The following is a 1,153,433-nucleotide window of genomic DNA, read 5'->3' on the forward strand; positions in this document are numbered from 1 at the left end:
ATAGAAAATAATTATCTAAACAAAACAAGACCACAACAAAAATCCACAATACACAAGTCAAGTTATCAATTACAAATCAAAAAGAGTCTTTAATTAGTTTTAAACACACACTATCACTGTTAGTGTGAAAATGTACCTTGAGTGCGTCAAAAATAACCCCGCATGGGTGAGTGTCGATCTGGTCAGCACTCTCGGGTCCGGGCAGGCCTTGCGTTGTTTTTACATGCCCAGCGGTGTTTGCGTCTGAAATCCAGCCACACCATGATCCGTCAGCGATGCAGCAAGTCATCTCTCCTGCTCCGTGCGTCAATTCTTCGGTCGCGTTTCCGGTGAGCATCAATTTTCATCCGCGGAGCCAGCAGCGCATCGTTTCTCCAGCCGCAAATCAGAGTCGCGTCGATCTTTTCCCCGCACAGCGCTCTGGTCGTGGATTTCCTCCTGGTAGGCTGCCAACTTCTCCTTTCAGGGTCGCAGGAACTGGATGGGCATCACTTGGCAGAGTAGGAGTGTCTCCAGAGACTCCAGGTGCTGGCAGAGAGAAGTCTTTGCTGTCCCTGAGACTTCAAACAACAGGAGGCAAGCTCTAAATCAAGCCCTTGGAGAGTTCTCCTCAAGATGGAAGGCACACAAAGTCCAGTCTTTGCCCTCTTACTCTGGCAGAAGCAGCAACTGCAGGATAGCTCCACAAAGCACAGCCACAGGCAGGGCAGCTCTTCTTCCTCAGCTCTTCAGCTTTTCTCCAGGCAGAGATTCCTCTTGTTTCCAGACGTGTTCTCAAGTCTGTGGTTTTGGGTGCCACTCTTATACCCAAAATCTCCTTTGAAGTAGGCCTACTTCAAAGTAAAGTCTCTTTTGAATGTGAAATACTGCCTTGCCCAGGCCAGGCCCCAGACACTCACCAGGGGGTCGGAGACTGCATTGTATGAGGGCAGGCACAGCCCTTTCAGGTCTGAGTGACTACTCCTCCCCTCCCTCCTAGCACAGATGCCTCATCAGGAAATGCAGACTACACCCCAGCTCCTTTTGTGTCACTGTCTGGGGTGAGCTGCAACCAGTCCAACTGTCAAACTGACCCAGACAAGGAATACGCAAACAGGCAGAGTCACAGAAATGGTGTAAGCAAGAAAATGCTCACTTTCTAAAAAGTGGCATTTTCAAACACACAATCTTAAAATCAACTTTACTAAAAGATGTATTTTTAAATTGTGAGCTCAGAGACCCCAAACTCCAACTATCCATCTGTTCCCAAAGGGAATCTACACTTTAATCAGATTTAAAGGTAGCCCCCATGTTAACCTATGAGAGGGACAGGCCTTGCAAAAGTGAAAAACTAATTTAGCAATATTTCACTGTCAGGACACATAAAACACATTTCTATATTTCCTACCTTAACATTACACTGCACCCTGCCCTTGGGGCTACCTAGGGCCTACCTTAGGGGTGCCTTACATGTAAGAAAAGGGAAGGTTTAGACCTGGCAAGTGGGTACACTTGCAAAGTCGAATTTACAGTTAAAACTGCACTCAAAGACACTGCAATGGCAGGTCTGAGACATGATTACAGAGCTACTTATGTGGGTGGTACAACCAGTGCTGCAGGCCCACTAGTAGCATTTGATTTACAGGCCCTGGCACCTCTAGTGCACTTTACTATGGACTAACTAGTAAATCAAATATGCAAATCATTGATAAGCCAATTACATACACATTTTGTAAAGGAGCACTTGCACTTTAGCACTGGTTAGCAGTGGTAAAGTGCCCAGAGTAACAAAAACAGTAAAATCAGAGTCCAGCACGCATCAACAACCTGGGGAACAGAGGCAAAAAGTTAAGGGAGGCCAAGCCAAGGATGAAAAGTCTAACAGTTGGTAATGCTGAACTCAGGCGACTGCTTGAAAGTTTGAAAGATCTGACTTATAGCCCCCCAAGAACTCCAGCACCTGTGTTTTTAAACTCCCACATTGAGATGGCAGCAACCCCTATTTTCCCCCAGCTATCCCCCTCTTGGAACACTGCAGCTCTGCCTTTGGGGTAATAAAAAAAGACATTGTCCAAAATAAACATATGTGTAAATGTCTGATGTTTCCTTTGACTTTTGATCCTATATATATGTATTCTAATGTTTGTATGTATAGTTTGCATAGGATAAAGTCTTGAAGGATGTTTCTTCATTTATTTTTCTATAGTACGTTTGGCAGCGTAATGCTTGTACTAAAACTGTTTGTAATAAACACTTTTTAACTTTTCACCAAGCTTCTACATTTTTTAAAAGCCTTTTAAAGTGTGTTCAGGCATCAGATTAAAGATGTATAGTCTGATTTCAAGTTTAAGTTCTTTTACTGTGGACATTCATCATTACACACATAAGCGTTACACGACCATACACTTTTGACAAACACTGTATTCTGTTTTAATAGAGCTTGACATAGACCTGGCATTTTCATTTACATATTTCATAACAATGCAGTCGTTGTTTACTATATCGCTCGAATATAGATTTTTTAAAAATCTAAACGTCATGCCCTCAGACATTTTAGTAATAAAATATACACAATACTACCCACATGTGATGGCTACAGAATCCTGTACCCACATCTTGTTATACTCTACCCTAGCAGCAGCTTTTTTATATACTTGAATACAGGTTTTGTATAGATGCTGTGTTCTGGGAATGCAGCTGAACTGTCAAACACTGTAACCTTGTCAATATAAAAAAATATGGCCACCCAGTGTGTTTCACCATTTCAATGCGGATCTATGTTAAAGATGAGCGTGCAAGGTCTTTCTGCCCCTATTTCCTCAGGTAGTCTGTAGCTTGGATAAATACCTAAAAAGTATTTCTTAGAGTATTTATAATGTCTTAAGAACTTGTGTATCTGAACAGTGTCCATTTTCCAATATTTTAAAGATAGTCAAACAGAATCTGCCGGATGTGGCTGACTTGAATGACGCTATCGAATACAGAAAATATAACCATGTTCACATTGGTAGCCAAGGGTTGACTAAAATGTATTTCAGTTTTTAGATTTCCATTTTTGATCAAATTATGGTGATCGCCTTCTTCCATGTCAGGCGTCAGATCGAAAGTGAACAGTGTGTAACCAGCCCCATATCCTTCTCTTGCTACGACGACTCCTGAGTCCCTCAGATGTTTCCCGGTTATTGAAACCAGACTAAGATATTCCCTGACAAAACTAGCTGTTCCAAAACTCAAGAAAAATATTCAATATTTATCTGAATAAAATAAGGTTAAAACAATCAAGATTCAATAAGCACAAGTTGAAATATCACTTCTGCAAGTTTAAAAAGAGTCTCAAATCTTAGAAATCATCAGTTGTCTCTAGATTACACAAAGTAACTGGTTTGCATCAATAATAACACGCGTGGAGACCGCAGAGAAGAATATGCATGGAAAAATAGGGTGTGCGTTGGATTTTTTTACGCGGCACGGACATTGCGTCATTTCTTTCCACACGGCAAGGGGCGTGCGTCATCTTTTGGGGCGTAGTATTGGTTCCTCATTGCGATGCAGGGATCTTTTTGACACCCAGTGACAATGTGGCAAAATCATGGATGCGCTGAAAGAACTCACAGGCGTTGTATCGATCCGGTAGGGTGAGGTGTTGAATTTTCTGTTGCATGACAGGCGCTGCGTTGAATTTCCACTCTGGAAGTCAGGCTGCAGTCTGGTTCGGCTGTGCGGCAATTGCTCAGTCGCAAGGCAGGCTATGTGTCATTTCCGGCAGACTGTGCATCAATTTTCAGCGCACAACGAGTATCCTGAGGAGATGAAGTCTTTTTGGCCGGGAGACTTCAGAAAACAGGAGGCAAGCTCAATCCAAGCCCTTGGAGAGCACTTCTCAGCAAAGTCAGAGGTAAGAAGGACAGCAGGGAAGCAGTCCTTTTCAGCAAAGCAGTCCAGATGAGTCCTTTGGGTAGCCAGGGAGTTCCTCTTGACAGTTTGCAGGTTCAGGTCCAGAAGTGTCTGAGTTGGTGGGGTCAGAGACCCAGTTTATATACCCAAAAATACCTTTGAAGTGGGGGAGACTTCAAAGAGTGGTTTTGAAGTGCACAAGTTCCCCTTTCAGTACAGGTCTGTCTGCCAGGTTCCCAGTTGGGGGTTTGGCAGTCCATTGTGTGAGGACAGGCCACTAGCCTTCAAAAAGGCACGTGTCAGGCCCTGCATTCAATATGCAGATGAGTGCAGGTGTGACTGAGTATCCTGTGTTTATGGTTGTCTGGGTGAAATGCACAAGGAAGCTGTCAATCAGCCCAGCCGATACGTTGATTGGAGACAGGCTGTGAGGTACAGATGGTTTTAAGTGCAGAGAAATGCTCACTTTCTAAAAGTGGCATTTCTGAAACAGTAATATAAAATCCAACCTCACCAATAAGCAGGATTTTCTATTACTGTTCTGGCCATACTAAACATGACCTGGTTACCCCTTTCTGATCAGAATCTACCATTCAAACAGTATATGAGGGTAGTCCTACTGCTAGCCTATGAAAGGAGCAGCCCTCACAGTAGTGGAAAACAAATTTGTGGGTTTTCCACTACCAGGACACATAAAACACACATGTACATGTCCTGCCTTTTACCTACATAGCACCCTGCCCTATGGGTTACCTAGGGCCTACCTTAGAGGTGACTTGTATGTAGAAAAAAGGGGAGTTTAATACTTGGCAAACACTTTTAGATGCCAAGTCGAAGTGGCAGTGAAACTGCACACACAGGCCTTGCAATGGGAGGCCTGAGACATGGTTAAGGGGCTACTTATGTTGGTAGCACAATCAGTGCTGCAGGCCCACTAGTAGCATTCAATTTACAGGCCCTGGGCACATGTAGTGCACTTTACTAGGGACTTACAAGTAAATCAAGTTTGCCAATTTGGAATGAACCAATGTTACCATGTTAAGGGAAAGAGCATATGCACTTTAGTACTGGTTAGCAGTGGTAAAGTGCGCAGATCCTAAAACCAGCAAAAACAGTGTCAGAAAAGTGCAGGCAAAAAGTTGGGGGATAAACCACCCTAAGGCTGTCAGGTCTAACAACAACTTTTCCTGAAGTTGCATATAAAAGCCTTGGTGACGCTAGTCCTACTTCTATTGCTTAGCGCTTCTGCAAAGGTGTACTTGGACAATACATCTATGAACGTTAATATATATTGAGCAGCATTATTATGCTTTGCTAAATCTTGAAGACTGATTATGTCCGCCTGCCATTGATAATCTATTTGCATATTAATGATGGTAGGTCTGCTCTTAAAATGCCTCTTGGCTGGCTGGTGAAGTGAATATGCCTCTTCCACAGATAACCATGCCTTCACCCGCGCTCTGTTCACTGGCTCACTCTCAACTAGAACCCTTCTAAACAATGCTTCAGCGCTCTCGAAGCTACCGACACCCCGCTTGTTTCGTAATAAAGCTTCCTCAACCCAACCATCGACATGTTATCACCCGCTATAACCGATGAAATGAAAAATGCTTGGTTTGTATAAGGACATTTTGGTAAAAATGAAGAATGTTAGGAAAACATAAACACTGCATACTTTACAGTTTCTTTGTTCATGTCTTATTGTTGTGATTAGACAGTTTGCTGTCTTTTCACTACGCATACATAATATGCCACATGCTACATACATTACTAGAGGCCAGGTCGTTAATCTGCCTCAGCGTCACATGTTTTGATATTTTTACAGATAGACACTCGATGGCCCTAGACAAAACTTCCCTCTCACCCTCAGTGCTTAATTTGTGCTTGTTGTTTCTGGTGCTGAGCACCAGCACTTATTTTTGAGGGCCGGGGCTTATTCTTCTGCCTCAAGCATTTGCTGCGAGCAAAAGACACATTTGGGAAAGACGGAGGAAGAAAAAAACGAAAAATTGTCACAATGGGAGTAAGCAGAATACTACAGGAGTGAGCTGAAGGGGCAGGGAGAGGCTGTAAATGGATTAAAGAGGCCCGAGATGGCTTCAGTATTCCGTTCTCGCACATTTAATTACAGCAGCTCTGTGTTTCAGAGGAGAGCTCTGAGCACCAGCACGTTTGTATTTACAAATTAAGCACTGCTCACCCCTCCTATAACTTTGTACACTCAGGATACTGACAGCATTAAAAAGTGCATACAGAGCTAGGCCAGATAAAACAAAACCTTTACTTCTGAAATAATCTTCGGTCAGAAGCTCCAATCTGCTGCGTAACCCGGTCATCGGCAATAGTCTTAACTCCTCCGTACGACATTTCTACGTGCTCTAGTATTCATCCATTGTAGGTAGCTACACATTGATACACCATTTGACAGTACATTCACGACTGTTGCACTGCATCGTCGTGGGCGGCTCACAAAGCTTCAGATAACTCAGAATTATAGGGTGTATTTCATCTATTGTTACTTTGCCTCACACATATGCCAATCTTGCAATACATATGTATCCTAGGTTTAACTCATGGACATCTTGCGCAGCAAAATTCTGATGCTCGTCCTAAAAGTCAGTAAGTACGTAAAGTTAAATAACACAGTGATGACCAGCTACCATCGGAGCATTCTTTAAAACAGGCTTTATGGGGCTATAGAGTTTATTCTTCTATTTTTTAAATAAATATCACACACACATTTTTCTGTGACCCTTTCTATCATCGTTCTCTCAAAATACATACACATCCCTTGCAAACGCTCAAGTTTTGAGCCTGGTTCCCTCGAGTATCGGATCTCCATAAGCGTTGCTGACAAGAACCAAATCATATCAGGTTGGACATATTTTGTTTCCTCAGACAGCCCATACACCATCCTTAACTACTGTTGGACCTGACCTTTTTTGCAGGGTCATCCCCAAACCCCAAACTTTTTGCCTCCTTCCTCCAATTTTTTTTGACCCGTTTCTGTTGGCTTTAGGGCTCTGGGCACTTTACCACTGCTAACCAGTGCAAAAGTGCATATGCCTCCTCTGTAAGTTGTATTGGTGATTGGTTTATCCCTGATTGGCATATTTGATTTACTAGTAAGGCCCTAGTAATGTGCACTAGAGGTGCCCAGGGCCTGTAAATCAAAGGTTACTAGTGGGCTTGCAGCACTTGTTGTGCCACCCACATGAGTCGCCTTGTAATCATGGCTCAGACCTGCCACTGCAGTGTCTGTGTGTGCAGTTTTAAAACTGATAATTCGGCCTGGCATGTGTGCCCACTTGCCAGACTCAAATCTTCCCTTTTTATACATGTAAGGCACCCCTAAGATAGTCTCTAGGTAGCCCCATGGGCACAGTGCAGTGTATGTTAAAGGTGGGACATGTACTGATGTGCTTTACATGTCCTAACAGTGAAATACTGCCAAATTCGGTTTTCACTGTTGCAAGGCTTATCTCTCTCATAGGTTAACATGGGGACTGCCTTTAAAAATCTTTTAAGAGCAGTTTTCCTTTGGGAACAGATAGAGATATGTTTCTAACAACTACTTATTTACCTTGTATGGGGTTAGCCTGCTGCATATATGGTGAATTGTTCTTGATGTGTTGATTAGTATAGACACTCAGGAGCCTCCTGCTGGGATCATTAATTTTATGACTGTAACAAGGGTTACAATAGTCAGGTTTGACACAGTTGTTCACAACTGTCGCTGCAAAGCCTTTAACAGGCCAAATGGCATTGTAGGGCACGCCTGGAGTTTCCTTTTTAAAAGCGACACCATTATAGGTACAGTCACATTTCTTACACAGCTCTTTGTTTTGGCTAGTGGAACTTTCAGACTGTTTTTAACAATATAAGCAGTAACAATTTACGTTGTTTACCTTTAAAGACGGCCCCTCTACCACGTTTTATTTTGCTGATGTTTTCTACGGTTCAAAAAGAAAGAAAGAAACTATTAGTTCGAAAAATTAAATATAGCCTATATATGTTGAGTGTCTGTAGAGTTTTTTTACTAACCTCGTCATTTTCATGGCACTCAGCAGCATTTTGAAATCTTGAGAGTCGTATAGGTCAATCAGTGCATAACAGGCATCAGAGTTTACACGGTGCTACTGCACGACGACAGCCTCCAGAGCAATTTCCTCCAGAAACCCCATATCTTCATACATCGGTGAGGTTTGAAGTGCTATAGGTTCTTCAACATCTTCAGTGTTGATTAAATTGTTTCCAGCATTTAATTCGATGCATGATGCGCTGCCACCGCTGCCATCACACTTAATTGTGGATATCAGCTGAGGTAAATCCTTGATGCTAAGCTGTTCAAGCCGATGGCAGAGGTACTCTTGAAAACCTGTATTGTTGTAACCCCTACATCTTTAGGGATGCCCTGCTGCGCACTCTCATCCAATACCGAAGGTGTTAGGGTACAGTAATATCTATCAATAGTGTTCAATCTACCCCCCGGAGGTCTTCTTTTTGATGAGGGGGTTGTATCTCTTCATAATGACAGAGCAATCTATTTCAGGATGGGGCTACGGCTTTGGCATAGGCCGCTTAGGATGCTCCTTATATGTATTCTATGGGTCAAAAAGGGCATACCCGTCTACAGCACATCACGGACACCTGCTCTCCAGAGAGACTCTGATTCTTTGAGGACTGACACATAACCCTGCCCATTTGGTAGAAACCTGCCACGTGTCTAACTCATCTTCCACTGATGTCACAACCCACCTACACCTATGTCAGTTCCAGTGAGGGTAGGCAGCAAAGGGGAACGGGCTGTGTATTTCTACTGCTCCTCCCTGTGAGGAGGCAGACAACCGGCACAGGGCTGTGACGGTCCGAACATGCCCAGGCATGCTATCTTAGGTGCAGAAACACTGCACACACCTGTAGGGCTACAATTTTAAAGAAAAAGAAGTACACTATTACAACAAAGGAGAATAAAGGGAACCTATTACTACAGGAGCAAAACCCCTCGAGCATCACATTGGATGTCTAGTTTCATCATTGGGAAAGCTCCTCGTTAGGCCGGTGATGCAATGCCTAACGGGCTCCCCGAAGGGAGCTCTTAACCGTATTGCAGATGGAATGAGTAATTAAATTAAATAATCAGGCAAAAATGGAGAGAAGATAATAAAATTGGCTATCCATCTAAAGATACTAATCATGAATTTTAATCAGCGTTGGAAAGATGGAGACCAAGGTTAAAAACAGGGAGAGAGACTAGGGGTGAGTGATAATGCTCACATGCTCTCAACACTTAAGCAAGAGGAACAGACCAGTTGTGGTTCCACTTGACAATAGGTCCAATTTTACACATTCCATAGACTAAGATACTATGGCAAGGACCCTGCCCCATGACTAACGCGTGTTCAGATGACGTCACTACCCACCTGACCCACCTAGATCTACATCAGTTCGGGGGTGGACTCTCAGAGACCCAGAAGTCCTGGTAACGGAAGTGACGTTACTTCTGGAGAGCAGGACAACTGTAACTTTTGAGTTTGACGAGCTAAGGTATCCCCATATTTTACTAGTGCCTAAGCGCGAACTATCCCAAATAGCCAAAAAAGGGGTTAGCATTATAGGGGGAAAGGCTTAGCAGTCAAGGGGTTATGTATTAACTAAACATTTGTCAATACATATACTAAAAATACTATTCAGGGAGAACAAAGACACATCTAGGAAGGCCACAGTTTACCCAATTCACCCCCCTTCATGCACTACTTGACCTCTAAGGTAAACAACATCTTTTTTCATCAAGCAACACTAGATGTAGCAAAACAACTTGTAAATTATCAAAATTGCTTTAAGCTTTTGTGTACAGGTTTATTCAACTGACCTGTAAAAAAAAAGACTGCCAGCGATATAGTATTGACCAAAAAAATGGTTTCGTTGATTTTGGAGAAGGGGGAGGTTTAAAACTGCCACCGGTAAATGATTAATATTATTTGTTTGTTCTGTTTTGCGTTTGCTTTGAAAGTTCTGTTGTTCTAATTGTACACCCATTTTTGTTCCTAATAGAGACATATTAATCTGAAAATCACAGACATCTCACAGATGGAATTAACAGAAGGAGCAGCAAGTCCACGCGCTCCTAGGAGCACGCGCTCTGAAACCCTCCATTCATTCTGTTTGTCCCAGCTTTCTGTTCCGGGCTCAACGCGCATTAATCTGTGGTCGCCTATTGCGTATCAAAGCAAGAGCCAGACTCCATATCTGCTATAAAGGAAGGATGTAATTATACGCTGTTACTTTCATGAGCAGCAGATGTGCACATAAATTAGTTAAACACAACGCCACTTCAGGAGTGTTGTGGCTTATTTTCGTGCAGTTTATGCGTATCCATTTTTATTTACAAAATTGTAGCATGTAAATAACACTTTGGCATATTTACCACTCACGAAAAACAAAAAGTCCAAGTGGTCAATATGTGAGAACGTACTTTCAAGATGAGAAGCTGACCTTACTTTGCATTCTAAACTGAAAGGCGTAAGTTTTTAATGTGCCCCAAATCGGACTGGAGTCTCGTGGAAACTTTTCGCTTTTCACAATTGGACTAGTACGCCTAACGTGTGCAGATGCAAACGTGCGTCATTCGCGAACAGAAAACAAGCTGATTTCCACAGTAACTGAGTTCGATACCCGCACAGAAGCAGTATCCACAAAGACATTTGCCTGTTCAAAGAACATCAGCTTGTCACTAGTTCAGGATGTAAATCAGTCACCATCTTAGCTCACCTAGGCTCGTAATGTGTCAGTCCCTGATTGAACAAAGGATGCATTCTCTCTTTTGAATGAAACTTGACATGTCACATCATTGATTATTCTATTAGTTCCATACATTTTATTGAAATCGTCAACAGAGAGGAAACAGTAACTACAAGTATAATCTCAACTATAAAGACCAATCAACTAAATGTAGATAATCCCATTGTAAATAGCTATATATATTTTAGGATAATACAATTGCTACCCACAAACAAAAATATTTACAGAATGCAATGCAATGTATGCATAACATTATGCACAGCTCTACACAATTAATTAGGGAAGGCAAAAAATGGAGTAAAAATAGATATGTGAAGGAAGGAGGAAATAAGAAAAAATAGAAGAAAACACATATAACGAGGGTTTCCAAACAATGTAACATGTAAAAACCACATAATTAATATAAATTAAGCAGTAAATAAAATACATTAATACAATGAGAAGAAGTTAATATACAAATTAATTTGTATGCAATAAATATTCGATTTAGGAAAGTTAGGACAGATTCAGAATTCCATCTTCATTCACACATCTAAAAATGATGCATGTTTTTATGTCAAAGGGTTACTTGGAGCCAACCAAAGTAATCCTCTTTTTACAGCAATGTAACAAAGAAATGTCCATTGCGGAAACAGATACCATTCCACTAGGACAGCCAGGATAAATGCGAAATTTCCTAGCTATCGTGAAGGAAAGTTTCAATTCTATTAAGGACACGGAGGCGAGGATTATGCATATCTTTCTTCACTTTTTATTAATCAGCAAGTTCAAAGTTAAACAAAAATGAACAGAAAAACTACAAGTTCCATGAAGCCGCCGCCATGGTAACCAGTATCCAATGAGGTTCCTCCTTTCACGCTGGTATAAATATCCTCAGCTGCGACACACTTCCTCGACTTCACTGCGGAAATCCTGTTCGAGTCAATTGGATGTAGTCTGGGAACCTATAAAAGACGGTGAAATTAGGGCCCAAACTGATAACTCAACATTGCATTCTAATGCCAATAAAGTATGAAATATACATATTTTACAAACTTGAATCATAATTACAATCCTAATGACTATCAACATCGTGTAAAGAAAAACTAGATACATGAGCAAAGATAAGGAATAATAAATAAATAAATAAATAAATAAAGATATAAAAGGTATACATGCAAATATACCACCTCCATACGAAGATATAAGAGTTCGGGTGGGCAGAAAACTCGAGAGTAGTATGTGGGTGGGATAATCCTCGCCTCCGTGTCCTTAATAGAATTGAAACTTTCCTTCACGATAGCTAGGAAATTTCGCATTCTATAGCAGGACCGGAGGCGAGGATTATGCAAGTTCAAAGCTTACCTACCACCAGAGAGGCTGCCTCATGAATTGGTTTAAAGTAAAACTTTTTAAAAGTGGATTCAGAAGACCAATCCGCAGCATGCATGATGTCGTCCAATCTACCCCCCACTTGTATGGCCTTTGAGGCCATGGCTCCTCGTGTAGAATGGGCGCCAAAAACCTGAATATCGATATCTGCTTCAGACAGAATCCAACGGACCCATCTGGCAATGGAAGGAGAAGAAATCGCCTTAAACGTTTTTTTTTTTTTTTTTATGGAAATCAATAATTGATTTTCACCTGGAGGTCTATGATTCACGGTTATTTCCTCATAGACCTTGAGACATCTAACCACGCATAATTTTGGGGAATCAGGAAAAGCGGGATAGGATACTGACCTGGTATTATTCTTTGTTCTCCTGGAAATAGTAAACGTGACTCCTTCTGGAGTAAAGACACGAGCTGATACATCCAGAGCCCTGATATCTGACACACGTTGTCATGAAATGAGGCATAAAAGCATGGCTAATTTGGCAGACAACTCCTTCCGCGACAAATACTGATTATCCTGCCATGAGGCTAAAAGATTAAGGACTATGTTAACATCCCAGAGATTTGTATATCTGGGCTGTGGAGGTCTGGAGAGTCTAATACCCTTGAGGAGTTTACATATCCAGGGATGTTCGCCGACCGGGAGGTTGTTCAGAGGGGGGTGACCCGCAGATATAGCTGAACGAAAAGAATTAATCGTACAATAAGCGAGACCAGATTCCGCTAATTCTGCAAGGAAATTTATGATGTCTGTAATACTGGCCCCCATGGGATCGCGGTGTTTGCCCACACACCAAAGAGACCATCTGTTCCATGCTGAACTGTATCGTTTGCATGTCCCAGGGGCCCAGGCTTGCGCAATGAAGTTTTTAGCTTCCTGGGAAAGTCGGCCGTCTTGCCAACGATGCCTGAAATCTTCCAAGCTATGAGAGAGAGATGACCCTGAAGGACCAGGTGGAAGGCCTTCAGACGCTGTAGGGCTCTGTAGTAAAGGGGACCTGGAAAGATGGCCTGAATTGAGGAGGAAAACAGGCCGACCACTCTGGCTAATCGACGTAGAGAAATCCTGTCTCGCCGAAGGACTTTCCTCAGTTCCTTCTTTATCTTGGATATCTTCGTCGTCGGAAGACTGAGGGATGCCGACCGAGAATCTATGAGAAAGCCTAGGAAGATTAACGATTGGGTCGGAGAGAGTTCCGATTTGTGTTGGTTGATTACAAACCCCAGATCCTGGAAAAGAGCAATAGTTGTGTTCATATTGGATAAAAGTTGAGACCTGGATTGATCCAATAAAAGGATGTCATCCAGGTAAATGATGAGCCGAATGCCCTGAAACCTCAGTGTTTCCACCACTGGTTTGAGGAGTTTGGTAAAGCACCACGGTGCCGACGAGAGACCGAACGGGAGAGTGATAAATTTGAATACCTGATTGTTCCAGATGAATTGTAGGAATCTGCGATGAGGGGGAAAAATAGGGACGGTGAGGTATGCGTCCTTGAGATCTAGGCGCACCATCCAGTCCCCCTGAAGAAGGAGGTCGCGGAGCAAATGAATACCTTCCATTTTGAAATGCCTGTAAACAACCCATTCGTTGAATGCTCGAAGATTGATGACAGGCCGAAAACCCTTGTCCTTCTTCTCTACTAAGAAGATGTTGCTTACAAAACCCCTGGGGTGCCAGGAAGTTAAGGCTATGGCGCCCTTGTCCAGCAGATCCTGAACTTCTAAATCTATGAGGTGGCAGTCTGCTGCAGAAAACACTATCGGTGGTGGCAGTTTCCCTTGAATTGGGGTACCCCAGAATTCTATTTGAAACCCCGACACTGACTGTAGCACCCAAGCGTCTGATGTAATACGTCTCCAGTTGGTCTTGAAATACTGCAATCTCCCTCCGAAATTTCGAGGGGAAAAAGGGATAAGCCTTACCAGAGGGACCTCCTGGGGCATTAGCTGCCCCACGTGCGGTTCTGGAAGCTCTGCCTTTACCCCTTCCTCTGTTGGGGAAGAACGTTCCCTGTCGGCCATCACGCCAACCGTTGTTTCGGAAGGAACCGGGGCCTTGTTGGTAAGGACGTCCGGAAGAGCGACCCCTGCCTCGTCCGGCCCCGCCAAAAACCTTACTGGGAAAAATCTTTTTAATAGATGACTGGGCTTTATCCAGAGCCGAAAAAGTAGCCACGAATTTACCCAATTCTTTTACGAAAGGGTCACCAAATAAATTGCCTTGGGCAATAGCCCCTGCCTCCGAATTTGAAAGTTCCCCCAATTTGGGGTCAATTTTAATTAATAGAGACCTGGGTCTATATCCGGAGTAAAAGCGACCTTATCTGATAAAGATGGGCGTGGGCATTCGCCCGTAAACGAGCACGCACTTCCTTGTCCAAGGGTTGCCTAATTTTACTGGCGACAGATTCCGCAACCTTGAGGTCTGGGCGCCACTCAGAGGAACGTGGATGGTATATACCCTCCGGTTCAAACATATCTGAGTCCGAATCCCCAGGGTCAGAAGGATCCGGTAGGGTAGCATTAGGACGCAAAGGGCGACCTGAGGCATCGTCCAAAGATGAGGAATCCTCGTCTGAACCACCCATGATGCCTTTAGGTGACCCTGAATTAGGGTTCCATAGATGGTGAAGCATGTCACCCATTACTCCGGGCAATCGACCCTCCCGGGAGGGTAAACGCGTATGCGCGCGCGCACTCTTGGAGTGTGATAAAAAATCGCTATCCTCCAGGTGCCCCGCGTCGCGCTTGCGCCTATTCTTGGGGGCCGAAAGGGTAGATGAATCACCCTCCGCTCCCGTCACGCCAAACATGCCCGTACCCTTGGACACCTGCTCTGTGAGTTTAGCTACGGTCTCCCTAAGAGGGGCCAGGGCGTGCGAAATCGCTTGCGAGAACAAAGCGTCCACCCCAGGGGGGATGGTACGGTGAGAGGTACCCTCACCTGGGGACATGTTGGCAAAAGGCTCATGTTCCTGAGAGGATTGCATGCTGAGGTTCAGACGAAGCGCAATAATGTGACAGAGAATTACACCCTATAAAAATATATAAAGGGTAATTCCCTACCCCCTCTGTCAAGAAGAACACAATTATAACAAAAATTTCTTCCCCTCGGGGTATAACCGACCAACAGGTGTCACGGGGTAGGGAACAGCAAAAAACACAGAGGTGTTGCAAAATATGGAAGAAAATGGCTCCAAAACCGAGCGCCCAGTGTTCAGAACAGCCGAGCGCTAAAAACGCTTTAAACAAGCACCGCGCGCCCTCAGCCGAGTGCGACGCGTGTAAGCAAAGAATGAAAAGAATGAAGAAAAACAAACATGCGCGCCCTCTGTCGGGTGCGACGCGTGTGGAGAGGCTGACAAATACAGAAAATAAAGGCGCTCGAGCGGAACATCTTGTTCCTAGCACCTTCGTAGCAACGCCCGTTGCTACAACAGGCTAAACATACAAAAATACAAAGTCGAAGCGCTCGAGCGGAACGGGTGTTCCGAGTCGAGCACTCCCGTAACAACCCTCGTTGCTACCACAGGCCAAAGGCAATAACGCGCCAAGCAAAGCAAACACAATGCTAAGAGCAAATTTAAACGGAGGCAGTAAAGGCACTTATCTGACGGAGCAGTGAAGAAAGAGGAAGTGTGTCGCAGCTGAGGATATTTATACCAGCGTGAAAGGAGGAACCTCATTGGATACTGGTTACCATGGCGGCGGCTTCATGGAACTTGTAGTTTTTCTGTTCATTTTTGTTTAACTTTGAACTTGCTGATTAATAAAAAGTGAAGAAAGATATGCATAATCCTCGCCTCCGGTCCTGCTATAGAATTCTGTGTATCTTTGCAATGTTTTGTTAAATTCAGAAAACAAGGAATCTTGAATGTTAATCGCTGCTTTCTGTAAATTAAGAGTACATGTAAATAACCCAACAATATATTAGGGAGAGGCAGTCTTGTGGTGGTGGGGGGATACATTTACAACGTTTCCAGTTATTCATAAAAACGAATTCCATAAAAGTACATTGTAAAGTCATATGCTGTTGAAGTTGCAACAACCTAGGAAACTTATATCCCTCTCAGTAACAAAAACAACCATAAGGCTGTCTGATAAATGAGATATGGCAAGCCTTAAAATACAGATATCTTACTTTAGACCTTAATCTGTCCTTCAATACAGTTTTCTCATTGTATAAAAAGTTGAAAAGACTAGTCTTAAATAGTATTGGTAAGTTTGAATAGCAAAAATGGTGGTATAAAATTATGGGTACCAGCATAATTGTTATAGAATCAAGTGTATCTCATAACCAGTTTAGAAATAGTAACTATTATTCCATTAACAATCTTAATTTCGTTTTATTTTGTCAAGAATGCCTGATAATTCTTGTAAACAATCCTCCTGAATATTCTATTTTGGGGCACCACTGAAAATCAAACTTATCTTATCACAGTCCTGTCACTCAAAGCATTAAGTGGAGTTCTCCATTTTTAGCAAACAATACCTTTTAGCAAAACAATTGAGAGGGCATATTGACTAATGTGAGAAACTGATTAGAAGTTCAGACAAGTATATCAAAATGCTATCAACATAAGCCAAGACTTTAACTTCCCTCTTTATGAATTTAAAACATTCAAGGTTCTGGTTCATTCTAATATGCTCCTACTGTGGTTGCAAGAATGGAGCGAAAAATCTCGAGAATAATGGATGTTCCCACCTGGTCCCTCAATTCAATTTTACATAAGAATACGAAGACTATTTCGGGAGTGTTCCATCAGCACCCAGGCATTTTTGGTCCTTAAATGCATCAACTGAGACTGTTTTTCACAGACTCGTCCCAGGAACCTTATATTATTATTACCCCAAATTGAGAACCAAATGCATTCCTCCAGGGCTGACTCTCGAGCTAGATATGTATGAGTAGTCCTAGGCTCTCTCAGGGAGGTGATATGTGCTGTAAATCGGAACTCAATAACATGCACAAAGGGTGTCATGCTTCCAAAACCTTCATAAATGTGTAGAGTTTTTTGTGCAGACATGTTTTGGTGCACTATAACAATGGGCATAAAATGAATCTACACTCAAATGTACATCTGTGCACTTATATGATGCTACTGCCTTTGAAGCAACTTTTGTAAGACCTGCTAAAGTGCCTTATTGGTACTAAGCTTCAGTTACGCCTCAACACCATCTTAAAAATGGATGTCTCATACCTCACATTCACTGTTAATTATTTCTGCTGCACGTAGTCATACAAGTCATGCTTGTTTCTTTCCGAATGACGTTCACGAAAAAGGCTTTCCAACATGTTGTCAGTAATGTCTCACCCTACAAGGTTTGTGCTGCCTGCTCCTTGTGTCACATTCATTCACAATATTTCACTATTGTTTGGGAACTTGTTTTTTCTGCCCTCTCTGAACTCACAGCGCAGAGGGGCAAAATCAATATTCATGTAGTGGGGAAGTATTGTGGGTGGTGAAGCAGTATGACACTCTTCACCATAATGCTCTGATTTGAGGAAATTGTGTACTTATGCCCATGCCATGATGAATTTGTAATTTTCATTCTGTTGTAAAAAAAGATTTTCTTTATAAACCCTCAAATTTGGGGGTAAGTCAGATGACTGTTCCAAAGCTACCAGGGATGCTCTCTGATTTCTTGCTGACTTACTGATCATGTATGACTTAGACTATTTCCTGAGTTTGCTTAATATTCTGTTTAGCCCTACTGCTGAGTGAATTCATGGCAATGACTTTATGCATCTGCCTTTTGTGATTTCTGTTTTGTACCTTTCAAACTTTTGTAATAAATATTTCTAAATGCTATAATTCCGACTTAGAACTCACTTATTGAGTCTTTCCTTCCTTGATTGATTGTATTTTTGATATGCTGTTTTACACCTTATCTTGGGAAACGTTGCCTCATGAAATTAAGGTGTTAGACCTTGCATCTTTGGTGTGGTTTCCCCTTACCTTTTGCCGTCTGACCTTTTTTCCGACTTCATTTTTGCTGACTCAGGATTTTGGGCACTTTACCACTGCTGACCAGTGCTAAAGTGCATGTGCTCTGTACTCTAAAACATGGTAACATTGGTTTCTCCACAATTTGTATATTTCATTTACCTATGAGTCCCTAGTAAAATATTGGTGCACCGTGTCCTTGCCAAAGACACATTGCTCCATTAAAAGGTACTGTTCAGCAGACCCTGTGTGGGTTCTGTAACTGTCCTACCCACCATCGCTGTCGGCCTGGATTTTGGATTTGCACCAGTCCCTCAAGACCTCAAGTAACTCTTTGACCACTGGTGACTTCTAAGCACTGTTTTCCCATTTAACCTTTAAAAATTCATATCTCGCTTCTTTATATTGGATTTTTGTCGTTTTGATCTTGTCTCAATCAGATCAATATTAGCTATCTTTCTAAACTTTTGTTGAGTCTTTTTATGGTGTCTTTCACTGTGTTACTATATTTAAGTGTTGCACAAATACTTGACCCATTGCCTTTTAAGTTAAGCCCGACTGCTCTGTGCCAAGCTATCAAAGGGTGAGCACAGGTTAATTTAGGGTGTGTATCTGATTTACCCTGATTAGGACTGTGGTCCTTACTTGGACAGGGTGCGTGCTGCTTGTGTCCTGCTGTGAGCAGGACTAGACTTGGTCTCTACATCCTTGAACTCAAGAATCTCCAAGGGCTTGCTGACTTAGCCCCCTGTTCGTCTGCAGTTTGAGAGACATCAAAGACTGCTTGCAACTCTCCTGATGCTGCTGGACTCTGCCATCTGTGAGTCCTACCCTTGCTTGAGGTGCCCCCTCCAGTCCTGGGTGTGGGCCAAGCTACCAGAGAGAGGATGAGCACAGATTAATTTAGGGTGTTGAACCTGGTGTTGAGTATTTTTGTGGTGTCTTTCACTGTGTTACTGTAATTAAGTGTTCAACATATACTTTACATATTGCTTCTTAAGTTAAACCTGTCTGCTCTGTGCCAAGCTACCAGAGGTTGGGCATAGCCTAATTTAGGGTGTGTACCTGACTTACCCTGACTAGGATTGGGGTCCCTACTTGGACAGTGTGCATACCTCAGCCAACTAGAGACCCAATTTCTAACATGAGGATTAACACCGTTCCCGATCCATCTATCTGTGGGTGTGCTATTGAGGTACCTTTTGGGGTATAAAATTTGAGGGGTTCCCCACACCCACAGTCATAAGGCAATGGGAACTCTTAAAACTGACCCCAGCTTCTCATGGGGTCCCCAATGTGCTAGCCCTGAGAGACTCAGGGTTCTGTTTTCTCCATACACATGGAGAAGCTTGTGAAGGCCCATCACTGCTTCTGGGTGTTCCCCAGAATAATAAAACACATCTGATGATGCTTCTAACCTTTGGGGCATCAAAGGGAAAGATAAGCACATTTTAAAACCTTATGGGGAGTACTTTCAACCTGATGGCTTTTCTTAGTTGTGGCTGAGCCGTAAGAAGTTCCTCCTTACCTGCACGTTCTTCCAAATGAGACAGGGGCTACATTGGCAGCAGCTTCCCTCCTGAGGCCTACACCCACAGTGTCCTTGCTCCTCTGCCTTTCCCTTCCCTACACAACTTGACATGTCTTCCAAAGCTTGCACAAGGTATTCTCTGGCAAGTCTGATTCTCAACATGCAGCGTCATTTAGACATAGGGTGTCTCTGCAACACCGTAGATCAGAGTTACCTTTTCCTCATATTTTTTCCACAGAAAATTTTAGGGCTAATTACTATTTTGGCACACAATTCTTTAGAAAATATGGCAACTTTCCCAGCCGAAGATGGATTTTTCTAACTTGTTTTTACTTCTGGATAACATCCTGTTTCAGAAGTGTATAAGGGGATCCTCATTTAGTTGAGTCACAACTGTGTTTTTCCGGGTTGCTTTTTCTCGCTAGACTCACCTGGAACTCCCATTTTCCTCATATTCCTCATATTCCTGCATTTCATATTTTGTTTATCACCTTTATATTTTGCTTGGCAGTACAGGTATTTTTCCTTGACTCCACTTTTTCCCTTTCTGTTGCTGTAATCTCAGACTACCAGTGTAATTTCGGAGTGTGGCACTGCTGCTGGAGATAAGAGGTCTGATCTTCAGACAAAGAGGGTACTTCACCCGTCATAAAGAAAACCCACTCTTGATACAAGCAGCTTTGTCTACTTCATCTTTCTTTCTTTACCTTTTTTCCTAAAGTGTATGGCCCTGCTTTGTTCAGGCAACTGTAACAGCTCACACTACCTACCGACAGGCTGATGGAGTCAATAATGACTGCATGGGATGCATGCAGTCTCCCTGACTTTGTCCTGTGCCTATCACTCGTTTTTCTGGCACTGGACAAGGAAGATGCTTGATTCTTCTCACTCACTCTTGACATGAGGAGTTGAGAAGAGAAAGTGGTGGTGATTTTGTGCTTTGTGTACCTCTCTGTTTCTTGGGGCTATTCCAGAAAGGCCAATAGTTTTCCTGGGCTGATCAACTGTTACAGTGGTTGGTCTATTCTCTATAAGGAGTATTACAAAAGATAGCACAATATTATTTAGGTTCCCAAAGGCACCCACTACCTCATTGGTTCTCAGGGATGAAAACTATATTCCGCTTGGGATTTAATGATTTGGTGAGTGCCTCTGACTTTCTATGCATCTGTACCTACACCACGTTTGTAGAGAGAGATTGTGCTTTCCACTGGTCTGCCTCCTGAGTCTTGTTTCAGACAGCTCCAGACATTTTCAGTATCCTACCAGAAAGGTCATGCCACAGTTTGTGTCCCCCAGTGTCAGCAGAAAGGAAGGGTGGGGCTCAGTGCTTAATTTGTATATAAAAAGGTGTTGGTGCCCAAAGCTCTCCTTTTAAACACACGGCTGTTGCAATTAAATGTGTGAACACGTAATACTGAGGCAGAGAAATTCTAAAGCCAATCTATTTAAAGGCACTCTCTCTCCCTTCAGCTCACTCTCGCAGCTTTCTGCTTTTTCCCATTGTGATGCTTTTTCGTTTTTCTCTTCCTCCGTCTTTCCCATTTGTGTCTTTGCTCGCAGTACAGGCTTGAGGTAAAACAAATAAACACCTGCCAACAAAAATAAGTGCCGGTGCTTTGCACCGGAAACAACAAGCACAAATTAAGCACTGGTGAGGCTAGTAGCTCCCTGCCAGGGAGACCCAAAACTTAGGCATGAAAGAGACAGAGGCTTCCTTAGTAAGCTCTCAGTACCACCTCTGGAGGAAAAATGAATCAGGAGGGGACAGGTAATGTCCATTGCTTGAAAGGGGCATCTGTCGCCCTCCTTCCTTTCACAAAGCTGTTGCCCACTTCAAATGACCACAGGACTGTTTGTACATTCTACATCCCTGTCTGACAGATTCTCCCCATCTTGTGCACCATACACACACAGGTTATTCAAAATTGATTTTTGACCCCATAGTGTGAAGTGCTACAGTTAAACCTAATGTGAACTATGATCCACACATACATTGTGCACCATGCACATATTGTTAGACATTTATCAAGACATGGCATACAACGTTTGTAATAAGGTTACTCAATTATTCTTTAGCATTGACTAAACCCCGAAGTATATTTTGAGGTTAATAGTTTTACTAAGAATAATCATAATTTATATTCTTTTGAAGGAAGGCGGTTGCAGCTTTGTTGGAACCCCATGTTTCCTGGAAGTATAAACAATATCACAAGTGTGTTACACTTTTTATGAAGTGGGATTAGAAAACTATTATTAAAATAAAAAATTAAAAAATTCAGAGGCTTAGTATTAGTTTTTAATCAAAAGGAACGGAATAATTGAATGAACCTAAACCTTTCTTTTATCAATATTTGGGTGTAAGAAAGAGATCATAGAAGCATGGTTCTAGATAAGTAGAGAAGTAATCTCAGATGTTATCAAGATTGCACCTAAATTACTGTTCATCAATTCTAGTTTGGGAACCTGGCAAAGCACAACCAAACAAACTCCCCTATCCATGGATCTCACAGCCTCCAAGAATCAGAAAGAGCTTTGTTAATAGTAGCTCCTTTAAAACCCTTCTTGGTGTTGTCTAGGATATACTTACACTTTGAATTTCTGTCTAGGAATGGATAAGAAGCTCTGTACACCCATCATCTCCTACATGGAAATCCTGGTTACAGTTAATTATTTGGATCTATGTATTATTGCAAAAGGTCACATTGCATTGTACTTGCCAATAATTACTCAATATGGAAAGCTGAACATTCTCTACAAAAACATTTAAAAATATATCTCCCCTTGGCATTATGTTCCAATGGTTCAACTTTAACATGAAGGAACCACAGAGGTGTATCTCAACCTTTTCCCACAGACAATCAGACAGAGAATAGAAAACCTTCCCCATCCATTGCGTTCTAAATTTAAGGGATTATATTTCTGTAATATAAGTCTCATGTGGAAATGCTATTGATGTATTCAATTCTGAAAGATGAGTTAAAACTTTTTACCCAAACCCATAAGTCTTTAAGTCATAACATCAAATAGAAATATTTTATTGGAGAAACATAGGCCCTCATTATGACATTGGCAGTAAGTGCCGCTTACCGCCATGCTGACTGCCACCAACATACCGCGACAGCGGCAGTATACCACTACCCGTATTATGACCCACACATAGAAATCCACCACAATACAGACACACACACAAGTCCACCAGACCAAAGGTCAGTGATGAACTGACCGTTACACCAACAGAACTACGCCCACAGCATTATGACCCACGAATCACCGTGGCGGACATTCAACCGTGGTAAACCATTGGCGGTACAAACGACCGCGCTCAAAATACCCACACACTAACAAAACAACACCACACTGGACAATTCAAACTACATACACCTGACACACATACACACACCACACCCACACCACTATAAAACACACACACACAATACCCACAACCCTTTACCACTACAAACAATTTACAACAGAGAGAGAGACACACCAGGAGCACCCACAGAACCAGAGCCACAGAACACCATCACCCATACACCATCCACGCACCTCACTGCACACACCCCAACACATCACCCCACACACACTCACACACACCACCCACACTACACCCATGGCACCACAAAGACACCCCAGGTTCTTAGAGGAGGAGCTAAGGGTCATGGTGGAGGAAATCATCTGGGTAGAGCCACAGCTATTTGGATCCCAGGTGCAGCAGACATCCATTGCCAGGAAGATGGTGCTATGGCGGAGAATCGTGGACAGGGTCAATGCTGTGGGACAGCACCCCAGAACAAGGGAAGACATCAGGAAGAGGTGGAACGATCTACGGGGAAAGGTTGTTCCACAATCTGTAGTCATTGCAAATAGACTGTACAGTGATGTATACATAGTTATGACCTGTAATGTGCTGCAGTCACTACACCAGGAGCCACAGGAGGGCACAAGTATCTGCAAATAGTCATGTTAAAGGGTACATTAAGTAGCCTTTGTAGTGGGAACAGCGGCCAGCCAGAGAAAAATCACTTCACAAAACAGAAATGGAAGGTGAGGTTACAGTGTCTTACCTGTGTGTCACTGGAAGTACTTTTGTATTATAGTTGTTCTGTTGTCCACATCTTCTTTCTCTGCCTCCTCTTCTTCACTGTCCATAGGCTCCACCACTGCCACATGACCATCTCCAGCCTCATCCTCCTGCAGAAAAGGCACCTGGCGTCTCAAGGCTAGGTTTTGCAACATGCAACATGCAACGATGATCTGGCAGACCTTCTTGGGCGAGTAGCACAGGGATCTGCCTGTCAGATGGAGGTACCTGAACCTGGCCTTCAGGAGGCCAAAGGTGTGCTCAATGATCCTCCTTGTTCGCCCAGGTGCCTCATTGTAACGTTCCTCTGCCCTTATCCCATTCTTCACTGGGGTCAGTAGCCATGAGAAGTTGGGATAACCAGAGTCACCTTCAAATATCAAGGGATACCTGTTAGCCAGATACTCACCCTTAGGGCCAACCCCACACCCATATACGAACATACACTAGGTGGGGATCATAGGCTCACCTATTAGCCACACCCAGTGCCTCTGGAGTTGAGCCATCACATATGGGATGCTGCTATTCCTCAGGATATAGGCATCATGCACAGACCCAGGATACTTTGTATTCAAATGGGTGATGTACTGGTCCACCAGGCACACTATCTGCACATTCATAGAGTGAAAGCTCTTTCAATTTCTGTACACCTTTTCATTTCTCCAGGGGGGGACAAAGGCAATATGTGTACCATTAATAGCACCAATGATTTTGGGGATATGTCCCATTGTATAGAAGTCAGCCTTCACTGTGGCTAAATCCTCCACCTGGGGGAAAATGATGTAGCTGCGCATGTGTTTAATCAGGGCAGGCAAAACTCTGGTCAGCGCGTTTGAGAACATAGGCTGTGACATCCCTGCTGCCATAGCCACTGTCGTTTGGAAGGAGCCACTTGCCAAGAAATAGAGCACTGATAGGACTTGCACAAGAGGGAGGATCCCAGTGGGGTGACGGATAGCTGAGATCAGGTCTGGCTCCAATTGGGCACACAGCTCTTGGATTCTGTAGGTGAGGATAATGTGCCTGTCCTCCATTGTTCCCAGGTCCACCAGGGGTCTGTACACGGGGGTATGTCTTCATCTCCTAATCATCATCAGCGATTGAACTCTAGGGTGAAAAATGGTGAGCAGATGGTCATAATCAAAGATATCCTCAGAGTAAAATGCCTTGCATGTTGTGACAGAAACCGTATGTTAACGTGTAGTGCCGTAAATGTGCCTATGTCTGCTGTGACGCAGTTAGGTGCCATGGCCTGTTCCCCCCTGAAATGGCGGCTGCCAGATCTGTGTGGAGGGACAAGTGGAAATGAGGTAATTCCGCAGACATTGTGCGCCGTTGCAGGAGGCGGTCGAGGACCGCTGTGCAACACCTCATTGGTTATCATTGGGCCCTATAGGTTCCAGTAGCCAATGGTGATGTTCGCCGGCGGTGACGGTACGCACCGCCGTGGACGTGACCGCCATTTTCTATCTGTTCACTCACTTGCTACCTGTCCTGCCATTTGATAAAGTTTGTTTTGACCAATGACTTTGTGTTTCACCACTGCGCGTATTAGTTGCTCAATGTTCACCAGTAGCACATGGTATGTTTTATTCAGTTTAGCCGTCTATGGGCTTTGACATTGCATTAGCCATTACATTCTGTATTCTGCCTATTGGCTTTGACATGCTGTATCCAGTCTAGCCGCCTATTGGCTTTGACATTGCATGCCTATTGACTTTGACATGATGTATTCAATTTAGCTGCCTATTGACTTTGACATGATATTATATATTGCATTTGGTATTCAGCTTAACTGCCTATTGGCTTTGACATGATATTCAGCTTAACTGCCTATTGGCTTTGACATGATATTAGACATTGCATTTTGTATTCAGCTCCGCTGCCTTTTGGCTTTGACATGATATTATACATTGCATTTTGTATTCAGCTCAGCTGCCTATGGGCTTTGACATGATATAAGACATTGTATTTTGTATTCAGCTTAGATGCCTATTGGCTTTGACATGACACTAGACATTGCATTTGATATTTAGGTTAGCTGCCTATTGCCTTTAACATGACATTGCATTTGATATTTAGGTTAGCTGCCCATTGCCTTTAACGTGGAGTTAGACATGGCAGTTGAGAATCTAAGCTGTATTTTTCCAAGCTGTGTTTTTGCACCAGAGAACCAAGATGTTTTGCTCTCACAGTAGACTAGACCTGATAAGAGAGAGTACATGGGCGTCGTTTCTCTTCCCTTGAGCTTGGGAACAGGAGTAGTCTTGGAGACCTGGCCAGTCTCCAAAAGGCTTGCTCAGTTTCCCAGGTCTGAGAGGAGGGGGCACACCTTTGTAACGAATGTAACAGGCTGCAGAGAGTCAGATTCGAATCTGCCGGACCTCGTGCTGGAGCTTGGCGCCAGCTGCCAGCATCCCGTGTGGGTAGATGACACTCTTTCTCGCGGCTGACAGGGGTCATCAGCTTGCAGACCTTAGAAAGATGTAGCTGTAAATAGTTCCTACACGGTGAAGTATTTGTTTTGCTTTGCATTCAATATCTTATAAATATAACCTGCTGTGTATATTGCAAACTGATATATTTTGTTTGATTAACGCGGACTTGAAAGCTACTAATTCGTCATTCATATAACAACAATAAAAGTCTTCTTTGACCTCAGAAGTGCATTTCTGTTGTGTTATGTTAGTGCTTAGAAACTAAATAAGAGGAAAGCACTACAATTGGTACCAGCAGTGGGGTCGGTCATTAAGAGGTGATTAAGAAGGGGTTTGACGAGTTAGTAGATTTCTAAGTGCACACTTTAAAAGTGTAATTTTTTTTTGTTGTTTGGAGAATTACAGAAATTGTTTTCTGTTTGGAGAATCACAGTAGCACGGCAGACCATGTCTGAGAATACATGTGTTGATGAACTGCCTGATGGTGCTAAGAAAAACTGTGAATTGTTTTCTGTTTGGGGAATTACAGAAGAAAATGCATGTGTAGCTAAAAGGCCTGATAATGCTTTGAGAAATAATTCCCGTTGTATATATGTAGAAAAAGTGTGTTTTGGAAGTAATGATGACAGAAAGGTCTGGATACCTTTATCTGCTTACAGAGAAATGCAGGAGAAATGTAGGCAGTTGGAACATGAAAATAGGAATTTACGTGAGCAAATTAGCCCGACTGAAAGTTATAAAAAGGCTGTTTTTGAAGAATCTTTCTTGTCCCATTCCAGTAATGAGGGGGTTAAGACAGCTCCGAGCTGCACTGAGTTTCCGTGTGAGCCAGGGTTTTTGGCAGCCAAAATGCATTCCTTAACTGATAACACGGAGGAGAGAGACCAGAATGTGATTGCACAAGTAAAACGAAGGATTTTAGAGCAAGACACCCCGAGTTTCATTAGCTTGTTTGATTTTTGGAAAAAGAATAGCCCTCATTTGAGAGAAATCCTAACACTTTTGTACATGGTCACTGTGAAAAATAATATGCAGCTGCGCGCTTGTGATTTGGCAAATGAAATAATGCAGACTTTAGGTTTCTGCGCAGTGCAAGAAGGAAATACTTATGTACATGTAATTCAAGAACAAGGGAAGAAAATACTGCCCCTAGCTAGAATCATACAATGGATCTGGTACTTGCAAGACAGGGCTAGAGTACCACAGGTAAAAGAATTATCAATGAAATTGTGTGCACCATTTGAATTCGTGTCTACTGAAGATAAAAAGCATGTTTGTTTTACTAATGATTCATTGACTGAAATGTTGCTTTCTGGCACAGTAGAAGGAACAGCGTTGTATAATGTGTGTCAGATTTTAAAGCAAGAGCTACGTGAGATGTGTCATTTTTATGCTGATTTTTGGTTCTTTGATAATGTTTTAGCACCTAACTGGTTCAATTACCTTGCAGATGTTAATCAGAAAAATTCAGAGAGAGAAGTGTTCACCCAGAATTCTGCCTTAGTGGGGATGGCTATGTGGGTGCCCCAGAAATGTGAAAAGGCCACTTACAGGTGGGCAGAGATGAGAGAGATGCACATTCCCCTAGATTTGATAAAAACTGTGCAGCATGCACAAAAGCAATCTGTCATGCAAGCAGTCACAGAGCAGTTGGGGAGAGGAAAGTTGCCAGAACAGAAATGGCAAATTGATCAGGTTTGAGGGAAAGTGATTGCTGCAAATTACCAAGGAAAAATCGAAATTATGCTGATACCTAGAAAAGAATCTGATTCATTCATACAAATTGGAGACAGAATGGCCCAACTTGGCAAAAATGCAGTGACTGGAGGTTTGGTAAAGAAGGAGTCTGCCCCAGCCCTTCTGACAGTGCAAGAAAAGGGAAGCTGTGGCGCAGCAGATAAAAACCTCAGTGCTGATGTGTGGGCTAAAGCCCCAAGTGACCCTCCAGAACCTGCAGAGAATATAACAAAGGGCCCCAAAAACGTCCTGCTGATTATAAAACAGGGAAAGAAAGAGGAAGGGTGCAGTTTAAATGAAAAATGTTATTTGCAAGAAAAGTCATACTTGTTTCTTTTGCAGATCCGACCACGTTTCGCCACTGTCCCTGAGTGCGCTGTGTGGTCCCCCTTCCGGTGTGTGCGTGTGGGGTCGGGGAAGGGACCGAATCCCCAACCTGAACCTGGCTGAGTAAAGTGCCAGCACCATGGATCCATTTTGCGCAAACTGCGCCTTCAGTTCAAGTTCAACTTGTTTGCTGTGTTTTTTTTTTTTTCCCCTCTCGTATGGAACTCTGACTTTTGCTTACCTTCCAGCAAACCTTTCAGGTGGACCGTGCATCTTTACATGAGCAGAATTCATGCCACATCAAATTGCTAACACTGTTGAATTAGAGACTCATTCAGAGAAAAAAAAAAAAAAAAAAATTGCCCAGTCTTTTCTAGGTAGATGTATCTGATGTGAAAGGTTATGAGATCAATGTGTTAATTCACTTCTATTGCTTTACAGGGATTGCTTTGATCATAATGTTTTTGTTTTTTGTGCTGATGTTTTTTTTTTTTGTTTGTTTGAAATATGAGATATGTGAAACAAAAATTCATTGGTCAAAGGGCGGAATGTCCTGCCATTTGATAAAGTTTGTTTTGACCAATGACTTTGTGTTTCACCACTGCGCATATTAGTTGCTCAATGTTCACCAGTAGCACATGGTATGTTTTATTCAGTTTAGCCGTCTATGGGCTTTGACATTGCATTAGCCATTACATTCTGTATTCTGCCTATTGGCTTTGACATGCTGTATCCAGTCTAGCCGCCTATTGGCTTTGACATTGCATGCCTATTGACTTTGACATGATGTATTCAATTTAGCTGCCTATTGACTTTGACATGATATTATATATTGCATTTGGTATTCAGCTTAACTGCCTATTGGCTTTGACATGATATTCAGCTTAACTGCCTATTGGCTTTGACATGATATTAGACATTGCATTTTGTATTCAGCTCCGCTGCCTTTTGGCTTTGACATGATATTATACATTGCATTTTGTATTCAGCTCAGCTGCCTATGGGCTTTGACATGATATAAGACATTGTATTTTGTATTCAGCTTAGATGCCTATTGGCTTTGACATGACACTAGACATTGCATTTGATATTTAGGTTAGCTGCCTATTGCCTTTAACATGACATTGCATTTGATATTTAGGTTAGCTGCCCATTGCCTTTAACGTGGAGTTAGACATGGCAGTTGAGAATCTAAGCTGTATTTTTCCAAGCTGTGTTTTTGCACCAGAGAACCAAGATGTTTTGCTCTCACAGTAGACTAGACCTGATAAGAGAGAGTACATGGGCGTCGTTTCTCTTCCCTTGAGCTTGGGAACAGGAGTAGTCTTGGAGACCTGGCCAGTCTCCAAAAGGCTTGCTCAGTTTCCCAGGTCTGAGAGGAGGGGGCACACCTTTGTAACGAATGTAACAGGCTGCAGAGAGTCAGATTCGAATCTGCCGGACCTCGTGCTGGAGCTTGGCGCCAGCTGCCAGCATCCCGTGTGGGTAGATGACACTCTTTCTCGCGGCTGACAGGGGTCATCAGCTTGCAGACCTTAGAAAGATGTAGCTGTAAATAGTTCCTACACGGTGAAGTATTTGTTTTGCTTTGCATTCAATATCTTATAAATATAACCTGCTGTGTATATTGCAAACTGATATATTTTGTTTGATTAACGCGGACTTGAAAGCTACTAATTCGTCATTCATATAACAACAATAAAAGTCTTCTTTGACCTCAGAAGTGCATTTCTGTTGTGTTATGTTAGTGCTTAGAAACTAAATAAGAGGAAAGCACTACACTACCTGACCTTCAACAGGAGAGGACCTACACTGCAAGTGTTGCTGTGACCTGTGTCCGGAAGTGACCATGGCTCAAGTGTCTGGGAAAAGGGCCCCTGCCTTCACTTTGGAGGAGTTGGTGAGGCTGGTGGATGGGGTCCTATCCCAGTACCTTTTACCGTATGGTCCTCCAGACCAGCAGGTGAGTACACTGAGCACGATGCATGGGGCATGAATGCATGGAGTGCTGAGAGGTCCTGGGCAGAGTGCTGCATGTATGGTGGTCAATGTCTGGGCGTAAGGGGATGGGTGGGATATGGTGGGCCGTGAGTGTAACAGGCCGGATGGTATTGCTGAGCCCATTTCCTATGTATCATTGTCTGCAGGTCAGCACCCATCATAAAAAGGGTATTTGGCGTGCCATCACCAAGGACGTGCGGACCCCTGGGGTCTTTGACAGACGGAGCACCCCTGCCACAAACGGTGGGAGCACCTGCGCTGCTGGGCAAGGAAGACAGCGGAGGCCCAGCTGGGGATGGCCTCCCAATGAGGAAGGGGTGCCCATCGAACCCTGACTCCCCTGATGTTCCGCATCCTGGCGGTGGCCTATCTGGAGTTGGATGGGCGCTTGAAGACATCACAGCAGCCACAAGGGGGTGAGTACAGTTTCAGAATCAGAAAATTGTGCGTGGTGAGGTGTTATCTGGGTGGGGGATGTGGGCGCCCCTAGGCCAGGACGAACATGGCAGGGTAGGTTCACCAGCTGGGAAGGCAAGGAGGCACCACCAGCTGGCAAAGGCAAGGAGGCACCACCAGCTGGCAAAAGCAAGGAGGCAGGAGGCACCACCAGCTGGCAAAAGCAAGGAGGCACAACCATCTGGCAAAAACAAGGAGGCACCACTAGCTGGCAAAGGCAAGAAGGGGCCACCAACTGCCAAGGGCAGGAAGGGGCCACCAGCTGCCTAGGGCACTGACAAAGGCACAGACGCAGCAGGCAGAATGGATATGGAGCCTGGTGCTGGAGCAGCATCTGAGCAAACAACACCAGCCTTTGCACTTCAGCCGTCCGAGGCTGCAGGCTGCAGGGGAAGGGCTGGAGCCACCCACACCACAGGCAGCACCGCCGCCAGCACCGCCACCAGCACCACCGCCAGCACAGCCACCTTCACCACCACCAGCACCACTGCCAGCAGCAGCAGCCCCAGTGGGCAGCCGTCCGAGGCTGCAGGGGAAGGGCTGGAGCCTCACCCCACCACTGGCAGCACCGCCACCAGCACCGCCACTGCCACCACTGAGCAGACGTCACCGCCGCCGGGCAGTGTGTAGTCGTGCCTCCATGGGCTGTAGTGCATCCTGGCCCCTGCAAAAACTGTAGGTGTGACACCCAGGTGAGAGAATGTGACCTTGCACTCCCCAAGATCTGCATCACAGGGGACAAAGCCCCCTCCAGAACCAGTGGAAGAAGGCATTCACTCACCCTTTCCTTGCCAGGATGAAGCACACTGGGCACAAAGCCCTCTTCAGAACCAGTGGAAAAAGGCATCCACTCACCCTCTCCTTGCCAGGATGAAGCACACTGGGCACAAAGCCCCCTCCAGAACCAGTGTAAGAAGGCATCCACTCACCCCCTCCTTGCCAGGATGAAGCACACTTGGCACAAAGCCCCCTCCAGAACCAGTGGAGAAGGCGTCCACTTGAGAGACTGTAGCCTTACACTCCCCAGGAACAGGCAGTGGGCAGACCACCCACTAGAGAGACTGTGGCTTTGCACTCCCCAGGACAAAGCAGTGGGCAGACCACCCACTTGAGAGATTGTGGCATTGCACTCCCCAGGACCAGGCAGTGGGCAGACCACCCACTAGAGGGACTCTGACTTTGCACTCCCCAGGACCAAGCAGTGGGCACACCACCCACTTGAGAGACTGTGGCTTTGCACTCCCCAGGACCAGGTAGTGGGCAGACCACCCACTAGAGAGACTGTGGCTTTGCACTCCCCAGGACCAGGCAGTGGGCAGACCATCCACTGGAGAGACTGTGGCTTTGCACTCCCCAGGACAGAGTGATGGGCATGTGGCCCCCTCCAGGAGCAGTGGCGTTGTACCATCTTCCAGCTGAGGTGCCCCCATTCCCCTTCCTCCTGAGGTGCCTGTGTATTTTCAACCTGATGCCCCAGCAGCGTTCTCTCCGTATTGAGGCAGGAGTAAAGTGGGGCCTTGGCCTATGTGATATGGCCCTGTGGCCCACGGACATTATGGACTGGGCAGTGTCCCTCCAGTTGTATATATTGTAGATACTGTTTTGTGCTATGAGGACGTCTTTCGAAAACTTTATATTATTACACTGACCTTACTCACTTCCTTTTGTCCTTGCGTTATTCCTGAGGGGTACAGGGTGGATATGTAATGTTGTTGCATCTGTTTGTGTGTATGGTGTTAGGGGTGGGTGTGTTGCGTGTGTGTGTGTGTCACTCTCTTTTTCCTCACCCCCTTCCCTTGTGTACTAGGTGCGGTACTCGCCGTGGTCGTCTTCGCCACCGTTGTAATTCCTGGTGTAGAAGGAGGTAAACCAGCATGGGTAACACCTTTAGTTCGGGCTCCATGGTGTCGTGGTTCTTCCTTGAGTGTCCAGAGGTGAGTTGTTTCCCTTCTGTGTACTGTTTACGCTGTGGTTTTGATGGCATTGATACCACCCCGGAAAAGCTGCCGGATTGGCTTGTTGTAATAGGGTGGGCGGTACATTGTCTTCCGCCTGGCTGTTGGCAGTTACCGCCGCAGTGCTTGTTGCTACCGCCGTGGCGGTCAGTGTGTTAAAGTGGCTGTCTGTGTTGGCGGTTTCCGCCGTGGTCATAATTCAATTTTTTTTACTGCCGGCCTGTTGGCGGTATTACCGCCGCTTTATCACCGACCGCCAGGGTTGTAATGAGTGCCGTAATGTTTCCTGCAAGACTGACAGCCGAAGTTAAGAAGAACAAAATTATAGGTTATAATATACGGAGAGACAAACAGGATACAACATATCATCATCAAAAAATGAACACCATGAACTTGTCTTAAGGTCACTGTTAAGAAGTGGCAGACCAATTAGACAAAAAAGAACAACAAATATTAAAGAACAGTCCATAAATTCAGACTTTAAACTATGCACTTAGTGATATATTCAAGCTGTAACACATTGAGGGCCTGTTTTAGAGTTTGGTGGATGAGTTACTTCATCACAAATGTGGTGGGTATTCTGTCTACCTTAGAAGAAGTGCCACTGTATTATGCACCTGTAATAAGGTGAACATGATATCCATTACACTGTGACACAATAGCCTACCCACCAAACTCATTTAAGGTGATATCTATCCTGGGTGTAATATGGATTACACATAATTAAGAAAAGAGAACTTCAAAGTGCAATAAAAAATTTCATTTAACTGCAGCTTCAGAAGTACCCTTAGGATGAACCTTACATCTCCTGATGAACTCCTTTAGTGTGCAAGGTTCCTGAGATGGTTTAATCTGACCAATATGGATAATTTTAAAGACGTATTTTCAGAGTAGGTATGGGGCCAGGACTTCTTTCTTCTAGTCGCCAGGTCCTTGAATATATACATGTTAGCACCTAGCTCACTCAATTGTTTCTTTTCCTTTGAAGCATTTACAACGGTTTGCTATTCTATAATTTCATTCTATGTGGAAAGGATTTATAATGCAATAACAGTACTGGCATCTTTCTTGGAAACCACAAATAACAACCATCAGTAAAATTATGATAATTGAAACAGAAATTTAAAGCCAGAAGAAGAAAAAAGATTAAGTATTGTAAAAGCACAGAGCACCAATGTCTCAACATGCTAGCAATCCAATAATGAGCTTCAAGTTGTGTGTATAGTAGCACTTGAACATTCTCAGCTGCATGTATAAGAGAGTGATTAATGAAATGGTAGATGCTACTAGTAGAATCCTTGTGTAAGGAGAAACTCAACTATTCCTCATGAAAACAAAAAAATACATCCTTTTCACCAAATTTTTAGATACCGATTAAATAGTTTTCAAGAAGATTGAGGAATGTTTGCCAGCATAGTTAATAAAACAGCTGTTGTATTGCAGGAGTGTTAACAGAAAACAAACGTCTCATTCCGTGTCAAAGCTATTCCCCCACATGTCACCTATGCCCGATACAAGTTTAAAAAGTACCAATTTATGCCTTCTTTTATTTTGTTCATAAAAACATTTTCAAATTGGAATTCAAAGTTCATAACAGCCATCTTGTAAAAGTTTCAAACCACAACTAAATTTCCTTTACGGCTATTGTGCTACGTATGGCCACATAGCAATAATCAGTGCTTCATAATGACTGTCTTTGACTGAGTGAAAATAAGATATCAAATCTAAATCAATATCCAGAAACAAAGAGTTCTTGGATTTAATTTAGAAGTCTAAGTGCTCAGATGAGGTCAGATTCATGTGTCTGGACAAATAGAAAGATAAAACCTTTAGGCGCAGGAGAATTATAGTAGATTTCATTCAGGGACTTAAACTTAATCTTTTTCATTTTACTGGTTGAATGTATTGCCATACAGTGTAGAAGTGTGGCACAATGGTTAGAGCGGCAGCCCCTGATACAGAGATCTGGCCCAGGACCAGCGTTCAATTCCCACCTCAGCTGGTCTTGGGCTCACTTCCCTTGGAAGAGATAATTCTCACCTCAGTGCCTAATCTAATTATTGGGTCCCACTCTGTAACTCTGGGCAATAGCTTGCTTAATCTCCACAACGGCCCTGACAGCGCTTGGATGCCTGGCTTCACCCTGGGGGTTGCGCAGGAGTGGGCGCCTCACAGGGAAAAGCCAGGAGGGGTTCCACAGCGGTATGCGTTCAGCGCCTTGAGACCCTAACGGGTGAGTAGTATGCTATACAGGTGTGAAGTTTACGTTTATCATATACTCTAATAGCACTGTACTGCATTGGCCATTAACAGCGCTATGGAAAACAAAACCATAGCAGATATGCTATATTCCCAACGTTAATGTAATCCTTTTAAGAGTACCTAAACACAGAGGAAGCAGCTCAAGATATGCGAGGGAACCCATCATATGCAGTGTTAGAGGTATGTTTTTCATTTGGTAGGGTATTTAAAAGGAGGTCTGTAGGACTAGTGGTATAAAGCAATAATATCATACTGCCAGTTCTTGATCTGTGTCCACAGGTGTGAAGACCCTGTGACAGTTCGGGGCATTTATTTTTTTGTTTCTACTGCCTCCTTTACGTCCATTTATGGCTTACAGGCAATGATTTGAAATTTAGTAAAACACCACCCTCCACCATATACACTTTACCTATGTATACAAGAAACAGATTAAAATATCCTGGGAGATATGAAGCTCCTTAAACTATTATGCATTACATATATTATATGTTTTCTAATCACGGTTAGTTACATTACCATTGCCCAGTGCTTAATTTGTGCTTGTTGTTTCCAGTGCTGAGCACCGGCACTTATTTTTGAGGGCCGGGGCTTATTCTTCTGCCTCAAACATTTGCTGCAGCAAAAGACACATATGGAAAAGACGTATGAAGGGAAAAACGAAAAAGCGTCACAAAGGGAGAAAGTAGAAAGCTGCAAGAGTGAGCTGAAGGGGCAGGGAGTAGCTTTATATGGATTAAAGAGGCCAAGACAGCTCTAGAATTACCCTGCCTCACTACTCCATGTCCACTTATTTAATTGCAGCAGCCGAGTGTTTAAGAGGAGGGCTTTGAGCACCGGCACCTTTTTATTTACAAATTAAGCACTGTCATTGCCTATTTATATGCAGCCCTTATGAACTCAGCATCAATTTTGTCAATATCCAAGCCCAACCCCTGTGTAAGATAAAGAGTCAAAGCAATCTTTGTGAAGTGGCCATCTATGATTTTTCTCTATTGTATTGTTTTCCATACGTGTGTACTCTTTTGTAGCCATAGCAAAATGTTAGTATTTCATTTGTGCTGACAATGGTTACTGCGTATCTCCATCTGCCACTTTTTGGGATTTCATGTTAGGACTGGGATGGACCCAGATGGTCAGTTTTCCTACTCATTTAGCAGGCCATACTTTGGATGGCATTTTTACTACACCTAATACTCTTATAATAGGGGATGGTAATCAGCTGGAGTGGACTGATCACAGCATTATCTCGTTTGGGATAACCCAGAAGGGCCGTAATACATTTTTTACCATCATACTTTGATGTATAGAAAATGGGATCAGATAAAGAGGGAAGATCTTTCTGCCATCTTAGAGAGTACTCAGATAGAGCATTTTAATGAATCTGGATTGTCTGTTTCCGATTTCAACACTTGGATTAAGGATGCTATTGAGTTGGTGGTTCCCCTGAGGGTAGTCCATCGCACAGAAAGGACAAGAACCTCTGCCCCTTGGTTCATCTCTGAACTAAAGACTGCCCAAAGGGATTGCAGAAGACAGGAAAGGAAATGGAAACGCTATCCTTCCCTATCAGAAAGTATTAAATGAAGAGATATTAGAAATCAATACAAATTAGCCATTAGACAGGCTAAGACTGTTTATTTCTCTCAGAAAATTTTAAAGGCCTCAAATTCCCCTCATGAACTGTTTAAAACAGTCAAGACCCTCTCTACTCCCCGAGTACCACAAGGACTAGCCAACTCACAATCTCTTTGCGATAGGTTAGCCAGTTTCTTTAGGGACAAGATCATTAAAATCCATTCCGGTTTTCAGGACTCCCTATTTTTGAAGAGAGACCAGGTTTCAGATCTCCATCCAGAGCAGCATGAGCACCCCACCCTAGAAAATCTTGCTCCACTAACCTTGGAACAAATTAAGATCCTTTTATCCAGGACTCATTCAGGGTCCCCAGCTGATCCCTGTCTTCCTAGGGTGTTACAGTGGATTTGCGACTCAGTTCTAGGGCCTCTGGAAAAGCTGTATGCTGAAGTGCTTGAACGGGGTGCCTATCCTACAGAACGGAAAAAAACAATAATTGTCCCCATAAAGAAAAGACCCAGTGGTGACTCTGAAGACCTGAAGAATTTGCGCCCAATCGCTCTTTTACCTACTCTAGCTAAAATCTTAGAGAAACATTTGAATCAAGAGCATATTTCTTATTTGACAACTTTTGGATGCCTTGATAATTCCCAACATGGTTTCCAGAAATATCACAGTATGGAAACCGCTCTTTTGACAACTATCGATTCAATCAGAAAACAGGTGGACGCAGGAGGGGGGTGCTATTTTAATCCTATTGGATTCATCAGCAGCATTCAATACCATCAAGCCACTCAGATTAACAGATCGTCTTTATGAGGCTGGAGTGAGAGGACCAGCCTTAGGTTTACTTACATCTTTTTTTCAAAATAGATCACTATCAGTTAAATGCGGTGATTATAATTCGGAGCCTTTTCAGCTCCCTTGTGGAGTCCTCTCTAAGTCCAACCTTGTTTAATTTGTACGTTGCTCCTTTGGCAAAATTGGTGCACTCTTTTGGATTTCTGATGTCCTCCTATGCCAATGACACTCAAATCATCGTCTCCTTTGGGAATAAGACGCAGGCCACAGCTCAGCAATTTCAGGCCTGCATGTTACAAGTTAAGAACTGGATGGATCGTAACAGGCTTAAGATGAATGGAGACAAGACTGAGGTTATTATTGTAGGAAGCTGGCCTGGTTTGTAGTGGGTACCTTGGGTACTTACACCTTATACCAGGTCCAGTTATCCCTTATTAGTGAAGTAGTAGTGTTCTAGCAGCTTAGGCTGATAGAGGTAGCTATAGCAGAGCAGCTTAGGCTGAACTGGGAGACATGCAAAGCTCATGCAATATCACTTATAGTTACACAGTATTTATACACAAGTAAAGACAATACTCAGTGTTATCAAAAATAAAGGTATTTATTTGGGTGACACAGTACTAAAAATATCTTAGAGACAATACTCCTTCTGGAGGTAAGTATTATACACAATATATACACTAGACAACAAAATTAGACAAGTAAATAGTCATAGAACAATGCAAACAGTAGGAAATCCTATAGAAAGCAATGGGAGAAAAAAGGTCTAGGGGCAACACAAACCATATACTAAGAAAGTGGAATGCGAATCACAAACTCCCCCCTAGACAAGTGTAGTGTGTGCAGAATCGCTGGGAGAGTAAGAAAACAGTAAAGGTAAGTAAATTACCCCACACGAGAGCCCAGAAAAGCAGGAGTAATGTACTCCAAGTTTCCTTAGGACACACTACACCTCGTTTTTCGGATTTTGCAGCAGCCAACCAAGTCTGCAAAGAACAACTGCTGGATTATTGGACCTGAAGACCTGAAAAGGAAGGGGACCAAGTCCAGAAGTCGAAAGAAGTTCCAGGAAGGACAGGAGCCCCTGCCAACCCAGAAGAGGGTGCAAAAGAAGAGTCCACAGTTAGTCGAAGACTGCAGAAATGCACCCCAGGAAGATGCCTGCAGGTTTCTGCATGATGCAAAAGATGTCCCCCTGTGTGAAGATCGTTGCAGATGAGATTTCGTGTTGGAAGGCTCCAACAAGCCTTGGCTACAACAAAAGTGTGTTTTGTGTCAAAATGGCGCTGGATGGACCTAGGAGGGACCTGGGGGCCTGTAGCCGGGTGTCGGAAATCCGTGCTACACACTGTGCCGACGCCGGGAACCCGAATGTCCGGGTTCCCTAAATCCCAAACAACGAAGATGGACAAAATGCATGACGCACGCAGGAAGGAGACACCATCGAAGCCGGGAACCCGGATATTCGAGTTCCCGAATTACTAAAAAGGACGCAGAAGAGAGACCAGAGGATGGCGAAATCGCGGAGAACAAGACGGAGGGCAACCCCGACTTTGGAAAAAGAGATCCAGTTACCAGAGGTCCATTGACCTCCTGAGGCAACACCACAGAGGGACAGGAAGGTCCAAAGAAGCCAGAACTCTGCCACGTCCCTGGAGGGACGTGGCTTCACCAGGTACGGTCCTGCCTAAGGGATAGGATCTGCTCTTTAGTGGAAAGGGAGGAGGGTGGAGAGGGCGCGCAGAGGGAGGCTGGGAAGGGAGGTTGGGATGGGAAAAAGACACTTACACCAGAAAAGCACTAGTCCTTGAGCACGAGCACAGAGTGGTTCTGCTATTGGAAAAGAGGGGCTTGAATCCACAGAGGTGAAGGAACAGGACCCTGTCATCCAAAACCATAATTTTTCCCAACTTCTTTGTCTTTCCACTTTTTTGAGTGGAACCCCGCACCTAAGCCACCCCACTCACACACGCACACACACTCTCTCTCTCTCTCTTTCTCTCTCTCTACACCCTCTCCCCCCGTAAACCAAGGAAAGTTATGGGTACGATCCCAACCCCCTTGCCCTCCTTCCGTAGCAGTCAACGGGAAGACCCCTCACTTCAAAACGCATGGAAAGGAGCCAAAACCGAAAGTACAGGCGAGGTGGGTCCATATTTCCTTATCTACATAAACCTCCTGTACCGAGTCATTAAACAAGACAATAGGGAGAAAAGACAATTAGTTGTACCCGAACGCTACCGAACACAGGTGCTCTATCTAGCTCACAATCAACCGGGAGGGGGACGTTATGGTAGAGAAAAAACAGAGGAGTATTTATTACGCCGGTTTTATTGGGCGGGTGTTTATGCACATATCCAACTTTATTGTACCCAATGTCCCAAATGTCAACTACTAGACCCAGGGCCTCAGAGGAAAGCACCCTTACAACCCCTACGATAATAGACCTTCCCTTTTCTAGAGTTGGAATGGACTTGATAGGCCCCCTCCTCCCATCCACCAAGGGGCATACATACATTTTAGTTCTAGTTGACTACGCCACCAGATATCCAGAAGCCATACCTCTCACTAGCATGACGACCAGAAATCTAGCCCAGGCCATGAGTGGCTTCTTTTCCCGAGTCGGGTTCCCTAGCGAAATCTTAACTGATCAAGGCACCCCATTCATGTCAGCCTTAATGGCGCACATCTGTAAGACCTTGGGAGTCAAACAACTTAAAACCTCAGTATATCTTCCGCAAACTGATGGCCTGGTCGAACGGTATAACCGTACAATAAAATCATTACTGAAGAAAACCGTCTCAGAATCAGGGCGTGACTGGGATCAGAAGCTCCCACTGGTCCTCTACGCCATAAGGTCCCACGAGCAAGCCTCTACGGGACATAGTCCTTTCGAACTCGTCTTTGGGCGACAACCCCGCAGTTTATTAGATATGGTGGCCGAGACATGGGAAGACGAAGAAGAAGGCGAAAAACCCTTATTAGATTATGTCCAAGAACTCAAGTCACAACTGCAAATGGTATGGGAAGATGTCCGCAGTCATATGGAGAGGGCCAAAGTAAACAAAAAAGTTATTATGACCAGGGTGCGAAGGCAAGACAACTCCAGCCCAATGACAAAGTCCTCATATTACGTCCCAGTTCCAACAACAAACTATTAGCCAAATGGCAAGGCCCCTATACCGTGCTAAAACCGGTCTCTCCTGTTACTTATCTCAAGGAATTATCAAAAAAAACAAAACGAGTACAAATCTACCATATCAGCTTGCTGAAGAAGTGGGAGGAACCCACTATGTCCGTAACCCCTGCAGCTACGGGTTTTATGGTAACACCCGAGAAACCATTAGACATTGAACTATGCCCCACCAACCCAGATACTTCCTCGGAACACCCCCAGGTTAATCCTGATATACCAGAATCCCAACAAAGACAGCTGGACTGCCTACTGGCCCAGCATACCAGCTTCTTCTCAGGAAAACCCGTTAAAACAACCTTAATCCAACATCATATTAGAACCCCAGAGGGTCAAACAGTACGTCTACGTCCCTACCGTATCCCAGAGGCCCGACGACATCTAATTGAGAAGGAAATAAAAACCATGCTACAGATGAAAGTGATAGAGCCGTCTGTCAGCCCCTGGTGTTCACCCGTCGTATTGGTACCAAAACCAGATGGCTCTATCCGTTTCTGTATTGACTTTCGACGGCTGAATGCCATATTCCAATTCGATACATACCCTATTCCCTGAGTCGACGATCTTCTTGAAAAATTAGGCAGGGCCCAATATTTGTCAACTCTCGATCTAACAAAAGGGTATTGGCAAATACCCCTGACTCCAGTGGACCGGGAAAAGACAGCTTTCTCGACACCCTCAGGGCTTTACCAATTTACAGTACTCCCGTTTGGCCTGCATGGTGCTCCGGCTACCTTCCAAAGGTTAATGGACCACCTTTTAAGGCCCCTTCAAGATTACGCAGCCGCCTATCTAGATGATATAGTGGTCTTCAGCGAATCATGGGAAGACCATCTCGATCATCTAAACCGTGTTTTCCATGTCCTAAGTACTGCAGGTCTTACAGCTAACCCAAAGAAGTGTCACTTGGCATATGATCACATCGCATACCTCGGGTATTTTTTTATAGGGAAGGGACAACTGCGGCCTCAGAAAAACAAAGTAGATGCCATCCAGCAGGTCCCAATCCCAACAACAAAAAAAGAACTCCTTACCTTTTTGGGATTAATAAGCTATTACAGACGGTTCATACCCAAATATTCCACCTTAGCAGCTCCCCTTACCGACCTGTTGCAGAAAAACCAACCATCCAAATTATCACCCTTGACTGGTGATCAACTATCTAGTTTTCAACATCTCAAATCCTGCCTTATGTCTGAACCAGTCTTGAGATGCCCCGATTTTTCGAAAACCTTTCACCTCCAAACCGATGCCTCGGACGTGGGACTAGGGGCAGTATTGTCCCAAATAGACGAGAACGGACATAATCATCCCATAGTATTCATTAGTAGAAAGTTGATGCCTAGAGAACAACATTATCCTATAATCGAGAGGGAATGTCTAGCCATTAAATGGGCTATTGAGAATCTCCAGTACTACCTTTTGGGACATCCCTTTGTTCTGTATACTGACCATGCACCTCTCACCTGGTTGGCCTCCCACAAAAATACAAACTTGCGCATCCTCAGGTGGTTTATGGAACTTCAACCCTTTTCATTCCAGGTCTGTCATATATCACAGGGAATCTCCAGTGTGCTGCGGACTATCTATCCCGTTACCCTGGGACCACGGAACTCCATCAGTCCCGTCCTTGGGAAGGGAGATGTAGCCGGGTGTCGGAAATCCCGGCTACACACTGTGCTGACGCCAGGAACCCGGGTACGGGTTCCCGAAATCACAAACAACAAAGACGGACAAAAAGCGCGACGCGCGCACGAAGGGTACACCATCGAAGCTGGGAACCCGGATATCGGGGTTCCCGAATTACTAAAAAGGAATGACGGACAGAGCGCACAGGGCGTAGAAAAAGGAGAGGACGCAGAAGAGAGACCAAAGGACGGCGAACTCGCGGAGAACGAGACAGAGGGCGACCCCGACTTTGGAAAAAGAGATCCAGTTACCAGAGGTCCACAGAGGGACAGGAAGGTCCCAAGAAGCCAGAACTCCGCCACGTCCCTGGAGGGACGTGGCTACACCAGGTACGGTCCTGCCTAAGGGATAGGATCCGCTCTTTAGTGGGAAGGGAGGAGGTGGAGAGGGCGAGCAGACGGAGGCTGGGAGGGGAGGTTGGGAAGGGAAAAAAACACTTACACCAGAAAAGCACTAGCCCTTGAGTATGAGCACATAGTGGTTCTGCTATTGGAAAAGAGGGGCTTGAACAGGACCCTGTCATCCAAAACCATAATTTTTCCCAACGTCTTTGTCTTTCCCCTTTTTTGAGTGGAACCCCGCACCTAAGCCACCCCACTCACATGTGCACACACTCTCTCTCTCTCTCTCTCTCTCTCTCTCTCTCTCTCTCTCTCTCTCTCTACACCCTCTCCCCCCCAAGTAATCCATACAAACAGTTCCCAGACACACCACTTACCTACCTTTTGTTCCTTTTTCCGGTCTGCCTGACGACACCACCGATGGAGAACCACCCTCAACCGCCAGGAACCCTGAGGAAGAAGAGAACAAAGGAGCTCACCTAAACATCACAATCACAGATAGTGACTGTCATAAAGACATCAGTGAATCACAATAAAAGCACGTATATTTAACCACCCACCTGAGTGTCGCTTTACTCCCTATCGCTATACCAACTGCCACAGGGCCTCAACTCTGTGTGAGGAGGAAGAGGGGGCTCTCAGCACTTTAGGGAGCTCTCAGAATCCCAGCCAACACCCCCAGGAGTCACATGATCTGGGTTAAATGGAGGTGCAAATCGTGGTTGATGTATGTAGGAAAGTATCATCTTGCCTGGCATGTTACCCCCATATTTCACTGTATATATGTTGTTTTAGTCTATGTGTCACTGGGACCCTGCCAGGCAAGGCCCCAGTGCTCATAAGTATGTGCCCTGTATGTGTTCCTTGTGTAATGCCTAACTTTCTCACTGAGGCTCTGCTAGCCAGAACCTAAGTGGTTATGCTCTCTCTGCTTTCCAAATTTGTCACTAACAGGCTAATGACTAAATTTACCAATTCACATTGGCATACTGGTACACCCATATAATTCCCTTGTATATTGTACTGAGGTACCCAGGGTATTGGGGTTCCAGGAGATCCCTATGGGCTGCAGCATTTCTTTTGCCACCCATAGGGAGCTCTGACAATTCTTACACAGGCCTGCCACTGCAGCCTGCGTGAAATAACGTCCACGTTATTTCACAGCCACTTACCACTGCACATAAGTAACTTATAAGTCATCTATATGTCTAACCTTCACCTGGTGAAGGTTGGGTGCAAAGTTACTTAGTGTGTGGGCACCATGGCACTAGCCAAGGTGCCCCCACATCGTTCAGGGCAAATTCCCCGGATTTTGTGAGTACGGGGACACCATTACACGTGTGCACTATACATAGGTCACTACCTATGTACAGCGTCACAATGGTAACTCCGAACATGGCCATGTAACATGTCTAAGATCATGGGGGGGACAATTCCATGATCCCCTGGGTCTCTAGCACAGAACCCGGGCACTGCCAAGCTGCCTTTCCGGGGTCGACACTGCAGCTGCTGCTACTGCCAACCCCTCAGACAGGTTTCTGCCCTCCTGGGGTCCAGGCAGCCCTGGCCCAGGAAGGCAGAACAAAGGATTTCCTCTGAGAGAGGGTGTTACACCCTCTCCCTTTGGAAATAGGTGTGAAGGGCTGGGGAGGAGTAGCCTCCCCCAGCCTCTGGAAATGCTTTGATGGGCACAGATGGTGCCCATCTCTGCATAAGCCAGTCTACACCGGTTCAGGGATCCCCCAGCCCTGCTCTGGCGCGAAACTGGACAAAGGCAATGGGGAGTGACCACTCCCCTGACCAGTACCTCCCAGGGGAGGTGCCCAGAGCTCCTCCAGTGTGTCCCAGACTCTGCCATCTTGGAAACAGAGGTGTTGGGGGCACACTGGACTGCTCTGAGTGGCCAGTGCCAGCAGGTGACGTCAGCGGCTCCTTCTGATAGGCTCTTACCTCTCTTGGTAGCCAATCCTCCTTCCTTGGTAGCCAAACCTCCTTTTCTGGCTATTTAGGGTCTCTGTTTTGGGGAATTCTTCAGATAAGAGCTCACCAGAGTTCCTCTGCATCTCCCTCTTCACCTTCTACCAAAGGATCAACTGCTGACTGCTCCAGGACGACTTGCAAAGCCGCAACAAAGTAGCAAGACAACTACCAGCAATATTGTAGCGCCTAATCCTGCCGACTTTCTCGACTGTTTCCAGGTGGTGCATGCTCTGGGGGTAGCCTGCCTTCACCCTGCATCAGAAGCTCCGAAGAAATCTCCTGTGGGTCGATGGAATCTTCCCCCTGCTAACGCAGGCACCAAAAGACTGCATCACTGGTCCTCTGGGTCCCCTCTCATCCTGACGAGCGTGGTCCCTGGAACACAGCAACTCTGTCCAAGTGACTCCCACAGTCCAGTGACTCTTCAGTCCAAGTTTGGTGGAGGTAAGTCCTTGCCTCCCCATGCTAGACTGCAAAGTTATTTACTGCGTGATTTGCAGCTGCTCCAGCTCCTGTGCACTCTACCAGGATTTCCTTCGTGCACAGCCAAGCCTGAGTCCCCAGCACTCCGTCCTGCAGTGCACAACCTTCTGAGTTGTCCTCCGGCGTCGTGGGACTCCCTTTTGTAACTTTGCGTGGACTCCGGTTCACTCTTCTTCCAAGTGCTTGTTGGGGTACTTCTGCGGGTGCTGCCTGCTTCTGTGAGGGCTCTCCGAGTTGCTGAGCGCCCCCTCTGTCTCCTCCTCCAAAAGGCGACATCCTGGTCCTTCCTGGTCCTCAGCAGCACCCAAAAACCTCTACCGCAACCCTTGCAGCTAGCAAGGCTTGTTTGTGGTCTTTCTGCATGGGAACACCTCTGCAAGCTTCATTGCGACGTGGACATCCGTCTTCCAAAGGAGAAGTCCCTAGTCCTCTTCTTTCATGCAGAACTCCAAGCTTCTTCCAACCGGTGGCAGCTTCCTTGCACCTTCATCTGGGGTTTCCTGGGCTCCTGCCCCCCAGACACTGTCCCGACTATTGGACTTGGTCCCCTTGTCTTACAGGTACTCAGGTCCAGAAATCCATTGTCAGTGCACTGCTGGTGTTTGTTCTTCCTGCAGAATCCCCCTATCACGACTTCTGTGCTCTCTGGGGGTAGTAGGTGCACTTTACTCCTACTTTTCAGGGTCTTGGGGTGGGGTATTTTTCTAACCCTCACTGTTTTCTTACAGTCCCAGTGACCCTTTACAAGCTCACATAGGTCTGAGGTCCATTCGTGGTTTGCATTCCACGTTTGGAGTATATGGTTTGTGTTGCCCCTATACCTATGTGCTCCTATTGCAATCTATTGTAATTCTACACTGTTTGCATTACTTTTCTTGCTCTTACTTACCTAATTTTGGTTTGTGTACATATAACTTGTGTATAGTATTTACCTTCTTACTGAGGGTACTCACTGAGATACTTTTGGCATATTGTCATAAAAATAAAGTACCTTTATTTTTAGTAACTCTGTGTATTGTGTTTTCTTATGATATTGTGCATATGATATAAGTGGTATAGTAGGAGCTTTGCATGTCTCCTAGTTCAGCCTAAGCTGCTTTGCCATAGCTACGTTCTATCAGTCTAAGCTGCAAGAAACACCTCTTCTACACTAATAAGCGATAACTGGACCTGGCACAAGTTGTAAGTACCTCTGGTACCCACTACAAGCCAGGCCAGCCTCCTACATTGGTTGTGCAGCAGTGGGATAAGTACTTGTAACTACTTACCAATTTGTCATTTTGTACTTTTCATAAGAGAATCATGTACCGAACAGTTCAGTGTAAGTACACGTAACCAAAAAAGTTTGCTTTTCTTCTCTAAAACTTATTACAAAGTTCTGAAAAGTTTCTTAAAACTTCTAAAAGTTTTCTAAAAGTTAGAAAAAGTTTTTTTTTCTCTGTGCTTTAAACATTTCTGAAACTTTTTCTCTCTTCTCACTATCTCTAAACCTTTTGCTATCATGTCTATGGTAGATTCTGCTCCCAAAACTGTCAATGCTACTTATGACATTTTGAATTACAAGAGATTAAGGAGTCTCTGCTTAGATAGAGGTCTAGTTATAGGAAAGAACCCTACAAAAGAGTTTCTGTTCAACTTGCTTATGGTAGATGATGAGACCCAAGCTAGCCCATCAAATGAGAGGTTAGAGCATATAGAAACTTCCCAGTCTGATTCAGGAGAGTTCCCTGAGAAGGGTGGGGAGGGTTCTGAACAGGATCGGCCCCCTAGCAGGGCTTCTAGTAATGCTGGTAGTAATGGAGGTTCCCATCACAGCAGGGCATCCTTTATTCCTAGAGGCCAGGTTACCAGGGTCCAGACAGTTAGGGACAGGTCCCCCTCTGAAGTTTCCCATTTGTCATCTGTGTCAAAGCATTCCCAACCCACCCACCCTGAGGATAACTTGTTAGAAAGGGAACTCAAAAAGTTGAGGGTTGAAGAGACCAGACTGAAGCTTAAACAGCAACAGCTGGCCTTAGATAGGGAATCCCTAGACATTGAGAAGGAAAGACAGAGGTTGGGGTTAGGACCCCATGGTGGCAGCAGCAGTATTCCTGATAGTAATCCTGTAAGAGAGCATGATTCCAGGAATCTGCACAAGATAGCCCCCCCCTTACAAGGAGGGGGATGACATCAACAAGTGGTTTGCTGCACTTGAGAGGGCCTGTATGGTACAGGGGGTCCCTCAAAGGCAGTGGGCTGCTATTTTGTGGCTATCTTTCAATGGAAAGGGTAGGGATAGGCTCCTTACTGTTCGAGAAAGTGAAGCTAACAATTACACAGTATTGAAGGATGCACTCTTGGATGGATTTGGCTTAACCACTGAACAATACAGGATTAAGTTCAGAGACACCAGAAAAGAGTCCTCTCAAGACTGGACAGATTTTGTGGACTGTTCAGTGAAGGCCTTGGAAGGGTGGTTACATGGCAGTAAGGTATCTGACTATGAAAGCCTGTATAATCTTATTCTGAGAGAGCATATTCTGAATAACTGTGTGTCTGACTTGTTGCACCAATACCTAGTGGACTCGGATCTGACCTCTCCCCAAGAATTGGGATAGAAGGCAGACAAGTGGGTCAGAACAAGGGTGAACAGAAAAGTTCATACAGGGGGTGACAATGATGGCAAGAAGAAGGATGGTAAGTCTTCTGACAAGGGTGGGGACAATGGAAAAAATACTGAGTCTTCATCAGGCCCGCAAAAATCCTCTTGTGGGGTGGTGGGTCCAAGTCCTCTTCTAATAATCAGCCTAAAAAGCCTTGGTGTTATTTGTGTAACGTCAAAGGCCATTGGGCAACTGATTCCATATGTCCAACGAAAAACACCAAACCTCCCACTACCACAACCCCTGCTGCAAATTCTAGTGCCCCTAGTAATAGCAGTGGTGGTGGGAAACCCACAAATAGCCAATCCAAGGGTGTACCTGGGCTCACTATTGGCAATGTAGTTGGGGTTGGTCTTGTTAGGGAGACCACAGAGGCTGTTTTAGTCTCTGAAGGTGCCATTGATTTGGCCACCTTAGTTGCTTGTCCCCTTAATATGGATAAGTACTAGCAACTTCCCCTAATAAATGGTGTTGAGGTTCAGGCCTACAGGGACACAGGAGCCAGTGTAACTATGGTCATAGAGAAACGGGTCCACCCTGAACAACACCTACTTGGTCAGCAGTACCAAGTGACAGAAGCTCATAACAACACTCTTAGCCACCCAATGGCTGTTGTGAATCTCAACTGGGGGGGGGGCTACTGGTCCAAAGAAAGTTGTGGTTGCCTCAGATTTACCTGTAGACTGTCTACTAGGGAACGATTTAGAGACATCAGCTTGGGCAGAAGTGGAGTTGGAGGCTCATGCAGCAATGCTGGGCTTTCATGGGCATATTGTTGCTTTAACCAGGGCTCAGGCCATAAGCAAAAAGGACAGGGTAACTTGGATCCTGGAAGAATGGACCAAGTGTTCCCTAAAGCTAGGGGTAGCAAGGGTAAATCCCTACCCACTATCCCTCCCTCTACAGATGATTCTCCTTCTGAGGAAGAAGAATGTCCTCCCTGTGCAGAACCTTCACCAGATGAGCTGGCAGCAGACACTGCTGAGCTTTTGGGTGGAGGGGGGCCTGCCAGGGAAGAGCTGAGTGTGGCACAGCAAACCTGTCCCACATTAGAGGGTCTCAGACAGAAAGCTGTCAAACAGCAAAATGGGGATGTCAGTGACAGCCATAGAGTTTACTGGGAGGACAACCTCTTGTACACAGAGGCAAGGGACCCAAAACCTGGAGCAGCCAGGAGATTGGTCAATCCCCTGCAGTACAGAGAGTTCCTCCTAACTCTTGCACATGACATTCCTTTGGCTGGGCATTTGGGCCAGATCAAAACATGGGAAAGACTTGTCCCCTTATTTCACTGGCCTAGGATGTCAGAGGACACTAAAGATTTCTGCAAGTCTTGTGTGACCTGCCAAGCCAGTGGCAAGACTGGTGGCACTCCAAAGGCTCCCCTTATTCCACTACCTGTGGCTGGGGTGCCCTTTGAAAGGGTAGGGGTTGATATAGTTGGCCCCCTTGACTCTCCTACTGCTTCAGGCAATAGGTTTATCTTGGTTGTGGACCATGCCACAAGATATCCTGAAGCAATTCCTCTAAGGACCACTACAGCACCTGCAGTGGCAAAGGCCCTCCTGGGAATCTTTTTCCAGGGTGGGTTTCCCTAAAGAGGTAGTATCAGACAGAGGTAGCAACTTCATGTTTGCATACTTGAAAGCAATGTGGAAGGAGTGTGGTGTTACCTACAAGTTCATCACTCCTTACCATCCACAGACTAATGGACTGGTAGAGAGGTTTAATAAAACTCTCAAAGGTATGATAATGGGACTCCCTGAAAAACTCAGGAGGAGATGGGATGTCCTGTTACCTTGCCTCCTTTTTGCTTACAGGGAGGTACCCCAGAAAGGAGTGGGCTTCAGCCCCTTTGAACTCCTCTTTGGGCACCCTGTAAGAGGTCCACTCACTCTTGTGAAGGAGGGTTGGGAACAACCTTTAAAAGCTCCTAAACAGGACATAGTGGATTATGTACTTGGCCTAAGATCCAGAATGGCTGAGTACATGAAAAAGGCCAGTAAAAACCTTCAGGCCAGCCAGGAGCTGCAAAAGCAATGGCATGACCAAAGGAGAAGTCCCTAGTCCTCTTCTTTCTTGCAGAACTCCAAGTTTCTTCCAACCGGTGGCAGCTTCCTTGCACCTTCATCTGGGGTTTCCTGGGCTCCTGCCTCACCCCTGGTGGGAGAAAGTAGCCTCTTTCTAGCCTTGTTATCCCCACTTTTGGCCTGTTTGTGAGTGTATGTCAGGGTGTTTTCACTGTCTCACTGGGATCCTGCTAGCCAGGGCCCAGTGCTCATAGTGAAAACCCTATGTTTTCAGTATGTTTGTTATGTGTCACTGGGACCCTGCTAGTCAGGACCCCAGTGCTCATAAATTTGTGGCCTATATGTATGTGTTCCCTGTGTGGTGCCTAACTGTCTCACTGAGGCTCTGCTAACCAGAACCTCAGTGGTTATGCTCTCTCTGTACAAATTGTCACTAACAGGCTTGTGACCAATTTTACCAATTTACATTGGCTTACTGGAACACCCTTATAATTCCCTAGTATAAGGTACTAAGGTACCCAGGGTATTGGGGTTCCAGGAGATCCATATGGGCTGCAGCATTTCTTTTGCCACCCATAGGGAGCTCTGACAATTCTTACACAGGCCTGCCACTGCAGCCTGAGTGAAATAACGTCCACGTTATTTCACAGCCATTTTACACTGCACTTAAGTAACTGATAAGTCACCTATATGTCTAACCTTTACCTGGTAAAGGTTAGGTGCAAAGTTACTTAGTGTGAGGGCACCCTGGCACTAGCCAAAGTGCCCCCACAGTATTCAGGGCCAATTCCCCGGACTTTGTGAGTGCGGGGACACCATTACACGCGTGCACTACATATAGGTCACTACCTATATGTAGCTTCACAATGGTAACTCCGAATATGGCCATGTAACATGTCTAAGATCATGGAATTGCCCCCTCTATGCCATCCTGGCATTGTTGGCACAATTCGATGATCCCAGTGGTCTGTAGCACAGACCCTGGTACTGCCAAACTGCCTTTCCTGGGGTTTCACTGCAGCTGCTGCTGCTGCCAACCCCTCAGACAGGTTTCTGCCCCCCTGGGGTCAAGCCAGGCTTGTCCCAGGATGGCAGAACAAAGGACTTCCTCTGAGAGAGGGTGTTACACCCTCTCCCTTTGGAAAATGGTGTGAAGGCAGGGGAGGGGTAGCCTCCCCCAGCCTCTGGAAATGCTTTCTTGGGCACAGATGTGCCCAATTCTGCATAAGCCAGTCTACACCGGTTCAGGGACCCCTTAGCCCCTGCTCTGGCGCGAAACTGGACAAAGGAAAGGGGAGTGACCACTCCCCTGACCTGCACCTCCCCTGGGAGGTGTCCAGAGCTCCTCCAGTGTGCTCCAGACCTCTGCCATCTTGGAAACAGAGGTGCTGCTGGCACACTGGACTGCTCTGAGTGGCCAGTGCCACCAGGTGACGTCAGAGACTCCTTCTAATAGGCTCCTTCAGGTGTTAGTAGCCTATCCTCTCTCCTAGGTAGCCAAACTCTCTTTTCTGGCTATTTAGGGTCTCTGTCTCTGGGGAAACTTTAGATAACGAATGCAAGAGCTCATCAGAGTTCCTCTGCATCTCTCTCTTCACCTTCTGCCAAGGAATCGACTGCTGACCGCGCTGGAAGCCTGTAACACTGCAACAAAGTAGCAAAGACAACTACTGCAACTCTGTAACGCTGATCCTGCCGCCTTCTCGACTGTATTCCTGGTGGTGCATGCTGTGGGGGTAGTCTGCCTCCTCTCTGCACTAGAAGCTCCGAAGAAATCTCCCTGGGTCGACGGAATCTTCCCCCTGCAACCGCAGGCACCAAAAAGCTGCATTACCGGTCCCTTGGGTCTCCTCTCAGCACGACGAGCGAGGTCCCTTGAATCCAGCAACTCTGTCCAAGTGACTCCCACAGTCCAGTGACTCTTCAGTCCAAGTTTGGTGGAGGTAAGTCCTTGCCTCCCCACGCCAGACTGCATTGTTGGTAACCGCGACTTTTGCAACTTCTCCGGCCCCTGTGCACTTCCGGCAGAAATCCTTTGTGCACAGCCAAGCCTGGGTCCACGGCACTCTAACCTGCATTGCACAACTTTCTAAGTTGGTCTCCGGCGACGTGGGACTCCTTTGTGTAACTTCGGGTGATCACCGTTTCACGCATCCTCGTAGTGCCTGTTTCTGGCACTTCTCCGGGTGCTACCTGCTCCTGAGAGGGCTCCTTGTCTTGCTCGACGTCCCCTCTCTCTCCTGGTCCAATTTGCGACCTCCTGGTCCCTCCTGGGCCACAGCAGCGTCCAAAAACGCTAATCGCACGATTTGCAGCTAGCAAGGCTTGTTGGTGTTCTTTCGGCGGGAAAACACTTCTGCACGACTCTCCACGGCGAGAGGGATCCGTCCACCAAAGGGGAAGTCTCTAGCCCTTTTCGTTCCTGCAGAAACCTCAGCTTCTTCTGTCCAGTAGAAGCTTCTTTGCACCCACAGCTGGCATTTCCTGGGCATATGCCCATCTCCGACTTGCTTGTGACTTTTGGACTTGGTCCCCTTGTTCCACAGGTACCCTAGATTGGAAATCCACAGTTATTGCATTGTTGGTTTGTGTCTTTCCTGCATTATTCCTCTATCACGACTTCTTTGTCTTCTGGGGAACTTTAGTGCACTTTGCACTCACTTTTCAGGGTCTTGGGGAGGGCTAATTTTCTAACCCTCACTATTTTCTAATAGTCCCAGCGACCCTCTACAAGGTCACATAGGTTTGGGGTCCATTCGTGGTTCGCATTCCACTTTTGGAGTATATGGTTTGTGTTGCCCCTATCCCTATGTGTCCCCTTGCATCCTATTGTAACTATACATTGTTTGCACTGTTTTCTAAGACTATACTGCATATTTTTAGTACTGTGTACATATAACTTGTGTATATTTGCTATCCTCACTCTGAGGGTACACTCTAAGATACTTTGGCATATTGTCATAAAAATAAAGTACCTTTATTTTTAGTATAACTGTGTATTGTGTTTTCTTATGCTATTGTGCAAGTGACACCTGTGGTACTGTAGTAGCTTCACACGTCTCCTAGTTCAGCCTAAGCTGCTCTGCTAAGCTACCATTATCTATCAGCCTAAGCTGCTAGACACCCTATACACTAATAAGGGATAACTGGGCCTGGTGCAAGGTGCTGTGGGAGTCACTTGGACAGAGTTGCTGGATTCAAGGGACCTCGCTCGTCGTGCTGAGAGGAGACCCAAGGGATCTGTAATGCAGCTTTTTGGTGCCTGCGGTTGCAGGGGGAAGATTCCGTCGACCCACGGGAGATTTCTTCGGAGCTTCTAGTGCAGAGAGGAGGCAGACTACCCCCACAGCATGCACCGCCAGGAAAACAGTCGAGAAGGCGGCAGGATCAGCGTTACAGAGTTGCAGTAGTCGTCTTTGCTACTTTGTTGCAGTGTTGCAGGCTTCCAGCGCGGTCAGCAGTCGATTCCTTGGCAGAAGGTGAAGAGAGAGATGCAGAGGAACTCTGATGAGCTCTTGCATTCGTTATCTAAAGTTTCCCCAGAGACAGAGACCCTAAATAGCCAGAAAAGAGGGTTTGGCTACCTAGGAGAGAGGATAGGCTACTAACACCTGAAGGAGCCTATCAGAAGGAGTCTCTGACGTCACCTGGTGGCACTGGCCACTCAGAGCAGTCCAGTGTGCCAGCAGCACCTCTGTTTCCAAGATGGCAGAGGTCTGGAGCACACTGGAGGAGCTCTGGACACCTCCCAGGGGAGGTGCAGGTCAGGGGAGTGGTCACTCCCCTTTCCTTTGTCCAGTTTCGCGCCAGAGCAGGGGCTAAGGGGTCCCTGAACCGGTGTAGACTGGCTTATGCAGAATTGGGCACATCTGTGCCCAAGAAAGCATTTCCAGAGGCTGGGGGAGGCTACCCCTCCCCTGCCTTCACACCATTTTCCAAAGGGAGAGGGTGTAACACCCTCTCTCAGAGGAAGTCCTTTGTTCTGCCATCCTGGGAGAAGCCTGCCTTGACCCCAGGGGGGCAGAAACCTGTCTGAGGGGTTGGCAGCAGCAGCAGCTGCAGTGAAACCCCAGGAAAGGCAGTTTGGCAGTACCAGGGTCTGTGCTACAGACCACTGGGATCATCGAATTGTGCCAACAATGCCAGGATGGCATAGAGGGGGCAATTCCATGATCTTAGACATGTTACATGGCCATATTTGGAGTTACCATTGTGAAGCTACATATAGGTAGTGACCTATATGTAGTGCACGCGTGTAATGGTGTCCGCGCACTCACAAAGTCCGGGGAATTGGCCCTGAACACTGTGGGGGCACTTTGGCTAGTGCCAGGGTGCCCTCACACTAAGTAACTTTGCACCTAACCTTTACCAGGTAAAGGTTAGACATATAGGTGACATATAAGTTAATTAAGTGCAGTGTAAAATGGCTGTGAAATAACATGGACGTTATTTCACTCAGGCTGCAGTGGCAGGCCTGTGTAAGAATTGTCAGAGCTCCCTATGGGTGGCAAAAGAAATGCTGCAGCCCATATGGATCTCCTGGAACCCCAATACCCTGGGTACCTTAGTACCTTATACTAGGGAATTATAAGGGTGTTCCAGTAAGCCAATGTAAATTGGTAAAATTGGTCACTAGCCTGTTAGTGACAATTTGTACAGAGAGAGCATAACCACTGAGGTTCTGGTTAGCAGAGCCTCAGTGAGACAGTTAGGCACCACACAGGGAACACATACATATAGGCCACAAACTTATGAGCACTGGGGTCCTGACTAGCAGGGTCCCAGTGACACATAACAAACATACTGAAAACATAGGGTTTTCACTATGAGCACTGGGCCCTGGCTAGCAGGATCCCAGTGAGACAGTGAAAACACCCTGACATACACTCACAAACAGGCCAAAAGTGGGGGTAACAAGGCTAGAAAGAGGCTACTTTCTCACAGCAAACACACAGCAAACCTGTCCCACATTAGAGGGTCTCAGACAGAAAGCTGTCAAACAGCAAAATGGGGATGTCAGTGACAGCCATAGAGTTTACTGGGAGGACAACCTCTTGTACACAGAGGCAAGGGACCCAAAACCTGGAGCAGCCAGGAGATTGGTCAATCCCCTGCAGTACAGAGAGTTCCTCCTAACTCTTGCACATGACATTCCTTTGGCTGGGCATTTGGGCCAGATCAAAACATGGGAAAGACTTGTCCCCTTATTTCACTGGCCTAGGATGTCAGAGGACACTAAAGATTTCTGCAAGTCTTGTGTGACCTGCCAAGCCAGTGGCAAGACTGGTGGCACTCCAAAGGCTCCCCTTATTCCACTACCTGTGGTTGGGGTGCCCTTTGAAAGGGTAGGGGTTGATATAGTTGGCCCCCTTGACTCTCCTACTGCTTCAGGCAATAGGTTTATCTTGGTTGTGGACCATGCCACAAGATATCCTGAAGCAATTCCTCTAAGGACCACTACAGCACCTGCAGTGGCAAAGGCCCTCCTGGGAATCTTTTTCCAGGGTGGGTTTCCCTAAAGAGGTAGTATCAGACAGAGGTAGCAACTTCATGTTTGCATACTTGAAAGCAATGTGGAAGGAGTGTGGTGTTACCTACAAGTTTATCACTCCTTACCATCCACAGACTAATGGACTGGTAGAGAGGTTTAATAAAACTCTCAAAGGTATGATAATGGGACTCCCTGAAAAACTCAGGAGGAGATGGGATGTCCTGTTACCTTGCCTCCTTTTTGCTTACAGGGAGGTACCCCAGAAAGGAGTGGGCTTCAGCCCCTTTGAACTCATCTTTGGGCACCCTGTAAGAGGTCCACTCACTCTTGTGAAGGAGGGTTGGGAACAACCTTTAAAAGCTCCTAAACAGGACATAGTGGATTATGTACTTGGCCTAAGATCCAGAATGGCTGAGTACATGAAAAAAGGCCAGTAAAAACCTTCAGGCCAGCCAGGAGCTGCAAAAGCAATGGCATGACCAAAGGAGAAGTCCCTAGTCCTCTTCTTTCTTGCAGAACTCCAAGTTTCTTCCAACCGGTGGCAGCTTCCTTGCACCTTCATCTGGGGTTTCCTGGGCTCCTGCCCCCCCTGGACACTGTCGCGACTATTGGACTTGGTCCTCTTGTCCTAAAGGTACTCAGGTCCGGAAATCTGTTTTCAGTGCACTGCTGGTGTTTGTTCTTCCTGCAGAATCCCCCTATCACGACTTCTGTGCTCTCTGGAGGTAGTAGGTGCACTTTACTCCTACTTTTCATGGTCTTGGGGTGGGGTATTTTTCTAACCCTCAATGTTTTCTTACAGTCCCAGCGACCCTCTACAAGCTCACATAGGTCTGGGGTCCATTTGTGGTTCGCATTCCACTTTTGGAGTATATGGTTTGTGTTGCCCCTATACCTATGTGCTCCTATTGCAACCTATTGTAATTCTACACTGTTTGCATTACTTTTCTTACTTACCTAATTTTGGTTTGTGCACATATAACTTGTGTATAGTACTTACCTTCTTACTGAGGGTACTCACTGAGATACTTTTGGCATATTGTCATAAAAATAAAGTACCTTTATTTTTAGTAACTCTGTGTATTGTGTTTTCTTATGATATTGTACATATGATATAAGTGGTATAGTAGGAGCTTTGCATGTCTCCTAGTTCAGCCTAAGCTGCTTTGCCATAGCTACCTTCTATCAGTCTAAGCTGCTAGAAACACCTCTTCCACACTAATAAGGGATAACCGGATCTGGCACAAGGTGTAAGTACCTCTGGTACCCCCTACAAGCCAGGCCAGCCTCCTACAATGTAGGGAAAAAAAAGTTCCCACGCCGCTGGAGAACAACTCAGCGAGTTGTGCATCGCAGGATGGAGTGCTGGGGACCTGGGCCAGGCTGTGCATGAAGGAATTTTGCAAAGAGTGCACAGAGGCCTCAAGAGGTGAAGAAGCCGCAGTACACAGGGGTACCATTGCTCTCAGGGAAGGCAAGGTCTTACCTCCTCCAAATTGCGTCAGCAGGACCTCAGGACAGTCTATGTCAATGATGTCCACCCTCTGTGTCCTTAGGAGCATGCTCATTGCTTTGAGAAGAGTCCCAGGGTACCAGTCATCGTCTTGGAAGGTGCCTGCTTGGAGCAGGGGAGTGACTCTCTTTGGTCTTTCTGGTGCAGGATGAAGACAGGGAGTCCCCAGAGCAGGCACGCCATTTACAGCAGTTACAGCGTTTCTTGGAGCAGGCTGCAGTTGATCCGAGGTCAGAAGAGTCTGACGTTGTTGCAGTGGATTCCTGAAGGAAACTTGCAAGCAGAATCTGAAGAGAACCCAAAGGTGAGAACCTAAATAGCCCTGAGAAAGGGATTGGCTATCTTATCAGGTATGGGCCTATCAGGAGGGGTCTCTGGGGTCACCTGCTGGACCTGGCCACTCAGAGCCCTCCAGAGTGCCCCCACACCTTGCAAAGCAAGATGGCTGAAGTCTGGGACACACTGGAGGAGCTCTGGGCACCACCCCTGGGGTGGTGATGGAAATGGGAGTGGTCACTCCCCTTTCCTTTGTCCAGTTTCCCACCAGAGCGGGGGACAAGGGGTCCCTGAACTGGTGTAGACTGGTTTATGCAAGGAGGGCACTATCTGTGCACTTCAAAGCATTCCCAGAGGCTGGGGAGGCTACCCCTCCACAGCCTGTAACACCTATTTCCAAAGGGAGAGGGTGTAACACCCTGCTCTCAGAGGAAATGCTTTGTTCTGCCTTCCTGGGACTGAGCTGCCCAGACCCCAGAAGGGCAGAACCCAGTCTGTGAGGTGGCTGCAGCTGTAGCTGTAGCTGCAGTACTTGCCTCAGAGGGCTGGTTTGGCAGTACTGGGGGTCCATGGTGGAGCCCCCATGATGCATGGAATTGGCTCCCCAAATACCAGATTTGGAATGGGGGCAATTGGGGGACAATTCCATGATCTTTGAGATGTTACATGGCCATATTCGGAGTTACCATTGTGAAGCTACATATAGGTATTGACCTATATGTAGTGCACGCGTGTAATGGTGTCCCCACACTCACAAAGTCCGTGGAAATGGCCCTGAACTATGTGGGGACACCTTTGCTAGTGCAAGGGTGCCCTCACACTTAGTAACTTTGCACCTAACATTCAGCAAGTGAAGGTTAGACATATAGGTGACTTATAAGTTACTTAAGTGCAGTGGCAATGGCTGTGAGATAGTGTGTGCACTATTTCACGCAGGCTGCAATGGCAGTCCTGTGTAAGGGTTTGTCTGAGCTCCTTATGGGTGGCAAATGAAATGCTGCAGCCCATATGGATCTCCTGGAAACCCAATGCCATGGGTACCCAGGTACCATATACTAGGGGCTTATAAGGGGGGTCCAGTATGCCGATTGAAATTGGTAAATGAAGTCACTGGTATACAGTGACAAATTTACAAGCAGACAAAGGATAAGCACTGAGGTTCTGATTAGCAGAGCCTCAGTGACACAGTTAGGCACTACACAGGCATACACATTAGGACACAAAATATGAGCACTGGTGTCATGGCTAGCAGGATCCCAGTGAGACAGGCAAAATACACTGACATATAGGTTTTTATCTATGAGCACTGGGGTTCTGGCTAGCAGGATCTCAGTGACACAGTAATAACACACTGACACACACTCACAAACAGGCAAAAAACTGCAGGTAACCATGCTAGAAAGTGGATACTTTCTCACAATTATCTTTGGGGCCAATTAATTTGTCTGGGATTCTAACTTGTGGCCGGAGGGACACTACTGGCTCCCTCAGCCACAGTGAAAAATCTTGGAATCGTTTGTGACTCTGCTCTAACTTTTAACACCCAGGTTAATAAAATGACCAATTCTTGCATCTGGATGATTAAGATGCTTAAGAAAATTCTTCCTTTCATACCTCAGGATTTGAGAGCAACGGTGGTGCTAGCCTTGATTGGAGCAAGACTTGACTACTGTAATGCTCTTTATTTGAACATCCATCAAGCCTCATTAAATAAACTACAACTTATTCAGAATCAAAGTGCACATCTGGTACTGGGTTTAGATAAGTACGCGTCTGCCAAAAATAGTTTGCACAAACTCCATTAGCTACCGTTTAGGAAGCGCATTACTTTTAAAACATTGTGTTTGGCACATAAGTCCCTCTCCTTACAGGGTCCTTAGTCACCTCTACCATCAATCAAGTGGTACATACAGGGACGAACTCTTCGAACAGCTGACAGGAAGCTAGCTTACGACCCGAGGACTAAGAAAGCAAAATGGGGGGACTGAGCTTTCTCCACAGCGGCGGTTAAACTATGGAACTCTCTCCCTTTAAAAATTAGGAACATCTCCTCTCTTCAGTTTTTTCATAAGCAACTGAAAACCTGGTTATTTCAGTTAAGAGCGATTGCTTGAATTTTTGGTCACACTCCCTTCACAGCCCTTTGATACCTCTGGCCGAAATGCGCTTTATTAAATACTCTTATACACACATACATACATTTTGCTGCCTTACTTCCATTTCTCGGTCAGGCAGAAGTAAGAACCTTGCTCAAGTGTGCTTTTACAAGTCATATATTAAAAATAAGGGCTAGACTAGGGAGAGTAAGTATCAATAAATGCTGGCAATATCCTAATAAACCTTACAAAGTTCTTCTTTGACCTCCTCTTCAGAGTTAAGTTGCTCTTGTGCTGATTTTCTTCACTTTCCCTGCCGTTTCATTATGTCTAACTTGAAAGATAACCCAAACAACTCTGGCCTGCACCTCTTATTCCACAGTGCATTTGACATAATGCCCACTTCCAATCCTCCTTGGACTCTCTTGTTGGGAAGCTATCCTTCATCTTGCGTTCCTCCCTCTCAGTTGTCTGTTCAGCTCTTCCAGCCTTAAAGAGGGTCTGCTGGACTCTCTTTAGCCACCAGTGAATTAAGGAATGTAGGTTGCAGCAGCGTAACAAAGGCTCCTGCGGTCCCTGTGGTGGGGGGAGGGGGCTGAGCTCCAGGATCCCCCCAAGCACAATAAGTGTACATGAGAGTTCCTGAATAAGTCTGGAGAATGGGCCTCCCATGTACTGTGCAGGGGGCCCCCCTCAAGTTTAGTTACTCCACTGGTAGGTTGTTATCAGATGCACTTTCAAACATCCTTCTCCAGAGTTTGAAAGGGGTTAGCCTCTGGCAAACGTTTTGTAGAAAAAAGCCTGGTGAAGCATCCCTGCAGATACCAGAGGCATTCTTCCTGAGGCCTATATCATGGCAAATGAGGATGTTGACAAGAATGAAGCCTACTCTTAAACTCCACTTACCACTGATGGCAATATTGATGATTAATTTTTCAACTTATAAACTGACCCACAGCCTCTCTCTTCTAGCCAAACCTTCTGCACTAAACCTATCTCCAAGGTTATTACCATTGATCTTCAAGGTTATCCTGTGGTCTGGCATGAGCCTGCCAAATTCTATTGATTGGGTCTTTCCTCTGCACATCAGAGGGCTCATTAGTCATTGGTTCACTCCCCATGGAGAAATTGAGACTCAATTCTCTCTTTATTGAGTGCTCGGAACTCCATCTCTGATAATACCTATTCTACGTTCAAGATTGAGCCTTTCTTGCTTTCCCAAATGCAGCATTGAGGTCAAGTCATTCATTAGGACAGCGACCAAGCATTAAAATGATGACAGAAACATTCCCTGGATATCTTCAGACCCCTCATCGGTTACTGGATGTCATCATGAATGCAGCAACAACACTGGAAGCAGCTGGTCATGATTCCTGTAGGGGGTTGGGTTCAATAGGCTTTAGTTTTCTGGATGATGCCTTTTCCACCTCTACTACATGACACAAATATGCCTTGATCTTGACCTCTTTGGATAAGGCTGAGGCCAATATCAAATGTGTTTTTGGCAAATCTTGCCTTTTTATCCCAGCTAGAAATCAACTTGGATCTTTTCTGGCAAGACAGGAGGCCATCTCCTCCGTCACTGTTTCCATGGGTATAGGAACTTCTTTTTTGGTTTGCATAACTTGTGAGTCAGTGTTAATGGGTCAACTTTCAGAATAGGAGTTCTGGTCAGTTCACAAACTCATTCAAATCCCACTATTCAATTTTAAATAAAAGGTCCCTCTTACTGAATGAACTTGCGTTGTCTATGAGAAGAAACTTCCAGCTGGACTGTTCGTGGCTCCCAAAGCCATTTTTATAACAAACATTGGAAAAAGCCAATAGGTTTCACCTATGCAAGATCTAATGTCTTTGTCAATGTTTTTTACACATGTTGTACATCAGAGCAGGTTGTTGTGCAACATGGCTTGTAATAAAGGAAAAAAGAGCTGTGATGCAGCCATTGCTGGCTGCCTGATTTTCGTTACTTTTCGCCATGATGCACAGAAGCCTGCATTGCTGCGCAGCATGTCTAAAAAACACTGACAAAGTCAATAGACCTCACATAGGCGAAACCTATTGGCTTTGCCAATGCTTGTTTTCTTTTGTTTACAAGATATTTTGCACATAGTATGGTCATTTACCTTGGAGGATACACATGGGTACTTGCAACAGTGGGCGCATTAACCCCCTGACAATCAACCAAGAATTGTTTTGCCTTGCAAGGAGTGACACCATTAACACGATTTCCAGATTGGACATCGATGAAACAGAGTGGATGAAACAAACTGGGGCTGTCAGAAGGCAGAGGTGCTGGAGGCAACCTCACTCTCAGATGCTCGTGGGGGTAGCTTTACTGCAAGTTCACCTCTTAACCCATTAAATTCTGATCCTGAGGCAGTCTGAGTCAGCTCTGCCGAATTTGGGTCTTTCCTGTTCTCCCTGATGTCCGGCTGATGCACAAACCTGTTTACTCTAGGCACTTTCTATCAGGCTTCTCACTAGAAGTAGTACTTTCAATAGCTATTGTATTCGTGAAAACAGTCACAACTGTGATCACCAAAGATTCGTTCAGATAAATGAAAAAAAACTCTTTAATTCAAAAACATGAATCCTAGACACTCAAATTAGAGTGTTGTACATTTAAAGATAATCCACAACTCTCCTGATGCCACACTATAATTACATAGGTGAATTAGGAGTAGGCCATGTGGCTGCAGGAGTGAGAAATCATCAATGCAATGTTTGCAGTCTGCAGTATTAAAACATGCTCAGCTTCACCTGAATACATATCAGAGGGTTCAATGTGGAACCCAGTTGTTAAACTATGTCAGATATTAAGCCTTGTAAAGAGACAAGTAACTGAATAGGCTTGGTGAATTACACTTCATTCTGATTGACTGGAGTCTGGATTAGGTGTTTATAAAAATCAGTTGCGCCTAAAAGTCACAGAAAGCTTATGTGCAGCACTTAATACAATTCTACATAAACACATGTGTTTAAATTAAGAACCTGTCTGATATCAGTGTTTATCCTGCTTATATGAACTTAGAATATTGATCCTGGCTCACAGACAATCAAAACGATTTGCCCCAATGCCGGAAATTAGAAGGATCTAACCATAGCTTCAGTCGGCAAGCTATTGTTGAGCCAGATCAGGGCTGGACCCAAACGAATATGCTCAATTTGCCCTTTCCCCAGAATTGTCCTATTTTATCAATTGGAGACACCGGTGAACCCTCTGTTATCTTGGCTATACAATAGTTAGCAACCACATCTCTTTCATATTCCTTGTATTGACTGCATGATGTTGAGAAAGGAATCTCACTAGACAAGCTGTACAGAGTAGCACCAATTCTGGAGTTACACATCTTGCAACATCCCTTAGAGACGGGAAACGTCTCGGACAAGGAGACCGGAACCACACCAACATTGTTAACGCAAGTGGAACCACGCATGCGTTATCGACTCCCTTTTTCTCTGCCTTAACCACACATGTGCTAAACAATGCACATGCTTGGTTAAGGCAGAGAAAAAGGGAGTTAGCATTGGGAGAGGACACAGTCATGTAAGTGGGGCTGGGGGGTAGGTTTTGGGATAGTTTTGTTTTTAAGATAGGGGGTGGGGGTAATTTTGTTTTTAGGGGTGGGGAGGGGGATCGGGGTAATTTTGTTTATAGGCCGGGTGGAGGGTGGGTTTTAAGGGCAGGGTTTGGGGGGTTGGGGTAATTTTGTATTTAGGATGGGAGGTTGGGTTTTCAGGGGCAGAGGTAGGGGGGCCGGGTAATTTTGTTTTTAGGGGCAGGGTAGGACGTGGTCAGGTAAGTGGGCCTGAGGGAGGGTTGGGGGTAGTTTTTAGGGCTGGGGTGGTTGGGTTATTTTTTTTTAAGAGGCGGGGCGGGGGTCGGGTAGTTTTGTTTTTACACAGGGGTGGGGGTTGGGGTACTATGGTTTTTAGGGCAGGTTGGGGAGATCAGGGTAATTTTGTTTTTTAGGGGTGGGGGTCGGGGTAATTTTGTATTTAGGGAGAAGAGGGGTGCGTGTTTTTATGGGCAGGGGTAATTTTGTATTTATGGCGGTGGGGGAGTCGGGATTTTAGGGGCGGGGTAGGGAGTCGGGGTAGTTTTGTTTTAAGGGGCAGGGTAGTTTTATTTATGGGGGTAGGTTATTTTTATTGTGGGTGTGGGGTTTGGGTAGGTTTTAGGGCTCATGGTGGGTGCGGGTACCAGGATAGTTATATTTTTAGAGCAGGTAGGGGGGTCGGGTAGTTTTATTTTTAGGACGGGGGGGTTGGGATAGTTGTGTTTTTAGGGCAGGTGGGGGGGTCGGGTAGTTGTATTTTGAAGGCGGGTGGGGTGGCATGCGAAAACCACACATGCCGTTCTACACATGCCTTTACTAGGCATGCCTTTATAACGAAAAATTGTTGTAAAGGCATGCGTGGTAAAGGCATTCGTGGAAATGTTCAGGCATGCCTGGTTGGCACATGCGATGTTCCATCATACATCTCTTAGAGACATAAAGCAAGGTAGCCTATTGTATCAATTGTGTAAGGGTGAAAGTCTTAGCATACTGGTAGGGAGTCTAACCAGAAGGCACATGGATCCTATCTGAAGGCACCTAATTTTCTGCACTGTCCTACTTGGCTGCTGCCAATGAAGGCTTTGTACCCCATATAGTAAACGCCCAAGGATGCAAGTAGGGCCGGTGGGTAAAAAAGAGTTTACTCAAAATCATTCTCAAGATCCCTCACCTGGGCATGAGCCCCCACATTTCTTAAGTAGGAATTCATTTTTCAAAGGATTTCGATTTGGAGAGTCTGATCTATGGCATGAAGGCTTGTGCTTGCCTTTTGATTCCTCACCTTTCAATCTGTATCTTTTAATTAGCTTAATATAGAGGGGGCTCACAAATAAGCCCCCTTTGCTTAAAGTTCTACACTTTGAGTGAAAACAGGTGAAGATGTCTTTACAGTGAAAGTAGAAATGCATGCACTCCTCACTTCCCTGCTGGGATATGTTTCCTACACTGGGGAAGGGCAAGCTCCCTCACAAGCTTTCTTGCATTGAAGCTTCACCCTTGAGTTTGAATTCTGATACAGAACATTTGCAGCATCAAAGGAGGCGGGCGCAGTTTTTGTGCAACTGTCCTACATTGTGCTCAATTTCATTTGAATGTATGAGGACGCAAATCATGTCTAAACACTACAGTTTCAACGAAGTATAAAGAATGGTGATTTACACATGCAAAACACAAGAATATGGGAGTGTCTGCAGGCACCATAATGCAGTTCGGCATTTTAAATACATAACAATATTAGTTGGTAGTTGAGTAACAAACATAGCGCATTGTATCAGAGCCCAAGAGTAACAGGGCTTGTGTACTTGAAAATAAAAAACAAGCAGTTTGTAAAGACATGTAAACTTGATTTCTGCAACAAATATGTAAGGGTCTTGCGTTAAAAGGTGTTAGGATCACTAATTCCCACGCCCAAGCATGTACCTTATGTTCTGCAACCCACTGCTTAATAAATCATGTAGCCGCTTCTCAATCTCACACACCTTAGATTAAGTATTTGCCTATACTAAACCTTTAAATTATCTTCATGTTTGCAATGTTCCATGTGCTTGTAATTATCCCTAGCTTTGACTAAAAGGCCTCATGTTTTTGTTCCACATGCTTGTGCGGGTCTTGCATCGGTGATTACCTTTTTTCTGTTGTTGTGGTTGTTCATGTGCTTGATGGTTGCCCATGTGCCTGCAGACAAGGAGTTTCCAGTCAGGGACTCTCCAGAGTGCCTGCAGACAGGGACTTTCCAGTCAGGTGCTTTCCAGAGTGATTCAGGTGCCATCAATATAGGGACTTTTCAGTCCGGGACTTTCCAGAGTGATTCATGTGCCCTTCTAGAAAATACTATTTACCTATAAATACTCAGTCAAACCCCAGTTGGGTGCCTGGCTTTATTTCCCGATAAAGAACCTTTATCCCTCCTCCTACTCTCTGAGATCATCACACTCTCTACTCCCTGATCCAAGTTTCCTAGCCTGACCCAGTAGCATCTGCGCTCCGCAGACATCTTTGAGCAACTCATCAGATTTCTCCGATGCCCGCATTCCAGAAAAGGCCTACTGTGAGCCATGGTGGGGAATCCTCTTTGCGGCTACAGCCGTTCAAGAACTAGCCTGTTGGTCATTCCAACATGTGAGGGCGTAACCTGCAATGAAAGGAAGGACAAAGTAAAAGAAGAGACTATTCTTTGTTTCTCGTTTGGTATAACTCTACAAAAATAAAAAGACTTATGAATAATCCAGGCATAAGATTCCCACGCTATCTGCTGGAAGTTCAAGAGACAATTTGCAAACTTTTAAAGAGAAAAAGAGAATTCAAAATAAAGAACAGCCACATAACAGCATATGCTGTAATACGCTGCCAGGGAAAAAACCGTGAACTGTTATCCGAAGCTCACAAAGGGAGTGGAAATGTCTATCCCACAAGAACTAAAGGAGTACATATTTTTTGTGTTGTTATAAGCATCTCTGAGTGTATGTACTTTCATTGCTTCAATGTTATTTGAACTAACAATGTTAAAGCATGCCAATGCTAATATAGTGTTTTTGTCTCTTTTATTATTTTGTCCCGACCCCCTTCCCTCCTAGAACAGCGCCTTATTTGAGGTTATCATTCCCTGGTCAGGCGTTGTGTTGGGAAAGAGTAGGGTCCAATATCGGCTCTGCTGACAAGTTCTATAGGTGAGTGGTCTGACAAAAAGGGATGTGAAAAATACCCACCATTGTCTGTAAACAAAGAGGGAGGAGATGCCCCTCCCACTAAAGATACCAGGTTTTAGGACCCTGCGCACTTTGCCACTGCTAACCAGTGCTAAAGTGCATGTGCTCTCTCCCTTAAGACATGGTGGCATTGGCTCATACCCAACTGGCATATTTATATTATTTGTAAGCCCCTAATAAGGTGCACTGCATGTGCCTAGGGCCTGTAAATTAAATGCTACTAGTAGGCATGCAGCACTGATTGTGCCACCCACATAAGTAGCCCCTTTACCATGTCTCAGACCTGCCACTGTAAGGCCTGTGTGTGCAGTTTCACTGCCACTTCGACTTGTTATTTAAAAGTACTTGCCAAGCCTCAAACTCCCCTTTTTCTACATATAAGTTACCCCTAAGGTAGGCTTTAGGTAACCCAGAGGGCAGGGTGCTGTGTAGGTAAAAGGCAGGACATATATCTATGTTTTTTATATGTCCTGGTAGTGGAAAACTCTTAAATTAGTTTTCCACTGCTGTGAGGCCTGCTCCTTTCATAGGCTAACATTAGAGCTACCCTCATAAACTGTTTGAGTGTTAGATTCTGATTAGAAAGGGGTAAACAGGACATATTTAGTATAGCCAGAATGGTAACACAAAACCCTGCTGTGGTGAGATTGGATTTAATATTACTATTTTAGATATGCTACTTTTAGAAAGTGAGCATTTCTCTGCACTTAAATCCTTCTGTGCCTTACAGTCTGTCTCCAATCCACATCTGGTCTGGACTGGTTGACAGCTCCTTTGTGCATCTCACCCAGACAACCACAAACACAGGATGCTCAGTCACACCAGCACACATCTTTATACTGAATGGGTCTTCCTGGGCCGGAAGGGTGGAGGGCCTGACACTTACATTTCAGAGGACAGTGGCCTGCCCTCACACAAAGGACTGCCAAACCCCCTACTGCAATCCTGGCAGACAGGGCTGTACTGAAAGGGGACCTTGTGCACTTCAAAACCACTCTTTGAAGTCTCCCCCACTTCAAAGGAAGGCACTTTTGGGTACATAAACCGGGTTCCTGACCCTACCAAATCAGACACTTCTTGAAACAGACACTCTGTACCAGAATCTGCAATCTGCCAAGAGAAGCTGTCTGGCTGCCCAAAGGATTCACCTGGCCTGCTTTGCTGTAAAGGACTGCTACCTTGCTGCTGCCCTGCAACCTTGCTGACCTCTGGCTCTGCTGAGAAGTACTCTCCAAGGGCTTGGATTGAGCTTGCCTCCTGTTTCCTGAAGTCTTAGGGCCAAAAAGACTTCATCTCTACAAAGAAACTCCTTGTGCTGCGAAAATTGACTTGCAGCCTGTCGGAATCGACGTACAACCTGTACAGGGGTGAGAAAATCGCCGAACCAGAACAACACAGCCTGGCTTTGACGTACAGCCTTCAGGATCGACGCATCACTAAGCCGGAATGACGCAGCCCAGCTTCCTGAGAGAGGAATCAACGCAGTGCCATCCGTGCAGCAGAATTCTGCCGCATCACGCACCAGATCAATGCAACAGCTGTGACTTTGCTCTGCACGCCCAGGATTTCCACACATCGTCCCTGTGCTTCGAAAGACCCCGCATCGCAAACAGATTTCAAGCCTGTGCGCCGGAAATCAACGTAAAGCCCTTGGCACGTGGAAAATAATCAACACATCATCTGTGTGCACACGGAACACCGATGCACACCTACCTTTTTCTACACATCTGCTACTCTGCGGTCCTCATGCGTGTAATTTTGACGCAAACCGGGTACTTTGTGCTGACAAGAGACAAATATGGCTTTTAAGAAATTAACTCTTCTTATCATTACAAACGTGATATTTCAACTTGTGATTATCAAATCTTGATTGTTTTGACCTTAATTTAATCCGATAAATATCCTATATTTTCTAAACTTGCGTGGTGTCTTTTTGTTGTGTACTCACTGTGTTCTTGCTTGATTTATTGCACAAATACTTTACACATTGCCTTCTAAGTTAAGCCTGACTGCTCAGTGCCAAGCTACCGCAGGGTGGGCACAGGATAATTTGGATTGTGTGTGACTTACCCTGACTAGGATTGTGGTCCCTACTTGTCCTCTGCCAACTAGAGACCCCATTTTTATCAAGCTGTATTTGCAAAGGCATCTACAATGTGACCTAGAGAGTTTTTGGTTCTGTGCTTGTGCAGATTGTCAAGATCAGAAATGACGTTTGTAAGGATTTGCAGCAACCCATAATAAAGAATGAACAAAGAACGTGCAGCGGGAGGAAGGCGGCGGGGTGGGTTAAAGAGAAGGGCAGGAGGGGGTAAAAAGAACATACAGCAGGAGAGGGGCGGTGAGTGGTTTAAAAATAACTGGTGGTGTGAGAAGGGCGGCAGATGTTTTAAAAGGAATGGACATAGTTAAAAAGAATGCAAGCGGGAGGAAGGTGGGTTTTAGAAAATAATGGAGATCGGGAGGATGGTGGGGGTAAAGGAGAGACCCTGAATATCTAAAAAAAAAATAGAAAGAGAAGTACCTGCAGGAGCCTGCAGTTGAAGGACATTGGCCACCACAATCAGTACTTTAGCCAAGCTCCATGGCAGGACGAAGACTCAAAAGTCAAGGTTGAAGACAGAGGTGAGGAGGAGGAGCAATAGGAAGCAAGGAAATTAGCGTAAAGTGGGAAGCAGTCAAAGGTAAGTCAAGTTAAGTAATGGATGGGCTCTAAGCCCCTTTTAAGATTTTCTTTTTAATACAAGAGATTTTGCAAGCACAGCAAGTGTGGTGCAGGTAACATCTAAAAAGGGTGTTAGTGGTGTACTTTGAAACATTTCCTTAAATATATTTGCTAAAATGTGGTATGATTGTGACTGGTCATTTTATTTTGAGCATATGCTCTGGTAAAATGTTGTTTAGATGCTAATACATCACAACAAATAGACGTTGAAGGAGTCTCTAATTGTCTAAATAATATCCAGGTCTTAATTGCTATTCAGAACTTATGAAGGTCTATAGGTAGTTCATCTAGTTATTCATAATTTCCAGCAATACCAAAACATTTTAGCCCTGTGCAGCTTTAAAAGTCTTCATATGTGCATCACCTATGTTATGCCCACTTGATTCATAAAGGTATAGTGGAAATATGTTTATGTAACTATCTAACTGTCCAACTAAAAGGTCAACCCACAAGTGAAGTACTGGTCATTACAAATGCACTGCCAAACTAAATGACAACCATCACACATGGGGGGTCATTACTAGTTTGGGGGGTGGAAAAGGCCGCCCGCCAAACACCCGAGGTCAGGTTGCTGCCAGTGCAGCCGCCTTCCCGCGGTCCCCATTACGAGTTCCATGCCCAGCAGAGAACAGCCCTCAACATTGACGCTGGCTCATAATTGAGCCGGTGCCAACGTTGCAGGACGTAGGTTGCAACAACACCTGTCCTGCTTTTCAATGCAGAGAGTGAAAAGCGCAATGGGGCTATTAATAGGGTCCCCTGCACTGCCCATGCCAAGTGCCCCCTAAAATCTTACTTGAATGCCTCTAGAAAAAAAATGTTACGCTGTCCTATTCTCTGACTGTGTCCAAGACCCCTTCTATCTTTGAGACTCCCTTAAATGACTATTCTCTGCATGGTGAGTGTGTGATGTGTTGTTGTTCTTTTCTGCTCCAAAACTATGGCTCTAGTTTTAAGAATATACAAAGGGGTTCTTAAAAAATGGTTGCTGTCTTGAAAATATACAGACTCTCTCTAAAAGCCAAGAGGCATCCAAAGCTGTGCTTCACATAATACTTAGACTATGAATCAGATTCAGTAAAAACACTAACCTGGATAGTTTGTAGAGACCCAGGGAGCCTGTTACTGTGAACATGTTAATGCTAGAAAAATTCATGTCACCCAGTGCTCTAGTTTTGATAACATTGAGAGTTACTCAAAACTTTATACATGGTAACAAAGCAATGAACCAGAGGTCTGATCTTGGTAACACCCCAAGTTGCCTAACGTTCTTTTTTCGATGTACAAATATTAACCTCTCAAATACCTAGAATATTGAGTAGCCAGCTCCTCCTTTTTGCCGCTGCTGCCATGCTCGTGCCCATCATCCACTTCCACCATCTCTGACACTGGCTCATTGCTGCCTGCCTCGCATTCCAGTGCTTCAGTGCTGTTCAGGGCAGTGGCGTAGCAAAACTGGAGTGGGCCCACCTGCATAGATCACAGAGGGGACCCCCCCTCTCCACACCCAGGCCAGGTGCTGTGTTAAAGGGCCCTCCTGGAGCTCGCGGGACCCCGCACCATAGAGGCTGCATGGGTCTTTCTAATGCCACTGGTGCAGTGGTGCTGTGATGCTGGGCCCCAAATGCTGAGGGGAACCGGAAAGTTCCTCACTTGAGCAAAAACGTAAGGAACTTTGGATTTTACCAGGATATTACCTGGATTTAACCGGAGGGAACGTGTTCTTACGCCACATGAGGGGTCAAAGGGCCCAACGCTTGGCTGAGAGGTGGGATGGCAGTCCACTCGTCCCTGACACTCTATGCAAAGTTTAGAGCCCCAAAGTAGTATAGACTTTATCCTTTGTTCACAGCTTGCCTCTTATTATATCCAGCTTGGATGTCTCCTAGCTTCATTGACTGTTAAGACTGGTATGTAGAGCAGTACAGAGCAAGGTGTGGTGTGGTGGCAATGGAGTTCAGGTGGAGCAACAAAGGAGGAGGTTAGTGATTTTTTCCCCCCTCTCTGGTTTCTTACTTTAACTTCTTTTTTTGTTTCCCATTCTTTTGTAGTAGACTTTCATTTTTCTTTTGCTTATTATGGATCCAGCCCCACATGTTTCCCTGCATGTTTATCACCATAAAAGAGTCCTGCCTGACTCATTAAAAGGAAAACAGTGGGAGAGGCCCAGCAAAAGGAGAAATACTGGGAACAAAAAAGCAAGCAATCAAATTGACTCAAGTTCCTAAAAATCTGATTGTCCATCTCTATTAAATAGCTATGCCCCCCCTTTCGCCCCTTGCCACATCAATAAGGAACTTTTGGCCTGATTTAGGTCTTGTCAGAGGGAATACTCTGTCACAAATGTGACAGATATCCTGTCCGATGTATTACCATCCCCACAGAGATAATAGGATCATAGTACGGCAGAATGGATATCTATCAGGTTTGTGACAGAGCATTTCCCTCCACCAAGATCTAAATCAGGCCCTTTGTCTCCAACCATGTCAATATGAGCTCTCTCTCTTCATAAAGAGCACGTAGTGGGGCTTCTAGTGTTCAACAATAAAGAAAAGAGGGGGTGGGACTCACAGAAAATCGTGGCCAGGCTGACAACATCCTGGAGGACATCCTGCAGTCTACCCTGGGTAAGGGCACAAGACCTTTATCCTCACTGGGTCTTAATATATTGCTAACCCCATTGGTGGTTGAAGGCTCCAGGGCCTTGTGGTCTGAACATAGCAAAACTTCCCAGGATCAGAGTGGTTTCTTGTCTTAGAAAGACTCCTTGCCTGGGGTGTCCAATGTAACTCAAGACTGTCTGGGAGGGTTTATTAACATTCAGCTGTCCAGCTCTTCAACCTTGCTGGATGTAATGTTGCTTATGCAAAAGACTTTACGTGGCATCCTAGAAACCCTTGTGGCCATAAACTCAAATCAGGTGGATCAATCAAAGTATTTGAAAGATATTTTTGCTGAACTCTGTAGATGCAACAATGGTTTGAAGGAATGGGATCCATACACCTTTCCCCAGGGATGCTCTGGGACAAAGGGCAAGTACATAAGAATTGAGAGGGGCTTCACCAAACACAAAGGGCTCAGTTTATATCACATCTTTGGCTCCCCAAAGTTCTACTCTGATTACTACATTTTCCAGAGGTTTACTGGAATGCAAATAACAACATGAACTCTTGAATCAAGAGTGGGTAAAGAAAAAGGTGCTAGAATGAAGATAAGGAAAGTACTCCTTGTTAAGAGGATTCAAGCCTAGAACAGCGCTCTAGTTCCCCCCTGTCTTGCGGCACTTCTTCAGCCTTATTCATTTGCTTGCAGGCTGTAGTAAAATCTCATATCAGAAGCTGGCCAGTTAGGAACCCTCAGCCATCAAAAGGTAGTTCCATCACCCACAAAAATATTCCTGTGCCCATCAGTGGAAGGAAGGCTAATCCTTTAGGTGCTAAAAAGAATAATAAAGAAACCATCACTAGATCAGAGAAATTATTTAAGCTTAAGCCTGGTCCTTATGTATTATTGCTGGATGTAATACACCGGAGGAAAAAGGCTAGAAAACGATGCTGCTTGAACTGCTCTGACATTAAGAATATAGTCCTACAAATTACTTCGCTCTGTACGATATCCACTGACGACTTGGTCTTTGTGGGGTTCCAGTTTGGAGAGGAAGGAAGGGAATTATGAAAAGTGGCATTTATTTCCCCTTGTATCACTCATTTGGTAACAAAGGAAGAAGTTGAACTAGCCAAGGCTGCTTTGCAAGTCAGTTGTCCCCCTTGAGAAAATTCTAAGCTGTCTGTCTCTAAAGTTTAGAACCAATCCCCTCATCTTTTTTAACCATGCATGGTGGGCTAGCTGCCAGCCATTGGGAGCAGATCACACCCTATCCCTATGACAGGCTGGGGCCAATGAACAGGAGGTCATGACATGATAGGCAGTCCCCTATGAATCTGAGGGTGATACTTATAAATGACAGAATGACAATACAGAGAGAGGTCCAAGACTGGAAGCAGGATAATAAATTTCCCCCCTGATGCAGCTTCCCGACACTTGGGAATGGGAAGGCTGGCCAACTGGGCCACAGAATGAGGAAACCTCTCCCAATTTGAGTTGGAAAATCCATGGATATGAACGTCTAAGAAAAAGTGGTGAACTGGAAAAAAGAACAGTTCCCTATAATGAGTTGTTCCATCAGGAGTCTTGGATGAGAGAGGATAAGACCATAGATGGCTGAACAGTAAAGGCTCAAGACAAGGAAAGGGTGGAGCCTCAGCAGGGGTTGTAATTGTAATATCTACTAAGGTGATTAAGAAGCCTTAGTAGGTTATAAATATGTCCAGTGGTATGCAACTTTCTGTGGTTGAAAATGGTTTGAGCAACAATGTTTGTAGGTGTTTTTATTAATAAACATATATGGCTATAAGGAAGAGTACCACAGACTGAAAGACTGACTGGAATCCTTTGATCAATTTTTTCAAGACATTATAGGAAAATTAATGGCAGCAATTACACTAATGGCTGGGGATTTTGTTGCTCGTCTGTATCCTGGCCAGGCGGACATACAGAAGGAAGATATTCTGGATTGTTATAATATTCCCTCAGCCTCCTGTTACTGCTGGTGCTACCTCTGCCTTAGGGAGCAAACTGAGAGTCTTCCTGACTCTCAGTTCGAGGCCCTCCTCCACCCACAGGTTCCTGCCTGCGTCTCATCCCTGGTGGCCTAGTGGCCTCACAAGTAAGTATCTCTGTCTCTGTAGGAAAGTACCTTCTTTTTGCCCTGGGTACCCCCATTTTCTGCCTGATGTCAGTGTGCTTGAATGTGTCCATTGGGATCCTGCTAGCCAGGACCCCAGTAATTATGCTTTCTCGCCTCTAAATTTGGTTGTTGCATACTGGTAACCCAGTATTGCACCCACAATTGGCATGCTGGTACCTCCTTATGAGTCCCTAGTATGTGGTACTTAGGTACCCAGGGCATTGGGGTTCCAGGGGATCCCCATGGACTGCAGCATATCTCTTGCTACCCATAGGGAGCCATGCAAAAGCTTCTGCAGGACTGCCATTGCAGCCTGCGTGTAAAGATGCATGCACCCTTCCACTGCCATTTAAACTGCACCAGGTCACTTATAAGTCACCCCTACAGTAAGCCCTCCAGCCCTGAGGGCAAGGTGCAGAGTACCTGTGTGTGAGGGCACCCCTGCAATAACAGAAGTGCCCCCACGACCTCCAGGACCATTTTCCTGGACTTTGTGAGTGCGGGGACGGTATTTTAGGCGTGTAATAGACATAGGTCACTACCTATGCCCAGCTACAAAATGGTAACTCCGAACATAGGCATGTTTGGTATCAAACATGTAGGAATCATACCTCCATGTTTTTGCAAGCATTGGCTGTATGATCCCATGCACTCTTGGGTCTCCTTAGAGGACCCCCGGTACTGCCATTTCAGCTTTCTGAGGTTTTCCAGGCAGCCCAAGCTGCTGCCACTGCTCATACGTGTTTCTGCCCTCCTGTTGTTCAAGCAGGTCAAGCCCAGGAAGGCAGAATAAAGCATTTCCTTTAGGAGAGGGGTGTAATACCCTCTCCCTTTGGAAGAAGGTGTTACAGGCTTGGGAGGGTAGCCTCCCCAAGCAACTGGAAATGCTTTGAAGGGCACATTTGGTGCCCTCCTTGCATAATCCAGTCTACACAGGTTCAGGGACCCCCAGTCCCTGCTCTGGCATGAAATTGGACAAAGGAAAGGGGAGTGACAACTCCCCTGTCCATCACCACCCCAGGGGTGGTGCTCAGAGCTCCTCCAGAGGGTCCCTGGGATTTGCCATCTTGGATTCACGGTTAGCAGGGAACTCTGGGAGCATCTGAGTGGCAAGTGCCAGCAGGTGATGTCAGAGCCCTCCCCTGATAGGTGCTTACCCGGTTAGGTGACCAATCCCCTTTTCAGGGCCATTTAGGGTCTCTCTTTTGGGAGGTTCTTCAGATTCAGATTGCAAGACTCCAGCAGGAATCCTCTGCATCCTCCACTTCAACTTCTCACCGAAGAAACTGCACCTGGTCCTTCCAGGAAATCTACAAACTGCAACAAAGAAGCAAGACGCCTTCTTCAACATTGTATCTTCAGCTTCTGCCAGCAACTGTAACTGTTTCCCTGTTGTGCATCCTCTGAGGACAGCCCCTCTTCAGCCTGCACCAGAAGAGCAAAGGAATCTCCCTTGGGGTGAAGGAGTCACTCTGCTGCTTCTGCAGGCACCTACTGCAACGACGACCGGCTTCATGGATCCCCTCTCCTGCTGAGCTGCGTGGATCCTGCTTCATGGGTAGTGGACTGAAGTGGTCCTGATGGTCTTGACGTCTTACTGTCCAGCTTTGGTGGAGGTAAGAGCTTGCCCCCGTGCACCGTGTGTTTTTCAGCGGCCAAGGCTTGTTGGCATCCTTCCAAAAAGTTCTTTATGCACCGTGCATCTCCAGCCCCCAGCACTCTATCCTGCGACACACAGTTCCCTGAGTGGTTCTCCGGTGGCATTGGGGCCTTTGTCGTAGTGCTGCGTCAGCCTCCTTTTGCACCTCCTTTGTCCCCGAGCTGTGGGACTCCTGTGCATGATGCCTGGTCTCCTGTGGGCTCTCTGAGTTGCTGACAGTCCCCTCTGAGTCCCTCTCCAGGGTAGAGTCCTCCTGGTCCTTCTTGGTCCCGGGCAGCGACATTTTCCGCTACCCACAAGCTTTGCGTGTGCCAAGGCTTGCTGGCAGAATCTAGTGACGCAAACCAAACAGCATTCATCCATCTGGCGAGGCACATTTTCTGCACCATCCAGGAACTCGCATCTGTTTTCTTGTGTGCAATACTGACTTGTTCCTCACCGGTGGTTCCTCTTTTGCACCTTCATCTGGGTTAGCAGGGACTCCTGTTCTCCCTGGACTCGTCTGTGCTTCCTGAACTTGGTCCCCTTCTTCCACAGGTCTTCAGGTCAAGAAATCCACTGTTGGTGTCTTTCATTCTCTTCTGGTTCTTCCATAATCTTCTTTCTCGTGTTTCTGTGTGTTCTGGGAAAGTTACTGTGTTTTACTCCTGCTTTCCTAGGCCCTGGGGTGGGTTCTAGTACTTACCTTTGGGGTTTTATAGTACTCCCAGCACCTCCCCCCTACACACTACACTTGTCTAAGGGGGAAACCGACATTCAAATTCCACCTTCTTAGTATATGGCTTGTGTTCCCCCTAGGCCCATTTCTAACTATTGTGATTTTCAATAACTGCACTGTTTTCTGTTTATACACCTGTTTTTACATACTAGTGTATATAATTTGTGTAGTACTTATCTCCTAAGGGAATATAGTCTTTGTGGTATGTTTGGCATTTGTGTCACCAGATTAAAGTAGCTTTATTTTTGTAACACTGAGTATTTATTTTCTTTCATGTGTGAGTACTGTGTGACTACAGTGGTATTGCATGAGCTTTGCATGTCTCCTAGATAAGCCTTGGCTGCTCAGCCACAGCTACATCTAGAAAGCCTGGCTTCTAGACACTATCTACATTTCATTAATAAGGGATAACTGGGCCTTCTATAAGGTGTAAGTACCTTAGGTACCCACCACAAACCAGGCCAGCCTCCTACAATCTCTAAGTCTCTCTTTACTCCTGCATTTATACTTCTGCCTTTACCTCTGCTTTCGCTTTGTTTGTCTGTTTTTTTCCTTTTTTCTGTCCCCTCTCTTCTTTTCTGGCTCTTCTGCTCCCCTCTCCCTCCCACGCCCCTGCTGCCCCTGAAGCCCCCCTGTCCCAGCAAAGCACTTTTCCCACCCTCCCACCTCCCAGCTGACCGAACCCCCCACCTCCCTCTCCTTCTTAATGGTGGCCACAGCACGGCCGCACCGCTGACGTGCCAAAGGCAAACCCATCTGCACCCGTCCGCACCTGGACTGTGCCCAGTGGGAGGAACCCTGAATCTCCGATGGGCCACTCCCTGCCACCGTCCATTATGACGCAAGACCCCCCACTGCCTTAAAACCGGACTCCTCAGCGCCTGCTGTACCACATGCCTAAGAAAACCCATTGACCATTTTCTTACTGGAACTGCAACCGCAGTTTCAGCCACAACAGACAACTGGAACACGCCAAACCTGAAACCACTGACGCCCACCAGTACCTCATCAACTGCCGCCTTCTGAATATATGCTCCCTCCATAGGCTCCATAAGCACACCACTAAACTCTGGGACCTGACTGACTCCACCCGTCCAGTCACTGCCTTCATAACTAAGACCTGGACAAACCATACATACGGACCAGGTTTCACCATCGCAATCCCGGACGGCTACAACATCCTAAGGAAGGACCATCCCTCACGTCCAGGCGGAGGACGGGCCATCATACACAAGTCCTCACTCTGCATCATGGTCAACACAGAGGAACACTGCACACCAATGGAACACTGCACACCAATGGAACACCTACACTTCCTGATCCAAGCCACTCACAACTCCTGCGGCACCCTGGTCTACAGACCACCTGGCCCCCACTGAGTCTTCATCGAGGCCATTGTTCACATTGACAGCCCCCATGCCCTGGTGTCCAAAGACTACCTCCTTGAATTTCCACCTCGAGGAGCGCAGCGACCAAAACACCACTTCTCTACTCGACAATCTCCCCACTCTTGGCCTCAGGCAACTGATCATCAAGCCCATGCATGCCACAGGACACACACTAGACCCCTTTTTTACCTCAATCAACCGGATCACCATCAAGAATACCTCCACCCTGGGCTGGACCACCCATCACTGCATACACTTCACCATCACTGCACCCAACAGCCTCTTCCACATCTCCAGGGCCCCCTACAGGAAATTGAACGGAATCATGGACAAGCAACTCACTATGATGCTCGCCAAATCACCTCTGCCCCCAAACGACTACGTCAACACTGCAGCATGCAACCTCAACTCCTGAACCACCAAATGTGCCAACTCCTTAGCCCCCCTCTGATCAACTTTGGTCAAACACATCCCAAAATAAGCCATCTGGTTCACTGCCTAACTCCAAAAATCCAAACGCACCTGCAGGGGCCTAGAGAAGAAATGGAGAAACAGCAAAACCAGAGAACACTTCACCTCCTTTAGAGCCGCCATTGCCACCTATCACCAATGCATCTAGAATGCAAAAAAAGCTGTGAATATATCAACACTGCCCTGCACAACACGAGAAAACTCTTCACGGTAATCAACAAATTCGCCAATCCTTTCTCCGAAGCCACCAACATCCCTCCATCGCAAGACCTCTGCGACAAACTGGACACATTCTTCTACCGCAAGATTAAGGACATCTATGACAGCTTTCCTCTGCAGAACCCGCCCAGTGTCCCAACCTACGACGGACCTAGCTGCCCAGAACCCACCCAAATCATTCCCAGCTGGTCCACTCTCACCACAGAAGAGACCTAAATCATCATGAACAGCATTTACTCCGGAGTTTCAACAGACCCCTGTCCTCACCACATCTATAACAGAGCCAGTGCATCCATCACCCCCCAACTCCACAAGATGCTGAACTGCTCCATCACAACAGTTACCTTCCCTGCAGATTGGAAACATGCCGAAGCCCGCCCCCTCCTGAAGAAACCTACAGCCAACCCATCAGAGCTCATGAATTTCAGACCCATTTCGCTGCTAACCTACCCAGCCAAAGTCCTGGAAAAAGCCATAAACTCGCAGCTGTGACAATTCCTCGAGGACAACAAATCTTTGGATACCTCTCAGCCTGGATTCCGCAGCAACCACAGCACGGAGACAGCTCTTCTTGCAGCCACCAATGACATCCGCACACTACTCGACTGTGGACACACCGCAGCACTCATACTCTTCAACCTCTCAGCAGCCTTCGACACGGTCTCCCACAGTACCTTATGCACCAGACTCCATGGCACAGGAATCTGCGGAAAAGCCTTGCAACGGATCCACCCCTTCTTCATTGGACGAACACAGAAAGTCAGGCTCCCACCCATCACATCCAAACTAACATAAGTCAGCTGTGGAGTCCCTCAGGTATGCTCCCTATGCCCATACTCTTCAACATATACATGACCCCGCTTGCAGTCATTGTCAGAGACCACGAAATGAACATTGTGTCATCATACGCCGATGATACACAAATCATCATATGCTACACTGAAGACCCGGACAAAGCTAAGAGGAACTTTCACACCGGGATGGAAGCCATCGCTGCCTGGATGACGGAGTGCTGCTTCGAACTCAACTCAGACAAGACCGAACTTATCATCTTAAAAGACTCCACCTCAGCCTGGGATGGCTCCTGGTGGGCCACATCGTTCAGCGCACCACCTACTCTAACAGACCACTCCCGCAACCTAGGAATCATCCTTAACTCTTCCCGATCAATGACCTGACAGGTAAATTCAGTCACCTCTTCATGCTGGCACACTTTCCGCCAACTCCGCAAAATCTTCAGATGGATCCCAGTTGACTGCTGCAAAATAATCACCTATGCCATAGTCACAAGCAAGCTCGACTACAGCAAAGCACTCTACGCCAGCACCACAACAAAGAACATCAAGAATCTACAATTCATCCAAAATGCTGCCGCCAGACTCTTCCTGAGCCTCCCCCGCCAAGAACACATCTCCCAAAACCTGAGGACCCTCCATTGGCTCCCAATAGAGAAGCAAATCAACTACTCACCCACACCTACAAGGCCCTTCTCAACATTGGACTGGCCTATCTGAACCATCGAGTCTCTTTTCATAAACCCACCAGATCCCTCTGCTCCGCCTAGCGGGCACTAGCTACCATCCCATGCACCAGGAAAACCACCTCCAGAGGAAGATCCTTTGCATAACTCGCAGCTAAGAACTGGAACAACCTGCCCATGCACCTCAGACAAAGCCCATCTCTCACCATCTTGAGCTTGAATCTCAAAACATGGCTCTTCGACTAAGGCCCAGAATCACCTCCAGCGCATGATACCCTCACGGGTGAGTAGTTGCGCTTTAGAAAAACTGATTGATTGATTGAGCCTTGCTCCCTCCTGGCTCTATAAAGAGGGAGGCCAAGGTTTTGAGCCAAATGCTGGTGAACAATGGTCAGTTCTGCTTGAATGGTCATTTTAAAAATGATATGCCAGCAGCTGCAATGTTTCTACAAGGCCTTCTGGCTGGTCCGATTGACTTAATCTGCACCGCTTCCTGTCAGTTTGGACTCTTTTCAGACTTTAAAGTGGCACATTTTGAGGGTAGTGACCATTGGGACTTATTGGCTGTTCTATATCTTAGCGAGCCAGTTACAGTTGAGAGGATACTGGCCTTGGCAGTATCTTACCCCAAAAGGCTTACAACTTGTCTCCACTCTGCCCGCCTTCAGCTTTTAGCAGCATATCAATTAAAGGAAAACACTGAGGTTCTCTCCGTAAATCAAGAGAACCGAATTATGTGGTTTAATGAGATCTTGATTATAGAAAAAATGGCCTCTCTCTTTTATAGCAAGTGGGATGAGATGCAAAAGATTATTCAATCAGGGCATATACGAGAGTTCTTGGTGAAAGAAAATGAATCCAGTGGCCCTAACAGGGGGACCCTAACATGTAAGATTCCTTGAGATACATGGGCAGCATTTTTGGTTGATCTGTATGGTAGCCCTCCTACTGCAATCAGTCCTAAATGTATTGTTGATAAGAATTCCCCCCACCTGGTTCTCAGTAAAAGAGGTAAGGGCGGTAATTGATCGGATTTAGCTTTCAAGAGCTGCATGCCCCGAAAATATACCAGCAGCAGTGATAATTAAATTCAATAGCAATTGGTGGGCAAGGGTGCACTTTAGAGGTGGGCGGTGAACTCCATTCGTTGTCGGAGTTTGCAGATTTTTGCCACTCCAACAGCTGCTTGGAGTTCTGAGTTCGGCACAAGAACTTAATATGGCTATCACTGTGGCTTTGCCCAGGCACCAGTGGTTTGTAGTCGGAGGCAATGACCATAGTAAGGTCAGCCTGGGCACTACCGTTTTTTGTCGTCCTTCCTTTATGTCTAAAATGTGTGTGCTGCGGAGCTCCTGATTGCAGAGCAGACAGGGTGTAGAGAGTAAGTATTCCAGTTAGCAGCGTTTGGCTGCGTCCACGCGGCATGTTGTCAACCTATACAGGCAAGTGCAGCGCTAACGCGATGATTAGTTGGCGTCTTCCTAGCATAATGTGCTCAATCACGTATCAGCTGTTAAAACTATTAATGTCAGCGTCGATTCTTCAGGTCTGTTGTGGCCACAAATTGAACCGTCGGTTTAGAATCCAAAGAAAGTTGAGGAACTTCATGCTGCGAAATATTTCGATTGGAAGCGTGTTGACTGCGAAACCTCTCAAAAGTTATTGCACAATGCATTTTGAATTGTGAAAGTTGCAGCGTAAATTGGTTGAATCCTGGGCTAAAGTCAGAATGTTTAGTAACGATTTTTATTTCCACCATCATTAGCATTATCATTATTGATGTTTTTTTAATCTATGTTGTTATTGACGTGATGTGATACGAGTGCCAACTGTCTCAAAATGACTTATTCATATTGTGCATTCGGTATTTCGTGGTGCGTGGCCAACTATTGCGCAGTTGAGAGTATTGCTATTTTGTTTATTTCTCTATTTCAGGAAAGGTGCTCGCATTATGCAGTCTTTGTTGTCCCTTGTGTGCCTGATAATCTGGTTTACTCTGTTATTTTAATATTTGCTTCTGTTAATTGTGACATTATTTGCTCTTATGGGATGTCACTATGCTGTCCAATTGGCGTTGGAATGCATTATATAGCATAAAGAAGTGTAATGTATGTTTTTTTCATGCAAAACCTAAAGTTGGATTTTTGGATTGTTGACAAAGTTTAAATATGCAGAATTGTTTTGTGTAGGGATGTGTGCTTGCATATATGTGCATGTTGTGGATAGTGTGTTAAATGATGTTTGACTAGAGCTTGGTTAGTAGTTTCACATCGCTAGAGTGCTGTTCCACGAGTATAAACACAAGGCAAATTGCTGGTGTTGCATTCTGTTGTTCGATGCGGCACACTACCGTTTCATTTGAATATTTTGTGTAATCGCCTTGCTTTTTTTACATTAAAGCAATAAAATCAAAGTCTGCTGGATTAGTTAGCTGACTTCTGAGAAGCATCCAGTTTCTAATTTGTATCAGCGTGAAAGCAAATTTGACCCATGACTGTCTGCTGGAGTTGATTAATTGCTGACATAAATTCTCACGAGGAGCTTTCTTAGAACCATTGGAAAACATATTTTCTGACAGGATTTTCCTACCCCACATCTGCCACTTGCAGAAGACAAAAGATCCGCTGCACTGAATGCCATGGTGTGTTTGCTAAAAGTGTCATTTACCCCTTGCAAATCCTAACTATAATGATCTTGTGCGCGGCCCGGTCTGTTTGTTAATTCAGTTATTCATATAGATTCCATAATAGGAGGAACACTATTCAGATTTCTCATACTCTCTAAACTCTATTGCTTCTGTCCTTCTTTGGGAAGGAGCATTAGAAGCTACCAAGTTCAGAAATGCCACCGAAGTCCCTGCTACTGTTAGCGTGTCTGACCTTAATAAGTAAACTTACAAGGGGACGCATATAGGTCAATGAAACTTTTGACTCGCAATTAAGATGTTCTTACCATAGATCCATGTAGTGAAAATAAGTATGTTTGACCACTGACTTTGTGTTTCACCCCTGTGCATATTAGTTGTTCAATGTTCACCAGTTGCAGATTACATTTTGTATTCAGTTTAGCTGTCTATTGGCTTTATCATGGCGTAAGACATTACATTTTGTATTCAGTCTAGACTCCATTTTGCGGTCAGCTTAGCTTTGCCTCCACGTTAAAGTATTTTTCTGTGCAAACATGTTATGCAATGTGTTTTTCTACTTCTATGTCTTTTTTTTCTCACCGAAGAGCCAGGACTGGTACACGACATGTAGGAGGTGAGCAGTTAGTACGATAAGGCTATAACAAGCTAGTGTTTTTCATAGGCAAGAAAACAATTTGACCTCGAAAGGCATGTCTTGGAACAATGGCCAGCTTTCGACACATTCCTAGTAAGGTTTACCTAAACAAGCCAGCATTTTTTAATAATTCCCATCTGAGAGGGAAGGGCCTTTCAAAAGGCTTTTTTCAATGATTATTCAAGATATAAAAGGTGTCCCTGGGCAGCAGCGAGGGGAATTTTCTGAGACTTCAGTCAGGATTGGACGTCAAAAGCCTGACACAGACACTTGTCCCGTGAGGGTGGAAAACTCTTTCTCGCAGTTGAAGAGGGGTCATCAACTTGCTGGCATGAGAAAGATGAAGAGCATTGGCAGGCCCTACGGTGATACATTTTGACTTTATTCTTTGCTTTGAAATTATGCTATAATATAATCACATATATTTGCTGTGCACATTGCAGTTGAGAATCACTTTGATATATTTTCCTTTCATTGCTGTGACTATTTTTAAACTTGTGCCTCCATCCTACTAATCTCCTTTCTCAGGAACCTCCTGGTTAAGTAATAATAAATGTCTTCTTTAAACTAAGAAGTGCATTCCAGAGATTATTTTCAGCTTGGTCATTAGTGAAAGCAAAACAATCCAGTACATAATCAATAATCACAATTTGGATATATCTATCCTCAGGGTGGAATGGCAAAGCAGAATCAGTCTTCCTCCTAGGGACATCAGTTGATCAGCTAGGCATCAGGATTCAGCATCAAATTTCAGGAAAGGCAAAGTCTTTAATCCCTTTGCTGCCAGGCCTTTTCCCCCTCAGGTGCCAGGCCTTTTTTTGGCTATTTGGGGCAGTTCGCACTTAGGCCCTCATAACGTTTTGTCCACATAAGCTGGATCAAAATGAAAGCACATAGGAAGCAAGTCATAGGATTTGGGCGCTCACAGTGAGTCCACAAAATAACATTAACATTCCAATCTTGGCATGGTGCTCCTGGCAAGAGGATCTTCCAAATTCCTCTAATGTTTCAAGGGAAACTAACAGTGAAAAAAAACAGCTGTCAGGGCACTCATGAACGTATAATTAGAAGTCAGTGATGTATCAAATATGCAGTGTATATTGGCAGTAACACCATGGAGAGTTTTAAGCTCAATTTATTCTTGAAGCAAAAAAGTTCATCATAACAATGAAAGGTCGTCCTTGAAGTCAGTATTCATGTAGCAAACATAGCCTTTAAGTCAATATTCATGTAGCAAACACAGCCAACACGTGTTTCGTCCTATGAGAACAATACTCTCACAGACTTCATCAGGGCTGAAAATAAATGAGAACAATGACTACAACTATAGTATGAATTCAAAACTGTTCAGAGCAGAACATAAATTTATCGTACCGTGACATTTTGTGAAAACAACAAAAAGACATGCCATTCGTGACTTAATGTGCCAGATATTCTAGTGGAAACTGATCTGTTACCCCCTAACCAGAATAAAAAATTACCTAAAAGCATGATATCCAAATTACCCATACAGTAAAGACACCAAACTGGAAACATACATGTGACATTCCCATGTGTACAGGGTTATCATAATATGAGTGTGCACGTCTCCATTTTAGAGAAAATACTAACCAAAAAAACCCCGGTGAAAAAAGAGTGCGGGAGAAAATAAAAGTTTTTTTAGTGTAAGATATCAAACAAAACTCAAGCCCACGTCAAAATAACCATCAAAAACCTTAAATACTCGACAGTAAAACTCCAATACAATTCGAGACATACCTTAGCTCAAGTAAGTCTATGTGTGAAACCAGTCTCCTCAAAACAATTGTATAGTCTGCGGAAAACAACCATAAACAAACTATGTAATAATCCAAGTCTCGTGCAAAGCCCGAAATGAGCATCGTCACCAAATTGTTTACATGCAAATATGGCCAATGGACCCAGACTGACCTGAATAAAGTATATATAGTCCCAAATTTAAGTTGTATAATGAGGTATTCTTAAAGCGTTTCCTAAGAGCGAAAAAGAAGAAAAAAGGAAAATATACTAAGTATAAGCATGGTGAGCCTAAATAGACATAATCACGAACGATCCCCAATATTATCCTATAGAGTCACTAAGTCCTAACTGACCACTCAGGTCACTCAACTATCGTCAGAGTAAGTATCTATATTGCATGAAAAACAATCCGCGGTCAATATCCTCCAGCGGAGTTTTCAGTATCAAACAGCCAATATCGAAGGTCGACCCGTCCGGGAAGGATTCAAATTTAAAGCATCCTCGCGTTGATGGCATGAAAATGGAAAATGGACTAACCCCTTTCCATGGGCGCCATCTTGGAACTGTGAAAAAAAACCTGCCCGCGAATGTAAAGTACTGAAAACGGTATGGACAATGAGCGTATAGCAAGGCCACTTAGATCTAAACATCCTTATCACAAAAATACCATCTATATGACGGGTAAAGTCTTTCATGATCGTCGCCCTAATTAATTGGTGAGTGTCGACACGTCCGGGAGAATTCCGAATGGATTCAATCATCCTTAAGTTAATGGCACGAAAAAGGAAAAAGGACTAACACACTTTACGGACGCCATCTTGGAACTGTGTATAACCTGACCTCGCAGTATGGTAAAAAAAAAACTGGTACGAACAACGAGCGGAAAGGCGGCCCCCAAATTCTTATTCTTCTTATCACGAAAACAACCATTCCCTAACGGGGAATTTTTAACTAAGCGTCGCCATAATCCAAGGCGAGATACTGACCACAGGGGAGAACTCAGTCCCCCGGGCTCCATAGTTATATCCATAGCCGCAGATGTCTGCATGTGACAATAAGTCCAAGTATATATATATATATATAATGTTAGAATGTCAACCACACAACCCAACAAGGTAGAAATGTAACCACTATCACAAAAGTATATGAGTGGCTATCTAATGGAATAAAGAGAGAGAGTATATACCGTGGGTAAACGTGACGTGCCACACTCATATCATGTGTAAACCCTACATTGTCAAGTATAAAAATATATAAATTAAAGAAGGGCAGACATATGAAAAATTAATAATAATCTACCATTACAGTATTATATAATAATGTTATATTACAATGAATACACCCTAATATATATAGATAAATGTTTGTGTCTACTAAATATGTAGAATATGTGCATCCCTAGGTTGGGCATCTGTCAATATAATCAACACAATTGGCATTCTACAAAAACCTCTTAGTGCAGCTAAGACACAATATAATATAGAGACTAATTAGAGACAGATTAATGATCAATGCAGTCTTAATGAACTTAATAAGTCAAAATGAGTGGAGAACAAATTGTATAGACAATACATATTTCCATGTTAATTATCCCAATTTTATCATTATGTTCCCAAATAGTATTCCATTTCGAAGTTGGTATTAAGACCATCTTCCACCGCTCTGAGTTTTAGGATCCAGTAACATTCTTTTCTCCTGAGGGCTAAATCTCTGTTGCCTCCTCTAGGGTCTCTATTTACCTGATCAAAGCCAAAGAATTCAAAGCCAACAGTGTTGTTTTGTTTCGGGCAATGTCGCATATGGTTTACTATAGGGTATCTCTCATCTTCCTGTCTCAGGGCTCTGAAGTGTTCACTCGCCCTAACTCTGAGTGGTCTAATAGTGCTGCCTTCATAGTATAGGCCACAATTGCAAATGATCATATAGATAACAAAGTTACTTTCACATGTGATATTATAGTTAATGTTGTATTGTATCCCAGTAGAGCTTGTGAATGTGGAGATACCTGACTTGGCCCATCTACACATTCCACAATGTCCACATAAGCTACCCACGCCAAATATGCGTCCTATTTTTCCAACATCCTAGGGATTCTAGAGGTACCCAGAGTTTGCGGGTTCCCCTGAAGGAGACCAAGAAATTAGCCAAAATGCAGCACAATTTCATTTTCTTTTAAAAATGGGGAAAAAGGGCTGCAGAAGAAGGATTATGTTTTTTTCCACTGAAAATGGCATCAAGAGGTTTGCGGTGCCAAAATCTCCATCTACCTAGCTTTCAGGAACAGGCAGACTTGAATCAGAAAACCACATTCTCCAACACAATTTTTGCATTTTACTGGGACATACTCCAATTTTACTATTTTTTTGTGCTTTCAGCCTCCTTCCACTTAGTAACAGAAATGGGTGTGAAACCAATATAGGATCCCAGAAAGCTAAACATTTCTCAAAAGTAGACAAAATTCTGAATTCAGCAAGGGGTCGTTTGTGTGGATCCTACAAGGTTTTCATACATTTTTCTAAATGTTTTACTCTGTAACTTTTTCCTGCGATGCCAAATTTTTAAAAACAATATACTGTTACATCTGCTGGACTCTTCAGGATGTGGAGATATATAGGGCTTGTAGGTTCATCAAGAACCCTAGGTACCCAGAGACAATAAATGAGCTGCACGTTGCAATGGGTTTTCATTCTATACCGAGTATACAGTACAGCAATTCATTTCGTGAAATATAAAGACTGAAAAATATGTATCAAGGAAACCTTTGTATTCTCACAATGGGCACAAGATAAGGTGCTGAAAAGCAGTAGTTACTTGCACATCTCTGAATTCCAGGACCCTCTGGAGGAGCTCTGAGCACCACCCCTGGGATGGTGATCGACAGGGTAGTGGTCACTCCCTTTTCCTTTGTCCAGTTTCACACCAGAGCAGGGACTGGGGGACCCTGAACCGGTGTAGACTGGATTATGCAAGAAGGGCACCAAATGTGCCATTCAAAGCATTTCCAGTGGTTTGGGGAGGCTACCCCTCCCTAGCCTGTAACACCTATTTCCAAAGGGAGAGTGTATAACACCCCTCTCCCAAAGGAAATGCTTTGTTCTGCCTTCCTGGGCTGAAGCTGCTCAAGCAACAGGAGGGCCGAAACCTGTCTGAGAGGCGGCAGCAGCTGGGGCTGCCTGGAAAATCTCAGAAGGCTCAAATGGCAGTACTGGGGGTCCTCTAAGGAGCCCCCATAGTGCAAGGAATCATACAACCAATGCTTGCAAAAGCATGGGGGTATGATTCCTACATGTTTGATACCAAACATGCCTATTTTTGAAGTTACCATTATGTAGCTGGGCATAGGTAGTGACCTATGTCCTATACACAAGTAAAATGACATCCCTGCACTCACGAAGTCTGGGAAAATGGTCCTGGAGATCGTGGGGGCACTTCTGCTAGTGCAGGGGTGGCCTCACACGCAGGTACTCTGAACCCTGCCCTCATGGTTTAAGGGCCTGCTATAGGGGTGACTTATAAGTGACCTGGTACAGTGTAAATGGCAGTGAAAGGGTGCATGCACCTTTTCACACAAGCTGCAATGACAGTCCTGTAGAAGCCTTTGCATCGGCTCCCAATGGGTGGAAAAAGATATGCTGCAACCCATAGGGATCCCCTGTAACCACAATGCCCTGAGTACCTAAGTAGCATATACTAGGGACTTATAAGGGGGCACCAGTATGCCAATTGTGGGTGAAATACTGGGTTACCAGTATGCAGCAACCAAATTTAGAGGAGAGAGAGCATAATCACTGGAGTCCTGGTTAGCAGGGTCCCATTCAACACAGTCAAGCACACTGACTTTAGGCAGAAAACGGTGGTAACCAGGGCAAAACGAGGGTACTTTCCTACATGGAGGCAATAGAGTTGTCTGGAATGCACTACTGTGATGTGGCAGTAGAAAGTGCTCATTTTATACTTACTGTCAAACAGAGTTTCAAGGATGGGTTTGAGTAGAGTGCTCTGCCTTTTGGGGGGCTGGTGGGTTTTAAGTCAATTTTGTACCATGCACGTGTTTCTATTGTTTTAGAATGTTTGATGGATAATTGGCCTAACATTTTTTTTACTTACTTGCTTAATACTTAGAATACTACAAAGATCGACATTTGGCAGTACAACACAGATACTCAGACATCTGCTCTTCATAATACCCAGACTCACTAAGAGCCTGGCTAGATGCTGTGGCATACAGTACCCTGTTTGTATAGAGAGTCAAGTGCCAACTAGACAGTTTCATACCCTATGGCATACATCTTAGCACACTCAAATGTGTACAAGTCTGCTCTTAGCAGAGCCCTCATGGACTGGCTTCTCCAAGAACCAAAGTCTCTGCTGTCTATGTGTATTTCAAGTGGCACTGGAAGTTGGGACATGGGGGTGCGGGAGTGGAGGGTTGGAAGAGCACTCCCAAGAAAGATTAAAGTGTCTGATTGAAAAAAGGCAATGAAAGTTTATCGGTGTGACTTTTCCAGCAGTTTATTATACATGTTTATAGACGGAAACAACAGATTCTATCTTTTTTACCCTGGCGACCTTTGCTTACTTATCTGACTGCAACTTTGCCATTTATTCAATTTAGTGACTTTTCTTTTCTGACTGAAACTTTGTATGTTGAACTTAATAACAGTCTTTCTGTGGTACAGGAGAGTGTGGAAGGAATTCAGCTAATCTTAGTTTCTTGTACACATGTAAGCCGCGTTTATTGTTTTTTTTTAGTTAAACTTTACAGGTGTTTCAAATATACCATTAGCATTTGGAACATAATTCTGAAGTTTGAGGGCAGCAGTTTTAGTAGGGTGCACTGGGACACACTATTTGTTAAATTGTGTGATACCTAACATGTTGTATCTCTCTAGTGCTTAAGCTCTTAACATGCCCTTGTTTAAGACTAGAGGCAATTGCATACCCAAAAACTACAGTCTTTTGTGATCTAACAGACTAATCTTCCAAAGTGTTATTCATGTATAATGGCATTTGTCCTTCTTCTTACATATTGCCACAGATGAACAGAAATCTGAATTCCAAACATTTTACCAATTGTCCGCCATATGAGTTTGATTTGAAAACTGTTTTTGTGATGCTGTTCTACAGTCTTGGTAAAATACAAATGATGTCCAATTATGTAGGAGGCTGGCCTGGCTTATAGTGGGTACCTTGTGGTACTTACACCCTGTGCCAGATCCAGTTATCCCTTATTAGTAGAATAGAGGTGTTTCTAGCAGCTTAGGCTGATAGAAGGTAGCTATGGCAGAGCAGCTTAGGCTGAACTAGGAGACATGCAAAGCTCCTACTATACCACTTATATCATATAGCACAATATCATAAGAAAACACAATACTCACAGTTACTAAAAATAAAGGTACTTTATTTTAGTGACAATATGCCAAGAGTATCTCAGCGAATACCCTCACTTAGGAGGTAAGTAATATACACAAATTATATGTACACAATCCCAAAACAGGGAAGTAACCGTAAGAAAAGTAGTGCAAACAATGTAGAATCACAATTGACTGCAATAGGTAAACACAGGTCTAGGGGCAACACAAACCATATACTCCAAAAGTGGAATGCGAATCACAAATGGACCCCAGACCTATGGGAGATTGTAGAGGGTCGCTGGGACTGTGAGAAAACAGTAAGGGTGTCCAAGATACCCCACCCCAAGACCCTGAAAAGTAGGAGTAAAGTTACCCTACTACCCCAGAAAGACACAATAGTCGTGATAGGGGATTCTGCAAGAACCACAAGCACTAGCAAAACACCGATGACGGATTCCTAGACCTGAGGACCTGATAAAGGAAGGGGACCAAGTCCAAGGGTCGCGATAGTGTCCAGGGGGGGCAGGAGCCCAGGGAACCCCAGATGAAGGTGCAAAAGGGCTGCCTCCGGGTGGAAGAAGCCGAGTATTCTGCAACAACGAAAAAGACTTGGAACTTCTCCTTTGGATGGAAGATGTCCCACGGTGTGCTGGATGTTGCAGAAGTGTTTCCAGGCAGAAATACCATAAACAAGCCTTGCTAGCTGCAAGAGTTGCGATGGAGGCTTTTGGGTGCTGCTGGGGACCAGGAAGGACCAGGATGTCACCCCTTGGAGAAGGAGACAGGGGGGCGCTCAGCAACTCAGAGAGCCCCGGCAGAAGCAGTCAGCGCACGCAGAAGTACCAGAGCAGGCACTTAGAAATCTATGAACTCAGAGTCACAAAAGGAGGGTCCCACGACGTCGGATTTCAACTCAGTGAGTTGAGCAATGCAGGATGGAGTGCTGGGGACCCAGGCTAGGCTGTGCACAAAGGAATCCTTGGAAAAGTGCACAGAAGCCGGAGCAGCAGCAAATCACGCAGTACACAGGTTTGCTTTCTGGCGTGGGGAGGCAAGGACTTACCTCCACCAAATTTGGACAGAAGGGCCACTGGACTGTGGGAGACACTTGGACCCAGCGCCTGTGTTCCAGGGACCACGCTCGTCACGATGAGAGGGGACCCAGAGGACCGGTGATGCAGAAGTTTGGTGCCTGCGTTAGCAGGGGGAAGATTCTGTCGACCCAAGGGAGATTTCTTCTTGGCTTCCAGTGCAGGGTGAAGGCAGACAGCCCTCAGAGCATGCACCACCAGGAAACAGTTGAGAAAGCCGGCAGGATGAGGCGCTACAATGTTGCTGGTAGTCTTATTGCTACTTTGTTGCGGTTATGCAGGCGTCCTGGAGCAGTCAGCTGTTTGGCAGAAGTCAAAGAGGGAAGTGCAGAAGAACTCTGGTGAGGTCCTGCATTCGTTATCTGAGGAATAGCCCAGAGGAGAGACCCTAAATAGCCAGAAAAGAAGGGTGGGCTACCAAGAAAGGAGGTTTGGCTACCAAGAGAGGTAAGCACCTATCAGGAGGGGTCTCTGACGTCACCTGCTGGCACTGGCCACTCAGAGCAGTTCACTGTGCCCCTCTGAATCCAAGATGGCAGTGGTCTGGGACACACTGGAGGAGCTCTGGGCACCTCCCATGGGAGGTGCAGGTCAGGGGAGTGGTCACTCCCCTTTCCTTTGTCCAGTTTCGCGCCAGAGCAGGGCTGGGGGATCCCTGAACCGGTGTAGACTGGCTTAGGCAGAGATGGGCACCATCTGTGCCCATCAAAGCATTTCCAGAGGCTGGGAGAGGCTACTCCTCCCCAGCCCTTAACACCTATTTCCAAAGGGAAAGGGTGTAACACCCTCTCTCAGAGGAAATCCTGTGTTCTGCCTTCCTGGGACTGGGCTGCCCAGACCTCAGGGGGGCAGAAACCTGTCTGAGGGGTTGGCAGCAGCTGCAGTGGAAACCCCGGAAAGGCAGTTTGGCAGTACCCGGGTTCTGTGCTAGAGACCCGGGGGATCATGGAATTGTCCCCCCAATACCAGAATGGTATTTGGGGGACATGATCTTAGACATGTTACATGGCCATGTTCGGAGTTACCATTGTGACGCTACACATAGGTAGCGACCTATGTGTAGTGCACGCGTGTAAGGGTGTCCCAGCACTCACAAAGTTCGGGGAATTTGCCCTGAACAATGTGGGGGCTGCTTGGCTAGTGCCAGGGTGCCCACACACTAAGTAACTTAGCACCTAACCTTCACCAAGTGAGGGTTAGACATAAGTGACTTATAAGTTACTTATGTGCAGTGAAAAATGGCTGTGAAATAACGTGAACGTTATTTCACTCAGGCTGAAGTGGCAGTCTTGTGTAAGAATTGTCTGAGCTCCCTATGGGTGGCAAAATAAATGCTGCAGCCCATAGGGTTCTCCTGGAACCCCAATACCCTGGGTACCTAGGTACCATATACAAGGGAATTACATGGGTGTACCAGTGTGCCAATGACAATTGGTAAAATTAGTCACTAGCCTGCAGTGACAATTTTAGAAAGCAGAGAGAGCATAAACACTGAGGTTCTGGTTAGCAGAGCCTCAGAGATACAGTTAAGCACCACACAGGGAACACATATAGGGCATACACTATGAGCACGGGGGTCCTGCCTAGCAGGACCCCAGTGACACAAGGGCAAAAACAAACATACATACAGTGAAAATGGGGTTAACATGCCAGGCAAGATGGTACGTTCCTACAAATTACAATTAGGGTGACCACCAGTCGGTAATTTTCACCGACTGCCCGTAATTTCGTCCTGCCGTCCGTTGTCCGTGATGAAAGGCTTAACAGACCGCATTTGTCCGTAATTCAGCCTTTCACCAAAAGGTCGAAGGATGGCAGGGCGAAATTACTGGCAGATTAGTTTCCCCAGCTGGATTGAAAGGCAGGGAGTCTCCTGTGCTCTAAGGGAGGGAGGAGCAGACAGATAAGAAAAGGCCTTCTTGCCAAGGTGACTCCTTCCGTAAAGAAATGTAAATGTGGGCAACTGGTAAATTTGCAAATGCAAAGGGGCTTGAAAACCTGCATTGACTTTAACCAAAGGAGTCACTTGAAGCTTTCTGATGGCAAAGATATTTTCTTTTGGAGAGGTACTGTAATGGTGGTTTAAGGTGAGCTGTGGAGTGTGTGGTTTTAATGTAGTGTTATAATAAATGTTAGTACTAGGCATAAACTGTATATTATTCAAATCTGTATTAGAGAAGCACTTTTTTTTATTTAACCGAAATGTATTTGCACGTTTTGTAGCAGCCTATATTGTGATGTAATTGTATTTATACAGTGCATACTACCCCTAACGAGGCGTCAAATGCATGTTTAAAATAAGGACTTACACATTCATAGTTCTTTCAGGGACCTCAGTACCTCATAGTACTAACAAACATTGGCAAAGCCAATAGGTCTTGTCTATGCAAGAGTTATTGTCTTTGCCAATGTGTTTTAGCCATGTTGTACACCAGAGTGGCTGTTGTTCAGCATGGCTAAAAGTTAGTGGCATAGTGTTGTGGAGTAGAGTGACATAGGAGCAGTGGCATAGAGCCAAGTGATGCAGAGTACAGTGCAGTGGGGTACAGTGCAGTTGTTTAGATTGCATTGGCGTAAAGTGCGGTGGCATGGAGTGGCATGGGAAAGAGTAGAGTGGCATAGAGTGCAGTGGAGTAAAGTGGCATACAATAGAGTGGCAGAGAGTGCAGTAGTGTAGAGTGGTGCAGTGACATAGAGTGCAGAGTAGGCTCGCGTGGCAGAGAGTGCAGTGGCATAGTGTAGAGTGGTGCAGTGCAGAGTAGAGTATAGTGCTGTAGAGTGCACTCGTGTAGAGTGGAGTGATGAAAGTAGAGTGGCATAGAGTGCAGTGGCATAGAATGCAGGGGCGTAGAATGCAGTAGTACAGAGTAGATTGGAGTACAGTGGTGGAGAGTGCAATGTTGCAGAGTAGAGTGGCAGTGCAGTGATGTAGGGTGGAGTAGAGTGCCACAGAGAGCAGTGGCGTAGAGTACAGTGGTGCAGAGTAGAGGGCAGTGGCGTACAGTGCAGCTGTTTAAAGTTCATTGGTGCAGAGTGCAGTGGCATGGGGTAGAGTAGCATAGAGTGCAGTGGAGTAGAGTGGCATACAATAGAGGGGCAGAGAGTGCAGTAATGCAGAGTGGTTCACTGTCCTAGAGTGCAGAGTAGACTCATGTGGCATTAAGTGCAGTGGCGTAGAGTGGTGCCATGCAGAGTAGAGTATAGTGTTTAGAGTGCAATGGCATAGAGTGCAGTGATGCACAGTGCAGTTGGTTAGAAGGCAGTGGCATAGAATGCAGTAGTACAGAGTACAGTGGTGTAGAGTGTAGTGTTTCAGAGTAGAGTGTCAGTGCAGTGGTGTAGAGTGGTACAGAGAAGAGTGCATAGAGTACAGTGGTGCAGAGTAAAGGGCAGTGGCATACAATGCAGTTGTTCAGAGTGCACTGGTGTAGAGTGCAGTGGCATAGAGTGGCATAGAGTAGAGTGGCATAGAGTGCAGTGGAATAGAGTGTATTGGTGCAGAATGTAGTAGTATAGAGTAGAGTGGTGTAGAGTATAGTGGCGGCCAGTGCAGTGTTGCAGAGTAGAGTGTCAGTGTGCAGTGGTGTAGAGTGCATTGAACTAGAGTGCAGTGGTCAGAGTGGCATAGAGTGCAGTGGCGTAGAATAGATTGTGTCAGAGTAGAGTGCAGTTGTATAGAGTAGAGTACAGTTGCATAGAGTGGAGCGGTGCAGGGTAGAGTGCAGTGGCATATAATGCAGTGTCACAGAGTGCAGTGGCATAAAGTAGATTGTTTCACAGTAGAGTTAAGTGGCTTAGAGTGGAAAGGTGCAGGGTAGAATGGAGTTGAATGGAGTGGCATAGAGTGTGATGGCATAGAGTAAAGTGGTGTAGAGTGCAGAGGTGCAGAGTAGACTAGTATGACGTACAGTGTATTGATGTAGAGTGCAGGGGCATAGAGTTGAGTGTTACAGAGTAAAGTGCACTAATATAGAGTGTATTAGCTTAGAGTGTACTGGCGTATAGTGCAGTGTTGCAGAGTGGCATAGAGTGGAGTTGTGTGGACTAGATTGGTGTTGCCTAGACTGGAGTGGTATAGCGTGCAGAGGAGCAGAGTGCAGTGGTGTAAAGAGGCGTAAAGTTCATTGGCATAGAGTACAGTGGTACAGACTAGAGTAAAGAGGCATAGCGTGAAGTAGCATAGAGTGCAGTGGCATAATGTGGAGTAGTTCAGAATGGAGAAGAGTGCAGTGGCATGGAGTGGCATAAAGTGGAGTGATACAGAGTAGGGTGCAGTGGTGTTGAGTGGTGCAGAGTGGAGTGGAGTATGCATGGTGTGGTAACACACTGCCATTACAGACAACATATTTTTGATTGAAATGATCATTACATTTGCACAGATATACCGTTTTTCAAATCAGCCTATACTGTGCACAGTCGATAATGTGTGGAAATTGCATCACCTAATGCAATGATTTGTTTTAATAATATAAAGGTATTTGTTTCCAGCACAGTTCAGAAATAACAAAAATGTGCTTCATTTGTACTCCTAATTCTGATATATTCTGAAGTTTATTTAAATGTTGTCATGTGATAGAAAAAAACTCTTTCCTAAACCCGTTATCCAGCGAGATTGTTGCATAAATCCTCTCACTTTGAAGTCAGAGAAAGAAAAGCAAACACTAGGTTCCCACCGAAGACAGAACCTAACATTTGACTTTGTTCTTTGAATGCACAACAAATGTGATGAGATAAGAACAAGATGTACAGGCCTGTTTACAGAAAGGGAGCACTCGGAAGGATACTGTAAATAAGGTCTTGGTAAAGGAAGGGACAAACTCAAGCTGCATAGCCTAAAACAGATAAAGCCAGCAAATTGAAAGCAACAAAATGTGAGTTACAAACCGCAGGGCCAATGGCAAGCAAAGAGTGGAATGCATTCACAAGGAAGCCCTATGAATGTACTTAAAGTGACAGCCGTGGGATACTTTGTGGGGAAAGTTCAGTATTTTAATCCAGTCCATATCTTGCAGAGGTTTGGCCACATCAATCACCCAGGTAGTATGACGAGAAGACCTGGAGTGGTTTCCATGTTGCAGAAAAGGTCTGTACACCCATTTTATCAGTTTGCCACCAGTTCCTATGGTGTAGAGTTTCTGGTACATCTCTTGTAGGGTTAGTGCTAGGTGGCAGACATGAAATAGGGCGGTTAATGATTATTTAAGGTGGTTGTAAGTAAGGAATTGCCCGGGGTGAAGATGGTAACCTGCCATAAGGGTTTGGAAATTTAGTAGCTCGCCGTCCAGAAACAAATCCCCCAATTTTAAGATACCTGCAGCATGACACTGATGGAGTTGCTCTGAGCACAGCCGTCCTGTGAGAGTGACAAGGCTTAGCAATGGTAGTGCAGGAGCATATGGCTTCTTCGTGTCAGTGAGTTTACAGGTTCTAGCAAGGCAAGAGAAAGCTGTGCATGATAACCCCGGATGGTGATCTGTAGAATGGTCAGTAGAAAACAATGAGCTGTGCATTAAGCCTTCTTTAAAAATCTTTACTGGTAAACCCCATCTCATGCAGGAAGGTGGGCAGAAAGCCAGCGAGCCACCCATTGGACCTGTGCAGCTGAATAATAACATTCTAAGTCCAGAAGACCTAATCCAACCGCAGTCATGGGTAGCTTTAGAGTGGAAAGAGCTACCTGACGGCGCTGCAGCGACCAAATCAGATGTGTGGCATGTCTGAAGAAGGAATGAAGGACGAGCAGTGGAAGGTTTGCTAAATAATACTATCAGTGGGGAAGCACAGCATCTTCACTAGTGCCACGTGTCCCACTACAGAAAGCAGAAGAGAAGACCAAAAAGCAAACTGGGCTTGGAGGGACCGTGACTCTCTGCCCAGATTTCCATTCTGCAAATCAATGGGAGAATGGTAGATATTAATCACTTGGTATCAAAAGGTAACTGGTTCTCAATTCAATCCAAGTTCTAATTGTATATAAAGGGAAAAACAGTGCCATATGTTAAAGAAACGCTAATTATATTTCAAAATTCTTATATTTTGTTTGTGAAAATTACATCCCAAATATTTTGTAGATTCCATGTGTACTTGAGACTTAGGGATAACCCAGATCACTAGTTTGGCTTTTGCTCAATTTCAAAACCATTTAAAGACCTGGACAAAGCAGGCAATTGCCTTGCACAACCTTGTAAGGGGCCTGACCCCTGCTCACCCTTCACAAGCACGAGCAGCGGACCATTGCACCAGAAGAGTTTGCCAAGGTGGATGGGTGTTACATGTTCAACCCCTTGACAGTACCTCTTCTGTTTCTCTCCTGTGTGCAGAGACAACTCCCCAGGTGCCCACTACCTTCCGTAAGTCTTGGTGGACCAATCTTGTCTGATTTTAGGAATTGTCCCACCTTGTTTTTCTCTTCCTTATTTATCCAGTTCTTAGCAACAACCCTTTGAGTCACTTGCCGTGGATCTCCCATATGATCTCGGTAGTCCGGGCTCCCATTTCTGATATGATTGTAGAGTCCCAGACATACACTCTAGTGCTGTGAGAATACAGACAAGTTGTGGGTACCTCACATCCTGACATTAGGTGTGAGACTGTCGCCACACCATCTGCCCTGCCTCTTTAAAAAAAAAAATCGGTTGAAAGTCCATGGGCGGTTTGGGTAAGCCAGATGTTTTTCTTCTATTTACTTAAACTAGCATAAGGTTAATTACCCTAATGTTTCCCAAACTGTTTGCCAGGGGTTTTAACATGTTCAGAAACATAACCCAAATGTTGCTGTTACTTTCTCTTCAAGAAAGATTGGGTAGATTTGGGGTAGGGGTGATGGCCTTGCCGCAGTACTGAAGGGCATTCATTCACTACTGAACAAGGACATAATGTGACACCTGAATGTAGCATACCAGGAGGCAATCACAAAAAGACCACAGTGACTAAATGGTGCTATGTTAAAAAAGAGTAAATAAATGCACTGACAACATAGTGAGGCACGACCTCTCTTGCTTGTGTCAGTAAAATTGACATTTGTTCCAGAATTTTTGTCCTGAATTTTGACCCTTTGTCCTGCATTTTGACCCTTTGTCCTAAATTGTTTACAGTCCTGTCCAGAATTTGCCTCAATGCCAGGTGGTCACCCTAATTACAATTATTGTCCAGTTACAATCATCAAACTTATAGTGGTAAGTGGAGAGGTAAAAAGTGCAAATGCACATGTTAACTGTGTTTCTGTTTGTCGTTTTGTAATTTTTACTTACAATAAAATGCTGGAATGGAATGGAAAGCAAAGCCCAGCAGAAGCTTTAATTTTGTCATCGGGTTTACCTCACGATTTAGAAGGTCATCGTAATGTGGTTGGACGTGGTATGGACTGGTGAAATTAATGTCAAGTAACCATTATACTGGATATGTTTTCTGCTCTACCTGATTAACATCAACTCTGGAAATTATAGCGAGGTGAAAAATGAATACCACATTTATTTCCATTTATCCTCCTGGCAACATAAGAGAAGTCTGTGGTACACTTTTGCTTATGTAGAAAACACAGTAATGACCGACAGGAACAATGATTCTTCTAGTTTAGGCTTCTTCAATGAAAAGCTTGCGTGTTACTGGTAGTTCTTGCCAGCGCACCTAGTCCTTAGTAAGTAAACTTACAAGGGGACGCGTATAGGTCGATGACCCTTTTGATTCGCATGGAGTATCCTAGCTACAGTGTAACCGATGTGCATCAATAATCAATACACAAACCAATAAGCAAACTTTAGTCAGTAGTTAATAAGGTCAACATTCATGAAAAACCACAACTCAATATACGTTTTAACAATTTTATTACCCTATTAGTTACAATACTATGTCATGAGGTTAAATCAAACTTTATTCAAATCAACTCAAAATTAATTCATTAGTGACCACCAATAACATAACCTAATCAGAGCAATGGAAAACATGAATTTTAATGCTTCAAATTAAGCCAATAACGATGAGTGTTAACACAAGTAGCAGAGTTCAGCAAATTAGTCCGTCAATCATTTGTCACGTATGTGTCAACGTCTCAGGATAAGAACCTACCTAACCCAGATTAGCATTAGCATCTGGGACTTCATGCGAAAACAGTTTAGAACATGAATTTGGAAAATCATCCAGCTTAGGAGAAAAACTATTTAGATAGCGCAGTTGGTACCTAGAAAGAAAGGCACAAGGTAATTTAGTCACATTGTCATAGCTACCTATCCACAGTATGGATCAGCAACAAAGTCACTCTTCGTCTTCAGGTCATCAACCGATCAGCATCTCATCAGGCTCAGGAGCGTGAGCCCAATGACAGAATCTCGAATCTCTTTTCCCCCAATATCACATCAACTCCGGAATAAGGTCTCTCCTTGATCACCTGCCCCTAAGATCTCCTCTGTTCTCTAGTTTTCCCCTTTTGTCACGGCATTATATCAAAGTAGCCCAGACTATTCCCCAATTCCTAATTGGTCAGTTAATCACCAGTTATGATTATATTCAATAGTCTTAGTTTTTCATATCTATGAATTCTAATATTACACAGTTCTCAAGGTGTCGATTGGTTCACTGTACGACGTCCTCATCATCCGGGTCATTAGGTATCAAAAATGTTGCATCTTCTTCTCCAGTCAGTGTTACCATTGTTTGAGTCCTGGGAAAGTAGATCTTGTCTACTTTATATCGATTTGAATACATCTTTTTCTCCGTCATCTCCTGTTCGTCAGTTCATTGCAGAGAATTTTAGCTAAGCAGATTTATTAAACAATGAGCGGTTCGTGGTCAGTTCAGCACATTAGCTTCTCTACATTGTGCTAATAATTCAGCTTTTGCATGAGTCCTGGCAAACTAGGCCATAACTTCAATTAAGTTAGCTCTACAATATAATGCAAAACACACATTATATATTTCAACATGACATACTACTACATTATTCCATACATTTTCTATATTTCATACATGGTATTCATTTTATTAGTACATTTGTGAATCTTGGTGATCGCACTCCGAGGGCACATTTTCAAACGTGCACATTATTTTTCTACATTTATTACTCAAACTACTTAAACATTTATTAATAATTTCTAATTAGTACATCTGCGTTATCAGTCCCTCCACTGATGACTAAATATGTCATCATACTACCTTTATCATCAACAGTTTCACAGGTCTATTTCTTCAACATTTTGCCTTCTTCTCAAATCTTCCCTATAAATTCATTCTCTATTTCTTTCTTCCCTCCTCTGATTATTTTGAGACCTTTTCAATGTAATCTTTTGATTCAGTTAACATGAACCCCATAATCCTATTACGCAAGCCATCACAAATACTATTCCCTGTATGATGTTTAATAATACCCCGTTCCAAATGTTACTAAGCCAATTTCCCACTGAAGAAAATCCCTTTCCAACTTTTTCCCAAACACCTGGTTCCTTCAAATCCTTACTTGAGTTAGTCAGGTTAGTAAGTAAGTCTCTTATCTCCTTACTATTGTTAGGTATATAAGAACAGCAATGCCTAGGATTAATCATTTTACAGACTCTGCCGCCCTTAGCTAAAAGGATGTCTAAAGCAAGGCGATTCTGAAGCGTCATAGCTCTATCCGCAGCTCATTCTGTATCTATCAGGAGTATTGCCCCTGTAAAATTTGTCAGCATGTTATCCATAATAGTAGACTGCTTTCCTATCTTGATTGAGCTCAGGATGACTCCCAGTGAAGGAATCACCGCACCAAATATATCTCCCACATAAGCAGAAAAGGATTCCCTCCTCTGTCTCTTATAATGTTATTCAGTCAATTTCGGAAACTTTTTTAAGTCATCTATCTAATAAATCTTTGGGAAAACTATCCCCAAATAACATGTCCCATACCATCCTCTTGGAAGATGGTAATAAGCATTAAGTCCACAAATGTAATAGATACCAGGAATCACAGGGTCCTGACCATTCAACATAAAAGTCCATTTACTCTGAAACAAAAACAATGCCTACATTCACTTGTTCCCACAAATAAAGTGTCAGTGCGTTATTTTGGCCTGTATATACAAAGCTTCCCTTCATGTAATGCATCTAAAACTAATTTCCCTTGCGTCTTAATTGCAGTGTAAGCATAATCATTCTTGTAAGTCCTTTTCTCTAAGCCTTTTTCTAATTTCTCCTTTAGTGCTTTTCTCCTGTCATCAGTATGCTCTATAAAGCTCTTCTCTAAAGGAGTAAGCAAGCATGTGAGGTTATCTTTATGCGCGTAAGCAGTTCCAAATGTAGGTGTAGGCTCAAAGAATCCTCTAATTAATACTATATCGTGATCCTTAGCTACTCTACTCACATACCTAATAATAGGAAGAAACGAAAACACTAAATCGTAGTTAGAATAAAAATATTGTATATACTCTTGATTAAAGAACCTTGTTAGTAGCAGACAACAGCTTATTCCGTAGGTTAATGCAAGGCTGTGTTACATAACTCCTTCCTCTACTGATGAAGGAATTTACGTACACACAAGACAATCCCTTGCATTCATTGTCTCAACATATTCACTCAACAAGCGATAGAAGACATTAGAAGAAAGCTCTCCTTGAGCATCGGTATAGTCATGCAAATACTTCTCGTCTAACTTAAACCTCTCTAAAGCCGTTAGTGTAGTAGTTTCAGGATCGGAAGTACGTTTGGCTCCTTTTGCATCAAGAACAGATATACCCACAATCAATACAATAAACAAAATCCCACACATAATCGCCAATCCATTGCCCATATATTTACAGCGCCTAGCATTCCTAACCTGGTTATTTAACTCAGCCATGATCTGTAAAGAATCAGAAAACAGAAGCAACTCTTATATAAGTGCAGTAAAAATCAAAAATAAGGAAAAAGTCTTCTCTCACAATTCAGTCTCACATTCAGGAACCATTTTCCTTTGTCAGAGTCGATTAGCAGCTTGTCACATCTGTTTTTTTAATGTCAAATCAGGTTATCAGTGCCTCTTTCGGTTTATTTTCAACTGTCTCTTAAAGTATTTCAGATGGCTTTAGCAATTTAGCTTCTTGTTCCCAATCAGGTTACATCAAAGTACTGACTCAGAACCTCTCTATCAAAACAAAAGGACATAAACTTGTGTTGCCATTCATTAGTAGTTGCATACGCCCATTCAGGACCTGCGTAATGCCGACTTGCTATTCTCTTTCTTTTCAACTTTGGATCACCACTTACTTCTCCTTCACTCAATTCTTCTTTCCTCGTAGTATCTACTTCTTCTATTGTTTCATTTATGACCAATTCCTTCCTTTTCTCTACTTGCGATTCAGGCCAATTATTTCCTTTTCTCAATCCTTCTGTTAATATCCTTTTCAAGATTGGGCTCTTCTCCTTCTCTTGTTCTATGGTGCTTTCTCTTGATGGGTCTGCAAGAGGCTCAGGAGGAGTCAGATCACCTTGTCTTTGATCTGTCTCATCTCCCTCTCCTTCTTGGTCTGGCACTTGCTCTGTCTGCTTTTCAGTACCGTCTGCTTCTGAGAGAAGCCCTGCTGAGCTAGGATCTCCTCCTGTATCTGTGGAGATTGTTCCTTCTGCGCTCTCCTGTAATTCTTCACCTTCGTCTCTTACAGGGGTAATAGAACCATCTTCCACAAGTTCTTGTTCAATTTCAGGCTCCCTTGGTTCTTTTTCTGGCTCAGGTGCGAGAACCTGTTTCACTGTTGTTGGTGCTCTCAACAGTGCTTCTTCATGATCCAGTGGACATGCCACCTTCTTTGTATGACTTGCATGAATCCAGTTCAAGAGTCCTGCAGACTTCACAACTGTCGTAGTTGTTAAAACCACCTGGTAAGGCCCTCTCCAGCGTGACTCTAAACACGTCTTGCGCCCATGTTTTCGAACAACGACCCAGTCACTGGCTCTCAGATTGTGCACTGGATCATGGATGGGTGGCAGGGTAGTGGCCTGCACCTGCTGAGAGAAAGAGCGAACCCCATCAGCCAGACCCTTGCAGTAGTCCAACACCATATCATCTGTAATGTTTACAAGTGCATTTGCTGGAACTGCTGGTAGTCTCATTGCTCTGCCCATGAGGATCTCATGGGGCGACAGCCTTGTCTTCCTGTCAGGTGTATTTCTCATTGACATCAACACCAAAGACAATGCATCTGGCCATTTCAGATTCGTGGCTGCACACATTTTAACAATTCTGGATTTTAAAGTACCATTCATCTGTTGCACTAGTCCTGATCCTTCAGGGAAGTAGCTACAATGCAACTTCTGCTCAATGTTTAGTGCTGCACATAAGAGTTTAATCACCTCGTTGTTGAAGTGAGTTCCCATATCTGATTCTAAAGAGATCGGAAACCCGAAATGTGGTATCAACTTTCTTAGCAACATCTTTGCTACTGTGAGACTGTTATTCCTTCTTGTGGGGTATGCTTCAATCCAGTGACTAAAAATGCACACAGTCACCAACACATACTTCAAATCTCCACACGCAGGGATCTCAATGAAATCCAATTGCATTCTGCTGAATGGACCTCCTGCTCTTCCAGTGTGGCTCAAATTCACCACTGTTCCTTTTCCCACATTTAGCTGATGACAAATTATACAGCAATGACACACTGCCTCTGCTACTTGCATAAACTTAGGATTGAACCAGTCAGTTTCAAACAGACGTACCATTGCATCCCTTCCAATGTGTGCCTGACCATGGTAATACCTGGCCATTTGCGACAACAAACTGTTTGGCAGGACAATCTGACCTTCCTCAGAAACCCATATCTCATCAGGCCTTTGAACACATTTTAGTTTGGACCAAAGTTATTTCTCCTCTTTGTAAACATTATTTTGCAGTGTTTTCAACTCTTCCAAAGTATTGATCACCTTCAATGCAAAACTTGTGCATGTATTATCTTCTTCTGACATCAGTTCCCACTTGTCTTTGAACGATATAGAGCTCAATGCGTAAAACCTTGCGACTTGATCCGTATATCCATTTCCTAGTGAGATGTAGTCTTGTGACTTTAGATGTGCACTGCATTTCACCACGGCAATTTCTTCAGGTAACTGTATTGCATACAGCAACTCCTTTATTCTGTCACCATTTCTGACATTACCAGTAGAGGTTAGGAAACCTCTTTGTGACCACAGCTGACCAAAATCATGGACAATTCCAAATCCATATTGGCATCTGTGTAGATGGTAACTCTCAATCTTTCAGATACATGACACGCTCTAGTAAGAGCTACCAACTCTGCTACTTGTGCAGATTATACACCTCGAAGCCAAGAAGCTTCTAAAGTACCTGTAATTGTGCACACAGCATATCATGCTCTCAATGTTCCTGTACCATCTCTGAGATATGAGCCTTCAACAAGGATAATTTGGTCATTTTCCTCCAATCGGGTATCTCTAATATCAGGTCTGGGTTTCATGCACAGCCCAATTACCTCAAGACAATCATGCTCAATGTCTTCTTCCTTTTCAATTTCAACAGTACCACTTGGAAGTAATGTTGCCGGGTTCAGCACTGTACATCTTTTCAATGTTACATTTGGAGCACCTAGAATGCTCGTCTCATACCTTGTCAGTCTGGCACCAGTCAAATATTGTGTTTTCGTCCTTGTCAGTAAGATCTCAACAGAGTGAGGTACCATTACCGTTAAAGGGTATCCCATCACCACTCCCTCACACTGTGAAAGGCTTTGACCAACTGCGGCAACTGCACACAAGCAACCTGGTAAGGCTGCTGCAACTGGGTCCAAGGTAGCTGAAAAATAGGCTACTGGCCGATAAGCCCCTCCATGGACCTGTGTCAAGACACACAAAGAAGAAGCATCATGTTGATGACAAAATAATATGAATGGCTTTGTGTAATCAGGCATTCCCAATGCTGGAGCTCTGCACAAACTCTCTCTCAACTCATGGCCTTCATCTGATCCTGATCTAAGGTAGTGGGATCTGTAACATCTTTATGTGTCAGCTGCTGTAATGGTTTGGCAATCTCAGCAAAATTTGGAATCTATTGACGACAATAATCTACCATTCCCAGAAACATCCTGACATCTCTCTGTAAAGTCGTGGGACTTCTCTGCAGTATCATTGTAATCCTTTCTCTGGAAATTCTCCTTGACCCCTTCTCAATTTGGTGTCCCAATTTCAATGGTGACACTTTATGTCCAAATTTTCCCAAATGATTTAACAGGGCAATCGAGTCGTACTTGCACTCGTCCCTTGTTTTGGATGCAATCAGAAGTCGTCAATGTACTGCACCAGAGTTAATTGGCATGGCAATTCCAGTGACTTCAGATTCTTTTTCAAAATCTGATTGAACAAGGACGGTGACTCCATGTACCCTTGAGGAAGCCTGCACCACTTACAGACCCTGTCTAGGAATTTGAAACTAAAAAGAAACTGACTATCCTCATGAAGAGGCACAGAAAAGAAAGCTTGCAACAAATCAACCACTCTGAACCATTCTGCATCGCTTGGAATCTGAAACAATATTACCGCTGGGTTTGCCACCTCAGCTCAACACTTAACCACCATAGCATTCACTTTTCGCAAGTCTTGCTCAATTCATACTTTTTTACAAGGCTTCTTCAACCCTATTATTGGCGAATTACATGGACTGCTCAAGACTTCTTTCAAAACCTCTTGTTTCATAAAATCTCCAGTTATCTGCGCCACTTTCATCAGAGCATCTTATGCCATGTTATATTGTAGAAGCTGCAGAAATACTGCATTCAGCTTCAAAGTGATCTTAATCGGCTCCACTCCCTTGATCAAACCCACTTCTTTACCTGTCAGGTCCCACACATTTCCTGCACTGTTCCCTGCAAGTCAGCATGCAATTCTTTCACTGTAAACATCGGGAAAAACTCAATCAACGGGTACTCTTCATTAGTGGTTTCATTCTCAGTTTCAGGAGCTTGTTCTTCGTCATCATCACTACTCGTTTGAACCTCTATTCCAGCAGTTGAACAATTAATTGAGTATCTGGTCTTACACAACAAGTCCCTTCCCAGAAGGGCTACTGGACTTGAATCACAGAATACAAACATATGCAGTCCCTGAAAGTTGGCAATCTCAACCTGCACTGGATCTGTGATTGGATTTATCAACTGTCTATTCGCTACCCCCTCAACCCGAACAGTCCTACTTGAAAGAGCTAAGTTCGGAACTTATGCACTTCTTACTGTAGAGCACATAGCTCCTGTGTCGACCAGAAATGAGTCCCTATGACCCATCACCTTTCCTTTCACAAAAGGTCCTCTCTGATCTACCTCTAGGGACGTTGCAAGCATGCATGGCTCGTCATCTGAACTATCACACATCCACTCGTTAATGTCATTCTCACTATGTAATGGGAATTAGTGCACTGTGTCACTACTTCTGTCTTGTCTCTGACCTGTGACCTGCTGAGTAAGCATCATCTGCTGCTGTTCCATCGGGGCTGCTGTATTGATTGCAACTGTGTCATTTGTGCATGAGGTACTTGCATCTGCTGCATGGGTTGAAAATTCTGCACTTGATTCTTGTTATTCTGGAAATTTGGATTAAGTCCTCTCATTCTAGGGACTTTCACAGTTTGAAATGTATTGACATCACCACTTTGCTAAACAACACCATCCTGCACCATCATCGGACACTCCCGCTTTCAGTGTCCCATGAGTGAACCAGAAAGGGATAGAATTACAGGTACACCGTCAGCTGAAGTGATGAAGCATTATTAAAAGGTGATTGAGTTCCTGAAGACGAGACTCTCGCCTAAAAATATTGATTGGCAGAGAATTGACAGGACAGTGCAGGAAGTCAAGGAGTCAATACATACTTACTATGAGAGGTTGGTAAAGGCGTTCAAGGAAAACAGTGGTAAGGAAGCGATTGAGCCGAAAGACATGTTGCACTTTGTGTTCATATTCATAGAAGGATTGAGACCTGAAATAGGTCAGATGATTAAGAGTCATTTGATTTGCTGGCAAGCGAAGTCAATTGATGAGGTATTGCAGTATGCAAAATACTGTAGCTATGAGATTGAGTTGAAGCAGAAAAAGTGAAGGAGAAGGCGATGGTGTTGCAGATTAAGGCAGCTCAAAATGAAGTGCAGGGAGCTTTAGTGCAACAAACACCGCAGCAGCAGGGAACTGTAATGTTCTCACCCCAAACAAGCGGTAGGGGTTGTGGAATCAATATGAATCGTGGTCCGGATTTGAGTACTGTAGTGGTTCAGAATGATGTGCAAGGGATGAAAAAGATGTTACCGTGTCATCTTTGCAGAAACGTGGGACACTGGAAGCGGGAGTATCCGTTGATGGTGCAGCATGGTGTTGTTCAGCAAAGTAGTGATGTCAATATATTTCAAACGGTGAAAGTCCCTAGAATGAGAGGACTTAATCCGAATTTTCAGAATAACATGAATCAAGTGCAGAATTTTCAACCCATGTAACAGATGCAAATGCGTTGTGCACAAATGACACAGTTGCAACCAATGCAGCAGCAGGTTCCTATGGTACATAGACAGCAAATGCAGATACCTCAAGCCCCGATGGAACAGCAACAGATGATGCTTACGCAGCAGGTCACAGGTCAGAGATAAGACAGAAATAGTGACACAGTGCACCAATTCCCATTACAGAGTGAGAATGGAATAAACGATGAATGGATGTGTGAGAGTTCAGATGAGGAGCCATGTATGCTTACATCGTCCCTTGAGGTAGATCAGAGAGGACCTTTTGTGAAAAGGAAAGGTGATGGGTCACAGGGTCTCATTCTTAGTGGACCCAGGAGCTACACGCTTTACAGTGAGAAGTGTAGAAGTTCCAAACTTACCTCTTTCAGGAAGAACAGTACAGGTTGTAGGGGTAGCGAATAGAAAGTTGATAAATTCAATCACAGATCCAGTTCAAGTTGAGATTGGCAACTTCCAGGGACTGCACAAATTTGTAGTCTGTGACTCAAGTCCAATATCTTTACTGGGAAGGGACTTGTTGTGCAAGACCAGATGTTCGATTAGTTGTTAAACTAATGGAATAGAGGTCCAGACGAATAGTGATGATGAGGAAGAACAAGCTCCTGAAACCGAGACTGAAACCATTAATGAGGACTACCTCTTGACTGTGAAAGAATTGCATGCAGACTTGCAGGGAACGGTATAGGAAAATGTGTGGGAACTGACAGGTAAAGAAGTATGTTTGATCAAGGGAGTGGAGCCGATTAAGATCACTTTAAAGCAAAATGCAGTGTTTCCGCAGCTTCCACAGTATAACATGACACAGGATGTTCTGATGAAAGTTGCGCAGATAATTGGAGATTTTCTGAAACAAGGGGTGTTGAAGGAAGTGTTGAACAGTCCATGTAATTCACCAATAATGGGTCTAAAGACGTCTTGTGGGAAAGTACGAATTGTGCAAGACTTGCGAAAAGTGAATGACCTGGTGGTCAAGTGTTGTCCTTTAGTGCTGAACCCAGCAGCAATATTGTTTCAGATTCCATGCGATGCAGAGTGGTTCGCACTGGTTGATTTGTCGCAAGCTTTCTTTTCTGTGCTCTCCATGAGGATAGTCCGTTTTTTTTTAGTTTCAAATTCCTAGACAGAGTCTACAGCTGGTGCAGGCTTCCTCAAGGTTATACGGAGTCACCATCCTTGTTTAATCATATTTTGAAAAAGAATCTGGAGTCATTGGAACTACCGTGCCAATAGACTCTGGTGCAGTACATTGACGACTTACTGACTGCGTCCAAAACTAGGGACGTGTATAAATACATAAATACGACTCAATTGCCCTGTTGAATCATTTGGGAAAGTTCGGACATAAAGGGCCTGATTCTAACCTTGGCGGACGGCGGAGGCCGTCCGCCAAGGTTCCGCCGCCAAATGACCGCACCGCGGTCACAAGACCGCGGCGGCCATTCTAACATTTCCTCTGGGCCGGCGGGCGCTCTCCAAAAGAGCGCCCGCCGGCCCAGAGGAAATGCCCCTGCAACGAGGACGCCGGCTCAGAATTGAGCCGGCGTAGTTGCAGGGGTGCGACGGGTGCAGTTGCACCCGTCGCGTATTTCAGTGTCTGCATGGCAGACACTGAAATACTTTGCGGGGCCCTCTTACGGGGGCCCCGCGGCACCCCCTACCGCCATCCTGTTCCTGGCGGGAGACCCGCCAGGAACAGGATGGCGGTAGGGGGTGTCAGAATCCCCATGGCTGCGGAGCGCGCTCCGCAGCCATGGAGGATTCCCCCGAGCAGCGGAAAGTCGGCGGGAGACCGCTGACTTTCCGCTTCTGACCGCGGCTGAACCGCCGCGGTCAGAATGCTCGTGGGAGCACCGCCAGCCTGTTGGCGGTGCTCCCGTGGTCGGTGGTGGCCGCCAGGGGTCAGAATGACCCCCAAAGTGTCACCTTTAAAATTGCAGTACTGTCAGAAGTCAGTAAAATGTCTGGGACACCAAATTGAGAAGGGGTCAAGGAGAATTTCCAGAGAGAGGATTTCAATGATACTGCAGCGAAGTCCCCCGACTTCGTAGAGAGATGTCCGAATGTTTCTAGGAATGGTAGATTATTGTCGTCAGTGGATTCCACATTTTACTGAGATTGCCAAACCGTTGCAGCAGCTGATACATAAGGATGTTACAGATCCCATTACTTTAGACCAGGATGAGATGAAGGCGTTCACTAAGTTGAGAGAGAGTTTGTGCAGAGCTCCAGCGTTGGGTATGGCTGATTACAAGCCATTCATATTGTTTTGTCACAAACGTGATGCTTGTTCTTTGTCTGTCTTGACACAGGTCCATGGAGGTGCTTATCGCCCAGTAGCCTATTTTTCAGCTACCTTGGACCCAGTCCCAGCAGCCTTACCAGGTTGTTTGCATGCGGTTGTGGCACTTGGTCAAAGCCTGTCACAGTGTGAGGGAGTGGTGCTGGGGTACCCATTGACGGTAATGGTACCTCACTCTGTTGAGATCTTACTGACAAGGACGAAAACACAGTATTTAACTGGTGCCAGACTGACAAGGTATGAGACGAGCATTCTAGGTGCTCCAAATGTAACATTTAAAAGATGTACAGTGCTGACCCCGGCAACATTACTTCCAAGTGATACTGTTGAAACTGAAAAGGAGGAAGACATTGAGCATGATTGTCTTGAGGTAACTGAATTGTGCACGAAACCCAGACCAGATATCAGAGATACACGGTTGGAAGAAAATGACCAAATTGTCTTTGTCAATGGCTCATGTCTTAAAGATAGTACAGGAACACTAAGAGCAGGATATGCTGTGTGTACGATTACAGGTACTTTAGAAGCTTCTTGGCTTAGCGGTGTATATTCTGCACACATAGCAGAATTGGTAGCTCTTACTAGACCATGCCATGTATCTGCGAGATTGAGAGTTACTATCTACACAGATAGCCAATATGGATTTGGAATTGTTCATGATTCTGGTCAGTTGTGGTCGCAAAGAAGTTTCCTGACCTCTACTGGTTCACCAGTAAGTAATGGTAACAGAATAAAGGAATTGCTGTATGCAATACAGTTACCTGAAGAAATTGTCGAGGTGAAATGCAGTGCACATCAAAAGACACAGGACTACATCTCACTAGGAAATGGATATGCAGATCAAGTCGCAAGGTTTTGCACATTGAACTGTATATCGTTCAAAGATAAGTGGGAACTGATGGCAGAAGAAGACAAAACATGTACAAGTTTTGCATTGAAAGTGATTGATACTTTGGAAGAGTTACAAACATTGCAAAATAATGTTGACAAGGAAGAGAAATGACTTTGGTCAAAGCTGAAATGTGTCCAAAGAGCTGAATAATTTGGGTTTCCAAGGAGGGTCAAATGGTTCTGCCAAATTGTTTATTGTCATAAATGGCCAGATACTACCACAGACAGGCACACATTGGGAGGGATGCCATGGTTCGATTATTCAAGATTGACTGGTTCAATCCTAAATTTAGGCAGGCGGCAGAGGCAGTATGTCATTGCTGTATAATTTGTCAGCAGCTAAATGTGGGAAAAGGGACAGTGGTGAATTTGAGCCATATTGGAAGAGCAGGAAGACTATTCAGCAGAATGCGATTAGACTTCATTGAGATTCCTGCGTGTGGAGGTTTGAAGTATGTGTTGGTGATTGTATGTTTCATTAGTTACTGGATTGAAGCATACCCCACAAGAAGGAATGACAGTCTCACAGTAGCAAAAGTATTGCTCAGAGAGTTGATACCACATATCTGGTTTCCGATCTCTTTCAACAACGAGGTGATTAAACTCTTATGTGCAACACTAAACATTGAGCAGGAGTTGCATTGTAGTTACCGCCCTGAAGCATCAGGACTAGTGGAACAGATGAATGGTACCTTGAAATCAAGAATTACAAAGATGTGTGCAGCTACGAATCTGAAATGGCCAGATGCGTTGCCTTTGGTGTTGATGTCGATGAGAAATACACCAGACAGGAAGACAGAGCTGTCGCCCCATGAGATTCTCATGGGCAGAGCAATGAGATTACCAGCAGTTCCAGCCAATGCACTTCTAAATATTACAGATGATATGGTTTGGACTACTGCAAAGGTCTGGCTGATGTGGTTCGCTCTTTCTCTCAGCAGGTGCAGGCCACCACCCTGCCACCCATCCACGATCCAGGTCACAATCTGAGAGCCGGAGAATGGGTAGTTGTCCAAAAACATGTGCACAAGACATGTTTAGAGCCACGTTGGAGAGGGCCTCACTAGGTGGTCCTAACAACTGCGACAGCTGTGAAGTGTGCAGGGCTCCTGAACTGGATTCACATGAGTCATACAAAAAAGGTGGCATGTCCACAGGATCATGAAGAGCTGTTGTTGAGAGCACCAACAACAGCGAAACAGGTTGCTGCACCTGAACCAGAAAAAGAACCAAGAGAGAAATTGAACAAGAGCTTGTGGAAGATGGTTCTATTACCCCTATGGTTCTCCCAGAAGCAGACGGTGTGAAAAGCAAATAGAGCAAGTGCCAGACCAAGAGGGGGAAAGAGTAGAGACGGGTCAAAGTGATCCGACTCCCCCTGAGCCCATTGCAGGTCCATCAATAGAAAGCACCATAGAAAAAGAAAAGGAGAAGAGTCCAATTCTGAGGAGAATACTGACAGAGGGATTGAGAAAAGGAGACAGTTGGCCTGAGTCGCAAGTAGGGAAAAGAAAGGAATTGGTCATAAATGAAACAATAGAGGAAGAGGTAGATACTATGAGAAACGAAGAATTGAGTGAAGGAGAACTAAGTGGTGATCGAAAGTTGAAAAGACTAGGTAGACTAAGGTAGGAACATATAAACCCCCCCCAAGGTCCATACTAGGCTCACTGAGCCAATACCTCCTAAAAAGTACCTGATTTTATGAAGAAGAGGCACTCCTTGTGCCTAGAAGAGGAGCATGGGTCCCCCGGCGCTCCTATGCGCACAACTGGGGCCAAACAGTGCTCCTGGGAGAGAGGGGCAGTCTGCACCCTCTCTGATGTGGGAAACGAGCCCCTCCTGAGACCCGCAATCTCGGTAGGGGCCTCCCTCGGCCTCTGCAGGTCCTTCGCATGGGGTGGGGGCGAGGCAAGGCCCAACAAGTAGATATGGGGCGAGAGGAAGGGGGCCTCCGTCGAGGTCTCCCTTCCCTGTTCTTAGTAAAAATGATGCCTGGTTTGAAAGGAGGAGCATCCCGCTCCTACGGCAGAGACCAGGGGTAACGGGGAGTTCCCCTCACCTCCCCGAGTCCTGCTCTTTCAGGGACAGTGATCAGACCCCTCCTGGGGCCTGCGAAGACACAGTCGCCCGCACCCAATGTGGTGCACGAGTGTTTCTGTGGATTCCCGGGCCGCCGCGGTGATATACACAGAAGTGGAGGGCTGCTGGAGCTGTGGGGGCGCTCTATGAGGCGGACCGTGCCCGGGGGTACCAATAGGAGCACGCTTGATCTGTTTACCTTTTTCTCGTGCCCCAGGGGCATTAGGAGGTGCCCGATCCTCGTGCTTCGTGAATAAAGGACGCCCGGGCTGCGGCGGTGATTTTTGGGCACGAAGAACACTTCAAAACAGCGCGAAGGGCACTACGGTGATCCCAGGCTGCGGTGGTGATTTTGGCCAGAAAATCGCTGCAAAAGCGTGCAAGGCATTCAGGAGCACTTTCCCAGCGCTACATTATCAAAGCAGCACTCTGTGTGCTGAAGTAAGTTTACAGAGGTCAGGGGCCACAACACCCTGGCTCTGGAGACAATAAAACTAAGAAGGGGCACAGGGCTGGCAAACCCAGGTACAGGCCAGCACACAAGGGGATGGCAGCAGTGGCAGTTCCTCCTAGTGACCCAGCAGGTCACAAGTCAGCACAGCAGCAGCAGTCCAAGGTGGTCCTGGTGAGTCCAGTCAACAGTATCCTGTGTCCAGCTCCAGGTAAGGTTTCTGGGGTCCCAAGAATGTCCAAAGAATGTCTAAACTGTGGGGAAAATTCTCCTGTACTTATACTAAGTTTACAGTGTTTTTTACAATGGGGAGGGGAGTGGGTTCCAACGAGTTACAACTGGTTCTGAAATTGCCCTTTCTCTCTTCCAGCACATGCTCCAAGCATCAGTGGGGGATAAACGACCCTATTGTGCGAGGCCAGGGCACAGCCTTTACAAATGCAGGTGTGCCCCGCATCTCCCTTCTCTCAGCCCTGGAAGGCTATTCAGTATGTAGATGCACCTCTGTGACACCTCCACCCTCCCTGTTTACAGGCTGTCTGAAAAGTATGCACAATGACCCAACTGTCAGTCTGCCCAGACGTGGATTGGAGGCAAGCTGCAAAAACACCAGCATCATAAGCACAGATAAATGCGCACTTTCTAGAAGTGGCATTTCTGTAATAGTAACAAAAAATACACCTACACCAGTAAGCAGCATTTCTTATCACTAGCTCAACCATACCAAACATGCCTACTTTACCCCTCATAAATCAGACAATACCCCTTACACATAAGGCAGGGCATTTCTAATGCAATCCTATGAGAAAGCAGCACTCACAGCAGTGAGACACCAAGTTAGGCGGTTTGTCACTACCAGGACAGGCCACGCAATCTGGCACATGCCCTGCCTTCTACATACATGGCACCCTGCCCATAAGGTAGATAGGGCGTACCTTAGGGGTGACTTACATGTAATAAAAGGGGAGTTCTGGGCCTGGCAAGTAAATTTAGATGCCAGGTCACTGTGGCAGAAAACTGCGCTCACAGGCCGTGCGCTAGCAGGCCTGTGATAGGTTTGACAGGCTACTTCAGTGGGTGGCGCAAGCAGCGCTGCAGGCCCACTAGTAGCTAAACAATCAAAACGAAAGATATGCAGTAAGCTCCTTAGGAACGCACCGTCCCTGTGTATATCCCTTTGGTATAAACAGCATAAGTAAAAGCCAGAAAACAAATAGTGAGAGTTTCACAGAGCGTGCAACTACACTGTAGTTCCTACTGCAATAAAGAACTGAGCGGGGCTGAGAAGAAAGCTCCACTGAAAATGCTCCAAAAGGTGGTGCACTGCAAATTGTACAGAGAACAGTATAACAAAAAGGACAAAGCCACTGTAGCAATGTAAAAGAAAAGGATTGTTTCAGGTTTAATATTTCGTAAATAGTCCAGAATAATAAATTTATTGCCACCCAAACGGGCAATGTGGATAGTGACAAACGAGTGATATGCAGACAAAAAAACAAAGATCCTTATGTCCTTGTAATCGTAGCGGGTTCATAAACAGGTGATACATTCATGATGAATAGCCAACGCATTTCGCCCAACATAGGGCTTCTTCAGGGCTGTAGACATAACCAGAGAAAGCATATATATTCTATGATATAGTGCAAAATAAGTAAGTAGAGGTAAAAAAGTAAAAGTACCAAAAATAGTAAGGAAGGGAGAAATAAAAATAAATTTACAAAAAAGCCAATCCAAATCTCAGTTGAGATAGTGTGTACCAACAAATGTTAAGGATTAACCAACCCGTGCACGATAAATTCGAGGTCATGCATAATCATAATATGCACCAGTTGCCAATATAAGAGACAAAAGAAAGTAGTTCTGATAGTGTGTATGTAGCAAGTTAGTAATCCGTGTCATAAAGAGAAGTGTAGTCAAAAAAGTGAAACTGCCAACAGTGGAAAAGATAGTAATCAAGTAGTACAGCGAGAGATCTGAAGAAGTCATACCCCAACAAGTATCCAGTCAGTAGTGACACAATGTGTATTGGTATATGAATTACCTAAGGAAAAAATTCCAAAGATGAATGTGGTAAACATAATAAGTAACAGGACTTAGAGTAAAAACCCTCATTGTCCAAAAAGAAAGTAAAAAGGAGAAGGAGAGGGAGAGAATGGCTTACCGCAAAGTGAACTTTGAAAAAGTAACTCCGCAACAAATAGGAGATCCAAAAGGGCATGGAAGGTGACGCGTAATCGGCCCAAGAAATATATATATATATAGCTCACGGAATGATGTCTGAAAATCAAGAGACCAGAGGGTCTCAATTAAATGCCGAAATAAGTAGCAAGCGAAAATTGCACGAAAAACAGTGAAAAGAGGAACCATTTAAGGTTCAACGGGGACTTACCGTCCGTAGGCAAGTAAAGTGTGGGGCGGCTGGTTGAAATGCGGGCCAAAAAAGCCGCCGGAGCCCACGTGTGTTCAGCGCAGAGCGCTGGTCTCTAATGCCGAGAAATTCAGCCGCGGTCCAGGAACCGCAAAACAAATCCAAAAGGGGACCGGTCCCAAGGCACGAAAATATGTGCCCGGAAGCCGGAAATAAGAACACCGGTCTCCCTGACGTGGGGGGAAATGAAATAAAAATAGAAGATGGACAAAGACGGCTGCCATATTGGGAGAGGAGTAATGAAAGAGGAGGGCAGAGTGTATACATTGAAGATAGAATTATACCAATGCAATTGTGTCCAGTTAATGGAGAAAAGTGGATAATTAGTGTGTTACATAGCAGAGAGTAACAAAGAAAGAAAAATAAATATGGAATAGGTGGTGATAATAGTAATAGGAAAAAAACTGATGAATAGGGAAAAATTAGAACAAAGAAAAATAGAACCATAGAAAAAACCCCAACAGAAGTGATATGTCCTGTTATGGCTCAAGTACAAACATATATTATTCAATAGATAAATCAGCAAGGCATAATATATATAATGTACAAGAAATGGATGCAGTATAAATCCAAGTGCCCACATTAATGCAACATGATACACAGATGAAATAAATAACAGTATAACAAATAACAGAAAATTATAACAGATACTTAATAATCTAAACATAACAATAGAAAGAGAGGATACTGATGTATGACCATAAAAATAATGATGTTCAAAAGAAAATGACAGGTTATAAGAAATAATGAAATTCATGGTCTGTATTATGGCCTCGGTCTACCGCTTGTAAGCGACAGATCCAGGCCGCCTCTTTTTGGTGCAGAATCATTTCTCTATTACCCCCTCTGGGATGGGCAGGAACGTGTTCAATACCGTGGAACCACATTGTTGAATCATTAGGATGAGCAAGTGTCATGTGTGTGGCAAATGGATATGTAAAGTCATGTTTTTTTATGGCTCGCAAGTGTTCCTGTATTCTTAGTTTCAAGGGGCGTATAGTACTGCCCACATAGACCTTATTGCATGCACAATCCAAAATGTAAACAACAAATTTGGTGTTACAGTTGATAAATTGGTGAATAGTAAATCTTCTTGAATTGTGATAACAGAAGTCCCTGATTTTATCACGACCAAGAATACAGACATTACAACCATGACAAGTGTAAAAACCTTTCGGTTTTGATGGAAGCCAAGTAGCAGGATAAATAGAGGCAATGTAACTGGGACACAAATGATCTCTAAGGGTTAGCCCTCTGCGATAGGTGATCTTAGGTTTGCAGGATATTACTCCTTTTAGTCCCGGAACCTCAGTTAGGAGAGGCCAGTGGCGTTTGAGAATTTTGAAAATGCCCTGGCTATGGGCCGTATATCGAGTCACAAATGCTAAAAAGTTCCTTCCAGTCTTTCTAGTTCCCTGCGTCTTGGTTGCCAATGTATTTTTCCTGGGAGTCTTTATAATACGACAAATTGCCTGTGTTAGATAATGGGCATCATAGCCCCTCTTGATAAACCGATCTCGTGTGTGCTGAATTTGTGTCCAAAAAATATAATTAGTGCTACAATTTCGTCTAACGCGTACCATTTCCCCATAAGGGATATTTTGAGTGACCGAGATTGGGTGGGCACTGGTGGCATGGAGAAGACTTACATGCAGTGGATTTTCTAAAAAGTGCACTCTGTATGCTGTTATTTTGTATGAAAAAAGTGATGTCCAAAAAATCAATAGTATTCTTATGGTATTGCAAGCTAAGTTGTACATTATACGGGTTGTTATAAAGAAAGGCGTGATATTCATTGAGCTGATCAATATTCCCCTTCCAAATGATAATGATATCATCAATATAACGCCCCCAGAAGACGATAAAGTCAGTCCAGGGCGATGCCGTTTTCCCCCAGGAATGTATTTTTTCATGCCAGCCCATGAATAAACAGGCATATGATGGGGCAAATTTCGAACCCATCGCCATCCCTTGGGTTTGTTGGTACCATTCATTATCATGTAAAAAATAATTCCTAGAAAAGATAATGTCAATCATCTGGAGGAGCATGTGGTTATGTGCAAGACAGTCAGCAGTCCTGGTGTTAAGAAACGGGGTTACTGCTTGGATCCCAAAAGGTTTGCGTATACACGTATATAGACTGTTTACATCCATGGTATCAAAAAAGAGGTCTTCGGACCAAGTGAAGTCGTCAAATTTGTTAAGGATATCTTTGCTGACACGGATTACTAACTTGCTACATACACACTATCAGAACTACTTTATTTTGTCTCTTATATTGGCAAATGCTGCATATTATGATTATGCATGACCTCGAATTTATCGTGCACGGGTTGGTTAATCCTTAACGTTTGTTGGTACACACTATCTCAACTGAGATTTGGATTGGCTTTTTTGTAAATTTATTTTTATTTTTACCTTCCTTACTATTTTTGGTACTTTTACTTTTTTACCTCTACTTACTTATTTTGCACTATATCATAGAATATATATGTTTTCTCTGGTTATGTCTACAGCCCTATGTTAGGAGAAACGCTTTGGCTATTCATCATGAATGTATCACCTGTTTATGAACCCGCTACGATTAGAAGGACATAAGGATCTTTGTTATTAAGAAAGGCGTGATATTCATTGAGCTGATCAATACTCCCCTTCCAAATGATAATGATATCATTTTTCGAAATTTGCCCCATCATATGCCTGTTTATTCATGGGCTGGTATGAAAAAATACATGCCTGGGGGAAAACTGCATCGCCCTGGACTGACTTTATCGTCTTCTGGGGTCGTTATATTGATGATATCATTATCATTTGGAAGGGGAGTATTGATCAGCTCAATGAATATCACGCCTTTCTTAATAACAACCCGAATAATGTACAACTTAGCTTGCAATACCATACGAATACTATTGATTTTTTGGACATCACTTTTTTCATACAAAATAACAGCATACAGAGTGCACTTTTTAGAAAATCCACTGCATGTAAGTCTTCTCCATGCCACCAGTGCCCACCCAATCTCGGTCATTCAAAATATCCCTTATGGGGAAATGGTACGCGTTAGACAAAATTGTAGCACTAATTATATTTTTGGGACACAAATTCAGCACACACGAGATCGGTTTATCAAGAGGGGCTATGATGCCCATAATCTAACACAGGCAATTCGTCGTATTATAAAGAGTCCCAGGAAAAATACATTGGCAACCAAGACGCAGGGAACTAGACAGACTGGAAGGAACTTTTTAGCATTTGTGACTCGATATATGGCCCATAGCCAGGGCATTTTCAAAATTCTCAAACGCCACTGGCCTCTCCTAACTGAGGTTCTGGGTCTAAAACGAGTAATGTCCTGCAAACCTAAGATCACCTATTGCAGAGGGCTAACCCTTAGAGATCATTTGTGTCCCAGTTACATTGCCTCTATTTATCCTGCTACTTGGCTTCCATCAAAACCGAAAGGTTTTTACACTTGTCATGGTTGTAATGTCTGTATTCTTGGTCGTGATAAAATCAGGGACTTCTGTTATCACAATTCAAGAAGATTTACTATTCACCAATTTATCAACTGTAACACCAAATTTGTTGTTTACATTTTGGATTGTGCATGCAATAAGGTCTATGTGGGCAGTACTATACGCCCTTTGAAACTAAGAATACAGGAACACTTGCGAGCCATAAAAAACCATGACTTTACATATCCATTTGCCACACACATGACACTTGCTCATCTAATGTGGTTCCACGGTATTGAACACGTTCCTGCCCATCCCAGAGGGGATAATAGAGAAATGATTCTGCGCCAAAAAGAGGGGGCCTGGATCTGTCGCTTACAAGCGGTAGACCGAGGCCATAATACAGACCATGAATTTCATTATTTCTTATAACCTGTCATTTTCTTTTGAACATCATTATTTTTATGGTCATACATCAGTATCCTCTCTTTCTATTGTTATGTTTAGATTATTACGTATCTGTTATAATTTTCTGTTATTTGTTATACTGTTATTTATTTCATCTGTGTATCATGTTGCATTAATGTGGGCACTTGGATTTATACTGCATCCATTTCTTGTACATTATATATAATATGCCTTGCTGATTTATCTATTGAATAATATATGTTTGTACTTGAGCCATAACAGGACACATCACTTCTGTTGGGGTTTTTTCTATGGTTCTATTTTTCTTTGTTCTAATTTTTCCCTATTCATCACTTTTTTTCCTATTACTATTATCACCACCTATTCCATATTTATTTTTCTTTCTTTGTTACTCTCTGCTATGTGACACACTAATTATCCACTTTTCTCCATTAACCGGACACAATTGCATTGGTATAATTCTATCTTCAATATATACACTCTGCCCTCCTCTTTCATTACTCCTCTCCCAATATGGTGGCCGTCTTTGTCCGTCTTCTATTTTTATTTCATTTCCCCCCACGTCAGGGAGACCGGTGTTCTTATTTCCGGCTTCCGGGCACATATTTTCGTGCCTCGGGACCGGTCCCCTTTTAGATTTGTTTTGCGGTTCCTGGACCGCGGCTGAATTTCTCGGCATTAGAGACCAGCGCTCTGCGCTGTACACACGTGGGCTCCGGCGGCTTTTTTGGCCCGCATTTCAACCAGCCGCCCCACACTTTACTTGCCTACGGACGGTAAGTCCCCGTTGAACCTTAAATGGTTCCTCTTTTCACTGTTTTTCGTGCAATTTTTGCTTGCTACTTATTTCGGCATTTAATTGAGACCCTCTGGTCTCTTGATTTTCAGACATCATTCCAAGAGCTATATATATATTTATTTCTTGTGCTGATTACGCATCACCTTCTATGCCCTTTTGGATCTCCTATTTGTTGCGGAGTTACTTTTTCAAAGTTCACTTTGAGGTAAGCCTCTCTCTGCCTCTCTTCTCTCCTTTTTACTTTCTTTTTGGACAATGAGGGTTTTTACTCTAAGTCCTGTTACTTCTTATATTTACCATATTCATCTTTGGAATTTTTTCCTTAGGTAATTCATATACCAATACACATCGTGTCACTACTGACTGGATACTTGTTGGGGTATGACTTCTTCAGATCTCTCGCTGTAATACTTGATTACTATCTTTTCCACTGTTGGCAGTTTCACTTTTTTGACTACACTTCTCTTTATGACACGGATTACTAACTTGCTACATACCCACTATCAGAACTACTTTCTTTTGTCTCTTATATTGGCAAATGCTGCATATTATGATTATGCATGACCTCAAATTTATCGTGCACGGGTTGGTTAATCCTTAACATTTGTTGGTACACACTATCTCAACTGAGATTTGGATTGGCTTTTTTGTAAATGTATTTTTATTTCTACCTTCCTTACTATTTTTGTTACTTTTACTTTTTTACCTCTACTTACTTATTTTGCACTATATCATAGAATATATATGTTTTCTCTGGTTATCTCTACAGCCCTGAAGAAGCCCTATGTTGGGCGAAACGCGTTGGCTATTCATCATGAATGTATCACCTGTTTATGAACCTGCTACGATTACAAGGACATAAGGATCTTTGGTTTTTTGTCTGCATATCATTCTGCTGTCACTATCCACATTGCCCGTTTGGGTGGCAATAAATGTATTATTCTGGACTATTTACGAAATATTAAACCTGAAACAATCCTTTTCTTTTACATTGCTACACTGGCTTTGTCCTTTTTGTTATACTGTTCTCTGTACAATTTGCAGTGCACCACCTTTTGGAGTAGGCCCACTAGTAGCATTTAATTTACAGGCCCTGGGTATAGGGATACCACTTTACAAGGGACCTATAGGTAAATTAAATATGCCAATTAGGTATAAGCCAATCATACCAATTTTACATGGGAGAGCACATGCACTTTAGCACTGGTTAGCAGTGAAAAAGTGCTCAGAGTCATAACGTCAGCCAACAAAGGTCAGAAAAATAAGGAGTAAAAAGCAAAAAGTCTGGGGAAGGAGACTGTAAAAGGGCCGGGTCCAACAAATGGCCACACACGTTTATGTCTTTTTGTTTTGATAAAGAGGTTCCGAGTCAGTACTTTAATGTGACCTGAAGGTGAATAAGAAGCTGAATTGCTGAAACAATCTGAAAAACCTAAAAGAGACTGTTAGAAATAAACCAAAAGAGACATTGATAACCTGATTTGACCTAAAACTGGATATGACAATCTGCTAATCGATTTTGACAAAGGAAAAGGGTTCCTGAGTATAAGACTGAACTATGAGAGAAAAATCTTTCTTTATATAAGAGTTACATCGGCTTTTCTGATTCTTTATAGATCATGGCTGAGTTAAATAATCGGGTTAGGAATACTAAGCGCTGTAAATATATGAGCATTGGAATGGCGATTATGTGTGGGATTTTGTTTATAGTGGTGATTGTGGGAATGTCTGTTCTTGATGTAAAGGGAGTCAATCATGCTTTTGTTCCTGAGACTACTGCACTAACAGCTTTTGAAAGGTTCAAGTTAGATGAGAAGTATTTGCATGAATATACTAATGCTCAAGGAGAGCTTTCTTCTCGCATTTTCTATTGCTTGTTTGGTGAGTATGTTGAAATGATAGATGCAAGGGATTGTATATACAGTATGTTTATTCTAATTATGATCTATTGTTTTCATTTGTCTCTATTATTAGATATCTCAGTAGAGTAGCTAAGGATCATGATATAGTATTAGTTAGAGGATTCTTTGAGCCTACACTAATGTTTGGAACCGCATATACACATAGAAACAATCTTACTTGCTTGCTTACACCTTTAGAAAAGAGCTTCATAGGGCATAGTGATGACAGGAGAAAAGCATTAAAAGAAAAATTAGAAAAAGGTTTAGAGAAAAGGACTTACAAGAATGATTATGCTTACACTGCCATTAAAACGCAAGGGAAATTAGCATTAAATGCATTACACATAGCGAAGCTTTGTATATACAGGCCAAAATCACGCACTGACACTTTATTTGTGGGAACGAGTGAATGTAGGCATGTGTTTTTGTTTCAGAGTAAATGGACTATTATGTTGAATGGTCAGGACGCTGCTATTCCTGGGATCTATTATATTTGTGGACTTAATGCTTATTACCGTCTTCCAAGAGGATGGTATGGGAAACGTTATTTGGGGATAGTTTTCCTAAAGATTTATCAGACAGATGTCTTAAAGAAGTTTCCAAAATTTACAGAATTACATCATAAGCGAAAGAGGAGGGAGATATATTTGGTGCGGTGATTCCTTCACTAGGAGTCATCCTGAATTCGATAAAGATATGAAAGTTGTCTACAATTGTGAATAACATGCGGACAAACTTTACAGGATCAATACTCCTTATTGATACAGAATTAGCTGCGGATAGAGCTAATACGCTTCAGAATAGCCTTGCTTTAGACATCCTTCTAGCGAAGGACGGCGGAGTCTGTAAAATAATTAACTCTAGGAATTGTTGTTCGTATATTCCTAACAGTAGTAAGGAGATAAGAGACTTACTTACTAACCTGACTAACTAAAGTAAGGATTTGAAAGAATGGAAGGAACCAGGTGAAAGGTTGGAAAAGTATTTGCTTCAGTAGGAAATTGGCTTAGTAACATTTGGAATGGGGTATTATTAAAAATCATAAAGGGAATATTAATTGTGATTGCTTGCATATTGGGATTATGGGGTTCATGTAAATTATGTCAAAAGATTGAATTGAAAAGGTCTAAAAATAATCATAGGAGGGAAGAACAGAACTGGGAAAGAATTTATAGAGAAGTTTTGGGAAGGAGACAAAACACTGAGGAAACTGAATTATGAAAAAGATGATGGTAAAGGTGGTGTGATGACATATTTAGTCATCAGCGGAGGTATTGCTGATGCAGATATGTTAATTAAAATTATTAATGAGTGGTAATGCATTTTGAATAATAATAATAATATATAGAAAAATTAATGTAAAGAAATAATGTGCACGTTGGAAAATGTGCCCACGAAGAGTGGCTGCCAACTCATTTGAGTTATACTAAAATGATAAAAAATGCATGAAATATTGAAAAATGGGTAATCCTAATTAAGTAATATGCCATATTGAGCTATATAGCGTATGTTTTGCATTGTATTGTAGAATTAACTTAGCCAAAGTTGTGGCCTAGTTTTGCCAGGCCTAATGCAGAAGCTGAATAATCGTGCAATGTAGAAAAGCTGATGCTTTGAACTGACCATGAACCACTTATGATAATAAAATTTGCTTAGCTAGAATATTCTGTAATGAACCGACAGGCAGGAGATGGGGGAATCAAATTTGTATCAAACCTGGTAAAAAGCAGACAAGATGTACTTTCCCAGGCTTGAGTATCCTAGCTCGGTGTAACCAATGTGCATCAATAATCAATACACAAACCAATAACCAACAGGCAAAACATTAGTCGGTAGTTAATAAGGTCAACATTCATGAAAAACCACAACTCAATATACGTTTTAGCAATTTTATTTCCCTATTGGTTACAATACTAAGTCATGAGGTTAAATCAAACTTTGTTCAAATCAACTCAAAATTAATTTGTGACCAACAATAACATAACCTAATTAGAACTTGAGAAAACATGAATTTTAATGCTCCAATATAAGCCAATAACGATGAATGTGTTAACATGAGTAGCAGAGTTCAGCAAATGAGTCCGTCAATCATTTGTCATCGTATATGTCAACGTCTCAGGATAAGAACCTACCAAACCCAGATTAGCATTAGCATGTGGGACTTCATGTGAAAACAGTTTAGAACATGAATTTTGAAAAACATCTAGCTTAGGAGAAAAACTATTTAGACAGTGTAGTTGGTACCTAGAAAGAAAGGCACAAGATAATTTAGTCACATTGTCATAGCTACCTATCCACGGTATGGATCAGCAACAAAGTCAGTCTTCGTCTTCAGGTCATCAGTCGATCAGCATCTCATCAGGCTCTCAAGAGTGAGAGCCCAATGACAGAATCTCAAATCTCTTTTCCCCCAATATCTTATCGACTTCGGAATAAGGTCTCTCTTTGATCATCTGCCCCTAATATTTCCTCTGTTCTCTAGTTTCCCCCCTTTGTCACAGCATTATATCAAAGTCGCCCAGACTATCCCCCAATTCCTAGTTGGTTAGTTAATCACCAGTTAAGACTCTATCCAATAGTCTTAGTTTTTCAAATCTATGAATTCTAATATCACACAGTTCTCAAGGTGTCGATTGGTTCACTGTACGACGTCCTCATCACCCGGCTTGTCAGGTATCAAAAATGTTGCATCTTCTTCTCCAGTCAATGTCTCCATTGTTTGAGTCCTGACAAAGTACATCTTGTCTATTTTACATCGATTTGGATACATCTTTTACTCCGTCATCTCCTGTTCGTCGCTTCATTGCAGAGAATTTTAGCTTAGCAGTTTTTTTTTAAACAATGAGCGGTTCATGGTCAGTTCAGCACATTAGCATCTCTACATTGAGCTAATAATTCAGCTTCTGCCTGAAGCCTGGCAAACTAGGCCACAACTTTGGCTAAGTTAGTTCTACAATATAATGCAAAACACGTTATATATTTCAATATGACATACTTCTACATTATTCAATACATTTTCTATATTTGATACATGTTATTCATTTTATTAGTACGTTTGTGAATCTCGTTGATCGCACTCCGAGGGCACATTTTTGAAACGTACACATTATTTTTCTACATTAATTACTCAAACTACTTAAACATTTATTAAGAATTTCTAATAGTATATCTGTGTTATCATTCTCCATCTATCTGTTAGTAGATCTCATGTGGCAAGTCCAGCCTAATAAATTAGAAGCTTTTTGCTTGACTAAATAAATGTTTATACCAAAATTGAAAGGTGTGAATTGAAAATGAAAATGTATTTTAGAACTTATAGGTGATGTCTGAAGAGAAATGGTTGAAGTTCCAAAATATATTCAATGCTGATATGTGAGTGATAAAACACGTGCATTGGGGAGACTTATTGCTAATAGTACTACCTTGATGCCAGCGTCAATCAGGGTATGGCTATGCATAGCATAAGCAAAGGCATCCAAACTTACAAATCCTTTTTTACATTACTACATGCATTGAGGTGATCACGGCTAGTAATCTTGTATGACGTGGCTACCATTGTACTCTTGTCTATTGAAGTCACTATCAAAACACTAATACTGTTAGTAGCTCAGGATGTGTGTCATTTGTCATAAGTAGCTATTATTACAGAAAAGGTTGGTAGCCCCTGCTCCAGCTATTTCCCAAGTTATCACCTCTCGGATGTAAATAGCTACATACCTGCCTTATTTACTGAAACTATTTGCACTATTACTGCTGTGCTCTAGGCTCTTCTTTGTTTCCCTTTACTCTGTGAGTTTGGACATTCTTGAACGTTGTAGTGTATCCGGTGTTATGTTATTTTATGGCCGATATCAATCACCTTTTGTTGGACCAACAAAGGAGACAACAGTGATCATGACAGTAAAATGATGTAATCATGAGCCCTGCCATATTACATTTAGGGCGAAAGACAGCGCTAAAAGGATGAATATGTCTGTGCTACACTGGTGCAGAGGTTTATGGTGTGATCGTTGTTTAAGCACAGCTCATACAAACCACTACGGCTGTCAGTTCGGTTGTGAATGTGACCTGTGTGGAAGCTCTGTACTAATGTTAAAGTGCCCGTCACAATGGCATAGTATTGAAGTACGATGAGCAGACTTAAAGTGCACTGATTGAGTCTTTGCAGTTATGGTGATAACTGAAAAACTGTGAAACTTGAATCTGACAAATATTCATGCAGCTCTACTAAAATCAAATTCCCATCCCTCTTCACCACAGTACAAATTTGCACCTTAGATGCTCCACAGAACTAATATGTTTTTAAAATATGTTTGAGCCATAATGCTTTTCACTTGTGCATAAAGATCTATTAAGACATTTTGAACAAGGTGCAAAATGAACTGTAGCATTAGTGCTTGCAACATGTATTTTGATAGAGTATGCATCGAGCAGTGCCATCAAAACGTAGTACACACATGCAAAAAGATGTTTGCAAACACAAACACAGCAATCTAAAAGTGCAAACGTAGGTGTCAAGCATCAATTAATGAAGTAGATTACTGCAAAAGAAGGCACAAAAGTAGGCACAATTAACTTTTGCCAAGGTAGACTTTTTCATGATACAGGGTATGATGTCCTGCCAGCGTGGCATCATCTGGCTATAGAGACCGAGACGCTACAAGGGACAAACTTAGCTAAGTCTAAGGGGCCTTGTAAGCATTATTTTGGCATTTTGTGTTGGTCAATAGGCAAAGAAGCACGTTTCTTATAATAGTACTGAGACATACTAAAAGGAAGTGCAGTATTCATGGGGCATTATTTCTACTTGTCAGACAATGTTTAATTGCAGTACGTTTCTGCCACAATATTTACTATGGGCATTACTTCTGCTATGGTTCGGTGTTTCAAAAGGAGAATGTCTCAGAATGCACACAATGATGACTATAAAGGGACTGTAATGGTTTCTGGAGCTACACAGGATGCATGCATCTTGAGAACTTTTTGAAGTTGTGAACCACTACATGACTTCTCTCTAGATTACTTACAGATCTGCTCTACCAAAGGAATGATGCAGTCTTTGAGGTTACAATCATAGGGGCAATAGCAAGTGAGTTCCCTGCTTTTTGCCATGCTTTCTGTGAATAGATTTATAACTATGGATGGGGAAGCGAGTCGTAGAAAGAGAATCGTAGAAAGCGAGTCGTAGAAAGAGAATAGAAACCCTTTCCCTTTCCAGCTCCATCAATGTTCCAGCCACTTCTCTGAGACACGGCAAACTCAGTTTGTTGATGTACCAAGATGTTAAGAAGAGTTTTGTGAGGAGGTGCCATAAACCGAACCACTAACAAGGGATCAGCTCAGGCCTTGTTGGCATTTTGCACACAAAAAACTGTTTAGAAGTGGAAAGCTTATAGCACAGTGTGTCAGTTTGTGGTAAGACACCCCCGTTCACCAATTCTGTCTCTAAAAAAGAGCATTGCTAAGTTCTAAAGAGACAAAACTGCACTCTTTTCCAACCACAGCCGAATTAGCAATGATTTAGTTACACATTAAGGCAATTTCAATGATGAGTGTGATCTGAACATATAAAATCAGGGGCTGCCCACCTTTTCCAAGCCATGAAAACCACCTGCTTGGTGTGCGGATAAAATAAGGGTGCCTGAAGGCCAACAAATCTAATTACTGCCCTTAGTATACAAAGTGTTGCTGCACTGAGTGCATATCATTGATGACTTTAAGGGGAGAGGCTTTCATATGCGGTTCAAAAGGACCATGTACCTTTAAGTTTGATAATGAGTCACATCTGAGGGATAAGTGCCTCTCTGTGGTTTTGATTTCTTTGTCATGCAATACTCTGACAGTACTCTTCTTGTGACCGCAGTACTCAAAAGACTTTTGTAAACTGACTGATTGTGTAGTGTCTAGAAACTGGCCCTGTCTTAGCAACTAAAGATGAATGTTCAGTAGTGGCAGGGATGATACAAGGATTATCACATTCAGACCTAGCAAAGATAGATCTGCAGCAATCCCCATGACTCTGAACAAGCCTCTGAGGTAAAAATGCAACCCAAATTAATGAATAAAAAGAATAATTTAGAAAGTTGAGAAATATTAAAGAATAGAAGTAAATAAGAAAGAAAGAGCAGGGAAGATAATAATGGAGAAACAGAAAGGCGAGACAGAAGGAAAGAGAAGGAAGGACAAAGAGGAATGGAAGAGAAAAGATGGAAAGGCAATAACGCATGAAAGGCAGGACCGGAAAGGGAATGGTTGCACGCCTGGTCCTTAGTAAGTAAACTTACAAGGGGACGAGTATAGGCCGATGAACCTTTTGGATCGCATGGAGTATCCTAGCTATGTAGTAATCGATGAACATCAATTATCAATGTAATCAATCAATAACCACTAAGAGTATTATTAAACATGAGACAATATATCAACATTTCATGAATAACCACAATTCTATATACGTTTTAACAATTTTATTTCCCTATTTGTTACAATTCTAGTCCATTGATTAATTCAGTCTTTATTCAGTCAGCTCAGAATTAGTTCATTAATGACCACCAATAACATAATCTAATCAGAACTGGAGAAAACATATGCTCTAATGCTTCAGCATAAGCTAACAAAGATTAATATATAGACATTAATAGAAGAGTTCTGCAATCAGTGAGGCAATCATTTGTCACTGTCAGCGTCACCTAAAAGAACCTTACCTAACCCAGGTTAGCATTAGCATGTGGGACTTCATGCGAAAACAATTTAGAACACAAATTTAGGGAACATCTTGCTAAAAGAATAACTTTTCAAACAGCGCAGTTGGTACCTAGAAAGAAAAGCACAAAAAAGTTAACAGTCACATTATCATAGCTACCTACCCACAGAATGGATCAGCAACAAAGCCAATCTTTGTCTTCAGGTCATCAATCGATCAGCAACGCATCAGGCTCTCAAGTGTATGAGCCCAATAACAGATTCTCGAATCACGTCTTCTGACATCATCAATTTACCCCTTGCATCTCATCTGAAGTTTTTGCCCTTTGTCATGACTTTTTATTAAGGTTTTCCAGTCCATCCCCCTAATTCCTAATTGGTCAGCCAATCATCAGTTATTACCCTAACCAATAACTTTAATTTTACAAGTCTATGAATTCTAATATTATGCTGTTCTCAGTTTGTTGATTCGTTCACTGTACAATGTCCTCATCATCAGGCTCATCAGGTATCAAAAATGTTGCATCTTCTTCTCCAGTCAGTTCTTCTATTGTTCAAGTCCTGGGAAAGTACATCAAGTCTGTCTTACACCAAAATTGTTACATACTCTAGTCCCTCATATCCTGTCCATCATTATCATTGCAGAAATTTCTAGCTAAGCAGATTTTATTAACATACGCAGATCATGAACACTTCAACGCACCAGCTTCTCTGTACTGCGCTAGAAATTCAGCTTCTGCATGATGCCTGGTAACTTGGCCACAACTTTGGCTAAGTTAACTCTACAATATAATGCAAAACATAGGTTATATATCTGAATATTGCATACTACTACATTATAATTTTTAAATCATTTTAGTACAAGTTCATTTAAACTGACTGTCACTCTCCCTGGGCACATTTTCAAACGTACACATTAATTCCCCTACGTTTAGTTTTCTTGTAAAACACATAAACATTCATTAATAATTTCTAATTAGCATATCTGTGTCAGCAATCCCTCCTCTGATGACTAAATATGTCATCACACCATTCTTTATCATATTTCACAAATTGGTTTCTTCTGTATTCTGTCTCCTTCTCAAGTCTTCTCTATAGATTCTTTCCCTGTTTCGTTCTTCCCTTCATTGATTGTTTTTAGACCTTTTCAATTTAATCTTTTGACACAATTTACATGAGCCCCATAATCCTAATATGCAAGCAATCACAATAAATATTCCCTGTATGATTTTTAATAATACCCCATTACAAAGTTGACTAGGCCAATTTCCCACTAAAGCAAATCCTTTTCCCAAACACCTAGTTCTTTCAATTCTTTTAAATCCATACTTGAGTTAGTCAGGTTAGTAAGTACATCTTTTATCTCCTTACTATTGTTAGGAATGTAAGAAGAACAATGCCTAGAATTAATCATCTTACAGACTCCACCATCTTTCGCTAAAAGAATGTCTAAAGCAAGCCTGTTTTGAAGCATCATAGCTCTATCTGCGGCTAATTCAGTATTTATAAGGAGTATTGCTCTTGTAAAATTTGTCAGCATGTTATCCACAATAGTAGACAACTTTCATATCTTGATGGAATTCAGGATGACTCCCAGTGAAGGAATCACTGCACCAAAGATATCTCCCACAACTGCAGAAGAGGTTTCCCTCCTCTGTCGCCTATGATGTAATTCAGTCAGTTTCGGAAACTTCTTCAAATCATCTATCTGATAAATCTTTTGGAAAACTATCCCCAAATAACATGTCCCATACCATCCTCTTGGAAGACGTAATAAGCATTCAATCCACAAATATAATAAATTCCAGGAATCGCAGGGTCCTGACCATTCAGCATAAAGGTCCACTTACTCTGAAACAAAAACACATCCCTACATTCATTCATTCCCACAAATAAAGTGTCAGTGCGTGATTTTGGCCTATATATACAAAGCTTCCCTACATGTAATGCATCTAATGCTAATTTCCCTTGGGTTTTAATAGCGGTGTAAGCATATTCATTCTTGTAAGTTCTTTTCTCTAACCCTTGTTTTAATTTTTCCTTTAATGTCTTTTTTCTATCATCAGTATGCCCTATGAAGCTCTTCTCTAAAGGTGTAAGCAAGCATGTTAGGTTGTTCCTATGCACGTAGGCTGTTCAAAATGTTAGTGTAGACTCAAAGAATCCTCTAACTAGTACTATGTCATGCTCTCTACCTACTTTACTCAGATATCTAATAATAGGAACAAATGAAAACACAACATCATGATTTGAATAAAAATACTGTATGTACTCTTGATTATAAAATCTTGTTAGTAGCAGACTAGAGCTCATTCCATAGGTTAAAGCTAAGCTGTGGTACTTAACTCCTTCATCTACTGACAAAGGAATTTGCGTACACACAAGACAGTCCCTTGCATGCATCATTTTAACATACTCACTCAACGAGCGATAGAAGACATTAGAAGAAAGCTCTCCTTGAGCATTAGTATAGTCATGCAAGTACTTCTCATCTAACTTAAACTTCTCCAAAGTCGTTAAAGTTGTAGTTTCAGGAGCAGAAGTATGATCAGCTCTTTTCATATCAAGAACAGACATTCCCACAATCATCACAATAAACAAGATTCCATACATAATTGTCAATCCAACATTCATATAGCTACAGCGTCTAGTATTTCTACCTTGGTCATTTAACCCAGCCATGATCTGTAAAGAATCAGAAAGCAGAAGTATCTCTTTTATAAAGTGCAGTAAAATCAAAAATAAGGAAAAGTTTATTCTCTCACAGTTCAGTTTCACATCCAGGAACCCTTTCCTTTGTCAAAATTGATGCTTGTCACATCCGGTTTTATGTCAAATCAGGTTATCAATGTCTCTTCCAGTTTATTTTCAGCAGTCTCTTTTAGGGTTTTCAGATTAGCTCAACAAATCAACCCTCTGTTCCCCTTCAGGTTACATCAAAGTACTGACTTGGAACTTCTCGATCAAAACAAAAGGACATAAACTAGTGTTGCCATTCATTAGTAGCTGCATATGCCTATTCAAGTCCTGCATAATGCCGACTTGCTATTCTCTTTCTTTTCAACTTTCGATCACCACTTATCTCTCCTTCACTTAATTCTTCTTTTCTCGTAGTATCTACTTCTTCCTCTATTGTTTCATTTATGACCAATTCCTTTCTTTTCCCTACTTGCGACTTAGGCCAATTATCTCTTTTTTTCGATCCTTCTGTTAGTATTCTTATCAGGATTGGACTCTTCTCTTTCTCTTTCTCTATGGTGTTTTCTCTTGATGGACCTGCAACAGACTCAAGAGGAGTCGAATCGCCTTTGCTCTGATCCGTCTCAACTCTTTCCTCCTCTTGGTCTGGGACTTGCTCTGTCTGCTTTTCAGCACCATCTGCTTCTGGGAGAACCTCTGCTGAGCTTGGCTCTTCTGCTATATCTATTCAGTTAGATTCTTCTGCACCCTACTGTAATTCTTACAGGGGTAATAGAGCCATCTTCCACCAGCTCTGGTTCAACTTCAGGCTCTCTTGGCTCCTTTTCTGGTTCAGGGGCGGCAACCTGTTTCACTGTTGTTGGTGCTCTCAACAACAGCTCTTCATGATCCTGTGGACATACCACTCTGTTGGTATGGCTCGCGTGTATCCAGTTTGGAAGTCCTGCACACTTCACAGCTGTCATGGTTGTTAGGACCATCTGGTAAGGCCCTCTCCAATGTGGCACTGAACACGTCTTGCACACATGTTTCCAGACAACGACTTAGTCACCTGCTCTCAGATTGTGCCCTGGATCGTTGATGGCAGGGTGGTGGCCTGCACCTGCTGAAAGAGCGAACCACATCAGCCGGACCCTTGCAGTAGTCCAACACCATATCATCTGTAATGTTTACAAGTGCCTTGGCTGGAACTGGTGGCAATCTCATTGCTGAGCCCTGTTTTCCTGTCAGGTGTATTTCTCATCGACATCAACACCAAAGGCAGTGCATCTGGCCATTTCAGATTCGTAGCTGCACACTTCTTGGCAATTCTTGATTTCAGGGTATCCTTCATCTGTTCCACTAGTCCTGATGCTTCAAGGTGGTAACTACAATGCAACATTTGCTCAATTGTTAGTGCTGCACATAATAATTTAATCACCTCGTTATTGAAGTGAGTTCCCCTATCTGTTTTTAAAGAGATCAGAAACCTGAAACATGATATCAACTCCCTAAGCAACAACTGTCGTAGTTTGGACTCTTGCTCTGGGCAAGACTGCTGATTCAAGGATGACAGTACTTATGTTTGTAGGTGACTATGCCTATCCTACAACAAGTTGCAACTGTAGTCCCAACCCTTCCGGCTCACTAGCAATACCTCACCAATAACCCAAACAGTGAAAGGTGAATTGTGGCAGCCTTTACGCATGGACACATAAGTATGACATCTCAGGGAGTGTCATGGTTAAATGGAGATTACCCCTTTCTCACAGATACATTATGTCTCAACCAAACACAGGCAATAACGAAAATGCAGTAATGTTTCAATAGCTTTTATTTAATACAATCTGCAATCTGCGGTAAATCACATGGGCGGCAATAATTAGGATAATGAACAGTGCAAGAGATAAAATTGTAAAGACGAGAGTGAAGACTATGAAGACCCCCACCATCTTGCAATAGCATAGAAAGACATAAAGTGTATAATATGTCCTAGCACCCTATCATAATAGGACTAACCTTCTACCTAGAGGAGAGCTGGGTATGTTAAACCTAATCTGCCAATGCCATGTCCCTGGAAGGAACCCCTAACTCTCATTACCTTGGAATGAGGTCTCTAGCTCAGACTCCAGAGAAACACGAAGTCCGGGGTCAGCGTCAAGGCTACGTGCAGCATCTATAGCAGCGATGGTATCTGGTGAGAATCCCTCTGATTATCTGTCTAAAGTGTGATGTATTTATACAGATCTACTTGGACCCCTGACATAGGTCGTTCCCAAACAATAGATAACACCGCATGCTTGGGACGGTAATTCCTAATGTGAGCACCTACAGTTTTGTTAGTCTTTGTTGCATGAGTTGACGCCTTAGTGCAGTGGCACTGATAACATAAAGCTAAATAGAATGGCCTAACTATAAACAAGGCAGCCATCTTAGAAGAGTTAATTAAATAAATGGGATAAGACAGAGCAAGCTAAGTAGGTTAAAAGTCAGTAGGTGAAGGGGGCACGAGTCTGCAAGCCAAAGGCTAAGCTAACACCTGTTATCCCATTAAAACAAACTAGGATTCACTACACCCTCCCCATTGCTGTAACAAGTATGACGCCATTACTAGACGCCACTGAAGGTGAGAGAATCCAAAAAGCTAAAAAACTGCTCTGGACTAAAAGCAAAGCATAAAAACAATGGTAAAAAAATAGTTAAGATCAAGTGTTTAAAAACATACAAAAGAGACTTAAAGTCAACCATGACAATTATAGTAGGCCAAAGTAAGAATCATACATTGGAAGTTGGTTTGGTAAACAATTCCAATCATTGTGACGTGGAACTATAGTCATGATCTTAAAGACTGGCTCCGAAGACACTGACTAAAAAGTCATTAAAAAATTAGGCCAAATCGTCTAATGTAAGATTGATCACTTGGGCGGATGGATTCACGGAGCAAAAGTGCGCAGAAGTCTCTTGTTGCGATCTACCTGCATTAGTGCCTTGTTCCGAAGAAGGAAGAGCCAACTCAGTCAACATGGAGTGTTCATAAGTGGCCTCGCGGATCAGCCTTAGTCTCATGGGGCACGACCGTGTATGAACCCTCATCAGGGACATAAGCAGTTCTTGGTCCACAGGAGGCACTGGCAAGACGGCAAGATACACTGTTGGCAAATGTTCGAAGAAGCGCCATACGCAGATAAAGACAGGCTGCACGCACCAGAGTAGTGGTTGAAATGACAATGACCAATTCCACTATAGTTCCTTCAGCAAGGAAGCATTGAAGAGCTGAACATGCGTTCACGGCACAGTTGTGCTGGTGGAAGCTGCTCCATCGCTCCCTATAGCTGTAAAGAAACAACCACTGCGAATCAGAAAAAATAGCAGCAGTATTCCGCCAAATAAAGCCAAAATTACAGTAAAGCCACCAAACACACTTGAAAATAGTGAATGGATGACCGACGGGATGACTCCGAAGATAGTCCGGAAGACTGACACAAATCCAGACCCAACAGCCTCAAAGAAATGGACAATCCCAGTAGTGCTCGAGGCGTTGAAAATTCTGGATATCAGCTCACCAAAGTGCTTGGGGAACTTAGTATTTAATAGGGATTGTATCTCGGCTGATGATCTTGGAATCTGGAGAACATATGTCTCACTAGCAGATGTCAGCGCGACCTGTATTTGAAACAGTAGTGCCTTTAGTCTGCTCAGCTTGCCATAATTTACATTACTAGTATCAATTCGGGGCCACATGTCTGATACCTTTTATCTCTGCTACTCTGAGACTGTCATTCCTTCTTGTAGGGTATGCTTCAGTCCAATCACTAAAAACACATACAATCACCAACACGTACTTCAAACCTCCACACGCAGGCATTTCAATGACATCCAATTGCATTCTGCTGAATGGACCTCCTACTCTTCCAATGTGACTCAAATTTACCACTGTCCCTTTTCCCACATTTAGCTGCTGACAAATTATACAGCGAAGACATACTGCCTCTGCTGCCAGCATAAACTTGGGATTACACCAGTCAATCTTGAACAGTCAAACCATAGCATCACTCCCAATGTGTTCTTGACCATGGTAGTACCTGGCCATTTGCAACAATAAACTATTTGGCAGAACTATCCGACCCTCCTCAGGAACCTAAATCTCATCAGTCGTTTCTCTTCCTTGTCAACATTATCTTGCAATGTTTTCAATTCTTCCAAAGTATTGATACCTTTCAATGTGAAACTTGTACATGGGTTATCTTCTTCTGACATCAGTTCCCACTTGTCTTTGAACGATATACAGTTCAATGCACAAAACCTTGCGACTTGATCCGCATATCCATTTCCCAGTAAGATGTAGTCCTGTGTCTTTTGATGTGCACTGCATTTTACTACGTCAATTTCTTCAGGTAACTGTATTGCATATAGCAATTCTTTTATTCTGTCGCCATTTCTTACTGGAGAACCAGTAGAGGTCAGGAAACCTCTTTGCACCCACAATTAACCAAAATCATGAACAATTCCAAATCCATATTGGCTGTCAGTATAGATAGTGACTCTGCCTCGCAGAAACATGGCGTGCACTAGTAAGAGCTACCAATTCTGCTACTTGTGCAGAATACACACCTCGAAGCCAAGAAGCTTCTAATGTCCCTGTAATTGTGCATACAGCATATCCTGCTCTCAATGTTCCTGTACCATCTCTGAGACATGAGCCATCAACAAAGACAATTTGGTTGTTTTCTTCCAATCCGGTATCTCTGATATCAGGTCTTGGTTTTGTACACTGCTCAGTTACCTCAAGACAATCATGCTCGATGTCTTCCTCTTTTTCAATCTCAACCGTATCATTGGGAAGTAATGTTGCCGGGTTCAGCACTGTACATCTTTTCAATGTTACATTTGGAGCACCTAGAATGCTCGTCTCATACCTTGTCAACCTGGCACCAGTAAAATACAGTGTTTTCGTCCTTGTCAGTAAGATCTCAAACCATTACCGTTAGAGGGTATCCCATCACTACGCCCTCACATTGAGAAAGGCTTTGACCTACTGCGACAACAGCACGCAGACAACCTGGTAAAGCTGCTGCGACTGGGTCCAAGGTAGCTGAAAAATAGGCTACTGGGCGATAAGCACATCCACGGACCTGTGTCTAGACGGACAAGGAACAAGCATTACGTTCATGACAAAACAATGTGAATGGCTTCATGTAATCAGGCATTCCCAACGGTGGAGCTCTGCACAAACTCTCTCTCAGCTGAGTAAATGCTTTCATCTGAGCCTCTTCTAAGGTTATGGGGTCAGTAACCTCTTTATGTGTCAGCTGCTGCAATGGTTTAGCAATCTCAGTAAAATTCGGAATCCACTGACGACAATAACCTACCATTCCTAGAAACATCCTGACATCTCTCTGTGAAGTTGGTGGACTTCTCTGCAATATCATTGTAATTCTCTCACTGGAGATTCTCATCGACCCTTTCTCAATTTGGTGTCCCAAGTATTTCACTGTCTTCTGACAGTACTGCAATTTCAAAGGTGACACCTTATGTCCAAATTTCCTCAAATGATTCAACAGGGCAATCAAGTCGTACTCACATTTGTCCCTTGTCTTGGATGTGATCAGTAAGTCGTCAATGTACTGCACTAGAGTCAATTGGCATAGTAGTTCCAATGACTCCGGATTCTTTTTCAAAATCTGATTAAACAGAGATGGTGACTTCATGTACCCTTGAGGAAGCCTGCACCAATTGTAGACTCTGCCTAGGAATTTGATACTAAAAAGAAACTGACTATCCTCTTGGAGAGGCTCAGAAAAGAAAGCTTGTGACAAATCAACCACTGTGAACCACTCAGCATTGCATGAAATCTGAAACAATATTACTGCAGGGTTCGGTACTACAGGACAACACTTGACCACCATATCATTCACTTTTCGCAAATCCGGCACAATGCGCACTTTCTCACCCGGCTTCTTTAAGCCCATTAACGGTGAATTACCTGGACTGCTCAAAACTTCTTTCAAAACCCCTTGTTTCAGAAAATCTCCAATTATTTGTGCCACTTTCATCAGAACATCTTGTGCCATGTTATACTGTGGAAGCTGCGGAAACACTACATTTGGCTTTAAAGTGATCTTAATCGTCTCCCCTCCCTTGATCAAACCCACTTCTTACTGTCAGATCCCACACATTTTCCTGTACTGTTCCGTGTAAATCTGCATGCAATTCTTTCACACTAAACATTGGGAAAAACTCAATTAACGGGTACTCTTCATTAATGGTTTAATTCTCAGTTTCAGGAGTTTGTTCTTCCTCATCATCACTATTTGTCTGAACCTCTATTCCAGCAGTTGAACAACTAATTGAACATCTGGTTTTGCACAGCAAGTCCCTTCCCAGTAGACATACTGGACTTGAGTCACAGACTATAAACTTATGCAGTCCATGGAAGTTGCCAATCTCAACCTGTACTGGATCTGTGATCGGATTTATCCGCTGCCTGTTTGCTACTCCCACAACCTGAACTGTTCTGCCTGAAAGAGGTAAGTTCGGCACTTCTGCACTTCTCACTGTAGAGCGAGTAGCTCCTGTGTCCACTGGGAATGAAACTCTCTGACCCATCACCTTTCCTTTTACAAAGGGTCCTCTCTGATCTACCTCTAAGGATGCTGCAAGCATACATGGATCTTCATCTGAACTAATACTCATCCATTCATTGTTTATTTCATTCTCACTATGTACTGGGAATTGGTGCACTGTGCCACTACTTTTGTCTTGTCTCTGACCTGTGACCTGCTGAGTAAGCATCACCTGTTGCTTTTCCACTGGGGCTTGAGGTATCTGCATTTGCTGTCTATGTACCATAGGAACCTGCTGCTTCATTGGTTGTAACTATGTCACTTGTGCACAAGGCATTTGCACCTGCTGCATGGGTTGAAAATTCTGCACTTAATTCAGAAAATTCGGATTAAGTCCTCTCATTCTAGGGACTTTTAACAGTTTGAAATGTATTGACATCACCACTTTGCTGAACAACACCATCTTGCACCATCAACAGACACTCCCGCTTCCAGTGTCCCACGTTTTCACACAGATGACACTGTAACATCTTTTTCATCCCTTTCACATCATTCTGAACCACTACAGTACTCAAATCCGGTCCACGATTCATGTTGACTCCACGACCCCTACCTCTCACTTGAGGTTGGAACATGACAGTTCCCTGCTGTTGCGGCATCTGTTGCACTAAAGCTCCCTGCACTCCTGTTTGAGCTATCTTAATTTGCATCACCATTGCTTTCTCCTTCAACTTCTTTTGCTTCAACTCAATCTCATCACTACAGTAGTGATGCAACACCTCATCAATCGGTTTCACTTGCCAACAAATCAAATTACTCTTAATCATCTGCCCTATTTCAGGTCTCACTCCTTCTACGAACCTGAACACAAAGTGCAACATGTCCTTTGGCTCAATCACTTCCGTACCACTGTACTCCTTGAACGCCTTCAGCAATCTTTCAAAATAGGTATGTATCGACTCCTTTACTTCCTGCACTGTCCTGTCAATCCTTTGCTAATAAATATTTTTAGGTGAAATTGTCATCTTCAGGAACTCAGTCACCCTATAATAATGTTTCATCACTTAAGGTGATGGTGCACCTGTAACTCTATCTCTTTTTGGTTCACTCGTCGGCCAATCAATTGCTGTCTTGCACTCAACCCACAAATCAGCTGGAACTGCTATCTCCAATAGAGTATTCAGGTCTTCCCACAGACATTTTGAAAGCTTCACAAATCTATCTGTCTGCTAATACCCCTCAACCAGTTTCTCTTTCAGTTTTGGTTAATCATTTGTGAATGACAGAATATCACTCCTGTGCCAAGGTACATCAACAAATTGCCCTCCTGGAATTTCCCTCATTGGTAAACTTTTTACTGAATCGTTTTCTTTCTGAACGTTTTCAGACCCTTCTTGTGAATCTCATTTCTGTTTATCCTTCTTCTCTGCCCGTCTGCCTTCCCACTTCTCTAATGCACGCCAAATCTGAGCACTCTGCAATAATTCTTTAAGGTGCGCTTTCATCCCTGCTGACCTCATGTGTTCAAAATCTTTTGCCTCGAAATCTAACCTGTAGCTTCTTTTCAAATGCTTTGTTTTCTCAATTTCTATGTCATGTTTATCTGCCAGATCTGCCAATTTCTGATGTATCTTGCCTGCTTCTCTCGTAATTCTTGGACACAAGTATCTCAGGACTTCTTCTGTATAGGATTCTAACCTATTCACTCCCATCGTTCCTTCAACTAGCTCCATTATCTCTGTAGTCAATCTTAAATGATTAATCTGCTCTTCACCCTTGGATGTGTTTCAAGGAGCATTCAAACTATCCAACCACTCATTCAATTTCTGTGCTGTCAATCCCTGTAATGAAATGTTACTTGCATTTGGCAATGGCACCTGTTGTACCACTGCACCTGGAGTTTGTAGTGTCAAGAGCTTCAAGCTCCGACTTGCACTCGTGCCAGTTACCGTATCTGGAAGTGCAACAAGTGGACTAAGGTTCATTAATGGTCTAGATCCATTAAGGGTCTGACCCATAGGTGATATTACCTGCAGATGATCTCTCACCTCCCTCCTCACGAGGCTTTGTGGCATTTCACCCTGTACTCCTGCAATTGGCTTGTCCTGCGCAAACAATGGTACTGCTGGACCAACAGTAATCGGCAACGATAGTGCATCGGGTGCCGCTCTGACACCCGCATTTTGTGGAAGGGCTACTCCCATGCTCTGATTCATCACTGGTGTCATGTCTGACTATGTCCCTGTCATTGGTGTGAACTCTGGCAAACCCTCTGGCTGTGCCTGAGGCAACAACATTGGAGTCGGCTCAGTCTGAACTAGCATTGGCCTCAGAACCACTTGCTCTGTCAGCACCACTAAGTTGGAAGTTGTCTCAAGAATTGGTACCTCTGGATAAATTCTCTGTATCAGAGGAGGGTGTATCTGCGCTTGGACCACCAAGGTATTCACTGCATTTGGAGTACTCTGCACTACCCCTTGTACCTGTCCATTTTCTATCTGTACTGGTCCGGCTGTCCCCGACACTTGGGCTGGGGCAGTTGGAGCACAACAAGAACTTGGACCCCCCTCCTGCACCACATATGGTGGAGGTCTGTCCCTCAACACCTGAGTAATAAGATCCTCAATATTTGAATCTTCTTCTTCCACATAAATCTTTTCCTTTTCTTCTTGCCCCTGAACTCTTTTCACCCTTACTAGCATCCTCTTTCTCTTCTTTCCTCTCTGAAAGTAGGAAACAACTTTACACCTTGCAGTGTCGCCATTCTCCACTTCTTCTGTTCCCAATCCCATCTTGCCTCTGGAATCTCATTTCTTGCTGTTGTCTTTCTATGAGCTCCCAAACCGCTAAAGCCTTAAACTGTGCTGATCTCAGAAGTGGCTTTGTCTCATATAATGTCATTCGCAACTGACCAAAATTCTCAAATTAAATGTTCCATGCTCTGGAAACGCTAACGCTCCCTGTTTCTCTGTCAATTTGCACCACTGCTTTAACTAAAGACATGGCGCGACACCTCGCTCCTCCATCACAATAAATGCCGGCAAATTTTCCATTGGGGTCGGCTCCCCCACTGTCTCCTTAATGTAACTATTGCCCTTCATGGCACTCCTAAACGCTTTGAAAAACGTCATCTTCTCTGTTGCTTCTATTCGATTCAATAAGGAAATTACTTTTACTACCAAGATACCCTTTACCTGCTTACTCAACCAATTGGCTCTTAAGGGCGGCTGCCAATCCGCTCGTGACTCTTCTCACTAACCAACCTATCCCACTCTGACGTCACATTCACAAACTGCGGCTGACAAAGTCTTGCGGGTTGTCCTAATCTTCGACTCACACAAAACTAATGCAAAATATTGCAAGCTCTAACCAATAACCAAAAACAAATCAGCTGGTTTACTACAGAAAGGTACACAAACGCTTCAGAGACCTTACGGATTTTCAATGATGGCACTTTCACTCATGCAGCTATTCCTCTTTCTCAGTCTCCCACATTCGCAAGCAAAATTCGACCTGCGAATTTCACTCTCAACTGGTCAGTGGGTCTGTCCTGGTGCACATAGGACTCGCCAAATCACAGTCAAAGATTTCCCTTACTCACTTAACTCACACACCGATTTGTTGACCACGCCCAATCAACCTACTAAACCAGACAAACTACAAAATATAACCCAAGTGTCTCCTACACTTGTCAATATACTCCGGAGTCTTAGACCACGCAGGGTCCGTACATCACCAAGAAACACGTGTGCAATGTTTGAGCACAAAGCGCCACACATGTGAAGTTCGACGACTTCCCTACTTTCATACTGCGGAGTATGCACACTCCTACTAAACCTCAACTGGAGTACGCAGACCTTTCCTCACATACATCACAATTCGCCTGCGATTTGCATAAGCCTTTGCAAGCGCAACCTACCACTTTCACATTATCACTAGAATGCTGAGAACATACCCAACTTTACTAGTGGGATCCAGGATCTGGGAAAGTCATTTCTGGGCTTAAGGGGATATCATCTTTGCTACAATTGCCATTACGAAAAACAAAAATGCAAACTAATAAAATAGACGACTAACCGTAACTTAAACTACCACCATAACCACCAATCACCACATAACTAGTTGTCCAAGGAAACTAACCATCCTTTGCTACCAAAAACTGCTAGCGCGCCTGGTCCTTAGTAAGTAAACTCACAAGGGGACGAGTATAGGCCGATGAACCTTTTGGATCGCATGGAGTATCCTTGCTATATAGTAATCGATGAACATCCATTATCAATGTAATCAATCAATAACCACTAAGAGAATCATTAAACATGAGACAATATAATAACATTTCATGAATAACCACAACTAAATATACATTTTAACAATTTTATTTCCCTATTTGTTACGATTCTAGTCCATTGATTCATTCAATCTTTATTCACTCACCTCAGAATTAGTTCATTAATGACCATGAATAACATAATCTAATCAGAACTGGAGAAAACATATGCTCTAATGCTTCAGCATAAGCTAACAAAGATTAATATATAGACATTAATAGAAGAGTTCTGCAATCAGTGAGGCAATCATTTGTCACTGTCAACGTCACCTAAAAAAACCTTACCTAACCCAGATTATCATAAGCATGTGGGACTTCATGCGAAAACAATTTAGAACACGAATTTAGGAAACATCTTGCTAAAAGAAAAACTATTTAAACAGCGCAGTTGGTACCTAGAAAGAAAGGCGCAAAAAAGTTAACAGTCACATTATCATAGCTACCTATCCACAGAATGGATCAGCAACAAAGTCAATCTTCGTCTTCAGGTCATTAATCGATCAGCAACGCATCAGGCTCTCAAGTGCATGAGCCCAATAACAGATTCTTGAATTGTGTCTTCTGACACCATCAATTCGCCCCTTGCATCTCGCATCTCATCTGAAGTTTTTGCCCTTTGTCATGACTTTTTATTAAGGTTCTCCAGTCTATCCCCCTAATTCCTAATCGGTCAGCCAATCACCAGTTATTACTTAACCAATAACTTTAATTTTACAGATCTATGAATTCTAATACTACGTCGTCCTCAGTTCGTTGATTGGTTCACTGTACAATGTCCTAATCATCCGGCTCATCAGGTATCGAAAATGTTGCATCTTCGCCAGTCAGTGCTTCTATTGTTCAAGTCCTGGGAAAGTACATTGAGTCTGTCTTACACCAAAATTGTTACATACTCTAGTGCCTCATCTCCTGTCCGTTAGTAAATTGCAGAAATTTCTAGCTAAGCAGATTTTATTAACATACGGAGTTCATGGACAGTTCAACGCACCAACTTCTCTGTTGTGCGCTAGAAATTCAGCTTCTGCATGAGGCCTGGCAACTAGGCCACAACTTCAGCTAAGTTAACTCTACAATATAATGCAAAACATAGGTTATATATCTTAATATGGCATACTACTACATTATTATTACACATTTTCATTATTTCACACATTTTTTAATCGTTTTTGTACAAGTTCGTTTAAACCAGCTGTCACTCTCCGTGGGCACATTTTCAAATGTGCATATTAATTTCTCTACGTTTAGTTTTCTTGTTAATCAAAACACATAAACATTCATTAATAATTTCTAATTAGCATATCTGCTTCAGCGGGAATGAAAGAAAGTGGGACAGGCGTAAAAGAAGAAACACTGAAGAGAACGGAAGAAGGAATGCATGAGAAGAGATATGAAATTAATAAGAGCAACCATGAAAATGATTGAAGGGAAACGAAGACTGAAAGCAAGAAAAGAGGAGAGAGGAAACAGAAAGAAAGCAGAGAAAGAAAGAGACAGTAAGAAGAAAACCATAAGACAAGGAAAACAATGGAAAAATGGAGGAAAAAAGAAGGGAAACAAAAAAGAGCATGAATGAAATATGAAAGAGGAAGAAGGAAAGAAACAGAAAAACAATGTAAAGCAGTGCGACTTTCAAAAAATGTATCTGTGGGTGCAGATTAATAACGTTCCAAACATTTTTGTGCGATTGACTTTTTATGAAATAAACATTTATTTATCTAAGTCACGTATTTTTTGTCAGGCGTCTTCCCAGGCAGCAGCACCACATAGTGTATATAACAAAAGGGAGGGCTGTATGATGCTCCTGCACTGTCGGATTTCCCAACCTCCTAAATGGTGCACTGTTTTCAAGTAGATAATTAGCAGCTAAGCAGCCTGACGGATATGCAAGCACGTCCATCACACGCTGGGACCTACTAGTAGCTTGAGCTAAACCTGTTGGTGGCCACTGAACTACCACATGTTAGCTATGTATTTGTAACATATGCTCCTAAAAGCACCACTGAAGCCCCACCACACACTCCTCCACAGGTCTGCCTGATTGGTGTGGCTCATTGGGTTTACTGGTAGCATTCTACACTTTACAGTCTGCATGACTTTAGGATTGTGCTATAGATGACAAGCACCCCTACTCTGAAAATAGCTGCAGCACCACAGCCATATTTACATTTGGTAACTGTGAATGTAAGAATAATTCTCGGGACAAATGTGGGAAAGAGAAAAAATTAACGGAGCTTTATCTTTCCAATCGATTGAGGCTTCCCATCGTACCCATTTCCCTTGCAAATTCAAATCTAAATACGCTGTGAAAAAGTTATAATAATTGCTTTGTATTATTTTGTGTGCTGTACATACTTTTGAGCTAGCTATTATTATTTATAAATTTACGGAAATTTGCAATTTGTATACATTTGATCCTTTTGTGACTGAGTTTCTTAATACGTTTTTAAAAGGAGAGTCTTAAACTACTTTTTTTTAATAAGAGTTACTCATTTTGTTGTTGTGCAAGGCATAAAGGGCCTGATTAGGACCTTGGCGGATGGGATACTCTTCCACAAACTGGCAGATATCCCGCCCGCCGTTTTACAAGTTCCATAGGCTATAATGGAACTTGTTAGACGTCGGACGGGATATCTGTCACATTTGTGACAGAGTATCCCTTCCGCCAAGGTCGTAATCAGGTCCAAAGTGTCTTTAGTTTGGTAAACACTATGGGGCATATTTATGAAAAGTGGCGCGGCACCTATTGCAGCTACACTTTTTTTGCGCCCCCTAATGCCACCATGGTAGTGCAGTATTTACAATACGGCACACGATGGAGGTAGTTAGGGTGACTAGCTTCATAATGTTTTACACTAGTCCGGCGCTTTGCAGGATTAGTGTAATAAATTATAACGCTAATCCTGCAAAGCACCCAGAGGCCAATGATAATCAATGGGAGCCTCTTTTTAATGTCTGCACTGAACAACTGTTAAAAAATGCTGCTAAAAATGGCACAAAGGAATCTTGTAGATTCCTTTGTGCATTTTTACGCCCCCCCCCAGCACCGGAATGCCCCCTTGCATACATTTTGCCTGGCGCAGTCATAATGTGGCACAAGTGGTTACAAAGTGGCGCAATGCAAGCATTGCACCACCTTGTAAATATGGAGCAGTGTTTTTTCCCCTTCCAACGCCACATTAGCGTAGATACAATTATGCTAAAATGGCGTTTGTATGGCTCAAGGGCTCCATAAACCACCACAGGCTTGGCTGCCTTATGGCCAGAAGAACAGGGAGTGTTTCTCATGGATGTCTGTTTAGCTGCCACTTGGGCTCTGCCCTGTACGTTTGTGCCTTATTTTACAATTGAGAAATTCCATAACCAAATATTAGAGCCAAGATCCCAATTTATTTAATTTTGTGGGTCCTAAAAATTGTATGGAATTGGTAGGGACTCAAGTACTCAATAAAACATTTGATAAAATCCTGATTGGGGCAGGAAATATGAGTTTCCAGGAAACTAATGCAATTTAAAGCACCTTTCATCAGTGAAAACCTGGCAGCATGTCTGTGGGTAAAACTGCGCTGAGTAAGGTAATCAGTTCTCAAATTCCGCTATCATTGGTTATCCCTCAATCTGAGGTCTTCAATTTGTAATTCGGCTGGGAATCTGGCAATTACTGAATCCTACAGTATCGATAATTAACAAATGTGATATTTCCGAGCAACCCGTAATTACCAAATGTTGTATTTTCGACCAATTACTTCGAAACTTGTAATGAGCAGAAAAGTGCCTCCTTTAGAAATTAATCATACATCTGGACATGAGTAGTTTCTCCCTACTTCTAGGAAACACATTTTCCTTTCTTTGTTATGATTTTTTGAACATTACTGGTGTATGCATTTGTGACCTAATTTTAGGACTGCAAACTGCCTTTTGGAAATGTTGCAGTTGATAGGACGTGCTGTTCGAGAAATGCTCAAATGAATTTTTATTTCCCCTCCATATGAAAATATTATTTTATGCGAATGAACACCCTTACACAACAACTGTAAAATTTCCAACGATAGACAATGTACAGTTATTGTACATCGTAGAGGCTAATTAAAACATTTTCGTTAACATAATTAGTCCAGGTGATGGTGTTACTTTCCCCACACCAAAATGAAATGTGGGTGTTTTGGTCACTTTAATATATTTCCCTGTGCTTTCTGACCTAGTCTCGAAAAGCGTACTTGGGATAGTATATGTGAAGGAACACACAAAAAATCCACCATCTTCAAGTGGAAACCTGAGAAACGTTTCACAGAGAATCTTTTTTCATTAGAGTGGAAAAAGAGAAGAGTTTTTAAATTTCTATTTTCCTAATGCTAAATCGTTGTGTGAAAACGCAATAGAAATTGATATAGTATCTTTGTTTTCCATTTTTAAAGCAAAATATTTTCATTCAAATATTTCTTTACAGTATGTCTACGGTAAAAACTGTGAATTCCAAACCCACCCTTGCTACTTCGCCTACTCCAACTTTAAATAGAAGAACATTTAAATGTTCTAATAGGTGGGTAAGCCTTTGCAAATTTTGTGACTTTGTCAATATTCGCAGTATTTTCAAAGACCTCTTCCGGGTGCTGTTCTGGGAGTTGCAAATACTGGGGACCTCTAAATGATGCCTATGAAGTTGGCTGACATTTCAACTCGTCAAATTCTTCATATCCCACTTTTGTGATTTAGGATTAGGTTATGGTTTTTGTATGCATTATTGTTTTACTTACATGCATAAACTGTTTTATGAAATCATGCCCTTTACTAAACAAAGTACAGGGGTGTGGAATTTATTAAAATATCTACTTGTCCAGGGGACAGGTTGCTTCTCAAATCTACTTGTCCTGTAAAAAGATCTACTTGTCCCTTTGGTGCCATGTAGTGTGGCGACAAATTATGGCAGCAATCTCATTATGTAAGAGCTCTATAATAGCCTCTCTGATTATGCCAGGGCTACTACCTTAGTAGGGCTTGAATGCTTGCAGTTTCAATCCCTACTGTAGCAATTTCCTTATTTTGCCACCTTTCTGAAGATCTGCATACTGGGGCTGGAGGAAGCAGTAAGCAATAGTTCCAGGGCTGGAATGCCTTTGAGTCTGCAAACCTACTAACCTGCATGTTTTAAAGATTTTCACCAGCTTCTCTCTAATATTTTCCCATAATAAGAAAGGTTGGACATTTACTCCTGACAATGGCAGAATTAGAACTTCTTCCAGGGTTGGGAAGAAAGTGGCTGGAGGGAAAATGAACTTGCAAATGCTCAATAGATTTTCACATGAGCAAATCTACACATCGTATTTACCCATGCTAAAATACAGTTCACAAATATTTTATAGGGGTACGACATATACCATGGGTGCACTTTTGTGACTTTCTTTAAGAATTTGGTGCCACATGTCGGTAGGTTCAGATTTGCGAGTCGCAAATCCGAATGTAGGGTGGTGTCCCTGACACCATCTGTGATTCGCAAGGGCTTCGCAAATGCCCACCTCATGAATAATCATGAGGTGGGTCGCAATTTGCGACCCCCTTGCAAATGGCGGCCCTCACAGGGTTGGTGGCCTGCTGGAGACAGCAGACCACCATGTCTGTGACTGCCTTTCAATAAAGCATTTTTTTTTTTTTGTAATGCAGTCCGTTTTCCTTAAAGGAAAACGAGATGCATTACAAAAACGAAAAATGAAACGTTTTCTTTCATTTTTTCAGAGCAGGCAGTGGTCCGCAGGACCACTGCCTGCTCTGAAAAAATGTTTACAGTGACATTCACAATGGGGAAGGGGTCTTTCCCTTTAGCGAAAGTGTTAGCACCCATTTGAAATGGGTGCAAACTGCGATTGGTTTGCGCCCGCGTTCGCGGTCACAAAACAATCCTACATTGCACTGCGAGTCGCAATTGGGAAGGGAACACCCCTTCCTAATTGCGAGTCGCAAACCCGTTTTGCGATTCGGTAACCAGGTTACCGAATCGTAAAACTGGGTTTGTGCATCGCAATGTGCTTTTTGCACGCCACAAACAGCGAAAGTTGCTGTTTGCGACATGCAAAAAGCTACCTACCTGTGGGTCTTGGTCCCTAATTAGGCCTGGTGTTAACAAAGACATTTTGTTTTTATTAAACTTCTATTTCTCTCTCTTTCGGCTGGCTTTACTGTGAGCGATCGCATTCTGCTCTTCCACAAGGAGCATATTGGCACACAAAGTAGTTTTGTTCAGTGTCAGGAACTACAATGGCAATCAGTGACGTAACGAAACTGGAAGGTGCCCCTTTGCAAAGAACATGGAGGAGCCCCCTCTCCAGACTCACTCAGGCCAGGTGCTGTGCTGAAGGGGCCCCCTGGAGGGCGGCTGCGGGGCCTTTGTTATGCCACTGGTGGCAACATGTGCTTTTAGAGTTCAAAAACGTTTTGGTTTTTTTTTGCCAGTGTTTGTTACAGTGTTGAGGGCCTGATAGCTCCCACAACAATAAAGTGTTACAAAAGCCATGTCAAAACAAGACACGCATTGATGAAACTAAAAGACTTATAAAAATATGTCAGATCAGTTGGCTTTGTCAGTGTTTGTTTATTTTCATGCTTCCCATAATCGTGTTGAAAATGTTTACACTGATTTTCCATTAGAAATATTTTTGGGAAATACTAGCATGCACCAACACATTTTACTAAATGACACTTCATTTGCATCTAATCAGAGAGCATTCTGGGAGCATTATACTTAGCCTCATAGCCTAAAGTTTTCAAACATGTGTATACACGTTTTATTTTTTTGTACTGGAACCAACGTCAGTAGTGAAGTGTGACCTTAAAACATTTATTTACAGCACTCACCCTAATAATGAAGGCTTTCAAATAATGAACCATAAATACAAGTTCGAACAGCATTATCTTTTGGAAACACATTACCTCAACTGCAGAGAGTTCCACTCTCTGTAAACAGGCAGACAAAGAGTTTGTGCTGCAGAGGGTTGGGCCTACTTGTCCCAAGGACAAAGTAAACATAAAAACTTGTTGCCCTTGACCCCAAACAAGATGTCCCGGGCAATAGGAATTCCACATCCCTGAAGTAACATTTGTATGTCATGTATGGTTTGGAGCCTCATCCAAATATTTGCTTCCATCACACTCCAACCTTAATAAGCATTGTGACTATTTTGTATTTCCAAGACTGTCAAAAAGTACATGAAAACCTGACCTAAGCTACTAGAAAATGTTTTGTTACATCAGGGGAGTTCAGATAATTTTTGCCACATGTTTTAGTGTTCATCTAAATGACTGAGTTCCAGCAGTTGTGAATAAAGTTCAAGTTATTAAATGCCTTCTGTATTCTGCTAGGCAATACTAAATATGGTTGTGCATGAAATAAAGAACAAGTAGTCATTTCTAAAAGCAGAATCTCACTGCTTAGTCCATCTAACTTTGGCATGCTTAGAATATACACCAACGGCTGCAAAAGAAAATAATTGCAGGAGCTGCATTGCTGTCCTTTCATTGCTCCAATATCTTCTGGACACCTCCATAGTCATGGTCCTGCAGGGTGTGTCACACCCCTCCTTCCATTGCAATTGCTGGAAGTTTTCTGCCTGTGGAAAGGTCATGAAAGTTCCCTCTGAGACACCACCAGAGGATTCAAGCCAAACAGAGTAAGACAAGATATGCTTTACAGCAGCGGCACATCAAAACTTGTGGGGGCCCCCTTGTAGAGTATATGGAGGGCCCCCCCTGAACTCACTCAGGGGCTCATATGCGAGGTTAGTGTGCTGAGGAGGCCCCCTGGAGCTTGGGTGCCCCCAGACCTCCGGGTTGCATGGGCCTTTGTTACACCATTGCTTTACTGTTCCCATTACACATACACTTTCCAAAGGTGGGAGGATCCCTACCTCACTTACCTTCCAAGTGCACAGTAGTTGGCACCCATATAGACTTTGGATTCTTTCCCTTCAGTTCAAGCACTCTCATCCCATCATTCTTCCCTTCGAAAAAACACCCTTGTGGACTATCAGATCTCAGAATTTCTTCTTCTGGACTAGGAGGTCTCAGAAAGATATCATTATTTCTGCTGCTATGCAGGTGGTCTTTGTATGCTTGCTCTTCATTGTAATGAAGAGAGAAAAAGGCCTCAGACTGGTCATAAATCTTTGAACAACCACTAGGTAATTGTAGGAAACTATTTCTACCTGATGTCAGTGTGTTTTTGACTGTGTCACTGGAATCCTGCTGGTCAGGACCCCAGAGCTTATGGTTTATGGCCTACTTGTCAGTGTGTTTCACTGTTTTCTAAATTGTCACTGGAGTCCTCCTAATCAGGACCCCAGTGCTCATGCTCGCTCTGTTTCCAAATTTGTCACTACATACTGGTAACTCAGTATTTCACTCCAAATTGGCATACTGGTCTGCCTAATCAATCAATCATTCAATCATTTGTAGAGCGCGCTACTCACCCGCGAGGGTCTCAAGGCGCTGAGGGTGAAATTGGGAGATTCTATTGCTCGAACAGCCAGGTCTTGAGACGTCTCCTGAAGGTCAGCAGGTCTTGTGTCTGTCGTAGGTGGATAGGGAGGGTGTTCCAGGTATTGGCGGCGAGATAGGAAAACGATCTGCCACCATCTGTAGTCCTGTGGCTATGTGGAACGGTGGCGAGGTTGGCGGAGCGGAGTTGACGGTTAGGGTTGTAGAAGGTGAGTCGTTCGTTGAGGTAAGCTGGGACGGCGTTGTGGAGTGCTTTGTGGGCGTAGGTGAGGAGCTTGAAGGCGATCTTCTTGTTGATGGGGAGCCAGTGTAGGTCTCTCAGGTGGGCTGAGATGTGGTTGCGGCGTGGGATGTCGAGGATGAGGCGTGCAGTGGCGTTCTGTATACGTTGAAGTCTTTTCTGGAGTTTGGCCTTGGTTCCCGTGTAGAGAGCGTTGCCGTATTCCAGCCTGCTGCTGACAAGGGCCTGGGTGACCGTCCTTCTGGTTTCGGTGGGGATCCACCTGAAGATCTTGCGAAGCATGCAGAGGGTGTTAAAGCAGGATGATGAGATGGCGTTGACATGCTGGGCCATGGAGATCGATGAGTCCAGGATGAATCCCAGGTTGCGTGCTTGGTTGGTGGGTGTCAGTGCGGTTCCTAGAGTGGCCGGCCACCAGGAGTCGTCCCAGGCAGAGGGGGAGGAGCCGAGGATGAGGATCTCTGTCTTGTCCGAGTTCAGTTTCAGGCGACTGCTCTCCATCCAGTCGGCGATGGCCTTCATTCCGCCGTGGAGGTTAGTTTTGGCAGTGGCGGGGTCCTTAGTGAGTGAGAGGATCAGCTGGGTGTCATCGGCGTAAGAGACGATGTTGAGGTTGTGTGATCGGACGATGTTGGCGGAGGTGCCATGTAGACGTTGAAAAGGGTCGGGCTGAGGTGGGTCCTTGGGAAGATGGTCTTGGTGGCTTCAGATCGGAAGGGAGGGAGGCGGACTCCCTGGGTTCTGCTGGTGAGAGAGGATGAAATGCAGTCCAGGGCTTTGTAGCGTATCCCCGCATTGTGGAGGCGTGTGCATAGGGTGTGGTGGCAGACGGTGTCGAAGGCGGCTGAGAGGTCTAGGAGGATGAGGGCTGCAGTTTTGCCTCTGTCTAGCACGGTCCTGATGTCGCCGGTGGCGGCAATGAGGGTGGTCTCGGTGCTGTGGTTGCTGCGCAAACTGGATTGAGACGGGTCCAGAGTGGTGGTGTCTTCAAGGAAGCGGGTCAGTTGACCATTGGGGAGCAGGGAGATGGACTTGTAGTTCTTGAGATCTCTTGGGTCTGTTTTGGGTTTCTTTAGTAGGGCGTTGATTTCGGCGTGCTTCCTGCTTTCAGGGAAGGTGTCGAACTCGAAGGAGCTGTCGACGATCAATCAGAGTTGGGGGGCCAGGATGGAGCTTGCTTTGTTGAAGACGTGGTGAGGGCAGGGGTCGATGGTGAGACGGAGTGAATGGTGCTCATGGTTTTGATGGTATCATGGTCGTTGACGTGGTTCCAGGAGAGCAGGAGGTTGGTGTAGCTGGGGTCCGGTGAGTCGGGGTTTGTGGTGATAGCGGCTGTCGTGGGGTCGAGGTATTGAAGCTGCCGTGGATGTCTGTGATCTTGCGGTGAAAGAAGGTGGCGAGGGAGTCGCAGAGGTCTTGCGAAGGTGGAGTGTCATTGGAGCAGGATCTGGGGTTGGCGAGTTCCTTAACGATGTTGAAGAACTCTTTGCTGTTGTGTGCGTTGTTGTCGATGCGTTCCTTGTAGGAGGATCTCTTGGTGGTCCGGATGAGCTGGTGGTGTCTGCGGATGGCGTTCTTGAGGGCAGTGTGGTTGATCTCTGTTTGTTTGTGACGCCACTTCTTCTTGAGTTTTCGGCACTCTCGTTTGGAGGCGGTGCACCAGATGGCCTTAGTGTTGGTGCGATTGTTGGAGGGTTTCTTGATCGAGGCAAGGGTGTTGGCGCAGACGTCTATCCATTGCCTGAGGTTGTGGGTGGCTGTGTTGGTGTCGGCGGTGTTGGGTGGCAGGGCTCGGGCGAGGGTGGAGATCAGTTGGTCTTCAGTGACCTTGTTCCAGCTATGGCGGGGGATCTGTTGTGGGTGATGGTGCTTGGTGGGCTTCTTGAAGGTGAAGTGGACGCAGCAGTGGTCGGTCCAGTGTAGTTCGGTGGTGTGGCTGAAGGTGATGTGGCTGCTGGCGGAGAAGACGCGGTCAGGATTGTGTCCGGCGGAGTGGGTGGATGTCGTGACGAGTTGTTTGAGACCGAGGTTGGTGAGGTTGTCGAGCAGGATGGTGGAGTTGCTGTCATTGGCGTTCTCAAGGTGAAAGTTTGGGTCTGTAGACAAGTATTCCTCTGAGGGTGGTGTTGGCGTTGATGTGAATCTGGAAGGCCAAGATTCTGATGGTGTTCCTGTGGACGATGGCGATCCCTCCTCCCGGTCTGTTCGTGCGGTCTCTGTGGGTGACCTTATAGCCATCAGGGATGGCTATGGCAATGTCGGGTTCCGAGGAGGGGTTCATCCAGGTCTCTGTTAGGAAGGCGACCTCCAGGGAGGATGAGATGAGTAGGTCCCAAAGTTCGTTGCCGTGCTTGTGGACGGAGCGGGTATTGAGGTGGCTGTGTATGGTTCTGGCGGGAGGGGTGGCGGCTCGGGGCTGGTGAAGCTACAGCTCCGGCAGGAGAAGGGTCTGTGGGTGAACTTCGGGGTGGCTTGGAAGCAGGTGGCTGATCGGCCGGTGTTGAGGGCATGGAGGGCGTTGGCACTGTAGCAGCGTCGGGCAGCGTGGGGTCAGGTGGAGCTGCGCAGCATGGGGAGCTTTCCTGACCAAAACAAGGTCAAGAGGTCGCTCACTTCACCGCGCAGCGGCTGCCATTAAGAAGGGGAGGTGGAAGGGAGGAGAAGCTGGGAGGCAGGCGCGGTGGGCGAATGGGGGCGCGAGGGGGGCAGAGACGCAGGGGACACAGCAGCGGGATTAGGGAAGGGGGAGAGGGCAAGCAGAGTGAGAAGGTTAAGGAATTAGAAAACGGCTTAAGAGAAGGAGAAAACGGCTAAAGAAAAGGAGAAAAAGGCTCAAGAAAAGGTGAAAGAGGCTGAAAAATGGAGACAAAAAGCAGTGAAAAAAGGCAAAAAGATAAGACAGTCACAAGACAGACACACAATACTTACGGCACCACTAGACACCAGTGATGAGGCGCAGACGGGAGCCTGCAGGTGGAGGAGGGCCTTGAACTCGCAGCGAGGGCGGGATAATGGGCACGGGCGCAGTCAGGTGGAGCTGCGTGGCGTGGGGAGCTTCTCCTGACCAAGACAAGGTCAAGGGTCGCCCAATAAGTCCCTATTATATGGTACCTAGGTACCCAGGGCACTGGGGTAGCAGGGGATCCATATGGGCTGCAACATTTCTTTCGCCACCCATAGGGAGCCCATACAAAGGCTTCTACAGGACTGCCATTGCAGCCTGTGTGAAATAGTGCATGCACTATTTCACAGCCATTTTCACTGCACCAGGTCACCTATATATCAGGTCTTCCAACCCTGGAGGCTGGGTGCAAAAAGTGCCTGTGTGTGAGGGCAACCCTGCACTAGCAGAGGTACCTCCACGCTTGTCCAGGCCCAATTTCCCGGACTTCATGAGTGCGGGCGCTATTTTACGCAAGCACTGGACATATGTCAATACCTATGTCCAGCTTCACAATGGTAACCCCCGAATATGGCCATGTAAGGTGTCTAACAACGGGGAACTGTACCCCAATACTGATTCCAGTATTTGATGCACAATCCCATGCACTCTGGGGGCTCCACAGTGGACCCCCAGTACTGCCATACCAGCCTTCTGAGGTTTTCCAGGCAGCCCCAGCTGCTGCCACCTCACAGACGGGCTTCTGCCCTCCTGGCGCTTGAGCAGCTCAATCTCAGTAAGGCAGAACAAAGCATTTCCTTTGGAAGAGGGGTGTTACACCCTCTCCATTTGGAAATAGGTGTTACAGGCATGGGAGGTGTATCCTCCCAGGTCCTCTGAAAATGCTTTGAAGGGCACAGATGGTGCCCTCCTTGCATAATCCAGTCTACACCAGTTCAGGGACCCCCAGTACCTGCTCTGGCGCGAAACTGGACAAAGGAAATGGGAGTGACCACTCCCCTGTCCGTCACCACTCCGGGAGTGGTGCCCAGAGCTCCTCCAGAGTGTTCCTGGGTTTTGCCATCTTGGATTCCAAGGTGGTGAGGCACTCTGGGAGCATCTGAGTGGCCAGAGCCAGCAGGTGAGGTCAGGGACCCCTCCTGATAGGTGCCTACCTAGTTAGGTGACCAGTCCCCCTCTCCGGGCTATTTAGGGTCTCTCCTCTGTGTGTTTCTTCAGATTCGGATTGCAAGACTCCAGCAGGAATCCTTTGCATTCTTTACTTCATCTTCTACCAGTGGAACAGCCGCTGACTGCTCCAGGAACCTTACCATACCGCAACAAAGAAGCAAAGATGACTTCTGCAGTATTGTAACTTCAGCTCCTGACAGCGACTGCAGCAGTTTCCAGGTCGTGCATCCTCCGAGGACTGCCTATCTTCAGCCTGCACCAGAAGAACTGAAGGAATCTCCCGTGGAGTGATGGACTCACTTCCCTGCCTCAACAGGCACCTTTTGGCAGCAACGACCAGTGGCTTGGGTCCCCTCTCCAGACGACAGGCTTGGATCCAGCAACACGGGTGGTGGACTAAAGTGACTCCAACAGTCCCAACGTCCAGCTGTCCAACTTTGGTGGAGGTAAGAGCTTGCCTCCCCACGCAAGACAGTACCCCCTTGCACAGCGTGACTTGCAGTTGCCAAGGCTTGTATGCTACCTTCTAAGAAGTTCTTCATGCACAGTACAGCTTAGGCCCCCAGCACTCCATCTTGTGACGCACAGCTTTCTGAGTGGTTCTCCGGCGGCATGGAAATCCTTTGTGTTGTGCTGCGTGAGCCTCCATTTGCACCTTCTTTGTCCCTGGGCTGTGGGACTCCTTGTGCGCTGCCTGGTCTTCTGAGGGCCCACTGAGTTGCTGTGAGCTCCCTCTGTCTCCCCCTCCTGGGTAGAGGCCACCAGGTCCCTCCTGGTCCCAGGCAGTGCCATTTTTAGCTAACCATGAGCTGTGCGTGTGCCAAGGCTTGTTGGCGGATTCCAGTGGCATAAACCAGACTGCATTCATCCATCCGGCGTGGGACATCTCCTGCACCAACCAGGAATCTGCATCTGTCTTCTTTGGTGCAATACTGACTTTGCCTTCTCACCGGTGGTTCTTCTTTTGCACCTTCATCCAGGTTAGCAGGGGCTTCTTTTCTCCCTCGACTCTTCAGTGCTTCTTGGACTTGGAATCCATCGTTGGTGTCTTGCAGTCTCTTCTGGTTCTTGCATAATCTTCTATCACGTCTTCTTGCTTGTTTTAGGAAACTTGCTGTGATTTACTTCTGTTTTCCTGGGCTCTGGGGTGGGGTCTAATACTTACCTTTGGTGTTTTCTTACACTCCCAGCACCCCTCTACACACTACACATGCCTATGTGGGAAACCGGCTTTTTCATTCCACTATTTTAGTATATAGTTTGTGGTCCTCCTAGGCCTATTGCAACCTATTGTGATTTTCATTGTTTGCACTGTTTTCTGACTATTTACTTACTTTGTTTTGGTTACTGTTGTATGTATTGTGTATAATACTTACCTCCTAAGGGAGTATAGCCTCTAAGGTATTTTTGGCATTGTGTCACCTAAATAAAGTATCTTTATTTTTGTAACACTGAGTATTTTCTTTCATGTGTGTGAGTACTGTGTGACTGCAGTGGTATTGCAAAAAGTTTGCATGTCTCCTAGTTCAGCCTTGGCTGCTGTGCCTACAGCTAGCCTGGCTTTTAGACACTGACTACATTTCACTAATAAGGGATAACTGGACCTGGTATAAGGTGTAAGTACCTTTGGTACCCACTACAAACCAGGCCAGCCTCCTACATTGGTGGTGCAGCGGTGGGATAAGTACTTTCAATTGCCTTGTCACTCTGTCACCTGTGCTTTTCACAGGAAAGTGTACTCTATACCTGGAGCTATACAAAAGTACCTAGTCTTTTCACTTGCTTTCTAAAAGTTAGGTAAAGTAGGTCTTTCTCTTTCCTTTCACTTTACTTTAACTTTCTGTCACTATGTCTTCCTCTGAGACCGCCCCTAGGGTCATAAAAACCTCTTATGAGAACCTAACCTTAAAACTTTTGAGAGGGCTCTGCTCAGAGAGAAGCCTAGAGATAGGGAAGAACCCTAACAAGGATTTTCTTTTAAATCTCCTTCTCCAGGATGATCAGGAGCAGTCTGGTAACCAGGAAGGGGCGAAAGAGAGGGATTCTAACCCATTAGAATTGGGGGAGCAGTCTGAGGATTTAGGGGAGGGTCCATCACAACATCTTCCTCCTAGCAAACCATCTAGTGTAGCTGGCAGTGGGTGGGGTTCACACACAGGTAGAGCTCCCTTCACACCTAGAGGCCAGGTTACTAGGGTTACAAAAGCTAGGAGAAGATTTGCCGCTGCTCATTCCCTTGTCATTTCAGTCTCAAAGGTGTCCCACACATCCAGTCCTGAGAAAAACTCCCTAGACAGGGAACTCAGAAAGCTGAGGTTAGAGGAGGCTAGACTTAGGTTGCAACAGCAACAGTTGGCCCTAGATAGGGAAGCCTTAGCTGTGGAAAGGGAAAGGCAGGGGTTTGGGTTAGTTCCCCATGGTGGCAGCAGCAATAGCAGTTTCAGGAGTTACACTGTTAGGGAGAACAGTTCTGATTCCAGAAATTTGCACAAGATTGTTCCCCCTTACAAGGAGGGGATGACATCTACAAGTGGTTTGCTGCACTTGAGGAGGCCTGTAAAGTTCAGAGGGTCCCTCAGATGCAGTGGGATGCTATTCCGTGGTTGTCCTTTTCTGGCAAGGGGAGAGGCAGACTCCTTAACTCTTGGATGTATTTGGCTTAACCACTGAACAATACAAAATTAAGTTCAGAGAAACCAGAAAACCAGAAAAGAGCTTTCACAAGATTGGACAGACTTCGTGGACTGTTCAGTGAAGACTTTAGAAGGGTGGTTAGATGATAGCAAAGTGTCTGACTATGAGGGTCTATACAATCTGATTTTGAGAAAGCATATTCTTAACAATTGTGTGTCTGACTTGTTGCTCCAGCCCTTGGTAGACTCAGATCTGACTTCTCCCCAAGAATTTGGAAAGAAGGCAGACAAATGGGTCAGAACAAGGGTGAGCAGAAAAGCTTATACAGGGGGTGACGATGACAAGAAGAAGGATGGTAAGTCTCTTGATAAGGGTGGGGACAAAGATAAAAAGTCATAGTCTTCATCAGGCCCCCTAAAATCTTCTAGAGGTGGGCACAAATCCTCTTCCAACCAACAGAAAAAGCCTTGGTGGTACATGTGTAAAAAAAAATGGCCATTGGGCAAGTGATCCCACTTGTCCTAAGAAAAACACCAAAGCTCCCACCAGCACAACCCCCACTGCTTCCACTAGTGCCCCTATGTAGGAGGCTGGCCTGGCTTGTAGTGGGTACCAGAGGCACTTACACCTTGTGCCAGGTCCAGTTATCCCTTATTAGTGTAGAAGAGGTGTTTCTAGCAGCTAAGGCTGATAGAAGGTAGCTATGGCAAAGCAGCTTAGGCTGAACTACGAGACATGTAAGGCTCCTACTATACCACTGGTGTCATTTGCACAATATCATAAGAAAACACAATACACAGATATACTAAAAATAAAGGTACTTTATTTTTATGACAATATGCCAAAAGTATTTCAGTGAGTACCCTCATTATGAGGATGACAAATATACACAAGATATATGTACACAATACCAAAATTATGCAGTAATAGCAAAAGGAAGTAATGAAAGCAGTGTAAAGTTACAATTGATTGCAATAGGAGCACATAGGTATGGGGCAACACAAACCATATACTCCAAAAGTGGAATGCGAACCACGAATGGACCCCAAACCTATGTGAGCTTGTAGAGGGTCGCTGGGACTGTAAGAAAACAGTGAAGGTTAGAAAAATAGCCCACCCCAAGACTCTGAAAGGTAGGTGTAAAGTGCACCTACAACCCCCAGAAAGCACAGAAGTCGTGATAGTGGGATTCTGCAAGGAAAACCAACACCAGCAATGCAACAACAGTGGATTTCCAGACCTGAGTACCTGTAAGACAAGGGGACCAAGTCCAAGAGTCGCTACAGTGTCGAGAGTGGACAGGAGCCCAGGAAATGCCAGCTGAGGGTGCAAGGAAGCTGCCACCGGATGGAAGAAGCTTGGTGTTCTGCAAGAACGAAGAGGACTAGGAACTTCCCCTTTGGAGGATGTATGTCCCACGTCGTGAAGAAGCTTGCAGAGGTGTTCCCATGCAGAAAGACCGCAAACAAGTCTTGCTAGCAGCAAGGGTTGCGGTTAGGGTTTTTGGATGCTGCTGTGGCCCAGGAGGGACCAGGATGTTGCCACTTGGATGAGGAGACAGAGGGGGCGCCCAGCAAGTCAGGGAGCCCTCATAGAAGCAGGCAGCACATGCAGAAGTACCGGAACAGGCACTTAGAAGAGGAGTGAATCGGAGTCCACCCGAAGTCAGAAAAGTGAGTCCCACGACACCAGAGGACAACTCAGAAGGTTGTGCACTGCAGGTTAGAGTGTCGGGGACCCTGGCTTGGCTGTGCACGAAGGAAATCCTGGAAGAGTGCACAGGAGCCGGAGCAGCTGCAAATCACGCAGTACCCAGCAATGCAGTCTAGCGTGGGGAGGCAAGGACTTACCTCCACCAAACTTGGACTGAAGAGTCACTGGACTGTGGGAGTCACTTGGACAGAGTTGCTGAGTTCCAGGGATCATGCTCGTCGTGCTGAGAGGGGACCCAGAGGACCGGTGATGCAGTCTTTTGTTGCCTGCGGTTGCAGGGGGAAGATTCTGTCGACCCACAGGAGATTTCTTGAGAGCTCCTGGTGCAAGAAGGAGGCAGGCTACCCCCAGAGCATGCACCACCAGGAAACAGGTGAGAAAGCCGGCAGGATGAGGCGCTACAATGTTGCTGGTAGTCTTATTGCTACTTTGTTGCGGTTATGCAGGCGTCCTGGAGCAGTCAGCTGTCGATCCTTGGCAGAAGTCAAAGAGGGAAGTGCAGAAGAACTCTGGTGAGGTCTTGCATTCGGTATCTGAAGAATTCCCCAAAGCAGAGACCCTAAATAGCCAGAAAAGGAGGTTTGGCTGCCTAGGAAGGAGGATAGGCTAGTAAGAAAGGTAAGAGCCTATCAGAAGGAGTCTCTGACGTCACCTGTTGGCCCTGGCCTTTCAGAACAGTCCAGTGTGCCAGCACACCTCTGAATCCAAGATGGCAGAGGTCTGGAGCACGCTGGAGGAGCTCTGAGCACCTCCCCTGGGAGGTGCATATAGGGGAAGTGCATATAGGGGAGTGGTCACTCCCCTTTCCTTTGTCCAGTTTTGCGCCAGAGCAGGGCTGGGGGATCCCTGAACCGGTGTAGACTGGCTTATGCAGAGATGGGCACCATCTGTCCCCATCAAAGCATTTCCAGAGTCTGGGGAGGCTACTCCTCCCCAGCCCTGACACCTATTTCCAAAGGGAGAGGGTGTAACACCCTCTCTCAGAGGAAGTCCTTTGTTCTGCCTTCCTGGGCCAGGCCTGCCTGGACCCCAGGAGGGCAGAAACCTGTCTGAGGGGTTGGCAGCAGCTGCAGTGAAAACCCCGGAAAGGCAGTTTGGCAGTACCCGGGTTCTGTGCTAGAGACCCGGGGGATCATGGAATTGGTGAATGTTAGACATATAGGTGACTTATAAGTTACTTAAGTGCAGTGGTAAATGGCTGTGAAATAACGTGGACGTTATTTCACTCAGGCTGCACTGGCAGGCCTGTGTAAGAATTGTCAGATCTCCCTATGGGTGACAAAAGAAATGCTACAGCCCATAGGGATCTCCTGGAACCCCAATACCCTGGGTACCTCAGTACCATATACTAGGGAATTATAAGGGTGTTCCAGTATGCCAATGTGAATTGGTGAAATTGGTCACTAGCCGGTTAGTGACAATTTGGAAAGCAGCGAGAGCATAACCAGTGAGGTTCTGGTTAGCAGAGCCTCAGTGAGACAGTTAGTCATCACACAGGGAACACATACAGGGCACATACTTATGAGCACTGGGGCCCTGCCTGGCAGGGTCCCAGTGACACATAGACTAAAACAACATATATACAGTGAAATATGAGGGTAACATGCCAGGCAAGATGGTACTTTCCCACACCCTAGTAATAGCAGTGGTGGTGGGAACAACACTACAAATAACCAGTCCAAGGGTGTAGCTGGGCTCATTTTGGGTAATGTAGTGGGATTTGGTTTAGTTAGGGGAACCACTGAGGCTGTTTTAGTCTCTGACGGTAGTATTGACCGTGCCACATTTGTTGCTTGTCACCTTAATATAGATAAGTACAAGCAACCACCCCTAATCAATGGTGTTCAGGTTGAGGCCTACAGGGACACAGGTGCCAGTGTCACTATGGTGATGGAGAAACTGGTGCCCTGTGAGCAGCACCTACTTGGTCATCAATACCAAGTGACTGATTCCCATAATAACACTGTTAGCCACCTCTTTCTGTTGTGAATCTCAATGAGGGGGGACGTTTACTGGTCCAAAGAAAGTTGTGGTATCCACTGACCTACCAGTAGAATGTCTACTGGGCAATGATTTGGAGACTTCAGCTTAGGCCGAAGTGGAATCGGAAGCTCATGCAGCAATGCTGGGCATTCCAGGGCATATCTTTGCTCTTACCAGGGCTCAGGCCAAGAAGCAAAGAGGAAAGGGTAACATGGTTCCTGGAACAATCAACCAAGTGCTCCCAAAAGCTACGGATAGAAAGGGCAAACTCTTGTCCACTATCCCTCCCTCTCCTGAAGATTCTCCTTTTGATGAGGAGGAGTGTACTCCCTGTGTAGAACCTACACAGGAGGAGCTCCAGGCTGACACAGCTGAGCTTTCGGTGCAGAGGAGCCTGCCAGGGAGGAACTGAGTGTGGCACAGCAGATCTGTCCCACATTAGAGGGTTTGAGACAGCAAGCTGTCAAACATGAAGCAGGGGATGTCAGTGACTCTCACAGGGTTTACTGAGAGAACAATCTCCTTTATACCAAGGCCAGGGACCCAAAACCTGGTGCTACCAGGAGACTGGTCATTCCCTTGCAGTATAGGGAATTCCTCCTAACACTGGCACATGACATTTCCCTTGCTGGACATTTGAGGCAAAGCAAGACTTGGGACAGACTCACTTTCACTGGCCTCACATGTCAGAAGACACAAAAGAGTTTTGTCGCTCTTGTGTCACTTGCCAAGCCAGTGGCAAGACTGGTGGCACTCCAAAGGTCCCCTTGATCCTACTGCCTGTGGTTGGGGTGCCCTTTGAGAGGGTCGGGGTTGACAATGTTGACCCTACTACTGCTTCTAGAAATAGATTCATCTTAGTGGTAGTGGACCATGCCACTAGATATCCAGAAGCTATCCCTCTAAGGACCACTACAGCTCCTGCAATGGCAAAGGCCCTTCTGGGAATATCTTACAGGGTGGGCTTCCCTCAAAGAGGTAGTATCAGACAGTGGTAGCAACTTCATGTCTGCATACTTAAAGGCAATGTGGAAGGAATGGGGTGTAACATACAAATTCACCACATCCTATCATCCACAAACAAATGGATTGATTGAGAGATTTGACAAAACTCTCAAAGGCATGATCATAGGACTCTGAAAAACTCAGGAGGAGATGGGATGTCCTACTGCCATGCCTCCTTTTCGCCTAGAGGGAGGTACCCCATTTGAATTCCTTTTTGGTCACCCTGTAAGGGGTCCACTTACACTTGTCAAAGAGGGGTGGGGGCAAACCTTGAACCCCCCTAAACAAGGCATTGTGGATTTTGTGCTTGGCCTAAGATCAAGAATGGCTGAGTACATAAAAAAGGCCGCTAAAATTCTTCAGGCAGGCCAAGAGTTATAGAAACAATGGCATGACCAGAAGGTTGTCCTGACTGAGTACTATCCAGGACAGAAGGTGTGGGTATTGGAGCCTGTGGCACCAAGAGCACTCCAGGACAAATGGAGTGGTCCACATCTCGTAGTGGAAAAGAAGGGTGAGGTCACCTTGGACATAGACACTCCCAGAAGTCCTTTAAGAGTACTTCATGTGAACCACCTGAAACCCTACTACGATAGGGCAGACTTGACCCTACTCATGGCCACTGATGAGGGGCAGGAAGAAGAGAGTGACCCTCTCCCTGACCTCTGCTCCAACACTGCAGCTGATGGCTCAGTGGAAGGAGTTGTCCTTGCAGACTGCCTTACAGCATAGCAAAAGAAGGACTGCAAGAACCTCCTGGGTCAATTTTCGGAGCTCTTTTCTCCGACATGTGGTCAGACCACTTGGTGTGAACACACCATAGATACTGGAGACAGTTTACCTATTGAGCGTAATATTTACAGGCAACCTGAACATGTCAGGGACTGTTTTAAATATGAAGTTCAGAAGATGTTGTACTTAGGAGTGATTGAGGACTCAGATAGCCCCTGGGCCAGCCCAGTGTTGCTAGTACCAATACTTCATTCTTAGATTGGGGAAAAAGGAGATAAGGTTTTGTGTTGATTACAGAGAGCTCAACACTGTCACCAAGACTGCTGCTTACTCTATACCCAGGGCAGATGAGCTGATAGATACACTGGCATCTGCCAAGTATCTGAGCACTTTTGACTGCAGGGTATTGGCAGATCAAGCTATCAGAATATGCTAAACCTAAAACTGCATTCTCAACCATTGGAGGGTATCACCGATTTACAGTTATGCCCTTTGCCCTGAAGAATGCACTTGCTACTTTCCAATGGCTGGTGAATACAGTCCTCCAAGGTCTGGCATCTTTCACTGCAGCATATCTAGATGAAATTGCTGTATTTAGCTCCACCTAGGATGACTACCTGGTCCACCTGTGGAAAGTTTTGGAGGCCCTGCAAAACGCAGGCCTCACTATCAAGGCTTAAAAATGCCAGACAGGGCAGGGGAAGGTGGTTTATCTATGACACCTAGTTGGTGGGGAAGCACTGCAGGGGAAGATCCAGACTATTTTAAACTGGTCTCCCTCTACTACTCAGACCCAGGTCAGAGCCTTTCTTGGTCTCACTGGGTATTACAGGAGGTTCATTAAGAACTATGGTTCCATTGTTGCCCCTCTTAATGACCTCACTTCCAAGAAAATGCCCAAGAAGGTATTATGGACAGCCAGCTGTCAAAAGGCTTTTGAGGAGCATAAGCAGGCTATGTGTATTGCACCTGTCCTGAAAAGCCCAAACTATTCTAAGAAGTTAATTGTCGAGACAGATGTTTCTGAGGTAGGGGTTGGAACAGTGTTATCACAACTAAATTCAGAGGGCCAGGATCAACCTGTTGCTTTTATCAGTAGAAGGTTGATCCCTAGAGAAAAGCGTTAGTCAGCCATAGAGAGGGAGGCCTTTGCTGTGGTCTGGGCCCTGAAGAAGCTAAAACCCTACTTGTTTGGGACTCACTTCCTAGTTCAGACAGACCACAAACCTCTCTTATGGTTACAACAAATGAAAGGAGAAAACCCTAAATTGTTGAGGTTGTCCATTTCTCTACAGGGGATGGACTTTACAATGGAACATAGACCTGGGAGTAACCACTCCAATGCAGATAGACTCTCCAGATATTTCCACTTAGACAATGAAGACTCATCTGGGCAAGGTTAGCCTTATTATCCCTCATTTGATGGTGGTGTAGGAAAGTACCTTCTTTTTGGCATGTTACCCCCAATTTCTTCCTGATGTCAGTGTGTTTTTGACTGTGTCACTGGGATCCTGCTGGTCAGGACCCCAGTGCTTATGGTGTATGGTCTGCTAGTCAGTGTGTTTCATTGTTTTGTAAATTGTCACTGGAGTCCAGCTAATCAGGACCCCCAGTGCTCATGCTCTCTCTGTTTCCAAATATGTCACTACATACTGGTAGCTCAGTTTTTCATTCCAAATTGGCATATTGGTCCCCCCTTATAAGTCCCTAGTATATGGTACGTAGGTACCCTGGGCATTGTGGTTCCAGGGGATCCCTATGGGCTGCAGCATTTCTTTTGACACCCATAGGGAGCCCATGCAAAGGCTTCTACATGACTGCCATTGCAGCCTGTGTGAAATAGTTCATGCACTATTTCACAGCCATTTTCACGGCACCAGGTCACTTAAAAAGTCACCTATATATCAGGTCTTCCAACCCTGAGGCCTGGGTGCAAAGTACCTGTGTGTGAGGGCACCCCTACACTAACACGTCCAGGCCTATTTTCCCAGACTTTGTGAGTGCGGGAATGCCATTTTACGCATGCACTGGACATAGGTCAATACCTATGTCCAGCTTCACAATGGTAACCCTGAATATGGCCATGTAAGGTGTCTAACAACTGGAAATTGTACCCCAATACTGATTCCAGTATTAGTTGCACAATCCTATGCACTCTGGGGGCTCCACAGTGGACCCCCATTACTGCCATACCAGCCTTCTGAGGTTTTCCAGGCAGCCCCAGCTGCTGCCACCTCAGAGACAGGCTTCTGCCCTCCTGTGGCTTGAACAGCTCAATCCCAGTAAGGCAGAAAAAAACATTTCTTTTTGGAGAGGGGTGTTTCACCCTCTCCCTTTGGAAATAGGTGTTATAGGCATGGGAGGGGTATCCTCCCAGAGCCTCTGGAAATGCTTTGAAGGGCACAGATGGTGCCCTCCTTGCATAATCGAGTCTACACTTGTTCAGGGATCCCCAGTCCCTGCTCTGGTGCAAAACTGGAAACGGAAAGGGGAGTGACCACTCCCCTGTCCATCACCACCGGAGGGGTGGTGCCCAGAGCTCCTCCAGAGCGTCCCTGGGTTTTGCTATCTTGGATTCCAAGGTGGTGGTGCACTCTGGGAGCATCTGAGTGGTCGGAGCCAGCAGGTGAGGTCAGAGACCCCTCCTGATAGGTGCTTACCTGGTAAAGGTGACCAATCCCTCTCTCAGGGCTATTTAGGTTCTCTCCTCTGGGTGTTTCTTCAGATTCGGATTGCAAGACTCCAGCAGGAATCCTCTGAATCCTTTACTTGATCTTCTTCCGGTGGAACAGCCGCTGACTGCTCCAGGAACCTTACAAAACTGCAACAAAGAAACAAAGACGACTTCTTCAACATTGTAACTTCAGCTTCTGGCAGCAACTGCAGCAGTTTCCAGGCTGTGTATCCTCCGTGGACTGCCTTTCTTCAGCCTGCAACAGTCCCAACGTCCAGCTGTCCAACTTTGGTGGAGGTAAGAGCTAGCCTCCCTACTCAAGACAGTATCCCTATGCACCGCATGACTTGCAGTTGCCAAGGCTTGCGTGCGACCTTCCACAAAGTTCTTCATGCACAGCCCAGCTTAGGCCCCCAGCACTCCACCCTGTGACGCACAGCTTCCTGAGTGGTTCTCCGGCGGCGTGGGCCTCCATTTGCACCTTCTTTGTCCCCAGGCTGTGGGACTCTCGTGCAAGCTGCCTGGTCCTCTGAGGCTCTCGGAGTTGCTGAGAGCCCCTTCTGCCTCCCCCTCCTGGGTAGAGGCCACCAGGTCCCTCCTGGTCCCAGGCAGTGCCATTTTCCACTTACCGCAAGCATTGCGTGTGCCAAGGCTTGTTGGCGGAATTCAGCAACGCAAACCAGACTGCATTCATTCATCCGGCGTGGAACATCTTCTGCACCAACCAGGAACCCGCATCTGTCTTCTTTGGTGCAATACTGACTTTGTCTTCTCACCGGTGGTTCTTCTTTTGAACCTTCATCCGGGTTAGCAGGGGCTCCTTTTTTCTCTGGACTCTTCAGTGCTTCTTGGACTTGGTCCCCTTCTTCCACAGATCTTCAGGTCCAGGAATCCATTGTTGGTGTCTTGCAGTCTCTTCTGGTTCTTGCATAATCTTCTATCACAACTTCTTGTGTGTTTTAGAAACTTACTGTGATTTACACCTGTTTTCTTGGGCTCTGGGGTGGGGTCTATTACTTACCTTTGGTGTTTTCTGACACTCCAGCACCCCTCCATACCCTACACCTGCCTAGGTGGGAAACTGACTTTCACATTCCACTATTTTAGAGTATGGTTTGTGGTCCCCTTAGGCCCATGGCAACCTATTGTGACTGTGAGCACTGTTTTCTGACTATTTACTTACCTGTTTTTGGTTACTAGTGTATATATTGTGTATAATACTTACCTCCTAAGGGAGTATAGTCTCTAAAGTATTTTTGGCATTGTGTCACTAAAATAAATTACCTTTATTTTTGTAACACTGAGTATTGTCTGTTATGTGTGTGAGTACTGTATGACTACAGTGGTATTGCAAGTGCTTTGCATATCTCCTAGTTCAGCCTTGGCTGCTCTGCCTACTGCTACCTCTAGACAGCCGGGGCTCTAGACACTGACTTCATTTCACTAATAAGGGATAACTGGACCTGGAGTAAGGTGTAACTACCTTTGGTACCCACTACAAACCAGGCCAGCCTCGTACAGTAATTCATCATCTCTTCAAGATGCAGGGCATCCATCTTTTATGTGATATGCTCTTTCTCAGTTACTGAATAATCAGACAAGACTTGAAAAATGTCTGTGTCTCTAATCCCACTTTCAATAGTCATTTCCCCTTTCTGAAGTTTCCATGATGTGACCATATGTGTCAGATTCAATGTCTGCATTTTTGCCTAGCCTCTTTCTTAACCAAGGTTCTGCCTGCAGTGGTGGCCCACCTTCAGCCAAGAAGTGTCTGCCTCATCTGATGTTTGTGACCTTTCATCTACATCCTAACACTTGTGCAATGGATGCCTTCTTTCAGTGTTCTGCTATTAAGCTTTACGTATTTCTCCATTCTTCTGAAAGTTCTCTTATTCACGAGGCATTTGGCCTGCATGATTATCCTACTTGCCTCAGGCAGTGAAGTATAGCTACCCAACAGAGAGAGTAAGCTAGGTAAGCATACCTCAAGAATAACTACCGTGATAACCCCAGTAACTTGCCAGGATTGCCGGAGGGATATTATTCTCACATCATTTTCTTTAATTAAATCTTAGATTTCCTCTGTACTAAAAGTAGGAACATCTCCAAGGTATTACAAGACAATGTGCATAGATATTCAGTATAAATATGTATCAAAATGTCCACTGACATTTGTGATTACATCCTAGAATTACATCTCCGTATATTTGTCAATAACGAGTATAGCATTATGATGTGGTGTTCGAAGACTCTTGACTTTTTCAGCCATAATTGTCTATCAACAGCTAATCTGGTAGCCTAAACGTAGGCCACCAGCTCAGTTGCGGAGATGCTCTTTGGCCCGCTCCATTTGGAAGGATGCATGTTTCGCTGTCACCCTCCTTCCACATTCAGTGGGCAAGTCACAGTGGGGTGCTTCAGTTTACTAGTGAACAGAATGCATCCAACCCCACCTATTAATAAAGGTCTTTCTCGTCCCCACTGCTTAGATTCGTCTGACAAAGCAGTAACCTTGAAGGGCAAGTGGACTTTGTCAGTGAGCCCCCTCTGGACCAAATTGTTGTTGCACTTATGTCTCTCTACAATATCTGACAACTGGGTCCTTCAGACTCATGGGCAGTGTACTTCCTGTAAGCTTGAACAGTGGCTCTTCGCCTTCTGTGGGTCTGAAGGTAACAAAGAAGTCAGAGTAATGAGACAAGAGGCTCACAAACAGAAAGCAATCTCCTCTGTGCTGCCCCCACACCTCCTAGTAATAGGCCGTGCTCAAGGTTCCATCATGTTCCTTCATGACTTTTAGGCTGTAGAATTAGATTTGACTAGTGAAGAAGGGCATTGCTTTCTCTCTAAAGTGTGTGAGGTTGAAAAGGAAGTGTTGTGTTTGCATGCCGCTCAAGTATGACTAGACATCTGTGTCAAAGTTTTTCTGCAAGTATGTCTTTGGGTGGGCTTTGGGGATGTGTGTCTACCTGTGTGCTTGTGTGTGATTAACTCAGGAGGAAGGAGATTCGCATTATCTGGTTGTCACATGTGTCATCTAGTGGCCATACCTGATGTCTGCTGTGCATTACTGTCATCTAATATTCTTTTTGGAATATGGCGGCCATCTGTGCCATCCTCTCCTGGAATAAAGTAAGCTTAATCAGCAGAGGGTAAGCATCTCTGACATTGGGTAGTCAATCTAAGCATCTGGTGGTCACTCTTAGCACACTTGCCACACAATGACCTCCCATAGCTTTTTATGTGAGTGTTTGACATCTGTTAGCTAACGTTACTGGAAGGTTACACCAGGCTTCTGGTGCCTCCAATAGTATCTGTGAGCCACCATTGACGAGCAATGGCACCCCTGATTCTAGTGACTGCCTCTGCTGGCCATCCCTTTCTTATGGCAAGGATCCTAGGCTGGTGGTGGCAACCTCCGGCGTTGGCAGCTACCTCTGCTACAGTGTTGCCATACTGGTATAGAATTGCCATATCCCTTGGGATAAAATGATCCGTTTGTTGTCTGATGAGTAGCCCTGGCTTCTGGTGGCCATCCATGGTGTAAAATGCCCAACAAGGGCATCTGGTGGCCCCTTACGGACACGGAATGGTGAGGCATACTGGTCTGTATTGTTTCATGTGGGGCAGTAGTACATGTAAGTACATGATAGAAGTGGCAAACCTATATTCAGGGACCAATCTAGCATATTTACTAATGGAAAGAGCTAATATTTGGGAAGAAAAATTATTGAATGTTTATAAAACTATAAGCTTTTAAGATGGTAAACAACTTTATTAAACTGAGAAGTTGGATTTGATTGGGAAAATTAGTGTATTTTGAAAAAGTAGCAAGCTGAATGAAATGAAAAAGGAATACAGACTCTGCTCTCTGAGACTGTAAGATTGGTCTACCCTTATAAACAACATTTCCAAGTAGATTCACAGCCATACTAAATGGTCTGGCAACTATTTGAGGGGTCAAGCTGGAACAATGAAAGGAGGTGAAAAGTTATAAGTTATATGTATTTTGGGGAATAGTAGGAGGCAATGTCACATTGTAACACAGATCACATGAACTAATTTTAAATGTCATTTTAGCTAATTATGTGGGAAAATGTGATACAAAATGTGGTGCTTGCTTCCTTATATAAAGTTCTTTTGAGGATGAAATCCACACACGCTGCTTGGAGAAGTCAGGCTTGCTTGGCACCCCGTGAAAGTACTGTAATGTTTAAAGTGTGCCATTTCACAAGTGCATGCTGGATCCATGGCATTTTAGGAGTTTATTTAAACTTATTCAGTGTAATCCACTTTATGGTCCTACTTTCAAAGAGTTCTTGAAGTAAAAAAGAAACTTCAGCCTTTTGGTGGGTGGGATCTTGGAACTTTAATTGAATGGCTGTTTCCCTTAGGCTACACAAAATGTGGGGGCTAATTTACATCCTTCCATCACTGCCACTGGTACTTTAGTGTTGATGATATTAAAAAGAAAGTGTTTCTCATGATTAATCTGACATTCATTATCAAGAATTGTGTTTTATGAATAACGTTCAATAGAATGCAACTTCTTATATTTTTACTTAGATGCAGTTCATCAACATATTTCATAATAAAGCTGGATGATTTTGAATCCTTTGCTTTGCTTTGCTTTGCTTTGTTTGGGTCAATGATTGTTCCTTTGCCAATCAACGTATGTGATTCACCCCCAGCAATGAACCAGACAGTAAGAGCAAATGTTGACTACATAAAAGACATAATATATTTTTGACCTGTCAGCCTTAGGGTGGTTGTTATAAATTGGGCCTCTAGTTGGCAGATATTTTCACCCTGTCCACGTAGGTACCACAATCCTAGTCAGGGTAAGTCAGATACATACCCTAAATTAACATTTGCCCATCCTCTGGTAGCTTGTCAGCTACCGTAGGCTTCCAGCAGGCAGGTCGTTCCTCTCGCCGCCGCCCCTCGCTACCTCCACTCTGCTGGTTTATTGTTTTTAAGCCTCCTGGGCTTCGTTCTGTTTCTCCTTTCCAAAACCCTGCCGCTGCATCCCTTCCGCCCCAACCCCCTCCCCCACCTCCTATCCTTCGCCTTTCCCGCCGCTGAACCCTGCGGCCTCACCCCCCCAGCCTTCCTATTCTCCCAGCCCTCCCTCCTCCCAGCTGCCATACCCTTCCACCTCCCCTCTTATGGCAGCCACGGCGCGGTAACAGGAGCGACCCTTGACCCTGCTTCCAGCAGGCAGGTCGCTCCTCTCACCACCGCCCCGCGCTACCTCCACTCTGCTGGTTTATTGTTTTTAAGCCTCCTGGGCTTTGTTCCGTTTCTCCTTTCCAATACCCTGCCGCTGCATCCCCGTGGGACGCCACCCTCCCCCCACCTCCTCTCCTTCGCCTTTCCTGCCGCTGAACCCTGCGGCCCCAGCCAACCTATTTGCCCAGCCCTCCCTCCTCCCAGCTGCCACACCCTCCCACCTCCCCTCTTATGGCAGCCGTGGCGTGGACGCGCGCAGCGGGAGCGCCGCTGGCGCGCCAAAGGCACACCAAGGGCAAGCCCATCTGCGCCCGTCCACGCCTGGACCGTGCCCAGCACCACTCCCCCTGGCCCGCAAGGCCCCCACACCTCTCCAAGCCACTACACTGCCCTCAATCCAGTACGCCCTCCACCACCTGCTTCCTGTCCTCCCCAAAGAACACCAAGGGACCTTTCTCCTGTCAAGCCTGCAGCTTCACCTGCACCCTAAAGCACCACGACAGACCTGCTGACAACCACCTCAGCTGCATCCTACTCAACACCCGCTCCATCCACAAACACGCAATTGAACTCTGGGACCTACTGACCTCAACCTCACCGGACATCGCCTTCCTAACCGAAACCTAGACACACTTGGCCTCAGAACCCGACATAGCCATAGCCTCCCCTGATGGCTACAATGTCACCAGAAGAGACCACACCAACAAGCCAGTAGGAGGAATCACCATAGTCCACAAAAGCACCATCAGGGTCTCGAGCAGCACCCATGACACCCTCGCAGAGCACCTCCACTTCAGAATCCACCTCAACGCCAACACCACCCTCAAAGGAACTCTGATCTATAGACTCCCAGCCCCCACTCTCAATTCTGCGAAACCATTGCCGACATCGTCAGCACCAACGCTCTCGACTCCACAGAGTACATCCTCCTTGGCGATCTGAACTTTCACCTAGAAAACAACAACAACGCCAACACCACCAACCTGCTAGACAACCTCCCAACCTCGGCCTCAGACAACTCGTAAGTTCACCTACCCACTCCGTAGGCCACACACTCGATCCTATCTTCTCAGCCAGCACCCACGTCTATGTCAGCCACACCACCGAACTCAGCTGGACAGACCACCGCTGCATCCACTTCTCCTACCAGAAGCCAATCACCCACCACCACCTCATTCAACCCCCGAAGCAACTGGAGCAAAATATCAACTGATTTCCACACTCGCCCAGGACCCACCCCCCGAGACCACGGACCCCAACACAGCCGCCACCAACCTGAATCGCTGGATAGAGGACTGCGCCAACACCCTCGCACCGCTCCAAAAAAAAAAAAACACCCTCCACAGAATCAAGGCCAGATGGTTCACCCCAGACTTCCAGGAATCCAAACGGTTATGCCGCAGAATGGAAAAAACCTGGCACCACGAACCTACCCACTCCAACTACATCGCGTTCATGGATGCCATACGCAAACATCACCAACTGATCCGCACCACCAAAAGGACCCACTTCAGAAACCGCATTGACACCTACGCTCACAACAGTAAAGAGCTCTTCAGCATCATCAAAGAGCTCTCCACTCCCAAGACTTGCTCCAACAAACCCCCGCCATCACAGGAGTTCTGCAACTCACTCGCAACCCACTTCCGTCAAAAGATAGAAGAAATCCACAACAGCTTCAACCCCCAGACCCAACAGCTGACTACAAACACCCACAAACCCAAGCCCCCAAGCAGCACCCACCTCCTCCACACCTGGACCCCCGTCAACAAAGAAGACACCACCAACACCATGGCCTCCATCCACTCCGGATCACCATCGGACCCCTGCCCACACCATATCTTCAATAAAGCAAATATCATCATCGCTTCCCACCTCTGCAACACCATAAACAGTTCCTTCAATTCAGCCACCTTCCCAGAAAGCTGGAAGCACACAGAAGTCAACGCCCTGCTGAAAAAACCCAAGGCAGACCCAGATGACCCGAAGAACTACCGACCAATCTCCCTCCTCCCATTCGCAGCCAAAGTAATCGAAAAAATCGTGAACAGCCAACTATCCCGATTCCTGGAAGGCAACAAGGCACTCAACACCTCCCAATCCGGATTCCGCATACACCACAGCATCGCTGCCACAGACGACATCAGGACCATGCTCGACGAAGGAGAAACAGCAGCACTCATCCTCCTGGACCTCTTCGCAGCCTTTGACACGGTATGTCATCACACCCTCCGCACACACCTCCATGACGCCAGAATCCACGAAAAAGCACTCAATGGGATCTCATCATTTCTTTCAGGCAGAACCCAGAGAGTCCGCCTTCCACCGTTCCTATCAGAAGCCTCCAGAATCATCTGTGGCATCCCCCAAGGCTCGTCACTCAGCCCCACGTTCTTCAACGTATACATGGCCCCACTCGCCAACATCGCACGAACACACCACATCAACATAATTTCCTACGCAGACGACACTCAGCTAATCCTCTCCCTCACGAAAGACCCTACAGCTGCAAAAAACAACCTCCACAATGGACTCCAAGCCATCGCCAGCCGCCTCAAATTAAACACAGACAAGACAGAGATCCTCATCTTCGGAGCCAACCCCTCAGCATGGAACGACTCTTGGTGGCCCACCTCCCTAGGATCCGCACCACCTCCCACCACCCACGTACGTAACCTGGGATTCATCTTGGATTCCACACTCAGCATGACTCAGCTGGTCAACGTCATCTCCTCTTCCTGCTACAACACCCTCTGCATGCTCTGCAAAATCTTCAAGTGGATTCCCGTCAAAACCAGGAAAACTGTCACCCACGCCCTGGTCAGCAGCCGACTGGACTACGGAAACGCCCTATATGCAGGAACCACAACCAAACTCCAAACAAAGCTGGATCACCTTCAAACTCCTCATCCTTGCACACAAGGCCCTCCACAACACAGGCCCAGCCTACCTCAACGAAAGACTCACCTTCCACACCCCCACTCGCAAGCTGCGCTCCGCCAGCCTCTCCCTCGCCTCCGTTCCCCGCATCCGTCGCACCACCGCCGGAGGAAGATCCTTCTCCCACCTGGCCGCCATGACCTGGAACTCCCTACCTCTCCACCTTCGCCAGACCCAAGACCTATTAACTTTCAGGAAACACCTAAAGACATGGCTAACGGGTGATTAGTGCCCTTTATAAATCTCATGATTGATTGATTGATTGTCACAGAGCAGTCAGATTTAACTTAAGATGTAATATGTACAGTATTTCTGCAATACTTAATTACAGTGACACAGTAAAAAACACCACAAAAAGATTGCATATCAGTTTAGAAAACTAAAGAATATTTATGTGATTAGAACCAGGCCAAAATGACAACAATTCAATAAGTACATCAAAGGATTTGCAATTTGTAAAGTTAATAGCTCATTTCCATTGGGAATCACAGTGCCCACAGACAAGTAGGTGCTCATTTTAGGGGAACTATGGTAATGTTCTTTATGGTGGGTGCAGGGAAGGCACCCGAGTCTGTGGGCTTCGTCATGGTCCTCCGACTGGTTCATGGGTCTCAACATTATTAACTCCACACAGCTCAGGGCAAACAAAGGAGGCAGCATGGGCCTGGCGGGTCTACACCAAGGGATCAATGTACACAAGGTGGCCTAAGGCCCTGCTGGGTCCTGGGAAGTGATGAGCTTGCTCCACACACGCAGGTGTCACAGAGACAAAGGAACGCCGCATACACACTATGTCTGGGAAGTAATGAAGAGCTCTATATGCACTGTAAAAGCAAAGGAGCACTGACTCACAGAGATGAAGGAATGCAGCACAGGCACTTGGGTAGAAAAGCAATGAGCTGTCATACAAGGTTTCCCCCCCAGAGTGGAGCGCTGGTCTTTGTCAGGGCAACATTTGGTGGAAGGAAGTAAATGCAGGTACATAGCAAGGTCTTTGATGTCCCTGAGACCTCGAGGAGAACAGGGGGCAAGCCAACAAGCCCTTGAAGTTCTGGGGTGAAACAGCAGTTGTAGAGGGCAGGTCCAGTCCTCTCTCACTGCAGGGGTAGCAAGTAGCAGGCCAGCACAGGAGATCACAGTGCAAAGTGGCAGTCCCTCCTGGCAGCGTAGCTCCTCTTCGTTGCAGAGTATTCTCATGATCCCCAAGTGATATGATTTAGTGCAGTTTGGGGTCCAGTACTTATACCAAAATGTGTCTTTGAAGAGGGGGAAACTTCAAAAGTGGACTTTGAAGATCACAAGGTCCCTCTCCTTCCTTCCCTGACTCTACAAGTTTATGCAGCTCTTTGTGTGAGGAGATGACTTTTATGTTATAGAAATGAAGATTTGGGCCGGGCAAGTGTGTACCCTCGACAGGTCAAAATGGCAGACTAAAACGGCCCAAACAGGCTCTGCAGTGCTACTGTAGTGTGTGGCACAATCAGTGCTGCAGGCCACTAGTAGCAGTTAATTTACAGGCCCTGGGCATACAGAGTGCACTTTACTAGGGACGTACAAATCAATTAAATTGTGCCAGTTATGGACAAGCCAATGTTACCAAGTTTTAGCTTAGGCGCACCTCCACTATAGCACTGGTCAGCAATGGTAAAGTGCACTAAATCATAAATGCAAGCACAAATGAGTCTGAAACACTGGGGGGGGTCATAGGGCAAAAAGTTAGGGGAAACCACGCCAAAGATGCCAGGTCTAACATGTCCCCCCCCCAGCTGAAAGTGGGGAGAGCTACCCAAATCCTTGGGAGTTCTCTTCACTAAGGCAGAAGAACCTGGAGAGACTATCAGCGTTGGAGTGGTCTGTCTCAGGACAGTGTTCCACCATAAAGTCCACTCCCTGTAGGGAGATGGACCACCTCAACAGTTTGGGATTTTCACCCCACATCTGCATTAACCATCTGAGGGGCATGTGGTGGGTCTGCACCTGGAAGTAAGTGGCAAACATTTATGGCCATAGCTTTTTCAGTGCCCAGACCACAGCAATGACTTTCCTTTCAATCGTACTCCACCTCTGTTCCTGTGAAAGTAGACCCCTACTGATGAAGTCTTCAGGTTGATCTAGACCCTCTTCATTTAGCTATGAGAGCATGTCCCCATGCCATGCTCTGAGGAGTCTGCCTGAATAACAAAGTATATGGAGAAATGTTGTACCTTGAACTCGGGTGCAATGCATATGGATTCTTTAGGGTGTCAAAGGCTTTCTGGCATGCTTCTGTCCACATCACATCACATGGCTGCTTATTGAAAGACGGCTCTGTCAAGGGGGCAACAATGGTGCCATACTTTCTCCCTCTCTCTCTCTTTCTGTCTCTCTCTCTCTCCCTCTCTCAATTTCACTGTCAATCTCTTTCTCTAAATGTCTCTCACACTCTCACTTTCTGCGTGTGTGTCTCTCTCTCTTCCATCCCATAATGGGATAGAAGAGCGAGATAGAGAGATTGTGATTACAATAGTCTCCACATACAGGTACTTCAAAGCATCACACTAGCAAGATGTTTGGTTCGAAAGTTATAGATATGTTTTCCTACACAGCACAACAGAGGTCACTTGTAGCCTGCTGGTAAAGTGCATGGACTGTCACTCTGTAGGTTGAAGATTCAAACCCTGGTATCTCATGTTTATTTAGTATTTTTTTTAATATTAAAAATTCCTAGTGATGGAACATTTAGGCCTCTTTCCTATATAACGCTTTGGGTTGAATTTGATAGTTAAATCTCAACTGCTCAGAGTAATTAGTACCCTGTGTCCTGGTGATTAAGGTTTTAGACCTTCACACTGGAGGTTGATTGGCCTGAGCGCAATGGCTTTGCGCTCCCAGAGAGACTGGAAGCCTGTGCCTGTTCTCTCCAACCCGGCAACACAGTGCCAGGTTAGAGACAGTGCGCATGTGTGTTTGGCCATCCTGAGATGACTTGCCAAACACACATCTGCACTGAGGGGAGTTCACACCACCCCCCCTCCATCCCTGTCACCCCCATGGCCCCGCTCCTGGAAACATAAAAGCAATTGTTTATTATAATTTTTATTTTTCAATTTGCAGCTGCTGCTGACATGGGGGGGGCAATGCTTCTCCACCATAGCGGAAGACCCGCGTTGGGCAAAAGACAAAACGGGCAAAAAGAATTTGGAAAATCGTAATCTCTGGCAAAAGACTGCTAACTAAAGTGCTGAAAATATAGGTAAAAGGGAAGCATCAGCATGTTAGAAGCCTGATCAAAAGTCTTCTGAAAACGGTTAGGGAAAGATCTCAAAGTCTCAGTTGGGCATCTCAGAGGTGCAAAGCAGGGAGGAAGGTATCTCTCCAAGAGGCTCAGATTGTCATCATCTGCACGGTGCTCATCAATCTGACCAAGGGAATCTGACCAAAGTCCAACTGGTCAACAACATATCAAAGTTCATAAGGCAATTTGATTCACCAAAGGTGACAGCCCACATTATGTTGAACGAGTATCATCCAATAGAAATCGATCACACGACTCCATGTTGAAACAGCGATATTTCTTCCCAGGTCTGTCATGGGAACATCATCTTCCATGTAGCTCCACACGAGTTTAAAACAATTGTATACAGTCAGAGTTCACTGCTCAGGATATTCCACACTCGAGGACATTATCTCATGTTGCATCTATGTCTACTAAAAAATAGGGGACTGTCACCAAAGCTAGTCTCTGTCAATACATTTCAATCAATATAATGTGGAACTAAATGTCCATATTTTTGCACACATATTTAAATCAATAATCATTAGAAATTCAGTGGTGTTTTAGAGTCTCACTTATGACATATTATCAGTTAAATCCTTCTAACATTAAGTTTAATTTCACTGCCACAGGAGTTTAAACATCAAGTCTAGAATGAATATGCACTTACACATCTTCTCAGTGCATCACTTTAGAAGCAAACCATTTGTACTTTGGGTAACATAATGCATAAACTGTCACATATAGATGACATAGAGGTGACTTCTTTGGCACGCGGGACTGCACTAAAGTTTCTGCTTTATCACATCAAAGCCTAAAATAAGACTCTCTCTATCTCTATATCTCTCTCTTTCTCTCTCTCTCTCCCTCTCTCTCTCCCTCTCTCTCAATGTCAATCTATTTCTCTAAATGCCTAATTTTTTGTGTCTTTCTCTCAACAAACTCTCTATCTCTCTCTTCCATCCCACAATGGGATGGAAGAGAGAGAGAGAGAGATTGTCATTGCAATGGTCTCTCCGTACAATGACTTCAAAGTGTCACACTAGCAAGATGTTTGTTTCGAATATTTTATTTAGGTTTTTCAACACAGCACATCAGAATCACCTGTGTCCTGCTGGTAAAGTGCTTGGACTCACACTTTGAAGGTTCAAATTCTGGTATCATTTGGTGTTATGTCTGTTTATTTACTAGTTGTGTTAATATAAAATATTCCTGGTAACAAAACATTTACAGGTTAATACATCAAACTCTTTGGGGTACAGGTCATAGTTGTAGTTATGTCTGGACAATGTGTAGTCTAGATGTGACACTTGTAACTTCCCTGCTTTAATTTCTTTTCAACTTCAAATATTCAAGATACATGCCGAAAGTTGATCTCACTCTTTTTACTTGGCAAATACATTTTTCTTTTCAACTTGTCTGAAGACATCTCATTTTAAGTATATCATTCATCAAAGCCAAGGAACCCACTCTCTCTCTCATTTTCTCTCTGTGTTTATCTCAATTTCTCTCGGTTAATCCATTTATCTAAATGTGTCTCTCTCTAAATCTCTCACTTTCTCTTTCTCTTAGTATCTCTCTTTCGCTTTCTCTCTCTGCCGTCCCATGAGAGGATGGAAGAGAGAAAAAGCAAGATTGTTACTACAATGGTTTATCGATACAATGACTTCAAAGTGTCACACTAGCAAGATGTTGGATTCAAAGGTTATAGTTTTTTTTTGCAACAAGACAAAATAGAGTCATGTGGCATACTGGTAAAGTCTTTGGGCTGTCATTCCGTAGGTTGATGGTTCAATCCCTGGTATCTCATGGAAGTATGTGTGTTTATTTAGTATTTTTTTAATATTAAACATTCCTAGTGACCGAACAATCAAAGGTTTCCTCCATCAAAATCATTGGATTGGATGTCATAGTTATGTCTGAAGATTAAATAGAAGGGAGTCACCTGTGTTGTAGTGGCTAAGGTCTTTGACTTTCACATTAAAGGATCAGTGTTTCAGACTGCGTATGTAAGACATAATTTTCCTGCTTTAACTTCTTTTCAATGTCAAATATTTCAGGTACATGCCAAAAGGTGATGTCACACTTTTTAATTGACAAATATATAATGTTTTTCAATTTGCCCGTAAACATCTCATTTTATGTATATCAATAATCAACTCCTAAAAAACACTTTCTCTCCCCTCTCTCTCCTGCTGTTTCTCTTAATTTCTCTTTGTCAGTCTCTTTCTCTAAATGTCTCTCTCTCTCTATTTCTCACTTTCTCTCTCTCCCTCTCTATCTCTTTCTTCCATCCCATAAAGGAATGAAAGAGTGAGAGATTGGTATTTTAAAGGTCTCTCCATGCAATGTCTTCAAAGTGTAACACTAGCACAATGTTTGGTTCAACTATTAAAGCTCTGTTTTTCTTTACAGTAAACTATGGTTGCTTGTGGCCTCCTGGTAAATTACTTGGACTAGGTTAAAAGTTCAAATCCTGTTATCTCATGGTAGTGTCTGTTTTTTGTGAACATTAAATGTTCCTAAGGACTAAATATTTACAGGTTGTCTCCATCACAATCTTTGGGTTGCATGTCATAGTTATGTCTGGAAAATCTATAGGGAGAGGCCATCTGTGACATGGTGGTTAAGGTGTTGGCCCTTCACTTCAAAGGTTCAGTGTTTATTCTAGGTGTGGCAGGGCCCATTTCCCTGCATTAACCTTTTTTCACCTTCAAATATTTAAGGTATATACCAAGAGGTGATCACGCTCTTTTTCTTTTCAATTTCTCCCGAAACAACTCATTTTAGGATATCATTCATCAAAGCCTAAAAAACCTATCTTGAACCCCCGTCAATCTCTTTCTCTAAACTTCTCACTCTCCTTTAATCTCTCACTTTCTATATCAATCTCTCTTCCATTCTACAATGGGATAGAAGAGAGAGAGAGAGAGAGATTGTTATTTCAATGGCCTCTCCATACAGTGACTTCAAAGTTTCACACTAGCAAGATGTGTGCTTTGAATGGTATGGTTATGTTTTGCTGCAGAGCACAACAGTCATATGTGGCCTGCTGTTAAAGCATTTGGACTGCCACTCAGTAGGTTGAAGATTCAAATCCTTGCATCTGATTGTATTTTGTCTGTTTATTTACTTGTTTTTTTAATATTAAACATTCCTAGTGATTGAACTATTACACTTTTTTCCTATAAAAATCTTTTAGTTGAATGTCATAGTTAAGTCTCATCTCTATATAGTCAGGAGTCTCCTGTGGCCTAGTGGTTAGTGTCTCAGACTTTCAAAGGGATGGTTGAGGGATCCAGTCTAGGTGTATCATTTGCCGCATTTAATTTTTTTTTAACTTTAAAAATGTAAGATACATACCAAAGGTGATCCCACTCTTTTGCTTAACAAATACATTTTTCTTTTCAGTTGGTCCATAGACATCTCATTCTAAGCACAGCATTCATCAATGCCCAAGACCTCTCTCTCAATTTGTCTCTGTCAATCTCTTTCTCTCTCTCTCTCTCTTCTGTCCCATGATGGGACGGAAGAGAGAGAGGGAGATTGCTATTGCAATTGTCTCTCTATGCAATGACTTCAAAGTGTTATACTCGCAAGATGTTGGGTGCGAATGCTATAGTTAGGTTTTGCGCACAGCAGAGCCAAGTCACCTGCGTCCTGCTGTTAAAATGCTTGGACTGCTGCTCTGTAGGTTGAAATCCTGGTATCTCATAGTAGTGTGCATGTTTTTCAAATAGATTTTGAATGTTAAACATTCCTAGTGATGGAACATTTACCTCTTTTTCCTATAACAATATTTGGGTTGACTGTCATAGATACGTCTCAACACTTCATAGTAAGGAGTCATCTGAGGCCTAGTGGTTAAGGTTGCTGACCTTCATACTGAAGTTTGACAGTTTCAGTCCAGGTGTGTCATTTCCCTGCTTTAATTTCTTTCCACCTTCAAATATTTAAGGTACATACCGAAAGGTTATCTCACTCTTTTTACTTGACAAATACATTTTTCTTTTCAAGTTGTCTGAAACATCTCATTTTAAGTATATAATTCATTAAAGCCTAAAACAAATCTCTCAAATTCTCTCTGTCAATCTCTTTCTGTAAATATCTGTCCCTCTCTTTCTTTTTCTCTCTCTCTCTCTCTCTCTCTCTCTCTGTTTCTCTCTCTGTCTCTCACTTTCTGTCTTTCTCTCTCTTTCATCCCATAATGAAATTGAAGAGAGAAAGAGAGATTGTTATTTCAATGGTCTCTTCATACAATTACTTCACAGTGTCGCATTCGTAAGATGTTTGGTTCGAATGTTATAGTTATAGTTATGTTTTGCTAAAGAGCACAACAGTCACTTGTGGCATGCTGGTATAGTGATTGGAGTGTCACTGAAGATTCAAATCCTTGTATCTCATGTTAGTGTGCCTGTTTATTTACTAGTTTAATAAATATTAAAAGTTCCTAGCGATGCAACTTTTATGTATTTTTGCACAAAAAGCTTTGGGTTGAATGTCATAGTTACGTCTCCACACTTCATTGTTAGGAGTGATGCAGTCTTCATTTTAATAGAGTCCCTTGTGTCACAAAGATCATCAGAATGTGTCAGTTTATGTCTTGTGTTAATCAAATTATTAATCGGTAAAAGTAGAAGCTGCACTGACACGGAATTGAAATGTTCTTTAGTTGCATCGCAGAGTTCGACTTAGGTGGTATTTGAATTAAATCATATGTTAGAAGGATTAAACTTATGTTATATTGTAAAATACATTTTAGACTAATAGTACCAAGTTATTGGTTGGTATTTAGTGAATCCTGAGTACACGGGGAGGATCTGTATCAACCGGAGTGAGAATTGCTGGTCAAGGTTTCACTCATGTAAGTGTGAAAGCTACAGTCAGAAAAGTGTACGCCGGCACAGCTTTGTAGTGTTTGAATTCCTACCTGTAGTGTGCAGACAGGTTGTTAGTTTTTGCGTGCAATATTTAGCATTAGGTGTGTGTGAGCGATTGTGTGAGAGACAATTGCAAATCAACTGCAGCTCCTGAGAGCAGTGAGTGTGACGTAATTTTGTGCTGCACTGCTATATGTCTGTTAATGTGAACCTGCACTGTTATTGGTGAACATTGCTATTGGTTGAGAATAGCGAGAGCAACAAATTGTGGGATTAAAGTTGCTTCCTGATTCAATTGAAAGTTGTGATTGATTGGATTTGACTGAAAATGACATTTTTCAAGACATTAAAAAGTGTGTTAAGAGGAGCTGTATTTATTGCAGTGTAGGAAAGTAACCTCTTTCTAGCATGGTTACCCCCATTTTTTACCTGTTTGTCGGTGTGTTCGACTGTGTCTGCTGGGATCCTACTAATCAGGACCCCAATAGTTATGCTCTCTCCCTCTAAATGTGGTTGTTGGATACTGTTAATACAGTATTCCACTCATAATTGGCATACTGGTGCCCCTTTATAAGTCCCTAGTATAAGCTACCTGGGGTTCCAGGGGATCCCTATGGGCTGCAGCATTTCTTTTGCCACTCATAGTGAGCCCATGCAAAGGCTTCTACAGGACTGCCGTGGCAGCCTGTGTGAAATAGTGCATGCACCCTTTCACTGCCATTTACACTGCACCAGGTCACTTATAAGTCACCCCTTTAGCAGACCTTCCAGCCCTGAAGGCAGGGTGCAGAGTACCTGTGTGTGAGGGCACCCCTGCACTAGCAGAGGGGCCCCCATGACCTCCAGGACCATTTTTCTGGACTTCGTGAGTGCGGGGACCCCATTTTACGCATGCTCTGGACATAGGTCACTACCTATGTCCAGCTTCACAATGGTAACTCCGAATATGCCCTTGTTTGGTATCAATCATGTTGGAAACATAACCCAAGGCTTTTGCAAGCATTGGTTGTATGATTCCATGCACTCTGGGGGCTCCTTAGAGGACCCCCAGCACTGTCATTACAATCTTCTGAGGTTTTCCAGGCAGCCGCAGCTGCTACCACCTCTTAGACCGGTTTCTTCCCTCCTGTTACTCAAGCAGCTCGAGCCCAGCCCCCTCCCTTTGGAAATAGGTGTTACAGGCATGGGAGGGGTAGCCTCCCAGAGCCTCTGGAAATGCTTTGAAGGGCACAGATGTTGCCCTCCTTGCAAAATCCAGTCTACACAGGTTCAGGGACCCCCGGTCCCTGCTCTAGCATGAAACTGGACACTCCCCTGTCCATCACCATCCCAGGTGTGGTGCTCAGAGCTCCTCCATAGTGTCAGTAGGTTTTGCCATCTTGGATTCCAAGTTGGCAGGGCACTCTGGGAGCATCTGAGTGGCCAGTGCCAGCAGGTGACGTCAGAGCCCTCCCCTGATAGGTGCTTGCCTGTGTAGCTGACAAATCCCTCTTTCAGGGCTATTTAGGGTCTCTCTCTTGGGTGGTTCTTCAGATTCGGATTGCAAGACTCCAACAGGAATCCTCTACATCCTTTACTTCACCTTCTTACGGACCCTCCAGGAACTCTACAAATTGCAACAAAGATGCAACAACGACTTCTGCAACATTGTATCTTCAGCTCCTGTCAGCAACCTCGACTGTTTCCAGGTCGTGCATCCTCCGAGGACTGCCTCTCTTCAGCCTGCACCAGAAGAACTAAGGACTCTCTCTTGGGGTTAAGGAGTCACTGCAGGCACTCCTCTGCAGCGACGACTGGTGGCGTGGGTCACCTCTCCTGAAGACGTGCGGGGATCCAGCAACACAGGTGGTAGACTGAAGTGGTCTCGACGGTCCAGATGTGCTACTGTCCAACTTTGGTAGAGGTAAGAGCTTGCCTCCCCACCAAAGACAGTACCCCCATGCACCATGTGTTTTGCAGCTGCCAAGGCTTGTTGGCATCCTTCCAAGAAGTTCTTCATGCACCATGCAGCTCTGGCCCTAAGCACTCTATCCTGTGACTGACAGCTCCCTGAAAGATTCTCCGGCGGCGTGGGATCCCTTTGTGTAGTACTGCATAGGCCTGATTTTGCACCTTCTTTGTCCTTGAGCGGTGGGATTCCTGAGTGCGCTGCCTGGTCTTCTGAGGACTATCGGAGTTGCTGAGAGCCACCTCTGTCTCCCCCACCTGGGTAGAGACCACCAGGTCCCTCCTGGTCCCAGGTAGCACCATTTTCCACAAACCTCGTGCTTGGCGTGTGCCAAGGCTTGTTGGCAGAATCCAGCACCGCAAACCAGACAGCATTTATCCATCTGGTGTGGGACATCTTCCTCACCAACCAGGAACCCCTATCTGTTTCTTGCGTGCAATACTGACTCTTGTTCCTCACAGGTGGTTCATCTTTTGCACCTTTATCTAGGTTAGCAGGGGCTCCTGTTCTCCCTGGATTCTTCAGTGCTTCTTAGACTTGGCCACCTTCTTCCACAGGTCTTCAGGTCCAGGAATCCATCATTGGTGTCTTGCATTCTCTTCTGGTTCTTGCATTATCTTTTTTCCCGTGTTCTTGTGTGTTCTAGGAAAGTTACTGTGATTTACTCCTGCATTCCTGGGCTCTGAGGTGGGTTCTATTACTTAACGTTGGTGTTTTCTAATACTCCCAGCGCCCTTCTACACACTACACTTGCCTAGGTGGGAAACCAACTTTCGCAGTCCACTTTCTTAGTAAATGGTTTGTGTTCTCTGTAGGAAGGTAGCCTCTTTCTAGCCTTGTTACACCCCACTTTTGGCCTGTTTGTGAGTATATGTCAGGGTGCTTTTACTGTCTCACTGGGATCCTGCTAGCCAGGACCCAGTGCTCATAGTGAAAACCCTATGTTGACAGTGTGTTTGATATGTGTCACTGGGATCCTGCTGGTCAGGACCCCAGTGCTCATAAGTTTGTGGCCTATATGTGTTCCCTGTGTGGTACCTAACTGTATCACTGAGGCTCTGCTAACCAGAACTTCAGTGTTTATGCTCTCTCTGCTTTTAAAATTGTCACTGCAGGCTAGTGACCAATTTTTCCAATTCTGATTGGCACACTGGAACACCCTTATACTTCCCTAGAATATGGTACCTAGGTACCCAGGGTATTGGGGTTCCAGGAGATCCCTATGGGCTGCAGCATTTCTTTTGCCACCCATAGGGAGCTCAGACAATTCTTACACAGGACTGCCACTGCAGCCTGAGTGAAATAATGTCCATGTTATTTCACAGCCATTTTACACTGCTCTTAAGTAACTTATAAGTCACCCATATGTCTAACCTTCACATAGTGAAGGTTAGGTGCAAAGTTACTTAGTGTGTGGGCACCCTGGCACTAGCCAAGGTGCCCCCACATCGTTCAGGACAATTTCCCCGAACTTTGTGAGTGCGGGGACACCATTACACGTGTGCACTACATATAGGTCAATACCTATATGTAGCGTCACAATGGTAACTTCGAACATGGCCATGTAACATGTCTAGGATCATGGAATTGTCACCCCAATACCCTTCTGGTATTGGGGAGAGAATTCCATGCATCCCAGGTCTCCAGCATAGAGCCTGGGTACTGCCAAACTAACTTTCCGGGGTCTCCTCTGCAGCTACCGCTGCTGCCAACCCCTCAGACAGGTTTCTGCCCCCCTGGGCCCTGGGCAGCCTGGTCCCAGGAAGGCAGAACAAAGGATTTTCTCTGAGAGAGAGTGTTACACCCTCTCCCTTTGGAAATAGGTGTGAAGGACCTGGGAAGAGTAGCCTCTCCTGGCCTCTGAAAATGCTTTGAAGGGCACAGATGGAGCCCTCCTTGCATAAGCCAGTCTACACCGGTTCAGGGATCCCCCCAGCCCTGCTCTGGCGCAAAACTGGACAAAGGAAAGGGGAGTGACCACTCCCCTGATCAGCACCTCCCAGGGGAAGTGCCCAGAGCTCCTCCAGTGTGTCCCAGACCTCTGCCATCTTGGATGCAGAGGTGTGAGGGCACAGTGGACAGCTCTGAGTGGCCAGTGCCAGCAGGTGACGTCACAGACCCCTCCTGATAGGTGCTTTCCTTTATCTGTAGCCAATCCTCCTCTGTGGGATATTTAGGGTCTCTCCTGTGGGCATCTCCCCTGATAACGAATGCAAGAGCTCACCAGAGTTCCTCTGCACTTCCCTCTTCGACTTCTGCCAAGGATCGACCGCTGACTGCTCTAGGACGCCTACATAACTGCAACAAAGTAGCAAGAAGACTACCAGCAACATTGTAGCGCCTCATCCTGCCGGCTTTCTCGACTGTTTCCTGGTGGTGCATGCTCTGAGGGCTGTCTGCCTTTACCCTGCACTTGAAGCCAAGAAGAAATCTCCCGTGGGTTGACGGAATCTTCTCCCTGCCAACGCAGGCACCAAACTTCTGCATCACCGGTCCTCTAGGTCCCCTCTCATCCTGACGAGCGTGGTCCCTGGAACACAGGAGCTGGGTCCAAGTGTCTTCGACAGTCCAGTGGCCCTTCTGTCCAAATTTGGTGGTGGGAAGTCCTTGCCTCCCCACACCAGACAGTAATCCTGTGTACTGCGTAAACTGCAGCTGCTCGGGCTTCTGTGCACTTTTGCAAGACTTCCTTTGTGCACAGCCTAGCCCAGGTCCCCAGCACTCCGTCCTGCATTGCCTAACTCGCTGAGTTGGACTCCGACGTCGTGGGACCCTCTTTTGTGACTCTGAGTGGACTGTTGTCCTCAGATCTTCTAAGTGACTGTTCAGGTGCTTCTGAGGGTGCTGCCTGCTTCTACGTGGGCTCTCCGTGTTGCTGAGCGCCCCCTCTGTCTCCTCCTCCAAGGGGCGACCTCCTGGTCCTTCCTGGGCCCTCGCAGCACCCAAAATCCTCAAATGCGACTCTTGCAGCTAGCAAGGCTTGTTTGCGGTCTTTCTGCATGGAAACAACTCTGCATCCTTCAGCACGCCGTGGGACATCTTCTGACCAAATGAGAAGTTCCTGGCACCTTCCGGTGTTGCAGAATCTTTGGCTTTTTCCACCCGGAGGCAGCCCCTTTGCACCTTCATCTGGGGTTTAGTGGGCTCCTGCCCCCTCCGGACACTTGCGTGACTCTTGGACTTGGTCCCCTTCCTTTACAGGTCCTCTGGTCCAGGAATCCGTCTTCAGTGTTTTGCAGTCAGTTGTTGTCCTTGCAGAATCCCCTATCTCGACTTTGCTGTCTTTCTGGGGTAGTAGGGTCACTTTATTCCTACTTTTCAGGGTCTTGGGGTGGGGTATTTTGGACACCCTTAGTGTTTTCTTACACTCCCAACGACCCTCTACACAGTACACTAGGCCTGGGGTCCATTCGTGGATCGCATTCCACTTTTGGAGTATATGGTTTGTGTTGGCCCTAGGCCTATTTCTCCCTTTTGCATTCTATTGTGTTCTACATTGTTTGCACTACTTTTCTAACTGTTACTTACCGGATTTTGGTTTGTGTCTATATATTTTGTGTATATTACTTACCTCCTAAGGGAGTATATCCTCTGAGATACTTTTGGCATATTGTCACTAAAATAAATTACCTTTATTTTTAGTAACTCTGAGTATTGTGTTTTCTTATGATATAAGTGGTATAGTAGGAGCTTTGAATGTCTCCTAGTTCAGCCTAAGCTGCTCTGGTATAGCTACCTCTATCAGCTTAAAATGCTAGAACACCTCTATTCTACAAATAAGGGATAACTGGACCTGGCACAAGGTGTAAGTACCACAAGGTACACACTATAAGCCAGGCCAGCCTCCTACATTCTCCCAAGCCCATTTCTAACTATTGTGATTTTCACTATTTGCACTGTTTTCTCACTGTCTTTACAGCTATTTCTGCATACTAGTATTTATAATTTGTTTATTACGAACCTCCTAAGGGAGTATAGTCTCTATGGTATTTTTGGCATTTGTGTCACCAAAATATAGTACCTTTATTTTTGTAACTCTGAGTATTTTCTTTCATGTGTGTGAGTACTGTGTGACTACAATAATATTGCATGAGCTTTGCATGTCTCCTAATTAGGCATTGACTGCTCATTCACACTAGCCCTAGAGAGCCTGGCTTCTAGACACTGTCCTCATTTCACTCCTCTGTTCTACTAATAAGGGATAACTTATGACCTGGTATAAGGTGTAAGCACCTTTGGTACCCACTACAAACCAGGCCAGCCTCCTGCAGTGAGGGTATGCAAGCACCAGCAGAAAGAACGCCAGGTTGTATTGTGTTGTCTGCTAAAGTTCGTCATGCATGTATATTGCTTGAACAATGACGCAAGATTACAGAGAAAGAAGGAGCTTTAGCTTCTCCCCAAAATGACACATTTAATTTGAGAATTTTGGAAATTTGAGGTGAATAATGTATGAAATGAAACCACCCCCAAGACCTGCACAATTTGAAGCCCTTTGTATTTGGGAACTTGTTGCTCGTGAAAGAATGTCGATGAAATATGAAAATAGGATGCAGAAGACAATTTAGGCACTTTCAGAAGTTAAATGGAATGTAGAGCAGAAAAGGTGTAAAGCAAATAGATTAGATGGAGTAAGGATGTTTCCAGTGATTTCAGAGGACGGTGATGAAAGTACAAAACCGAAGACTCAAAGAAAAACAGAAGCTGAGAGTAAAAAGATCGTAAGGTATGACAGTGATTCAAATGATGAGTTTTTAGATCAGTTATTGATGAATCATCCACCACTGTATCACTCAGTTGAGGAAGGAGCGAGAAGTGAGGTAGTACAAAATGTAGTTCTGAATGTGTCAACTGCTCCAGTTGCACAGAAGCCGAATCAGATAGTACCAGGTACACCTGTACATTCTGTGACAAAAGTGTCCATGAGAGATTCACAAGTTCCAACTGTTCAGCCTGTATCAAGTCCAGTTGTAAATCAAGTTGTTCCAGATTTTAATATGGGTCAAATGGTGCAGTCACCATATGTGAATCAGCCCGTGCAAAGCCAGCACCCCATATCAATCAGTGCCAATGTTTAGTTCAGCTCAGACGAGTTTCAGTACTCCAGCAGGGGTCATCTGTGTCATAGTGGTTAAGCTCTTAGACATTCAAAGAAAAGGTTGAGTTATTTGGTCTTGGTCTTTACCCCAGACCTGTCATTTCCCTGCCTTAATTTCTTTTCATCTTCAAAAATTTAAGGTAGATACAAAAAAGTGATCTCACTCCTTTTACTTGACAAATTAATTTTTGTTTCAAAGCCTAAAAACACACCCTCTCTCTCCCTCTCTGTCTCAATTTCTCTTTCCTGATCTTTTAATCTAAATGTCTCGCTTTCTCTCAATCTCTCACTCTATCTCTCTCTCTCTCTCTTACTATTATCCCATGATGAGATGGAAGAGAGAGGGCGAAAGAGAGCGAAAGAGAGAAAGAGAGAGAGATGTAGAGAGATGTAGAGAGATGTTCAAATCCTGATATTACATTTTAGTGTGTCTGTTTATTTACTAGTTGTTTTAATGCTAAACATTCCTAGTGACTGAACACTTACAGGTTTTCTGTATGAAAGTTTTAGGGTTGCATGCTATAGTTATGTCTAGAGATGGCACACTAAGGTGCCACATGTAGGCTAGTGGATTAGGTGTTGGACCTTTACACTAACCATTCAGTGTCAAGTCTAGTTGTGCCAGTGGTCAACTCCCAGTCTTAATCTTTTTTTGAATTTCAAATATCTAAGGTACATACTGAAAGGTGATCTCACTCTTTTTACTTGAGAAATACATTTTCTTTACAATTTGCCCCAAAGCATCTCAGTTTAACTATATCATTCATCAAAGTCTTAAAAAACTATTTCTCCCCCCCATTCTCTCAATTTCTCTCTGGCAGTCTCTTTCTCTAAATGTCTCTCACTCTCTCAATCTCTCGCTTTCTGTCCCTGTTTCTATCTCTCTCTCTTCCATTCCATTCCATAATGGTATGGAAGAGAGAGATATATATCTAAAGTGTCACACTAACAAGATGTTTAGTTCAAATGTTATAGCTATGTTCTGGTATAAAGCTCAACAGAGTTTCTTGGGGCCTGTTGGTAAAATGCTTGCGCTGTAAGTTGAAGGATCAAATCCTGGTATCTTATTGTAGTGTCTCTGTTTTTATGAATATTGTGCATTCCTAGTGACTGAAACATTCCAGGTTTTCTGCATCAAAATCTTTGGGTTGCATGCCATAGTTATGTCTTGACTCAGTGGTTAAGTTGTTGTACCTTCACACTAAAGGTTCAGTGTTCACTCTAGGTGTGTCAGTGGCCAGTTCCCTTCTTTAATTCTGTTCAACTTCAAATATTGAAGGTACATACTGAAAGGTGATCTCCCTCTTTCTACTTGACAAATACATTGTTCTTTTCAATTATTCTCGAAACATTTCATTTTAAGTGTATCATCCATCAATGCCTAAAACAATACCCTCTCTCTCTCTCTCTCTCTCTCGCGCTCTCTCTCAATTTCTTTCTGTCAATCTCTTTCTCTAAATGTTTCTCTCTCACTCAATATCTCACTTCCGGTCTATCTCTCTCTTTCCCCCATCCCATGATGGGATGGAAGAGAGAGAGGGAGATTGTTATTTCAATGGTCTCTCTATTCAATGACTTCAAAGTGTCACATTAGTGCTGGAGCACTTTTATCCTTCACAGGAATCAATGCTTTCCAAGGTGGATGAATCTTTGGACCCTGTAAGTGGTGTTGTAGAACCGCTAACAGAATTTCAATACAAACCCAATTAATTTAAACACCATGACCAATGTGGCCATGGAAGGAAAACTCCAGTCGGAAATAAAGTTAAGAAATTTAGGGCCATATGTATGAACTCATTTTCCCATAGACACAAAATGGGTAAAACCCTTTGATACATCTGGCCCTTAAATACAAACACAAGCTTAAAGCCATGTAGATTAATCGCAAATCCAAATTATAAAGATACATATTCACCAAGGGTTGTCCAAGGCGATGAAATAAATTCAGATGAACTAACATTACCAAAACTAAGCGGCATATTTATAATGCCCTTGCGCCACTTTGTGCCACATTAACGTCATTATTTTTTACGTTAATGTGGCTCAACAATGCCGAAATCCCAACGCCGTATTCACAGAGTGGCTCAATGCATGCATTGCGCCACTCTGTAACCCTTTGCGCTACATTATGCCTGTACCAGGCATAATGTATGCAGAGGGGGCGTTCCCCAGTTTGGGGGGGGGGATGAAAACACGGCGAAAGGAAGTCTATGAGAGTTCCTTGTGCCATTTTTATGGCACTTTTAACACCTGCTCAGAGCAGGCATCAAAAGGGGGCTTCCTTTCTTTAGAATGGGCTCCTATGTACTCTGCAGGAGTAGCACCAACAGTTTGGCGCTACTCCTGCAAAGTACATCAATAGTGTAAAAAATAATCACACTATTGCCCCCTACCATGCGCCATGGTGCACTGTATTTTAAATACGGTGCACACATGGTGGCGGTAGGGGGGTGCTAAGGGCTGCTGGGAAATTAGTTCTGCACTTGGTGCAGCACCACTTTCCATAAATTTGCCCCTTAATATTCAAGAAGAAAAATATATACCATTAAAATAATTATCTGATATATATAAATAATGTGTTGCTTAGAGTTAGCTATAATCAGTAAATTCAATTGAGCAGAGTCTTAATGTAGTCTGGACAATGAAAAAGCCAACAAGTAGCCAAATCGGGGAAATACATGCGTGGGGTAAAACACATGCGGGCAAAAGACTGTCGCGTAGGCTCTCATTAGTCTAATGAGACTACTGGATTTTGAGCGGCAGACTCGCCTGTGGTGTGGGAGACTGGGCCTGATCCACTACAGGTGACACCTGTCGCCCCAATCCGGGTTTTGCTCCAGCTATTTAGCAGTGCCTTATCTCTACCCAAAGGCAGGGATGATTGGGCAGCGAGCGCATGACATAATTGATTTCTCAGTGAAACCGTGGTCACTCAGGTCTCATCCGTTTCTCTCAATTACATTAGTCTCACATACACAATGACAAACAGAGGCAGTATATGTTTCAATAATGTTTTAATGAACCGACTGCATCTTAGATACAAAGCATGGGGTGCAATAATCAGGACGATACAGCATGACAAGATTAAAATGGAGACAAGGAGAGTAAAGCATAGAAATAACGCTACCATACTGTCACTAGAGTCAATAGACTAATTCCTACCTAGGCTATGATAGAGCACAGCGTGTTAAGCTCTAATTCTGCCATTCAGGTTCCCCAGGGAAGACATCATCCCCCATACCGGAGCAAAGGCCTGAAGTCTGCATAATCAGCTGTAGCGAAGTGTTCAGCAATCAGCATACAGTCGCAGTCGTGGTTCTCTGGCTGGAATCTCCCTCTAACCTGTAAGTGACAGGGAACTGTTTTCATAATAAAACTGATGTTCTGAGAAAATATCCCTACGTAAGGATGTGTGTTTTTCTATGAATGTCAGAGACAAAACTTGTACCACGTTCATTTGCAACCTATCTTACTACTGCCTTGAAAGAAGCAGAGTGAGTATGATTGTCTTGTTTGAGAACGCAGTGCTGGCCTAGGCAAAAACAGCTAGATAGAGTAAAATAAAACAAGATCGCAAAAGTGGCTATAGTATGAATAATAAAATGAAGCTGAATAAAATACATCTAGGTTAAAGTGCACAACGGCAGGCCTAGTATGCTAAAATGACGTGCATGGAGCTATAGCTAAAATGGCTACACAACAAGACAAAAAGCACAAAAAGGACAACAATTATTTGGAAAGGATAATCTTGGATTGCAGGTTTCTAAGATAGGCAAACAATAAAAAAGGGGAAACATCAGCACATCAGAAGCTCTTTCTTTTCAATTTGTCCGGAAACAACTCATTTTAAGTGTATCATTAATCAAAGTCTTAATAAACTCTTTCTCTCTCTCAATCTCTCTTAATTTCTCTGTCAATCTCTTTCTCTAAATTGTTCTCTCTCTCTCAATCTCTCACTTTCTCTCTCTCTCTCTCTCTCTCGTCCATTCTATGGTGGGATGGAAGAGAGAGAGATTGTTATTTTACTGATCTCTCTGTAGAATAACTTCAAAGTGTCACAGTTGCTAGATGTTTGGTTCGAATGATAGAGTTATGGTTTGCTGCGCAGTACAACAGGGTCACCTGTATCCTGCAGTTCTACTACTTGGCTGTCACTCTGTAGGCTGAAGGTTGAATTCCTGGTATCTCATGGTAGCATTTCTGTTTATTTAGTAGTTGTTTTTTATATTAAACCTTCCTATTCATGGAACATTTACATTGATTTCCCACAAACATCTTTGACTTAAGTATCATGGTTAAGTCTTGCCACTACTTAGTAAGGAGTCACCTCTGGCTTAGTGGTTCAGTAAAGTTTGAGGGATCCTGTCTTGGTGTGTTAAATCTAAATTTCCTGCTTTAATTTCTTTTCAACTTCAAATATTCATAGTACATACCAAAATCTGATGCCACTCTTTTTACTTGAAAAAAACATTTTTCTTTTCAATTTGTCAGGAAACATCTAATTTTTAGTATATTATTAATCAAAGCCTAAAAACTCTCTCTCTTTCCTCTTTCTCTCTCATTCTCACAATTCCTTTCAGTCACTCTCTCTCTCTAAATGTCTCTCTCCCAACCTCTCACTTTTCTGTCTCTCTCTGTCTCTCTTCCATCCCATAAGGGGATGGAAGAGAGAGAGTCAGGGATTGTTATTTCAATGTTCTTTCCATACAGTCACTTCAAAGTGTCACACTAGACCCAAGGGTAGGTCGCTCCCCCTGCCGCTGCAGCTCCTCCAGGTTCCTGAGTTCCTGAGACCCACCTCACAGTAAGTACCCCCCACCTCCCAGCCCCTCGCTCTGCCCCGCGCTACTCACCCTCTCTCCTGCTTCTTTTCTTCTTTTCTTCTTCTCTGTTCTTCCTCCTCGCTCCTAGTCTGTAATCTTCTTCTGTACTCTTCTTTTCCCCGTCTTCTCTCTTCATCTGTGTGCTTCTCAGCCTCTCCTGTCGCCTCTTTTCTTCCTCATCTTCTTCTGTGGTCTTCTGCCTTCTGTTCTTCGTTTTCTGTATCTTCTTCTGTGTTCTTCTGTGTTCCTCTGTGTTCTTCTGTGTTCTTCTGTTCTTATGGTCTCCTGCTCTTCTGTTCTTCTGGTCTTCCTTTCTTCTGTTCTTCCGGTCTTCTGTTCTTCTGGTCTTCTGCTCTTCTGTCTTCTGTCTTCTATCTTCTGCCTTCGGCTCTTCTGCCTCCTCCTTCTTCTTCTCCCCGCACCTGCCCTCCTGCTCCTGCCTCATCCCCCTCCCTCACTCGCCTCCCCCTCTCTATCACCCCTATCTAACCCGTTCGCTATCTACCTCCCTCACTCTTCCTATCTACCTATCTCTCTATCCCACTATCTAACTCCCTCACTCTCCACCTCCTCCTATCTACCTATCTCTCTATCTATCTCTCTATCGAATTCTCTATCTATCTATTTTCTCTATTTCTCTATCTCTCCCCCCCTTCCCGCCACCCCCTCTATTACCTATCTTCCTACCCTCTCACTCTACCTCTCACCCTCACCCACCTCTACAACCCCCCTCCCCTATCTTCACAACCCTACTCCTATCTTTCTCCCTAATCTCCTAAACCTCCTAACACTCACCCCCCTCCACCCTTAAACCCCCCCTCCCCCAGCTCTTCTCACTCTACCTGTCCCCCCCCTCGCGCTTACCAGCCACGACCTCCTGCACGCCCCCGCCCCCCAGCTCCCATTCGCCCCCAGCTGACCCCTCCCCCCCCACCTCATATGGCGGCCGCTGCGCGAAAGTGGTAGCAACCCTTGACCCAAGGGTAGGTCGCTCCCCCTGCCGCTGCAGCTCCTCCAGGTTCCTGAGTTCCTGAGACCCACCTCACAGTAAGTACCCCCCACCTCCCTGCCCCTCGCTCTGCCCCGCACTACTCACCCTCTGTCCTGCTCCTGCTTCTTTTCTTCTTTTCTTCTTCTCTGTTCTTCCTCCTTGCTCCTCGTCTGTAATCTTCTTCTGTACTCTTCTTTTCCCCGTCTTCTCTCTTCTTCTGTGTGCTTCTCAGCCTCTCCTGTCGCCTCTCTTCTTCCTCATCTTCTTCTGTGGTATTCTGCCTTCTGTTCTTCGTTTTGTGTATCTTCTTCTGTGTTCCTCTGTGTTCTTCTGTTCTTCTGGTCTCCTGCTCTTCTGTTCTTCCGGTCTTCCTTTCTTCTGTTCTTCCGGTCTTCTGTTCTTCTGTTCTTCCGGTCTTCTGCTCTTCTGTCTTCTATCTTCTGCCTTCGGCTCTTCTGCCTCCTCCGTCTTCTTCTCCCCGCACCTGCCCTCCTGCTCCTGCCTCATCCCCCTCCCTCACTCGCCTCCCCCTCTCTATCACCCCTATCTAACCCGTTCGCTAGCTACCTCCCTCACTCCTCCTATCTACCTATCTCTCTATCTCTCTATCCCACTATCTAACTCCCTCACTCTCTACCTCCTCCTATCTACCTATCTCTCTATCTATCTATTTCTCTATCTATCGAATTCTCTATCTATTTTCTCTATCTATTTCTCTATCTCTCCCCCCCTTCCCGCCACCCCCTCTATTACCTATCTTCCTACCCTCTCACTCTACCTCTCACCCTCACCCACCTCTACAACCCCCCCTCTCCTATCTTCACAACCCTACTCCTATCTTTCTCCTAAACCTCCTAACACTCACCCCCCTCCACCCATAAACCCCCCCTCCCCCAGCTCTTCTCACTCTACCTGTCCCCCCCTTGCGCTTTCCCGCCGCGACCTCCTGCACGCCCCCGCTCCCCAGCTCCCATTCGCCCCCAGCTGACCCCTCCCCCCCACCTCATATGGCGGCCGCTGCGCGACAGTGGTAGCGACCCCCTTGACCCAAGGGTAGGTCGCTCCCCCTGCCACTGCAGTTCCTCCAGCTCCTCCAGGTTCCTGAGTTCCTGAGACCCACCTCACAGTAAGTACCCCCCACCTCCCAGCCCCTCGCTCTGCCCCGCGCTACTCACCCTCTCTCCTGCTCCTGCTTCTTTTCTTCTTTTCTTCTTCTCTTGTACTCTTCTTTTCCCCGTCTTCTCTCTTCTTCTGTGTGCTTCTCAGCCTCTCCTGTCGCCTCTCTTCTTCCTCATCTTCTTCTGTGGTCTTCTGCCTTCTGTTCTTCGTTTTCTGTATCTTCTTCTGAGTTCTTCTGTGTTCCTCTGTGTTCTTCTGTGTTCTTCTGTTCTTCTGGTCTCCTGCTCTTCTGTTCTTCCGGTCTTCCTTTCTTCTGTTCTTCCGGTCTTCTGTTCTTCTGTTCTTCCGGTCTTCTGCTCTTCTGTCTTCTGTCTTCTATCTTCTTCCTTCGGCTCTTCTGCCTCCTCCGTCTTCTTCTCCCCACTCCTGCCCTCCTGCTCCTGCCTCATCCCCCTCCCTCACTCGCCTCCCCCTCTCTATCACCCCTATCTAACCTGTTCGCTATCTACCTCCCTCACTCCTCCTATCTACCTATGTCTCTATCCCACTATCCCACTATCTAACTACCTCACTCTCCACCTCCTCCTATCTACCTATCTCTCTATCTATTTCTCTATCTATCGAATTCTCTATCTAACCCGTTCGCTATCTACCTCCCTCACTCCTCCTATCTACCTATCTCTCTATCTCTCTATCCCACTATCTAACTCCCTCACTCTCCACCTCCTCCTATCTACCTATCTCTCTATCTATCTATTTCTCTATCTATCGAATTCTCTATCTATCTATCTATTTTCTCTATCTCTTTCTCTATCTCTCCCCCCTTCCCGCCACCCCCTCTATTACCTATCTTCCTACCCTCTCACTCTACCTCTCACCCTCACCCACCTCTACAACCCCACCTCCCCTATCTTCACAACCCTACTCCTATCTTTCTCCCTAATCTCCTAAACCTCCTAACACTCACCCCCCTCCATCCTTAAACCCCCCCTCCCCCAGCTCTTCTCACTCTACCTGTCCCCCCCTCCCTCGCGCTTTCCCACCGCGACCTCCTGCACGCCCCCCAGCTCTCATTCGCCCCCAGCTGACCCCTCCCCCCCCACCTCATATGGCGGCCGCTGCGCGACAGTGGTAGCGACCCTTGACCCAAGGGTAGGTCGCTCCCCCTGCCGCTCCTCCAGCTCCTCCAGGTTCCTGAGTTCCTGAGACCCACCTCACAATAAGTACCCCCACCTCCCAGCCCCTCGCTCTGCCCCGCGCTACTCACCCTCTCTCCTGCTTCTTTTCTTCTTTTCTTCTTCTCTGTTCTTCCTCCTCGCTCCTCGTCTGTAATCTTCTTCTGTACTCTTCTTTTCCCTGTCTTCTCTCTTCTTCTGTGTGCTTCTCAGCCTCTCCTGTCGCCTCTCTTCTTCCTCATCTTCTTCTGTGGTCTTCTGCCTTCTGTTCTTCGTTTTCTGTATCTTCTTCTGTGTTCTTCTGTGTTCTTCTGTGTTCTTCTGTGTTCCTCTGTGTTCTTCTGTGTTCTTCTGTTCTTCTGGTCTCCTGCTCTTCTGTTCTTCTGTTCTTCCGGTCTTCTGTTCTTCTGTTCTTCCGGTCTTCTGCTCTTCTGTCTTCTGCTCTTCTGTCTTCTGTCTTCTATCTTCTGCCTTCGGCTCTTCTGCCTCCTCCGTCTTCTTCTCCCCGCACCTGCCCTCCTGCTCCTGCCTCATCCCCCTCCCTCACTCGCCTCCCCCTCTCTATCACCCCTATCTAACCCGTTCGCTATCTACCTCCCTCACTCCTCCTATCTATCTATCTCTCTATCTCTCTATCCCACTATCTAACTCCCTCACTCTCCACCTCCTCCTATCTACCTATCTCTCTATCTATCTATTTCTCATATCGAATTCTCTATCTATCTATTTTCTCTATCTATTTCTCTATCTCTCCCCCCCTTCCCGCCACCCCCTCTATTACCTATCTTCCTACCCTCTCACTCTACCTCTCACCCTCACCCACCTCTACAACCCCCCTCCCCTATCTTCACAACCCTACTCCTATCTTTCTCCCTAATCTCCTAAACCTCCTAACACTCACCCCCCTCCACCCTTAAAACCCCCCTCCCCCAGCTCTTCTCACTCTACCTGTCCCCCCCTCCCACGCGCTTTCCCGCCGCGACCTTCTGCACGCCCCGCCCCCAGCTCCCATTCGCCCCCAGCTGACCCCTCCCCCCTCCTACCTCATATGGCGGCCGCTGCGCGACAGTCGTAGCGACCCTTGACCCAAGGGTAGGTCGCTCCCCCTGCCGCTGCAGCTCCTCCAGGTTCCTGAGTTCCTGAGACCCACCTCACAGTAAGTACCCCCCACCTCCCAGCCCCGCGCTCTGCCCCGCGCTACTCACCCTTTCTCCTGCTCCTGCTTCTTTTCTTCTTTTCTTCTTCTCTGTTCTTCCTTCTCGCTCCTCGTCTGTAATCTTCTTCTGTACTCTTCTTTTCCCCGTCTTCTCTCTTCTTCTGTGTGCTTCTCAGCCTCCCTTGTGGCCTCTCTTCTTCCTCATCTTCTGTGGTCTTCTGCCTTCTGTTCTTCGTTTTCTGTATCTTCTTCTGTGTTCTTCTGTCTTCCTCTGTGTTCTTCTGTGTTCTTCTGTTCTTCTGGTCTCCTGCTCTTCTGTTCTTCCGGTCTTCCTTTCTTCTGTTCTTCCGGTCTTCTGTTCTTCTGTTCTTCCGGTCTTCTGCTCTTCTGTCTTCTATCTTCTGCCTTCGGCTCTTCTGCCTCATCCGTCTTCTTCTCCCCGCACCTGCCCTCCTGCCTCATCCCCCCTCCCTCACTCGCCTCCCCCTCTCTATCACCCCTATCTAACCTGTTCGCTATCTGTCTCCCTCACTCCTCCTATCTACCTATCTCTCTATCCCACTATCTAACTCCCTCACTCTCCACCTCCTCCTATCTACCTATCTCTCTATCTATCTATTTCTCTATCTATCGAATTCTCTATCTATCTATTTTCTCTATCTATTTCTCTATCTCTCCCCCCCTTCCCGCCACCCCCTCTATTACCTATCTTCCTACCCTCTCACTCTACCTCTCACCCTCACCCACCTCTACAACCCCCCCTCCCCTATCTTCACAACCCTACTCCTATCTTTCTCCCTAATCTCCTAAACCTCCTAACACTCACCCCCTCCACCCTTAAACCCACCCTCCCCCAGCTCTTCTCACTCTACCTGTCCCCCCCTCCCTCGCGCTTTCCCGCTGCGACCTCCTGCACGCCCCCGCCTCCCAGCTCCCTTTCGCCCCCAGCTGACCCCTCCCCCCCTCCTACCTTATATGGCGGCCGCTGCGTGACAGTGGTAGCGACCCTTGACCCAAGGGTAGGTCGCTCCCCCTGCTGCTGCAGCTCCTCCAGGTTCCTGAGTTCCTGAGACCCATCTCACAGTAAGTAACCCCCACCTCCCAGCCCCTCGCTCTGCCCCGCGCTACTCACCCTCTCTCCTGATCCTGCTTCTTTTCTTCTTTTCTTCTTCTCTGTTCTTCCTCCTCGCTCCTCGTCTGTAATCTTCTTCTGTACTCTTCTTTTCCCCGTCTTCTCTCTTCTTCTGTGTGCTTCTCAGCCTCTCCTGTCGCCTCTCTTCTTCCTCATCTTCTTCTGTGGTCTTCTGCCTTCTGTTCTTCGTTTTCTGTATCTTTTCCTGTGTTCTCCTGTGTTCCTCTGTGTTCTTCTGTTCTTCTGGTCTCCTGCTCTTCTGTTCTTCCGGTCTTCCTTTCTTCTGTTCTTCTGTTCTTCTGTTCTTCTGTTCTTCCGTTCTTCTGCTCTTCTGTCTTCTGTCTTCTATCTTCTGCCTTCGGCTCTTCTGCCTCCTCCGTCTTCTTCTCCCCGCACCTGCCCTCCTGCTCCTGCCTCATCCCCCTCCCTCACTCGCCTCCCCCTCTCTATCACCCCTATCTAACCCGTTCGCTATCTACCTCCCTCACTCCTCCTATCTACCTATCTCTCTATCCCACTATCTAACTCCCTCACTCTACACCTCCTCCTATCTACCTATCTCTCTATCTATCTATTTCTCTATCTATCGAATTCTCTATCTATCTATTTTCTCTATTTCTCTATCTCGCCCCCTTCCCGCCACCCCCTCTATTACCTATCATCCTACCCTCTCACTCTACCTCTCACCCTCACCCACCTCTACAACCCCCCCTCCCCCATCTTCACAACCCTACTCCTATCTTTCTCCCTAATCTCGTAAACCTCCTCACACTCACCCCCCTCCACCCTTAAACCCCCCCTCCCCCAGCTCTTCTCACTCTACCTGTCCCCCCTCCCTCGCGCTTTCCCGCCGCGACCTCCTGCACGCCCCCGGCTCCCATTCGCCCCCAGCTGACCCCTCCCCCCCTCCTACCTCATATGGCGCCTGCTGCGCGCCTGCGCAGTGGGTGCACCACTGGCGCGCCTGAGGGAAGCCGGTCTGCGCCCGTCCGCGTCTGGCCCGCGCCCAGCGCCACGACCCCTGGTCCCCAGCTCTCCCAAGCCCGCTGATCCGCTACGACCCCACCACCCTCCACGCCCTTAACCCAGGACGCTCCAACACCTGCTTCCAAGCTCACCCCAAACGCACCCATGGAGCCTTCGCCTGCAACTCCTGCAAACGCATCTTCCACCACGCAACTACCACAACCACAAGCCCACGCGCCATCAACCTCCTCAAGTGCATCCTGGTCAACGCTCGTTCCGTCCACAAGCACGCCGTTGAACTCTGGGACCTCCTGGACTCCACAGCCCCGGACGTCGCCTTCATCACGGAGACCTGGATGAACGCCTCCTCTGCTCCAGACATCGCCACCCGCCATCCCCGAAGGCTACAAGATCTCCAGAAAAGACCGCACCAACCAAGTAGGAGGTGGTATCGCCATCGTCTTCAAAGACTCCATCAGCGTCACCACCTCCACCGAAGACACCCCTCTCGCCGCTGAACACCTGCATTTTCAGATTTGCGCCGACCGGAGGACCACCCTCAGAGGATCCCTCGTCTACCGTCCTCCCGGACCTCGCGCCCCTTTCAGCAACGCCATCACCGACTTCATCTCCCCACACGCCCTCGCCTCACCGGACTACATCCTCCTAGGCGACCTCAACTTCCATCTGGAACAAAACAACGACCCCAACACCACCACCCTGCTCGACAACCTCGGCCTCAAACAACTGGTGAACACCGCCACCCACATCGCCGGACACACGCTCGACCCTATCTTCTCCGCCAGAAAACACGTCTTCTTCAGCCACACCTCCGCCCTACACTGGACCGACCACAGTTGCGTCCACTTCACATTCCGACGCGAGACCCGCCACCTCCGCACTCAACCCATCCCTCGTCGACAGTGGAACAAGATCCCTGAAGAGCAACTCTTCTCCGCACTCGCCGCCAACCAACCCACCCTCACCACCGACCCCAACGACGCAGCCCTCAACCTCACAAACTGGATCTCCAACTGCGCAGACAACCTTGCTCCCCTCAAACGCACGCATCGACAGACCAACACCAAAAAACCTCTCTGGTTCTCTGACACCCTCAAAGAATCAAAGAAAACTTGTCGCGCCCTTGAGAAGGCCTGGCGCAAGGACCACACCGCTGACAACTTGACCGCCCTCAAGAACGCTACCCGCGAACACCACCACCTGATCCGCGCTGCCAAAAGGAACTTTTTCACCGACAGACTGGACAAAAACAGCCACAACAGCAGAGAACTCTTCAGCATTGTCAAGGAGTTCTCCAACCCCAGCGCCAATGCCAACGCTGTCACGCCCTCACAGGATTTGTGCGAATCCCTCGCCACCTTCTTCCATGGCAAGTTCAGCGACCTCCACGACAGCTTCGGACACCAGACCCAACCAAACACCACCGTACCCGCATCCCCGGCCATCACCCTCAACAACTGGACCCACATCAACACGGAAGAAACCAAATCCATCATGAACTCTATCCACTCCGGCGCCCCTTCGGACCCCTGCCCGCACTTCATCTTTAACAAAGCCGACGACATCATCGCCCCGCACCTCCAGACCGTCATCAACTCTTCTTTTTCTACGCCCTACTAAAGAAACCTACGGCTGACCCGAGCGACCTGAAAAACTTCCGCCCCATCTCTCTTCTGCCTTTCCCAGCCAAGGTAATAGAAAAGACCGTCAACAAACAGCTGACCACCTTCCTGGAAGACAACAACCTGCTCGACCCTTCACAAACCGGATTCCGAACCAACCACAGCACAGAAACCGCTGTCATTTCAGTCACAGACGACATCAGAACCCTGATGGACAACGGTGAAACAGTCGCCCTCATTCTCCTCGACCTCTCGGCTGCCTTTGACACCGTCTGTCACCGCACCCTAATCACCAGCCTCCGCTCCACCGGGATCCAAGGCCAGGCCCTGGACTGGATCGCCTTCTTCCTCGCAAACCGTTCCCAAAGAGTTTACCTCCCTCCGTTTTGCTCAGAACCCACCAAGATCATCTGCGGCGTACCTCAAGGCTCATCACTCAGCCCGACACTCTTCAATGTCTACATGAGCCCCCTCGCCAACATCGTACGCAAGCACGACATCATCATCACCTCCTACGCCGACGACACCCAACTTATACTCTCCCTCACCAAGGACCCCGCCAGCGCCAAGACCAACCTACAAGAGGGTATGAAGGACGTCGCAGATTGGATGAGGCTCAGTCGCCTAAAGCTGAACTCTGAAAAAACGGAAGTCCTCATCCTCGGCAACACCCCGTCCGCCTGGGACGACTCCTGGTGGCCCACAGCCCTCGGCACCGCACCGACCCCCACAGACCACGCCCGCAACCTCGGCTTCATCTTGGACCCTCTTCTCACCATGACCAAGCAAGTCAATGCCGTGTCCTCCGCCTGCTTCCTCACCCTCCGCATGCTCCGCAAGATCTTCTGCTGGATCCTCGCCTACACCAGAAAAACCGTGACCCACGCCCTCGTCACGAGCCGCCTGGACTACGGCAACACCCTCTACGCCGGGACCACAGCCAAACTCCAAAATCGCCTGCAACGCATTCAAAACACCTCGGCCCGCCTCATCCTCGACGTACCCCGCAACAGCCACATCTCCGCACACCTGAGACACCTGCATTGGCTCCCAGTCAGCAAAAGGATCACCTTCCGACTTCTCACCCACGCACACAAAGCCCTCCACAACAAGGGACCGGAATACCTCAACAGACGCCTCAGCTTCTATGTCCCCACCCGCCTCCTCCGCTCCTCTGGCCTTGCACTCGCTGCCGTCCCTCGCATCCGCCGCTCCACGGCGGGTGGGAGATCTTTCTCCTTCCTGGCAGCCAAGACCTGGAACTCCCTCCCCACCAGCCTCAGGACCACCCAGGACCACTCCGCTTTCCGCAGACTCCTAAAGACCTGGCTGTTCGAGCAGCGATAACCCCCCCCCTTTTCCCCTAGCGCCTTGAGACCCGCACGGGTGAGTAGCACACTTTATAAATGTTAATGATTTGATTTGATTTGATTTCTTGTTCGAATGATATAGTTATGTTTGGCTACACCGCACAACAGAGTCACCTGTGTCCTGCTGATACAGTACTAGGACTGTCACTCTGTAGTTTGAAGGTTGAATTCCTGTTATCTCACTATAGCATTTCTGTTAAATTTAGTAATTTATTTTAATATTAAACTTTCCTAGTCATGGAACATTTACATTGATTTCCCACAAACATCTTTGGATTGAGTATCATGGTTAAGTCTTGCCATTCCAACTAAAGTAGTTACCTCTGGCCCAGTGCTTAAGGTCTTGGACCTTTATACTTAAGGTAGGGGGTTTCAGTATAGCTGGGAAAGTTGTCATTTTCCTGCATCAATTTCCTTTCAACTTCAAATATTCAAGGTAGATACCAAAAGGTGAATCTTTTTTTTAACAAAAACCTTTTCTTTTCATTTTGTCTAGAAACATCTCATTTTATGTATATCATTCATCAAAGCCTAAAAACACACTCCCTCTCTCTCTCAATTAATTTATGTCAATCTTTCTCCAAATCTCTTTTTATCTCTCAATCTCTCACTTTGTGTGTGTCTCTCTCTCTTCCATTCCATAATGGGTTTTGGAAGAGAAGAGAGAAAGAGAGAGAAGTTGTTATTTCAATGGTCTCTATATACACTGATTTCACAGTATCACAATAGCAAGATGATTGATTCGAATCTTATAGTTATATTTTGCTATCACACACTACAGTGTTACCTATGTCCTGGTGGTAAAGCAGTTGAACTTTCATTTTGTGGGTAGAAAGTTCAAGTCCTGATATATCACAGTAGTGTGTCTGTTTAGCAGGTTTTTTTTTAATTAAACTTTCCTAGTGATGGAAGATTTACATTGATTTCCCACAAACATCTTTGGGTGGAATGTCAGGGCTAAATCTTACCACTCCATTAGGAGTCACCTCTGGCCTAGTGGTTACGGTCTAAGACCTTCTCACCAAATGTTGAGGTTTCCATTCTAGATGAATAAAATCTCACTTTCTTGCTTTAATTCCTTGTCAACTTCAAATATTCAATGTACATACCAAAAGGTGATCTCACTTCTTTTACTTGACAAAAGCATTTTTCTTTTAATTTTTTCCGGAAATATCTCATTTTAAGTATATCATTCAATAATGTCTAAAACACTCTCCCCTTTCTCTCTCTCAATTCCTTTCTGTCAGTCTCTTTCTCTAAGTGTCTCTCTCTCTCAGTCTCTCACTTTTCCCATATTGGGATGGAGGAGAGAAAGAGAGAGAGAGAGAGATTGGTATTTCAAAGTTTTTTCCATACAATGACTTCAAAATGTCACAACAGCAGGATGTTTTGTGAGAAAGATACATTTATGTTTGGTTACACAGCACAACAGAGTCACATGTGACCTGCTGGTACAGTACCTAGACTGTCACTTTGAAGGTTCATATCCTGTTATATCATGGTAGTTTATCTGTGGATTTAGTAATTGTTTGGATTTTAAACATTCCTGTGATGGAACATTTACATCTATTTCCACACACATCATTGGATTGAATGTAATGGTTAAGTCAGGCCACTGCATAGTAAAGAATCATCCTGGCCTAGTGGTTTAGTTATTGAACTTTTGCACGGAGGGTTGGGGTGTTCCAATTAAGTGTGTCACTTATGATCTTCCTGCTTTGATTTATTTTCAACTTCAAATATTCAATGTAGATACCAAAAGGTGATTTCATTCTTTCTTTTGACAAAAACATTTTTCTTTTCAATTCGTCCGGGAACATCTAATTTTAAGTATATCATTCATCAAAGCCTAAAACACTCTCTCTCCCTCTCAACTCATGTAGTCAATCTCTTTCTCTCTCTCTCTCTCTCTCTCTCTCTTTCAATCTCTCAGTTTCTCTGTCTCTCTCTCTCTCTTCTATCCTATAATGGGGCGGAAGAGAGGGAGAGAGAGAGTGAGAGAAATGTTAATATTTCAATGGTCTCTGCATACAATGACTTCAAAGTGTTACACTGGCAAGATGTTTGGTTCCAATGATATAGTTATTTTTTGCTACAATGCACAACAGAGTCACCTGTGTCCTGCTGATAAAGCAGTTGGACGATCACTCTCTAGGTTGAGGGTTCAAGTCTTGGTTTCTCATGGTAGCCTGTCTGTTTATTTAATAGAAGTTGTGATATGAGACGTTCACTCCACATGTTGAGGGTTCCTTTCTAGGTATGACCAATCTTACTTTTCTGCTTTAATACCTTTACAACTTCAAATATTCAAAGTACATACCGAAAGGTGATCTCCTTCTTTTTACTGGACAAAAACATTTATATTTAACATTTTTCTGGAAACATTTAATTTTAAGTATATCATTCATCAAAGGCTAAAAACTCTCTCTCTCTCTTCCATCCCATAATGGGATGGAAGAGAGAGAGAGCGAGAGGGATTGTTATTTCAATGGTCTTGCCATACAATGACCACAAAGTGTCACACTAGCAAGATGTTTGGTTCCAATGATATAGTTACGTTTTGCTGAATGGCATGATGGAGTCACCTGTGTCCTGTTGGTAAAGCACTTGGGATGTCACTCTGTAAGTTGAAGGTTCATATCCTGGTATTTCATGCTAGCGTGTCTGTTTATTTGGTCATTTTTTGAGTATTGAACTTTCCTAGTGATATATCATTTACAATTATTTTCTATAAACATCTTTGGGTTGAATGTCATGGTTAAGTCTTGCCACTACATAGCGTCACCACTGGCCTTTTGGTTAAGGTCTTGGTCCTTCGCACCAAAGTTTGAAGGTTCCAGTCTAGGTGTGTCAAATCTCACTTTCCAGCTTTAATTTCTTTTCAACTACAAATATTAAAGTTACATACCAAAATGTGATCTCACACTTTTTACTTGATGAAAACATTTTTCTTTTCAATTTGTCTGAAAACGTCTAATTTTATGTATATCATTCATCAAAGCCTAAAGGAAGTCTCTCTCTAAATGTCTCTCTCTTTTGCTCTCAACCTCTCACTTTTCTGTCTCTCTCTCTCCCTCTCTTCCATCCCATAACGGGATGGAAGAGAGAGAGTGAGGGTTTGTTATTTCAATGGTCTCTCCATACAATGACTCCAAAGTGTCACACTAGAAAGATGTTTTGTTCAAATGACATAGTTATGTTTGGCTACACCGCACAACAGTTACCTGTGTCCTGCTGGTACAGTACTAGGACTGTCACTCTGTAAGTTGAAGGTATTAAATTTGTCCTGAAACATCTAATTTTAAGTATGGCACGCAGCAAAGTCTAAAATCACTCTATTTCTCTCCTCACTCTCTCTCTCTCAAAATTCCTTTCTGCCAATCTCTTTCTCTAAGTGTGTCTCTCTCTCAATCTCTCACATTTCCGCCTCTCTCTTTCTCTCTCTCTTTCTTCCTTACCACAGTGGGATGAAAATGAGAGACAAAGAGATTGTTATTGCAATAGTCTCTCTATACAGTGACTTCAAAATGTCACAGTGGCAAGATGTTTGGTTTGAATGTTACAGTTATGTTTTGCTACACAGCACAACAGAGTCACCTAAGTCCTGCTGGTACATGTACTGTCACTCTGTAGGTTGAAGGTTTAAATTCTGGTATCTCATGGTAGCGTGTCTGTTTATTTAGTAGTTTTTAATATTAAAAACTCCTAGTGATGGAACGTTTACATCAGTTTCACACATACGACTTTGGGTTGAATATCATGGCTAAGTCTTGTGATTATGAAAAGGGGTCACGTTTGGTATAGTGGTTAAGGTCTTGGACTTTTACATTGAAGAATGTGTTTTACGAGTCAATTTACTGCTTTAATTTCTTTTCAGCTTCAAATATGCAAGGTAGATACTGAGAGGTGAATTCACTATTTTTATTTCACAAACACATTTTTCCTTCAATTTGTCCGGAAACATCTCATTTGAAGTATGTCATTCATCAAAGCCTCTCTCTCTCTCTCTTAATTCAGTTATGTCTATTTCTCTAAATCTATCTCTCTCTCTTCTTTCTGTCCTTTTCACTCCTATTATAGGATGGAAGGGAGAGAGAGCTTGATTGTTATTTCAATTGTCTCTCCATACAATGATTTCAAAGTGTCACTCTATGAAAATGTTCGGTTTTAATGTGATAGTTATGTTTTGCTACACACCATGACAGGGTCACATTTGACTTGCTGGTAAAGCACTTGGACTGTCTCTTTATAGGTTGACGGTTCATGTCCTGGTCTTTCATGATAGCATATTTGTTTATTTAATAGTTTTTAGAATATTATGATATCCAAGTAATGGAATGTTGTAAAGTGCAACTTTTTGGATGGTCACCTCCCACTTTTTTTGCAGTTAGATGTTGTGGTTTCTTACCTGTTAGTGTAATGAGGCCTGCTAACCAGGCCTAAGTACCAATGCTCTTTCCCCTAAAGTATATGTTGAATTGCATAGGCTAATTGGCATGTACCTTGCCACTCCTGTAAAACCCTAGTAACTGGTTCCCAGAGTACCCAGGGCAAGCGTGGTAAAGAGGGAACAGCAGGGCTGCTGCACTTATTGTGCCACCCTGAGTGACCCAAGTAAAAGAGAGGGTGCAGAGCAGCCACGTCAGCCTGTATGAGCAGATTGCTGCTTGAGTGAGACTCTGCTCACACCAGGTACAGGGAGAGCCCCTTTTACTGCCTATGGACTGGTCATTCACCCCTAAGGCATGCCCCCTCTGGCCTATGGGGAAAGGAGCACTGTTCCATGAGTGAGGGAATATGTGCAGGACCACATATGCACCCATTCTGGTATTTAAACTGGAATGCTACAATGGCCCAGCCACATCCCATCGTGTTTGGTGTCACACACTGTGTTTAACCCTGAGCATGATTCCCATGATTAGGATGAAAAGCAAATGCACAGGTGGTACCCTTAGAGGGTGCCCACTAAGTACCCAAGTCCTTTACTGTTCTGGCGGGCTCTCCTGAGCCGCTGCCACCACAGACAAGAGTCTGACCTCCTGCCGGTGGTGCTAGCACCTTGGCAGGACGTAAGACAAAGGGCCTGGGCAGGAAGGAGGTCACACCTCCTCCCTCTAAGGCTGGTTAGTGAGATTAGCATCTCGGCGGTGAGCCTCAAAGGCTTCCCTCACCTTTGATGTGTCAAGAACTGTTCCCCTAGTGGAGGACAAAGACCTTCCTGGTCTGCCTGGCCACAGTGATAGGAAATTAGCTATGCAGGAGGCGTTCAAATCCCTCAAATTAGCCTCACTTCTAAGAATCTCTAGGAGGTGAGCACAGCCAAGGAAGGGTTCTGCCATCTTGACAGACCAAAGAATAGTGGGTGTAGGGTAGAAAGTGTTGTATTCCCCACAGAAAGTCATCACTGCAGGAGTGGACTAGCCACGGCGACAGTAGCCCATTGGCCACTGTCCCTCACACCCTTAAATGGCCCCTAAACCCGGATTTAGGGGGCTCTCCTGGAACCAAAACTTAAATCTTACATGGAAAGTGAGACAAAAACACAGAGACGTCTGCACCAACAACAGGACCTGGACTCCAGTCCCAGCGCGAAAAAGAGGACACACAGTGACGTAAAGGGGCCAGTGCTGAAACCAACTGCCTGACGTGTGCTGGAGGTGAAAACTCTTTGGTCCCGACTAGAGAGGGACCCCAATGGACACCAAAACTCCAAGGAAGACTTCCCTGACTGGTGGCACCAGTCCCCTGTAAATTGCAGGAGTAAAGAGATAGAATAACTGCAACCCGACAGGGTCTAAGTGCCTGAGCCTAAAGAAACTTGGAGACTGGCATCTAAGGAGTGGGACTGGGGTCTGTGCCAAGCATCAAGCCTGTACTGCCCACCAAATGACCAGCAGCAGCCAAAAAGCCTGTGGACCACCCTTGCAGCTACCAAGGCTTGTCTGTCGCCTGCCAGGAAACCGACAGGCCCACAATGTTCACTGAATCCAGAGCATCTGTTAGCATAGGGACCAACCTCGCTAGTGACCCCCCCCCCCCTCCTGTGGGTTTGCAGCTTGAAGGAAGTGACTTCATCTGGAGCCTCAAAGCATATTTGGCATGACCAGCCAGTGATTGACAACTAGGAGCTACCTTTGCACCCGGAACCACCAGACCTAGGTGGTGAAGACCCAAGCATTGAATCCTGGTCCTGCTCCCCCCCCCACCCCCAAAAGGCCTCTGCATCCGAAGGGTAGGCTGTAAGTCCACCCCCCAAGTCCAGTTTTGCAACAGAGTGCAAAATCACCAGTCACTGCAGACCATTGAGCACCAGGGACAGACAAGTCACCTCTACAACCAGACCCCTGGGCAAGGTAACAAAAGTTTGACTGTTGAATCTTGGTCTAAGTCCCAGCAGAACCTTAAGTTCCTGTGGGTTCTCTGGAACTCACCCTTCAAGTGCCCAAGTGCACACTGGTATTTTCCCAATAGACTTCAATGGAAGCCCTTTAAATATACCAAGTACTGTATTTTCTAAAAATTTAAAACTCCACAACTCCGGTTTACAAAAGGCTTCATTTTGGTGTCTAAATTAAGATAAAAATCTAATGTAATTTTCTAAATTGGTGCTGGATTTCTGTAGAATCATGTCATTTAATTATTGTTCATGTTAGTATTGTGAAATGCTCTACACATGTTCCTCTAAGTAGCCTGACTGCTCTTTGCCACACTACCAGGACTGAGCTAGGGTTTGTTGAGAGTAAATCCCCGGTAAAACTACCTAGTCATACCATAAAATACCTTTACCTTGCTACATTGGTGGTACAGTGGTGCGGATCTTTAACTTGTGTTTCACCTTACCACTGAGAGATAAGTATATTTTTGAGTACACAAGAAATCCTCAAATGACTTTTAGACTCAAAAAGTATTTTTTAGATTTCTTTCTAAAAAGTAGGATAATTGGAATTACTAGGGCCCTGTGTTACATCTCATTCTAATAAGCCATAAAAGTTTGCAAAATAATTCTCAAAGATCCTAAGGTAGTTAGGTAAAAGAAGTTTTCAAAAGTTTAAAAAGTTCCCTAATCCTTAGGCAAATCAGTGTACAATGGAGAGGGTCCTGTTTTTCGATCAGCCCATCCTCTCCATCCTCAGCATCAATTATCTCAGGGCAACATAAAAAGCAAGGGGCATCAGCTTTAGAGCTACTGCCAAGTGGGGAGACCTTGCAGAGGCCGTCACCTCTTTTGAAGAGAAAAGAAACAGAGAAGAGGCATCCTCCTCAGAACCAAAGTCTGTTAGAGAGTAGGGGAAGGACATCTTAGTCCCATTAAGTGAAGGGGAAGGTGGAGAGGACCTTTACCTTCTATCCTTCTACAAACCTCCCTCTCTAGTGGGAAGTGTCCTAAGTAACTCTAGTAACTCTCCCTACTGATAGAAGGAGTAGGATCCTAGAGGACAAGTTTCAGCAAATCTCCCTGGAGGAGAAGAGACTTTAACTTCACGAAAGGCGTTGAGCTTGGCATCCTTGGCGTGGTCTCCCCTAACTTTTTGCCTCTGTTTCCCAGGTTGATGTGTGCTGGACTCTGTTTTTACTGTTTTAGTTACTCTGGGCACTTTACCACTGCTATCTGGTGCTAAAGTGCAAGTGCTCCTATGTAAAATGTATGTGTAATTGGATGTCAATGATTGCATATTTGATTTACTGGCAAGACCCTAGTAAAGTGCACTAGAGGTGCCTAGGGCCTGTAAATCAAATGTTACTAGTGGGACTGCAGCACTGGTTTTGCACCCACATTAGTAGCCCTGTAAACATGGCTCAGACCTGCCACTGCAGTGTCTGTGTGTGCAGTTTTAAACTCCCAATTTGACTTGCCACGCCTAAACGTTCCCTTTTCTTATATATAAGACACCCCTAGGGTAGGCCCTAGGTAGCCCCATGGGCGGGGTGCAGTGTATGTTTAAGGTGGGACAAATAATAATGTGTTTTAAATGTCCTGACAGTGAAATAGTGCCAAATTTGTTTTTAACTGTTGCAAGGCCTAGCTCTCTCATAGGTTAACATGGGGACTGCCTTTAAATATTATTAAAGCGCAGGTTACCTTTGGAAGTAGATGGACATGTGGAGTTTGGGGTCTCTGAACTACATCTTTTAGTGAAGTTGGTTTTGAGATTATGTGTTTGAAAATGCCACTTTTAGAAAGTAGGCATTTTCTTGCTGAAACCATTCTGTAACTCTGCCTGTTTGTGGATTCCCTATCTGGGTTAGTTTGACAGTTGGGCTGTTTGCACCTCTCTCGAGACAGTGACACAAAGGGAGCTGGGGTGTAGCATGCATATCCTGATGAGCCATCTGTGCTGGGGGGAGGAGTGGTCACTTACACCTGAAAGGGCTGAACCCTGCCCTCACACAATGCAGTCTCCGACCCCCTGATATGTGTCTGGGGCATGGCCTGGGCAAGGCAGGATCTCACAAACAAGAGAGGCTTTCCTTTGAAGTAGGCCTACTTCAAAGGCAGAAAGGGTTATAAGAAGAGCCCCCAAACCCCTGAAAATGTGATCACTTCAGGAATCAAGTGGAACCTCTGCCAAGGAGAAGAGCTGGGGAGAAGCGCTGCCCTGCCTGTGAATGTCCTTTGTGGAGCTATCCTGCAGTTGCTGCTTCTGCCTGTGAAAGGGGACAAAGACTGGACTTTGTTGTACATTCCTGCTTGTGAAGACTCTCCAAGGGCTTCAACTGAGCTTGCCTCCTGTTGTTGAAGTCTCAGGGCCATCAAAGACTTTCCCTGCCAGCACCTGGACTCTGCTGAGACTCCTCCCAAGTGGTGCCCTATCCAGTTCCTGGGCCCTTGAAAGGTGAAGCTGGCAGACAAATACTGAAAATCCTCATACAGACCAGTGTGCAGGGAAATTGTTTACGCATCTTCTATGACACGGCTCATAAACCACTCGTCACTGGCTTTGCGGCTGAAAGATCTACACAACGCGGCTGGAGAAACAATACGCAACACCTGCTAAACGGAGGCTGATAACGATGCAAACCCCCACGCAGCGTGGTTTTTTAATACCGTGCGGCCGGATTTTCAACGCAACATCGCTGGGTGCAGAAAAACAACGCAAAGCCTGCCCAGACCTGAGGTGCCTCTCTGGATCGGCGTGTCGCTCTCTTGTGGGAGAGGAGAAACGACACACGTCGACCAGACCAGAGGAGGAACAACGCACTGTCTCGCTTGCGAGTGACAAATTGAGGCATTGCTGGCCTTTTCCGATACACACTCGCCCGTGCGGTGTTATTCTGACGATACCAAAGTACTTTTGTATGCTAACAGCATTCTCACTGTTTTCTAAATGATTTAAGACTTTTATTCTTTGAAAATTCATAACTTGACTTGTGTATGTTGGATGTTTGCTATTTTGGTCTTGTTTTGTTTAGATAAATAGTACCTATTTATCTAAATCTGTGTTGTCATTTTGTAGTGTTTTTACTGAATTACTGTGTGTTGGTGCAAATACTTTACACATTGCTTCTGAAGTTAAGCCTGCCTGCTCGTGCCAAGCTACCAATGGGGTGAGTGGGGGTTAACTGAGTGTGATTTTCCTTTACCCTGACTAGAGTCAGGGTCCTTGCTTGGACAGGGGGTAACCTGACTGCCAACCAAAGACCTCATTTCTAACACTGGTGATCAGCGGTTGGGATTGGACTTGTATTTGTACTTGACATATATTGATTAAGTTACACTACTGTTTTCAGTGCAGACCATTACGTGACCACATACTACTTGTTTTGCTTTTTCTATTTTTGACTTTTCTTTTTGTTCTACTTCCATATTTTTTTTGTTATCCCCTGATTGACTTTTTGAACTTCATTTGGCAACTCGTTTTTCTACCTTTGGAACTTTGCACTTTTAACTCTTCATCATGTCTCAATCTGGAGATGCATCAGCTGGAGCTGCTTTTGATTTTTTAAAAACTGGAGAGCTATACAGTTGCCCAGTTAAAGCAGTTCTGCAAAAACCTTGCTTGGCCCATTAAAGGCTCCGCCAGGAAGGAGGTGCTGCAGAAGGCACTGAGGGCCTGGGTAACAGCCAAGGAAGCTAAGGGGCACACAGAGGAGGAGGATGAGGAAGATGAGGAGGGGGAGGCACAATCCATTCATAATGGTATAGTGGGTGGGCCTGTTATGTCCAGGGAGAGAGTCTCCAGGGCAGGTAGCAGGGTGTCCTCCAAAGGCCTGACCCTTGAAGAGTTACAGGACAGACAGGCAGAGAGGGAATAAATTACCAATTGGAGCTGGAGAAGCTCAAGCTCAAGCTCAAGATGGAGAGGGAGAAGGAAGAGAAAAAGATGGCCTTTGAGGAAAAGAAGATACTGTTGGCTCATGAGCTTAGCTTGAAGGAGCTAGATCAGAGGAACCAGTCTAGTAGAGATGGTGGCAGCAATATCACAGTGCAGCCTGAGTGGAGGGTGCACATTCCTAAAGATCTTGTGAAGGATTCCAAAAGGGAGGATGACATATTCTTGGGGTTCAAGGGGTATGAGTCTGCGCTCCATATGAATCTGGTCCCTGACGCTCACTGGGGTGTGGGTCTGTAGAATCACTTTGAGGTAGGGGGGAGGGATACTAGGACATCCTTAGGGGATCCTCTGGGACTCACCTACTCTATCATGAAGGATGCCCTACTCACAAGGTATGGTCTCACCCCGGAGCAACATAAGAAAAGTTCAGGTCCTATAAGAGGAACGATACCCAAACATGGTTGGAATGTGTTGATTCATTCTGCAGGTCACTGGATGGTTGGGTGAAGGGCTGTAAGGTAACAACGTATGAGGGGCTTTACAATTTAATTGCTTGGGAGCACTTGTACAGTTTATGTTTTTCAGAGCTGTGCCAGCACCTAATTGACAGCAAGCTGACTGACCCCAGGAAGCTTGCGCAGGAAGCAGACCGCTGGGAGAGCACCAGGGTCCAGAAGAGGTATGAGGGAGATCCTGCCAAGGGTAGGCAGGATCCCTCTCAGAAGAAAGGGGGGGTAAGGGTAACAGGAGGGGGGTTCTCTAAATGGCTCCAACCTATTTCCCAGGGTAAGGATTCCCAGCCCCATGAAAAGAAACCATGGTTCTCCAAAGGGAAACCTGTGGAGGGGTGTTCCCCGCGTAAGTGTTATGCATGTAACCAGGTGGGTCCTGTAAGGGGGGGACCCCAAATGCCCCATGAGTACACCGGCACCCACTGGTACACAGTCCTAGGGTTTGGCTAGTGTAGCGCTTGGGGAGGAGTTGGCTCGAGGTCGGTGGGAGCCAGCTGAGATGACCCTTCTCTCACTAGTGGACAGTGAGATGGTCCGGAGAACCCTAGTGCCTAAGAACACTAAAAAGTACAGGTGACTATCAGTGGACAGAGGGTGGAGGCACAGAAACACAGGAGCCAGTGTGACTACAGTGAGGAGTCACCTAGTGTCTGAAGAGCAGCTGGATCCCCGGGTACTTCACCAAGTAGTTGCAGTGGACAACTCAGACTGCCTGTGCAGAGTGGCGCAGGTTCCCTTTGAATGGGGGGGGGTCTCATGTTCCTTGAAGGTAGCTGTGAGTCCAACCATGCCTGTGGATTGTTCGCTTGGCAGTGACCTGGAGGATTCTCTTTGAAAGGAAGTGGAACACAAGTCAAACTTGGAGATGTTGGGTCTGCCTGGGTGGGTATGTGTATCCACCAGGTCAATGGCAGCCCGTCAGGGTGGTCAGGAGCCCATGGAGCCTGAAACAGTTGCCCAGGGGACCGCCAAAAGGAGGAGAGGTAAGGGGTGTGGTAAACCGTCCCCAGAAGTTCCCACTGCCCAGGAGGAGGCAGAGCCTGAGGATGATGCCCAGGAGCCTACCGAGGAATAGGTGGCTGAGCTGGGGGAGGTCCCTGAGCTTTTGCAATGGCAGCAGGAAGGGTGACCCACCAGGGAGGCATTCTGTAAGGCACAGAAGACATGCCCTACTCTAGTGGGTTTGCAGCTGCAGGCTGCAGACCAGGCGGCTGGCAAGGAGCCAGGATCCCACCTGATTTATTGGGAGGACAGCCTCCTGTATGTTGAGCCTAAGGTTTCTGAGTCAGGGTCAGCCCATGTGCTGGTGGTACCCAAGTGCTTCAGAGCATTCCTACTGGGTTTGGCTCCTGATGTGCCTTTAGCAGGACATTTGGGGCAGGACAAGACCTTTGAACAGCTTGTCACCCATTTCCACTGGCCCCTAATGTGCAGGCGCTCAGGTGCTCATTGCAGGTCTTGCCAGACTTGTCAAGCAAGTGGCAAGAGTGGGGGGAAATGTATGGCTCCCCTCCAACCTTTTCCAGGCATCAGTACGCCCTTTGAAAGGGTCGGTATTGACATTGTGGGGCCTCTGGATCCCAAGACAGCCATGGGCAACAGGTTCATCCTAGTTTTGGTGGACCATGCCACCCGGTGCCCAGAAACCATTCTTGTGAGGTCAATTGCTTCCCCTGTGGTGGGTTGCGCGTTAATGGGGGTGTTTACTCACATGGTGTTCCCCAAGGATGTGGTATCTGATAGTGGTACCAGCTTCATATCAACTTACATGAAGTCTCTGTGGCAGGAGTGTGGGGTAACAAACAAGTTCACCACTCCTTACCACCTCCAAAGCAATGGTCTGTTTGAGAGATTCAACCGCACCTTGAAAGGCATTATCATGGGCCTGTCAGAGCCCTTGAGGCGTAAGTGGGACATCCTCTTGCCATGCTTTCTGTTCGCCTACAGGGAGGTACCTCAAAAAGGTCTTGGATTTAGTCCTTTAGAGCTGTTTTATGACCACCCTGTAAGGGGACCTTTGTGTCTGGCCATGGAGGCTTTGGAGAAAGCCCCTTGTAACCCCCCCCCAGGATGTATTCAATTACATGATGGCTCTGAGAAACCAGACTGCCTTCTTCAGGGGTCTCGCACAGGAGAACCTGGAAGCAAGCCAGGAAGATATGAAACACTGGTATGACCAGAATGCCACTCCGGTCGAGGTTCAGCTTGGGCAAAAAGTGTGGGCAATTGCTCCAGTGGAACCTAGGGCGCTCCAGGACTAGTGGACTGGCCCATTTGAGGTGGTGGAGCGCAAGAGTGAAGTCACCTACCCAGTGGACTTGCGTACTCCCAGGAACCCTTTAAGGGTCCTGCATGTGAACCCGCTCAAGCCACACTTTGAGCAGACTGAATTGTCCATGCTCCTAGCAATGATGATGGGGTGGAGGAAGAGAGTGAGCCCTTCCTGACCTCCTGTCTGCTGGAGAAAAAGATGGGTCTGTGGAGGGGGTGATCCTCTCCCCATACACATGCTTTGACTTTGGTCAGCCAGGGTGTACATGAGGTAATTCAGTTTGCAACAACATGTCCCCCACTGAGTGGCAGTCCAAGGGCATTGTTAGTCTTGGGTTAAGAGTAGCAGTGTACTCTGGAGATGCCTGAGGTTACACTGAGGCTACCTTGGTTTCCCTGGGTGGGGTGAATATTGAACCCTTGCCTGTCATACCTTGAATCCTGGAAAAGTACAGACGGTGGCCAATGGGACTGAGGGAGAGGCTGTGAGGGATAGAGGTGCCAGTGTCACTATGGTGACAGCCAAACTGGTTTCCCCAGGCCAAACGATCCCTGGTGAGAATCACCTTATTACCAATGCTGATAATGAGACTAGATCACATCCAATGGCGTTGGTGAACCTAGAGTGGGGAGTAGGTACTGACCCAAAGAAGGTGGCTGTGTCTCCTGCAAGCCCAGTAGGATGTCTATTGGGAAATAATTTGGAAACTTCTGCCTGGGCGAAGTTGAGAAGAGGATCTTTGCAGAAATGCTGGGTCTCCATGGGTGGGTGTGTGAGGCTACAAGGGAACAGGCTTAATGTCAGGGCAACGATAAGGAACTGGAGCCTGAAACTATGGCCCAGTACATTAAGAGGAAGGACAAGAGGCCTGCTGACCCAACCTCTACTTCCACACAGGATCAGGGGATGACTCTCCCCAGAGTGAGGCCCCGATGACTGAAGAGGGAACTGCAACTGAGGAAGTCTGGCCTGACATGACAGAGCTACTTGGTGCAGGGGGACCCTCAAGGGAGGAGCTTTGCAAGGAGCAAATAAATTACCCTATCCTTTAGAGCCTCAGGCAGCAAGCTGCAAGGCAAGAACAAGGAGACAGCATGGGACTCACAGAGTCTATTGGGAGAATGGCCTACTGTTGACTGAGGCCAGGGACCCCAAACCAGGGCCAGCCAGGAGAGTGGTGGTCCCCCAGGTATACAGAGAATTCATTTTCACTTTGGCTCAAGATATTCCACTGACTGCACATCTTGAATAGTCCAGGATTGGGACTGGTTAGGGGCCCTTTATTACTGACCTTAAATGTCTGAGAGAGTAAGGAGTTTTGTCGCTCCTGTGTGACCTGCCAAGCCAGTGTCAAAAAAAGGCTCACAGACAAAAACTCCCTTAATTCCACTACCTGTGGTTGGGACCCCCTTTGAAAGGGTAGGGATTGACATGGTTGGTCCCCATGACTCTTCCAGTTCATCTAGGAACAGGTTTATTTTAGTAATGAGGACCATGCCACTAGGTACCCAGAGGCAATCCCACATAGGACTGCCAATGCACCTGCAGTAGCCAAGGCCCTCCTGGGTATCTTCACCAGAGTAGGGGTTCCTAAAGAAGTCTCTGATAGAGAGACAAATGTCATGTCTGCATACCTAAAAACTTTGTGGGATTAATGTTGTGTGACTTATAAGACTTATGGCTTAGTTGAGAGGTTCAACAAGACCATTAAGGGCATTATCATGGAACTCCCAGAGAAACTCAGAAGGCGGTGGGATGCCCTCTTGCTATGCCCCCTGTTTGCATATAGGGATGTTCCCCAGAAGGGGGTTGTATCCAGCCCCTTTGAATTTCTGTTTGGACTCCCTGTAAGGGGTCCTCTGAGTTTTGTGAAGGAGGGATGGGAAAAGCCTCTCAAGTAGCCTAAGTTAAGCATAGTGGACTATGTACTAGGCCGGCGTCCTCGCATGGCAGAGTACATGAAAATGGCAAACAAGAATCTTCAGGCCAGAAAGGAGCAGGTAAACCACTGGTATGATCAGAAGGCAGCCCTGGTTGAGTATCAGCCTGGCTAGCTGGTGTGGGTATTGGAGCCTGTGGCTCCCAGAGCCCTCCATGACAAGTGGACTGGGCCCTTCCACACTGTGGTGTTGTTAAGCCATTTTAGTGATGCTTTAGGCACGCTACTTTAGCATGTAGGCCTGCAGCTTGTGCCCTTTAGGTCAGTTACATTTTATTCCTCTATGTTTTTTTATTATTTCAGCATCAACCACATTCGCGGTGCTGTTTTCTTTTCTTTACCTAGTTGTTCTTTCGCCTAGGAAAGCATTGCATTTTTAACAAGACATTCTTCTCACTTTGTGCTTTCCTGAAGGCTGCAGTGAGATAGATTTGCTGGCAAAGTGGTACACTGCGTCTCCAACATTCACAGAAATATACACATCCTAACGTGGGGACATTTTACCAGAACATTAGTTGTTTATTATTAAAAGACTTCTCTGTCCCATACACGTTAGAGAGAGATTCCAGCCAAAAGACCACAACCGCATGCTGATTGACTTTGCTACAGCTGCTTGCTGAGATTACCGGTTCTGTTGTATAGCTATTTTAGCCATATTTTAGACACGTTATTTTAGCAAACTAGGCCTGCTGTTGTGTACTTTAGCGCAGTTACATTTTATTCAGCATCATTTTGTTCTAGCATTAGGCACATTTGCAGTGTTATTTTATTTTCTCTATCTATTTGTTCCTTCGTCTAGGAAAGCATCACATTCTTAGCATTTCACGTTGTGCTTTCCTTAAGGCTGCAGTCAGATAGGGTTGCTGGCAAAAGTGGTACGCTATGTCTCCAACATTCACAGAAACATACATATCCTACATGGGGACCTTTTCTTTGAATTTCAACTGTTTTATTATAAAACACTCCTATGTCCCATGCCTGTCTGAGGGAGATTTCAGCCAGATGACCAGGTCTACATGCTGATTGCTGATTGCCTTCGCTACAGCTGCTTGCTTCGACTACTGAATTTCTGGCCTTTATAGGGACCGTGTCTCTCTAGACTACAGGCTTCCTTGCTCATGTATGAGGTATGATGTCTTCCCCAGGGGGAAACCTGAAGGGCTAATTAGGGCTTATAATGCTGTGCTCTAACATATCATAGGCAGGAAAAATATATATCACTCCTAGTGACAGTATGGTGGGACTTTTTTTGTTTCACACTTGTCACCTTCTTACTTCTAGTGTGTTTTATCATCCTAGTTATTGCAATACATGCAATTTTATCTAAGATGCTGTAACTTCAATAAATCCTTAATGAACTATATTCTGCTTCTGTTTACCTTTGCCTGTGTGAGACTAATATAACTGAGAGAAAGGGGTGAGATCTGATCGACTGCGATACCCCTGAGGAGTCTTCCTTGTCATGCGCCCGGTTGCCACAATGATCCCTGCTCTTGGGCAGAGGTGAGGTGCTGCTAGTTAGCGGGAAAACCCAGATTAGGCCAACAGGCGTCACATTTTGTGGGATTGCACTTAGTACCCCACAATCTATGCAATTCTGCCACCCAATTCCAGTAGCCTCATTAGGATAATGAGAATCTATGCGACATGGCACTGCCAACATTTGGTCAGGCACTAATTTTCCAATCCTCTAAGTATCTCGGTCTCACCAAAGGCTAAAAGACACCTGGATACTTATTACAGAGACATTCGTGGTATGGAGGATTTTCTCCTCAGCTAAGTAGGTAATACCTATCTAACACTGTAGTTTGTTCAAGCTTGAACCTTAAAAGGATTAATCGCCACTTGGTGTCCTTAACTCTGAACAAACACCTTTTACCATTAACATGGCAAACCTGCAAAGGGTAGTAATTGCAGTAAATATGTGCCTGCCCCTTATTGCACACTTATTGGCAAATGGCCTAATGGCCCAGGGGGAACAGGTTACATTAGTTGTTGAGGCTCATCCAGCCTACGGAACAGAAACATTTTATTCTTGGGTCACTTTTCCAGCAGATGATGTGAACACAAACATATTTCATCACTATTCACCTGCAAACATACCTGCACAATACAGAGCTTACGCATCTTCAGAAATACCTTTATCTTATAAAGACCATAATATTTGGCTTGATGGCGCGCTACCACATACAATACTACATGATAGGTTAGGTCCTTGTTTTGCCTTACTTTTGACTGAGCCAAGATATACACACTGAAAAGAGTCGAAAAGATTATCTGGAATGCACTTCTTAATCTGAAGAAGACATTTCTTATAGCTTTTTGCAAGGTTCGTGAAGGAAGGTTTGCATAGTAAAAAGTGTACTTTCAAAATGTGCAACAACAAGGTAAGAAAGAATCTTCAATCTATAAACAGCAAATATATACATGCAAGGATACATACACTTATATTGATATATAGATATCTATTTATATGCAATACAAAGCAAATAATTAATGAAAATTCATCACAGTAGGACCTGTCAGATGCTTCATCTTTCTCATGCCAGCAGAAAGATGACCTCGTTCAACTGCGAGAAAGAGATCCTCACCCTTACGCAGGGCCACCTTTTTATAGCTTAAACAACCGTGGAAAGAGCCTTCTAGTAGACCACTCCCCCAGATGGAAATATTAAAAAATGCTGGCTAGTTTAGGTAGACCTTGAAAGGAATGTGTCGAGAGCTGGCCACCTTCCCAAGGCACACCTCCCAAAGTCAAACCGCTCTTCTGCCTATGATAAACACTAGCTTATCGTACTGACTGCTTACCTCCTACATATCGTGTACCAGTCGTAGCTCTTCGGTGAGAAGGAAAACACGTAGAAGTAGAAAAACACATTGCACAACATGTTTGCACGTAAAAATACTTTAACGTGGCGGTGAAGCTAAGCTGAACACAAAATGGAGTCTAGGCTGAGTACAAAATGGAGTCTATAACCAGTGAACACTAAAGTGACAATAGGCAGCTAAGCCAGGTGCAATGCAGTGTGACACGACATCAGTGGTCAATACCCAAATAACATTCCATTCCACCCTTTGACCAGTGTGTCGTGTGGCCTACAGGTTTCAAATCAACTTTCTTCGGTCTAAACATTGCAAGCAAATTAGGAATACATTTTACACAGCAACATAATAAGAACTAAATCAATGTAAGACCAGGGCACACTGACGTAGTCCAAACAGTCACTCCAAATGTCAACTTGTCTTTGGATTGGGTTTGTCATTGTTTTCCTCTTACTGATACATGGTCATTACCTTCCTGAACACTCTACAGTTCAACTTGTGGAAGAGGTCATAAAACCACATTTTTCTTCATATAAAGTCTGCAGAGATTTGTCCCTAGTGACAATTTTTGCTATACCAATTCCGGATGGGATTGTGTGGGATAAAGTATTATTTGATACATATGGCCCGACGGAGGTCATTCAAATTCCATATGTATTCAAATTTTCTATGAACTATGAAATTACACCTTGAGTAATTTCTGATGCTTGGGGTGTGAAAACAGTGGATTCTACGATGTCTTATTTGCAGTATTGTACTATATCTGAAAATGTGGATTTGCACCAATCCAAAGAAAATTATGGCGATATGTTCTGCTATAATTATTATGATCATCATTTTATTCACAGAGCAAGCACCCCAAAGACTATTTTTAATTATACACAGTGGAAACAGTGTCCGACTCTACCAGTGGGGAGCTCCAAAACGCATACTGAAAAATGTGCATATTTCTCTGGGCACAATGTTAAAAATGCTGAGTCGTATTATTTTAAATTGGCAGTGATGGAAAGTCAACATGTTTTATTAACTGATACAAAATACATTTTTCTGATTCCTTTGTTTCCCGGTTAGCTATAGAAGGTTATGATTACTGGTTGAAGTCGATAGACTTGAAAAGTGTGTGGGGAACAAACAATTGGCAAATAAGAGGAAAGGAAGGTTCATTTAGTGCATGCCTGATATGTGTTCAAATGATAGTTGTTAAATTAAACTGTACAACAAACAAGTTGTTTAGGCTTGGCTAAAATTTAGGAATTGAATGAACCCAGTATTACTACCCCTGCAAAATTTTATAAATGGCAAAAGTACATAAATGCTTCTGAAGATCAGCTCAATGAATGGGTCCAGAATGGAACATTTAACACATTACTTTCATGTCCTGGTGGATGGCTATTGTGGCCTGTAGACACCAGTGAGTGCCATACATGCTTTGTAAACTCCATGGGGGATTTTAGAACAAATAGGCCAGACCCTTCCTATGTGTCTTCGGAACACTCAGGTATAGTGACAACATACAGCATAGGGAAACTATTCCAGCAATGGTTGAAAAGTTCCTCACAAGAAACACCTCAGTCTCCTGTCTAACAAAACAGATTTACAGGACTTTCTGTTAGGCCCCAGAAGACAATGCAGAAAGTGCTTCTTATTTGCAGTATGTACTGAAATTTGGAAACGTTCCCAACGAGAAGCGGCTGCCCAGTTAAGGCAAATTGATCAGGAAAATTTACAGAAAGCATTAGCCGTTGCAGATATGGTATTAACACCTTGTCCAACCGGATATACATTCCAAATAACATTGTATCCTCCGCAATAGGCATAGTACAGAGTGACATGTCATCTTTGCGCCATGATACAGTCAGCTAAGGTCCATTATGCAGTTAGGTTGGACACTAAAAATACTGACAGCAGGTCGCGTTCCCTGTCAACACGTTAGCGCAAGGGACATATTTTCAACATTTCATTTTGCAACAACAAAAATTAATGGCTAAGAAGGAAGCAATTTATGTCATGCTAAACATTGAGAAATTAGAAAAGTTGCCTTTTACTGTGGCTGAAATACGATCTGCTGAGTGGCTAATACAGGGGGTTATACATCTGCCTATTTCAACACTTCAGTTCACATCCTGCTTGAAACACATTACAGTAGGTAGATATGAAAGGCTTGGAGATACTTACACACACAAGGTATGCAAGCTTCCCTTTTCACACAAATCCTTCATTGGCATGAAAGAGGTCTTTCTTAGCGGTATTGAATGTGAGACTTCTGTGAGCCATTTGATGGTTTGTAAATAGCTGTCCTTGCACGGGGCATGTAATGCCTTGGCAGCGAACTTGGCTTCTTATCTGAAGAGAGTTCCAGTCCCCTTGATTAGACCTGCGTTCTAGGTGCTCTCAAATGACAACTATGTGCTCCTTAACAGTGAGATCTGTTGCTGAATGCGAGTCGGAATAGCTTATGTTGTTTCGGTCTCCCAAATTGGCACATGCTGTAGGGATGTCCTTTTTCCCCCCACACAACAACGAGAAGTAGCAGAGATGTGGCCTCATATTGCTACTTCAAATGTGAATTTTGACAAGTTGAGCAGACTGAAAGCTTTATTGTTTCAAAAAACATGTGGCGCTTACATCTGCGTGCACGACCTATACGCTTAAAGTTGCAAGGTCATGTGCAGAAATTCAGTCCCTTTTAAGCACAAACTTTGGTGAACTTGTGGGACGAATATTCTACTCATCCAGTACTACTGGAATTGCGCATTTCTTTAAGGCTGTTGGTTCTGGTTTTGTTCACATCTTCTCTTCTATATTTGGCTTATACTTTCAGCCATACACTCAATATTTTTGAGTGTTTTTGAGGGATTTCTGATTACTTTGGCTATAATAGGTGTCATCTTGCTGTTGCTACCTTTTCTGTGCAGTGGCTCTTCCTTCACAACAAGGAGGACTGAAAACGCTTCCACCAGCGCAACTGTGCTGTGAACGCATAATGCAGTATTTTGGAGTACCACTCCTTGAATGACTGGAGTGTGACTGGTCTTCGTCATTCAGACCTGTTTTGGATTGTGTGCAGCCCGTGTTTCGATGCCTTTGGTGCCTTTTTGAATGTGCACTGAAAGTGTGTCTTGATATGTGGTGCTTACTTTCAATGGATGCTGATCTGTTGATGTTCTCGATGAGGGCTTATTTCCAGACATGGACATTGAGGGTGCATTTGCTACGGGAAGCTGTCTGTGAGTTCTCCTTTGTGGATAATGCGACTCTTAACGCAACGTTGGGCACAACATAGAATGCTGCTGCCTCAGCTAGACGAGTGCTCTATGGTTTTCCTTGGCAACGATTTGGATATTTTACCACCTGCCAAAGTGGAACATTTCCTGACTTCAACTGTCCCAGATATAATTGGCGATTTTTAAAATGACACTGACTTTTGAATTTGGTTTTATAGGAGCCACTGATGAAGTTTTAAATTGTCCTTTTTCTTCATGCTCAAGAATCTTTTAACTTGTCATTATTGACATTCATGTTTATATGCCTTTTTAAATAGATTTATTAGGCTTTTACTTCATTTTTAGGCTTTGAACCACCTTTTAACCGGCAAGGGGAGGGTGTTGTACAGCTATTTTAGCCATATTTTAGACACGTTATTTTAGCAAACTAGGCCTGCCGTTGTGCACTTTAGCCCAGTTACATTTTATCCAGCATTGCTTTATTTTTCTAGCATTAGGCACATTTGCAGTGTTGTTTTATTTTCTCTATCTGTTTGTTCCTGCGCCTCGGAAAGCATCACGTTCTTAGCATTTCACTTTATGCTTTCCTCAAGGCTGCAGTCAGATAGGGTTGCCGGCAAAAGTGGCACACTGACACTCATTACAACCCTGGTGGTCAGTGATAAAGTGGCAGTAATGCCGCCAACAGGCTGGCAGTAATTACTACCAAATTATGACCATGGCGGTTAGATCTCCGAAAGACAGCCAATGTACCACACCGACCGCCAGGGCGTAAACCACAGGCACCACGGTGGTAGCTGCCTACAACCAGGCGGAATTCAAACTTCCGCCCACCACATTAAGACACGCCACTCGGCCACCTTTTCCGGGGCAGTACCAACACCATCAAAAGCCTGGCGGAAGCACATCAAAGAAGCGAAAGGACTCACCATTGGAGACACAGGGAAGAACCACGCCGCCATGGAACCAGAACTGCAAGTATTCCCAATGATCTTCTACGTTATGCTCTTCCACGAACACCAACGCCGGTGAAGATGTCGACGGTGAGTACAGCCGCCTCGCACACAAGGGAGGGGAGGAGGAAAACAACAGTGACACACACATGCACAACGCCCACCCCATACACACACTATACACACAACCAGCTGCACAAGAAAACAATTTATCCCAGTAAATCGACTGAATAATGCAAAAATACAGGAATTGACTAAAGTGATTGTAATAAGATCAACACAAAATTAATAATTTGATGTGGCAATGCAACAGATATTTACAAATGTACAAAAAAGGGACACTGCCCAGTCCTCAGTTCACAAGGGCCACATGGCCACAGGGCAAAGTCCAAGGCCCCAATCGTTCCCTGCACCACTACGGAGAGAGCACCGCAGTGGCATCAGTTGGCAAATAGGCAGGCACCTCAGGGAGAGGGGGGCGCCTTAGCCAAATGCGGAACCAAGACCACTGGTTCTGGAGGGGGGAACATGCCCTGCGGTTGGTCTTCGGGAGTGCAAGGCCACAGTCTCTCAATTGGATTACTGGATTACTTGCCCACTGGTTCTGGAGGGGGGCAACATGCCCTGTGCTTGGTCCTGGGGACTGCAAGGCCACAGTCTCCCAAGTGGGTGACTTGCCCACTGGTTCTGGAGGGGGCAACATGCCCTCTGCTTGGTCCTGGGGAGTGCAAGGTCACAGTCTCTCAGGTGGGTAACTTGCCCACTGGTTCTGGAGGGGGCAACCTGCCCTATGCTTGGTCCTGGGGAGTGCAAGGCCACAGTCTCAGGTGGGTGACTTGCCCACTGGTTCTGGAGGGGGCAACATGCCCTATGCCTGTTCCTGGGGAGTGCAAGGCCACAGTCTCTCCAGTGGGTGACTTGCTCACTGGTTCTGGATGGGGCAACATGCCCTGTGTGCTTGGTCCTGGGGAGTGCAAGGCCACAGTCTCTCAAGTGGATGACTTGCCTACTGGTTCTTGGGGGACAACATGCCCTGTGCTTCATCCTGGGGAGTGCAAGACCACAGTTTCTCAAGTGGGTGACTTGACCACTGTTCTGGAGGGGACAGGCCACAGAGCAACCCAGGGAGGCTGGATCATATGTCGTCCGCCAGCAGTGACCGCTGCACTGTGGTGGGGTGGTAGTGGGAGGCTCCCGCTCAGCCCCTGCACCCTCCGATGGCTGTACTATGGTGGTGCTGGTAGTGGGAGGCTCCTTCTCAGCCCCGTCACCCTTAGATTGCTACACTGTGGTGGTGGTGGTAGTGGGAGGCTCTTGTTCAGCCCCTGCACTCACTGATGGCTGCACAACCACGGCTGGCAATGGGGCTCTGTGACAGCTGCTGGTGCAGGCTCCTTGCCCTTTCTGCTGGCTGGTGCAGGCTCCTTGCCCTTTCTGCTGGCTGATGCAGGCTCCTTGCCCTTTCTGCTGGATGGTGCAGGCTCCTTGCCCTTTTTGCTGGCTGGTGCAGGCTCCTTGCCCTTTCTGCTGGCTGGTGCAAGCTCCTTGCCATTTTTGATGGCTGGTGCAGGCTCCTTCCCCTTCAGTATTTGTGGCATGGAATCCTTTCCACCACGAGTAGGTGCTGATGGAACTGGGCCTGTGGACTGTTTGGCTGAGGTGCTTGGCTGGGTTCTTCATACCCTGCCCATACATGCAGGACGGGGGGGGAGGGTGGGGAGGAGGTCAATGGTGGAAAGGAAAAGCTTTTTAGGGACATTGGGGTGGGAAGAGGGAGAAGAAATGGGAGTGGAGAATGAGGGAGTGGTTGTTGGAGGTGTTTGCTGGATTTGGGTGCAGGTGCATGGCTGTTCAGTGTCTGAGTGCTTGCGTTTGTGTACTTGAGGAGGTGGGGACAGACACGGTGGGAGAGGACACAGGGGACTTGTGTGGACATAACTGGGTGGGAGGTGGAGGAGGGGGAAACAGTTGATATAGCGGATGTTGTTGTGTCTGCAACTGAATGGTGTTTGTGTGAGTGCTTGTCGGATGAAGTGTGGTGTTTGGATTTGGGTGCAGGTGCATGGGTTGTATGCTGTTGTGAGGTGCATGGCTGTTGGGTGTCTGAGTGCTTGCGTTTGTGTACTTGAGGAGGTGGGGACAGACACAGTGGGAGAGGACACAGGGACGTGTACAAGGATGTTGTGGAGGTGTCTGCCAGTGAGGTGTGTATTCTGCTTGGTGTGGTGATGATGCAGGTATTGCATGATGATGTAGTGCATGCAGGTGTGTGTGGACATAACTGGGTGGGAGGTGGAGGAGGAGGGGGAAACAGTTGAAATAGTGGATGTTGTTGTGTCTGCAACTGAATGGTGTTTGTGTGAGTGCTTGTTGGATAAAGTGTGGTGCTTGTGTTTGCCTGTGACACTCTTGGGGAAGTGGAAGTTGGAGGGGGGATGGTTGAAACACATACAATGGCTGCCATCAGAGAGGAGGCCAGAGCCTGAATCGATCTCTGTTGGGCCGCCAATCCACCGTGAATGCCCTCCAAGAATGCATTGCATTGCTGCATCTATGCCAGCCCCTTGACGGCATTCACAATGGTTTATCGCCCTACAGAGATGCATCTCAGGAGGTCAATAGCCTCCTCACTCAGGGCAGCAGGGCTCACTGGGGCAGGGCCTGAGGTGCCTGGGACGAAGGAGATGGCCACCCTCCTGGGTGAGTGGGCACGGGCAACTTGCTGACGGGCTGCTGGGAGGGCGGTGCTGGTGGCTGTACCTGTAGCTAGCGTAGTCACAAATGTGTCCGCTACCACCAGGGAGCTCCTATCGGAGGAGGTATCTAAGTCTGTATTGTCCCATCCAGTCTCCGCCGTGGTGCTCCCCTCGCCCTCCATCCCGCTGGTGCCCTCAGCGTCGGTGGACTCTGCCTTCTGGGTCCTGTGGGATGCAGCTCCCTCCGTCGCCGGTGCCTCTGCTCCTCGGCCAGATGATGCTAATGCACATAAGGACAGGATGACAAAACAAGAAAGGGGGGAGAGAGACCAAGGATACACTGGGTCAATGACTGCACCAACACCACCGTTGGTGTACACAGCACCCTCACACACAGGGTACAGGCCTACGTATTATGCATTGCACTACCAGTGATATTGCTAGCCACCAAGGCATGAGGAGAAGCACACACCGCCAACTGTAGCACATCAGGGACCCACAGAGCCCTGACAAGTAGTGGATGCTAACAAGCTAGGTAGGCAGTATTTTCCCTTCAGACACTTAGCCACCAGAGGACCTATGCTGATATGTCTGCGCTGGCCTAGGGGTACCCACTGACACACACCCACCACCCAGATACCAGCTCTCTGCCGGTTCCTTCAATGATGTCCACTGTACTCATCCCCTTGTGGCTGCTGTGTTGCCCTCAAGCGCCCATCCAGCTCTCAATAGGCCACCACCAGTATGCAGGCCGTCAGTGGGGTCAGGGTTCGACGGGCACCCCTTCCTCGTTGAGAGGCCATCCCCAGCTGGGCCCCCGCAGTCTTCCGTGCCCAGCGTCTCCGGTCCTCCTATTGAAGTAAGCCTCAGCAAGGCCTACTAGTGCAAGGGGTTCACCTTTCTCTGCACAAAGTCCTCAGACCATGTAGGAAGAAGTTGGCACAGAAACTGAAATAAAAGACAAAGTTTATTAACCTCATGAGGTGGTACTACAGTTCAAACAGCACCCTTCGGTAATGTTTGAAGTAGCACACTGAACTGAGAGTGCATGGTCCTTTTATACCCACACAGGGGCTAAAAGGAGGTGGTACAATTATAGAAGCAAGACTTGCATACATGTAAGGTCGTGGAAATGCACAGTCGACAGGTAGGAGGAGCTGACAGTTTTCCAGGACTAACAGCTGCAGACCTTACTGAGCATGTGCGAAGTGGGAGATGCTAAATATAACTTGTCACTAGGCAGATTTTCAAGAGTAGTTAACAGAAAGGTAGGACAGAGCACATGGTGAGCACATGGCAGCGTGTGGCAGAGAAAATGGCTGCCATGAATACAAAATGGATTCCGCGAAATGTTCACAATAGTTACTAAATACAAGATGTCTTCTGCTAATGCCTAATCTAATCGCTGCTAAACTACAACAGACAACCCTTTCAGCATTAGCTGAAGACATTTGTCTTTCTAGGATAATCTAAATATTCATCTTGTATATTCATGCTCATCATTTCAGCTATTTCCTTATCTAACATATGTTGAGCTTTCATTTCTGTAATATTTCTTTTGGTAGGCATACAAGCAGTAATTCACATGGAGCAGAACATTGGACCACACTGAATACATATACAGCATGTGAAAAATATTGCAATCATTACACACACCTGACCACCCAACAGGTAGTTGGTAATATCCATAGTTACCACAAACAAAATATGTATTATGTGAAGCTGTAAAACTACTATTATTTACACCCTCAATAATTAAAATCAAGGTACAATCGCTTATCCCTACTGTAATTCGCCCAATGCTACGTATACATAAATCTGCTTTAGTTTTTGTAACAGAAATCACAAATTGTTCTTTCTTGTCAAAGTCTCTTATATTTGTGAAGACATATGGTATTGAAACATTGTCTGGTTGATACTCTTCCTATTCCCATTTAGTTCCTTTGGCTTGGGGATACCCATCTTTGTAGCATACTTTATTAAGGCGAAAAAGAAGTCCGCCCTCTGTACGTTTTTCCAGATGCAAACAAAAGCGTGTACCAAGCTTGACAAGAACCATTGTGTGAAAAAGGAAGAGGAATGAAAGGTGTTCCTCCTTTCTTTTGATGCGCAGGTATCATTCCACATACCCAACAGTTAGTAGTATTTGTAGCATTATGAGTTTGGTGCAACATCTGAATGAAAGTATTATTGAAGTACGATTGACGGTGCTTCTGCTCTTGATAGGGAAGCGTAAAGTAATAGTGATCCTCTGGTACTGGAGTAGTGGCAACAAAAAACTCACGAGCAGGAGCCTTCTTTTCAACAAACCAGGTGATCATTGCTATAACCACCAAAACAACAACAAACCCCATAATACTAATGATCAGTTTGTTATTCATTTTAGCAACAGTGATAATCAACCCGTTCAGAAATGAATTAAAAACAATCGTTGGAGCTCTTATCCCTGGGCAGCCGCAGATTTCTTCACCACGGGCTAAGATGGGTGTCACTACTCTAATGCATGGCTGATCCCCCCCCCCTTGCCACATTGGCTCTCCGTTTCACTAACCCAGGGCGGTAGCTCAACCAGTTTTTTTGCAAAAAAAATTCAGATTCTTTCCTCGGTCTTAAATTATATTGCGACACTCCAGAAGTCGTATGGTCCGGGAAGACCTCTGCAGATTCGTTAGGTGATATAGCACGGCCTTTCTCCGTAGTCAAAATCTCTTGATGATGGGTCAGCACAGCAGGTTCCACCAAGATAGGTAGCACTCTCTTGCAGTGAGTACTATGGACCCAATTCTTTCGGTTCGTCACTCGAACTGCTGTCCTTGTCGCAAGGAGCACCTTTTCTTGGCCTCACCACCTTTGTTCCAAGCTGCTTGATCTTTCAAAGGACATAGGGCCAGATGTAGCAACCCGTTTGCGAGTCGCAAACGGCGAAAATCGCAGTTTGCGAGTCGCAAACGTGGGTTTGCCATGCAGAAATGCATATTGCGAGTTGTTACCGACTCGCAATATGCATTTCCGACTCGCAAATAGGAAGGGGTGTTCCCTTCCTATTTGCGAGTCGCTGTGGGATGGCATTGCAGTTACCATCCACTTCAAGTGGATGGTAACCCACTCGCAAATTGGAAGGGGTCCCCATGGGACCCCTTCCAGTTTGTGACTGGACCCAAAAATATTTTTTCAAGGTTTCGTTTTTTTTTAAGTGCAGCTCGTTTTCCAGTAAGGAAAACGGGCTACACTTAAAAAAAAAATAAAAACTGCTTTATTTAAAAGCAGGTCACGAACATGGAGGTCTGCTGACGTCAGCAGGCCTCCATGTTAGCGAGTGCCTATACTCGCTATGGGGCCGCAATTTGCGACCCACCTCATGAATATTCATGAGGTGGGTCATTGCGACCCCATAGCGAGTTGCAGTCGGTGTCTGAGACACCGTACTGCATAGCAATTTGCGACTTGCAAATTGCGAGTCGCAGGGACTCGCAATTTGCAAGTCGCAAATTGCCGTTTTGCTACATCTGGCCCTTAATCATCACCTGGTCACCAGGTCGGAGTTCATGGCCTTCACCTGTAGATCTGTCAGGAAGTGCTTCTCGAACCTGTTGATGAATAGAAACCAAATTGTCAGTTAACTGTGCCAAATAATCATTCATCAGGACACAAGGTACATCATATACAGAATTTGGCATAGGAACTCCCCAAATATTCATTGGCCTCCCGAAAACCACTTCGTATGGGCTAAGGCCAAGTCGAGAGTGTGGCACTGACCTAATAGACAATAATGCCAACGGTAATGCATCCGGCCAAGTTAAGGATGTGGAAGCCTGTATCTTTGCTAACTTCAGCTTCAAAGTAGCATTATACCTTTCCACCAACCCTGCTGATTGTGGGTGGAAAACCGCATGGAACTTCTCTTTGATCCCTAAGCTTTTCAGGACATACTTAATAACTTCCCCAACAAAATGAGGTCCCTTATCACTCCATAAAAGTCTGCAAACACCAAACCTAGGGAAAGATTATTTCAAAAACACCTTCGCTGTGGTAATGGCAGTTTTATCCTTTGTGGGGTACGCCTCTATCCATTTACTGAAGGTACATACCACCACCAAGTCATACTTTAAATTGTTGCAGCGTTCAAGCTGAATATAATCCATTTGTAGAACTTCAAAAGGTGCAGTTGGTGTAGCAAACCCTCCCGCAGGAGTACGTGTCCCTCTTCCAGGATTGTATTGTAAACAGACCAAACAAGACTGTACTACTCTCTTAGCTGTACTGGAAATTTCTGGATGCTCCCAAACTTGCGTAAGCAACTTTGTTATTGTTGAAGCTCCAACATGTGCCAGCCCATGTGCCATCTGAACCATAGGTTGTACAAAAGCTATAGGCAATTTCCATTTATCCATCTGCTTATTCCGCCAACAGCCCTCATCATCCAATTCTCCTTCTTCAGACCATTGCTCACTTTCTTTCACAGAAGCAGATTTCTGTATATCTAATACGTCTTGTCTAGCATTATGCCAACGTTCAGCTTGTGACTTCACTACATACATAGAAGTAGTACTTGACTGCATCGCAGTCTCACGTGCTAGGTGGTCAGCAAGAGCATTACTTTGCCCTATCTTATCAGTCACTTTCTTGTGTGCACTACATTTCACAATAGCTAGTTTTTTTTGGATATGTCAGTGCAGTCAAGAGGTTATGCACTAATTCTCCGTGCGTTATCTGCATCCCATGGGATGTGAGAAAGCCTCTCTCCTTCCAAAGCAAACCAAAATCATGAGCCACTCCAAAAGCATAGCGGCTGTCTGTATAAATGTTCACACATAAGTCAGTACTAAGCTCACATGCTCGTGTCAAAGCTATTAGTTCAGCTGCTTGAGCTGACTTCTGTGGTATACGAGCTGTCTCCACTACCGTGTGTATTGTGGTGATTGCATATGCAGCTGAGGTCGTACCATCTGGCAACTTCAAACAAGACCCATCAACCCACAATTCCCGTCTACATCTGGAAGGGGCGTATCTTGTAAATCAATACAACCCTTTGTCTGTTCTTCGGTAAGGAATATACAATCATGTGTTTCTTGTGACTGAGGCTGAGTCACCGGATATGGCAACAAAGTGGCTGGATTTAGTGTTGCACATCTCTTCAGTGTAATGTGAGGAGCCAGCAATGTCAACTCATATCCTGTTATACGAGCGCTAGTTAAATGTTGTGTCTTTGTTTGATTTAAAAGAGCATCAACTGCATGGGGTACTAACACCAACAGCTTATGTGACAAAACTATCCCTTCACTCTGAAGTATTGACACAGCTGTTGCGGCAACTGAACGAAAACACCCAGGCAACGCTCGAGCGACAGGATCAAGTACTGCTGAAAAATATGCAAAGGGACGCTGCTTATCGCCATGTGTCTGTCCTAAAACTGACAATGCACATCCATCTTTCTCATGTACGTAAAGTGTAAAAGGCTTCATGTAATCTGGAGTACCTAACACTGGTGCTGAACAAGGGCTTGTTGTAGCTGCCGGAAAGAAGTCTCACATTCATCTGTCTATGGGAGGGGCATTGGAGTATCTTTAGTCAAAAGTGCTAGCAAAGGTTTGACAATGTGTGAAAACCCTAATATCCATTGCCTACAAAAAGAAGTAAGACCAAGGAATGCACGAACATCTTTCTGAGTAGAGGGTACTGGTGTGTCTAAAATTGCTTGAATACGATCTGATGTGAGTGCACGGCCCTCCTTAGACAAAAGGTGACCTAAATAGGTTACCTTTGGTCTACAATATTGCAATTTTTTTCGTGACACTTTATGATGGTGTAAAGCAAGAAAAGAAAGTAAGGACAAAGTGCACTTTTCACATTGCTCAGGGGTATCAGCCGCCAACAAAATATCATCGACATATTGTATGAGAGCCACACCTTCAGGCTAAACAAAAGAATCAAGTTGTCCAAAGTCATAGTACAAGAACTAATTGCTCCCTCAACTTCCTCATAAAAGGTGGCTGTATTTATCCGCGGGTCAGGTAATGCTGTTTTAAGTGCCATTACATCTGCCCTATTCCAAGGAGTATACACCCAATTATAAATAAAATAACCCTTAGCAGCAACAGAAGTTTTATCATCACTTGTACCCGATCCTTTAGGTGGAACATACAAAGGTGCAGCCTCCCGCATTAGTTTCGCGTGAACTATCATAATCTTATCTGTTCCAAAGATGGAAGCTTGCACCCCTTCTGTCTGAGATGTCCGTGCAACTACGTCCACAGCCCTTTCCTCCTCTCGCAAACGGTCTGCTGCAACACATAATTTCACCAAACGCCTGAGTGCATCAGCCACCTGGGAGAAAACAAAAAGACCATCACGCATTTGCTTATGATCAGCTGCTACATCATCGGGTTCTAACTCATCAGAATATTTCCGAAATATTTCAATAACTTTTGTGCCAAATGCCTCAGTAAAATATAGCTGCTCCTTTTCCGTCCACCCTTTCATGTTGTCTAAAAGTTCAGAAGCAGAGACAACGCTACAAATTGTTTTACGAGCAATAGATCTAAGCTCAGACGCACGGTCAGCAGGCAACATAGAGTGACTGTCTCGCATCTTCTGTTGCTCTGAACTGGAAACCTTAGCTAACTCATGAGGGGAAGAAGGAATGACATACGGAGGTGGAGGGCGATCTAGTAACAAAAAATCATCATGTCGTTTATTAAGGATAGGATAGAGAGGTTGCCTAACGGTGTATTTGCCAGTTACCTGTAATTCACTTTCTTTCTCTTCTAGCTCCTTTAAGTCATTTATTTATTTATTTCTCATTTCCAATGCTTTCACATATACATTCTTCCGCTGCTCTTTCTCAACCAAGGCTTGCTCACGCTTCACTCGTCCACGCACTTCTTTCTCCCACATTCGTACACAGTCAAACATATCTTGCCTAGACTTTCGCTTACACATACATTGTTCCACATACTCAATCTTTCGCAAATCAAATGACCCATACATAGGCCAACGTAACTCAGGATCCGCATAAGTGTATTTATTCCATAATGTGCTGTACATTATAGAAGAAAGACCATGTTTAATATACATATCTCTATTTGGCGTCCCCTCTGGGGGTGCCAGTTGCGATTCTTCCAGTCTCAAATTGGTACCATTACAAAAGCAACACATCCTACGAAGTGCGCTAAAAACAGGCATGCCAAAAATAGTGCAGAATATGCAATATTATATTCAAAGTAGCACTTAAGGTGCCGTTTAAATCAAAATGAAATTGGAGAAAATTCTCCTCATGACCTGCCTATATAAATTGCAATTTATATATCAATTCAAAGGACACAAATTGACTAGTCACCCAAAACACGAGAGCCACAGTAAGTAGTGCTAAACTACATTACCAAACAAAGGCATCAAAACCCACAGCAAGTGCTGTAAAACGGCTCTTACCAATCACAGGGTGTCCAGGTTCCAACTGCCAAGTTCTAAAATCGACCAAATGGTCACTGCATGACGAATGAACAAAAAGGATCTCAGACGAGGACCGGCGCCACCTGGATGGTCAAATCAGAAGGAAGGGAAAAACGCTGTGGTTGCCAAGACTCGGGTCTCCTCAGGCATTGATCGTCCGCAGCGAGATCCCAATCCTTCGTCGCGATCAATCCGTTGGGCGTCCGAGTCACCGATGAGTCCCTGTTCGGGCGCCAATTTGTTGAAGTAAGCCTCAGCAAGGCCTACTAGTGCAAGGGGTTCACCTTTCTCTGCACAAAGTCCTCAGACCATGTAGGAAGAAGTTGGCACAGAAACTGAAATAAAAGACAAAGTTTATTAACCTCATGAGGTGGTACTTCAGTTCAAACAGCACCCTTCGGTAATGTTTGAAGTACACACTGAACTGAGAGAGCATGGTCCTTTTATACCCACGCAGGGGCTAAAAGGAGGTGGTACAATTATAGAAGCAAGACTTGCGTACATGTAAGGTCATGTGGAAATGCACAGTCGACAGGTAGGAGGAGCTGACCGTTTTCAAGGACTAACAGCTGCAGACCTTACTGAGCATGTGCGAAGTGGGAGATGCTAAATATAACTTGTCACTAGGCAGATTTTCAAGAGTAGTTAACAGAAAGGTAGGACAGAGCACATGGTGAACACATGACAGCATGTGGCAGAGAAAATGGCTGCCATGAATACAAAATGGATTCCGCGAAATGTTCACAATAGTTACTAAATACAAGATGTCTTCTGCTAATGCTTAATCTAATCGCTGCTAAACTACAACACTCCCTCCGTTTCCGACAGTAAGTGCTCTGCCTGCCATAGACCCACAGGGTCCGCATCTCCTTGGTGATGGCACGTAATATACTCTTCTTTTGATGGGCCCTGACCTGCAGAGGCAATACAGACAGGAGTACACCATTAGACAAACAGTCCAGACAGTTACACAAATGGACCACCATACCCATTTCCAGCACTATAGACACACAGATAGCCCAGCACTCACTGTGTACCCAGCCAGGAGGACATCTCTCCCCCTTATACAATGCCTTCACATACACATCCATACATGCATGCCACATGCATCGTGCCCACAGTGTACTCACCTGTTGGTCTGGAGGCCCATACAGACGTCCGTACTGAGGTAGGACCCCATCCACCAGTCTCTCCAACTCCTCCGAAGTGAAGGCTGGGGCCCTTTCCCCGGTCACACGGGCCATGGTAGGTTCCAGACACAGGTAACAGCAGCACACACAGCATAGGTCCTCTCCTAGAAAGTCTGAAAACAAGTGATGAATCAGATAGAAAATGGCGATCACCTCCGGCGTAGATCACCACTGGCCACTGTACCCCATAGGGCCCAATATTAACCAATGAGGAATTACACAGCAGTTCCTGACCGCCTCCCGCCACGGCGCACAACGACAGCGGCATTACCTCACTTCCACCTGTCCCTCCACACAGGACAGGCGGACACCATTTCAGGAGGGGCAGGCCTATGCAATAATGCTGCGTCACAGGAGAAATAGGCACATACTGGACAGATCACACTGACCCATTACATGTATACCGATTGCAAACTACTGTTGTGGCTCCATTGTTGAGTTTGTGGCAGTCTCCTCACTCTTTTGTCCCTTAGATTCCTACCGCTGCGGATAATTAGGAGATGGAGACATAACCCCGTGTACAGACCCCAAGTGGACTTGGCTACACTGGAGGACAGGGACATTATACTCACCTATCTACTATCCGTCATCCCACTGGAATCCCCTTTCTTGCGCAAGTTCTATCAGTGCTCCATTTCCTGGCAACTGGTTCTTTCCAAGTGACAGTGGGCTTGGCAGCAGGAATGTCACAGCCAGTGTTCTTAATAGTGCTGACAGTATTGTCTGCCCTGATAAAAACACATGTGCAGCTACATTGCATTCCTCCAGGTTGGGGATTTAGCCACTGTGAAGGCCGAGTTTTATGCAATGGGACATATTCCCAATATAAATGGGGAGATTGACGGAACACATATTGCATTTCCCCCCCGCCAGAATGAACAGGTGTTCAGGAATCGTAAGAGTTTCCACTCAATGAATGTGCAGATGGTGTGCTTGGCAGACCAGTCCATCTCCCACATCAGTGCTAAGTACCCTGGGTCGGTGCATGATGCCTTTGTCCTGAGGAATAGCAGCATCCTAAATGTGTTGAGCCAACCACAGAGGCACAGGGTGTGACTAATAGGTGAGCCCTGGTTCCTACCCAGTATATGTTGGTGTTTGGGTATGGTGTGGGCCATATAGGATAGTGTGTGGATAAATGTTATTCCTTAGTATTTGCAGGTGACTCTAGTTACCCAAACCTATCATGGCTGCTGACCCCTGTCAGGAATGCCAGGACAAGGGCAGAAGAACCTTAGAATGAGGCACATGGGCGAACCAGAAGTATAATTGAGAGAACCTTTGGCCTTCTGAAGACCAGGTTCCGGTGCCTCCATCTAAAAGGTGGATCCCTGTGCTACTCACTCAAGAAGGTCTGCCAGATAGTCGTGGCATGCTGCATGTTGTACAACCTGGCCCTCAGATGCCATGTCCCTTTTCTGTAGGATTAGGAGACTGGAGATGCCCCTGTGGCAGCAGTTGACCCTGTGCACAGTGAGGATGAGGAGGCAGAGGATGAGGATGAGGACAACAGAACAACTGTAATCCGTCAGTACTTTCAATGACACATAGGTGAGACAGTGTAACTTTACATTTCAATGAATTTGGTTGTATTCTGTGTGGCATTGGCATGCTGGTATTTCCCACTTCTATGCCCACTTACTGTTGCCTCTGGCCATTCATTTTGCAGATGTTGGTGATTTGACAAATACCCCTGGTGTGATCACAACAGCCATCTACAGGTCATTAATTCTATGCTCATTCTATGTCCAGTTTTTTTTCACTGGGTGTACCTGTTTCAATCAATACATGACATACTCGAAATCAATTTTTTTCAAAGGGTGTTTATTGAAGTGCTAACATATAAGGGGAAAGTGCAATGGGATGGGCTGATGATGGAGGAAAGTCCAGGGTATTGTTCCAGTCTGTTTGTAGCACAGGTGCATTGTACAAGGGAACATAGGAAGGGGAGCAATGGCAGTCCAAGATGGAGGGGGTGACTGAGTGGGACACAAGGTGGATTAGTAGGAGAGTCTCATTTCCTGGCGGGGGTCTTGGCAAGTGTCTCTGGCTTCTGTCTGGGTCGCAGGGAACATTTGCAGGGTGGTTCACCTTCTGCAGGGAGAGGGGTACTGGTGGCCTGTGAGTCCTGTGGCGGGGCCTCTTGGCCTCTAGCAGCAGTGGAAGTGGAAGGCTGTTCAGATGACTGGCTAGTGGCAGGGGCCCACTGGTGTGAGACTGCCTCCCTCATAATGTTGCCCATGTCTGCCAGCACCCATGCTTTGGAGATCATGTTGTTGATGGCCTGCAAGTCCTCCCTGATCCCCTGGTACTGTTCCTTCTGCAGCGGCCTGTTCTCCTGCACGTTGTCCAGGAACTGGCCCATCGTGTCCTGGGAATGTTGATAGGCTCCCAGGATCTCTGAGAGTGCCTCCTGGAGAGTCGATTCCCTGGTCCTGTCCTCCCCCTGGCATACAGCAGTCCTCCCAGTGTCCCTGGTGGCCTGTGCCTCTGTCCCCTGAACCGTGTGCCTAATGCCACTGACCCCAGGTCCCTGGTTGTCTTGAGTGAAAGGTATAGCCTGGGGTCCCTGTACAGGTGGGCACACTGCTGATTGACGTGTCCTAGGGACAGAGGTTTGGGGACACTGGATGGGTGCTGTGGTGTTGGATCCTGATGGGGAGGCTCTGTAGTGGGCGAGACTGGGCTTGGGCTAACTGGATGTCCAGTGGTCCCTGATGGGCGAAGTATATCGTCCAGATCCGGAAGTCCAGAGTTATTGTCATCACTGTGGGCCTCTTCTGTTGGGGAACTGGAGTGTGCTCTTCTATTGGGGAACTTGATTGTGCTGGCACCTCCTCTCTAGTGACATTGGCTGGGGTACCTGTGGGGATGTAAATGATGTGTTATGCTTCATGTGTATGATATATTGTACACCCCTGGCTTCACCTCTATGGTTGGTATTGCCCTGCCAGCTTTTACTTGTGTATGTTGGTGTATGGTGGGATTGTTAGTTCTCTCTGCTATGCATGCTTTAGTGATGAGTGTCCATGCAGGGCTGTGAGGGGTGTCCATGCATTGGTACAGCATTCAGGGTCTTTGCATTAGGATTAGTGAGATGTGATGGTGGGGAGTGTGGGATGGAGTGGAGTGAGGGTGAGGGTATGTGATGGGATGCGGGTATGGGGGTGATAATTGTTGAAAGTTGACTTACCAGAGTCCAGTCTTCCTCCTACTCTGGCCAGGCCCTCAGGATGCAGTATTGCCAAGACTTGCTCCTCCCATGCTGTGAGTTGTGGGGGAGGAGGTGGGGGTCCACTGCCAGTCCTCTGGATAGCGAGCTGTGGCTCTACCCTGACAATTTCCTCCACCATTACCCTTAACTCTTCTCTGAAATAGGGGTGCCTTTGTGGTGCCATGGGTGTGTTGGGTAATGTGTTGGGGTGTGTGAAGTCGGGTGTGTGAGGGATGTATGGGGGTATGTGCTGTGTGTATGTAGTTATGTCAGTGGTCTTGGTGTCAGTCTTCTATAAGGGATGTGAGTAATGTGGGTGTTTGTTATAAAGTGGTGTGGGTCTGTGTATGGTTGTCAGGTGTGTGTTGTTTCAATTGTCCAATGTGGTGGTGTTTTGTCTGTGGGTGTCCATTGTGAGTGCGGTGGTATGTACCGTCAGTGATTTACCGCCATTGAATGTCCGCTGTGGTGATTCGTGGGTCATAATGTGGTGGGCATTGTTCTGTTGACGTAACAGTGTGGGTTTTGATACCGCCACTTTATGACTGACTTTTGGTCTGGCAGATTTGTGTGTGTGGCAGTATTCTGTCTGATTGGTGTGTGTGTGTGTCATAATATGGTGAAGGGATATCCGCCGCTGCTGCGGTAAGTTGGTCAGCCATCAGCGTGGCAGTAAGTGGGATTTACCGCCAATGTTATAATGAGGGCCTATGTCTCCAACATGCACAGAAACATATATATCCTACGCGGGGACTGTCAGGGAGACCAGATCCTCGGGGTCTGCGCACGTTCCCAACATGTCCACCACAAGACAGCTCCAAAACTCTGATAGAAATATCACAGAGCCTAAGAGAGTCCAAGTGGGGAAAAGGGGATTAGGTAGGGAACAGCTGGGAAGGAGATCTATAGGAAGCAAAAGGTTAAACAACACAATATCAGAATATAATCACATTGACTTTCACTAGACTATGGTTCTAAGCATTGTCTTACTGTAACCATGGATAATCTAAGAAGTGACTTTAACTAGACCTCAAGAACTCTGGGCACCTGGAACAAATCAAGAATGATTAATGCAATGTTTCATTTGAGCTTTTCATAAAATGTCACATAATGTCTAGAAATACAAGAACCTTCTAGAATACTGTTTCAGAACAAACACTGCATTTTTAACATGAGGACAAAACAATCTGAAACATTCCCTGGAAAACAATTGGAATTGTACTAGGGACTTAATATGCACAAAGAACGTCACATTTTAAATGTATCATCTTCACAGGAAATCCATAGGCTCAGGATAAATGTGTGTACTTCAACAAAACATTACACATCAAAGTTTTTACTTGCCATGAAATGATCGCGCACACTGTTGCCGATCTGAACACCTAGTTTTACATGCAGGAAATGAATCGCGCAAGCCTTTGCCGATTCTAACAAGAATATGTAAATGCCATGAAATGATCGCGCAGGCCTTTGCCGATCTGAACACCAAGTTTTACTTGCGGGAAATGAATCGCGCACACTGGTGATTCTAACAAGAATATGTAAATGCCATGAAATGATCGCGCAAGCCTTTGCTGATCTGAACACCAAGTTTTACTTGGGGGAAATGAATCACGCACACTGCCGATTCTAACAAGAATATGTAAATGCCATGAAATGATCGCGCAAGCCTTTGCCGATCTGAACACCAGGTTTTACTTGCGGGAAATGAATTGTGCACACTGTCGCTTCTAACAAGAATATTCAAATGCTATGAAATGATTGCACAAGCTGTTGCCGATCTGAACACCAAGATTTACATCAGCAATGATTTGCGTACTCTGAAAGTTTCACGAGTAGGCCCAAAACTCAAGAGTCTTTTAGAACGGGGTCGGGGGGCCCAGCCCGACCTCCGTCTTAACACCCTGCTCAAGGATCACCAAGATAATGCGGGGCAGGCCTGGAACGTCAAGGTAGGCCTCCGGTACAGGAGCTCAGGAAATTGCTGCTGCTCTGCACCGGGACGTCTGAATAGTGAGCACGTGGAGCTGGGCTGGCTCCCTTATATAGAGTCTGGCCCAGCCCACAAACCACACCCAGTCAAGCTGCAGAGAAAGCTTCTAGAAGGTCCTAGAAAGGGACCACACTCTAACACACTCAGTCAGTCTGCAGCAATACCTTTCAAATGAACAGTTATCGCAAACATCATTAATAGTGTTTTTCAAGGCTAAAGTCTGCAGTGCAAAAGATTAGCATTCTGCATATAAACACAATGCATGAATTATGCTCTTGCATAAAGGCTGGGTTTTTGCATTTTTGTCGCCTGTAGAGCGCGCTCTGTCCTGATGTTGACAGGGACCTTTTCATAGAATGCCAAGTCTTTTATTATAAAAACCCTCCTTTATTCTATACCCGTTAGAAGGTGATTCCAGCCAGAGGACAATGACTACATGCGGATTGCTGATTGCCTTCATTGCAGCTGCTTGCTTACACTACCGAATCCCTGGCCTGTATGGGGACGTGTCTCTCTACACTACAAGCTTCCTTTCTCAATTATGAGGGATGATGATGTCCCCCAGGGAAAACCTGAGAGGCAGAGTAGGGCTTATAACGCTGTGCTCTAACATAGCTTAGGTAGGAAAAATGTATATAATTCCTAGTGATAGTATGATGGGACTGTTGCTTCTAGTGTGTTTTATCTCTCTAGTTATTCCAATACATGCCATTTTATCTAAGATGCAGTTACTTCAATAAACCCTTATTGAACTATATTCTGCCTCTGTTTATCTTTGCCTGTGTGAGACTAATATAACTGAGAGAAAGGGGTGAGATCTGATCAGCCATGATTTTCCTAAGGATCCTTCTTTGTAATGCGCGGGGTTGCCACAATCATTCCTCCTCTTGGGCAGAAGTGAGGCACTGCTAGTTAGCCGGAGAACCCGGATTAGGCGTCACATGGTGTGGAATTGGTGTTAGTAACCCAAAATCGTCATGATTCTGCCACCCAAATCCAGAAGCCTCATTAGGATAATGAGAACCTACGTGACAGTTCCCTGGCATACATGGGGATGTTGTCCCTATAGACAGCAGGCTTCCTTGCTCAGTTATGGGGGATGATGTCTTCCCAGGGGGAACCTCAAGGGTGGATTAGGGCTTATCACGCTGTGCTCTAACATAGCTTAGGTAGGAACCGCATATACTGTATTATGATTAGTGATAGTATGGTCGGACTTTTCTTGTGTTCCACTTTTCTTGTCACTATTTTGCTTCTAATTATTGTAATTCATGCCATTTTATCTAGGACGCAGTTTTTTCAATAAATCTTATTTAACCGTTCTCTTCCTCTGTTTGTCTTTGCATGTGGGAGACTAATGTAACCAAGAGAAAAGGATGAGATCAGATACACCACGATTTCCCTGTCATGTGCCAAGTTGCCACGTTCATCCCTGTTCTTGGCCAGAGAGGAGGCGCTGCTAGTGGGCTGAAAACAGATTAGGCCAACAGTTGTCACACAGTGTGGAATTAGACTCAGTCCACACAATTCAGATGATGCTGCCACCCAAATCCAGCAGTCTCATTAGGATAATGAGAACCCACGGGACATAGCGCTCAGTGTTTGATCATGCACTGGTTTTCTGATCCTCCTGAGTATCTGTGTCTCTATACCTACTAAAGGCTCCTCAATACTATATATGGAGACATCCATGGTATTGAGGATTTACTTCTCAGCTAGGCAAGTAGAACCTATCATATGCTGTATGTTGTTCAGGCTTGAACCTTAAAAGGATTAATCCCTGTTTGGTGTCCTTATCTCTGAACAGGTATATCTACCATGGTGAACCCTCAATGGGTAGCAGTTGCAGTACACATGTGACCTCCCCTTAGTGCTCATTTGTTAGAAAATGGCTTCACAACCCATGGGGCCCTGTAACATTTGTAGTTGAGGCTCATCTAGCCTACAGAAATATTCTACTCTTGGGTCACCTTTCCAGCTATTGATGGGAACACTAATACATTTCATCACTACACACTTGCTAACATACCAGAACAATACAGAGCTTATGCATACTTAGAGATACTTCTACCTTTTCAATACCATATTAACTGGCTCAGCGCCCCCCTACCACATACAATACTACACATTAGGTTAGGTCCTCTGAGCAATGACGGTCCTACCAAGCCTTTACTGGTCACACATACACCACATCCTGATGCAGCCACCTTTGCAGTAGCTGAGGTTCGCCGCTTGTACTTTGAGCTTACAGCAATATACAGACTGTTAATACAGTTTATAATGCAGACATTAAATACCAACCTAGCATGTGCTGCCTCAGCGCAACTATATTGCAGTCACGCCAGGCATTAACCCTGCAACTGTACCTTCGATCATGGTTAAGGTACCTGCCAAATGGGAGGAGATTCCGTTTTGGTTAGCTCACAAAATAAATGTTCTGGAAGCAGTCTTTCCCAATACTGGGCCTCAGGATAAACATAGACTACTCACTATGTGCTTGTTATATGGGATTGGTCCCACAGTAGATAACTGCAATACTTGGGACATAGCATTTGCTATATTGTATACTACCGCACACAGTAAACCAACACTTGCCAATCTTCCGGAGTTGTTAAAACAATTCACGATGAATAACTGGCTGCCCCAGCCCTGGATTTGGGGATGCAATCAATTAGCAATTTTGCCCCTGTATCATCAATTCTATTAAGTAATCTTATAGGGGAAGCAGTAGCACTAGCAGTGTGCATGTGGTTACGGGGCGTTCCTGTTCAGGATCAGGAATGAGAGCTGCCAAAGACTATCGCTTAGACCTCCTCTAGCATTGGTCGAGATAGTCTGGGAACCAGACCTATTAAACCACAATTACAGGGTAAATCCAGTAAGGAATCTACCAAGCAAGCACCTAAGGGTTCTAAAAAGCACGGGGACAAATAAAAACACCTAAAAAAGAAAGGGGAGAATATCTGCATTCGGAGACTCATCACAATCGCTATAATCTTAATATAATACCAGATAATATAAAAAATATAAACGTGTCTAATAGGCGTGTACTGATACACGCCAATCTTGTTCCTTTCAGGACTCACTGGATAAACGCATTGAGAGAGATGGGCGGTCAGAGCAGCAAACAGAGTATGTGAAACCGAGAAAGGACTCACAACGCTCATCAGAAGTTTCTGTTAAGAAACAAGAGAAACTTTACCAACAAAAACATCAATTCAGAAAGAAAAAGGTGGCAGCGATTTCTATACGAAATGCCACTCAGGATCAGAGCTTTACTAAAGAGGAAGTGGGCACTGGCCCTGCTAGGCAGCGCTGCAGAGATCACAATAATTCACCGGAATCTTCAAGAGCATTTGGAGGTCAAAGCAAATGATAACTTCTTACAAGATGAGACTGCGGACATGCAGGTCTCCACATTCGATAGGGTGTATAGATTAAAATTACAACTAGAAGGAGACATTGAGCACAATAGGCTCCATCTTTTGGGATCGCCTTGTTACCATTTATGATATATTACTGGCCGAAAAAGGACTGGCCACAAGAATTTGTCCATGAGGTCCCATATGGGGAGGAGGTAATTGAACCATCTTTCTCAACCCTTGTTCCCAGAGAACTCAGGGAAGTTTACGCCTTGATTTGGCATTGGTGCAGGTACCCACGTTATACTGCAATCATGTAGAATGATATAATGATTCCCCCTTCCATATAATACCAATTAGATCTCAACCCCAACCTCAACCCCAATACCCAATAAAGCATGAAGCTAGAGCACCTGTATGAGAAATCCTTAACAAGCTAGAATACGAGGGCGTAATTGAACCCTGTGTCTCACCAGTGAACAATCCATTGCTCCCTGTAGCGAAACCGGTTTATTAATTTAGAATAGTCTTAGACTACGGACATTTAAAAATCCATCCACGCACATTTGGCATTCAATATGCACACAGCATAGCACTCATTAACAATATAGTGCGGAAAAAATACAAAATAACCTTGGATATTTCCAATGGTTTTATCTGACAAAATATAGCGCCTGAAAGTAAGATTTAGCGCTTTAGGCTCTCAGAATTTTTTTTCCAACTCCCACAAGGGTACAAAAACAGTCCAGAATTGTTTTCAGCTCATGTTTCTTCAATTTTACACAACATTGACCCTGAGGCATTGTCCTACATAGATTATATCTTCCTTACGGGTGATGATCTCATACTACATGTATGACGGATGGCTCACATTGTTGTGGGATTTGCCTAATTAGGCTACAAATTACATTTAATAAAAATAAAAATATCCTTCCTTAGTGTCCTCTTTTGGGGATATAAATCATCAGATGAATGTAAGAGCCTAGCGCCCCAATGTTTTGAAAAATGCACACAACTGCAACCACCAAACATTATCAAAAAGTTATTTAAACTATGGCAGAACTTGCATTCCAGATTATGAACAACGCATTAAACTATTATATGACCTAATGTCCTGACTTTTCAAGCAAGTATTGGACAGTCGAACACACACGTATTCTCAGAGCATTGCAACAAGACAAAATGCAGCTAAACACGTACACGTAAGGGACAACAAAACACACTTGGTCATCAGAGTAATTGCTTTTGCCATTGGTTTCACCTATGTAACATTCAATGACGGTGAGACCGTCCCGATTGATATCTAAGGAGTTGGCAACTTTTCAAAACTTTTTAAAACTCTTTTACCTAACTACCTTAGCTTCTTGAAAAAACTTTTGCAAACTTTACTGGCCTATTGGAATTGGGATGTAACACAGGGCCCTAACCATTCCAGTTACCCTGGTTTTTAGAAACAAATGTGAAAAAAATGCTTTTTAAGTCTAAAAGTCAATTGAAGATTTCTCATGTACTCAAAATTATACTTATCTCTCAGTGATAAGGTAAAACACAATTTCAAGATCCGCACTGCTGTAACACCAATATAGCAAGCTGAAGGTATTATATAGTATGACTAGTTAGTCGTACCATGGAATACCAACACAATACCCAGTAGTGAACCTCAGGTTCACTCTCAGAAAATCCCAGCTCAGTTGGCTGTGTGGCAAAGACCAGTCAGGCTACTTAGAGGAACATGTGTAAAGCATTTCAGCTTACAACATGAACGGTAAGTAAATGACATGACTTGACAGAAATCCGACACTAATTTAGAAAATTAGATTCGATTTTTATCTTAATCTAGACACCAAACTTTGTAGCTTTTGTACAACCGGAGTTGTGAATTTTTAAGTCTTTGGAAAATATAGTACTTTGCAGATTTAAAGGGCTTCCATTGAAGTAAATGGAGAAAATAGCAGTGTGCACTTGAGCCCTTCTTTGGTGAGTTACGGGGAACCCGCAGGAATTTAAGGTGCTGCGGGGACCTAGACCAAGAGTCAACAGTCAAACTTTTGTTACCTTGCCCAGGGAGTCAGGTTGCAGAGGTGACTTTGTTGTCCTTGATGCTAAATGGTCCGCAGTGGGAGGTGCATTTTGCACTCCATGCAAAAGTGGACTTGGGGGTGGACTCACACTCTAACCTTCGGATGTAGATTCTGTGGGGGAGGGAAGAACCGGGAATCGACATTTGGATCTTGACAACATTGTCCAGTGGCTCCGGGCGCAGAGGTAGCCCCTAGCGGTCAATCACCCGGCCGGTCGTGCCAAAGCTGCTTTGCTGCACCAATCGAAGTCACTTCCTTCAGGCTTCAAACCCACTGTTGACGCCAGTCGCTATGCTGGGGGTATGCTATGGAGTTGGTGAACATTATATGGCAGTCAGTTACCACCAGTCAGGGGAGTCTTTCTTGGAGTTTTGTAGGGGTCTCGATGGTCGAGCCCACTGAGTTTTCACACCTAGCACACTTTGGGTACTCAGTTCCAGTACTGGTCTCAGAAGGTCACTCTGTATCCTCTTCTTCGCACTGATGCTGGAGTGCAAGTCATGCTGTTGGTACAGACATCCCCTTAAATCCTGGTTTAGGGGCTTTTATGGGTGTGAGGGACAGTGACCAATGGGCTACTGTCCCTGCGGCTAGTCCGCCCCTGCAGCGACGACTTTCTGTGGAGAGTTTGTCACTTTCTACCCAGAATGCACTATTCTAGGGGTCTGCCAAGATGGCAGAAAGCTTCTTTGGCCGTGCAGACCACTTAGCCTACTCCCAAAGGTATGGCTAGTTTGAGGAAGGTGCACGCCTCCTTCATAGCTAATTTCCCACCCAGCCTGCCAGGCAGGGCAGGAAAGTATTTGTCCTCCATTGGGGGGACAACTCTCTGCTAATCAAAGGCGGGGGAGCTTGGGAGGCTCTCCGCCCTGATGCTAATCTCAGTAGCCAGCATAGTAGGGAAGAGGTGTGACTTCCATTCTGCCCAGTACCTTTGCCATACATCCTGCCAAGGTTCTAGCACCACCAGCAGGCGGTCAGGCTCTTGTCAGTGGTGGCAGCGGCTCAGGAGAGCCTGCCAAAACAGCACAGGACTTGGGTAATTGGTGGGCATCCTCTCAAGTGTGCCAACTGGGCATTTACTTTTTTATCCTAAACATGGGCATCATGCTCAGGGTTAAAATGCACAATGTTTGATACCAAACATAACAGGATTCGGCCTGGCCAATGCAGAGCTGGATATCTAAGCAGTGGTCAGATGCCAGTTCATGTTATTCAATGGGCCGTTGGTTACTCGGGCCAGCATTGTGTTTTGGATGGCAGCATGGGAGCATATGTGGTCCTGCACACATGCCTTCCCTTATGGAACAATGCACACTGCCCCCTGGGCTAGAGGGGGCCTGCCTTAGGGGTGTCTGACCTGTCCCTGGACAGTAACATGGACTCTGCCTGCACCTGGTGTGGGTTGAGTCTCAGTCGAGCACCAGGCTGCTTGTGCAGGCTGACATGGCAGCTCTGCAGTCTCTCAATTTACTTGTGGTTCTCAGGGTGGCACAATCAGTGCTGCAGCCCTGGTGTCCCCTTTATCACCCTTGCTCTGGGTACCTTGGGAACCATTCACGGGGGATTTAGAGGCGTGGTAAGATGTTTGCTAATTTGCCAATGCAATTCAACAATTACTTTATTGGAACGATCATTGGTACAGGGGTCTGGTTAGCAGGCCTCAGTACACTAACAGGTCAAAAACCACAACATCTGACAGCAAAAAAGTAGGGGGTGACCATCCTAAAAGGGGCACTTTACAACATCTAGTGACAGAACATTTACAAACATTTCCCTCAAACATCTTTGAGTTGAATATCATGGTTAGGTATTGTTACTCCATAGGAAGCAGTCACCTCTGGCTTAGTGATTAAAGTCTTGGACCTTCACACTAAAGTTTGAGACGTTCAGTCTAGGCGTGTCAAATTTCACTTTACTCTTTTAACTTCTTTTTAACTTCAAGTATTCAAGGTACATACTAAAAAGGTGATCTCACTCTTTTTACTTGACAAAAGCATTTTCCTTTTCAATTTGTTTGGAAACATCTAATTTTAAGTATGCCATTCATCAAAGCCTAAAACACTCTATATCTCTCTCCTCTCTCTCTCTCTCAAGTCCTTTCTTTCAGTCTCTTCCTATAAATGTCTCCCTCAATCTCCCACTTTTCTGTGTCTCTCTTTTCCATTCCATAATGGGATTGAAGAGAGCGAGAGAGGGAGATTGTTATTTCAATGGTCTCTCCATACAATGCCTTAAAATGTCACACTAGCAAGATGTTTGGTTCAAATGATATAATAATGTTATTCTACACAGCCAATCAAAGTCATTTGTGTCCTTCTGGTGAGTAACTTGGATTGCCACTCAATTTACTCAGTTTACATTGATTTGTTTGGGTTGAATGCCATGCTTAAGTCTTGCAACTCTATGGGAAGTAGCCACCTCTATCCTCTTGGTAAAGATCTTGGACCTTCATGTAGGAAAGTATCCTCTTTTTCCCATGGTTACTCCCATTTCCTGCCTGATGTCAGTGTGCTTTGCTGTGTTCACTGGGATCCTGCTAACCAGGTCCCCAGTGATTATTCTCTCTCTCTTCTAAATGTGGTTGTTGTATACTGGTAACCCAGTATTTCACCCACAATTGGCACACTGGTGCCCCCTTATAAGTCCCTAGAATATGGCACTTAGATACCCAGGGCATTGGGGTCCCAGGGGATCCCCATGGGCTGCAGCATATCTTTTCCCACCCATAGGGAGCCCCCATGCAAAGGCTTCTGCAGGATTGCCATTGCATCCTGCGTGAAAAGGTGTGAGGGCACCCTTGCACTAGCAGAGATGCCCCCATGACCTCCAGGACCATTAGAATCCATGCTGTCTAGAGGTAGCTGTAGGCAGTGCAGCCAAGGCTCAACTAGGAGACATACAAAGCTCTTGCAATACCACTGTAGTCATACAGTACTCACACACATGAAAGAGAAAACTCAGTGTTACAAAAATAAAGGTAATTTATTTTAGTGACACAATGCCAAAAATACCTGATAGACTATACTCCCTTAGGAGGTTAGTATTATACACAATATATACACTAGTAACCAAAAGCAGGTAAGTTAATAGTCACAGAATAGTGCAAACAGTAGAAAATACAATAGAACGCAATAGGAAGCAATAGGCTTAGGGGCAAAACAAACCATATACTAAGAAAGTGGAATGCGAACCACAAATCCCCCCCTATGCAAGTGTAGTGTTTAGTGGGGCACTGGGTGTGTAAGAAAACCACAAAGGTGAGTAAAATACCCCACACCAGAGCCCAGGAAAGTAGGAGTAAAGTACTGCAAGTTTCCTCAGGACACTCTACAAGTTGTGATAAGAGTTATTGCAAGAGCCAAGCAAGACTGCAAGCAACAAATTGTGGATTCCTTGACCTGAAGACCTGTGAAGAGAGGAGACCAAGTCCAGAAGTTGCAGAACATTCCAGGAAGGACAGTGTCAAGAATCCCAAAGGTGCCATCTGAGTTATCTGTCAGCATCCCCAGGGATTAGGGTTAAATCATATCTCGGTTCTTGGTTAAACCTTCATGTTTCTAAGTAAACATAAAATGCTATGTTACACAATTGGTTTTATCAATGCTTGTTTGCTAATGTGAGCCGGTGTAGACATGTGCTTCTAATTGGCTGTGGTGTAGACATGTGCTTCTTATTGGGTGTGGTGACTCATCCACATGTGGAAACTCAACTGCTTTCCTGATTGGCTATAAATAGCAGAGTGAAGCATGCCTCCCTGCTTGGCTTTGTTTTGCTTCCTGATCTCAACATCTGATTTGGCAGTCCAGCCCCTGCTGTCATCCTCGTATTCAGGACTTTTGAGGCAATTCTTTTGTTCGTTCCTGTACCAGCTGACACCAGGCATTCCTCCAGCACTCCGAAAAAGACTGCAGCTAAGTGACTAGTATTCTCCAGGGAGTTTGTTCTTTGAGTGCTGCGCTTTCCTAGAACAGCTGGTGTATTTCAGACCTCGTATTTTGGCAGAGTGCTTATCTTGAAGAGACAAATGCATTTCTGAACATTCTACATTATTACTGTTGTTACTTGCCTAAATGTGCTTCAGGAAATCTGCTTGAGCTCAAGTGCTACAAAAAGTGACAGTGCAATTTTAAAAGAGCATTTACGTGACTTTTCTTTCTCTGATAGCATAACCCTTCGATTTAAATTGTGTCAGTCATGCCTGTGTTTCAGGTTTGAGGAATTTGCTTTTGAAGGGTTTTTCACACACACAGTGAAACCAAACCAATCTGTGCCACCCTAACTGTTTAAACCCTGAGTGGACATTTGTATTTCTTGGATTTTGTTTTGTTCCTTTCAGTTTAACCCTATGCATGCAGGAACGTTATATGTGATATAATAAATTCCCTTGTTTGTCTTTCTTGTGCATGATAAGTGGAACCACAGTTCTAATTGTAGTGTGCAACAGTGAATCTCTGTGAAGCCAGCCCTAGTGTTGCAGTACCTATTGTTATGGTACTCAGTTTGGGTTTTTGGTAGTGCAGTGTTAGTAATTGTGCCAACAGTTATTATCCAAGAAAAGTGCTGGAACATCCTAATGTTCTTCTACCGCTCCTGTGCCCATAATTAGAAAGAGAGATTCAGTTTCAAGGAAGTTGAGTGCACTAACTCTACTATCACTCTGTCAACAACGACCTGCCCCCGAAGATACAGGGTGCCTGGATGGACTGTCAAGACGTGGCAATGTTTTGTCTCTTTCTTTCTCTTCCACTCCCCCTTTCTTTTTGGGACACCTGCCGGGGTTTCTGTGTCCACCTGGTAGTGCCGTGAGGTGTTCCAGGAGATCGGGGCATACCATTGCCTCTGTAGACATCCTGCTTTTCAGGTGAGTTGCCCCATCTTGACAGACATGAGCTCCTGCCAACCTAGAAGATGGTGCAAATGAGGAGCACAGAAGAGTAGAGTGCCAATTCCCTGCACTTCCCATTCCAAATCTGGTATTGGGGGGCCAATCTCATGCATCCTGGGGGCTCCACCATGGACCCCAGTACTGTCAAACCAGCTCTCTGAGACTTGCACTGTAGCTATAGCTGCTGCCACCTCACAGACAGGGTTCTGCCCTCCTGGGATCTGAGCAGCTCAGTGCCAGGAAGGCAGAACAAAGCATTTCCTTTAGGAGGAAGGTGTTACACCCTCTCCCTTTGGAAATCGGTGTTACAGGCTTGGGAGGGGTAGCCTCCCGGAGCCTCTGGAAATTTTATGAAGGGCACAGATGGTGCCCTCCTTGCATAAACTAGTCTACACCGGTTCAGGGATCCGCAGTCCGTGCTCTGGTGTGAAACTGAACAAAGGAAAGGGGAGTGACCACTCCCCTGTCCATCACCACCTCAAGGGTGGTGCTCAGAGCTCCTCCAGAGGGTCCCTGGTTTTGCCAACTTGGATTCCAGGTTGGCAGGAAACCCTGGGAGCATCTGAGTGGCCAGTGCGAGCAGGTGACCTCAGAGCCCCCTCCTAATAGGTGGTCACCCAGCTAGGTGATCAATAGCCGTTTCAGGGCTATTTATGGTCTCTCTCTTGGGTGGTTCATCAGATTCGGATTGCAAGACTCCAGCAGGAATCCTCTGCATCCTCTACTTCAACGTCCCACCAAAAAACTGCATCTGGACTCTTCAGGACCCTACAAGCTGCAACAAAGAAGCAAGTTACCTTCTGCAACATTGTATCTCTGGCTCCTTCCAGCAACTTCAACATTTCCCCCGTTGTGCATCCTCAGAGGACAGCCTGTCTTCAGCCTGCATCAGAAGAACAAAGGAATTTCCCTTGTAGTGGAGGAGTCACTCCCCTGCTTCTGCAGGCACCAACTGAGACGACAACTGGCTGTGTGGATCCCCTCTTCGGCTGAGCTGCTTGGATCCTGCATCATAGGTGGTAGACTGAAGTGGGCCCAATGGTCCTTTCTTCCAATTATCCAACTTTGGTAGATATAAGAGCTTGCCTCCCCACTCAAGACAGTACCCCTGTGCACCGCGTTCTTTGCAGCTGCTATGGCTTGTTGGGATCCTTCCTTCATGCATATTGAAGCTCCAGCACTCTATCCTGCGACGCACAGCTCCCTGAGTGGTTTTTCGGTGACGTGGGAGCCTTTGTGTTAGTGCTGTGTGGGCCTCTTCTGCAACTTTCATGTCCCCGTCCTGTGGGACTCCTGTGTGCGCTGCCTAGTCTTCTGTGGGCTCTCTGTGTCGCTGATGGTCCACTGTGACTCACCCTCCTAGGTAAAGTCCACCTGGTCCTTCCTAGTCCCCGGCAGCACCATTTTCTCCTAACTGTGAGCTTTGCGTGTGCCAAGGTTTTTTGGTAGACTCCAGTGACACAAACCCGACTGCAATCCTCCATCCGGCGTGGGACATCACCTGCACCCTCCAGGAACCAGACTTCATCATCTTGGGTGCAGTGCTGACTCTTCTTCCTCACCGATGGTTCACTTCTTGCACCTTCAACCTGGTGGGTAGGGGCTCCTGCCCTTCCTGGACTCTTCTGTGCTTCTTGGACTTGGTCCCCTTCTTCCACAGGTCTTCTTGTCTAGGAATCCACTGTTGGTGTCTTGCAGTCTCTTCTGGGTTTGGCATTATTTTTCCTTACTCCTCTGTGTGTATTCTGGGAAACTTACTGTGATTTACTCCTGTTTTCCATGTCGCTGGGGTGGGTTGTGGTACTTACCTTTGGGTGTTCCTAGTACTCCCAGCTCCTTTCTACACACTATACTTGTCTAGGTGGGGGACAGAATTTCACATTCCACTTTCTTAATATATGGGCTGTGCTCCCCCGGGCCCTTTTCTAACTATTGTGATTTTCACTAATTGCACTGTTTTCTAACTGTTATATGCCTATTTCTGCATATTTTGTATATATTTTGTGTATAACTTACCTCCTAAGGGAGTATAGTCTCTGTGGTATTTTTAGTATGTGTGTCACCAAAATAAAGTACCTTTATTTTTGTAACACTGAGGTCCTCATTATGACATTGGCGGTAAATGCTGCTTATTGCCACGCTGACAGCAGCCAACATACCGCCGTGGTGGCGGATATCCGTTCTCCATATTATGACACACATACACCAATCCGACAGAATACTGCCACACACACAAATCCACCAGCCCAAAGGTCAGTGCTAAAGTGTCAGTACCAACACCACATTATGACACACGAATCACCATGGCAGACATTCAATGGCGCTAAACGATTGGCAGCACATACTGGCACGCTCAGAATGGACACCCACATACAAAACAACACTACTTTGGCCAATACTAAAAACACACACCTGACATTCATACTCACGCCACACCCACATATCAACACTACTATAAAACACACACCTGCAGTACCCACAACCCTTTGCCAACACCAAAAGACTGCAAGAGCCAGTCATCAACATCACAGAGACAATTACACACACACCATTTACACCCATACATCCCTCATGCACCCCACATCACACACTCCACCACATTACTCAACACACTCTCACCAACACACAACATACAACACCCATGGCCCCACAAAGGCACCCCTGTTTCACTGAGGAGGAGTTAAATGTCATGGTGGAAGAAATTGTCAGGGTAGAGCCACAGCTGTTTGAAGCACAGGTACAGCAGATTTCCATTGCCTGGAAGATGGAGCTATGGCGGAGAATTGTGTACAGGGTGAACGCCGTGGAAGAGCACCCAAGAACAAGGGACGACATCAGGAAGAGGTGGAAGACCTACGGGGGTAGGTACGTTCCATAACATTAAGGTACCAGCTCACCATACAGAGGACTGGCGGTGGACCCCCACCTCCTCCCCTACAGCTCACAGTATGGGAGGGGCAAGTCTTGGCATAACTGCATTCTGAGGGACTCGCTGAAGTAGTCAGAGGACTGGACACTGGTAAGTCAACATTTACTACCTATCCCCCCCCATACCTGCATGCCATCTCACACCCTCACTCCACTCCATCCCACGCACTGCACCTACACATATGACTAACCCCAATGCCAACCCCTGCATGCTATTCCAATGCATGGACATCCCTCCCAGCCCTGCATGGACACCCATCACCAAATCATGCACAGCATAAGGAAACCAACAATCCCACAATGCACAAACAAAAGGTAGCAGGGCAACAGCAACCATAGAGGGGAAGCCAGAGATGTACAATATGTCATACACATGAAGCATAATACATCACTTATATCCTCACAGGGACCCAAGCCAATGTCAGTGGAGAGGGGGTTCCACGACTATCCAGTCCCCCAGCAGAAGATGCCGCCAGTGATGACAGTAACTCTAGACTTCTGGTTCTGGATGACCTACCTGGCCCATCAGGGACCACTGGACAGCCGGTCACCCAAGCCCACTCACATCCCCCATCAAGATCCAACATCACAGCACCCACCCAGCGTACCAACACCTCTGTGTCCAGGACATGTCAATCAGCAGTGTGCCCACCTGTACAGGGACCCCAGTCCACACCTCGCCCCCAAGACAATAAGGGACCTGGGGTCAGTGGCAGTGGGCACACGGTTCAGGGGACAGAGGCACAGGCCAACAGGGACACTGGGAGGACTGCTGTGCGCCAGGGGGAGGACAGAAGCAGGGAACCGACTCTCCAGGAGGCACTCTCCGAGATACTGGGAGCCTACCAACATTCCCAGGGGACACGTTGGGCCAGATCCTAGACAACGTGCAAGGAGAACAGGGGGCTGCAGGAGGAACAGTATCAGGGGATTAGGGGGGACTTGCAGGCCATTAACACCACCCTGATCTCCATAGCAAGGGTGGTGGCAGAAATGGCAATATCATGAGGGAGGCAACAGCACAGCAGCAGGCCCCTACCACTAGCCAGTCCATCGACCAGCCCTCCACTTCCGCTAGTGGGCACCAGCACCCCTCCCGCTTCAGAAGGTGAACCACCCCACAAACGTTCCCTGCGACCCAGACCGAAGCCAGAGACACGTGCCAAAACCTCCGCCAGGAAATTAGACTTTCCTGATTGTCCCCCTTGTGTCCCACAGTGTCACCATGTCCATTTTGAACTGCCGTTGCTCCCCTTCCTATGGCCCCTTGGACACAAGACCTGTGCTACAAACAGACTGGAACAATACCCTGGATTTTTTCTCCATCATCACCCCATTCCATTGTACTTTCCCCTCAATTTCTTAGCACTACAATAAACACCCTTGGACAAAACTCAACTACTTGTATGTCATGTGTTGAAAATGTGTATTCTTGGAAACAGTTTCACCCATTGCAAATGTACTGTAAATTGTGAGATCATAGAAATAATGACCTGTAGCTGGCTGTAGTCAGCATATCAGTACACAGTTGTTATATTGCCAACATTTGCAAAATGACAAACTATAGGTGACAGTAAATAGAGGTAAAAGGAAGTGAATGCCATCATGCCACAGCCACACAGAATACAGTAAAAGTCATAGAAATGTTAAGTTGCACTGTCTCATCTGTATTTAATTTGAAGTACTGACGGATAACTGATGTTCTGTTGTCCTCAGCCTCTTCATCCTCACTGTCAACAGGCTGTCACAAGAGCATCTCAAGTCTCCTCCTCATGCAGAAAAGGTACATGGTGTCTGAGGGCCAGGTTGTGCAACATGCAGCATGCCACTACTATCTCGCAGACCTTTTCGGTGAGTAGCATAGGGATCCCCCTGTCGAATGGAGGCACCAAACCTTGCCTTCAGGAGGCCAAAGGTTCTCTCGCTGATCCGTCTGGTTCGCCCATGTGTTTGATTAGAGCCTTCTTCAGCCCTTGTCCTGGCATTCCACAGGGGTCAGCAGCCACAATAGGTTTGGGTAGCCAGAGTCACCTGCAAGTATTGAGTGACAACATTTAGCCACACACAATCCTATGGGGTTGATACCAGAGGCATACACTAACATACAGTGGGAGGGGACCAAGGCTCACTTATTAGCCACACCCTGGGCCTCTGTAGTTGGCCTATCACATTTGGGATGCTGCTATTCCTCAGAACATAGGCATCATGCACCGACCCAGGATAGTTAGCATTGACGTGGGAGATGTACTGGCCCGCTAGGCACACTATCTGCACATTCATTAAGTGGAAACACTTACGATTCCTATACACCTGTTCATTCTGGCGGGGAGGACAAACCCAACAAAATGGGGCAATATGTGTCCCATCAGTCGCCCCAATAATACTGGGGATATGTCACATTGCACAGAATCCGGCCTTCACAGTGCCAAATCTTCACCCTCGGGGAAAGCTATGTAGCTGCACATGTGTTTTACCAGGACAGCAAAACTCTTGCCAGCACAATTGAAAACATTGGCTGTGACATTCCTGCTGCCAAACCCAATGTCACTTGGAAAGAACCAGTTGCCAGGAAATGGAGCACTGATAGCACTTGCACAAGAGGGGGGATCCCAGTGGTATGACGGATAGCTGATAACAAGTCAGGCTCCAACTGGTCACACAGCTCTGTGATTGTGGCCCTGTCCAGTCTATAGGTGAGTAGTATGTGCCTGTCCTCCAGTGTAGCCAAGTCCATCAGAGGTCTGTACACGGGGTATGTCTCCACCTCCTTTTCATCCGCAGCAGTAGGTATTTAAGCGACACAAAAGTGAGTAGGGTGTCACAATTGGAACAACAAAACCACAACTGCAGTCCACATGGTGCACTTATGTATTGGGACAGTGTAAACGGCGAAGTATGTGCCAATCTAATCGGTGATGCAGTAATTGTCTATAGGCCTGTTTCCCCGCCTCCGAAATAGCGACCACCTGTCCTGTATGGAGGGACTCTATGGAGTACAGTGGCCAATGGGGATCTACGCCAGCGGTGACGGTGTACACCACCGCGGACGTGACTGCCATTTTGTATCTGAATCCTCACTTGTTTCCTGACTTTCAACAGGAGAACACCTACACTGCATGTGCTGCTGTGACTTGTGTCTGGATCCTACCTTGGCCTGTGTGACCGGGGAATGGGCCCCAGCCTTCACTTCGGAGGAGTTGGAGCGACTGGTGGATGGGGTCCTACCCCAGTACGGACAGCTGTATGGGCCTCCAGACCAACAGGTGAGTACATTTTGGGCACAATGAATGTGGGAAGGATGCATGGAGATGTGTGTGCAAGCATCGTATAAGGGGGGCGGGAGTGGGGAGAATGTCTACATGTACATGGTGTGCGCTGGGCTATATGTGTGCCAATGGTGATGGAAACGGGTATGGTGTGCAATTTGTGTTATGGGCTGGACTGTTTGTCTAATGGTGTTCTCCTGTCTGTATTGCCTCCGCAGGTCAGCCCGCATCAAAAGAAGGGAATATGGCGTGCCATCGCCAAGGACGTGCGGACCCTGGGTCGAAAACGGTGGAAGGACTTGAGGTGCTGGGCATGGAAGACTGCGGAGGCCCAGCTGGAGATGGCCTCCCAACGACGAAAGGGGTGCCCGTCGGACCCTGACCCCCCTGATGGCCCACATACTGGTGGTGGCCTACCCTGAGCTGGATGGGTGCTTGAGGGAATCAGAGCAGCCGCAAGGGGGTGAGTACAGTGGGTATCATTACATATTTTGGCTGGTGGGGTGGTACCCGGGTGGTGGATGTATGTTAGTGGGTACCCCTAAGGCCGGGCCAGACATTGCAGCGTGGGTCATCTAAAGGGTAATGGGTGTATGGCAAATGCAAATACAGGTAACCTAGCTTGTTAGCAGTCCATTTCAGCTAGGTCATCGTGGCTCCCAGGAGTGCTGCAGTTGGCAGTGTGTGGTCCTTATCTTGCCTTAGTGACTAGCCATACCACTGGTAGTGCAATGCATAGTGCTTAAGCCTGTTCCCTTTGTGTGTGACGGTGATATGCATGCCAATAGTGGTGTTGGTGCAGTCATTGACCCAGTGTATCCTTTGTCTCCCCCCTTTCTTGTTTTGTCATCCTGTCCTTGTGTGCATTAGCATCATCTGGCGGAGGAGCAGGGGCACCAGTGACAGAGGGAGCTGCATCCCACAGGACCCAGGAGGCAGAGTCCACCGACGCCGAGGGAATCAGTGGTACGGAGGGCGAGGGGAGCACCACGACGGAGACTGGAGGGACAACGCAGACTGAGATACCTCCTCCGATGGAAGCTCCCTGGTGTTTGCAAACACCTCTGTGACCACCCCAGCTGCAGGTACAGCTTCCACCCCTGAACCAGCACCTCCCTCCCAGCAGCCCCTCAGCAAGTTGCCCGTGCCTGCTCACCCAGGAGGGTGGGCATCTCCTTTGCCCCAGGCACCTCAGGCCCTGCCCCAGTGAGCCCTGCTGTCGTGAGTGAGGAGGCTATTGGCCTCCTGAAATCCATCTCTCTAGGGCAATCAACCGTTGTGAATGCTATCCAGGGGCTGACATCCCAGATGCAGCAATGCAATGCATTCCTGGAGGGCATTCACAGTCTATTGGCGGCCCAACAGAGATCGATTCAGGCTCTGGCCTCCTCTCTGATGGCAGCCATTGTCCCCTCCAACTACCAGTTCCCAGTCCCATTCTCCTCAACCACAACCCATCCCAGGCACACATACTGACGAGCATGCACACAAGACAACACCCAAGAGTGGCACATACAGACACAAGCACCACACTTCATCCCACAAGCACTCACACAAACATCAGACATTTGCAGACACAGTCACATCCACTACTTCCACTGGTCTTTGATATTTTGAAGCTGTACGCTCACTCGCGTTTTGAGAATCGATATCGGGAACACTCATAATTGATAGTTATACTTGCAATCAGTAGATAAGTATCATAACAGAAGTGTCTCTGGATATGTCTACAAGGAGTACTTAAGTTATAGGACAGATTTACATAAATGTGTAGCCCTGACGAAGTAATTGGGAAATTCCCGGACGAAACACGTGTTGCCTGTTAATTTGGATGTGAGGTTGGAAAAGGCATTGCTTACATAACGCCTTTGAAGAATATGACTGAACTTTGATTGGAGAAATCTGGACCTGGACTTTGGATCATGTAACAAATTTGGAGTAACAGACCTAAAAATTCTCTTTGTTTGGATTTGGACATTGATATTTAATTTGAGGATATTAATATTATGTTGAAAGTAATCTTATTTTTCTCAGAAATATATGGAAAATCATTGTTTAATGTACACTGACTCATAAGTACCATATTCTTGATATTATAACAAGTGCCTCTTGTATTTAATAATACTTCCACTGTCTCCCCCTCCTCCACCTCCTCCACCTCCCTCACCTCCCTCCAAGTCACACCCACACTCACACCTGCATGCACTGCCTCAACTTCCAGCACCAAGCAGCACACACACCTCACTAGCAGACACCTGGACAAAATCCATCCACTTATCCCCTGTGTCCTCTCCCACCGACTCTGCCCCCCCTCCTAAAGGACACAAACGCAAGCACTCAGACACCCAACAGCCATCTACCTCACACATGCACACTGCCCCTGCACCCAAGTCCAGCAGACATACACCTCCAACAACCACTCCCTCAACCTCTACTCCATCCCTCCTCCTGCCCCACCATCCCTAAGAAGCCTTTCCTGGCCCAACTTGAAAATGAGGGCCTGAGTGTTTTCTTTCAAGTGTGTAAGCACTAAGTGTGACTACAGTGGTATTGCATGAGCTTTGCATGTCTCCTAGATAAGCCTAGGCTGTTCATCCACAGCTACCTCTAGAGAGCCTGGCTTCTAGACACTATATACAATACACTAATATGGGATACCTGGACCTGGTATAAGGTGTTAGTACCATAGGTACCCACCATACACCAGACCAGCCTCCTACAATATCTGCATTACTGGTGCCAGAATGAGTTCACAGATTCCAAAGGACACACCATTAAAAACAGACTTCTTTGGGGGAAAGTAGCAGATCTGAAAGAAACTCTACCCAACGTCCATGTTGTACATACACTAGGACATCGGCGTGTTGGAATACACATTGCAGGCAACACCTTGCTGATGAAGCAGCCAAGTCAGCAGTAGCTACGGCTTCTGTTGCAGCAGTAAGTCATTCTAGAGCAAAACTGGATGATGAAACAGTGGCAGCTGTGAAAGCTTCAGCTAAAAGCACACCATTACCAAAAGCATAACCTGCTAAATACTCCTACCTCATATCATGCCTCAGTACAGCCTTAGTAGTAATACCAGGGGTGGGAAATCGTGTGATTCCCAATAGCCCCTTTGCTGCCAGGCCTTTTCCCCCTCCTGTGCCGAGCCTTTTTTTGGCTATTTGGGGCAGTTCACGCTTAGGCCCTCATAACTTTTTGTTCAAATAAGCTTCCCACGCCCAATTTGCGTCCTTTTTGTCCCAACATCCTGGGGATTCTAGAGGTACCCAGACTTTGTTGGTTCCCCTGAAAGAGACCAAGAAATTAGCTAAAATACAGTAAAAAGTTTTTTTTTTTTTTTTTAAATATGAAAAAATGGCTGCAGAAAGCAGCTTGTGTTTTTTTCCCTGAAAATGGCATCAACAAAGGGTTTGCGGTGGCAAGATCACCATCTTCCCAGCTTTCAGGAACAGGCAGACTTGAACTGGAAAACCCAATTTTTTAATACAATTTTGACATTTTATTGGGACATACCCCATTTTTACTATTTTTTGTGCTTTCAACCTCCTTCCAGTTAGTGACCAAAATGGGTTAGAAATCAATGCTGGGTCCCAGAAAGCTAAACATTTCTAGAAAGTAGACAAAATTCTGAATTCAGCAAGGGGTCATTTGTGTAGATCATACAAGTGTTTCTTACAGAAAATAACAGCTGAAATAAAAAAATATTGAAATTTAGGTGAAAAAAACAGCCATTTTTCTCCACGTTTTACTCTGTAACTCTGCGATATCTGATTTTTGAAAGCAATATACCGTTACGTCAGCTGGACTCTTCTGGTTGCGGGGATATATAGGGCTTGTAGGTTCATCAAGTACCCAGAGCCAATAAATGAGCTGCACCTTGCAATGGGTTTTTATTCTATACCGGGTATACAGCAATTCATTTGCTGAAATATAAAAAGTGAAAAATAGGTATCAAGAAAACCTTTGTATTTCCAAAATGGCCACAAGATAAGGTGTTGAGAAGCAGTGGTTATTTGCACATCTCTGAATTCTGGGGTGCCCATACTAGCATGTGAATTACAGGGCATTTCTCAAATAGACGTCTTTTTTACACACTGCCTTACATTTGGAAGGAAAAAATGTAGAGAAAGACAAGGGGCAATAACACTTGTTTTGCTATTCTGTGTTCCCCCACGTCTCCCGATAAAAAGGGTACCTCACTTGCATGGGTAGGCCTAGTGCCCACGAAAGGAAATGGCCCAAAACACAACATGGACACATCACATTTTTTCACAGAAAACAGAGGTGTTTTTTACAAAGTGCCTACCTGTGGATGTTGGCCTCTAGCTCAGCCGGCACCTGGGGAAACCTAGCAAACCAGGGCATTTTTGAAAACTAGATACCTAGGGGAATCCAAGATGGGGTGACTTGTGGGGCTCTGACCAGGTTCTGTTACCCAGAATCCTTTGCAAACCTCAACATTTGACCAAAAAAACACTTTTTTCTCACATTTCGGTGACAGAAAGTTCTGGAATCTGACAGGAGCCACAAATTTCTGTCTACCTAGCGTTCCCCCAAGTCTCCCGATAAAAATGGTACCTCACTTGTGTGGGTAGGCCTAGCGCCCACGAAAAGAAATGGCCAAAAACACAACGTGGACACATCACATTTTTTCACAGAAAACAGAAGTGTTTTTTACAAAGTGCCTACCTGCGGATTTTGGCCTCTAGCTCAGCCGGCACCTGGGGAAACCTAGCAAACCAGCACATTTTTGAAAACTAGACACCTGGGGGAATCCAAGATGGGGTGACTTGTGGGGCTCTGACCAGGTTCTGTTACCCAGAATCCTTTGCAAACCTCAAAATTTGGGCAAAAAAACACTTTTTCCTCATATTCGGGTGAAAGAAAGTTCTGGAATCTGACAGGAGCCACAAATTTCCTTCCACCGAGCGTTCCCCCAAGTCTCCCGATAAAAATGGTACCTCACTTGTGCGGGTGGGCCAGGTGCCTGCAACAGAAAAAGGCCAAAAACTTGTAGAGATTGAGGGGATAGCACAGCGAGTTGATAAGCACATATTTGTCTTTTATACATCTTTTAGGCTGACTCTGCTTTGGGGTCCCATGCAAGTGAGGTATCATTTTGCTTGGGGGACTAAGGGGGAACGCTGGGTGGTAGGAAATTTGTGCGGCAGCGGTGATCCTACAAAGAAAAGTGAGGAAAATATGATTTTTAATGCAAATTTTGAGGTTTGCCGAGGAGTCTGGGTAAGAAAATGTTGTGGGATCCAGGCGAGCCACAACTCCTTGGGGTGTCTATTTTTAAAACATGTCTGGGTTTGGTAGGTTTCCCTAGATGAAGGCTGCACCCGGGACCAAAACCATAGGTGCCCCCCCCCCACCAAACACAGGTAGTTTTACAATAGATCATTTTGTTGTGTCCACATACTTATGTGATGTTCCAAAAACTAAAATTGTGAAAAGAAACGCACTTAGGTTATGTTAAAAAGACCCCTCACCCACCAACCAAGTTGGTGGCATGCTTCATCATCGTGGTCCCACCCGAGGCACCTAGCGTGTCACAGGTGTGCTGCGACGCCTGATTACAGCAGAGCAGGTTTTGTCATTTTTACCCCACATACTGGTTGGATTTGGCACGAGGGTGAGTGATGGTTCAGTGGATCAAATTTTATTAACAAGAGATTTCACAAAAATGAAATGCACTGTTAATAACTGAAAGGCAAAAAAACTGAACCAATGACTCACAGCTCGTGAGCTGTAAAGCCATGGCAAGGCACCAACCGCTTTACAGTCCATTTACACACCTTTCATACATGACATGCACAAGACCATTCACGCCTCCAGCCACAGGCCCAGCACATTAAAACACTCGCATCGACAGACAGCGCCACTCAAGGGCCCATCACTTACATACGCCCACATGCCTGATACAGCAATCACACTGGCTGATGGGAGTGTGTGGACTGGTGTTTGGCTAACAGTGTGTTGCAGTAGCCAACAGCAAGTCAATATGTACACTATGTACACCCTCAGCCAAGCCCCACTCCACACACAATGGCATCACTTTTTTTTTTTTTTTAAACAAAGAAACCACTAACTAATTAGAAATAATTACAAAACTACAAATACAAAAGCTCTAACTAAGTACATGACAGAAATGCTAACCATGAAACTGAACACATGAAAATACAAAACAGACAGTTTACACTCATGGTTGTTCCCTGTAATCCTTCTGGGTGTGGTAATTCATAAAACAACCACCCACACACAGCCCAGGCTTTGAAGGACAATCTGGGCAGTACATTCGAGTCTCCCTCCGGATACCTCTTCGAAAACACACTCTACATTTCTTAGCTGGAAAGTCTTTTTTGGGTGTGGGAGGAATGTGCTCAGCAAAGTGGCGATCTTTAATCTAGCCACATCCTCCACCACTGCTTCTCTAGGAACTCTGGCCTGTTCCACCACAATAAGGCTCTCTATCATTGACTCCTGAAATTTCACAAATGTCATCTTTGACTCTGGAGACCTATCCTTAAACACAATAAAAGCATTAAAAGTTGCTAAGTGGAAGAGGTGAATTGCTAACTTCTTATACCAAACGTAAGACTTACGAATAGCAGTATAAGGTTCCAACCTTTGATCAACTCTATCTACACCTCCCATGTGCTTATTATAATCTAAAATGCACACAGGTTTGCGCACTTCAGCAGCCTGGCCCCAAACAGTCACCGAGGAAGTACTCTCATCATGGATGGTACTTAGCATGTAGACATCCCTCCTGTCTGAAAACTTCAAAGCTAGCAGCTCATCATTCCGCAAGGCACTGCACTGTCCCCTCTGAATTTTTTTTACAGACAAGCTCCCTTGGATAGCCTTTCCGGTTACAACGAATTGTGCCACAAGCAACAGTGTCCACTCTAAACAATTCCTTGAACAACTGCACTCCAGTGTAAAAGTTATCTACATACAAATGGTGTCCTATGTTGAACAGTCGTCTACCAAGTTCCCACACAATTTTCTCAGTAACTCCAAAAGTGGGAGGACCACCAGGGGGGTCAATACTGTAATCCCTACCAGTGTAGACACGGAAATTATACACATATCCTGTACTACTTTCAGACAGCATATACAATTTAATTCCACATCGTGCCCTCTTGCTAGGAATGTACTGCCTATAAAACAAACGACCCTTGAAGAGGACCAAAGTCTCGTCCACAGCAATTTCTTTGCCTGTAACATAGACCTCTGAAAACCGATCTACAAAATGATCAAGGACTGGCCTAATCTTAAAAAGACGGTCAGAATCAGGGTGATCTCGTGGCAAGGCTAATGCATTGTCAATAAAATGCAGCATCCTAAGAAGAAGCAAATACCGATTACGACTCATTGTTGCAGGAAATATAGCTGTTGCTATCAAGGGACTAGTAGACCAATAAGAAGCCAGTGACGGCTTCCTTATCAACCCAATCAAAAGAGTCAAACCTAAAAACCTTTTCATCTCCTCCAAATTTGTGGGAATCCACTGGGCAGCTCTAGAGTGCGGCCTAAGTCTAGCAGCGTTGTCCCTCAAATACTGCTCCGCATACAAATTAGTCTGCTCAAAAATCTCTTCCAAAAACACATCATCCACAAATAACTCAAAGAAATTGACAGGCAAAAAGTTCTCTGTATTGACTCTACACCCCGGCAGACCAGTAAAGGCAGGCAACAACTCTGGCTGCTCCATGTTTGGGGCAACCCAGAGTTCAGGTCTTCTAACGGGAAACCTTTCAGCCCCAGGTTGCTGCACTTATGGCACATCAGTGTCCTCCTCTGAAACAGGCCCTTCATCTGCACTGAGTGTGGCTTCCTCATCAGAAGATTCCTCTCCGACAGAAACTTCACTGCCAGAATCTCTCACTTCCCCCTCTGCCTCAAATGCAGAGTCCGTGCCATAATCATGATCAGACAATGACTCAAAAAGCATACCAACCACCTGCTGAGCTGTCATCCTGCCGCTAGCCATGATCTTTCCTGCGAAAATGAACTGGACAAATGCACCACCAACAACCAGCACTGTGTAAGATAAGTAATAAAGTGTAGCTTTATTAGTAAGAGTTTTAAACTCAAAAACTATACCGCTCACTTGCCTGAAAAAGCTTGAATCACCAGCAACTACTCTGCACAGACACAGCAATCACCAATGATATCCCACTAAAAAGAAAGAAAGAAAAGCAAATAAAAAATAAGACAACACAAATATCATTGTGCACAAATCTAAGGACAATTTCACACAAACCTGCATTTAGTACACCACCTACAAACGCGTCATTCATGCATGGCAACAATACTCCCTTGGAGTAAATTGTTTTTACTTACCTAAAAGATGCAACTATGCAAACCGCAGGTCAACCACCGCCAAAGACGCAGGGAGCCATAGCAAAGAAAGCAAAAACTTTGAACTAGAACAAAAAGGAGGAAAAAAATGATCACAAATGCAAATACTTCATCAGTTGACTAACATCCCACCACCAAGCATTTAGAAATTGGTGCCGAAGTGGATTCTGCCATAGGCCTACTAAAAAATAGGTCTATCTGCCCCAAGGAGGGCAGAAAATACCTTTAGTAGTGTGTCCCCTGGGGGTGCGACCCTTGCCCAAGGGGCCAACCCCCCAACAAAAAAAAACACACACACATCCCTGGTGCCTACGTGGCTTCTGCCCCCCTTGGGGGAAGATGGGCCTAAAAAAAATAGGCCCATCTGCCCGGGGGGGGGGCAGAAATGACCAACAGTTCAATGCCCCCCACATAAATAAACATTAAAAAAAAAAAATCCCTGGCGTTCTAGTGGTTTCTACCCCCCTTGGGGGCAGAGCAGCCTAAAAAAAATAGGCTTATCTGTCCCCAAGGGGGGCAGAAATGGCCTTGGTACACGTGCCCCCAAAGGGGGGGGCGACCCTTGCCCAAGGAGCCGCCCCCCCTCCACTAACACACACACACACACACACACACACACTATCCCTGGTGTCTAAGTGGCTTCTGCCTCCCTTGGGGGGGTGGGGGAGAACCTCCGGGCTCCGGGCCGAGGACGTAATGGTTAAGTCCTCGGCAAAGGACCACTGTGCCGCAGGACGTAACCACTACATCCGCGGCACAGAAGGGGATAGAGAATAAAGACCAGAATTGATCAAAACAGCGCATAGAGGGGTTGCTTCTGCCCATGCTGGTGTGGCGGCTACAATTTAATTGTTACAAGCACGTTACTGGTGGCTAGGTCTCTATAAACAGACCAAGCAGTATGTCCTTTGTTGTGACATCTGCCAGCAAATAAAAGGATTCCCGTCAAACGCCCACCGCAGACACCCCTCCTTATATCCACCAAGCAATTACAATGTGTGTACTAGGACCATTGTGGATCCCTGACACCTGATAGTGTATACAAATGCATCTTAGTTGCTGTCAATTCATGCTCCAGATTTGTATGGGTTTGGCCACAACACTGGGCTGGCGCTCGAGCTGTTATTAAAGATTTGGAAGTCTTTATTTGCACATATGCTGTTGCGGCTTTCCATTCGGACCAGGGCCCTGCTTTTGCCTCAAGGGCATTCAGGGACACCATGTCTTCATTGGGGGTCCAACTCCATTACTAGTTTTCATTTCATCCCAGGGAAAATAGTATAGTGGAGCGACAAAACTGAGATTTAAAGCAATTCTTAACAGTCAGAGTATTAGGTCCGGGTCATAGTTGGCTTACACACCTGTATGGAGAACAGAGAGCACTTAACAATCTGCCTAGAAGGTTCCTGGGGGGGTGTACGTCCTACAAGTGCCTGTTTGGAACATGAATGTATGTTCCAGACCTTGATATTCCTGGCATGGAGGCGGCAGATACAAATTTTGACATAAATGAAAGTGTCACTGTCTTGCAGGACTTACAACAGTTCAGTGATGACAACGCATCTGCAAATACTGCCTCCTTGGGAATACGGGATGTACCAGTAACACCAACCAGCTTGATTCCAGAAGTTGGGGATTTAGTTTGTGAAAAGATTGCTGTGAAAAAGGAGTTTGGTCCTTCTTATCGTATATCCGTTCTAGCCCTGGGAATACACAGTACAAGAACAGTTATTTTGCCACCGCTGCCTGGGTCTATAGAAAACCACTTTGTCTTCCATTGACAATGTCAAGTTACACCATGTCGCCGATCCTACACAGCAGACCTAGGGGACTACTGAATAGTACCCGAATCCCTCTCACTACAGACCAGGATGTTGCTCTACAGGTTTTTAGCAGCAATGCTGACACCTCTCCGAGCTTGGGGAGGGTGAAAAATGAGCTTTCATTGGTTCCATTAACGTCTACTACTACAAACAATATCAACAGTATTGATCAGTTTCATTCAAATTCTACACAAACGGACGGCATAGTCTACTATGAACCACCAAGGGAGTCTTCTGCAAGTTCTCCACTCCTACACACGGCTCCAGTTTTTGCACACACTGCTTCTGGATATTTTGCAGACATCAATGACACTTTCACTGACTCATCTGCGTCTACTGCAACAGAACTGTCAAGAACACATAAGCTGATTTTCTGGCTCAAAGTTAATTACTTTATTCTTCCTTGGAACTACGTATGGTTTTTCCTAACTATGCTTGCCATTGTCCTTTCAATTGGGTTTGTTGCTGTTTTTTTTTTTTTTACTCATACATGGTCATCACATTCCTGAACGCTCTACAGTTGAACTGGTGGATGAAGTCCTGAGACAACATTTTTCGTCACTCAAAGTCCGCAGAGACTTGTCCTAATGAACATTACTGCCATACCAATTCCTGATGGGATTGTTTGGGATAAAGTATTGTTTGATATAAATAGCTCGATGGAGGTCATTCAAATTCCATACATATTCAAACTTTCTAAGAATTATGTAATTGTACCCGCAGTTGCTTCTGATGATTGGGATATGAAAACAGTTTATTCTATGATGTTTGCACTACAGTACTATACAGTATTTGTAAATGAAGATGTGTATCAATCCAAAGAAAATTATGGTGATATGTTCTGTTATAATTATTATGGACATCATTTCATTCACAGAGCAAGTACCCAAAAGACTATTTTTAATTATACACAGTGGGAACACTGTCCGACTCCTCCTGTGAGGAGTTCCAAAATGTATACTGAAAAGTTTGCATATTTATTTGGGCACAATGTTAAAAATGCTGAGTCATACTATTTCAAATTGCCAGTAATGGAAAGTCAAAATATCTTATTGATGGACACAAAATTAATTTATTCTGATTCCTTTGTTTCCCGATTGGCTATTGAAGGCTATGAATACTGGTTGAAGTCAATAGACTTGAAAAGTGTGTGGGGAACAAAAAAATTGCAAATAAGTGGAAAGGAAGCTTTATTTAGAGCATGCCTGATACCTGTAAAATTATATTTTTAAATGAAATGGTACAACAAACAGCTTGCTTAGGCTTAGCGAAACTTAAGGCATTAAATGCGCCCAGCATCTCTACCTCTGCAAAACTTAATAAATGGCAAAATTATGGCCCTCATTCTGACCTTGGCGGGCGGCGGAGGCCGCCCGCCAAAGTCCCGCCGTCAGGTTACCGTTCCGCGGTCGAAAGACCGCGGCAGTAATTCTGACTTTCCCGCTGGGCTGGCGGGCGGTCGCCTTCAGACCGCCCGCCAGCCCAGCGGGAAAGAGGCTTCCACGATGAAGCCGGCTCGGAATCGAGCTGGCGGAGTGGAAGCTGTGCGACGGGTGCAGTTGCACCCGTCGCGTATTTCACTGTCTGCGCAGCAGACAGTGAAATACATGTAGGGGCCCTCTTACGGGGGCCCCTGCAATGCCCATGCCAGTGGCATGGGCACTGCAGGGGCCCCCAGGGGCCCCGCGACCCCCCCTACCGCCATCCGGATCCCGGCGGTCGGACCGCCGGGCTCTGGATGGCGGTAGGGGGGGTCGGAATCCCCGCGGCGGTGCAGCAAGCTGCGCCGCCGTGGAGGATTCAATGGGGTGGCGGTACACTGGCGGGAGCCCGCCAGTGGTGCCGGTCCGACCGCGGCTTTACCGCCGCGGTCGGAATCCCCATTGGAGCACCGCCGGCCTGTCGGCGATGCTCCCGCGGTCCTCCGCCCTGGCGGTCTTTGACCGCCAGGGTCAGAATGAGGGCCTATATGTTTCTGAACACCAGCTAGATGAATGGGTCCAGAATGAAACATTTAACACATCACTTTCACCTCCAGCCGGGAGGTTATTGTCGCCAGTAGACACCAATGAGTGCCATACACGATTTGTAAACTCCATGGGGAGTTTTAGAGCAAATAGGCCGGATCCTCCCTATGTGTCCTCAGAACACTCGGGTATAGTGACAACATATAATATGGGAAAATCAGGCCAGCAATGGTTGAAGGGTTCCACGCTAGGTCCTATTAAAGAACACTTTAGTCTTCTGTCTAACGATTTAGATTTACAGGATTTCCGGTTAGGTCCCAGAAGACAATGCAGAAAGTGTTTTTTATATGCAGTATACAATGGAATTTGGAAGCTTTCCCAACAAGAAGCGGCTGCCTAGTGAAGGCAAATAGATCAGGAAAATTTAGAGAAAGCATTAGCCGTTGTAGATAATGGGCTGAACACCTTGTCCGACTGGATATGCACCCTGAATAACATAGTCTCCTCTGCCATTAATATAGTACAGAGTGGCATGTGTTCTCTACATCATGGACAGAGTCAGCTAAGGTCCATTATGCAGTTGGGTTGGACACTACAAACAGTAAAAGCAGGTCGCGTCCCCTGGCAGCCCGTTAGAGCAAGGGATATTCTTTCAATGTTTAATTTAATGCAACAACAACAAATAATGGCTAAGAAGGAAGCAACTTATGTCATGCTAAACAAACACTGAAAGCAGGTCACGTCCCCTGACAACACGTTAGCGCAAAGGATATTTTTTCAACATTTAATTGAATGCAACGTAAACCAATAATGGCTAAGATTGAAGCGACCTATGTCATGCTAAACATCGAGAAATTAGAAAAAGTTGCCTTTTACTGTGGCTGAAATACCTCCGGCCGAATGGCTAATACATGGGGTTACAAATCTGCCTATTTCAACACTTCAATTTACATCTTGTTTGAAACACATTCAAATAGGCAGATATGGAAGGCTGGGAGATAGTTATATACATGAGGTGTGGGAGCTTCCCTTTTCGTACTATTGTTTCAATGGCATGAAAGAAGTCTTTCTTAGTGGTAGTGAATGCAAGACTTCTGTGAGCCATTCGATGGTTTGTAAACAGCTTTCCTTGCACGGGGGTGTAATGCGTCGGCAGCAAATTTGGCTTGTTATCTAAAGGGAGTTCCAATCCCCTTGATTAGACCTGCATTCAGGTATTCTCTAATGGTAGGTATGTGCTCCCTAACAGTGAAAGCTGTTGTGGAATGGGAGCTGGAATTACTTAGTCAATTCGGTCTCCCAAATTGTTATATGTTGCGAGAATGTCCTTTTTCCCCCAACAGAAAGGAGTAGCAGACATTTGACCTCATATTGCTACTTCTAATGTGAATTTTTAAAAGTAGAACAGACTCAATGCTTTATTGTTTCAAAAACATGTGACGCTTACTTCTGCACGTGAGACCTAAGTGCTTCAAGTTGCAAGGTCATCATTAGAGATTCAGTCCCTTTAAAGCACAAATTGTCCAAGACACTTTGGTGAACTCGTTGGTCGAATATTCAACGCATCCAGTACTACTGGAATTGCCCATTTCTTTAAGGCTGCGGGTTCTGGTTTTGTTCACACCTTCTCCACTTTATTCGGCCTAATACCTTAAGCTATACACTCAATATTTTCGAGTATTTTGGGGGGATTTCTGATTACTTTGACTTTTATTAGGTGGCATTTTGCTGTTGCTTCTATTATTGCGCAATGGCAGTCCCTTCACTGCAAGGAAGACTAAAAGTGCTCCCACTATTAAAACTGTGTCGTGAGCGTATGATGCAGTATTTCGGGGCACTACTCCTGGAACATCTGTAGTGTGACTAGTCATTGTCATTCAAACCGGTTTTGGATTGTGTGCAACCCGTGTTTCGATGCCTTTGGTGCCTTTATGAATGTGCACTGGACGTTTGTCTCTCCACGCATCGTACGCTTTCATTGGACGCTGATCTGTTGATGTTCTCGATGAGGGCTCATTATCAGACATGCACGTGGAGGGTGCGTTTGCTGCGGGAAGCAGTTTATGAGTTGCCCTTTGTGGATAATGCAACTCTTGCCTCAGCATTGGCCACAACACTGTATGCTGCTGCCTCAGCTAGAGCTCAGCCTTTGCAAAATGAGTGCTCTGTGGTTTTCCTTGGATACGATCTGGATACTTGACCACCTGCCGAAGTAGGAGATTTCCTGGCTTCAATTGTCCCGGATATAATTGACGATTTTCAAAATGACATTGAACACTAAATTTGGCTTCTTTGGCGGCACTATTGGCTTTTTAAATTGTCCTTCTTATTTCTGCTCAAGTCTCTTTTTAACTTGTCATTATTGACATTTTTGTTTATATGCTTTGATTTATGGGATTGTTTTTAGGCTTCTTTTTGTTTGAGCTTTAGAACCACCTTTGAACCAGCAAAGGGAATATTTTAGATATGTTATTTTAGCAAACTAGGCCTGAAATCATGCACTTTAGCCCACTCACATTTTATTAAAGTATCGCTTTATATTCCTAGCAATAGCCACATTTGCGGTGTTGTTTCTATTTCTCTCTATCTACTTGTTCTTTTTCAGAGCAAAGCAATACGTTCGCAATAGAACATTCATTTCACTTTGTGCTTTCCTCAAGGCTACAGTCTAATAGGTTGCCAGCAAAAAGAGGTATGCTACGTGTCTAACATTCACCGAAACATACACACTCACTCATATGTGGGGACCATTTCTTAGAATGTCAACTGTTTTACTATGAAAACACTCCTTTGTCCCATACACATTAGAGGGAGATTCCAGGCAGATGACCGCAACTGTATGCCAATTGCCTCGCTCCAGCTGCTTGATTAGGCTGCCGAACCTTCGACGTACATGGGAATGGTGCCTTTCTAGACTACAGGCTTCCTTCCTCAGGTATGAGGGATGATACTTTTTCCAGGGGGAAATCTGAAGGGCAGATTAGGCTCATTATGCAGGGCACAAACATAGCGTAGGTAGGAGAACTATATAACTTGCCTAACAATATGGTGGGACTATTTTTGTGTTTCACGCTTCGTGTCACCCTCTTGCTTTTGTTGTGTTTTATCATCCTAGTTATTGCCATACATGCTATTTTATCTAAGATTCAGTTACTTCATTATACCCTTATTGAACCATATTGAACCATATTCTGCCTCTGTTGTCTTTGCCTGTGTGAGACAAATGTAACTGAGAGAAAAGGATGAGATATAATCGACCACGATTCCCCTGAGGAGTCTTCCTTGTCATGCACCCGGTTACCACAATCATCTCTGCTCTTGGGTGGAGATGAAGCGCTGCTGGTTAGCCGGAAAACCTGAATTAGGCCGACAGGTGTCACACAATGTTGAATTGTACATAGTATATAAAACACGAAAAGAGAGTACTGGGAGTGTTGCTATCCCACACCACCTCCCAAGAGAAATCTATATAACCACTAAGGGTGTGGGGTAGTAGGGGTTGAGGGTGGAACTGGGTCAGTGTTCCCTCAATAGGCGGTATCAATTGGGTCACCTTGAGATACGAGATGGAGAAAGCATGAGTGAAGAGTGTCCCAGGGATGGAAAGCTGTGTTGTCCTACGGGGGGAGGGAGGGAGTTCCCTTACGGACTAGGTGGTCTCACACACATAATAGTGTCTTGCTTCATCATTTGACCACCTAGCCCCACCCAAGTAAGATGATACTACTTGGGCGGACTCAACCTCTTGGTTAAAAGAACCAGAGGGAGTGCTGAGATTAAACTGACTGGATACATTACAGGGATCCAGATGAGGTGTAGATAAAATTACCATACATGTCACCAATTGCTTCTAGTTAAATTTTAATGGGGGTGCATGTTGGTAAGGTTAAGAACAGGGGAGGAGGCTCACTTGAGAATAATGTCTCTTAGAGTCTAAAAAGGAATACGTATGACCAACATGTTTCTGCCCTCTCAAAGTGCTGGTGGGTCAGGGGCATTCGTCAGGGTCTAGGATCCCGGAGCACTAACAATAAGTGCAGTGCTCAAAGTGAATCATAAAGAGCCTACCTGAACAGGTGGTTCATGGTGTGGTAGGTCTGTAATGGCTAATAGATAAACCACAAATTAATAAGAGTGAGAGGTGGCACACCAAAACACACAACACAGCAAAAAGTGACAATGTATGGGGAAAAGGTTGAGAAAACTCACACACACATGCATTAATGACTTACCCCGGAGTCGGGGCGAATAGCCTCTGGTCTGGCTAGCGCCGGGGGAGGGTTATTCCCTTATAGTCACACTTTAAGGAGATGAAGGGTTTAAGGGGGGGGGGAGAAAAAAAGGGAAAAAGAGAGGGAAAAAAAGGGATGATGCTAGTAAAGGGAAAAAGAGAAAAGAAAAAAGAAAGAGAAAATAAAATAAAAGGAAGTGGAGACAACAGGAAAAGAGGGCTGTTGGCCAGAGGGGTCTCTGGGAAAGAAGAAATCCAAAATGCCATGTAGGCTTAAATTTACCACTCCAAAGGGATTACCGAGGAGAGTACCTACATGCAGGTGCCAGGCCGCTCTGGTATCGAATGGAGGGCTGGCCCGGTATTTATGGTGATGAGGAAGGACATAGCCAATGGATGCGAGGCAAAAGGCGGCAGGCAATCAACATGTTAATTGAGCAAGCGAGGTACAGATGTGGCTGGCACCGAAGGATAACGTGCGTCCTGAGTGGAGGAAAACACCGGCGCTCCGACTGCGCCCAGAGGGGAGGGCGCGGCCGGGCGCCTGAAAGTGACGCGCCGGGAGCGGTTTGAAGTGCGCAACGCTGTGCCGCGGGACTCCTGGGTAATGGAGTCCCACGGCTCGGGAGGGCCGCGTCCAAAGGACGGACGTGTAGCCAATAGTACGAAGCAAGCGCTCCGACCGCATCCTGTGTGGAGGACGCGGTTGGGCGCCTAATGATGACGCTCCGTAAGTGGTGCTGCGCGCAAAGCTGGGCCGCTTGACTCTGGGAAAGAGAGTCCCGCGGTTGTAACCCAGCGTCCCACGTATACCGCGGTAGATGTTACCGGGGATTGCCAGAAGGGGAGGAGGGAGGTTTTTTTTTTTTTTTTTTTAAACGGGGGGGGGGGGAGAGAAAAGAAAAGGGGGGGGTTTGGGGAGGCTGGCTGGAGCCTGTGTAAAGGGGTGAAGGGGCAGAAGAGGAAACGAGAGAGGGGGGCAAAGACAGAGGAGAGGAGAAAACAAGAGTAGAGTGGGGAGGTGATGGTAGAGGGGGACAAGAGGAGGGGGAGGTGGGGGGGAGAAAGAGGGAACCCCCACGAGAACCGAACAGCAAGGAGAGGGGAGAAAGGGAACAGAGAAGGTGAAGACTAATAGAGGTGGAAGAAAATGTAGGGGAGGAGGAAGAGAAAAGAGAAAGATGAAACGAAGGAGAGAAGGAAAGAGAAAGGAAGATAAAATTACAATAGCTCTTTGCTAAAAGGGGTTATTCGGTTGAACCGAGGACAATAAAATGCTTCATGACATTAGACAGTTGTTATAGCAAGAAATTCCTGAGTTAAAGACATAAGGAGGTCGTTTGGATGCTGCCATTGGACAGGATAGTTATCTGCCTGATAGAGATCAAGACCATGCGAGGTATATCTCAGTAAGGATATACTTATAATAAAGCCATTAGCCTAAGGCTGACCATTGGATATTGTCATTAAGTCCCATGGTATCGGTCCGCAGCCTCCATATCCATCTCTGTTCATAAAGTAAGAGTTTCTGTTTCGCATTGGTCGCTGTAGGTTTTAGTTGGTCCAATACCACCCATTGCATGTGGTCGGGATGGTGATTGTTGGTGACGTAGTGTTCAGTGAGTCTCGTAGCATCTCTTTTGCAGCGAATGGTGCTCCTGTGTTCGCAGATGCGTGTACCCACTCTTCTTGTTGTCATCCCAATTTATTTTTGACCACAAGGGCATGTGATCATATAGACGACATTTTTGCTATTGCAGTTTGTTAGTTGCCTTAGTTTCCATGGTGTTCGTAGGCCCAAGTCTACTGTAAGTTTTTTTTTGGTGAAGGCACATACACTGCAGTTGCCACATGGAAAGTGTCCTTTCGGGGAGGGAGATCCCACAGGGTCTTTTGTCTGCTTCCAGCGGGGATCGCCCGCGGCGGGTATGTACGATCATATCCCGGATGCTCTTGGCCTTTCTGTAGGCGTTCATAGGTACCTGAAAGGGGAGACCCCCTGAGGTAAGGATTTTCCAGTCCTCGTTTATTATTTTTTTGATCATATTGGACGCTGGGTTAAAAGTGGTCACACAGATCAGTGTGTCTCCCTTGTTGGTTCTGGTGCTGGGTTGGAGTAGCGTTTCCCTGGGGCTGACGCGGGCGCGTTTATCAGCTCTCCTACGAAGGTGGTCTGGGTACCCTTGTGCTCGGAGTTTGTTCGTGAGTCGCTGTGCATGTCTTTTGTAGTCCATTATTTCGGTACAGTTCCGCCGGAGGCGGAGGAACTGGCCCACTGGGAAGTTCTCCCTAAGAGAGCGTGGGTGGAAACTCTGGAACTGAAGGAGGGTGTTTCGGTCAGTAAGTTTGTAATACACCTCTGTTACGAGGGAGCCGTTCCTTTCAGTTATTAGAAGGTCGAGAAAGGAGACCGCCGGGTCTCCCAGGGTGGCTGTGAATCTCAGGAAAGGGTTTAGGGTATTTAACCATGTGATGAATGTAGTTGCTTCTTCCCTTGTGCCTTTCCAAATAATCAAGATATCATCAATATATCTTTTCCATAACTTGATGTGATTGACATGAGGGTTATCTTCTGTGAGTACCATTTCTTTTTCAAAATGGTCCACATACAGACATGCCAGGCTCGGTGCGAATGTACTCCCCATCGAGGTACCCTGGATCTGTAAGAAGAAATTCTTGTCAAACTCAAAGAAATTTCTAATAAGGGCCAGATGGGCTAGATCCAGGATAAATTCTGGTGGGGTAATGTAGTTCCAGGCACTCCTGTTCAGTAGATCACTGATCACTTCTAGAGTTGCCTCCTGTGGGATATTGGTATACAATGACTCCACATCCAGGGTCATTAGTTGTTCTTTTTCTTTGTCAAATTCAAGAGTGCTTAGTAACGCAAGCACATCTGTAGTGTCTTTGAGATACGTGGGAATCTGTTTTACAAATGGTTGTAGGAACCAGTCGCAGAATTGAGACGGTTCTAGAATGGAGCCAATCCTGGAAACTATTGGTCTTCCCGGGGGTGGATGTTTATTCTTATGGATTTTAGGCAGAATATAGAAGTAAGGTGTTTTTGGGTCGGGTTGAGTGAGGAAGGCGGCCTCATGCTTGGTAATCCAGCCATTGTTAATACCCTTATCAACCAGAAAGGTGATTTCCTCCTTGATATCTTCTGTGGGATCCTTCGGCAGTCTACTATAGTGATGGTTATTGTCTAATAGGCGTAGGCATTCCGCATTGTACATAGCCGTGGGCATTATCACTATTGCCCCGCCTTTGTCAGCAGGTTTAATAGTGATAGAGGAGTCATTACTTAGATTGTGGAGAGCTGTGAGTTCTTCGGTGCTGATATTATGGAAGACCTCCCTTTGTTTATTCTGTAGATCATCAATTTTCCTGCTTACTGATTTTCCGAAAGCCAGGACTTCGGGTGGCATTAAGTGGGAGGTAGGAGTGAACTTAGATTTGGGACGCAGCCCTGTTTTCTTTTCTTGTTCAGTGTTGGGTTCGGGGTTCTGGAGAAAGAAAGTTCTTAGCCTGATCTTGCGGAAGAACTCTGCCAGTTCTATCCTTAGTTTGAAAATGTCAAGTTTGGGGGTGGGGACGAAGCCCAAGCCTTTCTCTAAAGCTTGAAGCTCATTTTCATTCAATGCTTTTGTGCTCAAGTTCACAACAGTGGTTGACCCCCTACTTATGTTCTGCTTGTGCTTGTGCTGGGGGTCTCGTCGTCTGTTGGTCCTTCCTTTAGGTTCCAACTTACTCCCTTTTTCCTTCCCCTTCCACGTCCGGGGCCTCTCCCAAAAAAAGGAACATTTGGGTAGGTCCAAGTCGTCGGTGGTTGGGGGTACGGCGGGGCTTGGAATTGGTTAGGTGGCCCATACGGAGAGGGCCAGGTCCAAGGTGGCATATTGAGCAGTGGGGGTGGATGGCCTGTAAATGGGGCAGGCCAATTATTCCGTGAGTCCCCCCTCCTGCTGCGCCTTGGACGTGAGGGTTGTGTCCGGCTGATGTCGGAATCAGAGCTGGAGTAACCCCCGGAAGATGTGTCAGAGGGTAGAGAGGGTTGGGCTGCAAAGTCTTCCTTTGAGTAAGGATGTACTTTCTCTAGGGAGAACCTATCCAGGTCTTTCTGGAATTTGGCAATCTTGCGTTGAGTTCAGTAATCTTTAAATTCCCCGATTGTCTTATTTGTTTCCTCTAGCTTCTTTTTAAATGCAGCGGTTGTAAGTCCATTTTTTAAGTTGCTTTCAGCCGCTTTAATTTGGATCATCAGGGCATCTGACAGTCTGGAGGCAGTTTTGATGATTAAGATCAACCAATCTCGTGTGCACTTCCAGGCTATCAGTGACCAATCTTTCCTGAATTCTTTGTCTTCTAGGAAGATGCGTGGCTCGGTGGTAACGATCAGTCCGTTTGGTGCTGCGTTTTTTCTCAGACACTCTGTTAGGACAGCCCCATGTAATATTGTTTTCACTTGTGTCCTTTTTAGTTCAGTCAGTGTGTCCCAATCCCCTAATAGGGCTATTGTCTTAGAGAGAGAAGAATCTCCTAAAAGTGAGGGTGCTGCGAGGATGGCCTGGAGCTCTTCCTCGCTAAAGGCTAGCCCTTCCGCCATGGTAGGGTAATGTAAGAAGGGCTTTTAGTACTCCTGTAAGTGTGTCACAGGGTTTAGGTGAACAAGTATATAACATGGACTCTCACAGCTGGCCGCTGCGCTAACTCATAAAACACGAAAAGAGAGTACTGGGAGTGTTGCTATCCCACACCACCTCCCAAGAGAAATCTATATAACCACTAAGGGTGTGGGGTAGTAGGGGTTGAGGGTGGAACTGGGTCAGTGTTCCCTCAATAGGCGGTATCAATTGGGTCGCCTTGAGATACGAGATGGAGAAAGCATGAGTGAAGAGTGTCCCAGGGATGGAAAGCTGTGTTGTCCTACGGGGGAGGGGGTGAGTTCCCTTACGGACTAGGTGGTCTCACACACATAATAGTGTCTTGCTTCATCATTTGAACACCTAGCCCCACCCAAGTAAGATGATACTACTTGGGCGGACTCAACCTCTTGGTTAAAAGAACCAGAGGGAGTGCTGAGATTAAACTGACTGGATAACTTACAGGGATCCAGAGGAGGTGGAGATAAAATTACCATACATGTCACCAATTGCTACTAGTTACATTTTAATGGGGGTGCATGTTGGTAAGGTTAAGAACGCTACTCCAACCCAGCACCAGAACCAACAAGGGAGACACACTGATCTGTGTGACCACTTTTAACCCAGCGTCCAATATGATCCAAAAAATAATAAACGAGGACTGGAAAATCCTTACCTCAGGGGGTCTCCCCTTTCAGGTACCTATGAATGCCTACAGAAAGGCCAAGAGCATCCGGGATATGATCGTACATACCCGCCCGTGGGCGATCCCCGCTGGAAGCAGACAGAAGACCCTCTGGGATCTCCCTCCCCGAAAGGACACTTTCCATGTGGCAACTGCAGTGTATGTGCCTTCACCAAAAAAAAAACTTACAGTAGACTTGGGCCTACGAACACCATGGGAACTAAGACAACTAACAAACTGCAATAGCAAAAATGTCATCCATATGATCACATGCCCTTGTGGTCAAAAATACATTGGGATGACAACAAGAAGAGTGGGTACACGCATCTGCGAACACAGGAGCACCATTCGCTGCAAAAGAGATGTCACGAGACTCACTGAACACTACGTCACCAACAATCACCATCCCGACCACATGCAATGGGTGGTATTGGACCAACTAAAACCTACAGCGACCAACGCGAAACAGAAACTCTTACTTTATGAACAAAGATGGATATGGAGGCTGCGGACCGATACCATGGGACTTAATGACAATATCCAATGGTCAGCCTTAGGCTAATGGCTTTATTATAAGTATATCCTTACTGAGATATACCTCGCATGGTCTTGATCTCTATCCAGCAGATAACTATCCCGTCCAATGGCAGCATCCAAACGACCTCCTTATGTCTTTAACTCAGGAATTTCTTGCTATAACAACTGTCTAATGTCATGTAGCATTTTATTGTCCTCGGTTCAACCGAATAACCCCTTTTAGCAAAGAGTTATTGTCATTTTATCTTCCTTTCCCTTTCCTTCTCTCCTTTGTTTCATCTTTCTCTTTTCTCTTCCTCCTCCCCTACATTTTCTTCCACCTCTATTAGTCTTCACCTTCTCTGTTCCCTTTCTCCCCTCTCCTTGCTATTCGGTTCTCGTGTGAGTTCCCTCTTTCTTTCCCCCCGCCACCCTTCCTCTTGTCCCCCTCTACCTTCACCTCCCCACTCTACTCTTGTTTTCTCCTCTGTCTTTGCCCCCCCTCTTTTCCTCTTCTGCCCCTTCACCCCTTTACACAGGCTCCAGCCAGCCTCCCCAAACCCCCCCTTTTCTTTTCTTTCTTTTTTCTTCTTTTTTCCCCGCTTCTTTTAAAAAAAAAAAAAAAAAAAACTCCCTCCCCCTCCTTCTGGCAATCCCCGGTAACATCCACCACGGTATACGCGGGACGCTGGGTTACAACCGCGGGACTCTCTTTCCCAGAGTCCCACGGCCCAGCTTTGCACACCGCACCACTTGTGGCGCGTCATCATTAGGCGCCCAACCGCGTCCTCCAGACAGGATGCGGTCGGAGCGCTTGCTTCGTACTATTGGCTACACGTCCGTCCTTTGGACGCAGCCCTCCCGAGCCGTGGGACTCCATTACCCATGAGTCCAGCGGCACAGCGTTGCGCACTTCAAACCGCTCCCGGCGCTTCACTTTCAGGTGCCCGGCCGCGCCCTCCCCTCTGGGCGCAGTCGGAGCGCCGGTGTTTTCCTCCACTCAGGACGCACGTTATCCTTCGGTGCCAGCCACATCTGTACCTCGTTTGCTCAATTAACATGTTGATTGCCTGCCGCCTTTTGCCTCGCATCCATTGGCTATGTCCTTCCTCATCACCATAAATACCGGGCCAGCCCTCCACTCGATACCAGAGCGGCCTGGCACCGGCATGTAGGTACTCTCCTCTGTAATCCCTTTGGAGTGGTAAGTTTAAGCCTACATGGCATTTTGGATTTCTTCTTTACCCTGTCCCAGAGACCCCTCTGGCCAACAGCCCTCTTTTCCTGTTGTCTCCACTTCCTTTTATTTTATTTTCTTTTCTCTTTCTTTTTTCTTTTCTCTTTTTCCCTTTACTAGCATCATCCCTTTTTTCTCCCTTTTTTTCCCCTCTTTTTCCCTTTTTTCCTTTTTTTCTCCCCCCCCCCCCCCCTTAAACCCTTCATCTCCTTAGAGTGTGACTACCCCTCCCCCGGCGCTAGCCAGACCAGAGGCCATTCGCCCCGACTCCGGGGTAAGTCATTAATGCATGTGTGTGTGAGTTTTCTCACCCTTTTCCCCATTCATTGTCATTTTTTGCTGTGTTGTGTGCAGTGGTGTGCCACCTCTCACTCTTATTAATTTGTGGTTTATCTATTAGCCATTACAGACCTACCACACCATGAACCACCTGTTCAGGTAGGCTCTTTATGATTCACTTTGAGCACTGCACTTATTGTTAGTGCTCCGGGATCCTAGACCCTGACGAACGCCCCTGACCCACCAGCACTTTGAGAGGGCAGAAACATGTTGGTCATACGTATTCCTTTTTAGACTCTAAGAGACATTATTCTCAAGTGAGCCTCCTCCCCTGTTCTTAATCTTACCAACATGCACCCCCATTAAAATTTAACTAGTAGCAATTGGTGACATGTATGGTAATTTTATCTCCACCTCATCTGGATCCCTGTAATTTATCCAGTCAGTTTAATCTCAGCACTTCCTCTGGTTCTTTTAACCAAGAGGTTGAGTCCGCCCAAGTAGTATCATCTTACTTGGGTGGGGCTAGGTGGTCAAATGATGAAGCAAGACACTATTTTGTGTGTGAGACCACCTAGTCCGTAAGGGAACTCCCCCCTCTCCCCGTAGGACAACACAGCTTTCCATCCCTGGGACACTCTTCACTCATGCTTTCTCCATCTCGTATCTCAAGGCGACCCAATTGATACCGCCTATTGAGGGAACACTAACCCAGTTCCACCCTCAACCCCTACTACCCCACACCCTTAGTGGTTATATATGAATTGTACATAGTACCTCGGATTCTATGCAATACTGCCACCTGAATCCAGCAGCCTCATTAGCATAATGAGAACCTACACAACACTTCATACAATGACTTCAATGTGTCACACTAGCAAGATTTTTCATTCGAATTTCATCATATTCGGCTACACACAACAACAGTCATCTGTGTTCTGCTGGTACAGTACTGGGACTGTCACGCTGAAGGTTATCTCATGGTAGTGTGTCAGTTTATTTAGTAGTTTTTTTTTATTTTTATTATTCCTAGTGATGGAACACTTACCTCAATTTACCACAAACATCTTTGTGTTAATTGTCATGGTTAAGTATTGCCACTCCATAGAAAGGGGTCGCCTTTGTCCTAGTAGTTAATGTCCTGTACCATCAAACTGAAGATTGAGGGCTCCAGTCAATTTCCTGCTTTAATTTCTTTTCAACTTCAAATATTTAATGTAGATACCGAAAGGTGATTTCACTCTTTAAAAAAAAAAAAAAATCATTGTTCTTTTCAGTTTTCCTGGAAACATCTCATTTAAAGTACAACATTCATCAAAACCTAAAAGCACCCTCTTTCTTCTTTCTCTCGCACTCCTTTTCTCTCTCTCTCTTTAAATTTATTTATGTCAATCTCATTCTTTAAATCTCTCTCTCTCTCTCTCTCTCCCAATCTGCCATTTTATGTTGTGCTCTCTATTTTCCATCCCACAATTAGATGGAAGAGAGAGAGCGAGTGATTGTTATTTCAGTGGTCTCTCCATATAATGACTTCAAAGTGTCACACTAGCTAGATGTTTGGTTCGAATAATATTATGTTTTGGTACACAGCACAACAGAGTCACCTGTGTCTTGCTGTTTAAAGCACTTGGACTGGCAAATTGAAGGTTCAAGTCCTGGTATCTCATGGTAGTGTCTGTATATTTAATTGTTTTTTTTAATATTAAACTTTCCTAAGAATAGAACATATATCTTTGGGTGAATGTCATGGTTAAGTCTTGCCACTACTTAGGCTCCTAGTGGGTTAGGTCTCAGATTTTCACACCAAAGGTTGAAAGCTCCAATCTAGGTGTGTCGAGTCTCTCTTTCCTGATTTAGTATCTTTTCAACTTCAAATATTCAAGGTACATACCAAAAGGTGATCTCACTCTTTTTATTTGACAAAAACATTGTTATTTTTAATTGTCCCAGAAACTTCTCATTTTAACTTTATTGTTCATCAAAGCCTAAAACACTATCTCTTTCCTCTCTCTATCTTTCTTTCTCTCTCTCCCTCTCAATTAATTTATATCAATCTCTTTCCCTAAATCTCTCTCTCTCAATCTCCTACTTTCTGCCTCTCCCTCTCTTCCACCCCATAATATGATGGGCGAGAGAGAGAGAGAGAGAGAGAGAGAGAGAGAGAGAGAGAGAGAGAGAGAGAGAGAGACTGTTATTTCACTGGTTTCTCCACACAATTACTTCAATGTGTCACACTAGCAAGATGTTTGGTTGGAATGATATAGTTATGTTTTCCTACATAGCATCACAGTCACCTGTGTTCTGCTGGTACAGCACTTGAACTGTCACTCTCTGAGTTGAATGCTCACGTTCTGGTATGTAATGGCAGCATGTCTCTTTATTTAGTACTTTTTTCACAGAACATTTACATACATTTCCCACGAACATCTTTGAGTTCAATGTCATTGTTAAGTATTGCCTCTCTAAAATGTTGTCACCTCTGGCCTAGTGGTTAAGGTCTCAGACTTCCACACACATTTTCAGGGTTCCAGTCTAGGTGTGTCAAATCTCAGTTTCCTGCTTTAATTACTTTTCAACTTCAAATATTCAAGGTACATACCAAAAGGTGATCTCACTTTTTTTTACTTGACAAAGACATTTTTTCTTTTCAATTGGAAACATCTAATTTTAAGTATGTATTTCATCAAAGATTAGAAACACTCTCTCTCTCTCTCTCATTCAAATCCTTTCTGTCAGTCTCTTTCTCTAATTGTCTCTCCCTCTCAATACCACACATTTCTGTCTCTTTCTCACTCTCTTCCATCCCATAATGGGATGGAAGAGAGAGATTGTTATTTCGATGGTCTCTCCCTACAATGACTTCAAACTAGCAAGATATTTTGTTCGAATTTCATAGTCATGTTTGACTACACTCCACAACAGTCATCTGTGTCATACTGGTACAGTATTGGGACTGTCACTCTGTAGGTTGAAGGTTGAAATCCTGTGTTCTCATGGTAGTGTGTCTGTTTATTTAGTAGTTTTTTGAATTTTGAATATTCCTAGTGATGGAACATTTACATTGATTTCCCACACACTAGACTTTGGGCTGAATGTCATGGTTAAATCTTGCCACTTTATAGAAATGAGTCACTCCTGACCTAGAAGTTAACGTCTTAGATCGTCACACGGAAGTTAGAGGTTTCCAGTTTAGGTATGTCATTTTCCTGCTTTGATTTCTTTTCAGCTTCAAATAGTCAAGGTACATACCAGAAGGTGATTTCAGTCTTTTTATTTGACAAAAACATTTTTCTTTTCAATTTGTCCTGAAACATCTCATTTTAAGTATATAATTCATCAAAGCCAAAAAACACACACTCTCTCCTTTTCTCTCAATTCATTTATGTCAATCCTTCTCTCTCTCTCTCAATTTCCCACTTTCTGTCTCTCTCTCCCTCTCTTCCATCCCATAATGGTGGTATGGTAGCAAAAGAGAGAGAGAGAGAAGTTGTTCTTTCAATGGTTTAAACATACAATGACAAGTGTCACACTAGCAAGATGTTTGTTTCGATTGATATAGTAATGTTTTGCAATACAGTATAACAGAGTGAGCTGGGTCCCACTGGTAAAGCACTTGAGCTGTCACTCTGTAGGTTGATGGTTTGAGTCCTGGTATCTCATGGTAGTGGGTCTGTTTATTTAGTGGTTATGTGACTATTAAACGTTCCTAGTGATGAACATGTACATTGATTTCCCATAAACATCTTTGGGTTGAATGTGATGGTTTAGTCTTGCCACTCCATATAAAGTAGTCATCTCTAGCCTAGTGGTTAAGGTCTCAGATTTTCACACCAAAGGTTGAGAGTTTCAGTGTAGGTGTGTCAAATCCCACTTTCCTGATTTAATTTCTTTTCAACTTCAAATATTCAAGGGATATACTGTAGGAGACTTGCCTGGTTTGTAGTGGGTACCTATGATCCAGTTACTCCTTATAAGTAAAATGTAAGCAGTGTCTAGAAGCCAGGCTCTCTAGGGGTAGCTGAAGCTGAGCAGCCAAGGCTTATCTGGGAGACATGCAAAGCTCATGCAATACCACTGTAGTCACATAGTACTCACACACATGAAAGTACTCAGTGTTACAAACACAAATGCCAAAAATACCATAGAGACTATACTCCCTTAGGAGGTAAGTAATACACAAATTATATACACTAGTATCCAGAAATAGCTGTAAAAACAGTTAGAAAACAGTGCAAATAGTGAAAATCACAATAGTTAGAAATGGGCAATTAGGGGGAACACAAACCATATACTAAGAAAGTAGAATACGAACGTCGTTTTTTCCACCTACGCAAGTATAATGTGTAGAGGGGTGCTGGGAGTATTAGAAAACACCAAAGGTAAGTAATAGAACCCAGCCCAGAGCCCAGGAAAGCAGGATTAAATCATAGTAACTTTCCTAGAACACACAAGAACACAAGAAAGAAGATTATGCAAGAACCAGAAGAAACTGCAAGACACCAACAGTGGATTCTTGGACCTAAAGCCCTGTTGAAGAAGGGGACCAAGTTCAAGAAGCACAGACGAGTCCAGGGAGAACAGGAGCCCCTGCTAACCCTGACCAAGGTGCAAGAGAGGAACTACTCGTAAAGAACAGTCAGTACTGTACCAAAGAAGAAAGATGCAGGTTCCTGGTTGGTGCAGATAATGTCCCACGCCAGATGGAAGATTGCAAACTGATTTGCGTTGCTGGATTCCCCCAACAAGCCTTGGCACACGCAAAGCTCGCAGTTAGCAGAAAATGGCACTGCCCGAGACCAGGAGGGACCTGGTGGACTCTACCTAGGAGGAGGAGTCAGAGGGGGCTTTCAGCAACTCAGAGAGCCCACAGAAGACCAGGCAGCACGCACAGGAGTCCCACAGCATGGGGACAAAGGAGGTGGAAAAGGAGGCCCATGCAGCACAACAACAAAGGATTCCACGCCACCAGAGAAGCACTCAGGAAGCTGTGCATCGCAGATTAGAGTGCTGGGGGCCGTATCAGCACGTTTCATGAAGAACTTCTTGGAAGGATGCCAACAAGTCTTGGCAACTGCAAAACACACAGTGCATGGGGTTACTGTCTTGCGTGGGGAGGCAAGCTCTTACCTCCACCAAAGTTGGACAGTAGGACGTCAGGACTGTCGCAAACCACCTCAGTCGACCACCTGTAATGCTGGATCCACACAACTCGTCAGGAGAGGGGACCCACACCACTGGTTGTCGATGCAGAGAGGTACCTGCTGAAACCAGGGGAGTGTCTCCCTCACTCCAAGGGAGAGTCCTTTGTTCTTCAGATGCAGGCTGAAGACAGGCTATCCTCTGAAGATGCTTGGCCTTGAAACAGTTACAGTTGATGGGAGGAGCTGAAGTTGCAGAAGTTGTCTTTGCTTCTTTGTTGCAGTTTAGAATTCCTGGAGGGTCCGGATGCAGTTTCTTCAGTGAGATGATGAAGTAAAGGATGCAGAGGATTCCTGCTGGAGTCTTGCAATCCGAATTTGAAGAACCACCCAAGAGATAGACCCTAAATAGCCCTGAAAGGGGGTTTGTTAGCTAAACAGGTAATCACCTTTCACGGGAGGTCTCTGACGTCACCTGCTGGCACTGGCCACTCAGATACTCCCGGAGTTCCCTGCCAGCTTGGAATACAAGATGGCAAAACGCAGTGACCCTCTGGAGGGGCTCTGAGCACCACCTCTGGGGTGGTGATGGCCTGGGGAGTGGTCACTCCCCTTTCCTTTGTCCAGTTTTGCGCCAGAGCAGGGACTGGGGGTCCCTGAACCGTTGTAGATTGGATTATGCAAGGAGGCCATCAAATGTGCCCTTCAAAGCATTTCCAGCAGCTTGGGGAGGCTACCCCTCCCAAGCCTGCAACACCTATTTCTAAAGGGAGAGGGTGTAACATCCCTCTCCCAAAGGAAATCCTTTGTTCTTCCTTCCTGGGCTCGAGCTGCTTGAGGAACAGGAGGGCAAAAACTCTTCTGAGAGGTGGCATCATCTGGGGCTGCCTGGAAAACCTCAAAAGGCTGGAATGGCAGTACTTGGGTCCTCTAAGGAGCTCCCAGATTGCATGGAAACACAACCAATGCTCCCAAAAGCATGGGGGTATGATTCCTACATGTTTGATACCAAACATGCCAATGTTCGGAGTTACCATTACGTAGCTGGACATAGGTAGTGACTTATGTCCAGTCCGGGAAAATGGTCCTGGAGGTCGTGGAGGCATCTCTGCTAGTGCAGGGGTGCCCTCAGACACAGGTACTCTGCACCCTGCCCTCGGGCTGGGGGGCCTACGATAGGGGTGACTTGTAAGTGGCCTGTGCAGTGTAAATGGCAGTGAAAAGGTGCATGCACCCTTTTACGCAGGCTGCAATGGCAGTCCTGCCGAATCCTTTGTATGGGTTCCCTATTGGTAGCAAAAGATATGCTGCAGCCCATAGGGATCCCCTGGAGCCCCAATGCCCTGGGTACCTCAGTACCATGTACAAGGGACTTATAAGGGCGCACCAGTATGCCAATTGTGTGTGAAATACTGGGTTACGAGTATGCAACAACCATAATTTAAGGGAGGGAGCTTAACTACTGGGTTCCTGATTAGCAGGATCCCATTAGACACAGTCGAACCCAATGACAGACAGGCCATAAGTGGGGGTAACCATGCTGGAAAGAGGCTACTTTCCTACACATACCAAAAGACGAACTCCCACTTTTTACTTGACAAAAACCTTTTTTTCCATTTTTTCCAGAAAGATCTCATTTTAATCATATCATTCATCAAAGCATAAAAGCACTCTTCCTCTCCCCTTGCTCTCTCCCTCTTTCTCAATCTCTCTCTCAATTCATTTATGTCAATCTCTATCTCTAAATCTCTTTCAATTTCTCACTTTCTGTCTCTCTCTCTCTCTCTCTTCCATCCTATAATGGGAAGGAAGGGAGAGACAGAGATTGTTATTTCAATAGCCTCTCTATACAATGACTTCCAAATGTCACACTAGCAAGATGTTTGTTTGAATGATATATAGGCCTGGACAGAGTGAGCATAGCCTCGCTACACAGAGCCCCACACAGTAGCAAGAAAATGTCATTGCGCTATACAGAGTTCCGCTAACAGGTGGAGTTTCTTGCTGCGCTCGTTCACTTGATGTTTAACGTCACTGGCAATGCGAAGTATGTCCTTGTGTTGGAATTCTCATGCGAACGCACCACGCGGTTCGCATGGGCGCAACCATCTTATTTTTTATGCGTGTTATGGTGCTAGTACCTAGTTATATCCTCTCTATATCTCTCCTATCTCCCACTTTTAAAGCCCATTTTCCTCTAGTTTCTTTTTTTAATATTACCTTTTCTCTTTCTCTTTTTATATTTGAACTTTTATCCAAATTTTTGTGTATTTTTTGTGTGACTTTTTTTTTTTTCGTTTTTTTTTTTTCCCCTTCCTTCTTCGTAATCCTTCCTTATCTCCCCCGACCCCCCAAGTTCCCAGCACCAACTGCAAACGCCAGCTACCTTCCTTGTGGACGGTGGCAGCATGAAGGGGTGTAGCCCCACCCCATATTTCCCACGCTGGAGGGGACTGCCTTGGTGTTCTACGTGCAGCACCACCTGCCCTCCACCTTGGCAGCAGGTGGCAGGCCTGGGTCTGGGTACGGCCTCCAGGAGCACCAGCAATGCTGGGAGAGGGTGCGTCAGGTTTGTGCACCACATCTCTGGGGTCCGGCATACCCAGCAACAGCTGACGCACCAGTGGGCCAATGTCCTAGATCGGGAGACAGACGTGCTCGGCCTGCTAGGCGTCAAGGTTGCGGGGCTCGATGAGTAATAATAAATTATTAGTTGTGTTTTATGCTAATAGTTTCTTCCCAAGTAGCAAGCATGCTGGTAACACACAGGTAAATTAACTTTGTGCTACAAATAAAATATTACGTGATCATCATCTAGACAAGTGTTTGGCACTACCTAATTGTACTTGTTTTTGGCACTTGCTTGGGCTGATTAAGAAGTAATGCAGAGACTTCTCTTGTGCCCTGTCTAAGTTAGTCATCATTAATATTAGTATTAGTGAGTTTGTATGTTCTCTCACTTCTTCGTGCTTTAATTTTGTTTATTTGTAGCTTGTACAGTGCCAACTGCCAAGCAATTTCCCAGTGATGTGTAGTAGTTTTGCATGCATCCAATCTATGCATTGAGAGATTCACAGTGAGATGAGAACTGTAGAAATCATTAATTTCAATGTATTAGTAATTCCAAATTGTAGTTTAGGAAATTTGGAATAGTGTTAGGAAATTTGGAATAGGATGGTACATGATACTAGTATTATTATACAGTCACCTTGAACCTCTGATGCAGAAATGGTACTGTGTTTGCCTTTTCCTTTAACAAAATGAATTGTCTCGGAGAGATCTTTTATTAACAGTACCACTAAACTTTTCATTTTTTTATTTTTTACATCATCCAGCATCCAGGGGCAGGAGGAAGGCTGGTGGTGACGAGGCGGGTGAGGCAGCTGAAGGTGACCCCTCCACAAGTGCTGGGACAGATGGCTCTGTTGCCCCAGTTAGTCCTCCTGTTGTTGCTAATATTAATATTTATTTATTTACCTAACTTTTATCACTATACAGTTAGAATTATTTTCTTCCTTTTACCTTGCCTGTCTTCTAATTTATTTTCAACTTCACTTTGATTTATCTGTTTCATAAATTCTACCTATCCCTGCATTATCCTATTTAGTTATTTTCTATGTTTCAAGTTCCTTTACTTCAAACTGTGTAGCTGTACTAGTATGTCTGTAGCTTCCTTTCTTCTGCTTTATCAGTGAGCCTTCCCTCTCCCCTTATGTATCTTATCTTGTGGAGTGGTGGTAAGGTTCAGAGAATATGTAGTGTAGCCATTTTTAATATAGCTTTATGTGCACGTTAGTTTAACATACTAGGCCGCTGTGCACTTTGTCTTAGATACATTTTATTCAGCCTCGCCCTGTTATTTTACAATAACCAGTTTTACGGTCCTGTTTTTATTTCCTTCTATCACACTGTTTAGCTTAGTTCAGCACTGTGTTCCCAAATAATGCATTCTTGCTCGCTCTGTGCTTCAGTCAAGGCTACAGTCTGGTACATTGCCGGTAAACGTAGTAGAAGTTTAGTCTCCAGTATTCTTAGAAAATACACATCCTTAGGTAGGGACATTTTCTTAGAACTTCTGCGTGTTAGTTATAAAAACACTTTCTAGTCCTAGTATAGGTCAGAGGGAGATTCCGGCCAGGAGCCTACAACTAGATGCTGACTGCCTCGTTGCAGATGCTGATGCAGATTACAGGCCTTTGCTCAGGTATGAGGGTTGATGTCCTCCCGGGGGAACCTGAAAGGCAGGCTTAGAGTTTAACATGCTGTGCTCAAAATACAATTTAGAGAGAGAATAATCTAGCGGCACTATGATAGCCTTATTCTTGTGCTTCACTCTCATTGTCACTATTTTAATATTACTGTGTTGTGTAGTTCTGGTTATTGCAGCTCACACTTTGCTATCTAAAATGCAGTTGTTTTATTAAACCAATCTTTAAAACTTAAACTGCCTTTGTCATTTCTATGTGAGACCGTACCGTGTATGAGAGAACCGGTTGTGACCTGAGTGACCACGACTTTGCTGGGAAGTGCTAAGATGTCATGCGCTCGGCTGCCCAATTGTCTCTTCCCTTTGGGAGAGATGAGGCACTGCTAGTTAGCCGGAGCAAAACCCGGATTTAGGGTGACAAGGGTCCTTCACCGTCGGTCAGACTTAGTCCCCCACTCTGTGAACGATCTTGCCGCCCAAAATCCAGTAATCTCATTAGGATAATGAGAGCCTACGCGACAAACACATGTGCTGAAGATTGCATGCCCTGTAAGTTATTCTACACGTTTCATGAGAATGCTTTCTTTTTGTTTGTTGCAGCTCAATCATTAAACCAGGGGGAAAAAAGTGTTTTGAACATGGCCATGCAATTGTTTTTACCCTCCAATGTTGTGTATGTATTATTAGTATACTAGCAGTTGATGACTGTACCCCATGGTTGGAAGAATGAGGAGAATGGCCCCATTGCATTAGCAAACCAAGACCATATATCCTTTATTGACCAATTTGTGCACCCTTTTATTTCTCTTGAAAGAAACAGGTTCATAATAGCTATTTCTGCCCCTCCATTACCAAAGTTATTTTCTTTACTTGACTACCTGCCTTTTAAAAAATTGCCAACCAACAAAATGCCCACCTGATAAATTGATACAAAAGAAGTCTGTACTAGAAATATAATGATGTAATGCGGTTGTATTTTGCTGTTACAAAAAAACAATAGGGGGAGGTGTATGTGGTGTCTAAAATGTGTAATGTTTTTTATCTAGCCGCACCAACCACCAGTGCCTGGGCCAGCAGCAACACTGCCAGCGCAGATGCGCCTGTGGGAGCGGTTGAGGGGGGAGTCTCTGCGGCAGCAGTGGCGGGCAATGGTAAGTCCCGTTGCTTGCTTATTGACAGTTAGTAATATAGTCACTACAAGGGTGCACTAGTGTTGTTTTTGACTCACTTGGCAACACCCTGCTTTAGCAAATGCAGCGGAAGTTCAGTAAGTATTAAAGGCATATTCTATCTGCAATTTATCAGAATTAGGTTCATAATATGAACTTGAACTATGATGTGTTTTGTAAAATTGAAAGAAGGATGTTAGTAGAATGGATGGGCAAAATATAATATCAGTGAAAGGATGTGTGTGTGGATGAAAGGGTGCATTATAATCATATAAATGGGTGATAAGGAGAATGATAGGATACATGGATGGGTAAAGGATGGATGAAAGGGTATACGGTTGAAAGGATGCCAGCCCAGGTGAGTGAAAGCGTATGGGTTAAAGGATTCCATGCCTGGATGAGTGAACAGACTCCTCGGGTGGGTTAGATCTCTTGGATGGGTGAAGGGGTGAAAAGAATGGTGGGTGGTTATTGGGTAAATGGATGTTATTGAAAGGTTAGTAGAGAGCCTTCTTTGGAATTTGTTGGTTTAAAATGGCGATGGCCTGGATGAGAAAATGCAAAGGTTAGCTTGAATGGTGTGTATCAAAGTCAAGGGTGAAGAATGAGAGTACTAGAAGAACACATTTGCAATGATGAATAGATAAATGCTTGGAATGAAGAAACAGGGGAGCACTTCTGGATAGGGGCGTTTTTCTAACCCACTTTACTTGCTTGGAATGTTTTTTATCAAAGGTTTGATGCGAAGGTTTGGATGGTATTTCAGAATATTCACTTGACTTGTATTTTTCAAGCGAGGCAAGTAACATGTACCCCAGGCCAGCATCCATTTACCATCTCCTCCCTCCCTCGATATAGCCTTTCACCAGGGCCACTAATGGTGACCTCACAGTCCTAGCACTTCACTCCCTTAATCTTTCTTAACTTCTGTCCCAGACGTATGAATAATTTGAAAAATCCAATCTTTGCTTGCGCCACATTTTTCAAGCCAATTGCCAAAAATAATTAATTATAGCTCCCTTAACAGATTTACTTCTGTTCTAGTTTTTCCCTTTAACATTTGTCAACCAGAGTGACTCCCACTACTAGCCAAACCTTAGGCACATAATGATGAGGAATTGATTGATCAGTAAAGTGTGTACTCTACCTACCCATCATAATCCCCTCTACCTTACCCTGCAGTTGAGTACGTTAAGAAGATTCCTTTAATTACTGCAAAGCAAATGTATTGTTTTGGGAAAAAGTAGTTATTACAAAGTGTGGTGGAGGAGGGGCATGAGGACAGTGAGTAAAGTGGTCCATAAGTAAGTGCCTTGAGTTTCCTGAATGGGATAGTCTGTGATGATGCAAATGCACCAAATCAAATCTATATCCCATTCCTTAATCCGCTCCCTGTACTGCAGTGCATCACTTTTCCCACTGCCTACTTATGGCAGACAGGATGTAAGCGTGATTGATCATATTATACTACGTGGCTTGTTTCATTTTTCGTATTCATCGGCCTTAAGGTCCAGGTAAAAAGAAAGAAGAACAGGGCCATTGGAATTAAATCATTTTCTAGTACAGCTGCAGACAGTAACGAGTATAACTAGGGTGCCACTACACAAACACAATATTCATCTGGGAAAGGAGGATCAGCAGCCTGTTGTGGGAGGAATAGAAAAACATGAATATGCCGTTAATTTAGCACAACAGGAGAGAGGATACTTGTACTCCATAGTGCATATTATGGCTCTGACAGTTATCATCTTAAAACTGATGGGCCTGAGCTGACCACCAAATGTACTGGTACTGTGCCACTACACTACATAAATTTAAACAAGTGTTTTGCTCAGAGCATTGTTTACAATTTCTCTTCTTTCTTTCTTGATATAGCTATTTTTGCTGGTCCACCATCACAGCAGGAATTAGCAGCCCAGCTGTGGGGGATGAAGCTAGAGGCCATACGAGCCAAGTACCAGAAGATGGTGGTCCTTGAGGAAAAGGAAGAGGAGACGGCAGCAGCAGTCGCTGCCAGTCCTCAGGCCTCCAGATAGGCCCCAGCGTCTTCAGCCCAGCAACACCTTTGCTGCAGTGCCAGGGCACCCCCCCCACTGTCGCATCATCCCTGCTGCCCTCCCTCGGACACCGTGTTCCAACGCTGCACCCTTCGGAGGCTGGCGCTGATCGAGGCCCATCAGGCATGTATGGAGACTCCTCAGAAGAACCCTGGCCTACCTTTAGTCAAGTGTCCTCCTCTGTCCCTTTTTTCAACTTTTATTTTGGTGAGTGGGACTTGTTGTGGGTGGACACGGTGGGAATGGGTTTTTGCAGGACGTTTCTTTTTTTTATTTTTTTATTCACCATGGAACAGGTTTGTTTTTAATCATTGGCTGGGGAAAGGGACATTTGTTTGAGAATAGGGATATGCCAGTTGTGGGTGGAAGGGGAGGGTATTTATTCATTTTGTTAGGGACAGCGGAAAGTAATAGTTATTTATTCCTAAAATCTTTTTGAGGTGTTTAACTTTGCACTGGAGCCTTTATACAGCCTGTTTTTCAAATCTGCTTAGTGTATTCCTTTTAGCGCAGCCTGTTTTACAAATCTGCTGGCAGTGAATATGAATTATTTAAGTGGTTAGGGTTGTGTAACCTTGTCATAATACTCTTCTAGTCTCTGCAGTGCATTCTGCAAGATTTGACTCATAGGAGTGTGGCAGAGAGATTTGCCATTGCCAATTATATTGCCTAAACTGCAAGTACAACAATGCTCCATAATTCTCTTACCTGAATGGATGAAGCAAGGGCTGCATGGTTTCTCAAGGTACCATGGTGGTGTAGTAGTAGCATTCTAGCGCACTAAGAGTGAAAGCATCGAAAGGGAGGTCACAATCCACGTAGCTGAACTCAAATGAAGATTCTCCACACTGAGTTGAGGTTGCTTCTACCACATCCGCCCCACCAAGTGTGTGATTTATCAGTGGCATAAATTATTATTAACACCTCAGTAAATCACACAGCCTCGGGGAAGAGGGTTAGGGATTTCCTGAATGGACGGGAAAGGATCAGCAGCCTGTTGTGGGAGGAATAGAAAAACATGAATATGTATGGCACAGAGATAACTTTTACATTCTGTCAGCCCCAGCAAGACCCAAGCTGTACACATTTACAATTGTTCGGTCACCTACGTTTGCAACATAGTATATATAATTAATCTTGGAGTGAAGCTAACACACACAGTTCTAAAAAAAGAATATGGAAAGAAAAATCATACTAGTCTGTTTTCTAAATTGGGTGGTGCGTCTGCATTCTTCTTGGATTGCCCTGTTAATTTTCTTGCGTGCCTGCCTGAAGCAGTCTGATAAGGTTAGCATGAGTGTTTGTAAAACAGAAATGATTATCGTGATATTGTAGAATCAAGATGGATTGAAATGGAAGGTAAGCTTCATGAGGAGTAGTGTATCAAGAAGACTCAGAGGTGGCGGAGCAAGAGCAAAGCCCTTTGCGATCATTCATTTTATGACTGATGTATGATCAATTAAGTGAGAGCAGTTAAAACAACCAACAATAACTGACAAGTGGCTGCATGTATCGGGATGATCAAACTTGTAACTGTCATGATCATCATAAATAACATTAAACCTAGAGTACGTGCATAATGTGACATTATCATCCATCACATGTTTGTCTCCTCCGGTGTCCCAGAACAGTCCCCGCCACCCATCGCATATTTTCAAGTTTGAGCCAGCCAGCAGACACACACAGCAGCATTGGATTTCCCAAATCAAGTAATCAACGCATCTCTCACCACTGGTCCACAGATTGGAGTTGGCCTTTTAGTAATATCCTCACATCATCCATGTTGATTTCCATGGAGTTGATAACTTCCTTCTGACAGTTGTTTAAGTTGTCAAATCACACTCTCATTCCTTCCATCAGCCTCCAGACTCTTGATTAAAGATTACTATGTCCAACTCCATATCAACTTCTCCATAGATTCACAGTCTCCCGACCCCATTTAGGTACAGCGACCTGTAGCACATGGTTCTGTTTAACAACAAGAGAAACATTGAGTATTTTTTTTTTCTGGCCTCAAACTTTGTTTGATACCTAAATGGACTGTTTGGGTCTTCTTTGACAAGTGTGAATCAGAAAACAAAGCACCAGAAAACAAAGGGGTGTGAAAATGCCAGCAAACAAATTTCGGTAAGTGTCAAAGGGGAAGAGAAAAAAGAAAATCTTCAAGAAATAAATTATTTTTTATTATTGTTTATTCGGTCTAGATTTAGACCATTGCAATACAATAAAACAATCATACATAGCAAAGATAAAACTTGTGACCATCATTCAAAAATGCCATACAATTTAAGTTAAAAAATGCATCTGTAAAAACTGTTAAAACCATAATTTCACACATAGAAACAATCCTAGTAAAAAGAAGAGGAGAAATTCAAACACCAACAATATACAATATGATGTACTATAAGAATATAAATTAATCCACAATTTTGGGCTGCATCCAATATCAATTGAACTGCACTATAAATAAAAAAGAAGAAAAGAGGAAAAGAAAAAAAGAAAATAATAATTAGTACAAGCACCAAAACTCTTGATTAATGATAGTTAAGGATAAAATATGCAATCCCTAATCCATATCCTAAAGCCCCCCAGAGAGCCTGAGATATTTAAAATCCATATACTGGTTGGATAAAATTTCCCATCAGAATTAAAATGCATGACACCTCACAAGCCTAAAAATCTGCTAGGCTTGTCCAAGTGAATCTAGTTAGAGTCCCCATCCATAAACTAAAAAATATACCAAATCAACTCAGAGCCCAGATGCTAGGGTGAACCTATAACGTATGGACCAAGCTGCAGACAGATATTTGGTGACTGCGCTTACTACCAGCGTAGATGGGTCATTTTTGCATATTCTGAAAGCATTAGCTCGGTCCTGCAAAAGTAAAGTCTTGCACAAAGGGGTGATCCACCTCTCTCTGGGGCTCTTATAAAGGGGGCAAAAGAACAACACGTGCTCGGGTGATTCCTTGCATCAATGACAGTTTATGCATCTATCAGTCGTGGGATTGCTTGTCGGCCAATGGGCCATAAAACTGTTAACAGGTAAGATGCCATATCTTAGCTGGAGGAATAAAGCGCGGCCACGTGCAGGTATGGGGAGGTCCATGAAATTCTCGGACCGGGGTTCATGTTTAACCTGCAGAAACTCTGCAGTTAACCCGCCTACCCCATTGCGGTGGAAAAGCTCATTGTTGATTTTCCCCCAAAACCTCCCTTTAACCAATTGTCTAGCATTGGCAGGGATCAACTCGGGGTACTTCCAATAGTGAGGGAGACCTAACTTATCCCAGGCAGATTTCATCTCCCTCAACCATAGGATTTTTTCCCAACCCTGCGGGGATATTATGAGATCTCTTATTGCCGCCCTAAATGGTTAAAGTTCATCTGTTTTCCATATTCGAATCCAGTTTAAAAGCGGTCTCAGACCCGCTGTGTCTTTGATACTATTTAGACCTAAATCGAATCTGAAAGGGATCATTGGTGTGCCCTTCCCTAACCTGGATACATGTCTGAGAAAGTGATTTTCTTTGGTTTGTAAAATATCCAGTTGTCTGTAGGAGCCCCAGAGTTCTGCTCCGTACAGGGCCAGAGCACGGATTTGGACTTTGTAAATCTCGGAGATTGAGTTTAACGGGGGACTCACTACAGCTCTAGCCTTGCGTTCTAGTGCCCCGCCTCTTTGGCTTATAATGAGTGCCCCTTTTCGAATGGCTGCCTCCCATCTGCCAGAGTACGTTAGCCTAATGCCTAGATAATCGAACTCTGAGACTCTTTCCAGGGGGGTTGAATTAATTACTATTTTTGCACATGATCTCTTTCTCGAGGCACTGAATAACATAAATTTTGTTTTCTTGACATTAACATCCAGCCCATAATCTCTACAGAAAACACAGAATTGATTAACCAAATTTTGGATTCCCATCGGTGATTTAGCTAACAGGATAGTGTTGTCCGCATAAAGCAGGCACGGTATTTTCTTCCCAGCCAGCTTGGGCAAATCGTTGGTGCAATTCTCTAAATATTGTATGCAATTGTTTATAAATAGGAGGAAGAGCTAGAACACATCCTTGTCTGACTCCTCTTTTAATGGCTATTGGGTCTGTCAACTCACCATCCTTACCACACCTAATTTGTGCATAAGTATTCTCGTGCAGTCGAACAATGAGTTTCAAAAGACCTTTTGGAACACCCATATTGGATAGTGTCGACCACAGCAAATTTCTGGGCACCAAATCAAATGTAGCTCTGAGGTCAATAAAAACCGCATACAGTTTCCCCCCCCCCCAGGTCCACATGCTTCCATTTAACTGCTAGGAACCTCAGGGCTTGATCTATGGTGCTAACTGTGGGTCTGAACCCTGCCTGTAGATCAGAGATAGCTTCAGATTCTGAGACCCATTCATCCAGATGGAACAGGACTTGCTTTGCAAAACATTTTTGGGAGTTGTCAAGTAAGCATAACGGACGGTAGTTTGCAGGATCACTGGGATTACCTTTTTTGAAAAGGGGGACTATCTCGGCACCTTTCCAAGAGCGCGGGATGGGGGCTCCTGCCACGACTGCATTACAGACTAGGTTTAAGTAAGGGGCCCATATGTCCGGTCTTGTCTTGTATAGGTCCCCAGGAATCTTGTCGGGACCCGGGGCCTTTCCCCAGTTCAAAGAAATTATTGCAGCTTTAGTTTCAGCAAAAGTAAATTTAATAGGGGTGGCCCCGTCAGTCAATCTGTCATCGGGATTCCTAAAGGTGGCTACGGATGTTCCTTCATATAATCGACCAAAGTGCTTAGCTCACACTACGGGGGAGGATTGAGGTACCAGTCTGTAAGGATGAGTCCCCACTGTCGTCTGCTATCAATTTCCAGAACCTGGAAATATAATTTACTTTTGCAGAGTCCAGGATGGCTACCCATCTAGACTCCTCCCAACTCCTACGCGCACTACAACATTCCTGTTTGTAATCCTTCCTTGCTTGTTTTATATGCTCTGCGTGACCCTCTCGCCGGGCTCTCAATAACTTATGCTGGGCTTCCCTGCATGAGTTGCTAAACCACCCTGCGCTGCGCTTCTTTCTAGGTTTGCTAACAATCTCTTTAGTAAAAAAATGCTTTAAAGAGTTAAACAGTTCGGTATGCGTTGCTAGAAGCCCATCACCGTCCTCTAAATACCAAAGCATATGCTCCATTTGATCTGCTAATAAGCTATATATTGATGTGAGGGAACCAGGAGAGGTGTTGACAGACTCCCATTTAACATTACGTCTGTTATTCGTCTTAGCAAGCTGTTGAGCATGTGCCTTAGGGTGGGAAACTTCGAGCAAAGGCAGCAGACCCCTGGTCGATAAAATCAGTGGATCATGGTCACTTTCTTCGTGATCTAACACCCTCATGTCAATCATGTCCCTCACAAATGGATGTCAAATAAGATGTCATCAATCTGACTCCTGTGAGCTCCACGCCTGAAAGTATGGTGAGAGTTAGCATCAGAGCGGGAGCGACCATTACAAGCTCGAAGACCATGTGTTAGTGTAATGTCTACAACTTGATGGGCTATTCTATTCATCCTAGGTCTTTTACTCAACACTAGTTGGGGAATGCCCCATTAGGCATCCTCTTCTTTGTATAATTCTTGGGCCAGAGGATAGGGCTCGAAGGTAACGTTAAAATCTCCTGCAATTAAGATAAAATGAGAGGAAGTGTTGCTGTGAAGGAAGCTGTCCAATATGGTCAGAGCGTTAGACTCATAAATACTGCCCACACTCCTTTTATAGATGTTGATTATTAGGAGGGGTCTTTCCTTAAGTGTCGGTACTCTTAAGGCCTGTAGATCAGGACAATCCATATCTACTACTTCAACCTGGCACTTGAGAGAGCAACTTAGCCATATGAGCAGCCCGCCGAGGGTCTCCCAGAGGTCGCCTTACGCGCTGCAACCCAGTAGGTTTTGAAACCAGATCTATATTGAGGCCCCAATGCCCATGTTTCTTGAAAGAGACATATCTGGTCTTCGTCTATAAATTGGCCCCATTCTGGGATTTGCATTTTGTTCTCCAGCCCTGCTATATTCCAGCTAAGAACAGTATCTAATGCATCTGTTTTTTCTTGCCAAGCTTCGCCCGGGGTTGCGCTGTACTAGAAGTAATACAACTAGAACGTTTAATATCCCTCAGGAACCTGACTGGGCTGCTCGGGCTAGCATAACCCTTTGTTTTATTGCACTGGAGATTGCTCACCCTGCTAGAATCGGAGCTAATCGTATTCATATTCAGTGACTTGGCAGGGGAAGTAAACCCAGGGTTGCAGACTGTGCTTATCGCAAGGGTTGCCCCCTCCTCACTGGCTTCTGAAAAAGTATTCTCACTGATTCCCAAATTACAGGGATCGATCGGGGTGGATGGTGAGAGTGGTGTAAGGTCTCTGGGAACTGGGTAAACAGTCTGCTCAATCTCAGGGCTACTCGTTCCTACACCCTGTAGACTATTTCTGAGTCAATCTACCTCAGAGAGGGAAGACTGTGGCTGGGCACAGGGGAGGCCTCTGTGCGGCATAGCGGCTTGCTGTTAGCTGCTATAACTGCTGGGGGATAGAATACTTGGAGTGTACACAGAGAAATTTCCCCTACCAAGGGATAGGGTCTGCGTGCATTTGAAGGGAGCTGCTGAACAAGAGCAGGTGAGTTAAAATTTATGACAATGCAATCTCCAACGAGCCCACCCACCTCACCCTCCTCACCATCATTATCGAGGGTACCATATGAAATGCAAATCTAGCATAAGTATGTAGCCAGTGTATAACCTTATTTTTCAGTTCAGTAAAAGATTCCGGGATATTGGTTTTGAGTTCAGGAACGTTTGTAATAACGAGAACGTATGGGCATGATTCCGGCGGAAGGTGTAAAGTTCTGAATCTAATCCCACCGTTAATCTGCACCATCTCTGGAGAGCCTGGTTGATGATGCTCATAAACAGAGTTAGCTGTACAAACTTTTGTTGCTAAGTCATTACGGAAAGTAAGTCCTCCAGTTCCTTTCCGAAGGGGGACAGAGACCTTAGATGCCTTGTCTTTTGGGATAATAACCTCTCTTTCAGTTAAATCCCCCTCATGGTTCTTGGGAAACATGAAACCCCTATTCGTTGGTGCAGGAAAACTGCCATCACTGGCACGAGGATGGCTCATGTCAGGGGGGGGGATGAGATTGAAAGTCTGCTTGGAGAGAGGTGGCCAACGGCTGGGTCTAATAAATCCTTCCAATTTCTACTCAATCACTTTGAGGCAAGCTGCTATAGGCTGGAGCATCTTAGTAAACTCTTCTTTAATGGATTCCATTATATGGTCAATTACCGGTTGTCCGCTGGCACTTTCTTGGGGATTTGTAGTGTCATCATTCCCAGAAACTAGGCCCAGATTAGGGGGGCTCGAAATACGAGTTTGTTTGTTCCTTATAATGGTCTCCCTTAGTTTCCTTTTCCCTTTATTATTGGGATCCACAAAGGAATGGGACCCACCCTTAGAAGGGCCCGGAGTTGGCAGCATCAATACAGGTGGTACAGTGGAATCATCCAGGGCTTCAACTGAGTGTTCCTGACAGTTTCTGGGGGGGATAGAGGGAAAGATGACCAATGTAGGTTGTGAGTCTGATAACTGTGGTGGATGTAGGGCTTGGCAGCTAGGGGCCGAGAGTATCGGGCAGTTAGGCGGCGCTGGACCATTTCTATCTCTTTTTCTAATGCTCCAACGGCCTTTTGAAGAAATCCGTCTAAGGTTTTGTTGTTGCCATGTTTATCCTGGGCTCCCGCCCCCTTCCGTCTGCCCATCCTTTCCCCTAATTTCGGCCAACTTCACACTTAATCTGCAATCTCCTCACTCATGCTTAAATGCGGTTAGCCCCTTTATTCCCGCCCGCTGGGGCCCTGCTTACACACAACAGTGGGACACCTCACCTGCAGTGGACTTAGAACTCCCCAAACCACGCTGTTGTCGATCTGGGTTCAAATTGCTGTGCCCAAGAATGGTGGAATAAAGAGATGTGGCCCAGCCTGGCTTCCTCCAGTCGCTGACTGGTGCAGGATTGGCCTGCCCTTGGCCCGGGCTTGGCCCGGGCGCATCCCGCGAAGCGGGCGCACAAAAAAGTTTAAAGGGGCCTCTGGTCCCGCCCCTGCTGCTCCTCAAATGTGCGCCCCGCGAGGCAAGCGGGTGCGCGAAAAAGTTTAAAGGGGCCTCTGGTCCTGCCCCTGCTGCTCCTCAAATGCGCGTCCCACGAGGCAAGCGGCCGTGCGAAAAAGTTTAAAGGGGCCTCTGGTCCTGCCCCTGCTGCTCTTCAAATGCGCGTCCTGCATAAATTATTATGCCACTGTTAGAAATGGGGTCTTTCGTTGGCAGTCAGGTTAACCCCTGTCCAAGCAAGGACCCTCACTCTAGTCAGGGTAAAGGAGAATCACCCTCAGTTAGCCCCTGCTCGCCCCCTTGATAGCTTGTCACGAGCAGGTAGGCTTAACTTCAGAGACCAGGTGTAAAGTGTTTGTACCAACACAAACCGTAATATAGTAAAAACACCACAAAATGACTCAACACTGGTTTCGAAAAATAGCCAATATTTTTCTAAACAAAAGAAGACCAAAATGACAAAAACCGACATACACAAGTCAAGTTATGATCTTTTAAAGATTAAACTCAAAAATAGCACTTAGAAGCACAAAATGCTTCGATGTAGTGATGGAGTGGTTCCCAACAATCCGACGCCAACGGCACCGGGTACGGAGTCACGCGGAGCCCCAGGTACATTACCTTAGTAAAGTGTGAAAACAAGATGGTGTGCGAAGTCAGGGATCGCAGCATCGCTGGATCCGAGGCGGCATTGGTTCCAGTGCTGCGGGCTGAAGGAGCGGAGGCGTCACGAAGAGGTGCCAGGTCCTTGCTGTGGAGTGGTGGAGGTGAGGCGGCTTCGGTGCGAAGCGTTGAATCCGTGCACTTCAGGCGGAGTCGATATCCGGCGGTCACGATGTGGTGCAGCGACTTCCACGGAGTCATGGACTTTAGCAGGCTGCAGTGATTTCGGGCATGGGAGGGTCGTCGCACTCCAGCAAGGACCATGGAGTCGGTTGTAGGCGAAGTCACAAGATTCGGCAGTGGCGTCGGTCCGGAGTCGTCCGAAGTCGGTTTTCTTGGATTTTCACCAGCTTTTCCTTTCAATGGCCCAGGGACTGGGTAGGGTACATCTGGTCAGGGCGGGAGTCTCAGCACAGAGTCCAGGTTCTGGTAGGGGAAGTCTTTGATGGCCCTGCGACTTCAGAACAGGGGGCAAGCACAGTCCATGCCCTTGGAGATTCTTCTCATGCAGGAATATACCACAAAGTCCAGCCTTTGTCCTCTTTCACAGGCGGAAGCAGCAACTGCAGGGTAGCCCAACAAAGCACAGTCACAGGCAAGAACAGCACTTCTCTTCAGCTCTTCTCCTTGGCAGAGGTTCCTCTTGATTCCAGAAGTGATCTAATTTTTAGGGGTTTAGGGTGCTCTTCTTTTACCCCTTTCTGCCTTTCGAGTAGGCCTACTTTAAAGGAAAGTCTCTCTTGTTTGTGAGATCCTGCCTTGCCCAGGCCAGGCCCAAGACACACACCAGAGGGTTGGAGACTGCATTGTATAAGGGCAGGCACAGCCCATTCAGGTGTGAGTGACCACTCTCCTCTCCCTCCCAGCACAGGTGGCTCATCAGGATATGCAGGCTACACCCCAACTCCCTTTGTGTCACTGTCTATGGAGAGGTGCAAACAGCCCAACTGTCAAACTGACCTAGACAGGGAATCCACAAACAGGCACAGTCACACAATGGTTTAAGCAGGAAAATGCCTACTTTCTAAAAGTGACATTTTCAAACACCCAATCTAAAACAAACCTAATAACTAAATTATGTATTTTTAAATTGTGAGTTCAGAGACCTTAAACTCTACATTTCTATGTGCTTCCAAAGACAATCTGCACTTTAATAATATTTAAAGGCAACCCCCAAGGTAATCTCCAAGAGAGACAGGCCTTGCAACAGTGGGAACCGAATTTGGCAGTATTTCACTGTTAGGACATGTAAAACACATTGTTGTGTAGCCATTTTGGCTGTAATTTTATACACGTTATTTTAGCATACTAGGCCTGTTGCTGTGCACTTTAACCTAGACACATTTTATTTGGCTTCGTTTTATTATTTTAACATTAGCCACATTTGCTGTCTTGCTTTATTTTCTCTATCTAGCTGTTCTTCGCCTAGGTCAGAACTGCATTGTTAAACAAGACATTTCTTTCACTCTGTGCTTTTCTCAAGGCTGCAGTAAGATAGGTTTCCGGTAAAAGTGGTACGCTTTGTCTCCAATGTTCACAGAAACATACACACTCTTCTGTGGGGTTTGTTTCTTAGAACCTCCGATGTTTTATTATAAAAACACTATTTTGACCCATGTACGTTAGAGGGAGATTACAGCCACATGACCACGACTGTATGCCGATTACCGTTTGCTTCGCTACGGATGCTTACGCAGACTACAGGCCTCTTTCTTAGTTATGAGGGATGATGTCTTCCCAGGAGGAACCTGAAAGGCAGAATCAGAACTTAACATGCTGTGCTCTAACATAGCTTAGGTAGGAACTATCCCTACCAACCGTAGAGACAGTATGGTAGCATTATTTGTGTGTTTTTCTCTCCTTGTCACAAATTTAATCTTATTATGCTTCATCATCCTAGTTATTGCAATACATACTTTATTATCTAAAATGCAGTTACTTCAATGAACCTTTATTGAACTTAACTCTGCCTCTGATTGTCCTTGCATATGTGAGATTAACCCCTTTGCTGCTAGGCCTTTTCCCCCTCAGGTGCCAGGTCTCTTTTGGCTATTTGGGGCAGTTCGCGCTTAAGCCCTCATAACTTTTTGTCCACATAAGCTACCCATGCCAAATTTGCATCCTTTTTTTCCAACATCCTAGGGATGCTAGAGGTACCCAGAGTTTGTGGGTTCCCCTGGAGGAGACCAAGAAATTAGCCAAAATACAGCGAGAAGTTTTTTTTTTTCTAATAAAGGTCTGCAGAATAAGGCTTGTGCTTTTTCCCTGAAAATTGCATCAACAAAGGGTTTGCAGTGCCAAAATCACTATTTTCCCAGCTTTCAGGAACAGGCAGACTTGAATCAGAAAACCACATTTTTCAGCACAATTTTGGCATTTTACCGGGACATACCCCTTTTGTACTATTTTGTGTGCTTTCGGCCCCCTTCCAGTTATTGGCAGAAATGGGTGTGAAACCAATGCTGGATCCCGGAAAGCTGAACATTTCTGAAATGTAGGCAGAGTTCTGAATTCCCCAAGGGTTTTTTTGTGTAGATCCTACAAGGTTTTCCTGCAGAAAATAACAGCTAAAATAAAAAAATATTGAAATTGAGGTAAAGAAAATCCATTTCTCTCCATGTTTTACTCTGTAACGTTTTCCTGCCATGTCAGATTTTTTAAAGCAATATACCATTACATCTGCTGGATGCTTCTGGTTGTGGGTATATATAGGGCTTTAGGTTCATCAAGAACCCTAGGTCCCCAGAGCCAATAAATGATCTGCACCTTGCAATGGGTTTTCATTGTATACCGTGTAGACGGCAAATTCATTTGCTGAAATATAAAAAGTGAAAAATAGGTATCAAGGAAATGTTTGTATTTCCAAAAAGGGCACAAGATAAGGTATTGAGAAGAAGTGGTTATTTGCACATCTCTGAATTCTGGGGTGCCCATACTAGCATGTGAATTACAGGGCATTTGTCAAGTAGACATTTTTTTTTTTTTACACACTGTATCACATTTGGAAGGAAAAAATGTAGAGAAAGACAAGGGTCAGTAACACTTGTTTTGCAAGTCTGTGTTACCCCAAGTCTCCTGATAAAAGTGGTACCTCACTTGCAGCCCTCGCCATTCCAAGTGGGACGATTTTGAGACTTAGTCAAGCTCTCATGGCCCAAATGTAAAACCAAAACCCCAAATAATCAAATGTCCTCTTGCTTGCTTGCTGTGGGATAACATGTTTTAGTGTGCAGGGGAGAGCTGAAAGACTGTTATCCCCCTTCAGTTGGGGTGGGGGCATAACATTGCCCATACTGGTTGGCAGCCACCAGCCCACTATTTTTTTTTTTTTAATTTCCTGGCATCTAGTAGGCTTTCCGCCCCCCCCTTCCCCCGGGAGTGGATCAGCGGTAATTGCCCCATCTGTCCACCGGTGGGCAGAACAACTTTGTCCTCATTTATGGCCATACCCCCACCCTCTTTTTTTAAAAACAATTCTTCCCTGGTTTCTGGTGGGGTTTCTGTCCCGGTTGGGGGCAGATGAGCCTTACAAAAATAGGCCGATCTTCCCCAAGGGGGGCAGAAATGGCCTAAAATTAAATCACCCCCCAGGGGAGCGACCCTTGCCTAAGGGGTCGCTCCTCTTGCGTGAAATTGGCACAAAAAAAAATCCCTGGTGTCTAGTAGTATTAGCATAATACAAATAGGCTGATCTGCCCCCAAGAGGGGCAGAAATGGCCTAAAAACAATTTCTCCTCCCCCCCTCAGAGGAGCAACACTGACCTAAGGGGTCGCTCCCCTTATTAATGTAAATACATTTGAAAAAATCCCTGGGGGCTAGTGGCTTCTGCCCCCCATGAGGGCAGATCGGCCTTGTCAATATAGCCCGATCTGCCCTCGGGGTGGGGCAGAAAAGGCCTAATAAAAAATTGCCCTCTGGGGAGCGACCCTTGCCAAAGGGGTCGCTCCCCTTATGCAAATTTCATTGAAAATAAAATCCTTGGTGTTTAGTGGCTTCTGTCCCCCCTGGGGTCAAATCGACCTGATCAATATTGGCCGATCTGTGCCCAAGGGGGGCAGAATAGACCTAATAAAATTATTTGCCCTTGGTAAGCGACCTTTGCCTAAGGGGTCGCTCCCCTTATGCCAATTTGATTAAAAAAAAATCCTGGTGTCTAGTGGCTTCTGCCCCCCCGGGGGCAGATCATCCTAATCAATATAGGCCAATCTGCTCCTGGGGGGGCAGAAAAGGCCTAATAAAAAAAGATTCCACCTGGGGAGCGAACCTTGCCAAGGGGGTCGCTCCCCTTATGCCAGTTTCATAAAAAAAAAAGTCCCTGGTGTCGAGTGGCTTCTGCTCCCTGGGGGCAGATCGGCCTAATCAAAATAATTCAATCCCCCACGGGGGAGGGGACAGAATAGGCAAAATTAAAATATTGCCCCCTGGGAGTGACACTTGCCTAAGGGGTTGTTCCCCTTATGGCAACTTCATTTAAAAAATCCTGGTGTCTAGTGGCTTCTGCCACCGCTGGGGGCAATTCGGCCTAATCAGTTATTAAAGACCTAATAAAACAATTTCCCCTTGGGGAGTGACCCTTGCCAAGGGGTCTCTCCCCTTATGCCAGTTTCATAAAAAAGAAAAAAATCCCTGGTGTCTAGTGGCTTCTGCTCCACCCCCTCCACCCCCCACCCCCACCCCTGAGGCAGATCGGCCTAATCAAAAGGGCAGAATAGGCCTAATAAAATTATTGCCCCCCTGGGGAGAGACCCTTGCCTAAGGGCTTGCTCCCCTTATAAAAAAAAAAATTAAACAAAAAAAAAACAATCCCTGATGTCTAGTGCCTCCTGCCCCCCTGGGGGCAGATCAGCCTAATCAATATAGGCCAATCTGTCCCCGGTGGGACTCAGAAAAGGCCTAATAATAAAATGCCCCTCAGGGGAGCAACCCTTGCCCAAGGGGTTGCTACTCTTGATATGTAAATAAAAATTTCAAAACTCCTTGGTGTCTAGTGGGCATTTCCGCTGCCCGATCACATTGCGATCAGCCAGCAGAAATGCTCAGAATGACATAAAAAGAAAGGAAAAGCCTTTCCTTTTTTTTTGATGTCCCTGCCCGCCCCCTCCTCCTGAGCTGAAGAGAAATGCTTAGCATTTCTATTCTGCATCGCACTAGAAGCATGTTTCCAGCGCGATGGGAGGTGACCACTGGTGAGGTCAGCACGCGATCGCATACTGATGTCATCAGACTTCACTGGGGGGTGGGGGTGGGGGAGGGGTCGCGGTCGAAGGGGAAGAGATTCCCCTTCCATCCCTGACAGTTGTGTGCGGGTGGGAGGCCCACGCTCACCCTGTGGGCCCGGTACAGGACAAGCTGGTCTCGTCCCCAGCACACGGGAACCGTGGCCGAGGGCTAGACCAGCTCATCCAAGGTACCATAGAGGTTAATGTATCTGAGAGAAACGGATGAGATCAGAGTGACCAGAATTCCCCTGAGGAGTCATGTATTTCATGCACCTGGTTGCCCCAATCATCCCAGCTCTTGGGTGGAGATGAGAAACTGCTAGTTAGCTGGAACAAACCCAGATTAGCCCGACAGGTGTCACATGGTGCGGGATCAAACCCAGTCCCCCGCAGTAAAGGTGATTTTGCCGCCCGAATCCAGCAGTCTCATTAGGATAATGAGAACCTACGCCTCACCACCTTTAACATACACTGCACTCTGCGCATTGGGCTACCTAGGGCCTACCTTAGGGGTGCCTTACATGTATAAAAAGGGAAGGTTTAAGCCGGGCAAGTGGGTACACTTGTCAAGTCGAATTGGCCATTTAAAACTGCACTCATAGACACTGCAGTGGCAGGTCTGAGACATGTTTACAGGGCTACTAATGTGGGTGGCACAACCAGTGCTGCGGGCCCACTGTAACATTTGATTTACAGGCCCTCAGCACCTCTAGTGCACTTCACTAGGGACTTTCTAGTAAATCAAATATGCCAATCATGGAAAGCCAATCAACAATACAACTTACACAGAGAGCATATGCCCAAGACTCTGGGCACTTTATCACTGCTAATCAGTGCTAAAGTGCAAGTGCTGGGGGCGTGGCCAAGATGGCGGATTGAACGGACGCGCGGGTCCGATCTCCGCCGCCCGGGCCTCTTAATTGCCTTGGATCTCCCGGCCTGGGGAGCCGCGGGGTCCGGTTGTGGTTCCCGATGTGAGGGGACCCCTGGGCGCCCCACAGAGGCGAGAGCACCCGCGGCTAGATTCCTGCGTGCGAGGTGTGGCGTGTCTGGGCTGGTGCCGGCAGCCGGCGCGAGGGCTGAGCGGCGCGCCCTGCTCTGACGCGCGCCCAGGACCCGGCGGCTCTGCCGCGGAAGTGGCTGCTCTCGAGACCAAGAGCCTCTGAGGAGAAAGATCTCTTCCGGGAGACCAGTGCTACACTGGGTGTTGGTCCTGGAGATGGCAGTGCCTGCTTGCTGGGTCTATCCATAAGGGGCCCGAGAGGACAGAGGTTACTGAGGTACGGCTGAGCTGCATGACGAGGTGCTAGAGGTGCTGGCGGGCATTTGATGGGCCTGGGCCTTTAATCGGCGGCGCGGTCGACCCATGAAGGCCCTAGACAAAGCGAAGCTGGACTGCTGCATGAGGCCACACGGCCATTGGCGGAATTGTGCGACCAGGAGCACTTGATCCCCGCGTGTGAAGTGCAGTGGTCTGACTGGTTGACCTGTCCTTCCCCAATTTGAGGTCAGAGGTGATGGCGACCTCTAAGGCAAAGCAGGACCGGACGGTGAGGGACATGTTCACGGGGGGATGTCTGTTTCTGGGTGAGGCACATGAGGAGCCACCGTCCACGAAAGGCCCTGAGGTGCGGAAGGAGATGGCAGAGGATGAAATAGCACCAGTCACAAAGGCTTTTCTTACCTCCCTGTTTGATTCCCTCCGTAGCGACTTACAGGAGCTCCGCAAGGAGGTATCTCAGGAGGTGAAGGAGGTACGGGTTGAGCTTACCTTCCTGGGCGAACGAATAGCACATGTTGAAGATGGAGAAACGGCCCGGGGTGAGGAGCTGGCAGACCTACAGCAGGGGGATATTCGCTTGCGGGAGCAGCAGAACCTCCTCTAGATGGCAGTGGAAGATCTGGAGAATCGGTCACGCAGACATAACATCCGCATTAGAGGGGTGCCGACTGGGGCCGAGAAGGAGGACATTGATGGCTTGTGACAGCGTTGTTCCGCTCTGTCCTTGATCCGTAGGAACCTCGAGAGATCGTCTTGGACAGAGTTCACCGTGTGCGTCGCCCTGGTGGAGCGGGGGACCGCCCGCCGGATATTTTGGCCTGCGTCCACAACTTTGGGCTGAAAGAAAGCATCCTGCAGGGAACGCGCAACCTCCCGCAAGGCCACTTTAGAGGTCATCAGCTCCAATTATTCCAGGACCTCTCGGTTTGGACTTTGCAGCGACGGCGTGAGTTTAAGCCTATTACAGAGTACCTGCGTGAACATGGGGTGTTGTACTCGTGGGTTCACCTGTTTCGCCTTGTCTTTCGCTGGGAGGAGCAGCTTCGTCAGGTGAAATCGTTGACGGAGTCGAACCGGATCCTGGGTTTGAAGGAGGATACCTAGGGCTCGGCCTTGAGGCTGGGGGTGGCCAACGGGCCCCGCCCGCAGTGGCGGAGGAGGGAGAAACTGAGAAATAGACGGCGTCCTACTGTGCCGGAGCAGATATCGGAACGTCAAGCGGCATTCAGCAGTGTGGCGGCTGGGACAAGTGCCTAGGTGATGGGAGCCGGGAGCTGTTGATCGGTTGGAGGCCGCCTGGGCGAGCCTACGATCCTTCGAGCGAGGTCTGGGCGGCGGGGTCGTTGGACCTGGTGGACGATACGGTGTGGTTCTACGGCCTCGTTGGGACATTTCCTCTTCGGAATGTGTGTGAGAGGACTTTGTTGCTCTGGGCATTTGTTGCGTGTTATAGGTTTATGTTGGTTTGCTTCCCTGCGAGACTGGTGTACATGGGCTACAATGGGCGGGCCGTGCGACCTAGAGTGGCTGAGGTACTGTGTTAGGCCTAGGTTCTGGTCGCCCTACAGATCCCTTCCCCCTCACGGCAAATTCTTCCCTGAGATGTATGGCAGTTAAGTGCTTGAGTCTGAATGTCCGAGGGCTTACCAATCCGACCAAGCGGCTCGCGATATTGTCAGCTCTAGAGAAATCTGGGAGCCATATCTGTTTTTTACAGGAGACACACCTATTACACAAGGACACTTTCCGCATGCGCTCGCGCTGGTTTCCTAGACAACTTTGGTCCTCGGCAGCTTCGAAGCATGCAGGGGCGGCAATACTGCTCTCAAGGTCCTTCCCCGGGGAAGTGGTGGGGAAGGTACACGAAGTGCAAGGTAGGTTCCTGGCTATTAGAGTAAGATTGGGGCCCTTCTTTTTCACCGTTGCCTCCCTCTATGCTCCAAATGTCCAGCAAGAGGCATTTTTGAGACAGGTGGTTTCCTCGACACTTAGCTCACCGGATAGCGCCATCTTGGTGGGCAGAGATTTTAATCTAGTAATGGACAACGACCTTGAACGCTCTAGCCAACCCTTTGGGCAGGGAGGGGCGCTATCGGAGGCTGGACGACAGTGGCTGGCTGAATGTGGGTTAGAGGATGTATGGAGAAAGCTTCACCCTACGCTGCGAGATTATTCCTTTTATTCAGCAGCGTCTAAGACTTACGCACGGCTTGATCTTTTCCTGGCCTCACACGAGTTTCTGCCCCGAGTTAGGGAGGCCACGATCGAACCGAGGGCCCTGACTGATCATGCTCCGGTTACCGTAGAGCTTTCCATGGTAGTTGGCCGAGTGGGTACACCGACTTGGCGTTTTAGGGATTCCTTGCTGCAGAGCGAGACGGTAGAAGAGTCGCTTTGCGCGATCGTGGACTACATTAGCCTCAATGACGATGGTAGTACTTCTTTGGAGACGGTCTGGGAGGCTTTGAAAGCTGTGGTGAGAGGCGAGGTAATTGCACTGTCCGCAAGAGACAATAAGACACGGAGAGAGATAAGAGAGCAGCTGGAGCAGAAGGTGGCCATTCTGGAACGAGCCCACAAATCCACGGGTGCACCGAGAACTTGCCGGGAGTTAGAGAAGGTGAGGCAGCAACTGAAAAGACTAGATTGGGATGGGGCGGAGTATGCAGTAGTGCGACTTAAGCATAAATATTATATTGGCAGCACCAGGTGCGGGAAACTCTTAGCGCACCGACTGCGAGCGCAACGGGCGGCTTCGGCGATAAAATTTATTCGTTCCACTTCAGAGGGGGAGGCCCACTCGAGTGACAAGATTGCTGAAGCTTTTGTGGACTTTTACCGGGGCTTGTCTTCGGTAGACATGCGGGATGACACGGCTCTGGAACCCTATTTAGAGGACATAGCAGTTACCCCTCTTGGGGAGAGGGAGGCGCCCCTGCTGGATCTGCCGATAAGGGCAGAGGAGGTCATATCGGCTATCTCGTGCCTAAAGGCCGGAAAGTCTCCGGGTCCTGACGGGTACACAGCGTTATTTTATAAGACCTTCTGTGCAGAGCTCACCCCGCTCCTTGTGCGTCTTTTTAATTATTTTTGTGATGACGGGAGCTTTGACGTCTAGCATGTCAGATGCTACCATTGCTGTTATACATAAGCCGGGTAAAGACCCAGAAGAGTGCGCTTCATACAGACCGATTTCGCTTCTGAATATTGACGCCAAGCTGTTTACCGGGATTCTTGCACATCGCCTTAACCCTTATATGCCGGATCTTATCGATCCGGACCAGTCAGGTTTTATGCCACGTTGTCAATGTGGCAATGACACGAAGTGGCTTCTGCATTTGTTAGATAAAATAGATTGATCTCGTAGGGCCGCGCTCTTCTTAGCTATAGACGCCGAAAAGGCATTCAACATAGTTCACTGGCCTTACCTTTTTCAGGTGTTGAAGCGTTGTTGTGCACTGCAGGTTAGAGTGTCGGGACCCAGGCTTGGCTGTGCACGAAGGAAATCCTGGAAGAGTGCACAGGAGCTGGAGCAGCTGCAAATCACGCGGTACCCAGCAATGCAGTCTAGTGTGAGGAGGCAAGGACTTACCTCCACCAAACTTGGACTGAAGAGTCACTGGACTGTGGGAGTCACTTGGACAGAGTTGCTGAGTTCCAGGGACCATGCTCGTCGTGCTGACAGGGGACCCAGAGGACCGGTGATGCAGTCTTTTGTTGCCTGCGGTTGCAGGGGGAAGATTCCGTTGACCCACGGGAGATTTCTTCAGAGCTCCTGGTGCAGAAAGGAGGCAGGCTACCCCCAGAGCATGCACCACCTGGAAACAGTTGAGAAAGCCGGCAGAATGAGCGATACAAGGTTGCTAGTAGTCGTCTTTGCTACTTTGTTGCGGTTTTGCAGGCGTCCTGAGCAGTCAGCGGTCGATCCTTTGTCAGAAGGTGAAGAGGGAGATGCAGAGGAACTCTGATGAGCTCTTGCATTCAGTATCTGAAGAATTCCCCAAAGCAGAGACCCTAAATAGCCAGAAAAGGAAGTTTGGCTACCTATGAAGGAGGACTGGCTACTAAGAGGGGTAAGAGCCTATCAGAAGGAGTCTCTGACGTCACCTGCTGGCACTGGCCAGTCAGAGCAGTCCAGTGTGCCAGCACACCTCTGAATCCAAGATGGCAGAGGTCTGGGGCACGCTGGAGGAGCTCTGGGCACCTCCCCTGGGAGGTGCAGGTCAGGGGAGTGGTCACTCCCCTTTCCTTTGTCCAGTTTCACGCCAGAGCAGGGCTGGGGGATCCCTGAGCCGGTGTAGACTGGCTTATGCAGAGATGGGCACCATCTGTGCCCGTCAAAGCATTTCCAGAGGCTGGGGGAGGCTACTCCTCCACCGCCCTGACACGTATTTCCAAAGGGAGAGGGTGTAACACCCTCTCTCAGAGAAAGTCCTTTGTTCTGCCTTCCTGGCAATATATACATTGGTAAGACCGTTAGTGGGCAGCAGTGAACATACCAGGAGACAGAGTGGGCCACAGAGATCTGAAAATTGAGATGCCAAAGGGTACTGTAAGTGGCCATAGACATAGGGAAAACAGGCTGCCATGTACAATGTCCAACATAAAACTGAAAAGTAAAGTGAAGTTACAGTGTCTTACCTGTGCGTCACTGAAAGTACAGCTGTATGATATTACTTCTGCTGTCCACATCTTCTTCCTCTGCCTCCTTTTCCTCACTATCCACAGGCTCCACCGCTGCCACAAGACCTTCTCCAGGCTCATTCTCCTGCAGAAAAGGCACCTGGCATCTCTAGGCCAGGTTGTGCAACATGCAACGATGATCTGGCACACCTTCTTGGGTGAGTAGTACAGGGATCCACCTGTCAGATGGAGGCACCGGAACCTGGCCTTCAGGAGGCCAAAGGTTCTTTCAATGATCCTCCTTTGTTCGCCCATGTTCCTCATTGTATCGTTCTTCTGCCCTTGTCCTGGCATTCCTCACTGGGGTCAGTAGCCATGAGAGGTTGGGGTAACCAGAGTCACCTGAAAACATCGAGGGACAGCTGTTAGATACACACTAACCCTTAGGGACAACCCCAGACACCAACATATACTGGGTCGGGACCTTGGGCTCACCTATTAGCCACACATGGTGCCTCTGGAGTTGGCCCATCACATATGGGATGCTGCTATTTCTCAAGGCAAAGGTGTCATGCACAGAGCCAGGATACTTGGCATTCACATGGGAGATGTACTGGTCCGCCAAACACACCATCTGCACATTCATAGAGTGATAGCTTTTTCTATTCCTGAACACTTGTTCATTTCTCCGGGGGGGGACAAATGCTACATATGTACCATCAATGGCACCAATGATGTTGGGGGTATGTCCCAGGGCATAAAAGTCAGCTTTCACTGTGGCCAAATCCTCCACCTGTGGGAATACAATGTACCTGCGCAGGTTTTAAGCAGGGCTGACAACACTCTAGTCAACACGTTGGAGAACATTGGCTGAGACATCCCTGATGCCATGGCCACTGTTGTTTGGAAGGAACCACTTGCCAGGAAATGGAGCACTGACAGGACCTGCTCTATAGGGGGGATACCTGTGGGCTGGCGGATAGCTGACATCAGGTTTGGCTCCAATTGGGCACAAAGTTCTTGGAGTGTGGCCCGATCAAGTCTCTATGTTAGTATAATGTGTCTGTCCTCCATTGTCAGGGGTCTGTACACTGGAGGATGTCTCCTTCTCATATTCATCCTCAGCGGTTGAAGCCTAGGGAGGAAAACGGTGAGCAGAGGGTCATAATCACACATCTATTGCAATAATGATGCATTTCTGCATTTACAGAACCAGTATGTGAATTTGAGAGTCAGTTGCTGTGCCAATGTCTGCTGTGACACAGTTAGGTGCCATGGCCTGTGCCCTGCTGAAATGGCGGCTGCCTGACCTGTGAGGAAGGACAAGGGGAAATGAGGTAATTCCGCTGGCGCTGTGCGCTGTTGCGGTAGGCGGTCGACGATCGCTGCACAACTTCACATTGGTTATCATTGGGCTTTATGGGTTCCAGGAGCCAATGGCGATGTTCGCCGGCGGTGACGGTATGCACCGCTGCGGACATGATTGCCATTTTCTATCTATTTACTCACTTGCTACCTGACCCTCAACAGGAGAGGACCTAAACTGCAAGTGCTGCTGTGACCTGTGTCTGGAAGCGACAATGGCTCATGTGTCTAGGGAAAGGTCCCCTGCCTTCACTGAGGAGGAGTTGAAGAGACTGGTGGATGGGGTCCTACCCCATTACACGTTACTCTACGGTCCTCAAGACAAACAGGTGAGTACACTGTGAGCATGATGCATGTGCCATGAATGTATGGAGTGCTGTGTGTGTAAGCCACATGTGGGGGGGCTGAGGCATTCTGGCCAGAGTGCTGCATGTATGGTGATCAATGTATCTGCGTCAGGGGATGGAAGGGATATGGTGGGCCATGAGTGTGACGGTCCGGACGGTTAACTAATTCTCTTTTCTGCTGTCTTTTTCCTGCAGGTCAGCGCCCATCAGAAAAAGGGTATTTGGCATGCCATCGCCAAGGAGGTGCGGACCCTGGGGGTCTGTGACAGGCAGAGCACCCACTGCTGCAAACGGTTGGAGGACCTGCGCAGCTGGGCAAGGAAGACGGAGGAGGCCCAGCTGGGGCTGGCCTCCCAACGAGGAAGGGGTGCCCTTCGTACCTTGACCCCCTGATGTTCCGCATCCTGGCGGTGGCCTATCCGGAGTTGGATGGGCACTTGAGGGCATCACAGCAGCCACAAGCGGGTGAGTACAAATTCAGATTAATTACTTTGCAAGCGTTAAGGTTTTACCTGGGTGGGGATGTGGACTGTGGGTGCCCCTATGCCAGGGCGAACATGGCAGGGTAGGTCCCTTGTTGGGCAGGTTCTGAAGCACTCCAACCCCAATGGTGTTAGTGGGCGTCTACTACTGGTCAGGGCCCTGTTTGTTTCTGGTGTGCAGCTGATGGCATTAAGCATTGTACCCCATGGGCTGGTGACTAGCATTGTAACTGGTAGTGCATGGCATAGTGCATAGGGCTGTTCCCAATGAGCTGTGTACGCCAACGGTAGTGTTGTTGCTGACATTGACCAAGTATATCCTTTGTCTCTCCCCCTCCTTTTTGTTTTGTCACCCTGTCCTTGTGTGCATTAGCATCATCTGGCGGAGGAGCTGAGGCACGGCGTCGGAGGGAGCTGCATCCCACATGGGCCTGGAGGCCAAATCCACCGACGGTGAGGGCACCAGTGGGACGGAGGGCGAGGGGAGCACCACGACGGGGACAGGAGGGGACACTACAGACAGCGACTCATTGTAGGAGGCTGGCCTGGCTTATAGTGAGTACCAATGGCACTTACGCCTTGTGCCAGGTCCAGTCAACCCTTATTAGTACAGTGTAGTATTGTTCTTGCAGCTTAGGCTGATAGAGGTAGCTATAGCAGAGCTAGGAGACATGCAAAGCTCAGGCAATACCACACATATCATATAGGTACTATGTCATAAGATAGACAATACTCAGTGTTACTAAAAATAAAGTTACTTTATTTTAGTGACAATATGCCAAAAATATCTCTGAGGGTATACTCCCTTAGGAGGTAAGTAACATACACAAAATATACACAACAAACCAGGAACACACTAAAGTCGTGATAAAGGATTTTGCAAGGACCACAACGGACTGCAAAGCACTGAAGACGGATTCCTTGACCTGAGGACCTGCAAAGGAAGGGGCCCAAGTCTAAGAGTCCCAAAAGTTTCCAGGGGGGGCAGGAGCCCACTAAACCCCAGATGAAGGTACAAAATGTCTGCCTCCGGTTGGAAGAAGCTGAAGATTCTGCAACAACGAAAGGAGGTAGGAAGTTGTTCTTCGTGCAGAAGATGTACCACGGTGTGCTGGAGGATGCAGAGTTGTTTCCTTGGCAAAATACCACAAACAAGCCTTGCTAGCTGCAAGAGTTGCAGTTGGAGAAAAAGGGTGCTGCCCGGGCCCAGGAAGGACCAGGATGTCGCCACTTGGGAAAGGAGACAAAGGGGGTCCTCAGCAACGTAGAGAGCCCACGCACAAGCAGGAAGCAGCCGCAGAAGTCCTTGAACACGGGTTCAAGAAGTCTGAACATGGCGGTCGTCTCAACACTACAAAAGGAGGTCCCACGACACCGGAGATCAACTCAGGGAGCTGAGCTGAGCAGGACAGAGTGCTGGGGACCTAGGCTCGGCTGTGCATGCAGGATTTCTTGGAAATGTGCACAGAAGCCCTTGTAGCTGCAGTTAACGCGGTGCACAGGATTACTGTCTGGAGAGGGGAGGCAAGGACTTACTTCCTCCAAATTTGGACAGTTGGACCACTGGACAGTCTGGGTTACTTTGGTCCACCACCTGTGTTCCAGGGGCCACACTCGTCAGGATGAGAGGGGTCCCAGAGTACCAGTGAAGCTGAAGTTTGGTGCCTGCTGAAGCAGGGGGAAGATTACGTCGACCCACGGGTGATTTCTTCGTGGCTTCCAGTGCAGGGTGAAGGCAGGCAGCCCCCAGAGCATGCACCACCAGGAAACAGTCGAGAAAGCCAGCAGGATTAAGCGCTACAATGTCGCTGGTAGTCTTCTGGCTACTTTGTTGCAGTTTTGCAGGCGTCCTGGACCAGTCAGCAGTCTGTTCTTGGCAGAAGTCAAAGAGAGAAGTGTAGAGTAGTCCTGCTGGATTCTTGCAAGTCGTTATCTGAGGAAAAGCCCACTGGAGAGACCCTATATAGCCCTCAGAGGAGGATTGGCCACTTAGTCAGGTAAGCACGTATCAGGAGGGGTCTCTGATGTCACCTGCTGGCACTGGCCACTCAGAGGACTCCAGTGTGCCCTCACACCAGTAGTGACTCCCCTTTCCTTTGTCCAGTTTGGCGCCAGAGCATGGACTTGGGGTTCCCTAAACCGGTGTAGATTGGCTTATGCAAGGAGGGAACCATCTGTGCCCTTCAAAGCATTTCCAGAGGCTGGGAGAGGCTACCTCTCCCCAGCCTTTAACACCTATTTCCAAAGAGAGAGTGTAACACCCTGCTCTCAGAGGAAATGCTTTGTTTTGCCTTCCTGGTCCTGGGCTGCCCAGACCCCAGGAAGGCAGAACCCTGTCTGTGGGGTGGCAGCAGTGGTAGCTGCAGAGAAAACCCCAGAGAGCTGTTTTGGCAGTACTGGGGGTCCATAGTAGAGCCCCTGGGATGCATGGAATTGGCTCCCCAATACCATATTTGGAATGGGGGGACAATTCCATGATCTTAGATATGTTACATGGCCATATTCGGAGTTACCATTGTGAAGCTACATATAGGTATTGAGCTATATGTAGTGCACGCGTGTAATGGTGTCCCCGGACTCACAAAGTCCGGGGAAATGGCCCTGAACTATGTGGGGGCACCTTTGCTAGTGCAAGGGTGCCCTCACACTTAGTACCTTTGCCCCTAACCTTCAGCAAGTGAAGGTTAGACATATAGGTGACTTTTAAGTTACTTAAGTGTAGTGAAAATGGCTGTGAAATAACGTGTGCTTTATCTTACTCAGGCTGCAATGGCAGTCCTGTGTAAACGTTTGTCTGAGCTCCCTATGGGTGGCAAAAGAAATGCTGCAGCCCATAGGGATGCCCTGGGTAGCTAGGTACCTTATACTAGGGAATTATAAGGGTGTTCGAGTATGCCAATTGAAATTGGTAAAAGTGGTCACTAGCATATAGTGACAATTTTAAAGGCAGAGAGAGCATAAGCACTGAGGTTCTGATTAGCAAAGCATCAGTGAGATAGTTAGTCACTACACAGGTATACACATTCAGGCCACAAACTATGAGCACTGGGGTCCTGGCTAGTAGGGTCCGAGTGAGACAGATAAAACACACTGACAAATAGGGTTTTCACTATGAGCACTGGGGTCCTGGCTAGTAGGATCCCAGTGAGACAATAAAAACACACTGACATATGCTCACAAACAGGCCAAAAGTGGGGGTAACAATGCTAGAAAGAAGCTACCTTCTCATACTCCTCCTCCGATGGAAGCTCCCTGGCGGTGGCGGACACATCTGTGCCCACCCCAACAAGAGGTAGAGCCGCCAAGACCCTACCAACACTGCCCCCCAGAAGCCCCTCAGCGTGTTTTCCGTGCCCGCTCACCCAGGAGGGTGGGCATCTCCTTCGCCCCAGGCACCTCAGGCCCTGCCCCAGTCAGCCCTGCTGCCCTCATTGAGTAGGCTATTGACCTCCTGAGATACCTCACTGTAGGGCAGTCAACCATTCTGAATGCCATCCAGGGTGTCGAGAGGCATTTGCAACAAACAAAGGCATACCTGGAGGGCATTCACTCTGGCGTGGTGGCCCAACAGAGAGCATTTCAGGCTCTGGCCTCCGCACTGATGGTAGCCATTGTCCCTGTCTCTAGCCTCCCCCCTCCATCTTCCTCTACCCAGTCCCAATCCCCTCAACCCCAACCTATCCCAAGCACACCTTCAGACCAGCATTCACCCAAATCAACACAAAAGTAGCTCAGGCAAACACAAGCACCACACTTCATCTCACAGGCAGTCACACAAGCACCATCCCAATGCAGACACACCAACATCCACTGCCTCCACTGTGTCCCCCTCCTCCTCCTCATCCACCTCCCTCCGAGTAGCGTCTCCACTCACACCTGCATGCACTACATCCTCATCCACTACCTCCATCACCAGCACACCCATCACTACACACCCCTCACTGGCAGTCACCACCCCCACATCCATGTACACGTCCCCTGTGTCCTCTCCCACTGTGTCTGTGACCCCTCCTCCCAAAGTACGCAAACGCAAGCACCCACCCACCCAACAGCCATCCACCTCACAGCGGCATCCAGCCCATGCACCTGCACCCAAACTCAGCAGACAGACACCTCCTACAACCACTCCCTCTTCCTCCACTCCCAGACCTTCTCCCTCTTCCCGCCCCAGTGTCCCTAAGAAGCTTTTCCTGGCAAACATTGACCTAGCCCTCCCCCCCCCATCCTTGCCTTCAGGCCAGGGTGGCCAAAACCCAGCCCAGCACCTCAGCCACCAAGTCCACGTCCGCTGTGGTTTCTGCAGCTGTCAGAGGCTCAAAGGGGGCACGCGTCAGCCCAGCCAGTGTGCCACCAACCCCTGCCAAGGCAAAAACAATTCAGCCACCTGACAAGGCGCAGAAGGGGACAGCATCCAGCAAGGGGAAGGAGCCACAACCTCCCAGCAAGGCCACCTCAAAGACTCCAGCTGCCAGACTCAAGGTGACACCACCATCTGCCAAGGTGAGGAAGGGGCACTAAACACCAGGCAAGGCACTTCAGCCGTCCGAAGCTGCAGGTGAAGGCCTGGTGGCTACCAGCACAACCGCCAGCACCGCCACCTGCACTGTGGCCAGCACCGTCAGCAGCCCCGCCGCTAGCACTGCCGCAAGTATTGCCACCTGCACCTTCACAAGCACCACTACTGTCAGCAGCAGCAGCACCAGATGGCAGCCGTCCGAGGCTGCAGGAGAAGGACTGAAGCCTCCCCCCCACCACTGGCAGCACCGCCACCTGCACCGCCGCAAGCACCGCCACCTGCACCGCTGACAGTAGCACCACTGCCAGCAGCAGCCCCAGTAGGCAGCCGTCTGAGGCGGCAGGAGAGAGGCTGGAGCCTCGCTCCACCGCTGGCAGCACCCCCACCACCACCGGCACTACCACCACTGTGCAGCCGTAGCCACTGCCAGATGGACTCTAGCCCTGCTTCCATGGACTATCATGCATCCTGCTCACTGCAAATCTCGTGGCTCAGGTACCCAGATGAGGGACTGTGAACTGCCACACCCCAAGTGTTGCATCACTGGGCACAGAGCCCCCTCCAGAACCAGTGGAGAAATGCATCCACACACCCTATCCTTGGCAGGATGAAGCACACTGGACACAGAGCCCCCTCCAGAACCAGTGGAGAAATGCATACACTCACCCTATCCTTGGCAGGATGGAGCACACTGGGCACAGAGCCCCCTCCAGAACCAGTGTAGAAACGCATCCACTCACCCTATCCTTGGCAGGATGAAACACACTAGGCACAAAGCCCCTTCCAGAACCACTGTGGAAAGGCATCCACTTGAGAGACTGTGGCTTTGCACTCCCCAGGAGCAAGCAGTGTGCAACCCACCCACCTGAGGGACTTGAGAGACTGTGGCTTTGCACTCCCCAGGAGCAAGCAGTGGGCAAACCTCCCACTTGAGAGACTGTGGCTTTGCACTCCCCAGGAGCAAGCAGTGGGCAAACCACCCACTTGAGAGACTTTAGAGACTGTGGCTTTCCACACCCCAGTAGCAAGCAGTGGGCAAACCACCCACTTGAGAGACTTGAGTGACTGTGGCTTTGCACTCCCCAGGAGCAAGCAGTGGGCAAACCTCCCACTTGAGCGACTTGAGAGACTGTGGCTTTGCACTCCCCAGGAGCAAGCAGTGGGCAAACAACCCACTTGAGAGACTTGAGAGACTGTGGCTTTCCACTCCCCAGGAGCAAGCAGTGGGCAAACCACCCACTTGAGAGACTGTGGCCTTGCACTCCCCAGGACATCGCTGTGGGCATGGAGCCCCCTCCAGGAGCAGTGGCGTTGTCCCATCTTCCAGCTGATTTGCCCCCCCTTTCCCTGTCCCCCTGAGGTGCCTGTGTGTTTTCGACTTGATGCCCCTGCAGTGTTCTCTCCGTTTTGAGGCAGGAGTCAAGTGTGGGCTTGGCCTATGTGTTATGGCCCAGTGGCCCACGAACATTTTGAGTGGACAATGTACCGCCTTATGTACATATTGTATATATTGAAAATACTGTTTTTGAATTTGTAACCTATATCTGACTATTTCTAATATGACACTCGTTTGACTCCTTTTGTTCTTGCATTCTTCCAGAGGGTTACGGGGTGTATATAATGTTGATGCATGTGTTTGTGTGTATGGTGCTGGCGGTGAGGGTGGGGGTGTTGCGTGTGTGTGTGTCACTCTCTTTTTCCTCCCCCCTCCCCTGTGTGCTAGGTGCAGTACTCACCGTGGTCGTCGCCGCCGCCGTTCATACTCCTGGTAGATACACCAACATGGGTAACTCCTGTTGTTCAGGCTCCATGGCGTCCTAGTTCTTCCTTGGGTGTCGAGAGGTGAGTAGTTTCCCTTCTGTGTTCTGTTTCCGCCGTGCTTTTGATGGCGTTGGTACCGCCGCGGAAAAGCTTGTGGATGGGCGGGTTGTAATGTGGTGGGCGGTACATTGTCTTCCGCCTGTCTGTTGACGGTTACTGCCGCGGTGACTGTTGCTACCGCCGTGGCGGTTGGAGTGTTAAAGTGGCTGTCTGGGTTGGCGGTTTCCCCCGTGGTCTTGATTCCATTTTTTTTTTACTGCCTGTTGGCGGTATTACCACCGCTTTAACACCAACCACCAGGGTTGTAATGAGGGCCTCTATGTCTCTCCTCTTTCTCTGTCTCTCTCAATACCTTTCTTTCAGTCTCTTTCCTTAAATGTCTCTCTCTCTCTCTTTCATTCTCTACCTTTGATGTCTCCCTCCCTATCTCTTCCATCACAAAATGGATTGGAAGTGAGAGGGACATTTTTCTTTCAATGGTCTCTCCATACAATGACTTTAAAGTGTCACACTAGCCAAATGTTTGGTTCAAATTATATAGTTATGTTTTCCTAAATAGCACAACAGTCATCTCTGTCTTGCTGGTAAAGTACTTTGGCTGTTATCTGTAGGTTGAAAGTTCAAATCATGCTGTCTCATGGTAGTGTGTCTCTTTATTTAGTAGTTTTTTAAATATTAAACTTTCCTAGTGACTGAACATTTACGTACATTTCCCACAAATATCTTTGGATTGAATGTCATAGTTAAGTATTGCCACTCCATAGGAACCAATCACTTCTGGCCTAGCCGTTAACTTTTTGGATCTGCACACCAAAGATTTGGGGTTCCACTCGAGGTGTATCAAATCTCACTTTGATGTTTTAATTTCTTTTGTAATTAAAATATTCAAGGTATATACCAAAAAGTGATCTCACTCTTTTTACTTGACAAAAACATTTTCAATTTGTCCAGAAACATCTCATTTTAAGTATGTCATTAATCAAAGCCTAAAAACACTCTATCTCGCTCCTCACTTTCTCTCTCTCTCTCTCTCTCAAATCCTTTCTGTCAGTCTCTTTAGCTAAGTGTCTCGCTCTCTCAATCTATCACATTTCTGGCTCTCTCTTGCTCCCTTCATCCCATAATGGGATGGAAAAGAGAGAGAGAGAGACAAAGATGTTATTATTTTAATGGTCTGTCCATACAATGGCTTCTAGGTGTCACACTAGCAAGGTTTTCGGCTCAAATTGTATAGCTATGTTTTCCTAGACAGTATAACAGAGTCACTTGTGTCCTGCTGGTAAAGCACTAGGCCTTCCACTTTGTAGGTTGAAGGTTCACGTCCTGGGGTCGCAAGGTAGTGTGTCTGTTTGTTTAGTAGTTTTGTTTCTATCTTAAACTTTCCTAGTGACTGAACATTTACATTGATTTTACACAAACAACTTTGGGTTGAATGTCATGGTTAAGCATTGCCACCACATGGGAAAGAGTTATCTTTAGCCTAGTGGTTAAGGGCTTTGACTTTAACACCAAAGGTTGCAAGTTCCAATCTAGGGGTGTCAGGTGTTGTGTAGTATCTTTTCAGCTTAAAATACTCAAGTTATATAACAAAAGGTGATCTTACTCTTTTTACTTGACAAAATAATTTTTCTTTTTCATTTGTCCAGAAACAGCTCATGTTAAGTATATCATTCATCAATGCCTAAAACACTCTGGCCCTGATTCTAAGCTTGGCGGGCGGCGGGATCCGCCCGCCAAGCGGGAACCGCCAGAAGACCGTACCGCGGTCAAAAGACCGCAGCGGTCATTCTGGGTTTCCCACTGGGCTGGCGGGCGACCGCCAAAAGGCCGCCCTCCAGCCCAGCGGGAAACACCCTTCCCACGAGGAAGCCGGCTCAGAATGGAGCCGGCGGAGTGGGAAGGTGCGACGGGTGCAGTTGCACCCGTCGCGAATTACAGTGTCTGCAAAGCAGACACTGAAATTCTTTGTGGGGCCTTCTTACGGGGGCCCCTGCAGTGCCCATGCCATTGGCATGGGCACTGCAGGGGCCCCCAGGGGCCCCACGACACCCCATACCGCCATCCTGTTCCTGGCGGGTGAACCGCCAGGAACTGGATGGCGGTATGGGGTGCCAGAATCCCCATGGCGGCGCAGCAAGCTGCGCCGCCATGGCGGATTCCCATGGGCAGCGGAAAGTCGGCGGTACACCGCCGGCTTTCCGCTTCTGGCCGCGGCTGTACTGCTGCGGTCAGAATGCCCAGCGGAGCACCGCCAGCCTGTTGGCGGTGCTACCGCCGACCCCGGCCCTGGCGGTATTTACCGCCAGGGTCAGAATGACCCCCTCTGTCTCTCCTCTCTCTCTGTCTCTTCTCAAAGCCTTTCTTTCAGTCTCTTTCCCTAAATGCCTCTCTCTCCCTTTCAATCTCTCACTTGTCTGTCTCCCTACCTACCTCTCCCATCACATAATAGAATGGAAGTGAGAGGGAGATTGTTATTTCAATGGTCTCTCCATACAATGACTTCAAAGTGTCACACTAGCAAGATGTTTGGTTCAAATGATATAGTTATGTTTTCCTTCATAGCACAACAGAGGCACCTGTGTCTTGCTGGTAAGCACTTGGACTGTCACTTTATAGGTTCAGGTCCTGGTATTACATGATAGTGTGTCTGTTTGGTTAGTAGTTTTTGGAATATTAAACTTTCCTACTGACAGAACATTCAGACTTATTTGCCACAGACATCTTTTTGGTTGAATGTCATGGTTAAGTATTGACACTTCATGGGAAAGAGTCACCTCTAAACTAGTGGTTAAGGTCTTGAACCTTCCCACCGAAAATTGTAGGTTCCAGTCTAGGTGTGTCAGATCTCATTGTATTACCTTATCAGCTTCAAATACTCCAGGTTTATAAAAAAAAAAGGTGATCTCACTCTTTTTATCTTTTTACTTTACAAAACATTTTTCTTGTTAATTTGTCCGTAAAAATCTCATTTTAAGTATATCATTCATCAAAGCCTAAAAACACTCTATGGGGGTGATTCCAACCCTGGCGGTCGGTGATAAAGCGGCGGCCAACCCGCCAACAGGCAGGCGGTCAAAAAAATGGAATTCTGACCCTGGCGGGAACCGCCAACACAGCCCGCCACTTTAACACTCCGACCGCCACGGCGGGACAAACCACAGGTTGGCGGTCACCGCCACCAGGCAGGCGGCAGACAATGTACCGCCCACCCTATCACAACTCACCAATCTGCCACCTTTTCCGGGGCGGGAGCCCCACCGATAAAAACACGGCGGAAACAGACTACGAACGGGAAAACGCTCACCGAAATACACTCCACGAGGAATCTGGACAGCATGGAACCCAAATTAAACATCCTACCAGCTATTGTCTACCTGCTCATCTACCACGAGTACGAACGCCGGCGCAGACGACAACGGTGAGTACTGCACCTACGACACAGGGGAGGGGTGAGGTGGAAAGGTTACGGGCACACACATATGCGACACACGCACCTCCCCCACCCCCCACCCCCAACTATCTACACACCAATGCAGAGCAACAAGTCAGAGTGACACCCTCCAAACCCCCCGGAATAATGCAAAGACATAATTAAAATGATCTTTAAAATTTATGTATAAAATAGGTTCATTGAAGTCATGGTAAATGTGCAATATGAAATATACAAAATAAAGAATGAACATAGCGAAATTTTAAAACATAGGCAATAAGTCCTGCACAGTCAGTTAAATTTCCATAGTCCGTGGGCCAATGTGTACAAACACATGGGCAAAGCCCACACAGGAGACCGGATACCATTGGAGAGAACACTGCAGGGGCATCAGATGATAAAACTACAGACACCTCAGGGGGAAGGGAAGGGGGGGCACCTCAGCCACATGAGTCCACGACGCCAGATCCACGAGGGGCCTCCATGCCCACTGTACCATCCTGGGGAGTGCAAAGCCACAGTCTCTCAAGTCTCTACAGTGGGTGGGTTGCCCACTGCTGCATCCTGGGGAGTGCAAAGCCACAGTCTCTCAAGTCTCTACAGTGGGTGGATTGCCCACTGCTGCATCCTGGGGAGTGCAAAGCCACAGTCTCTCAAGTTTCTAAAGTTCGAGGGTTGCCCACTGTTTAATCCTGGGGAGTGCAAAGCCACAGTCCATCAGATGGATAACCGACTCCACTGGTATTGGAGGAGGCATGGTGCCCAGAGTGCTGCGTGAACACCATCTCGACACATAACCGTCACTGTCAATGGGCCAGCGGTGCTTGAGACGGCGGGGCCCAGCGGAGCGGTGCTTGACAGGAAGGGCCCAGCGGAGCGGTGCTTGACAGGAAGGGCCCAGCGGAGCGGTGCTTGACAGGAAGGGCCCAGCGGAGCGGTGCTTGAGACGGCGGGGCCCAGCGGAGCGGTGCTTGACAGGAAGGGCCCAGCGGAGCGGTGCTTGAGATGGCGGGGCCCAGCGGAGCGGTGCTTGACAGGAAGGGCCCAGCGGAGCGGTGCTTGACAGGAAGGCCCAGCGGAGCGGTGCTTGAGACGGCAGGGCCCAGCGGAGTGGTGCTTGACAGGAAGGGCCCAGCGGAGCGGTGCTTGAGACGGCGGGGCCCAGCGGAGCGGTGCTTGACAGGAAGGGCCCAGCGGAGCGGTGCTTGAGACGGCGGGGCCCAGCGGAGCGGTGCTTGACAGGAAGGGCCCAGCGGAGCGGTGCTTGAGACGGCGGGGCCCAGCGGAGCGGTGCTTGACAGGAAGGGCCCAGCGGAGCGGTGCATGACAGGAAGGGCCCAATGGAGCGGTGCTTGAGACGGCGGGGCCCAGCGGAGCGGTGCTTGACAGGAAGGGCCCAGCGGAGCGGTGCTTGAGACGGCGGGGCCCAGCGGAGCAGTGCTTGAGACGGCGGGCCCTGTTCAGCGGTGCCTGTCTTGGCGGGGCCCTGTTCAGCGATGCCTGACTTGGCGGGGCCCTGTTCAGCGGTGCCTTTTCACGGCGGGGCCCTGTTCAGCGGTGCCTTTTCACGGTGGGGCCCTGTTCAGCGGTGCCTTTTCACGGCGGGCCCTGTTCAGCGGTGCCTTTTCACGGCGGGGCCCTGTTCAGCGGTGCCTGTCTTGGCGGGGCCCTGTTCAGCGGTGCCTTTTCACGGCGGGGCCCTGTTCAGCGGTGCATTTTCACGGCGGGGCCCTGTTGAGCGGTGCCTGTCTTGCGGGGCCCTGTTGAGCGGTGCCTGTCTTGGCGGGGCCCTGTTCAGCGGTGCCTGTCTTGGCGGGGCCCTGTTCAGCGGTGCCTTTTCACGGCGGGGCCCTGTTCCGCGGTGCCTTTTCACGGCAGGGCCCTGTTCAGCTGTGCCTTTTCACGGCGGGGCCCTGTTCAGCTGTGCCTTTTCACGGCAGGGCCCTGTTCAGCGGTGCCTTTTCACGGCAGGGCCCTGTTCAGCGGTGCCTTTTCACGGCGGGGCCCTGTTCAGCGGTGCCTGTCCTGTCTTTCTAGGGAGCCAGACCTGGCCAAGACTCCCCGCTTAGTCGCCCTCCGACCTTGCGGTTGCGGGGCCCTCCTGTGATGGAGTCTTGGGCCCGTGGGTGTCGTCCGTCACACCCGGTATGGGGCTGGTGGGGCCCTCCTGGTCCGTTCGCCTTCTGCCTGACTTCTCCGCCCTGCTGCCCTTGCCCTCCTTCGCTGAAGCTCTCTGGCCCTTGCCTCCCTTTGATGATGTGGCAGGTGACGGGCCAAGGCTACTGTCCTTGGTAGCAGCCGTCTCAGGCTTCTCGAGCCGGCCCTTTGTTTTTCTGGTCCTCTTCCCAGGGGGTGGGCTGGCTGTCCCCTTGCTGCTGGGCGATGTTCCTGCCCTAGGAGCTGGTGGACTCCAATACCTGTGCACTATGGTCATACTAGATGCAGGGCTGGTGGTGGCTGAGGTGCTCTTTGGACTCTTACCAGATGGAGGGGGTGGGTCAGGTGATGCAAAGAGGTTAAGTTTTGAGAGGAAAAGTTTTTTAGGAGCAATGGGAAGGGTAGTTACAGTTGGTATGGGAGTGGAGGAAGAGGATGTGGTTGTAGGAGAGTCAAGTGTGCTGTCTTTGGGTGCAGGTGCTTGTGACGGAGGCTGTCGTGAGGTGGATGGCTGTTGGGTGGGTGGCTGCCTGCGTTTGTGTGGTTTGGAAGAGGGGGTGACAGACACACTGGGAGAGGACACAGGGGACGTGTAAATGGCAGTGGGGGTGGTGACTGCACGTGTGCGGACTGTACTGGAGGGTGTGCTGGTGATGGAAGTACTGGCTGATGGTGGTGTGCATGCAGGTGTGAGTGGAGACGTCACAGGGAGGGAGGAGGGAGACGAGGAGGAGGGGGACACAGAGGTGGTAGTGACTGTTGCCATGTCTGCATCTGGATGTTGCTTGGGTGAATGCTTGTGTGATCTGTGGTGCTTATGTCTGGATGAGCTGCCCTTGGGTGTTGAGGTGTGTGCAGGCTGGTCTGATGGTGTGGATGGGATAGGCTGAGGAACAGGAGACTGGGACTGGGTGGAGGCAGTTAGAAGAGGGAGGCTGGAAACGGGGACAATGGCTGCCGTCAGTGCTGAGGCCAGAGCGTTGAACGATCGCTGATGGGCAGCCTGACCCGAATGAATGCCCTCCAGGTATGCATTGCTCCGATGCACCTCCCTTTCTACACCCTGGATGGCATTCAAAAGGGTAGACTGCCCAACAATGATGGTCTGGAGGAGGTCAATGACCTCCTCACTGAGGGCAGCAGGAGTAACTGGGGCAGGGCCTGAGGTGCCTGGGGCGAAGGAGATGCCCACCTTCCTGGGTGAGCGGGCACAGAGCGAAGTCTGAGGGGCTGCTGGGAGGGCGGGGCTGGTGCGCTGGGTGGCGGCTGTACCTGTTGTGTCGGTGGGCACGGATGTTGCCTCCACCGCAAGGGAGCTCCCTTCCGAGGACGTGTCGGTGTCGCTGACGTCTCCACGGGTCCCCGTTGTGGAGCTCCCCTCGCCCTCCGTCTCACTGGTGTACTCGGAGTCTGTTGCATGGCCCTCCGGGGCCATGTGAGTTGCAGCTCCCTCGTGCTCCGATGCAAATTCTCCTCCGCCTGATGATGCTAATGCACACATGCACAGGAAGAAAAAGAAAATGGGTGGGGGGAGAAATAAAGACAGGTTGAGTGCATGCATTGGCAACACCGTTGTCGGAGAGGACAGACACAGAAGCCCCCTGCACTACGCCGCGCAATCGGGGCACACTACTCAGTTCTTGTGACTAGGCCTACAGGTCTATGGACGACAAATGCACACATGGGTGATGCTGGACCATGGATAGCTGTACTTGGCACCCTACAAAGGTGGGGGGCGGGGCACAGGGCCATGCCTAACGGAGGGGACTAGTCTACAGAAAGCGCCCTGGCCTAGAGTTACCCACAGCCCTCCTCCCCAACCCAGACACCTCCACTGCGCGCAAAGATAGCAGAATGTGCTGATACTCACCCCCTTGTGTCTGCTGTGATGTCCTCACGCGCCCATCCAAATCGGGGTAGGCCACCGCCAGGATCCGGGACATCAGGGGGGTCAATTGGCGGCTGGCACCCTTCCTACGTTGGGAGGCCATCCCCAGCAGAGACTCAGCGGTCTTCCTGGTCCCGCGGCGGATGTCCTCCCACCTCTTTCGGCAGTGAGTGCCCCGTCTGTTGTGGACCCCCAGGGCCCGGACGTCCTTGGCGATGCCATGCCAAATGTCAATCTTCTGATGGGCGCTGACCTATTTGACATGTACAGGGTGGGAAAGGAAATATCATCACTTTTCTGCATGGTCGATGTGAGTGGCCCCCCCTCCCCAACCTTGCCATGTGGCACATGTTCTCATCTGTCATGCGTTACACTCCTCATTCGCTCCTCTCCCCACCATCTTACATCCACCCCACTCAACACAGGCATAGCCCACTCAACGTGCACCCAGTGTACTTACCTGTTGGTCTGGAGGACCGTAGAGTAGCGCATACTGGGGGAGGACCCCATCAACAAGTTTCTCCAATTCCTCAGATGTGAAGGCAGGGGCCCTTTCCCCAGTCGCAGCAGCCATAGTATCTCCCAGACCGAGGTCACAGCAGCACTTGCAGTATAGGTCCTCTCCTGTGGATGATCAGATCTCGAGTGATTAATCAGATAGAAAATGGCGGTCACGCCCGCGGCGGTGCGTACCGCGACCACCGGCGCCCATCTTCATTGGCTCCTGAAACCCATAGGGTGCAATGTTAACCAATGCGGCTTCGCACAGCGGTCTTCGACCGCCTACCGCCACGGTGTGCCACGCCAGCGCAATGAGCTCACATCACATTGTCACACTTCACAGGTCAGGCAGCCGCCATTTCAAAGGCCCACATGGCTTAATTTCTACTGCGTCACACAGGCCTAGGCCGTGCATTGCCACTCATACACGCCTTTAACTGCATAGCGATTCTTTTACTGTGCAAGCTGTGTGAACGAACCTGTGGGTTGCTTGACTCTGTGCTCCATGTTGTCCTTCCTAGGCACCGTCCGCTGGGACTTGCGAGGAGAAGGATGAATCCTCCCGTGTACCGACCGCTGGTGGACCTGTCGCCAATGGAAGAACGACATATCATACTTCGATACAGACTTGACAGAGCCACTATACATGAACTGTGTGCCCAGCTGGAGCCAGACCTGATGTCCCCCATCCGCCAACCCACAGGGATTCCCCCTATGGTGCAGGTTCTGTCAGTACTCCATTTTTTAGCAAGTGGGTCTTTTCAGACAACAGTGGCCATGTCATCAGGGATGTCTCAGCCTATGTTTTCTAAGGTGTTGTCCAGAGTGTTGTCTGCCCTGATGAAATACATGCGGAGCTACATTGTTTTCCCTGAGGAGGATGATTTGGCTACAGTGAAGGGTGATTTCTATGCCCTTGGACATATCCCCAACATCATTGGTGCCATTGATGGGACCCATGTGGCTTTGGTTCCCCCCAAAGAAAGTGAGCAGGTGTACAGAAACAGAAAAAGTTATCATTCTATGAATGTCCAGGTGGTCTGTTTGGCTGACCAGTACATCTCCCATGTAAATGCCAAGTTCCCTGGGTCAGTGCATGACGCGTATGTTATGCGAAATAGCAGCATCCCTTATGTGATGGAACAGCTACAGAGACACCGTGTGTGGTTATTAGGTGACTCTGGTTACCCCAACCTCTCCTGGCTATTGACCCCAGTGAGGAATCCCCGGACCAGGGCAGAGGAACGGTACAATGAGGCCCATGGGCGAACTAGGAGGATCATAGAAAGGACCTTCGGCCTCCTGAAAGCCAGGTTTAGGTGCCTGGATATGACAGGTGGATCCCTAATGTACTCACCAAAGAAGGTGTGCCATATCATCGTGGCCTGCTGTATGCTTCACAATCTTGCTTTGCGACGCCAGGTGCCTTTTGTGCAGGAGGATGGTCCAGATGGTGGTGTTGTAGCAGCTGTGGAGCCTGTGGAGAGTGAAGAGGAGGAAGACGACGGGGACGACACGGACAACAGGGATACAGTCATACAACAATATTTTCAGTAGCACACAGGTAAGACTCAACCACGCCATTTCACATTTACTTAAGGCCTCCTGCGTCTCTACTGTCTGTGTTTCCCCCCAGTTCCTTTTAACTGAATTGTGACTTTCCCTTCCCTTTTCAGAGCTGTATGACCAACTGCGTGATTTCTGCTTTGTTTGCCCATGGACTAAAGCTTATTGTCATTGGTATGTTGTCATCACAATGTAACTGAACATAATTGCACCGTTATGTGTAATACATTTGTGAAAAATACAAGCAGACTCCTGTTATTTTAAGTGCAATAAGTGATTCATTTCAAGTGCTACATATAGGTACATGATTGTAAAACGGTGATGGGTGGGGGTGGAGTAATGTCCATGGCAGAGTCCAGTTCTCAGTCTCACAGGTGCATTGTCCATATGCCTGTGGAAGGATGGAGCAGGGGCAGTTTAAGGTTGGACAGGGTGACAATGTTGGACAGTGGGATGACATCAGGGGGTATCTTATGCTGGCAGGGGTCTTGGCATCCTACTCTGTCTTCTTGTGAGATCTCAGGTTCCGCTTGCGGGGTGGTTGTTCTTCAGCATGAGGTGGGGTTCTGGTGGCCTGTCGTTGTGTGGGGGCCTCCTGTCCACTAGCGCCGGCGGAGGTGGTAGGCTGTTCCTGGTCCTGGCTAGTGACAGGGGCCCTTTGGGGTGCCACATGGTCCCGCAATGTGGTGAATATCTGGTTAAGGGCCAGGTCCCCATTGGTCCCCCCATTGCGGAACCAATGTTCCTCAGTTCCTCTCTGAACCCCATGTACCGTTCCTCCTGCTGTGCCTGGATCTCCTGGAACCTGGCCAATACCGTCACCATTGTCTCCTGGGAGTGGTGGTATGCTCCCATGATGGTGGTGAGGGCCTCTTGGAGAGTGGGTTCCCTGGGCCTGTCCCCCCCTGTTGCACAGCAGCCCTCCCAGTTCCCCTGTGTTCCTGGGCCTCTGTCCCCTGGACGGTGTGCCCACTACCACTGTCCCCAGGTCCCTGTTGTTGTTGGGGTGGTGGGTTAACCTGGGTGCCCTGTAGTGGCGGACACACTGCTGATTGACGTGTCCTGGAGACAGAGGCATGGGCCCGCTGGGTGGGAGCTGTGCTGGTGTTCCCAGAGGGGGTTTGGTCTGCTGTAGCCTGTGGCTGTGTGTGGGGAACCGACTGTCCAGAGGTCCCCGATGGGCCGGGCTGGTCATCTGGGTCCAGGGAGACAGAGCTGCTGTCATCGCTGGGGGCCTCTTCTGGGGGTGGGATGGACATCTCTGTACCCTCCATGGCGGTGTGGTGGCGTTCGGGTCCTGCAGGGGTATAAGGGTATGGTTATGGCTTCTGTGTGTGGCATTTCGTGTGATGGGTGGGTGTCCGTGTACCCAAGTGCAGGCATTCCCTTGTGGGGGCTTTTGTGAGGGTGGCTTGTGGGGGTGATGTGTGTGTGCAGTGGGCATGCTTTGGTGATGGGTGTCCATGCTTTGTGGTCGCATGCAGGGCTTGGTGTTGGGATGGGTGGGTTGTGATGGTGAGCAATTTGCAAGGAGTAGGTGTGAATTCTGGGGGAGTGGGTGGGGGTCCGCCGCCAGTCTTCTGCACTGCAATGTTGTGCCTTGATACCATGGAACGCACCTTCCCCCGTAGGTCGTTCCAGCGCTTCCTGATGTCCTCCCGATTGCGTGGATGCTGTCCCACCGCGTTGACCCTGTCCACTATCCTTTGCCATAGCTCCATCTTCCTAGCAATTGTGATGTGCTGCACCTGTGCCCCGAAGAGCTGGGGCTCTACACGAACTATTTCCTCCACCATGACCCTGAGTTCTGCGTCAGAGAACCTGGGGTGTCTTTGGGGTGCCATGGGGTGGTGTGGATGAGGTGAGGGATGTTGTATGTGTTGTGGAGTGTAATGTGTGTGGTGGTGTATGGTGTATTGTGCATGGTAATTGTGTGGGTGATGTTGTGATTTGCCTCTGTGTGATGGTCTACTCTAAGCAGTGCTGTCTCTCTCTGTCCTTGATTCCCAATCGTGGTCGTAGGGGTTTGTGGGTGATATGGGTGTGTGTTTTATATTGTATTGGGTGTGTGGGAGTGGTGTGTATATGTGTATCAGGTGTGTGTATTTCAAATTGTCCAATGTGGTTGTGTTTTGTAAGTGTGTGTGTATATTGAGCGCGGCGGTGTGTACCGCCAATGGAATACCGCGGTTGAAAGACCGCCGCGTGGATTCGTGGGTCGGAATCGCATGGGCGTATTTCTGTTGGCGTGACGGTGGAGGTTTGGTCATCGCCATTTTTTCGCTGACCTTTGGTGTGGCGGACTTTTGTGGATGTCGGGTTTTTGGAGGTTTTCAAGTAGCGGGTCAGAATGACCGTGGCGGTTTACCGCGACCGCGGCGGTGTTATGGCGGTCTTCTGACCGGCGGTAAGCGCCTTTTACCGCCGAGGTCAGAATGACCCCCTATGTCTCTCCTCTCTCTCTCTCTCTCTCTCTCTCTCTCTCTCTCTCTCTCTCTCAATTCTTTTCTTTCAGTCTCTTTCCCTACATGTCTCTCTCTTTCAATCTCTCACTTTTCTGCCTCCCTTCCTATCTCTTCTATCACATAATGGAATGGAAGTCAGAGGGAGATTATTATTTCAATGGTTTCTCTATACAATGACTACAAAGTGTCACACTAGCAAGATGTTTGTTTCAAATGATATAGTTATGTTTTCCTTCACAGCACAACAGAGGCACCTGTGTTTTGCTGGTAAAGCACTTGGACTGTCACGTTGAAGTTTTAGGTCCTGGTATCACAAGGTAGTGTGTCCGTTTGTTTAGTAGTTTTTTTAATATTAAACTTTCCTAAAGATGGAACATTTACATACATTTCCCACAAATATCTTTGGGCTGAATGTCATAGTTAAGTATTGCCACTCCATAGGAAGCAGTCACCTCTGGCCTAGCCATTAAGGTGTTCGATCTGCACACCAAAGTTTGAGGGTTCCACACAAGGTGTATCAATTCTCATTTTCCTTGTTTTAATCTCTTTTCAACTTAAAATATTCAAGGTGTATACTAAAAAGTGATCACACTCTTTTTACTTGACAAAAACATTTTCAGTTTGTCCAGAAACATCTCTATTTATGTATGTCATTGATCAAAGCCTAAAAACACTCTATCTCTCTCCTCACTTTCTCTCTCTCTCAAATCCTTTCTGTCAGTCTCTTTCTCTAAGTGCCTCGCTCCCTCAATCGCACACATTCCTGTCTCTCTCTCGCTCCCTTCCAGCCCATAATAGGATGGAAGAAAGAGAGAGAGAGAGAGAGAGAGAGAGAGAGAGAGATAAAGATAATATTATTTCAGTGGTCTCTCCATACAATGACTTCAAAGTGTCACACTAGCAAGGTGTTGGCTTCAAAATGTATAGTTATCTTTTCTTACTCAGCACACCAGAGCCACTTGTGTCCTGTTGGTAAAGCAGTTGGATTGTCACTGTGTAGGTTGAAGCTTCGAGTCCTGGTATCTAATGATAGTATGTTTGTTTATTTAGTCGTTTTTTGAATGTTGAGCTTTCCTAGTGATGGAAGAGTTACATTGATTTCCCACAAACATCTTTGGGTTGAATGTCTATGATTAAGTCTTGCCACTTCATGAGAATGAGTCCCCTCTAACTGAGTGGTTAAAGTCTTTGACTTTCGCACCCAAGGTTGAAGGTTTCTTTCTAGGCGTGTCAAATCTCACTTTACTGCTTTAATATATTATTGACTCACATATTCAAGGCACATACCTAAAGGTGATTTCACTCTTTTTACTTGACAAAAACATTTTTTTTTTTAAATTTCCGGAAACATCTCGTTTTAAGTATATCATTCATCAAAGTCTAAAAACACACAAACACACTGTCTCTCACCTCTCTGTCTCTCTCAATTCCTTTCTGTCAGTCTCTTTCTCTAAATGTCTCTCTCTCTCTCAATCTCTCACTTTTCCATCTCTCTCTCTTTTCCATCCCATAATACAGCAAAAACACTACAAAAGGACACCACACTGGTTTTAGAAAAGTACTCAATATTTATCTGTGTAAAGAAGACAAAAACTGGAAAACATCTAACATTTAATAATAAAGGTATGAAATTTACCTGAAAAATACAGTTTGTTTAAGTTGATATCTCCGTCTGGGGCTATCACAGCGTCATGAACAACAAATCCAACAGTTCAGGCCATCTGCAAGGTCACAGACTAGCTACGGTGTTGGGAAGACATGCAAACAGTACCTTGAAATTGTAGGGCGTTGTGATCCTGGCGATGATGTCTGAAGTGTGGTGTCGCCGGCGTCATCACGCATCTGTACCGGAGGTCGGTGCAGGGATCATTGGTTCCTTGAAGTCACATGCGGTGCTGATCGAACTTTGTGCTGATGATGAAGTCAGGAGCACTGGCATTGATGGCGTTGGGTCCTGCGGTGCCCACAGGTCATGGTGCAGTCAACTCCTCGGTTACGGCGTCCTGCAGCATCGTTGAGACCAGGGCTGTGGTGTGAAGTGGGGTAGTGTGAAGTGCAGTGTCTCCATGTTGCAGGTCCAGGCAGCAGTATCGTTGTCGCTGAGGTTCTATTATTGGTAGGCCCAAGACTGCGCCACCCACAGGTCGCAGTGCATGCAGGGGCATCTGTTGACAATATTGGAATTAATGCCACTGGTGTCAGTGGACCTGGGCTGCGGTGCGGGACGGAACGATGCTTCATGTACCTAATGAGCAGTATCCTCAGGCCACAATGCAGGCAGCGCGTTGGTCTCAGTGTTGAACATAGTCGGGGGTACCAGGGTACCAGGGCTGCGGTGTGAATGGGGCAATGCGATGTGTTGGCCCACAGGTCACAGTGCAAGCAGCAGCTCCATGATGGCATCAGGCGTCGCTGTCGGTGAGACCAGGGCCGCGGTGCAAAGAGGGGCAAAGTTATGTCATGTTGCAGGCAGCGGCGTTGTTGACAGCATTGTGGTAATTTTTCTTCTGTTGCACCACAAAACACACAGTTCCAACAGCTGTAGGCAGATGGGCTTGAAGTCTTTGGTATCCCTGAGTCATCCAACATGAGGAAAGCTCTACTTCAAGCAATTGGAGAAAGTTCACAGGCAGGATGGACAGCAAAGTCTAGTCGCTGTCCTTTCCATAACAGAATCATCAACTGCAGGCCAACCCAGCAAAGCACACACAGCAAAGAGGCAGTTCTCCTCCTCACAGTTATTGAGCTCTTCTCCTTGGCAGACGTTCCTCTTGAACCAGAAGTGTTCCAAAAGTCTGGAGTTTTGGATCTCTGACTTATACTAATTTCTAGCTTTGAAGTAAGCAAACTCCAAAGGAAAGTCTCTGTTGTTCATAGGATCCTGCCTTGCTCAGGTCTGGCTTGAGGCACACTCTGGAGGTGTCAGAGACTGCTTTGTGTGAGGACAGGCACAGCACTTTTAGGTGCAGGTGTCAGCCCCTCCCTCCCACTCTACCCCAGGAAGACCCATTAGGATAAGCAGGACACACCTCAACTCCCTTTGTGTCACTGTCTAGAATGAATTCACAACCAGTCTAACTGTCAGCGTGACCCAGACGTGGATTCAGCAGCCAAGCAGAGGCACTGAATGGTTAAGCAAGAAAATGCCCAATTTCTAAAAGTGCCATTTTCATACTCACAATCTAAAAAACAACTTTACTAAAAAATGTATCTTTAAATTGTGAGTTCAGAGACCCCAAACTCCACATCTCTATTTGCTCCCAATAGGAATTTACACTTAATAGGAATGTAAATGTGATCCCCAAGTCAACCTATGGGAGAGATGTGAAAAATGTATTTGCCACTATTACACTATCAGGCCATTTAGAACACACTAGTACATGTCCTACCTTTTAAATACACTGCACCCTACCCATGGGGCTGCATAGGGCCTACCTTATGGGTGACATATGTAATAAAAGGGAGGGTCTGGGCCTGGCAAGTGGGTGCACTTGCCAGGTTGAATTGGCAAGTTAAAAGTGCACACAAGGACATTGCAATGTCAGGTCTGAGACATGTTTAAAGTGCTACTTACGTTGGGTTGCACAATCAGTGCTGGAGGCCCACTAGTAGCATTTGATTTACAGGCCCTGGGAACACATAGTAGACTTTACTAGGGACTTACTAGTAAATCAAATATGCCAATTCTGGAAAACCAGTCAGAATCACAATTTATACAGACAGCATACACACTTTAGCACTGGTTAGGAATGCAAGTCACAAAAAAATAGGAGGAAGGAAGCAAAAAGTTTGGGGATGACCCTGCAAAAAGGGCCAGGTCCAACACAACAACCACCCAGCTACAGCCCGTGGAGGCCAATCAATACCTTAATGGACTTCCCTGATTGGGATGATAAAACATGGACTCAGCTACAGCAAGGGCATGTTCCTTTTCTACGCCATCCTTGTAGGAGGCTGGCCTGGCTTATAGTGGGTACCTGATGGTACTTACACCTTGTGCCAGGTCCAGTTATCCCTTACTAGGAGATTAGTAGTGTTCTAGCAGCTTAGGCTGATAGAGGTAGCTATAGCAGAGCAGCTTAGGCTGAACTAGGAGAAATGCAAAGCTCAGGCAATACCACGTATATCATATAGGTACTATGTCATAAGAAAGACAATACTCAGTGTTACTAAAAATAAAGTTACTTTATTTTAGTGACAATATGCCAAAAATATCTCCGAGGATATACTCCCTTAGGAGGTAAGTTACATACACAAAATATACACAACAAATCAAATCAGGTAAGTAAAACAGTCAGAAAGTAGTGCAAACACTGTAGAATACAATAGGATGCAATAGGCCTAGGGGCAACACAAACCATATACTAAGAAAGTGGAATGTGAACCACTTAGGGACTCTATACCATTTACATCATATAGTACTATATCCTAAGAAACACAATACTCAGAGTTACTAAAAATAAAGGTACTTTACTTTAGTGACAATGTGCCAAAATATCTCAGAGGATATACATCCTTACGAGGTAAGTAATATACACAAAATATACACACAAACCAAAATCAAGTAAGTAAACAGTTAGAAAAGTAGTGTAAACACTGTAGAATACAATAGGATGCAATAGGAGCCAATAGGCCTAGGGGCAACACAAACCATATACTCCAAAAGTGGAATGCGAACCACAAATGGACCCCAGGCCTAGTGTAGTGTGTAGTGGGTCACTGGGAGTGTAAGAAAAAATAAAGGGTGTCCAAGATACCCCTCCCAAGACCCTGAAAAGTAGGAGTAAAGTTACCCTACTAACCCAGAAAGACAGTAAAGTCGAGATAGGGGATTCTGCAAAGGCAACAACTGACTGCAAAGCACTGAAGACGAATTCCTGGACGTGGGGACCTGCAAAGGAAGGGGACCAAGTCCAAGAATCACGCAAGTGTCCGGGGGGGGGGGCAGGAGCCCACTAAACCCCTGAAGAAGGTGCAAAAGTCTGCCTCTGGGTGGAAGAAGCTGAAGATTCTGCAACAACGGAAGGTGACAGGAACTTCTCCGTTTGTCAGAAGATGTCCCACAGCGTGCTGGAGGATGCAGAGTTGTTTCCACACATAAAGACCGCAAACAGGCCTTGCTAACTGCAAGAGCCGCAGTTGAAGATAATGGGTGCTGCCTGGGCCCAGGAAGGACCAGGAGGTCGCCCCTTGGAGGCAGAGACAAAGGGGGTGCTCAGTCACAGAGAGAGCCCACGCAGAAGCAGGCAGCACCCGCAGAAGTACTTGAACAGGTGTTCAAGAAGTTTTAGCACGGCGGTCGTCTCAACACAACAAAAGAGGGTTCCACGAAGTCAGTGGTCAACTCAGTGAGTTGAGCAATGCAGGACGGAGTGCTGGGGACCTGGGCTGTACTGTGCATGAAGCAATCCTTGCAAGAGTGCACAGAAGCCCTAGCAGCTGCAGATCATGCAGTACACAGGATTACTGTCTGGCGTGGGGAGGGAAGGACTTACCTCCACCAAATTTGGACAGAAGGACCACTGGACTGTCGGAGTCACTTGGATCCAGCTCCTGTGTTCCAGGGACCACGCTCGTCAAGATGAGAGGGGACCTAGAGGACCGGTGATACAGACGTTTGGTGCCTGCGTTAGCAGGGGGAAGATTACGTCGACCCACGGGAGATATCTTGTTGGCTTCCAGTGCAGGGTGAAGGCAGACAGCCCTCAGAGCATGCACCACCATGAAACAGTCAAGAAAGCCGGCAGGATTAGGCAGAAGTTGAAGAGGGAGATGCAGAGGAGCTCTGGTGAGCTCTTGCATTCATTATCTGAAGAGAAACCCACAGGAGAGACCCTAAATAGCCCTCAGAGGAGGATTGGTTACCTAACCAGCTAAGAGCCTATCAAGAGGGATCTCTTACGTCACCTGCTGGCACTGGCCACTCAGAGGCCTCCATTGTGACCTCACACCTCTGCATTCAAGATGGCAGAGGTCTGGGACACATTGGAGGAGCTCTGGGCACCACCCCTGGGGTGGTGATGGACAGGGGAGTGGTCACTTTCCTTTCCTTTCTCCAGTTTTGCGCCAGAGCAGGGGCTGGGGGATCCCTGAACCGGTATAGACTGGTTTATGCAAGGAGGGCACCATCTGTGCCCTTCAAAGCATTCCCAGAAGCCAGGAGAGGCTACTCCTCTCAGGCCCTTAATACCTGTTTCCAAAGGGAGAGGGTGTAACACTCTCTCTCCGAGGTAATCCTTTGTTCTGTCTTCCTGGGACTGGGCTGCCCAGACCCCAGGAGGGCAGAAACCTGTCTGAGGGTTGGCAGCAGCGGTAGCTGCAGAGAAAATCCCAGAGAGCTAGTTTGGTAGTACCCGGGGTCCATGCTGGAGCCCCGGGGATGCATGGGATTGGCACCCCAATACCAGATTTGGCATGGGGGGGACAATTCCATGATCTTTGACATTTTACATGGCCATATTCGGAGTTACAGTTGTGAAGCTACATATAGGTATTGACCTGTATGTAGTGCACCCGTGTATTGGTGTCCCAGCACTCACAAAGTCCGGGGAAATTGCCTTGAATAATGTGGGGGTACCTTGGCTAGTGCCAGGGTGCCCTCACACTTAGTAACTTTGCACCTAACCTTCACCAAGTGAGGGTTAGACATATAGGTGACTTATAAGTTACTTAAGTGCAGTGTAAAATGGCTGTGAAATAACGTGGACGTTATTTCACTCAGGTTGTGTAAGAATTGTCTGAGTTCCCTATGGGTAGCATATCCTATGGAATTATAAGGGTGTTCCAGTGTGCCAATCAGAATTGGTAAAAATGGTCACTAGCCTGCAGTGACAATTTAAAAGACAGAGAGAGCGTAAGTACTGAGGTTCTGGTTAGCAAAGCCTCAGTGACACAGTTAGGCACTACACAGGGAACACATATAGGCCACAAACTATGAGCACTGGGGTCCTGGCTAGCAGGATCCCAGTGACACAGGCAAAAACAAACTGACACACATATAAAAATGGGGAAAACATGCCAGGCAAGAAGGTACTTTCCTACATTCCTGAACCGAGATGGAACCCTCTGTTCATACTCTCAGGGACCACTAAGCTACCCCATGGGGGACCTCTCTCCTCACCTGTGGATACAATCTGTGTAGCACCTAGCCTTACTCTGCTCACAGATGTATCCCACTGGGCAGACAGTCAGTGGTGTGGCCTACTCCCCCCCCACGGAATTTGACTCCTATATCCCCAGGGCAACTTGGTTCACCAGGACAGCAAACGACAGTGGCCACTGATAGCTGTCAGTGACAAGAGCCAGACCCTAGGCCTTTCAGGGCTTTGTAACCACTGTGACTTCGGAGAGTGGAGGGCAGTAGTCCCAGGTGCCTGGCACACTTTGTCCACTTTCCCTTCTACCAGGTCAGGGATGGCAGTCTCACACTGGTCCTCCCCTCTCTGGCCCTGTACCCTCTCCCCATGAGTGGCACCCCCAGAGTCCAGAATTGTCAGGGCACTTGTGGAAGCAGTCCTGCACAATTCTCCCACCAGTGTAGGAATGTTAACCTGCAACTGGTCTTCCAACCTAGGATCAGTGCCCTCAGGTTGGACCAGGGTCAGGGGCAAGGCCTTCCTCCTCCTACCCCTTCTTCTGGAGTTCTGCACCCTCCCACCAGGAGTGGTACTGCCAGACACCAGAACTTGTGGGATGCTGGTGACAGTCGCCCCCCCCCCCCAGTTCTCCTGACACTACAAGGTCCCCCTCAGTGGAGGGTCTTCTAGTACAGACTAGCCTCCCCCCTGGTGTTCTCTCATGGAACCCTCCAGGCTCTGGGACCTGGTCTTGGGCAACCTGGGCCTCTGCCCACTCCCTCTCTCCTGACACAGGACATGGGTCCCCTCACCCATCCCTCTACACGGAGATCTACCTGGGTCCCTGCAAACGTCCCTGGACTGGGGAAGACCTGAGCCACTCCCTTCAGCAGACTCTCTGGTACTCACCCAGAGGTCTGCCTCCAGCGCAAGTTCCCTGGGGTCAGAGAACTCACACTCCACCTGGTGTTGACATAGCTATGGAAAACAGGGACTGAGCATATGCTCTCCAGCAATAACATCACACAACCTCACATGTGTTAACCAAACTACCCTCTAACATCACCATCCAATGCCTTGAAAAAGTACCCCACATCAACCTCCTGAGACTTGTGAGACAGTATCTGACTGTCCTTGACACTCAACCCAAACTCTTCTGGGTGTCTCCATACTTCGCTACAAGGACTTCTAGCAGCAGGAAACCCCTCTCCCTTTCACTCTCACTTAGACCCAGTAGAGTGTCCCTCCCCATATGAGGAATATGACTCCCTGTTCTAGTTCACAAATCCACCTCAGGCACCCTGCATACCACTGGAGCTACCTCATAAACCTGAACCTCCTGGTGTTGGTGCCCGCTGGGTGATAAAAGAGGTACAATGGTGTTGATTTTTCATTTTGGTGAGAGCCAAGCTCTGAGATGAGGTGGCTGATGCTTGTCCAGTTGCCTAGGCATAAAGGCAGAGTATGAGACCTTGCTGATGAAACGCTGGGTAAAGTTGTGTGCAGGTGAAAGGGCATTTAATTAGCTACATTCAGAAGGTAGCATGTTGAATTTATTTATCTCTAGCTTGTCAAATCTTCTCTATGTCAAGGCTATGATGTGTCCTGTGCAGTGGCAGCCATAAGAAATGACACCACAGCCTGTCAGATGCTGATAGGGTCTCTAGCACAACCTAAACCCAACAAGAGCCTATAGCTCAGTGGCAAAGTCTACTGCCTTTGGTGCAGGAAGCTCCTCCTGTACAGGGGTTTGAATCCAGCCACCGCCATTAAAATATGTTAAGATGAGAAAAAAAGACAGCATTTGATTTTTTTCACGTAAAAAGATTATTTTTACTTTAAAAAAATACAGGAACAATTTAAGTCATTTTTTGATTGCATTTGTTGGGCACATTTACAAATCTTGCCACCCCCACCACCACCTGTCCCCTCCCTCCTTTTGCTCAAGTAGTTAAAATAGGAGCAAGGCCTTATCTTCATTTATGAATGTATTTGTTTTTTCTTCAAAATGGTGTCCTGGAGAGCACAAATATGGCCTAAGGGGTGCCAGAACTGAGCTGTATGATGTGAGGAAGGTGCCATCCAGATAATAAAATAGGTTGAATGGTGTTGATTTAATGCTGGGTAAAATTGTGTGCAGGTGAAAGAGCCCTTATTAGCTGAAATCAGAAGGTAGCATGTTGAATTTCTGAAGTGATAGAAAAGGAAAAAGTCAGGCCTTTGATTGACTATGTCTTGAAGATGCATGATCCAGCAGGTGTGGTGAAGGGGCAGTTGGTTTGGCATGGCATTGCTTGGCCCTGCCTGGCATGCTATGTTATGTTATGCTATGCTATGCTGTGCCTCTGTGAGTGAGACTAGGACTGGGACTTTAGACATTCCAGTCTTAGCATGCAACCTTTACAGTAGGCCCATGAACGCCCACGTTCTGTATAGAGGATTACTGCAGGTAATTCTTGACCCTGGGTGGGGGTGGGATACTTATCTGAAGGCCTTCGACTGGAGCAATATTTAGCCTAAGACAATTTGGCAACTTTAGAAATCTGCTAAAGACCATTTGTTGAAGGTCCTATCATCGTACCACTACTGAAACTCAGAGAAGTAATCATGGGAGGAGATTATTTGCATAGGACTGCCCCTTTCTCAATCCTGTGGTTATGCTGCAGTTGCCATATAACCTTACTAGAGGGCAGAAGCATGAACATAAATCCAAAGAGAGGCTTTAAATATGCTTGCTGAACTAGCTCTTGTTCTTGTTGGTTTTTGTTGAGCCTGTAGAATGGAGGACTGGAATGACTGAATGAATGTGTATCGAGGAATTATTGGACTGTATTTGTGGTGAAGGGGTTGCGGGATTTGAAAGGAAAAGTGCAAGAAAAAAGGGGTAAAGCACAGATGCTTGCTGAGAGATTGAGTGTGTCATCTGTCTCTTTGAAGGGGCAGGTGAAAGAAGAACAGTAGATCCAGAGTCCTCAGGTGGGAGAAGCATGGAAGAATAGTCACCCCAAAATGAATACAATTGCACCATCTCAGAGCTTCCATGTGCGATATGATGCTTTGCAGGATGAAGGATTTGCCATGTTTGGTGCATAAATGTGCACAGTTGCTCAGTCTCTTCCCACAATATCAACAGCATACTCTTTAGAAGTGTCCTTATAGCCGAAATGTCAAGCACTCTTTTGGGGTTATGAGGCCTAGAAAAACCATCCCAAGAAACCTTATAGCATGTCCAGCAACAGGGCAATGAAATCATGGTGAGACCATCCCCCAAGAATCCTAACACATGTTCCTTGTTTCCCCTCTCAATAACAAAACCACAGTAGGCCTGTGAGAACCACCCTTTTGGGTAGTAATAGAAACTGACAGAACCACGATCCCCAAGCCCTCCTCTTCCCCATCGACCCAAACTTTTTGGGGTGCTCCCGCCACCCCAAGAAAGGGTGCAATAAGCAAGAATGTGGGTAGTACCCCTAAAAAACACAGACTGCTTCATTCTGTGCCTCCTAGCATCCCTTTAATAATGCACCCCAATATCCCCTTTTGACACTGCTCCCCAACATTTGACTACCCCCCCGCGCACTCCCTCACCCCTCCCTAACCCCCCCCCCCCTGAGAGTGAGGGGGGGGGGCATAATAAAGATGGTACCTGCCACCAAAACCCCCTCCCTTTGTAATCACCCCATTTGCATGGATGGGAGCGCTCTGCTTGCCTGCACTCACGCTTGCTCTCTGGCCTTCACTTCTTCTGCACCCTGGCCCTGCCTTTCTTCTATGACTCCACCCACTCTTTCTCTCCCCCCCCCATAGACTCCACTCCCCTGACTTTACTCACTCTTGCACTCCTCTTGCCCCTCCTCTGTGACTCCTCCCACTCTTGCTCTCTCCCCATGCTCCATCTATGTCCCCCTTCCTCCTCTAAGTTCCCCCAAAGACCCCTGCTATCCTCCCTCTACTCCTATCTGTACCTCTCTCAGCCTGCCCTTCTTGCTCCGCCCCCTCCCTCACTTGCCCCCTGTGCTCCTTCTATTCCCGCCCTCTGATGCCGCCTGGACCTATCCCTGCTCTCTGCACGTGCCCACACACACTCACCAACCACTCTGCAATCCTCCATCCAGGCACAGCTCCACCCCTGCTCTATCCACTCACACACAGACAGACAGACATACATTCATTCTACTCACCAATTTACCAGCCATCTCCGACTTACCTCTGCTTTGTCGCCATCAGTCACCTGGTGCCGAGCCCGGGATTCGAACCCTGGTTGCCTGGGTGGAAGTCAGGAACTTACCCACTGGACCACACGGGCTTCCATATCTATAGCTTGTCAAATCTTCCCTATATCACGGCTATAATGTGTCCTGTGCAGTGGCAGCCATAAGCAATGACACCAAGGCCTGTCAGATGCTGATAGGGTCTCTAGCACAACCAAAACCCAACAAGAGCCTGTAGCTCAGTGGCAAAGTCTCCTGCCTTTGGTGCAGGAAGCTCCTCCTCTATAGGGGTTCGAATCCAGCCACCGCCATTAAAATATGTCAAGATGGGAAAAAAAACAGCATTTGATTTTTTTCACGTAAAAAGATTATTTTTACTTTAAAAAAATACAGGAACAATTTAAATCATTTTTTGATTGCATTTGTTGGGCACATTTACAAATCTTGCCACCCCCACCACCACCTGCCCCCTCAATCCTTTTGCTCAAGTAGTTAAAATAGGAGCAAGGCCTTATCTTCATTTATGAATGTATTTGTTTTTTCTTCAAAATGGTGTTCTGGAGAGCACAAATATTGCCTAAGGGGGGCCAGAACTGAGCTGTATTATGTGAGGAAGGTGCCATCCAGATAATAAAATAGGTTGAATGGTGTTGATTTAATGCTGGGTAAAATTGTGTGCAGGTGAAAGAGCCCTTATTAGCTGCAGTCAGAAGGTAGCATGTTGAATTTCTGAAGTGATAGAAAAGGACAAAGTCAGGCCTTTGACTGACTATGTCTTGAAGATGCATGATGCAGCAGGTGTGGGGAAGGGGCAGTTGGTTTGGCATGGCATTGCATGGCCCTGCCTGGCATGCTATGCTATGCTGTGCTGTGCTGTGCTGTGCTGTGCTGTGCTTCCGAGAGTGAGACTGGGACTGGGACTGGGACTGGGACTGGGACTGGGACTGGGACTGGGACTGGGACTGGGACTGGGACTTTAGACATCCCAGTCTTAGCATGCAGCCTTTACAGTAGGCCCACAAACGTCCATGTTCTGTACAGAGGATTACTGCAGGTAATTCTGGACCCTGCTAAGTGAGGGTGGGATCCTTATCTGAAGGCCTTCGACTGGAACAATCCTTAGCCGAAGACAATTTGGCAACTTTAGAAATCTGCTGAAGACCATTTGTTGAAGGTCCTATCATCGTACCACTACGGAAACTCAGAGAAGTAATCATGGGAGGAGATTATTTGCATAGGACTGCCCCTTTCTCAATCCTGTGGTTATGCTGCAGTTGCCATATTACATTACTAGAGGGCAGCAGCATGAACATAAATCCAAAGAGAGACTTTAAATCTGCTTGCTGAACTAGCTCTTGTTCTTGTTGGTTTTTGTTGAGCCTGTAGAATGGAGGACTGGAATGACTGAATGAATGAGTATCAAGGAATTATTGGACTGTATTTGTGGTGAAGGGGTTGCGGGATTTGAAAGGAAAAGTGCAAGAAAAAAGGGGTAAAGCACAGATGCTTGCTGAGAGATTGAGTGTGTCATCTGTCTCTTTGAAGGGGCAGGTGAAAGAAGAACAGTAGATCCAGAGTCCTCAGGTGAGAGAAGCATGGAAGAATAGTCACCCCATAATGAATACAATTGCACCATCTCAGAGCTTCCATGTGCGAAATGTCAAGCACTCTTTTGGGGTTATGAGGCCTAGAAAACCCATCCCAAGAAACCTTATAGCATGTCCAGCAACAGGGCAATGAAATCATGGGGAGACCATCCCCCCAAGAATTCTAACACATGTTCCTTGTTTCCCCTCTCAATACCATAACCACAGTAGGCCTGTGAGAACCACCCTTTTGGGTAGTAATAGAAACTGACAGAACCACGATCCCCAAGCCCTCCTCTTCCCCATCGACCCAAACTTTTTGGGGTGCTCCCGCTACCCCAAGAAAGGGTGCAATAAGCAAGAATGTGGGTAGTACCCCTGAAAAACACAGACTGCTTCATTCTGTGCCTCCTAGCATCCCTTTAATAATGCACCCCAATATCCCCTTTTGACACCGCACCCCAACATTTGACTCCCCCCCCCCTCGCACACTCCCTCACCCCTCCCGACCCCCCCCCTGAGACTGAGGGGGGGGCCATAATAAAGATGGAACCTGCCACCAAAACCCCCTTATTTTGTAATCACCCCATTTGCATGCTCTGCTTGCCTGCATTTTCTCCCCTCACGCTTGCTCTCTGGCCTTCACTTCTTCTGCACCCTGGCCCTGCCTTTCTTCTATGACTCCGCCCACTCTTTCTCTCCCCTCCATAGACTCCACTCCCCTGACTTCACTCACTCTTGCACTCCGGCCTATACTCCTCTTCTCCTGCATCCTAGCCCTGCCTTTCCTCTGTGACTCCTCCCACTCTTGCTCTCTCCCCATGCTCCATCTATGTCCCCCTTCCTCCTCTAAGTTCCCCCAACGACCCCTGCTATCCTCCCTCTACTCCTATCTGTACCTCTCTCAGCCTGCCCTTCTTGCTCCACCCCCTCCCTCACTTGCCCCCTGTGCTCCTTCTATTCCCGCCCTCTGATGCCGCCTGCACCTATCCCTGCTCTCTGCACGTGCCCACACACACTCACCAACCACTCTGCAATCCTTCATCCAGGCACAGCTCCACCCCTGCTCTATCCACACACACACAGACAGACATACATACATACTACTTACCAATTTACCAGCCATCGCCGACTTACCTCTGCTTTGTCGCCATCAGTCACCTGGTGCCGAGCCCGGGATTCGAACCCTGGTTGCCTGGGTGGAAGTCAGGAACTTACCCACCGGACCACACGTGCTTCCATATCTCTAGCTTGTCAAATCTTCCCTATATCACGGCTATGATGTGTCCTGTGCAGTGGCAGCCATAAGCAATGACACCAAGGCCTGTCAGATGCTGATAGGGTCTCTAGCACAACCAAAACCCACCAAGAGCCTGTAGCTCAGTGGCAAAGTCTCCTGCCTTTGGTGTAGGAAGCTCGTCCTGTATAGGGGTTCGAATCCAGCAACCACCATTAAAATATGTAACGATGGGAAAAATTATTATTTTTTTTTTTTTCACGTAAAAAGATTATTTTTACTTTAAAAAAATACAGGAACAATTTAAATCATTTTTTGATTGCATTTGTTGGGCACATTTACAAATCTTGCCACCCCCACCACCACCTGCCCCCTCCCTCCTTTTGCTCAAGTAGTTAAAATAGGAGCAAGGCCTTATCTTCATTTATGAATGTATTTGTTTTTTCTTCAAAATGGTGTCCTGGAGAGCACACATATGGCCTAAGGGGGGCCAGAACTGAGCTGTATGATGTGAGGAAGGTGCCATCCAGATAATAAAATAGGTTGAATGGTGTTGATTTAATGCTGGGTAAAATTGTGTGCAGGTGAAAGAGCCCTTATTAGCTGAAATCAGAAGGTAGCATGTTGAATTTCTGAAGTGATAGAAAAGGAAAAAGTCAGGCCTTTGATTGACTATGTCTTGAAGATGCATGATCCAGCAGGTGTGGTGAAGGGGCAGTTGGTTTGGCATGGCATTGCTTGGCCCTGCCTGGCATGCTATGTTATGTTATGCTATGCTATGCTGTGCCTCTGTGAGTGAGACTAGGACTGGGACTTTAGACATTCCAGTCTTAGCATGCAACCTTTACAGTAGGCCCATGAACGCCCACGTTCTGTATAGAGGATTACTGCAGGTAATTCTTGACCCTGGGTGGGGGTGGGATACTTATCTGAAGGCCTTCGACTGGAGCAATATTTAGCCTAAGACAATTTGGCAACTTTAGAAATCTGCTAAAGACCATTTGTTGAAGGTCCTATCATCGTACCACTACTGAAACTCAGAGAAGTAATCATGGGAGGAGATTATTTGCATAGGACTGCCCCTTTCTCAATCCTGTGGTTATGCTGCAGTTGCCATATAACCTTACTAGAGGGCAGAAGCATGAACATAAATCCAAAGAGAGGCTTTAAATATGCTTGCTGAACTAGCTCTTGTTCTTGTTGGTTTTTGTTGAGCCTGTAGAATGGAGGACTGGAATGACTGAATGAATGTGTATCGAGGAATTATTGGACTGTATTTGTGGTGAAGGGGTTGCGGGATTTGAAAGGAAAAGTGCAAGAAAAAAGGGGTAAAGCACAGATGCTTGCTGAGAGATTGAGTGTGTCATCTGTCTCTTTGAAGGGGCAGGTGAAAGAAGAACAGTAGATCCAGAGTCCTCAGGTGGGAGAAGCATGGAAGAATAGTCACCCCAAAATGAATACAATTGCACCATCTCAGAGCTTCCATGTGCGATATGATGCTTTGCAGGATGAAGGATTTGCCATGTTTGGTGCATAAATGTGCACAGTTGCTCAGTCTCTTCCCACAATATCAACAGCATACTCTTTAGAAGTGTCCTTATAGCCGAAATGTCAAGCACTCTTTTGGGGTTATGAGGCCTAGAAAAACCATCCCAAGAAACCTTATAGCATGTCCAGCAACAGGGCAATGAAATCATGGTGAGACCATCCCCCAAGAATCCTAACACATGTTCCTTGTTTCCCCTCTCAATAACAAAACCACAGTAGGCCTGTGAGAACCACCCTTTTGGGTAGTAATAGAAACTGACAGAACCACGATCACCAAGCCCTCCTCTTCCCCATCGACCCAAACTTTTTGGGGTGCTCCCGCCACCCCAAGAAAGGGTGCAATAAGCAAGAATGTGGGTAGTACCCCTAAAAAACACAGACTGCTTCATTCTGTGCCTCCTAGCATCCCTTTAATAATGCACCCCAATATCCCCTTTTGACACTGCTCCCCAACATTTGACTACCCCCCCCGCGCACTCCCTCACCCCTCCCTAACCCCCCCCCCCCCCCCTGAGAGTGAGGGGGGGGCATAATAAAGATGGTACCTGCCACCAAAACCCCCTCCCTTTGTAATCACCCCATTTGCATGGATGGGAGCGCTCTGCTTGCCTGCACTCACGCTTGCTCTCTGGCCTTCACTTCTTCTGCACCCTGGCCCTGCCTTTCTTCTATGACTCCACCCACTCTTTCTCTCCCCCCCCCCCCATAGACTCCACTCCCCTGACTTTACTCACTCTTGCACTCCTCTTCTCCTGCCCCTCCTCTGTGACTCCTCCCACTCTTGCTCTCTCCCCATGCTCCATCTATGTCCCCCTTCCTCCTCTAAGTTCCCCCAAAGACCCCTGCTATCCTCCCTCTACTCCTATCTGTACCTCTCTCAGCCTGCCCTTCTTGCTCCGCCCCCTCTGCTCCTTCTATTCCCGCCCTCTGATGCCGCCTGGACCTATCCCTGCTCTCTGCACGTGCCCACACACACTCACCAACCACTCTGCAATCCTCCATCCAGGCACAGCTCCACCCCTGCTCTATCCACACACACACAGACAGACAGACAGACATACATACATACTACTCACCAATTTACCAGCCATCTCCGACTTACCTCTGCTTTGTCGCCATCAGTCACCTGGTGCCGAGCCCGGGATTCGAACCCTGGTTGCCTGGGTGGAAGTCAGGAACTTACCCACTGGACCACACGGGCTTCCATATCTATAGCTTGTCAAATCTTCCCTATATCACGGCTATGATGTGTCCTGTGCAGTGGCAGCCATAAGCAATGACACCAAGGCCTGTCAGATGCTGATAGGGTCTCTAGCACAACCAAAACCCAACAAGAGCCTGTAGCTCAGTGGCAAAGTCTCCTGCCTTTGGTGCAGGAAGCTCCTCCTCTATAGGGGTTCGAATCCAGCCACCGCCATTAAAATATGTCAAGACGGGAAAAAAAACAGCATTTGATTTTTTTCACGTAAAAAGATTATTTTTACTTTAAAAAAATACAGGAACAATTTAAATCATTTTTTGATTGCATTTGTTGGGCACATTTACAAATCTTGCCACCCCCACCACCACCTGCCCCCTCAATCCTTTTGCTCAAGTAGTTAAAATAGGAGCAAGGCCTTATCTTCATTTATGAATGTATTTGTTTTTTCTTCAAAATGGTGTTCTGGAGAGCACAAATATTGCCTAAGGGGGGCCAGAACTGAGCTGTATTATGTGAGGAAGGTGCCATCCAGATAATAAAATAGGTTGAATGGTGTTGATTTAATGCTGGGTAAAATTGTGTGCAGGTGAAAGAGCCCTTATTAGCTGCAGTCAGAAGGTAGCATGTTGAATTTCTGAAGTGATAGAAAAGGACAAAGTCAGGCCTTTGAGTGACTATGTCTTGAAGATGCATGATGCAGCAGGTGTGGGGAAGGGGCAGTTGGTTTGGCATGGCATTGCATGGCCCTGCCTGGCATGCTATGCTATGCTGTGCTGTGCTGTGCTGTGCTTCCGAGAGTGGGAGTGGGAGTGGGACTGGGACTGGGACTGGGACTGGGACTGGGACTGGGACTGGGACTGGGACTGGGACTGGGACTGGGACTGGGACTGGGACTGGGACTGGGACTGGGACTGGGACTGGGACTGGGACTTTAGACATCCCAGTCTTAGCATGCAGCCTTTACAGTAGGCCCACAAACGCCCATGTTCTGTACAGAGGATTACTGCAGGTAATTCTGGACCCTGCTAAGTGAGGGTGGGATCCTTATCTGAAGGCCTTCGACTGGAACAATCCTTAGCCGAAGACAATTTGGCAACTTTAGAAATCTGCTGAAGACCATTTGTTGAAGGTCCTATCATCGTACCACTACGGAAACTCAGAGAAGTAATCATGGGAGGAGATTATTTGCATAGGACTGCCCCTTTCTCAATCCTGTGGTTATGCTGCAGTTGCCATATTACATTACTAGAGGGCAGCAGCATGAACATAAATCCAAAGAGAGACTTTAAATCTGCTTGCTGAACTAGCTCTTGTTCTTGTTGGTTTTTGTTGAGCCTGTAGAATGGAGGACTGGAATGACTGAATGAATGAGTATCAAGGAATTATTGGACTGTATTTGTGGTGAAGGGGTTGCGGGATTTGAAAGGAAAAGTGCAAGAAAAAAGGGGTAAAGCACAGATGCTTGCTGAGAGATTGAGTGTGTCATCTGTCTCTTTGAAGGGGCAGGTGAAAGAAGAACAGTAGATCCAGAGTCCTCAGGTGAGAGAAGCATGGAAGAATAGTCACCCCATAATGAATACAATTGCACCATCTCAGAGCTTCCATGTGCGAAATGTCAAGCACTCTTTTGGGGTTATGAGGCCTAGAAAACCCATCCCAAGAAACCTTATAGCATGTCCAGCAACAGGGCAATGAAATCATGGGGAGACCATCCCCCCAAGAATTCTAACACATGTTCCTTGTTTCCCCTCTCAATACCATAACCACAGTAGGCCTGTGAGAACCACCCTTTTGGGTAGTAATAGAAACTGACAGAACCACGATCCCCAAGCCCTCCTCTTCCCCATCGACCCAAACTTTTTGGGGTGCTCCCGCTACCCCAAGAAAGGGTGCAATAAGCAAGAATGTGGGTAGTACCCCTGAAAAACACAGACTGCTTCATTCTGTGCCTCCTAGCATCCCTTTAATAATACACCCCAATATCCCCTTTTGACCCCGCACCCCAACATTTGACTCCCCCCCCTCGCACACTCCCTCACCCCTCCCGACCCCCCCCCCTGAGACTGAGGGGGGGGCCATAATAAAGATGGAACCTGCCACCAAAACCCCCTTATTTTGTAATCACCCCATTTGCATGCTCTGCTTGCCTGCATTTTCTCCCCTCACGCTTGCTCTCTGGCCTTCACTTCTTCTGCACCCTGGCCCTGCCTTTCTTCTATGACTCCGCCCACTCTTTCTCTCCCCTCCATAGACTCCACTCCCCTGACTTCACTCACTCTTGCACTCCGGCCTATACTCCTCTTCTCCTGCATCCTAGCCCTGCCTTTCCTCTGTGACTCCTCCCACTCTTGCTCTCTCCCCATGCTCCATCTATGTCCCCCTTCCTCCTCTAAGTTCCCCCAACGACCCCTGCTATCCTCCCTCTACTCCTATCTGTACCTCTCTCAGCCTGCCCTTCTTGCTCCACCCCCTCCCTCACTTGCCCCCTGTGCTCCTTCTATTCCCGCCCTCTGATGCCGCCTGCACCTATCCCTGCTCTCTGCACGTGCCCACACACACTCACCAACCACTCTGCAATCCTTCATCCAGGCACAGCTCCACCCCTGCTCTATCCACACACACACAGACAGACATACATACATACTACTTACCAATTTACCAGCCATCGCCGACTTACCTCTGCTTTGTCGCCATCAGTCACCTGGTGCCGAGCCCGGGATTCGAACCCTGGTTGCCTGGGTGGAAGTCAGGAACTTACCCACCGGACCACACGTGCTTCCATATCTCTAGCTTGTCAAATCTTCCCTATATCACGGCTATGATGTGTCCTGTGCAGTGGCAGCCATAAGCAATGACACCAAGGCCTGTCAGATGCTGATAGGGTCTCTAGCACAACCAAAACCCACCAAGAGCCTGTAGCTCAGTGGCAAAGTCTCCTGCCTTTGGTGTAGGAAGCTTGTCCTGTATAGGGGTTCGAATCCAGCAACCACCCTTAAAATATGTAACGATGGGAATTTTTTTTTTTTTTTTTTTTTTTCACGTAAAAAGATTATTTTTACTTTAAAAAAATACAGGAACAATTTAAATCATTTTTTGATTGCATTTGTTGGGCACATTTACAAATCTTGCCACCCCCACCACCACCTGCCCCCTCCCTCCTTTTGCTCAAGTAGTTAAAATAGGAGCAAGGCCTTATCTTCATTTATGAATGTATTTGTTTTTTCTTCAAAATGGTGTTCTGGAGAGCACAAATATTGCCTAAGGGGAGCCAGAACTGAGCTGTATTATGTGAGGAAGGTGCCATCCAGATAATAAAATAGGTTGAATGGTGTTGATTTAATGCTGGGTAAAATTGTGTGCAGGTGAAAGAGCCCTTATTAGCTGCAGTCAGAAGGTAGCATGTTGAATTTCTGAAGTGATAGAAAAGGACAAAGTCAGGCCTTTGACTGACTATGTCTTGAAGATGCATGATGCAGCAGGTGTGGGGAAAGGGCAGTTGGTTTGGCATGGCATTGCATGGCCCTGCCTGGCATGCTATGCTATGCTGTGCCTCCGAGAGTGAGACTAGGACTGGGACTTTAGACATCCCAGTCTTAGCATGCAGTCTTTACAGTAGGCCCACGAACGCCCATGTTCTGTATAGAGGATTACTGCAGGTAATTCTGGACCCTGCTAAGTGAGGGTGGGATCCTTATCTGAAGGCCTTCGACTGGAACAATCCTTAGCCGAAGACAATTTGGCAACTTTAGAAATCTGCTGAAGACCATTTGTTGAAGGTCCTATCATCGTACCACTACGGAAACTCAGAGAAGTAATCATGGGAGGAGATTATTTGCATAAGACTGCCCCTTTCTCAATCCTGTGGTTATGTTGCAGTTGCCATTTTACATTACTAGAGGGCAGCAGCATGAACATAAATCCAAAGAGAGGCTTTAAATCTGCTTGCTGAACTAGCTCTTGTTCTTGTTGGTTTTTGTTGAGCCTGTAGAATGGAGGACTGGAATGACTGAATGAATGAGTATCGAGGAATCATTGGACTGTATTTGTGGTGAAGGGGTTGCGGGATTTGAAAGGAAAAGTGCAAGAAAAAAGGGGTAAAGCACAGATGCTTGCTGAGAGATTGAGGGCCATATTTATACTTTTTGACGCAAAATTGCGCTAACGCAATTTTGCGTCAAAAAAATTTGCGCCATCTAACGCCATTTGGATGCGCCATGCGGGCGTCAAATTTATACTTTGACGTACGGCGGCGCAACCAACAGGTGGGAGTCATTATTTCGTGACGCACACAGCGTCCGTCTGTCGTAAAGTAAACCAACGTAAATGCGACGCACATCACTGTGGGTCGATTTACGACAGCGCAATCGTGAAAACGCCATTTATTTTCACGCAATAGCGTCACATTTTTGCGCGAAAACTGCCCTTTCAGGAGAGGAGACCCAAAATGGATCCTAGATGCCCCAACAGACACCAGGAGGATGAGAGCAGACCAGGAACCAGCCAGGAGGAAGCATACAGGACCCAGGACATTTAAAAAAAAATAAGAAAGTGTCGCTTCAGTGCAGAGGAGCAGGAAATCCAGGTGAAAGAGGTGACGGAACACCAGCACCAACTTTTCATCTCCTCAAAATTGCCACTCAGTAGGAGAGAGGCCATCTGGAAACAAATAGTGGACAAGATTAACAGTGTGGCTGAAGAACGCCGGACAGTCACCGAGTGTAAGAAACGCTGGCATGACTGCAAACGTAGGACCAAAGAGAAAATGGCCAGGAACAGGAAGGCAGCAATGCAGACTGGAGGGGGGAGTCCAGCACAACAGGAGGCCCTGGACCACATGGAGATGATGGTCGCAGCCGTCATCCCGGAGGAGATCGTCACAGGGATTCAAGGACTGGACAGCGCAGACTACCACGACACTACGCACATGCAGGGTAAGTCGCACGGGGAATCATAATAGAATAATGGGGACTGTAAGCAGGGGGGGGATACCTACTACACAATGCATGTAAGTCAGCACATATATGAAGTGGCATGGGGAAAGGGGCACGGCAGGGGGGCATGCCCAGTACTGACCGAAGCTGGGGCACGACAAAATACAGCAACCACAACAGTCCCACGGGGACATCCTGTAATTACAACAAGAGAGCCAAGGGAAAGCAGTGACAGGTGGGAAGGACACTACCTCAAATCCACATCCAGGCACTTGTATTGCAAAATCTATTCCCCATCAACTAGGTCCCTATCTGTAATGCAGTAGCAAATACAACAACTGTAACTTAACTGCAAACATAGTTGACAATAACACCTCTCATCTCTGTGCAGCTATAGTACCAAATGGCAGAAACCCCACCCTGGAACATACATACCTAAATTAGGGGGTGAGGGTGACATCTGCAATTACTCCTAGAAATAAGACAAAGGTACCAGTACACTCAAATGCCGAATGTCCATAACTGACACATACATAAGCCTAAGTAAACAGCAATAGGAGCCACACAGCACTAACGATACACACATGCTGCATACGTCAGGGTCCCTCACGTGCCTGGCTAACAAGGCTACATCACTAATGTCATACTGCTCAGACAACAACATTGAGGAGGGGACACAGGCAACTGGTCACTGAAACACACCTGCAAAGTCGGACAAACAAATAGGACCTTCATACGATAAACAGGCCAATCCAATTCAAAACACATCACCCAACACCATCTCAAAACATCAAGAATGTTTACATCCATACCACATCCTAACATTGACATGCATAGGTAATGCCACGTTACATGTACAGATCATGCAATGTGAATAAAAAGTGTATGGGGCAGGGCCTGAGAGGCAAGTGTGCTGGCAGGGCAGTCACAACACCCACAGTCAGTCAAAGTGTAGTGTGGCAAGTGAAACGTATACTTTGCGCATTAGCCTCAGGCTGGAGGCCTTTGTGCATCTTACCCTGAATGTACTTATACTCATTTGCTCACATCTAAGTGCCTCAGAGCAATTTGCACTAAATGATTCTCATTGCCCTTCCTATCAGTTAATGTAGCAAATAGTCAGTCCTAAGGTGTTGTCAATTAGTCAAATCACACTGTTTTGCCTACTTCTGCACTGGAGTTTGCCAGAACATATTCACTCTGTGCCCCAGTCAAGGATACCGTCTGGTACGTTGCTGATAGATGTGGTAGGGGTCAAGGTTTGGCATTCCTGCTTATGGAAACTTTGTCATCACCATGACATATGTCTTTTACATTCACTCCCTTGTCCCAAGACACGCATGGGGGAGTTTCCAAACAGAAAATAACAACTAGATGCTGCCTGCCTTGCTGCTGATGCACAACCAGATCCTAGCCCATTCCTCTGATATGAGGGATGATGTCTCCCCTGTGATTCTGACAGGCAACCTCCAAACTTAACAAGCTGTGCTATACATAGAACATGCAGGGGGAGAGTAGAAACAGTTAGGCACCATGAAAGCTGTATACTAATGTATTACTCTCCTGCGGACTATTTAAATTCTAACAGTGTGTATTGTTTGTGTAAATGGGGCTCACACCTAAATTCCTACAAGTCAGTTGTACAATGAAACTTCATATCAAACTAATACTGTCTATGTCATTTGTGTATGGGAACCTACCGGAAAAGATACAAATGTGTAGGACCTGAGTGACCACCACTTCCCTGAGAAGTTCCAAAGATGTCATGCGCTCGGATGTCTAAACATTCCTTTGATGTGGGAGACCAGAGGCACTGCTAGTTAGTCTTAGCTAAATTGAATATCTGGGTGACAGAGTTATTTTCAAGTGGGTCCCCCACACCATTAGCTATCCTGCTGCCTAGAAAGCCAAGAATCACATGTTGGATAATGAGAGCCCACCCTACAAAATGTCCCTCCATAACAATAGTGAAACACCGAGTGAGGAGTTGGAGAAAAAAACACCTATTCCTAAATAATTACAAAGCAACACCTAGAGGGGACCTGGCACACATGTCTGAAAGATCCATATCAAACATGTGACACACAGGTGGGCCATAGGCCTACAACAATGCCCTATGACGGACAGCAGATACCTAGACAAACACAGAGTACAATGTTAAGGCATCCAAAGGCTTGTATCTTACTGCAAAATTGTCACAACACAGACACACTAATTGTACCCTGTTTCATTGCAGAGGAACACGGATCTCCTGCTGATCTGCCTGTCCATGAGTTCCCTGATGACATGGATGACGACACCATCAACCTCCCACAAGAGACCATTGACATGGTCCTTGAAAGCCTCCAAACCCCACCTTCAGTCACAAGGAGGAGCACAGAACAAGCAGCCACCACAGTAGAACCACCCGCCACCCCAATTGTAAGACCTGCCAGCTCCAACACAGCTGAGGACTCTGACGCTGGCACCAGCTTCGAAAGAACTGTCGTTGGGGTCCAGCGGGAGCTGGCCAAGGAGGTGCGAGTGGGGATGCAAAATATGGCAGCCAGCCTTGAGGGGGTGCGTTCGTGCATGTTGTCAACTGCTGATCAGGCAGCTGCAATGCAAGCCAGAAATTTTCTCTTGGAGGACATTTCAAAAACACTGAAGGAAATTGGCACAGCTGTCATCCAGTTGACACAACAACTCAAACTGCAAGCCACTCAACAGGGATCAGCCCCCGGGATGTCTGCCTCATGTCTTCTAACACTGAGGTGTGTGTTGCCCCTTCACAACCAACAACAACAAGGACACACCAGGCAACACACACATCAGAAGAAGAAGACATGGAACAGATAACCTTCACACGCAAGAGTACCCGGAAGCCCTAGTCCCTGCACCATGCCCTACTCTGACCAAGGTCCTACGTTTTGACACATGCCAGTCTCACTACAACTAACCTCAATGACTGTTCGGCAATCCACTGTATGACTTGTCCATCTTGCCAGTGAATGTTTCTCTCCTACCATTTGGCATTTCATGTTCCTCTGCACTGTCTGTGACATCACCCCAGCATGTCAGGAGCATCATCCACACCCCTTCTGTAGGATCACCATGTAATAATGCACCAGAAAGGAGTCAGCAAACATGGTGAATGGACATTTTGCACAACACCACTTATAAATAAATATCACTTGCACACCTATTGTGTCTCTGTGTCATTTCAAAATTCAACTGTGCAGTAGATAACTCCAAAGTGGCTGTGTGGAAACCATGTCGATTCTCTATACTACTGTCCTGATTACATGTATACTGAATCATCTGTGCAGTGGCCAGGATTGCATCATAGCTTTACTATACTGAGGAAAATAACTGATGAAGGGACTAAGCACACACAATCATGCTGTGTTGGACAGAATGATGCACCATCTATAGCTATTCTACACAACTAATGGTGGCTGAGAAATGTAGGCACCATGCAATACTAAAATTTGAATTTATGCTGTAGAATGAAAGGAATGATAAACAAATTACACTGCATCAATCACCCTTACGGCGTATACTTCCATGAAGGAAAGTCATGCTGAATCAGTACACACATGATGTAGGTCAGCAATGATAGCAACAAGACAAGAGTGTGAACAAATCATCATCTATAAAGCTCTCCCTGAACTTCACAATGCTGTCCGACCTATCTATCTACCTACAATAACAAGTCTGGAAGCACTCTTTGTGAAGTAGGATACATACCAACCCCAAACCTTGATGATCAATGCACACTACCAATGGTGGCTCTCCAACATGGTGGATACTTACCAAGTTAGCACACGGGTAGCTGGCATGTTAAACCTCATAAGCCTGGGGATAGGGAGCATGGAACACAAATGTCATACTTAACATTGCTGCTACACTGATGTCAAGGCCATGAAAAGGTAGCACCTAACGCATCAGGTAAAGGGTTAACAATTTTTTTATTTAAAAGTAGTAATAAAAGAGGCAACTAAGGGAAAGGTAAACCTACACTGATCTAACCTGACTACTACTAACCCACAACTGTCCCTAACTAACCTAAGCTAAACTTACTCTACACATGTAACGAAACGATCTAAACATCAACCCCCCACCCACCATTAAGAGACAAGACACATGCAGGACAACACTTACTAACCTACACACATACTATACTATCCTAAACAAACATATATTTTTTTGTATTTTTTATTTTTTATATATATATATATATATTTTTTTTTTTATTAAACAGGAATCCCAACATTGCCCCCCACCCACCCACCCACACAAAAATATTAGATAGAAAGTATAAGGACCCCCCACCCTCTTACCTAACACTAACTAAGCTAAATACCTATACTTATCCTATAACTAACCCCCCAAACCCAACTAACAGTATGAAAAGAGGAAAGAGGGGAGAGGGGAGGGGTAAAAGTTCAGGAGGGCAAAAGAACTAAAGATTTGCCCTCTGAAGTGTGCGCCGGATGGAGCGCACCTTCTTTTTCACCTCCGCCATGTCCTCCGTCAGGTTGTCTACCTTTTGAATTAACCTGTCCAGTTTCCTAGACAATGCCTGGAAGGCTGCAGGGTCAATTGGAGGGTCACTGCTGGTCTGCGTGCCGGTGGAGGTGGAGATTGTCGCTGGAGTGGAGTGGCCACGGGACAGCCCTGCTCCCAACACACGGCTGGGTCCAGGTCTTGATGAAGATGGCTGGTCCGTCGCTGGGTCCCCTTGGGCAGACCTGGTCGTTGTAGGTGGCACCGTTGGTGGAGCCTGTGGTGTGGCATACCACGCCCCGGAGGCCCGATCGGAATTGTATCTGCGGGCCATCCTCCGATACCCACACTGCACCTGCAGGATGTGCCTGTACCTCATTGCCCTGTGCTCAAAATGGTTGCGCTCTGCGGCACTCAGGTTTGCAGCTGTGAAGAGAAAAGGGAAATATTGAGCATTGAATTTACAGTGGGTTGAATCCCACAATGGCTCATTTGTCCATTACTAGAAATATATTGTATGCAGCAATTGTTACAACATAGTTCACGGAAATGCTCAGAGCAAGTACATGTGAATCATGCATCCCTAAGGTCATATCACACCTAGCATATCCATGTCTCTACATGATGGATGACATCACCCTAAACTACTCATCCAAATCATACCTAAGGCATTTGACATTATGGCACCAGCTCTTCCGCATACTGACTTCAGTACATATGTCATTCTATGTGATTACACTCACACTCCTCACTCAATAGCATTTTTAATTAGTTGTGTGCTAAGATTGAACCCCTGGCCCAGAATCATGTGTCCACACTAGGTGTCAGATGTAGGAAATTAGGAAAATCAACTAGCAAATTGCAAAGCAGAACGGTGTCTCTGACACCGTCTGCGAGTCGCTATGGGGTCCATTAAACCCACCTCATGAACATCAATGATGTGGGTTCCAAGTTGCCCCACCTTAGCAACATGGGCACTCACGGGGATGGTGGCCTGCTGGGACCAGCAGAACTCCATAGACGTGACTGTTTTTAAATTAAGCAAGTTATTTCTCCCCAAGTGTAGGCCGTTTACCGGAAAGAAAAATGAGCAGCAATTTTTTTCAAATCACAACAATTGTACTTGGAAATTTTCACAGTAATTATTGGTCCCTTAGACCACTGGCTTTTTTGCGCAGGATTCTTTTAGTCCACTCACAAAGGCTGAAGCTTTACAATGAGGACCCCTTCCAGTCAGCAAGGTGGTTACCATCCACTTCAAGTGGATGATAACAGCTACTCACTTTGCAACCACGTACTCGGTTGCAAATGGGATTGCCTACCACTGTGATTTGCAAGTAGGTCTGGTAAAACCCTTCATTATATCAATTTTGAAAAGCATTTTACTCATATGTACATGACCACCAAAGACATTTTGGATTAGGAAACAGACGTTTGCAAATCCCACACAGATATTTATGCCATTTGCAACGTGTAGACATTTTTCTCACTCTGGCCCAAGGTACGAACTCAAGTCACAAAAGGTGTTAAGTACGTGTAACATACTGGTTGCTACAGTCCTAGGTACCCTGTTTCACAGTAACATCCCAGTCTTTGTGGGTGGTGTGGGAAGAACAACCAACAATCCCATGTTCAATGCACACCCAGGAGTGTACAGAAAGTGCAACAATTATGTGCCTTCACACACAACACCTATGAAGGGCTAGCAACACGTTGTAGTCAGCCCAACCTTGTCACATCCCAGGTCCACACATGTCAAAATGTTATGACTTAGCCCAACATAACATACTATTAGTGAGGCATGTCTAACAACACACACAGGGGAGGTAGTACACCCATTCACATGATTCAACTGAACACCTAGGGCATTGCACTCAAGTCACACACACTTCGAGTTCACCTTGTGGAAGTACATGCCCATGGAAGATCCAACCTACAGTGTACACAGTCCATCCTCAACTAGGAAGAAGCACTTGTCATCAATGCCATGTGCCTAAGCTATCTGGGAGACTGTCAGTCTGATATGCAGACTCAGTTCATGGCAAGTCCCTGACCAAATCTAACATTGACCAGTCTATTCGAAATGAGTCATACCATTCCCAATTGCCGCCCTAATTGAATGGGCTACAGCCCCTCAATCTGAGAGATGACTACGTATTGCTTGGCAGAAACATAATTCTAATTTGATATCACACTAAAAGAACAAAGCAAATGAACGGCCAGCACATCAAATCATGAATTCTCTTGAACACACAGTAATCCATCATGCGTCATTACCAAACAATGTAAATAGCACTCAGGCGACACTCACTGTAGGTATCGGGGTCGTCAAAATGGGCCACCTCTCCCACGGTGTACGGGGCTGGTCCACCTGTAAAGCATGAAACAAAGATTATACTCAGACTGGGTGAACGGACAAAAGATTTCTGTTACAATGACACTGTGTGAAAATGACATGGTAATGATAGACTTTCACACATGCTCATCCTGCATGGATCACTTTGTATTCAACATTAACATTGGATGAGTCTCCTGCTCCAGTGTCACACCCTACTACACTCATGCAGTGGTCAGGACAGTCAGGTGTCGTCCAAGTTAATCCTCCATTAGTATGCCCCAACAATAATGTTATCCATACATATCAGCATGTGCATCCCCGATAGACATTCCAAAACTGGTTCCATGAGGACTGCATGACCACTCACAATAAAACAGGCTATTTGGACAGGGTCAACAGACAGCAAACAGACACACATGTGACATATGTGTGAACAACATGACTGACTTCATGTGACGTGACGGCAACACACATGTATAGCATCATCATGTGTTTCCAATTTTCTGTCTAGCTATGGCGTCTGCATCTGTAGGTATGTTGTTTCTACATGACGTACTCACTGGCCATTATGACCAGTGGAGTACAAATGGAGCCGTTCACGTGTTGCATTTCTGACACAAAGGCAACACTACATTACATGCAGCTACAGGCATCTGGTATGTGTTGCAAAAATTATCCATCGGACTGTTAGCATAGGTCTTCATACACATTCTGCAACAAATACACATTAGGACACATATGTATACCTTTGTAGCGCAGCATTTAAAACATTTTGGGACGCAGAGAGGGGGTGACTTAGCATAATACAAATAGATGTTGAATTGATAAAGCTGTCATTGCGTGTACATGTGTTGCAAGAATGGGGATTAATGTGTATAACCATGGGCCTAGGTTTCCCTGGCATTACACACACTCAGCTACTTATTTTGCAGATTCGCTAACAATCATCACATGTTCACACACCGATTTCTGTCATTCCCATGTAATTGTTTTTTACTCACCAACATGGCCACCAATCTGGAGTCCCAGGTGGTCCAGCAGGTCCTGTTCCCTGGTGATCAGATCTGCCCAGCGGTGCTTGAGTTGGTGTACATTCCTGAGACTCCCATAGACCCGGACCAGGTGATGGCGCACCTTCTCCCACCGGATTTTCCTGGCCTCCGTGTGATACCCCTGTATCACACGGCCCCCAGCTTCCAGCATTAGTGGGAGGAAATGGCTTACGAGCCATATGAACCCCCCAATTCGTCTTCCCCCATCCTGGACAGGCGAGGCCTACCTGACAAATTGAGAGGGATAAGAATGTCCCAACAAAATATAAAGGGGGAAATGGGGAAAGGTAGAGGTGTGAAAGAAAAAGGAGAAGTGGAAAAATAGCCCAACTAACCCCCCAAACTATGCTACCCACAACAGACTCCCACAGACAATACAAACTATCACAGGTATAGACAAAATAACACTAAACAGACTGAGACAATGTGATACAACAATAATAGATTGACACTAAGACAAAATACAAGGCACACAGGACACTAGAGCAGTAAAACACAGGACAACACCTTTCACACAACCACACAGTCTAGAGAAATCTGAGACTGCAAAGTGAAAGTGAAAGTTACCTCCCAGTACAGATTTTGTAAACAAGATATCCTATTACATCACTTCCGGCATAAAATGGCCGCCGTTTTTATTTTCCCGTTATGCGTCATATTTTCACGCATACACAGTTGTGCGTCAATTTTTTATGACGCATTACAGTGCACATGATGCGGAGTGAAAAAATATGAATATTAATAATTAATACTGTACATGAAATGACCAATATATTGTGCATGTAGCGTCAATTTCACCACGCATACATCATGGGCGTCGTTTTTTTTTCACGTACAGTGGTGCACATGATGCGGAGTGAAAAAATATGATATGAAGATTAATAATTAATACTGTACATGAAATGACCAATATATTGTGCATGTAGCGTCAATTTCACCACGCATACATCATGGGCGTCGTTTTTTTTTCACGTACAGTGGTGCACATGATGCGGAGTGAAAAAATATGATATGAAGATTAATAATTAATACTGTACATGAAATGACCAATATATTGTGCATGTAGCGTTAATTTCACCACGCATACATCATGGGCGTCGTTTTTTTTTCACGTACAGTGGTGCACATGATGCGGAGTGAAAAAATATGATATGAAGATTAATAATTAATACTGTACATGAAATGACCAATATATTGTGCATGTAGCGTCAATTTCACCACGCATACATCATGGGCGTCGTTTTTTTTTCACGTACAGTGGTGCACATGATGCAGAGTCAAAAATATTGTGGATGTAAATAATAATGTGAAGGTGAAATATCAAGACACTTTTGGATACATTTGTATCTGACTCTGCATTGTGTGCACTCATGTACGTGAACAAATTATGACGGCAATGCTGTATGCGTAGAATATGGAGCAAATTTATCCAAATGTCTTCATGTGTTTAGCTTTGGAAAGGTGATTTGTCATGGTAAAACGGTGCGATGTGAGACACATTTGTGTTTGTATATGACAAATGTCCGTACTTTTATGTATAGACGGCCTTCACACTGTGATGTTTGGGATACGTTAACTAATGTATTGACCATATTTGACAACATATTTGGTGTAATTGCTGATGGCTATTTTGAAATGATGTTTTTGATACCATTATGTATTCCGTCTCCAAAATGTCCCCACCTTTATGATGGGGATGCTTTTATCTGTAGTCCTAACAGGGAGTGGGAGAGTCACTTTCAGTTTTTATGGGGCTGACCATGTCCCATAATGATTTTGTGTTTCATATTTGTGTAGGACTTGTGACATGGAGGCCACACAAGTGCCTTATGCATGTGTTTATTTCACAAGTACATGATTCTTGTATGTTTTGGGGGTGGTAGAGGTGGAGTTAGGCCCCCAGCACCCTAGGATTTGACCATCCAGAATAGCTACTGTATCCATGGAGTATTTTTATCATATCCTGGCAAACCTGCAGCAGCGGGCGAATGTAAGGCCATATGGTATGAATGACTGTTGACCATTCATTCATCTCATTAGCCCATTTGACGTTTGCAGTAATAATGATTTGGAGCTAAGTTGCATACCATTTTCATATGACTAAGGGGGTCATTCTGACCGCGGCGGTCGGCGGTCGCCGCCCGCCAAGCGGTTCCCGCCGAAAGACCACGGCGGTCATTCTGGCTTTCCCACTGGGCTGGCGGGCGACCGCCAAAAGTCCGCCCGCCAGCCCAGCGGGAAACACCCTTCCCACGAGGACGCCGGCTCAGAATGGAGCCGGCGGAGTGGGAAGGTGCGACGGGTGCAGTTGCACCCGTCGCGAATTTCAGTGTCTGCAAAGCAGACACTGAAATTCTTTGTGGGGCCCTCTTACGGGGGCCCCTGCAGTGCCCATGCCATTGGCATGGGCACTGCAGGGGCCCCCAGGGGCCCCGCGGCACCCCCTACCGCCATCCTGTTCCTGGCGGGTCACAGGATGGCGGTAGGGGGTGTCAGAATCCCCATGGCGGCGGAGCGCGCTCCGCCGCCATGGCGGATTCTCAAGGGCAGCGGGAAGTCGGCGGTACACCGCCGACTTCCCGTTTCTGGCCGCGGCTGAACCGCCGCGGTCAGAATGCCCATCGGTGCACCGCCAGCCTGTTGGCGGTGCTACCGCCGACCTCCGCCATGGGGGTAATTACCGCCAGGGTCAGAATGACCCCCTATGTTTGCAAGACTCTCAGCGTTCACGATGTGATAATGCGAAGATTGTTTTGCTTGTCTGTGTCCCTTTCTGCATAAACTGGTTTAGTGTCATGTTACAATCTTCCTGCTAGGTTCAAACTGGGACACAACTGTGATGGTCTACTTTCAAATATTAGGTTGGTTGTATGACATATGTGTACATGTGTGTGGGAATGTGGATCCAGTATGACCTGTCTGTGTGTATGTTGTCACTGTAACTTCAAGGTCTCCTCCTGAGTTAGTGGCAGCTGATGTTGTTGCAATTGTGTATTGCTCACATCATACACTTGAGAGAAGCCATTGATGACATGTTCACGTACACATGGATGGTCCCACCCTGTCTCTGAACACGTGTAATGTGACTTTCAAATGATCTCCAATTTTGGGCTGGATGAGAGACTGTTTCAGTTGTTTGGATCCGGCATGTGTAATTGTCACATTTGTACTCTTGTTGGGCTCTGTGTATGGTAATGTAACATGTCACATCCTACCCTCTGTGCATACAGTTGTGATGTTTATTTTTGGTGTGATGAATTTTAATGGCATTCTTGATCAATGAGACGACATTCATCTTCAGCTATTTCAAACTAAAGGTGGTCAGAAATGAATAGGCCAAAGCATGATGTGGTGTTTGTGATCTGTGTTTATTTACAAGTGTGGAATACAAGTGATTATAATAACTTAAGTAAAAAAACTTGTTCACAAGCTGTTGGCGCCTACGCACTCCTGCTGCGGTGTTAGGTTGTTCCCCCTCCTGTTGCAGGCCAGCATCCTCCTCATCATCATCCTCAGGCATGTCTGGGTCCGGTTCAAGGAGGGGAATGTTCCTTTGTACACAAATATTGTGTAATATGGCACAAGTGAGTATGATTTTGCAGACCATCTCTGGGGAGTAGAGTAGGCTTCCGCCAGTGATGTCAGGGCAGCGGAACCTTGACTTTAGGATCCCAAAGGTCCTCTACACAATGCTGCGTGTCCTCTTGTGGGCGTCATTGTATGCCCGCTCAGCAGCAGTATTTGGGTTCCCATATGGTGTCATTAGCCAAGGCTGGATGCCATACCCCTGATCAGCTGAAAGAGAAACACAGAATGGTATCAATTAGATGTAGGAGGCACTGTTGTACGTATCTTTGATGGCAGTAGTTGTGTTGTGTTGTCTGTGACTATTTTGTGTACTAATGTGACAACCTATGGTTGTTGGTGGAAACTTTGGCATTGTTTTTTTTCCTTGGCTGAGCAAGTGTTTGTTGGCTAACTGTTTGTCAGCAGGATGTATCGGTTTCTCAAGTACAGTGTGCCCTCCCTTGCATTGTGACTTGTGACACAGGTGTCCGTGTGTCCTCACTGGGGGTGTGATGATAGTTCCATGCAGAGTTGAAACATGAAAGTGTATTAGAAACGTTCATATGAACATAGCCAGGCCATCCCATCCCTTAAAAGTTATGCATTGTATTAGTGTACAGGTTATTGTGAGACTTCCAATTTGCAAGGTGACATTTAGGCAACCACAGTCATGAATGTCTTCACACTAAGCTGTGGAGTAAATTCCAATGTGTGAGAGGTTCAATGGTGACTTGTGACACATGGCTAGTGATGTGAGTACCTCAGTGTGTTCCTGTCTAGGTGTTGCTATTGTGGTGTATGTGTTGTTTATCCTAGAGGGTTTCTGTGCAGTGAGTATATAAGTAGATTTTTGTCCTTACCAACAAGTAGTCCATTGCCATACCGTCCATCCTGGAAGTGTTGGTTGATGGTGCAGTGACAGAAGATGAATGCGTCATGTACACTCCCAGGATATTTAGCCACAATGTTGCTGATCAGTCTTTGGTGATCGACTATGGCCTGCATGTTGATGGAATGTGTGTGCTTCCTGTTGCGGTAGAGGTGTTCTGTTGCAGCAGGTGGCACAAGGCGTACGTGTGTGCAGTCGATTGCACCAAGGACGTGCGGAAAGCCACTGATGGCGTAGAACCCCTGTTTTGTTTCCTGCTGCTTCTGCAGTGTGTTAGGGAAGCAGATGTGGCGGGGTGTCAGTCCAATGATGGCATCCAGTACTTTAGGCAGGAATGCGGAGAAAGATGGTTGTGAGATTCCACCAACCAGGGCACCAGTTGTCTGAAACGAGCCACTTGCCAGCAGGTGAAGTACGGCAAGCAGCTTTGTTTCGGTTGGGATAGTGCGTGGAGTCACTAAAGTGGGGGCCAATTGCTGTTCAATATTTGTCAGCAGCTGCTGAATGGCCTGCCAGTTCAACCGGTACCTCTGGATGATGTCTCGTTCCCTGAGGCCATGCAGGGTTGTTCGTGGGCGGAATATCCTCTCCTGCCTTCTGTGCTGTCTTTGGGGTCCCTGCTGTTGTTGTTGTGGCTGCTGTTGTTGCTGCAGGGCTCTGCGTCTACGTGCACGTTGAAGAAAAAGCACCTCCATGTCTCCCTGTTGCTGCTCTGCTGCTCTGCTGCTCTGCTGCTCTGTTGTTTGTTCTGTGTGTTCTGATTAAGTACAGGTGTGTTTGCCCCATTTTAACGCCTGCCCTGACCCAGGCGTTAAAATTTCGCGCTATTCGTGCTTTGCGCCATTTTTTTGCACCGCCTGCCGCGCGGAAGTGATTTTTGCCCTAGAGCATAAATACCACGCACCGCTATGTGCGTCTGTTTTTGGACGGGAACGCCTACCCTGCATGTCATTAACGCAGGGTGGGGTGCCGCTTCCAAAAACTGGCGCACATAGCGCCATTTTCCTGGTGCGCCGGATCGGGCGTCAGGGTTTAAATATGGGGCAACGTTTGCGCTGAAAGTGCGTGAAAATTTTTGACGCACATTCGGCGCAAACGGAGTATAAATATGCCCCTGAGTGTGTCATCTGTCTCTTTGAAGGGGCAGGTGAAAGAAGAACAGTAGATCCAGAGTCCTCAGGTGAGAGAAGCATGGAAGAATAGTCACCCCAAAAGGAATACAATTGCACCATCTCAAAGCTTCCATGTGCGATATGATGCTTTGCAGGATGAAGGATTTGCCATGTTTGGTGCATAAATGTGCACAGTTGCTCAGTCTCTTCCCACAATATCAACAGCATACTCTTTAGAAGTGTCCTTATAGCCGAAATGTCAAGCACTCTTTTGGGGTTATGAGGCCTAGAAAACCCATCCCAAGAAACCTTATAGCATGTCCAGCAACAGGGCAATGAAATCATGGGGAGACCATCCCCCCAAGAATTCTAACACATGTTCCTTGTTTCCCCTCTCAATACCATAACCACAGTAGGCCTGTGAGAACCACCCTTTTGGGTAGTAATAGAAAGTGACAGAACCACGATCCCCAAGCCCTCCTCTTCCCCATCGACCCAAACTTTTTGGGGTGCTCCTGCTACCCCAAGAAAGGGTGCAATAAGCAAGAATGTGGGAAGTACCCCTAAAAAACACAGACTGCTTCATTCTGTGCCTCCTAGCATCCCTTTAATAATGCACCCCAATATCCCCTTTTGACACTGCTCCCCAACATTTGACTACCCCCCCCCCCGCACACTCCCTCACCCCTCCCAACCACCCCCCTGAGACTGAGGGGGGGGCATAATAAAGATGGTACCTGCCACCAAAACCCCCTCCCTTTGTAATCACCCCATTTGCATGGGCAGGGGGTGCGCTCTGCTTGACTGCATTGTCTCCCCTCACGCTTGCTCTCAGGCCTTCACTTCTTCTGCACCCTGGCCCTGCCTTTCTTCTATGACTCCGCCCACTCTTTCTCTCCCCCCCCCCCATAGACTCCACTCCCCTGACTTCACTCACTCTTGCACTCCGGCCTATACTCCTCTTCTCCTGCATCCTAGCCCTGCCTTTCCTCTGTGACTCCTCCCACTCTTGCTCTCTCCCCATGCTCCATCTATGTCCCCCTTTCTCCTCTAAGTTCCCCCAACGACCCCTGCTATCCTCCCTCTACTCCTATCTGTACCTCTCTCAGCCTGCCCTTCTTGCTCCGCCCCCTCCCTCACTTGCCCCCTGTGCTCCTTCTATTCCCGCCTGGACCTATCCCTGCTCTCTGCACGTGCCCACACACACTCACCAACCACTCTGCAATCCTCCATCCAGGCACAGCTCCACCCCTGCTCTATCCACACACACACAGACATACATACATACTACTTACCAATTTACCAGCCATCTCCGACTTACCTCTGCTTTGTCGCCATCAGTCACCTGGTGCCGAGCCCGGGATTCGAACCCTGGTTGCCTGGGTGGAAGTCAGGAACTTACCCACTGGACCACACAGGCTTCCATATCTCTAACTTGTCAAATCTTCCCTATATCACGGCTATGATGTGCCCTGTGCAGTGGCAGCCATAAGCAATGACACCAAGGCCTGTCAGATGCTGATAGGGTCTCTAGCACAACCAAAACCCATCAAGAGCCTGTAGCTCAGTGGCAAAGTCTACTGCCTTAGGTGCAGGAAGCCCCTCCTGTATAGGGGTTTGAATCCAGCCACCGCCATTAAAATATGTTAAGATGGGGAAAAAAACTGCATTTGATTTTTTTCACGTAAAAAGATTATTTTTACTTTAAAAAAATACAGGTACAATTTAAATCATTTTTTGATTGCATTTGTTGGGCACATTTGCAAATCTTGCCACCCCCACCACCACCTGCCCCCTCCCTCCTTTTGCTCAAGTAGTTAAAATAGGAGCAAGGCCTTATCTTCATTTATGAATGTATTTGTTTTTTCTTCAAAATGGTGTTCTGGAGAGCACAAATATTGCCTGAGGGGGGCCAGAACTGAGCTGTATTATGTGAGGAAGGTGCCATCCAGATAATAAAATAGGTTGAATGGTGTTGATTTAATGCTGGGTAAAATTGTGTGCAGGTGAAAGAGCCCTTATTAGCTGCAGTCAGAAGGTAGGATGTTGAATTTCTGAAGTGATAGAAAAGGACAAAGTCAGGCCTTTGACTGACTATGTCTTGAAGATGCATGATGCAGCAGGTGTGGGGAAGGGGCAGTTGGTTTGGCATGGCATTGCATGGCCCTGCCAAGCATGCTATGCTATGCTATGCTATGCTATGCTATGCTATGCTATGCTATGCTATGCTATGCTATGCTATGCTATGCCTCTGAGAGTGAGACTAGGACTGGGACTTTAGACATCCCAGTCTTAGCATGCAGCCTTTACAGTAGGCCCACGAACGCCCATGTTCTGTATAGAGGATTACTGCAGGTAATTCTGGACCCTGCTAAGTGAGGGTGGGATCCTTATCTGAAGGCCTTCGACTGGAACAATCCTTAGCCTAAGACAATTTGGCAACTTTAGAAATCTGCTGAAGTCCATTTGTTGAAGGTCCTATCATCGTACCACTACGGACACTCAGAGAAGTAATCATGGGAGGAGATTATTTGCATAGGACTGCCCCTTTCTCAATCCTGTGGTTATGCTGCAGTTGCCATATTACATTATTAGAGGGCAGCAGCATGAACATAAATCCAAAGAGAGGCTTTAAATCTGCTTGCTGAACTAGCTCTTGTTCTTGTTGGTTTTTGTTGAGCCTGTAGAATGGAGGACTGGAATGACTGAATGAATGAGTATCGAGGAATTATTGGACTGTATTTGTGGTGAAGGGGTTGCGAGATTTGAAAGGAAAAGTGCAAGAAAAAAGGGGTAAAGCACAGATGCTTGCTGAGAGATTGAGTGTGTCATCTGTCTCTTTGAAGGGGCAGGTGAAAGAAGAACAGTAGATCCAGAGTCCTCAGGTGAGAGAAGCATGGAAGAATAGTCACCCCAAAATGAATACAATTGCACCATCTCAAAGCTTCCATGTGCGATATGATGCTTTGCAGGATGAAGGATTTGCCATGTTTTGTGCATAAATGTGCACAGTTGCTCAGTCTCTTCCCACAATATCAACAGCATACTCTTTAGAAGTGTCCTCATAGCCGAAATGTCAAGCACTCTTTTGGGGTTATGAGGCCTAGAAAAAACATCCCAAGAAACCTTATAGCATGTCCAGCAACAGGGCAATGAAATCATGGGGAGACCATCCCCCCAAGAATCCTAACACATGTTCCTTGTTTCCCCTCTCAATACCATAACCACAGTAGGCCTGTGAGAACCACCCTTTTGGGTAGTAATAGAAACTGACAGAACCACGATCCCCAAGCCCTCCTCTTCCCCATCGACCCAAACTTTTTGGGGTGCTCCCGCCACCCCAAGAAAGGGTGCAATAAGCAAGAATGTGGGTAGTACCCCTAAAAAACACAGACTGCTTCATTCTGTGCCTCCTAGCATCCCTTTAATAATGCACCCCAATATCCCCTTTTGACACTGCTCCCCAACATTTGACTACCCCCCCCCCGCACACTCCCTCACCCCTCCCGACCCCCCCCGAGAGTGAGGGGGGGCATAATAAAGATGGTACCTGCCACCAAAACCCCCTCCCTTTGTAATCACCCCATTTGCATGGACAGGGGGTGCGCTCTGCTTGCCTGCATTGTCTCCAGTCACGCTTGCTCTCTGGCCTTCACTTCTTCTGCACCCTGGCCCTGCCTTTCTTCTCTGACTCCGCTTACTCTTTCTCTCCCCTGACTTCACTCACTCTTGCACTCCGGCCTATAGTCCTCTTCTCCTGCATCCTAGCCCTGCCTTTCCTCTGTGACTCCTCCCACTCTTGCTCTCTCCCCATGCTCCATCTATGTCCCCCTTCCTCCTCTAAGTTCCCCCAACGACCCCTGCTATCCTCCCTCTACTCCTATCTGTACCTCTCTCAGCCTGCCCTTCTTGCTCCGCCCCCTCCCTCACTTGCCCCCTGTGCTCCTACTATTCCCTCCCTCTGATGACGCCTGGACCTATCCCTGCTCTCTGCACGTGCCCACACACACTCACCAACCACTCTGCAATCCTCCATCCAGGCACAGCTCCACCCCTGCTCTATCCACACACACACAGACATACATACATACATACATACTACTTACCAATTTACCAGCCATCTCCGACTTACCTCTGCTTTGTCGCCATCAGTCACCTGGTGCCAAGCCCGGGATTCGAACCCTGGTTGCCTGACGTGGAAGTTAGGAACTTACCCACTGGACCAGACGGGCTTCCATATCTCTAGTTTGTCAAATCTTCCCTATATCACAGCTATGATGTGTCCTGTGCAGTGGCAGCCATAAGCAATAACACCAAGGCCTGTCAGATGCTGAGAGGGTCTCTAGCACAACCAAAATCCAACAAGAGCCTGTAGCTCAGTGGCAAAGTCTACTGCCTTTGGTGCAGGATGTTCTTCCTCTATAGGGGTTCGAATCCAGCCACCGCCATTAACATATGTTAAGATGGGATAAAAACAGCATTTAATTTTTTTCACGTAAAAAGATTATTTTTACTTTAAAAAAATACAGGAACAATTTAAATCATTTTTTTATTGCATTTGTTGGGCACATTTACAAATCTTGCCACCCCCACCACCACCTGCCCCCTCCCTCCTTTTGCTCAAGTAGTTAAAATAGGAGCAAGGCCTTATCTTCATTTATGAATGTATTTGTTTTTTCTTCAAAATGGTGTTCTGTAGAGCACAAATATTGCCTAAGCGGGGCCAGAACTGAGCTGTAATATGTGAGGAAGCTGCCATCCAGATAATAAAATAGGTTGAATGGTGTTGATTTAATGCTGGGTAAAATTGTGTGCAGGTGAAAGAGCCCTTATTAGCTGCAGTCAGAAGGTAGCATGTTGAATTTCTGAAGTGATAGAAAAGGACAAAGTCAGGCCTTTGACTGACTATGTCTTGAAGACGCATGATGCAGCAGGTGTGGGGAAGGGGCAGTTGGTTTGGCATGGCATTGCATGGCCCTGCCTGGCATGCTGTGCTGTGCTGTGCTGTGCTGTGCTGTGCTGTGCTGTGCCTCTGAGAGTGAGACTAGGACTGGGACTTTAGACATCCCAGTCTTAGCATTCAGCCTTTACAGTAGGCCCACGAACGCCCATGTTCTGTATAGAGAATTACTGCAGGTAATTCTGGACCCTGCTAAGTGAGGGTGGGATCCTTATCTGAAGGCCTTCGACTGGAACAATCCTTAGCCTAAGACGATTTGGCAACTTTAGAAATCTGCTGAAGACCATTTGTTGAAGGTCCTATCATCGTACCACTACGGAAACTCAGAGAAGTAATCATGGGAGGAGATTATTTGCATAGGACTGCCCCTTTCTAAATCCTGTGGTTATGCTGCTGTTGCCATATTACATTACTAGAGGGCAGCAGCATGAACATAAATCCAAAGAGAGGCTTTAAATCTGCTTGCTGAACTAGCTCTTATTCTTGTTGGTTTTTGTTGAGCCTGTAGAATGGAGGACTGGAATGACTGAACTGACCCAAGGGTAGGTCGCTCCCCCTGCCGCTGCAGCTCCTCCAGGTTCCTGAGTTCCTGAGACCCACCTCACAGTAAGCACCCCCCCCCTCCCAGCCCCTCTCTCTGCCCCGCGCTAGTCACCCTCTCTCCTGCTCCTGCTTCTTTTCTTCTTTTCTTCTTCTCTGTTCTTCTGTTCTTCCTCCTCGCTCCTCGTCTGTAATCTTCTTCTGTACTCTTCTTTCCCCCGTCTTCACTTTTCTTCTCTTCTTCCTCATCTTCTTCTGTGGTCTTCTGCCCTCTGTTCTTCGTTTTCTGTATCTTCTTCTGTGTTCTTCTGTGTTCTTCTGTGTTCTTCCGGTCTTCCTTTCTTCTCTCCTTCCGGTCTTCTGATCTTCCTTTCTTCTCTCCTTCCGGTCTTCTGTTCTTCTGTTCTTCTGTTCTTCTTGTCTTCTATTCTTCTTGTCTTCTGCCTTCGCCTCTTCTGCCTCCTCTGTCCTCTTCTCCCCGCGCCTGCCCTCATGCTCCTGCCTCATCCCCCTCCCCCACTCGCATCCCCCTCTCTATCTCCCCTATCTAACCCGTTCACTATCTACCTCCCTCACTCCTCCTATCTACCTTTCTCTCTATCTCTCTATCCCACTATCTAACTCCCTCACTCTCCACCTCCTCCTATCTTCCTATCTCTCTATCTATTTCCCTATCTATCGATTTCCCTATCTATCTATTTTCTCTATCTATTTCTCTATCTCCCCCCCCTCACCCCCTCTATTACCTATCTTTACCTATCTTCCTATCCTCTCACTCTACCTCTCACCCTCACCCACCTCTACAACCCCCCATCCCCTATCTTCTCAACCCTACTCCTATCTTTCTCCCTTATCTCCTAAACCTCCTAACACTCACCCCCCTCCACCCTTAAACCCCACTCCCCCAGCTCTTCTCACTCTACCTGTCCCCCCCTCGCGCTTTCCCGCCACGACCTCCTGCACGCCCCCGCCCCCAGCTCCCATTCGCCCCCACCTGACCCCTCCCCCCTCCTACCTCATATGGCGGCCGCTGCGCGAGAGTGGTAGCGACCCTTGACCCAAGGGTAGGTCGCTCCCCCTGCCGCTGCAGCTCCTCCAGGTTCCTGAGTTCCTGAGACCCACCTCACAGTTATTACCCCCCGTCCCAGCCCCTCGCTCTGCCCCGCGCTACTCACCCTCTCTCCTGCTCCTGCTTCTTTTCTTCTTTTCTTCTTCTCTGTTCTTCTGTTCTTCCTCCTCGTCTGTAATCTTCTTCTGTACTCTTCTTTCCCCCGTCTTCACTCTTCTTCTCTTCTTCCTCATCTTCTTCTGTGGTCTTCTGTCCTCTGTTCTTCGTTTTCTGTATCTTCTTCTGTGTTCTTCTGTGTTCTTCTGTGTTCTTCTGATCTTCCTTTCTTCTCTCCTTACGGTCTTCTGATCTTCCTTTCTTCTCTCCTTCCGGTCTTCTGTTCTTCTGTTCTTCTGTTCTTCTGTTCTTCTGTTCTTCTTGTCTTCTGTTCTTCTTGTCTTCTGCCTTCGGCTCTTCTGCCTCCTCTGTCCTCTTCTCCCCGGGCCTGCCCTCCTGCTCCTGCCTCATCCCCCTCCCCCACTCGCATCCCCCTCTCTATCTCCCCTATCTAACCCGTTCACTATCTACCTCCCTCACTCCTCCTATCTACCTATCTCTCTATCTCTCTATCCCACTATCTAACTCCCTCACTCTCCACCTCCTCCTATCTTCCTATCTCTCTATCTATTTCCCTATCTATCGATTTCCCTATCTATCTATTTTCTCTATCTATTTCTCTATCTCTCCCCCCTCCCTCACCCCCTCTATTACCTATCTTCCTATCCTCTCACTCTACCTCTCACCCTCACCCACCTCTACAACCCCCCCTCCCCTATCTTCTCAACCCTACTCCTATCTTTCTCCCTTATCTCCTAAACCTCCTAACACTCACCCCCCTCCACCCTTAAACCCCCCTCCCCCAGCTCTTCTCACTCTACCTGTCCCCCCTCCCTCGTGCTTTCCCGCCGCGACCTCCTGCACGCCCCCGCCCCCCAGCTCCCATTCGCCCCCACCTGACCCCTCCCCCCCTACCTCATATGGCGCCCGCTGCGCGAGAGTGGTAGCGACCCTTGACCCAAGGGTAGGTCGCTCCCCCTGCCGCTGCAGCTCCTCCAGGTTCCTGAGTTCCTGAGTTCCTGAGACCCACCTCACAGTAAGTACCCCCCCCAGCCCCTCTCTCTGCCCCGCGCTACTCACCCTCTCTCCTGCTCCTGCTTCTTTTCTTCTTTTCTTCTTCTCTGTTCTTCTGTTCTTCCTCCTCGCTCCTCGTCTGTAATCTTCTTCTGTACTCTTCTTTCCCCCGTCTTCACCCTTCTTCTCTTCTTCCTCATCTTCTTCTGTGGTCTTCTGCCCTCTGTTCTTCGTTTTCTGTATCTTCTTCTGTGTTCTTCTGTGTTCTTCTGTGTTCTTCCGGTCTTCCTTTCTTCTCTCCTTCCGGTCTTCTGATCTTCCTTTCTTCTCTCCTTCCGGTCTTCTGTTCTTCTGTTCTTCTGTTCTTCTGTTCTTCTGTTCTTCTTGTCTTCTGTACTTCTTGTCTTCTGCCTTCGGCTCTTCTGCCTCCTCCGTCCTCTTCTCCCCGCGCCTGCCCTCCTGCTCCTGCCTCATCCCCCTCCCCCACTCGCATCCCCCTCTCTATCTCCCCTATCTAACCCGTTCACTATCTACCTCCCTCACTCCTCCTATCTACCTATCTCTCTATCTCTCTATCCCACTATCTAACTCCCTCACTCTCCACCTCCTCCTATCTTCCTATCTCTCTATCTATTTCCCTATCTAGCGATTTCCCTATCTATCTATTTTCTCTATCTATTTCTCTATCTCTCCCCCCTCCCTCACCCCCTCTATTACCTATCTTCCTATCCTCTCACTCTACCTCTCACCCTCACCCACCTCTACCACCCCCCCTCCCCTATCTTCTCAACCCTACTCCTATCTTTCTCCCTTATCTCCTAAACCTCCTTACACTCACCCCCTCCACCCTTAAACCCCCCTCCCCCAACTCTTCTCACTCTACCTGTCCCCCCCACCTCGCGCTTTCCCGCCGCGACCTCCTGCACGCCCCCGCCTCCCAGCTCCCATTCGCCCCCACCTGACCCCTCCCCCCCTCCTACCTCATATGGCGGCCGCTGTGTGACAGTGGTAGCGACCCTTGACCCAAGGGTAGGTCGCTCCCCCTGCCGCTGCAGCTCCTCCAGGTTCCTGAGTTCCTGAGTTCCTGAGACCCACCTCACAGTAAGTACCCCCCCCCTCCCAGCCCCTCGTCTGCCCCGCGCTACTCACCCTCTCTCCTGCTCCTGCTTCTTTTCTTCTTTTCTTCTTTTCTTCTTCTCTGTTCTTCTGTTCTTCCTCTTCGCTCCTCGTCTGTAATCTTCTTCTGTACTCTTCTTTCCCCCGTCTTCACTCTTCTTCTCTTCTTCCTCATCTTCTTCTGTGGTCTTCTGCCCTCTGTTCTTCGTTTTCTGTATCTTCTTCTGTGTTCTTCTGTGTTCTTCTGTGTTCTTCTGTGTTCTTCCGGTTTTCCTTTCTTCTCTCCTTCCGGTCTTCTAATCTTCCTTTCTTCTCTCCTTCCGGTCTTCTGTTCTTCTATTCTTCTGTTCTTCTTGTCTTCTGTTCTTCTTGTCTTCTGCCTTCGGCTCTTCTGCCTCCTCCGTCCTCTTCTCCCCGCGCCTGCCCTCCTGCTCCTGCCTCATCCCCCTCCCCGACTCGCATCCCCCTCTCTATCTCCCCTATCTAACCCGTTCACTATCTACCTCCCTCACTCCTCCTATCTACCTATCTCTCTATCTCTCTATCCCACTATCTAACTCCCTCACTCTCCACCTCCTCCTATCTTCCTATCTCTCTATCTATTTCCCTATCTAGCGATTTCCCTATCTATCTATCTATTTTCTCTATCTATTTCTCTATCTCTCCCCCCTCCCTCACCCCCTCTATTACCTATCTTCCTATCCTCTCACTCTACCTCTCACCCTCACCCACCTCTACAACCCCCCTCCCCTATCTTCTCAACCCTACTCCTATCTTTCTCCCTTATCTCCTAAACCTCCTAACACTCACCCCCCTCCACCCTTAAACCCCCGTCCCCCAGCTCTTCTCACTCTACCTGTCCCCCCTTTCCCTCGCGCTTTCGCGCCGCGACCTCCTGCACGCCCCCGCCCCCCAGCTCCCATTCGCCCCACCTGACCCCTCCCCCCCTCCTACCTCATATGGCGGCCGCTGCGCGACAGTGGTAGCGACCCTTGACCCAAGGGTAGGTCGCTCCCCCTGCCGCTGCAGCTCCTCCAGGTTCCTGAGTTCCTGAGTTCCTGAGACCCACCTCACAGTAAGTACCCCCCCAGCCCCTCGCTCTGCCCCGCGCTACTCACCCTCTCTCCTGCTCCTGCTTCTTTTCTTCTTTTCTTCTTCTCTGTTCTTCTGTTCTTCCTCCTCGCTTCTCATCTGTAATCTTCTTCTGTACTCTTCTTTCCCCCGTCTTCACTCTTCTTCTCTTCTTCCTCATCTTCTTCTGTGGTCTTCTGCCCTCTGTTCTTCGTTTTCTGTATCTTCTTCTGTGTTCTTCTGTGTTCTTCTGTGTTCTTCTGTGTTCTTCCGGTCTTCCTTTCTTCTCTCCTTCCGGTCTTCTGATCTTCCTTTCTTCTCTCCTTCCAGTCTTCTGTTCTTCTGTTCTTCTGTTCTTCTGTTCTTCTTGTCTTCTGTTCTTCTTGTCTTCTGCCTTCGGCTCTTCTGCCTCCTCCATCCTCTTCTCCCCACGCCTGCCCTCCTGCTCCTGCCTCATCCCCCTCCCCCACTCGCATCCCCCTCTCTATCTCACCTATCTAACCCGTTCACTATCTACCTCCCTCACTCCTCCTATCTACCTATCTCTCTATCTCTCTATCCCACTATCTAACTCCCTCACTCTCCACCTCCTCCTATCTTCCTATCTCTCTATCTATTTCCCTATCTATCGATTTCCCTATCTATCTATTTTCTCTATCTATTTCTCTATCTCTCCCCCCCTCGCCCCCTCTATTACCTTTCTTCCTATCCTCTCACTCTACCTCTCACCCTCACCCACCTCTACAACCCCCCTCCCCTATCTTCTCAACCCTACTCCTATCTTTCTCCCTTATCTCCTAAACCTCCTAACACTCACTCCCCTCCACCCTTAAACCCCCCTCCCCCAGCTCTTCTCACTCTACCTGTCACCCCCCTCCCTCGCGCTTTCCCTCCGCGACCTCCTGCACGCCCCCGCCCCCCAGCTTCCATTCGCCCCCACCTGACCCCTCCCCCCCCTACCTCATATGGCGGCCGCTCCGGTGTGCCAGAGACAAGCCTGTCTGCGCCCGTCCGCGCCTGTCCCGCGCCCAGCGCCACGACCCCTGGTCCCCAGCTCTCCCAAGCCCCGCTGACCCGCTACGACCCCACCACCCTCCACGCCCTTAACCCAGGATGCTCCAACACTTGCTTCCAAGCTCACCCCAAACTAACCCATGGACCCTTCGCCTGCAACTCCTGCAAACGCACCTTCCACCACGCAACAACCACGACCACAAGCCCACTCGCCATCAACCACCTCAAGTGCATCCTAGTCAACGCTCGCTCCGTCCACAAACACGCCATTGAACTCTGGGACCTCCTGGACTCCATAGCACCGGACGTCGCCTTCATCACGGAGACCTGGATGAACGCCTCCTCGGCCCCTGACATCGCCACTGCCATCCCCGAAGGCTACAAGATCTCCAGAAAAGACCGCACCAACCAGGTAGGAGGAGGTATCGCCATCGTCTTCAAAGACTCCATCAGCGTCACCACCTCCACCGAAGACACCCCTCTCTCTGCTGAACACCTGCATTTTCAGATTCGCACCGATCCGAGGACCACCCTGAGAGGATCCCTCGTCTACCGTCCTCCAGGGCCACGCACCCCTTTCAGCGACGCCATCGCCGACTTCATCTCCCCGCACGCCCTCGCCTCGCCGGACTACATCCTCCTAGGTGACCTCAACTTCCATCTGGAACAAAACAACGACCCCAACATCACCACCCTGCTCGACAACCTCGCCAACCTCGGCCTCAAACAACTGGTGAACACCGCCACCCACATTGCCGGACACACGCTTGACCCAATCTTCTCCGCCAGCAAACACGTCTTCTTCAGCCACGCCTCCGCCCTACACTGGACCGACCACAGCTGCGTCCACTTCACATTCCGACGCGAGACCCGCCACCTCCGCACCCAACCCATCCCTCGTCGACAGTGGAACAAGATCCCCGAAGAGCAACTCTTCTCCGCACTCGCCGCCAACCAACCCACCCTCACCACCGACCCCAACGACGCAGCCCACAACTTCACAAACTGGATCTCCAACTGCGCAGACATCCTTGCTCCCCTCAAACGCACGCATCGACAGACCAACACCAAAAAACCTCTCTGGTTCTCTGACACCCTCAAAGAATCAAAGAAAACTTGTCGTGCCATTGAGAAAGCCTGGCGCAAGGACCGCACCGCTGACAACATGACCGCCCTCAAGAACGCTACCCGCGAACACCACCACCTGATCCGCGCTGCCAAAAGGAACTTTTTCACCGACAGACTGGACAAAAACAGACACAACAGCAGAGAACTATTCAGCATCGTCAAGGAGTTCTCCAACCCCAGCGCCAACGCCAACGTCAACGCCGTCACGTCCTCACAGGATCTGTGCGAATCCCTCGCCACTTTCTTCCATCGCAAGATTAGCGACCTCCACGACAGCTTCGGACACCAGACCCAACCAAACACCACCGAACCGGCATCCACGGCCATCACCCTCAACAACTGGTCCCACATCAACACGGAAGAAACCAAATCCATCATGAACTCTATCCACTCCGGCGCCCCTTCGGACCCCTGCCCGCACTTCATCTTTAACAAAGCCGACGACATCATCGCCCCGCACCTCCAGACCGTCATCAACTCTTCTTTTTCTTCTGCTACCTTCCCCGAATGCTGGAAACACGCCGAAGTCAACGCCCTACTAAAGAAACCTACGACTGACCCGAGCGAACTAAAAAACTTCCGCCCCATCTCTCTTCTGCCTTTCCCAGCCAAAGTAATAGAGAAGACCGTCAACAAACAGCTGACCACCTTCCTGGAAGACAACAACCTGCTCGACCCCTCACAAACCGGATTCCGAACCAACCACAGCACTGAAACCGCCCTCATCTCAGTCACTGACGACATCAGAACCCTGATGGACAACGGTGAAACAGTCGCCCTCATTCTGCTCGACCTCTCGGCTGCCTTTGACACCGTCTGTCACCGCACCCTAATCACCCGCCTCTGCTCCACCGGAATCCAAGGCCAGGCCCTGGACTGGATCGCCTCCTTCCTCTCAAACCGTTCCCAAAGAGTTTACCTCCCTCCGTTTCGCTCAGAACCCACCGAGATCATCTGCGGTGTACCCCAAGGCTCATCACTCAGCCCGACACTCTTCAATGTCTGCATGAGCCCCCTCGCCAACATCGTACTCAAGCACGACATCATCATCACCTCCTACGCCGACGACACCCAACTTATACTCTCCCTCACCAAGGTCCCCGCCAGCGCCAAGACCAACCTACAAGAGGGTATAAAGGACGTCGCAGATTGGATGAGGCTCAGCCGCCTAAAGCTGAACTCTGAAAAAACGGAAGTCCTCATCCTCAGCAACACCCCGTCCGCCTGGGACGACTCCTTGTGGCCCACGGCCCTCGGCACCGCACCGACCCCCACAGACCACGCCCGCAACCTCGGCTTCATCTTGGACCCTCTTCTCACCATGACCAAGCAAGTCAACGCCGTGTCCTCTGCCTGCTTCCTCACCCTCCGCATGCTCTGCAAGATCTTCCGCTGGATCCCCGCCGACACCCAAAAAACCGTAACCCACGCCCTCGTCACGAGCCGCCTGGACTACGGCAACACCCTCTACGCCGGGACCACAGCCAAACTCCAAAATCGCCTGCAACGCATTCAAAACGCCTCGGCCCGCCTCATCCTCGACATACCCCGCAGCAGCCACATCTCCGCACACCTGAGACACCTGCATTGGCTCCCAGTCAGCAAAAGGATCACCTTCCGACTTCTCACCCACGCACACAAAGCCCTCCACGACAAGGGACCGGAATACCTCAACAGACGCCTCAGCTTCTACGTCCCCACCCGCCTCCTCCGCTCCTCTGGCCTCGCACTCGCTGCTGTCCCTCGCATCCGCCGCTCCACGGCGGGTGGGAGATCTTTCACCTTCCTGACAGCCAAGACCTAGAACTCCCTCCCCACCAGCCTCAGGACCACCCAGGACCACTCCGCTTTCCGGAGACTCCTAAAGACCTGGCTGTTCGAGCAGCGAAAACCCCCCCTTTTTCCCTTAGCGCCTGGAGACCCGCACGGGTGAGTAGCGCGCTTTATAAATGTTAATGATTTGATTTGATTTGACTGAATGAATGAGTATCGAGGAATTATTGGACTGTATTTGTGGTGAAGGGGTTGCGGGATTTGAAAGGAAAAGTGCAAGAAAAAAGGGGTAAAGCACAGATGCTTGCTGAGAGATTGAGTGTGTCATCTGTCTCTTTGAAGGGGCAGGTGAAAGAAGAACAGTAGATCCAGAGTCCTCAGAAGAGAGAAGCATGGAAGTATAGTCACCCCAAAATGAATACAATTGCACCATCTCAAAGCTTCCATGTGCGATATCATGCTTTGCAGGATGAAGGATTTGCCATGTTTGGTGCATAAATGTGCACAGTAGCTCAGTCTCTTCCCACAATATCAACAGCATACTCTTTAGAAGTGTCCTTATCGCCGAAATGTCAAGCACTCTTTTGGGGTTATGGGGCCTAGAAAAACCATCCCAAGAAACCTTATAGCATGTCCAGCAACAGGGCAATGAAATCATGGGGAGACCATCCCCCCAAGAATCCTAACACATGTTCCTTGTTTCCCCTCTCAATACCATAACCACAGTAGGCCTGTGAGAACCACCCTTTTGGGTAGTAATAGAAACTGACAGAACCACGATCCCCAAGCCCTCCTCTTCCCCATCGACCCAAACTTTTTGGGGTGCTCCCGCCACCCCAAGAAAGGGTGCAATAAGCAAGAATGTGGGTAGTACCCCTAAAAAACACAGACTGCTTCATTCTGTGCCTCCTAGCATCCCTTTAATAATGCACCCCAATATCCCCTTTTGACACTGCTCCCCAACATTTGACTACCCCCCCGCACACTCCCTCACCCCTCCCGACCCCCCCCCCAGAGTGAGGGGGGGGGCATAATAAAGATGGTACCTGCCACCAAAACCCCCTCCCTTTGTAATCACCCCATTTGCATGGGCAGGGGGTGCGCTCTGCTTGCCTGTATTGTCTCCACTCACGCTTGCTCTCTGGCCTTCACTTCTTCTGCACCCTGGCCCTGCCTTTCTTCTATGACTCCGCCCACTCTTTCTCCCCCCCCCCCCATAGACTCCACTCCCCTGACTTCACTCACTCTTGCACTCCGGCCTATACTCCTCTTCTCCTGCATCCTAGCCCTGCCTTTCCTCTGTGACTCCTCCCACTCTTGCTCTCTCCCCATGCTCCATCTATGTCCCCCTTCCTGCTCTAAGTTCCCCCAACGACCCCTGCTATCCTCCCTCTACTCCTATCTCTCTCAGCCTGCCCTTCTTGCTCCGCCCCCTCCCTCACTTGCCCCCTGTGCCAGAGTAATCCTCTATACAGAACATGGGTGTTCGTGGGCCTACTGTAAAGTGGGCGAAGTCATAGAAGAAAGGCAGGGCCAGGGTGCAGAAGAACTGAAGGCCAGAGAGCAAGCGTGAGTGGAGACAATGCAGGCAAGCAGAGCGCACCCCCGCTCATGCAAATGGGGTGATTACAAAGGGAGGGGGTTTTGGTGGCAGGTACCATCTTTATTATGCCCCCCCCCTCACTCTCGGGGGGGGGGGTCGGGAGGGGTGAGGGAGTGTGTGCGGGGGGGGTAGTCAAATGTTGGGGAGCAGTGTCAAAAGGGGATATTGGGGTGCATTATTAAAGGGATGCTAGGAGGCACAGAATGAAGCAGTCTGGTACTACCCACATTCTTGCTTATTGCACCCTTTCTTGGGGTGGCGGGAGCACCCCAAAAAGTTTGGGTTAATGGGGAAGAGGAGGGCTTGGGGATCGTGGTTCTGTCAGTTTCTATTACTACCCAAAAGGGTGGTTCTCACAGGCCTACTGTGGTTATGGTATTGAGAGGGGAAACAAGGAACATGTGTTAGGATTCTTGGGGGGATGGTCTCCCCATGATTGCATTGCCCTGTTGCTGGACATGTTATAAGGTTTCTTGGGATGGGTTTTCTAGGCCTCATAACCCCAAAAGAGTGCTTGACATTTCGGCTATAAGGACACTTCTAAAGAGTATGCTGTTGATATTGTGGGAAGAGACTGAGCAACTGTGCACATTTATGCACCAAACATGCAAATCCTTCATCCTGCAAAGCATCATATCGCACATGGAAGCTTTGAGATGGTGCAATTGTATTCATTTTGGGGTGACTATTCTTCCATGCTTCTCTCACCTGAGGACTCTGGATCTACTGTTCTTCTTTCACCTGCCCCTTCAAAGAGACAGATGACACACTCAATCTCTCAGCAAGCATCTGTGCTTTACCCCTTTTTTCTTGCACTTTTCCTTTCAAATCCCGCAACCCCTTCACCACAAATACAGTCCAATAATTCCTCGATACTCATTCATTCAGTCATTCCAGTCCTCCATTCTACAGGCTCAACAAAAACCAACAAGAACAAGAGCTAGTTCAGCAAGCAGATTTAAAGCCTCTCTTTGGATTTATGTTCATGCTGCTGCCCTCTAGTAATGTAATATGGCAACTGCAGCATAACCACAGGATTGAGAAAGGGGCAGTCCTATGCAAATAATCTCCTCCCATGATTACTTCTCTGAGTTTCTGTAGTGGTACGATGATACGACCTTCAACAAATGGTCTTCAGCAGATTTCTAAAGTTGCCAAATTGTCTTAGGCTAAGGATTGTTCCAGTCGAAGGCCTTCAGATAAGGATCCCACCCTCACTTAGCAGGGTCCAGAATTACCTGCAGTAATCCTCTATACAGAACATGGGCGTTCGTGGGCCTACTGTAAAGGCTGCATGCTAAGACTGGGATGTCTAAAGTCCCAGTCCTAGTCTCACTCTCAGAGGCATAGCATAGCATAGCATAGCATGCCATGCCATGCCATGCCATGCCATGCCATGCAGGGCCATGCAATGCCATGCCAAACCAACTGCCCCTTCCCCACACCTGCTGCATCATGCATCTTCAAGACATAGTCAGTCAAAGGCCTGACTTTGTCCTTTTCTATCACTTCAGAAATTCAACATGCTACCTTCTGACTGCAGCTAATAAGGGCTCTTTCACCTGCACACAATTTTACCCAGCATTAAATCAACACCATTCAACCTATTTTATTATCTGGATGGCACCTTCCTCACATAATACAGCTCAGTTCTGCCCCCCCTTAGGCAATATTTGTGCTCTCCAGAACACCATTTTGAAGAAAAAACTAATACATTCATAAATGAAGATAAGGCCTTGCTCCTATTTTAACTACTTGAGCAAAAGGAGGGAGGGGGCAGGTGGTGGTGGGGGTGGCAAGATTTGTAAATGTGCCCAACAAATGCAATAAAAAAATGATTTAAATTGTTCCTGTATTTTTTTTAAGTAAAAATAATCTTTTTACGTGAAAAAAATCAAAGGCTGTATTTTTTCCCATCTTAACATATTTTAATGGCGGTGACTGGATTCGAACCCCTATACAGGAGGAGCTTCCTGCACCAAAGGCAGGAGACTTTGCCACTGAGCTACAGGCTCTTGTTGGGTTTTGGTTGTGCTAGAGACCCTATCAGCATCTGACAGGCCTTGGTGTCATTGCTTATGGCTGCCACTGCACAGGACACATCATAGCCGTGATATAGGGAAGATTTGACAAGCTAGAGATATGGAAGCCCGTGTGGTCCAGTGGGTAAGTTCCTGACTTCCACCCAGGCAACCAGGGTTCGAATCCTGGGCTCGGCACCAGGTGACTGATGGCGACAAAGCAGAGGTAAGTCGGAGATGGCTGGTAAATTGGTAAGTAGTATGTATGTCTGTCTGTCTGTGTGTGTGGATAGAGCAGGGGTGGAGCTGTGCCTGGATGGAGGATTGCAGAGTGGTTGGTGAGTGTGTGTGGGCACGTGCAGAGAGCAGGGATAGGTCCAGGCGGCATCAGAGGGCGGGAATAGAAGGAGCACAGGGGGCAAGTGAGGGAGGGGGCGGAGCAAGAAGGGCAGGCTGAGAGAGGTACAGATAGGAGTAGAGGGAGGATAGCAGGGGTCGTTGGGGGAACTTAGAGGAGGAAGGGGGACATAGATGGAGCATGGGGAGAGAGCAAGAGTGGGAGGAGTCACAGAGGAAAGGCAGGGCTAGGATGCAGGAGAAGAGGAGTATAGGCCGGAGTGCAAGAGTGAGTGAAGTCAGGGGAGTGGAGTCTATGGGGGGGGGGGAGAGAAAGAGTGGGCGGAGTCATAGAAGAAAGGCAGGGCCAGGGTGCAGAAGAAGTGAAGGCCAGAGAGCAAGCGTGAGTGGAGATAATGCAGGCAAGCAGAGCGCACCCCCGCCATGCAAATGGGGTGATTACAAAGGGAGGGGGTTTTAGTGGCAGGTACCATCTTTATTATGCCCCCCCCTCACTCTCAAGGGGGGGGGGGGGTCGGGAGGGGTGAGGGAGTGTGCGGTGGGGGTAGTCAAATGTTGGGGAGCAGTGTCAAAAGTGGATATTGGGGTGCATTATTAAAGGGATGCTAGGAGGCACAGAATGAAGCAGTCTGTGTTTTTTAGGGGTACTACCCACATTCTTGCTTATTGCACCCTTTCTTGGGGTGGCGGGAGCACCCCAAAAAGTTTGGGTCGATGGGGAAGAGGAGGGCTTGGGGATCGTGGTTCTGTCAGTTTCTATTACTACCCAAAAGGGTGGTTCTCACAGGCCTACTGTGGTTATGGTATTGAGAGGGGAAACAAGGAACATGTGTTAGGATTCTTGGGGGGATGGTCTCCCCATGATTTCATTGCCCTGTTGCTGGACATGCTATAAGGTTTCTTGGGATGGTTTTTCTAGGCCTCATAACCCCAAAAGAGTGCTTGACATTTCGGCTATAAGGACACTTCTAAAGAGTATGCTGTTGATATTGTGGGAAGAGACTGAGCAACTGTGCACATTTATGCACCAAACATGGCAAATCCTTCATCCTGCAAAGCATCATATCGCACATGGAAGCTTTGAGATGGTGCAGTTGTATTCATTTTGGGGTGACTATTCTTCCATGCTTCTCTCACCTGAGGACTCTGGATCTACTGTTCTTCTTTCACCTGCCCCTTCAAAGAGACAGATGACACACTCAATCTCTCAGCAAGCATCTGTGCTTTACCCCTTTTTTCTTGCACTTTTCCTTTCAAATCCCGCAACCCCTTCACCACAAATACAGTCCAATAATTCCTCGATACTCATTCATTCAGTCATTCCAGTCCTCCATTCTACAGGCTCAACAAAAACCAACAAGAACAAGAGCTAGTTCAGCAAGCAGATTTAAAGCCTCTCTTTGGATTTATGTTCATGCTGCTGCCCTCTAGTAATGTAATATGGCAACTGCAGCATAACCACAGGATTGAGAAAGGGGCAGTCCTATGCAAATAATCTCCTCCCATGATTACTTCTCTGAGTTTCCGTAGTGGTACGATGATAAGACCTTCAACAAATGGTCTTCAGCAGATTTCTAAAGTTGCCAAATTGTCTTAGGCTAAGGATTGTTCCAGTTGAAGGCCTTCAGATAAGGATCCCACCCTCACTTAGCAGGGTCCAGAATTACCTGCAGTAATCCTCTATACAGAACATGGGCGTTCGTGGGCCTACTGTAAAGGCTGCATGCTAAGACTGGGATGTCTAAAGTCCCAGTCCTAGTCTCACTCTCAGAGGCACTATCGATTTCCCTATGTATCTATTTTCTCTATCTATTTCTCTATCTCTCCCCCCCTCCCTCACCCCCTCTATTACCTATCTTCCTATCCTCTCACTCTACCTCTCACCCTCACCCACCTCTACAACCCCCCTCCCCTATCTTCTCAACCCCACTCCTATCTTTCTCCCTTATCTCCTAAACCTCCTAACACTCACCCCCCTCCACCCTTAAACCCCCCTCCCCAGCTCTTCTCACTCTACCTGTCCCCCCCTCCCTCGTGCTTTCGTGCCGCGACCTCTTGCACGCCCTGCCCCCCAGCTCCCATTCGCCCCCACCTGACCCCTCCTCCCCCCTCCTACCTCATATGGCGGCCGCTGCGCGACAGTGGTAGCGACCCTTGACCCAAGGGTAGGTCGCTCCCCCTGCCGCTGCAGCTCCTCCAGGTTCCTGAGTTCCTGAGTTCCTGAGACACACCTCACAGTAAGTAGCCCCCCTCCCAGCCCCTCGCTCTGCCTCGCGCTACTCACCCTCTCTCCTGCTCCTGCTTCTTTTCTTCTTTTCTTCTTCTCTGTTCTTCTGTTCTTCCTCCTCGCTCCTCGTCTGTAATCTTCTTTTGTACTCTTCTTTCCCCAATCTTCACTCTTCTTCTCTTCTTCCTCATCTTCTTCTGTGGTCTTCTGCCCTCTGTTCTTCGTTTTCTGTATCTTCTTCTGTGTTCTTCTGTGTTCTTCTGTGTTCTTCTGTGTTCTTCCGGTCTTCCTTTCTTCTCTCCTTCCGGTCTTCTGATCTTCCTTTCTTCTCTCCTTCCGGTCTTCTATTCTTCTGTTCTTCTTGTCTTCTGCCTTCGGCTCTTCTGCCTCCTCTGTCCTCTTCTCCCCGCGCCCGCCCTCCTGCTCCTGCCTCATCCCCCTCCCCCACTCGCATCCCCCTCTCTATCTCCCCTATCTAACCCGTTCACTATCTACCTCCCTCACTCCTCCTATCTATCTCTCTATCCAACTATCTAACTCCCTCACTCTCCACCTCCTCCTATCTTCCTATCTCTCTATCTATTTCCCTATCTATCTATTTTCTCTATGTATTTCACTATCTCTCCCCCCCTCCCCCCTCCCTCACCCCCTCTATTACCTATCTTCCTATCCTCTCACTCTACCTCTCACCCTCACCCACCTCTACAACCCCCCTCCCCTATCTTCTCAACCCTACTTCTATCTTTCTCCCTTATCTCCTAAACCTCCTAACACTCACCCCCCTCCACACTTAAACCCCCATCCCCAGCTCTTCTCACTCTACCTGTCCCCCCATCCCTCGCGCTTTCCCGCCTCGACCTCCTGCACGCCCCCGCCCCCCAGCTCCCATTCGCCCCCACCTGACCCCTCCCCCCCACCTCATATGGCGCCTGCTGCGCGACAGTGGTAGCGACCCTTGACCCAAGGGTAGGTTGCTCCCCCTGCCGCTGCAGCTCCTCCAGGTTCCTGAGTTCCTGAGACCCACCTCACAGTAAGTACCCCCCCCTCCCAGCCCCTCGCTCTGCCCAGCGCTACTCACCCTCTCTCCTGCTCCTGCTTCTTTTCTTCTTTTCTTCTTCTCTTCTTCTCTGTTCTTCTGTTCTTCCTCCTCGCTCCTCGTCTGTAATCTTCTTCTGTACTCTTCTTTCCCCCGTCTTCACCCTTCTTCTCTTCTTCCTCATCTTCTTCTGTGGTCTTCTGCCCTCTGTTCTTCGTTTTCTGTATCTTCTTCTGTGTTCTTCTGTGTTCTTCTGTGTTCTTCCGGTCTTCCTTTCTTCTCTACTTCCGGTCTTCTGATCTTCCTTTCTTCTCTCCTTCTGGTCTTCTGTTCTTCTGTTCTTCTGTTCTTCTGTTCTTCTTGTCTTCTGTTCTTCTTGTCTTCTGCCTTCGGCTCTTCTGCCTCCTCCGTTCTCTTCTCCCCGCGCCTGCCCTCTTGCTCCTGCCTCATCCCCCTCCCCCACTCGCATCCCCCTCTCTATCTCCCCTATCTAACCCGCTCACTATCTACCTCCCTCACTCCTCCTATCTACCTATCTCTCTATCTCTCTATCCCACTATCTAACTCCCTCACTCTCCACCTCCTCCTATCTTCCTATTTCTCTATCTATTTCCCTATCTATCGATTTCCCTATCTATCTATTTTCTCTATCTATTTCTCTATCTCTCCCCCCTCCCTCACCCCCTCTATTACCTATCTTCCTATCCTTTCACTCTACCTCTCACCCTCACCCACCTCTACAACCCCCCTCACCTATCTTCTCAACCCTACTCCTATCTTTCTCCCTTATCTCCTAAACCTCCTAACACTCACCCCCCTCCACCCTTAGACCCCCCTCCCCCAGCTCTGCTCACTCTACCTGTCCCCCCCTCCCTCGTGCTTTCCCACCGCGACCTCCTGCACGCCCCCGCCCCCCAGCTCCCATTAGCCCCCACCTGACCCCTCCCCCCCTCCTACCTCATATGGCGGCTGCTGCGCGACAGTGGTAGCGACCCTTGACCCAAGGGTAGGTCGCTCCCCTTGCCGCTGCAGCTCCTCCAGGTTCCTGAGTTCCTGAGTTCCTGAGACCCACCTCACAGTAAGTACCCCCCGCAGCCCCTCGCTCTGCCTCGCGCTACTCACCCTCTCTCCTGCTCCTCCTTCTTTTCTTCTTCTCTGTTCTTCTGTTCTTCCTCCTCGCTCCTCGTCTGTAATCTTCTTCTGTACTCTTCTTTCCCCCGTCTTCACTCTTCTTCTCTTCTTCCTCATCTTCTTCTGTGGTCTTCTGCCCTCTGTTCTTCGTTTTCTGTATCTTCTTCTGTGTTCTTCTGTGTTCTTCTGTGTTCTTCCGGTCTTCCATTCTTCTCTCCTTCCGGTCTTCTGATCTTCCTTTCTTCTCTCCTTCCGGTCTTCTGTTCTTCTGTTCTTCTGTTCTTCTTGTCTTCTGTTCTTCTTGTCTTCTGCCTTTGGCTCTTCTGCCTCCTCCATCCTCTTCTCCCCGCGCCTGCCCTCCTGCCTCATCCCCCTCCCCCACTCGCATCCCCCTCTCTATCTCCCCTATCTAACCCGTTCACTATCTACCTCCCTCACTCCTCCTATCTACCTATCTCTCTATCTCTCTATCCCACTATCTAACTCCCTCACTCTCCACCTCCTCCTATCTTCCTATCTCTCTATCTATTTCCCTAACTATCGATTTCCCTATCTATCTGTTTTCTCTATCTATTTCTCTATCTCTCCCCCCACCTCACCCCCTCTATTACCTATCTTCCTATCCTCTCACTCTACCTCTCACCCTCACCCACCTCTACAACCCCCCCTCCCCTATCTTCTCAACCCTACTCCTATCTTTCTCCCTTATCTCCTAAACCTCCTAACACTCACCCCCCTCCACCCTTACACCCCCCTCCCCCAGCTCTTCTCACTCTACCTGTCCCCCCCTCGCGCTTTCCTGCCGCGACCTCCTGCACGCCCCCGCCCCCCAGCTTCCATTCGCCCCCACCTGACCCCTCCCCCCCTACCTCATATGGCGGCCGCTCCGGCGTGCCAGAGGCAAGCCCGTCTGCACCCATCCGCGCCTGTCCCGCCCCCAGCGCCACGACCCCTGGTCCCCAGCTCTCCCAAGCCCCGCTGACCCGCTACGACCCCACCACCCTCCACGCCCTCAACCCAGGACGCTCCAACACTTGCTTCCAAGCTCACCCCAAACGAACCCATGGACCCTTCGCCTGCAACTCCTACAAACGCACCTTCCACCCAGCAACAACCACGACCACAAGCCCAGGCGCCATCAACCACCTCAAGTGCATCCTAGTCAACGCTCGCTCCGTCCACAAACACGCCATTGAACTCTGGGACCTCCTGGACTCCATAGCACCGGACGTCGCCTTCATCACGGAGACCTGGATGAACGCCTCCTCGGCCCCTGACATCGCCACTGCCATCCCCGAAGGCTACAAGATCTCCAGAAAAGACCGCACCAACCAGGTAGGAGGAGGTATCGCCATCGTCTTCAAAGACTCCATCAGTGTCACCACCTCCACCGAAGACACCCCTCTCGCCGCTGAACACCTGCATTTTCAGATTCGCACCGATCCGAGGACCACCCTCAGAGGATCCCTCGTCTACCGTCCTCCCGGGCCACGCACCCCTTTCAGCGACGCCATCGCCGACTTCATCTCCCCGCACGCCCTCGCCTCGCCGGACTACATCCTCGTAGGTGACCTCAACTTCCATCTGGAACAAAACAACGACCCCAACACCACCACCCTGCTCGACAACCTCGCCAACCTCAGCCTCAAACAACTGGTGAACACCGCCACCCACATCGCCGGACACACGCTTGACCCCATCTTCTCTGCCAGCAAACACGTCTTCTTCAGCCACGCCTCCGCCCTACACTGGACCGACCACAGCTGCGTCCACTTCACATTCCGACACGAGACCCGCCACCTCCGCACCCAACCCATCCCTCGTCGACAGTGGAACAAGATCCCCGAAGAGCAACTCTTCTCCGCACTCGCCGCCAACCAACCCACCCTCACCACCGACCCCAACGACGCAGCCCTCAACCTCACAAACTGGATCTCCAACTGCGCAGACATCCTTGCTCCCCTCAAACGCACGCATCGACAGACCAACACCAAAAAACCTCTCTGGTTCTCTGACACCCTCAAAGAATCAAAGAAAACTTGTCGCGCACTTGAGAAAGCCTGGCGCAAGGACCGCACCGCTGACAACATGACAGCCCTCAAGAACGCTACCCGCGAACACCACCACCTGATCCGCGTTGCCAAAAGGAACTTTTTCAACGACAGACTGGACAAAAACAGACACAACAGCAGAGAACTATTCAGCATCGTCAAGGAGTTCTCCAACCCCAGCGCCAACGCCAACGCCGTCACGCCCTCACAGGATCTGTGCGAATCCCTCGCCACTTTCTTCCATCGCAAGATTAGCGACCTCCACGACAGCTTCGGACACCAGACCCAACCAAACACCACCGAACCGGCATCCACGGCCATCACCCTCAACAACTGGTCCCACATCAACACGGAAGAAACCAAATCCATCATGAACTCTATCCACTCCGGCGCCCCTTCGGACCCCTGCCCGCACTTCATCTTTAACAAAGCCGACGACATCATCGCCCCGCACCTCCAGACCGTCATCAACTCTTCTTTTTCTTCTGCTACCTTCCCCGAATGCTGGAAACACGCCAAAGTCAACGCCCTACTAAAGAAACCTACGGCTGACCCGAGCGACCTAAAAAACTTCCGCCCCATCTCTCTTCTGCCTTTCCCAGCCAAAGTAATAGAGAAGACCGTCAACAAACAGCTGACCACCTTCCTGGAAGACAACAACCTGCTCGACCCCTCACAAACCGGATTCCGAACCAACCACAGCACTGAAACCGCCCTCATCTCAGTCACTGACGACATCAGAACCCTGATGGACAACGGTGAAACAGTCGCCCTCATTCTGCTCGACCTCTCGGCTGCCTTTGACACCGTCTGTCACCGCACCCTAATCACCCGCCTCTGCTCCACGGGAATCCAAGGCCAGGCCCTGGACTGGATCGCCTCCTTCCTCTCAAACCGTTCCCAAAGAGTTTACCTCCCTCCGTTTCACTCAGAACCCACCGAGATCATCTGTGGCGTACCCCAAGGCTCATCACTCAGCCCAACACTCTTCAATGTCTGCATGAGCCCCCTCGCCAACATCGTACGCAAGCACGACATCATCATCACCTCCTACGCCGACGACACGCAACTTATACTCTCTCTCACCAAGGTCCCTGCAAGCGCCAAGATCAACCTACAAGAGGGTATGAAGGACGTCGCAGATTGGATGAGGCTCAGCCGCCTAAAGCTGAACTCTGAAAAAACGGAAGTCCTCATCCTCAGCAACACCCCGTCCGCCTGGGACGACTCCTGGTGGCCCACGGCCCTCGGCACCGCACCGACCCCCACAGACCACGCCCGCAACCTCAGCTTCATCTTGGACCCTCTCCTCACCATGACCAAGCAAGTCAACGCCGTGTCCTCTGCCTGCTTCCTCACCCTCCGCATGCTCCGCAAGATCTTCCGCTGGATCCCCGCCGACACCAGAAAAAACCGTAACCCACGCCCTCGTCACGAGCCGCCTGGACTACGGCAACACCCTCTACGCCGGGACCACAGCCAAACTCCAAAATCGCCTGCAACGCATTCAAAACGCCTCGGCCCGCCTCATCCTCGACATACCCTGCAGCAGCCACATCTCCGCACACCTGAGACACCTGCATTGGCTCCCAGTCAGCAAAAGGATCACCTTCCGACTTCTCACCCACGCACACAAAGCCCTCCACGACAAGGGACCGGAATACCTCAACAGACGCCTCAGCTTCTACGTCCCCACCCGCCTCCTCCGCTCCTCTGGCCTCGCACACGCTGCTGACCCTCGCATCCGCCGCTCCACGGCGGGTGGGAGATCTTTCTCCTTCCTGGCAGCCAAGACCTGGAACTCCCTCCCCACCAGCCTCAGGACCACCCAGGACCACTCCGCTTTCCGGAGACTACTAAAGACCTGGCTGTTCGAGCAGCGATAAACCCCCCCCCCTTTTCCCCTAGCGCCTTGAGACCCGCACGGGTGAGTAGCGCGCTTTATAAATGTTAATGATTTGATTTGATTTGACTGAATGAATGAGTATCGAGGAATTATTGGACTGTATTTGTGGTGAAGGGGTTGCGGGACTTGAAAGGAAAAGTGCAAGAAAAAAGGGGTAAAGCACAGATGCTTGCTGAGAGATTGAGTGTGTCATCTGTCTCTTTGAAGGGGCAGGTGAAAGAAGAACAGTAGATCCAGAGTCCTCAGGTGAGAGAAGCATGGAAGAATAGTCACCCCAAAATGAATACAATTGCACCATCTCAAAGCTTCCATGTGCGATATGATGCTTTGCAGGATGAAGGATTTGCCATGTTTGGTGCATAAATGTGCACAGTTGCTCAGTCTCTTCCCACAATATCAACAGCATACTCTTTAGAAGTGTCCTTATAGCCGAAATGTCAAGCACTCTTTTGGGGTTATGAGGCCTAGAAAACCCATCCCAAGAAACCTTATAGCATGTCCAGCAACAGGGCAATGAAATCATGGGGAGACCATCCCCCCAAGAATCCTAACACATGTTCCTTGTTTCCCCTCTCAATACCATAACAACAGTAGGCCTGTGAGAACCACCCTTTTGGGTAGTAAAAGAAACTGACAGAACCACGATCCCCAAGCCCTCCTCTTCCCCATCAACCCAAACTTTTTGGGGTGCTCCCGCCACCCTAAGAAAGGGTGCAATAAGCAAGAATGTGGGTAGTACCCCTAAAAAACACAGACTGCTTCATTCTGTGCCTCCTAGCATCCCTTTAATAATGCACCCCAATATCCCCTTTTGACACTGCTCCCCAAACATTTGACTACCCCCCCCCGCACACACTCCCTCACCCCTCCCGACCCCCCCCCGAGAGTGAGGGGGGGACATAATAAAGATGGTACCTGCCACCAAAACCCACTCCCTTTGTAATCACCCCATTTGCATGATAGGGGTGCGCTCTGCTTGCCTGCATTGTCTCCACTCACGCTTGCTCTCTGGCCTTCACTTCTTCTGCACCCTGGCCCTGCCTTTCTTCTATGACTCCCCCCACTCTTTCTCTCCCCCCCTGACTTCACTCACTCTTGCACTCGGGCCTATACTCCACTTCTCCTGCATCCTAGCCCTGTCTTTCCTCTGTAACTCGTATTACTCTTGCTCTCTCCCCATGCTCCATCTATGTCCCCCTTCCTCCTCTAAGTTCCCCCAACGACCCCTGCTATCCTCCCTCTACCTCTCTCAGCCTGCCCTTCTTTCTCCACCCCCTCCCTCACTTGCCCCCTGTGCTCCTACTATTCCCGCCCTCTGATGACGCCTGGACCTATCCCTGCTCTCTGCACGTGCCCACACACACTCACCAACCACTCTGCAATCCTCCATCCAGGCACAGCTCCACCCCTGCTCTATCCACACACACACACAGACATACATACACACTACTTACCAATTTACCAGCCATCTCCGACTTACCTCTGCTTTGTTGCCATCAGTCACCTGGTGCCGAGCCCGGGATTCAAACCCTGGTTGCCTGGGTGAAAGTCAGGAACTTACCCACTGGACCACACGGGATTCCATATCTCTAGCTTGTCAATCTTCCCTATATCACGGCTATGATGTGTCCTGTGCAGTGGCAGCCATAAGCAATGACACCAAGGCCTGTCAGATGCTGATAGGGTCTCTAGCACAACCAAAACCCAACAATATCCTGTAGCTCAGTGGCAAAAGTCTACTGCTTTTGGTGCAGGAAGCCCCTCCTGTATAGGGGTTTGAATCCAGCCACTGCCATTAAAATATGTTTAGATGGGAAAAAAAACAGCTTTGATTTTTTTCACGTAAAAAGATTATTTTTACTTTAAAAAAATACAGGAACAATTTAAATCATTTTTTGATTGCATTTGTTGGGCACATTTACAAATCTTGCCACCCCCACCACCACCTGCCCCCTCCCTCCTTTTGCTCAAGTAGTTAAAATAGGAGCAAGGCCTTATCTTCATTTATGAAATGTATTTGTTTTTCTTCAAAATGGTGTTCTGGAGAGCACAAATATTGCCTAAGGGGGGACAGACTGAGCTGTATTATGTGAGGAAGCTGCCATCCAGATAATAAAATAGGTTGAATGGTGTTGATTTAATGCTGGGTAAAATTGTGTGCAGGTGAAAGAGCCCTTATTAGCTGCAGTCAGAAGGTAGCATGTTGAATTTCTGAAGTGATAGAAAAGGACAAAGTCAGGCCTTTGACTGACTATGTCTTGAAGATGCATGATGCAGCAGGTGTGGGGAAGGGGCAGTTGGTTTGGCATGGCATGGCATTGCATGGCCCTGCCTGGCATGCTATGCTATGCTTCTGAGAGTGAGACTAGGACTGGGACTTTAGACAACCCAGTCTTGGCATGCAGCCTTTACAGTAGGCCCACGAACGCCCACAAACGCCCATGTTCTGTATAGAGGATTACTGCAGGTAATTCTGGACCCTGCTAAGTGAGGGTGGGATCCTTATCTGAAGGCCTTCGACTGGAAAAATCCTTAGCCTAAGACAATTTGGCAACTTTAGAAATCTGCTGAAGACCATTTGTTGAAGGTCCCATCATCGTACCACTACGGAAACTCAGAGAAGTAATCATGGGAGGAGATTATTTGCATAGGACTGCCCCTTTCTCAATCCTGTGGTTATGCTGCAGTTGCCATATTACATTACTAGAGGGCAGCAGCATGAACATAAATCCAAAGAGAGGCTTTAAATCTGCTTGCTGAACTAGCTCTTGTTCTTGTTGGTTTTTGTTGAGCCTGTAGAATGGAGGACTGGAATGACTGAATGAATGAGTATCGAGGAATTATTGGACTGTATTTGTGGTGAAGGGGTTGCGGGACTTGAAAGGAAAAGTGGAAGAAAAAAGGGGTAAAGCACAGATGCTCTTTGAAGGGGCAGGTGAAAGAAGAACAGTAGATCCAGAGTCCTCAGGTGAGAGAAGCATGGAAGAATAGTCACCCCAAAATGAATACAATTGCACCATCTCAAAGCTTCCATGTGCGATACGATGCTTTGCAGGATGAAGGATTTGCCATGTTTGGTGCATAAATGTGCACAGTTGCTCAGTCTCTTCCCACAATATCAACAGCATACTCTTTAGAAGTGTACTTATAGCCGCAATGTCAAGCACTCTTTTGGGGTTTTGAGGCCTAGAAAAACCATCCCAAGAAACCTTATAGCATGTCCAGCAACAGGGCAATGAAATCATGGGGAGACCATCCCCCCAAGAATCCTAACACATGTTCCTTGTTTCCCCTCTCAATACCATAACAACAGTAGGCCTGTGAGAACCACCCTTTTGGGTAGTAATAGAAACTGACAGAACCACGATCCCCAAGCCCTCCTCTTCCCCATCGACCTAAACTTTTTGGGGTGCTCCCGCCACCCCAAGAAAGGGTGCAATAAGCAAGAATGTGGGTAGTACCCCTAAAAAACACAGACTGCTTCATTCTGTACCTCCTAGCATCCCTTTAATAATGCACCCCAATATCCCCTTTTGACACTGCTCCCCAACATTTGACTACCACCCCCCGCACACTCCCTCACCCCTCCCGACCCCCCCCCGAGAGTGAGGGGGGGGCATAATAAAGATGGTACCTGCCACCAAAACCCCCTCCCTTTGTAATCACCCCATTTCCATGGGCAGGGGGTGCGCTCTCCTTTCCTGCATTGTCTCCCCTCACGCTTGCTCTCTGGCCTTCACTTCTTCTGCACCCTGGCCCTGCCTTTCTTCTATGACTCCGCCCACTCTTTCTCTCCACCCCCGCCCATAGACTCCACTCCCCTGACTTCACTCACTCTTGCATTCCGGCCTATATTCCTCTTCTCCTGCATCCTAGCCCTGCCTTTCCTCTGTAACTCCTCCCACTCTTGCTCTCTCCCCATGCTTCATCTATGTCCCCCTTCCTCCTCTAAGTTCCCCCAACAACCCCTGCTATCCTCCCTCTACTCCTATCTGCACCTCTCTCAGCCTGCCCTTCTTGCTCCCCCCCCTCCCTCACTTGCCCCCAGTGCTCCTACTATTCCCTCTCTCTGATGACACCTCGACCTATCCCTGCTCTCTGCACGTGCCCACACACACTCACCAACCACTCTGCAATCCTCCATCCAGGAACAGCTCGACCCCTGCTCTATCCACACACACACAGACATACATACATACTACTTACCAATTTACCAGCCATCTCCAACTTACCTCTGCTTTGTCGCCATCAGTCACCTGGTGCCGAGCCTGGGATTCGAACCCTGGTTGTCTGAGGGGGAAGTCAGGAACTTACCCACTGGACCACACGGGCTTCCATATCTCTAGCTTGTCAAATCTTCCCTATATCACAGCTATGATGTGTCCTGTGCAGTGGCAGCCATAAGCAATGACACCAAGGCCTGTCAGATGCTGATAGGGTCTCTAGCACAACCAAAACCCAACAAGAGCCTGTAGCTCAGTGGCAAAGTCTCCTGTCTTTGGTGCAGGAAGCTTCTCCTGTATAGGGGTTCGAATCCAGCCACCGCCATTAAAATATGTTAAGATGGGAAAAAAAATGCATTTGATTTTTTTCACGTAAAAAGATTCTTTTTACTTAAAAAAAATACAGGAACAATTTAAATCATTTTTTGATTGCATTTGTTGGGCACATTTACAAATCTGGCCACCACCACCACCACCTGCCCCCTCCCTCCTTTTGCTCAAGTAGTTAAAATAGGAGCAAGGCCTTATCTTCATTTATGAATGTATTTGTTTTTTCTTCAAAATGGTGTTCTGGAGAGCACAAATATTGCCTAAGGGGGGCCAGAACTGAGCTGTATTATGTTAGGAAGCTGCCATCCAGATAATAAAATAGGTTGAATGGTGTTGATTTAATGCTGGGTAAAATTGTGTGCAGATGAAAGAGCCCTTATTAGCTGCAGTCAGAAGGTAGCATGTTGAATTTCTGAAGTGATAGAAAAGGACAAAGTCAGGCCTTTGACTGACTATGTCTTGAAGATGCATGATGCAGCAGGAGTGGGGAAGGGGCAGTTGGTTTGGCATGGCATTGCATGGCCCTGCCTGGCATGCTCTGGCATGCTATGCTATGCTATGCTATGCTATGCTATACTATGCCTCTGAGATTGAAACTAGGACTGGGACTTTAGACATCCCAGTTTTAGCATGCAGCCTTTACAATAAGCCCACGAACGCCCATGTTCTGTATAGAGGATTACTGCAGGTAATTCTGGACCCTGCTAAGTGAGGGTGGGATCCTTATCTGAAGGCCTTCGACTGGAACAATCCTTAGCCTAAGACAATTTGGCAACTTTAGAAATCTGCTGAAGACCATTTGTTGAAGGTTCTATCATCGTACCACTACGGAAACTCAGAGAAGTAATCATGGGAGGAGATTATTTGCATAGGACTGCCCCTTTCTCAATCCTGTGCTTATGCTGCAGTTGCCATATTACATTACTAGAGGGCAGCAGCATGAACATAAATCCAAAGAGAGGCTTTAAATCTGCTTGCTCAACTAGCTCTTGTTCTTGTTGGTTTTTGTTGAGCCTGTAGAATGGAGGACTGGAATGACTGAATGAATGAGTATCGAGGAATTATTGGACTGTATTTGTGATGAAGGGGTTGCGGGATTTGAAAGGAAAAGTGCAAGAAAAAAGGGGTAAAGCACAGATGCTTGCTGAGAGATTGAGTGTGTCATCTGTCTCTTTGAAGGGGCAGGTGAAAGAAGAACAGTAGATCCAGAGTCCTCAGGTGAGAGAAGCATGGAAGAATAGTCACCTCAAAATGAATACAATTGCACCATCTCAAAGCTTCCATGTGCGATATGATGCTTTGCAGGATGAAGGATTTGCCATGTTTGGTGCATAAACGTGCACAGTAGCTCAGTCTCTTCCCACAATATCAACAGCATACTCTTTAGAAGTGTCCTTATCGCCGAAATGTCAAGCACTCTTTTGGGGTTATGAGGCCTAGAAAAACCATCCCAAGAAACCTTATAGCATGTCCAGCAACAGGGCAATGAAATCATGGGGAGACCATCCCCCCAAGAATCCTAAAACATGTTCCTTGTTTCCCCTCTCAATTCCATAACCACAGTAGGCCTGTGAGAACCACCCTTTTGGGTAGTAATAGAAACTGACAGAACCACGATCCCCAAGCCCTCCTCTTCCCCATCGACCCAAACTTTTTGGGGTGCTCCCGCCACCCCAAGAAAGGGTGCAATAAGCAAGAATGTGGGTAGTACCCCTAAAAAACACAGACTTCTTCATTCTGTGCCTCCTAGCATCCCTTTAATAATGCACCCCAATATCCCCTTTTGACACTGCTCCCCAACATTTGACTACCCCCCCGCACACTCCCTCACCCCTCCCGACCCCCCCCGAGAGTGAGGGGGGGGCATAATAAAGATGGTACCTGCCACCAAAACCCCCTCCCTTTGTAATCAACCCATTTGCATTGGCAGGGGGTGCGCTCTGCTTGCCTGTATTGTCTCCACTCACGCTTGCTCTCTGGCCTTCACTTCTTCTGCACCCTTGCCCTGCCTTTCTTCTATGACTCCGCCCACTCTTTCTCCCCCCCCCCCATAGACTCCACTCCCCTGACTTCACTCACTCTTGCACTCCGGCCTATACTCCTCTTCTCCTGCATCCTAGCCCTGCCTTTCCTCTGTGACTCCTCCCACTCTTGCTCTCTCCCCATGCTCCATCTATGTCCCCCTTCCTCCTCTAAGTTCCCCCAACGACCCCTGCTATCCTCCCTCTACTCCTATCTGTACCTCTCTCAGCCTGCCCTTCTTGCTCCGCCCCCCTCCCTCACTTGCCCCCTGTGCCAGAGTAATCCTCTATACAGAACATGTGTGTTCGTGGGCCTACTGAAAAGTGGGCGAAGTCATAGAAGAAAGGCAGGGCCAGGGTGTAGAAGAAGTGAAGGCCAGAGAGCAAGCGTGAGTGGAGACAATGCAGGCAAGCAGAGCGCATCCCCCGCCCATGCAAATGGGGTGATTACAAAGGGAGGGGGTTTTGGCGGCAGGTACCATCTTTATTATGCCCCCCCTCACTCTCGGGGGGGGTCAGGAGGGGTGAGGGAGTGTGCGGGGGGGTAGTCAAATGTTGGGGAGCAGTGTCAAAAGGGGATATTGGGGTGCAATATTAAAGGGATGCTAGGAGGCACAGAATGAAGCAGTCTGTGTTTTTTAGGGGTACTACACACATTCTTGCTTATTGCACCCTTTCTTGGGGTGGCGGGAGCACCCCAAACTGTTTGGCTCGATGGGGAAGACGAGGGCTTGTGGATCGTGGTTCTGTCAGTTTCTATTACTACCCAAAAGGGTGGTTCTCACAGGCCTACTGTGGTTATGGTATTGAGAGGGGGAACAAGGAACATGTGTTAGGATTCTTGGGGGGATGGTCTCCCCATGATTTCATTGCCCTGTTGCTGGACATGCTATAAGGTTTCTTGGGATGGTTTTTCTAGGCCTCATAACCCCAAAAGAGTGCTTGACATTTCGGCTATAAGGACACTTCTAAAGAGTATGCTGTTGATATTGTGGGAAGAGACTGAGCAACTGTGCACATTTATGCACCAAACATGGCAAATCCTTCATCCTGCAAAGCATCATATCGCACATGGAAGCTTTGAGATGGTGCAATTGTATTCATTTTGGGGTGACTATTCTTCCATGCTTCTCTCACCTGAGGACTCTGGATCTACTCTTCTTCTTTCACCTGTCCCTTCAAAGAGACAGATGACACACTCAATCTCTCAGCAAGCATTTGTGCTTTACCCCTTTTTTCTTGCACTTTTCCTTTCAAATCCCGCAACCCCTTCACCACAAATACAGTCCAATAATTCCTCGATACTCATTCATTCAGTCATTCCAGTCCTCCTTTAAAGCCTCTCTTTGGATTTATGTTCATGCTGCTGCCCTCTAGTAATGTAATATGGCAACTGCAGCATAAACACAGGATTGAGAAAGGGGCAGTCCTATGCAAATAATCTCCTCCCATGATTACTTCTCTGAGTTTCCGTAGTGGTACGATGATAGGACCTTCAACAAGTGGTCTTCAGCAGATTTCTAAAGTTGCCAAATTGTCTTCGTCTAAGGATTGTTCCAGTCAAAGGTTCAGATAAGGATCCCACCCTCACTTAGCAGGGTCCAGATTTACTTGCAGTAATTCTCTATACAGAACATGGGCGTTCGTGGGCCTACTGTAAAGGCTGCATGCTAAGACTGGGATGTCTAAAGTCCCAGTCCTAGTCTCACTCTCAGAGGCACAGCATAGCATAGCATAGCATAGCATAGCATAGCATAGCATGCCAGGCAGGGCCATGCAATGCCATGCCAAACCAACTGCCCCTTCCCCACACCTGCTGCATCATGCATCTTCAAGACATAGTCACTCAAAGGCCTGACTTTGTCCTTTTCTATCACTTCAGAAATTCAACATGCTACCTTCTGACTGCAGCTAATAAGGGCTCTTTCACCTGCACACAATTTTACCCAGCATTAAATCAACACCATTCAACCTATTTTATTATCTGGATGGCACCTTCCTCACATAATACAGCTCAGTTCTGCCCCCCCTTAGGCAATATTTGTGCTCTCCAGAACACCATTTTGAAGAAAAAACTAATACATTCATAAATGAAGATAAGGCCTTGCTCCTATTTTAACTACTTGAGCAAAAGGAGGGAGGGGGCAGGTGGTGGTGGGGGTGGCAAGATTTGTAAATGTGCCCAACAAATGCAATCAAAAAATGATTTAAATTGTTCCTGTATTTTTTTAAAGTAAAAATAATCTTTTTACGTGAAAAAAATCAAATGCAGTTTTTTTCCCCATCTTAACATATTTTAATGGCGGTGGCTGGATTCGAACCCCTATACAGGAGGAGCTTCCTGCACCAAAGGCAGTAGACTTTGCCACTGAGCTACAGGCTCTTGTTGGGTTTTGATTGTGCTAGAGACCCTATCAGCATCTGACAGGCCTTGGTGTCATTGCTTATGGCTGCCACTGCACAGGACACATCATAGCCGTGATATGGGGAAGATTTGACAAGCTAGAGATATGGAAGACTGTGTGGTCCAGTGGGTAAGTTCCTGACTTCCACCCAGGCAACCAGGGTTCGAATCCCGGGCTCGGCACCAGGTGACTGATGGCGACAAAGCAGAGGTAAGTCGGAGATGGCTGGAAATTGGTAAGTAGTATGTATGTATGTATGTCTGTCTGTCTGTCTGTCTGTGTGTGTGTGGATAGAGCAGGGGTGGAGCTGTGCCTGGATGGAGGATTGCAGAGTGGTTGGTGAGTGTGTGTGGGCACGTGCAGAGAGCAGGGATAGGTCCAGGCGGCATCAGAGGGCGGGAATTGAAGGAGCACAGGGGGCAAGTGAGGGAGGGGGCGGAGCAAGAAGGGCAGGCTGAGAGAGGTACAGATAGGAGTAGAGGGAGATTAGCAGGGGTCGTTGGGGGAACTTAGAGGAGGAAGGGGGACATAGATGGAGCATGGGGAGAGAGCAAGTGTGGGAGGAGTCACAGAGGAAAGGCAGGGCCAGGGTGCAGAAGAAGTGAAGGCCAGAGAGCAAGTGTGAGTGCAGGCAAGCAGAGCGCACCCCCCGCCCATGCAAATGGGGTGATTACAAAGGGAGGGGGTTTTGGTGGCAGGTACCATCTTTATTATGCCCCCCCCCCCACTCTCGGGTGGGGGGTCGGGATGGGTGAGGGAGTGCGCGGGGGGGTAGTCAAATGTTGGGGAGCAGTGTCAAAAGGGAATATTGGGGTGCATTATTAAAGGGATGCTAGGAGGCACAGAATGAAGCAGTCTGTGTTTTTTAGGGGTACTACCCACATTCTTGCTTATTGCACCCTTTCTTGGGGTGGCGGGAGTAATCCTCTATACAGAACTCTCAGAGGCACAGCATAGCATAGCATACCAGGCAGGGCCATGCAATGCCATGCCAAACCAACTGCCCCTTCCCCACACCTGCCTGGCATGCTATGCTATGCTGTGCTGTGCCTCTGAGAGTGAGACTAGGACTGGGACTTTAGACATCCCAGTCTTAGCATGCAGCCTTTACAGTAGGCCCACGAACGCCCATGTTCTGTATAGAGGATTACTGCAGGTAATTCTGGACCCTGCTAAGTGAGGGTGGGATCCTTATCTGAAGGCCTTCGACTGGAACAATCCTTAGCGTAAGACAATTTGGCAACTTTAGAAATCTGCTGAAGACCATTTGTTGAAGGTACTATCATCGTACCACTACGGACACTCAGAGAAGTAACCATGGGAGGAGATTATTTGCATAGGACTGCCCCTTTCTCAATCCTGTGGTTATGCTGCAGTTGCCATATTACATTACTAGAGGGCAGCAGCATGAACATAAATCCAAAGAGAGGCTTTAAATCTGCTTGCTGAACTAGCTCTTGTTCTTGTTGGTTTTTGTTGAGCCTGTAGAATGGAGGACTGGAATGACTGAATGAATGAGTATCGAGGAATTATTGGACTGTATTTGTGGTGAAGGGGTTGCGGGATTTGAAAGGAAAAGTGCAAGAAAAAAGGGGTAAAGCACAGATGCTTGCTGAGAGATTGAGTGTGTCATCTGTCTCTTTGAAAGGGCAGGTGAAAGAAGAACAGTAGATCCAGAGTCCTCAGGTGAGAGAAGCATGGAAGAATAGTCACCCCAAAATGAATACAATTGCACCATCTCAAAGCTTCCATGTGCGATATGATGCTTTGCAGGATGAAGGATTTGCCATGTTTGGTGCATAAATGTGCACAGTTGCTCAGTCTCTTCCCACAATATCAACAGCATACTCTTTAGAAGTGTCCTTATAGCCGAAATGTCAAGCACTCTTTTGGGGTTATGAGTCCTAGAAAAACCATCCCAAGAAACCTTATACCATGTCCAGCAACAGGGCAATGAAATCATGGGGAGACCATCCCCCCAAGAATCCTAACACAGGTTCCTTGTTTCCGCTCTCAATACCATAACCACAGTAGGCCTGTGAGAACCACCCTTTTGGGTAGTAATAGAAACTGACAGAACCACGATCCCCAAGCCCTCCTCTTCCCCATGGACCCAAACTTTTTGGGGTGCTCCCGCCACCCCAAGAAAGGGTGCAATAAGCAAGAATGTGGGTAGTACCCCTAAAAAACAGAGTGCGTCATTCTGTGCCTCCTAGCATCCCTTTAATAATGCACCCCAATATCTCCTTTTGACACTGCTCCCCAACATTTGACTACCCACTCCGGCACACTCCCTCACCCCTCCCGACCCCCCCCATGACAGTGAGGGGGGGGCATAATAAAGATGGTACCTGCCACCTAAACCCCCTCCCTTTGCAATCACCCCATGTGCATGGGCAGGGGGTGCGCTCTGCTTGCCTGCATTGTCTCCACTCACGCTTGCTCTCTGGCCTTCACTTCTTCTGCACCCTGGCCCTGCCTTTCTTCTATGACTCCGCCCACTCTTTCTCTCCCCCCCCCCATAGACTCCACTCCCCTCACTCTTGCACTCCAGCCTATACTCCTCTTCTCCTGCATCCTAGCCCTGCCTTTCCTCTGTGACTCCTCCCACTCTTGCTCTCTCCCCATGCTCCATCTATGTCCCCCTTCCTCCTCTAAGTTACCCCAACGACCCCTGCTATCCTCCCTCTACCTCTCTCAGCCTGCCCTTCTTGCTCCGCCCCCTCCCTCACTTGTCCCCTGTGCTCCTTCTATTCCCGCCCTCTGATGCCGCCTGGACCTATCCCTGCACGTGCCCACACACACTCACCAACCACTCTGCAATCCTCCATCCAGGCACAGCTCCACCCCTGCTCTATCCACACACACGCAGACAGACAGACATACATACATACATACTACTTACCAATTTACCAGCCATCTCCGACTTACCTCTGCTTTGTCGCCATCAGTCACCTGGTGCCGAGCCTGGGATTCGAACCCTGGTTGCCTGGGTGGAAGTCAGGAACTTACCCACTGGACCACACAGGCTTCCATATCTCTAGCTTGTCAAATCTTCCCTTTATCACGGCTATGATGTGTCCTGTGCAGTGGCAGCCATAAGCAATGACACCAAGGCCTGTCAGATGCTGATAGGGTCTCTAGCACAGTCAAATCCCAACAAGACCCTGTAGCTCAGTGGCAAAGTCTACTGCCTTTGGTGCAGGAAGCTCCTCCTGTATAGGGTTTCGAATCCAGCCACCGCCATTAAAATATGTTAAGATGGGGAAAAAAGCTGCATTTGATTTTTTTCACGTAAAAAGATTATTTTTACTTTAAAAAAATACAGGAACAATTTAAATCATTTTTTGATTGCATTTGTTGGGCAAATTTACAAATCTTGCCACCCCCACCACCACCTGCCCCCTCCCTCCTTTTGCTCAAGTAGTTAAAATAGGAGCAAGGCCTTATCTTCATTTATGAATGTATTTGTTTTTTCTTCAAAATGGTGTTTTGGAGAGCACAAATATTGCCTAAGGGGGGCCAGAACTGAGCTGTATTATGTGAGGAAGGTGCCATCCAGATAATAAAATAGGTTGAATGGTGTTGATTTAATGCTGGGTAAAATTGTGTGCAGGTGAAAGAGCCCTTATTAGCTGCAGTCAGAAGGTAGCATGTTGAATTTCTGAAGTGATAGAAAAGGACAAAGTCAGGCCTTTGACTGACTATGTCTTGAAGATGCATGATGCAGCAGGTGTGGGGAAGGGGCAGTTGGTTTGGCATGGCATTGCATGTCCCTGCCTGGAATGCTATGCTATGCTATGCTATGCTATGCTATGCTATGCCTCTGAGAGTGAGACTGGGACTGGGACTGGGACTGGGACTTTAGACATCCCAGTCTTAGCATGCAGCCTTTACAGTAGGCCCACGAACGCCCATGTTCTGTATAGAGGATTACTGCAGGTAATTCTGGACCCTGCTAAGTGAGGGTGGGATCCTTATCTGAAGGCCTTCGACTGGAACAATCCTTAGCCGAAGACAATTTGGCAACTTTAGAAATCTGCTGAAGACCATTTGTTGAAAGTCCTTTCATCGTACCACTACGGACACTCAGAGAAGTAATCATGGGAGGAGATTATTTGCATAGGACTGCCCCTTTCTCAATCCTGTGGTTATGCTGCAGTTGCCATATTACATTACTAGAGGGCAGCAGCATGAACATAAATCCAAAGAGAGGCTTTAAATCTGCTTGCTGAACTAGCTCTTGTTGGTTTTTGTTGAGCCTGTAGAATGGAGGACTGGAATGACTGAATGAATGAGTATCGAGGAATTATTGGACTGTATTTGTGGTGAAGGAGTTGCGGGATTTAAAAGGAAAAGTGCAAGAAAAAAGGGGTAAAGCACAGATGCTTGCTGAGAGATTGAGTGTGTCATCTGTCTCTTTGAAGGGGCAGGTGAAAGAAGAACAGTAGATCCAGAGTCCTCAGGTGAGAGAAGCATGGAAGAATAGTCACCCCAAAATGAATACAATTGCACCATCTCAAAGCTTCCATGTGCGATATGATGCTTTGCAGGATGAAGGATTTGCCATGTTTGGTGCATAAATGTGCACAGTTGCTCAGTCTCTTCCCACAATATCAACAGCATACTCTTTAGAAGTGTCCTTATAGCCGAAATGTCAAGCACTCTTTTGGGGTTATGAGGCCTAGAAAACCCATCCCAAGAAACCTTATAGCATGTCCAGCAACAGGGCAATGAAATCATGGGGAGACCATCCCCCCAAGAATCCTAACACATGTTCCTTGTTTCCCCTCTCAATACCATAACCACAGTAGGCCTGTGAGAACCACCCTTTTGGGTAGTAATAGAAACTGACAGAACCACGATCCCCAAGCCCTCCTCTTCCCCATCGACCCAAACCTTTTGGGGTGCTCCCGCCACCCCAAGAAAGGGTGCAATAAGCAAGAATGTGGGTAGTACCCCTAAAAAACACAGACTGCTTCATTCTGTGCCACCTAGCATCCCTTTAATAATGCACCCCAATATCCCCTTTTGACACTGCTCCCCAACATTTGACTACCCCCCCGCAAACTCCCTCACCCCTCCCGACCCCCCCCCGAGAGTGAGGGGGGGCATAATAAAGATGGTACCTGCCACCAAAACCCCCTCCCTTTGTAATCACCCCATTTGCATGGGCAGGGGGTGCGCTCTGCTTGCCAGCATTGTCTCCTCTCACACTTGCTCTCTGGCCTTCACTTCCTCTGCACCCTGGCCCTGCCTTTCTTCTATGACTCCGCCCACTTTCTCTCCCCCCCCCCCCATAGACTCCACTCCCCCTTGCACTCCGGCCTATAGTCCTCTTCTCCTGCATCCTAGCCCTGCCTTTCCTCAGTGACTCCTCCCACACTTGCTCTCTCCCCATGCTCCATCTATGTCCCCCTTCCTCCTCTAAGTTCCCCCAACGACCCCTGCTATCCTCCCTCTACTCCTATCTGTACCTCTCTCAGCCTGCCCTTCTTGCTCCGCCCCCTCCCTCACTTGCCCCCTGTGCTCCTTCTATTCCCGCCCTCTGATGCCACCTGGACCTATCACTGCTCTCTGCACGTGCCCACACACTCTCACCAACCACTCTGCAATCCTCCATCCAGGCACAGCTCCACCCCTGCTCTATCCACACACACACAGTCAGTCAGACATACATACATACATACATACTACTTACCAATTGACCAGCCATCTCCGACTTACCTCTGCTTTGCCGCCATCAGTCACCTGGAGCCGAGCCCGGGATTCGAACCCTGGTTGCCTGGGTGGAAGTCAGGAACTTACCCACTGGACCACACGGGCTTCCATATCTCTAGCTTGTCAAATCTTCCCTATATCACGGCTATGATGTGTCCTGTGCAGTGGCAGCATAAGCAATGACACCAAGGCCTGTCAGATGCTGATAGGGTCTCTAGCACAACCAAAACCCAAAAAGACCCTGTAGCTCAGTGGCAAAGTCTACTCCCTTTGGTGCAGGAAGCTCCTCCTCTATCGGGGTTCTAATCCAGCCACCGCCATTAAAATATGTTAAGATGGGGAAAAAAACAGCATTTGATTTTTTTCACGTAAAAAGATTATTTTTACTTTAACAAAATACAGGAACAATTTAAATCATTTTTTGATTGCATTTGTTGGGCACATTTACAAATCTTGCCACCCCCCACCACTACCTGCCCCCTCCCTCCTTTTGCTCAAGTAGTTAAAATAGGAGCAAGGCCTTATCTTCATTTATGAATGTATTTGTTTTTTCTTCAAAATGGTGTTCTGGACAGCACAAATATTGCCTAAGGGGGGCCAGATCTGAGCTGTATTATGTTAGGAAGCTGCCATCCAGATAATAAAATAGGTTGAATGTGGTAAAATAGGCTGGGTAAAATTGTGTGCAGGTGAAAGAGCCCTTATTAGCTGCAGTCAGAAGGTAGATGTTGAATTTCTGTAGTGATAGAAAAGGACAAAGTCAGGCTTTTGACTGACTATGTCTTGAAGATGCATGATGCAGCAGGAGTGGGGAAGGGGCAGTTGGTTTGGTTTGGTTTGGTTTGGTTTGGTTTGGTTTGGTTTGGTTTGGTTTGGTTTGGTTTGGTTTGGTTTGGTTTGGCTTGGCTTGGCATGGCATGGCATGGCATGGCATGGCATGGCATGGCATGGCATGCCTCTTAGACTGAACGCCCAGGTTCTGTATAGAGGATTACTGCAGGTAATTCTGGACCCTGCTAAGTGAGGGTGGGATCCTTATCTGAACGCCTTCGACTGGAACAATCCTTAGCCTAAGACAAATTGGCAACTTTAGAAATCTGCTGAAGACCATTTGGTGAAGTTCCTATCATCGTACCACTACGGAAACTCAGAGAAGTAATCATGTAAGGAGATTATTTGCGTAGGACTGCCCCTTTCTCAATCCTGTGGTTATGCTGCAGTTGCCATATTACATTACTAGAGGGCAGCAGCATGAACATAAATCCAAAGAGAGGCTTTAAATCTGCTTGTTGAACTAGCTCTTGTTCTTGTTGGTTTTTGTTGAGCCTGTAGAATGGAGGACTGGAATGACTGAATGAATGAGTATCGAGGAATTATTGGACTGTATTTGTGGTGAAGGGGTTGCGGGACTTGAAAGGAAAATGCAAGAAAAAAGGGGTAAAGCACAGATGCTTGCTGAAAGATTGAGTGTGTCATCTGTCTCTTTGAAGGGGCAGGTGAAAGAAGAACAGTAGATCCAGAGTCCTCAGGTGAGAGAAGCATAGAAGAATAGTCACCCCAAAATGAATACAATTGCACCATCGCAAAGCTTCCATGTGCGATATGATGCTTTGCAGGATGAAGGATTTGCCATGTTTGGTGCATAATTGTGCACAGTTGCTCAGTCTCTTCCCACAATATCAACAGCATACTCTTTAGAAGTGTCCTTATAGCCGAAATGTCAAGCACTCTTTTGGGGTTATGAGGCCTAGAAAAACCATCCCAAGAAACCTTATAGCATGTCCAGCAACAGGGCAATGACATCATGGGGAGACCATCCCCCCAAGAATCCTAACACATGTTCCTTGTTTCCCCTCTCAATACCATAACCACAGTAGGCCTGTGAGAACCACCCTTTTGGGTGGTAATAGAAACTGACAGAACCACGATCCCCAAGCCCTCCTCTTCCCCATCGACCCAAACTTTTTGGGGTGCTCCCGCCACCCCAAGAAAGGGTGCAATAAGCAAGAATGTGGGTAGTACCCCTAAAAAACACAGACTGCTTCATTCTGTGCCTCCTAGCATCCCTTTAATAATGCACCCCAATATCCCCTTTTGACACTGCTCCCCAACATTTGACTACCCCCCCGCACACACTCCCTCACCCCTCCCGACCCCCCCGAGAGTGAGGGGGGGGCATAATAAAAATGGTACCTGCCACCAAAACCCCCTCCCTTTGTAATCACCCCATTTGCAGGGGCGGCGGGTGCGCTCTGCTTGCCTGCATTGTCTCCACTCACGCTTGCTCTCTGGCCTTCACTTCTTCTGCACCCTGGCCTTGCCTTTTTTCTATGACTCCGCCCACTGTTTCTCTCCCCCCCCCCATAGACTCCACTCCCTTGACTTCACTCACTCTTGCACTCCGGCCTAAACTCCTCTTCTCCTGCATCCTAGCCCTGCCTTTCCTCTGTGACTCCTCCCACTCTTGCTCTCTCCCCATGCTCCATCTATGCCCCCTTCTTCCTCTAAGTTCCCCCAAAGACCCCTGCTATCCTCCCTCTACTCCTATCTGTACCTCTCTCAGCCTGGTATCTAGGCATGGAGTGAGCATGGGGAGAGAGCAAGAGTGGGTGGAGTAACAGAGGAAAGGCAGTGCTAGGATGAAGGAGAAGAAGCGGTGTAGGCCAGAGTGCAAGAGTGAGTGCAGGACAGGAAGCATAGTGGAGTGGGGTCACTGCTGGCAAGCAAGCAGAGCCCACCCCCTTGCACGCAAATGGGGTGATTACAAAGGAAGGGGATTTGGTGGTGGACATCATCTTTTTATGCCCCCCCTCACTCTCGGAAGGGGTCAAATTTTGGGGAGCAGTGTCAAAAGGGGTATTGGGGTGCATTATTAAAGGGGTGCTAGAAGGCACATAATGAAGCAGTCTGTGTTTTTTGGGGGTACTACTCACTCTCTTACTAATTGCACCCTTTCTTGGGGTGGCGGGGGCATCCCCAAAAGTTTGGGTCAATGAGGAAGAGGAGGACTTGGGGATCATGGGACTGGAAGTTTCTATTAATACCCAAAAGGGTGCTTCTCACAAGCCTACTGTGGTTATGGTATAGAAAGGGGAAACAAGGAGCATGTGTTAGGATTCTTGGGGGATAGTCTCCCCACGATTTCATTGCACTGTTGCTGGACATGCTATAAAGTGTTCCTGGAATGGTTTTTCTAGGTCTCATAACCCCAAAAGATTGTTTGGCATTTTGGCTATAAGGACACTTCTAAAGCGTATGCTGTTGCGATTCTGGGAAAAGCCTCAGCAACTGTGCACATTTATGCACCAAACATGGCAAATCCTTCATCCTGCAAAGCGTCATATTGCACATGGAAACTTTGACATGGTGTAATTGTATTCATTTTGGGGTGAATATTCAACCATGTTTCTCCCACCTGAGGACTGTGGATCTGTTGTTCTTCATTCACATGTCCCTTCAAAGAGACAGATGACACACTCACTTAGGCCCATATTTACACTTCTTTAGCGCTGCATTTGCGACGCTTTTTGATGCAAAAATGGTGCAAACTTGCAAAATACAATTGTATTTTGCAAGTTTGTGCCGCTTTTGTGTCTAAAAAAGACGCAAATGCGGCGCTAAAAAGTATAAATATGGACCTTAATCTCTCAGGAAGCATCTGTGCTTTACAACTTTTCTCTTGCAGTTTTCCTTCCAAATCACGCATCCCCTTCTCCACAAATACCGTCCAATCATTTCTCAATCCTCATTCACTCAGTCATTCCAGTCCTCCATTCTATAGGCTCATCAAAAACCAACAAGAACAACAGGTAGTTCAGAAAGTAGATTTAAAGCCTCTCTGTGGATTTATGTTCATACTGCTCCCTCTAGTAGTGCTACGTGGCAACTGAAGCTTAGTCACTGGATTGAGAAAGGGGCAGTCCTATGCAAATAATCTCCTCCCATGCTTACTACTCTGAGCTTCCATTGTGATATGATGATAGGACCTTCAACATATGGTCTTCAGCAGATTTGTAAAGTTATCAAATTGTCTTAGGCTAAGTTGTTCCACTTGAAGGCCTTCAGATAAGTACCCCACCCTCACTTAGCAGGGTCCTGAATTACCTGCAGTAATCCTCTATACAGAACATGGGCATTTGTGGGCCAAGTGTAAAGGCTGTATGCTAAAACTGGGATGTATAAAATCCTGTAGCATAGCAGGGTCAGATCCAGGTTATGTCAGAGGGGTAGAATAGAAAGAGAGGGTGAGTGAGGTGGAAGGGGTGGAGCAAGAAGGACAGGCAGAGAGAAGCCCACATAGAGAAGGTGTAGACAGAGAATAGCAGGGGTGGTGGGTAGAACTTAGAGAAGGAAGGGTGGCATGGGGGGAGAGCAAGTGTGGGTGGAGTCACAGAGAAAAGGCAGTGCCAGGATGCAGGAGAAGAAGCGGTGTAGGCCAGAGAGCAAGAGTGAGTGCAGGACAGGAAGCATAGTGGACTGGGGTCACTGCTGGCAAGCAAGCAGAGCCCACCCCCTAGCACGCAAATGGGGTGATTACAAAGGAAGGGGATTTGGTGGTGGACATCATCTTTTTATGCCCCCCCACTGCCTATGTATAGCGTCAGAATGGTAACTCCGACTATGGCCATGTAACATGTCTAAGATCATGGAATTGTCACCCCAATGCCATTCTGGCATTGGGGAGACAATTCCATGATCCCCGGCTCTCCAGCACAGAACCCGGGTACTGCCAAACTGCCTTTCCGGGGTCTCCACTGCAGCTGCTGCAGCTGCCAACCCCTCAGACAGGTTTCTGCCCTCCTGGGGTCCAGCCAGGCCTGGCCCAGGAAGGCAGAACAAAGGCCTTCCTCAGAGAGAGGGTGTTACACCCTCTCCCTTTGGAAATAGGTGTCAGGGCTGGGGAGGAGTAGCCTCCCCCAGCCTCTGGAAATGTTTTGATGGGCACAGATGGTGCCCATCTCTGCATTAGCCAGTCTGCACCGGTTCAGGGATCCCCCAGCCCTGCTCTGGAGCGAAACTGGACAAAGGAATGGGGAGTGACTACTCCCCTGACCTGCACCTCCCAGGGGAGGTGCCCAGAGCTCCTCCAGCGTGCCCCAGACCTCTGCCATCTTGGATTCAGAGGTGTGCTGGCACACTGGACTGCTCTGAGTGGCCAGGGCCAGCAGGTGATGTCAGAGACTCCTTCTGATAGGCTCTTACCTTTCTTACTAGCCGATCCTCCTTCCTAGGTAGCCAAACCTCCTTTTCTGGATATTTAGGGTCTCTGCTTTGGGGAATTCTTCAGATACCGAATGCAAAAGCTCACCAACGTTCCTCTGCATCTCCCTCTTCACCTTCTGCCAAAGGATCGACCGCTGACTGCTCAGGACGCCTGTAAAACCGCAACAAAGTAGCAAAGATGACTACTGCAACCTTGTATTGCTTCATCCTGCCGGCTTTCTCGACTGTTTCCTGGTGGTGCATGCTCTGGGGGTAGCCTGCCTCCTTCTTGCACCAGGAGCTCTGAAGAAATCTCCAGTGGGTTGACAGAATCTTCCCTCTGCAACCGCAGGCAACAAAAGACTGCATCAACTGTCGTCTGGGTCCCCTCTCAGCACGACGAGCGTGGTCCCTGGAACTCAGCAACTTTGTCCAAGTGACTCCCACAGTCCAGTGACTCTTCAGTCCAAGTTTGGTGGAGGTAAGTCCTTGCCTCCCCACGCTAGACTGCATTGCTGGGTACCACGTGATTTGCAGATGCTCCAGCTCCTGTGCACTCTTCCAGGATTTCCTTTGTGCACAGCCAAGCCTGGGTCCCCGACACTCTAACCTGCAATGCACAACTTTCTGAGTTGTCCTTCGGTGTCGTGGGACTCCCTTTTGTGACTTCGGGTGGACTCCAGTTCACTCCTCTTCTAAGTGCCTGTTCCGTACTTCTGCGGGAGCTGCCTGCTTCTGTGAGGGCTCCCTGACTTGCGGGGCACCCCTTCTGTCTCCTCATCCAAGTGGCGACATCCTGGTCCCTCCTGGGCCACAGCAGCATCCAAAAACCCTAACTGCGACCCTTGCAGCTTGCAATGCTTGTTTGCGGTCTTTCTGCATGGGAACACCTCTGCAAGCTTCTTCACGACGTGCGACATGCATCCTCCAAAGGGGGAAGTTCCTAGTCCTCTTCGTTCTTGCGGAACACAAAGCTTCTTCCATCCGGTGGCAGCTTCTTTGCACCCTCAGCTGGCATTTCCTGGGCATCTGCCCACTCTTGACACTGTCGCGACTCTTGGACTTGGTCCCCTTGTCTTACAGGTACTCAGGTCCGGAAATCCACTGTTGTTGCATTGCTGGTGTTGGTCTTCCTTGCAGAATCCCCCTATCACGACTTCTGTGCTCTCTGGGGGTTGTAGGTGCACTTTACACCTACCTTACAGGGTCTTGGGGTGGGTTAGTTTTCTAACCCTCACTGTTTTCTTACAGTCCCAGCGACCCTCTACAAACTCACATAGGTTTGGGGTCCATTCGTGGTTCGCATTCCACTTTTGGAGTATATGGTTTGTGTTGCCCCTATACCTATGTGCTCCTATTGCAATCTATTGTAACTTTACACTGCTTGCATTACTTCCTTTTGCTATTACTGCCTATTTTTGGTATTGTGTACATATATCTTGTGTATATTTGGCATCCTAATACTGAGGGTACTCACTGAGATACTTTTGGCATATTGTCATAACCTTTATTTTTAGTATATCTGTGTATAGTGTTTTCTTATGATATTGTGCATATGACACCAGTGGTATAGTAGGAGCTTTGCATGTCTCCTAGTTCAGCCTAAGCTGCTTTACTATAGCTACCTTCTATCAGCCTAAGCTGCTAGAAACACTTCTTCTACACTAATAAGGGATAACTGGACCTGGTACAGAGTGTAAGTACCCCTTGGTACCCACTACAAGCCAGGCCAGCCTCCTACATTGGTTGTGCAGCGGTGGGATAAGTATTTGCAAATACTTACCACTTTGTCATTTTGTATATTTTATAAGAGAAAAATATACAAAACAAGTTCAGTGTATGTACACCTAACCAAAAGGTTTTGCTTTTCTTCTCTTACACTATTTGCTAAGTGCTGAAAAATACTTCTAAACTTTCTAAAAGTTTGAAAAAGCTTTTTTTCTGTTCTTTAAAAAGTCCTGAAACTTTTACTCTCTTCTCAACTGTCCCTAAACCTTCTTCTATCATGTCTGATGTAGGAACTTCTCTTAAAATGGTCAATACAACATATGACAATCTTAACTTTAAGAGCCTAAGGAGTCTCTGCATTGATAGAGGTTTAGTGGTAGGAAAGAACCCTTCTAGAGCATTTCTGTCTAACATGCTTATTGAGAATGATAAGGCCCAGGATGCCCCTTCAATTTACAAGTTAGGAAATAGCTCACACTCTGACTCAGGGGAGGCCCTTGAAGGAGTGGTACAAGGTTCTCTTCCAAATCTGCCCCTTAGCAGACCACCTAGCAATGCTGGTAGTAATAGAAGCTCCCATCATAGTAGGGATGTTTTTGTTCCTGAAGGCCAGGTTGTTAGAGTGCAAGCTGTTAGAGGCAGGTCTCCCTCTGTTGAATCCAATATTTCTTATGTGTCCAAGCATGCCCAACCCACCCACTCTCAAGACAAATTGTTAGAAAGGGAACTCAATAAGTTGAGAGTAGAAGAGACCAGACTGAAGCTTAAACAGCAACAGCTGGCTCTAGACAGGGAATCCCTAGAACTGGAGAAGGAGAGACAGAGGTTGGGGTTTGGACCCTATGGTGGCAGCAGCAGTATTCCTGATATCAATCCTGTGAAAGAACATGATTCCAGGAATCTGCACATGATAGTTCCCCCTTACAAGGAGGGGGATGACATAAACAAGTGGTTTGCTGCACTTGGGAGGGCCTGTATGGTACAGGGGGTCCCTCAAAGGCAGTGGGATGCTATCCTATGGCTATCTTTCAATGGAAAGGGTAGGGATAGTCTCCTTACTGTTAAAGAAAATGATGCCAATAATTTTACAGTTTTGAAGGATGCACTCTTGGATGGATTTGGCTTAACCACTGAGCAATACAGGATTAAGTTCAGAGAAACCAGAAAAGAGTCCTCACAAGACTGGGTAGACTTTGTTGACTATTCAGTGAAGGCCTTGGAGGGGTGGTTACATGGCAGTAAAGTTTCTGACTATGAAAGCCTGTACAATCTAATCCTGAGAGAGCATATTCTGAATAACTGTGTGTCTGATTTGTTACACCAATATCTAGTGGACTCAGATCTGACCTCTCCCCAAGAATTGGGAAAGAAGGCAGACAAATGGGTCAGAACAAGAGTGAACAGAAAAGTTCATACAGGGGGTGACAAGGATGGCAAGAGGAAGGATGGCAAGTCTTCAGACAAAGGAGGGGACAAATCTAAAAATGGGTCTTCATCAGGCCCACAAAAACACTCTGGTGGGGGTGGTGGGTCCACATCCTCTTCTAACCAAGTAAAGAAAGCATGGTGCTATTTATGTAAAGTAAAAGGCCATTGGACAACTGATGTCAGTTGTCCAAAGAAAAGCACCAATCCTCCCACTACCACAACCCCTACTGCAACCTCTAGTGCCCCTAGTAATAGCAGTGGTAGTGGGAGCAAACCTACTAATAGCCAATCCAAGGGAGTAGCTGGGCTCACGTTTGGTAATTTAGTTGGGGTTGGTCTTGTTAGGGAGACCACAGAGGCTGTGTCAGTCTCTGAAGGTGCCATTGATTTGGCCACCTTGGTAGCTTGTCCCCTTAATATGGATAAGTACAAGCAACTTCCCCTAATAAATGGTGCTGAGGTTCAGGCCTACAGGGACACAGGTGCCAGTGTTGCCATGGCAATAGAGAAACTGGTTCACCCTGAACAACACCTACTTGGTCACCAGTACCAAGTGACAGACGCTCATAACAACACTCTTAGCCACCCCATGGCTGTTGTGAATCTCAACTGGGGGGGGGGTTACTGGTCCAAAGAAAGTTGTGGTTGCCTCAGATTTATCTGTAGACTGTCTACTAGGGAACGATTTAGAGACATCAGCTTGGGCAGAAGTAGAGTTGGAGGCTCATGCAGCAATGCTGGGCCTTCCTGGGCATATTTTTGCTTTGACAAGGGCTCAGGCCAAAAAGCAAAAAGGACAGGGTGACTTGGATCCTGGAACAATGGACCAAGTGCTCCCTAAAGCTAGGGTTAGTAAGGGTAAATCCCTACCCACTATCCCTCCCTCTACAGATGATTCAACTTCTGAGGAAGAAGAATTTCCCCCCTGTGCAGAACCTTCACCAGAGGAGCTGGCAGCAGACACTGCTGAGCTTTTGGGTGGAGGGGGGCCTGCCAGGGAGGAGCTGAGTGTGGCACAGCAATCCTGTCTCACATTAGAGGGTCTGAGACAGCAAGCTGTCAAACAGCAAAATGGGGATGTCAGTGACTCACATAGAGTTTACTGGGAGGACAACCTCTTGTACACAGAGGCAAGGGACCCAAAACCTGGAGCAGCCAGGAGATTGGTCATTCCCCTGCAGTACAGAGAGTTCCTCCTAACTCTGGCACACGACATTCCCTTGGCTGGACATTTGGGTCAGATTAAAACATGGGAAAGGTTTGTCCCCCTGTTTCACTGGCCTAGGATGTCACAGGACACAAAAGACTTTTGTAAGTCCTGTGTGACCTGCCAAGCCAGTGGCGAGACTGGTGGCACCCCAAAGGCTCCCCTTATTCCACTGCCTGTGGTTGGGGTTCCCTTTGAAAGGGTAGGGGTTGACATAGTTGGCCCCCTTGACCCTCGCACTGCTTCAGGCAATAGGTTTATCTTGGTGGTAGTGGACCATGCCACAAGATATCCTGAAGCTATTCCTCTAAAGCCCACTACAGCTCCTGCAGTGGCAAAAGCCCTCTTGGGAATCTTTTCCAGGGTGGGTTTTCCAAAAGAGGTTGTATCAGACAGGGGTAGCAACTTTATGTCTGCATGCTTGAAGGCCGTGTGGAAGGAATGTGGTGTAACATACAAATTCACCACACCTTATCATCCACAAACAAATGGATTGGTAGAGAGGTTTAATAAAACTCTCAAAGGAATGATAATGGGACTCCCTGAAAAACTCAGAAGGAGATGGGATGTCCTGTTACCTTGCCTCCTTTTTTCTTACAGGGAGGTACCCCAGAAAGGAGTGGGTTTCAGCCCCTTTGAACTCCTATTTGGGCACCCTGTAAGAGGTCCTCTAACACTTGTAAAGGAGGTTTGGGAACAACCTTTAAAAGCTCCTAAGCAAGACACAGTGGACTATGTACTCGGCCTAAGATCCAGAATGGCTGAGTACATGAAAAAGGCCAGTAAAAACCTTCAGGCCAGCCAAGAGCTCCAAAAGCAATGGCATGACCAGAAGGCTGTTCTGATTCAGTACCAACCAGGACAGAAGGTGTGGGTATTGGAGCCTGTGGCCCCAAGAGCACTCCAGGACAAATGGAGTGGACCCCATCTCATTGTTGAAAAGAAAATAAGGGAGAGGTCACCTATTTGGTTGACCTGGGCACTGCCAGGAGTCCCCTTAGGGTGCTCCATGTCAATCACCTAAAATCCTACTATGACAGGGCTGATCTCACCCTGCTCATGGCAACAGATGAAGGACAGGAAGAAGAGAGTGACCCTCTCCCTGATCTCTTCTCCTCCACAGAACAGGATGCTCTAGTGGAAGGTGTAGTTTTGGCAGACTGTCTTACTGCTGAGCAAAAAGACAACTGCATAAACCTCCTAGATCAGTTTTCTGAACTCTTTTCTACTGTGCCAGGCACCACTTATTGGTATGAGCCCACTATAGACAAAAGTAAGATCTATAGGCATCCTGACCATGTCAGGGACTGCATAAAACAGGAAGTTCAGAAAATGCTTAAACTAGGAGTGGTCGAACATTCTGAAAGCCCATGGGCCTCTCCTGTGGTGCGTGTACCAAAGCCTCACTCAAAAGATGGGAAAAGAGAGATGAGGTTTTGTGTAGATTACAGAGGTCTCAACTAGGTAACAAATACTGATGCTCACCCTATACCCAGGGCAGATGAGCTCATAGATACACTGGCATCTGCCAAGTATCTAATCACCTTTGATTAGACTGCAGGGTATTGGCAGATCAAGTTATCAGAGAATGTTAAAGCAAAAACTGCATTTTCGACTATTGGAGGGCACTACCAATTCACAGTAATGCCCTTTGGTTTGAAAAATGCACCTGCCACTTTTCAGAGGTTGGTGAATACAGTCCTGCAAGGGTTGGAGGCTTTCAGTGCAGCATATCTGGACGATATAGCTGTCTTTAGCTCCACCTGGGATTATCACCTGGTCCACCTGTGGAAATCTTTAGAGGCCTTGCAGAAGGCAGGCCTCACTATCAAGGCTTCAAAGTGCCAGATAGGGCAGGGGAAAGTGGTTTATCTGGGACACCTGGTAGGTGGAGAACAGATTGCACCACTTCAGGGGAAAATCCAGACAATCATGGATTGGGTTCCCCCTACAACACAGACCCAGGTGAGAGCCTTCTTAGGCCTCACTGGGTATTACAGAAGGTTCATTAAGAACTATGGCTCCATTGCAGCCCCACTTAATGATCTCACTTCAAAGAAGATGCCTAAAAAGGTATTGTGGACAGCTAGCTGTCAGAAAGCTTTTGAGGAGCTGAAACAGGCCATGTGCACTGCACCTGTCCTAAAAAGCCCATGTTACTCCAAGAAATTCATTGTTCAAACTGATGCATCTGAATTAGGGATAGGGGCAGTCTTATCACAACTCAGTTCTGAGGGCCAGGATCAACCTGTTGCTTTTATCAGCAGGAGGTTGACCCCTCGAGAAAAGCTTTGGTCTGCCATATAGAGGGAGGCCTTTGCTGTGGTCAGGGCACTGAAGAAGTTGAGGCCATACCCGTTTGGCACTCACTTAATTGTTCAGACAGACCACAAACCTCTACTTTGGCTAAAACAAATGAAAGGTGAAAACCCTAAATTGTTGAGGTGGTCCATATCTCTACAGGGAATGGACTATACAGTGGAACATAGACCTGGGAGTACCCACTCCAATGCAGATGGACTCTCCAGATATTTCCACTTAGACAATGAAGACTCATCAGGTCATGGCTAGTCTTACTGTCCTTCGTATGGGGCGGGGTTGTGTAGGAAAGTACCATCTTGCCTGGCATGTTACCCCCATATTTCACTGTATATATGTTGTTTTAGTGTATGTGTCACTGGGACCCTGCCAGCCAGGGCCCCAGTGCTCATAAGTGTGCCCTGTATGTGTTCCCTGTGTGATGACTAACTGTCTCACTGAGGCTCTGCTAACCAGAACCTCAGTGGTTATGCTCTCTCTGCTTTCCAAATTGTCACTAACAGGCTAGTGACCAATTTCACCAATTCACATTGGCATACTGGAACACCCTTATAATTCCCTAGTATATGGTAGTGAGGTACCCAGGGTATTGGGGTTCCAGGAGATCCCTATGGGCTGCAGCATTTCTTTTGCCACCCATAGGGAGCTCTGACAATTCTTACACAGGCCTGCCACTGCAGCCTGAGTGAAATAACGTTCACCTTATTTCACAGCCATTTACCACTGCACTTAAGTAACTTATAAGTCACCTATATGTCTAACCTTCACCTGGTGAAGGTTGGGTCCAAAGTTACTTAGTGTGTGGGCACCCTGGCACTAGCCAAGGTGCCCCCACAGTGTTCAGGGCAAATTCCCCGGACTTTGTGAGTGCCGGGACACCATTTCACGCGTGCACTATACATAGGTCACTACCTATGTATAGCGTCAAAATGGTAACTCCGAACATTGCCATGTAACATGTCTAAGATCAAGGAATTGTCATCCCAATGCCATTCTGGCACTGGGGAGACAATTCCATGATCCCCGAGTCTCTAGCACAGACCCGGGTACTGCCAAACTGCCTTTCCTGGTGTTTCACTGCAGCTGCTGCCAACCCCTCAGACAGGTTTCTGCCCTCCTGGGGTCCAGCCAGGCCTGGCCCAGGAAGGCAGAACAAAGGCCTTCCTCAGAGAGAGGGTGTTACACCCTCTCCTTTTGGAAAAAGGTGTCAGGGCTGGGGAGGAGTAACCTCCCCCAGCCTCCTGAAATGCTTTGATGGGCACAGATGGTGCCCATCTCTGCATATGCCAGTCTACACCGGTTCAGGGATCCCCCAGCCCTGCTCTGGCGCGAAACTGGACAAAGGAAAGGGGAGTGACCACTCCTCTGACCTGCACCTCCCAGGGGAGGTGCCCAGAGCTCCTCCAGCGTGCCCCAGACCTCTGCCATCTTGGATTCAGAGGTGTGCTGGCACACTGGACTGCTCTGAGTGGCCAGGGCCAGCAGGTGACGTCAGAGACTCCTTCTGATAGGCTCTTACCTGTCTTACTAGCCTGTCCTCCTTCCTAGGTGGCCAAACCTCCTTTTCTGGCTATTTAGGGTCTCTGCTTTGGGGAATTCTTCAGATACTGAATGCAAGAGCTCATCAGAGTTCCTCTGCATCTCCCTCTTCACCTTCTGCCAAAGGATCGACCGCTGACTGCTCAGGACGCCTGCAAAACCGCAACAAAGTAGCAAAGACGACTAATGCAACCTTGTATCGCTTCATCCTGCCGGCTTTCTCGACTGTTTCCTGGTGGTGCATGCTCTGGGGGTAGCCTGCTTCCTTCTTGCACCAGGAGTTCTGAAGAAATCTCCTGTGGGTCGACGGAATCTTCCCCCTGCAACCACAGGCAACAAAAGACTCTATCACCAGTCCTCTGGATCCCCTCTCAGCATTACAAGCGTGGTCCCTGGAACACAGCAACTGTGTCCAAGTGACTCCCACAGTCCAGTGACTCTTCAGTCCAAGTTTGTTGGAGGTAAGTCCTTGCCTCCCCACGCTAGACTGCATTGCTGGGTACCGCGTGATTTGCAGCTGCCCCGGCTCCTGTGCACTCTTCCAGGATTTCTTTCATGCACAGCCAAGCCTGGGTCCCCGACACTCTAACCTGCAGTGCAAAACCTTCTGAGTTGTCCTCCGGCATCGTGGGACTCCCTTTTCTGACTTCGGGTGGACTCCGGTTCACTCCTCTTCTAAGTGCCTGTTCCGGTACTTCTGTGGGTGCTGCCTGCTTCTGTGAGGGCTCCCTGACTTGCGGGGCACCCCATCTGTCTCCTCATCCAAGTGGCGACATCCTGGTCCCTCCAGGGCCACAGCAGCATCCAAAAACCCTAACCGCAACCCTTGCAGCTAGCTTGGCTTGTTTGCGGTATTTCTGCGTGGGAACACCTCTGCAAGCTTCTTCACGAGGTGGGACATCCATCCTCCAAAGGGGAAGTTCCTAGTCCTCTTCGTTCTTGCAGAAACCAAAGTTTCTTCTATCCATTGGCAGCTTCTTTGCACCCTCAGCTGGCATTTACTGGGCATCTGCCCACTCTCGACATTGTCGCGACTCTTGGACTTGGTCCCCTTGTTTCACAGGTACTCAGGTCCAGAAATCCACTGCTGTTGCTTTTCTGGTGTTGGTCTTCCTTGAAGAAACCCCCTATCTCGACTTCTGTGCTCTCTGGGGGTTATAGGTGCACTTTACACCTTCTGGGTCTTAGGGTGGGATATTTTTCTAACCCTCACTGTTTTCTTACAGTCCCAGCGACCCTCTACAAGCTCACATAGGTTTGGGGTCCATTCGTGGTTCGCATTCCACTTTAGGAGTATATGGTTTGTCTAACCCCTATACCTATGTGATCCTATTGCAATTTACATTGCTTGCATTACTTCCTTTTGCTATTACTGCATATTTTTGGTATTGTGTACATATATCTTGTGTATATTTGGCATCCTCATACTGAAGGTACTCACTGAGATACTTTTGGCATATTGTCATAAAAATAAAGTACCTTTATTTTTAGTATATCTGTGTATTGTGTTTTCTTATGATATTGTGCATATGACACCAGTGGTATAGTAGGAGCTTTGCATGTCTCCTAGTTCAGCCTAAGCTTCTCTGCTATAGCTACCTTCTATCAGCCTAAGCTGCTAGAAACAAATCTTCTACACTAATAAGGGATAACTGGACCTGGTACAGAGTGTAGGTACCCCTTGGTACCCACTACAAGTTAGGCCAGGCCAGCCTCCTACAGGGGTGGGCTCTGCTTGCTTGCAGTGACCCCACTCCACTATGGCTCCTGTCCTGCACTCACTCTTGCACTCTGGCCTACACCGCTTCTTCTCCTGCATCCTGGCACTGCCTTTCCTCTGTTACTCCACCCACTCTTGCTCTCTCCCCATGCTCCCTCCATGCCCCCCTTCATTCTCTAAGTTCTACCAACCACCCCTGCTATTCTCTGTCTACACCTCCTCTATGTGGGCCTCTCTCTGCCTGTCCTTCTTGATCCACCCTTTCCACCTCACTCACCCTCTCTTTCTATTCTACCCCTCTGATATAACCTGCATCTAGCCCTGCTGTGCTACACGACTTTATACATCCCAGTTTTAGCATTCAGGCTTTATAGCAGGCCCACGAACACCCATGTTCCGTATAGAGGATTACTGCAGGTAATTCTGGACCCTGCTAAGTGAGGGTGGGGTCGTTATCTGAAGGCCTTCGACTGGACAATCCTTAGCCTAAGACAATTTGGCAACTTTAGAAATCTGCTGAAGACCATTTGTTGAAGGTCCTATCATCGTACCACTACGGAAGCACAGAGAAGAAATCATGGTAGGAGATTATTTGCATAAGACTGCCCCTTTCTCAATCCTGTGGTTATGCTGCAGTTGCCATATAACATTACTAGTGGGCAGCAGCATGAACATAAATCCAAAGAGAGGCTTTAAATCTGCTGGCTGAACTAGCTCTTGTTCTTGTTGGTTTTTGTTGAGCCTGTAGAATGGAGGACTGGAATGACTGAATGAATGAGTATCGAGGAATTATTGGACTGTAGGAAGGAAAAGTGCAAGAAAAAAGGGGTAAAGCACAGATATATGCTGAGAGATTGAGTGTGTCATCTGTCTCTTTGAAGGGGTAGGTGAAAGAAGAACAGTAGATCCACAGTCCTCAGGTGGGAGAAACATGGACGAATATTCACCACAAAATGAAAACAATTACACCATGTCAAAGTTTCCATGTGCAATATGACGCTTTGCAGGATGAAGAATTTGCCATGTTTGGTGCATACATGTGCACAGTTGCTCAAACTCTTCCCAAAATATCAACAGCATACTCTTTAGAAGTGTCGTTATAGCCGAAAGGTCAAGCACTCTTTTGGGGTTATGAGGCCTAGCAAAACCATCCCAAGAAACCTTATAGCATGTCCAGCAACAGGGCAATGAAATCATGGGGAGACCATCCCCCCAAGAATCCTGACACATGTTCCTTGGTTCCCCTCTTAATACCATAACCACAGTAGGCCTGTGAGAAGTACCCTTTTGGGTAGTAATAGAAACTGCCAGTCCCATGATCCCCAAGTCCTCCTCTTCCTCATTGACCCAAACTTTTGGGGATGCCCCCGCCACCCCAAGAAAGGGTGCAATAAGTAAGAGTGTGGGTAGTACCTCCAAAAAACACAGACTGCTTCATTATGTGCCTTCTAGCACCCCTTTAATAATGCACCCCAATTCTCCTTTTGACACTGCTCCCCAAAATTTGATCCCTTCTGAGAGTGCGTGGTGGGGGGGCATAAAAAGATGATGTCCACCACCAAATCCCCTTCCTTTGTAATCACCCCATTTGCGTGCTAGGGGTGGGCTCTGCTTGCTTGCCAGCAGTGACCCCACTCCACTATGCTTCCTGTCCTGCACTCACTCTTGCTTTCTGGCTTTTACCGCTTCTTCTCCTGCACCCTGGCACTGTCTTTCCTCTGAAACTCCATCCACACTTGCTCTCCCCCCATACCCCACTTCCTTCTCTTAGTTCTACCAACCACCCCTGCTAATATCTGTCTACACCTCCTCTATGTGGGCTTCTCTCTGCCTGTCTTTCTTGCTTCACCCCTTCTCTCTCACTCACCCTCTCTTTCTATTCTACTCCTCTGATATAACTTGGATCTAACCCTGCTGTACTACGGGATCTTATACATCCCAGTTTTAACATACAGCCTTTACACTAGGCCCATGAACGCCCATGTGCTGTATAGAGGATTACTGCAGGTAGTTCAAGACCCTGCTAAGTGAGGGTGGGGTACTTATCTGAAGGCCTTCAAGTGGAAAAACTTATCGTAAGACAATTTGATAACTTTACAAATCTGGTGAAGACCATATGTTGAAGGTCCTATCATCATATCACAACGGAAGCTCAGAGTAGTAAGCATGGGAGGAGATTATTTGCATAGGACTGCCCCTTTCTCAATCCAGTGATTAAGCTGCAGTTGCCATGTAGCACTACTAGAGGGAGCAGTATGAACATAAATCCACAGAGAGGCTTTAAATCTACTTTCTGACCTACCTGTTGTTCTTGTTGGTTTTTTATGAGCCTATAGAATGGAGGACTAGAATGACTGATTGAATGAGGATTGAGAAATGAGTGGACTGTATTTGTGGTGAAGGGGATGCGTGATTTGGAAGGAAAACTGCAAGAGAAAAGTTGTAAAGCACAGATGCTTCCTGAGAGATTAAGGTCCATATTTATACTTTTTTAGCGCCGCATTTGCGTCTTTTGTTGACACAAAAGCGGCACCAACATGCAAAATACAATTGTATTTTGCAAGTTTGCGCCGTTTTTGCATGAAAAAGCGGCGCATATGCAGCGCTAAAAAAGTATAAATATGGGCCTAAATGAGTGTGTCATCTGTCTCTTTGAAGGGACATGTGAATGAAGAACAACAGATCCACAGTCCTCAGGTGGGAGAAACATGGACGAATATTCACCCAAAAATTAATACAATTACACCATCTCATAGTTTCCATGTGCAATATGACGCTTTGCAGGATGAAGGATTTGCCATGTTTGGTACATAAATGTGCACAGTTGCTCAAACTCTTCCCAAAATATCAACAGCATACTCTTTAGAAGTGTCCTTATAGCAGAAATGTCAAGCACTCTTTTGGGGTTATGAGGCCTAGCAAAATCATCCCAAGAAACCTTATAGCATGTCCAGCAACAGGGCAATGAAATCATGGGGAGACCATCCCCCAAGAATCCTAACACATGTTCCTTGTTTCCCCTCTCAATACCATAACCACAGTAGGCCTGTGAGAAGCACCCTTTTGGGTAGTAATAGAAACTGCCAGTCCCATGATCCCGAAATCCTCCTCTTCCTCATTGACCCAAACTTTTGGGGATGCCCCCGCCACCCCAAGAAAGGGTGCAATAAGTAAGAGTGTGGGTAGTATCCCCAAAAAACACAGACTGCTTCATTATGTGCCTTCTAGCACCCCTTTAATAATGCACCCCAATACCCCTTTTGACACTGCTCCCCAAAATTTGACCCATTCCGAGAGTGAGGGGTGGGGGGACATAAAAAGATGATGTCCACCACCAAATCCCCTTCCTTTGTAATCACCCCATTTGCGTGCTAGGGGTTGGGCTCTGCTTGCTTGCCAGCAGTGACCCCACTTTACTATGATTCCTGTCCTGCACTCACTCTTGCTTTCTGGCCTATACCGCTTCTTCTCCTGCATCCTGGCACTGCCTTTCCTCTGTCACTCCACCCACACTTGCTCTCCCCCCCTGCCCCCCTTCCTTACGTTCTTCCAACCACCCATGCTATCCTCTGTCTACACTTCCTCTATGTGGGTTTTTCTTTGCTGTCCTTCTTGCTTCACCCCTTTCCACTCACTCACTCTCTCTTTCTATCCTACTCCTCTGATATAACCTGGATCTAACCCTGCTATGCTACAGGATCTTATACATCCCAGTTTTAACATACAAACTTTACAGTAGGCGCACAAACGCCCATGTTCTGTATAGAGGATTACTGCAGGTAATTCAGGACCCTGCTAAGTGAGGGTGGGGTACTTATCTGAAGGCCTTCAAGTGGAACAACTGAGCCTAAGACAATTTGATAACTTTACAAATCTGCTGAAGACCGTATGTTGAAGGTCCTATCATCATATCACAACGGAAGCTCAGAGTAGTAAGCATGGGAGGAGATTATTTGCATAGGACTGTCCCTTTCTCAATCCAGTGATTAAGCTGCAGTTGCCATGTAGCACTACTAGAGGGAGCAGTATGAACATAAATTCACAGAGAGGATTTAAATCTACTTTCTGAACTACCTGTTGTTCTTGTTGGTTTTTGATGAGCCTATAGAATGGAGGACTGGAATGACTGAGTGAATGAGGATTGAGAAATGATTGGACTGTATTTGTGGTGAAGGGGATGCGTGATTTGCAAGGAAAACTGCAAGAGAAAAGTTGTAAAGCACAGATGCTTCCTGAAAGATTAAGGTCCATATTTATATTTTTTTAGCGCCGCATTTGCGTCTTTTTTTGACACAAAAGCGGCACAAACATGCAAAATACAATTGTATTTTGCAAGTTTGCGCCGTTTTTGCATGAAAAAGCGGCGCATATGCCGCGCTAAAAAAGTATAAATATGGGCCTAACTGAGTGTGTCATCTGTCTCTTTGAAGGGACATGTGAATGAAGAACAACAGATCCACAGTCCTCAGGTGGGAGAAACATGGACGAATATTCACCCCAAAATGAATACGATTACACCATCTCATAGTTTCCATGTGCAATATGACGCTTTGCAGGATGAAGGATTTGCCATGTTTGGTACATAAATGTGCACAGTTGCTCAAACTCTTCCCAAAATATCAACAGCATACTCTTTAGAAGTGTCCTTATAGCAGAAATGTCAAGCACTCTTTTGGGGTTATGAGGCCTAGCAAAATCATCCCAAGAAACCTTATAGCATGTCCAGCAACAGGGCAATGAAATCATGGGGAGACCATCCCCCAAGAATCCTAACACATGTTCCTTGTTTCCCCTCTCAATACCATAACCACAGTAGGCCTGTGAGAAGCACCCTTTTGGGTAGTAATAGAAACTGCCAGTGCCATGATCCCGAAATCCTCCTCTTGCTCATTGACCCAAACTTTTGGGGATGCCCCCGCCACCCCAAGAAAGGGTGCAATAAGTAAGAGTGTGGGTAGTATCCCCAAAAAACACAGACTGCTTATTATGTGCCTTCTAGCACCCCTTTAATAATGAACCCCAATACCCCTTTTTCACACTGCTCCCCAAAATTTGACCCCTTCCGAGAGTGAGGGGTGGGGGGACATAAAAAGATGATGTCCACCACCAAATCCCCTTCCTTTGTAATCACCCCATTTGCGTGCTAGGGGTTGGGCTCTGCTTGCTTGCCAGCAGTGACCCCACTTTACTATGCTTCCTGTCCTGCACTCACTCTTGCTTTCTGGCCTATACCGCTTCTTCTCCTGCATCCTGGCACTGCCTTTCCTCTGTCACTCCACCCACCCACACTTGCTCTCCCTCCCACCCCCCTTCCTTCTTTACGTTCTACCAACCACCCCTGCTATTCTCTGTCTACACTTCCTCTATGTGGGTTTTTCTTTGCTGTTCTTCTTGTTTCACCCCTTCCCACTCACTCACCCTCTCTTTCTATCCTACTCCTCTGATATAACCTGGATCTAACCCTGCTGTGCTACAGGATCTTATACATCCCAGTTTTAACATACAAACTTTACAGTAGGCACACAAACGCCCATTTTCTGTATAGAGGATTACTGCAGGTAATTCAGGACCCTGCTAAGTGAGGGTGGGGTACTTATCTGAAGGCCTTCAAGTGGAACAACTGAGCCTAAGACAATTTGATAACTTTACAAATCTGCTGAAGACCATATGTTGAAGGTCCTATCATCATATCACAACGGAAGCTCAGAGTAGTAAGCATGGGAGGAGATTATTTGCATAGGACTGTCCCTTTCTCAATCCAGTGATTAAGCTGCAGTTGCCATGTAGCACTACTAGAGGGAGCAGTATGAACATAAATTCACAGAGAGGATTTAAATCTACTTTCTGAACTACCTGTTGTTCTTGTTGGTTTTTGATGAGCCTATAGAATGGAGGACTGGAATGACTGAGTGAATGAGGATTGAGAAATGATTGGACTGTATTTGTGGTGAAGGGGATGCGTGATTTGGAAGGAAAACTGAAAGAGAAAAGTTGTAAAGCACAGATGCTTCCTGAAAGATTAAGGTCCATATTTATACTTTTTTAGCGCCGCATTTGCGTCTTTTTTTGACACAAAAGCGGCACAAACTTGCCAAATAAAATTGTATTTTGCAAATTTGCGCTGTTTTTTCATCAAAAAGCGGCGCAAATGCAGCGCTAAAAAAGTATAAATATGGGCCTAAGTGAGTGTGTCATCATTCTCTTTGAAGGGACATGTGAATGAAGAACAACAGATCCACAGTCCTCAGGTGGGAGAAACATGGACGAATATTCACCCCAAAATGAATACAATTACACCATCTCAAAGTTTGAATGTGCGATATGACGCTTTGCAGGATGAAGGATTTGCCATGTTTGGTGCATAAATGTGCACAGTTGCTCAGTCTCTTCCCAAAATATCAACAGCATAGTCTTTAGAAGTGTCCTTATAGCCGAAATGTCAAGCATTCTTTTATTGTTATGAGGCCTAGCAAAACCATCCCAAGAAACCTTATAGTATGTCCAGCAACAGGGCAATGAAATCATGTGGAGACCATCCACCCAAGAATCCTAACACATGTTCCTTGATTCACCTCTCAATACCATACCCACAGTAGGACTAAGAGAAGCACCCTTTTGGGTAGTAATAGAAACTGCCAGTCCCATGATCCCCAAGTCCTCCTCTTCCTCATTGACCCAAACTTTTGGGGATTCCCCCGCCACCCCAAGAAAGGGTGCAATAAGTAAGAGTGTGGGTAGTACCCCCAAAAAACACAGACTGCTTCATTATGTGCCTTCTAGCACCCCTTTAATAATGCACCCCAATACCCCTTTTGACACTGTTCCCCAAAATTTGACCCCTTCCGAGAGTGAGGGGTGGGGGGGCATTAAAAGATGATGTCCACCACCAAATCCCCTTCCTTTGTTATCACCTCATTTGCGTGCTAGGGGGTGGGCTCTGCTTGCTTGCCCGCAGTGACCCCACTCCACGATGCTTTTTGTTCTGCACTCACTCTTGCTCTCTGGCCTACACCACTTCTTCTCCAGCATCCTGGCACTGCCTTTCCTCTGTGACTCCACCCACACTTGCTCTCCCCTCATGCCCCCCTTCCTTCTCTAAGTTCTACCAACCACCCCTGCTATTTTCTGTCTACAGCTCCTGTATGTACACCGCTCTCTGCCTGTCCTTCTTGCTCTAACCCCTTCCACCTCACTCCCCCTCTCTTTCTATTCTTCCCCTCTGATATAACCTGGCTCTAGAACTGCTGTGCTACTGGATTTTATACATCCCACTTTTAGCATACAACCTTTACATTAAGCCCACAAACACCCATGTTCTGTATAGAGGATTACTGCAGGTAATTCAGGACCCTGCTAAGTGAGGGTGGGGTACTTATCTGAAGGCCTTCAAGTGGAACAACTTCGCCTAAGACAATTTGATAACTTTACAAATCTGCTGAAGACCATATGTTGAAGGTCCTATCATCATATCACAACGGAAGCTCAGAGTAGTAAGCATGGGAGGACATTATTTGCATAGGACTGCCCCTTTCTCAATCCAGTGATTAAGCTGCAGTTGCCTTGTAGCACTACTAGAGGGAGCATTATGAACATAAATCCACAGAGAGGCTTTAAATCTACTTTCTGAACTACCTGTTGTTCTTGTTGGTGTTTAGATCAGCCTATAGAATGGAGGACTGGAATGACTGAGTGAATGAGGATTGAGAAATGATTGGACTGTATTTGTGGTGAAAGGGATGCGTGATTTGGAAGGAAAACTGCAAGAGAAAAGTTGTAAAGCACAGATGCTTCCTGAGAGATTAAGGTCCATATTTATACTTTTTTAGCACCACATTTGCGTCTTTTTTTGACACAAAAGCGACACAACCTTGCAAAATACAATTGTATTTTGCAAGTTTGCGCCGTTTTTCCATCAAAAAGCAGTGCGAATGCAGCGCTAAAAAAGTATAAATATGGGCCTGAGTGAGTGTGTCATCTGTCTCTTTGAAGGGACATGTGAATGAAGAACAACAGATCCACAGTCCTCAGGTGGGAGAAACATGGACGAATATTCACCCCAAAATGAATACAATTACACCATCTCAAAGTTTCCATGTGCAATATGACGCTTTGCAGGATGAAGGATTTGCCATGTTTGGTGCATAAATGTGCACAGTTGCTCAGTCTCTTCCCAAAATATCAACAGCATACTCTTTAGAAGTGTCCTTATAGCCGAAATATCAAGCACTCTTTTGGGGTTATGAGGCCTAGCAAAACCATCCCAAGAAACCTTATAGTATGTCCAGCAACAGGGCAATGAAATCATGTGGAGACCATACCCCAAGAATCCTAACACGTGTTCCTTGATTCCCCTCTCAATACCATAACCACAGTAGGCCTGTGAGAAGCACCCTTTTGGGTAGAAATAGAAACTGCCAGTCCCATGATCCCCAAGTCCTCCTCTTCCTCATTGACCCAAACTTTTGGGGATGCATTCGCCACCCCAAGAAAGGGTGCAATAAGTAAGAGTGTGGGTAGTACCCCCAAAAACACAGACTGCTTCATTATGTGCCTTCTAGCACCCCTTTAATAATGCACCCCAATACCCCTTTTGACACTGCTCACCAAAATTTGACCCCTTCCGAGAGTGAGGGGTGGGGGGGCATAAAAAGATGATGTCCACCACCAAATCCCCTTCCTTTGAAATCACCCCATTTGCGTGCTAGGGGGTGGGCTCTGCTTGCTTGCCAGCAGTGACCCCACTCCACTATGCTTCCTGTCCTGCACTCACTCTTGCTTTCTGAACTATACCACTTCTTTTCCTGCATCCTGGCACTGCCTTTCCACTGTCACTCCACCCACACTTGCTCTCCCCTCCTGCCCCCCTTCCTTCTTTACGTTCTACCAACCACCCCTGCTATTCTCTGTCTACACTTCCTCTATGTGGGTTTTTCTTTGCTGTCCTTCGTGCTTCACCTCTTCCCACTCACTCACCCTCTCTTTCTATTCTACCCCTCTGATATAACCTGGATCTAGAACTGCTGTGCTACTGGATTTTATACATCCCACTTTTAGCATACAACCTTTACAATAAGCCCACAAACACCCATGTTCTGTATAAAGGATTACTGCAGGTAATTCAGGACCCTGCTAAGTGAGGGTGGGGTACTTATCTGAAGGCCTTCAAATGGAACAACTTAGCCTAAGACAATTTGATAACTTTACAAATCTGCTGAAGACCATATGTTGAAGGTCCTATCATCATATCACAACGGAAGCTCAGAGTAGTAAGCATGGGAGGACATTATTTGCATAGGACTGCCCCTTTCTCAATCCAGTGATTAAGCTGCAGTTGCCTTGTAGCACTACTAGAGGGAGCATTATGAACATAAATCCACAGAGAGGCTTTAAATCTACTTTCTGAACTACCTGTTGTTCTTGTTGGTGTTTAGATGAGCCTATAGAATGGAGGACTGGAATGACTGAGTGAATGAGGATTGAGAAATGATTGGACTGTATTTGTGGTGAAAGGGATGCGTGATTTGGAAGGAAAACTGCAAGAGAAAAGTTGTAAAGCACAGATGCTTCCTGAGAGATTAAGGTCCATATTTATACTTTTTTAGCACCACATTTGCGTCTTTTTTTGACACAAAAGCGACACAACCTTGCAAAATACAATTGTATTTTGCAAGTTTGCGCCGTTTTTCCATCAAAAAGCAGTGCAAATGCAGCGCTAAAAAAGTATAAATATGGGCCTGAGTGAGTGTGTCATCTGTCTCTTTGAAGGGACATGTGAATGAAGAACAACAGATCCACAGTCCTCAGGTGGGAGAAACATGGACGAATATTCACCCCAAAATGAATACAATTACACCATCTCAAAGTTTCCATGTGCAATATGACGCTTTGCAGGATGAAGGATTTGCCATGTTTGGTGCATAAATGTGCACAGTTGCTCAGTCTCTTCCCAAAATATCAACAGCATACTCTTTAGAAGTGTCCTTATAGCCGAAATGTCAAGCACTCTTTTGGGGTTATGAGGCCTAGCAAAACCATCCCAAGAAACCTTATAGTATGTCCAGCAACAGGGCAATGAAATCATGTGGAGACCATACCCCAAGAATCCTAACACGTGTTCCTTGATTCCCCTCTCAATACCATAACCACAGTAGGCCTGTGAGAAGCACCCTTTTGGGTAGAAATAGAAACTGCCAGTCCCATGATCCCAAAGTCCTCCTCTTCCTCATTGACCCAAACTTTTGGGGATGCATTCGCCACCCCAAGAAAGGGTGCAATAAGTAAGAGTGTGGGTAGTACCCCCAAAAACACAGACTGCTTCATTATGTGCCTTCTAGCACCCCTTTAATAATGCACCCCAATACCCCTTTTGACACTGCTCACCAAAATTTGACCCCTTCAGAGAGTGAGGGGTGGGGGGGCATAAAAAGATGATGTCCACCACCAAATCCCCTTCCTTTGTAATCACCCCATTTGCGTGCTAGGGGGTGGGCTCTGCTTGCTTGCCAGCAGTGACCCCACTCCACTATGCTTCCTGTCCTGCACTCACTCTTGCTTTCTGAACTATACCACTTCTTTTCCTGCATCCTGGCACTGCCTTTCCACTGTCACTCCACCCACACTTGCTCTCCCCTCCTGCCCCCCTTCCTTCTTTACGTTCTACCAACCACCCCTGCTATTCTCTGTCTACACTTCCTCTATGTGGGTTTTTCTTTGCTGTCCTTCGTGCTTCACCCCTTCTCACTCACTCACCCTCTCTTTCTATCTTACTCCTCTGAAATAACCTGGATCTAACCCTTCTGTGCTACAGGATCTTATACATCCCAGTTTTAACATACAAACTTTCCAGTAGGCGCACAAACTCTCATGTTTTGTATAGAGGATTACTGCAGGTAATTCAGGACCCTGCTAAGTGAGGGTGGGGTACTTATCTGAAGGCCTTCAAGTGGAACAACTGAGCCTAAGACAATTGGATAACTTTACAGATCTTCTGAAGACCATATGATGAAGGTCCTATCATCATATCACAACAGAAGCTCAGAGTAGTAAGCATGGGAGGAGATTATTTGCATAGGACTGTCCCTTTCTCAATCCAGTGATTAAGCTGCAGTTGCCATGTAGCACTACTAGAGGGAGCAGTATGAACATAAATTCACAGAGAGGATTTAAATCTACTTTCTGAACTACCTGTTGTTCTTGTTGGTTTTTGATGAGCCTATAGAATGGAGGACTGGAATGACTGAGTGAATGAGGATTGAGAAATGAATGGACTGTATTTGTGGTGAAGGGGATGCGTGATTTGGAAGGAAAACTGCAAGAGAAAAGTTGTAAAGCACAGATGCTTCCTGAAAGATTAAGGTCCATATTTATACTTTTTTAGCGCCGCATTTGCGTCTTTTTTTGACACAAAAGCGGCACAAACTTGGAAAATAGAACTGTATTTTGCAAATTTGCGCTGTTTTTTCATCAAAAAGCGGCGCAAATGCAGCGCTAAAAAAGTGTAAATATGGGCCTAAGTGAGTGTGTCATCATTCTCTTTGAAGGGACATGTGAATGAAGAACAACAGATCCACAGTCCTCAGGTGGGAGAAACATGGACGAATATTCACCCCAAAATGAATACAATTACACCATCTCAAAGTTTCCATGTGCGATATGATGCTTTGCAGGATGAAGGATTTGCCATGTTTGGTGCATAAATGTGCACAGTTGCTCAGTCTCTTCCCAAAATATCAACAGCATAGTCTTTAGAAGTGTCCTTATAGCCGAAATGTCAAGCATTCTTTTGGGGTTATGAGGCCTAGCAAAACCATCCCAAGAAACCTTATAGTATGTCCAGCAATAGGGCAATGAAATCATGTGGAGACCATCCACCCAAGAATCCTAACACATGTTCCTTGATTCACCTCTCAATACGATACCCACAGTAGGACTAAGAGAAGCACCCTTTCGGGTAGTAATAGAAACTGCCTGTCCCATGATCCCCAAGTCCTCCTCTTCCTCATTGACCCAAACTTTTGGGGATTCCCCCGCCACCCCAAGAAAGGGTGCAATAAGTAAGAGTGTGGGTAGTACCCCCAAAAAACACAGACTGCTTCATTATGTGCCTTCTAGCACCCCTTTAATAATGCACCCCAATACCCCTTTTGACACTGTTCCCCAAAATTTGACCCCTTCCGAGAGTGAGGGGTGGGGGGGCATTAAAAGATGATGTCCACCACCAAATCCCCTTCCTTTGTAATCACCCCATTTGCGTGCTAGGGGGTGGGCTCTGCTTGCTTGCCCGCAGTGACCCCACTCCACTATGCTTCTTGTCCTGCACTCACTCTTGCTCTCTGGCCTACACCACTTCTTCTCCAGCATCCTGGCACTGTCTTTCCTCTGTGACTCCACCCACACTTGCTCTCCCCTCATGCCCCCCCTTCCTTCTCTAAGTTCAACCAACCACCCCTGCTATTTTCTGTCTACAGCTCCTGTATGTACACCTCTCTCTGCCTGTCCTTCTTGCTCTAACCGCTTCCACCTCACTCCCCCTCTCTTTCTATTCTACCCCTCTGATATAACCTGGATCTAGAACTGCTGTGCTACTGGATTTTATACATTCCACTTTTAGCATACAACCTTTACAATAATCCCACAAACACCCATGTTCTGTATAGAGGATTACTGCAGGTAATTCAGGACCCTGCTAAGTGAGGGTGGGGTACTTATCTGAAGGCCTTCAAATGGAACAACTTAGCCTAAGACAATTTGATAACTTTACAAATCTGCTGAAGACCATATGTTGAAGGTCCTATCATCATATCACAACGGAAGCTCAGAGTAGTAAGCATGGGAGGACATTATTTGCATAGGACTGCCCCTTTCTCAATCCAGTGATTAAGCTGCAGTTGCCTTGTAGCACTACTAGAGGGAGCATTATGAACATAAATCCACAGAGAGGCTTTAAATCTACTTTCTGAACTACCTGTTGTTCTTGTTGGTGTTTAGATGAGCCTATAGAATGGAGGACTGGAATGACTGAGTGAATGAGGATTGAGAAATGATTGGACTGTATTTGTGGTGAAAGGGATGCGTGATTTGGAAGGAAAACTGCAAGAGAAAAGTTGTAAAGCACAGATGCTTCCTGAGAGATTAAGGTCCATATTTATACTTTTTTAGCACCACATTTGCGTCTTTTTTTGACACAAAAGCGACACAACCTTGCAAAATACAATTGTATTTTGCAAGTTTGAGCAGTTTTTCCATCAAAAAGCAGCGCAAATGCAGCGCTAAAAAAGTAGAAATATGGGCCTGAGTGAGTGTGTCATCTGTCTCTTTGAAGGGACATGTGAATGAAGAACAACAGATCCACAGTCCTCAGGTGGGAGAAACATGGACGAATATTCACCCCAAAATGAATACAATTACACCATCTCAAAGTTTCCATGTGCAATATGACGCTTTGCAGGATGAAGGATTTGCCATGTTTGGTGCATAAATGTGCACAGTTGCTCAGTCTCTTCCCAAAATATCAACAGCATACTCTTTAGAAGTGTCCTTATAGCCGAAATGTCAAGCACTCTTTTGGGGTTATGAGGCCTAGCAAAACCATCCCAAGAAACCTTATAGTATGTCCAGCAACAGGGCAATGAAATCATGTGGAGACCATCCCCCAAGAATCCTAACACATGTTCCTTGATTCCCCTCTCAATACCATAACCACAGTAGGCCTGTGAGAAGCACCCTTTTGGGTAGTAATAGAAACTGCCAGTCCCATGATCCCCAAGTCCTCATCTTCCTCATTGACCCAAACTTTTGGGGATGCATCCGCCACCCCAAGAAAGGGTGCAATAAGTAAGAGTGTGGGTAGTACCCCCAAAAACACAGACTGCTTCATTATGTGCCTTCTAGCACCCCATTAATAATGCAGCCCAATACCCCTTTTGACACTGCTCACCAAAATTTGACCCCTTCCGAGAGTGAGGGGTGGGGGGGCATAAAAAGATGATGTCCACCACCAAATCCCCTTCCTTTGTAATCACCCCATTTGTGTGCTAGCGTGTGGGCTCTGCTTGCTTGCCAGCAGTGACCCCACTCCACTATGCTTCCTGTCCTGCACTCACTCTTGCTCTCTGACCTACACCGCTTCTTCTATTGCATCCTGGCACTGCCTTTGCTCTGTGACGCCACCCACTTGCTCTCCTTCCAGGCCCCCATTCCTTCTCTAAGTCCTACCAACCACCCCTGCTATTCTCTGTCTACACCTTCTCTAGGTGGGCTTCTCTCTGCCTGTTTTTCTTGCTCTATCCATTCTACCTCACTCATTCTCTCTTTCTATTCTAATCCTCTGACATAACCTGGATCTAACTTTACTATGCTACAGGATTTTATACAGCCCAGTGTTAGCATACAGCATTTACAGTAGGCCCACATACGCCAATGTTCTGTATAGATGATTACTGCAGGTAATTCAGGACCCTGCTAAGTGAGGGTGGGGTACTTATCTGAAGGCCTTCAAGTTGAACAACTTAGCCTAAGACAATTGGATAACTTTACAAATCTTCTGAAGACCATATGATGAACGTCCTATCATCATATCACAGCAGAAGCTCAGAGTAGTAAGCATGGGAGGAGATTATTTGCATAGGACTGCCCCTTTCTCAATCCAGTGATTAAGCTGCAGTTGCCATGTAGCACTACTACAGAGAGCAGTATGAACATAAATCCACAGAGAGGCTTTAAATCTACTTTCTGAACTACCTGTTGTTCTTGTTGGTTTTTGATGAGCCTATAGAATGAAGGACTGGAATGACTGTGTGAATGAGGATTGAGAAATCATTGGACTGTATTTGTGGTGAAGGGGATGCGTGATTTGGAAGGAAAACTGCAAGAGAAAAGTTGTACAGCACAGATGCTTCCTGAGAGATTAAGGTCCATATTTATACTTTTTTAGCGCCGCATTTGCGTCTTTTTTTGACACAAAAGCGGCACAAACTTGCAAAATACAATTGTATTTTCCAGTTTGCTCCGTTTTAGCATTAAAAAGCAGCGCAAATGCGGCTCTAAAAAAGTATAAATATGGGCCTAAGTGAGTGTGTCATATGTCTCTTTGAAGGGACATGTGAATAAAGAACAACAGATCCACAGTCCTCAGGTGGGAGAAACATTGACGAATATTCACCCCAAAATGAAAACAATTACACCATCTCAAAGTTTCCATGTGCAATATGACGCTTTGCAGGATGAAGGATTTTCCATGTTTGGTGCATACATGTGCACAGTTGCTCAGTCTCTTCACAAAATATCAACAGCATACTCTTTAGAAGTGTCCTTATAGCCGAAATGTCAAGCACTCTTTTGGGGTTATGAGGCCTAGCCTAACCATCCCAAGAAACCTTATACCATGTCCAGCAACAGGGCAATGAAATCATGCGGAGACCATCCCCCCAAGAATCCTAACACATATTCCTTGTTTCCCCTCTCAATACCAAAACCACAGTAGGCCCGTGAGAAGCACCCTTTTGGGTAGTAATAGAAACTGCCAGTCCCATGATCCCCAAGTCCTCCTCTTCCTCATTGACCCAAACTTTTGGGGATGCCCCCGCCACCCCAAGAAAGGGTGCAATAAGTAAGAGTGTGGGTAGTACCTCCAAAAAACACAGACTGCTTCATTATGTGCCTTCTAGCACCCCTTTAATAATGCACCCCAATTCTCCTTTTGACACTGCTCCCCAAAATTTGACCCCTTCGAGAGTGAGCGGTGGGGGGGCATAAAAAGATGATGTCCACCACCAAATCCCCTTCCTTTGTAATCACCCCATTTGCATGCTAGGGGGTGGGCTCTGCTTTCTTGCCAGCAGTGACCGCACTCCACTTTGCTTTCTGTCCTGCACTCACTCTTGCTCTCTGGCCTACACCGCTTCTTCTCCTGCATCCTGGCACCGCCTTTCCTCTGTGACTCCACCCACACTTGTTTTCCCCCATACCTTCTCTAAGTTCTACCAACCAGCCCTGCTATTCTCTGTCTACACCTCCACTATGTGGGCTTCTCTCTGCCTGTCCTTCTTGCTTCACCCCTTTCCCCACACTCACCCTCTCTTTCTATCCTACTCCTCTGATATAACCTGGATCTAGCCCTGCTGTGCTACAGGATCTTATACAGCCCAGTTTTTAACATACAGCCTTTACAGTAGGACCACAAACACCCATGTTCTGTATAGAGGATTACTGCAGGTAACTCAGGACCCTGCTAAGTGAGGGTGGGGTACTTATCTGAAGGCCTTCAAGTGGAACAACTTAGCCTAAGACAATTTGATAACTTTACAAATCTGCTGAAGACCATATGTTGAAGGTGCTATCATCATATCACAACAGAAGCTCAGAGTAGTAAGCATGGGAGGACATTATTTGCATAGGACTGCCCCTTTCTCAATCCAGTGATTAAGCTGCAGTTGCCTTGTAGCACTACCAGAGGGAGCAGTATGAACAGAAATCCACAGAGAGGCTTTAAATCTACTTTCTGAACTACCTGTTGTTCTTGTTGGTGTTTAGATGAGCCTATAGAATGGAGGACTGGAATGACTGAGTGAATGAGGATTGAGAAATGATTGGACTGTATTTGTGGTGAAAGGGATTCATGATTTGGAAGGAAAACTGCAAGAGAAAAGTTGTAAAGCACAGATGCTTCCTGAGAGATTAAGGTCCATATTTATACTTTTTTAGCACCACATTTGCGTCTTTTTTTGACACAAAAGCGACACAACCTTGCAAAATACAATTGTATTTTGCAAGTTTGCGCCGTTTTTCCATCAAAAAGCAGCGCAAATGCAACGCTAAAAAAGTATAAATATGGGCCTGAGTGAGTGTGTCATCTGTCTCTTTGAAGGGACATGTGAATGAAGAACAACAGATCCACAGTCCTCAGGTGGGAGAAACATGGACGAATATTCACCCCAAAATGAATACAATTACACCATCTCAAAGTTTCCATGTGCAATATGACGCTTTGCAGGATGAAGGATTTGCCATGCTTGGTGCATAAATGTGCACAGTTGCTCAGTCTCTTCCCAAAATATCAACAGCATACTCTTTAAAAGTGTCCTTATAGCCGAAATGTCAAGCACTCTTTTGGGGTTCTGAGGCCTAGCAAAACCATCCCAAGAAACCTTATAGTATGTCCAGCAACAGGGCAATGAAATCATGTGGAGACCATCCCCCCAAGAATCCTAACACATGTTCCTTGATTCCCCTCTCAATACCATAACCACAGTAGGCCTGTGAGAAGCACCCTTTTGGGTAGTAATAGAAACTGCCAGTCCCATGATCCCCAAGTCCTCCTCTCCTCATTGACCCAAACTTTTGGGGATGCATCCGCCACCCCAAGAAAGGGTGCAATAAGTAAGAGTGTGGGTAGTACCCCCAAAAACACAGACTGCTTCATTATGTGCCTTCTAGCACCCCTTTAATAATGCACCCCAATACCCCTTTTGACACTGCTCACCAAAATTTGACCCCTTCCGAGAGTTAGGGGTGGGGGGGCATAAAAAGATGATGTCCACCACCAAATCCCCTTCCTTTGTAATCACCCCATTTGCGTGCTAGCGGGTGGGCTCTGCTTGCTTGCCAGCAGTGACCCCACTCCACTATGCTTCCTGTCCTGCACTCACTCTTGCTCTCTGACCTACACCGCTTCTTCTCTTGCATCCTGGCACTGCCTTTGCTTTGTGACGCCACCCACACTTGCTCTCCTTCCAGGCCCCCCTTCCTTCTCTAAATCCTACCAACCACCCCTGCTACTCTCTGTCTACACCTTCTCTAGGTGGTCTTCTCTCTGCCTGTTTTTCTTGCTTTACCCATTCCACCTCACTCATTCTCTCTTTCTATTCTAATCCTCTAACATAACCTGGATCTAACTCTACTATGCTACAGGATTTTATACAGCCCAGTGTTAGCATACAGCATTTACAGTAGGCCCACGAACGCCAATGTTCTGTATAGAGAATTACTCCAGGTAATTCAGGACCCTGCTAAGTGAGGGTGGGGTACTGATATGAAGGCCTTCAAGTTGAACAACTTAGTCTAAGACAATTGGATAACTTTACAAATCTGCTGAAGACCATATGATGAAGGTCCTATCATCATATCACAACAGAAGCTCAGAGTAGTAAGCATGGGAGGAGATTAGTTGCATAGGACTGCCCCTTTCTCAATCCAGTGATTAAGCTGAAGTTGCCATGTAGCACTACTACGGGGAGCAGTATGAACAGAAATCCACAGAGAGGCTTTAAATCTACTTTCTGAACTACCTGTTGTTCTTGTTGGTTTTTGATGAGCCTATAGAATGAAGGACTAGAATGACTGAGTGAATGAGGATTGAGAAATGATTGGACTGTATATGTGGTGAAGGGGATGCGTGATTTGGAAGGAAAACTGCAAGAGAAAAGTTGTACAGCACAGATGCTTCCTGAGAGATTAAGGTCCATATTTATACTTTTTTAGGGCCGCATTTGCGTCTTTTTTTGACACAAAAGCGGCACAAACTTGCAAAATACAATTGTATTTTGCAAGTTTGCGCCATTTTTGCATTAAAAAGCAGCGCAAAAGCGGCGCTAAAAAAGTATAAATATGGGCCTAAGTGAGTGTGTCATATGTCTCTTTGAAGGGACATGTGAATAAAGAACAACAGATCCACAGTCCTCAGGTGGGAGAAACATTGACGAATATTCACCCCAAAATGAAAACAATTACACCATCTCAAAGTTTCCATGTGCAATATGACGCTTTGCAGGATGAAGGATTTGCCATGTTTGGTGCATACATGTGCACAGTTGCTCAGTCTCTTCACAAAATATCAACAGCATACTCTTTAGAAGTGTCCTTATAGCGGAAATGTCAAGCACTCTTTTGGGGTTATGAGGCCTAGCCTAACCATCCCAAGAAACCTTATACCATGTCCAGCAACAGGGCAATGAAATCATGCGGAGACCATCCCCCCAAGAATCCTAACACATATTCCTTGTTTCCCCTCTCAATACCATAACCACAGTAGGCCTGTGAGAAGCACCCTTTTGGGTAGTAATAGAAACTGCCAGTCCCATGATCCCCAAGTCCTCCTCTTCCTCATTGACCCAAACTTTTGGGGATGCCCCCGCCACCCCAAGAAAGGGTGCAATAAGTAAGAGTGTGGGTAGTACCTCCAAAAAACACAGACTGCTTCATTATGTGCCTTCTAGCACCCCTTTAATAATGCACCCCAATTCCCCTTTTGACACTGCTCCCCAAAATTTGACCCCTTCGAGAGTGAGCGGTGGGGGGGCATAAAAAGATGATGTCCACCACCAAATCCCCTTCCTTTGTAATCACCCCATTTGCATGCTAGGGTGTGGGCTCTGCTTTCTTGCCAGCAGTGACCCCACTCCACTATGCTTCCTGTCCTGCACTCACTCTTGCTCTCTGGCCTACACTGCTTCTTCTCCTGCATCCTGGCACCGCCTTTCCTCTGTGACTCCACCCGCACTTGCTCTCCCCCCATACCTTCTCTAAGTTCTACCAACCAGCCCTGCTATTTTCTGTCTACAACTCCACTATGTGGGCTTCTCTCTGCCTGTGCTTCTTGCTTCACCCCTTTCCCCACACTCACCCTCTCTTTCTATCCTACTCCTCTGATATAACCTGGATCTAGCCCTGCTGCACTGCAGGATCTTATACAGCCCAATTTTTTAACATACAGCCTTTACAGTAGGACCACGAACACCCATGTTCTGTATAGAGGATTACTGCAGGTAACTCAGGACCCTGCTAAGTGAGGGTGGGGTACTTATCTGAAGGCCTTCAAGTGGAACAACTTAGCCTAAGACAATTTGATAACTTTACAAATCTGCCGAAGATCATATGTTGAAGGTCCTATCATCATATCACAACGGAAGCTCAGAGTAGTAAGCATGGGAGGAGATTATTTGCATAGGACTGCCCCTTTCTCAATCCAGTGATTAAGCTGCAGTTGCCATGTAGCACTAATAGAGGGAGCAGTATGAACATAAATCCACATAGAGGCTTTAAATCTACTTTCTGAACTACCTGTTGTTCTTGTTGGTTTTTAGATGAGCCTATAGAATGGAGGACTGGAATGACTGAGTGAATGAGGATTGAGAAATGATTGGACTGTATTTGTGGTGAAAGGGATGCGTGATTTGGAAGGAAAACTGCAAGAGAAAAGTTGTAAAGCACAGATGCTTCCTGAGAGATTAAGGTCCATATTTATACTTTTTTAGCACCACATTTGCGTCTTTTTTTGACACAAAAGCGACACAACCTTGCAAAATACAATTGTATTTTGCAAGTTTGCGCCATTTTTCCATCAAAAAGCGGCGCAATTGCAGCGCTAAAAAAGTATAAATATGGGCCTAAGTGAGTGTGTCATCTGTCTCTTTGAAGGGACATGTGAATGAAGAACAACAGATCCACAGTCCTCAGGTGGGAGAAACATGGACGAATATTCACCCCAAAATGAATACAATTACACCATCTCAAAGTTTCCATGTGCAATATGACGCTTTGCAGGATGAAGGATTTGCCATGTTTGGTGCATAAATGTGCACAGTTGCTCAGTCTCTTCCCAAAATATCAACAGCATACTCTTTAGAAGTGTCCTTATAGCCAAAATGTCAAGCACTCTTTTGGGGCTATGAGGCCTAGCAAAACCATCCCAAGAAACCTTATAGTATGTCCAGCAACAGGGCAATGAAATCATGTGGAGACCATCCCCCCAAGAATCCTAACACATGTTCCTTGATTCCCCTCTCAATACCATAACCACAGTAGGCCTGTGAGAAGCACCCTTTTGGGTAGTAATAGAAACTGCCAGTCCCATGATCCCCAAGTCCTCCTCTTCCTCATTGACCCAAACTTTTAGGGATGCATCCGCCACCCCAAGAAAGGGTGCAATAAGTAAGAGTGTGGGTAGTACCCCCAAAAACACAGACTGCTTCATTATGTGCCTTCTAGCACCCCTTTAATAATGCACCCCAATACCCCTTTTGACACTGCTCACCAAAATTTGACCCCTTCCGAGAGTGATGGGTGGGGGGGCATAAAAAGATGATGTCCACCACCAAATCCCCTTCCTTTGTAATCACCCCATTTGCGTGCTAAGGGGTGGGCTCTGCTTGCTTGCCAGCAGTGACCCCACTCCACTATGCTTCCTGTCCTGCCCTCACTCTTGCTTTCTGGCCTACACCGCTTCTTCTCCTGCAACCTTGCACTGCCTTTCCCTTGTGACTCCACCCACACTTGCTCTCCCCAACCATGCCCCACTTCCTTCTCTAAGTTCTACCAACCACCCCTGCTATTCTCTGTCTACACCTCCTCTCTGTCCTTCCACCTCACTCATACTTTCTTTCTATTCTACCACTCTGATAAAAACTGGATCTTGTCCTGCTGTGCTACAGAATTTTATACATCCTAGATTTAGTATAATGCCTTTACAGTAGGCCCACAAAGGCCTATGTTCAGTATAGAGGATTACTGCAGGTAATTCAGGACCCTGCTAAGTGAGGGTGGGGGTACTTATCTGAAGGCTTTCAAGTGGAACAACTTAGCCTAAGACAATTTGATAACTTTACAAATCTGCTGAAGACCATATGTTGAAGGTCCTATCATTATATCACAACGGAAGCTCAGAGTAGTAAGCATGGGAGGAGATTATTTGCATAGGACTGATGCTTTCTCAATCCAGTGATTAAGCTGCAGTTGCCATGTAGCACTACTAGAGGGAGCAGTATGAACATAAATCCACAGAGAGGCTTTTAATTTACTTTCTGAACTACCTGTTGTTCTTGTTGGTTTTTGATGAGCCTATAGAAGGGAGGACTGGAATGACTGAGAGAATGAGGATTGAGAAATGATTGGACTGTATTTGTGGTGAAGGGGAGTCGTGATTTGGAAGGAATACTGCAATATAAAAGCTGTAAAGCACAGATGCTTCCTGAGAGATTAAGGTCCATATTTATACTTTTTTAGCGCCGCATTTGCGTCTTTTTTTTTACACAAAACGGCAGAAACTTGCAAAATACAATTGTATTTTGCAAGTTTGCGCCGTTTTTGCATCAAAAAGCGGCGCAAATGCGGCGCTAAAAACGTATAAATATGGGCCTAAGTGAGGGTGTCATCTGTCTCTTTGAAGGGACATGTGAATGAAGAACAACAGATCCACAGTCCTCAGGTGGGAGAAACATGGATGAATATTCACCCCAAAATGAATACAATTACACCATCAGAAAGTTTCCATGTGCAATATGACGCTTTGCAGGATGAAGGATTTGCTATGTTTGGTGCATGAATGTGCACAGTTGCTCAGTCTCTTCCCAAAATATCAACAGCATACTCTATAGAAGTGTCCTTATAGCCGAAATGTCAAGCACTCTTTTGGGGTTATGAGGCCTAGCAAAACCATCCCAAGAAACCTTATAGCATGTCCAGCAACCGGGCAATGAAATCATGGGGAGACCATCCCCCCAAGAATCCTAACACATGTTCCTTGTTTCCCCTCTTAATACCATAACCACAGTAGGCCTGTGAGAAGCACCCTTTTGGGTAGTAATAGAAACTGCCAGTCCCATGATCCCCAAGTATTCCTCTTCCTCATTGACCCAAACTTTTGGGGATGCCCCCGCCACCCCAAGAAAGGATGCAATAAGTAAGAGTGTGGGTAGTATCCCCAAAAAACACAGACTGCTTCATTATGTGCCTTCTAGCACACCTTAAATAATGCACCCAAATAACCCCTTTGACACTGCTCCCCAAAATTTGACCCCTTCCGAGAGTGAGGGGTGGGGGGGCATAAAAACATGATGTCCACCACCAAATCCCCTTCCTTTGTAATCACCCCATTTGCGTGCTAGGGGGTGGGCTCTGCTTGATTGCCAGCAGTGACCCCACTCCACTATGCTTTCTGTCCTGCACTCAGTTCTTCTCCTGCATCCTAGCACTGCTTTTCCTCTGTAACTCCACCCACACTTGCTCTCCCCCCAAGCCCCCCCTTCCTTCTCTAAGTTCTACCAACAACCCCCGCTATTATCTGTCTACAACTTTTCTATGAGAATCTCTCTCTGCCTGTCCTTCTTGCTCCATCCCTTCCAGCTCAATCACCCTCTCTTTTTATTCTATCCCTCTGATATAACCTGGACCTAGCGCTGCTGTTCTACAGGATTTTATACATCCCAGTTTTATCATACAGCCTTTACAGTAGGCCCATGAACGCCCATGTTCTGAATAGAGGATTACTGCAGATAATTCAGGACCCTGCTAAGTGAGGGTAGGGTACTTATCTGAAGGCCTGCAAGTGGAACAACTTACCCCAAGACAATTTGATAACTTTACAAATCTGCTGAAGACCATATGTTGAAGTTCCTATCATTATATCACAACGGAAGCTCTGAGTAGTAAGCATGGGAGGAGATTATTTGCATAGGACTGCCTCTTTCTCAAACCAGTGATTAAGCTGCAGTTGCCATGTAGCACTACTAGAGGGAGCAGTATGAACATAAATCCACAGAGAGGCTTTAAATTTACTTTCTGAACTACCTGTTGTTCTTGTTGGTTTTTGATGAGCCTATGGAATGGAGGACTGGAATGACTGAGAGAATGAGGATTGAGAGCTGATTGGACTGTATTTGTGGTGAAGGGGATGCGTGATTTGGAAGGAAAAATGCTAAAGAAAAGGTGTAAAGCACAGATGCTTCCTGAGAGATTAAGGTCCATATTTATACTTTTTAGCGCTGCATTTGTGCCGCTTTTTGATGCAAAAACGGCGCAAACTTGCAAAATACAATTGTTTGTGCAGCTTTTGTGTAAAAAAAAGACGCAAATGCAGCGCTAAAAAAGCAGGGTCCTGAATTACCTGCAGTAATCCTCTATACAGATCATGGGTGTTCGTGGGCGGACTGTAAAGGCTGTATGCTAAAACTGGGATGTATAAAATCCCGTAGTACAGCAGGGTTAGATCTAGGTTATATCAGAGGGGTAGAATAGAAGGAGAAGGTGAGTGAGGTGGAAGGGGTTGGAGCAAGAAGGACAGGCAGAGAGAGACCCACATAGAGGAGGTGTAGACAGAGAATAGCAGGGGTGGTTGGTAGAACTTAGAGAAGGAAGGGGGGGCTGGGGGGAGAGCAAGTGTGGGTGGAGTCACAGAGGAAAGGCAGTGCCAGGATGCAGGAGAAGAAGCTGTGTAGGACAGAGAGCAAGAGTGAGTGCAGGATAGGAAGCATAGTGGAGTGGGGTCCCTGCTGGCAAGCAAGCAGAGCCCACCCCCTAGCACGCAAATGGGGTGATTACAAAGGAAGGGGATTTGGTGGTGGACATCATCCTTTTATGCCCCCCCACCCCTCACTCTTGGAAGGGGTCAAATTTTGGGGAGCAGTGTCAAAAGGGGTATTGGGGTGCATTATTAAAGGGGTGCTAGAAGGCACATAATGAGGCAGTCTGTGTTTTTTGGGGGTACTACCCACACTCTTACTTATTGCACCCTTTCTTGGGGTGGCGGGGGCATTCCCAAAAGTTTGGGTCAATGAGGAAGAGGAGGACTTGGGGATCATGGGACTGGCAGTTTCTATTACTACCCAAAATGGTGCACCTCACAGGCCTACTATGGTTATGGTATTGAGATGGGAAACAAGGAACATGTGTTAGGAATCTTGGGGGGATGGTCTCCCCATTATTTCATTGCCCTGTTGCTGGACATGCTATCAGGTTTCTTGGGATGGTTTTGCTAGGCCTCAGAACCCCAAAAGAGTGCTTAACATTTCAGCTATAAGGACAGTTCTAAAGAGTATGCTGTTGATATTTTGGGAAGAGAATGAGAAACTGTGCACATTTATGCACCAAACATGGCAAATCCTTCATCCTGCAAAGTGTCATATTGCACATGGAAACTTTAAGGTGGTGTAATTGTATTCATTTTGGGGTGAATATTCGTCCATGTTTCTCCCACCTGAGGACTCTGGATCTGTTGTTCTTCATTCACATGTCCCTTCAAAGAGACAGATGACACACTCACTTCGGCCCATATTTATACTTTTTTAGTGCTGCATTTGCACCGGTTTTTGGTGCAAAAACGGCTCAAACTTGCAAAATATAATTGTATTTTGCAAGTTTGTGCCGCTTGTGTGTCAAAAAAAGACGCAAATGCGGTGCTAAAAAAGTATAAATATGGACATTAATCTCTCAGGAAGCATCTGTGATTTACAACTTTTCGCTTGCAGTTTTCCTTCCAAATCATGCATCCCCTTCACCACAAATACAGTCCAATCATTTCTCAATCCTCATTCACTCAGTCATTCCAGTCCTCCATTCTATAGGCTCATCAAAAACCAACAAGAACAACAGGTTGTTCAGAAAGTAGATTTAAAGCCTCTCTGTGGATTTAAGTTCATACTGCTCCCTCTAGTAGTGCTACATGGCAACTGCAGCTTAATCACTGGATTGAGAAAGGGGCAGTCCTATGCAAATAATCTCCTCCCATGCTTACTACTCTGAACTTCCGTTGTGATATGATGATAGGACCTTCAACATATGGTCTTCAGCAGATTTGCAAAGTTATCAAATTGTCTTAGGCTAAGTGTTTCCACTTGAAGGCCTTCAGATAAGTACCCCATCCTCACTTAGCAGGGTCCTGAATTACCTGCAGTAATCCTCTATGTAGATCATGGGCGTTTGTGGGCCTACTGTAAAGGTTGTATGCTAAAATTTGGATGTATAAATTATTGTAGCACCCCAGGCCTAGATCCAGGTTAGATCAGAGGGGTAGTATAAAAAGAGAGGATGAGTGAGGTGGAAGTGGTTGGAGCAAGAAGGACAGGCAGAGAGAGGCCCACATAGAGGAGGTGTAGACAGAGATTAGCAGGGGTGGTTGGTAGAACTTAGACAAGTAAGGGGGCCTGGGGGGAGAGCAAGTGTGGGTGGAGTCACAGAGGAAAGGCAGTGTCAGGATGCAGGAGAAGAAGTGGTGTAGGCCAGAGAGCAAGAGTGAGTGCAGGACAGGAAGCCTAGTGGAGTGGGGTCACTGCTGGCAAGCAAGCAGAGCCCACTGCCTAGCACGCAAATGGGGTGATTACAAAGGAAGGGGATTTGGTGGTGGACCTCATCTTTTTATGCGCCCCCAACCCTCACTCTCTGAAGGGGTCAAATTATGGGGAGCAGTGTCAAAAGGGGCATTGGGGTGCATTATTAAAGGGGTGCTAGAAGGCACATAATGAAGCAGTCTGTGTTTTTTGGGGGTACTACCCACACTCTTACTTATTGCACCCTTTATTGGGGTGGCGTGCGCATCCCCAAAAGTATGGGTCAATGAGGAAGAGGAGGACATGGGGATCATGGGACAGGCAGTTTCTATTACTACCCAAAAGGGTGCTTCTCACAGGCCTACTGTGGTTATGGTATTGAGAGGGGAAACAAGGAACATGTGTCAGGAATCTTGGGGGGATGGTCTCCCCATTATTTCATTGCCCTGTTGCTGGTCATGCTGTAAAGTTTCTTGGGATGGTTTTGCTAGGCCTCATAACCCCAAAAGAGTGCTTGACATTTCGGCTATAAGGACACTTCTAAAGAGTATGCTGTTGATATTTTGGGAAGAGACTGAGCAACTGTGCACATTTATGCACCAAACATGGCAAATCCTTCATCCTGCAACGCATCATATTGCACATGGAAACTTTGAGATGGTGTAATTGTATTCATTTTGGGTGTGAATATTCAACCATGTTTCTCCCACCTGAGGACTGTGGATCTGTTGTTCTTCATTCACATGTCCCTTCAAAGAGACAGATGACACACTCACTTAGGCCCATATTTACACTTTTTTAACGCATCATTTGCGCCGCTTTGTGATGCAAAAACTGCGCAAACTTGCAAAATACAATTGTGTTTTGCAAGTTTGTGCCGCTGTTGTGTCAAAAAAAGACACAAATGCGGCGCTAAAAAAGTATAAATATGGACCTTAATCTCTCAGGAAGCATCTGTGCTTTACAACTTTTCTCTTGCAGTTTTCCTTCCAGATCACGCATCCCCTTCACCACAAATACAGTCCAATCATTTCTCAATCCTCATTCACTCAGTCATTCCAGTCCTCCATTCTATAGGCTCATCAAAAACCAACAAGAACAACAGGTAGTTCAGAAAGTAGATTTAAAGCCTCTCTGTGGATTTATGTTCAACGTGCTCCCTCTAGTAGTGCTACATGGCAACTGCAGCTTAATCACTGGACTGAGAAAGGGGCAGTCCTATGCAAATAATCTCCTCCCATGCTTACTACTCTGAGCTTCCGTTGTGATATGATGATAGGACCTTCAACATATGGTCTTCAGCAGATTTGTAAAGTTATCAAATTGACTTAGGCTAAGTTGTTCCAATTGAAGGCCTTCAGATAATTACCCCACCCTCACTTAGCAGGGTCCTGAATTACCTGCAGAAATCCTCTATACAGAACATCGGTGTTTGTGGGCCTACTGTAAAGGCTGTGTGATAAAATTGGGATGTATAAAATTCTGGAACATAACAGGGCTATATCCAGGTTATATCAGAAGAGTAGAATAGAAAGAGAGGGTGAGTGGGGTGGAAGAGGTTGGAGCAAGAAGGGCAGGCAGAAAGAGGCCTACATAGAGGAGGTGTAGACAGAGAGTAGCAGGGGTGGTTGGTAGAACTTAGAGAAGGAAGAGGGGCCTGGGGGGAGAGAGCAAGTGTGGGTGGAGTCACAGAGGAAAGGCAGTGCTAGGATGCAGGAGAAGCAGCGGTGTAGGCCAGAGAGCAAGAGTGAGTGCAGGACAGGAAGCATAGTGGAGTGGGGTCCCTGCTGGCAAGCAAGCAGAGCCCACCCCCTAGCACGCAAATGGGGTGATTACAAAGGAAGGGGATTTGGTGGTGGACATCATCTTTTTATGCCCCCACCCCTCACTCTTGAAAGGGGTCAAATTTTGAGGAGCAGTGTCAAAAGGGGTATTGGGGTGCATTATTAAAGGGGTGATAGAAGGCACATAATGAGGCAGTCTGTGTTTTTTGGGGGTACTACCCACACTCTTACTTATTGCATCCTTTCTTGGGGTGGCGGGGGCATCCCCAAAAGTTTGGGTCAATGAGGAAGAGGAGGACTTGGGGATCATGGGACTGGCAGTTTCTATTACTACCCAAAAGGGTGCTTCTCACAGGCCTACTGTGGTTATGGTATAGAGAGGGGAAACAAGGGACATGTGTTAGGATTCTTGGGGGGATGGTCTCCCCATGATTTCATTGCCCGGTTGCTGCACATGCGATAAGGTTTCTTGGGATGGTTTTGCTAGGCCTCATAACCCCAAAAGAGTGCTTGACATTTCGGCTATAAGACACTTCTAAAGAGTATGCTGTTGATATTTTGGGAAGAGACTGAGCAACTGTGCACATTTATGCACCAAACATGGCAAATCCTTCATCCTGCAAAGCGTCATATTGCACATGGAAACTTTGAGATGGTGTAATTGTGTTCATTTTGGGGTGAATATTCGTCCATGTTTCTCCCACCTGAGTACTGTGGATCTGTTGTTCTTCATTCACATGTCCCTTCAAAGAGACAGATGACAAACTCACTTAGGCCCATATTTATACCTTTTTAGCGCTGCATTGACGCCGCTTTTTGATGCAAAAACGGTGCAAACTTGCAAAATACAATTGTATTTTGCAAGTTTGTGCTGCTTTTGTGTCAAAAAAAGACGCAAATGTGGCGCTAAAAAAGTATAAATATGGACAATAATCTCTCAGGAAGCATCTGTGCTTTAGAACTTTTCTCTTGCAGTTTTCCTTCCACATCACGCATCCCCTTCACCACAAATACAGTCCAATTATTTCTCAATCCTCATTCACTCAGTCATTCCAGTCCTCCATTCTATTGGCTCATCAAAAACCAACAAGAACAACAGGTAGTTCAGAAAGTAGATTTAAAGCCTCTCTGTGGATTTATGTTCATACTGCTCCCTCTAGTAGTGCTACATGGCAACTGCAGCTTAATCACTGGATTGAGAAAGTGGCAGTCCTATGCAAATAATCTCCTCCCAGGCTTACTACTCTGAGCTTACGTTGTGATATGTTGATAGGACCTTCAACATATGGTCTTCAGCAGATTTGTAAAGTTATAAAATTGTCTTAGGCTAAGTTGTTCCACTTGAAGGCATTCAGATAAGTACCCCACCCTCACTTAGCAGGGTCCTGAATTACCTGCAGCAGTCCTCCATTCACATCATGGGCATTCATGTGCCTACTGTAAAGGTTGTATGCTAAAACTGGGATAAATAAGATCCTGTAGTACAGCAGGGTTAGATCCAGGTTATATCTGAGAGGTAGAATGGAAAGAAAGGGTGGGAGGGGTTGGAGCAAGAAGGACAGGCAGAGAATAGCAGGGGTGGTAGGTAGAACTTAGAGCAAAAGAGGGGTCTGGGGGGAGAGCAAGTATGGGTGGAGTCACAGAGGAAAGGCAGTGCCAGGATGCAGGAGAAGAAGCGGTGTAGGTCAGCGAACAAGAGTGAGTGCAGGACAGGAATCATAGTGGAGTGGGGTCACTGCTGGCAAGCAAGCAGAGCCCACCCACTAGCACGCAAATTAGGTGATTACAAAGGAAGGGGATTTGGTGGTGGACATCATCTGTTTATGCCTACCCCTCACTCTGGGAAGGGGTTAAATTTTGGGGAGCAGTGTCAAAAGGGGTATTGGGGTGCATTATTAAATGGGTGCTAGAAGGCACATAATGAAGCAGTCTCTGTTTTTTGGGGGTACTACCCACACTCTTACTTATTGCACCCTTTCTTGGGGTGGCTGGGGCATCCCAAAAAGTTTGGGTCAATGAGGAAGAGGAGGACTTGGAGATCATGGGACTGGCAGTTTCTATTACTACCCAAAAGGGTGCTTCTCACAGGCCTACTGTGGTTATGGTATTGAGAAGGGAAACAAGGAACATGTGTTAGGATTCTTGGGGGATGGTCTCCCCATGATTTCATTGCCCTGTTGCTGGACATGCTATAAGGTTTCTTGGGATGGTTTTGCTAGGCCTCAAGAGTGCTTGACATTTCGGCTATAAGGACACTTCTAAAGAGTATGCTGTTGATATTCTGGGAAGAGACTGAGCAACTGTGCACATTTATGCACCAAACATGGCAAATCCTTCATCCTGCAAAGCATCATATCGCACATGGAAGCTTTGAGATGGTGCAATTGTATTCATTTTGGGGTGACTATTCTTCCATGCTTCTCTCACCTGAGGACTCTGGATCTACTGTTCTTTTTTCACCTGCACCTTCAAAGAGACAGATGACACACTCAGGCTCATATTTATACTTTTTGACGCAAAACTGCACCGCCGCAGTTTTGCGTCAAAAAATGTATTGCCGGCTAACGCCATTTCGTAGCGCCGTGCAGGCATCAAATTTATACTTTGACGCACGGCGGCGCAATCAACAGGTGGGAGTCATTATTTTTGACGCACATCGCGGCGTCAAGTCGTAAAGGAAAACGGCGTTAACGCAGCAGAAATGACTGTGGGTCGATTAACGACACCGCAAACCGGATATGCGCCGTTTTTTTTTACGCAATATACCCGCGAACACTGCCATTTCAGCAGAGGAGAGCCAAAATAGATCCCAGATGCCACAACAGACCCCAGGAAGAAGACAGCAGACCAGGAACCAGCCAGGATGATCCATACAAGAACCAGGACATATATAGAAAGAAAAGAAAGTGTCGCTTCAGTGCAGAGGAGCAGGAAATCCTGGTTAAAGAGGTGACGGAACACCAGCACCAACTGTTTATCACCTCTAAGTTGCCAATCAGTAGGAGAGAGGCCATATGGCAACAAATTGTTGACAAGATTAGCAGTGTGGCTGAAGTACGCAGGACAGTCACCGAGTGTTAGAAACGCTGGCATGACTGCAAACGTAGGACAAAGGAAAAAATGGCCAGGAAGAGGAAGGCAGCACTGCAGACTGGAGGTGGGAGTCCAGCACACCAGAAGGCCCTGGACCACATGGAGGAGATGGTCGCAGCCGTCATCCCTGAGGAGATCATCACAGGCATTCAAGGACAGGACAGCGCAGACTACCACGAGACAACACATATGCAGTGTAAGTCGCATGGGGAATTACAATACAATAATGTTGACTGTAAGCAGGGGGGGAAATACCTACTACACATTTCATGTAAGTCATCATATACATGGAGTGGACTGGGTAAAGGGGCACGGCAGGGGGGCATGGCCTGCACAGACAGAAGCTGGGGCACAACATTGCACTACACCAACAACAGTCCTTTGGGGGCATGCTGTCATGCCAACAATGGAGCAAAGGGAATGCCTCAATAGGAGGGAAGGCCACTACGTCAAACTTACATCCTGGCACTCGTCAGCCAACATATCTCCTACATTAACTAGGGCCCTATTAGCAATCCTCTAGCCAAACCAACAACTGCAATGTAACTGCCACAACAGTTGACACTACCACCTCTGATCTGGGTGCAGCTCAAGTAGCCAATGGCAGTAACCTCCCCATGGAACATACATTCCTAAATTAGGGGGTGAGGATGACATCTGCAACAATCTCCTGAAACAAGACAAAGGCCCCAGTACACACAAATGTCAATGCCCATAGGTGTCACAAACATCAGCCAATGTAAACAACAATAGGAGTGACACAGTACTAAGGACACACCCATGCTGCATATGTCAGGGTCCTTCCCATGCCTGACAAACAAGGCAACATCCCAAAAGTCATACTGCTCAGACAACAGCATTGAGGAGGGGACACATGGAACTGGTCAATGAAATACACCTGCACAGTCAGAGGACGAAATAGGACACTGATACGACTATCAGGGCAATCCAATGTAACACGCACTACCCAACATCAGCAGGACACATTAACAATATCAACATCCATATCACATCATAACATTGCCATGCATAGGATATGCTACATGTCAATTACATTTAAGTCAATGTGAACGATCAGGGATTGGGGCAGGTCCTGAGAGTCAATTGTGCTGCCAGGACCATCAGAACACCCACAGCCAGTGAAAGGTCTCACCATGAGAATGGATATACACGGAGGGTCGAGCAGGACAAAAAGGTGGCTATTCTCTATTTGGTATAAAGCAACACCTAGAGGCGATTAGGCAAGTCTGATAACTCAATATCATACATGTGACACACAGGTGGGCCATAGGCCTATAACAATGCCCATCTGAAGGACAGCAGATACCAATACCAAAAAGATCACAAAGTGAATTCATCAAAAGGCAGGCACGTCACGTCAAAATTGTCACAACACAGACACACTAGTTGTACCCTGTTTCATTGCAGAGGAAGATGGATCACCTGCCGATATGCCTGTTCCCTGATGACATGGGTGACGAGCCCATAAACATTCCCCAGGAGACCATCCAAAAGGTCCTAGAAACCCTCCAGACCCCACCTTCAGTCACAAGGAGGAGCACAGAACAAGCAGCCATCACAGAAGAACCACCCACCACCCCAATTGCAGGACCTGCCAGCTCCTATACAGCTGAGGACTCTGACGACACTGGCACCAGCTTTGAAAGAACTGTAGTTGGAGTACAGCGGGAGCTGGCCAAGGAGGTGCGGGTGGGGATGCAAACTATGGCAGCCAGCCTTGAGGGGGTGCGCTCGTGCATGATGTCATCTGCAGATCAGGCAGCAGCTATGCAAGCCCTAACATCCATACTGCAAGGACTACAAGAAACTGTCAAGGAACTCACCACTGCAGTAAGGGAGTTGCCACAACACCTCGCACCCCAAACATTCCACTGCATGCACGAATGCAATCATGACTCCCTCAGGGCCTACCTGGCTGCCTACCATCGTGATGTGGCTGCTATTCTCAAAAACCAGCAGACCCTCCTTGCTGCAGTACTGCCCTTAAGACCTTCACAGGGAGCAGCGACCGGGATGTCTGACTCCACGTCTTCTAACACTGAGGTGTGTGTTGCCCCTTCACAACCAACAACAACAAGGACAAAGCAGGCAACACACACATCAGAAGAAGAAGACATGGAACAGATCACATTCACAAGGAAGATTACCCGGAAGCACTAGTCCCTGCCCCATGGCCTACTTTGACCAAGGTCCTAAGTTTTGTCAAATGCCAGTCTCACTACAACTATACTCAAAGACTGTTCTGCTAACCACTGTATAACTTGTCAACATTGCCAGTGAATGTCTCTCTCCTACTAATCGGCAAATCCTGTCCCTCTGCACTGTCTGTAACATCACCCCAGCATGTCAGGAGCATGATCCACACCCCTTCTGTAGGATCACCATGTAAGATTGAACTAGAACGGACTCAGCAAACATGGACAATGTACATATTGTACTACAGCACCTATCAATAAATTGCACTTGCACACCAAATATGTCTCTGTGTGATTTGACACATCAACTGTGCAGTAGATAACACAAATGTGCCTGTGTGACAACCATGTAGCTTGTCAATACAACTGCCCTGACATCATGTAGTCAGATACATCTGTGCAGTGGCCACGATTGCATCATAGCCTGCCCATCCTGAGGAGAATAACTCATGAAGTGAGAAACCACACACAATCATGCTGTGTTGGACAGAATAATGCTTCATCAAGAGATATCAAGGTCAACTAATAGTGGCTGATAAATGTTGTCACCATGCAATACTAACACATTGAATTATGCAGTCTAATCCAAGCAAACACTACAAAACACAGCATCAATCAACCTTTCTGAGTAAACATCCAAATAGGTAATGATGCTGAATTTTAGCACAAATGATCAATGTCAGTTATGAAGACAAGAAGACAAGAGTGTTAACAAGACCTCATCTTCAAAGATGTCCCTGAACATCACACTGCAGTCCGACCTAAAATTTTTCCCACGATACCAAGTCTGGAAGCACACTTTGTGACGTAGAAAACATACTCATCGACACTAATCCTTTGTGATCCATGTAAACTCCAATTGGTGGTTCTAACAAAATGGTGGATAATTACCAAGGTAGCACAGGGGTAGCTGCCATTTTACACCTCAGTTTGTTTTGGTCTGTAGCATAGGACACAAATGTCATAGAACAACAATCACCTACACTGATGGCAACGCCATGATCAAGTAACACATAATGCAAAGGGTTATCTATATATTTATTCATAACTAATCACACACAGAGGCAACTAAGACAAAAGTCATACCTACACTAATCTAACCTGACTACTCATTACCCACAACTGTCCCCAACTAACCTAAGCTAAACTTACTCTACACATATAACGAATAGATCTAAACATCAACCCGCCACCCATCATTATGAGACAGGACACATGCAGGACAACACATACTAACCTACACACATACTATACTATCCTAAACAATCATATTTTTTTTTGGTAATTTGTTTGATATTTATTTTGTTTTTTTAAATTTTTTCTTTATTTTATAAACACACAGGAACCCCAACATTGACCCCCACCCACCCACCCACACACTTAATAATGAAAAGTAGAAAGAATCAGGACCCCCCACCCTCATCTCTAACACTAACTAAGCTAACAACCTATACTAACGTAACACTAATCCCCCAAGTCCACTAATCATGATAACAAGGAAAGAGGAGGGAGGGGAGGGAATTATGTACATTGACCATATCAGTCCTAGAGGTTGGCCCTCCGGAGGGTCCGCCTGATAGACCTGACCCGCTTCTTGATGTAGGCCACATCCTGGCTCAGCTTGTCCACCTTCCTCATAAATTTGTCCATTTTGCGTTCCAAAACATGGAATGCCGCAGGGTCAATTGGAGGTGCTGCTGCTGTTTGGGTCCCGGCAGAGGTGCTCTGTGTGGGTGTTGAGCCTAGCCCACTGGATTGTCCTGCAGCTGTCATAATGCTGGGTCCTGGTTGTGCTGCAGAGGCTGGGACAACTGTCCCCGCTGTGGCTGGGGCCACTTGGGGAGAACCGGTGGTTGTGGTGGTGGTGGCTGTAGTGGGCAACGTTGGGCCACCCTGTGGTGAGGGCCACCATGCTCCGGAGGCCCGATCCGACTGGTATTTACGAGCCATCCGTCGGAACCCCGACTGCACCTGCAGGATGTGTCGGTACCTCATGGCCCGCCTCTCAAATTCATGCCTCTGTGCGGCACTCATGTTTGCAGCTGTTAAGACAAAGGGCAACTATTTACCATAGGAACTGCATTGTGTGGAATAGCACAAGTGGTCAATCTGACAAGACATTTACTGTAGTTGTAACAGCTCATATCACCATATAGATCATTGAAAGTCTCAGAGGAAGTATATGGGAAGCCTGCATACAAAGGTCATCTCACACATAGCATATACAATAATCTACATGATGGGTAACAACTGCCAATAACTTGTCATCAAAGTACTTACAGTTGCAGCTAACAATCATGCTGCACCTCCTCCACCTATTGCCTGGACTACATATGTCAGTGTATGTGATAACAATCACAAACCTCAAGATCTGCAATTTGTAATGGGATTTGCTAGTATAGAACTCATGTGCCATAACTGAGTGTGTACACTAGGTTCAAAACCATATTTCATATAATCACAAGTATGTGTAACATACTGGTTGCTTCAGTCCTAGGTACCCTATTCACAAACCCATGCCTGTCTTTGAGGGGGGGGTGGGAAGAACAACAAACAATCCCAAAATAGATGCACACCCAGGAGTGTATAGAAAGCTCAACATGTTTTTGCCTCCACACACACCACAAGTAAGGGCTATCAACAAATTGGAGTCAGCTAAACCTTGTCCTATCCAAGGTCCACACATGTCAAAATGTACTGACCTAGGCCAACATCACATACTTCCAGTGAGGCATATTTTTCTACAGACACAGAGGAGCAAGAACACCCATGATCATGAATAGCATGCACACCTAGGCCGTTGCACTCTAGTCCCTCACACTTCTAGTACAACTTGTGGAAGTACATGCTCCCGGAAGATCCAACCTACAGTGTACTCAGTACAGCGGTTACTATGGAAGCAGCAGATTTCAGACAAGCCATTTACAGAAGCTATCTGGGAGAATGTCAGTCTGACATGCAGACTCAGTTCAAGACGAGTCCCAGTGCAACTCTTAAATTAACTAGTGTATTCCACATGACTCACCCCATTTCCCATTGCGGGCCCTACAGGAATGGCCTACAGACCCAAGATCAGACAAATGGATAAGCATAGGTCAACTCAAAATGAAGTGATAACTGAAATCCTACTAATGGAACAAGACTAATGATTGGGCAGCGCATCAAACCTTGCAATGTGTTCAACACACAGTAGTACATCATACATCACCAGCAAACACAAAACATACCACACATGCAACACTCACTGTAGGTGTCGAGGTCCTCAAAACGAGCCACCTCTCCCACTGTGTACGGTGTAGGTCCACCTGTAAAGCATGGAAGGAAGAATATACTCAGAATCCGTGCACTGACAAACAATTTCTAATACAAACACAATGTGATAATATGACATGAGTAATGAAACACTTTCACACATGCTCATACTGCATGGAATAAATCATGTGCAACATTTACATAGGATGGGTCTCCTGCTACAGTAACACACACTTCTACACACATGCAGTGGCCCGGACTGTCATGTGGTGGCAAACATGCACCTCCATTAGTATGCAGAAACAATATACTTGTGTATTCATGTCATCATGTGCATCCAAGAGAGACATCCAAAAGCTGGTTACTTGAGGACTGCATGACCTGTCAAACAGCTTATGTAGTCATGACACATTTGTGACAGATAGGTACATGGTACAAAGGGCCAGGTACTTTGGCAATACCTCATGTTGTTACAGTTTCATAAATTGATGTGTCCAAACAATGGTGATTGGCACCAAACATAGATGTTTGTACCCTAGTCCATACCTTTGGACTGCCATCCCTATTCTGATTTTGACTCAAGTGACAATAAGGCCCATATTTATACTTTTTGACGCACAACTGCCCCAACGCAGTTGTGCGTCAAAATTTTTACCGCCGGCTAACGCCATTCCAACGCGCCATGCGGGCGCCTTATTTATGGAATGACGTTAGCCGGCGCTGCGGACTGGTGTGCGTCAAAAAAAATGACTCACACCAGGCAGCGCCGGCGTATGGGAAAATGGAGGTTGGGCGTCAAAAAATGGGGCAAGTCAGGTCTGAGGCAAAATTCAGACCTCAACCCGATTTGCGCCATTTTGTTTTGACGCACAACCCCCATGGGAATGACTCCTGTCTTAGCAAAGACAGGAGTCATGCCCCCTTGCCCAATGGCCATGCCCAGGGGACTTATGTCCCCTGGGCATGGTCATTGGGCATAGTGGCATGTAGGGGGGCCCAAATCAGGCCCCCCTATGCCACAAAAAAAAAAAAAACTTACCCCAACTTACCTCAACTTCCCTGGGATGGGTCCCTCCATCCTTGGGTGTCCTCCTGGGGTGGGCAAGGGTGGCAGGGGGTGTCTCTGACGGCATGAGAGGGCACCTCTGGGCTCCTTCTGAGCCCACAGGTCCCTTAACGCCTGCCCTGACCCAGGCGTTAAAAAACGGCGCACATCAGGCTGTGCGACGTTTTTTAAGGCCTGCCCCCTCCTGTGCGTCAAAATGACGTCAGAGTATAAATATGGGGCACAGGCCTTAAAGTCATTTTTTGGAAGGGAGCGCCTACCTTGCATATAATTAACGCAAGGCTGGTTCCCCCTTCCAAAAAATGGCGCACATGGTGGAACTTTGACGCCCGCTGCGTCGGACGTTAAAGTATAAATATGGGGCAGGGTTTGTGCCGAATGAGCGTCAAAAATTTTGACGCACATTCATCGCAAACAGAGTATAAATATGCCCCTTAATACCTGTCTAATATGTTAGCTGAGGGCACCTGAGTCCTTTACAAATATGGTTCATGCTCAGATCTGGCATGTAGCAATAAAATGTGAAGGAGCACATATATCACGAACAGGCATGGCACTTCCGTGAACACTTTCCCTACACACTAACCAGACACACATGTGACATTTGAGTGGGCCACATTGCTAACTTCAATTGACGTGAAGGCAGCACTCATTTTCAGCATCATGTAGGGTTTTAAATTTCAGTCTAGCTATAGCGTCAACATATGTAGGCATGATGTTACTACATCCATACTTCACTGGCAATTGTGACCTGTAGAGTCCTGATTGCGTCATTAATGTGTCGCTTGTCTGACACAAAGGCGGCACTACATTACATTCTGCTACAAGCAACATGTATGTGTGGAAAACCTGAGCTGCCTGACTGCTAGCATTTGTCATCCTTCACATAGTGCATCAATTACCCTGTATGTTTCCCTAGCATTACACAAAGTCAGCTACTTATTTGGCAGATTGTATAACAATCATCACATGTCACTACACAGCTTTAAATTGTGCACATTTACATGATCTGTACTTACCAACATGGCCACCAATCCTGATTCCCAGGTGGTCCAGCAGATCTTGCTCCCTGGAGATCAGGTCAGCCCAGCGGTGCTTCAATTGATGGTCATTCCATTGGCTCCCATACAGACGCACCAAGTGATGGCGCACCTTCCCTCACCGGACTTTTCGGGCCTCTGTGTGATACCCCTGTATCACCCTACCCCCAGCCTCCAGCATAAGTGGGAGGAAATGGCAAACAAGCCATATAAACCCCCCCAATTCCTCCTCACCCATCCTGGAAAGACGTGGCCTACCAGACATTTAAGCACTGAAAAAGGGGAAAAAGTAGTAGAAAAAAAGAAAAGGGGGAAATGGGGAAAGTTAGAGTGAGGAAATACAAAGAAAACTTAACAAATAGAAGAGCCCAACTATCCCCTATGTCAGAGTACCCACAACAGACTCCCACAGACAATATATACAACACTGGACTGGACAAATTTATACAACACAGACTCAGACAGTATTCTACAACAATATATTGATGACAAAACAACAAGTAAGATGGCACACTGGACAAAAAAGCACTAATACACAGGACAACACTTTGCACACAGTCTAGAATAATCAGAGACTGCAAAGTGAAAGTGAAAGTACACCCACTGTACAGAATCTGTAAACAGGATATCCTATTACATCACATCCTGCATAAAATGGCCGCCGGTTTTTTACATTATGCGTCATATTTTCACGCATACAGGTTGTGCGTCATATTTTTTGATGCACAGGAGTGCAGGTAATGCAGAGTCAAAATATTTTTCATATTTGGTGATTACTATTTGATTGAGGCATAATTTACAGTTCTAGAGGTGAAAATTAAGCCGCAGCCAAATACAATATCTATTTATGAAAAAAATACTTGACTCTGCATTATTTGCACGCCTGTGCCTCAAAAATTATGACGCACAAGCTGTATGCGTGAAAATATGACGCATTATGACAAATATGTATTTCCTTTGTCCAAATGAGTATTGGAATTTTGCATTACCAAATGGTGCTAAGTGATAAACTTTGGGGTTAGCTATAGCAAATGTCCCTTATAGGATGTACAGAAGGTATTCACAGTGCAATAGTAATGATTGGCCAGAATGGATATTACTCATAATTGTGCACATATGTAGGTAATTGCTGATTGTAAATTTCTAAATATGAAAGAGATACCAGGATGTATACCTTAGCAATATTGTGAGCACATGTATCAAGCTATTCCAAATTGCATAAAGGCCAATTAGGTAATGCAATTGTTGCCTAAACCTTTTTTGGGGGTAACCATGTCCTAATTACGAGTTAATGTGTCTAAAATGTGTTTCACTATTGACATATAGGGCACACATGCGCCTTATGCATGTGTGTGCTTCACATGTGCATAAATAATTTAAATTTGTGGTGCAGCAGAGGGGGACTTAGGCCCCCAGCACCCTGGGGTTTGCTGTTCCTGGATTGCAACTTTATCCAAGGTTTTCCAAAATTCAGTAATGCTAAACCATTGGCAGCAGGCCCATGGACGCAAATTGAGTATGATTCTCTGTTTGCTAATCTGTAATCCTATTTGCCCATTTGACGTTTGTCCTATTGATTCTTTGGAGAATACTGACATACCATTTAGCATTGATTTAATAGCAAAATCTCAACCTTCCTTATGTCATGATAGCAAATTGCTTGTTGATGTATGTGGCCCTTTATGCATTACCTGGTTTAGTGGCATGTTTCATTCTTCCTGCTAGGTTACAACTGGGACACCACTGTGATAAGCTGCTTGCAACCATTTTGTTGATTGGATCGCACATGTACATGTGTGTGGTCCAATGTTGATCCAGTATCAATTGTTAAGGTGTATGTTGTCACTGTAACATCCACGTCTCATCATGAGTTATTGGCAGCTAATTGTGTATCTAATGAATATCATTTGTGGCTAAATGTGACAAAAGTCATTGAGGACATGGTAACCTACACGTGGATGGTCCCACCCTGTCACTGAAGACGTGTAACGAGACTTTCAACTGGGCAACCACGGTGTGCTGAGTGAGAGAATGTCTCAGGTGTCTGGATCCGGCATGTGTCATTGCAACATTTGTACTGAAGTTGGCCTCTGTGGATGGAAATGCATCAGGAAACATCATAGCCTCTGTGCAGAAGTAAATGGCTGGTATTCAGCACACACGACTCATCTCTATTATTTGAACAATGTTACTCAGCATGTGAACTGTCAGGGTCCTCATATGTGTGGTCTTTTCATGGAAATTATCTGAGGTTGCTAATTCTGCTGGAGGCCACGTACACCATCAAACGCTATGGGCCAGGTACACTGTCACACTTTGTAGTTTAGGCATTAATGAGGCCCAGACAACGGAAGGGCCATGATTTAGCTATTCAAGGGCACTGTCAAAAATATGATACAAATAACAGTCAGATGATGCAATACAATGTATTTGATTATACATTGATGAGGCAAATCACAAATTAGCCTCTGAGGTACGAGAGGTTTTGGACAGCAAGTGTGGTCCATAGGTGAATACCGGGTATCTTTAGGGTGACCCACGGACAGGTGCCAGTCAGGCTGACAGGATGCTGGGTCAATCAGGAGCCAGCTCTTTCACAAATTACATGATCAGTGGTCTGACTAGGACTGGTCAGAGGGAGGAGTAGACAGTTGACATGTCACACTGTGTATGTCCTGTGTTGTCTTGAAGGTGACACATGAACCCTGATAAAGTGTTACACGGCAACATTAGTAGCAATGCTTAGTGGTGTGATTGCCCAAATGTATACATCTATGCTGTAGGAGGCATCAGCAGGGATGGGGCATGTAAATTTGGGTGGTGTGCATGGAGGGGATCACTGGTGTGGCCTCCATCAGTGTCTCACAAGTCCTGTCGGATGCGATTTGCTTTAAAATGGCCTACAGTACCTTTCATACGAGAATCAATCTACAGGTGATACCAGGCCTTCAAAACTCCAAGTCAGTGTATTATATGAGCTGAGTTCCATGCAATGAGATGGTACTATGACAATGGTAGGCATAGGAAAGGGTGTGGCACACTGGATGACTCTTGTGAGTGTGTGTATATAGATGAGGGAATCTCAGGGTACACATATCAGCATTCCAGGGACCTCTTCAGACAGGTGGGGTGTGACCAGCCGCATGGGTGTGTAAGGTTTTTAGAAAAGGGCTGACATGTAGATGGGATGTGATGTGCTGGATGCTTGTCATATGTGTAGCACTTGTGCTGTGTATGTTCTGCTTATGTGTAACTCTAGTGACAGATAGTCATTGCAAAGATTGTAAGTAGTTGGAATTACTGCTGTCAAGGGTCTGGTCATACATTCCTGTTCCTGAAGCAAAAGCATGTCAACTGCCTGATGTATGAGGCCTGTTTTCCCCTAGTTGAGTGATGGTGTTTTAGTTGTGTGCCATCTGCTGCGATGAACCATGTTTCCTACATGTATGTGTGTAATAGGTGTTGTCCTCAGCTATTGCCCTTCAAAGGTGAACTGTACAGGATTACTTATTGCACCCTTTCTTGGGGTGGCGGGGGCATCCCCAAAAGTTTGGGTCAATGAGGAAGAGGAGGACTTGGGGATCATGGAACTGGCAGTTTCTATTACTACCCAAAAGGGTGCTTCTCACAGGCCTACTGTGGTTATGGTATTGAGAGGGTGTAGGAAAGTACCATCTTGCCTGGCATGTTACCCCCATATTTCACTGTATATATGTTGTTTTAGTCTATGTGTCACAGTGCTCATAAGTGTGCCCTGTGTATGTTCCCTGTTTGATGACTAACTGTCTCACTGAGGCTCTGCTAACCAGAACCTCAGTGGTTATGCTCTCTCTGCTTCACAAATTGTCACTAACAGGCTAGTGACCAATTTCACCAATTCACATTGGCATTCTGGAACACCCTTATAATTCCCTAGTATATGGTACTGAGGTACCCATGGTATTGGGGTTCCAGGAGATCCCTATGGGCTGCAGCATTTCTTTTGCCACCCATAGGGAGATCTGACTATTCTTACACAGGCCTGCCAGTGCAGCCTGAGTGAAATAACGTCCACGTTATTTCACAGCCATTTACCACTGCACTTAAGTAACTGATAAGTCACCTATATGTCTAACCTTCACCTGGTAAAGGTTAGGTGCAAAGTTACTTAGTGTGTGGGCACTAGCCAAGGTGGCCCCACATTGTTCAGGGCAAATTCCCCGGACTTTGTGAGTGCGGGAACACGCCTGCACTATACATAGGTCACTACCTATGTATAGCGTCACAATGGTAACTCCGAACATGGCCATGTAACATGTCTAAGATCATGGAATTGGACCATTCTGGCATTGGGGAGACAATTCCATGATCCCCTGGGTCTCTAGCACAGAACCCGGGTACTGCCAAACTGCCTTTCCGGGGGTTTCACTGCTGCTGCTGCTGCCAACCCCTCAGACAGGTTTCTGCCCTCCTGGGGTCCAGCCAGGCCTGGCCCAGGAAGGCAGAAGAAAGGACTTCCTCAGAGAGAGGGTGTCACACCTTCTCCCTTTGGAAATAGGTGTCAGGGCTGGGGATGAGTAGCCTCCCCCAGCCTCTGGAAATGCTTTGATGGGCACAGATGGTGCCCATCTCTGCATAAGCCAGTCTGCACCGGTTCAAGGATCCCCTAGCCCTGCTCTGGAGCGAAACTGGACAAAGGAAAGGTTAGGGTTAGACCTCCCCCAGGGGAGGTGCCCAGAGCTCCTCCAGCGTGCCCCAGACCTCTGCCATCTTGGATTCAGAGGTGTGCTGGCCCACTGGACTGCTCTCAGTGGCCAGGGCCAGCAGGTGACGTCAGAGACTCCTTTTGATAGGCTCTCACTTTTCTTACTAGCCTATCCTCTTTCCTAGGTAGGCAAACCTCCTTTTCTGGTTATTTAGGGTCTCTGCTTTGGGGAATTCTTCAGATACTGAATGCAAGATCTCACCAGAGTTCCTCTGCATCTCCCTCTTCACCTTCTGCCAAAGGATCGACCGCTGACTGCTCAGGACGCCTGCAAAACCGCAACAAAGTAGCAAAGACGACTACTGCAACCTTGTATCGCTTCATCCTGCCGGCTTTCTCGCCTGTTTCCTGGTGGTGCATGCGCTGGGGGTAGCCTGCCTCCTTCTTGCACCAGGAGCTCTGAAGAAATCTCCCGTGGGTCGACAGAATCTTCCCCCTGCAACCGCAGGCAACAAAAGACTGCATCACCGGTCCTCTGGGTCCCCTCTCAGCACGACGAGCGTGTTCCTTGGAACTCAGCAACTCTGTCCAAGTGACTCCCACAGTCCAGTGACTCTTCAGTCCAAGTTTGGTGGAGGTAAGTCCTTGCCTCCCCACGCTAGACTGCATTGCTGGGTACCGTGTGATTTGTAGCTGCTCCGGCACCTGTGCACTCTTCCAGGATTTCCTTAGTGCACAGCCAAACCTGGATCCCCGACACTCTAACCTGCAGTGCACAACCTTCTGAGTTGTCCTCTGGCATCGTGGGACTCCCTTCTCTGACTTCGGGTGGACTCCAGTTCACTCCTCTTCTAAGTGCCTGATCCGGTTCTTCTGCGGGTGCTGCCTGCTTCTGTGATGGCTCCCTGACTTGCTGGGCACCCCCTCTGTCTCCTCATCCAAATGGCGACATCCTAGTCCCTCCTGGGCCAAAGCAGCATCCAAAAATCCTAACCGTGACCCTTGCTGCTAGCAAGGCTTGTTTGCGGTCTTTCTATGGGGGAACACCTCTGTAAGCTTCTTCACGACGTGGGACATCAATCCTCCAAAGGGGAAGTTCCTAGTCCTCTTCATTCTTGCAAAACACCAAGCTTCTTCCATCCGGTGGCAGCTCCTTTGCACCCTCAGCTGGCATTTCCTGGGCATCTGACCACTCTCGACACTGTCGCGACTCTTGGGCTTGGTCCCCTTGTCTTACAAGTACTCAGGTCCAGAAAACCATTGTTGTTGCTTTGCTGGTGTTGGTTTTCCTTGCAGAATCCCCCTATCACGACTTCTTTGCTCTCTCGGGGTTGTAGGTGCACTTTACACCTACCTTACAGGGTCTTGGGGTGGGCTATTTTTCTACCCCTCACTGTTTTCTTACAGTCCCAGCGACCCTCTACAAGCTCACATAGGTTTGGGGTCCATTCGTGGTTCGCATTCCACTTTTGGAGTATATGGTTTGTGTTGCCCCTATACCTATGTGCTCCTATTGCAATCTATTTTAACTTTACACTGCTTGCATTACTTCCATTTGCTATTACTGCATATTTTTGGTATTGTGTACATATATCTTGTGTATATTTGGCATCCTCATACTGAGGGTACTCACTGATATACTTTTGGCATATTGTCATAAAAATAAAGTAACTTTATTTTTAGTATATCTGTGTATTGTGTTTTCTTATGATATTGTGCATATGACACCAGTGGTATAGTAGGAGCTTTGCATGTCTCCTAGTTCATCCTAAGCTGCTCTGCTATAGCTACCTTCTATCAGCCTAATCTGCTAGAAACACCTCTTCTACACTAATAAGAGATAACTGGACCTGGCACAAGGTGTAAGTACCTCTGGTACCCATTACAAGCCAGGCCTGCCTCCTACATTGGTTGTGTAGTGTTGGGATAAGTACTTGCAACTACTTACTACTTTGTCATTTTGTACTTTTCATAAGAGAAAAATATACAAAACAAGTTCAGTGTATGTACACCTAACCAAAAAGTTTTGCTTTTCTTCTTTTACACTATCTGCTAAGTGCTGAAAAGTACTCCTAAACTTTCTAAAAGTTTCAAAAAGTTTGAAAAAGTGTTTTTTCCTGTTCTTTAAAAAGTCCTGAAACGTTTTCTCTCTTTTATCTGTCTCTAAACCTTCTTCTATCATGTCTGGTGTAGGAACTCCTCTTAATTTCGCCAATACAACTTATGACAATCTTAACTGTAAGAGCCTAAGGAGTCTCTGCATTGATAGAGGTTTAGTGGTAGGAAAGAACCCTTCTAGAGAATTACTGTCTAACATGCTCATTGAGAATGATAAGTCCTTAGCTGGCAATTCAATTGAGAAGTTAGGAGATAGCTCACACTCTGACTCAGGGGAGCCCCTTGAGAGAGTGGGCCAGGGTTCCCTTCCTAATCTGCCCCTTAGCAGACCACCTAGCATTACTGGTAGTAATAGAAGCTCCCATTATAGTAGGGATGTTTTTGTTCCTGAAGGCTAGGTTGTTAGAGTGCCAACTGTTAGGGACAGGTCTCCCTCTGCTCATTCCAATATTTCTTCTGTGTCAAAACATTCCCAACCCACCCACCCTGATGACAAAATTTTAGAAAGGGAACTCAATAAGTTGAGAGTGGAAGAGACCAGGCTGAAGCTTAAATAGCAACAGCTGGCTCTAGACAGGGAATCCCTAGACTTAGAGAAGGAGAGACAGAGGTTGGGTTTGGACCCCATGGTGGCAGCAGCAGTATTCCTGATAGCAATCCTGTGAGAGAGCATGATTCCAGGAATCTGCACAAGATAGTTCCCCCTTATAAGGAGGGGGATGACATTAACAAGTGGTTTGCTGCACTTGAGAGGACCTGTATGGTACAGGGGGTCCCTCAAAGGCAGTGGGCTGCTATCCTATGGCTGTCTTTCAATGGAAAGGGTAGGGATTGGCTCCTTACTGTTAAAGAAAGTGATGCCAAAAAATTTACAGTTTTGAAGGATGCACTCTTGGATGGATTTGGCTTAACCACTCAACAATACAGGATTAAGTTCAGAGAAACCAGAAAAGAGTCCTCACAAGACTGGGTAGACTTTGTTGACTATTCAGTGAAGGCCTTGGAGTGGTGGTTACATGGCAGTAAAGTTTCTGACTATGAAAGCCTGTACAATCTAATCCTGAGAGAGCATATTCTGAATAACTGTGTGTCTGATTTGTTGCACCAATGACTAGTGGACTCAGATCTGACCTCTCCCCCAGAATTGGGAAAGAAGGCAGACAAATGGGTCAGAACAAGAGTGAACAGAAAAGTTCATACAGGGGGTGACAAGGATGGCAAGAAGAAAGATGGTGAGAAATCTCAGGATAAGCATGGGGATAAGGCTAAAACCAAAGATCCTTCTTCAAATCCTAAACACTCTTCAGGGGGTGGGGATACATCAAATTCTTCCTCTTCTTCACAACATACACACATTAAAAAGCCTTGGTGCTATGTGTGTAAAAATAAAGGGCATTGGCAAGGGGATAAGTCCTGTCCAGGTAAACCCCCTGAGCCAACCACCACTAATACATCAAACTCTAGTGCCCCTAGCAGTAGTGGTAATAGTGGTGGGACTGCTGGCAACAGTCAAACTAAGGGTGTAGTTGGGTTCACTTATGGGTCCATCATAGAAACTGGGGTAGTCAGTCCCAAGACAGTTTCTGTCACACCTAGTGGCATTGGCCTTGCCACACTGGCTGCTTGTCCCCTTACAATGGATAAGTACAGGCAGACAGTTTCAATAAATGGTGGTGAGGCCCAGGCCTACAGGGACACAGGTGCCAGTATCACTTTGGTGACTGAAAACATAGTTGCTCCTGAACAACAAATCATTGGACAACAGTACAAGATTATTGATGTCCATAACGCCACTGAGTTTCTTCCCTTAGCTATAGTTCAGCTTAGTTGGGGTGGAGTTACTGGCCCTAAGCAGGTGGTAGTATCACCTAGCTTACCTGTAGACTGTCTCTTAGGTAATGACCTAGAGACCTCAGGTTGGGCTGAGGTATAGTTTTATACCCATGCAGCCATGCTGGGTATCCCTGAGGAATTGTTCCCTCTCATTTCTACTGAAATGAAAAAGTAAAGGAGAGAAAAAAGCCTGAAAACTCTGGATCCCTCTCCAACAACAGGTAAAAAGGGTATCACAGTATCCCCTAACCACCCTGCCATTCAGGATACCATTCCTGTGGTGGGAGAAACCTCTCCTGGGGTGGCACCTGTATCAAGGGAATCATCAGCTGGCATAGCTGTACTCCCTGAGGTGGAAGTACCTCTCTGTGGGATAACTAATATTGGTGAGAAAAAGTCAACCATTTTAGTTAACATGGAGCATCCCTCCAACCCTCCCAGAGAAACTTTAGTGCAGAAACCCTGCACTGCCTCACAATACTTAGGACAGCAGCCCTGCCCTAGTGTGGAGCTCATAGGACAGCATCCCTGCCCTGCTCCAACTCAAGAGAAACAGCATCCCTGTTCTCTCTTACAGCCATATGGACAAAGTTTTTGCCCAGCTATGGCTCTACTGAGACAGCATCCCTGTCTGGCATTCTCATCACTAGAAATAGGTCCAGTGGACAATTCCCACTGTTCTAAACTAAAACTTACTGATAGAAACTCTGAAAATATATCTTCACATTGTTGGTTAGCTAAAAAACTTCAAACAGGGTGATTTACATCCCTACAGGGAAGTAACTATATAGTGGATGATAAAGGGAGTAACCAGTCTATTGCAGAGCTACTCTCCACTTATCACCACTTAGACAATAAAGTCTCAACTGGCCAAGGTTAGCCTTATTGTCCTTCGTTTGGGGGGAGGGGGGTTTGTGTGAGAAAGTAGCCTCTTTCTAGCCTTGTTACCCCCACTTTTGGCCTGTTTGGAAGTATATGTCAGGGTGTTTTCACTGTCTCACTGGGATCCTGCTAGCCAGGGCCCAGTGCTCATAGTGAAAACCCTATGTTGTCAGTATGTTTGTTATGTGTCACTGGGACCCTGCTAGCCAGGACACTAGTACTCATAAGTTTGTGGTCTATATGTATGTGTTCCCTGTGTGATGCCTAACTGTCTCGTCGAGGCTCTGCTAACCAGAACCTCAGTGGTTATGCTCTCTCTGCTTCACAAATTGTCACTAACAGGTTAGTGACCAATTTTACCCATTCACATTGGCATACTGGAACACCCTTATAATTCCCTAGTATATGGTACTGAGGTACCCAGGGTATTGGGGTTCCAGGAGATCCCTATGGGCTGCAGCATTTCTTTTGCCACCCATAGGGAGATCTGACAATTCTTACACAGGCCTGCCAGTGCAGCCTGAGTGAAATAAAGTCCACGTTATTTCAAAGCCATTTACCACTGCACTTAAGTAACTTATAAGTCACCTATATGTCTAACCTTCACCTGGTGAAGGTTGGGTGCAAAGTTACTTAGTGTGTGGGCACCCTGGCACTAGCCAAGGTGCCCCCACATTGTTCAGGGCAAATTCCCCTGACTTTGTGAGTGCGTGGTCACCATTTCACGCGTGCACTATACATAGGTCACTACCTATGTATAGCGTCACAATGGTAACTCCGAACATGGCCAACGGCATTGGGGAGACAATTCCATGATCCCCCGGGTCTCTTGCACCGAACGCGGGTATTGACAAACTGCCTTTCCCGGGGTTTCACTGCAGCTGCTGCTGCTGCCAACCCCTCAGACAGGTTTCGGCCCCACTGGAATCCAGGCAGCCCTGGCCCAGGAAGGCAGAACAAAGGACTTCCTCAGAGAGAGGGTGTTACACCCTCTCCCTTTGGAAATAGGTGTCAGGGCTGGGGAGGAGTAGCCTCCCCCAGCCTCTGGAAATGCTTTGATGGGCACAGATGGTGCCCATCTCTGCATAAGCCAGTCTACACCAGTTCAGGGATCCCCCAGCCCTGCACTGGCGCGAAACTGGACAAAGGAAAGGGGAGTGACCACTCCCCTGACCTGCACCTACCAGGGGAGGTGCCCAGAGCTCCTCCAGCGTGCCCCAGACCTCTGTCATCTTGGATTCAGAGGTGTGCTGGCACAGTGGACTGCTCTGAGTGGCCAGGGCCAGCAGGTGGCGTCAGAGACTCCTTCTGATAGGCTCTTACCCTTCTTACTAGCCGATCCTCCTTCCTAGGTAGCCAACCCTCCTTTTCTGGCTATTGAGGGTCTCTGCTTTGGGGAATTCTTCAGATACCAAATGCAAGACCTCACCAGAGTTCCTCTGCATCTCCCTCTTCACCTTCTGCCAAAGGATCGACCGCTGACTGCTCAGGATGCCTGCAAAACCGCAGCAAAGTAGCAAAGACGACTACTGCAACCTTGTATCGCTTCATCCTGCCGGCTTTCTCGCCTGTTTCCTGGTGGTGCATGCTCTGGGGTTAGCCTGCCTCCTTCTTGCTCCAGGAGCTCTGAAGAAATCTCGCGTGGGTCGACGGAATCTTCCCCCTTCAACCGCAGGCAACAAAAGACTGCATCACCGGTCCTCTGGGTCCCCTCTCAGCACGACGAGCGTGGTCCCTGGAACTCAGCAACTCTGTCCAAGTGACTCCCACAGTCCAGTGACTCTTCAGTCCAAGTTTGGTGGAGGTAAGTCCTTGCCTCCCCACGCTAGACTGCATTGCTGGGTACCGCGTGATTTGCAGCTGCTCCTGTGCACTCTTCCAGGATTTCCTTCGTGCACAGCCAAGCCTGGGTCCCCGACACACTAACCTGCAGTGCACAACCTTCTGAGTTGTCCTCCGGCGTCCTCTTCTAAGTGCCTGATCCGATACTTCTGCGGGTGCTGCCTGCTTCTGTGAGGGCTCCATGACTTACTGGGCGACCCCTCTGTCTCCTCATCCAAGTGGCAACATCCTGGTCCCTCCTGGGCCACAGCAGCATCCAAAAACCCTAACCGCAACCCTTGCAGCTAGCAAGGCTTGTTTGCGATCTTTCTGCGTGGGAACACCTCTGCAAGCTTTTTAACGACGTGGGACATCCATCCTCCAAAGGGGAAGTTCCTAGTCCTCTTTGTACTTGCAGAACACAAAGCTTCTTCCATCCGGTGGCAGCTTCTTTGCACCCTCAGCTGGCATTTCCTGGGCATCTGCCCACTCTCAACACTGTCGCGACTCTTGGACTTGGTCCCCTTGTCTTACAGGTAGTCAGGTCCGGAAATCCACTGTTGTTGCATTGCTGGTGTTGGTCTTCCTTGCAGAATCCCCCTATCACAACTTCTGTGCTCTCTGGGGGATGTAGGTGCACTTTACACCTACCTTACAGGGTCTTGGGGTGGGCTATTTTTCTAACCCTCACTGTTTTCTTACAGTCCTAGCGACCCTCTACAAGCTCACATAGGTTTGGGGTCCATTCGTGGTTCGCATTCCACTTTTGGAGTATATGGTTTGTGTTGCCCCTATACCTATGTGCTCCTATTGCAATCTATTGTAACTTTACATAGCTTGCATTATTTCCTTTTGCTATTACTGCATATTTTTGGTATTGTGTACATATATCTTGTGTATATTTGGCATCCTCATACTGAGGGTACTCACTGAGATACTTTTGGCATATTGTCATAAAAATAAAGTTCCTTTATTTTTTTGTATATCTGTGTATTGTGTTTTCTTATGATATTGTGCATATGACACCAGTGGTATAGTAGGAGCTTTGCATGTCTCCTAGTTCAGACTAAGCTGCTCTGCAATAGCTACCTTCTATCAGCCTAAGCTGCTCGAAACACCTCTTCTACATTAATAAGGGATAACTGGACCTGGCACAAGGTGCAAGTACCTCTGGTACCCACCACAAGCCAGGCCAGTCTCCTACATCTGTGCTTTACAACTTTTCTCTTGCAGTTTTCCTTCCAAATCACGCATCCCCTTCACCACAAATACAGTCCAATCATTTCTCAATCCTCATTCACTCAGTCATTCCAGTCCTCCATTCTATAGGCTCATCAAAAACCAACAAGAACAACAGGTAGTTCAGAAAGTAGATTTAAAGTCTCTCTGTGGATTTGTATTCATACTGCTTCCTCTAGTAGTGCTACATGGCAACTGCAGCTTAATCACTGGATTGAGAAAGGGGCAGTCCTATGCAAATAATCTCCTCCCATGCTTACTACTCTGAGCTTCCGTTGTGATATGATGATAGGACCTTAAACATATGGTCTTCAGCAGATTTGTAAAGTTATCAAATTGTCTTAGGCTAAGTTGTTCCACTTGAAGGCCTTCAGATAAGTACCCCACCCTCACTTAGCAGGGTCCTGAATTACCTGCAGTAATCCTCTATACAGAACATGGGCGTTTGTGGGCCTACTGTAAAGGCTGTATGCTAAAACTGGGATCTATAAAATCCTGTAGCACAGCAGGGCTAGATCCAGGTTGTATCAGAGGGGTAGAATAGAAAGAGAGGGTGAGTGAGGAGAGAGAGGTGAAGCAAAAAGGACAGGCAGAGAAAGGCCCACATACAGGAGGTGTAGACAGACAATAGCAGGGGTGGTTGGTAGAACTTAGAGAAGGAAGGGGGCCCTGGGGGGAGAGCAAGTGTGGGTGTAGTCACAGAGGAAAGGCAGTGCCAGGATGCAGGAGAAGAAGTGGTGTAGGCCAGAGAGCAAGAGTGAGTGCAGGACAGGAAGCATAGTGGAGTGGGCTCACTGCTGGCAAGCAAGCAGAGCCCACCCCCTAGCATGCAAATGGGGTGATTTCAAAGGAAGAGGATTTGGTGGTGGACATCATCTTTTTATGCCCACCCCTCACTCTCGGAAGGGGTCAACATTTTGGAGCTGTGTCAAAAGGGATATTGGGGTGCATTGTTAAAGGGGTGCTAGAAGGCACATAATGAAGCAGTCTGTGTTTTTTGGGGCTACTGCTCACACTCTTACTTATTGCACCCTTTCTTGGGGTGGCGGGGGCATCCCCAAAAGTTTGGGCCAATGAGGAAGAGGAGGACTTGGGGATCATGGGACTGGCAGTTTCTATTACTACCCAAAAGGGTGCTTCTCACAGGCCTACTGTGGTTATAGTATTGAGAGGGGAAACAAGGAGCATGAGCTAGGATTCTTGGGGGATGGTCTCCCCATGATTTCATTGCCCTGTTGCTGGACATGCTATAAGGTGTTCCTGGAATGGTTTTTCTAGGTCTCATAACCCCAAAAGAGTGTTTGGCATTTTGGTCATAAGGACACTTCTAAAGAGTATGCTGTTGCGATACTGGGAAGAGCCTCAGCAACTGTGCACATTTAATCACCAAACATGGCAAATCCTTCATCCTGCAAAGCATCATATCGCACATGGAAGCTTTGAGATGGTGCAATTGTATTAATTTTGGGGTGACTATTCTTCCATGCTTCTCCCACCTGAGGACTCTGGATCTACTGTTCTTCTTTCACCTGCCCCTTCAAAGAGACAGATGACACACTCAGGGGCATATTTGTACTCCGTTTGCGCGATTGTGCGTCAAACAATTTGGCGCACAATCAGCGCAAACATTGCCCCATATTTAAACTCTAATGCCCAAGCTCGCGGACGACAAAATTCCGCCGTGTGCGTCATTTCTTGGATGCGGCAACCTGCCCTGCGTTAATGATATGCAGGGTAGGCGTTCCCGTCCAAAAAACGACGCAAACGGCTGTGCGTCGTATTGATGCTTCCGGGCAAAAATGACGGACAGCCGGGAGGCGGAGCTAGAAAATGACACACAGCCCGATTTGCGTCAAAATTTAACGCCTGGGTCAGGGCAGGCGTTAAAATAGGGCAAACACACCTGTATTTAATCAGAACACACAGAACAAACAGCAGAGCAGCAGAGCAGCAGAGCAGCAACAGGGAGACATGGAGGTGATTCTCATCCAGCGTGCACGCAGACGCAGAGCCCAGCAGCAACAACAGCAGCTACCACAACACCAGCAGGGACCCCAAATGCAGCGCAGAAGGCAGGAGAGGATATTCCGCCCAAGAACAACCCTTCAGGGCCTCAGGGAACACGACATCATACAGAGGTACCGGTTGAACTGGCAGGCCATCCAGCAGCTGCTGAGAAACATTGAACAGCAGTTGGGCCCCACTTTGGTGACACCCCGCACCATACCAACAGAAACAAAGCTGCTTGCCGTACTTCACATGCTGGCAAGTGGCTCATTTCAAACAACTGGTGCCCTGGTTGGCGGAATATCACAACCATCATTCTCCGCATTTCTGCCAAAAGTACTGGATGTCATCATTCGCCTGACACCCCGCCACATCTGCTTCCCTAACACACTGCAGAAGCAGCAGGAAACTAAACAGGGGTTCTACGTAATCAGTGGCTACCCACACGTCCTTGGTGCAATCGACTGCACACATGTACGCCTTGTGCCACCTGCTGCAACTGAGCACCTCTACCGCAACAGGAAGCACACACATTCAATCAACGTGCAGGCCATAGTCGATCACCAAGGAATGTTCACAAACATCGTGGCTAAATATCCTGGAAGTGTCCATGACTCATTCATCTTCCGTCACTCTACCATCAACCAACACTTCCAGGATGGACGGTATGGCATTTGACTACTTGTTGGTAAGTACTAAAACCTACTTATTCACACACTGCACAGCAACCCTGTAGGACACACAACACATACACCACAACAGCAACATCTAGACAGGAACACACTGAGGTCCTGACATCACTAGCCATGTTTCATAAGTCACCATTGAAGCTGTCCCACATTGGAATTTACTGTACAGCCTAATATGAAGACGTCAATGAGTGTGATATCCGAAATGTCACCTTGCAAATTGTAAGTGTCACAATGACCTTTACATTAATACACTGCCTAAGTCTAAAGGTATGGGATGTCCAGGGTACTTTCATATGAACGTGCTAACAACACTTATAAATTAAACTCTACATTGAACTATCTACTCACCCCAAGTGAAGACACAAGGACACCTGTATCACAAGTCACAATGTTAGGGAGGGCACACTGCACTGAAAATCACAAAACATACTGATGACAAACTGTTAGCAGACAAACACGTGCTCAGCCAAGGTAAAAACACAATGCAGATGGTATAGCCTACAAGTATAGGATGTCACATCAGTACACAAAAGAGTCACAGACAACACAAGACAACTACTGCCATGAACGGTCTTTTCAATAATGCAAGCTACATCAACATGATCCCATTTTTTTCTTTCTTTCAGCTGATCAGGGGTATGGCATGCAGCCATGGCTATTGACACCATTTGGGAACCCGAGTACTGCTGCAGAGCGGGCATACAACGACGCCCATAAGAGGACACGCAGCATTGTTGAACGGACCTTCGGCATCCTCAAGTCAAGGTTCTGCTGCCTCGACATCACTGGTGGTAGCCTACTATATTCCCCCGAGATGGTCTATACAGTAGGATCATACTCACATGTGCAATATTGCACCACATTTGTGTCAAAAGGAACATTCCCCTCCTCGAACCAGACCCATACATGCCTGAAGACGAAGAAGAGGAGGATGCTGCCCTGCAACAGGAGGGGGAACAACACGATTAGCTGCCACTAACTCATGAGGAGACGTGGACGTTACAGTGACAACATACACCTTAACAGTTGATACTGGATCAATATTGGACCACACACATGTACATGTACCATCCAATCAACAAAATGGTTGCAAGCAGCCTATCACAGTAGTGTCCCAGTTGTAACCTAGCAGGAAGAATGAAACATGCCACTAAACCAGGTAATGCATAAAGGGCCACATACATCAACAACCTATTTGCTTTCATGACATAAGGAACTTTGAGATTTTGATATGAAATCAATGCAAAATGGTATGTCAGAATTCTCCAAAGAATCAATAGGGAAAACGTCAAATGGGCAAATGGGATTACAGATTAGAAAACAGTGAATCATACCCAATTTGCTTCCATGGGCCTGCTGCCAATGGTTTTGCATCACTGAATTTGGGAAACCCTTGGATAAAGTTGCAAGTCTGGAACAGCTAACCCCAGGGTGTTGGGGGCCTAAGTCCCCCTCTGCTGCTCCCCAAATCTACATTTTTTATGCACATGTGAAGCACACACATGCATAAGGCGCATGTGTGCCCTACATGTCAAAAGTGAAACACATTTTAGATAAATTAACTCGTAATTAGGACATGGTTACCCCCAAATATTGTTTAGGCGACAATTGCACTACCTAATTGGCCTTTATTCAATTTTGAATAGCTTGATACCTGTGGACACAATTTTGCTAAGGAATACATCCTGGTATCTCTTTCATATTTTGAAATTAGCAATCAGCAATTACCTACATATGTGTACAATTATGAGTAATATCCATTCTGGCAAATCATTACTATTGCACTGTGAATACCTTCTATACATCCTATAAGGGACATTTGCTATAGCTAACCCCAAAGTTTATCACTTAGCACCGTTTGGTCATGCCAAAATACATTTCTCCTTTGGACAAATGAAATACATATTTGTCATAATGCGTCATATTTCCACGCATACAGCTTGTGCGTCATAATTTTTGACGCACAGGAGTGCAGATAATGCAGAGTCAAAAATTTAATTCATAAATAGATATCATAATATCCTGCATAACATGGCCGCCGTTTTTTTCCATTATGCGTCATATTTCCATGCATACAGCTTGTGCGTCATAATGTTTGACGCACAGGAGTGCAGATAATGCTGAGTCAAAAATATTTTTCATAAATAGATATCATAATTTGCTGCGGCTTAATTTTCACCTCTAGAACTGTAAAATATGCCTCAAAAAAATATTATATCCCAATAATTAAAACATTTTTGACTCTCCATTATTTGCACTCCTGTGCGTCAAAAAATATGACGCACAAGCTGTATGCGTGAAAATATGACGCATAATGGAAAAAACAGCGGCCATTTTATGCAGGATGTGATGTAATAGGATATCCTATTTACAGAATCTGTACAGTGTACTTTCACTTTCACTTTGCAGTCTCTGATTATTCTAGACTGTGTGGCTGTGTGCAAAGTGTTGTCCTGTGTATTAGTGCTTTTGTGTCCAGTGTGCCATCTCACTTTTTCTTTTGTCATCATTGTCTTGTTGTAGAATACTGTCTGAGTCTGTGTTGTATTAATTGGTCAAGTCCAGTGTTGTATAAATTGTCTGTGGGAGTCTGTCGTGGGTACTGTGATATAGGGGATAGTTGGACTCTTCTTCTTGTAAAGTTTTCTTTGTATTTAACCCACTCTACCTTTCCCTATTTCCTTTTTTCTACTACTTTTTCCCCTTTTTTAGTGCTGAAATGTCTGGTAGGCCACGGCTTTCCAGGATGGGTGAGGAGGAATTGGGGGGTTTTATATGGCTTGTTTGCCATTTCCTCCCACTTATGCTGGAGCCTGGGAGTAGGGTGATACAGGGGTATCACACGGAGGCCCGTAAAGTCCGGTGGGGGAAGGTGCGCCATCACTTGGTACGTCTATATAGTAGCCAAAGGAATGACCATCAATTGAAGCACCGCTGGGCTGATCTGATCTCCAGGGAGCAAGATCTGCTGGACCACCTGGGAATCAGGATTGATGGCCATGTTGGTGAGTACAGATCATGTAAATGTGCACAATTTAATGCTGTGTTGTGACATTTGATGATTGTTACCCAATCTGCCAGGTAAGTAGCTGACTGTGTGTAATGGTAGGGAAACATACAGGGTAATTGATGCACTATGTGAAGGATGACAAATGCTAGCAGTCAGGTAGCTCATGTTTTCAACACATACAGGTTGCTTGTAGCAGAATGTAATGTAGTGCCGCCTTTTTTTGTCAGACAAGCGACACATTAATGACGCAATCAAGACTCTACAGGTCACAATAGCCAGTGAAGTATGGATGTAGAAACATCATACCTACATATGTTGACGCTATAGCTAGACTGACATTTGTAAACCCTACATGTCACATGTGTGTCTGGTTGGTGTGTAGGGAAAATGTTCACGGAAGTGCCATGCCTTGTCATGATAAATGTGCTCCTTCACATTTAATTGTTACATGCCAGATCTGAGCATGAACCATATTTGTAAAGTACTCAGGTGCCCTCAGCTAACATATTAGACAGGTATTTATTGTCACTTGTGCCCAAATCAGAATAGGGATGGCAGTCCAAAGGTATGGACTAGGGTACAAACATCTATGTTTGGTGCCAATCACCATTGTTTGGACACATCAATGTATGAAACTGTAACAACACGAGGTATTGCCAAAGTACCTGGCCCTCTGTACCATGTACCTATCAGTCACATATGTTTCATGACCACATAGGCTGTTTAACAGGTCAGGCAGTCCTCAAGTAACCAGCTTTTGGATGTCTCTCTTGGATACACATGATGAGATGATTGCAACCTATATTGTTGCTGCATACTAATGGAGGTGCATCTTTGCCACCACATGACTGTCTGGGCCACTGCATGTGTGTAGTAGTGTGTGTAACTGTAGCAGGAGACTCATCCGATGTAATATTTTGCGCATGAATAATTCCATGCAGTATGAGCATGTGTGAAAGTGTTTCATTACTCATGTCATATTATCACATTGTGTTTGTATTTGCAATTGTTTGTCAGTGCACGGATTCTGAGTATATTCTTCCTTCCATGCTTTACAGGTGGACCTGCACCATACACAGTGGGAGAGGTGGCTCATTTTGAGGACCCCAACACCTAAAGTGAGTGTTGCATGTGTGGTATTTTTTGAGTTTGCTGGTGATGCGTGATGGACTACTGTGTGTTGAGCACATTGCAAGGTTTGATGCGCTGCCCAATCTTTAGTCTTGTTCCATTAGTGGGATTTCAGTTATCACTTCATTTTGAGTTGACCTATGCTTATCCATTTGTCTGATTTTGGGTCTGTAGGCCATTCCTGTAGGGCCCGCTATGGGAAATGGGGTGAGTCATGTGGAATACACTAGTTAATGTAAGAGTTGCTCTGGGACTCGTCTTGGACTGAGTCTGCATGTCAGACTGACATTCTCCCAGATAGCTTCTGCAAATGGCTTGTCTGAAATCTGCTGCTTCCCTAGTAACCGATGTACTGAGTACACTGTAGGTTGGATCTTCCGGGGCCATGTACTTCCACAAGTTGTACTAGAAGTGTGTGGGACTAGAGTGCAACTGCCTAGGTGTACATGCTATTCATGATCATGGGTGTTCTTGCTCCTCTGTAGAAAAATATGCCTCACTGGAAGTATGTGATGTTGGCCTAGGTCAGTACATTTTGACATGTGTGGACCTTGGATAGGACAAGGTTTAGCTGACTCCAATTTGTTGATAGCCCTTCACTGGTGGTGTGTGTGTGGAGGCAAAAACATGTTGAGCGTTCTATACACTCCTGGGTGTGCATCGATTTTGGGATTGTTTGTTGTTCTTCCCACCCCCCCCTCAAAGACAGGCATGTGTTTGGGAATAGGGTACCTAGGACTGAAGCACCAGTATGTTACACATACTGGTGACCATTTTAAACTTTTTTTTTAACCTAGTGTACACACTCGGTTATGGCACATGAGTTCTATACTAGCGAATCCCATTACAAATTGCAGATCTTGAGGTTTGTGATTGTTATCACATACACTGACATATGGAGTCCAGGCAATAGGCGGAGGAGGTGCAGCATGAATGTTGGCTGCATTTGTAATTGTTATGATGACAAGTTTTGGCTGATGTCACCCATCATGTAGCATCATGTAGATTATTGTATATGCTATGTGTGAGATGACCTTTGTATGCAGGCTTCCAATGTACTTCCTCTGAGACTTTCAATGATCTAGATGGTGATATGAGCTGTTACAACTACATAAATGTATTTTCCGATTGACCACTTGTGCTATTCCACACAATGCATTTCCTATGGTAAATAGTTGCCCTTTCTCTTCACAGCTGCAAACATGAGTGCCGCACAGAGGCATGAATTTGAGAGGCGGGCCATGAGGTACCGACACATCCTGCAGGTGCAGTCGGGGTTCCGACGGATGGCCCGAAAATACCAGGTGGATCGGGCCTCCGGAGCATGGTGGGCTTCACCACAGGGTGGCCCAACGTTGCCCACTACAGCCACCACCACCACAACCACTGGTTCTCCCCAAGTGGCCCCAGCAACGGAGGGGACAGTTGTCCCTGCCTCTGCAGCACAACCAGGACCCAGCATTATCACAGCTGCAGGACTGTCCAGTGGGCTAGGATCAACACCCACACAGAGCACCTCTGCTGGGACCCAGACAGCAGCAGCACCTCCAATTGGCCCTGCGGCATTCCAGGCTTTGGACCTCAAAATGGACAAGTTCATGAGGAAGGTGGACAAGCTGAGCCAGGATGTGGCCTACATCAAGAAGCGGGTCAGGTCCATCAGGCGGACCCTCCGGAGGGTCAACCTCTAGGACTGATATGGTCTATTTACATTAATCTCTCCCCTCCCTCCTCTTTCCTTGTTATCATGATTAGTGGGCTTGGGGGATTAGTGTTAGGTTAGTATAGGTTGTTTGCTTAGTTAGTGTTAGGGAAGAGGGTGGGGGGTCCTTATTCTTTCTACTTTTCATTATTCAGTGTGTGGGTGGGTGGGTGTGTGTCAATGTTGGGGTTCCTGTGTGTTTAGAAAAAAAAAAAAGAAAAAAAAATTAAAACAAAATATCCAAAAAAATGTATGATTGTTTAGGATAGTATAGTATGTGTGTAGGTTAGTATGTGTTGTCCTGCATGTGTCCTGTCTCATAATGGTGGGTGGGGGGTTGATGTTTAGATCGATTTGTTATATGTGTAGAGTAAGTTTAGCTTAGGTTAGTTAGGGACAGTTGTGGGTAAGGAGTAGTCAGGTTAGATTAGTGAAAGTATGACTTTTCCCTTAGTTGTCTCTGGTGTGATTACTTATGAATAAATATATAGTTAACCCTTTGCATTATGTGTTAACTGCTACTTGATCATGGCCTTGCCATCAGTGTAGGTGATTGTTGTTCTATGACATTTGTGTCCTATGCTACAAACCAAAGAAAAAAGAGGTTTAAAATGGCAGCTATCCCTGTGCTAACTTGGTAAGTATCCACCATTTGATAGAACCACCATTTGGAGTTTACATGGATCACAAAGGATTTGTGTCGATGAGTATGTTTTCTACATCACAAAGTGTGCTTCCAGACTTGGTATTGTGGAGAAATGTTTAGGTCGGACTGCAATGTGATGTTCAGGGACATCTTTGAAGATGAGGTGTTGTTAACACTCTTGTCTTCATTACTGACATAGATCATGTGTGCAAAAATATCAGCATGAGTACCAATTTGGAAGTTTACTCAATAAGGTTGATTGATGCTGAGTTTAGTTGTGTTTGTTTAGATTAGACTGCATAATTCAATGTATTAGTATTACATGGTGACAACATTTATCAGCCACCATTAGATGACTTTGATTTCTATTGATGAAGCATTATTCTGTCCAACACAGCATGATTGTGTGTGGTTTCTCCCTTCATCAGTTATTCTCCTCAGGATGGGCAGGCAATGATGCAATCCTGGCGACTGCACAGATGTATCTGACTACATGATGTCAGGACAGTTGTATTGACAAGCTGCATGGTTGTCACACAGGCACTTTTGTGTTATCTACTGCACAGTTGATGTGTCAAATTACACAGAGACATATTAGGTGTGCAAGTGCTATTTATTGATAGGTGCTGTAGTGCAATATGTACATTGTCCAGGTTTGCTGAGTCCGTTCTAGTGAAATCTTACATGGTGATCCTACAGAAGGGGTGTGGATAATGCTCCTGACATGCTGGGGTGATGTTACCAACAGTGCAGAGGGACAGGATTTGCCAATTAGTAGGAGAGAGACATTCACTGGCAATGCTGACAAGTTATACAGTGGTTAGCAGAACAGTCATTGAGTATAGTTGTTGTGAGACTGGCATTTGACAATACGTAGGACCTTGGTCAAAGTAGGCCATGGTGCATGGACTAGTGCTTCCGGGTATTCTTCCTTGTGAATGTGATCTGTTCCATGTCTTCATCTTCTGATGTGTGTGTTGCCTGCTTCCTCTTTGTTGGTTGTGAAGGGGCAACACACACCTCAGTGTTAGAAGACGTGGAGTCAGATATCCCGGTCGCTGCTCCCTGTGAAGGTCTTAAGGGCAGTACTGCAGCAAGGAGGGCCTGCTGGTTTTTGAGAATAGCAGCTACATCACAATGGTAGGCAGCCAGGTCGGCCCTGAGGGAGTCATGATTGCATTCGTGCATGCAGTGGAAAGTTTGGGGTGCGAGGTGTTGTGGCAACTCCCTTACTGCAGTGGTGAATTCCTTGACAGTTTCTTGTAGTCCAGCCAGTATGGATGTTAGGGCTTGCATAGCTGCTGCCTGATCTGCAGATGACATCAAGCACGAGCGCACACCCTCAAGGCTGGCTGCCATAGTTTGCATCCCCACCAGCACCTCCTTGGCCAGCTCCTGCTGTACTCCAACTATAGTTCTTTCAAAGCTGGTGCCAGTGTTGTCAGAGTCCTCAGCTGTGTAGGAGCTGGCATGTCTTGCAATTGGGGTGGTGGGTGGTTCTACTGTGATGGCTGCTTGTTCTGTGCTCCTCCTTGTGACTGAAGGTGGGGTCTGGAGGGTTTCAAGGACCTTTTGGATGGTCTCCTGGGGAATGTTTATGGGCTCGTCATCCATGTCATCAGGGAAATCTCGGACAGGCATATCAGCAGGAGATCCATCTTCCTCTGCAATGAAACAGGGTACAATTAGTGTGTCTGTGTTGTGACAATTTTGACGTAACATGCCTGCCTTTTGATGAATTCACTTTGAGATCTTGTTTGGTATTGGTATCTGCTGTCCTTCATATGGACATTGTTATAGGCCTATGGCCCACCTGTGTGTCACATGTATGATATTGAGTTATCAGACTTGTCTGCCTACTTGCCTCTAGGTGTTGATTTATACCAAATAGAGAATAGCCACCTTTTTGTCCTACTCAACCCTCCGTGTATATCCATTCTCATGGTGAGACCTTTCACTGGCTGTGGGTGTTCTGATGGTCCTGGCAGCACTATTGCCTCTCAGGACCTGCCCCAATCCCAGATTGTTCACATTGACTTAAATGTAATTGACATGTAGCATATCCTATGCATGGCAATGTTATGATGTGATATGGATGTTGATATTGTTAATGTGTCCTGCTGATGTTGGGTAATGTGTGTTACATTGGAATGCCCTGATAGTGGTATCAGTGTCGTATTTCGTCCTCTGACTGTACAGGTGTATTTCAGTGACCGGTTCCATGTGTCCCCTCCTCAATGCTGTTGTCTGAGCAGTATGACTTTTGTGATGTTGCCTTGTTTGCCAGGCACAGGATGGACCCTGACATATGCAGCATGGGTGTGTCCTTAGTGCTGTGTCACTCCTATTGCTGTTTACATTGGCTGATATCTGTGACAACTATGGGCATTGACATTTGAGTGTACTGGGGCCTTTGTCTTGTTTCAGGGGATTGTTGCAGATGTCATCCTCACCCCCTAATTTAGGTATGTATGTTCCATGGGGAGGTTACTGCCATTGGCTACTTGAGCTGCACACAGATCCGAGGTGGTAGTGGTAGTGTCAACTGTTGTTGCAGTTACATTGCAGTTGTTGTTTTGGCTAGAGGATTGCTGATAGGGCCCTAGTTAATGTAGGAGATATTTTGGCTGATGAGTGCCAGGATGTAAGTTTGACGTAGTGGCCTTCCCTCCTGTCGAGGCTTTCCCTTTGCTCCATTGTTGGCATGACAGGATGCCCCCATGGGACTGTGGTTGGTGTAGTGTAATGTTCTGCCCCAGCTTCTGTTTGTGCAGGCCATGCCCCCTTGCAGTACCCCTTTACCCATGCCACTCCATGTATATGATGACTTACATGCAATGTATAGTACGTATTTCCCACCCCTGCTCACAGTTGACATTATTGCATTTTAAATCCCCATGCAACTTACCCTGCATGTGCGTTGTCTCGTGGTAGTCTGCGCTGTCCTGTCCTTGAATCCCTGTGACGATCTCCTCGGGGATGACGACTGCAACCATCTCCTCCATGTGGTCCAGGGCCTCCTGGTGTGCTGGACTCCCACCTCCAGTCTGCAGTGCTGCCTTCCTGTTCCTGGCCATTTTTTCCTTTGTCCTACGTTTGCAGTCATGCCAGCGTTTCTTACACTCGGTGACTGTTCTGCGTACTTCAGCCACACTGTTGATCTTGTCAACAATTTGTTGCCATATGGCCTCTCTCCTACTGATTGGCAACTTAGAGGTGATAAACAGTTGGTGCTGGTGTTCCGTCACCTCTTTAACCAGGATTTCCTGCTCCTCTGCACTGAAGCGACACTTTCTTTTTTTTCTATATATGTCCTGGTTCTTGTATGGATCGTCCTGGCTGGTTCCTGGTCTGTTGTCATCTTCCTGGGGTCTGTAGTGGCATCTGGGATCCATTTTGGCTCTCCTCTGCTGAAATGGCAGTGTTTGCGGGTATTTTTGATGCTATGGCGGTGCAGTTTTGCGTCAAAAAGTATAAATATGGCCCTCAATCTCTCAGCAAGCATCTGTGCTTTACCCCTTTTTTCTTGGACTTTTCCTTCCAAATCCCGCAACCCCTTCACCACAAATACAGTCCAATAATTCCTCGATACTCATTCATTCAGTCATTCCAGTCCTCCATTCTACAGGCTCAACAAAAACCAACAAGAGCTAGTTCAGCAAGCAGATTTAAAGCCTCTCTTTGGATTTATGTTCATGCTGCTGCCCTCTAGTAATGTTATATGGCAACTGCAGCATAACCACAGGATTGAGAAAGGGGCAGTCCTATGCAAATAATCTCCTCCCATGATTACTTCTCTGATCTTCCTTAGTGGTACGATGATAGGACTTTCAACAAATGGTCTTCAGCAGATTTCTAAAGTTGCCAAATTGTCTTAGGCTAAGGATTGTTCTAGTCGAAGGCCTTCAGATAAGGACCCCACCCTCACTTAGCAGGGTCCAGAATTACCTGCAGTAATCCTCTATGCAGAACATGGGTGTTTGTGGGCCTACTGTAAAGGCTGAATGCTAAAACTGGGATATAGAAAGTCCCGTAGCACAGCAGGGCTAGATCCAGGTTGTATCAGTGGGTTAGAACAGAAAGAGAGGGTGAGTGAGGTGGAAGGGGTTGGCAAGAAGGACAGGCAGAGAGAGATCCACATAGAGGAGGTGTAGACAGACAATAGCAGGGGTGGTTGGTAGAACTGAGAGAAGGAAGGGGGGCATGGAGGGAGAGCAAGAGTGGGTGGAGTCACAGAGGAAAGGCAGTGCCAGGGTGCAGGAGAAGAAGCGGTGTAGGCCAAAGAGCAAGAGTGAATGCAGGACAGGAAGCATAGTGGAGTGGGGTCACTGCTGGCAAGCAAGCAGAGCTCACCCCCTAGCACGCAAATGGGGTGATTACAAAGGAAGGGGATTTGGTGGTGGACATCGTGTTTTTATGCCCCCCCACCCCTCACTCTCGGAAGGGGTCAAATTTTGGGGAGCAGTATCAAAAGGGGTATTGGGGTGCATTATTAAAGGGGTGCTAGAAGGCACATAATGAAGCAGTCTGTGTTTTTTGGAGGTACTACCCACACTCTTACTTATTGCACCCTTTCTTGGGGTGGCGGGGGCATCCCCAAAAGTTTGGGTCAGTGAGGAAGAGGAGGACTTGGGGATCATGGGACTGGCAGTTTCTATTACTACCCAAAAGGGTGCTTCTCACAGGCCTACTGTGGTTATGTTATTGAGAGGGGAAACAAGGAGCATGTGTTAGAATTCCTGGGGGATGGTCTCCCCATGATTTCATTGCCCTGTTGCTGGACATGCTATAAGGTGTTCCTGGAATGGTTTTTCTAGGTCTCATAACCTCAAAAGAGTGTTTGGCATTTTGGTTATAAGGACACTTCTAAAGTGTATGCTGTTGCGATTCTGGGAAGAGCCTCAGCAACTGTGCACATTTATGCACCAAACATGGCAAATCCTTCATCCTGCAAAGCATCATATTGCGCATGGAAACTTTGAGATGGTGTAATTGTATTCATTTTGGGGTGAATATTCGTCCATGTTTCTCCCACCTGAGGACTGTGGATCTGTTGTTCTTCATTCACATGTCCCTTCAAAGAGACAGATGACACACTCACTTAGGCCCATATTTATACTTTATTAGCGCTGCATTTGCGCTGCTTTTTGATGCAAAAACGGCGCAAACTTGCAAAATACCATTGTATTTTGCAAGTTTGTGACGCTTTTGTGTGAAAAAAAGACGCAAATGCGGCGCTAAAAAAGTATAAATATGGACCTTAATCTCTCAGAATGCATCTGTGCTTTACAACTTTTCTCTTGCAGTTTTCCTTCCAAATCACGCATTCCCTTCACCACAAATACAGTCCAATCATTTCTCAATCCTCATTCACTCAGTCATTCCAGTCCTCCATTCTAAAGGCTCATCAAAAACCAACAAGAACAACAGGTAGTTCAGAAAGTAGATTTAAAGCCTCTCTGTGGATTTATGTTCATGCTGCTCCCTCTAGTAGTGTTACATGGCAACTGCAGCTTAATCACTGGATTGAGAAAGGGGCAGCCCTATGCAAATAATCTCCTCCCATGCTTACTACTCTGAGCTTCCGTTGTGATATGATGATAGGACCTTCAACATATGGTCTTCCGCAGATTTTTAAAGTTATCAAATTGTCTTAGGCTAAGTTGTTCCACTTGAAGGCCTTCAGATAAGTACCCCACCCTCACTTAGCAGGGTCCTGAATTACCTGCAGTAATCCTATATATAGAACATGGGTGTTTTTGGGCCTACTGTAAAGGCTGTATGCCCAAAGGGCGATGTATAAAATCCTGTAGCACAGCAGGTCTAGGTCCAGGTTATATCAGAGGGGTAGAATAGAGGGAGAGGGAGAGGGAAGGGGTGGAGCAAGAAGGACAGACAGAGAGAGAATAGCCAGGGTGGTTGGTAGAACTTAGAGAAGGAAGGGGGTCATGGGGGAGAGCAAGTGTGGGTGGAGTCACAGAGGAAAGGCAGTGCCAGGTTGCAGGAGAAGAAGCGGTGTAGGCCAGAGAGCAAGAGTGAGTGCAGGACAGGAAGCATAGTGGAGTAGGGTCGCTGCTGGCAAGTAAGCAGAGCTCACCCCCTAGCTTGCAAATGGGGTGATTACAAAGGAAGGGGATTTGGTGGTAGACATCATCTTTTTATGCCCCCCCACCCCTCACTCTCAAAAGGGGTCACATTTTGGGGAGCAGTGTCAAAAGGGGTATTGGGGTGAATTATTAAAGGGGTGCTAGAAGGCACATAATGAAGCAGTCTGTGTTTTTTGGGGGTACTACCCACACACTTATTGCACCCTTTCTTGGGGTGGCGGAGGCATCCCCAAAAGTTTGGGTCAATGAGGAAGAGGAGGACTTGGGGATCATGGGACTGGCAGTTTCTATTACTACCCAAAAGGGTGCTTCTCACAGGCCTACTGTGGTCATGGTATTGAGAGGGGAAACAAGGAACATGTGTTAGGATTCTTGGGGGGATGGTCTCCCCATGATTTCATTGCCCTGTTGCTGGACATGCTATAAGGTTTCTTGGGATGGTTTTGCTAGGCCTCATAACCCCAAAAGAGTGTTTGACATTTCGGCTATAAAGACACTTCTAAAGAGTATGCTGTTGATACTTTGGGAAGAGACTGAGCAACTGTGCGCATTTATGCACCAAACATGGCAAATCCTTCATCCTGCAAAGCATCATATCGCACATGGAAGCTTTGAGATGGTGCAATTGTATTCATTTTGGGGTGACTGTTCTTCCATGATTCTCCCACCTGAGGACTCTGGATCTACTGTTCTTCTTTCACCTGCCCCTTCAAAGAGACAGATGACACACTCAGGGCCATATTTATACTTTTTGACGCAAAGCTGCGCCGGCGCAGTTTTGCGTCAAAAATGTTACCGCCGGCTAACGCCATTTCGATGCGCCGTGGGGGCATCAAATTTATACTTTGACGCACGGCGGCGCAACCAACAGGTGGGAGTCATTTTTTTTTACGCACATCGCGGTGTCAAGTTGTAAAGGAAAACAACGTTAACGCGACGTAAATGACTGTGGTTCGATTTACGACAGCGCAACCCGGAAAGCGATGGTTTTTTTTACGCAATAGCGTCAAAAATACCCGCGAACACTGCTCTTTCAGCAGAGGAGAGCCAAAATGGATCCCAGATGCCACTACAGACCCCAGAAAGATGACAGCAGACCAGGAATCAGCCAGGATGATCCATACAGGAACCAGGACATATATAGAAAAAAAAGAAAATGTCGCTTCAGTGCAGAGGAGCAGGAAATCCTGGTTAAAGAGGTGACGGAACACCAGCACCAACTGTTTATCACCTCTAAGTTGCCAATCAGTAGGAGAGAGGCCATATGGCAACAAATTGTTGACAAGATCAACAGTGTGGCTGAGGTACGCAGAACAGTCACCGAGTGTAAGAAACGCTGGCATGACTGCAAACGTAGGACAAAGGAAAAAATGGCCAGGAACAGGAAGGCAGCACTGCAGACTGGAGGGGGGAGTCCAGCACACCAGGTGGCCCTGGACCATATGGAGGAGATGGTCGCAGCCGTCATCCCTGAGGAGATCGTCACAGGGATTCAAGGACAGGACAGCGCAGACTACCACGAGACAACGCACATGCAGGGTAAGTCGCATGGGGAATTATAATGCAATAATGTTGACTGTAAGCAGGGGGGTAAATACCACTACACATTGCATGTAAGTCAGCATATACATGGAGTGGCAGGGGTAAAGGGGCACAGCAGGGGGGCATGCCCTGCACAGACTGAAGCTGGGGCACGACATTACACAACACCAACAACAGTCCCATGGGGGCATCCTGACATGACAACAATGGAGCTAAGGGAAAGCCTTGACAGGTGGGAAGGCCACTATGTCAAACTTACATCCTGGCTCTCGTCAGCCAAAATATCTCCTACATTAACTAGGGCCCTATCAGCAATCCACTAGCCAAAACAACAACTGCAATGTAACTGCAACAACAGTTGACACTAACACCTCTGATCTCTGTGCAGCACAAGTAGCCAATGGCAATAACCTCCCCATGGAACATACATACCTAAATTAGGGGGTGAGGATGACATCTGCAACTATCTCCTGAAACAAGACAAAGGCCCCAGTACACTCAAATGTCAATGCCCATAGTTGTCACATACATCAGCCAAAGTAAACAACAATAGGAGCCACACAGCACTAAGGACACACACATGCAGCATATGTCAGGGTCCTTCACGTGCCTGGCTAACAAGGCAACATCACAAATGTCATACTGCTCAGACAACAGCATTGAGGAGCGGACACATGCAACTGGTCACTGAAATACACCTGCACAGTCAGAGGACGAAATAGGACATTGATACGATAAACAGGACAATCCAATTAAACACACATTACCCAACGTCAGCTGGTCACATTAACAATGTCTACATCCATATCACATCATAACATTGCCATGCATAGGATATGCCACATGTCAATTACAATTAAGTCAATGTGAACAATCAGGGATTGGGGCAGGTCCTGAGAGGCAAGTGTGCTGCCAGGGCAATCACAACACCCACAGCCAGTGAAAGGTCTCACCATAAGAATAGATATACACGGAGGGTCAAGTAGGACAAAAAGATGGCTATTCCCTATTTGGTACAAAGCAACACCTAGAGGCGATTAGGCAGACAAGTCTGCTAACTCTATATCATACATGTGACACACAGGTGGGCCATAGGCCTATAACAATGCCCATATGAAGGACAGCAGATACCAATACCAAACAATATCACAAAGTGAATTCATCAAAAGGCTGGCATGTTACGTCAAAATTGTCACAACACAGACACACTAATTGTACCCTGTTTCATTGCAGAGGAACATGGATCTCCTGCCGATATGCCTGTCCCTGATTTCCCTGATGACATGGATGACGAGCCCATAAACATTCCCCAGGAGACCATCCAAAAGGTCCTTGAAACCCTCCAGACCCCACCTTCAGTCACAAGGAGGAGCACAGAACAAGCAGCCATCACAGAAGAACCACCCACCACCCCAATTGCAAGACCTGCCAGCTCCTACACAGCTGAGGACTCTGACGACACTGGCACCAGCTTTGAAAGAACTGTAGTTGAAGTACAGCAGGAGCTGGCCAAGGAGGTGCGGGTGGGGATGCAAAATATGGCAGCCATCCTTGAGGGGGTGCGCTCGTGCATGATGTCATCTGCAGATCAGGCAGCAGCTATGCAAGCCCTAACATCCATACTGCATGGACTACAAGAAACTATTAAGGAATTCACCACTGCAGTAAGGGAGTTGCCACAACACCTCGCATCCCAAACTTTCCACTGCATGCACGAATGCAATCATCACTCCCTCAGGGGCGACCTGGCTGCCTACCATCGTGATGTAGCTGCTATTCTCAAAACCCAGCAGGTCCTCCTTGCTGCAGTACTGCCCTTAAGACCTTCACAGGGAGCAGCCACCGGGATGTCTGTCTCCACGTCTTCTAACACTGAGGTGTGTGTTGCCCCTTCACAACCAACAACAACAAGGACAAAGCAGGCAACACACACATCAGAAGAAGAAGTCATGGAACAGATCACATTCACACGGAAGAGTACCCGGAAGCACTAGTCCCTGCACCATGGCCTACTTTGACCAAGGTCCTACGTTTTGTCAAATGCCAGTCTTACAACAACTATACTCAATGACTGTTCTGCTAACCACTGTATGAATTGTCAGCATTGCCAGTGAATGTCTCTCTCCTACTAATCGGCAAATCCTGTCCCTCTGCACTGTCTGTAACATCACCCCAGCATGTCAGGAGCATCATCCACACCCCTTCTGTAGGATCACCATGTAAAAATGCACTAGAACGGACTCAGCAAACATGGACAATGTACAATTTGCACTACAGCACCTATCAATAAATAGCACTTGCACACCTAATATGTCTCTGTGTTATTTGACACATCAACTGTGCAGTAGATAACTCTAAAGTGCCTGTGTGACAACCATGTAGCTTGTCAATACAACTGTCCTGACATCATGTAGTCTGATACATCTGTGCAGTGGCCAGGATTGCATCATAGCCTGCCCATCCTGAGGAGAGTAACTGATGAAGGGACAAACCACACACAATCATGCTGTGTTGGACAGAATAATGCTCCATCTATAGCAATCAAAGTCAACTAATGGTGGCTGATAAATGTAGGCACCATGCAATACTAAAACATGAAATTATGCAGTATAATCTAAGCAAACACAACTAAACACAGCATCAATCACCCTTTCTGAGTATACTTCCATGAAGGGAAGTCATGCTGAATTTTTGCACACATGATCTATGTCAGCAATGAAGACAACAAGACAAGAGTGTTAAAAACACCTCATCTACAAAGATGTCCCTGAACATCACACTGCAGTCCGACCTAATAAATTACCCACAATACCAAGTCTGGAAGCACACTTTGTGATGTAGAATACATACTCATCAACACAATTCCTTGGTAATCCATGTAAACTACAAATGGTGGTTCTATCAAATGGTGGATACTTACCAAGTTAGCACAGGGGTAGCTGCCAATTTAAACCTCTATTTTCTTCGGTGTGTAGCATAGGACACAAATGTAATAGAAAAACAATCACCTACACTGATGTCAAGGCCATGATCAAGTAGCAGTTAACACATAATGCAAAGGGTTAACTATATATTTATTCATATGTATTCACACCAGAGGCAACTAAGGGAAAAGTCATACCTACACTAATCTAACCTGACTACTCCTAACCCACAACTGTCCCTAACTAACCTAATCTAAACTTACCCTACACATATAACGAATCGATCTAAACATCAACCCCCCACCCACCATTATGAGACAGGACACATGCAGGACAACACATACTAACCTACACACATACTATACTATCCTAAACAATCATATATTTTTTTGTATTTTTTTTATATATATATATATATAATTTTTTTTTTCTAAACATACAGGAATCCCAACATTGACCAACACACACCCAACCACACACTCAAAAATGAAAAATAGAAAAAATAAGGACCCCCCACCCTCCTCCCTAACACTAACTAAGCTAACAACCTATACTAACCTAACACTAATCCCCAAAACCCACCTATCATGATAAAAAGGAAAGAGGAGAGAGGGGAGGGATAAATTTAAATGAACCAAATAAGTCCTAGAGGTTGGCCCTCCGTAGGGTCCGCCTGATGGACCTGACCCGCTTCTTAATGTACGCCACATCCTGGCTCAGCTTGTCCACCTTCCGAATGAACTTGTCCATTTTCCTGTCTAAAGCCTGGAATGCTGCAGGGTCAATAGGAGGTGCTGCTGCTGTCTGTGTGCTGGCAGAGGTGCTCGGTGTGGTAGATGTTTGTAGCCCACTGGACTGTCCTGCAGCTCTGAAATTGCTGGGTCCAGATCTTGCTGCAGAGGCAGGGACAACTGTCCCCGCTGTTGCTGGGGCCACTTGGGGAGAACTCGTGGGTGTGGTGGTGGTGGCTGTAGTGGGCAACATTGGGCCAACCTGTGGTGAGGCCCCCCATGCTCCGGAGGCCCGATCCGCCTGGTATTTTTGGGCCATCCGTCAGAACCCCGACTGCACCTCCAGGATGTGCCGGTATCTCATTGCCTGCCTTTCAAAATCATGCCTCTGTGCGGCACTCATGTTTGCAGCTGTGAAGAGAAAGGGCAACTATTTACCACAGGAAATGCATTGGGTGGAATAGCACAATGGGTCAATTGGAAATTACTTTTACTGTAGTTGTAACAGCTAATTTCACCACATAGATCATTGAAAGTCTCAGAGGAAGTACATGGGAAGCCTGCATACAAAAGGGCATCTCACACCTACCATATACATGTCTCCACATGATGGGTGACATCAGCCTAAACTTCTCATCAAAATAATTGGTAATGCAGCTGACATTATGGCTGCACCTCCTCCGCCTATTGCCTTGACTACATATGTCAGTCTATGTGATAACAATCACAACCCTCAATATCTGCCATTTGTAAATGTTTTTGCTAGTATAGAACTCATGTGCCATAATCGAGTGTGTACACTAGGTTCAAAACAAAGTTGCAAATGGTCACAAGTATGTGTAACATACTGTTTGCTACAGTCCTAGGTACCCTATTCCCAAACACATGGCAGTCTTTGAGGGGGGGTGGGAAGAACAACCAATAATCCCATAATCAATGCACACCCAAGAGTGTCTAGAAAGCTCAACAAGTTTTTGCCTCCACACACACAACACCAGTGAAGGCCTAGCAACAAATTGGAGTCAGCTAAACCTTGTCCTATCCAAGGTCCACACATGTCAAAATGTACTGACTTAGGCCAACATCACATACTACCAGTGAGGCATATTTTACTACAGACACAGAGGAGCAAGAACACCCATGATCATGAGTAGAATGTACACCTAGGCCATTGCACTCTAGTCCCACACACTTCTAGTTCAACTTGTGGAAGTACATGCCCTCGGAAGATCCAACCTACAGTGTACTCAGTCCATCGTTAACTAGGGAAGCAGCATATTTCAGACAAGCCTTTTGCAGAAGCTATCTGGGAGAATGTCAGTCTGAAATGCAGACTCAGCCCGAGACAAGTCCCAGAGCAACTCTTATATTAACCAGTGTATTCCACATGACTCACCCCATTCCCCATAGCGGGCCCTACTGGAATGGCCTACAGACCCAAAATCTGAGAAATGGATAAGCATAGGTCTACTTAAAATGAAGTGATAATTGAAATCCCACTAATGGAACATTACTAATGAATGGGCAGCGCATCAAACCTTGAATTCTGTTGAACACACAGTAGTCCATCATGCATCACCAGCAAACATTAAAAATACCACACATGCAACACTCACTGTAGGTGTCGGGGTCCGCAAAATGAGCCACCTCTCCCACAGTGTACGGTGCAGGTCCACCTGTAAAGCATGGAAGGAAGAATATACTCAGAATCCGTGCACTGACAAACAATTGCAATTACAAAGACAATGTGAGAATATGACATGAGTAATGAAACACTTTCACACATGCTCATACTGCATGGAATTATTCTTGAGCAACATTTACATTGGATGAGTGTCCTGCTACAGTTACACACCCTACTACACACATGCAGTGGCCTGGACAGTCATGTGGTGTCAAAGATGCACCTCCATTAGTATGCCCCAACAATATAGGGGTGCATTCATCTCATCATGTGCATCCAAGAGAGACATCCAAAAGCTGGTCACTTGAGGACTGCATGACCTCTCAAACTCAAACAGCCTATGTGGTCATTTTCTCCACACACCAACCAGACACACATGTGACATATGTGTGGACAACATTGCTAACTTCAAGTGACGTGAAGGCAGCACTCATTTATAGCATCATGTTGGGTTTACAAATGTCAGTCTAGCTATGTCGTCTACATATGTAGGTATGATGTTTCAACATCCATTTTTCACTGGCTATTGTGACCTGTAGAGTTCTAAGTGAGTCATTAACGTGTTGCTTGTCTGACACAAAGGCAGCACTACATTACATACTGCTACAGGCAACCGGTATGTGTAGAAAACATGAGCTACCTGACTGCTAGCATTTGTCTTCCTTCACATTGTTTAATCAATTACCCAGTAGGTTTCCCTAGAATTACACACAGCCAGCTACTTATCTGGCAGATTGGGTAACAATCATCACATGTCGCCACACAGCATTAAATTGTGCACATGTAATTGATGTGTACTCACCAACATGGCCACCAATCCTGATTTCCAGGTGGTCCAGCAGATCTTGCTCCCTGGATATCAGATCAGCCCAGCGGTGCTTAAGTTGATGTTCATTCCTCAGGCTACCATATACACGGACCAAGTGATGGCGCACCTTCCCCCACCGGACTTTACGGGCCTCCGTGTGATACCCCTGTATCACCCTACCCCCAGCCTCCAGCATGAGTGGGAGGAAATGGCAAACAAGCCATATAAATCCCCCCAATTCCTCCTCACCCATCCTGGCAATCCGTGGCCTACCAGACATGTCAGCACTGACAAAGGGGAAAAAGTTCGAGAAAAAGGAAAAGGGGGAAATGGGGAAAGGTAGAGTGGTGAAAAACAAAGTAAACTTAAGAAGAAGAGCCCAACTAACCCCTATATTACAGTACCCACAACAGACTCCCACAGACAATAAATGAAACACTGGACTTGACAAAATAATACAACACAGACTCAGACAGTATTCAACAACAAGACAATGGTGACAAAAGCACAATTGAGAAGGTACACTGGACACAAAAGCACTAATACACAGGACAACACTTTCCACACAGCCACACAGTCTAGAATAATCTGAGACTGCAAAGTGAAAGTGAAAGTACACCCACTGTACAGATTCTGTAAACAGGATATCTTATTACATCACATCCTGCATAAAATGGCCGCAGTTTTTTTTCCGCTATGCGTCATTTTTTCACAAATACAGCTTGTGCGTCATATTTTTTGATGCATAGGAGTGCACATAATGCAGAGTCAAACATTTTTTTCATCATTGGTCCATTATATTTGTTTGAGGTTTATTTTACAGTTCTAGAGTTGAGAATTAAGCCGCTGGCAATTATGATATCTAAATATGAAAATAAATTTGGACTCAGCATTATCTGCACTCCTGTGCGTCAAAAATTATGACGCACAAGCTGTATGCGTGGAAATATGACGCATTATGTAAAAAAATGGTGGCCAAGTAATGCTGGATAGTATTATATCTATTTTTGGGATATTTTTTTGACTCAGCATTATCCGCACTCCTGTGCGTCAAAAATTATGACGCACAAGCTGTATGCGTGGAAATATGACGCATTATGACAAATATGTCTTTCATTTGTCAAATTGTGAAAAGAATTTTGTCATGACCAAACGGTGATAAGTGATACACATTTGGGGTTAGCTATGGCAAATGTCCCTTATAGGATGTATAGAAGGTATTCACAGTGCAATAGTAATGATTGGTCTGAATGGATATTACTCATAATTGTACACATATGTGGGTAATTGTTGATGGAGAATGATGGTTGTGATATTCCGCCAACCAGGGCACCAGTTGTTTGAAACGAGCCACTTGCCAGCAGGTGAAGTACAGCAAGCAGCTTTGTTTCTGTTGGGATGGTGCGGGGTGTCACTAAAGTTGGGGCCAACTGCTTTTCAATGTTTCGCAGCAGCTGCTGAATGACCTGCCAGTTCAACCGGTACCTCTGTATGATGTTGTGTTCCCTGAGGCCATGCAGGGTTGTTCTTGGGCGGAATATCCTCTCCTGCCTTCTGCGCTGCCTTTGGGGTCCCTGCTGGTGTTGTTGTAGCTGCTGTTGTTGCTGCAGGGCTCTGCGTCTACGTGCACGCTGGATAAAAATCACCTCCATGTCTCCCTGTTGCTGCTCTGCTGCTCTGCTGCTCTGCTGTTTGTTTTGTGTGTTCTGATTAAATACAGGTGTGTTTGCCCCATTTTAACGCCTGCCCTGACCCAGGCATTAAATTTTGATGCAAATCGGGCTGTGCATCATTTTTTTTCTCCGCCTCCAGGCCGAGAGTCATCTTTACCCAGAAGCTAGTTCAGCAAGCAGATTTAAAGCCTCTCTTTGGATTTATGCCCATGCTGCTGCCCTCTAGTAATGTTATATGGCAACTGCAGCATAACCATAGGATTGAGAAAGGGTCAGTCCTATGCAAATAATCTCCTCCCATGATTACTTCTCTGAGCTTCCGTAGTGGTACCATGATAGGACCTTCAACAAATGGTCTTCAGCAGATTTATAAAGTTGCCAAATTGTCTTAGGCTAAGGATTGTTCCAGTCGAAGGCCTTCAGATAAGGACCCCACCCTCACTTAGCAGGGTCCAGAATTACCTGCAGTAATCCTCTATACAGAACATAGGCATTTGTGGCCTACTGTAAAAGCTGTATGCTAAGACTGGGATGTCTAAAGTCTCAGTCTCAGTCTCAGTCTCAGTGGCAGAGGCATAACATAGTATGCCATGCAGGGCTATGCCAAACCAACTGTCTCTTCCCCGCACCCGCTGCATCATGCATCTTCACAACATTGTCAATCAAAGGCCTGCCTTTGTCCTTTTCTGTCACTTCAGAAATTCAACATGCTACCTTCTGACTGCTGCTAATAAGGGATCTTTCACCTTCACACAATTTTACCCAGCATTAAATCAACACCATTCAACCTATTTTCATATCTGGATGGCACCTTCCTCACATAATACAGCTCAGTTCTGCCCCCCCCCCCCAGGCCATATTTGTGCTCTCCAGAACACCATTTTGAAGAAAAAACAAATACATTCATAAATGAAGATAAGGCCTTGCTACTATTTTAACTACTTGAGCAAAACGAGGGAGGGGGCAGGTGGTGGTGGGGGTGGCAAGATTTGTAAATGTGCACAACAAATGCAATCAAAAAATTACTTAAATTAATCTTTTTACGTGAAAAAAATCAAATGCTGTTTTTTTTCCCATATTAACATATTTTAATGGTGGTGGCTGGATTCGAACCCCTGTACCGGAAGAGCTTCCTGCACCAAAGGCAGTAGACTTTGCCACTGAGCTATAGGATCGTGGTGGGCTTTGGTTGTGCTAGAGACCCTATCAGCATCTGACAGGCTTTGGTGTCATTGCTTATGGCTGCCACTGCACAGGACACATCGTAGCCGTGATATAGGGACGATTTGACAAGCTAGTGACATGGAAGCCCATGTGGTCCAGTGGGTAAGTTCCTGACTTCCACCTAGACAACCAGGGTTCGAATTCCGGGCTCGCCACCAGGTGACTGATGGCAACAAAGCAGACGTAAGTCGGAGATTGCTGGTAAATTGGTAAGTAGTATGTATGTCTGTCTGTCTGTGTCTGTGTGTGTGTGTGTGTGTGGATAGAGCACGGGGGTGGAGCTGTGCCTGGATGGAGGATTGCAGAATGGTTGGTGAGTGTGTGTGGGCACGTGCAGACAGCAGGGATAGGTCCAGGCGGCATCAGAGGGCGGGAATAGAAGGAGCACAGGGGGAAGTGAGGTGGTGGGCAGAGCAAGAATGGCAGGCTGAGAGAGGTACAGATGGGAGGATAGCAGGAGTCATTGGGGGAACGTAGAGGAAGAAGGGGGACATAGATGGAGCATGGGGAGAGAGGAAGAGTGGGAGGAGTCACAGAGGAAAGGCAGGGCTAGGATGCAGGAGAAGAGGAGTATAGGCCAGAGAGCAAGAGTGAGTGCAGTCAAGGAAGTGAAGTCTGTGGGGGAGAGAGAAAGAGTGGGTGGAGACACAGAGGAAAGGCAGGGGCAGGGTGCAGAAGAAGTGAAGGCCAGAGGGTAAGCATGAGTGGAGACAATGCTGGCAGGCAAGCAGAGCGCACCCCCTCCCATGCAAATGGGGTGATTACAAAGGGAGGGGGTTTTGGTGGTAGGTACCATCTTTATTATGCCCCCTCCCTCACTCTCGGGGTCGGGGGGGGTCGGGAGGGGTGAGGGAGTGTGCAGGGGGGGTATTCAAATGTTCAGGAGCAGTGTCAAAAGGGGATATTGGGGTACATTATTAAAGGAATGCTAGGAGGCACAGAATGAAGCAGTCTGTGTTTTTTAGGGGTACTACCCCCATTCTTGCTTATTGCACCCTTTCTTTGGGTGGCGGGACACCCCAAAAAGTTTGGTTCGATGGGGAAGAGGAAGGCTTGGGGATCATGGTACTGTCATTTTCTATTACTACCCAAAAGGGTGGTTCTCACAGGCCTACTGTAGTTATGGTATTGAGAGGGGAAACAAGGAACATGTGTTAGGATTCTTGGGGGAATGATCTCCCCATGATTTCATTGCCCTGTTGCTGGACATGCTATAAGGTTTCTTGGGATGGTTTTTCTAGGCCTCATAACCCCAAAAGAGTGCTTGACATTTCAGCTATAATGACACTTCTAAAGAGTATGCTGTTGATATTTTGGGAAGAGACTGAGCAACTGTGCACATTTATGCACCAAACATGGCAAATCCTTCATCCTGCAAAGCATCATATCGCACATGGAAGCTTTGAGATGGTGCAATTGTATTCATTTTGGGGTGACTATTCTTCCATACTTTTCCCACCTGAGGACTCTGGATTTACTGTTCTTCTTTCGCCTGCCCCCTCAAAGAGACAGATGACACACTCAATCTCTCAGGAGGCATCTGTGCTTTACCCCTTTTTTCTTGCACTTTTCCTTCCAAATCCCACAACCCCTTCACCACAAATACAGTCCAATAATTCCTCGATACTCATTCATTCAGTCATTCCAGTCCTCCATTCTACAGGCTCAACAAAAACCAACAAGAACAAGAGCTAGTTCAGCAAGCAGATTTAAAGCCTCTCTTTGGATTTATGTCCATGCTGCTGCCCTCTAGTAATGTTATATGGCAACTGCAGCATAACCACAGGATTGAGAAAGGGGCAGTCCTATGCAAATAATCTCCTCCCATGATTACTTCTCTGAGCTTCCGTAGTGGTACGATGATACGACCTTCAACAAATGGTCTTCAGCAGATTTCTAAAGTTGCCAAATTGTCTTAGGCTAAGGATTGTTCCAGTCGAAGGCCTTCAGATAAGGATCCCACCCTCACTTAGCAGGGTCCAGAATTACCTGCAGTAATCCTTTATACAGAACATGGGCGTTTGTGGGTCTACTGTAAAGGTTACATGCTAAGCCAGGGATGTCTAAAGTCCTAGTTCTAGTCTTACTCTCAGAAGTACAGCACAGCATAACATAGCATGCCAGGCAGGGCCATGCAATGCCTTTCCAAACCAACTGCCCCTTCCCCACACCTGCTGCATCATGCATCTTCAAGACATAGTCAATCAAAGGCCTGACTTTGTCCTTTTCTATCACTTCAGAAATTCAACATGCTACCTTCTGACTGCAGCTCATAAGGGCTCTTTCACTTGCACACAATTTTACCAAGCATTAAATCAACACCACTCAACCAATTTTATTATCTGGATGGCACCTTCCTCACATAATACAGCTCAGTTCGGGCCCCCTTTAAGCCATATTTGTGCTCTCCAGAACACCATTTTGAAGGAAAAACGAATACATTCATAAATGAAGATAAGGCCTTGTTCCTATTTTAACTACTTGAGCAAAAGGAGGAAGGGGCAGGTGGTGGTGGGGGTGGCAAGATTTGTAAATGTGCCCAACAAATGCAATCAAAAAATGACTTAAATTGTTCCTGTATTTTTTTTAAGTAAAAATAATCTTTTTACGTGAAAAAAATAAAATGCTGTTTTTTTTCCCATCTTAAAATATTTTAATGGCGGTGGCTGGATTTGAATCCCTGTACAAGGGTCACTTCCTGCACCAAAGACACTAGATTTTGCCACTGAGCTATAGGCTCTTGGTGGGATTTTGCTGTGCAAGAGACCCTATCAGCATCTGACAGGCCTTGGTGTCATTGCTTATAGCTGCCACTGCACAGGACACATCAAAGCCGTGATATAGGGAAGATTTGACAAGCTAGAGATATAGAAGCCTGTGTGGTCCAGTGGGTAAGTTCCTGACTTCCACCCAGACATCCAGGGTTTGAATCCCGTCTCGGCACCAGGTGACTGATGGCAACAAAGCAGAAGTAAGTCGGAGATGGCCTGTAAATTGGTCAGTAGTATATATGTCTGTCTGTCTGTGTGTGTGGATAGAGCAGGGGTGGAGTTGTGCCTGGATGGAGGATTGCACAGTGGTTGGTGAGTGTGTGTGGGCACGTGCAGAGAGCAGGGATAGGTCTAGGTGGCATCAGAGAGCGGGAATAGAAGGAGCACAGGGGGCAAGGGAGGGGGCGGAGCAAGAAGGGCAGGCTGTGAGAGGTACAGATAGGGGTAGAGGGAGGATAGCAGGTGTGGTTGGGGGAACTTAGAGGAGGAAGGGGGACATAGATGGAGCATGGGGAGAGAGCAAGAGTGGGAGGAGTCACAGACGAAAGGCAGGGCTAGGATGCAAGAGAAGAGGATTATAGGCCAGAGAGCAAGAGTGAGTGGAGTCTATGGGGGGGAGAGAAAGAGTGGGCAGAGTCACGGGGAAAGGCAGGGCCAGGGTGCAGAAGAAGTGAAGGTCAGAGAGCAAGCATGAGGGGAGACAATGCTGGCAGGCAAGCACAGCGCACCCCCTCCCATACAAATGGGGTGATCACAAAGGGAAGGGGTTTTGGTGGTAGATACCATCTTTATTATTGCCCCCCCCTCACTCTCAGTGGAGGGGGGGTTGTCAAATGTTGGGGAGCAGTGTCAAAATGGTATATTGGGGTGTATTATTAAAGGGATGCTAGGAGGCACAGAATGAAGCAGTCTGTGTTTTTTAGGGGTACTACCCACATTCTTGCTTATTGCACCGTTTTTTGGGGTGGTGGGAGCACCCCAAAAAGTTTGGGTCGATGGGGAAGAGGAGGGCTTGGGGATCATGGTTCTGTCAGTTTCTATTACTTCCCAAAAGGGTGGTTCTCACAGGCCTACTGTGGTTATGGTATTGTGAGGGGAAACAAGGAACATGTGTTAGGATTCTTGGGGGGATGGTCTCCCCATGATTTCATTGCCCTGTTGCTGGACATGCTATAAGGTTTCTTGGGATGGTTTTTCTAGGCCTCATAACCCCAAAAGAGTGCTTGACATTTCGGCTATAGGGACACTTCTAAAGAGTATGCTGTTCATATTTTGGGAAGAGACTGAAAAACTGTGCACATTTATGCAGCAAACATGGCAAATCCTTCATCCTGCAAAGCATCATATCGCACATGGAAGCTTTGAGATGGTGCAATTGTATTCATTTTGGGGTGACTATTCTTCCATGCTTCTCCCACCTGAGGACTCTGGATCTACTGTTCTTCTTTCACCTGCCCCTTCAAGGAGACAGATGCCACACTCAATCTCTCAGCAAGTATTTGTGCTTTACCCCTTTTTTCTTGCACTTTTCATACCTACAGTCCAATAATTCCTCGATACTCATTCATTCAGTCATTCCAGTCCTCCATTCTACAGGCTCAACAAAAACCAACAAGAACAAGAGCTAGTTCAGCAAGCAGATTTAAAGCCTCTCTTTGTATTGATGTTCATGCTGCTGCCCTCTAGTAATGTTATAAGGTAACTGCAGCATAACCACAGGATTGAGAAAGGGGCAGTCCTACATAAACAACCTATTTGCTAACATGACATAAGGAACGTTGAGATTTTGCTATTAAATCAATGCTAAATGGTATGTCAGAATTCTCCAAAGAATCAATAGGGCAAACGTCAAATGGGCAAATGGGATTACTGATTAGCAAACAGAGAATCATACTCAATTTGCTTCCATGGGCCTGCTGCCAATGGTTTAGCATTACTGAATTTGGGAAAACCTTGGATAAAGTTGCAAGTCAGGAACAGCAAACCCCAGGGGGCTGGGGGCCTAAGTCCCCCTCTGCTGCACCACAATTATACATTTTTCATGCACATGTGAAGCACACACATGCATAAGGCGCATGTGTGCCCTACATGTCAATAGTGAAACACATTTTAGATACATTAACTTGTAATTAGGACATGGTTACCCCCAAAAAAGGTTTAGGCGACAATTGCATTACCTAATTGGCCTTTATGCTATTTGGAATAGCTTGATACATGTGCTCACAATTTTGTTAAGAAATACATCCTGGTATCTCTTTCATATTTAGAAATTTACAATCAGCAATTACCAACATATGTGCACAATTATGAGTAATATCCATTCTGGCCAATCATTACTATTGCACTGTGAATACCTTCTATACATCCTATAAGGGACATTTGCTATAGCTAACCCCAAAGTTTATCACTTAGCACCATTTGGTCATGCAAAATTCCATTACTCATTTGGACAAAGGAAATACATATTTGTCATAATGCATCATATTTTCACGCATACAGCTTGTGCGTCATTATTTTTGATGCACAGGAGTGCAAATAATGCAGAGTCAAATTATGTTTTTCATAAATAGATATCATATTTGGCTGCGGCTTAATTTTCACCTCTAGAACTGTAAATTATGCCGCAAACAAATAGTAATTACCAAATATGAAAAATATTTTGACTCTGCATTATCTGACGCACAACCTTTATGCGTGAAAATATGACACGTAATGGAAAAAAACGGAGGCCATTTTATGCAGGATGTGATGTAATAGGATATCCTGTTTACAGATTCTGTACAGTGGGTGTACTTTCACTTTCACTTTGCAGTCTCTGATTATTCTAGACTGTGTGGCTGTGTGCAAAGTGTTGTCCTGTGTATTAGTGCTTTTGTGTCCAGAGTGCCATCTTACTTGTTGTTTTGTCATCAATATATTGTTGTAGAATACTGTCTGAGTGTGTGTTGTATAAATTTGTCCAGTCCAGTGTTGTATTTATTGTCTGTGGGAGTCTGTTGTGGGTACTGTAATATAGGGGATAGTTAGGCTCTTCTATTTGTTAAGTTTTCTTTGTATTTCCTCACTCTAACTTTCCCCATTTCCCCCTTTTCCTTTTTTCTACTACTTTTTCACCATTTTCAGTGCTTAAATGTCTGGTAGGCCACGGCTTTCCAGGATGGGTGAGGAGGAACTGGGGGGGTTTATACGGCTTGTTTGCCATTTCCTCCCACTTATGCTGGAGGCTGGGGGTAGGGTGATACAGGGGTATCACACGGAGGCCCAAAAAGTCCGGTGGGGGAAGGTGCGCCATCACTTGGTGCGTCTGTATGGGAGCCAACGGAATGACCATCAATTGAAGCACCGCTGGGCTGACGTGATCTCCAGGGAGCAAGATCTGCTGGACCACCTGGGAATCAGGATTGGTGGCCATGTTGGTGAGTACAGATCATGTCAATGTGCACAATTTAAAGCTGTGTAGTGACATGTGATGATTGTTACCCAATCTGCCAGATAAGTAGCTGACTGTGTGTAATGCTAGGGAAACATACAGGGTAATTGATGCACTATGTGAAGGATGACAAATGCTAGCAGTCAGGCAGCCCAGTTTTTCCACACATACAGGTTGCTTGTAGCAGAATGTAATGTAGTGCCGCCTTTGTGTCAGACAAACGACACATTAATGAGGCAATTAAGACTCTACAGGTCACAATTGCCAGTGAAGTATGGATGTAGTAACATCATACCGACATATGTTGACGCTATAGCTAGACTGACATTTGAAACCCTACATGATGCTGAAAATGAGTGCTGCCTTCACGTCAATTGAAGTTAGCAATGTGGCCCACACACATGTCACATGTGTGTCTGGTTAGTGTGTAGGGAAAGTGTTCACGGAAGTGACATGCCTGTTCGTGATAAATGTGCTCCTTCACATTTTATTGATACATGCCAGATCTGAGCATGAACCATATTTGTAAAGGACTCAGGTGCCCTCAGCTAACATATTAGACAGGTATTTATTGACACTTGTGCCAAAATCAGAATAGGGATGGCAGTCCAAAGGTATGGACTAGGGTACAAACATCTATGTTTGGTGCCAATCACCATTGTTTGGACACATCAATTTATGAAACTGTCACAACATGAGGTATTGCCAAAGTACCTGGCCCTCTGTACCATGTACCTATCTGTCACAAATGTGTCATGACTACATAGGCTGTTTGACAGGTCATGCAGTCCTCAAGTAACGAGCTTTTGGATGTCTCTCTTGGATGCACATGATGAGATGAATACCACCTATATTGTTGCTGCATACTAATGGAGGTGCATGTTTGCCACCACATGATAGTCCGGGCCACTGCATGTGTGTAGAAGTGTGTGTAACTGTAGCAGGATTCCCATCCTATGTAAATGTTGCACAAGAATTATTCCATGAAGTATGAGCATGTGTGAAAGTGATTCATTACTCATGTCATATTATCACATTGTGTTTGTATTTGAAATTGTTTGTCAGTGCACGGATTCTGAGTATATTCTTCCTTCCATGCTTTACAGGTGGACCTGTACCGTACACAGTGGGAGAGGTGGCTCGTTTTGAGGACCCCGACACCTACAGTAAGTGTTGACATGTGTGGTATGTTTTGTGTTTGCTGGTGATGTGTGATTGACTACTGTGTGTTGAACACATTGCAAGGTTTGATGCGCTGCCCAATGATTAGTCTTGTTCCATTAGTGGGATTTCAGTTTTCACTTCATTTTGAGTTGACCTATGCTTATCCATTTGTCTGATCTTGGCTCTGTAGGGCCCTCTATGGGAAATGGGGTGAGTCATGTGGAATACACTAGTTAATTTAAGAGTTGCACTGAGACTCGTCTCGGACTGAGTCTGCATGTCAGACTGACATTCTCCCAGATAGCTTCTGCAAATGGCTTGTCTGAAATCTGCTGCTTCCCTATTAACCGATGTACTGAGTACACTGTAGGTTGGATCTTCCGGGAGTATGTACTTCCACAAGTTGTACTAGAAGTGTGTGGGACTAGAGTGCAACAGCCTAGGTGTGCATGCTATTCATGATCACGGGTGTTCTTGCTCCTCTGTGTCTGTAGAAAAATATGCCTTACTGGAAGTATGTGATGTTGGCCTAGGTCAGTACATTTTGACACATGTGGACCTTGGATAGGACAAGGTTTAGCTGACTCCAATTTGTTGATAGCCCTTACTGGTGGTGTGTGTGGAGGCAAAAACATGAAGAGCTTTATATACACTCCTGGGTGTGCATCTATTTTGGGATTCTTTGTTGTTCTTCCCACCCCCCCCCCTCAAAGACAGGAATGGGTTTGTGAATAGGGTACCTAGGACTTAAGCAACCAGTATGTTACACATACTTGTGATTATATGAAAAATGTTTTTGACGGCGGCGCAGTTTTGCGTCAAAAAGTATAAATTTGGCCCTCAATCTCTCAGCAAGTATCTATGCTTTACCCCTTTTTTCTTGCACTTTTCTTGCACTTTTCCTTCCAACAGTCCAATAATTCCTCGATACTCATTCATTCAGTCATTCCAGTCCTCCATTCTATAGGCTCAACAAAAACCAACAAGAACAAGAGCTAGTTCAGCAAGCAGATTTAAAGCCTCTCTTTGGATTTATGTTCATGCTGCTGCCCTCTAGTAATGTTATATGGCAACTGCAGCATAACCACAGAATTGAGAAAGGGGAAGTCCTATGGAAATAATCTCCTCCCATGATTACTTCTCTGAGTTTCCGTAGTGGTACGACGATAGGACCTTCAACAAATGGTCTTCAGCAGATTTCTAAAGTTGCCAAATTGTCTTCGGCTAAGGATTGTTCCAGTCGAAGGCCTTCAGATAAGGATCCCACCCTCACTTAGCAGGGTCCAGAATTACCTGCAGTAATCCTCTATACAGAACATTGGCGTTCGTGTGCCTACTGTAAAGACTGCATTCTAAGACTGGGATGTATAGCCAGGCAGGGCCATGCAATGCCATGCCAAACCAACTGCCCCTTCACACACCTGCTGCATCATGCATCTTCAAGACCTAGTCAATCAAAGGCCTGACTTTGGCCTTTTCTATCACTTCAGAAATTCAACATGCTACCTTCTGACTGCAGCTAATAAGGGCTCTTTCACCTGCACACAAATTTACCCAGCATTAAATCAACACCATTCAACCTATTTTATTATCTGGATGGCACCTTCCTCACAACATACAGCCCAGTTCTGGCCCCCCTTAGGCCATATTTGTGCTCCCCAGAACAAAGTTTTGAAGATAAAATAAATACATTCATAAATGAAGATAAGGCCTTGCTCCTATTTTAACTACTTGAGCAAAAGGAGGGAGGGGGCAGGTGGTGGTGGGGGTGGCAAGATTTGTAAATGTGCCCAACTAATGCAATCAAAAAATGACTTAAATTCTTCCTGTATTTTTTTAAAGTAAAAATAATCTTTTTACGTGAAAAATATCAAATGCTTTTTTTTTTCCCATCTTAACATATTTTAATGGCGGTGGCTGGATTTGAACCCCTGTACAGGAGGAGCTTCCCGTGCCAAAGGCAGTAGACTTTGCCAATGAGCTATAGGCTCTTGTTGGGTTTTGGTTGTGCTAGAGACCCTATCAGCATCTGACAGGCCTTGGTGTCATTGCTTATGGCTGCCACTGCACAGGACACATCATAGCAGTGATATAGGGAAGATTTGACAAGCAAGAGATATGTTGCGGTCTGTGTGGTCCAGTGGGTAAGTTCCTGACTTCCACCCAGGCAACCAGGGTTCGAATCCCGGGCTCGGCACCAGGTGACTGATGGTGACAAAGCAGAGGTAAGTCGGAGATGGCTGGAAAATTGGTAAGTAAAATGTATGTATGTCTGTGTGTGTGTGGATAGAGCAGGGGTGGAGCTGTGCCTGGATGGAGGATTGCAGAGTGGTAGGTGAGTATCTGTTGTTCTTCATTCACATGTCCCTTCAAAGAGACAGATGACACACTCACTTAGGCCCATATTTATACTTTTTTAGCGCTGCATTTGCGCCGCTTTTTGATGCAAAAACGGCAAAAACTTGCAAAATACAATGGTATTTTGCAAGTTTGTGCCGCTTTTGTGTCAAAAAAAGATGCAAATGCGGCGCTAAAAAAGTATAAATATGGACCTTAATCTCTCAGAAAGCATCTGTGCTATACAACTTTTCTCTTGCAGTTTTCCTTTCAAATCACGCATCTCCTTCACCACAAATACAGTCCAATCATTTCTCAATCCTCATTCACTCAGTCATTCCAGTCCTCCATTCTATAGTCTCATCAAAAACCAACAAGAACAACAGGTAGTTCAGAAAGCAGATTTAAAGCCTCTCTGTGGATTTATGTTCATACTTCTCCCTCTAGTAGCGCTACATGGCAACTGCAGCTTAATCACTGGATTGAGAAAGGGGCAGTCCTATGCAAATAATCTCCTCCCATGCTTACTACTCTGAGCTTCCGTTGTGATATGATGATAGGACCTTCAACATATGGTCTTCAGCAGATTTGTAAAGTTATCAAATTGTCTTAGGCTAAGTTGTTCCACTTGAAGGCCTTCAGATAAGTACCCCACCCTCACTTAGCAGGGTCCTGAATTACCTGCAGTAATCCTCTATACAGAACATGGGTGTTTGTGGGCTTACTGTAAAGGTTGTATGCTAAAACTGGGATGTATAAAATCCTGTAGTAGAGCAGGGTTACATCCAGGTTATATCAGAGGGGTAGAATAGAAAGAGAGGGTGAGTGAGGTGGAAGGGGTTTGAGCAAGAAGGACAGGCAAAGAGAGGCCCACATAGAGAAGGTGTAGACAGAGAATAGCAGAGGTGGTTGGTAGAACTTAGAGAAAGAAGAGGGGCCTGGATGGAGAGCAAGTGTGGGTGGAGTCACAGTGGAAAGGCAGTGCCAGGATGCAGGAGAAGAAGCGGTGTAGGCCAGAGAGCAAGAGTGAGTGCAGGAAAGGAAGCATAGTGGAGTGGGGTCACTGCTGGCAAGCAAGCAGAGCCCACCCCCTAGCACGCAAATGGGGTGATTACAAAGGAAGGGGATTCGGTGGTTGACATCATCTTTTTATGCCACCCCACTACCTATGTATAGCGTCACAATGGTAACTCCGAACATGGCCATGTAACATGTCTAAGATCATGGAATTGTCACCCCAATGCCATTCTGGCATTGGGGAGACAATTCCATGATCCCCTGGGTCTCCAGCACAGAACCCGGGTACTGCCAAACTGCCTTTCCTGGGTCTCCACTGCAGCTGCTGCAGCTGCCAACCCCTCAGACAGGTTTATGCCCTCCTGGGGTCCAGCCAGGCGTGGCCCAGGAAGGCAGAACAAAGGACTTCCTCAGAGAGATGGTGTTACACCCTCTCCCTTTGGAAATAGGTGTCAGGACTGGGGAGGAGTGGTCTCCCCCAGCCTCTGGAAATGCTTTGATGGGCACAGATGGTGCCCATCTCTGCATTAGCCAGTCTACACCGGTTCAGGGATCCCCCAGCCCTGCTCTGGCGCGAAACTGGACAAAGGAAAGGGGAATGACTACTCTCCTGACCTGCACCTCCCAGGGGAGGTGCCCAGAGCTCCTCCAGCGTGCCCCAGACCTCTGCCATCTTGGATTCAGAGGTGTGCTGGCACACTGGACTGCTCTGAGTGGCCAGGGCCAGCAGGTGACGTCAGAGACTCCTTCTGATAGGCTCTTACCTTTCTTCCTAGTCTATCCTCCTTCCTAGGTAGCCAAACCTCCTTTTCTGGTTATTTAGGGTCTCTGCTTTGGGGAATTCTTCAGATACCGAATGCAAAAGCTCACCAGAGTTCCTCTGCATCTCCCTCTTGATGTTCTGCAAAAGGATCAACTGCTGACTGCTCAGGACGCCTGGAAAACCGCAACAAAGTAGCAAAGACGACTACTGCAACCTTGTATCGCTTCATCCTGCTGGCTTTCTCGACTGTTTCCTGGTGGTGCATGCTCTGGGTGGTAGCCTGCCTCCTTCTTGCACCAGGAGCTCTGAAGAAATCTCCCGTGGGTTGATGGAATCTTCCCCCTGCAACCGCAGGCAGCAAAAGACTGCATCAACGGTCCTCTGGGTCCCCTCTTAGCACGACGAGCGTGGTCCCTGGAACTCAGACACTTTGTCCAAGTGACTCCCACTGTCCAGTGACTCCTCAGTCTAAGTTTGGTGGAGGTAAGTCCTTGCCTTCCCACGCTAAACTGCATTGCTGGGTACAGCGTGATTTGCAGCTGCTACAGCTCCTGTGCACTCTTCCAGGATTTCCTTTGTGCACAGCAAAGCCTGGGTCCCTGACACTCTAACCAGCAGTGCACAACCTTCTGAGTTGTCCTTCGGTGTCGTGGGACTCACTTTTGTGACTTCGGGTGGACTCCGGTTCACTCCTCTTCTAAGTGCCTGTTCCGGTACTTCTGCCGGTGCTGCCTGCTTCTCTGAGGGCTCCCTGACTTGCGGGGCACCCCCTCTTTCTCCTCATCCAAGTGGCGACATCCTGGTCCCTCCTGGGCCACAGCAGCATCCATAAACCCTAACAGTGACCCTTGCAGCTAGCAAGGCTTATTTGTGGTCTTTCTGCATGGGAACACCTCTGCAAGCTTCTTCACGACGTGGGACATCCATCCTCCAAAGGGGGAAGTTCCTAGTCCTCTTCGTTCTTGCAGAACACAAAGCTTCTTCCATCTGGTGGCAGCTTCCTTGCACCCTCAGGTGGCAGTTCCTGGGCATCTGCCCACTCTTGACACTGTCGCACTCTTGGACTTGGTCCCCTTGTCTTGCAGGTACTCAGGTCCAGAAATCCACTGTTGTTGCATTGCTGGTGTTGGTCTTCCTTGCAGAATCCCCCTATCACGACTTCTGTGCTCTCTGGGGGTTGTAGGTGCACTTTACACCTACCTTACAATGGTCAAGGGTTTGGCTATTTTTCTAACCCTCACTGTTTTCTTACAGTCCCAGCGACCCTCTACAAGCTCACATAGGTTTGGGGTCCATTCGTGGTTCGCATTCCACTTTTGGAGTATATGGTTTGTGTTGCCCCTATACCTATGTGCTCCTATAGCAATCTATTGTACCTTTACACTGCTTGCATTACTTCCTTTTGCTATTACTGCATATTTTTGGTATTGTGTACATATATCTTGTGTATATTTGGCATCCTCATACTGAGGGTACTCACTGAAATACTTCTGGCATATTGTCATAAAAATAAAGTACCTTTATTTTTAGTATATCTGTGTATTGTGTTTTCTTATGATATTGTGCATATGACACCAGTGGTATAGTAGGAGCTTTGCATGTCTCCTAGTTCAGCCTAAGCTGCTCTGCTATAGCTACTTTCTATCAGCCTAAGCTGCTAGAAACACCTCTTCTACACTAAAAAGGGATAACTGGACCTGGTACAGAGTGTAAGTACCCCTTGGTACCCACTAAAAGCCAGGCCAGCCTCCTACATTGGTTGTGCAGCGCTGGGATAAGTACTTGCAAATACTTACCACTTTGTCATTTTGTACTTTTCATAAGAGAAAAATATACAAAACAAGTTCAGTGTATGTACACCTAACCAAAAGGTTTTGCTTTTCTTCTCTTACACTATTTTCTAAGTGCTGAAAAATACTTCTAAACTTTCTAAAAGTTTCAAAAAGTTTGAAAATGTTTTTTTTCTGTTCTTTAAAAACTCCTGAAACTTTTTCTCTCTTCTCAACTGTCCCTAAACCTTCTTCTATCATGTCTGATGTAGGAACTTCTCTTAAAATGGTCAATACAACATATGACAATCTTAACTTTAAGAGCCTAAGGAGTCTCTGCATTGATAGAGGTTTAGTGGTAAGAAAGAACCCTTATAGAAAATTTCTGTCTAACATGCTTATTGAGAATGATAAGGCCCAGGGTACTGCTTCAATCGACAAGTTAGGAGATAGCTCACACTCTGGAGCAATACAGGATTAATTTCAGAGTAACCAGAAAAGAGTCCTCACAAGACTGGGTAGACTTTGTTGACTATTCAGTGAAAGCCTTGGAGGGGTGGTTACATGGCAGTAAAGTTTCTGACTATGAAAGCCTGTACAATCTAATCCTGAGAGAGAATATTCTGAATAACTGTGTGTCTGATTTGTTACACCAATATCTAGTGGACTCAGATCTGACCTCTCCCCAAGAATTGGGAAAGACGGCAACAAATGGGTCAGAACAAGAGTGAACAGAAAAGTTCATACAGGGGGTGACAGGGATGGCAAGAAGAAGGATGGTAAGTCTTCAGACAAAGGAGGGGACAAATCTAAAAATGAGTCTTCTTCAGGCCCACAAAAACACTCTGGTGGGGGTAGTGGGTCCACATCCTCTTCTAATCAAGTAAAGAAACCATGGTGCTATTTATGTAAAGTAAAAGGCCATTGGACAACTGATGCCAGTTGTCCAAAGAAAAGCACCAATCCTCCCACTACCACAACCCCTACTGCAACCTCTAGCGCCCCTAGTAATAGCAGTGGTGGTGGGAGCAAACCTACTAATAGCCAATCCAAGGGAGTAGCTGGGCTCACTTTTGGTAATTTAGATGGGTTGGTCTTGTTAGGGAGACCACAGAGGCTGTGTTAGTCTCTGAAGGTGCCATTGATTTGGCCACCTTGGTTGCTTGTCCCCTTACTATGGATGAGTACAAGCAACTTCCCCTAATAAATGGTGTTGAGGTTCAGGCCTACAGGGACACAGGTGCCAGTGTTACCATGGTTATAGAGAAACTGGTACACCCTGAACAACACCTACTTGGTCACCAGTACCAAGTGACAGACGCTCATTACAACACTCTTAGCCACCCCATGGCCGTTGTGAATCTCAACTGGGGGGGGGGGGTTACTGGTCCAAAGAAAGTTGTGGTTGCCTCAGATTTACCTGAAGACTGTCTACTAGGGAATGATTTAGAGACATCAGCTTGGGCAGAAGTGGAGTTGGAGGCTCATGCAGCAATGCTGGGCATTCCTGGGCATATTTTTGCTTTGACAAGGGCTCAGGCCAAAAAGCAAAAAGGACAGGGTGACTTGGATCCTGGAACAATGGACCAAGTGCTCCGTAAAGCTAGGGTTAGTAAGGGTAAATCTCTACCCACTATCACTCCCTCTACAGATGATTCAACTTCTGAGGAAGAAGAATTTCCCCCGGTGCAGAACCTTCACCAGAGGAGCTGGCAGCAGACACTACTGAGTTTTTGGGTGGAGGGGGCCTGCCAGGGAGGAGCTGAGTGTGGCACAGCAATCCTGCCCTACATTAGAGGGTCCCAGACAGCATGCTGTCAAACAGCAAAATGGGGATGTCAGTGACTCACATAGAGTTTACTGGGAGGACAACCTCTTGTATACAGAGGCAAGGGACCCAAAACCTGGAGCAGCCAGGAGATTGGTCATTCCCCTGCAGTACAGAGAGTTCCTCCTAACTCTGGCACACAACATTCCCTTGGCTGGACATTTGGGTCAGATTAAAACATGGGAAAGGCTTGTCCCCCTGTTTCACTGGCCTAGGATGTCAGAGGACACAAAAGACTTTTGTAAGTCCTGTGTGACCTGCCAAGCCAGTGGCAAGACTGGTGGCACCCCAAAGGCTCCCCTTATTCCACTGCCTGTGGTTGGGGTTCCCTTTGAAAGAGTAGGGGTTGACATAGTTGGCCCCCTTGACCCTCCTACTGCTTCAGGCAATAGGTTTATCCTGGTGGTAGTGGACCATGCCACAAGATATCCTGAAGCTATTCCTCTAAGGACCACTACAGCTCCTGCAGTGGCAAAAGCCCTCCTGGGAATCTTTTCCAGGGTGGGTTTTCCAAAAGAGGATGTATCAGACAGGGGTAGCAACTTTATGTCTGCATACTAGAAGGCCATGTGGAAGGAATGTGGTGTAACATACAAATTCACCTCACCTTATCATCCACAAACAAATGGACTGGTAGAGAGGTTTAATAAACTCTCAAAGGAATGATAATGGGACTCCCTGAAAAACTCAGGAGGAGATGGGATGTCCTGTTACCTTGCCTTCTTTTTGCTTACAGGGAGGTACCCCAGAAAGGAGTGGGCTTCAGCCCCTTTGAACTCCTATTTGGGCACCCTGTAAGAGGTCCTCTAACACTTGTAAAGGAGGGTTGGGAACAACCTTTAAAAGCTCCTAAGCAAGACACAGTGGACTATGTACTCGGCCTAAGATCCAGAATGGCTCAGTACATGAAAAAGGCCAGTAAAAACCTTCAGGCCAGCCAAGAGATCCAAAAGCAATGGCATGACCAAAAGGCTGTTCTGATTCAGTGCCAAACAGGACAGAAGGTGTGGGTATTGGAGCCTGTGGCCCCAAGAGCACTCCAGGACAAATGGAGTGGACCCCATCTCATTGTTGAAAAGAAGGGAGAGGTCACCTATTTGGGTGACCTGGGCACTGCCAGGAGTCCCCTTAGGGTACTCCATGTCAATCGCCTAAAACCCTACTATGACAGGGCTGATCTCACCCTGCTCATGGCAACAGATGAAGGACAGTAAGAAGAGAATGACCCTCTCCCTGATCTCTTCTCCTCCACAGAACAGGATGCTCTAGTGGAAGGTGTAGTTTTGGCAGACTGTCTTACTGCTGAGCAAAAAGACAACTGCATAAACCTCCAGATCAGTTTTCTGAACTCTTTTCTACTGTGCCAGGCACCATTTCTTGGTGTGAGCCCACTATAGATACTGGAGACAGCATGCCTGTCAAAAGTAAGATCTATAGACAGCCTGACCATGTCAGGGACTGCATAAAACAAGAAGTTCAGAAAATGCTTGAACTAGGAGTGGTTGAACATTCTGAAAGCCCATGGGCCTCTCCTGTGGTGCTTGTACCAAAGCCTCACTCAAAAGATGGGAAAAGAGAGATGAGGTTTTTGTGTAAATTACAGAGGTCTCAACCAGGTAACAAAAACTGATGTTCACCCTATACCCAGGGCAGAGGAGCTCATAGATACACTGGCATCTGCCAAGTATCTAATCACCTTTGATTTGACTGCAGGGTATTGGCAGATCAAATTATCAGAGGATGCTAAAGCAAAAACTGCATTTTCGACTATTGGAGGGCACTACCAATTCACAGTAATGCCCTTTGGTTTGGAAAATGCACCTGCCACTTTTCAGAGGTTGGTGAATACAGTCCTGCAAGAGTTGGAGGCTTTCAGTGCAGCATATCTGGACGATATAGCTATCTTTAGCTCCACCTGGGATTATCACCTGGTCCACCTGTGGAAAGTTTTAGAGGCCCTGCAGAAGGCAGGCCTCACTATCAAGGCTTCAAAGTGCCAGATAGGGCAGGGGAAAGTGGTTTATCTGGGACACCTGGTAGGTGGAGAACAGATTGCACCACTTCAGGGGAAAATCCAGACAATCATGGATTGGATTCCCCCTACAACACAGACCCAGGTGAGAGCCTTCTTAGGCCTCACTGGGTATTACAGAAGGTTCATTAAGAACTATGGCTCCATTGCAGCCCCACTTAATGATCTCACTTCAAAGAAGATGCCTAAAAAGGTTTTGTGGACTGCTAGCTGTCAGAAAGCTTTTGAGGAGCTGAAACAGTCCTAAAAAGCCCATGTTACTCCAAGAAATTCATTGTTCAAACTGATGCATCTGAATTAGGGATAGAGGCAGTCTTATCACAACTCAATTCTGAGGGCCAGGATCAACCTGTTGCTTTTATCAGCAGGAGGTTGACCCCTAGAGAAAAGCGTTGGTCTGCCATAGAGAGGGAGGCCTTTGCTGTGGTCTGGGCACTGAAGAAGTTGAGGCCATACCTGTTTGGCACTCACTTAATTGTTCAGACAGACCACAAACCTCTACTTTGGCTAAAACAAATGAAAGGTGAAAACCCTAAATTGTTGAGGTGGTCCATATCTCTACAGGGAATGGATTAAACATAGACCTGGGAGTACTCACTCCAATGCAGATGGACTTTCCAGATATTTCCACTTAGACAATGAAGACTCATGAGGTCATGGCTAGTCTTATTGTCCTTCGTTTGGGGCGGGGTTGTGTAGGAAAGTACCATCTTGCCTGGCATGTTACCCCCATATTTCACTGTATATATGTTGTTTTAGTGTATGTGTCACTGGGACCCTGCCAGCCAGGGCCCCAGTGCTCATAAGTGTGCCCTGTATGTGTTCCCTGTGTGATGACTAACTGTCTCACTGAGGCTCTGCTAACCAGAACCTCAGTGGTTATGCTCTCTCTGGTTTCCAAATTGTCACTAACAGGCTAGTGACCAATTTCACCAATTCACATTGGCATACTGGAACACCCTTATAATTCCCTAGTATATGGTACTGAGGTACCCAGGGTATTGGGGTTCCAGGAGATCCCTACGGGCTGCAGCATTTCTTTTGCCACCCATAGGGAGCTCTGACAATTCTTACACAGTCCTGCCACTGCAGCCTGAGTGAAATAACGTCCACGTTATTTCACAGCCATTTACCACTGCACTTAAGTAACTTATAAGTCACTTATATGTCTAACCTTTACCTAGTAAAGGTTGGGTGCCAAGGGGCATATTTATACCCCGTTTGCGGCGAATTAGCGTCGTTTTTTTCGACGCAAATTCGGCGCAAAACTAACGCCATATTAATACTTTGGCGTTAGACGCGTCTAGCGCCAAAGTATGGGCAAATAGCGTCATTTTTTTGCGTGAACGCCTTCCTTGCGTTAATGAGATGCAAGGAAGGCGTTCCCGTCTAAAAAAATTACGGCGACGCAAATGCGTCGTATTTATACTCTCGGGCAAAAATCACGCCCGGGAGTGGTCGGGTCAAAAAACCCCGCATTTGCGCCACTTTTTAACGCCTGGGTCAGGGTAGGCGTTAAGGGGCCTGTGGGCTCAAAATGAGCCCACAGGTGCCCTCCCCTGCCCCCAGGGACCCCCCCTGCCACCCTGCCCACCCCAGTAGGACACCCAAGGATGGAGGGACCCATCCCAGGGACATTCAGGTAAGTTCAGGTAAGTATAAATTATTTTATTTTTTTTTATTTTTGGGTGGCATAGGGGGGCCTTATTTGTGCCCCCCTACATGTCACTATGCCCAATGACCATGCCCAGGGGACATAAGTCCCCTGGGCATGGCCATTGGGCAAGGGGGCATGACTCCTGTCTTTACTAAGACAGGAGTCATGTAAATGGCGTCTGGGCGTCGTTTAAAATGGCGCAAATCGGGTTAAGACGATTTTTTAGCGTCAACCTGACTTGTGCCATTTTTAAGACGCCCTAACGCCGTTTTTCCCTACGCCGGCGCTGCCTGGTGTACGTGGTTTTTTTCCACGCACACCAGCCAGGGCCGGTATGATTGCGCCGGCTAACGCCATTCAATAAATACGGCGCCCGCATGGCGCTTCAGAATGGCGTTAGCCGGCGCAAAAGTTTTGGACGCTAAACTGCGTTAGCGCAGTTTAGCGTCAAAAAGTATAAATACGGGCCTTAGTGTGTGGGCACCCTGGAACTAGCCAAGGTGCCCCCACATCGTTCAGGGCAAATTCCCCAGACTTTGTGAGTGCGGGGACCCCATTACACGCGTGCACTATACATAGGTCACTACCTATGTATAGCGTCACAATGGTAACTCCGAACATGGCCATGTAACATGTCTAAGATCATGGAATTGTCACCCCGCATTGGAGAGACAATTCCATGATCCCCCGAGTCTCTAGCACAGACCCGGGTACTGCCAAACTGCCTTTCCCAGGGTTTCACTGCAGCTGCTGCTGCTGCCAACCCCTCAGACAGGTTTCTGCCCTCCTGGGGTCCAGCCAGGCCTGGCCCAGGAAGGCAGAACAAAGGACTTCCTCAGAGGGAGGGTGTTACACCCTCTCCCTTTGGAAAAAGGTGTCAGGGCTAGGGAGGAGTAGCCTGGAAATCTGGAAATGCTTTGATGGGCACAGATGGTGCCCATCTCTGCATAAGCCAGTCTACACTGGTTCAGGGATCCCCCAGCCCTGCTCTGGCGCGAAACTGGACAAAGGAAAGGGGAGTGACCACTCCCCTGACCTGCACCTCCCAGGGGAGGTGCCCAGAGCTCCTCCAGCATGCCCCAGACCTCTGCTATCTTGGATTCAGAGGTGTGCTGGCACACTGGACTGCTCTGAGTGGCCAGGGCCAGCAGGTGACGTCAGAGACTCCTTCTGATAGGCTCTTACCTATGTTACTAGGCTATCGTCCTTCCTAGGTAGCCAAACCTCCTTTTCTGGCTATTTAGGGTCTCTGCTTTGGGGAATTCTTCAGATACCGAATACAAGAGCTCATCAGAGTTCCTCTGCATCTCCCTCTTCACCTTCTGCCAAAGGATTGACTGCTGACTGCTCAGGACGCCTGCAAAACCACAACAAAGTAGCAAAGATGACTACTGCAACCTTGTATTGCTTCATCCTGCTGGCTTTCTCGACTGTTTCCTGGTGGTGCATGCTCCGGGGGTAGCCTGCCTCCTACTTGCACCAGGAGCTCTGAAGAAATCTCCAGTGGGTCAACGGAATCTTCCCCCTGCAACCACAGGCAACAAAAGACTGCATTAACAGTCCTCTGGGTCCCCTCTCAGCACAACAAGCGTGGTCCCTGGAACTCAGCAACTCTGTCCAAGTGACTCCCACAGTCCAGTGACTCTTCAGTCCAAGTTTGGTGGAGGTAAGTCCTTGCCTCCCCATGCTAGACTGCATTGCTGGGTACCGCGTGATTTGCAGCTGCTCCGGCTCCTGTGCACTCTTCCAGGATTTCCTTTGTGCACAGCCAAGCCTGGGTCCCCGACACTCTAACCTGCAGTGCACAACCTTCTGAGTTGTCCTCCGGCGTTGTGGGACTCCCTTTTCTGACTTCGGGTGGACTCCGGTTCACTCCTCTTCTAAGTGCCTGATCCGGTACTTCTGCGGGTGCTGCCTGCTTCTGTGAGGGCTCCCTGACTTGCTGGGCACCCCCTCTGTCTCCTCATCCAAGTGGTGACATCCTGGTCCCTCCTGGGCCACAGCAGTATCCAAAAACCCTAACCGCGACCTTTGCAGCTAGCAAGGCTTGTTTGCGGTCTTTCTGCGTAGGAATACCTCTGCAAGCTTCTTCACGAAGTGGGACATCCATCCTCCAAAGGGAAAGTTCCTAGTCCTCTTCGTTCTTGCAGAAACTAAAGTTTCTTCTATCCGGTGGCAGATTCTTTGCACCCTCTGCTGGCATTTCCTGGGCCTCTGCCCACTCTCGACATTGTCGCGACTCTTGGACTTGGTCCCCTTGTTTCACAGGTACTCAGGTCCAGAAATCCACTGTTGTTGCTTTGCTGGTGTTGGTCTTCCTTGCAGGAACCCCCTATCACGACTTCTGTGCTCTCTGGGGGTTACAGGTGCACTTTACACCTACTGGGTCTTGGGGTGGGCTACTTTTCTAACCCTCACTGTTTTCTTACAGTCCCAGCGACCCTCTACAAGCTCACATAGGTTTGGGGTTCATTCGTGGTTCGCATTCCACTTTTGGAGTATATGGTTTGTCTTGCCCCTATACCTATGTGCTCCTATTGCAATCTACTGTAACTTTACATTGCTTGCATTACTTCCTTTTGCTATTACTGCAGATTTTTGGTATTGTGTACATAAATCTTGTGTATATTTGGCATCCTCATACTGAGGGTACTCACTGAGATACTTTTGGCATAGTGTCATAAAAATAAAGTACCTTTATTTTTAGTTTACCTGTGTATTGTGTTTTCTTATGATATTGCGCATATGACACCAGTGGTATAGTAGGAGCTTTGCATGTCTCCTAGTTCAGCCTAAGCTGCTCTTCTATGGCTACCTTCTATCAGCCTAAGCTGCTAGAAACAAATCTTCTACACTAATGAGGGATAACTGGACCTGGTACAGAGTGTAGGTACCCACTACAAGTTAGGCCAGGCCAGCCTCCTACATGGATTGGCTCTGCTTGCTTGCAGTGACCCCACTCCACTATGCTTCCTGTCCTGCACTCACTCTTGCACTCTGGCCTACACCGCTTCTTCTCCTGCATACTGGCACTGCCGTTACTCCACCCCCTCTTGCTCTCTCCCCATGCTCCCTCCATGCCCCCCTTCCTTCTCTAAGTTCAACCAACCACCCCTGCTATTCTCTAGCTACACCTCCTCTATGTGGGCCTCTCTCTGCCTGTCCTTCTTGCTCTACCCCTTTCACCTCACTCACCCTCTCTTTCTATTCTACCCCTCGGATATAACACTGCTGTGCTACAGAACTTTATACATCCTAGTTTTAGCACTCAGCTTTTACAGTAGACCAACAAACACCCTTGTTTTGTTTAGAGGATTACTGCAGGTAATTCTGGACCCTGCTAAGTGAGGGTGGGGTCCTTATCTGAAGGCCTTCGACTGGAACAATCCTTAGCCTAAGACAATTTGGCAACTTTAGAAATCTGCTTAAGACCATTTGTTGAAGATCATATCATCGTACCACTACGGAAGCTCAGAGAAGTTATCATGGGAGGAGATTATTTGCATAGGACTGCCCCTTTCTCAATCCTATGGTTATGCTGAAGTTGCCATATAACATTACTAGAGGGCAGCAGCATGAACATAAATCCAAAGAGAGGCTTTAAATCTGCTTGCTGAACTAGCTCTTGTTCTTGTTGGTTTTTGTTGAGCCTATAGAATGGAGGACTGGAATGACTGAATGAATGAGTATCGAGGAATTATTGGACTGTATTTGTGGTGAAGGGGTTGCGGGATTTAGAAGGAAAAGTGCAAGAAAAAGGGGTAAAGCACAGATGCTTGCTGAGAGATTGAGGGGCATATTTATACTCCGTTTGCGCTGATTGTGCGTCAAACATTTTGACGCACAATCAGCGCAAACGTTGCCCCGTATTTAAACCTTGACGCCCGAGCCCACGGACGACAAAATTCCGCCATGTGCGCCATTTTTTGGATGCGGCAACCCGCCCTGCGTTAATGATATGTAGGGTAGGCGTTCCCGTCCAAAAAATGACATAAATGGCCGTGCGTCGTATTTATGCTTTCGGGCAAAAATGACGCACGGCCAGGAGGCGGATCCAGAAAATGACGCACAGCCCGATTTGCTTCAAAATTTAACGCCTGGGTCAGGGCAGGCGTTAGAATGGGGCAAACACACCTGTATTTAATCAGAACACACAGAACAAACAGCAGAGCAGCAGAGCAGCAACAGGGAGCCATGGAGGTGATTCTAATCCAGCATGCACGCAGACGCAGAGCCCAGCAGCAACAACAGCAGCTACAACAACACCAGCAGGAACCCCAAAGGCAGCGCAGGAGGCAGGAGAGGATATTCCGCCCAAGAACCACCCTTCAGGGCCTCAGGGAACACGACATCATAAAAAAAAGGTACCGGTTGAACTGGCAGGTCATTCAGCAGCTGCTGCGCAACATTGAACAGCAGTTGGCCCCCACTTTGGTGACACCCCACACCATACCAACAAAGCTGCTTGCCGTATTCCACATGCTGGCAAGTTGCTCTTTTCAAACAACTGGTGCCCTGGTAGGCGGAATATCACAACCATCATTCTCCGCATTTCTGCCCAAAGTACTGGATGCCATCATTCGCCTGACACCCCGCCACATCTGCTTCCCTAACACACTGCAGAAGCAGCAGGAAACTAAACAGGGGTTCTACGCAATCAGTGGCTTCCCACACATCCTTGGTGCAATCGACTGCACACATGTACGCCTTGTGCCACCTGCTGCAACTGAACACATCTACCGCAACAGGAAGCACACACATTCCATCAACGTGCAGGCCATAGTCGATCACCAAGGATTGATCACCAACATCGTGGCTAAATATCCTGGGAGTGTACATGACTCATTCATCTTCCGTCAATGCACCATCAACCAACACTTCCAGGATGGACGGTATGGCAATGGACTACTTGTTGGTAAGTACAAAAACCTACTTATATACACACTGCACAGCAACCCTCTAGGACACACAACACATACACCACAACAGCAACATCTAGACAGGAACACACTGAGGTCCTGACATCACTAGCCATGTTTCTTAAGTCACCATTGAACCTGTCACACATCGGAATATACTGTACAGCCTAATGTGAAGACATTAATGAGTGTGGTTGCCGAAATGTCACCCTGCAAATTGTAAGTGTCCCAATGACCTTTACATTAATACATTGCATAAGCCTAAAGGTATGGGATGTCCAGGGTACTTTGATATGGACGTGTTAACAATGAAACTCTACATTTAACTATCAACTCACCCCAAGTGAAGACACAAGGACACCTGTATCAGAAGTCACAATGCTAGGGAGGGCACACTGCACTGAAAATCCAAAAACATACAGATGACAAACGGTTAGCAGACAAACACTTGCTCAGCCAAGGAAACAACACAATGCAGATGGTATAGCCTACAAGTATAGGATGTCACATCAGTACACAAAAGAGTCACAGACAACACAAGACAACTACTGCCATTAAAGGTCTTTTCAATAGTGCCAGCTACATCAACATGATCACATTCTTTTTCTCTTTCAGCTGATCAGGGGTATGGCATCCAGCCATGGATAATGACACCATTTGGCAACCCGAGTACTGCTGCAGAGCGGGCATACAAAGAGGCCCATAAGAGGACACGCAGCATTGTCGAGCGGACCTTCGGCATCCTCAAGTCAAGGTTCCGCTGCCTCGACATCACTGGTGGTAGCCTTCTATATTCCCCAGAGATGGTCTGTAGGATCATCCTCACATGTGCAATATTGCGCAACATTTGTGTCAAAAGGAATATTCCCCTCCTCGAACCAGACCCATACATGCCTGAAGACGAGGAAGAGGAGGATACTGCCCTGCAACAGGTGGGGGAACAACCAAACACGGCTGCTGGAGTACGTACGCACCAACACATTGTGAACAATTTTTTAAAATTATTATCACCATCACCACTTAATGAACTATTGTAAATAAACACTGATAACAAACACCACATCATGGTCTGGCTATTCATTTCTGCACACCTTTAGCTCTAAATATAAGAAGAAGAATGTCGCCTCATGGAGCATTAATGATATAACAATCAGGAAACACAAAAAAAAATACACTACAAATGTGATGCCTATCATACAACGGTCACATACACACACAATGTAAATGACTGACATCCTGTACAGTTCACCTTTGAAGGGCAATAGCTGAGGACCACACCTATTACACACATACATGTAGGAAACATGGTTCATCGCAGCAGATGTCACACAACTAAAACACCATCACTCAACTAGGGGAAAACAGGCCTCATACATCAGGCAGTTGACATGCTTTTGCTTCAGGAATGTATGACCAGACTCTTGGCAGCAGTAATTCCAACTACATACAATCTTTGCAATGACTATGTGTCACTAGAGTTACACATAAGCAGAACATACACAGCACAAGTGCCACACATATGACAAGCATCCAGCACATCACATCCCATCTACATGTCAGCCCTTTTCTAAAAACCTTACACACCCATGCGCCTGGTCACACCCCACCTGTCTGAAGAGGTCCCTGGAATGCCGATATGTGTACCCTGAGATTCCCTCATCTACATACACACACTCACAAGAGTCATCCAGTGTGCCACACCCTTTCCTATGCCTACCATTGTCATAGTACCATCTCACTGCATGGAAGTCAGCTCAAATAATACACTGGCTTGGAGTTTATAAGGCCTGGTATCACCTGTAGATTGATTCTCATATGAAAGGTACTGTAGGCCATTTTAAAGCAAATCTCATCTGACAGGACTAGTGAGACACTGATGGAGGCCACACCAGTGATCCCCTCCATGCACACCACCCAAATTTACATGCCCCGTCCCTGCTGATGCCTCCTACAGCATAGATGTAGACATTTGGGCAATTACACCACTAAGCATTGCTACTAATGTTGCTGTGTAACACTTTATCAGGGTTCATGTATCACCTTCAAAACAACACAGGACATACACAGTGTGACATGTCAACTGTCTACTGCTCCCTCTGACCAGTCCTAGTCAGACCACTGATCATGTAAATTGTGAAAGAGCTGGCTCCTGATTGACCCAGCATCCTGTCAGCCTGACTGGCACCTGTCCGTGGGTCACCTTAAAGATACCCGGTGGCCACCTATGGACCACACTTGCTGTCCAAATCCTCTCTTTCCTCAGAGGCTAATTTGTCATTTGCCTCATCAATGTATACTCAAATACATTGTATTGCATCATCTGACTTTTCTTTGTATCATATTTGTGACAGTGCCCTTGAATAGCTAAATCATGGCCCATCCGTTGTCTGGGACTCATTAATGCCTAAGCTACAAAGTGTGACAGTGTACCTGGGCCATAGCCTTTGATGGTGTACGTGGCCTCCAGCAGAACCAGCAACCTCAGATAATGTCCATGAAAAGTCAACACATATGAGGACCCTGACAGTTCACACGCTGAGTAACATTGTTCAAATAATAGAGATGGCTCGTGTGTGGTGAATACCAGCCATATACTTCTGCACAGAGGCTATGATGTTCCCTGATGCATTTCCATCCACAGAGGCCAACTTGAGTACAAATGTTGCAATGACACATGCCGGATCCAGACACCTGAGACATTCTCTCACTCAGCACACCACGGTTACCCAGTTGAAAGTCTCATTACATGTCTTCAGTGACAGGGTGGGACCATCCACGTGTAGGTTACCATGTCCTCAATGACTTTAGTCACATTTAGCTACAAACGATACTCATTAGATACATGATTAGCTGCCAATAACTCATGATGAGACCTGGACGTTACAGTGACAACATACACCTTAACAGTTGATACTGGATCAACATTGGACCACACACATGTACATGTACCATCCAATCAACAAAATGGTTGCAAGCAGCCTATCACAGTAGTGTCCCAGTTGTAACCTAGTAGGAAGAATGAAACATGCCACTAAACCAGGTAATGCATAAAGGGCCACATACATCAACAACCTATTTGCTATCATGACATAAGGAACGTTGAGAATTTGATATTAAATCAATGCTAAATGGTATGTCAGAATTCTCCAAAGAAGTAATAGGGCAAACTTCAAATGGGCAAATGGTATTACAGATTAGCAAACAGAGAATCATACTCAATTTGCATCTATGGGCCTGCTGCCAATGGTTTAGCATTACTGAATTTGGGAAAACCTTTGATAAAGTTGCAAGTCAGGAACAGCAAACCCCAGGGTGCTGGGGGCCTAAGTCCCCCTCTGCGGCACCACAAATATACATATTTCATGCACATGTGAAGCACACACATGCATAAGGGGCATGTGTGCCCTATATGTCAATAGTGAAACATATTTTAGCTCCATTAACTCGTAATTAGCACATGGTTACCCCCAAAAAAGGTTTAGGCGACAATTGCATTACCTAATTGGCCTTTATGCTATTTGGAATAGCTTGATACATGTGCTCACAAATTTGCTAAGGAATACATCCTGGTATCTCTTTCATATTTTGAAAGTTGCAATCAGCAATTACCTACAGATGTGCGCAATTATGAGTAATATCCATTCTGGCCAATCATTACTATTGCACTGTGAATACCTTCTATACATCCTATGAGGGACATTTGCTATAGCTAACCCCAAAGTTTATCACTTAGCACCGTTTGGTCATGCAAAATTCCATTACTCATTTGGACAAATGAAATACATATTTGTCATAATGCGTCATATTTTCACGCATACAGGTTGTGCGTCATAATTTTTGACGCACAGGAGTGCAAATAATGCAGAGTCAAAAATATTTTTAATAAATAGATATCATATTTGGCTGCGGCTTAATTTTCACCTCTGGAACTGTAAATTATGCTGCAAACAAATATTATTTACCAATTATTAAAAATATTTTGACTCTGCATTATCTGCACTCCTGTGCGTCAAAAAATATGACGCACAACCTGTATGCATGAAAATATGACGCATAATGGAAAAAAACGGCGGCCATGTTATGCAGGATGTGATGCAATAGGATATCCTGTTTAAAGATTCTGTACAGTGGGTGTACTTTCACTTTCACTTTGCAGTCTCTGATTATTCTAGACTGTGTGGCTGTGTGCAAAGTGTTGTCCTGTGAATTTGTGCTTTTGTGTCCAGAGTGCCATCTTACTTGTTGTTTTGTCATCAATATATTGTTGTAGAATACTGTCTGAGTGTGTGTTGCATAAATTTGTCCAGTCCAGTGTTGTATTTATTGTCTGTGGGAGTCTGTTGTGGGTACTGTAATATAGGGGATAGTTAAGCTCTTCTATTTGTTAAGTTTTCTTTGTATTTCCTCACTCAAACTTTCCCTATTTCCCCCTTTTCTTTTTTTCTACTACTTTTTCCCCTTTTTCTGTGCCTAAATGTCTGGTAGGCCACGGCTTTCCAGGATGGATGAGGAGGAATTGGGGGGTTTCATATGGCTGGTTTGCCATTTCCTCCCACTGATGCTGGAGGCTGGGGGTAGGGTGATACAGGGGTATCACACAGAGGCCCGAAAAGTCCGGTGGGGGAAGGTGCGCCATCACTTGGTGCGTCTGTATGGGAGCCAACGGAATGACCATCAATTGAAGCACCGCTGAGCTGACCTGATCTCCAGGGAGCAAGATCTGCTGGACCACCTGGGAATCATGATTGGTGGCCATGTTGGTGAGTACAGATCATGTAAATGTGCACAATTAAAAGCTGTGTAGTGACATGAGATGATTGGTACCCAATCTGCCAGATAAGTAGCTGACTGTGTGTAATGCTAGGGAAACATACAGGGTAATTGATGCACTATGTGAATGATGACAAATGCTAGCAGTCAGGCAGCTCATGTTTTTCACACATACAGGTTGCTTGTAGCAGATTGTAATGTAGTGCCGCCTTTGTGTCAGACAAGCGACACATTAATGACACAATCAGGACTCTACAGGTCACAATTGCTAGAGAAGTATGGATGTAGTAACATCATACCTACATATGTTGACGCTATAGCTAGACTGACATTTGAAACCCTACATGATGCTGAAAATGAGTGCTGCCTTCACGTCAATTGATGATAGCAATGTGGCCCAGACATATGTCTCATGTGTGTCTGGTTAGTGTGTAGGTAAAGTGTTCACGGAAGTGCTATGCCTGTTCGGGATAAATGTGCTCCTTCACATTTTATTGATACATGCCAGATCTGAACATGAACCATATTTGTAAAGGACTCAGGTGCCCTCAGCTAACATATTAGACAGGTATTTATTGTCAAAATCCAATTAGGGATGTCAGTCCAAAGGCATGGACTAGGGTACAAACATCTATGTTTGGTGCCAATCACCATTGTTTGGACACATCAATTTATGAAACAGTAACAACATGAGGTATTGCCAAAGTACCTGGCCCTCTGTGCCATGTACCTAACTGTCACAAATGTGGCATGACCACATAGGCTGTTTGACAGGTCATGCAGTCCTCAAGTAACCAGCTTTTGGATGTCTCTCTTGGATGCACATGATGAGATGAATACACACCTATATTGTTGCTGCACACTAATGGAGATGCATGTTTGCCACCACATGACAGTCCGGGCCACTGCATGTGTGTAGAAGTGTGTGTAACTGTAGCAGGAGACCCATCCTATGTAAATGTTGCACAGGAATTATTCCATGCAGTATGAGCATGTCTGAAAGTGTTTCATTACTCATGTCAGATTATCACATTTTATTTGTATTTGAAATTGTTTGTCAGTGCACGGATTCTGAGCATATTCTTCCTTCCATGCTTTACAGGTGGACCTGCACCGTACACAGTGGGAGAGGTGGCTCGTTTTGAGGACCCCGACACCTACAGTGAGTGTTGACATGTGTGGTATGTTTTGTGTTTGCTGGTGATGTGTGATGGACTACTGCGTGTTGAACACATTGCAAGGTGTGATGCGCTGCCCAATCATTAGTCTTGTTCCATTAGTGGGATTTCAGTTATCACATTATTTTGAGTTGACCAATGCTTATCCATTTGTCTGATCTTGGGTTTGTAGGCCATTCCTGTAGGGCCCGCTATGGGAACTGGGGTGAGTCATGTGGAATACACTAGTTACAAGAAGAGTTGCACTAGGACTCGTCTTGGACTGAGTCTGCATGTCAGACTGACATTCTCCCAGATAGCTTCTGCAAATGGCTTGTCTGAAAACTGCTGCTTCCCTATTAACCGATGTACTGAGTACACTGTAGGTTGGATCTTCCGGGAGCATGTACTTCCACAAGTTGTACTAGAAGTGTGTGGGACTAGAGTGCAACGGCCTAGGTGTGCATGCTATTCATGATCATGGGTGTTCTTGCTCCTCTGTGTCTGTTGAAAAATATGCCTCACTGGAAGTATGTGATGTTGCCCTAGGTCAGTACATTTTGACATGTGTGGACCTTGGATAGGACAAGGTTTAGCTGGCTCCAATTTGTTGATAGCCCTTACTGGTGGTGTGTGTGTGGAGCCAAAAACATGGTGAGCTTTCTGTGCACTCCTGGATGTGCATCTATTTTGGGATTGTTTGTTGTTCTTCCCAACCCCCCTCAAAGACAGGCATGGGTTTGTGAATAAGGTACCTAGGACTGAAGCAACTAGTATGTTACACATACTTGTGATTATATGAAATATGGTTTTGAACCTAGTGTTCACACTCAGTTATGGCACATGAGTTCTATACTAGCAAAACCCATTACAAATTGCAGACCTTGAAGTTTGTGATTGTTATCACATACACTGACATATGTAGTCCAGGCAATAGGCGGAGGAGGTGCAGCATGATTGTTAGCTGCAGCTGTAAGTACTTTGATGACAAGTTATTGCCAGTTGTTACCCATCATGTAGATTATTGTATGTGCTATGTGTGAGATGACCTTTGTAGGCAGGCTTTTCATGTACTTCCTCTGAGACTTTCAATGATCTGTATGGTGATATGAGCTGTTACAAGTACAGTACATGTATTGTCAGATTGACCACTTGTGCTATTCCACACAATGCAGTTCCTATGGTAAATAGTTGCCCTTTGTCTTCACAGCTGCAAACATGAGTGCCGCACAGAGGCATGAATTTGAGAGGCGGGCCATGAGGTACCGACACATCCTGCAGGTGCAGTCGGGGTTCCGACGGATGGCCCGTAAATACCAGTCGGATCGGGCCTCCGGAGCATGGTGGGCTTCACCACAGGGTGGCCCAAGGTTGCCCACTACAGCCACCACCCCCACAACCACCGGTTCTCCCCAAGTGGCCCCAGCAACAGCGGGGACAGTTGTCCCAGCCTCTGCAGCACACCCAGGCCCCAGCAGTGTGACAGCTGCAGGACAGTCCAGTGGGCTAGGCTCAACACGCACACAGAGCACCTCTGCCGGGACCCAAACAGCAGCAGCACCTCCAATCGACCCTGCAGCATTCCTGGCTTTGGAATGCAAAATGGACAAAGTAATAAGGAAGGTGGACAATCTCAGCCAGGATGTCACCTACATCACCAAGCGGGTCAGGTCTATCAGGCGGAACCTCCGGAGGGCCAACCTCTAGGACTGATATATTCAATGGACATAATTCCCTCCACTCCCTCCTCTTTCCTTGTTCTCATGATTAGTGGGCTTGGGGGATTAGTGTTAGGTTAGTATAGGCTGTTAGTTTAGTTAGTGTTAGGGAGGAGGGTGGGGGGTCCTGATTCTTTCTACTTTTCCTTATTAAGTGTGTGGGTGGGTGGGTGGGGGTCAATGTTGGGGTTCCTGTGTGTTTGAAATTTTTTTTTTTTTTTTAAATTAAAATATAAACAAAAAAATATATGATTGTTTAGGATAGTATAGTATGTGTGTAGGTTAGTATGGGGCATATTTATACTCTGTTTGCGCCGAATGTGCGTCAAAATGTTTGACGCACAATTGGCCAAACCCTGCCCCATATTTATACTTTGACGTCCGACGCCGCGGGCGTCAAAATTCCACCATGTGCGTCATTTTCTGGAAGGGGGAACCAGCCTTGCGTTAATTATATGCAAGGTAGGCTTTCCCTTCCAAAAAATGACTTTAAGGCCTGTGCCCCATATTTGTACTCTGACGTCATTTTGACGCACAGGAGGGGGCAGGCCTTAAAAAACGGCGCACAGCCTGATGGGCGCTGTTTTTTAACGCCTGGGTCAGGGCAGGCGTTAAGGGACCTGTGGGCTCAGAAGGAGCCCAGAGGTGCCCTCCCCTGCCCCAGGGGACACCCCCTGCCACCCTTGCCCACCACAGGAGGACACCCAAGGATGGAGGGACCCATCCCAGGGAAGTTGTGGTAAGTTGGGGTAAGTATTTTGTTTCGTTTTTTTTTGTGGATTGGGGGGGCCTGATTTGGGGCCCCCTACATGCCACTATGCCCAATGACCATGCCCAGGGGACATAAGTCCCCTGGGCATGGCCATTGGGCAAGGGGGCATGACTCCTGTCTTTGCTAAGACAGTAGTGATGTCAATGGAGGTTGGGCGTAAAAAAAAAATGGCGCAAATCCGGTTTGAGGCCTGAATTTTGCCTCAGACCTGACTTGCCCCATTTTTTGACGCCCAACCTCCATTTTCCCATACGCCGGCGCTGCCTGGTGTGAGTCATTTTTTTTGATGCACACCAGTCCGCAGCGCCGGCTAACGTCATTCCATAAATAAGGCGCCCGCATGGCATTAGCCGGCGGTAAACATTTTGACGCACAACTGTGTTGGCACAGTTGTGCGTCAAAAAGTATAAATATGGGCCAGAGTGTGGGTGGAGCAATAGAGGCAAGGCAGTGCCAGGATGCAGGAGAAGAAGTGGTGTAGTCCAGAGAGCAATACAATTGTATTTTGCAATTTTGTGCCACTTTTGTGTCAAAAAAAGACGCAAATGCAGCGCAAAAAAAGTATAAATATGGACCTTAATCTCTCAGGAAGCATCTGTGCTTTACAACTTTTATCTTGCAGTTTTCCTTCCAAATCATGCATCCCTTTCACCACAAATACAGTCCAATCATTTCTCAATCCTCATTCACTCAGTCATTCCAGTCCTCCATTCTATAGGCTCATCAAAAACCAACAAGAACAACAGGTAGTTAAGAAAGTAGATTTAAAGCCTCTCTGTGGATTTATGTTCATACTGATCCCTCTAGTAGTGCTACATGGCAACTGCAGCTTAATCACTGGATTGAGAAAGGGGCAGTCCTATGCAAATAATCTCCTCCCATGCTTACTACTCTGCGCTTCCGTTGTGATATGATGATAGGACCTTCAACATATGGTCTTCAGCAGATTTGTAAAGTTATCAAATTGTCTTAGGCTAAGTTGTTCCACTTGAAGGCATTCAGATAAGTACCCCACCCTCACTTAGCAGGGTCCTGAATTACCTGCAGTAATCTTCTATAGAGAACATGGGCGGTTGTGGGCCTGCTGTAAAGGCTGAATGCCAAAACTGGGCTGTATAAAATTCCGTAGTACAGCAGGGCTAGATCCAGATTATATCAGATTGGTAGAATAGAAAGAGAGGGTGAGTGAGGTGGAAGGGGTTGGAGCAAGAAGGATAGGAAGAGAGAGCCCCACATAGAGGAGGTGTAGACAGAGAATAGCAGGGGTGGTTGATAGAACTTAGAGAAGGAAGGGGGGCCTGGGGGGAGGGCAAGTGTGGGTGGAGTCAGAGAGGAAAGGCAGTGCCAGGATGCAGGAGAAGAAGTGGTGTAGGCCAGAGAGCAAGAGTGAGTGCAGGACGGAAGCATAGTGGGGTCATTGCTGGCAAGCAAGCAGAGCCCACCCCCTAGCACGCAAATTGGGTGATTACAAAGGAAGGGGATTTGGTGGTGGACATAATCTTTTTATGCCACCCCCACCCCTCACTCTCGGAAGGGGTCAAAGTTTGGGGAGCAGTGTCAAAAGGGGTATTGGGGTGCATTATTAAAGGGGTGCTAGAAGGCAAATAATGAAGCAGTCTGTGTTTTATGGGGGTACTACCCACACTCTTAATTATTGCACCCTTTCTTGGGGTGGCGGGGGCATCCCCAAAAGTTTGGGTCAATGAGGAAGAGGAGTACTTGGGGATCATGGGACTGGCAGTTTCTATTACTAGCCAAAAGGGTGCTTCTCACAGGCCTACTGTGGTTATGGTACTGAGAGGGGAAACAAGGAACATGTGTTAGGATTCTTGGGGGGATGGTCTCCCAATGATTTCATTGCCCTGTTGCTGGACATGCTATAAGGTTTCTTGGGATGGTTTTGCTAGGCCTCATAACCCCAAAAGAGTGCTTGACATTTCGGCTATAAGGACACTTCTAAAGAGTATGCTGTTGATATTTTGGGAAGAGACTGAGCAACTGTGCACATTTATGCACCAAACATGGCAAATCCTTCATCCTGCAAAGCGTCATATTGCACATGGAAACTTTGAGATGGTGTAATTATATTCATTTTGGGTGAATATTCGTCCATGTTTCTCCCACCTGAGGACTGTAGATCTGTTGTTCTTCATTCACATGTCCCTTTAAAGAGACAGATGACTCACTCACTTAGGCCCATATTTATACTTTTTTAGCGCTGCATTTGCGCCGATTTTTGATGCAAAAACGGCACAAACTTTGAAAATACAATTGTATTTTGCAAGTTTGTGCCGCTTTTGTGTCAAAAAAAGACGCAAATGCGGCGATAAAAAAGTATAAATATGGACCTTAATCTCTCAGGAAGCATCTGTGCTTTACCCCTTTTTTCTTGCACTTTTCCTTCCAAATCCCGCAACCCCTTCACCACAAATACAGTCCAATAATTCCTCGATACTCATTCATTCAGTCATTCCAGTCCTCCATTCTACAGGCTCAACAAAAACCAACAAGAACAAGAGCTTGTTCAGCAAGCAGATTTAAAGCCTCTCTTTGGATTTATGTTCATGCTGCTGCCCTCTAGTAATGTTATATGGCAACTGCAGCATAACCACAGGATTGAGAAAGGGGCAGTCCTATACAAATAATCTCCTCCCATGATTACTTCTCTGAGCTTCCGTAGTGGTACGATGATAGGACCTTCAACAAATGGTCTTCAGCAGATTTCTAAAGTTGCCAAATTGTCTTCGGCTAAGGATTGTTCCAGTTGAAGGCCTTCAGTTAAGGACCCCACCCTCACTTAGCAGGGTCCAGAATTACCTGCAGTAATCCTCTATACAGAACATGGGCGTTTGTGGGTCTACTGTAATGGCTGCATGTTAAGACTGGTATGTCTAAAGTCCTATTTCTAGTCTCACTCTCAGAAACACAGCACAGCATAACATAGCATGCCAGGCAGGGTCATGCAATGCCATCCCAAACCAACTGCCTCTTCTCCACACCTGTTGTATCATGCATCTTCAAGACATAGTCAATCAAAGCCCTGACTTTGTCCTTTTCTATCACTTCAGAAATTCAACATGCTACCTTCTTACTGCAGCTAATAAGGGCTCTTTCACCTGCGCACAATTTACCCAGCATTAAACCAACACCACTCAACCTATTTTATTATCTGGATGGCACCTTCCTCACATATTGCAGCTCAGTTCTGGCCCCCCTTAGAGCCATATTTGTGCTCTTCAGAACACCATTTTGAAGGAAAAACGAATACATTCATAAATTAAGATAAGGCCTTGCTCCTTTTTTAACTACTTGAGTAAAAGGAGGGAGGGGCAGGTGGTGGTGGGGGTGGCAAGATTTGTAAATGTGCCCAACAAATGCAATAAAAAAATGACTTAAATTGTTCCTGTATTTTTTTAAAGTAAAGATAATCTTTTTACGTGAAAAAAATCAAATGCTGTTTTTTTTCCCATCTTAAAATATTTTAATGGCGGTGGTTGGATTTGAACCCCTGTACAGGAGTCACTTCCTGCACCAAAAGCACTAGACTTTGCCACTGAGCTATAGGCTCTTGCTGGGTTTTTGTTGTGCAAGAGACCCTATCAGCATCTGACAGGCCTTGGTGTCATTGCTTATAGCTGCCACTGCACAGGACACATCAAAGCCGTGATATAGGGGAGATTTGACAAGCTAGAGATATAGAAGCCTGTGTGGTCCAGTGGGTAAGTTCCTGACTTCCACCCAGACATCCAGGGTTTGAATCCCGGGCTCGGCAGCAGGTGACTGATGGCAGCAAAGCAGAGGTAAGTCGGAGATGGCTGGTAAATTGGCAAGTAGTATGTCTGTCTGTCTGTGTGTGTGAATAGAGCAGGGGTGGAGCTGTGCCTGGATGGAGAATTGCAGAGTGGTTGGTGAGTGTGTGTGGGCATGTGCAGAGAGCAGCGATAAGTCCAGGTGGCATTAGAGGGTAGGAATATAAGGAGAACAGGAGGCAAGTGAGGTGGGGGAAGAGCACGAAGGGCAGGCTGAAAGAGGTACAGATAGGAATAGAGGGAAGATGGCAGGGGTTGTTGGGTAACTTAGAGGAGAGAGTGAGAGGAGTCACAGAGGAAAGGCAGGGCCAGGATGCAGGAGAAGAGGAGTGTAGGCCAGAGAGCAAGAGTGGGGGGAGAGAGAAAGAGTGGGTGGAGTCACAGAGGAAAGGCAGGGCCAGGATGCAGAAGAAGTGAATGCCAGAGAGCAAGTGTGAGTAGAGGGAGCTGAGACAATGCAGGCAAGCAGAGCGCACCCCCTTCCATGCAAATGGGGTGATTACAAAGGGAGGGGGTTGTGGTGGTAGATACCATCTTTATTATGCCCCCTCCTCTCTCGGGGGAGGGGGGAGGGAGTGTGCGGGGGGTTGTCAAATGTTGGGGAGCAGTGTCAAAAGGGGATCTTGGGGTGCATTATTAAAGGGGTGCTAGGAGGCACAGAATGAAGCAGTCTGTGTTTTTTAGGGCCTCATAACCCCAAAAGAGTGCTTGACATTTTGGCTATAACACTTCTAAAGAGTGTGCTGTCGTAGTTTGACTCTTGCACTAGGCAAGTCTGCTGTTTTAAGGATGACAGCACTTATGTGTGTAGGTGACTACGCCAGTGCTACAACAAGTCACAACTGTAGTCCCAACCCTTCCGGCTCACAAGCAGCACCTCACCAAAAACCCAAACAGTAAAAGGTGATTTGGGGCAGCTTTTACACATGGTCTCATGACTGCGACATCTCAGGGAACGTCGTGGTTAAATGGAGATTACCCTGTTCTCACACGAACATCATGTCTCATTTAAACACAGGCAATGAAGAAGATGCAGCAAAGTTTCAATAGGTTTTATTTAGCAAAACTGCAATCTGTGATAGGTTACATGGACTGCAATGATTAGGATAATGAACAGTGCAAGAAGCAGAATGGTAAAGACAAGAGTCATTACAAAGACACATACAAAGACACTCACCAACATGTAATTATCATGAAATTACATAAAGGGTGTAACATGTCCTGATGTGTCCTGATACCCTAATGTCTCTCTAACCTACAAGAGAGCTGGGCTTGATAAACCTAATCTGCCAATGGCAAGTCTATGAGAACCCTCGTTATCTTGGTATGAGGTCTCTAGCTCAGACTCCGCAGGGACATGAAGACTGGGTCTGTGTGAAGACGACGTGCAGCATTGATAGCAGCGATGGCATCTGGTCAGAATCCCTCTGACTATCTGTTTAAGTGAGGATTATTTATACAGATCTGCTTGGACCACTGACGTAGGTCTGTTCCCAGACAACAGATAACAAGGCATGCTTGGGACGGTAATTTATAGAAACAATGCTCTTGAAATTGTGAAAAGGGAACGAACCTATTGTGAACACCTACAGTTTGTTTATCTTTGTCACTTGATATTGACGCCTTAGAAGGGTAGCATTGATAACAGGAAACTAAAACATAGGCCTGAACTAAATCAAGGCAGCCATCTTAAAAGATATAATTAAATATCTGCGCTAAAACAGAGGAAGCTAAGTTAAGTAAAAGTCATTAAGTGACGGGGCAAGAGTCTGCAAGCCAAAGGCTAAGCTAACTCCTGTATCCCATTAAAACAAACTAGGATTCACTACATTCTCCCCAGTGCCGTAGCAAGTTTGATGCCATAACTTGACGCCATAACTTGATGCCATTGAAGTTAAATGAACCTAAATGCTAAAAATGCTCTGTACTTAAAGCTAAAAACATAAAAACTGGAGAAAAGTCACATATAAAACCTGTTAAAACTCAGTAGCTAAAAACATACAAAGAGATATAATGTTGACCATGACAAGCACAGCAGGCCAAAATAAGGGCAATAAATGAAAACTTTGAATTTGGTATTATAATCCAATCATCACATTTTCTAAAAATAGTAATGATCTTGAAGAGCATCTTCAAACCCATCGAATGGAAAGGACCTCAGAAAAGAGACCACATTGTCAGAAGTTAGATCGATCACAGGATAGGCAGACGGATCCGCAGAGCAGTAGTGCATAGTAGTCTCTTGTGCAGGTCCACCTGCAGGAGTGGCACTCTCCACAGCACCAAAAAAAGCTAGATCGTTCATCAAGGGTGGCTCATAAGTAGCATCGCAAATCAGCCTTAGTCTCAAGGGGTACGACTGTGAATGAACCCTCATCGGGGACATCAGCAGTTCTTGGTCCACAGGAGGCACTGGCATAACAGCAAGGCAAGTGTTCAAAGAGGCACCATATGTAGTGAAAGACTGGGTACACGCACCATAGGAGTGGTCTCAATGACAATGACCAATCACGCTCCAATTCCTCCAGCAACAAACCATTAAAGACCTGAACCATACATTCATGACACAGTTGAGCTGGTGGCAGTGGCTCCATTGCTCCACGTAGCTGGAAAGACACAATCAGAAGAAATAGCAGCAGTGTTCCACCAATCAATGCCAAAATTATAGGAAAGCCACCACACACACTTGAAAAGAGTGAATGGATGGCTGATGGAATGACTCCGAAGACAGTCTGTAAGATAGACACTAATCCAGACCCAACAGCCTTAAAGAAGTGGACAATCATGCTCGAGGTGTTGAAAATTCTGGATACCAGCTCTCCAAAGTGCTTGAGGAAGTTGGCATTTAATAGGGATTGTATCTCAACTGATGATCTTGCAATCTGGAGAGCATACTTCTTTCTAGCTGATGTCAACTCGACTTGTTTTTGGAACAGTAGCACCTTTAGTCTGCTCAGCTTGTCATAATTTACATTAACAATACCAATATGAGGTTATATTTCTGATACTTTTATCTCTCGTGTGGGGGGGAATAAAACTTGTCCACAACACGTAAGATTCCTGGTCCATACTGCAACAGCCTTGGTCGCTCAGCACCACATAACTTCCATTCCAAAGTAGATGAAATGCTGGTCGAATCAAAGGTAAGGGGTACCCTTCAAACAACAGATCAAATTTGTAACCCTCGTATTGCAAAGGCCGTGCAGGGACACCTGCTTGCAGATCATTGAATGACTAACAGTAGTTTTGCATTCACTTCTGATGAGAAAGACCCCTGTTTTGCCATTCAGACATTTGTATTCAAAGAGCAACTCCCACTCTTCTTTAACATAGCTATTGCCTAATTGCTCGTACCTGCTGTAGGAAAGTACCATCTTGCCTGGCATGTTACCCCCATTTTTCACTGTATATATGTTGTTTTAGTTGTATGTGTCACTGGGACCCTGGTAACCCAGGGCCCCAGTGCTCATAAGTGTGCCTGAATGTGTTACCTGTGTAGTGACTAACTGTCTCACTGAGGCTCTGCTAATCAGAACCTCAGTGGTTATGCTCTCTCATTTCTTTCCAAATTGTCACTGACAGGCTAGTGACCATTTTTACCAATTTACATTGGCTTACTGGAACACCCTTATAATTCCCTAGTATATGGTACTGAGGTACCCAGGGTATTGGGGTTCCAGGAGATCCCTATGGGCTGCAGCATTTCTTTTGCCACCCATAGGGAGCTCTGACAATTCTTACACAGGCCTGCCACTGCAGCCTGAGTGAAATAAACGTCCACGTTATTTCACAGCCATTTTACACTGCACTTAAGTAACTTATAAGTCACCTATATGTCTAACCTTTACCTGGTAAAGGTTAGGTGCAAAGTTACTTAGTGTGAGGGCACCCTGGCACTAGCCAAGGTGCCCCCACATTGTTCAGAGCCAATTCACTGAACTTTGTGAGTGCGGGGACACCATTACACGCGTGCACTACATATAGGTCACTACCTATATGTAGCTTCACCATGGTAACTCCGAATATGGCCATGTAACATGTCTATGATCATGGAATTGCCCCCTCTATGCCATCCTGGCATTGTTGGTACAATTCCATGATCCCAGTGGTCTGTAGCACAGACCCTGGTACTGCCAGACTGCCCTTCCTGGGGTTTCACTGCAGCTGCTGCTGCTGCCAACCCCTCAGACAGGCAGCTGCCCTCCTGGGGTCCAGCCAGGCCTGGCCCAGGATGGCAGAACAAAGAACTTCCTCTGAGAGAGGGTGTGACACCCTCTCCCTTGGAAAATGGTGTGAAGGCAGGGGAGGAGTAGCCTCCCCCAGCCTCTGGAAATGCTTTGTTGGGCACAGATGTGCCCAATTCTGCATAAGCCAGTCTACACCGGTTCAGGGACCCCTTAGCCCCTGCTCTGGCGCGAAACTGGACAAAGGAAAGGGGAGTGACCACTCCCCTGACCTGCACCTCCCCTGGGAGGTGTCCAGAGCTCCTCCAGTGTGCTCCAGACCTCTGCCATCTTGGAAACAGAGGTGCTGCTGGCACACTGGACTGCTCTGAGTGGCCAGTGCCACCAGGTGACGTCAGAGACTCCTGCTGATAGGCTCCTTCAGGTGTTAGTAGCCTTTCCTCTCTCCTAGGTAGCCAAACCCTCTTTTCTGGCTATTTAGGGTCTCTGTCTCTGGGGAAACTTTAGATAACGAATGCACGAGCTCAGCCGAGTTCCTCTGCATCTCCCTCTTCACCTTCTGATAAGGAAACGACCGCTGACCGCGCTGGAAGCCTGCAAACCTGCAACATAGTAGCAAAGACGACTACTGCAACTCTGTAACGCTGATCCTGCCGCCTTCTCGACTGTTTTCCTGCTTGTGCATGCTGTGGGGGTAGCCTGCCTCCTCTCTGCACCAGAAGCTCCGAAGAAATCTCCCGTGGGTCAACGGAATCTTCCCCCTGCAACCGCAGGCACCAAAAAGCTGCATTACCGGTCCCTTGGGTCTCCTCTCAGCACGACGAGCGAGGTCCCTCGAATCCAGCGACGCTGTCCAAGTGACCCCCCACAGTCCAGTGACTCTTCAGCCCAAGTTTGGTGGAGGTAAGTCCTTGCCTCACCTCGCTGGGCTGCATTGCTGGGAACCGCGACTTTGCAGCTACTCCGGCCCCTGTGCACTTCCGGCGGAAATCCTTCGTGCACAGCCAAGCCTGGGTCCACAGCACTCTAACCTGCATTGCACGACTTTCTAAGTTGGTCTCCGGCGACGTGGGACTCCTTTGTGCAACTTCGGTGAGCACCATTTCACGCATCCTTGTAGTGCCTGTTTCTGGCATTTCTACGGGTGCTACCTGCTTCAGTGAGGGCTCTTTGTCTTGCTCGACGTCTCTTCTCTCTGCAGGTCTAATTTGCGACCTCCTGGTCCCTCCTGGGCCCCAGCAGCGTCCAAAAACGCCAAACACACGATTTGAGTGTAGCAAGGCTTGTTGGCGTCCTTTCAGGGGGAAAATACTTCTGCACGACTCTCCAAGGCGAGAGGGATCCGTCCACCAAAGGGGAAGTCTCTAGCCCTTTTCGTGCCTGCAGAAACATCAGCTTCTTCTGTCCAGTCGAAGCTTCTTTGCACCCGCAGCTGGCATTTCCTGGGCATCTGCCCATCTCCGACTTGCTTGTGACTTTTGGACTTGGTCCCCTTGTTCCACAGGTACCCTAGATTGGAAATCCACAGTTGTTGCATTGCTGGTTTGTGTCTTTCCTGCATTATTCCTCTAACACGACTCTTTTGTCCTTAGGGGAACTTTAGTGCACTTTGCACTCACTTTTCAGGGTCTTGGGGAGGGTTATTTTGCTAACTCTCACTATTTTCTAATAGTCCCAGCGACCCTCTACAAGGTCACATAGGTTTGGGGTCCATTCGTGGTTCGCATTCCACTTCTGGAGTATATGGTTTGTGTTGCCCCTATCCCTATGTTTCCCCATTGCATCCTATTGTAACTATACATTGTTTGCACTGTTTTCTAAGACTATACTGCATATTTTTGCTATTGTGTATATATATCTTGTGTATATTTCCTATCCTCTCACTGAGGGTACACTCTAAGATACTTTGGCATATTGTCATAAAAATAAAGTACCTTTATTTTTAGTATAACTGTGTATTGTGTTTTCTTATGATATAGTGCATATGACACTAAGTGGTACTGTAGTAGCTTCACACGTCTCCTAGTTCAGCCTAAGCTGCTCTGCTAAGCTACCATTATCTATCAGCCTAAGCTGCTAGACACCCTATACACTAATAAGGGATAACTGGGCCTGGCCCAAAATAATGGTCTGTATCTAGTGGCACGGTGCAGGTAGTAATGTCCCCAATTATTGTAGCAGAACATTTTCCCATAATTCATTGTATGTCTACATACATCATCACTTTCAAACACTGAATACTCCTTCGTTTCAGTTAACATAGAGTCAACTGTCTGGACATCCCAATCATCAGATACAACACCAGGTGTAATTACATCAGTCATAGAAATTTTGAAAACATATGGAGTTTGAATGACCTCAGTAGGCCCATATATATCAAATGGAGCGTTGTACCACACAATCCCATCAGGAATTGGAACAGCTAAAAAGGTCACAAGGGACAAGCCTCTGTGGACCTTATGTGAGGAATGATATGGAGTTAAGACTTCATCCACTAGCTCAACTGAGGAGCATTCAGGAAGGTCATGACCATTTAAAAGTAAAAAGAAAACAGTCACAAAACCAATCCATAGAAACAAAGCAAAAAATGTGAAGCAAAAGCATAAATAGTTCCATGGGTGTACTACATAGTTATTTGTAAGCCATAAGTACAGCATTCGTGTCTCTGATACATTTTCAATTACTGTAGTGATTGAGTCTGAAGAAAAGTCATCAATGTCGATGAAGTAACCAGAGGCAGTCCCTGCAAACTCAGGAGCATGTGCATCACCGGTTGATGGATCCACTTTGTGTGGGGGGTCATAGTAGATCGTGTAATCAGTTCTCTGTAGTATCGGTGTGGAAAACAGACAAATCTTGGGCAGGTTCTTTCATTGAAGTGGTAATTGGAATCAGCAAGAGATCATTTTCCCCCCTCCCCACGACCGAGGAGGTATTTGTAGCATTGTTGGACATGCTTGTGTAGTCAGAAGTAGAGTTGTTATTTCTGCTTTGAAGAGGTATATCCTGTTGGGTAGTGAGAGGTGACCGGGAACTTCCCAAGGGATGGGCCACATGGTGAAGTTTGACGTTGTCAATGTACTCCCAGAACTGGGACTGGTGCTCTATAGGATGGACCGAATTCCTTCTTCACAACAATCTTCTCAGAAACCAGTTCCCCGACATTAGGAATCCAGTCAGTGGAAGTTGTTGGTACATTCTTTATTCCTAAGGTGGCAGCACTGGCAGATGACTTATCATCACCAAATTGCTGAAGCTCCTGTAAAACATTTAGACATTAATTTATGACAAAAAGTGTGTCTGTTGCCACCAAACCAGGGCCATCGAGATCTGGGCCATACATAGGTATCCCAAAGAGAACCTCATAGGGAGTGTGTCCCCCCAAGGACCATCTTGGCAGATTATTCAGTGGTCTCTGGACCTCATATAGGTGATGAAGCCAGCTGCAGCCGGAACCTAATACTCTAGCTATTAAGGACTGCTTTAGATCACGGTTCTGCCTCTCCATGACTGAATTTCCTTCGGGATGGTATGGTAAGGAGTAATGGAATTCAACACCCATCGTCCCCATGGTGTTCCTGAATGCCTTAGAGGCAAATGCAGGGCCCTGATCCGAATGGAATGCTGCAATCGCATATAAATAAAGATCAGCAAGTCGTTTAAAACAGTTTAAGTATCAGCCGACCGCTGAGGCCATACCCACAGGAATCTAGAACAAGAATCTACAGCGACTAAGATGTATTTGTATGCACCATCAGGTTGAAGTGGACCACAACGGTCCAGATACACACATTGTAGTGGCCTGCTGGACACTAAGAGGGATGTCTACGGTGGGCGTTTGATGTTTGAGCCCTTTATCTGCTGGCAAATGTCACAACAAAGGACGTATTGTTTTGTCTGTTTGTATAGACCTGACCATTAGAAGCATTTCTGTAAGAGTGTTACTGTGGCCGAAATACCAGCATGTGAAGAAGCAACACCCTCATTTGCTGCTTTTATTAGATCTAATCTCTGGTCTTGATTGGGGATGGCTCGATCTCCAACCCCAGGAATTGTTGCATAGGCAACATTCTGTGCACTGATATGGTAAGAATATTCTATAAGGTATACTTTTATAAGAGGCTTGCCTTCAGCTGAAGCTTTCAGGGCATTCAAAATGTAATTATCCAACATCGTCTCAGATCGAGTCACTGCAGCCACAGAAGCCGTAGCTACTGCAGATTTGGCTGCTTCATCAGCCAAAGTGATGCGGATAACGTGTACTCCTACACGATGGTGGGCCAATGTATGTCCTACATGGACACAAGGTAGCTTATCCTTGAGATCAGCGACCCTCCCCGACAATGTTCTGTGTTTGATGGTGTTCCCTTTGGAGTCTCTAAACTCGTTGTGCTTCCAATGATTGAGGTAATCATTGTAGGACTGGACACAGTAATATTAGTCACAGACAATTAAAGTCAGCATGTCTGGCTCTGTGTGTTCTAGCTCTAGTATAAGGGCTTTGAGTTCAGCCAGCAGAGCTGTGCAGTCCCCTAAGGTCAGTGTATAGGTATTGTGAGGGTGGAAATCTCCATCCTTCATCACCCTACTCATGGCTGCACAAGCGGCTAAGTATTGATATTTTGTAGCTACAGCTGGCTGTGCTGAACCATCAGTGTAAATGTCAGTATGGCATCTGTAAAGTGGAAAGATATCTAGAGGAGAGGGGTACTCCTGTTCGTATTGGAGAAATTCTTGTGTGTGAAGTTTTGGATCAAAGGTGCAGTCAACATAGGTGGCAGTCAGGGAGGCTGTGAACTGAATTCAGCATGGATGCAATGCTTAAGCATTAGGAACACTTGCTTTGGTGACAGCCTCTAAGGCTGGCACTGGGATAACAACAATGATGCGTTTCCCTTGGGCAAGAGGCCTCTCCTTAATGACAGCCATCTGAACTGCAGTTTTCTGTGGGTGCAAAATGTTGTTCTGCATTAGAATATAAATGAGATTTATATGCTATGGGCACTGTGTCGCCCTCGTTAAAGGTGGCATAAGTGAACCCAATTGCACCAGCAATTATTCTGATGACCACATTCGTTTTGTTGTCACATGTGTGCAAGTGTTTTGCTTCTAGCATGTCCTGTTGCAATTCCCTAAAGATGCTTGTATGTTCAACTGTCCAGTGTCTGCTAGAAAAATCAGGGCAAATTAAGTCATAGAGTGGCTTGATATGTTGTGTATAGTCAGGAATGTATGTTCTACCAAAATTGAAGAAACCAGGTAAAGACTGTAGTTTCTTGAGAGTATTAGGTGGGTGAGGTTGTACACATTTCTCTAGAAAGTGCGGGCCAGGCTCTTCCCCTCTTTGATAGCTCATATCCCAGGAATAAAACACTGAGAAAGGCTATTTTAGTTTTCCTAAATTAAATTTGTAGCCAAAGGCTGCAAATCCTAAAATGATCCAATCGACCCTGACAAGATGAGTGTTGAGGTCATCCTCTGTGAGATAAATATCATCCACATAAGACAACGCCTCAGGATCAGTATCATGCAATATCGATGTTACGCGGGCTGAGAACAGCTCTGGGCTGTTCTTATAGCCTTGGGGCAAATGGCAGAAGTGTTTCTGTGAGCCAAATGAGAAAGCACTCACGTCCCGACTTTCATGTGCTAAGTTCTGGCAGAAAAACCCGTTGTAAATATCCAACGTTGTTTTGTATTTTTTGCACACTATCCTGTTAATTAGTGCTGTGCTATGTGAATTTTGTATAGCGTAAGTATGTGTATGACTGTTTAAGTGTCTGTAATCTAAGAATATTCTATAAGAATGGTCGGGGTTTGCAACTGGGAATAATGGGTTATTCATTGCAGAAACGCAGGGCTCAATTACTCCCTGGTACTCGAGTTGAGTGAGGATCTCCCTCACTAGAGCTTTTGCTTTGTGTTTAACTGGTTATTGTGGCTGAGGATGGGGTGTAGACCTGATAGGTATTACATGTCAAGAAGAATCCTTGTCCCAACTCACATGATTGCGGTACAATGCAGGTGCCTGCGCTAAAGCCCAGTTGACAGTTGTAGGAGGCTGGCCTGGTTTGTAGTGGTACCAAGCGGTACTTACACTCTGCACCAGGTCCAGTTATCCCTTATTAGTGTAGAAGAGGTGTCTAGCAGCTTAGGCTGATAGAAAAGGTAGCTTAGCAGAGCAGCTTAGGCTGAACTAGGAGACGTGTAAAGCTCCTACTATACCACTGGTGTCACATGCACAATATCATAAGAAAACACAATACACAGATATACTAAAAATAAAGGTACTTTATTTTTATGACAATATGCCAAAAGTATCTCAGTGAGTACCCTCAGTATGAGGATAGCAAATATACACAAGATATAAGTACACAATACCAAAAATATGCATTAATAGCAATAGAAAGCAATGCAAGCAATGTACAGTCACAATAGATTGGAATGAGAGCATATAGGTATAGAGGCAACACAATCCATATACTCCAAAAGTGGAATGCGAACCACGAATGGACCCCAAACCTATGTGAGCTTGTAAAGGGTCGCTGGGACTGTAAGAAAACAGTGAGGGTTAGAAAAATAGCCCACCCCAAGACCCTGAAAAGTAGGTGTAAAGTGTACCTAAGTCCTCCAGAGAGCACAGAAGTCGTGATAGGGGAATTCTGCAATGAAGACCAACACCAGCAATGCAACAATGATGGATGTCCAGACGAGAGTACCTGTGGAACAAGGGGACCAAGTCCAAGAGTCCCACTCAAGTCGGGAGTGGGCAGATGCCCAGGAAATGCCAGCTGTGTGTGCAAAGGAGCTGACACCGGATGGTAGAAGCTGTGGATTCTGCAAGAACGAAGAGGACTAAGAACTTCCCCTTTGTAGGATGGATGTGCCACGTCGTGAAGAAGCTTGCAGAGGTGTTCCCAAGCAGAAAGGCCACAAACAAGCCTTGCTAGCTGCAAGGGTTGCGGTTAGGGTTTTTGGATGTTGCTGTGGCCCAGGAGGGACCAGGGTGTCGCCAATTGCGTGAGGAGACAGAGGGGGCGTCCAGCAAGACAAGAAGCCCTCAGAGAAGCAGGCAGCACCTGCAGAAGTGCCAGAAAAGGCACTACGAAGAAGAGTGAACCGGAGCTCACCCAAAGTCACAAAAGAAGGTCCCACGATGCCGGAGGACAACACAGGAGGTCGTGCACTGCAGGTTAGAGTGTCGGGGACCCAGGCTTGACTGTGCACAAAGGAAATCCTGGAAGAGTGCACAGGAGCCGGAGCAGCTGCAAATCACGCAGTACCCAGCAATGCAGTCTAGCGTGGGGAGGCAAGGACTTACCTCCACCAAACTTGGACTGAAGAGTCACTGGACTGTGGGAGTCACTTGGACAGAGTTGCTAAGTTCCAGGGACCACGCTCGTTGTGCTGAGAGGGGACCCAGAGGACCGGTGATGGAGTCTTTTGGTGCCTGCGGTTGCATGGGGACGATTCCGTCGATCCACTGGAGATTTCTTCAGAGCTTCTAGTGCAGAGAGGAGGCAGACTACCCCCACAGCATGCACCACCAGGAAAACAGTCGAAAAGGCCGGAGGATCAGCGATACAAGGTTGCAGTAGTCGTCTTTGCTACTTTGTTGTGGTTTTGCAGGCGTCCAGAGCAGTCAGCGGTCAATTCCTTGGCAGAAGGTGAAGAGAGAGATGCAGAGGAACTCTGATGAGCTCTTGCATTTGTTATCTCAAGAATTCCCCAAAGTAGAGACCCTAAATAGCCAGAAAAGGAGTTTTGGCTACCTAGGAAGGAGGATAGGATAGCAACACAGGTAAGAGCCTATCAGAAGGATTCTCTGACGTCACCTCCTGGCACTGGCCACTCAGAGCAGTCCAGTGTGCCAGCAGCACCTCTGAATCCAAGATGGCAGAGTTCTGGAGCACACTGGAGGAGCTCTGGGCACCTCCCAGGGGAGGTGCAGGTCAGGGGAGTGGTCACTCCCCTTTCCTTTGTCCAGTTTCGCGCCAGAGCAGGGCTGGGGGATCCCTGAACCGGTGTAGACTGGCTTATGCAAAGATGGGCACCATCTGTGCCCATCAAAGCATTTCCAGAGGCTGGGGGAGGCTACTCCTCCCCAGCCCTGACACCTTTTTCCAAAGGGAGAGGGTGTAATACCCTCTCTCTGAGGAAGTCCTTTGTTCTGCCTTCCCGGGCCAAGCCTGGCTGGACCCCAGGAGGGCAGAAACCTGTCTGAGGGGTTGGCAGCAGCAGCAGCTGCAGTGAAACCCCGGGAAAGGTAGTTTGGCAGTACACGGGTCTGTGCTAGAGACTCAGGGGATCATGGAATTGTCTCCCCAGTGCCAGAATGGCATTGGGGTGACAATTCCATGATCTTAGACATTTTACATGGCCATGTTCGGAGTTACCATTGTGACGCTATACATAGGTAGTGACCTATGTATAGTGCACGCGTATAATGGTGTCCCCGCACTCACAAAGTCTGGGGAATTTGCCCTAAACGATGTGGGGGCACCTTGGCTAGTTCCAGGGTGCCCACACACTAAGTAACTTAGCACCCAACCTTTACTAGGTAAAGGTTAGACATATAGGTGACTTATAAGTTACTTAAGTGCAGTGGTAAATGGCTGTGAAATAACGTGGACGTTATTTCACTCAGGCTGCAGTGGCAGGACTGTGTAAGAATTGTCAGAGTTCCCTATGGGTGGCAAAAGAAATGCTGCAGCCCATAAGGATCTCCTGGAACCCCAATACCCTGGGTACCTCAGTACCATATACTAGGGAATTATAAGGGTGTTCCAGTATGCCAATGTGAATTGGTGAAATTGGTCACTAGCCTGTTAGTGACAATTTGGAAAGCAAAGAGAGAGCATAACCACTGAGGTTCTGGTTAGCAGAGCCTCAGTGAGACAGTTAGTCATCACACAGGGAACACATACAGGGAATACTTATGAGCACTGGGGCCCTGGTTGGCAGGGTCCCAGTGACACATACAACTAAAACAACATATATACAGTGAAATATGGGGGTAACATGCCAGGCAAGATGGTACTTTCCTACACAACACCCCCCCCCCCCCAAACGAAGGACAATAAGACTAGCCATGACCTGATGAGTCTTCATTGTCTAAGTGGCAATATCTGGAGAGTCCATCTGCATTGGAGTGGGTACTCCCAGGTCTATGTTACACTGTATAGTCCATTCCCTGTAGAGATATGGACCACCTCAACAATTTAGGGTTTTCACCTTTCATTTGTTTTAGCCAAAGTAGAGGTTTGTAGTCTGTCTGAACAATGAAGTGAGTGCCAAACAGGTATGGCCTCAACTTCTTCAGTGCCCAGACCACAGCAAAGGCCTCCCTCTCTATGGCAGACCAACGCTTTTCTCTAGGGGTCAACCTCCTGCTGATAAAAGCAACAGGTTGATCCTGGCCCTCAGAATTGAGTTGTGATAAGACTGCCCCTACCCCTAATTCAGATGCATCAGTTTGAACAATGAATTTCTTGGAGTAACATGGGCTTTTTAGGACTGGTGCAGAGGACATGGCCTGTTTCAGCCCCTCAAAAGCTTTCTGACAGTTAGCTGTCCACAATACCTTTTTAGGCATTTTCTTTGAAGTGAGGTCATTCAGAGGGGCTGCTATGGAGCCATAGTTCTTTATTAACCTCCTGTAATACCCAGTGAGGCCTAAGAAGGCTCTCACCTGGGTCTGAGTTGTAGGGGGAACCCAATCTATGATAGTTTGGATTTTTCCCTGAAGTGGTGCAATCTGTTCTCCACCTACCAGGTGTCCCAGATAAACCACTTTCCCCTGCCCTATCTGGCACTTTGAAGCCTTGATAGTGAGGCCTGCCTTTTGCAGGGCCTCTAAAACTTTCCATAGGTGGACCAGGTGATCATCCCAGGTGGAGCTAAAGACAGCTATATCATCTAGATATGGTGCACTAAAAGCCTACAACCCTTGCAGGACTGTATTCACCAACCTCTGAAAAGTGGCAGGTGCATTTTTCAAACCAAAGGGCATTACTGTGAATTGGTAGTGCCCTCCAATAGTGGAAAATGCAGTTTTTGCTTTAGCATCCTCTGAAAACTTGATCTGCCAATACCCTGCAGTCAAATCAAAGGTGCTTAGATACTTGGCAGATGCCAGTGTATCTATTAGCTCATCTGCCCTGGGTATAGCGTGAGCATCAGTTTTAGTTACCTGGTTGAGACCTCTGTAATCCACACAAAATCTCATTTCCCTTTTCCCATCTTTGGAATGAGGTTTTGGTACAAGTACCACAGGAGAGGCCCATGGACTTTCAGAGTGCTCAACCACTCCCAGTTCAAGCATTTTCTGAACTTCTTGTTTTATGCAGTCCCTGACATGGCCAGGCTGCCTATAGATCTTACATTTGACAGGCAAGCTTTCTCTAGTATCTATAGTGTGCTCACACCAGGAAGTGGTGCCTGGCACAATAGAAAAGAGTTCAGAAAACTGACCCAGGAGATTTATGCAGTGATCTTTCTGCTCAGCAGTAAGACAATCTGCTAAAACTACACCTTCCACTAGAGCATCTTGTTCTGTGGAAGAGAAGAGATCAGGGAGAGGTTCGCTCTCTTCTTCCTGTCCTTCATCTGTTGCCATGAGCAGGGTGAGATCCGCCCTGTCATAGTAGGGTTTCGGGCGATTGGCATGGAGCACCCTAAGAGGGCTCCTGGCAGTGCCTAAGTCAACCAAGTAGGTGACTTCTCCCTTCTTTCAACAATAATGTGGGGTCCACTCCATTTGTCTTGGAGTGCTCTTGGGGCCACAGGCTCCAAGACCCACTTCCTGCCCTGGTTGGTACTGAATCAGAACAGCCTTCTGGTCATGCCATTACTTTTGGAGCTCTTGGCTGGCCTGAAGGTTTTTACTGGCCTTTTTCATATACTCAGCCATTCTGGATCTTAGGCCAAGTACATAGTCCATTATGTCTTGCTTAGGAGCTTTTAAAAGTTGGTCCCAACCCTCCTTTACAAGTGTTAGAGGACCTCTTACACAGTGCCCACATAGGAGTTCAAAGGGGCTGAAGCCCACTTCTTTCTGGGGTACCTCCCTGTAAGCAAAAAGGAGCAAGGTAACAGGACATCCCATCTCCTCCGGAGTTTTTCAGGGAGTCCCATTATCATTCCTTTAAGAGTTTTGTTAAATCTCTCAACCAGTCCATTTGTTTGTGGATGATAGGGTGTGGTGAATTTGTATGTTACACCACATTCCTTCCACATGGCCTTTAAGTAAGCAGACATAAAGTTGCTACCCCTGTCTCATACCACCTTTTTTGGGAAGCCCACCCTGGAAAAGATTCCCTGGAGGGCCTTTGCCACTGCAGGAGCTGTAGTGGTCCTTAGAGGAATTGCTTCAGGATATCTGGTGGCATGGTCCACTACCACCAAAATAAACCTATTGCCTGAAGCAGTAGGGGGGGTCAAGGGGGCCAACTATGTCAACCCCTACCTTTTCAAAGGGAACCCCAACCACAGGTAGTGGAATAAGGGGTGCCTTTGGGGTGCCACCTGTTTTGCCACTGGCTTGATAGGTGACACAGGACTTACAAAATTCCTTTGTGTCCTCTGACATTATAGCCAATGAAACAGGGGGACAAGCCTATCCCATGTTTTCACCTGCCCTAAATGTCCAGCCAAGGGAATGTCGTGGCCTAGAGTTAGGAGGAACTCTCTGTATTGCAGGGGAATAACCAATCTCCTGGCAGCTCCAGGTTTTGGGTCCCTTGCCTCTGTATACAAGAGGTTGTCCTCCCAGTAAACTCTGTGAGAGTCACTGACATCCCCATTTTGCTGTTTGACAGCTTGCTGTCTTAGACCCGCTAGTGTGGGACAGGTCTGCTGTGCCATTCTCAGCTCCTCCCTGGCAGGCCCCCCTCCACCCAAAAGCTCAGCAGTGTCTGCTTCCAGCTCCTCTGGTGAAGGTTCTGCACAGGGGGGAAATTCTTCTTCCTAAGAAGTAGAATCATCTGTAGAAGGAGGGATAGTAGGTAGTGATTTACCTTTACTAACCCTAGCTTTAGGGAGCACTTGGTCCATTGTTCCGGGATCCAAGTCACCCTGTCCTTTTTGCTTTTTGGCCTGAGCCCTGGTCAAAGCAAAAATATGCCCAGGAATGCCCAGCATTGCTGCATGAACCTCCAACTCCACTTCTGCCCAAGCTGATGTCTCCTAATCGTTCCCTAGTAGACAGTCTACAGGTAAATCTGAGGCAACCACAACTTTCTTTGGACCAGTAACCCTCCCCCCAGTTGAGATTCACAACAGCCATGGGGTGGCTAAGAGTGTTGTTATGAGCATCAGTCACTTGGTACTGGTGACCAAGTAGATGTTGTTCAGGGTGTACCAGTTTCTCTATTACTATGGTAACACTGGCACCTGTGTCCCTGTAGGGCTGAACCTCAACACCATTTATTAGGGGAAGTTGCTTGTACTTATCCATATTAAGGGGACAAGCAACCAAGGTGGCCAAATCAATGGCACCTTCAGAGACTAACACAGCCTCAGTGGTCTCCCTAACAAGACCCACCCCAACTAAATTACTAAAAGGGAGCCCAGCTACTCCCTTGGATTGGCTATTAGTAGGTTTGCTCCCACCACCACTGCTATTACTAGGGGCACTAGGTGTAGCAGTAGGGGTTGTGGTAGTGGGAGGCTTGGTGCTTTTCTTTTGACAACTGGCATCAGTTGTCCAATGGCCTTTTACTTTACATAAATAGCACCATGGTTTCTTTACTTGATTAGAAGAGGATTTGGACCCACCACCCCCACCAGAGTGTTTTTGTGGGCCTGATGAAGACTCATTTTTAGATTTGTCCCCACCCTTGTCTGAAGACTTACCATCCTTCTTCTTGCCATCCTTGTCACCCCCTGTATGAACGTTTCTGTTCACTCTTGTTCTGACCCATTTGGCTGCCTTCTTTCCCAATTCTTGAGGAGAGGACAGATCCGAGTCTACTAGATATTGGTGTAACAAGTCAGACACACTGTTATTAAGAATATGCTCTCTCAGGATTAAGTTATACAGGCTTTCATAGTCAGAAACTTTACTGCCATGTAACCACCCCTCCAAGGCCTTCACTGAATGGCCAACAAAGTCTACCCAGTCTTGTGAAGACTCCTTTTTGGTTTCTCTGAACTTGATCCTGTACTGTTCAGTGGTTAAGCCATAACCATCTAGGAGTGCATTCTTTAAAACTGTAAAATTATTAGCATCACTTTCCTACACAGTAAGGAGCCTATCCCTACCCTTTCCACTGAAAGATAGCCATAGGATAGCAGCCCACTGCCTTTGAGGGACCCCCTGTACAACACAGGCCCTCTCAAGTGCAGCAAACCACTTGTTAATGTCATCCCCCTCCTTGTAAGGGGGAACTATCTTGTGCAGATTCCTAGAATCATGCTCTTTTACAGGATTACTATCTGTAATACTGCTGCTGCCACCATGGGGTCCAAACCCCAACCTCTGCCTTACTTTTACTAAGTCTAAGGTTTCCCTGTCTAGAGCCAGCTGTTGCTGTTTAAGCTTCAGCCTGGACTATTCCACTCTCAATCTATTGAGTTCCCTTTCTAACATTCTGTGATCAGGGTGGGTGGGTTGGTCATGCTTAGACGCAGAAGAATGGTGTGAATGAACAGAGGGAGACCTGTCCCTAACAGTTGGCACCCTAACAACCTGGCCTAAAGGAATGACATCCCTACTGTGATGAGAGCTCACATTAGTACCAGCCATGCTAGGTGGCCTGCTAAGGGGCAGGTTGGAAAGAATACCATCTAACATTCTTGCTGGGGCTGCCCCAGAGTCAGAATGGGAACCATCTGCTAACTTCTCAACAGATGTGCCAGCTAAGGCTTTATCATTTTCAATGAGCATGTTAACTAACAATTCTCTAGAGGGATTCTTCCCTACCCCTAAACCTCTATCAATGCAGAGACTCCTTACACCTTTCCAGTTAAGGTGGTCATAAGTTGTGCTGGCCAGATCAAGAGTAAGACCTGTACCAGACATGATAGAAAAGAGTTTAAGGGAGAGAAAAAAAAAAGAAAATATTTCAGAATTTTTTTAAGGAAACAAAAAAAAACTTTTTCAACTTTTTAAGAAACGTTTTGAAAGTTTAGAGGTACTTTTCAGCACTTAGCAATAGAGTAAGAGAAGAAAAGCAAAACCTTTTGGTTAGGTGTACATACACTGAACTTGTTTTGTGTATTTTTCTCTTATGAAAAGTACAAAATGACAAAGTGGTAAGTAGTTGCAAGTACTTATCCCACCGCTGCACAACTAATGTAGGAGGCTGGCCTGGTTTGTAGTGGTACCAATGGGTACTTACACTCTGCACCAGGTCCAGTTATCCCTTATTAGTGTAGAAGAGGTGTCTAGCAGCTTAGGCTGATAGAAAAGGTAGCTTAGCAGAGCAGCTTAGGCTGAACTAGGAGACGTGTAAAGCTCCTACTATACCACTGGTGTCATATGCACAATATCATAAGAAAACACAATACACAGATATACTAAAAATAAAGGTACTTCATTTGTATGACAATATGCCAAAAGTATCTCAGTGAGTACCCTCAGTATGAGGATAGCAAATATGCACAAGATATATGTACACAATACCAAAAATATGCATTAATAGCAATAGAAAGCAATGCAAGCAATGTACAGTCACAATAGATTGCAATGAGAGCACATAGGTATAGGGGCAACACAAACCATATACTCCAAAAGTGGAATGCAAACCACAAATGGACCCCAAACCTATGTGAGCTTGTAGAGGGTCGCTGGGACTGTAAGAAAACAGTGAGGGTTAGAAAAATAGCCCACCCCAAGACCCTGAAAAGTAGGTGTAAAGTGCACCTAAGTTCCCCAGAGAGCACAGAAGTCGTGATAAGGGAATTCTGCAAGAAAGACCAACACCAGCAATGCAACAACGATGGATTTCCAGACGAGAGTACCTGTGGAACAAGGGGACCAAGTCCAAGAGTCACACTCAAGTCGGGAGTGGGCAGATGCCCAGGAAATGCCAGCTGTGTGTGCAAAGGAGCTGCCACGGGATGGTAGAAGCTGTGGATTCTGCAAGAACGAAGAGGACTAAGAACTTCCCCTTTGGAGGATGGATGTCCCACGTCGTGAAGAAGCTTGCAGAGGTGCTCCCACCCAGAAAGACCGCAAACAAGCCTTGCTAGCTGCAAGGGTCACGGTTAGGGTTTTTGGATGCTGCTGTGGCCCAGGAGGGACCAGGGTGTCGCCAATTGCGTGAGGAGACAGAGGGGGCACCCAGCAAGACAAGGAGCCCTCAGAGAAGCAGGCAGCACCCGCAGAAGTGCCGGAACAGGCAGTACGAAGAAGTGTGAACCGGAGCTTACCCGAAGTCACAAAAGAAGGTCCCACGACGCCGGAGGACAACTCAGGAGGTCGTGCACTGCAGGTTAGAGTGTCGGGGACCCAGGCTTGACTGTGCACAAAGGAAATCCTGGAAGATTGCACAGGAGCCGGAGCAGCTGCAAATCACGCAGTACCCAGTAATGCAGTCTAGCATGGGAAGGCAAGGACTTACTTCCACCAAACTTGGACTGAAGAGTCACTGGACTGTGGGAGTCACTTGGACAGAGTTGCTGAGTTCCAGGGACCATGCTCGTTGTGCTGAGAGGGGACCCAGAGGACTGGTGATGCAGTCTTTTGGTGCCTGCGGTTGCAGGGGGACGATTCCGTCGACCCACAGGAGATTTCTTCAGAGCTTTCAGTGCAGAGAGGAGGCAGACTACCCCCACAGCATGCACCACCAGGAAAGCAGTCGAGAAGGCCGCAGGATCAGTGATACAAGGTTGCAGTAGTCCTCTTTGCTACTTTGTTGCGGTTTTGCAGGCGTCCAGAGCAGTCAGCGGTCGATTCCTTGGCAGAAGGTGAAGAGAGAGATGCAGAGGAACTCTGATGAGCTCTTGCATTCGTTATCTCAAGAATTCCCCAAAGCAGAGACCCTAAATAGCCAGAAAAGGAGGTTTGGCTACCTAGGAAGGAGGATAGGCTAGCAACACAGGTAAGAGCCTATCAGAAGGAGTTTCTGACATCACCTGCTGGCACTGGCCACTCAGTGCAGTCCAGTGTGCCAGCAGCACCTCTGTTTCCAAGATGGCTGAGGTCTGGAGCACACTGGAGGAGCAATTGGTAAAATGCTTTTCAAATTGTCACTGCAGGCTAGTGACCAATTTTATCAACTCTGATTGGTATACTGGAACACCCTTATAATTCCCTAGTATATGGTACCTAGGTACCCAGGGTATTGGGGTTCCAGGAGATCCCTATGGGCCGCAGCATTTCTTTTGCCACCCATAGGGAGCTCAGACATTTCTTACACAGGACTTCCACTGCAGCCTGAGTGAAATAACAGCCACGTTATTTCACAGCCATTTTACACTGCACTTAAGTAACTTATAAGTCACCTATATGTCTAACCCTCACTTAGTGAAGGTTAGGTACAAAGTTACTTAGTGTGAGGGCACCCTGGCACTAGCCAAGGTGCCCCCACATTGTTCAGAACAAATTCCCTGAACTTTGTGAGTACGAAGAAACCATTACATGTGTGAACTACATATAGGTCAATACCTATGTGTAGTTTCACAATGGTAACTCCGAACATGGCCATGTAACATGTCTAGGATCATGAAATTGTCATCCCAATACCATTCTGGTTTTGGGGGGACAATTCTATGAATCACCGGGGCTCCAGCATGGACCCTGGGTACTGCCAAACTAGCTCTCTGGGGTTTTCTCTGCAGCTACCGCTGCTGCCAACCCTCAGACAGCTTTCTGCCCTCCTGGGGTCTGGGCAGCCCAGTCCCAGGAAGGCAGAACAAAGGATCTCCTCTGAGAGAGGGTGTTACACCTTCTCCCTTTGGAAATAGGTGTTAAGGGCTGGGGAGGAGTAGCCTCTGGAAATGTTTTGAAGGGAACAGATGGTGCCCTCCTTGCATAGGCCAGTCTACACTGGTTCAGGGAGCCCCCAGCCCCTGCTCTGGTGCGAAACTGGACAAAGGAAAGGGGAGTGACCACTCCCCTGTCCATCACCACCCCAGGGGTGGAGCCCAGAGCTCCTCCAGTGAGTCCCAGACCTCTGCCATCTTGAATGCAGAGGTGTGAGGGCACAATGGAGACCTCTGAGTGGCCAGTGCCAGCAGGTGACGTCAGAGAACCCTCTTGATAGGCTCTGACCTGGTTAGGTAGCTAATCCTCCTCTGAGGGCTATTTATGGTCTCTCCTGTGGGTTTCTTGTCAGATAACAAATGCAAGAGCTCACCAGAGTTCCTCTGCACTTCTCTCTTCGACTTCTGCCAAGGATCGACCGCTGACTGCTCTAGGATGCCTGCAAAACCGCAGCAAAGTAGCAAGAAGACTACCAGCAACATTGTAGCACCTCATCCTGCTGGCGTTCTCGACTCTTTCCTGGTGGTGCATGCTCTGAGGGATGTCTGCCTTCACCCTGCACTGGAAGCCAAGAAGAAATCTCCCGTGGGTCGACGGAATCTTCCCCATCCTAACACAGGCACAAAACTTCTGCATCACCGGTCCTCTGGGTCCCCTCTCATCTTGACTAGCGTGGTTCCTGGAACACAGGAGCTGGATCCATGTGTCCATGACAGCCCAGTGGCCCTTATGTCCAAATTTGGTGGAGGTAAGTCCTTGCCTCCCCATGCCAGACAGTAATCCTATGTACTGCGTGAACTGCAGCTGCTAGGGCTTCTGTGCACTTTTGCAAGACTTCCTTCATGCACAGCACAGGTGCCCAGCACTCCGTCCTGCATTGCCCAACTCACTGAGTTGGACTCCGACTTCATGGGAACCTCTCTTGTTGTGCTGCGATGACCATCATGCTCAGATCTTCTGAATGCCTGTTCAGGTACTTCTGGGGGGGCTGCCTGCTTTTGCATGGGCTCCCTGTGTTGCTGAGTACCCTCTCTGTCTCCTCCTCCAAGAGACGATCTCCTGGTCCTTCCTGGGCCCTGGCAGCACCCAAAACCTTCAACTGTGACTCTTGCAGATATCAAGGCTTGTTTGCAGTCTTTCTGCATGGAAATAACTCTGCATCCTCCAGCACGCCATGGGACATCTTCTGGCCAAAGGAGAGGTTCTTGGCCCTTTCCGTTGTTGCAGAATCTTTGGCTTCTTCCACCCAGGGTCAGCCCTTTTGCACCTTCATCTGGGGTTTAGTGGGCTCCTGCCCCCCTGGACACTTGCGTGACTCTTGGACTTAGTCCCCTTCTTTTGCAGGTCCTCAGGTCCAGGAATCCATCTTCAGTGCTTTGCAGTCAGTTGCTGTCCTTGCAGAATCCCCTATCTCGACTTTACTGTCTTTCTGGGGTAGTAGGGTAACTTTACTCCTACTTTTCAGGGTCTCGGGTTGGGTATCTTGGACACCCTTAGTGTTTTGTTACACTCCCAGCGACCCTCTACAAACTACACTAGGCCTGGGGTCCATTTGTGGTCTGCATTCCACTTTTGGAGTATATGGTGTGTGTTGCCCCTAGGCCTATTTTCCCCTATTGCATTCTATTGTGTTCTACAGTGGTTGCACTACTTTTCTAACTGTTTACTTACCTGATTTTGGTTTGTGTGTATATTTTGTGTATTTTACTTACCTCCTAAGGGAGTATATCCTCTAAGATACTTTTGGCATATTGTCACTAAAATAAAGTACCTTTATTTTTAGTAACTCATGAGTATTCTGTTTCTTATGATATAGTACTATATGATATAACTCGTATAGTAGGAGCTTTGCATGTCTCCTAGTTCAGCCTAAGCTGCTCTGCTATAGCTACCTCTATCAGCCTAAGCTGCTAGAACACTTCTAATCCACTAATAAGGGATAACTGGACCTGGCACAAGGTGTAAGTACCACAAGGTACCCACTATAAGCCAGGCCAGCCTCCTACACCCATCCCCACAACTGCCTCATGATGCATCTTAAAGACATAGTTAATGAAGGGCCTGACTTTGTCCTTTCCTATCACCTCCAAAGTTCAATATGCTACCTTCAGACTGCAGCTAATAAAGGCTCTTTCACCTGCAAACAATTTTACCCAGCATTAAATCAACACCATTCATCCGAGTTTATCTGGATGGTACGCTTCTCACATAATGCAGGTCCGTTTTGGCCTCCCTTAGGCCATATTTGTGTTCTCCAAAACACCAATTTGAAGAAAAAATGAATACACTGATGAATGAAGATAAGGCCTTGCTCCTATTTTACCTACTTGAGCAAAAGGAGGGAGGGGGCAGGTGGTGGGGAGGGGGCAAGATTTGTAAATTTGCGCCACTAATGCAATCAAAAAAACTGTTCCTGTATTTTTTAAGTAAAAATAATATTTTTACATTAAAAAAATCAAATGCTTTTTTTTTTCCATCCAAATGTAATTTACAGGTAGTGGCTTGATTTGAGCCTCTGCACAGTAGTACTGTTGCACCAGAGGTACCAAACCTTGCCACTGAGATGTAGCCCCTTGATGAGGTTTGGCTGTTCAAGAGACACCATCAGTAACTGAAAGGCCTTGGTGTTATTGCTTATGGTTTCCACTGCACAGGACACATCATAAACATGATATAGGGAAGATTTGACAAGCTACAGACATGGAAGCCTGTGTGGTCCAGTGGGTAAGTTCCTGACTTCCACCCAGACAACCAGAGTTACTTATAATTTGGTAAGTAGTGTCTGTCTGTCCATGTGTGTGGCTAGAGCATGAGTGGAGATGTGCTTGGATGGTGAATGGTGGATTGCAGAGTGGTTGGTGAGTGTGTACGCAGAGAGAGCAGAGATAGGTCCAGGCTGCATCAGAGGGCAGGAATAGAAGGAGCACAGGGGTGAATGAGGTGGGGGGTTGGAGCAAGACGGTCAGGCTGAGAGAGGTACAGATAGTAAATGGAGGATAGCAGGGGTGGTTGGTGGAACTTAGAGGAGGAAGGGGAACGTAGATGGAGCATGGGAGGAGAGCAAGAGTGGGTGGAGTCACAGAGGAAAGGCAGGGCCAGGCTGCAGGAGAAGAAGAGATGTAGGAGGAGTGTAGGCCAGAGACCAAGAGTGAGTGCAGGACAGGGAGAGTAGTGGAGTGGCAAACAAGCAGAGCCCACCCCTTGCATGCAAATGGGGTGATTACAAAGGCAGGGGTTTTGGTAGAGGACACCATCTTTTTATGTACCCCCCTCACTCTTGGGGAGGGGGGATTTTGTGGAGCAGTGTCAAAAGGAGTATTGGAGTGCATTATTAAAGGGTTGCTAAGAGGCACAGAATGAAGCAGTCTGTGTTTTTTGGTGGTATTACCACATTCTTGCTTATTGCAACTTACCTTGGGTTGGCAGGGGTACCACAAAACGTTTGGGTCAATGGGGGAGAGAAGGACTTGGGGGATCATTTTTCTGGCAGTTTCTATTACTACCCAAAAGGTTGTTTCTCACAGGCCTACTGTGGTTATGATATTGAGAGGGGAAACAAGGAACATGTGTTAGGATTCTTGGGGGATGGTCTCCCCATGATTTCATTGCCCCGCTACTGGACATGTTATAAGGTTTCTTGGGATGGTTTTTCTAGACCTCATAACCCTAAAAGAGTGCTTGACCTTTTGGCTTTAAGAACACTTCTAAAGTGTGTGCTGTTGATATTCTGGGATGTAAGGAAACTTAGGAAATATTTCAGGTCAAGGGAAACATGATGAATTAGCACTTCTAACTATTGCAGCGAAACTGAATCTTCAGGCCTAGTCTTGCTAAGTAAGTCTAAATGCATAGTTTTAATTGCTAAACACTTCTACTAATGTTTACAATTTAATTAACATGTGCGAACTGAATTCATTTCATTTGCAGACATCATTAGTGCATTACGCTAGAAATAACTGAAGCGTATCTCTAAACACAACTGCATTCATAAAATCCATATACATCACTATAAGTATGGTTAATCGAAGCTCATTCAATAGTCATTGATATATTTTCATCTCTACTGTATCTCCAAAAAGAAATAATACTTAGAACATGAATTCATGTCAGCAGTTCACTACAATATTTATGCACATCTACCATGGCAAAAACTCAATGTCCATACAAATGGAGGGCACAATGTCAGCCATATTTCAAACATGCACATTTTTACATTTCATGTTAATTTCTCTGTTACGCTTCTACATGAAGATTTGTAAGTCACCATATGCTAACTTTTATGCCAGTAATATTAGTAAAATATGATCTCTATCAGTTGTTGCACAGTAATCGAGCGAGTTAGTCCTCAGAGCCAAACAGAAATGCAAACACAGTGCATGCAGGCTCCAAAGAGTTGAGGAAAAGAGCAGAATATAGCCTGTTCTGGTTTCGATGCTCCAATGAATAGTCACATTTGTTCTATTAGGGAGACATCATTTCGAAGAATGGGTTTTTGTCGCCTAACACCGAGCTGAATTCGAAATGCTGTATTGATTGCCTTTCTTTCCTGCTAAGAGTGGTACAAGCTGCGATTTATATTTCTCTGTTTATCAGTGAACTCTCTTTTGTGCGTGGATAAGTTCATTTTGGCCCTGCATTACTTTTAGCAGCTAAATCTCTTCTTTGTATACAGTACATTGATATTTAAAGAGCACACATCCAGCTGCGAAGCAATTTAGCACCTTAAAGAGTAGCAGGGAATTATTTTTCATTTTACACAAGAGAGAAATACAGAGTGGACAAGACGTCTCTTGGGTGGAGGCCAGAGGTCGAAGGACCTGGGGTTTAACAACAGGGAGTTGTCAATTATGTTCAGAAACGCAGACAATGGAGGGAGTTGCACTGTAGATGGATGGAGTTCTCTAGAGTTGGGTATGCAGCATAACAAGACTTATTTCACCGCATTTACATTTCTAGACTTGATTTTCAGACTGCTAAAGAATCTGATCTTTTCTATTGTGAACGTTTTCTGAATCAGCCAGCTTGGAAACAGCTTTTCTACCTGTGAAGATAAATTAGTGCATTTGTTGTAAGGGTCATGTATGTGAATCAGGAATTCAGGAAGACGATGCAGGCCTGCATAGCGTGTTGTTTAGTTTGACCACTACAACACCCTAGCCAAGGCAGTTTCTAATAGACTCTGCAGGATTTTTCGATTTTGCAATTTGGAAAAAATAGAAAAACTTTTTTTTTTAAATCCTCCAATTTTTGCAAAAGCCCACGCAAAATAAAAAAACAGAACACTTGGTTTGACCCGCTTTTTATATACCACGCCAGAGGCCAATAAAAGGAATGTGGACAAGAGAGAAGTGTTATCTTTCTCACTTGTGCTATGTGGGTAGGATACCACTTCTACCTGCTGTCAGAAGAGCCAGGACGAAAAGGCTCCTGGAGACTGGAACTCAGCAGGTTTGTGGGCCTCCTAGCATACGTGGCAAGCAGCTTCCTTATCTCCTAATGGCACTAGTCCACTTGCCCTCTCTCCTGCAGCACAGACCCTCTTATGCCACCCCCGAGGCACAGCAACGCCTGCCCTGCCTTTCTCCTCCATTCAATCCATAGCAACTTTTTCCCGTACTCCATCTCCCATGCCACTCATCTTCCTGACCCCTTTCTCATGGAGCCTGCGTTCCGGCTCCTTCTTCACCATTGCACGCGTTTTCACAGACTCTCCACCTGCCTCAGGCATCATTGCCAGTGTGCAGTACATAGTGCTGCAGGGAGCTCTTACTTTAGCTCTCCCCCCAGCCTTCTGACAAATTATATTAGGATGGTGAGGATCGAAGCGGTTACAATTATAACTAACTCAGGCATCGTATACAGTATTTCACTCTGGGAAGCGAGATTTGGGTAGGGTGCCAAAGGAAGTGCACTGTCTCTGGGACCAGACATCACTACTCCCCGCTTTATTTTCCTGCTGCAGTGAGAGGCTGGTTTACTGGCTCTGCCAGTTGCCATGGTACTGACTGAATTACCCTAGGATTTTTCATTTATGGTATTTAGCTCTGTCCTAATAATCTTCAGTGTCATGGTATTTTGTGCCTGCCAATTATGTTTTTTTAGACTTAACATTTTTTTTTGATTTCGCATAATATGGCACAACAATTGTGATATTCCAGTGGTGGACACGAGAGCCTGTTCTAACCCCTTGAGAGAGGGATACAAAATAGACAAAACGTACAATAAATATATCCACATCATTGCCTTGGTCTGGCTGATGATAATCAATCGGAGTGCTGTTAATCAGATACAAATCAACAAGGACACTTAGGCCCTCATTCTGACCCTGGCGGTCGGCGGAGAGGCGGCGGTCGGACCGCGAACAGACCGGCGGTATTAAAAATGGCATTCTGACCCTGGCGGGAACCGCCAACACAGCCCGCCAACTTAACACTCCGACCGCCACAGCGGTACAAACAAACAGCGCGGCGGTTCCCGCCAACAGCCCGGCGGCAGACAAAGTACCGCCCACCCTATTACGACCCACCAATCTGCCACCTTTTCCGGGGCGGGAGCACCGCCGATAAGAACACGGCGGAAACAGACTACGAACGGGAAAACGCTCACCTCTACGCACTCCACGGGAGATTCCGGCAGTATGGAGCCAGAGTTGCAGGTCATCCCCGCACTCCTATTCCTCCTCATATACCAGGAGCACGCCCGGCGGCGCGGAAGACATCGGTGAGTACTGCACCTACGACACAGGGGAGGGAAAAGATTACCGGCACACACCCACCCACCCACACCCACTACAACACACACATCAATGCATTCCCACAGATCACTGTCACAACCCACAAACCACCCCCCTCCGAAATAATGCAAAGACCAAAAGAAGAGATCATAAACGGCCAGATATATTGAAATAAACTATGTACAAAATATATACAGCTACTAAATGTAGTCCAACCACTGTCCGTGGATCACAGGGGTCCTGTGCAAAGGGGCAAGGCCCAGTCCCACGACAAGAACTCCACGGAGAGAACACTGCAGGGGCATCAGAAAGAAAATAGGACAGGCACCTCAGGGGGAAGGGAAGGGGGGGCACCTCAGCCACTTGAGTACACGACGCCAGATCCACGAGGGGACTCCATGACCACTGGGCCATCCTGGGGAGAGCAAAGCCACAGTCCATACAGTCCATACAGTGGGTGGCCTGCCCACTGGGCCATCCTGGGGAGAGCAAAGCCACAGTCCATACAGTCCATACAGTGGGTGGCCTGCCCACTGGGCCATCCTGGGGAGAGCAAAGCCACAGTCCATACAGTCCATACAGTGGGTGGCCTGCCCACTGGGCCATCCTGGGGAGAGCAAAGCCACAGTCCATACAGTCCATACAGTGGGTGGCCTGCCCACTGGGCCATCCTGGGGAGAGCAAAGCCACAGTCCATACAGTCCATACAGTGGGTGGCCTGCCCACTGGGCCATCCTGGGGAGAGCAAAGCCACAGTCCATACAGTCCATACAGTGGGTGGCCTGCCCACTGGGCCATCCTGGGGAGAGCAAAGCCACAGTCCAAACAGTCCATAACAGACCCCACTGCCACTGGAGGAGGCAAGTTGGCCAGAGGACATCCTGCAGCCCTGCGCGAGATAGATCCTGCCCTGCCACGTCTGCCAAAGGGCCAGCGGTTCTTGCCTTGAAGGGCCCAGTCCAGCGGTTCTTGAGACGGCGGGGCCCAGTTCAGCGGTTCTTGAGACGGCGGGGCCCAGTTCAGCGGTTCTTGCCTTGAAGGGCCCAGTCCAGCGGTTCTTGAGACGGCGGGGCCCAGTTCAGCGGTTCTTGCCTTGAAGGGCCCAGTTCAGCGGTTCTTGAGACGGCGGGGCCCAGTTCAGCGGTTCTTGAGACGGCGGGGCCCAGTTCAGCGGTTCTTGAGACGGCGGGGCCCAGTTCAGCGGTTCTTGCCTTGAAGGGCCCAGGTCAGCGGTTCTTGAGACGGCGGGGCCCAGTTCAGCGGTTCTTGAGACGGCGGGGCCCAGTTCAGCGGTTCTTGAGACGGCGGGGCCCAGTTCAGCGGTTCTTGCCTTGAAGGGCCCAGTCCAGCAGTTCTTGAGACGGCGGGGCCCAGTTCAGCGGTTCTTGCCTTGAAGGGCCCAGTTCAGCGGTTCTTGAGACGGCGGGGCCCAGTTCAGCGGTTCTTGAGACAGCGGGGCCCAGTTCAGCGGTTCTTGAGACGGCGGGGCCCAGTTCAGCGGTTCTTGCCTTGAAGGGCCCAGGTCAGCGGTTCTTGAGACGGCGGGGCCCAGTTCAGCGGTTCTTGAGACGGCGGGGCAAAGTTCAGCGGTTCTTGCCTTGAAGGGCCCAGTCCAGCGGTTCTTGAGACGGCGGGGCCCAGTTCAGCGGTTCTTGCCTTGAAGGGCCCAGTTCAGCTGTTCTTGAGACGGCGGGGCCCAGTTCAGCGGTTCTTGAGACGGCGGGGCCCAGTTCAGCGGTTCTTGCCTTGAAGGGCCCAGGTCAGCGGTTCTTGAGACGGCGGGGCCCAGTTCAGCGCTTCTTGAGACGGCGGGGCCCAGTTCAGCGGTTCTTGAGACGGCGGGGCCCAGTTCAGCGGTTCTTGCCTTGAAGGGCCCAGTTCAGCGGTTCTTGAGACGGCGGGGCCCAGTTCAGCGGTTCTTGAGACGGCGGGGCCCAGTTCAGCGGTTCTTGAGACGGCGGGGCCCAGTTCAGCGGTTCTTGCCTTGAAGGGCCCAGGTCAGCGGTTCTTGAGACGGCGGGGCCCAGTTCAGCGCTTCTTGAGACGGCGGGGCCCAGTTCAGCGGTTCTTGAGACGGCGGGGCCCAGTTCAGCGGTTCTTGAGACGGCGGACGGTCTATGGCCAACTGCTAATTGCATGGTGGTGCCCTCCTGGGCAGCGGGGATGGTGCTCCTTCACTGCCCACCTGGGCTGTGGGTGGTGGGGCCCTCCTGGCCAGCTGGGCTGGGTCCTCCCTGGGCAGCGGCTATGGGGGTGGTGGGCTCTCCCGGGGCAGCGGCTATGGGGGTTGTGGGCTCCTCCTGGGCAGCAGGCCTGCTGCCTGACCTCTCCAACTTGCTGCCCTTGCCCTCCTTAGTCGTCGGCCTGTGGCCCTTGCCTCCCTTTGGAGCTGTGGCTGGTGACTGTCTCTGGGTGGTGTCCGGGGGGGATGTAGAAGGCGGGCTCCTGCGGCGCCCCTTCCGCCTTCTGCTCCTCTTCCCAGGGGGTGGGCTGGCTGTCCCCTTGCTGCTGGGTGAAGATCCAGACATGCGGGCTGGCGGGCTCCAATACCCCTGCACCCTTGTCAAGGGGGCTGCAGGGCTGGTGGTGGCTGAGGTGCTCTTCTTACCCCGACGAGAAGGAGGGGGGGGCTCAGGGTCAGGAAAGAAGTTAGTAGTGGCGAGGAAGAGCTTCTTGGGACAATGGAGAGTGGTAGGTACAGTGGGAATGGGAGTGGAGGGAGAGGATGTGGTTGTAGGTGAGTCACGTTTGCTGTCTTTGGGTGCAGGTGCAGGAGGGATAGGCTGTCGTGAGGTGGATGGCTGTTGGGTGGGTGGGTGGCTGCGTTTGTGTGGTGTGGAAGAGGGGGTGACAGACACAGTGGGAGAGGACACAGGGGACGTGTAAATGGCAGTGGGGGTGGTGACTGCACGTGTGCGGACTGGAGTGGAGGGTGTGCTGGTGATGGAAACACTGGCTGATGGTGAGGTGAATGGAGGTGTGAGTGTAGACGTCACAGGGAGGGAGGAGGGAGACGAGGAGGTGGGGGTCACAGAGGTGGTAGTGACTGTTGGCATGTCTGCATCGGAATGTTGCGTGTGTGAATGTCTGGGTGATCTGTGGTGCTTATGTTTGGATGAGCTTCTCTTGGGTGTTGAGGTGTGTGCAGGCTGGTCTGATGGTGTGGGTGGGACAGGCAGAGGAACAGGAGACTGGGAGGAGGGAGTTAGTAGAGGCAGGCAGGAGACAGGGACAATGGCTGCCGTCAGTGCTGAGGCCAGAGCCTGGAACGATCGCTGATGGGCAGCCTGACCCGAATGAATGCCCTCCAGGTACGCATTGCTGCGATGAACCTCCCTCTCCACCCCCTGGATGGCATTCAAAAGGGTAGTCTGCCCAACAATGAGCGTTCGGAGGAGGTCAATGACCTCCTCACTGAGGGCAGCGGGGGTAACAGGGGCAGGGCCTGAGGTGCCTGGGGCGAAGGAGATGCCCGGCTTCCTGGCAGAGCGGGCACGGGGCGAACGCGGAGGGGCTGCTGGGAGGGCGGAGATGGTGCGCTGGGTGGCGGCTGTACCTGTAATGGCGGGGGGCACGGATGGTGCCACCCCCGCAAGGGAGCCCCCTTCCGAGGACGTGTCCGTGTCGCTGCAGGCTCCAGTCGTCCCCGTCGTGGAGCTCCCCTCGCCCTCCGTCTCACTGGTCCAGTCTGACTCTGTGGCATGGCCCTCCTGGGCCATGTGAGATGCAGCTCCCTCCTGCCCCGATGCCACTTCTCCTCCGCCTGATGATGCTGATGCACACAAGCACAGAAAGACAAACAAAAAGGGGGGGGGAAAGAGAAATAAAGGGATATTGAGTACATGGATCTCCGGTACAGTTAGCGGACATGACAGACACAGATGCCCCCTGCACTAAGTTGCGCACTTGGGGTCCGCTACGCATTCCGTGGAACATGCCCTACACGCCTAGAGTTGTCAACTGCACCCATGGATGACACGGCCCAGGGATGGCTGTACTGACACACTACTGAGGGTGGTGGCTGGGGACACAGGGGCTTACGGGGGTGCCCAGCCTACAGATATCGCCCTGGCCTAGGGGGACCCACAGCCCTCCTCCCCCACCCAGACACCTCCACTGCACGACAACAGAGTAGATGATGCTTCTACTCACCCCCTTGTGTCTGCTGTGCTGCCCTCACGCGCCCATCCAAATCAGGGTAGGCCACCGCCAGGATCCGGAACATCAGGGGGCTCAGTTGACGGCAGGCACCCCGCCTACGTTGGGAGGCCATCCCCAGCAGAGACTCGGCGGTCTTCTTGGTCCCGCGGCGGATGTCCTCCCACCTCTTGCGGCAGTGGGTGCCCCGTCGATGGTGGACCCCCAGGCCCCGGACTTCCTTGGCGATGGCACGCCAAATCCCAATCTTCTCATGGGCGCGGACCTATGTGACACGTACAGGGAGGGAGAAATACCACGTTCAAGTTACTCAGCATTTTCCTTTCCAGTGGCCCAACGCCCCCCATCCCCGCCAGGCCCCCCCGCCAGGCCCCCCGCCATGCCCAACATGCCCCCCATCCCCGCCAGGCCCCCCGCCAGCCCCAACATGCCCCCCATCCCCGCCAGGCCCCCGCCAGGCCCCCCGCCATGCCCAACATGCACCCCATCCCCGCCAGGCCCCCCGCCAGCCCCAACATGCCCCCCATCCCCGCCAGGCCCCCCGCCATGCCCAACATGCACCCCATCCCCGCCAGGCCCCCCGCCAGCCCCAACATGCCCCCCATCCCCGCCAGGCCCCCCGCCATGCCCAACATGCACCCCATCCCCGCCAGGCCCCCCGCCAGCCCCAACATGCACCCCATCCCCGCCAGGCCCCCCGCCAGGCCCCCCGCCATGCCCAACATGCCCCCCATCCCCGCCAGGCCCCCGCCAGGCCCCCCGCCAGCCCCAACATGCACCCCATCCCCGCCAGGCCCCCCGCCATGCCCAACATGCACCCCATCCCCGCCAGGCCCCCCGCCAGGCCCCCCGCCATGCCCAACATGCCCCCCATCCCCGCCAGGCCCCCGCCAGGCCCCCCGCCATGCCCAACATGCACCCCATCCCCGCCAGGCCCCCCGCCAGGCCCCCCGCCATGCCCAACATGCCCCCCATCCCCGCCAGGCCCCCGCCAGGCCCCCCCGCCATGCCCAACATGCACCCCATCCCCGCCAGGCCCCCCGCCAGGCCCCCCGCCATGCCCAACATGCCCCCCATCCCCGCCAGGCCCCCGCCAGGCCCCCCGCCATGCCCAACATGCACCCCATCCCCGCCAGGCCCCCCGCCAGCCCCAACATGCCCCCCATCCCCGCCAGGCCCCCGCCATGCCCAACATGCACCCCATCCCCGCCAGGCCCCCCGCCAGGCCCCCCAACATGCCCAACATGCCCCCCATCCCCGCCAGGCCCCCGCCAGGCCCCCCGCCATGCCCAACATGCACCCCATCCCCGCCAGGCCCCCCGCCAGGCCCCCCGCCATGCCCAACATGCCCCCCATCCCCGCCAGGCCCCCGCCAGGCCCCCCGCCATGCCCAACATGCACCCCATCCCCGCCAGGCCCCCCGCCAGCCCCAACATGCCCCCCATCCCCGCCAGGCCCCCCGCCATGCCCAACATGCACCCCATCCCCGCCAGGCCCCCAAGCCAGCCAGTGGCCCCAAATCCAGATAGAATTAAACTCACTTGTTGGTCTGGAGGACCGTAGAGTTGCGCATACTGGGGGAGGACCCCATCCACAAGTTTCTCCAACTCCTCTCCAGTGAAGGCAGGGGCCCTTTCCCCAGTCGCAGCAGCCATTGTCCCTTCCAGACCGAGGTCACAGCAACACTTGCAGTATAGGTCCTCTCCTGTGAAAGTTCAAGTCGCAAGTGGATAAGTAGATAGAAAATGGCGGTCACGTCCGCGGCGGTGCGTACCGCGGCGGTGCGTCCCGCCACCGCCGGCGCCCTTCGCCATTGGCTCCTGAAACCCATAGGCTTCAATGTTAACCAATGCGGCTTCGCGCCGCGGTCTTGGCCCGCCGCCCGCCGCGGTGTGCCACGCCAGCGCATTGACCTCACATCCCATTGTCACACTTCACAGGTCAGGCAGCCGCCATTTCCAGGGCCCACATGGCTCAATTTCAACTGCGTCACACAGGCCTAGGCCTTGCATAGCCACTCATACACGCCATTCACTGCATAGAGAATCGTATACTGTGCTAGCTGTGAGTACGTACCTGTGGGTTGCCTGACTGTGTGCTCCATGTTGTCCTTCCTAGGCACCGTCCGCTGGGTTGGGCGAGGAGACGGATGAATCCTCCCGTGTACCGACCGCTGGTGGACCTGTCGACAATGGAAGAACACCACATTATCCTGACCTACCGTCTTAACCGTGCCACTATCCATGAACTGTGTGCCCGGCTGGAGCCCGACCTGATGTCCCCCATCCGCCAACCCACAGGGATTCCCCCTCTGGTGCAGGTCATGTCAGTACTCCATTTCTTGGCAAGTGGGTCATTTCAGACAACAGTGGGAATTGCTTCTGGGATGTCTCAGCCCATGTTTTCAAAGGTGTTATCCAGAGTGTTGTCTGCCCTGATGAAATCCGTGAGGAACTACATCATTTTCCCTGAGGTGGGCGAACTGGCTACAGTGAAGGGTGATTTCTACGCCCTTGGACATATTCCCAACGTAATTGGTGCCATTGATGGGACCCATGTGGCTTTGGTTCCCCCAAGAGACAGGGAGCAGGTGTACAGGAACAGAAAAAGTTACCATTCAATGAACATCCAGGTGGTGTGTTTGGCTGACCAGTACATCTCGCATGTAAATGCCAAATTCCCAGGGTCAGTGCATGACGCCTACATCATGCGGAATAGCAGCATCCCTTACGTGATGGAACAGCTACAGAGACACCGTGTATGGCTAGTGGGGGACTCTGGGTACCCCAACCTGTCGTGGCTACTGACCCCAGTAAGGAATCCCCGGACCAGGGCAGAGGAACGGTACAATGAGGCCCATGGGCGTACTAGGAGGGTGATCGAACGCACCTTTGGCCTCCTAAAGGCCAGGTTTCGCTGCCTGCATATGACCGGGGGATCCCTAATGTACTCACCTAAGAAGGTGTGTCACATCATCGGGGCCTGCTGCATGCTTCACAACCTGGCTTTGCGCCGCCAGGTGCCTTTCCTGCAGGAGGATGGTCGAGACGGTGGTGTTGTGGCAGCGGTGGAACCTGAGGAGAGTGACGAGGAGGAAGACGACGGGGCTGAAACAGACAACAGGGACAGAATCATTGAACAGTACTTCCAATAGGACACAGGTAACATTTCAAAGATAATTTAGTAAAAGTTAACTACTCTGCAGCATCTCTGCTGCCTGTCTATTTGCCCCAGTGTATGATGACTGAGTTTTGGCTTTTCCCTCCCTATTTCAGATCTGGGGTCCCCACTACGAGTCCTGTGCTTCGTTTCCCCATGGACTACAGCTTTGTGGCAGCTGTTTGTTGACTTCACCATGTACAAGGACATATTTGCACTGTCATGTCAATTACAATCTATTGAAATCACAGCCAGACTCCTGATATTTTGGTGCAAAATAGGTGTTTATTGAAGTGCTCAAAATGGGATGGGTGGTTTCAAGTGGGTGGGGGCTATGGTGAAGGAATGTCCATGGCAGAGTCCAGAGTAACAGTCACACAGGTGCATTGTCCAGAGGCCTGTGGAGAGATGGAGCATGGGCAGTTCGAGGATGGACAGGGTGACAATGTGGGACAGTGGGATGACATCAGGTGGTATCCATTGCTGGCGGGGGTCTTGACATCCTACTCTGTCTTGCGAGATCTCAGGGCCCTCTTGCGGGGTGGTTCTTCTCCTGCAGGAGGTGGGGGTCTGGTGGGCTGCTGCTGTGCGGGGGCCTCCTGTCCACTAGCGCCGGCGGAGGTGGATGGCTGTTCTTGGTCCCGGCTAGTGGCAGGGGCCCTTGGGTGTTGTTCAGTGTCCGCCCTGCTGTTTACGAGGTCCTGCAGCAGCCCTACCATGGTAACCAGGGTGGTGTTGATGGCTCGGATGTCCTCCCTGTACCCCCGATAGTGTTCCTCCTGCAGCACCTGGATCTCCTGGAACCGGGCCAGTACCGTCGCCATCGTCTCCTGGGAGCGGTTGTATGCTCCCATGATGGTGGTGAGGACCTCGTGGAGAGTGGGTTCCCTGGGCCTCTCCTCCCCCCCCTGTCGCACAGCTGCCCGCCGAGTTGCCCTGTTTCCCTGGGCCTCTGCCCCCTGGCCGGTGTGCCCACTACCACTGCCCCCAGGTCCCTGTTGTTGTTGGGGTGGTGGGTTATCCTGGGTGCCCTGTAGTGGTAGACACACCGCAGATTGACGCGCCCTGGAGACAGAGGCATGGGCCCGCTGGGTGGGAGCTGTGCTGGTGTTCCCAGAGGGGTTAGGGTCTATAGTGGCCTGTGCCTGTGTGAGGGGAACCGACTGTCCAGAGGTCCCCGATGGTCCGGGCTGGTCATCGGTGTCCAGATCGACAGAGCTGCTGTCATCGCTGACGGCCTCTTGGGTGGGGGGTGTGGATAATTCTGGCCCCTCCGCCGCGGTGTGTTGACGGTCGGGTCCTGCAGGGGTATAGAGGTATGGTTATAGTTTCAATGTGTGGCATATGGGTGTATCTGTGGGTTCCCGTGTCCCCAAGTGCTGGCATTCGTGTGTGGGGTCTTTGGTGAGGGTGGCTTGTGGGGGGGATGTGTATATGCATTGGGCATGCTTTGGTGATGGGTGTCCATGCTTAGTGGACGCATGCAGGCCTAGGTTTTGGGATGTGTGGGTTGTGATGGTGAGACATTGGCGGGGAATAGGTGTGCTGGGGGTGGGGGTGAGGATGGTGGTGGGGGTGAGGATGGTGGTGGGGGTGAGGGTGGGGGTGAGGATGGTGGTGGGGGTGAGGGTGGGGGTGAGGATGGGGGTGGGGGTGAGGGTGGGGTTCGAGGATGGGGGTGAGGGTTGGGGTCTGATTTGGCATGCAGGTGGGGGGGAAGCAGTATTGAAGCTTCAACTTACCAGTATCCATTCCTCCGCCGACTCCTGCGAGGCCGTCAGGATGCAGGATGTTCAAGACTTCCTCCTCCCATGATGTGAATTGTGGGGGTTGAGGTGGGGGTCCTCCGCCAGTCTTCTGCACGGCGATGTTGTGCCTGGATACCATGGAACGCACCTTCCCCCGTAGGTCGTTCCATCGCTTCCTGATGTCTTCCCGATTTCTGGGGTGCTGTCCCACTGCGTTCACCCTGTCGACAATCCTCTGCCATAGCTCCGTCCTCCGGGCAATGCTGGTGTATTGGACCTGTGTGCCGAACAGCTGGGGCTCTACACGAACGATTTCCTCCACCATAACCCTGAGTTCTTCGTCTGTGAAGCGGGGTTGTCTTTGGGGTGCCATGGGGTGGTGTGTATGATGTGTGGGGTGGAGTATGTGTATTTAAGTGAGTTGAGTGTGGTGGTGTGTGTTGTTTTGTGTGTGGATAGTGTGTGGGTGATGGTGTTGAGTGGCTGTGGCTGTTATGTTTTGGATGCTGGTGTCTCTCTCTTGCCTTCTTTACGATTTTGTAAGCGTAGGGGTTTGTGGGTGATGTGGGTGGGTGTTTTATATTGTATTGTGTGTGTGGGAGTGGTGTGTGTATGTGTATCAGGTGTGTGGGATTCAAATCGTCCAATGTGGGTGAGTTTTGTTCGTTGGTGGGTATTCTGACCGCGCCGGTGTGTCCCGCCAATGGAATACCGCGTTTGAATGACCGCCGCGTGGATTCGTGGGTCGTAATGGGATGGGCGTATTTCTGTTGGCGTGGCGGTGGAGGTTTGGTCACCTCCACCTTTCCGCCGACCGCTGGTCTGGCGGTCTGTTGTGGCGGTCGGATTTTCGGAGGTTTGCCTTCTGCGGGTCAGAATGACCGTGGCGGGTTTCCGCGACCGCGGCGGGATTATGGAGGATTTCTGACCGGCGGTAGGCGCCTTTTACCGCCGAGGTCAGAATGACCCCCTTAGTGAGGAGCAACACACACACGCACATAGCTAATGTAATGTAACTTTAATGAAATAGTAGCACAAGAACATATTTTGGCAATGATGGTCAAACAACAGACTAGTTGCATGAGTCTATATATATATGTATACATCAGCAGCTTTGTAGGTAGATGCTGTAATCTGCCATGTTGCAGTGAATTAAGGCACAGAGGTAAACCTGTCACTTAGACCAACGCAGGAGAATTCAATATTTCTCCCTAGTTACTGAACTCAATGCTCAAACTTAAGTGTACAGTACACTACTAGCTCAATGGGAGGAAAACACACAGGCTGGAATCAGTTGCAATACAGTTCATCAGAGAGGCAAGAAGGACTTTGACTGAAATACTAACACAACAGAATGGTTGCATAAACAACGGTAGATCTAATAATGAATACAGAACAGTGGCATGTGGATTTATAGTGCAGTGCTAGCACAACAGAACATGAGAAAGAAACAGTAATCATTCATAATGCAGTGAATCTAAAACAGTGTAACAAATATATAGATCACGATAAAGCATGAAAACTGGTCTTCACCCCTGAACCTTAACTTAACACCAGGCAGTACTTTCCGATTATTCTGCTCCTCCCCCCTCCTCAGACACGGTGGCTGGGGGTGGCTTGCAGGGCGACATCAGTTCTGAAGGACTCTGTCTTACCAGGGCTTTGACACCTGAGCCTTTTTATGCAATGAATTCTGACTTATGCAACATTCTACAAGATTATATTCGCTTCACTTGGTGTTGCCGTAGTTGGACTCTTGCTCCTTAGCGAGACTGCTAGTTTAGGGGGAACAGCACTTTTGTTTGTAGGCAACTGTCGGCCCAACCCTCCCAGCATTTCTCAGGGGAACTGTGGCGGAATGGAAGTTACCCTTTTCTCTTGTTAGCAATAAGTCTCATACACAAATAGGCAATGAAGGAGATACAGGAGAGTGTTCAATATACTTATTGAGAAGACTGCAATCTACGGTAAAATGCATGAATTGCAATGATTAGGAGAATAAGCAATATTAGAACATTGGAATGTTGGCAGCTCCATTGAAAACAATGGAGTGCTCCGGGCTTTTACTAGCCAGTAAAAGCCCGCAGCGCCAACATTCCAATCTTGTTTGTTCACAGGAGCAGCTGTGAACAAAGCCTCAAGGAGCCTGAGGTGATTTTAATCCCCTACGGTTCCGTGAAGCCTTTGTTTTATTTAGGAGGACATTATCCCCTCTAATGGCAGAATGTTCTAATAGCCTTATAACCCGTCGTAGCAGGCTCTACCGGCTATTAAAGGCCCTCTCCTCGGCTCAGGCCTTTAACGCGGGAGCGGGCCTTTAATAGCCAGTAGAGCTCGCTACGGCTATAATAGAAGCAAAATCGTGAAGATGCGAGTTGTGAATATAAAACCCTCACCATATTGCAATAAACATAAGATATGTGATTCCTAGCAAAGAGAGCCTGATCTCTACCCTAACGAGAGCTAGGAGTGATGAACCTTAATCTGCCAGTACTATGTCCATGAGATGCACCCCCCATCCCTTGTAACCTTGGAATGAGGTTTCTATGTCAAATTCTGTGAAGACACAAAGGCTGAGTTCTGCAGGAAGGTGACATGCAGATTAGATGGCATGTGTAAGACACCCCTCTGATGACCTTTGTGTGAAGTGTATTTACACTGATCGTGTAGACTCCCTGACACAGATATGTTCCTAAACAACAGATAATGTGGCAGACTTGTGTCATCATGTACATAAACAATCCTTAAGAAGTGTGCATTATGTTCCTGTCAAACGCAAGTGATAAAGGGACATGATGACAATACCTACCTACATACATCATTGATAATAACGTCTTCTCAGAATGGCACTGATAAGCAGAAGGAAAATATTTCTTATAAAATGTAGGCAGCAGCGAAGTGCTAAAAGAAATAATAAAATAATTGGAATAAACAGAGCATGCTAAGTGGGTAAGAGGCCACTAAGTGATGGGGGCAATAGGTATAGGAGGCTGGCCTGGTTTGTAGTGGTACCACGGGGTACTTACACTCTGCACCAGGTCCAGTTATCCCTTAGTGTAGAATAGGTGTCTAGCAGCTTAGGCTGATAGAAAAAGTAGCTTGGCAGATCAGCTTAGGCTGAACTAGGAGACGTGTAAAACTCCTACTATACCACTGGTGTCATATGCACAATATCATAAGAAAACACAAAACACAGATATACTAAAAATAAAGGTACTTTATTTTTATGGCAATATACCAAAGTATCTCAGTGAGTACCCTCAGTATGAGGATAGCAAATATACACAAGATATATGTACACAATACCAAAATTATGCAGTAATAGCAATAGAAAACAGTGCAAGCAATGTACAGTCACAATAGATTGCAGTGGGAGCACATAGGTATAGAGGCAACACAAACCATATACTCTAGAAGTGGAATGCAAACCACGAATGGACCCCAAAACTATGTGAGCTTGTAGAGGGTCACTGGGACTGTAAGAAAACAGTGAGGGTTAGAAAAATAGCCCACCCCAAGACCCTGAAAAGTAGGTGTAAAGTGCACCTAAGTTCCCCAGAGAGCACAGTAGTCGTGATAGGGGAATTCTGCAAGGAAGACCAACACCAGCAATGCAACAACAATGGATTTCTGGACGAGAGTACCTGTGGAACAAGGGGACCAAGTCCAAGAGTCACGATCAAGTCGGGAGTGGGCAGATGCCCAGGAAATGCCAGCTGTGGGTGCAAAGAAGCTGCCACCGGATGGTAGAAGCTGTCGATTCTGCAAGAACGAAGAGGACTAGGAACTTCCCCTTTGGAGGATGGATGTCCCACGTCGTGAAGAAGCTTGCAGAGGTGTTTCCGCGCAGAAAGACCACAAACAAGCCTTGCTAGCTGCAAGGGTTGTGGTTATAGTTTTTAGATGCTGCTGTGGCCCAGGAGGGACCAGGATGTCGCCAATTGTGTGAGGAGACAGAGGGGGCGTCCAGCAAGACAAAGAGCCCACTCAGAAGCAAGCAGCGCCCGCAGAAGTGCCGGAACAGGCACTACAAAGAGGAGTGAACCGGAGCTCACCCAAAGTCACAAAAGAAGGTCCCACGACGCCGGAGGACAACTCTGGAGGTTGTGCACTGCAGGTTAGAGTGTCGGGACCCAGGCTTGGCTGTGCACAAAGGAAATCCTGGAAGAGTGCACAGGAGCCGGAGCAGCTGCAAATCACGCGGTACCCAGCAATGTAGTCTAGCGTGGGGAGGCAAGGACTTACCTCCACCAAACTTGGACTGAAGAGTCACTGGACTCTGGGAGTCACTTGGACAGAGTTGCTGAGTTCCACGGACCACGCTCGTCGTGCTGAGAGGGGACCCAGAGGACCGGTGATGCAGTCTTTTGGTGCCTGCGGTTGCAGGGGGAAGATTCCGACGACCCACAGGAGATTTCTTCGGAGATTCTAGTGCAGAGAGGAGGCAGACTACCCCCACAGCATGCACCACCAGGAAAGCAGTCGAGAAGGCGGCTGGATCAGCGATACAAGGATGCAGTAGTCCTCTTTGCTACTTTGTTGCGGTTTTGCAGGCGTCCAGAGCAGTCAGCGGTCGATTCCTTGGCAGAAGGTGAAGAGAGAGATGCAGAGGATCTCTGATGAGCTCTTACATTCGTTATCTAAAGAATTCCCCAAAGCAGAGACCCTAAATAGCCAGAAAAGGAGGTTTGGCTACTTAGGAAGGAGGATAGGCTAGCAACACAGGTAAGAGCCTATCAGAAGGAGTCTCTGACGTCACCTGCTGGCCCTGGCCACTCAGAGCAGTCCAGTGTGCCAGCAGCACCTCTGTTTCCAAGATGACAGAGGTCTGGAGCACACTGGAGGAGCTCTGGGCACCTCCCCGGGGAGGTGCAGGTCAGGGGAGTGGTCACTCCCCTTTTCTTTGTCCAGTTTCGCGCCAGAGCAGGGCTGGGGGATCCCTGAACCGGGCTAGACTGGCTTATGCAGAGATGGGCACCCTCTGTGCCCATCAAAGCATTTCCAGAGGCTGGGGGAGGCTACTCCTCCCCAGCCCTGACACCTTTTTCCAAAGGGAGAGGATGTAACACCCTCTCTCTGAGGAAGTCCTTTGTTCTGCCTTCCTGGGCCAAGCCTGGCTGGACCCCAGGAGGGGTTGGCAGCAGCAGCAGCTGCAGTGAAACCCCGGGAAAGGTAGTTTGGCAGTACCCGGGTCTGTGCTAGAGAGTCGGGGGATCATGGAATTGTCTCCCCAATGCCAGAATGGGGTGACAATTCCATGATCTTAGACATGTTTCATGGCCATGTTCGAAGTTACCATTGTGACGCTATACATATGCCGTGACATATGTATAGTGCACGCGTGTAATGGTGTCCCCGCACTCACAAACTCCGGGGAATTTGCCCTGAACAATGTGGGGGCAACTTGGCTAGTGCCAGGGTGCCCACACACTAAGTAACTTAGCACCCAACCTTTACCAGGTAAAGGTTAGACATATAGGTGAGTTATAAGTTACTTAAGTGCAGTGGTAAATGGCTGTGAAATAACGTGGACGTTATTTCATTCAGGCTACAGTGGCAGGCCTGTGTAAGAATTGTCAGAGCTCCCTATGTGTGGCAAAAGAAATGCTGCAGCCCATAGGGATCTCCTGGAACCCCAATACCCTGGGTACCTCAGTACCATATACTAGGGAATTATAAGGGTGTTCCAGTATGCTAATGTAAATTGTTGAAATTGGTCACTAGCCTGTTAGTGACAATTTGGAAAGAAATGAGAGAGCATAACCACTGAGGTTCTGATTAGCAGAGCCTCAGTGAGACAGTTAGTCATCACACAGGTAACACATACAGGGCACACTTATGAGCACTGGGGCCCTGGCTGGCAGGGTCCCAGTACATATATACAGTGAAATATGGGGGTAACATGCCAGGCAAGATGGTACTTTCCTACAATAGGCCTGTAAGCCAAAGGCTAAGCTAACTCCTGTGCCCAGTGGTGGACTAAAATGGATTCACCACACCCTTCCCATTGCCGAACAAGCATGCTAACTCACTAACAAGGGTGCATAAGTCCAAATCTAAAAATGCTCTGAACTAAAAATATAAAATCTTGCAAAATCTAAACTAAAAACTACAAAAGAGGTATATGCCCTCGTTATGACATTGGCGGTAAGTGCTGCTTACCGCCATGCTGAATGCCGCAACATACTCCGACCGCAGCGGTATACCGCTACACGTAATATGACCCACACATAGAAATCCGCCACTATACAGACGCACACACAAGTCCACCACACCAAAGGTCAGTGATAAAATGGCGGTACCAAAACCCACACCATTACTCCAATAGAAATATGCCCTCAGCATTATGACCCACGAATCACAGCGGCGGACATTCAACCGCGGTAAACCATTGACAATACATACTGCTGTGCTAAAAATACACACCCACTAAGAAAACAACATAGATACACACACTGCACCCACACACCCACACCACTATAAAACACACACACACTAACCACAACCCTTTACGGCTAAGATAAATTGAGAGACCAAGAGCACCCACAGAACCAGAGCCACATAACACCATCACCCATATACCATCCACACATCTTACAGCACATACCTCAACACATCACCCTACACACCACTCACACTACACCCATGGTACCACAAAGACACCCCAGGTTCTCAGAGGAGGAGGTAAGGGTTATAGTGGAAGAAATCATCTGGGTAGAGCCACAGCTATTCGGATCACAGGTGCAGCAGACATCTATTGCTAGGAATATGGAGCTATGGCGGCGAGTCGTGGACAGGGTCAACGCCATGGGACAGCACCCCAGAACTAGGGATGACATCAGGAAGAGGGGGAACGACCTCTGGGGGAGATGGTGCGTTCCATGGTTGGAAGACATCAGATAGCTGTACAGAGGTCTGGTGGTGGACCCCCACCTCCCCCCCCACAACTAACAACATGGGAGGAGCAAAGTCTTGATAATACTGCATCCTGAGGGCCTGGCAGGAGTAGCAGAAGGACTGGACTCTGGTAAGTCAAATCTTTACTACTTTCACCATCCCCTTACCTGCATGCCATCACAAACTCCCACCTCTACCCTCAACCCATCACTCCACCACCTCACATACACACCACCATCACATCCCACCCATCCCAATACCAAGCCCTGCATGCAACACCAATGCATGGACACCCATCACCACAGCATGCACACTAGTGACAATAACTTAGCCAACCAAATCACAACTCACACCAGCCAAAGCTGCCTTGGTAATAAAAACCATAGAGGGGAACATACCCATGCACAAGATGTCACATGCAGTAACAATAACACTGCATTTACATCCACACAGGGCCCCAACACAACGTCACCAGAGAGGAGGTGCCAGCAACATCCAGTCCCCCACCGAAGAGGCCCACAGTGATGACAGCAGCTCTGCACACCTGGATCAGGATGACCAACCTGGCCTACCAAGGACCTCTGGATAGTTGGTGACCCAGCCACAGTCCCATGCCATCACAGAGCCTCCCCCCTCAGAAAACACCACCACAGCACCCACCCAGCGGGCCCATCCCTCTGTCTCCAGGACACATCAATCAGCAGTGTGTCCACCACTACAGGGACCCCAGGCAACCCCACAAACACAGGACAATCAGGGACCTGGGGTCAGTGGCAGTGGGCACACGGTTCAAGGGACAGAGGCACAGGACAAAAGGGAAGCTGGGAGGACTGTTGTGCAACAGGGCGAGGACAGGACCAGGGAACCGACTCTCTACGAGGCACCAACCAACATCCTGGGAGCATGCCACCATTCCCAGGGGACAATGGGCCAGATAATGGTAAGTTGCAGGAGACCCAGCGGCTGCAGGAGAGACAATACCTGGGGATCAGGGAGGACCTGAGGGACATCCACACCACCCTGGTCACCATTGCAGGGGTGCTGGCAGACATGGCCAACACCAAGAGGGAGGCAGTGGCACACAACTGGGACCCTGACACTAGCCACACCGATGAACAGCCCTCCACCTCTACTGCCGCTAGTGGACAGGAGGCCCCACCAAAGGAACAACAGGCCACCAGCACTGCTCCCCCTGCAGAAGGAGAACCAGAAGCCAGACCCCCGCCAGGAAATAAGACTCTTCTGATTGTCACCCTTGTGTCCCACTCTGTCACCCTGTCCACCTTGAACTGTCATTGCTCCCCTTCCTATGCCCCCTTGGACAATGCACCTGTGATACAAATAGACTGGACTCTATCCTAGAGTTTCCTCCACCATCAACCCAGCCCATCCCACTACCCCCTCAATGCTTAGTACTTAAATATACTCCCTTGGAACTAATACAAGTATGGAATCTATCAATTGATTGAAATATGTTTTTGTTTAACAAGCTGTTAACATTGCAATTCAAATGTACAGTTATAGATACATAGATATGACCTGTAATGGGAAGCAGTAAACACACCACGAGCCAGAGTGGGGCAAAGGGTACAGTAAGTGGCCATAGAAATAGGAAAATCAGGCTGCCATGTACAATGTACAACACAAAACTGCAATGGAAGGTGAAGTTAGTGTCTTTACCTGTGTGTCACTAGAAGTACTGTTGAATTGTGGTTGGTCTGTTGTCCACATCCTCTACCTCTGCCTCCTCTTCGTCACTGTCCACAGGCTCCACCACTGCCACACAACCATCTCCAGCCTCATCCTCCTGCAGAGAAGGCACCTGGCGTCCCAAAGCCAGGTTGTGCAACATGCAACATGCAGCGATGATCTGGCACACCTTCTTGGGTGAGTAGCACAGGGATCCACCTGTCAGATGGAGGCACCGGAATCTGGCCTTCAGGAGGCCACAGGTGCGCTCAATGATCCTCCTTGTTCGCCCATGTGCCTCATTGTAACGTACCTCTGCCCTTGTCCTGTCATTCATCACTGGGGCCAGTAGCCATGAGTGGTTGGGATAACCAAAGTGTGAGAAGGTAGCCTCTTTCTAGCCTTGTTACCCCCACTTTTGGCCTGTTTGTGAGTGTATGTCAGGGTGTTTGTCACTGTTTTCACTGTCTCACTGGGATCCTGATAGCCAGGCCTCAGTGCTCATAGTGAAAACACTATGGGCCTGATTCCAACTTTGGAGGACGGTGTTAAACCGTCCCAAAAGTGGCGGATATACCACCTACCGTATTACGAGTCCATTATATCCTATGGAACTCGTAATACGGTAGGTGGTATATCCGCCACTTTTGGGACGGTTTAACACCGTCCTCCAAAGTTGGAATCAGGCCCTATGTTTTCAGTATGTTTGTTATGTGTCACTGGGATCCTGCTGGTCAGGACCCCAGTGCTCATAGGTTTGTGGCCTATATGTATGTGTCACTGGGACCCTGTCACACAGGGCCCCAGTGCTCATAGGTGTGCATGTATATGTTCCCTGTGTGGTGCCTAACTGTCTCACTGAGGCTCTGCTAACCAGAACCTCAGTGGTTATGCTCTCTCATTACTTTCAAATTGTCACTAACAGGCTAGTGACCAATTTTACCAATTTACATTGGCTTACTGGAACACCCTTATAATTCCCTAGTATATGGTACTGAGGTACCCAGGGTATTGGGGTTCCAGGAGATCCCTATGGGCTGCAGCATTTCTTTTGCCACCCATAGGGAGCCCTGACAATTCTTACACAGGCCTGCCACTGCAGCCTGAGTGAAATAACGGCCACGTTATTTCACAGCCATTTTTACACTGCACTTAAGTAACTTATAAGTCACCTATATGTCTAACCTTTACCTGGTAAAGGTTAGGTGCAAAGTTACTTAGTGTGAGGGCACCCTGGCACTAGCCAAGGTGCCCCCACATTGTTCAGAGCCAATTCACTGAACTTTGTGAGTGCGGGGACACCATTACACGCGTGCACTACATATAGGTCACTACCTATATGTAGCTTCACCATGGTAACTCCGAATATGGCCATGTAACATGTCTATGATCATGGAATTGCCCCCTCTATGCCATCCTGGCATTGTTGGTACAATTCCATGATCCCAGTGGTCTGTAGCACAGACCCTGGTACTGCCAGACTGCCCTTCCTGGGGTTTCACTGCAGCTGCTGCTGCTGCCAACCCCTCAGACAGGCAGCTGCCCTCCTGGGGTCCAGCCAGGCCTGGCCCAGGATGGCAGAACAAAGAACTTCCTCTGAGAGAGGGTGTGACACCCTCTCCCTTTGGAAAATGGTGTGAAGGCAGGGGAGGAGTAGCCTCCCCCAGCCTCTGGAAATGCTTTGTTGGGCACAGATGTGCCCAATTCTGCATAAGCCAGTCTACACCGGTTCAGGGACCCCTTAGCCCCTGCTCTGGCACGAAACTGGACAAAGGAAGGGGAGTGACCACTCCCCTGACCTGCACCTCCCCTGGGAGGTGTCCAGACCTCCTCCAGTGTGCTCCAGACCTCTGCCATCTTGGAAACAGAGGTGCTGCTGGCACACTGGACTGCTCTGAGTGGCCAGTGCCACCAGGTGACGTCAGAGACTCCTGCTGATAGGCTCCTTCAGGTGTTAGTAGCCTTTCCTCTCTCCTAGGTAGCCAAACCCTCTTTTCTGGCTATTTAGGGTCTCTGTCTCTGGGGAAACTTTAGATAACGAATGCATGAGCTCAGCCGAGTTCCTCTGCATCTCCCTCTTCACCTTCTGATAAGGAAACGACCGCTGACCGCGCTGGAAGCCTGCAAACCTGCAACATAGTAGCAAAGACGACTACTGCAACTCTGTAACGCTGATCCTGCCGCCTTCTCGACTGTTTTCCTGCTTGTGCATGCTGTGGGGGTAGCCTGCCTCCTCTCTGCACCAGAAGCTCCGAAGAAATCTCCCGTGGGTCAACGGAATCTTCCCCCTGCAACCGCAGGCACCAAAAAGCTGCATTACCGGTCCCTTGGGTCTCCTCTCAGCACGACGAGCGAGGTCCCTCGAATCCAGCGACTCTGTCCAAGTGACCCCCACAGTCCAGTGACTCTTCAGCCCAAGTTTGGTGGAGGTAAGTCCTTGCCTCACCTCGCTGGGCTGCATTGCTGGGAACCGCGACTTTGCAGCTACTCCGGCCCCTGTGCACTTCCGGTGGAAATCCTTCGTGCACAGCCAAGCCTGGGTCCACGGCACTCTAACCTGCATTGCACGGCTTTCTAAGTTGGTCTCCGGCGACGTGGGACTCCTTTGTGCAACTTCGGCGAGCACTGTTTCACGCATCCTTGTAGTGCCTGTTTCTGGCACTTCTCCGGGTGCTACCTGCTTCAGTGAGGGCTCTTTGTCTTGCTCGACGTCCCCTCTCTCTTCAGGTTTAATTTGCGACCTCCTGGTCCCTCCTGGGCCCCAGCAGCGACCAAAAACGCCAAACGCACGATTTGCGTGTAGCAAGGCTTGTTGGCGTCCTTCCGGCAGGAAAACACTTCTGCACGACTTTCCAAGGCGAGAGGAATCCGTCCACCAAAGGGGAAGTCTCTAGCCCTTTTCGTTCCTGCAGAAACCTCAGCTTCTTCTGTCCAGTCAAAGCTTCTTTGCACCCGCAGCTGGCATTTCCTGGGCATCTGCCCATCTCCGACTTGCTTGTGACTTTTGGACTTGGTCCCCTTGTTCCACAGGTACCCTAGATTGGAAATCCACAGTTGTTGCATTGCTGGTTTGTGTCTTTCCTGCATTATTCCTCTAACACGACTACTTTGTCCTTAGGGGAACTTTAGTGCACTTTGCACTCACTTTTCAGGGTCTTGGGGAGGGTTATTTTTCTAACTCTCACTATTTTCTAATAGTCCCAGCGACCCTCTACAAGGTCACATAGGTTTGGGGTCCATTCGTGGTTCGCATTCCACTTTTGGAGTATATGGTTTGTGTTGCCCCTATCCCTATGTTTCCCCATTGCATCCTATTGTAACTATACATTGTTTGCACTGTTTTCTAAGACTATACTGCATATTTTTGCTATTGTGTATATATATCTTGTGTATATTTCCTATCCTCTCACTGAGGGTACACTCTAAGATACTTTGGCATATTGTCATAAAAATAAAGTACCTTTATTTTTAGTATAACTGTGTATTGTGTTTTCTTATGATATTGTGCATATGACTCTAAGTGGTACTGTAGTAGCTTCACACGTCTCCTAGTTCAGCCTAAGCTGCTCTGCTAAGCTACCATTATCTATCAGCCTAAGCTGCTAGACACCCTATACACTAATAAGGGATAACTGGGCCTGGTGCAAGGTGCAAGTACCCCTTGGTACTCACTACAAGCCAGTCCAGCCTCCTACACAAAGTCACCTGTAAATATCAAGGGATACCTGTTAGCCAGACACTCACCCTTAGTGCCAACCACACACCCATATACCAACAGACACTGGGTGGGGACCATGGGCTCACCTATTAGCCACACCCTGTGCCTCTGCAGTTGAGACATCACATATGGAATGTTGCTATTCCTCAAAATAAAGGCATCATGCACAGACCCAGGATACTTTGCATTGACATGGAGATGTATTAGTCTGGCAGGGAAACTATGTGCACATTCAGAGTGTGAAAACTCTTTTGATTTCTGAACACCTGTTCATTTCTCCAGGGCGGGGGGGACAAAGGCAATATGCGTACCATCAATAGCACCATTGATGTTGGGGATATGTCCCATTGCATAGAAATCAGCCTTCACTGTGGCCAAATCCTCCAACCTGGGGGAAAACGATGTAGCCGTGCATGTGTTTCATCATAGCAGGCAACACTCTGGTCAGCACTTTTGAGAACATAGGCTGTGACATCCCTACTGCCATGGCCACTGTCGCTTGAAAAGACCCACTTGCCAAGAAATGGAGCACTGACCTGCACAAGAGGGGGATACCAGTGGGGTGGCGGATAGCTGAAATCAGGTCTGGCTCCAATTGGGCACACAGCTCATAACTTGTTGCCCTATCAAGTCTGTAGGTGAGGATAATGTTCCTGTCCTCCATTTTTGCCAGATCCACTGGGGTGTGTACACAGGGGGATGTCTCCATCCCCAATTCATCCTCAGCAGTTGAACTCCCATATGGTCATATTCAAACATATCCTCAGATTAATATGCCTTGCACTTTATTTACAGAAACAGTATGTCAGTGTGTAGATCTGTTGATGTGCCCATGTCTGCTGTGACGCAATTAGGTGCCATGGCCTGTTTACCCCTGAAATGGCAGCCACCTGACCTGTGAGGAGGGACAAGTGGAAATTAGGTAATTCCGCTGACATTGTCCGCGGTTGCGGGAGGCGGTTGACGACCGCCGTGCAACACATCATTGGTTATCATTGGGGCCTAAGGTTTCCAGTAGCCAATGGTGATGTACACTGGCGGTGACGGTACGCACCGCCGCGGATGTGACCGCCATTTTCTATCTGTTCACTCACTTGCTACCTGACCTTCAACAGGAGAGGACCTACACTGCAAGTGCTGCTTTGACCTGTGTCTGGAAGCGACCATGGCTCGAGTGTCTGGGGAAAGGGCCCCTACCTTCACTTCCGAGGAGTTGGAGAGACTAGTGGATGGGGTCCTACCCCAGTACTTTTTACTTCATGGTCCTGCAGACAAACAGGCGAGTACATTGTGAGCACGATGCATGGGGCATGAATGTATGGAGTGCTGTGTGTGTGTAAGCCTTGTGTGGGGGGACTTAGAGCTCCTGGCCAGAGTGCTGCATGTTTGTTGGGCAATGTCTGTGTGTAAGGGGTTGGGAGGTATATGGTGGGCCATGAGTGTAACAGTCCGGACGGCATGACTAATACCTTTCTTATGTATCTTTTTTCTGCAGGTCAGCGCCCATCAGAAAAACGGTAGTTGGCTGCTGCTGCCAACCCCTCAGACAGGTTTCTGCCCTCCTGGGGTCCAGCCAGGCTTGGCCCAGGAAGGCAGAACAAAGGACTTCCTCAGAGAGAGGGTGTTACACCCTCTCCCTTTGGAAAAAGGTGTCAGGGCTGGGGAGGAGTAGCCTCCCCCAGCCTCTGGAAATGCTTTGAAGGGCACAGATGGTGCCCTCCTTGCATAAACCAGTCTACACCAGTTCAGGGACCCCTTCTCCCCTGCTCTGGTGGGAAACTGGACAAAGGTAAGTGGAGTGACCACTCCCCTGTCCATAACCACCCCAGGGGTGGTGCCCAGAGCTCCTCCAGTGTGTCCCAGATTTCAGCCATCTTTCTTTACAAGGTGTGGGGGCACTCTGGAGGCCTCTGAGTGGCCAGTGCCAGTAGGTGACATCAGAGACCCCTCCTGATAGGTCCATACCAGATAGGGTAGCCAATCCCCCTCTCAGGGTATTTAGGGTCTCTCCTGTGGGTTCTCTTCAGAATCTGCTTGCAAGTTTCCTTCAGGAATCCTCTGCAACAACTTCAGACTCTTCTGACCTTGGATCAACTGCAGCCTGCTCCAAGAAACGCTGTAACTGCAACAAAGTGTCTACAAGAGACACTGTTCTTCAGAAACTTCAGCTCCAGGTCAGCAACTGCAACAGTTTCCATGGTGTGCCTGCTCTGGGGACTCCCAGTCTTCATCCTGCACCAGAAGGACCAAAGAAATCTCCCATGGAGTGACGGAGTCACTCCCCTGCTCCAAGCAGGCACCTTCCAAGGCAATGACTGTTACCCTGGGACTCCTCTCACGATGATGAGCATGTTCCTAAGGACACAGAGGGTGGACATCATCAACATAGACTGCCCTGAGGTACTGCTGACGTAATTTGGAGGAGGTAAGACCTTGCCTTCCCCGAGAATTACAGTACCCCTTTGTATTGTGTCTTCTTTGCCTCTTGAGGCCTCTTTGTACTCTCATCTGCAACGATCTTTACGCCGTGGAACATCTTTTGCATTATGTAGGAACCCACTGGCATCTTCCTAGGGTGCATTTCTGCAGTCTTATACTAACCGGGGACTCTTCTTTTGCACCCTCATCTGGGTTGGCATGGGCTCCTGTCCTTCCTGGAACTTCTTTTGACTTCTGGACTTGGTCCCCTTCCTTTGCAGGTCTTCAGGTCCAATACTCCAGCAATTTGTCATTGCAGACTTGGTTGGCTGTATCAAAATCCCCAAAACGAGGTGTAGTGTGTCCTAAGGAAACTTGCAGTACTTTACTCCTGCTTTTCTGGGCTCTGAGGTGGGGTTATGTACTTACCTTTGCTGTATTCTTACTCTCCCAGTGATTCTGCACACACTGCACTTGTCTAGGGGGGAATTTGTGATTCACATTCCACTTTTTTAGTAAATGGTTTGTGTTGCCCCTAGACCTATTTTCTCCCATTGCATTCTATAGAATTTCCTACTGTTTGCATTGTTCTATGACTATTTACTTGCCTAATTTTGGTGTCTCGTGTATATATTGTGTATAATACTTACCTCCAGAAGGAGTATTGTCTTAACATATTTTTGGTACTGTGTCACTCAAATAAATACCTTTATTTTTGTCTTTACTTGTGCATATGTACTGTGTAACCATAAGTGGTATTGCATGAGCTTTTCATGTCTCCTAGTTCAGCCTAAGCTGCTCTGCTATAGCTACCTCTATCAGCCGAAGCTGATAGAACACTACTGCATTCACTAGCAAGGGATAACTGGACGTGGCGTAAGGTGTAAGTATCCAAGGTACCCACTACAAACCAGGCCAGCCTCCTACACAGGGTAGGTTCCATGATGGGCAGGATCAGATGCACTCCAACCCCATTAATGCTAGTGGGCATCTACTACAGGGAAGGGTCCTGTGGGTTTCAGGTGTGCAGCTAATGGCTTTAGTCATTGTACTCAATGGCCTGGTGACTAACATTGTAACTGGTATTGCTTGACCTAGTGCATAGGGCTGTTGCCTGTGAGTTGTGTACGCCAACAGTGGTGTTGTTGCTGGCATTGACCAAGTGTATCTGTCTCTTCCCCACCCTTAATGTTTTGTCGCCCTGTCCTTGCGTGCTTTAGCATCGCCTGGCAGAGAATCTGAGGCACTGCCCTCCCAGAAGCCCCTCAGTGAGTTTCCCGTGCCCGCTCACCCAGGAGGGTGGGCATCTCCTTCGCCCCAGGCACCTCAGGCCCTGTTCTAGTCAGCCCTGCTGCCCTCAGTGAGGAGGCTATTGACCTCCTGAGATCCCTCTCTGTTGGGCAGTCAACCATACTGAATGCCATCCAGGGTCTAGCAGGGCATTTGCAACAAACAAATGCATTCCTGGAGGGCATTTACTCTGGTGTGGTGGCCCAACAGAGATCATTTCAGGCTCTCGCCAACTTACTGATGGCAGCCATTGTCCCTGTCTCTAGCCTCCCACTTCCAACTCCCTCTACCCAGACCCATTACCCTCAACCCCAGCCTATCCCAAGCACACCTTCAGACCAGCATGCACCCAAATCAACACACAGAAGGGGCTCAGGAAAACACAAGCGCCACACATCATCCCACAGGCACTCACACAAACACCATTGAGATGCAGACACACCAACATCCAGTGCCTCCACTGTGTCCCCCTCCTCCTTGTCATTCATCTCCCTCCCAATAGCATCTACACATACCTGCATGCACTACATACCCATTCACTACCTTCATCACCATCACGCCTATCACTACATGCCCCTCACTGGCAGTCACCACCCCCACTTCCATGCACACGTCCCCTGTGTCCTCTCCCACTGTGTCTGTGCCACCTCCTCCCAAAGTACACAAACACAAGCACTCAGACACCCACCAGCCATCCACCTCACAACAGCATCTAGCCCATGCACCTGCACCCAAACACAGCAGAAGGACTCCTCCTATAACCACTCCCTCTTCCTCCACTCCCAAACCTTCACCATCTTCCAGCCACAGTGTTCTTAAAAGGCTTTTCCTCTCCACCCTTGACCTATTCCATGCCCCCCAACCCCATCCTTCACTTCGGGCCAGGGTGGGCAGAACACAGGCCAGCACCTCAGCCACCCAGTCCACAGCCACTGTATTTTTTGCAGCTACTACATGTGTGAGAGGCTCCAAGGAGGCACCCGTCAGCACTGCCAGTGTGCCTGCACCACCTGCCAAGGGCAAGAAGGGACCGACAGCTAGCAAGGGCAGGAAGGGACGACCAGCCAGCAAGGGGAAGGAGGCACCACCAGCCAGCAAGGGGAAGGAGGCACCGCCATCTGCCAAGGGCAGGAAGGAGACAACAGCTGCCAAGGCCAATGTAAAAGGAACAGACACCGCAGGCAGGATGGATCTGGTGCCTGGGGTTGGAGTAGCATCTGGGCAAACAACACAGCCATGGCACTTCAGCCGTCCGAGGCTGCAGGGGAAGGGCTGGAGCCTCCACCACCACTGACAGCACCGCCACCTGCACTGCCGCCAGCACCACCACCTGCACCGCCAGTAGCACCACTGCCAGCAGCAACAGCCTCAGTAGGCAGTCGTCCGAGGCTGCAGGGGAGGGGCTGGTGCCTCCCCCCACCACTGACAACACCACCACCAGCCCGCAACTGCCATCCACTGAGCAGCCATCACCGCCGGCGAGCAGTGTGTAGTCATGACTACATGGGCTGTAGTGCGTCCTGGCCCCTGCAACACCTGTAGGTGTGACACCCAGGTGAGAGACTGTGACCTTGCACCATCCAGGATCAGCATCACAGAGCACTAAGCCCCCTCCAGAACCAGTATAAGAAGGCATCCACTCACCCCCTCTTTGCCAGGATGAAGCACACTGGGCACAAAGCCCCCTCTAGAACCAGTGGAAAAAGACACCCACTCACCCCCTCCTTGCCAGGATGAAGCACACTGGACACAATGCCTGCTCCCGAACCAGTGGGCAAACCACCCACTAGAGAGACTGTGGCCTTGCCCTCCCCAGGACCAAGCAGTGGGCAAACCACCCACTAGAGAGACTGTGGCCTTGCACTCCCCACGACCAAGCAGTGGGCAAACCGCTCAGTAGAGAGACTGTGGCTTTGCACTCCCCAGGACCAAGCAGTGTGCAAACCACCCACTAAAGAGACTGTGGCTTTGCACTTCCTAGGACCAAGCAGTGGCCACACCACCCACTAGAGAGACTGTGGCCTTGCACTCCCCAGGACCAAGCAGTGGGAAAACCACCCACTAGAGAGACTGTGGCTTTGCACTCCCCAGGACCAAGCAGTGGGCAAACCATCCACTAGAGAGACAGTGGCTTTGCACTCCCCAGGACCAAGCAGTGGGCAAACAACCCACGACAGAGACTGTGGCCTTGCACTTCCCAGGACATCGCAGAGGGCATGTAGCCCCCTCCAGGAGCAGTGGCATTGTACCTTCTTCCAGCTGAGGTGCCCCCTTCAGTCCCCGGCCCCCTGAGGTGCCTGTGTGTTTTCGACCTGATGCCCCTGCAGTGTTCTCTCCGTATTGAGGCAGGAGTCAAGTGTGGCCTTGCCTGTGTGGCTTTGGCCTATGTGTTATGGCCCTGTGGGCCACGGACATGTTGGAGTGGCCATTGTCCCTCCATTTGTATATATTTTACATACTGTTTAGTGCTTTAACTACGTATTTATCTACATTTTTAATATTACACTCACTTTAATCAATTTGTTTTGCCCTTGCGTTATTCCTGAGGGTTACGCAGTGTATATGTGATGTTGTTGCATCTGCTTGTGTGTATGGTGTTTGGGGTAGGGGTGGGGGTGTTGCGTGTTGCGTGTGAGTGTCACTCTCTTTTTCCTCACCCCCTCCCTTGTGTGCTAGGTGCGGTACTCACCGTGGTCATCTCCGCCGATGTTCGTGTTCCTGGTGTAGGAGGAGGTAGACCAGCATTGGAATATGTGCAGTTCGGGCTCCATGACGTCGTGGTTCTTCCTTGAGTGTCGAGAGGTGAGTCATTTCCATTCTGTGAACTGTTTCCGCCATGCTTTTGATGCCATTGGTACCGCCCCGGAAAAGGCGGTGGATTGATGTGTCATAATACAGTAGGCAGTACATTGTCTTCCACCTGGCTGTTGGCGGTTACCACCATGGTGCTGGTTGCTACCATCATGGCGGTCGGAGTGTTAACGTGGCTGTATGTGTTGGCGGTTTCCACCGTGGTCAAAATTCTATTTTTCTTACCAGTGGCCTGTTGGCAGTATTACCACCGCTTTATCACCAACCGCAAGGTTTGTAATGAGGGACATAATGTTTTTTTTTAAAAAGATATTTTTATTGATTTTCCATTACAGATCCATATGTCATACTTTTATAATTACATCAACAGGAATTGGTTGATCTGGTAGAGTTTTTACATTCAAACAACTAAACAACACAAAATGTACACAAGTTAGGTCCGGTTATAACATCCATTATATTTTTCTGCTGTAGTAACTGGCTGATAGAGCTTATATTTTAACGTTGGGGAGCCCCTCATGTAGTTACTTGAGTGTTCTATTCCCTGCTGAACTCTGCTTATTATAATGTCTAGGAGCACAGTTTTGTGAGTTTATTAGTGGAGTGTGTTGGGAATGCATTGAGTGTGTGCTCTGCGTTTTTGCGCTGAACTCGTGAGCTGGCGAAAGCGCGGTCGGGTGCAGGGGGGTGGGGATACTTGTTACTAGTTAGTGTATTGCGCCACAGACAGTTGCATAGTTGTATTATGAATAGGCAGATATTATCTGAGTGCGTTGTAATTACTATATTCCCTTATTCATGGTGGCTTCTCGTCGTTTTTGGCCTCTAGTCTGGCTATTAGCGTTTCCCAGGCTTCACATCCTGTATGTTGTTGACCATCTTGTGCTAGTTTCCTTAATACTTGGTGTTCTGTGCGGGCCCAGCGCAATGTGAGGGTATGCCAGTGCATAGCTATCAATCTTTTGTACATCACATAGGCTAGATCTGCAAACTTACGTAGGTGTCTATGTTTTTTTACTCTTGTCCTCAGCCCTAGTAGGCAGGACATGGGATCTGCTGCTAATTCGAGCCCCGTCAGGTCCGTGATTTCTTTTACCACCCCATTCCATTCCTTTTTTACCTGAGTGCACTCCCAGACCATGTGGTAAAAGTGTGCCAATGGCGCTTTACATCTAGGGCACGCCGTCTCCGTCTCAGGGAACATTCGCTTTATCCTGGCTGGAGATAAGTATGTTTGATGTGTGTAGTTAAACTATGTGTAGTGAAATCTAGGGTTTCTTGACACCCCACAGGCGTGGTATAGAACTTTCGACCAGTCTTCTTGGGGAATCGGATCAGGTAGAACAGTGTTCCACCTGTCCCTAGCCCTCTCCAGATCAAGCTCAGGGGGCTTACTCTGGAGTTTATATAGGCTCAACACTATTTTTACTTGGGCATCATATTGTAGCATGTGATGTATTATAGGGGAAGTCTCTGGTTCTAGATCTCCTGCCCCCCATGTTTTTTTAATTGAATGGCATATAGCATGATAAGCTAAAAATTCTCCCGGGTTCACTGCTGTGAGGGCCTGTATAGCTTCGAATGCCATTAGTTTACCATCTTCAAAGCAGTTGCCCACTGCTTGTATGCCCGCTTCCATCCACACTGTGAGTGGATGCGTCGCAGCCTCAGTCCACCCTGGGAGATGATCCAGGGGGATGAGCGGGGAGTAGGGGAGCGCCTTGCATCCCCTTTGTACATACCTCCCCCAGCATGCATGCGCCACTGCCATCAATGGGTTATCAGATCCACTTTTGGGATTTTTGTTTGTTAGCCATGTAATCAGGGGAGTCTTCTGCAGCCGGGCCGCCAGCCATGCGGGCTCAGCTGACGCAGGCCTGTGGAGCCAGTTCAGTGTCCACTGTAGCTGTGCAGCAGCATAATAGAGTTCAAAATTGGGGGGTCCCAGTCCGCCAGCGCCTATTGGGCGCTGCAGCGTAGAGAGTGCTACACGCGACCTGCCCCCTCCCCATATAAGCTGCAGCAACATTGCATTCAGGTTTGAGAATAAACTTTTGGGGACATTAAGTGGCAGTGCCACAAAGTAATATAACAGTCTGGGTAGTATCAGCATGTTCGCCACCAATGAGGGACATAATGTTAACCATGACAAGCGAGGCATGGCAACTACGGGGCTGAATTTAAAAAGGCAATTTGGTGTTACATTTTGAATGGTTAGAAAAAGGCCAATGGTTGAATTTCTCAACAAGAGGTATGGTCTTGTAGAAGGTCTCTGAAGTAATCAAATGGGAGTGCGTCCATGAAGGACTCCACATCGACAGATGTCGAATCGATCACAGGATTGGCAGAAGGATCCACGGAGCAGAAGTGTGCAAAAGTCTCAGACGCATAATCACCCACGTAGGCAGCACCATCCAAGTAGTTTACAAGTGGTGGCTCATAAGTGACCTCGAGAATCAACCTCAGTCTCAAGAGGCACAACCATAATTGAGCCCTCATTGGGAACATTAACAGTTCCTGTCCACAGGAGGCACTGGCTATACAGCAAAACACACTTTCGGTGTGTATTCAAAGAGGCAGCAGATTCAGTGAAAGACAGGATGCATGCACCACAACACCAGCCGGAATGACAATGATCAATCATGCTCCATGTCTTCCAGCAATGGTGCGCAAAAGTACTGCATCATGCAGTCACGACACAGCTGGGCTGGTGGTAGCTCCATCACTCTGCTTAGCTGAGAAAGCACAACCACTGCATATCAGGAACAGCAGTAGCAGTATTCTGCCAATCAGCATCAAAGTTATGGGAAATCTAACAAACACCTTTGAAAAGAGTGAATGGATAGCTGAAGGAATGACTCCCAAGTCGGTCTGGAAACTGAAAACAAATCCAGAACGTGCAGCCTTAAAAAACTGTCCAATCCCTGCAGTGCTCACGGCATTAACAATTCTGCTGACCAGTCCTCCAAAATGCTCGGGGAAGATGATATTTAATAAGGATTGTATCTCAGCTGATGATCTCGCTATCTGGAGATCGTATGTCTCCTTGGCTGATGCTAATTCCTCTTGTTTTTGAAACAACAGCATCTTTGGTCTGTAGGAGGCTGGCCTGGTTTGTAGTGGGTACCTAAGGTACTTACACCTTCTACCAGGTCCACTAATCCCTTATTAGTGAAATGCAGGTGGTGTTTTAGCAGCTTAGGCTGTCTAGAGGTAGCTGTAGCAGAGCAGCTTAGGAGACATGCAAAGCTCCTGCAATACCACTATAGTTACACAGTACTTATACACAATAAAAGACAATACTCAGTGATACCAATAATAAAGGTTCTTTATTTTAGTGACACAAGGTAAAACATATCTTAGAGGCAATACTCCTTCTGGAGGTAAGTATTATACACAATATATACACTAGAGACCAAAACCAGGTAAGCAAATAGTCATAGAATAGTGCAAACAGTAGAAAATATAATAGAATGCAATAGGCCTAGGGGCAACACAAACCATATGCTAAGAAAGTGGAATGCGAATCACAAATTCCCCCCTGGGCAAGTGAAGGGTTTAGAGGGGCACTGGGAGTGTAATAAATCACCAAAGGTAAGTAAAGTACCCCACCCCAGAGCCCAGAGCCCAGGAAAGTAGGAGTAAAGTACTGCAAGTTTCCTCGGAACACACTACAAGTCATGATAAGAAATATTGCAAAAACCAAGCAAGACTGCAATCAACAAATGGTGGATTCCTGGACCTGAAGACCTGTGAAGAGAGGAGACCAATTCAAGAAGTCGCAGAAGATTCCAGGAAGGACAGGAGCCCCTGCCAACCTAGAAGTTGGTGCAAAAGTGGATTCTCTGGTTAGAAGAAGTCTGTAGAAGGGCACCAAAGAAGATAGCTGCGGGTTCCTGCATGGTGCAGGAGATGTCCCACGTCAAGATGTTGGATGCAGGCTGTTTGCTTCGCTGGATTCCTCCAACAAGCCTTGGTTCAAGCAAGGTCACGGTTTGCGTCAAAATGGCACTGCCCGGACCCAGGAGGGACCTGGGGTCTCAACTCGGACTGAAGGAGGCAGAGGGGGCTCTCAACACTAGAGAGAGCCCACAGAAGACCAGGCTGCACCCACGGGAGTTCCAGGACATGGGCACAATGAAGATGCAAAGTGCGGTTGGTGAAGCACAACAAAGGAAGTTGTGCATCACAGGATAGAGTGCTGGAGACCTGGGCTACACTGTGCACAAAGAATTCTTAGAAGAAGTGCACAGAAGCCCAAGGAGATGGAGATGATGCTGTACACAGGGGTACTGTCACAAAATGGAAATGCAAGCTCTTACCTCCACCAAAGTTGGACAGCTGGAACTTAGGACAGTCTGGGTCCTGTGTGTCCACCACCTGTGTTCCAGGGAGCATGCTCGTCATCAGGAGAGGAGTCCCAGAGAACAGGTCGTCATCGCAGAAGGGTGCCTGCAGGAGCAGGGAAGTGACTCCATCACTCCACGGGATATTCCTTTGGTTCTTCTGGTGCTATGTGAAGACAGGGGGTCCTCAGAGTGTGCACACCTTGAAAACTGTTGCAAATGCTGTCTGGAGTTGAAGTTGGAGGTCGTTCTGGATACTTTGTTGCAGTTACAGCGGTTCCTGGAGCAGTCTGCAATTGATCCGAGGGTCAGAAGCTGACGCAGAGGATGCAGAGGATTCCCGAAGGAGTCGTGCAAGGTGAATCTGCGGAAACACCCAGAGGAGAGAGGTACTGGCTACCTACCCAGGTATGCACCTATAAGGAGGAGTCTCTGACGTCACCTGCTGTAGGAGGCTGGCCTGGCTTGTAGTGGGTACCAAGGGGTACTTACACTCTGTACCAGGTCCAGTTATCCCTTATTAGTGTAGAAGAGGTGTTTCTAGCAGCTTAGGCTGATAGAAGGTAGCTATAGCAGAGCAGCTTAGGCTGAACTAGGAGACATGCAAAGCTCCTACTATACCAATAGTGTCATTTGCACAATATCACAAGAAAACACAATACACAGAGATACTAAAAATAAAGGTACTTTATTTTTATGACAATATGCCAAAAGTATCTCAGTGAGTACCCTCAGTATGAGGATGCCAAATATACACAAGATATATGTACACAATACCAAAAATATGCAGTAATAGCAAAAGGGAGTAATGCAAGCAATGTAAAGTTACAGTAGATTGCAATAGGAGCACATAGGTATAGGGGCAACACAAACCATATACTCCAAAGGTGGAATGCGAACCACGAATGGACCCCAAACCTATGTGAGCTTGTAGAGGGTCGCTGGGACTGTAAGAAAACAGTGAGGGTTAGAAAAATAGCCCACCCCAAGACCCTGTAAGGTAGGTGTAAAGTGCACCTACAACCCCCAGAGAGCACAGAAGTTGTGATAGGGGGATTCTGCAAGGAAAACCAACACCAGCAATGCAACAACAGTGGATTTCCAGACCTGAGTACCTGTAAGACAAGGGGACCAAATCCAAGAGTCACAACAGTGTCGAGAGTGGGCAGGAGCCCGGAAAATGCCAGCTGAGGGTGCAAGGAAGCTGCCACTGGATGGAAGAAGCTTGGTGTTTTGCAAGAACGAAGAGGACTAGGAACTCCCTCTTTGGATGATGCATGTCCCCCGTCGTGAAGAAGCTTGCAGAGGTGTTCCCATGCAGAAAGACCGCAAACAAACCTTGCTACCTGCAAGGGTCGCGGGTAGGGTTTTTGGATGCTGCTGTGGCCCAGGAGGGACCAGGATGTCACCACTTAGATGAGGAGACAGAGGTGGCGCCCAGCAAGTCAGAGAGCCCTCACAGAAGCAGGCAGCACCCGCAGAAGTACCGGAACAGGCACTTAGAAGAGGAGTGAACCGGAGTCCATCCGAAGTCAGAAGCCGGCAGGATGAAGCGATACAAGGTTGCAGTAGTCATCTTTGCTACTTTGTTGCAGTTGTGCAGGCGTCCTGAGCAGTCAGTGGTCGATCCTTTAGCAGAAGGTGAAGAGGGAGATGCAGAGGAACTCTGATGAGCTCTTGCATTCGGTATCTGAAGAATTCCCCAAAGCAGAGACCCTAAATAGCCAGAAAAGGAGGTTTGGCTACCTTGGAAGGAGGATAGGCTAGTAACACAGGTAAGAGCCTATCAGAAGGAGTCTCTGACGTCACCTGCTGGCCACTCAGAGCAGTCCAGTGTGCCAGCACACCTCTGAATCCAAGATGGCAGAGGTCTGGGGCACGCTGGAGGAGCTCTGGGCACCTCCCCTGGGAGGTGCAGGTCAGGGGAGTGGTCACTCCCCTTTCCTTTGTCCAGTTTCGCGCCAGAGCAGGGCTGGGGGATCCCTGAACCGGTGTAGACTGGCTTATGCCGAGATGGGCACCATCTGTGCCCATCAAAGCATTTCCAGTGGCTGGGGGAGGCTACTCCTCCCCAGCCCTGACACCTTTTTCCAAAGGGAGAGGGTGTAGCACCCTCTCTCTTTGGAAGTCCTTTGTTCTGCCTTCCTAGGCCAGGCCTGGCTGGACCCCAGAAGGGCAGAAACCTGTCTGAGGGGTTGGCAGCAGCAGCAGCTGCAGTGAAACCCCGGGAAAGGCAGTTTGGCAGTACCCGGGTCTGTGCTAGAGACTCGGGGGATCATGGAATTGTCTCCCCAGTGCCAGAATGGCATTGGGGTGAAAATTCCATGATCTTAGACATGTTACATGGCCATGTTCGGAGTTACTATTGTGACGCTATACATAGGTAGTGACCTATGTTTAGTGCACGTGTGAAATGGTGTCCCCGCACTCACAACGTCCAGAGAACTTGCCCTGAACGATGTGGGGGCACCTTGGCTAGTGCCAGGGTGCCCACACACTAAGTAACTTTGCACCCAACCTTCACCAGGTGAAGGTTAGACATATAGGTGACTTATAAGTTACTTATGTTCAGTGGTAAATGGCTGTGAAATAACGTGGACGTTATTCCACTCAGGCTGCAGTGGCAGGCCTGTGCAAGAATTGTCAGAGCTCCCTATGGGTGGCAAAAGAAATGCTGCAGCCCATAGGGATCTCCTGGAACCCCAATACCCTGGGTACCTCAGTACCATATACTAGGGAATTATAAGGCTGTTCCAGTATGCCAATGTAATTTGGTGAAATTGGTCACTAGCCTGTTAGTGACAATTTGGAAAGCAGAGAGAGCATAACCACTGACGTTCTGGTTAGCAGAGCCTCAGTGAAACAGTTAGTCATCACACAGGGAACAGATAAAGGGCACACATATGAGCACTGGGGCCCTGGCTGGCAGGGTCCCAGTGACACATACACTAAAACAACATATATACAGTGAAATATGGGGGTAACATGCAAGGCAAGATGCTACTTTCCTACACCTGCTGGCAGTGGCCACACAGAGGTCTCAGGAGTGTCCCCACATCTTGGAATCCAAGATGGCTAACACCAGGGACACACTGGAGGAGCTCTGGGTACCACTCCTGGGGTGGTGATGGACAGGGGAGTGGTCCCTCCCCTTTCCTCTGTCCAGTTTTGCACCAGAGCAGGGACTGAGGGTCCCTGAACATGTGTAGACTTTCTTATGCAAAGAGGGCACCATCTGTGCCCTTCAAAGCATTTCCAGAGGCTCTGGAAGGCTACCCTTCTCAAGCCAGTAACACCTATATCCCAAGGGTGAGGGTGTAACACCCTCCTACCAAAGGAAATGTATTGTTCTGCCTTCCTGGGACTGAGCTGCTCAGACCACAGGAGGGCAGAAACCCGTCTGTGACGTGGCAGCACCTGAGTCTGCAGTAGAAACCTCAGAGAGCTGGTTTGACAGTACTGTGGGTCCAAGGGGAGCCCCCAGGATGCATGGAATTGGCCCCCAATGCCAGATTTGGAATGGGGGGGGCAATTCCATGATCTTAGACATGTTACATGATCATATTCGGAGTTACCATTGTGAAACCACATATAGGTATTAACCTATATGTAGTGCACGTGTGTAATGGTGTCCCCACACTCACAAAGTCCGGGGAAATTACCCTGAACTATGTTGGGGTACCTTGGCTAGTGCCAGGGTGCCCTCACACTTAGGCCCATATTTATACTTTTTAGCGCCGCATTTATGTCATTTTGTGACGCTAAAGTGGCGCAAACTTGCAAAATACAATTGTATTTTGTAAGTTTGCATAAAATATTGGCGCAAATGCAGCGCTGAAAAAGTATAAATATGGGCCTTAGTAACTTTGCACCTAGCCTTCAGTAAATGAAGGTTAGACATATAGGTGACTTATAAGCTACATAAGTGCAGTGAAAATTGTAGTGAAATAGTGTGTGCACTATTTCACTCCGGCTGCAGTGGCAGTCCTGAAAAAAGGGTTGTCTGAGCTCCTTACGGGTGGCACAAGAAATGCTGCTGACCATATTGATCTCCTGGAATCCCAGTGCCCTGGGTACCTAGGTACCATATACTAGGGACTTATAAGGAGGGTCCAGTGTGCCAATTGGAATTGGAATATGGAGACACTAAACTATAGTGACTAATTTGGTGGGTAGAGAGAGGATAAACACTGGAGTTCTGGTTGGCAGGACTCAGTGACACAGTTAAGCATTACTGACAACACACACATAGGCCACAAACTATGAGCACTGGGGTCCTGGCTGGCAGGATCCTAGTGAGAGAGGCAAAACACACTGATAAATAGGCTTTTAACTATGAGCACTGGGATCCTGGCTAGCAGGATCCCAGTGAGACAGTAAAAACACACTGACACACACTCACAAACATGCCAAAAGTGGGGGTAACAATGCTAGAAAGAGGCTACTTTCTCACACAGTCTGCTCAGCTTGTCAAAATTGATATTAGTAGTATCAATGTGAGGTCACATGTCTGCTAATCTTATCTCGTGTGGGATTGGGGAATAAAACATGGTTGCAACAAGTTACAATCTCGGAAACTGAAATTGCATAGGCAATTTCCGGCCTCATTCCGCAGCAACTCTGATTGTTCAGGACCACAAAACTTTTGTTCAAAAGCGTATGAAATGCTGGATGAATCAAATGGATGGGAATACACTACCGAAAGCATTCCAAGTTTGGGAACTCCACATTGCAGAAGCTGTGAAGGGACACTTGCTTGCAAATCATTGAATGACTAACAGTAGTCACACATTTGCTTTCGCTCAGATAGACCTTTGTTTTGCCATTCATACATTTGAACTTGAAAGGCAACTCCCACTCTTCCTTAATATTACTATCTCCTAGCCGCTTGTATCTTCCTACAGCAAATGTTTCAAACATTTAGTGAAACAAATCGTGGAAATCAGCAGATTTATAACCCCATGTACTAACCATAGAGTTGATTGTGTCTCTACTGCAGTGAAAGGCAGCTTTTGTAACTTTTCAACTTTAAGCATGGTGTAACTTGCTTCATTTTTAGCCATTATCTGTTCCTTCCTGGACAAATTAAAAGCAGCAAACAATTCACTACTGTTTATGTATTTCTAAGGAATGGGGCATTTTTTGAGAATCTGCAATGTCTAAACCAACTGCATCATTAAATGTAGCTGACTTTGCACAGGTTGTAAAAGGGACATGTCGTTCTGAAAGGTGACCATTGCAGACGGCTTCCATTTAAGGAAGCTTCCTGGTCTCATTATATATGGTATACAGGAATCGTTTAGAGCTGGGTCTTCTTAGACCTAGCAAGAAATCCTGCAAGTCTACTCACTCTGATATTAGACTAAGATGTTCTTCAACTGCTGCTAAGGTGTTGGTGTGTAACCATTGTTGGCACAGTTTTCCCACACTGTATGTAGTAACTATATCAGAGTGTTGACCCGAGACACAGCAAGGGTCTGGCCGGCTAATCTTGAAACTCCCTGAGGAAATAACAAAACGTGCCTGACACCCATTCATGTCCAAAGGCCACAATAATTACCCGCTGTGACTTGAAAGCGTGGAACTATAGGTACCATTCTGGGCCCCAGCATTCGGTTCTTCTTCAGTAACATTTAAGTATGTTTGCCAATTGGTGAATTGTGTTGGTTTAAGGGTACTTGCTGCATTGATTTCTTTTATTTTTGCTAACTCTAAGCAGGATGGTTGCTGAACAGTGTAATTTAAAAATATAGGTGGTCATTATGACATTGGCAGTAAATCCCACTTTTCGCCGCAGTGACAGCCGCCATCATACCGCCGTGGAGGTGAACATCCGTTCGCCAAATTATCACACACACACACCAATCTGACAGAAACAAAAATCTACCAGCCCAAAGGTCAGTGCTAAAGTGACGGTACCAACATCCATAGCATTACGCAAATAAAACAACGCCAACCATATTATGCTCCACAAATCACCACAATGGACATTCAATGGCGGCAAACCATTGGCGGTACACACTGGCACGCCCAGAAAGGACACCCAAATACTAAACTACACAACATTGGCCAATACCAAAAACACACACCTAACACTAATACACCCACCACACCCACACACACACAGCACTATAAAACACCCACCCACATTACCCACAACCCTTTACGAATACCAATAAGTGCCACAAGATTTACACGAAGACCACGGAGACAACAACAGAAACACACACCACAAACAACCATAAATCCCTCACGCACCCCATATCCCACACCCACCACATCACTTAACACCCTCTCCACAACACACACCACACAACACCCATGTCCACAATAAGGCACCCCCGTTTCACTGATGAGGAGTTGCGGGTCATGGTCGAGGAAGTAGTCAGGGTAGAACCACAGCTCTTTGGAGCACAGGTATGTAGGAAAGTACCATTTTGCCTAGCATGTTACCCCCATTTTTCACATGTATGTAAGTTTGTTTTTGCCTGTCTCACTGGGATCCTGCTAGCCAGGAACCCAGTGCTCATAGTTTGTGGCCTGGATGTGTGTACCTGAGTAGTGACTAACTGTCTCACTGAGACTCTGCTAACCAGAACCTAAGTGCTTATGCTCTCTCTGCCTTTAAAATTGTCAATATAGGCTAGTGACCATTTTTTCCAATTCTAATTGGCACACTGGAACACCCTTATAATTTCCCAGTATATGGTACCAAGGTACCCAGGGTATTGGGATTCCAGGAGATCCCTATGGGCTGCAGCATTTCTTGTGCCACCCATAGGGAGCTCTGACAAATCTTACACAGGACTGCCACAGCATCCTGAGTGAAATAACGTCCACGTTATTTCACAGCCATTTACCACTGCAGTTAAGTAACTTATAAGTCACCTATATGTCTAACCTTCGCCTGCTGAAGGTTGGGTGCAAAGTTACTTAGTGTGTGGGCACCCTGGCACTAGCCAAGGTGCCCCCACATCGTTCAGGGCAAATTCCCCGGACTTTGTGAGTGCCACCATTCATGCGTGCACTATACATAGGTCACTACCTGAACATGGCCATGTAACATGTCTAAGATCATGGAATTATCACCCCAATGCCATTCTGGCGTTGGGGAGACAATTCCATCATCCCCCGGGTCTTTAGCACAGAACCCGGGTACTGCCAAACTGCCTTTCCGGGGTCTCCACTGCTGCTGCTGCTGCTGCCAACCCCTCAGACAGGTTTCTGCCCTCCTGGGGTCCAGGCAGCCCTGCCCCAAGAAGGCAGAACAAAGGATTTCTTCTGAGAGAGGGTGTGACACCCTCTCCCTTTGGAAATAGGTGTGATGGCTGGGGAGGAGTAGCCTCCCCCAGCCTCTGGAAATGGTTTGATGGGCACAGATGCTGCCCATCTCTGCATAAGCCAGTCTACACCGGTTTAGGGATCCCCCAGCCCTGCTCTGGCGCGAAACTGGACAAAGGAAAGGGGAGTGACCACTCCCCTGACCTGCACCTCCCAGGGGAGGTGCCCAGAGCTCCTCCAGTGTGCCCCAGGCCTCTGCCATCTTGGAAACAGAGGTGTTGCTGACACACTGGACTGCTCTGAGTGGCCAGTGCCATCAGGTGACGTCAGAGACTCCTTCTGATAGGCTCTTACCTTTCTTACTAACCTATCCTCCTTCCTAGGTAGCCAAATCTCCTTTTCTGGCTATTTAGGGTCTCTGCTTTGGGGAATTCTTCAGATCCCAAATGCAAGAGCTCACCAGAGTTCCTCTGCATCTCCCTCTTCACCTTCTGCCAAAGGATCGACCGCTGACTGCTTAGGACGCCTGCAAAACCGCAACAAAGACGACTACTGCAACCTTGTATCGCTTCATCCTGCCGGCTTTCTCAACTGTTTCCTGGTGGTGCATGCTCTGGGGGTAGCCTGCCTCCTTTCTGCACCAGGAGCTCTGAAGAAATCTCCCGTGTGTCGATGGAATCTTCCCCCTGCAACCGCATGCAACAAAAGACTGCATCACTGGTCCTCTGGGTCCCCTCTCAGCACGATGAGCGTGGTCCCTGGAACTCAGCAACTCTGTCCAAGTGACTCCCACAGTCCAGTGACTCTTCAGTCCACGTTTGGTGGAGGTAAGTCCTTGCCTCCCCATGCTAGACTGCATTGCTGGGTACCGCATGATTTGCAGCTGCTCCGGCTCCTGTGCACTCTTCCAGGATTTCCTTTGTGCACAGCCAAGGCTGGGTCCCCGACACTCTAAGCTGCAGTGCACAACCTTCTGAGTTGTCCTCCGGCATCGTGGGACTCCCTTCTCTAACTTCAGGTGGACTCCAGTTCACTCCTCTTCTAAGTGCCTGATCCGGTACTTCTGCGGGTGCTGCCTGCTTCTGTGAGGGCTTCCTGACTTGCTGGCACCCCCTCTGTCTCCTCATCCAAGTGGTGACATCTTGGTCCCTCCTGGGCCATAGCAGCATCCAAAAACCCTACCCGCGACCCTTGCAGCTAGCAAGGCTTGTTTTCAGTCTTTCTGCGTTGGAACCCCTCTGCAAGCTTCTTCACGACGTGGGACATCCATCCTCCAAGGAGGAAGTTCCTAGTCCTCTTCGTTCTTGCAAAACACCAAGCTTCTTCCATCCAGTGGCAGCTTCCTTGCACCCTCAGCTGGAATTTCCCGGGCTCCTGCCCACTCTCAACACTGTCACGACTCTTGGACTTGGTCCCCTTGTCTTACAGGTACTCAGGTCCGGAAATCCACTGTTGTTGCATTGCTGGTGTTGGTTTTCCTTGCAGAATCCCCCTATCAAGACTACTGCGCTCTCTGGGGGTTGTAGGTGCACTTTACACCTACCTTACAGGGTCTTGGGGTGGGCTATTTTTCTAACCCTCACTGTTTTCTTACAGTCCCTGCGACACTCTATAAGCTCACATAGGCTTGGGGTCCATTCGTGGTTCGCATTCCACTTTTGGAATATATGGTTTGTGTTGCCAATATACCTATGTGCTCCTATTGCAATCAATTGTAGCTTTACACTGCTTGCATTACTTCCTTTTGCTATTACTGCATCATTTTGGTATTGTGTACATATATCTTGTGCATATTTGGTATCCTCATACTGAGGGTACTCACTGAGATACTTTTGGCATATTGTCATAAAAATAAAGTACCTTTATTTTTAGTATATCTGTGTATTGTGTTTTCTTGTGATATTGCGCATATGACACCAGTGGTATAGGAGGAGCTTTGCATGTCTCCTAGTTCAGCCTAAGCTGCTCTGCTGTAGCTACCTTCTATCAGCCTAAGCTGCTAGAAACACCTCTTCTACACTAATAAGGGATAACTGGACCTGGTACAGAGTGTAAGTACACCTTGGTACCCACTACAAGCCAGGCCAGCCTCCTACAACTGACTACACTCCAGCAACAAAGTAAGACCCCAATGCATCATGGTAAATGCAGTCCAATTAGCAGTCCATTCAAACAGTAATAATGTTTTTCATCTCTGGTGGTGCAGCAAATGCTGTATATCCCTGCACACGTGTTTCTGGGTTTAGCCCGTCATCAGCAGGGAGCTGCATGGTATAGGGCCTTGCTTGAAATGCAGCAAAATGTCTTCTCGGGTTTAAGTACCATTTAAGGGGCACAGGTGCCTCCCAAGGCTCGTCAGCCGTGGCTCAAGGGAGCTGTCAATAAGACAGTTTCAAAAAAATGGAGCATACTGCTTACACTCCAGCAACAAAGTAAGACCCCAATGCATCATGGTAAATGCAGTCGAATTCGTAGTCCATTCACAGAGTAATAAAGTCTTTTACCTCTGTAGGTACGGCAAGTGCTGTATATTCCTACACATGTGTTTCTGGGTTTAGCCCGTCATCAGAAGGAGCAGCATGGTATGGGGGCTTTAGTGAAATGCCACCAAATGTCTTCTCGGGTTTAAGTACCACTCAGGGGGCGCAGCTGCCTCCCAAATCTCGTCAGCCATGGCTCAAGGGAGCCATCAATAAGACAGTTTCAAAGAAAAGGAGCACATGGCCTACAATCCAACAACATAGTATGACCCCAATGCATCACGGTAAATGCAGCTGAATTCGTAGTCCATTTAAAGAGTAATAAAGTCTTTCACCTCCGAAGCAGCAGCAAGTGCTGTATATCTCTGTACATGTGTTTCTGGGTTTAGCCCGTCATCAGCAGGGAGCAGCATGGTATAGGGGCTTGCTTGAAATGCAGCCACATGTCTTCTTGGGTTTAAGTACCACTCATGGCGCACAGGTGCCTTCCAAGGATCGTCAGTTGTTGCTTAAGGGAGCCATCAATTAGACAGTTTCAAAGAAAGGGAGCACACTGCCCACACTCCAGCAACAAAGTATGATCCCAATGCATCATGGTCAATGCAGTTGAATTCGTAGTCCATTGAAAGAATAATAAAGTCTTTCACCTCTGTAGGTGCAGCAAGTGCTGTATATCCCTGTACACATGTTTCTGTGTTAAGCCCATCGTCAGCAGGGAGCAGCATGGTATAGGGGCTTGCTTAAAATGCCACTGAGGGCCATATTTATACTTTTTGACGCAAAACTGCGCTATCGCAGTTTTGCGCCAAAAAGATTAGCGCCGGCTAACGCCATTCTGAACCGCCATGCGGGCGCCGTATTTATTGAATGGCGTTAGCCGGCGCTAGCAGACCGGCGCTGCCTGGTGTGCGTGGAAAAAAACCACGTACACAAGGCAGCGCCGGCGTTGGGGAAAATGGCGTTAGGGCGTCTTAAAATGGGGCAAGTCAGGTTGAGGCAAAAAAATCGCCTCCACCCAATTTGCGCCATTTTTAACGACGCCCAGACGCCATTTACATGACTCCTGTCTTAGTAAAGACAGGAGTCATGCCCCCTTGCCCAATGGCCATGCCCAGGGGACTTATGTCCCCTGGGCATGGTCATTGGGCATTGTGGCATGTAGGGGGGCACAAATCAGGCCCCCCTATGCCAAAACAAATTAAAAAAAAAAAAATTATACTTACCTGAATGTCCCTGGGATGGGTCCCTCCATCCTTGGGTGTCCTCCTGGGGTGGGCAAGGGTGGTAGGGGGGGTCCCTGGGGGCATGGGAGGGCAGCTGTGGGCTCATTTTGAGCCCACAGGTCCCTTAACGCCTGCCCTGACCCAGGCGTTAAAAAGAGGCGCAAATGCGGGGTTTTTTGCCCCGCCCACTCCCGGGCGTGATTTTTGCCCGGGAGTATAAATACGACGCATTTGCGTCGCAGTCATTTTTTTAGACGGGAACGCCTACCTTGCATCTCATTAACGCAAGGAAGGCGTTCACGCAAAAAAATGACTCTCATTCCTCATACTTTGGCGCTAGACGCGTCTAACGCCAAAGTATAAATATGGCATTAGTTTTGCGCCGAATTTGCGTCGAAAAAAACAACGCAAATTCGGCGCAAACGGAGTATAAATATGCCCCTAAATGTCTTCTCGGGTTTAAGTACCACTCATGTCGCAGAGGTGCCTCCCAAGGCTCGTCAGCCACGGCTCAAAGCAGCCATCAAAAAGAAAGTTTCAAAGAAAGGGAGCACACTGCCTACACTCCAGCAACAAAGTAAGACCCCAATGCATCATGGTAAATGCAGTCCAATACGTAGTCCATTCAAACAGTAATAAAGTTTTTCACCTGTGCAGGTGCAGCAAGTGCTGTATATCCCTGCATACATGTTTCTGGGTTTAGCCCGTCATAAGCAGGGAGCAGCATGGTATAGGGGATTGCTTGAAATGCGGCCAAATGTCTTCTCGGGTTTAAGTACCACCCATGGCACACAGGTGCCTCCCACAGCTCATCAGCCGTGGCTCAAGTGAGCCGTCAATAAGACAGTTTCAAAGAAAGGGAGCACACTGCCTACACTCCAGCAACAAAGTATGACCCCAATGCATCATGGTCAATGCAGCTGAATTCGTAGTCCATTCAAACAGTAATAAAGTTTTTCACCTGTGCAGGTGCAGCAAGTGCTGTATATCCCTGCATACATGTTTCTGGGTTTAGCCCATCATAAGCAGGGAGCAGCATGGTATAGGGGATTGCTTAAAATGCCGCCAAATGTCTTCTCGGGTTTAAGTACCACTCATGTCGCACAGGTGCCTCCCAAAGCTCGTCAGCTGTGGCTCAAAGGAGCTGTCAATAAGACAGTTTCAAAGAAAGGGAGAACACTGCCTACAGTCCAGCAACAAAGTAAGACCTCAATGCATCATGGTAAATGCAGTCCAATTCGTAGTCCATTCAAACAGTAATAAAGTTTTTCACCTTTGTAGGTGCAGCAAGTTCTGTATATCCCTGTACACATGTATCTGGGTTAAGCCCGTCATCAGCAGGGAGTAGCATGGTATAGGGGCTTGTTTAAAATGCCGCTAAATGTCTTATCAGGTTTAAGTACCACTCATGTCGCACAGGTGCCTCCCAAGGCTCGTCAGCCATGGCTCATGGGAGCCATTAATAAGACAGTTTCAAACAAAGGGAGCACACTGCCTCCATTCGAGCACCAAAGTAAGACCCCAATGCATCATGGTAAATGCAGTCAAATTCGTAGTCCATTCAAAAAGTAATAAAGTCTTTCACCTCTGTGGGTGCAGCAAGTGCTGCATATCCCTGCACACATGTTTTTGGGTTTAGCCCGTCATAAGCAGGGAGCAGCATGGTATAGGGGCTTGCCTAAAATGACGCCAAATGTGTTCTTGTGTTTAACAACCGCTCATGGGGCACAGATGTCTCACAAAGATCGTCAGCCATGGCTTAAGGGAGCCATCACTAAGACAGTTTCAAAGTAAGGGAGCACACTGCCTACACTCCAGCAACAAATTATTACCCCAGTGCATAATGGTAAATGCAGTTGAATTTGTAGTCCAATCAAGGAGTAATAAAGTCTTTCACCTCTGTAGGTGCAGCAAGTGCTGTATTTCCATGTACACATGTTTCTGGGTTAAGCCCGTCATCAGCAGGGAGCAGCATGGTATAAGGGCTTGCTTGAAATGCCGCCAAATGTCTTTTTGGGTTTAAGTACCAGTCATGTCACACAGGTGCCTCCCTAGGCTCGTCAGCCGTGGCTCAAGGGAGCTGTCAAATAGACAGTTTCAAAGAAAGAGAGCACACTGCCTACACTCCAGCAACAAAGTATGACCCCAAAGCATCATGATAAATACAGTCGAATTCGTAGTCCATTCAAAGAGTAATAAAGTCTTTCACCTTTGTAGGTGCAGCAAGTGCTGTATATCCTTGTATACGTGTTTCTGGGTTTCACCCGTCATCAGCAGGGTGCAGCATGGTATTGGGGCTTGCTTGAAATGCTCCCAAATGTCTTCTTGAGTTTAAGTACCACTCATGGCGCACAGGTGCCTCACAAGGCTCGTCAGTCATGGCTCAAGGGAGCCGTTAAGAAGAGAGTTTCAAAGAAAGGAAGCACACTGCCTACACTTCAGCAACAAAGTAAGACGTCAATGCATCATGATAAATGCAGCTGAATTTGTAGTCCATTCAAAAAGTAATAAAGTCTTTCACCTCTGTAGGTGCAGCAACTGCTGTATATCCCTCTACACATGTTTGTGGGTTTAATCCCTCATCACCAGGGAGCAGCATGATATAGGAGCTTGCTTAAAATGCTGCCTAAGGTCTTCTTGGGTTTATGTATCACTCGTTGCGCACAGGTGCCTCCGAAGGCTCATCAGCTTTGGCTCAAGGGAGCCGTCAATAAGACAGTTTCAAAGAAAGGGAGCACACAGCCTACACTACAGCAACAAAGTATGACCCCAATGAATCATTGTAAATGCAGTTGAATTCGAAATCCATTCAAAGAGTTATAAAGTCTTTCACCTCTGTATTGCAGCAAGTGCTGTGTATCGCTGTACACATGTTTCTGGGTTAAGCCCGTCATCAGCAGGGAGGAGCATGATATAGGGGCTTGCTTTAAATGCTGCCAAATGTCTTCTCAGGTTTAAGTGTCACTCATAGCGCACAGGTGTCTCCCAAGGCTCGTCAGCCGTGGCTCCAGGGAGCCGTCGATAGGACAGTTTCAAAGAAAGGGAACACACTGCCTACACTCCAGCAACAAAGTATGATCCCAATGCATCATGGTAAATGCAGTTGAATTTGTAGTCCAATCAAAGAGTAATAAAGTCTTTCCCCTTTGAAGGTGCAGCAAGTGCTGTATATCCCTGTACACGTGTTCCTGGGTTAACCCGTCATCAGCAGGGAGCAGCATAGTATAGAGGATTGTTTGAAATGCCGCCAAATGTCTTCTTGGGTTAGGTACTACTCATGGTGCACAGGTGCCTCGCAAAGCTTGTCAGCCGTGGTTCAAAGGGGCCGTCAATAAGACAGTTTCAAAGAAAAGGAGCACACTGCCTTCACTCCAGCAACAAAGTATGACCCCAATGCATCATAGTAAATTCACTCAAATTTGAAGTCCATTCAAAGTGTAATAAAGTCTTTCACCACTGTAGGTGCAGCAAGTGCTGTATATCCCTGTACACATGTTTCTGGGTTAAGCCTGTCATCAGCAGGGAGCAGCACAGTGTAGGGGTTTGCTTGAAATCCCACCAACTGTCTTTTCGGGATTAAGTACCACTCATGACGCACAGGTGCCTCCCAAGGCTCGTCAGCCGTAGCTCAAGGGGGCCGTCAATAAAACAGTTTCAAAGAAAGGGAGAACACTGCCTACACTCCAGCAACAAAGTATGACCCCAATGCATCATGGCAAATGCAGGCAAATTCGTAATCCATTCAAAGAGCAATAAAGTCTTTCACCTCCGTATGTGCAGCAAGTGGTGTACATCCTTTTTACACGTGTTTCTGGGTTGAGCCCGTCATCAGCAGGGAGCAGCATGGTATAGGGGCTTGTGTGAAATGCTTCTGAATGTCTTCTCAGGTTTAAGTACCAGTCATGGCGCACAGGTGCCTCCCAAGGCTCATTACCCGTGGCTCAAGACAGGCGTCAATAAGACAGTTTCAAAGAAAGGGAGAACACTGCCTACACTCCAGCAACAATGTATGACCCAATGCATCATGGTAAATGCAGTCAAATTCATAGTCCATTCAGAGTAATAAAGTCTTTCACTGCCGTAGCTGCAGCAAGTGCCGTATATCTCTGTACACGTGTTTCTGGGTGTAGCCTGTCATCAGCAGGGAGCAGCATGGAATTGGGGCTTGCTTGAAATGCAGCCACATGTGTTCTTGGGTTTAAGTACCACTCATGGAGCACAGGTGCCTCCCAAGGCTCGTCAGCCGTGACTCAGGGGAGCCGTCAATAAGACAGTTTCAAAGAATGGGAGCACACTGCCTACACTCCAGCAACAAAGTATGACCCCAATGCATCATGGTAAATGCAGTCGAATTCATAGTCCATTCAAAAAGTAATAAAGTCTTTCACCTCCGTAGGTGCAGCAAGTGGTGTATATCCTTTTACACGTGTTTCTGGGTTGAGCCCATCATCAGAAGGGAGCAGCATGGTATAGGGGCTTGTCTGAAATGCCTCTGAATGTCTTCTCAGGTTTAAATACCACTCATGGCGCACAGGTGCCTCCTAAGGCTCGTCACCCGTGGCTCAAGACAGCCGTCAATAAGACAGTTTCAAAGAAAGCGAGAACACTGCCTACACTCCAGCAACAAAGTATGACCCCAATGCATCATTGTAAATGCAGTTGAATTTGTCATCAGTTCAAAGAGTGATAAAGTCTTTCACCTCTGTATTGCAGCAAGTGCTGTATATTGTTGTACACATGTTTCTGGGTTAAGCCCGTCATCAGCAGGGAGGAGCATGATATAGAGGCTTGCTTGAAATGCCGCCAAATGTCTTCTCAGGTTTAAGTATCACTCATGGCGCACGGGGGCCTCCCAAGGCTCGTCAGCTGTGGCTCCAGGGAGCCATCAATAGGGCAGTTTCAAAGAAAGGGAATACACTGCCTACACCCCAGCAACAAAGTATCACCCCAATGCTTCATAGTAAATGCAGTTGAATTTGTAGTCCATTCAAAGAGTGAGAAAGTCTTTCACCTCTGTAGGAGCAGCAAGTGCTGCATTGCCCTGCACACATGTTTCTGGGTTAAGCCCGTCATCTTCAGAGAGCAGCATGGTATAGGGGCTTGTTTGAAATGCCGCCAAATGCCATCTCGTGTTTAAGTACCACTCATGTCGCACAAGTGCCTCCTAAGGCTTGTCAGCCGTGGCTCAAGGGAGCCGGCAATCAGACAGTTTCAAAGAAAGAGAGCACACTGCCTACACACCAGTAACAAAGTATGACCCCAATGCATCATGGTAAATGCAGTCAAATATGTAGTACATTCATGGAGTATAAAGTGTTTCAACGCCGTAGCTGCAGCAAGTGCTGTATTTCCTTTTACACGTGTTTCTGGATTGAGGCTGTCATCAGCAGGGAGCAGCATAGTATGGTGGGCTTGCTTGAAATGCCACCAAATGTCTTCTCTGGTTTAAGTACCACTCATGTCACGCAGGTGCCTAACAAGGCTCATCAGCCGTGGCTCAAGAGAGCCGTCAATAAGATAGTTTCAAAGAAAGGGACAACACTGCCTACACTCCAGCAACAATGTATGACCCAATGCATCATGGTAAATGCAGTGAAATTCATAGTCCATTCGGAGTAATAAAGTCTTTCACCGCCGTAGCTGCAGCAAGTGCTATATATCTATATACACATGTTTATGGGTTAAGCCTGTCATCAGCAGGGAGCATCATGGTATAGAGGCTTGCTTGAAATGCCGCCAAATGTCTTCTCGTGTTTAAGTACCACTCATGTCGCACAGGTGCCTCCCAAGGCTTATCAGCCGTGGCCCAAGGGATCCATCAATAAGACAGTTTCAAAGAAAGGTAGAACACTGCCTACACTCCAGCAACAAAGTTTGACCCCAATGCATCATGGTAAATGCAGTCAAATTTGTAGTCCATTCAAAGAGAAATAGGGTCTTTCACCGTCGTAGGTACAACAAGTACTGCATATCCCTGTACATATGTTTCTGGGTTAAGCACGTCATCAGCAGGGAGCAGCATGGTATAGGGGCTTGCTTGGAATGCCACCAAATGTCTTCTCGCGTTTAAGTACCACTCAAGTCGCACAGGTGCCTCCCAAGGATTATCAGCCTTGTCTCAAGGCAGCTGTCAATAAGACAGTTTCAAAGAAAGGGAGCACACTGCCTACACTCCATCAACAAAGTATGACCCCACTGCATCATAGAAAAATGCACTCCAATTCGTAGTCCATTAAAAGAGTACTAAAGTCTTTCACCGCCGTAGCTGTGGCAGGTGCCGTATATCTCTGTACACATGTTTCTGGGTTTAGCCCGTCATCAGCAGGGATCATCAGGGAACAGCATGGAATAGCGGCTTGCTTGAAATGCCGCCACATGTTTTCTTGGGTTTAAGTACCATTCATGGAGCACAGGAACATCCCCAGGCTCGTCATCTGTGGTTCAAGGGATCCATAAATAAGACAGTTGCAAAGAAAGGGAGCACACTTCCTACACTCCAACAACAAAGTAGGACCCCATTGCATCATGGTAAATGCAGTTGAATTCGCAGTCCATTCAAAGAGTGATAAGGTCTTTCACCTCCGTAGGAGCAGAAAGTGCTGTATATCCCTGTGCACATGTTTCTGGGTTAAGCCCCTCATCAGCAGGGAGCAGCATGGTATAGGGGCTTGTTTGAATTGCTATCAAATGTCTTCTCGTGATTAAGTACCACTCATGGCGCACAGCTGTCTCCGAAGGCTCGTCAGCCGTGGCTCAAGGGAGCTTTCAATAAGACAGATTCAAAGAAAGGGAGCACACTGCATAAACGCCAGTAACAAAGTATGACCCCAATACATCATGGCAAATGCAGTTGAATTTGTAGTCCATTCAAAGAGTAATAAAGTCTTTCACCGCCGTAGGTGCAGGAAGTGATGTATATCCCTGTACACGTGTTTCTGGGATTAGCCCGTCACCAGCAGGGAGAAGCATGGTATAGGGGCTTGCTTGAAATGCCACCATATGTCTTCTCGGGTTTAAGTGCCACTCATGACGCAGAGGTTCCTCGCTAGGCTCGTCAGCTGTGGCTCAAGGGAGCCGTCAATAATACAGTTTCAAAGAAAGGGAGCACACTGCCTACACTCCAGCAACAAAGTATGACCCCAATGCATCATAGTAAATGCAGTCGAATTTGTCGTCCAATCAAAGAGTAATAAAGTCCTTCAACGCAGTAGGTGCAGCAAATGCTGTATATCCCTGTACACATGTTTCTAGGTTTAGCCCATCATCAGCAGGGAGCAGCATTGTATAGGGGCTTGCTTGAAATGCTGCCAGATGTCTTCTCTGGTTTAAGTACCACTCAAGACGCACAGGTGCCTCCCAAGGCTCATCAGCTGTGGCTCAAGGGAGCTGTCAATGAAATAGTTTGAAAGAAAGGGAGCACACTTCCCACCCTCCATCAACCAAGTATGAACCCAATGCATCATGGTAAATGCAGTTGAATTCGTAGTCCATTAAAAGAGTGATAAAGTCTTTCACCTCCATCGGTGCAGCAGGTGCTGTATATCACTGTACACTTGTTTCTGAGTTGAGCCCGTCATCAGCAGGTAGCAGCATGGTATAGTGGCTTGTTTGAAATTCCGCCAAATTTCTTCTCAGGTTTAAGTACCACTCATGGAGCACAGGTGCCTCCCAAGGCTCATCAGCCGTGGCTCAAGGGAGCCGTCAATAAGACAGTTTCCAAGAAAGGGAGCACACTGCCTACACTCCAGCAACAAAGTATGACCCCAATGCATCATGATAAATGCAGTCGAATTTGTAGTCCATTCAAAGAGCAATAAAGTCTTTCACTGCCGTAGGTGCAGGAAGTGATGTACTTCCCTGTGCTCGTGTTTCTGGGATTAGCCCATCATCAGCAGGGAGAAGCATGGCGTAGGGGTTTGCTCGAAATGCCGCCAAATGTCTTCTCGGGTTTAAGTACCACTCATGGGGCACAGGTGCCTCCCAAGGCTTGTCAGCCGTGGCTCAAGGGAGCCATCAATAAGACAGTTTCAAAGAAAGGGAGCACACTGCCTACACTCCAGCAACAAACTATGACCCCACTGCATCATAGTAAATGCACTTCAATTCGTAATCCATTCAAAGAGTAATAAAGTATTTCACAGCTGCAGCTGCAGCTGCAGCTGCAGCAAGTGCTGTATATCTCTGTACATGTGTTTCTGGATTTAGCCTGTCATCAGCAGTGAGCAGCATGGTACAGGTGCTTGCTTCAAATGCCACTACATGTCTTCTTGGGGTTAAGTACCACTCATGGAGCATAGGTGCCTCTCAAGGCGTGTCAGCTGTGGCTCAAAGGAGCTGTCAATAAGACAGTTTCAAAGAAAGGGAGAACACTGCCTACACTCCAGGAACAAAGTAAGACCCCAATGCATCATGGTAAATGCACTCACATTTGTAGTCCATTCAAAGAGTAATAAAGTCTTTCACCTCTGTAGGTACACCAAGTGCTGTATATCCCTGCACACGTGTTTCTGGGTTTACCCCGTCATCTGCAGGGAGCATCATGGTATAGGGGCTTGCTTGAAATGCTGCCAAATGTCTTCTCAGTTTTAAATACCACTCATGGGGCACAGGTGCCTCCCAAGGCTTATCAGCTGTAGCTCAAGGGAGCCGTCAATAAGACAGTTTCAAAGAAAGTGAGCACACTGCCGACACTCTAGCAGCAGAGTATGACCCCAATACATCATGGTAAATGCAGTTTAATTCTTAGTCCATTCAAAGAGAAATAAAGACTTTCACCTCCGTAGGTGCAGCAAGTGCTCTATAACCCTGTACACATGTTTCTGGATTAACCTCGTCAGCAGCAGGGAGCAGCATGGTATAGAGGCTTGCTTGAAATGCTGCCAAATGTCTTCTCAGGTTTAAATAATACTCATGGGGCACTGGTGCCTCCCAAGGCTTATCAGCGTGGCCCAAGGGAGCCGTCAATAAGACCGTTTCAAAGAAAGGGAGCACACTGTCTACACTCAATAAACAAAGTATGACCCCAATGCTTCATAGTAAATGCACTCAAATTTGTAGTCCATTGAAAGAGTAATAAAGTCTTTCACTGCCGTAGGTGCAGCAAGGGCCGTATATCCCTGTACACGTGTTTGTGGGTGAGCCCGTCATCAACAGGGAGCAGCATGATATAGGGGGTTGTTTGAAATGACGCCAAATGTCCTCTCAAGTTGAAGTACCACTCATTGTGCACAGGTGCCTCCCAAGACTCGTCACCCGTGGCTCAAGGGAACCGTCAATAAGACAGTTTCAAAGAAAGGGAGCACACTGCCTACACTCCAGCAGAAAAGTATGACCCCAATGCATCATGGTAAATATAGTCAAATTCGTAGTCCATTCAAAGAGTAATAAAGTATTTTTCCTCCGTAGGTACAGCAGGTGCTGTATACCCTGCACACATGTTTCTGGGTTTAGCCCATCATCTGTAGGAGCAGCCTGGTATAGGGGTTTGCTTCAAATGCCACTACATGTCTTTTAGGGGTTAAGTACTACTCACGGTGCACAGGTGCCTCCCAAGGCTTGTCAGCTGTGACTCAAGGGAGCTGTCAATAAGACAGGTTCAAAGAAAGGGAGAACACTGCCTACACTCCAGCAACAAAGTAAGGCCCCAATGCATCATGGTAAATGCACTCAAATTTGTAGTCCATTCAAAGAGTAATAAAGTCTTTCAGCGCCGTAGGTGCATCAAGTGCTCTATATACCTGTACACTTCTTTCTTGGTTTAGCCCATCATCTGCAGGGAGCAGCATGGTATAGGGACTTTGCTTGAAGTGCCGCCAAATGTCTTCTCAGGCTTAAGTGTCATTCATGGCGCAAAGATGCCTCACAAGGCTCATCAGCCGTGGCTCAAGGCAACCGTCAATAATACAGTTTCAAAGAAAGGGAGCACACTGCCTACATTCCAGCAACAAAGTATGACCCCAATGCATCATGGTAAATGCAGTCGAATTCGTAGTCCAGTCAAAAAGTAATAAAGTCTTTCACCGCCGTAGGTGCAGCAAGTGCTGTATATCCCTGTACATGTGTTTCTGGGTTTAACCTGTCATCAGCAGAGAGCAGCATGGTATAGGGGCTTGCTTAAAATACTGCCACGTGTCTTCACAGGTTTACGTACCACTCAAGTCTCACAGGTGCCTCCCAAGGCTCGTCAGCTGTGGCTCAAGGGAGCTGTCAATAAGACAGTTTCAAAGAAAGGGAGCACACTGCATACACTCCAGCAACCAAGTATGACCCCAATGCATCATGGTAAATGCAGTTGAATTCGTAGTCCATTCAAAGAGTGTAAAAGTCTTTCACCTCCGTGGGAGCAGCAAGTGCTGTATGTCCCTGTACACGTGTTTCTGGGTTTATCCCGCCATCAGCAAGGAGCAGCATGGTATAGGGGCTTGCTTGAAATGCCGCCAAATGTCTTCTTGGGTTCAATTACCACTCATGGCGCACAGGTGCCTCCCAAGGCTCGTCAGCCATGGCTCAAATGAGCCGTCAATAAGACAGTTTCAAAGAAAGGGAGTACACTGCCTACACTCCAGCAACAAAGCATGAACCCAATGCATCATGGTAAATGTAGTCAAATTCGTAGTGCATTCAAAGAGTAATAAAGTATTTTTCCTCCATAGGTACAGCAAGTGCTGTATACACTGCACACGTGTTTCTGGGTTTAGGCCGCCATCTGCAGGGAGCAGCATGGTATAGGGGTTTGCTTAAAAAATGCAGCCAAATGTCTTCTCGGGTTTAAGTACCACTTATGGGGCACAGGTGCCTCCCAAGGCTTGTCAGCTGTGGCTCAAGGGAGCCATCAATAAGACAGTTTCAAAGAAAGGGAGCACACTGCCTACACTCCAGCAACAAACTATGACCCCAATGCATCATAGTAAATGCACTTCAATTCGTAATCCATTCAAAGAGTAATAAAGTCTTTCACCGCCGTAGCTGCAGCAAGTGCTGTATATCTCTGTACATGTGTTTCTGGATTTAGCCCGTCATCAGCAGTGAGCAGCATGGTACAGGTGCTTGCTTCAAATGCCACTACATGTCTTCTTGGGGTTAAGTACCACTCATGGACCATAGGTGCCTCTCAAGGCATGTCAGCTGTGTCTCAAAGGAGCTGTCAATAAGACAGTTACAAAGAAAGGGAGCATACTGCCTACACTCCAGCAACAAAGTAAGACCCCAATGCATCATGGTAAATCCAGTCGAAATGGTAGTCCATTCAAAGAGTAATAAAGTCTTTCACCTCTGTAGGTGCAGCAAGCGCTGTATGTCCCTGCACACGTGTTTCTGGGTTTAGCCCGTCATCTGCAGGGAGCAGCATGGTATATGGGCTTGTTTAAAATGCCGCCAAATGTCTGATCAGGTTTAAGTACCACTCATGGGGCACTGGTGCCTCCCAAAGCTCATCAGCCGTGGCTCAAGGGAGCCATCAATAAGACAGTTTCAAAGAAAGGGAGAATACTGTCTACACTCAAGCAACAAAGTATGACCCCAATCCATCACAGTAAATGCACTCAAATTTGTAGTCCATTCAAAGAGTAATAAAGTCTTTCGCCGCTGTGGGTGCAACAAGTGGTGTATATCCCTGTACAGTTTTTTCTGGGTGAGCCAGTCATCAACAGGGAGCAGCATGGTATGGGGGTTGTTTGAAATGCTGCCAAATGTCTTCTCAAGTTGAAGTACCACTCATTGAGCACAGGTGCCTCCCAAGGGTCGTCACATTTGGCTCAAGGGAGCTGTCAATAAGACAGTTTCAAAGAAAGGGAGCACACTGCCTACACACCACCAACAAAATATGACCCCAATGCATCATGGTAAATGCAGTCGAATTCCTAGTCCGTTCGAAGAGTAATAAAGTATTTTTCCTCGGTACGTACAGCAAGTGCTTTATATCTCTACACACGTTTCTGGGTTTAGTCCGTCATCTGCAGGGATTAGCATGATATAGGGACTTGCTTGAAATGCCGCCAAATGTCTTCTCAGGTTTAAGTACCACTCATGGGGCACAGGTGCCTCCCAAGGCTTGTCAGCCGTGGCTCAAGGGAGCCATCAATAAGACAGTTTCAAACAAAGGGAGCACACTGCTTCACTCCAGCAACAAACTATGCCCCCAATGCATCATAGTAAATGCACTTCAATTCGTAGTCCATTCAAAGACTAATAAAGTCTTTCACCGCAGTAGCTGTAGCACGTGCTGTATATCTCTGTACATGTGTTTCTGGATTCAGCCAGTCATCAGTAGGGAGCAGCCTGGTATATGTGCTTGCTTCAAATGCTACTACATGTCTTCTCAGGGTTAAGTACCACTCACGGCGCACAGGTGTGTCCCAAGGCTCGTCAGCTGTGGCTCAAGGGAGCTGTGAATAAGACAGTTTCAAAGAAAGGGAGAACACTGCCTACACTCCAGCAACAAAGTATGACCCCAGTGCATCATAGTAAATGCACTCAAATTTGTAGTCCATTCAAAGAGTAATAAAGTCTTTCAGCGCCGTAGGTGCAGCAAGTGCTCTAAATACCTATTCACTTATTTCTGGGTTTAGCCTGTCATCAGCAGTGAGAAGCATGGTATAGGGGCTTTGCTTGAAATGCTGCCAAATATCTTCCCAGGTTTAAGTACCACTCAAGTCGCACAGGTGCCTCCCAAGGCTCGTCAGCCGTGGCTCAAGGGAGCTGTCAATAAGACAGTTTCAAAGAAAGGCAGCACACTGCCTACACTCCATCAACCAAATATGACCCCAATGCATCATGGTAAATGCAGCTGAATTCATAGTCCATTCAAAGAGTGTAAAGGTCTTTCACCTCAGAAGGTGCAGCAAGTGCTGTATATCCCTGTACATGTGTTTCTGGGTTTAATCCGTCATCAGCAGGGAGCAGCATGGTATGGGGGCTTGCTTGAAATGCCGCCAAATGCCTTCTTGGGATCAAGTACCACTCATGTCGCACAGGTGCCTCCCAAGGCTCATCAGCCATGGCTCAATTGAGCCCTTAATAAGACAGTTACAAAGAAAGGGAGCATACTGCCTACACTCCAGCAACAAAGTAAGACCCCAATGCATCATGGTAAATGCAGTCGAAATGGTAGTCCATTCAAAGAGTAATAAAGTCTTTCACCTCTGAAGGTGCAGCAAGTGCTGTATATCCCTGCACACGTGTTTCTGGGTTTAGCCTGTCATCTGCAGGGAGCAGCATGGTATAGGGGCTTGCTAAAAAAGCCGCCAAATGACTTCTCGGGTTTAAGTACCACTCATGTCTCACAGGTGCCTCCCAAGGCTCATCAGCTGTGGCTGAAGGGAGCTGTCAATAAGACAGTTTCAAAGAAAGGGAGCACACTGCCTACACTCCAGCAACAAAGTATGACCCCAATGCATCATAGTAAATGCAGTTGAATTCGTAGTCCATTCAAAGAGTGATAAAGTCTATCACCTCAGTAGGTGCTGCAAGTGCTGCATATCTCTGTACACATGTTTCTGGGTTTAGCCCGTCATCAGCAGGGAGCAGCATGGTATAGGGCCTTGCTTGAAATGCCGCCAAATGTCTTCTCTGGTTTTTGTACCACTCATGGCGCATTGGTGCCTCTCAAGACTCGTCACCCGTGGCTCAAGAGAGCCTTCCATAAGACAGTTTCAAAGAAAGGGAGCACACTGCCTACACTCCAGCAACAAAGTATGACCCCAATGCATCATGGTAATTGCAGTCCAATTCATAGTCGATTAAAAAAGTAATAAATTCTTTCACCTCCGTAGGTGCAGCAAGTGCTGTATATCCCGGTACTCATGTTTCTGGGTTTAGCCTGTTATCAGGAGTGAGCAGCATGGTATAAGGGCTTCCTTGAAATGCCGCCAAATGTCTTCTTCGGATTAAGTACTAGTCATGATGCACAGGTGCCTCCCACGGCTCGTCAGCTGTGGCTCAAGGGAGCCGCCAATAAGACAGTTTCAAAGAAAGGGAGTACACTGCCTACACTCCAGTAGAAAGTATGACCCCATTGCATCATGGTAAATGCAGTTGAATCTGTTGTCAATTCGAAAAAGTAATAAAGTCTTTCCTCTCCGTTGGTGCAGCAAGTACTGTATATCCCTGTACACGTGTTACTGGGTTTAGCCCATCATTGGCAGGGAGCAGCATGGTATAGGGGCTTGCTTGAAATGCAGTCAAATGTCTTCTCTGGTTTAATTACAACTCATGGCACACAGATGCCTCCCAAGGCTCATCAGCTGAAGCTCAAGGAAGCCATCAATAAGGCAGTTTCAAAGAAAGGGAGCACACTGCCTACACTCCAGCAACAAAGTATGACTCCAATACATCATGGTAAATGCAGTTGAATTCGTAGTCCATTCAAAAAGTAAGAAAGTCTTTCACCTCTGGAGGTGCAGCAAGTGCTGTATATCTCTGTACATGTGTTTCTGAGTTTAGCCTGTCATCAGCAGGGAACAGCATGGTATAGGAACTTGCTTGAAATACTGCCAAAAGTCTTCTCAGGTTTAAATAACACTCATGGGGCGCAGGTGCCCCAAAAGCTTGTCAGCTGTTGCTCAAGGGAGCCGTCAATAAGACAGTTTCAAAGAAAGGGATCACGCTGCCTACACTACAGCAACAAAGTATAACCCCAATGCATCATGGTAAATGCAGTTGAATTCGTAGTCCATTCAAAGATTAATAAAGTCTTTCACCTCCGTAGGTGCAGCAAGTGCTGTATATCCCTGTACAAATGATTCTGGGTTTAACCCGTCATCGGCAGGGAGCAGCATGGTATAGGGGCTTCCTTGAAATGCCGTCAAATGCCTTCTGTGGTTTAAGTACTGATGACGCAGAAAAAGAAGGACCAACATGTATTCATATATCATGTAACCAAAATCATAGAAGGTAGTGTGATTTTAGCAAAGAAAATAATGTACGTGGGAAATTGTGCCCGCGGAGTAGTTCGTCATTATCATAAACGCGCTTAATTAATCATGAAGAATTGACAAATGTAGTAATCCGTCATAATTTCAAATGTATTCTATGATTTTCTTGTTGAAACTGTTATATGCTTAGCTTAAATTTAGCAGAGGCTTTGGCCTAGTTGCCTGGTCTCAAATTTTAACTGCGTGGTTTCACTTGTAGTAACAAAGACATTATTTTACTCTAAAGCTGTATTTTTCCAGTAGAGATGACTAATACACTTATCTCCAAGGTTTCGTTCTAGGCCGGTTTCATCCTCTTTGATGCAAGGTCAGCTCCTGCAGGTGCAGACAATAAAGGCTCTAAGATAAAATTAATTGGCAAACTTTTGTTGCAACTTGTGTTCTAAGGCTCCAAGGACAATGTATGCATAAATGAGTACTAGAAGAAAGACACTATTCATTGGTCAAATTGAAGCGACCCTATGAACCCTCCAATGGAAGACCCTGAAGAATTTGGAATGTTTCTTACTTAAACCCACCGGACAAGGAGAAGTCAGCCATTTTCCTTGATGCCATTTTGAAGCCAAATGCCAGACGCCATCTTAGACGACATCTTGATGCCCTTTTCTCTGTTCCAGAGAAAGAGGCTTTAAGAATTCTCACCCTAGAGACTTTAACTTTAATTTGCCCTGTCTTTCCCATGCAGTAACTTTGCCCCATTTTCCTTGCTGCTGCAAGGAAACTTGCCCTTAACTCTGCCCCTTTGAAATCTGACCCATGCTGATCGAACCGGTACCTGAAGGACGAAGACTTTCTTGAATGCTGATTGTGCTTGGTAATTATGAAAGATTAATTGTATTATGCATTGTGTTTCCTTCTTAGGTACCAACTGCTATTTTGATAGGGCCCAAGCTAGAAGTTTTCCAAATTTGTGTTGACTAAATTCGTTTTGCATGAAGCCCCACATGCCAATGCTAATTAGAGATTAGTCGAGGTATTCACTTGACGCACCATGTTGAATTGAAATCTTGTTATGCTGACCAGTGTATGCAATTAGTCAAATTCAGTTACTCATATTAGTGATTTGTATTGCTATAACCGAGTGCATTATAATTCAGATTTTGCGTAGATTGCGTTTCTTTTGTCGTTATGGACAGTTAGTAATGTTCGTATACATATATCATTTGATTTTGAGACTCATATATATTGTGTTAGCTTTGTTAATATAGGGAAATAAACTCATTAACTTTTAATAAACTGGTGTCGTTATTCATGACTGAAAGGTCATGTTACGTCAAAATACCCACTGTTATTGATTCCTAATGTGTTATTTTGATCTAGTAATAGAGTATTGGGTATCGATTACAATAGTTATTGATTATTGATTTAAGTGATCTGACTATTCTAGGATGAGGAGAGCCCAACTCGCCTAAAAGGTTCACAGACCTCCAGCGTGTCCAAGTACAAGTAATTTATAAAGGCTGGACCCGTTATCAGTACCACTCATGGTGCATAGGTGCCTCCCAAGGCTCGTCAGCTGAAGCTCAAGAAAGCCATCAATAAGGCAGTTTCAAAGAGAGGGAGCACACTGCCTACACTCCAGCAACAAAGTATGACCTCAATGCATCATGGTAAATTCAGTCAAATTCATAGTCCATTCAAAAAGTAATAAAGTCTTTCACCTCCATAGGTGCAGCAAGTGCTGTATATCCCTGTAGATGTGTTTCTGTGTTTAGCCTGTCATCAGCAGGGAGCAGCATAGGATAGGGACTTGCTTGAAATGCTGTCAAATGTCTTCTCTGGTTTAAGTACCACTCATGGCGCACAGGTGGCTCCCAAGGCTCGTTACCCGTGGCTCAAGGGAGCCATCAATAAGTCATGTTCAAAGAAAGGGTGCAGACTGCCTACACTTCTGCAACAAAGTATGACCCCAATACATCATGGTAAATGCAGTCAAATTCATAGTCCATTCAAAAAGTAATAATGTCTTTCACCTCCATAGGTGCAGCAAGTGCTGTATATCCCTGTAGACGTTTCTGTGTTTAGCCCGTCATCAGCAGGGAACAGCATAGTATAGTGGATTGCTTGAAATGCCACCAAATGTCTTCTTGGGTTTAAGTACCACTCATGGCACACAGGTGCCTCCCAAGGCTCATCAACCGTGGCTCAAAGGAGCTGTCAAATAGGACAGTTTCAAAGAAAGGGAGCATACTACCTACCCTCCAGCAACAAAGTATGATCTCAATGCATCTTGGTAAATGCAGTCGAATTCGTAGTCCATTCCAAAAGTAATAAAGTCTCGGGTGTAGCAAGTGCTGTATATCCCTGTACACGTGTTTTTGGGTTTAGCCCACATTCCCGTCAACCCCAACCTATCCCAAGCACACAGGCAGACAAGGAGGCACCCAGGACAACACACAAAAGTGGACATGGCAAACACAAGCACCACACTTCATCCCACAGGCACTCACATAAACAACATCCATAATCAGATATTCCAACATCCACAGCCTCCACTGTGTCCCCTTCCTCCTCGTTCTCCATCCCCCTCTCAGTTGCGTCTACACTCACACCTGCATGCACCACATCCTCAACCATTACCACCATCACCCGCACACCTATCAGTACACACACCTCACTGGTAGTCATCACCCCCACATACATTTACACGTCCCTGTGTCCTCCCCCAGCTACTCCAGGTGAGAAAGGATCCTGGACACCAGCCAGCCAGATTCAAAGGGTGCCTGCCCCAAGTGAGCCAAGGAATGGCAAGGAGTCAGCCCCAGCTGCAGGAAATAGGGCCAAGTAGGCAGCCTCAGCTGTCTGCAGGAAGGGCAAGGAGTCAGGCCCAGCTGCTGGAAGGAAGGGCAAGGAGTCAGCTCCAGCTACTGGAAGGAAGGGCAAGGAGGCAGCCCCAGCTGCAGGAAGGAAGGGCAAGGGGCATGCAATAGGAAGCAGTAGAGACAAGGGGCCTGGTGCTGGGACTCAGTCGGAGCCTCCACCACCAACCATGGTGATGCAGCCGTCCGAGGCTGAAAGGGATGGGCTGGAGCCTCCCCCCACCACTGCCAGCACCGCCACCAGCATCAGCAGCCCCAGTGGGCAGCCATGTGAGGCTGCAGGGGATGGGCTGGAGCCTCCCCCCTCTACTGCCTGCACCGCCACCAGCACTGCCACCAGCAGCAGCAGCCCCAGTGTGCAGCTGTCCGAGGCTGCAGGGGTTGGGCTGGAGCCCTGCCCCCACCACTGCCAGCTCCACCAGCAGCAGCACCACTGCCACCACTGAGTAGCCGTCTCCGCCGGCGGACAGTGTGCAGTCCTGCGTCCATGGGCTGTTGTGCGGCCTGGCCCCCCGCAAATCCTGTGGGAATGACACCCAGCTGAGAGACTGTGACCTTGCACTTCGCAAGATCTGCATCGCAGGGCACAATGCCCCCTCCAGAACCAGTGGAGAAGCCATCCACTCACCCTATCCTCCCCAGGATGAAGCTCACTGGGCCGAATCCCCCCTCCAGAACCAGTGGGGAAGCCATCCACTCACCCCATCCTCCCCAGGATGAAGCTCACTGGCCACAATGCCCTCTCCAGAACCAGTGGAGAAGCCATCCACTCACCCCATCCTCCCCATGATTAAGCTCACTGGGCACAATGCCCCCTCCAGAACCAGTGGAGAGGCCATCCACTTGAGAGACTGTGGCCTTGCACTCCCCAGGACAGAGTGATGGACATGTTGCCCCCCCCAAGCCAGTGGGCAAGTCACCCACTTGAGAGACTGTGTCCTTGCACTCCCCAGGACCAAGCAAAGGGCATGTTGCCCCCTCAAGAGCATGTGAGCAGCTCACCCACTTGAGAGACTGTGGCCTTGCACTCCCCAGGACAGGGTGATGGGCATGTTTCCCCCTCCAACCAGTGGAGTTGTACCATCTTCCAGCTGAGGTCCCCCCTATTCCCCCCCCCCTGAGGTGCCTGGCTATTTTTGACCTGATGCCCCTGCAGTGTTCTCTCTGTGTTGTTGCACGAGTGAGTTGGGGCCTTGGACTTTGTGATGTGGCCCTGTGGCCCACGAACATTGAGGACTGGGCAGTGTCCCTTGATTTGTGAATATGTACATACTTTTTGATTTGGATGTACATATTACTACTATATTTATCTTATTACACTCTTTTCGCTCTATTTTGGTTGTTCTTGCATTATTCTTGAGGGGTACGGGGTGAATGTGTAATGTTACTGCATCTTCTTGTGTGTATAGTGTTGGGGGTGTTGCGTGTTGTGTGTGTGTCACTCTCTTTTTCCTCCCACCTCTGACGTGTGCTAGGCGGCAGTACTCACCGTGGTATCCTTCGCCGGCGTTGGTGTTCGTAGTGGATCAGAATGTAGAAGAGCATGGGGAACACATACAATTTGGGCTCCATGGTGGAGTGGTTCTTCCTTGAATCTCCAGAGGTGAGTGGTTTTCCTTCTCTGCAGTGTTTCCGCTAGGCTTTTGATGTCGTTGGTACTTCCCCAGAAAAGGTGGCGGATTGGTGTGTCATTTTACAGTGGGTGGAACATTTTCTTCTGCCTGGCTGTAGGTGGTTACCACCGTGGTGCCTGTTGATTTCGCCCTGGCGGTCAGTGTGTTAAAGTGGCTGTCTGTCTGGTCGGTTTCCACCGTGGCCATTATTTCATATTTAATACCGCCAGCCTGTTGCCGGTATTACCGCCACTATATCACCGACCGCCAGGGTTGTAAGGAGGGCCTATATTTCATTTTTCAGTTAGTTTTACACAATAAAAGTGGTTAACTTGCAACTAGATATATAAAACAAACTGCTTCGGATATTGGTGTTGGAGTGTGTCTTTTAAAACCAATATTAATTACGTAATCTCGCAATATACTGTGTAATGAAGCTGCATAGAAAATGTGCTAACATAGAAAATAATGCACGCGTTTGAAATGTGCCCACGGGGAGTGGCTACCAATGTATACGAAGACTAATGAAAGGCTTATTCATTCTGAATTATTATGCTTTAGCTTAGTGAGGGTTTGGGCCTATGTGCCTGGCCTCATATTGAATTGTATTTTCTAACGTGTAATGCGCTGTTTTCCTGAAGGACACGAAGCTGTACTTTTCCAGGAGCTATGTGTGCAGCCGAAGTAAATTCTTTCTCATGAGAACCAGCTTGCTCAAACCAACCTTCTTGCTGGATGCAACAGTGTAACTCGCAACAGGTGCAAGGTTAACCGTACTAGGAGAAGACAATGAAGAAACTGACTGGAGCGTAAAGTGTAACATTTTCTACCTGACATTCCAACCGTTGAAGACGTCAATAACATGGACCAATCCGCGACATGGGAACTGTAAACGGTGGAACATTCTAGTAAGGTGCTTACCGAATTATTGGACAGAGATAACGATGCACCAAACTTTCTCCAATGAGGAATTAGGGAATAGTTAGACAGTTTTGATTTAATGGCGTAACCTGAGGAAAACGGGGGCCACTCACACTTCCACTTACATGAGGACTCTTATCCCTTACATTTGTCATTCTCTTTGCTATGAGACTTTTGCTAGAGTACCTTTTGCTAGTTGCCATATATTAGTTTAATTGTCTTGCCCTTTTAAACCATCCTCTACCCCAGTCTTGCCTGATACTAACTTCTCCTCCATCAGAGGGAAACGATCATTCCTTAGCTATGCTATCTTGAGACTTTACCCCGTCCTATCTAAGCTTATGGTGATTTGACTGATGTCCTGAGGACGAAGACTGACACTGTTTGCTGATCTGTTGGATTGGTAACTATCCGATGCAAAATTGTGATTGTCTGTTTGCCTTTTCTTTCTAGGTACCAACTGCAATTTTTTTAATTCCTGTTCACTAAAATGTTTTGCATGAAGCCCAACATGCTAATGCTAATTTGTGGTTAGATTCGGCGTTCACAAATATCTTATGCAAATAGACAAATGACTGAGTTCTTGCTTTGTTGAATCATGTACTAATGAGACTCTGCTAAGTTGCTTCATATTAATGATGTGCCTAAATACTGAATGAATATAACTGATGCATTGATCAAAATCATGCTTTGATTACTAATTAGGATTGTTTGCCACGGTTTATTGTTAATAAGATTAACAGACATGATGTTAGATTGTAACCAATAGGGAAATAAATATCTTAACTTTTGACTAAACTGGTGTGGTTATTCGTGACTGAGAAGTTATGGTGAGTTCGATGATTAATTCTTATTAAATGCTTATTGATTAGCGATTGTTATTATTGATTGTTTATTGATTTATTGATTGGTGATGTCAAGAAGATATTTCATGCTGGGAAGTCCCCAAAAGTGGTCCAAAGGTTTGTCGACCTAAATGCGTCTCCTTGTAAGTTTACTTGTTAAGGCTCTGACGCATCAACAGTTTTTGGTAGCAGAGGTGATGGTTTGGCCCTCTGGGGCCCCAGTACGAAGAATTACAGTTTGATAGAGTTGATGGTTGTAGGAAGTTGGCTCTGTATGCACTATTTCAAAGTAAGGTATGCACAGAGTCCAAGGGTTCCCCTTAGAGGTAAGATAGTGGAAAAAAGAGATAATTCTAATGCTCTATTTTGTAGTAGGCTGGTCGAGCAGTAGGCTTATCAGAGGGTAGTGTTAAGCATTTGTTGTACACACACAGGCAATAATTGAGGAACACACACTCAGAGACAATTCCAGGCCAATAGGTTTTTGTGTAGAATTTTTTTTTTTCTTAGTTTATTTTAAGAACCACTGGTTCAAGATTTACAAGTAATACTTCAAATGAAAGGTATTTCATGTAGGAACTTTAGGAACTTTGAATTAGCAAAATAGCATATACAGTTTTCACATAAATGACATATAGCTATTTTAAAACTTGACACAGTACAATTTTCAACAGTTCCTGGGGGAGGTAAGTGTTTGTTAGTTTTTGCAGGTAAGTAAACCACCTACGGAGTTCAAGTTTGGGTCCAAGGTAGTCCACCGTTGGGGGTTCAGAGCAACCACAAAGTTACCACACCAGCAGCTCAGGGCCAGTCAGGTGCAGAGGTCAAAGTGGTGCCCAAAACGCATAGGCTTCAATGGAGAAGGGGGTGCCCCGGTTCCAGTCTGCCAGCAGGTAAGTACCCGCGTCTTCGGAGGGCAGACCAGGGGGGTTTTGTAGAGCACTGGGGGAGACATGAGTCAGCACAGAAAGTACACCCTCAGCGGCACGGGGGCGGCCGGGTGCAGTGTCCAAACAAGCGTCGGGTTCACAATAGAAATCAATGGGAGACCAAGGGGTCTCTTCAGTGATGCGGCAGGCAAGGGAGGGGCTCCTCGGGGTAGCCACCACCTGGGCAAGGGAGAGGGCCACCTGGGGGTCGCTCCTGCACTGGAGGTCGGATCCTTCAGGCCCTGGGGGCTGCGGGTGCAGTGTCTTTACCAGGCGTCGAGTCTTTGAAGCAGGCAGTCTCAGTCAGGGGGAGCCTCGGGATTCCCTCTGCAGGCGTTGCTGTGGGGGTTCAGGGGGGTCAACTCTGGCTACTCAAGGTCTCGTAGTCGCCGGGGAGTCCTCCTTGTGGTGTTTGTTCTCCACAAGTCGAGCCGGGGGCGTCGGGTGCAGAGTGCAAAGTCTCACGCTTCCGGTGGGAAACGTGTGTTGTTTCAAAGTTGCTTCTTTGTTGCAAAGTTGCAGTCTTTGGGGAACAAAGCCGCTGTCCTCGGAAGTTCTTGGTCCTTCTAGATGCAAGGTAGTCCTCTGAGGCTTCAGAGGTTGCTGGACCCTGGGAACGCGTCGCTGGAGCAGTGTCTTTAGAAGTGGGGAGACATGCCGGTAGAGCTGGGGCCAAAGCAGTTGGTGTCTCCGTCTTCTCTGCAGTTTTTTCAGTTCAGCAGTCCTCTTCTTCTTAGGTTGCAGGAATCTGAGTTCCTATGTTCTGGGGAGCCCCTAAATACTGAATTTAGGGGTGTGTTTAGGTCTAGGGGGTTAGCAGCCAATGGCTACTAGCCCTGAAGGTGGCTACACCCTCTTCGTGCCTCCTCCCTGAGGGGAGGGGGGCACATTCCTATCCCTATTGGGTGAATCCTCCATCTGCAAGATGGAGGATTTCTAAAGTCAGAGGCACCTCAGCTCAGGACACCTTAGGGGCTGTCCTGACTTCTCATTATCTCCTCTGGCCTTGCCGCCAAAAGTGGGGCCGTGGCCCGAGGGGGCGGGCAACTCCACTAGCTGGAGTGCCCTGGGGTGCTGTAACAAAGGGGGTGAGCCTTTGAGGCTCACCGTCAGGTGTTACAGTTCCTGCAGGGGGAGGTGAGAAGCACCTCCACCCATTACAGGCTTTGTTACTAGCCACAGAGTGACAAAGGCACTCTCCCAATGTGGCCAGCAACATGTCTGGTGTGTGGCAGGCTGCTAAAACTAGTCAGCCTACACAGATAGTCTGTTAAGGTTTCAGGGGGCACCCCTAAGGTGCCCTCTGGGGTGTATGTTACAATAAAATGTACACTGGCATCAGTGTGCATTTATTGTGCTGAGAAGTTTGATACCAAACTTCACAGTTTTCAGTGTAGCCATTATGGTGCTGTGGAGTTCGTGCATGACAGACTCTCAGACCATATACTCTTATGGCTACCCTGCACTTACAATGTCTAAGGTTTTGCTTAGACACTGTAGGGGCATAGTGTTCATGCACTTATACCCTCACCTATGGTATAGTGCACCTTGTCTTAGGGCTGTAAGGCCTGCTAGAGGGGTGGCTTATCTATACTTATAGGCAGTGTGAGGTTGGCATGGCACCCTGAGGGGAGTGCCATATCGACTTAGTTGTTTTATCCCCACTAGCACACACAAGCTGGCAAGCAGTGTGGCTGTGCTAAGTGAGGGGTCCCCAGGGTGGCATAAGACATGCTGCAGCCCTTAGAGACCTTCCCTGGCATCAGGGCCCTTGGTACCAGGGGTACCAGTTACAAGGGACTTACCTGGATGCCAGGGTGTGCCAATTGTGGGAACAAAGGTACAGGTTAGGGAAAAAACACTGGTGCTGGGGCCTGGTTGGCAGGCCTCAGCACACTTTCAAATCATAACTTGGCATCAGCAAAGGCAAAAAGTCAGGGGGTAGCCATGCCAAGGAGGCATTTCCTTACACAACCCCCCCCAAACGAAAGAGGATGAGACTAACCTTTCCCAAGAGAGTCTTCATTTTCTAAGTGGAAGAACCTGGAAAGGCCATCTTCGTTGGCATGGGCAGTCCCAGGTCTGTGTTCCACTATAAAGTCCATTCCCTGTAGGGAGATGGACCACCTCAACAGTTTTGGATTTTCACATTTCATTTGCAATAGCCATCTGAGAGGTTTGTGGTCAGTTTGAACTACAAAGTGAGTACCAAAGAGGTATGGTCTCAGCTTCTTCAGGGACCAGACCACAGCAAAGGCCTCCCTCTCAATGGCACTCCAACGCTGCTCCCTGGGGAGTAACCTCCTGCTAATGAAAGCAACAGGCTGGTCAAGGCCATCATCATTTGTTTGGGACGAAACTGCCCCTATCCCATGTTCAGAGGCATTTGTCTGCACAATGAACTGCTTGGAGTAATCTGGAGCTTTGAGAACTGGTGCTGTGCACGTTGCTTGTTTCAGGGTGTCAAAGGCCTGTTGGCATTCTACAGTCCAGTTTACCTTCTTGGGCATTTTCTTGGAGGTAAGTTCTGTGAGGGCTGTCACTAGAGAGCCATATCCCTTCACAAACCTCCTATATTACCCAGTCAAGCCAAGAAATGCCCTGACTTGAGTCTGGGTTTTTGGAGCTGCCCAGTCCAGAATAGTCTGGATCTTCGGCTGGAGTGGCTGAACTTGGCCTCCACCTACAAGGTGACCCAAGTAAACCACAGTTCCCTGCCCTATCTGGCATTTGGATGCCTTGATAGAGAGGCCTGCTGCTTGCAGAGCCTTCAAAACCTTCTTCAGGTGGACTAGGTGATCCTGCCAGCTGGAGCTAAAGACAGCAATATTGTCGAGATAAGTTGCACTAAAGGACTCCAAGCCAGTAAGGACTTGATTCACCAACCTTTGGAAGGTGGCAGGGGCATTCTTTAAACCAAAGGGCATAACAGTAAACTGATAATGCCCATTGGGTGTGGAGAATGCTGTCTTTTCTTTTGCTCCTGGTGCCATTTTGATTTGCCAGTACCCTGCTGTCAAGTCCAAGGTACTTAAGTATTTGGCAGCACCTAATTTGTCAATCAATTCATCTGCCCTTGGAATGGGATGGGCATCTGTCTTGGTGACAGAATTAAGTCCTCTGTAGTCCACACAAAACCTAATCTCTCTCTTTCCATCTTTGGTGTGAGGTTTGGGGACTAAGACCACTGGGCTAGCCCAGGAGCTGTCAGAGTGCTCAATGACTCCCAATTCCAGCATCTTGTGGACTTCCACCTTGATGCTTTCCTTAACTTGGTCAGACTGTCTGAATATTTTGTTTTTGACAGGTATGCTGTCTCCTGTGTCCACATCATGGGCACACAGGTGTGTCTGGCCAGGGGTTAGGGAAAAGATCTCAGCAAACTGTTGCAGGACCTTCCTACAGTCAGACTGCTGTTGGCCAGAGAGGGTGTCTGAGTAGATCACTCCATCAACTGAGCCATCTTTAGGGTCTGTGGAGAGGAGATCAGGGAGAGGTTCACTCTCAGCTTCCTGGTCCTCATCTGTTACCATCAACAGATTCACATCTGCCCTGTCATGGAAGAGATTGAGGCGGTTCACATGGATCACCCTCTTGGGCGTCCTGCTAGTGCCTAGGTCTACCAGGTAGGTGACCTGACTCTTCTTTTCTAGCACTGGGTAAGGGCCACTCCATCTGTCCTGAAGTGCCCTGGGAGCCACAGGCTCCAGAACCCAGACTTTCTGCCCTGGCTGAAATTCAACCATAGCAGCCTTTTGGTCATACCAATACTTCTGGAGCTGTTGGCTGGCCTCAAGGTTTTTACTTGCCTTTTCCATATACTCTGCCATCCTTGAACGTAGGCCTAGTACATGGTCCACTATATCTTGCTTAGGCTCATGAAGAGATCTCTCCGAGCCTTCTTTCACAAGAGCTAGTGGCCCCCTTACAGGATGGCCAAACAGAAGTTCAAAGGGGGAAAACCCTACTCCCTTCTGAGGCACCTCTCTGTAGGCGAAAAGCAGACATAGCAAGAGGACATCCCATCTCCTTTTGAGTTTTTCAGGGAGCCCCATGATCATGCCTTCCAATGTCTTGTTAAATCTTTCAACAAGACCATTGGTTTGTGGATGGTATGGTGTGGTGAATTTGTAAGTCACCCCACACTCATTCCACATATGTTTCAGGTATGCTGACATAAAGTTGGTACCTCTGTCAGACACCACCTCCTTAGGAAAGCCCACTCTGGTAAAAATACCAATGAGTGCTTTGGCTACTGCAGGGGCATTAGTCGACCTAAGGGGAATTGCTTCAGGGTATCTAGTAGCATGATCCACTACTACTAGTATGTCTTGGTTCCCTGAGGCTGTTGGAGGTTCAAGTGGACCCACTATGTCCACACCCACTCTTTCAAAGGGGACCCCCACCACTGGAAGTGGAATGAGGGGGGCCTTTGGGTGTCCACCTGTCTTACCACTGGCTTGACAGGTGGCACAGGAGACACAAAACTCCTTGACCTTCTGGGACATGTTGGGCCAATAGAAGTGGTTGACTAGTCTCTCCCACGTCTTGGTCTGTCCCAAATGCCCAGCAAGAGGAATATCATCAGCTAAGGTTAGAATGAACTCCCTAAACTCCTGAGGCACTACCACTCTCCTAGTGGCACCAGGTTTGGGATCTCTTGCCTCAGTGTAAAGGAGTCCATCTTCCCAATAGACTCTATGTGTTCCTGTTATTTTTCCATTGGACTCTTCAGCAGCTTGCTGCCTAAGGCCTTCAAGAGAGGGACAGGTTTCTTGCCCCTTACACAACTGTTCCCTTGAGGGTCCCCCTGGGCCTAGGAGCTCAACCTGATAAGGTTCTAACTCCAGAGGCTCAGTTCCATCCGAGGGCAGAACTTCTTCCTGGGAAGAGAGGTTCTCTTTTTCTTGTTGTGTGAAAGCTGGTTTCCCAGTCTTCTTTTCTTTTCTCTGGGAGGGTTGGGCCCTTTTTCCAGGCTCCAACACTACTTTTTCACCCTGAGCCTTTCACTGTGCCCTTGTCTTGACACACACCAGTTCAGGGATACCCAGCATGGCTGCATGGGTTTTTAGTTCTACCTCAGCTCATGCTGAGGATTCCAGGTAATTTCCAAGCAAACAGTCTACAGGGATATTTGAGGAGACCACCACCTGTTTCAGGCCATTGACCCCTCCCCACTCTAAAGTTACCATAGCCATGGGATGTACTTTAGTCTGATTGTCAGCGTTGGTGACTGGATAAGTTTGCCCAGCCAGGTATTGACCAGAGGAAACCAGTTTCTCTGTCACCATGGTGGCACTGGCACCTGTATCCCTCAGGCCTTCTATACTTCGCCCATTAATTAAGAGTTGCTGCCTGTGTTTTTGCATATTAGGGGGCCAGGCAGCCAGTGTGGCTAAATCCACCCCACCCTCAGAGACTAGTGTAGCTTCAGTGTGAACCCTGATTTGCTCTGGGCACACTGTTGATTCCACTTGGAGACTGGCCATTCCAGTGTTAGCTGGAGTAGAGTTAAAAGTGGAACCTTTCTTCGGACAGGCCTTGTCTCCAGTTTGGTGTCCTGGCTGATTACAGCTACGACACCAGGCCTTTTTGGGATCAAAGTTTTTACCCTTGTACCCAAAATTGATTGTTAAGAGGCTCTCGGCCCACCCTCCTGAGCAGGTTTTTGGGGCCCTGTAGAAGACTCTTTACTATTTTTCCCTTTGGATGTCTCAACAGTCTTTGTGACCACTTTCTTTTGGTCACCCCCTGTGGAAGTCTTGGTCACCCTAGTCTTGACCCAATGGTCGGCCTTCTTTCCAAATTCTTGTGGAGAAATTGGGCCTAGGTCTACCAGATGCTGATGCAGTTTATCATTGAAACAATTACTTAACAGGTGTTCTTTCACAAATAAATTGTACAGCCCATCATAATAATTTACACCACTGCCTTGAATCCAACCATCCAGTGTTTTTCACTGAGTAGTCAACAAAATCAACCCAGGTCTGGCTTGAGGATTTTTGAGCCCCCCTGAACCTAATACTATACTCCTCAGTGGAGAATCCAAAGTCCTCAATCAGGGTAGCCTTCATGAGGGCATAGGATTCTGCATCTTTTCCAGAGAGTGTGAGGATTCTATCCCTACACTTTCCAGTGAACATTTCCCAAAGGAGAGCACCCCAGTGAGATCTGTTTACTTTTCTGGTTGCACAAGCCCTCTCAAAAGCTGTGAACCATTTGGTGATGTCATCACCATCTTCATATTTAGTTACAATCCCTTTAGGGACTTTCAACATGTCAGGAGAATCTCTGACCCTATTTATGTTGCTGCCACCATGGCTGTCTCTCTAAAGCCAATATTTTGACCATCCTGGCTAACAGTAGGTCATCTTCACTGAGTCTGTCCCCAGTGATTCCAGAGTTGCTGGACTCTCCTGTGAGAGAACCAGTATCTCTGACTATCACATTTGGAACCAGGGCTTGGGGAGCCCTGGTCTCCCTAAGTAGGACTGGAGGTGGGACTTCCTCCACATCACTAGTTTCCTCCTCTGTGAGGTCATCCTCAGAGGGGTTGTTCTTGGCAAACTCTGCCAAAAGCTCCTGGAGCTGTAATTTGGTAGGGTTTGAACCAGTTCTAATCTTTTTTATTTTGCAGAGAGACCTCGTTCATCCTTAGATTCAGGTAAGGGGTGATGTCGAGTTCCATCACATTCTCATCTGCATTAGACATTATGGGGGTCATTACAACATCGGCGGTAAAAGCCACTTACCGCCGTGCAGAAGACCGCCAATACACCGTGCGGCCGCGGAATTCCACCACAGCTATTATGACCCACATCTCGGAATCCGCCGAAATTCAGACACCCACACAAGTCTGCCACACCAAAGGTCAGTGATAAACTGGAGAAACCAAAACCTCCACCCTCACGCCAACAGAAACACGCCCATGCTATTACGACCCACGAATCAACGCGGCGGTCTTTGAACCGCAGTATTCCATTGGCGGTACACACCGCTGCGCTCAAAATACACACACATCTCCAAAATACCGCCACATTGTACAATTCAAAATACACACACCTGATACACATACAAACACCACTCCCACACACCCAACACTATATAAAACACACACCCACATCACCCACAAACCCCTACTACCAAAAAATAGAGACGAAGGCGACAGAGAGAGCACAGCAATAGACAACCCCACCACACAGAGGCACACAACACCATCACCCACACAACATCCACGCACAAAACACCACACACCACTACACATCACCACACTCATCACCACATACACCACCCCACACATCACCTACACCACCCCATGGCACGCCAAAGACACCACAGGTTTTCGGAGGAGGAGCTCAGGGTTATGGTGGAGGAAATAGTACGGGTAGAGCCACAGCTATTTGGATCACAGGTGCAGAACACCTCTATAGCTAGGAAGATGGAGCTATGGCGAAGAATCGTGGACAGGGTCAACGCAGTGGGACAGCACCCAAGAAATCGGGAGGACATCAGGAAGAGGTGGAACGACCTACGGGGGAAGGTGCGTTCCGTGGTCTCCATGCACAACATTGTGATTCAGCTGACTGGCGGTGGACCCCCACCTCCTACCCCACAACTAACAACATGGGAGGAGCAGGTCTTGACCATTATGCATCCAGAGAGCCTCGGAGGAGTCGGTGGAGGAATGAAAACTGGTAAGTCAAATCTTAACTATCATATCCCCCACCCTACCTGCATGCTATCACACACCCCCACCCTTACCCCCTCCCCTATCAGTCCAACTCCTCACTAATGTACTAATAACACATACCACCCATCCCAACACCAAGCCCTGCATGACACAACAAAGCATGGACACCCATCACTAAAGAATGCCCACTGTACATACCCATAACAACCCCTAACCATCATCACACAAGCCCCCACACAGGAATGCTAGCACTGGGGTACACGCTCACCCCCCCATTGCACACCATGACACACACACATGCAATAATCATGCTTTTATACCCCTGCAGGACCACTACCTAACATCACCAGACAGGAGGGTCCAGACATCTCTACCCCACCCACAGAAGAGGCCCACAGTGATGACAGCAGCTCTGGCCAACTGGATCAAGATGACCAACCTGGACCATCGTGGGCCTCGGGACAGTCGGTTCCCCTTGCACAGGCACAGCCCAACACTGACCTTCCACCCTCTGGTAACACCAGCACAGCACCCACCCAGCGGGCCCACACCTCCGTTCCCAGGACACATCAATCAGCTGTGTGTCCACCACTACAGGGAACCCAGGATAACCCACCACCCCAACAACAAGAGGGACCTGGGGGCAGTGGTAGTGGGCACACGGTCCAGGGGACGGAGGCACAGGAACACAGGGGAACTAGGAGGGCTGCTGTGCGACAGGGGGCGGACAGGCCTAGGGAACCCACTCTCCACGAGGCCCTCTCCTCCATCATGGGAGCATACCACCACTCCCAGGAGACGATGGCGACGGTCCTGGCCAAGTTTCAGGAGACCCAGCGCATGCATGAATACCTGTATTTGGGGTTCAGGGAGGAGCTCAGAACCATCAGCTCTGCCCTGGGCACCATCGAAGGGGTGCTGAAGGACATACAGAAGACCATGAGGGACACCGTGGCACTCCAAGGGGCTCCTGACACTAGCCTGGACGATGAACTGCCCACCACCTCCGCCGGCGCTAGTGGACAGGACGCCCCGCCACAGGACCACCACACCAGCACCCCACCCCCTGCAGACGGAGAACCACCCTGCAAGCGGTCCCTGAGATCCAGGAACAGGACAGAGCAAGATGGCAAGACCCCCGCCAGGAAATGAGACCATCCTGATTGTCATCCCACTGTCCCACTTTGTTACCAGATTGGAACTGTTCCAGCTCCACTTCCTATGCCCATATGGGCAGTGCACCTGTGAGACTAATAGACTGGACTCTGCCATGGACATTCCTCCTCCATCACCCATCACCATTTTGCCACCCCCTCCAATAATTAGCACTTCAATAAACACCCTTGAACCACAAAACAATCTGGAGTCAGTCTGTGATTATGAAAATGTGTATTCTCTATGACAATGACAAAATCCGTTCGAAAATGTAATGTAAACATACCTATGTCACACATCACAAGCCCATGAAGGATGCAAGCAGATGACACACGTTGGTAACCACACCTGTGAAACCGTAATGGAAATGTACCACTCAGTTAGCATATATTGCTTCAAATTGACAGACAGGATAGAGGTAGAAGTGTGAAAGTAAATGTAATAGTAAAGCAACTGTTCTCACCTGTGTGTCACTGGAAATATTGCTGTATGACAGAGTCCCTGTTATCAATGTCTTCTTCCACTGCTTCCTCCTCATCACTGTCCACAGGCTCCACAGCTGGCACAACACCGTCATCCGGACCATCCTCCTGCAGAAAAGGCACCTGGCGTCGCAAAGCAAGATTGTGAAGCATACAGCAGGCAATGATGATCTGGCACACCTTCTTTGGTGAGTAGAATAGGGAAGCACCTGTCATATGGAGGCACCTGAACCTGGCCTTGAGGAGGCCGAAGGTGCGTTCCATCACCCTCCTAGTCCGCCCATGGGCCTCATTGTAGCGTTCCTCTGCCCTGGTCCTGGGATTCCTCACTGGGGTCAATACCCATGACAGGTTGGGGTAACCAGAGTCCCTTAATAGCTAATAGCCACACCCGGTGCCTCTGGAGTTGACCCATCACATAAGGGATGCTGCTATTCCGCAGGATGTAGGCGTCATGCACTGAGCCAGGGAACATAGCATTCACCTGCGAGATGTACTGGTCTGCCAAACATAGCATCTGTACATTCATCGAATGATAACTCTTCCGGTTCCAGTACACCTGTTCACTCCTGTGGGGGGGGACCAAAGCCACATGGGTCCCATCAATGGCACCTATGATGTTGGGGATATGTCCAAGGGCATAGAAGTCACCTTTCACTGTAGCCAAATCCTCCACCTGAGGGAAAACGATGTAGCTCCTCACGTGTTTCAGCAGGGCAGACAACACTCTGGACAACACGTTGGAAAACATAGCCTGGGACATCCCTGATGCCATGGCCACTGTTGTTTGAAATGACCCACTTGCAAGGAAATGGAGTACTGACAGAACCTGCACTTGAGGGAAGTTCCTGTGGGATGGCGGATTGGTGATATCAGATCTGGCTCCTACTGGGTACACAGTTCCTGGATTGTGGCACGGTCAAACCTGTGGGTGATCATTAAATGTTGCTCCTCCATTGCCAACAGGTCCACCAGCGGTCGGTACACCGGAGGATTCCGCAATCTCCTCACATGTCCCAGCTGACGGTGCCTAGGAAGGACAACAGCGACCACAGAGACAACCAACTAAGAGGTATGTACCCACAGCTACACAGTACACAAAACATAATCCAAAAAGTTGTCTGTAAGTGTGTTGAGTCCAGGCCTAGGTATGTGTGACGCAGTTGTAAATGAAGCCATGTGGGCCCCTGAAATGGCGGCTGCCTGACCTCTAAATGGGACAATGGGATGTGAGGTAACTGTGATGGAGTTGTACACCGTTGCGGTAGGCGGTCGAAGACCGCAGCGCAAGGCTGCATTGGTTAACATTTGACCCTATGGGTCCCAGGTGCCAATGACGAAGTGCGCCGGTGGTGATGATACGCACCGCCGCGGTCGTCACCGCCGTGGACGTGACCACCATTTTCTATCTGTTCAATCACTCGATACCTGATCTTCGACAGGAGAGGACCTACACTGCAAGTGCTGCTGTGACCTCGGTCTGGAAGAGACAATGGCACGTGCGTCTGGGGAAAGGGCCCCTGCCTTTACTGCACAGGAGTTGGAGAAGCTTGTGGACGGGGTCCTCCCCCAGTACACGCTACTCTACGGTCCTCCAGACCAACAGGTGAGTACATAGGGTGCAAGTTGTATAGGCTATGCCTGGGTGGAGAGCGTTGGATGTAAGTAGGAAGGGGGCAGAGTTATGCGAGCATGAAGGAGTGTGAATGCATGCGCCACATGGCAAGGGCAGGGATGTGGGCCACACACTTCAACTGTGCTGTTGCTGATGACTTCTCTTCTTCCCCTGTACATGTCATGTAGGTCAGCGTCCACCAGAAGAAGGATATTTGGCGTGCCATCGCCAAGGACGTCCGGACCCTGGGGGTCCACCAGAGACGGAGCACCCACTGCCGTAAAAGATGGGAGGACATTCGCCGCTGGAGCAAGAAGACAACGTGGGAGGGGTGCCTGTCGCACCATGACCCCCCTGATGTTCCGGATCCTGGCGGTGGTCTACCCTGAGTTGGACGGGCGCTTGAGGGCATCACAGCACACACAAGGGGGTGAGGACAACATCATTCTGATGACTTTGCGCGCAGTGGAGGGGTCTGGGTGGGGGAGGAGGGCTGTGGGTTTCCCTAGGCCAGGGCAAGTTCCGTAGGCTAGGCCCTTCCAGAATGTAGGCCATGTGCCACTCCACACCACCTCTATAGAGTGCCAAGTACAGGTATACATGCCCCTGTGTCATCTATGTGGACAGATGACACTCATAGCCATGTAGGCCATATACCAGGAACTGCATCTGTAGAGGCCAAGAGCACGGCGTAGTGCAGGGGGCTGCTGTGTCTGTATTGTCCGCCAACAGTAGCGGTAAGCCATGCACTCAACCTGTCTTTCTTCTGTCGCCCCCACCCCCTTTTTGTGCTCTCCCTGTTCTTTTGTGCATCAGCATCATCAGGCGGAGGTACAGTGGCACCGGAGCACGAGGGAGCTGCATCCCACATGGCCATGGAGGGCCACACCACGGACTCCGAATACACCAGTGGGACAGAGGGCGAGGGGAGCTTCACGTCGGTCCCCGGATCAGCAAACAGCGACAGGGACTCGTCCTCCGATGGGAGCTCCCTTGTGGTGGCGGCACCATCTGTGCCCCCCACTTCTACAGGTACAGCCGCCACCCCCCCCCCCTACCAGCACCGCCCTCCCAGCAGCCCCTCAGCCTTCGCTCCGTGCCCGCGCACCCAGGAGGGTGGGCATCACCTTCTCCCCAGGCACCTCAGCCCCTGCCCCTGTCACCCCTGCTGCCCTCAGTGAGGAGGCCATTGACCTCCTCAGGTCACTCACTGTTGGGCAGTCTACCATTGTGAATGCCATCCAGGGTGTAGAAAGGGAGTTGCAACACACTAATGCATTCCTGGAGGGCATTCATTCTGGTCAGGCTGCCCATCATCGAACCCTGCAATCTCTGGCCTCAGCACTGATGGCAGTCATTGTCCCTGTGTCTAGCTTCCCCCCTCCAACTTCTTCCACCCAGACCCAATCCCCTGTACCCCAGCCTATCCCAAGCACACCATCAGACCAGCATGCACACACCTCAACACACAAAAGTGGCTCTGGCAAACATAGGCACCACACATCCCACAGGCACTCACACAAGCATCACCCACATACAGACACAGCAACATCCACTGCCTCCACTGTGTCCCCCTCCTCGTCGTCTCCCTCCTCCCTCCCATTGTCGTCTACACTCTCACCTGCATGCACTACATCTACAGCCACTAGGACTCACACCAGAACACCTAGCTCCACACCCCACTCACCTGCACTCACCACCCCACTACCATTTACACGTCCCCTGTGTCCTCTCCCAGTGTGTCTGTGACACCCCCTCCCAAAGTACACAAACGCGGGCACCCACACACCCAACATCCATCCACCTCATGACAGCCTCCAGAACATGCACCTGCACCCAAATCATCTAAAGTTACACCTCCTACAACCACCTCCTCTTCCTCCACTCCCAGACCCGCTCCAGCTACCCGTCTGAGTGTTCGTCAGAAACTTTTCCTCTTTCCCACCACCCCCCCCTCCAATTCATAGGTCCCGTACTAGCACCACAGCCAAAAAAAGTCTGGTTCCAGTGGTGCGTGTTAGAGGTATGTGGAGTGCACGGGGAACCAGGACAGCCAGTGTGACACGGAGCCAAAGCACTGCCAGTCCACCCCCTGTAAAGCACCAGAAATTAGACAGTGCCCGACGGGAGAGGGTGAAGACTCCAGTCGGCAAAGCCGCTCACATGGGTCCCGGGGGGAGTGCTGAGTCAGCTGTGACTCCTCCCAAGGTGGTGAAGGGGCAGAAGAAGTCTCCAAAGTCTGGTAAGAGCAGCACGGCGGAGAAGGGAGCCATCCTCCCCGCTGGCCAGGATGCCACCGCCAGCCCCGTTGTCACTGGTCCGGAGACCACCGCCAGAGTCAGTGCCCAGGAGGGCAACACAATCGTCACTGGTCCGGAGACCACCGCCAGAGTCAGTGCCCAGGAGGGCAGCACTATCGTCACTGGTCCGGAGACCACCACCAGAGTCAGTGCCCAGGAGGGCAGCACTATCGTCACTGGAGACCACCGCCAGCATCAGTGCCCTGGAGGGCCCCGGCAGCCACAGCCCTGCTGGGCACTGAGGGACCGTCATGCCACACACCGCTGCACAGGTCAGAGACAGCAAAGTCAAGCACTACTGAACAGGTCAGAAACTGCACTCAAGCATCGTTAGCCCATGTGCAGCTGGGACAGTGACGGAACTGGGACCATCACGGGGAGAATGATGCACTCTGGGCACCAGTCCCCCTCCAGAACCTGTGGAGAACTGCATCCACTACCTGAATCCTTCACAGGATGAAGCACTCTGGGCACCAGTCCCCCTCCAGAACCAGTGGAGAACTGCATCCACTACCTGAATCCTTCACAGGATGAAGCACTCTGGGCACCAGTCCCCCTCCAGAACCTGTGGAGACTGTTATCCACTTGAGAGACTGTGGCTTTGCACTCCCCAGGATGGTACAGTGGGCAATCCACCCACAGTAGAGACTTGAGAGACTGTGGCTTTGCACTCCCCTGAATGGTACAGTGGGCAACCCACTCACTGTAGAGACTTGAGAGACTGTGGCTTTGCACTCCCCAGTATGGTACAGTGGGCAACCCACCCACTGTAGAGACTTGAGAGACTGTGGCTTTGCACTCCCCAGGATACATCAATGGGCATGGAGCCCCGTTGTGGATCTGGTGTGGTGCACTCATCCGGCTGAGGTGCCCCCCTCCCCTTCCCCCTGAGGTGCCTGTTGTATTTCTGTCTGATGCCCCTGCAGTGTTCTCTACGTTTGTGGACAGGTATCTAGTGTGGGCCTCGCCCATGCATTGTGGGCCCAGTGGTCCACGGACATTGAAATGTGCATACCTGCACTACTAATCGTGATGTATATATTTGGAATGTGTATATATTTCTGTATATATGAGCTTACTGTATTTGGATACATTACAATGGTTCAAGTAACTTGGTTTTGTCTTTGCATTCTTCCGGGGGGTTGGAGGTTGTTACTGTGATGTTTGGAAATGCATTGGTGTGTGTGTTGTAGTGTGCGAGGGTCGGGTTGAGGGTAGGGGTGTTGCATGTGTGTGTCCCTGACTTTTGCCTCCCCCTCCCCTATGTCGTAGGTGCAGTACTCACTGTTGTCTTCGGCGCCGCCGTTGCTGGTGTTGTAGAGGAGCAGGAAGACAAGCGCAGGGAGTATTTGGAGTTCCGGCTCCATGGTGGCCTCCTTCCTCGTGGAGCGTGTTAAGGTGAGCGTTTTCCCATTGCAAAAGCTGTTTCCGGCGTGTTTTTATTCACGGTGAATCCGCCCCGGAAAAGGTGGCGGATTGGTGGGTTATAATAGTGTGGGCGGTACTTTGTCTTCCGCCTGTCTGTTGGCGGTGACCGCCGCGCTGCTTGTCTGTACCGCCGTGGCGGTCAGAGTGTTAAAGTGGCTGTCTATGTTGGCGGTTTCCGCCACGGTCATAATTCCCTTTTTTTTTCCGCCGGCCTGTTTGCGGTATTACCGCAGCTTTAACACCGTCCGCCAGGGTTGTAATGACCCCCTATGTTTCTAATAGTTGGAATACTTTTTAAGAATCTAAAACTATTTCTAGAACTTAATTCAAACTTTTACAAAACTTTTAAACTCTAAAAGAAATGCTAACAGGGACTAACACAAGGCCCTAGCAGGACTTTTAAAAATTTAGAAAAATAGCTCAAATTTCAAAAATCAGTTTCTAATGACAATTTTTGGAATTTAGTCGTGTGATCAGGTATTGGCTGAGTAGTCCAGCAAATGCAGTCTTGTACCCCACCGCTGATCCACCAATGTAGGAAGTTGTCTCTGTATGCACTATTTCAAAGTAAGGAATAGTATGCACAGAGTCCAAGGGTTCCCCTTAGAGGTAAGATAGTGGCAAAAAGAGATCATTCTAATGCTCTATTTTGTGGTAGTGTGGTCGAGCAGTAGGCTTATCAGAGGGTAGTGTTAAGCATTTGTTGTACACACACGGGCAATAATTGAGCAACACACACTCAGAGACAATTCCAGGCCAATATATATTTTGTATAGAAAAATATATTTTCTCAGTTTATTTTAAGAATCACATGTTCAAGATTTACAAGTAATACTTCAAATGAAAGGTATTTCATGTAGGAACTTTAGGAACTTTGAATTAGCAAAATAGCATATACAGTTTTCACATAAATGACATATAGCTATTTTAAAATTAGACACTGCAATTTTCAACAGTTCCTGGGGGAGGTAAGTGTTTGTTAGTTTTTGCAGGTAAGTAAACCACCTATGGGGTTGAAGTTTGGGTCCAAGGTAGCCCACTGTTGGGGGTTCAGAGCAACCACAAAGTTACCACACCAGCAGCTCAGGGCCGGTCAGGTGCAGAGGTCAAAGTGGTGCCCAAAACGCATAGGCTTCAATGGAGAAGGGGGTGCCCCGGTTCCAGTCTGCCAGCAGGTAAGTACCCGTGTCTTCGGAGGGCAGACCAGGGGGGTTTTGTAGGGCACAGGGGGGACACAAGTCAGCACATAAAGTACACCCTCAGCGGCACGGGGAGGCCGGGTGCAGTGTGCAAACAAGCGTCAGGTCCGCAATAGAAATCAATGGGAGACCAAGGGGTCTCTTCAGCGATGCAGACAGGCAAGGGGGGGCTCCTCGGGGTAGCCACCACCTAGGCAAGGGAGAGGGCCACCTGGGGGTCGCTCCTGCACTGGAGGTCGGATCCTTCAGGCCCTGGGGGCTGAGGGTGCAGTGTCTTTACCAGGCGTCGGGTCTTTGAAGCAGGCAGTCGCGGTCAGGGGGAGCCTCGGGATTCCCTCTGCAGGCGTTGCTGTGGGGGATCAGGGGGGGTCAACTCTGGCTACTCACGGTCTCACAGTCGCCGGGGAGTCCTCCCTGTGGTGTTTGTTCTCCACAAGTTGAGCCGGGGCCGTTGGGTGCAAAGTGCAAAGTCTCACGCTTCCGGCGGGAAACGTGTGTTGTTTCAAAGTTGCTTCTTTGTTGCAAAGTTGCAGTCTTTGGGGAACAGAGCCGCTGTCCTCAGGAGTTCTTGGTCCTTCTAGATGCAAGGTAGTCCTCTGAGGCTTCAGAGGTTGCTGGACCCTGGGAACGCGTCGCTGGAGCAGTGTCTTTAGAAGTGGGGAGACAGGCCGGTAGAGCTGGGGCCAAAGCAGTTGGTGTCTCCGTCTTCTCTGCAGGTTTTTCAGTTCAGCAGTCCTCTTCTTCTTAGGTTGCAGGAATCTGAGTTCCTAGGTTCTGGGGAGCCCCTAAATACTGGATTTAGGGGTGTGTTTAGGTCTGAGGGGTTAGTAGCCAATGGCTAATAGCCCTGAGGGTGGCTACACCCTCTTCGTGCCTCCTCCCTGAGGGGAGGGGGGCACATTCCTATCCCTTTTGGGTGAATCCTCCATCTGCAAGATGGAGGATTTCTAAAAGTCAGAGTCACCTCAGCTCAGGACACTTTAGGGGCTGTCCTGACTTCTCATTATCTCCTCTGGCCTTGCCGCCAAAAGTGGGGCCGTGGCCCGAGGGGGCGGGCAACTCCACTAGCTGGAGTGCCCTGGGGTGCTGTAACAAAGGGGGTGAGCCTTTGAGGCTCACCACCAGGTGTTACAGTTCCTGCAGGGGGAGGTGAGAAGCACCTCCACCCATTACAGGCTTTGTTACTAGCCACAGAATGACAAAGGCACTCTCCCCATGTGGCCAGCAACATGTCTGGTGTGTGGCAGGCTGCTAAAACTAGTCAGCCTACACGGATAGTCTGTTAAGGTTTCAGGGGGCACCCCTAAGGTGCCCTCTGGGGTGTATGTTACAATAAAATGTACACTGGCATCAGTGTGCATTTATTGTGCTGAGAAGTTTGATACCAAACTTCACAGTTTTCAGTGTAGCCATTATGGTGCTGTGGAGTTCGTGCATGACAGACTCCCAGACCATATACTCTTATGGCTACCCTGCATTTACAATGTCTAAGGTTTTGCTTAGACACTGTAGGGGTATAGTGCTCATGCACTTATGCCCTCACCTATGGTATAGTGCACCCTACCTTAGGGCTGTAAGGCCTGCTAGAGGGTTGACTTATCTATACTTATAGGCAGTTTGAGGTTGGCATGGCACCCTGAGGGGAGTGCCATGTTGACTTAGTTGTTTTATCCCCACTAGCACACACAAGCTGGCAAGCAGTGTGTCTGTGCTGAGTGAGGGGTCCCCAGGGTGGCATAAGACATGCTGCAGCCCTTAGAGACCTTCCCTGGCATCAGGGCCCTTGGTACCAGGGGTACAAGTTACAAGGGACTTACCTGGATGCCAGGGTGTGCCAATTGTGGGGACAAAGGTACAAGTTAGGGAAAAAACACTGGTGCTGGGGCCTGGTTGGCAGGCCTCAGCACACTTTCAAATCATAACTTGGCATCAGCAAAGGCAAAAAGTCAGGGGGTAACCATGCCAAGGAGGCATTTCCTTACAATGGTGCGATAAATTACAGTTTTGGTAGTAGAGGTGTTGGTTTGGCTTTTGGGCCCGGTGTGAAAGATCAACAGTTTGGTAGAGATTGATGGGTGTGGTTTGATAGCGGTAGGCAAAGGGTGCCCGAATAACCTGGGTTTTGTGGATTTGTATTTTTTAAGGATGCAAATTGGAGAGTCGATGTGTCCCTAAGACCCAAATGACGTTCCCGGAATCTCAGAGCTTGCTGAAGGGAGTTTGAGTATGTTATCGCCGTTCTATTGACAGTGTGAATGAAGTAGGGTTTCGCGCTTGCACAGCTTATACATATCGCAGGTGAATTGTGATGTTTGTGAGGATTTTAGGCCAGATGATGATGTTTTAGTAGGAGTGGGCGTACTCCGCAGTGTGAGAGCAGGGAAGTCAGCAAACTTCATGTGAGTGTGACACTTTGTGCTAAAAAATTGTCCACGTGGTTGTTGATGATGTGCGGACCCTGCGTGGTCTAAGACTCCGGAGTATATTGATAAGTGTATGAGACACTTGGTTTATGTTGTAATTTTTGCTGTTTAATAGGTCGATAGTGAAATGGACGAGTCGAGTTTGAGTCAAAGTGAGTGAGTGAAAACTTCGATGGAGATTTGGTGAGTTCTAAAGTGCACTAGAACAATAATTCATTGACAAGTCGAGAGTAGAATTTGCGGGTCAAATTGTGCTTGTGAGTGCGGGATCTGAGAAGGAGAGAGTAGCGGCCAAGGCTAAGCGAAATCGGTGAAAAGTTCTGAAGTGATTGTGTTACCCTTTCCTGTAGTAAACCGGCAAATTTTGAGTTCATTTTGGTTGGTGCTCGCAATATATTGCATTAGTTTGTGTGAAGCAAGAGTGGGAAGACAAGCCGCAAGACTTTGTCAGCCGCAGTGTGTGTGAGTGTGACGTCATTGGAGCCGCGCTGGGATAGGTTGGTTAGTGAGAAGGGTCGCGCACGGATTGGCAGCCGTCAGTGAGAGGCAATTGGTTGAGAATGTAGGCAAAGAGAGTTCTGGGAATTAAAGTCACTTCCTGATTTGATTGTGAACAAAATAAAAGACGTAAAGATGAAATTTTTCAAGGCTTTAAAGAGCGCTTTGATGGGAGACAAATATATTACTGCGAGTGCAGGGAAGGTTAGACCGCCAGAGGGTACACCGGCTTACATTGTAATGGAAGAAAAGAGTGTTGCGCTGTGTCTTTGGCTAAAGCAATGGTGCAAAGCCACGGAGAAAGAGGGGTGCTTAGCGTTTCCTGAAAACAGAACGTTCAATTTGAGGGTTTTAGAAAATTTGCGGAGGGTGCTAAATGATCTGAAGCTGCCTCCGAGACCAGCACAGTTTGAGGCGTTAGCAATCTGGGAACTAATGGCAATATGGCAACAGCAACAGAAATGTGAGAGGAGAATGATGAAAGCAGAAAAGACACTAGCGGAGGCTAGGTGGGATAGTGCACAGAGAGTTTGGAGGAGAGAAACAATAGATGGAGTTAGGCTGTTTCCAGCGATAGCTCAAGAAGGTGAAGACAAAGGGAGGAAAGCTACTTGAAAGACTGACAAAAGTCCATCCTAAGACAAAGAGGTCAGGAAGCCCCGGTCAGAGGTAGAAGACTCAGATGATGATGAGTTCCTTAATCAGTTACTGAATGATCGACCACCGGCATATGCGATAGACGAAAATAGATTGAGTATCAGCACATGTCTAGCAGGTTTGACACAAGAGAAGGTGACAACGAACCCGGCACAGGTTAGTCCTGTCTCGACACAAGTCCCGGTGCAGAGTAGCTTTAGCGTGTCCACTGCCCAGGTTATGCAACCTCAGCTGCAACCGCCACAGGTTCAGAGACTTTACCCTGATGTACCCATTTTAGAGACTACCACTAGTCTGATGGTGCCGACAGAGCCAGTATATGGAAGACCAAAGTTGATACAGACTGAGCCAACTCCACCTTTACTGCCCCAGGTGCAACCGCAAATGATTCCGAGATATACTTCGGTCACAGGACCGCAGTCAGACATGACACCAGTGATGAGCCAGAATATGGGAGTTAGTCCTCCACAGGTTTTGGGGAACAGACAGACACCAGCTGCCATATCTTTGCCTATTACGGTTTGTCCACCAGTGCCATTGTATGCGCAGACGAGGTCTAGTGTATGTGATCAAGGGGTAATGACACAAAATATGACAAGAGGGTTCGTAGGAAGCTCCCAAGGATCGACTTCAGAGAAAACAGCCATTTGAAGGATCTAGGTCTTTGTTAGATTTCAGTCCGATTGGGACTCCTTCAGAGGCCATGAGACAGAGAGGTTCGAGACTACTGACACCGCAAATCTCGAGTGCGACTGTACTACAGACACCTTTAGTGCAGGCTGGGAATATCTCATTGCAAGGTTTAACAGCACAACAGCTGATCGATTGGTTAGACAAGCTTAATACTCCACAGACTGCTCCTGTAGCTGCATGGAGAGCGGAAGGAGAAGAGTACCTGAACCATGTGAGGTTGAGTATAGAAGCCAATGAACTTGTTGAAGGGCGCATGGGTGTGAACAGGCTAGAGTCATACACGGAAGCAGAATTGAGGTATGTAAGGAAATGCCTCCTTGGCATGGTTGCCCCCTGACTTTTTGCCTTTGCTGATGCTATGTTTACAATTGAAAGTGTGCTGAGGCCTGATAACCAGGCCCCAGCACCAGTGTTCTTTCCCTAACCTGTACTTTTGTATCCACAATTGGCAGACCCTGGCCTCCAGATAAGTCCCTTGTAACTGGTACTTCTAGTACCAAGGGCCCTGATGCCAAGGAAGGTCTCTAAGGGCTGCAGCATGTCTTATGCCACCCTGGAGATCTCTCACTCAGCACAGACACACTGCTTGCCAGCTTGTGTGTGCTAGTGAGAACAAAACGAGTAAGTCGACATGGCACTCCCCTCAGGGTGCCATGCCAGCCTCTCACTGCCTATGCAGTATAGGTAAGACACCCCTCTAGCAGGCCTTACAGCCCTAAGGCAGGGTGCACTATACCATAGGTGAGGGTACCAGTGCATGAGCATGGTACCCCTACAGTGTCTAAACAAAACCTTAGACATTGTAAGTGCAGGGTAGCCATAAGAGTATATGGTCTGGGAGTCTGTCAAACACGAACTCCACAGCACCATAATGGCTACACTGAAAACTGGGAAGTTTGGTATCAAACTTCTCAGCACAATAAATGCACACTGATGCCAGTGTACATTTCATTGTAAAATACACCCCAGAGGGCACCTTAGAGGTGCCCCCTGAAACTTAACCGACTATCTGTGTAGGCTGACTAGTTTTAGCAGCCTGCCACAAACCGAGACATGTTGCTGGCCCCATGGGGAGAGTGCCTTTGTCACTCTGAGGCCAGTAACAAAGCCTGCACTGGGTGGAGATGCTAACACCTCCCCCAGGCAGGAATTGTCACACCTGGCGGTGAGCCTCAAAGGCTCACCTCCTTTGTGCCAACCCAGCAGGGCACTCCAGCTAGTGGAGTTGCCCGCCCCCTCCGGCCAGGCCCCACTTTTGGCGGCAAGGCCGGAGAAGATAATGAGAAAAACAAGGAGGAGTCACTGACCAGTCAGGACAGCCCCTAAGGTGTCCTGAGCTGAGGTGACTCTAACTTTTAGAAATCCTCCATCTTGCAGATGGAGGATTCCCCCAATAGGGTTAGGATTGTGACACCCTCCCCTTGGGAGGAGGCACAAAGAGGGTGTACCCACCCTCAGGGCTAGTAGCCATTGGCTACTAACCCCCCAGACCTAAACACGCCCTTAAATTTAGTATTTAAGGGCTACCCTGAACCCTAGAAAATTAGATTCCTGCAACTACAAGAAGAAGGACTGCCTAGCTGAAAACCCCTGCAGCGGAAGACCAGAAGACGACAACTGCCTTGGCTCCAGAAACTCACCGGCCTGTCTCCTGCCTTCCAAAGATCCTGCTCCAGCGACGCCTTCCAAAGGGACCAGCGACCTCGACATCCTCTGAGGACTGCCCCTGCTTCGAAAAGACAAGAAACTCCCGAGGACAGCGGACCTGCTCCAAGAAAAGCTGCAACTTCGTTTCCAGCAGCTTTAAAGAACCCTGCAAGCTCCCCGCAAGAAGCGTGAGACTTGCAACACTGCACCCGGCGACCCCGACTCGGCTGGTGGCGATCCAACACCTCAGGAGGGACCCCAGGACTACTCTGATACTGTGAGTACCAAAACCTGTCCCCCCTGAGCCCCCACAGCGCCGCCTGCAGAGGGAATCCCGAGGCTTCCCCTGACCGCGACTCTTTGAACCTAAAGTCCCGACGCCTGGGAGAGACCCTGCACCCGCAGCCCCCAGGACCTGAAGGACCGGACTTTCACTGGAGGAGTGACCCCCAGGAGTCCCTCTCCCTTGCCCAAGTGGAGGTTTCCCCGAGGAATCCCCCCCTTGCCTGCCTGCAGCGCTGAAGAGATCCCGAGATCTCTCATAGACTAACATTGCGAACCCGACGCCTGTTCCTACACTGCACCCGGCCGCCCCCGCGCTGCTGAGGGTGAAATTTCTGTGTGGACTTATGTCCCCCCCGGTGCCCTACAAAACCCCCCTGGTCTGCCCTCCGAAGACGCGGGTACTTACCTGCAAGCAGACCGGAACCGGGGCACCCCCTTCTCTCCATTCTAGCCTATGTGTTTTGGGCACCACTTTGAACTCTGCACCTGACCGGCCCTGAGCTGCTGGTGTGGTGACTTTGGGGTTGCTCTGAACCCCCAACGGTGGGCTACCTTGGACCAAGAACTGAACCCTGTAAGTGTCTTACTTACCTGGTAAAACTAACAAAAACTTACCTCCCCCAGGAACTGTGAAAATTGCACTAAGTGTCCACTTTTAAAACAGCTATTTGTCAATAACTTGTAAAGTATACATGCAATTTTTATGATTTGAAGTTCCTAAAGTACTTACCTGCAATACCTTTCGAATGAGATATTACATGTAGAATTTGAACCTGTGGTTCTTAAAATAAACTAAGAAAAGATATTTTTCTATATAAAAACCTATTGGCTGGATTTGTCTCTGAGTGTGTGTACCTCATTTATTGTCTATGTGTATGTACAACAAATGCTTAACACTACTCCTTGGATAAGCCTACTGCTCGACCACACTACCACAAAATAGAGCATTAGTATTATCTATTTTTACCACTATTTTACCTCTAAGGGGAACCCTTGGACTCTGTGCATGCTATTCCTTACTTTGAAATAGCACATACAGAGCCAACTTCCTACATTGGTGGATCAGCGGTGGGGTACAAGACTTTGCATTTGCTGGACTACTCAGCCAATACCTGATCACACGACAAATTCCAAAATTGTCATTAGAAATTAATTTTTGCAATTTGAAAAGTTTTCTAAATTCTTAAAAGACCTGCTAGGGCCTTGTGTTAGATCCTGTTTAGCATTTCTTTTAGAGTTTAAAAGTTTGTAAAAGTTTGAATTAGATTCTAGAACCAGTTGTAGATTCTTAAAAAGTATTCCAACTTTTAGAAGCAAAATGTCTAGCACAGATGTGACTGTGGTGGAACTCGACACCACACCTTACCTCCATCTTAAGATGAGGGAGCTAAGGTCACTCTGTAAAATAAAGAAAATAACAATGGGCCCCAAACCTACCAAAATACAGCTCCAGGAGCTTTTGGCAGAGTTTGAAAAGGCCAACCCCTCTGAGGGTGGCAACTCAGAGGAAGAGGATAGTGACTTGGAGGACAATTCCCCCCTACCAGTCCTATCTAGGGAGAACAGGGTCCCTCAAACCCTGACTCCTAAAATAATAGTCAGAGATGCTGGTTCCCTCACAGGAGAGACCAACACCTCTGAAATCACTGAGGATAGCCCCAGTGAAGAGGACATCCAGTTAGCCAGGATGACCAAAAGATTGGCTTTGGAAAGACAGATCCTAGCCATAGAGAGGGAAAGACAAGAGATGGGCCTAGGACCCATCAATGGTGGCAGCAACATAAATAGGGTCAGAGATTCCCCTGACATGTTGAAAATCCCCAAAGGGATTGTAACTAAATATGAAGATGGTGATGACATCACCAAATGGTTCACAGCTTTTGAGAGGGCTTGTGTAACCAGAAAAGTGAACAGATCTCACTGGGGTGCTCTCCTTTGGGAGATGTTCACAGGAAAGTGTAGGGATAGACTCCTCACACTCTCTGGACAAGATGCAGAATCTTATGACCTCATGAAGGGTACCCTGATTGAGGGCTTTGGATTCTCCACTGAGGAGTACAGGATTAGGTTCAGGGGGGCTCAAAAATCCTCGAGCCAGACCTGGGTTGACTTTGTTGACTACTCAGTGAAAACACTAGATGGTTGGATTCAAGGCAGTGGTGTAAGTAATTATGATGGGCTGTACAATTTATTTGTGAAAGAACACCTATTGAGTAATTGTTTCAATGATAAACTGCATCAGCATCTGGTAGACCTAGGACCAATTTCTCCCCAAGAATTGGGAAAGAAGGCGGACCATTGGGTCAAGACAAGGGTGTCCAAGACTTCAACAGGGGGTGACCAAAAGAAAGGGGTCACAAAGACTCCCCAGGGGAAGAGTGATGAGACAACCAAAACTAAAAATAGTAAAGAGTCTTCTACAGGCCCCCAAAAACCTGCACAGGAGGGTGGGCCCAGAGCCTCTTCACAAAACAATGAGTACAAGGGTAAAAACTTTGATCCCAAAAAGGCCTGGTGTCATAGCTGTAAACAGCATGGACACCAAACTGGAGACAAGGCCTGTCCCAAGAAAGGTTCCACTCCAAACTCCCATCCAGGTAACACTGGTATGGCTAGTCTCCAAGTGGGATCAACAGTGTGCCCAGAGCAAATCAGGGTCCACACTGAAGCTACTCTAGTTTCTGAGGGTGGGGTGGATTTAGCCACACTAGCTGTCTGGCCGCCTAACATGCAAAAATACAGACAGCAACTCTTAATTAACGGGACTAGAATAGAGGGCCTGAGGGATACAGGTGCCAGTGTCACCATGGTGACAGAGAAACTGGTTTCCCCTGGCCAATACCTGACTGGAAAAACTTACACAGTCACCAACGCTGACAATCAGAGAAAAGTACATCCCATGGCAATGGTTACTTTAGAATGGGGAGGGGTCAATGGCCTGAAACAGGTGGTGGTCTCCTCAAATATCCCAGTGGACTGTCTGCTTGGAAATGACCTGGAGTCCTCAGCATGGGCTGAGGTAGAACTAAAAACCCATGCAGCAATGCTGGGTATCCCTGAACTAGTGTGTGTGAAAACAAGAGCACAGTGCAAGGCACAGGGTGAACAAGTAGAGCTGGAGTCTGGAAGAATGGCCCAGCCTACCAAGAGAACAGGAAAGTCAGTTGGGAAACCAACTGCAACACAGCAAAAGAAAGGGAACCTCTCTTCTCAGGAAGAAGTTCTGCCCTCTGAGGGAACTGAGCCTTTGGAGCTTGAACCTTATCAGGTTGAGCTCTTAGGCCCAGGGGGACCCTCAAGGGAGGAGCTGTGTAAGGGACAAGAAACCTGTCCCTCTCTTGAAGGCCTTAGGCAGCAAGCTGCTGAAGAGTCCAAAGGCAAGAAAAATGGAACGCATAGGGTCTATTGGGAAGATGGACTCCTGTACACTGAGGCCAGAGACCCCAAACCTGGTGCCACTAGGAGAGTGGTAGTGCCTCAGCTGTTCAGGAAGTTCATCCTAACATTGGCCCATGACATTCCCCTTGCTGGACATTTGGGACAAACCAAGACGTGGGAGAGGTTAGTCAACCACTTCTACTGGCCCAATATGTCCAACATGGTTAAGGAGTTTTGCCTCTCCTGCCCCACCTGTCAAGCCAGTGGTAAGACAGGTGGGCATCCAAAGGCCCCCCTCATTCCACTTCCAGTGGTGGGGGTTCCCTTTGAAAGAGTGGGTGTGGACATAGTTGGTCCACTGGAACCTCCCACAGCCTCAGGAAATATGTATCCTGGTAGTAGTGGAACATGCTACCAGGTATCCTGAAGCTATTCCCCTTAGGTCGACTACTGCCCCTGCAGTAGCCAAGGCCCTCATTGGTATCTTTACCAGAGTGGGTTTCCCTAAGGAGGTGGTGTCTGACAGAGGTACCAACTTCATGTCAGCATACCTAAAGCACATGTGGAATGAGTGTGGAGTGACTTATAAATTCACTACACCATACCATCCACAAACTAATGGCTTGGTTGAGAGATTCAACAAGACATTAAAAGGCATGATCATGGGGCTCCCAGAAAAGCTCAAAAGGAGATGGGATGTCCTCTTGCCATGTCTGCTTTTCGCTTACAGAGAGGTGCCACAGAAGGGAGTAGGATTCTCACCCTTTGAACTTCTGTTTGGTCATCCTGTAAGGGGACCACTTGCTCTTGTTAAAGAAGGCTGGGAGAGACCTCTCCATGAGCCAAAACAAGACATAGTGGACTATGTACTTGGCCTTCGCTCTAGAATGGCAGAGTACATGGAAAAGGCAACCAAAAACCTTGAGGCCAGCCAACAGCTCCAGAAGTTTTGGTATGACCAAAAGGCTGCACTGGTTGAGTTCCAACCAGGGCAGAAAGTCTGGGTTCTGGAGCCTGTGGCTCCCAGGGCACTCCAGGACAAATGGAGTGGCCCTTACCCAGTACTAGAGAGGAAGAGTCAGGTCACCTACTTGGTGGACCTGGGCACAAGCAGGAGCCCCAAGAGGGTGATCCATGTAAACCGCCTTAAGCTCTTCCACGACAGGGCTGATGTCAATCTGTTGATGGTAACAGATGAGGATCAGGAGGCAGAGAGTGAACCTCTCCCTGATCTTCTGTCATCAGACCCAAAAGATGGGACAGTAGATGGAGTGATCTACTCAGACACCCTCTCTGGCCAACAGCAAGCTGATTGTAGGAGAGTCCTACAACAGTTTCCTGAACTCTTCTCCTTAACCCCTGGTCAGACACACCTGTGTACCCATGATGTGGACACAGGAGACAGCATGCCTGTCAAGAACAAAATCTTTAGACAATCTGACCATGTTAAAGAAAGCATCAAGGTGGAAGTCCACAAGATGCTGGAATTGGGAGTAATTGAGCGCTCTGACAGCCCCTGGGCTAGCCCAGTGGTCTTAGTCCCCAAACCTCACACCAAAGATGGAAAGAAAGAGATGAGGTTTTGTGTGGACTACAGAGGGCTCAATTCTGTCACCAAGACAGATGCCCATCCAATTCCAAGAGCTGATGAGCTCATTGATAAATTAGGTGCTGCCAAATTTCTAAGTACCTTTGACTTGACAGCAGGGTACTTGCAAATAAAAATGGCACCTGGAGCAAAAGAAAAGACAGCATTCTCCACACCTGATGGGCATTATCAGTTTACTGTTATGCCCTTTGGTTTAAAGAATGCCCCTGCCACCTTCCAAAGGTTGGTGAATCAAGTCCTTGCTGGCTTGGAGTCCTTTAGCACAGCTTATCTTGATGATATTGCTGTCTTTAGCTCCACCTGGCAGGATCACCTGGTCCACCTGAGGAAGGTTTTGAAGGCTCTGCAATCTGCAGGCCTCTCTATCAAGGCATCCAAATGCCAGATAGGGCAGGGAACTGTGGTTTACTTGGGACACCTTGTAGGTGGAGGCCAAGTTCAGCCACTCCAACCCAAGATCCAGACTATTCTGGACTGGGTAGCTCCAAAAACCCAGACTCAAGTCAGGGCATTCCTTGGCTTGACTGGGTATTACAGGAGGTTTGTGAAGGGATATGGATCCATTGTGACAGCCCTCACTGAACTCACCTCCAAGAAAATGCCCAAGAAAGTAAACTGGACTGTGGAATGCCAACAGGCCTTTGACACCCTGAAACAGGCAATGTGCTCAGCACCAGTTCTCAAAGCTCCAGATTATTCTAAGCAGTTCATTGTGCAGACTGATGCCTCTGAACATGGGATAGGGGCAGTTTTGTCCCAAACAAATGATGATGGCCTTGACCAGCCTGTTGCTTTCATTAGCAGGAGGTTACTCCCCAGGGAGCAGCGTTGGAGTGCCATTGAGAGGGAGGCCTTTGCTGTGGTTTGGTCCCTGAAGAAGCTGAGACCATACCTCTTTGGGACTCACTTCCTAGTTCAAACTGACCACAGACCTCTCAAATGGCTGATGCAAATGAAAGGTGAAAATCCTAAACTGTTGAGGTGGTCCATCTCCCTACAGGGAATGGACTTTATAGTGGAACACAGACCTGGGACTGCCCATGCCAATGCAGATGGCCTTTCCAGGTTCTTCCACTTAGAAAATGAAGACTCTCTTGGGAAAGGTTAGTCTCATCCTCTTTCGTTTGGGGGGGGGTTGTGTAAGGAAATGCCTCCTTGGCATGGTTGCCCCCTGACTTTTTGCCTTTGCTGATGCTATGTTTACAATTGAAAGTGTGCTGAGGCCTGATAACCAGGCCCCAGCACCAGTGTTCTTTCCCTAACCTGTACTTTTGTATCCACAATTGGCAGACCCTGGCCTCCAGATAAGTCCCTTGTAACTGGTACTTCTAGTACCAAGGGCCCTGATGCCAAGGAAGGTCTCTAAGGGCTGCAGCATGTCTTATGCCACCCTGGAGATCTCTCACTCAGCACAGACACACTGCTTGCCAGCTTGTGTGTGCTAGTGAGAACAAAACGAGTAAGTCGACATGGCACTCCCCTCAGGGTGCCATGCCAGCCTCTCACTGCCTATGCAGTATAGGTAAGACACCCCTCTAGCAGGCCTTACAGCCCTAAGGCAGGGTGCACTATACCATAGGTGAGGGTACCAGTGCATGAGCATGGTACCCCTACAGTGTCTAAACAAAACCTTAGACATTGTAAGTGCAGGGTAGCCATAAGAGTATATGGTCTGGGAGTCTGTCAAACACGAACTCCACAGCACCATAATGGCTACACTGAAAACTGGGAAGTTTGGTATCAAACTTCTCAGCACAATAAATGCACACTGATGCCAGTGTACATTTCATTGTAAAATACACCCCAGAGGGCACCTTAGAGGTGCCCCCTGAAACTTAACCGACTATCTGTGTAGGCTGACTAGTTTTAGCAGCCTGCCACAAACCGAGACATGTTGCTGGCCCCATGGGGAGAGTGCCTTTGTCACTCTGAGGCCAGTAACAAAGCCTGCACTGGGTGGAGATGCTAACACCTCCCCCAGGCAGGAATTGTCACACCTGGCGGTGAGCCTCAAAGGCTCACCTCCTTTGTGCCAACCCAGCAGGGCACTCCAGCTAGTGGAGTTGCCCGCCCCCTCCGGCCAGGCCCCACTTTTGGCGGCAAGGCCGGAGAAGATAATGAGAAAAACAAGGAGGAGTCACTGACCAGTCAGGACAGCCCCTAAGGTGTCCTGAGCTGAGGTGACTCTAACTTTTAGAAATCCTCCATCTTGCAGATGGAGGATTCCCCCAATAGGGTTAGGATTGTGACACCCTCCCCTTGGGAGGAGGCACAAAGAGGGTGTACCCACCCTCAGGGCTAGTAGCCATTGGCTACTAACCCCCCAGACCTAAACACGCCCTTAAATTTAGTATTTAAGGGCTACCCTGAACCCTAGAAAATTAGATTCCTGCAACTACAAGAAGAAGGACTGCCTAGCTGAAAACCCCTGCAGCGGAAGACCAGAAGACGACAACTGCCTTGGCTCCAGAAACTCACCGGCCTGTCTCCTGCCTTCCAAAGATCCTGCTCCAGCGACGCCTTCCAAAGGGACCAGCGACCTCGACATCCTCTGAGGACTGCCCCTGCTTCGAAAAGACAAGAAACTCCCGAGGACAGCGGACCTGCTCCAAGAAAAGCTGCAACTTCGTTTCCAGCAGCTTTAAAGAACCCTGCAAGCTCCCCGCAAGAAGCGTGAGACTTGCAACACTGCACCCGGCGACCCCGACTCGGCTGGTGGCGATCCAACACCTCAGGAGGGACCCCAGGACTACTCTGATACTGTGAGTACCAAAACCTGTCCCCCCTGAGCCCCCACAGCGCCGCCTGCAGAGGGAATCCCGAGGCTTCCCCTGACCGCGACTCTTTGAACCTAAAGTCCCGACGCCTGGGAGAGACCCTGCACCCGCAGCCCCCAGGACCTGAAGGACCGGACTTTCACTGGAGGAGTGACCCCCAGGAGTCCCTCTCCCTTGCCCAAGTGGAGGTTTCCCCGAGGAATCCCCCCCTTGCCTGCCTGCAGCGCTGAAGAGATCCCGAGATCTCTCATAGACTAACATTGCGAACCCGACGCCTGTTCCTACACTGCACCCGGCCGCCCCCGCGCTGCTGAGGGTGAAATTTCTGTGTGGACTTGTGTCCCCCCCGGTGCCCTACAAAACCCCCCTGGTCTGCCCTCCGAAGACGCGGGTACTTACCTGCAAGCAGACCGGAACCGGGGCACCCCCTTCTCTCCATTCTAGCCTATGTGTTTTGGGCACCACTTTGAACTCTGCACCTGACCGGCCCTGAGCTGCTGGTGTGGTGACTTTGGGGTTGCTCTGAACCCCCAACGGTGGGCTACCTTGGACCAAGAACTGAACCCTGTAAGTGTCTTACTTACCTGGTAAAACTAACAAAAACTTACCTCCCCCAGGAACTGTGAAAATTGCACTAAGTGTCCACTTTTAAAACAGCTATTTGTCAATAACTTGTAAAGTATACATGCAATTTTTATGATTTGAAGTTCCTAAAGTACTTACCTGCAATACCTTTCGAATGAGATATTACATGTAGAATTTGAACCTGTGGTTCTTAAAATAAACTAAGAAAAGATATTTTTCTATATAAAAACCTATTGGCTGGATTTGTCTCTGAGTGTGTGTACCTCATTTATTGTCTATGTGTATGTACAACAAATGCTTAACACTACTCCTTGGATAAGCCTACTGCTCGACCACACTACCACAAAATAGAGCATTAGTATTATCTATTTTTACCACTATTTTACCTCTAAGGGGAACCCTTGGACTCTGTGCATGCTATTCCTTACTTTGAAATAGCACATACAGAGCCAACTTCCTACAAGGTACTTGTGTCCAAAGATAACTAGAGAAGTGAGCAGGGTGCACCAGAGGTTGGTGAATTTGGCAGACAAATATGGAGTAGATTTAGAAAATACCAAACATCTGAAGAGGAGTTGCAGGTTAGATTTTGAGCCCAAGGATTTCAAACACATGAGGTCTACTGGAATGAAGGCGCACCTCAAGGAGATACTGCAGAGTGCACAAGTTTGGGGAGCCTTAGAGAAGTGGGAAGGCAGATGGGCGAAGAAAAGAGACAAGAGGAAGAGTGATTGCATAGAGCAGTCAGCTAAAGCATTACCGGATACAAGTACGGTAAAGATGTTACCAATGAGAGAGACTGCCAGAGGGGTTCTAGTCCATGTACCTTTGACTAGAGGGGATATTCTGTCATTTACAAATGATTTCCTCAGGCTGAGGGAGAAGCCAATAGAGTGGTATCAGCAGATGGACAGGTTTGTGAAACTTGCGAGGTGTCTTTGGGAAGACCTGAATACTCTCTTTGAGATCATAGTTCCAGCTGATTTGTGGATTGAGTGCAAAAGGAGCGTAGATTGGCCGACCTAGGAACCGGCAAGGGACAGAAACACAGGAACACCATCTCATGCTGTGATGAAGTATCACTATAAGGTGATTGAGTTTCTGAAAACAAGAGTTTTGCCGAAGAATATTGATTGGCAAAGGATTGATCCAACGGCTCAGGAAATCAAGGAGTCGATACATGCCTATTATGAGAGGTTGTTGAAGGCGTTTCAGCATTACAGCGGTACAGAGGTTATTGAGGCGAAGGACATGAATCACTTTGTGTTCAGGTTTGTGGAAGGGTTGAGACCTGAGATTGGCCAGATGATTAAGAATCACTTGATTTGCTGGCAAGCAAAGCCGATTGACGAGGTGTTGCAGTATGCGAAGTACTGCAGGGATGAGAAGGAGTTGAAACAGAGAAAGTTGAAGGAGAAAGCGATGGTGATGCAAATGAAAGCAGCACAGACAGGGATGCAGGGAGGTTGTCTACAGCAGATGGTGCAGCAGCCACAGGGAAACGGAATGTTTCAGGCCCAAGTGAGAGGTAGAGGTCGAGGAGGTTTTGTGAACCGCAGTCCAGATTTGAACACTGTAGTAGTTCAAAATGATGCACAGGGAATGAAGAAGATATTACCTTGTCATGCTTGCGGGATCGTTGGACACTGGAAGTGGGAGGGCCCAAGTATTGTGCAGGAAGGTGTTATCCAACAAAGCAATGATGTCAGTTCATTCCAAAATATGAGAGGGCCAAGATTGAAAGGTCCTAATCCAAATTTTCAGAATAATGTGAATCAGATGCAAGGTTTTCAATCAATGCAGCAGGTGCAGATGCCACGTATACAGCCAATACAGTTATAACAAGCGCAACAGCAGGACCCCATAGTACCTAGACAGCAAATGCAAGTGCCTCTAGCCCCAATGGAACAGCAACAGTTGATGCTTCCTCAACAGGTCTCAGGTCAAAGAGTGAGTCAGAATCACACAGTGCAACAGTACCCATTGCGTGGTGAGAATGGAATAAACGATGAATGGTCGGATGAGAGTTCAGATGGTGAAGTGTGTAGGCTTGCAGCGTCCTTAGAGGTAGATCTGAGAGGACCCTATGTTCAGGCGAAGGTAATGGGTCACAAGATTTTATTCTTGGTTGACACAGGAGCTGCACGCTCTACATTCAGAAGTGCAGAGGTTCTGAAACTGCCCCTTTCAGGACGGACAGTTAAGGTAGTGGGAGTAGCAAACCAACTCCTGACTAACCCGCTCACAGATCCGGTTCAGGTTGAGCGTGGCACTTTCCAAGGATTGCGCAGATTTGTGATCTGCGATTCAAGTCCTGTATCCTTACTGGGAAGAGACTTATTGTGCAAGACGAGGTGTTCAATCACCTGTTCAAATGAGGGAATTAAGGTCCAGACAAACAGTGATGATGAAGGGGAGGAACAGGGTTCAGAGCCTGAAACTGAGACAACAGATGAGGAATATCCTCTGATTAACTTCTTTCCGATGTTCACCATGGCAGATCTCCCGGCAGACTTACAGGGAACAGTGTCGGACTCGACAGGGAAAGAAGTAGGGTTGATAAAAGGAGTAGAACCAGTAAAAGTCAGTGTGAAGCCTAACGCTGCGTTCCCCCAGATACTGCAGTATCATATGGTGCAAGATGTCCTTATAAAGGTTGCGCAAATCATTGCAGATTTTGTGAAACAGGGAGTCCTGAGGGAGGTGTTGAGTAGCCCGTGTAATTCACCAATAATGGGACTGAGAAAGCCTTGTGGGAAGGTTCGGATTGTCCAAGAGTTGAGGAAGATCAACAACATAGTAGTGAAGTGTTGTCCAGTAGTGCCAAATCCTGCTGTGATTAAGTTTCAGATTCCATGCGATGCAGAATGGTTCTCAGTAATTGATCTGTCCCAAGTGTTCTTTTCTGTGCCTCTTCATGAGGACAGCCAATTTCTCTTCAGTTTTAAATTCTTGCACAAGGTCTACAGTTGGTGTCGAATTCCTCAAGGATTTTCGGAATCACCTTCCATATTCAATCAGATATTGAAGAAGAATTTGGAGTCATGGGAGCTGCCTTTCCAATCGACTCTAGTGCAGTATATTGATGATTTGTTGATCGCATCTAAAACAATGGATGGGTGCAAGTACAATTTGATTGCTTTACTAAATCACTTGGGAAAAAATGGGCACAAGGTGTCCCCAAAGAAATTGCAATATTGTCAGAAAGAGGTGAAGTATTTGGGTTATCAGATCAAGAAAGGGTCAAGGAAGTTGTCCAGAGAGAGAATAACAGCAGTGTTACAGATGAATCCCCCAACGACACAGAGAGATGTTAGGATGTTTCTAGGAATGGTGGGTTACTGTTGCCAGTGGATCTCAAATTTTTCAGACATTTTTAAGCCATTGCAGAGGTTGATGGTCAAGGACAATCAGGATGCCATAGTTTTGGGAGAGAAGGAAATGAGAGCGTTCACTGAGTTAAGGGAGAGCATGTGTAGGGCTCCAGCTTTGGGTATGCCTGAGTACACAAAGGGGGTGATTCTAATTCTGGCGGGCGGCGGAGGCCGCCCGCCAGAATTCCGCCCCCATAATACCGCTCCGCGGTCAGAAGACCGCGGAGGGTATTATGAGTTTTTCCCTGGGCTGGCGGGCGGTCTCCAAAAGACCGCCCGCCAGCCCAGGGAAAAACTCCCTTCCCACGAGGATGCCGGCTCGTAATCGAGCCGGCGGAGTGGGAAGGTGCGACGGGTGCAGTAGCACCCGTCGCGTATTTCAGTGTCTGCAAGGCAGACACTGAAATACCTTGCGGGGCCCTCTTATGGGGGCCCCTGCCGTGCCCATGCCATTGGCATGGGCACGGCAGGGGCCCCCAGGGGCCCCGCGACCCCCCCTACCGCCATCCTGTTCATGGCGGCTTTCCCGCCATGAACAGGATGGCGGTAGGGGGGGTCAGAATCCCCCATGGCGGCGCAGCAAGCTGCGCCGCCATGGGGGATTCTGAGGGCAGCGGTAAACCGGCGGGAGACCGCCGGTTTACCCTTTCTGACCGCGGCCAAAGCGCCGCGGTCAGAATGCCCTGCGGGGCACCGCCGGCCTGTCGGCGGTGCTCCCGCCGACCCTCGCCCCGGCGGTCAAAGACCGCCGGGGTTAGAATCAGCCCCAAAGTCTTTTGTTCTGTTTTGTCATGAACGTGATGCATGTTCTTTGTCTGTCTTGACACAGGTCCATGGAGGTGTAAACCGACCAGTCGCATATTTTTCAGCTACTTTGGACCCAGTTGCAGCAGCCTTACCGGGTTGTCTACGTGCAGTAGCAGCAGTTGGACAAAGCCTCACACAGTGTGAAGGCATAGTGATGGGACATCCTCTAACAGTCATGGTCCCTCACTCAGTTGAGATCCTCCTAACACGAACGAAAACGCAGCACATAACAAATGCAAGATTGACCAAATATGAAACGATGATATTGGGGTCACCAAATGTAACGTTAAAGAGATGCACAGCGTTGAACCCGGCAACTTTGCTTCCAAGTGAAAATACAGAGGTTGAAAATGTGGAAGATGTAGAACATGATCGTCTTGAGGTAACAGAAATGTGCACCAAACCAAGACCTGATATTAAAGATACCCAATTGGAGGAAAATGACCAAATTATCTTTGTTGATGGCTCATGTTTGAGAGACTCAGTAGGCGTGCTGAGAGCCAGATATGTTGTAAGCACGATTTCTGGTATCCTGGAAGAGTCCTGACTTCAAGGAGTATATTCTGCTCATGTAGCTGAACTGGTAACTCTTACCAGAGCTTGCCATGACTCTGCTCAGATGAGAGTGACTATCTATACTGAGACTCGATCTGGATTTGGAATTGTTCATGATTTTGGTCAACTATGGTCACAGAGGGGTTATTTGACCTATTCTGGTTCGCCAGTGAAAAATGGTGAAAGAATTAAGGAGTTGTTGCATGCGATTCAGTTACCTCATGAAATTGCAGTGGTAAAATGCAGTGCACACCTGAAGTCACAAGACTTTGTTTCAATGGGAAATGGATATACGGATCAAGTCGCAAGGTTTTGCACATTGAACTGTATATCGTTTGAGGATCAATGGGAAGTGTTGCCTGAAAAATAAAATGAGACATGTACAGGTTATGCATTGAGGGTAATTGACACGTTAGGAGAGCTGAAATTGTTGCAGGGTTGTGCCAGCAAAGATGAGAAGCGTTCTTGGGTTAGGATGCAATGCATACAAAGACCAGATGATTTGTGGGTTTCAGATGAAGGGAAAATGGTCTTGCTGAACAGTCTTGTCACAATTTGCAAGGTTTTACCATGGCCAAGCACAGATTGGGAGGGATGCCATGATCAGGTTGTTCAAGATTCACTGGTTTCATCCAAAATTTAGACAAGCTGCAGAGTTAATATGCCATTGTTGTATCCTCTGCCAACATATGAACGCAGGGGAAAGGGAGAGTGGTGAATTTGAGCCACATTGGGAGAGCCGGAGGTCCATTTAGCAGAATGCAATTGCATTTCATTGAGATGCCTGTGTGTGGAGGTTTGAGATATGTGTTGGTGATTGTGTGTATCTTTAGTGATTGGATTGAAGCGTATCCTACACGCAGGATTGACAGCCTCACAGTAGCGAACCTGCTGCTTAGGGAATTGATACCACGTTTCGGTTTTCCGATCTCTTTAGAATCAGACAGGGGAAGTCACTTCAACTATGATGTGGTTAGGTTACTGTGTGCAGCATTGAACATTGAGCAGAAGTTGCATTGTAGCTCCCGCCCTGAAGCATCAGGACTAGTGGAACAGATGAATGGTACCCTGAAATCGAGAATGGCGAAAATGTGTGCAGCCATGAATTTGAAATACCCCAACGCATTACCTTTAGTGTTAACTGTCTCTGCATGAGTTTCTCATGGGTCGAGCTATGAGATTGCCCGCAGTGCCTGCAAATGCTCTTGTGAATATCACGGATGATATGGTGTTGGACTACTGCAAGGGTCTGGCTGATGTGGTCCGCTCTTTTTCTCACCAGGTGGAAGCTACCACCCTGCCACCAATTCATGATCCAGGACACAATCTGAAAGGCTGGTGACTGGGTTGTCATCAAGAAACATGTGAGGAAGACGTGCTAGGAGCCGCTTTGGAAGGGACCCTACCAAGTGATACTAACAACTACCATTGCTGTGATGTGTGCAGGAGTTCCGAACTGGATCCATGCCACTCACACGAAAAAAGTGACGTGTCCAACTGATGAGGAAGTTGAGTTGTTGAAAGTACCGACAACAGAAAAGGAAGTCTCAGGGCCGGAGAGAAAATGAAGGGGAACTGAAACAGAAGGAGAGCCCGGTGAGGACGGCTTGGTCACTCCAGTAAGAGACGGAGGAGAAGAGATCCAGAGGGGTGATGGTGAGCCTATCTCAACTGAGGCAACAAGGGAACCTAGTCAAAGAGATGTTCTCTCAGAAGTAGACGATTATGAGAACGAGCCAGAGCACTTGACAGACCCAGAAGGCGAAGGAGCTGAGGTGGAGGAGAGTAAGAGGATCCAGACTCCTCCTGAGCAGATTGCAGGTCCATCAAGAGAAAACACCCTAGAGCAAAGAGATGAGGAAGGGTTGCGATAGGAAAGATCAAGGACTAAAAAGATACGGAAAGGAGACAAGTGGCTAGAATTACAAGTAAAAAGGGGAGAAGTGGTTGTCGAAGATGCAATAGAGGAAGAAATAGACACAACAAGGAAAGAAGATCTAAGTGAAGGAGAGTTGCAAGGTGATCGCAAATTGAAAAGGAAGAAAGTAGCAAATAGAAGGTACCCAGGTCCTGAATGGGCTATGCAACGACAGCTGAATGGCAACAGGAGTTCCTGGCGTTCTGTTTTGATCGAGAGATCCCAGGTAAATACTTTGGCACCTGAGTCTGGCTGAAAGATCTGAAAGGGTGTAAAGATTTGAGTTAAGATCGAACTTGATAAAAGAGACTGAGAAACTACCGGATGAGACTTTGAGAACCTGAGTTGACTTTTGAAAAACGATTTAGACAAGCTGCTAACGTGAATTGACAAGGGATCCTGGGAGTGAAATTGAAAGCTGTAAATAATCGCTGAAAGAAGATTTTGCTTGTTCTGACTTTTGCTGCAGGAGGGAATTATTAACCATCCTTTGTTGTTGTTGTTTTGAATTAACTATCTTTCACTTTCTGATTCTTTACAGATCATGGCTAACGCTAGGCAGGAGAATGGAGGTAGTAGGCGTTGTAAATACTTGGTTGTTGGTTTAGGTATTGTGTGTGTGATATTTATTGTGGTTGTGGTTGTGGGTATGACACTAATGGATATGAGTGGGACTAACAATGCTATAGTTCCTGATACTACCACTGCACTAACAGCTTGGGAGAGGTTTGAGCTGTATGAGAGATGTTTACACGAGGGAACTAATGCAAAAGGGGAACTTTCTACTAACGTTTTCTATCACTTGTTGAGTGAGTAATTTGAGACAATGGAAGCGAAGGATTGCTTTGTGTGCACACAGATTCCTGTTTCGGTACAAGAAGGGGTTACCTATCATAGCTTGCCGTTAACCTATGGGATAAGTTGTAGTCTGCTACTAACAAGATTTTATAACCAGGAGGAGATCCAATACTTCTATTCTAATCATGATTTAGGGGCCAGATGTAGGAACAGAAAATTTCGCGAGTTGCAAATTGCGAGTCATACCGACTCGCAATTTGCAACTCGCAAAATTGTATGCAGAAAGGTGTCTCAGACACCTTCTGCGACTCGCTATGAGGTCGCAAAGACCCACCTCATGAATATTAATGAGGTGGGTCACAAATTGCGACCCCATAGTGAGTCCCTGCACTCACAGGGATGGTGGCCTGCTGGAGACAGCAGACCTCCATGTCTGTGACTGCTTTTTTAATAAAGCAGTTTTTTTTTTTTTGAATTGCAGACCATTTTCCTTAAAGGAAAACGAGTTGCAATTCAAAAAAATAATGAAACCATTTGGTTTCATTTTTTCAGAGTAGGCAGTGGTCCATTGGACCACTGCCTGCTCTGAAAAATATTTTCAGCGACATTCACAAAGGGGAAGGGGTCCCCTGGGACCCCTTCCCGTTTGCGAATGAGTTACCACCCACTTCAAGTGGGTGTTAACTGCGAATTGCTTTGCGACCGCTTTCGTGGTCACAAAGCAATTCTACATCGCGGTGCGAGACGCAAAGAGGAAGGGAACACCCCTTCCTATTTGTGAGTCGGATTCACATTTTGCGAGTCAGTACCGACTCGCAAAATGTGAATCAGCATCGCGATGGCCGTTTTGCATGCCGCAAACTGCGTTTTTCGCAGTTAGCGACATGCAAACCGGTTCCTACATCTGGCCCTTAGTGTTTTCTTATTTACCTATAATAAAGGATTTGAGTGGTGTAGATAGATACTACAGTATAAAGTTTGTGAAAGGATTCTTTGAGTCGACATTGACAATTAGTACATCTTATGCACATCGCAATAATTTGACATGCTTGCTTATACCTGTAGAGAAAAGCTTTTTAGATCACACGAAGGATAGAAGGAGGGCATTAAAGGGTAAATTGGAAAAAGGATTGCAGCAGCGAGCGTTTACTAGTAGTAAAAGTTATGGTGCAATTAGGGAGCAAGGGAAGCTAGCTTTAGATGCATTACACATAGGGAAGCTTTGTATATCTAGGCTGAAATTATATTTTGATAATGTGTTTGTGGGAATGAGTGAATGTAAGCATATGTTTTTGTTTCAGAGTAAATGGACGTTCTTGTTAAATGGACAGGATACAGCGATCCCAGGGATCTATGACATATGTGGGCTTAACGCTTATTACTGTCTTCCAAAGGGATGGTATGGGACATGTTGCTTGGGTATAGCTTTCCTAAAGATATACTAACTTTACGATTTGAAAAGGTTTCTGAAATTGTCTGAATTACATTGTACTAGACAGAATAGAGAGACCGCTACTGGTGTAGTGGGAGACATATTTGGGGCGATAATTCCTTCAGTGGGAGTTATCTTGCATTCAATAAAGATTCAAAAGTTGTCTACTATTGTGGATAACATGCTGACAAATTTTTCGGGAGCTATACTCCTAATGGATACTGAACTTGCTGCGGAGAGGGCAATAACTCTCCAAAACAGGCTTGCCTTAGACATTCTTTTAGCAAAAAATGGCGGAGTTTGTAGGATGCTTAATGAGCGTCATTGTTGCGCATATATACCAGATAATAGTAATGAGATTAGAAATATGCTTACTAACTTGACTAGGGATAGTACAGACTTGAAGGAATTGAAAGAACCTGGGGGGTCATTACAACATTGGCGGTAAAAGCCGCTTACCACCGTGCAGAAGACCGCCAATACACCGCCACGGCAGCGGAATTCAGCCACAGCTATTACGACCCACATCTCAAAATCTGACAAAATTCAGACACCCACACAAGTCCGGCACACCAACGGTCAGTGATAAACAGGCGGAAAAAAAACCTCTACTTTCACGCCAACAGAAATACACCCACATTATCACGACCCACGAATCCACGCAGCGGTCTTTCAACCGCAGTATTCCATTGGCGGTACACACCGCCGCGCTCAAAATACACACACATTTACAAAACACAACCACATTGGACAATTCGAAATACACACACCTGATACACATACACACACCACTCCCACACACCCAATACAATATAAAACACACACCCACATCACCCACAAACCCCTACGACAAAAACACAGAAAGAAGGCCAGAGAGAGACGCTACAAACTACTACCAAGCATCCAAGGCACACCAGGCCATCACCCACACTACTTCCACGCACAAAACACCACACACCACTACATATCACCACACTTATCACCACATACACCACCCCACACATCACCTACACCACCCCATGACACGGCAAAGACACCCCAGGTTCTCGGAGGAGGATCTCAGGGTCATGGTGGAGGAAATCGTCCGGGTAGAGCCACAGCTATTTAGAGCACAGGTGCAGCACACCTCAATTGCAAGGAAGATGAAGCTATGGCGAAGAATAGTCGACAGGGTCAACACAGTGGGACAGCACCCAAGAAATCGGGACGACATCAGGAAGAGGTGGAACGACCTACGGGGGAAGGCGCGTTCCGTGGTCTCAAGACACCTCTTCGCGGTACAGCGAACTGGCGGCGGACCCCCACCTCCTCCCCCACAACTAACAACATGGGAGGAGCAGGTCTTGGAGATTCTGCATCCTGAGGGCCTCGCAGGAGTCGGTGGAGGAATGGACTCTGGTAAGTCAAATCTTAACTATCATATCCCCCACCCTACCTGCATGCTATCACAGACCCCCACCCTCGCCCCCTCCCCTATCACTCCAACTCCTCACAAATGTAGTAATAACACAAACCACACATCCAACACCAAGCCCTGCATGACACAACAAAGCATGGACACCCATCACTAAAGCATGCCCACTGCACATACCCATAACACCCCCCTCAACCATCATCACATAAGCCCCCACACAGGAATGCTAGCACTGGGGTACATGGTCACCCATCCATTGCCCACCATGACACACACAGATGCAATAATCATGCTTTTACACCCCTTCAGGACCCCTACCCAACGTCACCAGACAGGAGGGTCCAGACATCTCCACCCCACCCACAAAAGAGGCCCACAGTGATGACAGCAGCTCTGTCCAACTGGATCCAGATGACCAGCCCGGACCATTGTGGGCCTCGGGACAGTCGGCTCCCCACACCCAGTCACAGGCCACCACAGAGCTTCCACCCTCTGGTAACACCAGCACAGCACCCACCCAGCGGGCCCATACCTCCATCCCCAGGACACGTCAATCAGCTGTGTGTTCACCACTACAGGGAACCCAGGATAACCCACCACCCCAACAACAACAGGGACCTGGGGGCAGGGGTAGTGGGCACACGGTCCAGGGGACGGAGGCACAGGAACACAAGGGGTGGACAGGCCTAGGGAACCCACTCTCCACGAGGACCTCTCCTCCATCATGGGAGCATACCACCTCTCTCAGGAGACGATGGCAACGGTCCTGGCCAAGTTTCAGGAGATCCAGCGCATGCAGGAGGAACAGCATTTGGGCTTCAGGGAGGAACTCAGAACCATCAGCTCCGCCCTGGGCACCATCGTAGGGGTGCTGAAGGAAATACTCAACACCAGGAGGGACATTGTGGCACTACAAGGGGCCCCTGACACTAGCCTGGATGATGAACTGCCCACCACCTCCGCCAGCGCTAGTGAACAGGAGGCACCGTCACAGGACCACCACACCAGCACCCCACCACCTGCAGACGGAGAACCACCCCGCAAGCGGTCCCTGAGATCCAGGAACAAGACAGAGCATGATGCCAAGACCCCCGCCAAGAAATGAGACCACCCTGATTGTCATCCCACTGTCCCACTTTGTCACCCTGTCCATATTGAAACTGCCCCAGCTCCACTTCCTATGCCCATATGGGCAATGCACCTGTGAGACTAATAGACTGGACTCTGCCATGGATATTCCTCCACCATCACCCCTCACCATGTTACAACCCCCCCCCCCCAATATTTAGCACTTCAATAAACACCCTTGAAGCACAAAACAATCTGGAGTCAGTCTGTGATTTCGAAAATGTGTATTAGCAATGACAGTGACAAAATGCGTTTTCAAATGTATTGTCAACATACCTATGTCACACATCACAAGTCCATGAGGAATCTAAGCAGATGACACACGTTGGAAACCACACCTGTGAAACCGTAAGGGAAATGTACAACTCAGTTACCATATACTGGTTGAAATCGACAGACAGGATAGAGGTAGAAGTGTGAAAGTACTTGTAGTAGGCAGGAATGTGTTCTCACCTGTGTGTCACTGGAAATATTGCTGGATAACTGAGTCCCTGTTGTCAATGTCTTCTTCCTCTGCTTCCTCCTCATCACTGTCCACAGGCTCCAGAGATGCCACAACACCGTCATCTGGACCATCCTCCTGCAGAAAAGGCACCTGTCGTCGCAAAGCCAAGTTGTGAAGCATACAGCAGGCCACGATGATCTGGCACACCTTCTTTGGTGAGTAGAATAGGGATCCACCTGTCATATGCAGGCACCTGAACCTGGCCTTCAGGAGGCCGAAGGTGCGTTCGATCACCCTCCTAGTCTGCCCATGGGCCTCATTGTAGCGTTCCTCTGCCCTGGTCCTGGGATTCCTCACTGGGGTCAGTAGCCATGACAGGTTGGGGTAACCAGAGTCCCCTAATAGCCACACCCAATGCCTCTGGAGTGGAACCATCACATAAGGGATGCTGCTATTCCGCAGGATGTAGGCGTCATGCACAGAGCCAGGGAACATAGCATTTACCTGGGAGATGTACTGGTCTGCCAAACATACCATCTGTACATTCATCGAATGATAACTCTTCCGGTTCCTGTACACCTGTTCACTCCTGTGGGGGGGGGGACCAGAGCTACATGGGTCCCATCAATGGCACCTATGATGTTGGGGATATGTCCAAGGTCATAGAAGTCACCTTTAACTGTAGGCAAATCCTCCATCTGAGGGAAAACGATGTAGCTCTGCATGTGTTTCAGCAGGGCAGGCAACACTCTGGACAACACGTTGGAAAACATAGGCTGGGACATCCCTGATGCCATGGCCACTGTTGTTTGAAATGACCCACTTGCAAGGAAATGGAGCACTGATAGCACCTGCACTTGAGGGGGGATTCCTGTGGGATGGCGGATTGCTGACATCAGGTCAGGCTCCAACTGGGCACACAGTTCCTGGATTGTGGCACGGTCAAACCGGTAGGTGATGATCAAATGTCTTTCCTCCATTGTCGACAGGTCGACCAGCGGTCGGTACACCGGAGGATTCTGCCATCTCCTTACATGTCCCAGCAGACGATGCCTAGGAATGACAACAGCGACCACAGAGTCAAACAACTCAGAGGTATGTACCCACAGTCTACACAGAACACCATTGATACACAAAATGTGGCCTGTATTTGTGTTGTGCGACAAGGCCTAGGTCTGTGTGACACAGTTGGTAATTAGGACATGTGGGCCCCTGAAATGGCGGCTGCCTGAACTCTAAAGTGGGACAATGGGATGTGAGGTAACTGCGCTGGCGTTGTACACCGTCGCAATAGGCCGGTTGAAGACCGCGGCGCAATGCTGCATTGGTTAACATTGGACCCTATGGTTCCAAGGAGCCAATGACGATGTACGCCGGCGGTGATGGTACGCATCGCCGCGGACGTGACCGCCACAGACGTGACCGCCATTTTCTATCTGTTCAATTACTCAATACCTGATCTTCAGCAGGAGAGGACCTACACTGCAAGTGCTGCTGTGACCTCGGTCTGGAAGAGACAATGGCTCGTGCGTCTGGGGAAAGGGCCCCTGCCTTCACTGCAGAGGAGTTGTAGAAGCTCGTGGACGGGGTCCTCCCCTAGTACACGCTACTCTACGGTCCTCCAGACCAACAGGTAAGTACACAGGGAGCATATTGTATGGGCTATGCCTGTGTGGAGAGGGCTGGTTGTAAGAATGAAGGGGGCACAGTTCTGCGTGCATGAAGGACTGTGAATGCATGTGCCACATGGCAAGGGTAGGGATGTGGGCCACTCACTTAGACGGTGCAGTTGTTAATGACTTCTCTTCTTCCCCTGTACATGTCATGTAGGTCAGCGCCCACCAGAAGAAGGATATTTGGCGTGCCATCGCCAAGGACGTCCGGACCCTGGGGGTCCACCACAGACGGAGCACCCACTGCCGGAAAAGATGGGAGGACATTTGCCGCTGGAGCAAGAAGATGGCGGAGGCTCAGCTGGGGATGGCCTCCCAACGTGGGAGGGCTGCCCGTTGAACCATGCCCCCCCTGATGTTCCAGATCCTGGCCGTGGCCTACCCTGAGTTGGATGGGCGCTTGAGGGCATCACAGCAGACACAAGGGGGTGAGTACAACATCATTCATCGGACTTTGCGCGCAGTGAAGGTATCTGGGTGGGGGAGGAGGGCTGTGGGTTTCCCTAGGCCAGGGTGAGTTCCGTAGGCTAGGCCCCTCCGTAATGCAGGCCATGTGGCACCCAACCCCACCTCTGTAGAGTGCCAAGTGCAGGTATTCATGCCCCTGTGTCATCTATGGGTGCAGATGTCGACCATAGCCATGTAGGCCATATCCCAGGAATTGCATCTTTAGAGCTCAACAGTGCGACGTAGTGCAGGGGGCTGCTGTGTCTGTAGTTTCCGCCAACGGTAGCGGTAAGTCATGCACTCAACTTGTCTTTCTTCTGTCGTCCCCCCCCTTTTTGTGGTCTCCCTGTTCTTGTGTGCATCAGCATCATCAGGTGGAGGTACAGTGGCACCGGAGCATGAGGGAGTTGCATCCCACATGGCCATGGAGGGCCACACCACGGACTCAGAATACACCAGTGGGACGGAGGGCGAGGGGAGCACCACGGCGTCACAGGATCTGCAACCAGCGACACGGACTCGTCCTCCGATGAGAGCTCCTGTGGTGGTGGCAAAATCTGTGCCCCCCACTTCTACAGGTACAGCCGCCACCCCCCCTACCAGCACCGGCCTCCCAGCAGCCTCTCAGCCTTCGCCCCATGCCTGCTCACCCAGGAGGGTGGGCATCACCTTCGCCCCAGGCACCTCCGCCCCTGCCCCTGTCACTTCTGCTGCCCTCAGTGAGGAGGCCATTGACCTCCTGAGGTCCCTCACTATTGGGCAGTCTACCATTTTGAATGCCATCCAGGGTGTAGAAAGGGAATTGCAACACACAAATGCATTCCTGGAGGGCATTCATTCTGGTCAGGCTGCCCTTCATCAAACCCTGCAAACTCTGGCCTCAGCACTGATGGCAGCCATTGTCCCTATGTCTAGCATCCCCCCTCCAACTTCCTCCACCCCGACCCAATCCCCTGAATCTCAGCCTATCCCAAGCACACCTACAGACCAGCATGTACACACCTCAACACACAAGGGAAGCTCAGGCAAACATAAGCACCACAAATCCCACAGGCACTCACGCAAGCATCACACATACAGACACACTAACATCCACTGCCTCCACTGTGTCCCCCTCCTCGTCGTCTCCCTCCTCCCTCCCAGTCTCGTCTACTCTCACACCTGCATGTACTACCACTACAGCCACTACGTCCCGCACCAGCACACCCACCACCAAACCCCGCTCACGTGCACTCACCACCCCCACTCCCATTTACACGTCCCCTGTGTCCTCTCCCAGTGTGTCTGTGACGCCCCCTCCGAAGATACACAAACGCAGACCCACACCCACCCAACAGCCATCCACCTCACGACAGCCTCCAGCCCATGCACCTGCACCCAAACCCACAAAACGTACACCTCCTACAACCACCACCTCTTCCTCCACTCCCAAACCCCCTTCATCTACCCGTCCCAGTTTCTCCCAAAAACTTTTCCTGGCCCCCCTTAACCTATTTACCACCACCCCCCGTCCAACTCATAGGTCCCGTACTAGTACCTCAGCCAAAAAATCTCCTGGACCAGTGGTGCCTGCTGTTACAGGTATGTGGAGTGCACCAGCCACCAGGACACCCAGTGTGGCACGGAGCCACAGCACAGCCAGTCCCTCCCTGTGAAGCACCAGAAGTTGGACAGTGCCCGGCGGGAGAGGGGGAAGACTCCAGCCAGCAAAGCCGCTCACAAGGGTCCCGGGGGGAGTGTCGACTCAGCTGTGACTCATCCCAAGGTGGGGAAGGAGCAGAAGAAATCTCCAAAGTCTGGGAGGAGCAGCACGGCAGAGAGGACTGCCATCATCCCCGCTGCCCAGGAGGCCACCGCCAGCCCCATCGTCACTGGCCAGGAGGCCACCGCCAGAGTCACTGCCCAGGAGGCCAGCCCCATCGTCACAGGCCAGGAGGCCACGCCACAGTCACTGCTCAGGAGGCCAGCCCCATCGTCACTGGCCAGGAGGCCAGCCCCATCGTCACTGCCCAGGAGGCCACCGCCAGCCCCAGAGACACTGCCCAGGAGGCCACCGCCAGCCCCATCGTCACTGCCCAGGAGGCCACCGCCAGCCACAGCCCAGCTGGCCAGGAGGGCCCGCAAGCCACAGCCCAGCTGACCCATGAAGGACCGCCAGCCACAGCCCTGCTGGGAAATGAAGGACCGCCTTGGCAAGCACTGCTGAACAGGCCAGGGACTGCTGAACAGGGCAAAGACCGCCATGGAATGCACCGCTGAACAGGTCTGACACTGGCAACGCAAGCACCGCTGAACAGGCCAGGGACCGCTGAACAAGGCAAAGACCACCATGGAATGTACCGCTGAACAGGTCTGACACTGGCAACGCAAGCACCACTGAACAGGCCAGGGACCGCTGAACAGGGCAAAGACTGCCATGGAATGCACTGCTAGCCCATTTGCGGCAGGGGCAGTGACGCAACTGGGACTGTCACGGGTTGTGTGCTGCACTCTGGGCACCAGTCCCCCTCCAGAACCAGTGGAGACTGTTATCCACTTGAGAGACTGTGGCTTTGCACTCCACAGGATGGTACAGTGGGCAACCCACCCAAAGCAGAGACTTGAGAGACTGTGGCTTTGCACTCCTCAGGATTGAACAGTGGGCAAACCATCCACTGTAGAGACTTGAGAGACTGTGGCTTTGCACTCCCCAGGATGGTACAGTGGGCAACCCACCCACTGCAGAGACTTGAGAGACTGTGGCTTTGCACTCCCCAGGATGGTACAGTGGGCAACCCACCCACTGCAGAGACTTGAGAGACTGTGGCTTTGCACTCCCCAGGATTGAACAGTGGGCAAACTACCCACTGTAGAGACTTGAGAGACTGTGGCTTTGCACTCCCCAGGATTGAACAGTGGGCAAACCACCCACTGGAGAGACTTGAGAGACTGTGGCTTTGCACTCCCCAGGATACATCAATGGGCATGGAGCCCCCTCGTGGATCTGGCGTGGTGCACTCATCCGGCTGAGGTGCCCCCCCTTCCCTTCCACCTGAGGTGCCTGTTGTAGTTCTATCTGATGCCCCTGCAGTGTTCTCTCCGTTTTGATCAGGTATCTTGTGTGGGCCTCGCCCATGCATTTTGGGCCCAGTGGTCCACGGACAATGAATGGTGCATTACCTGCACTACTATTTGTGGTGTATATTTTGTTTAATGTGTATATATATATGTATATATTTGGTTACTGTATTTTGATATATTACAATGGTTACACTAATTTCCTTTTGTCTTTGCATTCTTCCAGGGGAGTTGGAGGTTGTTACTGTAATGTATAGATATGCATTGGTGTTTGTGTTGTAGTGGGTGAGGGTCGGGGTAGGGGTTGGGATGTTGGTTGTGTGTGTCCCTGTGTTTTTGCCTCCCCCCTCCCCTATGTCGTAGGTGCAGTACTCACCGTGGTCTTCTCCGCCGGCGTTGATGATCCTCGTATAGGAGCAGGAAGACTATCGCTGGCAGAATATGGAGTTCCGGCTCCATGGTGTCGTCGTTCCTCGTGGAGTGTGTAGAGGTGAGCGTTTTCCCTTTGAAATGGCTGTTTCCGCCGTGTTTTTATTTGCGGTGAATCAGCCCCGGAAAAGGTGGCGGATTGGTAGGTTGTGATACTGTGGGTGGTACTTTGTCCTCCGCCTGTCTGTTGGCGGTGACCGCCGCGCTGTTTGTCTGAACCGCCGTGGCGGTCGGACTGTTAAAGTGACTGTCTTTGTTGGCGGTTTCCACCACGCTCATAATTCCAATTTATTTTCCGCCGGCCTGTTGTCGGTTTTACTGCTGCTTTAACACTGTCCGGCAGGGTTGTAATGACCACCCCGGTGTTTGGGAAAAGGTTGGAAGGGGTTTTGCTTCAGTGGGGAATTGGCTTACCAACATTTGGCATGGGATATTGTCTAAAGTAATACAGAAATATTGATTGTTATAGCTTGCCTATTTGGATTATGGGTGGCATGTAAAATTAGCAAAAGGATAAAATTGAATAAGGCAAAAAATAATAGGAGGAAGGAAGAAAAAGAAAGGGAAAAATACTTTAGGGAAAGATCAAGGGAAAAGCCAATAAGTGAAGGGATTGAAATGACTAAATTTTGACTGATGTAAACTCGTGGGGAAGGTTTTGTGTGATGACAAGTGTCATCAGAGGAGGGATTGTTGGAGTGTGTCTTTTAAAACCAATATTAATTACGTAATCTTGCAATATATTGTGTAATGAAGCAGCATAGAAAATGTGTTAACATAGAAAATAATACACACGTTTGAAATGTGCCCACGGGTAGTGGCTACCAATGTCTACGAAGACCGATGAAAGGCTTATTAATTCTGAATTATTATGCAATAATTGTTTGAATTTGTATTAGTATATCATAATTAGAGTTATGTGTTAAGAGTTTGCTTTATTAAATCAGAGGGCTTTAGCTTAGCGAGGGTTTGCGCCTAGCTGCCTGGCCTCAGATTAAATTGTATTTTCTAACGTGTAATGCACTGTTTTCCTGAAGGACACGAAGCTGTACTTTTCCAGGAGCTATGTGTGTAGCCATAGTAAATTCTTTCTCATGAGAACCGGCTTGCTCAAGGCGACGTTCTTGCTGGATACAACAGTGTAACTCACAACAGTTGCAAAGTTAACCGTACTAGGAGAAGACGATGAAGACACTGACTGAAGCATAAAGTGTAACATTTTCTACCTGACATTCCAACCGTTGAAGACGTCAATAACATGGACCAATCCGTGACATGGGAACTGTAAACGGTGGAAAATTCTAGTAAGGTGCTTACCAAATTATTGGACAGAGATAACGATGCACCAAACTTTATCCAATGAGGAATTAGGGAACAGTTAGACAGTTTTGATTTAACAGCGTAACCCAAGGAAAACGGGGGCCACTCACACTTCCAATTACACGAGGACTCTTACCCCTGACATTTGTCATTCTCTTTGACATGAGACTTTTGCTAGAGTACCTTTTGCTAGTTACCATATATTAGTTTAATTGTCTTGCCACTTTAAACCATCCTCTACCCCAGTCTTGCCTGATACTAACTTCTCCTCCATCAGAGGGAAACGATCATTCCTTAGCTATGCTATCTTGAGACTTGACCCTGTCCTATCTCTGCTGATGGTGAATTGACTGATGTCCTGAGGACGAAGACTGACACTGTTTGCTGATCTGTTGGATTGGTAACTATCCGATGCAAAATTGTGATTGTCTGTTTGCCTTTTCTTTCTAGGTACCAACTGCAATTTTTGAAATTCGTGTTCACTAAAATGTTTTGCATGAAGCCCAACATGCTAATGCTAATTCGTGGTTAGATAAGGCGTTCACAAATATCTTATGCAAATAGACAAATGACTGAGTTCTTGCTTTGTTGAATCATGTACTAATGAGACTCTGTTAAGTTGCTTCATATTAATGATGCCTAAATACTGAATTATTATAACTGATGCATTGATCAAAGTCGTGCTTTGATTACTAATTAGGATTGTTTGGCGTGGTTTATTGTTAATAAGATTAACAGACATAGGGGGTCATTCTGACCCTGGCGGCCGGTGACCGCCAGGGTCACTGACCACGGGAGCACCGCCAACAGGCTGGCGGTGCTCCCAAGGGCATTCTGACCGCGGCGGGTCAGCCGCGGTCAGAAAGGGTAAACCGGCGGTCTCCCGCCGTTTTACCGCAGCCCCATTGAATCCTCCATGGCGGCGGACCGCGCTCCGCCGCCATGGGGATTCAGACACCCCCTACTGCCATCCTGTTCATGGCGGGAAACCCGCCATGAACAGGATGGCGGTAGGGGGTGCCGCGGGGCCCCTGGGGGCCCCTGCAGTGCCCATGCCAATGGCATGGGCACTGCAGGGGCCCCCGTAAGAGGGCCCCACAAAGTATTTCAGTGTCTGCTTTGCAGACACTGAAATACGCGACGGGTGCAACAGCACCCGTCGCACCCCTGCAACTACGCCGGCTCAATTCTGAGCCGGCGTCCTCGTTGCAGGGGCATTTCCGCTGGGCCGGCGGGCGCTCTTTTGGAGAGCGCCCGCCGGCCCAGCGGAAATGTTTGAATGGCCGCCGCGGTCTTTTGACCGCGGTGCGGTCATTTGTCGGCGGTACCTTGGCGGACGGCCTCCGCCGTCCGCCAAGTTCTGAATGACCCCCATAATGTTAGATTGTAACCAATAGGGAAATAAATATCTTAACTTTTGACCAAACTGGTGTAGTTATTCGTGACTGAGAAGGTATGGTGAGTTCGATGATTAATTCTTATTAAATGCTTATTGATTAGCGATTGTTACTGTTGATTGTTTATTGATTTATTGATTGGTGATGTCAAGAAAATATTTTGTGCTGGGAAGTCCCCAAACGTGGTCCAACGGTTTGCCGACCTAAACGCGTGTACTTGTAAGATTACTTATTAAGGCTCTGATGCGCTAACATTGGTGTTTAATGTTATGCACTGGTATGAGTTTAATGCTTTTGTCTTTGAAACCCAAAATCTGTCAGTCCTACCACCCTGTTTTACTATTCCTGTGATGGGGCTTAATGTCTCGTTTTTGTTGCTCTGTAAGTGTTACAGAAATCTCCTGGGGGTGGGGTGAAATCTTATAAAATTAGCTTTTATCCCCCACTGCTGTTTCGACACCTGTGCAATGGGCCCATTTCCCTTGAAAGGGAAATGAAGTATGCGGAGCCAGTTGCATGTACACCTTACGTGGTGAAAACAAACTGCCCCGCTGTGAACATGCTTACAAGGCAAGCAGGACACGTGTCTGACTTGGCCAGTCCAAGCTGACACGCCAGCCCAGGGGCCCAAGCCCAGCCACAGCAGAAGACGGGGGTGGCTACAGCCCTTTTAGCCCTACGGGCATTGCACGCCTGTGTGTTGGTATGTAGTGGGGTGGATACAGAACGCTTTCTGTGTTGTGCAGATGATTGATACGTCTAGCACCGTATCGGGACACACATACAGTGACACTCATAGCTAGTGTAAAAGGTCATTTATTTAGGACAGGATTTACATAAACATCAATAACTTTGAACTGTATAACTCCCTTTTGCCCAACCTTAACTTAAAAAGCTTCCCTATGCCCTTCACTCTCTCTTCCAATGGCTCTCTTCAAATCTCCTCCCCTAGGCACTCCCCTATTCCTTTCACGTTCTCCTTGTTTGTAACATCCCACCCCCCCATTCCGATCCTTCACCTCGTTTTTCCCCTTGGAAGGGGGAGAAGCCCGCATCTGGCTCTCCTCCCTCCCTCATTTCCTGCCGAAACTTGAAGACATCACCTGCCCTAACTGACGTCAAAAAACCCCTCCCTAACCCATCTTCTGTACGCCTTCTAACTGAAACCATTCCTAAATCCTTACCTATCTGCCAGGCGGTTGGGTGGTCAAAAAACCTCTCCTAGCTAGGTCGGCCCGGAAAAGAGGCCGACCCCACCCTTCCACCCCCTTATAACCCCTTCCTTAAACCACCCCCACATACCTCACATCTAATCCAGCGCGCCCGCGCCACTTCCTGTCCTCCCGAACAGGCCCGCGGAGAGACTAGACCGAGTCTCTCTCTCCGTGGGCCCCCCATTCTCGTCTGAAGAAGTACTGACTCTTTCTTTTTCTCAATCTCACCCAAGAGTCCGTCTAACCAGGTGTACTGCTTTGCTCAGGGTTTGGCTCCAGAGCTCTTTCTATTACAAAGGTTTGTGTTAGCCATGTGCCTAGTTGTGGGAGGAGTTGGCTCCTGCAGATTCCACCCCTTAATGCAATCGTCAGTCTAGTCATATTTAACAATCGGGAGAGTAGCTGGCTCCATTCCCGCTCTTTTTTTCTCAAAGATTCGATGTAACCATATTTTAGACTCCATCTAACAAAAAAAGGACCACTACATAGACATGTATACCTGTCTGCAGACCTGCTGGCTCTGTCGATATCTCTGGACTCCCAGAAAGTGTCTCTCCGGTTATGTGCTTTGTTCTGCGCTGGGAGTGATTCCGGCAGGCGCCTTTGTATCACAAAAGGGTTAGTTAGTCTAGATATCTCCGTATGGGTTTTCTCCAGGGTTTACTCTGTCTTGAACAAGGGTTTGGTCTAGCTATATGCATTGGTCTGCATAGGGGCTGGACGGTGCGGAGCTGTATCCTCAATTTAATACCAAATGGACAGTTTTGCAATGCAGGCTAGTCTACAGAGGGGCTTGCTCAAGAGCTTTTTATGTTTCCCAGAAAGGGTCAGTCTAGCCATGTGTGTCTGCAGAAGCACTCAGTCACTGATTAATCCATCCATGCACTTATTTACTTATCCAATCTTTGAGGTATTTTCACACTCATCTACTTATCCATCCAAATTTCCCACGCACACAAGTTTACAAAACTCACAAATAATAGAAAACACTTTCACTTAGAAGATACTATGAATTACTGGCTTTGCCAGTGCTTGTTTTCAAAATGTCCTCATATGTAATCCACAATGCCCTCTGCCACATCACTTCTTGGAACACTTCTTATGAAATACTGGTGTGCTGCTCCTGTAAAAAAGGGTGTCACACTGGGGCATCAAGGTGACATGAAAGACCTGTTCTATTATCTCATACCTCGTACACGATTGATAGTACGAATTCCTTCAATAATATATCAAGATAAGTAACACCGAGCAAAGCCTACAGAAAGGTCAAATGATTTACAGTCTGCCCTCAGCACCTGCTGGGAACTTCCATATATAATTCAATTCTAAACTCAAATATAAATGTCACTAGAACTCATGGCTGTACAATGACCATTCTCCTGACTTTCAGCCGGCCTTTTTAACTTTCAGCTAAAAGGTTCATAACCGCTGCAACCATGGAGACTACAAGACAGCGAGATCACCATTATCACATTCCTTATGCTCTGCTTAAAAATGCTCTTAGCTTTTACATTATTTTTTAAATTGCTTTCCTAATTCTTCCTAAGTACATTGAAGAGAATACTAACATTCCAAACACAGGAATCTAGTTGTCTGTGAGGGTTAAGAGTTTTGGCCGGAATGGAAAAAACACATCCTTTATCGTTGGTCTTTTTTAATTGGAACGCAAAAATGTCCTATACTACTGAAACCTTTAGTTTGGATGCCTATATTTGTTCAGGGGCATACATTGAAATGGCAACTTAGGTTGGGAGGAGTCAACTGTTCTTTGAAAGCTAAAAGAAAACAGCAGGATAAAAGCAGCTTCAACTTGAACAGAATAAATACTTTGGAAGCATCATAGAACCTGATTACCATATTTGGTCTTATTATATAAACCTATGGCATTGCCTAACTGTTGGAAAGGGGATCATTGGGAAAGGCAGGTAGGTACCTACACTTAACAATAGGCCACAAACCCCCACTAGGTCCAGTCAAGTTCTTAATAAATTAATCCTGGCTCCAGCCTTGGTAGCTTGGCAACAAGCAGTTAGGCTTAATTTAAGAGACAGGTGTGTATAGCACTTAATATCAAAACAGTAAATAAGTAAAACACAAAATACAATAAAAATCCAACACCAATTTATAAATGTATCTTTAAAATGACATTAAAACAACAAAAATCCAATAAAGGGAACCGAAAATATGATTTGTTATCGATTAAGGCCATCATTAGGAGGGCGGTAGAGACCGCCAGTGCAAAGCAAAGTGATTTGCTCAATGGGGATGGCCAGGGGGCCCCTGCACTGCCCATGGCAAGAGTTAAATCCACCATGTAAACGCCAGTGAAAAGAGGTGTCATAATCACCAGGGCAGTGCTGCTTGCAGCACTGCCCTGGCAGATTGGGACCGACAACACCACCAGGCCGTCTGGCAGCCAAAAAGTGGTGGTGCCTGCGGTCCAATCGTGACGCATGTGCCACGGTCGTAATGTCAGGATCAGACCACTGCTTTGGCAGTGATAGGACTGTGACCCTGGTGGTCTGGCGACTGCCAGGGTCATAATGAGGCCCTAAATGTTTTCTAGCGTTCAGAAAACAAAAGTGTAACTTCGGACATCTGGTCACACTTGACCGGGGCAAAGTCAAAAGTTGAGGCCAGCTGCGATGGAGCCCTGCTTGGCTACTCTGAGAGGGAGGTCTCCGTTAAAGTTTTACCTTTACACTTTCTTGAACAGTTTTCCTCGACCGGGACAAAGCCACAAGTTGAGTCCAACCTTGCTAGATCCCTCTTCAGATACGCTACACGGTAGGCCTCAGTCAAGCTCTCTACATTCGGACTTAGAAACTTTTTCGGGACGGAAATCTTCATCCGAGACCAAGTCTAAAGTTGAAGCCGACCTCAATGAAGCCCTACACTGCGTGGGACGCCTTGGGCAAACATTTACCATCAGACTTAGAAACGTTTCTGGAGCTTTTCTTCCCTGACGTTGGACAACCCTCCTCAGCAAATCGATTTTGATGCAACGTCGTCAGATTGCCTTTCCACGAGCCCCAGGTCAAATCATGGAAGTCTGGGGCTCCAGGGCTTCTCAGAGGGACTAACCTGCAAGTCAGGCCAGGTTGAAGTTGGCGGGCTTGACTCACAACGTCGGGTCCTTTTTTCCAAAGTTGCTCCAAACTTCTGGATCTTCTTCCAGAAGTACTTTTAAGTACTTTAGGTGCCCACATCTCACCCCCAAGGTTCCAGAAGCTCTGAGTTGCTCTTTGGGGGTAAGGACTCCAACTCCCAGAATGCACTCCTTAATCCTTAAATGACCACTGGTCACTTGTCAGCTGGTCAATTTTTGCAGGGCTTGATACAAAGGACCCTAGTACTCTCTTTTCTACCTGTTGCTAACAGGGAGTCCCTTTCTAGGGCAAGCCAGGTAAAGTATTTTTCTTGGTGAAACCCAAAGTACACAGCCGGTGCAGTCCTTCAGAGTGCAGTGTCCAAGTGCTGACCAGGGGTCCAGCAGGGCAGTCCTCCAACTTCTTGTCTTGTTCCAGTAGGCATCTGAAGTGTGGGGCAGCTCTGCCAATTGTATCCTTGCTTGTAGGGTGGAAAGCAGGGAGGTGCTCCTGGCCAGTCTCGTGCAAGCCACCACCCTCTTGAGTGACCACTTCTTAGGAACTGTGGCAAAAATCAATCCCAGGGAGCAACATTTCTCCAAAATCCAAGATGGCATAATTAAATCTTAGAGTTTAGATGTGGCTTACCCCACCCACTGGTGTGGTTATGTTTCTCTCAACATAACCCTTTCCTGCCTTCTCTTAATCTAATCAGAGGGCACTTGGTTGTCTGGGCCTGCGGGAAATGGGGGAGGTACAGTTGCTGTCCCGAATGTCCTTCCCTCCTTTGAAGTCCAGTTTGGTTTCTCTTCCCCCATCCTGTTTTACCATCTGCTGAGGCAGATCTTTGCCCACCAGATGCTTCCTTTGTTTCAACTCAAGCCACTTCACACCTCATCAAGGCAGCCCTACTCAGGCTGCCAGAGGCTGACCAATCAGTGAAGGGCACTGCAGTGCTGAAACTAGTAACTTTTAGAAAGAGTTCTAAAACTCTTTCTCTGTCCAAGTTATATAAAAGTCAACAATGACAAGTTGCTGGATTTATTATAACGTTTAATTAACTTGCTATGTTTGGCTCATTCCTATGGAACATTAGACTTTATTATTTTAAAATAAAATCATTCCATATTAGCCGAATGGAGCCCATTAACTACAATGGGGAAAAACTAATTTGGCTATTTCTCCCTCCCCAGGGCTTATAAAACATCTTTTATAAAGACCCTGCTTATATTTACACTGCACCCAATCCTGGGGGCAATTAGGGCATACCTTAGGGGTGACTTCTATGTACAAATAAGGTAGCTTAGGACTTTGGAAGTTCTTTTAATTCAAAAGTTGAATTTGGAATTAACTTTAACTTAAAAGCAGCCAGCAAGATAGGCCTGCTTTTAAAATGACACGGGGCACCACAGCAGTGCACCTATGGGTGTACTACCTATGCTGGGGCCCCTAGGCCTACATGCCCTGTAGGTTGGTACATCCAGTTATAATTAGCCTAATTTGCATATACCATTTTAGTCAGCGCACAGGCCCTTGGGCTCTTTAGCAGTGCAGAGGGCACCATCAGAGTCAGAAAAACGACCAGCATGAGTGAAAATAGGGGGGCAAAAATGAGGGGGCTCTGCAATCAGCCAAGTTTTCCCACACTGTCTCCATTGATCTCGGGGCAACCTAGGCTGTGCCTGGTACAGCAATGCACCAGATGTGGCATTCCTTAAGATGCATAGTTCTGTACTATTCACTGCCACACAACAAAGCGGTAACAACAGATATTGGTGCTTTGAACCGGTATTTGTTGTAGATGGAAAGGAGGGAGGTCAGTCTCCAGCTCAACTCCCTTTGTTCTTTAGCATGGCGCCTGGACACCTTCTGGCCCCATACCAAAAGTTCCTCCTTCTAGTATTGATAATTATAACACGCTCTATAAATAGCATTCCCTCAGGGATGAGCTTGCCCACCAATGTGCCATGAACTGCCTGAGTGGAAGTAGGATTGAGCTTATTTGCACATGGCTCACAGCATGCAAATGAGATGTGTCACATTGTCTACAGTATGTAATATGTCCTGCACATAAAGCTGGAATAGTCTTCATTGATGTCTGAACTTTGCCCTCATTTACGTGAAGCCCCATAACCGCCTATAACAACAAAATTGTATTGCCTAATTTACAGATTATATATTTTTTTGTATTTTTGATAGAGTGCATTAGTTGTTATAGAAAAGCTCAGTGGTAGAGACAATATTCGTACACATTTTGCATCACAAAACAGGTTGAGCAGGAAGCCACCACGTATCCTTTTCCAATTTTTGACATCATTTATCAACAAAACAACAAAACGTTCACATTTCATACAACGCTATTCCACTAAATCATTTTGAGTACTAATTGCAAGATTGTGGCATGTTAAATAGTACATATTCTGAAATATGAGAGATGTTAAACTTGACATTGTGGGTGTGTTCCCTCAATTAACATTAATTGTGTACAAAAAATGCTATGTGCATTTGTTTGCATTTGCTATAGTTCACCAAAAAAAGAACGGAAACCAAAAAAATACCTAATCGTTTTATGTGGGGACAAAGCACAAAAGCAAAGTTTTACTGGAAAATATAAAAAACGTATAAGAATGGAGATGGGTTTGGCCTTCCTAATTGTCTGTTATAATGGAAAGCACAAATGATAAACCAACTTTTCACTGGTTCCCAAGACCGTACTTGGTAGGTGACAAATTAACTAAGGGCCAAATGTATGAAGAATACACTTTGCGATTCTCTACTAGCGATTCTTTAAGAAATCGCTATTTCTGATTCGCAAAATGGTATGTATCATATTTGCGATTTGGTAATAGCGATTTCTTAAAAATCGCAAATGCTATTACCGAATCGCAAATAGCGATTCTGAGCCCATTCACACCCAGGGGCCTGTAGGCCCATATTTGCGATTTTTTTGCATTTCCTAATTTGTGAATTCCTAACTAGAATTCGCAATTTAGGAAATGCAAAACTCCAGGGTGCTGGGGGCCTAAGGCCTCCTCTGCTGCACCCCCAAATAATATTTTAGGACATGTCAATTTTAAAAATGCATTTTTAATGCATTTTTCAAATTTGCACATGGTTACCACCAAGTTTCAATTGATGGTAATTGCGATTCCTTAATGCCCAATTCGGATTAAGGAAAAGCTTGATACATGTGCTTAAAAAATCGCAAATAAAGATTCCTTATTTGCGATTTCTTATTTAGAAAATCGCAATTTGCAATTCTCTAAACGGGCTTGCAATTTTAAGGAATCGCTATTTTAGCGATTTCTCAAAATTGCATAGCGAATGCCTTTCATACATACTGAAAGGCATTTTTGCATTCGCAATCGTTCATTCGCACCATTTGCGAATGCAAAAACTCTTGATACATTTGGCCCTAAATTATTTACATTTGCTAAATATGAAAGCAAACCTTTCCACAAATGCGAAATGTAAATCAACTCCAAATTCACCAGGGTTCTATTGTGAGTTTCATTTAATCCCTGCGCCGTAGCTCATTTCTCAGGAGAAGTAACCAATCACTGTGTTGGAAGACAAGGGCTGAACATGGAATTACTAGCATTATGCATTCATGGGATGATGGGAGAATGCCCGATTTTAAGACATGAAAATGTAAAAATAAAATAGAAAATAAAAAGTAAAAGAATAAAATAAAAAAACAAAAAGAAGCAAATAATAGATCCATTGCTTTATGCCTTATTTTAAATGAAATAATGCGATGTTTTGACTCTAACACATTCAATTTTCTTGCCTTTCTTGATTGTTTTTGCAAGTGAAGTGCAGTTTGCGTTACATCTGATATATTCTCTCTCTCTCTATCTCTCTCTCTCTCTCTCTTTCTCTCTGTCTCTCTGTCTCTCACTTTCTCTCTCTCTCTCTCTCCAAGAAAGATAAACCTTTCAGGTATGTACTTTTTGGTCAGTGTAATTAAATGGGTTAATAGCAATATACTTTATCCGAAGATATGTAGAAAATAGGGTTCAGGGACTCAGTGCTATTTCAAACCTAATTTAGGGCCAGATGTACAACCTTTTGTTTTGCGACAACAAAATGTAGAAGTGCTAAGTACACTGTTTGCAATTCCCAATGGGGTTGCAAATGACCTACCTCATCAATATTCATGAGGTAGGCCGCAATTTCAAATTGTCACTGGATTGAGGCTAACCTAGCTGATGAAGGGTGACATCTTGAAACCAGTCACAAGATGCTTGTTCCTGACCAGGGAGGACCTTCCGTGGCAGTTCGGGCTGGACTGTTTCCATGTTGAACAGGGTCAAGACTGATTTGCAAATGGCTGGGACCAAACTGGTGTGGCTTGGTGAGCTAACGAATGATGGATTAAACCCAGATCTGTGACTGTTGGTGAGCGTTTGAAAAGTTTCAGCACTCCAACCACCATCCTTTTGTGTTGATAAAGTCACCCTAAGTAGGAATGGTATGCCCAGACATGGGTCCTGTGCTCACCGTGCCACTGAATTCAAGCTAACCTGGCTGATGAAGGGTGATAACTTGAAACCGGTCCCAGGATGCTTGTTTCCGGTCCAGGGAGGACCTGGCCTGACAGTTCGGGCTGAATTGTTCCAATGGGGAACAGGGTCAAGACTCATTTGCGTATGACTGGGCCCAAACTGGGGTGGCATGGTGAGCAAAAGAACCATGGATTAAACCCAGATCCGTGACTCAGTGTGAGTGTTTGAAACGTTTCAGCACTCCATCCATCATCCTTTTGTGTTGCTTATGTTTGTTTTGTTGTCACAGGTGTGTACGTGTTTTGCTTCTAGCATATCTTCCTGGAACCCTCTAAAGGGTTCAACTGTCCAGTGTCTATTTGAAGAATCTGGACGTATTAAGTCATAGAATGGATTTATGCATGTAGCTTAATCTGGAATATATGTTCTGCCAAAGTTAAAGAAACCAAGTAGTGACTGTAGTTTCTTAATCGTATTTGGTGGTTGAAGTTGAGTGCATTTTTCCAGAAAGTGCGGGCCAGGCTATTGCCTTCCTCTAATAGCTCATACCCAAAAACAGGACACTAAGAAAGACTATCTTTGTTTTCTTAAAATTTAATTTGTAGCCAAGGGCTGCAAGTCCTAAAACAATCCGATCGACCTTGGCAATATAAATGTCGACGTCATCACCTGTGAGATAAATGTCATCCACAAAAGACAATGCCTTTGGATCAACATGATGTAATATTGACGTTACACAGGCTGAAAACAACCCCGGGCTATTTTTAGAGCCCTGTGGTAAACTGCAAAAGCATTTTTGTGAGCCAAATGAGAATGCACGTAGGTCCTGACCTTAGGAGGTATGTTTTGGCAAAAGAAACCATTGGAAATATCCAATTTTGTTCTGTATTTCTTGCAAACTATATTTTTGTTAAGTGCGGCGCTATGTGCATTTTGTATTGCATATGTGTGTGTGTAGAAGCCTAATGTCTGTAGTCTAAGACTATTCTATATGAATGGTCTGGTTTTGCAACGGGGAATAACAGCTTATTCATTGCAGAGACGCAGGGCTCAATTACTCCCTGGCACTTGATTTTATATGTGAGAACTTCTCTCACTGAGGTTTTAGCCTCATGTTTAATGGGATATTGAGGCTGAGGCTGCAGCGTGGAGATAAAAGGTATTATATGGTAGAGGGAATCTTTATCCCACCCTACATGCTTGCGGTATAGTGCTGGTGCTCGTGCTAAAGCCCATTCTACAGACTCAAGGGACAAGAGCTGAGAAAGAAGGCAAAATTACTTTTTCCCCATGTGGGAGCTTGCAGACAAATTCAGGTGGCTAGTCTTTTTCGGCCAATAGGCTATCACAATTAAGCTCTTCCCAGGAAATCACTTCTATAGTGTGTTCTATGTTGTCTCCCTCCATTAGGATAATTCTTTCATAAACCCTGTTGGGTGGGGTGACGCATCTGTCCACAGTCTCGACTACAAGAAAGTCGTTAGCTACTGTTGCTTACAGATGATCTGTCAGATTCTGGCGACTTATTGTGATCTCTGCCGCACTGTCTGGCAGAGTCACTGGCCACATCTTGTTCTTCAGCAATGTTCGCAATAGATATCGCTGCCACCGTTTTCTTTTTAAATTGTGACTTTTTTTGAGGATATTTGTCCTTCTTTTCTGTGGATTGCTGTGAGTCCTTCTTCATCTTCACATAGTCAGTGCATTGCTCTGACTGACCCACTTTCTCACTTCGTTATCCAGCATGTCCTGAAAGGAACAAGAGGGACGTGTATCAGTATAATGATATCTATCGGGTGTTTTAATGTATCCCTATTTCAGAGATTACATCTCCTTTCAAAGGTCTCCGGATGTGGAGAATCTGCTCTCTGACTAATTTTGTCTTTATTTTGTTTTTGTTTGCCCCAGGGTTTTTAGAACCCTCTTCTGATTGTTTAGTACCTTCCTCAGGGTGGTACTTTTTTTCGAATTGTGACCTTGTTGGTCTGGCACCCAGGGATAGTCCTATACTTGTATAGGCTTTAGAAATAGTTTTCGAAGCTTGCACTCCTGTTCCCGTTGAGGAACTTCCCAGGGCTGCTGGTGGATTGCCAATGCATCTGCTTCCCCTTTAATGTTACTGAGAGTAATGGAGGAAACTGTGTCAAAGTTGTGCATCAGTTTCATCCCCAAGTCTAGGGCTGGGGCAGCCCCATGTTCATTTTGAATTTGTTTCAACACTTCTGGTAAATTAGCAAGTGTCAGAGTACCATGTGTGGTAGTGTAAATTGCCACGGAGACTATACCCCAAGTGGTGCAGTCCTCTACTGAGGGGACCATTCCAAATGACAAGCACATTGTGAGAATTCAATGCTTGTCTTGGGGTCCCAATTGGGGAAACACTGCTTCCAGCTGATTTGTTTTCTGTGCTATCCAGAACGTAATCTTCTTCTGCTCCGGCAGTGCTTTACCCATTATTGAGTGGACTTTTTGTGGATTAATGCTTGTTGCGGTCAATTGGTGCACAGCTGGTGTATCCCTTGCTGGGGCAGTATTCAAAGTTTGCATAACAAACTGTACTAGTCATCTGTAAATTGCTACCAGCTCATTGTAAAGTGTGCACACGTCAGTTACTTGCATAGCCTGTACGCCAGGATGCGGTGTGTATTTGGCAAACATAGGCCACATTGGTCTGTCTTTACTTAGAAGACCTAGTTTCATGGGCTGTATTACATGTGGTAGGGCACCATTAAACCAGTGTTGGTGATCTTGTTAAGAAAGTGTATTTCTACGTGTTGATAAGCTTGGTACTGCTGCGGTACGTTTCCCACTCAATGTGTGAAAGGCATGTGTATTTGCATTTATTTCAGGAAAAGTGACCCAAGAGCAAAATGTTTCTGCTAGGTAAGCTCCATTTACTTCTACAACAAATGTTACTTTGACTCCCCTCATCTGTTAAGACATGGGCTAGGAGATACTGTATTAAGCTTGTCAGCAATTCTCTGTAATATTTATGGCACTAGCCATGTTTAGTAATAGGTGACAGAGAACGGAACACCAAAGGGGGAGACTTCCTTTTTAAAAGTTCAAGCTTGAACAACCCATAGTTTAGATAGGTACTCCCTGTTTAACTGAAGAGGATTGTCCCCAGGACCATAAATGTCTCCCTAAATTGGTACTTAGGGTATCTGCTGTGTGTGGGACAGAGATATTCAGGGTGATTTGTAAATTAGTGCCTAAACACCATCGTTGGTGTTGTGAATGATTCTCGCCTCTCAACGAGACTGCTGGATTAAGGGCGGCAACCCTTTTGTTCGTAGGTAATGAAGTCACTCCTATGCCAGTTAGAAACCGTTGGACCAAATCTCCCGACCCTCTAGCAGTGCCTCACCCAAACCCTGAATAGTAGAGTAGTAAAGGTGATTTCTGGCAGCCTAGCGAATGGACTCTGGTGACCTGTCAGGAATGTTGTGGTGTAACAAATCTCACCCCTTTTCTCTTGTTAGGAATATGTCTCTTACACACACAGGCAAAGAAGAAACATGCAGGACAGTTCTCAATATATTTATTGAAACAACTGCAATCTACGATAAAATGCATGTGCTGCATAAATATGAAAATGAGAAATAACAGAAGCACAATGGTGAGGATAAAAGTGGTGAATAAGAAAACGCCCAATATACTGCAAATACAGATGAAATATGTAATTCCTAGTAAGAAGGCCCAAAGCCTACCCTAAAGTGAGAGGTGGACATGATAAGCCAAATCTGCCAGTAAAGTGTCCATGAGAAACACCCCTAACCTCATTACCTTGGGATGAGACCGGCTCCTTAGTCTCTGGATCTGGAAACGTTGAGACACAAGGATGTGATTTGCTACAAAGCAGCATGGAGAAAAGATGGTGTATCCTGATGGATCCCATCTAGTGACCTTGGTCTTGTGAGGTGTTTTTATAGGGCACATGTTGCTGTTTGTACAGGAATCCTGATATGAGTACGTACCTAAACATCAGATTGTGTACGCAAACTTGTGTCGGCAATAGCATTGCAAGTACCTGACATGTTCGAATTCTGTTCTTGTCAACGTAAAACAAAGGAGCATGATGATTTTACCCACGTTCATCACTGATAATGACACTTTCACAGAATAACACTGATTAGGAGAATGAAAACGTTTCTCTAAAATGCACACATCTGCAAGCAGTGCTAAAAAGAAATATATAATTACATTAAATAAAACAGAGCATAAAAATAGGTCATAGGGGATCAGGTAAAGAGGGCTATAGGTCCGCAAGCTAAAAACTAAGCTATCTCCTGGAATCATGACAGGCAAAGACCTTATAGGGAAACTCTAGGGATGTACTGAGTTGGAGAAAGAGTGGTAATCTGCCATGATTTACATATCTTCAGGAACAACTATGGGGGAATAGGCATTTATGGCCACTCTCTAAACTAGTCATCCCTTTCTCTTAAAACAGCATAGAGTGATTCACAGACTTTGACAAATTGAAGAATGGGAAGGCTGACAAAGGAGGGTGGGGGGGTCATAAAATACAAGGAATATTTAGATTGTGCTGATACTCAGTTGGCAAGGTGTTTGAACGTAACATTTCGACTTGGAATCTTGCCTCTACTCTCGTTATTACACGCATTGGGAATCCTCTAGAGAGCTGTCGAAATTTCACTGTGATTGTGTATCAAGCAAAGAAATGGTGGCACTTTTTAAAACATTTTAAGAATCTGTAATACACCTCGCAAGCATTACCAATTTTGCTAAACATTTAGGTACCTTCTGCCTTCAAGTAGCCTCAAGGATATGCAAATCAGACCTACAGAACCTTGACCTTCTGTCAGTCCATCTGTTTGGTTTAGCCATGGAACATCCGCACGAGACAAGTTAAGAATGTCTAGGCCTCCTGTGAGAAAGTAGCCTCTTTCTAGCCTTGTTACCCCCACTTTTGGCCTGTTTGTGAGTATATGTCAGGGTGTTTTCACTGTCTCACTAGGATCCTGTTAGCCAGGGCCCAGTGCTCATAGTGAAAACCCTATGTTGTCAGTATGTTTGTTATGTGTCACTGGGACCCTGCTAGCCAGGACCCCAGTGCCCATAAGTTTGTGGCCTATATGTATGTGTTCCCTGTGTGATGCCTAACTGTCTCACTGAGGCTCTGATAACCAGAACCTCAGTGGTTACGCTCTCTCTGCTTTCCAAATTGTCACTAACAGGCTAGTGACCAATTTCACCAATTCACATTGGCATACTGGTACACCCATATAATTCCCTAGTATATGGTACTGATGTACCCAGGGTATTGGGATTCCAGGAGATCCCTATGGGCTGCAGCATTTCTTTTGCCACCCATAGGGAGATCTGACAAATCTTACACAGGCCTGCCAGTGCAGCCTGAGTGAAATAACGTCCACGTTATTTCACAGCCATTTACCACTGCACATTAGTAACTTATAAGTCACCTATATGTCTAACCTTCACCTGGTGAAGGTTGGGTGCAAAGTTACTTAGGGGGTGATTCTAACCCTGGCGGTCGGTGATAAAGCGGCGGCCAACCCGCCAACAGGCCGGCGGTCAAAAAAATTGAATTCTGACCCTGGCGGGAACCGCCAACACAGCCCGCCACTTTAACACTCCGACCGCCACGGCGGGACAAACAAACAGCGCGGCGGTCACCGCCAACAGGCAGGCGGGAGACAATGTACCGCCCACACCATCACAACTCACCAATCCGCCACCTTTTCCGGGGCGGGAGCCCCGCCGATAAAAACACGGCGGAAACAGACTACGAATGGAAAAACGCTCACCTCTACGCACTCCACGAGGAAGGAGGACAGCATGGAACCCGAATTAAACATCCTACCAGCTCTCGTCTACATGCTCATCTACCACGAGTACGAACGCCAGTGCAGACGACAACGGTGAGTACTGCACCTACGACACAGGGGAGGGGGGAGGACGAAAGGTTACGGGCACACACATATGCGACCCCCCCCCAAACTATCTACACACCAATGCAGAGCAACAAGTCACAGTGACACCACCCAAACCCCCCGGAAGAATGCAAAGACATAATTAAATTGAGAAACTAAATTTATGTAAAAAATAGCCTCTGAGAAGTCATGGTCAAATAGCAATATAAATATTAAAAAATAAAGTAAATATTTTGTGCAATCGATAAACCGAGGCAATTAGTCCAGCACATTTAACGAAATTCCAAGTGTCCGTGGGCCAAAGTGTATCAACACAAGGGCAAAGCCCACACAGGAGACCTGAGTCCGTTGGAGAGAACACTGCTGGGGCATCTGATGATAAAACTACAGGCACCTCAGGGGGAAGGGAAGGGGGGGCACCGCAGCCACATGAGTCCACAACGCCAGATCCACAAAGGGGCCACCATGCCCACTGCGCCATCCTGGGGAGTGCAAAGCCACAGTCTCTCAAGTCTCTACAGTGGGTGGGTTGCCCACTGATCCATCCTGGAGAGTGCAAAGCCACAGTCTCTCAAGTCTCTACAGTGGGTGGGTTGCCCACTGTGCCATCCTGGGGAGTGCAAAGCCACAGTCTCCCAAGTCTCTACAGTGGGTGGGTTGCCCACTGATCCATCCTGGGGAGTGCAAAGCCACAGTCTCTCAAGTCTCTACAGTGGGTGGGTTGCCCACTGTGCCATCCTGGGGAGTGCAAAGCCACAGTCTCTCAAGTCTCTACAGTGGGTGGGTTGCCCACTGTGCCATCCTGGGGAGTGCAAAGCCACAGTCTATCAGGTGGATTACAGAGACCACTGGTCATGGATGAGGCATGGTGGGCACAGTGAACTGTGAACAGTAGCTCGACACAGAACCGGCACTGTCATTGGGCCAGCAGTGTTTGAGACGGCGGGGCCCTGTTCAGCGGTGCTTGAGACGGCGGTGCCCAGCAGAGCGGTGCTTGAGATGAAGGGCCCAGTGGAGCGGTGCTTGAGATGAAGGGCCCAGCGGAGCGGTGCTTGAGATGAAGGGCCCAGCGGAGCGGTGCTTGAGATGAAGGGCCCAGCGGAGCGGTGCTTGAGATGAAGGGCCCAGCGAAGCGGTGCTTGAGACGGCGGGGCCCAGCGGAGCGGTGCTTGACAGGAAGGGCCCAGCGGAGCGGTGCTTGAGACGGCAGGGCCCAGCGGAGCGGTGCTTGAGATGAAGGGCCCAGCGGAGCGGTGCTTGAGACGGCGGGGCCCAGCGGAGCGATGCTTGACAGGAAGGGCCCAGCGGAGCGGTGCTTGAGACGGCGGGGCCCAGCGGAGCGGTGCTTGAGATGAAGGGCCCAGCGGAGCGGTGCTTGAGACGGCGGGGCCCAGCGGAGCGGTGCTTGAGATGAAGGGCCCAGCAGAGCGGTGCTTGAGATGAAGGGCCCAGCCGAGCGGTACTTGAGACGGCGGGGCACAGCGGAGCGGTGCTTGACAGGAAGGGCCCAGCGGAGCGGTGCTTGAGACGGCGGGGCCCAGCAGAGCGGTGCTTGACAGGAAGGGCCCAGCGGAGTGGTGCTTGAGACGGCGGGGCCCAGCGGAGCGGTGCTTGAGATGAAGGGCCCAGCGGAGCGGTGCTTGAGACGGCGGGGCCCAGCGGAGCGGTGCTTGAGACGGCGGGGCCCAGCGAAGCGGTGCTTGACAGGAAGGGCCCAGCGGAGCGGTGCTTGAGACGGCGGGCCCAGCGGAGCGGTGCTTGACAGGAAGGGCCCAGCGGAGCGGTGCTTGACAGGAAGGGCCCAGCGGAGCGGTGCTTGAGACGGCGGGGCCCAGCGGAGCGGTGCTTGAGATGAAGGGCCCAGCGGAGCGGTGCTTGAGATGGTGGGGCCCAGCGGAGCGGTGCTTGACAGGAAGGGCCCAGCGGAGCGGTGCTTGAGATGAAGGGCCCAGCGGAGCGGTGCTTGAGACGGCGGGGCCCAGCGGAGCGGTGATTGAGATGATTTGCCCAGCAGAGCGGTGCTTGAGACGGCGGGGCCCAGCGGAGTGGTGCTTGACAGGAAGGGCCCAGCGGAGCGGTGCTTGAGACGGCGGGGCCCAGCGGAGCGATGCTTGAGATGAAGGGCCCAGCGGAGCGGTGCTTGACAGGAAGGGCCCAGCGGAGCGGTACTTGAGACGGCGGGGCCCAGCAGAGCGGTGCTTGACAGGAAGGGCCCAGCGGAGCGGTGCTTGCGACGGTGGGCCCTGTTCAGCGGTGCTCTTCTGCACCGCGGGCCCTGTTCAGCGGTGCCTGTCTTGTCTTTCAAGGGAGCCAGACCTGGCCTGGACTCCCTGCTCAGTCGCCCTCCGACCGTGCAGTTGCTGGACCCTTCGGTGACGGAGTCCTGGGCCCTTGGGTGTCCTCCCTTACACCCGGGATGGGGCTTGTGGGGCCCTCCTGCTCCGCGCTCCTGCTGGCTGACTTTTCCGCCCTGCTGCCCTTTCGCTCCTTAGATGAGGCTCTCTGGCCCTTGCCTCCCCTGGATGTTGTGGCAGGTGAAGTGGCCGAACTGTGGTCCTTGGGGGCAGCCGTGTCAGTCTTCTCACGGCGGCCCTTGAGTTTCCGGGTCCTCTTGCCAGGGGGGGGGCTGGCTGTCCCCTTGCTGCTGACAGATGTGTCACTGCTGCCAAAGAGTGGACTCCAGAACCCATGCACTACAGTGACACTTGAAGCTGGGCTGGTGGTGGCTGAGGTGCTCTTGGGACTCTTAGCAGATGGAGGGGGTGGGTCAGGTGAGGGAAAGAGGTTAAGATTTGAGAGGTAAACTTTTTTAGGACCAAGGTAAAGGGTGGGAGTAGTGGTGATGGGAGTGGAGGAAGAGGATGTGGTTGTAGGAGAGTCAGGTGTGCTGTCTTTGGGTGCAGGTGATTGTGACGTAGGCTGTTGTGAGGTGGATGGCTGTTGGGTTGCCTGCGTTTGTGTGTCTTGGAAGAGGGGGTGACAGACACAGTGGGAGAGGACACAGGGGACGTGTAAATGGCAGTGGGGGTGGTGACTGCACGTGTGCGGACTGTACTGGAGGGTGTGCTGGTGATGGAAGCACTGGCTGATGGTGGTGTGCATGCAGGTGTGAGTGTAGACGTCACAGGGAGGGAGGAGGGAGACGAGGAGGAGGGGGACACAGAGGTGGTAGTGACTGGTGGCATGTCTGCATCTGGGTGTTGCTTGGGTGACTGTTTGTGGGATCTGTGGTGCTTGTGTCTGGATGAGCTGCCCTTGGGTGTTGAGGTGTGTGCAGGCTGGTCTGATGGTGTGGATGGGATAGGCTGAGGAACAGGAGACAGAGACAGGGTGGAGGCAGTTAGAAGAGGGAGGCTGGAAACAGGGACAATGGCTGCCGTCAGTGCTGAGGCCAGAGCATTGAACGATCGTTGATGGGCAGCCTGACCCGAATGAATGCCCTCCAGGTAGGCATTGCTCCGATGCACCTCCCTTTCTACCCCCTGGATGGCATTAAAAAGGGCAGTCTGCCCAACAATGATGGTCTGTAGGAGGTCAATGACCTCCTCACTGAGGGCAGCAGGGGTAACAGGGTCAGGGCCTGAGGTGCCTGGGGCGAAGGAGATGCCCTCCTTCTTGGGCAAGCGGGCATGGAGCGAAGGCTGAGGGGCTGCTGGGAGGGCGGGGCTGGTGCGCTGGGTGGCGGCTGTACCTGTAGAGGCGGGGGGCCCGGATGTTGCCGCTACCGCTAGGGAGCTCCCATCCGAGGACGTGTCGGTGTCGCTGGTGTCACCACCGGTCCCCGTTGTGGTGCTCCCCTCGCCCTCCGGATCACTGGTGCCCTCGGTGTCTGTACCACGGCCCACCGGGGCCTTGTGACTTGCAGCTCTCTCGTGCTCCGATGCCAATTCTCCTCCGCCTGATGATGCTAATGCACACATGCACAAGAAGATTAAGAAAAAGGGTGGGGGGAGAAAAAAAAACAGGTTGAGTGCATGCAATGTCAACACCGTTGGCAGAGAGGACAGACACAGGAGCCTCATGCACTACGCTGCGCAATCGGGGTACACTACTCAGTACTTGTGACCAGCCCTACAGGCCTATGGACAACAAATACACACTTGGATGATGCAGGACCATGGATAGCTGTACTTGCCACCCTACAGAGGTGGGGGGCGGGGGCACAGGGCCATGCCTAAAGGAGAGGACTACACTACAGAAAGCGCCCTGGCCTAATGTCACCCACAACCCTCCTCCCCCACCCAGACGCCTCCACTGCGCATAAAGAAAGCAGAATGTGCTGATACTCACCCCCTTGTGTCTGCTGTGATGTCCTCACGCGCCCATCCAAATCAGGGTAGGCCACCGCCAGGATCTGGGACATCAGGGGTGTCAGGGTATGACTGGCACCCCTCCTAGGTTGGGAGGCCATCCCAGCAGTGACTCGGTGGTCTTCCTGGTCCCGCGGCGGATGTCCTCCCACCTCTTGCGGCAGTGGGTGCCCGTCTGATGTGGACCCCCAGGGCCCGGACTTCCTTGGCGATGGCACGCCAAATGTCGACTTTCTGATGGGCGCTGACCTATTTGACATGTACAGGGTGGAAAAGGAAATATCATCATTTATCTGCATGTTAGATGTGATTGGCCCCCCCTCCCCAGCCTTTCCATGTGACACATGCTCTCATCTGTCGTTCGTTGTACTCCTCATTCTCTCCCCACCCCACCATCTTACATCCACCCCACTCAACACAGGCATAGCCCATTCAATGTGCACCCAGTGTACTTACCTGTTGGTCTGGAGGACCGTAGAGTAGCGCATACTGGGGGAGGACCCCATCCACAAGTTTCTCCAACTCTTCAGAAGTGAAGGCAGGGGCCCTTTCCCCAGTCGCAGCAGCCATTGTTCCTTCCAGACCGTGGTCACAGCAGCACTTGCAGTATAGGTCCTCTCCTGTGGATGATCAGGTCTCGAGTGATTAATCAGATAGAAAATGGCGGGCACGCCCGCGGCGGTGCGTACCGCGGCGGTGCGTACCGCGACCGCCGCCGCACCTCGTCATTGGCTCCTGAAACCCATAGGCTTCAATGTTAACCAATGCGGCTTCGTACAGCGGTCTTCGACCGCCTACCGCCACGGTGTGCCACGCCAGCGCATTGACCTCACATCCCATTGTCCCACTTCACAGGTCAGGCAGCTGCCATTTCAAGGGCCCACATGGCTTAATTTCAACTGCGTCACACAGGCCTAGGCCTTGCATTGCCACACATAGACGCATTTCAATACATACATAATCGTGTGCTGTGCAAGCTGTGGTGAACGTACCTGTGAGTTGCTTGACTCCATACTCCATGTTGTCCTTCCTAGGCACCGTCCACTGGGACTTGCGAGGAGAAGGATGAATCCTCGCGTGTACCAACCGCTGGTGGACCTGTCGACAATGGAAGAACACCATATTATACTACAATACCGACTTGACCAAGCCACTATACATGAACTGTGTGCCCAGCTGGAGCCAACCCGGATGTCCCCCATCCGCCAACCCACAGGAATTCCCCCTCTAGTGCAGGTTCTGTCATTCCTCCATTTTTTGGCAAGTGGCTCATTCCAGACAACAGTGGCCATGTCATCTGGAATGTCTCAGCCTATGTTTTCTAAGGTTTTGTCCAGAGTGTTGTCTGCCCTGATGAAACACATGCGGAGCTACATTGTTTTCCCAGAGGAGGGTGATTTGGCTACAGTGAAGGGTGATTTCTATGCCCTTGGACATATCCCCAACATCATTGGTGCCATTGATGGGACCCATGTGGCTTTAGTACCCCCAAAAGACAATGAGCAGGTGTACAGAAACAGGACAAATTACCATTCTATGAATGTGCAGGTGGTCTGTTTGGCTGACCAGTACATCTCCCATGTAAATGCCAAGTTTCCTGGGTCAGTGAATGACGCGTATGTTATGCGTAATACCAGCATCCCTTATGTGATGGAACAGCTACAGAGACAACGTGTGTGGCTAATAGGTGACTCTGGTTACCCCAACCTTTCGTGGCTATTGACCCCAGTGAGGAATCCCCGGACCAGGGCAGAGGAACGGTACAATGAGGCCCATGGGCGAACTAGGAGGATCATAGAAAGAACCTTCGGGCTCCTGAAGGCCAGGTTTAGGTGCCTGCATATGACAGGTGGATCCCTAATGTACTCACCAAAGAAGGTGTGCCAGATCATCGTGGCCTGCTGTATGCTGCACAATGTAGCATTGCGACTCCAGGTGCCTTTTGTGCAGGAGGATGGTCCAGATGGTGGTGTTGTAGCAGCTGTGGAGCCTGTGGAGAGTGAAGAGGAGGAAGACGACGGGGACGACACGGACAACAGGGACACAGTTATACAACAGTATTTTCAGTAGCACACAGGTAAGAATCACCCACGCCATTTAACATTTACTTAAAGCCTCCTGCATCTCTACTTTCTGTATTTCCCCCCAGTTCTTTTTAACTGATTTTTGATTTTCCCTTCCCTTTTCAGTGCTGTATGACCCACTGCGTGACTTCGGCTTGGTTTGCCCATGGACTACAGCTTATTGACATCGGTATGTTGTCATCACAAATTGACTGAACATTATTGAACCGTCATGTGTAATACATTTGTTAAGAATACAGGCTGACTCCAGATTAATTTCAGTGCAATGAGTGATTTATTTTTAGTGCTAGATATTGGTACATGATAGTAAAACGGTGATGGGTGGGGGTGGAGTAATGTCCATGGCAGAGTCCAGTTCCCAGTTTCACATGTGCATTGTCCATATGCCTGTGGAAGGATGGAGCAGGGGCAGTTCAAGGTTGGACAGGGTGACAATGTGGGACAGTGGGATGACTTCAGGGGGTATGTTGTGCTGGCGGGGGTCTTGGCATCCTACTCTGTCTTTTTTTGCGATCTCAGGTTCCGCTTGCGGGGTGGTTGTTCTTCAGCAGGAGGTGGGGTTCTGGTGGCCTGTCGTTGTGTGGGGGCCTCCTGTCCACTAGCGCCGGCGGAGGTGGTAGGCTGTTCCTGGTCCTGGCTAGTGACAGGGGCCCTTTGTGGTGCCACATGGTTTCGCAATGTGGTTTCTATCCGGTTGAGGGCCAGGACTATGGTCCCCATTGCGGTACCGATGTTCCTGAGTTCATTGCTGAACCCCATGTAGCGTTCCTCCTGCTGTGCCTGGATCTCCGTGAACCTGGCCAGTACCGTCGCCATCGTCTCCTGGGAGTGGTGGTATGCTCCCATGATGGTGGTGAGGGCCTCTTGGAGAGTGGGTTCCCTGGGCCTGTCCTCCCCCCCCTGTCGCACAGCAGCCCTCCCAGTTGCCCTGTTTCCCCGGCCTCTGTCCCCTGGACGGTGTGCCCACTACCACTGCCCCCAGGTCCCTGTTGTTGTTGGGGTGTTGGGTCAGCCTGGGTGCCCTGTAGTGGCGGACACACCGCTGATTGACGCGTCCTGGAGACAGAGGCATGGGCCCGCTGGGTGGGAGCTGTGCTGCTGTTCCCAGAGGGGGTTGGGTCTGCTGTGGCCTGTGTCTGTGTGTGGGGAACCGACTGTCCAGAGGTCCCCGATGGTCCGGGCTGGTCATCAGGTTCTAGGTCGACAGAGCTGCTGTCCTCACTGGGGGCCTGTTCTGGGGGTGGCATGGACAAATCTGGACCCTCCGTGGCGGTGTGTTGGCGTTCGGGCCCTGCAGGGGTAAAAGAGTATGGTTATTGCTTTTGTGTGTGACATGGCGTGCATTTTGTGAGTGCCCTTGTCCACCAGTGCTGGCATTCCCTTGTGGGAGGTGTTGTGAGGGTGGTTGGGGGGGTGGATGGGTATGTGCAGTGGTCATGCATTGGTGATGGGTGTCTATGGTTTGTGTTGGCATTCAGGGGTTGGTGTTGTTTAGGGTGGGTTGTGCTGGTGAGACATTGGCAGGGAGGATGTGTGCTGGGGGGTTGGGATTGGGGGTGAGGGTGGGGGTGTGGGTTGGCATGCTGGGGGGGGCAGTAGTTGAGAATCTACTTACCAGAGTCCATTCCTCCGGGTACTCCAGCGAGGCCATCAGGATGCAGGATGTTGAAGACCTCTTGCTCCCATGCTGTGAATTCGGGTGGAGTGGGTGGGGGTCCGCCGCCAGTCTTCTGCACAGCGATGTTGTGTCGCGACACCATCGAGCGCACCTTCCCCCGTAGGTCGTTCCATCGCTTTCGGATGTCTTCCCTATTTCTGGGATGCTGTCCCACAGCGTTGACCCTGTCTACGATCCTTTGCCATAGCTCCGCCTTCCTGGCTATTGTGGTGTGCTGCACCTGTGTGCCGAAGAGCTGGGGCTCTACCCTAATTATTTCCTCCACCATGACCCTGAGTTCTTGGTCCGAGAACCTGGGGTGTCTTTGGGGTGCCATGGGGTGGTGTGGATGAGGTGTGGGGTGGTGTTTGTGTTGATATGCGTGGTGATGTGTGGTGATGTGTGCGTAGATGTGGTGTGGGTGATGATGTTGGGTTCCTGTGTGTGTTGTGCTTTGCGTTCCCTGTGCTCTCTCTCAGTGTATTGCGCCTTCTCTCAGATATTTGTGGTAGTAGGGGTTTGTGGGTGATGTGGGTGTGTGTTTTATATGGTGATGGGTGTGTGGGAGTGGTGTGTGTATGTGTATGAGGTGTGTGTTTTTCAAATTGTCCAATGTGGTTGTGTTTTGTAAAGGTGTGTGTATTTTGACCGCGGCGGTGTGTACCGCCAATAGAATTCCGCGGTTAAAAGACCGCCGCGTGGATTCGTGGGTCAGAATAGCATGGGCGTGTTTGTGTTGGCGTGACGGTGGAGGTTTGGTCATCTCCAGTTTATCGCTGCCCGCTGATGAGGCGGACTTCCGTGGATGTCGGGTTTTTGGCGGTCAGAATGACCGTGGCGGTTTACCGCGGCCGCGGCGGTAGAATGGCGGACTTCTGACCGGCGGTAAGGGCCTTTTACCGCCGAGGTCAGAATGACCCCCTTAGTGTGTGGGCACCCTGGCACTAGCCAAGGTGCCCCTACATCGTTCAGGGCAAATTCCCCGGACTTTGTGAGTGCGGGGACACCATTTCACGCGTGCACTATACATAGGTCACTACCTATGTATAGCGTCACAATGGTAACTCCGAACATGGCCATGTAACATGTCTAAGATCATGGAATTGTCACACCAATGCCATTATCCCATTGGGGAGACAATTCCATGATCCCCTGGGTCTCTAGCACAGAACCCGGGTACTGCCAAACTACCTTTCCGGGGTCTCCACTGCAGCTGCTGCTGCTGCCAACCCCTCAGACAGGTTTCTGCCCTCCTGGGGTCCAGGCAGCCCTGGCCAAGGAAGGCAGAACAAAGGATTTCCTCTGAGAGAGGGTGTAACACCCTCTTCCTTTAGAAATAGGTGTGAAGGCTGGGGAGGAGTAGCCTCCCCCAGCCTCTGGAAATGCTTTGATGGGCACAGATGCTGCCCATCTCTGCATAAGGCAGTCTACACCGGTTTAGGGATCCCCCAGCCCTGCTCTGGCGCGAAGCTGGACAAAGGAAAGGGGAGTGACCACTCCCCTGACCTGCACTTCCCAGGGGAGTTGCCCAGAGCTCCTCCAGTGTGCCCCAGACCTCTGCCATCTTGGAAACAGAGGTGTTGCTGGCACAATGGACTGCTCTGAGTGGCCAGTGCCATCAGGTGACATCAGAGACTCCTTCTGATAGGCTCTTACCTGTCTTACTAGCCTATCCTCCTTCCTAGGTAGCCAAACCTCCTTTTCTGGCTATTTAGGGTCTGTGCTTTGGGGAGTTCTTCAGATACCGAATGGAAGAGCTCCCCAGACTTCCTCTGCATCTCCCTCTTCACCTTCTGCCAAAGGATCGACCGCTGACTGCTCAAGACGCCTGCAAAACCGCAACAAAGAAGCAAAGACGACTACTGCAACCTTGTATTGCTTCATTCTGCCGGCTTTCTCACCTGTTTTCTGGTGGTGCATGCTCTGGGGGTAGCCTGCCTCCTTCTTGCACCAGGAGCTCTGAAGAAATCTCCTGTGGGTCGATGGAATCTTCCCCCTGCAAACGCAGACAACAAAAGACTGCATCACCGGTCCTGTGGGTCCCCTCTCAGCACAAGGAGCGTGGTCCCTGGAACTCAGCAACTCCGTCCAAGTGACTCCCACAGGCCAATGACTCTTTAGTCCAAGTTTGGTGGAGGTAAGTCCTTGCCTCCCCACGCTAAACTGCATTGATGGGTACCGCATGATTTGCAGCTGCTCCGGCTCCTGTGCACTCTTCCAGGATTTCCTTCATTCACAGCCAAGCCTGGGTCTCCGAAACTCTAACCTGCAGTGCACAACCTTCTGAGTTGTCCTCCGGCGTTGTGGGACTCCCTTTTGTGACTTTGGGTGGACTTCGCTTCACTCCTCTTCTAAGTGCCTGATCTGGCACTTCTGCGGGTGCTGCCTGCTTCTGTGAGGGCTCCCTGACTTGCTGGGTGCCCCCTCTGTCTCCTCATCCAAGTGGTGACATCCTGGTCCCTCCTGGGCCACAGCAGTATCCAAAAATCCTAACCGTGACCCTTGCAGCTAGCAAGGCTTGTTTGCGGTCTTTCTGCGTGGGAACACCTCTGCAAGCTTCTGCACGATGTGGGACATCCGTCCTCCAAAGGGTAAGTTCCTAGTCCTCTTCGTTCTTTTAAAACACCAAGCTTCTTCCATCCAGTGGCAGCTTCCTTGCACCCTCAGCTGGCATTTCCTGGGCATCTGCCCACTCTCGACACTGTCGCGACTCTTGGACTTGGACCCCTTCTTCCACAGGTACTCTCGTCCGGAAATCCACTTTGGTTGCATTGCTGGTGTTGGTCTTCCTTGCAGAATTCCCCTATCACAGCTTCTGTGCTCTCTGGGGAATATAGGTGCACTTTACACCTACTTTTCAGGGTCTTGGGGTGGGCTATTTTTCTAACCCTCACTGTTTTCTTACAGTCCCAGCGACCCTCTACAAACTCACATAGGTTTGGGGTCCATTCGTGGTTTGCATTCCACTTTTGGAGTATATGGTTTGTGTTGCCCCTATACCTATGTGCTCCTATTGCAATCTACTGTAACTTTACATTGCTTGCATTACTTCCTTTTGCTATTACTGCATATTTTTGGTATTGTGTACATATATCTTGTGTATATTTGGCAACCTCATACTGAGGGTACTCACTGAGATACTTTTGGCATATTGTCATAAAAATAAAGTACCTTTATTTTTAGTATATCTGTGTATTGTGTTTTCTTATGATATTGTGCATATGACACCAGTGGTATAGGAGGAGCTTTGCATGTCTCCTAGTGCAGCCTAAGCTGGTCTGCTATAGCTACCTTCTATCAGCCTAAGCTGCTAGAAACACCTCTTCTACACTAATAAGGGATAACTGGACCTGGTACAGAGTGTAAGTACCCCTTAGTACCCACTACAAGCCATGCCAGCCTCCTACACCTCCGTCTAAGAAAATATATCTAAGATTTAGAAATGATTCTAAAGAAATTAAAAAGTTGTGGTGTTTTTAATTTCCAACGTGTGGTATAGGAATGTGGGGCACTTTTAAAAGCCTATTTTCCACCTTTGTCATATGGTAGCTGAATTACACAAAAAACGGTATTTTTTAAGATGAATGTTTTTATGTTTTATGGATTGATACTTATGTGGAAAAACAGTATTAATATTAGTGGAGGTTATATACGTGGGCTATAGTGGACCAAATGAATAAGCCATAAAACATTCAGTATGTACTTTACTCTGGCGTTGGATCGGGATCAAGTATAAGCCAGGGCACAAAACAATTAACATGCACTTGTGAATCACAACTTTTTTTGTCTAATATTCCTTGGGTTGTTGCGGGGGAAGGCTAAAAATGTTACACATCATGGTCAAGGAGCAGTAGTGAGCCCAAAAGGGAAAATTCCTACAATTAACACCTATGCTACACCCATGTAAGGGCCATTATTAAACATATGGCAATTTGTTTGACAAAGTACATGCATAATAAACTTTCTAGTTGTCAAAAACAAACTTTCATCCTTCCGAAGTCAATAAAAGGAGTGCCCATTGGCAACAATAGTCATCTGTCAATAATGCAAAGAGACCACCTTGTGGCAGAGTCATCTTAAGGTGTGGACAATTTTCCAGTGCCTCCACCTTTGAATGGGCCCCTTGGTAAAGTAAGTGGGGCAGTCAAAATTCCTGCCATAATGTTATTGTCCATAAAAAGCAGTATTTTCTAATTTGACAGCCAAGCATGCTTAACAGGAACTTAGGGCCAGATTTACTAACGGTTTGTGCCAAAACAAAATCATGCCAAGTAATGCAAAACAACACAAACTATTGTGTGGGTATTCATTTTAGTGAGCATGGGGTATTTTGTTTCTGGAATATTGCCATTGTGTCTGTGTGAATTGTGCTTTGCGCACCTTTGCACCACTTTGCATTAAGTGAGCATCTCTGGATGTAACTTGGGCAGAGTATTACTAGCACCTACATTTTTGATGCACAAACGGGCTGGGCTTTGAGTCAACAAATAATGTCCCCTTGAGCAGGCACTAAAAGAGGGAAATGTTCTAATTTTGGAAAACATTCCACACATTGTATGTGTGGAATGCATTCACCTTGTGGCATGTTTAAGAATAATCTTGGTGTAGATTTTGTACTGGAAGGCCATTCTCCAAGAACAAAGTCTATGCTAAACAACACAGTACTTATACCCATTTCTGTCTTGGAAGTAGACAAACTTCAAAGAGAAGTATTTGTAGTGCACAAGATGCTGCCTTTCTCTGCTCTGGCCCCATACACACTCCACAAGGTTGGAGACTGCTTTGTATGAGGACAGGTATAACCCTATTCAGGTGTAAGTGTCAGCTCCTCCTACCATTCTAGTTCAGGAAGATCAATCAGCCTGGTGATGGGCCATCAAGGTATGCAGGGCACACCTCAGCTCCCCATGTGTGACTGTCTGGATTGAAGGCACAAGTAGCCCAGTGGTCATCCTGACCCAGATGTGTATTCCACAGACAGGCGGAGGCACAGAATGGTTAAGCAAGAAAATGCACTCTTTCTAAAAGTGGCATTTTCAAACCACCAATTCAAAAACCAACTTCACCAAAAGATGTACTTTTTTGAATTGTGAGTTCAGAGACCCCAAACTCCACATCTCTATCTGCTCTCAATGGGAAATTACACTGAGAATGTACTTCAAGGCAATCCCCCATGCTACCCCATGGGAGAGACAGGTCTTGGAATAGTGAAAACAAAATTTAGCAGTATTTCACTATCAGGACATGCTCAACAAACCAGTACATGCCCTACCTTTTAAATACACTGCACACTGCCCATGGGCAGCCTTGGGCCTACCTTAGGGGTGACTTACATGTAGTAGAAGGAAAGGTTTGGGCCTAGCAAGTGGGTACACTCGCTAGGTCAAATTGGCAGTTTAACACTGCACACACAGACACTGCAGTGGAAGGCCCGAGACATGTTTGCCGGGCTACTTATGTGGGTGGCACAATCAGTGCTGCAGGCCCACTAATAACACTTGGTTTACAGGCCCTGGGCGCACCAGGTGCACTGTACTAGGGACTTACTAATAAGTCAAATATGCCATTCATGGATAAACCAATCACCAATACAAATTACATGGGGACCACCTGCACTTTAGCACTGATCAGCAGTGGTAAAGTGCCAGAGTCCTAAAGCCAGAAAACAATTCAGCACAGGACCAAAAGACAGGGGAAACCATGGCAAGAGCTGACAGGTCTGACAATCTGAATTTATAACTTTTGATCCTCTTCACCTCATCTCTCTCTACCTCCTCTCTCATAAGCACATTGCTCTGTTTTTCCATATGACCTTTGTGTAATTATCCTCCATATACTTAACGTCTCACCCAACCTCATCTCTATTTTTACCTCACCTCTCTTCATGTCTATGGTGCATTATTTCGATCTACCTCTATCTCAGCCCTTTCCCCATCTCATCACTCCCCCACACATCCTTACAATTTCTTCCTTTAAAACACATTCCCCTCACTATCTCACATCTGTGTACCCTGCTACTCTCTTTCGCTACCTAGAATATCAATTACCTCACCACTTTTTCACAACATCACTTCTCCATCTCCCCATTAATGAGATCTACTTCCGTTTATTTTCCTTCACCTCTCTAAATATCTTAATTCCTTATGGCTACCCCTATTTCACTATCTGTACATGTTTTTCTTCATCAACAAACCCTCTCTTGTTCTGTCTCTCTCTCACACACACACACACACACAAACACGTTTCTCAATTTCAACTCACCACCTCCACCTCAACTCACTATCCCTGTATAAACCTCTCTATGTTGTTGAAAGCTCTCAAATTCCTCTTTTGACTCTTTAACACATTTCTCTTTCTACTAATCTACTTTTCTCTCTTTTGTAATACTCTTCACCTGACACCTTCTCATTTTTTACTCACTACCTTGCATCTTTTTGAATTTCCTTGTCTACCTCCAACTCGTGCTGCATTTACCTCTGTCTAATTCACCTTTTTTTTACATGACATTACCTTTCTCCGTACCTCACCCCTTGCAGCACTGTATTCCTCTATCGGGCTCTACCTCTCATTCCCTCTATCTATGTCTACCACACTTTAAACACATCCATGTTTTTCTACAACTCTTACTCTAACGGTATCTACCTCTTTTTGTCTCTCTTTAGTTTTCATTCTGGCTACTTCACTCTTCTCCCAGTTTACTTTTGCTGTCTCACTTATCTTTACATATGATCTCTATCTCTAACCACTTCTCACTCTCCTTCTCATTTCTAGTTATACTGTTCTTGTTCAATCTCTGCCCATCTCCTGTATCCTGTCCTATTCAATTTCCCTTACTCAGCAATGTCACAGTTACCTGTGTAGATAGAGAAGTACACAAATATAAAGAGAAAAGGGATGAGGCAGGGGAAACCAATGGGGAGAAAGTATTCGATTTTAACCTAGGGAATGGTGACAATCGTAAGAGCATTATTTTGATTTCACTGTTGCAACAAGAACACCAGTAACAATGTGGGATATATTTATGATTACAAGTATATTGCAACTAAAGCTACAGTTGCAAGCATGATGTGCTCATTTCTTCTTGTAATATTATGCACCAGTCCACTAAGCATCTACAACCTAAGCATGTTTTCCTACTATGAAAGTAACAAGTTAATTTGATATTGAATTACTCATGCATTTTTGTGATTGCAATTCAAAGAAATTTAGATATGAACTCAAAACAAATGGCTTTATTAATGCTTGTTCTGGATTTCTTTTCGCACCGTTGGGTTGGCTACACTAGGCAGTGTGAGCTTTCAGCATCCTCTTGTTTATTAAGGTTGAACAAATCATTCATTCTTGTTTGGCATCGCAAGGGCTTTAGTGAGCCAAAAGAGGTAATCAATTCTAAGTTGTTCCAAACAGTGAGCCCCAAAGTATATCTTGCCTACGGTCAAAACAGTCATTAAGATGTCACCACTTTGGGATTAACGTTGCAAATGTGCATGATCTGTTATCTCAAATTCAACATTTCTCTGGGCCTCTTTGTAACTGTTTTTAGCTTACTCCTCAACAAACAAGTGCTGCCTACTTGAATTGCATTTAATACTTTTTTATGAATGACTCATTTAAAGCGTCTTAGCAGGAAAATAGTCATTGTTAATTAACAATGAGTTTAAAATGAATATCATACTCATAATTACGTAACAGGTTTCCAACAAACGTTAACCATTTTACATATTTGTCCCTACAACCTACAAATGATCCCTTTTAAAATAGTATCAACAATGGCACATCCACCAGTTATGGACTCAGGCACTGACCAGTGCATAATGACATAGAGGAGAATTCAGAGGAAGGACTCAGCCACTTGCGGTCTCATTACCTCCCTTTTCCACAATACAAATCCTCGTTAGCTATCCCATTGTTTTTCCGGGGTTAAGGCTAAACTTAGGCAGAGAAAGATGGTAAGACCTGGCAAAGGAGTTAACTCTTTCTTTAAAGCAAACTCTGAACATGTGCCAACTGGCGTGTCCATTTAGAGCGCCAATTTGTACACACAATACATCCATATCCATCTGCAGGCATTCATGCATTTCTGTCTGTTTTTTTATGTGGCAGTTGTTACCAAAGTCTTGCAATTAAGCAGTCCTGTAATAACTTTATTACCCAGCTCTCCGTATCTCATTTTCTCTGGACATAGAAGGGTAAAGAACGGATACAAATGACTTTTGACCTTCACGTTACCCACATTCTACCACAATGTTAAACCCTTGTACTTTCTATACAAGTATAACTGTTGCCCAAGTGCATCAGCTAATACGATAGCTAAGTGGCATAAGTAACGCTCTGCACAGTTCTCTAGGTGTTCAGCAGGACGTGTCTTTCAAAACCATCAGAACAGATTATGCGGCTAATATGTTTGCTGTAGGACTCTGTGTTTGGAATCCGTAGGTCAGAGAATTTGCACTGCGACTGCAATCTGTTCATCATAGAAATCTTAGAAGGCAACACTTTTGTTGCAGACAGGTGGAAAATACAGTTGCATCAGAGGGTTGCATAGAATTGCATGTAACACACAGGGCATCATTTTGAATGTAGCAGGCAACATATTTCAGGGAGCTGAGTGCCTGGCACTGATCAGTAATATGCAGGTTGCAAGTTTGAATCCTGGAAATCAGTTTTCCATCCTTCCAAAGTCAATGGCTATAAAATGGTTAAAGTGGGTGTAGGACATGTAGTTATTGGTAGAGACGGGTGGAAGCCCCACTCAGGCAAAAACTACAATCCTTGTCAGGGCGGACCACAAAAGTCACTAAGTAACCTGGGGTTAATCCGCTGATAGCTCGGCACAAAAGCAGTCAGGTTTAACTTAGAGGCAATGTGTAGAGTTTTTATGCAGTACACAAACTGTAATAAAGGGAAAACACAACACAATAACAAAAAATCAGACAAACAGAGAAAATTTCAATAAATGAAATCAGACCAAAAATAACAAAACCTAAACAGTAGAACAGTAGAGATATTACATTTGAAATCTCTATGTAAGTATCACACCTAAAAGCACAAAGCACCACTCGCGGCCTTCTGGTCATGCTAGACCAGGGAAAAGTCAGAAATTCAGGCCAACTGTGATGGAGCATGGGCTGGATACACGGACCAGGGTAGTCATGCTAAAAAAGTTATCTTCTCATAGTCTGGCAAAGTCAACCATTCATGGTAGAGGTGACCGCAAGGAGCAGGGAGAGTGCCACAGATGATCATCGCTGTAGCACAAAGAGCAGCCCGCGGACAGTAACTGATGTTGCTCGAAGACTTAGTCAGCGTCGCATACAGTCATTGTTGGAGCTTTGTGTTGGCAGTCATTAGAGGCTGTGATTGCTGTAGCGCAAACTGCAGATATTGCATGGCTGGTCATTGGCAAAGTTCTCTATAGCACAAAGTGTCAGGTTGACCTTAGCTTTGCATTGGCAGTTGTCTGGGGCAATACAGTTTCAGCACAAAGAGCCCAACACTTCTGATTTCTCCTTTTCTTGCAGAGGAGTGTGCCCTGATGCCAGCTAAAGGTCCCGGCCTTGGATAGGGTCCTCTAGCAGAGGCCAACAGGGCTCATGCAGGTCCAGTTTCAGTCTCATGCAGGTTCAATTGTAAAAGGTCAGCTGGGCATTTGCAGGGAGGCCTCTAGAGTTTGTTGTGTCCTTGTAGCTCAGAACAGGAGGTGAGTCAACTGAACCGTGGAGTCACTGAAGTTATCCTGGGATGAAGGAAGAAGGTCCAGTCTTTCTTCTCAGAGAGCAGGGCAGGGTTCAAGCAGCAGGATAATCCTATGAGGAACAAGGCATGCCTCAAGCAGTAGAGTAGACCTCTCATAGCAGCAGTCCAGTCGTCTACTGAATAAGGCATGCCTTCTTTTGAAATAGCTACAGGTCCAAGAATGTACTGATGAGTAGGGCAGGAGGTCCAATATTTGTAGCTGGTGCCAACCTTTAAAGTGGGGGGAATTTGCTATTCTTCCCCCACATCTGGTCTGGAAAGTTTTTCCCTTCGTCTGTCATGTCTCCAAGAAGTCTGGGGTGACAAATGTCTATTATCAGGTTCCTTTGTCTGTGCTGGAGGCAAACCCTTTAGAGTGCAAGTGGGCAGGGAACAGCTCCACACCCCCTTACCTGGGTAGGATGGTCCATCCTGCTAACATCTTGTCCCCTTTGTCTCAAAGACTTGCAGGCATGCACAAAGCCAAACAGCAAAGCCATTCACAGTTATTTGACCAAGGACACAGACAAATGGTTAGTAAAAGAAAATGTCAACTTCCTAAAAGTGGCATTTTCAGAATTGTGACTTAACATCCACATTTACCATTAATGAAGATTTAAAATTACAATGTAGTTGAGTCTAAACATCACGTTCTCACCTGCTCCCAAGCAAAAGTTAGCACTTATTAAATGTAACAGGTTATCTCAATGTTGTTCAATAGGAGAGCTAAGCCTTCTTATGATTTTTAAATACAATGCACCCTGCTCTCTGGGCCTATAGTGTTTACCTTAAAGGTGACTTATATGTATTAAAAAGGAAATTTAAGGCCTGGCAAAAGGTTAATTTGGCCAGGTCAAACTGGGAGTTTTAAAACTGTATAACAGGCTACAGTGACTACGTAAGTGGGTGACACAGTGGGTGTTGTAGGCCCACTATTAGCATTTATTTACAGACCCTGTGTACATGTAGCACCAGTTTGCTGGGGTATTAGAAGTAAATTAACCAACACAAATGAATTCAGCCAACAGGAGGAGAGAAGACAAAAGGTTAAGGGTAATAACACAACAAGGGTGTCAGGTCTAACAGTGGGCAATGGTGACATCTATTTCCTGCAGTTCTTTGAGATGGTGAATGTGTAGTATGGAGCACTGAATACATTAAGGCATTTTTATTAAATCCCAGCAGGGCTAATTACAGCTGTCATTCATTTGTGAGCAGTAAAATGAGTACCAATGACCAACAACTGTCATTGATCATCAACAGTTTCTGTTATTATCAGAGTGATTATTGATTCGAACCTATCATACAGTTCAAATGTGGTGCATTCAAGAGACGCTACTTCTTTCTCCACACTGAGCAACAGCTGTCGTTTCTCATTGCTCCACATGGATTTTGTTAATGTTTTGCTATTTCAGAAAGATCGAAAATGTATTCTGTCTTTAAATTTCTCTGCAGCACCTGCGCACTTGTCAATTGAAGAATCGTGTAAACTAAAAGGGGCGGGAGCATCCGTGTCATAAAGGGTTTTTATTGACTGTCATAAGGTCCTCGATTAAATAAGGAGCTAGGGCCATCTCTCTTTTCCTTTACATTGTAATAGGAAGGCAACATAATGAAAGCCTTGAGTGTGTGCCCAGAAGGTCAGGCCATTGTAGGTGAAAGGAAGAGCAGCCATTGGAAGTAGCAGAAGGGTAGGCCATTCCCAGATGAGTACAAGCCACAAGAACATAGATTGCACACTGAGTGGCTCATTGAATTTATTTGTGCAGCTTTCTGAAGCACAAAGGTGACCCAAGGGCATTTGGGCACATTGAAAAGAAACAATAAGGTTTGTTATCAGGTGAAATAGGGTTACACATATTGATAAACCCAATTATAAGGTACAACCTAGACGTAGGTAAAGTCAACCAGAACCAGTAAATAGTGGCACAACAGGCTTCTAACAAATAATAAATCAACAAAAAGAATATTCAATAATTTTTATGAAGCGCAGTTGGCTGGTGAATAGCAAGCAAGAGAAGTAAGTACTATCTGGCACTAAAGATGAGACATAAAAGGTCAGTGAATTTGAAAGGGACCAGGAAAATTCAGAGTGTGAAATTGAAGTAGGGGCATAAACGTTCTATAGAATAAGGCCAGAGCACTCATGAAGCAGTAACAAGAACGCAGTGAGAAGGTAGGGATAGCAAGGTAGCAAGGCAATGGTGAGACCCAATAATACGACTAAGCGTCAATTAGGAAATCGATCTTGGGGAGTAGCTGTCATTCCAGGTCAAGCTTGAAAGGGCAAAACAGCACCTAGCTGTGTTGCCACGGTGCAAGCTTGTCTATACTAATTGTTTTAAGGTCACCTTCAGAAATATCTCACCCGCGACTGCCTTTGTCCTGGGGCTTTAGCATTTTATGATTGACTCTATTGCCCTCTAATCTGACTGAGATTTCTTTATGATGAAATTTTCTATGGTCACAAAGCTTGCACAATAATATATATGCATTGGCAAGCATAAGCTACTGAAATCAAAATGCCACCTTGCCACTGTTCTACCACCTCCATTTGTGGGTTTTTGTTATCAGTGTTTTTCATTCACAGCATTATTTCATATTTAAATCAAGAGGGAGTTTCTGATTTATCTTGGTTGTGACCATTTTGCATTTCTTAACTTTTCTGAATGGTTCTTGACATCATTGTCACTGTCTGAAGATTAACCTCTTGCATGCGTTGGATGGCTGGGAGTCGTCCGATGCCGCAGTGCTCGTGTGTCCAGATGGCTCCCAACTGTCTTCAAACACAAGCCAGGAAATCTCTCTGGTGGGGGCACCAGATTGATTCCCTGCTGCAAAAAAACAGCTGCGGGAGGTGGAGAAAAGCTTCTGCACCTTTAGATGCAGTTTTTTGGTTTTCAGGGAAATGCGCAAAGCACACTGATGTCATTTCTCCCAAAATGAAAGTGAAATCAGACAATCTGCTCATTTCACTTTCACTGCATGGGTGCTCGTGGGGCTATCTCAGCCCCCGAGCACAGACCCAAACAGGAGAGGTATCCTTGGGAGAATCTCCTCTTTCCAATGGTAGCCCTCCCAAGTGGATCTCTGCTTGGTGATCTCCCAAGGAGGGCGATCCCCAAGCAGGGATCCACTCCACTAGACACCAGTGAGGGAGCGGCCCCTTGGGCAAGGGTTTTTGTTCCGCCTATATTTTTTTGCCAAAATTCAGTATTTCTGCACCTCATGGGGGCAGATGGGACCAATAGCTCCCGATCTGCCCCCTGGAGGGTGGCAGAAAGCCCACTAGGTACCAGGATTATTTCTGATGTTTAGGAAAGAGTGGGGGCTGCCCAGAATTTGCACGGCAATGCCTGCCCCTAAATAATAGGCACAGTCTTTCTACCACCCTGGGGGGCAGATGGGAGTATTACCCCAATATGCCCTCTGGGGGGGCAGAAAGCCTACTAAACACCAGGGATTTTTTTTCAATAAAAGAGGGTTGGAGATGCCTATCATGGGCATGGCCATGCCCTCACCACATATAAATGGGGACCAAAGCCTTTCTGCCCCCCCGGGTGGGGGGGCAGCCAGAAGCAGTAGCAGTTTTTTTTCAAATACATAGGGGTGAAGGGCTGCCCACAATGGGCATCCAATGCCCCTTCCATTCCTAAACGTAAATGGGCACAGTTTTTCTGCCAATCATCCCAATTTGGCCCCAAGAGGGGGAGGGGCGCGGAAAGCCCACTCGACACCAAGGAAGATTTTTTTTTTTAAGAAAGATGGGTTGGGCATGCCCACGCCCTCCCCCCCAAATAAATGTCTTTCTATCCTCCTGGGGGCTGATGGGGTAGTTACCCTGATCCTCCCTGCAGGGGGCAGACAGCCCATTAGATGCCAGGGAATAAAAAAAATAGGAGGTGTGGGGACTGCCCACTGCCATGGTTTATGCCCTCACCCCATCTGAAGGGGATAGCAATCTCCTCCCACCTCCTGTGGACTAAAGCATCTCCTCCCAACCGCAAGCAAGAAGACATTTGACTCTTGTGAGTTTTGATTTTACCTATGGGCCATGAGAACTTGACTAACTACCAATATCGTCCCACTTGCAGTGGTGAGTGGCTGCACTTTTTAGACTTGGGTACACCCCCACCTGGAAAAACCTACCAGACCCTGACACTTCTGAAAACTAAACGTCTGGGTGAGTCCAGGATGGTGCATTTCACATACACCCCACACCATTTTCTTACCCACAATGCCCTGCAACTTTGCCTGGAATCACACATTTTCCCTATATTTCTGTGATGGAAACTTCCAGAATTCGCAGGAATCAAAACAATTTATACTACCCAGCATTGCCCCATCTGTAATGATAAGAATTCTGCCCCACTTGTGTGGGTGCCCAAACCAGTGTCAGCCTAAAAAGTATGAAAAAACCCCTGCCCTTTTGAACCCGCTTTGATTCCCCCCTCAATTTCTACATGTTTTTGGACTTTCCCTGTCACAGCCACTTGGCACACATACACAAGTGAGGCATCATTTTTATTGGGAGATGAGACGCTGGGTTGTAGAAAATGTGTGCCGGTGTGGTTATCCCACACCAAAATGTGAGGAAAATATGTATTTTTTGCTAAATTGGAGGTTTGCAGGGGATTCTGGGTAAGAAAACTTTGGGGGATCCATGCAAGCCGTACCTCCCTGGATTCCCTCGGATGTCTAGTTTTCAGAATTGTCTGGGCTTCATAGGTTTCCCGAGATGGCTACTGAGCAGATGGCCCTGTTTCAAAAACAGGTCATTTTGTGATAAATAATTTTGATGTCTCCACAATACATTTTGGGCACTTCCTTGTAGTGGGCACTTGGCCTTTCCACACAAGTGAGATAAAAAAAATTCAAAAGACCTGGGGGAATACTGGGTAGTAGGGAATTGGTGGCTCCCCTCAGATTCCACAACTTACCACCGTAGAAATGTGAGGTACACAAAGTTTTGGGTTTGCAAGGGATTCTGGGTTACAGAACCTAGTCAGAGTCACACAAGTCACCCCCTCGCAGATTCCTCTGGGTGTTTAGTTTAAAAAAATATACAGGATTTCTAGGTTTATCTAGGCACTGGCTGAGCTGGAGTCCAAATCCACGGATAGGCACATTACGAAAAAAGGGTCAGTTTAGAGTGGACACATGTGCTGTATCCACATTGAGTTTTCAGCCATTTCCTTTCACGGGCACTTTGCCTACCTACACAAGTGAGGTACCATTTCTATCAGGATATTTGGGAGAACACATAATAGTAGAACAAGTGTTGTTAGCAATTGTCTTTCCCTGTCCTTGCGCCGTCTGAATGTAAGACAGTGTATAAGAAAGAAATGTCTTCTGATGGACCTGGCCCCTTCTGCAGGGTCATCCCCAAACTTTATGCCTCCTTCCTACTTTTTCTGACCAGTTCATGTTGGCTTTAGAACTCTGGGCACTATGCCATTGCAGACCAGTGCTAAAGTGCAAGTGCTCTCTGTCTAAATTGGATTGGTGATTGGTTTCTCAATGATTGGAATATATGGTTTACTACAACGTCCTTAGTAAAGTGCACTATGTATGCTCAGGCCTATCCATTAAATGCTAATAGTGGGCCTGCAGCACTGATTGCACCACCCACATGAGTAGCAATGTAAACATGCCTCAGACCTGCCACTGCAGTGTCTGTGTGGGCAGTTTTGTACTGACAGTTCAACCTGGTAAGTGTACCCACTTGCCAGGCCTAAGACTTTACTTTTACAACATGTAAGTCATCCCTAAGGTAGGCAATAGGTAGCCTTCTGGGAAGGGTGCAGTATATTTCAAAGGTAGGACATGTACTGGTGTGTTGTACATGTCCTGATAGCGAAATACTGCCAAATGTATTGTTCACAATTGCAATGCCTATACCTCCCATAGGTTAACATGGGGATCGCCTTTAAGTATCTTTTTAGTGTAGTTTCCCAGTGGGAGCAGATACAGATTTGGAGTTTGGGGGCTCTGAACTCACAATTTGATAAGACATCTTTTAGTAAAGTTGTGTGTTTTAGATTGTCAGTTTGAAAATGGCACTTTTAGAAAGTGGGCATTTTCTTGTTTAACCATTCTGTGCCTCTGCTTGGCTGCTGAATAAACGTCTGGGTAAGACTTACAGTTGGGCCGTTTGTGAATTCACTCTAGAAAGTAAGACAAAGGGAGCCAGGTGTGCCCTGAATATCCTGATGAGTCTTCCTGGGCTAGAGTGGGATGGGGGAGCTGTCACCTGCACTTGAAACGGCTGTGCCAATCCTCTCACAATATAGTCTCCAACCCCTGGCGTGTGTCTGGGGCACGGCAAGTAGGAGGCAGGCTCTTATGCACTACAAAGACTTTCTTTTGAAGTTTGCCTACTTCAAAGGCAGACATGAGTATAAGTATTAGACTGCTGACCCCACAACTTTAGATTACTTCTGGATCAAGAGGAACCTCTGCCAAGGAGAAGGGTTTTATGCTTGATGAGGACTGGCCACTCTGTCTGTTGCTTGGCTATGCTGGCCTGCTGATGCTGCTTCTCCCTTAAGAGGGAAAGGACTGGAGTTTGCTTTCTGAAATCCTGCTTGTGAAGTTTCTCCAAGGGCTGGGACCGAGCTTGCCTCCTGTTAAGAAGTCTCAGGGACATCAAAGTGTTCACCTGCCAGCACCTGGGTACTCCTGCTGAGGACCAACCCTAACTAGCCAAGTGGTGCCAATCCAGTTCATGGGCACATGGAAGTGAGTTCTTGTGGGAAACAAGAAGATCCAGGCACATTGTCTCAAGAAGACTCCCGAACCAGCGCCGCTGCATGACTCTGCACCACTGCCTGCAACACGAAGCCAAAGTTCTTTGGAGTGCGATGACCCCGATCGACTCCACAGGCCAAAGGCCGCCACAGCCTCGCTGAAGTTCTGTGATTCCGTGAGTCCCGAAGTATAGTGTCACACTCAGCAGTGGCGCCTGCAGCCCGTGACATGACCATGACTCTGTGAGGACGCCCATCGCGTCTTGACCCACCAGATTCATCGACCCTGCCGGATTGTCTGGAACCAACGCCTTGCACCAATGCCACATCACTTCCCCTGCCCTGCAGTATTGAACCAATGTCGCACTGGATCCAGAGACGCCTCACCTTTCTGTCTCCATGCACCGGCTTGTTTCCTAGTTTACCAAAGGTACTGTGCCTGGGGGTCAGTGTGACTGCGTGACCAGTGCCCCCCTCTTTGCGAGTGGCATCGGATTGTTGGGAAGGACTCCGTCAACGATGTTGCGATAGCCCCAGTTGTAGCTATTGTGTTTCTAAGCGCTATATGGAAGTTTAAACTCTGAAAGTGTGTACCTTTGCTTGTGTATGTTGGATTTTTGTAGATTTGGTCTTGTTTTACCCAGATAAATATTGCCTATTTTTCTAAACTGGTGTTGAGTGCTTTCGTGGTGTTTTCACTGGGTTACTGTGTGTGTTTGTACAAATACTTTACATATTGCATCTGAGATAAGCCTGACTCCTTGTGGCAAGCTGCCAAGGGGATGAGAAGGGGTTCTCTGAGGTGTGTAGCTCCCTTATCTTGACTAGAGTGAGGGCCTCTGCTTGGACAGAGTCAAACTGACTGCCAACTAGAGACCTCATTTCTAACACTTTCTAATTCACATGCTAGTATGGGTACCCCCATATCTTGTGCCGAGTTCAGAAATACTTAGGTTTTCATGATACATATTTTTTCCTCTTGATATTTCACCAAATGAATTGCTGTCTACCTGATACATAGTGAAAAATCATTTCAAGGTGCAGCTCTGTTATTGCCTCTGGTTAGCTTGGGTTCTTGGAGAACCTACAAACCCTATATATCCCTGCAACTAGAAGAGTCCAGCAGTCTTAACAGTATATTGCTTTCGAAAATCATGCATACTTAGAAAAAGTTTCAGATGAAAACTTAGACACAATGGCTGTTTTATTCAGCTCGGTTTCAATTTTTTTTTTTATTTCAAGTGTTACTTTCTATAGGAAAACCCTCAAGGAGCTACACAAATGGCCCCTGGCTGAATTCAGAATTTTGTCTACACTTTTGAAGAAATGTATAGCGTTCTGGAATCCACCATTGGTTTCACACCCATTTCTGTTACTAACTGAAAGGAGGTTGAAAACACAAAAAATAGGAAAATGGAGTATGTCCCAGTAAAATCCCAAAACGGTGTTGAAAAGTTTGGTTTTCTGATTCTAGTGTGCCTGTTCATGAAAGTTGGGAAGATGGTGATTTTAGCACCACAAACCCTTTATTGATGCCATTTGCAAGGAACAAAATAGATGTTTTTTTTGCAGCACTTTTTTCCCATTTTCCCCCCAAAAACCAAAATGTAGCTGTATTTTGGCTAATTCATCAATCCCCTCCATGGGAATCCACAAACCCTGGGTATCTTTAGAAACCCCAGGATTTCAGAAAATGAGAACGCAAATTTGGTGTGGATAGCTTATGTGACAAAACGTTATGGGGGGCTAAGCGCAAACTAACCCAAATAGCCAAAAAAAGGCTTAGCACAGAGGAAGGCTTAGCAGCAAAAGTGTTAACAGCTTGCCCCATTACTAAGAAAGTGTTATCGAAACACAGAATGAGGGAAATCTGTTATCCCAGGAGGTGTTTACATTTATATTATCTTGGTGTGGCTTGACTGGTGAATAGTTTTGACTTAGGACGATTGGTGTTTGTTGAGTTTTATCACCTAATGTGCAAATCTAATTATAATTGTAATTGTATTTATATAGGGCTTACTAGCCCTGATGAGGCATTGAAGCGCTTTTCTGCAAGTAGCACACTACTCCAGAACCCAAGAGAAATTAGTAGTGGATTAGCATAGGGAAATATGAGTACAGTAATAATATTAGCATTAGTTAATTTGGACAGAGGATATGTGAGTTTGTTACTAGCGTAATGGAGGGACCGAGATGGAGGAGTGAGGAGTCTGTGGGAGGGGATTAGGGAGATCATAGTAACAGACGGGATTTTGGATGAGTCTAAGGTAAGATAAGTGAGGGAGAATTTAGTTGAGTTGTTTGGGAGATCATAGTGGTAAACTGAGGTTTGGGGTGAGCCAAGAGCGGTAGAGGAGGGAAGAGCTTAGGCAGGCTTATTTTGGAGATCAAAGTAGTAGAATGGGCTTGGGATGAGTCAGAGTGGAGATGGAGGATAGATTGATAGAAGCATAGGGTGATGGGGAGACAGAGGAAAGCTTACGAGAGTAAATGTTATTTTATTTATTTATTTATATATATATATAAAAAAAAATCATGAATTTATTTAATTGTATTTCTTTTTATTTCTTTTTTCTCTAGTACAGTAGGACTAGAGTAATAAATAAATAGATATGTAAATACATAGTAAGTGAATATATGTGCAAGGAATATAATAATGGGTATAATAATATGAGAATTAAAGTTGATTTGAATAAACACAGACTATCAAGATTTGTAATATTTGATGTTAATTAATAAGTGTACTTTTCTAACATTAATGTATCTTTCCTCAATTTTTCAATAGCAAAATGCTTGCTGTTGAATAGTTAAGATAACATTTGCTCATTGTGAAATAAAAAAGCAGAGATTAATAAGTATCTAATATACCAACTTATCTAGGAGCTATATAATGACCTATGAACATGTTAAGCATAGAATAATATACACATCTATATCTATACACACACACACAATACACACATGCACACACACGCATACACTCCTATATATATTTATATACAGTAGTGAAACAAGCTTAAAGAGTAGGTGTATAATTTATTATTATAAAATAGTAATTATACATATTTCCTAACGAACTATACATATCTAGAATATACACAGTCTGATTATAAATATTTATCAATAAAGGCATATGCAGTCTGTAGGAGGCTGGCCTGGCTTGAAGTGGGTACCAGAGGTACTTACACCTTGTGCCAGCTCCAGTTATCCCTTATTAGTGTAGAAGAGGTGTTTCTAGCAGCTTAGGCTGATAGAAGGTAGCTATAGCAGAGCAGCTTAGGCTGAACTAGGAGACATGTAAAGCTCCCACTATACCACTGGTGTCATATGCACTATATCATAAGAAAACACAATACACAGATATACTAAAAATAAAGGTACTTTATTTTTATGACAATATGCCAAAAGTATCTCAGTGAGTACCCTCAGTATGAGGATGCCAAATATACACAAGATATATGTACACAATACCAAAAATAGTCACTAATAGCAAAAGGAAGTAATGCAAGCAGTGTAAAGTTACAATAGGTTGCAATAGGAGCACATAGGTATAGGGGCAACACAAACCATATACTCCAAAAGTGGAATGAGAACCACAAATGGACCCCAAACCTATGTGAGCTTGTAGAGGGTCGCTGGGACTGTAAGAAAACAGTGAGGGTTAGAAAAATAGCCCACCCCAAGACCCTGTAAGGTAGGTGTAAAGTGCACCTACAACCCCAAAAGAGCACAGAAGTCGTGATAGGGGGATTCTGCAAGGAAAACCAACACCAGCAATGCAACAACAGTGGATTTCCAGACCTGGGTACCTGTAAGACAAGGGGACCAAGTCCAAGAGTCGCGACAGTGTCGAGAGTGGGCAGGAGCCCAGGAAATGCCAGCTGAGGGTGCAAGGAAGCTGCCACCGGATGGAAGAAGCTTGGTGTTTTGCAAGAATGAAGAGGACTAGGAACTTCCCCTTTGGAGGATGGATGTCCCACGTCGTGAAGAAGCTTGCAGAGGTGTTCCCACGTAGAAAGACCGCAAACAAGCCTTACTAGCTGCAAGGGTTGCAGTTAGGGTTTTTGGATGCTGCTGTGGCCAAGGAGGGACCAGGATGTCCCACTTGGATGAGGAGACAGAGGGAGTGCCCAGCAAGTAAGGGAGCCCTCACAAAAGCAGGCAGCACCCGCAGAAGTACTGGATCAGGCACTTAGAAGAGGAGTGAACCGGAGTCCACCCAAAGTCAGAAAAGGGAGTCCCACGATGCCAGAGGCCAACTATGAAGGTTGTGCACTGCAGGTTAGAGTATCGGGGACCCAGGATTGGCTGTGCACAAAGAAAATCCTGGAAGAGTGCACAGGAGCCGGAGCAGCTGCAAATCACGCGGTACCCAGCAATGCAGTCTAGCGTAGGGAGGCAAGGACTTACCTCCACCAAACTTGGACTGAAGAGTCACTGGACTGTGGGAGTCACTTGGACAGAGTTGCTGAGTTCCAGGGACCACGCTCGTCGTGGTGAGAGGGGACCCAGAGGACCGGTGATGAAGTCTTTTGTTGCCTGCGGTTGCAGTGGGAAGATTCTGTTGACCCACTGGAGATTTCTTCAGAGCTCCTGGTGCAGAAAGGAGGCAGGCTACCCCAAGAGCATGCACCACCAGGAAACAGTCGAGAAAGCCGGCAGGATGAAGCGATACAAGGTTGCAGTAGTCGTCTTTGCTACTTTGTCGCGGTTTTGAGGGCGTCCTGAGCAGTCAGCGGTCGATCCTTTGGCAGAAGGTGAAGAGGGAGATGCAGAGGAACTCTGGTGAGCTCATGCATTCGGTATCTGAAGAATTCCCCAAAGCAGAGACCCTAAATAGCCAGAAAAGGAGGTTTGGCTACCTAGGGAGGAGGATAGGCTAGTAAGAAAGGTAAGAGCCTATCAGAAGGAGTCTCTGAAGTCACCTGCTGGCACTGGCCACTCAGAGCAGTTCAGTGTGCAGCAACACCTCTGTTTCCAAGATGGCAGAGGTCTGGGGCACAGTTGAGGAGCTCTGGGCACCTCCCCTGGGAGGTGCAGGTCAGGGGAGGGGTCACTCCCCTTTCCTTTGTCCAGTGTCGCGCCAGAGCAGGGCTGGGGGATCCCTAAACCGGTGTAGACTGGCTTATGCAGAGATGGGCAGCATCTGTGCCCATCAAAGCATTTCTAGAGGCTGGGGAAGGCTACTCCTCCCCAGCCATCACACCTATTTCCAAAGGGAGAGGGTGTCACACCCTCTCTCAGAGGAAATCCTTTGTTCTGCCTTCCTGGGCCAGGGCTGCCTGGACCCCAGGAGGGCAGAAACCTGTCTGAGGTGTTGGCAGCAGCAGCAGCTGCAGTGGAGACCCCGGAAAGGCAGTTTGGCAGTACCCGGGTTCTGTGCTAGAGACTCGGGGGATCATGGAATTGTCTCCCCAATACCAGAATGGCATTGGGGTGACAATTCCATGATCTTAGACATGTTACATGGCCATGTTCGGAGTTACGGTTGTGATGCTATACATAGGTAGTGACCTATGTATAGTGCACGCGTGTAATGGTTTCCCCGCACTCACAAAGTCTAGGGAATTTGCCCTGAACAATGTGGGGGCTCCTTGGCTAGTGCCATGGTGCCCACACACTAATTTACTTTGCACCCAACCTTCACCAGGTGAAGATTAGACATATAGGTGACTTATAAGTTACTTAAGTGCAGTGGTAAATGGCTGTGAAATAACGTGGACGTTATTTCACTCAGGCTGCACTGGCAGGCCTGTGTAAGAATAGTCAGATCTCCCTATGGGTGGCAAAAGAAATGCTGCAGCCCATAGGGATCTCCTGGAACCCCAATACACTTGGTACCTCAGTACCATGTACTAGGGAATTATAAGGGTGTTCCAGTATGTCAATGTGAATTGGTGAAATTGGTCACTAGCCTGTTAGTGACAATTTGGAAAGCAGAGAGAGCATAACCACTGAGGTTCTGGTTAGCAGAGCCTCAGTGAGACAGTTAGTCATCTCACAGGGAACACATACAGGGCACACTTATGAGCACTGGGGCCCTGCCTGGCAGGGTCCCAGTGACACATAGACTAAAACAACATATATACAGTGAAATATGGGGGTAACATGCCAGGCAAGATGGCACTTTCCTACACAACCCCTCCAAATGAAGGGCAATAGGACTAGCCATGACCTGATGAGTCTTCATTGTCTAAGTGGAAATATCTGGAGAGTCCATCTGCATTGCAGTGGGTACTCCCAGGTCTATGTTCCACTGTATAGTCAATTCCCTGTAGAGATATGGACCACCTCAACAATTTAGGGTGGTCACCTTTTATTTGTTTTAGCCAAAGTAGAGGTTTGTGGTCTGTCTGAACAATGAAGTGAGTGCCAAACAGGTGTGACCTCAACTTCTTCAGTGCCCAGACCACAGCAAAGGCCTCCCTCTCTATGGCAGACCAACGCTTTTCTCTAGGGGTCAACCTCCTGCTGATAAAAGCAACAGGTTGATCCTGGCCCTCAGAATTGAGTTGTGATAAGACTGCCCCCACCCCTAATTCAGATGCATCAGTTTGAACAATGAATTTCTTGGAGTAACATGGGCTTTTTAGGACAGGTGCAGTGCACATGGCCTGTTTGACCTCCTCAAAAGCTTTCTGACAGCTAGCTGTCTACAATACCTTTTTAGGCATCTTCTTGCTAGTGAGATCATTAAGTGGAGCTGCAATGGAGCCATAGTTTTTAATGAATCTCCTGTAATACCCAGTGAGGCCTAGGAAGGCTCTCACCTGGGTCTGAGTTGTAGGGGGAACCCAATCCATGATTGTCTGGATTTTCCCCTGAAGTGGTGCAATCTGTTCTCCACCTACCAGGTGTCCCAGATAAACCACTTTCCCCTGCCCTATCTGGCACTTAGAAGCCTTGATAGTGAGGCCTGCCTTTTGCAGGGCCTCCAAAACCTTTCACAGGTGGACCAGGTGATCATCCCAGGTGGAGCTAAAGACAGCTATATCATCCATATATGCTGCACTAAAAGCCTCCAACCCTTGCAGGACTCTATTCACCAACTTCTGAAAAGTGGCAGGTGCATTTCTCAAACCAAAGGGCATTACTGTGAATTGGTAGTGCCCTCCAATAGTCACAAATGCAGTTTTTGCTTTAGCATCCTCTGACAATTTGATCTGCCAATACCCTGCAGTCAAATCAAAGGTGCTTAAATACTTGGCAGATGCCAGTGCATCTATGAGCTCATCTGCCCTGGATATAGGGTGAGCATCAGTTTTTGTTACCTGGTTGAGACCTCTGAAATCTACACAAAACCTCATCTCCCTTTTTCCATCTTTTGAGTGAGGCTTTGATACAAGCACCACAGGAGAGGCCCATGGGCTTTTAGAATGTTCAACCACTCCTAGATCAAGCATTTTCTGAACTTCTTGCTTTATGCAGTCCCTGACATGGTCAGGCTGTCTATAGATTTTACTTTTCACAGGCAAGCTGTCTCCGGTATCAATTGTGTGTTCACACCAAGATGTGGTGCCTGGCGCAGTTGAAAAGAGTTCAGAAAACTGACCTAGGAGATTTATGCAGTTGTCTTTCTGCTCAGCAGTAAGACAGTCTGCCAAAACTACACCTTCCACTAAAGCATCATCTTCAGTGGAAGAGAAGAGATCAGGGAGAGGGGTCACTCTCTTCTTCCTGTCCCTCATCTGTTGCCATGAGCAGGGTGAGATCAGCCCTGTCATAGTAGGGTTTTAGGCGGTTGACATGAATCAGCCTAAGGGGACTCCTGGCAGTGCCTAGGTCAACCAAGTAGGTGACCTCGCCCTTCTTTTCAACAATGAGATGGGGTCCACTCCATTTGTCCTGGAGTGCTCTTGGGGCCACAGGCTCCAATACCCACACGTTCTGTCCTGGTTGGTACTGAATCAGAACAGCCTTCTGGTCATGCCATTGCTTTTGGAGCTCTTGGCTGGCCTGAAGGATTTTACTGGCCTTTTTCATGTACTCAGCCATTCTGGATCTTAGGCCAAGTACATAGTCCACTACATCTTGCTTAGGAGCTTTTAAAGGTTGTTCCCAACCCTCCTTCACAAGTGTTAGAGGACCTCTTACAGGGTGCCCAAATAGGAGTTCAAAGGGGCTGAAGACCACTCCTTTCTGGGGTACCTCCCTGTAAACAAAAAGGAGGCAAGGTAACAGGACATCCCATCTTCGCCTGAGTTTTTCAGGGAGCCCCATTATCATTCCTTTGAGAGTTTTATTAAACCTCTCTACCAGTCCATTTGTTTGTGGATTATAAGGTGTGGTGAATTTGTATGTTACACCACATTCCTTCCACATAGCCTTCAAGTATGCAGACATAAAGTTGCTACCCCTGTCTGATACAACCTCTTTTGGAAAACCCACCCTGGAAAAGATTCCCAGGAGGGCTTTTGCCACTGCAGGTGCTGTAGTGGTCTTTAGAGGAATTGCTTCAGGATATCTTGTGGCATGGTCCACTACCACCAAGATAAACCTATTGCCTGAAGCAGTAGGAGGGTCAAGGGGGGCAACTATTTCAACCCATACCCTTTCAAAGGGAACCCCAACCACAGGTAGTGGAATAAGGGGAGCCTTTGGAGTGCCACCAGTCTTGCCACTGGCTTGCCAGGTCACGCAAGACTTGCAAAAATCTTTTGTGTCCTCTGACATCCTAGGCCAGTGAAACAGGGGGACAAACCTTTCCCATGTTTTAATCTGGCCCAAATGCTCAGCCAAGGGAATGTCATGTGCCAGAGTTAGGAGGAACTCTCTGTACTGCAGGGGAATGACCAATCTCCTGGCTGCTCCAGGTTTTGGGTCCCTTGCCTCTGTGTACAAGAGGTTGTCCTCCCAGTAAACTCTATGTGAGTCACTGACATCCCTTTTTTGCTGTGTGACAGCTTGCTGTCTGAGACCCTCTAATGTGGGACAGGATTGCTGTGCCACACTCAGCTCTTCCCTGGCAGGCCCCCCTCCACCCAAACGCTCAGCAGTGTCTGCTGCCAGCTCCTCTGGTGAAGGTTCTGCACAGGGAGGAAATTCTTCTTCCTCAGAAGTTGAATCATCTGTAGAGGGAGGGATAGTGGGTAGGGATTTACCCTTGCTACCCCTAGCTTTAGGGAGCATTGTTCCAGGATCCAAGTCAGCTTGTCCTTTTTGCTTTTTGACCTGAGCCCTGGTTAAAGCAAAAATATGCCCAGGAATGCCCAGCATTGCTGCATGAGCCTCCAACTCCACTTCTGCCCAAGCTGATGTCTCTAAATCATTCCCTAGTAGACAGTCTACAGGTAAATCTGAGGCAACCACAACTTTCTTTGGACCAGTAACCCCCCCCCCCCAGTTGAGATTCACAACAGCCATGGGGTGGCTAAGAGTGTTGTTATGAGCGTCTGTCACTTGGTACTGGTGGCCACGTAGGTGTTGTTCAGGGTGTACCAGTTTCTCTATCACCATGATAACGCTGGCACCTGTATCCCTGTAGGCCTGAACTTCAACACCATTGATTAGGGGAAGTTGCTTCTACTTATCCATATTAAGGGGACAAGCAACCAAGGTGGCCAAATCAATGGCACCTTCAGAGACTAACACAGCCTGTGTGGTCTCCCTAACAAGACCAACCCCAACTAAATTACCAAAAGTGAGCCCAGCTACTCCCTTGGATTGGCTATTAGTAGGTTTGCTCCCACCACCACTGCTATTACTAGGGGCACTAGAGGTTGCAGTAGCGGTTGTGGTAGTGGGAGGTTTTGTGTTTTAATTTGGACAACTGGCATTAGTTGTCCAATGGCCTTTTACTTTACATAAATAACACAAAGGCTTTTTTACTTGATTTGTAGAGGATCTGGACCCACCACCCCCACCAGAGTGTTTTTATGGGCCTGATGAAGACTCATTTTTAGATTTGTCCCCACCCTTGTCAGAAGACTTACCATCCTTCTTCTTGCCATCCTTGTCACCCCCTGTATGAACTTTTATGTTCACTCTTGTTCTGACCCATTTGTCTGCCTTTTTTCCCAATTCTTGAGAGTCCACTAGATATCGGTGTAACGAGTCAGACACACACTTACTCAGAATATGCTATCTCAGAATAAGATTATACAGGCTTTCATAGTCAGAAACTTTACTGCCATGTAACCACCCCTCCAAGGCCTTCACTGAACAGTCAACAAAGTCTATCCAGTCTTGTGAGGACTCTTTTCTGGTGTCTCTGAACTTAATCCTCTATTGTTCAGTGGTTAAGCCAAATCCATCCAAGAGTGCATCCTTCAAAACGGCAAAATTATTGGCATCACTTTCTCTAACAGTAAGGAGCCTATCCCTACCCTTTCCATTGATAGATAGCCATAGGATAGCAGCCCACTGCCTTTGAGGGACCCCCTGCACCATACAGGCCCTCTCAAGAGCAGCAAACCACTTGTGATTGTCATCCCCCTCCTTGTAAGGGGAAACTATCTTGTGAAGATTCCTGGAATCATGGTCTCTCACAGGATTGCTATCAGGAATACTGCTGCTGCCACCATGGGGTCCAAACCCCAACCTCTGTCTCTCCTTCTCCAGATCTAGGGATTCCCTGTCTAGAGCCAGCTGTTGCTGTTTAAGCTTCAGTCTGGTCTCTTCCACTCTCAACTTGTTGAGTTCCCTTTCTAACATTTTGTCTTCAGGGTGGGTGGGTTGGGAGTGCTTGGATACAGAAGATATATTGGATTCAACAGAGGGAGACCTGCCCCTAACATCTTGCACTCTAACAACCTGGCCCTCAGGAACAAAACCATCCCTACTATGATGGGAGCTTCTATTACTATCAGCATTGCTAGGTGGTCTGCTAAGGGGCAGATTAGGAAGAGAACCCTGTACACCTCCCTCAAGGGGCTCCCCTGAGTCAGAGTGTGAGCTATCTACTAACGTTTCAGATGAAGTGCCACCATGGGCCTTATCATTCTCAATGAGCATGTTAAACAGAAATTCTCTAGAAGGGTTCTTTCCTACCACTAAACCTCTATCAATGCAGAGACTCCTTAGGCTCTTAAAGTTAAGATTGTCATAAGTAGTATTGACAATTTTAAGATAAGTTCCTACATCAGACATGATAGAAGAAGGTTTAGAGACAGTGAGAAGATTAAAAACGTTTCTGGACTTTTTAAAAAACAGAAAAAAACTTTTTCAAACTTTTTTGAAACTTTTAGAAAGTTTAGAAGCACTTTTCAGCACTTAGCAGGAAGTGTAAGAGAAGAAAAGCAAAACTTTTTGGTTAGGTGTACATACACTGAACTTGTTTTGTATATTTTTCTCTTATGAAAAGTACAAAATGTCAAAGTGGTAAGTAGTTACAAGTACTTATCCCACCACTGCACAACCAATGTAGGAGACTGACCTGGCTTGTAGTGGGTACCAGAGGTACTTACACCTTGTGCCAGGTCCAGTTATCCCTTATTAGTGTAGAAGAGTTGTTTCTAGCAGCTTAGGCTGATAGAAGGTAGCTATAGCAGAGCAGCTTAGGCTAAACTAGGAGACATGCAAAGCTCCTACTATTCCACTGGTGTCATATGCACAATATCATAAGAAAACACAATACACAGATATACTAAAAATAAAGGTACTTTATTTTTATGACAATATGCCAAAAGTATCTCAGTGAGTACCCTCAGTATGAGGATGACAAATATACACAAGATATATGTACACAATACCAAAAATATAGCAAAAGGAAGTAATGCAAGCAGTGTAAAGTTACAATAGATTGAAATAGGAGCATATAGGTATAGGGGCAACACAAACCATATACTCCAAAAGTGGAATGCGAACCACGAATGGACCTCAAACCTAGGTGAGCTTATAGAGGGTCGCTGGGAATTTAAGAAAACAGTGAGGGTTAGAAAAATAGCCCACCCCAAGACTCTGTAAGGTAGGTGTAAAGTGCACCTACAACCCCCAAAGAGCACAGAAGTTGTGATAGGGGGATTCTGCAAGGAAAACCAACACCAGCAATGCAACAACAGTGGATTCTGGACCTAAGTACCTGTAAGACAAAGGGACCAAGTCCAAGAGTCGCGACAGTGTCGAGAGTGGGCAGGAGCCCAGGAAATGCCAGCTGAGGGTGCAAGGAAGCTGCCACCGGATGGAAGAAGCTTGGGGCCTGATTCTAACTTTGGAGGACGGTGTTAAACCGTCCCAAAAGTGGCGGATATACCACCTACCGTATTACGAGTTCCATAGGATATAATGGACTCGTAATACGGTAGGTGGTATATCCGCCACTTTTGGGACGGTTTAACACCGTCCTCCAAAGTTAGAATCAGGCCCTTGGTGTTTTTCAAGAACGAAGAGGACTAGGAACTTCCCCTTTGGAGGATGGATGTCCCACGTTGTGAAGAAGCTTGCAGAGGTGTTCCCACGCAGAATGACGGCAAACAAGCCTTGCTAGCTGCAAGGGTCGTTGTTAGGGTTTTTGGATGCTGCTGTGTCCCAGGAGGGACCAGGATGTCGCCACTTGGATGAGGAGACAGAGGGGGCGCCCAGCAAGCCAGGGAGCCCTCACAGAAGGAAGCAGCACCCGTAGAAGTACCGGATCAGGCACTTAGAAGAGGAGTGAACCGGAGTCCATCCGAAGTCAGAAAAGGGAGTCCCATGACGCCGGAGTACAACTCAGAAGGTTGTGCACTGCAGGTTAGAGTATCGGGGACCCAGGATTGGCTGTGCACAAAGGAAATCCTGGAAGAGTGCACAGGAGCCGGAGCAGCTGCAAATCACGCGGTACCCAGCAATGCAGTCTAGAGTGGGGAGGCAAGGACTTACCTCCACCAAACTTGGACTGAAGAGTCACTGGACTGTGGGAGTCACTTGGACAGAGTTGCTGAGTTCCAGGGACCAGGCTCGTCGTGCTGAGAGGGGACCCAGAGGACCGGTGATGCAGTCTTTTGTTTCCTGCGGTTGCAGGGGGAATATTCCGTCGACCCACGGGAGATTTCTTCAGAGCTCCTGGTGCAGAAAGGAGGCAGGCTACCCCCAGAGCATGCACCACTAGGAAACAGTTGAGAAAGCCGGCAGGATGAAGCAATACAAGGTTGCAGTAGTCGTCTTTGCTACTTTGTTGCGGTTTTGCAGGCGTCCTGAGCAGTCAGCGGTCAATCCTTTGGCAGAAGGTGAAGAGGGAGATGCAGAGGAACTCTGGTGAGCTCTTGCATTCAGTATCTGAAGAATTCCCCAAAGCAGAGACCCTAAATAGCCAGAAAAGGAGGTTTGGCTACCTAGGAAAGAGGATAGGCTAGTAAGAAAGGTAAGAGCCTATCAGAAGGTGTCTCTGACGTCACCTGCTGGCACTGGCCACTCAGAGCAGTTCAGTGTGCCAGCAATGACCTTGGTTTCCAAGATGGCAGAGGTCTGGGGCACACTGGAGGAGCTCTGGGCGCCTCCCGTGGGAGGTGCAGGTCAGGGGAGTGGTCACTCCCCTTTCCTTTGTCCAGTTTTGCACCAGAGCAGGGCTGGGGGATCCCTAATCCGGTGTAGACTGGCTTATGCAGAGATGGACACCATCTGTGCCCATCAAAGCATTTCCAGAGGCTCGGGGAGGCTACTCCTCCCCAGCCTTCACACCTACTTCCAAAGGGACAGGGTGTCACACCCTCTCTCAGAGGAAATCCTTTGTTCTGCCTTCCTGGGCCAGGGCTGCCTGGACCCAGGAGGGCAGAAACCTGTCTGAGGGGTTGGCAGCAGCAGCAGCTGCAGTGGAGACCCCGGAAAGGCAGTTTGGCAGTACCCGGGTCCTGTGCTAGAGACCCGGGGGATCATGGAATTGTCTCCCCAATGCCAGAATGGCATTGGGGTGACAATTCCATGATCTTAGACATTTTACATGGCCATGTTCGGAGTTACCATTTTGGCGCTATACATAGGTAGTGACCTATGGATAGTGCACATGTGTAATGGTGTCCCCGCACTCACAAAGTCCGGGGAATTTGCCCTGAACAATGTGGGGGCACCTTGGCTAGTGCCTGGGTGCCCACACACTAAGTTACTTTGCACCCAACCTTCACCAGGTGAAGGTTAGACATATAAGTGACTTATAAGTTACTTAAGTGCAGTGGTAAATGGCTGTGAAATAACGTGGACGTTATTTCCCTCAGGCTGCACTGGCAGGCCTGTGTAAGAATAGACAGATCTCCCTATGGGTGGCAAAAGAAATGCTGCAGCCCATAGGGATCTCCTGGAACCCCAATACCCTGGGTACCGCAGTACCATATACTAGGGATTTATAAGGGTGTTCCAGTATGCCAATATGAATTGGTGAAATTGGTCACTAGCCTGTTAGAGACAATTTGGAAAGCAGAGAGAGCATAACCACTGAGGTTCTGGTTAGCAGAGTCTCAGTGAGACAGTTAGTCATCACACAGGGAACACATACAAGGCACACTTATGAGCACTGGGGCCCTGCCTGGCAGGGTCCCAGTGACACATAGACTAAAACAACATATATACAGTGAAATATGGGGGTAACATGCCAGGCAAGATGGTAGTTTTGTACACTGTCCATTGCTGTTTGGATATGGTGGTTATGAAGGAAGGAGCCAACTCTTGAGTGGTCTTCTGTAGACAAGATAGTTATCCGTGGATCTTATATTTTGGGGTAATGAATTCCATAGTTTAGCTTCTTTAACAGAGAAGGATGTAACACCTACTGTCTTTTTCTTATTAGAATCTTCTATTCGAATATTACAGGGGATGTTGTGTTTTGAGAAGAGTGTATGAGGTATGTAAAAGGGGATGGACGAGTGTTAGGGTTGTTTGTGTGGTGGTTTTGATCAATGGAAGAGGTAATATGTGTGGTGGAGTCGAGTTTAAGGATTGTATGGTTGTGTGTAATTGGTGAAGAGAGGGGAATGGTGTTTGTGGAGGGTGTGATGGAAGGCTGGGTTTAGGTATTGTCACGATAAAAGGGGGTCTGGCAGAAGCAAAGAGAGGATAGTGTCGTTGGTTTATTTGAACAGGGTGTGTGCGTCTGGCTGAAAGTAATGTATAATGTGGTTTTGTGTACTGGGCGATGGGAGGATGTGTAAGTGGGAATGGACAGAGTTGTGTTTGGTGTGAGAATAGTTATGGTGGATATGTCTATAGGTGCGGTATGTGGGGTTTTGTGCTGTTTGATGAGATATTGCAATCTGTATGAGGTCTGTTTGTGGTGCATGAGTTGGATGCCTTTGCTGATATTGTGTTTAGTTGTTGGAGGATATGTAGGGAATTAGGGCCAGATGTAGGTACCAAAAAATTAGAGACTCGCAATTTGCGAGTATGTGTGACTCGCAAATTGAGTTTCGCTAATAGAAATGCAGGTACAATGTCAGTGTACAATTTGCGACTCGCACCCGGAGTCGCAACGCAGATAGCGAGTCCGCTGTTTTCGAGGTCACTTTTTGCGACCGCGCAAAAAACGAACTCGCAATTTGCGAGTGGGTGTCGCAAATTGCGAGTACCATGTAAATTGATTGCAGGTGCTGCAGAACACTCCAGAAACCACTCCAGAACACTCTGGAAACACTTCCTGGCACATGATGATGACATCACAGCCAGGAAGTTTACAAATACACCTGGGAGGAGGGAGGACCACACCCATTTTAAACTGATGAACTGCAAACAGGAGGAACAGCAGCTACAATGGAAGAAACTCCTAGAAAAAGAAAACTAAAATTCGCAGAGAAGGAGCTGGAGGTGCTGACAGACGAATGCTGTCAGCACTATGATGAACTATTCGGAAAGGCAGCCCTCAATGTGCCAGAGGGCACAAAAAAACAACTCTGGCAGGAGATACAAGAAAAAATCAACTCCCTGGGGGTGAGCCACAGGAGTGTGGAAGAGATTAAAAAACGGTGGTATGACCTCCGCTCCCGGACCAAGGAGAGGGTGGCTGAAAGGCTCCGGGAGATGAGAGGCACAGGAGGGGGACCATCATCTGTACCACCACCCACACCCCTGGAAGAAAGGGTGGAGGAGACCCTGGAGCAGGAGGCAGTGTCAGGATTTGGAGATCTGGACACCTCAGAGCCCACTACATCAACCAGTGAGTACCATGTGATATGCCTGTACCCCTATCAATGCCATACCCCCACCCACCATGTACACAGGGGCATGCTCAACCAAGATAGCTCCATTTCAGAGTAGCAAACACCAGAATGATGCATTATGGGAAATGTAGTCAAGTAGGCAGTTCATAGGCAAATGTTTATTAGGAAGTGTGCAAAAGATAGTAGACACTGACAGTCTGTTCCCCATGCCCCACAGGTCTCCCACAAGACACCACCACAACCCACAGCAGCCAGCCCCAAGAGGACAGCACAGGAGCTGCCACCACTCCCACCTGCACGGCCAACACCATCCCTGTGATGTCCACACCTGCTGCAACTGTGTTTCAGGAGGCTGCACCAGCAACTGGCAGGAGTGGCACAGTAGAGCACACAGGGCAGCCACCGCTGCGCAGGTGACGCAGGTACAGGAGAGCAGGGCTGCAGGCTGCGTCCGGACGTACATCTACCACCAACAGCGAGGCACAGCTGCTCCGTGGTCAGCGCCTGCAAAACAATATATTAGGGCGGATTAGTGGTGTGCTGCACCGCTTTGTCAGAAACAACGAGGCCAGCATGCAGCATCTAAATTCCCGAATAGACGTTATTGCCACAAACACTGGGGACCTAGCCCTGTCAATGAGGGATCTGATGGCAGGACTACTGGCACAGGCCGAGGGTGGGCAGCGCAGGGACCGTCAGCTGCTACAGAGGCTTGACCGGATGGCCACATCAATTGGCAGACTGGCTGTGAACACCACTGGCCTGTCGAGAAGGACAGTTGACCTCCAAGTCAAAATGGGCCATTTTGCAGGAGATGTGGCTAGGGGCCTGGGCCGGATCACACATGTAATTGACTTAATGGAGGCACGGCATCTGTCCAGGGGCACAGGGGAAACACCCCAGGACAGCGAGGAGGGCTCTACAGTGAGCAGTGTCTCTGCCAGTGACACTAGGGTGCTCCGGAGTGGGAGTACCAGGCAGAGCTCTGCAGAACCACCAGGGACCAGCCAGGCTGGCAGGGGCCGCCGTAGAACATAGACATGACCCTGTTCCTGATGATGTGGCACATGACATCAATGTGCCCCATGCATGGTTTGCATTTAGATGACCATGAACAGTTAGCATTTTAAATAGTTGCATTTCTGAACATATTAAATAGTTTTTTTGTTCCACTTAACAAATTGAGTTTTTGGTCAATAGGTGAGTATGGTTGAAGTTGACACGTACCTTCCAAAGTATTGGTTTGCGATGTGTTCCCGTCTCAGTCTGCCTTGATTAGCTATACTCCGATCCCCATGATGGCGATGTGGTTGCTCTTGCTCTTCATCCTCAGGATCTGGGTCTGCAGGGGTGAGAGGTAGCCCACGTCGGGTGGCAATATTGTGCAGGATGGAGCATGCGACTACAATTTTGAATGCTGTAATGGGGGTATACTGGAGGGCACCTCCACTGTGGTGGAGGCATCTGAATCTTGCTTTCAGTAATCCGAAAGTGCGTTCTATAAGATTCCTGGTCCTCTTATGTGCACTGATGTATCGCCTCTCTGAATCATTGCTGGGTGTTAAGAAAGGAGTCATTATCCATGGCCTTAGAGCATATGCACTGTCACCTGTTGGGCACAAACATTACACTGTTAGAAAGTCCTGGTTGGTGTGCACATTGACCTGTGTGTATGTCTGCAAGGTGTATGCAGCTCTACCTAGGAGGTATCCGTCTCCAAACTCCCCACGTTCCAGGCGTTGGTGTATCCCACTGTGCCTAAAAATGTAGGAGTCATGGGTACTGCCTGGAAATTTCGCAACAATGTCAGTGATGACATAATGGGCGTCACAAACAACCTGAATATTGAGTGAGTGGGTACACTTTCTGTTGCGGAACAGATGTTCCAGGTTTGCAGGGGGGCATATTTGAATATGTGTCCCATCTACACATCCTATGACATGGGGAAAGTTGGCAATCCTGTAAAAGTCCAGCTTGGTGCTGTTAATTTCTGCCTCATTCCTGGGTAGGTATATGAAGTGAGACATGTGTGTGAGTATGGCATCTAGGAAGGCCCTGAGGAACCTTGACACTGCACTTTGCAATACCCCACCTGCCACAGCAATGACCCCCTGATAGCTCCCTGAGGCCAAGAGGTGCAGTGAGCATAGCACTTGCACATGCGTAGGGATGGCGCAGCCGCGCAGAGTCTGGTGTTCTAGCTGTGGTTTTAGTAAATCAATTAATTCTAGTATGGCTGCGCTGCTATGGCGGTATTTATCGTATATCTCCTCCTCAGTTTGCTGGAACAGAGTCTGTCTTGTTCTATAAATCTTCTCCTGTCTCTGGCTCCTCCTCCTCCTCTGCTGGGCTGCGTGGACTCTCCTCCTCACTGCTATCAGCTATATCTCCGCCATCTTGAGTAACCCAGATGCCTTCTGGGTCTCCTTTTATACTTTGGTAATGGTTACCACCTGCTCTGAGTTGGTGGTAAATGGGACATGCAAACTGGGCTTTTTGCGACTAGTCGCAATTTGCGAGTTGCAATTGCATAAGGTTTGCGACTCGCAAATTGAGACTTGCTATTTGCGGGTCGCAAAATGGGGTCGCACATTTTGCGAGTCGGTAACAGCTCGCATCGCTTTTTGCGAGTCGGAAATGGGATTTTTGCATCCCATTTCCGATTTTGCACAGTCGCAAATAGCGATTCGGGCCATTTGCGACTCACAAAACTTTGCTACATCTGGCCCTAAGTTCCTTTTTGGTAATAGAAAATTGGACAACATTTCTCGCCCTAGGCCTGGCCAGTCCCAGCCAGCCCAAACAGGCAAATGCCCTTGTCCTCTCCCCCTTAGCCTTAATGCCCAGGCTGAGACACCCTGAGCGTTTGGCTTAAATAGACCTATTGGCCAACAGAAACCTAGTCCTAACCCTAACCAATCAGATTTCTAACCCTAAACCCTAGAGCCAATGGGAGACCTAGCCCTATTAACCAATCACACCCCTATTTCTGACTACCAATCACAAGAGTAACCCTAAAACCTCAGTCCAATATGAACCCTAGCCCTAGTATCAATCAAAATAGAAGCCCTAAAACTACGGACCAATAGGAATCCCAACCCTAATACCAATCTCAATAGAAGGCCTAAAACCTCGGACCAATAGGAATCCCAACCCTAGTTGCAATCAAAATAGAAGCCCTAAAACCACAGCCCAATAGGAATCCCAGCCCCAGTACCAATTACAATAGAAGCCCTAAAACCACAGACAAATAGGAACCCTAGCCCTAGCATGCAAACCCTAATTCTTAAGCCAATAGAAACACTAGTCCCTGCATCCAATCACAGCAACATATGCAACAACCAACAGAAACTTATATAAGGGCCAAGTTAACTTAAGACCAAGCCCATGTGCAAGGGCGGAGGGAATTGCTGCTCTGTTCAGAATCTCCTTGGATACAGACAGGCAGAATCCACACTTTCAAGCTAGCAGAGTCTTCTTTCCAGGTAAGGGGAAGATTGAAAGCAGTGAAATACAGTTTGTCGTGCACTCAGATATTTGGCTTTTTCAAAGCAAAACAAGTGGTGCAAACACTTTCTAAACACAGTTTTAATCACAGAAGCAGTTTAAGCAGTCTCCTAAACACACTCTGGTTAGCCTCTGAGGTGTGGGTAACCCCTAAAAAAAAAGGGGTTGGCGGTTGGCTTTATGCAGTCTTCCCCTAATATGGTACCGTAGGTTGGTCCCTAGTTTAGACCACCCAAAGATCACAGGTTTGAATCTAGGCCATTTCATTCAGGCCCCTATTATTGAGGTCTGTACAAATAGCCCCTTTGGGCTTTATCTTACATTCCCCACACAGTGCTTTGAGTTTTCAATGACTTCGTAAAACTTACAAAGGAAGTCAATAATATAACATGGCCATAGCCAATCCGAAAGTTAAGTTCCATGCATCTATTTTGTGATAATGCCATGGTATATAGCCAAAACAAAGATGCGTCTCTGCTTTCCATTCTAAATATGGCATTATTGTGTCAAAAGTGCACACCTGTCCTTAGCTAAATTATTTTAAAAGTATTCCATATGAAATTTCACATCGTCTGCATTTCATGATATCGTTAAAACCTTATTCCTAATTCAATTAACCGCAGGACCTACAGTGTGGCATATTTCAGTTTAACAGATGGGTTTGGGAAGAGCCAGATTAATGCTGTTTTTAAAATTGAATTTTAACGCGCACCTGCTATTCACGGTTTGGTGTTTCAATAGATCTAAGAGCAGGGTTTAAATACTACCGCAGATAGGGTACTTCAAATCATCTTGTCAAATTGAAATGCCTGCTATCTGTCGTGAGAGTGAAGAAGTGCGCAGTTCTTCGCGGGTGACCGTGGGCTCTGATCCAATTTCACAGGAGGCCGCCGTTGTGCCGGGGAGCACCTGAGGAGGCACCCCGTGGAATAACAGAGCCGAAGGCGCAGCGGGGCTGCTTTAGCCTGACTGGCTCCTTACCCAAACCTTATTGTCAGATTTTAAAAGCCTGTGAAAGCAGCATGGGCTCTCTCTTTTGTTCACTGCATTTGATTGACACATGCTGACTCAAACTGCCAGCAGCAATACAAACAATAAAAATGGCACGCTTTATTGATGTGCTCATGAGACTGCGCAGGAGGTTGTGGGTATGTTACCTCTGTGACTGACTTCAGTAATGGAAAATTAAAGTTCAGGATATGTGTTCTGTCCTCGGGTTTACCCAATGAAAATAATAGCGCTGAGACAAAAATACAAATACAATGCATTCGATTTGAGTGCTTTCTTCTGCCTTCTGAGGTAACGGGAAACACATGACTTTTAAAACTTGATATAGATATGTCTTGCTGTTTTAAGTTCAGCTCCCTAACAGTTACACTTCTGAAACGTTCCACCGATACTCATAAAAAGAATGGTGAACAACGATACAGTCTGCTGAGAAGAATGAGTGAATATGAACAAACCTTGGCAAACCCATTAGGCCTTTCTTTTTTTAATAAGTGAAAGGGATTATTTTCTTTTCACTGGGACCCTTTAACTGATTAATATAAGGTAATTTAGAATGTGATGTCCGGTCTAGCATGAAAACATAGAGATGCCTTTTATAAATATTGTAGAACTATTTAACAAAGTATTTTTTCAGTTAGAAATTTGTTGCTCTTATATAGTATAGGTCGCAATATAAAAAAATAAAAGTGATTCAAAAAAGCAAAAAGTTGCAGACTTTATGTTGGGACAAGACATATTAGGAATAAGTCAAGGCTATGTGCAGCTGAAGCAAAGCTGGGAGCTTCTAATAGGAAGTAAACCACGCCAGAGTTGCCGCAGCACCAGGAGTCGGAAGAAACTGCAAAGAGAATGCAAAACAGACCAAAAACTGCATCTTGCAATATTTCAACTGCAAACAACTCAAAGTCCTAAGAGTCCAGAATTCGAGCTTTGAAACTACCCTGAGGAAGAAAGGATCTTACAACGCCTAAGAAGATCCATCTTATGTTTGGAAATTCAATGATGTTTTTTGGAAACTTTTCTTTGCTTGTCCATTGGATGTTTGTTTAAGACGTTAAACTTAGTTAAAATTAGTCATAACATTACTCAATATTACATAACAAAGAAAAAGGTGAACACGGTAAATGCCAAAATGTCATATATTGCTAAATTGGGAGACATCTGGAAGAATGACAGCATGAGGTTCTTTGAGGAGGTACATGTAGAGTAGGGTATCGATACGAGGTCGCAATATTCATATATATGGGAATCATACACACACTCAGCATCTGGGAGGACCCTTTCCTAGTTTTAAAACAAGCTAAGCTAGTCTTCAACCGGCACGTTTGGAACCAAAAAGTAAGCCAAAACAACATCAGCTTCCAAAGATCACTCACACAGCCAGACCTCGCTTCAAACCTTCCTCATTGTAAAGCAAATATTACTTTCCTTAATCAGTGGAAGAATAATTTACATCTCTAGAGATAATGGAACATTTATCTTATATACAGTCTACAGAGCCCCAATTAAAGTCCTTTCACATCCATTCCTAGCTCCAGAGAAGTTGAAGATTACTGTAATTTCTGGGTTTTTGGAAGTGGCTACATTGGAACCAAAGGGGAATTTAATCTAAAACCATGAAGAACTAATACATAGGAATTTTCAAGACATTTGTAACAAACTATAACTATTCCTTGGTTGCACAGTATGAGATTACACAGAGGTGATTATAAAAAGAATTCACTAGGTAGACCGTATGGAAAATTACTTGCGTGTCCAAAAATGAATAGAGCATTTTATTAAATTTTAATTTTGAAAATTGTTTTGTCTTTGGCAGCACTGCACAGTGGTAACCAAGCAAGCACACCATTGCTCGACAAAGTTCTCACAACCCGCTTGCGAATGTGCCTCTTAGTGTACGTCACTGCCAGGTTTAATCGCATCACAGACAGTGGCTAAACTATCACACTGCTTTGAGTGCTTCAGCGAAACATCCTGCCCAGCAATCCCATCTGTTCATCCTCGGGGGGCAAAAGGACCAAGGAGCTCACGGTGCTTAGGGTGTTGGGAGTTCTTGTTTTTTCAGTGGGAGTCATGCAGTGAGTCCAGTGTCCAATCACAGATAAGGGCTCTCTTGAACACCTTGCGAGGCCAGGAGCAACAAACAAAGGAAGTGGGGCGGCTTGGCAGTGCATTCCGTGCGTCTTCCTATTGAGAAATATCTGTCCCTACCCAGAAATGTGCACCCTGGACGGTTGGGGAAGGATGGCCGGAAGACCCATTCCCTCCAAGGAGCCACTTCTGTTGTGTTTTCAGTGCCATGGTGACAGTCTTACTGCTTTCCTGCTCCATGCTGAACAGCTTGCACATCACCATGGAGCAAGGACATAGGGAGCCTGTTATAAGAATGAATGGTGGCTCTATAACAATGGATTTTTCATCGCCTTTGGTAAAACCCCACTGAGTGATGGCTGTTGTTTATGCATGTAGTACAGACCCAGGCAGAAGTGACATGTAAGCTTTTTCTCCCTGAGGATCTCTCTGTCAACCTACACTTTCACACCTTCCATGCTTTATGCACCTAATAAATAACAAGAACAGTTTATTCTCCATGCCTTCAGCTGGTCACCCTGTCGACTGACACAGACATCATCATAAGTGGAGATTTATCCCTAATACAGAAATCATAAGTCAGCCCAGACGGTAGGGAAAATGGGGGCATTCATGGCATAGGGTCTGCGATGGCTAGTGAGGTGGGGGTTGACTGATGTATGGTGGTCTCAATACCCTTCCACAAAAGACTATTCTTTTTTATCTGCTTCACACTAGACCTACGCCCATATAATTTTTTTCCTTGTCTCCTCCCGCAGTAAAACAGGTAACACCACAACAGGAATAGGCATCTTTGCACCCTCAGACCATGCTCCCATCACACTTTCTTTCTATATCCCTGGAATCACAGACCCCACAAAATGTAGCATCTCAATCATAAACTCTTAACATATGAATTTATTATAAATGAGGTTAGAGAGGTGATCCACCTCTTTCTCCAATCAAATGACACCCTGGACACCCAAATCTCTTTGCTATGGGACACCCTAAAGACAGTAGTGAGAGGCATCCTAATAGCCATATTAGGGAGATGCAACAAGGTGAGATGGAACAAAAGCATCACTCTAGATGTCCGTGCGAATGCCCTAGAGCACACACATAAACAAACTGGCTTGTACAATGCAGATACAATTGACACTACCCCAGAGGCAGCTCAAGGTCCTAAACATGGATAGGGCCAGAATTTTTCTTGTCCGCATGAAGCAGAAATACTACACCGATGGTAATAAGTGGATCTTGGCGGAATTCAAGGAGTTTTGCTATGCAGAATTCAGCGGAGTTCTAAAAATAAATAAGCAGTATTCCGTGTAGCTCCTCAAATGGGGGGATTTATGCTGAGCCACCCATTTCCGTAGCCTTTTCGTGCCAGTAGTGCATTCCACACTGAAAAAAAAGTACAAACAGCACCACATAGTCTGCAGGGGTGTGGCCATTTTGTTTTACCTGCTTTCTGTTCTGTGCATGGTGCTGGGCCTGATTTTTCCATCCATTTTGCCTCCTATCCTTCTCATCCACCCCCCATTTACCTTTATTTTTATATCAGTGTGTGTATTTGTATTGGTGTAATTTATGTTTCTGTCTTTTTTCTTCTTCTCCTTTGCCTTTGTTTGTAGTTTTTTGGTTTTCCCTTTACTTTCTTACTTCTTCCTTTCTTCTTGGCTTAATTACTTTCTCCTTTATCTATTTTTTTTTCCACCTAGCGCCACAGCAGAGCAGGATGAGAGAGGGAGCGCTGGTGCCAGTGTAGCTAGCCTCACACCTTGCGATCGCTGGCACTGCCAAGGGGTGCAATCCGGTCCATATATTTTCAGTTTACCGCACTGATTTCTTATGTGCAGTGCCACCTCCCCTCCATGCTGTCAGCAGGCGGCAGGTCTGGGAGGTGGGTATACACTGCAAGAGCGTCAGCTACTGTGGGGAGGGTGCGTTGATGCGTGTGCTGGAGGACTGGAGTCAAGTGCACCCAGCAGCAGCTGACTCAACTCTGGCCAAACATTCTCGACCAGGAGCAGGACCTGCTGGGTGCTGAGGTGCTCAGTGAGTAATTATTTATTCTTTGTGTTCTACAATGCTAATAGGTTATTTTTCCAAATAGCACGCTGCTCGCACTCAGAGGTAAGTTAAGTTTACATAATGTTGCAAATATTATGTGATCCAACTTGCCAGAAGCTCAGCACTACCTAATTGTTCTTGTCGGTGCTCGCTTGGGCTGATTATTTAAGAAGTCAAATAGACTCTTCTGTCCTGTCAACAAGGTAGTGGTAGTAGTAATATCAGTAAGATACCATTCTCTGTGCCTTTCTTTATGTAGCTCATATAGTCCCAAGAAATCTCCCAGTGATGTGTAGTGTGCATCTATGCATTGAAAAGGGAGACTGAGTTGGCCCATCAAAGGGGGCTTGAAGGAAAGTACCATCTTGCCTCACATGTTACCCCCCCATTTTTATATTTTTACATGTATGTCAGTTTGTTTTTCCCTGTCTCACTGGGATCCTGCTAGCCAGGACCCCAGTGCTCATAGTTTGTGGCCTGAATGTGTATACCTGTGTAGTGAATAACTGTGTCACTGAGGCTCTGCTAATCAGAACCTCAGTGCTTATGCTCTCTCTGCCTTTAAATTTTCAGTATAGGCTAGTGATCACTTTTACCAATTTCAATTGGCATTTTGGAACACCCTTATAATTCCTTAGTATATGGTACCTAGGTACCCAGGGTACTGGGGTTCCAAGCGATCCCCGGGGGCTGTAGCTTTTCTTTTGCCACCCATAGGGAGCTCAGACAAACCTTTACACAGGACTGCCACTGCAGCCTGAGTGAAATAACGCACATGTTATTTCACAGCCATTTTCACTGCACTTAAGTAACTTATAAGTCACCTATATGTCTAATCTTCACTTGCAGAAGGTTAGGTACAAAGGTACTAAGAGTGAAGGCACTCTTGCTCTTGCAAAGGTGCCCCCACATAGTTCAGGGCCCTTTCCCCAGACTTTGTGAGTGCGGGGACACCATTACACGTGTGCACTACATACAGGTCAATACCTATATGCAGCTTCACAATGGTAACTCCGAATATGGCCATGCAACATGTCTAAGATCATGGAATTGTCCCCCATTCCAAATCTGTTATTGGGGAGCCAATTCCATGCATTCCCGGGGCTCCACTATGGAGTCCGGGTACTGCCAAGCCAGCTTTCTGGGGTTTTCTCTGCAGCTACCGCTGCTGCCACCCCACAGACAGGGTTCTGCCCTCCTGGGTTCTGGGCAGCCTAGTCCCAGGAAGGCAGAACAAAGAATTTCCTTTGGAATAGGTGTTAAAGGTTGGGGAGGGGTAGCCTCTCCCAACCTCTGGAAATGCTTTGAGGGGCACAGATGGTGCCCTCCTTGCATAAGCCAGTCTACACCAGTTTAGGGAACCCCCAGTCCCTGCTCTGGCACAAAACTGGACAAAGGAAAGGGGAGTGACCACTCCCCTGTCCGTCACCACCCAGGGGTGGTGCCCAGAGCTCCTCCAGTGTGCCCCAGACCTCTGCCTTGTTTCCAGAGGTGTGAGGGCACCCTGGAGGCCTCTGAGTGGCCAGTGTCAGCAGGTGACGTCAGAGACTCCTCCTGATAGGTGTTTACCTGACTAGGTGGCCAATCCTCCTCTGAGGGCTATTTAGGGTCTCTCCAGTGGGCTTTTCCTCAGATAACGACTTGCAAGAATTCACCAGAGTACCTCTGCACTTCTCTCTTCGACTTCTGCCAAGGATCGACCACTGACTGCACCAGGACGCCTGCAAAACTGAAACAAAGTAGCAAGAAGACTACCAGCGACATTGTAGCGCCTAATCCTGCTGGTTTTGTTGACTGTTTCCTAGTGGTGCATGCTCTGGGGGCTGCCTGCCTTCACCCCACACTGGAAGCCATGAAGAAATCTTGTGTGGGTCGATGGAATCTTCCCCTTGCTTCAGCAGGCACCAAACTTCAGCTTCACTGGCACTCTGGGACCTCTCTCATCCTGATGAGCATGGCCCCTGGAACACAGGTGGTGGACCCAAGTGACCCAGACTGTCCAGTGGTCCAACTGTCCAAATTTGGAGGAGGTAAGTCCTTGCCTCCCCTCGCCAGACAGTAATCCTGTGCACCACATGAACTGCAGCTACAAGGGCTTCTGTGAACATTTCCAAGAAATCCTGCATGCACAGCTGAGACTAGGTCCCCAGCACTCTGTCCTGCGATACTCAGCTCCATGAGTTGATCTCCAGTGTCGTGGGACCTCCTTTTGCAGTGTTGAGATGACCACCATGTTCTATCTTCTTGAACCCATGTTCAAGGACTTCTGCGGGTGCTTCCTGCTTGTACATGGGCTGTATATTGCTGAGGGCCCCCTCTGTCTCCTCTCCAAAGTGGCAACATCCTGGTTGTTTCTGGGCCCGGGCAGCACCCTTTTTCTCCAACTGCAACTCTTGCAGCTAGCAAGGCTTGTTTGCAGTATTTTGCCAAGGAAACACTTCTGCATACTCCAGCATGCCGTGGGACATCATCTGCACAAATGAGAAGTTCCTAGCACCTTTTGTTGTTGCAGAATCTTCAGCTTCTTCCATAAAAAGGCAGCCATTTTGCACCTTCATCTGGGGTTTAGTGGGCTCCTTCCCCCCTGGACACTTTTGCGACTCTTGGACTTGGTCCCCTTCCTTTGCAGGTCCTCAGGTCCAGGAATCCATCTTTAGTGCTTTGCAGTCTGTGTGGTCTTTGCAAAATCCCTTATCACGACTTTAGTGTGTTTCTGGAGAAATAGTGGTACTTTACTCCTTCTTTCCAGGGTCTTGGGGTGGGGTATCTTGGACACCCTTAGTGTTTTCTTACACTCCCAGCGACCCTCTACACATTACACTAGCCTAGGGGTCCATTCGTGGTTTTCATTCCATTTTCTTAGTATATGGTTTGTGTTGCCCCTAGGCCTATTACATCGTGTTGGATTCTACTGTGTTTGCAATACTTTCTGACAGTTTTACTTACCTGATTTTGGTTTGTGTGTATATTTTGTGTATTTTACTTACCTCCTAAGGGAGTATATCCTCTGATATATTTTTGGCCCATTGTCACTAAAATAAAGTACTTTTATTTTTAGTAACTCTGAGTATTGTCTTTCTTATGATATAGTACCTATATGATATAAGTGGTATAGTAGGAGCTTTGTATGTCTCCTAGTTCAGCCTTGGCTGCTCTGCAATAGCTACCTCTATCAGGCTAAGCTGCTAGAACACTACTAATCCACTAATAAGGGATACCTGGATGTGGCACAAGGTGTAAGTACCATTGGTACCCACTATAAGCCAAGCCAGCCACCTACAGGGCTGAGAAGGAAAGATCATTATTTGCATGCTGTTAGACTTTTCATCCTTGGCGTGGTCTCCCTTAACCTTTTGCCTCTGTTCCCCAGGTTGTTGATGGGTGCTGGACTCTGATTTTATTGTTTTTGTTACTCTGGGCACTTTACCACTGCTAACCAGTGCTAAAGTGCAAGTGCTCCTGTTTAAGATGTGTACGTAATTGGTTCTCCATGATTGGCATATTTGTTTTACTGTTAAGTCCCTAGTAAAGTGCACTAGAGGTGCCCAGGGCCTGTAAATCAAATGTTACTAGTGGGCCTGCAGCACTGGTTGTGCCACCCACACAAGTAACCCTGTAATCATGTCTCACACCTGCCACTGCAGTGTCTGTGTGTGTATTTTTACTCTGTAAATTCGACTTGGCAAGTGTACCCACTTGCCAGGCCTAAACCTTCCCTTTTCTTACATGTAAGGCACCCCTAAGGTAGGCCCTAGGTAGCCCCAAGGGCAGGGTGCAGTGTATGGTTAAGGTAGGACATATAGTAATGTGGTTTATATGTCCTGACAGTGAAATATTGTTAAATTCGTTTTTCACTGTTGCAAGGACTGTCTCTCTCATAGGATAATATGGGGGCTACCTTTAAATATGATTAAAGCGTAGATTCCCCTAGAGAGTAGATGGACATGTGGAGTTTGGGGTCCCTGAACTCACAATTTAAAAATACATCTTTTAGTAAAGTTGATTTTGAGATTGTGCGTTTAAAAATGCCACTTTTAGAAAGTGAGCATTTTCTTGCTTAAACCATTTTGTGACTCTGCCTTGTTTGTGGATTCCCTGTCTGGGTCAGTTTGACAGTTGGGTTGTTTTTCACCTCACACTAGACAGTGACACAAAGGGGGCTGGGGTGTAACCTGCATTTCCTGATTAGCCATCTCTGCTAGGAGGGAGGGGTGGAGTGGTCACTCTCATATGAAAGGACTGTGCCTGCCTCTGACAATGCCGGCTCCAACCCCCTGCTGTGTGTCTGATGCCTTGCCTGGGCAAGGCAGGATTTCACAAGTAGGTGTGAGTCCCCTTTGAAGAAAGGTGACTTCAAAGACTAAAATGGGTATAAGAAGGGCACCCAAATCTACAGACTTTAGAAACACTTCTGGAACCAAGAGGAACCTCTGCCTGGAGAAGAGCTGATAGCTGAGGAAGAAGTGCTGCCCTGCCTGTGACTGTGCTTTGTGGAGCTTTCCTGCAGTGCTGCTTCTGCCAGAGTAAGAAGGCAAAGACTGGAATTTGTGTGCCTTCCATCTTGTGAAGAAATCTCCAAGGGCTTGAGTTAGAGCTTGCCTCCTGTTGTTTGAAGTCTCAGGGACAGCAAAGACTTCTCTCTGCCAGCATCTGGAGTCTCTGGAGAGACTCCTGCCCCGACAAGTGGTGCCCTATCCAGTCCCTGGGCCCTTGAAAGGAAAGCTGGTGGAATCCAAGGAAATCAACTTCGGACGACTTCGGACCGACGCCGCTGCTGAATCCGGTAATGCCGCCTGCACCTGGCGCCGTGACCTTCACTGGAATGCGACGCTCTTCGCAGGCCCGACGCTGCAGCAGCCCCGCTGAAGTCCGCAACTCCGTGGAAGTCGCCGCACCACGTCGTGACTGACGCCGCTCGAAGTGCACGGATTCAACGTTTCGCACAGACGCCGCGATTCCCGACTTCGCGCATCGGCTTGTTTTCACTCTTCACCAAAGGTACTGTACTTGGGGGTCTACACGACTCCGTGTTCGGCGCCGCTGGTGTCGGCTTGTTGGGAACGACTCTGTCACGACGCCGTGTTAACATCTCATCGGAGCATTTTTGTTTCTAAGCGCTATTTTTGAGTTTAATCTTAAAAAAAATCATAACTTGACTTGTGTATGTCGGATTTTTGTCGTTTTGGTCTTGTTTTGTTTAGATAAATATTTCCTATTTTTCTAAACCGGTGTTATGTCATTTTGTAGTGTTTTCATGAAGTTGCTGTGTGTGTTGGTACAAATACTTTACACCTAGCGCTCTGAAGTTAAGCCTACTGCTCTGCCAAGCTACCAAGGGGGTAAGCAGGGGTTAGCTGAGGGTGATTCTCTTTTACCCTGACTAGAGTGAGGGTCCTTGCTTGAACAGGGGGTAACCTGACTGTCAACCAAAGACCCCATTTCTAACACATGCATTAGCAGTTCCAAATGTAGTTTAGGTAATTTGAAATAGGGCCTAGGTTTAGGAATTTAGGAATAAGTGAACGCAATACTAGTAATATAGGCGATCTAATTTAGAAAATACAATTATACTGCATTTGCGTGTCAAAATATTTTTTGGTGAGATTGACTGTGTAACTAATCTATTTTGTATCTTCTTTATTTCTTCCATCAACACCCAAGGGCAAGAAGAGGGCATTCGAGGGGGGTTCAGGCTGAAGCCCGGTTTGCCACCATCAGTGGAGCAGCAAGTGGAAGTACCACCACCAGCACCATGGCTGCAGCTGATGGATCTGCTGGCTTCAGTCTCCTTTTTTCAACTCCTCTTTATTCTATTAATGTGTTTGTTAATTATTGTTATCCCTACATTATCTTTTTTTTATATTTCATGTTTCTGTATCTCACATCCTCCTGTCTGTACTAATTTGTTTGCTGTCTTCTGCTTTGCTTGTGTGGTTTCCCTCTCCCCTTACATACCTTGTAGAGTGGTACTGTAAGACTTTTACAACAGATTTTAGATACTCTACTATGAAGATTGCTGGGCCAAGTAAGCTATTCTATTCATATTTGTTGGGAAGACTTTCTTGTTCTTGTTCTTGCTCATGCTCAAACAGTAAAACGAGAGCGTGGTCATGGTCATGGTGGACCCCCCAATATTGTGTTGTATGCATTATCATTCAGTATACCAGCAGTTTCGATGACAGTGCAGTAAGGCAGGAAAGTAGTATAGGGGCGGTCCCATTGCATTTGCCAACCAAGACCATACTTCCTTCATTGACCAATTTATTCCACCTGTTCATTGCGCTTCAGTAACTTTGGGGCAGATTTACTAAACCATCAGGCAGCACAGCTTAGCAACCAAAAATGTTGCACTGCATTGCATAACAGGCAGGGAGCATGAGAGCACTATATCTACAAAGTTATGGCTTTCTCCTCCCCTCTCCCTAGCACAGATTTTTGTTGCAGTGTGCCAGGCACACACCTTTGCACCACAGTGCAAGGGTGTGTGAGAGAGTCTATCATAGGGTTTGTACTGGAAGGGTACCCTTCCAGAACAAAACTCTATGCCTAGACAACATTTAAAAGTTTTATTACTTTGTATGTGTGCTGCACTGAGAAGCTTGCATGCAAAGTAAGAAAAGAAAGGGGAAATGACAACTTCTCTTTTTAACGCCTGGTTTTAAAAGGTGTTATTGTTTGATGCAAAACCCTGTCTCACATTTTTGGTAGATAGGGTTTTGCAACACAAAGGGTGGGTTGTTTCATGGGAAAGCCCATGTAACACCCCCTTGATGCTAAGAAATGCAATGCAGTGCCATGCACTGCTCTGCATTACCTTTAGTTAATTTCAAGTGCAAAACAAGTTTTGTGCTGAAAAGTAAATAATAAAAACAATTGTGCTGGTTGTCGTCACTTTCATGATGTAAAACCAGAGCAAAATGTCAGTAAATCACCCCCTCAGAGTCATCATAGATCTGCACCTCCATTATGAAAAGCTTTTGGTTGGCTTTTCTGACATTGTCAACCAACAAAATGCCCAAAGTGATATTTTCAATATAAGATACTGCTAATCGAACTGTAGTGATGTATTGCAGTTGTATGTTGTTAAAAAAATAATACGGTGAGGCGTATATGGCATCTAAAATGTATAATGTTTTTCTAGCCACACATACCACCAGTGTGGAGGCCATTAGCAACACCAGTGCACCAGATGTGGAGAGGATTGGAGTGGGAGACCCAGCCATGGCTGGGACAGGTAGTGGTAAGTAGGGCTGGGTGGCAAATTCCACTCTGCCTGCAAAGTGAGTAGAGATCTGCCTCTCCACACTCCACTTGGAGTTTGGCACAAAAACTCCACTGCGTGGCGTAGCAGAGTTTACTGCCCAGACCACCACTTCAAATTACACAGAGGATGCTTACAGGCATCATCTTATTTTTTCTAACTAAAGGTATGACTATGAAAGGCCCCCACAAGCTACTAGGATCTAATTTAATTTGCAGCTCACACTGTAAATTAAGATCTGCCCATGCTCGGAGCTACCACAAGAAGGCGTGTCTAGCTGTGCATGCTCATAAGGAAAGTAGCTACTACCAGAAAGAAAAGGTTTGCGCACGCTCACAGTACAAACAGTGTGTTTAAGTCAGGCCAATTTGGTGAAAGCTCATAGGGTGCAGTCCGGCCAGTCTACACATGCTCTGAGTGTTATTTGTGAAGCTGTGCCAGTCTGCACTTTCTCAGAGAGAAAAGCACTGGTCAGACTTCATCACATCGTGCTGGTTGCATGCAGGTCACAAAAAGGAGCCCTGCACATGATCTGCACTCCATGCTCTCAGTGGATTTCTCTGACAGACGAAGCAAGGTGAGAATTAGGGGGGTCACAGACCTCGCATCAGCTGTGCCGCAAGTTGACCTGGAATGGAGCAAAGCAACCTTTTGTCATCCAGAGGTCAATAACATGTGCCGTATTTACGTGCCATTTCAGGCAAGTGGTTCACTACTTTGGGATGTGTGAAACTCCAAGGAATCCGCATAGTATTTCCTTAAGTCTGCGGATTCCCAGGAGTGCAACATTTTGAGCTCCACCCACCCCTAGTGGTAAGTCACATTGCTTGCTTATTGACAAGTACTAGTATATTCACTGTATTTCTTAAGCTTGGTAGATATGTATCTCACCCATCATCATTCATCACCTCCCTGCCCATAGCATTTAGTCATCTATGAACAAACTGCAGCATGGTTCAATTTGGCATTGCAGTCTTGGCTGTTCAATGTGCATCTGCTTCAGTTAATGCACATTCACAAAGTTTTCAATGCATTCTGAACTGCAACTGAAAACAATATGTGTTTCCCTTCCCTCCCAGTGCCTACTCAGTCATCTCCTAGTAACTAACTCTTTTATTATTTCCTAAGTTCTGTCCCAGTCTACCAAAACAGTTGAAAAATCTATTCTTGGCATGTGCCACATTTTTCTGGCCAAATGATTCATATATTTTATTACTTCCATAAAAGATGCGTGTTCCAGTTTTTCCTTTTTGACATTCGTCAACTGCAGTGACTCATTAAGCCAAAGCTTAGGCATGTGATAATGATCAGTGACACCCCACTATTATATAGCAAAACCTCTTCCTACCCGGTCAAATTCCTCTAACTTACCCTGCAGTTCAGTAAGTTAGGTGTCCTTTCTTTATTGCCAAGCAAATTTATTTGCTAAAAATAATTTGTGGGGGAGGGCAAGGCCATTAAGAAAGTGGGATTAAGTGTCTAATTTTGTGTTTTGCAGATGCAATACTCTGTGATAAACATGCCAAAGAAAATGTATGTATCTCGTTCCTTTCCCTGTACTGCAGTGCATCATTTTTCTCACCATCTACTTGCATTTTAATAGATGACATGTGTGACATAGTATCATTACTATTCATCTGCCTCTTTGGAGCCAGAGTAATTGAAAGGCATTTGGAGAAGAGCATAGCCATTGGAATGAAAGTAAGATACTTGTCCATTACAGCTGCCCCAGCAGCAGACTCCAGAGAGTAGCAAAGTACCCGATGCGCTAGCTAGCATGCCTCCATTAATTTAGCACAACAAAAATACTTGCACTCCATAGTGCAAAATGCCTTACTAAATAATGAGAGGTAATTTATTTTCATTTTTCTAAAATGTCTGTTTTTAAAAGAAAAAAAATCGATTTTTAAATCTGGTGTAATTCTGCCTTAATTCCTTTCAGCCATTCAGTGCTTTTATGTGAGGCATGTGTGGTTTCAAAATGGCCTTGTGACTCTCCTAATCACATCAGATTCCAACAGCCCTAGGGGACCAGCAATTTACTGCTATTGTGTCAGTCTATAATTTTAAACATGTTTGTACAGAGCATTGTTTACAATGTGTCTTTTTCCTTTTTGTCCTTTCTTGACATAGTTACTCCTGCTGGTCTACCAACACCACTGACATAGCAGGAGATAGCAGCCCAGCTGAGGTGGCAGAGGTTGGAGGCCATCTGTAAAGATGGTCAGAATCCAGATTTAAGTAGTAGGTTCTTTATTATAGAGCATCCTATCCACCATCGATCACAAGACATCCATCTCTCTCACAAGTCTCCAGCAAATGACCACCAACACTCCACATTCCAATTTATGTCATGAGTGACATCTTCCTCAGGAATAGAATCCCTCACATTCTATAATATGCCAAGATGCCATGAGAGACATCTACCACACCATCCACAATGAATACCAATGGATGGTGGCTCTGGAGGAGGAGAAGTCTGAGGCAGTGCCGCTGTGCGGGGCCAAAGTTCCTGCAGTCAGCTGTTTGTGCCTCAATCCTCCCAGCACCAGCATTGCCAATGCCGGCCACAGCTGCCCAAACCACCACCCTGCCCCCCAGACCACCAGTTCCAATGCTGTGTGTTGAGCGAGATGGTGCAACTGGGCTGTCAGATGGCATGCCTCAAGGCTCAACTGCCAGAATTGCATAGCCTCCTTTAAAACACCCTCTTCTCAGCCCTTTTTTATTTTTTATTTTGGTGGGAAGGATTTGTGTTGTGGGTGGACAGGGTGGGAGATGGGAAGGGCAGTTGAGGCAGTTTTCAACTTTGTTTTGGACTCGTCGTTAGTGTTTACGTTGGTCATTGGTTGGGAAGATATTGTTTGGGGAGATTGGTGGGCCTGTTGTGGGTAGAGAGGGTGGGGTTTGTTGTTAAGTAAAATAAAAGAAATATGATATTGTACTTTATGGCTGAAGTCGTTTTTTTGTTTTACTTTGCACTGCTGCCTTTTTGCAACTTGCTTTTTAATACGCTTCTCAAAGTGTATACCAGTTAGTTATAGTTAGTTATGCCCTTGTCCTACTACCCTCTGTAACTATATTGACCGTTAAGGGGGTATGCTGCGATTTCCTATATTGCCTACAACAACCAGATAAACAATTACTTATCTGTAGTAGGTTAGTTACTTGCTAACTAAACTAGTTCACTTCACTCCCCCTGAAAAGAATAAGCAATTGCTGCTACCTCTCTCAATCTTACAAAACCTTATTGCAGGGTTTCTGAAGGTGCCTTCTTAATGGTGGTGGCAGTGTGCTAACAGGGAAGGCATCACAAACGAGGTCCTATTTCCCACTAGATGATCTCCAACTGCAGGATTAAGCAAAAGGATTATCCATCACAGGCAACTAAATTGAAAGAAAAACACAGAGTTAGTGGGTTATACTTATATCAAAGCTTTACAAAAACTGAGACCAGACTACTAACTACTAACACCATGACACAACAAAGAATACCTGATAATAAAATGAAAAATAGCAATAGTAACTTCTTCTGAGCATTGGGGAGCATGAAATTGAATTATGGCCAAAGGTACAAAATCCTAGAGTCAGGGAAAGTGGATTCAAGAGTGGACAAGGTGAATTGTGTACGTAACACAAGGCCTGAATGATGATGTTGACAAATAATGTTCTTCTACGCCTAACATATGCATCCCTTTTATCAATGCATGTGTAAGTGGGGCTGGTGTGGGCTATTGCTTGGGTAATAGAAGATCCCGTCGTGAATTGGTGCTGCTTTTACCACATCCACCCCACCAAGTTTGTGATCCATTTATGGTGTAAATTAAGTCACACCTCAATGAATCACAGGTCAAGGGGTTAGGGGTTTGAAGAATGGATTGAAAAGGGGATTTGGGGAAAGGTCTGACAAAGACAAACACTACACAACAACAATATTCATCAGGGCAATGAACAGCTAATCATCAATCTATTGTGGAAGGAAACGAAGGAATGAGTATGACATAGTTCAGTTAAATGCATTGCAAACAGTCCTTCAGTCCCAGAGATCTGAGTTACTATTATATAACTACATGTTCTGTGATCTTGGTTTGAAAAATACAAATTATGGAAAAGTTAATTGAACCCACCCAGTTCTAAAAATTATGTTTGTTAAAAGATAAAATGATACAGTATTGTCATACTGGGCAGTGCATCTCCATTCTTCTTGGAATGTCCATCGTCCTTGGGTGCCTGGCTGACCCGGTCTGGTAAGGTAAGTAGGAGTGTTATGGAGCTTTCGCTGTTTGTGCAGGAGACGGCATGTGGATTGTAAATAGTAACAACACTGTAGAGTCAAGGAGAAGAACATAAGGTAAGTTTTATGAGGAGTGTACCAAGAAGACTCGGAGGCAATGCAAGAGCATAGACTGCTGCAATCATTCATTTATTTTTATGACTCACGTGCAATCGATAAACTGAGAAATGACAGCTATTTACAGCCAATCACAGATAGGTAGCTTCATGTCCCTGTCTGATCAATCTCACAACTGTCATCATAACATTGATCCAAGTGAGTGAATCGTGTGATGATGTAGCATTACAAATCTGTCTCTAGTTAGAAGCAATAGCCCCCTGACCCCAACCATATAAGAGGGGTTTCACATTTTAGCCACACACACACTCAGCAGTATTTCCTAAATAAAATCCCTGGTCCACAGAGCTGAGTAGGCCTCAGAATAATGAAAATCATGGTTTTCCTTTGAAGTCAATAGCTTCCTTCTTCTGCCTGTTGAGGTAGTCCCGGCGTGCGTCTTTCCATTTTCCTCCTGACTCTGAGTAATGAAAGAGTCCAACTACATCCAGGACTCCTGAACCGAGTAAGATAAACCTGTAGTGCACTGCTGTTGAAGAACAAGAAAAGAAAAAAAAATTGAGTATTTCATTTTATGTAGATAGATTTCTGCTTGTTAACTAAAGTGACTGGTTTAGCCTTGGAAGAACCAAATAAAAGCAGTGGACCCTGCAAGTGCATTTCACTAACTGTGAAAGGGCCAATAACCTTCAGGAAAAGTATCACCCATAAGGCCCCAAACATTGCAAATCATTGAAAACAAGTTTATAAATTCATTGAACACCCTTCCTCACAGTCTGCCACCACTTGAATCATCAATCATAACTCACAATCACTCAAATAATATATCATCACTCATTGGTGCAATAGTTACCTCTTCTAGTCCAAGCACAGTGGTAGGTACACAATTGTATGTCCTCTTTGATGAAAGCAAAACATTAGACTTCGTCAGTCTTGTAAATCAAATGATTGTCTGTGCAGCCCTACTAGGAAATGAAAAAAAAAAAAAGATAGGCATGAGAGAAAGACAGAGATTGTCTCCAATGTCGTAAAGGTAATAGGGAGGATTTTTCCTCTGCACACTGGTCCAACTCCAGTACAGCCACACGTGTCTAAAATGCTGGGACTGAGTAAGTCAGACACACAAATAATGTTCCACTAACTACATCCCTTGTTTGTTTGGCCTACTCAGTCAGAGAAGTGGAGTTCAACATCAAGCTCAGGTGGTTTGCTCAGAAGTTGGTCAGCTAATATATTTCAGTTTGACTAATCACTCTCATCTTCTTCCTCCTCTTCCTCCTCCTGTGGTATTTCAGGAGCAGAGTAATTGTGTGGTGTAAAAAATGGGGGCTCTAGTTGGCAGAGGTTCACAGCTTTCTCCAAATAGGGACCACAATCCTAGTCAGGGTAAATCACAACAAAATCCAAATTATCCTGTGCCCACCCTCTGGTAGCTTGGCACTGAGGAGTCAGACTTAACTTAGAAGGCAATTTCTAAAGTATTTGTGCAATAAATTATACAGTAACATAGTGAAAACACCACAAAATAAGGTAAACATTACAAAACTACAAAAATCTAGTAAGCACAAGTTGAAATATCACTTTTAAAAGGTTTAAGAGTCTCAATCCTTAGAAATTAACAGTTTTTTTTTTATACACACAGTATCTTGGATGCGTCAAAAAATAACAATGCATGGAGACCTCAGAGGGGGAGAAGCGTGAAAAAATAAGGTGTTAAGTCAGATTTTCCGGTGCGGCACAGACGATGCATTGTTTCTTTCAATGCTGCAAGGGCTTGAGTCGTTTTTGGGTGCACAGTCTTGTTTCCTCACTACAATGCGGATATATTTTGACACAAAGGGACAATGCGTGGAAAATCCTTGACGTGCTGAGAGAAGGCGCAGGGCCTGCATCGATCCGGTAGGCGATGCGTCAAATTTTCCATCATAAGGCAAGCTGTAAATCAAATTTCCAAGTGGGAAGTCGGTTCTGAGTCCTTCTGGTTGGTTGTGCAGCGATTTATCAGCCGCAATGCAAGCTTTGCGTTGATTTTTGCAGGCGTTACATCGATTTTGGACGCACAAGGAATTTCCTGAAGAGATATTGGGGGTCATTCCAACCCTGGCGGTCGGTGTTAAAGCGGCGGCCAAACCGCCAACAGGCAGGCGGTTAAAAAAATGGAATTCTGACCCTGGCGGGAACGGCCAACGGAGACCGCCACTTTAACACTCCGACCGCCACGGCGGGACAAACAAACAGCGCGGCGGTCACCGCTAACAGACAGGCGGGAGTCAATGTACCGCCCACCCTATCACAACTCACCAATCTGCCACCTTTTCCGGGGCGGGAGCCCCGCCGATAAAAACATGGTGGAAACAGACTACAAACGGGAAAACGCTCACCTCTACACACTCCACGAGGAATCTGGACTGCATGGAACCAGAACTACACATCCTACCAGCTATTGTCTACCTGCTCCTCTACCAGGAGCACGAACGCCGGCGCAGAAGACAACAGTGAGTACTGCACCTACGACACAAGGGAGGGGGGAGGCAAAAAATTACGGGGACACACATACGCGACACACCCACCCTCACCCTCACCCACAACTACATACACATCAATGCAGAGCAACAACTCAGAGTGACACCCCCCAAACCCCCCGGAAGAATGCAAAGACAAAATAAAATGATCATGAAATTGAAATATATTGTACGGCTAAGTAAAAAAAAAATTCGACCATCTATACCTATATACACATATGTAAATTGTCCAGTCCAAATTGGATCTCAGACAGTGTACGTGGGCCAATGGGCCTAAACACATGGGCAAAGCCCACACAGGAGACCCGAATCCATTGGAGAGAACACTGCAAGGGCATCAGATAGCAAAACTACAGTCACCTCAGGGGGAGGGAAAGGGGGGGCACCTCAGCCACATGAGTCCACAACGCCAGATCCACGAGGGGCCTCCATGGCCACTGTGCCATCCTGGGGAGTGCAAAGCCACAGTCTCTCAGTCTCTACAGTGGGTGGGTTGCCCACTGTGCCATCCTGGGGAGTGCAAAGCCACAGTCTCTGAAGTCTCTACAGTGGGTGGGTTGCCCACTGTGCCATCCTGGGGAGTGCAAAGCCACAGTCTCTCAAGTCTCTACAGTGGGTGGGTTGCCCACTGTGCCATCCTTGGGAGAGCAAAGCCACAGTCTCTCAAGTCTCTACAGTGGGTGGGTTGCCCACTGCCATATCCTGGGGAGTGCAAAGCCACAGTCTCTCAAGTGGATTACAGACTCCACTGGTACTGGAGGAGGCATGGTGCCCACAGTGCATCGTGCAGCCCTGCCCGACACAGATCCGGGCCTGCCCCTTCTGCCAAAGGGCCAGCGGTGCTTGACTTGAAGGGCCCTGTTCAGCGGTGCAGAGACGGCGGTGCCCAGCGGAGCGTTGCTTGAGATGAAGGGCCCAGCGGAGCCGTGCTTGAGACGGCGGTGCCCTGTTCAGCGGTGCTTGACTTGAAGGGCCCTGTTCAGCGGTTCTTGAGACGGCGGTGCCCTGTTCAGCGGTGCTTGACTAGAAGGGCCCTGTTCAGCGGTGCATGACTTGAAGGGCCCTGTTCAGCGGTTCTTGAGACGGCGGTGCCCTGTTCAGTGGTGCTTGACTTGAAGGGCCCTGTTCAGCGGTTCTTGAGACGGCGGTGCCCTGTTCAGCGGTGCTTGACTAGAAGGGCCCTGTTCAGCGGTTCTTGAGACGGCGGTGCCCTGTTCAGCAGTGCTTGCCTTGAAGGGCCCTGTTCAGCTGTGCATGACTTGAAGGGCCCTGTTCAGCGGTTCTTGAGACGGTGTTGCCCTGTTCAGCGGTGCTTGACTTGAAGGGCCCTGTTCAGCGGTTCTTGAGACGGCGGTGCCCTGTTCAGCGGTGCTTGACTAGAAGGGCCCTGTTCAGCGGTGCTTGAATAGAAGGGCCCTGTTCAGCGGTTCTTGAGACGGCGGTGCCCTGTTCAGCGGTGCTTGCCTTGACGGGCCCTGTTCAGCGGTGCATGACTTGAAGGGCCCTGTTCAGTAGTTCTTGACATGTGTCTCCAGGGCACCAGATCCGGCCATTATATTGAGTTCAGTCGCCACCCGACATGTGGCTGCCGGGCCCTTCGTGCACATCTGTCTTCTCGCTTGCGGGGCCCTCCTGTGCTGGTGTCCCGGGCCCGTGGGTGTCCTCCTTCACACCTGGAATGGGGCAGGTGGGGCCCTCCTGGGCAGCTCGCCTGCTGCCGGACTTGTCGGGAGTGCTGCCATTGCCATCCTTCCCTGCTCCTCTGTGGCCCTTTCCTCCCTTTGTCGATGAGCCAGGTGGCACCCCACTTCCTGACTGTGCCAGGGTAGTACCTATGGAGGCTGCCGTCTCTGGCCTCTCGCGCCGGGCCTTGTCTTTCTTTGATTTTTTCCCAGGGGGTGGGCTGGCTGTCCCTTTACTGCTAGCCAAAGTAGCTGCCCTTGAAGGTGGTGGACTCCAATATCCTTGGACTATGGTCCTTGTAGGTCCAGGGGTTGCGGTGGCTGAGGTGCTGATTGGACTCTTACGAGATGGAGGGGGTGGGTCAGGTGATGGAAACAGGTTAATTTTGGAAAGAAAAAACTTTTTAGGAGCAGTGGGAAGGGTAGGTGCAATGGGTATGGGAGTGGAGGAAGAGGATGAGGTTGTAGGAGAGTCAAGTCTGGTGTCTTTGGGTGCAGGTGCTTGTGCTGGAGGCTGTCGTGAGGTGGATGGCTGTTGGGTGGGTGGCTGCCTGCGTTTGTGTGTTTTGGAAGAGGGGGTGACAGACACTGGGAGAGGACACAGGGGACGTGTAAATGGCAGTGGGGTGGTGACTGCACGTGTGCGGAGTGTTCTGGTGGGTGTGCTGGTGATGGACGTAGTGGCAGATGATGTTGTGCATGCAAGTGTGAGTGGAGACGTCACAGGGAGGGAGGAGGGAGACGAGGAGGAGGGGGACACAGAGGATGCAGTGGCAGTTGGCATGTCTGCATGTGGCTGTTGCTTGGGTGAATGCTTGTGTGATGTGTGGTGCTTATGTCTGGATGAGCTGCCCTTGGGTGTTGAGGTGTGTGCAGGCTGGTCTGTAGGTGTGTCTGGGATAGGCAGATGAACAGGGGAGTGGGACTGGGTGGAGGAAGTTGGAGGGGGGAGGCTAGAGACAGGGACAATTGCTGCCGTCAGTACTGAGGCCAGAGCGTTGAACGATCGCTGATGGGCAGCCTGACCTGAATGAATGCCCTCCAGGTATGCATTGCTCCGGTGCACCTCCCTTTCTACCCCCTGGATGGCATTCAAAAGGGTAGACTGCCCAACAATGAGCGTCCTGAGGAGGTCAATGACCTCCTCACTGAGGGAAGCAGGAGTAACTGGGGCAGGGCCTGAGGTGCCTGGGGCGAAGGAGATGGCCACCTTCCTGTGTGAGCGGGCACGGGGCGAACGCTGAGGGGCTGCTTGGAGGGCGGAGCTAGTGCGCTGGGTGGCGGCTGTACCTGTTGTAGCGGTGGGCACGGATGTTGCCGCCACCACAAGGGAGCTCCCTTCCGAGGACGTGTCTGTGTCGCTGGTGTCTCCACGTGTCCCCGTTGTGGAGCTCCCCTCGCCCTCCGTCTCACTGGTGAACTCCGAGTCGGTTGCATGGCCCTCCAGGGCCATGTGAGATGCAGCTCCCTCGTGCTCCGATGCCACTTCTCCTCCGCCTGATGATGCTAATGCACACATGAACAGGAAGACCAACAAAAAAGGGGGGTTGGAAAATAAAGACATGTTGAGTGCATGCATTGATGACACAGTTGGCAGAGAGGACAGACACAGAAGCCCCTTGCACTACGCCGCGCACTTGAGGTACACTACTCAATCATTGGGACTTGGCCTCCAAGCCTATGGACGACAACTGCACACATAGGTGACACAGGGCTATGAATAGCTGTACTTGGCACCCTACAGAGGTGGGGGGCGGGGGCACAGGGCCATGCCTTACGAAGGGGCCTAGGCTACAGAAATCACCCTGGCCTAGGGATACCCACAGCCCTCCTCCCCCACCCAGACACCTCCACTGCACGCTAAGATAGCAGAATGTGCTTGTACTCATCCCCTTGTGTCTGCTGTGATGTCCTCACGCGCCCATCCAAATTTGGGTAGGCCACCGCCAGGATCCGGGACATCAGGGGGGTCAATTGACGAGTGGCACCCCTCCTGCATTTAGAAGGCCATCCCCAGCAGAGCCTCTGCGGTCTTCCTGCTCCCGTGGCGGATGTCCTCCCACCTCTTGTGGCAGTGGGTGCCCCGTCTGTTGTGGACCCCCAGGGTCCGGACGTCCTTGGAGATGGCACGCCAAATGTCGATTTTCTGATGGGCGCTGACCTATGTGACATTTACAGGGGGAGAAAATAAAATATCATTTTCTGCATGCTCGATGTGAGTGGCCCCCCCTCCCCACCCTTGCCATGTGGCAGATGCTCTCATCTGTCATTTGATGCATGCCTCCTTCGCTCCCCTCCCCACCATCGTTCATTCACCCCACTCAACCCAGCCATTGGCCACAAAGCATGGTCCCAGTGTACTTACCTGTTGGTCTGGAGGACCGTAGAGTAGCGCATACTGGGGGAGGACCCCATCCACGAGTTTCTCCAATTCTTCAGAAGTGAAGGCAGGGGCCCTTTACCCAGTCGCAGCACCCATTGTCTCTTCCAGACCGAGGTCACAGCAGCACTTGCAGTATAGGTCCTCTCCTGTGGATGATCAGGTCTCGAGTGATTAAGCAGATAGAAAATGACGGTCACGCCCGCGGCGGTGCGTACCGCGGCGGTGCGTACCACGACCGCCGGCGCACATCGTCATTGGCTCCTGAAACCCATAGGGTTCAATGTTAACCAATGCGGCTTTGCACCGCGGTCTTCGACCGCCTACCGCCACGGTGTGCCACGCCAGCGCATTGACCTCACATCCCATTGTCGTACTTCACAGGTCAGGCAGCCGCCATTTCAAGGGCCCACATGGCTTAATTTCTACTGCGTCACACATGCCTAGGCCTTGCATCGGCATTCATACAAGCCATTCACTGCATAGAGACTCGGTTACTGTGAAAGCTGTGGGAACGTACCTGTGGGTTGATTGACTGTGTGCTCAATGTTGTCCTTCCTAGGCACCGTCCGCTGGGACTTGCGAGGAGATGGAGGAATCTTCCCGTGTACAGACCGCTGGTGGACCTGTCGACAATGGAAGAAAGACATGTCATACTGACATACAGGCTTGACAGAGCCACTATACAGGAACTGTGTGCCCAGCTGGAGCCAGACCTGATGTCACCCATCCGCCAACCCACAGGGATTCCCCCTCTAGTGCAGGTTCTGTCAGTACTCCATTTTTTGGCAAGTGGGTCTTTTCAATCAACAGTGGCCATTTCATCAGGGATGTCTCAGCCTATGTTTTCAAAGGTGTTGTCCAGAGTGTTGTCTGCCCTGATGAAATACATGCAGAGCTACATTGTTTTCCCTGAGGTGGGCGATTTGGCTAAAGTGAAGGGTGATTTCTATGCCCTTGGACATATTCCCAACATCATTGGAGCCAGTGATGGGACACATGTGGCTTTGGTCCCCCCCAGCAGGAGTGAACAGGTGTACAGGAACAGAAAAAGTTATCATTCGATGAATGTCCAGGTGGTCTGTTTGGCTGACCAGTACATTTCCCATGTAAATGCCAAGTTCCCTAGGTCAGTGCATGACGCGTACATCATGCAAAATAGCAGCATCCCTTATGTGATGGAACAACTCCAGAGACACCGTGTGTGGCTAATTGGTGACTCTGGTTACCCCAACCTGTCCTGGCTACTGACCCCAGTGAGGAATCCCAGGACAAGGGCAGAGGAACGGTACAATGAGGCCCATGGGCGGACTAGGAGGGCGATCGACCGCACCTTCGGCCTCCTGAAGGCCAGGTTTAGGTGCCTGCATATGACAGGTGGATCCCTAATGGACTCACCAATGAAGGTGTGTCATATCATCGTGGCCTGCTGTATGCTTCACAACCTGGCTTTGCGACGCCAGGTGCCTTTCCTGCAGGAGGATGGTCCAGATGATGGTGTTGTGGCAGCTGTGGAGCCTGTGGAGAGTGAAGAGGAGGAAGACGACGAGGACGACACAGACAACAGGGACACAGTAATACAGCAGTATTTTCAATAACACACAGGTAAGAATCAACACCTGCATTTTACATTTACTTACAGTCTCCTGCCTCTCTACTGTCTGTCCTTTTCACCCAGTGTATGTTTACTGAGTTGTGACTTTCCCTTCCAATTTCAGAGATGTGGGCCCCACTGTGTGACCTCTGCTTTGTTTGCCCATGGACTACAGCTGTGTGACAGTGGTATGTTGTCATCACAATGTAACTTGACATTTTGCAACGGTTATGTCTAATACATTTGTTCAAAATACAGGCAGACTCCAGATTACTTTTGTGCAATAAGTGTTTTTATTAAAGTGCTCAATTTAGGGACATGGTTGAAAACTCGGTGATGGGTGATGGTGGATGAATGTCCATGGCAGAGTCCAGATTTTCACTCTCACAGGTGCATTTTCCATATGCCTGTGGAAGGTGGAGCAGGGGCAGTTTAAGGTTGGACAGGGTGACAATGTGGGACAGTGGGATGACATCAGGGGGTATCCTTTGCTGGCGGGGGTCTTGGCATCCTACTCTGTCTTCTTCCTAGATCTCAGGCCCCGCTTGCGGGGTGGTTCTCCTTCTGCAGGGGGTGGGGTTCTGGTTGCCTGTTGTTCTTGTGTGGGGGCCTCCTGTCCACTAGCGCCGGCGGAGGTGGTAACATGTTCTTAGTCCATGCTAGTGACAGGGGCCCTTTGTGGTGGCACATGGTTCCGCAATGTGGTGACAATCTGGTTGAGAGCCACGACGATGGTGCCCATTGCGGAAGTAATGTTTCTGAGTTCTTCCCTGAACCCCATAAACTGTTCCTCCTGCAGTACCTGGATCTCCTGGAACCTGGCCAGTACCGTTGCCATCGTCTCCTGGGAGTGGTGGTATGCTCCCATGATGGAGGAGAGGGCCTCGTGGAGAGTGGGTTCCCTGGGCCTGTCCCCCCCCGTCGCACAGCAGCCCTCCCAGTTTCCCTGTTTCCCTGGGCCTCCGTCCCCTGGACCGTGTGCCCACTACCACTGCCCCCAGGTCCCTGTTGTTATTGGGGTGGTGGGTTAACCTGGGTGCCCTGTAGTGGTGGACACACAGCTGATTGACGTGTCCTGGAGACAGAGGCATGGGCCCGCTGGGTGGGAGCTGTGCTGGTGTTCCCAGAGGGGGGTAGGTCTTACTGTGGCCTGTGGCTGTGTGAGGGGAACCGACTGTCCTGAAGTCCCCGATGGGCCGGGCTGGTCATCTGGGTCCAGGGAGACAGAGCTGCTGTCATCACTGGGGGCCTCTTCTGGGGGTGGGATGGACATTTCTGGACCCTCCTGGGCGGTGTGGTGGCGTTCGGGTCCTGCATGGGTATAAGAGTATGGATATTGCTTCAGTGTGTGCAATATCGTGCAATGGGTGGGTGCCCGTGTACCCCAGTGCTGGCATTCCCTTGTGGGGGCTGTTGTGACGGTGGCTTGTGGTGGAGATGGGTATGTACAGTGGGCATGCTTAGGTGATGGGTGTCCATGGTTTGTGGTGGCATGCAGGGTTTGGATGGGTGGGTTGTGATGGTGAGACATTAGCAAGGAGGATGTGTGATGGGGGTGGGGGGGAGGGTGGGGGTATGAGTTGGCATGCTGGTGGGGTGGGTGGGATGAAGTAGTTAATGGTTTGACTTACCAGAGTCCATTCCTCCAGCTACTCCTGCGAGGCCCTCAGGATGCAGGATGTTCAAGACTTGCTCCTCCCGTGCTGTAAATTCTGGGGGTTGAGGTGGGGGTCCGCCGCCAGTCTTCTGCACCACGATGTTGTGCCTGGATACCATGGAACGCACCTTCCCCCGTAGGTCGTTCCACCGCTTCCTGATGTTGTCCCGATTTTGTGGATGCTGTCCCACAGTGTTGACCCTGTCCACTATTCTTTGCCATAGCTCCATCTTCCTGGCAATGCTGGTGTGCTGCACCTGTGTCCCGAAGAGCTGGGGCTCTACCCGAACTATTTCCTCCACCATGACCCTGAGTTCAGCGTCTGAAAACCTGGGGTGTCTTGGGGGTGCCATGGGGTGGTATGGATGAGGTGTGGGGTGGTGTATGTGTTGATGAGTGTTGTGAGTGTGGAGGTGTGTGGTGTTTTGTGCGTGAATATTGTGTGGGTGATGGTATAGTGTGCCTCTGTGTGATGGTGTTCTCTATTCTGTGCTGTCTCTCTCTGGGCTTCGTCTCTGATTTTTGGTCGTAGGGGTTTGTGGGTGATGTGGGTGTGTGTTTTATAGTTAATTGGGTGTGTGGGAGTGTTGTTTGTATGTGTATCAGGTGTGTGTATTTCAAATTGTCCAATGTGGTTGTGTTTTGTACAGGTATGTGTATTTTGAGCGTGGCGGTGTGTACCGCCAATGGAATACCACGGTTGAAAGACCGCCGCGTGGATTCGTGGGTCGGAATGGCATGGGCGTATTTCTGTTGGCGTGACGGTGGAGGTTTGGTCATTGCCAGTTTTTCGCTGGCCTTTGGTGTGGCGGACTTTTGTGGATGTCGGGTTTTTGGCGGTTTGCCTGTTGCGGGTCAGAATGACCGTGGCGGTTTACCGCGACCGCGGCTGTGTTGTGGCGGTCTTCTGACCGGCGGTAAGCGCCTTTTACCGCCGAGGTCACAATGACCCCCAAAGTCTTTGTTGGTCCTCAGACTTCAGAAACAGGAGGCAAGCTCAATCGAAACCCTTGAGGGCACGTCAGAAGGAAGGCAGAGTCCTTTCAGCAGAGTCAGAGGCCAGCAGGGCAAAGGGCAACAGCAGGGCAGCAATCTTTCTCAGCAAAGCAGTCTAATTGAGTTCTTTGGGCAGCCGTGCAGCTCCTCTGACAGAGTTCAGGTATAGGTCCAGAAGTGTCTGAGTTGGTGGGGTCAGAGTCCTGGTTTATATACCCCAAAATGCATTTGAATTGGGGGAGACATCAAAGAGTGGTTTTGAAGCACACAAGTTCCCCTTTCAACCCAGTCCTGTCTGCCAGGGTACCAGAGTTATCAGTCCTTTATGTGAGGGCAGGGCACTGGCCTTTGAAATGTAAGTGTCAGGCCCTCCACCCTTCCAGTCTAGGATGACCCATTCAGTATGCAGATGAATGCAGATGTGACTGAGTGTCCTGTGGTTGTGGTTGTCTGGGTGAAATGCAAAAGGAAGCTGTCGACCAGCACAGACCAGACATTTATTGGAGAGAGCCTATAAGGCACAGATGGTTTTAAGTGCAAAGAAATGCTCAGTATCTAAAAGTGACATTTCTAAAATACTAATAGAAAATCCAACCCCCCCAGTAAGCAGGATTTTCTATTACCATTCTGGCCATACTAAATATGACCCGGTTACCCCTTTGAGATAAACACCTACCACTCAAAAAAGATATGAGGGCAGTCTTAATGCTAGTCTATGGAAGGAGCAGGCCTCATAGTAGTGGAAAATGAATGAGCTTTTCACTACCAGGAAATATGTGTACATGACCTTCCATTTACCTACATAGCACCCTGCCCTATGGGTTACCTAGGGACTATGTTAGGGGTGACCTATATGTAGAAAAGGGTAGTTGAGAGCTTTGCACGTACTTTCAAATGCCAAGTCAAAGTGGCAGTGAAAATGCCCACACAGGGCTTACAATGGCAGGTCTGACACATGGTTAAGGGGCTACTTATGTGGGTGCCACAATCAGTGCTGCAGGCCCATTAGTACCATTTAACTTACAGGCCCTGAGTACATGTAGTGCACTTTACTAGGGACTTAAAAGTAAATTAAATATGCCAATGGGGTATGAACCAATGTTACAAAGTTTAAGGGAGAAAATATATGCACTTTAACACTGGTTAGCATTGGTAAAGTGTGCCGAGGCCTACAACCAACAAAAATAGTGTCAGAAAAGCGGAGGAAGGCAGATAAAATGGGGGATGACCACACTAAGGCTGTCAGGTCTAACATGTGGTATGAGGTTTTGGTTCATTTTTTATCAAGGGCAATCGCTTTATGTTTTGAGGTAAGAGGCTGGTCCTTCTCATTGTGACAACTACGCTAGCTGCACTGAACACATGTTCAGAAGATACATAGCCACTGGACAAGCCAGATACTTAATTGACATGCTGCTGAGCTCTATCCATTGGCATCTAATACCATTACAGCAATGGGTTTTGATCCACATGGGTTTAGATCCACATAGTCCTCTTTTGGGTCAGCCAGATACTCCTGGAACATCTTCTAAATGGTCATTAGGGCTACCACTTGCAAGACCTCTTTTGCCTTCAGCTTTTCACTGGTGTTAAGACCTGACACTTGAAACCGAGCCAATGCAGAGATTAGGGCCACTTCTTCTGCTCCTTTTGTTGTGGTTGTTGTCAGTGTTTTTGCTGTTGGTGTTAGTTGCTGTGAGACAACAGGACTGTTCTCTCTGGAAGTTGAAGGCATCACCCCAGTACTGCTCCCTAGGAGTGGGACTCTAATATCCAGTCGCTCTTCTTCCAGGTCTCTGGCTTGCTCAACAATGCATGTCGTGATTTGTGAAACATCCCCTTCTGAAAACATAGTGAAACACCCTGAAATAGCCACCATCTGCCATTGCCCTAGTTATGTTATTGCCATTGTCTGGTGAAAAATCTATTTCTGAGACCTCTGGGTTGCAATATTCAAACAACTTGCTGTTTCAGTCTTTCAAAATGGTTGCAGCTGTATGGGATTTCTCCATGGCAAACATGGCTACTGCTGCATGCTGACGAACACCCTTAAAAGTTTCTTCAGTGCTGTGACTTGTAGATAACTGTTGCCTAGCCACCCCAAAAAAGATCCAATGCACAGTGATATAAATGTAATCAGTTGCTTGACAACTGTTTCACACGTCTATTATGAAGTGGTTAGTGTAAGCAGCACTTTCCTGCAAAGCTTGTCCAAACAATTGCCTCACCTTGTGAGAGAATGCTGATTTTTTTTTTTCTGGCGACACCGACATAAGCAGTTTCAGAGAACTATTACGTGGGAGACTCAAAATGTGTCTTGGGCAGTCACTGTATGATCTTGTGTCTCCATCTGAATCTTGAGGCATTTGAGGTTGCTGAGGGAGGTGAAAGATGCACACTGCTAGGGAAAGGGCTGCTTTGAGTAAAGCAGTCAGCCTCTTCTTGCTCATCTCTTTCACCTCCCACCGTGATCGGAGCTGTTTCTCTCACCGCCACCTGCAGTAATTTTTTTGCATGACTTTTTTTTTTTATATGGGTTGTTTGGCCTCCAGTACCATAGTGTGAACCAGGCTTACCACGATGAACACTTGTGTGGCAAATAGAGCATATTGCAATGTTATCCTCCTGCTTGCTAATCATAAAGAAATCCCAAACTGGGAAGAGGATCTTTGTTGCTGGGCCACTGGTGCCACTGTCAATGCCCGAAGAACTTAAGGTAGGTGAGTGTGTCAATGATTGCCTCTATGGAGTGCATACTTTAACTGAGGTAGTGGTGGATGCTAGTCTCAGCTGGAAGCTGGTGGTGGTGGTGGTACCAGTGCCACATCTGATGGGACAGGTTAAATATGAGCATTAATCATAATGTCAGTGCCTTCTGAGCCAGCTTCCATGACAATGACTGACTCATCCTCCTCCTCCTCCCCTTCCATAATTCTAAGGCTTTCAGTAAGTTTCCTGTTCCTTTGTCTCTTGTGGCACGTCTTAGACTCAGCCGGGGTACAATCCATGTCTAGATCATCAGCAGGGGGATTGGAGAAGATGGAGGAGTAACCTTCCTTTTTCTTGCTGGAAATCAGGAAGCCAATGGTTCACAAACAGGTACATCTTGCTCAGCAGGAAGCTCACCCTCCTGTTCTGCTCCTCCTTCAGAAAGATCTACTATTTCTGTCTGCAGCTCCTCCTGTTGCCCACTTTGCTCAGATACCTGAGAAGATTTGATAGTGGGTTTGCGGCTGAGACAACTCCAATTCAGACTCACTGCTCGTTGCCATGATTGCAGTGGCTTCCTCGCTGAGGAAGACGGCTAGAGCTTACGGTAGGGTGCTGCTCTTGATTTGGTAGGGCTAGTACAAGCTTACTTGCTAGATGACGGCACGGCAGGCTCGCATTTCCTGAAAAAGCTTTTGGTTGGCATGTCAGTGATGGAAATCTTCTCCTTCTCCTCACTGTCCACTTTCTGGGCAGCATCTTTCTTTGGGGCCATTTTCATGCTCTGTCAGTGGCAGTGGCACTTAGCTACACAAGTGGAAGAGGTTGGGGAACTCACATGTTGTGGTCACATCACTTTGTGCCGGTTTTCTGTCTGGTAGTACTCTGTGGGTCATGTGCACCTAAAAGCAAAGAAGCAAGAAAAACATTTAATCAACATGCCATTTTTGCAGTTTTCTTCTAATTATTCATAGTACAGATAATATAATTTAGTGTGGTTGTGATTGTACACTGCGGAGGCAACGGGCCTGGTAGAGATTGATACCTACCTTTCCTCCACTCTCAGAGCGGACATGGTATCCTTAGAGGTAGACATATGGACTGAGGAAGTCCTCTTCGTTATTGCCTAGCTGCAACCAGGGAAAGCCCCAGGGAAGGACTGGTTAGCCCAAAGTTTTTATAGGCTCCTTTGTATCGAGCTAGCTCCCATTCTCACTCGCCTCTACAAATTCCTTCAGGGAAACACAGGCACAGTAATGGACATCATGTGAGTAATGACCATAGTAATTCCCAAACCCAGGAAAGACCCAACAAAATGCCTTTCCTTTTGCCCCGTATGCCTGCTTAGAACTGATGCAAAATGTTTTAAGAGCATCCTAGGTACTAGCCTCAACCCATACATACAGACTTTTATAGATTCAGACCAACTTGGATTACTTCTGAAAAGAGGTTGTAGCAATAACACTAAAAGAATTGATGAAAGCCATTGATAAAGTGACCCGCTCGTCTACCCCAGCACTCCTTGTTTTGTCAGTGCTCAAAAAGTATTCAACCACATGTACTGGCCCTGCCTGTGGAAGGTGCTAGCTGGGATGAGACTGGGTTCCCAGTTTCAAACCTAAGTGAAGTGCAGATATTCTCAACCACTAGCACAGGTGCGAGTAAATGGCCATTCCTCCCAGCATTCCCTCTAACAAGGGGCTCGCACCAGGGCCGGCCCCTCTCCAGGTATTTTTTTTAGGTTTACATGGAGCTTCTAGCAGAAAGATCCTGGCTAATATGCACATCACAGCTATCCCACAAGCCACCAGGAACACAAAATAGCTCTATAAGCAGATGTCATAATGGTTACAATCATGCAACCTTTCATACCCTTGCCAGCACTGCTGCAACTGCTAGTGGACTTTGGCAAAGTCTGGGGCTTCAAAATTATATCAAAAAATGACAGGCCCTCAACCTTACGGTAGCAGACCAAGACCGGCTCTTCTTGGCGCAGAAGATCGCCTTCCTGTGGGTGAGTCACTGGGTTCTGTATCTAGGGCTAAAGGTCTTCTTCTACCCAGAGAAGATTGATCTTATTTACACACCTCACCTGGATTGACAGACGAGGAAGGTGGGAGGACTCTCATGGGTGGGTAGAATAGTTGCAGTGAAAGTGACCCTCCTCCCTAAGATAATTTATGTCATGCAGACCCCTCTGCTTCTGCTTCTGCTTCTGCTCCCGCAACATCTCCTCAGCAAACTGCAACAAATGATACAGAATTGCATTGGGGGCGTGCAAAAAAACAAGCACAGAGGGGAAACAAGCCTACTTACCCATGGAAGATGGTGGCCTGGACATTCGCATCACACCCACTAATACATGAAAGCTTAGCCACACTACATGGTGGAACAGAACAGGATGCCCACCAACAAGCACTTGTGCCTCATAGACCAAGCCATAACCGGCCTCCATATTTGGAAGAATCCATGGCTCCCCAAAAGATATCTCCCACAAGGGGCTTACAATTCACCAGTTATAAGAGCCATGGAAGCCCCATAGGACAGAGTCAAACTATTGAAGGGTTTATACCCCCCCAACTCCCCCCCACTCCAATCATTAGCAACCCTGCATTACCCCCTGCCCAGAGTGGCAGTCCATTCCAAATTTGGCAAAAGGCCAACTGCGAGAGGATTAATGACCTCTTCAACCACTCAAGTTTTTTAGACTCCCCCTACTTATGGAAGACTATGGCCTTCAAATGGGAACTCTGGCACTATACTGACATCAAACACTGGATTACTCATCCCTCTATTCGCTCCATGGCTAGTATTCTGCTCACCAAATTTGAGACATGGATGATCAGTAAAACTGATAAGGACCTCATCTCTAAGATATATCATTTCTGACTAAAGCAGAAAACACCAAAAAATCCACGGCCCATTGAAGATGGGAACCAGAGCAGGAACACATGTTTACTGTTAAAGAATGGTAGATGTTCAAATTGGCGCACTATTGGTACTATGGGGGTCATTCCAACCCTGGCGGTCGGTGATAAAGTGGCGGCCAACCCGCCAACAGGCAGGCGGTCAAAAAAATGGAAATTCTGACCCTGGCGGGAACCGCCAACACAGCCCGCCACTTTAACACTCCGACCGCCACGGCGGGACAAACAAACAGCGCGGCGGTCACCGCCAACAGGCAGGCGGCAGACAATGTACCGCCCACCCTATCACAACTCACCAATCCGCCACCTTTTCCGGGGCGGGAGCCCCGCCGATAAAAACACGGCAGAAACAGACTACGAACGGGAAAACGCTCACCTCTATACACTCCACGAGGAATCTGGACAGCATGGAACCCGAATTAAACATCCTACCAGCTATTGTCTACTTGCTCTTCTACCAGTAGCACGAACGCCGGCGCAGACGACAACGGTGAGTACTGCACCTACGACACAGGGGAGGGGGGAGGAGGAAAAGTTACGGGAACACACATACGCGATACACCCACCCCCCCCGCCCCCCCCCCCCAAATCCCTACACACCAATGCAGAGCAACAAGTCAGAGTGACACCCCCCAAACCCCCCGGAATAATGCAAAGACAAAATAAAATGATCATTAAAATAGAAGTATATTATAGCTCAAATGAAGTAATGTGAAATATGAAATATGAAATATATATATCAAATAAAGAACATAATTAAAAATATATACATAGGCTATAAGTCCTGCACATTTTGGCAAAGTTCCATCGTTCGTGGGCCAATGTGCACAAACACATGGGTAAAGCCCACACACGAAACCAGATTCCATTGGAGAGAACACTGCTGGGGCATCAGATGATGGGAAGGGAAGGGGGGGCACCTCAGCCACATGAGTCCACAACGCCAAATCCACGAGGGGCCTCCATGCCCACTGTACCATCCTGGGGAGTGCAAAGCCACAGTCTCTCAAGTCTCTACAGTGGGTGGCTTGCCCACTGCTGCATCCTGGGGAGTGCAAAGCCACAGTCTCTCAAGTCTCTACAGTGGGTGGGTTGCCCACTGTGCCATCCTGGGAAGTGCAAAGCCACAGTCCATCAGGTGGATTACAGACTCCACTGGTCATGGAGGAGGCATGGTAGCCAGAGTGCTTTGTGAAGCCCTGCTCGACACAGAACCGGCCCTGCCAATGGCCAGCGGTGCTTGACAGGAAGGGCCCAGCAGAGCAGTTCAGAGACGGCGGTGCCCAGCGGAGCGGTGCTTGACAGGAAGGGCCCAGCGGAGCAGTTCAGAGACGGCGGTGCCCAGCGGAGCGGTGCTTGACAGGAAGGGCCCAGCGGAGCAGTTCAGAGACGGCGTTGCCCAGCGGAGCGGTGCTTGACAGGAAGGGCCCAGCGGAGCGGTGCTTGACAGGAAGGGCCCAGCGGAGCAGTTTAGAGACGCCGTTGCCCAGCGGAGCGGTGCTTGACAGGAAGGGCCCAGCGGAGCAGTGCTTGACAGGAAGGGCTCAGCAGAGCAGTTCAGAGACGGCGTTGCCCAGCGGAGCGGTGCTTGACAGGAAGGGCCCAGCGGAGCAGTTCAGAGATGGCGTTGCCCAGCGGAGCGGTGCTTGACATGAAGGGCCCAGCGGAGCGGTGCTTGACAGGAAGGGCCCAGCGGAGCAGTTCAGAGACGGCGTTGCCCAGCGCAGCGGTGCTTGACAGGAAGGGCCCAGCGGAGCGGTGCTTGACAGGAAGGGCCCAGCGGAGCAGTTCAGAGACAGCGTTGCCCAGCGGAGCGGTGCTTGACAGGAAGGGCCCAGCGGAGCGGTGCTTGACAGGAAGGGCCCAGCAGAGCAGTTCAGAGACGGCGTTGCCCAGCGGAGCGGTGCTTGACAGGAAGGGCCCAGGGGAGCGGTGCTTGACAGGAAGGGCCCAGCAGAGCATTTCAGAGACGGCGGTGCCCAGCGGAGCGGTGCTTGACAGGAAGGGCCCAGCGGAGCAGTTCAGAGACGGCGTTGCCCAGCGGAGCGGTGCTTGACAGGAAGGGCCCAGCGGAGCGGTGCTTGACAGGAAGGGCCCAGTTCAGTGGTGCTTGAGACGGCGGTGCCTGTTTGAAAGGGCCCAGTTCAGCGGTGCTTGAGTGAAAGGCCCCAGTTCAGCGGTGCTTGTTGGAAAGGGCCCAGTTCAGCAGTGCTTGTTTGAAAGGGCCCAGTTCAGCGGTGCTTGTTGGAAAGGGCCCAGTTCAGCGGTGCTTGTTTGAAAGGGCCCAGTTCAGCGGTGCTTGAGTGAAAGGCCCCAGTTCAGCGGTGCTTGTTGGAAAGGGCCCAGTTCAGTGGTGCTTGTTTGAAAGGGCCCAGTTCAGCGGTGCTTGAGACGGCGGTGCCCTGTTCAGCGGTGCTTGAGACGGCGGTGCCCTGTTCAGCGGTGCTTGAGACGGCGGTGCCTGTTTGAAAGGGCCCAGTTCAGCGGTGCTTGAGTGAAAGGGCCCAGTTCAGCGGTGCTTGTTTGAAAGGGCCCAGTTCAGCGGTGCTTGATTGAAAGGCCCCAGTTCAGCGGTTCCGGCCCAGGCATGGGTGTCACTCGCCACCTGACATGTGGCTGGCGGGGCCTTCCTGCCCATCTGTCCTTTGGCTTGCTGGGCCCTCCTGGGCTGCCGTACTGGGCCTCTGGGTGTCCTCCTGCACACCTGGGAGGGGGCTGGTGGGGCACTCCTGGGCAGCTGGCCTGCTGCCGGACTTGTCGGGCGTGCTGCCCTTCCCACCCTTCCCTGGTCGTCTGTGGCCCTTTGACTCCTTTGGCGGTGTGCCAGGTGGCACCCCACTTCCAGATGGAGCCAGGGTAGGGATTTCGGTCCCTGCTGTCCGTGGCCTCTCGCGCTGGGCACTGCTAAGTTTTGGCTGCTTTTCCGGGGGTGGGCTGGCCGTGCCTTGGCTCCTAGCCGGAGTAGTTGCCCTTGAGGGTGGGGGACTCCAATGTCCTTGGACAACAGTCCTGATAGGTCCTGGTTTGGTGGTGGCTGAGGTGCTGATTGCAGTCTTATGAGATGGACGGGGTGGGGGAGTTGTAGGAAAGAGGTCAAGTTTTGAAAAGAAAAGCAATTTGGAAAGAGAGGGACAGGTAGGTGTAGTGGGTATGGGAGTGGAGGAAGAGGATGTGGTTGTAGGAGTGTGAAGTCTGGTGTCTTTGGGTGCAGGTGCTTGGGCTGGAGGCTGACGTGAGGTGGATGGCTGTTGGGTGGGTGGCTGCTTGCGTTTGTGTGGTTTGGAAGAGGGGGTGACAGACACACTGGTAGAGGACACAGGGGACGTGTAAATGGCAGTGGGGGTGGTGACTGCACGTGTGCGGAGTGTTCTGGTGGGTGTGCTGGTGATGGACGTAGTGGATGATGATGTTGTGCATGCAAGTGTGAGTGGAGACGTCACAGGGAGGGAGGAGGGAGACGAGGAGGAGGGGGACACAGTGGAGGCAGTGGCTGTTGGCATGTCTGCATGTGGATGTTGCTTGGGTGAATGCTTGTGTGATCTGTGGTGCTTATGTCTGGATGAGCTGCTCTTGGGTGTTGAGGTGTGTGCAGGCTGGTCTGTAGGTGTGGCTGGGATAGGCAGAGGAACAGGGGAGTGGGACTGGGTTGAGGAAGTTGGAGGGGGGAGGCAAGACACAGGCACAATTGCTGCCGTCAGTGCTGAGGCCAGAGCGTTGAACGATCGCTGATGGGCAGCCTGACCCGAATGAATGCCCTCCAGGTATGCATTGCTCCGATGCACCTCCCTCTCTACACCCTGGATGGCATTCAAAAGGGTAGACTGCCCAACAATGATGGTCCTCAGGAGGTCAATGACCTCCTCACTGAGGGCAGCAGGTGTGACAGGGGCAGGGCCTGAGGTGCCTGGGGCGAAGGAGATTGCCGGCTTCCTGGCTGAGCGGGCATGGGGCGAACGCTGAGGGGCTGCTGGGAGGGCGGGGCTGGTGCGCTGGGTGGCGGCTGTACCTGTTGTTGCGGTGGGCACGGATGTTGCCGCCACCACAAGGGAGCTCCCTTCCGAGGACGTGTCGGTGTCGCTGATGTCTCCACGGGTCCCCGTTGTGGAGCTCCCCTCGCCCTCCGTCTCACTGGTGTACTCGGAGTCGGTTGTATGGCCCTCCGGGCCCATGTGAGATGCAGCTCCCTCGTGCGCCGATGCCACTTCTCCTCCGCCTGATGATGCTAATGCACACATGAACAGGAAAACCAAGAAAAAGGGGGGGAGAAGAAAGAAAGACATGTTGAGTGCATGCATTGGCGGCACCATTGGCGGAGAGGACAGACACAGAAGCCCCCAGCACTATGCCGCGCACTCGGGGTACACTACTCAATTATTGTGACTTGGCCTACAGGTCTATGGACGACAAATGCACACATAGGTGAGGCCGGGCCATGGATAGCTGTACATAGCACCCTACAGAGGTAGGGGGTGGGGGCACAGGGCCATGCCTAACGGAGGGGCCTAGCCTACAGAAAGCGCCCTGGCCTAGAGATAGCCACAGGGGAAAAGAAATATCATCACTTTTCTGCATGGTCGATGTGAGTGGCCCCCCCTCCCCAACCTTGCCATGTGGCACATGCTCTCATCTGTCGTGCGTTGCACTCCTCATTCGCTCACCTCCCCACCATCTTACATCCACCCCACTCAACACAGGCATAGCCCATACTACGTGCTCCCTGTGTACTTACCTGTTGGTCTGGAGGACCGTAGAGTAGCGCATACTGGGGGAGGACCCCATCAACAAGTTTCTCCAATTCCTCAGATGTGAAGGCAGGGGCCCTTTCCCCAGTCACAGCAGCCATTGTATCTCCCAGACCGAGGTCACAGCAGCACTTGCAGTATAGGTCCTCTCCTGTGGATGATCAGGTTTCGAGTGATTAAGCAGTTAGAAAATGGTGGTCACGCCCGCGGCGGTGCGTACCGCGACCACCGGCGCACATCGTCATTGGCTCCTGAAACCCATAGGGTTCAATGTTAACCAATGCGGCTTAGCACCGCGGTCTTCGACCGCCTACCGCCACGGTGTGCCACGCCAGCGCATTGACCTCACATCCCATTGTCACACTTCACAGGTCAGGCAGCCGCCATTTCAAGGGCCCACATGGCCTAATTTCTACTGCGTCACACAGACCTAGGCCTTGCATTGCCACTCATACAAGCCATTCAATGCATAGCGAATCGTCTACTGTGCAAGCTGTGTGGGTTGCTTGACTCTGTGCTCCATGTTGTCCTTCCTAGGCACCGTCCGCTGGGACTTGCGAGGAGAAGGAGGAATCCTCCCGTGTACAGACCGCTGGTGGACCTGTCGACAATGGAAGAACGACATATCATACTGACATACAGGCTTGACAGAGCCACTATACATGAACTGTGTGCCCAGCTGGAGCCAGACCTGATGTCCCCCATCCGCCAACCCACAGGGATTCCCCCTCTGGTGCAGGTTCTGTCAGTACTCCATTTTTTGGCAAGTGGATCATTCCAAACAACAGTGGCCATATCATCAGGGATGTCTTAGCCTATGTTTTCTAAGGTTTTGTCCAGAGTGTTGTCCAGAGTTTGTCCATGTGGCTTTGGTCCCCCCCAGTGGAAGTGAGCAGGTGTACAGGAACAGAAAAAGTTATCATTCGATGAATGTCCAGGTGGTCTGTTTAGCAGACCAGTACATCTCCCATGTAAATGGCAAGTTCCCTGGGTCAGTGCATGACGCGTATATCATGCGAAATAGCAGCATCCCGTATGTGATGGAACAGCTACAGAGATACCGTGTGTGGCTATTGGGGGACTCTGTTTACCCCAACCTGTCCTGGCTACTGACCCCAGTGAGGAATCCCCGGACCAGGGCAGAGGAACGGTACAATGAGGCCCATGGGCGAACTAGGAGGATCATAGAAAGAACCTTCGGGCTCCTGAAGGCCAGGTTTAGGTGCCTGCATATGACAGGTGGATCCCTAATGTACTCACCAAAGAAGGTGCGCCATATCATCGTGGCCTGCTGTATGCTTTACAATCTGGCTTTGCGACGCCAGGTGCCTTTTCTGCAGGAGGATGGTCCAGATGGTGGTGTTGTAGCAGCTGTGGAGCCTGTGGAGAGTGAAGAGGAGGAAGACGACGGGGACGACACAGACAACAGGGACACAGTGATACAACAGTATTTTCAGTAGCACACAGGTAATAATCAACCACGCCATTTTACATTTACTTAAAGCCTCCTGCCTCTCTACTGTCGGTGTTTCCCCCAAGTTCCTGTTAACTGATTTGTGACTTTCCCTTCCCTTTTCAGAGCTGTAGGCCCCACTGCGTGACTTCTGCTTTGTTTGCCCATGGACTACAGCTGTACGACAGTGGTATGTTGTCATCACAATGTAACTGAACATTTTTGCACCGTTATGTCTAATACATTTGTTAAGAATAGAAGCAGACTCCAGATTTTTTGAGTGCAATAAGTGATTTAATTAAAGTGCTACATTTAGGTACATGATTGTAAAATGATGATGGGTGGGGGTGGAGTAATGACCATGGCAGAGTCCAGTTCTCAGTCTCACAGGTGCATTGTCCATATGCCTGTGGAAGGATGGAGCAGGGGCAGTTTAAGGTTGGACAGGGTGACAATGTGGGACAGTGGGATGACATCAGGGGGTATCGTTTGCTGGCGGGGGTCTTGGCATCCTACTCTGTCTTCTTGTGAGATCTCAGGTTCCGCTTGCGGGGTGGTTCTTCTTCTGCAGGAGGTGGGGTTCTGGTGGCCTGTCGTTGTGTGGGGGCCTCCTGTCCACTAGCGCCGGCGGAGGTGGTAGGCTGTTCCTGGTCTAGGCTAGTGACAGGGGCCCTTTGGGGTGCCACATGGTCCTGCAATGTGGTGACTATCTGGTTAAGGGCCACGACGATGGTCCCCATTGAGGAACCAATGTTCCTCAGATCCTTTCTGAACCCCATGTACTGTTCCTCCTGCAGTGCCTGGATCTCCTGGAACCTGCCCAGTACCGTAGCCATTGTCTCCTGGGAGTGGTGGTATGCTCCCATGATGGAGGAGAGGGCCTCTTGGAGAGTGGGTTCCCTGGGCCTGTCCCCCCCCTGTCGCACAGCAGCCCTCCCAGTTCCCCTGTGTTCCTGAGCCTCTGTCCCCTGGACGGTGTGCCCACTACCACTGCCCCCAGGTCCCTGTTGTTGTTGGGGTGGTGGGTCAACCTGGGTGCCCTGTAGTGGCGGACACACCGCTGCTTGACGTGTCCTGGAGACAGAGGCATGGGCCCGCTGTGTGGGAGCTGTGCTGGTGTTCCCAGAGGGGGTTAGGTCTGCTGTAGCCTGTGGCTGTCTGTGGGGAACCGACTGTCCCGAGGTCCCCGATGGGCCGTGCTGGTCATCTGGGTCCAGGGAGACAGAGCTGCTGTCATCACTGGGGGCCTCTTATGGGGGTGGGATGGACATCTCTGGACCCTCCGTGGCGGTGTGGTGGCGTTCGGGTCCTGCAGGGGTATAAGGGTATGGTTATTGCTTCTGTGTGTGGCATTTAGTGTAATGGGTGGGTGGCCGTGTACCCAAGTGCAGGCATTCCCTTGTGGGGGCTTTTGTGAGGGTGGCTTGTGGGGGTGATGTGTGTGTGCAGTGGGCATGCTTTGGTGATGGGTGTCCATGGTTTGTGGTCGCATGCAGGGCTTGGTGTTGGGATGGGTGGGTTGTGATGGTGAGCCATTTGCAAGGAGTTGGTGTGTTGGGGGTGGGAGTATGATTTGGCATGCAGGTGGGGTGGGGGGAATGAAGTAGTTAAGAATTGACTTACCAGAGTCCATTCCTCCAGATACTCCTGCGAGGCCCTCAGGATACAGGATGTGCAAGACTTCCTCCTCCCATGCTGTAAATTCTGGGGGAGTAGGTGGGGGTCCGCCGCCAGTCTTCTGCACCACAATGTTGTGCCTTGATACCATGGAACGCACCTTCCCCCGTAGGTCGTTCCAGCGCTTCCTTATGTCATCCCGATTGCGTGGATGCTGTCCCACAGCGTTGACCCTGTCGACTATCCTTTGCCATAGCTCCATCTTCCTAGCAATTGTGGTGTGCTGCACCTGTGCCCCGAAGAGCTGGGGCTCTACACAAACTATTTCCTCCACCATGACCCTGAGTTCTGCGTCAGAGAACCTGGGGTGTCTTTGGGGTGCCATGGGGTGGTGTGGATGAGGTGAGGGATGTTGTATGTGTTGTGGAGTGTGGTGTGTGTGGTGGTGTATGGTGTTTTGTGCGTGGTAATTGTGTGGGTGATGTTGTGATTTGACTCTGTGTGATGGTCTACTCTAAGCAGTGCTGTCTCTCTCTGTCCTTCAGTCTCTATTGTGGTTGTAAGGGTTTGTGGGTGATGTGGGTGTGTGTTTTAAATTGTATTGGGTGTGTGGGAGTGTTGTTTGTATGTGTATCAGGTGTGTGTGTTTCAAATTGTCCAATGTGGTTGTGTTTTGTAAGGTTGTGGGTATTTTGACCGTGGCAGTGTGTACCGCCAATGGAATACCGCGGTTGAAAGACCGCCGCGTGGATTCGTGGGTCGTGATTGCATGGGCGTATTTCTGTTGGCGTGACGGTGGAGGTTTGGTCATCGCCAGTTTTACGCTGACCTTTGGTGAGGCGGACTTTTGTGGATGTCGTGTTTTTGGCGGTTTGCCAGTTGCGGGACAGATTGACCGTAGCGGTTTACCGCGGCCGCGGCGGTGTTATGGCGCTCTTCTGACCGGCGGTAAGCGCCTTTTACCGCCGAGGTCAGAATGACCCCCTATATCTCTGCATGGATAGTGAAATGGCAATATGGCAGCTTAGAGCTCTGCTGGTGGGAATACGGGCAAATGGGCACTCTGACTCACCAATTGATGTTGGGGCCAGGTGGCAACAAACCCTCGCAATGCTGCATTTGAGAGGATACTAACATCAATGAGAAAGAGATCACCCCCTCAATACTGGTTCAACCCTCCTTTGCCTTCCCCTCCCCATCCTCTCCTCCCCCTGCCTGCCCCACTTTCTCGCCCGACTTTTACTTTATTGGCCAATGTTTATAGGTGAATGATTAGGTTATTGATATAAATAAAACACAAAGCAAATTTTGAATATAAAAATACAATTGTGGTCAGCTGTAGTAAGTTCTCTTAAAAGGAATGTATGGCGGAATACTGAATGCCATTAGAACAAATGGCTTTATAACAAAAGTGTTGTAACAAACATGCCTTTACAACAAGATATTTTACATCAAATATTCCTTTAGATGAAAGCCTTTACAACGAAATGTAACTATTTAACAATTAAGTATAAATCTAATCTAACATATATGTATATATATATATATATATATATATATATATATATATATATATATATATGCACACTTACATATATTATTTATACATATTATATACCTTATATATAATGGGTTTATTTTTACTTGTAAAATATTTTTTTTGTGGAAAGGCACAACTTTCTAAAATGAAAGTAGTCTGTTGTTTGAGTAGCGCACTCAACTGACGGTGCTTGTGACGTCTGAGACCATCCATGTAGATAATTATTTAGCCAAAAGAATTTCACAGCACTCCACAAAGTCCAATTATCATTTTTTTTTGGATTTTACAGCCACCAACGCGTTTCAACTCGCCTGGAATCTTGTTCACGGTAGTGAGTCCCTTCACTATTTTTACTTTTACATGATTAATCCAGGAAGCCAGTAATAAGGCATTCTGGATAACGTAGTTTCAAACTAATGCTAAAACAAACTTGTGAATTAAAGGTATAGACATAATTATATATAATGAATCAAGGTGCTAAGACTTATATCTCAAGCGGAATTACCATAACAAGATTGAATAACATATATATATATCATTCTCTGCTTGCTTATAATTAAATCACTAAATTGAATTAAATAAAATAAAGAAGTAATTTTTAAATTATAAAAACTTTATGCTGGACAACTTTGGTGTGTATTTTCATGTGAAATTAGCAAATAAATAAAAATGAATAGTCTCTATACTTTAGATGTTTAGTACTATGAACCTATTATTCTTTCGAGACGAAATCATGATGATTCTAATTTGTTTAATTTTTAACCACTATGTTTGATTCATTTCACACAATATTTGATATATATATTTATTTTTTCCATTTTACACATATTTCCTTGCACTTATTCTCATACCTTTTTTATAAGTCATTGCCATAAAGATTAGTAACTCATCCCAAATAATGTCAGATTCAAACTTTTCTTTGCACTATGAATCAATAAAATGAACAAAAAACTCTTCGTTCACATTCAATCCCCCCGGTGTCTTAGTCCATAATTGAATAATGTATATACTCTCCAACTGTCTTAGTTTCAGAGTCCTGTCTCCACCTCATTCATCTTGTTTCATCATCACCAGACCAAAACACCTAATACTTTTCCAATCCTTAGCATGTTCCTTTGCCAGATGTTTTCAAGCTGCATAATTCAAGACTCAATGTTGTATAGCTCTTACATGTTCCAGTATTCTTTTTTTGACTGGACAGATGGCACTGCCTATGTACCAAAAGCCACTTTTACATTCAATCAAATATACAACATATTGACTATTGCAAGTGATTCTTTGAGTAATCCGTATCTCTTTCCATTATGGTCCTTGAAGGTGTTTACATTTTTAGCTATTTGACAGACTTTACATTTATTACATTTGTGTAAGCCGACCATTTAATTGTTCAGCCAATTGGTTTTGATGGTTGCTGTATAATGGCTGTGCAAAAGCATATCTTTGAGTGAACGCAATTCTCTATAGGTTACTAGAGGCCTTACACCAACAATTTTCACAATATCTTGACCACTTCTCAATATTTTGTAATGTTTTTTTAAAATATTTATAATATAGTTGCTATAAGTGAGTATAAGACGTGGACTATCGTTTTGATCTTTGTTAGTTTGCAGTGGCTTCTCTATCAGGGCTTGCTGACGAGTTTTAAGTCTGGCCCGAGAAGCACCTAATTTAATATGTGATCATGGATAACCCATGATAGCTTCACTTAGAAGTGCACAAGGTCCCCTTTCAGTTTCCTGTCTGCCAGGGTCCCAGTAGGGGGTGTGACAATCCTTTGTGTGAGGACAGGCTACTGTCTTTTGACATGCAAGTTTCAGGCCATCCACCCTCCCAGCAGAGGAAGACCCATTCGAAATGCAGATGTATGCAAGTGAGGCTGAGTATCCTGTGTTTGGGGTGTGTCTGAGTGAATGCACAAGGGAGCTGTCAACTAAACACAGCCAGACGTGGATTGTAAGGCACAGAAGGATTTAAGTGCAGAAAAATGCTCACTTTCTAAAAGTGGCATTTAAAAAAAAGTAATAATGAATCCAACTTCACCAGTCAGCAGGATTTTGTATCACCATTCTGGCCATATTAAATATGACCATCCTACTCCTTTCAGATCAGCAGCTACCACTCAAACAATATATGAGGGGTAAAAACAAATTTAGGAGTTTTACACTATCAGGACATGTAAACTACACAGGTACGTGTCGGGCCTTTAGCCTACAAAGCACCTTCCCTATGGGTTGCCTAGGGCATACCTTAGGGGTGTCTTATATGTAGAAAAGGGGGAGTTTTAGGCTTGGCAAGTACTTTTAAATGCCAAGTCGAATTGGCAGTGAAACTGCACACACAGGCCTTGCAATGACAGGCCTGAGACAAGCTTAAGGAGCCACTTAAGTGGGTGGCACAATCAGTGCTGCAGGCCTACTAGTAGAATCTAATCTATAGGCCCGGGGCACATATAGTGCACTTTACTAGGGACTTATAAGTAAATTAAATAATCCAATTGGGTATGACCCAATGTTACCATGTTTAAAGGGAGAGAGCATATGCACTTTAGCACTGGTTAGCACTGGTAAAGTGCGGAGAGTCTTAAAACCAGCAAAAACAGTATCTAAAAAGTGGAGGGAGGCAGGCAAAAAGTTAGAGGTGACCACCCTAAGGCCGTCAGGTCTAACAGCCACCAAACTAACAATACATGACATCTGGGACTCCAATGAAGCTATGTCTCCCGAGTCACCTGCTTCAGCAATAATCTCTGAGGTCCTACCTTCGAATCTGGCCATCAAGCAAAAGAATGCAGCCAAAAGTGACCACCCCTGGGCCTGCAGAAGGAGGAGACATCGTCGGGGAACTCCAATCCCAGCTACCCCAGCATTCCACTGTGGCTTCATCTTTCGGAAGTTACAGTCAACTTACACAAGCAACTTCCCCCATTCCGTCCCCGGTCCAGCGAATGGCCCCTCCTCCATAGGACCTGGGAACAACTATTACACCTTCTAGCCCTACACATTATGCACAAGTGGGGATCTCAACAGGTCAAATAACTGCTAGAATCTGAGAGAAGACTCCTCCCCAGGGAACTCTCTGTATCCACCACAGAAACTCAAAACTCCATTAGATCCCTCACTTTTTCATTCTCACTACAAATCTAGGAGATCTGGTGATATCTTGAAGAGGAGGAATATTCTTCAGCTACTTTCACATATTCCCTCCACAAACGGCCTCAATTGAACTTATCTCCTAGCAGAGAACTTCTCCACCCAACTAACGCCACTGCTCCTGAATCCACTAAGGCCACATGGAAGACAAGCCTAATAGCCCAAACAATCTTAGGAGAAACCATAACCTTCGAACGTTGGGAGTATCAGTATTATCACGCACCATGAGGTTAGCTACCCAACTCCTTTGCTGAACCCAGGTCTTGCCCCTGAATCAGGCCCCCAGTGCATCCTCTGTACTTAGGAGATCCTGGGGCTGTTCTTCTATGTTCTTAAGTTCTTCCACTACTGCTAGGGGCGACTTTCAGCCCCAAAAACATTTCACCTCAGCCAATTTCTCTTTAAACAATAATGATCTAAGGTAGTTTGAAAAAACAATCAACAATTGCAATAGGCAAGGGTGACAAGCTTCAGACAGAAAGTTCGGCTCCACATCGTCAAAGGAGATCCTCTACATGTGTTCTTGGAACGTAAACAGACTCCTTTCTAAAGCTTTGGCCCCTGACTTCTTCCAATATAGCAGCACTTTTGACATTATACTAATGCAGGAAACTTGGCTGGATGAACCATTCCATTTGCAGGGCTAAATGTGATTCATCGCCCCAGCAACTAGGAAGGCGAAGTATGGACACCCGCAAGGTGCCCTTGCCACTTCTGTCTCTTTAGCACTATTGGTCAGAGCCACCCCTTTGCACTCCACCTGCTTCTCTATCAATAATGTGTCAATTACCGCCATGAGGAGTGTGCCCACAGAAGAGATAGTTCTCGTAAATACCTATCTTCACCCCAAACTTAAACTCAGCGATGCTAATAACATAGCGGCTCTACTTGAGAACTATATGTAGCGGCATCATAGCTGACACGGCCAACATCATCTCAGGCGATTTCAATTTGCATCTACTAGGATCCTGAACAGATGAAATCTCAATTGCCCTTTCCAGCGCTTGGGACCTTCCTATACAAGGGGCCAACAAATACGGCCATCCCACAAAGACCAGCAGGACCTCACTCAATGGCTTAGAACTGTTACAGCTAAGAGCCCTGAATGTCAGATTCACTGAGAATTCGCCTCCAGTAGCATCATATTTTTCTACCACAGCCTCTACCACAATTGACTACATGTTGGTCACCCTTCCACTATTAAAACAAGTAGCCTCCTACCACCTAGGCACCAGGAGTGAGAGTGACCACTGCCCACAGGAATTATCCTTCATCCTGGTGATAACTAAAATGGAGAAAACTAGTATTGCACATACTACCACTTTCACCACAAACGTGTCAAATGTGGGCAACCAAACATTGATCACGTCACCGAAGCAGCAACGGAACTCGCACTTGAACTAGAAACAAATAACGACGGCGAAGTGCAGAAATGGGAACAACTCACAACCAGGATTAGTGGAATTTTTGCAGAGCCAATTACTTATAGGCGACTGTTACCTCCTTCAGCCGTAACTCACTTGGCACAAGCCCATAGGACAGCACTACGAGACACAAAGAGAAAAATCAACTCCAGTATAAGGCATCTCTGTGGCAGCCTGCGCAATCCAGACCTTCTGACAATCCAAAGGCACCACAAACAGTCACTGAATAAGCTAAAATGGGAAATCAATAGGAGTTGCAGAGAAGATTTGTGGGACAGGCTACACTTGGATGCAAGGAGCAACAACAGCGCACGTTTCTTGCGTACAATTTGCAACCTCACACGTCCACATCATGGTGCCATTACATCGTATATACCAGAAGCTGTCTGGGCCGAACATCCTGGAGTCCATTTCAATGGCCTGACATCACTTAGCATGGTCACACAAACCTCGACGCTCACATTACTCACTGACTCGGTTACTATAAAAAATCAGATAGCCAAGGGCAGGAGAGAAGGCGCCCCGGGACCGAATGGACTCCCATTTGCAGTCTTCAAGCACAACAGACCCTTCTGGGAAAAGATTTTGAAACCTCTCTACCTGGAAACAGGTCTGACAGGAACGATTCCACAGTCCTGGAAGGGGTCCATAATCTCTCCCATCTTTAAAACTGGGGACAGGTCGCTCCCCGATAGCTATAGTCTGATTGCCTTAACTGACAATGACGCAAAGTACTTTGCAGGTCTGTTATTGGATCATCTGCTTGCATGGTCTACTGAAAAGGGAATAATCTCCAAGATCCAAACGGGATTCTTCAAACATACTGGCACCATCACGAACATCATGGCCATTGCCCTTTCACTGACAAAGCTATACCACTGAAACGTCAGCTCCATCTATGTTTTGTTGACTTTAAGACCGCATTTGACCACGTAAACACAAATTTGCTGTTGAAGAAGCTTGAAGCCTGGGGGCTTCCACATCCACTCCTATGCCTGAAAATAGCTCTTCATTCGAACACCTGGGTCCAGATAAAATTGAGTACAGACACTCATCTTTCAAGGCGGATCCCTACTACCAAAGGTTTGAATCAGGGTTGTGTTTTGACCCCCACACTATTCAATCTATATTTAGCAAGCTTGGCAGGTTCACTCACCCTCAAAAAAAATTGGGGACCTGGAACTACCATGCCTCATGTACGCTGATGACCTCGTACTGATCACCCATACAGAAATAGGCCTTCAGAAACTATTAAATGCAACTCAACACTACTCAGTCACTCATGCCTTGACAGCAAACTTTGGTAAAACACGTACACTGTCGATTAGATCAAAGGCACCATCGAGAGCTTGGTTTTGGGGTAATACACGACTTGTTCAAACAGACAAGTATAAATATCTTGGAGTCGTTATTGATAAATCGGGGAACTTCGTGCATCAAAGGGAAAGCCTAATGGGAAAAAGCCTAGCCATGGCACTATCTCTAAAAAGACTAAAAACTTATCTGAATGGACCTTCATACACCCCCTCTTAAAAGTGCTAAAAGCCAAGCTCCTGTCCACAATAACATATAGGAGCAAAGTACAAAGAGGCAGGGATTTAGATATCTTAAACTACTCAGTGAGCAAAGTTTACTGGACAATCTTCAACATCCCCTTATTCACCTCCCCCGCCCAACGGAGACTAGACTTTGGTCTACTGAATCAATCCCTGGCTTGATGCGTTGCCTACATAAACTTCTGGAGCAAAGCCTGTAACTACCATATGTGGCAAGAGCTTGAACGTAAGAACACCTCCCCATTCAGAATCTATTTAGATGATTCACTTAAGAAGAGGGGGCTCACCGACCTTTGGAAGATCTCAATCCAGCACAACGTCTTCAAGAAAGCAGCTGGGAAATCAATTAGGCTTCAGTCACTGATAGAGGACACAGCAGCCTTCTCACGGAGGTCTCATACATGGATGACTTTGCACACTTACACGTCTTTGGCACCACAGTCATACCTAGTCCAGGGTTTCTCGCGAAGAATAAAGGACCAATTCTAAAAGTATCGACTTGGTCTCTTACCACTTGCTTTAAATGCGACCCCCTGGCTGAGGGATGTAAGCAACTCTATTTGTCACCTGTGTGGTGAGGACACGGAAGATCTCCTGCATATCCTCTGCTCATGTAATCATCTTACACTAGAAGAGCAAATATACCGAAAAAGGCATACGGACACGGAGACAAGCAGTGATGGCATGCTTTGCACCTGAGGACCTGCAGTTGGACTGCGCTTTGGTGATGTTTCTATTGCAGGTGATGCTGAAGCAAGATTCAATAAATCAGCACCATCCCCCCTGTGATTCACAGGAGGATAGTTAACAGCTCAACACCTGATAACGGATTTTAATGGCATTAAGTGATGTTCTACTCAGACTGGAGCAAGCAAAATCTTAAATAGCAATGTTTTACTATGTTTTAAAATGAGCTCCTATGGAGCGCATATCGAAATGACTGGACAATGCGCAATACTCCTTTGATGATGATTTAGTAACATCACAAATGTATTTTTAAATATGTTTGCTTCTTTTCACCTTTGTTATGGTTTTAAGTAAATAAACAATAAATCTTACTACCACTACTACTACTACATTTGTGAAAGAGTGAAATGTCTTTCTAAGGTGGGAATGGGTTGGCATGAACCAAACATTTGCAGGGGATGTTGAGAAACGGATTTCTCCAACTGGAAAAATATTTCCTCAATGAACAGAAGCAAAATGTCTGAAATATATTCCAAATGTAGAAAAGAAGCTACAGGTGCATATTTACAACCTTTCACAGTCTAAGTTTGTGAATCAAAACTACTTGATTTAAAGGCACAAATTGTGATCATTTGCCCAGGTTAAATGTTGAACAATACATTACTGTATCCTTTAACCCCGTGGGTGCCTAGGGTGAGCTGGTCTCGTCCTGGCACACACTTGCCGTGTGCCTTGGACAAGTCCAGCTCGTCCTGCACCTGACCCGGGGGGAGCGCTAGCGCTTCCCTCGTGGGCCTCCCTCCCACACCCCACAGTTGGGGATGGAAAGGGAATCGCTTCAGCTTCCAACAGTGACTCCCCCCCTTGGCAATCTGATGACGTCAGAGCGCTCACAGCACGCCGATGTCATCAAATGTTGTAGAGGACGCGCTGGAAGCCATTTGCTTCCAGCTCGTGGAGAGAGAGGACATCCTAGAGGTGAGTCCTTCTCTTTTCAGAGGTTTTGGGGCGGACATACACAGGGGGAACAAAAAGAGTTTTTCCTTCCCCCCTGTGCCTGTTTTCAATGGATTCCTGCTCCACAATTGTAGGTGAGGACCCAGGGATCTTATTTTTTTTGGTGGGGGGGAGCAGCTCCCTGGGCAAGGGTTGTTCCCCTGGGGTCAATATACAATCTGTGTTCTGGCCCCCCCGGGAGCAGAGCGGCTGTTTTGTCGACCGATCTGCCCCCGGGGGTGTCGAAACCCACTAGAAACCTTAGTCAAGAGTCACTGCCCTAGGGGCAATATTTTTTGTATGTTTCGGCCCTCCTGGGGCTAGATTGGCCATGTTTTTGCCTGATCTCGCCCCACGGGGGTCAAAACCCACTAGGCCCTAGGGATTGTGTGTTGTGTGTTTTGGGGGCACCCCTTGGGCAAGGGTCCCCCTCCCAAAGGGGGGAAATTAGTGGTGGCAATTTCTGCCCCCCTTGAGGGCAGATGGGCCTATTTTTTTTGGCACATCTGCCCCCAAGGGGGGGCAGAAGCCACCAAGACGTCAGGGAGTTGTTTTTTGTTCCTCTTTTTTTGTGTTGGGGTGCCCCCTTTGACAAGGGTCACCCCCCAAAGGGGGCAAAGAGCTGTTGGCCATTTCTGACCCCCTTAGGGGGTAGATCGGCCTATTTTTTTAGGCCCATCTGCCCTCAAGGGGGGCAGAATCCACTTAGGCACCAGGGATCTTGTGTGTGTGTTCTGTGTGGGGGAGGGGCGACCCCTTTAGCAAGGGTCACCCCCCCAAAGGAGGGCACATTACTGATAGCCATTTCTGCTCCCCTTGGGGCCAGATTGGCCTATTGTTTTTAGGCCCACCTGCCCCCAAGGGGGCAGAAGCCACCAAGACGTGTTGAGAGTACATCCCCTGTGACTGTTTGGAGTCAGATTGCCGAAGTGCGCAAACCAGCATGCATTTTGGAATACAATAAGCACATGGGTGGTGTTGATAGAGTAGATCAGAGGTTGGAACCTTACACTGCTCTTCGTAAGTCTTACGTGTGGTATAAAAAGTTGGCCATAAATTTATTTCATTTGGCAACTTTTAATGCTTTTATTGTGTTCAAGGATTGTCAGTCAAGGTTGAAATATGTTAAATTTCAGGAGTCAGTAATAGAGAGCCTTACTGTGGTGGAACAGACAAGAATTCCTATAGTAGCAGTGGTGCAGGATGTAGCTAGATTGAAAGATTGCAATTTTCCGGATCACATTCCTCCTACTCCCAAAAAAGATTTGCTCACTAAGAATGTAGAGTATGTGCCAGAAGAGGTATCTGGAGGGACAGCCGGATGTACTGCCCCGATTGCACTTCAAAGCCTGGGCTGTGTGTGGCCAGCTGTTTCAGGAGTTACCACACCAAAATGTGGGAAATATCATGAGCGTAAACTGCCTCTTTTATATTTTCAGATGTCTAGTTTCACATTTCTGTCATGTTTTGAGTTAGAGCTTTTGTGTTTTTAATGTTGTACTTATTTTATAATTAGTTAGTGGTTTCTTTGTTGTTTATAAACAAAATAGGGATGGCGGTGTGCGTGGGGTGGCACTTGGCTGGTGTGCGTGTGCGTGAGGTGGCGCTTTGCTGGTGGTGTGGCGCTTGGCTGGTGGTGTGCGTGCGTGCGCTTGGCTGGCAGTGTGCGTGGGATGGGGCTTGGCTGGCGGTGTGCGTGGGGTGGCGCTTGGCTGGTGGTTTGCGTGGGGTGGTGCTTGGCTGGTGTTGTGTGGAGTGGCACTTGGCTGGGGGTGCCAGCCAAATGTCAGTCCACACACTCCCATCAGTTAGTGTGATTACTGTATCAGGCATGTGAGCATATGTAAGTGATGGGCCACTGAGTGGCGCTGTCTGTCAATGCGAATGTGCTGGGCCAGTGGTTGGCCGAGTGAATGGTCTTGTGCATGTCATGTATGAAAGGTGTGTGAATGGACTGTAAAGCAGTTGGTGCTTTGACGCGGCTTTACAGCTCATGAGCTGTGAGTCATTGGTTCAGTTTTTTGGCCTTTCAGTAATTAACAGTGCATTTCATTTTCGTCAAATGTCATGTTAATAAAATTTGACCTACTGAACCATCACTCAACCTCATGCCAAATCCAACCAGTATGTGTGGAAAAAATGACAAAACCTGCTCCGCTGTAATCAAGCGTCGTAGCACACCTGCGACATGCTAGGTGTCTGAGGTGGGAACCCGATGATGAAGCATGGTGGGTGAGGGGTCTTTTTAACCTAACCTAAGTGCATTTCTTTTTACAATTTTAGTGTTTGGTAACATCACAGAAGTACGTGGACACGTCAAAATGATATATTACAAAACTACCTGTGTTTTGAGGGGGGGGGCACCTATGTTTTTGGTCCCGGGTGTGGCCTTCATCTAGGGAAACCTACCAAACCCAGACATTTTCTAAATCTAGACACCCCAAGGAGTCCAGGGAGGTGTGGCTTGCGTGTATCCCCAACATTTTCTTACCCAGACTCCTCTGCAAACCTCAATTTGCTTAAAAAAGCTTATTTTCCTCACTTTTCTATGTAGGATCACCGCTCCGGCACAAATTGCCTACTCCCCAGTGTTCCCCTCAGTCTCCCAAGTAAAATGATACCTCACTTGTGTGGGTCCCCAAAGCAGAGTCAGCCTAAAGATGTATAAAATAAATATATGCGTATCAACTAGCTGTGCTATGCCCTCAATCTCTATAGGTTTTTGGCATTTTTCTGTTGCATGCACCTGGGCACCCACACAAGTGAGGTATCATTTTCATTGGGAGACTTGGGGGAATGCTGGATGGAAGGAAATTTGTGGCTCCTCTCATATTCCAGAACTTCCTGTCACTAAAATGTGAAGAAAAAGTGTTTTTTAGCCACATTTTGAGGTTTGCAAAAGATTCTGGGTAACAGAACCTGGTGAGAGCCCCACAAGACACCCCATCTTGGATTTCCCTAGGTGTCTAGTTTACAAAAATGCACAGGTTTGGTAGGTTTCCCTAGGTGCCGGCTGAGCTAGAGGCCAAATTCTGCAGCTAGGCACTTTGCAAAAAACACATTTCAATGTAAAAATGTGATGTGTCCATGTTGCATTTCTGTTGCGAACATTAGGCCTACCCACTCAAGTGAGGTACCATTTTCATTGGGAGACTTGGGGGAACACAGAATAGCAAAACAAGTGTTATTGCCCCTTGACTTTCTCTACATATTTTCCTTCCAAATGTAAGACAGTGTGTAAAAAAGACGTTTATTTGAGAAATGCCCTGTAATTCACATGCTAGTATGGGCACCCCGGAATTCAGAGATATGCAAATAACCACTGCTTCTCAATACCTTATCTTGTGCCCATTTTCGAAACACAAAGGTTTTCTTGATACCTATTTTTCACTCTTTATATTTCAGCAAATGAATTGCTGTAAACCCGGTTTAGAATGAAAACCCATTGCAAGGTGCAGCTCATTTATTGGCTCTGGGTACCTAGGGTTCTTGATGAACCTACAAGCCATAAATATTCCCACAACCAGCGGAGTCCAGCAGACGTAATGGTATATTGCTAGTCCTCTACAACATCGCAGGAAAAAGTTCCAGAGTAAAATGTGGAGAAAAAATCTGTTTTTTTACCTCAATTTCAATATGGTTTCATTTCAACTGTTATTTTCTGCATAAAAATATTGTTGGATCTACACAAATTACCCCTTGCTAAATTCAGACTTTTGTCTACTTTTCAGAAATGTTTAGCTTTCTGGGATCCAGCATTGGTTTCACACCCATTTCTGTCACTAACTGGAAGGAGGCTGAAATTAAATAAAATCGTAAAAATGGGGTATGTCCCAGTAAAATGCCAAAATTGTGTTGAAAAATTGGGTTTTCTGATTCAAGTCTGGCTGTTCCTGAAAGCTGGGAGGATGGTGATTTTGTCACTGCAAACCCTTTGTTGATGCGATTTTCAGGGGAAAAAATACAAGCCTTCTCCTGCAGCCCTTTTTCCCCTTCTTTTAAAAAAATGAAATTATTGCTGTATTTTGGCTAATTTCTTGGTCTCCTTCAGAGGAACCCACAAACTCTGGGTACCCCTAAAATCCCTAGAATGTTGGAAAAAAGAACACAAACTTGGTGTGGGTAGCTTATGTGGACAAAACGTTATGAGGGCCTAAGCGCGAACTAGCCAAAAAAAAGGCCTGGCACCTGAGGGGGAAAAGGCATGGCAGCAAAGGGGTTAAATACAGAAGCACTCTGCCTGTTTTATTCAGTTGATGGTGCTGGTGTGCATATGGTCTGACACGGCATCCAGAGCATGCTACCAATATCTCACACATCACAGAAACACCGTCCTCAAGCAGTAATGATATCATGTTTAGACTGAAATCGTAGGCATAGAAGGGAAATCACCACCACTGTCCCATTTCATACATTATATCTCTCCTTGTTAAGGTCTAATTACCATGGGCCAGATGTATGACCATTTGGTAGTGCGACTAGCAATATGTGACTTTTTGAGATTCGCAAATTGTGAGTCACAATACCAAATGTACAACAGTGTCTTCAACACTGTTAGCGGTTCGCAGTGGGTCGCAAAGGGACCTGCCTCATCAATGTTAATGAGGCAGGTTGCAATTTGCTAGCAACTGTGAATGGCTACAATCACAGGGATGTTGGCCTGCTGGAGACAGCAGACCACAATCTCTGCTCTTCCTTTTAAATAAAGCAACATTTTTTTTGTAAGTAGCCCTTTTTCCTTAAAGGAAAACGGGATGTATTACAAAAAGAACATTGAAAAGGTTTCTTTTCATTTTTTCAGAGTACTCAGTGGTCCAGGGGACCGCTGCATGCTCGTAAAAAATGTTTGCACCCCCCATTCGCAAAGGAGAACTGGTCCCTTGGGGACCCCTTCCCGTTTGTGAATGACTTATCATCAGCTTGAAATTGGTGGTAACTGCGCATACATTTCACTGCAACTCGCGTATTAAAAGGGATGCCTTTGGCATGCCCCATCCAAATGGTGACTTGCAAACCTATTATGCGATTCGGTAATAGAGCACCAAAGTGCAAAATAGCATTTGTACATTCCAAAATGCTTTTTTTCTGTGTACAAATGGCCTAATTCTGCAAATCAGGCCGTTCGCACACAGAAAAAGGCTTGGTACATCTTGGCCCTATAAAACTGGTTTGATAAAAGTAATCTTGGGCTCATATGAGCCCAAACTCAAACTCAAAAGAACCCCAAAGCTCCTACTTTTATCTCGATTATGGTGTGAAAACCTTGAACAAGGTCTGCTTCAGAAAGAGGCATGTTTGTTTTTAGAGGGGTTACTTGTGTTTTCTTACTGTAATATTGAGGCTATTTTGTGTTAGCCTTTAAATGCACTTCATTATTGTCAAGTGTATCACACTGAAGAACTCCATACAGGATCATATCTGCCTGTGATTTATAAATATATATTTGAGATGATTCTTATAGGCCAGCAGTAATTTTTAAAGCAATACGTTGTTGTTTAGTAACATTATCACTTCAAGCTGTTGTTTTTTTATTCATGTTTTTTCCTTAAAGGAAAACAGGATGCATTTAAAAAATAAAGTATTACACAAACCTTTTTTAAGGCTTGGCCTGATAGGCACTCCTTTCTTACATTTAGTAAAGGAGTTTTGGTGCTTTTCTGCAGCTTGAATCCAGATTGGCTGTCAGTGAGGAGGCTGTTGACTCCAAATAGAAAGATAAGTGACGTGAAACAATAGTGTCAAGAACTTTGACTCTCGGATTGGTGACTTGAGGCCCAGAGCAGAGCCCTGACGGGTAAGGTACAGTTTGACAAGAAGAACATCAGAGAGAGAAGCAGGAAGAAGATCTATAGATTTCTCTGTACAATATTTTAAACATTTTTGCTAACAGCAGGCATCTACCGTTTTGGTGGAGGAATGCCTGTCTGCCAGAACAACATTACAGCTTCAGGAGGAAGGTCGAAGGATGTCAATTGTGGCCGTTCGATTTGAACACATGAAGGCATAGAGTTGACAAGTTCAGGTGGTGGACCCTCCCCTGCTACTGCAACAGAAGGTCCTCCCAAAGTGGCAGCCTGATCAGAGGATCTATGCTTATATTCAGAAGTTCGGGCTACCAGATTCTCCTTGTCCAGTCTGGAGCCACAAGGATTACTTGGGCCCAGTCATTCTTGATCTTCTTAAGAACTCTGTGCAGAAGTGGTCTGGGCGGAAAGGTGTACAGGAGGCCGGAACACCACATGCAACGAAAAGTGTTGCAGAGGGATTGCCGTCTTATAAACTCCAATACACAATACCTCTGACAATGCGGATTCTCTTCAGAGATAAACAGATCTACCCAAGGCTTTCCCCACTCCTGAAAAAGTTCTTGTGACACCTCTGGATGGAGACGCCACCTGTGATCTGCTAGGCATCGATGGCAGAGTTTGTCTGCCCTGGCATTCAGAGAACCTGCCAGGTGTTGAACCACCAGGGTAATGCCCTGCTGTTCTAGCCATGTCCAGTGATGTAGGGCCTCTTGACAAAGAGTTCATGACCCCACACCGCCCTGCTTGTTGCAGTACCACATTGCGGTGGTGTTGTCTGTGAATAACTGCACTAACTTTCCTTTTTACAGAAGGAAAAATGCTTTTAATGCTAGCTGGATCACCTGTAGCTCCAGCAAGTTTCTGTGGAATCAGGATTCAGCCAGAGAACAGAGTCCTATGATCTCCACCACTCCCACATGGCCACCTAGTCCCAGGAGGGACGCATCTGTCACTACTGTTAGGTCTGGGTGGGGAAGGGAGAGGAGTCTGCCTTTGATCCAATTGCAGTTCGTAATCCACCACTGTAGGTCTTTTGCAGATCCCTCTGAAATCTGGACCTTGTCGGAGACTTTCTCTGATGCTGCACCCACTGGAACTTCAGGCTCCACTGCGGAGCTCGCATATGCCATCTGGCATGATTCACAAGCAGGATGCAGGAGGCCATGAGGCCCAACAGCCTCAGAGTCATTCTCACTGATACCCAGGATAGAGGCCAAAACATTTGAATCTTAATCTGAATATCCTGGACTTGCTGCTCGTGGGATAAGCCTGAAACTACACTCTGTCTAGAACTGTTCCGATGAAAGAGAGTGTCTGAGAGAGCATCAGGTGTGACTTTGGCATGTTTATAATGAACCCCAGTGAATAGAGGTGGTTCGCCGCAGTCTGGAGGTGGGAGACAACAGCCTGGGGCAAGTCCACCTTCAACAGCCAGTCTTCAAAGTAAGGAAAGACTGAAACCCCTAACCTGCTCAGATGAGCTGTGACCACCACCATCACCCTGGTGAACACCCCAGGGAAGCTGGTCACACAAAATGACAGCACAGTGAACTGAAAGTGTTCGTGACCTACCTTGAACCGCATGTAAGGCCTGGGGGCAGGCAAGATGGAGATGTGAAAGTACACATCCTGCAAGTCCATTGCTACCAGCCAGTCTCTTTGGTCTATGGAAGACGTGACCTGAGCCAAAGTGAGCATCATGAACGTCTCCTTTTTGAGGAGGAGATTGATGGTCCAGAGGTCGACAATAGGGTGAAGGCCCTTGTTCTTTTTGGATATCAGAAAGTAGTGGGAATAACAACCACAGTCTACTTCTGATATTGGAACCTTTTCGATAGCTCCCTTGGACATGAGTGCTGTAATTTCCTCTCAACGCCGAGTCATATGTTCCTCCGCCAGCTGTACGCATTTTGGAAGTATTGGGGAAGGGAAGGTACAGAAAAGCAGGGTGTAGCCCTTCATGTTACGGACTGCAAGTAGAGGAGATGATGTTGAATTCTTCCTCCAACTGGATAACCATGGTTCTGCAGAAGCAAACTAGGAGGGCTTGGAGGCTGCAGCTGCCAGGTGGTGGACGATTTCTGGCTTCCAGACCCTCTAGGTCTGATGGCACTGTGCCCACACCCTCGCATGCCCTGGGGTGCTTGAATAGGACAGTGGCTGGCATGGGGCTGGTGTGGTGGCACACCCCTTCCATAACCATGAAAGGGGCAAAAGGCAGATGGTAGTCGGGGGATTGCTGAGAGGCCCAAGGACTTGGTAATAGCCCAAGTCTACTTAAAGTGCTCCAGCGCTGAGTGTGCCTTCTCATCAAACAAGTAAGTTTCATCAAAGGGCATGTCCCTTAGGTTTGCCTGGACATCCCCTGAAAAGCCAGACATTCTCAGCCAGGAGTGGTGCCATAAGGTCACTGTTGATGAAACTGCTCTTCTCCGTGAGTCTGTTGTATCTAGTCCACAACTAATGGTGAACTTTGCTGCATCTCTCCCATTTTTCACTGCTTGAAAGAGGATGGCATTTGCCTCCTCTGGGATCTGTGGCAGCACTTGCGCAACGTATCCTATAAGATGTGGGGGAAATGGCCCAATACACATGATGTGTTTACCGACCTCAATTCCAGGCTAGTGGAAGAAAACATCTTCTTCCAAAGTTAGTCCAGCCTCTTGGATTCCCTCTCCAGGAGAGTGGAAGGGAACATGTCATGTGAAGTTGAGGATTAGACTAGTGAGCTTTCAGGGGTGGGGTGTTGGCTGAGGAAACCAGGGTCACCCAGTGCATGGCGATGGAGGGCAATTGTCCTGTTCAGAGGAGCCCCTGTGCTAGACTTGGGCCAGGTTCCCAGCAGGACATCAATAAGTGCATCATTAAAGTACAAAAGGGGTTAGGAAGTGGAAGCCCCAGCCTGAAGCATTTCTGTCAGGAGGTTATTTTTCACGGCTACTGAGGGTAGTTCAAGGTCTAATAACTCTGCTGCCCTACACACCACCATTGTATAGGAAGCTCCCTCCTCCATAGCCACAGTGGGGGGAAAAGCATACCAGAATCTGGAAAGGTGTCCAGTCCACTGGCCTCTCCTAGTTCCTCGTACCATTCCAATGATTACTTTAACTGGTGTTATAAAGGGCCCAGTGACCCCTGCCATTCTTTCCCCATGCCTGGCTGTTGACAATAATGCTCGGGCAATGATCTGGCACCCATGGGTGCTGTTGGTGCCGGAATCGGCATTGTGCGATGCCATTCTGGTTTCGGATAGTCGGGTATTCGAATGGGGCTGGCACCGCCTGTGGCAGCCGATAGCGCCGGGAGCATTGGCATTGGGATCTGCCCCGGAGAAGGTTGCCTGGGTACGACCAGCATTGATCTGGATTGGGATCCATGAGACAACCTCAGAGCCGAGGCTGAAGCCACTGGTGCGGAACCTGGTGGTGCCTCTTCCGACCCCGCAGGGCCCAAAGTGAAACCTGAGGGAACAGCTCTAATATGTGGTGCATGGCCTCATAGAACTCTTCTTTTTGAACAAGGGTCACTTCCGCTCCCAGAAATGGAGGAGAGTTGGAGGGCATTGAGTTGGACTTGGTAACGGCTCCACAAAACACAGATGTTCCTTGCTTGTCACGTCAGCTGACAGTTGAGGTGAAGTCGAAGTCAGCTTGGAGTTTTTCTTTTTGTGCCCTCTTTCCTGAGTGTCCCGAGGACCTTGAGTGAGATGAAGAAGACTTGGGGCTCCTGGAGCAGTCCTGCAACCTCCTCCAGAACATTGACCCTGAGGAGTCACACGTGCCGGTGCCCACTGCTGGGTCACAGGCAGCTTTAGTGACCGATACCTATCCGAGCATGACTTCAAATCATGGTCACACTCAAGACATCAGAGGCAGACAAGTTGAGGGTCCGTAACCAACATGGCATGGTGACAGGCATCACATGGTCAGAATCCTACCTTTCTGGATGACATCCTCGACATACTTCCAGATAAAACATCAAAAGAAAAATTGAAAAAAGCCTGTTAAAGAATGACAGCACGGTAGCTCTCACCAGAGCTCAATGGTCAATACCTCAAGCTTTGGATTAGAGAACTTGCATTTTCTGCACTAACTTAGCCCTAAACACACCAGTAGGTCCAAAATGGACACAAGGAAGCATCTCACACTTAAATATACAGCTAAATGCTGAAGTTGCATTTCACAAAATGCTGTGTAATTGTTAATAATTTTTCTGAAATTTTGTATAATTACGCAAAAGCAAATTTTGTAATTTCACACACTCCTAGCTTAATTAGGACATATGTATAAGTATAAACAGTTACAAGAACATGCTTCCTAGTGGAGCCATTCTAGGATTTTCCATGCAAGCATTTGATAGGGATATATATGGTGACTGATGAAAATGGGCTAACCAATTAACACTTTTCTTTAAGTCTATTCTGAGACAAGTACTGGGAAACCCCACAGATTGAGATTGAGCAGGTGCAGTGGTGCTGGGGCTCAGACATTTGAGGAGTCCTCCACAGTAATCTTCCATCAGAGGAATGCTGCCCACATTAGTGCTGCAAGTAGAGTCATTCCAGGGATAATCGTGTGAGGAACTCGGTGCAATTTACTCCCAGGGAGGTGTCCTCATGTCAATTTTGATGTGAGGACACATTTTGAGGTAAAAAATAGCGCAAAGAAAAACACAAGTGGAGTGAGAAAAAAGCTAATTTCATTCTGGTCTTTTGCGTTATTCCCATTTGTTTGCAGTAAAGTTTTGCTGTGACTCGTACATACTACTTATTCAACGTGGCATTATGGCGTAATGTCAGGACTTTTGTGTAACAAGAAATTCCCGAAATTACCCAAAATACAACAGTATGATTTCAATTTCGCCAAGCCTAGAAAGGAAGTTAGTGATAGGAGCAGTAGTCGTGCAACTTTTTATTAAAGGCAGGGATACTGCCTACTAATGTACAATCACATGTAATTTACGCTTGAGCAGAACACCACAATATGTAGACAGATTTTTGATTAAAAGAAATACTGCTCATATGGTGTTCTTGTAAAAGGTTTGTTATATGGGAAAAAGATTATTAGACTGTAAAGGACCTGCTTAAAAAAAACACTGACAAACATTGGCATGAGGTCAACATTTGTGTGTACCTGAATGTTTAAATCCGAGCTATTGATGCCTCTGTTTCTGGAAAAAAGGTTATCACATCGAGTTGCAATACACATTTGTTTTTGCTGGGCTTTTGATTCTTGGTGCCTCGCTTTTTCACACAAGATGAATAATGTCACGTTTCCTGGTTTGAAAATGTTTATTTGTCAGAGCAAAGTATGCCTTGATTTTCATATTGTGTTATGCGCTAATGTTGAATCAATTTTGAGATGTTACTGCAATTTGTAGAAATCTACAGACATTGGTTTCAGGTAGTTAAAGGGACTGGCTGGAGATGTGAGTGTCATTTTCTAGGCCCTTTGTCATGCAGAGTTGCTTGGGACAGCGCTCCTTTGCACCTCTTCCTGAGTCACAAGAATGATAATGGAAGCCCTCACCTTGCACATCAGCAGGAGGGGTACCGGTTGTCACAGAGGATAGAGTAGGGATGGGGGTGGAGCTATTCTCCTTGGAAGAGTAAAGTTCAGGGGTTTGAAGTGACCAAAGTGGGAGCTTCTCGTCTTAGGTCTGTGAAAAAGAAACATTTAAGCACCTGAAAGGCTGATCTGGAAATTATTTTAAAAAATGGTCAGCAAGTCAACTTGGGGAAGAAACGGAGAACAATTAAGAGTGCATCTCTCGAAAACAAAGCAGGAGTTACTTTAAAACTTTTAATATCAAACAAACAAACTCTACTCCTGCATTACTGAAAAGATTATCTGCAACACGCACACATTGAACTGTCTTGAATGTGCCTGTGCTTTTACTCTAATCTGAATATCTTCTGAAAATGTCTGGTCTTGCTTTAAATATAGTACATTAAGTGCTGCATGTAGGATCTTTCAGCACCAGGTTGTAGGAAGCGTCTTCTTAAAATGGAAGTGTAGTGCACAAACTCTGGGCTCACTAAAAGTGGCCTATGAAATCATGGTTTTATACTTTAGCTTACATAATTAGTATAACTTTTCTGACTGCAAATGCAGGACTGCAAGCCTTCAAATGCAAACAATCATTGGCACCTTTCAGGACTCTAGGATATGGGGTATGTGCGACCATATCGAAGTCACTCATGATTCTCATATTTCAGACCCAGTACGGATCATTTTAGTTTCGGCAGACAAATCAAGTAGAGCTTGTTCACTCTCTGTCAAAAGGAATAATCACTTTGGCCAATTAAGAACAGTCATAATGTTATGCTTAGCAGGAGGTAATTTTTGGGAAACTAGAAGCATATTTTATTTTAGTGATAATATATATTACAGAGTCCTTAACCCCTTCGCTGCCAGGCCTTTTCCCCCTCCTGTGCCGAGCCTTTTTTTTGGCTATTTGGGGCAGTTCGCGCTTAGGCCCTCATAACTTTTTGTCCACATAAGCTAGCCAAGCCAAATTTGCGTCCTTTTTTTTCCAACATCCTAGGGATTCTAGAGGTACCCAGACTTTGTGGGTTCCCCAGAAGGAGGCCAAGAAATTAGCCAAAATACAGTGATAATTTAGTTTTTTTCAAAAGAATGGGAAAAAGGGGCTGCAGAAGAAGGCTTGTGTTTTTTTCCCTGAAAAGGGCATCAACAAAGGGTTTGCGGTGCTAAAATCACCAGCCTCCCAGCTTTCAGGAACAGGTAGACTTGAATCAGAAAACCCAATTTTTCAACCCAATTTTGGCATTTTACTGGGATATACCCCATTTTTAAGATTCTTTGTGCTTTCAGCCTCCTTCCAGTCAGTGACAGAAATGGGCATGAAACCAATGCTGGATCCCAGAAACCGCAACATTTCTGAAAAGTAGACTAAATTCTGAATTCATCAAGGGGTAATTTGTGTAGATCCTACAAGGGTTTCCTACAGAAAATAACAACTGAAAAAGAAAAATATTGAAATTGAGGTGAAAAAACATCAATTTTTCTCTACATTTTACTCTGTAACTTTTTCCTGCAATGTCAGATTTTCAAAAGCAATATACCGTTACGTCTGCTGGACTCTTCTGGTTGTGGGGATATATAGGGCTTGTAGGTTCATCAAGAACTCTAGGTACCCAGAGCCAATAAATGACCTGCACCCTGCAGTGGGTTTTCATTCTATACCGGGTATACAGCAATTAATTTGCTGAAATATAAAGAGTAAAAAAAAGCTATCAAGAAAACCTTTGTATTTCCAAAATGGGCACAAGATAAGGTGTTGAGAAGCAGTGGTTAGGTGCACATCTCTGAATTCCGGGGTGCCCATACTAGCATGTGAATTACAGGGCATTTCTCAAATAGACGTCTTTTTTACACACTGTCTTACATTTGGAAGGGAAAAATGTAGAGAAAGCCAAGGGGCAATAACACTTGTTTTGCTATTCTATGTTCCCCCAAGTCTCCCGATAAAAATTATACCTCACTTGTGTGGGTAGACCTAGCGCCCGGGACAGGATATGCCCCAAAACACAATGTGGACACATCACAGAAAACAGAGCTATTTTTTGCAAAGTGCCTACCTGTAGATTTTGGCCTCTAGCTCAGCCGGCACCTAGGGAAACCTACCAAACCTGTGCATTTCTGAAAACTAGAGACCTAGGGGAATCCAAGATGGGGTGACTTGTGGGGCTCTGACCAGGTTCTGTTATCCAGAATCCTTTGCAAACCTCCAAATTTTGGCTAAAAAAACTCTTTTTCCTCACATTCCGGTGACAGAAAGTTCTAGAATCTGAGAGGAGCCACAAATTTCCTTCCACCCAGCGTTCCCCCAAGTCTCCCGATAAAAATGATACCTCACTTGTGTGGGTAGGCCTAGCGCCCTTGACAGGAAATGGCCCAAAACACAAAGTGGACACATCACATTTTTTCATAGAAAACAGTGCCTACCTGTGGATTTTGGCCTCTAGCTCAGCCGGCCCCAGGGGGGGCAGAAAGGGCCTAAAATAAATGTGTCCCCCACCCCCTCCACCCGGGAGCGACCCTTGCCTACGGGGTCGCTCCCCCTGCATGACATTGGTGCCCCAAAAAAAAGCCCCATGCCTAGTGGTTTCAGCCCCCTTGGGGGCAGATTGACCTAAAATCGGCCAATCTGCCCCCAAAGGGGGCAGAAATGGTCTAAATACAATTTGCCCCCCAGGGGAGCGACCCTTGCCTAATGGGTCGCTCCCCATCTCTAAAAAAACAAATAAACAAAAACACAAAAAAACTATTTGCCCTGGCGCCTAGAGGTTTCTGCCCCCGGGGGGGAGAAATGGCCTAAAATAAATTTGTCCCCCACCCCGCCAACCCCCCCCCCGGAGGCACCCTTGCCTAAGGGGTCGCTCCCCCTGCGTGACATTGGCGCCAAAAAAAAAAATCCCCGGTGCCTGGTGGTTTCTGACCCCTTGGGGGCAGATTGACTTAAAATCGGCCAATCTGCCCCCAAGGGGGGCAGAAATGGTCTATATACAATTTGCCCCCCAGGGGAGCGACCCTTGCCTAATGGGTCGCTCCCCATCTCTAAAAAAACAACAAAAAAAAAACACAAAAAAAAATTTGCCCTGGCGCCTAGAGGTTTCCTAAAATCGTCCGATCTGCCCCCAAAGCGGGCAGAAATGGCCTAAATACAATTTGCCCCTCCAGGGGAGCGACCCTTGCCTAAGGGGTCGCTCCCCATCTCTAAAAAAACAAACAGAATAAAAAAAAGTTTTTAAAAAAATGTGCTCTGGCGCCTAGAGTTTTCTGCCCCACCCGGGAGCAGATCGGCCTAATAACAATAGGCCGATCTGCCCCCAGGGGGGGCAGAAATGGCCTAAAATAAATTGCCCCCCCACCCTCCCCCGGGGAGCAACCCTTGCCTACAAGGTCGCTCCCCTTGCGTGACAGTGCAAAAAAAAGATCCCTGGTGCCTAGTGGTTTCTGCCCCCCTTGGGGGCAGATTGACCTAAAATCGGCCGATCTGCCCCCAAAGCGGGCAGAAATGGCCTAAATACAATTCGCCCCTCCAGGGGAGCGACCCTTGCCTAAGGGGTCGCTCCCCACCTAAAAAAAAAAAGAAAACATAACAAAAAGAAAAAAATAAATTGCCCTGGTGCCTAGAGGTTTCTGCCCCCCCTGGGGGCAGATCGGCCTAATAACAATAGGCCGATCTGCCCCCAGGGGGGGCAGAAATGGCCTAAAATAAATTTGCCCCCCCCCCGGAGAGCGACCCTTGCCTACAAGGTCGCTCCCCTTGCATGACGGAGCAAAAAAAAGATCCCTGGTGGCTAGTGGTTTCGGCCCCCCTTGCGGGCAGATTGACCTAAAATCGGCCGATCTGCCCCCAAAGCGGGCAGAAATGGCCTAAATACAATTTGCCCCTCCAGGGAACGACCCTTGTCCAAGGGGTCGCTCCCCATCTGTAAAACAAAAAAAACTAAAATCCCTTGTGCCTAGTGGTATCTGCCCCCCTTGGGGGCAGATCAGCCTAATCAAAATAGGCAGAAACGGCCTAAAATAATTCCCCCCCCCCCCAGGGAGCGACCCTTGCCTGAGGGGTCGCTCCCCTTGCGTGAAATTCACGCAAAAAAAAACCTCTCTGGTGTCTAATGGTTTCTGCCCACCTTGGGGGCAGATTGGCCTCATCAAAATAGGCCAATCTGCCCCCAAGGGGGGCAGAAATGGCCCTAAAATAATTTACCCCCTAGGGGAGCAACCCTTGCCTAAGGGGTCGCTCCCCACCTAAAAAAAAAAGAAAACATAACAAAAAGAAAAGAAAAAAATGATCCCTGGTGCCTAGAGGTTTCTGCCCCCCCTGGGGGCAGATCGGCCTAATAATAGCTGAACATATATTATTGTGAACAGCTTCATCACATATTTGGTAAGTACCCACCTCAAATAAATCAATAAAGACGGATTGAAAAAAGAAGTAGGGTAGAGTTATAAAAAGATATTTAAGAGATCGTGTCACCCACAACATATCATGGCATGCTTCATCATTCGTGACCTCTCACACTGGGTTAGGAACAATGCCACCCCAGCTGACTCAACTGGGGTTCAAGGAAAATGTATTCGAGCAATGTGGAAGTTTTGCCTATGGTCTTGGTAGGGTTAAGCTTCTCTGCCTCTGATACATCACCAATAGGAGCTAGAATGCTACTCTGATGCCAAAGAATGAATCAACAGAGTGCTTTAAACACAAAGAAATGTAGTGAGGGACAAAGCATCTTAGGTTGTATTTATTATAGAATTTTAACTGAATCTACCAATTTAGAATTGAGCATCAATACTATATACCATGATCTCCTGTTTATGCCCAGCAGTAATATCTTACAGCATGACATAATCTGGCACATGATGTATGTGTTGTGGTGTTTTACAATCTCAGTGGTCAATACCTCAAGCTTTGGATTAGAGAACTTGCATTTGGTCCCTGATGAGATCTACGGTAAAACTCCTTAGTTGGCTTAGATAGGACCATGATTGATTCTTGTAATGGATCGATATGGATCCTGTTGACAGCATTGCCAGATGGCTCCTAATGTACAAATGACTGCTTTGTTGCTGTTTTCAGACCATGGAACTTGGAGGGCTGCAGCTGGGTTACCCTGACAACTATAGAGGTTCATGTGCTTAAACTTTGTGTACACCACCACCAGGTAACCACTAAATTCATGCTATTCAAACAGTAGCTCACACTATTGGTGCGCTATGTGCAGAGGCAACCCATATGTTGTGGATGAGAAGACCTCTGAAATTTCTTTTTACAACCCTATCCTACTTCTTATTAAATATGAAAAGGCAGAAGTGACCATAACTTGGAATTCTCAAATATCTTGTGTGATAGCTGCCTAGGTAGAAGAAGGACATACGTGAGTACATAGCTCTTATCTCTCCTGAAGAGTTTGATGACTTTTTAATAATCTTACATTGTTTAAAATATGTTATGTTTACTTCTAATAACAAAAGCCCTACATTCATCTATCTTTGAGGCATTGTGTCCTTGCAAGCTATTAAGATAGACACACTATTAAGATAGACACACTAACACTATTGACAAGCAGTGAATATATATATATATATATATATATATATATATATATATATATATATATATATATATATATATATATATATTATATATCATAGGCTGGCCTCTCCGTTTTATGATTTGAGCTACCACTGAGCTGCTAAGCAAAGCCAGACGTTCCCTATGTCGAGGCACACCCTAAACATTCCAGCTTAGTCTGAGCATCCTAGAGTAGTAAAAATGCCAGTGGTTGAAAGACGCACCTGTAAGTGCTAAATGAAAAGCCAATAACTCTAATGCAGGCCTTCCTTCTCGTTGGCCAGATAGGAATCTCGGGTTTCTGGTGTATGCAGTTTTAAGAAACAACAATCCCCCATCACATAGTTCAGTAGCTGCTGTTTTTTCACCTATACATGCATAGTAAATGCACTTAACACTCCTCACTGGAAATGAGAACCAAAAAATAGAAACAAAGCTGCCCATTTTGACCTTAATGTCAGTAATTTCACCCATTAGCCAAAAAGTCAAAATTTGTCAAACTGTCTGTTCCATTTTTACAGTAACTGAGTCAAATACATTTTTAATTCTCTTATTTTCACAGTTAATATTAATATGTAAAATTACACGGACCGCAGAGACACGTGAGCGTGCACCAATGCATGCTGACTTTTAAAAGCCAAACAGTTCTAAAATTATGGACAAATGCTGTCCGTTATTAAATCAATAAAGCCATTAAATGGCAACGGTCTGTTTCCCCAATTTTCCTATCTCACCATTAAATTAACACAAACCTGTTATTAACAGATTTTTTTTTAAACTGCAAAAATGTAGCGTTCAGCAGCTATAAAATACGTTTCTTGCAAGGCCATGCTGAAAACTGAGGCACTGCAATGCAGTTGGTTACAAAATAAAGACATGAAAACCTCCACCCTTCTCGGGCAGCGAGCTAGCCCCCACATTAACCACACAAAGTTTTCTAGGCTGTGGACTTGAAGGTGTCAATGTATGCAGATTGCGGCTTTTGTGTTTTAACTCCCCGGTAGGGGTCAGAGGTTAAAATCAAGAAACCAAACCTCGAACATCCCCCTACCCCCCACGCTCTGCTGCCCCACATACATGTCGGTTGCACTTGGAAATGGTAAACAAGCATTAGGCAAGGCTGTGAGAATGCCTAGTGTATGAGGAGCACAGTATTTACTAAAGCTTCATAAAGATTTTTCTGTAACGTCTGGGAAACAAACCAAACAGAACTGATCATCTAAATATTTCCATTACTCTTAGCCCCAAATTTACTGAAAGATAAGCTAAACGACACTGCGTGAAAATACGCAGCGCTACGTTGTGCAAATTATACACATTTGTAATAATCACTGCGCTCGAACAAGGATGCTAAGCAGTACCAGGCACACAGGGGAGGCAGCTGTGTCTTGCATGAACCATCAACTACAAATGGCTATGTGATGACAATCACCCATCACAAGCACAAAGTACACAGTATGGTTAGGGAGTATCACGCTACATTCTGTTTGACCACTGTTTGTTCTGGGTTTCATTTCCTCCTAGGATTTCACACACAGCCCTCTGATGTTAGTTTAGTAGGTGTGATGTTACCTGGAATCATTGAAGCGGGATTTTAGAGTTTGACTCATGAAAATGTTGCAAACAGAAGTTCATCGTTGGTGTTGTTTGCACATGATTGCTTGGCTCCGCGTCCCCTGCGACCAGGATCACGGTAATTATGCTACAGGGGAGTACGGTTGGCTAAATTATACAGGAAGAAAGGACAAATTATATTACATAACGTGTCATTTTACTTATTATAACCCTGTGTGGGCAAACGTTTCACTTCATGAGTGTCAGTTTAATACCTAAATACAGCAGTCAGCAAATAAAGGTGACTGTGCAAAAAAGCACTTGCTTGCAGTTGTCAGCAAAAGATGTGGCAATGTTTTTATTAACTTTTTTCCATTCATGTCAAAAACATGTTTTTTTCGTTAAAACCTTCAAGTTATGGAGTAGATGATGGGTTATGTGGCAAGTGTGGCAAATCTATAATTATGCTGAAAAGGCACAGCCGCATAATCACGTAATTCCAGGGGCCCTGCACATGATCCTCCGAGGTAGAGAGAAAAGAGGCTGGCACATTAGAGGTTGAGAAGTAAATTCAAACTTTTCATCTCATTTTGCCCAAACTTGAAATATTTCACTTCAGAGACTCACAATAATTATTTAAACATTGTTGGACTTTTTAGCTTATGCAGGGTCATCCCCAATTTTTTGCTTCCTGCCATCTATTTTTTATGACCTGTTGCTGTTAGCTTTTGAACTCTTAGCACTTTACCACTGCTAACCAGTGCTAAAGTGCACATCCTCTCTGTGTAAAATGTATGTAATTGGTTTATCCATGATTGGCATATTTGATTTACTGGTAAGTCCCTAGTACAGTGCACTAGAGGTGCCTAGGGCCTGTAAACCAAATGCTACTAGTGGGCCTGCAGCACTGGTTGTGACACCCACTTAAGAAGCTCTGTAATCATGTCTCAGACCTGCCACTGCAGTGTCTGCGTGTGCAGTTTTTAACTGTAAATTCGACTTGCCAGGCCCAAACCTTCCCTTTTCTTACATGTAAGGCACCCCTGAGGTAGGCCATAGGTAGCCAGTAGGGCAGGGTGCAGTGTATGGTTAAGGTAGGACATATTGTAATGTGTTTTATATGTCCTGACAGTGAAATATTGCTAAATTTGTTTTTCACTGTTGCAAGGCCTGTCCTTCTCTTAGGTTAACATGGGGGCTACATTTAAATCTGATTAAAGTGTAGATTCCCTTTCGGGGCAAATAGACATGCAGAGTTTGGGGTCCCTGAGCTCACAATTTAAAAATACATCTTTTAGTAAAGTTGATTTTAAGATTGTGTGTTTGAAAATGGCACTTTTAGAAAGTGAGCATTTTCTTGCTTAAAGCATTTCTGTGACTCTACCTGTTTGTGGATTCCCTGTCTGGGTCAGTTTGACAGTTGGGCTGGTTGCACCTCCCATTAGACAGTGACAGCAAGGGAGCTGGGGGTGCAGCCTGCATATCCTGATGAACCATCTGTGCTAGGAGGGAGGGGGGGGGAGTTGTCACTTACACCTGAAAGGGCTGTGCCTGCCCTCACACAATGTAGTGTCCAACCCCCTGGTGAGTGACTGGGGCCTAGCCTGGGCAAAGCAGGATTTCACAATCAAGAGAGACTTTTCCTTGAAGTAGGCCTACTTCAAAGGAGAAAATTAGTATAAGAAGGACACCACAAACCACAGACTTTAGAACACTTCTGGAAACCAAGAGGAACCTCTGCCTGGAGAAGAGCTGAAGAGCTGAGGAAGAAGAGCTGCCCTGCCTGTGACTGTGCTTTGTGGGGCTATCCTGAGGTTGCTGCTTCTGCCAGAGTAAGAGGGCAAAGACTGGACTTTGTGTGCCTTCCATCGTGAGAAGAACTCTCTAAGGGTTTGATTTAGAGCTTGCCTCCTGTTGTTTTATAGTCTCAGGGACAGTAAAGACTTCTCTCTGCCAGCACCTGGAGTCTCTGGAGAGACTCCTACTCTACCAAGTGGTGCCCATCCAGTCCCTGAGACCCTGAAAGGAGAAGCTGGCAGCCTAAGAGGAAGAAATCCACGGACAGAACGCCGGGCGGGGAACTCCGATCTGCGGCTGAAAAATCGACGCGCCGCCGGCTTCGCGGCTGAAAATCGACCTTCGCCTGCAATGCGAACCGAAGATCGACACCCGGGGCTGGAGAAACAACGCACTAGCATCGCTGACGGAGGCTGGTGAGATCGCAACCCGCGCTGTGTGGATTTTGGATCATCGTGCAGCTGGATATCCGACGCAAGTAGCTCTGGGCGTGTCAAAACAACGCAAGGCCTGCCCAGACCCGAGAGTGCTGACCGGATTGACGCATCGCTCTCCTGCAGAGAGAAGAAATGACGCCCCCGACCTGACGAAAGGAGAAAAGATGCAAGGTCTCGCTCGTGAGTGAAATCGACGCATCGTAAGGCCTTTTTGACGCAGACTTGCACGTGTGGGGCAATTTTTAGCGCACCCAAGGTACATTTTCACGCTAACAACGTTAGTGTGTGTTTAAAATTACTTGAAGACTATTTTTGCATTTTTTGTGATTACTTGACTTGTGTATGGTGGATTTTTGTCGTTTTGGTCTTATTTTGTTTAGATAAATATTTTCTATTTTTCTAAACCTCCGTTGTGTCGTTTTGTAGTGTTTTCATTAAGTTACTGTGTGTGTTGGTACAAATACACCTAGCACTCTGAAGTTAAGCCTACTGCTCGTGCCAAGCTAACAAGGGGGTAAGCAGGGATTAGCTGAGGGTGATTCTCTTTTACCCTGACTAGAGTGAGGGGCCTTGCTTGGACAGGGGGTAACCTGACTGCCAGCCAAATACCCCATTTCTAACAAACATGCATTTAAAAAAGGCCCATACATCTAGCTTTAAATGTGCCCTCGCCTTCCAGAGCCTTGGCCTCAATACCAGGTACACGGGCTGCAGAATTAAGGCTTTAACAGGGCATTAGAGAACGAAAGCTGTATGTCATTGTAATCTGCAAGACCAAAGTGTCCATCTTTCCATTAAGCACACCTGGAACTGATAAGGCCAGGCACATTTCAAGCTCATGGTGTGTGTGGAATGTATCACATGTTCCGGGGCTTGCAAGTCTAGCCCAATTTTTGGAACTGACACCCCAGGCTGCCCTGGGTCATAGGCTTAGAAGAATTGGATGAGGCAGAATAGACAGATTTACCGGGTCTCAAAGAAGGTAAGGTGTCAGTGAAATATGAAAACAGAAAACAATGACATTCAATGTCACTCTATTCCACTCCACAACACTCCTTGCCACTTTACTCCACTCTACAACATACCATACTACACCACTCGACTCTGACACTTTACTCCAGTCTATGCTACACCACCTCCCCTCTACGACACTGTGTCACTCTGACACTGTGCTACAACACCCCACTCTATGCCACTCTACGACACTCCACCATGTCAATTCATGTAACTCTAAGACACTCCACTCTTAGGAACCTCAATGCTACACTAAGACACTCCATACCATTTCACTGTACTACACTTCATCCACTTTACTTCACTCTGCCACTCCACTCTATGCCACTCTACAACATCCCAAACTACACCACTCTGAGACACTCCACCCTACAACACTCTATGTGACTCCATTCTATGAAACTCTACACCACTCTAACACACTGTACAACACTCTAGGCCACTCTGCTTGATGACACTCTATGCCATTTCAATCTAGGCCACTCTACTCCACTGTACAACATTTCATTCTACCACATGCCACTCTACACCACTCCACTCTATGTCACTCTATACTGCTCTCCTCCACTTTTAGTCACTCTTCTTCACTCTACTCTGTGGCACTCCACTGCCATTCTACTCTATGCCACTCCACTCTATAACACATTACTCTTCTCTACGACACTCCACTGTACAAAACTCTACTCCACTCTACGCCTCTTCACCCTGTGACACTCTGCTCTACTCTATGCCACTTCATACTATGCCACTGTACTTATGACGCTCCACTCTATCCCACCTCCAGAACACTCTATGATACTCTACTCCTCACCGCTCAATGCCGCTCAATAATAAGACACTCAATGCCACTCTGCTGTACATCACTCTAGGCCACTCTATGCCACTTCACTCTGCAAACCTCTAGGCTACTTCACTCTAGACACTCTACTCAACTTTAAGACACTCCACTCTACCACATGCCACTCTACACCTCTTCTCTCTATGACAATCCACTCTACCACTCTATGCCACTTTACAGCACTCTATCCCACTCTACTCTACAACACCCCAGGCCACTTTACTCCACTCTACAGTACTCCAAGCTACACCACTCCACTCTAACATTTTACTCTATTCTATGCTACACCACTCTACCACTCTATGCCACTTTACAGCACTCTATCCCACTCTACTCTACAGCACCCCTGGCCACTTTACTCCACTCTACAATACTGCAAGCTACACCACTCCACTCTAACACTTTACTCTATTCTATGCTACACCACTCTACTCTATGACATTCTATGCCATTCTATGACACTCCACTCCACAACACTCCCCTCTATGACACTCCACTTTAGAACACTCCACTCCAGAACACTCCACTCTATGACACCCAACCCTCCACATTCCACTGTAAGGCACTGTACACAACTCCACTGTACACCACTCCATACCACTCTACAGTACTTTATGCCACTCCACTCCACTAGACTTCATGTTATTTTACTCCACTCTATACCACTCCCTCTATGACACTCCACTCTACGACACTCTGATACTTCACTCTACTACACTCCACTCTATTCTATGACACTCCACTCAATGACACTACATTCTATGCCACTCTCCAGCACTCCACTCTACACCACCCTATACCATTCTGAGATACTCTACTCTGTGACACTTTGGCCCTCATTACAACCTTAGCGGTCAGCGTTAATCCAGGGAAAGGTACTGGCAACAGGCTGGCAGCACCTTTTCCCAAATTATGACATTGGCGGTTTGGCTCAAGCCAGACCACCAATGTTCCACTCCAGCCACCAGAGTGGTAACCGCCGCTGGGCTGGAGACTTCGGTCTCCAGCCTGGCGGTCCTCACAATCCTACCCTCGGGATTATGATCCTGCCTACCACCATGGTATTCTTGGCAAGCGTACCACCACGAAAACCATGGCGGTAGGCGCTATGAGTGCCAGGGAATTCCTTCCCTGGCACTGATAGGAGTCTCACCCACCCTCAGCCCCCTCCCCAGACCCTCTCCCACACTCCCCCTCCCTCTCCTGCCCCACCACATTTACACACTCACACGTGGACACATACACACTCATACACACACACATACCCCCATTCACCTAGGCACGCACACATACATACCCACACATCACAACACACACCAACATACATTGTCGCACATTCACAACACACAACATACAAGTACACTCACATTCAGTCATTCACGCATGCATTCAATGCGACTCACACCATCATGCATGCATACAAAACCAGACACACACCCCCACACACACAACACCCTCACACACGCACACCCCCCCCCACCCCTCTCTCCTGTCGGAGAACCCAATGTCAGCGGCAGTGTCCACCAGCAAAACACTGCCAGGCCGTATCATGGCTCATGATACTGTAGGCGGTGTTTTGCTGGCGTGGTGCTGCTGCTGACAGCAGTGCCACCTTACCACTGTCCGCCGCCATGACCATCGACGGAATTCCGCCAGCCTTCTGACAGAATTCTGTTGGGGGTCATAATGGGGGTGGGCAGCTGGTAACCACGCCGGTGGTATGTTAGCGGCTGTCGCCATGGCGGCAGGTGGCTTTTGCCGCCAATGTCATAATGAGGGCCTTTATTCCACTCTACCACACTCTACACCACTTTATGCCATTCCACGTTATTTACTCCACTCCGACACTCCACTGTTTGACACTCCTCTCTATGACACTTTACTCCACTCTACCCTGCACCACTTCACTCTAGTCTACTCCACTCCATACTCCACTGCTGCACACTACTCCACTCTACCACTCTATGTGATACCACTCAGCACCACTCTATGCCACTTAACTCTAGGCCACTCTGTTTTACTCTACGCCACTACAGTCTAAACCACTCTACAATTCTACTTCACTGTATGGCACTCTTCTCTACTCTATGCCACTCCACTCCATGCCACTTTACTCCACTCTATGACACTCAACTCTACAACACGCCACTCTATCCCACTCCACTCTAATCCACTTCATAACACTTTATGGCTCTCTACGACACGCTACTCACTGCCACTCTACAAGACTTTACAAAACTTTATGCCATTCCATGCTATTTACTCCACTCTGACACTCCACTCTATGACACTCCTCTCTATGACACTTTACTCCACTCTACACTACACCACTTCACTCTAGTCTATTCCACTCCACACTCCACTGCTGCACACTACTCTACTCTACAACACTTTAATCCACACTACGCTACTCCACTCAACATCACTCTAATCTATGACACTCTGCTCTACTCTATGAGACTACTCCACTCTACCACTCTATTTGATACCACTCAGCACCACTTAACTCTAGGCCACTCTATTTTACACCATTGCCATCTATCCCCTTCAACTTATGACCCTCCACTCTATGACTCTCTACTCTATGGCCCTCCACAACACTCCACACTCCTCTACAATACTCCATGACACTTTACGCAACACCACTCTATGACACTTTATGCACTTCACTCTACACCAATCTAGTCTGTCCCACTTTACTGTACTCCAGTCTACTTTACGCCATTCTGCCTCACTTACTGACTCTCTACTCCAATGTACTCTACTCCACAACACTTTACTCATTTTACGACAGATTAATCTACTTAATGCTATGCAACTCCGCTCTGACACTCCACTTTACAACACTCCACTCCATCCCACTCCACTCTATTCCACTATTTCACTCTGACACTCCACAATACTCTGCTCTGTGACACTCCACTCTGCAACACTCTATGCAACGCCACTCCACCCAACTCCACTCTTCTAAACTCCACTCTGTGCCATGACACTCTACGACACTCTACACAAATCTACTCTACACAACAATACTCTATGGGACTATGCCCCCCCACTCTACACCCCCTATTCTACATCACTTCACTCTATGACACTCTACTCCTCTGTATGCCACCATACTCCACTTCAATCTAGAACAATCACCATCACTCTATGCAAGGCCACTCAACTCCACTCTATGCCACTCTACTTTATGACTTTACTCCACTCTATGGCACTCCACTCTGACACTCCACTCTATGACACTCTATCTGACTCCCCTCTTTGCCCCAGGATAGATCACAAAATAAAATGATAGACGGAGCGTTGAAACTTTTCAAACATTCACCCCCAGTCACAGATCTGGGTTTAATCCATTGTTATTTTGCTTGCCATGTCACCCCAGTTTGGCCTCAGGTATATGCAAATCAGCCCTGACTTGAACCTCCAAGCCAGGTCCTCCCTGGACAGGATTCAATCATTCAAGCTGGGAGGACCTGGCTTGGCAGTTCGGGCTGGACTGTTTCCACGAAGAACAGGGTCAAGACTGATTTACATATGGCTGGGTACATAATGGGGTGGCATGGTCAGCAAAAGAACTATGGATTAAACCCAGACCTGTGACTGAGTGATTTCACTGTTCAGCTCTCCGTCCATCATACTTTTGTGTTGCTAAAGTTGCCCCACTTGGGAAGGGTATGCCCAGATGTGGGTTCCGTGCTCACTGTGCGTCTGGATTCAAGCTAGCCTGGCTGATGAAAGTTGTTACCCTGAAACTGGTCCCAGGAGGCTTGTTCCTGGCCCAGGGAGGACCTGGCTTGGCAGTTTTGGATGGACTGTTCCCATGAGGAACAGGGTCAAGACTGGTTTGCATATGGCTGGGTCCAAACTGAGGTAGCATGGTGAGCAAAAGAACAATGGATTAAACCCATATCTTTGACTGTGGGAGAGTGTTTGCATTGTTCAGCAATCCGTCCATCATCCTTTTGTGTTGCTCCACGTTTTCCCCTCCACTTTACGACCCTCTGCTCTATGATCCTCCTCTCTATGACACTTTACTCCGCATCACTCCATGACACTCTAGGCCACTCTATGCCTCACCACTTTACACCCCTCCACTCTACATCCCTTCTCTCCATGGCCCTCTACTCTACACCTCTACGCTCAATGCCCCTCTACGACACTCCATTCAATGGCACTCTACGCCCCTCCAATCTATGGCACTCAACATCACTGAACTCTAAGCCCCTCCACTCTACGCACCTCCATTCTATGACCCTGCAGTCTATGCCATCCTCCACCGCACAACACCACTCTGCACCACTCTACGACACTCTACACCACTCTACTCTCCTTGGCTCTATGACACTGTACTCTACAACACTCAACTCTATAACATGCAATTACATGCCACTTCATGGCACTCCACAACACTCCACTCTATCCAACTCTACTTTATCCCTCTCCACTGTACCCCACTTCACTCTCTCGTACTCCAGTCTACAATACTGCACTCTGCGGCATTCTATTCCACTCTATGCTCCATTCTCTAAAACACTGTATTCCACTCAACTCAATGCCCCTCCACTCTACGCCCCTCCACTCTGTGCAGCTGTTCACCACTCTGCTCGACTCTATGCCACTCTACTCTACATCCCACTATAGCAATTTACTCCACTCTATGAAACTTTACTGTATTCTATGACACTTTACTCCACTCTATGACATTATACTCTATGACATTATACTCTAAAAAACACTCCACCCTATAACACTCCACAAGACCCCACTCTATCCCACTCCCCCATGACACTCCACTATATGATTCTCCACTCTATCACTCCACTCTACTTGGTGGCACTTTATGTCCCTTCATGCTGAGCTGCACTCTGTCACTCTAGACAACTCTGTGCCACGTTACACCATTCTACAATACTTTCCTCCACTCAGCGCTACACCACTCTACCATACGCCGCTTCACTCCACTCTCCACTCCACTACTTCACTTTACAGTACTCTACTTCACTCTATTCCACTCTATGCCACTTCATTCTTCAACACTTCACTCCATTCTACTCTATGCCTTCCCCTTTATTCTACAACACTTTACTTCACTCTACTATATACTTTTCCACTCTACGCCCCTCCACTCTACTGTATGCCACTCCATGCCACTCCCTCAACTCTATTGCTTTCCACAACACTCCACTCCACTTTATGACATGTACTCCATTCTACTCTATGCCCCTCCACTTTATTACACTCTACTCCACTCTACACTACAATACTTCAAGCCTCTTCCCTCTTTGCCCCTCAGCTTTACAGCTCTCCATTCTATGGCACTCCACTCTACACCCTTCCACTCTACAATACTGTACAACAGTCTTCCTCTCTCTAATCTGTGCAACTCCCTCTATGTACTCCATGCCACTTTACTCTACATCACTCCACTTCACTCTACGGTATGACACATGACCCCCCTCTACCCCTCTACTCCAATCTAAACAATTCTCTGTATGTACTCCATGCCACTTTACTGTAGACCACTCAACTAAATGACACACTACTCAACTCTATACCACTCCACTCTAAACAACTGTATTCCACCCCACTCTATGACAGTCTACTCCACTCCATGATGCTCCACTCTATGATACTCCACTCTAAGCTACTCCACTCTAAGCCACTCCAAATCTCTCCACTCAAGCCACTCCACAGCCCTCTATGACACTCCATGCCACTCTCTTCTACACTAGTAAATGTTAGCCACGGTGAACAGCAGCAATGCTGGTGTACAACATGGCTAAAACACTTTAGCAAAGCCAATAGCTCTTGCACAGACTATACCTATTGGTTTTTCCAGTGCTTGTTATGATTGTTGTTCATCCACCTATGGGAATGTCAACAAACTGTTTTAATCTGGAGAGCTCAATGAACAGGCTTTACACCAAGGAGTTCAATGTTTTAAATGTACCTACGTATTATGGCAATGTTTGAATACATCTTCCAATAGGTTCACTATGATTATAAGAACATGCCTTTTCTGTTAAAAATAAACTTCCCAATACTATGGGCATAACTTTGCTTTGGTTTGCCGCCTGTGAGAATGCAGCCTTTAATGCAAAACAATACTAGTCTCTGATTCATCTAGCCATAATCTAAAATAACCTATTCCATGGTACATAGTAATATTGAACCAAAGCAATATTAAGGCATTGTATTCCTGGTACAAACATTAAAATGTAACAATAGGCCTCTGGGTTACTTGCCAAAAACACTTAAATCAGTTTATGCTATATTACATTGTAGTGCACCATCTTTCTTTAATTGCAGATAAGGATCAAACGGCAATAGTAGAGTATTCTGGGATTAGACACTGACCCAAATAACTTTTAGCAATGTTATAAAACACTAACAATTTTTAGACCCAAAAATCTAACTTTACTAGCTTCATGTCAAAAATGTTTTATTTTAATAAACAGGGAAAAGGTTAATTTGAATGAAAAATATTTGGATAAGCACTGGGGTATGCAGTTTCCCTTTTAAATGTTTGTCTTTTCTGCTGCTAGTGAGCAAAGTGTGTTTAAATGCAAAGTGTGTTTAAGGCTGCAGTACCGCCTCTTGTCTACAGGGGCAGAGCTGAGCAAAAATATAAACACACTTAATGAAACACAGGTCCCCACAAGGCAATTTTTAAAAAAGTTGTAAAAATTGACTCAGATGTTCCTGAAGTCATTTTTTGTCGTTTAGAAGACATTGCCTTGTGGGAACCTGGGTTCACACACACACAAAACATTTAAAAGCTGTTACTTACCTGCAAATTACTTACATTTCCCATGATTTTCATTATAAAAGGCATTCATTGTACTGGCATATTTGTTGTACAAAATGTCGTTATAAAAGCCTTTTGTTGTAAAGGCATTTTCATAATAAAGCCTTTGTTCTTAAGGCTTCTCATTCTTTAGCCTTTGTGCTAAAGACTGCTTCCCTCTTAAAAGTACCATAGTCTTTTGTAGTATATATAAGGGCCTGTTCTAAGGACAGTAGAACACTTTTTTTGGTAGAATGCACTCTCTGTCACAGACACTTTGGCCACTCCAGTTTTTTCTGAGTGCCATACCACACCAATTCACATTTGATACTGCTACTGGCATCACAGACTGAATTGGACTATACAGACTGCATAGAATTCTTGAGACAGGCCAAGCATCCCCAGAAGTCCTCGCTTACTGGATCTCATTGAGCAGCCAACCTAACTATCCTTGTTTTGTGTTACAGTTCCAGACTGAGATTACCCATGATGATGATGACAAGTAAGCTTTGAGAAAACCTAAATCATTCAGCAGAACGGGGTGAAACACATGTCAGCAGCAAATCCTCAATGTGGCAATTAACCTTTGAGGTTTCATTACTCACTTTCAACTGACATCACCAACATTTTATACAGACAATACAGTCTATAAACAACCAACACCAAAAGGTGTCATCCTGTATTTAATGACATTGAATTAAATTTAAAAAAAAACTGTTCAAGGGCGCTATAACCATTTTTGAGTACTTTTGGATGCTTGTTTGCACTTCATTGGTTGGGGAAAGGGACCCCCGACAGTAAACAGGCACTACTCTTACTTCACAAGGTGGGGCATGCGCACAATAAACCTTTTCCTTTTCAAACACGATTGATAATGTGTGTTGTAGTATACTGGAAGGATGTGCAAGGCTGCATCAAGTACTTTGCAATTGTGATCCTGCAGAGTGCATTGAGTTTGGTAATAGCCTTACCTGTTAGCAGATTATGCAACATCTGTGTGGTATCTTGGCCAGTAGTCTAACGGTTCTAGAATGTACAATGTGGAATACAGCTAGAGTGGAAACATGAATGGGTGGTGAAGAATATATGTTGAAACAGTTGACCATGAGGCGCTGTACAGAATTACATTTACATATCTGTGCTGCAGCTTCTCTGGAGCCCTTTCCCACATTCCAGTACTTCTACCACTGACACAATCACTTAAGTGTTAAACTTTCTTATATGTGATTCCTCTACATGACCTTTTAGTGCACAGCCTTTTTCCAAAAGAGAACAAAAATCAAATATCCCCAAAAATATGACAACTATTAACTATAAAGTCAAAGATAAGAATGTTATATAAAATTATGTATGAAAAATAGGAGTAAAGAACAAAGTCCTAAAAGTGTGTTAAGTTAGCAAAGATAGAGGGAAGCAGCTTGGGGTGACCACAGCTGAACTGCATTAAAGGACAGAGGTCTGAAATGGAGCTAGACAAAAACAAAAAAATATCAATGCTTTATGAAATAACTGAACTCTGAGATTTGTACAACAGTGAACGAGAGCAGGATCCAGAGTTTTGCTCCAAGGGTTAAAAGGAGCGACCGGCCAGACTACTTAATTTCCTAAATGGGATTTTCAGCAAAATTGCCCCTCCAATTGAGTTATGTAGTGAGACATCTGCCCACTATGATGTATTGTGTCAATGCACCCTTCCGAAGGGCAAGGCTCAGCTCAGCCGGTACCTAGGAAAGCCTATAAACCCTGTGCATTTCTTTTAAAACTGGACACCTATGGGAACCCCAGATGGGGTAACTTGTGGGGCTCTCACCAGGTTCTGTTACCCAGAATCCTTTGCAAACCTCAATATTTAGCAAAAAAAAACACTTTTCCCTCAGATTTCGGTGCCGCAAAGTTCTGGAATCTGAGTGGAGCCACAAACTTCCTTCCACCCAGCATTCCCCCAAGTCTCCTGATAAAAATGGTATCTTACTTGTGTGGGTAGGCCCAGTGCCCGCAACAGGAAATGCCCAAAACACACAGCGGACACAACACATTTTCTCAAAGAAAACTGACTTGTTTTTTCCAAAGTTCCTAGCTGTGGTCTTTGGCCTCTAGCTCGGCCAGTACCTAGGGAAACCTAGAAAACCTATACATTTTTGAAAACTAGACATCTAGGGGAATTCCGAATGGAGTGACCTGTTACCCAGAATCCTTTGAAAACCTCACAATTTGGCAAAAAAAACACTTTTTCCTCACATTTCGGTGATGGAAAATTCTGAAATCTGAGAGGAGCCACAAATTTCCTTCTTTACAGCATTCCCCCAAGTCTCCTGATAAAAATGGTACCTCACTTGTGTTGGTAGGCCTAGTGCCCGCGACAGGAAACCCCAAAATGCAATATGGACACATCAAATTTTTACATTGAAAAGTGATGTGTTTTTTGGAAAATGCCTAGCTGTGGATTTTGGTCTCTAGCTCAGCCTGTACCTAGGAAAACCTACCAAACCTGTGCATTTTTGAAAACTACACACCCAGGGGAACCCAGGATGGGGTCACTTGTGGCGCTCTCACCAGGTTCTGTTACCCAGAATCCTTTGCAAACCTCAACATTTGGCAAAACAAAACACCTTTTCCTCAAATTTCAGAGATTGAAAGTTATGGAATGTGAGAGGAGCCACAAATTTCCTTCCATCCAGCATTTCCCCAAGTCTCTCGATAAAAATGGTACCTCACTTGTGTGGGTAGGTCTAGTGCCGTGTCAGGAATGGATCACACAGCAAACAGTGTTAGTCCTTACATGAGGGCAACTGTTGACCCTGGGGTGATACATTCCTGATGCAGGCAGTAGGTACAGGCACTCAGGTGGGGTAGCGTTTTTACCAGGACAAATGGGGAAACACTGGGTGGTAGGAATTTTGTGGATCCCAGCATATTCCTGTAGTTTGATTGACAGAAAAGCAAGAAAAAATAGAGTTTGTATTCAACATTCACCTTTGCAGGGTATTCTGGGTAAGAAAACTTTGGGGAATTCACACAAGTTACACCTCAGTGGACTCCCCCGGGTGTCTAGTTTCCAGAAATGTCTGGGTTTGGTAGGTTTCTCTATATAGCCACCAAGCCTGGGACCAAAATCTCAGGTGCCTGCCTTACAAAACAAGGTTGTTTTGTGATAGATAATTTTGATGTCTCCACAATACGATTTGGGTGGTGGAATTTGGGGCTGAACTAAACTGGGGAGCTCCCAAAGGAGCACTCTCTCTGTGCTTGCCGCCACATGCACCTGCTCTCTGAGTTGGGTTAACCCACTTTTGTCATACTGCACAGACTGTGCTTGTGAAGGGACAGAAGGACTGTCCTACTCACCTCCCTCAGAATCACTGAAAGAGGAGTTGTTGGAAAAATCACTCCCAGAGTCTGCGCCATTGTCCTATCCCTCAGATGCTGTCTCAGTATCTGCTGTATCAGTGTCTGATCCTACATCAGAGCTGTCCTCTATAACCTGAGTTAGCGCTTGAGCAGCAGTCATCCATCGAGTCAACATTTCTGCTACTGGCTAAACTCTCGCTCTAAAAAACCTGCCTACGTAGACAGTCACAAAATTGCTGGTGGGTGTGTGTGTGTTGCGTGCAACAGTAAAGCTTTTTCCCTAAATCAGCACGTTCTCTCAAGACACTCAAAAAAACAAAAAATACACACTATTACTTCAACTTGTCACATACCAATCGTCACAGTCTTTAGTGCCTCTGGCACCCAGGCCAACAATCATTATTGGTGGTCCCGCTTCCATGACCTCCTCCTCGGATTCCCTCACTACCACCCAGCAAAAGTGCCCTTCATCTCTCCATAGCTCCCCTTACACATTTCATTTGTATTATAGCGCAGGTAATGGCTGGCTCTACTAATCCTCTCAGCTATGTACATAAAATACAGATTTGATCTTTGCAGTAGGCATATAAACCTTCTGCACTACTTTATGGCATCAAAACTGTCACTACACAAAAGTCAGATCCTTTTGTAGCAGAAACATAATCACAAGAGTTACTTGACTTTTTTATTGCTGCCTAAAAGCTACAGTTGAAACTTGCCAGTTGAAGTATGTGCTTTGAAGACACACGCTGCAACTGCAAGAGAACTGATGGCGAATATATATATCTATATATATCTCTAAAGCTCACTTTTAGATATGGGTGTGGTTTTCCTGAGGGCGAATCGCATCCCTCATTGAAACCACACACGCATTTACAAACCATTGATATATATATATATATGTATATATATATAAAAATATATATATAGAGAGAGAGAGTTCTACATATCTATATGCATAGATATACATATCTATATATAGATAGATATATAGATATATCTATATAAATATATATCTATAAATAGATCTATAGATGTATATGTATTTTAAATAACGGTCTGGTTTCCCTGGGGGCCCAACCATACAACTATTAAAAAAATATTTGCCCCCACAATGGGACCCCCTGTCAATTTCATTTCATTAAAAAAAAAAAAAAAAAAATATATATATATATATATATATATATATATATATATATATAGATAGATAGATAGATAGATAGATATAGATATATCTACATATATACAAACAAAGTTGTTCCCAGACAGAAAGCGCAAGCCCAACAGGTTGCAGTTTGCATTTTATTTTGGAAAGCAGCAAAACCAGTCACCTTCAAAGAATTCTTTACATTTCCTAGGCCTTACGCGTTTCAGACATCTCGTCCTTGATCACAGGCCACATGCTTAGATTGAGCAAATGATTGCAGGCACCTGATTTCTTCATTAAATACTCTGGTGAGTTGAACATTGCATTTTGTAAAGGTAGACCCGCACTTTTCTATAGTATCTTTAGTAGATATTCATCTTTGCCTTTGTAGGTTTCTCTGACCAAACACACATTAAAATACATTTTGATAACCTTAGTAGGCGAATTCAAAGCACAGTTACTGAGTTTGCTGAAATTGTTCCATCCTGTTGTTCCACTGTATGACGATATAGTAAAGTCACACAGACCTGTGCACTTTTATATGTGGGTGTGGTTTTCCTGAGGGCCGATCGCAACCCTCAGAGAAACCACACACGCATTGACAAACCATTGAGAAACCATTGATATACATGTATATATATATTTATATATATATATATATATATATATATATATATATATATATATATATATAGAGAGAGAGAGAGAGAGATCTATAAATATAGATCTACATATCTATATACATAGCTATACATATCTATATATAGATATATATATCTATATAAATATATCTATATCTATATATAGATCTATAGATGTATATGTTTTTTAATAACTGTATGGTTTCCCTGGGGGCCACACAACTATTAAAAAAGATATTTTCCCCCACAAGGGGCTGTCCTGCTCACAGGCGACCCCCTGTCAATTTCGTTTCATTAAAAAAAAAAGAAATATATATATATATATATATATATATATATATATATATATATATATATATATATATATACATTTTTTACATTTTAAACCCCTGGGGGGACACAAGCGCGCCCCCCCCCCAGGGGTAAACGTACTTTTTTTGAAAAAATATGCCCCCGGGGAGGGGAGGTTCAGAGGGGGCCAAGACCCCCAAGTGAAATCCCTGATCAGAAAACCGTTTCAGCAAGGCCTTGTTTCAAATCTCCCCTTTCAAACAAGGCCTTCCCGAACGGTGGGGAGGCCCCCGTTTGGGCCCGTTTTCCTTACCGGAGTAGGAAGCAGCCTTACCTCTGCTTCCTGCTCCGGTGGGAGCAGTGGGAGACATGGAAGCTCTTCCGTGTCACCCAATGAGGTTTGAAATTTAAAAAAATCCGCCAGTGCAACAGAGGATTTTTTAGCCCCCTGGTGTTGGGCACTGCTTGGCCGACGCCTGCACTAAGAAGGTTATAATGTCAATATAACTCTTGTGATTAATGTTCCTGCTAGGGAGAGAGATAGGAATTTTGTCTAGCAGCAGCTCTGACTCACCATAAAGTAGCATAGGGGTTTAATGTGCCTATTGCAAAGAACAGAACTATATTTTATGTGGATAGGTGAGTTGATTAGTAAAGCCAGGCTTTACAAGGGCTTTGAAACAAATGAATGTATGCAAAATAGGGGCTATGGAGAGATGAGGGACACATTTGCCAGGTGGTAGTGAGGGAATCCGAGGAGGTGGTCATGGGGTGGGGGTGCCAAAAAAGACTGTTGCACAGGGCGCCACCAGCGCTAAAGTAGGCCCTGCCGGAGTGAGGCAGTTGACTGCAATCTGTGTAGTGGGAAAGATGAAGATGTGCATCCCCGCGCAGCAACGAAAACAGGTGTCCGGTCCCTCCCGTGAGTGAATGGAAATCAGAGTCCAATTCGGGGAATGCTGAAGCCTTTGTGTGAGGCTAATGCCATGTGTATCAGTTGGAGATTTCAGACATAGGGACATTGTGACTAGATAAAAGAGAAGCACTTAGGCACCAGCGAGGACAGTGAAGGACACACACGTCTACTGGAGTGCACGCTGTAGTTGTACTGGAGAAAGGCATAAATAATCCACATTTGTCGAAAAACAGATAGAACTAAGGACTACCAGAAACTGTTTCAAACACAATCTTGTGTTTCCCACAACAGTAAGTGGACAAAACACAACAAGCACAAGCTGCTGTAACAACTCCTCAACAAACCATGTCAGCTCCATGACAAGGAAACGCGACACCAGCAGAGCAGCAGAACAGCCTGCAGGTGTTAATCGCACTGCTACCATCGTTTGGCCATCAGTTGACCCGACAAAAGCTGCTCCTCGATGGCACAAGTGGATACATCATCTTGAGCATTATTTCTGCGCCACTGGCAAAACTGATGGTGTCGTACAACATTCCGTGATGATGACTTTGAACAGGTATTTTGATCCTTAGTTGAACTCAGACTATGAAAGGTTCAAACTCAGGTGGAGGGTAAGTCAGCGGACATATTCTTTGCGCAGCTGCGCAAGTTGGCGAGCACGTGCATGGGACTAGACAAACATGATGAAGTCCATGTACAACCCATCAAGTAATGCAGCTCGTCCAATCTCCGAAAAATCATTTTGAGGCAATCTGGTATTAAGTTAGATGACATATTGATTCTGGCAAGATCACATGAGCTGGCTGACAGTCTCATCTTCCCAAAGGGTCCTGGATGTGTCCATCGTCTGTTGTGTCCTTTAGGGATAGCTGCTGAATGTTTGTGCTCCTTCTCCCTTTTGGCACAGGAGTGGCCCATGGGTGGAGCTCCTTCATACATTCACAAAATGGTTGCTACAGACAAACTTTAAGCAGCGTATGCCTTGTGCAGGGCACCCTCAAGGAGAGTGTCAAGACAAATCACCATCTCCGCACATCTTGGTAGTGGGCTGCTCAGGGTAACTTCAAGTGGCCCAGTTCTCTGTCATTGTACAGCCTCAACTCGTTCTTCCTTGACATCAACAGGTGTCAATGGGACCATTTTGTGTTGAGTGCTTTCATCTCATCCACAAGTGTTCACCATTTCCTTGACTGGGTGACACAGTCAGAGGAGACGACCATCCTGATGTGTCAAGTAAATATGTGAGACATAGAAATAACTGCTGCTATCAACAGAGGGTCGTTGCTAAACGTCATTGATGCAGAACAGTTTCTCAAGCCGGGTCCCGTACCAGAGATAAGCCCAAAAAAGCAAAAATCTACATTTATGAGGGCACAGAACCCATCCCGTTGAGAGGAGTTATTGAGGTGAAGTGCCAAATAGGAGCACTGAGACACAAGAGAAATTCCATGTTACCAAAAAGAATACAGGAACTCTACTAGGGTGTCACATGGCAGAAGATCTGGCCCTATTCTTCTTTGCGAGGCAAATTCCCTAGTCTCACGCAGACGACATCCAAAAGGATTTTCCAGAGTTGTGTAAGGGGTTGAGATGTTTGAAAGATGTTCAGGTGATGTTCCATGTTGACAAGACAGTCAAACCAGTGGCCTTATGCCACAGGTGAGTGCCTTCTTATCTTAGACATCTGGTAGAATAAGCATTGGAGCAACTCGAGCAATCTGGAGTGATTGAGAAGGTATCCAGCCCCGCCCTTGGGTCTTGCTGCTGGTCATAGCACTGAAACCCAAGCAGCCAGTTTATGTGTCGACATGAGACTCCCCACAAAGCTATCTGCAGGGAGTGGCACATCACTCCAACCATAGACAAGATGACGGCTGATTTGAATGGGGTCAAATGGTTCTGCAAAGTAAACTTCAATTCGGGATACCACTTGTTGATGTTTGAAAAGACCTGCTTGTATATAACGACCTTCGCCACACGTATGGGCCTCCAACATTTCAGATGCCTCAATTTTTGGGTATCATCGGCAGCAGAAATATTTAAAGATGCCATATGGGAGGCATCTGTACTATTGGGTCTGATAAATGTCAGTGACGATGTCATGATTTGTTTCTAAAACCCTGGAAGAACACCACACCAGACTTAGAGCCATGTTGCAACCCCAGCAAATGGATTGACTCTTCACTGTCAAAAGTGTTTATATTAACATCAATGAAATAGAGTTTTGCGGAGACAAATTCTCAGAAGAGGGTATACGGGTTAACCCAGTGAAAGTGGATGCTTTCAAAAAGCCAGCCACACAACAGAGTTCTTCAGAGGTCTGCAGTTTCTTAGGGATGGCCAATTACTGCAGAAGGTTTATCCTCAAGTTTGCCACCCTTTCCGAACCATTACGGGTTCTGACCAGCAAGGATGTTCCTTGGAGCTGAGATGGCAAGGCTGAACAAGCTTTCAAAGACATCAGGATGTCCCTGTTACATGATGCAATAGTGGTGTACTTCAGCCCTACTTGACACACAGAACTGATTGTGGACACTAGCCCCGTGGGGCTTGGGGATCTGCTGTTGCAGCTGAAAAGTGAAGGAGAATGGACGCCAATTGTGTATACCAGCAGAGCCCTGACTACAGTGGAAATGTGGTACAGTCAATTTAAGGGAGAAGCCCAGAGGGCAAGCGAACATTTTCACCTCTACTGCTGGCAGAAGTGTCTAACCACTGTATTCTAGACCAGGCTTCTCCTAAGGTAGCTTGTGAGCTACTGGTAGCACTCCATTTACCTCCAAGTAACTCTCCTTTGTTCAGACAAGACTTCTAAATAAGAAGCTATTGATTAGATGAATTAATATATGCATACCAAAATTTAGAGCCAAAAATGCACGTACTTTCACAACTCACAAGCTGATGTTTCAAGAAAATTGCCTGACTTTCCAAAATATAATTAAAGCCAATATATGAGTGATATATCACGTAGCAATGGGATGACTCATTACTAGTGTCATTATCCTGGAGTCAGCAGCATTCTAGCTAAGGCTGTTATGCATTGCTAATGTATAGGCATTTGAAACTGCCTTAGGGGCTAGTTACGAGTTTGGCGGTCCATGGACTGCTGTACTCATGGTGGCGGTTGGACTGCCACACTCCTGGCCGTCTGACTGCGAGATTATGATCCTTGCGGTCGGTTCACCATGAAAAGGCTGGCGGAAAGGAAGTGCTGGGGGCCTCGGGGCCCTGCATTGCCCATGACCATGTTGTGGGTCGTGAAGGCTCCCCCCACCAGCATTCATAGAAAGCGCACTGTCTGCTACTGCAGAAAGTGCACATTCCGAGGGTGCTTGTGGGTGAACACACACAGTAACTTAATGAGAACACTACAAAATGACACATCACAAGTTTCGAAAAATATAAAATATTTATCTAAACAAAACAAGACCAAAACGACAAAAATCCATCATACACAAGTCAAGTTATGAATTAAAAAGCAAAAAGAGTCTTAAATCCTTGAGGAAACAGGTAAAACACTGTTATCGGTGAAAAGTACCTGGGTAGCATCAAAATAACACTCACGGGCGAGTATGCTTCGAAATAGGTAACCGGTGTGTCTATTTCTCACCGCAAGCGAGACCATGCGTCGCTTCTCCTTCTCCAGAGGGGTTGGCGTGCATTGTTTTTCCTCCCCGTGTGGGAGTGATGCGCCGATCCAGGCAGGACTCGGGTCCGGACAGGCGTTACATAGTTTTTCTGCGCCCAGCAAGGTTTGCGTTGAAAATTCTGATGCACAGTCTCACCAAAACCGCGCAATGGGGGTAGCGACGTTAACAGCCTCCATCAGCGGGTGTTGCGCATCATTCTCAAAGGTTCGTTCGTCGATTATCCAGCTGCGATGCCAGTGGAGTGTCAATTTCTGCCGCTAAGCCACCAGCGAGTTGTTTTTCAGCTGCGTCTCAGAAGGTGCATCAAATTTTTCCCCGCACGGCAGTCTGTGTGTGGACTTTTAGTCTTGGTCTGCCAACTTCACCTGTCAAGGACCCAGGAACTGGAGAGGGTACCAGTTGGCAGGGCAGGAGTCTCAGCAGAGAGTCCATGTGCTGGCAGGATAAGTCTTTGATGGCCCTAAGACTTCAACAACAGGAGGCAAGCTCAGGACAAGCCCTTGGAGATTTCTTCACAAACAGGAAGGCACACAAAGTCCAGTCTCTGTCCTCTTGCACAGGCAGAAGCAGCAACTGGAGGACAGCTCCACAAAGCACAGTCTCAGGCAGGGCAGCACTTCTCCTCAGCTCTTCAGCTCTTCTCCAGGCAGAAGTTCCTCTACATGTCCAGAAGTGATCTAAAGTCTGTGGTTTTGGGTGCCCTTCTTATACCCATTTTGACCTTTGAAGTAGGCTTACTTCAAAGGAAAGTCTCTATTAAAAGATGTATTTTTAAATTGTGAGCTCGGAGACCCCAGGCTCCACATGTCTATCTACTCCCAAAGGGAATCTAAGCTTTAATCGTTTTTAAAGGTAGCCCCCATGTTAACCTATGAGAGAGATAGGCCTTTCAGCAGTGAAAAACAAATTTGGCTGTATTTCACTGTCAGGACATATAAAATCTGACACATACCTTAAACATACACTGCACTCTGCCCATGTGGCTACCTAGGGCCTACCTTAGGGGTGTCTTACATGTAAGAAAAGTGAAGGTTTAGGCTTGGCAAGTGGAATTGGCAGTTACAACCTGCACACACAGACACTGCAGTGGCAGGTCTGAGCCATGTTTATAGGGCTACTAATGTGGGTGGCACAACCAGTGCTGCAGGCCCACTAGTAGCATTTGATTTACAGGCCCTGGGTACCTCTAGTGCACTGTACTAGGGACTTACCAGTAAATCAAACATATCAATCTCTGATAAATCAATCAACAATACAATTTACACAGAGAGCATATGCACTTTCACACTGGTTAGCAGTGGTAAAGTGCTCAGCGTTCCAAAGCCAACAAAGACAGGTCATAACAAATAGGAGGCAGGAGGCAAAAAGATTGGGGATGACCCTGCAAAAAGGGCCAGGTCCAACACTTTGTCAAGCAAGATCCCAATAATTTTAGCTTCGAAGAGTGAATACTACACTGCTAGGTCAAATATTTTCCCGCCACTGCTAGGTCAAATATTTTCCCGCCACTTCGTACTCCGACCCAGTTTAATAGTTAATTTTCTGAGACGACAGCATATCCTTTTTCAGCAATGGTATGAAAATATTGCACATTTGCAGAACAAAAACGTATACGCGTACATATGAGCATACATAGAAAATTCTGGAAATTCAAAAACTATTATTACGCCAGAAGTAGTTATCTCCCTGAGACTTGCATAATAAACATTGCAAACCCATACAAACAGAAACGTATAAAGAAATATTAATTGTGTCATCTTTTATAGCCTTTTACACAGTCAAAGTAGTATACTGGGGCAGGATGAATGAAACATTACTGATGGGCAGGTACCGGCAAGCCCGTCAAATATCATTGTCATTTAACTTCTTTGAGGTTATTTTTCCATTTTTTTCAAAATGCGGATAAATATTTGGATAGGGTGCGATTCCAAATCTTGGTCACAGGTATAAACCTTCTTATTCAAGTCCTTTCTAGACCAAATTTAACACAATGGCTATGATTTAGAAAGCCATTTATGCTCATAAAATATTTGACATACGAACGTAAATGGCTCCTCAGTATTAGCATGTTTCTCTCTTAAAATTACCTCGCAACCGTGTTATATTAGGTGTACCTATCATACAAGTGCAGGGAGTGCACCTAAAAAAGTTTATTCAGCCCTGAAGATTGTGAACGCCAATCTCAAACTTTCCTCTGATCCCCTTTCACCATAGAAATATTTTGAAATTGGCTTCTGACAAGGTTAGAAGTAAATATCATTCCAGGATGGGATGGGATCACAAGCTTTGAAGGGGTACAGGGAAAGAGTGCTGACATATGACAGTGCACAATTGAACCCCATATACAGCTATACAATGTTCACATACCTACACCAAAATAAAAAAAATTAAAACCATTCTCAACATTATACCTGGAAACCAGTATCTCGTTACAGGTGTACCCTTGAACAGTTTTTTTAATTCCTAAAAAGCATGAAACCCAATGGGATAGGATAAAGCTCTGTACATAATTTTACACTTTAAGCTGCAAATCTAGAGCCAGAAGTATGACCATCAGCTTTTGCGCTTCGCAATTTGCGATTTGTAGTGACTCACAAACCCTGATGTACAACAGTGTCTGAGACACTATTTGCGATTTCTAAATGGGTCGCAACGGACCAGCCTCATTAATATTCATGAGGCAGGTCACAATTTGGGACCCATTAGGAATGGCTGGCACTCTCAGGGAAGGTGGCCTGCAGGGGTCAGCAGAACACCATGTTTGTGACTGTTTTATAAATAAAGCTTTTTTTTTAATGCAGCTCGTTTTCCTTAAAGAAAAAAGGGATGCATTTCAAAAATAAAAATGAAAAGTTTTCTTTTAATTATTTTAGAGTGAGCCTGGGTCTGTGGGATCACTGCATGCTCTGAAAAAATGTTGGTGCCCCTATTCACAAAGGGGAGGGGTGTCCCTTGGGGACCCCTTTCTGTTTGCGAATGGCTTACCACCAATTTGAAATTGGTGGTAATTTACAAATGTTTTGCAACCTCATTCCCATGCGCAAAACACTCCCCTTCCGAATAGCGACTCACAAACCCTATTTTGCGAGGTCGGTAATAGGTTACTGACTTGCAAAATAGGGTTGGTAAATAGGAAAATGCATTTTACCGGTCGCAAACAGCCCCATGGGCCATTTGCGACCAGTAAAATATGTTGTACATTTGGTCCCTAGTCCAATGTTTTGGACAGGTTGCTGCTCCCACAAGCATCTATAATGCAGTGATTCTCAGTGTTCTCATACATGATTTTAATTCTTTTCAGATTTTTCAAGTCTTTTAGCAAGACTATTTGAGGTCTCAGTTTCTACTTTATCCCTTCTAAGTTTTTTTTTTCTAAATGCCTTACAAAGTTTCCATTTTGTTTTGAGGACATTTGTTTTTAACAACAGTCTTAGAATCATGAATCACATCCACAATTATTCTGTTCTGCACTGATGACATTGCATTTTCCTGTATTGAGACCTATAGCTTCTCAAACCATTGCTTTTTAAATAGATTGTGGAAATGACCACCTTGCAGGTTTTTATGGCACGATTCCCACTGGGAGCTCCTGGGACAGCCGGATGGTGCAGAGTTTTGAGTCAGGAGCTGATAGTTTACTGGTGGAGGAGGGTGTATGAGGAGTTTCAGTAGAAAGTCCTATTGGTGTGTTGGAGTCTCTTTACTGTTAGTCGGGCAGAATATGTTTTTTTCTTTCTCTGCTCTTGTTTTAGGATTGCGAATTCCTAACTCTGATGTTCTCCTAGGGGTATCATCTCCTTTCTTTTCAGTGTGATCATGCCAAGATATTGGCTGATTTGGTATCACCAGTCCTCCTTACACTGAAGCAGCTATTTGTGCAATTACTGGCAAGCATGTCAATCAACTGACCTTCATAGAAGCTTTGTCTGGTGGCTGTCAAAAATCAGCATTCATGGCTGCATTGAACCATCATAAATGTCTTCTCATTTCTATCTCATGTATGCTTTGAGTGTAACCAAGAATGATAAGCCAGGCCCTTCTATTGCATCTTTTAGGAGACATTCTCTATTATCTTTTTGTGTAGGCGACCGGTTTGACTGCTTTTGTATCATGACTCATAGTAATGTGAGGTAAGTGAAACTGCAGAGACAAATCAGGTGCCCATTTAGATGTCTTGTAGTGACGCTTTTTTCAGACAGTCCTACAATGCGTCACTCTGCTTGAGTCCACAAATCACTTTTAAAACATAACATTCCTAAACCAGCTATAGTCTATATGCTACATTTCCCTTGTCTTAAAGAGCACAGATTACATCCAATCTATGTATTTACACAATAACACATCTCCTCACCTTTATTAAAGATATATAAAATAAATTAAACTAAATAATAGCATAAACACAACAGTTCAATTAATATTCCTCATATAGTCCTTGAGGCTTTTTGATATAGCTTGTTGACTTTCTAATGATGCTGTAAGAAATTGGATTATTAGTTGAGAGGGGTGGAAGCCCGACCCAAATAAAAAACACAATCCTTTCCATTTAACACACTCACTCAGACAAGTCCAACATCTGCAGTTGAGACTGAAGTTCCTCCTCTTTCCGGGTGGTGTGCTCCATGTCTTTTCCAAATAGACTTTTCCTAACAGTCAACAGGCATGGCTGGACTCACAACTACCTTCAAGGGACCTCAGCCCCTCTTCATTCAAAAGGATCCAGAGTATGGGATATGGCTCACCTAGTTGTCTGCTGTCAAAACCTGGTGGACTACGTGTGGAACTTCCTGCTCTGAGGAGACCAGAGAACACCTAGCAGTAGTCATACTGACTCTGGTGCCTCTCAAAGCTTCCACCTCCTGCTGCCCATAGATTGTTGACTACTGCCTGTCCCTTTTGGTTTTGCCATGCACATTGGGCCTTGGTACCGTCTCTTTGTCAAACTGGGACACTAGGTTAAACTCTACACTCCCTCTATCACTAACTGCGGCAACCTTCTCCCTAAACACAGGTCCTGAGCTCGCCCCCCACGACCGCAGCACCAACCTGCTGCCTCCTGCCTCTGTCCCCCGACCACGCTGCTGTTTGCGTGTTCGAGGCCCTCCTCCACCCGCAGGCATCCTCCTGCGCCTCATCCCTGGTGTCTAGTGCGCTCTGCCTAGCTCCACTTGACCCGTGTGCCGCTTCCGCCGTCCTGTAAGTTGTTTTTCTGATTGTTTTTCCGATTTTTCTGCGCCTCGCCGCCGGCGCTTCTGCCCCCGTTGTGCCCCCCTGATTGCTGTCTCCCCGATCGTGTACTGTGCCATTACTGTATTTCATACTGTGTGTTTTCTATTGTGATTGCCTTTAATTTTGCTCGTTTTTTGTGCTTTTTGCCCCTTGTGCGCTCCCCCAAGCGTTCCGATCCCTACCGCTGCCTCCCTGCGGCCCGCCCCCCTCACGCCCCCATTCGCTGCTCCCTCCCGCCTCCCGCCTCCCAGCTGCTCCTCCCTCCCCCCTCCCTTCTTAATGGCTGGCGCTGCGCGTCGCGAGTGAGCGACCTCTGACCTGTTTCAGGTCCTGAGCTCGCCCCCCACGACCGCAGCACCAACTCGGTCCTCGGCCCTCATCCTCCTCGACCTATCAGCCGCTTTTGACACAGTCTGCCACCGCACCCTACTGACCCGCCTCCATGGAGCCGGCATCCAGGATAAAGCCCTCAACTGGATCTCATCCTTCCTCTCCGACAGAACCCAGAGAGTCCGACTCTCCCCTTTCCGCTCCAAAGCCACCAACCTCATCTGCGGCGTCCCCCAAGGATCCTCCCTCAGCCCTACGTTGTTCAACGTCTACATGGCCCCCCTCGCCAAACTGGCCCGCCAACATCACCTCAGCATCATCTCCTACGCCGACGACACCCAGCTCGTCCTCTCCCTGACCAAAGACCCACTCACCGCCAAAACCAACCTCCACGAGGGACTAAAAGCCATCGCCGAGTGGATGAACAACAGCCACCTGAAGCTCATCTCCGACAAGACGGAAGTCCTCATCCTTGGGCGCACCCCTTCGGCCTTGAACGACTCCTGGTGGCCCAACGATTTCGGACCCCCACCCACCCCAGCCAGCCACGCAAGAAACCTTGGCTTCATCCTGGACTCAGCCCTCACCATGTCCAAACAGGTCAGCGCCGTCTCCTCTTCCTGCTTCAACACCCTTCGAATGCTCCGCAGAATTTTCAAGTGGATCCCAACAGGAACCAGAAAGACGGTGACCCAAGCCCTCGTCAGTAGCAGACTTGACTACGGCAACGCACTCTACACAGGCATCCCAACAAAAGACATCAAACGACTCCAGCGTATCCAAAATGCATCCGCCCGCCTGATCCTAGACATACCCCGCCGATGTCACATCTCCCCTCACCTGAAGGACCTCCACTGGCTCCCCGTGGACAAGAGGATCACCTTTAAACTCCTTACCCACGCTCACAAGGCTCTACACAACACCGGACCTACCTACCTCAACTCCAGACTCAACTTTTACGCCCCCACTCGTCAACTCCGCTCTGCCAATCTCGCCCTCGCCATCGTCCCCAGGATCCAGCGCAAGACCGCCGGCGGCAGATCCTTCTCCTTCCTCGCCGCCAAGACCTGGAACTCTCTCCCCACCTCACTGCGCCAGACCCAGGACCTCCTCGCCTTCAGGAGACTCCTCAAGACCTGGCTCTTCGACCGCTAACAGCTCACCCACCCCCCCCCACCAGCGCCTCGAAACCCTGACGGGTACATAGTGCGCTTTACAAATGTTATGATTGATTGATTGATTGAAACACTATACTCACGAGTCCCATGGTAGACACACCAGTGGGTGCTGCTCCCTGTGCTTGCAGACAGGATCCCCTTAAAGTCCCAATAACAGTAGCACTCATGGCACTTGGGTGTAAAGTGGCCTGAGGTCGTCTTCTCATGAAAATCTTCTTTCTTTAGTTCAGGATTGAACTGGGAAGCATTCCCCTGATACACATTTGAGTGCCTTTAGAGATTATACCCATTTTATCACTGTCCACCCTTTTGGTGATCTCTCCAAGTACCTTTTTGTGGACTCTGGAGCTGAGCCAGAGGTCCGCTTTCTGTGCAAGGGGTACAGATAGCTTGAAATCCATCAGCTGTTGGTGAAGCCTTGGGAAACAATCACGGTACATATGCTTTTTTGCAACAAGATTCTACAGCTCACTGCAATTATGAATCTTGTTGTGCTTCACCCAGTCATCCATGCCTTATGTAAGTAATCCACAAACTCCCCTCAAGACAGATGAGGCAGCTTCTGACTGTTCCTGTACCTCTTTAGGGTAAGATCATTTTTCAGAACCAGGGGCTCTTTCACCAGGGTATAGTTCATCCTTATCCCGTTTCCCAGGAATGGTAGTGTATCCCTCCCTGAACTGGGCATATGGTTCCTCAAACTAGTCCCTTTGTCATCCTCAAAGACTCTGTGCATTTCGAAGACCACCCTCAAACGCTTCGCACCATTTGTCAGTGACATCTCCCACTACGTAGCTAAGCACAAGGTCTTTGGGAAAGTACATAATTCTGTCTTCACTAGACAATGGGTTGCCCCTGCCACCAGTGCTGCTGGGCTCTGAGAGTTGTTTGACTTTTAATTCCAGCTCCCTCTAACTCATCTCATGAGCCAGCGAAATTTTTCTCTCATCCAAAGCACTGTAAGCTGCTATCTGTTCAGCTTCCAAAACCAGCTTCATTTCTGCCAAGGTGCTTTCTGCCTCAGCCCTTTTCTCTTCTGCAGTCAGCTTCAGTTGGAATTCCATTTCAGGTCTCTTGTTCTCCAACTCTTTAGGGGACAGGTTGTGGGAGGACACAATGCTCCCTACTCTTGCAGGGAGCCTCACCACTATGCGCACATGGTCATCCTCCTCTTGCTGTAGATCTGAGTATGTGGCCTTACGATCTCCTTCCTCAATTTCTTCTTACTCAGGGTCCACACTCTCCTGCTCCTCTGTTGCAGCCTGCAACATGTGAACCTTCTAAAGGGTTATGAGGGCTATTTCATAGCCCACTTGTGTAGCCCTCTTCCCCAAGGTCAGCCATTTATCTTTTCACAGTTTCTGCAGCTCTGCCACCTTGAGTTTATCAATACCGTTGACCGCCTGCTCAATCTTTCCAAGCAGGTATCACAGGTGTACACATGTGAGGCAGAAATAGAATTTTGAAAAAGGAAAAAATGTGGTCAATGATGGATGATTTCAAAAATGATTCTTTTTGCAGGGGATTTTTGGTTTTAGACAAGTCACTGAGTGGCACTGCACACACCCAACATCTGAATCCCACCATGCAATACCAATGTATGAAATTGGGGTATTAGTTGAAAGGGATGGAAGCCCCACTCAAATAATGTCAGGCTGAAACACAAAAGTCACTATATAAACATGAGCTGAAACCTCTTATAGCTTGCCATAATGGCAGTCAGGCTTAACTTAGAGGCAATGTGTAAAGTATTTATGCAGCACTCAAAAGGTAAGAAAGTGAAAACATAATAAAAGATATATCCCAAATTGATTCAGAAGGATGGAGTAAATGTTAATTTAAAAAATGGCATCACAATATTTAAAATCCATTCTGTAGAACCAGAGTTATGGATTTTAGGGTTTCTGAGTGAAAATGGCAGCAAAAAGCACAAATAAACAACTTGTTCCAATGGACTAGGACAAATTCACAACTTCAGGCTTAACATGATGGCACAATAGGTACAGGGCTGAGTTTGATACACTGGGATCTGAAAACATTTGCCCTGAATGCGAGATCTGTGCAGTGTGGCTTTACGAGGCTCTGCATTGCTTGGAGCTGGATCTGCTGATGGCTTTGGGTAGGTGCTCCGTCGCTCTGTGGAGCTTGGAGTTCCTCTGCCTCATGCTGCATAGGTTCCAGTAAATCCATGATAAGGAGCTGCGTGTTGCTATGATAAGAGGTCCTCCACCAGTCTGCACCATGTTGCGTTGTATCTATTGAAACCTTCAGTTGCACAGGGAACAGTACACTCTAACTTCGTGTAAGGGTCTAGGACCTCGAGGACAGCAGTTGGGAGGTAAGGACTTACTCCCACAGAGCCCAGCAGAAGGGTCTAGGTCAGGACCAGTTGAGCTTTGTCTGCTGGGAAGGAGAAGAGGCCCCTGGAAGTTTGCTGTGTCCATTGCTTAAACAGAAGATCAACCTGCTGGCCCTTGGAGTCAATTCTGGGAAGCCTAGGTTTAAGGCAAAGAGGACCAGTCTTCCTTCTTCTGACAGCAGGGTGGCCCTTTTTCGGAATCTTCCAAAATTGCAGAGTATTCTGATAAGAGGTTCTAAAGATGCAAACTTATATCTAGTGCCAATCTATGGTTGAGGGATGCCCCCTTTGTCTGAACTTCCCCCTTTCCTGGGTTTGGGGGTTTGCTTCAAACTGTCTAGGGTAACAAAAGGCAGGCAGACCTAGGTGTAGCATTTGTCAGTGGTACAGAAGGCAGCCCTTAGAAGTCAGGAAGGGAGTGGGCAAGCTCTGAAGCTACCCCTTGAAGCTCAGGAAGGCTAGGTGCAATGCCAAAAGACATCCGTCTCGGGAGATAAAGACCCTGCCCTACACCCCAAGCTATTTTGTCCCATTATTTGTAAGGAATACAAAATAACCGGAAGATAGCCATTCTCAGCCATGTGACCATGAACATTCGCAGAAAGGCAGATTTGATCTAGCCAGAAACATGCAAACTTTCAAAAGGTGGCATTTTCAAAAGAAGAGCTCAACATCCAATTTTACCATTAAAGAGGATTTCAAATTACTATTCATTTTGGTGGAAACAGTATTCCTCCATCTGGTCATAAAGTGAAGGTATCCAATATTAGTCTGTAGCCTTACAACAATGAAAAACCACTTTGGAAGTTATTCACTAAGTGCACATGTCCTTCTTTGTAAACGTCATGCACCCTGCCCTATGAGTGACTTATAAGTTTAAAAAAAGGAAGGGTTAGGCCTGCAAAAGGTTTATTTTGCCAGGTTGAAATGGCAACATACAACTGCACATCAGGCTGCAGGGGTATGCCTGAGACATGTTTTGCAGTGCTACTTTAGTGAGTAGCACAAAGGGTGCTGCAGACCATTAGTAGCATTTAACTTACAAGCCCTAAGTACATGTAGTACCATTTACTAGGGAATCATACATAAAGGTACCAATTAGCTGTAGGCTAATTTTACTATGTTACAGAGAGTAACCACAATTGCCTTAACAATGATTACTCAAAGTGCACAGAGCCATAATGCCAAAAAAAATGAATTCAGCAATACAGGGAAGTGAACACAAACAGTCAGAGGAATACCACAATAAAGATGTCAATTCTAACTGACCCCACTAGAATTATTGCCACTTTGTGCATTAGATTGCAAAGATAACAACCTGTGAAGATAAATCAACATTATTGATATCATTAAAAGCTGAATTATCCTCACAAATTCCCCTTCTATCACTTTTATTGTCAATTCAATTTTCATCTGCTACTGGAATTTTAAAAACTCTTAAAATGTGAAGAGTTTTCAGTTATAGTTTCACTTTATTCTGCATGGAAATCATTGATCCTTTAACTCTAGTTACAGTTAAAGAACTGAGATAAATAAAAACAAAAAGCTTTGAGATTCTGGAGCTCTTGCGGGTAATTGTGGTAAATAACTTTGCCTTACTTACTCCATTAGATCTAAAGTAGATTCAAGAGCAGTATTCCTGTAATTTCTTAATAAGTGGCAGAGTGCTGAATTAACATTATGGCGGTCATTCTGACCCTGGCGGTTGAAAACCGCCAGGGCAGAGTGCCGCAGAAGCACCGCCAACAGGATGGCGATGCTTCAGGGGCCATCCTGACCGTGGCGGTAAAGCCGCGGTCAGAAAAGGGAAGCTGGCGGTTTCCCGCCGGTTTCCCGCTGCCCCAGAGAATCCTCCATGGCGGCGCTGCAAGCAGCGCCGCCATGGGGATTCCGACCCCCTTCCCGCCATCCTGTTTCTGGCGGTTTTCACCGCCAGAAACAGGATGGCGGGAACGGGTGTCGTGGTGCCCCTGGGGGCCCATGCAGTGCTCATGCCAGTGGCATGGGCACTGCAGGGGCCCCCTAACAGGGCCCCACATTGATTTTCAGTGTCTGCTTGGGAGCCGGCTTCCTCGTTGCTGGTGCTTTCCCGCTGGGCTGGCGGGCGGCCTTTTGGCGGTCACCCGCCAGCCCAGCGGGAAAGTCAGAATGAGAGCCGCGGTCTTTTGACCGCGGTACGGTCTTCTGGCGGTTCCCGCCAGGCCAGCGGCAACCGCCGCCGGCGGGGGTCAGAATGACCCCCTATGTGTGTAATTGTTTGCTGTCTGATGTGTCATCTTCACAATACTCAGAAATCGTTCTACCATTCCATTCACTTGCGACCAGCACATAGTTCATTTTCCTATGAGTCACTCACAATTAAATGGTGAGCCATTGTCAGGTTTAAATATGTTTGGTATTCCCCATGTGGAGAATATGTCATCTTGAATCAATGGAACAGAAGTGGCCAAGATGGATGTTATCTGTTGTACCAATGTAAATCTTAGGTATTCATTGATGTCATCCCTTGGCAAAGTCCTGATTATAGTGGCCCATTGAAACTGTTTACTAATGTTTTCCAGGCTGTATCTTTGCTGTGCATTGGCACAAATGATACGTTTGAACAATTTCTTCCCTATCTATCACATAAGAAAGTCCTTTTTGCAGATATTGTTCTATGACTTCCATCAACAATATCAATTATATGCTTTTGCAACGCATGAGGCAAAGATGCAAGATGAAGCAAATACGAGCTCATGTGCGTTTTTAAAAGCAGACTTTTCTTGTTGACTTCTGTGGGTATGTATGTCATGACATCAATATGTCTCCATCAGTGCTTAATTTGAGCTGCTGGTTGCCAACGGGGGCACCAGCACATATTTTTGGGGACTGACACTTATTTATCTGCATAACACATTTACTGAGAGCAAGAGATGAAAAGAAGTAGCAAGGCTGTGAAAGAAATAGACATAGAAACCTCCACAAAGGAAAAACGCAATAAGATCCAGAAGCGAGATACAGGCGACTGGTGTGTCCATTGCAGTATTAAAGGTAAATCAGGTGGATTTAAGACTGCACATCCTTGGAATTCCATGCATGCACATTTTAATTATACCAGGTGTGTTTCAGAGCAGAGCTTTGGGCACCGACACTACTTCATTTACAAATTAAGCACTGGTCTCCATCTATTCATATTAATATTTTTCGACTTTTCAAATTGTTAGATTCACTATTGAAGCTTCTGTTCGTTCCTTCCCTGAAATTATTTCTTGAGTCACTTTTACAATTAAAATACAATTATACTCTTCTACCCAGGACATTTGAATTTCATAATCTGAAATAGGATGTCTAGACAGATAATCTACTGTATTGAAATCTTCACCTGGTTTATGTATATCTTTAAAATTGTAGCCTATCAACCTCATATCCCATCTTTCAGTATGTATTAGCATCTTTGCTTTTAGGTTTACAAATATTGTTAACTATGCCTGGCGATCAGTCATGATTACAAATGGTTTTCCTTATGGAAAAGCATGACAACCTTCACATGCCCAAACATCTTCCAATCTTTGCTCTCCTGGATGATATTTATTTCAATTTCAGAAAAAGGGCCTCATTTAGATATCCGTCACAAAGGTGACAGATATCCTGTGTGCTGAAATTTAAATCCCAATATTTTCTATGGCAATTTGATTTTGGCAGACAGGATATCCATCACCATTATGATGGTGTAACCCGTCCGCCAATGTCTAAATCAGCCCCAAACATCTGCTAGCATGAGATATTACATGGCTGACAATTTCCTTTCCAGGTTTTTGCTGCACAAGTATTGCTCCTAACACTACTGAACTTTCATCACTGATCAATTCCGTGCAAAGTGCAGTATCAAAATATTAAAAATGCATTCCAAAAAGAGATGTCTTTTTTATTTCCATGACTGATGTTACACAGTTTCATTCTATTCAAATTTCACTGCTTTTGTTGTCAACTCACACAGTGGTGCCTTTATAGTGGCAAAACATTTACTGTCCCAAGAAGTGAAGCTGGCCATACCTTAAAATTAACGCAGTTCTAGCAATTCTTGTGGATGTGGTGTGTTCACTAAAGAGGAAGCTTTAGATGGATCTGGGTACATTCCTTCTTTAAAAAAAGTGGAAGAACAGAATGACAATTATGTTTTATCCTATTCACATTTTTCTGCATTCAAAGTGAGACCAGCTTCACTTAAATACTTACATGCATTCAACGAAGCACAACCATGTTCTTCTTGCTGTGCATGAAGAACAACCTCAAGTCAGTTTATCCATTGCCCATTACCCAATCTAGAGTAGAGAACAACCCTTGTACAAACTTTGCATTGCCTGAACACATGACAGGCTCTCAAGAAATCATTGACATTTATGGAATGTTGTGAAGTAGGAGTGTGCTTTATTTGTAAATTCTGGGCTTCATAAGGAGATATGTGTGAGACTCATAGAAGGACTTATAGAAGGAACTCGAAATCCAGGGAGATTTGCTATGATTTCACAGGACGTGGTTGCCATCTTGGGCCTGGCTGGTTAATTAAGCCTCACTTCTTCCACTAATGCATACTTGGTAGCCTGACTCTTACCTAAGAACTCCTGTTGTCCTCCACAATCCCATCCCATGGTAGCAAAGAGACTTCAACCCCCAGCAGAATCCGCCTCAGTCTTTGGAAAACATGAAAGAAAAGAAAAGAAGTACTAGAGAAACGTTCCTGACTCTTATAAGGATGGTAACGTGCTCACCAAGAGACTTCTTTTGAGTGAGTTTACATGTTGAGTGAGTGTGCCTAGAATGTAAAGCAACCAAACAAGAGTTAATGGAAACTTTGGTTACAATTGGTGATTCCAGAATGGGTGCATTCTAAAGCATGAAATAATTGATATTTCCTGAACAAACCTTGGTCACTGTAAAAATCCTTGATCACTGTTACAAAAGAATTAAGGACCAGATGTAGCAAACAGCACTTTGGCCTTTGCGTCTAGAAAAATACATTTTTTGATGTACAAAAGGAAATATGCAGTTTGGTAACTTGTTACTGAATCACATTTTGCTATTGTCATTTGGTACTTCGAAGGAGAGTGTTTACAGCGTCTCTTTCAAATAATGAATTGATATGGGATGTATTACTGTTTTGTGACAGAATTTCAGTCCCTAAAGGACCCCTTCCCATTTGAGAATGTAAATAACAATATTTTTTAAGAGCAGGCAGTGGTTCCACAGACCCATCACTGTGATGGCTATGATCTGCAATGGGTCTACCTCCTTAATATATATGAGGTAGGTCTATTTGCCACCCACTAGGAATCACAAATGAAGCTCAAAGAAGGCTCATACATTAGGAATACCTTTTACTAATTATGATTCAGAGAAAATTGCAGTTGGAAAATTGGTATTCCTAATGATAGTACATCTAACCCTATGTTCTTTCATTGGTAATAACTCGGTGTTATACATTTGTAAATCTTGTTCACTGTGTAGTGTTGTGAAAAGAAATGTGTAGCTGAATGAATGTTCTCAAGGGAAGAAATCAAGCTGCAAGAGATTCACAAGTGATATATTGAAGCAGGTGATTATCCACCAGGTAGCTCCTCGTTTTGACCAAAAAGGTCAAGTTAGAATTCAAACAGGTTTGTTATGGGAATGTCTTGAATTAAAGTGTTGGAGGGTAATAGCTAGGGAGTCGGGGTAAACATTGATGTTAACATTGTAATTGCTATACCGTGATTTCTTCTGTTAAAGAATTTACTGAATAACTGTTGCACAGAAGACAATTACAAACCCCCCCAGTACTTAGTGGGCAAACACAATGTAAGGAGATAGTATGAGTGAGGGTTAAGTAGAAATTTTGTGTAGAGGGAAACCTAGTGAGGAAATCCTAATCCCGCATCTGCCTTTTTGCCAGTTACCAGAAACCCACTGTGATTTCAGTGATAGCGCATCCCTCAGGCAGCAGCCAACCAGAAACAACTGAGGATCCCAAATGTTAGCCAGCTAAAGAGCAGCACAATCTTTTCTCATCCTATCCCTCTTTCCCCTTCTGGACATCTGGGCCAACTGCTTAACCCCTCACAAGGGAACAGACATGATGGCGTGGGCATGGGAGCTCTCATCCTGAAGAACAATCTTGCTCCTACAGATTAATAATAACTAGGCCTGAAAGGAATTTCAATTACACTGGAGTAATCAGAGTATGTTAGGTAGTTCAGCATTACCAGTAACAATGCAATTTTTCCTGCTCATGAAATGAGGAGTAATTTAGGAGAACAAATCTTACCCCATGAGCACATTTAGCGAGTGTGAGTGGCCTCTAACACTCACTATTCGGTTCCTGGTGCATTTAGTACTCTTTCATAGTGCAAAATGCAATGTTGCATCCATTGTGAATAAAATAGTGCTAAATGCTGGGAGTAAGCTGGGACAGAGTCCTAGCTTAAGAGCACATTCAGCAATAGAGAGCGGCTGCCTGCACTCACGTTTCATGTTTTGTTGCATTTAGCACTTTTTCTTAGCGCAAAACCCATCTTTGTATCCATTCTGTATGCGAAGCAGCATTTTTGCAAAAAGAAATAGCTTAAATGCATATATTTGCATAATTATGGTATATGTAATTATGAGTGTTATGCCCACCCCTGATAATAACACGTTTGTTGTTTGCCTGATGCATCTTGAGTTTTTCCAAAAATTAAAATATATCACTATATCGATAACAGTTTTTATTGGTCTGGTGATTTTTTATTTTTTATTGCTTGAAATATTTTTGCACCTGAACAAATTCCGAAATGTAGTCTTTTAAATCTGAATAACCTTAGATTAATAGAGAATGATCAATTGTTCATCAACTAAGTTCCAAGTAAGCCTTACACAAATCTACACTTGGGAATACTGCACCACCATTAAGTCTTTCTCTTTTAAATTGCTGTGTCGGGAATGCTCATGTCAACACTTATTCTGAGTTTGTCTGTGTTCTTTTCTGGCACTCCCACTATTGGAGAAACCAAAGGTGTTGAGCCAGTCACTGGTTTAATAGTATCTTGTTTTAGTGAAGAGTTTATTTCCTCCTCTACTTTGCTTTGTAGATGTATCAGAATCCTTCTGTGTACTTGTGTATTTCATTTATTTAGATGTACAGTATTCAGTTGTCCTTTCAGTTACCTAGAGTCTGGAATAGATGTGGGAATTGCCCTGAAAGCTGATGTTGCATTGTAACATGAAAAGCCATTGTAATTAAACTCATTAGCCGTGTGGTTACAATATTGCATAGTAAACACGGACCTCAAACATTTCCTTGTCGGACATGAATTTCTTCTTTGCTTGATATGTTTCCATAGGTAAGTATTTCTGTAAACTTCCCTTTATTACTAACAAGATTCTTAGCTCCTCATTAGAAACTATTTACATTTAATGGGCTTAATGTAGGCCTCTTAGTCATTTTTTTGCTATTCTGATACAGACTTCGGGTACGAGCTTGGCTGTCTTTTGGCAAGACCACTGCGGTAGCGGCCACCAAAAGACCTCCATGTCAGCGGTAATCTGACCACTGTATTATGACCCACACAGTGAAGTCTGCCAAAAAACAGCCACATTTCAGAAACCACCAGGACACTGGAGGATGGAAAAGAGGCAGTCCCACCGCCAACCAAAATCCACCCATCAGAATACGAGCCACAAATCACCACAGCAGTTATTCCATGACATACAGCCATTGGCGGTGCGAACCGCAGCAGTCCCAACTCACTTCTGTCAGAACACCACGCCTCATTGGATAGTTTGAATACCCCACACCTGACACACATCCACACACCTGACACACCTACTTACTGCACTATTTAACACACCCCTACACAACCCACAATCCTTTGCATTCAGAACGCCACATACATACCACGAGAACCACAAAAGAAAATAATTTCTACATGTACTTTATAGGCACACATATTTTTCACTCAGCACACATCCCACATCAGCACAACTATCACAATACACACAATACATCTCAGTCCGCAATTACCGTCTCCAACTCACATCACAGCACCCACACCTCAACAGTTACCCAATAATGCACCCTTACACTCACAACACCCCCACACACCATCTACACAAACACAAAAACACCCACATTTCACTGATGACGAGTTGAGGGTCATGGTGGATGAAATAGGGTACAGCCACACCTGTTTGAAGCACATGTCCAACAAACATCTATTTCCAAGAAAATGGAGCTGTGCAAATGATAGTCGACCGGGTCAATTCTGTAGGCAGTTATCCACGCATAAGGGAGGACATTAGGAAGAGGTGGAACGACCTATAGCCAAGCAGTAGACTAGCCATGGGCCCTCACCTCCTCCTTCACTGTTCACATCTTGGGAAAAGGTCTTGGAGATACTAAATCCTGAGCACCTGACTGGAATACTTGGGGGCCTGGAGTCTGGTAAGTACCCACAACATTCATGTCACACAATGTCTCTTTTGAAGCAATGATAGAAATTAAAAAAAGACTAGAGATGTGACTAATCAGGCAACCATCTCCGTTATGTGGATTATTGTGACTATCAATGTATATAACCACATCGATTTGAGTTATTGAGAGTTGTGAAGGACCTTGTATATGTGTATATATGTACATTTGGGTATTTGTCTGTCTGTACATTTGTTTGTGTGAATAATTTTTGGCCATCCTTTTTTCTGAAAAATAGAATGATACAATTAATTAAGAAATTAAAGTGTGATGCTAATGATTGATTTATAATTTCATTGGATGTTAATTGATGTATGATTTTTTCCTACTATTTGACCACGTTTTTTAATATATATTCTGTATCATACCCAGGTATAGTAGTGTCATTTTGGCAGATCCCATTTTTTGTATGGAGTATAGGGATTGCGAATGGCAGGCATCAGATCTGGCTCCAACTGAGTACAAAGATCCATGATGGTATGACGATTGAGAGGATATATCTGGATGACATGCCTTTCCTCCATGGTGTCCAGGTCTACTAGTAGATGGTACACTGGTTGTTGTCTTGCTCTCCTCATGGCAGGATAACTAAACGTAAAACTTTGCACTTGTATAGCGCACTACTCACCCGTTTGGGTCTCAAGGCACTATAAGCATACCACTGTGGAACCCCTCCTGGCTTTTCCCTGTGAGGTGCCCACTCCTGGGCAACCCCCAGGGTGAAGCCAGGCATCCAAGCACTTTCAGGGGCATTGTGGAGATTAAGCAAGCTATTGTCCAGAGTTACAGAGTGGGACCTATTAATTAGATTAGGCACCAGGGCAAGAATTAACTGGTTCAAGGGAATTGAGCCCAAGGGCCGCCAAGAATGGAATTGAACCCTGGTCCCAGGCCGGATCTCTGCATCAGGGTCTGCCACTCTAACCATTGTGCCACACTTCTCCACTATGTGAAGACAAGTGAAAGTGGTATGAGTTATGCAGTATTCACATGTGTACACTTTGGGCCTGATTTCAACTTTGGAGGAGGGTGTTAATCCGTCCCAAATGTGACGGATATCCCACCCGCCGTATTACGAGTCCATTATATCCTATGGAACTCATAATACGGTGGGCAGGATATCCGTCACATTTGTGACGGATTAACACCCTCCTCCAAAGTTGTAATCAGGCCCTTTATTTCCTCACCCCTAATGTCTGTGGAGGACGCCTTGCACATTTGACATATACAGTACAGACCATATAGAATCATTCAATTACATCCTCCTTGGTGCACATTGGCAACTATAACTAGGGGATTGTACATATGATACTACTGTTAGAGTATGTGTGTGTAAGCTGTCCTGCACTAATCACATATATTTTTGGAATTGATCTATTTTTTTCTGTGCAGTAAGAACCTCAGAGTAGCTGTACATAGCTATCACCATATTTTTTCACACAACACAGCTTTTACTTCACATATGCACAATATGTGACCCAAACATGATAGCACTACATACAGATATATAGCACTTTAGGGGAGTAGGTGAATGACACAGATTAGTGAACACTTTCATCCATTAAACATTTCCAAAATGGCAGGCGCCTGACCTACTGTACTGGACAGGTGGAAGTGACCTAAGTCCACGATGGAAGTCGTCATGGCGGTAGGCAGTCGAAACCGCTATGTAACTTGCCACTGGAAAACATAGCTGCCTTTGGTGGACTTGGGCCAATGACGATGTCTGCCGGCGGTGACGGTCATGTACATGGAGGCCATGACTGCCATCTTCTGCACTATTGCCCACTTGACCCCTGACACTGATGCCAGCAATACCTCCACGATGTGAGCTGCTCTGTACTGCCTCTGGGAGCCATCATGCCACATCCTGCAGGTGATAGGGCCCCTGCCTTTACCCTGGAAGAGCTTGAAAGGCTAGTGGAGGAGGTCCTACCCTTGTATGGATGGCTATATGGGGCACCAGAGGAGCATATGAGTCCATTGTCCTAGCTACGTGTGTTAGGTGTCCTGTGTGATGTTGTACTGGGCATGTGAACTTGTAAAGGTGTAGATGCATGCAGATGGCATAATGTGAAGGTGTATGTGCAGAGATAATGGGAAAGTGTACCTACTTGCTGTGACTGATGTGTATTGAGCACTCCTATTGATATGACTTTCACTTTTTGTCTGTGTCATCCATGTAGGTCAACGCCCATCAGAAGAAGGGGATTTTGGCGTGCCATCACCAAGCAAGTGCGGAGCACCCATTGCAGAAAGCAGTAGGAGGACCTGAGACGCTTGTTACGAAAGACCACTGAGGCCCAGCTGGGATGTCCTCCCCACGAGGGAGGGGTGCCTGTCGGACCCTGACCCCCTCCCCCCCCCCAATGGCCCGCATATTGTCAGTGGCCTACCCTGAGGGGGATGGACATTTGAGGGCAACACAGCAGCCACAAGGGGGTAAGTACTGACTGACTTTATGTACTTTCCACTGGTAGTATGGTGTTTGCTGTCACGCTTTGGCAGCTGTGACACTGTAGTAGGTGCTACATGTATGTTGACTACTGGGAATACATAGTAGTCAAGTTGTGTGAATAAAATATGGGGATCTGGCCTTAGGGTTGTGCATGTGGACGTTGAGATCACCTGTGTCAAGGAATATCTATGACTGCATGTGTAGATGCAAATTTGACAGTGCCACATGTGTGACTCTACCCAGCCATATATATATATATATGTCTCTAAGCTGCTGTATCATCCTACCCACCTAGTCTTTACAGGTCCATTAATCAGACCATATGATAATGTAGCTTTGAGGTGTCAGGCCACTCCTATTTGTAAAGATCAGCTGTATGTGCTGCATATAGCCTGACATATTAGATATAGGAACTAGTTGCCTTGTGTTGTGGTACATGTATTGACTCCATGTGAGGCTGCCATCTTATACAGTCAGTAGGTATGGTCAATGTTGGACTGTTCAAATGGGTTTGTGGAGGTGTCCCCATTGTTTCTTCATATACATACAAAGGGGTATGTGAAGGTTATAACGGAGGACACCCAACTATAGGGGTCTGAGTTTGTCTATTTGCCCATATCATGCATTTTCATTCCATTGACATGTGGCCAAATCACTTCTATCCCAAAGCCTTTGTTGTAGAGGAGGTAAGTGGCTAGGCTGTCCTACCCTTTGGCAATGTGCAATGTCCGTGCAGGATGTGCAATACCCTACCCGTAAGAGTGCAACATATCATATTAGCTGCCTACATCATGTCTCAATGGTTACTTGGGGGCAGATCTTGCAGCGTGGGACAATCATTGCTACCCTAAGTCTAGCTGATGTGGGCAGTTAGGATAGGAATTGGGATGGGATCACCTCATCTTTCAAGATGTCATGGTTTAGAATAACTACTAATGTTCATACAGGTATTGTTGTTATGGGATATGTTGTCAGTGCAATGGTAGTCATGTGTACATAATATATACATGTATTGTCAGTGGGACATGTGTGCTGTCTGCACTTAGCTAGTGGAAATCACATGTCAGGTATGCTGTGAGTGATGTCGGTGTACTAATATTGTGTTGTTGTGGCTCTAAATCTGCTTGTCAGGTGGAGTGTAATGTGCCATTGTGCTCTCTGTGATTGTAAGTGGATGTCTCATGTGTGCTAGGTAGGCCACAATAGCAGTAGCTGCATTGACATAGCTGTTCTCCAGACATGGAATGTGAAAATGTGATGGAAACTGTATGGGACTGCCACATGTTGTGTCTTCATCAGAGATTGTTGCCTTTGTGTAATTAATGTACAGAGGAATCAGCTAGGCATGTGGTTGGAATGGCAAGAGCTGTGTTCTTTGTGAAGAGAGTTGTCTTTACTTGCATGGAACATGGCTTATGTTCAGGGGCTGGACAGGTGTAGATTTGGATTAGGCATGATATGGTGTTTCCAATCAAATGCATTTACCTAAAGTGATTAAAATATGGAAAGTTGTAAGCTGGATGAGGATAATATTTCAGCTTCAGCCAGGCCATGATGAGAATGTTGATTTTGAGTTATAGGTGATTTGATGGGATGCTCCAGTAGTTCTCTCTTACATGGATTATGATTTTGGTGAGAGAGATGACAAACAGGGTAGATAGAAATAACATGTTTTGACATGATGTAGGATCTGTGGGTTTCAATATCGGATTACCTTGCCAGGAGATGTATACCAACAGGTGTGTATGTTGTAATATATGTATGTGAAGAATGTGATGACCCTCTCTCTCCCTCTCTATCTCTCCATCCCTCTCTCTCTGTTTGTGTGCATCAGCATTGGCAGACAAAGGAGACCGGGCACAGGCGAGTGGGGATGCTGCCGGCCATGGGACTCAGAGTGTTGCTACCACCGACAGCGAGGGAACCAATGGCCCAGAGGGAGAGAGGAGTGCCACAAGGAGACTGGATCCAGCCCATCATCTTCCGAATCCTCCTCCAGTGGACACTCCCAGACGATGGCGGACCCATCTGGGACCACGCCAGCACCATCCTTGTCCACCATCTCACTTTCAACCACAGCCTTCCCTGTAGCTCCACACCCAGTGGGCCATGCCCGCTCACCCGGGGGGTTGGCATCTCCTTTGCCGCAGTCACCTCTGCCCTTACCCATGTCAGCCCTGCTGCCCTCAGTGAGGAGGCTATTGACCTCCTGAGGTCAATTTCTGTGGGTCTGTCGACCATCATGAATGCCATCCAAGGACTGGCAACTCAGGTCCAGCAGAGTAAAGCATTCCAGGAGGGCATTCGCAGTGCACTTTCAGGCTCTGGCATCCACAGTGATGGCAGACAGTCACCTTTTGTCTTCCATCCCCCCTCTACCTTTAATTTCCCAATCCCAAACCACTCTTCCCTGACCCAGCCACAGCATACAAACAGACAGGCATGCATCTACCTCAACATCGAATGGTAGCACTAACAAACACAAGCACCACAAGACCCACTTCAGCCATGCACACAAGAAACATCCACCTGCAGACACATCAACAGTCACTTCCTGCTCTGACACCCCCACCATCCCCAGCATCACATACACAACACTTGACACACCTGCAGCCACCACACCAGCATTCACCTATCCAGCCACAACACCTATCCTACCCACAATCATCACAATATCAGTCCCTTAGACAACCACCCCAGTCACATCCGCAGACATCACTACCACAGACACATCTACTTGCAGCATATCCACCATACCTGTGGTCAGCACCCCAACAGACAGTCACCCATCCACCACCCCATCTCCCAGCACCCCCACCCTCTGTCCTCCCAGGACACATAAACACTCACACTCACCCACCCAGCAGACACCCAGCACCCACAAGCAAACCTCGCACACACATGCATGCAAGACATCCACCAAAACATCTAACACAACCACTTCCTTTCCCTCAACACCTAAACCCTTTTTCCATTACCTTCCCTTTGTATCTAAGAAAACTTTCCTCTTGGAGTTAAACCTTTTCCCCACTCCTATCCCACCCCTTGAGACCCCAAAATGCTTGGTGTCCTTCCCCAAATCCAGCCCTTCCACCTCAACCACCTTCCCACCCCCCTTAAGCAGCCATGCCCCTCCTCCACCAAGAAGTCTACCCTCTGCCTCCCTTTCCCATCCCTGAGATGCCTGCTGCTCCCTTGATGCCCGTACCTGTGGAGGTTACATGGCATTCAGGAATCAAGTTAGGGGCACATACAAGTGCATTAGGTGCAAGTTGCACTAGTCTATGTTGGACTGGCCTATGGCCTTCATCTTTGGATTTATATGTAGGAGGCTGGCCTGGTTTGTAGTGGGTACCTAAGGTACTTATACCTTATACCAGATCTAGTTATCCCTTATTAGTGAAATGTAGGCAGTGTCTAGAAGCCAGGCTCTCTAGGGGTGCTGTAGCTGAGCAGTCATGGCTTATCTAGGAGTCATGCAAAGCTCATGCAATACCACTGTCGTCACACAGTACTCACACACGTGAAAGAATATACTCAGTGTTACAAAAATAAAGGTACTTTATTTTGGTGACACAAATGCCTAAAATACCATAGAGACTATACTCCCTTAGGAGGTAAGTAATATACAAATTATATACACTAATATACAGAAATAGCTGTAAAAACAGTTAGAAAACAGTGTGAATAGTGAAAATCACAATATTTAGAAATGGGCCTAGGGGGAACATGAACCATATACTTAGAAAGTGGAATGCAAGTGTCAGTTTCACACCTAGGCAAGTGTAGTGTGCAAAGGGGCACTGGGAGTATTAGAAAACACCAAAGGTAAGTAATAGAATCCACCCCAGAGCCCAGGAAAGCAGTAGCATTCCTAGAACACACAGGAAGATAATGCAAGAACTAGAAGAGACTGCAAGACACCAATGATGGATTCCTGGACCTGAAGACCTGTGGAAGAAGGGGACCAAGTCCAAGAAGCACAGAAGATTCCAGGAAGAACAGGAGCCCCTGCCATCCCGGATGAAGGTGCAAAAGAAGAACCACAGGTGAAGAACAACAGTCAGTACTGCACCCAGGAAGACAGATGCGGGTTCCTGGTTGGTGCTGATGATGTCCCACGCCGGATGGAAGATTGCAGTCTGGTTTGTGGTGCTGGATTACTCCAACAAGCCTTGGCATATGCAAAGTGCCTGGTTAGTGGAAAATGGTGTTGCTCAGGACCAGGAGGGACCTGGTGGACTCTGCCCGGGAGGGGGTATCAGAGGGGGCTCTCAGCAACTCAGAGAGCCCTCAGAAGACTAGGCAGGACACACAGGAGTCCCACAGCACTGGGACAAAGAAGGTGCAAAAGAAGGCCCAAACAGCACTACAACAAAGGGTCCTACGCTGCCGGAGAACCTCTTAGGAAGCTGTGCATAGCAGGAAGAAGTGCTGGGGGCAGGAGCTATATGGTGCACAAAGAACTTCGTGGAAGGATGCTGACAAGTCTCGGCAACTGCAAAACACACGGTGCACAAGGGTACTGTCTTGCATGGGGAGGCAAGCTTTTACCTCCACCAAAGTTGGACAGTTAGATGTCAGGACCATCGGGCCCACTTCAGTCTACCACCCGTGATGCAGGATTCATGCAGCTCATCAGCAGAAGGGTCCCACACAACTGGTCATTGTTGCAGAGAGGTGCTTGCTGAAGCAGGGGAGTTACTCCTTCACTCCAAGGGTGATTCCTTTGTTCTCCTGGTGAAGGCTGAAGACTGGCTGTCCTCTGAGGATGCACAACCTAAAGCAGTTGCAGTTGCTTGCAGGCGCTGAAGGTACAATGTTGCAGAAGTCGTCTTTGCTTCTTTGTTGCAGTTTGTAGAGTTCCTATAGGGTCCAGATGCAGTTCCTTTGGTAAGAAGGTGAAGTAAAGGATACAGAGGATTTCTGCTGGAGTCTTGCAATCTGAATCTGAAAAACCACCCAAGAGAGAGGCCCTAAATAGCTGTGAAAGGGGAATTGGTCAGCTAAACAGGTAAGCACCTATCAGGGAAGGGCTCTGAAGTCACCTGCTGGCACTGGCTACTCAGATGCTCCCAGAGTTCACTGTCAACTTGAAATCCAAGATGGCAAAACCCAGCGACCCTCTGGATTAGCTCTGAGCACCACCTCGGGTGGTGATGGACAGGGGAGTGGTGACTCCCCTTTCCTTTGTCCAGTTTCACGCTAGAGCAGGGACTGGGGGTCCCTGAACCAGTGTAGACTGGATTATGCAAGAAGGGCCCCATCTGTGCCCTTCAAAGCATTTCCAGAGGCTTGGGGAGGCTATCCCTCCCAAGCTAGTAGCACCTATTTCCAAAGGGAGAAGGTGTAACACCACTGTCCCAAAGGCAATCATTTGTTCTGCCTTCCTGGGCTCCAGCTGCTCATGCAACAGGAGGGCAGAAACCTGTCTGAGAGATGGCAGCAGCTGGGGCTGCCTGGAAAACCTCAGAAGGCTGGAATGGCAATACTAGGGGTCCTCTTAGGAGCCCCCAGAGTGCACTGAATCAAAACAAAACAAAACAAAACAAAAACATTGGGGTATGATTCCAACATGTTTGATATCAAACATGCCTATGTTCGGAGTTACCATTATATAGCTGGACATAGGTAGTGACCTACGTCCGTTACATGCGTAAAATGGCGTCCCAGAGTCACGAAGTGTGAGATAATGGTCCTGAAGGTCAGGGCACCTCGGGGCTGGAGGGCCTGCTATAGGGGTGACTTATAAGTGACCTGGTGCACTATAAATGGCATTGAAATGGTGCCTGCACCTTTTCATGCAGGCTGCAATGGCAGTCTTGCAGAAGCCTTTGCCTGGGCTCCCTATGGGTAGCAAAAGAAATGCTGCAGCCAATAGGGATCCCCTGGAACCCCAATGCCCTGGGTACCTGGGTACCATATACTAGGACTTACAAGGAGGCACCAGTATGCCAACTTTGGGTGAAATACTGGGTTACTAGTATGCAGAGACCAAATTTAAAGGAGAGAGAGCATAATCACTGGGGTCCTGGTGAGCAGGATCCCAGTGAACACAGTCAGGCACACTGACATCAGGCAGAAAATGGGGATAACCGTGTCAAAAAGAGGGTACTTTCCTACAGTATATATTTATATATTGTTTTTTGTAACCTAAAATATACCAGGGCCAACCTGTTGTTTGTCCAAAGCTTACATCTTTGTCCTGCTTTTGTTATCTTAGGGCATTTTTTGGGTTAGCTGATTTTGTTTGTGTGTCAGTAAATTTTGTATGAGCGGTGATTGTGCTATCAGTTGTGTCTGGGCAGCATCTGGGGTTGTGTGCATACCATTGCTCCCCCAGTAATGGGTGTGTATTGTGTGATGGGCATGTGTATGTTGGAGACATGTTGTGTTGGTATTGCATGGTGTTTGTGTATGACATGTGTTATTTACAGTGTTGTGTGCCTTTGTGTGGTTGTACTGTGCGCATCAGAGTGTGTAGAGATTGATACGTCAGATCCGTTATGATGTGTGTTTCTGGGGTATGACGTATGCAGCGTTGTTTGGGTGTATGACTGTGTGTGTTCGTTTGCTGGTGTTGGTACGTTGTGTTGTACATATGGTTTGTCAAGTGGTGATGTCTATTGTGGGGGCTTGCCAATGCTTTGTTGGTGCAGTTGTTGTGGTGTAGTTTTGAATTTTTGGGGTATTGTGTGACTGTGCCAGGGCTGTGTATCTGGGGGTTGATGTGTGTTTCAGCCGTGTGTGTGTGTACTTTGACATTTTACAACAGTGACAAGTAAGTTTGTGTAGTCACAGTTGCTGTTGTCGTCGCTGGTTCTGAAGTCATTGGGCAAGCAAGAGCAGCGGGAAGATGTGTGGTTCTGGTTCCATGGCGGCTTCGGACAGGTATGGCTTACTGAAGGTGAGTGTCTCCTTTTATACTGTTGGTTTCCACCAGGGTTTACATGGTGGTGAGACCGGGGCAGAAACCTTGGCTGTGTGCAGCCTCGTAATATGTTCGACGGGAACATGGTCTCCGCCAGCCTGCAGGTAGCTACAGTTGACCGTGGCAGCGTGACCACACTGGCGGTACCAGCGGTGGTTTGACTGTATTTTGTGGGAATACCACCATGGTCATAATTTGGCAATCTCTGTCAGCCTGGTGGCAGTATAACCGCCCGCGCTAACATGGCGGTCCTGGGACTGCCAAACTCGTAATGATCCTCATAATGTTACATGTTGCGCCGCTATCTAGAACAAATGTTTTTTTGGGAGAACCTACATAAACGTCAATAGTAGGTGTCTCGCAAAATCAATGGATCATTGGGGATTGAGTCTTTCATCGAGACATTAAGAAACAGGTCTAGGTCTCTTGCCCGATCATCAAGTGATATTTATAAACTACTAGGCTTTAGAGCTCGTGGTTTTGTAAAAATCACCCGAACCCCATAAAACGTAATATATGTCCATATTTCACAGTTACTCATTATGTATAGATAGATAGATAGATAGATAGATAGATAGATAGATAGATAGATAGATAGATAGATAGATAATGTGCCTTACTTTTCTTAATTGGATCTGGTATTTACGAATGCAAATTCATGGAGGATCACCTAATTAACAGTCTGCATATTTCTAAAATGTAAACTCTTCATATGTAGACCAAAACACCAAACCAAGAAAATGCACTTCCTTGACCAGCGTTCCACTTACTTGCCTACGCTGTTGTTAATTTATTGAGACATTTCTTTCCATATTGAGTCATGTTTTTATATTGTGGAGCAAAGAGTTAAAATGTTGCAGTCAGAAAATCGTCAAATCATCTTCTCCAACTTTCCCATCTAGGAGCTAAAGCGTGTTGTTCTGACATGTGAAAAGGCGTTGGGCTGCAAAACAATAGGTGCAGAAATACATTCTTGATCATCATTTAGGTGTAATTGTTCTGTTTTTGCCAATTCCAATGACGTTGATTCGCTCTCCTGAAACATGCCTTCTTTTGTCAGTAGTAAAATTAACAAATATAGAAGTAATCAAACAAAGAAGTAAATAATTTATATTTATTTGCTTTGAAATAATATTATTGCCTGTTTCTTTATGTTACTGTTTTACTTCTTTCTTTTTTTTAGGTTTATTTTCATTTTATTGTTTCCTTTTGAAATTATTTAAAGAAAAATGTTGTTTGGGCATTTATTTGCCATGCTTGACCTAACAATGGTGTCTTCTGATATTTTCTATAGGTTGCTTGACCTCAAATGGTGTCTTCTATTTCTTACGTTCTTGTTTACTTAAAGATGGCCACCACCCAAAATCTCACGAGTAAGCTTGTGGTATCTGGAGAGGATAAACTTGGCTTCCTCTAACGCTCTGATGAGCAACATTTCCAGCTCTGGGTCTCCTGCAGTTAATCCCCGCAGTTAATCCATTGACTTGAACACCACATTACTTATGGCACCAGAATCGACGCTTAAAATCAGGCCTCTGATGTCAATTCTGTTTAAAGCTGTCAATTTTCTGTTGCATTGCCGCACATATACATGCTGTTGTCTTGATTATTGTAGTCGCTAAAATTGCGAGGTAAGCTGGGATGCAATGGCAAATCTGAACCACCTTCAGATGTCTTGCAGCAACACCTTACTTCAGACAGCAGCAGAGTGTGTGCTGTCACTCAGGTAGAGTCCACTTCTCAGTTTACACTAATTTTTAAAACATAGCATTCCTAACCTACCTACAGAATTTATGCTTTATTCAATGTCTTAAACAACATTGAAGTATGTCTCTATTTACACAATTCCACAACTCTAGGTGGCTTGTTAATGCTCGTAATATATTGTCCAATTTTAGTTGTGGTTGAAAAGACAAGGGATAACATCTAAGTCATAAAGTAAATATGATGCATTATAGATTGACAAATTTGTTGCAAGATTGTATAAATTTATCATCATGTGTCCTTTGGCCCAGAATTAAATCTACTTATCAAATCTATTGAATCACCAGCTTCCCTCAGTCATTCATTATGATTACTGTAAGTGTTCTGCATATGTCTTCAGGTAACTGCAAGGTGTCTAGGCTTTCTGGGCATGGCATCTATCCAGAGGGAGAATTCAAGCATATGGATGCTCGCCTCCCACTTCTGATCTAACCACTAGTCTAAGGATATTGGATGGTTTCTATTACTTTGCTGAATCAGCTAGTCATTGTTAGGTTGTCACTTGAAAGAATAGCTCATCAAGAATGATAGTCAAGCTAGAAACAAAGCCCTGCCTGCTTCAAAATTAACCACAGCAGTGATAATGCACAAAAACCCATGACGTGAACATACATGCTTGGCCTAAACAAATGCGTGTTCAACTGTATTGCATTACAGTCCTCATGGAGAGTTGACATTGTTAGTCAGAGGAGTCCATTGGAAGCCCAGGAAAGCAAGATCCATCTCGCAGTTTCACGATATCCACCTAAGATACCTTTTCAATCACTTAGGTGGTCATTACAACCCTGGCGGATGGTGTTAAAGCGGCGGTAAGACTGCCAACAGGCCGGCGGTAAAAAATTGGAATTACAACCGTGGCGGAAACCGCCAACAAAGACAGCCACTTTAACACTCCGACCGTCACGATGGTACAGACAAACAGCTTGGGGGTCACCGCCAACAGACAGGCGGAAGACAAAGTACCGCCCACAGTATCACAACCTACCAATCCGCCACCTTTTCCGGGGCGGATTCACCGCGGACAAAAACACGGCGGAAACAGGACTTCGAAGGGAAAACGCTCACCTCTACACACCCCACGAGGAATCCGGACGCCATGGAACCCGAGCTGCACATACTGCCAGCCCTCATCTTCTTGCTCCTCTACCAGGAGCACGAACGCCGGCGGTGAAGACAATGGTGAGTACTGCACCTACGACACAGGGGAAGGGGGAGGGACACACACACGCAACACCCCCACCCCCACCCTCACCCACTACAATACACACACTAATACATATTTATACATTATAGTTACACCCGCCAACCCCCCCGGAAGAATGCAAAGACAAAAGGAAATTAGTGTAACCATTGTAATATATTAAAATCAAGTATGCAAAAATATATATATATATATACCATAAACAAAATATACACACAGCTTAGCAGTCCAGGTAGTGCTCCAATGAAGTCCGTGGAAAACTGGGCCCACACGGTATGGGCGAGGCCCACACAAGATCCCCGACCATGACGGCGAGAACACTGCAGGGGCATCAAAGAGAAAGAAAACAGGCACCTCAGGGGGAGGGAAAGGGGGGGCACCTCAGCCGTTTGAGTGCACAACGCCAAATCCACGAGAGGGCCACATGCCAACTGTTCAATCCTGGGGAGTAAAGAGCCACAGTCTCCCAAGGTTCTACAGTGGGTGGTTTGGCCACTGTGCAATCCTGGGGAGTGCAAAGCCACAGTGTCTCAAGTCTCTACAGTGGGTGGTTTGCCCACTGTGCAATCCTGGGGAGTGCAAAGCCACAGTCTCTCAAGTCTCTACAGTGGGTGGGTTGCCCACTGTTCCATCCTGGGGAGTGCAAAGCCACAGTCTCTCAAGTGGATGACAGTCTCCACTGGTTCTGGAGGGGGTATGGTGCCTATAGTACTTCATCCTGCTAAGGACAGAGGTAGTGGATGTGTCTCTCCAATGGTTCTGGAGGGGGCATGGTGCCCAGAGTGATTCATCCTGCTAAGGACAGAGGTAGTGGATGTATCTCTCCACTGGTTCTGGAGGGGGCATGGTGCCTAGAGTGCTTCATCCTGCTAAGGACAGAGGTAGTGGATGACAGTCTCCACTGGTTCTGGAGGGGGCATGGTGCCCATAGTGCTTTATCCTGCTAAGGACAGAGGTAGTGGATGACAGTCTCCACTGGTTCTGGAGGGGGCATTGTGCCCAGAGTGCTTCATCCTGCTAAGGACAGAGGTAGTGGATGTATCTCTCCACTGGTTCTGGAGGGGGCATGGTGCCTATAGTGCTTCATCCTGCTAAGGACAGAGTTAGTGGTTGCCTTTCTCCACTGGTTCTGGAGGGGGCATGGTGCCCAGAGTGCTTCATCCTGCTAAGGACAGAGTTAGTGGATGTATCTCTCCACTGGTTCTAGAGGGGGCATGGTGCCTAGAGTGATTCATCCTGTTAAGGACAGAGGTAGTGGATGGCAATATCCACTGGTTCTGGAGTGGGCTCTGTGCCCAAAGTGCTACATCCTGCTCTTGACGGACTCAGTAGCATCAGTGCCCTTGGCGCTCATGGGCCAGCGGTGCTTGTGCCGGCGGTGCCCTGTTCAGTGGTGCTTGTAGCGGCGGTGCTCTGTTCAGCGGTGCCCTTTTCAGCAGTGCTTGAGGCAGTGGTGCCCTGTTCAGCAGTGCTTGTAGCGGCGGTGCCCTGTTCAGCGGTGCTTGAGGCGGCGGTGCCCTGTTCAGCGGTGCTTGATGTGGCGGTGCCCTGTTCAGCGGTGCTTGAGGCGGCGGTGCCCTGTTCAGCGGTGCTTGAGGTGGCGGTGCCCTGTTCAGCGGTGCTTGAGGCAGCGGTGCACTGTTCAGCGGTGCATGAGGCGGCGGTGCCCTGTTCAGCGGTGCTTGTAACGGCTGTGCCCTGTTCAGCGGTGCTTGAGGTGGCGGGCTCTTTTGCAGTGACTCTATGTCCCAACGGGGCTTGTGCTGGCGGTCCTCTCTGTCCCAGCGGGGCTTGTACTGGCGGTCCTCTCTAGCCCAGCGGGGCTTGTGCTGGCGGTCCTCTCTAGCCCAGCGGGGCTAGTGCTGGCGGTCCTCTCTGTCCCAGCGGGGCTTCTGCTGGTGGTCCTTTCTAGCCCAGCGGGGCTTGTGCTGGCAGTCCTCTCTAGCCCAGTGGGGCTTGTGCTGGCGGTCCTCTCTAGCCCAGCGGGGCTTGTGCTGGCAGTGGCCTCCTGGGCAGCAGGACAGGTGCTGGCGGTGGCCTCCTGGGCAGCGGGGATGATGGCGGTGGCCTCCTGGGCAGCGGGGATGATGGCGGTCTCCTCTGCCGTGCTGCTCTTCCCAGACTTTCCGGGTTTCTTGTGGCCCTTCCCTACCTTGGAAGGTGTCGCAGCTAACTCCACACTCCCACCGGGACCCCTGGGCGCGACTTTGGTGGCTGGAGTCTTCCCCCTCTCCCGCCGGGCACTGACCAACTTTTGATGCTTGACAGGTGGGGGACTGTCCGTGCTGTGGCTCCGTGCCACACTGGCTGCCCTGGTGGCCGGTGCACTCCAGATTCCGGTGACTACAGGCACCACTGGTCCTGGAGATGTTGTGGCTGAGGTGTTAGGTTGGGACCTGGAGAGTCGGGCCCTAGGAGACGGACAGGGTGGGGGAGGTGTGGGAAAGAGGTCAAGGTTGGACAGGAAAAGTTTTTGGGAGACACTGGGATGGGTAGCTGGAGGGGGTTTGGGAGTGGATGAAGAGGTGGTGGTTGTAGGAGGTGTACGTTTGGTGACTTTGGGTGAAGGTGCATGCGCTGGAGGCTGTCGTGGGGTGGATGGCTGTTGGGTGGGTGTGTGCCTGCGTTTGTGTATCTTGGGAGATGGCGTCACAGACACACTGAGAGAGGACACAGGGGACGTGTGAATGGTAGTGGTGTGGTGACTGCACGTGAGCGGGGTGTGGTGGTGGGTGTGCTGGTGATGGCAGTAGTGGCTGTAGATGTAGTGCATGCAGGTGTGAGTGTAGACGAGACTGGGAGGGAGGAGGGCGATGAGGAGGAGGGGGACACAGTGGAGGCAGTGGATGTTGGTGTGTCTGCATGTGTGTGATGCTTGCGCGAGTGCCTGTGGGATGTGTGTTGCTTATGTTTGCCTGAGCTTCCCTTGTGTGTTGACGTGTGTGCATGCTGGTCTGAAGGTGTGCTTGGGATAGGCTGGGGTACAGGGGATTGGGTGTGGGTGGAGGAAGTTGGAGGGGGGAGGCTAGAGACATGGACAATGGCTGCCATCACTGCTGAGGCCAGAGTCTGAAAAGCTCGCTGAAGGGCCGCCTGACCAGAATTAATGCCCTCCAGGAATGCATTGGTTTGTTGCAACTGCCTTTCGACACCCTGGATGGCATTCAAAATGGTAGACTGCCCAACAGTGAGGGACCTGAGGAGGTCAATGGCCTCCTCACTAAGGACAGCAGGGGTGACTGGGGCAGGGGCTGAGGTGACTGGGGCAAAGGTGATGCCGACCCTCCTGGGTGAGTGAGCACGGGGCAAAGACTAAGGGGCTGCTGGGAGGGCGGTGCTGGTAGGGGGGTGGCAGCTGTACCTGTAGATGCTGGGGGGCACAGGTGTTGCCGCCACCACAAGGGAGCTCCCATCAGAGAACGAGTCCGTGTCGCTGGTGTCAGCTCCTGTCCCCGCCGTGGAGCTCCCCTCGCCCTCCGTCCCACTGGTGAACTCCGAGTACGTAGTGTCGCCCTCCAGGGCCATGTGGGATGCAGCTCCCTTGTGCTCCGGTGCCACTGCTCCTCCGCCTGATTATGCTAATGCACACAAGTACAGGGAGACCACAAAAAGGGGGGGACGACAGAAGAAAGACATGTTGAGTGCATGCATCACTGCTACCGTTGGCGGACACGACAGACACAGAAGCCCTCTGCACTACGCCGCGCTCTTGGGCTCCACTGTTCAATCCCTGGGAAATGACCTACTAGGCTATGGACGACATCTGCACACACGAATGACACAGGGGCATGACTAGGTGTACTTGGCACTCTACAGAGGTGGGGTGGGGTGGGGTGCCACATAGCCTGCCTTCCGGAGGGACCTTGCCTACTAAACTCGCCCTGGCCTAGGGAAACCCACAGCCCACCTCCCCCAACCAGACACCTCCACTGCACGCAAAATCCGCAGGATGAGAGTGTACTCACCCCCTTGTGGCTGCTGTGATGCCCTCAAGCGCCCATCCAACTCTGGGTACGCCACCGCCAGGATCCTGAACATCAGGGGGGTCATGGTGAGGCCATCCCCAGCTGAGCCTCCGCCGTCTTCTTGCTCCATCGGCGAATGCCCTCCCATCTTTTCCGGCAGGGGGTGTGAGAAAGTAGCCTCTTTCTAGCCTTGTTACCCCCACTTTTGGCCTATTTGTGAGTACATGTCAGGGTGTTTTCACTGTCTCAATGGGGTCCTGCTAGCCAGGGCCCAGTGCTCATAGTGAAAACCCTATGTTGTCAGTATGTTTGTTATGTGTCACTGGGACCCTGCTAGCCAGGACCCCAGTGCTCATAAGTTTGTGGCCTATATGTGTGTGTTCCCTGTGTGATGCCTAACTGTCTCATTGAGGCTCTGCTAACCAGAACCTCAGTGGTTATGCTCTCTCTGCTTTCCAAATTGTCACTAAAAGGCTAGTGACCAATTTCACCAATTCACATTGGCATACTAGAACACCCTTATAATTCCCTAGTATATGGTACTGAGGTACACAGGGTGTTGGGGTTCCAGGAGATCCTTATGGGCTGCAGAATTTCTTTTGCTACCCATAGGGAGCTCTGACAATTCTTACACAGGCCTGCCACTGCAGCATGAGTGAAATAATGCCCACATTATTTCACAGCCATTATACACTGCACTTAAGTAACTTATAAGTCACCTATATGTCTAACCTTCACCTGGTGAAGGTTGGGTGCGAAGTTACTTAGTGTGTGGGCACCCTGGCACTAGCCAAGGTGCCCCCACATTGTTCAGGGCAAATTCCCCGGACTTTGTGAGTGCGGGGACACCATTACATGCGTGCACTATACATAGGTCACTACCTATGTATAGCGTCACAATGGTAACTCCGAACATGGCCATGTAACATGTCTAGGATCATGGAATTGTCTCCCCAATGCCATTCTGGCATTGGGGAGACAATTCCATGATCCCCCGGGTCTCTAGCACAGAACCCGGGTACTGCCAAACTGCCTTTCCGGGGGTTTCACTGCAGCTGCTGCTGCTGCCAACCCCTCAGACAGGTTTCTGCCCTCCTGGGGTCCAGCCAGGCCTGGCCCAGAAAGGCAGAACAAAGGACTTCCTCAGAGAGAGGGTGTTACACCCTCTCCCTTTGGAAATAGGTGTCAGGGCTGGGGAGGAGTAGCCTCCCCCAGCCTCTGGAAATGCTTTGATGGCCACAGATGGTGCCCATCTCTGCATAAGCCAGTCTACACCGGTTCAGGGATCCCCCAGCCCTGCTCTGGCGTGAAACTGGACAAAGGAAAGGGGAGTGACCATTCCCCTGACCTGCACCTCCCAGGGGAGGTGCACAGAGCTCCTCCAGCGTGCCCTAGACCTCTGCCATCTTGGATTCAGAGGTGTGCTGGCACACTGGACTGCTCTGAGAGGCCATGGCCAGCAGGTGACGTCAGAGACTTCTTCTGATAGGCTCTTACCTTTCTTACTAGCCTATCCTCCTTCCTAGGTAGCCAAGCCTCCTTTTCTGGCTATTTAGGGTCTCTGCTTTGGGGAATTCACCAGAGTTCCTCTGCATCTCCCTCTTCACCTTCTGCCAAAGGATCGACCGCTGACTGCTCAGGACGCCTGCAAAACTGCAACAAAGTAGCAAAGATGACTACTGCAACCTTGTATCGCTTCATCCTGCAGACTTTCTCTCCTGTTTCCTGGTGGTGCATGCTCTGGGGGTAGCCTGCCTCCTTCTTGCACCAGGAGCTCTGAAGAAATCTCCCTTGGGTCGACAGAATCTTCCCCCTGCAACCGCAGGCAACAAAAGACTGCCTCACCGGTCCTCTGGGTCCCCTCTCAGCACGACAAGCGTGGTCCCTGGAACTCAGCAACTCTGACCAAGTGACTCCCACAGTCCAGTGACTCTTCAGTCCAAGTTTGGTGGAGGTAAGTCCTTACCTCCCCACGCTAGACTGCATTGCTGGGTTCCACGTGATTTGCAGCTGCTCCGGCTCCTGTGCACTCTTCCAGGAGTTCCTTTGTGCACAGCCAAGCCTGGGTCCCCGACACTCTAACCTGCAGTGCACAACCTTTTGAGTTGTCCTCCGGCGTCGTGTGACTCCCTTTTCTGACTTCGGGTGGACTCTGGTTCACTCCTCTTCTAAGTGCCTGATCTGGTACTTCTGCTGGTGCTGCCTGCTTCTGTGAGGGCTCCCTGACTTGCTGGGTGACCCCTCTGTCTCCTCTTCCATGTGGTGACATCCTGGTCCCTCCTGGGCCACAGCAGCATCCAAAAACCCTAATCGCAACCCTTGCAGCTAGCAAGGCTTGTTTGCGGTCTTTCTGCATGGGAACATGTCTGCAAGCTTCTTCACAACGTGGGACATCCATCCTCCAAAGGGAAAGTTCCTAGTCCTCTTCGTTCTTGCAAAACACCAAGCTTCTTCCATCCGGTGGCAGCTCCTTTGCACCCTCAGCTGGCATTTCCTGGGCATCTACCCACTCTCGACACTGTCGCGACTCTTGGACTTGTCCCCTTGTTTCACAGGTACTCAGGTCCGGAAATCCACTGTTGTTGCTTTGCTGGTGTTGGTTTTCTTTTCAGAATCCCCCTATCACGACTTCTGTGCTCTCTGGGGGTTGTAGGTGTACTTTACATCTACCTTACAGGGTCTTGGGGTGGGCTATTTTTCTAACCCTCACTGTTTTCTTACAGTCCCAGCAACCCTCTACAAGCTCACATAGGTTTGGGGTCCATTTGTGGTTCGCATTCCACTTTTTGAGTATATGGTTTGTGTTGCCCCTATACCTATGTGCTCCTATTGCAATCTATTGTAACTTAACACTGCTTGCATTACTTCCTTTTGCTATTACTGCATATTTTTGGTATTGTATACATATATCTTGTGTATATTTGGCATCCTCATACTGGGGGTACTCACTGAGATACTTTTGGTATATTGTCATAAAAATAAAGTACCTTTATTTTTAGTATATCTGTGTATTGTGTTGTCTTATGATATTGTGCATATGAAACCAGTGGTATAGTAGGAGCTTTGCATGTCTCCTAGTTCAGCCTAAGCTGCTCTGCTATAGCTACCTTCTATCAGCCTAAGCTGCTCGAAACACCTCTTCTACACTAATAAGGGATAACTGGACCTGGTACAGAGTGTAAGTACCCCTTGGTACCCACTACAAGCCAGGCCAGCCTCCTACAGCGGGTGCTCCATCTGTGGAAGACCCCCTTGGTCCGGACGTCCTTGGCGATGGCACGCCAAATATCTTTTTTCTGGTGGGCGCTGACCTACATGAATTGTACAGGGGGAAGAGAAACTTATTACCTACTGCACCATCACAGTCATTGGCCCCCATCCCTACCCTTGCCATGTGGCACATGCACTCACAGTCGTTTCATGCACGCCGCAATCTCCCCCCCCTTCTTACATCCATCCCACTCCACACAGGCATAGCCCATACAGCATGCTCCCAGTGTACTTACCTGTTTGTCTGGAGGACCGTAGAGTAGCGTGTACTGGGGGAGGACCCCATCCACGAGTTTCTCCAACTCCTCCGATGTGAAGGCAGGGGCCCTTTCCCCAGACACTCAAGCCATTGTCTCTTCCAGACCGAGGTCACAGCAGCACTTGCAGTGTAGGTCCTCTCCTGTCGACGATCAGGTATCGAGTGATTGAACAGCCAGAAAATGACGGTCACGTCCGCGGCGGTGCATACGTCACCGCCGGCGTACATCGTCATTGGCTCCTGGGACCCATGGGGTTCAATGTTAACCAATGCAGCATTGTGAATCGGTCTTCGACTGCCTACCGCAACGGTTTACAATGCCAGCGCAGTTACCTCACACCCCATTGTCCCACTTTAGAGGTCAGGCAGCCGCCATTTCAGGGGCCCACATGGCTTCATTTTTCACTGCGTCACACATACCTAGGCCTAGACTCAACACACATACAGGCCACTTTTTGGATTAGGATTTGTGTAAGCTGTGGGTACGTACCTCTGAGTTGTTTGACTCTGTGCTCGCTGTTGTCCTTCATAGGCACCGTCCACTGGGACATGTGAGGAGATGGCGGCATCCTCCGGTGTACAGACCACTGGTGGACCTGTCAACAATGGAGGAAAGACATGTGATCATCACATACAGGCTTGACCGTGCCACAATCCAGCAACTGTGTACCCAGCTGGAGCCAGACCTGATGTCAGGTATCCGGCATCCCAGAGGAATCCCCCCTCAAGTGCAGGTGCTGACAGTGCTCCATTTCCTTGCAAGTGGGTCATTTCAAACAACAGTGGCCATAGCATTAGGGATGTCCCAGCCTATGTTTTCAAACGTGTTGTCCAGAGTGTTGTCTGCCATGCTGAAACACATGCAGAGCTACATTGTTTTCCATCAGGTGGAGGATTTGCCTACAGTGAAAGGTGATTTCTATGCCCTGGGACATATACCCAACATCATAGGTGCCATTGATGGGACCCATGTGGCTGTGGTCCCCCCCGCAGGAGTGAACAGTTGTACAGAAACCGGAAGAGTTATCATTCAATGAAGGTGCAGATGGTATGTTTGGCAGACCAGTACATCTCCCATGTGAATGCCAAGTTCCCTGGCTCAGTGCATGACACCTACATCCTGTGGAATAGTAGCATCCCTTATGTGATGGGTCAAATCCAGAGGCACCGTCTGTGGCTATTAGGTGAGCACCTGTAAGCAAGACAGTGGGAATGGTTGTCTGGGTCTGGGGTTATTCCTACAGGTTAGTGTGTATCTAACAGTTGTCCCTCGCCATTTGCAGGTGAGTCTGGTTACCCCAACCTGTCATGGCTACTGACCCCAGTGAGGAATCCCAGGACAAGGGCAGAGGAACGCTACAATGAGGCCCATGGGCAAACACAGCGGATAATTGAGTGGACCTTTGGCCTCCTGAAGGCCAGGTTCAGGTGCCTCCATATGACAGGTGGATCCCTATTCTACTCACCAAAGAAGGTGTGCCAGATCATCGTGGCCTGCTGTATACTTCACAACTTAGCTTTGCGACGACAGGTGCCTTTTCTGCAGGAGGATGGTCCAGATGGCGGTATTGTTGCAGCTGTGGAGCCTGTGGACAGTGAAGACGAAGAAGCAGAAGAAGAGGACATGGACAACAAGGACTCAGTGATCCTGCAATATTTCCAGTGAGACACAGGTAAGAATACAAACCTGCCTACTACATGTACTTTAACACTACTACCTCTCTACTGTCTGTCGTTTTCACCCAGTGTATGGTCACTGAGTTGTCACTTTCCCTTACGATTTCACAGATGTGGGTCCCACTGTGTGACATCTGCTTTGATTCCTCATAGACTAGAGATGTGTGACATAGGTATGTTGACATTACAATTGAAAGAGCTTTTTGCCACAGTAATTGCTAATACACTATTCCGAAATCACAGACTGACTCCAGATTGTTTTGAGCTTCAAGGGTGTTTATTTAAGTGCAAAATATTGGAGGGGGTTGCAAAATGGTGAGGGGTGATGGTGGAGGAATGTCCATGGCAGAGTCCAGTCTATTAGTCTCACAGGTGCATTGTCCAAATGGGCATAGGAAGTGGAGCTGGGGCAGTATAAGGATGGACAGGGTGACAAAGTGGGACAGAAGGATGACATTCAGGGTGGTCTCATTTCTTGGTGGGGGTCTTGGCATCGTTCTCTGCCTTTATCCTGGATCTCAGGGACCTTTTGCGGGGTTGTTGTCCCTCTGCAGGGGGTGGGGTGCTGGTGTGGTGGTCCTGTGGCGGTGCCTCCTGTCCACTAGCGCCGGCGGAGGTGGTGGGCAGTTCATCGTCCATGCTAGTGTCAGGGGCCCCTTGTTGTGCCACAGTGTCCCTCATGGTGTTGAGTACTTCCTCCAGCACCCCTACAATGGTGCCCAGGGTGGAATTGATGGATATGAGTTCCTCCCTGAAGCACAAATACTGTTCCTCCTGCAGGCGCTGGGTCTCCTGAAACTTGTCCAGACCGTTGCCATCGTTTACTGGGAGTGGTGGTAGGCTCCCATGATGGAGGAGAGGGCCTCGTGGAGAGTGGGTTCCCTTGGCCTGTCCTCCCCCTGTCGCACAGCAGCCCTCCCAGTTCCCCTATGTTCCTGGGCCTCCGTCCCCGGGACCGTGTGCCCACTGCCACTGCCCCCAGGTCCCTGTTGTTGTTGGGGTGGTGGGTTATCCTGGGTTCACTATAGTGGTGGACACACTGCTGATTGACGTGTCCTGGGGACAGAGGTATTGGCCTTCTGAGTGGGTGCTGTGCTGGTGTTTCTAGAGGGGGGAAGCTCTGTAGTGGCCTGTGACTGTGTGATGGGAACCGACTGTAACGAGGTCCCCGATGGGCCGGGCTGGTCATCTAGATCCAGTTGGACAGAGCTGCTGTCATCACTGTGGGCCTCTTCTGTTGGTGGTGTGGACATGTGTGGACCCTCCTGTCCAGTGACATTGGGTAGGTGTCCTGCAGGGGTATAAAAGGATGTTTATTACATCTGTGTGTGCCATGGTGTGCAATGGGTGGGTGACCGTGCACCCCAGTGCTTGCATTCCTGTGTGGGACCTTGTGTGATGATGGTTTAGGGGGGTGTATGGGTTTGTGCAGTGGGCATGCTTTGGTGATGAGTGTCCATGCTTTGGTGTTGCATGCAGGGCTTGGTGTTGGGATGTATGGTTTGTGATGTTCGGACACTTGTGAGGATTTAGAGTGATGGGGGTGAGGGTGGGGGTATGTGATGGCATGCAGGTAGGGTGGGGGATGTAATAGTTAAGATTTGACTTACCAGAGTCCATTCTGCCATCTACTCCTGCGAGGCCCTCAGGATGCAGAATCGCCAAGACCTGCTCCTCCCATGTTGTTAGTTGTGGGGGAGGAGGTGGGGTCCGCCGGCAGTCCGCTGAACTGCAAGGTGGTGTCTTGAGACCACGGAACGCACCTTCCCCCGTAGGTCGTTCCTCCTCTTCCTGATGTCATTCCGATTTCTTGGGTGCTGTCCCACTGCGTTGACCCTGTCCACTATTCTTCGCCATAGCTCCATCTTCCTTGCAATAGAGGTGTGCTGTACCTGTGATCCGAAAAGCTGTGGCTCTATCCGGACGATTACCTCCACCATGACCCTGATCTCCTCCTCCGAGAACCTGGGGTGTCTTTGCCATGCCATGGGGTGGTGTGGGTGATGTGTGGGGTGGTGTGTGTGGTGATAAATGTGCTGATATGTAGTGGGGTGTTGTGTGAGGTGCGTGGAAGTTACGTGGGTGATGGTCTGGTGTGCCTGTAGATGTTAGTATTGTTGATGGTGTTGTCTCGCTCTGTGCTTCTTTCTCAATTGCTGTTGTAGGGGTTTGTGGGTGGGTGTTTTATATTGTATTGGGTGTGTGGGAGTGGTGTGTGTATGTGTATCAGGTGTGTGTATTTTGAATTGTTCAATGTGGCTGTGTTTTGTATGTGTGTGTGTATTTTGAGCGCGGCGGTGTGTACCGCCAATGGAATACCGCGGTTGAAAGACCGCTGCATGGATTTGTGTGTCGTGATAGTGTGGGCGTATTTCTGATGGCATGGCGGTGGAGGTTTTGTTTTCGCCAGTTTATCACTGACCTTTGGTGTGGCGGACTTGTGTGGGTGTCTGAATTTTGGCGGATTCCGTGCTGTGGGTCATAATAGCTGTGGCGGATTTCAGCGGCGGTGTGTTGGCGGTCTTCTGCACGGCGGTAAGCAGCTTTTACCGCCAATGTTGCAATGAGGGCCTTAATCTAAATGGAACTTATTTACAGATTGAATGTTTATTCTACAACTATCCCATGTGACTAAGACCCGGACCTCCTGGTTTAAGGTTAGACAACCCTGCCCCCTGTATTCACTTTAGCAATGAGCAAGGGCTGCAGTTTAAAAAGGAATACATCTTAAGTAGGACGTTATTTTGCAGTCATCACCTGTATGTTCCTATGTAAGGTGCTCAATCCTACCACTTAACACAATACAGCATTACCTCCTCAGCTTTCCTTCCTCGTCCCATTCCAAACTGCGCAGAGTAAGTGAGCCCATTTGCTCTCCCGTCACTTTTTTTAAAGCTATTTCTTCCTTTTCTATGAAAGGGAAAAAGGACATAGAGTACATAGCTCCTCCTTTCCCTACTAACATCCTGTTTCTTTTTTGTGTTGCCACATGTATCCATTTGTCTTTGGAAGGCTTCCTCAACTTTCTTGGTGTTCTGTTATTCATTAAGTATGTTCTCAGGTTTAATAACAGTGTTTTGTGTTTCCTGCATGCACAGCTGCAGTAATGCTGCTGTTTTTCCTTCTTATTTATTGTGTGTGCCTGAAGGCTGCTAGGGGTGCCATGTCTGCTCTTCTGGGGCTGGTGGTGAGCTCGGATGGCGCGAGGTTCTGCCAGCCGCACTACTCCATGCCACAGTTGTGCTTCCTTGGATCACCTGCCTGCATTTGCGTGGCTGTGGGGTGGTAGTGCCGTTGCCTGTTGATAGGTTAAAAAATCTTGTACCACTGCTACCCCTTTTTTTGTGGCCGTGGGGCGCCACATTCTGTTTTCTTGGTGATTGATGCCTTTGCTTGCAGTTTCCTGGTGCTTGGAGCGTGTGAGAGCATTGTGTACATCGTTGTGCTTACCATGTGTGTGGCAACTGCAAGGGCACCACTGAGGCATTTGCGTTGTGGAAATGGGTTAATTGGTGGCTGAAGCGGCACCACTTTTGGCCATGTGTTGTTCCTACAGGGCTGCTCTCAGCTGTCTTACTTTGCTGGTCTCCTCCCTCACGTTATGGGTGGTGGGTTCCAGTCCTAGTATGTCGGTGGCTGCCTTCCTGTTTTTTTCCTTCTTTGTGGGTGGTCTGGGGACCCGATTATCTGGAAGGGTGCTCAGGCACTGCTGGGTGCGTGTGGTGGCCTGGTCTTCTTCCTCCTGGTTGCTGGTGTAATTACAGGTGTTCCTTCCACCACTCTTTCACCCTTTCCTGGGGTAGCCGTTGGCTCCCTGAGGGTCCTTGCCTCTCGTTTCAGGCTTTCTTGATGGTTGTTTCTTAGGTCCTTTTTTGATATTTATTCTCTTCTCTTCAGTTACTTATTCCTTGCCTGCGTGAGCATGGGGAAACACACTCAGAAGCAACCATCTTTCACCTGACAGGCTCCCTCGAGGTCAATGAGGTTGGTGATAGACATCGTTTCCCTCCAGTTTCTGATGCGCCTCTCCAGGATATGGTTTCAAGTTGTTCGAGTCCTATAATAAACATTAAAGGAAGACACCGCCTTTGTCTCCTGCTTATTATTCAGGTTCTGCCTGGTCACTTTCTTCTCCTTCGTCTGTTTCATCCTGGCCCTCTCCATATTATGATGAGGATGATCAAGATTTTCTAGCTGGTGCTTCTGCCAGGGGGGAATATATTCCAAAGGAGGACTTGGAACTTGTGGTCTCTTACTTGTCTTCAGCTTCCTGCAGATTTGGAGCAGCCCAGTGCTAGTGGGGAACGGTTCTATCAGTTTCAGCTCCCTTTCCTTTTTCAAAACTTCCAATCACTCCTGCTGTTCATTCCTTGTTGCTGTGTGAATGGAGGGATCCTTACAGAGTCTCAGTTCCATGCTTCTTGGGGGCAGGTCTATCCTTTGTCTCCAGAGGATATCAAGTGACCCAGTGGATGTAAATGTGGAGGCTGCTCTAAAGAGATCTCACACTGGCCTCAGTCTCATCCTGAATTCTGACATTTATGGGGTTTGAGTTTCCCAGTCCTTAGTCAAGGATTTACAATCACTCTCAGTTGCTATTCAGGAAGGAGAGGATTTTTCTGACTTGTTGGCCTGTAAGGAGGTCCAGGTTAAGTTTCTTTCTGAAATCACCTTTGATTCTCTTCGGGCTTCAGCAATGGCCACAGCCAGTTCAGTTTCTACAAGGCTCCATCTTCATCTTAGAGGTTGGAAGGTGGATGCCTCTCAGAAGAATTGTTTAGTGCGTGTGCCTTTTGGTGGTAGTAAGCTCTTTTTGGATGAACTGGAAGAGGTCCTCAGGAAGACTTTAAAGAGTCTAAAACATGCCCAGCCTTTCCGTCACAAACTGAAATCATCAGAAGACAGTAGAAGACATTAGGATCCATTCAGGAAGCGACTGACTGATTTTCACCAGAATTGCACCAGGTTCCAGTGCAAGAGTTCCCATTCTGGAGGTGCCTCCCATCAGTCAGGTGTTAAGGGATGCCCTAAGAAGCCTTACTGGGGTGCTTGGGTCAAATCTTCGGAGTTTGGAATACTTGGATCATCCACTGTTGGGTTCTTCAGGTTGTGTCTCAAGGAGTTTCTCAGTATAATTCCCTGGATTTTTTGGATCCCCTCCTCATTTAGACATCTGGCCTTGTGAACCTGCAAAGAGTTTGGTTCTAGAGCATCACCTCTCTTGTCCTAAAACAGGCCCTCATCGCATTTCCACCTTGGGAGTGGGGTTGTGGCTGTTATTCCTGTGTGTTCTTGGTCAGGAAGGTCAAAGAGGACTTTAAAATGATCATAGACCTGCATTTCCTGAACCGTTATCTTCCAACACTGTACTTCAGGAGGAACACTTTACGGCAGATGATTCATCTTATTTCTCTGGGAGATTACCTGTTGAAGATCGATCTTCAGGGCGCATATTTCCATGTTCCAGTGGCTCCTGCCTTCCTGAGATTTCTGAGGTTTGCTGTGGGTTCCCAGCACTGGCAGTTACCGATGCTCCCATTTGGGCTGAAGTCTTCTCCATGTATATTAACCATAGTCTTGCCCCCGGTGTTAGGCCTTTGACATTCCAGGGGTGTGTTGGTCTACCCGTATCCTGATGATCTTCTGATTCATGCTCTCTCGCTGGATAAGTCCCTGGTGGACATAATCAACACTGTCTCCATGTTGGAAGACTTTGGTTTCCTGATTGATCCCTCAAATTCTCACCGGGTCCCTTCTCAGAGGCTGGAGCCTCTTTTGACACAACTCAGAGGACGTTGTCCTGTCGTGTACCTATTTTAGTTATAGCTACATGCACGTTATTTTAGCAAACTAGGCCTGCAGTTGTGCACTTTAACCTAGATATATTTTATTCAGCTTTGTTGATTATCTTAACCATAGGCACATTTGATTTATTTTTCTCTATCTAGCTGTTCTTTGCCTATATCAGCACTGCGTTCTTAAACAAGACATTTCTTTCACTTGTGGTAATGCGTTGTCTCTAGTGTTCGTAGAAACATACACATCCTTACGTAGGGGCATTTTCTCGAGATATCAGCTGTTTTATTACAAAAACTCTTCTCTGTCTCAAACACGTTAGAGGGAGATTCCAGCCAGATGCTCAGGACTGTATGCTGATTGCTCAACGCTTGACTACAGCTGCTTCTGTAGCCTACAGGCCTCTTGCTCATGTATGGGGATGATGTCTTCTCAGGGGAACCTCATGGGCAGAACTAAAGCTTAACGTGCTGTGCTCTAACATAGCCTAGGTAGGAATTACTTTACTGATTCTAGTGACAATATGGTAGCGTTATTTTTGTGCTTCACTCTTGTGGTCACAATTCTAATCCTGTCATGTTTCATCGTCCTCGGTATTGCAGTACATGCTTTATTATCTAAGATGCAGTTGCTTAATTAGAACCATATTGAAACGTATACTGCCTCTGAATGTCCTTGCAAATGTGAGACTAATGTAACTGAGAGAAACGGATGCGATCTGAGTGACCACAATTTCCCTGAGGAATCAATTGTGTCATGTGCTCAGCTGCCCAATCATCCCTGCTCTTGGGTGGAGATGAGGCACTGCTAGTTGGAGCAAAACCCAGTTTGGACCGACAGGTGTCACCTGTAGTGGGTTAGACTCCCACACCACATGGGATTCTGCCGTTCAAATCCAGTAGTCTCATTAGAATAATGAGAGCCTACGCGACAGTCCCTTCCCAACTCCAGGAGTGCCAAGCTGCACCAGTCCATCCAGAGTCTGTAGAGGGACCGGGAGGCCTCTGCCAGAGTTTGGCTGCAACTTCAGGGACAGATGGTAAGCATGGGGGTTTCTATTGGGTTTAGCCTCCTTCTTGCCTGGTCCGTTTCTTGTCTCTATTGTTTTCTGTTATTATTCTTGCTGCTTCTTCTTTTTTGGTCTTTCAGGTGGTGACATTGGACATCGTACCGTGGGCTCTCCTTCATCTGGGTCCAGTTTTGCATCCTAACCTGCTCCACTGGACCACTACCGAGGCAACTATGATGCTTGTATTCCTGTCTCCACTTCCATCCGACTGGCTCTCAACTGGTGGTTTCATCCTCCTTTTCTGGAATGCAGCTTCCCACTTCGCTATCCAGATCCTCTGATCTTGACTGCTGATGCCAGCAGACTGGGTTGGGAGGCCGTGCTGTGGGGAGAGTTTGAGGTCTTCCAATTGGAGGGAGCTGAGGAGGGTTTGGAATGCCTATGGTTCTTCGCAGACAATCTTTGGGGTCAATGTCTTACTTTAATCACCAGTTCGGCCCGAGTCCTCCTTCCTCAACCTCTTTGCTCACTTCAGTGTGTCCTGGCCAGAGTATAACCTTTTTGAGTTGAATCATCAGGCAGATCTGCTAAGTGAAGTGTTCCCGTCCTCCCTGGAGTTTGTATTGGCCCCTTCACTGGTCACCCAGACTTGCAGTCTTTTGGGCGTTCCTGTGGGTGATCTCTTTGCTACTCCTCTGAAGGCCAAGCTTTTACTGTTTTCTCCAGCTTCCGGTCCCTATGTGCCCTGGGGGCTGATGCCATGACCAGTCCTTGGACTTCAGCTCTTATCTATGCCTTTCCTCTAATCCCCCTGATTCAGCAGTGTCTGACTCTTCTGCTCTGGAAGTCAGCAGAGGTGGTGGTGGCGGTCCTTCCTTGTTGGCTTCAGAGGCCTTCGTTCTTTTTCTGACTTCTCTTTGGAGCCGCAATGGCTTCTGCCTCTGAAGCCATCCCCTCTGTCCGTCCTTCTTCTTCCTCTGTGTACTCGGGCCAAGTTGCATTTTTCTGTTTAGTGTCTGAAAGGGCGGGTCTCATAAAGATTGGTCTTTCTCTGCAGGTGCTCCGTTGTCTTCAGTCTTCTAGGTGCCTCTCCACGAATTGGGTATATGCACATCATTGGAGTTGCTTTGATAGTTGGTGCCAGGCACGGTCTTTGTCTTCTTACTCTACACTCTACCCTGAGATTTTTTTTTTTTTTAGTTTCTTCCGGAGGGATTTGATAAGGGCCTCTCCATTGCTACCCTGAAGCTTCAGAGGTGCTCTATTAAGACTTTTTGGGCCCACTGGGATGATTTGTCTTCTGTTGAGTGCAAGCCTCTAATTGTTCTGGGGCTACGGACTTCATCGCCCTAAACTCCGAGACCCCTTTCTGCCGTGCTTTCTCATTTTGAAGTCCACTATATGAGCCTTTGGAGTCTGTATCTCTTAAATTCCTCTCCTTGAACCATTATTTTCTATTAGCCAGACATCTAGGGGAACTTAATAGCACCAGCCTTGCCTGCATGTCTGACGACAGGGTTGTTTTCATTCTGTCTAAGGTGAATTCCACCTTTCACCGTGAGCAAGAAATTTTTCTCCCGGTGTTACCATGGAATGTTTTGGTCTCTGATCCTTCACTGTCCCTGTTAGATGTTGTCCATGCTTTGAAGATGTATCTTGCGCGATCTTCGTGGTTTCTACACTCTGAATCTTTTTTTTTTTGTCAGCTTTGGTCCTGTCCAGAAAGGCGAGAAGCCTTCCTCTTCTACGCTGTCTTGTTGGGTCAAGATGGTGATTTATTTATTATTATTATTTTTTTTTTTCCCACTTACCAGGCTCTAGGCAAGGAGTTCCTGGGTGGGGTTAAGGCCCGTTCTAAACGGGGGATGGCTTCCTCTTGGGCGGAGTGTTGTGGTGTTCTCCTGAGGGACATTTGCAAGGCTGCCACTTGGTCCTCTGTTTCCACCTTTATTACCCATTATAGATTGCATGTGTTTGGAGTTGTCTTTTGCCTCTGGACTCCTGGTAGCCACTAACTCCTCTTCTTAGCAGGCTTCTTTTGCCTCTGTTTTTTCTTTGGGTGGTTATGTTTCCCTCCGAAAGGGAGAGGTCTTTTTTGGGGCCTAGTCTTGCTTGCAGTGTCTGCTCAATAACGTTTGTGTAACAATTATTTCTGTGTTCCTTGGGGGTGCTGAAAGAGGTCTTGCTTGGGCATTCCTCCATGCAGTTCAGAATGGGACTAGGAAGGGAAGATGAGGAGGTAATGCTCTGATTACTAACTGGTAATCTTCATTACTCCGATTCTTCCTACCTTGTCCCATTCGGTATGACCTTCCCTTACCTCCCTGTCCTTTAATAAGCCTGTGGTGTGGTGCTTAGTGATGCACAGGATGTTATTAGGGAGAGGAGTGGGTATGTACTCCACATGTCCTTTTTCCCTTTCATAGAAAGGGAAGAAGTATCTTTACAGAAGGTGACAGAGTGAACGGGCACACTCACTCCATGCATTTCAGAATGGGACGAGGAAGGAAGAATTGGAGTAATGAAGATTACCAGTAAGTAATCCGCGCATTTTAAAATAACATTGTTCCTGCACTCAGGCAGAATGATGTATACCTTGTCATTAGTATCTTTTCATCTGTTTAAGGTCTGCAATTATATTGTAGACAATGTAGTTGCCTACTTTTTTAAGTAATTTATTACATCATAATTTGCATATTTTGCTATCTCAAATCCCCATGTCCCAAAGGCATGTTTAGAAAATTAACACATCATAACATCAAACCAACATTTTAATATCGCCTCACACCTAATCACACCAGTGAACAATGTTTCAAAATAAAGGGCAACAAAAGTGTGGCATTAGCGGATAGTAAGCGGTAGCTTTCCCTTATTCAGCATCTAGTGCACTCTACCTGATCCACTGTATGAAAGCTTCATTTTTATTTTTTATTTTTTTAGATGTTTTAATGAGTTTTGCATTCCCACCTAGACAGATCTTACTTCATTTCTTTTAGTTTAGATGGTTTCATTTTTCGCTGATTTTCAGGTTTTTCAGAGTTCAGTACAGGTTTCAATTTGAAATGTTATGTGAGGTTATTACGAGGGGACCGTTTAACAACCTGGTATGAAGATCAGATGCGCGGTGAGCTTTGAATTATTAGAGTTTGAACCTGATGTTGTTATGAAAAACTCTTGCGAGATCGCCCGGTTCCATTCTCAATAGTCTTTAATACTCTAATGATAGGGATACATGTGGTGGCAGGCAGTTTAATCTTACAGGACTGATGAGAACTACACTGGTCAACCCAGAAAACTGGGCAGTGGAAATCGTCATTTAAGGCTGACAAATAAAGTGACGGCGATCTCACAAAATGTAACAATATAATTACATTCCGCAGGTGGTCTTTGGAAATCTTGTTAATTCTTCAACTAATGTATTTTTGTTTCTTTTACTAAAGTGCCAGTCCGAGTTCTGAAATAATTGTTTCATCAGACTTCAAGAAACAATGTTCACCTTTGATTATTATAGATAAATGTACCACAAAAACACACTGACCATATAACCTGGCCAAGACCAAAGTTTACCTTTTTAAATGTATTTAGATAGCATAATTCAGCAACGTCTGAATTTAATTCGTTGTCATCTTATCGTCTGCACAAATTACAGTAAACTCAGGTTATTATTTAATATTGTGTCGAGTAACAATAAAAAAAAATCGTTTAAAAAAAAATAATTTTCACATTATTTTGCACTAACAAGTGAAATGTGATTATTAGCTCTCCCCTACAGACAGTTACACTATTACACACCAAACAATGCAGAAAATGCAGATGCATACTGCAAGTGGCTATTGGACAACCCTTTTCAACCATTGGCTTTAACAGGGATGTCCAGCAGAGTTGGTATCAGTGCACAGTATTTTGCAAATGTGAACATTTCAAAAGTAGTCCACACACACACACAAACTTGCTATTTTTTCTTTATTATTCTTTCTTTTTTTCATTAAATCACAAGGATCCTGACACTCTCTGTAGATGTTCTCCCCTCCACCATCACTTCTGCTCATCCTGCTCCAATGTACCCCTGCTCATCCAGGCCTGCTCCACACTTTTTAAACATTTTTTTTCATGGGCATGACAGCTGCAAAGTGCTTTCGACGGCTTGCTTCACTCGTATGCTACACCACACACAATGTCCTGTGGGAAGCACAGGCCAGCCCAGTCTTCCCACAGGATTCTTTGTCAGGTGGTGATGAGTAAGGACAGAATAGGTAGTAGGTTGGTGTGAGTGGGGTGTCAGGGAAGTTAATATAGGAGCCAAGAGTTGGGGGTCAACCTCTTCTTTAGCTCACACTACCAGGGAACAGATTTTACCACTCACTCAATCTACAAAATCGATGGGATGGGGCTCGGAAGGTAGCATGTGGGAAGTAGTTTTTCAAGTTGCCGGAGTAGGGCAGGTTGCAAAGCAAGGGCCATTAGTTGGTTGGGGGGATGGAGAGCCAGATGAGGACATATCCTGTCACGACTCACGTGCTGCTTACGCCTGGAATCCGCAGATCGAGTGGCGTGGGTCTTGAATGTTCGGCTTTGGCCCAGATAGGGGCGACTCTTTCTGGTAGCAACGGTGCAGTAGGCAATGGAAACGCCAAGAAAAGACCGTGCCCTTCAGAAATAGCGCCAGAGGGAAAAAAAAACCTGAAAAGGGGAAAAAACCTCCAAACAGATAGATTCCTGAAACAGGAACAAAAGAACAGGAATCAACAGAGGCAAAATATAGGAAATACACTGAATTGGCGAGAATCAGCACAGAAAGGCAAAGAAACAGGAGCGAAGACACCATCCAAACAGAAAGTGTTGCAGCACAAGGAGAGAAAGAAACACAGCCCTTAAATACCACTAAACAGGAAACGACCAACAGGAAGTAAAAGGACACCATCTTAGATAGGGAAAAGTACATAGAACAGAATAGACTAGGAACCATAGAGAATAGGGAACAAGGAATGCTGGGAAGAAAAAGGTAACATGGGAAGGGGGAAAAACATAAAGGAAGGTACAACCAGATGTCCCAGAAAAAGAAGAAAAGAAAAGAACAGGTAAGAGGGGTCAGAATGCCCGAAAAACGCGGTGCACAGAAACAGAGCGAGGCCCCATGCCCAATTTGGAGCCTCGCAAAGCACACAGCAGACTGGGGGCGCGCCGTGTCTTGCAGACGCGTGGTGCGGCACGAGCCGAATGTTCGGCTTGCGCCGCGTAGGTCCCCCCCCGAAGGCCCAGGTTTGTGTGGAAATAAGCAGTGAAAATGACGAATCAGAAGAGGTCTGTGAACAGAAGATGCATCTTCCCAAGAGCATTCACTGAGAGGATAACCCTTCCAATGAATCAGATACTGAAGACGTTTGTGAAAGATACGAGAGTCACAAATTTCTTGTACCTCATATTCAGGTACATCATCCACTAACACAGGAGGAGGACAAGGAAACTGACAAGAGTACGGATCAGGTACGTAAGGTTTGAGCTGGGAAACATGAAAGACCGGATGAATTTTCCATGTACGAGGTAAGTGAAGACGGACAGTGACAGGATTAATCAGCTGAAGAATACGGAAAGGACCGTAGTAGCAGGGTGTGAACTTATTCTGAGAAAGGCGTAAAGGCAAGAATCTTGATGAAAGCCAGACTTTATCCTGAAGGTGATAGTCTGGAATGTCCCTTTGTTTCTTGTCTGCTATTTTCTTTATATATCTCTTGGTGTTCAACAAGTTGGATCGAATTAATCCATGGATCTGTAGAAGTCGTCTGGAAAGGTAAGTAACAGCAGGCACAGGAGAGGTAGACTGAGGAGAAGTAGGAAAAGAGGTAGGATGATAGCCATAAGAACAGAAAAAAGGAGTGACCTTGGAGGCACTATGGACCGTATTATTGTAGGAGAATTCAGCAATAGGGAGGTAAGTGTTCCAGTTGCTCTGGGTAGAATTACAAAAACAGTGAAGGTATTGCTCTAATCCTTGGTTAAGACGCTCAGTCTGTCCATTGGTTTGAGGATGGAAACCCGATGATAGCGCTATATTGATATTCAGTGTCCTACAAAAATATTTCCAAAACTGGGAAATGTACTGAGGTCCTCTGTCAGATACAATGGTATGTGGAAGTCCATGGAGATGGAAAATATGATAGATCAATATCTGACTTAGTTCTTGGGACGTAGGTAACTTTTTCAGGGCAGTGAAGTGAGCCATCTTAGTAAAGGAATCGATTGTGACCATGATAACCCGGTGTCCTGCTGATGGAGGGAGCGAATGCTTGAAATCAGTAGAAATGGTGTGCCAGGGAGCTGGTGGAACAGGCAATGGTTGTAGTAATCCTGCAGGTCTGGTACGGGGAATCTTTACTTGAGCACATATGGGACAAGCCAGAACGTATCTTTCAACATCCGACTTCCAGGTAGGCCACCAGAAAGATCACAAGAGAAGTTCTTGTGTGGCCTTGATGCCTCTATGACCAGCAACCGGCGAATCATGGCACATTTGCAGTGCTTTTTCTCCTACTCTATTAGTAGGGAGGAACAACAGGTTCTGATAATAATAATATCCTTGCCTTTTACATATAAGGGGGTTTAATTTCTCTACTTCGTGGTCAGACCGGCTGGAGTATTCCAGTTGTACCTCATCCAGGGAAGACTGAGCTACTCCGATGATCTTACTAGGCTCCAGTAGATACTGAGATGGGTAGGAGTACAATCTGGATAATGGCGAGACAGAGCATCAGCCAGAATGTTTTGGGATCCAGGAATATAGGTGATGTAAAAATCATACTGACTGAAGAAAAAGGCCCAACGAGCCTGGCGACTATTCTGGCATCCAAAATTACTTAAACATTGTAGGTTACGATGGTCTGTTCTCATCTCGAAAGGCTCCTTGGAACCCATAAGAAACTGTCTCCACTCTAGGCAGGCTGTTTTCAGAGCTAATAACTCCCTTTCTAGTACTGAGTAATGTTGTTCCGATGTAGAGAGTACATGGGACAAATAGAAAACAGGATGTTCAAGACCGTCATCTTCTTGTAGTTGGAGTAAGACAGCGCCGATGACTCTTTCAGAAGCATCGGTAACAACAATAAATTGTTTGTTGGTATCTGGGTGTCTCAAGATAGGAGCTTGAGTGAAAGCCTTCTTTAGACCATGAAAAGCTGTTTCAGCCGCCTTAGTCCAGACAAAACCTTTCGTTAAATTTTCCTTCTTTAAAGTGTGAGTTATGTGGCTGGTTTGTTTTGCAAAGTCTAAGATAAACTGCCGATAAAAATTAGCTAATCCTAGAAAACATTGTGTTTCCTTAATAGAAGGAGAAGGCCAATCTAGGATGGCTTGTACCTTTTCTTGGTCCATAGCTATGCCAGTGGGACTTAAATGATAACCCAGATATTTGACTTCCGTCTTGTCAAACTCACACTTTTCTGGTTTACAAGATAGTTGATGTTCCCGGAGTCTTTGAAGGACTTGTTTCACGTGAGAGGAATGCAGTTCAGGACGTCTAGAATAAATAAGAATATCGTCTAAGTAGATGACAACCGTTTGGTTGAAAAGATCAGAAAACACAGAGTCCATAAATCTTTGGAAAATTGCGGGGGCATTAGTGAGACCAAAAGGCATAACTCTGTACTCATAGTGACCAAATGGGGTCCTGAAAGCTGTCTTCCACTCGTCTCCTTCTTTAATACGTAAAAGGTGGTAGGCTCCCGGTAGATCCAGTTTGGTAAAGCGTTGAGCCCCTCTGACTGCCTCTAGTATATCCTTGATGAGGGGCAAAGGATAACAGTCCTTTAGAGTTATCTTATTCAGGCCTCGAAAATCCAGGCAAGGACGAAGATCCTTCATCTTCTTGGGTACAAAAAAGAGGGGAGCCCCTGCCAGAGGTGACGATGGTACAATAAGACCGCTCTGTAAGTTTTCTTCCAGATACTCCTTTAGGACTTCCCTTTTGGGTTCCGTGAGTGAATACATCCTCCCAAAGGGAACGACAGTTCCAGGTTCCAAGGGAATAGCACAATCGTAATCTCGATGTGGAGGTAACACAGGTCTGGATGGTTTTTGGAACACATCTTGAAATTCTAAATAGTGTTCAGGGACTCCTTGGACAGTATTGATGGAACATCTGGTAGTACTTTCAGTAGGTGTCAATCTCTTAGGTGACCAATATGTGTCAGAAGCAAAACAGTTCTCATGACAAAACTGTGAAGACAAGGAAATAGTCCGGGTTTCCCAATTCACATACGGGATTATGTTTTATGAACCACGGAATTCCTAAAATGATGGTATGGTTGGGGGATGATCTGAGATCAAAGGAGATGTGTTCTTGATGGTTACCAAATTGTAAACTTAATGTCAGGGTGGTAGTATCGACTGGACCAGAGGATATTAAAGATCCATCCACTGTGTGCACTTGTTCTGGAATTTCTTTGGGTCGTGTTGGAATTTGTTGAGTAGTGGCCCAAGTCTTATCCATGTATATACCACTAGCACCACAATCTAGTAAAGCCATTGTTCTTTCTTGACGGCCGTCAGATAGCTGTGACATGACAGGTAACATGAACAAGGACGTGGCATTGTCCTTAAATGAACTGATGGAAGGTATAGCCGATGATCCCGTCCCTTCCCTTCTTACAGAGGACGGGAAGTGGTTTTTCCCGATTGCCTTTAAGGACGCACAGGGCAGGTACGAAGCATGTGGCCAGCAGCACCACTGTACAGGCACAATCCTTTCTTACGTCTGTCTTCATGCTCGCTAACGGAAAGTGGGCCTCGAGTGGTATCCACTTGCATAGGTTCTCCCTCTATGTCTCTATCAGGAGGGCGAGGTTCCTCGGAAAGATGTAGATAAACCCGCGAAGTGCTTGGCTGGGAAGATCCTCTACTCTTTCTCTTCTCCAATCGTCGTTCTTGGAGACGGTATTCGATGGAAAGTGCTTGATCCATCAGACACGAAGATCTTGAACTCTGGTGAAGTGTACTAACTCATCTTTTATTTCTTCATTAAGTCCTCTGCGAAACAAAGTCACCAGAGTTCGTTCCACCCAGGTGGTCTCCGCCGCTAGCTGACGAAAGCGCGTAATATATTGAGGGACATTTTGTGAGCCTTGTTGGATGTCACATAAGGCTTGTTCCGCAGAGGCCTCCAATCCTGGACGACTAAACATTTGTTTAAACCGATTCACGAAGGCGGAATAGTCCGACAATACTGGGTCGTTGGATGATACCATCGGGGTTGCCCAGGCCAAGGCAGGACCGGATAACGCACTGATAAGATATCCCACCTTTGTCCTGTCATGGGAGAATTGGGTAGGTCGGAAGGCGAAATACACAGTTAATGCATCAAGGAATTCACGCAGTTTAGTTGGTTCCCCAGAGAAACGAGGAGCAGAGGCGGAGACAGTCGGAATATCGCCACTGCGGAAAGCCAAAGCCTGTCGTAACTAAGCATTCTCATTGCGTAATTGTTGCAGTTTCTGAGCCTGTTGCTAAATAGTTGCCAGAAGAGATTGATCAGGATCTGCAGCATCCGCCACAGTATCATCCATGGTATTAGATGACATAGGGAGAATTTGGCGCTGCAATCTGTCACGACTCACGTGCTGCTTACGCCTGGAATCCGCAGATCGAGTGGCGTGGGTCTTGAATGTTCGGCTTTGGCCCAGATAGGGGCGACTCTTTCTGGTAGCCACGGTGCTGTAGGCAATGGAAACGCCAAGAACAGACCGTGCCCTTCAGAAATAGCGCCAGAGGGAAAAAAACCCTGAAAAGGGGAACAAACCTCCAAACAGATAGATTCCTGAAACAGGAACAAAAGAACAGGAATCAACAGAGGCAAAATATAGGAAATACACTGAATTGACGAGAACCAGCACAGAAAGGCAAAGAAACGGAGCGAAGACACCATCCAAACAGAAAGTGTTGCAGCGCAAGGAGAGAAAGAAACACAGCCCTTAAATACCACTAAGCAGGAAACGACCAACAGGAAGTAAAAGGACACCATCTTAGATAGGGAAAAGTACATAGAACAGAATAGACTAGGAACCATAGAGAATAGGGAACAAGGAATGCTGGGAAGAAAAGGTAACATGGGAAGGGGGAAAAACATAAAGGAAGGTACAACCAGATGTCCCACAAAAAGAAAAAAAGAAAAGAACAGGTAAGAGGGGTCAGAATGTCCGAAAATCGCGGTGCACAGAAACAGAGCGAGGCCCCATGCCCATTTTGGGGCCTTCCAAAGCACACAGCAGACTGGGGGCGCGCCGTGTCTTGCAGACGCGTGGTGCGGCCCGAGCCGAATGTTCGGCTCACGCCGCAGCGTGCGGCGTGACATATCCACCCCGGTTGGGGGGGAGGTGTTGGGGAAGGATGACAGTATGTGGGATGCCCGGGACAGGGCGAGGAGTTTTTATTAAAGGATTATTGGTTGAAAGAAGTGAGAATGAGACTGATTATGGGAGGAGCTCATGAAAGAAAATGTGAAAGGAAGTTTGAAACAAGAAGGACTGAGGTGAAAGTTTGGGGCAAAAAAGGAATGTGGGTGATGATGTTTTGAAAGATAATTCTAAATGCTGAAATGTTAATTCAATTGAAAATTCCCTGATAAAAGACCTTTTACACTTTACTGGACTGTTTAGTATGATTACCTCACAATATGTTTATTTTTAGTTTACTGTTATGGCCTTGTGGCAGCCATATTGGTACAATAAATTATACAAAATCCAAAGTGCTCGCTGTGTCTCATGATCTGTGTGCCACATAGGTGCTTTGATACATGCATGTGCACCCACGACATAGAATTTGGTGGAATGTCAATGCAAACAAGCATTGGCAACAGGTTTGGACTGGGATAGAAATTAGACCCAAGGACCAAAATTAAAGTGGCCCCCATTAGTGAATTAGACAACTAAAAGTGGCCCATATTTGCAAAATTGTGGTGTTCTAAACTTACTAAGGACAACTGCATAAAATTAAGCTTGCTGCATGCAATAGTTATTTTAATAGCAGGGAAATCAACAGTAGAAATGGGCCAGGCAGACCAGAATACAGGGCTATCGAAAGCCAAACAAATGCCCCCAAAACCCCTCCCACACATACACACTGACATGTTAGACCAGCGCATCAGGCACTGCCTGATTACCCTATATGTCAGTCAAACACTGAGTAACAAAGCCACTGGGTCAGCACTAGCTTTCTATGGCTAGGTGTATTAATGTTGTCAGTGTTTTTTTTTTCAGGACAAATTATCCACAATCCTTGTTAACAGGCTGTGAACCTGTCAGCAAGAGAATATGAGAGCGCTGAGGCATAATCCATCCAGGGGAGTAGCTTCCATTGGCGCAATAAGTGTAGTGGCACCGGTTTCCAGAGGGGCCCCCTGAACCCTGAGTTATGCTATATTTTATAATTCACACCATCAGGGGGCCGTTTTCTTCCTTGCACTATGACCTTTGATAGACTGACGATGTTATTGAATTCACTACATTTTGATGATGCAGTTGCTTAGGGAAGCGTTAGCACATCTTTGGAGTGTTCCCTATATCAGATTTTTCAAAAACCTCTTAATAGTTCCTGCTAGTTCTGAGGTGCAATCACAGAATCCTTCCATATGAGTTTTGTAAGATGATATGTAGATATTTGTGGCCAAGTCCACAATATTTAAAACACCATACCAATAAAGTACAGATTAACGGAAGGAAACTTACTTTCAATATTGTAAAGCAACACAATGTTTAGTAGATGAATGAATTTGAGGCGTTTTTTTTTTAAATGCAGCACACGCCTCTTCGTTGATAATAATATCACGTAAGCCTAGGTTACTTAATAGGATTTTACATACAGAAGGTTCAATTACTTATGAAAACATGACAAAGGCAAAATTCAACTCATCGCAATTTACAAAAAAAAATGAGCAAAAGAAAATTGCCATGGGAACACTTCAGTTGCTAGGAGAGCAAACAGGCACATTCTCCCAACAAAGTATATAAAAGTCTTTAAGCAGTACAAAGTTCGTTGGTGCGCCTAGAGGGTAGGGATGGCTGTGGTCACTTCAAGATGAGAAAACTCCACATTAGTTTAACAGCGGTCCCTTAAGCACCCTTCAGACATCCCAAGAAACAATCTTCAAAGGGTCATATCGTGTTACTTTATTTTTCTTCTAATTTAGTCAACATGTTTCATCATAATTGACTTCATCAGGGTTAGAAACCATATAGCAAACAATACATCTATTTATATATAATTTCACTTAATATTTCGTAAGCAGCTTAGTCATGCAAATTCCAAATCTTAAATGTAAACGGTACTTTAATCAAAATTTTAATAATCATGCAGAAGACCAAAATAGGATATAAAATAGTTAATGGTTCAATGACTATAACACATTGGTGCTTGAATATAATTAGTGTGGCAGTCCATAACTCATACCTCTGCACATCCATGCAACAAATTATTTGTCAGATTACTTGCTGTGTACTAGAGGTTTTGGACAAAATTTCGGAAACACAAATACCGGGACAGAATGTCATGTCAAAAATATTGAGGACAAGAATATTGTGATGGTATTTTTCTATGAGTAAGCAAAGTTTGACTACACATATATCTCCAAGTATATATGTACCTTGACGATAAAGATATTTTTAATGGATGTAGATGTGGAGTTAACAGTAGTAAATTCATACTTACCCATTTGCACTTACCTTCTTGATATTCTTCCCCTCCATATTTTTGACACCATCTTCTGCCCACGTGATATTTATGTTACTGACCAGTACCGGAAAAAGATAATATTAAAAACGAACACCCAGTGACAGCCAAAACCCTATTCATGTACAGGACACTCAATATACCTTCATAAAAAAAAATAGTTGTTGAGAGATTTTCATTTTCGATTTGTGTTGTTGTATTATTAGACAAATAATTTAGCTTGAGTAGACATTGCTAATCCGGGTGAGTTCTTTTTTTTTTCTTCTAGATGACATTTTTAAAAATGGTGGATGTGTTGCAGTGATGTAATATTTCAGGAACTTTATACTTAATTATGGTGTCAAAGCATAGGTTTTGGGGGTCAGGTCTTATAGAGACAGAAAATAACTCCTCAGAGCAACCCTTCCAACATTTTTCAAAATGGGAGCTCTATAATGATGCGTGATTTAGCCATCATATTGATAATTTATTTTAAAATGTTTTTTGTTTCAGGTTTTCTGTTGATTCAAATTTGTAAACATGAGCGAAGCAGGTGGTAGCAGAAGATCTTTACCTCCTGACAGAGTGTTGCTAACTAAAAAATCTGAGGACTCCTTTAACAAAGAAAAATGTGTCATATGCAAACTAATCTGATAGAAAAACTAACATCAGAGGACATAAGAGAGTTTGAGATGCTGCAGAAATATGGTAAGACAAAGTACATAAAAGATTGAAACTGATGGGTGAAGAGGATCAAATAGTTTATCATTATAACAACAAGTGGTATAAAATGGAAAAGAGCCTGGAAACAAATTGTCAGAAAACACAAGAACAGTGAATCACAACAAGAATCCAAGTCTTCTAAGAAAGTGACTACAATCAAACCCACTGCCCATCCACTTAGAAGATTGATGGCTACCCCTTGTCCACCTCCAACAACTGACTAGAAAGCGGAGGATCTTCAATGTGTTATCTGAGTTTTAGCCAGGACAAGGGTCAAAGTGATTGAAGAAAGAACAAAGTATAGAGTATCTGAGTGTCAAAGGCCAAACAACAAGATCAAGTTTTCAGCCGAGTAGCTGATCTAAACAGTGAGGGGAATGTATTTGCAGTGGATTTGTATGCCAACCCAAACTGTATGCGAGCATACGTTCGAAATAAGAATGTACAATGAGTTCCCAGCAGCAATGTCACCACCAGCCTTCAGTTAAGTTTGCACTCTTTGCAAAAACAATGAGGCACTTATGTCATTCTCAACTGTTTTGACTCCTGAAGTTCTTGCTGCCACAAAAAGATCACAGGCAGCAGTAAAATCAGCAGGAACCAATTTTAGAAACATCCTGAAACATTTTGGGTCTTATAACGACCCTGGCGATCTGTAATAAAATGGCGGAAATACCACCAACAGGCTGGCGGTAAGTACCGACAAATTATGACCATGGCGGTTAGATCTCTGAAAGACAGCCAATGTACCACACCGACCGCAGGGTGGAAACAACAGTCACTGCGGCGGTAGCCACCTAAAGCCAGGCGGAAGACAAAGTTACGGCCACCAGATTATGACATGGCAATCCGCCACCTTTTCCGGGGCAGTACCAATGCCTTCAAATGACTGGCCGAAACACTGCACAGAAGTGATAGGACTCACCATTGGAGACACAGGGAAGAACCACGCTGCCATGGAACCCGAACTGAAAGTATTTCCGATGACCCTCTATGTTACACTCCACCACGAAAACCAATGCCGATGACAACGGTGAGTACAGCCACCTAGCACACAAGGGAGGGGGGAAGGAAAACAAGAGTGACACACACACACACACACACAACACACACCCATACACACACACACCATACACAGAACCAGCTGCACAAGAAACAAATATTTATCCCTGCAAATTGTCTGAATAATGCAAGGACAACAGGAATTGACTAAAGTGATTACAATATGATCAACAGAAAATTAATAATGCGTTTTGCCAATGCTACAAAAAAGGGACACTGCCCAGTCCTCAGTTCACAAGGGCCACATGGCCACATGGCAAAGGCCAAGGCCCCATTTGTTACCTGCACCAATATGGAGAGAACACTGCAGGGGATCAGTTGGCAAATAGGCAGCCACTTCAGGGGAAGGGAAAGGGGAAGTACCTCAGCTGGATGCGGAACCAAGACCACTGGTTCTGGAAGGGACAACATACCCTGTGCTTGGTCCTGGGGAGTGCAAGGCCACAGTCTCTCAAGTGGGTGTCTCCCACTCTGGTTGTGGAGGGGGCAACAAGTCCTGTGCTTGGTCCTGGGGCGTGCAAGGCCACAGTCCCTCAAGTTTGTGTCTCCCACACTGGTTCTGGAGTGGGAAACAAGCCCTGTGCTTGTTCCTGGGGAGTGCAGGGCCACAGTCTCTCAAGTAGGTGTCTCCCACACTGGATCTGATGGGGAAACAAGCCCTGTGCTTGGTCCTTGGGAATGCAGGGCCACTGTCTCTCAAGTGGGTGTCTCCCACACTGGTTCTGGAGGGGGCAACAAGCCCTGTGCTTGGTCCTGGGGAGTGCAAGGCCACAGTCTCTCAGTTGGGTGACTTGCCCACTGCTTCTTGAGGGGGACAGGCCGCACAGAAGCCCATGGAGGCTGCACTGTGGTGGTGGTAGTAGTGGGAGGCTCCTGCTTAGCCCCTGCACCCTGCGATGCCTGAACTGTGGTGGTGGTGTTGGTGCTGGTAGTAGTGGGAGGCTCCTGCTCAGCGCCTGCACCCTGCGATACCTGCACTGTGGTGGTGGTGGTAATGGTGGCAATGGAGGCTCCTGCTCAGCCCCTGCACTCACTGATGGCTGCACAACCATGGCTGGTGGTGGGGGCTCTGTGACAGCTGCTGGTGCAGGCTCCTTTCACCCTTCTTGCATGCTGGTGCAGGCTCCTTTCCCCTTCTTGCTTGCTGGTCCAGCCTCCTTCCCCTTCTTGCTTGCTGGTGCAGGCTCCTTCCCCTTCTTGCTTGCTGGTGCAGGCTCCTTCCCCTTCTTGCTTGCTTGTGTAGGTTCCTTCCCCTTCTTGCTTGCTGGTGCAGGCTCCTTGCCCTTCTTGCTTGTGGGTACAGGCTCCTTCCTCTTCAATATTTGTGGCCTGGAATCCTTTCCACCACAAGTGGGTGCTTATGGACTGGGCCCGTGGACTGTTTGGCTGAGGTGCTTGGTTGTTTTCTTGATACCCTGGCCATACGTGCAGGACAGGGGGGCATGAGGGGTAGGGAAGAGGTCAATGGTGGGACATTGGGGTGGGAAGAGGGAGAAGTAATGGGAGTGGAGGATGAGGGAGTGGTTGTTGGAGGTGCTTATCTGGTAGATTTGGGTGCAGCCTGCATGGGTTGTATGCTGTTGTGAGGTGGATGGCTGTTTGGTGTCTGAGTGCTTGCGTTTGTGCACTTTAGGAGGGTGGGGGCAACAGACACAGTGGAAGAGGACACAGGGGACGTGTGCATGGCTGTTGTGAAGGTGTCTGCCAGTGAGGTGTGTGTTCTACTTGGTGTTGTTATGATGCAAGTAGTGGATGATGATGTAGTGCATGCAGGTGTGAGTGTGGACGTAATTGGGTGGTAGGTGGAGGAGGATGAGGAGGAGTGGGAGACCGTGGACATACTGGATGGAGTTTTTGTGAGTGCCTGTGGGATGAAGTCTGGTGCTTGTGTTTGCCTGTGACACTCTTGGGCGTTGTCTTGTCTGCATGCTTGTCTGGCTGAGTGCTTGGGATGGGTTGGGGTTGAGGAGAATGGGACTGGGAAGTGGAAGTTGGGGAGGGGGTAGCGGTTGACACGGGGATAATGGCTGCCATCAGAGAGAAGGCCAGAGCCTGAATCAATCTTGGTTGGGCTGCCAGTCCTCCAGGAATGCATTAGATTTTTGCATCTGGGCTGCCAGCCCCTGGATGGCATTCACAATGGTAGACTGCCCTACTGAGATGGATCTCAGGAGGTTAGTAGCCTCCTCACTCAGAGCAGCAGGGTTCACTGGGGCAGGGCCTGAGGTGCCTGGGGCGAAGGAGATATCTACCCTCCTGGGTGAGCGGGCACAGGCAACTCGCTGAGGGGCTGCTGGGAGGGCAGTGCTGGTACGGGGGTGATGGCTGTACCTGTAGCTGGGGTGGTCACAGAGGTGTCCGCCACCACCAGGAAGCTCACTTTGGAGGAGGTATCTGTGTCTGAATTGTCCCCTCCAGTCTCCGCCATGGTGCTCCTCTCGCCCTCCGTCCCACTGGTGCCCTCAGCGTCGGTGGACAATGCCTCCTAGGTCCTGTGGGATGCAGCTACCTCCGTCACCGGTGCCTCTGCTCCTCTACCAGATGATACTAATGCACATAAGGACAGGATGACAAAACAAGAAAGGGGGGAGAGACAAAGATTACACTGGGTCACTGACTGCACCAACACCACCGTTGGTGTACACAGCACCCTCACATACGGGGTACAGGCCTACGCACTATTTACTACCAGTGATATTGCTCGCCACCAAGGGATGAGGAGGAGGTCACATGCCAACTGCATCATACCTGGGACCCACACAGCCCTGACCAGTATTGGATGCTAACAAGCTAGGTAGGCAGTATTTCCCCTTTAGACCCTTAGCCCCCGGAAGACCTACGCTGCTATGTCTGGCCTGGCCTAGGAGCACCCACTGACACATAACCACCACCCAGATACCACCCCACCAGGCGTAAGTTGTAATGATAACCACTGTACTCACCCCCTTGTGGCTGCTGTGTTACCCTCAAGCGCCCATTCAGCTCTGGATAGGCCACCTCTAGTATGTGGGCCACCAGGGGGGTCAGGGTTCAACAGGCACCTCCTTCCTCATTGGGAGGCCATCCTCAGCGGGGCCTCCGTGGTCTTCCGTGCCCAGCGTCTCAGGTCCTCCCACCGTTTGCAACAGTGGGTGATCCGCCTACCATAGACCCCCAGGGTCTGCACTTCCTTGGCGATGGCACACCATATTCCCTTCTTTTGATGGGCGCTGACCTGCAGAGGCAATACAGACAGGAGAACACCATTAGCCAAACAGTCCAGCCAGTTATACAAATGGCCCACCATACTTGTTTCCATCACTATTGGCACACACATAGCCCAGCACCCAATGTGTACCCACCCAGGAGGACATACCTCCCCCCTCACACACACCTCCATACATGCATGCCACATGCATTGTGTCCACAGTGTACTTACCTGTTGGTCTGGAGGCCCATTCAGCAGTCCGTACTGGGGTAGGACCCCCATCCACCAGTCTCTCCAACTCCTCCGAAGTGAAGGCTGGGGCCCTTTTCCCAGTCACATGGGCCATAGTAGGTTCCAGACACAGGTCACAGCATCACATGCAGTGTAGGTCCCCTCCTATGAAAGGTCAGGAAACAAGTGAGGAATCAGATAGAAAATGGTGGACATGTCCGCGGCGGTGCATACTGTCATCACCGGCGTTGATCACCATTGGCCGCTGCACCCTATAGGGCCCAATTTTAACCAATGAGGAACTGCACAGCGGTTCCCGACTGCCTACCACCACGGCGCACAAAGTCAGCAGGATTACCTCACTTCCACCTGTCCCTCCCCACAGGACAGGCAAACACTATTTCAGGGGGAGGGAACAGGCCTATGGAATAATGCTGCATCACAGGAGAAATAGGCACATACTGTACAGATTACACTGACCCATTTCATGTATACAGATTGCAAACTCCTGTTGTGGCTCCATTGTTCAGTTTGTGACAGGTTCCTCACTCTTTTGTCCCTGAAATACCTACCACTGCGGATGAATAGGAGATGGAGACATACCCCAGTGTACAGACCCCTGGTGGACTTGGCAACACTGGAGGACAGGCACATAATACTCACCTATAGACTGGACAGGACCACAATCACAGAGCTGTGTGCACAATTGGAGCCAGACCTGATATCTGCTATCCATCACCCCACTGGGACCCCCATCTTGGGCAAGTTCTATCAGTGCTCCATTTCCTGGCAACTATTTTTTTCCAAGTGACAGTGGGCTTGGCAGCTGGAGTGTCACAGCGAATGTTCTCAATAGTGCTGACAAGAGTGTTGTCTGCCCTGATAAATCCATGTGCAGCTACATTGCTTTCGCCCAGGTTGAGGATTTGACCACTGTGAAGGCCAAGTTTTATGCAATGGGACATATCCCACATATAATTGGGGCGATTGACGGAACACATATTGCATTTGTCCCCCCCTCCCTGCCAGAATGAACAGGTGTTCAGAAATCTTAAGTTTCCACACTGTGAATGTGCAGATGGTGTGCTTGGCGGACCAGTACATCTCCCACGTCAAATGCTAAGAATCCTGGGTCGGTGCAGGATGCCTTTGTCCTGAGGAATAGCAGCATCTCACATTTGATGGGCCAACTACAGAGGCACAGGGTGTGGCCAATAGGTGAGCCCTAGTTCCCACCCAGTATATGTTGGTGTATGTGTATGATGTTGGTCAGATAGGGTAGTGTTTGGCTAAATGTTGTCCCTCAATATTTGCAGGTGACTCTGGTTACCCAAGCTATGATGGCTGCTGACCCCTGTGAGGAATGCCAGGTTCCGGTGCCTCCATCTATCAGGTGGATCCCTGTGCTACTCACCCAAGGTCTGCCAGATAGTAGTGGCATGTTGCATGTTGCACAACCTGGCTCTCAGACGCCATGTCCCTTTTCTGCAGGAGGAGACTGGAGATGCAGCCATGGACCTGTGGACAGTGAGGATGAGGAGGCAGAGGATAAGGATGAGGACAACAGAACAACTGTAATCCGTCAGTACTTCCAATGACACACAGGTGAGACTGTAACTTGACATTTCATTGACTTTGGTTGTATTCTGTGTGGCACTGGCATGCTGGTATTTCCCAATTCTATGCCCACTTACTGTTCCCTCTGGCTATTCATTTTGCAGATGTTGGTGATATGACAAATACTCCTGGTGTGATCACAACAGACAGCTACAGGTCATTAATTCTATGCTCATTCTATGTACAGTTCATTTGCACTGGTTGTACCTGTTTCAATCAATACATTTTTGAAATACATGACATACTCAAAATAGATTTTTATCTAGGGGTGTTTATTAAAGCGCTAACATATTGGGGGAAAGTGCAATGGGTTGGGGTGATGATGGAGGAAAGTCCAGGGTATTGTTCCAGTCTGTTTGTAGCACAGGTGCATTGTCCAGGGGGACATGGGAGGGGGAGCAATGGCAGTTCAAGGTGGACAGAGTGACTGCATGGGACACAAGAGGGACAATCAGGGTCTCATTTCCTGGCTGGGTCTTGGCAAGTGTCTCTAGCTTCTGTCTGGATCCCAGGGAATGTTTGCGGGGTGGTTCACCTTCTGCAGGGGGAGGGGTGCTGGTGGCTTCTAAGTCCTGTGGCGGGGCCTCCTGAACACTAGCTGCAGCGGAAGTGGAAGGCTGTTCAGATGACTAGCTAGCAGTAGGGGCGAGCTTGTGTGAGACTGCCTCCCTCATAATGTTGACCATGTCTGCCAGCACCCCTGCTATGGAGATCAGGGTGTTGATGACCTGCAAGTCCTCCCTGATCCCCTAGTACTGTTCCTCCTGCAGCCGCCTGTGCTCCTGCATGTTGTCCAGGATCTGGCCCATAGTGTCCTGGGAATGTTGGTAGTCTCCCAGGATCTCAGAGTGCATCCTGGTGAGTCAGTTTCTTGCACCTGTTCTCCCCCTGGCGCACAACAGTCGTCCCAGTGTCCCTGGTGGCCTGTGCTTCTGTCCCCTGAACTGTATGCCCCCTTACCCCAGGTCCCTAATTGTCTCAGGTGCGAAGTGTAGTCTGGGGTCCCTGAACAGGTGGGCACACTGCTGATTGACGTGTCCTGGGAGACAGAGGTTTGGGGACGCTGGGTGAGTGCTGTGCTGTTGTTTCCTGATGGGGGAGGCTCTGTTGTGATCTGTAACTGGGCTGGGGTAAATTGCTGTCCAGTGATCCCTGATGGGCCAGGTAGATTGTCCAGATCCAGATCCTGAAGACCAGAGTTACTGTCATCACTGTGGGCCTCTTCAGCTGGGGGACTGGATAGTGCTGGCACCTTCTCTCCAGTGCCATTGGCTGGTTTACCTGTGGGGATGTAATGATGTGTCATGGGTAATGTGTATGACATATTGTACATCCCTGGCTTCCCATCTGTAGTTGGTGTTGCCCTGCCAGCTTTTATTTGTGTATGTTAGTGTTTGGTGGGATTGTTATTTCTCTCTGCTATGCATGCTTTAGTGATGAGTGTCCATGCATTTGTACAGCATGCAGGGCTTGGCATTTGGGATGAGTGAGATGTGAGGGTGGAGTGTGTAGGATGGAGCGGAGTGATGAGAGTGAGGGGGGGAGATGGCATGCAGGTATGGGGGTTGATAACAGTAGAGAGTTGACTTACCAGAGCCCAGTCCTCCTCCAACTCCAGCTAGGCCCTCAGCATGCAGTATTGCCAAGACTTGCTCCTCTCATGCTGTGAGTTTTGGGAGAGGAGGTGGGAATCCACCGCCAGTCCTCTGGATAGCGAGCTGGCGTCTTGCTGCTATGGAACATATCATCCCCCGTTATTCCACCTCTTCCTGATGTTTTCCCTTGTTCTTGGGTGCTGTCCCACGACGTCGACCCGGTCCACGATTCTCTGCCATAGCTCCATCTTCCTTGCAATGGATATCTGCTACATCTATGCTCCAAATAGCTCTGGCTGTACCCTGACAATTTCCTTTACCATGACCCTTAACTCCTCCTATGTGAAATGGGGGTGTCTTTGTGGTGCCATGGGCGTTATGTGAGGTGTGTTAGTGAGGGTGTTTTGGGTAATGTTTTGGTGGGTGTGATGTGTAGTACATGAGTGGTGTATGGGTGTGAGAGGTGTGTGGCTCTAGTTGGCTAGGTGGTCTTGGTGTCAGTCTTGTGCCAATAAATTGTATTCGTAAAGGGTTGTGGGATATGTGGGTGTGTTTTTTTATAGGGGGTATGGGTGTGGTGTGTGTATGGGTGTCAGGTGTATGGTTGAATTTTCCACTGTGGTGTTTTATCTACGGGTGTCCATTGTGAGCGCCGCGGTATGTCCGCCAATGGTTTACCGCTGCTGAATGTCCACCGTCGTGATTTGTGGGTCATAATGTGGTAGGCGTTGTTCTGTTGGCGTAACAGTGTGGGTTTTGATACCACCAGCTTATCACTGACCTTTGGTCTGGCAGATTTGTGTCTGAATTCTGTCGTTTTGGTGTGTGTATGTCATAATATGGTGAACGGATATTCACCGCTGCGGTGGTGAGTTGGGGGCCATCAGCGTAGCAGTAAGCAGATTTACAGCCAATGCCATAGTGAGGGCCTTAGATTTTGGACTTAATGACAAATATTGTGATGCCTCAGAGCTCTGCACATCATGGGAGTCAACATGAATGCCTGATGTCTTGTCCTAAAATGTTTCACGTTGTTGCTTAATATCAGCAAAGCAAAACTGTTACAAACTAAAGTTCTTGAGTTCGAAACAGAAGTTGACAACCTTGATAATGGCTTTGAAAATATAAGTGAAGAAGTGGAAGACAATCCAATGAACAGACAGTCTTATGCTCTGAATTATATCATGGCAAGAAGAAAGGTCTGCTACACATGACTCCCCACGCAATCTATGACAATTGCAAAAGTAGAGAGCTAATCATTTCAATTGGCATATCAACAAGTTAGAGTTACATAGTACAGAGCAGGAACTTGTTAGCAGTTCATGCTGTTAAATCTTGTGAATTGCACAGCACACCACTTCCATGTCACTTTACCAGGAAAGGATTTACAATTTATGCTCTTGATAATTTTGATTTCTGTAGACAACTCTTCTTTGTCTGGAACATCCAGCACACCTGATGCTGCCATGGTGTTTTTTCAAGACTGTAACAATGAAGTAGCTGCTGGAAAACAAACTGTGTCACCTGTATGCATAAACAAACAAAGCTACAAACTTATAATCCAACTGCCTGGCCAACGTGTTAAAAATTACTACAAGCCATCAACACGTCCCAGTATACTTGAATGATTCATAGTGGCTGAGGAAATGGATCTTCTTATTGATGCTGTGGCCCTCAAAACTGATTTAATTGAACTTAACAGATTGCTTATTCAGTATGGATGGAAGGATGAAGAAAAGCCAGATCCTTTGTGGGCTTTAATTCTTGCTCTGATCTCCCAGAATACCGTCCCACTCAAGAAGGTTGGGCTTTTGCCAGTAGTGCCATCTCCAGTCACAAACTACGCAACAGAATACACAGCTCTAAACAAATTCCAAAATGTGTGTACTCAGTTTGAAGACCAACATATCCTGCCAATTTTCTGTGATGAAGGACTTTTCTGTATTATTGCTGACATTTGTATGAGCAATCCAGTAGAATTTGATGATCTTTATACAATGATAGGTGTTTCTTGACAAAAGTTGTGTTGCGGTGTGCAGGAAGTTATCTCAGTGAATGTGCCATAGACGATGTACTTCTTGAGGCTGAAATCTTTGGAAACAAAACTGTCCAGTCATTATTGAGCGGAACTCATTAAGTTTGTTCGTTTCAAGGTATGCTCTTCATATCTGAGGCTACAGAAACATTGTGTTGGAATGCTTTCTGGAACAAGAATGAGAAATTAGGTTTTGCATATCTTATCTCAGAAGTAAGCAAGGCACAGGGTGCCCCTCATTCAAAAGACAATGCAAAGCCAGGCAATGTTTGCTAAACTCAGTTCAAAATCAGAAAATCTGAAAACCAAGTTTGTGGAGTTTGTCAAAGAATAGGAAGAAAATTCAGAACTTTGCAAGTACTGGTGAAATGGTTTACACTGAAAGCCCTAGTGAAAAACTTAGTACATGCTCATTGGGAAAGTGATTGTGAACTCCACAAGAAGATTGTAGAGTCACTGATTACTGTGTTTCTTAAATTTGATTGCATAAACTACCTGCGATATGGGTCCTGGTATTTGGCAAGAGAAGATGCTAGAGGTAGAAAAACGATACTTCTACAGAAAATTCATCCATAGACATTTTTTGGTAAGACAGGGGGAAGGCTCAATGCTGTGGCTCCAGATATGAAACTGTTACAGATGATCCAGAGATCACAGAAAAGCTTCAAGGGAATGGTCAGGCACTTTCTATTTGCAAAGCTTTCAGAGAGATGACAAATTTGAAATTAATGGACCAATCGTGAAACTGTTCCTCACCACAAACTTGTAGGGAAGAGAGGGGAATATTTTTATAAACATGTTGACAGCCTTCTTTATTCCATGCAGCAGCAAGGAAACCCCTTTCAAATGACTGAGCCTGTGTGACTATACAACTTTGTGACCAAACAATATATTGATAATGATGTAAAGACGCATCTACAAGAGTATTTGCAGAACTGCAGCAGTAGATATTTGTATGGAAAGAGATAAAGCTGTTTGACATAATCACTAAAACGAAACTTCCATGCTTTAATTGCCACAGTGAGAGTTTTGCCCAACCAGCCGCTACAAAACATGGTACAAAAAACAACTTTTGCATGCACATAGAAATAGTTGTAATGAAATAAATGGGTCAATTTATCAAGGACATTCTTTCACATGATCTTCTTCCGACAAACACATTATTTGATGGAGATGCAGCAACCAAACCAGAGAAGCACAAACTCGTACAAAAGCATGAAAAAAGCGTTCACCTGAAGAATTTAAATTCAAAAATTAGAAATGGTGTCTTTAGTTGGCAGTCCGATTACCCCCTGTCCAAATAAATAAGGACCCTCACTCTAGTCAGGGTAAGTCACACACAATCCAAATTATCCTGTGCCCTCCCTCTGGTAGCTTGGCCCTGAGCACTCAGGCTTAACTTAGAAGGCAATGTGTAAAGTATTTGTGCAATATATCATGCAATAAAACAGTGAAAACATCACAAAAGGAGACCACAGAGATTTATAAAAATAGAAGATATGTATCTGATTAATTTAAGGTCAAAGCAAGGTTTGGTAATTTCTAGTTGAAAATATCACTTTGATATCAATAAGTATAGTCTTAAGTTCTTATAGGCAACAATTGTCTTTTTTCAAAGTACCTGGTTTTCGTCAAAATTACACGCACGGAGACCGCAGAGGAGGAGATTCCTGGAAAATGAAGGGTGTGCGTCAGATTTCTGGGCACACGCAGACGATGCGTCAATTCTTTTCCACGTGGCAAGGGCTTTGCTTTGAATTCCAGTGCACAGGCTTGAATGCTCTTTGCAATGTGGGGTCTTTTGGCGCCCAGTGACGATGCAGAGAAATCCTGGGCATGCAGGATAAAGTCACAGGGGCTGCGGCAGGCAGTGCATTGATCCTTCACACAGGAAGTTGGGCTGTGATGTGCCAGTTCAGTGATGCATCGATCCAGTGGGCTGGCATCAAGGTTCCGGTTGCAACGCTGGTGCAGCATCTATCTCCACTCAGGGAGCCGGGCTGCGTCATTCCAGGTCAGCGATGCGGTGATTCTTTCACCATGATGCATGCTGTGTCTTGATTCCGGCAGGCTGTGCCTCTATTTTTTGCCGCACAAGGAGTTTCTTTGTAGAGATAAAGGCGGTCATTCTGACCCTGGCGGTCTTTGACCGCCAGGGCGGAGGACCGCGGGAGCACCGCCGACAGGCCGGCGGTGCTCCAATGGGGATTCCGACCGCGGCGGTAAAGCCGCGGTCGGACCGGCACCACTGGCGGGCTCCCGCCAGTGTACCGCCGCCCCATTGAATCCTCCACGGCGGCGCAGCTTGCTGCACCGCCGCGGGGATTCCGACCCCCCCCTACCGCCATCCAGATCCCGGCGGTCCGACCGCCGGGATCCGGATGGCGGTAGGGGGGGTCGCGGGGCCCCTGGGGGCCCCTGCAGTGCCCATGCCACTGGCATGGGCATTGCAGGGGCCCCCGTAAGAGGGCCCCTACATGTATTTCACTGTCTGCTGCGCAGACAGTGAAATACGCGACCGGTGCAACTGCACCCGTCGCACAGCTTCCACTCCGCCGGCTCGATTCCGAGCCGGCTTCATCGTGGAAGCCTCTTTCCCGCTGGGCTGGCGGGCGGTCTGAAGGCGACCGCCCGCCAGCCCAGCGGGAAAGTCAGAATTACCGCCGCGGTCTTTCGACCGCGGAACGGTAATCTGACGGCGGGACTTTGGCGGGCGGCCTCCGCCGCCCGCCAAGGTCAGAATGAGGGCCAAAGTCTTTTTTTTGGCCCTGAGACTTCAGGAACAGGAGGCACGCTCAATCCAGGCCCTTGGAGAGCACTGATCAGCAGAGCCAGAGGCTAGCAAGGCAGCAGCCCTTCTTAGAAAAGAAGGCCAGGTGAATCCTTTGGGCAGCCAGGCAGTTCCTCTTGGCAGGTTGCAGGTTCTGGGGCAAAGTGTCTGTCCCAAGGAGTATCTTGAAGTGTCCAAATTGGTAGGGTCAGAGACCCAGCTTATTTACCTGAAAAGGCCTTTGAAGTGGGGGAGACTTCAAAGAATGGTTTTGAAGTGCACAAGGTTCCCTTTCAGTACAACCCTGTCTGCCAGGGTCCCAGTAGGGGGTCTAGCAGTCCACTGTATGAGGGCAGGCCACTGTTCTTTGAGATGTGTCAGGCCCTCCACCCATCCAGCCCAGGAAGATCCATTCAGTATGCAGATGTGTGACTGGGCATCCTGTGTTTGTGGCGGTCTGGATGAAATACACAAGGGAGCTGTCAACCAGCCCAGCCCAGATGTGAATTGTAAGGCACAGAAGGATTGAAGTGCAGAGAAATGCTCACTTTCTAAAAGTGGCATTTCTAAAATAGTAATATAAAATCCAACTTCACCAGTAAGCAGGATTTGTTATTACCATTCTGACCATACTAAATATGACCTGTCTACCCCTTTCTCATCAGGATCTACCACTCAAACCGTATATGAGGGTAGCACTAATGTTAGCCTATGAAAGGAGCAGGCCTCACAGCAGTGGAAAATTAATTTAGGAGTTTTCCACTGCCAGGACATAAAACACCCAGGTGTATGTCCTGCCTTTTACCTACACAGCACCGTGTCCTATGGTTTACCTAGGGCCTATCTTAGGGGTGACATATGTAGAAAAAGGGGAGTTTAAGGCTTGGCAAGTACTTTTAAATGGCAAGTTGAAGTGGCAGTGAAACTGCACACACGTGCCTTGCAATGCATGCCTGAGACATGGTTAAGGAGCTACTTGTATGGGTGGTACAATCAGTGTAGCAGGCCCACTAGTAGCATTTAATTTATAGGCCCTGGGCACATGCAGTGCACTTTGCTAGCTAGGGACTTGCAAGTAAATTAAATATGCCAATAGGGTGTGGACCAACCTCACCATGTTTTAAGGAAGACAGCATATGCACTTTAGCACTGGTAAGCAGTGGTAAAGTGCACAAAGTCCTAAAACCAGCAAAAACAGTGTCAAAGAATGGAGGGAGGCAGGCAAAACGTTAGGGGTGACCACCCTAAGGCTGTCCGGTTTAACATGTGTCTCCCCAGCTGAAAGTGGGGAGAGCTACGTAACACCTTGGGAGCTCTCATCGATAAAGTAGATGTATCTGGAGAGACCATCAGCATTGGCGTGGTCAGTCCCCGGGTGATGCTCCACCATAAAGTCCATCCCTTGTAGGAAAATGGAACACCTCAAGTTTAGGATTTTCACTCCTTATCTGCTTGAGCCATCTGAGGGGCCTGTAGTCTGTCTGAACCTGAAAGTGAGTCCCAAAAAGGTATGGTCTCGGTTTCTTCAGTGGCCATACCACAGCAAATGCTTCTCTTTCAATAGCACTCTGCCTCTGTTCTAGTGATATTAGTCTTCTGCTAATAAAGACTATCAGTTGGTCTAGGCCCTCCTCATTCAGCTGTGCTACAACCGCCCCTGTGCCATGCTCTGAAGTGTCTGTCTGCACAATCAATTCTTTGGTGTTGTCAGGTGCCTTGAGCACGGGTGCTGTGCACATGGCTTCCTTCAGGGAGACAAAGGCTTTCTGACAAGCCTCTGTCCAACTCAGCAACCTAGGTTGCTTTTTGGATGTGAGTTCTGTTAAGGGGGCCACTATGGTGCCATAACCCTTAACAAACCTACTGTAGTATCCAGTGAGACCTAAGAAAGCTCTCATATTTGTCTGGGCTCTAGTTGGTTGCCAGGCCTTGATGGTTTCAATCTTGGCCTGAAGTGGCTGCACCTTGCCACCATCTACTAGGGGTCCCAAGTACACAACGGAACCCTGCCCAATCTAGCACTTACTGGCCTTCAGGGTCAGGCCTACCTGTTGCAGGGCCTGACGCACCTCCTTAAGGTGAAGCAGGTGTTCCTCCCAGCTGGAACTATAGACAGCTATCCAACCTCTGGAAGGTAGTGGGGTGTTTGTCAGTCCAAAGGGCATGACCTGGAACTGGTAATGACAGTCTAGGCAATTCTACCAGTACACTGACATGAGGTCAAAGGTACTAAGGAACTTGGCAGCATCTAGCTTGTCTGCGAGCTCATCAGCTTGGGAGATGGGGTGAGCATCTGTCTTTGTGACAGAATTGAGACCCCAGTAGTCCACGCAAAACCTAAGCTCTGGCTTGGCACCGGGAGCAACCGCCTTGGGAACCAACACCACTGGGCTGGACCAGGGACTGCTGGACTTCTCTACCACCCCAAGAGCCATTATCATGGAAACTTCCTCCTTGATGCTGGACCTCACCTTATCTGATAGTCTGTAAATGTCATTCTTTACAAAGGGACTGTCTCCTGTGTCAAGGTTGTGGACACACAAGTGTGTGAGCCCAGGGGTGAGAGAGAACAGGGAAGAGAACTGCTCCAATAACTCGTAGCAGTCTCCTCTCTGATCTAGGATCAGAGAGATTACCACCCCCCACTGACCCATCACCTTCCTTGGCAGAGAGGATCGGGGAGAGGCTCGCTCTCCTCTTCCATGCCCTTATCTGTCACCAGAAGTATGTGGACGTCAGACCTCTAAAAGTGAGGCTTTGATCTATTCTGATGGAGCTCCCTCAGAGGGGTTTCTAGGGGTCTTGAGGTCCACTAAGTAAGCGGCCTCCCCGTTACGCTCGTTGATTTAAAATGGGCCAGTCCAGCGGTCCTGGAGAGCTCTAGGCTCTAGTGGCTTCATTACCCAAACTTTGTCTCAAGGCGAGAATTCTGCTAGGGTGGCCTTCTGTTCATACCATTGCTTCATCACCTCTTGACTTGCCTTGAGCTTGAGGTGGTCACCCCACATGCATTCCACATGGACTTCATGTATGCAGACATGAAGTTTGTGCCTCATGAGACACAATCTCTTTGAGAGAATCCCACAGGGGTCAATATCCCCATAAGAGCTCTGGTCACCACAGGTGCAGTCACTGTCCTTGGAGGGATTGCCTATGGATAGTGGATGGCATAGTCCACCAAAACCTGGATAAACACGTTGCCTAGGGCGGTTTTGGGGTCCAAGGGTCCAATGACGTCAATGCCTACCCTTTCAAAGGGGGTACCAGTGACTAGGAGTGGGAACAGGGGATCTTTAAACCTTTTCCCTGTCTTCCCACTAGCCTGGCAGGTTTGGCAGGCCCTACAGAAAGTATCTGAGGCTACCCGCATTCTAGGCCAATGGAAGTAGGTGACAAGCCTGGCAAAGGTCTTGTCCCAGATGCCCCACCAGGGGGATGTACTGAGCCAGGCCCAGTAGGAAGGCCCGGTACCACTTGGGGACCACCAGCACATGTGCTTCCCCAGTTTCCGGCACCTTAGGCTCACTGTAAAGGAGATCGTTCTCCCAATAGACATGGTGATCGCCAGAGGATTCACATGCTGCCTGGTCTGCGGCCTGTCGCCTCAAAACCTCAAGAGTAAGGCACTCTTTCTGTACTTTGCAGAACTCCTCCCTGGTTGGCCCACCCTCAACTTGCCATTCAGCAAGCTCAGGTAGGTTACCCAGGGCAGCGATGTCCTCCCCAGTTGGCTCAGGGGCCTCCTCCTCTGGGACCCTGTCAACCACTGCGGGAACATCTGGGCCCAGTTTCCCACACCCTTTCCCTTTCCTCTTTGCATCTGTTTGGGCCATTGTTCTATGCTCCAGATGCCCTTGACTCCCTTCCTGGGCAGCCATGGACCTTGTGGTCATGCAGACCCATTCAGGTAACCCTTACATCTCAAGGTGAGACCTGAGCTCTACCTCCTTCCAGGCAGTATGCTCAAGGTTGTTGCCTAACAGACATCCAAGAGCATTCATACTTGTAACATGTGTTTGGCAGTCATCGGGCATGCCGGTGGTCTTCTACGAGACTTTGAACTTCATTAAGGGGGGGTCTCATTTGAGAGACTGGAGGACTATAGGAAGAGCTGATCCTTCTTCATGACTGAAAAATTGTGGGCATGGACATGGATAAGATTTGTTATATAGCTAAGTCCATTCATTGACCCTTTGATACTTGTTGGATCTAAATCATCATTAAATACCCTTGATGAAGTCTGCATCAGGACGAAACACGTGTCAGCTGAATTTCACAGTTACAAGCATGAATGCTCTTGGATGAACTTACCTTGGACTCAATTGTCTATTGGACTGAATTTTACAGTTACAAGTATGAATGCTCTTGGATGAATTTATTTTGGACTTAACTCTTTACTTTGGTTCTTCAAATTTGAAATATGTAGTTTAGGAGTCAAATATGAAGTTTACAGTCTAAATAGGTTGCTTTTTTAACGTTGGGGAACGATCTGTTCACAAGGGAGGTAATTTGTATTGTAATTGATATTTGTATATGAAAGTTTTCTTTATTGAATATTTGCCACATACTAGTTGTATGATTTGTTTATTGGTTTGTGTATAAATGGATTTTCGCTATATTGAATTTACTATAGGTTTTTTGACTCCATCGACTTAGACAAATTAATTATTTGTATTTTGTGTGCTCCACATAATGTTTTCTATACAGACATCAGTAAGGAATTCAAGTCTTGCTGCACCTGCGTTTATACTTCTGATATCTCGCTGTACCTAATGCAGAGACACAATTCATGGATCAGTTACCAATGCTGATTCTTGCCATGGACATGCAAGATATGCTTGATGAAGACATTACAAATGCTAAAACAGTCACATGCCTGTCAATAAAGACCCGGGGAAAGGTAGCTTCCTCACTCAACTTTATAAGATATTGGCAGACCATTAGTTTCCCATCTTAGGTAAGCTATGTGGAGAAGCAAATTTGGAAGGAAGTCTCAAGACAGAGGCCCTCATTATGACAATGGTGGTAAAAACTGCCTACCACCACAGAGACGGCTGCCAAAAGACCGTCGCCGCGGCTGCCAGCAGTTCGCTGTATTATGACCGTAGCCGGATTTCTGACAGAAGAATGTTAGAAATCTGTCTGTGGCCATGCCGGCAGATGGCGGTAAGGTGGCGCTACTGCCACCTGCAGTGCCGAGCCAGTAGACCGTCACCAGCCATATTATGACCCATAACATAAGTGTTCTGCTGGTGGGCGCTGCTGGTGGCAGCAGCGCCCTATCCTGTCTCCTGCCAGAGGACCCCCTGCACACAGGTAAGTCGGGTCTCCGACAAGGGAGGGGGTGGAGGTGTTGTGTGTGGTTGTGGGAGTTTGTGTGAATGTTTTTGTGTGCGTGGATGCGGGTGTGTGTTGCATGTTGGATGCGTATGTGCATGTATGGAGGTGTAAATGCGTGTTTGTTGTGTTATGTGAATGTGTGTCTGGGTGTATATTTGAAAGTATGCAGATGTGTGTGAATAGATTTATGCATGTGTGGATGCATGTCGGAATGGGAGTGTGTGTGTGTGTCTGTGAAAGGGGCATGAATGTGGGGGGGCTTTGGAGAGGTAGGGTGGGGATCTAACTGGAGGGGGAGAAGACACTCCTATCAGTGACAGGGAAGGAATTCCCTGTCACTGATAGTGCTTACCGCCATGGGGGAGGGGAGCGTGGGGGGGTTCCATATCAAAACCCAGCTTGCCTCACAGGCCCCCACAGCCAACAGGCCAGGACACTCAGTCAAATCTGAGAGAGCCTTCTTAGTCGGTCAGGTGTTGAAGAGTAGGGGTGCAGGCTGCATGGTTGCAGGGCCAACTCTGCCTTACAGTCTACTGTAAAGGTCACTTCCTCTCGGAAGGTGACTGACCTCAGCAGTTCTAGGACCCCAGTTAGTGGATTCTACTTTTGTTTTCAATATTTCATCGTCATGAGAGGGATCCACCTTTACTAACCCTATTTTTGTCAGGGTCACCCCATCGTACCCCAAGAGGTCACCCACAAGTGGAGCATCCCCTCAATACATACAGGGTCAGGGTGCCTACTTTGCTATTTGGCATAGGGTTGGGCCCACATGCCAAGGATAGTGCAGCCATAAAAGCTAACACTCAACAGAGGCCACTGACAGCTGTTGGTGCCCAGAACCACACTTTTAGCTATTTACTCACAGGTGGAGGGGCTAACTACAAACTTCTTTGGGTTCAAGGTGCTTGTCTGCTGTTTAATAGTTTGGGTTGCTACATCCTGTAGAAAACACCCTTCTTCCACTCTCTTTTCTGTCAGCTGAGGGGCCACCAACTCAGTCAGGACTTCTTGTGAGTCAGGTTGGGCTTCAGCAGGGACAGTTTTTGAGCTCTGCTGTACTGGAACAGAATCTCCTTGGTCCAGTGTAACTTTGGCTAAAAGTTGTCCAATGTTCCTACAATTATTTCTCTTTCTTTTTGTTCTGGAGCCTACTTGCACTTACTGCAGGGGCAGTATCATTGAAATGGTGTTGGCACTGGGCCAGCTCCTCTTTTGGGCATTGACTAACCTCTGGGTGGCCATTTCCAAGGAGAAAATCGAGGGGGAGGCCTGTCCTGAGTACCACCCTTCTCCAGCTGAGGGACCTATCTATTTCTAGGGGCACTAAAGTCACAGGCCTATCATTGATTTCCCCTGGGATAACACTTGCCCTAGCAGTCTCTACTAGTATATACTGGTTTGCAAGAACAAGCCTGTGATGCACAGCAGTTGGACGGACACAGGTTTCTCTCAGGGAAGTGGCTAAGATTCCTTTCACCAGCAGGTGGTGGAAGGGTCTAGCCCCCTCTCGAATCTCCAACTCACCTTTTGGCCCCACCTTCCAGTTATGGGCTAAGAGGACCTCATCTGAGGAATCATCCCAAATGGCTACACTGGCAACCCCTGCGAGTTTGTTAGTGGTTTTTATTTTAGTACAGGCAGTGTACTTTGTTTGGTGCCCTGTCTGCCTACAGTTATGGCACCATGCGTTAGTTCCCTCCCAGTTCTTACCCTGGTATCCACTTTTGTTTTGTGAAGTGACTTGAGAAGCCACTCTTGGATAGATTTGTGGGGGCCTGAAGGAGTTTCTGTGGTTCTCATCTTTGCCATGGAGGTGCTTTTTGGCCTCTTCCTTTTGGTCTCCCCCACCAGTGTTGTAGTTGGACTCTTGCTCCTAAGCGAGACTGCTGGTTCAGGGGAGACAGCACTTTTATTTGAAGGTGACTGATTCCCTCCTACAACAAGTCACAACTGTCGGCCTAACACCCCGACTCACAAGTAGTACCGCACTGAAACTCAGAAAGCAAAGGTGATTTCTGGCAGTCTTACTTATGGACTCTAGATAAGAGCTCTCAGGAAAGTCGAGGTAGAACATACTCATACACACACAGACAATGAAGGAGATGCAGGAGAGTTTGCAATTACTTTATTGAAAAGACTACAATCTCTAATAAAATGCATGTGGTGCAATGATTCGGATAATGACCATAACAGAAGCAGAATTGTGAAGATGAGAGTTGTGAATATAAACAAATACCCACTATCTCACAATACACAAGATATACAATTCTGAACAAAGAGAACCTAATCTCTAAGCTAATGAGAGCTAGGTATGATAAACCTAATCATCTATTACTATGTCCAGGAGAAGCACCCCCCAATCCTCATTCCCTTTGAATGAGGTCTCTAGGTCAGACTCTGTGGTGACACAAAAGCTGAATTCTGCAGCAAGGTGACATTGATGGCACCTGGAAGGAACCCCTATAAAGACCTTGTCCGTGTGAGATGTATTTATAAAGATCATGTGAGGTTCCCTGACACAGGTATGTTCCCAAACAACTGAGGAAGTAGGCAAAAAGGTACTAGGTGACAGGGGCACAGGCCTGCAAGCCAAAGGCTATGCTAAAGATCTGAGTCCCAAAAAGAACTATAATGGATTCACTACACCAGTGGTTGTTCTGGTCACCCTTGTTTTGACCCAGTGGTCTGACTTCTTCCCCACCTCCAGAGGGAAAAGTGGACCTGGGTCTACCAGGAACTAATGACGTTTTTCATTGTAACAATTACTCAAAATATGCTCTTTCACACAAAATCATAAAGCCCATCAAAATCCTGTACCTTGTTACCTTCTAACCAGCCACCCAGCGTTTGTACTGAATAGTCCACAAATTCTACCCAGGATGGACTCTGGGTTTTTGGAGTCTCCCTGCATTTAATTCTTTATTGTTCAGTTGTTAACCCAAAGCCCTCATTAAGGGTATCCTTCATGAGGTCATAGGACTTGGCATCTGCCCCATTCAAGGTCAACAGTCAATCCCTGCACTTGCCTGAAAACAGTTCCCAGAGTAGAGAGCCCCAATGTTTTCTATCTACTTCTCTGACTATATAGGGTCTCTCATATGCAGAAAACGACTTCGTGTATCATCACCCTCTGTAAAAGGTGGGGTGACTCCTTTTGGGAGTTTTAGGTTGATAGACTTCTCTTTCTCCCTAGGTACTTGAATGCTGCCACTAGAGATGGATCCTAGGCCCATCTCTCTTTTTACCTTTATTTCCAAAAGTTGAGTTTCTAAAGCCAGCCTTTTGGTGAACCTAGCTAGAGCCACATAATCCTCTGAGGGGGCTCCTATTTCTGAGACAGAGGATCCTATGTCCTCCACCTCCTCAGCTTCTTCAGAGTTGTCTTGATTTTTTTGTTCTTGATGGTTCCCCTCTTCCACCTGGTTAGCAGTCTCATATTCAGCCACAAGCTGCCTAAGCTTTTCTGTGGTAGCAGGAGCACCAGTGTAAAGTTTGTAACGTTTGCAGAGAGCCCTTAGTTGGGGGAGTATCTCAATCCCATCTAAGGGGCTAATTTAAGCTCCTGAGCCTGGTTCTCTGCATCAGACATGTTGCTTACTAAAGATGGGACCTTTTTAACTTTTTGAAAAACGTTTGCAAACTTTTAAAAACCTTTCTGAAATTTTGGAAACGTTTATAGTAGAGACTTTTTAAAATTTGAATCAATTGTTTTTAGGGACCTAACCAGAGCCCTATCAATTAATATAAACATTAAAAAAATTAGTCCAATTGTTTTTGTGATAGTGTAAGTGAGCAGTTAGGCTTATCTTGGAGATGGACTAGGCATTTGCTGTGCTCACAATATCAATAAATGTGGACACATACTCAAAAGAATAACTTGAGACCAATTTACAAAAATGCTTTAGATTTTTATAAACTTTTTAAGACCAAGATAATCAAAATCAGGAAAGTACTGTGGCTTTGTATTTCATGTCATACATTACAAAATCTGAAAAGACAGAGATGAAGGAGATGTGAGAGGACATTTCTGCAGAGAAGATACTTAGCAAGAAATTGTATTCCTTCAGCTTGAAAATACTTTTCTATAGGGAAATGGGATCCTATGAAGCCTGTGACAGGTTAAGTTTGGCATGTTTTTCTCAAAATCAAAAGGAATTGTCTTGGTAAGTCTAGTTAGTACATGAAGCAGAGTATTAAAGACTTACCCAGAAAATGTAACCACAAAGTACAGACATTGTGAAATCAAATATGTTGGATACATACTATCGAAGAAGTCCACATCTAGAGATCAGTGTCTTTATGAAATTCTTCAAAACTACATATATAGAAGTGATGTAAGTGAAAACATAAAAGAAGGGAAATATGCAGCACTTGAATGTGATGTTTGTTTAACCAAACACCCAAAACAAAATCTAATTAACAAACAAAAACTTAGTTGTCAAACTCCTGACAAAAGAGAGTTTTTCTATTCAGCTCTTATTCAACTGTTCTAAGCTTGGTGTAGTGTATTTGAATTACTTGGAGATTCTGACTGCTACAAATATTATTTTAATGCTTTCAAAAACAATACTCAGTATGCCATTTTCACAAATTATTTGCAAATATTAAATGATGAGATACAACAAGAAGAAATTATTGCTGCTAAGGATAGTTCTTTAAAGTGGTCAAGGTTCAGCACCACTAAGTCAGGATACTTTTGGACAAGCTGTTATTGAAAACAAAACTGCAATAGCTATGAATGAAGTAGAAACTGCAATGGAACAAGCGAGACAGGAATCTGTAGATCTAGAAAAGTTAATTGAACAACTCAACAAGGAACAGAAGGACATTTATATTGAAGTAAAAAGCAAACTAGAACATGGAGTTTTACATGAGAAAAAAGATTGCAATTCCTCATCATTCAAGTCAATACTTTTATATATCAGTGGCCGAGCTGGTACTGGGAAAAGCTTTTTAATTAACGTTCTCTCTGCTTACCTACACAAGTCTACAAAATTAAATTTATCATGTGTAGTAATAGTATCAACTGGAATAGCTGCACACAATATCAAAGGAATAACTTTATTTAGATTACTTAAGCTACTGGTAGAGCATGACAATAAACGGGAATACCATAAGTTATCATGTGAAAGTTGCAAAGAAGTGGCAATGGTTTTGACGAAATTGAAGCTTTTAATTATTAATTAAATAAGTATGCAGCAGATTTTAAAAACTGAATATGACATTTTGTTTGGAGAAAAGCATTATATTGTTTTTGGTAATCTACTACAACTTACCCCTGTAAAAGAACAGCCTGTTTTCAAAACTTTCACATGAAGAAACTCAGATCTCACTGGAAAGTACTGGCAATGCAAATATTTTGCAATATTTCAACTACAAGAAACTTGTGAAAAATATACATCTAGCATCTCACATGGAATATGGAATAATTCTAAAGGACATTAGAGTAGGAGTTCTGACAGAGGAGGGAAAACATATTTTGGAAAGGCGAATTATTAAGCAACTATTTTCCTGTAAGAACATGGCATCAGAGCTAACGTATAGTTTTTATTAAAAAGGGAAATCCATAGTTTATTTATTGCCTGCACTTCAAGAGTGTGCTGGATTTAATGAACAGTTACTAAAACTAGAGAATGATGTCATTTTGGGTTTTATTACTGTTGACAAAATGGAACACCAAGACGTAACTGTGAAACTCAGTAGAAAATTAGAAGATGGATTGAATTAATTGAAGAAATCTGTAGGCAGGACTGCTGGCTGGAGAATTGTTTACATGTCTGTAAAAACTGTAGAGTAATTTTAGGAAATAATTTAAGTTTTGGAGAAGGATTAGTAAATTGTGCGATGGGTAAAGGTAATGATTTCACTTTATACTGTGATGAAGTTGAATTCTTAGCTATAAAGTTTGATCAGGTTGATAGCGTTAAGCAAAATTGACTATGTGTTGTAAGCATTTTGCTTGCAAAAGCATGTTCGGCAGAAACAGTTTACAGTCTGTCTTTCATAGGGTGTAACTATCCACAAGTCTCAAGATTTGATGCTGCATTAATTAATATTGGAAGTTCAGCATTTAATGAAGGAATGTCATGTGTAGCATTGTCATGAGTTCGAACATTGGCCCTCATTATGAACATGGCAGTCCGTTCCCACTGGCGGTGGCAGTAGAAACCGCCATCAGAGGAGCAGGCCGGACCGCCAAATAATGAAGTAAACAAAACACACGCATCCGGCGCACCACCTACTGCCAGGAAAGGAGTCCCGCTGACGACGGCAGAGTCTGCCCACAGGCCGTCGGAAAGGCCCAATCCACCCATCAAATTAAGAACCACCATTCCGCCACCAGTTCCTGGGCGGGAACCACCGCCACACAAAGCCAGGCAGAAAAGAAACAAATAGAAGGAAACACTCACTGGAGTTCCACAAAACGTGCAGTGGCAGCCATGGACAGAGAGCTGCAGATCATGCCAGCCTTGCGCCTTGCCATATATCTACATGAACTAGACCGCCGACGAAGACAACAACGGTAAGTAACACAACCTACGACACAAGGGAGGAAAGGGCAAAGTTACATACCCACCCACTCCACCCACTCCGCAACGCCCCCCAACCCTTCCCAGCAGCACAAGTCAGATCCCCCACACCAAGAGGGACGTACCGGACCGAAGGCCACTGCAACTTGGCCATAGTACATACAATAGATCCCATAAATAATTAAACAAACCCCAGGGTGGAACTGCGTGCAGCCCAAACAGGGGCCAAACCGAAACTTTAATATGTAGCTCACTGAGCAAAACAGTGGCAACAGGGCCAATGGCCAGTCCATAAAAAGTAATTTGTCCTTGGCCACAACTGGCCACAACTGACTCCCACAAGTGCTTGGTACTCCACTGAATGGGGCACCATATGGGGGATCCAGGCACCTCAAGGAAGGGGGACAGGGGTGGGGATTTCCAATGGGGGTGGGACTTAGACTTGCGTGAGGAGGTCGGGGGGATGGGCCTCTCCTTTGAAGGGGGTGGGGGCTGTTTGGCTCGGGTGGAGCAGGATGCCTTAGGCTCTGAGCAGGCCTTCTTCTTCAGCGGACACGTGAATGGGAAGGCTGGACCGGGGTGGGCTGTGATGTGGAAGGAGCGGAAAGGGCAAGGAGGTGGGCATGTTTTGGGACAAGACGGGGTGGGCCAGTGGGTTCGAACAGGTCCGCACAGGAGAGGAAACGTTTTTGGGAGCAATTGGGGTGGTTGTGGATGAGGGCGTGAAAGTGGAGGCAGAGGGAGTGGATGTATGGGATGTAAGTGTGTGTGTAGTGGGTGCAGGTGACTGCTCAGTATGCTGTGGTGTGGTGGACGTCTGATGGGTGGGTGTCTTGGTGCGTTTGAGTGTTTTGGGAGGTGGGGGGTGGACACAGTGGGAGAAGACAGACAGCTAGTGAGGATGTATGTTGGGTGGGTGTCTGCAAGTCGGGTGAGTGTGCTTCATGTGTCACCTACAGTGGAGGTGGTGAGTGCAGGTGTGGTGTATGGGGTGCATGTATGGCTGTCTGCTATTGTGGTGAGTGCAGGAAGAGGAGCAGTAACAGTGAGTGAAGGTGCAGTGCATGAGGGTGCCGATGTAGAGGGGACAGGCAGGGAGGCGGAAGAGGTGGGCACACTGGGGGAATTGGACGTTGTTGTGTGTGCAGGTGTCTGTTGGCTGTGTGAATGCTTGTGGTGGGAGGTGTGGTGCTTGTGTTTGGAAGTGTGCTTCTTGTGTGTTGATGTGCCTGTAAGCTGGTCGGATTGTGTGCTTTGGATGGGTGAAGGGAGTGGGGTACTGGAAGGGGTATAGGAGGTTGGAAGGGGGATGGAATGGCCAGGGAAACTGGCTCCTGTCCAAGAGGAGGCCAGAGCCTGAAAAGATCTCTGTAGGGCAGACACGGCACCGTGAATGCCATCTAGATAGGCATTGGTCTGCTGCACCTCAGAAGCCAGACCCTAGATGGCATTGACGATGGTTGTCTGCCCTACAGAGATGGTTCTCAGGATGTCAATAGCCTCCTCTGTGAGGGCAGCAGGGCTGACTGGGGCAGGGGAGGAGGTGCCTGGGGCGAAGGAGACGCCCACCTTTCTGGGTGAGCAGGCACGGGCAACTTGGTGGGGAGCAGAAGGGAGGGCGCTGATGGTATGGGGGTGGTGGAAGATCTCACGGTAGTGGTTTGTCCACTAGGGTCTGCCACCGCCAGACGACCCCCAACGGAGGAGGTCTCGGAATCACCTATGGAGTACCCTCCCCGTGGAATTCCCCTCGCCCTCCCACCCACTGGTCCTCTGGGCATCTGTTGTCTCTGCCTCGGAGGATCCGTGGGCCGATGCCGCCCCACATGCCGGTGCCTCATCTCCCTCACCTGATGTTGATGCTGTATCAGACAAACACAAGAGAACAGGGATGGGGAGACAAAACAGGAGAGACACTTGTAAGTAGCTGAATGCTGATACGCAATGGCCAGACATACACCTACCCAGCAGACACACCCAACAGGCAGCACCGTGCACTATGCCCATGGCCATGGCCCTGACTACTGAGCAGTATACTGACCTACACACATATCCTGAAATTGTATTGGAGCTGAGGTACGTGAAACCTTACAGGGACACCTCTACACCCTTTGGGGAGCAGACAGTAGCTTGACACCAGTCAAATACCCTGCTCTAAGCACCATGATCCCTATCGCACACACATTCATCCTTCCAGGCTGAAGTATGGGCTGTGAGTACTCACCCCCTTGTAACTGCTGTGCAGCCTTCAAGCGCCCATCAAGGTCTGGATACGCCACCGTCAGGATCCTTCACATGAGGGGGGTCAGTGCCCGACGGGCACCCCTTCCACGTTGGGAGGAATACCCCAGCTGGGCCTCAGTGATCTTCCGCATCCAGTGCCGCAGGTCCTCCCACCTCTTTCGACAGTGGGTGCTCTGCCGGTTGTAGACCCCCAGGGTCTGTACCTCCTTGGTGATGGCATGTCAATGTGCCCTCTTCTGGTGGGCGCTAACCTAGTAGGGTGACACAGAAATGGAACACAGAGGTCAGGCACCTGCACGATGGCAACAGCTGGCAGATTGTCAGACATAGGACAGACAGTACTCCTAGACCTGCCGGACAGTGGCACCCAGCACTTCATGCACAACAGCTCATCCTGGCTCACAGGAGCACACATCTGTGAAATCCACTCCATCCATCACTCACACAGTGCCCCCCAAACCTGGACTCACCTGTACCTCTGGCCGGCCGCAGAGTATGCCGTACAGGGGCAGGACCCCTTCCACAGTTTTCTCCAGTTCTTCCTGGGTGAAGGCCGGGGTCCTTTTCCCTGCACCATGTGGAACATCCATAGCCAGAGGCAGGCCACAGCAGTACACAGAGTGGAGTACTTGTCCGCACAAGATCAGGGAGTCAAGTGATCAAACAATGACAAACGCATGTACGTTCCACGGCGGTATCCACCGTCACCGCCGGCGGCGATCATGATACGCCAGGACTTCCCCATTGGCATCCATGTTAGCCAATGAGGGTGCAAACAGCGGTCAACACCGCCGTACGCTGTGACGTCAACCGCTAGAGGTATTAGGTCACTTCCACAATGAAGGGGCAGAACTACAGTGGGCAGACATTTTGCAATCACCTACGCATCTTGAAATTCATAATACTCACAATACTGGGTCTACTATCCATATGAAGCACCTAGGCCTCGATCCATTGAGTATATAACACACATGATTTACTCCGTTCCCTCCTAGTGATATACATGTAAATCTGTCAGGTTGCAGTTATTGTACAGACACTACTATGAAGAATGAACTGCATGTATGTAGCAAATCTGCCAGTGTATGTGTGCACATCACTCTTTTTTCTTACCCCTCATAGGTACCGACCCTTGTGGCGATGAAGGGCACCATCAGTGTACAGACCACTTGTGGATATGGGGACCATGGCGGAGCGTCAGATCATAATCACCTACAGACTCACACGTGCAACTATTCAGGACCTATGTGCATTACTGGATCCTGCACTGACTCCCGGAAATTGTAATCAGCATACTATTCCAACTGAGGTGCAGGTGCTCTCCGCACTCCATTTTCTGGCCACAGGCTCATTTCAAGTGACAGTGGGCATGGGTGCTGCTTTCTCACAGCCAATGCTCAGCCAGGTAGTGACAAGTACTGATCACCCTGCCATTAAGTCTGAATTCTCTGCCTTTGCAAACATTCCCCGCGTCATAGGTGCCATCGATGGCACCCACATAGCTATCATCCCCCCAAGAGTGAGTGAACAGGTGTACAGAAACAGGAAGAACTTTCACTCCATGAAAATCCAATTGGTACTGCAGACCAGTTCATATCCCATGTGAATGCCATGTTTCCGGGTTCTGTCCATGATTCATTTGTTTTGAGGAACAGTAGTGTGCCACAGAAGATGGAACAACTACAAGAGGACAAATGGTGGATCATAGGTAAGTTTGCCTGTCACTAACTGACACATTGCAGAAAACCAGCCTGTCTGAATAAGGACATTCCAATGATGACTCTGTATTGTCCCTTTCTCCATGTGATTCTGGCTATCCAAACTTGCGTTGGCTCCTGACACCAGTGAGGAATCCCAGGACGTATGCAGAGAGGAAATACAATGAGGTCCATGGGCGTACTAGGAGGGTGATAGAGCGTACTATAGGTCTCCTGAAGGCTAGCTTCTGGTGCCTACATATCTCTGGGGGTTCCCGGGCCTATGGGCCTGAGAAGGTGTGTAGAATAGTGGTGGCCTGCTGCATGCTGCACAACGTGGCAGTGAGACATTCAATCCCTCTTTTGGAGGAGGAGGGTGCTATAGATCCTGATCAGTTACCTCAGAGAGGTGAAGAGAGTGATGGTGAGGATGAGGAAGGGGAAAATGTAAATTCCAGGAACCAACTGATACAACTCTACTTCCAATAACTGTGTGGGACTTAAGCCTGTAATTGTGGTTAGTGACTGATACTGTAAGTGTGCCATGTCATATAGGGGGAATTGGTCATGACAGGCGAGACATGGACCTCTTCAGCATGGTACTGACAGACAATATATGCATTACCTCCTTGTATAATTTGAAACACACATTACCACCCCCAAGCACAAATTGACAATAAAGTTGTTCCCTGCCAGTTGCATCCATACTCCACTTTGTTCAACATTGAAGACAGAGGACAGTGTTACAGGTGTGAAATGTTGTTTATTGGTCGAATACAGTGAAATGTGCTATTTACAGTGATGGAAGTCGTAAGGGTTGGGTGTCCTCATAACCGACTTGGGGGCAGCCCTGTAGGATGTCAAAGGTGGGTCCTATTTGTAGTATAGTACTTTATTTAGCCATCAGCTAAGTGTAGTTGGTGAATGGGTGGGATGGTTGCTTTGCAGTGGTAGCAGTGTCAATTGTTGGAGTGGCGCTTGTTCTTAGCTGGGTTTCCAGTGCCATATCTTGGCCTAAGACTACGTTTGGGCAACTGCTGTGGAGCTTCTTGAGGTGGCGTGGTTGGCCCTTGTGATTCCTGGGAGGGTATTTCCTGTGCTGTTTCTGCTGCTTGGGTCATCTGTTGCTGGTTGTCCAGGGCTGTTGTTGGGGCCTCTTGTCCGGTGTGGGTGTCTGACTGTTTGTTGACCAACTGCAGCAGTGCTCCAGCAATGGTGGCCATTGTGGCATTGTGTTATTTCCACTGCTCCATGGCCTGTTGGTGTTGTTCCAGCTGCATCCTCTGACTTTGCTCCAAGGGGGAAACAATCTGTGCCGACCTGTCTTGGGTATGTTGTTAGGCCCCCAAAACCTCTGCAATGACGTCCTGGGCTGCTGCATCCATCCGGTGCCCTGCCCCCTGACCCACTGGGGCACTTGACCTTGGCCTGGCCCCCTGTGCCTGTGTCCCCTGCGCAGATCTTGACACGCCACTTGTACTGGGGCCCTCGCCTTTCTGCATGTTGGGAGTGGGAGACTGTGGCCTCTGTACCTGTGTTCCACCTGTCTGCCCTGGGTTCACTGGTGTGGGTACGCCTCCCCTGGCCTGCTGGTCTTGACTGGGTGTTAGGGATGACAGTGTTTTCCTGGGTGGGGCTGCTGCATGGTGAGCATCCAGGGCTGTGTGAGGGGCCTGCCTGCTCATCAGTGTCCAGGGGTCATTTGCCAAGGTCTTGTGATGTGCCTCTGTCTCCCTGGAGTGCTGTGGCACTCCTTGTCCCCTTCATTAGGGTTGCATGGGTGGTGGTGCCTGTTGGGGGACATAGACATGTCTGTTACATATGCATGAGGGTTTGAGGTGTACTGAACTGTGCAATTTTGTTCTGGTGTGCCTTTCAGTGGCCTTCTAGGGTGCCTTTGTAATGTGGTCATTGCATTTAGTGGCAGTGGTGGAGTTACATTGTGGTGGAGGTTATTATTCTATTGTGGGTACGTGCAGGGGTGGTTGGCTGTGCACAGCGGGAGTGATGTGGGCCTGGTAGTGAGTTGTGGGTGATGCAGGGTGGTGGATGTGGTGGGTAATGGCTGGGTCTAGGTGGGTGTGGGTGGGGTGGTGCATGCATTACAGGTATGGTGTATATGGGGTAATTGTAGATGACTTACCCAAGTCCATTCCTCCAGTGAGTCCAGTGAGTCCCTCTGAGTGCAGGATGGCGAGTACCTTCTCCTCCCAGTCGGGTGGTGTTGGTGGCAGTCCTCCCCCAGTCTTCTGCACTGCGATGTGGTGCCAGGATGCCATGGCCCTGACCTTACCCTGCAGGGCACTCCATCTCTTGCGGGTGTCGTCCCTGGTGAGTGGATGGTGTCCCACTGCATTCACCCTGTTGACAATGGTTTGCCACATCTCCATTTTCCAAGCAATGGGTGTGTGCTGCACCTCAGACCCGAATATTTGTAGCTCCATTTTTAGGATCTCATCCACCATGATCCTTAGCTCCCTTTCGTGAAGCGTGGTTTTTTGGGGGGGGGGCATGGTGAGGGTGGTGGATGGCGTCGTGACGGGGGACGGGGTTTGGGTGCTCCTGTGTGGGTCACTATGCATGTCCTGTCTGCTGGCGTTCTCTGTCTGCCTCTGGTGCTCTCTGTCTTCTGGTCCTGGTTTCATTGCAAGGGTTTGGGGGGTGTGTCTGGGGGTGTTTATGGTGTTCTGGATGTGTGTCAGGAGTGTGGGTGCTAGGCCTAGCCAATGTGTTCACTGGTTGCTGTTGGGCCCACTTACTGCCCGTGGTGGTCGCAGCCGCCAATGGTTGTCCGGCCTCCACTGTCCGCCAAGGTGATTTTTGCATCATTATTTGGAGGGCAGGATATGGGTGTGCTTGGCAGTGGCGGGGTCTTTCCCGCCATGTTCATAATGACCGCCAGTGTCTGGTTTGTTTCCAGTAAATTTTGATGAGAAGAAGCTTAGTGCAAATGCAAATTGTGTGAGAGTATAACAGATTAAGACATACATAAGCTCCTCATTTAGGAAAGTATCCTAATACTATTATATCCTAAGCAGAAACTGACAATAAAATCAACACAAATTACAGAAAAGACAAAAAGCAAGGCTAAAAAGAAAAAAATGTGTCACAAAAAGAAAATTGGAAAATAATGGAGATATTGTACGTTACCAGTAGGATAACATTCATGGTATAAACTGCTATGCTAATGTTGCTCTTAATGTTCTCTTCCATCTACCACATGTTGTAATTACAATTCAAGAAAAAACAAAGAACACGTTGTGCACAGCATTGTTTCATTGCCTTCAGTGCTTATCTCATGACAGAATTGTGATAAAATTCCTTGGAGTTTTAGGAGAAGAAGGTGTAAATATTGATGTCATATTTTTCTTTCTCATCTACCACTGAAGTCCAATCTGAGCGATTTCTCTTCTTAACTCTCCCAAAAGTGTGTTGTAGGAGACTGGCCTGGTTTGTAGTGGGTACCAAAGGTACCTACACCTTATACCAGGTCCAGTTATCCCTTATTAGTGAAATGTAGTTAGTGTCTAGAAGCCAGACTCTGTAGGGGTAGCTGTAGCAGAGCAGCCAAGGATTATCTAGGAAACATGCAAAGCTCCGGCAATGCCATTGTAGTCTCACAGTCCTTACATACATGAAAGAAAATACTCAGTGTTACAAAAATAAAGGTTCTTTATTTTGGTGACACGAATGCCAAAAATACCATAAAGACTATACTCCCTAGGAGGTAAGTAATATACACAGTATACACACTAGAATGCAGAAATAGTTATAAAAACAGTGCAAATAGTGAACATCACAATAGGTTGCAATGGGCCCCGGGGGAACACAAACTATATACTACAATAGTGGAATGCGAATGTTTGTTTCCCACCTAGGCAAGTGTAGTGTGTAGAGGGATGCTGAGAGTGTAAAGAAAAAAAAACACTACCAGAGGTAAGTAATAGAACCCACCCCAGAGCCCAGGAAAGCAGAAGTAAATCACAGTGAGTTTCCTAGAACGCACAAGAGCACGGGGTTGAAGATAGTGCATGAACCAGAAGAGACTGCAAGACACCAACAATGGATTCCTGGACTTGAAGACCCATGGAAGAAGGGGACCAAATCCAAGAAGTACAGAAGAGACCAGGGAGAACAGGAGCCCCTGCTAACTCCGATGAAGGTGCAAAAGAAAACCACAGGTGAAGAACAACAGTCAGTGCTGCACCCAAGAAGACAGATGCTGGTTCCTGGTCGGTGCAGATGATGTCCCAAGCCGGATGAATGATTGCAGTCTGGTTTGCATCACTAGATTCCACCAACAAGCCTTGACACACACAAAGTTTGCTGTTAGTGGGAAATGGCCCTGCCTGGGACCACGAGGGACCAGATGGCCTCTACCCAGGAGAGGGAGACATAGGGGGCTCTCAGCAACTCAGAAAGTCCTCAGAAGACCAGGCAGCGTGCACAGGGGTCCCACAGCATGGGGACAAAGAAGGTTCAAATGGAGGCCCACACAGCATGACACAAAGGGATCCCACACTGCTGGACAACCACTCAGGAATCTGAGCATCACGGGATGGAATGCTGGGGGCCTAAGCTGTGCTGTGCACAAAGAACTTAATTGATGGACGCACACAAGCCTTGGCATCTGCAAATTACACGGGGAATGGGGGTACTGTCTTGTGTGGGGAGGCAAGCTCTTAATTCCACCAAAGTTGGACAGCTGGACCTTGGGACAGTCAGGCTTACTTCAGTCCACCACCTGTGTTGCTGGATCCACGCTCATCATCAGGAGAGGGGACCACGCGACAAGTCATCACTGCAGGGGGGTGCCTGCTGAAGCAGGGAAGTGACTCCTTCACTTCAAGGGAGATTCCTTTGCTTCTTCTGGTGCAGGCTGTAGGCAGGCAGTCCTTGGAAGATGCATGACCTGGAAACAGTAGCAGTTGCTGGTAGGAGCTGAAAATACAATGTTGCAGAGGTCGTCTGGGCGTCTTCTTGCAGTTTGTAGAGTTCCTGGAGGTTTCAGATGCAGTTTCGTTGGTAGAAGATGAAGTAAAGGATGCAGAGGATTCCTGCTGGAGTCTTGCAATCTGAATCTGAGGAAACACCCATGAGGGAGACCCTAAATAGTCCTGAAAGGGGGATTTGGCAGCTACACAGGTAAGCAGCTGTCAGGGGAGGGCTTTGATGTCACCTGCTGGCACTGGCCACTCAGATGCTCCCAGAGTGCCCTGCCAACTTGGAATCCAAGCCGGCAAAACCGAGGGACACTCTGGAGGAGCTCTGGGCACCACCCCTGGGGTGGTGATGAACAGGAGAGTGTCACTCCCTTTTCCTTTGTCCATTTTTGTGCCAGAGCAGGAACTGGGGCATTCCAGAGGCTCTGGGAGGCTATCCCTCCCATGACTGTAACACCTGTTTCCATTGGAAGAAGGTGTAACACCCCTCTCCCAAAGAAACTGCTGTGTTCTGCTTTACTGGGCTCGAGCTGCTTGAGCAACAGGAGGGCAGAAACCTGTCTGTGAGCTGGGGCTGCCTGGAAAATCTCAGAAGGCTGGTATGGCAGTACTGGTGGTCCACTGTGAAGCCCCCAGATTGCATGGAAGTGTAAAACCAATACTGGAATCATGATTGGGGTACAATTCCCAGGTATTAGACACCTTACATGGCTGTATTCAGAGTTACCATTTGGAAGCTGGACATAAATATTGATCTATGTCCAGTGCACATGTAAAATGGCATCCCGCACTCACAAAGTCTGGGAAAATGATCCTGGATGACATAGGGGAACCTCTGCTAGTACAGGGGTGCCCTCACACACAGGTACTTTGCACCCTGCCTTCCTGGTTGTAAGTCCTGACATATAGGTGACTTATAAGTGACCTGGTGCTTTGAAAATGGCTGTGAAAGGGTGAATGCACCATTTAACGCAGGCTGCGGTGGCAGTCCTGCAGAAGCCTTTGCATGGGCGCCCTATGGGTGGCAAAAGTAATGCTGCAGCACATAGGGATACCCTGGAACCCCAATACCCTGGGTACCTCAGTACCATATACTAGGGACTTATAAGGGGTGACCAGTATGCCAATTTGGGATGAAATACTGAATTACCAGTATGCAGTGACACAATTGAGAGGGAGCATAAGCACTGGGGTCCTGGTAGCAGGATCCCAGTGACACAGTCAAACACACTGACATCAGGCGGAATTTTGGGGTAACATGCCAAAAAGAGAGTACTTTCCTACATGTTTCTTTTGATAAACTAATACAAAAGAGTGACCAAAATATAACCTGTTCAAGTTGTAAATCAAATCTATTGTCTACATTGCTTGTACAGAGAAGTGGTAAATAAATCATAGCAATATGTTAACTATGCAGAACAGATGGACCAAAATTGGACACCCAGATTACAAACTTTCAAGCTGTTCAAATAACAGTTTCTGGGAACATACTGTACTTAGGCTATCATCTTCCAAAAAAGCCTTAGTATTACATCTGGACATTATTCTGTATATTTAAAGACTCAAACTAGATGAACAGAGTGTAATCATGCAGTCTGCAATTCAAACAAAAACTACCTTTCAAACTTCTTAAGTCTAACCTATTACTTCTTCAGCCAAAGTTCTAAAAAGGATTTGTGGAAAACATGAGATATAGGGCCAGATGTATGAACCGTTTTGCAAGGCGCAAACTGCGAAACTCGCAGTTTGCACCATACAAAACGGCCATAGCGATGCACATTCCCATTTTGCGAGTCGGTACTGACTCGCAAAATGGGAATGCGACTCGCATATAGGAAGGGGTGCAGAATTGCTTTGTGACCGCGAAAGCGGTCGCAAAGCAATTCGCAGTTAGCACCCACTGTGCAAACTCATTCGCAAAAGGGAAGGGGTCCCTTTGTTTCCCCTTTATGAATGTCGCACAAAATGTTTTTTCAGAGCAGGCAGTGGTCCAATGGACCACTGCCTGCTCTGAAAAAATGAAACCAAATGGGTTCATTTTTTATTTTGTATTGCAACTCGTTTTCCTTTAAGGAAAACGGGCTGCAATACAAAAATAAATAACTGCTTTATTGAAAAAGTAGTCATAGACATGGAGGTCTGCTGTCTCCAGCAGGCCACCATCCCTGTGAGTGCAGGGAATCGCAAGGGGGTCGCAAATTGCGACCCACCTCATTAATATTAATGAGTTGGGTCTCTGCGACCCCCTTGCGATTCGCAGAAGGTGTCTGAGACACCATTCTGCATACGAATTTGCGAATCGGAGATTGCGAGTCACACCGACTCGCAATTTAAGATTCGCAAATTCGTATATTGCTACATCTAGCCTTAGAGTCTTCTATCTATGTGGATCATTACTGCTTAATACATTATTCAGCCTATCAGGCGTCATGTTTTGAAAAAGATGTCAAAAATTGAAGTGTGGATGAGATGTGTTCAAAGGATTTCTATTAAAAAACAGATCTACAGTTTTCTCCCCAAATGAATCATCACTGTTTAAGACTTAATTCAGCCTATCAGGGGTGCTGTCGACAAAAGGATATCCAAAAGTGAAGTGTGGATAAAATATCTTCATTGGATTTCTGGAAGCAAATTACTATATGGTCGTGAAGACATTATTCGGCCTATTAGGGGTGATGTCAATAAAAGCATCTAAAAATTAAGTGTGGATGAATTATCATCATAAAATTTCTGGAAGAAAATGAATATATTGTCTTCTCACTATGGATTGCCATTGTTTAAGGCATCATTCGACCTATCATGGGTGGATGTCTACGAAACAATGTGGACGTCTCAAGTCTGGATTACATTTGTTTGTAGTTTTGTACCACGGATAACAGTAACCAAAATGTTTTTAAGATGCGGTCTTTTGGTTACTGTAATAAGTGTGGCTTCATTAAATAATTAACAAATTGTAGTGAGTGCAATTCATAGTTCACTTATTTGTAGTGAAATAAAGGTGGAGTTCTTTTTTTCTCTTCATTCTATATGATTGTTTTTTTCCCCACTGTTCAATGATGATTATACAGTACTCTGTTTATATGCACTAGTATAAAGGCTGACAACAGGAAAGAGGGGAAATAAAATGTTTTTACTAAAATGCCATACGCTGCTCCAGCCCAAGTAATGTATGCTGTTTTGTTTCGGATATCTTCTTAGCATAATACTAACTTATATTTATATTTTTCTTTTCTTTGTGTTTGGAGACAAATGTTATCAAATCTGTGAAGATAGTAGTTATGGGAGAGAAACATTTCTTTCAGATACTTATAGAAACAATCTTCATCCATAAACAATATTTAATATATGTTGTTACCAGTTAGTTTTCTTGTCCCTAATCTATGGAGCACCTCACACAAACTCAGTAACTCTTCCATATAAGCACTCACACAACTGTACATACACCACTTATATATTAACTCACTCAATCATCCACACAGATATGCTCTCACTCAGTGGCACACACAGCTCTCATACAGTCATTAAGTCATCTATACATCACTGGTACACTCACTCGTCCATACACCAGTCACACATAGACCCACTCATGCACCCACTCACTTACCCATACAACTCATACACTCTCTCACTCGCCCATACAATTACTCATACACCCACTCACCCAAACAGCCACTCATTCAACCTATAATTCAACCATACTGCCACTCATGCACCCAGTCAGTTACCTATACTGCCACTCATGCACTCAGTTACCCATACACCAACTTATCCACCCACTCACTCACCGATTCACCCGTGTGCCCTCTTACTCACAAATATACACACTCATGCACCCACTTACTCACACATACAACCACTCATGCACCCTGCCACTCATACAGTCATTGGTACACCCATTCACTCACCTATAAAACTACCCATGCATCCTCTTGTTGTGTAGCCATTTTAGTTATAGCTTTATACACGTTATTTTAGCGAACTACGCCTGCTGCTGTGCAATTTCACCTAGACATATTTCATTCAGCCTTGTTTATTATTCTGACAATAGCCATATTTTACAGTCTTCTTTTAGTTCTCTCTATCTAGCTGTTCTTTGCCTAGGTCAGCACTGCACTCTCAGACAAGACATTTCTTTCACTCTGTGCTTTTCTCAAGGCTACAGTAAGATAGGTTGCCGGAAAGCGTGGTTACGCTTTGTTTCTAGTGTTCATAGAAACATACACACTCTTACATAGGGATCCTTTCTTGGAACATCAGCTGTTTTATTATAAAAACACTACTTTGATCTATGTACGTTAAAGGGAGATTCCAGCGAGATGACCACGACTGTATGCTTATTGCTGAAGGTTTCGCTACAGCTGCTTAAGTCGACTACAGGCCTCTTGCTCATAAGGGATGATGTCTTCCCAGGGGAACCTGAAGGGCAGAACTAGAGCTTAACATGCTGTGCTCTAACATAGCCTAGGTAGGAATTATTTTAATGATTTTAGTGACAATATGGTAGAGTTAATGTTATGCTTTACTCTCCTCAATACTATTTTAATCCTGTCATGCTTCATCGTCCTAGTTATTGCATTACATGCTTTATTATCTAACATGCAGTTGCTTGATTTAAACAGTACTGAAATATATATATATATATATATATATATATATACTGTTTCTGATTGTCTTTGTATATGTGAGACTAATGTAAATGAGAGAAACTGATGTGATCTGAGGGACCATGATATCCCTGAGGAGTCAATTGTGTCATGCGCTTGGATGCCCAATCATCCTTGCTCTTGGCTGGAGATGAGGCACTGCTAGTTAGCAGGAGCAAAACCAGGATTAGCCGTTTAGGTTGCAGTGGGTTCAGACTCAGGGGGTGATTCTAACTCTGGCGGACGGCGGAGGACGCCCGCCAGAGTTCCCCCCTCCAGAATACCGCATCGCGGTCGTAAGACCGCTGTGGTGATTCTGGGTTTTCCACTGGGCTGGCGGGCGACCGCCAAAAGGCCGCCCGCCAGCCCAGTGGAAAACAACCTTCCCACGAGGACGCCGGCTCTGAATGGAGACGGCGGAGTGGGAAGGTGCGACGGGTGCAGTTGCACCCGTCGCGAATTTCAGTGTCTGCTGAGCAGACACTGAAATTCTTTGTGGGGCCCTCTTACGGGGGCCCCTGCAGTGCCCATGCCATTGGCATGGGCACTGTAGGGGCCCCCAGGGGCCCCACGACACCCCATACCGCCATCCTGGAACAGGATGGGGGTATGGGGTGTCAGAATCCCCATGGCGGCGCAGCGAGCTGCGCCGCCATGGAGGATTCTTTTGGGCAGCGGAAAACCGGCGGGAGACCGCGGGTTTTCCACTTCTGACCGCGGCAAAAACCGCCGCGGACAGAATGCCCTGCGGGGCACCGCCAGCCTGTTGGCGGTGCTCCCGCCAACCCTGGCCCCGGCGGTCAGAATGACCCCCTCAGTCCCCCATAGTGCAAGTGATTCTGCCGCCCAAATCCTGTATTCTCATTAGAATAAGGAGAGCTTACACGACATGGCGCTGTCAACGTTTGCTCAAGCTCTAATTTTCGGGTCCTCCTGAGTATCTCTGTCTCACTACGTACAAAGACTACTCAGTACTATATACGGAGATGTCCGTGGTACTGAGAATTTTCCTCCTCAGTTAAGTAGGGAGTACCTAACTAACGCTGTAGGTTGTTCAAGCTTGATCTCAAAAAGGATAATCCCCATCTGATGTGCTTGTCTCTGAACAAAATTTACCATTTGTTATGGAGAACCCGCAATGGGTAGGAATTGCAGTCAGTATGCAACCACCCCTTACTGCACATTTATTGGCATATGGCCTAACGGCCCAGGGAGGTCCAGTTACATGTGTCGTTGAGGCTCATCCATAGTGAACAGAATTTATTTTATTCTTGGGTCACATTTCCAGCAGTTGATAGGAACACAAATACATTTCATCACTATACACCTGCAAATATACCTGCACAATACAGAGCATATGCATTTCTAGAAATTCCTCTATCATATCAACAACATAATAATTGGGTTGATGGTGCCATACCCTATACAAATTTATACTTTAGGTTAGGTCCTCTAAGTAATGATGGTCCTACCTGGCCTTTATTGACCACTTAAACACCTCACCCTGATGCAGCAACCTTGATGGTAGCTGAAGTCCACCGCTTATATGCTGAGCTGACAGAAATATACAGACAATTAGTACAGTTTGTAATGCAAAGATTAAATACAAACCCAGCACGTGCTTCTCCGGCGCAACCACATGCAGTAACGCCAGATAGTAATCCAGCAATTGTACATTCGATCATGGGTTAAAGTACCCGCCAAACGAGAAGAAATTCCGTTTTGGTTAGCTAAAAAAAAAAGCACTGGAAGCACTATTTCTGCATATGGAACCACAGGATAAGCATATAATATTAACTAAATGCTTGCCATTTGTGATGGTTCCCACTATAGATAACTGAAATACATGAGGCACGGTATTTGCCATGCTCTATACTACTACACACCGCACATGTTACATTGACACTTACCAATTTACCGGAAGTGTTGAAACAAATTCAAGACAAGTACTGGGCTGCCCCAGCCCTGGACTTGGGGATGCAACTTATGGGAAATCTTGCCTCTGTATCTTCAATCATATTAAGTAACATTAAAGGGGAAGCAATTGCACTAGCAGTGCGCATGCAGCTCCGGGATGTTACTCCACAGGATCAAGATTTTGAGCTGTCAAAGATTATCGCGGAGACCTACTCTAGTGTTGGTTGAGATAGTCTCGGGCCAGACCTACAAAACCACAATACCAGGGTAAATCTAACAAAGATTCTACCAAGCAAGCTCCTGAGGGTACTAAGAAACACAGAGATAAAAAACAACAAACACCTAAAAAAGAGAGGAGAGAATCTCTGCATACAGAGACCCCACAGAATAGATACAATCTCGGAAATAGAAGTGATATAAAAACGCCAGACAGATATCAATATACTGATACACGCTTAACATGCTGTGCTGTTACTGATACACGCCAATCTCGTTCCTTTCAGGACTCACCGGAAAAACGCAGTGAGTGTGGTGGGTGGTCAGAGCGAAGAACTGAGTATGTGAAACTGAGACAGGAATCACAAAGCTCAATAGAAGTTTCTGTTAAACAAGAGAAACTTCCTAAACAAAAACCCCAATTCAAAAAGAAAAAAGTGGCAGCAGTTGCAGTGCGTCATGCTACTCAAGGAGAGGGCTCTATTGAAGAACAAAAAGTGGGCTATAGCGCTATTAGACAGTGCAGCAGAGGCCACAATTGTTCACTGGAATCCTCTAGAGCATCTGGAGGTGAAAGCAACTGAGGACTTCCTACAAGTTGAAATTGCGGACATGTGTGTCTCCACACCTGATAGGGTGTATAAAGTAACCTTACAGTTAGGAGACATTGAGCGCACAATCGACACAGTCTTTTGGGACCGTGTTGTAAACATATATAATATTCTACTGGCCGAAAGGGATTGGCCACTGAATTTGCCCATACTTGCCCATATAGGGAAGATGTTATCAAACCTTCTTTCTCACCTTTTGTTCCACATGAGCTCGCAGAATCGTATGCCATTGATTGGGCATTGGCCCAGGCACCCGCGTTATATCGCAACCACGTAGGGTCAGATAAAGATTTCCCCCATCATGTAATTCCTATAAAAAATCAACCACAACCCCAGTATCCAATAAAAGATGATGCTAAAGCACCCGTGAGGAAAATCCTCACACAACTGGAGTACCAGGGCATAATCAAACCCCGTGTCTCACCAATAAATAATCCTTCATTCCCAGTAGCTAAACCGGACAAATCTTATAAAAAATACAAAAAAAAACAAAACAACACTGGACATTTCTAATGGTTCCCTCCGCCAAGATATAGCACCTGAGAGTAGAGACCTAACAAGTTTCTGTGCACTAGGCTCCCAGAAAATAATCTGTAGTTTGCCTTACCCCAGGGATACAAGTACAGTCCAAGACTGCTTGTGGTTTTTGTGACTTCAATATTTCACAACATTGACCCTGAAGCATTGTCCCATGTAGATGATATTTATTTCAGGGATGATGAATTACTGCAACATCCAAGACGGGTAGCCCTCATTGTTGTAGGATTTGCCTAATTCGGCTATAAATTCAACTTTAAAAAACAAAAGTAGCCTTCCTTAGCGTCCTGTTTTTGGGATACGAGCTATCAAGTGAAGGAAAGAGCCTAGCACCACAATTCTTGGAAACAATGCACACAATTACAACCACCAAATACCAATCAAAAAAACTCCAATCCCTATTGAGTTTCCCAAATTATGGCAGAATTTACATTCCAGATTACGCATCGCGCGTAAAACCTTCATATGACTTATCTGGCCAGTAGAACACACACACATTCTCAGAGCTTTGCAAACAGACATGCCTGCAGCACAACACTTACACACAAGGGTCAATAAAAACATTTGGTCATCAGAGTAATTGCTGGTGCCATTGGTTTCACCTATGTAACTTTCAATGAGAGAGAGACAGTCCCAAATGTATACAAATCACATTTGTATTCAGCAGAAGAACAACGCTTTGCTCCCACTGAGAAAATTCTCACTGCTGTTCATATGGCTGTCATTAAAGAAAGATCACAAGCCCAGGGGAAATGCATTATTGTCGTATCTCCAATCCTAGCCCTTGAGGCTGTTACACAAGCCAGCGTTCCGAACGCTATACATCCACGTTTGATTTTAATAGGTAACGTCTTTAACAGCCACTGATGTTGACTACATTTCGACCCAAAATCAAAAACTCAATTTTTGCAATAATGACTAGAATACCCAGTTCAAGCAAATACACTGCCTATTGTCCATGTTGTACATACACTTGGACACCAGCACGTTGGAATACACGTTGCTGGAAATACACTGGCTATTAAAGCAGCAGAATCAGCAGTAGCTATGGCTGCTGTTGCTGCAGTAACTCATTCTGGAACGAAACCGCACAATGACATATGGGCTGCCGTGAAATCTACGCCTGAAGGCACGCCCTATCCAAAAGCATTTCCTGTTGAAATGGGAGGCTTCCTTGACACTGAAGTAAAAATACCATGTGTGGGGGTTCGAGTAATTCCCAATAAAGACATAAGCCAAAAGTTGATTAAAGCAATGCATGACGGGGTTGCATCTGCTCATGTTGGTGTGGCGGCTACAATATCATTGCAAGAATGTTAGTGGTGGGCAGGTCTATACAAACAGACCAAGCAGTGTGTCCTTTGTTGTGACATCTGCCAACAATTTAAGAGCTCCACTGTCAAATGCCCACTGCAGACACCCCTCCTATTTTCCAACAAACTTTTACAATGTTTGTACTTGGACCATTGTGGTCCCCTAACACCGGACAGTGCATACAAATACATTTTAGTCTCTGATGACTCTTGCTCCAGATTTCTATGGGTGTGACCACAACGCTTGGCTGACGCTCGGACTGTTATTAAAGATTTGCAAGTCTTTATCAGAATATATGCGGTTGCTGCTTTCCACTTGGACCATGACCCTGCTTTTGCCTCAAGGGCATTTAGGGATGCCATGGCTTCATTAGGGGTCCAACTCCCTTACTTGTCTTCATTTCATCCCGAGGGAAATAGTGTTGTGGAGTGACAGAACCGTGATTTAAAGCAGTCCTTAACAGCAGAGTATTAGGTATGGGTTGTAGTTGGCGTAATCACCTGTATGGAGTCCAGAGAGCACTTAACAATCTGCCTAGAAGGTCTGGAGGGGTTATACCTCATACAAGTGCCAGTTTAGAACTCAAATATATGTTCCAGATCTTGATAGTCATGGCCTGGAGGTGACAGAAACACCTTTTGACATAAATGAATGTGTCACTGTTGTGCAGGAATTACAACAGTTCCGTGAGGACAACACTTCTGCCAGTGCTGCCTCCGCAGGAATTAAGGATGTACCAATAACACCTACTGGCTAGATTTCAAAAGTTGGGGATCTAGTACGTGAAAAGTTGCTGTGTAAAAGGAGTTCAGTTCTTCTTATCGTGCAACGGCCCCAGTCTTCAAAATACCCGGTACCAGAACCGCCGTTGGCTGGTGCTAAATAAAACCAAATGTCAAGTTACACCATGTGGCCGATCTTACACAGCAGACCAAGAGGAGAAGCCAGAGTTCCCAAATCCCTCTCACTACTGGTCAAGATGTCCCTCTACAAGGTTTAAGCAGCAACGCTGACACCTATCTGAGCTTTGGGAGGGTGGAAAATGATCTTGCATTAGTTCCACTAACATCTGTTACAGCAAACGACACAGAAATTACTGATGGATTTGACACAACTTCAACACAGATGGATGGCGTCATTTACTATGAACCACCCCGGGAGACCCCTACAAGTTCTCCTCCTACAAATATGCCTCCATCTTTTGAACTAACTGCGTCTGGATAATTTGCCAACATCAACAACACTTTCTCGGACACATTTGCCTCTTCTCCATCTCATCCGCCAAAAACACGTAATCTGATAAACTGGCTTAAAACAAATGACTTTATTTTCCTATGGAACTATCTGTGGCTTTCCTTGTCTGTACTAGCTTTCCTCCTTTGGATTGGCTTTGTCATGACATTCTTTCTATTAATACATGGTCATTTTCTTCATGAAAAATCAACAGTTGAACTGGTGGATGACGTCCTAAAACCCCATTTTTCTTCTCACAAGGTCTGCAGAGACTTGTCTTTTGTGAATATTTCTGCTATACCAATTCATGATGGGATTGTTTGGGATAAAGTCACATTTGATGTATATTGCCCCACAGAGGTCATTCAAATACCATGTGTGTTTAAACTTTCAATGAACAATGTAATAATACCCAGAGTTGTTTTTGATGCGTGGGATATAAAAACAGTTGATTCTATGATGACTGAATTGCATTATTTCGCTGTATTTAAAAGTGAGGATGTTTATCAAATTCTAAAGAGAATTATGGTGATATGTTTTGCTATGATTATTATGGGCACCATTTCATTCACAGAGCTAGAACCCCAAAGACTATTTTTAATTATACACAATGGGAGCATTGTCCAACTTCACCACAACTGAGTTCTAAAACATTCTGAAAAATTTGCATATTTTTCAGGGCACAATGTTAAAAATGCTGAGTCATATTATTTCAAATTGCCATTGATGGAAAATGTACACATATCATAATTTATTCGGATTCCTTTGTTTCCTGGTTGGTTATAGAAGGCTATGAATATTGGCTAAATTTGATCCACTTAAAAAGTGTGTGGTGAACAAGAAATTGACAAACAAGGGGGAAGGAAGCTTTATATAGAGCATACCTGATACCTGTTCAAATTATATTTTTGTTGGAAAATGGGTTATTGGTAGGGCAGGTAGGTACCTACACCTAGCAACAAGCCACTAACCTCCACATAGGTACAGTTAGGTCTCAGTAAATTAATCCCAGCTCAACCCTTGGTAGCTTGGCAACGAGCGTCAAGGCTTAACTTAGGAGACAAAGTGTAAAGCATTCAAATATCACAAAACAGTAATTAAATAAAACACTGGAAACAGTTTAAAAATCCAAAACCAATTTATAAAAATAGTTTATATTTTTATCTTTAAAATGACACAAAAACGATTAAAATCGGTTCAGGGGAACCGGAGATATGAATTTTTAAAGAATTATTACTTTTCTAGCGCATAGAAACAAAAAGCGCCAATCGGGTCATCTGGTTGCACCTCGACCGGGGCAAAGTCAAACTTTCAGGCCGACCGCGATGGAGCCCTGCTCGGCTACAGGTCGCGGGAGGCCTCGGTTAAAATGTTACCTTCTGACTTAGTCTTTATTTTGAAGTTTTTCTTCACCGGGACGAACCTGCCAGTTGAATCCGACCTCCTGGAGCCCTTGTCCGGATACGCGATGTGGGTTTCCTCGGTGGAGACTTTTACCTTCGGACTTAGTCGTTTTTTCGAGATGAAAATCCTTCGACCGGGGTAAACCTGGATCTTGATCCGACGTCCATGGAGCCCTTCTCGGATACGATGGCTGGGAGGTCCCGATCAACTTTTTACGTTCGGACTTAGTCTCTTTTTTGGATGTTTTTCTTTACCGGGACGAACCACGAAGTCAGGCCGGGTCGCGGTTGAGGCAAGCCGGCTAGAATTTCCGCGGCGGGTCGGTCCCTCTCTGGAGCTTTTTTCCAAAATTTCTCAAATCTTTTCCAAACTTCTGGGGCTTCACCCAGATGTTCTTTTAAGGTTCTTTTGGGGTCCACAGCTCACCCCAAGGGTCCAGAAGTTCTGTGATGGTCCTTGGGGGGGTGCGGACTTCAACTCCCAGAATGCACCTGGCGCAAACTCCTTTTTGGCCACTGGACAGTGGTCAGCTGGTCGCTTTCTTCAGGAGTTGGTGCAGGGGACTCTGGTTAGCAATTTTTCACCTGTAGCAAACAGGGAGTCCCTCCTTGAACCAGTTGAAGCCAGGCAAAGTCCTTCTTGTGGTGAAGCCCAAGTGTGCAGCTGGTGCAGTCCTTCTGAGTGCAGGGTCCAGGTGCAGGCCAGGGGTCCAGCAGGGCAGTCCTTCTTCTTCTTTAGTTCCTTTCTTGTTGAATTCTGGAAGGGATCTGAGGTGTGGGTGCAGGTCTGCCAGTTTTATCCTTGCTCCTGGGTGAAAAGCAGGGGGGCCCTGGTTCTCCAATCAGGGACAGGGTCGTCCCCCTGTGATGACCACTTCCTGGGAAGTGTGGCAAAAATCCATCCCAGAAGGCAACAGTCTCTAAAAATCCAACATGGATGAATCTGATTTTTGGAGGTTACATCTGGCTGAGCCCACCCACTGGTGTGGCTAAAAATCATAAACACACCCCTCTCCTGCCCTCTCCTAATCTAATCAAGGGGGCACCTAGCTGTCTGGGGTTGCAGGATGTGGGGGTGTTGCTGGGTGCTGCAAATGTCCTTCTCTGCCTTTGAAGACCAGTTTGGCAGCCCTCCCCCTTCCTGCCTCACCATCTGCTGAGGGGAGATTCTCTCCCCCAAGCACATTCCTTTGTGTGAAGCCAGGCCACTTCACACCTCATCAAGGCAGCCTGGCAGAAGCTGCTGCAGGCTTGCCAATCAGAGCACAGCAGCAAAAACAATGCAGAGCTGAAATTGGCAACTTTTTAGGTAAAGTCTAAACTTTTTACTTGAACTAGTTATTTTAAATCCAACAACTGGAAGTTGTAGGATTTATTACAACAATTAATTTGATACCAAATTCTTGGTATGCAACATTTAAGGAGACTTTAAAATTTAAAATAAAGTCTGCCCATTCTAGCCTATGAAGGCCATTTACTTCAATGAGGGAAAAACGAATTTGGCTGTTTTTACCTCACCAGGGCTTATAAATCTATTTTTATAAAGTCCCTGCTTATAGTTACATGGCACCCAGCCCTAGGGGCACATAGGGCACACCTTAGGGGTGACTTATATGTAAAAATAAGGTAGTTTAAGACTTTGGAAGTACCTTTAATTCCAAAGTCGAATTTGCATATAACTTTAATTTAAAAGCAGCCAGCAAGGCAGGCTTGCTTTTAAAATGACACTGGGCACCTCAGCAATGCACCTAGGTGTGCACCACCTATGCTGTGGTCCCTAAACCTACATGCCCTACCATATACTAGGGACTTATAGGTAGGTTAACTTAGCCACTTATAATTAGCCTAATTTGCATATCCATTTTACACAGAGCAAAGGCCCTGGGACTGGTTAGCAGTACCCAGGGCACCTTTAAAGTCAGGAAAACACCAGCAAAAAGTGGAAAATGGGGGCAAAAAGTTATGGGGCCTCTGCAATCAGCCCTGTTTTCTCACAATTTTTAAATGAAACTATACAACAGGCAAGTTGTTTAGGCTTAGCAAAGATTAAGGAATTGAATGCGCCCAGTATTCCAGCTCCTGCAAAATTTTACAAATGGCAAAAGTATGTAAATGTAACTGAAGATGAGCTCTATGAATGGGTGCAGAATGGCATGTCTAATGCTTTACTATCAGGTCCTGGCGGGTAGTTATTGTGGCCAATAGATATCAATGAGTGTCCTAAACGTTTTATAAACTCCACGGGGGTTTTAGAACAAGTAGGCCAGACTCTCTATGTCTCATCCGAACATGCGAGTATAGTGACAACATACAGTGTAGAAAAACTATGCCAGCAATGGTTGAAGAGTTCCTCACCAGATGCTATTAGACAACACCTCAGTCTCTTGTCTAATAACACTGACTTACAGGATTTCCTGTTAGACCCCAGAAAACAACGCAGAAAGTGCTTCTTATATGCAGTCTATAATGACATTTGGAAGCTTTCCCAACAAAAGGGCTGCTGCTCGGTTAAGGCAAATAGATCAGGAAAACTTACAGAAGGCATTAGCTGTTGTAGACGATGGGATGAATACCCTGTCTGACCGGATATACACCTTAAACAACATTGTTTCTTCTGGAATAGACATAATACAAAGTGACATGTTTTCTTTACTCCATGTACAGAGTCAAATAAGGTCCATTTTGCAGTTGGGTTGGACACTTCAAACATTGAAGGCAGGTCTCGTTCCTGGCAACACGTTAGTGCAATGGGCATATTTTCCACATTTAATTTAACATGACAACAACAACTAATGGCTGAAAAAGACGTGACTTATGTCATGTTAAATATTGAAAAGTTGCCTTTTATTGTGGCCGAAATACCTTCTGCTGAGTGGTTAATACACACGGTCATTAATCTGCCTATTTCAATACTTCAATTCACGTCCTGCTTAAAAAACCTTCCTGTAGACAGATCTGAAAGGCTGGGAGATAGTTACATCCATGAGGTGTGGGAGCTGTCCTTCTCGTACAAATGTCTTATGAAAGAGGTCTTTCTTAGTGGTAGTCAATGCAAGACTTTTGTCAGCCATTCGATGGTTTGTAAACAGCTCTTCTTGCACGGGGTGTGTAACTCTCAGCAGCAAACTTAACTTTTTATCTGAAGGGAGTCCCAGTCCCCTTGATTAGACATGCATTCCAGGTGCTCTCAAATGACAGCTATGTCCTCCTCAATAGTGAAAATTGTTGTGGGATGCCGGAATTATTTGTTGTTTCGGTCTCTAAGATTGTTACATGCTGCAGGAACATACTTTTTTCTCCTTCAAGACAGAGGGAAGTAGCTGAGATTTGGCCCCATAGCGCTACTTCAAATGTAAATTTTGACAAGTTGAGCAGACTCAAGACTTTATTGTTTTTAAAACATGTGGCGCTGACATCTGCACATGAGACCTATGCGCTTCAGGTGGCAAGGTCATCAGCAGAGATACAGTCCCTTTTAGTACTAACTTTGGTGAGCTCCTGGGAAGAATATTGAATGTGCCCAGTACTGCTAGAATCACAAATTTCTTTAGGGTGTTGGTTCTAGTTTCGTTCACAACTTCTATATATTCGGTTTAATACCATCAGCCATCCACTCCATATTCTCCAGGATTTTCCAGGGATTTCCTATAACTTTGGCTATAATAGGATGCATCTTGCTATTGCTACTTTTTCTGCACAATGGCTGTCCCACAGCAACAATGAACACCAAAAGCGTCTCTACCAGCGCAGCTGTGTCATGAACACATGAAGCAGCACTTTGGAGCAACACTCCTGGAGCATGACTGGTCTCAGTCATTCAGACCAGTTTTGCATTGTGTGCAGGCCATGCTTCGGTGCCTCTGGTGCTCGTTTCAACATGCACTGCATGTTTGTCTTTTTATGCAGCCCGTGCTTTCATTGGAAGCAGATCTGTTGATGTTCTTGCTGAGGGCTCATTACCAGACATGCGTATTGAGGGTGCGTTTGCTATGGGAAGCTGCTTATGAGTTGCCCTTCATAAAGGATGCAGCTCTAAACTCCCTTTCGGGCAACCCATGGAATGCTGCTGCCTTGGCTGGAGCTCAGGCTTTGGAACACAAATGTTCCTTTGTTTTCCATTGTGATGAACTTCCTACTTTACCACCTGCGAAGTGGAAGATTTCCTGTCTTTAATTATCTCGGATTCGATTAGCAACTTCCAAAATGACTCTGACTCTTCACATTCTGCCTTTTTATGGCACAGTTTCCATTTTAAATTGTCCTTTTTACAGATGCTGAAGTGTCTTTTTAACTTGTCATTATTGAAACTTTTATATGTGCCTTAGGTTAGTTTTAAGAGCTTTTATATATAATTAGACTTTGAAACACCGTTGAACCGGCAAGGTGAGGATGTTGTGTAGCCATGTTAGTTATAGCTTCATACACGTTATTGTAGCGAACTAGGTCTGCTGCTGTGCACTTTCACCTAGACATATTTCATCCAGCCTTGTTTATTATCCTAATAATAGCCACATTTTGCGATCTTGTTTTATTTCTCTCTATTTAGCTGTCCTTTGCCTAGGTCACCAGTGCGTTATTAAACAAGACATTTCTTTCACTCTTTGCTTTTCTCAAGGCTGGAGTAAGATAGGTTGCCTTTGTCTCTAGTGTTCATAGACTCATACACACTCTTACGTAGGGATCCTTTCTTGGAACATCAGCTGTTTTATTATAAAAACACTACTTTGACCCAGGTACGTTAGAGGGAGATTCTAGCCAAATGACCACGACTGTGTGCTGATTCGTGAGTGCTTTGCTACAGCTGCTATGTGTTGTACAGGCCTCTTGCTTAAGTATGAGGGATAATGTCTTCAGAGGGGAACCTGAAGAGCAGAACTAGAGCTTAACATGCTGTGCTCTAACATAGCCTAGGTAGGAATTATTTTAATTATTTTAGTGACAATATGGTAGTTATTTTTATGCTTTACTCTCCTCGTCCCTATTTTAATCCTGTCATGCTTCATCCTCCTAGTTATTGCACTACATGCTTTATTATCTAAGATGCAGTTGCTTCATTAAAACCTTATTGAAGTATATACTGCCTCTGATTGTCTTTGCATATGTGAGACTAATGTAAATGAGAGAAACAGATGTGATCTGAGTGACCACGATTTCCATGAGGAGTCAGTTGTGTCATGCGCTCGGCTGCCCAATCCCTGCTCTTGTGTGGAGATGAGGCACTGCTAGTTAGCTGGAGCAAAAAGTGGATTAGGCCGACAGGTGTCACCGGTAGGGGGTTTAGACTCAGTACCCCACAGTGCAAGTGATTCTGCCGCCTAATCCTGTAGTCTCATTATAATAATGAGAGCCTACGTGACACTCTCAATCACTAATACAGCCACTCGTGCAAATACTCACTCAACCTGTTAGTGACCAATTTAGCCAATGACGCCCAAACTCACTGGTCCATAAAACCACTCACACATCTTCCCACTCAGTAATACAGCTACAATACATTCACTTGTTCACATATACATCCACTCATGCACCCTCTCACTCACCCATACACCCACTTACGTACTCAGTCACTTAATCACGCATCCAACCAATCATGCAGTTATTTATGTACTCTCACTCACCTATACAACCACTCATGCACCCACTCACTCACCCACAGAACCACTCATGCAGCCTCTCACTCCTCACCAATACACCCACTCATGCACCCATTCAGTCACCTATACACAACTGATAGTCACTCACACACCGCTGATATACTTAGTTACTCATCCATACACCACTCCTACACACCCTAAATCCCCTATTTACTGCATTGACACAATTACAGACATACATTTAACCTATAACATTTCTTTCTTAAACAGGAGTAAGTGGTTCTAAATATAATCATTTAAAAAAAAAACTTTTAAAACTATTTTAAATTCTTTTTTTGTTTCTTCCAAAAAAAGCAATGTACTTTTAAACACGAATCTGCGAAAAGCAAAACCTGTGCTTCAACTGAAAAAAACATTGTTTTTCCAAGTATGTGTATCACTAATTTGCACTAGTGTAGACACAGCTTGCTCTCCCACACTGGGAATAGCAGCACACTTTGGACAAACAATCCCAACTTTTCCAAACTCTGGAATCACAGTAGGTACATGGGAAATGTAAGCTGTAGCAGAAGATGTTCAGGCTTCATTGTTGGAAGATGGCATTCTTTGTTGCTCTTTCTCCAGTCTTTTCATTTCATCTTGTGCCAAATGTGTGGAATGGATGGTGCTCAGGTGCTTGTACATTCTAGATATAACATAAGTGTATTTTTTCCCACTCCCACGAGAAAGAACTTTTTGCACAAAGTGCATGTAACCTTCCGAACATTCACCTTCTTTTGCCTCTCAGAAATGCTGAGGAACTTCCCGACAATGCTCTGTTCTTTACTTTTTTGAGGGCTCTTCCTCTCCCTCCAGAATGTCTTCCTCTTCCTCCTGTACATGTTCTGATGCAGACGGCATGTTTTAAATGAAGAAATCTCCATAAAAACACCAAAGGAAGTTCAAGGTGCAGCTCCCTAAACAAAGACGTGAACATGTACAGCCACACCCAAAATGATAGGGAAAACGGGTGGGACCTTCCTTTACTTATGGTAGAAAGGTGTTCCATCTAGCAGATCCATTAGATTCTGTGTCATATGGGATGTGCAAACCTTTGCAGATCTTTCACTTGTAGATTGCGACTCTGTAAAATGTATTAAAACAACTTTAAAAATACATTTATTGGCTATCTATAGGACTTTATTTTTAGTAGCGGTAAACCTCTTTCCTTAATCTAAACTTTAAAAGTGTCTATCAATGTCTTTTAATATTGTACAAAACTGTTGAAGTTACGTACCCACCACAATTCTGAAAAATACATGCCGGCAAGGTGCGCAACAGCATCGCAACTCTACAAAATATAATAAAACTATTATAAAAATACTTTTAATTTGTTTTCACACCATTTTCTGTCCCCTACTACTAAACCTCTTACCACAAAACAAATCTTTAAACTCTATATATGTATTTTCGTACTACTGAATCTACTTTGGAGTGGTGTACGCTGCATGAAGATTTGCAACTGGTGCATGACTCATAATATTTTTTGTTTAAAAAAATATATATATTAAACTATAATTGCAATACACACTGCTCACAATCTCTGCTGTAAGGGGGCTGGGTCATGCCAGTGCTTAGCAATAGCAAATCCAAAAAGGAGATATACAAATAGCTGCCTATCAGGATCTCCATTTTTGCCCTCACCCTAAGGGAGAGAACATATTGTTACCTTGGCAATAGTACCACCCTTTGCTGCCTTAAATATAATTTCAAAGACACTTATTATACTTATTTCAGTCTCATTATTTTAGTACTGAAGTATTTTCAAAATTACAATAGAACAAAACCAGTATTACTTATTTATTTTACCCAGCTAACAATCATTGACAAAGCCAGTTGCAATGGCTTCTTCTAAATGTAATGTTACTTGTTGTAATATATATATGTATATATATATATATATATATATATATATAATCATAGAAAGAACCAGAAAATAAATCAGTTAGTTGACACACTACACTAAAAAACAAGGGTTCCTCTGATGTTGTAGTTATGAAATATAGTTTAAAAAAAACAATTCACTGAAAAAAACAAAGGTTACAGAGACGTTATAGTTAGGATATACAATTTTAAAAAATGTAGAAATTCACTGAAAAAGCTGAATGTTACAAGGAAGCTATAGTTAGGAAATAGAATTTTTAACGCCTTAGAAATTCACTGAATGAACAACAGTTACAGGAACATTATAGTTAGGAAATAGAATTAAAAAACCTTATCAATTCATTAAAAATCCATAGGCTACCGGGATGTTATATTATAGTTAGGCTCACATTTCACACATACAAAAACACAGAAATTCAGTAGTTTTAGTTCTCTGAGCTAACTATAACTTGTGTACCCTGTAATGCACTGCTAATGACCTCACATATTACATCACTCATGACATGGTCAGTGACATCACTGATGACATTTCATAGACATCACTTACAACATCATCCACAGAAATACTCACACACCCACTCATAGCCCAATACAAACAATCATACCTCCACACACAACACTACTCAAATACTCATTCACGGACCCATAACAATACTAATACACACTCATTCACACACCCACTAATACAACCACTCACTCACACAGTACTAACTCAGCTATTCCCATAGTAATGCAGCTAGTCACACACTAACTCACACACCCACTCATGCACCCATACAACCACTCACATAAACCAATAACAGACCCACAAGCCCCTAACATACCCACTCACACATACACCCACCAGTCACACACCCACACACTCAGCCAGGCAGTCATTGACACAGTCACTCACTGACCTATATAGACACGTACACACAAAATCAGTCACCCAAACAACCACTGACATATCCGGTCACTCAGCAGTACAATCACTCACACATGCAGCCACTGGTGCCCACTCACTAACTGATACAGCCACTCACACATCCACCTACTCTTCCATATAGTCACTGATTGTTGCGGGTACACTAGCACATTCAAGAGCTTGATTGCAGTAAGGTTCTGTTGTTTGCTACATTCAGACTTATTGCACTCTTTACAATGGGATCTGTATTGAACATGTGCCACAATCAGAAACATAATTACTCATTTGCTTAACAAGCAATCGTCTGCCAAAAAGCACATGAGCACATTTGCTTCTTTGAGGATTGTTGTGAGTCTTAGGCCTTGCTTGGCTTCATACCTATTGCTCTGCTCACCTGTTTCCAGTCATGTCAAGTTCCTTGTACTCCAGCCTGCTTACAGTCAATTTCCAGTGTTCTTTGTTCTCTGACCAGCTTCCTGTCCAGCATTTCTCATCCTCCGGAGAGCCTCCAGTCGAGTTTTGGCGTTCCTCACCCTCTGATCGGCTTCCTGTGGAATCCTCTTGTCTTCAAGCCTCTGCCTATGATCCCACATTCCCTGTAAAAGAGAGAAAATAAGGAAGGTAAAAAAAACTGTTTCTGATCTGAAATTTTCAAGCAAGTAACTTAATTTCAAGGTAAAGAAAGACTAATTGCTTAAATGAAACAAAACAGAGCTCTGTCTTTTTAAAAGTGGTTACGTCAGAACTCAAAGAAGCCCTTTAGTCAAGTTGATTTATTTCGAGTTTGGACTTCAGAGACTGAATATATTGTAAAAGGAGTAAGATACCTGGTCAGACTTTTTGAAATGTATCCACAATGTGTCAACAATAACTGACATTATGCAGTGTACAATAGTTTATACAAGTTCAATATATTAATGAAGTAATATGTTTGCAGTCCAGAATCCTAAAAACCAGGAACCCAGTAGTTTGAGAGAATCTGAAGTCCTGACGCCCAACTTAACACACAGTCCAGGGTCCAGGTGTCCGATTCTGCAGTCCACGAAGCAGAAGCTGGTATTTTCTCTTCCCAAACCCCCCTTCTACTTGAGGACTTGTGGGAGGACAATGTACTTTTCATCACGGTTAGTCCTCACCGGTATGGGAAATTGTTATCGCCCCATCGGAACACATGGAATACAGGTGAGTGGCTCGCACAGAACACTGATGCACACAGCCACTAATACACCCACTCACTAACCCGTGAAGTAACTAACTGAGCCACTCACTCACTCACTGATACAGTCAATAACACACTCAGTCACTCATCCATAGAAGCACTTGTGCATCCATTGACTCACCCATACAGCCACTCACACACCCACTCACCCCTGCAGCAACTCATACACCCACCCACTCACTTACTGATACAGCTACTCACACATCCACTTACTCTCTCATGCACTTATGCATACAGCAACTCGTTCACCCACTGACTCACTCCCTAGTACAGTCACTAACACTCTGTAACTCACATAATGGGATGGAAAAAAGAGAGAGAGTGCAATTGCAACGGTCCCTCCATGCAATCACTTCAAAGTGTCACACTGGGCAGCTGTTAGGTTCGAATGTCATAGACATGTTTTGTTACACAGCACGAGAGAGTCACGGGTGGACTGCTGGTAAAGTGCAAAAACTGTTTCCCTTTAAGTTGAATGGTCTAATCTCAGTAGCGGCTTTTTATTTACTAGTTTTTTAAATATTAAAGATGCATATTGGTGCAACATTTACGTGTTTTTCCATGACACCTTTCAGTGTGGATGTCATATCTGTGTGTGAATACCTTGTAAAAAGAGGTGTCTGTCGCTTATTTGTTAAGGTCTAAGGCCTCTACCTCAAAGGTTGTGGGTTCCAGTCTAGGTGTGTTAGAAGTCATTTTTGTTTGATTTTGTTTTTAATTCAAGTATTTAAGATACATACCGAAAGGTGATCTCACTCTATTTCAGTGACAAAGATATTTTTCTTTCAATATGTCTGGAAACATCTAATGATAAGTATAACATTAATCAAAGCCTGAAAAACTCTACCTCTCATGCTCTTTCTCTCTATCTCTCTCTCGTTCAGTCTTTCTCCCACTCTCACACCCACTGAGACCCTTACACTTTTACTCACAGACCCACTCAGACCCTGGTGCACCCACCCACAGCCTTACTTAGACCGTCAAGCATCCACTCACAGAACCACTCAGACTCTCACTCACAGACCCACATAGACTCTCACACACCCACTCACAGACCCCCTGAAACTCTCACGGGCCCACTCACCGAACCACACAGACATGGACGCATCCACTTACAGACCCACTAAGACATTGATGCATCCACTCTCACACCCAGACAGGCATTCTCACAGCCACCCTCACACCGAGATACATCCTGTCACTCCTATTGTCACACCTAGAGAGAAAGACCACATCCAACTCTCAAAGCACACGGCCAAAGGTCATGCACATCATGGGGTTGGTAGATTAAGGGAGTTGGCTGCAGGTTCTGGCGCAGGCCAGGCCCCGTGGCTAACCCCTGCTGCTTACAGCCACTGTGGGATTAGAGCATAGTAATGAAAAATACTTCACGTTTAAAAAAATAGAAATTCATTGTAAAAACCAAAGGCAACAGGGACGTTATAGTTGGGAAACCGAATTTGAAAAAACAGAGGAATTCAGTTAAAACCAAATTTTACAGGGACATTAGACTTAGGCTCACATTTAAAAACTTACAAAACAATAGAAATTCACCTGATATAGAGTTATCTCAAGTAACTATCATTCGTGCACTAAGGTAACTACAACTAGCACCCTCACCATGCACTGCTAATTACCCCTCAAATTACTGCACTCATGACACCATTGATAACATCAGCGTAATGCAGTAACATTTTTGATGAAAATACTGTGCATGAGGAGGCATGAGTTATAGTTACTATAGGGCAATATAGTTTAGGGTGGGTATTGTTTTTTAGGTGGCAAGGGTAATTTTATGGGTTAGGCTTGGTATGGGTTTTTGTGTGGCAAGGGCTATTTTAGGGTTTAGGCTGGGAATCGTTTTTTGGGTGGCAAGGGGTTTTTTAGGGTGGGTATGGGTTTTTGGGTGATAAGTACAATTTTAGGGTTTGGGGTGGGCATGAGTTTTTGTGTGGCAAGGGGTATTTTAGGGTTTAGGATGGGTATGGGTTTTTGGGTGGCAAGGGTATTTTTAAGGTTTAGGGTGGGTATAGGTTTTTGGGTGGTGAAGGAATTTTCAGGGTATAGAGTAGGTTATGGGTTTTTGGGCTTTAAGTTGTTTTTTTGAGTTTAGAATGGGTATGGGTTTTTGGGTGGTAAGGTGTTTTTATAGTGAGTATGGTAGGTAGTTGCATTAATGTATAGTAATAAAATTACTTTATGTTAAAATACCACAAGGATTCAAAGAAAAAAACAAAGGTTGCAGGGACCTGGTAGGAAATAGAATTAAAACAACCAAACAAATGTACTTAAAAAAAGAAAGGTTATAGGGGCGTTATAGTTAGGCTAACATTTAAAACATACAAAACCATAGAAATGGACTGGATTCTCTGGTATTCACTTCTCTAATATGCACAGTTGATCAAAAGGACTACCTATTCCGGACTAATGGCTGGCAAGACCAATTGGGGGTCTCCCATTTCATGACATTCCAAGGGTTCTCTGATGACTACCGGATCTTCAGTTAGTCTGAATTAGGAATGATTGTCGGACATGTGGCACCTTCAAGGCTGATGGTTGCACAAAACATTTTTTACCCTTTATGATGGCTGCTGATAATCTGTTGCCCTAAACAAGTTTTTTGACAGCTTCTGGTACATATGTGCAACATACTTTAATAACCATGGAATTCCAAAAGTGCTTGCATATGTGGTGGGTTTTGGAGTGTCCCAGTCCATGAAGGTCAGTATGATGACCTCGAGAGCCTCAACCTTTTCAAAACCCACTTGATGATCAAGGATTAACAAGTCTAATGTGGCACAGGGTTGCAGCTTTAACTTTTTTAGTGAAATGACTACAACACATTTTTCTGTAAACAATGTGATCTAATGAATCAGTGAACCCTGCTATATCCTCAAGAGAGATGACACAGACTGAATGTAGACCAGTCAGGACGTGGCTCACCTATCACTGGAAAGTAGAAAGACTTTAACCTACAGAGCAAATCCCTGAACAAGGGGAACTATGTGGAGAACTGATTCTTCTCCCTAGAATTACTGGTTCAGGAAATAAGCCATTACCTACTAGTTAAGTCAAATGTGCTCATCCAATGAGCTCCTATTTTAGCAATCGGCTTGTCCTCTTGGTAATGGGATGTGAATCAATTTTACTGTTTTCACTAACACTTCTGTGGCACACTGAAGGGTGATATGAGGTATGCAAATAAATAAGAAAAGAATAGACACTGTATTCTGAAAATCCAATTAATAAAACCCCATTTATTGGAAAGTCAAATTGATATAAATACAGTTTAGCTAACAATAATACGAAAAAAACTTAAAAACACTTGAAAAAAAAATACTTTTTTTTAATAACTAACTAGAAAATATTTTTTGACTAAAATAATTATGAAACTCATAGAGAATCCCATTAAGGAAATATGGCTTTAATAGTAAAATTTGGAAAACATGTACGGAGAGAAAGGTAGATGGGGGCCGGGTAGGGAGAGCATTCTGGAGAGAAATGAGAGGATGAAAGGGGAACCCAAATAAAAAGAAAAAAATGGGGACAAAAATGCTCATGTGAAGGTTGGAAGTAAGTACTTTTTAAAAATTGGTGAATGCGGGGTATTGGAGAGTGCAGCCAAAATAAGAAAAGAGATCATGGAATTGGGGAAGGAGGAAGGGAGAAGGATGGAATGCAAATTAAAAAAGTAGTAGAAATGGGGTTAGGAGCATTGGGTATTACCCCACTCCACCACCCACTGCACAGCAATTTGTTTAAAAAAAATCACCCTGTCACAGGTCATGGGATATGAATGGGATGAAGTAAAAAATAATTTTTGCAAATGTTTTAGAAAACAGAGGGAACTTATTTTCAATGATGATTTTTAAACCTTAAGTATTAAAGATAATTTTGCAATTTAGAAAACTAGCACATTGTGGGGGTTGGTCGACGACCACGGAAGCACCGCCAACAGGCTGGCGGTGCTTCCCTTGCTATTCCGACGGTTTCCCGCCGGATTTCCCCTGGCTGGGAGAATCCTCCATGGCGGCGCTGCTTGCAGCGCCGCCATGGGGATTCCGACCCCCTTCCCGCCAACCTGTTTCTGGCAGTTTTCACCGTCAGAAACAGGATGGCGGGAACGGGTGTCGTGGGGCCCCTGGTGGCCCCTGCACTGCCCATGCCACTGGCATGGGCAGTGCAGGGGCCCCCTAACAGGGCCCCAGCAGGATTTTCACTGTCTGCTTTGCAGACAGTGTAAATCGCGGCGGGTGCAACTGCACCCGTCGCACCCCTGCAACTCCGCCGGCTCCATTCGGAGCTGGCTTCATTGTTGCAGGGCCTTTCCCGCTGGGCCGGCGGGCGCTCTTTTGGTGGGCGCCCGCCGGCCCAGCGGGAAAGTGAAAATGGCCCCCGCGGTCTTTCGACGGGGGTAGTTTGGCAGGCGGCTACCGCCGCCCGCCAAACTCAGAATGACCCCCTGTATGTATTGATTTCTACCATTTTGAAAAGTGTCACTTATAATTATCTTTTTATTTCAGTGCCATATTAGAGTAGAGTTTGGCATCCACTGAGCCAATTCTTTTCAACATATGAAGGAGAGTTTTGCTCTCTTTCTCCTCCTGATCTGAAGTATGAGTTCTATCTTCCAGTGGTAAGGCTTGAGTCTGTTCATTGTGACACACAATAGGGCTCCTATGTGGCACTGATGTCATTAAATATTCAACATTACTGATCTTTTTCAATATATTCCCAGGACCGCTTCACTTGCCCTCTAAAACATGTGGTTTTATTAGCTTATCGTAAGCTCACTGGTTCTCGCTTACAGTAGCCTTTTGAAAATTCCACTCATTAGTGAGATTCTGGCTTGCCCAGAGATTGTATTTTGCTTTATGCATAGGCTGTAACATCCTGCGAAGCAGCAGCATGTTAGCACAGGCTAGGCTGGCTAAGGCTAAGTGACCAGGGATCAGAAAAGGTAACAGTAGCCTAAAGAGAATGATGTAAGGATGTAAAAAGTATCCTATCGGGTAAGTCAGAAAGCAACAAAGAAGCAACAACCCAATGTAGGACAGAACAATACAGATAAAGGAAGCTCACAAGAGGTATTCCTTAAAAGATCTGTGAACGTACAAGGTAGAGGCACCAGAACTAATGCAATAGAAAAAAGAAGAGGTGCTTAGAGAGGGAAAGGCAAAAGGACCCTGGAGTAAATGGAGACCGGCAACAGAATGAGAGAAACAGAGGGAGCTACATGGAGAAAGAGCGAGAGAGAGAACAAGAGAGAGAGAGAGAGAGAGAGAGAAGAGGGTAAAGCACAAACTCCATAGCAACCCATTTGAACAAAGAATGATATAACAAATGAGGGGAACATCGTGATGAAGAAGATAAAGAAAGCAAATAAGGTACAAGCTGGAACAAGGAGAATGGGGCAAATGGGACATGCAGATACTACTTCAAGGAAGAACGAAAGTGTCAGTGAGCAAACAGGAAAGGGAGCCACTGTTCAAGGGGAACAAAGCACAGAAGTTATGGGGACCCTGCAAGACACAATATTGAGTAGACCGCAGTGCAAACAAGAAGTTTGAGCAATAAAACAAGTACAATGGGGCATGAAAGGGAAAGAGAACCTGCGTGATAATGATATAAGAACTTGGCTTCCCATCATACTTTTGTAAAATCTGTAGTGCCCAGTAAAAACCCCAACTTTAGAAGATACTCAGTAAGGAAAGCAGAAAAAGAAAGAATTAAAGAGTAAATTCAATACAGCAATACTCTTCTGAATACTAAAAGCCAATAAGTATGCAGTGGAATTAGAAAACAATAAACACTCAATGCATGCATCAAAACACTTGTCAGGGTACTGCCAGATAGAGTCAAAGCAGTGACATCTACCATAAGAAAAACAGGTAACATTTTGTGAGGCTGCTCCTCCTGAGACAACAAGAAACAACATGCTATGAAGACTGAAGAAGACAGAAACCAAGATTGCATTATCACTCAATGACTTTAAGGAATTGCACAAAAACAAAGAGGCTTACTTTTCCGCCAGAGCAGTCCACAATTAAAGTCTGCTGAAGAGTTGTCTGTATCTCATCCGCAACAGGAATTTAGTAAGAAAACAAATTGTGTGCCTGAAGGCTACAGTCCATGCAGTGTGCTTTGGCTATAGGAATTAGGCCTATAACTAGCTTAATACAGAATATCTGGTAACAATTACTCAAAACAGTTATTGCTGAATAGGACCACTTGAAGAAACTGAGCATTTTTCATTCCTGGATGTAAAGTATTTTTAGTTTTTTCTAAAGGATTGCACTCCTTGGGTATTATATTTATTGTGAGTGATACAGGTGCTAAACATTGAACCCCTTATCACCCTCCAAGAATAATCCTTAACTGCTCAACTTTGTAGAATCTACCTGACAGTGAGCTTGCCTGAAGGAATATCATGCTTATGTGCCTTCAGATGCAACAGCAACTTGCCACAGGGATTTTAGCCTCCTTTCACCCTTCGCCGAGTCAGATGTGTGATCTACTTTTTTTTTAGCCAAAACAAATTATTGCATGTTGGTGATTGCTAAATTCCGTTTGAAGGTCATCAATGATTATACTTCTTGTATCTTATTGACGGGATTTGGGAATTCGGGATCAAATATAATATTTGGGCACTGATTTTATTTTATTCACTGAAAAGGTAGAGGTTGACCCTGCTCTTAACGTCACTAGTAGTGGATGCACCTCCAGGAGCTGAATTATTTGCTGTTTGTCCATCATCCCTCTGTCTGACATCTTTACATGCATGGCTTTCTGACATGATTGTATCATCAGAGATGGAGTGAAGGTCTAGTGATTAAGTGCAATTGAGGGGTACAAGTGAATGTTTCCACTCTAGTCTCTTCTGTGGAACCCATTATGCCCATAGACTGATTAGTAGAGCACTTTTGATTCATTACAAAGGATAATTGTTTTGTAAGATTAATCTGTGATTCCTTGGTCTTCATTGTTGGCTAAAGTCGTTTGGTCAATGCTTTTGATCTGAGCTTTCAATAACAAATATCTCTAACTCTACAAAGGAAATAATGTTGCATTAGGACACCTGTTGCATCTTGGATTCTGGTAGGGCTGTGTGATTGTTGCATTTTAAATATGGTTCATTTACACTTACTGGTTGTCAGAAATGCCCTATTGCCTGTGATTCTTTCTTTAGACTTGCTTGCATGCCACACCCTATTTTGTTGATTACAGTGGTTCTTGCCTGATATATGGTTTCTTGAGTACTAGTGTGTTACTGCCAGATCCTTCAGGCTTAGTTTGTCCCTTTGTGCTATTCCATCATGAAAGCTAGGGGGACATGAACTGGCATCTCTGTCCTATAGTGGTTGAAACAGATTGGAATTCCCTTCATCTGTCTTCACAGGATGTACCATCTCTAGTTTCCTGACAAAACCATCTTTAAAAGAAGTATCCAAGCAAGAAGACTTCATTTCCTCTCATGCACCTACATTAGAATTGACATCATTGCATTTCCCATCATTAGGCCACACGGAAAGTGACATCATAGGATTTCCCATTATCCTTATGCAGATGAAGTGGCCACTGGTTTCCTGCCCATTGGCCCCTGCACTCCTCCCACCTCCCAGGACCAACTGAATGGAAGCTGCAGCCTGGATTCACAGGGACTGCATTCAGTGCAAGAGGCACACCAAAGGTAAGCCCTTCTGAACCCGTCTGTGCCTGGACCATGCCAGAAGCTGTGGTTCTCCCCCTAACCACCATTATTCTGCCATGCTTCTCCAGGCTGTGAACCCCAGCAGCCTCCCGTTGCACTGCTGCCACACTACACCACACAACATGGAAAGAGCTTTCACATTTGCCTCCTGCAAGTTCAAATGCACTTTCCCACACGACTACCCCCACTATTCCTGTACTAACAGCACCAAACATTCATTCACACAAACCATGTACCCTCTCAGATCCACACAGACCAACCACCACCCACACAACCACCACCCATACAACATGCCAAACAGGCTCCTCACCAAACATGCCACTGAGATATGAGACAGATACCTGTTGGACCCAATGTTCTTCTCAATCTCTGAGCAACCTCAGAGTTGACAAACCAGCAACTGTGTCCCAGACAGACCACTCCGTTATCAGTTTCAGCATACCCATGCAGCACCAGCACAGACCTACACCACAGGACACCCCCCCATGCTGAAAAAGGAATGGGATTCCATCCTCTCTGTGCACAAACCTCAACAGCTGGGTCACCACATGCACAAGATCCTGGCTCCCCTCAAGCGCAAGCCAACAGCAAGAGCCTGGCCACAGGCCAGCTAGTACACAGAGGAACTCAGACTGACAAATCACCACTGCAAACAACCTAAGGGCAAATGGAGAACAAGTCAAGGCACTGCAGCTAAAGGACCTGATTTAGATCTCCGTGTAGGGGTTACTCTGTCACAACAGTGATGGATATCCTGTCAGCCGAAATCTAAATACCAAAGTAAACAATGGTACTTAGAGTTCAGCTGGTGGTATTTCCATCACCATTGCAACAGAGTAACCCCTCCAAGATTTAAATCAGACCCAAAGACCTCTTCAAATCTCCCCTAAGACACTACCACGAGCAAATATGGAACTTCAAGCACACAGCTCTTACAGATCAGATTGACGCTGGCAGTAACAGCAGCAAGGAAATCTTCCACATCATCATAGATTTCACTATACCTCTAGCTGCCACCAGCAACATCACCCCCTCACAAATCTTTGCAAGAAGTTCTTGAAATGACTTCCATATACAGCAGCTTCCACCCTCTTCTGGACCCCGTCACTGTCACAACTCACCTCCCCATCACAGTTGAAGAACAAACCCTGACCTCGTGGCCCGCTGTCACTGCTGTCGAAACCACTGCTACAATGAGGACCATCTACTTGGGGATCCCCCTCTGACCCTCTCTCCTACCAAGCCTTAACAAAAGGACTCCTACTGATCAGCGAACCACTAACACCCATCTTCAATGTGTCCATTGACTTATACACTTTCCCACACACCAGGAAACATGCCACGGTCAAGCCTTTCCTCAAGCTATGATCAGCTGACTCAGCCAAGCATTCCAATTACAGACCCATCTCCCTCCCACCATACCGGGAAAAGTTCCTAGAGAAACTAATTAACCGATTTCTCACCAACCCCCTCAGCAACCACCAGGGCCTCAATGCCATGCAGTCTAGATTCAGGCCCAAACACAGTACAGAAACAACACTCATTTCTGTCACAGACAACATCTGTATGATCCTTGAGGGAGAAGACACAGCAGCCCTCATTCTCTTAGGCGACTCTGCATCATTTGACATGGTCTCTCACCCCATTCTCGTTAGATTCCTGCATGAGGTAGACTTTTTAAGGACTCAGTCTTCTCTGGATCTACTCCTCCTTTACCAATAGAACTCAAGCTGTCAGCTGGACACCTTACTCTTTGGAAGCCCACAAACTCATTGGCAGAATGCCTCAAGGATCATCACCTAGCCCCACCCTCTTCAATGTATACATGATCCCTGTCACCAACGTCCTCTGTCCACACATCATCAAGATTCTCTCCTATGATGATGACACGCAACTCCCACTCTCCCACTAAGATAAGACCCCCAAACACAAGGAACAAGTTCACCGCTAACTGGATGAAAGTCTGTCTCAAGTTTAACACTGATGTTGAGGCTCCCAATTGAAAAATTTGAAAAATGAAAAGCCTTTTAATTATTACAAACGAGTGAGAGAGTCATTAAACCAAAATGGACATTGCTTTCACTGTTTAAAAGGCAGGCTCTGAACTTTACATAACCCTTGCAGCTTGAATCACAAACTCGTTAGGCTGTCAAATTCCTGAAGTTAAATGTTTCTTTCATAACCCTTCTTTGACTTATAAGAAGCTACAAAACATTGGCCTAAAACAATGAATCCAGTATAATCTACATATTTTCCTACCTACTAACCTGCTTTGAAATATTTTGACGTGCATAGAAAATAACCAATGTTTTCCATGAATTACCTAACATTGGGAGGTGATGGGAAAAAACATTAAAAATTAAACTTATGTATGCAATATTGTTCTTGCAGAAACAAGGAGATGTATGGGAAAAAGGCTTATGTAGCCAACTCTTTCCATTTGTCAAGACACTCATTGTGTAAATCTTCAACCTTTCAAGAAAATGTTTATAAATAGTAATAATTGTAACAATCAATAATGTATAAATTGGTGTTCGAGGGAAAGTCTTATTACAGTTATTGCTGCTTAGGCTAGATGTCATAGAGGGAGACATAATAGAAGAGAACCTGATGATCTGAACACCATTATCAACTACCACCTTCATCTTGTAGGCTGCCTCGCTCTTGGATTGTTTGAGTATGAGATAATGATTCATTCTTCTGTAGAATTTACTTTAGCATTGTACTACAGAGAGAATTCGATAAAGTGTTGCAGAGTAGAATAATAGCAGTAAGCACTTGGAACCAATAGATGTGGAAAACTGTGTTAGAGCAGGAAATTGACTACTTTTTAAACTATTTGCAAAATATTCCCATATTGAATATACTTTGTAAATTGTTTTCTCCAAGAATACTTTTATTTTATATAGCAGAAACTAGCATAGTAGGGGCGGAGTCAGGGCACACATAATGTGTGTTTCTGTATACCTTTATTCACTATTAAAGAATATTACTAAAAGATTCTTACAAAAATATATTAAAACGTTCATATTGACTCCCAAAATACAAACAATAATAATATTTGAAGCTTATAAGTAATTTTGTTGCAGCTTATTAATACCTAACAGCCACCTCAAAGAATGATCCATTCCAAGGGCCCAATAAAAGAAGAGTAAGTTGTAGCAGGGAAAAGTAATTGTCTAACTATAATTGAACCTGTGCTTCTTTAATGTGTCTGCAACCAGCAGTTTATCTGGTAGCAGAGTGATGGTTGAGTGCTAAGGAAAAATAAGCAGCAAATATAAAAAAGACATTTGAAGTTAGGAAGAAATAAAAATACTTAGGGCCATATTTATACTTTTTGACGCAAAACTGCGCTAACGCAGTTTTGCGCCAAAAAAATTAGCGCCGGCTAACGCCATTCTGAAGCGCCATGCGGGCGCCGTATTTATTGAATGGCGTTAGCCGGCGTTAGCCGACCGGCGCTGCCTGGTGTGCGTGAAAAAAAACGACGTACACCAGGCAGTGCCGGCGTAGGGAAAAATGGCGTTTGGGCGTCCAAAAATGGGGCAAGTCAGGCTGAGGCAAAAAAATCGTCTTAACCCGATTTGCGCCATTTTTTTTGGGCACCCAGACGCCATTAACATGACTCCTGTCTTAGCAATGGCCATGCTGCCCAGGGGACTTATGTCCCCTGGGCATGGTCATTGGGCATAGTGCCATGTAGGGGGGCACAAATCAGGCCCCCCTATGCCACAAAAAAAAAAAAAAAATACTTACCACAACTTACCTTTCCTTCCCTGGGATGGGTCCCTCCATCCTTGGGTGTCCTCCTGGGGTGGGCAAGGGTGGCAGGGGGTGTCCCTGGGGACAGGGGAGGGCACCTCTGGGCTCATTCTGAGCCCACAGGTCCCTTAACGCCTGCCCTGACCCAGGCGTTAAAAAGAGGCGCAAATGCGGGTTTTTTTGCCCCGCCCACTCCCGGGCGTCATTTTTGCCCGGGAGTATAAATACCACGCACATGCCTGGGAGTCATTTTTTAAGACGGGAACGCCTACCTTGCATCTCATTAACGCAAGGAAGGTGTTCACGCAAAAAAATGACGCTAACTCCATGAACTTTGGCGCTAGGCGCGTCTAACGCCAAAGTATAAATATGGAGTTAGTTTTGCGGCAAATTTGCGTCGAAAAAAACGACGCAAATTCGGCGCAAACTGAGTATAAATATGCCCCTTAGATGCCCAGAACCTGATTGCAGTAGCGGACAAGGTGTGGTTAAAGAGGCAGTTGCAGTGGGCAGTTGCAGAACCGGTGGACAAATTTGATGAGTGTCGGTATTAATAGGGTTGATGTGTTGATATATGTGGAAATTTAGATGTTTTTTCCGTTTGAATCTATAACACTGTTGAGTCAGTAAAGAGGTAATAGGACTAAGAAGTAGTGTAAGATCCCACGGCAGATAAATAAGGCAAATAGATAATTGTCTTCTAAGTGAGGTGTAAGTCATGAAAGGTCATCAACATTACACAAGATTTGGAAATAATAGAATTTGTGTGCGGCTGTACTAACAGAAATTAGTGATTGGGGAACCTGATGTGTAAAGGTGACTCATCACTAATTGGGTGATTTCCCAAAGGCCAAGAACTCACTTGAGTTAAATAGTGGATTCAAAAGATTGGAAGGCTCTTACAAGCCTTGTTTTGATAGATTCCCTTCGATTTCTTTAGAAACATCAGACATGATTTAAAAACTCATTTTGTTTCTACCTGTTTTTCATTGTATCAGGAGAAAATTGTAAAGGAGGGTGAACCTCTGCAAGGAGTAAGTTGTGATGTAATAGGGTGTTGCACTCCTATTGGTCGGTTGGTGTAAGAGTCACGCCTCGATTGATTGAAGCAGGCAAAGGAAATGCTTGGTTCTAGATCTTTGTATTTCTGATAAAATAGTAAATTGGACAAAAAGAGAAGTTGCATTTTTACATATATTTAATCAGGGCTATTATTATTAAGTATTGATAATCATGAATGTTTTTAAAGCAATTAGAAGGCTGATAAGGGGAGATGTAATGATTCCAGTTAGGGTGGGTGAAGAGCTCCTCCAAAAGCAACACCAACATTCCATATGATGGTTGATTGAGGATTACATACGTGTATTTGGCTTTGTAAATGAAACATGATTACTGAAATGGTGGGAGATTTAAGAGTCCCAGATGGAGAACATTTAATTTGGCCATTCTTAGACAATTGAGAGATGCTCTGTGTAATTTGAAACCACCGGCTAGACACATACAATTTGAGGCATTATGTAAATGGGAGAGAATGGCTTTAAAACTTGATAGGGAGAGTTTTGAGAAAAGAACTAAGACAGCAGTAAGGATCTATCCGGATGCAATTTGAGATACCAGAGCACAAGTGTGGTGAAAAAGCATAGCTGAAGGTGTGAGACTGTATCCTATGTGTACAAAGGAAAAGCAGAAAAGTCCACAGATAGTGAAAGACCACCTAGAAAGAAATTTACGGGTGATGATGTGGAACAAAAAAGAACCAAAAACAGTCACTGAGATTATATATTAGAAGAAATGTTATCCATATGCCTCCTCCCTTATGCGGAACCTACCATGGTGGGTAATGAGAATAATGTGATAAATGCTCCAGCTCCTGTAGTTCCTTCGATTTCACAAGTCACTAGTCAAATGCAAACACTGATGCCGCCTGCAGTGACACAACAAATTCCATTGCAAGTTGTAATTGCCCAACTGATTTCTACACAATCTGTTATTACACAGCCTTTTAAGCATCAGGCAGTTATAAGAACACCTGCTCAAGTTGGAACTTCTCCTTTGATACCTTCTGTCGAACTACCAATTGATCAAGAGACAGTGACCCAGACAACTGGATTAATTAGGCAACAGACATGACCTACACTGGTTATAACAACTACAGACATGCAATAAACTTCCAGGGATACTCCTGTAACTGGGTTTTTCCCGACTTCACAAAATGCAACGAATTGCAGTTCAGACGCCACCGAAAGATATTATGGCTGTGAGAGAGGGAACTCAGTGTGTCTTCATGACACAACCTACTCCAAAAGAGGAGGCTGTAGGGGAAGGATGGTTTCCTCAGTAGATTGAGGAGGTCATTCAGACTTGTAAGAAAGTGGAAGGTGTAAAAGGACCAAAAACTAGTAGAGACGAAGAGACTAGACCAGCGAATCAAAAGGAAAGACCAGTAAATGTGCCACAATTGAAAGTTGAATTAGAAGAAATTCTGTGAGTGTGTTTGAATCTTGAACTCATTGCACAGTATCAGGAATTTGATTGGTGAAAGGAAATTAAGAGAAAACAGCAATGGTACATGATCAATTAACTCAATTGGCAAATCAATATGATAGAGATATTTCTAAAAGTGTACCTTTGCAGAGAAGTTTCAGAGTACAATCAGATGACAAATCCATTGAAAACATGTGTTCTTTATGGTTGTGGATACATCAAGAAAAATAAATGAGCTGAGGAAGCTGTAGGGAAAAAGAAAAGAAAAGAGCAGTTAGAAAAGGAGGAAACTACTATCCTTTATAAGAAACACCAGGTAGAACACACCCTAATGTACCATGGAGTCGGGAAGAGCTTGTATCATTTACAAACAATTTACCAAAATTATGAGATAGTTCAATGAAGTGGTATATGCAAGTTGAGAGGTTTGTGAAATTGTCCAAGGTACTGTGGATTGATTTAGATACTTTCTTCGATATTGTGGTACCAAGTGATTTTTGGGCTGAATGTAAGGCAGCAATTCAGTGGACAAGCTCAGAACCCCCAAGAGAAATGGGCACAAATGTGTCATCATCTGTGGTAATGATGAAATATAATGAAGCAATAGTATTTTTAAAGAGAAGATGTCACCCTAAGGATTTGAATTATTGAAAATTAAACAGAATAAGTTAAAGAAATAGTGCATGAGTTTCATGAAAAGTTGATGAAAGCTTTTCAACAGCATACAGGGCAAACACATTTAGACCCAGGGGACCTGGGTTTCTTAAATACAACATTTGTGCCTGGATTGAGACCTGAGATTAAATAGCAGAATGTGTTGGCAGAGAAAGTCCTTAGATGAGATTTTGAATCATACACAATATTTTAGTGATGAGCAAGAGATAAAGCAACAAAAGATTAAGGAAAAATGTTGATTGTCTCATACTAAATTTTCGAAATGGGTTTTCCAAAATTTGTCTACTGCTGGAAATGTTGCTGCCATTCTGGGAATGAGAGGAGTGATGCTAGGCGGAATTCAGACAGGAGTACAGGTGTTGCCAGGAGGAGGAAGGGGATTCCTATTTACTCAGGTACAGATGTTCATGTTGCAATGCTAATGAAAATACTTATCACATGTGTAATGAGGTGAGACAGTTGAAGTGGGAATGTGGATCTAAGTATCAAGCTAATCAGATACATGATGCCACTCAGGTATGGATGTCAAATATACCAGTGAGACAAACACAAGCGCCAATACAGAATCAGAACCAAATCTTGCCTAAGTCACAATCCCCTCTGATTCAGCCTGAATGGGGCTAGGCTTAATCAAAATCAGTTGCCTAGAATGACTCAAAATATGGTGTAGAATCCCAAGATGATACAACATTTTGCAATGTTTGATGAAAATGAAATCCTGAATTTGTGCACCTCACAATGAGGGTGCCCGAGAGGGAAGGCAGATTGCATGCTTGGTGCAATTTTAGCAGTAGACCAGAGAGGACCACATTTAGAGGGAAACGTAAATGGTTACCAAGTTCTGTTTTTAATAGATACGGGAGTTACTCATTTCACTGTGAGACCAGCAGAAGTGCCAGACCTGCCCCTCTTGGGAAGACTAATACAAGTTGTGAAAGTAGTGAAAGTAGCAAAGAAGCTAGTTACCAACCCAATTTTGGAAGTAGTTCCAGTAAAAATAAGATCATCCTAAGATAAACATAAGTTTGTACTTTGTAACTCAAGTCCTGTCAACCTGTTAAGAAGAGACCTACTGTGCAAGTTAAATTGCACTATTTGTTGTACTCAGGATGGAGTTGAGTTACAGATACATGATGATGAGGATGTAGAATTCAAACCTGCATTGAGAAAAACAGCAGAATTTTACCCATGTTAATGTTCAATCATAGATCATTTATCCAAGGAACTTATTTAAAAGGTTAAAACTGAAGTGTGGAATGTCACTGCAATGGACATTGGATTAGTTAAATGAATTGAGCATGTGCAAATAAGCGAAAAAATCCCTTATGATTTTCCCCAAAACACCTCCTTATCCAATGACACCAGAAATAATAGCACAGATCACACCATTAATAAATGAAGTGCTAGAAAAGGGAATTTTGAGAGAATTGATTGGACCTGCAACTCACCAAACATGGGATTATGCAAACCAAATGGCAAGTACAGACTAGTTCAAGATTTGACAAAAATGTATGAAATTGTAATCCCATGTTGTCCCGTGGTACCAAATTCAGCCACCATATTTCATCATATTCCATGCACAGCTGAATGGTTCAGTGTAATAGACCTTTGTCAGGCATTTTTTCCAAACCCTTATATGAAGATAGTCAATTCATAATTCCCTTCATGTTCAAGTAGAGAGTACTCACGTGGTGTCATGTCCCACAAGGGTATATGGAAAGCTTGTCCCTTTTTACTCAGATCTTAAAGAAGAATTTGGAGCCTTTGAATCTACCAGGAAAATCAGTACTGATCCAGTACGATCTGCTGATTGCTTCAAGCACTGAGGAGAACTGATAGGTAGACTCCATAGCATTGCTATATTATTTGGCTGAGAATGGACAAGGTGTCACCACAGAAATTACCATACTGTCAGAAAGAAGTACAGTACTTAGGGCACATTATTGAGAAAGGTGGAAGGAAAGCTTCTAATGGAAGAGTTGAAATGATTCTGAAAATGAATGCCCCAAAAACAGAATTGTTCTTGGAATGGTTGGCTACGGTAGACAATGGACACACAACTTTTCCTTGGTGGCAAAATCTCTACTGAGGAAGACTCACTAAGATATAAAAGATCCAATTCCATGGGACAACAAATGCATGGAGGAATTTCTGGAGTTGAGAGAAAGTATTTGTCGTGCACCTGCACTGGGAATGCCAGATTACACCAAATATTTCATTCTGTTCTGACGTGAAAGAGATAGGTGTGCTCTCTAAATGATGACCCCCCAAATTCATGTTACAAAAGACCAATTGCATACTTCTCCGAGACTCTTGACCCTGTAGTGGCTGCTTTGCCTGGGTGCCTGGAGGCGTTTGAAGCTGCAGTAAGTACTAGTCTTGAGAAGTGTGAAAATATTGTAATGAGGTTTCCTTTGACTGTCATGGTCCTGCATTCAGTTGAAGTGTTACTAGCAAAAACTAAAGCTCAACACCTAATGAATTTGTGACTTACCAAATATGAGCAACAGATATTGTCTGGAAATAATGTGGTACTCAGGAGATGTCATATTTTAAATCCTAACACACTGTTGCCAATACCTGAAGGAAATGGGTTTGACCATTGCAAACATGATTGCCTTGATGTTACGGATTTGTTCACCAAACCCTGACCAGACATAAAAGATGAGCCTTTAATCAATCCAGAGGATGGTTGCTGCCTAAGAACAAAAGAAGGACGCTTAAGAGCAGTATTTTCAGCCTACACAATTCAAGAAATTGTTAAAGCATCTTGGTTACATGGTGTTTCACCACCCCAAGTTGCAGAACTGATTGCTCTTACTAGAGCCTTCAATTGTACTACTGGAATGAGAGTGACAATTTTCACAGACAGTCAATATGGGTTTGGAGTTGTTCATGACTATGGGAAATTGTGGTCACAATGAGATTTTATGACCTCAGCAGGGACAACCATTAGAAATGGACAACAAGTAGAGGAACTATTGCAAACCTTGCAGAAACCAACAGAAATAGCTATTGAATTGTGCATTACAGAAGAGCGACTGTAGATGTGTCACAATCGGAAACGGTATGCTGATGAGGTGGCACTCTATTGTGCAACTATGTCATGCACATACAACGGTTCATACATTACAGTTGGGATGAAATGCGATGTATGCAAGAAAATCCACCATTTGAAGAAAAACAAGGTTCGATAAGAATGGTTCGTGAAATTGACAGTAACAATGTATGGTCTCAATGGATGAACTACCAATATTACCAGACAGTTTGCTTATTCGAGTGACACAATAGGTACATGGGCAGAAACATTTGGTCAGAAATGCCATGATCAGGACTTTTAAATAGTATTGTCATGACCTGAAATTTAGAACACAAGCAGAAAATATTTGCAGTCAATCAATCAATCAATCAAAGAAATGTATAGAGTGCGCTACTCACCCGTGAGGGTCTCAAGGTGCTGGGAGGGGGGGATCAAGGGGGGGCAGGGAGAGTCACTGTTAGAATAACCATGTCTTGAGGTTCTTTCTGAAGAGCAGGAGGTCTTTGGTTTTGCGAAGGATGGTGGGGAGGGAGTCCCAGGTTTTGGGGGCGAGGTAGGAGAAGGACCTGCCTCCTGTGGTGGTGCGTTGGATGCGGGGGACTGTGGCGAGGTTGGCTGATCGGAGGTTGCGTGTGGGAGTATGGAAGTTCAATCTTACGTTAAGGTAGTTTGGGCCGGTGTTGTGGAAGGATTTGTGAGCGTGGATGAGGATCTTGAATGTGATTCTCTTGTCTGTGGGAAGCCAGTGAAGGGATTTGAGGTGTGGTGAGATTCGTTCGTGGCAGGTGAGGCCAAGGATGAGGCATGCGGCTGTGTTCTGGATTCTCTGGAGTTTGCGTTTGAGTTTGAGTGTGGTGCCGGCGTAGAGGCGTTACCGTAGTCTAGTCTGCTGCTGATGAGTGTATGGGTGACACACCCATACCTGGTCTCTGGAGGAATCCATTTGAAGGATTTTTTTAGAGTGCGGAGTGTGTGGAAGCAGGAGGAGGTTAGGGCATTGATTTGCTGTGTCATGGAGAGGGAGGGGTCCAGGATGATGCCGAGGTTGCGTGCGTGGTTTGCGGGGGTGGGTGCGGGGCCTAGGGCGGTGGGCCGCCAGGAGTCGTCCCATGTGGTTTTGTTGGGGCCGAAGATGATTATCTCGGTTTTGTTGGAGTTAAGCTTGAGGTGGTTAGTAGTCATCCAGTTGGCGGTGTCGAGGAGAGCAGCGTGTAGGTTGTTTTTGGCGGTGGTGGGGTTGCGGGTGAGGGAGAGGATGAGTTGGGTGTCATCTGCGTAGGAGAGGATAGTGATTCTGTGTGCTCTGAGGATGTTGGCTAGGGGGATCATGTAGATGTTGAAGAGTGTGGGGCTGAGGGAGGACCCTTGGGGGACTCCGCAGATGATCTTGGTAGTGGTGGAGTGGAAAGGTGGAAGGCGAACTCTCTGGGTCCTGTCGGTGAGGAAGGAGGTGAGCCAGTCTAATGCTTTGTGGCGAATTCCTATGTTGTGGAGGTGTGTGCGGAGTGTGTGGTGGCAGACGGTGTCAAAGGCTGCGGAGACGTCTAGGAGGATGAGTGCGACGGTCTCACCTTTGTCGACATTGGTCCTGATGTTGTCAGTGCATGCGATAAGGGCGGTTTCCGTGCTTTGGTTCTTGCGGAACCCGGATTGTGAGGGGTCAAGTGTGTTGTTTGCTTCGAGGAAGTAGGATAGGCGGGCGTTGACTAGTTTCTCTGCAACCTTGGCGGGGAAAGGAAGGAGGGAGATGGGGCAATAGTTGGAGAGGATCTCCGGGTCAGCTTTTTATTTTTTAGGAGAGCGGTGATTTCCGCGTGCTTCCAGGGGTATGGGTAGGTGGCGGAGTCGAAAGAGGAATGGATTATGTTGTGGAGTATGGGGGCGATGGTTTTTGCTGGCTTTGTTGTAGATGCGATGTGGACAGGGGTTGGAGGGGGATCCGGAGTGGATGGAGTTCATGTTTTTTTTGGTTTCTTCTTGTGTGGTGGGGGCCCAGGTGGTGAGTGTGGTGGGGGGGTCAAGAGTGGGGGTTGGGTTGGAAGAGTGAGGGGTGTATGCGGTGGGTGTGTGTGGTATGAAGCTGTTGTGGATGTCCAGGATTTTGTGGTGGAAGTGGTTGGAGAGGGCGTCACATAGGGGCTGTGTGTGTGAGGGGTCTATGTTGCTGGCTTTGGGTTTGGCAAGTTCATTAATGATGGTGAAGAGTTCTTTGCTGTTTTGAGAGTTGTTGTCAAGGCATGTCTTGTAGTGATTTCTTTTGGCGGTGCGTATGAGTTGGTGATGGGTGCGACTGGTGGTTTTGAGGGTGGAGAAGTTGGTTGTGGATGGTTTTAGTCACCATATTTTCTCCGCTTGGTGGCATTTGCGCTTGGAGTCTTTGAGTTCGGGGGTGAACCATGGGGCGTTCTTGATGTTGCCGGTGGCGATGTGTTTTCTGAAGGGGGCTAATGTGTCTGCGCAGGTGGTGATCCATTTGGAGAGGTTGTGTGCTCCTGTGTTGGGGTAATTGGCGTGGGGGGGGTTGTGGGCCAGTTGGGAGTTTAGTCGTTCTGTGGGGATCTTGTCCCACATGCGGTAGGGTGTGGTGTGTTGAAGGTGGTGTGTGGGGGGTTTGAAGAAGGAGAAGTGGACGCAGTGGTGGTCAGTCCAGAGGAGTTCGGTGGTGTGGGTGTAGTCTATGTGTTGGCTTGAGGTGAAAATTGCGTCGAGCGTGTCTCCTGCTGAGAGGGTGGGTGCGGTGACCAGTTGTCTGAGTCCGAGGTTGGTGAGGTTGTCTATGAGGGAGGTAGAGTTGTGGTCTTGTAGGTTTTCCAAGTGAAAGTTGAAATCACCGAGGAGGATGTAGTCTGTGGAGGTGAGGACGTGCAAGCTGATGGTGTCGGCGATGGTGTCGCAGAAGGCGGGGCGTGGTCTGTATATTAATGTACCTCTGAGCGTGGAGTTGTTGTTAATGTGGATCAGGAAGTGCATGTGTTCTGTGTTGTCGATAGTGTCTTGGGATCTGGTGGTGACTTTCATGGTGTCCCTGTGTAGGAAGGCGATGCCACCACCTGGCCTGTTGAGGCGGTCTTTGCATTGGAGTTTGTATCCCTGGGGGGTGGCAATGGCTATGCAGGTTGCTGTGAGGAAGGCGATGTCAGGTGAGTGTGATGTGATGAGGTCCGAGAGTTCTATGGCATGTTTGTGAAGGGAGCGGGTGTTGAGGAGCAGGCAGTTGAGGTGCTTGTGGTGGGTGTGCAGCGGGGTTGGTTGGTGGGGGTTGGGGCAGAGCAGGTGAGTATTGCGTTGGGGATGTTGTGTTTGTTGAAGGGGGGGTCGCTATGGTTGGTGTGTGGTGCGAGGGATGTGGAGCAGGAGAAATGACAGGTGTGGCAGGTGAAGGGGCCATGAGTGTGTGTGGAGCTAGAAGGGGTGCATGTGGGGCGGGGGCCTGGGTTGAGTGAGTGGAGGGTGAGGGGGGAGTAGGTTTGTCTGAGAGGGCCAGGGGGACTGGTGCGGTCTTGGCGCGGATGGGCACAGACGGGCTTGCCATTGGCGCGCCGCGGCTGCCATAAAAGGAGGGGAGGGTTGGAGTGGCAGCTGGGAGGAGGGAGGGCTGGTCGAATGGGAAGGCTGGGGGGATGGGACTGCAGGGGAAGGCAGCGGCGGAAAAAAGGCTAATGGAAAAGACAGTGAGGAGGAGGGGGGAGGGGCCGCAGTGGAAGGCAGCGGTGTGGAAAAAGGCTAATGGAAAAGACGGTGAGGAGGAGGGGAGAGGCGGGAGGGGCTGCAGGTGAAGGCAGCGGCGGGGAAAAAGGTTAATGGAAAAGACGGTGAGGAGGAGGGGGGAAGCGGGAGGGGCCACAGGGGAAGGCAGCGTCGTGGAAAAAGGCTAATGGAAAAGACGGTGAGGAGGAGGGGGAGGCGGTAGAGGCTGCAGGGGGAGGCAGCGGCGGGGGAAAAGGCTAATGGAGAAGACGGTGAGGAGGTGGCACAGTCGGCGGAGAGGGGAGCAACCTGCCTGCAAAGCAGGGTCAAGGGTTGCTCCTCGTTACCACACTGCGGCTGCCATAAAAGGAGGGGAGGGTGGGAGTGGCAGCTGGGAGGAGGGAGAGCTGGTCGAATGGGAAGGCTGTGGGGTTGGGCCACAGGGGAAGACAGCGGCGGGAAAAAAGTCTAATGGAAAAGATGGTGAGGAGGATGGGGGAGGCGGGAGGGGCCGCAGGGGAAGGCAGCGGCGGGGAAAAAGGCTAATGGAAAAAACAGTGAGGAAGAGGAGGGAGGCGGGAGGGGCAGCAGGGGAAGGCAGCGGCGGGGAAAAAGGCTAATGGAAAAGACGGTGAGGAGGTGGCGCAGGCGGCGGAGTGGGGAGCGACCTGCCTGCAGTAGCTGCGTTGTCTTTCAACAGATGAATGTGGGAAAAAGGATGCATGTGACCTTGAGTCATTCAGATCCGGAGGTCCCTTCAACAGGATGCAGACAAATGTATTTGAAATGCCACCTTGCAAGAGATTTTGGTGATCATCTGTATCATTTCTAGATGGGTTAAAGCATATCTGTTAGACCTGACAGCCTTATGGTGGTCATCCTCCAAAATTTCGCCTGCCTCCCTCCACTTTTCTGACACTGTTTTTGCTGCTTTTAGGACTTTGCACACTTTACCACTACTAAACTGTGCTAAATTGCATATGCTCTCTCCCTTAAACATGGTAACATTGGTCCATTCCACATTGGCACATTTGATTTACTTGTAAGCCCCTAGTAAAGTGCACTACATCTTCCCAGGACCAGTAAATTGAATGGTACTAGTGGTTGTCCCACCCATATAAGTAGCCCCTTAACCATGTTTCAGGCCTGCCATTGCAAGGCCTGTGTGTGCAGTTTCACTGCCACTTTGACTTGGCATTTAAAAATACTTGCCAAGCGTTGAACTCTCCTTTTTCTACTTAATTCTAAGGTAGACCCTAGGAAACCCATAGGGCAGGGTGCTAAGTAAGTAAAAGGCAGGACATGTATTATGTGTGTTTTATATGTCCTGGTAGTGGAAAACTAATACATTCGTTTTCCACTACTGTGAGGCCTGCTTCTTTCATAGGATAGTATTAGGACCATCCTCATATACTGTTTGAGTGGTAGAGTCTGATCAGAAAGGAATAACCAGGTCATATTTAGTATGGCCAGAATGGTAATGAACAATCCTGCTTATTGGTGAGATTGGATTTTATATTACTATTGTAGAAATGCCACTTTTAGAAAGTGAGCATTTCTCTTCACTTAAAATACATCCGCCTTATAGCCTGTCTCCTATCAACGTCTAGGCTGAACTGGTTGACAGCTTCCTTGTGCATTTCACCCAGGCAACCGCAAACACAGGACACTCAGTCATACCTGCACTCATCTGCATACTGAGTGGGTCTTCCTGGGGTGGAAGTGTGGAGGGCCTGACACATTTCAAAGGCTAGTGGCCTGCCCTCACACAATGCGCTGTCAAACCCCCTACTGGCACCCTGGCAGATAGGCCTTGTAAGGAAATGGCTCCCTGTTGCAGTTACCCTCCACTTTGTGACTGATACTGATGCTGACTTGACTGAGAAGTGTGCTGGGACCCTGCTAACCAGGCCCCAGTACCAGTGTTCTTTCACCTAAAATGTACCATTGTCTCCATAATTGGCACAACCCTGGCAGCCAGGTAAGTCCCTTGTAACTGGTACCCCTGGTACCAAGGGCCCTGATGCCAGGGAAGGTCTCTAAGGGCTGCAGCATGTCTTATGCCACCCTAGGGACCCCTCACTCAGCACAGACACACTGCTTGCCAGCTTGTGTGTGCTGGTGGGGAGAAAATGACTAAGTCGACATGGCACTCCCCTGCAGGAACTGTAACACCTAGCAGTGAGCCTCAAAGGCTCAGGCTTTGTGTTACAATGCCCCAGGGCACTCCAGCTACTGGAGATGCCCGCCCCCTGGACACAGCCCCCACTTTTGGCGGCAAGTCCAGGAAAGATAATGAGAAAAACAAGGAGGAGTCACTGGCCAGTCAGGACAGCCCCTAAGGTGTCCTGAGCTGAGGTGACTCTGACTTTTAGAAATCCTCCATCTTGCAGATGGAGGATTCCCCAAGTAGGAATAGGGATGTGCCCCCTCCCCTCAGGGAGGAGGCACAAAGAGGGTGTAGCCACCCTAAAGGACAGTAGCCATTGGCTACTGCCTTCCCAGACCTAAACACACCCCTAAATTCAGTATTTAGGGGCTCCCCAGAACCTAGGAAACTAAATTCCTGCAACCTAAGAAGAAGAGGACTGCTAAGCTGAAAAACCCTGCAGAGAAGACGGAGACACCAACTGCTTTGGCCCCAGCTCTACCAGCCTGTCTCCCCACTTCTAAAGACACTGCTCCAGCGACGCTTTCCACAGGGACCAGCGACCTCTGAATCCTCGGAGGACTGCCCTGCATCTAGAAGGACCAAGAACTCCCGAGGACAGCGGCTCTGTTCACCAAAGACTGCAACTTTACAACAAAGAAGCAACTTTGAAACAACTTGGTTTCCCGCCGGAAGCGTGAGACTTGACACTCTGCACCTGACGCCCCCGGCTCGACTTGTGGAGAACAACCACTTCAGGGAGGACTCCCCGGCGACAACAAGACCGTGAGTAGCCAGAGTTGACCCCCTTGAGCCCCCACAGCGACACCTGCAGAGGGAATCCCGAGGCTCCCCCTGACTGCGACTGCCTGCTTCAAAGACCCGACGCCTGGTAAAGACTCTGCACCGCAGTCCCCAGGACCAGAAGGATCCGACCTCCAGTGCAGGAGCAACCCCCAGGTGGCCCTCTCCCTTGCCCAGGTGGTGGCTACCCCGAGGAGCCCCCCCCCCCTTGCCTGCCTGCATCGCTGAAGAGACCCCTTGGTCTCCCATTGAATTCTATCACAGGACCGGAGGCGAGGATTATGCAGATCTTTCTTCACTTTTTATTAAACAGCAAGTTCAAAGTCAAACAAAACATGAACAAAAAACTACAAGTTCCATGAGCCCGCCGCCATGGTAACGAGTATCCAATGAGGTGCACTCCTTCATGTTGGTATAAATATCCCGAAATGCGTCACACTTCCTCTTTCTTCACTGCTGCGAGTCAGATAAGTGCCTTTTTCTGCCTCCGGTTAGAAGTTTGTTTGTTGGCTCGCGTTACTGCTTCAATTGTGTTTTCCGTGTATTTAATTGTTATAGCAACGTTCGTTGCTACGAGCGGTCCGGAACAGACGTTTCCGCTCGAGCGTTTAATTTTTCTGTTTCGCCCTCGGCGTGTTTAAATACGCGTCGGACCCACCAGAGGGCGCGCGCGCTGCGTTTTTCAGCGTCAGAGAGCGTGTTACTCTCAGCTCTCGGCGCTCGCACCTCGCGTTTGTTATTTTCTTTAAGAATTGAGGGTTTTTACCTCAGTAGCACGTTTTCGTGCCTCTGGTGCAGTTTTTTCCCTACCTGTGACACCCGTTTGGGTAAGGATTACCCCATTGGGAAGGCATTATTTCTTGACTTTACTTGAGTGACAGAGAGGGTAGGGATTTACCCTATATATTATATATATTTTTGTTGGGTGTATACTCTGTCCAGTCCTCATTATGCAATCCTCTCAAGTGAATGAACCTTTTACCAACATGTCCCCAGGTGAGGGTCCCTCTCACCGTACCCTTCCCCCTGGGGTGGACGCTTTATTTTCACAGGCTATTTCTCACGCTTTAGCCCCTCTTAGGGATACTGTAGCTAAACTTACTGAACAGGTGTCCAGGGGTACGGGCATGTTTGGTGTGACGGGAGCGGAGGGTGATTCCTCTACCCTTTCGGCTCCCAGGAAAATGCGCAAGCGCGACGCGGGGCACCTGGAGGATGGTGAGTTTTTATCCAACCCCAAGAGTGCGCGCGCGCATAAGCGCTTACCCTCCCGGGAGGGCCGTTTGCCCGGGGTAATGGGTGACATGCTTCACCACCTATGGAACCCTGATTTGGGATCCCCTAAAGGCTTCATGGGAGGTTCAGATGAGGACTCATCATCTTTGAATGACGACTCAGGTCGCCCTTGGCGTCCTGGTGCTACCCTACCAGATCCTTCGGATCACGGCGATTCTGACTCCGATATGTTTGAACCGGAGGGTATCTACCATCCGCGTTCCTCGGAGTGACGTCCAGACCACAAGGTAGCTGAATATGTCGCCAGCAAAATTAGGCAACCTCTGGACAAAGAGGTGCGAGCTCGTCTACGGGCGGAGTGCCCACGCCCGTCTTTATCGGATAAGGTCGCTTTTACGCCTGACATTGACCCTAAAATGTGTACGTTTTTTGCCAAGTATACCAAGGATCCCAAAAAAAGGGATTGATCGCTCCTGGAGGGCATGCCAAGATAAACTTCTTGATGTGTTAGGTCCCCTCACACAGATTATTCAATTAGCGGAGCGTGCCAAGCAAGCAAACACTCTCCTTCAGACAGACATCATAGCAGGATGGGCTCAGAGTGCTGTTTGTCTTCGGGGCAACGCGAACTGTGCCATCTCTGCAGAAAGACGCAGGTCTTTATTGATCAAAATCGACCCCAAGTTAGGGGAACTGTCTAACTCAGAGGCTGGGGCTGTTGCCCAAGGCAATTTATTTGGCGTCCCTTTTGTGAAAGAGTTAGGAAAATTTGTGGCTACTTTTTCAGCTTTGGATAAAAGCACAATCTTTAATCTTCCTAGGGTTTCTAGTGGATTCCCGATCGGCGTCTCTCAGTCTCCCGACGACGAAGATTTCCAAGATAAAGAAGGAACTGAGAAAAGTCCTTCGACAAGACCAGATTTCACTACGTCAGTTAGCCAGAGTGGTCGGCCTGCTTTCCTCTTCGATTCAGGCCATTTTTCCTGGTCCCCTACACTACAAAGCCCTGCAACGCTTGAAAGCGTTTCACCTTCGCCGAGGGGTGACGTACTCCGAGCTGATCTCCCTGTCTCAGGAGGCAAGGACGGAGTTGTTTTGGTGGCTGGACCACATGGAGGCATGGAATGGCAGGGCCATTTTTGGAGCAGCCCCGGATCTGGTAATCGAGTCAGACGCCAGTCGCCAGGGATGGGGGGCTCGTTGCGGGGACATCTCGTTCGGGGGTCGCTGTACCCCGCAGGAACTAACCATGCATATCAACTGCCTGGAGCTCCTGGCGGGATCATTTGCGATCAAATCTCTCACGAGAGACAAAGTCTCATGTGTAGTTCTACGGATGGACAATGTATCGGCAGTACAATACATAAATCGTCTAGGGGGGACAAGATCAAGAGCCCTAGCGGAACTAGCGAAAGATTTTTGGCATTTTTGCCTTCAACACCAAATCTCAGTCACAGCAGAGTATCTTCCGGGATCCCAGAATATCTGGGCAGACTGGAATTCTCGGTTTCTCCAGGATCCCAGCGATTGGCGACTACATCACTCGGTTTTTCAGGCGATCATGGATCGTTGGGGTCCCTGCTCAGTGGATCTCTTTGCGTCTCGTTGGAATGCTCAGCTTCCCCTATACTTCAGCTGGCGTCCGGATCCGGGAGCGGCGGCAGTAGATGCGTTTCTCCAACATTGGGGGACCCTTCAGGGTTATGCTTTTCCCCCGTTTCTTCTTATCCCGTGGGTTGCTGCTCAAGTTCGCCGCCAAGAGGCGACGGTGATTCTAATAACCCCCTGGTGGAGGTCACAGGCGTGGTTCCCGACTCTGCTGGAACTCTCGTGCGAATGTCCTCTTCGCCTCCCGGATTTTCCCTCAATACTCCTGGATCCGTCGGGTTTCTGTCACCCTCTAGTCCTTCTAGGTCATCTTTCCCTCATAGCTTGGAAGATTTCCGGCATCGTTGGCAAGACAACCGACTTTCGCAGGAAGCTAATAACTTCATCGCACAGGCCTGGGCCCCTGGTACATGCAAACGATATAGATCAGCATGGAATAGATGGTCTCGTTGGTGTGTGGGCAAACACTGCGATCCCATGGGGGCCAGTATTACCGACATCATCAATTTCCTTGCAGAATTAGCAAAATCCGGCTAGGCGTATCGCACGATCAATTCTTTTCGTTCGGCCATCTCCGCGGGCCACCCTCCCCTGAACAATCTCCCGATCGGGGAGCATCCCTGGATATGTAAACTTCTTAAGGGTATTAGACTCTCCAGACCTCCACAACCCAGATATTCGGAGCTCTGGGATGTGGACTTAGTTCTTAATCTTTTATCCTCTTGGCGGGACAACCAGTATTTGTCGACGAAAGAATTGTCGGCCAAATTAGCCATGCTTCTCTGCCTCATTTCCTGTAAGCGAGTGTCCGATATCAGAGCACTGGATGTTTCCGCTCGAGTCTTTACTCCAGAAGGAGTCACGTTTACTATTGCAAGGAGGACAAAGACTAATACCAGGTCGGTATCCTATCCCGCTTTTCCTGATTCCCCGAAACTATCTGTGTTTAGATGTCTCAAAGTCTATGAGGAAGTGACCAGTTCTTGTAGACCTCCAGGTGAGAATCAATTGTTGATTTCTATAAAGAGACCGTTCAAGGCGGTTTCTTCTCCTTCCATTGCCAGATGGATTCGATGGATTCTCTCTGAGGCAGGAATAGATATTCAAGTTTTTGGCGCCCATTCTACTCGGGGAGCTATGGCTTCCAAAGCCATACAAGTGGGGGGCAGATTAGAGGACATCATGCATGCTGCTGATTGGTCTTCAGATTCTACTTTTAAGAAGTTTTACTTTAAACCAATTCATGAAGCAGCCGCACTAGTGGTGAGTAAGCTTTGAACTTGCATAATCCTCGCCTCCGGTCCTGTGATAGAATACGAAATTTCCTAGCTATCGTGAAGGAAAGTTTCAATTCTATTAAGGACACGGAGGCGAGGATTATCCCACCCACATACATTACGCTGGTATGTTCCCTCCCGATTACATCTATCTGCGTAGCAAGGTAGTATACTTGCGTTTATACCTTTATTTATTGTTATTCTGCTCATATTCTAATTTACATTAGGCAGCACTTGATTCAGATGTATTTACATTTTATATTTAAATGTATGTTAAGGTTCATGACTTTATTGCCTTCGGTATGTTTCTGTGTTCTATTGGATTAGCATCTAATTATACCTCTTTTGTAGGTTTCGAAACTACAACCAATTGACTCTACCAGGATTCCTTCCGCAGTGAAGTCGAGGAAGTGTGACGCATTTCGGGATATTTATACCAACATGAAGGAGTGCACCTCATTGGATACTCGTTACCATGGCGGCGGGCTCATGGAACTTGTAGTTTTTTGTTCATGTTTTGTTTGACTTTGAACTTGCTGTTTAATAAAAAGTGAAGAAAGATCTGCATAATCCTCGCCTCCGTGTCCTTAATAGAATTGAAACTTTCCTTCACGATAGCTAGGAAATTTCGTATTCTATTGAAAACCCTACGCTTGTTTGTACACTGCACCCGGCCGCCCCCCTGCCGCTGACGGTGTACTTTTTGTGTGGACTTGTGTCCCCCCCGGTGCCCTACAAAACCCCCCTGGTCTGCCCTCCGAAGACGCGGGTACTTACCTGCTGGCAGACTGGAACTGGTGCACCCCCTTCTCCATTGAAGCCTCTGCGTTTTGGGCACCACTTTGACCTCTGCACCTGACCGGCCCTGAGCTGCTGGTGTGGTAACTTTGGGGTTGCTCTGAACCCCGTAGGTGGTTTACTTACCTGCAAAAACTAACAAACTCTTACTCCCCCAGGAACTGTTGAAAATTGCAGTGTCTAGTTTTAAAATAGCTATATGTGATTTATGTGAAAAATGTATATGCTATTTTGCTAATTCAAAGTTCCTAAAGTACCTACCTGCAATACCTTTCATTTGAAGTATTACATGTAAATCTTGAACCTGTGGTTCTTAAAATAAACTAAGAAAAGATATTTTTCTATACAAAAACCTATTGGCCTGGAATTGTCTCTGAGTGTGTGTTCCTCATGTATTGCCTGTGTATGTACAACAAATGCTTAACACTACTCCTTTGATAAGCCTACTGCTCGACCACACTACCACAAAATAGAGCATTAGAATTATCTCTTTTTGCCACTATCTTACCTCTAAGGGGAACCCTTGGACTCTGTGCATACTATTCCTTACTTTGAAATAGTGCATACAGAGCCAACTTCCTACAGGCCTAAACTGAAAGGGGAAGTTTTGCACTTCAAAACCACTCTTTGACGTCTCCCCTACTTCAAAAGCATTTTTGAGTACATAAATTGGATCTCTGACCCCACCAACTCAGACACTTCTAGTCCTGAACCTGCAGCCTGTCAAGAGTAACTGCCTGGCTGCCCAAAGGACTCATCTGGACTGCTTTGCTGAGAAGGAATGCTGCTCTGCTGTTGCCCTGCTACCCTACTACCCTGCTGACTTCTGACTTCACTGAGAAGTGATCTCCAAGGGCTTGGATTGAGCATGCCTCCTATTTTCTGACGTCTCAGGACCAAAAAGACATTTCTTCAGGAAACTCCTTACGCGTCCAAAATCCATGCACAGCCAGATGGAAACAATGCACAGACTGCCTTGCAACCAAGAACCTGCAGCACAGCTGAACAGGAATGACGAAGCCTAAATTCCCGAGTGGAAATATGATGCTGCACCTGCCTTGTGACAGAAAATTCAATGCACAGCCCTACCAGATCGACACACAAATGAACCAAAACATTGCAGCCGATTCCCAGAGTGGAAAATAACTATAGAAAATTAGACACATCACATCACTCAAGCATCAAGATATAAAGTAGTGATATCAATGCTTCTCCCTTTGAAGTATATTGATTCCGTACCGGTTGACTTGATCAATTTGCACAATATTCTGGTTAACCAGTTAAAGCCATACTTCCAGGTAGCAGGAGGCGGATAGAAACCGGGGATAGACCTTTGAGGTGGTTTTCTAGCTCTTGCCGACAGGCTAAATCACAGCTCTTGGAAGCTTTGAAGGTAGGGAGTCGTTGCGCGATAAGAGCTACTAGGTTTGCATATAAAACGGTTCTGAAAAATGCTAAAAAAGAATGGGAAACTAAACACTGGAAGGCTTTGGTAGACGCTCTACAAGTAAAGGACTCAAGAATATTCTGGAAACTAGTGGAAGAAAAAGTACATTCTGAAAATGTGGAGACCTACCCAGTAATCCAGCCAGCACTCTGGGTGTCACATTTTGAAAAAGTGTATAGAATGGCTCAAACTAGTAGCATTATTGTTTCCCCATCGACCGAGGGACCTTTCCATCTCCCTACTTTCGGGTCAGTTACTCCTCCCAAATTTGATCTGGCTCCGTTCTCTTTAAAAGAAACAACCTTGGCACTTCAAACGTTACGCAAGGGGAAGGCTCCTGGGCCAGATGGCATTCCAGGCGATTTGTATCTGTCTCGACCCAGAACCTGGTCTCTGTATTTAAATACACTCAGCAATGAGCTCTTGAGAGGCGGTGGGTTACCATCCACATGGCAAGGAGCAATCATAATTCTCATCTTCGAAAAGGGCTCAAAGGAACTACCATCCAACTATAGACCAATAAGTCTAATTGACATTAGCCAAAAAGTATTTTGCAAACAAGTTTTGACCAGATTGCAGGCATGGATAGAGGACTCACAGATCCTTTCCGACCACCAGGCAGGATTCAGGAAAGGAGTGAGTACAATAGATCAGGCATTTAGGTTCAACCTCCTTTGCTGGAAACATCTGATACTCAACAAGAGTCACTTGTATGTGGCCTTTATTGACCTAAAAGCTGCTTTTGATATGGTTCCAAGGGATTTACTATGGAACGTTCTTGAGACCTACGAACTTGATAAAGAGATGCTGAAACTGATCAGGTGTCTCCACTAGGGCACTTATGCCCTGCTACGCTGATATCAAGGTGGAGACCTGACAGAAACCATACCCGTGGACAGGGGGATCAGACAGGGGTGTGTCTTGGCCCCCACTCTGTTCAATCTCTTTATCAATGGTGCGGTTGACCATCTGATGTACTGCAATCATGACGCCCCAAAGTTAGCAGAAACTCCTGTTCCCATCCTAATGTTTGCTGATGACACCTTATTGATCTCAGGAACCCCAATGTGCCTTCAAAACGACCTCGATGCTCTCTCTAAATTTTGTATCAAGAGGGGCCTTGAGATAAATCTTTCCAAGACCAAATTTATGGCTCTCAATCCACACAAGTCTTTTAGAGGGAATATGACTGTAGCAGGACAACTGATAGAGAGAGTTAGTCAATTCGACTATCTGGGGATTAGATTATCGGATGACCAACGGTGGTCGGCACAGATTGAGAAGAGTTTGTCCATCCTCCGACAGAGGTCAGCTATGATAGTGAGAAAAATAGCTAATATCTCGGAAGGAGAAATCTCACCTGCTATCTCAGTATACAAGGCAGCAGCAGTGGCTGCTTCAACCTATGGTGCTGAGTTATGGGGGCATTGCAACTCTAGTTGCTTGACGACGGCGGAAAATCGATTTTTACGTAATTTTTTGCATCTGCCGATGAGTACTCCTCTCACACATCTCAGACATGATCAAGCCCTAAACGAGATCCATAATGAGATCGCCTTATGACCACTTATGTATTGGATCCGTTTCTGGACCTCCGAATACCTATCCTCCTACCAAGTTGCAGTAGCTGAGCTCTTAGCGGATGGTGGTGTGCTTAAAATTCCTTGGTTTAAACATATTAGAGACACGTGCCAACTCATTAAAATGGAGGAGGTGTGGAGAGACCCTCGTAATTTAACAAAGGAAGTAAAGGCACTAATAAGGCGGTGCCACCGGGAGTTCATTTTGGTGAAAACTTGGACCAATAAGGCCCATGGTAGCAGGACGCTACAATTCCTGGATCATAAATGCAGTCCCAAGTTTGAGGACTACATGGATAATATCAATCCACCCTAAGTTAAAACTCTCTTTATTAAATTCAGGTTAGGGATTTTGCCACTTAACACATTCACTGCAAGATGGAGCAAGGAGGCCAATAAATCGAGCTCTTGTCATTTCTGTCCTGAGCATCCAGAGACACTCGCCCACTCGCCCATTTCATATTTGTTTGTCCTAGTTATCTGGTGTCCAGGAAGAAGTGGATTATCTCCTTATGTAGACTAATGGGGATAAGGAAACGTAACACATCCTTGCGAATTCTTGCAAGTGATACAAGTGACAAGATAGTCTTTGCTGTTGCGATGTGCTTACAAAGCCTCTTAAGTCTCTCCAGTGGGTAGTTTGCCCACTGTACCATCCTGGGGAGTGCAAAGCCACAGTCTCTCAAGTCTCTCCAGTGGGTGGGTTGTCCACTGTACCATCCTGGGGAGTGCAAAGCCACAGTCTCTCAAGTCTATACAGTTGGTGATTTGCCCACTGTAACATCCTGGGGAGTGCAAAGCCACAGTCTCTCAAGTGGATAACAGTCTCCACTGCTTCTGGAGGGGGACTGGTGCCCAGAGTGCTTCATCCTGCCAAGGACAGACGGAGTGGATGCAGGTCTCCACTGGTTCTGGAGGGGGACTGGTGCCCAGAATGGCTCATCCTGTGCAGGACAGATGGAGTGGATGCAGGTCTCCACTGATTCTGGAGGGGGACTGGTGCCCAGAGTGCTTCATCCTGCCAAGGACAGACGGAGTGGATGCAGGTCACCACTGGTCTGGAGGGGGACTGGTGCCCAGAGTGCTTCATCCTGTGCAGGACAGACGGAGTGGATGCAGGTCTCCACTGGTTCTGGAGGGGGACTGGTGCCCAGAGTGCATCACTCACTCTGTGACGGTCCCTGTTGCGTCACTGCCCCTGCCGCTCATGGGCTAGCGGTGCTTGAGTTGGCGGTCCTTGCCCTGTTCAGCGGTGCTTGCCTTGGCGGTCCTTGCCCTGTTCAGCGGTGCTTGACTTGGAGGTCCTTGCCCTGTTCAGCGGTCCTTGCCCTGTTCAGCGGTGCTTACCTTGGCGTTCCTTGCCCCGTTCAGCGATGCTTGACTTGGCAGTCCTTGCCCTGTTCAGCGGTGCTTGACTTGGCGGTCCTTGCCCTTTTCAGCAGTGCTTGCCCTGTTCAGCGGTGCTTGCCTTGGCGGTCCTTGCCCTGTTCAGTGGTCCTTGCCCTGTTCAGCTGTGCTTGCCTTGGCGGTCCTTGCCCTGTTCAGCAGTGCTTGCCCTGTTCAGCAGTGATTGCCTTGGCGGTCCTTGCCCTGTTCAGCAGTGCTTGCCTTGGTGGTCCTTCATTGCCCAGCTGGGCTGGGGCTGGCGGTCCTTCATTACCCAGCTGGACTGTGGCTGGCGGGGCCCTCCTGGGCAGCGACAATGGGGTTGGCGGGGCCCTTCTGGGCAGCGATGATGGGGCTGGCGGGGCCCTCCTCGGCAGAGACGATAGGGCTGGTGGGGCCCTCCTGGGCAGCTGGGCTGTGGCTGGCGGGGCCCTCCTGGGCAGCAACGATGGGGCTGGCGGGGCCCTCCTGCCCAGCGGGGATGATGGCGGTCTTCTCCGCCGTGCTGCTCCTCCCAGACTTTGCGGGTTTCTTCTGTCCCTTCCCCACCTTGGGAGGAGTCACAGCAGAGTCCACACTCCCCCCGGGACCTCTGTGAGCGGCTTGAGTGGCTGGAGTCTTCCCCCTCTCCCGCCGGGCACTGGCCAACTTCTGGTTCTTCACAGGGGGGGACTGGCTGTGGTCTGGCTCCGTGATACACTGGCTGGCCTGGTGGGAGGTGCACTCCACATACCTGTGTCAACAGGCACCACTGGTCTCGGTGATTTTGTGGCTGAGGTGCTAGTATGAGACCTATGAGTTGGACGGGGGGTGGTGGGAAATAGGTTAAGGGTGGACAGGAAAAGTTGTTTGGAGACACTGGGACGGGTAGCTGGAGGTGGTTTGGGAGTGGAGGAAGAGGAGGTGGTTGTAGGAGGTGTACGTTTTGTGGCTTTGGTGCAGGTGCATGCGCTGGAGGCTGTCGTGAGGTGGATGTATGTTGGGTGGGTGTGTGCCTGCGTTTGTGTATCTTGGGAGGGGGCGTCACAGACACACTGGGAGAGGACACAGGGGACGTGTGGATGGTAGTGGGGGTGGTGACTGCACTTGAGCGGGGTGTGCTGGTGGGTGTGCTGGTGCGGGACGTAGTGACTGTAGAGGTAGTGCATGCAGTGTGAATGTAGACGAGACTGGGAGGGAGGAGAGAGACGAGGAGGAGGGGGACACAGTGGAGGCAGTGGATGTTGGTGTGTCTGTATGTGTGATGCTTGCGTGAGTGCCTGTGGGATGTGTGGTGCCTATGTTTGCCTGAGCTTCCCTTGTGTGTTGAGGTGTGTGCAGGGATAGGAAGAGGTACAGGGGATTGGGTCTGGGTGGAGGAAGTTGGAGGGGGGAGGCTAGACACAGGGACAATGGCTGCCATCAGTGCTGAGGCCAGAGTTTGAACGGTTCGATGAAAGGCAGCCTGACCAGAATGAATGCCCTCCAGGAATGCATTTGTGTGTTGCAACTCCTTTTCTACACCCTGGATGGCATTTAAAATGGTAGACTGCGTGCAAAGTCAGCAGAATGAGAGTGTACTCACCCCCTTGTGTCTGCTGTGATGCCCTCAAGTGCCCATCCAACTCAGGGTAGGCCACCGCCAGGATCCAAAACATCAGGGGGGTCATGGTTCGACGGGCACCCCTCCCACGTTGGGATGCCTTCCCCAGCTGAGCCTCCGCCATCTTCTTGCTCCAGCGGCGAATGTCCTCCCATCTCTTCTGGCAGTGGGTGCTCCATCTGTGGAGGACCCCCAGGGTCTGGACGTCCTTGGCGATGGCACACCAAATATCCTTCTTCTGGTGGGTGCTGACCTACATGAAATGTACAGGGGAAGAAGAGAGGTCATTACCAACTGCACCGTCAAAGTGAGTGGCCCCCATCCCTACCCTTGCCATGTGGCACATGCACCCACCGTCTTTCATGCACGCAGAACTCTGCCCCCTTCCTTCTTACAACCAGCCCTCTCCACACAGGCATAGCCCATACAGCATGCTCCCTGAGTACTTACCTGTTGGTCTGGAGGACTGTAGAGTAGCGTGTACTGGGGGAGGACCCCGTCGACGAGCTGCTTCAACTCCTCCGATGTGAAGGTAGGGGCCCTTTCCCCAGAATCACGAGACATTGTCTCTTCCAGACCGAGGTCACAGCAGCACTTGCAGTGTAGGTCCACTCCTGTCGAAGAACAGGTATCGAGTGATTCAACAGCTAGAAAATGGCAGTCACGTCCGCGGCGGTCACGTCCGTGGCGGTGCGTACTATCACCGCCGGCGTACATCATCATTGGCTCCTGGGACCCATAGGGTCCAATGTTAACCAATGCAGCATTGCACTGCGGTCTTCGACCGCCTACCGCGACGGTGTACAACGCCAGCGCAGTTACCTCACATCCCATTGTCCCGCTTTAGAGGTCAGGCAGCCGCCATTTCAGGGGCCCACATGGCCTAATTAACAACTGCGTCACACATACCTAGGCCTACTCTCAACACATATACAGGCTAGATTTTGTGTATGAATCATGTTCTGTCTAGACTGTGGGTACATACTTCTGAGTTGTTTGACTCTGTGCTCGCTGTTGACCTTCATAGGCACCGTCTGCTGGGACATGGAGGAGATGGCGGAATCCTCCGGTGTACCGACCGCTGGTGGACCTGTCGACAATGGAGGAATGAAATTTGATCATCACCTACAGGTTTGACCGTGCCACAATCCAGGAACTGTGTACCCAGTTGGAGCCAGACCAGATGTCAGCAATCCGCCATCCCACAGGAATCCCCCCTCAAGTGCAGGTGCTATCAGTACTCCATTTCCTTGCAAGTGGATCTTTTCAAACAACTGTGGCCATGGCATCAGGGATGTCCCAGCCTATGTTTTCCAACATGTTGTCCAGAGTGTTGTCTGCCCTGCTGAAACACATGCGGAGTTACATCGTTTTACCTCAGGTGGAGGACTTGCCTACAGTGAAAGATGACGTCTATGCCCTTGGACATATCCCCAACACCATAGGTGCCATTGATGGGACCCATGTGGCGTTGGTCCCCCCCCCACAGGAGTGGACAGGTGCACAGAAACCGGAAGAGTTATCATTCCATGAATGTACAGATGGTATGTTTGGCAGACCAGGACATCTCCCATGTGAATGCCATGTTCCCTGGCTCAGTGCATGACGCCTACATCATGTGGAATAGCAGCATCCCTTATGTGATGGGTCAACTACAGAGGCACCGGGTGTGGCTATTAGGTGACTCTGGTTACCCCAACCTGTCATGGCTACTGACCCCAGTGAGGAATCCCAGGACCAGGGCAGAGGAACGCTAGAATGAGGCCCATGGGCGGACTAGGAGGGTGATCGAACGCACCTTCGGCCTCCTGAAGGCCAGGTTTAGGTGCCTCCATATGACAGGTGGATCCCTATTCTACTCACCAAAGAAGGTGTGGCAGATCATCGTGGCCTGCTGTATGCTTCATAACTTGGTTTTGCGACGACAGGTGCCTTTTCTGCAGGAGGATGGTCTAGATGGCGGTGTTGTGGCAGCTGTGGAGCCTTTGGACAGAGATGAGGAGGAAGCAGAGGAACAAGACATTGACAACAGGGACTGTCATCCAGCAATATTTCCATTGAAACACAGGTGAGAATACATTCCTGCCTACTACAAGTACTTTTACACTTCTACCTCTCTCCTGTCTGTCGATTTCACCCAGTGTATGGTCACTGAGTTGTCACTTTCCCTTACGGTTTCACAGGTGTGGGTCCCAACATGTGTCATCTGCTTAGATTCCTCATGGACTAGAGCTGTGTAACATTGGTATGTTGACATTACTATTTCCTGGAAATGTTGTCACTGTAATTGCAAATACACTATTTCAAAATCACAGACAGACTCCAGATCTTTTGGTGTTTTAGGTGTGTTTATTTACAGAACAAATAGTGGAGGGGGAAGTTAAATGGTGAGGGGTGATGGCGGAGGAGTGTCCATGGCAGAGTCCAGTCTATTTGTCTCATAGGTGCATTGCCCATATGGGCATAGGAAGTGGAGCTGGGGCAGTTCCAATATGGAAAGGGTGACAAAGTGGGACAGTGGGTTGACAATCAGGGTGGTCTCATTTCTTGGCGGAGGTCTTGGCATCATGCTCTGTCTTGTTCCTGGATCTCAGGGACTGCTTGAGGGGTGGTTCTCCATGTGCAGGGGGTGGAGTGCTAGTGTGGTGGTCCTGTGGCGGTGCCTCCTGTCCACTAGCGCCGGCGGAGGTGGTGGGCAGTTCATTGTCCATGCTAGTGTCAGGGGCCCCTTGGAGTGCCACAGTGTCCCTCCTGGTGTTGAGTATTTCCTTCAGCACCCCGACGTTGGTGCCCAGGGCGGAGTGGATGGTTCTGAGTTCCTCCCTGAAGCCCAAATACTGTTCCTCCTGCATGCACTGGGTCTCCTGAAACTTGGCCAGGACCGTTGCCATCGTCTCCTGGGAGTGGTGGTATGCTCCCATGATGGAGGAGAGGGCCTCGTGGAGAGTGGGTTCCCTTGGCCTGTCCGCCCCCTGTCGCACAGCAGCCCTCCCTGTTCCCCTGTGTTCCTGGGCCTCCATCCCCTGGACCGTGTGCCCACTACCACTGCCCCCAGGTCCCTGTTGTTGTTGGGGTGGTTGGTTATCCTGGGTTCCCTGTAGTGGTGGATACACAGCTGATTGACGTGTCCTAGGGACAGAGGTATGGGCCCGTTGGGTGGGTGCTGTGCTGGTGTTACCAGAGGGTGGAAGGTCTGTGGTGGCCTGTGCCTGTGTGAGGGGAACCGACTGTCCTGAGGCCCACGATGGTCTGGCCTGGTCATCTAGATCCAGGTGGACAGAGCTGCTGTCATCACTGTGGGCCTCTTCTGTGGGTGGGGTGGAGATGTCTGGACCCTCCTGTCTGGTGACACTGGGTAATGGTCCTGCAGGGGTGGAAAAGCATGATTATTGCATCTGTGTGTGTCATGGTGTGCAATGGGTGGGTGACCGTGTACCCCAGTGCTGGCATTCCTGTGAGGGGGCTTGTGTGATGATGATTTAGGGGGGTGTTATGGGTATGTGCAGTGGGCATGCTTTAGTGATGGATGTCTATGCTTTGGTGTTGCATGCAGGGCTTGGTGTTGGGATGGGTGGTTTGTGATATTGGGACATTTGTGAGGAGTTGGAGTGATGGGGGTGAGGGTGAAGGTGGGGGTATGTGATAGCATGCAGGTAGGGTGGGGGATGTAATAGTTAAGATTTGTCTTACCAGAGTCCATTCCTCCACCGACTCCTGCGAGGCCCTCAGGATGCAGAATCTCCAAGACCTGCTCCTCCCATGTTGTTAGTTGTGGGGGAGGAGATGGGGGTCCGCCGCTAGTCCGCTGAACCGTCTGGTGGTGTCTTGAGACCACGGAATGCACCTTCCCCGTAGGTCGTTCCACCTCTTCCTGATGTCGTCCCGATTTCTTGGGTGTTGTCCCACTGCGTTCACCGTGTCGACTATTCTTCGCCATAGCTCCATCTTCCTTGCAATGGAGGTGTGCTGCACCTGTGCTCCGAATAGCTGTGGCTCTACCCGGACGATTTCCTCCACCATGACCCTAAGCTCCTCCTCCGAGAACCTGGGGTGTCTTTGCTGTGCCATGGGGTGGTGTAAGTGATGTGTGGGGTGGTGTGTGTGGTGATAAGTATGGTGATATGTAGTGGTGTGTGATGTTTTGTGCGTGTGGGTGATGATGTTGAGTGCCTGTGGATGCTAGTTTGTGGATGGTGGTGTCTCTCTCTGGCCTTCTCTCTGTAATAGTGGTCATAGGGGTTTGTGGATGATGTGGGTGTGTGTTTTATATTGTATTGGGTGTGTGGGAGTGGTGTGTGTATGTGTATCAGGTGTGTGTATTTCGAATTGTCCAATGTGGCAGTGTTTTGTAGAAGTGTGTGTATTTTGAGCGCGTCGGTGTGTACCGCCAATGGAATACCGCGGTTGAAGGACCGCCGCGTTGATTCGTGTGTCGTGATAGTGTGGGCGTATTTCTGTTGGCGTGACGGTGGAGGTTTTGTTTTCGCCAGTTTATCACTGACCTTTGGTGTGGCGGACTTGTGTGGGTGTCTGAATTTTGTCAGATTTCGAGATGTGGGTCATAATAGCTGTGGTGGAATTCCGCGGCCGCAGCGGTGTGTTGGCGGTCTTCTGCACGGCGGTAAGTGCCTTTTACCACCAATGTTGTAATGACCCCCATAATGTCTTTACCTCACCCCATGGTGATGCATTTTTTATTCTTATTTTCAGCTTTGCGTTGTGAATGAATATATAATCACTGTAAATGCAGATATATAGGCCCTCATTACGACCCTGGTGGTGAGTGATAAAGTGGCGGTAATACTGCCAACTAGCTGGCATTAAGTTCTGCCAAATTATGACCATGGTGATGATAACTCCCATAGACAGCCAAAGTACCACACCAACCGCCAGGATGGAAACAACACTCACCACAACAGTAGCTGTCAACAGCCAGGCAGAAGACAAAGTACCGCCCACTATATTAAGACACTGCCAACCACCACCTTTTCCGGGGCGGCACCACCACAAACAAAAGCATGGCAGAAACAGAGCTCAGAAGTGAAATGATTTACCATTGGAGACATAGGGAAGAACCACTTTGCCATGGAACCCTAACTGCAAGTGTTCCCAATTATTTTCTATGTTGTGCTACACTTGGGACACCAACGCCGACGAAGACGACAACAGATCGTACAGCCACCTAGCACACAAGGGAGGGAGGGAGCTAAATGAGAGTGACACACACACGCACGACACACACCAGACACACTCACCATACACACAACAAGCTGCACACGTAAACCAATGGCACACACCACACATGACATAATAAAACAAGGACCAGATTTCGGAAGTATTGACAATATATTAGCATAGCAAAACCCACCACACAAACTAAATATATACAAATGTTCATAAAGGGCCAATGCCCAGTCCAAAGTCATAAGGGCACACAAGGCCACAGGGCCCAACCTGTATCCTGACACATCCGTAGAGAACACTGCAGGGGCATCATTTTGCAAGTGGGTAGGCACCTCAGGGGGATGGGAGGGGGCACCTCAGCCGAATACGGGAACTTCGCCACTGGTTCTGGAGGGGGCTCCATGTCCATTCCTTTTTGCTGGGAAGTGCAAAGTTACAGACTCTGAGCTGGGGAACATGCCCACTGGATCTGGAGGGGCTCCATGCCCATTCCTCAGTGCTGGGGAGTGCAAGGTTACAGCCTCTGAGCTGGGGAACATGTCCACTGGTTTGTGAGGGGTCCCCTTGTACTGTAGTCCCTTACAGGTGGCCTACATGTCCTCTATTGGCAGTGACAGCTGCACTGCCTAAGCTGGTGTGGAGTGCCGCTCTGTGGCAACAGGTAACAGTGCCTCCTGGCCTGCCTCTGCTGGCAGCGATAGCTGCACTGCCTCAGCTGGGGTGGAGTGCTGCTCTGTGGCAACAGGTGACGGTGCCTCCTGGCCTGCCTCTGCTGTCAATGATAGCTGCACTGCCTCAGCTGGTGCGGAGTGCTGCTCTGTGGCAACAGGTGATGGTGCCTTCTGGCCTGCCTCTGCTGGCGGTGAGGGCTCTGTGACCACAGATGGTTGCGGTAGTGTTGGTGGTTTCACCCTCCCAGCCTCTGATGGAGATGAGGGCTTCATTCACTCCATGGCAGGTGGTGTGGGCACCTTCCCCTTCCCGGCTGTAGGTGTTGTGGACTCCTTCCCCTTCCTGGCTGTAGTTGTTGTGGACTCATTCCCCTTCCTGGCTGTAGTTGTTGTGGACTCCTTCCCCTTCCTGGCTGTAGTTGTTGTGGGCTCCTTCCCCTTTCTGGCTGTTGGAGTGGAAACTCTCACAGTCCTGCCTCCAAGCCTAGGAGGTGCCACCACTATCCCTCTGGACAGCTTGGCTGAGGCGCTGGTTCTATGGGCGGATGGGGGAGGAAAGAGGTCAAATTGTGCAAGGAAAAGCTTTTAGGGATGGTAGGGCGGGAGGAGGGATGGGAGTGTAGGTTTGAGGGAGTGTTTGTTGGAGGTGTACGTCTGCCTGACTTGGGTGCAGGTGCATGGGCAGTGTACGTGGGTGAGGTGGATGGCTTTTGGGTGTCTGAGGGCTTGTGTTTGTGTCCTTTAGGAGGGGGACAGACACAGTGGGAGAGGACTCAGGGGACAAGTGGATGGATGTTGTGGAGGTGTCTGCTATTGAGGTGTGTGTGCTGCTTGGTGTGGTGATGCTGGTTGTTGAGGCAGTGCATGTAGGTGTGAGTGTGAATGTGACTGGAGGGAGGTGTAGGAGAAGGAGGAGGGAGAAACAGTGGAGGTAGTGAATGAGGTTGTGTCTGCAACTGTATGGTGTTTGCGTGAGTGCTTGTGGGATGAAGTGTAGTGCTTGTGTATGCCTGTGCCACTCTTGGGTGTTGTCTTGTGTGCATGCTCGTCTGTATTGGTGCCTGGGATGGGTTGGGGTTGAGAAGAATGGGACTGGGGAATTGTAGTTGGGGGGGGGACAGTAGAAACAGGGACAATGGCTGCCATCAGAGAGGAGGCCAGAGCCTGAATCGATCTCTGTTGGGCCGCTAATCCACTGTGAATGCCCTTCAGGAATGCATTGCATTGTTGCATCTGGGATGCCAGCCCCTGGATGGCATTCACTATGGTTGATTTCCCTACAGAGATGGATCTCATGAGGTCAATAGCCTCCTCACTCAGGGCAGCAGGGCTCACTGGGGCAGGGCCTGAGGTGCCCGGGGCGAAGGAAATGGCCACCCTCCTGGGTGAGCAGGCACAGGTAACTCGCTGAGTGGATACTGGGAGGGCGGTGCTGGTACGGGGGTGGCGGCTGTATCTGCAGCTGGGGTGGTCAAAGAGGTGTCCGCCACCACCAGGGAGCTCCCATCAGAGGAGGTATCTGAGTCTCCAGTCTCCACCAGACCCAAATCCCTTCACCATTACAACACAAACAGGCCAGCTCACAATATGTACACCGCCAACAGACAATCCCCCCACCCTTACACGATGCCTTCACACACATATCCATGCATTCATGTCACATGCATTGTGCCCGCAGTGTACTCACCTCTTGGTCTGGCAGCTCATACTGCTGTCCGTACTGGGGTAGGACCCCATCCACCAGACGCTCCAACTCCTCCGAAGTGAAGGCTGGGGCCCTTTCCCCAGTCACACGGGCCATGGTAGGCTCCAGACACAGGTCACAGCAGCACACGCAGTGTAGTTGTTCTCCTGTTGAAGGTCAGGAAACAAGTGAGGAATCAGATAGAAAATGGAAGTCACGTCCGCTGCGATGTACACTGTCACCGCCGGCATAGATCCCCATTGGCCACTGTACTCCTCAGAGCCCCGTATTATCCAATGAGGAATTGCATGGCAATGCAAAACCGCCTTCTGCCACGACACCCAACGTCTGCAGAATTACCTCACTTCCACCTGTCCCTCCATACAGGACAGACGGTCACTATTTCAGTGGTGGTAGAACAGGTCTATTGACAAAAACTGTGTCACAGATTAGATTGGCACATACTTCACCATTTACACTGTCCCAATACATAAGTGCACCATGTGGACTGTTGTTCCAATTGTGACATCCTACTCACTCTTGTGTCCCTTACATACCTACAGCTGCAGATGAATAGGAGGTAGAGACATAACCCCATGTACAGACCTCTAGGTGGACTTGACTATACTTGAGGACAGGCACATAATACTGACCTGTAGGCTGGACAGGGCCACAATCACAGAGCTGTGTGCCCAGTTGGAGCCTGACCTGATCTCATCTATCCGTCATACGACTGGGATCCCCCCGCCATGTGCAAGTACTATCAGTTCTCCTTTTCCTGGCAACTGGGCCTTTCCAAGTGACAGTGGACTTGGCAGCAAGCATGTCATAGCCAATGTTCTCAGTTGTGCTGGCAGGAGTCTTGTCTGCCCTGGTAAAACACATGTGCAGCTACTTTGCTTTCCCCCAGGTGGAAGATTTGGCCACTGTGAGGGGAGGATTCTATGCATTGGAAAATATCCCCAATATTATTGGTGCGATTGACGGGATGCATATTGCATTTGTCCCTCCCGCAAGAATGAACAGGTGTTCAGGAGTAGTAAGAGTTTCCACTCAATGAATGTACAAATGGTTTGCCTAGCGGACCAATTCATCTCCCACGTCAATGCTAAATATCCTGGGTCAGTGCATGATGCCTTTGTTTAGAGGAATGGCAGCATCCCAAATGAGATGGCCCAACTACAGAGGCACAGGGTGTGGCTAGTAGGTGAGCCTTGGTCCCCACCCACTGTATGTTAGTGTATGTCTCTGGTGTCAACCCCATAGGATTGTGTGTGGCTAAATGCTGTCCCTCAATACTTGTAGGTGACTCTGGCTACCCAAACCTATCATGACTGCTGACCCCTGTGAGGAATGCCAGGACAAGGGCTGAAAAAAGTTATAATGAGGTACAGGGGTGAACCAGACGGATCATCGAGAGAACCTTCGGCCCCCTGAAGGCCAGGTTCAGGTGCCTCCATCTGACAGGTGGATCCCTGAGAAGGTCTGCCAGATAGTAGTGGCATGCTGCATGTTGCACAACCTGGCTCTCAGACGCCATGTACCCTTTCTGCAGGCGGAGGAGACTGGAGCTGCCCCTGTGGCAGCAGTGGGCCTTGAGGACAGTGAGAATGAAGATGCTGAGGATGAGGACAACAGAACATCAGTAATCCCTCAGTACCTCCAATGACACACAGGTGAGACAGTGTAGATTAACATTTCTATGACTATTGGTCTTTTCTGTGTGGCTATGGCAAGATGGCATTCACTTCCTTTTACCTCTACTTACTGTCACCTATGGTTTGTCATATTGCAGATGTTGGTAATATAACAACTGTGTATTGATGTGTTGACTACAGCCAGCTACAGGTCATTATTTCTATGTGCTCACAATGTGGAGTACATTTGCAATGGATGTAACTGTTTCCATGAATATACATTTTCAACACATGACATACAAGTAGTTGAGTTGTGTCCAAAGGTGTGAGGGAAAACTGCAATGGAATGGGGTGATGATGGAGGAAAGTCTAGGGTATTGTTCCAGTCTGCTTGTAGCACAGCTGCAGTATCCAAGTGGCCATAGGAAGGGGAGCAAAAGCAGTTCAAAGTGGACAAGGTGACAGTGTGGGACACCAGGGGGACAATCATGACAGTCTCATTTCCTGGCAGTGGTCTTGTCAAATGTCTCTGGCTTCTGTCTGGGTCACAGGGAACGTTTGCGGAGTGGTCACCTTCTGCAGGCGGAGGGATGCTGGTGGCCTGTGGGTCCTATGGCAGGGACTCCTGCCCACTAGCGGCAGTGGAAGTGGAGGGCCTAGTATTAGGGGCCCACTGGTGTGCTGTTGCCTCCCCCATGGTGTTGGCCATTTCTGCCAGCACCCCTGCTATGGAGATCAGGGTGTTGTTGCTGGTCTGCAATTCCTTCTCCTTGATCTCCTGATACTGTCCCTCCTGCAGCCTCCTATTCTCCTGTATGTTATCTAGTATCTGGCCCATTGTGTCCTGGGAATGTTGGTAGGCTCACAGGATCTCAGAGAGTGTCTCCTGGGGAGTCGGATCCCTCCTCATGTCCTCCCCCTGGTGCACAGCAGTCCTCCCAGTGTCCCTGTTGGCTTGTGCCTCTGTCCCCTGAACGGTGTGCCCACTGCCATTGACCCCATGTCCCTGATTGTCTTGGGGTGAGGTGTGGCCTGGGGTACATCCCTATCCTCTCCTCTATGGTTGCTGTTGCCCTGCCACCTTTTGTTTGTGTATGGTGATGTATTGTGGGATTGTTAGTTTCCCTATGCTGTGCATGCTTTGGTAATCTGCGTCCATGCAGGGCTGGGTGGGATGTCCATGCATTGGTATAGCATGCAGGATTTGTCATTAGAGTTAGCCATATTTGTAGGTGCAATGCGTGGGTTGTAGTGGAGTGATGGAAGTGAGGGTGAGGGTGTGAAATGGCATGCAGGTATGGGGAGTGATAAGTGGTACATGTTGACTTACCAGTGTTCAATCCTCCGGCTACTCCAGCGAGTTCCTCAGGATGCAGTAATGCCAGTACTTGTTGTGAGCTGTGGGGGAGGAGGTGGGGGTCCACTGCCAGTCCTCAGTATGGCAGGATTGTGCCTTGATGCAATGGAATAAACCTTCCCCGTAGGTCGTTCCACCTCTTCCTAATGTCATCCCTTGTTGTTGTGCTGTCCCACAGCGTTCACCCTGTCCACGATTCTCCACCATAGCTCCATCTTCCGGGCAATGGAAATCTACTGTGCCTGTGCTCCAAACAGCTGTGGCTCTACCCTTACAATTTCCTCCACCATGGCCCTTAACTCCTCCTCAGTGAAACAGGGGTGCCTTTTTGGTACCATGGATGTTGTACGTTGTGTGTTGGTGAGAGTGTGTTGGGTGATGTGGTGGGGTGTGTGATGTGGGGTGAGTGAGAGATGTATGGGTGTCAGTGATGTGTTTGTAGTAGTCTCTATGATGTCAGTGGCTTACTCTTGCAGTTGTTTGGTGTTGCCAAAGGGTTGTGGGTACTGTGGGTGTGTGTTTTATAGTGGTATGGATGAGTGGGTATGGTGTGTGTATGAGTGTCAGGTGTGTGTTTATGGTATTTGACAATGTGGTGGTGTTTTGTATGTGGGTGTCCATTCTGAGCACGGCGGTATGTACCGCCAATGGTTTACCACATTTTAATGTCTGCTGTGGTGATTCGTAGTTCATAATGTGGTGGGCTTTGCTTTGTTGGTGTAACAGTATTGGTTTTCATACTGCCACTTTGCAGGGCAGTAAGTGGAATTTATCACCTGTGTCATAGTGAGGGCCATAGTCTGTTAGACCTGGCATCCTTGGTGTGGTCTCCCCTGTCTTTTTTGCCTCTGTTTTCCATGTTTTGACTGTGTGCTGGACTCTTTTTTTGCTGTTTTTGGTACTCTGAGCACTTTACCACTGCTGAGCTGTGCTAAATTGCAAGTGCTTCTGTGTAAGGTGGATGTGCAATTGGCTTTTCCTTGATTGGCATATTTGATTTACTAGTAAGTCCCTGGTAAAGTGCACTAGAAGTGCCTAGGGCCAGTGAATCAAATGCCACTAGTGGGCCTGCAGCACTGATTGTGCCATCCACACGAGTAGCCCTGTAAACATGTCTCAGACCTGCCACTGCAGTGTATGTGTGTGCAGTCTTGCACTGCCAATTCGACCTGGTAAGTGTACCCACTTGCCAGGCCTAAACCTTCCCTTTTTATGCATGTAAGGCACCCCTAAGGGTGGTCCTAGGTAGCGCCATGGGCAGGGTGCAGTGTATGTTAAAGGTGGAACATGTAGTCATGTGTTTTACGTGTCCCAACAGTTAAATACTGCTAAATTTGTTTTTCACTGGTGCAAGGCCTATCTCTCTCATAGGTTAATATGGGGGCTGCCTTTAAATAACTTTAAAGTGCAGATTCCCTTTGGGAGCAGATAGAGTTTGTGGCTCTGGACTCACAACTTAAAAATACATCTTTTATTGAAGTTGTTTTTTAAATTGGTAGTTTAAAAATGCTACTTTTAGAAAGTAGGCATTTTCTTGCTTTAATCATTCTGTGACTCTGCCTGTTTGTGGATTCTCTGTCTGGGTTAGTTTAACAGTTGGGCTGTTTGTGAATCCCCTCTAGATAGTGAGACAAAGGGTGCTGGTGTGTAACCTGCATATCCTAATGAGCCATCTGTGCTAAAGTGGAGGGAGGATTGGTCACTTACACCTGAATTGGCTGTGCCTGTCCTCTCACAATGCAGTCTCCAATACCCTGGTGTGAGTCTGGGGCCTGGCTTGGGCAAGGCAGGATCTTGTGAACAACAGAGACTTTCCTTTGAAGTTAACCTACTTCAAAGGCAGAAAGGGGTATAAATTGTGCACCCGAAACCCCAGACTTTAGATTTCTTCAAGATCACTTTTTGATTCAAGAGGAACCTATACCAAGGAGAAGAGCTGAAGAGCTGAGGAGAAGTGCTGCCCTGGCCTATGACTGTGCTTTATTGGGCTATCCTGTAGTTGCTGCTTCTGCCTGTAAAAACGGACGACTGTACTTTGTTGTGCATTCCTGCTTGAGAAGAATCTCCCATGGCTTGAACAGAGCTTGCCTCCTCTTCCGAAGTCTCAGGGCCATCAAAGACTTTCTCTGCTAGATCCTGGACTCTCTGCTGAGACTCCTGCCCTGCCACGTGGTGCCCCATCCAGTCTCTGGGCCCTTGAAAGGTAAAGTTGGTGGAACCAGAGCTGAAATCCATGCACAGAACGCTGTGCAGAGATGTTTTTGACACACACCCCTGCAACGCAGCCGATAGACAACGTGCTGCAGGCTACGCAGCTGAAATCAATGCTCCACCTGCATCCCGGCTGGGGGATCGACGCATCCCGGCTAGAGAAACAATGTGCAAAACCCACTTGGGGCTTCTGATAACAATGCAAATCCCATGCAGCGCGGTTTTCTAGCACTGTGCGACTGGATTTCTCATGCATCATCCCTGGGCGTCAAAGTCATTGTGAACCTGCGCAGATCCAAGGTGCCCCGTCCAGAAATCAACGCATCGCTCTCTTGTGAGGGAGAAAAACAACGCATCTATGACCCTACCAGAGAAGAAACAATGCACAACCTCATTTGCGAGTAAGTATCGACGCATCGCTGACTTTTCAGATGCATGCTCACGCACGCGGCTTTATTTTTTATGCAAACCAGTTATTTTGTGTAAAATCAAGGTTTCAATTGTTTTCTATGGAGTAAGACTCTCATTCTTTTAAAAAATCATGTCTTGACTTGTTGTTAGAAATGGGTTCTTTGTTTGGCAGTCAGGTTACCCCCTTCCAAGCAAGGACCCTCACTCTAGTCAGGGTAAAGGAGAATCACCCTTGGCTAATCCCTGATCTCCCCCTTGGTAGCTTGGCAAGAGCAGGCAGGCTTAACTTCAGAGTGCTAGTGGTAAAGTATTTGTACCAACACACACAGTAATTCAATGAAAACACTACAAAATGACACAAGACAGGCTTAGAAAAATAGGATATATTTATCCAACCAAAACAAGACCAAAACAACAAAAATCCAACATACACAAGTCAAGTTATTAATTAAAAAGCAAAAAGAGTCTTAAATCCTTGAGAAAACAAATAAAAACACTATTAGCACAGAAAAGTACCTGGGTAGCATCAAAATAACACACACAGGCGAGTGTGCGTCAAAAAAGGTAAGCAGTGCGTCGGTTTCTTACCCACAAGCTAGTTTGCGCATTGTTTCTCCTTCTCTGGTCGGGTCGGCATGCGTCGTTTTTCCTCCCCGCAGGGGATCCGGGCAGCACTCGGGTCTGGGCAGGCATTGTGTAATTTTTCCACACCCAGCAAGGTTTGTGTCGAAAATCCTGCCGCATGGTCTCAGCAAAATTGCACAATGTGGATTGCGACAATAACAACCTCCGTCAGTTGGTGTGAGCGTTGTTCCTCCAGCTCCGTGTGTCGATTTTCCAGCCACGAAGCCAGTGGAGCGAGGATTTCTGCCTGAAGCCGGCAGTGTGTCATTTTTCAGCCGCGACTCGGAAGGTGCCTAAAGTTTTTCCTCGCAGGACGGTGGGGATTTTCAGTCTTGGTCTGACAGTTTCACCTTCCAAGGCCCCAGGAACTGGATAAGGTACCACTTGGCAGGGCAGGAGTCTCAGCAGAGAGTCCAGGTGCTGGCAGGAGAAGTCTTTGATGGCCCTGAGACTTCAACAACAGGAGGCAAGCTCAGGACAAGCCCTTGGAGAGTTCTTCAGTGTTTTCCTCTATTCGAACCTCAAAGAATGTACCTCAATAAATGTAGTATTCCGACTAACAGCTTGCATTGTTTGAATTTCTTTTTTTTGTGTTTCCTCTCAGTGTGAAGTAGAATCAACATAGAGTCTTATCATGTAATACCAGCACATTACCCAGTAGTGGACCTCAGGTTCACACTAGTAAACCTTAGCTTAGTCCTGGTAGTAGTAGTAGTACTAATTTCTTTATTCAGCTTCATAAAAAAGCATAAAAGCACATACACAAGTAAAATAAATATGCATTCCCATAGATATATAAATAAGATTAAATATAAGAGTAAACACAGTACAAACCACATTGTAATATTAATCTTTCCACAATATACATAAGGACAAATATAATCAGATAAATACCACATCATAAAATTACATATTTCATCAATAAATTAAAACAAATGCAATCAAATACTAAAGTAGGATTGAAACAATTAATCTATATGTGTAACCCGCCATTCACTAAATATATCCGCTATAGCAGCATATTGAAGTTTAACATATATAGACCGACATTACCTACATCTAACTCTCCAGGCATTCACCATATACCTAGACAAGGCAAAAAACAGCCAGTCTCCAGTGTAACCTTTGAGGATTTGCATAGTAAACCTCAACTGTCTTAATGCAAGAGCTCTACAGATTGGTAAAAGCCAAGACCTCCTAATCTCTATGTAATATGGATGGAAAAATTTAAAATGCTCTTTAGTTTCTTGCGTGTCTTGGCAAAGTGGACACAATGGGGAAATATTGAACCCATTCCAACCGCTACGGAAGCTATTTAGCTATATCTAAATTTGAGATGCAAAAATTTGGCTTGGGGGGGTGGTCAATCATGCTCATAAAATCCTCATATTGCAGGTTTTCTTAAAAAGCCAATAATCAATTAGTCAAGTCCCCCATGCTGGCTTATACAGTCATGAATTACATATGTAGGCCCAATACCTTTCCTGAAAAAGCAAATAGGATTTTTGTTGATACTTAGTGGATTAATCCACAAATCACCCATATTCATGGTTTTAAACCGAAATTTCACATGTTTCAGCCACAAGATGCTATCTCAATGATTAAGCGCCAACATTTCAGACAATGACTCTTGCAACAGGAGTGGTGTTTTATTAACCCAAACACGCAGCTAGTACACCAATGGTCTAAATGCTGCAACATGAGCAATGTTACATAAGCCAAGATCTAATCGCAAAGGGGATTAGGGGTGCGTTCTGAGGTAGACCCACAACAGATCTCATGAAACTGTTCTCAGCTCTTCCCAACTCTCCCAAATTATGTAATCCCCATAACTCTGTAAGATAAAGTGTGAAACTATCCACTTTAGCCCGATATATTTCAGTAATGGGATTGACTGGTCTAAACCTGCATGTCTTCAACCTCCTTAACAAGGCAAAGCTAGTTTGCTGAAGGGAAAGCTGACTTTTGATAAGCTGTGAAGTCCATGCTAACGGGTTGGCAAGCCTTACCCCTAGCTATCAAATTATTTGACTTGCTCTAGGGTAATTCTTTCCAGCTTTACCTTGCCACTAAAGAGTTTTTGAGGATTGAACACCATAAACTTTGTTGTATTGATATTTATCTCTAATCCCTTGTCTTTGCATGCCTCAGGAAATCTATTCAAAAGTTCTGAAGTCCCACCAGGGTTCTTGATACCAATAAAGTATGATCTGCAAACAGAAGTGATGCTACGGGCTGCCAGCAATGTTAGGTGGATCTCCATTGCAACCAACCAAGGACTCTATTAACCCATTAATGTACAGTGTGAATAGAGTTGAAGCCAATACACACTTGTGTCCACTTTTACATGGACAGTGAGCTTGCTCATATCAGCACTACCTGATTTGTGCATAATTCATTTGGTGGAGCCTTATAATAACTTGCAAAATGTAATTTGGGAAACCCAACTGATCCAATGTCTCGAATAATTTCTACCTGCACAGGGCCAGAGGCTGTCTAAGCAGCTGATCTAAAGTACCAGTATTTTCCCTAAATTCAGCCTGATGGGGCGAAAGAATATTCTTTTCCCCCATCCAGACCAGTAGTCTATCTAACATATGCCTGCAGAACCCTTTTTGGGTTACATCTATGACGCTTATAGGCCTGTAGTTAGCGGGATCAGATTTATCTCCCTGTTTACATAATGGGGCCGACTCCGCTTCTAACCATAAGTCTGGAATTTGTGCACTTTACAGGATGGTGTAAAAACATTTGTTAAGAATAATGTACCAGATCCCCTTTTGGAGAGGTACATAGCACCTGAAGTTTTATCTACAACTGGCACCTTACCTCTGTAGAGTTAGGTGGGCCCAGTTTGTGTATTCAAGACTCAAAATCAGTAGGTTCTGATTATCCCAAGGTCAGAAGGAACCCTGGTCTAATATACCAACTGTCCCCTTAGTCTTAAGACTTTGGTCAGCATATAAAGAACTAAAGTGACTTGCCTACAGCTGAGGTTTTATATGGTAATCTTCTTCAATGACCTGACTCTTAGTGCCATTTTCCACAAGATGCCAAAACAATTTTCCATCCTTGTTTATAGCTGCTTGCAATAATTGTCTCCATTCGGTTTCCTCCCAGTCCCCCCTGGCCATTCTTTGTGCTTTTACATAATGCTTTCTTTTGTAAGCCATCACTGTTATACATCCAGATGTCATTGCTTCCATCATTTCACTTCTAGCAGCCTTAGAGGATTACTTGTACCATTCATTTTTATCTAAACAATTGCCCTTGCACTTTCTTACTTTATAAAGGAAGGTCTTGATTTTTCCCAATAATTTACAGTAAATGGTTATGATATGCTGTATAACACCCCCGCAATCACTTAATTCAAAGAGAGCATTTACCACTTCCCCATAGACGCAAGCCATGCCGTCTTTACTGCTCGCAATCATAGGCCATGTATTCCTCCTTTTGTTGTTAATAGTGATGAGGGGGTATGTTGTTACTGTTGACAGAGTAGCTCCAGAGGCAGGCTACATATAATCTAAATCCAGACCAACAGCCAAACCATTATGATTGCTATCTAACTTTTCAATAATTACCATATCACTCATATATCTCAAAGAAGGTCAATCTAATAGAATATAATCAATTCATGAATGACAATTGGCCCTCTTGAATGTGTGCTTGGGCTGCTTATCTGATTTGGAGCACCAATTACAGGCTCGTAGATTATACTAGGGAAATCTGAAAAGTAACTTTAGTTTGTCTGACTGGGCTAGCCTCACCCAACCCAGGGATATCCCACTCTTTATCTTCCTCCTTTGAGGCCATGCCCAGAAACTTTGAGGGTTCATAATTGGTGTTGAAGTCTCCTGCCACCAAGAGAAGGTTGTGGCCCTTAGTTCTGACCCACCAAATAATCTAAAACTATTGTTGTGGGTGATTCCTAATGCTGTGAAGTGAATCTGTTATGTACATTAACCACAAGCCTCAGTGAATCATATATTTCAGCTGTCAATATGTCTCTAGAGCTAATTAGTGCACTGTAGGTTAACATTAACCCATATATTAAGGCCTCCTGCAGGTTGAACCCTCTGAAGAGGGGATTGCTTCAGTACTAATGGTCCTGGTAGTATGGCCAAGAAGAATCAAGCTACTTAAAGGAACATCAGTAAATGAGATGACTCAAAAGAAATCTGACACCAATTTAGAAAAATAAAGCAGATTTTTATATAAAGTTAGAAACCAGAATGACGTTTTTAGGTTAAACGCAACCGGAATTATGAATTTTAGAAGCTTTGGAAAGTAGGGCATTTTCAAAGTTTAAATGGCTCCCATTGAAGTCAACAGGGAAAATCGAAGAGTGCACTGGGGCACTTGCAGGGGGAGTTTGAGGGAGCCCACCTGTACCTATCATTCTGCAGGGCCATAGACCAAGATTCAACAGTCAGTTTCTTGCCCAGGCAGAGGTTGTTTGGCTGCTCTTGGTGCTGACGAGTCCGCAGCAGCTGGTGCATTTGCACCACTTGGCAAATGGGTACTTGGGGGTGGACACACACTCTACGCTTTGGATGTAAAGGTATTTGGGGGGCCCTGGACTAGGAATCAACAGTTGGAACTTCGGCACTATGTCCGGTGGCTCCGAGTGTAGAGGTGGCTTCTAGCTTTCAATCATGGGGCTGGTCGCGCCTTGTTGCTGCAAAGGTGGTCTGCTGGTACTTCGACAATTGGTGGTCGTCCTGCAGGTAGTAGAGGCTTAAAACTTGGCAGAGACCTTTCTCCCACTCTTTGGATGCTGGACACCCAGTTTCTTTAGGCTCACTCACACGGAGCAGTCACTGTTCTTTGACTTTAGCACGGCCTTTACTACTGCAGTTTACAGGGGACTGGTACCATTAGTCAGGGGAGTCTTTCTTGGCTTCTCAGTGTCCCCTCGGGTTCCACTTGCTTGGACCAATGAGTTTTTATCGTGGGCACACGTAGTTCACTCAGTTACAGTGGTGGTCTCAGTAGGTTACTTCTGTGTCCTCTCTTCGCGCTGCAGCTGGAGTCTAGGTCCAGTTGTTGGTGATGCTGTCTTCTTTGTGCCTCTTCTTCTTTACAAGTTAAAACGAACTTCCTGGTCCCAGGGTGGGCCCCTTAAAACTGGATTTTAGGGGTCTTAAGAGGGAGGGGAATAGTGGCAAAGGGGCTGCTGGTCCCCGTGGCTAGACCACCTCCTGTGGGAGTGGGTATCGTTCCTACCCAGAGTCCACTAAACCCAAGGGTTGCCAAAATGGCAGAACCCTTCCTTGGCTGTACAAACCCCCTAGGCCTCCTAAAGGTGTGACTGGTTAGCCTATTGAGGGTGTACGCCTCCTGCATAGCTAATTTTCCAGGCTGTCGGTCGGGACAGGGTGGGAAGGGCTTTGTCCTCCATTGGGGGACAAGTACTTACACTTCAAGGATGGGTGAAGCCTTTGAGGCTCACTGCCTTGATTACCTTTTCACACTAGCCAGCCTGAGAGGGTGAAGGTTTGTCACCTTTTGCCAGCTCAGGCCTTTGTCTCCATCCTGTAGAAGTGCTAGCACAACCAACAGGAGAGTAGATTCTTGTCTGTGGTGGCAGAGGCTTGGGAGAGCCTCCCAAAACTGTGGCGAGCTTGGTAACTTGGTGGGCACCCTCTAAGGGTACCATCTGGACACATGCTAGTTAATTCTGAGTGAGGTAATTATGCTTAGAGTTAAAAAGCAAGATGTTTGATATCAAAAACTGGGGGAATCGGCAGGACCATCACGGAGCTAGACATCTGGGAAGTGCCCAAATGCCAGTCCAAGTTATCCTATAGGCTGCCTTTTACTCGTGGTAGCAATATGTTTTAAATGCTATCATGGGGTCATATATGCTCATGCATAGATGCCCTCACTCATAGTACAGTGCACCCTGCCCCCTGGGCTAATGATGGTCTACCTTAGGGGTGAATGACCCGTGCTAGGGACAGTAAAGGGACTTTGCCTGTACATGGTGTGGGCAGAGTTGCACTCGAGCAGCAGGCTGCTCGTGCAGGCTGACCTGGAAGCTCTGCAGTCTCACTTTTACTCCGGTCACACAGGGTGGCACAATCAGTGCTGCAGCCCTAGGTACCTCTTTACCACTCTTGCCCTGGATACTACTGGTACAAACTACTAGGGACTTACAGGGTCCTTGCCAACTGGCCTTTGAAATTCGACATACAGTTTAATGGTAAGGAGGGTATAAGTACTGAGGTCTTGTTAATAGGCCTACGTTCACTAACAGGTCAAAAACAACAGCATCAAGCCGCAAACATGGGGGCAAAAGGGGGGGCATCTGCAAAGAAGCCCAGTTTGTAATGATGAGGAAGTACTGACTATAATTGTGTGAGACGTATGCCTAGGAGAAACTGAAGGAACTGAACAAATTGAAGATCCAGGAGAGGTTACAAGTTCTGGAACCAATAATATCCAAAAGGCAGTAAACATGATTTGGCCTAGAATTGTCAAAAAGATACATAAATTGGGTCTGAATGACAAATTTACACCACTAAAAGCAATTAAGGAAGAATCAAGTGGTGCCAATGAAACAGAAGAAAAATTGAACACACCTAGAAGGTCAAAAGGAGCATTAGTACCTTATCGAGATATACATCAAATGAATGAACATACTATTTGAGTCAGATACTGGACCTACCTCTCGCTGACATACTCGACTGGAGTAAAGGACTGCCATATCCTCATTGTCCGTGGGTACAGAGGCTTGAGACACTGAATGAACTGTGTAAACAAAAAATAATAAAATTATTTAGAGCCAAGATTACGAAGAACACATTTAGGGATTACAATAAACAAAGAACATGGATTAAGGTTAAGTATTGTCTAAAGAAGATAACAATAATAATAATATTTTTGTTATAAAATATAATAGTACATTTTTCAACATTCCAGCAATAGTTTTAGCGATTCAATTTGCACCAGAAACTATTAGAACAGTATTACATTTTCTGAATACTACATATCATACTATAAGTGATGAAGACAAGCTAAAACCATCATCTGTAGACTGTATGGATGATGATTATACAATGAATGTTTAATCTAAATTAGTACACGAATACACCATGGCTTTATACATTAAGGAGTGATATGTCTGTGCAAACATGCCATCTTCAGCTAATGAACAAGTTTCATATCATCACATACCACTCACGTATGCTACATCCTGTAGTATAATGCTAAGCTTAGTATGTAGATTGCAATATTTTGAATATTATTTTTCAAACTTTGAAATGGTGCTTTCAAAAGTTCCATTAATGAAAGACATTAATTTACATCCAAAAGCTAGAAAAACTGAGACATCTTGGTATTACATTAGACCACTTTTTGTGGAGGATACGCCTACTTTAGACTGCCTTTATTGTGGGAGGGAATTTGCTGTTTAGGATTAATATTCCCAAAGATGTAACTTGTAGATACTTTAGATCCACTGCCAGTGACCCCAGCACACAAACAGTGTTGTGAATAAAGTGACACTAGTGGTAGGAGATATATTCAGAGCAACTATTCCGGCTATAGGTGTGATATTGAATGATGAAAAGATAAGAAAATTATCCACAGAAGTACACAGCAACACTGGAGCCATACTATTGGAAGATACAGGGTTTATTGCTGTAAGATCAATGGTTTTACAAAATCACCATGCATTTGACTTTTTTAGCTGAAAAGGGTGGAGTTTGTAAGATGATGAGGATTGAAAAATTCTGCAGTTACAAACCTGACAAGAATAACATAATAGATGATGCTATTAACATAGCTAATGTAAAGCTAGATTTAAACCATTGGAGACTCCTACTATAGCTGAGAATGTTTCCAAAGAGCTTACAAAAGTAGGAACATTGCTAAAGAAATTAGCAGGAGGAATCCTCAGTATTATATTAGTTCTTGTTGCAGTGATAATAGCATGCATCCTAGCTATATATTGAATGTATAAATGCTAATTCTGGAAGGAAGGAAAAACAAATATGAATAAAATAATTAAACAGGACATAAAAATGAGTGGATGAACAGTACAAGAAAGTGAAAGAAAAAGATCATTAAAATGAAAGAAACAAGGGTTTGATAATCTTGAGGACTGAGTTCATTGGAGTAGTTTAGGATGGTTTCAAACAATCACATGGGGACTGGTGAGGCTCCAAATAGAAACATTAAAACCTAATATTTATTACTAATAAGTGAGAGAGTCATCAAACCAAAACTACCATTGCTTTTACTGTTTACAAACCATGCTCTCAACTTTACATAACCCTTGCAGCTTGAATCACAAACTTGTTAAGCTGGCAAATTCCTGAAGTTAAATGTTTCTTACCTTTCTTTGATGCTAAGAAACGTTGCCCTAAAACAATGCACCTATATCCTTTTCCACCTATTGATCTGCTTTGATCTGCTTTGGAATGTACTGACTTGGATAAAAAAATAACCAATTTTTTTGTATGAATGACCTAACATTGTGAGGGGATAGGAAAGAACAATAAAAATTGTAACTTGTGTATTATGCAATATTGCTATTGCAGAAACAAAAATGCTTTTGGGAAAAGAGGCACATGTATCCAGCCCTTTCCATTTGTCAAGACACTCAGACCCTCATTAAGACATTAGCGGTATTTTGGTAAAACTGCCATGCTGGCATTCGCCGAAATACTGGCAGTGCTGGCAGTCTCTAGATCGCCATATTGCGTGTCAAACACCGAAGACCGCCCAAATACTGCCACATTACCTACACCGCCAGGCCAACCGAGGACAGAAGAGAGGCAGTCCCACCACCAGCACTACCACGCTGATAATATTCTGCCCGCCATATTACGTTCCACAAATCTGCATGGCGGTGAACCATTGGATGTTCGCACTGCTGTGCATCTACCAATTTGGTACTGTTGCTGCCTCTGAGGGACTGGGGCCCATGACGAATGTAGCCGGCAGTGATGGTCTTGTGTGCGGCGGCCATCACTGACTTTATCTGCCCCCTACCTCACATGTCTCCTGACGACCTCCACAGCGAGGACTGCCTGACGGGTATGTGGGATGGCTGTGATGGGTGAGGAGTGTTAGTGAGATGTGTATGTTTGGGGTGTGTGAGTGTGTGTGTGTGCAGTCATGTGTGTGCGTTGGTATGGGTGTGTGTAGGTGTGGGGGTGCGGTTTAGTGTGACAGGAATGTGTTTTTCTTGTCCTGGGGTGCATTATCTCCAGGGTTTTAGTGGTGGAGCGACTGCCGCGCAAACCCTGGCGGTGTGCTTCTTTGTAATCTGGTCGGTGGTGTCATGCTTCCTACTGGCGTGGAGAAGGCAGCCGCAGCGGTTCACCAATAGTGGCGGCAGTATGGCTGTTTTTCGTAGACCACACCACCATGCTCATAATTCAGTGGTCTTCACCGGCGGGACCACAGCCACCTCCACCACAGCAGTCCTTGGACCTCCGAACTTGAAATGACCACCTTAATGTGTAAATCTGCAATCTTTCAAGAAAATGTTTTTAAGTATTAATAATTGTAACAATGGATAATGTATAAAAAGGTGTCTGAGTGTAAGATTTATTACAGTTATTGCTGCCTCTGCTAGATGTCATAGAGGGAGATGCATGAAGAAAAGTTGATGATCTGAACTGTAGCTGAGACTCCATTATCGGCTACCACATTCCCCATGGAAGCTCCCTGGCTCTTGGGTTATTCAAGTATGAGATAGTTATTCTTTCCACTGCCAAGTAGACTTTAGCATGTTACTCAGGAAGAGAGAATTTGATAATGTTTTCCAAAGTAGAATGATAACAGTAAGCACTTGGAAGTGACAGATGTGAGGAACTGTGTCAGAGTAGGAAACTGAATACTTTTTAACCTATTTGCAAAATATTCCCAGACTGAATGGACTTTTAGAATTGGTTACTATAAGTAAACTTTCATTCTATAAAGGAGAAATAAGCAGAGTAGGGAGAGATTCAAGACACACTTTATGCATGTTTTCGTATAGCTTTATTGACAATTTAGGAATACTACTAATTGATTTGTAAATAAATATATAAAAAATCTAATAAAATGTCCTACAAATAATAATTACATTTGAAACTGATACGCAATTTTGTTGCAGCTTGTTAATACTGAATAGCCACCTCAAAGAAAAATCCATGCAAAGGGCCAATAAAAGAACAATAAGTGGTAGCAGGGAAAAGCAGTTGTCCAACTATAATTGAGACTGTGCTTCTTCAATGTGTGTGCACCCAGCACTGCAAGACAGAAGTAATGAGCTTCAGCTAGAACACCTCACCATGGGACTCCAACTGTTGGACAGCCAAACTCGAACCCACATCCAGCACCCAGGCTAGGAACTTCAGAATCATCTACAACAGCAAACCTGACATGACCAAACAAGTAAATGTTGTCACTGCATCCTACTTTCATATCCTGAAGATGCTGAGGAAGATCTTCAAATGGCTCCAAAGCAACACTAGAAAAAACATCACCTATGCCTTAGTCACCAACAATTTGGACTACAGAAAGACTGTCTATGGTGGAATCACCAAACAACTCACCAGTAGACTACAAATAATCCAGAAATCAGCAGCCAGACTCATCCTCAACCTCCCAAGAAACTCAAATTATGGTACACATCAGGGAGCTCTACTGGTTCCTGATACACAAGGGTGCTCATTTCAAAATCCTCACACATACATTCTAGGCACTACACAACTTAAGCATCACCTACCTGAATAGTTGTGTCTCCTTCTACCACCCATGCAGATGCCTCCACTCCTCTGAACTCCTACTCACACATATCTCATATACAAGGAAATTTAGATCAAGAGGACTGCGTTCTCTTACATTGCTCCTAAAACACGGAATGACCTCTCACTCCACAATAGAGCTTCAGCTCTCTTCTTGAATTCCACAAGAAGTTGAAGACCTAGCTTTCTGAATTCTCCTTGTTTTGGATTTTTTTTATCACAGAGGTTTTGACAGTTGGTGAAATGATCTTGAATGGGTATATGGTGGACTAAAATATATTTATACTTTATTTAACTGTTGGAAAAGGTACATCCAGATGGGGATTCTTGGTAATGTGATGCTACAACAGTGTAGTCAGTATAGGTACACTGTTTAATGGTACATTTAATAGATTTGCTAAGTTAGAAGTGCAAATTCTATTGGGGTGAACAGAAAGGCCCTGCTCTGCTCACCCACTCAGCCAGTAACCTCTCCAGGTCACAGATAAATCAATACACAACAATTGGCTGTGGGAAAGATTGACAGTACAAACAATGCTATAACATAATGAGTAATGTTCTTACATTATATTCACTTATCTGATATATAAAAAACACTTTGCACAAACAATACAGCTAGAAAACCAATAATATTTGCATTTTCCATATCAATGATATCTCTGTGCTTGCTCAAAATCCAGCTGCAATTGTGGCATCTATTCTTATCAATAGAAATCATGAATCTTGCTTTAATTAAAATAATTGTCTTGGCTCTTATTATGCAGTGTTGAGTCTTTAGCATGCTGCTCAAAATTAACTTCACTTAGATCCAACCATATTAATGATTGTGATCAAAAGATATTTGTTAGAGCAAATCTATAAGTTGTACTATCCAAACTTTAAAAGAGGTACATACAGACTCTTATGTTTCAGAATATTGAAGGTATGTCATTCTGAAAAAATTAAACCTTCAGCATCTCACCTTACCTAATGGTCCACATTTAGGAAATAGCTCATTGCACTGCTTTAGAAAATAGATTCCAGACATGATCCTTAGCACATATTCAGATAACAAAAAATCTCCATCTAAAACATAATTCGTACACAATTTAAAATGTATTCAAATAAATCATCTAGTCTTTATCTAACTCATTATATATCTTGCCAACCATTTAAAGCTGACAAATCCATTTCATCTAGGACATTATTCAATACATGTTAAAATCATTCCCACAGCCTTACTTTTTCACCAAACATAGGGGCATATTTAGGAGCCACTAGCGCCACCGGAGCATCACTTTTCGTGACGCTCCGGTGGTGCTAAGCGCAGCTCCATATTCACACGGAGGTGTAATGGCACTTTTGTGGCATTACGTATCCTTGTAAATATGGGCCCCTCCGACGCAGTTTTCTGCGTCAGAAGGGCGTGCAATGGGTGTTGCTGTGGGTGTTTCACCGCAACACCCATTGCTTTTGACACTGCCTCAGATTTACAAGTTGTCGTAAACCTGAGGCAGCGCCAAAAACTAACGCCACTCCAGGGGTCGTGTCAGCATGGCAAAACGAGGAGGAATGCTTTTATTCCTCCTCGTTTTTTGCTTTTTCTATGTGTGCTGCATTTTGCAGCACACATAGAAGAAGCAAAATCCCTTGGATGATTTCTTTACATGCAGGAAGGAACACCTTCCGGCACATAAACAATCATTCAACATTACGCTTTGGAACTTCTATGTGTGCTGCATTTTGCAGCACACATAAAAGTGCCAAATCTCACAAATTGATTGTTTATGTGCAGGAAGGGGCACCTAGCTGTGCACAAGCAATCTATCCCCTTAATGCAGACACCCTTGCACTATGGTGCAAGGATGCCTGTGTTTGCACTAGGCAGCTTAATCCAGCGCCAGCACAGGGGGAAAACTCAGGGGTGTGTTGTATTCCTCTAAATATGGCAAACCCGTGAGTCTCATGTCCTATGAAAGTTCGATGTACAGGTGAGAGTAGCAACTGTCATATATGGATTTGGAGGACTTTTGAAGCTTTCTCATTGTAGAATAACTTGTAAATGCCGAAACCCAAAACAAGTGGAAAAAGTGGAATTTTCTGAGATTTTTGTCAAATTTAGTTGTTGGGGAGGGAAATTATGTATTTGTATTTTCTATTCCGTTTTTCAATGCGTGTAAATGGGTGATGTATTGTAATATGAAGGTGAATATGTAAAGGAGTTCATGTGTGCCATGTTGGATGTCTACTATCTAGCAGTACATAACATGATTGGTAAAATTAAGTTGAGCTGTATGAATACTTTTACTATATATTGAACTGTGTCCTGGATGAAGTGGTTTCTTCAGATTTGAAAGGTTTGGCATTATGGGGGTTATTCTAACTTTGGAGGAGTGTTAATCCGTCCCAAAAGTGACGGTAAAGTGACGGATATACCACCAGCCGTATTACGAGTTCCATAGGATATAATGGACTCGTAATACGGCTGGTGGTAAATCCGTCACTTTACCGTCACTTTTGGGATGGATTAACACCTCCTCCAAAGTTGTAATAACCCCCTATATCCTCCAGCTTTACTTTTACACTTTATGTACTGCAGCAGGATTGTCACAGAATTCACTTTATTTTTCTTTGTCTGACTGCAAAGTGAGAGGAGTTGAAAAACAAACAGCGAAAGACATAGCCTGACTTTTGACCTCTACCTTTGAAACACAAAAAATGTGACACATAACATATGGAATTTAGAACCATCTTTATTTATTATCTGGGCTTTGTCAAACTATGAAAATTCAGATTGTAACCCGCCCACACTTTGGTAAACTCTTCCCTGGATCATTATTTTCCTCACTCGTAATTTATTGCATGAAAAAAGCATTCACTGCTAAAAAACAGCCACTGGAACATGCTATATTCCACTTCGTCCATTATTTGAAAAACATGAGGTGCAGGGGCACTACTGATTTGCATAAGCTTGGCCTCTGTTTGGAGTGGCACAGTGGGTGAAAAACAATTGGAATGGTACACAGAGGATTTAGACTATTTGCCACCATTCCTCCCAACACCTTAAGTGTGTTTAAAAATCTTATGAATCAAAAATAAGGATGCTTGAGATGCATGCATTTTTATGATGCTCTCAAGATACTTAGTTGAGGAATAGTGATTTTTTTTTGGACAATTCCGATTTGGGAATACCACATTGTTATGTCTTTCAGAGGGCATTTTGAAAAATGTCTTCTTTCAAGCATACTGGCTTACATTTAGAAGCCAACAGCGGACAGAAATCCAATTAATACTAACAAGTGCTGTATTATTCTCTATTCTTCCACTTCATCCAATAAAATGATATCTTGTTTGTGAGGATGGGCCTATCAATTTACACACAAAAGACCCCAAAATGCAATGTTGAGACATCAAATTTATGTATGTCCTGTGTGGATCCAACAACGCTTTTGCCTGCAACAGGCCTAGATAAAAACAGTGACTATATGAAGTTAATGTGATCTTCCCAAGGTCCCTGATTTAGTCCATTTCTGTTGTAGGAGACAGGCTCATCTACACTAGTGGGGGGATGTTTTTATTAGCAGAAGTGTGGGAATGCTGGGTGTTTGGAATTGTGTTAATTCCAGCAGATTATGGAGTTTTCCCTCAAAGAAATGTGTGAGGAACTCCATGCCTCAAAGGGGCAGAAAGACTGTTGGTGTTTTAGGGATGGGGGTGTAGCCCGATTTCTGGACACGCCTGTTTCCATAATTTTTTTTCCAGGCATCCAGTGGCCTTTTACCACCCCAGGAGAAGATTGAGGATACATTCTCAATTCTCCTCCCAGGGTGGGGCAGGAAGACTTTTGGAACTTTAGGTGTGGAGAGGGTTGGCCCAATGCAAGTTTGTCCCCATCCATCCTTTGAATTTTAAAAATCATTCTTGGGTACAGTGAGCTTACTACCATTTAGGATCAAATTATAAACCCCCCAAACGTCCTTCTGAGGGGTCAGAAAGACTTTTGGGTCTTTAGAGGTGAGTTTAGGTTTGATGTGTGGGTGGGTTTCCCCCATCCCATATTTTATTCTGAAACAATAATATCCCTGGGGTTTTGTGGGCTTCCTCCCCGATGTGAGCTTTGGGGAGCAAATTCCCCATTCTGCCTCACCCCCCACCAGGTGAGACAGGGAGACTCTGGGGCCTTTTCACAATGATGGTCTATCCTGATCCATTCTAGACATTCACTAACCTATTTTTTAAAACAAATAATTCTTGGTGTCTAATGGGTCTTTTGCCCTCCCATGGGTGGCAGACTGGAGTTAAACCCCCAATAAATCTGGGCTCAGTATGGTGTGGGGACATGGCCCGATACCTTTGTGGACTGGCCAGCTATTTCTTTTGTTTTACTTTAATGATCCTTGCTGTCTTGTGGGCTTCTGCTCCTGAGGGGTTAGATTTACCAATCTGCTCTCCTAGGAGGCGGGGACGGGGGTAGAAGGACTAGATTGTTCAAGCAATTTTGGGGTGGGGCATGGCCCAATGCCAAAGTGGGCTGCTCCTCTCCATTCTTTTCAAATATGTACCTGGTGGTCTAGTGGGCTCTCTGCCTAATAGGGGAGGGTGTTGGGGGTAACCCTCCAAGATCCAACCCCCCCGGGGGGCGGCAGAAAGAGTGTTCATATTTAAAGAAATGCTTGCTCTTGACCTGCTGGGCCAGTAAATGCCCCCCCCCCACCTCCCTCCAAGAATATTCTTGATGTCCAATGGCTGACGAAAGTGAAAGTAGACTGTACTGTTTCACTTTTGTTTCTGTGAGTTCAGAGTGCTGTGCTTAGTGCACTGAGCAACAAAAGAAATTCAGGATGTGAGGGAAGCTCTTCTTTCTTTTTTTGTTTTTTAAAGAAATCTGTCTGGTGCTTGAACCATTGGGGTAGACAAACTTTTCACGTCAGACCGACTAAAAAGGTATTGCAGTGAATGTGAATGCTTCATCCATAGTATTAAGGTGAGTAAAAGGCTGCCAGCATGCAACGTCTGTAATTAAGGCTGAAACCCAAGCCACAAAGCCATCAAAGTATATTACATAACCAGTAATAAAATTATGAAAACTAGAATTGGAACAAGTAGCCTTATAGAAAATAGTGACTGGAAAACAACAGAGGAAAGCACAATTTCACCTTTGCTAATTATCATTGGCAATACTCTTTGTGTTGTGTGAGGACGTTTTGAGTAACACAGCAATTGAATTCGCCAGTATTAGGCTAACATATCGATTAGCTTGGTTGTCGGAAGTCCTACTGCCCTGTGGCATCTGAACGAAATGTGGGTGCCTTAAAGAAAATGAAGTGTTACAGTTAGGGAGTATTTTATTTATAGTATATGTTTCAGCTTTGCACAGAGTTATAAAATTGAGTCCTAGAAGTTAATGGTAATGCCTAAGAAAGGATTTAAAAAGCAACCCGATCAATCCACAACCTACACCCAATTTCAATTCACTAGGATTTATCCTGGACACCGTTCTCATCCTAAAGGAATACAAGAAGAAGAAAACATGATTTCTTGGAGGTATGGTTATTGCTTATTAAAGGCTTTGTAGAATACCCTACTCATACCACAACTTTCACTAGTTTAGAGTAACTGGGAATCATCCCGATCGATCTTATCTTGAAGGATTATAACAAAAAGGAAACATCATGGCATAGTACAGCCTTTCTCTACTAAAGAAAATGAATTGTTACCCCAGAAGAAACCTTCAGAACTGCTGTTCCATCCCTTGTACCCTTGCATCAAGATAATAACAACCTCCTGCTTTAAGGACTCTCAGACTGTACAGTGATCTATGGTCAAGTTATGTTACATGTTGCAAATCAACGCGTCAAAGGTCTGAAGAAATATGATCAAATTACACACACACACTGATGGTGCTCCACTCGCTCCCTTTTCTAGCCTGCACCATCCTCACCATCAGCTACATCATCTACAAGCCATCACGACTGGCGCTCCTGCATATTTGACTGAAATTTATCATCTCCAGTTGTTCTCAGCTATTGCGCAGGCTGGACTGGTGCCAGACTTGAGAATTACAAATTAGAAAAAGCAACCAACAGGTTTTCTTTGTATATTCAGCAAGGTTCTGGAACAACATATCCAGCAAGACTGCATCAACCCTACTTTATAAAGAAGACTACATTTCAGTGCTTAATTTGTGCTTGTTGTTTCCGGTGCTGAGCACCGCCACTTATTTTTGAAGGCTGGCGCTTATTAGTCTGACCTATGCATTTGCTGCGAGCAAAAGACACACATGGGAAAGATGGAGGAAGAGAAAACCAAAAAAGCATCACAACAGGAGATAGCAGAAAGCTGCAGGAGTGAGCTAAAGGGGCAGGGAGTGGCTGTAAATGGATAAAAGAGGCCTGAGATGCAATAGGATTAAGCTGCCTCAGTATTCCATGTTCTCACATTTAATTGCAGCAGCCGCGTGTTTTTGAAGAGGGCTTTGAGCACCAGCACGTTTTTATTTACAAATTAAGCACTGCTACATCTCAATGTACTAACAAGCAACTTCTATTCTTAGAAGACATCTACCCTTCCAAATACACATTTACTGTGTCTTGCCATTTGACCATGTGAAGTGTTCCTCTGTCCTTGCCAGATACATGCATGCATACATATATAGATGGTAATTCTTCACAGACTAATCAGCAGCAGACAGGATGGGTAAGAGCGGGACCTATCTGGAAGCAAAAAGGCAGGTTAGGAGAGAATTGCTGCTCAGCATTGTTGACCATAGAAATAGAGCACCAGATTGGAGCACTGCATTTAGTAAAAAATCTGGAACAGCCAAGCTAGAATATTGAGTGTAATAGTAGGGATCTGTAGGGAGTAGCTGTAAGTGAACTGTTTAGAATGCCGAATATTTCATCATGTTGACTGGCGGCCATCTCACTTTAGTGGCTGTGCTGATAATGATCAGCACTCCTGTTTTGCATGCACACTTTCTATTAGCCTCAAGCAAGACTGGTAGCTATTTCAAGAACATCAGCAAAACAAAGGTGCCATGCTCCATAATGTAAACAGAGTGCAATAAGTTATCAGGCTATTTTAACTTAAAAAAACAAAATCATGCATTTTCCATAACACAATGGAGTTGTCTTAAAGAAAGCTTTGCTACACTCAACCAAGCATTACCTTAATGTGCACAATGTGTTGCTTTTGGTGGAGAGATTTTTTTTATTTCTAGGGTGACGCTTGCATTTACAAAACTGGAGTTCTACAAAACACCAAAATGTTGATTCTCATGTCTTAAGTTACAAATGATTTACTTCTTTATAGAGATATAATTTACAACCAGAGTGGGTAATTAATACCGCGGCAGTATATAATAATGGATACAATATTAGGAAAGTTACATTCGTTTTTCAGGGAGGCAAACTGCTAATGTGTCTTTCTTGGGGCGAGTTTCCCTCCTCTGATAGAGTTGACTAGGAAAACCTATTCAGCTGAAATTTTGTGGTAACCTCCAAAAGAAGTAAAATAACAAGCAAAATCAATAGTCAATAGTTTATAAAAAAATAAAAAAACACTTACAATTAGTATATTGTTTTTTGCATGCACATTTGAAAATAAAACGAAACCGTTGTGGGAGGGTATTTTTGTTACATCATATCCATTACACGCCATAGCAGTGAAATCATCTATTTGATCCCTCTGATTGCATTTTCTGAAGTAGGTCAGAGCACTAGCTCACGAGGACAAATGGAGTGTCTAGAAAGAGAAAACGTACTTCAGATTTTTAAATAACCTAAATATATCTGTGTGTTTTATGGACTACCGAGCTTTAGCTGCTTGACAGTGATGCATGTGCTGCCTCGGCAGGCTGTAGCAATTTCAGTGCAGTAAATTCTGAGGCCTACAGAGAATCAGAGCTCGGCTGCCCTACTTGCTTGGATAAAGGGAAGGGGCGGGGGAATGCAATTGTAGTAATTTGAAAGAAAAAACATAAATGATGGCGCTGAAGCATCGCCTGCGAGAAGAGCCTATGCCAGTGTCAGCAAAAACAGAGGTGATATATTTTCGTTAGTGGCCCTATTCTGCCTCATATTACTGTGCTCGCGGGTGACATCTGTCTGTGGTCTGCAGCAAAGAAACTCGAATCCTGGAAAGGCCAACTCACCCTTTCATCCTTTAGAGGTCAGAAGCTAGAGTACCATTACAATGGGTAACGATAATAGTTGACATTTGTAGCAAAAAGAAGCAACACAACCGCAGAATAAAGCGCTATACAAAATAACTTTTTAGTCACTACAGAAGAGTAAATATGTATGAACTTGTCGAGATAGTTTTATACTTCACTTTGTTACTTGCGGCCGTAGCTATAAATCTTTGCGTGTTGTATAGTTGTTTCACACTGGGCTTATAGCTTTCAATTGTCCTATAATTGCTGACATATACCTGTAATCCCTTAACTTGATAGGCGTACTCTGCAGAATGAAAACCAGAAAATCAAACCAAACAATTTCACGGAATCTCGGGATTGATTTACTGCAGGAGATCTATTAGTTTAAATGGCCACTAACTCCCTTTAATCTTCACATTTGTATTCAGTTTTAGCGTGCTGTCGTTTTGGAGACTGCTGTATAATAGTTCGGAAGGAAATCAAGGAAAATATTAATGTTAAAGAAATTAAATCATTATTGGAAAGTTTAACTGTAGAACAACCTTCAAGTGTCATCCATATTAGAAGTAGGTTTCCACGCAGTCATTCAGTCAATTAGGTGAGGCTTTTTCTCTGCCAACCCCTACTATCTTCTGCAATCTCAATTTATTTTCGATCTCTGGCTGGCTGTGGAATGCCTGTCTGCTCTCACTTGGAACATTTTTAGATGTCCACATAAAGATTAAGCTAAATTCAAATATACAGGAAGAGCAAAGACGATTTCAAATCGCACAGAAGCATTTCATGAGATTTTGGAAGTAAGGGTTTACTGTTCAGAGAAAGGGGAATAGATGACATTAGAGGACATTCGGAACGTAATTACAGCAGAAGAACATTGTTAGCCAAATTAAAAAAACAATTATCATTTTGTTTTTACTTTTACAAAGGAATAACACAGTCACACGATGACCTTTGTGATTTCAGGTTTCTTTAGTGTTTCAAAACCCAACACATTGAATGAAGGCAGGAAGTAGAATAACAATGTTCAGAATATTATATGGATGGTGCCCTATTGTCGCAGGCTCTCATTATTCTAATGAGACTACTGGATTTTGAGCGGCAGAATCGCCCGCAGTGTGGAAGACCGAGCCTGACCCCCTGCAGATGACACCAGTTGCTCCAATTCAGGTTTTGCTCCGCCAACTATCCGTGCCTCATCTCCACCCAAGAGCAGGGATGACTGGGCAGCTGAGCAGATGACATAATTGGGTTCTCAGGGAAGCCGTGGTCACTCAGGTCTCATCCGTTTCTCTCAGTTACATTTAGTTTCATATTTACAATGACAAACAGAGGCAGTATATGTTTCAATAATGATTTTAATAAAACAACTGCATCTTAGATAGCAAAGTGTGAGCCGCAATAACCAGGACGACACAACATAACAATATTAAAATTGTGGCGAAGAGAGTGAAGCACGAGAATAATGCTATCATATTGTCACTATAGTCTGTAGACTAACTCCTACCTAAGTTAAATAGAGCACTGCATGTTAAGCTCTAATTCTGCCCTTCAGGTTCCCATGGGAAGACATCATCCCCCATACCTGATCAAATGCCTGCTTTGTTGTCTGGAATCTCCCTCTAACGAGTAAGGGACAAGGAAGTGTTTTTATAACAACACAGCTGATGTTCTGAGAAAATGTCCCTACGTAAGCATGTGTGTTTTCTACAAATGTTGGAGACTAAACTTCTACCACGTTCACCGGCAATGTACCATGCTGTAGCTTTGGAAGAAGCAAGGATGTCTTGTTTGAGAACAGAGTGCTGGCCTAGGCAAAAACAGTTATATAAACAGAAAATAAAACAAGACCTTAAAAGTGGCTATTGTAACCATGAAATAAAGCCAAATAAAATATATCGAGATTAGAGTGCACAGCGGCCTGGCCTAGTGTGGTAAAATAACATGCATGGAGCTATAATTAAAATGGCTACACAACACCCTCCCCTTGTCGGTTGAAGGTGGTTCAAAGCCTTATCACACATAAAATCGCTGCTGAAAGCTCAACCTAAGATATACATGTAAAAATTAACGTCAATTATGACAAGTCGAAGGGACACGTGGGCATAAAAAAAGGACAATTTAAAACATGAGCATGTGGCATAAAAAGACAGAATTTCAAAAGGCAAAGTTATTTTTTTAAAGTTCCAATCGATTCTGGGACCATAGAGGACAGGAACTCTTCCACTTCGGCAGATGTTAAAGTTGGAAGGGCATCGTCAAGAAGGATCAAGGAACAGTCATGTTCTATAGCCTGAGCCTCAGCCAAGGTGGCATTCCGTGGTGTGCCCAAAGATGAGTCAAGAGCCACGTCCTCCACGAAGGGCAACTCATAAGTAGCTTCCCGTAGCAAACGCAACCTCAAAGCGCATGTCTGGTAATGAGCCCTCAGCGAGAACATTAACAGATCAGCGTCCAATGAAAGCAAGCGCTGCTTAGAAAGACAAACTTCCAGTGCGTATTCGAAAGAGCACCAGAGGCACAGAAACAGAGGCTGCACACAATGCAAGACGGGTATGAATGACAGAGACCAACCACACTACAATTGCTCCAGGAGTTTTGCTCCAAAATACTGCATCATGCATTCACGACACAGCTGCACTGATGGGAGCGCTTTTATTCCTCCTTGTTGGGGTGGACAGCCATTGTGCATAAAAAATAGCAACAGCAAAGTGCCAACAATTATAGCCAAAGTGATTGGAAATGCGCCGAAAATACTGGAGAAAATTGAATGAATGTGTTGTGATTATGTGGGAATGTTGGGTACAGCCTGGAATCTCCATTACACTGAGGTTCCAGGTGAGGTCATTGGAGCTGGGTGAGACGACTGGACGGTTGGTGAGGGTTGGAAATGGATGTACCTGCTATGGGTTGGTGGTTATTCAATAAAGCTCTTCTTTTGAAACTATTTGTATCTGGAGCTTAACACTGGCGATGAGGGCCTGTTCCCCTCAGACGCTGCCACCAACCCAGAACCCACAAATTTTATTTACCTTTCGACGTCTTTTTCGATGTCGTGACTGCTGGTAGAGTTTGACCAGACAGGAAGTGTACAGCCGAGAAGTCCCAGTGGTGACTGAAGCTGAGAAGTCCTGGCAGCGGTGACCCTGTATTTTGAGACAGGATAGTCTTATCCCAACAGCACCTGGAGTGGAGGTGATCCTGTGGCGGTGTCCCGGCAGTCTTAACACGAGACAGTCAATGTCCAGAGGCACGCAACATTATTCTCCGATTGGTGTCAAGTATATTTCAGATCCAATTGTCCGATATATTTGGCCTGTTGGCTCCTGACACGCTAGCTCTTTAAACGGCTTCTCTGTGATGCGCGAGGAGCTGCATGCGCAGCCACAGCGACGCGCCTCCACGGATTCATAAAATGTGAGGCATGTGCACATGGGCTTGATGTCGCGCGTGTTCCAGAGCTGCTTAAGACTAGACCGCATACTGCTCCTTTAACTACATGACACCGTGTGTGATTTGAGTATGGAGCTGCTAATAAAACTATACCCCACACCGCTTTTTCAACATTTACGTTTTTATCTTCTCCCTATTGAACGGAGTACATTTGGAACACTGGAACGCTCACCTCCATTTCAATTGGTGTCCACTTCCAGTTTATTTCTTTGGCTCTCACTGCTCTACCTGTTATAGGTCTTTACTAATATTACATTACAAACCCCTTTTGTTCCCCTCAGCAAATGTATTGTGTGCCTTATAGTTTAGCTCATTATGGCTACCCCCACGATGTCTCAACCACCTCCCTTTTTATCAGACAAAGGGGACCCAATTCTCCCCTGGAAACATTGGAAGAACCCTTTTGACTCCTACTTAATAGCAATAGGGGGGGGGGGGAATTCTCTCCAGCCAGAAAACAAGCTGTTCTATTGCACAATTTGGGGATCGAGGGCAGGAACATTTATGATAGTCTTGAGACCCTACCTATTGGAGGGGCAGAAGGGGAACCCACAGATATTTATGAAATGTCAGTAACGATTTTGGCGGCACATTTCGAGTCTAAGCTCAATATTGTCTTGGAAAGACACACATTTTTTGCAAGATCCCAAGGGAAATCAGAGAGTGTGGGAAATCAGAGAGTGTGGGAATTTGACCAAATCAAGGTTGAGAATGGTATACTGGTGGCTGGGTTTAGATCATGATGCTGAAGCGGTTGTGAAAGACTGTCTGACCTGTGCACGCAATGATAAGGGCAAAGTTATGGTGAAATCCCCACTTTCCCCAGTTGCAATTACTGAGAAACCCTGGGTGAAAGTGGGACTTGACTTTATGGGTCCTTTCCATCTTCTACCTGCAAATGAGCGTTATGTCATGCTCATGGTAGATTATGCTTCAAAGTGGGTGGTGACTAAATGTGTGAATTCTATAGACACCAGAACTGTGATTGAGTTTTTAAAGGAAGAATTCTCTCGGGAAGGTGTACCTAGCCATTTAATCACTGATAATGGTGTACAGTTAACATCTCAGGATATGAAGTTCTTTTTAGACTCCTGCATTTGAAAACAGCTTTGTATTTACCTCAGGCCAATGGCCTTGCTGAGCGTATGAACAGAATGGTAAAGTCCTGTGTCCAGGAAGCTATAGAAACCAGAGCTCCCTTAGCTGATCTCCTAAGGGACTTGGCGCCAGATGTAGCAAGCAGTTTTGCCCATTTTGTGTCTATGGGAAATGTGTTCGTACATATGGCCCTTGTGGTGGGCATATCGTAATACCCCCATTAGCATCAATGGCATCACCCCTTTTGAATATATGAGGGGGAGGTCTAGTTGCACCAAGATGTCTCCTGCATGGTTTAGAAATAAATTCGGGCAAGATGATCTTGATCAAGAGAAATTTGTTAAGGCGCCTGATCATAGAGAAATGTATCAACGCAAGTATAAATTGCGGTATGATTCTAGGTATGGTGTTTCCATTGTTAAATGGAAATTTGGTGACCTGGTGCTGGTGACGGACCCTGGTTTCAGAACCAAGGGCAGGTCAAGTTTCAAGGGTCCATTCCGCATCAAAGAGGTGAAGAAGAATGTTGTGGTCCTTGACAATGGAGATGTGTGGAGCATGTCCAGAATTGTGAAATGGAACAACTTGGCGGTAGATTCCTCTGGCTGGAAAAACCAAGGCAAAAATCACTCCTTGAATGGGTCTAAGGCATTACCATGCACCAAAGCTCCTTCCATGATTCGCTCCAGGCCACTGTGGTTGAAGGATTATGGTGGTCATTATGACCCTGGCGGTATTACAACCGCAGGGCCAAAACGACGGGAGCACCGCCAACAGGCTGGTGGTGCCTCCCGGTGTATTATGACCACGGCGGTTGCGCCGCTGTCGCGCCGCGGTTGCGCCGCTATCGCACCGCCGGGGCCGGCGGTTTACCGCCACAATGGCCCCGGCAGGGCAGCGCTGCTTGCAGCGCTGCCCAGGGGATTACGACTCCCCGACCGCCAGCCTTTTTCTGGCGGTCTGAACCGTCAGGAAAAGGCTGACGGTACGGGGAGTCGTGGGGCCCCTGGGGGCCCCTGCACTGCCCATGCCACTGGCATGGGCAGTGCAGGGGCCCCCTGACAGGGCCCCATGCGGCTTTTCACTGTCTGCTGTGCAGACAGTGAAAAGTGCGACGGGTGCAACTGCACCCGTCGCATGGCCGCAACACCGTCGGCTCCATTTGGAGCCAGCTCCTATGTTGCGGCAATGATCCCCGACGGCCCAGCGGGGATCTCCAAATGGCCACGGCGAGGGTGACGCTGCATGGCGGTCAGATCTTGCCGGGTGGCTGATGCCGCCCGCCAAGGTCGTAATGACCCCCTATGTGTCTTGATATCTTGTAACTTCTGACATTACATACTTTTATGCATTGTGAGTTATTGTATGGTTTCTACCACACAGTTTGTGTGATGTTATTATTTGTCCTCTTTTATCCTCTAACCTCTTCCTTTTTCCCTTTAATATGTTTAGTGTAGGTAAGGGGGATGTGTTGTAATTATCTGGGAATGTTGGGTACAGCCTGGAATCTCCATTACACCGAGGTTCCAGGTGAGGTCATTGGAGCTGGGGGAGATGACTGGACGGTTGGTGAGGGTTGGAAGTGGATGTTCCTGCTATGGGTTGGTGGTTATTTAATAAAGCTCTTCTTTTGAAATTATTCGTATCTGGGGCTTAACAGAATGGCTGATGGTATTAAACCGCATATGGAGGAAAAGGTGTGAACGGAACCAGAACCAACAGCCTTATAAAAGTTTGCAAGTGTAGTTGTACTGGACGCATTAAATATCCGTCCGACGAGTTCACCAAAGTGTCTTGGAAAGTTTTACTTGAAAAGGACTGTATCTCTGCTGACAACCTTTCCAGCTGAAATGCGTAGGTCTCGGTGCAGATGTAAGGGCCACATGCTTTTGAAACAATAAAGCCTTGAGTCTGCTCAACTTGTCAAAATTCACATTTGAAGTAGCAATGTGAGGCCAAATGTCAGCCACCTGTTTTATTTTAGTGGGGGGAAAGAGTACGTTCCTGCAGCATGTAACAATCTTAGAGACCGAAACAACATAAACTATTCCGGCCCGCATCCCACAACAGTCTTCATCACTGAGGAGGACATAGGTGCTTTTTGAAAGCACCTGGAACATAGGTCTAATCAAGGGACCGGAACTCCCTTCAGATAACAAGCAAAATTTGCTGCAGACGTGTTGAACGCCCCATGCAAGGACAGCTGTTTACAAACCTTACAAACCATTGAATGCCTGACCAAAGTCTCGCATTCACTTCCACTAAGAAAGCCTTCTTTCATTTCACTAAGGCATTTGTACAAGAAGGGTAGCTCCCACACCTCATGAATGTAACTATCTCCCAGTCTTTCATATCTGCCTACTGGAATGTGTTTTAAACAGGAGGTGAATTGAAGTGTAGCAATAAGAAGATTAATGACCCCGTGTATAAACCACTCAGCCGATGGTATTTCAGCCACAGTAAAAGGCAACTTTTCAAATTTCTCGATGTTTAGCATGACATAAGTCACTTCTTTCTTAGCCAGTAGTTGTTGTTGTCTTGTTAAATTAAAGGAAGAAAATATTTCCCTCGCACTGACATGTTGCCAGGGAATGCAACCCGCCTTTAGTGTTTGAAGTGTCAAACCCAATTGGATAATTGACCTCAGCTAACTCTATCCATGGTGTAAGGAAGACATATCTGTTTGTATAATGTCTATAGCAGAAGAGACAATGTTATTTAAAGTGTATATCCAGTCGGACAGGGTATTAATCCCATTCTCCACAGCAGCTAATGCCTTTTTTAGATTTTCCTGATCTATTTGCCTTAATCAGGCCGCCTCTTCTTGTTGGAAAAGCTTCCAAATTTCCTTGTATACTTCATATAATAAACGCTTTCCGCTGTGTTTTCTGGGGCCTAACAGGAAATCCTATAAATCAGTATTATTAGACAGGAGACTTAGGTGTTCTCTAACTGCATCTAGTGAGGAAGTTCTTAACCATTGCTGGCATTGTTTTCCCTACACTGTATGTTGTAACTATACCCACATGTTCGGATTGGCCACATGGTGTAGTTTGACTTTGTCGATGGAGACAAAATGATTTTCTTTGGCACCTGCCAACGGCGGTAGAATTACAGTTCTGGTACCGTGTATACCCAAGACTGGGGCAGGTGCTTGATAAAAAGGACCAAATTCCTTTTTCACAGTGACCTTTTCACGTACTAGATCCCTAATTCTAGGAATCCAGATGGTAGACTTTACAGGTACATCCTTAATTCCTACAGAGGCAGTACTGGCAGAGGAATTGTCGTCACAGAACTGTTGTAATTCCTATAAAACAGTGACACAGTCATACATGTCAAAAGGTGTTTCTGCCGCCTCCACGCCAGGACCATCAAGATCTGGAACATACATTCGAGTTCCAAAAAGGCACTCATATGAAGTATGACCCCACAGGGACCTTCTAGGCAGATTGTTGCTCTCTCATCTCTATACAGGTGATTAAGCCAACTACGACCCGTACTTAGGACTCTGGCTGTGAAGGATTGCTTGAAATCACGGTTTAATCGCTCCACAACACTATTTCCCTCAGGATGAAATGGAGTTGAGTACTAGAGTTGACCTATAATGAAGCCATGGCATCCCTGAATGCCCTTGAGGTGAAAGGAGGGCCCTGGTCTGAGTGGAAAGCCGCAACTGCATATGTACCGATAAAGACTCGCAAATCTTTAATAACAGTCCAAGCGTCAGCCGAGCGTTGTGGCCACGCCCATAAAAATCTGGAGCAAGAATCAACAGCGACTAAACTATACTTGTATGCACTGTCCGGTGTTAGGGGACCACAATGGTCCAAGTACACACATTGTGAAGGTTTATTTGAAATCAAGAGGGGTGTCTGTGGTGGGCGTTTGGCAGTGGAAACTTAGATTTTTTGGCAGATGTCACAACAACGGACATACTGCATGGTCTCTTTGTAGAGGCCTGGCCACCAATAGTGGGCTTGTAAGATTGATATTGTTGCCACCACACCAGCATGGGCAGAGGCCACCCCTTCATGCGGTGCTTTAATCAATTGTGTTCTTATATCTCTGTTGGGAATATCTCGCACCCCTACGCCTGGTATTTTAGCTTCAGCGTTCAGGGAACCTCCCATTCGGTAGGAATATTGGTCAGGAAATGCTTTAGGACAGGGCGTACCATCAGCTGTAGCTTTCACGGTAGCCCATATGTCTGTGGCAACAGCAGCCACAGCCACTACTGACTTTGCTGCTTCATCAGCCAGTGTATTCCCAACAACGTGTATTCCTAATGTGCTGGTTTCCAACTGTTTGAACAACATCAACATTTGGTAGAGTTTCTTTTAGATCTGCTACTTTCCCCCACACAAATCTGTGTTTAATGGTGTTGCCTTTAGAATCTCTGAACCCATTCTGGCGCCAGTAATGCAGGTATTCATTGAAGGACTGGACACAATAGTACGAATCACAAACAATCAGCGTTTGCTGTGCAGGATCCGTATGTTACAGTGCCACCAACTGAGCTTTTAGCTCTGCTGATTGTGCTGGGCAATCACCCAGGGTTTACGTGAATGTATGTCGAGGACAAAATGTATTGTCCTCCATATAGCTGCTTTTGACTGCGCAAGCAGCAGAATATTGGTGCTTTGTGCCAATTGCAGGTTGTGCAGAGCCATCGGTGTGCATAACTCTATGATATTGTTCAACAGGCAATGTGTTTTCTGGAACTGGATATTCTAGTTCGTACTGCAAAAAAATTTGAGTTTGTAATTTTGGGTAAAAATGTTCTCTACATCAGTGGCTGTTAAAGACGTGGCCCATTGTATTCAACGTGGATGTAATGCTTTTGCCTTTGGAATGCTGGCTTTTGTGACAGCCTCTAGGGCTAGGATTGGGGAAACAACAATTATGCATTTTCCCTGGGCTAGAGGTATTTCTTTAATGACAGCCATCTGTACAGCAGTGAGAATTTTCTAAGTGGGAGCAAAGCATTGTTCTGCTGCTGCGTATAAGTGTGATTTGTATGCAGTCGGGACTGTCTCGCCTTCATTAAATGTTACATAGGTGAAACGATGGCACCAGCAATTACTCTGATGACTAAATGTGTTTTGTTGTCCCTTGTGTGTAGATGTTGTGCTGCAAGCATGTCTGTCTGCAGATCTCTGAGAATGCGTATACTGTATGTTCAATTGTCCAAAATTTACTTGAAAAATCAGGACGTATCAAGTCATATAAAGGTTTTATGTGTGGAGCATAATCTGGAATGTAAATTCTGCCAACATTTTAAAAACCCAAGAGAGATTGGAGTTTCTTTATTGTTTTTGGAGGTTGTAGTTGTGTGCATTTTCCTAAGAATTGTGGCGCTAGGCTCTTTCCTTCACTTGCTAGCTCATATCCCAGGAACAGGACGCTGAGGAAGGCAAATTTTGGTTTTTTTAAATTGAATTTGTAGCCAAATCCAACAACAATGTGCGCTACCTGTCTTAAATGTTGTAGTAATTCATCATCCGTAAGATAAATATCATCTACATAGGACAATGCTTCAGGGTCAATCTTGTGCAAAATTGCAGTGGCATGAGCTGCGAACAGTCCTGGGCTGTTCTTATACCCCTGAGTAAACAACAGAATTTTTTCTGGGAACCTAGTGCTCTGAAACTTGTTAAGTCTCTACTCTCAGGTGCTATATTCTGGCAGAAGAAACCATTGGAAATGTCCAGTGTTGTTTTGTGTTTTTTACGCGCTATATTGTTCATCAGTGCTGTGCTATGTGAGTTTTGTATAGCATATGTGCGTGTATGACTGTTTATGTGTCTGTAGCCTAAGACTATTCTCTATGAATGGTCTGGCTTAGCCACTGGGAATAAAGGATTATTCATCGGGGAGACGCAGGGTTCAATTATGCCCTTGTACTCTAGTTGTGTGAGTATTTCCCTCACAGGTGCTTTAGCATCATGTTTTATTGGATACTGAGGTTGCACATGGTAGGGGGATTCCTTATCCCATCCTACGTGATTGCGATGTAACGCAGGTGCCTGTGCCAAAGCCCAATCAGTGGCATAGTATTCAGCCAGTTCCTCCGGAACAAGGGGCAAGAAAGAAGGTTTAATAAAATTTTCTCCATATGGGCAGGTACGGACAAATTCAGGTGGCCAATCTTGTTCGGCCAACAAGACATCATATATGTTTACTACGCGATCCCAATAGATTACGTCTATTATGCGCTCAATGTCCCCTTCTAACTGTAGCGTTACTTTACACACCCTATACACCATATCAGGCGTATCCGCAGTTTCTACTTGTAGAAAGTCATCACTTGCTTTCACCTCCAGATGCTCTAGAAGACTCCGGCGAACTATTGTGCCCTCTGCCGCTCTGTCTAGCAGTGCTAGTGTCCACTTCTTGTTCTTCAAGAGAACCCTCTTCTTGAGTGACATGTCGAACTGCGACTGCTGCCACTTTTGTCTTTTTTAATTGTGGTGGGTTTTTGTTGGGCAGGTTTCTTTTCCTTTTTAACAGAAACCTCTGACGAGCGTTGTGATTCCTGTCTCGGTTGCACGCTCTGATCGCATACCTCTCTCATTTAGTTTTTCTGATGAGTCCTGAAAGGAACAAGATTGGAGTGTATCAGTATATTGATATCTATCAGGCGTTTTTATATTATCTCTATTTCTGAGATTATATATATTTTGCTGGGTCTCCGTACGCGGATATTCTCCCCTCTCTTTTTTAGCAGTTTTTTGTTTTTTATTCCAGGACTTCTTATTACCCTAAGGAAATTGTTTTGAAAAATCTTTATTAGATTTGCCGTTAAATTGTGGTTTAGTTGGTCTGGCCCCTACACTATCTCGACCAATGCTAGAATAGGTCTCTGTGATAATCTTAGGCAGCTTGCGTTCTTGATCCTGTTGAGGAACGTCACAGAGCCGCATGCGCATAGCTAGTGCGACTGCTTCCCCTTTAAGATTACTTAAAATAATTGATGATACTTTGGCAAAATTACCCATCAATGGCAGCCCCATATTCATCTTGAATTTGTTTCAACACTTCCGGCAAATTGGCAAGTGTCAGTGTACCGTGTGCGGTTGTATAGAGCATGGCAAACACCATGCCCCAGGTATTAGTTATTCACTGTAGGGACCATCCCAAATGGCAAGCACATTGTTAGAATTCTATGTTTATCCTGAGGTCCCGTATGGTGAAATACTGCTTCCAGTGCATTTATTTTTTGTGCTAACCAAAACGGAGTTTCCTCTCGTTTGGCGGGTACTTTACTCATGATCAAATGTACAGTCGCAGGGTTTATACCTGGCATCACTGCATGTGGTTGTGCTGGCGCAGCACGTGGCGGGTTTGTCTTTAATGTTTGCATCACAAACTGTACTAATTGTCTATATGTTGCTGTTAATTCAGTATATAAGCGACGAACCTCAGCTACTGCTAAAGTCGCTACTGCAGGGTGCTCTGTGTAGGTGGCTAATAAAGGCCAGGTAGGACCATCATTACTTAGAGGACCTAACCTTACTGGCAAAATCATGTGGGGTAGGGCACCATCAAGCCAATTATTATGTTCTTGATAAGATAATGGTATTTCTCAATATGCATATGCCCTGTATTGTCCAGGTCCGTTCGCAGGTGTATAAGGAGGAAATGTGTTTGTGTTCCTATCAACTGCTTGAAATATGACCCAAGAATAGAAAAGTTCTGTTCTATAAGCTGGATGGGCATCCACCACAAAAGTGACTGGACTCCCCTGGGCTGTTAGGCCAATTGCTAATAAATGTGTAGGTAGAGGTTGTCTCATATTGACTGCTATTGCTACCTGCTGCGGATTCACCATGCTAGACAACAAATATGTTCAGAGAAGGCACACTAAATAGGGTTCTTCCTTTTAGAGTTCAAGCTTGAACAACCTCCAGCATCAGATAGGATAACCTACTTAGCTTCTTAGCTCGTCTCCGTGTACAGTATTGAGGTATCGTTGTATATAATGAGACAGAGATACTCAGGAGGACCCGAAAATTAGAGCCTGACCAAACGTTGGCAGTGCCATGTCACCTAGGCTCTCATTATTCTAATGAGACTACTGGATTTTGAACGTCAGAATCGCCCGCGGTGCGGGAGACTGAGTCTGACCCACTGCAGGTGACACCTGTTGCTCCAATACGAGTTTTTCTCCGGGCCAACTAGCAGTGCCTCATCTCCACCTAAGGGAAGGGATGACTGGGCAGCTGAGCGCATGACATAATTGGTTTCTCAGGGAAGCCGTGGTCACTCAGGTCTCATCCGTTTCTCTCAGTTACATTTAGTCTCATATATGCAATGACAAACGGAGGCAGTATATGTTTCAATAATGATGTTAATGAAACAACTGGATCTTAGATAGCAAAGCGTGAGCCGCAATAACCAGTACGACACAACATAAAAATATTAAAATTGTGACGAAGAGAGTGAAGCGTAAGACAAATGCTATCATATTGTCACTATAGCCTGTAGACTAACGCCAACCTAAGCTCTAATAGAGCACAGTGTGTTAAGCTGTAATTCTGCTCTTCAGGTTCCCTTCGAAAGACATCATCCCCCATACCTGAGCAAAGGCCTGCGGTCTGCAAAACAGCTGCAGCGAAGCATTCGACTATCAGCATACAGACATGATTCTCAGGCTGGAATCTCCCTCTAACGTGTAAGGGACATAGAAGTGTTTTTATAACAACTCAGCTCATGTTCTGAGAAAATGTCCCTACGTAAGGATGTGTGTTTTAAACGCAATTTGGAGCCTAAACTTCTACCACGTTGTACGGAAATGCCTCCTTGGCATGGTTACCCCCTGACTTTTTTGCCTTTTGCTGATGCCAAGTTATGATTGAAAGTGTGCTGGGACCCTGCTAACCAGGCCCCAGCGCCAGTGTTCTTTCCCTAAACTGTATCTTTTCTTCCATAATTGGGACAGCCATGGCACTCAGATAAGTCCCTTGTAAATGGTACCCCTAGTACCAAGGGCCCTGATGCCAGGGAAGGTCTCTAAGGGCTGCAGCATGCCTTATGCCACCCTGGGGACCCCTCACTCAGCACTTGCACACTGCCTCACAGCTTGTGGAGAGAAATTGGCTAAGTCGACATGGAACTCCCCTCAGAGTGCCATGCCAACATCACACTGCCTGTGGCATAGGTAAGTCACCCCTCTAGCAGGGCTCACAGCCCTAAGGCAAGGTGCAATATACCACAGGTGAGGGCCTATGTGCATGAACACTATGACCCTACAGTGTCTAAGCAAAACCTTAGACATTGTAAGTGCAGGGTATCCATAAGAGTATATGGTCTGGGAGTTTGTCAAACACAAACTCCACAGCTCCATAGTGGCTACTGAAATCTGGGAAGTTTGGTATCAAACTTCTCAGCACAATAAATGCATACTGATGCCAGGGTGGAATGTATTGTAAAATGCACGCAGAGGGCATCTTAGAGATGCCCCCTGAATCCCAATCTGACTTCTAGTGTGGGGCTGACCAGTTTCTGCCAGCCTGCCACAACCAGACAAGTTGCTGACCACATGGGGTGAGTGCCTTTGTCACTCTGAAGCCAGGAACAAAGCCTGTACTGGGTGGAGGTGCTTCTCACCTCCCCCTCCAGGAACTGTAACACCTGGTGGTGAGCTTCAAAGGCTCATCCCTTTTGTTATATCGCCACAGGGCCTCCCAGCTAGTGAAGATGCCCACCCCTCCGGCTACTGCCTCCACTTTTGGCGGCAAGGCTCGAGGAGATAATTAGAAAACCCAGGAGGAGTCACCCACCTGTCAGGACAGCCCCTAAGGTGCCCTGAGCTGAGGTGACCCCTGCCTTTAGAAGTCCTCCATCTTAGCTTTGGAGGATTCCCCAAATAGGATCAAGGATGTGCCCCCTCCCCTCAGGGAGGAGGCACAAAGAGGGTGTAGCCACCCTCCAGGACAGTAGCCATAGGCTACTGCCCCCCAGACCTAAACACACCCCTATATTTAGTATTTAGGGGCACCCTAGAACCCAGGAAATCAGATTCCTGCAACCTGAACCAAGAAGAAGGACTGCTGACGTAAAAGCCCTGCAGAGACGACGGAGACGAGAACTGCTTTTGCCCTAGCCCTACCAGCCTGTCTCCTGACTCAAAAAACTGCAACAGCGACGCATCAAACAGGGACCAGTAACCTCTGAAGCCTCAGAGGACTGCCCTGAACCCAAGGACCAAGAAACTCCCATGAGCAGTGGCTCTGCTCAACAAACAGCAACAATATTGCAACTTCTTGAGACTTTTAAAGGACTTCACTCTTCCCGCCAGAAGCGTGAGACTTCTCCCTCTGCACCCGACACCCCGGCTCGAGATCCAGAGAACCAACACCACAGGGAGGATTGCGACCTTGTAAATAGACTGAGACAACCCCCCTGGACCCCCACAGCGATGCATGCAGAGAGAATCCAGAGATTCCCCCTGACCGCGACTGCCTGTAACAAGGAAACTGATGCCTGGACCAAGCACTGCATCTGCAGCCCCCAGGACCAGAAGGAACTGAACTTCAGTGCAGGAGTGACCCCTAGGTGACCCTCTGCCTAGCCCAGTCAGTGGTTGACCCGAGAAGCCCCCCTGTGCCCTGCCTGCACCCTTAGAGTGACCCCCGGGTCCCTCCATTGAATCCAATACAAAACCCGACACTGCTTTGCACACTGCACCGGCTGCCCCTGTGCCGCTGAGGGTGTGTTTTGTGTGCCTACTTGTGTCCCCCCAGTGCTCTACAAAACTCCCCTGGTCTGCTCCCCCGAAGACGCGGGTACTTACCTGCTGAAAGACTGGAACCGGAGCACCCCTGTTCTCCATAGGCGCCTATATGTTTTGGGCACCTCTTTGACGTCTGCACCTGACCGGCCCTGAGCTGCTGGTGTGGTAACTTTGGGGTTGCCTTGAACCCCCAATGGTGGGCTGCCTATACCCAGAAACTGAGACTTGTAAGTGTCTTCCTTACCTGACAAATTAACCATTACTTACCTCCCCCAGGAACTGTTGATTTTTGCACTGTGTCCACTTTAAAAATAGCTTATTGCCATTTTAACAAAAACTGTATATGTTATTGCTCTAATTCAAAGTTCCTAACGTACCTGTGTGCAGTACCCTGCTTTCTATGTATTTACTTCAAATCTTGAACTTGTGGTTCTAAAAATGAATTATGAAAAAATATTTTTCTATATAAAAGCTATTGGCCTGGAGTTAAATATTTGAGTGTGTGTTCCTCATTTATTGCCTGTGAGTGTACAACAAATGCTTAACACTACCCTCTGATAAGCCTACTGCTCGACCACACTACCACAAAATAGAGCATTTGAATTATCTAATTTTGCCACTATCTTACCTCTAAGGTGAACCCTTGGACTCTGTGCACACTATCTCTTACTTTGAGATAGTATATTTAGAGCTAACTTCCTACACATGTTCACCTGCAATGTACCGTGTTGTAGCCTTGAAAGAAGCACAGAGTGAGCAAGAATGTCTTGTTTGAGAACAGATTGCTGGCCTAGGCAAAAACAGTTAGATAAACAGAAAATAAAATAAGACCGTAAAAGTGGCTGTTGTAACAATAAAATAAAGCAGAATAAAATGTATCTAAGTTAGAGTGCACAGCGGCCTGGACTAGCGTGATAAAATAACGTGCATGGAGCTATAACTAAAATGGCTACATAATACTATAGTTAGGGATACTCGCAATTATCATCTTGTCTCTACTGACAGAGAAAAGCAGGGGTGTGCTTCCGGCGTAGAGTAACACCATGTCTTGACAGGACACATATATTTAAAGTTTCAAATTCTCTGTTGTCAAAAAATTGCCCATAATTACAAACCACTCACTGCTTATCTCGATAGTCTGAATTCTCGTTTTACCGAACTTTAAAAAAAACTCCATGCAAACATTTCTAATTAGGGTAGGCAAGCAAATATCTAAGGAAACCTAAACAGATCCACTTAGTGATTACATATAATCAAGCTTAGTTGATTAATGACCCTCTCTTTTGTCATCCCATTCCGTTTGTATTAGGTTTGACTTTCAATATTGCCACGCCATTTGTCAATTAATAAAACAATAGCATCTGTGAATTGCGATGTTCCTTCAGAACTCAGTGGTGCTTGTACAATTCTTGTAGCTATCCTGGATCACATGCAGAATTGCACTGTAACACCACTGAGATATAACGACTCCTTCTGACATTGGTACTTAGAGGTCTAAGTCCTTAGCGAAGCCATTTTGGGTCAGGAACATATTCTATTTTAAAATCAACGCCCCATTTGCTAATACATTCCCCATTCTTCTCTAGGTATTTTTCCAGATCATAGACCCAAGTAGACTAATGGATCACGTACTCGTGCTGCTAACCCACTTACAATCAGTGGTGATTAAGGGGGTCATTACGACCCCGGGGGTCGGTGCAATAGTGGAGGTAATACCGCCAACAGGCTGGCAGTACATAGCTCTACTATTATGACATTGGCGGTTTGGCACCGACCTCCACGTCGGCCGTCACTAGGCCACCCATGACATTATGATCCCGCCCACCGCCATGGTTTCTGTACCACAAAAACCATGGCAGTAGGCACTATCTCCTCCAACCCCCCTCCCCAGAGTCTGCCCCCACCCTCCCACTCCCACCCCCCACATATTCACACTTACACGCACATACATACACACCCATGCACACACGCATACATACATTCACCCACACATGCACACATTCATACACACTCACAGCAACACTCACGAATATTCATCCAGGCACACACGCAATCACATGACACAACATGCACGTGCACATACACCACTCATGCATACATGCATTACACATGCATGCATGCATTCAAACACAGTCACACACACCCCCACACACGCACACAACACCCCCTCTTCTGTTGGAGAACCCGATGTACCTGCTTGCAGGGGGTCCTCTGGCAGGAGACAGAACGTAGCGCTGCTGCCAGCAGCAGCATCCGCCAGCGAAACACCACCAGGCCGTATCATGGAACATGATACGGTAGATGGTGTTTTGCTGGCGTGGCGTTGCTGCTGGCAGCAGCGCCACCTTACTGCCGTCCGCCGCCATGACCGTCGCCAGAATTCTGCCAGCCTTCTGGAGGAATTACGGCTATGGTCATAATGGCATGGACAGTCGGTAGCCACTGCGACGGTATGTTGGCGGCCGTCGCCATGGCGGTAGGTGGCATTTTCAATGTATGTTAAGGTATAGGAGTCAACATAGTTTGAACATTAAATTAAATTCCTAAGAGAATTCAAAACAATGTCCATCAAGACATAGGCAATCATGTGCCCTGATTTTAAGACTATGGATTACCCATTATTGTATCTGGGTCTCTGCTTCTGTTGCTTGTGGATTTCATACTAGTGAACACACTTGACATCATGGAAAAGAGTATAGGTGAACCACTTCAACAGCTACCAGTTCTCAACTAACTGAAGTGGTTTCACAGGATCAGAGGCAAAAGTGTGTAGCAAAGAAATTAACCACAAAATGAAAGCTTCCACTACACTGAATAATCATTTGCCACAGTGGTGCTGTATCAAAGTGTACAGAGGGTGTTCTTCCATTCCCTGAAGTCATAGGGATTGTGAAAAATCCAAGCATAATATGAAAAAGGTGTAGCAAATGTGCTACGCCCATTCAGCAGGAACGGGGCAAGGGTGTGGTATTTTACTGGTAGTTCATCTTGGAGCACTGGTGAGGCAGCACAGCTCATTTGCAGCACATTTTCTGCTGAAATTGCAACTAAATTTGCTGAGATATGCAGTTTTACTTGTAAAATTATATGGCACAAAAACAATATGTGGATATCATGTTTCAGTGAATTTTTATCATTTGTTCATCACTAATTAAAGCATCTTGATTTGTTTTGATCCTATTAAAATCTTTGTTTCCATCACTCTTCAGAATTATAAAAAAGTGCTTCATTTGTGCTTTCCTAATTTCTGATATAATTTGAAATATGGGTATAGCTCATTTCCCAATATTTAAATTTTGCTTTGTGTTAGAAAAAAACTGACATGCTACATTTCCTTTAGTTTCCTGTACTCCAACAGAATTGTCAACTAAAGGCCTGATTTAGATATTGGCAGACAAGTTACTCTGTCACAAGAGTGACAGATATCCTGTCCACCAAAATCTAAATCCCATAGGATATAATGGGATTTACATTTCTGCAGACAGGATATCCGTCATAGTTGTGATGGAGTAACCCTCCGCCAAACCCGAAATCAATCCCTAAGTGACTTTTACAAAATCCTCTCACTTTGTGATCAAAGAAATAAAAGTACACTCCAGTTTCCGAATAAACAGCAATTAGTCAGAAGGCGTACCCTGAGGTTTGACCTTTGACTTTGAACGCAGCAAATAAGAGAAGATAAACACAATATTTAAAGGCATCTTTATTGCTCATTAATCTTCTGAACTCCAGCATAATTATTTTCCAGGGTGCGGCAGCACCCCTACTATCGGCTCCTGCAATTTGCCATTGACTGTATGTTTAGGTAGATAAATCGAATACTTGCACTGACTACTGACACAACACACATGGTGGGGGCAGCACTGTAAGCCTTCTTCAACAGAAAAGGGGAGGAATGGACCATGTCCACGAGATGGGGCACATTCCTGTCCTATACCACTGTGCAAGCACACAATCTACTGCCATGAGCCAAAACAGGCACCCTTGCGCCATGGTGCAAGGGGGTCTGCGTTGCAGGATTGAGTGTTTTTGTGCAGGAAGGGACATTTAGTGTAGACTTTTTACACATTCACAGGTTTACAAATCCTTGTAAATCTGGTATTACGTCAAAATCCATGGGTGTTGCCTGGGAACACCCAACTCAACGCCTAAGGAAAGCCTCTTTGATGCAGAGTAAGGAAACACTGCAACTTGCGCTGTGTTGCCTAACTTGATATCTACATAGCCACAAAAAGCCATGCTAAGTGGCTTTTTGTGGCCTTGTAAATATGGGCCTGCAGTCTGCACCACTGGTGTCTCAAAAAAGTGACAGAACCGTGGCACAAGCCGTTTGTAAATATACCACTAAGTTTGTAATGTAGAAACCAGTGTTTGATTGATAGAACATCCATGCCATGAAATATTGTAGCCAAGGGAAATAATACTCTCAACAGCAAATGCTCTTGCATATTAGGGCAGCATGCCAACATTAGGTCAACCAAGGAGTATGTTTCTCTAGTGGTGTCACATGACTATGACCACTAATTAAAGAATAAGACAATATAAGATGGGCAAACAGATTGAGCTTAACAACTGGATTGTTCAACAAGAGGCCATAGTCCAGATGTGAGTGGTGGTTGAGCTCCCTCAAACTCAAGCAATCTGATCCTAGTAGGTAAAAATACTTCTAAGAGGAATGCCTGGTTTATTCTAGGTAGCTTTGCTCAAGCTTTAAGGCTTCACCAGTGACAATTAATGTGGTACATGCACAGGAACACCTAAACTAATTACAGTTACAAAATAAACAAGTTAAATATCCCAAATCAATGTAGATAAAAAGAACTCTAAGATTATAATGATATGATAATAAAAATTAAAAAAAGATGTATGGATCCTGAGTAATTAAAACTCTGTATGTAATGAAAGAATACACAATTTTCAGAAGCTTGGATAACATTAGACAAATATCTGGATGGTGTTTTAGAACTGTCACTATAGGGTATGAAAACACTCAAAGCTTTTGGGTGTATGGGGCAACCAAGAGGTCACCAGATACAAACAATTATAAATGAGTGCAGGTTTAAGAATTGCAAGAAGGGTTAAAGTACATAAATGAAGAAGCCTTGTAACACTAACAATTTAGGAATGATGTTGAATGATGAATGGGTGCATGGCGACAGGACGTGTGATACATGTTGTTAGCGGGTGCCCCGCAAAAATCTGAAACATTTCGAGGTCAGTGGAGGGAATTCCACTTCTTATGTAAATTGTAAACCCACAAATGACAGAAAGTAATGAAGGATGAATACTATTCCATTATGTCTCTTATGATAAGTTACATTTTTTGTGGTGTGTTGGAAGTTGGAATGGGGCAAAATATCCATATCATAATTTAGTTTTTTATATTACTTTTTGATATGTGACTTGTTGTAATATAATTCATAAGAATATTTTATGTTTTTAAAAACCATTCCATTGGAAACAACAGGGATTAACAATTAATGCAGCACTGTAATAAATTGGGTTACTGCTTTAGAGGGGTGAAAACCCTACTCAAGCAGCAACCACAATCCTTGTCAGGGTAAAGTCACAAGCAAACCCCCCTTAACCTGTGCTCAACTCTGTGGCTGCTTGGGACAGAACAGTCAGACTTAGCTTAGAATCAATGTGAAAAGTCTCTGTCAGATTCACCACACAAGAAATATCCCACACCAAATTAGAACAATTAGCAAAATAGAGTAAAATCTAATAAATAATTTAAGACCAAAGCGAAAAAAGTCAACAAAAATCCAAATCGTAGAACTGGGGATATGCCATTTTAAAGATTTCAGTGAAAATAGCACCAGAAATCAGAAAGCATCAGCTGTGGTTATCTGGTCACACTAGACCGGTGCGAGGTCACAAGTATAGGCTGACCACGATGGAGAGAGGATCGACTATGGGGACCCAGTTAAGATAGCTTAACAAAGTACCATAAATCCAGGTTGCAGAGTGATGTGGTGTTCCACATCGAAGATGTGTCAAGCAGCAGTCCTTCCATGGAGGTATGTTGGTCACCAGTGGTTCCGGGAAGTTGCTATGATGATGCAAGGTACTTAGATGCAAATGCATGGTATGGCATGTCATGCAAATCACTGTCTGCTTTGGAGACAGTGAATTACACAATGGGTGTTGGTGCACCTGACGCACAACTGCATTGCTGCCGGCTTTATTATGAGCCGGCATCAATGTTGTTGTGCTTTTCCCATCTCTTTTGAGACTTCCACAGGTCCAGATGGGTACTGAAGAGTTGGGTCTGAGGGTCCATTATTTATATGTTGTGCCCACTCTGATGTAGTAGAGGGTTCCAGAGGTTTCTACACCCCCTGAGGTGTCGGGCATCACCTTCCTCCCTGCCTGGCCCCAGCTGGCCAGAAGACACACAAAACTAGTGGGAAATCCTTTGTGAGTCTGTTCAGGCAGGGAGTTTGTGATGTGGAAGTATGATAAGTGACAGTTCCACCCCCTTGTTAACTCAGAGTGATCCATCCTGCCAACTCTTATCTTCCCTTTGTCTCACTGTATGGGAAAAATACACCAGGACCAACAACAAACTACACCTACTAATTTGACCTATTGACAGGTTGCAGGCACCAAATGGTTAGGATAAGAAAAGGCCAACTTTCAAAAGTGGCATTTTCAGAATTGTGATTTAAAATTTGACTTAATCACGAAAGAGAGCTTTAAATTACAAACTTTCAGACACAAACCTAAACTATTCTACCTGTTCCAAAGTGAAAATTATCACTTACTAGATGTAATGAGTAGGCCCAGGCAAAAATATAATTCCACTTGAGGAGTTGATGTAATTTGGATACCTCTGAGTTACATGCGTAACATGGAGTTCTTGTCAATTTCCCCCATCCAGTGCGTGGCAGAATTATAATCCCATTTGCACACAAAAGGCTTGGTAATGCACGTTCATTAATGAGAACAAGGTTTGCCACCCGCTTCTGTGATTTTCGGCCACCACAGAGCCTTCCGGTGCCATTTTGTGATGTTGGTGATCGCAATCAGTCGCATGGCTGCTTCTTGAGTAGATTTTGTACTCAGGAAGCCACTAAATCAACTTGAAAAGCATTTTTTTATATTACTTCTTTTTCAACTGGAAGGAAGTGCCGCAAGGACCCCAACGTTGTCTCCCTGTCCAGAAGTCTCCTCCTGGTGCTTTGTTCATCTCCTGATAATTTTTCATATGGAATTCAAGGTGATACGATCACTCTCTTTGTCTGCAATCACTGCTCCATATATATTTTATTTAACCCCTTCACTGCCAGGGCTTTTCCCCTCAGGTACAAGCCTTATTTTGGCTATTTGGGGCAGTTTGCTCTTAGGCCCTCATACCCTTTTGTCCACATAAGCTACCTATGCCAAATTTGCATCCTTTTTTCCCAACATCCTGTCAATCCTAGATGTACCCATAGTTTGTGGGTTCCCCTGGACGAGACCAAGAAATTTGGCAAAATACTTTTTTTTTAATTGGAAAAAAGGCTGTAGAAGAAAGCTTTAGTTTTTTTTCCTGAAAATGGCATTAACAAAGGGTTTACGGTGCTAAAATCACCACCTTCCCAGCTTTCAGGAATAGGCAGACTTGAATCAGAAAACCACATTTTTCAACACAATTCTGGCGTTTTACTGGGACTACCCCATTTATTCTATTTTCGGCGCTTTCAGCCTCCTTCCAGTTAGTGACAGAAATGGGTGTTAAACCAATACTGGATCCCGGACAGCTAAAAATTTCTGGAACGCAGACAAAATTCTGAATTCAGCAAGTGGTCATTTGTGTAGATCCTTCAAGGTTTTCCTACAGAAAGTAACAGGTGAAATAAAAAAATATTGAAATTGAGGTTAAAAAAGAGCCATTTCTGTCCATGTTTTCTTCTATACCATTTTCCAGCTATGGTGGATTTTTGAAAGCAATATACTGTTACATCTGCTGGACTTTTCAGGTTGCGGAGAAATAGGGCTTGTAGGTTCATCAAGAACATTAGGTACCCAGAGCCACTTGTTCTTCTATTCTGTGTTCCCCCATTTCTCCCGATTAAATTGGTACCTCACTTGTGTCATTAGACCTAATGCCTGCGACAGGAATTGTAATATGGACCCATCACATTTATACATTGAAATCGGACATGTTTTTTGGAAAGTGCCTAGCTGTGCATTTTGGCCTCTAACTCAGTTGGCACCTAGGGAAACGTACCAGACGTGTGCCTTTTTGAAACCTAGACATCTAGGGGAATCCAGAATGGGGTGGCTTGTGGGGCTCTCACCAGGTTCTGTTACCCAGAATCCTTTGCAATCTCAAAATATGGCAAAAAAACACTTATTACTCACATTTTGGTGATCGAAAGTTCTGGAATCTGAGGGGAGCCACAAACTTCCTTCTACCCAGTATTCCATCAGGTATTCCGATAAAAATGGTACTTCACTTGTGTGGGCCCAAAACAGAAAACGTCCCAAAACACAACATGGGCACATCACAGTTTCCCAAAGCAAACTGACCTGTTTTTTGCAAAGTGCATAGCTGTGGATTTTGGCCTCTAGCTCAGCCGGCACCTAGGAATGCTAGCAAACCTATACATTTTTGAAAACTAGACACCTAGAGGAATTTAAAATGGGGTGACTTGTGGAGCTCTCATTAGGTTCTGTTACTCAGAATCCTTTGCAAACCTTAAAATGTGACAAAAACAAAAACAAACACTTTTTCCTCACATTTCAGTGATGGAAAGTTCTGGAATCTGAGGGGAGCCACAAATTTCCTTCCACCCAGTGTTCCCCCCAGGTATCCCGATAAAAATGGTACCTCACTTGCGTGGGTAGGCCTCGTGCCCGCAACAGGAAATGCCTCAAAACACAATGTGGACACATCACATTTTCCCAAAGAAAACTGACATATTTTTTGCAAAGTGCCTTGTTGTGGATTGTGGCCTCTAGCTCATACGGCCCCTAGGAAAACCTAGCAAACCTGGACATTTCTGAAAAGTAGACACCTAGTGGAACCCAGGATGGGGTGACTTCTGGGGCTGTTATCAGGTTCTGTTATCCAGAATCCTTTGCAAACCTCAAAATTTAGCAAGAAAATCACCTTTCCCTCACATTTCGTGATGGAAAGTTCTGGAATCTGAGGGGATCAACAAACTTCCTTCTACCCAGCGTTCCCCCTGGTCTCTTGATAAAAATAGTACCTCACTTCTGTGGGTAGGCCTAGTGCCCACGACAGGAAATGCCCCAAAACACAACATGGACACATCACATTGTCCTAAAGAAAACTGACCTGTTTCTTGCAACGTGCCTAGCTGTGGATTTTCGGCTCATCCGGCAACAAACCTAGACATTTCTGAAAGGTAGTCACCTAGAGGAAACCAAGATGGGGTAACTTCATCTAGAACCTGAGGTACCCAGAGCCAATAAAGAAGCTACACCGTGCAATGTTTTTTCATTGTATACCGGGTATACAGCAACTCATTTGGTGAAATAAAAAGAGTGAAAAATAGATAGCAAAGGAAACCTTTGTATTTCCAAAATGGGCACACAATGCGGTGTTGAGAAGCACTGGTTATTTGCATATCTCTGTATTCTTGGGTCCCTTACTAGCATGAGAATTACAGGGCATTTCTCAAAAAGATGACTTTTTCACACACTGTCTTATGTTTGAAGGGAAAAAATTTAGAGAAAGACAAGGGTTAATAACACTTTTTTATAAACCATAACATAAGCATTTCTTAATAATTTCTAATTAGCATATCTGCGTCAACAACCTCATCAGGCACCTTGTTAAAACCTAGCAAACTTGAACATTTACAAAAAAAGTAGACACCTAGTGGAACCGAGGATGGGGTGACTTGTGGGGCTGTTACCAGGTTCTGTTATCCAGAATCCTTTGCAAACCTCAAAATTTGACAAGAAAAACACCTTTTCCTTATATTTCGGTGATTGAAAGTTCTTGAATCTGAGGGGAGCCACAAACTTACTTCTACCCTGTGTACCCCCAAGTCTCCCTATAAAAATGTACCTCACTTGTGTGGGTAGGCCTAATGCCCGCAGCAGGAATTGCAACATGGACAAATCGCATTTTTTCATTGAATTTAAACGTGTTTTTTGGAAAGTGTCTAGCTGTGCATTTTGGCCTCTAGTTCAGCTGGCACCTAGGGAAACCTACCAAACCTGTGCATTTGTGAAACCTAGACACCTAGGGGAATCCAGGATGGGGTGGCTTGTGTGGCTCTCACCAGGTTCTATTACCCAGAATCATTTGCAAACCTCAGAATTAGACAAAAAAACACTTTTTGCTCACATTTCGGTGATGGAAAGTTCTGGGATCTTAGGGGAGCCATAAACCTTCTGTTACCCAGCGTTTCCCCAGGTCTCCTGATAAAATGATTATCTCACTTGTGTGGATAGGCTTAGTGTCTGTGACAGGAAATGCCCTAAAACACATCATGGACACTTCACGTTTTCCCAAAGAAAACTGACCTGTTTTTTGCAAAGTGCCTAACTTTAGATTTTTGCATCTAGCTTGCTAGCGCGCCTGGTCCTTAGTAAGTAAACTTTCAAGGGGGCACGTATAGGCTGATGAACCTTTTGGATCGCATGGATTATCCTAGCTATGTAGTAAGCAGTGAACATCAATCATCAATGTAATCAATCAATAACCACTAAGAGAATTATTAAGCATGAGACAATATATCAACCATTTATGAATAACCACAACTCAATTTTACATTTTATCAATTTTATTTCCCTATTAGTTACAATACTAAGTCATAAGGTTAATTCAAACTTTATTCAATCAGCTCACAATTAGTTCATTAATGACCATCAATAACATGATCTAATCAGAACTTGAGAAAACACATACTCTAAAGCTTCAGCATAAGCTAACAAAGATGTATATGTCGACATTAATAGCAGAGTTCAGCAATCAGTCTGTCAATCATTTGTCACTGTCAGAGTCACCCAAAGGACAGACACATTATCCTGACCTACAGACATGATAGGGCCACAATCCAAGAGCTGTGTGCCCAATTGGAGCCAGGCCTGACTTCAGCTATCTGCAGCCCCACAGGTATCCCCCCTCTAGTACAGGTCCTGTCAGTGCTCCATTTCCTGGCAAGTGGTTCCTTCCAAGCGACAGTGGCCATGGCATCAGGGATGTCTCCGCCAATGTTCTCAAACGTGCTGACCAGAGTGTTGTCTGCCCTGCTGAAACACATGTGCAGCTACATTGTATATCCCCAGGTGGAGGATTTGGCCACAGTGAAGGTAGACCTTTATGCCCTGGGTCATATCCCCAACATCATTGGTGCCATTGATGGTACACATATTGCATTTCCCCTACCCCCCTGGAGAAATGAACAAGTGTTTAGGAATAGAAAAAGCTTTTACTCTCTGAGGGTGAGTGTGTGGCTAACAGGTATCCCTTGATATTTACAGGTGACTCTGGTTACCCCAACCTCTCATGGCTACTGACCCCAGTGAGGAATGCCAGGACAAAGGCAGAGGAACGTTACAATGAGGCACATGGGTGAACAAGGAGGATCATTGAGAGAACGTTTGGCCCCCTGAAGGCCAGAATCCGGTGCCTCCATCTGACAGGTGGATCCCTGTACCTCTCACCCAAGAAGGTGTGCCAGATCATCGTTGCATGTTGAATGTTGAATGTTGCATGTTGCACAATCTGACTTTGAGAAGCCAGGTGCCTTTTCTTCAGGAGAATGAGCCTGGAGATGGTCATGTGGCAGCGGTGGAGCCTGTGGACAGTGACGAAGAGGAGGCAGAGGAAGAAGATGTGAACAACAGAAGTACACTCATTCAACAGTACTTTCAGTGTCACACAGGTAAGACACTGTAACTTCAACTTCCATTGCAGTATTGTGTTTGACATTGAAAATGGCAGCCCGATTTTCCCCTTTCTATGGCCACTTATTGTACCCTTTGGCATCTCTATTTTCAGATCTCTGTGCCCCACTCTGGCTCCTGGTGTGCTTACTGCTGCCCACTACAGGTCATGCCTATGTTAATATTACAGTTGATTAGAACTGCAATGTTTACAGTTTGTAAAACTAATACATTTGTCATATAATCCATAGACTCCATACTTGAATGTGTTCAAAAGGTGTTTATTTAGGTGCTAATAAGTGTAGGGGGGATTGCAATGGGCTGGGTTGCTGATGGAGGAAAGTCCAGGTTACAGTCCAGTCTGTTTGTATCACAGGTGCATTGTCCAAGGGGGCATAGGAAGTGGAGCAATGACAGTTCAAGGTGGACAGAGTGGGACACGGTTGACATTCAGGAGAGTCCTTTTTCCTGGTGGGGGTCTTGGCAATGTTCTATGGCTTCTGCAGGGGGTGGGGTGCTAGTGGCCTGTTGGTCCTGTGGCGGGGCCTTCTGTCCACTGGTGCCGGCGGAGTTGGAGGGCTGTTCATCAGTGTGGCTAGTGTCAGGGGGCCGCTGGTGTGCCACTGCCTCCTTCATGGTGTTGGCCATGTCTGCCAGCACCCTTGCAATGGTGACCAGGGTGATGTGGATGTCTTTCAGGTCCTCCCTGATCCCCAGGTACTGTCCCTTCTGCAGCCGCTGGGTCTCCTGCAACTTGTACAGTATCTGGCCCATGGTCTCCTGGGAATGGTGGTATGCTCCCAGGATCCCTGCAAGTGCCTCGTGGAGAGTGGGTTCCCTAGGCATGTCCTCCCCTGTCACACAGCAGTCCTCCCAGCTTCCCTTTTGTCCTGTGCCTCTGTCCCCTGAACCGTGTGCCCACTGCTACTGACCTCAGGTCCCTAATCATGCTGTGTTTGTTGGGGTCCCTGTAGTGGTGGACAAACTGCTGATTAATGTGTCCTGGGGACAGAGGTATGGGCCCACTGGGTGGCTGCTGTGGTGGCGTTTCCTGAGGGGGGAGGTCTGTGCTGGTTTGGGACTGTGGCTGGGTAACTGACTGTCCGGAGGTCCCTGATGGGCCAGGTTGGTCATCATGATCCAGGTGTGCAGAGCTACTGTCATCACTGTGGGACTCTTCTGTTGGGGGAATGGATGATGCTGGTTCCTCCTCACCGGTGACGTTGAGTGAGGGTTCTGTGAGGATGCATATGCAGTGTTATTGTATCTGCGTGTGCCTTCTTGTGGATGGGTATGTTTCCCTCTATGGTTGTTATGAGCAAGGCAGCTTTGGCTTGTGTGAGTTGTGCTTGGTTTAGCTAAGTGATTGTCACTAGTGTGCATGCTGTGGTGATGGGTGTCCATGCAGGTCTGTGATGGATGCCCACGCATTGGTGTTGCATGCAGGGCTTGGTATTGGGATGGGTGGGTTGTGATGGTGGGGTATATGTGAGGTGGTGGAGTGATGGGGTGATGGTAGGGGTAGGGGTTTGTGATGGCATGCAGGTAGTGGAGGAAGTAGTAAAGATTTGTCTTACCAGAGTCCAGTCCTCCTGCTACTCCTGCGAGGCCCTCAGGATGCATGATCGCTAAGACTTGCTCCTCCCATTTTGTTAGTTGTTGGGGAGGAGGTGGGGGTCCACCGCCAGTCCTCTGTACAGCTACCTGGTGTCTTGCTACCACAGAACGCACCTTCCCCATAGGTCGTTCCACCTCTTCCTGATGTTATCCCTTATTCTTGGGTGCTGTCCAACAGTGTTTACCCTGTCCACGACTCTCTGACATAGCTCCATCTTCCTAGCACCAAATATAATAGATCCCAGGAATCGCAGGGTCCTGACCATTCAGCACTTACTCTGAAACAAGAACACATGCCTACATTCACTCGTTCCCACAAAGTGTCGGTGCGTGATTTTGACCTATATATATAAAGCTTCCCTGCATGTAGTGCATCTAAGGCTAATTTTCCTTGCGTTTTAATAGCAGTGTAAGCATAATTATTTTCATAAGTCCTTTTCTCTAAGCCTTTTTCTAATTTCGCTTTTAGTGCCTTTCTCCTATCCTCAGTATACCCTATAAAGCTTTTCTCTAAAGGTGTAAGCAAGCACATTAGGTTGTTACGATATGCATAGGCTGTTCTAAATGTTAATGTAGGCTCAAAGAATCCTCTAACTAGCACTATATAATGCTCTCTGGCCATTTTACTCAGGTATCTAATAATAGGAACAAATGAAAACACAACATCATGGTTAGAATAAAAATACTGTATGTACTCTTGGTTATAGAACCTTGTTAGTAGCTAACTACACCTTATTCCATGAGTTTGCAGAAGACTGTGGTACGTAACTCCTTCTTCTACTGATGAAGGAATTTGCGTACACACAAGACAATTTCTCACATCCATCGTTTCAACATACTCACTTAACAAGCAATAGAAAATGATAGAAGAAAGCTCTCCTTGAGTATTACTATAGTCATAAAATATTTGTCATCTAGCTTAAACCTCTCTAAAGCTGTTAGCGTAGTAGTTTCAGGATCAGAAGTAATAGTGGCTCTTTTCATATCATGAACTGACATTCCCACAATCAGCACTATAAACATTATTCCACACATAACTGCCAATCCAACACTCATTTAACTACAGTGCCTAGCAATTCTATGTTGATTTAGCTCAGCCATGATCTGTAAAGAATCAGAAAGCAGAAGTAACTCTTATATAAAGTGCAGTAAAAATCAAAATGAAAAAAAAATATTCTCTCACAGTTTAGTTTCACATCCAGGAACCCCTTTTCCTTGTCAAATCGATTAGCAGATTGTCCCATCCGGTTTTCAGTGTCAAATCAGGTTATCAGTGTCTCTTTCAGTTTTATTTTCAAACTGTGTCTTTTAGGTTTTTTAGATTAACTCAACAATTCAGCTTCCTTGATAACCTTCAAGTTACATCAAAGTTCTGACTCAGAACCTCTCTATCAAAACAAAAAGACATAAACTCGTGTTTCCATACTTTAGTATTGGCATACGCCCATTCAGGACCTGAGTAGCGTCGACTTTCTATTCTCTTTCTTTTCAACCATCGATCACCACTTAATTCTCCTTCACTCAATTCTTCTTTTCTCGTGGTATCCACTTCTTCCTCTATTGTTTCATTTATGACGAGATCCTTTTTCTTCCCTATCTGCGATTCAGGCCAAATATCTCCTTTTCTTGTTCCTTCTGTTAATATTTTTCTCAAGATGGGACTCTTCTCCTTCTCTTTCTCTATGATGTTTTCTCTTGATGGACCTGCAACGGGCTCAGGAGGAGTCGGATCACTTTGACTTTGATCCATCTCAGCTCTTTCCCCTCTTGGTCTGGCACTTGCTGAATCTCCTTTTCAGCACCATCTGCTTCTGAGAGGACCTCTGCTGAGCTAGGCTCTCCTGCTGTATTGTCGAGATTGGTTCTTGCTCGCCCTCCTGTAATTCTTCACTTTCATCTGTTACAGGGGTAATAGAACCATCTTCCACAAGCTCTTGTTCAACTTCAGGCTCTCTTGGCTCCTTTTCTGATTCAGGTGCGGCAACCAGTTTCGCTGTTGTTGGTGCGCTCATCAATGCTTCTTCATGAACTGGGGGATAAACCACTCTCTTTGTATGGCTCGCGTGTATCGAGTTCGGGAGTCCTGCACACTTCACAGCTGTCGTAGTTGTTAACACCACCTGATAAGGACCCCAACAATGCAGTTCCAAACAGGTCTTGCGAACATGCTTTCTGACAACAACCCAGTCACTGGCTCTCAGGTTGCGCCCTGGATCATGGATGAGAGGCAGGTTGGTGGCCTGCACCTGCTGAGAAAAAGAGCCAGACCCTTGAAGTAGTCCAACACCATGGGGGTCATTACGACCCTGGCGATTGATGGAGAAGTGCCGGTTTTACCGCCAACAGGCTTGCGGTAAAATATTTGAAATTATGACCATGGCGTTTACCGCCATGGTCATCCTCCACTTCTCCGATCAGACCGCCATGGTGGAGACAACCGCTGGGCTGGAGACTTGGGTCTCCAGCCCGGCGGCCGTCACAAGACCGCCGGCGATATCATGACCCGGCTTACCGCCATGGATTTCATGGGGTCTGGAACCACCATGAAATCCATGGGGGTAAGCACTATCAGTGCCAGGAAATTTCTTCCCTGGCACTGATAGGGGTCTCTGCCACCCCCACCCCCTCCCCAGAGTCCATCCCCGACACCCCCCCACCCCCCTGCTACCCCCAAAGGTGGCAGGACCACCACCCCTACCCCCGACATCACAACACAGACACACACCCGACACGCATGCAGACACCACCAATACACATTCCAGCACACACATTAACAAACATGCCAACAGACACACACACAATCATACACGCACACCCTCATTCAGACATACACTCACACATCCATACAGACATACATACAGACAGACACGCACACATTTCCATTCACACTACACCCCGCATGCATACACTCACTCACACACCCCCTCTACATACTCACACGCACACCCCCATGCACGCACACATCACACAACACCCCCGAGCCCCCTCCCCTAACGGACGATCAACTTACCTTGTCCGTTGATCTTCTGGGAGGGGACGGGATCCATGGGGGCTGCTCTGCCGCCAGCACTCCGTCAACAGAACACCGCCACGCCGAATCACAGAACGTGATTCTGTGGGCGGTGTTCTGTTGACGGGGCGGTGGAGGTGGGACAACCTCCACTTCCCCGCCGCCCCTCCAGTATGGCTGCTGGCGGCTCTCAATCTGGAAAAGGATGGAGGGCTGCCAGCAGTCATAATATGCCGAGGGGAAAACCGCCACCACTGGCGGTCTTCAGCATGGCGGTCCTTCAGCGGTCTTGTAAAAAGACCGCCGAGGTCGAAATGACACCCCATATCATCTGTAATATTCACAAGTGCGTTGGCTGGAACTGCTGGTAATCTCATTGCTCTGCCCATGAGGATCTCATGGGGTGACAGCCCTGTCTTCCTGTCAGGTGTGTTTCTCATCAACATCAACACCGAAGGCAATGCATCTGGCCATTTCAGATTTGTAGCTGCACACATCTTTACAATTCTTGATTTCAAGGTACCATTCATCTGTTCCACCAGTCCTGATGCTTTAGGGCGGTAACTACAATGCAACTTTTGCTCAATGTTCAGTGCTGCACATAAGAGTTTAATCACCTCGTTATTGAAGTGAGTTCCCCTATCTGATTCTAAAAAGATCAGAAACCTGAAACGTGGTATCAACTCTCTAAGTAACAACTTTGCTACTGTAGGACTGTCATTCCTTCTTGTAGGGTATGCTTCAATCCAGTGACTAAAAACAAACACAATCACCAACACGTACTTCAAACCTCCACACGCAGGCATCTCAATGAAATCCTATTGCATTCTTCTTAATGGACCTCCTGCTCTTCCAATGTGGCTCAAATTCACCACTGTCCCTTTTCCCACATTTAAGTGCTGACAAATTATACAGCAATGACATACTGCCTCTGCTGCCTGCCTAAACCAGTCGATCTTGAACAATCTAACAATGGCACCTCTTCCAATGCGTGTCTGGCCATGATAATATCTGGCCATTTGCGACAATAAACTATTTGGCAGGACCATCTGACCCTCCTCTGAAACCCAAATTCCATCAGGTAAATGGACACATTTCAATTTGTCCCAAAGACGTTTCTCTTCCTTGTCAACATTACTTTGCAATGTTTGCAACTCTTCTAGAGTATCGATCACTTTCAATGCAAAACTTGTACATGTGTTGTCTTCGTCTGATATCAATTCCCATTTGTCCTTAAATGATATACAGTTCAATGCGCAAAACCTTGCGACTTGATCTGCATATCCATTTCCCAGTGAGATACACACTTCATTTCACCACAGCAATTTCTTCGGGTACCTGTATTGCATACAAGAACTCTTTTATCTTGTCGCCATTTCTTACTGGTGTACCAGTAGAGGTCAGAAAACCTTTTTGCTACCACAATTGACCAAAATCATGAACAATTCCAAATCCATATTGGCTGGCAGTATAGCTTGTGACCCTCAGTTTCACAGAAACATGGCACACTCTAGTAAGAGCTACCAATTCTGCTACCTGTGCAGAATATACACCTCGAAGCCAGGAAGCTTCTAATGTACCTGTGATTGTGCATACAGCATATCCTGCTCCCAATGTCCCTGTACCATCTCTGAGACATGAGCCTTCAACAAAGACAATTTGGTCGTTTTCATCCAATCGAGTATCTCTGATATCAGTCCTTGGCTTTGTACACAGTTCAATTACCTCAAGACAATCATGCTTAATGTCTTCCCCTTTTTCAATTTCAACAGTATCACTTGGAAGTAATGTTGCTGGGTTCAACACTGTACATATTTTCAATGCTACATTTGGAGCACCTAGTATGCTCGTCTCATACCTTATCAGTCTTGCACCTGTCAAGTACTATGTTTTCGTCCTTGTCAGTCAAATCTCAACAGAATGAGGAACCATTATTGTTAAAGGGTATCCCATCACTACTCCCTCACATTTTGAAACGCTTTGACCAACTGCGGCATTAGCATGCAAACAACCTGGTAAAGCTTCTGCGACTGAGTCCAAGGTAGCTGAACAATACGCTACTTGGCGATAAGTACCTCCATGGACCTGTGTCAAAACCGACAAAGAACAAGCATCACGTTTATGACAAAACAATGTGAATGGCTTCATGTAATCAGGCATTCCCAACACTGGAGCTCTGCATAAAGTCTCTCACAGCTCTGTGAACGCCTTCATCTGATTCTCATCTAAAGTTATGGGATCTGTAACATCTTTGTGTGTCAGCTGCTGCAATGGTTTGCCAATCTCAGCAAAATTTGAAATCCACTGATGACAATAACCTACCATTCCCAGAAACATTCTGACATCTCTCTGTGATGTCTGAGGACTTCTCTGTAGTATCACTGTAATCCTCTCTCAGGAGATTCTCCTTGACCCTTTCTCAATCTGGTGTCCCAAGTATTTCACTAACTTCTGACAGTACTGCAATTTCGAAGGTGACACTTTATGTCCAAATTTTCCCAAGTGATTTAACAAGGCAATCGAGTTGTACTTATACTTGTCCCTTGTCTTAGATGCGATCAGCAAATCATCAATGTACTGCACTAGAGTCAATTGGTATGGTAGTTTCAATGACTCCAAATTCTTTTTCAAGATCTGATTGAACAGAGACGGTGACTCCGTAGACCCTTCTGGAAGTCTGCACAAGCTGTAGACTCTGTCTAGGAATCTGAAACTAAAAAGAAACTGACTATCCTCATGAAGAGGCACTGAAAAGAAAGCTTGTGACAAATCAACCACTGTGAACCACTCAGCATTGCAAGGAATCTGAAACAGTATCAATGCTGGGTTCGGTAATACAGGACAACACTTGACCACCATGTCATTTACTTTTCGCAAGTCCTGCACAATGAGTACTTTCCCACACAGCTTCTTCAAGCCTATTATCGGTGAATTACATGGACTGCTCAACACCTCTTTAAAAACCCTTGTTTTAGAAAATCTCTAATTATCTGCGCCAGTTTCATCAGAACGTCTTGTGCCATGTTATACTGTGGAAGCTGTGGGAACACTACATTCAGCTTCAAAGTAATATTAATTGATTCCAGTCCCTTAATCAGGCCCACTTCTTTACCTGTCAGGTCCCACACATTTTCTTGTACTGTTCCCTGCAAATTTGCATGCAATTCTTTCACAATAAACATCGAGAAAAACTCAATCCACGGGTACTCTTCATTAACGTTTTCAGTCTCAGTTTCAGGTGCCAGTTCTTCCTCATCATCAATGTTCGGCTGAACCTCTATTCCAGCAGTCAAACAACTAATTGAACATCTGGTCTTGCACAACAAATACCTTACCAGTAGAGATACTGGACTTGAGTCACTGACTACAAACTTATGCAGTCCCTGGAAGTTGCCAATCTCAACCTGTACTGGATCTGTGATTGGATTTGTCAATTGTCTGTTTGCTACTCCCACAACCTGAACTGTTCTGCCTGAAACAGGTAAAGTCGGAACTTCTGCACTTCTCACTGTAGAGCTTGTAGCTCCTGTGTCCACTAAGAATGAGACTTGGTGACCCATCACCTTTCCCTTCACAAAAGGTCATCTCTGATCTACCACTAAGGACGCTGCAAGCATACATGGCTCTTCATCTGAACTAATACTCCTCCAGTCATCATTTATTTAATTCTCACTATGTAATGGGAATTGGTGCACTGTGTCATTACTTCTATCTTGCCTCTGGTCTGTGACCTTTGGAGTAAGCATTATCCGTTGCTGTTCCATCGGGGTTTGAGATGTCTGCATTTCCTGTTTATGTACCATAGGAACCTGCTGCTGCATTGGTTGCAACTGTGTCACTTGTGCATGCAGCATTTGCACCTGCTGCATGGGTTGAAAATTCTGCACTTAGTTTTGCAAATTCACATTAAGTCCTCTCATTCTAGAGACTTTCACAGTTTTAAATGTATTGACATCACCACTTTGCTGAACAACACCATCCTGCACCATCAACGAACACTCCCGCTTCCAGTGTCCCACGTTTCCGCACAGATGACACTGTAACATCTTTTTCATCCCTTGCACATCATTCTGAAGCACTACAGTACTCAAATCCGGACTGCGATTCATATTGACTACACAACCCCTACCTCTCACCTGAGGTTGGAACATGACAGTTCCCTGCTTCTGTGGTATCTGTTGCACTGAAGCTCCCTGCAATCCGGTCAGGACTGCCTTGATTTGCATCACCATCACTTTCTCCTTCAGCTTTCTCTGCTTCAACTCAATGTCATCACTACAGTATTCCGCATACTGCAACACCTCATCAATCGGCTTTGCTTGCCAGCAAATCAAATGACTCTTAATCATCTGCCCTATTTCAGGTCTCAATCCTTCTCTGAACCTAAACACAAAGTGCAACATGTCTTTCGGCTCAATTGCTTCTTTACCACTGTACTCATTGAATGCTTTGATCAATCTCTCATTGTAGGTATGTATCGACTCTTTCACCTCCTGCACTAGCCTGTCAATCCGCTGCCAGTCAATGTTTTTAGGTGAGATTCTCATTTTCAGGAACTCAATCACCTTATAATAATGTTTTATCACTTCAGGTGAGGGTGGACCTGTAACTCTATCCCTTTCTGGTTCACTTGTCGGCCAATCCACTGCTCTCTTACATTCAAGCCACAAATCAGCTGGAACCACTATTTCCAACAAGGAATTCAAGTCTTCCCACAGGCATTTAGAAAGTTTCACAAATCTATCTGTCTGCTGGTACCACTTAACCGGTTTCTCTCTCAGTTTTGGATAATCATTTGTGAATGACAGAATATCACTCCTGTGCCATGGAACATGAACAAACTGCCCTCCTGGAATTTCCAGCATCGGTAAAATATTTACTGGATCCTTTTCTTTCTGAGCACTTTCAGACCATTCTTGTGAATCTCGTTTCCGTTTATCCTTCTTCTTTGCCCATCTGCCTTCCCATTTTTCCAAAGCTCCCTAGACCTGAACACTCTACAATAATTCTTTAAGGTGCGCCTTCATCCCTGCTGACCTCATGTGTTCAAAGTCTTTTGCCTCAAAATCTAACCTGTAGCTTTGTTTCAAGTGCTTTGTTTTCTCAATTTCTATATCGTGTTTATCTGCTAGATCTGCCAATTTCTGATGTGTCTTGCCCACATCTCTCTTTGACCCTCGGACACACAAATACCTTAGCTCTTCTTCTGTATAGGATTCTAATCTATTCATTCCTATCATTCCCTCGACTAGCTCAGTTATTTTGGTAGCCAACCTTACATGATGTATCTGCTCTTCACCCTTGGATGCATTTCAAGGAGTATTCAAACTATCCAACCACTCATTCAATTGTTGTGCTGTCAAACCATGTAATGAGATATTACTCGCAGTTGGCATTGGCACCTGTTGTACCACTGCACCTGAAGTCTGTGGTGTCAGAAGCTTCAGGCTCTGACTTGCACTCGGGCTGTTTACCAGATCTGAAAGCACAACAAGTGGACTAAGATCCATTAATGGTCTAGGTCCAATATCTGCTCCACAGATGATATCACCTGCACATGATCACTCACCCCCTCCTCAGGAGGCTCTGTGATATTTCACCCTGTTCTCCTACAAACAGTTTCTTTTGCATAAAACAATGGTACAACTGGACCAACAGTAATCGGCAGCGATATTGCATCTGGTGCTGCTCTAACACTCGCATTTTGTGTAAGGGGTACTCCCATACTCTGATTCATCACTGGTGTCTCATCTGACTGTGTCCCTGCCATGGGCGTGAACTTCGTCCAAACCTGTGTCTGTAACTGAGGCAACAACATTGGAGTCGGCTCAGTCTGAACTAGCATTGGCCTCGGAACCACTTGCTCCGATGGCACTACTAAGTTTGAAGTTGTCTCAAGAAGTGGTACATCTGGATAAATCCTCTGTATCAGTGTATCAGTGGTGGGTGCATCGGTGCTTGGACCACCGGACTAGTCACTGCATTAGGAGTACTCTGCACTACCCCTTGTATCTGTCCATTACCTGTCTGCACTGGTCCCACTGTTCCTGTCACTTGTGCTGGAGCAGTCAGAACAGAACTAGTACTTGGACCCCCATTATGGCCACATATGGCGGCAGTCGATCCCTCAATATCTGTGTGATAAGATCCTCAACATCTGAATCTTCTTCGTCTACATAAGTCTTTTTCTTCTTCTTAGCTCCTGAACTCTTATCACTCTTGTCATCATCCTCTTTTTCTTCTGACTCATCTTCCTCTGCAGTAGCAGGAAACAATCTAACACCTTGCAACATTGTCATTCTCCACTTCTTCTGTTCCCAATCCCACCTTGATTCTGCCTGGAATTTTTCTACCTTCCTTATCTTCCTTTGGAAATTAATTTCTTGCTGCTGTCTGGCTACTAGCTCCCAAACCGCTAAAGCCTCAAACTGTGCTGGTCTTGGAAGTGGCTTTGTCTCAAATAATGTAATTCGCAACTGATTAAAAATTCTCAAATTAAACGTTCTATGCTCTGGAAACGCTAAAGCTCCCTGTTTCTCTGTCAACTTGCACCACTGCTTTAACCAAAAACATGGCATGACACCACGCTCCTCCATCACAATAAATGCCGAAGAATTTTCCGGTGGGGTAGGCTCTTAAACTGTCATCTTAATGTAGGAATCACCCTTCATGGCACTTCTGAACGCTTTGAAAAACTTAATCTTGATATCTTTTGTGTATTCGATTCAATAAGGAAATGTCTTTTACTCCCAAGATTCCTTTCAACCACTTTCTCAGCCAATTGTCTCTTGCGGACGGCTGCCAATCCGCTTGCAACTCTTCTCACTAACCAACCTAGCCCAGCGCAACTCACTCTGACGTCACACTCACACACTGCGGCTGACAAAGCTTGTGGCTTGTCCTCCTAAACTTCAACTCACACAAACCTAATGCAAAATGTATTGCGATCACTAACCAAAAAACAATAACCAAAAACAAATCAGCTGGTTTACTACAGGAAGGTACACAATCGCTTCAGAGACCTTACGGCCCTTTTGCTCATGTAGCTATTCCTTTTTCTCAGTCACCCACACTCCCAAGCAAAATTCGACCCGCAAATTTCCCTCTCAACTGATCAATGGGTCTGTCCTGGTGCTCATAGGAATCGGCAAATCTCAGTCGAAAATTTCCCTTACTTATTTAACTTACACACCGACTTGTTGACCACGCCCGATCAACCTACAAAACCAGGCAGATTACAACATATAATCAAGTGTCTCCTACACTTGTCAATATACTCTGGAGTCCTAGACCACGCAGGGTCCGTACACAACCAACAACCAAGTGGACAATTTTTGAGCACAAAGCGCCACACACATATGAAGTTCAACAACTTCCCTAATCTCATACTGTGGAGTACGCACACTCCTACTAAACCTCAACTGGAGTACGCAGCCCCCTACTTCCCTCACAAACATAAAAATTCACCTGCGATTTGCATAAGCCTTTGCAAGCGCAACCTAACACTTTTATACTAACACTAGAATGCCAAGAACATACCCATCTTTACTAGTGGGATCCAGGATCTGGGAAAGTCATTTCTGGGCTTAAGGGGACATCATCTTTGCTACAATTGCCAGTTCAGAAAAACAAAATTCAAACTTCATAAAATGAATAACTAACCCTAAATTAAACTACCACCATAACCACCAATCACCACATAACTAGTTCTCAAAAACTGCTAGCGCGCCTGGTCCTTAGTAGGTAAACTTACAAGGGGATGTGTATAGACCGATTAACCTTTTGGATCACATGGAGTATCCTAGCTATGTAGTAATCGGTGAACATCAATCAGCAATGTAATCAATCAATAACCACTAAGATAATTATTAAGCATGAGACAATATATCAACAATTCATGAATAGCCACAACTCAATTATGCATTTTATCAATTTTATTTCCCTATTAGTTACAATACTAAGTCAGGAGGTTACTTCAAACTGTATTCAATCAGCTCAGAATTAGTTCAATAATGACCTCCAATAACATAATCTAATCAGAACTTGAGAAAACATATACTCTAATGTTTCAACATAAGCTAACAAAGATTAATATGTCGACATTAATAGTAGAGTTTAGCAATCAGTCCGTCAATCATTTGTCACTATCAGAGTCACCCAAAGAATCCTTACCTAACTCAGATTGGCATCTGGCATGTGCAAATTCATGCGAAAACAATTTAGAACATGAATTTGGAAAAACATCCAGCTATCAGATAACCTATAAAATCAGTGCAGTTGGTACCTAGAAAGAAAAGGCACAAAAGTTAATCAGTCTCATTGTCATAGCTACCTATCCACGAAATGGATCAGCAACAAAGTCAGTCTTCGTCCTCAGGTCATCAATCGATCAGCAACGCATCTAGCTCTCAAGAGCATGAGCCCAATGACATAATCTCGAATCGGGTCTTCTGGCATCATCTATTCTCCCCTCGCATCTGAAGTTTTAGCCCTTGTCATGACTTTTTAATTAGAGTTTTTCAGTCCTTCCCCCTAATTCCTAATTGGTCAGTCAATCAGCATTTGTGACTCTACCTATAATATTAATTTTACAAATCTATGAATTCTAATATTTCCCCATCCTCAATTAATTGATTGGTTCACTGTACGATGTCTTCATCATCCGGCTCATCAGGTATCGAAAATGTTGCATCTTCTTCTCCAGTCAGTGCTTCTATTGTTCGAGTCCTGGGAAAGTACATTGAGTCTGCCTTACACCAAACTTGTTACATATCCTAGTCCCTCATCTCCTGTTCGTCGGTACATTGCAGAAAATTCTAGCTAAGCAGATTTTATTAACGTATGCAGTTCAGGGACAGTTCAACGCACCAACTTCTCTGCAGTGCACTAGATATTCAGCTCCTGTAAGAGGCCTGGAAAACTAGGCCATTAATTCGGCTAAGTTAACTCTACAACATAATGCAAAACATAGATTATACATCTTAATATGACATACTACTACGTTATTATTTTCATAAGTTCATATAAGAGGCTGCCATTCCCGTGGACACATTTTCAAACGTGCACATTAATTTTTCTCTACGATTAATTTCTCTATGAATTTTTATAAACCAAAACATATAAGCATTTATTAATAATTTCTAATTAGCATATCTGCGTCAACAAGCTCATCCGGCACCTTGTTAAAACCTAGCAAACTTGAACATTTACAAAAAGTAGACACCTAGTGGAACCGAGGATGGGGTGACTTGTGGGGCTGTTACCAGGTTCTGTTACCCAGAATCCTTTGCAAACCTCAAAATTTGGCAAAATAAACACATTTTCCTCACATTTCGGTGATGGAAAGTTCTGGAATCTGAGGGGAGCCACAAACTTCCTTCTACCTTGCGTTTCCCCAGGTCTCCCAATATAAATGGTACCTCACTTGTGTGGGTAGGCCTAGTGTCTGTGACAGGAAATGCCCCATAACACAACATGGACACATCACATTTTACCAAACAAAACTGGCCTGTTTTTTGCAAAGTGTCTAGCTTTGGATTTTGGCCTCTAGCTCATCCGGTCCCTAGGAAAACCTAGCAAACCTGGACACCTAGGGGAAACCAGGATGGGATGACTTCATCAAGAACCTTAGGTACCCAGAGCCAATAAAGAAGCTGCACCTTGCAATGGGTTTTCATTGTATACCGGGTACACAGCAATTCATTTGGTGAAATATAAAGAGTGAAAAATAGGTATCAAGGAAACCTTTGTATTTCCACAATGGTCACACAATAGGTTGTTGAGGAGCAGTGGTTATTTGCACATCTCTGAATTCGTGGGTCCCTTACTAGCATGTGAATTACAGGTCATTTCACAAATAGATTACTTTTTTACACTCTGCCTTACGTTTGCAAGGAAAACATGTAGAGAAAGACAAGTGGCAATAAAATGTTTTCTTCTGTTGTGTGATCCCCTAAGTCTCCTGATAAAAATGGTACCTCACTTGTATGGGTAGGCCTAATGCTCGCAACAGGAATTGCAACATGGACACATCACATTTTTACATTAAAATCAGGCGTGTTTTTTTGGATAGTGCCTAGCAGTGCATTTTGGCCTCTAGCTCAGCTGGCACCTAGGGAAACCTACCAAACCTGTGCATTTGTGAAACCTAGACACCTAGTGTAATCCAAGATGGGGTGGCTTGTGGGGTTCTCACCAGGTTCTGTTACCCAGAATCCTTTGCAAACCTCAAACTATGAGAAAAAAACACTTTGTGCTCACATTTCTGTGATAGAAAGTTCTGGGATCTGAGGGGAGCCACAAACGTCCTGCTACCCAGCATTCCCCCAGGATTCCTGATAAAAGTGGTACCTCACTTGTGTGGGTAGGCCTAGTGCCTGCGATTGGAAATGCCCCAAAACACAACATGAACACATCACATTTTCCCAAAGAAAACTGACCTGTTTTTTGTAAAGTGCCTAGCTTTGGATTTTTGCCTCTAGCTTATCAGGGGCCTTGTTAAAACCTAGCAAACCTAGACATTTCCAAAAAGTAGACAGCTAGTGGAATCCAGGATGGGGTGACTTGTGGGGCTGTTACCAGGTTCTGTTACCCAGAATCCTTTGCAAACCTCAAAATTGGCAAAAAAAACACCTTTTCCTCACATTTTGGTGATGGAAAGTTCTGGAATCTAAAGGGATAATCCTTAAAAAATTAATTCTGCCATGTGAATACGGAAGCCAGGAGGTTCAGGGGAAATGGAATATGCCTTAAAACAAAGAATGCTGATGTGCACCTATGGCAGTCAGGGTGTGTGGGGAAAATGGGATAATATTTAAAAAAATAATTCTGGTCTTGGCCTATGGCAGGGAAGGGGTGCAGGAGAAAGTGGAATAACTCTCAAAAAATGAATGCTGGTGTGTGCATATGGCAGGCAGGAAACACAGAAAAAATGAAATAGTCCTTAGAAATGGATGCTGGTGTGCACCTATGACAAGCAGAGGATGCAGAGGAAAATAGAATAATCGTTAAAAAAAAGAATGTTGGTGTGCACCTATGGCAGGCAGGGAGTGCGCGGAAAATGGAATAACCTTTAAAAATTAATGCTGGTGTGTGCAGATGGCAGGCATTGGGTGCAGGGGAAAATTGAATAATCCTTAAAAAAATTATGCTGGTGTGTGCGTATGGCAGGCAGGAAGTGCGGAAAAAATTGAATAGTCCTTAAAATGTGAACGCTAGTATGCGCCTATGACAGACAGAGGGTGCAGGGCAAATGGAATAACCATTAAAAAAATAATGCTGATGTACAACTTTGGCCAAAGAGAAGAAGACCTTTGGCAGACAGGGGCCGGAAGGAAAATGTAAAAGAAAAAAAAAAATGCTGGTATATTACTAGGGACTATGCGAAACCCATTAGGATGCATGGGGGTGCATGGAAAGCTTGAAAAGATGCAGATAATATTATAAACACTGTTTATACATATACTTCAATGCTCGTCAAGCATATCAAACTGATTTCAGGGGCAAAAAGTAAAATTATTATCAAAAAATGGCATAGACCTCTATCAATGTCCCTAGAAAATAGTTTTGAAAAATAGAAAAAAAGGGGTTAATACACTAGGTGGCTGGCTGAAAATGGCCACAGGCCACATGGTCAAACAACAACAGCAAGCAAGGATGCATGGAGAACAAAGAATACATGCAGGACTATGACAAAAGCACCGTGACTGTCTAGACAAAGGGCCTCATTATGAGTTTGGCTTTCTTTTGGCAAGACTGCCGCGGTGGGGCCGCCAAAAGACCGCCATGTTGGCTGTAATCCGACTGCCATATTACGACTCACACAGAGAAGCCTGGTAAAATCTACCCAAAATTCAGAAACCACCAGCCCACTGGAGGGTGAGAAAGAGACGGCCTCACCACCAGCACTGCCAGCCCTCCAAAAAACCTCAGATCTTATTACGACCCACAAATCACAGTAGCGGTTCTTCCATGGCGGAAGACCAATGATGGTGCGAACCACGGCGGGCTGCGGTCACATCAGTAATACACCAAATTGTATAGTTTGAAAACCACATACTTAACACAAATCAACACACCTGACACACCTCCACACTGTACTATAAAACACACCTCTTCACACCCCGCAATCCTTTGCAACCAGAATACCATACACTGCTAGATAGAGGCCAAACAAAATAATAATCATTAACTATAGAATAGGCACCCCTACACACATCACATAGCACTCATCCCACACCTGCACAACACACCCAACCCATACATTAGTACCCCACACATTCAACACCACCTGTCAACAGCAGCATCCACACCTCATCACCAACTGATTTTTCTTATTATATTTTTCTTCCTCACCGTCTTGTCCACCACTACAATGTCCCCACAAAAACATCCCCGTTTTTCAGATGATGAATTGAGGGTCATTGTGTGCCACGCCTATTTGGAGCATAATTCCAACAAATATCTATCGACAGGAAAATGGAGCTGTGGCAAAGAATAGTTGACAGGGTGAATTCTGGAGGCAGCTACCCATGCACAAGGGAGGACATCAGGAAGAGGTGGAATGACCTTAGGGGGAAGGTATGTTCCATGGCTGCCAGGCACCAGCTGGTGGTCCTCAAAACTAGGGGTGGGCCCCCACCTCCTCCCGCAACTTTCACATAATGGGAGGAGAAGGTCTTGAACATCCTACATCCTGAGGGCTTGCCTGGAATACCTGGGGCAGTGGAGTCGGGTAAGTCACAATACAACAATTGTCACCAAACTGCAATGTCCTGCATGTAAGCTGATCACCTTTAGCTGCCTTAATAGCCAACCCACTCACCACCCCTGTGTCCAAATGTCCAAATACCCCTTTGTGCATACCACGTCAACTGAAATTACCTGGGGGCACATTGTCTGTGTATGACAAGATTAGTATAGGGGCTAACAGCACTACAACTCCCAGCATGCACTGTTCTACCATTAAGGAAACCAGAACAGTGTACTACAAGTTAAATGGCCTTGCATGTGAAACTAACAATCTAACCCACCTGACTTTTTCACTATTGTACAGTCCATGACAATGACACCAGTGATATAGCCATCTGTCAGTACTATTACAAGCAACACACAGCTACAGCTGTGTTCCCTACTGAACAGCCGTTTAAATCATCATCCAAACAATGTTATGTACTCACCTGGGTTGGGCGGTACCAATAAAGGAAGCTAGATGGTAACACCAATACTGTTAGCAAGCTCTGTTACCATAGTACATTGTGTATCTATTAGTTGACTCAATGATGCTATACACTTAACTTGGAGATCACTTTAAAAATGTCAAGTCCTCAATCAGACAAGATATGAGTCAATGAACAGTCATCTAACCACCAAGGTACTCCAACATCTTGTAGCAAGGGGTATGCAATTGGAAATCTCTGTGTCCCATATAGCTGTAACCCAGATTTGGGAGCAGGTGTCATTGACATATTAGGGGATCAAGTAAAGGTTTTGTGTGCATGTCACATAGCATGTCTTGTGGTCAAATCTTGATATCACTTATTGAATTGCTTTCAGCAACTGTGTGTTCCACTCCTCCTACAGGTAATCTAGCCATTGTCACCATGGAAAGGACACCAGAGACTGCCACTACCCCTCTGGATGAAGCCCGCAGTGAGGAATACACCCCATGGATGTGTGAACATTGAAGACAAACCTGGCCCATCTGGGACAATTGTCAGACAACAACTGTGAGTCTCACCCTGCCGAAATAGACTCCTCCCAACCCCATTGCTTCAACATCACAGACAACCATTTACCCCCAAACCTGTGTTCCAATGACAGTGTCTACCGTCTTGTGCCCCCCCAGTACAGGTATCTGAGTCTCCTGTTGCAAACTCAGACAATGATGGACCTAGCACCAGTGGGCAAACTGTGCCAGGGGCACAGGCATGTGGGGTATCATGATGGGGGAGATAAAAACAACCACTGGGAGGCCATCCAGCAGTGGCAGGCCCAAAATGCTCACTTGCAAGGGTGCTGAGAAACAAGAATACCTTTCTGAGTAAAGTTTGGACACACCAGCTGGCCCCTTACACTAGCAATGAGACATCAGCCCCATCTACATCTGTGGCTGCTACAGGAATGCAGGCCCTGCCAGGGGAAGGACATGCCTCAGACACACCTGTCTGAATAGCTGAAGAACCAGACTCCACCCCCGCAAACGTGGACATCACCCCAAAACATCCTGGAGGAGCAGATGCCAAGACCAAAATCACTGCCAGGAATTGAACCTCTACTGATTGGTTCCCCTTGTGTGGCACAGATACACCCTTTTGACTTTTCTGAAACTTGTCTCCATTTTCCCATGGTACAAGGACACTGGACTTGTGTCTCCAAATGTTGTAGCAGCTACCCTGATGACTTAATTAACCATGACTGAAGCCTTCACTGTTTCCTTTGTGTTATATTTGATCCAAGTCACTAATTTTGCTGTGCACTTCTCAATAAATACTACTTACCCACAGATCATGTGGGAGAGTCATTTATAAACCATATTTAACTGTCGTCTATAACACCTCTTGCACAAAATGGTTTCTCTCAAATGTCAATCAATCAATCAATCATTTGTTAAGCGTGCTACTCACTCGATAGGGTCTCAAGGCGCCGGGGGGGGGTGCTACTGCTCGAATAGCCAGGTCTTGAGACACTTCCTGAAGGTCAGGAGGTGCTGGGTCAGACGTAGGTTGACGGGAAGGGAGTTCCAGGTCTTGGCGGTGAGGTGGGAGAAGGATCTGCCGCTGGTTGTGGTACGGTGGATGCAGGGGACGGTGGCGAGGGGGAGGTTGGCAGAGCGGAGCTGGCGTGTTGGGACGTAGAAGTTGAGACGAAGTTGAGGTAGGCAGGGCCGGCGTCGTGGAAAGCCTTGTGAATGTGGATCAAGAGTTTGAAGATGATCCTTTTGTTGACGGGGAGCCAGTGGAGGTCTCTGAGGTGGGCTGCGATGTGTTCGTTGCGAGGAAGGTTAAGGATGAGTCATGCTGAGGCATTCTGAATGTGCTGAAGTTTTCTCTGGAGCTTGGCCGTTGTTCCCACGTAGAGTGCATTGCCGTAGTCCAGTCTGCTGCTAACAAGGGCGTGGGTGACCGCTCTTCTGGTTTCAATGGGGATCCATCTGAAGGTCTTGCGAAGCATGCAGAGGGTGTTGAAACATGAGGATGAGATAGCGTTGACTTGCTGGGTCATAGTGAGCAATGAGTCTAATATGAAGCTAAGGTTGCATGCATGGGTGGTGGGAGTTGGAGCTGCTCCTACATGCTGATTTGTTGGAGCCGAGGATGACGATCTCAGTCTGATCCGTGTTCAGTTTGAGGCGGCTTACCTTCATCCAGTTGGCAATGGCGTGAAGTCCGTTGTGGAGGTTGGTCTTAGCGGTGGTGGGGTCCTTCGTGAGTGAGAAGATCAGTTGTGTGTCATCCATGTAGGAGAGAATGTTAAGGATGTGGGATCGGACGATGTTGGCGAGCGGTGTAATGTAGACGTTGAAAAGGGTGGGGCTGAGAGAGGATCCTAGGGGTAGTCCGCAGATGGTCTTGGTGGCTTTTGACAGGAACGGAGGAAGGCGGACTCTCTGAGTTCTGCCGGAGAGGAAGGATGTGATCCAGTCCAGGTCCTAGTGGTGCATTCCAGCGTCGTGGAGGCGTGTGTGAAGTGTGTGGTGACAGACGGTGTCAAAGGCTGCTGTGAGGTCAAAGGAGGATGAGGGCCATGGTTCACCTTTGTCGAGAATGATCCTGATGTAGTCGTTAGCAGCGATGAGAGCGGTCTCAGTGCTATGGTTCTTGCGGAAGCTGGAATGGGAGATGTCAAGCAGGCTGTTGTCCTCCAGGAAGCATGATAGTTGGCTGTTGACTATCTTCTCGATGACCTTCGCTGGGAAGGGGAGTAGGGAGATGGGTCGGTAATTCTTGAGGTCTTCGGGTCTGCCTTGGGTTTTTTGAGCAGGGAGTTTACTTTGGCATGTTTCCAGCTCTCCGGGAAGGTGGCGGTCATGAAGGAGCTATTGATGATGGTGCAGAGTTGGGGGGCGATGATTTGGCTGGCTTTATTGAAGACATGTGAGGGCAGGGGTCAGCGGGTGATCCGGAGTGGATGGTGCTCATGGTCTTGGTGGTTTCCTCGTTGTTGGTGTGGGTCCAGACACTCAGGAGGTTGGTGTAGTTGGGTGCGTTGGGGTTGGTATTGGCAGGGGTAGTCGCGGGATTCGGGGAGGCAAAACTGTTGTGGATGTCTGTGATCTTGCAGTGAAAAAAGGTGACGAGGGAGTCTAAGAGGACTAGTGAGCGGGGGGGTCGGCGGAGCAGGACTTGGCGATGGTGAGTTCTTTGATGATGCTGAAGAGCTCCTTACTGTTGTGTGCATTGGTGGCGATTCGTTCTTAGTAGAACGATCTTTTTTTGGTCCAGCTGAGCTGGTGATGCTTGTGGATAGCAGTCTTGAGGGTGGTGTGTTTGCTCTCTGTTTGTTCTTGGCACCAGATCTTCTCGGTTTTCCGGGACTACCGCTTGGAGGCCTGAAGGTTGGCATTGAACCAGGGTGCTTTCTCACTGGTGCAGGTGTTGGTTGATTTCCTAAGTGGAGCGAGGGTGTTGGCGCAGTCATCTAGTCATTGTTTGAGATTGAGGGCGGCGGTATTGGGGTCGCTAGTGTTGGGTGGCAGGGTGTGGGCAAGGGGGGAGATCAGTTGGTGGGCTTCTGGAAGGAGAAGTGGACATAGCGGTGGTCATTCCAGTGGAGTTCGGTGGTATGGGTGAAGTTGATGCTGGTGGAGAAGATGGGGGCGAGTGTGTGGCCGGCTGAGAGGGTGGGCGTTGTGATGAGTTGTTGGAGACTGAGGTTGGCAAGGTTGTTGAGCAGGGCTGAGGAGTTGCTGTCGTCGGTGTGCTCCAGGTGAAAATTCAGGTCACCAAGGAGTATGTAGTCTGTGGAGGCGAGGGCATGGGTACTGATTTTGTTGGCAATGGCATTGCAGAACTGTGGAGGGGGGCTGGCGGTCTGTAGACAAGGGTTCCTCTCCGGGTGGTGTTGGCATTGATGTAAATCTGTAAGTGCAAGTGTTCGGCGGAATCAAAGGTGTCATGGGTGTTGGTTGAGATCCTGATGGTTCTCCGTGGACTATGGCGATTCCTTCTCCCGGTTTGTTGGTGCGGTCTATTCAGGTGATTTTGTAGCCTTCAGGGATGGCTATGGCGATGTCGGGTTCCAAGGAGGGGTTCATCCAGGTTTTGGTGAGGAAGGCGATGTCTGGGGAGGTTAAGGTGAGCAGGTCCCAGAGTTCGACGCCGTGCTTGTGGACGAAGTGGGTGTTGAGGAGGATGCAGCTGAGGTGGCTGTTATGGGTGGAGTTGTTGTTTTGCTTGGTGGCTTGGGTGCAGGTGAAGTTGCACATCCGGCAGGAGAAGGGTCCATGGGTGTGTGTTGGGGAGGTCTGGACACAGGCAGTGGGGCAGCCAGGGTTGAGCGCGAGTTCTTTGGCAGTGTAATGGCATCTGGCGGTGTGGAGGGCGCGTGGGACAAGGGGACTGGCGCTAGGCACGGGACAGGCGATGACGGGTGCAGACGGGCTTGCCTCTGGTGCGCCCCCAGCGAGCCAGCGGCGCGCCTGCTGCCGCCATTAAGAAGGGGAGGTGGGAGGGGGGAGCAGCTGGGAGATGGGAGGCGGGGGGCGGTGGGCAAATGTGGGTGCGGGAGTTGCAGCGGCGGGAACAAGGAGAGCAGGAAAAATTGACAAAATGGGCAAAAGACGAGGAAAGGCACAAAAATAGAGTCAGAGAGCAGAAAGGCACAAAAAGAGGAAGAACAGCACAAATAACACAAAAACAAATTACAGGACAGACACACAATACTTACGGCAACCACTAGACACCAGGGATGAGTCGCAGACGGGTGCCTATGGGTGGTGGAGAGCCTCGAACTCGCAGCAGCAGCGAGGGCTTGGTCGGGAGATTGGAGGCAGACAGGAGGAGCTGCACAGCGTGTAGAGTGAAACCTGGCCTTAATCAGGTCAATATAAGACATTTATAATGTTCCATCTCAAATGTACTGTTTAATAGGGGTATATTCTGCAATGAATAATAATGATAGACATAACTCAAATCACTTTTGTTGAATTTTCCCAAATATACGTTGGGAGAATGCCAATTATTATATATTGAAGTGCTGCTGCTCATTTCAGTGTTTCAGCATAGGTGTCACTCACTACCACCCCACAGACTACTGAAGTTAGGGACATGTCGATCTTTCACTATCCCAATAAGCAAAAATATTGTTTCAATGTATCAGCAGCTAAAGCTTTACCACATACCCATACCATACCTCCCAAATGACCATACCCCACGGAACAGACAGAGGTCAGTACAAATGCCCTCAGTCATGAAACTTTCCACTTACCATGGTCAGGTATCTGTAGGCATGCCACTCACCTATATCAGTTTTGATACACATGCACAGTGACCTGCACTGAGGAAACGCAGTGTCACCTACATATAAGTTGGCTATTACCAATACAAACTATTCTGATGGTTGAGGGTATGGACAGCACAGGATGACATGTGTGAGAGACATATGAACACACACATGGCACCATTGAACAAACCTCGAATGCCAAACAAGTCTATTGAGTGGAATAGGACACTACCGTTCCACTGCCCTGACAGGCTGTGCATAGAACTCACACACCACAAATCTCTTGCTTGACAGTACCTGGTTCTATCCATGTTCACTTCACTTGTCAGTCTGCAAATCCCACCTGCATGTGACACTTTCTGAGACTGCCAAATGAGGATGATCTTGTGAAGTAATCTGCAAATTACAAATGTCAAACATATGGTGTAGGCCACATTGAAACAAAAACATTATACAACCAATTCCTATATACAATGGTAACTCAGACTGTGCATTGTGATAAACTAAGACAATGGTGATCAAAAAGCTGCACACTACTCCATGTAATATTCTGCATGCACATCTGAGTTATGGGCTTTGAAGCTACTTATGACCACCAATACCCCATTGAGTTTCTTAAATTACATGACATCACATACCTAAAGTCAGGTGAAGTACAAATTGATGAGATCTGCCCCCAGCTTTATTCTCATCATACTCCTCCTAACATGGCAAAACTGCATTCTCACCCACTGGAACTGCTGGCTCCCCCTCATCTGGTATAAATGGCATTTGACGTCTCAGGGCAAGGTTGTTGAACATGCAGTAGGCAACAATAATTTGGCATACTTTGGTGGGTAAGTACAGTAGGGCTCCACCGGACTTATCAATGCTGCAGAATCTTACCTTTCAGGAGCCCAAAGGTCTGCTCCAAGGCACGCCTTGTCCTTCCGTGGACCTCATTGAAGGGGGCTTTCCCTACCATGGTTGGGTACCTCACTGGCATCAGCAACTAGGAACAGTTTGGGTAACCTGAGTCCCCTGTAAAGAAGAGTTTAGAAAGGCAAACATAAGTAACGGACATCTACACGTGTTAGCAGACAAAAGTTACAGATACATATCACTTATGTGACTTACCAACCAACCAGGCCCTCTCTGTGTATTGGTGTGTCATCAGCAGTGGGATATTGCTGTTCCGCATGATGAAGGAATCATGGACTGACCCCGGGTACCTTGCACAAACTTGTGAAATGTAGAGGTCAGCCAAACAGACTACTTGGACATTAATGGAGTGGATGTTTTCTCTCTTCCCATACACCTGTTAATTGGCATTTGGGGGAACCAAGGCTACATGGGTACCATCTATGGCTCCAACGACATGTGGAATGTGTCCCAAAACATACAAATCAGCCTTTACATGACCCAAATCTTCTCATTGTGGAAATAGGATGTAGATGTCTAGGTGTTTCAAACCTTCAAGGTCAGACTGAACATAGACTGAGACACCCCTGCAGTTAGGGCCACTGTATTTTGAAAGGAAGCTGTGACCAGGAAGTGCAGCACTGATATAACATGTACAATGGATGGTATGCTATCGGGATTACGAATGGAAAGCATCAGATTTGGCTCCAATTTGATGACAGAGATCCATGATTGTATGCCTATCCAGGCAGTAGATCTGAATCACATGATGCTCCTCCATGGTCTGCAGGTCTGCTAGTGGACGGTAGACCGGAGGTTCTGTCACTCTTCTCATGCCAGTGTAACTATGTGGGAGAAAACCAGAATGTATGTGTATCACTCATTCTGTACATCATAAGTATGATCATACCTATGTCACAGTTAATGCTCTAAAATGCCACACAAAACTGTTGAAACGTTGTATACGGAGCATATCTAGGCAAACAAAGGCTTATTACTGCATTCACATTCCCCTTCCTCTGTCATATTTTAGAAATGGAAAAGCATGTCACTGACAGTCTATGTGACATTAACATTCTTAACATGTTGCACATATATGAGACACATATACCATATGTCAGATTGTCATGTTCTGCTGACTATGTTACTACATTTACATTACTTAAAACACATCAATTTTGCATCCTGTACATAATTCATGCACTTTTATATGTTTGCTCAAAGCCAGCAGTGAACACAATGTTGTAGAAATGTTTCACAGCTTGTGATGCAACTTTTAAATACTTTTTTCATTCATACATGAGCCTTAAAATGGCAGCTGCCTCACCTACTATACTGGACATCAGGAAGTGACCAAAGTCTGCCACTGGCGGAAGTCGTCATGGAGGTAGGCAGATACAACCGCAGTGGACATTGCCATTGGAACACATTACTACCATTGCCTGTCTTGGGCCAATGGTGATGTCCGCTGGCGGTTACGGTCTTTTATGTGGTGGATGTGACAGCCATCTCATACTTCATCTCTCACTTGACTCCCGACTCTGCTGCCTGCAAGACCTCCATGACTTGAGCTGCTGTGTACTGCCTCTGGGAGCAATCGTGCCACATCCTACAGGTGATAGGGCATCTGCCTTCTCTCCAGAGGAGCTAGATAAGCTTGCGGGGGAGGTCCTACCCCTGTGTGGAAAGCTCTATGGTGCATCAGAGGAGCAGGTAATTGCAATGCAATTGCAATGTTTAAAGGGTTAAGTGTATGATAATGTCCAAGAAATGTGGTGGAAATTAAGGATTGTGGTAATATGTGTGGGTAGATGGGCATGTGCATATGTGTACAGATAGATGTTGAGTCCGGAGACATTGTAGAGAGTGTGTGATGTATGTACCCTGACCAAACTGCAGACTGTAATACATGATCATTGAAGGGGGTGTGAAAAATATTTGAAAAGATATAACATGTTTAGAGAAATGCTTGTAGTCTGGTCACATGTTTCAAGCTGACACCTGGTGCCGGATTTACATATTGTACGCCTGTTTCAACATCACACATGGCCTGACTGAAGATGGTCATCCCTCATTGAAGGCAATATTGAAGGCAGTCTGGGTATGGCTAGTTGCACTAACTTGCATTTTCACCCTGCTTGTTTTGGTATTGTGTCTGTGTCATCCATGTAGGCAATGCCCATCTGATAAAGGGGATTTGGCGTGCCATCACCAAGAAAGTGCAGATCCTAGGGGTCCACAGCTGGCAGAGCACCCACTGTAGGAAGCGGTGGGAGGACCTGAGACACTGGGCCCGGAATACAGCAGAGGCCCAGCTGTTGATGTCCTTCCAAGCAGGACGGGGTGCTCGTTGGAACTTGACCCCCCTAGTGGCCCGCATATTGGGAGTGGCCTACCTGGAGTTGGATGGGCGTTTGAAGGGGTTAAGTACAGACACATTTTCATCCCTTTACCAGGTTAGTGTATGATGTGAAACTTTCCATGATGTGGCAATGTGGTAAGTGCAAAGTGTCAAAAATCTCCAAGAAACACATTAATGTACAGTCCCCAACATAGGTACACAGGTGTGCACCTTCTAATTTGCATAAGTACATATTAGTCTACCAACTTGTCCCATCTGTAGAGAAGTGCACATATAACTGTGTCATATGTGTACCACTATACAGATTTTCATACCCTGGTGGTTGTTCCTTCCCACCTACAGGTCAATACTCCCAATATCATGATGGTAAGTTGTCCAGGTCTTTGCTCCACTCCAATGTCCCTTTATCCATGTATATGTGCAACAAATAATCCGACAATTTGAAGTCATACCTACTTTTCAAAAGGTTTCTAATGGGTGGCAGCATCATGTGAGGCTGTGATGTCCATCTGAAATTTCACATGTCATACTTGCAAACCTTATTCAGACATGTTACAAAGTGAAACCCTTGGTAAGTGAGGGATGTACATAGGCCTCTGTAATGTGTCATCTAAGTGGACATCATAAATGTTGGTAACCATGGAAGTATTGCTAGACTCCTGTGGGATCACATGCATTGGTGTCAGTGCTATGAATGTTAGTACCATGTTCATGTTCTGGAAGTGGGAAGTGGTTACACAGCTATTTCCGTAGTCATAGTGGTGTATGCATGATAAATAGGCCAAGACATATTATTCACAGTTACAATCTTAACTGTTTTTTGCCAACATCATGTGTACATTGAAAGGTTATGTCATGAATCCACATTGTAATGAGCTATAAACATACTTTCTGTTGCTATTGTGGATATGTTTTGAATTGTTGCTGTACGGAAACCTATTGTTTTGTACTCACACCAATGAGGTGCAGGTGTGGTAGTTCACAAACTCATGTGAGTGGTATGGTATATGCATTCAGGCATTTGGCTTACATCATGGTGGGTGTACCTGTCATGGTAGCATCAGATGTGGTATGTCTATGTGATTTTTTCCCAAACAGATTCAAGGCTAGTCATGTCTGGTGTGTGGATAGTAATGTTGCCTCTCAGTCTTTGGGCTATTGTTGGGATACTAGCATCATACTTTGTGTTGTATGTCACTTTCATACACATGACAGATGTCCATTGACTTCAAAGAGTAGATATACTACCGGTGGTTGTGTGTAAGTAAATGCTCTGAGCTTATTAGGCCCTTATATGAGTGCTATACTTTGTTTTCAGGAGGACAATGACTTAGATGACTTGGTCCACAAAGTATATATAATCCTTTCCTACTTCACTGTTGCTACATGTGTAGGTGACATGTGTTCTGACTCTTTCATCTTCTAACATTTGGTTATGCCAATTACAGTTGTTGCATGTTTGCAAATTTTCATTGTGAAGGTTGTGAACTCAGTAACATGAAGTGGGTATGGCTTGTGTTCAACATGCTGTCTTGTGTTTACCATACAATGGGCCTGATTATGATCTTGGTTAATGGGACACTCTGTCACAAACATGACGGGTAACACGCACGCCATATCATAAGTTCCATTATACCCTGTGGAACATGTAAAACCGCAGGTGGGATATCCTTCACGTTTGTGGTGGAGTATCCCATCTATCACGGTCGTAATCAGGCACAATATGTCTCCTTGCATGGTACATGACATCAGGCCAATTTGGTAGTACATGTTTAGTTTGTGTATATGATATGTGGAAATCTGTGTTATATCTATTTCCCATAGCTTGGTTGTTCGTTGACTAGGTTGCTGTGGATAGGGACCCAGCATAATGTGGCCAAGTCACTTTCATGGAATGGTTAGTGTGATAGCTCTATTGATATCATGGTATTGTAGGTGTGAGATAGGTAGCTTAGCTGGTGTGTGACTACATTATGATTGAGGGATGTATATTGTATCTAGTCGTGACATGATGATGGCACTGAACTGGGGTGCTGTACAACTGTATGTCATGTTACTGATGTTTAAAATGTGATCTAAGTAGTATGTAAAGAATGTGATGACCCTACCTCACTTTCTGTTTCCCAGCATCAGTATCGGCAGGCAAAGGAGGTGGGGCACAGGCGAGTGGGGAAGCTTCTAGCCACAGGACCGCCAGTGATAAGAATACTAACACAGAGGGACCCAGTGGCCCAGAGGGTCAGAGGGTTTCCAAGGGGGAACACTCCCTAGTCCCTAGCAGTGGCTGACCCATCTGGGACCACAAAAGCACCATCTCTGTCCGCCAATTCCCTTTCAATCACCACACTCCCTCTAGCTCCACACCCACTTGGCCATGCTTGCTCATCCAAGAGTGTGGCTGTCTCCTTTGCAGCAGACACCTCTGCCCCAGCCCCTGTTAGCCCTGCTGCCCTCAGTGAGGAGGCTATTGACCTCCTGAGGTCGATCTCTGTGGGTCAGTCGACCATTGTGAATGCCATCCAAGGACTGGCAACTCAGATACAACAGAGTAATGCATTTCTGGAGGGCATTCCTAATGCAGTGGCTGGCCTACAGAAATCCTTTCAGGCTCTAGCCCCCACACTGGCAGCCTCTAGTCACCCTTTGTCTACCATCCTCCCACCTTCCTCTTCCTAATCCCAACCCCTCTTCCCCGACCGAGTCAAAGCACACAAACAGACAGGCATGCATCCTCATCAACATCCAAGGTTAGCGTATACAAACATAAGCACCACAAGACACACCACCAGCATACACACAAGCAACATACACCTGCACACAGCAAAAGTCACAATCTGCCCTGACACCCACACCACCCCCAGCATCACAGATACAACTGACACACCTGCAGACACCATAACAACATTCACTGATCTAGCCACCACAGCTATCCTATCCACAGACAGCACCCCAGCAGACCCTCAAACATCCACCCCAGTCACCACCCACAAACACCACAACCACTCTTATGCCTATATGAAGCCCATCTATCATACCTGCAGTCACCAGCCCAACTGACAGCCACCCACCCACCACGGCATACCCCAGCACCTCCACCCCCCTCAGCCCAAGACACATAGATACCCTCACTCACCCGCCAAACAGACACTCACCACCCACAAGCATACCTCTCATAACCATGCACCCAAGACATCCACACCAACACCTTATACAACTACTTCCTCTCCCTCCACACCCAACCCCTTTTGTTTTGACCGTCCCCATGTGTGCAAAAAAGCTTCACTCTCAGAGTTAGAATGTTTGCCTACTACCCCCGTAACATCCCTAAATGATCCATTTTACTCCCCAATGCCATCCCTTCTACCTCCAAGGCCTCCCCTATCCTCTCTGCCAGTGCCCTTGCCCCTCCCTGCCAAGAAGTTGACCCTTCCAAAGAAGACCCAACACTCCCTCAAGCCTAAACCAACCCCCCCCCCAGGTCATCCCTGAGGTGCCTGCCTACCCTCTTGTTGCCCCTACCTGTGGAGGTTACATGACAGTCAGGAGTCAGGTTGGAGCACCAGATAGTGCCTTTGGTGCACCACATTGTTTTTACATTGGACTGGCCAATGGCCTTGAACGTTTCTATTTGTTATGTCAAAAATATATTCAGACCAGCCAGTTGTTGGTTTTCTGTTTACATCTTTGTCCTGCTTTTCATTTCCTAGATTTGAGCTGATCTTGCCTGACATTGGTTGTGTGCTAGTATTTGTGTGTGTATGGTGCTTGTGCTTCCTGTATTGTTTGGACAATATCTGAGGGTGTGTGCAGTGCTTTTGTCCCTCAGGGAGAGGGTGTGTGTTGTGTGATGGGCATGTGTACATTGCATACATGTTGTTGTGATGGAATTGTGTGTTGTTTGTGTTGACATGTGTTTGTTGTTGTGGTATGTGGCTTTGTGTGCTTTGACTGTATGAGTGTGCGTGTATTGTGCATGGTATGATAGGTATGATGTCCTGTGTGTGTGATGTGTGTGATGATTGCTAAGTTGTATGACTGTGTAATTGTGTGTGTTTGTTCCCTGTTGGTTGTACATTGTTTTGCATGTGTGATGACTCCCTGGCAAGTGTCGTTTGTGAGTGCTTGACGATGTGTTTATGATGTTGTGGTTGTGACTTGTTGGAATGTTGTATAGGATTGTGTAAGATTGGGCCTGTGCTGTATTGCTTTGTGTAAGTGTGTGTTCTTGACGTGTGGTGTGTGGATTAGCAGCTGTGTATGTGTGAGTAACTTTGTTGTTGTATGTGAGTGTACGTAGTAGTGTAGTCAGTGCATGTGTGTATGTGTGTGTGTGTATTTGTCATCATCCACCATTTGTCTTTGTCGTCTAACCCATGTGGCCAAGGGCCATTTTGTATAGTCTCTGTCCATAAGCTTGCATGTGTTCTTTGTTCTCTATGCCTCCTTGTTCACAGTTGTCATTTGACCATGTGGCTGGCAGCCATTTTCTGCATCCAGCCAGTATGTCTTTGCCATAGGCTTGCATGTCTTTCTCTTTTTCTTTGTCCTCCTTGCTCATTGTCGTTGTTGTTTGACCATGTGGCTGACAGCCATTTTGTGCCAGTGCCAGTGTCTCATTGCCATAGGCTTGCATGTGTTCTTTCTTTGTTCCCTATGCCACCTTGTTGTTGTTGTTTGACCATGTGGCTGGCAGCCATTTTGTGCATGCAGCAAGTGTTACTTTGCCATAGGCGTGCATGTGTTCTTTCTTTGTTTGACATGCCTTGTTGTTGTTTAACAATGTGATTGGCAACCATTTTGAGCATGAAGTAGGTGTTCCTTTGCCATAGGATTGCACATGTTCTTTCTTTGTTTGCAGTGCCTCCTTGCTCATTGTTGCTGTTTGACCATAAGGCTGGCAGACATGTTGTGCTTGCAGCTAGTGTTCCTTTGCCATTGGCTTGCATGTGTTCTTCCTTTGCTCCACATTCCTCCTTGCTGTTTATTGTTGTTGTTTGACCATGTGACTGGCAGCCATTTTGTCCATCCAGCCTGTGTCTCTTTGCCAGAGGCTTGCATGTGTTCTTTGTTTGCCCTGCCTCTTTGCTCCTTGTTGTTGTTTGACCTTGTTGCTGGCAGCCATTTTGTACATGCAGCCAGCATTCCTTTGCAGTAGGCTTGCATGTGTTATTTCTTTTTTCCCCATGCCTCCTTACTCCTTGTTGTTGTTTTACCATGGGGCTGACAGTCATTTTGTGCATGCATCCAGTGCTCCTCTGCAATAGGATTGCATTGGTTCTTTCTTTGTTTGCTATGCCTGCTTGCTCCTTGTTGTTGTTGTTTGACCATGTGGCTGGCAGCCATTTTGTCCATCCAGTCCGCTTCCCTTTACCATAGGCTTGCTTGTGTTCTTGTTTTCCATGCACGCTTGTTGTTGTTTTTGACAATGTGGCTGGCACACCTTTTATTCATGCAGTCAGTGTTCCTTTGCTTTAGGATTACATGGGTTCTTTTTTTGATTGTCATGCTTGATTGCTCCTTCTTGTTGTTTGATCATGTGGCTGGCAACCATTTTGTCCATCCAGCCAGAATCCCTTTGCCTTAGGCGTGCATGTGTTCTTTGCTCCTTCTTGTTGTTTGACCATGTGGGTGGCAGCAATTTTGTGCATTCAGACAGCCATTACTGATCATTTGTTTATTTTAAGTTTCTAATTTATTTTTTTGATTTAATTTTCTATTTTCATTTATATTTTAAATTGTTATCCTATTATGCTTTAATTCAATTGTTAATTTCATGTTTTTTTAATTGTAATTTTTAATCATATATTTTTAATATTTTGTTTTATTTTTTCATTTGAACATTTTCTTGAATTTTAACTTTTATCTTTTTTAATTTCTTGTTTTATTATTATTCATTTTTATTTTCGATTTAATTTTTTTTATGTTTTATTTTAATTTTATTTAATTCTGCCTTTTGCCTTGATCCATCCAGCCACATCCATTCCTCCATCCATCCACCAAAGATGCACAGCCACACTACAACAGTCAATTTCTTTAGGTTTAAACATTACATTTCTTCATGAACACCTTGGCTGCAGAGCACTGCAGACAGATCAGCAGCATAATTCATTATTTAATGATAATTACATTTCCCCTGGACCACCTTGCCACCACAGGCATTTTAAAGGATTATTCCATTTACCCATGCACCTCTCTCTGACTACCCCAGGTGTCCTCTTTAAAACTGATGGTGATAAGGCAAAGAGCTATATCTGCAAGGTGTGCTGCCTGATTTGAAATTACATCTTATGGTGTGGTGGTGTGGTTTGACTTTAAAATGTTAGATTAAATTGGTATCTATTACACAAGTAACCAACTGTAGTAATATTGCATATCTCCATACTATTTCAACCTGCAACAATACCATGTTTCACTAATTACATGATTTTCTTGCTTGGTTGCTTTTAGGTGCACAACACAAGAGACCTCAAATCACACGCAGTACTGCCAAAGAGAAGGCCTTACACTTACTTTGGTCCTCTAAACTCTTCCGCTTGTGCATCTAGTGCCACTGCCAATTTAGAGCTTAACATGGTCACAAAGAAAGATGTTTCCAAGGAAGTGGCCAGTGAGAAGAAGCAACTTTCCACCAAGGAGGAACCTGGCACCAACAGCACCACCCCAACCTAAGCTTAAGACTATGGCCCTCATTACAACTCTGGCGGTAAATCCTGCTTACCGCCGTGCTGATGGCCGTCAAGATACCGTGGCCGCGGCGGAAATCCGCTACAGGTATTACGACCCACATCTCGTAATCCGCCACAATACAGACACCCACACAAGTCCGCCACACCAAAGGTCAGTGATAAACTGGCGATAGCAAAATCCACACCGTCACGCCAACAGAAATACGCCCACATTATCACGACCCACAAATCAACGCAGCTGTCATTCAACCGCGGTAATCCATTGGCGGTACACACCGTCGCGCTCAAAATACACACACATTTACAAAATACAACCACATTGGACAATTCAAAATACACACATCTGATACACATACACCCACCACACCCACACCACTATAAAACACACACCCACATTACCCACAATGCCTTCAAACGATTCTTTTGGAAGACGTGGAGAGAGAGAGAAAATAAGAAACAGAACACCCGCATTCACAGGCACACAACACCATCACTCATACAACATCCACGCACCCCAAAGAACAAGCACCAACACAACACATCACACAGCACAACAAACCTCACCTCACACAGAACCCACACCACATATGGCACCTCAAAGACACCCCAGGTTTTCTGAAGAGGAGCTCAGGGTCATAGTGGAGGAAATCATCCGGGTAGAGCCACAGCTATTGGGATCACAGGTGCAGCAGACGTCCATTGCTAGGAAGATGGAACTATGGCAGAGAATTGTCGACAGGGTCAACGCAGTGGGACAGCATCTAAGAACAAGGGATGACATCAGGAAGAGGTGGAATGACCTACAGGGGAAGATGCGTTCCGTGGTATCTAGACACCAGGTAGCCATACAGAGGACTGGTGGTGGACCCCCCACCTCCTCCCCCACAACTAACAACATGGGAGGAGCAAGTCTTGGTGATAATGCATCCTGAGGCCCTCGCAGGAGAAGCAGGAGGACTGGACTCTGGTAAGGCAAATCTTTAATAATATATCCCCCCTTCCTACCTGCATGCGATCACAAACTCCTACTCCAACCCTCACACCCATCACCCCAACCCCACACAAATACCCCACTATCACAATCCACACATCCCAAAACCAAGCCCTGCATGTAACACCAATGCATGGACACCCATCACCAAAGCATGTCCAGTAAAGACTCTCACCCAGGCCCCAAATTCAACAATCACATAAGGGCTAAGACAATACGGAAAGCACAGGAGTAGAGGGTAACTCACCCATTGCACGAGATGGCACACACAGATAGAATAACTATGCATTTACACCCCAACCGGACCCCTACCCAACGTCACTGGACAGGAGGTGCCAGACATATTCAACCCCCCCCCCACAGAAGAGGCCCACAGTGATGACAGCAGCTCTGCACGCCTGGATCAAGATGACCAGCCCGGCCCACCAGGGACCTCTGGACAGTCAGTTCCCCTGCCACAGTCACAAACCACCACTGAACCTCCCCCCTCAGGAAACACCACCACAGCACCCACCCAGCGGGCCCATCCCTCTGTCCCCAGGACACGTCAATCAGCAGTGTGTCCACCACTACAGGGACCCCAGGCAACCCCACTAACCCAAGACAATCAGGGACCTGGGGTCAGTGGCAGTGGGCACACGGTTCAGGGGACAGAGGCACACGATAACTGGGAAGCTGGGAGGACTGCTGCGTGACAGGGGGAGGACAGGCCCAGGGAACCCACTCTCCACGAGGCACTCTCAAACATCACGGGAGCATACCACCATTCCCAGGAGACCATGGGCACGGTACTGGTCAAGTTTCAGGAGACCCAGCGGCTGCAGGAGGAACAGTACCTGGGGATCAGGGAGGACCTGAAGTCCATTAACACCACCCCGGTCACGATTTCAGGGGTGCTGGAAGAGATGGCCAACACCATGAGGGACACAGTGGCACACCAACGAGCCCCTGACACTAGCCTGAACGATGAACAGCCCTCCACCTCCGCCGGTGCTAGTGGACAGGAGGTCCCGCCACAGGAACAACAGGCCACCAGCACCCCACCCCCTGCAGAAGGAGAACCAGCCCCCAAACGGTCCCTGAGATCCAGGAACAAGACAGAGAACATTGCCAAGACCCCACAAGGAAATAAGAGTTTCCTGATTGTCACCCTTCTCTCCCACTATGTCACCCTGACAACCTTGAACTGCCATTACTCCACCTCCTATGCTCCCTTGGACAATGAACCTGTGATACAAATAGACTGGACTCCACCATGGACATTCCTCCACCATCACCCCAGCCCATTGCACATACCCCTCCACTGAATAGCACTTAAATAAACACCCTGAATCACAAAACGATCTGGAGTCAGTTGGTACTTTCACAATTATGTTATTACAACATCTCTGAAAAGTAGCAATGTCAATGTTCATTTTCACATACCAATGTTCGACAGTTGTTGGGCAGCAGTAAACTTAGCACAAGGCAGAAAGTGGTACTCAGATCTGTGAAATGGAAAGCCAGAGTGAACTTTTAGGGTCCATACACAGAGGTAAAAAGGTAGAATCATGCAATGTCCTACTGTAGTCTGATATGAGAGGAGCAGTGCCAGTCTCTTACCTGTGTCTCATTGGAAGTATTGCATGATGATGTTGTTTCGGTTGTCTATATCTTCTGCTTCTGCCTCCTCTTCCTCACTGTCCACAGGCTCCACAGCTGCCACAAGACCAAAATCAGGCCCATCCTCCTGCAGAAAAGGCACCTGGCGTCTCAAGGCCAGGTTGTGCAACATCCAACATGCAACAATGATCTGGCACACCTTCTTGGGTGAGTAGTATAGGGATCCACCTATGAGATGGAGGCACCGGAACCTATGTCAAAGCCCAGCTCACCTGAGTTCTTGTTCAGTTCTGATGGAGGTTGAAGACAATCCGACCCCACCCTGAAACTGCTTGTTCCAGCACACTAGTTTTTAAAACAGTGCACTAAGAACAGAAGCTCAAGGGAAGGGGGGAAGTGGATAAAATAAAAAAGAGAGACAACACCGTTCTTGCGTTTCCACTGTTGAAGTGCTGCACAAATCTGCGGCCCTTTCTGACTTCTGTAGAAACTGGTGCCTAATGAAACATAAACAAAGAACAGATAAGTGCAACCTATTCCTAAATGGGTTCCTGACTATCCCTTTATTTATTAGGAATTCTCTTCTAAAAGTACCTCTTGGATCCTGGTCTCTAGTTTCCAGGTTTGGAATGTGTTACTGCTCTGGGATGTGTTTTCTATTACTGTAAAGCTTCTAAAACATTAAACAAATACCGTTATCAGAATTACCAATATCAAACATTCATCATAATATAACTAAAGCCTAAATTCCCAATAGCAGACTCACTTTTCCCATATTTCCAGAATCTTTTATTAAAGAAAAACTGTACTTTCACATCAAAATACAGCATGTAATTAGTGCAAGTCCTTGATTTACTGTTTGCCTTGCTGTTAATAGTTTCCACTGTTCGATTCTTAAACGTTCCATGAGAAAAAACAATGTTGGATTCACAAAGTTCTGCAAAATATTCTTGTAACAAAGAGTTTGAATCACAATGTTCGTGGAAGGTATTTCGTTTCAAATTGTCTATACAGGAATCCAGAAATTGTTGTCAAAGTTCTTTCAGGTAATAAAAGGTTTTGCACTTACTTGTTGCTGGCAAGAGATACTGATCAGTCTAACCTTGTCTTCTTTCTCTTTTGCAGGTTACTCATAGGAGAGAGGCTGAAGCAAGGAGGAACCGGAAACCGGAAGAAGGAAGAGCCAGAAGCTGCGCCCATTGAAGTCAATGAAAGTCTGTAAAGAGCAGGAGTGCCAGCGCCGAGGGATCTGTTCTCAGGTAAGCGGGAGGTAGACGAGCACAAGCACTGGGTGAGGCTCGGGGGATGCCTTTTATAGACAGGGCTGGGTGTGGTCCTCACATGCTGCACATGTTCTTGGAAGGTGTGCAGAGCTGGGTGTGGTTTGAAGAGCTGGGTGTGGTCCTCACATGCTGCACATGTTCTTGAAAGGTGTGCAGAGTTTCAGTTATTATGCAAATGAGTTGGATTAACACATGGCCTAGGGAGGAGTATTTTAAAGAAGCCTTGGTAAAAGCAAGGCCCAATGTGTAAACAAAACAGCACATTAAACAACATACACAGAAGCCTAGGGGGGGGGGAAGGTGAGATAACAAGAAAGGCTTTCAATAGTAAGTTTAAAAGGGAGCTATTACAGAACCCACTAGTGCAGTGAGAGGGGACATGCTCTTTGCCGTGTACAAACCCTAACAGTTGCCCCCCTCAAAGGCCCTCCTACAGGACGGGGTTTTCCTGGATTTTTTAAATAAAACCGTCTAATCAGCTGTGGGGCATGTACATATGATGCTGGTTCCCATGAATTCTCAGATTCATCATATCCTTTCCATTCTACTAAATAAAACAAACGTCCACTAATTCTTTTTGAGTCTTTTATGCTTTTCACTTCATATTCCAGATTTCCCTTAATTGGTATGGGTGGAGGTGGTGGTTCAGGTCGGGTTTTTGAGTTGTACGGCTTAAGCAAGGACACATGGAATGTAGTATGTACTGGATATTCTTTTGGTAAATCTAATTTTACTGTTACCGGGTTTACTATGGCAGTTATACTAAAGGGTCCAATGAAACGTGGTTGCAGCTTTCGGGATCCCTCTATGTTTAGGTTCTTTGTGGAGAGCCATACCTTGTCACCAATTTTATACATTGGGGCCTCAGACCTGTGTTTGTCTGCTTGTCTTTTCATGCTTTCCTTGTACTTTAATAAATGTTTCCTGGCTTTGTCTTGTATGTCACCTAACCTCGTTAGTCTATCCGTTACTGTAGGCAACAGGGAATCTTCTAACAAAATGGGTATAGCTCTTGGATGATACCCCTGCAAGAAATAGAATGGTGAGCAAAGTAGAGCTGAATGCTCAGTATTATTATAAACAAACTCTGCTACAGGGAGAGCTTCCAACCATTCACTAGAATAAACAGCCAATAAACAACGTAGCGTTTGAAGTAAGGTTTGGTTCAGTCGTTCAGTCTGTCCATCTGTCTCTGGGTGGAAAGCAGTGGATAAGTCCACATCTATTTTCAGTTTTTCACATAATTGTTTCCAAAATCTGGAGTTGAACTGGCTCCCTCGGTCTGACACCACTTTGCTTGGCAAACCATGTAAACGCACAATTTCCCTTATAAAAATATCGGCAAATTCTGCCGCCGTGGGTAATTTCCGTAATGGTACAAAATGTGCCATTTTAGATAAAAAATCCACTATAACCAACACTGTTGTGAAGGATTTTACAGGTGGTAAACCTACAATAAAGTCTACGCTCACAGTGTGCCAAGGTTGTTTGGGTGTTGGCATTGGTATTAACAAGCCGTCGGGTGCCTTATGAGAAGATTTATGTCTTGCACAAATTGGACAGGTAGTGACAAATTGCTTAATGTCCTTTCTTATAGTGTCCCACCAAAAGTGTTTTTGCACATTTTCCAGGGTTTTTACCCAACCAGGATGACCTGCCAACGGTGAGGCGTGATGCCAAATTATCACCTGTGTTTGTAATTCAGAGGTGGACACTAACAGCATGTTGTCGTGATACAATAAACCTCGTTGTATTGTGTTATGGGAATCCTTTAACCAATCCTGAGGTGCTATTTGCATGTGTGCATTATATAGATCTGTGATGAAATCCTTCTGTTGTACTGGTGCCAACAACTTTTGGGGAGGAATAATGGGTTCTCCTATTTTATCTTGTTTCATGTCTGAGGTATGTCCGTATCTAGATAACACATCAGATTGAATTTGTTGTGCACCTGGTCTATAGGTTATAACAAAGTCAAATGTGCTAAAAAAAATTAACCAGCGCATCTGACGTGGTGTTAGTGCTTTAAGTGATCCAAAAAACTGTAGGTTCTTATGGTCAGAAAAGATTGTAACTGGGTACTTGGTTCCCATTAAATGGTGCCTCCATTCTGAAAAGGCTACTTTGATAGCTAGTAGCTCCCTTTCAGCCACAGTGTAATTTTGTTCAGCTGGCAATAACTTTTTGGAATAGAAGGCTATAGGATGTAACTGGCCATCTACTGCATCTCGTTGAGAGAGAACTCCTCCTAAAGCTACTTGTGAAGCATCCGCTTCAACAAAAAAGGGCAAGTCAGGATCAGGATGTTTCAGAATTGGGGCTGAAGTGAACTTTTGTTTTAGGAGTTGAAAGGCGTGTGCCGCCTCATCAGTCCAAATAAATCGTTGCCCTTTCCGCAACAAGGTAGTTATTGGGGCCGCAATGTCTGCAAACTGTGCAATAAACCTCCTATAAAAATTGGCGAAACCCAGACATTTCTGAATATCTTTTACAGAGGATGGTTCTGGCCAATCAGCAATAGCACTGATTTTCTTTACATCCATAGTTATTCCTTGAGGTGACAGGCAGTATCCTAAAAAGTCCACCTTGTTGACATTAAAAGTACACTTTTCTAACTTAGCAAAAAGATGATTTTCTTTTAACTTTGATAATACTGCACGAACATGTTGGGTATGTTCTTCTGAGTTCTTAGAGTAAATGAGGATGTCGTCTATGTATACTATGACACAAACGTCCAGGAATTCGTGTAGGACCTCATTTATAAAGAACTGAAAGGCCGCAGGGGCATTACATAACCCAAAGGGCATTACTGTGTACTCAAATAAACCAAACTTTGTCTTGAAAGCTGTCTTCCACTCATCCCCCTCTTTTACTCGGACCAGGTGGTAAGCTCCCCGCAGATCTAGTTTAGTGTATACAGTAGAATGTCTTAATTGATCCAACAACACAGGTATTAGAGGAAGAGGATATTTATTCTTTATTGTAGCCTTATTTAGTCCTCTATAATCGATACACGCGCGCAGGGATTTATCCGGCTTCGGGATAAAAAAGAGTGGAGATGACACCGGAGATGTGAAATGACGGATGAACCCAGACTGTAGTAGGTCATCTAGGTAGGTTCTTAAGTATTTGGTTTCTTCGTCAGTCAAAGCATATACTCTGTTATTAGGTAAAGGGGCCCCTGGGATAAGATCTATACGGCAGTCATAAGACCGATGTGGGGGCAGCACACTAGCCTTTACTGGATCAAAGACGTCTTTAAAGTCAGAATATTCAGGAGGGAGACTTGATTCATCTTGTGTAACACTAGCACAGTGTAATACTGTGCTCTGTTCTGTACCTGCTTCTTGATAGCAATTGGTTCTACAGAAAGAGGAATCCAAAGTAACAGTTCTATTCACCCAATCAATTTTTGGGTTATGAGTTGTTAACCAGGGTACCCCGAGAATCAAACCAAAATTAGGAGTATCTATCAGATCAAAGCTAATCACCTCTGTGTGCCCGTTCTGACAGACCACAACAAGTGGACTTGTTTGTTTTGTGATTAATCCAGAGGTCAATTCTGACCCATCCACTGCACATACTGCTTCTGGACAAGGCTTTAGGCACATAGGAAGTCCTAAGATTTCAGCTAACTTATTATCTACAAAATTTCCTGTCGCGCCTGAGTCCAGTAGGACAGGGAGAGAATGCCTCACTTGGGTAGTAACAATTAAAACAACCTGAATTATGAAATGTCTAGGTATGTGCGGTACCCTGAAGGCTGCATCATTAGAGGTTTGATTAAGATGTTTTCTCGAACAAGTAACCTCTCCCCTTGTCGAGCTTAATCGTTTCCCGATTCAGTTGAGGAGGTGGAGGAAACAGCACCCTTTCGTGGAGTTTTAGGCTTTACTGGACATTCTCTGGCAAAGTGACCTGCCCTGCCACAATATAAACATAACTGAAATGTTCTCCTTCTTTCTTTTTCCTCTGATGTGAGTGGACCTCTGAGTGTCCCTATTTGCATAGGCTCTGGTTCAGGGAGTTTATTATCTGTGTCTTTCTTCTCGTGTCTAATAAAAGTTAACCGTGATTCCAGTTTGTATTTATCTCCCTTTCTTTCTCCTAGTCTATGTTCTAATTTCACAACTAAATCTACAAAGTCCGAATAGTCTTTCGGCAGATCAACGATATGAGCCAGGGCGTCTTTTAACTTGTCTCTCAAATCTTTATAAAAAAGGGAGACACGCTTTTCTTCTGGCCACTGTGTCTCGGTGAGTAAACGATTAAAACTAGTGAGATAGGTCAATAAATCCTTGTTACCTTGTTTAAGATTTAAAAGCTCATTATCACTTGCCTGCATGAAAGTGTGTTTTGCAAAAAGGCTGGTCATGGTACGTTTAAATTGATTCCAATTATGGAGGATGGGATCATCTCTATCCACGAAAGGAATTGACCAATTGGCTGCTGTGCCACCCAAATCAGACAAGACGAATGCCACTTTCGTATCATCAGTAGGGAACTGTTGTGGCTTACAAATGAAGTGTAATTGACATTGATTGATAAAAACATGGAATTTGTTACTATCTCCATGAAAACGTTCAGGTGCTGCTAAGGGCACAACATTAGGAACATTAACAGTAACCTCAACTGGGGAAGGCAAAGTTGTATGTTTTGATGGCGCCCCTGTCTCTGAGGAGGTTTTAAACAAAGGCGTAGAAGCTGTGTTCCACTGAGATCCCCTAAATTTATACCTGCTTAAATCCTGTTTTAAAGAGGTATTCTCCATCTTTAATCTCTCTATTTCCTCTTGCATATGTTGCAAGATGCCAGACACTGATTCATTATGAGCCAAGTCCTCATTTAGGGCCTGCGCCATATCCGTGACGTCAATGCCCTCTATTTCTTCCCCGGTATTCATCGTCCACCAGAACTGAAATTTTTTAAGGCTTGTGCTTCTGTCAAAGCCCAGCTCACCTGAGTTCTTGTTCAGTTCTGATGGAGGTTGAAGACAATCCGACCCCACCCTGAAACTGCTTGTTCCAGCACACTAGTTTTTAAAACAGTGCACTAAGAACAGAAGCTCAAGGGAAGGGGGGAAGTGGATAAAATAAAAAAGAGAGACAACACCGTTCTTGCGTTTCCACTGTTGAAGTGCTGCACAAATCTGCGGCCCTTTCTGACTTCTGTAGAAACTGGTGCCTAATGAAACATAAACAAAGAACAGATAAGTGCAACCTATTCCTAAATGGGTTCCTGACTATCCCTTTATTTATTAGGAATTCTCTTCTAAAAGTACCTCTTGGATCCTGGTCTCTAGTTTCCAGATTTGGAATGTGTTACTGCTCTGGGATGTGTTTTCTATTACTGTAAAGCTTCTAAAACATTAAACAAATACCGTTATCAGAATTACCAATATCAAACATTCATCATAATATAACTAAAGCCTAAATTCCCAATAGCAGACTCACTTTTCCCATATTTCCAGAATCTTTTATAAAACAAATACTGTACTTTTACATCAAAATACAGCATGTAATTTGTGCAAGTCCTTGATTTACTGTTTGCCTTGCTGTTAATAGTTTCCACTGTTCGATTCTTAAAAGTTCCATGAGAAAAAACAATGTTGGCTTCACAAAGTTCTGCAAAATATTCGTGTAACAAAGAGTTTGAATCACAATGTTCGTGGAAGGTATTTCGTTTCAAATTGTCTATGCAGGAATCCAGAAATTGTTGTCAAAGTTCTTTCAGGTAATAAAAGGTTTTGCACTTACTTGTTGCTGGCAAGAGATACTGATCAGTCTAACCTTGTCTTCTTTCTCTTTTGCAGGTTACTCATAGGAGAGAGGCTGAAGCAAGGAGGAACCGGAAACCGGAAGAAGGAAGAGCCAGAAGCTGCGCCCATTGAAGTCAATGAAAGTCTGTAAAGAGCAGGAGTGCCAGCGCCGAGGGATCTGTTCTCAGGTAAGCGGGAGGTAGACGAGCACAAGCACTGGGTGAGGCTCGGGGGATGCCTTTTATAGACAGGGCTGGGTGTGGTCCTCACATGCTGCACATGTTCTTGGAAGGTGTGCAGAGCTGGGTGTGGTTTGAAGAGCTGGGTGTGGTCCTCACATGCTGCACATGTTCTTGAAAGGTGTGCAGAGTTTCAGTTATTATGCAAATGAGTTGGATTAACACATGGCCTAGGGAGGAGTATTTTAAAGAAGCCTTGGTAAAAGCAAGGCCCAATGTGTAAACAAAACAGCACATTAAACAACATACACAGAAGCCTAGGGGGGGGGGAAGGTGAGATAACAAGAAAGGCTTTCAATAGTAAGTTTAAAAGGGAGCTATTACAGAACCCACTAGTGCAGTGAGAGGGGACATGCTCTTTGCCGTGTACAAACCCTAACAACCTAGCCTTCAGGAGACCAAAGGTTCTTTCAATTATCCACCTTGTTCACCCATGAGCCTCATTGTAACGTTCCTCTGCCGTTGTCCTGGCATTCCTCACTGGGGTCAGCAGCCATGAGAGGTTTGGGTAACCAGAGTCACCTTAAAACATTGAGGGACAACTAACGCCTAGGGACAACCCTATAGCTAGACACCAACATATACTTGTTGGGGACCTTGGGCTCACCTATTAGCCACACCTGGTGCCTCTGGAGTTGGCCCATCTGATATGGTATGCTGCTATTCCTCAAGATAAAGGTGTCATCCACAGAACCAGGATACTTGACATTCACATGGGAGATGTACTGGTCTGCCAAACACACCATCTGCACATTCATAGAGTGATAGCTTTTTCTATTCCTGAACACTTGTTAATTTCTCCGGGGGGGGGGGACAAATGCTACTTGAGTACCATCAATGGCACCAATGATGTTGGGGATAATTTCCCAGGGAATAAAAATCAGCTTTCACTGTGGCCAAATCCTCTACCTGTGGGAATACAATGTAGCTGCACATGTGTTTAAGCAGGTCTGACAACACTCTGGTCAACACGTTGGAGAACATTTGCTGAGACACCCCTGATGCCATGGCCACTATTGTTTGGAAGGAACCACTTGCCAGGAAATGGAGCACTGACAGGACCTGCACTAGAGGGGTAATACCTGTGGGCTGGCGGATAGCTGACATCAGGTCTGGCTCCAATTGGGAACACAGTTCTTGGATTGTGGCCCGATCAAGTCTATATGTTAGTATATGTGTCTGTCCTCCACTGTCTCAAAGGCCCACCTGCGGTCTGTACACTGGAGGATGTCTCCATCTCATATTCATCCTCAGCGGTTGAAGCCTATGGAGGAATACGGTGAGTAGAGGGTCATAATCACACATCTATTGCAATAATGATGCATTTCTACATTTACAGAACCAATATGTGAATCCAAGAGTCAGTTGCTGTGCCAATGTCTGCTGTGACGCAGTTAGGTGCCATGGCCTATGCCCCCCTGAAATGGCGGCTGCCTGACCTGTGAGAAGGGACAAGTTAAAATGAGGTTGTGCACCGTTGCAGTAGGCGGTATCATTGGGCCCTTTGGGTTCCAGGAGCCAATGGCGATGCACGCCGGCAGTGACGGTATGCACCGCCACAGACGTGACCGACATTTTCTATCTATTTACTCACTTGCTAGCTGACCTTCAACAGGAGAGGACCTACACTGCAAGTGCTGCTGTGACCTGTGTCTGGAAGCGACAATGGCTCATGTGTCTGGGGAAAGGGCCCCTGCCTTCACTGCGGAGGAGTTGGAGAGACTTGTGGATGGAGTCCTACCCCAGTACACGTTACTCTAGGGTCCTCCAGACAAACAGGTGAGTCCACTGTGAGCATGATGCATGGGCCATGAATGTATGGAGTGCTGTGTGTAAGCCACATGCAGGAGGGGCTGATGCGTCCTGGCCAGAGTGCTGCATGTATGGTGGTCAATGTATGGGTGTCAAGGGATGGGAGGGATATGGTGGGCTATGAGTGTGATGGTCCAGACGGTTATCTAATTCCCTTTTCTGCTGTCTTTTTCCTGCAGGTCAGTGCCCATCAGAAAAAGGGTATTTGGCGTGCCATCACCAAGGAGGTGTGGACCCTGGCAGTCTTTGACAGGCGGAGCACCCACGGCCGCAAATGGTGGGAGAACCTGCGCTGCTGGGCAAGGAAGACAGCGGAGGCCCAGCTGGGGCTGATCTCCCAACGAGGAAGGGGTGCCCATCGTACCCTGACCCCTCTGATGTCCTGCATCCTTGCAGTGGCCTATCCGGAGTTTGATAGGTGCTTGAAGGCATCACAGCAGCCACAAGGGGGTGAGTACAAATTCAGATTTATGACTTTGCACACGTTAAGGTTTTACCTGGGAGGGGATGTGGACTGTGGGTGTCCCTAAGCCAGGGGGAACATGGCAGGGTAGGTCCCTTATTGGGCAGGCTCTGAAGCACTCCAACACCAATAGTGTTAGTGGGCATCTACTACTGGTCAGGGCCATTTGTTTCAGGTGTGCAGCTGATGGCGTTAGGCATTGTAGCCCATGGGCTGGTGACTAGCATTGTAACTAGTAGTGCACGGCCTAGTGATTAGGGCTGTTCCCTGTGAGTTGTGTACGCCAACTGTAGTGTTGTTGCTGGCATTGACCAAGTGTATCCTCTGTCTCCCCCACCCCGTTTTGTTTTGTCTCCCTGTCCTTGTGTGCATTAGCATCGTCTGGCAGAGGAGCAGAGGCACCGGTGACAGAGGGAGCTGCATCCCACATGGGCCTGGAGGCCAAATCCACCAATGGTGAGGGCACCAGTGGGACGGAGGGCGAGGGGAGCACCACGACGGGGACAGGAGGGGACACCACAGACAGCGACTCCTCCTCCGATGGAAGCTCCCTGGGGGGGCGGACACCTCTGTGTCCACCCCAACAACAGGTACAGCACCATCACCCCTACGAGCACCGCCTTGCCAGCAGCCCCTCAGTGTATTTCCTGTGCCCGCTTACCCAGGAGGGTGTGCATCTCCTTCACCCCAGGCACCTCAGGCCCTGCCCCAGTCAGCCCTGCTGCCCTCAGTGAGGAGGTTGTTGACCTCCTGAGACTCCTCACTGTTGGTAAGTCAACCATTCTGAATGCCATCCAGGGTGTCGAGAGGCATTTGCATCAAACAAATGAATAACTGGAGGGCATTCACTCTGGCGTGGTGGCCCAACAGAGACATTTCAGCCTCAGCACTGATGGCAGCCATTGTCCCTGTCTCCAGACTCCCCGCTCCAACTTCCTCTACCCAGTCCCAATCCCCTCAACCCCAGCCTATCCCAAGCACACCTTCAGCCAGCATTCACTCAAATCAACACACAGAAGTGGCTCAGGCAAACACAAGCACCACACTTCATCTCACAGGCACTCACACAAGCACCATCCCTATGCAGACACACCAACATCCACTGCCTCCACTGTGTCCCCTCCTCCTCCTTGTCCACCTCCCTCCCAGTAGCGTCTCCACTATCACCTACAGGCACTACATCCTCCTCCACTACCTCCATCACCAGCACGCCCATCACTACACACCCCTCACTTGCAGTCACCACCTCCACATCTATGCACACATCCCCTGTGTGCTCTCCCAGTGTGTCTGTGGCCCCTCCTCCCAAGGTACACAAACACAAGCACCCACCCACCCAACAGCCATCCACCTCACAACAGCATCCAGCCCATGCACCTGCACCCAAACCCAGCAGACAGACACCTCCTACAAGCACTCCCTCTTCCTCCACCCCAAGACATTCTCCCTCTTCCTGCCCCAGTGCCCCTAAGAAGACTTTCCTGGCAAACATTGACCTCTTCCCTACCCCTCCACCCCCATCCTTTCCCTCGGGCTAGGTAGGCCAAAACCAAGCCCAGCCCTTCAGCCACCAAGTCCACGTCCGCTGTGATTCCTGCAGCTGTCAGAAGCTCAAAGGGGGCACCCATCAGCCCAGCCAGTGTACCACCAACCCCTGCCAAGGCAAAAACCATTCCGCCCCCTTGCAAGGTGAAGAAGGGGAGAACATCCAGCAAGGGAAAGGAGCCACAACCACCCAGCAAGGCCACCTCAAAGACTCCAGCTGCCAGACCCAAGGTGACATCACAATCTGCCAAAGTGAGGAAGGGGCACAAAACACCAGGCAAAACACTTCAGCCATCCAAGGCTGCAGGTGAAGGCCTGGTGGCTACCAGCACAACCGCTTGCACTGCCACCTGCATCGCAGCCAGCACCACCAGCAGCCCCGGCGCTAACACCGCTGCAAGCACTGCCACCTGTATCGCCACCTGCACTGCCCCAAGCACCACTATTGTCAGCAGCAGCAGCCCCAGTAGGCAGCCGCCTGAGGCTGCAGGCGAAGGACTGGAGCCTCCCCCCACCACTGGCAGCACCGGCACCTGCTCTGCAGCCAGCAGTGCCATCTGCACCGCCACAAGCACGCCAAAAGCCCCGCCACATGCACCGCAACCTGCACCGCTGACAGTAGCACCACTGTCAGCAGCAGCAGTACCAGTGGGCACCCGTCCGAGGCTGCAGGAGAGGGGCTGGAGCCTCCCTCCACCACTGGCAGCACCCCCACCAGCACCAGCACTACCACCACTGTGCAGCCATAGCCGCCGCCTCATGGACTCTAGCCCTGCCTCATGGACCATCATGCATCCTGGTCACTGCAAATCTCGTGGCCCAGACACCTAGGTGAGGGACTGTGAACTGCCACACCCCAAGTGTTGCATCACTGGGCACAGAGTCACCTCCAGAACCAGTGGAGAAATGCATCCACTCACCCTATCCTTGGCAGGATGAAGCACACTTGGCACAAAGCCCCCTCCAGAACCAGTGGAGAAATACATCCACTTGAGAGACTGTGGCTTTGCACTCCCCAGGACCAGGCAGTGGCTAAACCACCCACTTGAGAGACATGAGAGACTGTGGCTTTGCACTCCCCAGGACCAGGCAGTGGGCAAACCAGCCACTTGAGAGACTGTGGCTTTGCAGTCACCAGGACCAGGCAGTGGGCAAACCACTCACTTGAGAGACTTGAGAGACTGTGGCGTTTCACTCCCCAGGACCAGGCAGTAGGCAAACCACACACTTGAGAGACTGTGGCTTTGCGCTCCCCAGGACCAGGCAGTGGGCAAAACACCCACTTGAGAGACTTGAGAGACTGTGGCTTTGCTCTCCCCAGGATCAGGCGGTGGGCAAACCACCCACTTGAGAGACTTGAGAGACTGTGGCTTTGCACTCCCTAGGACCAGGCAGTGGGCAAACCAGTCACTTGAGAGACTTCAGAGACTGTGGCTTTGCACTCCCCAGGACCAGGCAGAGGGCAAACCAGCCACTTGAGAGACTTGACAGACTGTGGGTTTGCACTCCCCAGGACCAGGCAGTGGGCAAACCACCCACTTGAGAGACTTGAGAGACTGTGGCTTTGAACTCCCCAGGACCAGGCAGTGGGCTAACCACACACTTGAGAGACTTGAGAGACTGTGGTCTTGCACTCCCCAGGACATTGCTGTGGGCATGGAGTTCCCTCCAGGAGCAGTGGCGTTGTCCCATCTTCCGGCTGAAGTGCCAGCCTTCCCCGTGCCCCTGAGGTGCCTGTGTGTTTTTGAGCTGATGCCCCTGCAGTGTTCTCTCCGTATTGAGGCAAAAGTCAAGTGTGGGCCTGGCCTATGAGTTTTGGCCCAGTGGGCCACGGACATTTTGAATGGACAATGTACCTCCTTATGTACATATTGTATATTTTGTACATACAGTTTTTGAATTTATAACATAGCCGCCGCCTGAATGGACTCTAGCCCTGCCTCATGGACTATCATGCATCCTGGTCACTGCAAATCTCGTGGCTCAGACACCTAGGTGAGGGACTGTGAACTGCCACACCCCAAGTGTTGCATCACTGGGCACAGAGCCACCTCCAGAACCAGTGGAGAAATGCATCCACTTACCCTATCCTTGGCAGGATGAAGCACACTTGCCACAAAGCCCCCTCCAGAACCAGTGGAGAAATACATCCACTTGAGAGACTGTGGCTTTCCGCTCCCCAGGACCAGGCAGTGGGCAAACCACCCACTTGAGAGACATGAGAGACTGTGGCTTTGCACTCCGAAGGACCAGGCAGTGGGCAAACCACCCACTTGAGAGACTTGAGAGACAGTGGATTTGCACTCCCCAGGACCAGGCAGGGGGCAAACCAGCCACTTGAAAGACTGTGGCTTTGCACTCACCAGGACCAGGCAGTGGGCAAACCACTCACTTGAGAGACTGTGGCCTTGCACTCCCCAGGACATTGCTGTGGGCATGGAGCCCCCTCCAGGAGCAGTGGCGTTGTCCCATCTTCCGGCTGAAGTGCCCGCCTTCCCCGTCCCCCTGAGGTGCCTGTGTGTTTTTGAGCTGATGCCCCTGCAGTGTTCTCTACGTATTGAGGCAAAAGTCAAGTGTGGGCTTGGACTATGAGTTTTGGCCCAGTGGGCCACGGACATTTTGAATGGACGATGTACCTCCTTATGTACATATTGTATATTTTGTACATAAAGTTTTTGAATTTATAACATATATCTGACTGTTTCTAATATGACACTCATTTGACTCAATTCCTTTTGTCCTTGCGTTCTTCCAGAGGGTTACGGGGTGTATATGTAATGTTGATGCATATATTTGTGTGTATGGTGTTGGGGGTGAGGGTGGGGGTGTTGCGTGTGTGTGTCACTCTCTTTTTCCTCCCCCTCTCCCCTGTGTGCTAGGTGCAGTACTCACAATGGTCGTTGCCGCCACTATTCGTACATCTGGTAGATGAGGGAGGACCTGGCCTGTCAGTTCGAGCTGGACTGTTCCCACTGATTTGCATATGGCTGGATCCAAACTAGAGTGGCATGGTGAGCAAAAGAACGATGGATTAAACCCAGATCTGTGACTGGGGGTGAATGTTTGCATTGTTCAGCACTCCATCCATCATCCTTTTGTGTTGCTAAAGATGAGACGATATACCAACATGGGTACAACTGTAACTCGGGCTCCATGGCGTCCTGGTTCTTCGTTGAATGTCAGAAGGTGAGTGGTTTCCTTTCTGTGTACTGCTTCTGCCGTGCTTTTGAACTGCCGTGGTGGTCGGAGTGTTAAAGTGGCTGTCTGTGTTGGCGGTTTCCGCGGTGGTCGTGAATTAAGTTGTTTTACTGCCGGCCTGTTGGTGGTATTACCACCGCTTTAACACCGAATGTCAGGGTTGTAATGAGGGCCTATACCTTTCAAAGAGGAGAGGATGCAGTTGGGAAAGCTGTGACCATAGATGCAGACAAATGGTGCCTAGTCAAATGCGTCACACAGATACTGCTCCCTTTTGAGGTTTGACGTGGGAAGTTAGCAAGGAGGACAGTACAATGGGACAAGCTATCCAGTTATTGCATCTGCTACAGGAGCAGCCAAAGAAGGTGTCTGAAAGGTTCACATTCTGGGGTGCAAACGAAAACCCTGAAGCACATGCCTTGGTTGAGAACCTAAGCTATCGCTTGACTTGTAATGCAAGGCTGAAAAATGACATTATCTCCTCCAAAGAGTACATCTGTGCCACCCTACTTGATCCATGCTACAAAAAAATCTTCTCACTTTCATTCCTTTTACTGAATGGAATGTTTCATAATACAACAGATGAATTGTTGAGCAAGCAGGAGAACTTCAAGAAGAATGGCCGGAACTTAGAGTCACACTCTGCAGTTCTAGGGTGCTGCCTTTAACTTCCAGAGAGGGCAGTCTCGGCTCACTTCCTCTAACCCCACCAACAAGAAAACTGGCGGGAACTGCAACAGAAGAATTGGACCCATCTTCTACACTGGCTTGGTTTCAAGTGTCATGTCTTATGTCCAGTGTGGAGGAAAAGGCAAAAACGGTTGAGTAAGTGGCATTACCAGTGTCCATTCAGAAGATGTTCCAGGAGTATCTAGATGACCTGAAAGAGGTGTATGTGGATCACAACCCATTCGTTTATTGGTATGGGAATATGCACAAATGCCAGAGCTCAGCAAGCTGGTAAAAACGTTTTTGGCTTGTCCTGTTGCCAGTGCGTCTGCTAAATATGTGTTCAGTGCAGTTGGTGCAGCTGTTACAGTGCGAAGGACCAGTCTCTCACCTCATAACCTGGAGAGATTTACCGAGATCAAAATGAACCAGTAGTTTATACCACCTGCTTACACCGTTCCTGAACCACCACAAAGAGAAGGAAGATGATGATTGGTCAGAATCAAGTGTGTTAGCTGACCAACTTCTGGGTTTGAGGATGAACTCTACTTCCCAGACCAAGTAAGCCAGTACCACAATAGAACTTGTTGATTATTTGTCATTGAACTTATTTTTTTTCTTTATTTGCAAAGAAAACATGCTAGTGTAACATTATCTTTGTGTCGGATTTATGCTGCCCCACAATTTTATAGTCACATATAAGCCAAGGCTGGAGTTGAACCCATGTGCAGTAAGGAAGAACAGACATACCCTTCAGGACAATGGAGACATTGCCTGCCTACCTCCCTCACAAGCCACTGCCTATCCTATTTGATTTACATCACTTAGCAGGATTGCCCTAGAAGATCACTGATTAAAAGACTGCCAGTGCCAATGCCAAATTCCAGTGTGTTGATACCATCAAAGAAGAGGTATTTTGTACAACCACTGTGCTTGGATTGGAAAAGGTAGCTACTAAGTAATATTGCACCAATGAGCAGTGATATATTGAGTGATTGTGAATTCGTGAGTGATAACTGATGTATGTGGTAGCTGACAGTGAAGGAGGGAGTTCAACAAGTTTGTAAACTTGTTTCTGATGATTTGCATTGTTTGGGGACTGATGGGTGATAATTGTTCCTGAGATTGATTGGCCTTTCAAACTTAGTGAAATTTACCTCCAGGGTCCACTCCTTTTTTCCGGTTCTTCAGAACAGGTCAGCCACTTTAGTTACCAAACACAAATCTACACAAAATACTCCAGTTCTGTTTCTCTATTTGTTCTTCAACAGCAGGTCACTTCACAGGTCTACCTTGCTTGTTTTTGAACTGGGATGGAGTTACTCAGAATATGGAGGAGGAAGATTGAGGGACTCAGGATGGGACTCCCTCAACAGCTAGAAGGAGAAAGTTATTGACTTAAAAGAGAAACTATGATGATGACGAAGACTCTGAGGCCTAGTACTCACTCAACTCTGTGAACTGGAGAGGGGTGTGTTTATTTGGAAATGATGCTAAGTATGTGTTTGCTGCATTGCTGGCTCAGATGTGAAACTCCTCTTATGTTGTTTGTTGCTCAGCCTCTGAGTCTTCTTGGTACACTCCTGACTCCACTTGAAGCTTACCTTGCTTCCTTTTGCTCTTCTCCTTTACTCTATACTACAGCTACTGTTTCTTTCAATGCACAGGCCTTTTCTTAGTCCTCTCCTGCATGAATAAAACTTGGGGAAAGCTCAAGACCAATGCTTACCCACCATACAGGTTTGGCCAGGCACCCAGCAGTGATGGATATTCCATGAAGAATGGAGATGCATCACACAGTTTGGTAATACAGTATCATTTCTCTTTTAACAATCATTTTTTTAGAACTGGGTGGGTTGGATTCAATCTTCCATAATTTGTAATTTTCAAAACTAGAAGACATAATTTTTAGGATACACTATTTGGGGTCTCTCTGAGGCAGAGGGATGATTTGGAATACATTTAACTGCACTGTTTCATACTTATTCCATCACTTTCTTCCACAACAGATTGATGATGTTGTGATTCATCTCCCTAATGAATATTGTTGTGGTTTATTTTATGTAGTGTTTGTCTTTATCACACCTTTCACCAAATCCCCTTCCCTATCCATTAATTGAGCCTCTAACCTTCTTCCCAAGGGCTGTGTGATTTATCGATGTGTGACTTAATTTTACACGATAAATGAATCACAAACATGCTGGGGCGGTTGTGGTTAAAGTGACACCAACTCACTGCATGACCTTCTATTACCTGAGCAATATTCCACATGGCCCATCAACATCATCATTCATGCCTTATATGTGTGTTCTATAAACGCTAAACCTGGGCCAACCAGTGTTGAGTCTGAGCCTACTTCTCATGACTCCATGATTTCATTTCCTAAATTTAGTTTTATAGCTCCTTACCATTGCTCAGAAGAAATTTATATTGCTAGATTTTACTATCATATCAAGACTTCTAATGCTGTCATTGTTGTAGTTTAGTATCAATCATCCTAAAGTTATGATATATGATCTGCCAACTCTCTGTTTTCTTTTAATCTAGTTGACAGTTATGGACGACCCTTTGAGTAATCCTACAGTTAGAGTTTGCATAGTTGGGAGCGCCACCTTCTGCCTTATATTAGCACGCTAGTCTGCTACTACTACTACCTACCACTGCAGTAAGAAGACTCTCTCGCTTCATCTATTCAGGTAAGAGAGCAACTATGGATTGGTGTGAACTTGTTTGGTTAGTAATTACCTCCTACTGAAGAAAATATTGTCTGTGTGTACTAGTTTCTTTCATGGAAAATAAGCAATGGCAACTATCTCCTAGTGCCCAACATGTAATCACAGAGCTCGACTGAGCAAGGGTATAAGTATATGACATGCACATTTTTAGCAGATTAAAAAAACAGGCTACACTAAAAGACAGCAATGCAAACTAAAACACTAAAAGAAAGATTTGAGGTGCAAATGAAGTAAAAATATATCACTATTAATTATTTGCAAATAGAAAACTCTCCCTTTCCACCCACAACAGTCCCCTTCCCATACAAATAATAACGCCATCTCCAAAAAGTCCAACGAAAAGTCCAAAGTTCATCTCAACTCCTTTCCCACCCTCTCCATCCAACAAGTCTATAAAAATAGGGCTTAAAAGAGGGTACTGTGAATATGGGTCTGGAGCCGGTCCAAGCACTGCTCAGTTCTGTTGAGCAGGCTCTCCATGCAGTCCAGTCGCTACAGGATGTGGTTCAGCAATGCCCTGTTGGAGCTGGAGGGTGCAGCAGTAGGTTCAGTCAGGGACTGGCTTGGAGGCTGGGGGCTGGCATGCTGCTGTGCTGGGTCCTTTGTCCAAAGCCACTATTTCAGCCTCTTCTTCCTCCAGGACAACCAGCCACCAGTATTTGGCCTGGATATTCCCCAGCCTCTGCTGCCGCAGACAGTCCGCAATCTCTCACCTGGGTGGTAGGGGTCATCGAGTAGGAGTAAATATATTGAGAAAAATCTAAATAAAAAACACAAATTGTAAATAATGCTCTCAACAAACACTTTTTCAAAAGTAGGTAGTGGATGGCACAGTAGCACTATATTGCTCCTCTTCTAGGGACATTGAAATTTAATGTGATTATGATTAGGAGAGTTCTCTTGCCTTTCATAAAAAACATTGACTGTCTGGTAGAAAAGAGTTAAGGCAGAATAACACCAGATTTTTTTCTTTAAACGGCTTTTCTAACAATGAAACAGACACGTTTCTTGGAATAATAAAAATGAATTACCTCTCATTTGTGATGAGTAAGGCATTATACACTATGGAGTACAAGTTTTTGTGCCAACTTATTGGAGGCATGCTAGCTGGTGCTTCAAGGACTTTGCTACTGTCTGTAGCTGGTGCACCTGTAGCTGACAATTATATATCTTTAATTTCAATAACCCTGCTCTTCCCCAAATGACTTTCCACCCTGACTCCAAAGAGGCAGATGACTCCATCTATTGACCCAGTACTCACCCATGCATCCTTTTATATCCACCCTTGCATCCTTTCCTTTCACTCTTATCACCCATCCTTTCTTTTAACCTTGCATTTTTTGATGTTTCCGTCCAGCCATAATTGTTTGCGTACATTATGTATGATTTTGCTGAGTTTCAGATAGAAGAGCCCATAAGTAACCCAACCACCACTGTAGCTGTAATGTTGGGGATTCACAGATCTGATCACGAAAATACCCTTGTAGCTAGTGAGTAACAGTAATTGTCAGTAAGTAAGCAATGTGACTTACCACCTCCGTTCCCGCTGCTGTATTTCACCCTGTTCCATCTGCTCCTGCAGCAGTGGAACTTGAGCTGGCTCCCCTGCTTGCCCTGGTCGGTGTGGCTTGAAAAAAACAACAGAATACAGTTATTAAATGCCAAGTTTTTATCAAACAAATGCAACTGCAATACATCATTATAGTTCGGTTAGCACTGTAGTATCTTCTATCAAAGCTATCACTCTGGGCATTTTGTTGGAGTGTTAGAAAAGCCAGGTAGCAAGGTAGCCAAGCCAAACAAAAGCTTTGCATAGTGGAGGGACAGAGCTATAGCCAATGTTGATGATGACTGAGAATCATCGAAGGGAAATGAAGGGGTGGAATACAAAATGGTCCATGAAAGATAGACAAAAAAAGATAATGCAGGGATAAAAGGAATTAAACAAAACTTGGATGGTGGTTGAAAAAAGGGAGACAGTAGAAAAAAGTAAACAAGGCAAAATTAAAAGTAGTATACAAGTGGGGAGAGGTAAATGTTAGGGTAATAATAATAATGCTAATATGAAATTGTAGGACTTACTGGGTTGACCATAGCCATCAATATCAGTTCTGGCGGTCGGTGCCTTCCCAGGTCCTACCGGACCCACCTGTGTAGTGCCCTTTTCTTGTCCTTGGGAGCTGACGTAAGAAATAAAGAAGAAAATACAGTAGTGATACCGTTAATCTCTACAACATTATTATATAGCAGGCAAATGCAATAACACTGCATTTAAATCAGATCACCTATGGTGCTAGTATGATCAAATTTCGTTGTGTTGGCGATACTCCTTAAATCACTATTTGAAATTTCCTTTACAAAAACTACAACTGAAACTAATGCATTACAATGAATGATCTTTGATTCTATTCTCATTTCTCAACCCTTTTGATGGGCCAACTCACCCTTCCTTTTTTGCAGTGCATAGATGCATGCCTGCATCACTGTGAAATTGCTTGGGACTGTACTAGCTACATAAATCACAGAGAACGCTAACTGACTGATATCACTAATTCACTATGCAGACTGGAGGACAGAGGAGTCTGTGTTGCAATGGCTTCTTAAATAATCAGCCACAGTGAGTGCCTACAAGTATGAGGATGTAGCGCCAAACACCTGCCTAGCTCTAACTAGATCATATAATAAATAATATTCTTAACGTAAATTAAACTTAACTTACCTCTGAGTGCAAGCCACATGCTGTTAGGGAAAAAGGTTAGCAGTGTAGAACACAAACAAAATAATATAACACTCATCAAGCCCCAGAATCTCAATGTTTAGCAGGTCAAGCAAGTCCTGCTTGCGGTCAATTATATTTGCCAGGCAATGCATCAGCTGCTGGATGGTGCACTGGACCTGGGTGGTGACCCTGACCATTGACACGTCCTAGCCCAAAATAGCCAATACTCCTGCATAGGGTATCTACTGCCAGGCCTGCCGCCTGCTACCTGCATAGGAGGATGGTGGCACTGCAAGACCTGTGCTGCCACCTCCTCCTCAGAAAAGATTGCCCATGGCTGCACCCCTTGGTGGCGCTGCCACCCACAAGGTAGGTGGCTGCTGGCTGTCTAAAGGACGTGTGCTGCAGCTCCCCTGATGGTTGGCACGGTCCTGCTCTTCCATGGGGCTGGGTGAAGAAGGAAAAAAATTATATGGCAAAGGAAGGCAGAAAAGGGAAGAATAAAAAAAAGTCACAAAAAAACAATTAAACAAAAAGAGATGCTAATAAAATAAAATAAATGAGGGGTAGGTTAATTAGGAGTGTGGAGGATTGTAAAAATAAATTGGGGATAAAAAAACAACCCAGCACCATAAACAGATTGAAAAACAAGATGCCTTGCCCATCCAAACCGTGTGTTGCACTTCATGCGCAAATTTGAATGCAATTACTTACTTTTCATTACATTCTGATGTCCGTGTAGCATGGCTGGGTTTTTTCTACTCCGGGGAGTTCCACTTAGTGGAACTCTGCTCACTCTGCCCAAGTCTAATCTGGACATGGCTTGGACCCCGGCTGAGTCCAAGACTCGCCACAAGAGGCAAGAGGAAAGGAAAGTTCCTGAAAGCATTAGAATTATGGAAAGGGATGAGGAGGACAAACTAGTCATTGTCATGAAAGCTGGCTCAGAGGACACCAACATTACCCCTCCTATTCAACCTGCTCAGAGGGATGTGGCTCTGGTTTCACCAAGACCACCACCACCAGCTTCTATATTTGTAAGGCCCCCACTGAGACCTACATCCACCACTACATCAGTAAAAGAATGGACTGTAGAGAGGCAATCATCTACACACCCACCCAGCTTCCTCCCCAATTTAGGAATTCTTTACAATTAGCAAGCAGAAAGGTAACATTGCTATATGCTCCTTTTGCCATGCAAGAGTTCGTTGAGGTAAGCCTGGTTCACACTAGTGTACTGGAGGCCAAACGACCCATATGAAAAAAAGTAATTGAATCTGATTAGAGGAACACTTAAAAAAATTCCTGCAAGTGGCGCTAATGATAAAAGAGGGGAATCAGGTGATCATAGTGAAAGGTGATGAGGAAGAAGAGAATGACAGCCTTACACAAAGCAGCACTGCCCCCAGCAGGGTGCCAGCAGTGTCACCCGCATCAGCAACCTTGACATGGCACAGACTCAGATGGAGACACACTACATACTCCAAGATGCACTTTGAGTCTACCACCTTCTGGATCTCTCTGGATGTCGCCTGCATCAGTGGCAACACAAAGAAAAAAAATATAAGCTGATGTTATGGGCATGTTTAGACAGGTGTGGCCCTATGAACACAAACACCGAATTCATGTTTTTACATCGGGAAGCTGGCAAAAATGTTAGCACTAGACCTCCTCCTTATTTCCTTTGTGGAAGGAATGGGATTTTTAGAGTACCTGGTGGCCATCTGCCTGAAATTGGAGGTTCCCAGCCAAACCTATTTTGCCAGAATTGCTGTTTCAGTGCTCCATCTGGATGTACTGCAGTTGGTGAACAAGCTTTGCAGCAGAGTGCTGTTCACACTTTCTACTTGACGACAAACATGCGCATCAGTTTTCAAGCACTGCTTACATGTGTATCACTGCACACCAGATCTCTTTTGTGAGGGTTAGGCACCAGCTATCTGCAGGTCTTAGCACTGAAGAAACTTTTAAGGGTGGTAGGCGGCATGCAACATTAGTGATGTTCACTACGAAGACATCCAATACACCTGCAAACATCTTGAAAGACTTTAACAGCAAGGTGTTTGAATGGCTGCAACCCAGAGGTCTCAGAATTGGGTTTGTTTCCATGGTCAATGGAAGTAATATAGTCAAGGCCATTGCAGACGGTGGGTATTTCAGGATTTTGTGTTTGGGGCGTTGCAGCAACTTGACTGTGCAGGACCTTTTAAAAAAACAACATAGCCAGCAACATACTGGCCACCTGCAGAAGACGCTGCACTCATTGCAGTCATTCTTTTAAAGCCTTGACGCAGGTTAGGATAATTCAGCGCGCTCATAGAGTACCAGTTAAAGCCCTCATACAGGAGGTGCCAACATATTAGAACTCTACCTAGTACATGTTGCAACATCAGTTTGAGCAGTACAGATTGATCACTGACTATGTCATTCAAAGAGGAGGGAGATGGAACCTGGGAAAACATAACCATGGCAATTAACAGATGATGACTAGTCGAATGCCTAACAAAAATGCAACTTCCTTTTGAAGTTTTCACAAGGGAAGTCAGCAAAGAAGAACATTATGATACACCAAGCTATCCTGTTGTCGCATCTGCTACAGGACTAGTTAAAAAAAGATTTTGCAAATGTTTGAATAGCAATGGAGAAGCACGTGAGTTGGTAGCAAGCTTAATCCTTTGCTTAATTGTTAATTCAAGGCTGCAAAGAGAGCTGGTGTCCTCCAAATTTACATATCTGCCACAGTATTTGATCCATAGTACAAAAATACTGCCCAATTTAATTCCTTTTTCTGAAGGAGATGTTTCCCTATACAAGTCATGGATTGTTGAGCAAGGAGAGACCTTGAGGAAGAACACCTGGAATGGCTGGAAGTTAGTGGTCCCAGCAGAAGTTCTGGTGTGCAGCCTTCAACCTCCAGAGAGGGCAGTGCTGTTGTCTCACAGCAGACAACACCAGCAACCACATCAGCAACATCACCAGCAATAGAAGAATCAAACCAAACCTCTGCTATGGCTTGGTTTCAAGTGGCAGGGCTTCGAGCAAGTGGCAGCACCAATGACTGTTCAGAGAGGTCTATGTGGATCTAAACCCATTGACCTATTGGTATGGGAAGATGTCCCAAGAGCCAGAGCACAGCAGGATGGCAGTAAAGTATCTGACTAGTCTAGCAGCAAAGTATCTGCTGAAAGTGTGTTCAGTGCTGCTGGCGTAGTTGTCACAGTCAGAAGGACTCTGGTCCCCCAAACGTGGAGAGCTTGATCATGATTAAAATGAACCAACACTTCATACCATAAGATTATTCTATTCCTGAAACACCAAAGGAGAAGGATGAAAGCAATTGGTCAGACTGAAGTGCATTAGCTGGCCAATGTCTGGGTGAAGCCTCTGAGTCTGAGTATAACTCTACTTCCCTGACTGAGTAGGCCACCATAGAATGTTCATATTATTGTCTGACTACTGTAGCAAAAAGCAAAATAGATTATATATTTTGTTCCTGACTGACGCAGCCCCACCATTCTTTCACATGTATGGCTGGACTGGAGTTGGACCATTGTGCAGTGATGAAGCCTCCCCATTCCTTTCAAGGACATTGGAGACAATGCCTGTCACCCTCCTATGCCTATCCTTCTTTTTTCAATCTCTCACAGGGCTGCCCTAGAAAATATCATTCATTTACAAGACTGCCAGATTGAGTAGGTCACCATAGAACTTTCAGGTTATCATTGAACTGCTGTGCCAAAAAAACAAAATAGATATTGCTAGAGAAACATTTACATTATATATTTGATTTCTGACTTATGCATCCCCACCATTTATTCACATGTTTGGCCGGGTTGGACCTGGACCAGTGCGCAGTGAAGAAGCCTCCCCATTCCTTATTAAGGACATTGGAGACAATGCCTGTCTCTGTCCCATCCCTATCCTTCTTTTTTCATTCCCTAGCTGGGCTGCCCCATTAAAGATCATTAATTTACACAACTGCCAATGTTTTTGCTTCCATGGGCATGGAGGAGATATAATACAACAATTCCGTCCCACTGTGCTTGGATTGGAACAGTGGGAGTGAGAGATGAGGATCCATGTGGTGGCAGACAGTGAGCATGTTCAACAAATTTCTAAACTTGATTTTTATGATTTTCCATGTATAAGGTGATTGGGTGATATTGCCTGAAGTCGATTGGCCCTTTCACACTTAGCTAGATTGACTGACATGGTCCACTTCTTGCTGTACTGTTTTTCTGGTTCTTCAGAGACCGGATCAGTCAGTTTAGTTAACAAATACAAATCTACACAAAATACTCAAATTTGTTTGCTCTTCTTGTTGAACAGTGCACTACAGGTCTATCTCTCGCAATCTCATTAGGTCAGGAGTTGGGCTGGTTGGTTACTTAGAGTCACTACTCAGAGGAGGACTGCCATAAGGTAGACGTTTTCTAAGTCAAAGGTAAACCAATCTGTTGATGACTCTAAGAGGCCTACTCAGTCCTGTTGACTGAGGAGAGGTGCATTGATTTGGGAAATGATTAGTAGAGTGCCTGCTCAAATGTCAAACTCCTCTATTATGTGGTTTTGGTCATGTGGCTGTAACTGGAAACGGTCATGATGTTACATCATCACATGAATGACACACTCGGCTAAATGTCATGACAGATGTGAGATTGATGAGCAAGGTACATGCATCTATTTGTCTTGGATTAGTTGTAAAATTGCTCTCACTTCTCAGTTAAGTGCACAAATCATCATTAAGGCTTTCAGCAGCCTATGCTCTTGCGCTGCCTCTTGGTCCACTCATCATGAAGCTTACCTTCTCTGTCCTTCTCCGTGACTCTACAATCATGTTACTGTTTTACAATCTACAGGAATTCTATTCTCCTGCACGAAAGGCAAGAGCTCCATAATGTTTCTGCTTACCTGACAGGACTAGTTTTCCTCTGAGTCTGATGAGAGCAGTGAGTGGAGAGACAACAAGCCATGTGTGGTTGTTAACCATAACATCTGCATTTTCTACAGTATTTGACTGGTCATAGGAAAATGTGTTCATGTTTGTCATTTTGCTAAAAGTGTGTGTGAGTTGCATATAAGGCTTTTTGAATAATTTGAATGTGTTTTAGTGGCAATGTTCAAGTGCATAAAATAATATAGAATATTTTGAAATGAGAAGTGAATAAGTACACAGGTCAAGAAAATTCATTTAGTTGTCTGTCATCAGTTTGTTGAAAACATCAGCCAGGGCAATGTGTGTTCTATGAGTTTAATAAAAAACAGCATTTTTACTAAACAAAAGATAGTTATTAGTTACTAACCAAGCCCCACAACCATGACATACAGCAGCTTGAGCAGAACCTGTTCCCTATCAATACTTTCTGGCCAGTGGTGCATCAGTTGGTGTGTGGTGTGCTGCACTCCTGTGGTACGGCACATGCACTGATGCACTTCCCCTACTAGAAGCAATGCTCCCGTAGGGTGTACCCAATCCCAGGCATGCCACCAACGTGGAGAGGAGCTGGAATTGGACCCAAAAAAAGGCATAGCCAACTCTGCCTCAGTTAAAATGGTGTGGTAGCTGAACCCAAAAGACCAGTACAGCCACCTCCATCTCAGTAAAAATGGGCGCACCAGTGGGCCACAGGGTATGCAACTAGTGGCACTGGTGCTTCTGCTTGTTCTACAAAGGCAGAACTGAAGAAAGTGGAGCACAAGGAAAGGGAAAACAAAAAATACACAAAGTCAGGAAAAGTAAAAAGAGACAAAAGCTTAAAATACACACACATAAAGACATAAATTGATAGGAAAAAAAGTAAATGAGGGGTGGATGAGTGTGATTGGGTACAAATAATGAAAGATTAAACAATAGGCCTAACAGCATGCACAGAACAGCAGAGATAGCAGGTAATATAAAATGGTCACACCCATGCAGACCACGTGGTGCCATTTGTGCCAATTTTCAGTGTGAAAAAAGCATTGCGAAAAGTCAAACTAGTATGTTTTCCACCGGTTTGCAGAGTTCCCTAAAATCTAGCTGAGGTTTTTTGCAACTGTGGAATTCTGATGAGCAAAACTCCATGAGTTCCACCCAGGTCTAGTACTGAGGGAACTTAATGTTATCCTATGGGAGAGGTAGGCCTTGCAGTAGTGAAAAATTAATTTAAAAGTTTTTAATGACCAGGACATGTAAAAGTTTAAAGTTAATATCCCTCTTTTAAAATACATTGCACCCTCTCGTCTGGGCTGTTCACGGCCTACCAGAGGGGTGACTCAAACACATTACAAATGAAGGTTAAGGCCTGGCAAAAGCTTTAATTTGCCAGGCCAAAATGGCAGTTTGAAATGGTGCTCACAGGCTGCAATACGGGGATAAAATGGAACAGGGATCGAAAGGTCCTGATAAAGGCTGACTGATTCGTATGGGCAATGGAAAAAGCTGAAACGTGTTGACTGGAGAACAGAGACTGGGTGAACAGGTAATTGTGCCCTAAGTATCACCACCAGATATCTATTTTTAACCCAATCCATGGGGTTACTTAATAAACAAGAGGAGTGGACACCCATGAGATAGTTTTAATGTATATCTGTGTGTCTAGATCCCCGTTTGTTTTTTGGTTTGTTGTGTATTGTTTTGTGATTCCCGCCCCTACTGCTCCATTCTGACGTGGGTACACGTGGAAATGTGTTAGCAGATGCTCAATGATGAAGCATGCCACAAATAGTGGGTGAGGGCAGTTTTCAAACAACTATGCTGTGCTCATGATCTAGTAGCAGCCCATCAAAGTAGGGTTGGGGTTTTTCTACTTTTTCTTGCCCATTTAGTGAAAATGTTTTACAGGGCTACATAAGTAGGTTGCACAATCACTGCTGAAGGCCCACTAGTAGCTTTTAATTTACAGGCCGTGTGTAGATGGGGTACCACTTTACCATGGGTGTACAAGTAAATTAAATGTGCGAATTGGATATAAGCCAATTCTACCATATTTAGGGGGAGAACTTAAGTATTTTAACACTGGTTAGCAGAGGTAAAGTGCACAGAGACCTAAGGCCAACAAAGCTAGGTAAACAAAAATAGGAAGGATGAAGGTGAAAGGTTTGGGGGAAGACCACCACAACGCTGATAGGTCTAACAAGCCCAAAGGTAGCATTTCTTCTGTGTAAGATAGACAACTCATCCAAGCCCTCTAGAGATTAAAAAGTCACATATTTCCAATAAAAGTTTTTTAACTTCTTGCATGGTATTCTAAAAGGCTCCAAACTGACAAAACAATATTTGTGGACAGTCATTCAGGAGTTCAAGTTGTGCAATAACTCCTCACAACTTCCAGTCAAGTATTTGGCCAAATGTCTAATTGTAATAGGTTTGCTGATTTCCTTCAAGGTTATTGTAACTTTCTCTGTCTTTTGGACCTCCCATACTTTGCAACTACAGGAGAGAATAGCAGGCAGGCATGTGAGGACATGTGCCCCCTTGTTCTTGTAGGTCAACAAAAAGCTAACTTCATTAGCACTCTGAGAAAAGTGGTTAACAGTCTCTCGATAGTCCTTGAGTAGTATTAGTAAAACATCATTCATTTAAGCAAGAAAACAATATTTAGAGTTACAACATGTACGTCGGCCAAGGACAGGCTACTGTGAAAGTAATACTACTTCTTCCTCATTAATACGTTTTCATCTTCTGCCTTATGGTGTTATGTAGCATGGGCTATGTGTTGAAAAGGATTTTCGTTCATGCTACAACAGAATTTGAATAAACTAAAAATCATACTCATAAACTACTGAAAATGTACTAATTAATTGGTAGCAAACATTTACCATTGGAGCTGTAAAAAGAGAGGTAATTGCTACCAGAATTGTTTTTATCATGCCCACTTGGTAATGGAGGGTTTTAGGAAAATCCTGAATGCACCTTTTACATGAAAGCCACAATACATCATCGGCTTCCTTTCGATTTCACAAACCTCTTTCATTCACCAGGGGAAGACCGCCTAATTATAAATTTAAGGACAATCTCAGAACGTTTGCTTCTAGATTGGTTTATCGATAAAACTGGAGAGTGTTTACCAGTATGGTCTGACAAATGGGGAAAAAAACTCTTAATCTCAAAACAATGCGCCACAACAGATTTAAATTTCTGCTTCATTGCCGCTTCTCTCAACCATAGTTTCAGACCAGTACCTCATGATTGGTAAGGTCTAACTTCACCAATGGACTGAAAGTAAGATGAGTGAACTTAAAATTTCCCTTCATCTTCCTCCAGCTTTTTGTATAAATGGTTGTGCACATTGCCGAGAGGGGGAATTTAATCATCTGTTAGAGGTGCTTGGGAATTCAAACATGACTCCAATGTATGCCAAGCATACCTAATTAAAAAACATATGGCGTTCATCCAAAGACTGCTAAATTACTTCTCTATCAAGAGGTAGGGACCTACCCGATTTGTGGAAAACAGAAAATAAGTATTCTTGAGAACATGACGAATCTTTATTTTATATTATCTTTGTAGACTTAGATTGGAATCCTATCTGGGTCTTGTGCACATGTGACTTTAGCTGACTTTATGAGCTTTTCCATCAGCTTTTCCGAAGGGAGATTTATACTAATTTCTAGTGCTGTCAGCCTACTTAGTGTTAATCAAGTTATCGCTATAAAGTCAGTCAGTACATTTTCCATCCCTTTCTTAACTAGGACTACATTTAATTCCACTAATTTACCTATTGCCCATGTCACTAACTCCTAAAAGATGCTTTTGTCCACCCTTTCCAAAGCAAATTTTGCCTTTTCACTATCCCTCAACTGCTCTTCAGCTCTGTATACCTTCGAAACCTGTACTATTTGCCATTTTAATCTTGTGATTTCTTCAAAACGTTAATAACAAAAAACCTGCTCCCCGTACCTTAATCAATGTTACTTCCACTTGAGTTTCTTCGATGTTGCGGCTTGGCTGCAATCCCACCTTCTAGCACTGCAACTGATCTTGGCATAAACAATTAATTTTATTTTCTGACCATTTGTCTGCTGAAGAACACGTACTGGAAAGTGTAATTTTGTATATAACCACAATAAACTCATGTCTACGTGTTTCTTTACATTGGGACACTACACAATTGCTGTCTTGTTTGCGATTATTTATGTATATGTCATGTTTATCTGGTTTGCTGATAACATCTACATGTTAAGCTTAATTCCTATTAAATCACTACTGGGTCCATAGTGTAGTTGCCCTGCCTGTTTGCATTAGTTGATTGCCATTAATTTGCGAAGGCCTACTTGTATAACTACATTAAAGCACTCCAGTTGAACCATTCTTTTAATCATCTACCACTGTCTTGTTTGAGCACCTTGAATACTGTTGAAAGTATACTAAAGAATACTGTGTGAGAAAATGTACGTTAAATTAACTCTTGCTACCAATTTCTCAAGTTATTGTTTGCATGGCTGTTGTATGAGTTATTGATTTCTAACTAATCACAACTTGTGACTGTTAGTGTTGTTTTCAGTTTTAATCTGTATTGTTTCTTTGAACGATTTTCAACTGATGGGGACTAACTTATTGTCGAGATGGATGTGAGGTCTCTGGACACAGGGCATACTAAAAGATGAATGGTTGGGAGCTTCTGGCGCACCTAAATGCTGCTAAAAGTTTTGGAATTTAGTTTGCGAATGGGCGTTTGAAAACAGTATAAATAAAGCACTGCGCATCTATTTTTTCAAAACACAAGAGTGTTGTTCTATTTGCCTCTTAAATTTGGCCTTTTGTGTCAGTGAGCAATTTGCAAATGACAGTTGTCTATTTGGCCCATTCAAATCATTTGGACGAGTCAATTATGAAAATGAGTTTATGCATTGACTATCAATGGGCTACATGGTTTGGGGCACAGAAGGAATAATTCAATGCTCCTTTGAATGTAATGAAACTGATAAGCATTTCCATATAAGACATGTCCGTTCCACCAAGTGGTTTTGGCATCAGATAGAACAAGGGGTAGGGTGATCCTATATTTCCTGCAGTAAAAATATTGTGGTAGATATATCACACCATAAAGGCCAAGTCTGTGCCAGAGTCTTGCATTAAAAGTGCTTCGCGGTTTCGCACATATGTTGTTACTAAGGATGGTTTACACAGTGAAGTTGTGTTTGACAGTGAAGGGTCCTTTACTTCATGGAAGTTGTCAACATATTTGAAACTGTCTAGGACACTGTGTTATAGTGTGATTTCATATAATGTTCAATTAAGTTGGTGCTGAAACGTGTTCAATAGGTACAATCTGTTCATTCAGTTTAAGGACAATACTGCAAAACCCCAAAAACTGTGGTTTGACCCAAGAGGGGATGGTGAACGTTTTCTTTTCTATGACAATATGGATGAGACAATTGACTGAATAAGGTTTGGTTATGAATGAATTCACTAAGCTGGTGCAAACAATGTGGAAAAGCCTCAATTTCAAGGTACAGTGCATTGCAATCTAAGTTGTAGTACAATCCCATGAGTAGCATTATTGTCTGGTGCTGGTTTTTTGGTAAAGAAAAAGGAGATCTATGAGGTTTCTGGCATGGCCACGTGTGACATGGATTGGAGGTTCTTGCAACAGCAGCTAGACATTTACCCAAACACTACCAGTTGCTACTGTTAGGTCTCTTGTTTTTATAATAAACTTCACTTATGACATGTCCTGTGTCCTCATTATTGCACTGAGACAAATACATTGCTTAAGCCCTCCTACAACAGATTATTTGGTTAGGATACGTATTAACTATGCCCCTAAAAACTGAAGGGTGAGACACAAACATGGTCCCATTCAATAACTGTCATTGTAAAGGATGAGACAAGCCTACTCTAAACTAATGAGATTTGCGTAGCTATATCTGGCAACTACTATTAGGATCAGTGAGAATGAGGACGCTTCCAGACACCTGGCCCAACATACTCTGAATTCCTACAAAGCAAATTTAGGGATATATTTATCAAACTTTCATGCAGCGCAGCGCAGCGCAAAATAGCAAGCAACATTGCTGCGCTATGCTATATGAAAGGGAAAGGCAGGAATGTGCCATATTTAACATTATATAGTGTATTCCTGTCCTTTCCTTGTGTTGGTGCATAAATTGCTGCCTAGTGCCAACGCAGGCACACTTGTGCTGTGGTGCAAGGGTGCCTGCATTGCAGACAGGATTGTTTTTGTGCAGGAAGGGGCACTGTCCTGCACAAAAACCATCCTCTGAGGCATTTGCCTCTTCTTATGTGTACTGCAGAATCAAGCACACGTAGAAAGGGGAAAAATGAGGTGAAATTAAGCTATTTCTCTATGTTACGACTCACTTGGGGAAGTGTAGCATTTTTCACATTCCCATTGTCTACAGTTTGGCAAATCTGGGAATGCACCAAAATCGATATGTGGATATGTAGTCCCACCCATGCTTCATAGCGATTTTCACTGCATTGCATTACTATAGATTTATGAAGCCATGCAGGGTCATGCAAACTGGCCTTGCGTGGCTTGGTAAATCTGACCTATGATTTGCCTTGCCCTTGTGACCCCTTACATGGTGCAAGAGTGACACAAATTGTTGATAAATCTGCCACTTATTCTGATAAAACTAGATGCACAGCTGCCAGATTTTCAAAATTGTAATTAAAGATGTTTCTCATTGAAATAAGTGTAATACCTAATCTCGGAAATAAACTTCACAATTTATGTAAAAGGAGAATTTCCTTCTGAGAATAACCCTAGCATTCAGTACTTTAGATGATGTATCTAGGGAATGGAGGAATACAGGGTCTGCCAATGCTGGGAGATGCTGAACAATGCTCAAGTAAAATCATCCACTCACTTTTCTGAATTTTTAATCAGCAACACTCATACTGCTTTCATCAATGGTCGAAGTGCAGGACAATATCCAATGGCCAAGATGTCACTAGGAACTAATTCCCCAGTTTTGAATTTTGGCTAAGATCCTCCACACAGTGCTGGCAAGGTACCCAAGTGGACCTACAGCTAGGACCCATCAGAATGACTTGTGGCAAGACATCCTGGAAGCATCTGGCCCCTGCCTTTAAACATTCCCCCTCACAACATTTCTTCCACACTTGTTACTGATAAGCCAGATCACACCAGGCTCACTTGCCATTTGTAGTACAGAATTGTCAACTTTAAGCAGATGGATCAAAAAACCAATGCGTGTTGCTTCCAGTCCATTCTGCATGCATCTCATCTAGCACCTCTTACCTAATCTAATTCTTACCACTAGAGCAGTGTTCTCAAACTGTGGGTCAGTCGCGGGCAGGATGGAGAAGTCAAAGCAATAAATAAAGATGCCATTAAGCTCTGTATTTATCTTGTCCATTTGCTGCACTTCAAAGACAGAGGTCAAAGGTCAGGCTATGTCTCCTGCTGCTTATTTTTTAACATGGGAACTGGTGTTTACAAACTCCTCTCACTTTTCAGTTAGAGAAAGAAAAGTAAAGTGAATTATGCAACAATCTTGCTGGGGTATATAAAGTATGAAAGGAAAGGCTGCAGAATGTCATTTTTTATAATCACACAACACAATGTACATACCTGTTGGAGAACTGTACACTTTCAGGGGTGAGGAAAGGAAAAATGAAGCACAATGTTTTTTTCAATTCAGAAGTGTGATGGAAAAGATGATTTTACTAGTGTCAAAACAGATCAAGACACTTTACTTGGTGATGCATAAATATTGTTCACTGAAACCCAATTTCCACACATTATAATTTGCGTGCAATATACTTTGATTAGTAAAATTGCAGTGTGAATCCTTAGAGAATATTTCAGTGGAAAATGTCCTGTCTGTAAATTACGATGTTCTACCAGACACTGCTTTAGTTACATTGGAAAGTCACCTTCCTCACATCCATTAAAGCCAAGTGGGTGGGTAAAGATTGTTGTACTAATTAGAGGGTTGTGATTCTAAAAACTTTAGGGAAGTTATGGGAACCACTGCTCTTTATTAAAGCTTAACCATAGGTATTTGGTTAAATGGATGGTTATATTTGGATGTGGGTTACCCCTTGTCACAAACTATAGATATAGAAGGTTTGCTGTATGAGAATCCTTGCTAGGCCATTTTAGAAGAGACAGCATTTTGCATAGCCAACTATAATTTTGCACTAATTTCTAATTTTAGGACTGTGTGTCCGATAGATGCCTTGGATATATATTTATATTTCACTAAAAAAAAACAAAGATTAGAGAAACGTTAATGTTAGGAAATAGAACTAAAAAAGTCTTGGAAATTCATCAAAAAACCGAAAGGCTACTGGAGGGTTATAGTTAGGTTCAGATTTTACACACACAAAACCATAGAAATCCAGCTTTTATAGTTAGAGTTATTTAAGTAACTATAACTGGTGCCCTAAGGTAATTATAACTCGCACCCTAGCCATGCAGTTTTCTCATCGATAACTTTACTGCAAATGTTAACAGTGATATTATCAATCATGTCATAGGAGATGTCATTTGTGATGTAATATCTGGGGTAATTAGCAGTGCATGGCTAGTGCGCAAGTTATATTTACCGTATCCATATTGGTACACAGAGGGCCTTTGGGTCAGCACTGTTCTACCATTGGTCTGTCTGAGTGTCATGTACACTCTTCTTCCATCCATAACAGCATACTGCATGAGGTAATGGTTCAGTCCACATCACTCATTGGCTGTCTTCCATTGTGAATTATGGCATTTTCTGAACACATGTATACATCCACCTGAAAATGAGCATGTTTCAGCTTCACGGCTGGTTGGACAGCCCTTTAGTTTTCATTGTTCTCCTTTTATATTTCCTCTTTCATTTCTTTGCTTCTTCTCTTTAATTTATTTCTTAAGATTATATTACAGTCCACCGGTTACTGCTAATACGTCATTTGATTGTCATTATTTCATCTGCAGTGCACAGCATTACATATGTCCATTCCTCTAAGCCAGGAGACCACTAAGGAAGGCTGTTGTCCATAGTGTATCTTTATTTTACCATTCCAAAAGGCCAACACGTCATGTTCAAAATGTGCGAAGCATGCTGGAAGTTTAAAGCAATGGCAAACGAATTACAACACCTCTACGGTGAGGGTACCTGCTGCTGTGTTTAGATTTGTTATTGCAGTTGTAGGCCTACCATGTTTTGTCAGATGAAGGTTTTCTCTTTTTCTATGTGTATTCTTTTAATTTATTGTGCATAGGTTGTTGAATATGTGTGTGTTTTATTGCGATTGAGCCAAAGGGAAATGCAAGATGAACCAGTAGATGGATGTATGGATGAATGAGTGCAAGGATAAGTGCTAGAGTACATGTATGATGACCTGTTGAGCGGCTAAACCCATCTCTGACACAAGAGGCACTTGCATTCATAAGCCAGAAGTTAGCTGCTTGTTAAGAAATGAGTTATGTTTAAATATCATTGAAAAGTATATCTTGTCTTTACTAAAAGAATTCTATTGAAGATAAGACTGTGGTCACCTGGCAACCAATCTTCTTGTTTACTGAGCCTGGAACATCTTCTGACACTGTGAACAGGATGCAAAGTACATGCAAAGCCTTCTAAGGTGCAAAACAGAAGTGGTCTTTACACACCTAATGATGATTAAAAAAACTGTATATGAGCAGCAGCAAAGAATTCAGAAAAAACAGAAGGATGCAGAATCTTATCATTAGTGTGTATTGCTTGAAAGTGATTTGCTTAATTTACACAAGTATATATGATCTTATTCAGGGGGGAGCATTTGATTGCCAGGCCAGTAAATATATTACTCCCCCCCATGACCCAGGCTACAGGCACAACATTTATTAAAAAATAAGTTCATTTGAAACTGCATTCACATTTGAATTTAAATGCATATCATGTAATCGTGCTGGAAGTAAAGTTGCAGAGATTTGGGGTGCTGCAGCACCCCCAAAATACCCAAAATAGAGTTCAAAAGGTGGGTGAGGAATAAGAATATCTATTAATTTTGTTTTTATCTTGTCCCATTTGCTTTGTATTCAAGGATAGAGGCAAAATATCAGGCTATGTGTTGTGACAAATTTGCGGCTCATTCTTATAACATGAATAGGTTGCTTACTTCTCTTTCTCTGACTTCAAAGTGAGATAATTTTGTAAAGTGAACTATAGGACAATCTCACTGGGGTATATGGAGTGAGAAAAGAAAGACCGTATTGAGTTAATTTCTTTCTAGTATATAACACATTTTAAATACCTGTAAAAGACACGTACAAATATTTCAAAATATATCAGCAGTAATGAAAGCACAAATTAAGCACATTTTGTTTGGTAGGTTTGAAGTGTGATGGAACCAAGGATTTTTATAGAATAAAAAAAAATCTTGGTGATCCACAAATGGTAAATATTGTAGTGTATTTTATTGTATTGCAGTATTTGTATATCACTTACTATCCCTATATTGGGCATTGAGGCTCTTCCTTACATGGGCAGCAAGCTACGTCATGTAGAGTGTGTAGTTGGATGGGCGTTTTGTTTTGTGATCCTATGTGGGAAGGGTTTCCATGTTGTGAGTGATGACCAACTATGTGTGGTTATTGCAGTGGCATAACAAAGGCAGGGGCACCCCGAGATCCAGGGGGCCCCCTCAGTACAGTACTCTGGCCTGAGAGCTCCTGATGCTGTTCCTTCCACGTTCTGTTGCTGGGAGGTAGGGTGGTGTAGTTGTCTTGGAAAAATCCATGTTGTTTTTTTAAAAAAAAAAAAAAATTTTTATTAACATTTTATCATTCAATAAACCGTATTATGTTTACAGCACCATCTTGTTTGCTTCGTGTTAGTGCATAACAGTGTTAATATCACTACTGTCTACATTGTTTGAATGTTCTACTTCATTAATTATTCGATAACCTTTATACTTTAAACGTATGCAAGAATAGAACATCAGTGGCGCTTCTTCTCGTATGGGTTGCCCAATTGGCCTAGTGTAGCAGAGTCATGTTTTTCTAGCTATTATACACCTTTAACTCGTTTCAAACATTAATTAACTTAAACTTAAACACGATGGCAAAGTAGGGTGTGGAGGCTGCTAATGCAGGGGGATGCCATTTCTTGGCTTTTCCAGTATGTATGGTGTCATTACTCATAGACTTGTCTGGTTTCAGGTGGGTGGGGCGTCTACCGGGTCCAGCCTGTCTGTTAATCAATGTCATGGGCTCTGTCCCCTGTTGTCCGCCTTTTGTTTAATCTCGGCCTTATCGTGTCTTCCCTTATCATGTCCTAGAGGGCGAGGCAACATTTCCTCCCTGCCTATGTTTATCCAGTCTCCACTTCTGTTGGAGTGTCTGCGTCCGCTGTTCTCAATATATTGTCCCAGCTTGTCATTGCTACTTCCCATTTCTGTGCTATAGGGTGGCGACGCAGTCCCCTCCCCTCCTCGCTCTTCAGGACCTGGAGTTCGGCTCTAGCCCATGTTGTAACGTCTTGTCTCCACCCAACCCGGGGGGGCCGAAACTGTGCCTTCCAGTTCTTTGTGATCTGTCTCCTATATAATACCAGTGCCAGATTCAGAAATCGGGTCTCCACTCTTCCCCGCGGCAACCCATTCCCAAAGCCCATCAAACATCTGTCAGGGGTCGGAGTCAGGTTCATATTAAGGAGTCTCGATAGGTCGGACATCACCTCTTCCCACCCCAGTTGGATCTCTGGACAGGTTCATACCATGTGGTCAAAATTTGCGTCTACATTTTTACATCTGGGGCACACCCTAGGAACTCCCCCATAGATTACTGTTAGCCGATGTGGGGTGGGGTACGTTCTGTGGAGATAATTATATTGTATATATCTCAGGCGCGTACTGCGAGCGACGGACCGGGGGTAAGCCAAAGCTCTGTTCCATTCCGCATCTGACGGTTCCCTACCGACTGTCCTCCCCCATCTCTCTCTCAGTGGCCGCAGGGAATCTAGTGCATCCTCAACTTGAACTCGGTATAATTTAGATATCAGATGGGACTCATCTCCTGATGTCAATAGGAGATGCAGCACCCTGTGGGTGGCTGGTTCCGCGTTGACCATGATCCAGTGCGTTTTCAGCACATGTATCAGTTTATGATACATAAGGAACTGACCCGGGGAGACTCCACTGTCAACAAGATTAGTGAAAGACCTCAACACTCCCTCCTGAAACAGGTCTCCCACCGTTTCTATTCCTGCTCTCCTCCAGGTTCCGAGGCTCATGCCTCCCAGGTTCCTCTCACCAGCCTCGATTGTAAGTACCGCCAGGGGTAGGGCCGGACAGTATGGGGGGACAGAGCCATCCCTTTTCACGCACCTCTTCCAACATGCTGACGCCACTTTTGTCATCGGGCTGTGCATGTGGGGATTAAGCTTCCTATTTGTCATTCGAGCAATGAACTGATTTATGTCCTCCACTACTTGGTCGGCGTACCTCTCCAGGTGACCCTTACCTGTGAGCCACCCGGCAACCCATTGCAGCTGGGATGCCAGGTAGTAGGCTTCAAAATCTGGTGCTCCTAGACCCCCCTTGTTAGTTGGCCTGCATAGTATCTGGAGCGAGGTGCGCCTACGGCCATCATCCCATATAAGTTCCCTGAGTAGGGTGTTTAGTTCACGAAACCACGCTGTTGGAATCAGAAGGGGCAGGTTAGCGAAGCAGTATAGAAGCCGGGGCAGCATTACCATTTTGGACAATGCTACTCTGGCCATTATTGTCAATTTCAGCGATCGCCAGAACCCCACCGAGGACTTCAGAGATCGTAGAGCTCTGCCCAGGTTACCCTCGCGCAAGTCTGCCCTGTCGTGAAACACCTGTATGCCCAAGTACTTAAAGGTTCGAGGGGCCCAAATCATATCCCCAGGGCATGTTGTCGGGCGTTCGCCGCCCGGAGCCATAGGGAACACGCATGTCTTGCTACAGTTGAGGCAAAGTCCAGATATGTTCCCATAGTTCTCCAGCACTCCCAGCACCCATTGGAGATCCTTCTCTCCGTCCCTAAGGTAGACAAGTATATCGTCAGCATATAGCGAGATGATATGTTCTTGGTGTCCCCATTCCACTCCTCTAACCACGCCCTCCCGCCGCATCTGGGACGCCAGCGGCTCGATGGCCAGGGCGAATAACAGTGGGGACAATGGGCAACCTTGTCTGGTTCCTCTGTGAATTGGGTAAGTTCCGGATACTGTTTTACCTGTTCTCACTCTTGCCAGCGGTGACGTGTACAACAAGTCCACCCATTTGACCCAATCTTCACTCATTCCCATACGGAGCATCACTGCTCTCAAGTAGTCCCATCTGATCGAGTCAAATGCCTTCTCAAAATCCACCGCGAGCAACACCCCTGCTGCAGGTTTCATGTCGCTAGGCATATTCAGGACCGCAAAGAGACGTCTCAGGTTTAAGGAGGTGCTGCGATTCGGGACGAAACCATTCTGGTCTACATGTACCAGAGTTGGTACAAGAGGGAGTAAACGGTTGGCCAAGATCTTGCTTAGTATTTTAAAATCACTGTTTAGCATTGACAGGGGGCGGAAGTCAGTCACCGAGGGTTGCCTAGATTTTGTCTTAGAGAGTGGGACTACCATTGCCTCTCTCATGGTGCACGGCATTATCCCATTCTGTAGCGATTCTGTATACATCTCTACCAACTGGGGGGTCAGTTGCTTCTCGAATTTTTTATAAAAGTCCATGGGGAGGCCGTCTGTTCCCGGGGTCTTCCCTGAGGCTAATTGAGCTATAGCTTCACTGACCTCCGCCACCGTCACTGGGCCCCCCAGCCTATCCCTGTCTCCGGCCATCAGGCTCGTTATAGGTATATGTTGTAGGTAATTATCAAAGACCTCCGTACTGATTTCAGCCGGTTTTCCATATAAAAAGGTGTAATATTCCTTGAATGCATCATTTACAGGGCCTGGTCTACTTCTGCATGACCCTTCCTTATCCAGCACATTTGTGATGGGCTCAGCATCTCCACCCGGCCTCACCAACCAGGCTAACATTTTCCCAGACCTACCCTCTTCAGATTGTAGGGAGGCAAAGTATTTTTGTGTGCTGTGGCATCTAAGTTGTTCTTCGATCTGGGAATGGTCTCTCTTTGCCTGAGTATATTTCTCATTTACTAGTGTGCCAGTCCCCTGAGTAAGTTCTCCCTCATGTATTATCTTCTCTAGCGTAGTCAGCTCCCTTTCAAGTGTGCGTCTCACTCTGGCCGATTGTCCAAGACAAAAACCCCTTGTCACCACCTTGAGGGCCTCCCATTCCGTAGATCTAGAGGTGGTGGATCCACTGTTAAATTGAATATGGTCAGTCAGATGCTGTCTCAGGGCGTCTCTATATGCTGGGTCCTCAAGTGCTGTAGGGGACAATCTCCAGGCCGGAATGGGGGGCCTAATCTCTGCTGCCCTCCATGTTACCAATAGGGGGCTGTGGTCGGACAGTGTACGGCCCAGATATTCTGAGTGAACCATCCCACGTGCAAGGTCTGCCGTACACGCCACCCTGTCGATTCTGGTGTGGAGTCGGTGAAGGCCCGAATAATATGAGTAATCCCTGTCGTGTAAGTGTTGTTCCCGCCATATATCCACTAGCCCCCAGTAGCTCATCCATTCACTAAGTTTCCCAGCTATCTTACTTGACATTGCACCCTGTAGTGGGGGGGAGGATCTATCCAAGTCTACATCTAATATACTATTGAAGTCCCCTCCAACCAAAAGCTCTCCTCTCCTCTGGCGGGTGAGGTGGCTCGATAATTTGGTCAAAAAGGGGATCTGGTCCTGATTTGGAGCATACATGCAGCACAGGACAATCGGTGTGCCGCACAGCTGTCCCTCCAGAATCACAAACCTCCCCTCACGATCTATGTTGGAAGCTTCTATCTCTAGGGGAACCCCTGCACGGATCCAGATCATTACTCCCCTTGCGTACGCTGAGTACTCTGTTGCGAACACCCGCCCCCTCCACCTACGTCTCAATCTCTCAGGTTCACCAGCCGCCAGGTGGGTCTCCTGTAGCATTGCTACCTGTATATTCCTCCTTTTTAAAAAGCCAGTATTTTGTGTCGCTTGGCCGGTGACCCCATCCCTCTAACGTTCCACGTTAAGAAATTGTATTCTGCCATGTTGGTGATTTTTAAATTTACATTGGCTACTCTTTGCTACTTTTACCGTCTGCTGTCCCCTGATCCTTAGTGAAGCACTGTTGTTACGCAACCATTCACCACCCCTTGCCATCCTAACTAGTAACTGCTTATCCCAACTCCCCCTCCCCAGGGCACCTCTCAAACAGTAGGCTGCCCAAAAACAGAAAAAACACCCGTGCAACAGTGCAGCATGTTTCATCTTTTAGTTGCAGTTCTCGCCAGTCCACCTGTACAGGCGAGATTCCAGTAGGGGGGTGGCCCTGCACGGAGGGGCCATTAGTGCACCATTTGCGCCCGCCCCGGGGTATCCGGTAAGCCTCTGGGCCTCAGAGGTCATCTGCAGTTTGTGGGGTCACTACCGGGGCCTGCACCGAGCTGCTCGAGCCCCCCGCCGATGACATCACAGTCTCATCAGATTCACCGCCAGAGTCCTCCCGAGGGATCCCCTCTCCGTTCACACGGGCCGCTGCCTCCAGTGCTGCTCTTCTGCCACTTTCTTTTTGGTTCCGGGATGGTGCCAAGCGCGGGCGACTTCGGGTCCGTCTTTCCCTGGGGGGCCGGCGCGGTCCACCCCCGGTCGGGCCCCCCCTCCCGAGCCGCTCTGTCTGGGTCCCATGAGTTTCCAGCCATTCCCATGCCTCCTCCGGGGATTGAAGAAATGTTGTTTTACTGTCAAGCATTACTTTCAGCTTAGCCGGGTACAGCAACGAATATTGTATACCTTCGTCCCTTAGGGCCCTTTTGACTGCCATGTATGAGGCACGCTTACTCTGTACCTCTACTGTAAAGTCCGGGAACAGCGTGACTTCGCCATTTGCTACCTTAAATGGGCCCTCTTCTCGCGCCCTTTGTAGCAAGATGTCCCTGTCTCTATAGTGTAGTAATCTTGCGATCACCACTCGGGGGGGCCTGCCCGGCGCCAGGGGCCTCGCAGGCACGTGGTGCGCTCTTTCCAGAGTGTAGAATGAAGTCAGCCGGCCCGGTGCCACCACTGTGCTCAACCATTTTTCCAGGAATTCTACCATATTTGATCCTTCTGCCCCCTCCGGGAGGCCCACCACTCGCACGTTATTCCGCCGGCTTCTCCCCTCTGCGTCCTCAGCTCTTCGCTCTAGTCGCATCACTCTATCTCTGAGATGCGACATTTCGGCCTGCAGGTCTTTTTGTTTTGGTGCGATGTCGGCCAGTGTGGTTTCTGTCTCTTTGACTCTGTCCGATAATTTGTGATGGTCAGCCCTCAAGAGGCCCAGTTCAACCGCGACCTGATTGATGTCGTGTTGCAGTGTTAACTTAGTGTCTTCTATCGCACCCAATATTTTGTCCAGGGTGTCCTGTACATCGACCTGCAATGGACCCCGCACGTCCCCCCCCCCGCGCCCGGGGGTCGCTGTGCCGTCCATGACTTTAGCCCTGTGGCGGTTCTTAGGGGACATCGATTACGTAGGAGATCTTCCCCCCCCAAGTGGCGAATCCGACCACGGTGCGTTAGCTCAGGGGATCCCCCATCTAGGACTTCCGTCTCAAGCGCAGTTCAAGGCCCGCAGGGGCCGCCAGGTAGAATCCCATCAGCACCAGAGACCCGTGCTTTCTCGCTCAGGATCTCCGTGGACTCGGGGCGCGTTGCACCAGGACACGAGGCACCACACCAGTTCGACCACAGTAGTCGCCACTTCAGGGGCCGGACCGGTCCGGTCAGGCAAAGCGCCCACTATCGACCATCCCCCGCGGTGGGCCACCGCGCGGAGTACCGCGGACCGCTCCCATCCCGTTTCGGCAGGCGAGCCCTGCTAGGCAGTTCATCCACTCTTAAGGAGGCGCTGCAAAGCGCCGCTTCGCTGTGCCTTACCCCCGGGCCACCGGCCGTCCGCCGTTACTCAGTTCCTCGATTGGCATGCCCCAGTCGGGGTCACCCCGGGATTCTCATCTCCCCAAATGCAGCCGGGCGATCCTTCAAGCTCTGTGGCCCGGGGCCCACCATGCTAGTCCCAAGCTCAGGGGCCAGCGCTCCGTTCGCGCAGTAGGCCACCACGGGCACGACCATCCAACAGGGGGCCCCTCTATCCGCCGATCGTCTCGCTCGGCCGAGGGTCCGGTACTTTCCTCCCCAAGGGCGGCCCTCCCGGGGCCCGGCCCGTTCCGCAGGAGTGTGCCGGTGCTCAAAGTGGGTGTCCGCTACACCAGAGGCCCCTTCCGCCAGACACAGCGTGCCGCATGCAGGGTCGGCGCCACAGCAAGGCCCCCGGCAGCCGGGCCCCCCGCCAAGCCCAGGGGCTCCTGTCGTTTCTCCTTACTTGCGAGGGTGGGGCTGGAGGGCCCGCACGCACCCCCGGTCGCCGTCACACCGTCCTCCGCGGTCTCGGGAACACAAGGCTTTCCACGAACAGCCCTGCAGCAACCCCCAGGCAGGAGGGGGGCCGCCCCGTCTCCCCAGCCGCAGTCGGCTGGCTCCCCCTCAAACGGCGCACGGTCCCACGCCCAGCCGCGTATCCGCTCACTCGCTCAGTCCGGCTCCCGACATTAACGTGGTGACAGGCCCAAGGCCGAGGGGCTCGCCGGCCGCCTCCGACGGGCTCCGCCAGGCTCGCTCTGGGCTCCACCGGTGCTCGGGTCGCCCACACGGGTCCCCGAACTCGCTCCACGTCAATTTGCCCCGGGGGGAGGCCCAGGATAACAGGAGAAGTTTAGGCCCCTCCGGAGCAGACGGATCAAGCGTGCGCCATCTTTGGCTTCGTGGCCACGCCCCCCGGAAAAATCCATGTTGTTAACTGCATTCTGAAATATATTTGCTCCTGGATGCTTCAAATGCTTGCTGGTGGTGAGTAACAGAGTGTTTTGGCTTGCATTATGAAAGCAGTGCCTCCTACTGATTTCTTATGGTAAGGTATGATGATAAGTGGGTTACACCTGGAGCGCAGTGTCATGTTTTGTTTCAATTGCTTGAATTAAATTGCACAGATAGTTTTTTGCTTAGCATGATTTGTAGACAATGTAAAGTGCCTTGAACATTTCTCTTCTACCTACAGGTAGCTAGTAGACTGATTGTAAGGCTGGTGCCATGTGTTATCTTGGGCGAAGAAGGAGAAGAAGACTTGCAGAAGCATTTTGCATGAATTGTATTTTGGGTATGGTTATGCAGGTGCACCAAGGTATAGATAGTTGACATAGTCAAGGTTGGAGATTATGAGTGTGAGGACGTCTTGCAGTTCCTTTTGGTATCCAAGGTATGAGAAGATTTAGCATAGTAATGTCTTTGTATAGAAGGCAATCTGTGTGACGTTGTAAAGATATGGCATTAAGTATAGGTCTGAATCCATGGTTACCCCCAGGTTTCTGACTTCTCTTGATATTGTTGGATGGGTCTTATGTTCCTACGGCCATATGTCAGTAGGCTGATATTTTTCGCTTTGCCTGCAGGTCATAATCTCTGCCTTTGTGGTGATGAGCTTTAGATGCTTATTTATCATCCATGTGTTTATGACCACAAAGGTGGTAATCAAGTTTTAAACCGTAGAGGTCGTCCAGGCCATCCATTTGTAAAATGATTTGGGTGTCATCTGCATAGCTCTAACATGTGAGGTGAGTGATTTAATAAGATTTGATAATGGGGTTAGGTAGATGTTGAACAATTGATGGATATAATGGACCCCCGAGGGACACTACAGTGTTGTGTATGAAGAGCTGATATGAAAGGTAAAACTAACCCTTGTTCATAGTTATAGCTAAGAGGCCAACTATTCAAAGGGTATTAGCTGACCCTCCTTCTCACCTTTTACATATGGTACGTCAAACAAGAATTTACTGTGTGAAAAGACTGCACAACTGTACAGGGCATATTGATCATACGCCAGTAACTTTCATTAACTTTCCTATTCTTCATACATAAGTGGCTGTTACTGCCTAAGCCTACCAACCATCCAGAAGCAATGCCCAATAAGGAACCTCCAGATTCCAATATGGCATAGTGCTTTGATTAGCCTATTGGGCTGGGGCAGAGTCATCACAAGTCAGGTACCATTTACATTTGACTGACATTGCTCTAGCCTACAACCTTTCTAGCGACACTAGTTGGTGAGATAATGTATCTGCTCAGGAGATCTTTATTTTGTTTGCAGGAGCCAGATAGTTTGTTACGTTAATGTGCCTGCTGCAGAGGGCTGCAAGCATCCTAACTAGCAGCGGTGTGAATCTGAAATGACCCCTTTTAGCTTGCCATGTCACAAAGGGCTGCTTTTACAGACTAGCTATCTTTAAAAAATGGTGTAAAATCTAGATGACCCTGCCAGGGTCAACACCCTGAGGATTCATCTGCTCCAACAAAATATTGTGGAAACCATAATCAGGCCACCTGAGGCTGAAATCATTTGAATTATAATTGACCTCTCTAGACATCTCCACAGAAAATAAAGTATCATTTTCAGATTTTTGTATATTTTAACCCCAGATCTGTGTAGTATGAATCTGCTTCTTAAAATGTATGGACTCCTTTGAAATTCTGCTTTGCCTCATAACAGTACTGTTATGAGGTCCTTCGTAATTAATGTACTCAATGCATAATACTTGGTGAACTTTTGGGGTATCGTTTTTATTGGGAGAAGAGTGAGAAAGAACGCTGGGTGGTAGGAATTGTATGGATTGTCACAAATTCTGGAATTTCGCTTCACTGAAATTTGAGAAAAAAATCTGTGGTCTAGTCAAAGTTTTGTGTTTGCAGCGGATTCTGGGTAAAGAAATGTATTGGGGTCCATGCAAGCCACACCACCCCAAACTACCTTGGGTGCCTAGTTTACAGAAATGTCTGAGTCTGGCGGTTTTCCAGGGCTGCTCACCAGCCCCTGGTCCAAATACCACAGCTACCCATATCACCAGAATGGGTCACCTTGCATGACCTTGATGTTTCTTTGTTGTGTCTGGAGCATTTCCGTTCACAAATGATAGCTGAGCCCCACAAGTGGGGTACTATTTTTATTCGGAGAAGTGTAGGAATGCTGTGTGGTAGGAAATTTGCGGATCACTGAAGATTCCTTTAGCACAGTTTGCTTTCACTTTTTTTGCTGTGACATCTGCACACATGGCATGCTATGCAATATAGCAAAACAAAAAAATCTGAATGAGGGAGAATTTCCCTCGCTTCTGGGCATTGCCTTTGGAAAGCAAAACATTTCTGATGTTTTCACCTGAAACATTTTCTTTTCCTGTAATGACCTATTGAAGTCCACTGCACTGTAAAGGTTGTGCCCTGGATGCCAACAACTTGTCCACTGCCCTAAAGCAGTTAATACCCACCAAATCAATGCAGCCTGGTGTCCATTCCAACAAAAATGGACAACAAGCTACAGGGAAATGACGGTCACATTGCATTTCTATGCATCATGGTTGTTGGAGGCTTCTCTAGTTCCGGAAGGTCGACTGGATGGTAGACTTCTGGGATTAGAAAACAGCAAAAAGCACAATGGTCAAAGAAAGGTGGCAGTTGCTGCACATGGCCATGTGCAGCCAAGAGAAAGTTTTAGTTGCAATTCATGGTCTATACAGAGGAGGGATAGGAAGAGATTAAAAAATATTGAGATGTACCAAGAATCTAGAAAGAAGAGGTTCTAAAACAGGAGTAAAAGAAAGAAGGATAGATTGAAAACGCAAGAGATAGAGTAGGAGAAATAGGAAATAGAAGATAGACAGATGCAGCAGCAAACAAAATGGGGTGGGGGGAAAAATTACGAGAGGCAGTAGGGACAGAGATTAGGGGAGGATGAGGAGAGAAGTCAGAAGCAGCCTGAGAACTTGAGACATGTGAAGAAAAGGTGATTTGAGATTTGAACTTGAATGTATAACTTGTGATGTTTTTGCCAATACACAGGTCCCAATGTGTTTTCAATGCAAAATGTTGCACTTATTTTCTAAAAAAGCTCTTAGTATAAGATCCAAAAATCAGATAGCATAGAGGTCTTTGAAGTCCTATTAAAGTCTAGCCATTGTTACTTGATCCACATTGCTTTTTACAATTTGCTTACCAATGGCCCCCCCTCCTACGTGCACTTGGTGGAAAGTGCTGAAGTATTTTTTATAACATATCAGCCATCCCTACATTTGATAGTATAGCCTTTGGCAAGTGCAACCTACTTGCTGAGAGGTCCAAGTTCTATAATGGAGGTAGTTTTGCTTTCTAATTTACATTTAAATATTGTAGTCTCTTAACTGTTTCATAACATTGAGCTTGCCTTGTATCTGAACCTGTAGAAATGCCAAACAATGCAAGGTTTTAAAGAACCTTCTTCCCTGAAAGTATGAAAGTATTTGGGGAAGAATGCACCTATGGTGCACAGCTTTAATATGAAATGATGGCTGTGGTCCATTCCCCCCTAAAAACCTACTTCAATCTATGGGCCTGCAAGTTTACATTATTTTATTTTGGCAAATAAAAGAGTTTGATACTTCATGGTTTTTTATCCTGTGCTGTGATGGTGGAAAAACCCACTTTATTAGCTTTAGATTTTTTTAATTCTGTAATGTTTTTATAAGTGCAGTACACTTTTTGGCCTCTGATAAATATATCATGCAAGTTCCATGAGAAAACTTGAAGTTGTTGGTGTTTGTTTGTATCTCCAGAGACCTGAAATCTGGTTGTTGAGTCTTGAATGGAACTCATCAAAAGATAGGTTACATGCTCTGTTATTGATACTCCAACACCAGGCTTGCTTTTGTATCATATTTGTACCCTATATTGCAAGATGTAGCTCTTAGGAAATATTGTTATACCTTAATATTGCAGACATAGGGCCTCATTTAAATTTTGGGGGAAGGTTTACTTCGTCACAACGTTGACTGGAATTCTGTTGCTGAAATATTAATCCTGTTATTTCGTATGGTATTTATATTTCATCCGACTGGATATCTACCACCATTGTGATGGAGTAACCCCTCCACCGAAATCTAAATCAGGCCTAAAGTATTGAAGGTCTCTATAGATTTTCAATAATTAACTCCACATCTATCTGCTTTGGCATACATAGGTATGGAGTTTACAATAGTTAATTTACACTTCGCCATGTGCACGTGCACCTACCTTTGGAATTTTTTGCCTATACTATTAATGTATCACAATATATCTAACTCAATATCCCACATTACAAGCATCACTCAAGATGAGATAACAGTTTTCTTCAAAGTTTGTCATAATTGATAAGTTTAATGACTTGCAGTGTGAGCAGATAGTCCTAATTTGAAAGGCAGAGAGAGGTTATTTGGCACTGGGAATAGAAGATTCAAACACACAGGCCCGTATTTATACTCCGTTTGCGCCGAATTTGCGTCGTTTTTTTCGACGCAAATTCGGCGCAAAACGAACGCCATATTTATACTTTGGCATTAGACGCGTCTAGCGCCAAAGTATGGGCAAATAGCGTCATTTTTTTGCGTGAACGCCTTCCTTGCGTTAATGAGATGCAAGGAAGGCGTTCCCGTCTAAAAAAATGACGGCGACGCAAATGCGTCGTATTTATACTCCCGGGCAAAAATCACGCCCGGGAGGTGGCGGGTCAAAAAACCCCGCATTTGCGCCACTATTTAACGCCTGGGTCAGGGTAGGCGTTAAGGGGCCTGTGGGCTCAAAATGAGCCCACAGGTGCCCTCCCCTGCCCCCAGGGACCCCCCCTGCCACCCCTACCCACCCCAGGAGGACACCCAAGGATGGAGGGACCCACCCCAGGGACATTCAGGTAAGTTCAGGTAAGTATAATTTTTTATATTTTTTAATTTTTTTTGGGTGGCATAGGGGGGCCTTATTTGTGCCCCCCTACATGCCACTATGCCCAATGACCATGCCCAGGGGACACAAGTCCCCTGGGCATGGCCATGGGGCAAGGGGGCATGACTCCTGTCTTTACTAAGACAGGAGTCATGAAATGGCGTCTGGGCGTCGTAAAAAAATGGCGCAAATCGGGTTGAGGCGATTCTTTTGCCTCAACCTGACTTGCCCCATTTTAAGACGCCCTAACGTCATTTTTTCCCAACGCCGGCGCTGCCTGGTCTACGTGTTTTTTTTCCACGCACACCAGGCAGCGCCGGTCTGCTTGCGCCGGCTAACGCCATTCCATAAATACGGCACCCGCATGGCGCTTCAGAATGGCGTTAGACGGCGCTAAATTTTTTGACGCTAAACTGCGTTAGCGCAGTTTAGCGTCAAAAAGTATAAATATGGGCCACAGTGTTCACTGCTAGTTGAGACAAGTCAACGTTTTATAAAGAGAAACTAGAGTGAGTGAGTATCTATTGCAAACATTTTAGGAGCCAACCCCACTTTTTAGTATGGCAACGTTCATGATCCACCTAGCTTTAATGGACATGGGGCAGGTGATTTTTTAAGGTAATTAAAGCATTGTGTGGTAGCTGATTGTCATTTACACACAGCACATTTCCATGGAAATGTTCTCTATGTTTTACTGATCAAACTAGGTTACACACTAATGATAATGTGTGGAAATTGCATTTAAGTAAATATGTATTATGTGTGCATCACCAGTTTTATTTTTGCTTTCCTAACGGTTGAATGTGAACAGTTCACTGACAGGTTGTGTGTTGTGAAAAATGAAATCCTAAAGCCTTTCTATCATGTACCCCAGCAAGATTGTCACATAATACACTTTACTTGTTCACTTTACCAGTGTAGGAAAATAGCCTCTTTCTAGCTTGGTTACCCCAACTTTTGGCCTGTTTGTCAGTGTGGTTGACTGTGTCTACTGCTAATCAGTACCCCAGTAGTTATGCTCTTGCCCTTAAATGTGGTTGTTGCATACTGGTAACCCAGTATTTCACCCACAATTGGCATACTGGTGTCCCCTTATAAGCCCCTAGTATATGGTTCTTAGGTACCCAAGGCTTTGGGGTTCCAGGGGATCCCTATGAGGAGCAGCATATCTTTTGCCACCCATAGGGAAACCCATGCAAAGGCTTCTGCTATGAGTGTCATTGCAGCCTGCATGAAAAGGTGTATGCACCCTTTCACTGCCATTTACACTGCACAAGGTCACTCATAAGTCACCCCTATAGCAGGCCCTCCAACCCTGAGGGCAGGGTGCAGAGTACCAGTGTGCGAGGGCAGCCCTGCACTAGCAGAGGTGCCCCTACAACCTCCAGGACCATTCGTGCGTGCGAGGATGCCATTTTATGCGTGTACTGGACATAGGTCACTACCTATGTCCAGCTACATAATGGTAACTCCAAACATGTTAAAATCATACCCCATGGCTTTTGCAAGCATTGGTTGTATGATTCCATACACTCTGGGGGCTCCTTAAAGGGCTCCCAGTACTGCCATTTCAGCCTTCTGATGTTTTCCAGGCAGTTCCAGCTGCTGCCATCTCTCAGACAGGTTTCTGTTCTCTTGTTGCTTGAGCAGTTCGAGCCCATGAAAGAAGAACAAAGCATTTCCTTTGGGAGAGGGGTGTTACACCCTCTTTCTTTGGAAATAGGTTTTACAGGCTTGGGAGGGGTAGCCTCCCCAAGCTACTGGAAATGCTTTGAAGGGCACATTTGGTGCCCTCCTGGCATAAACTAGTCTACACTGGTTCAGGGGGCCCCAGTCCCTGCTCTAGAGCGAAACTGGAAAAGGAAAAGGGAGTTACGACTCCACTGTCATCATCACCCCAGGGGTGGAGCTCAGAGCTCCTCCAGTGGGTCTCTGGGTTTTGCCATCTTGGATTCCAAGTTGGCAGGGAGCTCTGGGAGCACCTGAGTGGCCAGGACCAGCAGATGACTTCAGAGCCCTCCCCTGATAGGTGCTTACCTGTGTAGCTGACCAATCCCCCTTCCAGGGCTATTTAGGGTCTCTCTCTTGGGTGGTTCTTCAGATTTGGATTGCAGGCACCTCTCTGCATCAGCAACCGGGTGTGTGGGTCCCCTCTCCTTTTGAGTTGGCTGGATCCTGCATCATGGGTGGTGACTGAAGTAGTCCCGATGGTCCTGATGTACTAATGCCCAAATTTGGTGGAGGTAAGAGCTTGCCTTCCCATGCATGACAGTACCCTGTACACTGCATGTTTTGCAGTTGCCAAGGCTTGTTGGCATCCTTACACAAAGTTCTTCATGCACCGTGCAGCTGCAGCCCCCAGCACTTTTTCCTGTAATGCACAGCTTCCTGAGTGGTTCTCAGGTGGCGTGGGATCCTTTGTTGTCATGCTGCGTAGGCCTCCTTTTGTACCTCGTTTGCCCCCATGTTGTGGGACTCCTGTGCAGGCTGCCTGGTCTTCTGTGGGCTCTCTGAGTTGCTGAGAGCCCCCTGTGGCTCCCTCTCCTGGGTAGAGTCCACCAGGTCCCTCCTGGTCCTGGGCAGCGACATTTCCCTCTAACCGCCAGCTTTGCATGTGCCAAGGCTTGTTGGCAGAATCCAGCGATGCAAACCAGACTGCAATCATCTATCCTGCATGTGACATCATCTGCACCAACCTTGACCCCCATCCGTCTTCTTGGGTGCAGTACTGACTGTTGTTCTTCACCGGTGGTTCTTCTTTTGCACCTTCATCTGGGTTAGCACGGGCTCCTCTTCTCCCTGGACTCTTCTGTGCTTCTTGGACTTGGTCTCCTTCTTCCACAGGTCTAATGGTCCAGGAATCCACTGTTGGTGTCTTGCAGTCTCTTCTGGTTATTGCATAATCTTCTTTCTTGTGTTCTTGTGTGTTCTAGGAAAGTTACTGTGATTTACTCCTGCTTTCTGTAGGTCTGGGGTGGGTTCTATTACTTACCTTTGGTGTTTTCTAATACTCCCAGCAACCCCTCTACACATTACACTTGCCTTGATGGGAAACCAACATTTGCATTCCACTTTTTTAGTATATTGCTTGTGTTCCCCCAGGCCCATTCCTAACTATTGTGATGTTCACTATTTGCACAATTGTTTTTACACCAGTTTTTGCCTACTAGTGCATATAGTTTGTGCATTACTTACCTCCTAAAGGAGTATAGTCTCTATGGTATTTTTGTCATTTTTGTCACTAAAATAAAGTACCTTTATTTTTGTAACATTGAGTATTTATTTCATGTTAATGCGCACTGTGTGACTAGAGTGGTATTGCATGAGCTTTGCATGTCTCCTAGGTATGCCTTGGCTGCTCAGCTACAGCTACACCTACAGAGCCTGGCTTCTAGACACTACCTACATTTCACTAATAAGAGATAACTGGACCTGGTATAAGGTGTAAATACCTTTGGTACCCACTACAAACCAGGCCAGCCTCCTGCAGAGGGCCATCAGGAATGTTGACCAAACTTATCCTATGGCAAGACATTGGTCTTTGGAGCATTAGCAAAGTACTGATGATCTATCATTTTATGGCATTGACAGGGTTGTACCCAACAAACGAGTAGGAGACAGGGGAAAGTGAGTCAAATTACATGTTTTTGGTTACCCGTATTTTTTTTAATGTGTACCTTTTTGTTATTTTCTTTGTCACGAAGGATGATTAATGATGAATAAGACATGGACAATGATGAATTAAAAATTTTTTAGTATTATTTCAGAGGGAGGGGGAAGTCTTTATTTTGCGATGTTTTAAGCATTTGGAATATAATGACAGATTTGTTGTTACCTTTATTACCTATGATTTATTTTGCAAAGTGTTTGGCCACTTGACCATTATAGAACACACAAAAATATGTGGGGTACTTCTGTCTTCTTACAAGTTATCGATGATGATGGTCTGTTTTTTTATTTCATTCTTTGTTGTGATGATGTTGTTAACTTGATTTTAAAGGAGATGGGGCACAAGTTTGTGTTTGGCTGTGACAAAAATCGTATAGATCAAAACGTATTGCTAATTAAAATCTTTCACGTATTGGTACAGCGCTTTGGATTTATATTAGCGGTATTCGGCTTCCCGTGCACGTGCACTGACCTTGCTAGGTGGAAGTGATTGCATCAACTGGACTGTGCTATATGGACTATATTTGTGTTCTCAACACACGTGATTCCGAAGTTCCAAGGCTAAAATAGTGGCAGTCTCAGCAGAGATCCTGGAGACCCTAATGAATCCACCCTCATACCTCTTCATGTAAAAGATAAGCTCAGACACTGCTGTAGTAAGTGTCATTTATTAACGGACGGCTTCTACGAACGCTTTTCTGCCAGATATATTCATATATTATTTATATTAGCCAATGACACAAATTCAGAATTCACATAATGAAGGTAAATAGAAATATAATTTGCCATTAAAAACAGCAATGTCATTAAATGGACATTTAAAATATTTAAATAATTTAGGTGTAGATGTTTCTATCAATTTAGAGGACAACAGCTATACACTCCAGTGATGGAGTGCAAAATGGTTGTAGTGTGTGCAGCTCTTCATAATGCGGCTGTCAGTGCTTCTATTGATTGGGAAGATTTTTCTCACGTTACCGAAGATATATTTTGTGTTAATAATGTCAGATTATAGCTTGCTGAATTGCAGGTGACACTGAATTGTGCAACTTATATTTCCAAGGGAGAAAATGAGTCAGCCATATTATGTCACTAATATAAATGTTGAACATTTAACATGTAATGTTAATAATAAGTAACATTTTTTGTTTGAAATATTTGAAAAACAATAGCAAATATATGAAAGCAATACAAATATTGTTCTAAAAATTCCAAATTAGTAATAATTTAAATCCTATGAACTGAACTAATCTAAATATACCTACCTTTCTCTAAAATGTGTCACATTTCTATCTGAAAACCCAACACCCCCTTATAAACTATAATATTCTTACTTACAACACAGATAAAAAAATCTAGACATATATTAATACCCAAATATTTGCTAATAGATATACAGAAAACAGAGAATAAATAATGGTCCCTCTCCCTCTAGCACATCTAAGCTATTCTGATTAAATAGCTTTCATAGCTATCTTAAAATAACCTAATCATTTTCTTAAAAATCAAATACTAAATTGTTATTAATATGAATCAACCTCTATCCTGGCCCCTATTGAAAGCCCTATAAAAACATATGATAAAATAAAAGTTATTTTAATTTGCTTGGCATTTGTATATAGTGCTTCTTTGTATCCATGAAATATTATTGGTGTTTGGTATAATTGCCTCATTTTGCTTCTGCTATATTGCTCAAATAAATCAAAGTGCCTTAATCTCCAAGAATGTTGTTGCAAACGTATGTTCAAATATAGTCTGTTCTATCTTCTTGGACATTATCAGTATTGGTGTGCTGATGCTGAGGGTGCCGGTGGTGCTGGTGCTCGGGATGCTGGTGCTAGAGGTGAGAGTGGCTGTTCTGCTGCTCCAGGTGATGTAGCAGATCGGTGTTCCTCCCTGGCTCACTCACAAAATAACCATGGCTTGAAAATGTTGGAATCTCGATTACCTTATTGATCGCTATCATCTTGGCTGATCATCTAAGTTATCTGTAAAAAATAATTAAGAAATGTCTAACCCTGTAACATATCACAACAATTCGGTCTTTTTCAATAAAACTAACACATTTTATAAAATGAAACATTTGTCCAGTTTAATACCAAGAACTGTTTATTTTATCACCTCCGCATAAAAATAACAAGAGCTTGAGTTAATACACTGTGTAGGGAAGCGCATGTATTTAAAATATAAACATATGACAGTATCACCAGTGCGTTTTATAATAATTGACTTTCTTGGAAAGAGTAATTAAAACAAATTAAATATAACATTCTTATAATAAGTATACATTTGATAATTTGGCAATGCTAACACATGCTGCACATTTGTATCGATAACCTTTTCATTTAAATACAGTACATTTGTAAACAAAAATATTTATAGGTATTTTTTATTAATAAACGTTAACATGTGCATTTTTTTCAAGACCTAACTCTGTTCTTTGACACAACATCAAACCAGGACTTGTCCTTTACTTGACGTGTCTTGCAAACTCAAATTTAATTTCAACAGTTGAGTATTTAAGTTTACTCTGTGAGTTCCTAAAAATGGTGGTCTCCCCCTGCCTTCTGTATTACCCTGCTAATCTGCCCCCTTATATCCCAGCTGCATTCTTTTGTTCCTTTGAAAGACATATGCTGGAATTTATTTGGAACAAATCATGATGTAGGGTAGTGCTTGTAAAACTATACTTAGTCCAAGACCAAGGTGGAATTGCTGGCCCACATTTAGAACAGTATTACCTTGCAGCTCAAATTCAATGGGTTGCCAAGTGCTTAGCTGATTTGCAATTAGCAGATAGCGCTATGACCCTGCCTTCCTGGAACGTATACACTGCCCATCAAATATTCCACCCATGCACCCAAGCAAAAACATCCAGCTCTTGGTTACTGGGAGTGGCATATCACTGCTACTACAGATGTCTCCATCTAACAAAGTCTATGACCCCCTACGCATCAGCACTGGCACTACTTGGTACACCCCGGGGTGGCAAATTCACCTTGGCAGTAGAATTGGCCAAGTAGCTTGCCAATGGTCTATACACCCTAAGTGATCTGTACTGTGAGGGCACCCTTACCTCATATGAGATGTTGATGGAATATGAGGGCTTACCCCCCAGTCAAGTCCTATCATAAAAATAATTTCTCACATCATTAGGAAACAAATGCAGAGATATATCACAACAGCACACGACCCACCTCAAAGCACCTTCATGTGATGGGGATGGGCAGTGATATAATATGTTAATTCACTGAGTCATTGCTGACCCACACTAAACTGCATCTCAGAACCTTATAATATTATTAGAAGAAAGATTTGTCCTGCCCCTGCACAGATAAGGAGCAGGCTGTCTTGCAGGAAAGCCAAATACATATCCCAAGTAACTCCTGATTTGGGCTTATCCAATTCTATACTATACACAGAGCTTACCTCTCCCATGCTAAAATAAATTGTTACTGTCACTGAACAGATGCAGCTCGCCCTTGATGTCATTAGATTGATGCAGATCTGCTTTAGATGCTGTCGGCTTGCCCACACCTGCAGAGTTTCTGACAGGGCATCATGTCTACTTGCACAGGTCATCTGAGACTACACACATGGGAAATATGCCTTGGACATCTCTACTGCAGGCACAAGAAAAACAGGGCCACCTTTCATTTTCTGGATCTAGGATTACTGACAGCAAAACTACTCATTACTCAAAGGTAGAAATCACCTGGAAGCTCAACGTTGGTAGCCTGAATGCACTCACTTCTTACTTGAAAAAAGACAGAAATTGTTGCTTTACATAGATAAGACAACCGTGGGCTACGCAAATGTCCTATTGCCACTAACGGAGACACCTTCTTGACTGAGTTTCAGACTAAATTGCACCAAGACACTAATGGTCGAGTTGAACTGCCACAGGCAAGTGTGAACATGACATTTGCCACCATTGCTAATTAGTTGTAGGGTACCTGAGGAAGTCAGACTCCTATCATACGCATGTTAATCCAGGTCACCAAATAAGTGCAAGCACTAGTGAAGTCATGTATAGGCTGGGTGTGGGAGTCAGACAGGGTCCACTACAATGGGGTTTATTGTATTTGTTTTCTTCAATATTATACATTTATTCATTAAAAAATCAATTGTTGCTCACTCCTTTATAATGGAATAGCCAGCCCATCCAAATGGTCAATATGCTGATATCTTACCTTCTTCCTTGTATTGCAATGTCCAATCAAATAAGACAATTATAGACTGATTCATAGCTCTCCTTTCCTCTTCCCATCAACCTTTCTTGTTTACCTTCAGCTTCACACATTTCTGTCAAATGTAAGCTATATTTCATTCCATTATGTTACATTACACTTGTACCCATGACATGTTCTGTTTATTGTCAGAACTACTACTATGTTGTACAATGAAAACACAATAAACAGATTCAAACTAAAAAAATAAGCTTTGCATGTGTATCGTACAGTGCAGCACACATTTGAATTATGACAAATATTTTGAGTAGAATAAATATTTCAAGCGTTCAGCCTATCTTGACAAAGCATTAATTTAGAGTATCAAAGTCATTTTTATATTTTGACGTAGATGGAGCTCAGCATGTCATGGCAAGGGTGGTGGTAAGTAAGCATCCATGTAGCGCCCACATAATCAACCCTTGGTATTCACTAACAGTAATACATTGTGTATTGGTACGTTAACCTACAAATGATACATTAATAGGATTAGTAAAAATATTTTGTCACACACTTAGTCTAAAATATTGAGTCATTTTACCCATAATGGTATGAGAGTTAGCTCCATAATAATTCTTCAAGCCTAACACATTTTTGAATCTCAAATCCAAAATATTGACAGTCTTATTTAGAATATGGTAGACAGTGTACACTATGCCAATTCTGGTTGAATTTCTACCTCCAATATTACAAGCACCGAATATTCTATTACACTTTCTATATTCAGCATAAAGGACACTTGCCATATATGCAACTGAATATCCCATCCACCACATTCCACATAAGGACCAAAATTTTTCCAAGGATTTTTAAAAATGTAAATGTGACCATACTTACACAATTACACATGAAAATGAAGTTTTTGCTTTGAATAGATTTCAAGGCTCTCATATATTTTTTTTTAAATGATTTAATATACTTTATGTGCCTGCATTGTGTACCATTACCTCATATGATATTATAACATTGAAGTCTTCTAAATGTTACATTTAAAATAAAAATTCTCCTTTTAAATAAAAACCTTTTTATATTAAATGTTTAATCATCCTAAGACATGTGTAAACCTAAAAAACTGTGGCAAGTGTGTGTTGCTTTAGGAAATATAGCACTAATCAATTTAAAAATGTTAATTGACTACTCTGCATTGTCATAGTATGACATTTCACATGACAGGAGGATCACTGGAAATAGCAATTTCAGTTGCTTCAAAAGGTGTCTGGCCAAACAAAAAGTGAGAAAACCATTAAAAATATATTACAAATCAAACATTATATTACAAACAAAGTTCTATCATTGTATTACTGAGTACAGAAAGAAAACAATGTATTTGATTAATTTTTCAAAGTTATCATTTAAAGATTTTGACTATTTTTACATTAGATTCATTAAACATTGTAACTTACCAACTTCACCAGCAACTTCAATGCTGAGATGGTGTAGAAGGTCACTTTCATAGACACCATATTTTCCCAATGATGTTGGGCCTATCGCACACATGGCTTGATGTAACTGATATCTGTAAGGTGATGGGTGACCCTTTCCCAGATTTACCTTCTTTCCTGCAAGTGATAACCCTGTCCTGCTCTACCACCTGCCCCAAGCATTCTTGGAAATTAGTATAGGTACTAGCTATATTAAAGTTCCAATCTTTCCTCAAAATTACCCTGCCTCATTCATTACCTACCTCTAACCAGTAAATAAAGTACCATACTAACTAATTATATATAAATGAATGTGATACGAACAATGACAAACTTACAATCTGGACCGCACCCAGTGGCAGGAAACCTGGCTCTATGGCCATCCAATGCAACACCACAAGCACAGCTGCAGCCACCACCTCTGTGACCTCAACAACATACACTAGCAAACACATTGCTGCCGCGCATCCCCTAGCACCACCGTAGGACTTTTCTCCCATTGTAAATTCATCTGTGACACCTCAGAAACCGACAGCACTACCTTAGAACTACAGATGCACACCACCAACACCCCACACCAACTGTCAACCATGCTCTTCAACGTCTAATCCCTCAAGTCACATTCCATCACAATCTGGGACCTTCTCAATAGCAACACGCCTGACCTTCACTTAATGACCAAAACATGGCTCAACCCAGCCTTCATCCTCGACATCTCCACAGCCATCTCACCCACCCACAAATCATACACCAGGACTGAACCCACAAACTTGGTGGAGAACACACAATCATCCACCAAAACACAACTGACTACACCACCTCCACGGACTCAGATACCAACCTAATGGAACACCTCCACTTCAAAATATGTATGGACTACAAAACCACCTGGATGGAAATCCTTGCCTACTGCCTCCCAGGCAACAGAGCTGAATTCTCCAACCTCTTTGCAGACTTCATTGCTCCCCTTTACATCTGATCAACCAACTATATCCTCCTCAGGGAACTCAATTTCGACTTGGAATCACTGAGCCCAACTCCATCGTCCTCCTTGACAGCTTCAGCAACCTCTGACTCGCTGAGCTTGCCCAAAGACCAACACACACAGCAGGCCACACCCTCAATCCTATTTTCTGTTCCAATAACAGGATCACCACCACCCACACAAACCTGCTCACATAATCCATCCACTACATAGTGCATTTCAAAATACCCACCCACCAAGCCCCCTAACCAGAAAAACCCAAAGTATCAACAAGACGCTGGAGCAAAATATCTGAGGAAAACTGAACCATTACCCTACAGGATTGCTCACCCAACAACATAGCTCATGAACTGCGTCAACTGCACCACTCCCTCTAAAAATAATACCTCCAAAATCAACAAATGACCCAGATGGTACACAAAAGGCTTCAGGGAGTCCAAGTACCACTGCAAACAACTTGCTAGAAAATGAAAATGTGACAAAAACACCCCCATAAGATCCACACACAAAGCTGCCTTCAATATCTTACACCAACAACCACGAAATACAAAGAAAAAGCCCCTAACACTCATACTTGAAACCATCTCCAAAAACAGTAAAACAACTCTTCACCATTGTCAAGGAGTTTTCCAATCCTGCAGCTGCCAAAAATGAAATCATTCCATCACAAGTGCTCTGCAATGACCTGTTAAACTTCTTTAAACAGAAGATTGCCAAGATCTACAACACATACAACCCACGGCATACTGATACAAACACCCACCAGGACACCTTCCTTATCGCCAAAGAGCAGCTAAGCAACTGGAAGCCCCTCTCGAATGCAGGCACTACAGCCCTGATAAATAACATCCACTCAGGAGCCCCTTCATACCCACGCCCTTACTTCATATACAACCTTGAAAAAAACATCAAGTCCACTGTCCTCACTGCTATCGTCAACACCTCCATAACCACTGCCACCTTCCCATCTTACTGGAAAAATGCAGAAGTCAATAGAAAATTGATGAAACCATCGGTGGACCGCAAGAGCCTCAGTAGGTACAGACTCATCTTGCTTCTGTTTTTTCCAGCTAACGTCATGGAGAAAGCCATCAATACCCAACACACAGACCATCTAGAGCTCCATCAACTCCTAGGCAGCTCTCAATCTGGCTTTAAGACCAACCTCAGCACAGAATCAGCCTTCATTGTGGCCACTGGTGACATCAGAAGCACCCCTGACCAAGGAGAAACAGCCACCCTTATCCTCCTCAACCTCTCGACAGCCTTTCGATATGGTCTCCCATAACTCACTCGTCAGAAAGCTTCAACACTTACACAACTGCTGACTGGTCCTCAGGTGGATGTCCTCCTTCCTCATGGATAGAACCCAACCAGTTAGACTTCTCCCCTACAGCTCAGAACCCAAGAAACTCATCCTCAAAGTCTCTCAAAGATCGCAGTTGAGCCCAACACTCTTCAACATCTACATGACCCCCTTGTAGACATCATCAGGGCCCACGGCATCAACATAATATCCTACACCAACAACAAACATCTCGTCCCCTCCCTTACCACCTTAATCAGCGCCGCCAAAGGAAACTTCACCAACTATATGAGCCACGTCACTGCTTGGATAAAAAACAACTGCCTCCAGCTCAACACAGACAAAACCGAAGTCCTTATTGTCGGCAACAACCAGTCCCCCTGGGATGTCTATTAGTGGCAGTCCAAACTTAGCCTCCACACACCCTTACAAATCATGCCAAGAACCTCGGAATAATCCTAGATGCCAACTTCTCCATGAGCAAACAGATCAACATCGTCACCTCATCATGCTTCCACATCCTGCGAATGCTACGCAAGATTTTCAAGTGGATCCCACTTAATACCAGGCAAACAGTGATCTGGGCTTTTATCACAAGCAGACTTGACCACAGAAACATCCTCTATCTCAGAATCCTAGCTCATGTTCTACGACAACTCGAACCATCCAGACTGCCGCCACCAGTCTCATCCTGAACATCCCACAAAATAACCACATCTCTTACACAGCTTTCCACAACAGCGGTCCAGTGTACCTAAACCATCACTTCAACTTCCCGACAAGAGCACACTTCCATTGCATCAAGAAGATTAGAAGCAGAGGATGCGCCTACCCATACCTCACAGCTAAGACCTGGAACAATCTCCTGCAACACCTCAGAACCTCCACCTTCCTCATAGACATCCCAAGGAACCCCAAGACATGGCTCTTTCAGATGAAACAGGCATGATCACCTCCTCCCCCTCAGGCTTGCCCTACTCATTGCCTGGATACCCTCATTGATGATTAACCATGCTCTACAAATCCACATACCCGCATCATCCCCAGGCACCTCCAGCTTGCTTTCTGCAATGATGAGGAGCTCAAAAGTTGCTGAGCAGAGTTACCAGCACCCAGGGAGAAGTTCTGCCCAACATCCAGGCCGTGCTGCTGCCCAAGAAAACTGAGCGCCACAAGGCAGGGGGCAAAGCAAGGATATGAAGACAAGCAACCTCACTTACACATAACCCGATAAATACATTATAAAATGCCCTATACACTGGCACCAACCAGAAGAACCAGAAGAAACTGCAGCACATCGAAAATGCCTCTGGCAGACACATCCTGGTCATTCCCCACTGTGAACACATCTCCAATCACCTAAGAAACCTCCACTGGCTTCATGTCGAGAAAAGGATTAACTTCAAACTCCTTGTACACGCATACAAGACCCTTCCCGACCTAGGACCCGAATATTTCAACTTCTGCATCACCTTTTACTCCCCTACCAGACCTCTCCGCTCCACTCAACAAGCACTAGCCACCGCATCCTGCATACGGAAGACCTCGGCTGGTGGAAAATCCTTCTCCTTCCTCATGGTAAAGACCTGGAACACCCTGCCCCTTCACAGTCACCATCGCTGCATCAGTTCAGGAAGGACCTCAAAACTTGGCTCTTCAACTGAAGCTCAGAGTGCAAACCCCCCCCCCCCACCCAGCGCCTTGAGACCGCTGCAGGTAAGTGGCTGTGCTTTATAAGCACGATTTGATTTGGTTTGATTTGATAATTTTGGTTGTTAACTTTATTGACATAAATAATTCAATATAGTATGCATGTGCAACTTTAAAATTAATGATCAGACAAAATTAATGTATTATACATTAAACATTATTTACTAAATTATAAAAACAATAAATATATTTTACTATTTGAAATCTAAATGTCTATTTGATAAATACAATTGTAGGAAGGTAGCCTCTTTCTAGCCTTGCCACCCCCACTTTTTGGCCTGTTTGTGAGTATATGTCAGGGTGTTTTTACTGTCTCACTGGGATCCTGCTAGCCAGGACCCAATGCTCATAGTGAAAACCCTATGGTGTCAGTGTGTTTGATATGTGTCATTGGGATCCTGCTAGCCAGGACCCCAGTGCTCATAGGTTTGTGGCCTATATGTGTTCCCTGTGTGGTGCCTAACTGTATCACTGAGGCTCTGCTAACCAGAACCTCAGTGTTTATGCTCTCTCTGCTTTTAAAATTGTCACTGCAAGCTAGTGACTAATTTGACCAATTCTGATTGGCACACTGGAACACCATTATAATTCCCTAGTATATGGTACCTAGGTACCCAGGGTATTGGGGTTCCAGGAGATCCCTATGGGCTGCAACATTTCTTTTGCCACCCATAGGGAGCTCAGACAATTCTTACAGAGGACTGCCACTGCAGCCTGAGTGAAATAACGTCCACGTTATTTCACAGCCATTTTACACTGCACTTAAGTAACTTATAAGTCACCTATATGTCTAACCCTCACTTAGTGAAGGTTAGGTGCAAAGTTACTTAGTGTGAGGGCACCCTGGCACTAGCCAAGGTGCCCCCACAATGTTCAGGGCAATTTCCCTGGACTTTGTGAGTGCGGGGACACCATTACACGCGTGCACTACATATAGGTCAATACCTATATGTAGCGTCACCATGGTAACTCCGAACATGGCCATGTAACATGTCTAGGATCATGGAATTGTCACCCCAATACCATTCTGATATTGGGGGGACAATTCCATGCATCCCCGGGTCTCCAGCATAGAGCCTGGGTACTGCCAAACTAACTTTCTGGGGTTTTCTCTGCAGCTACCGCTGCTGCCAACCCTCAGACAGGTTTCTGCCCCCCTAGGGCCTGGTCAGCCCAGTCCCAGGAAGGCAGAACAAAGGATTTCCTCAGAGAGAGGGTGTTACACCCTCTCCCTTTCGAAATAGGTGTGAATGGCCTGAGAGGAGTAGCCTCTCCTGGCCTCTGGAAATGCTTTGAAGGGCACAGATGGTGACCTCCTTGCATAAGGCAGTCTACACCAGTTCAGGGATCCCCCCAGCCCTTCTCTGGAGTGAAACTGGACAAAGGAAAGGGGAGTGACCACTCCCCTGACCAGCACCTCCCAGGGGAGGTGCCCAGAGCTCCTCCAGTGTGTCCCAGACCTCTGCCATCTTGGATGCAGAGGTGTGATGGCACAATGGACAGCTCTGAGTGGCCAGTGCCAGCAGGTGAGGTCAGAGACCCCTCCTGATAGGTGCTTACCTTTCTCTGTAGCCAATCCTCCTCTGAGGGCTATTTAGGGTCTCTCCTGTGGGTATCTCGGCAGATAACGAATGCAAGAGCTCACCAGAGTTCCTCTGCACTTCCCTCTTCAACTTCTGCCAAGGATCGACCACTGACTGCTCCAGGACACCTGCAAAACCTCAACAAAGTAGCAAGAAGACTTCCAGCAACATTGTAGCGCCTCATCCTTCCGGCTTTCTCAACTGTTTCCTGGTGGTGCATGCTCTGAGGGCTGTCTGCCTTCAACCTTCACTAGAAGCCAAGAAGAAATCTCCTGTGGGTCGACGGAATCTTCCCTCTGCCAACGCAGGCACCAAACATATGCATCACCGGTCCTCTGGGTCCCCTCTCATCTTGACAAGCATGGTCCCTGGAACACAGGAGCTGGATCCAAGTATCCCCGACAGTCCAGTGGCCCTTCTGTCCAAATTTGGTGGGGGTAAGTCATTGCCTCCCCACGCCAGACAGTAATCCTGTGTACTGCGTGAACTGCCCAGAGCACTTCACGCAGGGCAGCTGCTCGGGCTTCTGTGCACTTTTGCAAGCCTTCCTTTGTGCACAGCCTAGCCCAGGTCCCCACCACTCTGTCCTGCATTGCCCAACTAAATGAGTTGTACTCCGACTTCGTGGGACCCTCTTTTGTTGTGCTGAGTTGACCATCGTGCTCAGATCTTCTGAACGCCTGTTCAGGTGCTTCTGCGGGTGCTGCCTGCTTCTGCGAGGGCTTTCTGTGTTGCTGAGTGCCCCCTCTGTCTCCTCCTCCAAGGGGCAACCTCCTGGTCCTTCCTGTGCCCTGGCAGCACCCAAAACCTTCAACCGCGACACTTGCAGCTAGCAAGGCTTGTTTGTGGTCTTTCTGTGTGGAAACAACTCTGCATCCTCCAACTCACAGTGGGACATCTTCTGACCAAAGGAGAAGTTCCTGACGCCTTCCGTTGTTGCAGAATCTTTGGCTCTTCCACCCGGAGGCAGCCCTTTTGCACCTTCATCTGGGGTTTAGTGGGCTCCTATATATATACTTACCTCCTAAGGGAGTATATCCTCTGAGATACTTTTGGCACATTGTCACTAAAATAAAGTACCTATTTTAGTAACTCTGAGTATTGTGTTTCTCATGATATAGTACTAAGTGATATAAGTGGTATAGTAGGAGCTTTGCATGTCTCCTAGTTCAGCCTAAGCTGCTCTGCTATAGCTGCCTCTATTAGCCTAAGCTGCTAGAACACCTCTAATCTACTAATAAGGGATAACTGGACCGGGCACAAGGTGTAAGTACCACAAGGTACTCACTATAAGCCAGGCCAGCCTCCTACAACAATTAAATAATTTATCTTTATGTAATAGTAATTGTACAATCCTTTTAATACTTCTGTATACATGAAGTAATAAAGTCTAATATTATGTCCAATTATGAGAAGCTGTATGACCTTTTATTAAGTATACATATAGAATTTTGGATGTTAACTTTAAAATGTACTTAATCGTTTTAGTTTACACACTAATTATTTAGCTTGATAAGAAAAAAATGAGGTTCTGACTTGAAATGTTTAGGGTGTATTTATTGTGTTATAAGATCATAACATCATTATATATTGTGTTGCACAATTAACAAAAGGTTTGCTGATCAGCTCTGGATAGTATATGGCATGCTGTACAAGTACTAGATATACAATGGTGAGTCAGGGAACAAGGACACATGTGTGATGTTATGATTATGTTTAAGCAATCATGCCCCTTACTATGTTGGCTACAACACACATTGAAAACCACATTAAAGAGGTCTGAATGTATCAGGATAAATTACTCAGTGGTCAGGTTGTTGGAAAATGAGGTGTTATATGATATCAGTGTAAAGCAAATAATGCTAGCTTGGTGTATAAATAATACGTAGTAGCCAATGGCAACAGACATGACATTACCTTCTACTACTGTGCTGTTTTTGTGGCTTTACTATTTATTACTGTGTATAATTATTAACACAGTAGTACATATTCTGATTTATAGAATGACAAGCAGAAAGCAAAATAATGTATGCAAATTGATATCAGCAGTGAAAGATAACATTTCATGGCCCTCATTACAACACTGGCGGTCGGTGTTAAAGCGGCGGTAATACTGCCAACAGGCCGGTGGTAAAAAAAATGGGCTCACGACCACGGCGGAAACTGCCAACGCAGACAGCCACTTTAACACTCCAACTGCCACGGTGGTAGCAACAAACACCGTGACGGTCACCGCCAACAGACAGGAGGAAGACCATGTACCACCCACTGTATTATGAGTGGCCAATCCGTCAGATTTTCTGGGGTGGTAACAACACCATCAAAAGCACAGCAGAAACAGTACACAGAAGGGGAACCACTCACCTTTTGACATTCAACGAAGAACCAGGACGCCATGGAGCACGAACTACAGGTCCTGCCGATGCTGGTGTATCTCCTAATACACCAGGAATATCAAAGAAGGCGGAGGCAACAACCACGGTGAGTACTGCACATAGCACACAGGGGAGAGGGGGAGAAAAAAGAGAGTGACACACACACGCAACATGCAACACCCCCACCCCCACCCTCACCCACAACAACATACACACAAACACATGCAGCAACATTACATTTACACCCCGTAAACCCCTGGAAGAACGCAAGGACAAAAGGAACTGAGTGCAAATAGTGATATTTAGAAATATGCAGATAAAGTTAACAATTGTAAACAACAGTATAAACAAATATTTACATTATGTACAGAAGGCCGTACACTGTCCTTTGCAAATGTCCGTGGCCCAGTGGGCAAAAAAACATGGGCCAAGCCCACACTTGACTCCTGCCTCAAAACGGAGAGAACATTGCAGGGCATCAGGTCGAAAACACACAGGCACCTCAGGGGAAGGGTGAGGGGGGCACTTCAGCCGGAAGATGGTACTACGCCACTGCTCCTGGAGGGGGCAACATGCCCACTGCTTGGTCCTGGGGAGTGCAAAGCCACAGTCTCTCAAGTGGGTGGTTTGCCCACTGCTTGGTCCTGGGGAGTGCAAGGCCACAGTCTCTCAAGTGGGTGGTTTGCCCACTGCTTGGTCCTGGGGAGTGCAAAGCCACAGTCTCTCAAGTCTCTCAAGTGGGTGGTTTGCCCACTGCTTGGTCCTGGGGAGTGCAAAGCAACAGTCTCTCAAGTCTCTCGAGTGGGAGGTTTGCCCACTGCTTGGTCCTGGGGAGTGCAAAGCCACAGTCTCTCTAGTGGGTGACATGTTCTACTGGTTCTGGAGGGGGCTTGGTGCCCAGTGTGCCTCATCCTGCCAAGGAAAGTGATAGTGGATGCATATCTCCACTGGTTCTGGAGGGGGCCTTGTGCCCAGTCTGCCTCATCCTGCCAAGGAAAGTGATAGTGGATGCATATCTCCACTGGTTCTGGAGGGGGCCTTGTGTCCAGTCTGCTTCATCCTGCCAAGGAAAGTGATAGTGGATGCATATCTCCACTGATTCTGGAAGGGGCCTTGTACCCAGTCTGCTTCATCCTGCCAAGGAAAGTGATAGTGGATGCATATCTCCACTGGTTCTGGAGGAGGCCTTGTGCCCAGTGATGCTGCACCTGGGGTGTGGCAGTTCCCATTCCCTCACCTGGGTGTCTGAGGCACGAGACGTGCAGGGAACAGGTAGCATGATACTCCATGGAGGCAGAGCCACACTCCATCCTGCGGCGACTTAGGCTGAAAACTGCTGGTAGTGCTGGTGCTGGTGGTGATGCTTCAAGTGCTGGGTGGAGGGTCCAGGCCACCTCCTGCATCCCCGGACGGCTGCCCACTGGGGTACTGCTGATGACAGATGTAGTGGCACTGGCTGGGCATGTGGTAATGTAGATGGCGGCGCAGGTGGCGCTGAATGTGGCAGGGCAGATGGCGGTGAAGGTGGCGGTGCCTGCGGCGGTGCCTTCCGCGGTACAGTTTGCTGGGCTGTCAGTACTTATGGTGGGCAACAGTCCCTCACCTGGAGGGTCCGAGGCCTGAAGTGCCTTGCCTTGGGTTTTCCTGCCCTTCCCCACCTTGCCAGACACTCCTGGGACCTTGGCACTAGCAGATGCAGTTTTGGAGGAGGCTTTGCTGGGTGGGTCGTGCTTTTCGGCCGTCCTGCTTGCTGGCACCCTCTTCACCTTGGCAGGTGGCGGAATGGGAAGGTCCTTTGCAGGGGTCGCTGGCACACTGGCAGCCCTGATGGGTGCCCCCTTTGACCCCCTGGGACTTGCAGGTACCACCGTGGACGCCGACTTGGTGGCTGAGGTGCTGGCCTGTGACCAAGACACCCTGGCACAAGGGGAAGGACGCAGGGAGGAGTTGGGAAGATGTCAAAGTTTGCAGGGAAAAGTTTTTTAGACAGACTGGGACGGGGAGATGGAGAGGGTTTGGGAGTGGGGGAAGTGGGAGTGGTTGTAGGAGATGTCTTTCTGCTGAGTTTGGGTGAAGGTGCATGGGTTGGATGCTGTAGTGAGGTAGATGGCTGTTGGGTGGGTGGGTGCTTGCGTTTGTGTACTTTGGGAGGAGGGGTCACAGACACACTGGGAGAGGACACAGGGGACATGTGCATGGTTGTGGGGATGGTGACTGTCCGTGAGGGCTGTGTTATGATGGACATGCTGGTGATGGAGGTAGTGGATGAGGATGTGGTGCATGCAGGTGTAAGTGAAGAAGAGACTGGGAGGGGGTGGACGAAGAGGAGGAGGGGGACACGGTGGAGGCAGTGGATGTTGCTGTGTCTTCATGGGCATGGTGCTTGTGTGAGTGCCTGTGAGATGAGGTGTGGTGCTTATGTTTGCCTGAGCTACTTTTGTGTGTTGATTTGGGTGAATGCTGGTCTGAAGGTATGCTTGGGATAGGCTGAGGTTGAGGGGATTGGGACTGGGTAGAGGAAGTTGGAGGGGGGAGGCTAGACACAGGGACAAGGCTGCCATCAGTGCTGAGGCCAGAGCCTGAAATGCTCTCTGTTGGGCTGCCACGCCAGAGTGAACGCCCTCCAGGTATGCATTTGTTTGTTGTAAATGCCTCTCGACACCCTGGATGGCATTCAGAATGGTTGACTGCCCAACAGTGAGGGATCTCAGGAGGTCAATAGCCTCCTCACTGAGGGCAGCAGGGCTGACTGGGTCAGGGCCTGAGGTGTCTGGGGCAAAGGAGATGCCCACCCCCGTGGGTGAGCAGGCACCAGAAACATGCTGAGGGGCTGCTGGGGGGGGCTGGTGGTTGTACCTGTTGTTGGGGTGGGCACAGAGGTGTCCGCCACAGCCAGGAAGCTTCCATCGGAGGAGGAGTCGATGTCACTGGTCTCCCCTTCTGTCCCCGCCGTGGTGCTCCCCTCGCCCTCCGTCCCACTGGTGCCTTCACCCTCAGTAGATTCACCCTCATGGGCCATGTGGGATGCAGCTCCCTCTGTCGCTGGTGCCTCTGCTCCTCTGCCAGATGATGCTAATGTACACAAGGACAGGGTGACAAAACAAAAAGGGGGGGAGAGACAGAGGATACACTTGGTCAATGCCAGCAACACCACTACCGTTGGCATACACAACACACAGGGAGCAGCCACTAGGCCATGCACAACCAGTCACTAAGGTAGTCACAAGCCCATGGGGGTACAATGGCTAATGCCAGCATCTGCACACCTGACACCCACAGGACCGTGCCCAGTAGTATATGCCCACTTACACCATTGGGTTTGGAGTGCTTCAGAGCCTGCACACAAGGGACTAAACTTACTGTTGACGCTATGAGCTGAAAAGTAGAGGATCTTTGCTAAGGATGAGAAGCTTTGAGGAATAAAAACAATGGAGAAGATGCCCTGGGTGAAACTTTGTCGTAAAATCCACTACCCTTAGTGAAGCGGGAGGCAATTTCCCATAGTGCTTATTGATGCTTGGGAAGGATTACTAAATTGATGAAGCCTGAGATTTCTGTATCAAAGTATTTAAGGACTGCCCTGATGAAGGTGGCCTCTCAGCCGAGAGGATTACCGCTGAAACACACGTAGGCTTGGTTCCTACTTTTGCTGATGTAGAGAACATATATTTTAGTGATTATTAGACTATACTTAGTTATAATTGCTGATTGAAACAACAGGATTATGTTATTTTGAATATTGTCAGAGTTTTTGTCGATAGAGGAAATACTCATATTCATCTGTAATTAAATATATCTTTGAGATTTTATAGATTTATGTATTTATTGTGGTGTTATCACTATTGTATTGTCCTGTCTTGTGTGGCACTCTGTCCTTGTAAGTTACTTGTGTACCTGTACTTATTGTATTGAACTGTTTTTTAACATTTATGTATGATTTAGGCTTATATTTGTTTGCTTCTCTTTGTCATATCTGTATATCCATGTAATCAAGATATGTTCGTTTTGTTGTACATACACACTTAATAAACATCATTTTTTTTTTGAGTGTTTTGTATTTGTTTGATAATATTGAACATTGATTGTAGCTCATTGTCCTCTTGCTTGTACTCAATTATATTTTCCCTGGATGGGCTACTGATCATACCAGGGTGCCTTGATAGCTCATTCCTATCAGGAATGTCTCAGCCAATGTTCTCCAACGTGTTGACCAGAGTTTTGTCTGCCCTGCTGAAACACATGCGCAGCTACATCGTATTCCCCCAGGTGGAGGATTTGGCCACAGTGAAAGCTGACATCTATGCCCTGGAACAAATCCCCAACATCATTGGTGCCATTGATGATACACATGTGGCATTTGTTCCACCCGGAGAAATGAACAGGTTTACAGGAATAGAAAAAGCTATCACTCGATGAATGTGCAGATGGTGTGTTTGGCGCACCAGTACATCTCCCATGTGAATGCCAAATATCCTGGCTCTGTGCACGACGCCTATATCTTGAGGAATAGCAGCATCTCTTCTGCGATGGGCCAAGTCCAGAGGCACCAGGTGTGGCTAATATGTGAGCCCAAGGTCCCCAACCACTATAAGTAGGTGTCTTAGTATGGGGTTGTCCCCAAGGGTTAGTGTGTGTCTAAAAGTTGTCCCTCAATATTTACAGGTGAGTCTGGTTACCCCAACCTCTCATGGCTACTGACCCCAGTGAGGAATCCCAGGACAAGGGCAGAGGAACGTTACAATGAAGCACATGGGCATACAAGGAGGATTATTGAGAGAACCTTTGGCCTCCTGAAGGCCAGGTTCTGGTGTCTCCATCTGACTGGTGGATCCCTGTACTACTCACCCAAGAAGGTGTGCCAGATCATCGTGGCATGCTGTATTTTGCACAACCTGGCCTTGATACGTCAGGTGCCTTTTCTGCAGGAGGATGGGCCTGGAGATGGTCTTGCGGCAGCAGTGGAGTCTGTGGATATTGAGAGGAGGAGGCAGATGAAGAAGATGTGGACAACAGACCAAACATTATACAGCAGTACTTCCAGTGACACACAGTTATGAGACTGTAACTCAACTTTACTTTTCAGTAATGTTTTGGACATTGTACATGGCAGCCTCTTACCCCTTGTCTATGGACACTGACTGTACCCTTTGGATTCTCTATTATCAGATTTGCGTGCCCCATTCTGGCTCCTGCTATGTGTACTGCTGCCCACCAAAGGTCATCCTGTAGTACATTTCACTGTACATATAGATTGCAATGTTTTGATATTGTTGTACTAATACATTTATCGATTCATGACACTGACTCCAATATGGTATTTGTTTCAAGGGTGTTTATTTTTGTGCCAATGAGTATGGGGGTATGTGCAAGGGGCTGGGGACAATGTCAGTTCAAGGTGGACAGGGTGACATGGTAGGACAGAAGGGTGACAATAAGGAGGGTCTTATTTCCTGGCGGGGTCTTGGCAATGTTCTTTGTCTTCTGCCTAGATCGCAGAGATCGTTTGCGGGGTGGTTCTCCTTCTGCAGGGAGTCAGGTGCTGTGGCCTGTTGTTCCTGTGGCGGGGCCTCCTGTCCACTAGCGCCAGGGGAGGTGGAAGGCTGTTCCTTGGTTTGGCTAGTGTCAGGCACCTGTTGTTGTGGCACTGCCTCCCTCATGGTCTTGCCCATGTCAGCCAGCACCCCTGCAATGGTCTCCTGGGAATGGTGGTACGCTCACATGGTGTTTGGGAGTGCCACGTGGAGGGTCGGTTCCCTGGGCTTGTCCTCCCCCTATCGCACAGCAGTCCTCCCAGCTTCCCTGTTGTCCTGTGGCTCTGTCCCCTGAACGGTGTGCCCACTGCCACTGACCCTAGGTCCCTGATCGTCCTGTGTTTGAGGGGTTGCCTGGGGTCCCTGTAGTGGTGGACACACTGCTGATTGACGTGCCTGGGGACAGTGGCATGGGCCCGCTGGGTGGGTGCTGTGGTGGTGTTTCCTGAGGGGGAGGCTCAGTGGTGGTTTGGGACTGTGGCAGGGTAACCGACTGTCCGGAGGTACCAGATGGGCCAGGTTGGTTATCGTGATCCAGGCGTGCAGAGCTGCTATTGTCACTATGGGCCTCTTCTGGGGGGGGGGGGTAGATGTGGCTGGCACCTCCTCTCCGGTAACGTTGGGAAGGGGTCCTGTTGGGAGAAAAATACATTGTCAATGTATCTGCGTGTGCCATCTTGTGCATGGCTGTGTTTCCTTCAATGAATGTGAGTTTCGTGTCGTCTTGGACTTGTGTGAGTGGTGATTTTGCGGGCTGGGTGAGTGTCTCTATTGGTCATGCTGGGGTGATGGGTGTCCATGCAGGTCTGTGATGGGTGTCCATGCATTGGGGGTGCATGCAGTGCTTGGTATTGGGATGGGTGGGTTGTGTTAGTGGGGTATATGTGAGTTGGTGGAGTGATGGGGCTGGGGGTTGGAGTTTGTGATGGCATGCAGGTAGGGTGGGGCATATAATAGTAAAGATTTGACTTGCCAGAGTCCAGTCCTCCTGCAACTCCTGCAAGGCCTTCAGGATGCATTATTGGCAAGACTTGCTCATCCCATGTTGTTAGTTGTGGGGGAGGACGTGGGGGTCCACCACCAGTTCTCTGTACTCGTATTTGGTGTCTTGAGACCACGAAACGACCTTCCCCCGTAGCTTGTTCCACCTCTTCCTGATGTCATCCCTTGTTCTTGCCCCTGTCCACGATTCTCCGCCATAGCTCCATCTTCCTTGCAATGGATGTCTGCTGCACCTGTGATCCGAATAGCTGTGGCTCTACCTGGATGATTTCCTCCACCATGACCCTTAGCTCCTCCTCTGAGAACCTGGGGTGTCTTTGGGGTGCCATGGATGTGGTGTGAATGATATGTGTGGGGTGAGGTGTGGGGTGCTGTGTTGTGGTGTGTGCTATGAGTTGCGTGGATGGTGTATGGGTGCTGGTGTTCTGTGGCTCAGATTGAGTGGGTGCTCCTGGCTTGTGTCTTTCTCTGTTTGCAATTTTGTTTTTGGTCATAAAGGGTTGTGGGTAATATGGGTGTGTGTTTTATAGTGTTGTAGGTGTGTGGGTGTGGTGTGTGTATGTGTGTCAGGTGTGTGTATTTGGAATTGTCCAATGTGGTGTGGTTTTGTAAGTGTGTGTGTATTTTCAGCGCGGCGGTGTGTACCGCCAATGGTTTACCGCAGTTGAAAGACCGCTGCGGTGATTCGTGGGTCATGATACTGGCGGCATATTCCTGTTTGCGTAACAGTGTGGGTTTTGCTATTGCCAGTTTAGCACTGACCTTTGTTCTGGCGGACTTATGTGGGTGTCTCTGTGGGTCATAATACCTGTGGCGGATTACCGCCGCAGTCACGGTATGTTGGTAGCCGTCTGCAAGGCGGTAAGCGGCTTATACCACCAGGGTTGCAATGAGGGCCTATATATTTTTTTCTATACCTAACACTTTGCCTCTAGAAAGTTTAGTGTGAGAAATTGTGGGGCACTGTAGCCGGGTGACAGGCTCCCCGGCTCCATTTTGTGCTGATCCCGGATCGGAATGGCACCCGACAGGTCCCGAGAAGGAAAAAGCTATTGAAAGCAGGAATCCGGTCATCGACTCACGTGGGAAGAAACTGGAAACAAGACGCCTGGAGGAAAAGAGAAAAGTCGTCGGAGACGGGAACCCAGATATCTGGGTTCCCGAGAGGGTAAAAAGAGAAGAAGGACTGTGCGCAGTGCGCATAGAAGAGGAGAAAGACGCCGAGGAGGAAGACGCTGAGGAGGGAAGAACGGAGATTGCGGACAGACAGGACAACGAAGAAGACGAGAACAACAGCGATCCACACCTTGGGAGCACAGAACCAGGACACACTTGAGAGACTCCCACGGAGGGACAGGACAGTCCTGAGAGGCCCGAACTCTTCCACGTCCCTGGAGGTACGTGGCTAAAGCAGGTACGGTCCTGCTTAAGGAATAAATTACTGCATATGGTTGGAAGGGAGGAGGGTGGAGGAGAGGGGTAGAGGGAGGAGGAGAAAAAGGGAGGGGAGTTTAAAAAGGGGAAAACCACAAACAAAAGAAGCACAAACCACTGAGCACGGGAATAGAGTGGTTTACTAGACTGTAATGGAGACTGTGTCCACAGAGGTGTAGGGAAGGGGTCCTATAGCCCTCACCATTAAATCCTGCCTCCTTTTCTTTTGCTTTTCTTCTCTACCACATTCACGCTCACTCTCTCACTCTCTCTCTCTCTCTCTTTCTCTCTCTCTACACACACACCCTCCCTGCATATTAAATAAATAAATACCAACACGTTTACAGAGACACTACTTACCTGCCTTTCGTTCCTCTTTTTCCTGTCCTCCTGACAATATCACCGCTGGGAAACCATCTACAACCACTGGAAAACCTGAGAGAGAATGAACAGAGGAGATCACCCACCTTAAAACCTACAGATAGAGACTGTTATAAAGATACTGGCCCTCATTACAACCCTGGCGGTAAAAGGCAGTTACCGCCGTGCAGAAGACCGCCACAACACCGCCGCGGAATTCTGCTACAGCTATTATGACCCACATCTCGGAATCCGCCGAAATTCAGACACCCACACAACTCGGCCACACCAAAGGTCAGTGTTAAACTGGCGAAAACAAAACCTCCACCGTCACGCCAACAGAAATACGGCCACACTATCACGACACACGAATCCACGCGGCGGTCTTTCAACCGCGGTATTCCATTGGCGTTACACACTGCCGTGCTCAAAATACACACACATCTCCAAAACCCCCCACATTGGACAATTCGAAATACACACACCTGATACACATACAAACACCACTCCCACACACCCAACACTATATAAAACACACACCCACATCACCCACAAACCACTACGACCACAATTCACGGACGAAGGCCAGATAGGCAGAGAGCACAGCAACTGAGAACCCCACCACACAGAGGCACACAACACCATCACCCATACAACATTACACGCACAAAACACCACACACCACTACACATCAACACACACATCAACACTTACACCACCCCACACATCACCCACACCAACCCATGTCACGCCAAAGACATCCCCGGTTTACCGAGGAGGAGCTCAGGGCCATGGTGGAGGAAATCCTACGGGTAGAGCCACAGCTATTTGGCTCACAGGTGCAGCACACATCCATAGCCAGGAAGATGGAGCTATGGCAAAGAATCGTGGACAGGGTCAACGCTGTGGGACAGCATCCAAGAAATCGGGAGGACATCAGGAAGAGGTGGAACGACCTACGGGGGAAGGTGCGTTCAGTGGTCTCCAGGAACAACATTGCGGTACAGCGGACTGGCGGCGGACCCCCACCTCCTCCCCCACAACTAACAACATGGGAGGAGCAAGTCTTCACCATCATGCATCCAGAGGGCCTCGGAGGAGTCGGTGGAGGAATGGACACTGGTAAGTCAAATCTCAACTATCATATCCCCCACCCTACCTGCATGCTATCACACACCCACACCCTCACCCCCTCCCCTAACCCTCACACTCCTCACTAATGTCCTAATAACACAATCCACTCATTCCAACACCAAGCCCTGCATGACACAACTAAGCATGGTCACCCCTCACCAAAGCATGCTCACTGCACATACCCAGAACAATCCCTTAACCATCATCACACAAACCCACACACAGGAATGCTTGCACTGGGGTACACAAACACCCACCCATTGCACACCATTACACACACACATGCAATAATCATGCTCTTATATCCCTGCAGGACCACTAAGGAACGTCACCACACCGGAGGGTCCAGACAACTCCACTCCACCCACAGAAGAGGCCCACAGTGACGACTGCAGCTCTGCCCTACTGGATCCTGATGACCAGCCCGGACCATCGTGGTCCTCTGGACAGTCGGTTCCCCTTGCACAGGCACAGCCCAACACTGACTTTCCACCCTCTGGTAACACTAGCACAGCACCCACCCAGCAGGCCCATACCTCCGTACCCAGGACACGTCAATCAGCGGTGTGTCCACCACTACAGGGAACCCAGGATAACCCACCACCCCCACAACAACAGGGACCTGGGGCAGTGGTAGTGGGCACACGGTCCAGGGGACGGAGGCACAGGAACACAGGGGAACTGGGAGGGCTGCTGTGCGACAGGGGGCGGACAGGCCAAGGGAACCCTCTCTCCACGAGGCCCTCTCCTCCATCATGGGAGCATACCACCACTCCCAGGAGACGATGGCGATGGTCCTGGACAAGTTTTAGGAGACCCAGCGCCTGCAGGAGGAGCAGTATTTGGGGTTCAGGGAGGAGCTCAGAACAATCAGCTCCGCCCTGGGCACCATCGTAGGGGTGCTGAAGGACATACAAAAGACCATGAGGGACACCATGGCACTCCAAGGGGCCCCTGACACTAGCCAGGACGATGAACTGCCCACCACCTTTGCTGGCATTAGTGGACAGGACGCCCCGCCACAGGACCACTACACCAGCACCCCACCCCCTGCAGACGGACAACCACCACGCAAGCGGTCCCTGAGATCCAGGAACAGGACAGAGCAAGATGGCAAGACCCCCGCCAGGAAATGAGACCACCCTGATTGTCCTCCCACTGTCCCACTTTGTTACCCTGTCCATACTGAAACTGCTCCAGCTCCACTTCCTATGCCTATATGGGCAGTGCACCTGTGAGACTAATAGACTGGACTCTGCCATGGACATTCCTCCGCCATCCCCCATCACCATATTACTACCCCCCTCCATATTTGGGCACTTAAATAAACACCCTTGAACCACAAAACAATCTGGAGTCAGTCTGTGATTTGGTAAATATGTATAATCAATGACAGTGTCAAAATGTGTTTCCAATTGTAAAGCCAACATACCTATGTCACACATCACTAGTCCTTGAAGGATGCAAGCAGATGACACACGTTGCTAACCACACCTGTGAAACCGTAATGGAAAGGTACAACTCAGTGATCAAATACTGCTATGAAATGACAGACAGGATAGAGGTAGAAGTGTGAAAGTGAATGTTATGGTAAAAAGAAAACTGTTCTCACCTGTGTGTCACTGGAAATATTGCTGTGTGACTGACTCCCTGTTGTCTATGTCTTCTTCCTCAGCGTCCTCCTCATCACTGTCCACAGACTCCACAGCTGCCACAACACCGTCATCTGGACCATCCTCCTGCAGAAAAGGCACCCAGCGTCGCAATGCAAGATTGTGAAGCATCGAGCAGGCGATGATGAACTGGCACACCTTCTTCGGTGAGTAGAATAGGGAACCACCTGTCATATGGAGGCACCTGAACCTGGCCTTCAGGAGGCCGAAGGTGCGTTCGATCACCCTCCTAGTCCACCCATGGGCCTCATTGTAGCGTTCCTCTGCCCTGGTCCTGGGATTCCTCACTGTGGTCAATAGCCAGGACAGGTTGGGGTAACCAGAGTCCCCTAATAGCCACACACGGTGCCTCTGGAGTTGACCCATCATATAAGGGATGCTGCTATTCTGCAGGATGTAGGCGTCATGCACTGAGCCAGGGAACATAGCATTTACCTGCGAGATGTACTGGTCTGCCAAACATACCATCTGTACATTCATCGAATGATAACTCTTCCTGTTCCTGTACACCTGTTCACTCCTGTGGGGGGGGACCAAAGCTACA

The sequence above is a fragment of the Pleurodeles waltl genome, chromosome 2_1, assembly GCF_031143425.1.
Source record: "Pleurodeles waltl isolate 20211129_DDA chromosome 2_1, aPleWal1.hap1.20221129, whole genome shotgun sequence".
Classification (NCBI taxonomy): domain Eukaryota; kingdom Metazoa; phylum Chordata; class Amphibia; order Caudata; family Salamandridae; genus Pleurodeles; species Pleurodeles waltl.